This window comes from Thunnus albacares, chromosome 1 (genome assembly GCF_914725855.1).
Source record: "Thunnus albacares chromosome 1, fThuAlb1.1, whole genome shotgun sequence".
Taxonomy (NCBI): Eukaryota; Metazoa; Chordata; class Actinopteri; order Scombriformes; family Scombridae; genus Thunnus; species Thunnus albacares.
In genome coordinates this window covers 30,246,884-31,355,551 of record NC_058106.1, presented here as the reverse complement: position 1 = coordinate 31,355,551, position 1,108,668 = coordinate 30,246,884, and the positions used below count along the sequence as shown (strand labels likewise).

At 39.1% G+C, this 1,108,668-nt stretch overlaps 20 protein-coding genes and 1 long non-coding RNA gene across 53 annotated transcripts in view; 9 read left to right on the top strand and 12 right to left on the bottom strand.

Annotated features, from left to right (window-relative positions):
* Positions 1-128,174, bottom strand: part of neo1a (neogenin 1a) — a 159,794-nt gene extending 31,620 nt beyond the window's left edge. For all 6 annotated transcript variants that reach the window (XM_044354890.1, XM_044354904.1, XM_044354898.1 and 3 more), the window contains exons 1-7: positions 127,180-128,174; positions 70,719-71,036; positions 40,783-41,058; positions 39,354-39,504; positions 27,374-27,510; positions 15,748-15,902; positions 15,488-15,608 (exon numbers count right to left, since the gene is read on the bottom strand). In XM_044354890.1, the coding sequence (XP_044210825.1) occupies positions 15,488-15,608; positions 15,748-15,902; positions 27,374-27,510; positions 39,354-39,504; positions 40,783-41,058; positions 70,719-71,036; positions 127,180-127,270 (1,249 nt within the window). In that variant the 5' untranslated portion in view covers positions 127,271-128,174. The remainder of the gene's footprint in view (positions 1-15,487; positions 15,609-15,747; positions 15,903-27,373; positions 27,511-39,353; positions 39,505-40,782; positions 41,059-70,718; positions 71,037-127,179) is intronic.
* A 59,454-nt stretch (positions 128,175-187,628) lies between these two features.
* On the bottom strand, positions 187,629-215,069 carry bbs4 (Bardet-Biedl syndrome 4). Of its 2 annotated transcripts, XM_044354872.1 has the most exons (17): positions 214,782-215,069; positions 200,681-200,788; positions 198,441-198,483; positions 195,614-195,693; positions 195,177-195,240; positions 194,809-194,920; positions 194,475-194,547; positions 193,991-194,044; positions 193,773-193,900; positions 192,802-192,856; positions 192,549-192,617; positions 192,195-192,347; positions 191,307-191,478; positions 190,769-190,838; positions 190,532-190,676; positions 190,243-190,447; positions 187,629-188,504 (listed from the first exon to the last, which is right to left on the bottom strand). In XM_044354872.1, exons 2-17 carry the CDS (start codon positions 200,738-200,740, stop codon positions 188,350-188,352), a joined length of 1,638 nt encoding a protein of 545 aa, XP_044210807.1. In that variant the 5' UTR covers positions 200,741-200,788; positions 214,782-215,069; the 3' UTR covers positions 187,629-188,349. The 2 variants fall into 2 exon arrangements, with proteins under 2 accessions (XP_044210807.1, XP_044210812.1); XM_044354877.1 differs by lacking the exons at positions 194,475-194,547; positions 194,809-194,920; positions 195,177-195,240; ... (2 more) ...; positions 200,681-200,788; positions 214,782-215,069 and adding an exon at positions 194,194-194,449.
* A 3,635-nt stretch (positions 215,070-218,704) lies between these two features.
* scamp2l (secretory carrier membrane protein 2, like) lies at positions 218,705-227,416 on the bottom strand. Its single transcript, XM_044354862.1, has 9 exons — positions 227,216-227,416; positions 226,393-226,470; positions 226,185-226,271; positions 225,082-225,199; positions 224,835-224,963; positions 223,331-223,490; positions 222,779-222,880; positions 222,086-222,203; positions 218,705-220,752 (listed from the first exon to the last, which is right to left on the bottom strand). The coding sequence occupies exons 1-9, from the start codon at positions 227,270-227,272 to the stop codon at positions 220,597-220,599; spliced, it is 1,005 nt and encodes a 334-aa protein (XP_044210797.1). The 5' UTR covers positions 227,273-227,416; the 3' UTR covers positions 218,705-220,596.
* A 3,538-nt stretch (positions 227,417-230,954) lies between these two features.
* On the bottom strand, positions 230,955-341,618 carry myo9aa (myosin IXAa). 7 transcript variants are annotated; one of them, XM_044354782.1, is made up of 44 exons: positions 341,251-341,618; positions 316,213-317,184; positions 280,812-280,906; positions 280,664-280,726; positions 278,654-278,753; positions 276,446-276,499; positions 272,335-272,432; positions 271,954-272,080; positions 270,576-270,665; positions 267,391-267,507; positions 266,978-267,112; positions 260,717-260,838; positions 259,057-259,198; positions 258,119-258,314; positions 256,417-256,536; positions 255,559-255,606; positions 254,826-254,901; positions 251,668-251,811; positions 251,026-251,065; positions 250,800-250,922; positions 249,433-249,513; positions 249,106-249,216; positions 246,340-246,462; positions 245,046-245,195; positions 243,967-244,280; positions 241,684-243,474; positions 240,929-241,028; positions 240,474-240,689; positions 239,355-239,452; positions 239,082-239,212; positions 238,699-238,919; positions 238,285-238,401; positions 237,903-238,091; positions 237,542-237,592; positions 237,211-237,322; positions 235,942-236,003; positions 235,460-235,652; positions 235,185-235,313; positions 234,955-235,060; positions 234,733-234,864; positions 234,441-234,564; positions 232,953-233,161; positions 232,703-232,845; positions 230,955-232,574 (listed from the first exon to the last, which is right to left on the bottom strand). In XM_044354782.1, exons 2-44 carry the CDS (start codon positions 317,095-317,097, stop codon positions 232,081-232,083), a joined length of 8,172 nt encoding a protein of 2,723 aa, XP_044210717.1. In that variant the 5' UTR covers positions 317,098-317,184; positions 341,251-341,618; the 3' UTR covers positions 230,955-232,080. The 7 variants fall into 7 exon arrangements, with proteins under 7 accessions (XP_044210717.1, XP_044210770.1, XP_044210734.1 ...); XM_044354835.1 differs by lacking the exon at positions 240,474-240,689; XM_044354799.1 differs by lacking the exon at positions 276,446-276,499.
* A 328-nt stretch (positions 341,619-341,946) lies between these two features.
* Positions 341,947-344,805, top strand: senp8 (SUMO peptidase family member, NEDD8 specific). The gene is made up of 2 exons (XM_044354848.1): positions 341,947-342,066; positions 343,384-344,805. The coding sequence occupies exon 2, from the start codon at positions 343,411-343,413 to the stop codon at positions 344,074-344,076; it is 666 nt and encodes a 221-aa protein (XP_044210783.1). The 5' UTR covers positions 341,947-342,066; positions 343,384-343,410; the 3' UTR covers positions 344,077-344,805.
* A 9,274-nt stretch (positions 344,806-354,079) lies between these two features.
* gramd2aa (GRAM domain containing 2Aa) lies at positions 354,080-383,505 on the bottom strand. 3 transcript variants are annotated; one of them, XM_044354750.1, is made up of 12 exons: positions 383,161-383,505; positions 375,095-375,199; positions 366,656-366,713; positions 364,487-364,814; positions 363,307-363,410; positions 362,519-362,617; positions 360,749-360,820; positions 360,595-360,651; positions 358,512-358,689; positions 356,669-356,762; positions 355,530-355,634; positions 354,080-355,178 (listed from the first exon to the last, which is right to left on the bottom strand). In XM_044354750.1, the coding sequence occupies exons 1-12, from the start codon at positions 383,298-383,300 to the stop codon at positions 355,175-355,177; spliced, it is 1,344 nt and encodes a 447-aa protein (XP_044210685.1). In that variant the 5' UTR covers positions 383,301-383,505; the 3' UTR covers positions 354,080-355,174. The 3 variants fall into 3 exon arrangements, with proteins under 3 accessions (XP_044210685.1, XP_044210705.1, XP_044210695.1); XM_044354770.1 differs by having other exon boundaries at positions 364,487-364,559; positions 383,161-383,470; XM_044354760.1 differs by lacking the exon at positions 383,161-383,505 and adding an exon at positions 380,484-381,025.
* Positions 383,506-384,538: 1,033 nt separating this feature from the next.
* Positions 384,539-464,261, bottom strand: LOC122984350 (zinc finger protein 609-like). Of its 2 annotated transcripts, XM_044354732.1 has the most exons (9): positions 463,578-464,261; positions 435,943-436,829; positions 408,699-408,924; positions 394,982-395,069; positions 390,482-392,780; positions 389,993-390,362; positions 388,826-389,206; positions 388,471-388,549; positions 384,539-387,791 (listed from the first exon to the last, which is right to left on the bottom strand). In XM_044354732.1, the coding sequence occupies exons 2-8, from the start codon at positions 436,699-436,701 to the stop codon at positions 388,476-388,478; spliced, it is 4,197 nt and encodes a 1,398-aa protein (XP_044210667.1). In that variant the 5' UTR covers positions 436,702-436,829; positions 463,578-464,261; the 3' UTR covers positions 384,539-387,791; positions 388,471-388,475. The 2 variants fall into 2 exon arrangements, with proteins under 2 accessions (XP_044210667.1, XP_044210675.1); XM_044354740.1 differs by lacking the exon at positions 388,471-388,549.
* A 9,563-nt stretch (positions 464,262-473,824) lies between these two features.
* Positions 473,825-551,853, bottom strand: trip4 (thyroid hormone receptor interactor 4). Its single transcript, XM_044354724.1, has 13 exons — positions 551,426-551,853; positions 547,343-547,524; positions 547,049-547,179; positions 544,105-544,323; positions 543,923-544,001; positions 543,721-543,826; positions 543,340-543,555; positions 543,112-543,241; positions 542,601-542,794; positions 542,320-542,444; positions 541,901-541,992; positions 519,163-519,265; positions 473,825-474,799 (listed from the first exon to the last, which is right to left on the bottom strand). Exons 1-13 carry the CDS (start codon positions 551,503-551,505, stop codon positions 474,735-474,737), a joined length of 1,722 nt encoding a protein of 573 aa, XP_044210659.1. The 5' UTR covers positions 551,506-551,853; the 3' UTR covers positions 473,825-474,734.
* An 859-nt stretch (positions 551,854-552,712) lies between these two features.
* Positions 552,713-585,360, bottom strand: LOC122984330 (neuronal acetylcholine receptor subunit alpha-7-like). Its single transcript, XM_044354716.1, has 10 exons — positions 585,235-585,360; positions 578,116-578,255; positions 577,233-577,277; positions 573,426-573,535; positions 569,962-570,041; positions 565,358-565,525; positions 564,139-564,333; positions 558,573-558,659; positions 558,216-558,325; positions 552,713-555,231 (listed from the first exon to the last, which is right to left on the bottom strand). Exons 1-10 carry the CDS (start codon positions 585,287-585,289, stop codon positions 554,689-554,691), a joined length of 1,533 nt encoding a protein of 510 aa, XP_044210651.1. The 5' UTR covers positions 585,290-585,360; the 3' UTR covers positions 552,713-554,688.
* Positions 585,361-589,640: 4,280 nt separating this feature from the next.
* On the top strand, positions 589,641-605,813 carry LOC122984318 (ceroid-lipofuscinosis neuronal protein 6-like). 2 transcript variants are annotated; one of them, XM_044354695.1, is made up of 8 exons: positions 589,641-589,868; positions 594,164-594,281; positions 594,421-594,519; positions 597,080-597,268; positions 600,733-600,788; positions 602,375-602,497; positions 604,074-604,359; positions 604,468-605,813. In XM_044354695.1, the coding sequence occupies exons 1-7, from the start codon at positions 589,807-589,809 to the stop codon at positions 604,342-604,344; spliced, it is 918 nt and encodes a 305-aa protein (XP_044210630.1). In that variant the 5' UTR covers positions 589,641-589,806; the 3' UTR covers positions 604,345-604,359; positions 604,468-605,813. The 2 variants fall into 2 exon arrangements, with proteins under 2 accessions (XP_044210630.1, XP_044210638.1); XM_044354703.1 differs by having other exon boundaries at positions 604,465-605,813.
* A 252-nt stretch (positions 605,814-606,065) lies between these two features.
* Positions 606,066-614,037, top strand: LOC122984313 (calmodulin-like protein 4). Its single transcript, XM_044354680.1, has 5 exons — positions 606,066-606,155; positions 606,267-606,297; positions 606,644-606,784; positions 607,703-607,891; positions 610,471-614,037. The coding sequence occupies exons 1-5, from the start codon at positions 606,153-606,155 to the stop codon at positions 610,566-610,568; spliced, it is 462 nt and encodes a 153-aa protein (XP_044210615.1). The 5' UTR covers positions 606,066-606,152; the 3' UTR covers positions 610,569-614,037.
* A 674-nt stretch (positions 614,038-614,711) lies between these two features.
* Positions 614,712-705,835, bottom strand: LOC122984305 (A disintegrin and metalloproteinase with thrombospondin motifs 7). The gene is made up of 24 exons (XM_044354670.1): positions 705,040-705,835; positions 701,747-702,114; positions 690,884-691,067; positions 688,957-689,153; positions 682,593-682,676; positions 678,984-679,108; positions 676,086-676,235; positions 675,031-675,174; positions 666,341-666,485; positions 657,125-657,217; positions 654,573-654,718; positions 650,322-650,491; positions 650,072-650,205; positions 648,979-649,099; positions 648,003-648,247; positions 647,284-647,425; positions 642,903-643,029; positions 639,884-640,097; positions 636,750-638,528; positions 636,177-636,329; positions 634,805-634,978; positions 633,126-633,272; positions 631,037-631,199; positions 614,712-615,689 (listed from the first exon to the last, which is right to left on the bottom strand). Exons 1-24 carry the CDS (start codon positions 705,146-705,148, stop codon positions 615,544-615,546), a joined length of 5,460 nt encoding a protein of 1,819 aa, XP_044210605.1. The 5' UTR covers positions 705,149-705,835; the 3' UTR covers positions 614,712-615,543.
* Positions 705,836-706,715: 880 nt separating this feature from the next.
* On the top strand, positions 706,716-708,655 carry LOC122988660 (relaxin-3 receptor 1-like). The gene is made up of 2 exons (XM_044361144.1): positions 706,716-708,130; positions 708,437-708,655. The coding sequence occupies exon 1, from the start codon at positions 706,950-706,952 to the stop codon at positions 708,090-708,092; it is 1,143 nt and encodes a 380-aa protein (XP_044217079.1). The 5' UTR covers positions 706,716-706,949; the 3' UTR covers positions 708,093-708,130; positions 708,437-708,655.
* Positions 708,656-711,234: 2,579 nt separating this feature from the next.
* On the bottom strand, positions 711,235-783,679 carry itga11a (integrin, alpha 11a). 2 transcript variants are annotated; one of them, XM_044354561.1, is made up of 31 exons: positions 783,592-783,679; positions 781,237-781,299; positions 758,756-758,870; positions 746,428-746,540; positions 745,831-745,922; positions 745,432-745,546; positions 745,161-745,288; positions 744,786-744,934; positions 744,539-744,683; positions 743,799-743,964; positions 743,000-743,070; positions 740,748-740,892; positions 739,670-739,818; positions 733,801-733,944; positions 729,386-729,589; positions 728,365-728,495; positions 727,395-727,561; positions 725,326-725,465; positions 724,713-724,823; positions 724,490-724,575; positions 724,167-724,377; positions 723,909-724,007; positions 719,320-719,396; positions 718,943-719,026; positions 718,556-718,646; positions 718,340-718,453; positions 717,704-717,787; positions 717,504-717,614; positions 717,229-717,324; positions 715,653-715,766; positions 711,235-714,106 (listed from the first exon to the last, which is right to left on the bottom strand). In XM_044354561.1, the coding sequence occupies exons 2-31, from the start codon at positions 781,253-781,255 to the stop codon at positions 714,029-714,031; spliced, it is 3,549 nt and encodes a 1,182-aa protein (XP_044210496.1). In that variant the 5' UTR covers positions 781,256-781,299; positions 783,592-783,679; the 3' UTR covers positions 711,235-714,028. The 2 variants fall into 2 exon arrangements, with proteins under 2 accessions (XP_044210496.1, XP_044210490.1); XM_044354555.1 differs by lacking the exons at positions 781,237-781,299; positions 783,592-783,679 and adding an exon at positions 766,620-766,778 and having other exon boundaries at positions 711,236-714,106.
* On the top strand, positions 783,672-834,287 carry coro2ba (coronin, actin binding protein, 2Ba). Of its 4 annotated transcripts, none has more exons than XM_044354579.1 (14): positions 783,672-783,833; positions 784,829-785,020; positions 789,024-789,134; positions 817,772-817,972; positions 824,268-824,384; positions 825,218-825,367; positions 826,123-826,287; positions 827,665-827,781; positions 827,874-827,978; positions 829,326-829,422; positions 829,796-829,908; positions 830,335-830,425; positions 831,174-831,313; positions 832,057-834,287. In XM_044354579.1, exons 3-14 carry the CDS (start codon positions 789,120-789,122, stop codon positions 832,189-832,191), a joined length of 1,446 nt encoding a protein of 481 aa, XP_044210514.1. In that variant the 5' UTR covers positions 783,672-783,833; positions 784,829-785,020; positions 789,024-789,119; the 3' UTR covers positions 832,192-834,287. The 4 variants fall into 4 exon arrangements, with proteins under 4 accessions (XP_044210514.1, XP_044210508.1, XP_044210522.1 ...); XM_044354573.1 differs by having other exon boundaries at positions 789,021-789,134; XM_044354587.1 differs by lacking the exons at positions 783,672-783,833; positions 784,829-785,020; positions 789,024-789,134 and adding an exon at positions 814,279-814,435.
* Positions 834,288-834,436: 149 nt separating this feature from the next.
* LOC122984264 (acidic leucine-rich nuclear phosphoprotein 32 family member A) lies at positions 834,437-840,659 on the bottom strand. 4 transcript variants are annotated; one of them, XM_044354613.1, is made up of 7 exons: positions 840,099-840,659; positions 837,077-837,226; positions 836,876-836,998; positions 836,576-836,774; positions 836,347-836,462; positions 835,909-835,963; positions 834,437-835,699 (listed from the first exon to the last, which is right to left on the bottom strand). In XM_044354613.1, the coding sequence occupies exons 1-7, from the start codon at positions 840,150-840,152 to the stop codon at positions 835,635-835,637; spliced, it is 762 nt and encodes a 253-aa protein (XP_044210548.1). In that variant the 5' UTR covers positions 840,153-840,659; the 3' UTR covers positions 834,437-835,634. The 4 variants fall into 4 exon arrangements, with proteins under 4 accessions (XP_044210548.1, XP_044210540.1, XP_044210565.1 ...); XM_044354605.1 differs by having other exon boundaries at positions 834,437-835,702; positions 840,099-840,499; XM_044354630.1 differs by having other exon boundaries at positions 836,347-836,456; positions 840,099-840,494.
* Positions 840,660-845,791: 5,132 nt separating this feature from the next.
* LOC122984288 (acidic leucine-rich nuclear phosphoprotein 32 family member A-like) lies at positions 845,792-856,948 on the bottom strand. 3 transcript variants are annotated; one of them, XM_044354641.1, is made up of 6 exons: positions 856,800-856,948; positions 848,101-848,250; positions 847,899-848,021; positions 847,636-847,798; positions 847,474-847,517; positions 845,792-846,652 (listed from the first exon to the last, which is right to left on the bottom strand). In XM_044354641.1, exons 1-6 carry the CDS (start codon positions 856,851-856,853, stop codon positions 846,635-846,637), a joined length of 552 nt encoding a protein of 183 aa, XP_044210576.1. In that variant the 5' UTR covers positions 856,854-856,948; the 3' UTR covers positions 845,792-846,634. The 3 variants fall into 3 exon arrangements, with proteins under 3 accessions (XP_044210576.1, XP_044210587.1, XP_044210593.1); XM_044354652.1 differs by lacking the exon at positions 856,800-856,948 and adding an exon at positions 851,473-851,654; XM_044354658.1 differs by lacking the exon at positions 856,800-856,948 and adding an exon at positions 851,315-851,407.
* A 20,981-nt stretch (positions 856,949-877,929) lies between these two features.
* On the top strand, positions 877,930-935,906 carry glceb (glucuronic acid epimerase b). Of its 2 annotated transcripts, none has more exons than XM_044354537.1 (6): positions 877,930-878,159; positions 903,534-903,648; positions 915,444-915,973; positions 923,487-923,732; positions 930,177-930,469; positions 930,810-935,906. In XM_044354537.1, exons 3-6 carry the CDS (start codon positions 915,457-915,459, stop codon positions 931,539-931,541), a joined length of 1,788 nt encoding a protein of 595 aa, XP_044210472.1. In that variant the 5' UTR covers positions 877,930-878,159; positions 903,534-903,648; positions 915,444-915,456; the 3' UTR covers positions 931,542-935,906. The 2 variants fall into 2 exon arrangements, with proteins under 2 accessions (XP_044210472.1, XP_044210479.1); XM_044354544.1 differs by lacking the exon at positions 877,930-878,159 and adding an exon at positions 898,287-898,412.
* A 9,856-nt stretch (positions 935,907-945,762) lies between these two features.
* paqr5b (progestin and adipoQ receptor family member Vb) lies at positions 945,763-959,710 on the top strand. 2 transcript variants are annotated; one of them, XM_044354521.1, is made up of 8 exons: positions 945,763-946,923; positions 947,861-947,988; positions 952,662-952,867; positions 953,387-953,513; positions 955,134-955,178; positions 955,766-955,862; positions 957,273-957,417; positions 958,627-959,710. In XM_044354521.1, the coding sequence occupies exons 1-8, from the start codon at positions 946,870-946,872 to the stop codon at positions 958,905-958,907; spliced, it is 1,083 nt and encodes a 360-aa protein (XP_044210456.1). In that variant the 5' UTR covers positions 945,763-946,869; the 3' UTR covers positions 958,908-959,710. The 2 variants fall into 2 exon arrangements, with proteins under 2 accessions (XP_044210456.1, XP_044210463.1); XM_044354528.1 differs by lacking the exon at positions 955,134-955,178.
* Positions 959,711-960,919: 1,209 nt separating this feature from the next.
* Positions 960,920-975,442, top strand: LOC122984153 (kinesin-like protein KIF23). 5 transcript variants are annotated; one of them, XM_044354483.1, is made up of 24 exons: positions 960,920-961,024; positions 962,717-962,783; positions 963,097-963,225; positions 963,507-963,612; positions 963,834-963,970; positions 964,068-964,180; positions 964,296-964,466; positions 964,816-964,857; positions 965,308-965,420; positions 965,788-965,909; positions 966,068-966,170; positions 966,323-966,402; positions 966,573-966,692; positions 966,950-967,109; positions 967,267-967,428; positions 968,124-968,290; positions 968,391-968,564; positions 969,727-969,930; positions 970,161-970,511; positions 973,165-973,398; positions 973,611-973,699; positions 974,422-974,482; positions 974,637-974,677; positions 974,783-975,442. In XM_044354483.1, exons 1-24 carry the CDS (start codon positions 961,011-961,013, stop codon positions 974,796-974,798), a joined length of 2,976 nt encoding a protein of 991 aa, XP_044210418.1. In that variant the 5' UTR covers positions 960,920-961,010; the 3' UTR covers positions 974,799-975,442. The 5 variants fall into 5 exon arrangements, with proteins under 5 accessions (XP_044210418.1, XP_044210425.1, XP_044210431.1 ...); XM_044354490.1 differs by lacking the exon at positions 964,816-964,857 and having other exon boundaries at positions 960,921-961,024; XM_044354496.1 differs by lacking the exon at positions 973,165-973,398 and having other exon boundaries at positions 960,921-961,024.
* Positions 975,443-979,645: 4,203 nt separating this feature from the next.
* LOC122984143 lies at positions 979,646-995,351 on the top strand. 2 transcript variants are annotated; one of them, XR_006403840.1, is made up of 3 exons: positions 979,646-979,803; positions 980,138-980,237; positions 994,275-995,351. It is a non-coding gene; the product is annotated as an uncharacterized LOC122984143 (long non-coding RNA). The 2 variants fall into 2 exon arrangements; XR_006403841.1 differs by having other exon boundaries at positions 979,646-979,807.
* The last annotated feature ends 113,317 nt before the right edge of the window (positions 995,352-1,108,668 follow it).

The following is a 1,108,668-nucleotide window of genomic DNA, read 5'->3' as shown; positions in this document are numbered from 1 at the left end:
TTGACTTTTGTGCTTGGAGTTATATGAAGGGTTTTTGCACACTCTTTCATTCGCCCACGCAGTGAATAACCCTCATTTATAAAAGAACTGACCTTGTGCATCTGCAACAAACCTCTTGAAATAGATTTAGCTTCTGCTGCACATTATCGCAACAATGTTTGTATATATATGTTACGCTTGTACACAGAGTACACTCAGCACAGTTTGGACAGTGACACATTTTTGTTGTGATGGTTCTGCACCTTGCGTTTGAAATCAAACAATGGTCTGAAGTGAATATGCTGACTGTCAGCTTTAATTTAAAGTCTTTACATGCACACTGGGTAATGCAGGTACACACTTCTGACACAAAACTGAAACCAAAACCAAATCGAGTCAACATTTATATATATACTGTATATATACTCCTATGCTGTTCATGCAGCATGGATGTCAACAACATCAAATACCCTTAAAGCTCATATTCGTTGTTTGTTTCAAATTTAATATGCTGGAGTAGAGCCAAAAAACAATGAAAACATGTAATTGTCCTAATAATGTCCCTAATTACCAGATGCTGAACCATTACTCTCATTTATAAAACCACCCAGAAACACACACGCACACACCAAACACACAAGAGAACATAATGCAAGAGATATAATGGACTATATGAAGCAATGTAAGAAGATGCAGCAGATACTGTCATTAATCAGTGTTTACATCTACATTAGACTACAACAGTGACATAATTAGTGCAGCAATAAGAGAGAAATCTGTTTATAACTGTTTGCACTTTACAGACAGGAGAAACAAGGCAGACATGAAAAGAAGGAATAGAGATATTTGTAATATTCAGAGTAATTTAGCTTCTTTAGCTCGGACTAGTAGAGCCAAACCCCAAACACGGCTCCAACTGTTGCATCTATAACCAAAAGCATTCGACTGGTAGAGTTTGTGGTGGCGGCGGCACACAGCCTGGGATGAAGCGCTGCCTGGGAAGGCTGCGTTCAGAAACCCAAAATATTTCTAAACCAGCGAGGCTCGCATGGAGGCTCATACGCAGAAACACGGAGGGAGCCTGAAACAATTAGCTGCTTCGAGAAAAAAAAAAGAAAGAAAGAAAGAAAGAAAAAAAGAAAGCAGTGATGGAAAAAGACTAGAGGACAGTGGAAAATAAAAACGAGCGCTGGTGTAGCTCTGAAACAGACGACAGACTTCTGCTTGTTTACTTTTGGACGGCTACTGTAACAGTTTTAATACATTTAAATGAACTGTTTCGTTATTTATTAGGAGGATAGGTATCACTACAACCAAAGAACAGTGCGCTCATCAGCTGTTACAGACGGCAAAGAAGATAAAATGTACAGGAAATCAGTTATTGTCCTTTATTTACTTATTTAAATGAAGATAATGACTTTAGCACTTTAAAGGTGCATACTGGATGTGTCATATCTTCAGTTAGGATGCATTAAAAGTCTTGAATTCTTGAAATTTGCAGCAGCCAGAAAAGAAACTACTCGCACTCCGGCTCACTATGAGTCTAACATCAAGAACGCTTGAAAGTAAATCAGCAAATGCTCAAATTTCCCTTTAAAGTCAGTTCCCTTCCCTTTAAACCAGTGTAGATATAGTAAGACGTTAAAGTAGGACAAAATGCTTTATGTTTTGTGTTAAGTGTTGCTTTGTTGAGTCACCGCTTGTTGATTGAGACAGAAGAATAAGACATGACGGGGGTTAAACCAAGCTTTCAGACATGTACAAGCATATTTAAAAGGAGCGCCCGACCGTATCTTTGACTTAGTCGGTACAGACGACGTTTACTGTCGTACAAGAAGCGTTTTAGTGCACCGTTTAGCCAGGAAAAGAAAACAGATAAAGCTCGAGCGCTGCTATACGGGGAAAAGCGTTCCACATGAGTCGGCGGAGGTCAGCGAAAATGGCAGTGGATGCAGGTCAGGCTGCACCTTGCAAACATTTGGCAGCTGCCTTTGTTCTCTGTGTAAATTTATCCATCGGCACCTGTGCCCAGTGTTGATCTCAGAACAAAGGAAAAGAGATAAGTGCTCGGATGTCTCGCCTTTTTTTGAAGCAAATACACTTTCTAATCCCCGCTCTCCAGTAAAAAAAAAAAAAAAAAAAAAATCACTGAACTGACGAAGAAACAGAGAAAAGCATTGTGGGATTGGCCGAGACATCGTTTGATGTAGTTTCCATCTTAATACACCTTGTCATCTGCAGGTAATTGACATGCTGGGCAGTTGTCAGTGTCCTTCTGACAATCTGTCTTGTACATGGGGGCCTGGGATTGTTACAGCAAGGAGGTGTCAGCCTCCCACTGCCACTGCCAAGCTCTATTCATAGCTGATTAATAGTGTCATTAGTCTCTGTGCCAGAGGTAATGAATGGCTGGCATTAAGGCTTAACGAGGAAGGTTACTCTAGATCTGCATAATAAACCTGGGTAACCAATACGCAAAAACAGTCAAGACAAAGACATACATAGCAAAACATTCATCTTAATATTCAATGGAAGTAACTGGAATTAAAATAAGTAGAGTGGCGTTAAAGTTCTGATTAAAGCCTCATAACTTGAACTTTAATCTTGTGTTGCTAACTCCATAATCCTCTGCTGCGTCCCCCCAGTGAGCGTAGCTGTAAAGTTACGCCAAATAGTTTTTTCATCATCTGGTCTGAGTACACTGATAAGAGAGCCTACACTACCTCACCGGCTCTACACACCTCCACCAAGAGAGAATAAATCTACTGAATGCTGATATCTGCCAGAAGCACACACACACACACACACACACACACACACACATAGCACTGTAACTACAGAAAGCCTTTTCAGAGGGAATTCAGCAGGCCATGCCACGATCTCGCAAAATGGATTTCCTCAGGACAAGTTTCCATGTCTAATGTGGTTCTGTAATGACGGCTGCATAAGAGACAGATCCAGCACAATGCTAATGGTCCATTACTGAGTCACTACTGTAATCTGCCATAGAAAAGAAGAATGAACACAGCCAGAATGAACAATGTACTCAAAAAGGCACCGTCCACACCCTTCAGAAAACCCGACACAAAGCGGGCTGTCAATTAAGAATGTCTTTTTCATGTTTCATACAATGTTCACGTGTATGACTCTAAACTGAACAGCACGTCTGTGTGCTTGTGCTTGAAGTGCACGACGGTGATCACATAGATTCTCTCTGTAAAAAGACAAAAAAAATGCAAAGATACCGTGCATCCTTTCATTAAAATGATAGGTAATGTAAGAACAGAACACTTAAGTTGCTCTTAAGGCTTCTCTAATAAATGTGCAGGAAAATTATTGGTTGCCGAGAGCAACTGCTGACAGCCATGGCTGGGGTTTTTTTTTTGTTTTTTTTTCTTTTCCCGCTACCATCTTGTTCCCCTCGCTCTCTTTCAAGATAAGATTGGAAAGATGAGCAAGCCTGACAGCTCATGACATTTGAGCAGCTCCTTAATGCGCCGACAAAGGAAACCAGAGTCAGAAAGACAAGACAAATGTTTCAAGTGAAGACAAAGTGAGAGGTGAAGAAAGAAATGGGGGAGTGCAAGAATCAAAAAAAAAAAAAAAAGGCTGACCAAGCATGTTTTTTTGTTCTCTTCAGTTCCTCTCTGCTACCTTGTCAACAGCAATAATAAAATACATTTTTAACACATTTTACAAAGTGCTTAACAAGCAACATAACAGTAAATAAATCAACAAATCATTAATCAACAAAGAACAGGAAACGCTTTGTGCACAAGAGAAAATCCTTAAAACCCTCCTCGTTTCACCACGGGGTCACCCCCTCGTTAGGAACGTAAGCTTTGTCTTGGGACCTTTCTTGCGCCGTCTCCAGGCATCTTATCGTTGGCTGAGGGGGGAAACTGACAGTGATACAGTATCAGATTGCTAAAGGGTGGAGCGTATCAGTAAGTGCACACATTCCCTCTCACTGTGATAATCAGACATTCAAGATTAAAGTACGGCTCCAACCTCAGAAAGGCTTAAACTGACGAGGTGTTCCAACTCACTGACATAATCCAAAAAGAAAAAAAAAAGCCTTTGTGTCTCACACTGACTTTCCAAAAAATGTCAAACAGCGCCGACTGTTTCCTCCCCTATCACTTTCTGGGGCATGCTGACTACGATCAAGAGACGTTTGAAACCTGGCACATTCCCCAGGAGAGAAATAAGCTTTTATTAATTAAGAGCTGTAAAAAAGAAATACATAGCGATTTCAAAAAATTCATGACTTTTTCCTTCTTATTAACCCTTGAGTGGTTGAAATCTTTTCCGGGAAACAATCGTTTGGGGGGGGGGCGATGATGGCGATGATGCTGTTTCCTGAGGGGACGCATCAAAGTCTGGCAGATTAAGGGGAAAGATCTGAGAGGTCAACACTCGTATGGGGTCATGTACGGAATACTGAAAACTTAGACTTCAAGCTTTTGATGTGAAAACTACCTCTGCTGCATGCTTCAATAACACATAATATGTATAGGTCAACATTCTTCAGCTTCCCTGACTCATTAAGCACAAAATCAAAATGTTGTCATAGTGTTTGGAGTCTCCACAATCCCTAAACGCTCCTGTAGCTGTGGAGACAAAGTGGGAGGTGAGAGGATCCCATCTGATGGATTCACATGACTCCTGGACGCCATGCGGTGATGCTGTAAACGCTAGTAGGAAGGGGGTGCTTGTACCTCCGAGGACGGTCTCTTTATCAAGCGGCTAAAACCTCCCGTAGCCCGTGCATATTCTTGTTTAGCAATTAGAAATCTGTCCCTCTTAGAAAGCGGCCCCCCTGCAGCCATCACATTTGTTCAATTTAACGTTTATCTTGTTTTTTTTATATCCAAAAATCAACATACTCTAATTCCCTGTAGGCTTACATAAACAAATAAAAGGAATTCATATGAAATGATGTGTTTTGGGTAGGATGATGGTACGTCTGTGTTGCCCTCCAGCAATTTACTTTCTGGTAATTTGGTTTCCATAAAAAAAAAAAAAAAAGTGACAATCCCTGCTCTGGGTTCTCAAAATAAACACTGAGTGTCAGGGAGGGGGGGGGTGGCGGGGGAGGGAGGGAGGGAGGGGGGGGTTTTACTGTGTGGGAATGTGCAAAATGCCATATACATTCTACTGAGACAGAAAAAAATCCAGAGGATCCTCAGATCCCCCGATACATAGGGGAAAACAAACGCCCCGCATTTGGAAATGACGACTGTAATTGAATGGGGTCGGGTACATCAATAATTAATCACCCACTGTGTGTACATACAGCGTTCCTTCGCCATCAAACACATGTACCCCCTTGATCCGTCAGCCACTGGTGAGTTAATTTGGGTGTGATTGCTTTGTTCCCCTGAATGCTTTGCTTCGACACGCACGCCGTCGCGCACAAGCTTGCGGGAAATATGCACGATCATGATGCCAACAGCTGCTGGCCCAGACTCTGTATGCAAATGAAGATGTGCGGCTATGGTATACAATGTAAACTCCTCTCTCCCCCGCCGCCGCCACCACCACCTCTCTTCCCACTTTGACAAATCTGCATCATATGCATCACGCGGCTGGCTATGAGAGGGAAAGCCTGGGCCTCTTGGGCTCGCCTTTCAAGCAGATCAAAAACAGCCACTGATGCTGCACATCTCCAGAGCATTTCGCCACCAATGCCCAGGACTGGAAACATGCTTGCTTTCTTTCTGCTTTCTGTGACTCTTTCTGCCTGCTTTTGTATCTTATTACCTCGGAGGTATACGAATACAATTCAACCTTTCCAGGGGAGCAGAGCAAGCCTGGAATGAGGCAATTGATTTCAGAGAGAGAGTTCTGTGTAACAGTGTGTATACATGCACTTGCAACATTCATCATGTATAAAGTGAGTGGAGCTGAACAACTAGGAAAGGGCTGAAAAGGTCAAATAGGATGTTTGCAGAAGTGGGAGCAGCTGCATCCCCCCTGGGAGACTCGCTAACAGTCCAGCTAATCAGACTTCCACCAATAAAGCAGCCTCCCTGGGTTAGACCCACCGGGAAGCGGCTATCGCACTACGCTAGCGAGCAGCGGGGTGTCTACAAACCACTGTGATGTTACTCCCTATTCTACTTTTAGCTTATGGAAACTGGGAGGGGGGTGGGCGCTAACAGGAAAAATAAAAGCTCCAGCTTTGGTGGCGCCGCTCACAGGGGTCAGCTGCCTGCAGCTAAAGGAAGGGTGTGAAGGGAAAGTGGTGTTTTTGTGCCAGTAGTACTTCCAATTACTGCACCCAGAGGGCTGACCACATCCAAAATCATCAGATTGGCATCCTGGATGAGTGTGCGTTGGGAGGTGGACAGTGTTATATCGTAAATTAGGACACGTGCTAGTGAGGTGTGTAAAACAGACAAAGCGTTTGACGTATGCGGTCAGGCCTAAACCTGTTGTTGATAACAAGACTGACCTTCAAAAAAAAAAAAAAAAAAACAGCACTGACGCAGGTACCGACGGCTATTTTAATCCTTTTTTTTTTTCTCTTTCCTGCGCGAACCGAGAGCGAAATAGGCACCCATAACATTTTGCAGTTAGCACTTCGGCGACAGACCGTTTATAAAAGAAGCAAAGCTTTTTCACCACGGTTGAGTAAATACAACCCATAGAAAAGTTCAGCCCATGCTGAGAGAGAGCCTCAGCTTGTAAACACACACACACACACACACACACACATATACACACACACACACACACACACACACACATATATACACACACTCAGCGCCGTCCCTGAGAGACAGAGCCACAACACAAACACTTACTTAGCCATCAGCGCCTGTACAAACAGCAATTTGGTAGGGGCTGATTTCAGCTCTTCACAATCAATTTATGGCACAATCCCTCTGATCAGCTTCCTACAGCCCCCCAGTGGGGGGAACACATTCACTATTCACTATCACTAACATAGCTGTGTATGCATACCAAAGAGATTTTTTGTGTGTGTGTGTGTGTATTTCAGTTAAGACACTATGTGCACATTATAGGGTTTTATCCCCAAATTTGAATTTTAATATATTTTGCTATGAGGCAGAATTTAATGTAATATCTTCACATTTACATATTATTAATATTCACCATCACATACCCCTGACTTTTTTTTTTCCATGTTGCCTTTTCATGATCACAAGCATTTATAAATATAACTAAAATGCTCCAAATAAAACAACAATATTATCATGTTTGTTTAATCGACCATAATCCACAAACAGCAAATAAGACTTAAAAGTAAGTTAAGATAAGGTGCCTATTATAACGGGGCCTGCGGTGAAAGGCTACATGTGGTGAATATAAGATTTAGCTGTTGGGGGACAGGTAAATTTGTGTTTACTGGCGTTTTAGTGATTATTTTTTAGTGAGAGGGATTCAGGGAAAGTTTTTTAGAGGCAATTTAATTCCCCAGTTGCAGCTTATTAGCTTGTCCACAGTGCCAACAACAGGCTCCCGTTTCCCTTTTGGCCTTCTTATCTCTGTTTCTAGCTTTGTCACTCTAATGGGAATATTGATTATACCATAAAACTGACTTTTGGAAATTGCAATTTTAAAAAAATTAACAACAACTCTGGCCTGAAGAATTACCAAAGAGGTGGATCAACAACCTCTCTGACAGAGATTAAACATGAGAGAGTTGAAAAAAGTTGTAACTGTTGCAGGATGACTGCATTATAATGTCATGTGCTGTACTGCACAGCCTAGACATGTATGTGACAGAGCCGCGGTAGAGTCGAGGAAAACATGAGCCGCCGCCTTGACATGGCTATTGCATGCTTGAGAGATTCAAGGGAAACGCTTCAGTTAGACCAATTAGAGTGTGTATCCTTGTGACCTCACGGAGGCAATCACCATAGAGTAAAAAAAAAACAAAAAACAAAAAAAAAAAACTGTGACCATATGTGTGCATACATGCGTATCCTAGAAGTACACGGCGTGTTTTTTAACTGTCACATATTCACACTGGTGCCTGCTGCTGTTGAAGTTTTTGATGTAGTCTGTGCCAACAGAAAACATGGTGTGCAGCCCTGCACTGTGCTGACACATTCACATGCTCACAACGTTACACGTTCACTCCTGTTGGCCCGGCCGTGACCCTGCTAGCAGATGATGGAGCACACCGTATTCCCTGAAGTGGGCCCTGTGCTTTTATTCAGTACTAGAAGAGAGGAGTGAGTCTAGCTGGAGGGAAGTGTCTTTTAGCAGCCTATTCTCAATTCTTGATTTGAACAGGGAATAAGGGTGGTGCTCCGAGGTGCTGGAAGGATCCCCCGTCTGTGGTTTGTCTACTACAAATGTGTTAGGGACATTTTTTTTTTTACTGCTCTGTCTACTCAAACACAGTTCTTTGTTATTTAACCGTGATCTAGTTACATTTTATATTACACGGATTCACAATGAAGTCTTTCCTCAACACCAGCTAGAGCCTCTACTGCACTATAACACTCTCTCTTTACTTTACAATTCAAGTCTTTCTTGATTTGTATTAGAAGAGGACGACAATAAAGCTTCGACATCAAGATATATTTGTACATAAAACCTTTTCCTGGTTGCATGCCTGCACGTTGCCACAACAATGGATCTAGGCTGCTGTGTTCCCATCTCTCGCGTGTATCAGGAGTCCATGTGGAAACAATAACTGCGTGCGTTCAAACGATACCGTTTCAATATTTGAGTGTCTGTTTGGGTTACAAATCTGCTGCAGATATCAGTTTTGTTTGGGAAAAAATAATCTCTCTTAAGGCTTGGAACAACGTTTTAAACATAGGGTGAAGGAGTTTGGAATTTTCTCTGTTTTTTTTTTTTTTTTGTTGTTCTCAGTGAGAAGAGGATTGCTTCAAGCTACCAGGTCTCTCCAAAACAGCTTGCTTTGGACAGTCTGTGTTCAGTTTAAACTGAACAGGCTGTCATGGTTTTGGTCAACAAATCTGTATTTTTTTTTTAAAAGAGTTGGTTGTTTCTTGACAACAGGGAATTGCCAAAAAAATGTTCATGGGTTGATATTTTGTCTGATTTGTGTCTCTAGTCTTTCATCCTTAATGGAGGAAGTCGGTGGCCGTTTGCTCCACATGTTTAGTGTCTTTTTGACCAAGCTTTTACAAAAATATGTAAATAGATTAATTTGATCTCACTTAAAAATCATTGTTAAACATTTTATAACACTACGGTAGAGTCCCCGTTGCCTCTTACTGGTGTGTATCCACTTCGTTCGGTTTCACATGTTGTAAATTAATGACATCTAAATAAAACTTGGGTGGGTTTTTCGTGACTTCTGGATCGCTTCCGAAACAAAATTATTAGGTGTTAACTGCCTTGGCCCAAAAAACGAGGGGGGAAGGAGATTTAGTGGTTGTGTTTACTTTAGGTTGTTAACAGCAGTGCCAAGTCATCTGCAAAAAGGAGACTCTGGCTTTCTGTCATTTCACACGGAGGTCTGGTGCTCGAGACGGCCGTGATGAATCCATTTACTAATGAAGTTACGGCATGCGCGACCCTCAAAAAATATCCCTTTCCAGTATCTCTCTGTGCCTGTCACTGTGTCAAGCTTCAGCTTTTGGGGCCAGCACACATGTCACTTTATCATGCCAGCAGTCCTGATGCCTTGCGCTCATAAATACACAGAGTGATGGAGGGAGAGAGAGAGAGAGAGAGAGAGAGACACAGAGAGAGCACTCAGGCAGTGATGAGGCATCTCCATCTCTCGGTGGGGGTCTGGTACCTCTGATGGAAGGGGAGGACAGGACTCTCCTGTTTGCTGCCACAGGTCTAAGAGGGGGGGAAGGGGGAAAACTAATGGCGGTGTGGATGGATGAAGGGGAAAGACGAAAGGGAGCGGAGGCAGGGTTAGGAGGAGAAAGATAGAAGCGGAGGGTGAAGGAAGGAGAGAGAGAGATGAAAGAGAGGGAGGGATCGAGGAGGACTGCTTTTCCTGTTTAAGCTTAGGATTTAACAAAACCTTGAAAAAAAAAAAAACACATTTGCATCAGGACTAGTGTGTCATCTTCGTTTCATCATAAAAACGACCTGAATCATAGCTAGGAATACTAGCCTACAGGATGAAGACGCTACAATCCATGCTGCTGTGTTGCACAGAAACAACTTTAAATGTTTTGTGTCATCCCTCACCTCAAGCCGGCTACATATTTAGTGAAAGCTCTTCCTTTCATTCATCTCGGTTGTAATTCACTTGCAACATTTGTGGCTAAAACAGCATGAGCGCTCAGAGCTTGTACATCCAAACAAGCTTTCAGGTTCTCTAGTGAAGTACTTGGCTCGGGCACTAGGAGGCAAAAATGTCAAAACATTTATTCATGTGAGCTGGAGGAACAGAGAGAGAGAGGAGACGAGAAGTGAGATGCAGGGGACGGACGAACTCAGAGAGGAATATTTCCATATTGAAGCCTGAGAAGCATATGGAAGGAGCGAAAAATAAGTATTCACATGCAAATGGAAGAGCATCTCTCAAATTTATGCAAACATAAAAGCAAATAACACACACACACTTAAAGGCAAACAGCTAACTGAGTGCTTCCACTTCTCTTTTGTTTGCTAATGTCAAATGCAGATCTGCATTTTTCATATTAGGCTTTTTAGGGCACTTCAATCTAAAACTTGCCATGTTTTGACAAGTGGGCATCTAATAAGAGTGCCCGGGCTGATTTGTGACCTTGGGTCTGTGATTATTACAGTAAAAAAAAAAAACATGCTGTGGCTTTTCTTCTCCTCTTTTTTCTCTTATAAATGTCAGTTATTTAAATGTAAAACAGGATATTCAGCTCTCCACTCAATAAAGCAATAACACGAGCCATCCTAAAAACTAAAACATTTGTTTAAACTCTGCTTTGAATCCTAAAAAGAACTAAGAAAAAAAAAAAAGCAACCATACTGCCCAACTTCGGTATACATTGTAGTGAGCCACCTTATCAAACTTCAAACACAGTCTCAGTCTTTGTACTGTATATGGAAAGATGACAATCATATAAACGAGCGCTTTGTCTAGGCGTGCACGGCTTCAAAGTTGAAAAACGTGACCCATTTCCTCTCCAAGCTGTAATTGCTGCCTACTAGAGTATCATGCATAAACGCTTCACATAATCATGTGCCTGGAAAAGGCCTCAAATTGTTGCTGCACACTGTCTATAGATGACATGTGATGATAATCCCTTAAATAGCATATCCTCTGCAGCTGATTAACCTCCCTTACTGTCATTTTGACAATAACAACCAAGGTCTGCATTGTGGACAGCGAATATCAAAAGTGCCAGCAGGGAATCACCGTGACGACTATTAGTGGTTGTATTTATAGTTTATTGAGGAAAGGATGGGCCGGTCTGCAGGGAATTTGATTAAACCAAATAAACTATAATTAGCACAACAACTGTCCATGTAGGCTGTTTGTAATGCAATGAATTTAAGAAATCTAACAATGTATCATTTCGGAAAAAAAAAAAATCAAAGTATCACACAGAGTAGTTAATTACTTGTAAGAAATTATTTAGCATTTGTCATTGGGAAGAGTTTGCTTGTTATTCTCCCTCCCTCTGACAAACACTAATGATCTACAACGGGGTCTCTAACTAACACATCCAAACACAGTCTCAGCTCTTCCAGAAGACGACGAGTCTGCAAGTGGCAGCTTTACAGGGGGACATTAAGAGGCACTTTACTTGGCCTGCATTACACTACATAATTAGGTCTCCTTGAGGTCCACTTTTGGCATTTGTGCTCGTATTTACCCACATCTGTTTGCAACTAGATGACCCATATAGCACATGGCTGTGGAATGTCCAGGAAAAGTGATCGAGACTGCAATCTGAAGTCCTATTTTTGACCTCCACCCCCCCCCCCCCCCCCCCAAAAAAAAATCAGAGTCTTTCAAGGTTTTAAGATTGCTGTAGCGAGATAAAATGAGATGAACTTTGCAGGAAAAGCTTTTGTTTGTGTACTAACCCACTATCATCTACTGGAGTTCAAAGCCAAGAGTATTGATACACATATCACTATAAATAACTGCTGTACATATGCTAACAGTTGACAGCTGACCTTTTTCCATTCCCGAACAGCCACAAATGGGAATCATCATCGGAGCTACATTTAACTGCAGCTGGCAGTGTCAAGATGCAAAGATTATGACCGCTAATGAATATTAGCCAACTCGCAGCCGTTGGGTGTTTAGATGCAATTCACCCCCGTTGATTTCCCTGTAGGGTGAAGACAACTTCATCCCTGTGGCAAGTCCCTGGCTTATCCCCCCCCCCCCCTCCTCCGACTGTGAGGCAGCAGACTGACAGACGGGGTGTTTTGCTGGATGATTCAAGTCTGGCAGGTGTGTGTGTAGGATACCTGACTGACAGGAAACACACAGGGGCAGCAAAGAGCAGGCGCATATGTTTGTAAAGAGCATGTGGGGAAGTGGACAAAGATGCCCAGCTGTGAAGAAAGGGGAGGGGGGGGGGGGGGGGGGGGGGTGGCCGTAAAGAGGGAATATTTGTGGCAGCACAATTAACACAAACCCAGTGTGTTAGATTATCACAGAGAGCAGGTGGCTGTGAAAGACAAGGAGAGAGAAAGTGAGAGGAAGTGTCGAGAAAGGTGGCAGATGGCTGTAGAATTGAATGTGTCTATACTCAGCCGCACAGGAGGGAAGAGAGGAATACAACAGAGCCAGGGACTCCGAGGGGAGAGAGATACGACTCAACTAAAACTTAAAGAGATTTATTCCTACCTCGAATCACCGAGCCACAAAGCACTAATAGGTGTGGAAAATGAGCTGATTTCAAACATTTTCCTCATTGATTCACCATTCGGAGTCACAAATTGCACCTCTGAGAGAGGAAATTACACAATTGACACAGTGAAGCAAGTATTTGTAGAGAGTGCTGATGCGGATGTGTCTATACAAGCACAAAACGTCAACAATTTACAGGAGGAATGAACAGTACAACCGCGACTACGGTTATTTCCTCGATCCATCATCTGAGTCTCAGATGACGACTAGATAATAAACAGATTCATAAACAGGAAACTAGGGAACTTTCTAGTGCTAAGTATGTTTGGATTTGTATCACTGTGTCCAAAACAGATGTACACACTCAGAAAAGTACATGAAAAAAAAAAAAAAAAAGATTCTCTGTGATATTTATGGATTAAACAGAGATTAATTTCTTCAAAGCCCTGCTTAGGGCAGCCCTGTGTACAAGGCCAGCTGCCTCAGTAATTCATCCCATTTATCTTCAACTCAAAGGGAAAAAAAAAAAGAAAAGACTTGGGGCAATGTAAAGTGGCAAAACCCTTATCAATGGTGTCAAACACAAATACACAATGAGCTGCAGGTCGTCATTATTTCTGACTTAATGTCCTCCAATCAGAGGGGATGACACAGCTGGGGGGGCCACCGTTTGGACACCGCTATGCTAATCCATTAGCCACCTGCCTCTAGTGAGGGGGAGTTCACGTTTTGATTAAATTTTGTCATCTTCCTCAACAAAAAATTGAAGGGTCTGAGTGGACAGTAATGGTTTAAATGTAAACAATAGACACACAAAAAAACTTGATTCCTGCTGTGTTTTTACTTTCATTCCCCCGGTCATTATATTATTCCTTTATTTTCCACTGTGTTGTTTTATTTAGCTGCAGACTTAGAGACTCAGATTTGTTTTTCAATGAAATGATGTCTTACTCATCATCTTGTTTTCTTGTTTTTGTGGAGAGGTTTTTACCAGCCCCGTGGGTGTAACTATGATTATAATGACTCTGCAAATGATCTTAAATTTAAGTTGTATAACATTTTCTCCAATGATCAGAGGTAATGAAACAAAAACCGCCTCGAGAGCTAGCGTGTTAGAAACATTTTCCACACTGGCTTCTATTTTCAGGCACTTCGTTTTGGTGCTCCTAGCCACTGTCCTTGGTGTCTGCTTTTGTTGTACTTTGTACTTAGAAGCTCCAATCTGGGGATTAGCATTCAAGCCTCTCCTTTGGCTTTTAAGGAAAAATTATGCTGAAAAGTGAGACTGTGCCGCAGCAATCCAGGCGTTCTCACTTTAGCGGCATACGAGTTCATGTTTAGGTAAAGCTCCCTGCTAAAAGACGGACTTTACACGTCTAAGGATGCGGCATGGAAAGCACGAGCTTTGTGTAAAGCAGCTTTTCTTAGTCCTCACGACATTTCTGTAAAACTAGATGTGGAATGGACTGTGTGCAAAACCAGCGAGCATCAGTTTGCCCCAGATATACTTCTGTTCCCTTTGAGTCACCTATGGTTTAACAAGATCCCAGTGGTTTCATTTCACTGTTCACTACACATCCTCACTCGCTCCTCTCGCCTCCACAGATGTGCACATCCTCCAGCAACCGTCTAGGTGTTTACAAATGAGGCAAACTGTATAGAGAACCGGATACCCGCCACACTAACAGGGTAGCTCATGTTGAATAGCCTTTGTTGAAAAAGTGGTTTTCATCAGTGTTCTGTCCATATTCTAAGCTCCAGGTGTTTATGGATGCACTTAATAGTAACATTTGAGCATCTTAAAGGTAGAGTCAGTGATTCTAGAGAAAGATTGTCATACACAACACTGGCTAAGCAAATGGGAAACAGAAAGAAAGTGGCTTGGACTGAGCCACACAACACTATTCAGGCCAATCAGCGAGGGGAGTTTGTGCTCATGCACAGGACAAGAAGGGGGAAGTCATCAGCTGTCTGTGTGAGGACGTGACAGTCTACCGTCTCCAGCGCCTGTTGAATGGTGGGAGCAGGACCGCTGAACTGGAAATAGAGCAGCCGGAAAACAGATACACTCCGAGATGTGTTCTAAACTTTTTAACCACATCGATGAATCAATAAATCCAAACACTGTCAGTTTCTTCCTGTGGAGCTGACATGCAATCTATTTTGGTTCAGTAAATCTCTGCTGTCAGTCAGTCTTACTTGTGTTTTGTTGAGTGAAAAAGTGGGGGAAGCCACAGAGAGGTGGAGATTTGTGCTCACATGAAACTATTTTTTTTTTTTTTTCCCTGCTCCTGATAAAGTGTGAGAGGAACAGAAGTGACTCTACACAGCTGACGCCATCGCTCTGATTTCTGCAATATTTTTCTTTTGGTCGTCAAAGGGAGGGGTTGTATTTGTTTGGGTGTTTAGTTAAAATATCAATAGTTTTTCTCCAGAATGACTGACTCTGCCTTTAATAATTTAAAAAAATAAGGAGGTGTGAGGCTGTTAAAAGCTAAAAAAAAATAATCACAAGCATTTGTTAATGTTCAAACGGCTCCTTTCCAAATATGCAGCTCAGTTGTCTGAGCAAAAATGATTAGACGTGGTTAATTTCTGAGTCGTATCTGACATTGATCATTCTGACAGTGATGCATTTGATCAATTTGTGTGTTTGTCGACTTCTCAAGTGGCAATTGATTTTGTCTAGTGAATTGACATCTGCTTTTGCACACTAGTGGGTGGTCGTGTTGAGTGGCGTACCGTGATCCAAGATGATGAGCTGTGCGCTGGACTGGATGTTGCCCGCGTCGTTCTCCGCAAGGCACTGGTAGAAACCCTCGTCTGACTTGACCAGACCCAGAACCTGCAGGTTGTGTTCCTTCTACGAAGATGAGGAAACGGTCACGAGGAGGAAGGAAACAGAAAAAGTACAAAAAGAAAGAGAAAATATAGATATAATCTTAATAATATTGCATTCACAAGAGCAGAAAAGGAAGAAAGTTAGTGCCAAATGAGCTTACGATGATTTTGAAGTAGTCGCTGGGGATGACGGCGTCTCCGTTCTTCACCCATTTGACGGTGGGAGCCGGTGAGCCGGTGACGTCACACTCGAAGACGATGTCCAGGGACTCGTGGGCGTAAATGTTGGCCGGCCGCTTGACGAATTGGGGAGGAACTGTGGAATCAAAATGATACAGAGGAGTCAGAGAAGTACAAAAAAAAAAAAAAACAACCCAATATATAAAACATTATTACATGTCAAATTGAAGTTTGGGGGAAATGTGTGAACGGTTAAATCAAAGAAGGGAATAAGAGATGAGGGATGACAAATGAATGTTCTTCTTCTTGATGAAATTCAATAACCAATTTGTCAAAACTAACCAGGCACATCAAACTCCAGTGCTATGGTGTCTGGCAGGAAATGAACAAGACTCAATGATGCCATGCCTCCCCTTCAATTGCCAAATTGCCAGTCAAGGGAGAATGGAAGAAAACAACAAACAATATCATCTAATAACAACTTATCCAATTATTTTCTGCAACCTTCACACAACTGTGACCTTTCCGGCAGATGGCAACACTTGAAATATTTGATAAAAACATTCAATAACATCTGTTATTTCCTATTTAAGAATAGATGAAAAATAACCGTTACTTTGCTACCACTACATTGTGTTAGCATGCTACACTAGCTGAGTCGAGCACTTGCAGATCTCCCCTAGTCCTGGTAATGAGGGCCAGAGAGGAGTTATTTGATCTGCTGGGGCAATACAACGCCTCATCAATCTGTCCTGGAACAAGGTCACTGGGAGCGCAGGGCCCAGGCCTCGTCCTCTCTCTATAATTGGACTGTACGTTTATGTGAGGAGAGACAGTGTAAGACAGACCGTGCATGTGTGTGTGTGTGTGTGTTTTCCGTGCACAAGTGCTTCTGCTGCCTCTGTGCTTTCCCCTGATAAGCTGCGACCTCGCTGACCACAGTTTAAATGACTGTTATTGTTAGTGTGTCGCAGTGTGTCAAGCTTTGCCATCAGCCTCCTGGGCTCTGTGATAGCTAGTTATTAGCATCTGTTTTGCAGCTATTCACATGGGCTGATTGGATATAGTAGCAGTGGGTGCATAAGGTCCTTTTCTGGCTTTATTTGCAAGAGTAGCGGGATGTGAGGTCAAGTTCCCCTCATCCGCTTGATGTAGCTGTGGCTAATTTACTCTAACACAATATTTCTAGTTAACAGATCAGCCCTCATCTTGTCGGGACACGCTGTTAACAACAGCAAGTGAATTAAGACTCGCAAATTATAGTTCTTAGTAATTAAACTGCTAAAGAACAATCCCCAGTACACACATTTCTCCACCAATAGCAGCCTCAATACACCAAGAAGCAGTGCTGCTACATGACACATCGGGCACTATAACATCTTCATATTTTTCCTGACCTTAAAATGCACTTTACCCATCTGTTTGATATTTTCATGCCCTGCATATGGTGCAAGGCCGGGAGGAGAGGTGCAACTCGACAGAAGTTGCACACAAATGAGGTACCACAATACCACAAAATGCTCTCTTTCTCTCTATATCTAAAAACCCCCTGATTCATCAGGCGCTACACGTGCGCATCTTCACGTTTACTCCAACCTGTCCGTCAAAGGCAGTGTTTTTAATTATCAACATGCAGTTCGATAGCAAAAATAGCAGGATTATGATTGTCGTGTGTTATGTTAAATTTAATGAAAGACATTTGCACATCTCCCTCTGGGTAGTCATGTTAAGGGGATAATTGTGGGGAATTATCAGTGTGTGCAAACAACTTCAACAGACTCTTGCTACACACCTGGCATCAATAGAAAATGAATTCTACTCCCTAAATGACTGACTGTTCACTGACTCGGGCTCACGTTTTTAGTGAAAGCTACAAATTCTTGCACGGCACTTGAATGGTCAAAAGGTTTCCACCCTCTGAGTATCCCAGAGTGGATCTTCCCTTCAGGTTTGATGCTACAAGATTTAAAAAAAAAATGAGTTGCTGTATTTCAAACAAAAGCCAACTGTAACTTGTTGTTTTGACTTTCAAATTTAAATTTTTTAAAAACCACAAAATGCGGTAAGACAGGCCAAACACGAAACAACCGGACAGCGCCGCAGAATACTGAAACGCTCCTTCGCCTTACCTCCTAACGAGTGTCTAGACCTTTCTGTGAGCTACAGTGGAGAATATTGACGACTGAGACAAGGATGGAAATGAGGATGGTGATACTTGTAGACTGGATCACCGTATAGTTGTCAAGACAGCCATTGCCCTGATCTGTGTACATGTGTGTATGTCTTTGTGTGTGTGTGTGTATGTGTGTGTGTGTGTGTGCCAGTGTTCCCTGAAGGGGGGATGTGTGAGTTGTGAATAATGTATTTCACAGTGTGGTGTCCCCTGGATATTTGCCTCTAGTAGCTGTGCAGCAAAAGCAGGTGGAATCCTTGGTTTACTTTGGTGTGTCAGGGACACGGTGTTAAAACACCAGTGAGTCAGTGTCTGTATGTGAATATATAGGTGGTTGAGCCATGTGTGAATAGGAATAATTTTAAAAAATGTGTCTGGATGTTTGTTTCTTCCTATTATTACTGTTTATATATGCTGTACATAATACTGTTTTGCTTCTTTCACTGTCTGCAATATGTGCACGAGTGTATGTAAGTGACTGTTTATGTGTGAGCGCATGTTTCTTTACGTCGATGCCGTCTCAACCTTGGTACGTCGCATTGTGTTCGTATGTGTTTTGGTGTCACTTTGTGTCACTCGGAGACAAAGAGTCAGTTTTTATGTGTATGTGTCTGAGTGTGTGTGTGTGTGTGTGTGTGCCTGTGTGTGTGTAAAACCAGAGTGAGGTTTGCTGGTGGTATCCTGTGGCTTTCTTTATCTCGCTTTCTCTCTGTTTCACCACTCTGTCTCCTATTTTTCCCCCCCGATTCTTAATCTTCCTATAACTCCCCGTCTATCTCTCCATCTTCAGCCTCCCCTCCATCTCTCCATCTGAGCAGACATGCACCATTTTCTCTAAATGGAGTTCAGACATTTGGAACCTATTGCACTAAGCAATGAGTAGAAACGCCTAAATATACCAATAAAGCTCTGGGGATTGGAGGGAGATTTCAGGACTCAAACACAGGGTTTGTTGATGAGAAACTCTCATCTCGACAACATGCTTGATGACCTTCTTTAATTGGCTTTTTGGAGCTCAAAACATACACACTTTATGCAAAGGTGAACTTTGTCACATTTGTGAAAGGATGCAGAAAAGGTTTTTTTTGGCGACAGCCGTGGAAACTGAATTCAAAGTGGGACTTGATGAAAAGGTTGATCGGTACAAACATGACCCTGCTTTAAAACGCTCACAAAACAGCAAAGTTTAAATTAACTTGGTTTATTAAATGCTACGCTGGCTTCTTGCCTCGCACAACAGCGTTAAAGGCATGTACATTGACAGACAGCTGAGCCATGAAGCCAATGCATGTTGGCAGCGAGATGTTAAAGCCAGAGCCAAAGTGCCTTAAGATGCTTTTCCCTCAAATGGATACTAGATACAAGCAGCAAGAGAACTAAAAGCTACACCACCTGACTGGCTGAAAACACTCAACCTCCTTCTAAAGAAAAAGGATTTCCTTACTTAGTCTTTAGAGGTATCCACTAGCGGTGCCATGTTGTGCAAGTGTGGAGCCATGTTTTGATTAGCAGGCTCCAGTATTCTTTGAATGGTACGACATAAAAGCATGCACACTGGGCTGAACATGCATGCCATGAACACGGGGGTCGACATATTAAACATTTCTGCCGACTGCAGAGGGCAGTAACAATGGCAGTGACGCTTTGTAAAGGGTTGCAATATGACAGTAAAAACAAATTAAAGCTTCAACTCATTACATAAACTCATTACATAAAATATACCAAATGCTTTTTGTGTATTAATGTAAACTTTACGCAGTACCTTTAAGGGTAAGAGGGGGGTATATGTGGGGCATCGTTACTAGAATGACAGATGTCTCAGCCTATCAGACTCCAGATTTTTCCATAAATTGTATTTTAAGGTTCCAGTAGGTGACAAAGATGATGCTGAGCCAAATTCAGGACTCAAAATGTATTTTCATAAACATATCGGTCACATCATAAATGCTACGTCCATGCTTTTCTTCTACAGTCTTTTCTACAGGTTTGCAGAGATGAAGATGTTCGACTCTACCGGCTGGAATATCTCCAAACAGGCTGACTTGTTGTGGTACATAAATACGACTCTCTAATGGAAGAGAAATCCAACAGAGACAGAAAAACAACAAAGGAAATGCTGATAAGCAAAAGAGGGAGAAGAAGAAAAAAAATTCATGGCAAATATAAAGGAGAAAAAATAGAATAAAGGACCCCTATGCCAATTCTTCTTTGGGGCTGGTGTTATCTCTCTAGCCTGTAGCTTAGTAAAAGAAGCTTTAATGCAGACTTACACTGACTCCAGTGAACTACTAAAAGAGGGCCACAAAAAGGTCATGTGAGTGTCTTACTGTGAGCTTGTTAAAACAAAAATCCTTTGGGTTCCTAAAGGGATTCTCAGCAGCGTACCTCACTTAAAGATTCACTAGTAGCCAGGAATATATTGAATAGAGATATACTGAGGGGGGGGGGGGGGGGGGGGGGGGAAAGTCAAGGCTTCATCTTTTGATACTGATAAAAAATGGTGAAACATCAAAGTCAAAGAGCTGAAGAAAACAGTTATTTCAATTGGCGTATTTTTGGCTTGCTGGGATGAAACAGAACTTAATGACTTTTGGAAATACAATCCCCAACAATTAAGCAGCAGCAGCAGCAGCAATCTATTAAAGCCTATTCTAAGACTGTAGAAGCAAAAGGGTCTAAATATGAAAGACATTTCACAACTCTGTTAGACTGGATGGAGTCTAGCTAGCTTCATAAAATTAAGCAATCGCTGTTGGACAGTCATGGTTTACTCTGAGGGCAAGTGGAGCTTGGACTGCGCTAATTACCCATCCTGCTCTTCCAAAGATAACAGCTTTACTCTTAATCCTGGCCAAGACAAACAGCTTCAGCAGGGAAGATGCTTGGTGCTTTCTTTCCTAGTCATTGAGCAGAAAATAATGTCCCGTTAGTGGCAGAGTCTTAGAGAGGGTGTTCAATCTTTGGATGTTTTTGTGCTCTAAAATTACAACACTTGAGTCAAAGCAAAGATCTTAGATTATCCATGAAATGCTGGGAAAAAAAAGCTTGCCTGATGGTTTAGTAACGGCTTTTAGAGGAGTTCAAGGAGCTTCCTCTACTCCAGTACTGTCTTTACAGAGCATGAAAAATTGCCAATAAAAGATCTAAAGCGGTATTACTACTCAACATCCAATTGGAAGTGAAGTGTAAACAAAACTGTAAAACTGTGCTGTAAAATGTTACTTTAAAATGTGCCATCAATGTCAGTTACTATATAAGAATACCTGGCTATTTGGTGCATTATCTTGAGCAACCATTGGATGCCATGATTCATGTAAGCTTAATTATTAGCAATATTATTGTTAAAAGAAAGCTACTTTATTCCTAGAACTGTTTACTTTATGCTCATGCTGTAATAAAGCCGGTTTATAGTGGGCTCATTTCAGTAATGCTTGGGTAGACAAAGGTTCATCAATTGTTTTTAGTACTGATCCAGCAGCAGTTTAGGATGTATATCCCTGTGTTATGTAAAGGAAATGGGGGGAAACAGATTTGTACTTTGCAGTTTTTCATATGGATGTAACATTTCCCTGGAGGTTTTAATCTTTTTGGCTATGAGGATGTTTCAACCTAATAAGAAACAACAGAAATCATGTCCAGAATCTAAATGGAGAGAGAATTGACACCAAACAATGTGGTGATGACACTGTTGTTCGCTTTTTTTGATTGTTTTTTGCCTTTTTTTCAAAGATGAGCAGCAGAAAGGTGACAGGAAATGAGGGAGAGAGAGGAGGGGAGGGGAGGGGATGGGGGGGGGAGTGACATGCAACAATGGTCCCCACCAGAATTGAAAGGAGGATGTTGCAATCACAGCGTATAGTGGTTCAACACTACGCTACCACAACATTGTGTGCGCTTATTGTGTTGGTGCCTGTCTTGGAGTCCTGCAGATATAGCTTTATCTGAAATAAATAGCAGACCTGATTCCAAAAACACATGAATGCAGACAGAAAAGAAAGGCCTGGATGAGAATCAGACAGACCTCCACACACCTCTCACCCCACCGGCAGAGATAACAACCCCCATGAATAAGGGAAAATGTGTGTGCCTGTGGGTGTAACTCCTTATCAGATTAGTGTGCTTTTAATAGTTAAATGGAAAGTTTCTTTTTTATTTCTATCAGAATATAACCTCTGAATATAACACCGGAGGGAGGGAGGGCAGGAAGACAGCGTGCCAAAGTAAAAACAGTTTAAAATATCCACCAGATTTGATCACATCCGTAATTCTTCCACGCATCATTTGCAGCAAACTATTCCTGTCACTAGCTGGAAAAATACTTTGAACACAGTTCAAAAACAAATTCCCACTACAGTATTTTCATCTGATATGCTAGTAGACACAACATACTTTGACTTTTATTAAGTTACAGTCACCTGTTTCTTTTTTTGCCTGTTGGAACAATGTGAACTGCCCAAAGTACGTAGACGTGATATACGATAAATGACTCTCTTTTTTTCAAACCACTTTTCTTGTAGCAAAAGAGTAAAGGAGAAAAGTGGAACTGTGAGCTGAAATTGAGCATATCTAGGTTTTTTATGTTTCTGTCTATTTTTTTCTCCATTTCTGTAACAAGGCTATAACAATCCCGCTGTCCCCGGTTATAAATCTAGTGCCCTCAGCCTATAGGAAAGACATGAAACTTTTACAGGGTGCAGCGATTTCCTGCACGTGAGCGCAGCGCATGGAAAGAACAATTACGCTGATGACATGATAGCACGAGTCCATGATAGATGAGGGCCACTGACTCTGAGCCCCATAAAAGTGAAAACATACATGTTTGCGGAGAAACTATTTCTGTCCTGCATACAGACATGCCACACAGTCCAGGTCTGGGTGGTGCCCCCCAGTCACGCAAGACCATAATCAAAAGCCGCTGCCTCCTCTGGCCTCATTTATCCTCTTGCCAGCTCTAATAGAGGGTGAGATGTCACAGAGGAGAACACAAACTCACACATGAAAGTGTGTGCCTGTTGGGGCCTATAGATGTGATGCGAGTGGAAGGGTGATCCAAACGTTACCGATTATATTTTGTGGTTCTTCAAAACTACCTACCTTGAGTTTTTGCCATTGGCTTCGCTATAACGCAAGTATTGTGGTTGTATCTTCACAAATAAAAGCTCTAATCCTCTTTATCTCATTGGCATAGGAAAATATGGCACACACCACTCTTGGATACCTACTGTCAATTCTGACAGATGCTGACATGGTCTGTAAATATGCATCATTTCACTCTGCAAAGAGCTATCCTTATTTGTTCAGTTGTTTGGTCTGTAGATATAAGCTTCACTGTGAACATAGGAACAAACTACACTGTTTTGATATCATGGAGTTTGGGCAGTTAAGCTATACATGTGCTATTGTTTGCTAGAAAGCTCTGCCAGGGTGAATTTTTGAGAGAGACTCATAGCGTCACTTTTCTATCCAGACCTTTATCGGAGCTCTGCTTTAATGTGAAACAGGAACATGCTGAGTGTAAATTCTCAAAGCTTGTAAAAAAAAAAAAAATCTGACATACTCAGTGTAGTTTGTATCAGCAGGGGTCACTGCAAGGGTACTTAGAAACTGGGTTTTCCTGAAGTGTAAATGCAGTAGTATTTCTGGAGAACTGTTTTCCCCCTCTGCATTATCGCTGCAGGCTATTAGAGCTGATAGTTATCAGATTCTTCCAGAGATTTTACTGGATTGAACTTTTCTTCTTTTCTTGATTCTTAATAGAATTAAATACAATACCACGGCATGTATCAGAAATACTAATTAAATAAAGTAAGACTAAAGAGTGTATTCGGTGGGGACTATTTTCAGCCGTAGATTTGGTGAGCTTGTGAGTATTAAATGCCACACAGGATGGTTGAACTGTATGTTGAGCTGAGCAAATAAAGAATAAAGAAAGATATCACCCAGTTCAACAGTTTTGCTCATATATGTGTTTTTGGATGGAGGTCTATGGCACAGAGTAAGCTGTATAAACACTTGTTAGAAAGATCAATTCATTGTTTGTTTTGGTCTTTCTGCAGAATTTCTTGCAAATAGGAAAAATGATCACCAGTCTCATCCTCTAAGAACATATGTACCATAAGGTATTTGATTGAAAATAAATGTCTAATTACCAAAAATACCCTTTGAATGTGCAGTAACAACCATGATAAATTAACTGAAGAGCCACTATAGACAGGTACAATGTTTGAATAACGGTTGAAAATTAAAACGTACACACATTCGCTGCATATGTGGGACTCAGTCATTTCAAACTCATGTGCTGGACAGTATGGACGATATAGAACAACACCCACCCACCCTCTGTGTTTTTTGTATATAGATTTTAAAAATTGATACTGAATTTTGAAAGGTTGTATTTCATTTGTTATACCGTTTTTGCTTTTTGAAAGGAACTCAGGCAGGAAACCTATGCTGCATTGTTACGCCTTTGTGCTTTACAGAGCTCTGTGAATATAAAACAGAGTTTATGCACTCTAAAGGCCTGCTTTATCCATCACAGTGTGCAACAAATACAGGTGTATAGAATAAGTGCATAATTGACCCTCTGTGGCATCATTATGAATATGTGGTTGTGTGTGTGTGTGTGTGTGTGTGTGTGTGTGTGTGTGTGTGTGTGTGTGTGTGTGTGTGTGTGTGTGTGCATACACCTGCTGCAGCCCCTATGCATCTCCTCTTTCCGCAGATGAGCACCAGCTGCATCACAAACCCTCAAGCTATCTCCGGGCAAAACCTAACGGTGTTTTACCGTATCAAATCCCCGGCTTCTTTTAAGCACAAACTGTCCAGTGTTTATGAAAAGCCACTAGCCATACACACACAGTTCCTTGTTACTGCAGTAAAAGAGGCCCTAAGGTGTTTTAGAGGAAGTCAGTCATAGGAAAAATTGTTTTTTTGTAAGTATAGATTCATACCGCATTGATTCGTATGAGTTTCTTTTTACAAGCGTAACCACTTCTTTAGGGAATCAATTGACCTTTCAAGTGTCACTTCTGTTGTCAAGGGAGCAAATCAATGTCGCAATCTGGTTACTTCATGAATCTGTATAAAGCAAATGCAATTAGGCCCATGTGTCTACAGCATGGGAACTAATCAAACAGTTTTATCGTATTACAATGACTGATGTCTTTCAACAATATTCCGGCGGCGCTGATCAATCCTCTACAGTCCTGTCACGTTGGGGGTGGAGGCCAGCAGGGGTCGGGTCGGAAGACATGAAGGATTTCAGAGAGAATATAGCGGACAGAGTTGAAAACCGAAAAAAGGGTGAACTCAGATGTCCTCCTGCGACCTGATCCGATTTTCCATTACTGTCTACTTTAATCACAGTGAACGGCGGGAAATGATGAAAGGTGGTGGTGGAGGGGTGATGAGGAGATGAAGGGATTTGGGAAGAAAGGGATGGAGTCATAGCATGATGTGGCTGTGTGTGAAATGCAATGAAGTCGGGAATGAGCCTCAGGGTGTTTCTCCCTTTCTAAAAGTTATTTCACAACCAATCTTGTTGACTGGCTTCACCTGGGAGAGCGCACAAGCACATATGACCCATGTGTGTACATGTGTACTTGTCTAAACAACACAAGTCTAACAACACGGTAATTACAAGACAATTACAGTGGTTGTATCTGATCTGTGGAATATCAATGCAGTGATTTTACTTACTACATACAGTATCTGTTTATTAAATATCTAGCGAATATGTGAAACTGCTTCTAAGAAGGATCACCCGTTGATGATTGCTGGAAGATGTGAGTTCCATTAACTACTTCTTTGGAAGTACGTCTTTGGATTCTTCATGTTTCTTGTATTTTAAAGAGCGACACAAGCTTTTTATTATAAAACCATTTTTGCATTTGTGAATGAGGCGCTCACAAAGTGAGATGTTTGACAGTCAAGGTAGTAGCTTTTCATTTGGAAAGTGGTGAGAACATAAATTCATTGTATTTCCTGCAATTCTACACAATATACTATGACTATATAGTGCTTTCTTGAACACAATGAAAGGTGAGCGCAGCATTTTAAATTTGAAACAGTTAAATTAAACAGTGTTGATACAAACATACACATCACTTAGCTTTGATAAATATTGCGTCATGATCATTTTATTATTTTTTTCTACCAGATGGAAAAGCGACAGCACAACGAATGAAGTTTAACTCTGTACGGCAGCTTTAAATCAACACATATGTCTTCGTCTACCTCAACATGGCCCCGTCTCTCTGTCCTGTTTCCCCTCCCATAATGCTTACATGGTCACCTCTTTCTCCTCTCTCTGCCTGGCCTCACTCTCTCTCTCTCTCTCTCTCTCTCTCCCCGACTGCCTCTATCTCTCTGATGTCTGTATGGACGGCCACTATGTAACACACTATCACTGACAACCATATTGCGGCTCTATAAGATAACATTACAGCTCACATTTGAAATGCTTACCTGGTCACCTCTTTCTCTGCCTGGCCTGGGCTCTGTCACTCTCTCTCTCTCTCTCTCTATGTCTGCCTCTATCTATCTCTCCCTGATGCCTGTACAGACTATGTAATATACTGTCACTGACAACTATATTTGTGTCTTGTACATGAGATAAATTGGGTTTTTTTTTAAACAATTACATCAGAAGGATGTGCTCTTTGAGATAACATTACAGCTCATAGTGCAAATTCTTACCTGTTCAGCTGTGAAATAATGATGTTTTTACTTTCATGACTAAAAACATTGCTATTGTTCAGTCTCTATATCTTTCTCCTGCCGGCAAAATGTGCAGTTTGATTTTTTCCTGTTATTCCTGTGTGGGGTGGAGTTATGTAAAATACCAGACATAAAAAGATAAAAACACTCCATAAGCTGCCTACTTAGCGCTGAGTGTGTTGTTCACTTTAAACGCTCCCTATATGTCTCCTTTTTGATAGTGTTCATCAAATCTGAACAGGTCTGGGTATCATAGTTGCATGCTTGTGCAGCTCTACATAGTTTGCATGCAAGAAAATACTCCTTGTTTATTTCATTTCATACTAAATTGTCAGATGCTTTGTTTCAGGTCTGGGATATGAGCCCTTCAGCAATTTAATAAGCTCATTTCCAAACATAATCAGATGAAATGAGACTTTGAGAGTTCAATCAGACCTGAGTGACTCAGCTTTCCTCCAAGCACAAGTTTAGCCTGTAGAGTCATTTTGTACATAATTAACTACACAAAATAAAGACACTGATACATTCTTAGATTGGCTGAAGATGATAGAATGGCTTCAATTATGTGGTAAGATTCATTGTTTAAATGTAGTGTTTGATTTGTGCTTCTGGTAGCGTTATGATTTTGCACCCTCATGAATTGTTTATGCTGTGTATCCTAGTTTGTGCATCCGGCTTGACAAAAGAAAGAAGACAGTGTGGCCGGTTAGGGGTACCTTGTATTGTGAGTTGGGCCTGGGCTTCGATGGTGGCGTTGGGATTGTCTGCCATGCAGGTGTAGACGCCGGCATCCCCTTCTGTGAGATTGAAAATCTGGAGACTGCCCCCTCCCAGCACCTCCACACGACCCTCACTGGAAGACAAAAGGAGAGAGAGAGAAATGTGGGAAAAAGAACAAAGAAAAATAGTTAGATCTGATCTGAAAACTGGTCTTGCCCCTTGAATCTTTTATTAAACAATATTAAAGGAGATCTCAGGCTATTGACCCCTTCACAACATTCAGGATAGAGTTGAGCTTAAACCTCTTCTTTTCATCAAACTTGTAAAATATGTAAAAACTCATTTCAGCCCTATTTCAATGAAGCATATTCTTCTCCCACCCATACAGATCAATGAGTGGTTGCAGCCTCTGGAGCTATTCTCCCACTGTCTAAAAGGTTGACTCCCTTCCTCGGTCTCTTCTTACCAACTTTCTGAAAAAATATGTTAAATCCTGAGTCAACTGCCCTGAAACTAACACAGCACGCTGCAAATCTTCTCAACGATCACGATTTAGAACCCGTCTGGATTTTGGAGATTTGGTAATATAACTTTCACAGAGAAATAAAATATTACATTATGTGATCCTCCTTGTAGTGGAATCCGATGTAACATATTTTGTGTTATATCAAGTTGTACTGTATAGAGACAGATGTCATAATGTTTTATTTTGTGGGTATCAGTTTACATTACACATCAGAGCGCGAGTCTTACTGAGGCTACAGCTGGGGCTCGTAGTTTGTATGATGTCGACTGCTGAAGTTACGTTGCCTTAACAAATGTTTTCATTTTCTTTCATCAGCTGCTGATTAACCGGGGTGACAGGCATCAACAGAAAAACAAATCTAACAACGAGGAAAAGTGATGGTACTATGCATTCTAGTGCTCATACTTCCAATAAATATTTACCCCCCCTCCCAGTTAAATCATTATAAACATTTCATGTAAAGATTAATGTGCATCCTGAAACATACAGGAGCAGGAGATATAAGTAGCTCATTGAAAACAGAGTAACATGAGTTTAGAGTGTAACACAGCATCAGAGTCATCAGGCGTTTCAGACTGAGCAATGTTAAATATTTATTATTCTAAACTATTTACGCCTAATCCAAAAATACAACTTTGCATCTGTTTGTATAGCCTCTCTTTGAAGCTGTGACCCTCCTCCATTTTAAACAGTCCCGACTCTGATTTTCCCAATAGGCCCGGAGGGAAGCAGTCTGTGGCAAAGCTCTGTCTTGATTCAACAACCACTGGAGCATGAGAGTAGGAGGAGGCTGAGAGGAAAGAAAACAGAAATCAATAGCTTACAGAGAGAACTCTGCATTCGAAAAGAGAGACACAGAGCGAAAGAGAGAGAGAGAGACGGAGAAAAGAAGGAGCAGCGGGTCAGCTGCAGAAGATAAAAATCCAAAGAGGGCCACAGCGAGAAAGATGCAACTGAGGGGAGTAAGATCAGTACATAATGGCTTTTGCACAGAGGAGTGGGGGATACATGCAGAGGTAAAGAGTACATGGAGGAAAACAACCCTATGCTGCAGGTTGATTTAGTTTTAAACTGCTGACTAGCTAAGGCTTCCACTCAAGCTTCTCCTTCTTCTCTCTCCCTGACTGGTCCTGGGTTTTGGCAGTGTTGGCCTTTGAGACCATCTGCTTGTCTGTCTGTGCTGGAGTGGAGCATTCGAGTGGCACTCGACCTGCTGTCACCAAAATGACATCAATGCTTTGCTTGTGCTGTTGGAATAAAATAGACTATTAACTCCTGCACTAGCCACAATCATACAAAATTATTATAGGCAGCTAAGACTGCAGTTTAAGGGTAGCAAGGCTCGCTCTCTTTTAACAATGACACTTTAGTGCCTGACAAATATGCAAAATGACTTTCGGTTCTCTTTCTGCGATAATAGTAGTGGTCAGGCTACGTTCAGACTGACATTAGCCTAAAGCGAACATGACCTCATCCAGCCAATCACATAGATGCACACGCACATTCCTGGTGGAGTACTTTAACATGAACGCCGCCTCATTTCTACTGTTCACCTCGCGATTGTTGTGACAAGAGATAAATAAGTTGCCACCATGATAACTTGAGTATTACTTTAAATGCATAATCCGTTACTGGACCTCTTGGATTGTATTTGATTGTGTCACCGGTACCTGGCGAACGCACCCCCACCTGCACTGTTTTCATTCTGAATACCCACGAACATCACTCTCACACACAAAGCCTCTGTTTGAAGCTGGATGATTAACATGATGTTTCAACCTGTATTTGACCTATCTAAGCAAAGCTGCATGCAAATTTTAGCCAAATATAACAAAATTATAAGTCATTGCTCAACCACAATGGAAACAAAGTGGAAATGTGTTGCTGCTGAAAGTGGAATTAGTAAGAATAGTAAAATTTGCATGTTATTCCTAGTAGTTGCTGTTCACATAAGACCAAGATTGCAACTGTACTTCTAAATGTATAATTTCTGTACTTTATTTGCTTACTACTCACATTCTACAATAAGATTTTAATACCTCTTAGACTAAGAATATCAGACATTTTGGTTAAAATTGTTACCAAAGTCTACTGCAGTAAAAATATTTAAATTCATAAATAATCATATGCTACTTCCATAGTTATCTTTTATAGTCTTTTGTATCAAAGCTGTATGAGGCCAAAAGAGCGACGTTGACCCACTTAGACTGACGGGAAACACAAGTTAATCCCCGGTCACTACATCAATCTAAAAAGCATATTAAATAGCACCCTGGGCCCATTTTGACAGCTGTAAATTGTTTAAAGGGGACTCATTTCTATCACTATATTTTTACTCTGGGACTCCACCAGACTAGCTTTGCATAATTCACAATTAAAAAAAAACCTCCTTATTTATCTTATACTGGCCCCTTATGCAGCCGCTCAGTTCTGCCTCTGTCTCTTAACAGGCAGTCTTAGCCGAGGGGCAGCCGTATCAGAGTCATGTTAAGTTACCGCTGATGCGAACCCAACATTTACTGATTTCATATTAAACGCTTTTAAATGACTAAATAAACGGAGACTTTTATGGTGAAGAATTTAGAGGAAATGAATTCCTCACCGAATTAACAGAGCTTCGTTAGCGGTGCCAAAAAAATGGTCGACGCGACAAGATATGGAGACATTTGAAGTTCTTTGTTCAGCAGATCAGTCAGAAATAATGCAGGGAGGAATAGTAGAAGCAGAAACAGCCACAGTGATGATGATGTTTGATGAAAAGCTGCAGACAACCAGCACACCTCCAACAGGTAAACTACTCATTTTAGTTTGTTGGGCTGTGTAATGAAGTTGCTGCTTTTTGCTCACAGGGATAACTTCTACATACGTTTATGTCATTATTTGACACTTTGGCAATGTCGTTACATTATATATATATGACTGAAAATAAGGAAAAGCATAATAGGTCCCCTGTAATAAAGAAAACACACAGTAAACTATGGCACTCAGCAGAAAGCCTGACAGAGAACGCCTGGGTCTTCACAGTGGGAGGTTGGCATAACAAAGGGTGACGCCTTCTCTTTTAGTCCTACGACTGCAGAACATAACACAGAACCAAAATGCCAAATGTCTTGCTGTACATTGATTACTTCCCTGTGCATGTGAGACAGTATGGCTGACTCTGCTGGGAGGCCCTGCATGTTCTGAAAGCGCTGAAAAATGTCCCTGAGTTCGCTGTGCCCAGCATTCCTGCAGATAGTCTCACCAGGACAACTATTCAGACTCTTTGCCTTTAGTGCTGCAAGCACCATAAAGGGCATTGACAGCTTCCTCTTATATTTGTAAGGAAACATACTGTACAGTACATATCAAACCACCAGGCAATTTCTCATTCTGTTTAGAGCAGGTCAATCTTTAGTACCAACTGCGACAGCTAAAGTGAGCTGTAGACCGAGGAATGTGTTACTCTTTATAGACCATGAGGGAGGGAGACAAAATGAATTGGCTTGAGTGGAATGGGTTGAAGACACCTTGTGCTACTGTGAGCGAGGTCTTTACTTGTGGCTATTAAAAATAAGACAAGGTGCCTGTTGCAAGTCTCTGACATCTCGCGCATTAGCTGCAAGTCCTTGGTGGGAGATGATGGTAAGTGAGGCTCTAATTAAAACTGCATTATACATATTCACCTTCAAAGAGCTGTAAATTAGCTCGCTATTTGCACTGTCATTTTTTATCTTGTTACAAAACAGCAGACACACGTGCATACACACACACACACACACACACACACACACACACAAGAAGTGTGAAGACCATGGTGTAAATACGTCAGGAAGACTAGGTGCAATGATGTTAATTGGCCTCACTCGCTCTACCAGCTTTTGTGTCAGTGTTTTTACTAATTCCACTTTTAGCTGCAATAAATTTCCACTTTGTTTCCATTGTGGTAAGTAATGACTTAGCATCTTGTTATATTAAGCTAAAATTTGAGAAACACTCAGATATAAATCCGTCAAATATAGTTTACTGATCAAAAAATTGTATCAACTTTCCCCCAACATAACACTTAAAAACAACATCAATTCAGTTAAGAATGTTAGAAACAACAACAACAACATCCTCCTCCTTGCTCCTCTCTCATGTGTAACTGGTCCAGAAAAGGTGTTAAGAATTTCCTGTCAACATGTAGACGTCTCTAACACAATCTTGTCTCCTGTTCTGCCATTCAGCTTTGAAGGCAACGGCAGGCACAGAGACTTCAGAGAAGGGCTTGGGGGGGGGGGTGAGGAAGGGTGGGGGGGGGGGGGACGCATTTGGTATGTGTGAGTGGTGACTCAGCCTTCCGTAACATCGACTGGTGGCAAGGTCAGTACACCTGGGCAAGGGGAAGCTGCAGATAGCTGAGGAACTGTGAGTATGTGTGTATGTTGATGGAGGGAGTGCAATGTGCTGTCACAGAGCAATCAATGGTGCTGTGACAGTGGTTGGGCATGGCTCATGCAATCTGCAGCACAAGGGGGAGCCAGGTGGAATCATAACTGTCACAACAACAAAAAAAAAGGGGGAATTCATTATTAATGGATAGAGTGGCAATCTCTAAACTTTCTTTGTTTGGCCTCTCTTTCCTCTCATTTTCCTCTGTTCAGACTTCATTTCTGTTTTCACTTCTCATTTTTCGTGCTCTCTCTCCTTCTTCCTCCTTATCCCCCCCTCCATGGTTTCAAACCATCTCTCTCTCTCTCTCTCTCTCCGCCACCATGAATGCCAACTATTGTGCTGTCGGAGGTGTTGTTGGCTCAAAGTGAACGCGTATTGAACTTCCCCCTTTTGACCAGAACATAATCATAACAGTTCCATGAATTTCAATCATGTTCAAGGTGTGAAGACAGCAGTGGGTTTTCATTTTACAGCCATGGAAGGCAGAGAGCATGATTAGAATGATTTGTCCTGCTTCCAACACAAAGCATTTTGTTCTTCGTTTCTGTTGAGATAGGAGCTATGGAGTACAGAGAAACAAATGAATAAAAAATAAAAAAAGGAAGAGAGAAGTCAAACTAAGGAAATGAATGAATGAATAAACAAATACAGATTAATGTGAGAAACTACCTGGAGCCAGCAGCACAGGCTGGGGCCTCTCAAGTGACTCAGCCATGAAAATGTTTTTGTTTTCCTCTGGCTCATAATGGAAAGCCGCAGGGCCCTCGAGACAAAAACAACTCTTGCATACCTGACTTTATTTGCTTTTTTTCTCCCCCCCCCCAACCAGGGTCCCCAAGAATAAACTGATCTTTTGATTAGTGCATATTACAATGAAGCCTGCAGCCTATAACTCACATTATACACTTTTAGATAGCTCTGGTGGGCACTCCGGGGAGCTGGAAGCCCCATGAAACCTGCGTGCCCCACGGTGTGTCTCGTCTACAAAACTCCAGGGCTCCACCAGATCATAAAGCCCTTAAACGTGACAAAAACCCACATAACATCTGTTGAAAAGCCACAGCGAAGCAGTGAATGAGAGTCGTATTATGCTGTGTGAAACAATCTGCGGGCCCCGGCCATCAGTGAATAAAGCCCCATATCAACTAATGATGTGCAACTGTGCACAGTTTTAGCTTGTAGAAGTAAATTACAGCATGTGCATAAGTAGATGACAGATGCAGATATACAAGACTTTTTTTTGGGGGGGACCTATTTTTGGTGTTCAAAAACAGACAAAAAACAACTGAGCGTAGATCCCGCTGACGACGACTAGTAACTGACGTATTCCTCTTATCCACAAATCCTACTTGATAGTAAACATAACGTTTTGAACCGACTACAAAGCAAGAATAACAGATGATAAGACAATAAAACACACTTTGAAGAGATTCATTTTGATTGTGTGTATGTATTTGTGATGAGATCCTAAAAGGAGATTTCCCATGCTCCACTAGCAGACAACCGTGTTGCTTGTCTTGTTTTCTCAGTCCCACATGCCAGCGAATACCACTCCATTACCTTATCCTACTCTGCTGCTGCCAACTATCATTTCTGAAGAAATTTGACTTCTTAAGCAGAACTCTAACCATATGGGTCTCCTGAGTATCTGAAAGAATGTAGTATACTGGCTACTTTCAATAAAAAAAAGTAGAGCAGAAGAGTTGTGTTTTCTTTTCTCATAGATCAGGAGTTTTTACTTGATTTGGTTTGATTTCTGTCTGTTAAATAATAAAGAACCTTGAGTGCTCATTTTTTTTTTTTTTTACATAAATGCCACGCTAACTTTTAGATGACTAGAAAATACATGTTTCTTCATTACATCTCATTAACAATAAGCTAAGCAGAAGACGTTGTGTTCTGTGGTCTGGGAAGAATCGATGCTTTCCAATGACTGATGAATCTAAAACACCTCCAAGAACTCTCTCGTTTACTGTTGTTGGACGAGCAAGAGTTCAGCATGAGGCGGACGTTTGCCATTAACCTCACTAATAGTTACTCTGAAGCGAGGCGAGGGAAAATCATAGGCCATTAACACTGATAGGTTGTATCTCCGACAGGCTTCTTTTGAGAGGCTGAAAGTTCCAGTTGCAAAACCAGTGTTTTTTATTGTAGCGGCGGGCAATTCTCTGGGCTGTTTTATAACAACATGTAAAGAGCAGAATGGTGCCGAATGTCTGAATATTAGCTTGAGAACAGACACTAAGAATTAAAAAAAAAACAAAAAAAAAAAACACATGGTGTGGGTGTTAACGATGTAACCGCACTTAAATGGATGTGGAGAACAAAGCGGGTCAAAGTTCTGACTGTCACTTTTCAACTTCACTCAAAATGCAGACAATTACAGATGATTGCATCTGAAGGATTGTTAGCTTAGATGAAAATGGCAGCTGCACTTGCACAGCTATTTTTACAGAAGAAAGAGACAATTCTACTGTGAATACAGTCTGCAGAATTGCCAGAACTATTATAAAAGCGCTTTTAGTTAACATGCCACATTGTAATTGTTCATCTAGAATTCCTACTGTAAAATTTCCATCGTGAATTAGCAAATTAACAGCAATATGACATTTAAATTACAATCCATTTTTGATATACAGTATTCTGTATGTCCAGCATAAAGCAATAGCCATTCAATGTATTTGCATGTATAATATGTAAAAGCCAGTGCATGAGTTCATTTTAAAGTAATGTAGAAGACAACAACAGGTGGTGGACGTCATCAACTGGGACTAAAATCTTCACATTTACTTTAAATTAGCAGAAAACAGCATTTCAAGACCATCTTGCTTCTTTAATAATGTTTTTTTTCTTCTTCTGAAATAGGACATTAGGACATGCTGCCGAGAGGGACCGTTCAAGAGTATAATCTAAAGGAATCTCACACAGGTTCACATCCTATCATATATGGATCTATAAGAGATCAAACTAGCAGGTTTCTGATTTAAAAAAACACTTAACATTCCTGGACTCTTACATCATATACTGTATACGCCATATCCTGTACATAACTGTGAAGTTCTTTGGATGAAAATGCTACATAAATGCAGTCCATTTACCATACACTAATGTATGGTGAACAAGGTAAAAAGCCATTTTTCATGTCCTTGATGTGCTTCCTGCTCCCCTGCCAGCCCACTAAAATAAAGACTTCCCATGTACGCAAGTGTATCTATACATCTGTGTGTGTGTGTGTGTTTCTATTCATTTTCCCTCTCCCACTCAGAATACAGCCGAGCGAATAAGCTGATGTGTGCGCGTTTGCGTGCGAGACATAAGAGTGAGAGGGTTATACTGCAGTCCGGTAATAGTCCAATTTCAAACAAATTTCCCCACACCATGCTTCTCTCTTCATACACAAGTAAATGCCATATACACAATCATATTTAAATGAAGGCGAGGAGACAAAGAGGAGAGGAGACGGATGGCTCGGAGGCTTTGGAAGGAGGTTGATTTACATGCTCTGTCAATCCCCTGTTGCTGGCCGACATGCATAATTCATCCATTTCATTGACTGCTGGGGAATTCTATTAGGTGATAGAGTGATACTCCCAAGAACAAAAGATGACTGTCCTTTTCATGAGTGTCATCAGGACCAGTATGCATGAGAAATCTAAAGGCCTATTCTATCTGGGCTTGCTGGCACCTGGGGGATGCTATCGATGTCACACAGGGCATTTGTTAAGGAATCTGTTCTCAACATGTTGATCGAACAGCTTCAAGTGTAACATATTCTGTCGTGGTGTTTGCTGGGCTTAATCAGAATAAATGGTGAGCTTGGTGTCCTTGGCAATAGACTCGCCCTGAGCCTGAATGAATTTGGCGCTAGGATCAAGACACTGGTGAATACATTGACAGCATGTTAGAATAAGCCATAGTCTAGCAGGTATCACAATATCAATCTTTCATTCGAGACACAGTGTGCAGATACCTCAGTTAAATAATATCGACAGTCTCACAACAGAGTATGATAAGATATTCTCATTCGGTACAAACCCCTACTATGAAAATCTGTATATACTTATCGAAAAAGGCATCTGCTTTGTAACATTTGTCAATTTAAAAAAAAAACCGATACACTTCTATCGTAATTGGTTTGAGGGTTGGGGGTTATATTCATGTACAGATTTAATATCGGGATCATACGACACAATATCAGCCCGAACCGACAGATGCGGGGCGCCGGGAATGAAAATGAGCGTCATAGTGGATGGCAACTGACTCAGGAGGAGCACAATGGATGTTAGTTTTTAGCTTTATTGTGTTTTTATCCTCAACAATTTAATTGTATTTCACATCTGGGTTATTGCAGTCTTGTATTTACCTTTATTGTTGTGAAATCTATCTATCTAGCATCTGGAACGCCTCACAAATCCCAACAAACATATGTTATTTTGCCTTTTTTTTTTTTTGCCTAGTATGCCATTTTCTACAACATGTCATCTGATGTTGACCCATGAGTGTTCCTCCGCACCTGAACGTAAACACAGAGAAATTATGTTTTATTTCATGCAAGTGAAGCTGTAACCACCTGACAACCAACCTCAGGTCAGGAGTATTATACCAAATTAATCAGACCTATATACTGTTTATACATGCTGCCCACGCACACTCTCACCCTCTTTCTAACCATTGAGAAAGAAAAGGAGAGAGACCTCTTTCCCCTCAAGTGACGATGTTTTGCGTATATAAATATTCATTTTTTGTGCTGTCAGGTTGAACAGTGAAGTTGGTCCCTGGAACCTTCTTCCTGCAAATAAAGCAAGTTGTGAAAGTCGGCGTGGTAGGATTGGTCATCCAACAAAAAGACTGCTATTCAATTCAATTCAATTCAATTTTATTTATATAGCACCAAATCATAAAAAGAAGTTATCTCAAGGCACTTTTCACGTAAAGCAGTCTCTCAGCCAAGTCACGGAAAGAATTCATAACTATGATTAAAAAAAAGTGTGATAATCTGACACGGTGACCATCTCGATCCAGGCATTATGGGCTCTTAAGAGACAGATACAGTAACTCAACAAAGAAAGAAATCCACTGAGTGTTAGACAACCACCTGTTATAAATTTCCATTTCAGGACTTTTCTTCTGTCACCATCTGTCATCACAGACATCAAAGAGTTATAACTGCAGCACGTGAAGTTCACGTGCTCTACGTGGCAATATGGACAGGTGATATAAAAACAGCGGCGATGCCTGTCTTCTGAAACGTTATGAATAACATACTAATGACACTCTTCAAAGACTCTTCAAAAACCTTTATATGACACATTTTGAAGGATTCTACTGTGTCTTTAAAGGTATCCTAAAGTACCTCTAAAGAAAATGTCAGCTAGTGGAGCAAATAATAAATAATTACTGGAGAGAATCAGACCAAGAATCAGTATTGTCTAAAAAACTACTGCACATGCTGCACTCGTTTTGAATTACCAACATTATCTGAGTGGCTCTGGGTAAAACTTCACTCTCCTCTATTGTGAACACAGACTGGAAGAGAGACAAAAAGAAAACAAGATATATGACGAAGTTGAAGCATCGGAGGCAGAAGCTCGATGTGATAATCCCCGCTGTCAGTGAGTCACCCCGCTTTCAAATTGGTAGCGTTGACACATCTTCATAAACTTTCATCTCGTATCTGCGGCTTCGGCGTCACCACTTTCAAGGCCTTATTTGTGCTGTGCTCCAAAGACCAATTAGAAACCCCCTTTGCAGATTCCACTTTCTCTCTCTCTCTCTCTCCCTTATACTGCACACCACGTCGATTTTTTAACTGACACATCTATCTTCTATCTCTCATGTAATGCCTGAGAGGGACAGGAGACTCTCAAGGAGAAAAAAAAAAAGAAAGTTCCACTACTATTCTTCTTAATTGGTAATGTCGTACTGAAATCAAAAGAACAGTCTGGGTATTTGCCGCGCGATCCGTTTCTGCTCTGAAGGCGGGAGCGTGGGGGTCCACTTCAGTATCGAAAAGACTTCCCCTGGTTGTTCAGATTTAAGCTTGCTAATTACCAGTGGAGACACCCTAGGGGGGCCCGGGTATGCACGCTGGATGGTGTTTTGTAATTAATACAAGCTAGATTAATAATTACCTTTTTAGCCAGCTCCCACCGGAGGTCAGGGGTGCTCACGGACAATTCCATAGGTGTTAAAGACATTTAACTTGAGATATGGCGCTGTGTGCGTGGAACTACAGATTGGACAGTTTAATGATATTCTATCTCACACCACGCTGGAGCTTTGTGGTTACCAACGTGATGACCTTACATTTAATTTCACTGAAAGTGGAAATCCCATTCTGGGCTGGATTAAGATGAATGAGCCCTTTTTTTCCAGCAACTTTGTGTTGACCTCACAAGTTGCAAAGTTATTATTCTACAGGACTGGTACACAGGGGTTAGGTAAACAAAGTGCTTTCTTAATTGGTGGGAATCAAACTTCCCACGTCTAGTGCTATTCTCTCTAAGGGATTTGGGCAGCTTTGCCTTAGCTAATGAGCGCCAGAGGAGTGAGAGCACAGGCGCTGTGACACTCTCTCTTGGCTCTTAATTTGTGAACTTCCCCTCAGCTGGCAACCCCGAAGCCTCGTCTCCCGGCTGAAGCGGCTCCGTTGGCACGTCCAGGTCCCCCCCCCCCCCCCGCCCACCCCCGGGGCTCTTGGGGTAGCGGTGGCAGAATAGCATTAACATCTTAGGGAGCAGGCGCCAAAACTAACCTGCTTGCTCCTGGAGACCAGAGCCACCGGGTACAAAGGAGCAGTACGTTACGGTCTCTGTTGATTTTCAAAAGCTAGGAAGGTGTGAGACCCAGGGGACACTGAACACAGCTTCAGAATAACTACTGGCAACATTGATGGGCAAAGATGATTTTTGAAAGGTGGGTTTGAATAAGGTAAAGCTCACCTGTTTCTATCAAAAAGAGCAGAAACATGCCCCAGTAAAGGTGTATTTAGCAGCATAGAAAATCCAACCTACAGCCAGAGTTTATGTTCATACCTTTCTTCTAGCAGCTTGTCTTCAAACATCCAACGGACATGCGGCGCAGGGTAACCGGTGGCCACGCAGGGTAGCAGCACGCTGGCGCCCACCGCCTTAGTCACAGACACAGGCTGCACCAGGAACTCCAGTTTCCTCTCTTCTCCGGTTTCTTGAACGGGAAAAAAAAAAAAAAAAGGGGTCAGGGTTAAGGCCGAGGTTAAGGTTGGGGGGTGAGTAAGTGAGGCAGAGCAGCAACCTTCTACTTAACGGGTGTCATCTGTCTTAAACACTTCAAAAGAACTCATGTCTGAAGGAACGTTCTTCACACCCAAACCAAGAACGGTGTCCGTGTCCATGTTGATCACTGAGACAGCTGAAGTTTCAAGCTCTTTAGGAGTTCAAAGTGATCCCCCATAATTCCAGCTGCGGCTAACTGCATCAGCAGCATCCTGCAAATAACCAGAAGGTCATATTTGACCTCCAGAACATACATAAGACTTTTTATCATTCTGTGAGTTTAGTTTAGATCACATCAGAGCAGGAGTTCAATTAACAAAACAGAGACGTATCAAATCATCTTCATTCCTTTTTCGACTCTCCAGAAACACCAAAGTTACTTTATTCTCAAAGTAACTTTGGTTAATGATTCATGGTTACTTCAAAGAAACCAAATAAAAATAAAATGTATTTTTGTTGCTTCAACATCTGCTAGCATCCAAACAAAAATTCCTTTCAATTTTCTCACACAGCTTTATGGGTTTTTTTTTTTTTCTGTTGTGTGCACGCAGGCTTTTGCCACTCCACCACACATCCTTGGAGAAGACATAGAGAGATAAAGGCTCCCATCGGGGTCTTGTTGAAGCCTGATTTACGACCGCTAATATCTTTCTCTGTGCTGGCAGGAGCCTGGTGCTTAACAACTCAGTAAATAAAACTTCTACAGGGATGAGGCAAGACTCTACTGCTACAATGGAATTCAGCCCCCCCCCCCCCTCCCCTTTTGAGCTGATAACCCCACTGGGAGTCTCACCGCTCCTTCATCTGTCTCTACAGCTGGGAAGATTTCTTAATTTCTTAAAAGGTAATAAGCAACCCAGAGAGGACACCGTGTGCCTCTTTAATCAAAGGATCCCCTGAACTATATATTAATTTCAATTTACTGCACAAGAGGTTCTACAATAGCCTAGAAGCTCTAACATAATTGCACTGTAATCAAGGATGTGAAAATGTTTGATTAACTGGTTACAAGTGGAGACAAGCAGGAAAAAGCGCTCTCCCTATTGGACAACAATGGAAGTATAGTCTCCAGTAAATCTAAATCATTAAGCTTCTTCTTGCCATGTCACTAAAATTATGATTATGAAATCTAACATCTTGTAACAGCAATAAAAACCTACTTGTGTGCAGACTTACTGGACAATATTTAGCTTTTTTTTTTTCAGATTACCTGGCACTATCTGGAGCTGCGCCTCGTCGCTGAATTTCGACGACCCCACGTTCTCCACCAGGCAGCGGTAAAGGCCGGCGTCCTCCTCCGTGGCGTTGCTGACCACCAGGGCGCCGCCGGGAAGTAGGATCAGCCTGGCGCTCAGCTCCAGGGGCTGACGGTCTTTCTCCCACCGGGTAAAGGGCACCAGGTCCGAGTTGACCTCGCACGCCATCACCTGGCTGTCCCCTAGACGCACGGAGGACGGCGTCGGCTGGCTGACGAACCTCGGTATGCCTGAGAAAGAACAAGACAAGGATGTTGAACAAACGCTTGATGTTTCAACATCAACAGAATGACAAATATTTCTGTAACATTTCAGAGGTAGGAGGAAATAAATGTCACAAACAATGGGAATTCAAATATTCATCTATACACATAAATTATTAAAGGTTTTAAAAAATCAGTCTCTTAGTGATGGAGCCAGCATACCACGCTCTTTTTTTTTTTGTCAGAGAGTTAGAAGAGTTTTGTTTATGTCATATAAGAGTTTTCTGTTTATTTTTCCTGACTGGTTTGAAGCGGACAGAGCTCAGTCGCTGACATGAACCAATCAGGGTTTAGCAACATTTAAATCAGATTCTGATTAACAGTTAATGGTTTGCTTGGTCTCTCTTAATCAAATCTGATCAAACCAAACCCACACAGACCTGACGAGGAAGAAGAGCTTTTGAGCATAAACTCTTAATATATTGTACTTTGATTGGTGTTTGTTTAGTCATGAATATTTAATATTATAGAGAAACACTAAAGGGGCTGCAATGAAGGCTTCTTGGACACATTTGACTTCCAGTTATTACATTCACATCTGTGAGACATTCAAAAGGAGAAATCATACTTTTTAAAGAGCCCGATTGGAAAATAAACAGACATCCTGGACTTTTTAACCACAGCAGCGGGAGGAAGTTATAAAGAACTTGGAATATCTGTTATAAACCATGACGAGATGTATGTTTGGCCTTATCTTAAGAGCTGGGAAATACAACAGCGTATTGGAAGTGACATCTTGCGATCCATATTCAGGATAGGTTCTCAGGAGCTTAAAACGGCCAAATATGCAACCACCCCACCCCTCCACCCCCCCTCCCCCTCCACTCCCTTACCCCCCGACCTCTTTGCCACGCGGAGCAGGAGACACACAGCGCTAATTAAAAAAGGCTGGATCCACAGGCTGTTTGTGCTGCTGTACCCCGACTTTCATCTCTACGCAAAATAATTATTTCCTGCGTTTGAAGCCATTGATCTGAAACCAACACTCGCGGGGCGTGCGCGCCTCGAAACAATCGCGCACAATGGCTTCAATTAAAAAGAACTTACAATATGTAAACTGCAAATGGTATTCTTGGGTTTATTAGTGGGGAAGAGGGAAGAGTTGTTTTTTTTTTTAAAAAAAAAAAGTGAGAAGGCCACTGCATCAACAATAAAAAAGAATATCATGCTGTGTTATTACCATGGAGGGCCTCTTGAATTTTTGGGCTGACTGTGGTCGTGTCCTTGGTAACGTGTGTGTGTGTGTGTGTGTGTGTGAAAGAGAGATGAATGGATGATGCTGGTTTTTTTTTTTTTTTTTAGTGTGTGTTTATTTCTGAATGCAAGTTCTCTAACAGGAAGTGATGTTGAAGTCTTGCTGAGTGATGATTTGTCATCTTCGCCCCCTTCTCACCTACAGACAGCTCTTCAAATCCCCTACCAAGAGCGGCTCCGGGGTAAATCACACTTTAAGATAAGGCCCCAACAGCTACAGACTCCCCCCCCCCTCCTGGGTCGGACCGACGTGCGCGGCTTCTATGAGTGTATCTCACCACAATAGTTGGACTAATATGGGCTTAGCAGATGCCAGTACTGATATTTTTGTATCAAGGCTGCCAATCACCTACTGTATAATCACAACAGAGTAGGAAAAGCCTCAGCTGTATCATTTAGATTAAAGTCACGCTCTCCAATGAATCAAATACTCCTTTTTTTTTTTTAAATAGTAAGCAGCTGTAAAGCAGGGTGAGTGAACATTGGTATATACATCACTTTTGATGAAAATCTTAAATGTGAAAACCTAATTTTGTTTCCAGGGTTACGTAGCAGTGGTGACGAGGCCATGACGGCAGGTATATGATGATATTTATGGAATTAATCAATCCACTGAATCTGAATATCATGTTATTTTATTCTATAAATCATATATATCATGGTCTTTACAGTTATGCTGATCATTTGAATTATCTTGATGATTATTAACAAACTGTACATTATTTTATCTGGTAAATCTTATATTATCTAATGCCCCAAAGCCTGCCGTCTGATTCTAAAGGAAAGGCAATAACGTCTTATGAATGTGCTGCTGTTAATTTCTAATCTATTTCGTTTGAGTGTGTCTCAGCCTCCCTAGAGTGCTCCCTCAGCATCCTATTGTCTTTGGTATTATATGGTTTTGTGTGCTGAGGAGTGACATATTAATATGTTTTATTAAATTTTCCAACACGGAGTGGCTGCTGCTGATATTTCATCAAAAGGCCGACGTCTGCTCAACATACAGACGATATATGCAATACAGCAAATATCTCTTGACAAACATGGCTGCACACAAAACGACTTACACTTACACTGCCCTCATGATACTAAGTACAACTCAGCTCTCATATCTACAGTAGTTTATGTGCCCACAAAGCACAACAAACACTTCAAGTTAGCCGTCTTGGATCTTTGCCCAAAAACTGATAAAGACGAGACTAGAGACGTTAAACTTAAGACAGAGCTCTCTACACAAGGAATGGAAATCTCTCAGCCCATAGAGCAATGACATTTCAAAAGAAAAGGTTAAAAAAAACTATGTCCCCGATTTAATGCGCCCCAGGTTTAATAGCTGGATATATACCCACGACTTTGTGCACCGATGTGAGAGTTGACATTTGGCCTAAAAAGAGAGCCCTGAACGTCATCGGAAGACATGACAAGAAAAAAAAAGGACTGTATGTTTATGGAGAGAGGAGAGAACCTGACCCCCCTTCAAAACTTAAGCTCAGCTCGTTGTGAGCACTTTCTCACTTAGTCTGCAGTGACTCTGCTGTTCTTCCAGCCCTCAAATCGACTAATCCTTTGTTCCTCCGAACTCATCACATCTCTCCAGGCTGAGTTCATCAGTTTGCAGTGTCTTGAGGGTGTTTGTGTGTATGTGTGTGTGTATGTGGGGGGGATCCTAACTCACAGCCAGCGTTAATGAAGTGTTTGTGTCTATTACGTATGGGTGTGTTCACGGATGTGTGTTTATGTGCACATTAGGTGCGGGTCAGGGCAGGGCATTGTAGACGGGGAAGCGGGGAGCGTCGATGCTAAGGCTATCGATTCCAATTAATCACAATTCTTCCGTTTAAATCGACTGGGTGGGGGAGATTCATTTTCCACACCCTTGGGTCAGCAGCTTCTATTGAGCAGAAGAAGAATAAATGAGAGAAAAATGTGATTATCTTATTATATGATTATCCGATTGTGCCTTTGGAAAAAAAAACAAAAAAAACCCTCATTTTCTTCGCAAATAAACGGTTAACCCAGCGGTGTCACCAAATGCTTCCTTTGTGAGGAGAGTTTAGTCAGATTCACCAAACCTTACATCATCTGCTTGGCTTTGCCAGCAGAGCTTATAATCATATGAATGCTAATGAATGAATGTGTCCATCATTCAATGGAGATTAGCAACAAAAAAAAAAAAAACAGAACTGTGCCGCGGAGAGAGCTACGAACAGGCGTAACGACCGTCTGCCCCGCCTCAGAGCGAAAGCGAGTGTATCCACGCACGCACATACACAGACATACACTTAAATCACACAGTTGGGTTCCTACTATTCTTAATTAAAATCTGGTATAGAATAACAATGAGCAGCTTAATGGAATATGCAGAAGGCTTTAAGGATCTCCCTCTAGATTCAACTGAATTAGTAACTGACTGCAGAATCGCTGCCTTTCACCTTGGATCAAAAAAAAAAAATACAACTGTGCTCTATGTTATATTTTCATGCCATGTCTGTTAAGGTAATTAAGAAAAAAACTAAGAAAATAAATGGCTCATTTTCTGGAGCTGCTCAGAGAGCTTTACCTCCATATATGGCTGTATGGCTTGACAAAATGCTGTGTTTGGACTGGAAACATGAAATAACTCTCCTTTGTGAAAAAAAAAAGAAAAAAAAATGGAATTTGGGGATGGGAGGGTGGGGGGAGGGTGGGGGGGGTTAAAAAGCGGCCACATTTAATGCTGCTGAGAGACTGTAAGTGTTTATACTGAAGGACAGCGTCTAACTAGAGTAGATCATCTGAGCAGGAAACTTTATTACTGTTGTTTGGGTTTAATTCTTTACCTCAAATGACTATAGAGATGACGCTATCTGACTGATTAAGGCCAAATAAACATGTTTTCCAGTATAATGTAATTTATTAATGCGATGTATGTATATATTTGATGCCACATATGCTGTCAACTCTGACTAGATTATATTTCAAAAGGCATTATAATCAAATCTGTGCATAACATAACAATCCAAATCCAATTTAACTCCTTTCAAGCAGCTATATTAACGACAGAGGAAGGACAGACATGAGACGGAGGAGCCCTGCCTGGTGCTCTGCCTTTAATTATCATAAAAAAAAGAAATCCTTACAAATCTAGCAAACGTATGACAACATTTGATAAAATAGCTCAATTTCAACGAATCCTGACTTAAACATAAGTACTTAAACATTTACTACGTCGCACGACAACAGTCTTATCTTAACCTTCAACCTGGCAGTCAAAACATGTAAAAACTGTAACAACACTAAACTTCATGCTAGGCAAATGCTGTCAAAAGACTCAATTTCAGTCAAAAAAGCCAGAAACAAAGAAACACTTTGTGCCTCGGCTGGATGAGTCATGCCTACGAGCATTATGGGATACTGGCTAAACCTTCCCCCAAGTCTGAGTTTATTCATTTCCTAGACTGGACTGATCAGCCTGTTGGGCTGATGTCCAGCTGCGGCCCTCTGCTGGGGACAAATATAGGGGATAAATGTTAAGTTATTGCAGATTTATGGTAAATGTTAAATGGACTGCATTTATATAGCACCTTTCTAGTCTTCCAACCACTCAAAGTGCTTCACACTACATGCCAACATTCACCTTATTCACACACATTCTCATACACTGATGGCAGAGGCTGCCATGCAAGGTGCCAACCTGCTAATGCTAATACCTGCTAACACTCATTCACACACTGACACACACACACACTCACACACCAATGACACAGCCTTCAGGAGCAATCTGGGGCTCAGTATCTTGCCCGAGAACACTTCAACATACTGAACGGAGGATCAAACCGCCGATCTTCAGATTAGCCGGACGACCTCGCTCTACCTCCTGAGCCGCAGCCGCCTGACGATTTATCTTACATCGCTTGGTCAGTTTTGTTGCTTAGTGATGTACTTACAGGTAATAAGACGGCCGATGAGACATCATGCAAAGATAATTCCTGCACAACTGCAATTGTGTCTCGGAGCGAGAGAAGAATGATGGCTAGATTTGCCGTTTTGCAATCATGAACAATCAGAAGGGAGAAATACATCACAAAAGGAGGCAGAGATGCCAATTTCTTCACTGATAGCAGAAATCAGTAGACCAGAACGTAACACAGTCGCAACTGGGACTTTCATTCTTATCAAGCTATTATTTCCACTACTTCTCTACTTCCACTACTCGTGCAGAGGTGTGTGTGCGCACGCGGGTGTTTATTTGTACTTTAAAAAGTTTAAAACGCCGTGAAACAATCAGAAAATAATGTTTTTATTTATCTGATTCACTGCTTTGTTCTTGCTGACGTCGCTCCCTCTCTTCATTCACTCTCTAGCTCGCTTGACCACGGCTGCTCTCTCTCTCTCTGGATTCAACAAGTCCACGCCTATTCTCTGGGGGCTGGTGAAAGTAATTCTGGGAAATGTGGGAAATCAATACCTGAAATTGAAGTACACAAGTCAGGTTGAAGAAAAATGGGAAAACTACGAAAGTAAATTAAAGACCTTCATGTCAGAGAAATCTCTGAAATGAATCGACTGTCACAAACTGATATTTACCAGAGGATGACCGTCCGTCCCACCCCCCCCTGCTCTTTAGACACTGTCGTCCCTTATCTATTAGAGTTTTGCAACTCATGTACACAAAGACGCAGCAATCACAGTCCTATTGTCGAATTATGAATTTCACAATACCAGAATGAGCTAATTCAAGTTTGCTAAGCCAAAAAAAAAAAAAGACCAATTTCAGTCAGTGAGGTGATGGATCCAACACTGGATGAAGAGTCAATTAGACAGTGTGTAAAGACATCCAATCAATGGTAGGGGAAAATCTGAGACTCAGAGAGAATGGGAGAGTGGCAGGGTAATCAAGCAGTCCAAAAAGAAGACAATAACGTCTATTAGATGTATTGGCTTTGAGAAAAGCGTGCGCTTTAGGCGAGGTCTAAATGTATTTCCACACTGTAAAAAACCCCCCTCGTACAATATGTGCTTTGCTTTATTCTGCTCACAGCCTCTATCTGTTCATGCTCCCTTTAAGACCAGCTGCGGCGTACGTGATCATTAATTCCCTAATTGAAGGTTTCAGAGCTTCAGGGCAGAAAATTTCTAAGGGCTTCCTTCATTACAGCAAATCATACTATTCAGGCTAGACACATAAGGTTACTTTTCTTACAGTAAAACAGTAAAAAAAAAGTATCCACGCCTTATTGATATTTTGTTCTTTGAGGGGATTTCAAATGTATAATTTAAAGAGCGCTCCGTTCAGTCAGTCGAACACAAAGAGGAACTCTTCAAAGTGATACGGATACACAGGTAGGTAGTTACTGGTTTATTAGGCACACCTGTACAGTTTGATGCAATCCAATACAATCATGACAGCAACACGTCCTGACTTTGTATGATGTTTTATGATTTTTTAAACATGAACTTGGTGGTGATGTTGTTTTGGACTTATTTCTACACCCTTGTGTGTGTGTACAGAAGGGTCAGTTCAAAAAACTACTAAACTACTGTAGGATTCATTATACAGGGATATTTTATTGGGTAATATAGTTTTACAGGTGTTAGAGCACTCACACCTTCTGTAGAGGTTTAGACTTTCTGTGTACAAGTCGTAAGGACAGTGTGATATATTTTCCTGTGTGATTAAAACTTTTAAAAAGTAAACATTGCACTTATTTGAGTGTTATGCATCAAATTTCACTTTTTACTTTTAAGAGTGGATTTAAAAGTCAGTAGGCTGATTCCTTCTGGGTTTATGAGAGAGCGCTGTTGGGCCTAAATGTTCAGAGCACATGAAAATAAACATCCCATTAGTGAAGCATCGGTTATATGTGATAACTAATACATTAATGAACAAGCTAATGAGCATTCGATCGGCAAAAACTTTATCAGCAACTAGTTTGATAATCGTTTCATTGAGATTTTTCATGCAAACATGCCGAAATTCAATTCAATTCATATTCAAATGTGCATATTTGCAGTCTTAAATAAAACATCTCTTGGTTAAACATCCTCTTGGGTTTTGGGAAACTGGATAACCGTTGGATAATTTTAACCGTTTTCTGATGTTTTACAGACCAAATGACGGGAAAATAAACGGCATATTATTCGGCAATGAAAGTTGCAGCTGTAATCAGATGCATATAAAACTGATTTCTGCTCTGAAAGACATGCATATATTCCTACTTTGCTCTGTCTGTTATCAAACATTCATTGCATTATATTGCATGACCCACTCAAATGCATTCACTTCAAACTACAAAAAAAAAAGAAAAGATTGTCTCCCCTCCGGCTCCTTTATCACTCTTAATAAAAGGCAATTCAGGGTTTATGGTGCACAGAAAAAAAAAGAGATTCTTCTATCTCTCTGATGCAGTAAAGATCATTGTGAAATGTAACTTTGAGGGGCAGTGCTTTGGTAATGTTCTTAAGTGGCTGTGCATGTTACATGAAAGCCGCAGCATGAATTCTTTATATCCTACGCCAAGAGGGAGTTTGCTTTTTGGGTTTCATACAAATATGGGATGTGGTCAAAAATGGGGCTGATTTGAGTATTTTACAAAGAACAAAAAAATGTTTAATTACAAAGTTGGTATGGCTTGATAGGGGAAACGATGATGGACACACTGCCACCAATTTATGTGGAAGCCTGTGGGTGTTCACCCCAAAAATACAGACATGTGAACTTGTTCAAATCTGTAAAGTCGACTGCGTTTTTACACTGAACAATATCAACAGAAGTGCAGGAAACATAAACTTTGAAGGTCCTGTCAGTGTTGTGTTTGGCTGATTTTCACTTCCTACACTGCAAAAGGTGACAACAACCTTTATCCTGTCGGTGGGTGACAGGTGGGAGATTGACAAGAATGAAGACAGGATTAATTATAGCTGTGTGTTAGAACCTAATAAAGTTGTCACTGAGGCACTTTATCATGTATGAAGACTGACAAGACTGACATACTGTCAAAATTAGGAAATTCACAGTCTGGCTGTGTCATCACAACATATTTGTCTTCATCAGCGACGGGGAGGGACGACTGGAAGTCACTAGCAGAGATGATGTTTTACCACAAAAGAAATCGTCTAAATCTTCGTTCAATTAAAGGCGTAGTGTGCAGGATTTGTTGGTAGCTGTTTGTAAACACACAATTCAAAGTGGGCCCCTCCTCCCTGGCTGAATGACACCAGAGCAATTTGAGAGTAGGGCAGAAGAAAGAGAGTGAGAGAGAGAGAGAGAGAGAGAGAGAGAGAGAGAGAGAGAGAGAGACAGATCAAGAAAGAGAGCAGCAGTGGTCGAGCGAGCTAGAGAGTGAATGAAGAGAGGGAGCAGCGTTAGCAAGAACAAAGCAGTGGATCAGATAAATAAAACGTTATTTTCTGATTGTTTCACAGCAGTTACTTTCTAAAGCACAAATAAACACGCCCACACCTCCGCACAACCCTGCTGGAAGGTGCTGCATTGCTGGATTTTGTGTAAATGCAGCCGAAGCGCTCGCTTCATCCTGTACGCTGTGGCCTCTCTGCTCTGTGTGTGTGTGTGTGTGTGTGTAGCTCAGCCCCGCCCTCGGTCAAACAGACACAGACCTGTCCTCTTTATACATCCACGACACAGACAGAGAGCAGAACGGAGAGGAGAGGAGAGGAGAGGAGAGAGACGGAGACAGCGAAGTAACCTGGTCGCTACGTTACGAGTCCCTACCTCACACCCTGCGCGCTGTTATTGGCTGGGGGGCTACACACCCACTGCCCAAAGGCCGACGCCCACAAATGTCCCCAAACACAGCAAAATAATAAGAAAATAAGGAAATACTAAAATACTAATACCAGATAATACACCACCACACACTTCTAGTAGGTCATAAGTGACGATTGAGAGGGATTATTTTTGTATGAGTCTATATATTGCTTTTTAGCAAAATCCTGCATAGTGCGCCTTTAATGTATTCTGTTTTCATCTGATCCAAACAGCTGTTTGTTACAATAAATGGACGACAAGGACACAAGTTTACAACCAAGTTATAAATAGAACCAATAAGCCTTTGGCAGACTGAAACATTTAATGTTAAGTCAATCTGCGGAAAACAGTGGAAAAACTGTGGCTTGATGTTGAATCGGTACTTTTGCACCCAATGATGTGTGCGCAAAACAATGGCAACCACAAAAAGCATACACACTCCCCAAACACAATAATATTTCTGTTGTGTACACACATCAGAGGGACAGACAGAAGATGGATGGGTGGCGTTCCGCAGGAGTCAGCCTCAGACAGGGTTTCTTATTTTATCTACTGGGCTGTAAAAATGGCTCCTGGGTGTAGGAAATGACAGAAAGAGCATATCCTGACCTTGTAACCAGTCAAAGCCTGAAGAGAGTACAGTAAAAACCTTTAGGAGACAGCTGGTGTCCCAATTCCTGATATGACAACCTAAAGACTATGATGGCAGAAGGAGAAAAAGAAAAAAAACACAAAAAAACCCACTTCATTTTTAAAAACAAAGATGCAAACAGAAGCCTGCTGGAGTGTAGCGCACTTAAGGCATTGATCCTCAGCCAACAGACACCTTTAAGTATGTTGAGCCAACTCTGCAGGGCTTAACATCTCTGATAGCTCTTAGCCAGGGGAGGGATATTTTTAACTGCTAAACCACTCTGGGTGCAGAGCAGATGTTGTGCAAAGAACGCCCTTCTAAACATTTATGACTATCAGCGGATGGGCCCTAGGGCGCAGCTGCTCTTTAGAGTACAACTGAGGCGAGGAGTCACCTCAGTCTGTGAACATTTCTCACTCTGTTTTGTTTTTAACAACTACGCCCAGGAAGATAGAATATATAACACGCGCTTTTAGAGGACGATCACTGCCAGCAAACGCCAGTAACCTGCCTGTCCATCCTGCGTGTTACTATGTGACAAATCGCTTGTCTGACTGCTGATTTTTTATTTTTTTTTTCTGTTTGCATTTGTTAGTAGAAAGAAAAGAACAGATCAGCCTACAATGAAATCACACACAATCAATTGTGTCTGGATGGGAAATGACACATCAGGATGAGGCTGCTGGCACGGTTGGCACTGTGACAGCTCCTGATTGCCTGTTGTGGGAAGAGACGGAGGAGAGGCTACGAGGACGCTCGCGGATGGTGATGGATGGAGACGGACACATGACAGGGCCGGGTCAGTTGCCATGGGAACATCAAGGGGAAGGGAATGAATATTTTCCTTTTGTATGTTTGTTTTGATTCCATAACTGCGCTTTCATCGGACAGTTTAATACATTTTTTAAAAAACATGTCAACCATCTAAATCATGTGTAAAATGTATTAAAGCTTTTTCAGTGTAATTAATTCAAACTCAAAACAGCCTGTTTATCTTTGAGAGGAATGATTATTATAAGGAGTAAAATCCTTTATAATATGACCAGTGCTTAACAAATCAAGGTCATTTCATTCATGTAAAAACGATACCATCAAGTCTCCAGTAGAAACAGTAGAAAAATATTACTCACAGTTGACATCATATCACCCAACACGAGTATTTACATACTTGTTTACAACAATCACATACGTAAGTGCCGCATAAGTACCTGCTATAACAAGCAAAACCATAAAACCTGGCTTGCAAAAATGGACGCGTTTCTGTACAGCTCTCTCTCTCTCTCTCTCTGTCTCTCCACACAGACAAAAACTGTCAATACTCGTTACGAGCCATCCAGCCAGAAACCGCACCCACACAGCGGGGGTCATTTGTCAACTTTTGAAGTGTCACTGTGAAACTGTGGCCTCGCAAAGGAAAAAAAATGTTTTTTTTTCCTTTATAATTAATAAGTAACTGAAACGTAGGGCTGCAAATAATCGTTTTCATTATCGACTAATCTGCCAAATATTTTCCTCAAATCAACGTTAATCATTTGATCTGTGAAATGTTCAAAAAAAATTGAGAATCACAGTTTCCCAGAGCGCAAAATGACTTCTTCAAGTATCTAGTTTTATCTGACCAACATGCAAATCCCAAAGATACTCAGTTTACTATCACATGAGACAAAGAAAAGCAGTAAATCCACGTCTGAGAGGCTGTAGTCAGGTGATTCTTCTTTATTTGAAAAGTTACTAACTCAATTTTTTGCCTTTTGTATCAACATTTTCTTAACACTTGTGCTCGAGAGGAAGCTGAGGGATGTGACTGTGTTTCAACGTTGGATTCTAAAGTTTAATACGATAATATTTTAATAATATCCTCAGTTTGAGAGTCAGCATGTATCATTTAATCTCTCGTTCCGGGGTCTTCCCATGCGCGTTCACCTGTTCGCATTTAGACCTCCGAGCTAACGCCCCCAGAGTATCTTGGGAAAAATAGCCCTTTTTCATTACAGGTAATTTGAGTTGTAGCTGAAACAATACTGATTGCATTAGGGCCCCTAATCATGTTAAGGTGTCTTATTTTATCACTAGGAATTTAGCTCATTCTTGGCCCATTTTGAGGCTAACCTTCCGCAGAAGTCGTTGCCATGGGAGACCGTGGCAGCGGCTGTTCCCATTACGCGAGCACAGATAAATGTGTTGGAGGCTACGACCGTACATCCCTTCGCTCTTTCTGTCTCACCTCCCCCCCGTTTTCCCTCGCTCCCTTATCAAAGAAAGGATGGGAGGGGGAGGAGGAGGATGAGGAGGAGGAGGTGAGAGGTAAGAGAGGATGCAGAGAGAAGCTCAACAGAGCGGCTTCCAATGTCAGAGGAGTCACCCGTGGGATTATAAAAGAGTTGTCAATCAAATCCAACACAGGTGCCTCTAAGAGCAGCTATCGCTGGCCCGTCCTCACGTCTTTCGTCAAGTGCTTGTTTCCTCGAGGCCCCTGAGCAACGCCCCCCCCCCCCCCCCCTTCCCTCCGCTGGAATGAAGGGCCCCTCCACCCTCCACCCTCCACCCTCCACCCGCTCAACAGGCCATCCAGATAAAGGAGCCAAACACACTCCTGTCCTGCTGTTGATGGACACAAAGATACCAGCCGAGGGGATAACCTCCCCCAGATTCACCTCTCTCTTCCTTCATTCCGCCTCCCTCCATCCACCTCTCCTCCTTCCAGTTTCACTGCCTCTTCCCCGCCACCGTGCTGTAGTCCCTGCATTACTCTTCCGAGTCGCATTCATTCAGTCTCCACCCATTCCTATCACCCCTCCCTTTTCCTCTTCATCTTCCCACCACACATTTCAGTGGGAGCTCTATTGTTTGCTCGAGAGGGGCATGCTGCTGCTGGTTCTTATCTGGGGATGTTGGCGGCACATCTGTAGATGCTATCGGCAGCCTTGTTGCTCTGCTTATGCTCCAGCCCGGCAAGAGCAGCTCCCGGGGAAAAAAAAAGAGACGGATGGAGACTGGGGCCAGAACAAAATGGAGCATCTCTCTCAGCCGAAGTGATGGAGTTAGGGGCAGAGAGGGGAGAACAGAGACTCTGGAAAGCGTTGAAGACAAATAAAATCAAGATTTGTCCGAGTCCAGTCTGGCTGAAAATAATCTTCAAAAAGAAAAACCAGGGCCTCAGCAGGATAGCATTCAGTTTGAAAACTACACACAATATTCAAAAACAAGACTACAACACACCACCACAGTCTTACTTTATTTTTTTTAACTGCCTGACTAGTAGTTTATCAACAGAATAGAGAATTCATTGTGGAGATAGCACAATGATGAAAGAGCAGAACTGTCGTCTTCTCAGTTGATTTATGAGAGCTAAATGCTAAAATGCGTCAAAGACTATATACAAAACCATCCAGCAGGCTGATTCTTCAGCATAATTTAGTACTTATCTCTAAAACTGTGTGTGGGTGTGCGCTTTAAATTATACCCCAATGAGGCCAAGGTAGAGCAAAAAAAACATTTCCTGCAACAGAGACTACTAGTGAGCTACATTTAAAGAGAATTGTTATAGACATTTTCCATCACATATTACAGTTAAAAGGTGCAATATACGACATTCAGCCCCACTAGATGTCGCACTAGAGCACCAGCATCTCAGACCAAAACAAATGTGCGTGTCGTTTACTCAATTAAGTTGGAAAAAAAAAAAAAAGAAAGCGGCATCTGAACACACTCACAAAACTTAGATCAAACATATTTTAGTGTTCTGTTTAGCTGTGATGTGAGAAAGTTTGTGACCTGGCCACCATGTTGAAACGGACGCTGGGAGCCCAGGAAGGAACTCACCTGCACTAACACGCACGCTCACATGCACTAACACGCACACACGGCCAGATAGGCTATCAAAACAAAGAACAGAGAGGTTTGGATTACAACACACACACAGAGGGAGCGTGACTTCATTCTCTGCTCAGGACGCCATTATTCCACTATGTCTTGACACAGCAAATAGTTGTTTGCTGAGACCTAGCGGGGCTGAATGTTGTATATTGCTCCTTTAAGTATCCGCAGCTGCTATCTGGAGAATATCAGCATGTGTTTTGTGTATTGTTGATTATGATTTGTGCTACAGAAACAATGTTGAAGCACTGGCAGTCAACCGTGTAAACAAAAGCACCGGCTTGACTCCGGCATTTAAAGTGAATTGTCTTTCAAAGTGTAAGCTGCACTCTTGCAGATACAAAAGCGGGCAGAACGGCTGCTGGCAGTCTATCCCGAGACGGATGAGATTCTCCACTGTTCTTAACAGAAGACCAAATATGAACTATTCCTCTATTTGTACGAATGTATTTGTTGAGTATGTGTACATGTGTATGGGACCGGCAGCTCGGGAGTAGCAGATGTTTCTGAATGCACAGCTGTAGGGTGGTGATGTCATTCAGCATGACCAGGGGCATTCATCATCATTTATCTCGTCGAAGGGTGTGATGGTGTGGCAAATTAACGTCAGTTAGCAGTCCTCCGTACCCCCTTCCCACTATACAAGTACGACATCTCTAGCACTCCTTTGGATTACCAGATAAAAATATTCTGCATGCAAATAATACAAGTTTTTGGGATGCAAAGAAAATCAACAAATCTGTGTCTGAAATTGAGTTTTTTTAATCCAGCAGCTGTGCGGAAATGTGCACGGTCTACACTCGAAATAACGGTGACAGATTCAAGTTTAATGAAGTGAATGGGAAATATACTCGGACAGATGAGTGACAGATTGTTGGCGTTTGATCAAGTCTGTGGAGCTGAAAGACAATTTAAGAAAAAAAACATTACAGAAAAGAGATGAAAAAAGATATATTATGATGTATTATGTAAAATTCATTTATGTGTCTGGAAAGCCAGTATTCATGTATTTATTTGGATAAATATACGCCCAAGCACCAAGAAAAATTTATGCTATCAATAAAAAAGAGCTGATTGTTTGTTGCCTCTTAAAAAGATCAGAGCTAAAAGATCAGAAATCCAGTTTGAATTTGTTTTTTTTCATTTCTGCGCTGATGTAAACATCCTTCTGAGTTGCCCGAGCGAGCCTCGATAACAGGCCGAGCACAGCCCCCTCGTATTTCAGCTGGGGGATCTGACATGATGAGAGGACCCATCTCTCCATGTAGATATAAAAACATAACATATTTTCAAAGTTCATTAGCCGTGTCTGGTAAGATGCGGATGCCTTGTATAATACGGAATAAACAAATGGCAGCGAACACAGACATCAAGTGCTGTGAAAACATACTGTACATACTGAACAGGCTGCAGGAGAGCAACGTTTGTATTTGATCATCCGGTGTGCAGCATTTATCCCTCTGAGGGCCGACTCTTACGCACCGCTAATAGGTAGACTGTTTATTCATTGTGGTTAATTAAAAATTTTAAAAATATGAAACGGGTATATTCACCGAGGGCGACTGTGCATTAGTGGCTCTTCTTCAAATAACAACAAAACAGTGGAAAAACAAAGCAACTTACTGGAATGATCATATCAGGAATAGCGAGGAAGACAATGAAGGCGATCCAATCAATCACTCAACTCTAATGGAAAAGAATGCAACATATCTCCGTAACACCTGGACGGTCTTACGTCGCGGCGCTGGCAATTAGTCCGATCCATCTGCGGTGCATCGCCTTCAAACGGAGCAGATGCTATGCTGAATGCCTGAACAGAGCTAAATCAACCTCCGTGATGAGTCTTAATTGTATGTGAGCGTTTGTGCGCGTTGAGTTGACCAGCGTTTAAAATCATACGTCTAAAAAAAAGGACAGCGCACGTTCGTCTGAAGTGGTGTAATCCATGTTTAACTAGTGATATGACTACGAGGGAGACACCTCGGTAAGCAGTATTTCTGTCCTTTAAGCACGAGGTTGCACAATCCAAAACAAAATCCCCCTTTGCCAGAAGAAAGATTTAATACACCTCACATCAAAGACGAATGTCTTGATGCAACAGCGGTATATAAGCTTGCTTTATGTTCCCTGGCTGCAAACGTAACAGGAATAGAGACCTGAGTGTTAAAAAGCAGCACTGAGGGTGCAAGAAAGCTGAAAGGTGAGGTACAGGAGGGGGGGGGGGTAAAAGCAAAACTGTTGGCAGTGTGTAGGATAGAAGACATGCTGTTGTAGTGCCTCATCTTCTTGTGTGAGAGTGAGTGTGTGTGTGTGTGAATAAACAATAGGGGAGATACTTATCACTGACCTTGATGCACATGTTATTCTACAGCCTGGAAGAATGCACACACACACACACACACACACACGCAGCATCACACTCAGAGGCATGATGCAGTCAGACTCGCTTGTACAAAAGGCAATTCCATAATACCACACATCAACACTAACAGCAGGGAGCCTCTACTCCAACACCGCAAGCCTTTATTTTTTTCTAATCATCAATCAAGCCTCATCAGACTCAACCCAGTGACTCGAACGCCTCCACGCCGCTCGGAGAATCGCGTGTGTGTGTGTGTGCGTGCGTGTGTGCACTCATATGCACACGCTTCCCCCGAATTTGACACCTCCACAGCTTGCCTCCACCAATCAAAAAGCCGTGAAGGCGCTGCACGGCGGGGGGAAGAGGAGAAGTCTGAACACCCTCCCCAGGGCCATTACACACAGAGTTCAGGGCAGCTCAGTCAAAAGGAGGATCCACAATACGCATACGTAAACCGCTTACGACCACTTTCACAGCGTCCTCCTTACGTTCCGCTCGCAGTTGGATTGCTCATTGAGACGACGTATCGCTTTCTAGCTTTCCATCTTCCTTGTTTATCACACCTCTCTTTTTCACACTTCGCTCTTGCTCACACAAGTCTTGCCTGCATCACACATGTCATGCCCCTGCACAATAACACAGAGTCTGTGTTCAAGCAGGCCTGAACAGGCTCCAACAGCTCCCCGAACAGTCTTTATTCCAGATGAAGAACACGTACGGTGGCCCATTCATACCCCAAGCTTTTATTTTCATCCCCGTCGCTCTGCAGAACGCGCAGGAATACTTGGCAAGCACCGAGCATCCATCCTGCACTCTCAAAAACCTCTTTTTTTTCTACCCTTCAAGTTAGTTTTTGATTGACACTGAGTGAGGAATGCCTACTGTCTGTCTTTGGTTAAAAGACACAAAATAAATGCAAATGCGCTTTTCATTAAGGAATGTCGAGCAAAGTGCGGACGTTTCCTGGGATAGAACTGCTTTTACTTGTCACTACAGAAAAAAAAATATCAATGGGTCCACCGTAATTAAGGGAAATGGAAAACAAGGAAGAGCTATCGTTATTCACCAGCACAAAAAAAAGCATGTTTGAGAATGTGAATTTCCAGTCAGCTGGAAGAGAGAGCATGGGATATGAATTGAGTGGAAGAGCAAGGAAATGCTTTTCGAGGTGTCACCTCTCACACTTTGAGCGAGTCCCTTTCGGCACGAGCCCCACCTCTCCGCTGCCATCATAATACCATTAAAGCTTATGGAAACCTGCTCGGATGGTGCCAAAAAAAAAAAAAAAGGCAGTCCATAAATAATGTTGGTCTCTGAAGCATAAGAAACCAAGATGCTCACCAACTGAGCACTTCGCACTTTGGTTTCTTCAGTACACTCCATCTGTGCCCAAGGCGAGACGTTCTTTGCAGTGTAGAATATGCAACAGAACACTAACGGTTGCACCATATTTCTGCATCCTCAGCACAAGCCGAGCAGAGTAAAATATGCATTTCAAACATATTTTATTTACATCTAAAGTAACAAAAAAATCAAATCCCTTTTCTGTCACCCTGGAATCACACGTTTTACTCACGAAACAGACCGTCGTTCAAAAGGATAATGCATTAAAAAAAAAAAAATCTGACATCCTTATCATTGTCTAGCAACAATGCTCCAGAAAGCAGCCAATAACAGAAGGACTTAAGGGCAAAGCCTCATGAGATATCTGAATGATTTTTTTGCTGGAGCTATTCCCTGTAAAATTCTTTCAGAGAACAGGTGTCAAGACAAGTGGCCTTGAAAAATCAAACCACAAGGCTAGCTGGACCGTATCAATCTAGAATAAAAACTTTCCCCCCCCCCCACTCAGTCTCTCTTTCTCTGCCCGCCCCGTGTGTCTGATGAATACAGAGGTGCATTTGAAAAGATTTCCCCACGGCATAGGGAGCCATCAAAAAAAAAAAAAAAAAAAAACTGGGAGAGTCAACTCTCTTTCAGGGTTCAAAAGCCCTATGAAGCCCAATTTAGCTTTGAAACATGGGGACGTTTTAATATGAAAACCCAAAACTGCCTCATGCGTGCTCACTCGGACAGGCGTCGGGAGATGAAAGGGCGGATGCAGATGAGCTCGCTGGTCCGTAACGGCGTAGGTATCTCTATCTGTACAACCGCAAGGAAGGAGACATGGACGGTGAATGTCAATGAGGGAGGGGAAGGATAAACAAAATACTCTCAAGTGCGGTCTGGCCTCTTTTTTTATGCAGATTTATAGAAGTGATGGATAGTCCGCTGCAAAAAAAACTTTTCAGAGCCTTGAATGAGGATCTCCCCAGGTAGTAAAACTCTCTGCACAAAAGAAGCTATTTTTTGACTTAACTGTGAACTTTGCCGCGCATATCCATCCTGAGAGGTCTACATAAGGAGAACATACTCTTCCTATCCGCGGGGTAAGACAGTAATAAACCCTGGCTTGTGGAGATGAAAAGGGGTCTTTTTTTGTAATTTCACATGTGCTAAGGTCGAACATTTTCCTGGAGAATACTTTCCAGGAATACTTTATGCTTCCGAGGAACCCTGTGATTTCTCATCATATGTACTGTAGACTGACAGTAACACAGAACTGCAGCTAATTAAGTAAAAATATTGTTTATACTCTATAAATTGTATTTATTATTTTTATTATATGTCCTTAAGGTACAGTATGGGGTACTAACCCTTCTTTATTATATCTTTAAGATGAAAAAACACAATGCCAACTACACAGAATATGTATCTTGTGTTATTTGGCATTTCCTCATCTGTCTGAGTGGATCTAGCGAACGTATAGCTACTGCACCTGACCTGAGGCGGTTACTGCTTGTTGTGGAACGGAATGAGAATCCGCCGAACGCAGACTTTTTAGTAGTATTTTGTCCATTTATTTCCTGTAACTACAGTATGTGTCCCTCTCGCTTCTTTAAATGTCACTTCATGCTGCTCTGATTTAGGGATGGAGGCTTGCACGGATGATAACACGGTATGAACCGCATGTGGTTTAATAAGACTCAGCTTCTACAAGACGACGTTATAAGTGACGAAACTAACGCGCTACAGTAAAAATGTCACCTCTTTTCTTTTCACAGCAATTATTGGTATTCCAGAGCTGGCATACACACACCACCATCCCACCAACCCAAAATTAAATAATTAAAAAGTTTAAAGAGTTAAGTGAAAATGGTAGAAGTAATTTGTTTGGAAAGAACTGAACTGAAGTGGAAACTATTCACTCTGGTAACGGGTCATCTGTTGTAGCCTTATGTTGTAACCTAATGCAGAGCTACAGTACCCTGCCAAAAAGCACAAGAACACAAGCGTCATTACCGTGCCATTGTGATAAGGACTGTGAATAAGAAAACCCTGTAAATACACAGTTGAAGAATTCAAGTTTGGCTGATTAATGGCTTTTCAAGTAAATGTAAGTTGCAGATGAAACATGTGTTTGTTGGTTCTAATTTGAAGTTGTAGCTAAAAATCTGTTCAATATCATGCATGCTTAATCTTAATATATGAAGTCCTGCTTGTTTATTCCACTTGACTGGTGTAAAGGATATCTTGTGATGTGCTATTTAACAAGATTACACCACATATGAAAAAATTTCTTAATTTACAGCGTCACTTTTTAGTAAAATCTGGGGAATGTGTCAAGTTCAGTTTCAGGAAGCTTTGACATATATTTGAAGTATATCCCCCATACAACTGTAGCGGTTGAGGAGCGATTCAAAAATGTATGAGACCTCATGATTATGCTACTCGCGTACGAGTAGATATTTTAGAGTAAGATGGTAGCGAGGCATCTATAAAAGACAAAACACTCAAGCTAATTAACATGTCATGCTAGCAGCCAAAATTCTCCCAGACGCCGTGATTCTATCCTTTGGGTCCAAAGAGAAAATGAGGGCATTTAAGGGGAAATCTCTGAGGTTGGTGTGGAAAGCCTTGAGCGGCGAAGAATCATCACTGATGTGCAGATGCCTCACACGTACCGGGGGTATATGCACCACGTACGGTTGTGCAGCGAAAGTTCAGGTAGCGGGGGGTGTTGAGGTACAGGATGGCTAGCAGGGCGCTTAAAAACACAGAGGAGTAACATGAGTTGGAGGAATCATTATGCACAAAGAGTTTATCTTCATCTGCTGACTGCAGCAGTCAATTATCACTCTCATTAGAACACAGTAATTGCAGCAGCCAAAGCATAGTGCAGACACAGGCTGAAAACGGTCTGAGTTCAATTGGACGGTACACTTTAATTTGAAATTCTAAATGCAGCTTCATTGTATTGAAGAAAATGTCCCCTGGTACTTGAGGTTTTTTTTTTTTTTTTTTTCATACTCTCTGTGAGCAGCACATAATCTGGCACTGGCACAATAACAAAGTGAAGATGTCTGCACCACAGGCAACAGTGTTAAAGAAGCCATTCAAGAGGGGGAATCATTATATTTCCTGTCCGACAGGTAAACTAATGTAACGCTGTAGGTAAACCTGTAATGTTGTCCTGCCACATACATAACTCTGCTACCCTCTAATATCCTTTTACACACCGAGATACAACCTGGATAAAAGTGTGAATGGGTCAACGCCTGAAATCCTATAAAGTTACAAAACACCACCCTCGCTGTCACCACCGTCTAGAGTTTCTGGTGTAAAAACAACGTTGCACAGCCCCGTTTTCAAGGATGCTGAAACACAACAACCCAATTTCATATCCAATGTCAAACACTGGGTTTCTGGGTAAAAGGAAGCAATATTAGACTGCAATAAAAGGTAGAAATCTCAAAGCTAACAGCTGGTGTTGAAGTAGTTTACCAGCGTACGAACAACTGTGTATCGGTTCTCAACTTTTAATACACAAATCAGAATAAAGCTCATGTTGGAAGATGACATGTCACATATAGCAGAAGAATCCCAGAAACATACAAAGACAATTAAACGCCTGGGCGTACATTCCCACGCACACACACACACACACAAACCCTCACATGCACCACGCACTGAGGTGTCTGGAGAGTAGAGATAGGGCCGTCTCCATCAGCCTCTCCACCAACCCAGAGGACTTAATCAGTCGGTGAATACACGTAAAATGGAGGCTGTCATCTCCACCTCCAGCCTCCAACAGACTTCCTGCCGACACTGTTCTCCCGCCGCCGTCCTCCAGAGAGAGAGGGAGAGAGAAAAAAAAAAAAGATGGATCTTTCCCTGCAGCTCCATCCTCAACCGCAAGATTTCCCCACATCATATTTTCTCAGCCGCTGTGAGCGAATCCTGATCCTCCGTCTCCTCTGCAGCTCGCTATAACAGCTCAAATACACTGTTTTTCTTTTCATTAACCGCATCTTAACATTTGTCTTTTTTCATTATTTGTGCTCTAAGGGTAGCTGGATATTTAATTTTTTCAGCTCAACATACGATTAATGCACATTAGTAGTGGAGGCTTGCAACAACAGTCTCTCTCTCTCTCTCTCCTCTACTTTATACCTACAGCCTTTCCGTCCCTCCTCATGTGAGACAGATGGGAATCAAGGTAATGGAACACCGCTGCGACCCTGACCCTGTTTCCGGGTCAGAGTGATTCGTCATGGCAACGACTCCGACGCTCAGCAGCAAGGCAGCACGTAATTGGTCATAATGGGGAAGGCACCTGCACCTGGACATGTGCAGATTGATATGGACTTGGCTATCTATACACCGAGGTGCATATATCTAAAAGTGCTGTTTACGCTCCATCCATACTGAGACGCCGACACTATAAAAGGAACAGTTCATTCAATTTCCTTTTTCCTATTTCGATTGGAAAGCACCAAAATGTGTATTACAGCCGTGTTTGTTTGGTAAAAGCAGGAAACTAAACCTCAGATCCGTTGCCTCTCGCTCTTTATCATCACTTATATCGCAAATCTATATCAAAACTTCTTCTTGGCCGTTTCCGTCGTCAGACGACTGAAGCACAATGTAGTGATTTGTTTCCCTTTCATGAATGGGACTTGTTATCAAGCCCAGCAATTATTCCTGCGATGCTGCACTGAGATAGTTGATAAAATCATTATTTCATGCTTATGAGCATGTCTGACAACATAAACATAAATACAGACGTGTCTTGTGTCTGCGGCTATAAAGGCATTCAAAATTAGGTGACAGAAAATTTGCTTCTGAACATTATTCAAACACACAGCACCGCACCGTGTCAGAGCGGACGTATGTCAACAGCTTTATTCTCGTCCGCGCTACGACATATGACCGGTGTTTTTTCAGATTCAGATTTCTTAAAGCACAGGTTTTTGGACGCCGACCTGCGATAGATGACAAGCGAAAGTGATTTCCTTTTCAAACGGCTCGGTGTGGACGTAGTCGAGACTCACACCCACGTGCGAGAGAATAAATTTTAAAGAGGAAAACAATGACATGGTTGATGCATTTCTTTCTGGGGGTTCCTGTGAGAATGAGGGGAGATGTTTTTTTTTTTTTTGTTGTTTTTGAGATTTATTACTGTTTGTTTGCCATTTTGGCGCTTTATGACTTGGGTGCAGCCACTGTGGAAGTGCAAAATGGGTGAGTGCAAGAGTGTGTGTGTGTGTGCCAGTGGGTGTGTTGGAGCAGTAGAGAAGTGGAGGGCTGAAAGGATAATAAAGAGAAAATGGAGGGCTGAGAGAGCTAGTAAAGAAGGTAAGAAGAATGGACAGGAGGTTGATTCAATGAATGTGAGGATAAAGTGAGAAAGGAAGGAGGAGGAGGAGTGAAAAATGAAAGAATGTGTAGCACCAGTACTGTTTAGGTCGTGTGAAAAGAAAACAGAGTAGGATGAATGCATGCGGCTCAAAGAGAAGTTCAGTCTCTTCCAGCTCACCAGAACAAGTGTACGAGTGGTTGAATATCTGGGCTGTATCTCTGTGTTGGTAGAAACAGATCAGCCTTTGCGATAACAGTTTTTTTTTTGTTTGCCCTTGGTTTTGTGTGTGTGTGTGTGTGTGTATATATAAGTGTGTGTACATGTGTTTGTATTGTAAAGTGGACACAAAAAAAGAAACAGGCTATTGAGAGATGTGAGAAAAAAAAGGCAGAAAATGTGAAAAATCACATCTTGCCTACTCTCCTCTACCACTTTTACCGACCAAGAACGGCTGATTGGATGTTTAATAAAAGTTAATGTCGCATACTGTTAAGATATCATTGCAGTGAAAATGAGGCTGAAACCAAAAAGAGATTTACAGCCTATTTTGTTTTTTTAGTCGGAGAACAGCACAATTACACTAAAGTCTCTGTTGTGAAGGATTGCACATTTTACATTCTGCTGTTCAGCTGTGTAAAGACACTTTATTTAATTTTTCAGTCCAGTTTGTGTTGGACTTCCGATCGAATTATCGAGGATGCAAAGACACCACTGCAAGTAATGATCTTTTTTTTCATCGCTTCATTCGCTGCACTGCTGCCACGACAATACTTTTCCCCCCCGTGATTAAATGTCATGTGTCTTTGTTATGGTACCGTGCACATGTGAAAACCCTGTTAGAAAATATATATATACCATACAAGCCCAAGAAATCAGCTTTCTACAGCTGTCGTCGCCCGCATCTGCCCTTAATTCTGTAACCTGATAAGGATAAGCAGGTTTCTTGTTTACGTGGCGTTTCAGACGTCGGGTATTTGCAGAAAGCTGGTAATAACACGGTTGCTTAAGTGTATGTAAACCAATTGATTATGAATACTCATCTCTAATTGACTAATGAAGGAATGCTGAGACGGCGGGACACTTTTTTTTTTTTACAACTACGTCTAACCTGAGACACCAGGAGACCAGCTGGTTGAGTGAATATGACTATGAAAATATGGTGAATGAGTGGGAAGTTAGCAGAGAATGTGAGACGTGACATAACACGACACCCTGATGACACGGGGCAGACAAAACATTACAAACACCTTTTAATATAATGCAAAAGCACCACAAGCTTCCATAACCCCCAAAAATATACTCGAATCAACGTCTCACTTACACATTTCCAACAAAAACTAAATATTTTAAAAGACCATGAAGGTGGAATTTCTTGCACTTAGTACCCTGGCGACTCGGCGTATGTGTGTGTTTGTCATTGACCGCGTTGTGGTCATGTGAGTCACTAAATTAAGTGTTCGACTCCGACAGCCGTTAGATGCTGGCTCCAACTGACTCCCATCCAGAAAGTGTCAACTTCTCTCTAGTCAATAATATTTTTTTAATGATTCATTATGGTCTCAATTGCTAAAATTAGGGCACTTTAATAAGTGTGTTGGTGGTCATTTTTGGAAATTATTGCTCCGTTAATAAGATTCAACATCCCCGCGCTCTTTATTTGGAAGGTCCTGGCTCTGAATGGAAAAGATGGCGCCGAACGTAAGCAGCAACTTTCAAACTGGTTCCAATGGGTGGCTACATCCATCTTTATATACAGTCTATGTTTAGTCATACTGACACAGCCACATATACAAAAGGATTTACAGAAAATGTGTTAACTACAGCAACCCTTTGCGCATTTGGATCATTATGACATTTCATCCCACGTGAATGTCTTCATCCATGTTCGGTTGACGTCTATTTTATGTCACTAAAACACAGCTGACGTTTAAATATTCACAATATGTAAAGATGCCAACTTAAACAATCGAGTGTATGTCCTACAGAGTATCTTCAACAATAACACAAAGGCCTATCTGTGCAATAGTGACGCAATCATCCCCCGTTTGCACATTTTGAAGCTGTCATGTCCTCAGGGTTGTGACGCCCCCCCCCCCCAAAAAAACAGATTAAAATACATCAAAAAAGGGATTAAAGAATCTGCCGACACCCCTAAATCCTTCAAAGGGTGTCCGACTCTATCAAAGCATGAGCATGCTTAAATATGAGACGACACACATGACACATGAAGAGTGTTGGTGTTCTTATAATTTCTACTTCTGTGGGGAGGCAGAAATTAGATTTCAGTGAAACATGATATCAAAGCAAAGTAAAAAAAAAAAAAAAAAAAAAGTGGCTTTGCTTATCTTTATACGCACACAGTAGCCTATAGGTGAGAGCGGAAGAGAAAGAATAACAGAGAGGACCGAAAAGGACGAGACACAAAGAAACATTAAAACAAAAAAAGCTGATATATATTTGAGCAGAGGACTGTCGTATGTGTGTGTGTGTGTGTATAGGAGGGTCAGGAATGAAACAAAACAAAGACGGCGAGACGGTGAAAGAGAGGGGACAAAATTAATTCACTGTTTTCTCATTTGGGGGGGGTTTCCCTTTTAAGCAGCGATGAGGTGGGGCTCACTTCAAGCAATTCTGAGTTCAAAGCGTGCCGGTGGGAGGGAGAGAGAGAGAGAGAGAGACGGCTGTGTGGGAGAACAGCAGACAGTTAAGATGGGATTTCTCATTACTCGCGTCTCGCTCTGTGTCCTGGCTATCACCGCTGTATACCGCTCGCTCTCTGCCCTATAATTTTTCTCCCCCCCTCCCTCCACCCCCCCCTTCTTTGCTCTCGCAAAGACTCAAACTGAATACATAAAGATTCTGCCCCACTAGGCCATACTCTCCCTCCTCCCTCAAGTCTACATGTGTTTCCACAGTATCTGACTGTGCACACACACACACACACACACACAGGCTAAAACACACAGAGGCAGACTGGATGACAAAGCAGAGGCAGAGGCTAGTTACCATGCACACGATGCAGCTTCAAGGCTGGCTGCATCAAGGCTGCATAGTAATGGGAATGCAAATATTTCAGAAATCATTCCTTACTGGGAAATCTGACGTTTGATTGTGCTAATGATTTTTTGCTTTCATGATTGATTGTTCTATAATTAATTAATTTATCTGTTATTTTTTTCAAATAATTGATTAAAAAGTGAGTTCACTGTGGTGTCATTATAAATATTTAGATTTTCAGTGATAGTAAGTTGACAAAAGACACCAAATCTTCACATGTGAGAAGTTTTCATAATTAAAATTTCTGTTATGAACTCATCATTATAGCACTATTCCTAAAATGTTAATTAAATTATGTCACAATTCAAAACCTGATATCATGATTATAGTGACTGACAGAGAATAATCAAACTATCACTTAGCAACAAGCACTGCAACGTGTAAGCAATTAGCTTAGACTGTTTACAGCTACAGCGTTAATCCATCCAGTGAATAGTCTGTGATGATCCATCTGTAAAAAATATACATGAACATGATCTCATTAAGAAACATTTTGTAAAATGATTTCTTTTAACAAAGCAGATTACATGTGATGTGGTTATATGGGTTATTTTTTGGGTCCGTCTATTATCTGGTCCACTTCAACACATCTTACTGTGATTACACCAACGATACTAGAGGTAATACATACAGTAATCATATCGAACATACAAGCGGGCGGCTGTGGTTCAGCAGGTGGAGCAGGTCGTCCACTAATCGGGTCAGTGGTTCGATACCCGGCTCCTCCAGTCCGCACGTCAGAGTGTCCTTGGACAAGATACTGAACCCCAGATTGCTCTGTGTGTGTGTGTGTGTGTGTGTGTGTGTGTGTGTGTGTGTGTGTGTGTGTGTGTGTGTGTGTGAATGGGTGAGCATGGAAACATTGTGTCGGGTGGTTTGGACTCCTGATGAGCAGGGTGCCATCAGTGTATGAATGTGTGTGTGTGTGTGAATGGTGGAATGTTTTGTATTGTAGAGCGCTTTGAGTGGTTGATAAGACTAGAAAGGCGCCATATAAACGCAGTCCATTCACCATGCAAGTAGGTGTTTACATCAATCCTGTCACTGACTTTTTACGCTCATGTGGACATCTTCATAAACAAACGACCCTAACCCTAACCCTGAGGAGAGCAGGAGCTTTTGGCAGCAGGAGAGGTGAAGCTAAAGAGCAGCGCGGCGTGGCGATGGTGATGATGGCGGTGATGTGTAGGAGTGGGGGAGGGGGGGTGGGGGGGTGTTTCCTAGAGAAGAATGAGCGGCACGTCTCCTGGTAATCAATCCCAGATATTACCCGGGTATTTGTCAGATATGCTCCCTGCCATTGCTAGCCATCCGTGACTCATTCTGTCATTACATCTGAGAGGTCACGCCCACTACGCCCCCACCTGCACTATCGTTCTTGGGTCTGATGGCGGCCTAATGGCCTGCTCTCTCTACACTGCAATTAACCTTTTTATTGGCCACCTGCCAGCCAGCTGGAGATACATCAGCGGTTGTGCATGTGTGTGTGTGTGTGTGTGTGTGTGTGTGCGAGTAAAACCATAAATGCAATAGCTTCATGCGTTCTGCACTTGTGCGTGTATGCACAATGGCTGAAGCTTCTATAAATTTCCATGTGAAAAGTGCGTCCGCGCCTGTAATAGCTGACAGATTTCACCTGCTCCCCCCTCTTCAAGTAGAAACTGATTGTATCTAACATCCCATCACGGTTGACCCAGGTAGATCCCGCTCCGGCTGTGAGGCTGTCTGATAGCAGAACTCATCTCTGGACAGGAAGTAAACAAGTCCCCTCTGCGTTATACGTCAATGCAGCTGTAGTGGAAAAAAATTGATGAAGCGCGGAGATGGATTGCCTACAGTACTGTCAGGCTACGGTCGAAAAAGACCTGCAAGATGCATGTTCGTATGCACGCACAGTAGCATTAACTCATTTCACACATACGCTAACACAGACACAGAAACTCCTGTTCTGGGTTTCTGTTTTCTTCCCGAGAAGCACACTAACAGCGAATCTGGTTTTGATTAAGGTCAGAAGCACTGCCACAGTTAGGAAGTGTGTGTTTGTGTGTTTGTGTGTGTGTGTGTGTCGGCCACAAACTAATTATCTACTATCACATCGACATTAGGATAATTTGTGGAAAGGCTGAAAACGGCTAAAACATGTGTTAATACACATTGGAGTATATCATTTGTTTGTTAGATTAAGCACATGCTTCCCTTGTTGCTGCTGGATCAGCAGTAAGTAAGGCAGATTCTTCAAAATGCATCTCCAGGGTCTTACAAATGTTTCGCTTTAAATTCTAGCCTTACATTAGATTAAATGTTTATGTTTATTAAAGGCGAGGCTGCGGTCCTCAACTGAAATTCAAATCTGGACCACTGGTGTCTAAGAGATCAGTTAGGAACCCATTACTCGTCCAATCACCATGTTGTTTTAAACACAACAGATATCACGTCCAACACGCCGTCAGACGATTGAATCCTTTGAGTGAAGAAGGAGGAATCTTCTCAATCTCTCCATTAGTAATACACCAGCTCATTAACTTTTATTTCAAAAGCTTTTGACAAGAAACAGAAGCGCAGTCAAGACAGCAACTTCACACTGGCACTCAGTATAAGAAAGGCTTACACTGTACTATCCTATTGTCAACAAGAGGCCTCTCTCTCGAGTGTCTTTAAATCTGCCGGAGCAGTGCCGAGGAGCGAGCAAACAGTAAATGCATTCTGCGGCTCCTACGACTGCAAATTCAATTTCGGGGCACGACTTCACTCAAAACACCTAATAATCCCACATCACTTGCTGTTCCCAAACTGAACAAGGTCACATTGTAGGGCTAGAAATGAAAAAAAAAAAACAACAGACCCTTTTTTTCAAGCATTTATCCAGTAGGGCAAAAGCATTCAGGCTTCAGCAAGGTGAATGAATTTATTGTAGAGAAAGTACAAATGGCAGAGAAATTCAAGGACAAAAAAAAAAAAAAAACAATCAACAAAAGAAAGCAACAAAAGAACCGTTTCACACCGACAGATGTTACGTGGGTGTGCATTTGCAGTGCAGTCGAGGTGCGGAGCAGCCCGAATGTTTTGGTTGGTTTCGAGCAAGAAATCACAATCATTTTTTTTAAATAATAATGTAACTTTGCTGTTTTGGTTCACTGTTGTTTTCGAGGCCGCAACAGGCTGCTGTTTTCAGAGGGAGAAAAAGATCTAAAAAGCCACAGACAGTACGCTATCTGCTCGGCGACAAACACAGACACAGTTAGCCACTAGCTGGTGAAAATGGTGGGAGCGTTTCACAGCTACCGAGCCAGATATTTCCCTCAGGAGTTGGTGGAACTCACAAACAGAGCTGAATAGAGAGTGAATAGTGGCCAGAAACACAACTCCAAAAGAATGATAATGTTGCTCCATATAAGCAACTATTAATAAGCAACTATTTGCCACCAAATTCACCTTATCTACTTAACAGGTGATGATTTATCAGTGTTGTCTTTAATGAACAAATAAATGATAAGAGTTCCAACTGGATATGTAACAAAGCTTGGCAGAGAAATGCTGAGTTGCTCATTAAATGTCATTTGTCTAATCTATTTCATATATTCATATATCTTATTTCATATTATAAACTTCTTTCACAGGTGTTCAATTATTATAGCAGATTGTTTTCAGGGTAACGTTGAGAGGAGTATATATACTGGGAGTTTAGTGAGGTCACATTCACTCACACACAGGTGTTATCAGCTGTCAATCAAAGTGTGTACTTTGCACACACATACAGTCCTTGGAAGAGGTCCAATCAGCCAGAACAATTGAAAACACCTGTGTAGGTGTGCCAAGGGTGTGAAAATCCTTTGCTGGTGCAACATGCAACACTTTCAAAGTCACTCATCTCAACTCCTCCCACAGCCTGAGGAGTATTTAACACATTAATGATGCATTTCAACCAGATTAAGAGCACCAATTAACCAAGAGCTGCACATTATTTTAACCATGATGACATAGAGGTCACTAGGTTGATAAGCCTCGAAGCCCTTACCTGCTACAGAGAGGCGTGCCGTGCGACTAGAAATGGACCCCAGGTTGTCGATGGTGGCGACGCACTGGTAGGTGCCCTCGTCAGGCTTGTTGTGCTTGGAGTGGACCACGTGGGTGAAGAACAGCGAGCCATCGGGGAGTATGCGTCGTCTCTCGTCCGAAACCAGGCTCATGAAGGTGCCGTCTTTCTTCCACTCTACGCGCGTGGCTGCATCGCTGTGGGCCGAGCAGTTGAGCAGTGCCGAGTTTCCCCGGATGGCCAGCGTGTCCTGGGGCTCCACCGTGAACCAGAAGGGGCTGAAGGGCTGCGCTGCGGACGCTGGAGGGGCAAAAAAAAAAAAGGGGAGAATGGAGGAATCTTAGCTAGATTTTCTACACAGATGATATTTAATGCTTTAGAGCAGCGTGTGTATACTTCACACCAGTGGAATATATCTGTATGAGTAAATCTGATGAGCTCTATTATTACCTGCTGTGATGTATTACTAAACATATCACTGAGCCCAAGTGTCAAACAGATGAGTGCTAATGACTTTAAAACACTTTTTGCATTTACTTCTGCAGCAGAGGATTCAAGAAAGCTCTTTGGAGTACACAGGGATTAATAACCGCTTTCTAAGTTCAACCACATGACAAGTGACTGCAAAATCAAATCTTCTAAGACGTCATCGACTTCAACGGCAAATTTTATAAAAGTCACACAAAATGTGCTGACGGCTGAAATGAAAAAAAAAAAAGGACACTACAGGACTCTGAGTGCCCGAAACACTGAAAGAAATGTTCCCGAAGCAAAACATCTTTTTGTTCATTCTGTCTTTTCAGCCACTGCGCCTCAGTCTATCCCGGAGACTCCAAGAGGCTTTTCATTATGAAACCACAAGCCCCACTGGAATTGGACGAGAGGAACTGACAAATTTAACCCAGTCTAGCCTCCCTGGCAAGTTAATATCACGTCTTGCTTTATTATAAGTAGAGAGTGCAGCAAAGGAGTAAACACTTTGGAACGCAGTTGCCATTTCCTATCCTCGAGCTTGAACGGTAACATCGCGCTGACATGGATAGTGCCAAAGTCAGAGTAAGTGCAATTGCTTTGCATTTGTCCTCATCCATTATTCAAGCACTCCCACCCTAAGAGTCACACGGTGGTATTGTTTAGATAAATAACACCAATTATCAGTTCTGCGGGGATGGAGGAGAGCTAGAAAAATAATTAAGGGGGTATGAAGGTATTTTAATAATGCAGCGAATGGAGTGAAATAAGTGGCTGAATGTTAAATGCAGTTTAAAATATGCCTGCTCTCTTCCAAGGAAATGGCACGTCTCCAGGGGAGAGCGAGAGCAGAAAGAGACAAAAAAAAAAAGAGAGAGAGGAAGATAGAAAAGGAGAGAGAGAGAGAGAGAGAGAAAGAGAGAGATTCTATGTCAGTGGTTCAGCTATTTAACTACCAGGAGATAATTTCTCTACCTTGCGGCACCAAGTCCCTTGTGTGAGATCCAAAGAGGGAAGCAATGTAATGTGTGGTCCATTACGGTGGCAATATGGCTGCTTGTCCTCAGTGCACTTAGTTCTCTTGAAAGCACAAACAATTACAGCAAAAATGCTCGAGAAAAATGACTGAGTTGGATAGATGTTTTCCAATTTCACATTAGGGAATAAAATGTAAGAATACACAGCGTTCACTCTAAGACGTGCGATTGTTTCAACGCTAATACACTGGTGGAGAAGACTAGAATAGATGTGCCCTCATTCTGTTTCAATAGCCAGAGTTAGACCTCAGCCAACCTGACTATAACGTCTAGAAACATATCTCATTGGCTGATTGGATATTATTTACGTCTTCTTATGACTGCTACAGCAGCATTTTTACGGAACAGTAAAACTGGCAACTTTCACATTTAATTTATGTGCAGCTGTAGACTGGACACAATAAAAAAAGCTAAATGATGGGTTTGCTGACGAACAGACGGCGGAATTGCTCAAACATACGATGTTTTATATTCAAAAATCCGTTCAGGCAGAGCTGGATGCATGATTAAAGTAAATAAAAAGCAGTAAGGAATAAAAAATATATATACCGTTCTATGCCAGCACATACACATTTACAACTGTAACTCTTAGCAGTAAGAGCGAGAGGTTTTAAATTATACTAAAGTAAGCAGCTGATTTCAGGAAATTGCAAATTCACAGCAGCCTAGTGTACATATTGGGTAGAATGTGACAACACCAGCGAATGTATTTTTACTGATGGTGTACATGACAGATGGACGGAGACCAGAGTGGAGTAGCAGTGGGGGGAATTCGTCACTCCTGCAGACCAGAGGCACCATGGCATGCTTAATCATCTCTGCTTTAAGCTGCTGGAACAGTGTGTGTGGGTTGGGCAGAGCTTTCAGACCCAATCCTGGCTATTTTCCAGACGCTCTCTATCTGAGGAGGAAAACTGAATGGGCTTGAAGGTCCTGCGGCATCCTATCAGAGGCAAAACAGCCGCCTTTAGCAGCTTTTTATCCCCATCGTAGGAGCCGGTAGGGGAGGGCTTAGCTTCGGCTTCTACTGTTGGACAAAATGGCGAACCATCTGCTTTCAGTTGCAGACACAACATCTACAGTTAGTAGAACTGGGCAGGGGGAAAGAAAAGGAGGAGGGAGGGAGGAGGAGGGGGTGATGGCAGGCTGAGGAGCTACTGAACTACACTCACCTTCTTTCCCCACAACATCCACACTTATCTCTACCTGGAATCATTTCCCTCAAAACTCTATTAAGGCTACCAGTCAAACTGCAGACAGATAGAGGCAGAAACCAACAAGAAGCACAACAATAATGACAGTGGTAGCGGTTAAAGTCCAAGGTCCAATAACACAGGAAGGTGGGACAGTTAAATCAATGCTGGACACACTACATGCAGACTAAATAAATGTTTTTATATGCCAACAAAAACCTCAATTCTATTCCAATTTGCTAACCAAACGTTTGTATTTCCATGTTTTTGTAACATTTACAGACACTAGAAATTATAAAGAAAAGCTTCACAGAATAGATTCAGTCATGAACCCAGTCTGGGTTTCAAAGTCTAGACAGTGTGCAAGAATCTCTCCGTATACAAGAAAAAGTTGATTTCATTTCTTTTGAATGTCCCTCAAGTTATTTTGAGAAAATGAGGCGTAATACATGAGAGCAAACACTGTAATTTCAATTTTACTTCTGTGTTTACACATTTAGTGAGTCTCATAGGGGAAAAACTACAAAGCCCGAATATCAATACGGCCGTCTTAACTTCAATCAGAGGCAATTTATATGAGCTAAGCCGAAGCTGGAAAACCTTGTGTGTAATTTTAGTCATAAATCCAGCGACTGTGGTTAATATTAAAAAAGGTTAACTAACCCAAACTGTCTTTCCTGTAATGGAGTGAGGAAGATAAGCAGACTAAATGAGCAGGATAAGGCTAATATATCTCAACACAGAGCAAGGATCACTATCTGCAGCATCTGATTGAAAACAAATTTACTATAAAAAAGGCAAAAATATCACTGTAACCAACAACTGAAAAGCTTCAACTTTTAGGTCAAAGCCAAAGAAAAGTTTTACTTTTGGCAACTAACAATACTCTGAGCTACAGGCCTGATAAGAAAAAAAAAAAAAAAAAGTCCTAATGAAGACCTACAGATGGAGCTGCTTTCTCTTGATGTATTCTCAAGTGTTCATTGACAGAAGATTCAACAGAGCGTATGTTCACATCATCAAAGTGCAGGGAAGTATCAACCCAAACCTTTCTGAAATAGAACATAATGAAAAGAAGATGAAGTGAATTTTACAATAGGATATTCTGTCTCATGTGTATAAGTTTTTCTTTTTTATAGTGTAATGTATTCATCGATAACATGCCTGGGTCCAGATGACTGTTGTATTCTTTATTAAGCGACACAAGAGAATAAAATGAACTTTTTCCTTAAATGTTTCTTACAGTAGATTTGGTTTGGTGCTGAAACACTGCAGGCTTTTAACAACACAGCAGCGGAGTTAAAGAAGGAAAGGTGGTGTCAGAAACCGCATTACACTGACGAGAAGTGTAATCTATTCAGGCCCAGCGGTGTGGGAGCCCCCCCCCCCCCCCCCCACCCCCACCCCGCCCCCCCCCCCCCCCGTTTTGTCTTTGAAAAATAGGAACCACCGCAACGGGCAACCGGTGAGAACGAAGGAGCGGAGAGCAAGAAGCTAGAAAATGAGGTTGTCTGCTTGATAAGTATGGGCTGTTACCTCTGTCCCAAATCCACTTTGCTCAGCAGTCATAAAAGGTTTGGGAGCCCGGCTTAAGGTGGTGCCCTGATATGCTGCCTTTCTCTCTCTCTCTCACTCCCCTCTGCCTCTCAGATGAGAGAGACAGAATGGAGACATGGAGCTAGACGCTGTATTTCCCAACTTGAGCCTGTGTTGAAAGCATGTTTTCAGACGTTAACAGAGCTTACTGTCAAAGTGAGGTGTGTGTGTGTGTGTGTTTGCACTTTGGTTATGTGTTCGCACGATACAGACCGCACAGTCCTGAGTAACCCATAAAAAAAAAAAAAAAAAAAAAGAAACTGTTGATAACTCACTTGTGTGACCTGTATTCTATGGCGAGAGTCAATTTCTGTTTGAGTAACAACATGTCTACAGTTTACAATTCCTGCAGGAGATTACACAGTCGACGTTAGGTGTAATATCCCAGGAAAAGGCAGTAAAGAGAGAGCGGGGTGAGGGTCCGCTCTCCATACAAAGACCCCTGTTCTCTTCCATTCTACCCCTCGGCTCAGCAGGAAGCCTCCTCCCTTATTGACCCGCCGCCTGAGAGCAGCCATATTGACTACCCTCCTTATTGAGCCGCTCTTGAGACAGAGCAGACCACTCTCAACAACAGAGACCCTTCTGTGGCTCGGACTTGGGGACAAGGAAATCCTGGACATGGTTAAAAGTCAACACGCTTGATAGGCATTTACAACCACTGCGAACTGGGAATTATGATTTAAAAGGCTCGAGAGCAATATGTGTGGGAATGTATATGTACGTGGGAATAGTGTTTTCACTCTCTCTGCTCTTATAATGTGTCACTGAATCTCTGAGTTTTAAGACCTTTGTAAGGAAACAACAAACCAAGATTATAAAATCATTAACGATGAATGCAAACCTTCCATTCTGATAAAGACCCTTCACTGTTTGTCCTTCCACCCTCAGCATCATGATCGCTTTAATGACACTAATAAAAATGGTTGTCTCTGTATCCCTCCCACGCTTTTCCCCTACATCTTCTCTTTCATCTTTCCATTCTTTGTCTTTCTTTCTCTGCAGAATCCTTCCATCCCTCCAAACACCTTGGGGGGGAAATAACATGGATCTAGAGACCAAATGGTAGAAGGACAAGGTGTCTTTAACAGAACAGGAGAAGAGCTGCAGCTTACTTACTTTTTTTGAGGTATATATCTATTTGGTAAAAAAAAAAAAAAAAAGTAAAAGGGTGTCCTTTCCTTTTCTAATCAAAGGACAAGCACAGAGTCCCTTTCAAGGATTCTATTATAGGGTGGTTGCAAGTTAAGGCTGCTAGCTTACTTCCTCTCATTTTGTTAAAACTGACATTGGCACACTTGAATCGAATCAAAGAAATAAAGATTTGAGCGGATAGCCTCATTTCACCAGCAGGTATTAGGAAAAGAAAGGAGAGAGGGTCAGATTCATTAGGACAGATGAGTGTTTTCAATTCTATAAAAGACATTTATCCCTTAAAATAAGTCTCGAGAACAGCCGATGTTCACGCTCAACCGAAGTGAAGGCAAAGGAGAAAAAAAAAAAAAAACACTTTGTCACAGTTACAGTGTGGTTGCTCAAGTGTTCTTCAGAGTCGATGCTAGGAACAATACCTGACATACCTGAGGGAGGTAGCGATGATCAGGGACGCCACAACTCACTGATTCCGGTATTCTCAGCGTTCCCCACAGTAGTTGATGAAATGAGGGGTAGAGGCCAAGTCATAAAGGGATGGACAAAATGATTGGGCCGCCTAAGCGCACACTGGCTGTCCTGCTCTGGCACCCGCTCAACTGGCAGATTAAAAAGGAGGAAAGGATCCAATTTTTTTTCAGCTCACAGTTCTCTGTCATCCTGTCTGCTCGCTGCCATTGTAAAACTCTGGAGCCTCAGTGAAAACATGACAGGGTCACAGGCGGGGCTGGGTCACTGCAATGACATCAGCTTTTGGCTGCGCTGAATACTGCCAGAAAATGTCGTTCTAATACAAACGTCAGTCTCTTTTTAATCAGATGAAGAAAGAGATCCTACTCAAATGATTTGCTGGTTAATAGGATTAGCAAAATGCTTTTGAGTGCAGGAGTCCGGCAAAATATCACATTTAAATGACCGTGACCGATGTGCAAACTCTGACTGAGGGGTTTTATTCTACGTTACGTCTCCGCGCTCCGCGTTTAGTAACGGTGACGTGCAATGGTTCAACAGTATTTAATGAGTAGCTAATCTTACTTTCTCCAAAAAAAAAAAAAACACACATAGTGACCCTCATTTCCTGTTTTGCTGTGAAGGGTTCAAGCTCACTCCAAGACCACCTTGGAGACTCTTGCTGCACTAAAGGGAAACCCTAACAGGATCCACTTAAAACAAGCTTTCACAATGAACCCTATCAATATGTGAAAATACTCAACATTTCCTTTTTTGACTGTTGAACAGATAAAAACAGATTGATTTCGCTGTTTTATACATTTTTTGGACTAAACAATTAATCAAACAAAAGATTGCTGAAAGGATTGTAAAAATAAGTGTTAATTGAGGCAAATATCCTGCAACCATCACCGGGCTTTTAACTTTTAAAGACACCACATTGCCCTTTAAAATAAGGCCAAAACAAATGTATCTTTAAAAAGGTCAAAGGTCATGCCTGCAGGGTTGCAATTAGAGGCATTGTTTGGCTTTTCTTACTTAAGTTGAGTTCAGTCAAACCCTTTTTTTTTTTACATCTCTGCATGCACTCAACAAACAGCTCCTCTGAAAAGTAGGTAAATAGCCTTCCCAGTGATTCATGCCTTGCACTCATTAGCGTAGCATTAATTTTTCATCAGTTTACAACAATTACATTTTGGAACCCATGTTTCTGAAATATGCATATCTGTATCCCTCTGTCATGTCTGTGCACATACACATGACGTAATCAAAACTCCTAAATGTTCTTAAATCATCAGTATAACAACTTTACAGATGCATTTATCTTAATTCCTTTAGTTTCTACTGAAGCTGCCAATTGATCCCACAGACATTCTGTAACCGAGCTAAACTTGGCTACTGTCATTTTTCCAACAATTTTTTTACTATCAAACTGCAAACAGCAACATAAGGAGACCATCAATGAGTTTTTCACACTCTGAGTAAGCAGAAAAAATGGCAATATTTCCCTTAAAGCAAGCTATATTGTGACATTTTTAATTAACATAACAATGGATTCTGTAAATGCTGTCAATCTTAAAACAAATATACCACTGTAGAGAAGTCCTCTTGTTACGTTTGACCCTACAAACCAGCTATGTAATGAGTAGTTGGGTAGTAGTAAAGTAAAATGAGCAAAATCCACATTACAAAAGCTGCCTATTGGTTACAGGAAGGATCCATCAAGCGAACAAACAAATTAGGGACAAATACACTTAAATCAAATTGAGGACCATAGAAATGTGTGACTGTGGGAGGTAAGATGACACAGACTAGTATATTTCAGTATTTTGAGCAGAATATAACATAAAAGTAGATACCAAAGCAGGAAAAAAAATAACTGTGCAAGAATGTGCAATGCAAGCTTCCAACAGATGGGTGTGTGTTTGAGAGGGGAGACAAGAGATCCGGGAGGGATTGGGTAGACGGGGGAAACCTCTCTCACCTCCCCTGGTTGTGATAATTAACCAGCACTGATTGAGGCTTGAATTCCCCCCTCTTATCAGCCTCCCCACGGGCCCACGATGAGGGATTGGCCCACTGAGACGACAGCAACACAGACGGGCACACTGTGAGAGAGCTGGTTTAGAGATGTGGCGAGGGTACAGTGTAATAGAACATCAAAAGTACCGCCTCATGGTGAATAATTGGAAAGCAAAATAGCAAGAGACAGCATGTTACTTGCGCTAAATGGGTATCTACAGAGCAGTCAGACTAAAGGTTAAAACCATCACTTAATGTCACAATTTGAGAATCGGGCTAACCTTTTCTGGTTGTTGGAGAAAACCTACTAAAAATCTTACTGTGGCAGCAGATGTCTCGGAGTAAAACGCTCTTTAAACTGAGATTTGCAAACTATAAAAAGGTGTCGTGACAAACTTAAAAAGCTGCCCGGAAAACAACCATAACATTACTGAGTTTGAATCTTTTGTGCTGAAGAAGAGCGGAAATAAATATCTCCCTTTTGACCCACAAGACATTACAGCATCAGTCAAATAAACCACAACGTGTGTGAGCAGAATAGATTTCTAAATAAAGCTCAGAGAGAACTACATCATGTGTTCAACTTACAAAATTCACTCTCAGACCTTGTGATATTACAAATTTTTAGTTTGTTCAGCCATGTAGGGATGAGATATCCCCTACGGTCGTTAAAATTAGCGAGCGTTTGGGCAAACATGTCCAGGAAGTAGTCGGCGTACTGGGCAGATTGAGCCAAAAGTTCCTCCTTTCTCCATGAATAATAACCATTGAGATAGTCCTCTGAGACAGGAAAGCACATTCATCTTCAAGCCACCCACCAACTCCAACCCCGTCCCCACTAACCCCGATACTGAAGAAAAATCATGCGGCTGTAATGAGATATCCTATAGATTTTTTAATGAAACACAATATTGCATTTTCTTGCCCCTTGTTTTTTTTTTTTTTTGCTATCACTTTCAACTCACACAAACACACACACACACACACACACACACACAGAGAGAGAATAGAAAATCAATATAATCCAGTATGCCTTGCAAAGTCAAACACCCAGCAATTTATCAGCATTGGATTTCAAAGTCTGGGTCTTTGCCTATTTTGTCCTTGGCTGCTGTCATTTTGTCATTTTTTTTGTACTTTTTTTTTTTTTTTTTTTTTTTTTTTAAATCACAACAGAAAGGAACAGGAAGTGTGCTGTGTTCACTTCAATACCCCCACACAGAGCGTTGACAGTAAAGTGCAGCATTTTTGATATGAAGAGCCGGAGATGAAAGCTCAGCGTACGTCGGACAAAGTCTGCTAGAGGTCACATCCAGCCATTGGGTTGATCACAGTCTCTGGCTCCTTTGAGCGGTCAAGTGTAGCCAATCTGCCTCTGATAAGCTTGATGCCAATTACCAGCCCCAGACACAAAAACATTTCAAACTATCTCAATTTCTCCCCTTGTTAAGATAAGCATCTGCATGCAAATTCTGCTAATTACAAGAAGAAAGCTGACTCACAATCCCCCCCCCCCCCTCCTCTTGTTCAATTTCCCAATGAACATTTACAGACTATTACACTGGCCAAATACAGTCATACAAAAAGTAAATAGAATTATTTACCTGTAGAAATAAAAACAAAAAAATCCCTCAGCTACGTCTTATCATATCCTCCAGTTTGTTTGCTGACAAATGACTCACAACAGCGTTTCCTTCTCTACAGTAATCCCAATCTGCCTTTAACTTAGAAAGCAACACGCCTTCTCTTTCTTGAAAACACACACACATATATAAGCCGCATATATATATATATATATATATATATATATATATATATATATATATTCAGAACTTCTCATCCTTTGCTCTTTTTTGTTCTTTTTCAGAGTGAGTTGTTTGGGGCTTCAAAGTGGTTTGGCGAGGAGGTGCTATTAGCGGGTTGCTGATAAAAGAGCAGCCAGTCACTGCGTGTTCACAGCAATTTGAAGGAAACCATTTAACACTGGAGCACAGGAGAGATCAAAGCCTTCAAGCCAACACTGGGAGGGAGACTCAATTACTATTTTACTTGAAACCGGATGCTACTAAAAAAAACTTAAAATAACTGGACAAAATATCCAGGGCAAAGAAGCATGGGCTCAGCAGGGAAATCTATCTGAAGACAGTACAGTAATAATGGTGGAGTTAAGTGTGGTTACAGGGGTTAAGTGTTTGCACCGGGGGCATAGTTAGATTACAAAATGAAGAGGCTGTGTGAGGCATAAAGGGAGGTCTCTTATATATTATTACTGTAGTGTACAAGACTGTCAAAATCCCTTTAAATCATCAAAGTATCTTTTTTTTTTTCTAGAGAGAACCGTTTTATTTGTAACAAGAGTGCACTTTCATCACCCCTCCTCTCTCCAGTCAGCAGACCAATTCCATCATCGGTCGGCAGATATTTCGTCTGCCAACTCTAGATACCTTTAATCCGCCGTGACCAACATTTGGATTGACGAGGTAGCAAAGTGGGCTAAAAGTTATAACATGTATTTAACTTCAAATCAATTTAAATAAAAAGGATTAATAGTACTTCCTCTCTGTATCAAGCGACCTAGCTGGCCTTCGTCCAACTACACAAAACTGACCATATGTACAATATGTTTGCAACCAAAAGGGGCTGGATGCTGCAGACCTGCAGCGCTGAAGAAGACTGGTGTTCAAGTGAAAGTGTAAAAAGTCAGGTTACGCCTCAGAGCTGAGTTTGCCTAAATCTTGAGTTGGCAGCGGAATGATTTACAGAGAGTCATTTGTGCTGATGCTATCTGCTCATCCTGTCTTTTCTATCTTTCTCTCTCTCATTCCTACGGGACCGCCCGCCGTCTCATTCAGCTGGTTTGGCTTTTTTTTTTTGTGCGTTCCGTTTTTCATACAGCTCGCCCACTTCTGTTCAACCATTACACTTCTTTGTTCGCACCTTTGGTTCCACTGCGGTCAGGCTTTTCTCTTCGTCGCGCTCCGCCGGTGAGTGCGAGGCCCGGTGCCGGTCTCTCTGACTGGTGTAACTACAACAAAAGCAGCCCCGAGGATGTTTATGGCGCCGGTGGCATGAATGGGAGGTAAAGTACGGCATCACCTATAAACGTGGAGCCTAATCAACACACATGCTCACAAAAAAAAACCTGCATTCTTGGTTACAGAGACTGCGTTTGACACAAACACATGCATGTGACCAGTTCTGTACTGCTAACATGAAACAGCCTCTTTCTTTCTTTCTGTTTTCCTGCCCGACAGAGGCTGAACACTCATTACGGCTGTGAGCTTATCTCTGCTCTCAGTCATGACGGATCGGACAGCCGGAGCTGCCCAGGCTGTTGTGGATGATAATGTGGATCATATTGCAGGTGAGGAAGAGGCGCAGTGATGTGGCAACAAGACAGAGTAATGGCTTTTCTGTTGTGCAGTCAAGACATCAGGGAGGGGGGGGAAAAAAAAAAAAAAAAAAAAAATCCAGCAGGACACAGCAAGGTGAATGTCACTCACGGTGTGTTTGTGTGTGCATCCTCTGTGGTTAAAAAAAAAAAAAAAAAAAAAAATCCTCTCATTTGTTTACAAAGAGAATTATGGCTATGTGGCCTCAATCAGTCTGGCTTAGATAAGAGCAAAAAAAAAAAAAAAAAGAGCCTTGTGTCCCAGTAAACCACAAAAGAACCAAGTGACTCAGTCACAACTGCTATCATTTCCTCAATGTCCAATCTTTTTAGCAACAATATCACAGTATTCAATATCTGGTGTTTATTCTTAAGCCTGCACTATCTATATTTACATACAAAATGTTTTTGATGATACGATATGAAAAAAGGTAAATCCAGTAATTCAATTCAGCTGAAAATGTCACCTTGTCTCTCTAGCAAACAGACAGCGTGTGTACGTCTTAATGGAGTTCTTGAGGTCAAAATCAAAAGACAGTAGTAGTAATTTGTGTAAATATTCATGAGTCTGTTTATTCAGGATTCATTTGAGAAGTAAACACCGGGGTTTTGTCACCGTTATGCTAAAGAAACTAGTTTCGCTAACCAGCTGTGACAGCTTTAGTTGTATTTATAGCTTTTAAAAGATACTGCTTGCAGCTTGTGTTTGAAGACTCCTGAATGAAAAACAACAGAAAGACATGACTTCTTTTTCTGAGCGGTGCCTCATTTGTCTGCGGCAATTATACCATATTATCAGAATCAATTTAGCGGAGCTCGACTGACAAAACATTGCTATGTATGTAATTGCTGGTGTGTCTCAGAGTCATCGAGTTAGATAGATAAATCCTATTTCCTGTACACTGATGGATTGTATCTTAGCTCAATTATGTGACGTGATCACGTGCATGCGTGTTTGTGTGCATGTGTGTGTGTGTATAACCAACCACAAAGCAAGAGATTTAGCCCATCAAAAGGGAGCCCCCCCCCCCCTTTCACCATTCCAGCTTTCTGTCTGCATCTATCTGTCCCTCTCACAATAAAAACACAGGAAGCAGGGATCATGAGCACTTGACACAAACATGTCCCGTGGCAGATTTGATCAGAGCGCAGCCGAAACTCCCTCTTATGTCAGCCAAGGTGTGTAAACAGTCAACCACTGAGAATAACCGGCTTGTGAGCGAGTGTTTACAGTATATCATAAGCAGACGTAATCTCTTCCAGAGCGATCTGGTCCCCCGTTGCCCCAGCCCCCACCACCACCACCACCACCACCACACCACCGCCACGAGTCCTCACTTCTCAAGCAAAACAGCATTACAGATAAAGCTTGGGTGAAGTTTCATCATTATTGGCTCAAATGTGGCAGTCAAATCTGCTTTACTGGCCTTCGTATTAAGCTCTCTTATCAATCGTATTAGTGAGGCTTGTATCAAAAGGAGCATCAATAAAAGATGAGAGGATTAGGTATTTAATATGCTACATACAGCTTACGTGGTATAGCGGTCATAAATAATTCACTGGAGAGGTATTAGATAGGGGGGGGGGGGCCTGTGTATCGCTGAAGCAACACTTTTCTGTCATGTCGAGGCTCGCTTGACAGTCTTCTCCCAACTGCACGCTGATATTAGTTGTCGAATACTTTCATGGAGAATAGACTTTGAAGTTATGGCGAATCGCGTATATTCAGCTGGAGGTATCGACCCGCTCGCCTCACCGACTACAACTCATCCCTCCCCGAAAACAACAGCGTCTGTCAATGATTCCTCCCCTACAATCCTCATGTATAATGAGGTATGTTTCTGTAAACGCGTGTCTGTCTGTGTCTCCGTGTGTCTGAGCCGAGCCAAGCTGCTGAGTAAATAAGTGGCTGAGTGGCAGCAACTGATGAGCAGTAATGATTTGTGTGCAGTGCAGTCTTTCCCCCCCCTGAGGGTTTCATGCACACCCCCACACCCACCCACCCCCCCCCCCCCCCCCCCCCCCCCCCCCCCCCGAACAGCAGCAGCAGCACCCCATGAATGTATAAATATACAAGTAGCTGCTGCTGCTGCTGCTGTCCCCGGTCTACTGTGCTGCTGTGTGTGTGTGTTTGTGAGAGAGTATTTGCTAGGCTGACAGAGGTTAAACAGCGAACACATCTACTGGAAAATATTTTTCAGTCATGCAGATTATCAACAACCGCCAGCGCCAAATAAACTTTGGAGGAAATTAAAAAGATGCTAATTGGAATTATGATGCTGTTAAATTTAGGGTAAAGTTCACCTGCAGCCGGTGTCCGAAATTAACTTTTTGACTCACCTGCCAAGAGGACTGGTGGATGAGAAAATCCACCGGCCGAGCTTTTTTTTTTTTTAATAAATTGCCTTTTGTGTCACATATACTGCAGCGAGTCACAGTTTAACAGAGAGCTGCGATGTCAAGCAGCTGATTACCTGCACCGTAAACAGCACCGTGAAACTCGGAGCAACTCTGCGGCTGGCTGGCTCCTTCGCCTCAAGCCAGACGCTCCTACATTTTCACGGGACTGTTTAGACATAGATATGGCGCGTGTGTCCACACTGTATAGGGACAAACATGAGTAATCTCCTATGAGCAATCATGCCAGATATTTTATTACATGTCTATTTTGGTACAAACATTCACCTGCCAGTGTGTGGCGGATAGCCTTCCCGGATTCACTCGCCAAACTGAAAATCTACCCGCGTTTGGCGCTCGGCGGGTGTTAATTTCGGACCGTGCCCACAGCTGATGGAACCATGTAGGCTACACAGCAACAGCAAACAGAGAGAGTCAATTTACATCCACGCTGCAGTCGCTTCCAGCTTAATCTTTCCTGATCAAACAATTTACCTTCTTCGCTCGCCGGGAGAAGCGATACTACTGGAAAAGTGAGACTTTAAGCTCTAGGAAAACAAAAAAAATACTATTAGTCACCACAAATAGTTTCCATATTTAATAGCCTCTCTCAACTAGAGTGCCTCTCGCTGGGTTCCCTTGTCCGCTCCATCACGTCTGAGTGTTTGGTTAAATTATTAATGTTGCCCTTGCAGTCTGCAGGTTAGCCAAAAGGCAGGGTGGTAGAGTATGTAGTGCACAGAGGCCACTTCAGACCTTGTTTACATGCTTGTGGGGACTGTGATTGAGTGCTCACCTGCTAATCGCCCATAGTGATGTCAGTTTCGCTGACACGGTTGCTATGGATTTACTTGTATACCCAAAGCATTTAATATACATACGTGTCCTGTATATAAACACAATACACCAGACAATCCACATGTGGCGTGCACCCGAGTGGATTGGAAATTCATGGCTGTGGCTTGCAAAAGGGTTCTGTGATTAAACCGAGCGCTGCAGGAAAGCTGGAAGTGCACATGCTGGGACCAGCTGTGGTGCAGCGATACGAGGAGCAGTCTGCCCATTGGAATTAGCTCAGAACATAGAGCATAATTATCTTCACAGGCAGGTTACAGCTCCACTCTGCGCTCCTAGTTTGGGCTACTCAGACAAAATTAAGCACAAAGAGGAAAAAAAAAAGGCAAATGTACAAAGCTGTGGTTCAGGAGGAAATTAAGCGACAATAAAGGAGCTGTCCACCGACGCATCCCGGTACGTCTCATCGAAGGATTGGTCGGCTCCACTTGGTTGAAGCGGGTCAAACCTTTACAGTCAGGGCAAAACGGAATATAGATCATCTTTAGCTTCTGTTTTGTGACGTGTTTCCCGGTGAGAAGGAATATTTGAGCGGTGTACGGTTACAAGAGGGATTTAAATCAAGTTCAGTGTGATGCAGAGCTGCAGACGACTCCACACACACACACTTCCCTCACCTGTTGTTAGATCAGGAAGACGACGACGGAGAGATGAATGAATCAGACCTCAGCCACTAATATCCAAACACACATCCCTCCCTAACTCTCTCTCTCTCTCTCTGTCTCCATATTGCTCTGCTAGCTACTACAACCCACAAATGATGAAGTGCAGTTTTATATGATGGGTGTGGCCAGCGAGTCGCCCCAAAGTCCAATTTGATTGGATGAAGTTTTGTCAACGCCCCTTGAGTTCAAGATGAGTCATCAAACATTTTAAACTGTTTTACAGGAAAAAGAAAAGACGGGGATAATTTGATGTAAAAATACTCAAAAATGATTTTTTTTTTGGACATATATTTGGCATATAACAAAATAAAAAACACAGGATTAGAACTGGGAGAATGTATTTTTCATGTCAGTGTGTTTTAAACGCACCTAAATTCATGTAAGTGTTATTCATCTCTCTCTCCTCTCTCACACAGGCTTGACAACTCAGCTCCTCTTAGCTCAAACTCAGGGTTTCACTGGCAAGAAACTGACAAATTCGGGAGATGGTTTTGTTATGCTATGGCTATGAGACAGGCTACATAATAATTACAAAGAAAAACAGAGAAAACTGATACTTGGAAACAGTTCACTGAGTTGCGACAAGAGCTATGCTTTCGCCTTCTCCGTGCAGGGAAAAAAAAAAACTCCATGCAGCACACAAAAGAAAGAAGCAAATGTCAGGGCAGTGGAAAAGGGGATTTTAATGGCTTCATTTGACTCCTGACAGGACTCTGGGTTGACTCCAACTCTGCCTTTGATGGGTGGTAGAGATCCAGGGAGCACCTTTGTTCAAGCGCTCGGGCTTTGGCACTTTAGAGAAAAGTGAAACTATGAGAGTAATTTGGGAAAGCAGTGTGTGTGTTGTGTGTAAGTGTTGCAAGATAGGGAGGGTGGGGGGGGGGGGGGGGGGGGCACGGGGTCTACTTTTATCCACATCCATTTGGTTTCCTGTCATGAGCACAGACAGGCACAAAGGGGTAATGGAAGACCCGCTCTGACTTCGGGGGGGGGGATTATGGTAATGGGGACCTAAGCAAAACGGAGCAAAGCTAACCACCATCGCTGTTACCCTGCACACAAACTCACATAATCACAACAACACGTACAAGAATTGAAAACCTGCAAAAAAAAAATTAAAAGATAAATATTCACAAACATCACCTGGAGGCATGGAATGCTTGTTTTCAGTCTCCTACTCTTTTCCACTGCCTTAGAGCACGCCGCATTTTCTGTCATATGAACCTGTTTGTACATGCCTCTGGGACTGAGATAATTAGCTCTGACGTTCAATCTATTTTAGGGACTAGCCAAAGCGCTGGCAACTGTGCACCATCACTGCTTAATACTGTACATGAAAGGCCTGAATGAATGATGAATCCATCCATTAGCGCAGGGGCTTCTGGAGTGTTACAAGACGCCTGGGTTCTGTTTTCTCCTTTTCTTTCTACGTTTGCAGGGAGGGAGGAGGAGCGGCTGTCATGTTGAAAGGCAGGGGTGATAATTGGTCTTGGCTCTTTTGATGTGCAGACAACGCCATAATCCGTCCTAATCATATTAAGGGGACCCTGCTTGGCTAGCAAGGGCCATCCAGCTATAGCCAAGATATAGGTAATACTCCTCGGCTTCAATCTGAACCTATAGTAAGAAGCAACAAGCTGTCCCGCTAATTTGGATGTAATCACCAAAAAATTTCCCTCCATTCTGGTTCTTGGTTAGTTAAACGTCAACATTAGCCGCCACAGGTGTATTATGTACGTGTATGACATCATCCGGGGTTAACCTTCCAGCGTTTGTCTTTGAATTCAGGCAAAGAAAAGGATCAATCAAAAAGGAAGGACATCCATCCTAAAAGGTGAAAGGCTTGATGAAAGGTTCAAAAGACTTCTTAGAAGTCTACAGCTTGTCATGTCAGTGGGAAGACAAAAGACTGAGACAGGCGAATGAGGCAGTCTGGGACCATGTGTCCACACCCTGGGGGCCCAGCCAATGATATCACTGTCCTGGGAGGCCAATATGGCATTTCCTGCATGCGCCCTGCCGCTAGGCACTGGGCACGCTGTAGGATGTGTTATGGGCATATGGCTGTAGTGTTTTTTTTGTTTAGCATGCTCGGGATTTTCCTTTTGATTCTCACAGCAGCGAACCTTTTCAAATGAGTTGTTCCTTCCATTTTCGGAGAGCACAATTAGCACTTGCAATTATGTTACATCAGCTCACAAGGGGGATGAAAGTCTAACTGGCTCGATACAAGTAGTTAGTAGACATGTCATGTAAATGAATTTGGACACCTGGTAGGGATTTAGACATCCCAAACACTGCTTTATCAGCTGTTTAAAAAAGTACAATTTATCAACTATGCAGTAATTTATGTCAAGTATCGGGTACCGAAGTTGTGTCTAAGAGAACTACCCCAGCAGCCCTAGCATGTCCCCTTACACTAAAGCATGCACACAGACAAACACACACACACACAGGCACTAGTAAACAATACATCCTTATGGTGAGAAATGATTGCTCTCGACCACATACAGTACATATGCTGTCTCAGACAATCAGGCGGCAAAAACTGCTTTTTCCTCTGTGTTCTTTCTTCTGAGATGGGCACACACTTTGTAAAATACAGACTTCTTGTCTTGACATCTTTTCCTTTCTAGCAGTACTATCCACCACCAATAAACATTTACACTGCCGGTGGAATGACTATGTCTGTTAAAGTGTGCTGTAACAGTCGCAAAGATGTGTTCTCTCACTCTCTCTGATCCCATGAAGGCTAACATGTTACTCCCAGTGTGTTATTACTGTTCAAGCGCTTGATGTGTGATTGAACACCTGGCGTCAGACTCCAATCAGCATCACAACAGAGCTTCTAAAAATACCCCTTTATCGCTTTATTCGAGGGGATGAAACAGCAAAGTGTAACCGTGTTACTGAGAGACTACCGGTGTAGATTTTTCTGGAGTAATTCTCTGCGACAATTTAACAGCAAATCTGATTATTAATTATGTTAAAAGAGTCGGATGCCCATGAATGCGCTGCGTTGTTCACCGCATGGCTCGACTGTAATTCATCCGGAGTGCCTTAGTAACAGCTACACTGCTGTACAATAAATCTTCCTCCTCAAGTTGTTGATCTGACAAGTACAAGAGGTTGTAATGTGTCAGACCGAGTCAACTTATGTCTGATGATTATTTATAATAAATGCTGTAAAAAAAAAAAAAAAAATAGGCTTGCTGTCCAATCACAGCCTTCCCCTTTCGGCTGAGGTGAGACATGACATCCATGCATGGTCTCTGTTATTCTAGCTCCTGCAGTATCTTTAGGTATTTCATTCAATAATGGAAAAACATGTTGTGGCCACCAAATTTGTAGCTGGAGCAAACCATTTTTGACCAAACAAGCTAAGAGCTTATTTTCTGTTGACAAGTTTATTAGATTAAATGTATTATGATAATTAGGATTTATATTCTAATGGTATTAATTATGAGATTTAAATTAATTTGCAGGCAGCATTTTAATTACACATAAATTAGCTTTGAATTCACACAGGCGTAGTCGCTCTCTTTTTAAATCAACTAAAGGCGACCACTTTGTCGCGATTCCCAATGTAATCGTCCAATCACACAGGCCTCGTTTGTAAATGTGTGTGTGTGTGTAGAGCTCAGAAGAGGAGGAGGAGGAGGAGGAGGAGGACGATGGGGGAGTGGTGCTCTGGCATTGTTGTAGGAATCAAATAGCGTTGCCATGGCGACCCTCTGGCAGTGGCAGCCTCTTTGCAGTAACCAGAGAGTAATGACCCCTAGGGACCCCCTTCACCTCCCTCCCTTCACCCCTCTAGCCTCCGGCACGTTTGCGGAGGGGTCGGAGGGGATCTAACCGGGGGTGCCCGGCGTCGGTGAAGGGGGTGTTCTTTTTGAACAGACATACACAAGCAACCAATACGCCCCTCCGTCCATTTGTAAGGCCTTGTCATCTCAGAAAAAACGAGTTTCAATTTTCATCTCCCGAGTTTTGCTTTCAAACATCAGCGTCCAACACAATGAGCCAAAACAAGAGCTGGAGCCTGTTGATAGACATTTGGCGAGCTAGAGGACGGGGGGGGGGGGGGGGGGGGGGGGGGGGAGAAGGGAGGAGGAGCCACGCTCTGCCTGTTTGAGCGCAAAATAACTAGCTACGTGTGTGTGTGTATGTGTGCACGCTCACTGACACACACACACATACACACACACCAACCCCCCTCCTCTGCCTAACACAGGTGGGTATTGTCTGCAGCGTGGGGCGCTCCTGGCAGCCCGCCAGCTCGGCTCAGTCACTGGGCTAGTCCTGCTTCAGTCGACTGGCTACGAAGGTCCACCATGGCAGAGTAAACGCTCGCTCCATAAGCAGCTCTTTAACCGTTTCCTATCCGTCGGCGGCTGGATCGCGACGACTGTCTGAATCGGCAGAGGAATCCCGTGTTGGTTTATGCAAAGAAAAGTGTCAACATGTGTAAGATGTAGAAGTGCTAACACAGCGAATAGCAAGCTTCTGAAAATAATCACACATCACCATGCAGAGTTATATTTTCATGATGGCCCCATGGTGGAACTGTAGATTTATAAGCCTATTCCCTAAGAGACTCCCGCTCAGACTGGTTACCTGGGCAGACCTTTGAGCTCCCCCAAAAGGAGTCCCACTGGATCCTTTGATTCCATAGACTGCTAAAAGAACTCTATATCTGTGAAAAGCATCTTCAACGGCCTTTTGTTCCTTTATGATGATGTCAGGTCAGTTAAAAAAAAAAAGAAGTAGTTATGGTAAGACAGAAAAACAGGCTAGACGAAACAGGATACCGAGGATCCTGGCTTTTCTTCTTAGTGAAAACTGCAAAGATGATATTAGAAAGCGAGTGTTAACGCTACAAATCACTGTATGAATCAGCTAATTATTTGGATAAATCATTTTCTCTTGAAATGTATTTTTAAACCATTATAACATACGCAGACAAGTAAAGCTGCACATGTGGGAGGATTGTTTATGTTAAAAAAAAAAAATCCACAAGTGTTTATACAAGCTAATGAAAATAACATGCCAGAGGTGCAGCGTACAATGATGGAGAGCTTCAAGAGTGTCAGTGAGGAAACACAGATACACGTGGGACTCTGTTGTTATGCTGTTATGCTAACTAGCACATGAAAGCTTCTGTCTGCCACTGCACAAATACTGTATATTCACGTCAGTCCGTAATTGATACAAATCTATTGATTATGAAATCATTTCTGCTAGATAAATGATTGGTTTTATACTTTTAAGTGCAATATAATGGTTACAAAGGCAAAAAAAATTCTCAAATACATGGGGCAAAATAAACAAATAAATTCAGTGAAATACAAATGGGTGTCAAAGGACCTTACCATTGATTTATTACTGAACCCAGAGACCTGCAAACTGTAGCTCAGGAGCCGCAGGGTATTTGTACAGAGGTTATTGATGGAGGCATTGATTAGCTGTCAAATTTAAACGTAAAAGGCAGTCAGGCCATAATTTCAGATCAATCAACAGGGCTCAATGTCAGTCTATAACACGTAGCGGCATGTGGCCAGCATGATGATAATGATGATAATGATACAAACTGCTACATGAGTGTTCAAGACAATACAAATAGTGACAGAAAAAGAAAAAAAATATATATATATCAGTCTTTTCTTTGTAGAAACAACATAAAAAGCAAATAGAGCATTATATTCATTATGTAGTGACAACCGTCCCTGGAGGTAAAGTTTGAAGTTGTAAGAGTTATAGCGGTGACGTTCGATGGGGGAGGAATGCAACGAGAAGATGGAAAAGCTTTTTCTTCCCTCAGCTCTTCCAAAAAAAGAGGAAAGGCATTTAGAGAGGTTTTTTTCTCAACTTTAATTACAGGCCTGTTGTCAGACAGATCTTTCTCCAAGAGCTATAAACTGGAGGTAGGTGGTTGGAATAGCGACTGAGCAACTCTTTCCCAGTCTCCAAGTCTTTTTTTTTTTTTTTTTTTTTTTTCACTTTTCACCTCGCAAACACGCGACGAGCTAAAGCACCGAGAAAGCCACGCATATGCCGGAGCCCTCTCACGCGCACAGAAGTAACATAACAGATGTGACATAAACACAGGAGGGAGGAACCGGCTACTACGACTACTACAGTCTATAAAGGCTTAGCTAGCTCACTTAACAAAAAGCAACCATTAGCAACAAAACACAGATCTTGGCCAATTGAAATCCACACACAAACATATACCCAACTACAGATAAATAACAAATAGGCCTGATAGTAAATAAGCATAAAACAGCAATATAGATCTCATTTAGATTTCCCAGTGGATCCAAACAAACACACTTGACATCCACTCTGACATGGTTCAGATCAAGACAAATGACCAGGCACCGGTACAACATTTGGCCCATGGGACCTTCTGTGATCTTCTCTCCCCTCTAAATAAAGCTACAAAATTAATAACACATAGCCGTGCGTTGTGATTTTATGTTTCCAGGATTTATAGCTGCACAATAGCGTGACATTGAGTGTGTTGAATTTTCAATTACTCTTGACATCCCGGTGTGGGTTAACAATTTATTTCATTACATGTGTCCAGTGACATCTTTTGTGCATAAATGTGACTGATTTTAAGGTCAATACGGAGCGGCAGCTTCATAAATAAATCTCATATAAGCCATTTTTTTTAGACAAGTAACAAGTGAAAAAGTGATTCTGTGTTATCTGGTGCAATGTTTTTCTTGGGTGGAGCTGTAGCTCAAACTAGGGGCAATAAATAAAAATTAACACAGTGAGAAACATTGGAATTAACCAATTGAAATATATATTAAAAGATGGACAATTTTGATAAAAACCTGACATAAATGATAAAAAAAAATGATGTTAACAATAGTAAAAATCTGCAGGCGCAACAGTAAACTGTTGGTGAACAGACAACAAAATCAGCAGCTCTCTAAATGAGATCTTTTGATACGGCTGTCGAGATGTAAATGCGAAATTAAGGCACATAGCTGCTGGGCTGGTAGGGGGCATTTTGAAGTCAATGACAAGATTGTGGTTGAAACAACGTGCCACAGTCCATCCTCTGAATGCACCGTCTGCCACTGCAGTAGGTCCCAAAGCACCAAGCTGCCAGCCTGTTTCTACGCTTGCATGATGATGGGTGACACTGAAAGCCAAAGGCCCTGTCGCACCATTACAGCCATTGTCTGGGAGATTAGACGAAGTTAACTTGTGAGCCCACACAACCGACACTTGAATGTCAGTGTGTGTATATACCCTGGCATACAAAGAGGGTTTTCAACATGTCAACGGACAGGCCGGCTTCAGTGTAGATGCTGAAATGTCAATGCATGCAATTTTTTTTGTTTCATAAGTCGCTATAAAATAAAAAGTATAATTTAATGTGGTTTTCTCAGTTTCAAAGTCTTCCAGTGTGATACTACACAAACCAATCAAGTCTTCTAAACTTAAAAAAAAAAAAAAAATGCATGGACATGGTTGGATTTCACTCATTCAAATCAGGCCTGGGCTCGGCCGTTACATGGTTTTGCATGTTCATGCCAACTGTGCAGATGCAAGGTGCCTATATGCAAACTTGAAACTGAAAATCTGTACTTAGACAACTTTTTACATTCACACTTGATATGTTGTGATTCTATGGTGTCTTGCTATGCTTTTGGCCCCACTTCTTCATATGGGGAAACCAGCACAGAGCCAATATTCTACTTAAAACAACCTGTTAGACTGCAGCGACTGTGTTAGAAGTAAAGAAGCTCAAAAGGCTTCTCCTTGCCCAATCCATTGACTGCCAAGGCTTTCAGAGCTTTTACTGGTTCTTTGTACCCTCAGCTACATCCCTCAATCCCACCAGGGGAAGCGGGGGCCCATCTATCCCAGTCTAATGTTATAAGGTGTGGAAAGCACCCAGTGCCACGATGCCTCCCCCCATTGTTCCACCAATAGACTGGTGTGATATCCCATTTTGGCATGACACCTTTGACACGCCGTGTTGCTCCCTGCCGTGAAATCTGTTTGTCTGCCGCGTTTACTGGCCAAGAATGTCCCACCGTGCAAACACATGTGTCACTTCCCTTCCCCCTACATCTTCTCCTGTGGCTTCAGGTCCCCAATTCCCCATGCATGATCATTTGCATCTCATTATCCAGTGAAAAACAAACAGTGTGTATGGTGTACAGGCCTAACGTCTGTGTCCAAAAGCATAAAGTCTGAGAGCAAATTGCATATAGCGGTTTGTGCAGGTGTCTCTACCTGTGTCAATGAGGGTAAAGGCACCTGCTGCGCCATTGATTACAATGTCTAACTGCAGCTCAGCGGGGTGTAATCAAGACAGTGGAGGATGGGTGCACTGGTGGTCTATCCTCACTTCAGCGAAGACCGCATCTACATTTCAAAATCTGTCTTTTACCGGGGTGTGTTCTTTGTCTTTCCTCAGCTTGAATGCTCTCTTTGAAAACTGTCTGTCCGACTGAGAGAGGCAGCATTACGCATGCAAACACAGCCACGCAGGCATTCAGACATAAAAACTACGCGTGCTGAATTCAGAATACAGCCAGACACAGACGCAGCCGTGTACCGACCATGCAATCATAAAAGCAAAAAGAGACGTGGGCTCTGAAACTCAGGAACATATGTTGAATGGCTTTACATCCTTGAACGTACTCTCCCCAACAAGGTCACCTTTTGAGACATTCGCAACGACCCCCACCCCCCCCTCTCTTGCTTTCCACCCTCCTCACCCGATGTTGAATCTAGAAAATGGTGTTGGATATCGTACAGATGGTCAGTGCGACAGATTAACCGGGGGGAAGCATCGTTGTCTGTAGAAGAATGCCATGTGTGTAATATCCAGTTTTACCAAAGTAAGTGGGGTAAAGCATGGCAGGCATTGTGCCTTATGGGTGCCACTAGGGAGTCATCCTGGCATCGGCATACTGCATGCCAGTTACACGCCAGACAATGAGAAGAGGCAGAATGGCGTGTGGGGGAGATAATCCGCCCTACGCACAAATAACGCCGCCCCTCTGGCTTCCGGGGCCTTCCTTTTGTTGACAGGGGCCACAATGTCGCTCAATATTCGACCTGACAAGCACAGCAAATCACCGCGACGGAGCTGAGTGTCAAGAGGAAGTGGGTTTGTTTGCTTATTGAGCTGGAGCAAGCAAGGTGGGAGGGAGAAAAGGAACTGATGGGGGGGGGGGGGGGAGTACGGTGATATAGAACGGGGTGGTAACTGGGAGTAACATATACAAACAGAATAAATCTAGTAGCTGACAAACAAACAAACAAACAAAAGAACAAAGAGGATTAGGACAAGTGTGGGGAGGGGTTTTCTGTAACTCAGAGGGTAGTTTGAGATCCGGAGTATCGAGGGGGTAATAAAATCTCTACAGTGAGGTGGTGATGATCTGAAGAGGAGCTGTGAAGAGGTGGCAGCTCCTGGAGGGCCCTGCCAATATCCAGGGAGATGCCTCAGACACTGTTTGTACAAGCTGTCTGCGCACAAGTGGGCGTAGATGTGCTTAAGAACAGGGACCGTGGATTTCTTTTGTCACTGTGCAGTCAGGAGCTCAACGTTTTATTTCCTGTAAACCGCAATCTCTTCAAATATTCTTTTCCACCCTCACCTGAAAAGGAAGGGAACAAAGGAGGAAGTGCAGAACGAACGGAGGAGTTTCCTCGGCAGATCAGTCCGCGCTACCTTTTAGTGAAGTTTCTTTGTCTCCATCCGTCATACAATCAGCATAGTTGTCAGTGCAAATCCCTCGAGATTGGGGGGGGGGGGGGGGGGGGGGGGGGGGGGGAAGGGGAGTGCAAACCCCAATGGGACCTTTCTACACCCTCGGTGAAGAGGCTAATCACTTTACACAAGTTTCAAGACATCCAAATGCCCCCTGATAGTGCAGTAATGACCGCCATGATCATAGTCATAATCCTTTTCCGCTTACAATAATTTTCGATGGTGTCATGGCATCAAGAGAGGAGCGAAATCAATAAGAGCAGAGTGACGTAATCACAGATGAGCTGGCTGGATTCTGCAGGCTGCTGCTGCTGCTGCTGCTGCTGCTGCTGCTGCTGCTGCTGCTGCTCTTAACTGTCTGACTGTTATGGCAGCCCCTTACACAGTCAATTAACCAGATTCATTAACCAGCCGATATGTCTCGTTCAGAATCAATTTGGCCCTCATCTCTCTCTGTGCCCGTTTCAAGCAAATAAAACCAGCACGTAAAAAAAAAAAAAAAAAAAAAAAAAAACCCTGACACTAATCACACATAAATAAATGGCATGCATTAGGTGGACATTTCATGGTCTATGTCAAACCATTCATTTTCTCATTTCCTCAGCAGTTATCAGTTGTTTTTTTGTTTTTTTTCAGTCCGCTCTGCTCGCCAACATAAATGGAAGAAGCCGCAGTTGCCAGCGGTTGGCAAAAAGTGCATTTTTCTTTCAAAAGAAGCGTTGAATGAACGCTTTAAAAAGGAGGGAGAGGAGGGATTAACAAAAGAGGGGACAATTAAGCCTACAAAACATACAAATCACACCTAAAGAGAGCCCACATAAAGCGTCAGTGTTGCACTGGTTTACTGACACATTTTTGCATTTGGCACTATTATATTTCAGATTCACATATTCACCGTGTATAATATAATATTAACAAGAAACTGAAAGGTAACATCGGGTGACTACGACATCGTTCACAATGACTGAAGGTGCGAGGATCAAACCTCAGTGTTTTTTCTGATATTGATAAAAATCACGTTAAAGCCACAGAGCGCCAAAATATTCAGACACCTTTCATTTCTAATGGATAAGAGGGTGAACTTATCTCTGTGCAAGGCCATGTTTTTACTCTTTCCCAAGCAGACTGCTAATAATATTACCTTCAACGTGAATAGTGAGTGAAAAAGCAACGGTGGATGTATTTTTTATTTTTTTTTTTTACATTCTATGTCTTTTAAATGTGATCTTTTTTTTTTAAACGTGGTTAAGGGCACTCCATCTCTCTTACTTCCATCCTTCAGCCTTCACTCCTTCCTCTGTAAGCATTTTTAACTTGGCAGCTCTGACTGTGATGACAGAGCCTCTCCAGGCAGTAATGCGATGGTAGGAGACACTTCCAATTTGATAAGCATTTATCACCGCCGGTATCCTCGGCTCCTTTGCGGCGCATTCGCTGGATTTCGATGAATGGGAAAGTTTTGCATGGTTAAAATTATCTTAAAAAAATATATTAGAAGTATTTTTTATAATAGGAGGGATAGAAATAAATCAAACTAGCAGCACAATCAAAAGTAAACCTGTGAGGGTTACAGGATAATGTGCTAATGCAGTAACACCCAGATTTGTGGCGTCACATTACACTAACTCTGATTGTGCACCAGTGCAATCTGTTTAGGCCATATTACCTTGTCATGGCTTAGAACAATCCTTTTTGAGGATTAAGTCGAGGCCTGTGGAATAGCATTAATCTGGCCTACAGGAGCTGAGCGCCACGCTGCAGATGGATAGAGTGGGGGTCAGAGAGAAACCAGCAGCAGATGATAATGAGAATGGGACAAACCGCTGCCATTTCTTTGAACTCCATTCCACGTTGGCCTGCAGGCTGAGGCAGGCTGCTTAGGTTATGCTGCCATCATGGATGAGAAAAAGCCGCCCTGCCAGCCAAACCTGTGTCACTACATGCGGTCTCGGGTCTTTGTGCACAACAGGACACACGACTGGCCTACTTGCGAGCCAGTTCTGAGCGAGTCAACTGAGCCGTCGTGCTTGGGTTCTTGTTTCCCTTTGAATAGTAACAGGGTCACCTAAATAGACCCACACCACCAGCATCCTATATTTAACCTGCTGCTAGCCAGTGGCCAATAACATATTAATATAACTCTGTTGAAAGCCGATTTGCTTAGGTGTTAAACTGATCCTCTGTGAGCTCTTCGGTTTTCCTGTGACATCAAGGTGACTTCCCGGGCGTCCGAGGGGTTTAAGACAAAGACTGGAAGAAAGAGAGAGAGAGAGTGGAAATACAAGCGTCGCTCTACAAGAAACTAAGGGCCCAGCCAGCTACACCTTCCCGCTGCCGACCACTTCTAACCCGTAATCAACATCTTCCGAGTGTTCATGCTTAAATATCAAAAGCTGAGCTGAAAGGCTTCTTTAAAGGGCATATTTAACTACGTAAGAGGCTCTTCTGCTCGGGATTGACAGCGATTACGGCCCCGCTCGTGTGGAAATGTGTTCTTGGATAAGGGATAAGAGCAGACTGATGCGGAGAAGCCGAGAACTAAGAGATTAAAAGTTTCCAGAACATTTTCAGACAAAAGCCTTTAACAAACTTGCTTAGCTTAGAGATCAAAAAGGGGGGGGTTTGGCTCAAGTAGTCTACTAAAGCTGAAGATATATGGCATCTGTGTGTAAATTGCCTTTTAAATCAACCCTTGAGGGCTGGCACGGACAAGCGCCTTTCCCCCCCCGTACACATTTAATATGGAGAACACACACACACACACACACACACTCTCATAATAGTTGTTCATGAAGTAATCAGGTGTGAAACAGTATGTCTAATATGGTCTGAGGTCGTTCGCAGTCGCTGCGGATGCAACAAAAGCACAGAGCAGACGCAGCGGTAGCACAAAAGGGCAGTAGCCTTCCCTCTTACACACGCTGAATGCACTGATTACATACACTTATAGCTGTAAACATCAACCTACATCCTGCTAGCAATGGAAACATCACGCCCATTATCCTCTCCTATGACAGAGACAATAGTGCACAGGAGGGGAGCAAGGATCGAGCATCCTATTTTCTGGCAGCCTATTACAAGGGACTGTTTGGAGCTCGATGATGAATAAATCATTTCAATATGGCTTTGGTGGAAGGGGCAATTAGACGCTGCAGCTTGAGGCTAATCAAATCCAAGATTCTCTCTTCTTCCTTGGCATCCTTTCGAACGGGGCGGAGGGCGGAGGGTGAAGCTGACACACTAAACATTAGTGGCCTCTGCCTTTCCTGCAGCCACAACGCTAGTCAGTTCCTCCTATTGCCACATTTGATTACAGCGGATCTATGGTGTGAGTGGGCCTGCAGTGTGCGTGTGTGTGTGTGTGTGTTATTGGAGTAGCACTCATTTAAAGCTTCAGAGCAACAAGAAAACAGTGTTGTTAGCAGGAAGAGCTGCACCGAATAGAAGTGAGCAAATAAAGGTCGGCTGTATCAAAAAAAATCAACATGTGAGATTGCGGACTTGTGTACGGAAATCACAAATAAATCATCCTTATAAGTGGGAACACTGGTAACCAGGCTTTGCTATGGCTCAGATGATGAAGTTGCGCAGCTTTGAAGATGTTTTCATCAGAAGAGACACGTGTCAAGTCTTACCAGAACTGCACTCTAAACAATTCTAGTCTTATGGTTCTTGAGCTTCACATACTGGGAAAGGAAGGTATTTTGAATGGTATTTGAGATTCACCAATATGGTATTTCAGGGTTTTTTTGGTTTGTTGTGATACAAAATGTGAAGAGGGCGATAAAGGCTGTCATTCTTAGATTGACTGGTTTATTTTTCCCAACACCAGAGTTTAGAGACGCTTCACCATCCCTAGAATCAAAAATGCATTTTATTATCGTTTGTGGTAACTTGAAAGTCATAGTTTATTTCCATAATATGTAGACTAATTTAAACCAGACCTCATCTCCGTCTTGAAGCATTTATAAGCTACAAGAAACACTGGAATAACTTAACATATTCTTGGACTGATTCTGTTGAACTCTATTGTTGATAAAAAGGGTGCGAGTCTTTTACGGTAAACTGTATAACAATCACTGCGGCGTCATTCCCGCTTTACTCTGTCATCCTCCCTCCGCCGCTGATGTGAAGAACCTCGCAGATGCTGCTGCCGGCGGAGAGAAGCGACTGGTTGGTCTCAGCCTCGAACAATTCATCTAATTTCAAGATACAGTACTAATTAGGTTCAGACGTTACAGACGATTAGCGTTCGTTACGAGCTCGTTCATAACAATTTACTTTTAGTGTAACAGGTGCCGTATGGTGAGACGTCACACGTCTGCGAGTTTATGTTCTGCTTGTTCAACAGGTAACACTGTCTCCCTCACCGGTGCGTTTTGTCACATTTTACGGCAACAAGGAAGTAAAATGTGACCTCAAGTCAGTTACATCTCTTCGCTACGACCTCCGCTCTGAAGCTACGCTGCTGTCCGCTCTGTGTGTGTGTGTGTGTGTGTGCAAACAGGCACCGAGAGCAGAAGAGAGGAGCGAAAAGTAGAAAGACAAACGTCAATTAATCAATTAATCATTTTGTCTATATAATGTCTGAAAGTAGTTAAAAAATGCCCAGAGATCAAAGTGATGTTTTCAAATGACTTGTTTTATCCAACCAACAGTCTAAAACTCACATATATGACATAGAAAAGCATCAAATATTCACATTTAAGAAGCTGAAAGCAGCAAATGTTTGCCATTTTTGCTTGAAAAATGACAAACAATTAATTGATGAACAAAATAGTTCCTTATACATTCTCTGTCCACTGACTGATCTTTTTTCAGCTTTCAACCCTCCTCCATCTGCCACTCATCTCCCCTTACATTGCCTCACGTCCCCCTTGAGAAACACAAAATCTCTCTACAAAAATGAAGAGTGTCTGTCAGGGTTAGCCGACTCACACCAGAATTTGTCTGACGCCGACCCGGTGTTGATTTCCCCACTCTTGAGTCAAAGCTTCCACAAAAGCCCACTTACTGTCTCCTTCACTGTCTGCCTCTTTCTGTCTCTCAGCCCTCAGTTAGCTGGAAGGCTGGGCTCTCAAGTCGGCTCAGTAAACCGAGGGGGAGGCGATTGGCATTAATAATCCTGAGCGTCATCAATAAATCAGAGAGCCAGTGCTTTAAGAGGGCAGGTGATGGTCCATGTACAATCCCCCAGATCAGCCTAATTCAGCATGATCTGAACGATGGAGGAGGATGAGGAGGAAAGACAAAAGAGCGAGTCTTTGGGTTGGACATGTAGGGATGTAGGGATGTCACCTGTCAAGACTGAGGTACTGTATGTACAGGAGGACCAGACATAAGATCCACCGGTGAGTGAGAAAAAAGCCATTTTGGTTTGCTTGACCACTGGCCAGTGAAGGGAGATCAATGTTAAGGACTGATGGAGTCTACACCCGCTGCTGCACAATTCGTTATATAAAATGAATTATCCCTGTGCTAGCGTGCAGTATCCGTGTTGACTCTATATGTATTACCACCAACAAGCAAACCCCCCCCACCACCACCACCACCACCACCACCAACACCCAGACCACCACCATAAGCCCCTCCACCCTAACATACACACACTCATGCTGAATTCCTAAGCAGGGGGAGTCTGCCTGCCCCTGCACCGAGGGAGTGAATTATTTATCGTAGGCCCTTTGCAGCGTGTCAGCGGCTCCGTGGGATGAAATGATATTTATGGAGCCCCCTGGGCAAGGGTGGGGAGGACAGAGGGAGAGACAGAATTAGGGGGGGTGGGGATGTAGAAAGGAGAGGGGAGGGAGGGTGAAGGCACCAAAACACACATGTATATATATATATATATGTAGCACATGAAAAGGTGACTGGTGGCTGATTGTGAAAGTGAACGGTCGAGACGGAGGGATGAGAGAGAAAAGGAAGAAGCAGTAAAGATAACAGTGAAGCACAAAAGGCAAATGCCTGCTAGGAAATGTCACTGATCAGGGCACAAAGGATGCGGATGTACCAACAGGCGGTAAAAGATTGGCACGCTGGGATACAATACATGTTAGACCCTGAGTGAGTCAGCATGGGTTAGGGGATGCTGTATAGTGCTCGTTACGTCAGTAGTGTGCATTTGCCTACAACGTTTCTTTTAAAGTGCTGATTTTTATCTTGCAAACATTTATCTTATCTATTAGTTCCACAGTCTTTCTTTTGCAGGCAGTTTTGCTTTCATGTTAATATTGTGATACTAATTTCACCACATGACTAAATTGGAGCATTTAATATAACACGTAGACGAGTGGGTGAGTTGGAAGACATGCGACAGACGTCCTGAGTCTGATTCGAACACCGGGGGGTCTGTGGGAATATGTGCAATCTCCAGCCAAACGCACCAGCAGGACACCCCACTATTGTACTGTTTCCAGTATGATTCGGGGATAATCTAAACAGCATTGTAAGCCGTGAACCAGACTTGAACCCATAAGCCATGAGCATACAGCACCCAACCCACACAGCTCACTCAAAACCACAGAATGCACCGCAAGCAAATTTTATTTGCAAGAGGACAGAGAGGAGGAAAGAGAGAAAAAAAAAAAAAAATCTTATGCAAGACGGAGAGAGAACCGACTCACTGAGGCTCCTGGAAAAAAGATTAGCAGGAATGGTAGTGCAGCATCAATTAGTTACTGCAAAACAATAACAATCAGGACTATTTTCAATCCAGACTCTGGACGCTTTAATCCCCCCTAAGAGGGCCAGTTTGTCCCTTTCTGCCCCTGAGCCAAGATCACTTTCTCTATGAGTCAGAAAGTCATAACATGACCACTTGGGTTTCAAAATGGAGTCGGGTTTCACTGCGCCGCAGCCTGCTGTGGCAGAGATCATTGTGGCGAGAGGGGGAGAGAGCTACAGCGACAGACAAGGGTGAGCAGCAGGAGGGAAATCGGTATCAGACAGGAGAGGGGCTGGGCCAGAAGCTGGTTCCTCAAAAAGGAAATGAGCTGGTGAGTCTAGTAAACAGCTTCACCACTGGTCCCTGTGTAGCCCGGGGGCCACGGCAACACATCAGGTGGTGAGGAGGTCAAAAAAATAAATATAAAAAAAAAACAGAGAAATGGAGACGTGTGAGCTCCATTTCTTTCACCCCGTCTCTCTGTGGCATGCGCTTTCTTATCACTTAATAACCCCGCTGCCTCTCTTTTCTTATTCCTCCCCTGTACTTCCTCATCATGCCTGTCTGCATCCCTATCCATCACCTCCTCCCCTGCTCATCCCTCCTTTCTGGTGGCAGATAGGCTGCACGGACCTGAACGCACTCGCGGTGACTCCCGAAGAGGGGTGAAAGGTCGCATGATCGCGCAGGGGATTTGCCTCCATTAGGATGTAAATGGATGTCAGCGAGAAAAGGACAAAATTGGCATCTGTGTGTGTTACGCTGCATGTACGTGTGTGTGTGTGTGTGTGTATGGGAGAGAGAGAGAGCATAATACATGTGTGTGTTGGCGGTGTTTCCCCATCCACGAGGGTGAGACGTCACGGCACTGAGACGGCAGTGGAAGTAATGAGATTCAGTTAATGACAAAATTAATTGAGGGTCTGACGCCAGCGAGCGCTGATAAGGCTGCTCTGTGTGTGTGTGTGTGTGTGTATATATACTGTATATGCCTTTTTAATGCGTTTACGTGTGTGTGTGTGTGTGTATGTGTGTGTGTGTGTGGTTGGGCTGCATTAGCCTAGCCAAGAAGAGGATGGTTCCTAGGTGATAATACTCTCCATTGCCTTTGATAGCATGGAAGGCAGAGAAGAGAGAGAGAGAGGAGGGAGGGCAGGAAAGGAAAGAGCAAGAGAGATAAATAAGAGGTGCAGCCGAGAGAGAGAGAGAGAGAGAGGGAGAGAGAGAGAGAGAGAGAGAGAGAGTGTGTACATGCATGCCTGTGAGAGGCTGAGCACTGATAGCGCCTGTGGGATGAGTCGGTGGGTGACAGACATGCTAGAATTCGCCGCCATGCCACAGAGGATAATGCATCCCTCAGCAGTAATGTCTAGAATAACAACAACCACCGCCTGTATCACTAACCGGACCTACTGTATGTAGGCAATGAACTGACAGAGTCTTATAAAAAAAAAGGTAACAATGGCGGAGGAGTGAGGGCCTAAATCCCATTTAGTTTGGTTAATGTAGCGAATGTCTTGAATATTATAAGACCGGTCAAAAAAAAAAGTCTGGTGTGTTTTTGTGTTAGCTCTGCTGCAGCTTTAAAGCAGCTTGTTAGTTTAACAGAAACATCTAATGAATGCTTGACAGGGTGACTCAACATCACAACGTATTGAGCATATATTATCAGTTTACACATACTGTAATAGATTAAAAACAAACATTTGTGTGTTTCCTGAATGATTCCAATAGATAATACAGGGCTGTTTTACCCCAATAACATATCAGATGTCAATTCAGTTCAGTGGTATAATTGGAATGCATCTTTAGCTACAAGGGATGTCAAGAAATTAATTCCCTATTGCAATATTTCAACCTTTTTATGATAATTAATATGCAGAAAATACTGTAGAAAGCTTAAGTCAAGCATGTGCAGTAATTTTATGTATATTTCTGTACAAATATCAGAGGCTCACAGCTGCAACAACCAACACATCTGTCAACATCCTGTCAAGCCAAGTCAAGAGGAACTGCAATGTGCTCAAAATGAAAGCATAAAATAGCTAAAATATCTAAAAAAAAAAACCAAACAAATGAAATGCAGCTTTTGGGGATAAAAGTCCCTTAATGATGCACTTTGTTTATCAGGTGAGAATTAGTCGTTTAATACCGAGTGTCATAAAATCAGTGTACTTCATAAAACACCGGGCGATTATACACTGTCGCAGTCAAATCCCCACCTTCATCCGCTTGTCAAACTGGCAAACTTCCTGTTAATCTGTCCAGCGTGTTGGTGTGATAAAGTTGCGGTGGTGTCGGTGATGTGTACGCGGGTTGTTGTGAGTCCACATTTAACGAGCACACATAGCATGCTTGTCAGGAGAAAAAAAAAAAGCGGCTCTGGCCCTCACTGAATGGTGTGGCGACAATCTTGTTCGAGTGCCACCGATTGTTCTGTGTCTGTGTTGTGTGTACGTGCCATGTCATTGTCTACGCCCGTCAGCGAGCTCAAATACGGGCATCTGTGTGGCATTTGTTTGCATTTTTATTTCGCCTGCGAAATTGCTTTTTTTGTGTCTAGAGTGTATGTGCACATTTTGGGTGTGCGGGATGGGGAGAGAGAGGAGCGATCTGCTTGAGAAAAGAAGGGGAAGATGGGTAGTTTGGTCTGCCGGCATTTCAAAGCCGCTGCGGCTGGCTGATTGGCTGGCTGGCTGGCTGGTTGGCTGGTTGGCTGGCTCGCCGGGCCGACTGAAAATCCCCTAAGGGCAAACAGACCTCAGATTTGATTACAAACCCAATAATGTGAGCTCCATATTTGCAATGTGAACAGCGCTCATAACTCGATTAGACAAGTGATTATCTTAGTGAAGCCAGATAGACACCAGTCAAAAGGTGTTGAATGAGTGAAAGGGTGAAAGTGGCCAGCTGTATGTTTAGACTCATGTATAGACTTATGTGTGGAGGGATGCTCATATGCAAATACAAAACTATTATTTCTTTGTGCACAATCCTTCCCATCACTCCTGACCATAAATCACTTTCACATCCATCACTTTTCCCCCCCTTGTGCAACATTATAGCCTTTCAAAGCTTCCTGTCACCAATTTACAACCATAACAAAAAAAAAAAAAAACATCTCAGTTCCCCTCTCCAGTCCTCAGATGTATTTCTTGCCACTGTGACATTTGCTCTCAGAGAGCAAGCTCTGCGTCTGTTTTTCTCTGGGTCCTGATTTCCAGCCAATGGGATGATCATTAATTACAATGGAATGGGCTGCTAATGGTTGCCTGCACCGCTCTCCAACCCCCCCCCCCCCCGACCCCCACCCCATACTCGCTGTCCTGGGTCTCCATGGCGACCTGTAGCAGAGTGGCTAGGGGCCTTTTACTAGGATGAGGATGAGGTATAATGATTGGAAGGCGGGCCTGACCCCTGCGCTTCCTGCGCCACTTGACTAGGCATAGTGCTTATTAATGGACAATTTCTGTGGCACCTCACAATGGCCTTGATTTACTAACAAGTTCAGAAGGGGGCTGAATGGAGAGATCTTGCCAGACCATCCCTGGTTAGAGAAAAAGCTGAGTGTGTTTTGGGGCGTGTCGGGTAAACTTAAAATTACTGCGCAGCAATCCCCTTGATTGTGCCAGTACTGCATGGCAAGAATCTAGAAGCGACTCTCCAAGGACATTTCATTGTCCATCGAAACTAGTCATTTTCGCTTCTCATTTACAGCGGATACATGCAGAGAGCTTTACAGACCGAGATCGGATCTCGCCAAACAGACCCTGCGGTTGCCTCAGTTGCTCATTTTGCGTGGGATTTGTACAAGCTGTCTGCATCTCCTGAAAGACCGCAATCCACGCTGTGAATAAACATCACATGTACTGACGCAACATGACATCGAAGGAGAACCTGTTGGTTGTTGGCATATGTCAGAATGAGACGGAACAGTGGACACAATGTTGACGTCTTGGGTTTATCTAACATTTACCCTGAGGAGGGACTTCTCCTCTCCTTATCTCATCACTTAAAACAAATACAAATGAATGTGCTCAGCTGCCTCCCGAAAAGGAAATGATGAGTCTGGCCGGTATCCCATGACAACATCGGGGAGCATATGGCACACAACAAATTCAATATGAATGTAAATGAAGCTCAAATTAAAATACATCGGATGGGGGAAAAAAAAACTAAAGAAAAGAAAGAGAAATCACGTGCGGTTTCCTGAGCGGATTTGAGATATGTTTCATTTTCAGCCGACTCAACAAATCAAAATGCATCTGAAGCCGCCTCCCCCCCCCCCCCCCCCCCCCCCTTCCCCTCCCGTTCTGTAAGCAAACTGCAGAGGGAGAGTGTCTGTGGCTAGATAGCAAGCTGACATTCACTACAGTGATTCTAAGCTGTCTTCAGCTCAGCAAGCCTACTTGATGCTAGGAAGATTAAAACCCCTTGTTTCTATGTACTCTCCCCCCTTGAAAGGGTTTTGTCATCCATGTGCACAAGGTCAAACATCTCCAACACACCTCGGCGGCTGGCTGCGCACAGATGATATTGCAGTTTTATTTACACTCTCGTATCGCAATGGTTGCCTGGAGTGTAGGGCTTTCATAAAAGCCTGCTCTTCCCCCCCTCAGAGCCAGACATTTTCTAAGTGGAGATGGACAGTATCCCAGCACACTGAGAATATAATTCTGAGCCAGATGAATCATTCCCCCTTTATTCCCATTTACACACCTTCTCAATGTCAAACAGCAGCCACTAGCCTCCCATCTCGGGCTGAATGGCCTTTTCCCCATATTAATGAGCGTTGGAGAGGATCAATAGGATGACAGGAAGATAGATAGCCTCGGGTGGGGAGGAGAGGATGCTCCCGTGAGGAAAAAGGAAAACAAATTCCGATGGGCAACGCTCCCAACTTCTAAAGCCCGAAACCCCCCCCCCCCCCCCCCCTCCCCCGACTGCCGTGTCTTTTCCTCGCAGCATCCTCGGTGTGGTGTTAACTCACTTAGACGTTTTTTCACAGGCACACACACACACGTCTGTTAATCTAATAGATACACAAAGGTTTGGTCTCCACTGCATTACCGTGCACCTCAGTTAAGAAAAGGTCAACAATTATTCAATAGCCATTATTGAGGAGTTGTTTGTTCATAGCGTGCTTGCCTAACAGACACAGTGAGGTTTGATCATAAGGCTTAGCTGAGTGTAAAGATCTCTGACTCAAACTAAAACCATTAAGGCCACAATTATATTCTTCTCTCCATGCAAAGTCAGTGAAAATAGCAGTGTCCTACTACTCAGCGGCATTAACGCATGTAGCGCTTTAAACTGCATTAACGATCTCACAAATACAGTGGGGGGACATATACAGTTGGAGTAGATAAGGATAATCCTACAGAAGTGGACAGGAAATATGATTTCTCCTCTATGAGTGTTGTAAACCTGTCCTTAATCTGTCAACTGGGAGTCATAGCACCCTCCAACACACCCTCCTTTTTCATTGATTTTTTTTTTTTTTTTTTGTGCACTCTGGTTTGACTGTGACAATCCCTGACACGGGGATCCAACCAGGCCCCTGTTTCTGATGTTATGAGTCTGATGGTGTCTTTGAAAGGAAATATAACCTGCCAGAGACACACTCCACGCACGACGTGAATGACATGAAACACAGTTTGCTTTATAAAAAAAAAAAAAAAAAAAAAAAAATCTTCTCAGAGAGCCGTGACTGCAACAACCATCAAATATCAGAATCCTCCTGTCAGAGCAACAACTACCCCACTGACTTCAGTAAGTCTCCCAACAGGCACAGGGTCCTATTTTTCTTACATATACGTTTCCTCTTTCATGGTGAGAGGATTAGTACGGCATTAGTGTCTTTCACATGTCAAATGTACTGTGTTTATGTTGATATTATCCGTGATCAGCGCATACACGTGATTAGCGGTGTCACATGTGCAGTGTGTGCGCTTTAGAAAACGACTGTACAACATGGCAACTATTGTGCTACGTAATGCATTAATCCAATGACGAGTCTTGTTCCCCCCCGTCGTACTAAAAATGGAAACATAGACCGGATTACTTTTTTATGTTTGGTTTCTCCTCTTTATTTCTTTATGACTCTCCTTTCCTTTCTAATCCTTCCTTTGTTTTCCTGGCTTTTGTTTAAAATGTCCCTCTGGTTCTATAGTCTATGTAAAACTCGACTGATAGACATTTTTACATAAACCTCTACATTCAAAAGGTTTACTTGAAATTAAAGTGACATTGCAAAAGTAGTAAAAATGCAGAGGACAAATAATTCAGCTAACTGAGACATCCTCGCAATTTTTAATGGACTGACTATGCGGCAGATGTCGATACAGAGCAGGATGGAGGCCGCTATAAAACTGTGTGTCTACAATATTTTGTGTAGATTCTTAGGCTTATAGATGACAGACTATAGATATTGGGTATCGCATATTTACAACGTAGCAGAAGCCCAAAACATTAAAAGGGTTAAGACTTGAGAAGCTTCTGTTTAGGGACTGTTATCTCAGATCAAATGAGAGATGCGATGCCGAAGTGACAATCAAACAAGAAATAACATTAATAAAACAAAGCTTTTCCCCCCCACTCTGCATGCAGAAGCCTGTCAACAATAGCTTGTACGCGTGCCATTTTATCCTCGATATCTCTGCAGAATGTATTTGTCATTCATTAGTCATCGTCTGTAGGTTTCTGTCAGGAGACGCAAAACGAGCCGACGTCCTCGTCTGCACACAGATAACCAACTGCTATGAAAAATAAAAAAAAAAAAAAACAACAAAAGAAAAACAGGAAACCAAACTCACTCAACTATTCAACAATGTTCTGTCTGGGGGCAGGTGGATGTGTCTGTCTGATGATGACTGTTTGGGTGCTGCAGGCTGTGTGGCCAGCGCCACCATGATGATGTATGCACACCTGCCATGGCTCCTGGGCTAGCAGTCTCACAGCTGAAGGAGTGAGGGGGTGGGGTGGGAGGGGGTGGGGGGGCGCGACAGGATGGAGGTAGGCAAGAAGGGGGACACGGGGAGAGAGGGGTAGACGCCTTGAGGGGCGATGCTAGAGGGGGGGGAGGGGAAGCAAAAAGAGCTAGAGAGCTGTATCTATTATTAATGATAGTTTGGTGTATGGAGAAAGAGATCTAATGTGGCCGTCAAGGTTGTAGTGCGTGTGTAATCGACAAGGAAGGATTCTCTCACTGTGCCTCTTAAGTCTCTCCCGTTTTTCCCCCCCGTACTCCTCTGTGCACCATCTCTCGCACTACTTCCTACTACTGTTTCTCAATAGCGAGAAATGTATCGGCTGGAGATTATCCTCACACAACAGGTTGCACAAAAAAAAAAAAAAAAGCCTCATAAAAAAGGAAATTAACGCTCATTAGTTGATGAAGGGATTAGAAGAAACAAAAGGTGAATACAATTAAATGGAATCGGAGCTTTATTGGTGATGTTTCTACACGGATTCCTGTGTGTGTAGATGTATCTACACATATATTATCTTGATCTTTAATTTCAACAGCAAAGTGAGACACAACAAACACGCCTTGGTCTTAAATCAAACATCTCAACTCGTACAGATTCACACACACCCACTTAAAAAAAAAACGGATATTCTGTCATTGATGCCAGTTTTCCTTGTGGGGGCAATAAAAACTGTTATTGTCAAATATTTTCTCACTGAGCACATTCTTAGAAATAAAGCTGCTAATGAGCACAAGTGGCAAAAATGTGTGTTATAAATGTTTCAAGGAATATCTCACGGTGTGACTGTGATGCAGACATCTTCGGTGTCCAAGTGCATGTGTTTATGTGTGAGGCTGGTTTTTCCGTTATCCCCGTTTCCACTCTACCTGCTGTGGGATCTGATTTTTTTTTTTTATTTTATTTTTTTTTTTTTTTTTTTTATAATGGAAGCTCAACACTTCTGCCTCACTGCCTGGTAAGAAGAGGAGGATGCTGCTAACAAAGGGAATCAGCTAAAACGGTGTTTAATAAAGAACGTAATGTACCCTAGGGTGCTGGGGGGCGAAACCCGTTGAACCCCGACTGCTCAACGTCGTATGGAAATAAATTAAAACACTAAAAGATACTTAAAACTAATATCTGGTGTTGCAGGTAGATGGAGAGAAGCCCTTTGGCCCAATACCAGCTGGGGCGGGCCAAATAACCGCGCCACCGTGACGAATCTAATACAATTACACACATCGAGGTGTTGGGGGGGGGTTGACAGAGAATGATGAAGCCAACATCAAACGCGGTGTTGATAAATGGAAAGCAGGGAGCGGCTGACCAGAGGAGGAGATGGAAGGGGGGGAGGGGGAGTGGGGGGGGGGGGAGGGCGGCAGGAGGGAGAAGGAGGGTGAGGCTGTTATTGATTGTACTGTCTGTGTTCTGGTTGTGAGGAGGGGAGGGGGGCGGGCGGTGCGTGAGGAACGGAGGGCAGGGTTTTGCCCCACAGGCAGCGGTTAAAAGTCTCGTGCCCCCTGAGAACACACCAACTAGCCTCCGATGAGCTGCCCGTTGGTCACACTGAAAATTTGATTGACACACACAAGCAGCCACTACTACTACTACTACTAACACCCTCTTCATCCCATCCCCCTCAAATAAACACAACAATGCATCCAGGGCTGATTGAAATTCAAAAGCGAGCTTTGACGCCACAGGCAAAGACAGCGATGGGCAGAAGGGGGGGGGCTGTTGTGACTCACTAGGGCCCTATAAAAAACAGATGCTAAATCACTTAACAACTACTAAATTAGTTGCCTGCAAATCTGCTGGGACACGAGGGGGAACCTAACAGTCTGTGGACACAGCGTGAATCTGTAGCGTTAGTGCAAAGACTCTCGGTATGAAGTATAACATCACTACAGGCTAAACGGATTGCGAGAAAGAAAAACGGCCTCGCTGGAGAAAATGTTCCTCGTATGCCACAATGCAAACAAGTCACTGCAAGGCTTCAATCAAATATCATTAGAGACAAGAGAGTCGACATGGGAAATGCATGACCGAACTGACAGTGGCGTTATTTGACAAAGCTCAGTTCTGAAGGACTACTCCACCTCTCCGCCAACCGGAGCACCAAAAAAAAAAAAAAAAAAAAAAAAATCAATTTATCGGAAACGAGGACATGAGCAGCTAGTGACTGACGACGCCATGTGTGCATCTAATTTTCTCTGAGGGAGGATTTGCTGGAGGATTTATCACCACCTCTGATCTCATTTCCTTTTCATATGCTAGTAAATCCCAGGTAAGGCAGACGTTTGGGATGGTACAGGGAGAGTAGCCAGCCCACTCAGATTGGACTCCTGGAATTAATCTGGGGAAAATCCTCAATGCTATCCTGCTTAGTTGTTGCTTAATCTAGGGGGGTAAACCAAATATCAATTACACTGAGCACAAGATGTGGGCCAGAAAAACCACTGATCCCTTATCCAACAATGAAACAATAATGGTAATTTGGAAACTGGTTCATTTGATTCTTGGGTGTTTAACTGATATACATTACTTTAAAGAACAGCTGATGCTTATGGAAGAAAATGCTAATGGCTCTTGGGAGAAAGTGGACCTCACTACAACACACAAACAAACAAACAAACATATTGAATTTTGTCTAATGAGTAGTAGGATTGGTAGTAGACATAATCTCAATCCCCAACTACATCTACCAATCTTCTCTGAATGCAGGGCAGCTCAAATACACATATGGTGTGAACTCAAGGACAAAACAACTTTCCCCTGGAGGGCTTTTCAGGTGACAACTTAAGTAACACTGTCTGGCTGAGAGACCCGCCTGCATTCCACACAGAAAAATGAGGATGTTGCCACCGGTTGAGGTTACCAAATAGTAAACAGACCAGGGTTCACGTGCAGGTATCACATGTAGTTTGTCCTGGCGGGTGAAAATGTCAACAGTGGGAAATATCCCAGTTGCCAAATAAACACATATATGAATTCATTAATAGCATATTAAATAGCCTAATATGGTGTGACCTATAGTATGTCGCCAAGATAACTTTATATTATGCAAAAGTATGGTTTCGCCTCCACTGTTAAGACATTAAACCATTCACTGAGTGTTTGGTCATGTGACCGAGCGTGGCACGAGATTCAAAAGCCAGCAACAACCCTGCGCTTTGGCTCAACGGCAGTTAACACCACTCCCAAAAGTCTTAGCGTTTTCTCTCAGGTAACGTTACATCTAGCAGCGGCACAGTGAAACAAACTAATCAGCCCGGAGCTCCACGGTTAAATAACATGTAATTGTTCAGTAGGAGGTTTAAATTTTCCCCGGGCCTCGGTGAGAGATGAGCTCAGTGAGACGGCGGCAGGCTGACTACATGGCTGCATTAAAGTAACAACAACAAGACTAATAGTTTTATTTCATTGTTGTAGCTTATATGCTCAGTTTGCAAAGTTTGTGAAGAGTTCATTCTGCTGACTACTTTTAATAAAATACATTTGTTGGATCGTAGTGTTTGATTGTTGTTTAAATGTAAGCTATCATGCGCTACTCACTTCTTCCATCACACACTTGCAAACGTATCCTATATGAACCTGCATGTCAGCAATGCAAGCCTGCATTAAGCAGTCATGGATTCAAACTGTGAGCTCCAATTTCACAACAAACTGGGTCAGTTGGGACATGACCAAAACAGCCTAAAAACCTAAAATTATGCAATCCTGCCTCATTAGCTGCTTTTTTTGACCACACCTACTACAAGCTACCTTTGAGCTATTTTCGACTGAACCCAGAGAAAAGTTTGCTTTTATCACCCAACCTAGTTTGGTCAATTAGGAACACAATGAGCATCCTGCATGCTCCTGTGTGAGTACAGTTCATTTCCTGCCTTTATTGTTACAAGTGCTGGGCTCATTCAGAAGTGGATGAAATGAGGAGAGGCCCAGACACTATTTACTCAGCAGGGAGAGACATGAGTCCCTGGCTTCCTAATGGCTTCCTGCATTTCACACAATTGTTTCCCCTCAGGAAATCTTATCGATACAGACTGCCGCCGTGTTGACCGAAAAAACCACAACACACAGATACTGTGCTTTAATTAAGTATGTTTGAACGGGAAGAGGTCTTCTTTTGTTCCTTTTTTCTGAAATATTTTTAAAAATAGGCGTACTACAACATTATGGAAGACTCACTTATTAGTTGTCTTACAAAGGGTTAGATGATTGATCAGTTTTCCACTAACTTCAGGCCTCTGTGCTAAGCTAAGGTAAATGCATCAAGTGGTATCTCAGCATTTAATGCTTGGAAATCCAAGTGATATTGATCTTCACATTAAACTCTTGATAGCACATTATTATCAATATACAAGCCATTTTCCCAATATGTTAAGTTATTCCTTTAAGATGATTTGAATGGATCAGTAATTTAGATGACAGCTGTAAACATATAACAAAACAAAACCCAACTGCTTCGTAGCAAAGGGTGATACAGTATCTTTAGCAAGTCCACATCTTCATAAACAGCACTTGTATTTCTGCATATGAGAAGGGGTTAACACAGCTAAGCTTCTACAGCATATACATGAACCACAGGTATGTGTGAGACTAGCAGAAACACAGCCCATAAAATCCACACTCAACCTCCGTCTAGCACGCAAGGAATGTTCTCTGCGCACTTCACTATCAGCGTTTGAGCCAGGAGGGGCTATCTTCGCCTCTCCTTTGAAGTCTGTGTGGGAGAAAGGCAAAATAGGAAAGGAGCAGTGATAACTACAGCCGAGAGGCTAGCTATCGCAAGGTCAGCCAATTTCTTTCTCATTAGAAATTAATTACAGACGTAGCCGGTACGGGTGTCGAGCCACGGCGTCGCTAGGCATCCCATGCATCGCCCTACGGGGAGCACTTGAACCCCTGACCCCCCCACCACGGTCGTTTGGGGCCAATAGGGGTGCGTGACATGGCCCTGGCCCAGAGACACTGCCCCGCCAGGCTGGGAATGCAGTGGCACTGTGGGGGGATTGGGAGAGGGACAAAGAAGAGGAAGAGGGGCTCCACTGATTCAGGGCTCATTGGGTTAGAGAGCTTCATTATTAAGTCCCCTGTCAGTCTGCAACAAAAAGCACCCCACCGGCTAACTGTGGCTAATAAAACCACTACCCTTTATAACTCAAGACCACTTCTGACATCTTCTTTTGAGGAGGAATGAAAGTGTGCATCTAGTGTCCCGGGCTTAATGAAAGTATTCACGTCTTTGAGCTGAATGAACTGTTGCTTCACGCTGAACGTGGACGGGAGAGAAGAGCCAAAAACCGACTTGAATTAAGCCGCTTTCACACCTGCTTAATTAGATAATGTTGGTTGAATTTTCATTTAGACTTGCTACACTTCACTACAATATTATACGACATATGGCACAAACAGACTGCGGGACATATTTTAGGATCTTGCTCCGAGTGTGTGTGTGTGTGTGTGTGTTTGTGTGTGTTTGTGTATGTGTGCTCTTTGAGTGAATTTGTTCAGCAGGTGTCCTGAAAGCTTGAATGACATGCTTATGCACTCAGGACTAATTTAGACCACTCCAGGTAAATGAAGTATGAAGGGAGAAAAAAGCATTTTGCTTTTCCCCTCCAACCAAAAGATTCAAAAGCACACGTGGATTGTGGGGTTTTTTTAAGAGAAAAGGTATTACAAGAACTCACTGCCCTTCGCTACAGAAACACACATGTTAACAATCTGAATAATGGTTGTAGCTAATGATTATAGCTCCTGCTCTTATTCCTGAAAAAAAAGGTAATTTAGGGAAAGAATAATTTTGCCAAAATCTAAACATGGTCATTGCACTGGTTGCTCCATTCTCATCAAGCCGATGTATTTATTTGGCTGGTTGCTTACTGACACTTAGTCGATTAAACAATTAGTCAACAACATTTTTGATAAGCAATTAATCATCAATTAATCATGAGTGTCTTGTCAAGCAAAAAAAAAAAAAAAAAAAAAAAAGCACTTTACTGGTTCCAGCTTCTCAGATGTGAGTGCTGCTTTAAATCTTAGTACATTCACTATCTTTGACATTTTGGACTGTTGTTCAGACAAAAAAAGGTAAATTAAAGATGTCACCTGTGGCTCTATACAATCAACCTATCAAAAAAAATAATAGACAGATAAATTAAATATGAAAAATAGTCGTAATAGCTGCAACCCCATTACAGATAAGACAGGCTTAACTATTTTCAAGTCTGGCGTGGCAGAAAGATCCAATTACTGTGTGCCCAAACATGTCAAGCACCTCATCCTGGCAAGACTGAAAAACGGAGGAATAAATGAACAGACAATTTTAACTGTAGTCATTAATGTTCATCTCCCTGTGTTCTTGATGGGACACCTCATTAAGAATCGGTTGGTAGCAGCTGGCTCTCTATCCCACCCCATTACTGCCCCACCATGCCAAAACCTCTGCTACTATTGGCCCTCCCAGCCCAGCCCAGCCCAGCCCAGCCCATCCCCCCCCCCCCCCCCCCTCCCACTCCAAACACGTCCCTCGTGTCTCATATGACATCTGTGTCTCGGGGTCCTGTGATGGAATGCTGCTCGCCTGCTATTCCTCCGCAGGTGCTCCCTGCTGGCCGCCATCCATTTTGCAGCCATGCTGGTGCTGTGGCTGAGTGACCTGTCACAGGCTTAAGTGTAGTTTGGGGGGGGGAAGGGGGGGTGGGGGAGGGGGGAGTAGAGTCAAGGTTCAAGGGACAATGGTTAAGGAATCAGAAGGAATTGATGCAGCTGCTTTCCATCGCTGCCCGTTGCGTACACTTCCAGGCTAGACAAAAACCCTCACCTCTAGAAGCTCTGCCTCCACCTGCGTATCCTCCTCTTCCTCCTCTATATCAGACGGAGGAAGGTCTGTATTTAGACACAGCTCAAGAGGCTGTGTCATCCCAGATGCTGCTCTCTCAGCTTTTGTATGGCTTCATCTAGACAGATTGAACCCCAGCTGTACTGTATGTGGGGTTGGACTAATATTGGCACTGGGCCAAAAAAAAAAAAAAAAAAAAGTGAACAAAATTATTTTCAACCCTGTTGTCATCCCGAGAACGTCGTCGACGACTGCACATAGAAGTAAATGCTCTGAGTCATGTGAGAATTGTGCAATCTTCCTCTGTACTGTGCGAGCCCATCAGCCATCTACCTCGCTTCTCGCAATCTCCAATTTCATGTCAGTGCCAGGAACTGTCTTTTATCAGACCATAAAAACACACAAATGGAGGTTATCATCTTTCCCAAAAGGTCAAGGACTAGAATCTGTGCAGGAAAAAGGACACTCCTAAGTGAGGAAAGGGAGTGGGGTCTCATTATATTACTATTATCACCATTTCCCTGATGCAAGTCCACCAACTTGACTTAAGAAAACTTTAAGAGCTTGAATGCAGGTCATGGTGTCTATAAATCACAAGCAATGACAACCCATCCAGAAGCTCCTGTTTTCTAACACTCAAATACAAAAATAAGCCCCAATACTTCAACTTGAGGTTTTACATTTTCACCAAAAGTAACATTTATTTCCAACGGCTGTACTGTAAATCAAATTTCAGGGCACAATTAACATTTTCTATGGCTAAGCTGAAGCCTTTTTGTGTTAAAGCTGAGTAACATTTCTATAAAGGAGAAAAAAAACCATCTTTCAAGTAAGTGCTGCTGAGGGATGCATTTATTCAACTGTGACGGGCCAAGAAAGCAGAATCAAAAGAGACGGCCAATTCCATTACATCATGGCAGTGTATTAAAAAGGCTTACAGCGGTAATTTCACCGTTTCAGCTGCCTTTCCTGACCTCCGTTAGTTTTCAGATGAGCTCAGAGTTGAGGAGGAACTGGCTCCAATAACATGGTGAGAAGTCAGTGCAGTCAGTGGAGCCCCATGCCAAGGGGGGAGCTCCCAAAGGCACAAAGAAGCCTCTATCTAATGCTGCACTTTTCAAAGAATCGCTTCAGCTTGGATTCAGCAGCAGAAACATTGGTTAATACCAGAAGAATTTTTTTTTTTTTTTTTTTCCAAAGGGGGTCACCATAGCAGCAGGTGAAATCAAAATAAAACCTTGGAGGTTGACTGAAGGGGCACCAGGGGAAGAACTGGGATGCAAGTTGATATATACATGGACTAGTACAGAGAGCCTCCGCTGGTCTTAACTCTAAACCCTAAATTGTTTAAACTTAATGTCTGAGACTCAACAATCCAGAACGCTGCTGTGCTTTACATGCTGAGACACTGCCATGGAAAAGTACTGTGTCTAGGACAAAAAAAAAAAAAAAAAAAAAAAAAGACACTTCTATTCTTGCTGAAGCCTAAACGCACTAAGCCTACAATGCTTAAAAGTGTTGTTTAAAAGTGGTTTCTATGGATTTCCACTACAGAAACCAGACAAACCAGTTCTTAACTTGTAAAACAGACCAATAAAATCATGGAGAAAATACAGCAACTTCAAACAGATTTGTTCTGGCGCTACTCACCAAATCTGCAGCAGCTCATTAACTATTGAACAGACACCATTATTAGAAATCTTGGTTGCAGTTGCGCTGGTATTGAATCGGGGTCTGTGAGCCTTTCTAAGAAAGTCAAGGGTTTAACCCTTAAATTAACAATGTGGAGAAAAAGCATGTCTTGCCAGAGCACATGTCAATATTTTCCAATGGGGGAAACACCAGGTTTTAATTTATGTGAATCTTATAAAAAAAAAATCTTTTTTATGCACATTTTTAGAATCAAAGTTCTTTCACAACCCCAAAAACCACACATCTAACAACCTCTTTGCAATTCACAGCTGTGTGTAAATCTGTAATTTTGTTATACTAAATAAAGCCTTTACAATAAAAAATGTAATAATAATGTCAGCGATGTGGCATTTAACGCATGATTCCCGCTTTTTTTGTTTCTTAAAATATGTGCTCAGCAGATAATACAGAAATCAATGACACCGGGGTTGCTACATGCTGCACAGAACATTCTCAAGGCTAAATCAAAATGGTCTAATTCCTCCAAATCCTCTTAGCAAAACTAGGTAAACACTTTTTTTTTTTTTTTTTTTTTTGCTGGAAAGTGAGTTCAAGTCGGGAAACTCTCTGAACCTTGTTGATAAAACGGCTGTTCAACCCCAGATGGGTGGCATACGCCTATACAAATACCCACACAAACATACACACACCCCACCATGTCTAAAAGCTGCCAAGAGCCACAGGCCAGGCACAAGATGATGGCAGCCGGCTCGATTGAGCGGTGCTCACAATCCTCTCTCTGTGACTGACTGCCCCCACACCCTTTGAGCATATGAAAAGTTCCTTTGAGTGAATGAAAGCTGAGAGGCTCAATGTGTACTTGGGCGATTGATACGTTATAAGTGTGTACGCGAGATCTCTCTCTCCCCGCGTGCGCGTACATTGTTAAACATAGCACCAGTAATGTGCTGATAGCGAAAGATGAGGATGTTTGAGGTCAGAAACAATAACAAAAAGTTAATTCGGTGAATGAAATAGGTCAACCTCAGCCTGTATTCATATTGGCAGAGCGCAGAAGGCCACAGGATCTATAAAAACAATCCTGAGGTTGAGGAATAACAAGATTCGAATTGCACTATCCAAACTGGACAATTATGAAGGACAAAAATCATTATATTGGAGAAGCTCCATTGATTCTTGTTTGCCTGCATTATCTTTGAAGCACGAGCTACTTAACAACTGCACTACACTGTGAACTACACCGCTGAGAAGACTTTCAGGTTAATTCATCACAGCCTGGACGTCCTCCAAAAAGACAGCAGAGAATAAATTCATGTCTGAGAGCTGCAGGATGTTGGAACTCCAGCAGGTACAGTGCAATCAAATGAAGGTTATTAATCAGTCTTTCCAGAAGAATATTAGTCTCCCTTAATTTATGACAAGGAATGAAACCCGCCACCTCACAATTACTTTAAATATAAATCACCTTAATTATATTTAAGACTCTTAATAGTAAGAACTGATTAGGGGAGGAATAGCCAAAATATAAAGGAAATGCAATATTCATTGTCAACAAACATTTTCGTCTCGTCATTGTATAGTTTACTCTCATAGAATGAAGTCTGGCGCATCTGCTTCTCATTCAAGTTATTATAGTTAGATTATCTGATGATTTTCATCTCTTATTTCGCTTCAAAAGCCAAGATTAACAAAACGCCTTGTGTTTATCATCCTCAGGTTAATGTAACTGAGATGAGATGCCGTTGTAAGACGACGCCTCAGTACAAAATCCTCTTTGTCAATACTGAAACATTCCACAAGAGATCCCACATCGTTTTTCACACCGTCCGCAAAAAAAAAAAAGCCGCATATCTGATTTCAACTATTTCAACCAAGAATTCGACAAATCCAACATTTCATTGTTGGTTTTGGACTTTTCATTAGATTTGTCAATAATAACGGAAAAACAAGAATAAAGCCAGCCAACTATGTCCTTATAATAAAGAAAGTTTTTAAAATTCAGGAGGATTTAGAAAACAGGAGTTCACTGCACATTTAAAAAGGGCTTATGAGATCTTATTTTAATAGGAAATGTCTGTAATATACCCCCAGGGGTATAAAAAGTGTTCAGTGTATAACAGAGCCTTGCACTCATTAGTCCAGGCTCATCTGACAAGCACAGCTTGCATGTGTCATAATCCTATGCAGCTGCCACTACCGACAGGACGCAACACGGCAAGAGTTCGGCAGAACCAAAACAGCAAAGGTTTGAGGAAAATTTTCAGGGAAAAAAGTCCTCACTGTCCTACTAAGCTTCTGTAAAGACTCAAGGTTCTGCTTGAATGCCAGGCCAGGGAAAGATACTTGTTTGTAGTACACTTAGATCTAACATTTTGCTACCGTCATGCTGCAGCTATAAAAGACATGCAGCGAGACATAGAAGCTTGATTCCTGTCGTTTTTCTGTTGTAAATCAATGAAAGACTGGACAATACCTGCCTGTAAAGAATGTGAGTGCAGTAGCAGCAACATAAATATCATAGGATGTGTCAGGCTGCAAAGACGACTAGTTACTATACACACACAACCTTGACTTGCCAAGTCTTCTTGGCCATTTTCTGAGCTCTCATCAAAGCTTTAGTCAACAACAGAGAGTGACAGTATTTGAATGTCAGAAAATTAAACACTCTTTTTGGTTTGACGTGCGTAACAACGAGCCCGCTGCAATCGTCTGCATATCTGCAGTCAAACGACCGTATAAAGATTGATGATCACAAGTTTTAAGAAACGTGCGCAGCGACGTTTGATCAAAAGGTAACAAGATCAGGAACTGAAAAGATTTTATCAGTGCAACTTCTCACCTTATCAGATACCTCGAAGGTTTTTCTGTTGGTGCTTTTTGTAGTTATTGTATTAGACCGTTTAAAAAGACATTCTGTAACCACACTTGAATTCTGCTAAATCCAAAATAAGGATGAACAAACATGTACCTATAGGTGCTCAAAACCAATTAATTAATGTTTATTGTTGAGCTGACAACGAACCATACACCAACACACCACACACACACACACTGCAGTGAGGCTTGAGGAGCAGAGCGTGACCGGTTCAGTTCTTCAGACGCCCTATAGCTGAAGAACATAGCAGCATAATGACCGAGATAACAAAGTAGACTCTTATTGACATGTAGCCGTAATTTCAGTCCCTTCTTTGTATGCTTTGCTCGCTCTGCTGCTGTGTGCGTCAGCTCCAAGGAAACTGAAAAGACTCTGCTCTCCCAGAGGTCATTAAGCCTGAGCATCATTCAATCACAGCAGAACAGGGAAGCCTGGAGAGCACAACAGCACCACAGTGAATTAAGAATTTTGCATTTTGTTCTATTTTTAAAAACGGAAGATGGAAAAGTTGGGCAAACATGCTCCAGCTATATATCCAGTAAAAGATAAAACTATTGTTGTTGTAACGTCCTTCAGGTTACAATAAAGTCTCAAAGAAGTCATCACATGGGGTAGCGCTGACAGCTTTGTGGCCTCTTTGACAGTATCCAACTTTTTTTTTTTCTTTCCAAAGTGCCAGCAAGTTTTTTTCATCTTTTTTTTTTTTTTTGTTTGGACATGAAAGAGCCAGCAGACACAAAGAAGATAGACAGCAGCTGGACTGGAAAGGTGCTGCGTCTGACATCTTTTAAAGCACAGCAGGAACACCTCTGAAGCTGAGAGAAGTTCAGCTTTTTAAAAAAAGGAGCGCACATAAGGTGAGACGCTTTTTTTTTGTTGTGCGCGCCAACCTATCATAACACAGAATAGGTTGGCTATCATAGGACGTAGAAAATTGATGGTTCAGGACAACACCTATACCTATTTTGCACCACACTAAATGAAAGGGTTTTCTCATGTCCAGAGACCAGGGTTTTCCCCCCAGGAAATTGATTAAAGGAAGTGGTGAGCGATAAAAGAAGCCTTTATTCTCAAATGTCCCCATGGTACTATGATCAAATTGATGGATTTTGTGGACCAGGAACTGCTACTATTAATATGGAGCATTTTATCATTAAACATTTCTACAGCTAGTTAGATTTATGGTATATTATGGTTGTCATGGTATATTTTTATAACAGCATTGTTATTGATGATGGGATTGGAATATTGAAAGGATAATAAGGATACATAATAAATATATTTTGTGGTCTTCCTGGATATATTATTATTATAATATATTGTAATGGATATGTATATTGAGATGGTTTGGACATGTGTGGAGGAGAGATACTGGTCATATTGGGAGAAGGATGCTGAAGATGGAGCTGCCAGGCAAGAGGAAAAGAGAAAGGCCAAAGAGGAAGTTTATGGATACAGTGAGGGAAGATATGCAGGTAGTTGGCATGACAGAAGAAGATACAGAGGACAGGAAGAGATAGTAACGGATGATCCTAACCTAATGGTTACCACCAGAAGGAGAAGAAGAAGAAGAAGTAGAAGAATTTCCTGGATATAACTGAATGTGGGGGATATTTCATACAGCCTAAAGTACATTTTTCAAGGCTAATGAATGAGTACTAGAATCAGAAGAACAGCAGTGGCTGGTATACAAGCTGCAGTGGAGAGACGGGGAAAAGCAGACTTCAGTCAGTGTTGCTCTGCACCACACCACTAGAAGCAGCTCTGATAGAGGCAATTTCATCTTAGCAGGGGGGCAGCAGAAGCCACAGACTTGTCCATGATCCGCTCTGGGTTTTAGACCACTGACGTAAGCTTGGCTCCTCTCCACTCAGAACAGCCCCCCCCCCCCCCCCCACTTCTACCACCAAGAGCAACCAGCAAACCAGCCCAGTCTACGCCTCTAATACACCAGAGGCTAAAAATGCCAGTTAGGGAAACCGTTTTAAAAAGCATGCTGAATAGCAATCAATAAACATAAGGCAAAATACTGGATTAAAATTCATAGAGTGTGGAGAGATAATTCATGTAGCTTCAATCTGGGGTACAAGCATTAAACCTCCAGAATAACAGCTGATGCGTGAAAGTTTGATATGGTGAGAAATGGGATCAAACCATGTGTGTTCAAGGCATGCATTATTTCCATTGTGCAAATGATGGAGGCCTTGCTACCATTCCTGTAAATTCCTGTAGAATTAGCCTAAAACGCCTATCCCAGGCATACCCAAAGTAAATTGAAAGCTGTTCTTGAATCATGTGCACGGCTGAAACACTCTGAAGTTTTTCCTCCCCCAACAGTAACAGAATCATTGCTACTGGCATTGAGTTTGTATTTCCGTATCAATTTTTTTTTTGCAAACAGATGCCTGCAGATGACATATAGCTGGGACTTATTAGCTGGAAAACACAACATTTAGCCTAGACCTAGTCCAAGTTCAAACTTAATAACAATACCACTGAAAATGAATATATTACACATGTTTTTCTAAGGGTATGTCTTGGTGTTTTCCAAAAAAGAGGCAATTTGGCGACTCCAAAGGACCCCTGCTTCAGAATAACTGAAGCATAAACACATTATGATGCTTTTTTCCCTTCTTGGGACTAAACATTGTGCATATAAAAGAGTCAAAACAAATGCTACGGTGGAAAAGCAGTTTATATAAAAAGTAACATACAGAGAACTATTTAAATTTACATAATTTCCTTGTTGTGGCTTTATAGAACCCATTAAAACTGTATATTGTCATATTTGGAATTTCATTGGCTATACAAAAGCTCCAGTCATCTGTTCCAACTGGCTCGGTCTTTACACGAAAGAAGAGGGTCAGGCACTTCCTTTCAACGTGGACTCTCGTTGAGAATTGTAGGCTGTGGGCAGGACGTGGAAGCTCCTATTGGGTCAAGCGAGGTGTCAGTCGAAGCGTCAGAGTGCAGCTGCCATTTTCAGACCATGATATTGCTAATGTTTACCTGCTAACTCGAGTTATGACAATATTAGAAAAGAAAATTAGGAAAATTGGGCACGTCTCCCGGGCCATTTATTGATGTAATAATGTGTTTTGGACTAGATATTTTACTGGACTGGATCGACTGGACGTTTGCCAATGTAACAAGAGTTTTATCAATCGGTGGAGCAAAATGAGGCTTCATAGGTGAGTTGCCCCAATTTTGAAATTGTTTGTTTGTTGGTCAGTTGTCTGACAGAGGTGTTGATTGTACCTGCTGTTGTGATTGTACCTTGAACTGGTTTGCATCAATCGCATTACAAGAATCTTTCCAAAGATATGTCACATAAGTACCCACTTAAACATAGCGTTGTGTACATAGCATAGTTTGTATTTAACAGTCGCACTGTTAAGAGGTTCACTGAACATCTACATAAACCCTGCGGTGCAACGTGAACTATACACAATATTTTAACAACAGCAATATATGAGCAAATTAACCAACTGGAGAACCTTTTAAAATGAAACAAAGTCCTTCTGGTTTGCCAAAACAGACAGCTTAAAGCCAAAAGCGGGTGATTACACTGTACAGACCCCCAACCTTCAAAAAAGATGCAACAGCAGATGTGATGCCATCTATTCAGGGGATATTGATCCATCTTTCCTCCTGCCAATTACATGTGATAAACTGCTATGACAGTTAGTGCTAATTATCTCAATAATTGCTGTCATTTAACCCCCCAAAAACCCTGCACAAGCAGATTTACCAGCTGGAATAGCATAGAGGAACAAAGCACAAACACGCTGATATTCTTGAGTATGATCTCAAACTGCTGACCTCACCGAGAACACCGAGAGCAGCAACAAACTGAGCCTCCACATCACTGGCCGTAGCAGATCAGTAGCATTTCTTAATGGGGGTGGTTTCATTAGTGAAGCAGATGAATCAAACACTTGGCAAAGTGTGCAATTATCCTTCTCTCGTGGATGGAGGTCATTAGGACTTTATGAACGACTGGAGCCCATAAATAAATGATCAGTAAACAGCATACTCTGTGTGGCAGACACAGCAGGTGACACTGTATGATGCCCCTTCTCAACTGGTCACATGATGATGTGGACATGTGGAAAATGTTCAGCTATTTTAAGCTCAAGATTAAGTAGTAATTTGTAGAAATAGGTAGCAAAGAAAACCTTTTGCTACTCTTTGCATAGTGATAGACACTGAAATGACGGTGATGGATTCATTCTAATTCTTGGAATTCAGGTAGAATAAAATCCAACTTTAAGCCTTCCTAGTACTCTTCCCCAAAAACCTGGCTGTAGGACCACCAGGGTTTTGTAAACACAACAACACAAGGTGGTAAATTATGTTCTTAGCAGCAGAGTCCACAGAGAAGACCTTAAATGCGCCAAAGAAAACGACAGTTGTTTATGAAGTCTGGGCAATGTAGCATCTGAGGTGGTCTGTGAGGATAAAACCCTGGAGAGTGGTCCGTAAGAGCAGAGAGGGTTGCCAAATGTTTACACATTTCAGTGAGTTATTTGCATTGTCCGCTGGGAGACAATCAGCACACAATTCCCTCCCAGCAGGATTACAGAGATAAGATAGGGCCTAAATGGATTTTACACTCCTCTAACAACGACCTGTTTACAAAAGCCAAATTTTTTAGAGGGGTTTTTTTTTTTAATTATAACAACTTGAAGGGAGCTGCAGAGGAGGAAGCTCTAAGGATACAGCTTCTAATTTGGCTGAACTTTTACAGGTTATTCAAAGTACAACAACAAAGTAAGACTATCTATTGCATCTGTCCCCAAACCAAACAAGACAGACTGAAACTCGAAGTTAGGGCTACAACTCTGCCAACTTTGAGAAAGATAAAGTTCTGGCCGCAGCAAGGACCTCAAGCAAATGTGTTTTGAATAAACACATATTTTCAGAAAGGGGGGACCCCACAATTAGTAATTTGAGACTCTCTCTGCGTGTGGGTCCCAGTCCAATTCTCTGGAATCAATCAAAGCTCCCAAAGGAACTCCCTGGTCCCCTTAATCTCCTGGTTTTATTACTTTCCAGACAGTCGGCCTGTTTCACCCTACCCCCATCTCCTTCTTTTGTACTGATCTCCAGCAAAGCCAAGGAGGGGCTTTTTTTCTCTCTCTCTCTCTCTCTCTCTCTCCCTCTCTATCTCCCCTTCCACCACTGCAGAGCGCTTTTCATGCAGGAGAGGGTCTTTCATCAAGGCTCCACACGCAAGAGAGCCCAACAGCTAGCAGAGGCCCGTCACTCCAAGGCCTGTCTTCTTTGCACATTCATTCTTTCTTTTTTTAACCGGCATAATAAACAACAAGTTTTCAAAGGCACATGGACTGCCTTTTTTTTTTTTTTTTTTTTTTTTTTGAAACACACACACACACAACTATTTTGTGCATATCATGGGAATAACGGAAAAAACTGGCCCATGTTGCCCATGTTCAGTTATATTCACTATTTTCCAGGCCACATGCTGGTGTGTTTGATAGCTTATGATAAAGATATGACTCTGTCACGATGAGGTGTGTGATAAGGGCTGGAGCTCTGCGCTCCAATGACTGCCAGAAATACATTTTTTTCTCATGGCTCTCCAATTTATCTCAGACACTCCTGTCTAAGAGTGCTTACAGTAGATTGTGGTGGGCTATGCTAGAACACAAGAGACTCAAATCACAGTGAAATGTTTCACTACAGAACCCACCACCAGTTGAAAAAAAAAATAAAATACTGAACTGCACACTGCAGTGCAGTGCCCTCACTTCCAAACAATTAACAGAAGCAAATGAATTGGGTTCTGTTTATCCATCAGCTAAACATGTATTGACGCCCAGGTAATGAGATGTCTGCTGGACTGATGATGCCAGCTTATTACCTGACAGTAAGCGCTAATGACTCTTTGCATAGTGTATTTTCTCTAGATTCAAGTTCCTGCCATCCTTTGCATTTCCACGGCCACAGAGCTGGTCAAACATGGTCGATTTCAAATTCAACAAACACCTGTGCTTGTTGAAAAGCTTTTTATTTTTTCAAAATCCAAATATCCACACAAGCCGACGAGACAACTAGATCCTACCGCATGTCTATGAATCCTTTGAAAGACAAACAGAGAAACCTATCAGCAGTAAAAGGACACCGTGGAGGAGCGTGTTGCTTTACTGCCCTGAAATAGGGTTGGTCTGGGAGTAAATTTAGTGTGCCTTGTTATGAAAAAGTAGCCTGCTTTTTAAACTTGTCAAAATGGTGAAAGAGTGGCTGACCTGAACTCTGGCTCCATGTCTGATTTTCAGAGCCAACAGCTTGCATTCCGTGTTTCATTTTTTTTTTTCAAACTCGTGATACAATGTAGGTAAGTTCCTTCAATCGAGGCGAAAGGAAGCAAAACACACACACACACACACACACAGCAGAAGAGCAGAGTGTGTTTCAGGCATTTACCTTTGTCGACATGCTTTGCCGCGGTGGTCTCCGTGTAGAGAAAGGTGAGACAGAGGAGAGAGAGGAGCGACAGAGCTCCCCGCTCGGCCATCACTTTTCACAAATAAATCTTTGCAGGCTTCGGGAACCCAGGAGAAGCTTTTTATTTTAAAAAAGAAATCCTTAAAATCCCCGGCCACCTCCTGCAAATGCACAAGGAAAAAAAAAAAGTTCAAAGTCCCAAAATGTGCAGAAACATCCGGAACCAGGTACTTTTAAAACTGGCCGGATGAAACATGTAGCTGGAAAGAGAGAGCCGCAGGTTAGACAGACTGTTTTCTCAACTTGGTCGAGGCAGAGGTCGGAGAAAAAACACTGAAATCAATCCATTGCCACGGAGGCGCAGCGCAAGGACAAAAAGATTTGCGGGCGACTGAGCACCGACGCGCCGACTTTTCTACTCCGATATCTGACAAGCGCGTAAAAAAGACTAGAAAAGAGCTCAGTTGGGAGAAAAGATACGATCCGACCAGAAGGAGAAATCTCCGCCGCGGCCAGCTCACTGCTCACGGACGGGACGTAAGAGAGAGCAGCGTGTTGAAGGGCTGGATCTCCACCGGCTCCCCGGAAAACAGGGTGTGGAGTCACACGGAAGTTTGGATCCTGGCTGTCTGTCTGTGTGCTCAGGCAAACACTAAAATATGGTGTGGGACTGTACCTCAGGTCTACTCATGGATGTATGGGTTTACCGGTGTGCTAAAATGTATGTGCAAATGTGACACTTTATATTGCGTTAATAACAAGTTAATAAGTCGGAAACTCACATATTCTATTTCTATAAGATGAATTGCAACTTACAAGTTCAATTAATCTATACATTTCATATTAACCAAAGTTATATTGAATTAAACGACTCTGTAATGTGATAGGGTTGGGAGTAATCATTGGAAAGCATTTTCTCAGCTTTTGACACAAGTTAAAGGTGCAGTAGGTAGAATTTAGTAGCATCTATCGGAACGGACTTGGCAGAAATGGAATATAATATTCATAGGTATGTTTAAATTAGTATATAATCACCTGAAAATAATAATCACTGTGTGTTCGTTACCTTAGAATGAGCCCTTTATATCTACGTAGGGAACGGTCCGCTTCCATGGAGCCCGCCATCTTGCATCGGCATGTTTCTACAGTAGCTCAGAACGGACAAATCAAATACTTGCTCTAGAGAAGGCCTTTCGCGATTTTCGCGAGTTTCGTGACCACCGTAGGTTAATTTAAACGCTTGGAAGGGGAGGAGGAGGGGAGGGGAGGTGTATTCATTTGCTTGCAATATGCAACTTCACCGCTAGATGCCACTAAATCTTACACAGTGGTCCATTAAGTTGGCTCATTTCTGTTTTGCATTTAAACCATGAAGTCTTATGGCTCACACCATACATAAAGATATTAATATGTAACACTAGTCTTTGGCTATTAGCAGTTTTTCTGAAGTACAAATAAAAGCAAAACTTTGAAAAACCTTCCACTGAGTTTGTAGAAACTCACTGCTGTTTTGAAAACATTTTTAGATTCGTCAAAGAACAATTCGGGCCTGAAATGACAAATATTCAGCCTGATGTAACAATAAAGGTGAATGACGAGACTTTATTTCTTGCAAAAACCAAACAAAGATGGCAGCCAGAAGTGGAATTTCCTTGCATGTGTGATGCAACAAAATATTAGCATGTTATTATAATAATATTAATAATAAAAATGTACCTAATGATCTGACCTTAAAGGATGGGTTCACAGTTTTTCAAGTCTTTCTTAAAACAAGTGCCAAAGTCCCTCTTTTTGTTACTATACTTCCACCACAGCTCAACAGGGAAACACAAAGAGGGAATTTGATGCTAAAAAGACTGTAAATGTGGCAGATATCCACTTAATATGACTAACTCAAACTGCTGAAGCCTCATATAAGCTTCAGATCAACTTTTAAATGCATTTTTGCACAAAATGACTGTGTGGACATACTGTGGATTTTGACCCCCATCACTTACATCGAAAGCACGTTTGAATGGGGTCTTTTGATAGTCAGTATGGACAAGAGGAATGATCACAGCAAGGAAAACCTCTTTCAATGTTCATATGGGCACCTGACTGTTGATGTACAGCAGGCCTGAAAAATTGTGAACCTATCCTTTAAATTGTTATGTTGCATAGTGTCAGACTAGCAAAGAGATATTTACACATTACTACCTTTTAAGAGTCCTAAACTCTTATTGAGAAAACCATTAGTTAGTTACAAACCGAAGAGTTAGGCCTACATCTAGTTTTCATTAAGGAAAGATCAATTCTTAGTTTTGTGACTCAAATATTGTTCATCTTCAACACAAACTGCTCAAAACCTCTCAAATTAAAAAATCATGAGCGTTGGTATTTATTTTATTTATCTTATAATCCTGTGATTAAACAGCTTTCATACAGTAAACCTAAAGCGAGCTGCAGTGCCACATCCACGCCACATTCAGCTGTCCTCATAACTAGTTTATACATAGCCCAAAATAGTGGGGGGAAAAAAACTTTTCCTGTTTAAAATAATGTCCACAGAAACCCAAACAGACACAAAGGCCAACATCTGTAACTTGATTCCACCAGATGATGTCACATGGTGGCTGGAAATAAGAAGATAGGATTAAGTCCCTTAAGTTTCAGATCAAGTTGCCTAAAATAATCCCGGGGGTGGTGTGTATTGTTATGAGGCAGGAGATGAAGTAAGAGATTAAAAAAAAAATCCTTGTTTTTGTGGATGAAGGGGAATTGAGAGGCTGTTAATCCAAGGTGAGAAATCTAACATTTGCATCAATTTCCTTTTGAAAAAAAAAGCTTTTTATTTGCTGGTATAACAAGTGACTGCAGCTGCTTGTTTGTAGTTAAATAAAACAGAAGTATGAAAGCAAAGAAAACAAGTTCTGTATTCTCCTTCAGCTTGTGACTAGGCTTTAGGGAGAAAGGAAAGGAGAAGGGTGGCCTGTTTGCAAACAAGTGATATCCCAGCACTGCTGTATCACTCAATAAAACAAAGCCATTCACTCAGAAACATGGAACAGCTCCCTCCACTGGTTTGAGCACCCCATGACATATTAATCATGACCAGCTCCCCTGTGGGCATGACAGAGCCTCTTTCTGTTTTGATATCCCTAGGGCTGCCCTGTATCTACTCTCATTTTACCTGTCAAACATAACATTTTCACTTTCAATTAATTATACTTTCTTTCTGCTTCACTGATTGCACGGTGTGCCTCAAGGCTCACCTTTTGGTCCAACAATGTTTTCTTTAAGCATTCGTCAAAGTCTTTGTCAGGTCTTTTCATTCCATTACGGTTTGTAATACAAATATAACCAGTCATATCCCAGGAGTAAACGAAATTATCCCAGTAAATTGTGAGTATTATAACTCAAGGACTAGGTTTCTCAGAAATTCCAACCCAGTTCATGCAACCGTGCTTGTCATTGGCCCTGAACACATCTGAAGAAATCAAGGACATAAAGCACCACATGCTTTAGTAGCTCTGCAGAAGAAAAGGCATGAATGATTCAGTGTGTCATCTGATGACTGTACTGCCATGTTTCTTGGCGGGCAGTAGGGGTCAGGCAAGTAAATTATGAGTGAGTGAATGAATAAATATACCAAGGAATGAAAGTACAACAAATTATTTAGAATTATTTAGAATGTGGATCCATCGGATGCTCTACAAATTACATACATTTACTGATTGCATGTCTTCAGAGAGGCTGATTATCTGTGATTTCAACATAAGATTTATGTAATTTACCAATATTAATATAATAATACACTAATGTACATTTAAATCATCCTACTTTAACCACAGACATGATAAAGTGAACGTTGTGTACATGCTCCAGATTGTGCCAAATTCTTGATTATTGACCATCAAAACAGAGTCAATAATCTATAAGTCTTAATACTGTATATCATATCATATGAACTGCTTGAAGATGCCTATGTCTGGTGTTGTGGTTTTGCCTATAATTTAATTCATACCTCGGCAATGCACCAAGATACATCTCACACCAACACTTGTGAGTAGGAGTGGAGATTGTTAAGCAGGGTTAGGTGCACGTAACAGGAGGCTAAGATAACAAGACATGTTTTACATATGAATGCTCAGATTTACATATTAAGGGTTTCATTCCAAAATCAATTAGGCCCTTCTTGGAAAAGTCTTGCCTCCTGAAATTAATTTTGCAAAAACAAATCTGAACCACAGCCGATTTTTGTCTTAAAAATATTGGTAATTTGTAGCAAATTCTTGGTTGACACGAACCAATAACATGTTGTACTTTTCAGCAAACCATTTTTAAAAATAGAGTATGCAAATGGTGGCTTTATCGTCATCTTGAGACATAACCACACATTCAAAATGCAAAGCCAGTCATGTATTATTGAAAGACAACTGCAATAATTTTTTTTTTCAGCAAATCTTGACAATTTTGTGTTCTCACAGAGCAAAAATGCACCAAAGAAGACACTAGATTCCCTCTAGTGTGTCATATACATGTAAGATATTCAGGTAATGGCACCTTTAAAACACACAGTAAAGACAACGTACAGTACAGTCAGACAGATAATCATGGTTTGCTTTGTAGCTGGGTTTACATGACTGGCCATTATAATATAATAGCCAACATTTGTTCCTCTACAAGACATATCCCTACTCCGCTGATAAGAAACCAAAACATTCATTCCACACACTACATGAAACCACACCACGGCTTTTTGCAGTATGTTCTGCTCTTTATAATGAAGCAATATATTACACAGCAGACCTGCCTGTTAAAGTCGGTTCACATCCACAGGCCAATTATATTATGTACATGCACACAGCTGGGCTCATACTCGCCTCTAATTCTTTAACAGTGTTTTTTTTTTTTTTTTTCTTCCACAGCCTGTTGCTCTGCGTTCTGGGAACATATTTCTTCCAGATTAAAGAACAAGGTCATACCAAATCTCAAATCTCCAACATTAAAGAGATATTCACATCATGAATCAAGTAATGGCAACCATGCAGTTGAGGAAATGCCCATTAGATTACTGCACAGAAAGGACGGTGGATTATCTCACACTTGAAGCAGCTGTTAAGCATAATGTTTCAAACCTTTCTAAATATTCTGAAGCCCCTGTAAAAGCAGCCTCCATATGTACACTAAAACATATCCAGGTATCATTTAAGTTTACATGGATGTGTGTGCATTTTCAGAAGACTATGAGGATGCACAAGGCTGGTTTTGCCATTAGTTTGCATGTGGAGAAAAAAAAACTGAAGCCAATCTAATCTATTCTATTTCCTTTCTACTTAATAATGAATTACCATCATTTTAAACATCTTGCTCCTTGATATTAACCCTCTTCTAATAATATCACTAAATCAGCTATTCTGTTCAAATGATTGGTTTGGATTACCAATACTGGTATTGAGTTGAATGTGATCCCAGCATGATCCTGATCTTATTTAGGATCAGATTAAGAGGCCCGAGGCTCAGCTCATAGAAGAGCCGGATGAACGCAGTCTTTGGCGTGGCACTTTGGCGCTTCCTGAGGATTATTTGCACTCTGAATGAAATATCACCTCATCCACTGACCACTGAACACAAAAGAGCAGTTTGAATGGTAAAATACAATGCGAGTTCAATTAACTGACCATTAATTGAATAGATAGGACAGTTATGGTCAACACAGTGATGGTGGCTGTGGTGACTTAATGTGCATTTGTGTGTGTGTGTGTGTGTGGTTCATTTTCTGTGTCTCAGCCTGTCTACTGCGGTTATGTGTGTGTGTGTGTAGATATTTGTTTAAGTCATATTAGCCCCAAGAAAAAGGCTGACATTTAAATCCTGAACCAGCTTTGATTTTTTGCTTTAATCTGACACATTTGAGCGACATACACGGGTGCTTATTTGTGTGTCTGTCTGTTATTTACCCACAGAGACAGCTGCTGTGTACCTGGCCCAAACCCCAGGCTAAAGATGGCAGCAGCACATGTCCTCATGGAGCATTCTCACCTGCCGCACAGCACATAACTTGCTTCAGCAGGAAGCAGGCGGTGTGCACTCAGATACCCCCATCATACATGTGCTTGCCTGGGCACATTTTCAGAGCCTGGCACAGTTCTCCTCACACATGTCAGCACTTTCTCTCCCTGTCTTCACCCTTTTCCTGGATGCTGGTAATCATTATTCTAATTACCTTTCAGTGCGCAGCTGAAATATCGCAGTGTACAGCCAGTGGCTTGATTGACGTCAGAAGTCATGGAGAGGACGAGAATGGATGGAGAGGGGGTAGAGGAGCAGATTTGCACTCACAGTGACCAGATAAACCGGGATCTATGACAGTCTGAGTTCTTATTACTTCAGTTTATGGTGTGAATTTTGTCAGATTAGCTAAGAATCCATGTTATTGACCATTGTCTGGAGGTTTGTTCTGAGAGGAGTCTAATAAGTATTGGACTCAATGACACCCTCCCTATGAATTGATTGAGAAAAGAGACCCATATTTTTCAAGATTCGAAGATATATTCATGCGGTGTGCAGTGCTTAGCTGTCGTTTCCACAGACTGTAAAAAAAACAAACACACAAACATCCTAAAAAATAGGAAAATTATAAAAGATAAAATAAGATAAAGAAAAAAAAGACCAAAAAGCAAAGGTATGCACAATGCAGTAAGTAAGAGAATGTAAGTGAGTAACTAAAAAGTGAATATGGAACATGGGGATATGAAATATTTATAAATGAGAGATGATAATGTGGGCCAGTATGTGAATATGGACTTAGTGAAAGATAAAATATGAGAAGTAGACTTGTCCACATTGTCCACATTCACCCTTACAAATATTTTGCAGCTGCTTGGCCGCAATACAGGAAAATGTAATTCATAGTCAAGACAATGTCAGTCCTCATAACATAAAATAATTAATAATAATTAACAATAAGGCAGTTTTCCTTTCCCTCTTCTTAATCCTAATGATTACTGATAGATGATGCAGTTGGACATGTATGAATCAAGGGAACATAACTTTTTTATCAGATACCATATAAGTACATGTTAAAAAAGTACTGTTTGAAATGTGTTAACCATACAGGAGTTAGAAAAATAAGAGAAAACTACATAAACCAATGACACAAGTAACTTAATCACAAGTAAAAACATTGCAACTGTATAGGAGGTCTTGTAATCATCACTTTGAAGTGTCAGTTTTTTTAAGCAACATGAATTTCAAAGAGACAGAGTCATCTGTGCAATTGCATCTGTCAAAAAAATGAAAATGATTTCATATGTCAAGGGGAACAGTCAGCAGCTCTGACAAGTGTCTATTTTACCACAAACTTAGACCGTCAATTCCAAGTATGTGGAGATAAGTGTGTGGATGCTTTGATTTCTTTTCAAGAAGGGATAATATGGGAAAATCCTGACAACATATGCGGGAAAAGAGACAAACCGCATCAACAAAGAGGAGCAGAATCACAAGCTGAAAAATATGTAAGAGATATACAGTACATCGGTTGCAGATGAACTCATGTAACCCATGTTGATTTAGTTACATCAAAGTCATTTCTCATGGTAAGCTTCTGTTTTTATCTACCCTCTGTAGGTCTTTTGGGACCATAAGAGCTACATTTATTATTCAGTATGCAGTATAAAACTCTCATACTGTACACTGTAGGTACAGTTGATGGAATGATGCAGCTTTGAAACAACCAACCTTTCAGCAACAGAATCCAAGAACGTATGGCTGTCAAACAGGCACATCAAACACTAATTTCAGCTGAGGCATCAAACTTTTTTGATTTGTGCTTCAAGCATGCTATCTGATTCTTTCTGCTTTCTTTTCTGATCTTTTTTTTCCTCATCAGTCGGTTTAGTCCGTTTTAAAACTGAGAATTGTAAAGCAGACCTGATAGAGAGAGAGAGAGAGAGAGTATGCCATTGTGACAATATTTTTTATGGTCTTTTGTCTCTTCGGGAAAGACACATCACTCTTCTTTTTAAAGGTTAATCAGCGACAATAGCATACAGGTGTGCTTGAAATGTCAATGGTTTCTAATGAAAGGAATAGAAATTCAAATGAAAGCCATTAAGCCCAACAGCTCTTGGTTGGCTAAATCTGTTCACCCTGAAACAGTTCACTGGCACTATTCTTCGTGATTGTACGTATTTCACAGGCAGGCGTGAGTGATTCTATCTCCAGTTCATTTGCTGGATATGAACAGTCTCTGCACTCCAAAGCTATACATGTACATCCAAGTGCAATACTGGGAAGAGAAAAGACATTTACAGGGAGATATTAGGTTGACGGAAGGTGTAATTTGTCAAAACTGGCTTTTCGAACAAATTTGACAGTAGAAGATAATGCAATCTCAAGAGTCCTCTGCCAATTTTCTCCTTCTCTCTGTTAGACTCCATCTTGTGAAGGCAGAGGCCTCACATCAACATCCCAGCAGGAGCCTGCTGCTTGGAGACGCTGGCCTAACAAACCGAGCGGCATAAACACGGGCTTCAAAACGAATACTCGATGCTGTGTGGATTTTGCCATGGTGCCCCGCTTTGAGCTATAGCCATTGAAATATATTTAAAGAGGCCAACTGTGGAGACCCTTGAATTTTTCTTTATGTTTTATGAGTAAATATTTAGAGATTTTTTGGGGGGAACCCTGCTGATACATTAAAATTCATAATATAATGCTGTCATTGTGACAGCGAGGAGTGAAGTGCATTAGAATTAGAGGCCATAAAAAATGACGAGTTGTACAACCTTCTGCCATTCACAGTATTGTACGGAACCCAATCAATTTCGCAAACACATGTTGACACCCTCTTGTCCTTTCTCCAGATGGAGTTGGTTTGTTTTATACTGCTGCCTTGAATGGATGGCTTTCTATCGCTCGTAATGAGCACCATTGAGATGAGGTGAAGTCACTTAAGGGGCTGTCTGGGCAACACATGCAGCCTTCCCAAGATGTACGACCGCAAGCTGCCTTCCCCCTGGCTCACCTCCCATCTCCCCCCTCCAGCCCCAGCTCTTGTGGTTAAGGGCCTTCTTCCTGCCAGAGGAGGTTGACTGTTGTTGTTGGAATTGCCATGGCCACTTAAAGGGGCTCTTTCAATCAACAGGGACTGCAACTCCTTAAATGGGGCTTGGGGATCACCGGAAAATACAAAACAAGAAGCAGCACCTAATCTTGCATGCTCCATTTTCACTCAGGCCAGAAAAATGCGATCAATTTGACCTGACAAATAAGGTAGAGTGTTTCATTTTGATAGTAGGTGGCCAATTTTACTAGCATATTTTCTGTGCTTATCCACTCATTTCCAGCTTAAGCAGGAACTTGTGGCCACATGGGTGCGGAGTAATGTTTTATCCATGATGGATGATCATATGCCTTCACCAGGGAGGTGGCCAGTGGGCTAGGCACAATGTAACGAGTCTAAGCTACAGCAGCGCTGCCCAGACTGACAATGAAATGGAGAGTGCCATATTGCAATAATGGGAGAGGGGGGAGAGAAGGAGCAAAAATACGAGAGGGAGGGAGGAGAAATACAGAGCACTCCAACGGGGAAGCAAAATACTGCAATCTGTTCTGGCAGAACAGATTGAAACAATTACAGTGAGGGGAATATTCAGTTTTGGGTTGTTTTTTTTTTTCCACTCCACCTCAGCTGTCATGAAGTGTATGAATGCTCTGACCAGAGTGAGAAAGAGAGGGCACGCAATAGTCACTGCCAAATCCTGCCTTGCTGTTGTAGCATCTTGCATCGTTCACGGGTTTTATGAATCACAGTACATGTGTGAAGAGAGCAATGACTGATGAAAAGATTAGTACTGAGAAAAATTAATCTCAAAACAGATCGTAATAGAAAACAGCCATTAGAGATTAGTCATGTATTATTCTTCTCATATTGTTGAGTTTTTCTTATGTCACCAGAAAACTGATTAAACAAAGATCAAGAACCTTCAAGTTCAAGATGTAATGACACTTCAATATATTTCCAATGCAATAAAACCACAACGGAATTTCCTTTTTCTAATGCAGCCGTACTGGATGTCAGATGTTTTTGTTAGAGTCTAAGAATTAAAGAGCAAACAGACTTTAGAGCTGCTTTTTAAAGCAAATAAAGTTTTGATGGATACCTCCAAACTTACAAATATCACCATTAATATAAAACCTTTTCTAATAATAGTGATAACGGCATCCAATATGCGCATTGTACTTTGTTGAAAAGACATTAAACCAGCCTATCTATATCTATAATGAGCTATCCTGAAAAAAATGTTTTTCAAAGTATGTTTACAGTTGTTGTTGTATATTCTATGTTTTTTTGTGTTTGCTTATTATTGTGACTTAGATACCCTATGAAACTTCCTTATTATGAGTTATTGTAAAAGGCAGGGGTGTTAAAAAGTAGTGAAAATGTGGAGAAAAAAAACATATAGCAGAAACACTGATATGAAACCATAATGTAACTGTGTTCCTACCTTCAGTCTGCTCTCCCCCAATATTTCCCACCTGTGACTGACATAAAAGGCAGGAAATGTCAAAGAAAATAATTATTACATGACATGTTGTGTTTTGAGTGACGGACTGCTATCATATATGTACACATCTTGATGTTTGAGTGAAGGTAACATGTGTTTGCCCCCCCCCCCCCCCCCCCCCGCCCGCTTTTGGTGGTTGAAAGGCTTTCGGAGGAATCAAAAGCAGAAGTAGAAGAAGTGGTTTGAGGTTAGGTGGTTATACTAAAAAAAAAAATAACTCCTGAAATACACTGAACCTGAAAAAACGATGATGATACAATGTGCCTCCGATGCACCCATCCCTTATGACATGCTTTCTCGGCTTTTTCCAGCACTGATACATTTTGCTGTCATGGTATTTTTAACGCAGATGAATCTCTGGGTGAACCCCACCTAAGGGTGTCCAAGGGCACATTTTCCTTAAAATACCGATTATCCCTCCCATCATTCAGTCATATACTGTACACCGAGACTGCACTGGGACTTCTCTCTACGCTCTTACAGATGGAGCCTAAGTACATATGTGAATTCACTAAGAGGTAGTAAATGGCCTAAATGACCCCTGCAGTAAATCTTTGGCACATACAGGATATACAGCGTGTTCTGTCAAAACGTAACTAAATTATTGAGGCTGCAACACGAGCTGCCCATGCCACAGCAGCTAAACATCTGTGTGATCAGAAAACCTCACTGTGAACTGAACATGCCACAGCAACATGTCAGGCAGAAAAATGACGCATTAACTCCCCATGGCCCATTACAATGCATTACACTAGCGTGCCTGTCTCCTCTCCAATAGTTATTTATTCCTGCCCTGTAATTAGGCCTGCCTGCAAAAAAAAGTCGATTTGTTTACCCCAATGTTTCTTTCTCATTATGTCTGGAATACATCCCCCAGAGAATTACTCTGCATGTAGCCTATGGAGCACAGGGGTAGTCAGGGTTGTTTTCAGCAATGATGAATAGTTCTTCCTTTGTTCTCAGAAGCAAAAAAAAAAAAAATGTTTTCATTTGAGCATCAGTCATACAATAAAGTCATGAACATTTGCATGTACTGTAAGTTGTATTACCTTTATCAGACCTATACACCATGGTTAGGGTTTATACATGTCATTTACTTTTGGACTTTGCAAATCATAGTCAAATTTCTCATGAAATGTTACACTGGTGCCTTCATATTGTCATTGTATTGTTGTGTAGTCAAACTTTCTTTCTAGGCTGTTGTTGAGATCTACGTGACAGACAGCATGTCATGTCTGTCATATAAAAAGTGATCACACGTTTCAGCTTTGTACTCCATATTAGCATGTGGTGGAATGGATATTAGATACATACTTACTAAAACCAGTAGCTTAATAGAAATGAAAATTATAGCATAGTATGTGCTCTTTTTTTAAAGAGTGCAACTATACAAAGGTAATGATTTATAGTCATGTTTAATCATTATTTCATTTTAAGTTAAGAAGTCTACAGCTACTCTAGCTCGCATAAGTGCTAAATACTAACGCCAGCATGCTAACATCCTCACAATGAAAATACTGACATGCTGATGTTTAGCAGGTATAATTTTTACTATTTTCAACATCTTAGTTTAGCATGTTAAAGGATATGGATGGTGATTGTCTATATTTTTCACACTCTGCACTGAAGTTCTTTGAGAAATTTACAATGTAGTACAAAGTCAAGAGGTTGTGATATGTAGCACAGTAAGCTAGTGAAGCTCTGTAAACTCTGTGAATTGCATTTCTGCCATGGATGTAGGGCAGTAAGGTTCCTGTGTATGCTCAGTCATGTCTGCCTTACACAGAACTGCTCTCCAGAGACTGAAAACTGATGAATGATCACTGTTATTAGTCTTTGGAGCCGTTTCTAAACAAACTAATGTGACTAAACTTTTCATAATGAAGGAACATGTCACCCAGTGCAACGACACTGACATGTTTTCAGTAGTTTTGGAGGTTTATGGCACAAAGGAATAAGATAGATGAGGATTTGGATACACAAATAATACTTGTAAGTAGGATCAGTTCATTGTTGGTTTGACTCTGCGCATGATATTTGTTGACAATAAGAGAAAAATAGAAAATCGCCAGCCTGTCATTTAAAGTCAAGATGAAATGAAAAATGCCTTTTTAACCCTTTAAGATCACATCCCTAGTCGTATTGTGCACCTATTTAACAATGTATGCCAAAAAATACAAAGATATTTATATTCTTATATCAAAATCCAATCATGTTTTCTAACCCTAACCCTGTAAAACAAAATATGATGTGTGCTTATGTGGGCTTGAACCAACCCATTTCAACCAATAATAGGACATCCACCCATCAATCAAACTGCAAATGTGAAGCTGATGGGGCGCTAGAGGAAAAGTCAGGGGATCAGATCACAAAAGTCTGTAGGATTCATCCTCTGTGGACCTTGACTGTTTTTACAAAATGTCACACAGTTGTTATGACATTTCAGTCTGGACTAAAGTCAATTCACACTGAATTGCTCTCCTGAACAGCTTCTGACACAGCTTCTGGAATAGTGTAGAAATGGAGGAATTGGTGTTGTTAGCTAATCGTGGTCCAGTATTACTGAGGATTTCATCTTCAAATTCATTCAATAAAGAGCATTATTGTTACTGTATCTTGGGGTGATGGTATGTCTGTAAATAAAACCATGGGGCCTTTAAATTAGGGTTAAATGGGGCTAAATAACAGAACAGCTATTGCAACTGTGCTTTGTGCTTTGATATGTAGACATCAGATATCAATGAGGGTAATATATGAGCCAATTTGTGTTAAGCTATCTCCTGCCATGGCAAAAGTGATAGAAAATAGTACATAAGTCTAAGTACATGTTGTCTTAAAAGCTAGAAGTTCACCTGTATTTTCACAGTTTTAACTAATGTGTGACATTCGAAAGAAAAATATCTCTAAAAAAGACCCAAATCTATTTACAGTCAACCCACTGAGTTAAAAAAAAAAAAAAAAAGTGAACATCCACTTTTCGTTTTTTTCTTGTTTTTTCTCAGCTAAAGTACTCTTTCCTTCACTGTCATCTTCAATAACAATAAAAAAAACAAAAGCGATACGGAGATCACTAACTGTCTGCCGTGGGCAGGCTCTCCTTGAAGTCACACATCTGCGAGCGGTGCTGCTCACAGCTTGTCTCAGCAGGCTCCTTGTTAACAGGATAGCACCTCCAAATCTGCTCCTGTAACACCTCCCAGCATGGGTCATTACTACAGAGATCACCGTCGATGCCCAGTCAGATCATAACACAAAAGCGTTTCCTCCAATCAACCAGCATTGCACCGAGGGACATATACTTACATACAGGCAGCGAACACGAGTGATAACAATACCCTTAAATAACATTCAGAAGAGGTTAGAGGGAAATAAGAGGTGGTGGCATGGCACTAAAGCAAGCATCATTATCACATGGACTGCAGATGAATAGATTTAGTGTGATACTATGAGCACACCCGAATCCATGTGTGACTATGCAATTACAGCACATTTACTGCACCAGCTGCTGTATAAATCGAGGCGTTTGTGCAGTGTGGTGTGACAAACACTCCCAGGAGATTGAGCGGTTGCTAGCTTTGAAGGTGAAATATAGCAGAAATATATTCACACTTGAAGTTGTGTTAAGAGAATATCAAGTCACTGGTACAATTGGACGCTACAGGAATACTATATGAAATTGCATCAGCTTTGTAAATTCAATAGAATAACATGAATCCTCAAAACATGCTGTGTTCAAGGCCAAGGTGTGTGCACGTATGCAATATTAAAATAGAATTCAGTCAATTCAGGCAGAAAGTTTTTCCTACTTTTTTAAACAATTACTGCTGAGGTGCTTTGGGAAAACACAGTGAGGTGGATTAGTGGACAACACCAAACAAAGTAGTGGGTAGACTGGGCAGCTCCTGGGTATGAATGAGCGGAGGAGAGCAAATGCAAATTATAGCTTATGGTCAGACAAGAACAAAAGGTCTTTACATGGATGAATGTAGATCAAACAATGTCTTAATTGCTTGGTTGTCTGTGATGTTGCAAATAACAGAACCAGGTGGGGAGAGTTCACCAGAGAGGAACAGTACAGTTGCAGTCATTAATGACACCTGTGTGGTTGTGGTTACTTGACTGGCGGCCCTGCTTTGTGAATAGGTTGATGCATGAATTCATGTTTTTATATCTGCTGGGTGTAAGCCTGGAGGGGGTATGTGGTGTTTAGTCATGTGTGTGTGCATGTTTGTATCTGTCTGCAGCTAATCTTGCATTCTACTGGACCCATCAGCCTCATATTTTGTGTGCACATTTATGATTGTATGCTCAAGGATGTCTTGTTTTTGCATTGATTCACAATTTTTTGAAAAACCTATTGTATAACAGGCTTGACTGCTCTGTTTTATACTGCTGACTCCTCACTCCTCCTCACTTAACTGGCCAGTAGGGGCCTCAAGTGATCAACAACTGCTTCAATTTGGATCTTGTTTCCACTAGGGACAACCAGTCACGCCTCGTTGCCACGTTAGATCAATCGGTGCCAAATTTCAGTACCTTGAGAGCAGGTTGTGTTGTGAATTCAAATAAATATTGATAAGATTCTTTATGAACCTATCGTAAAGCTTAGACTTTTGTCTGTTCAGCAGTCCCTGCCATTTTACAATATGTGTTATGACATTGCAAAAGGCGTTTCCAGCAATCGGCTAGGCTAAAATCAAGGCTTACCTAGTCTGTTGCAAGCCACATTTTGGCCTTTTATAGTGGTTTGAAAACTGACATCCATGGAAAAGTTTTGTCTCATCTTGAACTGGAGCATCTGCAGATTAATTCCATACCCGGTATGTTATGATCCACTAAAGTCAGGCACGATACGAGATGATTAAATCCCTCTTTTTGTTATCTTTGCTGCCATCTTTACTGGACACACCTGGTAGAGATCTGCACTCTACTGAGTGCACTCTTCTAGTTATATGATTGTGTTTAATCCACTGCAAAAACAAGGCAAGGATACGCTTCAACTAAACTAGTTCATAAGACATGTTGTCTGACCATGTCGCAGGCAAAAGTATTTATAGCAACTACACTTGAAAGAAATGGGGATAACAGCGCACACTTACAGACAGTCTCTCCTCAAAGGGATTCATGGTAGTTGTGTAAAGAATGAAAAAAAGAGATCTTGAGAGAAAACTTCAAAACCTGCATAGTTTCTCCCTGTCACTGTGTTACATGGCTGTGATCGTTGGATTGTCAGTTTTGGAAAGTTATAAAAAGGCGTAGGGAAAGGGGGTTTCAGATGCTGTCAGTCCAACAAGCACTTTGTTTGAAGCATGCTGATGCCTTTAATTTGACAAATAGCCAAATCTCCAAATTATGGAGATTTTGTGAGCCCCTCTATTTACTCTTGTGCTATACTTAAAGTGGCTATAATCAATATTTTTCATAGTAACGATGTATCAAATGACATCGTGTAATGTCGGAGGTGTCGGTTGTACCGATGAGAGAATTATCACCCGACTCTGCAGCTCCCTTCAGCTTTACAGAGCTTTACAGTGAGTTTCAGCTCATTGTTTAGCTGTCTGGCTGCAACTTTACTATTTTGGTTCACTCTCACTACTCTCATAGCATTGTTTTCAGCCACAGGCAGCTGTTTTCAGAGAGAAAGCTCTAAAAACCCACTGTACACTACCTGCTCAGCACCAAACACCAAACAGACACAGAGACTAGCTGGTGAACATTGTGAAACATTTGGAAACTAAAGAGACAAATATTTCCCTCAGGAGTTGGTAGAGACCAAAAACAGAGCTAAAAGAGAGCGGATATCGGACTTACATTCAACAGGAGGGCAGACACATGACTTCAAATGAATTATGATGTTGCTCCGTAACTGCTGGATGTGGAAATAAGCAACTGTTTGCTAACAAGTTCAACACATTGTTGTGTTTCTGCTGCCTGGCCAAAAAAATCAATTAATGCAGGTTTATGTAAAGTTTTTAGGTGTTTGTACTTTGAGTACTTCCATCTGATGCAAAATTATACCTCTACAACACTTGTTTGTATTTATCATTTAAAGTGCAATCATTACTTTGCGGATTCAGATTTTACATGCCGAACATATGACCAGCTTAATAAACTTGATATATTTTTATAGACTAAACCACCCAGCAAATTACAACATTAAATGTTGATTAAACATCCTTCTGTCTGCATGGGTTGCCTCCAGGCATTCAGTTTTTCTCCCAAAATCCAAAGACACGTAGGTTAGGTTGACTGGAGACTTTAAAATATTTTGTAGGTTTAAATTTTAAATCTCCCCTTGGGGATAATAAAGTATATTTTATCTTATTCCATCATAAACATTAGTGTGAATGCCTGCTGTTGTTATGTGTCAATCCTGTGAAAGACAGGCAACCTCTCCACGGTGTACTGCACTGAATAAAGGAGGATAGATTATGGTACATTAATGCATTAGAAATAATAATCCAGTAATTCTATAATGATCTCATTTTTCTATCAACAACATTTTTCTGATTATACTTATTGTGCTTTTCAATGAAACTTGATTGCAAGCCTTTTACTACTAGTGGAGTATTTTTCCATCGCTGCCTTTATTTAAGTTAAAGATCTGAATTCTTCTTCTACTATTGAGCTACTTTTTGTTCTTTTTCCACAACGACAGGAGTTGGAAGTGATTATGTGTCTGTGATGACAGGAAATCAACCCGGACTGAACTCACAGAGCCTTAAAGAAACGCTCTCTTGACACTTTCTCTACAATAGGGAGTTTGTTCCAGTAGCATCTGTTTCACTGCTGACATTTTGTGTGACACTTGCGGCACTACTGCCAATTAAGCCATTTATAACCCAAAGATAGTGTACTTGTAAAAGCTGGATGCTACTGTCACTTGTTGGAAAATGCATTTCTCTTATGTATTGGGGTTTCTCAGGAACATTACTTTCCCCTTGGTTCCATATTTGTGATCAGAACAAAAGATCCTTCTTTTGACTGCCAAAAAAAAAAGAAGCACTGCAGCAGCTTAAGGAGCACAGCTATCAGAAGCGTATGTATTTTTAAGATCAGTTTTGTTAATTCATGACCTGGAAAGTTCAATTATTGAAGTGACTTCAGTGAGAGTCATAAACACAAGTCAACATGAGGGAGAGGATAGTTTTTCAGTTCAGACATTAATGTGAACCATAAAGAGAATATTTCAGCATGCCAGTCTGATCTTTTAAAGTGTCGGGGACCACTGTTCCAAAATGTGTGATGGTGTTGAATCTGTCAGTGTTGTAAAAGTACTGACAACCCCTGTCAAATGCTATCTTTAAAGCTGAGATTGATGGAGGTAAAGTGATAACTTATAGTATATAAGTTCTATAAGATTATAAGATTATAGTATATAAGATTATATGACTGTATAACAGTCTGAAGCCAAATGAAGACTTCACATATTCATAGAAGAACCTCATTTAATTTATGTCAGTAATATTCAGAATCACCTACAGTAATTAGGTTTAGATTTAGTTTAAATTTATATTTTAAAACACAACATATCAGCCTTCATCAGGGATAGAACGATAAAATCCTACACATATTTCGTTGTCACTGGTATTTTCACAGACCATCAACCAACAAATTCAGCAAGATGGGGACGGGAGTTCATTGTCTGACATGATGAAATATCCAAATCAATAAAATGTTTGTTGGATGTACTCAAGACAAAAGGCAACATAGACTCACATAAATTGTTGTTGTAATTTTAACTTTTTTTAATAATAATATTTCTTAAACTTAATTTTGCAGTCAAAATGGGGGGCAACCAAAAAAAAATTGATGAAATGAAAGGCACGTCATTCTGATGTTAATAGCATGATTCTGTTTTTCACTAAAGAGCAAATGTATTGAAAGCATGTAGTAAATTACTCCATATTACTCCATACATCCTTTACTTACTATACTACACATATGATATAATATCATTTGTTATATATCATACCATCCTATATTTATTACTATATTTTCTATTATACCTATTATTATATTATACCAACCCACTTTGTATCCTTGCTAAGCAATAAGAGGAACTGCAGTATGCTGGGAATCTTGCACACTTATGTACTATTCTTCATATTCATATGTAAGGTGTGAGGTCAGGACTCGTAACGTAGCAACCAGGTTATATAGCTGCCTCCGTCTCTCTCCTCTGCTCCGCTCTGCTCTCTGTCTTTGTGTAATGGATGTATAAAGAGCTGCAGGTCTGTGTGTCTGTTTGACCGAGGGTGGGGCTGAGTTACACACACGCAGAGCAGAGAGGCCACAGTGGACAGGATGAAGCTCTGCATTCACACAAAATCTGGCAATGCTGCACCTTGTGCAGAGATGTGGGTGTGTGTGTGTATTTGTGCTTTAGAACAGAACAGAATCAGAAAATAACGATTCACGGCTTTGTTCTCACCGGCGCTGCTCGCTCTCTTCATTCAGATACACTCTCTAGCTTGCCTGACCACCACAAGCAAGCTAGAGACCTCTCTCTCTCTCTCTTTCTCTCTGCACTCTGCTTGCTCTGGTCAAGTCAGGGAGGAGGGGCCAACACCAACTGACAAATCCTGCATATTATACTTTTAATATATCAAGGGGAAACTGGAAAGTCATTACCACATATGCCAAAAACAGAAGGAGGAAGTGATGTTGCAAGATTCAGCTAACAGTGGTCAATAAGTCACTTCAAAGTTACACTCCCTTTTCTGTGAAGTATTCATGTTTTTGTATATTTAATGTTGTATTATTTTGTCATTAACTTGTTCATTAATGACAGATGTTGTTTGTGGAGGTAAGGGCAGAAAAGCTATCATGCCATTACTACAGTACAATAAACACTAGAATAAATATCCATTTAATCATGTTTCAAATTCAATGGATTCTTTGGAGCCAATTCAAAAAAGCAAAGCAACATCACCATCAAATTTCATGTAAACAGGATGTCATTAGAATAGCTTAAAGGCTGAAATCTTCCATTTTCTTTGGAAACTAACATATTATGATATCCATCTGTGTCGCAATTGTGGTGAAATAAAAATTGTTTATTATGGCAGAGAGCTCCCTCTTTACTGCCATGGAAATAAATAAAATAATGAACAGGATATAAACAGGATTGTCAAATTGAAACTGACCCACTGATAATGCCAATGCTGACGAACTTCATCCTTTTAGTATATGGATCTATGTTACCATTAACCTGCCAGTTAATGGCATTTAAGGTTAAACAACCTCACAAATGCAGATCTGGATGCATCATAAAGTTTGCTGTGGGGGCTGCAAACCTAAAGATATTCAGTTTTCTATGATGCAAGACAAGGAAAAGCTGCAAATCATTATATTGGAGAAGCTGGAACCATTAATGAATTTTTGCTTGATAAATCACTTAAACCATAAATTGATTATCAAAACTGTCAACCAATAATTTTCTGTCAGTAAACTAATAGATAAATCTAGTTTGAATGTATGAAAAGAACAAGATTGCAGCTTTAAACTGCTTAATCACACTATAAGGACATTACTGTGTACATTTACGAAAATACAGTTAACTTATTTGGTGTGCAAATTAGCTTAATATTAAGATATTCTATACACTTTTTTTTTGTACGACCTTGTCTAAGATGCTGGTAATAAAGACTCACCTGTCACAGCACAGTGAGTGGATGGTGTGAATCTGGGTGACATATGGGGTCCGCCGGAGGTGCACTTCAGGTTCCCATTGAACAGGTGGGAAAGCCCCCCTCCAGGCATCCATAGAGTGGACAACCACGATGATCGGAGGAGCCCCAGTTGGCACGGTCCCATCCCTCAGTCCCACAAGCGGAGGATGTGCCAGAGAGATGGCATGTTGCATGCCAAGGCACAGAGCCATGCCTCTGACAGCTATGCCAGGTGGGATGAGGGGGGAGGGAGAGGGAGAGGGAGAAGGAAAAGGGCCCTCGGAGACGCAGCGGTGTGTGTCTGTCCTATTACAGGACACAATTGTCTAAGAAACAATCACACAACAGACGCACAGGCGGCCCGAACACACAACCCAGCAGTGATCACTGGAACGAAGCCCTCTATGAAAATGGTGCTCATAGTATAGACAGCTGGTTCCCATGAAAGACACACACACACAGGTCTATGTGAAAAAAGTCATTTAGAGATCTATTTAAAGGAACAGTGACTATAGCAACATAATCCCATTGTGTATACAATCATTCCCTCTGGTCAATTTTGTGTTAAATAAGTGCTCAGTCATCATAATTAATGACCTCCTAACTTAAAGATGCAGCATCAAGAAACACTTTGCAGCTCAAAATATTATATGACACAGACAAGCATCCTGCCATGATTCTTATTCATCAATCAGTTATCGTTACTGTGGGCTCAGCACTCATCAGCAGGCTTCCAGACGATGATTCATTATGAGTATTGAGAGGAAAAATGAAAGGTCAAGCTGAGAGCAGAATGAAGTTGCAGAAGCCTCGCCCTGTTCTGACACCTCAGCGGCAATCAATCAAGAGCCCGAGCCATTTAGTGATCACAAATCTGTCGCCTGTGTCGACCTCAATCATTTTTCTAAATGTGACCGCAAATTGGTTTATTTAAGAGGGATTCATACCCACTGATACAATCATATGCTAATTAAGGGTGCTGTCAAAAGTCCAGTGCAAGGTAGTGGTATGGTGCCCCCTGTTGACACATTATCACACCAATGGTTTTGTTGCCATAGTGATGTATTTCATTGAAAATGATTTTACCCTCCCCTACTTCATTCAGAAGTGACACAATGACAAATGTCATACTAGATTACACTGATACTATATGTTTTTTATATAACATGTACAATATGAGAACATAAATGTATAAAGTCTGAATGGAAGATACACATATACACAAATTAACAGCCATAGCATGTTCATATATAAAATATATAGTAGGCTACACTTTAAAACACACATGCTTCAAATTGATTTTCTTTTATAAACAGGATACAATTCAACCTTGAAGTTCAAGGTTGAACTGTATCATCCTGTTTCTGCCACAGCAATAGAAGCAATTTTCTGTCAAACAGGACAACAATATATTATCAGCATTTACAAACAACAGCTTACAACAAACTGTTTTCTACCACTGTGGACAGATTATATTGTGGAGAAGCAATTAACATATGGATTACTACAAAAGCTTTCAAGATGCATGTTCTTTGGGGGGGAAAAAAAGAGCTTTTTGGACGTCTGCAGGCTGTCTTCATTAGCATGAAATATGTGGTGTGATGATGATATGGCTGCAGGGAAGTTGACATGATTTACATGCACGTATTTCAAAGAATGATGTTCACTTTAGTGGATTAAAAGGGTTACTTTTAAAAATAGAAGCGTGGCAATGCTTCTTTAATCTGTGTATCAACAATGTACTGGCCATCAGCATTAATCCCACTGCAACAATACACGTGCTTCAAGCTAAAACCCAACAGCTTGAAGTTGTACAGCCATCCGTGGCGTCTTCCAACAGCACAGAGATGCTGAGAGTACAGAGAGATAAAACATGAGAGCTGGAGCTGAGCCAGTGGAGCTCTTCATCTTACAGACAGAAGTGGAAGGGGAAATGTGCTCCTCTTCTCCAAAGACAGCCACAATGATGAATGGGTCTCTGTGAAACCAGTTAAATATCTTGTCATTGTGCGTGAATGGAGGGTGTGCACGCTGTACAGCCAGTGTGCTATTTTCATATGATAGTAGTCTTCAGATGAGTTAATGATTATGGGTCAGGGTTTATGAATGATATGGTGTTACGATATTACAGCTTCATTTGTGATGATGTACCATGAGTATCTGAACCAGTTCTTGGTCTCAGCTGTTCAAAAGTGTGTTTTAGCAACAGGATAAAAAAAAAACCTAATACTAAGTGTTACTCTATGTCCTTTTATTCAGTCATCGTTTTTAGGTACTTAGATCCATGCTGTTTCCTCATCCATGCAATATGTACTATATGCTACTTGTCATAACATACTGTTTTTGTAGTTATTATACAAGGAAATATATATACAATACTTTAATGTGTTGTACCAACAGGCAATCACGCCATATGTGCACCAATGGACATTAATCAAAAAGCAACGCAGGAATGCCACTCTCAATTTAATTTAATAAGGAGAATGCAAAATGTTTTACAAAAATGTTTTGCAAGATCCTCTTAGGGCTGTCTTATCACCATCCACAATTTGTTAGAAACACAGTTTGTCAGCTATGAGGAGTGTCCATCAGGGCTGCAACTAACAGTTATATTCGTTATCGATTAATCTGATGATTATTTCCTTGATTCATCTATTAATCATTATATCTATGAAATGACATTTGTGAAAAATGACTGGTTGAAATAATAATAATGATAATAATAATAATAATAATAATAATAATAATAATAATAATAATAATAATAATAATAATAATAATAATAATAATAATAATAATAATCATTGTTGGCGACTTCTTCAAATGAAGTCTACAGTCTACAGTCTACAACCCAAAGATATTCATATTCAGTTTACTATCAAAAAAGTATAAAATCATCACATTTCAGAAGCTGAAACCAGCTTTTCAAGCTGTTCCAGCTATTGAATTATCAAAATAGTAGCTGATCAATTTTCTGTTGGTCAACTAATCAATTAATCAACGAATCACTGCAGCCCTTGTGTCTTTTAACGGCGCACAAGTGTTTTTTTTTTAGCATTTATACAAACTTTTAGTTAGCATTCTTAATTTTGTATATTTAAGCAATCAAACTTTATTCCTATAGCACCTATAGCATACAGGTCAAAGTGCTTCACAGATGACCGAGAAGCAAATAATAAGATAATAAGAAAATATGCTTTTTGTATCACACACTTTTCAACTGTGAACACACTTAACACACACATACTTAAAACCTGCTTAGGACTACTATGTACTCTGGTATGAGCACACAGCCTCAGTACTTCACTATACAGTATATTAGTTGGGGGGCTAGAAGACTGCTCCCTGTACAGGCCACGAGTCCATCTTAGGCCAAACCCAGAGTGACACATCACTAAACTTTCTAAAATGTTTGGTTTCCTTTAAACCGCATGTATGTCACAAGGGATGGGAGGTGGTGATGGCAAAGATTCCCATGTTTACAACTTGCATTCTCATCATGTGACGACTCAAGGCGGTTGATGCAGAGCAGAGTTGCAGAGTGCAGAGTTGGTTATGTTAACATTACACAAATACTGTGCACGGTCAATATAGCAGTACATTCAATAAATTAGCATTTATTAACTTTGAAATCTGGCTGATGTGAAGGATCCATGTTTGTTTGCTTGTTAAGGAACTTACATCATTTAGAGCCAAGTCATATATATGTTGGAGCTTTCCTAGTTGGAATTATGAATCATTTGATGTTGCGATGTTGCCGTGAATATGACCTCCCTCAGACACAAACACAACGTTACTTATCTAGTATCACAACTGATCTCAGTACAGCCATCCTAGGCTCTGTCCTCAAGCTGCTCTCCTTGGCTAGCTCCATTTCTCCTCATCCATCAGCTCTGTGTCATTCTGTCTCACTTGTCTTTCTAGTGTGACCCTGTGTTTCCTCTTTCCCTGTCATCTTGCTTTTCTTGTTTCCTCGACTAACCTTCTCTTGTGGCTTTCTTCTGTGGTCTGCTGTCCCCGGTTGTTTGACTAAAGTTGGGCTACATTTTTGATTTCTTCTCTCTGCCGGTCTGTCTCCTTATTCTGTCTCTCCACTCTATTTATTAGAGGACTCTCATGCCTCCTCCTCCTCCTACAGGTCACACTCGTGCCCCATCATCATCTGCACCGTAATCATCATTAATTTTATCATCATCATCATCATCATCGTCGTCTGGCTTCGCAGACTCACTTCACACCTGCTGCATCCTGGAGGCATCTTGTGACCTCTTATCTCTTTCCACAGCTTTCTGCTGTCTCATGGACCCACAGGTCACTCTGCAGCACACACACTCCCCCCCCCTCCACTATATGCAGCTCACTGTCTACCTTCCTCTGCAGTTACAGTAGGTACTGACCAATTACTGCCAGGGGAGAGTGGATAGAAAGAAAATTTGAAACTTGAAGACAGAAAAACAGCAGAAGAATGAAAAGACAATACACACAAAAAAGAAAATAACTACAGTATGTATGTGTACAGTATGTATGCAAATCGTAACAAAGACAAACTAAAAATACACACAACACAAATGTTAATTCCCTGGATCATCTAAACACAGCACAGTTTTTATGGAAAACCCGTCAGCAAACAATTGCATGTTTACACACTCAGCAGGCGTGACGGAGTGATATTAGCATTCATGTGGAGTCATGTTTCTGTCCAGCCTATAAATACATTGCAAGTCTAATATTCATTCCTCTTGTAGCTTTTTTTGGTTCCCAACTCCTGGGAAAAGTATCTGGGTCCTTATCTGCTGTCTTTTGAGTTTCTTCACTAGCTAGTAGCTAATTTTATCTGTCTGCTGTTCGGTGCTGTGAAGGTTGCATTTGGAGTTTGCGTATAAACCAAAGTTCCACAATTAGGAGAGTTTCAATACCTTAAAACTAATGTAGCTGTGACTTTTTCAAAATTACTTACTGTAGGTTTTACTTTTATATCTTTCTCTCGTACCTCAAAGTGATGATAAAACACTTTTTTATGACTGTTACTTTGTCAAAGCCAGAGATTCTCTGTCAGGACTGTGCCCTCTGCCTCTTATGGCATAATCAGTTGCCACACATGCACCCTAAACTAAAAAGGTCTTATACATTTGACTGGGATTAATTTAACTCAAGATGCTTTAAAATCTGATAGTGACAGAGAATGAAAATCACATAATTCTATTTCTCTGAATGAAAACAGCATGTTTAGTCAAACTCAACAAATGAGCATATCGTTTGTGATCATCAAATAGAAAAAAACAGTGGAACTCCAAACGAAACGCATATGGAAACATTTAGTGAATGCTCAGTGATATAACACATGACCAACAACATGTCAGCTTGTTTTCAGTGACTACGGGTCTGACGTCTGATTGCCTTGCAGGTGAAACCACTTTGCATGTGGGCTGGAAGGCCATCTGGAGCGAGATACAATATAGTTCTGATGAAATAAGCCAGAGCACATTTCTGTGACCTTGTGCACTGAACTCAAACAATACAGTGAATTTAGGACTATTTTTCTTTTACTTGTTCTAAAGGGGAAGCTTATAGGATGTCATGTGAAATGACTGAGCTTTTCAAAATTGAGGCCGCAACTGGCCAAATGCTTGACCAAGCAAGAACCCGTCTCTCAACTTCTCATCGACCATCTGGATGTAACTCAAGATGAGGAACAGAGCCAAATTTAAACAATCCCTCCTCTGGGCTGTTGGACTGACTGATGAGGTGCTACGCAGCAGCCCTGACCCCGCTCAGCTCTCTGCTTTTTCCAATAACAACATACACTCATAGTGTCATGTCCATGCTGCCAAAGAACATTGCCCTTGATATAACTGTCTCCATTACACAACGTGTCACTGCGGCTGTATGTGAGTGCGCACATACATGGAGCAAGGAGGGTGTTGTGGCGCATTCCACAGTGAGGCCCACTGTATAGAAGCCACAGGGCCCATAATAAAACCCAACGGTTGTAAAACATGACATTTGACAGTAGCAGAGTAACCTGATAGATTTGACTCCGGATCTCATGAATGACATAGCTGGAAGTAATGGTTGTGCACTAATGAACGCTGGTATTTATTTTAGCTGTTTAAAATGTTAAAACAAACACTTAACCATTGTCCCTCATGGTTACTTTATATCTTGCACAACTCAATTCTCATTTGTGGCTCAAAATGGTAAAAGCATCGCACTGAAGGCTGGGAGAGCTGTTATATTTCAAGAGTCACTGCAGCGTCTACGGTGAATTTGTCACAATGACTTCCTCTCCCAGGTCCACTCTGCTGACCTATACTTCTTCCTGAACCTCTATTTGCCATGACCTTGAAGAGAGCTCACCTAAATGTGGCTTAAATTACCACACGACCCCCTTCATCCTTGGCTTCCAAACCCCATTTCCTCAAAAAACACCAATATTAGTGAAGACAGGGAAGCAGAAGGGGAACAGCTCCAGCTCAGGCAGCCTCTCAATATCTCATGCTTTCAAACAGCGCCAGGCAGCCTTTCTCCTGGCTGTAGCGCTCCCTGTCCTTGCTTCAGCCTGAAGGACTGCCTCCTATACGGATTAACACATCCGTTTTATTCATGGGAATCAGCCTGGAGCAGGTGCTGCAGTGATCCAATAATCTCCACGTCAGATGGATTACCTGGCTTTTAATCAATGATACGATTGACACATCCATATCAGAAATACGGTTCCAATAAGCGGTGGCGGCGTCTGCTTTAAACTGATAAAAGAGTTTCACAGTCAAGCACGTTTTAAGAGTGGCTCTCTTTTTGCTTTCTCACATGAAAGTGTCATGGATGAAATAAGGATTCGCTCTGTTCTGAATGGCACTTTTACTGATTTTGTTCATTCAATTCAAGCTATATGAATTCGAGAGCGCAAAACTTTACCTGGCTCATAAAAGCTGGTCATTAGGAGCACAATACTGTATAGCACCATCCATCATTCATGTGAACAGCTTCATATCCTCTAATTCCAGGCAGGTTCTTTTTTTGGCTCGTCTTCCCTCTATCTCCTCTTTTTCTGCCCTTACGCCTCCCTGCTGCCGTAATGACAGCAACCTGTGGAGCCATGCAAGCTGCTGATATGTTTCCAGCGACTCCCTTGCTGGCATTGGCAGAGCATTCTCTGTGATAGACAGAAAATGATTAATGAGCAGTCTAAATGCAGCACATAAAAGTCTCCAAAAATGTGCACTTTTTCCGCTTGCAGCATTTCAGGAAAGAGATAGATAAGAAGAGGTCCAAGAACAGAGCCCTGAGGGACTCCTCAAGTACTCATATCAGTTACTTATAAGTAAAAGTACCAACACTACATGTAAAAATACTCCATTACAGGTAAAAGTTGTACATTTCAAATCCTACTTAAGTTAAAGTAGAGAAGTATCTAAAGAAAGTTTGCCTCTGTGACCAATATATTATTATATATTACATTATTAGAGTGTATATACTGAAGCATCAGTGTGTATGTATTATTTTACATTTTACTGTTATAGGTGGTTTTACTACTTAACATACTGTTAGGTAGTTTTCCAAAGTGGGTTTATTTCTCAAAATAAATCTAAAGGGTTGTGAGATAATATTGGAGGGTTTTATTTCCTTGAGCAATTGTTCAAATGAAACCATCTGAGAATCTTAGAGAATTAATGTCTTTTTGGTGGAATTGCTAACAACTCATAGACGTCTGAAATGTGACAAGGAGCACCAAGTAGACGCTGCTTTCTTGTAAAGGGTCATAAGCCTTAAAGCTTGGGAACCATCTTTAACAATGCATTGTATTTTAAAAGGTTCTCGTACATGTTGTATGTAATATGCAAAGTAACTAGTAGCTATATCTGTCAAATAAATGTTTTCTTCTGTTCTGATCGTTATTGTCTCACAAGACGAAATTCCTTTTGCAGCATAAAAACAGAACAAGACAATAAAAAGACATTGTAGATGCCAGTGTTATACACACAATTCAGACAACGGTCTATGTTAAAAGCAAGGAAAACAGCAACAAGAAGAATAAAGTTAAATAAAATAATGTGCTAAACTGTGTGAGGAAATAATTAAGAGCATTTATTGCACATTTCATAAATGAAAGCTTAGACTAGTACCTGAAATGAGTAAATGCAACGGAAACACACAATTACAAATACCTCCAATTTGTACCTAAGCACAGGACTTAAGTAAATGTACTTCCTTACTTTCCACCACTGCCCACTGCTTGGTTGTAACAGCACACTCTCTCTCTTTGAGCTTGACAGTAAACAGGTGGCTGGTTCCATTTGATGGATGTCTCACTAAACACTAATGTAAGATATCAGACATTTGGGTCTCTCGTGTTAACAGCAGTGAGCTCTACGCTGTATCAACTCCCCTCTGTGACTCCACTACTTCTGTCATCGCTCATCGGGTAATTACCTCAGCTATACATGCACACTGTTTTTTAGTGATACTGCTATCTCTGGCGTTTGTTCTGTAGAAGATCGCCTGCTGATGATGGTGTCAGTGCTTCAGAGTCTGGATAAGAAATTCATTAATATCTGTGGGAATCTTTATGTCTTTATGACCAAATATACTGCATCTTCACTTTATTAGACAAAATTGAAATGGAAACCGCACTATTGGATTATACAGATATATTCATTTCATAGGGTAATGTACTGTATATAGTAATTATGTTTGTACTGTATATAGCAATATATATATATTTGTTACCTGCATATATTTATTCTATTTAGCATTTTTTTAAGGCACAATTGTTTGTAACACACTATATCACACTATCAGCTAGTTGTAAACAGATGAAAGGTAATTTTTAAATGTTTTTGTCCTGTGATGCACAGGACATTTACAATATAATGTAACACAGTTGCTTTAATATAATATAAACCTATGTATTTTATAGGCATATGGAATACGAAGTATTCATTTCATCTATCAATACGTCCTCTTTCTCTATGACAACTGAGGAGTCCATCCACTGATGAAGGCCATTAGATGTGGCTGAGAGTGATCTTTGAGTTCAAACGTTTCTGTCAAACAACCATTCCCAAGATCAAGAACAAACCCTCAAGCTCTTTAGGTTTTGAGCTCATCTACAAACAGGTTTAAGGCCACCTGTGACGCATCTGTACATGTGTATAAAAAGTGAATAAATGTTTCATAACAGATTGTTCTTCTGTTTTGTGTGCAATCATATATATCGATGGCCAAAGCGCAAAACCTCCTATATGCGGAATTTTCTGATTGGCAGATTTCACTTTGGATGATGAGAACAAGGAAGGCTGCTCATATTCAGTCTGTCTGCAAGTTAATCCCACCCTTCGTTGTGATGGAAAAGTCACGCAACAAAACAAAAACACAACACAGAGTCCCTGGGTGTGTAGAGAGGCTACAGCATGAGTGAGTTACACAATCACTGAACATTCATTTCCAGTGGACAAGGAAGCAAATACACTGAATTTAAGGAATTCTGACCCTCGTATACTACAATGTAGTAACTATTACATTTACGGCATCTTTTTACCTGAAAACAAACTTAATTTTATTTCTGATTTAATTTTAATTATTAACTTAATTTAGAGCATCTTCCAACTTGCACCAAGTGCAAAAGCTCCTATCTGCACTTTGCAAGGCATTAATATCTAGTTGGTATTGTTAACACATAATATAATAATATAGTCCAAAAACAGTGTATTATGTATTGGGTATCCTTAACAAACAGCATTCTGCAAGAAAACAAGTTTTTTTTAGTTTTCTCAAAAAAAGTGCATTTTTCAGATAGGAGGTTTTGCTCTTCAATTAAAGCTATGTGATATTGGTCAGCATACAGCTACAAGTGTGTCAAAACCAATCAATTAAGCATTTATGTACTCAGTACAAATGCTAAATACTGGGATTAAAATAAAGTCTTTTATCTCATTTTATCTTCTTATCTTTAGTCTCCAAGGTGAGAATTGTTTTGTGTTTTGAGATATTACTGTGTGTGAGAATATTTGCAGCAGCTCAACATGTCAAGGGCATGAAAATCTTAAACTGACTACTTGCATGAATTCATACAGTATGCTCTAGCATTTGTAAAATCCACAATGCTACCTCCAGGGTTGTCCTCCCTCTTTCTCTGTTTTGACCTCCATTCCTTTTACCAGTGTTGCTATGCAGCACACACACACACACACACACACACACACACACACACACACGTTTACTTAGGTCACTTTTTGGGACATTACATTGAGTTACATTCATTTCCTTGAGACTTACCTTAACCCTAACCATAACCACTACTTGCCTAACCCTAAGCCTTACCTTAACCTTAACACTGACCGAATTGGGGACACGGCTTTTGTCCCAAATGGGACAAGCCGTCCCCACTTAACTGGTCTTTACTCTGAAATGTGTCCCCGAAGGTAGGATAAGTCAGATACACACACATACACAACACGCACATGCACACACTACATGTCAGCTCCATCAGCGTACCTGCTGGGCTCAGATTACAAAGCCTTTGCAATGGTAAGGGTAATGCCCCTCAGGGAAGCTGTATTGGAGGTAGTGAGGTAGTGTTGGCTGCCTCTCCAAACCTTTTCACTCCACAATATGGGCTGTAATGAGCTGCAGTGAGGGCAGCGATAGTTAATAAAAATGTGAAGCACATGGGAATGGGCATTTTGCTCTTTTCCCATTTCATCTTTGTGTGGTTTTGTGTGTTCAAACACATGGGAAAAGATATGTTTGTAGAGATTTCTGGACTTTTAAATAAAACAAAGCTGGCTTCTAGCTTGTATGACTTTCTGCGGCAGTGCTGAGCACAATGTATGTTTTCAAGTGAGGTTTTATATTTTCCTTTTTTGTTTGGTCTTTCCTTTTTCTTTTAGGAAAATCCCCAACCAATACATCAACAAATGTCCCTTTCTAGTCTTTAATCAGGGAAATGTCTCTATATCATTTGAAAATTATTTTGGGTACTACTGTCCACAGACTATATTTACTGTCAATATACGAGTTCATTAAAACAGACACTACTCCTGTTTTTTGTTTTGTGAGGATTGAATGATTGAAAGACCATAGGAATAACAAGTGTATTAACATACAGATGAATGTGTGTGTGTGTGTGGGGAGGGAAAGGTGATTAGAGATAAAGAGCCACAGACAGAAGGAGAAGAATGTGACCCTTGTGGCTTTGACCTGCTTTCATCATGACCACCACATACCATCAATCACTATCTACTAACCTGCATCCTGATGGATCAACAGTGTTTCTCAACTGATGAAAGGTGAGCAGCAAAGAGAAAGAAGGGAGAGGAGCTATGACTCAAAGAACAGAGAGAAGAAACATGTGTTATTACACTGACTTTTATACTGAATGTTTTCTGTCTTTTTTTCATCAGGGAACAAGCTTTTGCTAAGACATTGGTGTACTTAAACTTACAGGCTGGTGATTTTCTATTTTTCTCATTTTCAACAAATCTCATGTGCAGAGCCAAACAAACAATGAACTGATCCTGCTTACAAGTATTGTGTGTGTATCCACAGGCTGATATATTGTATTCCTCTGTGCTGTAGACCTCTACTGTTGTCCAAAAACTATTAAAAACATGTCATGGAGCCACACTGCTGCACTGGTTGACATATTCCTCCACCCCAAAGACTACGTTTATTGTAATTTGTTTAGATACGGCTCCAAAGTCTAATAACAGCTAAAGTCCCTTGTATAGCAGACATCACTGTGCATGCACGGGAACGCGGTTCCACTCACAGAGCTGCACTAGCTTGTTGTTCTACATCTCACAACATCTTGAATTTTGTGCTAATTTTGTATACTTCTCAAAGAAGTTCAGTACAAACTCATGATGTTGTGATAAGTAGCACAATAAGCTACATATGCACTGTGGTGTCTGCCGTACAATGAACTACTCTCCAGAGACTGAAAATGTTTTCGTTGTTTTTACTCCTTGGAGCCGCTTCTAAACAATCCACCGTACCCATAATCTTCAGGGCGAAGGAACATGTCACCCGGTGCAGCGGTATGACTCACTGATGTGTTTATAATTGTTTTTGGACAATGATGCAGGTCTACGGCGCAGAAGAAAACAATATATAAGGCTTTGGATACACACACAATACTTCAAAGTTCATTGTTAGTTTGGCTGTGTACATGATATTTGTTGACAGTAAGAATAATATAGAAAATCGCAAGCCATATCCTTTAAACGTCTCAGAATACAGACATACTGTAAGATAAATGCCTTTCATTGTGCCGCAGAACAACATTGCCATACTCCTAAACTGCCTCAGGGATAAGAAAGCTTAACAAAATAATCAATCTCAGATTGTGGATATAAACACATGTGCCTATAATTTAGCCACCAGAGTAAATCAGAGATGCATTTCCAGATAAACAGGATGAAAGGGTGATTTGGACATCTGTGACTGGCCAAGCAGATTCTGAAGGTTGTTTGATATATGGCAGGATGTTTGCAGGGTTTTGACATGAACCGTGCAATGTGAGTAACAGATTGTTTCATAATCAAAACCATTCAGGGTGCAGGGGTATACATTATTCTCTGAGGGATGGATTTAGTAAGGTCACTCACAATCACGCCATGCCTGGTTCACCTAAATACGCTGCCCAGTTCACACAAACAAAGAAATGTTTTCGAGTAAGGAGGAAGGAGAATTTAAAAACATGTTCCGCTTATGTATGCTGAAGAAATGTTGAGAGACAAGCAGTGTTGACAACCCGCTCCCTTGACACCCAATGCCCTTGCAATAATTTGCAGGCTGACTAACTGCCGCCAGTTTTTTTTTTTTTGCATGACTACTGACAACACTGCCAGGCAAGACAGGGAAGCAAAGGCTCATCAGCAGGGAAGAGGAGATATGTGTAGCCCCCTGTGTGGCGCTTCACTGCTTGGGGTTTAATACCTGTTGAGTGGACAGAGATTTAGTGAGCCTGAGCGCCACAATCCCCGCTTAATGTTGTACAGGTGCATCTCTCCTCTCAGGTTAAACTCGCCTCAGGGCAGCTGGCAACGTTAACTGGAGGAGCTTCAGCCTGCTGGAGTCTGCTGGGGAATCAGTTTGACACTGTAGCAAAGGAACGGTATAAAGAAAAACAGTGGCAGAAATATATTTATTTTATTATTATAGTATTATTATTATATAAAAATACATTTAGAACAATTATCTATCATTTTTGAGTCTATAATGTGTCACTGGGCCAATATCTTTCTCATTCCTGAAGTAAAGTACAGGTTCATGATATTGTTGTTCACATTCCCAGAGAGGACACGGCTGTAGGAGCCATGGGTGTACTTATTTTCATGTTTTATCTTCTCATACATAATAATTATTTAATATTTTTTCTTTTTAATGATCGCCAAATGTTTCATGATCTCTACATAATCCAACATGTATGAAAAGTCCTTGTAATACTCCTATAATATTGTGCAACTAATCTTGTTTCTGTTGTAATCAGCAGCTAGTTTACAATAAAGCGACATTAACATTAGATAAAAAAAAGATTAAATGTTGTGTTTATGTTGTTTTCGCTCTTGATTCCACATAATGAACATCTCTTAAAGGGCAAGAAACATGTAAAAATGTGCATCATCAAAGTAGACTTTCCTCTCTTGTGGTATAAAGTAGCCTAAGGATGGATAGCGCTCAAAAGTTGCCACAACACAGAAAAATGGGAGATATTATGATGTTTTCCCACATTAAGCTCCATTCATTTCATCAGACTGAGTCATGGATGCAGCCTTGAAAACACAACGAAATACTACACACAACAAAACAATTATCTTCTAGTGCAGGAGCTCATGGCAGTTGCTTAGTTTGTATATGTCCTAGACCATCCCTTTTACTGATTACAGACATCATTATGACTGAGATACTAGAATCTGTTTGGATGATGTTGGCTAAATAAGTCGCGCTAAACATATTATTTCAAGGGTATTGGCACTGGTGATCACAACATAATTATTGCCTGATAATGAAATAATTATTCTATGATTTCGAGAGCAAAAAAAGGTACAAAATGCACCCATTGAGGCTCTAGTGTCACTATTTGAAGGATAAGGCTAGCAATGTTTTCTACTTCTGTTATTCAATAAATCCCATAAAAAGACCAAGGCTGTATCTAAAATCACTTCCCTGTTTACTCACTCACTACTCCCTCTATAATAGTCACTAAGTAGTTCACTACTAACTTACTGTAGTTTACAGTGAGCAGTAAGGTGAGATGTCAGACAACTATGAATCATAAGTAGGGTTGCATGGCTGAAATCTTTACCATGATCACCGTGAGCATCTGGGCATGCTAACAAGTGCTATATTAGCTATTAACCAAACAAGAAATACAGCAGAGGATGATATGAATGTCTTTAGTTTGGCAAGTATTTCATCATAAACCAAAGCACTGGATGATTAGAAATGATAGGTGCAACTAGGTATCACAAAAGTTACTATAATTCATCCTGAGGGAGACATGAAAGTGTGTGCTAAGTTTCATGGTAATCCATATGATCGTTGTTGAGACATTACATTTAAAACCAGAAATGTGAACTTCACGGTCGCGCAAAAGGAAAAGTCGGGGGGATAACCAAAACCATAAGGATTCATCATCTAAGCATGATGTGTATTTGTGCTGAATTTCATGCCAATCCATCCAATAGTTGTCAAGATATTACTCTAAAAGCTAAAAATGTCAATCTGCTGGTAGTGCCAGAGGAAAAGTGAGGCGAGGACCAAAGTCAGCAGCATTCATCCTCTGAAAACACTGAAAAGCTGTACAATACACTGCTGTCTGTACCTCTCTTTCCTAATATCTAGTTACAAAAAACTTAAACATCCTTTTCCAGCTCTTGTCTTCATGTATATCTCTTTGTGACTGATACAGATTTAAAAGGAGATCAATGAGAAATCATTACAGTTACTTGTAGCGATTCATTGTGTGCTCCTACATTTTTAATTCAGAATTATTATTTTATGTATACATAGGGACACTGTCTTTCCCGTAGTTAAAAAACAGATCTACCTCTGTTCACAAAGGCTGTAAATATTTCAAGGGCTCAGGACCAAATTCCAAATTAGTTGCCATCGGCCTTATGTTTTATGAAAAGAACTGTTTCTTTCTTTCTGTATTGGGATCTCCATTAGCACCAGCATAAGCATTGGCTATTCTTCCTGGGGTCCACAACTGTGTGAACCTCTTCATAATTTACAACTCTCCATAGACTCCTTTGGACTTACCCATGCTCCGGCTTTGCCCTGGACAGCTGTAGAAAAATATATCTTCCTCTGCAGTGCTATGTAAGTTCATGGAAATATTGTCATAACTACGGACATCAGTACATCAAACCAGCCCATGTCACATGTGACTGTGGATGAGACTACACCTGTTAAAGTGATAACAGAAGCAAAGAGATGTGAGCGTACAAAGTGAGTCAGATTATTGATTTTGTTCTTTGTATCAATTTTATGGCTGGTTTTTTTTTCTCTGATAGATGTATACTGTTTCTTTAATCTTTCCATGCTCTCTACCTCAGGAAATGCTTTAATGGCGTGCACTATATCTAAGACTCTTTCGTGACTCTTTCTCTCACTCGACCTCTCTCTTCTCTCTGACCTGACCTCTCGTTGCCCTCTCCCTTTTAGTTTAGCTTCCCAACTAATGTTTACACCAGTATTCCAGACCCTAATGAAAGGCAGCTTTTAAGGGCGAACTGCTTTTCCTCCATCAATACAGAGCAAACTGATATTCTCAAAGTGAACTTTTGAGACCTGGAAACGCGGTAAAGGGTCAAGTCAAATGTCAAGTTTACAAATGTCTTTAACAGGCTAATGGGATTTGTTGCCTTGAGTAACTGCATGAATTAAAAAATAAATGATAATATTGCTCCGTAACTGCTGGATAAGCAGTTGTTTGCCAACAAGTTCACCACATCGACTTAAAAGATGATGATATATCAGTGTTAGTTCACAACTTGTTTTTTTAGGGAACACAATCATACACTTTCTTTCCAAGCATTAGATGCCGGTTAACGTTAGCTTAGTTTATAGCATTTCGTAGCCAATAAATAGTCAGGGACATAACCCCTGTAAAACTGCATCTTGTCGTTTTTACACTTTGACTTTTGTACAGATTAAACTACATATTAGCATATAAAAGGACAGAACTCCCCATGCACAGCCAGTATTTTCAGACAGGTGCTGGTCGGTCACAGGAACATATAAGGTGAAAATCAGAATATACCACCGTACACTGTAATGACTTTATTGTGACTTTATTGAGAGCAAACAACGCGTTTCGCCTGTAGCTTCTTCAGGTTCGCTCAATACGGCTGCTGAGTACTCACAGGTGTGATAAATACATTTGAGTCACATGACTAATTATCACAGTCTTCATTTTCTCAAAGTGAACGTTCTACAAAGGGCACGAAAAATGAGAACATACACATTACAAAAAACATGACATGATATATATTAGCATATTAGGTTGTTTCTTAAAACACTTTATAATGAGCACATCTCCCATATAATACTAAATTACAATGTTGTCAGAATTAACAGTTGCACACAAAACTACTCTACAGTTAAAGAATTGTCTACTTTAAAAAGAAAAAGAAGATTTTTTTTCTTCTTTCTACCAAATTTCCTGTCAAATGTCCTAAGATTAACCATTAGGTACCTGCAAATTACTCAGAAAATTTCCAGGAAATTAGTATTAAGTTATGGCACCTATAAAATAAGTTGTTACCTTTGGACAGAACCTAGAATAGCTGTTTCTAGTCTTTACTGTATACTAAGATAATCAGCTGCTGGCTGTAGCTTCATATTTAACGTACAGACATGAGAGTGGCATCAATTTTCTCATCTAATTCTTAGCAAGAAATCAAAAAAGTATATTTCCCAAAATTATGAAATATTATAATATCACTATATCGCTAATATCACTAATACACGTCTGATTTGTCTTTTATTCATCATCCACTGAGACTTCTTAATACTAATACAAATGCAAATGTGGTGGATCTATAACCAAGACCAATATCAGATCCTTTTCTCCTTCATGAATTAATTTTACTTTCTATCACAGGGAGATATGGAATATTGGACATAGTTGTTAATGCTGCTAAAAGTGAAATAGTAGGACATAAAAACTTGAATAATTCAATGGTGAATTCACACAGAGATGAAGGCTTTCTGGATGAGAAGCATGGTCAATGAACTGAATTACTCATTTCAGGGGATTCATAGTCATTCTCGTAATTAATTTCATGATAATGTTCCGGTGATCATTCACACTCAGTGCCAATAAAATGACACACACAAGAAATGTAGTTAGAGCTACAACAATGCACTTTTACTTTTACTGACCCATTTCAGAATATTGTTTGTTTTTTTTCTGTGCATATGTGTGTGTGTGTGTGTGTCAGGTTGTGTTTGTTAATTCCCGGAACGTGCGGCAGCATGCTGGGGTTTACCCAAGATGCTGTGTGTGCTGTAGCGGACATGATGTGTAACAGGTGTGAGGCGGTGAGGAGGGGAGATGTCCGCAGCTGTCCCTGTAGACACCGGCCATGTCCTCACCCATCTGCCCCCCCCCACACCCCACCCCACCACACCATCCCCTCATGTCCCACCAAGCCCCTAAAAGCCTGGCGCAATAGTGTGTGTGTACGTATATTTATGTATGCGTGTGTGCAGCAGCCGTTGAATCCCTGCTTACTGCAGCCAAGTGTCAGCACCTCTCTATCCAGCATCCCACAGCCCCCTCCACTCTGTTCAGCACTAATACCCTGCAGGTACCCGAGGATCCTGGACACATGTGGTTTTGACCATGTGTCCATTTGACAAAGAATTATCACGCTTCATAGCCTCGCTTTGGCCAGCAGCAGTTCAGCCCTCATATGGTCATTATGTCCGGGCGGCATTTAAATTATATTTCTTCAAATCGAACGCCGGTTTCAGACTGTGAATTAAAATCACTCGGAGGAAGAAATGATGAAATTAAAGGACTGCTGTTACATTTGACTCCTCTTTATATGTTTGATGCGCTTGACTTTCATCATGGCTTATTAATTTTCTTTGCCTATCACAGAAATGTAGGATTAAGTTTATTATCTAAATTCCTGTCAGACTCTCGTGTAATAGGAACATTATTCGACTGACGTTAGGTTTTTCCAGTAAATGGAGGTTTTTCTTTTCCTTCTGGGTCAGCGCACAGGCCACATCTCCATGATTAATTCTTGTTTCATGCATACATATCCTCAAACATATGGCAGTGCTGTAAACAGAGAAACTCTTTGTAATAAGCTGCAAACAAGGGGATTCTCTTTGCTGTGGGCGCCTGCAAAAAAGCACTAACACCTTCACTAGAATCAAACAGAAGAAAATTGAAAAACTATATGCTAACATGGAAAATATGCATGTATTTTGTGCACTTACCTAACCTCTGTCAGTATGTACCCAGAAGATGCCAATTAGGCCAGTCTGTGACATAAGGAGGAGAGCACAGCAAAGGTAAATCTTTGATGGGTGATGAGCTTTGTTATTCAATCCATTACAGCTGCTTCATTCCTGCTTGAAACGGGTGCGTGATCAACCATATTAGATGAAAAATAAGACCTGCATCATCATGACATTCCAAATAAAAGAAACTATATCAAACAACAGAGAAACTGAACATGCAAAACAGACATACAATGATTTTTTAAAAATCCTGGATGACTAAAAAAGAAGCATTTTTAAGCAACACATAAGGAAACACGCAGTGAAAGTAGTGTGAATATAGAGGCTTAGTAATGTATTAATGTCTTCAGTCTTACCTTTCTGTGTTTATGCATAATCCTCTGACATTATTATCATACACTTATATTTTCTTATCAGACTTTTTAAGATTTCCAATACCTTGAATCTGTTTGAAGGCAAACACCTCGTGACAGGCGTTCTTCCCCCTCTTAATTCCACATTTTTTTGCATTTAAAGCTTATTTTTGCATACTGTCACAACATCTGGCACCAATTATATGAAAACTCTCCTTGATTTTAATTTTTGAAAACAAGCTTTTTCCTTTTAACAGTGTCTGAAATATCACGTCAATGAGCTTCATTTCATTTGGGATTCTTCTACTCTTTCGCCAAGAGAATATTGGTTTTTCTTACCTTAAGGGCATTGTGATGTCTGGCAAGATCTTGACTGACAGCTTAACCAGATAATTTTATCCCAAATAGAAATCCATTAAAGTCTGGTGACAGATTAGTAAAGGTGGTTACTTGTCCGTGGCAACACAATACCCCCCTAGGTAATCCGAAAATGGGATGTCATGAAGAGAAAATGAATCCACAAAACTTCCTGCTGAACCAATAATGACTGTCACAAGGATGACTGTAATTTAGAGGTGACCTGCAACATAATGCACAATACTAACATGTGAATAAACATTAAGATTCACTTTTAGCTTGAGCTCAATTAAAAAAAAAAGGTTTTTAAAGAAAGTTCCTCATCAGTTTCTTTTCTTTTTAGTTTAATCCGCCGTAAGCAGTCAAATAAAGGAGATACTATCTGCTGATTGAGTCCTCCCAAATAGAAAACTCAAATTAAATAAAGTATAATCATAAACATCAGGCAGACAAAAACAAAAACAAACCTTTATAGTGGCCTGAGGATCTTAGATGTGCATTATGTGATCTCATTATTCATGGCTTGAATCCGCAGGGGGGGGGGGCTATGTCACATGTCATCCTCTCTCTTTCTACCCACATTTACATTTTCCTGATAAACAACATTTTGTGGTTGTATGCATAAGTGGTGGGATGTTGTTAAATAATGACCACAGCCTTTTCCTAACTTAATGGACTGGTTTTGGTTGCCTACACTTCACCCGCCCTCAACAATACAGGTCATGTGGTTCATATGAAAGGCACTAACAACTTAGCAATCCGTTTGTTCTTAAAGGAAAATTCCAGTTTATTTGAACCTGATGCATTTCCCAAAAATTTTATGTGGCCATTGTGGCTCTGTGTGGCATGCTAATTTTGCTCTCTCCAGCTCTATTATAAAGATTCGGGGGATTCACAGAAAGACATTTATCATATTCCTACATCTTTCCAAAGACTATGGATAGCTCAGCGTCAGTTCAAGCTAGAGAAGTAGTAACTTAGCAGATAAATGAAATGGTTCATGCCTGAAAGTTTCTAAATTATAAGGATAATATGAAATGATACACAGTGTGCAATTTTTATAGACTACCGCTGGATGATAGATGGATACAAAGGTTTTTGCAAAGACAAGACACTACAAGTTTATTGATAAATAACTGTGCTGCATCTTTAAGTTATTTCTATTCTTTATTGTAAAAAAATATAAGTTGTTTAATTGAAACTATTAAAAAACACTTATTCTGTATTAAGATTTTGTATTTTGGACAAATGGACAATGTTTTAGATTCGATGAACCAAATAAATCCTCAAAGTGAAGCTTTAAGATTATTGTCAGTAGCAAACAACAGTGGAAAGAGATTCTTACAATCTATAGGCAGGTCGTTACCAGACATTTAAATTTTAAAAGTGCCAGACCAAGAGTAAACTTAATGCAAGAAGAGAAACCATTACCAGATGTAAATTGACTTTTTGCACAAGCTATTCTTGAATGTAGACACAAGCCTAGTTTAGACCTTCATTGGCCATGACTAATGCATGGTTCCAGACACTGATGTGATGTGCAGTACAGGAGCTGGGAAAGCACCAGTTCATTACAAGCCCACCGGGTGTACTGCATTTTGATGGATTTCCCCAGGACTCTCCACATGGTCTATACAGCACATCAGGTAATTGCTGTAGTCTAAGTGCACTACCACCAGTCCCCAGACTAAAACCCTTATGGCACATTGTCCCTCCTCCTTTCTATGTGTGTGTGTGTGTGTGAGAGAGAGACGTGGAAAAAGAGAAATGAAGATGGAGATAAAGTGTGTTTGTGTGGGTCTGCTTGCACACCCATGCATTTAAAAGGCAGAGCGAGATTGGCTTCATGATAATGATGTATGAAACATAAACCCGAGGTCATCTGTTCCAATAAAGCCTCCAGTCTCTCAGCCTCCCTCTTGCATGCAGATGAACCAATATAAAGAGCACGCTTGGTTTCACAGGTTACGCTCTCATTTCTCTGCTACACAGACAACTGAGGGGTTAGTTTACTGTCTGTTTCTCATATCAAGATGATAGAGGAATAAGGAGACAGCCACTGAGAGGAGAGGAAGAACAAAGGAAATGTAAGAAAAAAAAAATGACAGAAAGAAACACAGAGAGACTCCAGGTTTCCAATTAGTCTGAGCCGAAATGGGATGTGGAATATATTGGGAAGACTGTCCAGTGCTAAGTGTTGCTGAGCGGGGTGGAGTGGGGTGGTGGTGGTGGTGGTGATGGCGGCGGTTGGTGGGGGGGCTGCCGGATTAGGAGGAGATGAGACGAGAGCCGCTGCATTGGCCTCTCTTCTCAGACAGCTCATCTCTGCTAGCTGCTGGAGGCTGGCAGAGAGAAAATACGCACCGGGGGGTCTGGCTTTAGAAAGTTGCTGCAGCACTTCCACTGAAATATCTGACCTCAGCTCTGAGTTCACTCTAGGCTGCTCGCACTCGCTTGTTCTCCGCTGGAACACCAGTAATGAAAATGTTTGCAATTAATTTCTAAATGCTGATGGTGTTAAATATAATTTAGATTCTCACTAAGAAGTACTGTGATGAAAACTAAAATTTTGGCTACTCGGAGGCAGCGTCAAATGAAGAAGCACCTCAAACCTGCTGGTGCTGGTAGCCTTGAAGCTCTTAACTGCTTGAAGGTGGAGGACCGCACACAGACTTGTTGTTTCATCCACCTCTTCATTATTCAAACATCATTGTGCTGAATCAAACACCCAACATTTCAGTTTGCGCCATCATCAGGGGCCAAACAGGAATAATGGGTTGAAAACCTCAAACATCACACAAGGCATCGTATTGGATAACTACATCATTCAGTAATCAAACCATCATCTGTGTCATCACCTTTTTCAGTTGATATGGCAGATAGCTGCTTATTTACACATGCAGCTGATACAGGGCAACATTATCATTCATTTAGAGTCATGTTTGTGTCCATCTGACAAAGGTAAGTGCAATGGGAGAGACTAAATGCCCTTGTTGGGCATGCATACCTCCATGAAGACCTGACCCTACTCTGCCTGGTGACAAGGGCATTTAGACTGTGTTCAAAATCACATACTAATTTCTAAAACCACTTCTTCACTGTCTCAAACTGTCATCCATCCCAACCTCCATTAGACTTTTAAATAGCACCAAGACATAGACATGAATGTACTATACAGATTTTTAAATCTTGTGTTTTGTGTTTTTATTGCATTTCTTACTAATTTTTTTTATTCATCAACACCCTGATGTGAGCACTTTTTACCAGGCACATGTGCAGTATCTCTCTGCTGTTAGTCTTTGTGTATGTCTACATATTTTATTTATTTATTTAGTATATCTTTTACCTTGTTATCTTTGTAGGATCTGTTCTTTTGCACTAGATGTGTGTCTGATGGCTTTTGTGTAGATGTTGTGTGTTTTTTGTTGTGACTGACAAAAGCATCTCTGAATGCTCTCATGGTCCGAAGGCAAACTTCCCTTCATGGACAATAAAGGTTATCTTATCTTATTTTATCTTACTAGACACACTAACCTCACCCTCCGTGTTCTTTTTCATAATTAATTCAATCATCATAATTTTGTTTATTTTTTTGTCTTTATTATCTGTTTCACTCAATTTAATTGGTCTCTTCAGTTTATTATGTATTCACAATTGAAGTTATAATTCATATAAAGGGAGCTGGAGACTGTAAAAGGAAAAATAGACATGGCAAAAAAAAATCTGAGATGGGGTATTGAGCTACATAAGATGCTGGGATTGAAGTAAGTAATAAAAAAACATTTTATCCTGCAGGTCCAGTTTAATTTTGGATATGCATGTTTAGAAAGCAGACCGCGGATTCCTGAGCCAATATTTACTGAGGTCAAATAAGAAGTAAATGAGGTGTGGGGATGAAATAATAGTTTAAAGGATTTTTTGATTAATTTGAATTTGCTTGACTAGATAAGCAAATTAAGAAAATTAAGAGTATTCTTTCAAATGGATCCATCCTCTTTCATCCATTGATTCCTATCCCCCAGATAAACAGCCTAGGCCAATGAATAAACATTGGACCATTTTAGAGTTTAGAAAGTGTCTCTGAGCAAGAGACCTAATTCAAGTAACATCCTTTCCAAGGGATCGATTCCGTGAAGACGCATAATGCTATGCTTGGTTGTTCAGCTTGTCTCCAGAAAGCAATTCCAGCACCACTGGCGGCATTTGTTACTGGGTTGTCTTAAAAACCTCACTGCAAGAAGTTATTGTGCTGCCATGCCATGGTGGAGAGGCATTTAAAACAATGAAACGGCTGCTCAGGGGGCAATTAAACCCAGGTCAGGGCTGATTTATGACCCATTTGAATGACATGATAAACTCAGTTGTTTGTGTACATTTGTATGTCTGCATGCACATTCACACACCAATACAAAGATTACTATTGACATTTTTACTTATATTGTGTTTACAAAGGCCGTTTAATCTTTTAAGAAAGCTGCACATGAACATTGGCTGCTGGAGGCATTTTCCCAACTGCTGATAATGCACTCCAACACTTTATTACATACAATACGTATATATATTACATCAGTAATACAAAATCTTCAATTCTCCATACTACATTGTGTCAATGTTGCAATAACAAGTACCTCATTCATTGTGCAAATCCCTGTTATACTGCACTGTTTACTATTCATAAGTGCCTTTTATGTATTATATACAGGTCGAGGACACTACTTCTATGCTCACATGTCTCTGTATTGTTTTTAACTTTTATATAATTTGTTGTGCAATACCTATTTATTATCTTGTTTTTATCCTGTTTTCTGTTGCTTCTGGTCTCAGTGTTATCAAACATAATTTCACTGTTTGCCTACAATGACAAAAAAAAAAAGTCTTACTGTTAACCTCCATGCAAAAAGTTAACACCTGTCTCCCTCTGCATCCCAACAGAGGGGCATCCCCCCCCTGTGTCACATCATCTAAACATGACGTCAGCCAGTGACTGATCCCAGTGGAGGAAACAGTCTGACCCAGCTTTGCAGGACCAGGATTTTATAATTATTCACTGACCCTCATACTTGGCCCAAGGCTGTTCTACTCTTTTACTCTTTATACTGCATCACTTGCTGTATTCATGAATAAAAAACATGGAGGAAGGCTACATGTAATCCACCTGTAGTTATCAGAATTCTGTACACGAACTGTAAAACGTCCCCGGTGCTTAGGTACCCTGGTCCCGAGCAACAGGGGTCAGCAGCCTCTCGCTCTGAGTCCTGATCAGGTGGAGGGGTTCAGATTATGCAGCGATTCTGGTCTCACCTTACAAAAACATATTTCATATCATATTTTACTGATTCCCTTTGCCTTCCCTTGTTTTATCCTGAGATAAAATGTGGAATATTAAATCATCTGATCGATTGTTTTGAGTCAGTTTGTTTGGTTTAAAGTTACTTTATGTAGAATTTGAAAATTTCTAACTTTAGCACCCCCCAGTGGTAATATCAAGACACTGTGGCAGACAACAATTCACACTGCTGATGGACTGAAAGTAGCACATTCAAAAGTGTATGCAGAATATTTTCAAAGTCGTTACAGTTTAATCACACAAAAACTCTACACATAGCAACTTTAAATCCTGTAAAGCTCTCGACATCCAAATTAGTTGCGATGACAGTTTCTAGGAAACGAGTTACCTTCATTAGTCCCAAATATCTGCTTTGCTTTGTTAAAGCTGCTTTAATCGGTATTTTCATATTAACAATGGATTAAATGACAAAATGGAAGAGAATTATCACTCAACTCTGCAGTTTCCTGATATTGGACTCCTAATCAGGTGGACAGAAACACAACTCCAAATTAATGCTAATGTTGCTTCATGTCTGCTAGATGTGTAACTAGGCAACTGTTTGCTAATACTTTTTCCATAACAACATTAGGGGTTGATAATATGTCGGTGTTGTGTTTACAGTTGGTTGAGCTGCCACCAAAAGGCAAAAAACAAGTAATGCAGCTTTAATTGGGTCAGATTTCTTACTTCTCAGATGCAAACTCACCAACAATTTTAAAAACTGTTAAATGTCCCAACAGTGAATCAGACATTATCTCACTTCTTTTGACACTTTCTCTCATACTGACATTTCCTTCATTACTCTCAAATAGCTGCTGCACTTTGGTAAAGCTGCTTTAATCAGTATTTTCATATTAAATGACAAAATCTGTATATATACATATATACAGTTTACTGTTTTTAATGGTCTGGGCCCCTCAGTTCCAAATAAGGGAAATCTTAATGCTGCAGCACACAATAGTGATGGATGGATGGATGGATGGATGGATAGATGGATAGATGGATAGATGGATAGATGGATAGATGGATAGATGGATAGATAGATAGATAGATAGATAGATAGATAGATAGATATGTATATGTGCAATACATACTGCCACAACAATACTAAAACTAACAGATGAACTAACACATATCCCAAGAGCATATTGGTGTCAGAGCCTGCCTATCCACAGAATTAATAAACAATATATTAATACAATCAATCTATAATCAATAAAAGCCGACCATATGTGGTGCACTTACAAACAGGACGAGTAATACAGGCAACATATATGAAATAAAACCGACCGTAAGTCCAACATCAGTGGCCACCATCATTAATGTCATAGCAGTAGATTAACGCCAATGTCACATATGGGTGTAATGTTTGTCCACATACTTTTGACCATGTAGTGTATTCAGAGTAGGTGCTGATGTCAAATGCATTTTGCTATAAGCATGTTTGACTGTTAAAATAAAGAGTCATGTTATTGCTGCAACCCAACAACTGTAGCAGTCTGTTACTCATCATGATTCAGTTGTTTAATTACTTTTCATACTGTAATATAATCATTTGACTGGGCAGGCATCGCTCTGCTGCATGCATGATATCACCAGGGAGAACATGTTTTCCCCTGATGCTCCATATCTTCTGTCTATATAACTTGACGATCTCTTCTTTCATGGAGTTTCCCCTCATGACTGATATGAGGCTGTGGAGCGGTGAACACATCCAACCGAGTCTCCTGATTACAAGCTCTATTTATCAGCTTTCCCCAAGTCTTGTGGCCACATAGGAGGCCTTGCTTTTGTGTTCAAAAAACATTTTAAATGTAGTGCTGCCGCTAGCAGTGAATTTTCTAACTTTGATGTGCTCAGGTCTAAAATTATCTATGCAATCTATAAGTTACAGGAATGCTATCTGCCTTTCCCCATACCAAGTGCTGGTTCGCTCTTTGAAATGTTATCTCATGTTGTATTAAGCTGCAACAAAGCTGTAATCACAGGTCATTTTAACATTCATAAACATAACACATGAGTTTTTGAAAATGAATAATAGTCTAAAATTGCAACTCCAGCCTTTGATTTAATTTTAACATTCAAGTCTCACTGCTCTTGCTGTTGAGGACATTTTGTCTCTGATCACCGATTCTCATTTCTGACTTTTTCAAGATAACAATTGGTCGGCCTTTGAACAGCTGCTACTTTAATCTATCATTCCAACTTCAGTCAACTAACTTCATGTATATAACTTCACAGAGAATATGCCTACTGTATATTTGCAGCATTCCAGCAATCTGCTCTCCATTTACAATGAAATATAACTGAAATTATTATATGGGATATGGCTATTAAAAAAAAAAATCTATTCTGTTTTTCAAATACAAAGTCAATTGTTTCAAACAATTCTTGACTTTGGGCAACAAGTATCCTTGTATCCTTTTATTCAGACATTCATAGCCTCAGGAACTGTGTTACTGGAGTCCATCTTTGTAGAAAAGACTCCACTGTTTTTTGTTAGTTCTGCTGTTCCATTGTGTAGATGTTTATGGTTTATTGAGAGCACTTTCATCCAATTTATAGTCATTATTTTCCTGGCAACTGATAAAAGTATATGTAAGATAGAGCATATCTTCGGTCTCTGTCATTTACATCCTTGGGTATTCCCCTGAGGATATAATACACTGGATCATGTGGGATATCAATAGTCATTATCTTTTTTTTTTTTTTAACCTTTTCTTTTATGCACTGCCAAACTCCTTGTAGTACTGGGCAATCCTAGTAAAAATGTGAGTGATCCTCTGTCATTCTCAGCCCTTATCAAATGTTGACACTTTCAGTGGGGTCCTAAAACCTCTCATTTTCAACTTCCAATCATATTCTTCCTCTGAATACTCCTGATACCTTTGTGGCAACCTGCACACATATCTTCCCACATCTTGTCCTCAGTAATTATATTCAGCTCTAACTCCCACTCGTCTTTCAAATGGAGAGAATCTCCTGCCAAATCAGCTAATTACATTTTATAAATATGGGAGATGATTTTAGGCAATGGAAACGTCAATCTGTCGGGTCCACCACTTCAGTCCAAACTGACACATCTCAATGACTATTGGATGGATTGCCATGAAATTTACTACAGATGTCCATGTTGGCCAGAGGATGAATCCTAATGACTTTGGCTATCCCCTGATTTTTTCTCTAGTGCCACCATGAGGTTGACATTTGTGTTTTTAAGTGAAATGTCTCAACAACTATTACATGGATTGCCATTAAATTGTATACATTCATGACCCCCTCAGAATTAATTTTAATCTCTTTAATGATGCCTTCACTTTCTATCTTTTTATCTAGTGCCATCATCTGGATTTGAGAAGTTGCTCTAAAGTCAATGATAACCTGAATTCTCCTTGTTATTCATGTGCTCATTGCAATAACACAACCCGTGCTAAAAAGTTTAGGCATCCTCATTCAGGACAGACCTTTGATGTAAAGGGATGTATTACTTGTCACCAGTGGGGTTGTTTACATGCTGAAATGCCCATGTGGCTTCACAGATATGGGGAAAGCGACAACTGAAAACTTGAATTTCAGAACACAAAAGCACAATTAGGAGACAGGATCTAATCTCTCTATCTCTTACGGGAGAACATTTTTTGGAACACAGCCATACAATTTCTAGTCTACGCCTCCAAAGCATTGAGAAAGTGCATTGCAAAAAGCGAGGTGGCAATCTGTATCTATTTCTTTGAAGCGTGAAGCATTTTGGCAACATAAACAAACTATTGCCACATGGACTGAATGAAGAGCTATAGTAGACTTGAGGTGTTTTCTTACAAGCTAAATTTAATTGTTAATTTATTAGCTTTGATACAATTATATTTATAGAAATGATACTAGAATATGATTTTTTTGTTTGTTCTTTTGGCTGATTTCATTTGTTTTGATTCAACCACAAGGTGGTGCTACAATGTGTAAAGACAAGTAACAATACAGGTGAAACAGATGATGGCTTGATTACTGAATGATGTTATTATCCTATAGGATGCCTTGAGTGATGTTTGAAAATGTATATAGTGTTTTTCAACCCATTATTCCTGTTTGGCCCCTGATGAAGGCGTAAGCTTTGATTCAGCATTATGCTAGATGAATAAAGGAGTTTATGAAACTAGCAGGTCTGTGTGCGGTCCCCTTTCCTTCAAGTACTTTGGTTTGTGACCAAAAACACAAATGACATTTACATCAGTCTCAGATATTTGTGTTTAATACTAATTAGCAAATGCTAGCTAACCTATTAAGCCAAGATAGTGAACATGGTAAACATTATACCTGTTTAACATCATAATCTTAGCATTATTAATGCGAGAGTGTTAGCATGATCTTATTATTTAGCTTGAAGTGCTGCTATGCCTGAGTTCAGCCTCACAAAGCGGCTAGCATGGCTGTAGATGCTTGTCAGTTGGTACATGTTGTTCCAATATCAATGAAATACTGTTCAAAGTTTGTCACTCTGGGCGTATGACTGTTTGATTAAATCAATAAACAGTCTCTGTGTAGTCTTTTTGAATGCACTGCATTCAGCCAGCACTTTAATGTAATTTCAGGAAACAGGAGTTCAGCTTTTTTTTTTTTTTTTTAATCTTTAACCCAGTCATCAAAAAAACAGCAGTAAAACATTCATGACAGGAGGAATTGTATTTAAATCTATTTTAAATGTGCTCACAGAGGAGGAGTGGGGTTTATTGGATGACAGGATAGCTGACATGCTGGTTTACACTGCAGCAGTCCTGCCTACCTGCCTGCATGGACTCTGCGTGGAATACAATCTCACCACAGGGCTCAGATAGCTCCACAGATCAATACAGCCAGAGAGGAATGAAATAAATAGTCTTTCTTACCAGATTACTGCAGTGACAGTATTTTGCTTACATGAGTAACATTAATTCACCGGGCTGCCAGGGACAGAGATGTGAAAACAACAAAGTGGGAGAGTGTGAGTGGATTCCTGTAGGGTGATACCACATCTCATAAAATCGGGGAAAAAAAACATGGACAGAAATGGGATGGACGGTTAAGGGAGGGCTGGTGATACATGTTCAGCTTCTTTTATATGACTCAGCAAACCAGCTTCATTCAGTAGAGAGACAGTATTTTATCCTGTTACTAGCTTAGAGAAAAAAGTGTTTCTTTTTTTAGGCAGTAAACATAATTCACAGGGTTGAGTTTTGAGTGGAGCTTGTTCAAGTGGAAAATCATATTAGAGTCTATTATAATTTGGAAAAAACTGACCAGGGACTGTACTCACATTTCACATAATTATTAAGGCACACAGCATAAAAAATGACTTCTCAGTAAATAAATAACTGAAATATGATAATTGTCCCCAGTGACTCTTTTCCCAATTTAAAAGAAAAATGCTTCCCCTCTCTTTCTTTTTCGTATTGGTTTGTTTTGGCTCAGTACTCCAGTAAAAAGGAAATCTACTGTGGAAACAAAACTTGCTGCCTCTGAAAGTATCAGAAATACTTTGATATCCCACTTTGAGTCAATGCAGTGTCAGTTTATTTTAAGACAGGTAATTATTTGGATCTTGAGATGTAGAGATGTGCAACAAAAGTTTCCTCCAAGTAACACAAGATAAGTTTTTAATTGTAGTTTTTGGTTGCTAGTTGGAAAGGAAGCCCACCATTTCAATTTTGCACCAAATGTAAAACAAAGTAAGCTGCATGCATGCATTAGTAATTACTGAATAAAACCTTTGAAGAAGTTCTTGTTGTGGGTTTTTTCAGTGGGATCATAGAATAGTTGGTGCAAACACCTTTTGTCTTTATGACCTTTGTCACGACTTATCACAACACAAAATATTCTCTTGATAACCAGGGTTGACATCAGCAAAGTCATGCCTAAAGCCTAATTAATAGCTAATGAAGGTTCAAATAAAGTCTACTTTTCATTTTGCTTCAAAACGACACCCAACTGTGAACTGTGCCTGTGATCAAAATTCCCTGGACTCTGCAGCCTTTGTTACGGCATTGTAGTCTTAGTTATGCCTAAACTCATCAAAGACATACTATCATGCACCCTCATCAAAGACATACTATCATACACCCTCTGAAAATAACCAAACGGGGACAAACTTCCCATCAGACTAGCTGGATCTTGTATTCATGATGGAAACAAAGATCTAAACAGGCATTAATCTGGTAATTTAAGGCTGAGGTGACATTGAAAACTTAAGTCGATGTGATTCACTGGCATAAGCTTCACTGTAAATATTGTACATATTTCATACAGCTATGGGGGATATGCATGCTACTCCTTGTGACAAAACATTTTTCAAAGTATCCCTTTGAAGAGATAACTTTGAAAATTATCTCTGTTGCACTGCACACAAATTTCCTCTAACTGTTGTCAACAGAACATCCACTTCCCTGCCTCTTTATTCCTATTAATTTACATGCATATGGAGTGATGGGAAATGAAACAGTGAACCTTTGTTGTTAGAACTGGTGGTGATGCTCTAATGAATGGCTCTCTCATCCCTGAGATGCAGTTTGTGACTGTGACTTGCAGCTTGTGGCTGACACATTGGGGTGACACAATGAGACGAGGCTTGTGGAAAGACGGGAGAGCGGAGAACCCAGATAAAGCTGCTCTGCTGAGCTGCCAGCAGGGGGTCTTTGAGTTGTCTCCAGGAGAGGGGCGGAGGGGAGAATTTTGGGAGGCAGAGCTCAGAGTAAACAGTATCTGCTGAAAAACAACAACAGCAACAACCATACTCCCTAATCAAGTGGCTCTATTGAAATGCAAAGCCTCGCTCCTTCAGTTCCTCACGAAAAACCCAGAGTGATTAAAAGTAAAATGCATTATATGCACCATTACACTGTCTAAATTACATGTTTAAACACCAACTAAGATTTTACAACATCATATAATTAGGCATTATTAGTGTCATTGTGAAATATGGCATGAGTGTAGTGAAGCTAGGCAGATTAATTACGCGAAACAGCACCTCAAAGACACACTGCATATGAGGCTCGTCTCTCTCTGGTTGTATTCTAGTCTGTATGTTCTAATCCATCTATTGCTGCCCTAAATCCCAAACACTGGTTTGTGTTAAGCCTAGTGGAATTATAAAAGGGCAACCATTCGAGGAGAAGTGGCAAGACAATGTCAAGTCGAATGATTCTGAGATTCATTTTGAATTCTCAAAGATTTCAGTATGTACACTGTATCCCCTAATTAATGATTTCAGTGATACAATTAGACTTTAACATTGCATTTACTGTATATTTCTTTTTAAATTAATTTGTTAAAGAAATAGTTCGACATTTTGGGAAATATGCATTCTATCTTGACGAGGTTGATACCACTCAGTCGATGTGAAGCTACAGTTAGCAGCCGGCTAGCTTATAGCATAGCATCGATGACAAGACACCAGAAAGTCACAAAATAGTCATAACACCCCAAAAAACCACAACATATCATTTTCACACTCTAATTTTTGTACAGCTGAAACAAACGAGATATAATGTGTTATTGAACTGCTGGTCAGATTTTGTTAGCTTTGAGTCAGCTAGGCTAGCTGTTTCCTGCTAAACTATGCTACTGTAACTGGCTGCTGGCTGTAGCTTCACATTTAAGGTACTTTTTTTGTGGAAAAACCATGTTAGACATAAATTATTATTCAAAGTAGAGTATATTATATATATCTTAAAACAAGTCTGGAGGGGATCTCCATGTAGATTCATTACAATACAGTGCTACAATAGGATTCCTTATATAGTACTTCCCAAAAAACTGCAATACCAAAATCCCACATACAGTTAACTTGACATACAGTTAAACACTGTTTTTAATTGCGTGGCGATATATACAGTATTAGACTTATTTACTGTTTGGGCTGCTCTTTTCCTTTGAAGCTGCTAAAACAGTAAAATCAGGTCAGATCTCCAGGCTCCGCTCACACAAGTTAAAGTACAACACCAACACAGTATTTCACTGAGATAGAAATATGCTGCCACATCTGTTGTACAGCATGACTGTAAACAATATATTGTTTCTAAAGTCTCAACACTAAGGTCTTATTTCACTTGCTGGCTCAGAATATTTGCTGTGCTTTACAGCCTGCCAGATAGCCACTAGCACCACTGAGGGAAGAAGAAGCACTCCACTGGGATTTTTTTCTTCTTACAGCGTCTGTTGTCCCTGATCACAGACATGATGCATACATCCAGAGGAGGCAAAGCAATTCAGCCCACGCCATAAACATGTCTTATTGGAAGGAATAACAACCACCTAAATTTGGACGTCAATGAGGAAGTGCTTTTCATGAATTGAGAAGAAAATTGAGTCTTAAACCGGAACATGCTTGATTCAGTGACTTTCATCATCTATTGATCACAAATTTTTGGAGCTGAACTGGGGTGTAACGAATAAGATCTTGATTTGCTGTGCCATGCTAATAGCTTTTGATTACAAGTCTTTATATATCTGTTTTCCTGACCATCTGCTTGATAAAACAGATTTATGTCCCCTGCTGCTTTGAAGTCTCCACCCTAGCACAGACCCGAGTTACTGTGAAACATGGCTGAAGGTTACATCCAGCAGTCATGAATTAATAAAACAGCCTCAGAGATGCCGAAAAGCTTAGTTTCTGGACCTTGACATGGCCAGCAGGCTGGAAAGAAGAAAGTTGGTATACAGACGTTCATTTTTCTAAGTCGAGAAATATGCTGCCACATGAAATGTTGTTATTGTTACCTCAAGAAATTTAAAGCTGTATTAATCTTTTACCTTTTGGCAACTTAGGAGCAGAACTCCAACTTCAACAACAAACTACCTGCATAGACTGAAAATATAAAATAATGGATGTAGCCACGATGACATCACTCACTGGTTTGTGGACTTCCATTTTCAAGCCTTGAGTTTGCATTTTGCATGGATGTATTATAAGAGCTGGATACCGGACTAAAAATGGCGCCCATTCAGTCCTATAAGAATTGCTCGCCTGGTGCATACACCAAAAAAAGACCAGTAGGAAAAATTGGCTGCAGGCTGAGCAGTGGTGCCCTATCCAGCTCTTATTATACATCCATGGCATTTTAACTGTCGCCATCTTGGATTTTTGGAGCCAGAAGTGACCATATTTGGACTAGAGGGTGGAGCTGACCCTAACAGTAGCTGCTAGCTGCTAGCTTGGTCAGGATGGTGCATTTACAGTCTATGGTTAACTGTGATAATGTTAATGCTAATTTTCACTAACAAACACAACAAACCCTTAAAATAAAATGTACTTAATGCAAAAAACTTAACAACCAACTCTTTAGAGGGTCTTTTAGAACAATCAAACACTGAACAAGACTTTTTAAGGCGACCAAAATGTTACAATTAACTTTCATGGACTGAAAACACATTGAAGTAGCAATGGCTGTGGCTACGTATACTCTGTGAATCTGGGGTTATGCCATGGTTATGTTACCTAATCAATGTTGTCGCCCTGGTAACGACTTGCCTGTGACGACACCCACTTGTCACCCAAAGCGGCCAAGCCCCTAATTATGCACAATTATAAGCCTTAATAAAATTTAAATAGTGAGTTATATTAAAATGAACCCCTCGTATACTTGTCATGAACGGGGAAATTAGCTATAGAGATCAAAAAATAGGCTGTAAACATGTTTATTTCTGCTGTAAAGTTGGGCATTTTTACATGGGGGTCTATGGGGATTGACTCGCTTTTGGAGCCAGCCTCAAGTGGCCATTCGAGGAACTGCAGTTATTGGCACTTCAGCATTGGCTTCATTTTTCAGCCCTGGAGGTTGCCGCTTGGATAACGCACATTTGACATATTTTAGTTTTGTAAAGTTGATATGGCTACTCATTTACTCATCCAGTAAACATGGCAGCAACGTGGGGGATGTGCTCTTTAAGGATTTTACCCATTTCTAGAGTGTGTTTCCATTACTGTTGCACTTCGAGAAGGCAGATAGGTAATAGTCAGGTTTTGCTTTTCTTATAGAGGTGATGACACGGTTCCTCTGCTCTAAGTTCTGCCAGTCAGTGTTTGTGCCAGATGCTTTAGCAATGGACCAAAGTTTATTTCTATTACCTATAGCTAGAGCAAGTTCAGGAGAAAACCAAGGGTTTAATCATTTTTTTATTCTAAACATTTTGTTAGGAGCATGGCTCTCAGTAGTATGGACAAATATGAAAAATAATGTAGCACTGAGTCTGGGTCTTGAAAAGAGGATGTTTTTCCAATGTCAGAGTGATATAAATCATTGAGGAAATTATGTGTCTTGAAGTGTTTGAAATGTAACAAATTTAATAGCGTTTGAAAACAGGCTGATGAGAGTGAAATAAACCAGAACAGTTAAATTGCTGCTGTAAAACTGAAACAATGAATTTTAAAGATGCTCAAATACTCCATAGAGCCCACAGGAGCTGCAGACTCAGGTGATAATTCTCTGTGGGTTCATCACTACAAGTGACTCCTTTCAAATCACATGTAGTCGTCTGATCCTTTATTAATACAAATACAGTGATTAGTGCAGCTTTAATTAAACAAAACGAATCCTTCAGTATCAAGATAAGACATGAACAGCCACAGTCTTGGGTTGTCTTCAGGTTGGATTGACGAGGCTTATGAATGCTTGCCATACCGAAAATATAACATATTTCTTCATAAACAAGTACAAAGATGACGCATTCCTTCATCCTTTCGTGCAATCTGATCCAACATGAGTAATAACATCTGGGATGTCACATGTTTAAATTTCCATGCCTTATTAATCTCTGAAAAATGTCCTTTTCACATTTGGTCAAAGCACTATGTCGATTAGAGGTTAAATGTCTGCTCAAGGATGCCTCAGCAAGTGGGATAGAGAATATACTGAGGACAGGAAAAGGAAGGGAGAATAGTAGTATGCTAAAATTACAATATAGAGCAACATAATGACAATATTGTACTTGCTAGTGTAACATGGTCATGCCTGACAAAACATACAAATAACACCAAGATCTCTTTCTATCCTTATTTGTCTTTATAAGCTGTAAAGTAAAATAAAAAAAAGCAGAGAGAAAAGCGGCCATCAAACAGTTCAGGGAGCACAGAGACAAAGTCCAAACTAAATGCTGATGAAACCAACAACACAAAACAAGCAAACAAGATTAGCTGTGGACTAAATTTCCCCCTTTCAGTCTGTGACCATAATATTGATAATAATCATTTTATGATAATAATCACCTTCCCAGGTGACAGTGCTCATACTTAAGAGATAGGTTCACAATTTTTAGTGAGGTGCCTGTATGAACACTGAAACAGGTTTTGCTCTCTGTAATCATTCCCTCTGTCCATACTGACTATTAGTCCTCCTTTTGAGCAAAAATGTATTTAAAAGTTTTTATGAAGAAAAAATGAGGCTTCAGCAGTCTGACTTAGTCAAATAAAGAGGATATCTTCCTCAGTTACAGTCTTTTTAGCATAAAACTCACTCTTTGTGTCATAACAAAAAGAGAGAATTTGGCACTAAAAAGACTGTAACTTTGAAAGATATTGACTTGATTTGTCTAATTTTTATGGCTCAAGCCTCATATTAGCTTCAAATGAACTTTTAAATACATTTTTACACAGAAGGAGTGCTGTGAATTTTGTCCCCCATCACTTGCATCATAAGTGTATTATAAAGGGATCTGTTAATGGCTAATAGGAAAAGGAGGATTTATTACAGCAAGAAAAACATTGTCAAGGTTCATTTGGGCTCCTGAATATTGTTTTAGGACAGACTTGAAAAATTGTGAACCTATCCTTTAATGTAAAAGACAGCAGTGTGTTTGTCCATCTCTTATTACTTTCCAACTTTCCTGCCTTATAGTCTTTGGCACTCAACCCCAAACCCATTCATTCCTACTGGAAGACATAAATCTTTAAATATAGGTCAACAATATATACCTTAATGTTTTTTAAAAGGGCTCAGTAGTATCCTAAAGCAACTGGGTACTGCAGTTATAAGCAAACGTCACTCAAAGGAGGAGGAAATAGTGTATATTTGTTGGGGACTATTTTCAGGTGTGGGTTGATACAAATCTGGTGCACTGGCAGTGGTTTACAACACAGGATGGTGTTTGTGGGACTGGCTCAAAATAAATTACATTGTGTGTGTCCATGGGAATGAAATAACATGTCACCTAGTGCAGCAGTGTGTTTCAGTGATGTGTTTTTAACAGTTTTTATTCAACAATGGAGCTCTATGGCACAGAGGAGTATATCAGGCTTCGGCTACTCAGACAATACTTGTTAGTAGGATCAATTTATTGTTAATTTTGGTCTTTTCATAGGAATTGTTGACAATAACAAGAGAAGGGGTATCATCAGTGTTATCCTTTAATAATTAATTTGAATAAATAACTTTCAGTTTGTAGCTGATTTTTAATTTAAGGATATAACAACAGCTTGACATGTATCAGTTTTAAACAAAGTTTATATCTGACACAATTCATTACGTACCTGCTGTGGTGAGGTTTCTCCAGGCATGAGAACAGCATGTGAACCCCCCTGGTGAGCTGTGTGCACGCCGCATGAATATTTTGGTAACAAAAGTGGCCTAAAATTTTAATGGTTCTGGTAATACTCTTCAAAACAAATTTAATCTTTAAAGCATATTGAAGGGCACGATAATTGAATTCCAAGTTTCCATAACTTTACATTAAGATGCCAATGATGGAGAGTGGAAATCTGATCTGTATGGGGTGCAAGATTTATTACAAACCCCAAGGTACTTTAAATTAGACAGGTGCAAAACATATTTTCTATATGGGCAGACTCAGCTTCATTCAGACAATGTCATAAATCAAGTATAAACTGAAAAATTATGTTAAGATCCCATTAAAGCCTCATTTAAGCATCCAACTTTTATAAATGAGGGCCCGGATAATTTATGCACCAGAACATGAAATCAGTGAATACAGTTACTTGATAAACTCATCTTATGTCTAGATAACAAGTGGATAAACACTTAAATTATGATTATAAGATGAATTAAAGATGCTTACTTTGTTGAAGCACGAGTAATCATGTCACCTTAACGAAAGCATCTTCACTTTCTCTTTCACAGGGCGTGTCTAGTCGTTCACCTTGGACTGTGATCTCTTATTCTTCTTAGCATCCTCTAGATCTCTACAACCAACCTCTTTGTTTTAGTGCACAGGCCCTTGTGTTCGATCATCGTGCACCAGTATGCATTCTAGGAGCCGACTTCCACTCTCCAGGATTTGCACACGTCCGTGTTTGTGGCAGTGAAGACTGAGCTGAGTACAGGAGAAACTGGACATAAATTATGTGTATCTGAGGTAACTGAAGAGAAAAAGAGAAGGAAAGAGGATGAGAAGTGTGTGGACGACTACTTTCAACCTCACCAAGTGGCCAGTACTGATCTTGATACTTGAGACCTTATGATTATCTGGGGAACTATTTAAAAGAACCAGACAAGGGGCAGAGAATGCATAAAAAGCTGCTACAGACAGGATTACAATAGCTTTATGTACAGTTCAAGTTAAAAGCTACAACTGTAGAACTGAACTGAAAAGTAAGAACAAGGGGTGAAGGTTAACAGCTTATCAGAGATCAGAGAGAATCTTCAAATATGAAACCACCACACGTCACGGTATTTCAAATAAGAAAGATGGACGGACAAAGGAAATAAAACGTTTCTTCTTCTTTGTCTGAGACAGGCCTCTGTCAGCTGTGTGCTGCAATGAAACAAACACAAACACAATGAGCCAGCGGTGAACATCTTGAAAAATAAGCCAGTCAGCAATTGAGACTGACAACTGAAGGCAACAGCACTTGAACGTATAAAACAACCACATTGCAAAACATTATAAAAGGAAACTTTAGAGGGAAATATAATAAAAGAAAATAAAGTAAAATCAACACCCTTCTTTCAAAACTACAACTTACCAGTTCTATAAAAAAGCTGTATTTATTTAGTGCTATTATTAAATCTTTACATCCTCAACAGTCTGTAAAATCCATATAAAGCAAATACAATAATGAAAAAACAGCACAACTTACCATTTCCTGGAGCCAGAGAATTTTAAATGAAATTTGTACGGTGTACAGAGACGCTTCTACGGGCGATTTGAATTGTAGAGAAGATGAAAAATGGAAAACCAATCTTCCACAGCTGCACTGAAAAATAACTGCAGCAGGAGCAGTAAACTTACAGGCCATCAGCTGGATTGTAAAAGTTATGACCACAGGCAATTCAGGCATGCACAGTTTAACAAGGGCCCATTGAAAAAACTACAGTCTCTCGGCGATAATATCAGCATGTAGAAGTTGCTCTCCACCATTAAAGCAAAAAAAAAAAAAAAGAAGAAAAAAATGACCTAAGATAGAGAAGGTAACACAGATTGATTGATGATGTCTGGCTGTGTGCACCTTCAGGATTTAAATAATGTTCTGGTTGGATTCAGTGTTTCATCTGGATGAAAACATCTAGCAGTGAGCAGAGCCGCCTGTTCTCATGAAAGGAAAACCAGATATTCAAATTTCTCAGACATCATCATCTCTGAGCAAATTTGTTTTGAAACTCTTGAAATGACTTTGTTGCCTTTGTTTTTTTTAATGATGATATCATTAGTCATATAACAACATTAATTGTTTTTAAATCCACTAATCTTGTTGTTCCTCAGTCAGTTTATATTTGGTACACTGATACTGGCTCATGTTTGTGAACCTTTTTTTTTGGTTGTAAATACCGTACCAGTTAACTAAATTCTGTGGAAACCAATCATTGTTAAACGCATATTCAAGAATAGTGGTTGTTGCGATTAATGATCTGAACACAGTTCATAGTAGAGTTTTAAGACACCGACAGTAAGCAGGGAGGTGATTTGGGGTTTCTACTGGGTGCTCTAACAAATGCAGGGAGGGTATTTTCAAGTAATTACTGACAATGTTCAAGTGTTGATCTGTGCTTTCTAAAATGCAGATAAAAGTTAGGTCTGAGGGCAGTCTTCTTTGTCTTTATTGTTTTTTAGTAGTTCAGCACTCCCTGAACTACTAAACTGAACAATTTAATATTTGAACGCCCCAAATGTTAAAACACAACATGAACATATTCCTGTGTACATAGCCTTTGTTGGGGGGCACATTTCTTTAATATTTTTAGTTAATATCTACAAACGGCCCCATCCACATCGTAATTCATACACATAAATAATTTAAGTTTCAATGTGATCCTCGGTAGAGATAATTTATGAGGACCTATCTTGATCCAAAGTTTATTCCTTATTCATTTATTCCTTATTTGAAGTTTTTTTTCCTCCCACACCATTGGTGGACTTTCACCGTGTCTGTTCAGCTTGACGAGTGAATCTGTTCTATCACACAGTAAGTCGATATACATGAGAATCCACTCGCAAACACTGTCAATGAGTTGACTGAATATTAGATACAGATACTCAATTATCAGCCTGCAATTAAGGTTAACTAGTTTCAACATCGGAATGAGAGGATGGAAAATGTATCGAACATAAGATTGTGTGTTAGATAATAGATTGACTTGGAAAGCTCTTAACCAATACTGTCCCCTGTTGGTGGTATCTGCTGAGTTCAAGGACCTTAATATAATAGAACACAGTACAAAACACATGAATTGCACTTATAATAAAAGCAGCACAACAGCTGTTTTCTTGTAAGACTCTGATTTATTATTAAATACATTACTCTATATAAACATAACATTTATCCACATATAAAAGCATGTATCACTATTTACACTCATTCCTCAAAAAAGGAGCCCTATCATACAAACAGCTATTCAAAAACATCCATCTCTGTATTCGGATTTTTAGCAGTGATTGTCGCAGCAGTGCCTTTACATTTATTTAGCTGAAGGAACGCCCAACAGCTGAAGGACTGACACCCTCCCTAGAAATGTCAACACAAGGAAAAATCATCATTTAACCTTATTGCTGAGCTAATCCACTATCCACCCGTATTACTGTTTTGTTTTTTTTTTGTTAAATAAGAGCCGCTCTTAAACTGCAACATCTTTTAGAATTGAATTTGACATGTGCACCAAACCTCTCACATCCACATTAATTTACAAGAAGTAGTGATAAGTGTTGTGATGACTTTCCATTTTCCTGAAATATATGGTACGACAAAAATGAACAAGTAGGCAGAAACTTGACCCTTGCCCTTTTCTGTGTAGAAGTAAATTATTGTGTAGAACATGTCTGTGCACCGTGTACCTAAACCATAAAACGATAGCTCAAGCTTCATATCTAACTACAATGAGCTAGAAAACCACATAAGCTTGTTTTGTGTTCAAGAGTCTTAATTTGCCTCCATAAACATGGGAGAGATCTATACTGTCAAATGAGAGTGTAGCCTCCAAGCTAATTCATTCTTCCACCTTTGACTTTTTCTTAGAAGTTTTGGGTTTGGGGTTCTCTGGCTCTGCGGGTTCTGGGGAGCCTGGAGGATCGGAGGGCGGGCTGGGGGCTTTCTCCACATCAGGTTCTGACTCAAGGGGCATGGGAGGGCCTTTAGAAACTCCTGAAAATAAGAAAAGTATTAATTATTTGCGTGTATTCATTAACATTAAGAATTGTAGCATTATTGAGGAACCTTTACTGTGATTGGCTTGTACTGTCCCCTCGCTCTTAACATGTCTATGTCATATCCAGATGTGTATAACCAGATTCTAACTGAATTACGGTACAGACACATTACACCTCTGTCCTGAAAATATTCACTCTGGCTTACGTTCAGCTCATACAACTGACAAATTCAAGCCTGCATTTCCTGTTTAGGTCTGATCTCCAGCCCATTGTTCAACACTGACGGTGCCAATGTGCGTAGTCTGCCAATAGAAACACTGATGTCATTATTCTAGCAATGTGCCATCACCCTGTTTGGTACGATATTACATTACCAAACTGCAACATTATTTTCACCATTTTTGATTGATCAATTTATGTTTCTTTATATATTTATACCATATTATATCTTAAATATTCCTCTATTAGCCACATCACAACTGCGACATCACATCCTTTTTCAAGTGCGGGTAAATTTTGTTGAACAGAAGCTAAAGTAACTATACCTTTAGAAAAGTTAGGATACTGCATATACTTTATTTTTCCAATTGTGACATCACACCGAAGGGCAATTTAGATTGTCTCATTTATATAGTGCCATTTCATCATAAGAAACAGCTGTTGAAGTATTAAAGAGAACCAGCTTCACACTTTACCAGCACAAAAACAAGTTCTCTAACAATAAATTAACCCCACAACTAAACTGGTCTTCTTTCCATAACATCCTACTTTGTAACACAGATTGGATGCTAAGGGCTTCTCAATGCCTGTAAAATAAACATGCCAGTACAGACAGAGCATTTTCAAAGACTGACATTTATTTTTAATAGCAATTAGCTTTGATCAAGAGGTTTAAACCCACCTTGAACTCTATGACAGTTTATGAGATTATATATGCGATGGTACGTAGTATGTTAATACTGAATGTCTGTATAGTATATTTACAGACTATATGTGTATATTCACAACCAGATCTGTGATGTGGAGGAATATTTAAGATATAATATGGTATAAATATATAAACCAGATCTGCATCCTTAATGCAACTGTGGAGTGTTAAAAACAGATCGGCACAGCTGTTTCAGTGAACATGGATGCATTGTTCTGAAGTCCTGGTGTTATTTGTTAACAGTTAGACAAAAGTGGTAGAAAACACTGCCCGAGCCGCTGCAATCATTTCAAAGTAGCCTTGAATTTATTCGCTTATCTGTGTCATTTTTCCACACAACTGATTTTCTTTGTTACCAAGAATATTCTGTATACTGGCTAGAGGTTAGCTTCTTTTTTCCACAGATTCCATTTTGCTTTAGTCCACATATTCAATCTGCTATCCTAGCGCAGGCAAGAGGCTGTGAATACACAGGGAAAAGATATTTTTACGTTCCCATTTCAAATGAAAAATTGGGCTTTAGTTTAATGGAGGGAGGTGGAGGCTGTGGAATTTGTCATCACCTGCACTGCTAGTGTAAAACTGGCCTGTTCTGATGAAAAATTGTTTTTATGTGCTCACCTCATTTTGAGTTTGTGCTCAGAAATATTCAGCCATCAGAACCTGACTCAGCTGGACCTTATGTTAAAATTGTGGCTCGGCACAAAAGAGGCTCAGTCATATATTCAAACAATAAACCAGAAGCTACACCAAGGTGACAGATTATTGATGGATATTTTCTACAAACTATATTAGTAGTATGTACCTGTTGGTAGCTGGATGTTTCTGTTGTAGCTGGCAGCAGAAGACATGGCCTGACCCAGGGCTTGGTTAGTACCGAGGGGAGCACCAGGGGTTTTGGTTGCTGCTGCTGAGTTTGGTTTTGATTTGGAGTCTTTGGATGGTTTAGTCCACACCAGACTCTCCGTCACCTGAAGGGCAGCTCCCATCTTCTGAGCCATGTCCATTAGCTGTGACAGAAAGACAAATACTTGAAAATAAGTCAAATTCAACAACCGGTTTTGAGACATCAACAACAGGAAGATTTACGTTACCTCAGGATCAAACTCAAAGTTGCTACTGCCGTCTCTTAGCACATTTACTTTCCTCTCCATCTCCTGATATTGATCTAGAGCTCCCTTCTTATCACCATGGTTGTAGAGGAAAATTGCAAAGTTCAGGTTGACCAGAGGGTTAGATCTGTAAAAAAAAAGAAAATATTCAGTTCTTAAAGACAGATTCAAACACAGTTTTTTTAGTATAATAAAAGGTAGAATGTAAAACAGTCTCACTCGTCCAGAGTCACAGCTTGTTCATATGCTCTGGTGGCATTCTCTACATCCTCCAAGTTGGTCAGAGCCACTGTTTAAAAGGGGACAGAGACAGATGTAAACTGAAATAATATCAAATACAAATGCTGGTGACTGTTCAGCATGGTATTTTGAATGTGAATGCAAAAAAAACCCAAAACAAACAATTGCCATCACCAGCAAACATTTTCAACGGCATGCTCAGAAAATGTTTTAAGGGACTTGCGTACAATGGGTGTTTACAATTAAAAAACACAAATGACTTTTTCCATAAGTTAAAAGGCCATAAAGCAGCAATGTTTTTAATTTATATGTTACAGTAAATATGCTGAAATGTATGAGATGCAGCCCATCTGTCAGCTACATTTTGTGCCTTTTATTAAGTCTAAATCGAATGTAAAACAACACACTAATACAAAAACAATGAACAGTGACCACTGTTTTTGCCACAAACCTTACAGACATCTTTAAAAAACAGGATTCAACCCTGAGTTGTTTTTCTGTCTCTCTGACTCAGTACCTGCGAGCAACATGTAGAGATCCCCCATCCGTGGGTTCAGGTTGATGGCTGCGCTGAGGAAGTGGAAGGCAGAAGCGTACTGCTGCATGGTCAGGTGCACCAGACCCAGGTTGTACAACACTTTCCAGTCAAAAGGAGACAAGTAGTGAGCTCGCTTCAGGCAGCTGATAGCCTGTGGGGGATATGAAGTTAGGAGAGAGGAGTTAACACCTGACAGGACTGTTAGGCAAGTATCTTAATAATATATGAACTCTTGAGGAACAATGTAAAAAAAACAACAGATCCTGTACAATAGTGGATTTGTAGCACTTCAGGGATATATGGATCAAATAAAGTAGCAATACATTCATTAAAATATCATCTAATCTGTCTGGATCTCAAATAAACCTGTTAATTTATTCTAATCCATGGTGAATACACTAACTTTAGGGGAAAGGGCTTGCTAGTTGATATGAGCAATTGAATTGAAAGATAGTTTCTAGCAAATCAGACATACAGTGGCTTCAAGCATATTAAATACTGTATACTACACATAGAAAGCCAGTTTATATATCATTACAGTGTAAAAATAATAAAAATAGTGTACAATAAAATCTTGTTGAAAGATGTCTCGTCCACGTTGGTGCACAGATTACACTGAGCCTTGGTGTTTCATTTAAGCAGTTTGAAGTTGGTTTTCCTTCTGGTTGTCTTAGTGGAAGTCTGATATTTACTTTACAAATAGGAAACTATTGCAATGACTGATGTACTATTTTAAGTATCATAAAAGGATCATAAAGCACTATTTGTAATATTTCAAATATTTAGCATACTACTTTGCTTGGAGCTCTACTTTTGTTGAGTCCTAAATTGACAAAGACAAGCGAAACCATAAACATCATTACTCACGGCTACGTATTTCTTTTTGCCAAAGAAGCACATGCCGATATTATTCCAGAGAGGGGGGCTCTCGGGCACAGCACATGCTGCCACTCGGTACTTGTTCATGGCCACATCAAAGTCACCATGGGTCTGCATCATGCTGCCAGCAGCCAGGATGGCCTGGGAATAAAAACAATGATTAGAGAGATATCAGAGGAAGATGTACCCTTTGAAACTCCACTTGATGAAAGACTGTGCTACCTGACAGTGAATGACCTTATATTTTGACTGAAATGCTTTTAAAAAAGTGTTTCCTTCAGTTAGTTTTATAGACAACTAAGATTATACCACAGTGCAATTTTTGCTCAAATACCCACATACCTTATAATTGTTGGGGTCAAACGTGAGGGCATTTCCAAGGTGCTCAAAAGCTTTTTGGTATTTCCCAAGCTGGCAAAAAAAAAAAAGAACACAGAAAATTATACATCTACTCCTTTTTACAGTAGATGTTTCTGACACTTAAATGTCATTCTTCCGTTTAAGAACTCTCATGACAAATGTTAACATCTTGTACGTCCCATTGCTAGAGCACACATTATTTCACTGCGAAGGTTATAGAAAATATTCTTCCTACCTGTAGAAACAGCAGGCCAAGAGTAGTCAGGAGTTCAGTGTTCTCTGGAGAGAATCTGAATTGAGAATGAGACAACTCGACTGAAAAATGTCACTTTATCTATGCCTGTAATTACATTTAATTCCTGCACTTATTCTTGAGCAAACACAATTTATATTCAGGGAATCTGCTGATTATTCAATCAGGGTTTGATTCAGCATAATTGTGGAGTATTAATTATGACCTGTGGGGGGACGATGTGGCTCAAAGTAAAAAAAAACGGTAGAGAAGAGGCAGATAGGCATTAAAATAAGACTCACAGCGGTACGTCTCATTAAAAGCAGCACCAGTATTGGAGCACTTGATTAATTCATTTCCCCCCCCAACAGGAGGTAGCCATAATGAGCTCTATTATAGACACTGATGTCATTTCCTTATTTACACCATTGCCTTATGTTTAAATATTCAACATGTGAATAGAAGTGGAAATGAACAGAATTTATACTGAACTGGAAAAAGGACCCTGGGGTTAAAAGTGGCCACTCTGGAACCTTGTGTGAGATTGAAATGAGCTCCACAGACTGAAAAATCATCAGATAAATCAAAGGGGGAACCCTTGGAAGTAGCCAACCTCCTCTGAAACAGCATGTTTAATGGCAATCTGTTTTATTCCCTTGAATGAATGCCACCATGAAGAAAACTGTCATGCTGAGGCTGTGAAATTATTAACAGTTATTAATAAAATTATATGTTGTGGTGGACAATTCCTGAACTTGGAATATCATTATTATTATGGATTGCTAATAATATGTACAGTATGTCTAGAATATTTAATAATATATACACTACCATAGTGAAGTCCATAATACCATATACCTACAATGATTAGTTCTTTTAAATTTTAATGTGTGTGTCCTGTATAATTCCCCGCCTCCTCTTTAAATGTCTTCACTGTGCTTTTTGAACGTTCTCCACATTTTAGCTTTACTTACTCCACTGCCCTCTTGTACACCTCGATGGCCTTGTCAACTTCTCCTGCCAGCAAATGAACCTTCCCGAGCATCATGAAAGTCTTGTCGTGTTTGTTTAACTGGAGAGCTACATTTAGATGCTCTTCAGCCTGACGGAGACAGAAGTTCAAAATGATCATATCAGTGGGGGATGAGTATAATTTGTGCTGCATATCGTTGATAAAAATCAGCATACTCACATTTTTGAAGTCTTTGATGAAGAAATAGCACAGCCCCAGATTATGACTGATCTCCTGAGGTGAGGAAAAGTCCCAATTATACACGGGGTGATGGTACATGCTAGATTGCATAGAGCTGGATAAATGCTGAGTTACATTTGATTTCCACAAATACTAGTTATTTTATACCTCTTTGGAATAAAACAAATTTACAACTGACTTACAGTAATATTAATAAGGTCCATTTCTAATGGTCCTTTCCGGACAGTTCAAAACAATCTGCAAAGGCCTCATAGTGAAACAGCCCTGAATCTTTTAGGAAGTGTAACCATGAAGTTGTTCTTTGATAAATTGTCAATCTGGTCATCTTCAATTCTAAATGTAGAGACAAATGTTGAGAGAAATGTACTTCATGTTGTATATATACACTGATGCCATTAAACATTTCCTTACTAACTTTTAGACAAATCAGCATCTCAGTATTTCAGAGGTTCTTTTCTTTTACCCAGTCTTTCTCGTTGAGCCTTGCAGCTTCATGATAGAATTCAATAGCTGCTTTGTGCTTTCCCAGGAGAAATCTATGGAAAGAATAAACAACAATAATCCTTATGAGAAATTAACTCATCTTAATCAGTGCATGCTGAATAGATATTCTTACAATCCTGCAGCAGCAAAATAAGTCACTGGGGGTGGCTTAATCTGTCCCTTAAGTATCAAAAAAGTTAAGGCCATCATTGGCCCGCAGTTTGGCTGATATCACTGCACATTTCCTTCCATGCCTGTCTGGTTAGTGAATGGAAAAGGGTTGATGCACCGCAGGCTTCAAACAGTGGACTCACAGTGATCTGGCCACTTGCTTCACATTGTCAGTGCTGTTGGGATTAAGGATGGCACAGCTCTGAAACAGCTCCAGGGACTGTTGGATCTTGCCCTCAAGACGCAAGATTAGTGCTGTGGCAAGAAGAAGAAAAAAAAGAACAGGGTCATCAAAAAGAAAGGATCATCTGCATGAGGAAGTACAAAAAAGCACATTAAAAATCTAAGGCACAGCAAGGGGTCCAAAGAGCAGATTTTGGGCAAACTAAATGATGTATTGAGGAGCCGAGGCGTCGGGTTCAACAGAGCTTTCATTTGAAGTAGCTGTTAATTAAAATCATACATGTTAAATGTGTAAGAGGGGAGGGTGACTTTAAAAACTTCGGCTCACCTTGAACATATATGGCATATTCACACATTCCATTAGTCTCCTGCAGCTGTTCTTTGATGATCGCCTACATCGACACAGAACGGGAAAACTATTTTCAACGTGTGAATAGAAAAAACAAAACAAAAATTAAAGGCTACTATACTTGAAAATACAAAAATTTCATGCCCTGAGAAGACTCCATTTGCATCATAACAGACTGAAAATGAGGATCAATGTCATCGTCTTACATAAATTAGATCACATTTTCATATCAGAGTACACAGGTCAATAAAGTGGATTAGGCCATAATAAAGCATAGTATTAAAAGGAAGCCTGTACATGCCAAGCATTCAGTACCTTCATTATGTTTAAAACGTCAATCAGACCAATACTGAACGCAGACAGAGGTATGTGACAGACTAAACCATAGGAAGGAAGTAAGGATGAGTGTTCTTTACCTTACAGGTATCATAATCTTTGCGGATATAGTGCTGGTGGATTAACCAGTTTCTCCTTTCCACAATAGGAAGCTCTGGAGCTGGGAGGAAGAATATAATAAAATTAGATGACTATAATTTCAAAATCTGTGCAACTTTTAAGCTCATTACCCTTTACTGTTCAGATGATGTCTTATTTAGTAGATAGCTGAATGATTAATCATGAAAGTGCCCTCCTTTTGCAGTCATTACTAAGTCTCTGATCTGATGGTTAAACAGATGTAACACTTCAACCTAAATCTACAAGCTACATTTAAATCAATTCACGAGGCACACTGTAAAATTCAGCTTATTATAAACTTTTTACTTACAAACAGAAAGCTAAGACTATTAAGAGTTATGTCTGTTTAAACTATTTCTAATTTATACAGTGTTAACATAGATGTTAACACTTAAACCAAAAACCCCGGGCTAAGCTATAATCAATTCACCAGCCTCAATGTAAATGTCACCTTGTAAGCAAGTTTTTCATTGCAAACCAAGCGCCCCCCCTCTCCCGCCCCGTCTTTTTTAATGTCTCGGCAGGTTGAGACATCCTTTTCGTTGCCAGGTCAACAATGTCTCAAGCCAGGTGCAGAACAGAGAGGGCATAGAGACAGACTGAAAGAGGGAGGCTTGAGGAATGAGCAGTACAATAATACAAAGCCAGCTTTAGAGAGGGTAAGGTAACCTCAACAACCAAACCACAATGCTCCAAGTCTCCTTCCCAGTGGAGTACATTTCATTTTACAAGGAAGCAAACGTAATTCCAATTTGACTGAGTATGATTCTGGTAATCCTGTTATCTTGCACCTACTACCTTCCTCCGAGGCTAAAAGGAGGATTCGAGGCAATGTGAAATGAAGTGCTAGGCTTTGAGTCTGCCACTGACATTGGGGAATATCATTAATGAACTGCCTATGTAAAAATACACTGTGTATTACACTCAAGCTCCCTTCTGTTTTTATCTGTCGGTGCTTCAAGCGGGGCTGTGTTGACTTGCAGCGAGAACTGCAGCCTCTTCCAACTACATCACAGAAATCCTCTCCATCGCTGAGTGCGAAACTGCATGGGCTTCACACGTTTTTCTCGTCAAGATTCGGAATGGCCCTATTTGTAGCGACCTAATCCGCTTTCTTCCTGCTGAGACAGCAATAATATTCTTGTCTCTGGGTTTCAGCTGTGGCCCTGCGGTGCTCCAGTGGCCACATACACAAAGCTGGGAAGATTTGGAGAGCAGAGATGGGACACATGTGTGACATGCATTCCTGAAACTACTGTATGAAAGAAGGGTAGAAAGGAGCGAGGAAAAAGAGCACAGCATGAGGTCTCCTAAATATAGCCCTGTGAAAAACTTCATCCTAAACATGGTGGAATTCTCTCATTGTTATATTTGATCTGGCTAATGCTAAGACAGATTTGCCCTCCATGTGCTTCAACCATCTGTTAAAAGGGGATAAGAGCAGAGGAGCAGCATGCTGAGATCAAAAGACACATGCGGAGAATGTAATGGAAAATATGATGAAAATTATTTTAGAAGTTTTACCACAAAAAAACTTCAAAAACCCTTCATCTTAACAAGTCATTTAGTCTCACATTCAACCGTCTTATGCATACTCATATTTATGTGATTTTGGGGTCAAAATTCATCATCCAACCATAGTTTGAGTTTGAGTTCTGAACTTTGTACAACTATAAAACTGTTTAAACCCATTGCAGGAGCTGATCTTATTTTATACAGTAATTCACAGCTTACTCTATACTTGGAGTACTTGCTGTAGCACTATTTTTAACATATACTTTAGATGTAAAGCGTGATGAAGCCACAATTTCCTGCAAGAGTTATGAATCCAATGCACCACTGCAATTCTATTATTAACTCCTGCTTTAAAACACTGTTTTAGTACATTTCATATTTTTTTTACCTTATATTCCAGTCTTTTTTACTCTGAAGTCTACCCACATGTATGCGTGTGGCATGTCTCTACAGTTTTACATTCAGATTTGATACTTATTTACTTACTTTTTATACTCCATTCTATTCTTATACCAAATATTTTATCCCTTGTGATTGTTTTTTTCTGACAAAGTCATATTAGTCTTGAGCAGAATTTAAAAAAAAATAATAATAATAATAATTTGATGTAGTTTGATTAGTTATGGAGCTTTTTGTACTTCACTTATACTGTCCACTACCTTTACATTAACCAATTAAAATCTAATCTTTACTTTCTGTTTACTCAGTCATCTTACTGTATGTTAATGCCCTTATAGTTTTGATTTGATTTCTCTCCTCAAATTACTCTAAACAAATCACAGTACAGTAAGGGCTTGTATGTCATAGGAAAAATCATTGCATGGAAATATAATATCATACCATACGATATCATGACTTTATTGCCCCCATAGGACATAGGACTGATACTTACAAAACATCATAAAACAAACACAAAAAAGAAGCTAAATCCATCCAGGCAATGGGGTTAACTGGTAAATGGTACATTAAGCTATAACGGTTAATACACAGAAATATCTGGAACACGGCTAAGCAGCATATACACAGCTTCTTCCTATCAAGCAGACTTAAGAGAAGGATGAGGGTGACCTCTGCAGGACAATTAGCTCCGAACTCATTCTTTCAGTACCCTCCACCAGTTACAGACAAATGTGGGATTTATATTATTGTCCCTGGTGTTCAATGCTTGATAAGGTTAGAAATGTATTGACAAAATAACAGGTGCAGTAAAAATGTATTTATTTGAAAATCATTTTGTAAGAAGACATAATGTTACTAACTGTCTTACTGTACCTTTAGGTGCCCGACGTTTCTTGGCTTCGGAAGCAAGTGGGAGCTGAAATACATAAAATACAACATAAATAAATTGTATTTGGGGGGCATAGCCTAAACAGATTTCCCCCCACCTAAAACAGTTTTTTGTGTCGTTTCCTCCTGTTAAAAGATTGTGTCTAAAAACAGATCAAAGTTCAGATTGACTGATATGGCTGCTGGAATGGTGCATTCATGTAAAAATGTACAAAAAATTATCCTAAATTAGCTAGACGATATGAGCCTGTGAATGCACTGCTATTGTATGTTATGTACAGTATGTCCTGCTCAGGGAAAACGGATACAACGGATGCAAATAAATTTTAACCTTTTTTATATTTGGCCTTTTTGTTGTCATCGTGAAGATAAACTGTCACTAAAGCAATCTTTGTGACAATAAAAGCAAGGTCCAAGATGACCTTTTATGAAAACACAAACAACCAAAAAACAGAGAAAAAATACAACGTAATTTACAATAATAATAATCCTAAATATAATATACAAATAACATAATGACAAAAAACATTTTATGATGCCATACGTATGATACACATTAATCTGTGATGTAATAAATAATATTATTATCATTGTCATTGTTTTGTATCAGTTTCATTCAGTTGGTATTCTACCAAATAATACAAATTCTACATAAAAAATGAAAGGCTTTACAACAAGTTTTGGAGAGAATATGTATTTTCCACGCATATTCTCTCCAGAAACTGAAGAGCCCCAGCAAAATCACACTTTCCACTGTCTACAGGTGTATCAAAATATTTTTTTTCAAAGCTAATTTAGTTCAATATAATGATCACTCCTCACCAAAGAAAATTGTTGGAGCTGAGACTTAACTTATAATTATAGGAAAAACATCCGCACATGATCTGAGCAATAAATATATAATTATTAAGTTATGCTTTGGGTCAAGGACCAAGCATCTCTGGCCTCGATTTCATTTAAAAATAATCCCAGGTATGCAGAGGAGTATGAGCAAGTTTAAGTGTACACACATGTACGAGTATAAATTGGAATATACCACTTTTGTTTGTTTGTTTGTTGTTGTTGCTTTGTGTTGTTGTTGTTTTTTTAATCACTATTATTATTATTACTCATTTTTTTCTTTTATTATTATTTTCCATTCCCTTGGCTCTTGTTAATGTTAAAAACAGGGACATGATGGAAAGCCAGTCATGCTGTATCACATGTACAACTATACAAAAGCCTTGTTCCAAAAATAAATCATAATCCCTGGTGAAATACCTGGGATTTACATTATAAGCCATTTACTGGTATTTTGCTGTAAATTGTGAGCAGACAGGTATACACTGGGTTACCAGTCTATTTTCATCTTTACAATCTAATGTAGTCAGTAATAAAATGCAACAGCTCTCAAAAACTCCTGCAGCTTTAGGTTTACAATATAATCAAGAGATGTTGTCAACTTTATGCTCATTTGACTGATTTCATAATTAAATGAATAAAAGCAAGGAAATTAGTTTTAGAAGCTCTGACCAGAAAATATATTGTATTTTTAGTGGCTTATCAAAGGTTACTTCAGGTTACTTCCACAGGTATAGTACAGTATTTGATGCTCTATCAAGTACACAAACAAACTGAATGGTCACTGGAGTCACAGTTAAGTGAGATAGCTACCTTGTATGCAGGTACAGCACGGACACGCATGCGCAATACCAGTGTTTTGCTCCACATTTTTCCATATTTGACTCATCTGTGGGCTGCTTTCGAGTGCAGTCACTGACGCTGTATTTAACGGTGCATATTACGGGCAACATGCAACAGGGATTTGCGGCGAGCCAACCGCAGAGCTGGCATTACAAGCGTGGGCTAACTGGAGTCAACAATATATATTTTCACTGCAACCAAAATATGACTGTCAGCGTCAGCTACGTATTTCGCTACGTATTTCTGTTGCAGCCTTACTCCAGCTATAGCTGTTAGCTCTGAAGGTTTTAAATCTATCCTTGGACGAGTGAGATTAGAGACACAGAGAGACGAGGCAAGTTACTGTTAGCTGCAGGTTAATCAACTTAGCTGCGACTTAGGCTCGTTTAGACAGGCGGGTAACGTTAAAATAAGGAAAGTTACGACGGATATACGCACACCTGACGTTACGTGTACTCAAGGAGCGCCAAACTATCACTTCATATTGCTACACGTTAATGTTTACTCAAGGAAATGATAACGAGGTTTGGCTTTGCACTCACCGCTGTGGCTTTCTCCTCGTCCGCCATCTTGGGATGATCAACACTAGAAGCTGTTGCCATGGATACATCTGTGGAATGCGGTTCTTTTTCTTTTTTTTTTTCTTCCTTCTTTATTGAACATTTTCAAATAACAAATAGGCAAATAGTTGTTTAACACACATTAAAACAATAATTCCAAGCAGAATATAATAATAACAACAAAACAACAAATAATAAACACCTAAATATAAATTAAATGAACTTTGTTGGGGGGGGGGGGTAATCAATATATAACGTAAGTAGTTTAGAGAGTCTTATTTTCTTCTATTTCACTTCTACTTCACTTCTATTTTCCAGTTTTCTTAAGGATTGAAAGAAAAGTTGTAAATGTTGTAAATGAGACAAAACTTGGAGCAATTTTTTAAAAAAAAATCTATATTGTGTATGTAAAATTTTACCCATAATCAATATATTATTGCACATAAATTCTATATCTTTGTTTTGCATAAAAACACCAAACTTAACGATATGATATTCAAAAACAGGTATTACATTCTTTGTAAGTAACCATTCATGCATTCTGGTGTAGAAAAAATGTTCCTGAGATTTAATATCTTCTTGACAAAATGTACATGTGTTATTATCCAAATTAAAAATTAAGAATTCTCTGCATGGATAAATATCATTAGCCTAATTGTTTTGAAATGAACTTCCTTCATTTTAGGTAACAAAAGAAATGACAAATAACTAGTTCTAACTTTGATAATGTCTGTCCTTGAAAATCTTTGAGATAGCAGTTTAGTCTAGTTTAGTCTAAGAATTGTAATTATCAATAAACAGAGTAGCAGGTGCAGGTATTACCGATGAATATTGTAATATTCCTTTAATCAGATTTGTCAAAGCCATAGGAATAGCTTTGACTACTGAAGAATATTGTTTATACAAGCAATCCAAATTGATTTTTATTTTAAAATCAGTATGATTCAAAATATTACCATCTTCATCTGTTAAATGTACTATAGCCCAAACTCTTTTCTCTATCCAGTCTTCATAAAATAAAGATTTCCTCATGTAAAATACACCTGTTATTCCAAATTGTAGCATTATGTGAAGTTATGCTTATAAACCATTTCCCAATATAGTAATACCTGCCTGTGATAATCTGATCATTTAAAAGGCAATTTTAAGGGATGAAAATCACATCTTAGAGGAAAATTCATTCCTCCTACCATTTGAAAAAGATATGACAGTAAATTAAACCATAGACAATGTTCATCCTTTTTTATTAAAGTCTGCAACCATCTTAATTTAATGGCATCATTCATCACCTCAAAATCAATTACATTCATACCCCCTTCTTCTGCTGATTCCACCTTTTGGAATCAAGTGTTGCTTATTATTCCAAATAAAATTATAATGAATTTGGTTTATTTTCTTAATACACCTGTCTGGTACAGCTAAAGAATATGCTGGCTAAATTAATCTTGAAATCCGTTCTATTTTTGTTTAAGATTCTACCAAAAATTGAAATATTCCTTCTTAGCCAGCTATTCAAAATGGAAAACAGCTTGGATATCAGAGCTTTCCCTGTCAATAAGATTTTTACTGATAGCTATTCCCAAATATAACCTCATATTTGACTGAAATATTATGAATTTAAGTTTGAGTGTTATTGTGAATGGCCAAGATCTCACACTTTTTTTCTACTGAAACATTATAGTATTATATTTTTCATACATCGTTGAGCTTCGTGAACAAAATTCTGAATTCAGTTGCTAAATAATTGATTCATTGAATAAACTGAGAGTTAATTTGGTGAAATAATTGGGAGTTTACGTGTGTTGACTCCAAATACACTAGTTGTGGTATCACATCCATTACAGTTTTGAACCAAACCAAACCATTTCAGATTTGAAATCTTGGCCAACCAGTGTCAGGTGGACTTTTTTTTCTTTCAGGGATGTAAAAAATGTTTTGGATTGAATCTCTTCTGATTGTGTAGTTTTGATCAACGTTGTCTTTACGAGGCTCGATGTAAAACCCTGCTGCTTTTTATTGTATGTTTATAAGTTGGAAATCCTGACGAACTGCAGTAAAAAATAAACTGCAGTGAAGCATGCCTCATTTATTTGTTTTACTTTGACCGCAAAAAGTATTTATTATGACTCTAAAACGCCAAAACATTTAACCAAGTGTTGTGTTTAGTGACAAAATGCTTCCTACTAAACCTGACAGTTGCTGTTGCTAATTAACTCATTTTGTCCTGAAAAAACTCCTGTTGAGTCCTCAAACTGCACACAAGCTCCCTGTCAGACTTGTTTCTGCTTTATATACTGAATGCCTGAAAATGTTGTATTTTGTGTAATTATTATTATTATTTGGAGCGATTACGAGTTTTTTAAATGACTCTTTGTGTTCGGTGACAGATTATAAGATAAAGGGTGATGTTTTCTGTTTTACTTGAAAAGTGAAGTTATTCCTTGAGGTTTTTGCTGGTGTTATAAAAAAAAGTATGTATACATGACTTCACCTCTTGGTACTACATTATATATGTGTTGCTTTTTTACCAAAAACATCATCTCAAAATGACAGATGATTACCTGGAATAGAAAGAAACTTTGAAGTACAAAGGTTGTTTTATTTTTTGGCTTTTCTTTAAGGTAATTTGCAAAACTGTAATGAGGAGAAACAGATATGTGTACGGTTTTCAGTATTAAATCAGATCTATTCATTATTCTGGAGTAAAGGGGATATTAAGGGACATTTTATCAGCTAATCATTTACCAACTTCTGTGTTAGCTCAATGATCAAACATCATTTATTTAACCACAAACACACACAGAGAGTTAACAGCTGCATTTCAAAGTCTGTTTTCCATTAAATTAAATTAACAAATGAGTGGAGTTTAATTGTTTGGGTGTTTAGATTCAGCTGGAGTGAACTGTTCCTGCTCCAGTGTGAAGGAGAGTTTTTAATTATTGTATCTTTAATTCTGGCTCTTTGAACGCACATCCACAATGTCAAAAATGAATCATTTTAAATTTAAAAATTCCAATTTCTGTCCAATCGCAACCCATGAGACAAACCAAAGCTTCTCTAGCAGCTACAGTCTGAAAACTGAACCAGAAATTAAACCCACATTTGACAGTTAAAATTTACTGCTTTTTGTCTTTAATGAAAAAAACTTGTATTTAGACAGTTTTTGCATGACAAATGAAAAATGGAAAACCATCTGCAGCAGATGTTCTTATGATTAACAAGAGTGGATTTATTCATTCTGAATGGTCTCTAAACTTTTTCATTGTGAAATACTGGACAGTTTTATCTCTTCAGGCCTCTAGAAACTGTTCAAATGAAACAATGCGAGAAAGAAGAGAACATAACTGTAACCCGTGACGAGGGGTCTCAAGCAGACACTGAATGTATGAGTTTTGAATTGTTGGTCAGATAAAAAAAAAAGACATTTAAAGACAACTTGATGGGCTGTGGGAAATTATTTTCTGACATTTTCCGACATTTTCCAGGCAAAGTGAATAATGGATAAATGACAAGTCGATAATGAAAATCTTTAGCAGAACCTCAGCAGTTTTGTGCACTTAAGTTTGCAAATTACAGTTTATAGCAGCTTAAATGTGCAGAAAATAAAGGTTTAAACGTTGAAACTTTTGCTTTCAACATATTTTTTTCCAATTAAAATGACAAGAATTGAACCAAGAACCAGAATCAGAGCAGAAAACCATAAACAACACATTAACATTGTCTTTTTTGTTTCACTTTCAGAGCAATAATAACAAGTGTGTTTGCCAATATCATAATCTCCTCATCCTTCACCATTTTCACACCAGAATCTGATTATAAAACCTTTTGGAGCGACTCATATAATCGTTGGACGTCTCCAACACTACAAACACAGTAACACTAGTCTGCACTGATGGAGGCAGCTGAACTGTGTCAGACAGAAACATTTCTCTAAATCATATTTTGCTGTCTTCAGTGGCCAAAAAACAGAACTGAAACCTGAAAACTGTTGTCAGGTTCAGTTTGCCTGTAAATGAATATTATTGCCCCTTAATGTGTAAAGTGAAACTATTAAAGAGAGATTGTAGACACTCATCTGGCTGTACTTTTATTATTTTTGAGTTTGAAAATGGCAGATTTATTGGTAACAGCATGATGGTAATGTGTTTTATTAACTCAGCATGATGCTTTTTTTTACAGCTTCACAGATTGAATATATGAAGCTGCACACTGCAACAATTTAGTCTTTATTTCCACAAGGAAAACAATAAAACATGATGTATTCATATGAATGAGAATTTTTAAAAATGATATGAGTTTCTGAAGGCATCTCACTACAAAAAGATAAATAGGATTTGGTCAAAGAAGAAGGAAAAAAATAACTATTACTAAAGAACTTAGCATAACAAGACAAATTACACAAAACAAAAACTAAGAAATTAAATATATTGACAATAAAATAAACCTGAGATTTACACTACAGGTTGCAGCTTTTGTGGACTTTGAAGGTAATGTTCGAACGGAGAGGAAAGATGGACTTTAGCACACAAAAGGACTGCATCTTTGTTGGCTGGATTTAAGGTGGGCTGGGATGTTGAAAGCCAACATTATGGAGGCTGGTACCGTTTGGGCACCAAACCAAGAAATTCCTGGTGGACAGGAGTATTACAGGGAGATTCCTGATTTAACAGGAAAGTATTTCAGGACTTTTTAGCCCAAGGAACATGGCAACTAAAAAAAACATAGAAAAGTTTACAGACTGCAGCATCTATAGCGGGAGGTCAATAAAGCTCCCAGGAGGATTTGAGAAATGGCCGGCGGCCTTACACCTGGGAGGCATTGCTTTGCACTGGCTGCCCTCAGCAAGGGAGGACTACTGACAGATGACTTTCAGCTGACAAGGGCGGTTGCAGCTTTCGCATTTTTTTATGGTGATGTTCAAGTTGAGAGGACGTGTTAAAGAGGTTGTGGAATAATTCTTCTGATTTAATAGGAAAATATTACAGGAAAGCAGAAGTCTTCACAAACTGCAGCGTAGGTGGTGGTAGGTCAATAAGGCTAAAATGAGCATCTGAGAAGTTGCCAGACGACTGACTAAGGAGAAGCAGGGCTTTGCACTGGCTTTTTTCAACAGTGGAGAACTACTGTCAGTTGAGTTTCGACAGACAAGGAAGCTTGCATTATTTGCAATTTTTTAAAGTAAGTCATGAGATGAGAGGACAGAGGAGGGATGAGTGTGGTTCAGCAGAACCAGGCACATGGTGAGTATTGAAAGACCTCACAGGAGGATCTTAGAAGTTGCAAAACAACTGACTAAGGAGAGGCAGGACTTTACACTGGTTGTTATCAGTAGGAGAGAACTGCTTTCAGATGAGATTCATCTTGACAGGGAGGCTTAAAATGTACTTAATTTTTTAAAGTAAGTCAGAAGATGAGAGTAGAGGGGACACTTCGGTGTGGTTCAGGAGAACCAGGCACATGTTGAGTATCGAAAGACCTCACAGGAGGATCTCAGAAGTTACAAAACGACTGACTAAGGAGAGGCAGGGCTTTGCACTGGTTGTTATCAGTAGCAAAGAGCTACTATCAAATTAGTTTCAGCTGACAGTGAGGCTTACATTGAACTTAATTTTTTAAAGTAAGTCACGGGATGAGAGGAGAGAGGAGGACTGAGTTTGGTTCAGCAGAACCAGGCACATGTTGAGGATCAAAAGACCTCACAGGAGGATGTCAGAAGTTGCCAGAAGACTAACTAAGGAGAGGCAGGGCTTTGCACTAGCTGTTTTGAGCAGCAGACAACTACTGTCAGTTGAGATTCATCTTGACCGGGAGGCTTACAATGCATTTCATTTTTTAAAGTAAGTCAGAAGATGAGAGGAGAGAGGAGGACTGAGTGTGGTTCAGGAGAACCAGGCAAATGTTAAGGATCGAAAGAGCTCACAGGAGGATCTAAGAGGTTGGCAGACGACTGACTAAGGAGAGGCAGGGCTTTACACTGGCTGTTATCAGTAGGAGAGAACTGCTGTCAGATGAGATTCATCTTGACAGGGAGACTTAAAATGTACTTAATTTTTTAAAGTAAGTCAGAAGATGAGAGTAGAGAGGACACTTTGGTGTGGTTCAGGAGAACCAGGCACATGTTGAGGATCAAAAAAGCTCACAGGAGGATCTCAAAAGTTGCAAGACGACTGACTAAGGAGAGGCAGGACTTTGACTTTGCACTTTGCACCATTAGACCTGGAAATGCTTTATGATCCTCCAGGTAGAGCTGGAGGATGCGACTAGGAAGAGAACGTGTAGGCTACCTTTCTTAGCCTGCTGTGACCACAACAAAAACCCAGATAAGTTGTGTGAAACCAATGGATAATATCAGAAAGAAGTTCAGTGCTTATCAACTGTACATCTGCTTTTACGGTGTCACACACATTTGGTTAACTTAGATAGTTTCAGGCTCTAACAGAACAACATCACACCAGGCCCGTGTGAATGGCTTTTCATACAACAGACCACCAGCACTTTCCTCAGTATAGCCTTACTAGGACTAACAAGAAAAAAGGCAAAACTGCAATTACACAAAAATGACCAACGATGAAGAAAAAGGCTGTGGACACTGCAGCCACTGCAACATAAATACATTAATCAAATAACCCGTAAAGCAGAGGCATCGCATAAAAGGATGAGCGATATTAACTGCAGCTGCAGCTCAAAAACATATTAAGTAACTGTGTAGTGCACACACACATATAATGCTACTGATTGGTTGCTCTTTATAGGGCTCTGTCCCCATACATCCATCTAATCAACAGGGTCAACGCCAAAGTGTATCAAATAAAGCTTCTGCATAATGTTTATCTTTAATCTTTATCTGACTTAACAGGGTTAATAGTAATAAGTCACTCTTCTAACTAATCTAGGTCACTTTACATGGACAGCAACTAACAACTACCTAATACCATTTTACAAATTACATGTGAGCAAAACATTGATATATGAATTAATAAAAAGTTTTGGTAACTTTATAATACAGCCCGCGTTTTACTGTGTAACTTCCCATGACTTACCATGTAATCCCGGAACTTACGGTGTAACTTCCTTGTATGAATCCGTACAAATAAAATACTTTCCGGTTCTTACCGGTACTTAAATGTAGGTAAAGTGGAAGAAAACAAAACGAGAAACAAGGGAGTAACAATTGGGGTTTTAAAGTGTAACTTCTTGACAATTAGCATGTAACTTCCTGGAACTTATGGTGTAACTTCCTTGTATGAATCAGTATGTTACATGTCTATATGTGTACTAAAATCAAATGTTTTTGCTCATGCCAGTTATGACAATCATTTTTTTATGTATGTGTGTTTGACAGGCAAGCTTCACCCACACTGCAGAGATTTATTATGCTTATGTCTTCTACTTCATTGTATGAATTTGAATAGAACAAGTCGAGAAATGGGTCTATACTTTTGAAAATTAGCTCCTAGCAGCCATGTTGGTCTGCAGCACTGCAGCAGCTCATAACAGACAAACCTACACATATATATAGTATAGTATAGTATATATATAGTATATCTTTAATTACACAATAATAAGGTACGCAGGAAGTTATGAAAAATGATTATATTCTTAAATTACACAGAAACCACAACGTATGTGCTGTTCTCTGTCTTACTCTGTAAATATAGACTAATAAGTACATGGTAACAACAGGGAGCAGGCTGGATTATTAAGTTCACACTGTTCCCCAGTCCTTACTCTGTAGGTACAGACTACTTACCCTATAAATACATGGTAACAACAGGTAGCGGGCTGGATTATTAAATTCACACTGTTCCCCAGTCCTTACTCTGTAGGTACAGACTACTTACCCTATAAGTACATGGTAACAATAGGGAGCAGGCTGGATTATTAAATTCACACTGTTCCCCAGTCCTTACTCTGTAGGTACAGACTACTTACCCTATAAGTACATGGTAACAACAGGGAGCAGGCTGGATTATTAAATTCACACTGTTCCCCAGTCCTTACTCTGTAGGTACAGACTACTTACCCTATAAGTACATGGTAACAACAGGTAGCGGGCTGGATTATTAAATTCACACTGTTCCCCAGTCCTTACTCTGTAGGTACAGACTACTTACTCTATAAGTACATGGTAACAACAGGGAGCAGGCTGGATTATTAAATTCACACTGTTCCCCAGTCCTTACTCTGTAGGTACAGACTACTTACTCTATAAATACATGGTAACAACAGGGAGCGGGCTGGATTATTGAATTCACACTGTTCCCCAGTCCTTACTCTGTAGGTACAGACTACTTACCTTATAAGTACATGGTAACAACAGGGAGCAGGCTGGATCATTAAATTCACACTGTTCCCCAGTCCTTACTCTGTAGGTAGAGACTACTTACTCTATAAGTACATGGTAACAACAGGGAGCAGGCTGGATTATTAAATTCACACTGTTCCCCAGTCCTTACTCTGTAGGTAGAGACTACTTACTCTATAAGTACATGGTAACAACAGGGAGCAGGCTGGATTATTAAATTCACACTGTTCCCCAGTCCTTAGTCTGTAGGTACAGACTACTTACCCTATAAGTAAATGGTAACAACAGGGAGCGGACTGTATTATGTTCTCCCGTCCTTACTGAGCTGTTTGGTTCCGTTACCTTTCATGTCACAATCTAAGAACATGCAACATGTCATTAGCAACACACCGGACCAACATTTTGAACAGACGATGAGAAAATATTATTGAACATGATTTAATAGAATATGTTTCATTTATAACTTCTTAACTATATAAACTACTATTATACAATATAAATATTCTATATAAATTATACTACATAAAACTTAACAAAAACTATATATAAAACTTAAACAACAAAATAACTTATCTATCTTAACTAATCTGTCAAAATGTAGTTATAAAATGATTAATTTTTAGTAAAAAACAAAACACCAAGAACAAAACAGGAAACTATGTTTAAATTGTAAATGTAACAGACCAACAACAACAAAAAACAATTCTCAGGTACTTTGTTCTTATGTTCTACATCGCCAATTTAGTGGGAGGAGTTCATAATTTCTTTGCAGTCTTTTTTATTTTGTTCTTTAGCTCAGGGCAGGAATCCACAAATCCTTTAAACTGCAATGCGAAAACTTTTAGGGTTGTCCCTTCAGTGTAGGTGGAGACACCAAAGTTTTCCCCTTCTGAAGATATATCCACCTGTAATCACAATTATTGAAGTGTATTACAGTATAGTGAAGTCTAAAACACACATGCACACAATTGTTACATAACAGCACTCATTACATTACCCCCATCCACACACCCACAATTAAAAATGATAGTTACAAGTTATTCTGATATTATGTAATTTGTAGTAGTGAATAATTTAAAAAAACAAGCATGATGGCACCACAAATACAGCTATAACATTTTCACATGCAGTGCACATACTGTAACGTTACCTCAGCAATGCTTGTCAGAGCCATTGTTGTTCTGTCCACATGATCCATAGTTTGAAGGTCTGGGACACACAGAGATTGATTTCGTTTTTAGGTTTGATTCTGTATGTTTTTCAGGACATATCCATACCTGTGTATGACCCGCTCAGGTGTAGTCAAGTGTTATATTTCTTTCCCGTACTTGTAAGGTGTTGGGTAATAAACAGTACTGTCCTCTAGGTTTAATACAGTACAAACTATTACTCACTATATATTAAATAAAAAACAGACATTACTCCCTAAAGTAGAGTAAACAATGCCATCTAAGGTAACATATTCCTTCAGCATTTAATTTAAAACAGCATGAACCATGTGAGTTTACATTCTGGACACAGAAGTAACTTGTACATTCTTCTTGCCAAAGTCCGCCTAGCATGGTGGCTAATTAGCGATTAGCATGACTCGCGATTAGCATGCTAATACACAACTGGCGCAACTGGTTCTCGCATGCTAACTGCCACAGGTACAGCCATCTGAGCCCGCCCATCCTCTTCCGCTAATTTTTTTTCCCAGGATGGCGAAGTCATGACCCGCCCTACTCTGCCTCTGATTGGTTGGTACTCGTTGCCTTCGTTGGTTGGGTTGGTTAGGTTTAGGCATGAGAAGTGAGATTGGTTAGGATTAGGGTAAGAATATCACAGTAAGCCAATCAGAGGCAGAGTAGGGTGGGTCATGACTTTGCAAAATATCGCTTCCGCTTATACACTTGCCTACCAGCATGTTCATGGTCCGTATACATACCATGGATGTATAAAGAAAACTGGATACAGCGTTGGAGGCTGGGCCCCGTTAATTCTTATGAAAGTTGCTCAGTGGCGCATGAAGCCAAAAAAAATCGACTTCCCAGTATGAAAGTACTCAGGTCTTCCACATTGTGCGGCCCATAGACCATGCGCACTAGTGACTTTCGCTGGCCGAGTCGGCTACTTCCGGTTTAGCCCTCCAGCTAACTTGAATGGGGATAAAACAATTCAATCATGTGGCTCTTCTAGGCTTTTGAAATGTGATCGGACCAAACGGATTTAATTCTGATAATGAGACAAGTCATTTCGCGGGGGTTGTGACGCTCAGAAAAATTTATCTGCTGATTTACAGACGTCTCTTTCACAATGTAAGTCTATGGGAAAAAGTCTTTTTGTGCCAGTGTGCATCACGTGACGTTGTAATTACACAGTTTGGCCGCTATGTCAAATTGGCTTCAAAGCCTGGCACTCTTCCTGTATCCAGTTCTCTTTATACATCCATGATACGATTTGACGGTCGTATAGCAGTCGTAACATAGTAGTGGGCTGTAGCATGGAAGTGGCAGTTAGCCTGCGAGAACCAGTTGCTCACTCTCTGCATTCACTAGCCTCAAATCACCTGCTTCTGTCATATTTATGATGTGCACCATTGTTTGTCTTATCGTAATGTGTTGCCTGCCTTATGGGAAAGTCTTAACAACCGAATTCATGTGTATTAGCATGTTAATCGCGAGTCATGCTAATCGATAAGTAGCCACCATCCTAGGCAGACTTCGGCAAGATGGTTGAACAAGTTACCTCTGTGTCCAGAATGTAAACTCACATGGTTCATGCTGTTTTAAATTAAATGCTGAAGGAATATGTTACCTTTGAGGGCATACTTTACCCTACTGTAGGGAGTAATATCTGTTTTGTATTTAATATATAGTGAGTTATAGTTTGAACTGTATATTAAACCTAGAGCACAGTAAGTTACTGTTTATTACCTAACACCTTACAAGTACGGGAAAGAAATATAACACTTGACTACACCTGAGCGGGTCGTACACAGGTATGGGTATGTCCTGAAAAACATGGGTATGTCCCAGGCCTTGAAACCATGGATCATGTGGACAGAACAATGATGGCTCTGACAAGCATCATTGCCGAGGTACAGTATGTGCACTGCATGTGAAAATGTTATAGCTGTATTTGTGGTGCCATCGTGTTTGTTTTTTAAACTGTTATTCACTACTACAAATTACATAATATCAGAATAACTTGTAACTATCATTTTTAATTGTGGGTGTGTGGATGGGGTAATGTAATGAATGCTGTTATGTAACAATTGTGTGCATGTGAGTTTTAGACTTCACTGTATTGTAATACACTTCAATAATTGTGATTACAGGTGGATATATCTTCAGAAGGGGAAAACTTTGGTGTCTCCACCTACACTGAAGGGACAACCCTAAAAGACTGCAAAGAAATGATGAACTCCTCCCACTAAAGTGGCAATGTAGAACATAAGAGCAAAGTACCTGAAAATTGTTTTTTTTGTTGTTGTTGGTCTGTTACATTTACAATTTAAACATAGTTTTCTGTTTTGTTCTTGTTGTTTTGTTTTTTTTACTAAAAATTAATCATTTCATTTTATAACCACATTTTGATAGATTAGTTAAGATAGATAGATTAGTTAAGTTATTTTGTTGTTTAAGTTTTATATTTAGTTTTATATATAGTTTTTGTTAAGTTTTATATAGTACAATTTATATAGAATATTTATATTGTATAATAGTAGTTTATATAGTTAAGAAGTTATAATTAATAATTCCATTTAATCATGTTCAATAATGTTTTCTCATAGTCTGTTCAAAATGTTGGTGCGGTGTGTTGTTAATGACATGATGCATGTTGTTAGATTGTGACATGAAACAGAACCAAACAGCTAAGTAAGGACGGGAGAACATAATCCAGCCCACTCCCTGTTGTTACCATGTACTTATAGGGTAAGTAGTCTGTATTTACAGAGTAAGACTGGGAGAACAGCACATACGTTGTGGTTTATGTGTAATTAAAGAATAAAATCATTTTTCATAACTTCCTGCGTACCTTATTATTGTGCAATTAAAGATATACAATGTATATTATTACATTACTGTATTGTTATTTTTTCATCCTTGGATGACAATACAAGCCTTTCATAGCTGTGCACTGGAGAGAGGTAAGTTTGCCTGCAGGTAAGTGCTGCAGACCAACATGGCTGCTAGGAGCTAATTTTCAAAAGTACAGACCCATTTCTCGACTTGTTCTATTCAAATTCATACAATGAAGTAGAAGACATAAGCATAATAAATCTCTGGAGTGTGGGTGAAGCTTGCCTGTCAAACACACATGCATAAAAAATGATTGTCATAACTGGCATGAGCAAAAACATTTGATTTTAGTACACATATACACATGTAATGTACTGATTCATACGAGGAAGTTACACCATAAATTCTGGGAAGTTACACTTTAAAACTGCAATTGCTACTCCCTTATTTCTCGTTGTTTGGTTTTCCTCCACTGTATCTACATTTAAGTACCAGTAAGAACCAGAAAGTATTTTATATGTACGGATTCATACAAGGAAGTTACACCGTAAGTTCCGGGAAATTACATGGTTAAGTGATGGGAAGTTACACTGTAAAACGCAGGCTGTATTATAAAGTGTTACCAAAGTTTCTTGCCATCAACCAAACATTTACTTTCATCCGACATGTTTCTGCATATATGACATCAAAGTCGCCAAGTAGTGTACCACAATTTGCTGACTTTCCATGTTGTTGTTCCAACTTGAGAGGGCTAGGAAACTAATTTTTCCAATTACTCCGACACCACATGAATGCAGAGTTAGTTTACATTATACAGTAATCCACCAGGAGAGTGTACTTGCATGTATGTGACTGGCCAGTGCAGCTTCTGGCCAGATGACGTCACATGAGGCCTGATAAAAAAATTTTTGCTGGAGCTTTCTGCATCAAGGCCCCACTACACTGTTAATCCACTGTTTTCTATTCCCGCTGTGCTCCACAAATAGTTTTTTTTAATAATTCTGAACTGAGGATGACTGAAGATGAGTGCTCTATAGTCACAGGAATTTGTCAAAAACAGCAAAAAGGCCATGCATACTGAAGGTAGATGTTTCCTAAGTAGTCACATGCACCTTCTTACTTCCAATATGTTCAGTCTTGTGGTTACAATCAGTTCTTTGCTTTACAGTCATGCTGTCATAGTTAGTTTACATCTATTCTCATATTTCTAATGTAAGATGTTACGTAACATATTACACCCTGTTTATACTTCATGAGCTTTAGGTGAATCAGATCTTTACAGCATTAGAAAGATGGATTGTAGTTGACTGTTATCTTTATCTCTTGTTTCTCTTGTAGATGTCAGTTTTTGTTTAGTTACAACAATTGTTAAGTGTCGTATTTATGCTAAAGGTGTATTTCTTCTGTTTTGTATTAGACTGAATTGTATTACACTTGTTCTGGACACACTATTATTATCTTTCACATATCTGCTCTTCTAAAAAGTCCTCACTCAGTTATTTAAACTGAAACTGTTAAAAGTCAACAGCACTCAGGATGTTATCAAGTGGTTGCTTGGGTATGTTGAGGTGTTTGATTAATGATAATAATAATGAAATCTAACATAATTATAATAGATTTGAACATGTGTCACATCTGATCTAATCCAGAGTATGTCAGATTAGATTGCATCAGGTTAAATGTAATTAGATTAGATTAGTTTAGATTATTTTAGGTTGCAGTAGGTGGTGTTATCAGGTGGCTGACTGGTGTTTCTAGATGATTCTTTACTCACGACCCTCTTTGATGTAGCTCTTCCCTCAGAAATATCACAGGGTGAAAAAAACAGGACTCCAGCAGGATCACATTCAGGTAGATCTCGTCCCCTGATGTTGTCCTTCCTCTGTTCAGGGTTTCAGGTACTCAGATATAAAACTTGCTCCCTAACTTTGTCTCTGCTTCTCGCTCCTGTGTTTCTTGTCTGTCCCTCAGAAATATGCGAGTAAATGAGTGAACAGGTTCGAAGCAACTATCAAACCTTCTGTTGCATTTGTTATGTCACAAAACAGCTGTGAATATTCTAATGAGCTGCTGATTCTGTTCTGAACGTAGGCGACGTCACGGTGCGTCGCGTCAACTGACGCGTTGAAGTAGAAGTTTTCTTCTGCGTACCAACAGGCTGTTGTCTGAGTACTCAGGATTAATATCTGCAATCAAAAAATACTGCAAGTTTGACAACAACCTGAGCAAACACGCAACAGACAACCCGAAGACATGTTTAAAGATCAGAGATGAAGATCGACTCAAAGCAGCTCGCTCTCAATTCAATTCAGTAAACTTTATCGGCATGAATGTCAGATGAACAATATTAGTCCGTAGACAACTCTCTCTCTCTCTCTCTCTCTCTCTCTCTCTCTCTCTCTCTCTCTCTCTCTCTCTCTCTCTCTCTCTCTCTGTGTGTGTGTGTGTGTGTTCCTTATTTCTTTGAATGTTTCTCTCAGTTGTTCGACAATCAGTATAGAGCTTCAATTAACGATTATTGTCATTATCGATTAACCTGTCAATTATTTTGTCGATTAATCAATTAGTTGTTTTGGTCTATAAAATGCCAGAAAATGGTAAAATAAATAAATAAATAAATAAAAATGTCTGTTTCACTGTTTCCCAAAGCCCAAGATGACGTCCTCAAATGTCCTGCTTTGTCCACAACCCAAAGATGTTCAGTTTACTGTCAGAGAAACCAAAAACGAAACCAAAGAACATTCACATTTTTTGGACATTTTCTCCTTAAAAAAAAGACTCAAAATGAACAATTTCATCAAAATAGTTGGTGATTAATTTAATAGTTGGTAACTAGTTGATTAATTGACTAATCATTGCGGCTCTAAATCAGTGCATTCACAACAAATATCAGATTGTACAAATGCTGATCCATCAGGACGTGTGTTGATCCATGCATTGTAGCTCACAGCATCACACAAGACACCATTTTTAAACTCATGCCCTCTGATAAAACGCACATAACCACCATCACAAAAACAACAACTATGAAAAAACTACAAAATCGCAACTTGTTCCTGCTTTATTTTACTGTAAAAATAGCAATATGAAAACACTGCAGACCAACAGTCTCTTTAAACCTCTCCCCTCTGAGAAGCCTATCATATTCAGGAAAATATGAGATAAAAAACAAACAATCAGCCACTTAATAAATTAAAACAGACTCACTGGTTTGTCTTGATGTGAGAGGAGACTCAATGTTACTGTGGATCCATCAATACTGTAACAACATCTCCGAAACTTCACAGAACGGCCCACAAGATGACTGAAAATTCAGCGCCTATTTTTCTATAGAAATATCATTAAAAACACTGTGGCAACCTGCAGGCAGGGGGGCTCATAACTGTTGTTCCCCACTGTGCCCTCCACCTGAAAATAATCTGGATCCGCCCCTGGCTGGAAAGTGAATGAAAACACATTTTGTGATGAATGAAACTTCTTTGCTATACTGTATCACTGCAGTTAAATCCTGTGCAGAAGAAGAAACTGTTTGTGGCAGTGCTTTATTTTGCTATCAGAGTCTTCCTCTCAAAATCACTGAGGTTTGCACAAGTTGTATGTGTTTCTCCCCTGTGTTCAGCGGACGTCAGCATAACATATCACAGGCTTTCTCAACATCAAAAAACACTTACTTGAGCTTTCCTCATTTCGTCCTCTAGACACAACACTGGATCCATAGTTGTCCCTCCTTTCCTTAATCTGCTTTGATATGTAGCCACCATACTTAATTCCGAGAAGAACATTAACCTCTCATTTATCTCTCATTTATTTTTTGGTCTTTAGTTTCCAGGCCTGCTGGCATCTTTTCCAGGTTTCCTTATTGGAATAATTATCGCCTCATTCCAGCTGCCTGGCATTCTTCCCTTTTCCCACACTTTGTTATACAGCAGCAATAATTTCTCCAGACTTCCCACACTTAGATGTTTTAACATGCCATAATTTATTTCATCTTTACCAGATGCAGCCTTTCTTGTTTTATCGAGAGGCCTTTCTTAATTTTCCCATGCTGAAAGGAGCATTTTGCTCACCATCAATACTATCTTTTCTACATAAAGCCTCCATGTTTTCAGATATTGTTTTCTCTCTGCCTCCTCTTCCTTCTTCAGACAAATTATTGGAGATATGTACCATAACAGAAGTGTTTGCCATTAACTATGCCTTTTCCTTATTTGTTACTGCAGTCTCATTTCCATCAGTCAGAACTGGGTAACTCCACTCCCTCCTCTCCCCTCCCACCTTTTTTATCATCCGCCATACCTCTCCTAAATGAGATGTGTTTCCAGTTGTATCACTTTCTCCAGTGTGTCCTTTTTGTCTGTCTTATTATCCTCCTTACTACTGCCTGGGCTTGCTTGTACTGAATCATATGTTGAAAATTATGAGTTCTTTTGACTAATGTAAACACCTAATTATTATCTATTTCTCACTGCTTCCTTACACTTATCATCCCTCCATGTTACTACTTTCTTCTTTGTACTGCCTTTACTTTTAGGAATGGGTTCTGATGCAGTCGATATTATGGCCCTCCTTTATTTTACACACAAATGGAATTTTGCACTGAAGGCACTAATACAACAGTGTGTGTCCAGCACCATCACATGGATTATTTTAGCACTGCAGATTCAACAAGACATAATTTTGATGTGTGTGTGTTTGTGTGTAGACAAGAACTAGGTAACATTAATCTGAGCTCTTCTCCCTTGTCCACAATCTCCTCCTCATTCTTCTTGAGCTCAACTAACCTTTCCTTGTAGCCCCTCCTCAGAGCATTTGACTGTGTTATGAGCTATTTCATCTGACTGCCAGCCTTGCCCTTAGCCTCTTCTGCATACCTGTCTGCATCTCTGGCCAGACTTTTAGAAAACTCTTGGATGGTTTTCCTTTTCTCCCTTAGTTCCTCTAGGTAATCCTCTGTAGCCTTTCTCCTCTGGCCATATGCATCAGACTCCTGCTTCCCGTTCCCTTGATCAAGGTGGATACATTACCCGGACCTGGCAGATGCCACAGAAGTCGGGATCTCATTTGTGAGAAGTATTATATGAATTTAAAACTGCTCCATGTCTGAAATACGGCACGGTGCCTGAGAACTTCAAACCCTGAATTCTTATTTTCAGGTGATTATACACTAATTAAAACATACTTATGAATATTATATTCCATTTCTCCAGCGTTTCCAGAGGGCAAAAGGCTTGAGTTTATCATGAGAATCAATATGCCAGATCAATATGCCATATGAGACATCCTCTTTTCTTACTCGTAGGCCATACTCTCTCCATTTAGAATACATCCGTCTGTATCCGTGCAGTCGTCCTGAGTACAGTAACTGGTCAGGAATGAAACCGACAGCATTCTGCAGATTACTGTACTGCTTTCTTCTGGAGAGACCTCTTGATCTAAGAATGCATTTTACAAGTTTACTGATTATATGACCATGCCTATTGAGCAGTAGTGCTATATCAGCATACTTAATGCCTAGTTCAAAGTAAAATTCAATGAGCTGATCCAGACTGGGAATAGACTGGGAATAGACATATGTTCAGAAGGAATGGAAGAAGAAAAGTATTGTGAGAGAATTTATTGCGAGGTAATGCGAAAAAAAATTTGTACCTTATGGATCTTATCTTAATGTGTTTTTACATGTAGCCAAAACACTTAGGATAAATGAAAAATCTTTAATGAGCCAACAGTATTAAACACAGTCCAAATCTTTAAAATAGAACAAACAATTTATTGACTGTTAAGACTGAAAACCGATTTCCAACAATACCCCTCCTGTAAATATATTTTAAATAGATTCCCAGTATATACAACAAACCCTAATACACATTCTGATCAAGGAGAAACTTCATAAAACAAATCCTTATGTAAAGACAAACAAAAATAAGACAAAACACTAATAACTAACAGCCTTGTGCAAAAAAAATCCCCACACAAACATTGGTAGGATCTGCTGAAGGCACCGAGGTTATAATTAAACAGTGATTCAGTGTTATAGCAACAAAAGATTTTAGAATTTTACAGTGTAATCTATTCACAAGTAAAAATATGAAAAAGCTAATACCTAGCAATAAGTAGGTGCTGCTAAAAAATACAAACTATCTGCGACTATTCAGTAACACGTGACTTTGGTTTGCAATACAATTCCTACTGTTGCAAAGTCAAACAAATGTATAATCAACAGATAAACAGTGTGTTCTTTCTGCTCATTAATGCACTCTTCCTTGGTAAATACACCTGAATTCAGTTAATGTCAGTAACATCACATAAATAAACCTGCACCCTGTCTTTCATTTTCACCATGGTAAAGCTCCATATTATGTCAGAAAACAGTATGGTAATCTTTACAACTCAACATGAATTAAAATGCAACGCCCCAGTTACACCATGTCTTCAATTGACCATCTGAAGAGCTTTTTGTCTCACTTCATCTAAACCAGAAAGCTGATTAAAACAGTAATAAGAAAATCCTTCATCCCTTCACCCTTCACTAATCATCAGCTTATCCTATACAGTATTATACATATGGGAAAACATAAAATTCAGTGAGCAACAATCAAACAGCAACTCCGTTCATCAGTAGTGCAACATGTTGTGTTACAGTACAACCTTCATTTCTCACTTCCGTACAATCGTCAGGCTGCATCTCATTTTACAGGGCAACTAGTCTGATTGCCTGAGAAGACAGGAACTATGAAACAATCAGAATTTAGCGCCATAAAGAGTACTCCATGTATTAACATTTGTTAGAGTTAAAGACTGGTTACCCTGTAAAGCTTTATGTGCTGCTGTAATGACAAAAATATGTAGACATATATTATAGGGATCCATCATTCATTGACAGAAAAACATTCTCAGGTCAAATATGCTTTTTTTATATATTCCAAACTCTACACACAGTGTTTATCTTTGAGGCCCCAGAGTGTTATCTCTACACTAACAGTGAGATGGATAGTAAAAGTCCCAATACTTTAACAGTGACAGGATTTAAATAAATGTACCTTTACTAGGTCACAGCTCTTTGTAGCAGTGCACCTCGGACACTTTCATATTTATACCCTTAATCTGTCTAATTTTAAATGCATTTCAGTTATTTTGTGATGAGGTGTTGCACATTTCTTTCTTTTGTCATACCCACTTTGCCTCCTGCCTCCTAATTCAGCTTCAGTTAGTAATTTCCTACAATAACTTTTGATAGCCTGATATTTGAACATGCTGTATATTATATTATTAGTAGTGGGGAGTGCAAATAGACATTACATGCTTGTATAAGACTTTGAGCTTGTCTTCTGTGCCACAATCTCCTTAAAAGTGTATATGTGGAATATGTGGAGAGAATTGGGTTCACCTCACTAGGCTGATCTGTTGACCATAAGCCACAAATATGCAGCAACAAGATTGTTCCTGGTTATAAGATATTTGTTTTTTTAGGTGCTTTTCAATAAATAATCACATCCCCATCCCCCCCCAAAACAATGACGAGAGCTCAGACTAATCTGGTACATTGATCAGAGAAAAGACTAGTCTGAGTCACCAAGGATGTAGGGGAGGGCCTAGTTTCCTTGGGGCCTGCCAAAGGCTCCCTGAGCAGCGGAGGTGGCAGCGCTGGCTGCAGCAGTCTGGAAGTTTCGGTTGGTCAGGACTCCCTGGGAGAACTCCTGCTGGGCTTTAGTGAAGCTGGCACCTGTCCTTCTGTACTTTGAGTGAACCTTGGTGAATAGGGAAGAGGGACACAGGTTAGGTCAGTCACAGGTTTATAAATCAGAAGAAGTCACACCTGTTAGTGAAAAATCTGTCGACTCTCACTTGGAACCTGCACCTTAGAGGGATTTTCAAAGTGAGGAAAAGCAGAGCAAATTGTGAAAATTGTGTTTAATGGCTTTTGAACAGGCAAGACATGGCTGCTGCATTTTTGGTCACATCTTTGTTAATGCCACAGCTTTCAATCCAATTGTGTGGAAAGTTATGCCATGGGCAAAGAAACAAGTAATGACCTTTCAGGCTGAACTAGATGAAGGTGCGGATGCAGGATTTTCTTTTTAAGATTTGCTACTATTGCAAGACAGTTATTTTTTTGGGCATTTTTTTAATGCTTCTGCTGTTTTCTCTGGCACGCATGTATTTTGTTGCGAATCTAGATCCACATGCAGTTCAGAATCAAAAGAATTTAACATTTTTCTGTTATTTAAAGAAACTGATTTGTTCAACCTTGGTGGAAGCATATGCTTTCTGTAGTTTTAGAAATGATATTTGGCAGGTGTGGACAGGCATAAAAACAAATTTTTGGAAGAGAATGAAAGGCCACATGGTCTTCAGATTCCACATAGAGCACAGACTTGCTGGTTGAATGAAATAAAGGCTTCATACACTGACCATAGTGTACTTGAGTCTGCCTAAAAATCACAGAAAAACATATACTGTAATTGTTCATTTTGTGTCTCTGTTTCCTTTTCTCATTCACTACCCTTGTGGTGTGCTATGTTGAGGTCAAGTCTTTCAAATAAATTGTCTGGAGGCCCAGCTTGCTGACCTTTTTTTGGGAGTTTCTACACCTTTATAAACTATCAACAGCTTCCTAATTCACATATTCCCTGTGCTGTCTAAGATGCCCTTTCATTGCAGCTGATGTTGGAAGTTTTTGTCACCACTATTTTTAGTTTCTCTGGTTATGTTTCTCTCTGATCTGCACGCACCCTCACTGAGTTGGAGTCAAAATAAGCAACATGAAGCCACAGCAAAAATACCCATGTTTATATACAGTATGTATGTCATGCCATGTTTGACTTTCTATTTTAGGCAAGTGCAATTAATTACAAGGCACTGTCTATCTATCACTATCTTTAATTTTCACTGCAACCTTCCAGCATGTGTAGACTGCATATTCACAAATGGGGGTAATGTTACCTACCCAGAGACACATGACATATTAAACTCTACTGGTTAATATTTAAATGGTAACCAGGTTATCTGCAAAATACACATCTCAGTAGCTCAGTATTCTCTTTTGTGAAGAGAAACTGTAAAACTGTTATATTAGCATACCATTTTCAGTAAGATGACGCCCAGGACGGCGTTCACGGTGAAAAAACCGGCCACCACCATCATAACCACGGCCACAGCCAAGTTTTTGCCGATCATGCTGATGGACACAATCCATCCACTGTCGACAACAGAGTCATACAAACACAACCATGTGTCATTTCACATTTCCTCTACAGTAAGTGAGTACTGTACAGTATACAAACAGTCATTAAAGAAAAGTACTGTAAATTAATGAATGAAAAAGAAATGAGCCAACATCATATCCTCCACCAGTGACTAATGGAAAAGCATGAAGCTTGAAAAACCGAATGATGGAAAACTGAAATATTATTATATTATATGAAATAGAAAAGAAACCCAAAGAGAAAAGTTCCACACACTTACAAAGCAGCACCCCTGACAAGTTAGGGCAGCAGGAATCTGTCAAAGAGACGCAAGAGAGGAGATACAGGCCAGAATACACACACACAAACACACACAGGTTTGAATGAAGAAACACAAGGACCAGTGCATACCCACATTTACTATGAAGCTACCCAAAGCTGAATGCATATGGTTCATTCTTACTAATGACAACAGATAACCCATGAAACCCATGAAAAACTGTCTCATGCATTTATCCCACACATTCAGGCTTTCACACTCAACATGCAGATGATGATGATGATTCAGTTAAGAAAGGTTCCCACTGACCTGTTTCCCCAACTGGGGATCCCCACAGTCTGGATGACGTACACTGCCACTTGGAAGAAAAAGACGAAGAAGAAGAAAAAGAAGCTGAAGGAGCTGTCGGACCTAGGGAGGAAAACAGACACACAAAAAGGCATGTTATTAATCTTACATAGTGTTTAAGAGGTTTGTAATAGATATTAGACTTAATAGAAAAGATACTCTATTAATTATTTAAGTCACAAACATTTGTCAACAGTGTATCTGCACTTTGAAACCCTCAAATGAAAGGCTTGTGTTTCAGTGCATTACTAAATAATGTGGTGAAAGTTCCTCCCAGACCAAAGAAACAAAATAGTCTGTAAAATCTAAACATTATTTTTCTCATGTTACTCCAACTGTGAAGGTGTAAATACAATTTCTGCTGCTTCTCCTCTCTGACCAGGATAAAAGGCTAGAGAAAACACTCATTAAAAATGTTGAATCAAAAATGCTGAACTATTTAAAAAGCAATGAAATGCAAATCATAGAATATTTCACAAACTGGGACAAGGCCAGTTAAGCAGTGTAGTGTACCTGAAGGCCTTGTAAACAGGCCTGTACCAGCAGATAAAAGACACAGGGGTGAAGAGGATGAACCAGAGGATGGAAAGACCAAAGTCTACACCGTGCGAAGAGTCTGCAGTGAAGTAAGCCAGGCAGGCCAACACGTTGAGGAACAGAGTGGCACTGTGGACTGAAGACACAGAGAGAGAACCCATGAGCGGGACTAACAATGGTGGAATGGGAGGTGCGGTCAAAGAAATTGTCCTCTGGAAAAAATACAACGCTCTTTGTTTTTGAAAAGAAACAGAATTGTGTATATTTTTCTAATAAATCTTTGGTGCCGTTTTAGAGGCGTTACTGGATCTGAATGACATCTTGATCAAATAATTAATTAATAAGAGAGACAGTATTGATGTGTAGGATGTGTGATTCGTGAAAGGGTTTGCCGGTAGCGGTGGAGTGGACTGACCTCTGCTGGATTTTAAAAAGAGTGGAGCTGGGTTGTAACAATGTTACTGAACTGATTTTAAAATACTTCTTTTTGTTTTTTAAAGCCATGGACGGCCTAGCTCCCTCCTACGTTGTTGACATGCTCTCTGAATACACACCAGATAGACCCTTGAGATCATCAAATAAAAAAGGTGCCTTCAACCATTATGGTCCTACCACATGAACTCAGGTCTGTTACAACAGTGTCTTCCTTTAAAAGCCGACTAGCTTTTAGTCAGGTTAATGGGTAAAACCTTCTTTTTAGAAATAGTATTATTATTTTTATTTCTTTTAACAATGATAATAATACCTTCTTACCCTACTCTCTTATTGTAATACCTTCTCACCCTCTCATTTTTTATGCTGTCTTATATGTTTTTATATATATTTTTTTATATATGTAACATCTTTTTATTTTATGTTTTATCTTATTTGTTTTACATATGTAATGTTAATGTGATATATTCGTTATGTATGATCTTTACTTGTTTTTAAGCACATTGAGTTTACGCCTGCCATATGAAATGTGCTATATAAATAAATTTGACTTGACTTGACTTATAAAGTGGCATCCTATCCTCACATGTTAAAAATGTTCAACATCCTCTAATGAAAAAAAGCAAAATTCAACAACAGTGTGTTTTTCTATCTGTAATATTAAATGTGTAAAGTTATTGTCAAATCTGTCAGGAGTTTTTCAGATGGCCTATTAATGAATTAATATATTTTAGCCAATTAGAGATAGAAGTATATTGTGCGTCATGATTATTTTGTTAACTTAAAGTCATGATGTGGAAACGCAGATGTAATAATGCACTCTGCAGTAAAACTGGTCCATCTCCAGCTCAAAGGCAATAACACAGAAGAAAATGTTAATACATGCATCTGAAATTATCACTGATTCAGCGTTTTAAAAGGAGATGTGTTCATTTACATACAAAACCATCAGATGTCAACTACACTATCCTAAAGATGTCCACAAACAACCCAATTTGTTGTGTGAGGAGGCCAGTATTGAGGAACTACTGCCTGCAGGGGTACTTACACATCCAGAGGTAGTACATTCTCTTGCAGATCCTGCGGTAGTCGTCTGGGATCTCCTGCTCAAAGTCCTGATAGAAGCACGGCTTCACAGGGAAGAACTTGGGAAGAGGTGGCCAGTTGTTCTCTTTGGCTGACAGACAAAGATTTTCCACACTCAATAAGCTTTTTGAATTGTATATCAATTCTTTTTGTTGAGATGAACAACATGAATCTACGTGCAGTCACTTATAACAACTGCAGCTACTTACCGCCTGTGGTTGATGCCTGGTTCCGCAGCTCCTGCTCCTTCCTCTCCAGCTCAGCTGCTTTCCTCTCCAGCTCCTCCTGCTGTTTGATCAGGTTAGCCTGGCCAGCATTTACAGTTGCCTGGTGGGTGATAGAGGAGCTGCACTTAAAACACTGTTAAATATTGTCAATGCATCATATTTAACTCCCTGCAGGGTTCTTCCTCCCTGTAGATGGGAAATTCATGAACTACACAAAAGGTTGCATCAAGCTGACACGTCATTCAGCCATGTAAGACTTCACCCCCTCCTTCAATTTTGATCTACTAACTACCCACAGTTCCCACTTGATTAGAATGATATAAATATTAGCTGAAGTAGAGCTGCGGCTAACGGTTATTTTAATTGTCAGTTTATCTTTTTTCAAATAATAGATTAATTGTTTAGCCTATATAATGCCAGAAAGTGGTGTAAATTGAAGAATTTTTTTTAACAATTTATCAATTATGAAAACTGTTGACAATTTTCTGTCTATTGACTTATCAATTAATCAACAAATTGTGTCAGTTCTAACCTGAAGCTAACTGTAAGTCAAAACACTATTGTCCTCATCTATTGTTTTCATCATTCCTCCTGTTAATACTGACTATTAGAAGATCCCTTCATAATGCACTGTATAATGTAAATGATGGGGGACAAAATCCACAGTCCTCCTTCTGTGCAAAGATGTATTTAAGGGTTTATCTGAAGCTAATATGAAGCTTCAGCCATCCAAATGACTCAAATCAAGTAGATATCTTTCAACATTACAGTCTTTTTAGTGCCAAAGTCCCTCTTTTTGTTACTATACTTCCAACGCAGCTCAACAGGGAAACACAAAGAGGGAATTTGATGCTAAAAAGACTGTAAATGTAGCAGATATCCACTTGACACATTTGAAGGGGATCTTTTAACAGCCAGTATGAACAGGAGGAATGATTACAGCGAGGACAACCTGTTTCACTGTTCATATGGACACCTGACTGTTGTTTTAAGACAGCCTTGAAAAATTGTGAACCTATCCTTTAAATGTAATTTCACATCTGCTTATTTAATGTCCTTCATTTGTGTGTGTTTGTCTAACTCACTTGTGCACTCTGCTCCACAGAGGTCTGTAGTATGGCGGGTTGAGATGAGGCAGCAGAGATGGGGATGGTCGTGTCAGAGTTTTTTCCCTGTGAAACAGATTGAAAGTGCTTTTTAATAATCACTAAATGTCCCCTCAATGATAGAACAACTACAAATTACATTAATATACATGTAAAAATGTGACAAAACCAAAGAAGCGTACTGTACCATTTCAGTTGCAGAGAACGGGTTGAACTCCCCGATGCTTTCAGTGGCTCTGCTGGTGGCTTGTGTGACTGAGGCATCCTGAAAAGGAGATCAAACATAACTTGATGTTACCATTGTATTGTTGAGAGGCCCTTGGAAGTCTTTATTTAGAGTTAGGTGTGGAGTAAGCAGTGGCTGAGAGAGTCCCAACCAGTCCAGGAAGAAAACTTGACTGCTGGATTGTCTCACACCTCATTAACTATTCATAGACTCTTGGCCCCGGAGCACTTTCGTCTCAGTTAAACCACAATTTCTTGGGTTTGAACAAACAAAAGTTGATCTGCCTTTAAGGAAATATGTCGAAAAGACATACATGCATGTCATCAAAAACTATTAGATCTGAAAACACTGGGATGGGATCACCAAAACAAAAAACAAGAACAAGCCCTTGTAGAGATGAAAGCTACAAAGGATATTTCTTGCGCCAATAACCACCATTTCCCCTCGGGGATTACAAAATCAATCTTCTGGTTTCTTTCAATGGCGTGTTGAGGAGGAGTCACAGTTGGTGGTTGAATATCAGCAGGCACCTGTTCGCTGCTCTGCTTACCTGCGCAGGTGAGTCAACAGCTCCTGCACACCTTCAACGCCTTTCTTTTCAAGATTATCCTCATAAAATAGCCAATAATTAGACTATAATGAGTCAGACTTTATGCTAGTTTCAATTCTTAGGCAGGAAATGCTGAGGCCAAACCCAGCAACCAACCAAACAGGTTTTGGTTGCAGCATATCTTTTACAGCCTTAAACTAGGTTCACACACAGAAAACAATACGACAGTCACACCTGAAAGGGATTTACGTCCACTGGATCGACGAAGGGGTTGCTGTCAAATCCCGACATCGTAGAGAAAATGTTATTTTGTTTGAAATAAACAAAACGACAGCTCCTGTCTAAACGACGGCGGCGGCTGTTGCTGCTGCTCCTGTTGATCCTGATGGTGCTCTGAGCCTCTGCGCATGCGTCACTCGATAGGTGGACAGCGTCACCGGAGGTTGACGCGAGTCATTTCTAATGAGTCCGTCTTTATTTCTAAAAAAATAATGTCACTTGGTTTCATATGTGCGGTTCTCGTGACTGTTTGAAGTCAGTCCACTCGCGTCTGTCTTAAAATACGATCCAATCTATTGTGGTAAACGTAGAAAGTGCTTTTTAAAAAACTTTATTTAATGTCTTAAAACGCACTTATGATGCCTTCAGGTGCTGTTGGACGTTTGGTACACATAGGTAAATTACATGTTTGCAAACGTTTAGTCAGCAAACATAAAATTGAAAACATGGTAACTAAGGTTCATAACAATACATATAGTTCCATTATATTTGGAGCTAATAACTTATCTTGTAGACCTTGAAATCTGATTTATGCACATCCTCCCTTCATCCCATAGACTGTATATAATATATCTTTATATACAGTCTATGCTTCACCCTAACACAACGGGACGGAAGAATTCTAAAAATTCCCGATAAACAAAGACACCTGAATGTAGGCCGGACCTGAGGTATGTACTACGAAGAATGGCTTTAAATACATGTAGGTATTATTATATATGACCATAGAAGGAGTATTTTTGCTATTCAGTTGGATGATGAATATGTCATGCACATAATATACTTAAAAGTAATGTCAGACTGTTTCTGCTACCAAAGCAAAGAGTGGAAAAATAGTTAAGGACTGATGGTCTATCTGACCCAAATGTTGCATTTATAATCATGGGAACCAATTAACAGTGTGTGAATTATTTGTGTCTAATAAAAGACAATGTTTCGTTTTTATTTCCAGTTATAATCACTCTGTTGTCTCATGTTATTCTGAGTTGCAGAGATGGAATCAGAGTGTAAAATCATCCACTGTCAGATATCACTCCTGGGATAAAATTAAGTTTGCATGATTAAAATGTAAAATCTTCATTATGTGTTTAGTGTCGTAAACGAGCTATCCGTTTATTAGAAGCTCTGTTTTTTTAAAGTGGAAAAAGAAAGTCTGGAACAGTAAAATGTTTCTATTGACACATAAAAATATAAATTGCTCTTTTTTTACTTGTCACTTTATTGTAAACTCAGGACTTTTGTCCATGTCGGGATTCTGTAGGAATGATGACTCTTTTTTTCCAGTGATCTGATTGGTCAGTGGTTGGGGTGTTGACAGGTTGAGATCCGATCCTCTGAAATTAACCTGCTTCGGAGCGCAACTTTTTTTTTTTACTAGGACGGCGAAGTCATGACCCGCCCTACTCTGCCTCTGATTGGCTTACCATGATATTCTTACCCTAAATCCCAACCAGTCTCATCCCTCATGCCTAAACCTAACCAACCAAACCAACGATAGCAACGACTACTAGCCAATCAGAGGTAGAGTAGGGTGGGTCATGACTTCGCCACCCTAGGAAAAAAGAAATCGCTACTAAGCAGGTTACCTGTTCAGTTTAATGTACCATGATGATGTTCTCCGGTGAAAAGTGAACCACCGTCGCAACCCTGAAAACCAGAGTTAAACCCGAAATTACCTAAACCCCAAATTCTGCTTCGTAGTACAGGCTTCAGAGTACATAACTGAGCTCTAGTTGTATTTTTTGTTTCAGTTATAGGTGAGGGATTTAATCACACACTCTTCTGATCCCCTCTAAGGCTGGAAAAGATGTTATTACTCCTACTGACATTATATTTCGTAGTTATAATTTTAACCCTTTATGCTTGAACTTTGAGATGCTTCCCAACTGCTCTTACTGTTAGAGCAGTAGACATTTTGTTTGTCTCATCACCTATATAATAATATAAATATTTGGGAAGACGTGATTAGTGGCAAAGTTAAGAATTGTCTGCTTTCTTTAAGCGACATAATAGACGGGCTGAGTTTCAGTGGCTGTTAAGAAGCTGCTAAATGGACTGTAATTGCAAAGCCAGTTTCTGTTTTTACCCGTTACCAAACGGGCCCCCACTCATAGACCTTCATTTTTGTAATAATTAAGTAATGTGCAGGATATGATGGGCTCTTACTCATCAATTAAAATACTTTTCAGGACAGAGGTAACACCTGAAGGATGGACAAATGTAAAATTGGACTTGAGCTTGGGTCATATTTCACCTCCTTGAATCCTTAAAGCAATGCTCAGGCGCTAACACTGTAACATGAATCCCACAGTTATCAAAGATTGTGAAATAGAGTGAGACACTACAACACAGGGCTACTGACTGAGAAGGTATTTGCAACAAATATACACAAAATGTAAGTTGGGAAAGAAGACTTTTTCATTTTAAGATAGGTTGGTTGTACTTGTGACCACAGTGGATTTCAAAATGTCTCCTGAGAACTCAACTATGCTGCTAAAAGTGCAAATGAGTGTAAAATACAGTGTATTATATGCATTAGAGTCAGAAAAGATTCAGAGGACAATTTATTCTCTTCCTTAACATTATAGCAGGGAACGTTTCTCTCTGGTTTTGCAATGATGCATCATTAATTATTGGCCGTAGATCATTATAACTGGCCTCTAATTAATGTCAAATTCTTGCCTTAGATCAGGTAATACTTTTGTGTCCGTGCTTAATTTTCAAATACTTCATCTACTTTGCAATTGCAAAATTCACAAAACTAGTAAAAACTAGAAATACTGCCTTGTGGTTGTATGCCTCCGCAATCAGTAAAGTTGGAGTTTACATCCATGTCTGTCCAGACTCATAATATATCCGTAGTGAAGACTTTGAAGGAATTTAATAAAAGGCATTAAGTGTATTTTCTGGGGAAATGGAAGTTATCACTATAATGACATGTATGATTCAAGTGAATAATTTCCTGTGAGAAACATGCTGTCTTCACTTAGAGACTGTTTAGATATAAAATGTCATCACTTCATCATTTTATTCTATTAGACATTTGTAAGAAACTTTGTCATAGCTAGCGTATGAATTCTTGAGTTATGGCCAAAAATGTGTTTTGTGAGGTTACAGTGACCTTTGACCACCAAATACTAATCAGTTCATCCTTGAGGCTAAGTGGACATTTGTACCAGATATAATGAAATTCCCTCCAAGCGTTCCTGAGATATCGTGTTCACGAGAATGGGATGAACGTAAGGTCACGGTGACCCTTGACCGCCAAAATCTAATCAGTTCATTCTTGAGTTCAAGTGGACGTTTGTGCCAAATTTGAAGAAATTCCTTGATAAATAAATACCCCGTTCCCTCGTGAATGCGATATTTGAAGATATTGCATTCATGAGAATGGGATGGACGGAGGGACAGTCTGAAAACATAATACCTCCGGCCACGGCTGTCACCGACATGGAGGCATAAAATCTCTGCACAACTGAATATGCGAGAGGTGTGTTGGAGGAAAGCACAACTCCCGCACACTGCTGGAATAGTGAACTAATAAATATTCCAGAAGTGTACGGGAGTTTTTCTCATTGTTTCAAAATTCACAAACTACTACTTTGACATAACCCTAAATAACTGATAACATGGAAGAACACACCCAAAATGACAAAAACATAAACATTATCAATAATAAAGACAGAAGACATGATGGTTTTATGTTCTTGCTTGGTTGCTATTGAGCAAACACTTCAGAGACAGGAGGTGGAGAAGGATTTGGGAGTGGGGGGGCAACAATAGATTTTAAGAATAGAATGGCATTTTTGTTCACTATACTGTACATATGAACTGTACTGTACATTACAACTGTTGTATGGCTGTTAAGCAGTGAATGCAGGGATTTTATACACATCCGACATTCTTTACAGAGCTGGGATCCCCTTGGCTGGAATACACACCAGCTGACTTGGTCCCTTTGATGGCGGTATTTCCCTTGTAGAGGGAAAAAGCAGCACAAACTTTAAAAACACATGAAGTGGTTTTTTTTTCTCGTTCTCACACATACGTACTGTACAGTCACTCATGAGTGCTTGGCACATGCACACACACATAAATCATCCACTGCCCAAATCCGTACATCTCTGTCCAAGATACTCAAAAAAAAAAAAAAAAAAAAGATAAATATTTGACTTCAACTACCCAGCAGAGGCTGGTGTTCCGGCTTTGTACAGTATTTATACCTGTATATTATATGCTATAAAGAATTTCTGTGACATTAAAATTTATTAAATAAATGTAAGGGAAAAATACATTTGTAATAACAGAGCAACCACTGTTTACACTGATTGTTATGAACTGTAAACTCATTAAGCAGCTAATAATTGTGAGCTATAAGTTCACTACAACATCAGCGACTCCTGATGTTGCCTGGTTTCTTCTTATTTACTGTGGTACACTGCTTCAGCTTTCCAGCTCCGTAACATTCCCTGATGCTGAGTGGTCATTCGCTTATTCCAACATTCCCTTTACTCTGTCCTCCTGCTCACTGTGTCTCCTCTTGGCGCTGAGTAAAGAGCTGCCAAGGCACTGTGAGAGCTTGGGTGACAGTTTAGTCCACAGAAGAGGAGCCCTTCCACTCATTCCTGTCCCTCTGCCAAACATCTTCCCCCCTCTGGAGGTGGAAACACTGTACACGGCACTTGGGGACAATTCTCTGCAGATTTCAACAAAGAAAGGCTAAGCAAGAGTGCTTTGAGGAGTGACCATCGTGTTACCTCCCATGGAGAACATGCCTGCCAGGGAGTTGAATAGGGAGTGCTTTGGTGTCCCAGTGTCCTTCATACCATGAATTCATTACTGCCATACAATACCAGCTGCTGCGGTAGGTCTGGTGGGTCCCTGCTGTGTCCACCGCCTTCTCTGGTGTGCCTCAGGGTTGAATGCTTGGCCCCTTTAAGTTTCTGTTTGCCTTTCTCTGGATTGAAGGTGCCTCGGCTGGTAAACTGGGGCCTTTCGTCATAAGCGCCTTCCGGCTCTACTGTAGGGCTACTGTCTATGCAGTCTGAGCGAGAGGCTTGTGAGGCGTTCGCGGCCTGAGCCTGGGCCGGTCCTGAGCCTAAGGAGGGAGATTTGGAGTGGAATCGAAAGCGCCGGGTGGTGGCGGAGGAAGAGGACGACGATGCGTTAAAGTGTGATGAGGAGGAGTAGGATGAAACGGTGGAGCAAGAGTCCACAGAGTCCAGGGAGTCAGGCTGCCGTCTGAGAGCGCGGTGTCGGGGGCTCTTCCCGTCAGATCTCCGAGGCCACGGGGAAGTCAATACTGGACCTCTTTCTGCATGGGTATGCAAAGACATAAGTTGAAGTTTAATGCATTTTTTCCTCTCTTTTTTGTTGTTTTTTTGTTTATTATACATAGGATCTACATGGATGAGCGAGTTATGTTTATTTATTGTGACATACCACAGAAGTCAGATATGGTTCCCTCAGAGTCCACATTGAGGTTTTCAGAGCTATCAGCTGTACCGATAGAGGCCTCTGACTCCAGAGTCTCATCATCTGATGCTCGTGGCTCCAGAGTCAGCATCTCGAAAGTCAACTCCTCTCTGCAGAGCAAGCAAAACATTATCCAGATCAGTGAGAATACACACAACTCTGTAAAGGCATTTTTTGTAAATTCAGTGCACTTTTTAAGCGTAGCGAATGTGTTTACTTCTCTTTCTGCAGGCTTTCAATTTGCTCTGTCAACACTCTCTCTTCCTGCTGCATGGCTGCTTGCTGATGCTCTGAGATTTCGGAAAACGAGTCCGCTCCCTCTTCACCCCCACTCTCTTCTATCACAGCGTCTGTCACAGGGGGTAGCCGTGGACTGACTGGAGGCGAGGGTGTGTGGTAGCTTAGTCGCTGTACATGGCCCTTTCCCTGTGAAACATATCAAGGGCAGACGTCTTCTCACTAATGTGAATAACATATTCGTGGTCTATAAAAAGTAGCACTGAATGAGAACAGTGATGTCACCATATACATTTTACCACTTTTACCAAACAGCTACCCACTCAGACATGCGGTGTCTGAACCACATAAAATGACCAGCCAAGCTTAAAAACAGTACACTAAAAGACTCAAAGCCACAAACAAATACAGCACAACTTTACACAAGCTTTACCTTTTTAGCTGCATTTGGCTGCATAGCGCAAAAAGTGAGAAGCAAAAAGAATAGGATTCAGTAATGCCGTGTTCCCGAAGGTCATATGAGGAGTTTTAACAGTGCAGCACTGTATCAAGGTCTGTCAATTCTAGCAACTGGTTTGCTGCATCAATATAGTTTCTTCTAGCTGAGTGGCAAATGATGCACATGTTTAAGTAGGAATCTTTCGTCCTAAAAGTGATGCTAATAGTGATGAAATTATCACCAATAGATATTTACAATGAGATTCCCACAAGAGTTATTGAGAAAACAAGTTATTTATGATCTCTGTCCACAATTTACCAAGAAGAAGATATGACAAAAGTAAATTACATAATTCAATTTCCTATTTTATAATTCAAATTAGTTTAAGATGTAAGCATTCCAGGCAGCATTTTTTAAAAAGCTGAACATTTTTAAAGCTTTTAAAGACTTTAAGTTATGTATTTATGGTCCATACTCTACACAGCATAATGTAACAGACTAGAAGCAATTGCATGATTGCATAATATCAATAACTTTCATCCACAAGACACAGCTACAGGATACAGCCTGACAGAGTAGAGACATGGATGGAGAGAAAACAAAAAAACAGAAGCAAAGACTAATGACTCATGCTTTTGGGGATGAGAGAAGACAGACATTAATATTTGAAGAGACGAGACTGTGCAGTGATCGGTACCACAACAACATCACCACTGGATGATGGTTTATGTAATCCATGGTGTGTGTGTATACATACCATAGTGCGCGCTATGCTCATAAATCTAACAGCTATTAGTACGGGTTTCTGGGTAAAGGAAAGGACAGGTTAGGGAGGAGTATCTGGAGAGGAGAACAACAGCTTACAGAGGAGGAAATCAGGGGTGGCACAGTACTGAAGGAGCTTTATAGGATAGCCAAGTCAGTTAGTTTTAGCAGTGAGTCACTGTAAATAAATAATTCATAACAAATGCTTAGGTGTGAATAATCTGGTTTGATAACAGTGGGGTTAGTCATGTTATTTGATTTTACCATCGACCGTCGGATGAGGGTCAGTCTGCACTTGGCCTTATTCTCGGCAAACTCCAGGGTATTGATGTCCTTTAGTCGTACTTTGTACTTATTCATCTGTTCACAAATGATAAGTTCTACACACCTATGGAGAAGCAGCGAGAGACAAAAACACTTCAGAAGGACTGGAAATATTTTGTGATAACACACCGAAAAAAAAAAAGTGAGTTCATAATAAGTATGTGCCTTTTATTTTCTCTAAGGCAAAATGACAGAATTTCTTTGATTGAGATTCCAGTGAGTGTATTCTTACGCTGTCGTTTTGCTAATGTCCTGGACGCTCTGCAGTGGATCGATACTGTCAGGACAGCGCAGGATGCAGGGAGCAAACACTATAGCCAAGGCGTTAGCTGACATACGGTTTGTGTCCTCTTGCAAGGCAATCCTGAAAGCATGATTTCAGTATTAATATAGTTTACCGTACCGGAAATGATTTAAAGTTCATATGTTTCATAAGAGCACATTTTTTTATTACCTGACAAGATGAAATATGAGTCGTTCCAAGGTGTTCAGGTGAGTTCTGCTTAGCTGGTCAATAACTGAATATACCCCTCTGATCATTTCCTTTTTATCCTGCAAACCTGGAAAAGCATTTCCACAAGATAAATCACCATTCATCTTCTGCTATTCACAATTTGTTATTGTGGACAGAATCTCCAGTGTGAAGCAGCTTAAATTTAACACTTTGACATGTTGGGCTCTTACCCATGGCACGTATAAACTCCTCATACAGCTCAAATGTCATCAGAGGATTAGGCAGGTCTCTCAGCCACTGCTTGAAAACACTGGCGATGACATGGATGTTGTAGTCATCCAGATTCATGCTGTCCACATCTGTATGGCCACCAGGAGAATGAAGAAAACCGATACTTAGTATTCACTTTTAAATCTTTCCCACAGCTGTTTCTCAGCTGTAATACCCAGCTGACATTGCTCATCTATTAACAATGTTTTTTTTAGCAACTCTTTCACAAAATTACCTGTGTCGAGTCCCTGCTTGAGTTCTTTGATTTTATTGGTGGAGCCAGATTTCCGGTAGATCCCCTCAGTGTAGAGGCCATGCATCTCAATGTAGTTGATAAGTTTCTCCACAAACAGGGGCACCGTCCTCTCGTCATTTGTCAGACGAGAAACTTCCACTCCAAATTGTCTGGAGGAAAGCTCCGGGTCAAACTGTTCACAGACACAAACGTAATAAACTCTCATAAACTTTTGGACATGTTGAGCATTTACATATAGATGCATGCACACAGTAATAAACACCAGTGTTTTAAAATGCATTCAAAAGTTGCTAATGTTCCAAACAAAAATATTCTCAGCTCTCTAAGTTTTGTCTTTTAGGGAATGTTACAGCCAGCGTATTAGGTGGCAGGAATAACACTAGCTACTGTATACAAACCCACAGTAACACAATTAATGTCATGGGACTTTATTGTGCGTGTGCACAATATGGCCGACTCACCTTCTTACTGCATTTAGTGGTCATCTTCTGGCAGCACTTTCTGTGGCAGGCGTACCGGCACACTGGATAAACACAGCCAGAGAAATCAAACAGGTCATTCCCAGTATCCACAGAAAGGCAATGCCTCCTCATTATTCAGCAAAAGATCAGACAAAGAAAAAATGTTATCGCTTGAGAGACCAAAGCAGCATTGGCTGGCAAGAAGAAAACATCCTGTGCGAAGAAAGGACAAACTGTGTGGAGAAATCTCTGGAGAGACGGAGCCGCAGACCCCATGAGTCCAGTTGAAAACAATCTGATTAGGGCTGAGGAGGGAGAGAGGGCGGGGCGCGCTCTCAGAGGCCAGACTGAACACAGCTCAGCCATAGACATGGAGTGTGTGTGAGTGTGTGTGTGTGTGTGTTACTTGAGTGTGTACTAGTTCATGAGAATGGCTTTGTGAAGAAGAGTGTTTGTCTGCGCCATCACAAAGATATGGCCTGAAAAGCAATTTACTATACAACACACTGTCTGTAAATTAATATAATCATACAACTAATATTCTGGTGTTTGTTACATCCCAACACTGCTGGTGGTTTGTGTGTGTTTGTCTTATTTGGTGAAATTATACAACTAAAAAAAGACTAAAATGATTTGTATGTACTGTTTAATGAGTGAATTGGAGCTTTCTTTTAATTTGTTCTTGTTAAGTCAAGGTAAGTCAAACTAATACTGTGACAATCAAACTATCCATCACAAGATTTTCCTCTAAATGTCAGATGACACATATTTCCATTTCAATGTTACATACATTTTATGGTGTAATTGACCAATATTTTCATTAGTTTTCCCAGTTAATTTATTAATTGTCTAAAAACCGTTGAAAAATACTGAACAAGGTTTCTGGCTCCTAAGGTAACATTGTCAAATTACTTGTTTTGTCTGACCAACAGTCCAAAACCCAAAGATATTTAATTTAAAATGATATAAAACACATAAAAGCAGCAAATCCCAACATTTTAGAAACTGGAACTAGCAAATATTGAGATTTTGTTCTTGATAAATGAGTAAAACAATTACTCGATAAATAAAATTGATGTCTATTCCTGTCCATCTGTTTCAACACTAATATATTTTAATAACAGAAAATAGCACTTCCAAGGCCTCCATGGTCTTCGAAACAGTAGTTAAAAAGGCTTGTAATGTATTCAGTTTTTCTTCTATCTATGAATTTCAGGGATGTTCAAGGTCTGCTTCAATTCTGCTATGTTATTTTGCATGTACACTCACATTTGCACACACAGGCACGGTCCATCATCCAGATGAGCGATGAGCAGTATTCACAGTACGTGGGGATGCTGTACTGGGTGGACTTGAAGATGTGGCCATTATGCTCCTCCACCTGCAGAGAGCAGTAGAGCTCAGGTTCATTTAAAGTTCATTTACATTTTTTCCCATTCACATTTTATGAGTATATTTTATTGCCTATTCTAGTAAAGTCACTGGTGTATTTATATTTTATGATTCTAAAGACTAAATTGAGGTGGAGAGGACTGGTTGTCTTTCTTCTGTCATGAGCATGTAGACTACTTAGTAAGGATGGGAATAAAGAGAGACTCACAATGTCTGTGTCTTTTTTCCTTCGTTTTTTGCGTTCAGGTTTAGGTACTTGCTGTAGTAAAAAAAGACAAAACAGAACACATATACCATTAAAACTGTTAAAATCAACTAGCAACCCAGAAGGCAGATGTAAATCAAAGTACATGACACTTAAAAGTTTGCAAAACAGAACTTTCCTTTCACATGAAAAAAAGTCTTACACATGTGATCCACAAAAAGTGATGTTCATGTATCCCTTAATGCAAGTTACCCAAAAACTGTTAATTAAAAAGGAGAATAAAAAAAAGCTTTCAACAGTTTCATCCAAAATCCCATCACCGTGTGTGTCTTCCTGAGCAGTCAGGAGGCAGTTGTGGCGTTACCTTGGTGAGTGTGCCATCCATAGGTTTGTACTCAGTCATGAACTCATCCAGGAAGACCTTAAAGGTGTTGACCCAAACTTTGACAGGAGACTCGCTCCAGTCCCTCTGCTCCTGGCGCATGGTTTTCTCCAGGATGTGCTCAAACAGAGCATAGAGGTCTTTGTAGCGGATGCTCTTACCGTCGTCCATCTGGGGGGGGGAGGAGACATCGAATCACAGAGAGAGAAAAGGATTTATTTGACCTATTTTGGAAATAATGATCAAGTAGAGAAGAAATATTTACACTGCTACTTTGGCTGTGATGTAAAAAGTACTTTAAATTGATTTTTGTGCTTATTACTTTGTTTGAGGAACACATTTTAAAAAGATCATGTAAACATACCGCCAGCGCTGTGGAGTAGGAGTTGAAAATGTTTAGACGGAATTCCTTCAGAGCCTTTTTAAATACGACGTCCACCATGGTGTCCTTCTTACTGTCCTCTGTGTCCAAGTCATTGATCTAAATAATGAGACCACAATCAACTTAGCAAGAATATGTTCTGTCTGTAGCTCTAAAAAAGCTTAGAAAAAGCATTAAGACATAATCCTGGCAATAAAATAATAAAAGCTCAACGGTCATGTTGAAATCTGCACTGAATCCTTTAAGTCAACGTAAATCCCCTTGTGCTTCATGTGTGGAAACTTTAATCTTTTAGTGAAACTATGAGTGAAACTTCAAGCCTGTAACTTAACTGTGAGCTATATATATTAACATCTTTACCCCCAAGAGAATTAGAGCAAGCATGTGAGACTGTACCTTCTTCATAAGGAAGTCGTTCATGCTCCTGTAGTCGTTGGTGCAGGTGAGGATCTGCAGCGCGTCGTTCTGCCACTGAGCCGGTTCTAGAGCCACGCTGCTGATCTTAACACTGCGCCTTCGCTTCACCTTGGGAGAGGGCTCCTTGTTCTCTTTCAAGTCTCTGAACCCTCGATCCAACGTCAGATCGGGACTGCAGGGAGGCGACATGTTTTCCTGACCTGCGGTGTGGAAAGAAGGATGTGTGCAAGTGAGTCAAATGAACTTCAGGTGCATTCAAATATTTAAAAGTGACAGTATTTTAACACCAATGTCTTCCATTGTGTAAACTTGAATTATATAGAAGCCCTTGAAATGGATGTGTTTGCTTTTGGATAACGCACCCTCTCCCAGCAATGGCCCAGTGTCTCCATAGTCTCCATCTAAGGAATCAGCACCACAAATCAGCTTTTCTCTGGATGTCTTCTTATCACCATACTTGGTCTTGCCCCAGAAGCGCATCTTACCACGAACCCTGTTCAGAATTAAAACAAAATTGATAAGGATTGTATGGATGTATAGATTGTATGGATTTATAAAGGGAATTGTGATCAAAATGTACTAAGTATACAATAAGATAAATGTAGATCCTTGCAAAGCTGAGGAGAAGAACAAACCTTCCATCCTGTGAGCTCTTACGCAGCGTGTCCACTTTTCCTAAATCTCCTGACGACATAGCTTTGTGTATCTTCTTCTCCTCTTGAGAGCTTGTAGGCTGAAACAACATCAGGCCGGAGAATATATTAAAGATATGTCAAAATTGAAGACAAGCCTATCTATTGAGCTTTTCCATGTGTGCGTCTATATTATGACCAGCCAGTAGATGGCAGCATCACATCACTGTAGCAATACAGTATTTTGCAACACATACTGTTGCATTATACATTTACCAAAGCTCTAACTTCCTCTGAGTATCATTAAAAGCATAAATTCTGATAGTAATCATGATATAACAAAGCAATTGCACAACAAATAATACTTTAACACATTAATAAGGCTAAATTGTTCATAACTTAGAGAGTTGACAACATATGTCACATGTTTTATTCTCAGGAAAACAGTAACTGCTGAGGGGCAGAAAGAGTTTGTTAAGTGATAAAAAAGGTGAAGAGAGACAAGAATCTCCAAGGTTTGACTCATGACTACAGCGAAGGTTAAAAGAGGAAAGATAACCAAGTGAACATGCAAATATTGTTAGTTAACCAGACAGAAAAACATCAAGGTGAAAACTGAAGAAAAATCACTATTACATCTGTGAGAGACAGAGAAGAAATCATGTTAGAAAAGCAACTAAATTAAAGGCTTAACGTTTTAATGGAAAACACATTTCAGAAAGTGCTCTGCATCCGTCATAATGAGTAAAATCAAGTTAACATTCACTGTTGATCATGATTTCTGGAGGGGGTTGTCACACCAGTAAAGTTTAAGGATTCAGGTCTTTTAAAATTTAAATGAATATTTGCATCATACCTAAAACTGCAATATTTTAATCCTCTATTGGACGGACAGTGTTACATTAACCAACACCATTTTAGCAAGCATTTCAAAAATGTGTCTTCCACTAAAAATGACTCTTCATCATTTTCGGAAAACAGAAGTGCGTTGAAGCTCAGTTTGAGTCAGAGGTATAATGCAGATCTACGCTCTCTCTCTGCTGAGGAAGTTAGAACAAGAGAAGCCACACTTTAAGAGAGGGCATAGAGAGGGCAAGTGTTGGCTGGGATGGCGCCTGTTACCATGTCTGAGTCACTGAAACAGGACTGTCCTAAGCCTGCCTCCGTGGAGCTCTGTTTGGAGAGGGGTAGAGTGTAATGTCGGGGGCTGACGGGACTGTCACCCTCATAGTCATCCTCATCTGAATCGCCCCCAACTGAAAGGCTGGGGGCGCGGGTGAGGAAGTCGGAGCGGGTCCGTGCCATTCTGGCTTTCTTTTTTTGGCCCGCTCTGCCAACCTGGAGTTTACCAGAAGTGATAACAGCATGTTTAAATGTAAAGACACACAGTTACCTTCAAAGACCCTTCAGTGCATTTTCGTTCTTCTTATAGGTCAGCAAATTTTAGTGTTAAGATTCAAACATATCCTGCCAGGATTCAATAATTAATTCACAACACAAAAAGGCACTCCTGCAAACTTGCAAACACATGCTATATCTATATGTTTATGTTTTAAAAAAAAGGAAAGATTACTTACATCCCGTGCTTTTGTTCCTTTAGAAGGCTTGGAAACCGGTGTGGGTCCCTCTCTGGGAATGGCTACAGGCGTCTCTTTAGCAACAGCATCACTGTCAAACCTTAAGTGCAAATAATGAAGCAGAAAAGACGACAAAAAAAGGCAAATCTATTTAATGAAAGGGAACTGCACTGATTTTATACATTAAGGTCAGTTTACTTGTCATGGGGAGGGCTGTGAAAACTGTTGCTTTTTTGTCTGCTTTTGCTCTTGAGGGAGCTTTCTGAGGTCTGAGACCCTGAACAACCCTGATTGTTGTTGGATCAAATGTTTTTGGAGTTCTTCCCATACTAGGGATATTTAATCCTCCGTTGCATCGATCATGACCATTCTGTCTTTATTCTGTCTTTTGTATGTCCCCCAGCTTTATGGAAGTGCAATGCTAAAATCACTGGAGTACCAATTTAATTGTGATAATTCTGAACAAAGAATTCATAATGTGGCCACCAAGTACAGTTATTTTAGTAAAACTTTCATGAAATACACTTTTTTGTATGTGATAATTATAGTATCTTTGAAATTATATATATATATCAATAGGTTTTACTTTGGTTTGCAGAAAAATGAAACAATCCTGGTGGCAGCCTTGATTTCAACACCAATCCGTGCCACTCAGTGCACCGGGATGTACTCCTGTCTGCCAAAGTATTTTTGTGATACAACCTCATATAAATGAATAAAGGGAATTAAAAGCAACATGTTCAATCCATACTCACTTTGTAAATGTCACTTTGTCCTTTGGAGAGTAGAAGATGTTGCCTGGCTTGTCCGTCATGCTAACTGTGGTGCCCTGATTACTTTGAGCCTTCTTGGTGGCTGCTCTCACTCTCGTCCCTCCTCCATCTTTGGACTCCAGGGTGAGTTTGGGTGCCCAGCCCTCAGCAACAGGCCTGCTCTCCTTGCGTCTTTCTCTGGGAACAGAAGCAGGTGGAGGAGGCAGCTGGGGATGAGGGGCGCTGCCCTGGATGTCCGCCCCTGCAGGAGAATGCACTGATGGGGCATCGGAGTCTGACCGGGTTCTGCCGTAAGGAGCTAGCCCTGCTGTCCTCTCAATCAGCAGAGAGCTGGGTCTGAGCGGCTTGCCGGATGTGGCGGTTCCACCAACATCTTGTCCCCCCTGTCGGCTCTGTTGTATCCTCTGCAGAGCTTCTCCCCTTTGCTTCTCAAACATGTCTCTCTCGTACTGAGCGAAGAAAAGGCGCTGGCGCTCCAGCACCTCTTTCTGTTGTCTTATCTGCTCCATCATCTCCTTCTCATTCTGCTGTTGTTGATTACGCTGCCTCTCCTCCTTCTCCTCATTCAGTCGTACCAGCTTCTCTATGACAGCCTGGTCAGCCTGAGCGACAGCAGTGGAAACAGGGACAGGACCTTGAGGCGCAGGAGCTGGGCCTGGTTTCAGTGGTGATGGTGTCAACTCCCCTGTCTGGGCTGCCGAATCTCGAACCTCTACAGGGGGACGGACCATACCGCTCAGCTCTTCACTTAGCGGGGTTTCTTTCTGCATGCTTATAACCACCACCACCGGTCGACGTGTTGACTCTCGCCTTTCTTTGAGAGGTTGGATAACAGTGGTGGTGGATGTGGTGGTTGTAGAGACGGCTGCCTCCGCGTTTTGTTGAGGCTCTTCAGCAGGACGACGTGAGATGACCGTGGTGGTCTCACTAGTAGGGACGTAAAAGGTAGGGAGGTAGTTCTCGATTTTGGGCGGATGTGTAGTAGAGGGGGCTGCCAGATCAATTTTTGGCTGGTCCTGGTCACCAGGGTGGGCAACAGCGTCAAAAACCTCTGTCCTGTTCAGTTCATCTGGCTTCGGGCTTGTTGAGATGATCTCCTCACTCAGCTCTGGTGCTGGAGATACTGAGACAACAGGGGAGCAGAGATCCTCACTGTCTGTCACTTCTTCTATAGCCTTGGGAGGCTCGTCATCTATACTGAGAAGCTCAAAGCTGCCTTTGGAGCTCTGGCTGTCAGGCGTGCCCTGGGGTGAACGCAGAGGTGGAGTGGTGGGGGGCACCAGCTCAACAGACCAGCGTCTTTCCTCTGAGGGGGACGAGGCTCCGCCGCTGGTTGCCCGGACCTTGAGGAGCTCCAGGCTGAACTTGGCCTGCTCCAGCTCTCTCATCCGTCGGCTCTCTCTCTTGGCTCGAGTGGTTTTCTGGCCGGGCTCGTCTACAGTTCTGATCTTCTCTCGCACCACCACTGTGGATGTCGGGAATGAGGCAGGTGTTTCAGAGTATTCTTTAGGTGAGCTCTCGTTCGCCCTGGTATGTTCTCTTCCTTCGCCTTCCTCCTTAACTGCTCCATCAAGGCTGCTGAGGATTTGGAGAGTCCTTTCCCGTTCCTCATAGGAACGGTCCTCCCACGTGCTGAGGTCCAATCCCATGATCCTCTCAGGTGGCTCCTCTTCGTCTTCTGGCGAGAGGCTCACCTGGCCATTCTGTAGCTGAAGCAGCTGCTCCTGTTGTTCCTTCTTCTCCCTCAGCCTCTGTTCTCTCAGTTTTCTGAAGCTGTCAATCAGAAAGACACGGTAACAACTTTAGCTGATGTCAAACTACTTCCTAGGGTATCAATTTATATTGACGCGATAAAATTTTAACAGCTTTGAGTTTTGTTTTTCATAAAAACTAACTACCGCAAGTGTTTTCACTTACGTTAGAGTCTGATATAAAAATTCTTGCTCTCAGCAGCTCAGCTGTTAGTAGAGCTGCTTTGTGTTGGATTGCTTGCGTAATGGCATGCTCTTACCAAGACTGGTCTGTCAGCACACTGAACAATGACCAAATAGCAGGAGCAGTGTGCAAAGATTAATCTGGGTTTTCAGCAGCTTGAAAAATCATGCAGTCATTTACCTCCAGAAGCCATTTTGAGATGATTGAGCTTTTATAGAAATGCTAAAATGTTTGCTTTTGTTAAACTGACCATATCTGTATCTTAACTTTTTAGTAATAGAAAAAACAGAACTGGTACTACTGCTGTGGATACTGCAATAGGTGTTTTACCTCTGCCTGGCGAGGTAGCCTCTGCTTAACGCCTGTAGTTGTACCACAGCGGCATACAGACGTAAGTAGGCTTCTCGGGCTCGATGACAGCGCCAGGCTGCCTGAATAACCAAAGCTGCCGCACAGCGCCGATAGAGCCACGACCTCCATGCCCTCTGTAGCACCAGGGCAGCCTCCCTCCACATCTTCAACCTCTGACGTTCCCTGTAACCCCGCCAGTGTGTCTGCAGACACACAGCTGCCACCTCCTGGACATTAGGGTCATAGTCGTCCTCCTCCTCCTCTTCTGTGGGCCGGTACAAACGCCAAAATTTCTGTGGGGAGAAAATTATGATGATGAATGATATATTTATGATGTGATGTATCATGATAGTGATGGTGGCAGCCTATATCAAAGTTCACTGACTAAAAGCAATTCCATTAGAATAAGTACAATTTCCTTCGATGGGAGCTAAAAATAAAATCATATCCACACTAGATCGGGTTTGTCTGTGGGTGACAAGTTTATTTAAACTTTATTTTAGTTAAACTTCAATTTTTAAATCAAATTTAAACTTCAGTTCATTTCCAATTCAGGAACTATAAAGCTAAAATAAAATACCTGAAACTGAAACTTCTTTCATTTCAAATTTGGTGTTGAATTGTAAACACATGACTCTGCTGCAGTCATGACTGATTTTAAAGGGTTGAAAAGGCACTTTAAAAGATGATCACCAGTTACTCAATTTAGTCTGTTTAATAAGAACAACTAGATCTGGGTAATATGCATGCGTGAGAATATTTTATATATTTTTAGATTTTTTTTGAGATACCAGTAAATATGACAATATTTTAAATGTAAGCAAAATCAAATAAATATAGGTTTATAAGTAATAAGTTTTATTTTTTAATTATAATTTCACATTTATTTTACATTTAATTATAATATGATGATCTGAAAAACAGAATTATGTAATATAATATAATATGATCATAGTATCACAGTGCAATTCCTCTGCATGCCAATAAATAGTAACATTGAATTACTGCCAACAAAAACAACAACACACAGTGATCAGTGATGAGGAAAAACACCGTACCTGGATGCAGATCGCTGCCTCTCTCATCCTGACAAACTGCTTCCTCTCCAGCCGGGCTCTGAATCTCCGCTGCAGCATGACGATGAGCCTGAGAACTTCACTGTGGAGTAAGGCCTGCAGCTGCTGACGCTCACCCTCCCGCAAAAACACCTGAGGGGAGGGACCACAATGGAGTCAGCACAGGGTAAAACACACACACACACACACACACACATACACACTTAATGAAGACCGGGGTAGTCTGGTGGCGCACAAAAGAGATATACACACACACATTCCTTTAAAAAGCCCTGCACACATTCCCTCACAAAGCGTACACACAAATATTAGAAATCCGTGACACATGGCCGCAAGAATGTCAGGTATGATCTTCTAATTATATAGACAGCATCCCGAAGGCATGGACCCCTCCATCATGCCGCGTTCATACAGTGGACATACACACTCCGAATATGGGGCACCATCTACATTACATCCTTTTGTTCGGAGAGAGGATGCTTTCAGGTAATATGAGGTTATCCCCAACACTATCTTTTCCCCTATATATCCACAACTCTATTTATAGTCTATGTAATCTAACAGGTTAATAAAGTAAAGTTGAGTAATTTTAAAACCGCATATTATTTTGAGTAAATCAATTTTGGGTTCTGTAATGGTAAGTATAATATGTATGTATGTCAGTATAACATGAAAGAGATAATAGTATATAAAAAAGCCTCGACATCTTCTTTTTGGCCTGTTAAATAAATGTTATAATGCTGATTATGATGCTGGTTACCAAACAATAGAACAACAGAAGAAAATCACTAACCCTTTATCATACATCTGGATTATGTATTTTGACTTTATTTAACTTAATGAGTCCTGACATTCTGCTAAATTAGCTATAAAAACATTAATTTCCCTTACAATACATCATATTCTCACCAAGCTTCTTCTAAAACTTACTGTACACTGTGTGAAATATTCCAAATCAGACAATTTTTATGGCTCACATGAAAATTCGACATATCACATGAATCAGTTTATACACACTTCGATGTGATTCTGCATGCAATTATTGATACTGAACTGAAACTTTGGGCTCTTTAATAAAATTTAAAATAACTTCTGACAGCCAAACATAGCTAAACTGCTCACAATTCATTTGTAATGATGAAAAAAGGATTTACATTTGTTTGTGTGTAGAGGAGGTTAATTCAGACTTCCTAATAAAACAAAAGTCCCACAATATTTTATCTGTTTATCTTTTAAGATCTAAGAGGGACAGGAGACGAGGAGGCAGAGTAAATACCATTGTCTTGCCAACTTGGTAACCATCTGGTGCCAGGTCCAGCTGGTCCAGACACTGCTGGATGCCTTCTCTGGTAGCACTGGTGCTCTCTGGGAGCAGCACGCAGAAGTGATGGACGAAATCCTATCAAGAAAAACAAGACAAGGTGTTAATGAGAAGTCTATTTATTACCCTTTAGTATCTGTTCTGGACTGTATGTTTGTGTCTCTTGTGACCGAGAGTTTACTGAATGAATTTCCTAAAGCCGTCTTTTTCTAAGACAGATTACAGAAAATAATCGATAGGTCGGGACTGTACTGTGCACACTGTGGCCCTGAATTTTAAATATATCTCTTGACCAGAAGCAGACACTGAATCATTCGTCTGAAGCATCTCTTGAACAGAAACCAAGCTTGAAAAAAAAGCTGTCAAGGCACATGTGGTTTCAGGTAAAAGTCCATGCTGTCCATATTTGCAGGGGTTCAAACATCATGGCATAAATATGCTGAACTCCAACTCTTCAAACTGAGGCCCATTGTCTGAATTCAATACACTCTGCACCCTGGGCTGTAGGGGGTGGATAGGGAAACAGATGCTGTGTTTATACAATTACAAGCATGGGGAGTGTTTCAGAGACCTCAGGACAATGGAGAGGCTCTGTTCTGAGTAGTCGGGACACAGCAGAGTCCTCGGAAGTGATACCATGCCCGAGATATTTCTCATTAGTGCTGACCGCAGCACTAAATATGTTTGGAGGAATTTCTGGTAAATGAGGAATATTCTGTTGCTAAAATTATCTGAGTGAGCTCATCAAAAAAGGTAAAGTTTTATGAGTTTTGCACGCATTTATGTACTCAGGTCAGCTCACCCAAATGACAGAATATGAAGTATTTTATTCTGTAGTAAATTTCAGTTGTTATGGAAACAATTTCCCTCTCAAGACCACGGTCTTTGGATTATCCTGAGTGACTGAGAGTTGTTTTTGGTGAAATGACTACTCTGACACTGAAGTGTTTTGGGAAACACAAATTAAACTCCATTACACTTCATTGTATTCGGGTAGCGCCAAGAACACCAGCTGAGATCTCAAAACCTCAGCAAATAAAACAAAAAATGATCTGATTGGCTAGATATCACAGTAGTTTTGTGATTTGGTGAACAGATCTTGTAATAAACTAACACAGTGACTTAATGTTTGTCTAAAACCTTGGCACCACATGACAAGTCTGGCACAATTAAACATTCAAGACCACAAAATGGAAATAAATGTAAGAGAAAGTGGTCCGGGAAGGAGTCACTCCCAAATCGACTCACTTCCAATCATCATTAAACATGATCTCCCTTATTAGTCATGCAGCTTTTCTTGCAGTATTGACATCATTCTTCTGAGAGCCAGTGCGGTTAAGTGCTGCCACCTCACGTCCCTCGTAATTCCCTCTTCACACAACATACAATGAACCCTGGCTCAAGTAACATCAGCAAAATGTTTCTTGGAGAAGAATTAATCGCCGGCACCTAGACTCATGGAAACCTGAGTGTCATTCAGGCTTTGGGACGTGAAAAGCGAGATTGATAGTGCATCAGTGTTCTGGCCTGCGTAAGCCTGCACAGAGGGAAGATGTTAATATGATCTGCTGTTGCGCTCCTTTTTACCATTTGGCTTATCAAGTGTTGCTTCCTGGATGACTGAAAAATCATACTTGGCAATTCTAGACTAAGAAAAATAGTAGATGGAGTGGGATTGTTATAACTTCTTTACTCTGGGGGAGCTTTTACAAATTTGAAAAAAATAACCCTCTTGATGTCATCAAGGCCATTTTGGCTTGGGGACAACAAGATTTATCAGAGCCTGTGTTAAAAACTGCGGACTAATGAAAACGTGCTATTAGTTGAATTGTGAAAGCAGTTTTGGCCCTTACTTGAGAATAGAAGTCAGGATATCTACTGCAGTGACTTTGCAGCTTTGTTTTGTTAATATTTCTCCCCCTACCTTTATAGAAGTTGTCATACAAAATTGCTAGAGTGCCCTTTACTATTAATCCCCTGCTCCTCCTGTCCACATGTTGAAATGTCCTTGGAAAGATACTGAATCCCAAATTGCTCCTGATGGTCAGGCCAGCACCTTGCAAGGTGTAAAGTGCTTTGGATGAAATGCTGCCCATTTACGGACTGTACGGACTACCACTAGTGGTGCAAAAAGCATTAAATGATTTAAAGGCATTGTAAAAGTAGAAATATCACAATTAAAAAGTATATTCCATTTCAAGTCAAAGTTCTGCATTAAAACTTACATAAGTAAAAGTATGTAAGTGTACTGTACAAGAATCAAAAGTACTCACAATACATGAAAACAAACCAGTATTTGAATGTTGTAATTGGTCAAGATGGAGCTCATTTTAAGTATTTTAGATACTGTTTGTTGGTTCATATTTTAAAATTCCTCATAATTTGTATATGGACCATAATCTGTATGTAAAATCTTCTTAAATCTGCAAAAACAACTAGTAACTATAGTTTTCAAATAAATTAAGTGGAGTAAAAAGTACAATATTTCCCTCTGAAATGTAACGTACTGTGGTGGAGCAGCATAAAATGGAAGTACTCAAGTAAAGCACAAATATCTAGGTGCAGTACTTGTGTAAATGTACCTATACTGCATGTATTTAGTGTATTTCTTTATCTCCGATTGCTTGTTTGTTTCTTCTTTTCAGTTTGCTAAATATAAAACGGGACAGTTGGGACTAGACTAAGATGTTTAAAGGATGATCTACAGTGTGGAAATGTTACCTCGAAGCTGTACTTGATGTTGTAGCCTGATTGCCGGATGCGCACAGTCTCCAGCATACCAGTGTAACGCAGCTGCCTCAGCACCAGGTTATCGTTAAACCGTAAGGGCAGCTGAGAAAGAGAAAGTCGTAGATAAACAGAGAAGCGAGGAGAGGAGAAAATAACAATAAAAGGGGAAGAGCAACAGGCGGCAGAGGTCGAAGAGAGAGGAGAGGGAAATGATAAACAGATTTAGAAAAGTTCAAACTTCAAGGGAAATGAAAAATGCTTTGAAAAACTAAACCAAAACAGTCGATGTGGCTGCAGTCTGAAGTGAGCACACTGTACCTTCTCTGCATTGGAACGGATGCACTTGACAAAATAAGGCTCAGACTGACCCAGGGTCTCCATTAGCTTATTGAGAGAGGCCTGCAGAATGAGACACGAAAAACAAGACACAATAAAGTAGATTGGTTTTTGTTGCTTCACTCTTGTTTAACAGGCAGCAGTTGAAGAAGTCAAGTGGCTTTCTTAACAGTGAATAACTGTTCGACCCATCTGCAAGTAAAGGATGAAAGATGCTGTCTGCAATCATAAATACTAACAATATGTCCGCGTATAAGCATGTGGTTCTCTAGGGGAGAAAAAAGAAACCATGTCTGTAGTATTTCCATGTGCAGTTACTATATATGTGTGTGTGTGTGTGTGTGTGTGTGTCTGTGTGTGTAAACACATGCACATGTGTGTCAGCATGTGTGTGTGATAATTCAGTGGCAGGAGGAATTCAGTCTCCTCCCCCTCCATGGGAGATTAAAGCAATCAGCGCAGCACAGGATGTGGGAAGTGAAGTCATCCACACACTGGGGCCAGGGCTGCCTGCCAGAGGGGCCTCAGCACTCTCACCACCAACAGCCAGAACACAGAGTTCACTCTCAAAGAAATTGGTAAGAAAATAACAGTTTTTGGGTTGTTGTTGAAAGTTTTCCTGAGCTAAAGTGTGCTAACTGGCTGCTAATGAGAGCTTTTATCAGACTTTTTTTTTTTTTTTTTTTTAAATCTAAACGACTAAATTATTCTGAATCTTAATACTTAATCTTAGTATGTAGTTATTGGTCACTTTTATCTCCTGTGCAGGACGGGAAAATACTCTGCTAACAAATGATGCTGAAAATAGAGCACAGCACCTACATTTGGCAGCTTTCCCTCTTTGCTTTCAGTGGTTTAAATGGGCATGAATGAGTTCATTTTTGGGACTGGGCCACTTTCATTTTCTAAAAGAATCACTACAGTTACCCATTTTCTTGGTCTCATCTTCCATGAAGAAAATACAATTTAAAAAAAGGGTGTCTTACTGAGAAAAGGCTAACTTTCTCACCAAATCAGAAGTATTTTTTATGAAATTCCCAGACAAGATGTCATACATTTAAGACTTATGGGTGGGTGTGTGAACTATGTAATGGACTTCACACACATGATGAGCAAATACAGGCATTAGTCAGTGGACAGTAAAGGTCGTGGGCAGGCAGGGAAATGGAGGGATGTTTCCACCCACAGCTGGGTTTAAGGGACACACCTTGTTTTCATCATATTCACAGCTGGAGGGAGATTCCTCTGTCCAGCTCAGGCTAATCGTGTTATTTTTACGGTGAGAGCGCTGAATGGCAAACTACAGTGCTGCAGTTCACTACTGGCTCTGGTGTGTTTGTGTTTCTGACCTGGAACTGTGCGCTGATACTGGGTGGTTTCTTCTTCTTGTGGAGGTGAAGCAGTGACTTGGTGATGCGGTCGTGAAGCGTCAGGTTGCTGAGGTACTTCAGTGACTTGACATTAAGTAAGTGCTGCGGTTGGGAATGATGACAGAACATTAAAACATTCAAATACACTGCTTCTATTCATATAAAATAATGTAAGATGATAACATAGAAATATCTTGCACTGTACCTTCGGAAGAATGGGCTTAGATTTGTAGTTTTTGTTCCTCCTGTTTATAAAAAAACAACACAAAATAGGTTATAAATTGAGCATTAAAATCCTTCTTTTTGTTCTTTAAATGAACAGGTGAGAAGTTCAACTTTTTACTGTTAAGTAAAAGTTGAACAACATATTTCATTAATCCCTGAAAGTCTTCCCAAGTGGGTCATATCCCTGTCAATAAGTTGCTACTTTATTCATCCCCGCGGGGAAATTTTCTTTTCACTTGCTCCCCTCCGTAGGGAGGTCAGAGGTCAGGGTCAACTAAAGAACAGCACCCTTGGAGCTGGTAGGAATGTAGTGATCGCTGAAGGACAGCTGAGCAGGGCAGATGTTCACTGAAAAAGGGTTTGAACCTGAGTCTTTTCGGTTTTTAAGAGGTCTGTTGGCTACTAGGCCGCACAGCTGGCCACAACAACAAATAGCAGTAGAATAAAGTTACACTAAAAAGATTTTTGCACACACATATACAACAAACCCAACAAATAACAGTGACATAGTTTCTAAATTAGAAAAAAAACCCCACTAAAATAAGGAGAGCGTAATCTATACACCAGTGTTTAAGGGCAGTTTAAAGTATTATGGCGACTGAGGATACTTCTTGTAACTCACATAAGGATGTCGTGGGCTCTCTCCAGAAGCTTGCTGCTGGCAGAGTTGACAAAGATGCCGTCTTCTTCTGTGGTAGTGGAGCTGCTGGAAGATAAGCGGCTCTGTCGACCAACGCGCCCATTCCAGCCGAGGCCCGGAGAACCCCTTTGGACAAAACATACACACGGACTAATTTCTGAAAATCCACTTATTGCAACTGATACTTAAAGTAGAGACTGGTACAGAATTAGTAATTAATAATAACAGTGTTTATTTTGTAAATTCAACATAGATTTCATTCATATACAGCAATGAGCTTCTTAACTTAAATAATCATTATAGGTATTGGAAAATGGGAAATTGTCTATGGCTATTCTTTCCCAAAAAGGTATATCACCAGCAGGGGCACTATTCTATATTTTATGTTTTTTTTTTCATTGGCAGGGAGTGGAGTTCATCTCACACAGTATTTGACACAGTTTACTGAAGTCTCACAGGGTTAAAACCTCAGGCCTCAAGGTGAAACCTAACCACCTGCCCAGAACACAAACATAAACACGGGCGGTCAGGTCATGGTTAAAAACTATTAACCAATGTGAACTATTTTAGCCCAGAGGAGACAAGAGAAGATGTGAGGAGTAAGAGGAGAGGAGAAGAAAGACAGAAGAGGGGAAAAAATGAACGCCTGAGGTATCAAATAAAAAGCAAAAAAAATAAAGAACATCACTTATTTCAGGAGCAAAGTATACTGTAGGTGCAGCAGTAGCAACATATCTCTTCATCTATTGATTCAGCTCTTCAGAGATTTTCTCCTGCAGACACACAGGCTGATCTCATAATGTGTGTTACTAACAAAGGGGTCGAATCACTAGAAACAAAATAAAGTGGGACACCAACTTGTGATGAGGTTTTTAATATGTAATAAAAGTGTCATAAAAGTGTAATAAAGGGAAAGTCTACACAGAGAAGGTGAAAAGATTGAGCTTCTTGGTACTGTATCTCTTTGGTGGAGGGCTGGCTGTTTGGGTTGAAAGTGATTTTCCACTGTAGTAGTATCAGAAAGTGTAAAGAAAAACTTGTTTGAATAAATAAATAGAGTTTAGGCCTATTCTATGTCAGTGCTGGCATTAAAAGGAGAGCCTTCTCTCTGTTGTTTTTGGCTTCTGAGGCACCAAATTATTTCTTTCCAGATATTTTTTTTTTGAATCACTTGTCTAAGATTGGACGTAGTATATTTATTACGACTCGGGTTTAAATTTACCATGTTTTCTTTTGCAGTCAAATCTCAAAATACTGCGTGTTAACTTTGAAATGCATAGCAGATGCAGGCTGAAGGGATAAAAAACGACATAGGTATGACTGGTCTTCTCATTACTTTTTTTTTTCTCTATGGAAGACATGGAGGAGACCCAGAGGATGCTTCTCTAAGACAGCTCGACTATCCTTATCCACAATCCCAGAGGGTCAGTACGTATGATTTGAACTACCAGCAGCGAGTATTACATTACATTATTATAAATTACGTCAGAGGATCCACAAAGCCCCGGTAAGTAATTGTAAATCAAAGCCTTCGACAAAGCTTATACATACAAAAGGCTTCCTTTGAGATTCTTCATATAATCTTAAGACCTATGTTTAAGGGTTTATTGTGTATGACCAAATCAGAAAATAATTAATAATAAAGATCTGGCCTACCATGTAAAGGAAAATTTGTCCCCATTTGATCATCAATTTCAGTAAATGGTGATGGTACAATATGGCTTTTGTAGTGACTGTTAATCTCCATAGTCTCCCTGAGAGTCCCATAAAGCACTGCACTGTCCGCTGCTCTGTCCAGCCAACAAGCACCCTGCAGGGACTGAATATTTATCACTCCCCGGGCACTTCTCTGCGATGCATAGCTCCGACTTTACATCACGGAGGAAGCAGCTGGGCAGGGTTTAGTGCTGTCTTAGTATGTAGAGGATGACTGTGTGTGCGAGTGAGAGAAAAAAAAAAGACAGAGAGGGAGGGCAGAGGTTGCAAATCACATTAAGGGGGGGACTTTAACAACCCCAGACTGAGCTCCTGTGTAACAAAAGCTGTCTTGTACGAGCCGCTCTGTGCTACCAGTCGTGGTCGTGGGCTGCTAATCTCACGATCCACAGCTAATTAGAGGAGGTGGTGGACCAAGGTCTCAGTGGGATGCTATGAGAGCAATGCTAGGGGTCACAGCACAGTCATCACTCTTTTTTTTCTCTCTCCCTCAAAGGCTTACCACTTTTGTCTCAAAGCTCAGATCTGTATATCATTGTATGAAGATTAAAAATATGACAGCATCTAAAACGCTCATATAATCTGTTGACACTGACTTGCTTTAGAGCTCTTTTTTTACATGTGTGTAAGAAGTATGTGATCAAATACTAAGTTCACAGTTAGCTCAACCATGAAAGTGAAACTTGGGGCCTTTGTTCCCCCGTCTGTCTCTCTCTCTCATTGCCTCTCATTTTTCTACTGTTGTCTCACTAAATAAGGCATAAAATGCCTGGAAAATGCAAACGTTTACAAGAAGTTTAGTTCCCAGTACTGCTCAACTGAAACTGAGTGAATAGACTGTATAAATATAAAGAAATATCCTTCAAAAACAGACACACTGTACTTTCATTTTATATTAATTTGTCTTTTTTGTTTGATAAAAGCAATATGAGGGATAAAAAAAAATCTGAAAAATCAAAGACAATATATACAAATACTATGGAAGCAAACACATAAATAACCAATAAGCACCAACTGCATGAGTAAAAGTGGTGGGAAAAGCTAATTTTGCTAAACCATGCCACTAAATAAATACATTATATGTCCTCCATCAAGCTTATCGTAGTGATGATTTAATCGTACGGTAATTTCTTAGTTTTGTAGTGTCGTGTTAGATTGTATTACATTATCAGGTGTGCGTCACAATATTTCGTCCTACGCATGTGAAACTGCGTAGGTGTTCGTGTCAGTGTGCCAATCCCACGCATATCTGAGATATATCTGTGAACGCTCTCATTAGGAAAGTCCGCTTGTGCATTTATAATTATAAGTAATGATTAATTATCTCCTGACCGAACCTGTAATTCTAGATCAGAAGCTTCGTAAAGATCTTGAAACTTCCTGCTACAAACAAACCACAAAACACCTCCACCGCAGACTCTTACCGTGGTGATTTCTCATTGATGGTGTTGCTCCCCTGAAGGTCTGACAGCGGTGTACGTGGACTCTTTCTGGTCACACCTGATCACGAACAGACAGGATTTGCATCATGTGAGGAACACACACACACACACACACACACACACACACACACACACACACACACACACACACACACACACACACACATTCAGACAGACACACAGACAATCCAACCCTTCAAAATCATCCCAAGCAAAGACAAAACACACTTCTGACACCATGTGACACTCCAGTGTTATTGCAGTGAGTGTTATGTGCCTTTTTTTTTATTGATAATTGAATTGACTGCTGATGATTTAATAGTGAAACAAAGATCTGCAAGGTTAATAGTGAGTTGCTCTTGTTAGTGTCAAATTACGGAAGATGATACTGAATAGCTATTAGTTAAGTCTGGACTGTAGGGTTGCTTGAAACTTTAAATCTGCTATTTTAAATGCCGGTATTCCCAATAATCAATTATTTAATAAAACAATATCCAGAGCAGAATGGACTACAGTGTGTACTACAGTGTGATGGCTGGGTTTTGGCAGTGACAAAGTGATATTAACTCATACACCAGCAGCCCTTGTGAACCTACAGCCAATTAATCACAGTGATGTGAAATCAAAAAGGGATCTAGAGTGTGTTAGCCTACTTTTTAAAAAAAAAAGTGATTTGGGAGAGAGCGTTTTAAATCAGCGGACTTGAACAGTATACCGTTTTCACTTTCATCACTTTGTACAACATTTTCACTCTCATCTGGAGCTGCAGGGTGGCACAAAACAAAAAAAGACACAAACACATTTGAGTGTAATGAAAGGTCTGCAGAAAAGAATAGTGACCTTTGAAAGAAGTGTGTGTGAGAAACCTACACATACATACAGGTTTGGCTGTATGCCCTGCACCACATGTGAAGCTAAAACAGCTGCCTGTGAGGAAGTTAGTGACAATAATATACACATCTGTGTCCCAACTATGTCCCATCAGTCTTCTATCACCATCACCAGCCTATGTGATATTAGTGACAAGGGAAGTTGGTTGATTTTTCTTTTAGACGTGTGCTGTGGTGGACAAGCAACTACACCCGCTGCCCAACAAACAATACTGGACGTAAAAGCGTAGCTGTGTGCCAATGTGGATAAAAAGTGATGGACACCTGGAAGTGTTACCAGATAAAAGTTTGTAGACAGAGCGCTACGACCATGCGTTTCTTTTGCTAGCGTCTTTACTAACACAGAGTTAGTGACATGATGGCTGAAGCCTGCTAGTGAAAAACATGCAAGACAAGACTAAAAACAAATGCATGCAGGTGCAAAATGCAAGGAGGGGGAAGAGGGAGACAGAGGGAGGGGAGACCAACAAGCATCTAGTCTAATAATAGAAAATAAGAGACACAAAGCAGAAAAAAAAACTTTGTGAAAGTATGTCTCTTTATATTTGAATATTCTTTTGATCTCTCTTGGCTTGCTGCAAAACAGTTACGTTGATGATGTTGGTTGGCCTCGCCCCTACAGTTTCCCAGGTCGTGGTCTGACATGAAAGTAGGAGGAGTTATTGTTGTATTGGCAGCCTTACTGTACTTCTCCTCTTTGCATCTCTGCAGGATCTCTAAGCTTCTCTGATGCACAGGGTGCTGCAGAAAGCTAAAACTATCCACACTTTTCAAAACTGCACAGGGAGCAGCGTCATCATGCCCTTGGAGAAGCAAAACAAAAGAAAAACAGAGAAGAGAGAAGAAGAAGAAGAAAAAAAAAAACACACAAGGAAATACAAGGGGGGAAGAGAAAGAGAGAGAGAGAGAGAGAGAGAGAGAAATGACAGATTAGATAGCGAAGAAGAAGAGATCAAGAGATGCAGTCGTCTACTGGAGAGATACCTGTGCAAGACTTTTGGAGAGAAGATGATTGACATTCAAAACTGCAGTTGGTGGCGGCAGTGGGATGTTTTGTCATTGTAGTTCTGTGTGTAGGTGTTTGCCCCCCAAGGTAAATCCATACAATGTCTTCACAATGCAAGACAACAATAATACATTCGTCAAGGTGTATATGCTTTATAACTCCACGCCCTCTTTGACAAGATGAGGTTTTATTTTGCAGTAGCTAATTAGAAACTGCGCCTATATTAATTTACTTGGGACATGAAGTCTGTGCCAAGTAAGTCAAATAATATTGTCATTTTGCAGGAATGCTTTGGAAGACATGTACTTGGATTCCCTTGGGTGACACTTGATATCTTCAGTTTGGTTGGAAGAATTTCTAAAAGATATCTAAGGATTAGCAAAGCATACAGGACTTCTAAAAAAAAAAAAAAAAAAATCTATTTTAACACAAACACATCTACATTTAATACTGTAAGTATAAGAAGGATCGAGAGGGTGCAGAGCGAAGTCTGATTCATACAACAGCAGTGCTGAGAGAACATCTGATGACAGGTTCTACTGCATAACAAAGTACAGCTAGAGTCAATTTTAAAAAAGGGAAAGAAGACATTCATGTAGAGCCAAAGCTGAGAGAGAGAGAGAGAAAGAGCAACAGCTACTGTAAATACATGGCAGCTCTACAACTACAGAACAGTGCACACATACTACAGAACAGCAGCTAATGAAGCACAAAATATGTTGAATGTAAAAGCGACCTACGATGAACGAAGAGGACAAAAGTTGTAACTGTATGGCATGTGAGCATAAACTGTAGGGAAAATCTAAACAACTATGCATATACTGGATGAACACTGCTCTTTTTTTTTTTTCTTTACCACTTGTGAGCTGTCACAATCCAAACTCTTTCAGACACTTCTTGTTTGCTGACAGCAAATAAACCACAAGCTTTAAAAAAAACACAGCAAAAATAAGCACATAATTATTATTCCCTCCTTTAGTTGTCTACTAGTTTACCACTACTCTCCCTGTCCAAAAAGACTTTTTGAATTTGGTTCCAGTAATGCTCACATGCCATTCAGGAAACTCAATATCCCTTCCTTCTTTAGGGATTCTTTGGCGTTGTTTTGAAACATCCTGAGCTTCACACAGAACGCTGATTATTTTTTTTTCTGTCTGCTTTTGACAAATGTGCTACTGGTAAAATAGTACAAGATACAGACACAAATGAATCATAAGTGGTTGCCTTGAAAACAGGAAAGGACCATGGACATTTGTTGATAAATGTATTTTCTAAGTTGTTTTTTTTTTCTTCTATCCTCTTCTATATATCTTTCTACAGGATATACACTACCTAACAACTATAGTGAGCCTCTTTATAGAGCTGATATGTGATCTCACCAGTCTTCTTCTGCGTGTGTCTCTTCCCAGCCTCTCTGAAAGCCACCAGGGCCCTGAAGTAGGCTCGGAGTACCGCCCAGCGGAAGGTGGCTGATGGGTCGATGCCGATCAGCCCGCAGATGAAGGCGTTCTTACTGCTCTTCAACAGAGCCACAATGTCCGGGCGCATGTGGTCTGTATTCTTCTCCCTGAAGTCCTGTTTGTGTGTGTGTGTGTGTGTGTATGACAGAGAGAGAGAGAAAGACAATAGCATGCAAAAGTATTATGATGATCAAGTTTGCTTTTTGAGTTTTGCCACCATTTCTTCAAATCTAAAGATTGTAAAAGCATTTCCTGGTTGACGGGCCGTGACGGGGCTGTAGTTCATGACAGATGCTAGATCTCGATTTGATTGTGTAATATAGAAAAAGAGACTAAAAATGCCTTTTTATTGTTATTAAATCAGAAGCAGTGCAATTGTAGTTTGTGTGTGTAGTTTGGTGTGTGATCCTGGTGTTAAAATTTAAAAGGTTGTCTTAGTCATGTCATAATATTAACTGCAACTACATTTGTTATGCCTGTATTATTATACTAAATATATTAAATAGTACATTATATTACATCATATTTCTTCTTATTTTCATTACATTACATGATTTCAATTGCGTTATTTATTTATTTATTATGTAATATAATCACCACTTACTGTGACAATATAATTTCCCACAAAATCTAGCAGATTATTTATTTTATACAGGTGTTTTAACTGTTTGAAGACATATAGAGAGATACAATACAGAACTTATTACACTTAATCAGTTGTGTGTGAACGTGTGAGAAAAACACCACAACAAAAGCTCAAAAGAGCAACAAAGTGGAGATTGGCTGCTGTTTCTCTTCTCTTTCTGTCTAATCGATTATTATGAGGGAGGAGAAGTAAAGTTAAAGATAACACTGACCTTGACACCGTACTTGACCTTGCCAGCATAGTGTCGGATAATGAAGGCGGGCTCCATGACAGCGGGGAACTCGATGTAGCTGTTTCCCTCATGTTGCCGCTTGAACTTATCCAACAGAGTCTGGTTGGTGGCTTGAGGGAAACTGAAATGAAGGACAAAAGAGTTAAGTTTGTATCGTTTTCAAGGCGAGCTAAAGAACAATGCGTTTTTTTACATCTGTCTTCTAAATGAAAACACATTACAAGAGAAGCTCTGTAAAGGAATAACACTGTGTAAAGCTGTCAGCTATATTATGAAGATTAAAAGATTCTATAGATTCCTGATCTGTTCATCTAACACAGCACATAAGGACTTAAAGAAATGACTTTTTTCCCATCTTGACCATACAGTCAACAACCTCCCCCATTACTTATAGTGGGCCAGTGGAAACCTGGCGAGTTAACATGATCTGATTTGTAAACAGTTTTGACATTTTATCCTCCGATGCCACTGGATGAGGATTATCATTTTAAACCGATCCTGGCTCACATGTCCCTCCTTTTTCCTTTAACATCTAGAGCCAGAAATTCTGCAGAAAATCAACAGTTTACAGGAAGAGAAGAGGGGAAGAATGAGACACCAGGGCTTTTGGAACGGGGTGAAACCTGAGCTATGAAAACATCACAGCCAAAGTCTCAGCGCTATTCCCAGCTATTCCTAGTGGGAGGAATTTGATTCGGTGTCCAAATGGAGAACAAGGGGAAATTTAAACTGGAAATATTGTTAGTAAAAATAGTCATAGTACAGCTGTGAATCTGTAAGAATTAAAAAAAGGTAATCTGATTTCATTTCAAAGACTATATCAGTTAAAATACACATACATTTAACACATTTGCATTTATTTATTGTTTAAAATGAGCAAATAAAAGGCAAAAATGGCAACAAAAAAAAAACCTTTAATATGTGACAATAAACCCGTCACATGCAGGGACAAACAGCCAGAATCTTTTCCCCATAAAGCTGTGAAGGTCTTAATATATTTTAGGTGAGATGTGACAACCCTGCACCTCCTCCAAGACACGTAGAGTTTGTTTTTTACTCCCTGACATTAAGTAGTTTCATTAGGATTGCTTTTCCTTTCCCTGTAAGAGTGTTGAGACCTGCTGTCATCCCTACAGTGTGAGTTTTTAAAAAATCTGCATGTCAGCAAAACTTTTCAACTTATGGAGCTTAATGTTCTCTCTGCTCTGAAGGGTTTGACAGACCCCTTAGCTGCAGTCCTGTGTGTTTCTAACCCCATCGGTTATCACACATGCTTGACATTTTCTTTGGCAGACTTTTTGAGTGGTTAAATGAGCTAATAAAAACTACATTTGATTTGCACCTAATGGCCTAAAGCATGCAAGAAGTTCATAGAGTTTTCTTTAAAGCATTGAACTGACAAGCCGAGAGGGACGCAGCCTCACATACTATCATCCTATAAAATTAATAAGACTGACAAGTTAGCAAAAAAAAAAAAAATGCACAAAGCCAGCAGATGGAGAGCGATGATAGCATGGACACCTGCCAATTTTGTTTCAACATGCCTGAAGCGCTTGATAGTGGGAGTTTCCAACACAAAAAAACATTTGAAATGAAATGAACAGGTAAAACAGGTAGCCAGACAGGCTGAAAGACCCACTTGCACTCTTCATCCAGGAGGTGGAACAACGCTGTGGGCTTCTTGCTGATCAGGTTGATGCAGCCTGTGTTGTCGATGTAGTCGATGTTTCGCCAGCTGATGCCCTCTGCCCTATATTCCTCCTACAGGAACGCAAAATACAAACAGAAAGCTCAGCGTTATACTATTGTTCTGAGAGTTTGAATGTAGGCAGACTGCAATCCTAAAGCTCAAGGACATTCAGATAAATCAGTCTCATATAGATTTCTGAGTAGCTGCAGATCAGTGATAAAAAAAGGTTTATTTCTCATGTGGCAACAAAGCAACTTTTGCAGAAGCTGCCTTGTTTCAACACACATATAAACATAAAATACATTTTTTGTATTTGTATGTACTATTGTATATTTATGTTTTAAACAATTGGAAATATTCAGTGTAAGTCCAAAGTGCATGTGGCATCAAAGACATCTCTCACCCATAAAAATATTAATAATCAATGCTTCATCAAAAACAGACAACAGTCCTACGTAGGTCGGGCTGTTTTAAATTCTATTATCAAAGCAACAATGTTGTTTGCATGCATGCTTTCATGTTGTCTCGCCGTGCTATAAAACACTCTTCAGATCTTGCTTGGCCTCTCTGTGGTTTAATAATGAGAGAAGCATTCAGAGCATTTAGCAATGTTCTTCCCCATACATGTTTTTTTCCCCCTGTGATCCTGGGAAAGAGATTTAGCCAATAAAGACCTTAATCTAGGGGAGGTTTAATAAAAAATCACTAGTCCTCCTTTTCTCTAGTCTCTTCTCTTGTTAGCCTAAAGTCAGGAGGCTGAAAAAAATTCAAGTTAATTATTGTTGTTTGAGCCACTTTCAGTGCTGAAGACAATAAAGTTCATAGGGAGGAATACTCTAAAAGGGAAGATGATCCCTTTCTGTTGTCACTTTTTCAGTATTCGGTCAAATAAAATGATATTGTTTCGCTTTAAAGCTTTGCAATCCGCAAATCAAACAGAGGAGCTTTCTAGTTTAATTCTGCTGCTAGTCATTCTTGTAGAAAAATTACATTTCATTAACATTACAATAATTTGAAAGCATTATTTTGTGACACATCCTGTCTCTGCTCAGTGATTTGTTGTTTGTGCTGGACTTTCTCCACGCAAACAACCCAACAGATTCCATTTGATTTCTATCAACAAGAGATTTTTTAACCATTTTTTTAACAAAATACATTCATCAACACCGGCTGTTGCTCTCCTATTGAAAACCGCAGCTGGTCCATCCACTTGGAAATATTACAAAATCAGATGGAAGAGCTGTTTTTTTGAGACTGTATTCCTGAGTCTGGAAAAACAACTATTTCCTTAACATCCATAGAGCCATTTAAAGGTCAGCGTTTCCCTGGAAAATTAAAGTTTCAAGAAGTTCAGTGCAACAGCTGGAAGATGGATTTCTATTCTTAACTATTTTTTGTGAGAGCATATTGCAACCGAGACCATTAACCCCCCCAGAAATCATCAAAGATATCTTCTAGACAGTTTTATACATTATATTGCTTTATATTATGTAAGTATGTTAATTTTCATCAGTGTACGTCTGTGACCTATGTCTTTAATTTCCTCTTGGATAATAATAATAATAAGGCTGAATCTGTACTTTTCATCCTTTCACAACATCAAGTCTGAATTTCCGAAGATGACAGTAAGTTACTAAACACAGTATCTCACTCCTGTGGTTTAATGACACACACTGGGTGGAGACTATAAAAACAAACACCTGTGTAATATAATCTGATACAACAGATTGTGAAGCTTTACAATATTCAAACTGTGTGTCAGATGGGTGCTGACTCAGCTCTTCTCATCACTGAGCTGTGGTTTGTGGGGGTGTTGTATTGGATTCCCTCATGCTACACAGGATGCCGTATCCACCCCCTCTACATGTTTTTAAAGCGTCTTCCTAAAACCAGTTTGATTCACTCTTGTTTTGACTCAACCGACGAGAAAAACAAAGCATAACATGTCTCGGTCTCAAGTGTTTTCATATTATTTTACAGTTTCTGTTACAAATAGTGTTACATTACTTCATCCCAATAAGTATATTGTAAGTAAGAGTCCATTTCCTGTGATTAATGTTTTACATACATCTCGGCCTGTCATCACAAGCTCCATCTGATGGTTTTATTTATCTGTCGAAACTTTGTAGCAACAAAACATGAAACACATTTACAAGATCTCCATAAAATATTGAGTGAAATGGAAAATTGCACTTCTATTACCACTCTAATGAGTGTGTGTATCTGTGTTCATGTGATTTTTGACTATTCGAGGAGTTACTATGGTACAGAGGGATTTATGGTCTGTGTAGTAAGTATACAGTACATGATCAAGGAAAGGCTGAGAAACTAATTTTACTACTGACATCCTCTTCCTTCCGCCTTTTCATCACACACACAAATCTTCATTCTCAACATCCTGAAAGCAGATTTAAAAGTTGGACAATATCTGCTGATTATGTTACCAGCTTAGATCTCTCCAGTGTAGATCAGCAAAGTTTTATAAAAATGTCATATACTGTAGTAACATTTTCCCATCTTGTCTTTTTGTGGAGTTCCTCAAGGGTAAGTCCTAGGACCTGTCTTATTCTCACTTTACATACTTCCATTCAGGCAAAATCTCTTATTATTGCTGGGCTGATAATGTCCAACTGGCCATTTTATATAACTGTCTTAAGGATATTAATGCCAGGATATCTCAACAGTCTCAACAAAACTAGAAGTTCTGGTCTTTACACAAAACCAGATCTTTGACATTTTTTCAACAGCACTCAGGTTCCCTGGTTTCTAACTCAAAGGTGGCCTCCAGAAACCTAGGGGTTAACTTAGGTCAGTTATACAGTCTATTTATTTTCAATGAATAATCATTGCTAATCCTTCCAACAGCTTGAACAAAACATCCATTGGGCATGTCTCCAATTAGTTCAAATTTCTGCTGCTTTATTACTAATCAAGACTCCATATTTAGATATTTGTCTATATATTTTTAAGGCACTACATAGTTTGACTCCACCGTATATCAGTGAGTTGCCAATTTTGTAAAGCTCCTGGTTCTGCCTCGCTCAAGACCCGTGGTGACCAAACTTTTCTTCTTCTTTTCTTTCTTCTCAAAGACATTTTAAAGGATTTTTTACTTGTTTTTGTCATAAATATTTGTTCAAAGGCCCTTAATGTCTTTTTTGAAATTGTGAATTACTTTGTAACTCTGGTTTTGAAAAGTGCCACATGGATAAAGTTTTATGGACTTCTCAACAATGTGATTGTTGGCAGAGAGGTTGTTTGAAAAGGTTGAAAAAATAAGATAATGAGTACTGTTACCCCTTAAAATGACCATCAATGTGCCCTTAAGCAAACCGTTTAGCCCCAAAACTGCTCCAACACAGTGACTCATTGGCAAACAGATGAATGGAAATATACTGTATGTAACTGTATACCAGGGTGTGAAGCTGGCTTCAGCGGAAATATGAAACACGCCAGCTCTCAGTAAATCCTGGTTCAATCATTTTCAGAGGCTTTCAGGCTGCCTTAGTAGTGTACATTGATTTTTCCACATATAACTAATGCTATACTCTACTTACAGTAAGCCATTATGAATACCCACTGTAAATTCATCTGTTTCCTTTGGGTACAGTTTTAACCCAATGTTATAAGATTAGTACTCCAAAACTATGTTAATTTTCTCAAGCTCATATTTTTAATAAAATGTGGATTAGAACTGATTATTGGCCACATAAAATCCAGGATGTGTGGTGGTTAAAACATGCCATAAAAACTGCAGTGGCAGCATGATTCATGGAAAACATCAGAAATCAATAGGAGTACACATTTACAGATAATTTCACAGCCCTGTTCACACGCCGTGTCGCTGGGTGTCACGGAGGTCAATATATTGTAAACTGTGTGTCAGGTCTGGCTGAGTATGAGTGGCTACATCTCTGCAAGAGCAATAATGACCAAAAATACTGCAAAAGCCAAATGCAAAAGTTAAAAAGCAATTAAATTATAGACTTGTACAACGTATTGTGTGTAACTTTTGCCTTTGGCAGTCTACAGCGGCTCAAAAACAAGCCTAATCTCCGTACTAAACTATAGTTTGACTGCTCAACTGAATGTTTGCTTCATGCAAATGTTTGCTTCACATTAACTCATCAGAAAGTGGAGGGACATGAGGTCTGTCGTTATCTGATTGGATGGTTGTTTTCGGCAAGGTTTCAACCTTCTGACAAAGCGGCTGATTGAAATAGATTTGCATAAAGTGCACTTTGTTGGACACACAAAGCCCAGGATATGTAGTATGCACATGCAGACAGTGTACAGTAGGGTTAGACTGATCCAAAAAATATGTATTGCATGCCAGAAAATGAATAGTTCTGGGCAGACTATATGTTTTGTTGATTGACTAGATGAAAAAAAAAAAAAAATCCACATTTTCAGAATGCACCACAAACACAAATAAGAAGATGGATCACATAAAAAAATAAGATGCATTTGAAGAAAAGAGTACTTTGCCAAACTGTTTCACTTGGGGTTGGATTTTTGCGGACTGGGTTTGTGCTGCAAACAGTAGCACAGGAAGCACTGTGGGATCCTAATAAGTATCAACAAATACTGGAAGCTGAAGTCCCAGTCAGTGAAAAAACTGAAAAGAGGTCTAAGAGGACTATTACAAGACTTTGATCCTAAACATTCCTTAAAAATCAACCATGAACTACTTAAAGATACAGAAGATTCAGGTTTTTTTTTTAATGGCCTTTACAGTCCTTATGGAAATTTTCAGTTGGATCTAAAACATGCTTTTCCAAGCAAAACAACTGTTTCTAAGTAAGAAGTATTCTGCAAAGGAGTGGAGGAAATATTTTAGCAAGACTGGGAAGACTGTTTGCTGGTTAAAGAAACATTTGGAGGCAACATACTGACTTATAGGGTGCCTCAACTATTGCACATGCTACGTGTTTATATTTCTTTTTACTATAAAAAATGTCTTATATGTTCTTGTTTGTTCCCTGCAGAGATTCTTTTAAGTGTTGCAGCTAACAGTTATTTTCATTATTTTTCATTATCGGCCGATTCTTTTCTCGATTTATCATTTTGTTTATCAAATGTCAGAACATTAGAGGAAAACACTTGTTATAATTACCAACAGCTCAAGATGATTAATCGTAAGTACTTAGACAGTGTTTTCTTTTCGATTAACACTCAGAAACCCAAATAGTATTCAGTTTACTCTTATACATGACAGAGACAAACATCAAATCCTCACATCTTAGAATCTGCAACCAGCCAACGTTTATCATTTTTGCTTAAAAGATGATTAAAACTATCAGTTATCAAAATAGTTGCTGTCGATCCACTAATCAACCAATCACTGCAGCTCTACTTCATTTCCACATTGAAAACAGAGAAAACATACACGCTCCACAACCTGTTTACATCATGCGAGCTTGAAGTCTTGTGCCATCGCTTGCATAAGTCATCGGATCATATGTATGAAGAAATCATCTTAACATGACAAATCTGACATGTACATAATTTACATTTTCGCAATAAGCCTGCATTTATTTCCCCTGACCTCACAAGAACAAAGACGTCTTTGCAGTCTTGTCTCATGACATACACATATAGTATAAGCCTTGACATATTTATGGAGGTAAGTCGGGGTTTGTGAACAACTGCCTTTGTACAAAACAGGAGTGACTGAGGACACACGCCTCCGTGTCTTGGTGCAATTCCTAAACTGAATAGAAGCTTTCAAACATCTCATGCCTCTCAAACTTGTCAAGACAGGCTGCTGATTTAGTCACTTTCAAAGGTAAACACGATGTTTAACTAACAGGCAAAACTTAGAGATCATGACATAAAGAAGCTCTTTGAAGTTAATAAGCTCACTTAACAGAATATACATCCACCGTCGGGGCGGCCGCAGGGAGGGGTGATTTGAGTCATACGGCTGTCAGGTTCTCAACTAACCGTGTTATGTAATGTGATTAAGAATTCCTCCATTGTTTCAATGTCATTGTAACGTATGTACACTGTGTGCTGTGATAAGGATGAGGGATTTCCTTGGAAAGAACTTAAGCGGGTAGATCTACAAGAAGTTAAAATAATAGTTGCAGTTCTACAGTAGCTCAGAAGTTCACATCCTGGTCAAAGAGTTAAATAGGAAGTCGGGTCCTCAGAATCGTCAACCTTCGTGTTTTTACGCTGACAAAAAGCATCCTATAGACGTCTTACTTGTTCAAGCTTGAAGATGTGCTGGTTGAAGTAATGCTGGAGACGTTCGTTGGCGAAGTTGATGCAGAACTGTTCGAAGCTGTTGTTCTCATAGTCCTCGAAACCAAAAATGTCCAGCACTCCAATGGACAAGATCTGAGGAAAAAAACATGAACGCAAACAAAAAATGTAAAAATATAACCGACTTACTCATGTTGGAAAAGTTTGTTCACTGAAATACTGAAAACATTAAAACATGGCAACAACTGTGTGTGTGAAATGGTTTTTATTTTAACATTTTAAATGTTTGAGAATCTCTTAGATCAAATCCAGACGGACATGATGACAAGATTCATGTCTATTCTGTCTATGATTTAGACTGTTCATCTGTGTAACATATTACTGTAAAAGCTGATACGTCTGTGTCGTCCTACCTTGGTTGTCTCCTCAAGGTCCTTGATGTTGAGCAGAGCATGGTTGATCCTGAAGACGATCCAGTCAAACAGAGCGCTGTATAGCGACTTCGCCATGGAGTCTCGCACCGTACCAGCCTGGAATGACACATATATAGTATAGTATATAGTAAGGTGGAGCTATGAGGGATACAACTGTTACTTACAAGGTTACTACCAGGCCTTCGCTGGAGAGTGCAGCCTGATCAGGATCCTCTTTTAAAGCAAACTTGAACTGCAATGTGTTGTTATATAAAGCCTTTTTACTATGCTGTTTTTATTTATAACCTCGCCTGTCTCATTTCCATTTAATTTAGTTTCGCCATCTATGTTAACTGTATTCATCGTAGTGCGTTTTGATGTTTGATACACCTGCAGACGTTCCTGTGTGAGTGCAATGTCTCATCTGTATAAGGTCAAGGTAGAATTGATCAAGTCATTCCCTCCGGATACAACACTCAGCATACAGGGGAATGAAATTGTGTTCCTTCAGTGCTGCGGCGTACACGCAATATGAACAGATATAATAAAAACAGAAAATAAGTGAAAAAAACATAAAATGCAAGTAGTCATTTCCCCCATTACAGAAATTGCCACATACAATATTGTCATCATTTTGGGAGCCTGACGTGGCTGCAGCATCTGTGTGCACCGCCATTACAGCTTGGCCTTGTACTGTATGTCTAGCCTTAGTTTTAAAAAATGTATGAAAAAGATGTCTAAATGTGCAGACAGTCGTATTTCACTTTCACAATCAGACATTAACATTCTGAACTACGTATAATTCATGACATTATTGTACTGTCAGTAGCCATTATATTTAGTACTCTTGATGGAATTTATTTAATGGGATACCCTAGAAACTAAAAAGCAGATGGCGTGAGCAACCTCTCTAGCCTTGATATTCCCTACAGAGACTTTGGCACAGACAGCAACATGACAGACATGCTGGCAGCCTGCACTGTGTCACAGCAGGACGGCTCAGGGCCATTATTAATGTCATTAGCCAGCCTAACATTCATCAGGTTGACTCATAATATTTGCCAATCCGATCTAGTGTGACACAGAAAGTTTGATCTGCCAAGTTCTGATGGATGAGGCTGTAGAAGGTTAGCATTTTAAGCTAGGCCTAATGGAAAGAATAGCTTTAATAGGCTAAACAAAGATTGTGTGTGTGTGTATATATATATATATATAGTATCTGTGTTTGATTGACAATGGCTGGCAGGTTGATCTCGGGCAGGGCATGAGAAAGAAAACGCTGTAGCTTACAAACACTGGCCAGAAAATGTGTTGTTAGCAGTGGTATTGAAGAGTAAAGACCACAACAACATGTTTTTATGCTGTTTAATGTGCTGCAGCTGAGCAGCTTATTAGCTATCTAGTCTGCAAATTGACATTAGTGGTTAGCAGACAAATGTTTGTTTGGTGGCTTGTTCAACAAGCTGAGGTGCAGGAAAAGAGTGTTTTCATGTTTGTAAGTTAGATAAGAAAGAGACTTCAGCGGGAAAACTCTGGGGTTGTTGTTCAAAATCTGTTAAAAGAGTAATGCAAAAATTGGGGACGCCATCATGAAGGAAAAAAAAAGTAAAATATAAATCCTTTTGTTTTCAAAAGAACATGGGGTTTACAGAGAATATAAGCATGCTGTAGCAGAAAAAACATGCAATTTAGTATCAGTTAGACTTGAAATGTTTGGAAGATACAGAACATTACGTTTTATGTGCCCAGTATTGAAACCTTGGGGTAGACTGAGAAAGAACCAGTGTCCTGAATCATTTTTTTTAAAAACTCCTAATTGAGAGAAAACGTTCAAATTCGCATATCCGCTGGAAAGATTTGACCTTGGAGAAGCAAAGGTGAGTCTGTGACCTTCAAAAAACAAAACAAACCATGAAGTGGCTACTCAAAGTAACAATTCTTTTGTTTCTAAATAATCAACCAGGATATTTTTAGCAACCTCAAATATTCCTTTCATGAGTCAGGACAGATATTATTCTGAACTCCATACATACTGTGGTCTAATTACCCATAAGCTTTTCATTATTTAGAGGAAATTCAACTCAAAACATTCGAAGGGAAATAGCTTCATAACTCTGAACAAATGGTGAAAAACTCATTACAGAAACGTTCAGATTTCTTTGAAGTTTTCGAGTGTATGATTTCAGTTAACAGGCAATGAGATTGTTGTGGCTGTTAGAGCAATATTTACACTAAGACCACCCAGTGTGCTACCAAAACAATCATTGTTTGTTCATATGAAATGGCTCCTAAACATCTAACGGCCATTATGAAGTTGTTGCCGTTTTGATGGGAATGTGTAACACATCGCCGTCGTCTGGGATAGTTTGTGGTAAAATACTGCTGTGGCTGTTTTGGGGGGGGGGGGGTGATTATTAAAAGACATTTGTACTGGAAAATAAGCAAAAACATTTAACCCAAATCACAGTTATGTGTGCAAGAGAAGATTCGACATTTGACATCACTGGAATGAGATGATGAGGCGCGATGAGGACTTTCCAAATGAACTAAATCTGTGTGAAACCATCTGCAGACAGGCATGTTACACTGTATATCCGTGTTGTCCCCTCTTCTCTCTCTCAGATGGCTCTCATCTGCAGACCATGACGTGTGTTTGTTTTCAGAGCGGGGGTCCCAATGAAAACTGTAGAGGGGCTTGAAATGCCTTCCCTTCTCTCTAAACAGACTGAATGACTTTGTGCATGTGTGTGTGTGTGTGTGTCAGAGTGACTATGTGTACATGTGTGTTCATGTGTGGCCACAGGCTGCTGGAAGAGCTGGAGAGAGAGTGGGGGGGGGGGGGGGGGGGGGGGGGGGAGGGGGCAGGAGGAGATCCGGTACTGGTGCACGCTGTCCTGTAAACATGGCCGGGTCAGACTGGAGAGCCGAGGCTACAGAGCAGTTATTGAGTTGGCAGCGTGCCTCCTGTCACATTACTGAGGATGTTACTTAGCTTGAGCATAAGAAAACGTTCAAACATACAATAACTGACCCTGTGTGTTAAGATGATGCACACTGAGCGATGCAAGCAGAGATACACCAGGTGTTTCCATCTATACGTATTATGTAGCTTTTCTGTATTTATAACTGTATTTTGCTGCTAGTCCGACGATAGTTATCTGGGATTAGTACTGCTGCGGTCTCACCTCTGCAAGCTTGTAAGGAACGATCAGCTTCTCTCCCACAGTAACTGTCTTCCGTGTTGTCAGAGCTTCAAACAGCATCTCTTCTTTGACCTGGTCATGACAGCGAGAGAGAAAGTGAAAGTTACGTCTCAACTGAACAGTTGATCATTCACTGTAATGTCTTTTTGTGTACCAAAATGACACAGTGTGCACCGTGACCACAGAACCCTTGATCATCATCGTATGTATATTTTGTTTCATTTTGACTTGCTGAGAGGAAATTTAACACTTTCTATTCAAGCTGCTTTTCATCTTCGTCAGTTTAGTTTTAGTCTGTTTAGACACTTTTATCCAAAGCAACATGCAAACAAGGCAAAACATTCAGGCATCAGAGGACAGTGACTCAAAAGTATCTGACCAGGTACAAGTGCAAGGAGAAAATATCATCATTATTATTATTATTATTATTATTAAAGTAAGAAACAACTAGAAACGATTGGAAGTAGACCAGTGCATAAGAAATACCATAAAGAACGATGACAAGTATGCATAAAAAAACAATAGCAATGTTCTCTGTATTGAAAACCCATCTTCTTATCAGTCTGCATGTCCCACAAACATCCTGCTGTCAGCACAGACATCTAGTCAGAAGGGAGACCTGAGAATTCTATACAAACACATATCTATTAACTTATAATAAAGACAGTGAATACATTGAGAATTCAATTTTTAACCTGTCTAGTCAGTCAATTAGCTAATGATCCACAAACAATAACACTTAAATCACGTCACTAGGATATTGCTCTACTGTCACTGAACCATAATCTCTACAGTAGGTAATGTAAACGTTAGGGCCCCGTGTGTATTTATTAACTACTACAGGCTCCGAGGAAATTCGAGCAAACCGAACTTTGAATGGAGAGAAACGCACGTCCCCGACGTCACTCGACAGAGTTAACAGGAAAAGACTGACTTAATGGATGTTGAGGACTAGTTCCTGTTGAATAACAACATTAAGATAAAGTGATAAAGATAAGATAACGCTCAGTGAAAAGGAAGTACTGTAGGATGTCTGATCAATACACTAGTAGTGTAGCTGGAGAAGACATGAAAATGAATGAATGACTAAGGGACAGACAGACCTGTAAGTTACCCAATGAACAGATAAGAGCTTTCAGGAAATTGTTGCGTCATTGGGGACCTAACAATCTTTGTGTGCATGATATAATTTTGAGTGGATAATTAAATTCTAAATTATGCAAAAGCATCTCACCCCATATTTAAACTCTGGTGACTGTTTTAATTTTGTACCTGCAAAATAGTTTTTTTTAGTAGACTATGTGTGTATAAATTATCGTTCCGGTCTTCCCAGTTAACAAAACACATTATCTTGCAGTACCTCCAGCAGTTCTGAGACGACAGGCAGCACCTCTGGGTTACAGATGTCGATGGAGTCGTCCCTGTACGTTTTCCTCTTGTAGCGGATGTTGCCCAGGTGGAGGATGGCTGACAGCAGGGAGAAGATCCTAAACAACAGTCAAGAATAATGTTGACAATGAAAATCACATTTTTCAAATTGTGCAGCGTAAAAAATGTGGATTTGGGGATCAAATGAATGAAAGCTCCTAATATGTCTATATGGTATTTATGGGCATTTATGTGACTGCTGTTTGTATTGTGAGTTACAAGACTTTCTTCCTTCTTTGCACAACAAATTTGTCACTGGGCGACTATTTAACTTATTCTTATCACACGCTTATTGCGGTCGTGTGTTACTCACTGTTTGCGCGTGGCAGGAAGAAAGCCCACCATCTCCATCCCTAGCTGAAGCCTCTCAAAGTCATGCTTCAGGTCCTCTCCTTCAACCGTGAAGCAGTCCTGCAAAATGTGAAAAGCGGGAGACATCAGGCTTACAGCAGTCGTTATGAAACGGCGGTCTGGAAGCCAAGTGACAAGTTGCTATGAAGTTCAGAAGGACTTGCTAAATACTGTTGACATACACAGTGCACAAATGTTTTTTTGTGTTTACACAGTGTCTTGCTAAGACGCTTAAAATAGTTTTTTAGTTTACATTGCAGCTAAAACAAAAAACAGCAGATTACCCTGAAGCAGGCGAAATGAGTAACTCGTGCTAAAAATAAGCTATCATTAAGAAGCTTGGGAACAAACAAAACAACAACTCTCTGGACTGATGTGCAGAGTGTCTTGTCAACAGTAACATGTGCAGATTCTGCTCCTGTAGTGGAAAATCTGGCCCGAGTTTCCCTTTAAACCTATCCGCAGAAATCTGGCAAGCTGGCATAAGAGCTGAGAAGAGCAGCAATTTATGGGTTCCTGTTTATGAATGACGGAGGATGATCTAAACTAAGCAAAGAGGAAACAGAGGAGGACAAGTTTGTATTGATACAATGAGGATGATTACTCATTCACACTGCTGTTTGGAGTCAGGCACTTACTGTATGTCCAACTGCGCACAGGCAGGCGCAAATTCTCCACACTGCATGCAATACACGAGGTGCAGACATGCAGGCTCACAGACGCACGCGCTTTACATACTGGAGCATGTAAATCTTGCATTTTTCACAAATTTAATTTTAACATAGATCTAGTTGTGACAAAAAAAAACAAACAACATATTTATTGTGTCACCAGCAGAAGCACTTGTTGTAGTAAAAGTAGAAATGCCGTAATATAAAAATACTACATCGCAAATAAAAATTTCACTTAAATATGAATGTATTAGCAGCAAAATGAACCTCAGTATCATATCAATGTCTCCATTCTGAATAGTTTTTATGAAACATATTCTAATGATGGATACAAAAGGTGTACTGATGTATAAGCAACATTTTAATGTTATATCTGATTGAGGAGCTAAATTTACTGAGTTTATATACCGTTGAATAGTTTAATCTATTAGCCGTGCATAATATTTTATAAACTAATCACGTTTTGTAATCTGCAAAGAAACTAGTAACTATAGGTGTCAAATAAAAGTACTGTAGTGAAGCAAAAGGTACAATATTACTAGTAGAAGTATAAAGCAGCTTAAAATGAAAATTCTCAAGAAAAATACAATTCAAAATTGTACATAAGTATAGTATTTGAGTAAATGCACTTCAAAGTAAACAGAGTATTTAAGTACCGTGTATTAACAGTTATATTATTTAACACACAAGTGCAAATGAGAAGCAGTAAACGTATTTAGCTGTTTATGATAAGAGCTTTTCCCAGATGAGAATACGAACGCTTTGATGTAACGATATAACTACGCAGTCTTTCACTACATACACCCACCGTAATGTGAGCTCTGCTCTTTGCTTTATGGGCCCGTTCCATGATGGCTGCCATAATTATCACATACCGAGGCCTCAGAAAGACAAACACTCTAAACATGAGACTCACACTTACGCCAACGTGTCTCCTTCCTGCCTCACTCTCTCTGCTTTCATGGCAGAAACTTCACCCTGACCTATTGGTGACATTTCCAGAGGAGGGAAATCTACGTCTATAAAAAAAAGGTCAATTTTGCTTGTTCTGACATCCTTCCAGTGAAAATAATCTGTCAATGTTCTGAGAAGGTGTTTAAGGAGTCCAGATGTTATAAATGACTTCAAAATGAAACAAAACAACATTTAAAATGTCATAATAATCATTAAAAAAAATCATGTTTCCTTTGCTGACATGTGATAATATAGCTGTTTACTTGGCCATGTTAAAAAAATTATGAAATATCTGATTCAGAAAGTTGACTGCAATATGTATAATTTCCTTTTTAAACTTTTTCATAATAAAGAGCTTCACTGCAGGGTTGATCACATGGAAATCACTGCATATTTACAATATTTTCTATTCACTCATTTCACTCTGTGTTTACATAAACTACATTTTGCATCTTGCAATATTGTAAGTATTTAAAAAAATACTTACTGATATAGAATTAGTTGAAATTAATGAATTAATCAAATGTAACTGAAGAATTTAAGTGCACAGGTACATACATGTGTTAATAAAACAAACAGAAACCTTCATTCCCACCACTTAATCCAACACAAATCCCCAAAAGACATTTTTGATCATTGACATCATACAGTCACTGCATTTCCACCGTGGCAGCTGTGATTTCAATCAGATCCAGCGACTGATAATCGAGGGTGTGTCTTTGAGCATAAAAAAATGTTGCCTTGAGGTATGTGCCCAAAGGTATGAGTGTGTAAACATGCTGTAACTCTGTCACTAACTAGTGAGTGAACACTCCTTACTCAAACACTAACACATGTCTTCTGGCTGCAATGCATTCTGGTCTATCCGGGCAGCTGTTTGTGGAGTATTAGTGCTGAACACCTGTGCAGAATGATGAATCTAAAAAGAAAACCTTCTCTGATTTTGTGTTGCTAAGCTTGATATTGTGGTAACCAGCTCATTGTTTTACCTACAGTTATAAGAAGTCATTTTTGCATGTTGTGTCTCTTATCTACAGTAACTAGCACTAATCACTATGTCCTGCTTTTTCTACACAAAAGTATTCTACTGTACAATGAAGTAACGACGCCTAGTTTCGACGTATCATCTAAATGGAAATCTGTGCTGGAGAATTAAGTAACATCTTGTTAGTTCAACAAACATGTTTACACTTTGTTGAACCTTTTGGACTTATCAACTAGGATGATCTGATGATATGAAGTGTCTATCTTAAGTTCTTAGTCATGAACTCTGAGCAGGATTGTCAGTCCCAACAGTTAAGAGACTTCGCTTAATGTCGTACAGAAACTGTGATGTGAATGATACTGAAGGGGCTGGAAACAGAATCCCATATTTACTGTTGAAGTTTAAAGTTGAGAAATGTGATGCTATTGTAATTGTTTTTGCAGGAGGTGATAAAAAACATCTCAAAATAGAGTAATTTCATATATTGTGGATGGAAAGCACCTCACTAGTAGCTGTTGTCTCATAGTTGAGTTGCACTTGCACCAGTGAAATGCTGGAATGAGACGTCAAGGTCGAGTGAAGGCAGAGGGGTCAAAGGTTCAGGGGTCACCAGCTATGGTTGCCTCAGATCATGTTGGTTCACACTAGTCCGACGGTCAACTCAGAATCTACTATTTTGATAACTGATTAATCGTTTCAGGTTTTTCGTTTTATTTTTCCAAGTAAAAATGCCAAACATTTACTGGTTTCAGATTCTCAAACGTGAAGATTTGCTGCTTTTCTTTGTCGTATTTGACAGTCAATAATATATCTTTTGGAAGTGGACTGATGGTGGGACAAAACAAGCAATTTGAAGACATCACTAAGGGCTCTGGGAAATTGTGATGGTCATTTTTCACTATTTTTTGACATTTTAAAAACTAAATCATAGATTAGCCACAGATTGGATGATTAGTACAACGACAAAGATTTCACAACAATTTTGTTTTTTGCCAGATAGATTGTTATATTAATTTTCATATTCTAGCATAATTTATTTGTAATTATCGTAATTCAAAATCAGCAACATTTTTTTCCTGTAATTAAGTGAGGACCTTTTTTTCAGCATGGAGTATTTCACTATCAGTACTAGAAAACACTGGACTGTCAATGATCAAAAAAAAAAGTCATACAGGTTACAGCAAAAACAGGCAGCTACAGTGGCCAGGATATGACTAGACATACCAACATAACTCAGAGAAGCAGCACAACAGGGAAAGACAAACAAAGCTAAAATAAACAGTACCCAAACCAAAACCAGGAAATATCCAAAAAGCAACAAAATGAGTGAAGGGGAAGGAGTGTGCAGGGAAAAAGTGTGGCTTGAGTTGCAAAGTGCTCAGGTGACTGAACTACTTGTTGAGGTTTCTCCTCCAGCAACCAACAGACACATGTACACACACAGCTGAAGCACAGATACTGACCGGTTCACTCTCACAGTAACTGTCCCAGTGCAGTCGGTGGGTTCTCTTTGTCATCTGGAAATGTTAAGGCAGAGTTTACAGGGGGGCGAGGTTAGGGTTAGACAGCAGCATTCCAATGACAACACATACTGTACACTTAAACATGTACTACGCACACACAGATTTATGTGCTACTAACAGTAATGGAAGGCCATGCTGTTACTGAAAGGCCTCACAGCTGCATTCGTTACATACAGACACACACACACACACACACACACACACACAAATACCACGTACATACAATCAGATATGAGTCAAATATTCAGAAGCATGTAGACGCTGATGAGAGAGATGGAGGCACACACAAAAAAGCATTCACAAACACGAAACAATAAGCACATGTTGCGATTGAACGTATTGAGTCGTTAAAGCGGGGTCAAAGGGTGGAATGAAAGTTATAGATTTGCAACACACATGCGCATTCAGAATTTAAAAACGAATGATTGGCTTTATTTTAGATTACAGCGGAACGTTTTCTAAAGCACGCTATGAGTTTTCATGATTCATTTGCTATCTTTCAGGAAGCCAATGATTTCTGATCTGATGCAGATAACGTGTGAAAATGAACTTGCAGACACTTCAAACTTGCCTGAGATATAGAATACACTACTGTTTTACATTAAACTCATTATTTTGCATTATGTTTTCAAAGACTCTTTTTGTCAGTGTCCCTGTCTGCTAGTTTGCCTCCTGGATTTTACTCAGCATCTTGTGAGTGCACAACAGTAAGGACGTTTAAAAACGCCAACTTAATAATTTTACTTCTAACTTCCAACTATTCTAGTACCTGAACTTTGGAGAAATGAAAAATAAAGGACACAAATTCCTTCATACTCAAGCAATATAAAGTTTCTGCAAACTGATTTTCATTTTGTAGTTAAAAAAACTGGAGCAGAAGCAGAAAATCAACCGAAAAACTCATAGTTTGCTTTGTGCAGTGACCAGTTACATGTACAGCATACTTGTAGTTAATGGACTGATGCATGAGATGCAAGATGCAAAATCATAAGTGTGGTTTCTCAAAGCAAAATGCAGAGTGAGTTATGAAAGAGGACCTTGGTGTGAAAAATAAACGACGAAATTGGCACATCTGCAACAATGTTTACGTAGCTTGTAAACAAGTTGTCTTGATTGTGTGGACTGGAGGAGGGGTTGTGAAATCCATGCAAGAGCTCTGGCCGGTGCAAGAGTGTGAATGTTTATGTAAACTCCACAGAAAAGACAAAAAAGGGAATGTGGAAGAGAGAGATACAAGAGAAGGGGAGACTATGAACAGAGGGCAAGAATAATAAGAATGTGTATATATATATGTTTGTGTATGCATGTGTGTTTGTGTGTTTGCACGTCAGGAATGGAAGGAATTCCCTGCTCTTTTCAGTGTAGGCGTAAGGATTTCGGAGGAGGGGAGCGGGTCGCCGGTTGTCATGGCGTGACTGTCAGAGCTCGGCAGCAGAGACGCAACAAGTTTTACTCAACATCCACATTCCATACGTGTAATGTGTGTGAGTCTTTATTGTGGCTTTGTTTCGTGGTTATGTGAAACCGGCATCCGTTTGAGAGCACCACGAGCAAGAGAGACAACAGACAAATACCATTTCTGTCTTTCGGTCTTTGTGAGTGTGCGTGAGTGAGTGAGTGCATGTGTCAAAGGTTAATGTGGACCAAAATGTATCTTCCAAACCCACACACACACGAAACACAAATGAATACACTGTCAAATGAACACAAACACACACACTCCTTCCGGTCTCTCTGAAACAAGTGAAGACATTAGGACTGTGACAGGTCTTGGTGTGTGTGTGTGTGTGTGTGTGTGAGACTGAGAGAGAGGGACTATGTAAGAGGTGTTGAAAGCCACCAACAGTGGAATGTGTTTCCTTTGTGTCCTGATTTCTCTCGCTTTCCTGTTTGCAGAGACTGAGGCAGAAGTAACTGTCTGTAGTTTCATGAGATGACACCAATACAGACACGTATACATACACAACTCTACAAATAAGTGGAAACTACGGCAAAAACCCCTCAACACAAAACTCCAAAAGACAAAAGATTAGAAAGATAAACACAGCAACAACCACCATACAGGAAAACCAGGCAAGATTACTTGAGCTCCCTTTTTTTTTTTTTTAATGTAAAAAACTTTATTGAGCCTGATGGTGAAAGTCCCACCTGACTGAGGTAATGGTATTCTTCAGGCTTCAAGAGGTGAAAGGCCGTCCTCTCTTCTTCACTCGCTCCTGCCAGCAGGTAGTAAAAGACATGGTAGTTTCTAGAAAACAGGTAAAAATAAAAAAAGAACATTTCCACTTATTGTTAGTTCAACTGAAACTCATAAGAAATGCAAGCTTTATGTTGGCAAATTAAAATTTGTCTTCTGTGCATTTTTAGATGAGAATGCCATGTAAATATGGGACAGAAATATTTTTATTATTATATTATTTACTGGTTAGCAAAAGTAGGGAAGACATTAGCACTATAAGCTAAAAAAAAGAGCACAAGCTAATGTTTTCAGCTCAGCTTTCAGTCTAAGTTGTACTTTAATAGGCTCATGTTAACATTACCATGTTAACACAGATGTGGCAGCATGTTAACAATCAACATTTAGTATTTATCAGCTCACAATGAGCCTGCTACAACAATAGTTACATTGATTAGGTCAAACTGTTTAGGTTGGCTTGTTAGCCATCATGGTAGATATTAAAATGTTAGTGAGCAACAGCTGGAAGTTCATACAGTATGTGTATGTTTAGCTTGGCAGTCTGCTAACATTTAGCATTTTATGTGTCAACATGCCAACGTGAAAACAGGAAGTTTAGTTACATACATAGAGCATGTTAGTGTAACAAGTAAATCTTAAGCATGTTAGCATGTCAGCATGTTGATAATATTCATTTATACTAGAAAGGGAAAGCTGACGCTGATAGCTATTTGGTAATTGATTTTAGAGGCATCCTGTCATCAAATGATGTGTTGGACAGACAGAAACTTTGGCCTGTTGGTGTAAAAAAAAGCATCAGGTGATCACCAAAGTTATGATCTAGACTGGAGACCATGAATGTTGAATGTCTCTACCTCATTGTGTGGAGGGCCATATACTTGCTGGACAAGTACGTTGAACTAATGGACCAACATCAATTCCCTACAGCCACAATGCTAACATAACTAAAACAAAAGCAGAAACTAGAAAAAAAAAAAATCATGACAGGCCATTTATCTCATTTTGTTTGTGTGTACATGTGTGTAAGCATGCAGCATAAAGGTTAGAGGTCAAACATGTGCAGCAGCTGCATGACCAAGGTCCTCTCGGAAATAAACACACACACACACACACACACACACATACGAGCTTTTATGGGTATGGAGTCAGCAATCCATCTCAATAAGAGGTGGCTAACGCAGGGGGCCCACTGTGAGCCCCCCATGGTGAGGTTAACCCTCGCCACACCGTCCAGCCAGAAGAGCACATTAGTGTCAGCCCCTCTTAGAGCTCAATTTGCTCTATGACTCACATGTTGGCTAGCTCACACTACAGGCTTTCTGAGTCAAATTTACTCAGATTTTACACACATTTTTTCAACTCCATTTATTTTATTCTTGGCTGCTGGAAAAAAAAAATCCTCTCAAGATACAGGATAAGGTTTTATGGATGGTGCAGTTCAAATGTCATATAACATTTGCATAACACATAAGAATGTGCTGGAATTGACACAACTGGATTTGTTGGAAAAGGAGAAGTTGTCCACGCACACTGAATATTGCAAGCTCCCAAAAATTTGCAATGTTTCCACATTTTAAGTTTTAGCCTCATAAGGAAGAAAACAGTTGTATTTTTTTTTACATTTTGGCCATATTTGGGTCCTTTAACTTTACCTTTTGAACTTTATTGAAATAAGCACCCTGAAAATTACACTCACACAAGATTCTGCTTGATGAATGTGGTCACAAGATCAGAAGTGTGAATGTTGATAATATGACGGAAAGTTTTTAAAGCTGTACGTCAGAAACATTTTGTTTAGTATTTCTTTACCTCCACATGTCTGTAGTTAACCACACTTAACAGAACCATTAAATCTATTTCTCAGAAGTGAAGTTATCTCAGTGCCACTTCCTGTTTATCGAACAGTAACCATATAGTTTTGTTTTTAAAGATCATGATCTGTTTTTCTAAGAAGTACTCACCGCTCATTGTGCTCCTGATAGACCAGCCTCGACTTCTCCAGGAGGTACTTCTCCACATATGCTCTGAAAATGAATCATGATGGTTTTAACTATAAAATGTATGATTAAATTAATAAAATGATAAACATTTGTCTCTCTGGTTTCTTACCCTCTCACAGTGCCGCTCTCCTGGTAGTTCACCTGAATGAACTTGCCAAAGCGACTTGAGTTGTTATTGTGGGCTGTCTTTGCGTTCCCAAATGCCTGAAGGGGAAAGAGAGGAAGACATTGTAAGAAAAAAAAAAACAAATACATACTGGAGAAAATAAATGAGAAGAGGCCTCATATTACATATCATACACACATGTTAGTGCCAGAGGTTTGAGGACAAGTTCTGAACAGACTTTAGGTGTGGATAATTTGTTTGTGGGTCAAGCGCACAGAAACTTTGGCCTCACGCCAAACATTGTCTTGAAACACTGTCAGTCTGGATGGCGCGGAGCGAGCTTTTCCTCTTGCATAGTTTCAAACAGCGTCAGCCCGAGACAGATTAATAACATGGTTTTAGGATCTATTTAAGTCAGAGTAAGACAAATTGCCAGAGTGAGGATGAAGGAGCTGGGGCCAGCAGTCCTGATGGAAAAAAGCTCCTCAGTGAGTAATGGGATCCATGTGGCCGTGTGGAACATGTGTAGTGGTTGTGCTTTAATAAGACGCTCCAGTATTTCCCCTCGCGGCTCTGTTTATGTTGTATGGCTGCCTGGAGGGGAAGTAGTTTTTCGTCCCATATAAACCCTGCAGTTATTTGTAGCTTCGCCACAAGTAAACAAATTCCTCAGTGAATCACTTAGAGCTACCCCGAGCCCTGTGTCTGTGGAATGGGAAAACACCCCTCCATGACCCCACCCTTCACCAGCGCCGATGCTTTGCAGGCTTACTAACATGCAAGCATGCTAGGAGGAAGCTAAATGCATCAGTATGCTTCAACCGAAATGCTTGTTAGATCGATGAGCAGCACCTCAAACTCCCTCCCCCCAACCAGGAAGTGACTATTTTAGTAGCTTTTCGAAACCAACAATCCAACAAGCACGTCGACTTCATGTACCGATTGGCAAGTGTTCGGAGGATCTGAACTTCAAGCTCTTTCTTATTCTTCACACAACTGATCCCATCACTTTTGTGTGCAACAGAATGCAACACCATGAATGCATTTGAGGAGAGCAATTGTGCACCATTACGCCCATTTGCACAAGTCATCACATCTCATCCCTTCCTTGGCGGCGGTGTTAGAGTGTGGCTACTTGGAGCAGCTACGCTTTTGCCTTCAGACGTGTTTGTACAACATAGTTTGTTTGAAGCATACTGAATCCTTAATGCCTATATGCAACAAGCCTGTATAGATAACATCAAAGCGCTGTCGACTGATCCTGAGCGTGGACATTTGCAGCTGAAACGCACTGCAAACTGCAAATCATCTGTCAATGAATTTCACTTGAATTAAAACAAACAAAAAAAACATGGTGTTTTGTTTCAGGGTGGGATATGATTGCTTGTCACTTTGCTGCTACACAACACAGGCACTGGACACAGTTCTACTTTCCAGGTGCAAGCTGCAACACAAGTCGATCCAACTCTGCTTTTTGTTTTTCCAAATGAGAGTCAATGACAGTTGACACTTTGACTCACAGTTTGTGGTGAGCTGCAGCAGAAATGTCTGCAGGTAAAGTAATTCTTTGCAAAAGATGGCGGAGCCAGGAGTTTATAATGCAGTCCTAGTCCTAGTATCTGGATACTTGCTGAGTAGAAATCAAGAGCACGCCATTGTGTTGTAACTTAAACTTTGTTCTGACTCCAGAGAGCAGGGCAGGACTCTTACGCATTTTAAGGTTAAGATGATATTTTCTCCCACTGTAAGTCTATGAGCAAAGATTATCATTCCATTAAGATGCCTTTGGGACTCTGGGCCCAAAAGAACCCAAGACAATTTGGCCTCTCTGCTACTGGTAGGGCCTGGCTCAAAGAAACTGGATCACTGCAATGAACTCGCTCTTCATTTATGACTCACCATGCTGAAAAAAAAAAAAAAAAAAAAATCACTAAAATGGGCAGACAGAGTGGAAAAACATATTCAGCTCTGCTGTCTGGACAAAGAAAGAGCACACAAGGTCAAACTGAGGAACAGTGACGATATCCTTTCACATCCAGACATGTGGGTTTTAAAATGTGACACCTGATGCATTCAATATTGCCAGATGAGCTCCCCACTACTCTCTCTATAAACTGGCTAACCTGCCTGGTTCAGGAACTACAGGTCAGATGAGGGCAGACTACCATCAGTCACCATCCTTATGTAGTAAGAACTTCCTGAATGGACAGCCAATAAAAATCAAGCACTAACATTTGCGGACAAAACAACCTGCTCGCAGACAGGGTGAGGAACTCGGGTCAGACTAGGCAGATATTGGAACTTGCTGTGTTTTTTGCTAAATGGCTTGACATTCAACATTTTGTGTTGGGCCAGCAGGAAGCAGGATGTGGAACAACTAAAATACTGAAAGTTGATTTATATTCAAGCACTGTGTATTCATCCACCTGGTCTTTGTAAAAAAGATGCATAGTTAAGGAAGACAGCTTTACAGCCGACAGTTTGTATTCTTTCTAAACTTGGCAAGCTCCATATAATAAAACACAAATCTCACAACCGAAAGGGAAGATATGTCAAAACTGACCTCTTGAGGGAATGGTGCTGCAAGAAAACTATAATCAACATTAAATTACATCATGTAAATTGATGCAAAATAAATTGAAAAGAGCCACCAGAGAGAGCAGCTGTCATTAGGTCGCTGAGCTAGTAGAAAATTCCACCATTTAGATTTCCAAGAATACAAAAGATAACATCAGTCACACTGGCCTTATAACATCAGAGACTCCCTTGCTGAAATACAACAGAGCAATCTATATTAACATGACAACAGAAAAAAAAAGCTGAATCCGTAAAAATGCATTACAGAAGAGCCAGATATATATCTGTTTTTCCACCAAAAGTAAACCCAACAGAACAGAATGCAAAGCAGCAACAAGGCATGTTGTGATTTGAGTAACTTTCTCTCAACTTTGTCTCACTGCAAGAGTTATTTGACTGCACTATTGCTCTCTCCACCTACAGCATGCATTCAACCCACAACTATTCAAATTTGTTCTTGCCCTCTCTCCTGTGGGAGTTGTCAAGTTATTCTGGGAAATCTAAGAAGTCACTAACCTAAGCTTAAATAGACAAAGCAGTTTCAGAGAGACTAAAACACCAAATGACAACACTTCATGATAAAATAACTTCTTGGCTTCATTAAGCATCAAAGATTTATAATGTATAACAGTGGAGGAGTACTCTGAGTATCTTTTTTTTAAACTTTCGAATGGTCACAAAGACTTAAAGGGACACCAGAGCTGAAACTGTTTGTACAGACACGATTTGCACCACTTCGGTCCCTCCAATAGGTCAACAACATTATTCTTGGCTTCAGACCACAGAGTGAGCCTTAGGCAGACCAATGACAGACTTGAGATGGTGCCAGTGCGTTCTGGTTGTAATGTGTCTGTCTACAGGCTCGGTCAAAGCCATTTAGAGCAGCACGGACAGAGAGGATGCCACAAGACTGATGTGATGTTTTTATAAATAAAATACTGAGGGGTGAATTCACAAAGAATGGATTGTGGCCACTGATAGCACCGTGAAATGTGCATCACTTGCAACCACTATCTGCATCGTCTCAAGGTCCGATTCACAATAGACATTGCACTGTAATGATATTACAGCACAAACATGCCCATAAAGTTTTGCAGCTGAATGCAATTTGCCCTTGGTTTGTGTCTGATTGCAATTACCCATGTGGCAAAGTATAAATGTTGCCTTTGCACCAAGAACACAGTAGGCAGGATAACGGCAAAGAAAAAGAGAAAAAACAAGTTTTCAGACCGCGAGCTACAAGTCCTGATCGACGAGGTGCAGAAGCATTCCTCAAAACTTCAGGCAAGGAATTTCAATGTGACAGAGAAAAAACACATTTGGGATTTAATTTGTTTATTCATTTATATAATAACCTATTTTTCATCCATTTTTTTTCTTCGTATTTTCAAAAATGACGATGTAGGGGAGCTTTATTTATTTGTTTTTCATGACACAACTGTCATTGCATCCTCTAACAAAATAAGTAAGTTTGAGCAGAGCCGTCAATAGTTCTGACACTTCAGTTCAGTTGACCCTTCATGCAGCCCCCTCAGTTCAGCCTCTGTCTGAAACAGGCCGTTTTAGCTCCTGTCTCTTTAAGGCCCCCCCTCCCAGTGAACCCACTCTGTTCTGATTGGTCAGCTCCCAGAAGCTGCCCCTTGGCAGACTTCCAATGGCTCTTGAGGCAACGTAAACAAACTACAGTAGTAGAATTTCACTTTTTTTTCTCGTTCTTTATTCAAAATGGAAACTTCTCAAATACATGCATACATTTCTGAACCCAAATCTGATCTGAAATATGCAAGCGGACAACGGTAACAAACAACTCAGCGACAAAGGAAACCAATGGACGGCCGTTTGTGGGCATGCGTGAATAATCTGACATTATTACTTATGTTCACCTCAAGTTTTGGAACTTTGACCAAGTTTAACATAAACATCCAACATCTTAACAGTATAAAAATAAGAGAAATCACAAAAACCATGATATGATCCCTTTAAGAAAAGTCAATAAGACACTGTAGTTAAATCATGTAACGTCTGGCCGACTGATCTGCACAACTTTAGCTTTGCCAAAAAGAAATAAATAAACAATTGTGTCAGGAGTTACATTAGGTCACAGATCTGTAACAGGAAAATCACAATATAAAAAAGGAAGCTAGCAGTTCCTTCTAGGAAATAAATTAGACTTCCAGCCCTGCCTTACACAAAGGCATCCAATTGAGATCCTATTAATGCTCCTGTCGGTAGTGAGGTAATTGGGTCTTTGTCTGCCTTTGTACGCTCTGATTCATGCACTGTAGAGAAGAGACACATGGCCGTTAATCATAGGAGAATGACTTCATTAGTGACTTCTTCAAGAGGAGAGGAGAGGAGAGGAGAGGAGAAGAGAGGAGAGCAGAGGAGAGAAGAGAGAGGGAAAACAGGAAGACAGGCTGTTGTCCTGGGTCGAGTCTCCGGGGAGTTGGGAGTGTTTCAAACAGATGGAATGGTCACGCTCAGCACTCGGATAGAAAGTGGAGACAAAAGAGTGCTTGATTTAACTCACAAAGGGATTATATTTTAGAAAGTCATCAATTGCTTAAGGTTACAAATGAATTTCCATGCTGAGTTGTGTTTGGAGGTCATGTGACAGGGCAGCCTAAAATTGCACAGAGAAATGCTTTGTCCAGATTTCAAACTGCCTTAAGTCAGATGGGCCATGAGATAAAAACAGCATTCTTCTGAGTGACTGACTGACTGCTAATTGGTTTAGGAAAGTGTCACCAAATTTTCAGCATTCTTTCACTGACAGTAGCTACGGAGCAAATTACTCTTGTGTGAATCATTGGCCACTCTAAGAAGCATTACTAATTTAACTCCTGTAGATTCACATCCTCTTCCGAGCCAGTTACCAGGCAGACTCATCCACCACAGTATGAGGACAGGATGTCAACAATAGAGTGAAAGAGCGGGTGACTAAGCCCGACATGTATCATGCTTATGTCACGGCATGTGTGGGCAGACAGTTTTCTCCTGAGGCTAATTTATAACCATGCGCCTTGTAATCTCACACCTCAGGTCATACTGGCCAGAGTGGACTGTGGTCACTGCGGTTGTTTAATCACAGGGGGATCCGCAGTCATGGTTCCCGACTAAGCGAGAGCACGGTGGGATGTGGGTCCTGGCACTAGCTGGTTCTCTCCAAACAGTGCTGTGAAATGTGTTTGAGGCAGGATATATACACAGGTTTAACGGTCAGTGTAAAACATTTAAGAGGGAGGTTTTCCTCCCTGCAATAGAAGCAGTGAATATACACTAGTTCTTCTTTTAAATCTCACCATAAAGTACAAAAAAAACTCTGTGGTTGGACAATAAGTCCTAAAACTACATTTGATGAATTTACTTTGATAATGTTAAATGTAATGACAACTATTGTTTTACTTATTCAGTGCAGGATAAGTTATGTTTGTCCTGACTACTAACAATCTAAATAGTTAAGGAGTAAACTGTGGGCTGATGGGTTAAACTTCTATTGATTGCGACAGATTGTTATTGCTATTCTCAGTTGATTTATGTGGGATTCACACAATTTATTTATAGGTATCTGCAATCAGGACTTCAACTAACAATTGTCATTATCAATTAATCTGTAAATTGTATTTTCAATTAATTGATTTAAGGTTCTATATGTAAGAATTATGACGCAATTTACATTTATTAATAGTTTGAATGGATTGTAACAGAACCTAAAAAAATGAGACCCTGACTTTCTGACTTTCTCGGTTGTCTGTGTTGCCTGTGGACTGATTTCTATGTGAAGGACATGGGCTGAATTTTCGGCGAAAATCTAATGGATATGATATTTTTGCGCACTCTCGTGTGCCTTGCCTCTCTCCCGCTAACATTAACATACAACCCGCATCGACCACAACAAAAACAGCGCTATCCAAGTAGAAATACCCTGCAGATATTAGCTCTCTAGCTAATGGGATAGCTAGCTGCCTCCATCAACCACAACACATTTCACAACAAACACCGCCGCAATGACAAGTCACCCACTCCTGACCACCACAGCTAAAATGTTATTTACTCAACAAAGGAGGAGTTCCTGAGCGATCGCAGAACATAGCTTACCCCTTTTGTTTTTTCTATTGGTAGTCCAAAAGCGGTAATAAACACACATTTCACAACAAAACCACAGGGCGTTGCTCCCTGGCCACGGCTCATTTTTGTAAACATGATTGGTAAAAAAAACAAAAAAACAATTGGTGGTTTGCGGGTCAGGTCAGGTCATGGTGCAAAACACAACACTAGAGATCTTTAATGTTCATTTGAAAAGTGTAAGTGAGGCAAAAGACATCACCTGGCGTCTCGTGCTGTTGCTCGCTCAGTAAGTGAGCACATGCGCCAGCAACAGGATGCTGACTGCAGTTCACTTAATGGCCACCGGTGTCACTAATGAGAGGGAGTTTCTGATTCCTACATATAGAGCCTTTAAATGTTGTTCAATGTCTGTAAAACTTCAAAAAAATTGTAGATAATGCCCATAACTTCTTCAAGTTTGTTTGTTCTGTCCGACCAGCCATCTAAAAACCCAAAAATATACCATTTACGATGATACAAAAACAGATTAAAGCAGAAGTGATGACCCCTGTTGTGTCATCTTTGGTTTGCTATGTGTTCACGTGTCTGTCTGCTTTGCTCTGCTGGTGTCTCGTTGGCTCGAATGGGAACACCTGGCGTCCGTGTTCCCAAGTGATAAAGCCTGGCCGCAGCTAGCAGCTGCTCTCTGGCTGACATTTTGTGCACTCGGCTGCTGTTCCAGCTCCCCCGTCTACCCCGTGGATGACTTTTTAATTTGGTAATGTTGCTTTAGTTCTTTGTTTTTGCTTCTTTTATGCACCATACAACATGCCATATCGTAAATATTTAGTTAATTTGTTTAATATGATTCAATAAATTATCTTTTGTTACTCCTGTAACATGGTGTGTCTCCTGTTTTTTTGTGGCCAAAGAGCATAACAGCAGAAAATCCCCATATTTGTGTAGCTAAGACCAATAAATATTTGACATTTTGCTTAATAAATGACTTTAACAATCAATCTGTTATTAAAAATGTTGGCAATTAATTTTCTGTTGATCAACTAATCATTTTGCTGATGTGACTATGAGTAAATGTAGCTTGGCAAGAGATTCATTATGTTGATAATTTGATCAATTTGGTTAAGTGTTCAGTCCTAAAACAAACTGTCAAAACATTAGTATACTGTCATTTTGCATACTTTAATAACTATTGAATAATAATGAGTGAAATACCACAATGGATGGCAACACAAACACTTCACCTCTGTTTACAGTTAAGAGATACAGATCATGTCCCTACATTTTTTCTTTTTTGCGAAGAGTATCCATGCAAAACACATCCAACCACTAAATGACGCAGGAAAATGTGATTCAGCCAATTAAAACTGTGCCAATGTTTGGTAAGGTCCCTTGCTTAGCTTGAAGAATCAAACTTTTTCTGCAACAACGCACTAGATCCTGCTGTCTTACATAATTTCACATAAAGCTCAACATTATTCGGCCTCAAACACCCCCTGGGAGCAGATCTGATGGTCCACTGAAATTAGTACTATAGACGCCAAGCTTGACAGGCTGTGCAACACTGGCAAGAGGCATCAGGCTTGAATGAACTGCCAGAAACCTCAGAATTAGTTTGTTTGGGGTTTTTGTCAGCTGCTGTGTCCAAGAGAATTTCAGGTTCAGATTTTCATAAAAAGGAACCCCTGACTATAAAGACTTGTAGGCCTTATTGGATTAACCGGCAAACTGTGGGGATACATTGCTTTTTCACTGCGGTAAGAAAACATCCATATCGTCACAGCATTACTAGCACTATCTAATAAAAGGCATAAAGTGCACCTCGGACTAAAAGAAATAAAATGAGAGTTGTTCTTTTAATGATGTCAATACAAGAAATGTTTCTTGTTTAATGAGACAGGTCAGTTTTGTATAATAAAGGGAAGGTTTTGTGAAGCAACAACATAAAGTGATGTACTGTTATAACAAGAAACCTTTCTTGTAAAACAGAATTAGTTTTTTATGTAGTAATAATGAGAAGATCATAATACCATGAGAAATATCTTGCGAAAATACCTTGTTAAAATGAGAAATTTTTAACACAACAAAGACAAACAGCATTTGTTTTGGCACTGTGGCACTAATACACTTCTGTAAGAGCCTAAATGTAAAATCTTATATTTTCATATTCAGATATTTAGCTAATTGCCTTCAAAATTCTGTTTTGTTTAACATTACAAGGCAAAAAAATACTATTCAGAATATTTAAAAGGAAACATCTCTCCAACTCTAAAACACAGATCTAAGACATTAGATTTTAGATTAAAGAATGATGCTCTGCCTGTGTCTGGAATATTTCAAAGCAAACATGCCATTTGTGCTTAAAATATAATTAGCTTGCTAGCTTGTTCATTCAACAAGCAAATTACGCGTGTTTACTTTCGCTTGTGGCCAAATTCTTTTATTTAATTAACTGTGACGTAACGTCTATAAAACCGTATCTTGTGACATGAACAACAGTGACAGTTGGTGGACAGAATCTCATGTTATGAGACAAAAAAATATACAGAACAAGATGGTAGAGATTTGTGTGTGTGAGAGAGAAACAAAGAGAGAGAACAATGATGAAGCAGAAGACTAATTTGAAAAAGCAGTGGCCTTTTGATCAATGCAATGGTTGACTGAAGTATTTGGCTCAATTAGAAAGTCCTCCTGAGTTTGTAAGAAGGAAGTGAACATTAGTCACAGGGATGAAGATGAAAGACCAGCCTAATAGAAAAATAATCATGGAGCTGCAGGACTCCTCAGCTATCAGAGACATCTCTCATATAACATAAACCTCTCTGAATTAGAGAAGATGAGTCAGAAAAAAAAAAAAAAAAAAAATCACATTCCTGAGTTACAAAAGGCTCCTCAGTCAGAACCAAATTTGCTGCATTTCACACACTTTCAAAAAACCTGGAATTTATCAGATTTGCCTAAATAAAGGCAGTAAAGAGTCTTCTGTCATTGTACTGTGTTTGAACAGTGAGACTATATTAGCCAGGAAATTGTGGGGATCTAGCAATACTGGTGAACCATAGAGTTGCTGCAGTTACCGCGGTAACGCAATCAACATCACGCCCACCCACCACAGAGTCAAGCTGATCACGTGCCTGCCGAATGCTGACCAATATTCCTGCTGCACAGTCAGACTCTTAAAGACAAACACTAGAATAAAGAGACATTTAGACTATAGAGGCTACGAAGAATAGACTACTACAAGAATAGATGCATTTGAAAAGTTTACAGCATTGATCCGAGTATAAGACAGGAAATGGGTCATCTTATATTCAGGGTCTAGACAATTACGTGTTCAAAACATCAGATAAAGTACCGATGTAAAACCAACCTACACGGGGTGTTGCATTATGAGTTGTCTGTAGCCTTAATGTTGCTAAGCTTGTCTTATAGTCTGTTTATAGTGAGTGTGTTAGAGTCAGTCAGTGTTTGAGTTAGTCCACTTTAACCTGTAGGAGTTTTCTGAGGGCTCATGTAACATGTTTTTCTGCTACGGAGGAATTAAATTCATGACGAGTGAAAATGAGTCCAAAGCATCTTCAGACATCTCTACTGCAGAAACGGAATATGTCAAGCTGCCAAATACCACTGTCACAGACGATAAGGAGCTCAAAAAGACAAACAGGCAGTCTTACAAATGCTAACTGCCGGAGAAAATCATTTTTGACCGCTTCCAAAAACAGCTGTTGGAAAAGGGTGGTTGTCTTATGATCAGGGTCGTCTTATATTTGGGCCAGTACGGTATTTAGGAACCAAATATTTCATAACATCTGTGGTTTCAATTTTTTTTTTTTTTTTTTTTTTTTTTTTTTAAAATGGCGGTTACCACAACACATTGAATGGCTTCATTAATTTGTGTTCACTGATAATGATCTAAGAGGTATAGAGAGAGACTTTAGTCATCATAATCTGATCCTACTGTAAGTTAGCATGTTTCCATTTGCTGTAATCAACATTAATTACAAGAGAAAACTCTGTATAAACAAATAGTCGGGAGCACAGATACAACTTATTTGTTGTTTGTGTCAAGTGATGGATTTTACAAAGGCCAGGAGTAGGAAATTGTTCTCAATCCACAGTGAACAGTATATACCCTTAACCTTGATGAAAACATAAAATAATACTGATAAGAGCAATGATAAAAGACTTTGATTGACCCTAAAACAATAAAATACATGAAACTGAAAAGGACTGAAGCATCATCACAGTGTGTTCATCATTTACACTAATTGGTATAAAAGTGACACTAAGATCAAAACTGAAGGACTGAGCTCAACATTTCTATCAATGACAGACCTCATTGATCTCCTTTTTGGTTTTCCATCTGATGCTGATTGGTCAGAAGACTGCCTGCACCATTATTGGATGGAAGCATGCTTTCTGAGGTTTCCTTGTTTTCCTTCTGTAGTGAGTCAGCACAGTTAGCTTCCCAGTTATTATTCCTTATCTGCAATAAAGATATGTGTGTGTGTTTGTGTGTGTGTGAGAGAGTGTGTGTGGGGTCAGCTTCCTCTGGCATCTGATCCCAGCTCTGTTGTGTTTCTGATTTCCCTCACTTTCTCTGATTCATCACTGATACCGGTGCACAAGCATATATATACAAAAGAAAGTGGTAACACTTAAAAGGCCCCCCGTTTAGCATTTCCGAGCGGACATAAGTCCATTTGTAAGTGTAAGTCTGTACTTACAGAGGAAGTTATAGGTGTTAAATACATTAATAAACACTTCTGCCTGCTAATAACTATACTATAGTGTTATAAATCATTTATTATATAATACAAATTGAAGGTTAGTCCTCTTTGTTTTTAAGTTCCCACCAGAAATCCCCCCCTGCCAGCAGACACATACACACACACACACACACACACACACATCTACTCATACTGAGAGAGAAGCGAGAGTCACATGTGTGGATCGCTATGTGTACAGTATGTTTACACACACAGAGCTCTCCAATACGCAGCTAAAATTGGAGATGTTGATGACCGGGCTCAGCTGTATGTATGGCCACAAGCAAGGAGGTGACATTTCAACACGACTAGAAACTGAAACGGGAAATTAAGACTCACACTGGGACTTTTTCCGAGCCCGCCGCTTTGTGAATATTGGCTTAAAAAAACAACAACACAGTTATCTTGTTCTTATCATTTGCAGCATGATTAAATGGATATTGGACAGATGCAGAAGTACGAAGTTAACGTGACCCCGAGCAGATCACATCGAAAGGGGAACTCCGCTGAGTTTACACATCAAAGTTTTGGGGATTACCACTGAAAAAAAGTTAAGATAGTGTTGTAGGAGTGCAATGCTGAATTAATGGAATGTTCTTTTAAAAAGGTTACACCTCTTAAAAATGTGTTCAGACAGAACGTGAGGTCAATTTACGCAAATATAAAGATGTTAATCGAGGCAAAGATGTGAAGAAGAACTGAACATGTTTCAACTCGGAGCAAAAAAAACAATCTGTGCTTATCTTTTTTTTTGATCCCTCACAGCACAAATCAGGCTCGCTGTAAGGTTACTGTTCACATATTTCACCATGATTCATAGATTTTCATCCATACTGTCACATTTCTTTCTCCCATTCCTGTTGATGTTATAACAACTTATGTGTGTAGAAAAAAAAAGGTTGCGTTATAATCATTGCTTGAAAGAAACCAAAAAAAACACAAATTTAAAAAAAATAAATTGACAAATTTGAGCAGCATTACTTTTTGAGCCTGGAACATTTGAATTTTGACAGTGATGAATGTCCATTGAATGAACAGGAGAGAGACAGAAGATACTGCACCTGGAGCTTGTCTGGGAGAATATCTTCCAGCGAGTGCAGACCGAAAGGGGTGAAGTATTTTTGGGCTATTACATCGGAAAAAAAAACAAAAAAAAAAAAAACACGAAATTAGGAAGGCAAGCCAGCCGTCTTGCATTCTTCCAAAAAAGAAGTTAAACCACATTCTTCTGCAGTGTAACTAGATGACTGAACCTGCAGTCCTGACTGTAGGGTGACTATTTGTAGCGGAGGCCCCCTTCTTTTTCTGTGAAGCACAGCTGTCTTACTGGATTTATTTCAAACATTGTCAAGATGCCTTTGACGCAATGTCATTTCTCACACTGGCAAACAGTGTCTGCTCTGTTCTTCGGTCACTCACCTCATTATTCCTGCTCCTTCTGCCATGGGACAATTTCAAAGAAAAAAAAAAAAATTTCCTCAACTGAACTTTTGACCCAGTGTTACATAAGAGTGCTTGGTTTCTTAAGTGTGAGAAAAGGGTTAATGTGAATAAAGCCAGATCCATTGAAAGTTAATTTCCTTACAACTTTAAGAGAGCACAAAGCGTGGCGGGACAAACAGGAACGGGGATCAGACAAGTGCAGCGGCTTCTTGTTTCAGCACCGACTTTACCGGGACATTCTGGGGTAAAACAATAGAGCAGTGTTTCATCGTGGTAATGAGATGAGGTAAATGAGAGGCACGGAGAGGGATGAAAGCATGAGGAGATACAGATGAGTGAGACTGAAAGGAAGAGGGAGCGATAGAGAGAAATGTAAAGAAAATTTAGAGATCTACACAGACTTTGTGCCAGTATTTCAGGAGCATTTCCACCTTTATTTTATTCTCAAAGCTAAACAAATATGTGTGAATCTATACTCATGATGATTGGGAAAGCAAAAGTAGCTCTCTGAATGATGTTGTTAAGCTGATACGGAAACAAGGAAGTTGGATATGATTCAGATCAGATCATTTCGAAGAAAAAGAAAAAAACAGACGTTTGTTTTAAAAGCAGAATAAAGAGGAAGTACACTGAGAAATTCCTAGTAATACAAAGACACTTTAAATATTTAAATAACAGTAGGGACACATCTTTAATATCTTTAGATATTAATTTCATCAGAATCAGTGTCTGGAGCCTGGATGGTATTTTTGTCTTTTGACTCCACACATGGTTTGTACTGTAATCACACAAATAGACACAAAATTTTAACCACAGCTTAGTGTGACTGTGGTTTGCAACATGACAGCTCACTTGACAGTTTGATTTTTACACTTGTATTGAATTCCTGAAAAGAATAAGACGCACTGAAACTGATGCAACAACATTATTTCAGGTACTTTTTTGTTACAGTGGGGTTTTTTTGTTTTGGTTTTTTTAAACACATATAAAGAACATAAACCTATTTTAACTAAACATTAACACTAATGAGGCAGAAAAGGAAACTACAGTGTTAATCATTGTCTGTGTTCAGGTGGTGAATGATGCTGTTAGACTGAGAGGCAGCGCGGAGTCAGATAAAAACCTAAATTGAGTCTTTCGTTTTCCCTTACACTGAAAAAGAAAAAGTTTGTCTGTTAAGGCGGCAGAAAGACAGAATTACAGATAATCTCCTATTTTAAACATATAATTCTCCTTTATCTGCACTACTTGTGGAAGGTTTGCCATATTTCTTTATTTTAAGATAAGTTTTTGGGGTATATTTGCCTTTAATGGACAGCTGATAGTGGAGAAGCAGACAGGAAACAAGGGTGAGAGAGAGAGGCATGACACGCAACAAACGTCCCCAACCGGAGTCAAACCAGGGATGTTGCAGTTATTTATGTACTGTGACCATTTGGCTACCAGGGCGCTCCAGTTTGCTTTATTTCATGTAGTTGTTACTGATTTAAGTAAACCAAAACAAGAAATTCCTCACATAATGATACATCCACAGCTTTTTTACTCAAACCAACAAACTATATTATATATAAACAAACAACACTACTAACTGATGCCCAAAATTACAAAAAACCATAAACCTAATCTCCACAATTTCTTTATATATCAACGTATTCATATCTGAATGAAGACAAATTCCTTTGGGGTTGGTAGATCAAACCAGTTGGGAGGAAGCTTCATCCTCATGTCATATTCAGAGATAACTGCAGTATGTCCGCCCCTATAACAGTATACTACCTGTCCAGTTAGCCCATATAACAGAAAACTACATGTCCAGCTAACAACATGCAGACTGGTGGTTCAGTTTCCCACACAAGTGACTAACTACATACAAAATGCTTTCACTGTTCATCTCTATTAATCCGCCTTTCTGCAATTTGGGTTTTTTTTTACCAAAACAGAGGAAAGCTGATGTTTGATAGTCATGAATGCTGTCATTCCTTCCACTCAGCCCACAGGCTCAGCTCAGTGCTGTGAGTCACTCCACCGACATATAGAGGAACAAGACCTGATTGTTGAGTCAAATATCAGACTGACCACTGCACCCACCACAACCAGCCACATAACCAGTCTCCAGGGAGATGAGATACAGATTGGGCAATGAAAGTGCACTTGCAAAATTGGCTCTTTTTATATGAACAATGTTGTTCCAAAAAAAAATGAAATATTCATCATTACGAATAAAGTGACAGAAACTCCTAAGAATTTACTAGCAGCACGAAATATTTAGAGCGGCGACAACTCGGCGAAGAATCTATTAGTTGACAGAAAATAAATCAGCAACACTATCTTAACAACTTTTGCGGGTTGCAGCTTCTCAAATGTGAGGATTTGAAACTTTTATGTGTCATACATGACAGTAAACTGAATATCTTTGAGTTTTTGGACAAGACATTTGAAGACGTCACCTTGCGCTCTGAGGTATTATAACAGACATTTTTCACTGTTCTGAAGTTTTTTAGACAAAGATTGATCAATAATGAAAATAATCATTAGTTGCAGCACTAATAATAATATAATTAGGGTACATTTTAGTAGCCTAAGTCTTTGCTAGACAAAAAGATAACACATGAATCACAACACACCCACCACTGAACTTGATCCAAACATATAAAAACAAAAACATTCACTGACAAACGTGTTTCACCATCTTCACCGGTCAGCTGTCACTAGTTAAATACAGTTTGCTCTGCAGAGACTTTCTCAACCTTTCAAGCTGACATGAATGCAACACAGTACAGACAATAAACCAGAGAGGCTAACCTAGCTGGCAAACCACCAGGCAAGCAACACTCGTATTGATCCGCATGCACACGCTTCACAGCATACAAACCAATACACACACACACACTCAGTGTCTCTCTCTCTCTCTCTCTCTCTCTCTGTCACACACACACACACACACACACACACACACAGAGTCCGAGCTCTCAGCTTGAATCTCTGCCAGCATAATGCAGCACTGCAGACAAGGGTGTGGCCTCACCAAAAGGCCTTTTCATCAATACTTCTAAATGTAGGCCTAATGCTGATGTGAAGACTGAACAATCTGTTCACTTTAACTGGCGACCAGAATGTTTAATTGCTAATATCAGTAAGACAAAAATGGGTGTTTTATTCGTACTATCTGCTGCATCATGAATAAAGTTCACCTAATACTATCAGCCAAATGGTCATGAAGGCAGCTGAACAAACATCTGAGGGGAAACATCTGTCTTTCATTCATAACACACACAGCTCTTTTGAAGACGATGCAAAATAGTGAATGTGAGTAGTAATGAGTTTGGTTTTGTCCTGAAACTGACCTTCAGCTTCACCAGATCAAATCTGTGGAAAAATACTTCAACAGTCTGTAAAGTGACAGGAGGACAGGACACCCTAACCCTCATTATCGATTAATCAGACAATTATTTTTGCAATTAATCAATTTATGATTTGGTCTTAAATAGTAAAAAAAAATTCCATCACAGTTTACCAGGGGGCAAGTTAACATATGCACAGTTTACTATCATAGAAAACCACCGGATATTCACATTTGGGAAGCTGGCACCAGTCCGCTAATCAATTCATCGATAAATCATCTCAGCTCTGCAGCAAACAGTTTCAGCTCTACAGGACACAACAATAAAAACGGATAAGGGCGTGTTTTCACATAAAATATAATAGTAGTGATGATTATTCCACACAGCTGAGAGTATAAAAGAAGAGAGGGGAGGAGGAAGAGAGAATTTCATTGTCAGTTTTGAATAACACTGACTGTCTGGTATTAAAGAGGTTTTACCGGCTAGCGATAAAAATTTACAAGCGACCACACTGATGATGTAATCGCTTCCACAGCAAAAATCCCTTTACATGCCCGCATTGTGCCCTCTTCACTCAAAATGTTTATTTTAATGGCTGGGTGGGGATAATGTCAGGTTAAAGTACGGCTATGGTCTTCAGGGGATGAATTACATCAGAGTGAGTCAGTCACACGCCGGCACTTTTTATCGTGTTTGATTTCTAGATGAAATGCAAACTTAGGAGATAGGATTTATATCTTAATGTACAGTGTGGTGTAGTAAGAGGTGGGTGTGGGATCCGCCTTCAGAAAACACTGAGTATACCACGCTGTTTCAGGCATTTCATCTCCTGTCCAAAACCATTGAGGTTGTGGCTGCTCTTTCTCACCGCCACATAAACCCAGCGTACACCAAGAATAAAGTTTATACACCTAGCAGTTCAACACCAGCCTCCAAAATGACCAGACCTGAATCAACACCTCCCTAACAGCAACAACCACAACTGAATATAAGATTTAATTACATTGCATTTATATGCATGCACACATGTGCACAGATAAAGACATGTGTGGTGTAAAAACTGTTCAAGTCTTCACTCTAACGGGTAAAATAATATAATAAAAGCTAAATAAAGGTAAAACTCCTGCACTTTAAACTCTATTTAAGAAAAACTACACAAGTATTGCAAGTAAAATGTACTTAGTTATTGATATCATGTATTAGTAATCCATTACTGCAAAGTATTTCCGTGTAGTAACTGTTTCACCAGTCTATACACACCAACTAAGGCTCAAACTGGCGCCTCAACAAACAAAACAACTGAGGCGGTATCTGGAAAGATGAGATCTGGAGCACGAGATAATAATATCTTTTATCAAAGTGCAGCAACTGATGTTTTGGCATAAGGCGCTTTTAGACTGTGCGACAATGACAATCGTATAAGTTTATTGCGAGATGCCTGCAATAAAATCTTTATCGTAATCTGTGTCAGACTGCACTGAATGTAGGGTGAATTGTAGTGCTACGATGTAAATAGAAAAAGTATATCAAAGCGGAGACATGTCATCCATCTGCGCTACTCATTTGTTTTGAAAATGCAGCAAAGTCACACAAACTTCTTTTTTGTTTCACTTCCGTCGTTCCGACTCTCAGAATCTCAAATATTAGTTGCTGCACCTTATTAAAAGTTCTTATTATTACCTCGTGCTCCAGAGTTTTGTATGTAAAACCTGCAGCAATCAAATAAATGTGGTGGGATAAAAAAATGAAATATTTCCCCCTGAAATGTGGTTGAATTAACAGAGTTTCACAGAAGTGCTGTCGCTTTTAAGTAGCACTGAATTACAGTAGTCTATTTTGTTTAAACAAGAAAAAAAGAATATTGTCAGTGCTGCAGCAGATTTGGTGGCATTCCTGTCAGCTCTGTGCTTTGATGATGACGGAGGGTTGAGTGACCTGAGTCAGTTTGCCTCCCTGTATAGGATGTGTTTGACAAGCGCTAAGTAAATGTGCTCAGCTATTAGGAAAACAGGCCTATCTTTTAGAGCAAACACTAATCCCACTCACTCTAGGAGCTTGTGTCAATATGCAATTTCTCAGTGCCAGGAAGTAGCCTGGATAACCTGCTGCAGTTTCGGATATATTCGCTCCCTCCTCTTACTGTCAAGTTTTTTACTGCATGTAAAAAAAGAGGATGATCGTATGCTAATGTTAGCGCATGTTAATTTCGATGGCAACCAATTCTGTGACAGGAAAACACATGATCCAGTTCTTTAAACTAATCATCTTTTCTAAGCTTTATTATCTCTGCACGGAGACAGTTATGCACAGCTTTGTTCCACATGTCAACCAATTATGTGTGTGACCAAACAAAGGAAGTTAAATGCACAACTGATCTGATATACAATCTAGCGTCAACACTTGACTGCAGCGGAGGATGGGCTGAACGAGATAAATCGCGACGATTGTGGGTTACAAAGCGGAGGCATCTCCATATAAAAACTCCTACGCTTTGTGCTGTACGCGCATAGTTCTCTGTTCTGTGTGTGGCGTTGTCTCTTGGCGAGTGTGGAGGTGTGCCTTGAGGGATCATAGGGTGGATTTATGAAGTAGTGACAGATTTCTAGGCTAGTAGAGAAAGCTTAATCCAACTCTTTGCATTCTGACTGTGTGCATGTGAGTGTCGTTATAGCAGCTCAGTACGGTGCAAAAAGAGGATTGTCTATGTGGAAATTTAGAAATAGAAGATATATTTAATAATTTCTTATGTGCAAGATTGCTGCTTTAGCTGTACCAACTCCATGCAAACAGAAAAAAAATGAGTAAAGCTTCTCTCAACACAGAAAAAAACTAAAAAAAAAAAGGTGCTCACTGTAAAGCAGGAGAAGTAAAAACAGTCCAGACATCAGCAGAAAGAGAGGAAATGCGGGAGGCGCAGAAAGAAGCTTCCCAAATCTGGCCGCCATACAGTGAAATGGAATGTAATAGTGAGGGGGAGTGAGGGGTGGGGGCGCAATGTCCTGGAAAACATGGAGTCACGTCCCAGTTTACTGTGGGAGACACAGGAAAAGTCAGAAAGGAACTAGAGATGTACTGTGAGCAGCTATAACTGATATACAGCATCTGTAAAATAGTTATAAATTTGCACGTTCGAGTTAGGAAATTATAGTTTAAAAGACATTCCTGAAACGAGTGAATGATCCTAATGTAGAGCTGAAACAATAAGTCTGTTAAGACAGAGATAGATATTCAAAATTCAAAGCTCTTCACATGAGCTTCGTCAGAAAATTGGTTACAGGCATCACGCTACAGGACAGAGAGGATTACTCATCCGCAGAAATAAACTCTTCAAGTATTTATAAGCTCAACAGGCTCCTTACACTAACAGTGCAAAGCTATTGCTAATTGTTATTACAGATCAGTCACTGCCCGTCTGGGCCTCAGCTTTCCCAGTTTCTCAAATTAACACAGCGAGCCAACTGCACACAAGATGAGTGGATGATTACAGCGCAAAGTGAAAAATGAGCAGGATCGGTTGCATGTTGGGATAGTAGAACGGGTTCAGCTGAGGTTTTAAGTGGAATTAGAAACAAAAGTGATACTTAAAAACAGGTTTGTGATATTTAAAAGCAATATATCAGAAATATATGATCATGCTGTTCGTGTAAAAAAGGGATCTGGAGTGTATTTTTCACAGCTGGAAGGTAACAACAAAGATAAAAAACTTATGAGCAGACTTGAACAATGAAAGAATCAGGTCTTATAGCATACCTTCTTATCTTCTATGTTATCTTATTACATATAAACAATATATCTACTGGCTTTAAAAATGGTTTCTTAGAGGTTGACAGCTACCATCTGACTTGTCTCAATAAGTTTCTAAATATCAGCCTTAACTCTGAGAGCCTGACTTGAGACCGAACATCTATATCAGCCTGGCGTGATGTCGAGTATCACCACGACTAGAAACTTTCTATTAATAAATCCCAGCTGTGTACCCGACACTGTCAGCACTGTTTGAGTTTAAGCTGCTCATGTACTTGGTAACAGAGATCATTAATTCATTTATCTGTTCATTTAGGAACACCAGAGGAGAAAAAAAAAACAACCCGTGAGGCTCAAGAAGGCATTTGCCTCACCAGGAATGTTTTGTCATATCTCCAAAATGAAAGTTCTTCATATAAAACAGCTTTGTTTTAAGCTTTGTGATGACACATTGTTGAGGTAATCCAATTAGTTTATAATGGGTTTTATTAGCTTGAGAATGGACTTATTTTTAACCCATGAAGGGAGCTTCCTAATCTTTCAATTTATTTGAAAAAATATAAGAGAATGACCAAATTTAGAGATACAGTACATGGCTATGATTGGATGGCAATGGTTTGTAATTTGTCTCTGGGACATTTGTATTGGTCCAAATATAAGACGATATAGTATTCTGGAAATTACATTTTTAAAAATGGGAGACATATTATATTTGAGGTCAGTCACCCTTATAATAATAATAGCTCAGGTTAACTTGCAAAAGTTTCAGAAGGCAGGTGAAATCCATGATGAGTGAAAATAAGTCGAAAGAGTCTTCCGACATCTCTACTGAAGAAACGAGGGTTTGAATCGTCTATCAAGCAGTTAAGAATTACTGCTGTCACAGATGATGAGGAGCTCAAAAAGACCAAACAGCCTGAAAAATGCTAACTGCTGGAGAAAATAATTTGAATTGCTTCCAAGAGCCTGACAGGAGCGGTGTGAATACGTGAGTGACAAATATAGCTGCTGGAAAAGGTTGGGGTTGTCTTATAATGAGGGTTGTGTTATGTTCAGGCCAATACAGTACTTTTTTTTCTATTGCTTCACTCCTGTTTAGAGCTGCACTCTTTAGTCAATTAATCTGCAACATTTTTTCATAATCGAATAATCGTATTAGTCAATTTGCTCGTTGCAAATTTGAGTATTTGAAGCTTTTCTGTTTCATACATAATAGTAAACTGAATACCTTTAGATTTTGCATTATAAGTTGTACAAAAAAAGCATTAACACATTTCATTATTACCGTTCCCCTACAGTAGTATCGCCAATCATTTACCCAATTAACACCTTTAAAGAAGTAGATCCACATTGCCATTAATCATACTGACTGTTATGTCTGTAATAGCAAATCATGTTGGCAATAAACAGCATACAAACGTCTCTCTTGTTATGACATATACTGCTCATTCAGTGAGATATATAAGCTTCTAACTTCAGCTGACAGATAAATCTCCAGTACGCTCCAGCATGTGTTCTGTGACCTCCCTGTCATTAGCCAACACCCAGGTCATATTAGTAAAGCTCTGTCCACACAGCTAGCCATGTCGAAGCAAAGTCGGAACAGGTGGTCTTATCACCAACACACCCATATGTAGGCCACATGTCAAGCATTAGCTGGCGAGACGAGGTAACAGTGAGTTTGAGCTGAGCTACGTTAGCCGAGGAGAGACAATGCAGCCAGGTGAGGGGAGTGACTTAGCACAATCACTACGCTAAAGCTATGCCACATGGTCGAGGCAGAAAGGAGGTCAATCCAATTAGTTAGATCTGAGACACATAAACACTGGGACTCTGTCCAATCCCGTGCCAATCCAAGAATATCCGTCCCCTTCAGGTAGTCTGTCTTACATTACACACACAGAGATATGTTAAACTGGAAAAGTCAAACACGTAACTTTCAACCGGTCTTCCAACCACACAAATAAGACGGATATGGAGATGCTATGTTAAAGATTGGCTGGAATTAAGTGGTTTATTACCTAATCCAAAAAGCTGGGCTGCCCCGTGGTTTGACCTCAGCACACTTCAATGTAGTGCTAAACAAGCTAATGCCCTCATCAGAGTTGTATTCTTAAAAAGGAACTCTGTGGAGTCTTCTTGTAAACAAACATAATTATGTTTAGACAGTGTGTGATCTTGAGATATAATGTGTTCAATGCATTTCCAACTTTAAATATTTTGAAACATGCATGCTTTAGTTGGCTACACACTTTATTCTTCCCTATTTATTGCTGGTGCACTGCTACATTTCTTAGTGCATTACCACCACTTTCTATCAGTGTAATGAGGCATTGAGGGATGTTATACAGCTTGCAAGCCCTACACATTTGCATTATCACTTTCTGCGGTCAGGATCTTTGTCACATCACACATGTGCTTGTGCATGTATGCGTGCATCCTTGTGTGTTTACTAGTAGAGCACAAGATAAAAACAAAACAAGGGTCTGCTCATCTGAACATTACTCCATAGCTTCAACATTTTTAAAGAGAACATAACATCTGTATTTATATTCTGGGGCTCTACTCATTGCTTTTTTAAAAACTCCTTATTTAACTTACACTGACCCTTTCTGCAGCCCCTTTTAGTTTAGAAACAGGCTGTTTTAGCTGCTGTCTCTTTAAGGACCCCCTCTCAATGAACCTACTCTGGCCAGCTTCTGGAGGCTACGTAAACAAACAGTAGTAGTCAGATTTCACTTCTTTTTCCTGTTCTTTACTTGAAATATAAACTTCTCAGACATATACTGTACATCCGTACATGTTCGGGGACTAAAATCCGATCCAAAATATGCCAGTGGACAATACAAACAACCCGTGGAACAACCTTAGCAACAAAAGCTGAGGAACGGACGGCCGTTTGTGGGCATATGTGCGAACAATCTGACATCAGTTCAATGGGGAGTACATGTGACACTGCAAACAAAGTGTTCAGAGCAGGTTGAAGGCCTTTTGACTTTCAGGGAGCATTTTTACACACCTCAAGTTTTGGAACTTCAACCATGTTTAACAAAGACATCCTACATCATAACAGTGTATACAGTACCAGTCAGTACCAGTACCAGTTGATGAGATAACAAGAACATAGTAACCAGGGTAGTTCTGGTGGTTGAAGAGATTATCGCCAGGTTAAAGCCTTGTATCAGCCAGGTGATATTATGTTGACCTTCGTCCTATCTCTGTGTCCTGTGCTATTGATTTTAACAGTCAATTGTCCAATAAATGCAAAACCAACAAGGAAATAACCTTGAAAAACAGAAGCCTGATGAAGTGTTGTTGTGTATTAGAGGCATCACACAAAGAGAATTTTCCCAAAAAGTGTTGTGAAAAATAAATGAATGTAAACTGAGTGTACAATATGCTGATGTATATAGAGCATAATCAGTTATGGTCCTTTAATGATTTAAGTTCAATGTTTACTGAGCAGAAGCAGTGATGTCTGGAAGTCGGCGGCTGTTAAAAGCTTTATGATGGAAGGGAACCATATCGCCACACTTACTAAACACACCGCAACGCTTCTACAAAACCATTGTTCTGCATTGTAAATGAGTCATCCACATTACCGCAGGCAACTTTCACAGAGCACAACCATTTATTTATGGCAGTGACACTTATCTTCTCGCTGAGATGGGCCAGTGAAGACTAACCGCGACTGTAGTTATCGGCCAACAGAGGAAGAGAGGAATAGAGAGAGACAGAGAATAAGGAAGATGATAACGGCACTTGATGATTGCTTTTCATTTCCTACTGTGATAATGTATCAGGACCGCATCTTATCTACGTTAAAATGCTCAAGTACATTTCTGGAGGTGGTCACCTGCCATCCAGAGACAAGTTAAAAACTAACCGTCTTCAACTTCGACACCGACAAATCCGAGACAAATGTACCAGAAAATGTGCAGTGCAGCACGTGGCCTGATGGGATGATCTTTCCATGAGCGACTTGCTCCAGGGGTGACATCCCTCATGTTTTCTACTCCTCTCTTCCAGATGTGCAAGCGTTTCACACTAGGTTTATTACACCACATCTGGACGTATGGGAAGTATAGGATGACCGCAAACCACACACACACACACACACACACACACACCACATGAGACCCTCACAGCAGACAGGTCACCTGCAAGGATTTATGTAACTGGAGTGGAGGAGTGGAGGGGTGGAGGAGTGGAGGGGTGGAGGGGTGGAGGGGTAGAGGGGTGGAGGGGGTGCTTTCTGCGTTTATGTAACAGACTTAATTGATACTCGAAATCATGAGGATGGAAAATCTGCAGGGGGAACAAAAAGGAGGGAAGGAGGTGGTTTCAGATGTTAACTGTTGGTGTCTCAGAGTCTGTTTTATTAATTACATTTCGGGTTTTAGGAGAAATAGATTTAAAATAGTGTAAAAAGGCATCAAAAGAAGTCTTTTTGGACTTTTCTGAGCTCTCTCTCTCTCTCCCTCTCTCTGTGTTGTTGTCATTCCCACAGGAGAACAGCGAAAGGGAGGAAGGGGACATAACTGAGCATCCACATTGGTGCTTTTAAAACAATTCCTGAACATCCGCTACTTAACAAAATCAGAGGAGAGTTTCTAAGGAGGGATGATGTGGGGGAAAGCAACATCTAGCCAGCTGCAGATGGACAAAGTCAAAACAACCGAAGGGAGGACAGAGAGCGCGTGTGTATATCAGCATGTGTGTGTTTGTCATCTCAAAGAAACGAGAGACAGAAAACAGAGATTTGAATTTAACTTTTGTGTTTGTTCTTTCCAGGAATTTCTGTCCTGCAGCATAAAACATGACCAAAAATTACACCAGTGAGGCATTCGAGTACAAAGCATAAGCCGTAATTGCCGACAAAGACGTGCTCAAGAAGTAATTTACTTAAAAAGAGCGAGTATGCTGCGGATGGATTTGGCAGCAGTGACTTTAACATCACAAAGAATGAAGCCTTCTATGTCCAGCTCCTTTCTGTTTGACCCACTGCTGCAGGTGTAGTCAGGGCAGTAGGGCAGCTGGTCGAGTCTGACAGCAAGTGCTGACTGGTGTGTGTGTGTGTGTGTCTGTGTGTGTGTGTGTGTGTGTTGCTGACAGGGCACCTGCAAACTCTGGCATGCCCCAGCATAAATAAAGAGCCTGTGAGGGGACACAAACAGGCACATTGTCGGGCTGTTGCTGACTAGTTGACTGAAAAAGTGTAACGAGACACACAAGACACGGCAGCGGAGCGGAGGCAGCTACAGATGTTGTGTAAAGCTTCATTTCAGCTGTCATTAAAAATCTGCTGATAAAATCTATCTGCGCAGATGTGCTGGGGTTGTCGAGACTTGGACATGTTTAGTTAGCCTCTCTTTAACCTCAACAAAATTTTGGAAAAGTCAGAAAATGTTGTGCGCGAGTGAATATGACTTCTATCACTGTTTTACCTGCAGAGTGAAATACACAGAAATTCACGACATGAGGAAAGTTTAATTGAATTCCTGATTATCCTGACTTTTGCTTCATTTGACTTGCTACACAACAAACTACACTAAACCCTTTCAGGCTGATGTGGTTCCAACAAATCTCTCTGTGACCTTCGACCCTCAAGCTGTTACAGCCTGAGTGAGAAGCTGTATCAACACTACCCTCTGCTTGGTAGGGTTTTTTTTTTTTTTTTTTTTTGTACAGATGGGTTGACAAAGCCGGAACAGTATGTACTCCCCTTTCCCAGCCAGTGGTACCAGTCTTCATGTATACGGTTTCAGAGAAAAATAAGAGCTTGGCACCGGGGCAGCAAGATAAACAAATAGTGAAAAGTAGCAGCTGGAACTGTTGGCATTCTTTATCTCATGGCTGAGCAAAATGCCATCAGTTGTAACAATCATGTCAGAGAGTCTGCAGCTGTTGATTGTGGGTTATCTGTGCTAAATAGGACTGATTGAAAGAAGCTGAACTGTGATTTTTCAGTCAACATTTCACTAATGCTCAAAACATTCAAATCTCATTTGTCTCTGCAATGCCCTTCCACTGATTCTTTTATTGAAGATACATACACCCATCAGCCATAACATTAAAACCACCTGCCTAATATTGTGTAAGTCCCCTCGTGCCACCAAAACAGCTCTGACCCATTGATGCATGGACTCCGAAAGACCTCTGATGATGTCTTCTAGTATCTGGCACCGAGACGTTAGCAGTAGATCCTTTAAGTCCTGTAAGTTGCGAGGTGGGGCATCCATGGATCGGACTTGTTTTTCCAGCACATCCCACAGATGCTTGATCAGATTGAGATCTGGGGAATTTGGAAGGCCGAGGCAACACCTTGGCCTCCGACATGTGGTGTACTTGGTCTGCAGCAATGTTTAGGTAGGTGGTACATGTCAAAGTAACAGCTACATGAATGTCAGGACCCAAGTAACCAAATCTTTTGGAACCAACATACTGAATGTTTCACAGTTGCCATCATCTGTTTGATAGCAAAAATTGATTTTGTGGCTATCGGTGGTGCTAGATTATGAAGATGATATGCAATTATATGAAATCAATTTCAAAAACAAAAAAAACCCATGTATTTATTTTGATTGTGTAATGTCTCTTCTGTGACAAAATAACCACAGTGCTGACAACGGTTACTATGGCTCTCACAACAATGATGACACTATAAAACCCTTCAACTTACAAAAGCCAATGTCCAGTAATGTTTGTTCCACTGGCTACTTCCACAATGGAAGGTGAATAAAGGGCTGCATGATTCAATCATTTCCTGAGGAACTTTTTTTTTTTTGAGTGTGACTACTGACAATTATGAGAGAGCACAGGAAAAATATGATCATCTGGGTGAGGAGAGGAGCATAGAACATCAAGCGGTGCAGGTAATCTATCAATCTGTTGTTTTATCATCAAATATAATCAAATATATATCAAATATATCATAAAGCACGGGCAAAGCGTGATCTCAGCAGAACAAAAGATTTGTCTTGAAGGATGTTTTGGATATTTCAAGGTGTTGGAAAAACTTTCCACTATCAAATTTCAGTGTAGTTGTGCTGAAAATATTTATATGATGTGATATAAACAGGCCCTCCGGCGTGGCTGAGGAGAGTAAAACTCTCAAGCAACAAACAGATTTATCTATATGCCGGCAAGATGTAAGTACAGATAGATCTAGATACTGCAAGCTTTGTGTGTGTGTGTTAAGTGTTTCTTATATTAAAGGCACGGACCAGCCTCGTGACAGTAACTTTTTAACTTTTAACCAGCACTGAGATGAGAAGCCGCTGATAACAGGAATACACGCACTCAAAAGCCGCCTTACATAACTGAACGCCTGCCTCTGACGGTAACCGCGTTGCGTGCATGTTTACAGGCAGGTGATATGCAGATTCTGCATCCACAGCGATCAGTTCACTATGTGCTCTGGTGAAAGGGTGCACTTAATCAGTTTATCAAACAACCAAAACAGACAGCGCTCATTTTCAGGTTGTGGTAGACAACTAGTGGGGTCTGCTTTGGTTGTTTAATGAAGTGATGAAGTGCACCCCTTCACCAGAGCACATTGGGAACTGATCAAACTCTGTGTATCAAAGAACCTTTAAATCAGACTAAAACATGTAATGTCAGCTGACTTTTCTTGTAGATTAGTCATGGAAAATGAGAACCTTGCGATTTTCCTTTTGTATCAAGCAATGAAAAAAGTTGTAGCATGACGTGTTTGAGTTAATTTGCCTTACTTGACATTGTGCATCCTGCAATGTGACCATTGCACACACACACACACACACACACACACACACACACACACACACACATCACAATGTCAATGCTGAAACGATATATCGTGCAGAATCGTGTGATTATGTAATCATCATACCACAGTGAGGGGCGTAGCTGCTCAAAAACTACTGAAACTCTGTTCTTCAACAATGCTGCTGATCTCAAGTTGCTACACAAACAATTATGAATAAAATGCTTGTTTAATTTGGTGTTTTTACTCCAAAACATTCATGTCCTTACTTCAGCTGCTCTTGCACAGTACAGTGAACCCACTAAGGTATTTGAGACCTCCACCCTGCCTGTTACGTAGCTGGAGAATGCAGCCTATATGCAGAGTCCAGTGTGTAAGCATCAGCCAGTGCTGCAGCTTTTACTCTAGTTTCACCTCCATAAAAACACACAGCAGTGTAATTTTACACTCAGCTAAGGGACACTGCACATGAACGGTGCTCAATCATTCCCCTGGCTCTCTCATCTCTTCTTTTTTTCTGTACCCCGGCCTGATGAAAACAACACTTTCAGGGCACAGTAAATCTCACTTGACCCCGCCCAGTTGGGGGAGATCCTGTAATACACATTAATCCCACTCAGTATCCAAGGAGGGTTGAATCAAGGGCAACTGGACGTGGTTGTAGATACTTGAATAGAATACTATTGAAATGAATACTACTGAAGTATCTACGACTAAATCCAGTTGCCCTCGATTCAACCCTCTTTGGATAACCATGACCTGGATTACTGAGAATCTTCACAGACATCTTACTAAGCATTTTGAGATGAACAACCTCAGAATGGTGTGGGAGTATGAAAAGACAGCCAGGAAAATTGCAGTCTACAGAAACCACCTACGGTTTAACCTGAGATGCCGACAACAGACTCATATTCGAGTATCTACGACCAAATCCAGTTGCCCTTGATTCAACTCTCCTTGGATAACCATGACCCGGATGACTGAGAATCTTTACGGAAATCCTACTCAGTGCGTGTGTTTCTCTGTGTGCGCATGTGTACTGAGGTGGCAGTGAAGGAGATGCTGAGAGGTGAAACTGCTGACCTGGTTTGACTCCTACTGGGAGTGTTTCTGTTGGCCTGGAACACACAGGAGCACAACAGGAGCTCCGGCGCTCACTAGCTCATCGAGGTCTGCAGGTCTCTCACATGCACAAATTATGAATACTTGTAGGGGGAAAAAAATCTAACTCAACAACTAAGTTACCTTGAATGTTTCTTCAGATAAGTTGCACATAAAGAAAGAAGTTCACAGCATAATCGCAACTGTTCAATCTTTTTCCCAAATTGTATTACTGATTGTTTTCAACTGAGTTGCTTTACAAGAGCCCTGTGATGTCTGACCTGTATTCTCATGGTCTAACTCTGTTGTTGCTGATTCTGATGTCGTATTCACAAGGAGACGACTCTCGCTTTAAAGCCGCATGACCACCACAGGGCATAAAAAGGATCAAAACAAACAGCCACAACATATCACTGGCTTCATTTATTCATCTCACTTTGCAGTTTAAATGTATTAATAGTTTTGTTTTATTAGCGTGAAGAAAAAAAAAGGTCTTTGGGGAAATAGCAGAAATGCTCCTTTTTGTCTCAGCAGGCTGCAGGGGTGTGTCAAAGGCTTGTTTGATTGACATTAGCTGCCAGGCTACCGGTGTTACACTGCACAGAACGGAGACAAAGTAGACACGCTGCTGTAGCTGCAAGTCATGAACAGACAGTGTGTCCTTAACGGGGATTTTGAAGAGCAACAACCGAACCAGCATCTAGATAATCATCTTTCTGCACCAGGTAGTCACCAACTTTGTCTGTTTGCCATTTAGCGCCGGGCAGGTAGCATAAAGCAGGTTTATCAGAGCATTCTAGCTAGAAACAGCTGCCTGTGGGGCTTTCCGAGAACTGCTGAGATTACTCAACCATACAGCTGCGGAGTTCGGTATCAATTCCCTGTGATATCAGCACTATGAGTTACTTGTTTTACATTACACGATCCTCATCCAATCGGTAATCCTAAATACTGATTAGCGCATGTGTCAGGAGGGCTTAACATTCCTAAAAGCAAATGTACAGCACATCTGTATGAACCTCACGATGAAAAAATGGCAGATGTGTGCGAGTACGCATGTCTGAGTGTGTGTATGTCTTTGTCCTTGTACATTCATATTTGTGTTCACATGAAGGTGGGTGTCAGTGTGTCCTTTGATGACATGACAGCCGTGTCTTGCAGCAAATTTCCTCTGCCAACACACACACACACACACACACACCATTAGCTTTGCTCCTGATCTAATGCCCTATGACATCTCCCTGGTCTTGGAAAGCTGATTCTGATGATGCACTGTCAGAGCGAGCAGCATGAAGTAACCCCATACTCTCCCTCTTGACCCGCGGGGGAGAACTGAAGACAGCTAAGCTCATATTAAGCTGTCACTTCACTCACAAGTAAAAACAAATGACAGAGCTTCCTCTGAGCGATCATTGTTTTCATTAGTGTTAACAATAATGTCGAACCAGAACCGATTCCCTCCTTAAAATAGCATCATATCCCATTATTGGTATCATAAAATAACCAGAATTCAAAAATTCTCATTTATTTTATTCCATAAACACCTTCATATTAAATAAAGTTGCTCCTCACAATGTATCTTTCAGTATTTTCTGTACACCTTGCACTTTCATACCTACTTGCATGCCTTCAAGTGAGCTTTTAATCATTTTTAAATGTCATGTTGCCACCTGAAAGCCGAAAGACTCAACAGGCTGACATCTGGATTCAAAGCCTGAGCCCTCGTTAAACCCTGGATGATGACTAGCTACATAAAGAATCCATCTGAAAACACTGCAGAGACCGAAAGAGTACTAAACAGTATTGAGTAAGGGTATTGATAGATTTTAAATCTATTGATATTTAATCTGAAGGGTTCTTTTTGGTCACAAAGAGCTAAAAAGAAAGGAAAGGTAACTATTATATAGTGCTGGGCGAACTCAGTAGTCATCTCACAAAGACAAGATACACAGTTTTCTGCACTAACCTGTCATTACTGATAAACACTGTTAGATAAATGGAGATCAAGCAAAGAAGAAAACAGCAAATGGGCTTTAATAGTAAGGTTGCACAAACAGCTTTCCTTTATAGCTGTCTGTCATCTATTGCTATAAAGTGAAAAGTGCAAAAGATTAAAAACAAGAGCAGCATAATGTTCCGCCAGTCTTCTGCATCAGTATGCATCCTTTAATAGCAAGTTGTTTTAAAACATAGTCACGTAACCGTCAGTATCAGGGGAAAGCAGAGATCTAAAGTGTAAAAGGAGGAAAGTTCTTGAGTAAAAGCATTCGTGAGAATAAGTCAAAACTTCCTACATATCATGTAACAGTGGCATGGAACAAGAGAAGATAAAGACCACACAAACAATTTCAGAAGGTAAATTCCAGTGGATACGTATGTAGTCACAGGAATTTAAGGCTTAATGTCAATTTCAGTCATATCTGGCACAAGCAGGTAAACAACGTCAGGAATGAAAGACAAGCAGATAAGCACTAAACCAACATCTGGGGAAGTATTTGTTGTATTTCACGTATGCTTGCAGTCATCTTCATCCTGCAGGGGTCAACTGAAGTCCAAAAGTGTTGAAGGTCAGGCTGATTACAATCAGTCTATTTATAGAAGATCAATTCTGTGGAAAAAGAATCCCCATGAAACCCTCGACCAAAAGGGAAGTCTGTAGTCAAAATGCAGATCTAAGTGTGTTTTGCTAACCCCACATAACAGGCTCTTACGGTCTATGTTTTCATCTCCTTCAAGCTGAGTTTTATTAATTGAAGCACTTGAGCGACAGGGCTTGTCAGGATCTTAACACGTACATGCAGCTGTTGGCTGGTTTCCAAAAAGACCAAAACCTCTTGTAAGTGATATCCTCTATCAAGAGGTTAAAAAAAAACAACTGTCTCTCCTCATGCTTTAGGCCTCGGGGGCAAGTTTTCCCTGCGCACGACAGTCAGTAGAAAACCTCAGGCTAGTTTGCTATAGTATTTTTCACTTGAGGGGAACGGCTCAACACTTTCTTAGTGTTTGATATCAGATGATTCTGGATGATGAACTGGCCTAGACATCCACCTGGAAGTGGGAGGAAAATCTTAGTCACAATCTTAGTGTCAGACTGCAAAATATCAATTTGAGGCTGTCAGACTGTGTGGTTGGATGTGTGGTGAATTGTAGTGCGATGATGCAAATAGAAAAAAAAAGTATATTACTGGAGTTAATCTTCTCTCACATTAAGTTGAGAGAAGATTAACTCCAGTAGAGGTCAATACTCCTTCCTGTCACTGAGGTTCTGAACGTCAAGTCAATGACAAAATGTTGGGATGAAATACTCCTTAAAGACAATGCTGGCAGGACATGAATAGAGACACTTCATTAGTTTGCGTCATCCATCTGTGCTGCTCATATGTTTTTAAAATGCAACAAAGTCACACGAACTTCTTTTTCGTTTCATCTGTCTCCATGGACATATTAAGGAGAACAAGTGTGTTTTACCCCTAAACTCTATTGAAAAACTGTACGTCATTTCATGTCATATTCTGATTGGTGTAATTGTAGAAATGGGTCGTAGCAGCAGTCACATTGTGTGAATTTGGGCTTGAATTTCTGAAACTGTCAGAATTTTGTTCCAGGCTGACTTTGGTCGCCAAAGTTAATTGTCAACTTTCGTCTCAGACAGCCCAAAAATCGCACATTTAAAGGGGTCTTTAACCACTGAGATGCCACTGAGCGAGGCGCTAAACCCTGAATGTTAAAGCAGAAAGGCTCAGGGACCAACAGTGAAATACAGCATTTGTGCTGGATAGTATCCAGGCGTAAACACTGGTGGAAAGTGAGTCACATATTATTCAAGTTTCATACGCCTACTGAAGAAGGGCGAAAGCTTTGGGAAAAGCTGAATAAATAAACCTTGAGTTTAGAGTTTTTAAACATTGTACAAGTTTCACATATTATTCATACAATTTTATTTTTTTCCTCATCATGTCATATCCTAAATGCAATTTCACAAACTGACCTATCTGTGTGATATATTAGCTAATCTGGAAGTTTTCTCCAGAAATTTATTAGAATAAGCCTTTATTTGGCTTTTCACACTTTACTTTCTATGGTTATTTTATAATACTCAAAACTCATTAGAATCCCTAAATTCTCTTTAGGCCAATTAGTTATGGGGCCCACTCACATGATGCCATACTGTATCTCCCATCTTGATGATTTTAATGTCCTAAACCAGCTTCCTAGACCTTTAAAATACGATCTAATAGAAATACCTGATACATGAAATAAGACACCACCCAATGCAATCAAATGAGATTCGGCAAAGAAGCCTGTCAAGCTTCAACCCAAGCAACATCCACATAAGTATTCAACGATGCACATCGCACTGAAGGAAAAAGTTATTAACGTTGTAGCATCCCGTCAGATGATCTTTTGCTGGTAGCTTCTGTCATTTCATTAAGCCAGCTAAGGCTTAACTCTTGAAACCAATGGCTCATGTCAGGGGTCAAGTTTAAATTCAATACTCTTTACATTAAAGGTGACAGAACATTAACTCTAGTAAAGGTCAATACTCCTTCCTGAGTCACTGAGGCACTGAATGTCAAGTCAATGACGAAATGTTGGGATGAAATATTCCTAAAAGTACAATGCTGGCAGGACATGAATAACCATTAGCATATTCTACATATAAAAAAAACTTCTACAGCAAATATCTTTCCTCCTGTTCTGCTTGTCTACTTTAATAAATGAAGAGCTACAGGGAAATGAAGATGAAGTATTGCTGTGAGTTAATGTTGGCTGCCGTTCCTCCCTTCCTCTTGTCTCTGCAGTAGCACCAACGTTCCAGTCTTGGCATCAATCACCAATGGGCAGATACGCAATCTTACTGTGCAAACAATTAAAGGCTGCTCCTCTGCACTCAAAACTACTCCGTCGTGTTGCTGTGTCGAGGATTAACCCAATATGCTTACACATTAACCCCGGAGACACACCGATGAATGGCATTCCTGAGAACTGTTTGCTAAACCGAAGGCAATAAAACACAAGAGTGGAACTACTTGTTGCTAAGATTGTTGTCTTGCTAGTTACCTTTGAACTTGGCTTGCAAAACTGCTATTTTAAACTTGACGCCGATACTAAAAACACTGGCAGCAATTCGATTTCATTGCTTAGAGAGGAAATGAAATAAATGAGTCAGTGTTTAGATTTCAATAATCTAAAATCAGCTCCGGTAGAGTGGCCGTAAACTCAAAGACTTTTCAGACTTTTTTTGCTGGTAAATAATGAAAATGTATCTGGTTATGTGGTTTTTATCCCTAACTGTCAGAGGAATGCCCCTCTGACTTCACCTAGATGAAGAAATACCTGAGAATATGTATGCATATCTCTGAGCGTTGCCAGGTTCTTTGTAACTGAGGCAAGTGTAAACAGCTGGTGGTTAGGTGACGTGACAGCAAGTGATACAACCCCTTATAAAATACAACAACTCTCTTGCCAATATGCAGCCAGTATTTGCCTTCCTGACTGGCAGTATTGTCCGTACAGTTGAAGGGTGTTACACAACCTTCAAGAATCCTGTTGATGTGGAAGACAAATGAGAAAACAATGTGCGGTTGTGAACTTGTCAAAGACTCTGACTGGTGTTCATTAAGTGACAAGTCCCTGAAGAAGAAAAAGAATATGAGTGGAATGTCTTGAGAGATATGAAAACAACCCCGTTTCCTTCGCAACCTGTGGCTGGGCCTCTACAACGTCTACCTTGAAAGAGTCTTTCCACTGTGCAGAAAAAAAAAAATGGTTGTAATCACAAAAACAAGAATCTACAACTGTAACCGCTGACAGGCCACTGGTTGCCTGCAGAGAGAGAGAGAGAGAGAGAGAGAGAGAGAGAGAGAGAGAGAGAGAGAGAGAGAGAGAGCTCCTCTGTGCACTACATAATCCCCACGCAGCTGTACCCAAACTGCAATAAACCTCTGTATGGGGCAGACACAACTCAGGGCCAACCATAGAGACGGTTGTGGATAAGCAGTGTTGTGTAACTAATTTTACAAGCCACACAGAACCTCACATTCACAGCAAGTCTAGTTGAATATGGTAGCTGGAATCCATTTAAACAGAGCAAAGTGTTGAAACTATGAAAAAAATCCACTTTGAACACACCAGCCTAAACTGAATATATACAGATGTTATAGATCCCTTCTCATATCGCCAAATTAACTAAAAAAACAATGTGAATCAGGCAGCATTATTAGCAAGGAGGTAAATCCAAGTAATTTGAGACAAGTCTCATGTCAAGACTGGGGGAATCTTTCCATGTCAGCCAACTCGGAGCTAAAACTGATGCCTCAACAGACAGGATCTGGACTGATGAGGTCTGGGGCACAAGGTTATTATTAGAGGTGCAGCAACTAATGTTTCAACTGATTTAAAGCATGTTTTCTGGTGAAATCCAAGTCAAACCTCTTCATAAGCGAAGTGCAAATGTTTCAAGTCAAGTCTCAAGTCAAGTCAGGTGTCACACCAGTTAAATCTAAGTCAAGTCTCCGGTGTACAGCTCTATTATCAGCAGAGCTCATTCATTAAAGCTCTGAAATTCAGTGTGTGTAGTTTACCTGAAACCTACAACGTTAGCATTTTTTGCTTACCTCTAGTACAGGCCCTGCCCCCAAGATTATCTGCTCCACTCCACTGGCGAAACCTTTCTGGCTGAGAGCGGTCAGATGATGAATGAGAAAGTTTGTGCTTTGCGTTTTCCCAGAGCCACTCTCCCCGGATATAACAATGCATTGATTACTTTGTCTCTGCAGCATGGCGTGGTAAGCAACATCCGCCACTGCGTAAATATGTGGCTCCAAGTCTCCCAGTGTATGATTATCATACATCTTCACATACTTGGGATTGTATATGGGCAGGAACTTGAAGGGGTTAATGACGATGAGGATGCTTCCGACATAGGTGTAGATCTTTTCGTGGCGGAAGCGTGAGCGCAGGTTGTCCAGCAGCGAGCGCTCATTGAGCTCTGGTAGGTGGCACAGATCTGCGTGGTCGCCCTGAGATTCAGGCTGCGGAAGCAGTCCGCGCTCCACCATGCGCCTGCGCTCCTCTGTGACCTGTAGCCACATCTGGAGGCTGCCGCCATAGTGAATGGAACCATCCAGGTTCTTCAGTCGCAGGAGGAAGCGGTAATCCTCGCCGCCGGACAGGGGGCGGTGCTCCAGTGCCACACGGGGCCAGAGCATCATCCTCTGCACGGGGCAGTCGCTGGGGTTCAGGATCCATTCTTCTCCGCCGAACTCCTTCACCTCAGCCAGAACGTAACACTTGGTGCGGTCCAGCTGCAGGCGGTCGATGACGCGTTCGATGGCCTCAGCGGCTGTGGTGGTCTTGCGAGCGCTGATCGGGCAGTAGATGGTGCCCTCAGCCAGGGCGCCTGGGTAGATGCGGACAGTGAACTCTGAGTTCTCAAAGCGCTGCCGCCGACCGAGGGTGCCCATGCCACCGACGCCACCAACGCCATCACGAGCACTCATGGCGGAGCAGGAGTTCCCATTAGCAGCGGCCCGGCACTGGCACGTCCTTCACTGGGCTGGTGGGGCGACCGATTCAAGACATTACAACTGTAAAAGAAGAGGACAAAAAGAAGGATCAATACCCTGCAGACTGTTCACCTGTATAATATTAAAAATAACACTTTCTTTAAGCTGCACAATAAACCAAAAATCAAAGCAGGATTTACGCTGCATATCTATGAACTGAAACAGGAAAGAAACCAAACGTCTGCCCACCATTCAATTAATCTAAGACTAGAGATTTCAACACAGCTCTCCGCAATCTGCCAGATTACGAAATTTGTCAGATTATGACACAAAGATCTCATGGGCTATTATGTAATCTACTAAAGGACCAAATTATTTTGCTGGAGCTCAACATGCATACTCATAAAGGATAAAGGATAAGTCATCAGGATCTACAGGATTACCATTAACACACATACACACTCTAGAGCACACACATAAGCTCCCCCAAACGCCAAGACCAGCAGCTGCCATCCTCTTTACTGAATACACAATCACGCCATTCACAAGTTCCCTCTTTAATACACAGTGGAGAGACATCATGGGGTGAGTGCAGGACACAGAGACAAGAAAGAGACAGAGAGAAGAGTTTAATGACTGAGCTTGTGTCCAAAACTCTGCTGCTGCTGCTCTGTGATTTATTCGCTACACCGAACACACACTGGTGAAACTACAATTAATTTGACATGCGGGTGAATAAATGAAGTGATTATTTGTGTCACGTTTGACATCTTGAATGCTGCTGATGATGCATAAAATATAAAAAGGTTTATTTTGGTGATTTTAATTCATAGATTAAGATTCAATAGATCATCAACAGCTGACCTCAGAGAGAATTAAAGTCAGTAGTTTTTACAAAGGTTATATCTTAAAAGCAAAACTCATTATTCAATCCATTTCATACTTTCTCCCTTTCTTCCCTCTCTCTCTCTGAGACTTCCTTTGATTTGTTTTGGGGGTTTTTTTTGGAATACATATAGATTTTCAATTAACTTAAAACCAGACACATGGCAAGATTATTTATAAGGAAAACAAAAACTGTAAATGTGAAACTGCATCAAAAGTGTACTACATTTTATGGAATGTTGAAGTCTCGGATAGCGTTACACTCTTATGCATTACATCATTCCAGGAGTCATTTCGTGACGTGCTGTAATTTCTCTTTATGTTGTTTATGTTGTACCCGCTTTCCCTCAACCGGTCTCGTTGACTTCTACTTCAGATCCCTCCTGTTCTCTAACTTTTTAAAGAATGACTTCCCACAAGACCAGAGAACGGGCTACAACTTGTTGCTATCAGCTGTGGCATCTTCAAGCAGGTAGAGAGAGAGGAATAGACTGTTTAAGTTGCAACTATTAATCAAATGTGTTGTGTTGCATTTCATTCTGGGGCCCGTTTCACCGAATCGGCAACATGCAAGCTGCGATTTGCAACACGAGATAATATCTTAAACCGTTTATTCTGACATATGTAACGAATCCAAAGGAACGCCATACTTGAGGAGTGACAATCATTTGTCAAAGGGGATGCTGGCACTCTTTGAAATCTACATGTCAGCAAATCACTTCTGTGAAATGGGCCCCTGGTCTATTAAGGGCTACTATTAGTGCAGAAATTTGTATCTTAGTCTATTCTATGATGGATGATTTCCCCCATGTGAATGCTGAGCATCTGTACCAAACAGTGAGTATCAATGATGCAATTAATATGCCGAATTAATTGTTCTGCCTGAAAAATATCAGAAAATGTTCCCAAAGTCCAAAGTGACTTCAGTCTTCAGTCCACAACCCAACGATATTCAGTTTACTATCATAGAAGATTAAATAAACCATAAAATATTCACATCCGAGAAGCTTTTGGAAACAATCCATTGTTTTTTTCACAGACATCTACATAATTTAAACTTCTCTTATTATCAGAATACATAAAGTAGAAAATGGATCATACTCTACATCCACTTTAAAACTGCATGACCACAGCAGAAACAGAATGAAAACAGGAAATGGAACAGGGACACATATAGCTGGTGCGCAGCGTAGAGAGAACACAGGACTCCAGCTGGGGACTGATAAAATGCTGCACCCCTGTCTGGTCATTTCCTGTCACCCCATAACCAACCCTTTCATGCCATGTGTCACCTCAGCAACTTTGATATGTGCCATACAAACACACGCACCCGGGACCTTCCCCCCCCCCCCCCCTTTTCCAAATACAGACACACACACACACACACACACACACACACACACACACACACACACACACACACACACCCATACAAAAGACAGCCAAACACACACACATCACCTGCTCTGACCTCGCGCACATATAGCAGTCAATCTATCTACATATGGCTGAATCCATACAAACACGGCCTGTGGCAGGTATTAACTGACTGTGATGTATGCATTTCCCTGCCTGTGTGTGTGTGTGTGTGTTGTGGTGTGAGCGCTCATCGAGGGCCCGGCGCCTGGAACAGATGGTCAGCTCACTGCTTAAAGGATGGGGGGGGGTGGAGGGGGGGGATTTAGGGTTGTGGCAGTGCCGGACAGCACATGGCCATGCTGGCTGCCTCTCTGTTTACCATCACATGAGGACAATCAACTAATGGACATCTCTATGAAATCACCCAGTGCTCTTACTAATCACATCTCCCAATAACAACTATCTCCGCTGACATCTTTCTGAGAGATTTACAAACTAACCACAGCCAAGAATGGATCGAGGTGACATAAAGGGAGATCCTGGTTCAGACTGGGGGGATAGGGTGATGAAATAGAAAGGTAGATTGGTTGGGACAAGGGAGTGAATTTTAAGCTATTACCTTAATCGATCATCAGCCACAATAATGATCATAAATCTATTTTCACAAATCATTTATCACAATTAAAGCGTTTAACGGTTATCATGTATTTGAATCGAGAATAAACACAAGTAATTTATTTGAGCAACAAATCACAAAGTACAAAATAACACAGAGCTATTATTCAACAAATTGCCACAAAGAATTTAAAAGATTTTAAAAGATTGCAGATTATGCGAGAATTACAGTCGTTTCTGGAGGACTGAACTCTGATGAGACTAAACATGCAGGGAACTTAAAGTCTATGTATCCTTGTATCAACAAGTGCTGTAGCCTACAAACACAGATCATCAGGTATAAAGATAAAATGTGCTGCTCTCGATGGACATCACTCATGCAGAGGATATTGTTACAAGGAAGAAATGGTAAAAGAAAGAGTTGTTGACATTCACTTAATTTTAATCAGGAAAAAAATACCACAAATGCAAATGCTTTTTATTTTTATTTTATTCTAATGAGACTTGGGTTACTTTTGGAGATACCCTCGTAGGGAGCCACAGCTGCCTGCTGCAGCCGAAAGCGACACTATGAGTGTGAACCAAAAGAGTAAAGTTGCAGTCAAACGCATTTTTAACGGTGATGAATTACTGATCAACAATCAGTCATTAACATCCGTACTCTTAGAGCCTGCTACTACTGTGTGCAAGAATAAACATTATTTTAGATAACATACTGTATATGCTATTAATTATTTAGGCCTATATGTTCTGTAACAGCACAACACTGAGCACTGGAATAGAAATAATAAAGACTGCCTGACTGTGAAAGGTCAAAAATGATACAAAAAACGTTTAAAAAGAGAGAAAAATCACAATTCTTGCACTTTTTTTTAGATAAATAAAATGTTCTGTCACATTGTGTATACAGCCACTCTGCTGCTGAAAGTATCCTTAGAGTGAGAAGCAACAGAGTGAGCAAAGAAGAAGAAAGCATGTTTGAAGCATGATGTCATACCACCTAAAGTGTGTGCGCGTGTGTCTGTGTGTGTGTGCACATTTTATAAAAAAAAAAAAAAAAAGGTTTGATGGAGATGAGCCTGAGGTTCGTGCCTTGGAGGGAGTAACGAGGCAGACGGGGCTCAGCTGGAGGAAACCTGCGGTGGCCTCTTCTCGTTTCTGTTCTCCCCAAAAACGACTGAACCAGAAGCGGATCTGGTTACATCACCTGAATGGTCAGAGATTACAGTAGGAATCGCAGTCAAGTAATCTGACCTGAAATCTGTTTGAGGCGACTTTTCACAAGACATAACACATCCCCCCTCTACCGCATCACCAACCTCCGCTAAGATACCAGCGACCAGTAAAGCCAAAATTCATACAAACCAAATTGTGGATGTGGAAAACACACAAGATGTGTGTTCTTGCTTTGAGCTTTTCTAAAAGGTAAACTCAGGTCAGATGCTATCAGAGTTCACCAAAGTGAAGAGTAATGTTGGAATGTATCTGTACTTTGATCTGTGGCTTTACACGACCTGTGATGAAAATGCATTTAACAGGATATCAGATTTTCAGACTGTAGCAAATCTCTTTTAACATCTCGGTGACCATCTGTTTTTTTTAACAAACAACTTGTTTTTTGTTTTGTTTTTGTACATCTCAAGATGTAGATGGAATTTATGAACTTAAGATGCTCACGAGTTTACATATTTTACTTTAACAGATATCGAATCATTCGAAGAAACATCCGCACTATTTGCATTCTTTCTGTAACCAGTTTTGGAGGTTCCCCCTCTGACAGGACTCACAACCATGTGAGCCAGATGCTTCAATGGCTGCCATTGTTGGGAGAGGAGTGAAGGATCAAGTTTGGTCAGCTTTCTGCAATGTGGAGTAATCTTTCTGAAAGGCTGTGTGTGTGTGTGTGTGTGTGTGCGTGTGCATGTGTGTCACTGTCATCAAGGCTAAGCTTGTGTATTCAGAGCTCATAATGTTGTGGTGGCTCTTTATTATACCTTCAGCCACTGGGAATTTGTATGCATAACACTAAGGTGTGTGAGTTGGCACTGGACTGTGAACTCTCACATCTAGTCTACACGTTTTTCAGGATTCATTTGTGGATGTGACAGCTCTTTAGTGCCAAATTCAGCTGCTGTGTTCACACTGTTACTTTATCGCTGTTGTACATTCGGTTCCTCCTCGATTTAGAAGCGATTTTGCAGTCAGGTGTTGCTAAAAAACTTTAGCTCGGATCTATGAACGCGCTGGAGGCACTGGAGTAAAGGCTGAACAGTCACTCCTTAAACACCACTGGCATGACCCACTGACAACCACGCCACCCTTTTCAGTTAAGAGTTTAAGTCAAAGTCCGAGATGTTTTATGACGTTTTTTTATTGTCGGAAAACAAAAACATTCAACCAACAGAGCAGAGATACTGACAATGTTTTTAAGTTACCACATAAACCTTTAATTAGGAAGCTTAGGGCCAACATAGCTGTGTCATCTTGTATTTACCCATTTTATTACCATTTTAAGGCATATTTGGCCATATTGATTGTAATAGCTTATAATGATTATGATCTTTACACCCCTTGGTTTATTTGTCAACAGAACAGCTCAGAAAGTAGAAAAGATTTTTAGCTAATTTAAGAGACAGTTTGTGTTTTGGTCAAAGATGAATTGATATGATGTTTTTGGTGATTTGTTTTAATTTACACCATTAGATGATAGAGCAATGAAAATAATGTATTATGACCATGATCATGAAATTAATTGTATTTTTATTTTATATGGTGTTTTTTGATGTAGTTGTAGTTTTTAATCGCTGAAGCTTGTCGTTCCCCGAATTCTTTTTTTAATACCCGGTAACGAGATGGTGTGCTTATAAGAGAATGTGCATGCTTTGTTTACTGGTGTCAACTTCTATCGCATGTGTGAAAGAAAGTGCTAATTATGGTAGTGCATTACTGTTCAGATAAAACACAGATAAGGTAAAGATAACCAGACTGTTATGTAGCACACATACCACACAGAAACTAATTTCCCCTGCTTTTAATAGGGCTACACTGCCTTCAAAAAAACACGCCCAACCCCCTCACTGTCACAGGCACAGGAAATTGCACTTCAGACATAAAACACAAACAGTACAACCAGTCATAAAACCAACTGTAAACTGTGAGCTGTGAATTTTCTGAAGAATGCACTTTGATTTGTCATATGGTACATATACTGTGAGTGCTACAAATAAAATATAACGCCTGCAGCATTTCCAGTAAAGGACTTCCTCAAGTGTTATGTGTGGAGCGTGTGATGATTGGTTCCTATGTTTAAACTTGTAGTCTCTATTGGGTCTGGTGAAAATGTATCCTCAAGTGTCATAACTGGGTAAAGTAGGAACTAAGAAGCCTGCAGGCATTCAATAGGAACCTGTTCTCTAGTAAACATAGCTAACAAGATAATATTTGAAGAACTAAATGTCCCCCAAATCACTGTGTTTCACTAATAAATGTGTGAACTTGTTCTTCTACCATACACCATGCACACACTTAAATAAATCTGTTTACTCCATTTTTACCACATTTACAGTACATGCCATCTTCAGAAGAATAAATGTACGTCTACCTGGATGAAAGCTGAAAGTCTGTGTGAAGGAAAATCTGAGACGTCTTTTCAAACACATTATATATACATATATGTTAGAAAATAATTGATGAAAACATGTGAAAAGACTGAACTATGTAGTACTGATGTGTGGACTTAGACCGTTTGTCTGTTTTTCACCATTTTCGTGTGGGCCTGAAATCACGGCTCGATGACACAGTGGAGCCATATTTAGCATGACCCCTCCCGCGCATTAGCATGGTTCTCCCACTTCTATAGTGAATCCTGTTAGAGGGCTACACATGTACAAACAGAACCAGAGTAGTACTTCTACAAACTTTCATCGAAGATAACTGGGATTCACGGATAATCCGGTGTTACTGGTGAACGGGGCCGTTTTCCGTCAACAGAAGCGCTCGAGGAGTTATTTCAAACCTAGCTTAAGCATCTCTAGATGGGTAGAGTCGGTGTTAAAGCCTCCGGCTTCCAGCTCCAGCACCGGCTGTTCAGATGGGAGGTCCCTGGCCAGAGGGAGAGTGTTTGCTGGGCGGCACTTCACCAAAAAGCACAGCGTGAGAGGCTTTTGCTCCAAGGGTGACGGCCACAATGAAGCAGAGAAGTGAGTAACGTCAACACCAAACTTTTAAAATATCATCCATGTGGCTTGTCTTACACCTACAAACAAGGCCTATTTTAAATTGTGTATTTTTGTATAATTGTTGTCAAATCACTCTCGACTGAGGCCTGACCACTGAGTCAGAATCATCAAACACAATCAAAACAGTGTTTCAAAAATGGATGAAAGGCTGAGGGAGAAAAATGTTGTTCAACAACAACAACAACAACAACAACAACAACAACAACATAAGCCCTCACAGACACTCAAGAGCTGTGAAGTAGTAATAAGAAGCCAAATTTCTGTCGCCTTTAACTTTCTCTTCTAACATTTGCTGGATGCAGCATCTCAGTTTAATACCAATTGCAGATGTTTGGGTTTTCGACTGTTGGGTGGACAGGACGAGCAATTTGAAGACGTCATTTTGAATTAGATTTCTCTACTTCATCACTCAACTTATGGTTGCATCTCTACACTACACTTCTCCTCTTGTCAGTGAAGTCATAACCTCAGACTGCAGAAGAAGTAGCCCAGCTGTAGTACCGAAGGATCGGAGGGTCAGCTGATTGATGCAGCAGTGGACGTGCCATACGAGCACCGACGTGTTCGGCAAACACAAACACACACACACACATATGCACATGTATATAATTACAGGTCACCATTCCCTGCACCCAAATGTATCAATGTGTAACACAACTCTGCCTCTGCACTGTCCTACAGAAATAGTTCACCTTCAGCCTGGAGGCAACACTGTAGCTCACAGAGAGAGAGGCCTTGACCTTGTCAGCCGCAGAGCTACAATTCTCCGGCTTGTTTGGCCCCTGGAGAAACTACTGGAATAGCATTATAGCAGAGGAAACAGAGAGCTGCAGAGTCGACGTGCTGATGATTGGTCGATTAATCGATTTATCAATTGTCATTTATCAAGGAAAAATGCCAAACGTTTGCTGGTTGCAGTGTCTTCTTTTAGGATTTACTACTTGTCTCTGTTTTTATATCATTGTAAACTATAAATATTCAGGTTTTAAACTGCTGGGTGGACAAAACAAGTAATTTGAAGATGTCATCTTGGACTCTTGGAAATTGTAACGGGCATTTTTCACTATTTTCTGACGTTTTGCAAACTAGAGCAGTGGTTTCCAACCTTTTTGGCTTGTTAACCCTTAAAATGAAACAATGTCAAAAGGTTATAGCTTCACTGTGCGCAGTTGAACCATATTTCCTTCGCAGACTGTTTAACTGAAGGACTTTTTAGAGGCCTTAAATGTATCTAGTATTTCACAAGAAAATGGAAACAACTGTAGTAAAGTAAGAGTCATTATAACCTGTGCAAGCAACAATGAAATAAAGCTACTGGGGTTATCGTGGAGCCTTATTCCACAGTAACTAACTTACAATATATCTAATGTGATTTTTTATCTTATTATACACAGATAACCATTTCCTTTGAAGATGAGAACATGACATGGGACTATTCCAATAAGTCTGCCCAAAAGTGAACGGTTGACAGAGGTTAATTCTTTTCTAGACTGTGTGGTAAATTGACTGTAACATGAGGATATGGCACAGCAGCCTACTGTAACCTCTCCCTGTATTTAACTCCAGGGTGAATGACCATGTTTGGCACTAATTTAGGCAAATGGAAAACGAGGAGTGCAGAGATGCCAATGTTGTAGTCAGCGTCTTTAACGTTTTTTCGGTTTTGGAGGTTTTGTCAAAATTGCACTTATGCAAATGCTTCTTCCAAGCTCAGATGTGTAGACTGAGCTCATTGCTCCAGAACATGGACTTTTTTTTTTTTTTTTTTTTTTTAGGAATGACAGCACCAGCACATTTCGCTAACACAGGAAATATTTTCTCAGAGCAGCTTATTGAGTGCTCGCAGTGTCTGAAAGCAGCTCCACATTTTCAGATGGGTTTTTAAATTCACTGCCTTTATTTTGAATTCTAGTTTCTAGTAGATTAAGAAAGTTTTTCCTGATATTCAAGAACAACAGTGGAATCTAGTGCAGATGTTCCCATCTGGAGGTAGGAGAGATAAATAGGAGAAGTCAGAAGATAATTAAAAGGGAAAAGAAAGAAAAGTATCATGTTTATTTTTTACTAACTTTTCTCCTGTTTGAGCTTTTTCCTCGTACACTACTGGATACTTTCACCTCTTCTGACCTCTAAAATTCCTTCAAATTAAACAATCTGAGGAGAAGAAATCCCTCTTTGGTTGAACCGCACACAACTCGTGTCCACGCTACGGCCAGAACCTGTGATGAGAGGTCACCAGTACGCATTACTTAATTTTAAGGGCTCGCATGCTCAAAAATAATTAGGAACCTGTGATCATGTCTGATCAATTTGAAAGTAGATCAACAGGAAATTAATCGCAAACTATTTTGATAATCAATCCCAAATTCTCTGATTCCGGCTTCCCAAATGAGAATATTTTCTGTTTTATTTAGTCTTTTATGATAGTAAACTGAATATCTTTGGGGGTTTTTGAGAGTGGTTGACATTTTTCACCATGTTCAGATGTTCTATAGATCAAACAACTGATCGATTAATGGAGAAAATGGTCAACAGATTGATCGATAATGAAAATAATCTCTAGTTGCTGCCCTATTTCACAGCCGTGGATGTTTCTTACATGTAAACAAGACAAGTCTAAAACAATTAGAGCAGTATTATCTGATAATAAATGCACCAATAAAGCTCTCATATCTAGTTGACCTACATCTACCACTCTGATGAACCATTACAGAGGACTGGGTCAAGGTGAATTTCAGGGAGTGGAGGTGAATTAATGAAAGCCCAGAAGGGAAACTTGCTTTTTCTCTGCTGACAGTAATACAGTTTGAGGGCCTGCAGTGAAACACCACCTTTACTACCACTAAAGCATATTCTGCACTCACTCACACAGCTCTCAAGTCTTATCTGTCTGTTTCTCTGTGTGTCTCCGTCTGACAGAAATATTCAGAGAGCCAGGAAGAGTGAGAAAAGAGAATGAACCCAGAGGGAAAAGTGAGTCTGAAACTCACAGAAAGAGACTGAATTTAGAGAATGAAGGGAATATAGAGAGACAGAGGCAGACAGAGAGAGAGAGAGACACACACTCATAGACAAGAGGATGTCAAGTTTCCTGAAATCTAAGCTGCGGGAAAGTGAGTCAAAGCAGAAGAAGGGAAGTAGAGAGAGAGAGAGAAATGAAAGAGAGGAAGACTGACGACCTTGTCCGGCTTCAGAATGATGAAACATCACTACGTCTCCTGTCTTTTCACTCTTCTGGCTCCTCCATCCTCAGATCAGTTCAATATTATGCCAAATAACCAGCTTATTCCACCATTTCAGCTATAAATAGCGCCCTCTGATCTGAGAGTTTACTGACAGTTATGTCCATGAATCACACAACAGATGCTTCTTGACCTTTCCTTCCATTTCATCACAACGTTGATTCACCTTAAAGTAGAAGAATTAGATGATTTGTAATCTCATATCAGACTAAATTTCATTGACCAGCAATTTACCTTTTTAAACAGTACACGTACCACTGTTCATTAAGTTAAATGTCAAAACACATGATAGAGAATGTGATTATTACTGGATTTGGGTTTCAGCACGTTAAAAAGGGACATTACCAGTGGTTTCTACTGGATTTTGTTGTGTGCATTTCTCCCACAATTCCAGAAAGCCACTGGTTTCCAATTCATCATTCAGGTCAGTTTGCAAGAAAAATGTTTGAGGCTCCCGGCTTCTATAACATGAGGATTTGCTGCTTTAGAATATAGTAAACTGAATACCTTTGTGTTGTGGACTGTTAGACAAAAAAAGCAATTTGAAGACGTCTCACACTACATGAAATTCAGATGTGAATTTTATGAGGATTTATAGATCAAATGATCAATCGACTGAACAAGAAAAAAATCATCACTTGCAGCCCTACTATTAGCACAATCTTGAAACTGGCTTGAGTGGTATAATCCGTCACAGTGAGCATCAAATTTGCATAATCTTTTCTCAGTTTTACATTACTGTTGCATGGTAAAGTAGTTCAAGTGCAGACTGATCTGAAAAATCTGCATAGCATTATCTCATAATGTTAAAATAACTGACAAAAATGGGTGCAGACTCGATGTTCATTGACGGATTATGAAGTTTCAACAGTCTGCTGATAGATTTTAAAACTGAATACTGTAGAAATGAATGGATGGCTGCCTCTAAAAGGTGGGACTAATTCTGATTTCTAAAACTGTATCGCATGTAGGGCTTCAACTAACGATGTTTTTTGTTATCAATTAATCTGATGATTACTTTCTCTCTTAAGCGTTTTGTCAATAAAATGTCAGAAAACTGTCAAAATGGCGATTATAACTTTTCAGAGTCAAAGGTTAAACCCTCAGACGTCTTGTTTCATCCGACCAACAGCCTAAACCACCAAAATATTCAGTTGACTACCATGTATGACAAAGAAAAGCATGAAATCATCACATTTGAGAAGTTGAAACCAGCTAAGTAAAAAAAAAAGAATGATTTAATCACTTATCAACTGACTAATCGATTCATAGACTACTCGTTGTACTTATAATAGCGTGCATTTGGAAATGGTCAATAAAAATGTAAAGCATGCATGTAGTTAACGACCTGCAAACTGTAAAAACATTGGCATGATCCTTTAAATCTTTTATTATTTATCTTATCTTATCTTATCTTTAAATTCATTTATTTATTCATTAATTTATTTACTGAGGGAACAGATGTTTTATCAGCTTGAGTCACCAAAATCAATCGATCAATAAAAAAACTACAACTTCTATATAAGTGTGTAATCAAGACACTTGAGTCAATGTGGCCGGGGGCCGGGCTGGAACCAGTCCATGCTGGAATCACTGTCCACACCATAATTAAAAATGACTGAAGGCCTCTTAGGCTCGTCTGTGCACACAGCGGAGGATAACTGTGGCCGGTCAGTCTGAATGAAGCACTATGTCTACACCGACTCCCTCCGCATTCCACCGGCCGAACACCAACAGGTGACACGACTGACGCGAAAAATATGACACCGCCTCCCCGAGAACGTGAGGACCTGTTTTTGGAGGAAGTGCCATGTGTGTTTGCTAAATTAAGAGCCTAACTTTGCCATGGGGGGACTATTATTGTTATTGCCTGGAGTAGGCTGGAGAGAGTGAAGGGAGAAGGCAGAGGAAGGAAATTAACATTGAGTACTGCAGGAGTCCCAAGGACAACATTATTAAAAAAACATCAACTGCATGCTACTGTGTGCTCTCATATCTACAACCTCTGCAACTTCTGTACCTATAATGTGTATCTTTTTTCTGCTTTTTGCACTGACTCAGTATTTTAAGACATTTTTCGGACATTCAAAGAAAAGAACATAGTAGCTAAATGTTCTTTATTCAAACAGTTTCAGTCAAAGTTTTAATGTATCTTCAGGTTCAGACGAAAACCAACAAATGCAAAGTGCAAGGTTAAGTCGAAATCTCGTAAAGACTGCTAGATTTATTTTAATGGATTCTCATAAAAGGCAAAAAGGCTGAAAGAAATGGGAACAAGGTCTTTTCCACGTACACACACACACACACAAGTTGCAATGTACTTTCACATTTCTAGTAAACCTCTGATGTTTGTTGTGACAAGCGGATGCCATGTCGAGTTTTAGATTTACTTTGCCGGTAGTAGCTGGTAATGATGACTCCATACGACCGGACGCTGGACTATTGTGGGCTGCTGTGAAGAATGACAAATAACAAAATATGCGACTGGGGGGTTTCTATGAAAAGAGCGCTAGAAAGAGTGGCTGTAAACAGCACCACTCCTCTGTTGTCGCCATGGAGAATTCCACTTCCTGTGTCCACTCCCAGGACAATGACAGCGGCGTTGGGTGAGACAGGAAGTATAGCTCATAGGGCTTCAACATAACAACACCATCAGAGCATTGTTAATACATTTATAGACAGTATTTGACCTTCTAGAAAACAGGACAATGTAGAGCCTCGAACGCTTGTTCATCTTTAAACATTCGAGTTAGTTTTTAAATGCGGGTAGAAAAAGCAGCATTCAAGACTTCACATCCAGCCAACTTGAAGGAAAACAATAAATTTACGGCACCACATACAAACAACAACAACAACAACAACAACAACGGGTGCAAGTGAGGAGTAACAAAGCCAGTTTTGTGCAGAAAACCAGTGTTTAAGAAGAAGGTTTTCCCGCAATGCAACACAACCAGTCATGTGACATTTTAGGCACTCACAGACGGTCACACAGTGGGGACTGGTGTGACTCCACAGTGTTTACCACTAATGTCTTTTCTTAGAAACATGCAAAACTAATTCCTGCAATTAGTATTTGGCTGCGCTGAGAAAATACATAAAACACCCCATGAAAACAGTCTGGTTATCTGGCCGCCAGAGATTTCATGAGAGGTGCAATCTGAGCCTTAACGCCGGACGACATTTTTTTGTCCTGTTTCTAGAGTCCAGACGAAGCGGATGAGACGGCCGTGTCGGCTGATCCTGAAACACCTGCTTCCAAAACCTGTTGCCTCTCCAGCAGTTACGTCTCCGGTAACTCAGCTCTCTGCTGTCTTCAACCAGCCTTTACTCTAAACTATGCACATGTAATGTAACTCTGTCTGCCTTCTGCTCATTCTGGTACAAATATCTTGGAGATCAGGCCTTTTTTTTTTTTATCCCCCCAACCTGTGTATTCATGTATCTTATCCAAGGAAAGCACGTAGACACAGATCTGTGCTGCCGGTGATGTCAGAGTGAAACAAAAGAGCGGTTCAGCATTAGTCAAAAGCCATGAAACTAAATAGCTGTGAGCTAATGCTTAATGTCCCAATGTTATCAGCAGCCAGTTTAGCATAGGTTTATACAAAGGAACAGTTAGTCATTGTAATGAATGGCGTCGGTGCATAATAAAACAACTACACAATTACTGTGAAAATAATGACAAAGATCAAATCTAAGATGTCACTACTTGCTCCGTGCATCAATGTTATTTTAAATGTAATCAGTGAGATATTTTGTTTTTCTGTAACATCCTGTGTTCTTCATATTGGAAGAGGCTGGTTTGCCTTGTCGTGTATGACTATGAGTCTAAAACAAGACTCTTGCTTTTGGATCAACCTCACATTTACATTTTATTGTTTTAGAGAGTGGAAAATGTTTTCCATTCAGACTCCATTCTAGCTCTGGAAATATCAATATGAGGCTGCTACAGTCTACATTTGGCTGGTGGAGTAGGAAAAGTACACCATCCCACAATAAAATGGGCCAGGCGCATCATCAACAGCTGCTTTAAAAGCATAAAGTGTTTAAGTTTAATGTTGCTCTGGGAAAATTATGTCCGGTGATTTATATTTTGACTTTTATATTCTAAAACACAGCAGAAAGGCTTTTAAATCTCAGCGTATTTGGACTGTGGTACAAATTTGCCAACTTTATTAACACCCATAAACTGCTGCTAAAAAAAGGATCACACATAAATGCCAACTGAAACAACTGCATGACACATGCATGTGAGAAGCAACGCTGACATATGCTGCTTGGCATGAATATGAAAGCAAAGAAAGACCCATAACTGGCGTCTTAAAAAGTTAAATATTCCCAGCAAGGTGCTAAAAACTGTATAATTGACCAGACTGATCCAAATCTACTGTAGGAAGAGGAGGGAGGAGAAGAGGAAGACTAGGAGGTATCATTGACCTGGATTATGCACACTCCATTTCCCCCTCAGAATAGGAGTCTGTTGGGCCAAACGGACCCATTCAGCTGCCCCTTGCCTGGGGGAAAGACAGTACTGAGGAGCAGCCAGGGCATCGGCACGTTTCCTCCGGACACATTCAACATTTCTAACAAAAACAAGACCGGCTGGGAGGCTGTGTGTGCAAAAAATCTAACATCGAAACACAAACGGGCACAGCGCATGCACAGGACTGCGAGTCGGTCTGCATACACGAATACACGCTTACGATAAGAGAGGCTGCAAATGCCAAAAGGACTCATCTCGTCTTTCATAGCTGAGTGGAGATGAGCAGTAATGACTGTAGCTGCTCACACAGCACAGTGCCAAGATGCCTTCAACCTCACAGTGATGAACACAGACGTCTACTAATGTGAAGCCACAGATCAACACTTTTTTTTGCACCTGCGACCAGGTCAGATATAGACACAAAACATAACTAAAATTAAATTTAAAAAAATAAAAGAGTTCCTTTTCAACCTTAGGGTAAATACATGGAGTTGCCATCTTCATGGCCAATTAATTAGAATTAATTTGATCAAATTAGCTGTCAAAGGATTCTTTTGTGAAGTGTTGCATAATGACACAGAGGGAAGATTTTCTTCCTTCGGGGCATTCAACACCTACGCTGAGCTATTCCAAAGATATCACTATGAATCATGTCACACATAAGTGATCAAAGGAAAATGTTATAATATAGTATAGCAGTGCAAAACTACACTCAAGGGCATGTTTGTATATTGTCATACTTAACTTAAAGCAACTACAAACCGACCGCACATAATTAGACTATCTGACGTCTTTGTATGATGCAACACAGTAGATACTAGCGGCTGCAACTAACCATTGTTTGAATTATTGATTAACCTGTCAATTGTTTTCTCGGTTAATCGAATATTTGTTTGGTTTGTCCGAAAATGGTGAAAAATGTCGCTCACTGTTTCCCAAATCCCAAGATGCAACCTTGTTTTGTCCCAACAGTCCACAACCCCAAGATATTCAGCAATAAACCAGAAAATATTCATATTTAAGAAGCTAAATATTTCAAACACACTGAAAGAAAAAGTTAATAAAAACAAAGACAGATTATTTTTTTTTACAAATTCACTGTCTACAATTTTGTTTCTAAGTTTCCTTGATATGTTACTTTAATATATGTTAATATATTCAGTTTTCTGATGGTTTCAAGCAGACAACTTTTATGTAATTGTACATGTTATTTATTTTTAGATTTATTCATTATAACTGAAATTTGTCTTAATAAACTGTACCTTTCTTGTCAATCAAAAGCTTTGCCAGTAATGTGTCGATTCCTTTGAGGTTCGTAAAAGTAACACTGACAAATCAAACTTAAGAGAAACTTGAATCCGGATCATTTAAGCGACAGAAACAGTCACTTCACCAGCTGATAGTAATGACAGGTCATCACGTCTGAATGTTAAGCATAATTTTAAGCACATCTGTTTAACGTATTAGGAAAAAACATGACCTGTAATTACAGGGCAGTGTTACAGAGGCTCTCGCTGTCTCTTCTAAGGATAGGGGCTGATGGCTGTCTCTGTGCCTTCAGCAGACCGCAGGCTTTGAAATCTGAGCCCGGTGCTGCAGTCTGAGCCGCAGTCGACTGAGAGACAGCAAGAGCTGCAGTGTGATGATAATGCAGGTTTGGTTGCAGGCTTCAATGAGATGACAGAAGATGTTGGCGAGAATCTCTGGAGAGAGGCTATGTATAAAAAGTTATGCCGTCATGCTTTATTGCACACCCAAAGCTTGTAGTGAGATGATGTGGAGCGACGTTTGCTGAACTGTGGTCGAACAAGAAATAAACATGATTTTCTGGGTTAAAGGAAAATTCTGGCCTCAAATAGTCTAAACTTTCACTGTTATGTATCATTACACTGTGACCTTCATGTGTTGTAGGAGATATTCTGCAAGGAAACATGGGACCTTTATTGTATCCACTTTGCTTCATCTACTTCTCCTTCAGTTTTGTGACTTCCTTCATTTCCCAGAATGCCTCTGACAACCTCAGACAACATGCATGGTCTTGTTTTATTCAGCCGGGTTTCATGTGTGCGTGCAGATAGTGATAACAGTAGAAAACCAGGACCAAGAGAGACAAGAATTTGTAGACAAAAGCTCTACCGCTGAGTCCCGTAGTCAAAACTAGAGCTGCAACAATTAGTTGATTAATCAATGGACAGATAATGAATAGGCAACTATTTTGATAATTGAATAATCGTTTTGAAGAAATACAAAGATTCTCTGGTTCTTGCTTCTTCAATGTCTTCTAGATGATTTAGTCTTCTATGATAGTAAACTGATGTGAGCTGTCAACATACACATCTATGTTTAGAAGATTTACACATAAGGAAGGGAAATTATAATATTTTATTTCTACCAATCAATGCCATTCTGCTTATCGGTCCAATTCTTTATCGATTCCCTTACTGATTCCTGATCAATTTTCTGGGTGGAAAAAAGTAGGCCTATACAGGTTTTCTGCTTCAATGCAACTGTTTATTATCCAAGTCTGAACACTGTAGAAACAGAGTAGAAAAAGGCCGCAGCAGGCTGAAGCAAGTGATTTTACTCAGAGAAGGGATTGTTTGGAGATCATCTCCAAGTTCCTTCAGTATTACTGTACTGCACTGCAGTGTGGTGAGCCAGCGTCCTGTCAGCGAGCCCGTTAGGCCCGGTTGGTAACAGCCAACGGTCCTCGGTCCATTAGTTAGCTCTGTTAGCTCCAGCAGTGGACCAACAGAACAGCACAGCTCTCCCTGCAGCCTGGCCCGGTCACAGTACCGGGTTAACACCGGGTCACCTCTGTTATTCTGGGTGTGTTTTATTTGCTGTTTCAGTTCAACCACCATGACTCCTTGTTGCAAGTTTCCAGCAGCATAGACACGAGTTTGACATTGTGTTGCAACATTCAACTGTCAGAAAAACATGCCTGCATCGATAAAAGGAATTGATAAGCTCATAGACATGATGGATAGGAAAATTTCAAACCAGTTCTCAACTGGAACCAGTTCTCAATTCCCACCTATCTCACCCAAAGTGACCACGTCTCCACAGAGTCTTAGCATCAAGAACAAAACTACTTAGTCCACTTTCTCAGAACAATACTGCATTCTCTCAGCTGAGAAGGTCAGTACAGTCCGACCCTCCTTCTGAGCCCTTATTAAACGCATACTGGTTTCAATTCTCCATCCTCCAAAACTAGGACTCGGGAAAATCTCATTACAGTTGGCATTTGAGTCTACTTTCATAGCTCACCTGCTCTGTGGTGCAACTCAGCCAGCATGACATGAAGAGCAAAAATATTTGCCAAGCTGAGACAGCTTCACTGTGAAGTGGGCTCTTCTGAGCTGAGTGGAGGACTCTGACTTTGTGCAGACAATAAAGACCCTCTAATCGTCTCCAATGTGTCTGACTGTAATCGTTCAACCAGACTACTAAGTTACTGCAGTTCATGCCTGCTCTGAAATGCATCAATGGCTAATCAGAATTAATGCAGGTGAGTGCCAAAGTGTACGCACAGATACATTAAACTGGACATTGTGGCACATTGAGCCTCAAGAGAGTTCAGTGGAGGGTGCACACATCCTTTCAGGACAAATCTTAGGACTGGATGTTTGATGATCTCAAGGTTATGCAAGGCTTTATTTGTGTTGTCAGAGACTTGTGTGACTCAGGCTCATTGAACAGCCTGGCAGCAGTGCAGATATTCCCTTCTCAAGTTTTTAAGCGAGCCTCACCCTTCTAACCAATCAATGGAGGCCAAAGTCAGGGGTGGGAGCTCACAGCTGTCAATTAATACGTGAACATATTCTGGCCTACTACTCCTTTTGTACTGAAGTTCCAAGCATTAGCTGGTGGAAGACGTCACTACAGCTTAATCACGGGCTAGCAAGCTCCTGACACCTGCAATCAAAGAACTCCCAGTGCTTCCAGTCGCCAGAGAGAAGTCAATACATGGATGCAGGAACAGAGTAGTTTGCGTGCGAGTCTCATGCTAGCGCTAGCTTGAGTTCAAGAACTGGCATTTTGTTGTTTTAACTATCATCATTTGATACAAGAAAACAAAGAGATATCATACCTCTGTCGCACCTGTACAATCCTCTTTATTTCTTATCTTAATAACAGAAATGTTAAGAAAAGTTTAATCCGTATCTGAAAGTAGATCTGCGTCAGAATACAAGTCACATGTTAAAAAGCATGGAAAGTTCATTCCAAGATTTTTTTCAGCAGCAGTTTGATGGCGAGAATGATGAAAATGGCCCTGTCTTACAATGTTAAAAAATTCTTTACCAAATACAAGGATCTACACCTGTTTCTTGGCCCCAGTCTTAATCTTCCACCAAATTTCATTGAAATCTATTTACAAGTTTTTAAGCTATTCTGCTAAATAAGAGACAAATGGGACTGAAACAAAACCTCCTTGGAAAAGGCCACAAGTGCATGAACCTCATTAGCAAATTCAGATTAGATATAGCCTACCATAAAAGCCATTTCCCAACATTAGTTCACAACAGTTGCACTGTCCAGTAAATACTGTAAATGTTTGACAGATTTTGCGGTACTACACAAAGTTACAGTGGCAGTTTTCCTGCTGAATATATTTACTCCATCATACTTCCTTCTATCATCATTTCAGAGTTAATGGTTAGACTTAGGAGTAATCTTTAAGTAGCCTATATCATCTGGTCATTTACTACACTGATAACTAAAGAGTAGATTAGACAGGAGTAGCATTCCAACTATTAGTGAGTAGCCTATGTCTCAGGCTGCGTTTCAAAATCAACCTTATCATTGCCTGTTTGCTGTCAGTTACCCACAACTATCTCCGCTTTTCCTCCCCTCTTGTCTCATTCTGACAGAGCACAGACTACTGTAAACTGACAGAATTCCTCACACAGATAAGCGTGAGCGGTACTCTGCTGCTGAGAACAAACTAAACTTTCTCTTTTCCTGTCTTACTGACTATCTTTAATCCCAAACAAAGGCAAAGCATCACATCCATTCAGTAAGGTTTTAGTGATTGTTAATTTGGCACTGAGTGGGAGTTAAAAACACAAAACACATCACCAGCTGGTTGACTATCCAAATTAACATTTTACTTTTCCTGATGTTATGGAATATATGAAGGCCATTACTGCCATATGGAGGATTGATTAAAAAAAAAAAAACATAGTTTTGACTCAGAGTAAAGTACTTTCATAGCTGCATGGCAGCATTGCTCTGCAGATGGACCGTATTGTGTACCATTACACAAGAGCACATGCCTGGGGATTAACCATGGGCCCTGTCCTGTCTGTACCATAAGGCTGCAGGGGACCAGTAGCTATTGTCACAGCTGTGTCACAACACACACAAAAATTCACCAAATCACAATTTCAGTTTCCAGTGCTCATCTGCAGTAACGTGGCCACTGGTAGTTAGCAGCACCTGTTCAGTGCACCCGTTGGTGTCATCATGCATGCTCTTTACTGATAATAACACTGTACCGCGACTTAAGTCTCATTTTACTACTTTTAAAAATCTGAGTCATTCCTCTGATTACTGGTTTGCACGTCTATCCGCTAACCATCAACTTCCTTATACCAAAAAATGTATTATGAAGTAAGCTTCCATATCCACATCGAACGTCATCATTTATGTAACACAGTCATCTTTGACTCATGCAATTATTCAGAGCATATTAGTAAAAACTATACAGTAGATAAAGGAAACTGAAGGTTTTCAATACTAAGCAAACTACCTTCTTTGCAAGATATTCAACTTTCTGTGATTACTCAAACTTGGACTAAATTGTCACGTGGGTTTCTCAACACAAACACGAAATATTAAACATTCACTTCCCCTGTCCAAAACAAATCCTTGGAGGACAGAATTTAATATAAGTGGATATAAACTGAGCTTCCAACCAGATAAGTATTGTTTGTTGACTCCATTTTCCATTTTAGGGATTAATTAAAAAGAACAAGTTAAGCTCATTTCACATAAACAAAATTGCAAAGGGCAACACAATGCACTTTCTTCTCTCCGTCTCACTCCAGCTACTGTTAGCACCAGTGAGTTAATGAGGGGAAATGCAAAACGCGGGGAAGCTGAGCCTTTGAGGCCAAAGCCTCCCTCATATAATGGCCTACTAAAGAAAGGGGAGCTTTGTTCAGTGCAACACAAGCAGGTTCCTCTTTAATGACTTCATGTGCATGCCAATCACTTACGCCATACAATCCCATCATGCGGCCACAACACTTTTTCAGGACATCGCCATCATGTGAGCGTGCGGCACGTGACTTGTGATTCTGCGATTCGGTTCAGCAGGTAACACCTTAGGGGCTGCTGACGGGGTCGTTCCCATTTTGAGATTACGTTAGAGACTGTGGTCGCAATGCTCATAGGAGATTTGTGGATGTGCAGAGCAGCGGTCACAGCACAGAGGGTTGTTATCCTGATTATTAAGAGAAAAAAACATGCACGTTGGAGGAGCCGCTGCGCTTTTATGAATTTGTGTTTTAACTAACAGTTAAAGCTGCAGTTCTACAGAAGCTGTAGCTATGAAATACCAGTGAAATACAGTATGTGGGCCGATTTAATCATCACAATCATCAGTGTTGACATTAGAGTCAGCGTGATGAGAGAATGATGCATAAATGTAAAACAGCTTTTTATATGCATGGTAAAATAAATAATTCCCTCTATTTCCCCCTATTCTGTTATTAAGTCATGTGTTTAATATCATATGTTTTGTAAATAAAACTGTAGAAATGGCACCTGATATCGATATTATGCTATGAAAATCACACCACAATGAAAAATCAAAATGTAAGTTAAAGTTGATATGATATTCGGGTATTATGATCATATACAAAGCAGATATACTGCTGTAGACAAACCAGTAGCAATAACTCTCTTATTTCCCTCATTCAAATTTTGAGACCTGTAAAATTCACCAACTACAAACATGTTTCAAAGCTAGGCTATAAATAAAGCAGACTGAATTCTTGCTGATATATATTTGATGACAGGAGATTTTAGAGCTGCAGAGTGACGCTGCTCTTTCTGCAGTCATGATGCCTCAGTTGGTCTGCATTTAAAATAGGCTGCAGCATGTATATATGACCCACTCAGACTGGGAGCACGTGTCTTCAGAGGTCCAGGACTGTGTGAAGTAAACTAAAGTATCGCCATCTAATAAAATAATTCAGGGGGTCACATACTCGAGAAACATAATAAAGTAGCTCCCATTTTCTTTTATGTACAGTTTTCCTTGATATAAGGAGAGATATCACTAAAATGACTTGAAAGCTTGAAGCTGAGAGGTCGACATTGATTTTTAAACACAGAAATGTTATTTTTTCCAAATCATATTTATCGGTGCAGCTCTGAGTGATTGAGAGTTTCAATGTGAATTTGTATGAACTGGAATAGGAAATGAGAAACAAGACCGGCCAAAAGTAAGGCCACACCCCGGGTTGAACCAGGGTGACAGGACACAATGAACAAGGTGACATAACCTGAAGTCGCTAATTGTTCCCTGTCACAACCTGACTCAAGGCTGGACGAAGGAGAGGCAGGTAGAGGACAAGGAGTCTGTCCATTGAGGGTCGTCACATCCCCCAATAGGAGCGCTGACTGAACCCCAGATTATGTGGATGTGAAACTGATTAAACTTTACATTTTTGTGATTGAGCAATATGTTTGCCTTCAAATTGCGACAAGTCTTAGAGAGGTTTTGAAAAGTTCTCTCGGGTATTCAAAGTACACTTAAAAAAAGGAAGTTTGTTATTCTAATCCTGCAAAATCCATATAAGCACAAAGAACCTCCAACAGCCACACAAACGCGCTCTTCCAAAGACTCGAAACTGAGCTTTAAGCCCTTCAAAGCACAGCTTCGATCTTTCAGGTGGTGTCAGTGATAACACTCAATAAAGACGCTGCCTGATGTGATAGAAACTGAGGCCAGTCTTTTAGAAATAGCAGACAGAGGGCCTGTGGGGTGTCAGATGTCGACAGGGGCCAGTTGCTGGAGTCTCAGCCTGGGCCGCCTCTCATGCTACAGCAGCTGTGTCTTCTCAGACCTCACATTCCTACGGGACAGGCCCACTTTACTCTCATCACCTGTGCAGATCTGAGGGTGGGACAAGCTCTCGGGGAACCTCACAGCTACTCGCAGAAATCCACTTGTTAATCTAATAGGGGTATTATATAATTGTCACACAAATGAAATGTTAAATGGGAGATTAAAAATGATAATCAGGAGTGCCCTGGTGGCCCGAGCATTAGAGCAGTGACCATGACGTCCTTTGTTTGAGTCAAACTGGGGATCTTTGTTGCAAGTGGTTCCCCCATCTCCTTCTCTGTTCATTTTCTTGCCATTTATCTACTGTCAACTCTGCATTAAAAGGCATAAAACCAGTGGGGAAAGATAATCAGCAAGTACAACAAGGTACTGTAACTATAAAATCACCATAAACACAATGTGGACCAAATACAAAATATCTTAAAAGGTACATAAGGGAGCCATTTAACAGAATAATCTCTGGTGTTGTAAGTTTGCAGTGGGGAAGTGTCGACTCTGTCCAGTGACACCCATGATTCAGCAGCTTCTTCACTCCATTAGGTCTCCCTGTACAATTACAGCTGCTTTGCAGTCTGTATTGCCTCCACTGCATTATAAGCTGTACTGTCTGACCTCCACTAAATAATACATGGAAACATTTTACCCCACCCCACTGCAGCCACACACTCAAACCAGCACACCCCTTCTTCCTATTCCCTAATGGACACGAGCACAACATTGCCAGATTTGTGTGCGTACCTGGGGACAAATCCAACAGGGATTTATTTTCATTTTGACTTAAAAAAAAAAAAAAGCGCAGCACACATTCTTCAGTATCACATTTCATAAGGATGATTTGAGTGGCTTTGAATGTAAAAGCAGGCACTTTGAAGTAGCAATGTGAAATGACATGTCACTGAGCAGCAGCCTGAACTTTTACAAGCTTTCACACCACACACACACACACACACACACACACACTCACTCTCTCTCTCTCTCTCTCTCTCTCTCACACACACACACACACACACACACACACTTTAGTCATTCAACAAAAGCACTGAGCACATACACACCTTAAAGGCATGGCAACTGCAAACCATCTCTCAAATGTGTGGAGATTAAAAGGTTTTTCTTCCAAAGTCTAGAAGTGATTTGGAGACTCATTGGCTGCTGCTTTGAGCCCCAAACCTCTGTTCCCACTGTGAGGAGCAGCCCACCACACTGGAGTGTATATAACTACTAAACAGCACACACTCTTACCTCCAGACGTGAAGGCTGAAGTAAATAATAAGTGGAGCTCAAGTTATAGCCGGAGCTTTCTCTTCTTCTCAGGATGTGCTGCAGCACTTGTAGCCACACAAAATGCTTAAGTCTCTATTTAATTCCCTGCATTCCCACTGAATAAATGTTTTCTTCTTCTTCTTCTCTCTCTCTCTCTCCCGCCGCTCACCTCCGAACAACTCCTCGAAATTCAAGTCCGTGCTGAAGAGTTGCGCATTTTTTTTTATCCGAGCGTGTTAGCTGTTCAGATGTAATTAAAAACGCAGTCCTTCGCAGCTCGGTGACGGTCGCTGTAAACTCCTCTCTGGCTTGCTAATCAGTGCGGCCACTCACACAGGCGCGTTCACGCTCCTCCTGGGGCGGGGAGACAAAATACTCAGCGACACAACAGGAAGTGAGCACGAAATAGCACGACAGCCGTGTACACACAGTACACCGCACGCTTTCAGGTGATATGTAAACCAAGCCTGGGCGTTTATTTTATTATTTTTAAGAGCTTATTCTCATGGGAGCAATGTTGTTTTCTACATATGTAATTGTTGTTTCTCTTTCTACACCATAAACGTATACTGGTGATCGTTCAGTGCTTGTACGTAATGAAACAAACTGCCAAGCTTTCAGTTAATGTTCTTAGAAGTCACCCGGATGCAAGCAGCCAATCACAGAAGGGCTCGGCTCCTCCCAACTGTCGCACAATGTGTACGGTGTTCTTGAAGCGGTTTACGTTAGCCACTGCAATGAGGGACAAGACTGCAGTTTTCGTGATTCTTTCTATTTGAATGTGTCGTTTTTCAGGTATGGACGTTGAATTAACGGCATGTGTTTCCACTTGGCGGAGCACGGTTAATGCTCTGCAGGATGAAACGGCTGTCCGGTTGAGTTGTTCAGCTTCGTGTGATGATGAGAGTGGCGGTTAGGCTAACTCTTGCTAACGCTTAAAAAACGGTGAAGTAAACGCAATGCAGTAATGTGATACTCCGCAGCGGCGTTACCGGACACCGGGTCCCCGCAGTTTGTCCGTTAAGACCGACAAAACGTCATTGTGATGATTTGAAAAATAACTGGCTGTTAACACGAAAAAATTAGCACATAGCAACATAACTTACAAGAGCCAGACACAAAGTCAGATCGAACTAAAGTTGTGTAAATTTAACAGTTGGTGGAAAAAGTATTCAGATCCTTTACTCCTTTAAGTTAGAAGTACCACTACAGCAATGTAAAAATACTCCATTACCAGAAAAGGTCATGCATGAACAGCCCTACTTAAGTAAAAGCACCTAAGTATTAGCAGCAAAATCTACTTAAAGTATTAAAGTAAAAGTGCTCATTTCGTCCCTCTGACTGATATATTATTAGTATGTAAGCAGCATTTAGCTGCTGGTGGTGGAGCTAGTTTGAACTACTTTACCTACTGAATAATTCAACTCATAATGTGAACACTCTCTTTGTCCTACACTGTGTAGATGTATATAGATTTTATTTTTTTAATCGTTAACTGTACATATATATATATCCAGTTGACACACATAGGCCTACATAATTTATTTAAACTCAAATTTATATTTATATCTATATTGGTATTCATACTTGTGTTCATATTCGCTTTTTTGCACACATAGTTTTGATCATGTCAATATGCATGCACATAGCCTTTATACTTCTATTCATATTCAGCTTTTTTGCAAGCACATAGTTTTTGTCATGTCCATATGCAAGCACATAGTACACCCCCACTACACAGACATGCATATTACTGTCCCTTTCTTACACTGTTCTGTTTATTGTTCAGTGTTGATGTTTATTTCTTTTTCTGTTGACATATGCATCACATTGAATTCTTTGTACATAAAGTCATCACATCTGAGTAGTTAAACGCATCACATTTATGGCATATTTGCTTAGAAAAATGACAAAAACAATTATTCGACAATCAAAATAGTCTGTCGATCGATGAATCAACTACTCATTGCAGCTCCACAGGAGAATAAAGATCACAATACAGTTCAAGAAAGACATGAATAGTCCCAAATCATAGTTGTTGATTATTTCTGTCAATCGATTGTCTATTGATGGACTAACTGTCTCAGCGCTAAAATCTTCTGTATTTTTCAGACTGACATTTTGTGACCGTGCTGGAGGATGGACCCTGTAGTGCTGAGCTACCAGGACAGCCTGTTGCGGCGCTCTGATGTGTCCTTACTGGAAGGGCCTTACTGGCTCAATGACCAAGTCATTGGTTTTGCCTTTGAGTACTTTGTCAATGAGCGCTTCCGAATCCTTGGGGAGACCATCATCTTCATCAGCCCGGAGGTCACCCAGTTCATCAAGTGTGCTTCTTGCCAAGACGAATTAGCCCTATTTCTAGAGCCGCTGGACCTGGCCTCCCGTCGCTGGGTCTTCCTGGCCGTCAACGACAACTCCAACCAGACCGCCGGGGGATCCCACTGGAGCCTTTTGATCTACCATCACAACTCCAACCACTTTGCTCACTATGACTCTCAGAACGGCAGCAACTCACTGCACGCACGGCGCATCGCTAGCAAGCTAGAGCCCTTCTTGGGCGCGGGGAGAAAAGCGCTGTTTGTGGAGGAGCCCTGCCCGTCGCAACAGAACAGCTATGACTGTGGCATGTATGTTATCTGTATCGCAGAGGCCTTGTGTGAGAAGGCCAGGGTGGAGGGTTCACCGCGCCTCCCTGTGCAAATCATCACCCCAGCCTACATCACCCAGAAGAGGGCTGAATGGTGCAGACTGATCCAGAGTCTAGCTCAGAATGATCTCTGCTGCGCTCTGTCTTTTCCTTAGCACGTTCCTCACTATATGCAGAGCTGTCAGCCCCCCCCCCCACATATCTACTGCTGGAGCCTATGAATGCACTCCTTAAATACAGTATATAAATATTTATGAAATATATTTCTATTACAGTCTCTATCATACTCCATAATAGCTTAAAAAGTAAAGTAATGTAATGAATCTTTTACGATTCATTGAACAACTGCCGTCATGTTTATCCCTTGTATATGCACAGCAACATACAACATGTAAACAAGAACACCAGCATGCCTATAAAAGGAATTTACTCCATTGTACATATTTAGTGAGGGTGGAGAATATGTAATCTGGAAGAGGTGACGCAGGTTTTTCTTTACTTCATTTTTTTTTTCCGTTTGGAGCGAATGTAGAAATGTTTACACAGATTATTGCTCAGGGTCATTTTAAATGAACTAGTATTGACAATAAGAATGTGCATCTTAAATTCAGCTCCTGCTTTCCGTCATTGGTTCCGATCACACATTGATTCTCAGTTTGAACGAGCTTACTGCCTGCAACAAGCAAACTCATATTTTTTGAAACTGACACAAATTGCTGTATGAGGGTGGGACGTGCTCTGTGTGCCGTGAGTGTTTGTGGGACAAAAGGCGATGTTGAGCGGTGGAATGTACGTTATGTTCTCTCACAAAAAGCAAATATCAAACTTGTTCATTGATCTAATAAATTTTACTGTTGTCACATTTTTGGTGACAAAATGGTCAATTTGATTTGTCATTTCTTTAAAGTCTAAACTGCTTTTTTAAAATCAAGTTCAAGTCTTTTCATGTAATAAATATGTCGACACTTTTACAATAATTTTTTCTATTTTGAATACAAAGAGTTGACAGCACCAGTAAAATTTTGGACATACTTTCCCATTCCCTTGAATGAGAAAGTGTCTCCAAACGTCATGTATATGTACATTTACTATTGCATGAATGAATATAATTATTTCTCACTGTGTTATTTTTAGCACATGCAAAGATAACCTCCAGCTTTAGGTACAGTTATGAGCCAATATGCAACAGACGAAGGCAATTATGCTGATAAAATTATGACATATCAGGCAAAATACATAAAAGAATAAGCAAAAAAGATTAAGAATATGACAAAACATTCAAGAAAACTTTTAAATTCTCAGTGCCATGAACAATTCTGTCAGCACCCAACATGCCAGGCCTACTTTACAGTAGCTCATCTATGCAAAGAATTACATCTTATTTTTGTAGTATAAAAAAGTAACATTATATAAAGTAGAGACATTGATGAGAAGGAAGTGTAAACCTCATTTGTATTTTAATCTTAATAAATCTGTAGCATTTAAGATATTTAAATCACAGAAACAAAGATTCTCACTTAACGAGCATTTTTAGTGCTTCTATTAAAAGTACGATTGTCCCTTTATTGTATTTATAAACTAAGAAAAGCCCACAGGAAGGCCAAACTATTCTTTATTTATAACTTAACTATTCAGAGTCAGACTGAGGCCCTTGACATATTTATGGACGAGCTTAGCTGTATCAGTTGGAACAGGATTTAAGGTTTCAACAGGGATAGACATGCATCAAAGTAATGCTTACCACATGCAGACCAGGGGTGGGATGAATGAATATGTTTCACAGAAACCTCAGATACCTTCAGGAAGAGGGAGTGTGAATGAATAAGCGAGCATTTTCCCCGTCTTGTATTATGTAACTGCCTACCTGGAAAGCAGTTTTCCTTACTATAGTGGTTTAATAGTTTACCGTTAATGGCTCTCTGGAAGCAACCTGTTGTTGAAAAGTTAGATATAATTGAGGGGGATTTAAAATCTGAAAAGGTAGTTTTAAAAAAGGGGCGTTTAAAAACCTGACTACACAAGTTTAGTTGTGTAAGTTAATTGACCATATGCGGTGTAATTAAGAGTTCTCATTAATGGTTCCAGCAACAGAAAAAGGGCACAACCTCCTGATCTGGCTGACTGCCCTGAACTGGTCTTAAATTTACACCGCTTGGACTATTTCCACCCTGTGCTCTCCTTCCTCTGGCATCCTGTGCTCATTTACATCCCACAGGTATATTTCACCCAGAGTAACCAGTCAGACCAGCCTTCAGGGTTTACTATTATCCTCACAAAATGCCACAAAACTGGGGCATTCACCACCCTGGCGGCACACTGCATTAGTGAGACAAAGCACCCGTGGAAAGGCACATTAATTTAGACAGATTTGCTTCTTAATGGCCTATTCACCGAGTTCACTCCATGAGTGCTTACAAGGAAGCTGAACTTGACTTTCTCTCTGTTGTCTTCTCAAGTCTTGGTACTCTAACCTAGCGTACCAAACTTTTTGTTTCATAATTTGAAGGAATATTTACACAGGGGGACTTTGTTATGCACTGGATAACCTTAAATGAGATGGATAAACCTAAATCCTACAAAATCCTGTTTCCTGGTCTTTGCTCTTTTGGCAACTGACACACAGTTTTCTGTGGCATGAAAACAGAGCTTCTTAGTAGAGGTGGTTTTGTTCTGCTGTAAACCAACAGAAGGCTTATTGATAATCTCAGTCCTAATTAGAAAGGAGGTCATTATTCACCAGCAGGACGCCGGTTTGAGTTACTGTGTCATTAAGTATCTGACCTGCTGAAGTGTACAGGAGTCTCTAGCAAACGGAGACACAAGTATCGCTACAGGTAGAAAACACAGTGATGAACAATTAATTGTACTGTGCATGTTGTAGCTTTGATATATCAGACATTTAAATTATTTTGTATAGATGGTTTAGATCTCCTCGTTCAGCAGGTTCTCACTGAACCGGTCAGAAAGTGCGTGTCCAGCTGGGTTACATATATGCAGAGATAAACACTTGGAGTTGAGTCAGACTTAAATTACAGGAATGAAGAGTTAAGACTTGACTTACTTCAGATTTAAAAGCACAAACATTAAAGTTTAACAAACATCAAGTTTGGTCAAATATAGCAACCATTTGCATTGAAAGAACTTTGTAAAAAAAAAACAATTTTAACACAGCGTTGAAAGGAAAATGTTCAAAAGCCTTGTCATTTTAAAGGTCAACATTCACTGACCTGAAAAACTTACATCTTGACCTACAGTTTGCCCCAGAAGACGTGTAACTTGACCAACTAAAAGACTTAAAAACAGCTCTGCATGTATCTTACCACAGGTTTGTGTTGTGCCTGCATTAAAATACATAAAACTGAAACTATCTAAGTATGTATTTGGTTGTAATTCGTGACCAGATGTGAAGACATATACCCGAACACAGACAAACACAGAGCTCCATTACCTTCACCACTGGTCTTCATCAGATGTGTGTAATTGATTTCAGAAGTAGCAGCCAAGGTATCGCCTGAAGCATCTCCAGGTGGTTCATATTTACTCGTCACAAGTAGATCCCCTATGGCCTGGAGTAGATACACATATACACTGATGCACACATACACTTACACATAAACCATATAGTTCCATAATGTAAGCCCAGAACTGTCTCTGACCCGTTAATGTAACGTCTGTTTGGTAGTGTTGGTTTTTGTACATTACATCATGTCCTGTCACAACACATCTGCAACCAACTACAACAACTTGGAACCATTTTAGCTACATTTACGACAGTGTGCGTGCAAATCAGTTTGATTAAAACAAGCAACTTCCCATTGAGAGGCCCAAACTGACACAGTTACATCCTGGACGGCACTGTTTCCAGGTGTGCGCTGCACGGGAACATGTCCTTGTTGTTCAAGAGGTGTAAGTAGGTCACGTCTATATCATGACTTCACATCAGAAATGAGAAGAGATGGCTAGGATGAGATGCTCCATTGCATGTGCGGCATGATCCCCCCCCGAGATAAGACTCATTTTTGTGCTCCATGTTCACAAACTGTGCCATTGAAATGCAGAAGTGCTTGCCAGGCTTGTCCACCTCACTTTGTTTGGATCAGGTGGTAAACTGGAGTTGTTTGTAGGTCAGTCATTGTATGAAAACTCCCATTAATGTCTTGTTCCTGCAGAAAACAAGTGGTAAAACACAAATATTAAATCTGACTAGGACTAAAACACAGTGAGGTTAAAAAAAAACTGGAGGCAGCAGCTTCAGTATGTTGTACAAATCATAAATTCTGTGCACAATGAATTGGGTATCAATTTATATTTGACTTTTATCAACCGCTGTGGGACGATTAGGGAATTGTAGCAAAATCTATTTGAATTTTAACTGATATAAATAATCCCATGAGTTTCATTTTGACATCTTAACATCAACAAAGGAAATAGTTGAGTCAACAATGAAAAGCAATAAACCTATTATACCCTCACAGATATTTCAAAGCACTATTTCAACATTTTGGGAAACACGTTTATTCGCTTGCCAAGAGTTAGTTGAGATGATCAATATGACTCTCATATTTGTCTCTTAAATGTGAGGCTATTGCCAACAGCTGGTTAGCTTAGCTTAGCACAAAAGAAACTGCTAGTCTGCCTCTGTCAGGAAGATAAAAAAAAAACATGTTAACTTGTGAGCTTTAGAGGTGCTGGTAGGCGGATTTTAGGGAAACAGTAGGCTAGCTGTTTCCCCCCTTTTTCCACTCTTTATGCTAAGATAAGCTAACCAGCTGCTAACTGCAGCTTCATATTTACAGTAGGCCTACACACATTACAGTGAAGATTTATTTTAAAGATGAATAATTTATCTTTCTTTTACCACACGTGTATCTTCTATAAACATACTGTAACCTCTGTCATTTGGTGAACACTTGTAACCAAAAACCGTTGATTCAGTGGAAAGTGTATACACTGAGTTATGACTGGGACCGCAGACCTTTCAGCAATGGACGCACTGGGTTGAATTAGTTATTGCTGGAAGGAGAAAGGAAAGAATCCCAAGAGCTGATGAAGTGCAGATGCTAACACAAAGAGAAAGAGGCAGACTGAGAAAGAAAGATGGACAGAGGAAAAGATGAGAGTGAAGAGGAAAATGAAAAGTTAATTTAATTCTATGGTAATGTTCATAGACAGGAGTTTATCCAACCATGAAGTTTCAGACCTCCGCAGTAGCTTTTTCCTCCACAACAGGGGCTGCAGTTCGACTTAAGAAACAGTTAACAGTATATAAAACTTGCACTAAAGTTTAACCCGAGTTATTCCGTTGATGCGAAATAAATATCCTTATAGTGTTACATAACACACGTTCGTGATGTTCCCCACATTTAAGGAGTTATGTTGTGTTGAAATGCTGTAATTTATTATCGTGGCTTACAGTGCTCTGATTTCCCACACTTCCAGGAATGATTTTCAACAGCTCTCCAGAGAATGGGTGTGAACGTGTTCTTTTCAGTCAATGGTGGGCATATGGATGTATAAATATAGTGCGCTATCCAACTTGTTTGTGAACACCGGGGTGTGTCTGTGGTCATGGCCAACCTCCGTTAATCAAAACACACTTTAACATGTGGTTGCATTGCATTCTGGTCCTTTGAGGTCTACTGGCAGGGGATGAATTATATGTTGAACAAGAGTTATACCACTCAACTTTAACATAGCTAACTGTTTTTGTATCCTAGAATGATGTCATGCCTTCTTGTTGGCCACGTTTCTGTGAGAACAAATAAATATATAAACTGCTTTTTCACAGTTATTATGTTTGAGCATTTTGATTTTGAACAGATATGTAAATACACCTGGAATAGGTAATAGAGATCTGTAATATGAAACACCTGCTCATCTTACACATTTTTACATAATGCTCAGTTCTAGTCATTAAATATGACAGAAGATTGGAATAGAAATAATGTTCTGTTAATAACTTGTCAGGTCTTGGCAGGTAAAGCTACAGTTTAATGTGCTTACATCTGTCTTACTCTTTAAATGTGTCTTTTGTCAATTAGTCTTTTTTATGTGGTGTCATAATTCCACACCTAAACGGTGTGAAAGCAAATGTAGTGTAGAATATTTCTCTAAGATGTATGGCAGTGGTGTGCAAATAGCGGCCCACGGGTCATGTCTGGCTCTCCAGCAAAAATATTTTACTGTGAAGAAAGCTGAACTTTTCAATTTTATTGTTCACATCAAAACTTTTTTATTCAGTTGATGCTATCAGTAGATAGCAAATCTACTATCAATTAAATCTCTAGTCTAGTTAGTGCAACACAGAGCAAACATTTTCATATATGAATCCTTTTTTTTTTTGCCAAATAAGTATTAATATAAGTTGCTCTAATTTATAGTCTGTTAGATGCAGCCCTGAACAGCCCCGAAACAAACTCTTAAATGTTGATAAATCAACTTTATTCTTACATGAATTCAAAGACACATATAGGCCTGTGTTTCCACTGTGCCTCTAAGATGTTGAACAATGATGAAAGAACTGGAACATAGTTGAACCTAATTGCTGACCCCCGATGTATGGCTTTTGTTATAATATTCTCTCAGGATATTTGTTTCTAAACCCCCTCTGGATTGGAGGAAATATTTGCACAGTGTACTGCAGTGAACTAAGGCACCTCTCACTTCATAAATGGATTAAGTATAATGCACTTGGATTGTTGCTCTTAGCAGTCGTAGACACATTTAATGCACCACTGAGGTAATGTGTTCTTGGAAAACATCCAGTAATGCGGCCTGTGTGATGATTTTACTGTGTATAATACACACCATTAATGTCAACGTTACAGTCAGCATTCTCCTTCACATCAGAGAGGTCAAAGGTCATCAGGAGAGCATTCCAGGACAGACAATATGGCTCCCTGGAGGTATGGACAAGGCTGCAGCTTGCCTGGCCATCTGCTTTGACCTGCCCCCATTTCTCTAAAGCTAAAAGTGACTGCCCTGCTAACACACACACACACACACACACACACACACACACACACACACACACACACACACACAGAATTACAGTAGTTGGCCCCTGCTCTTGGTGCTTCTTAAGGTCCCAAAGTGCCACATGAGCTAATAATTATAATAAAGTTGTTTCTATAGCACTTTTATTACATACTAAGTGACACACTGCTTCATAGACATCCAAAAAAAAAAAATGGCATCCAAATGTTATGACGTTACCCAAGTTATAAGCTGTAGCTAAATCAAATTTGAACAAGGAAAAATGACCTAAATTAGACTAGAAAAAGAAAAACACAGAAACAGTATAACACACATAAATCATGATGTTAAATGAGCTTTCAGTGGACTTTTAAAAGAAAAAAAACAGTCACATACTGTAACATGTATGATAAATTGTTCCAGAGTTTTGGCATTTGACCACATGGTATGAAGAGTTTTGTTTGCCGATGTAAGATTAAACAAACATGCACAAGATAACAACTCTAACGTATCAACACTAGCATCACAAGTGCAGATTCCAACAATCGTTTCTTTTCTAAATAGTTTTAAAAATTAGTTTCTCATAAACAAACTTGAAATCATCATAACAGACTTTAGATCAGGGGCATGTTGCACTTTTGTGCAGCACTTTTAAATGTAGTTTTCTAGGTTTTAAAGTGAACAAATAATCACTATCTTTCACTGTCTTCAGCCGCTAATGGAGGTTTTGGATGATTGTTAAAAAACAAAACTTTGAGTTCTTCATTTACAGCTTTTCAAGTAGCATCCTCTATCTGTTTGGACGCATTAAACTGAAGTGTACGTACTGTATCTTTTGTCGAAACAAGGCTACAGCTGCAGCCTCACAGTCACATACGCCTCCTTCAACACCTGTCTTGGATTTTCTTGGATTGCATAAAAAACGAACAGTACCAGTCAAAAGTTTGGACACACTTTCTCATTCAAGGGAATGACTGGTACTGTATATACACACAGTCTCACAGTAAGGCTCTTTTTTTTTAGTTCACTTATAAATTTCAAGCTTTTAAATTTAATTAAACTTATGTTGTGTACTGGAAAAAATGCAAATGAAAAATTTTACAATTTGTCTTCAAATAAAACATTCAAGAATCATTCAAATGTCAGTTATGTGACATTTTCCAAATGTTTCAGATACATTTCATGCTTGGTTTAGACATAATATACTTCCAGCGCGTGTACTCAATCTCTTGTTCCATAAATATGCTGACTGAAGAATACTATTTCCAATATCACTAATACGTCTTCACAGTAGGTGTCTTTGTCTTTGGAGAAGAGTCAGACAGAGAAAGAGAGACTTGTCATCAGTGCAGGTGTAATTTCAGGTCAAATATTAGGTTTAAATATTTTGAAACACATTAAAATTCAAATCCTTCTCTTCAGTTCAGATTCGACTGGCAGCAGAGCTTTTTTTCGGGATCAGTATCTGAGTAAGTTCAGGGAATTCCTGGCATATTCTTTGGACAGTGTTGGGGCACGATCGCTTGACCCTCTGAACCAGATGTCTTCCTCTCTGCCCCCACCCCCTTTTACACCGCGGGAACTAGCGTGCCACCTGTCAGTCATTGGAGGTTGTCATAGCATCCAGGTGGTCGGGCCTTTGAAGTGGCAAACAGGTTTTTTTTCTGGCATTAGAGTGAAATATGGTGCAAGTGATGTAATGGATATTAATTGTACAATGGAGTATACAAGAATATGGCTTATTTTCATTTTTATTACTATATATTAACTGGTGACTTTTAGTTTCCAATCATCTACATTTAATTCTGGGTCAGATTTAGAGTTATTTTTAAAATGGTGCAAAATATGAACAGCTTTTGCCAAACAAACTTACCTGAATAATCCATGTTGTTTGTATTTTGATGGATGTAGGTGATTTCAGGTATTGTTATGAAATGTGGAGGCAGTGTGTGAGTGTATTTGAGATTCTGCTGCTCTGTGCTGTACGCTCACTAGATGTCACTGTAGTTGCTAGTCTTGTAATCTGGTTCAGTGTCACATAGTCAATGTAACACACTAAGAAAAGGTTTGTGTATCTCTGCCTGAAATTTGACAGTAATAACAAAATATTTATATATATAATTTAGTACTATCTGCAGTTTTATGTGTGACACATCAGAAAATTAATTTAAGTTGTTTTTAAATTCAAATTGGTAAAACATGTTAGTTTTCTTGAGTAGTTTTGTTGTATAAATGAATAATGACCTTTTTGTGACACAATTATTGTCACATTTTTAATTGGCTCTTGATTTATTGAAAGAATTTATTTTATTTTACAGTTGTCTTGTATTACACACACACCCACATGCATGCTACACAGGACTGTGAACAAAAACATCCTTTTCTGCATGCTTGTGTGTGTTTGTGTGTGTTTGGAAATAATGGATCTGTCTACCATCATTTAGCCAATCTGGACATCAGATGTCCTTTTAAATCAGATTGCATTTGTCAGGCAAAGGGATTGATCCTGAAAATTAGATCCTTAAACTTTGTTTCATACACAAAATGTCTGTGTATAAATATATTTTCTTTTAATACTGACACAGCAGCAAACCTCACAGGGTGATTTATCATCATCTTACTCAGATGAACTACTGACCTGGTTTATTAGAGAGCATATAGCGGACTACCGTTGTTGTCACAGGAACATCTCTTAGCTATAAGGGTCACGCGGTTCCTCTCCAGCCTCTTGTGTTTATGGAGCCTTTTCAAACTCCATCAGATAATATAAAATGTGTAATTGTATTCATGTATTCCTTGAGTGAAGTCATGGCTGTTTTTTGTATCCTCTGAGCAGTTGACATTTTAAAAAATACAAATGTTTTACCCATGAAAACAGTGACATGTTATTAAATTTAAACTGAGACATCTGGATAAAAACCAACCACTGGGACACAGCCAAAGCTCCATGTGTACTTCATGAAGCACTGTGTACTTCTGCCAGTACTGGGTTCCAATTTTATAATTTATCTACAGTTTTATTTTCATAATTTCCACAGAGGCTGAGTTGTAGAGGTCACAAAAATTTCAGTCAAGCCTTTTCATGGTGGTCTTATTTGGAGGTCCAATAAAGCAAAATGGATCTTGTTATAGTGGTTTTGGCATCCAAATAACCAAAAAAAAAACAGATTAAAAGACACAAACCTTTGTTGTCAATTTAATTATTAGGGATTTCACAAACTAGTCTAGGACTACATTTCATTCATGTCTGCAAAATCAGTGTAACGTCCTCAGACAAAGATATGATAACATGTACACTCAGAAACCTCAGTGAGTCATTTTTAAGTCCTTCATTTGAAATGTATAAAAGAAAAAAACACCCTGGACACTCCTTTGACACAGCAGATTAGTGCATCTAAAAATAAAAATTATATATATCATCTAACCATCCTGTTCACATTATAGTTAACACATACAAGTGGTGTTATCACTCTAGTATCTCATAGTTAGGTAATCTTATTCAGTCAAGCGTCTGTGGTCGAAACATTGCTTCCTTCCATAAATACCTTCAGAAATGACAACTGAGTACCTATCATCAAGCAAAAATAGATCTAAAAATTGTTACATACATGGACATATTTTAAAAAGTGCAATGTCGCAGCTAGTTTTAGCCTTACTACTGAGGGCTGTGGCAAGAGCTCACCAGAAAAAAAAAACAAAAAAACATCCATTTGGTTGAGTTCATTTGTAGTCATTCAGGATATCTGGGGGAGTTTATGGATGAGTCATGGCTGATAACTCCACAACTGAAATGAAATATGTTTACTTTTAGTTTCAAGTCTTCAAGTAATAATTTATCTGTTGAATTATCTCTCACTTTTCCACCTTCCAACACCCACCTCACCTCTAGTCTCCATCAACAGTACAAAAGCTTCATGTTCGACTACAATCTGCTCACTATTTTAGGATCTCTCTCTCTCTCCACTGCAGTGTCATGTAGTTTAAGATGAAATGGTAGACAATCATAATCTACAGTAAAACCTACTGTGTATTAAGGAATAAATAGACAGTCTGTTTGCATAGTCTGGAAGTGATCACTAAATCCCACGTTGGGAAGGTCTGTTAAGAAGCCTAGAGTCGGGTTGATGTTGCTCCTTCGTGTGATGCGGCTGGTGCGGGGTTGTTCTGTTCTGGGCTCTACGCTGGTCCCAGATCTGTGCAGGAGAGCGTCGTCAACAACTCCCAGTGTAAGAAGAGTAAACAGCAGCCAAACCAACGGGTCATCACGAGGAGCAGTGGTTACCTGGATGAGAAGAAAGCAGCCAGGTTAAGTGGAGTCTGTGGATTAAATCTGCAGGTTTTTTTTCCTTCATCTTTATATAAATCCACAGAGACTGGTGGACTGAAACATCCCCACAAACACACTCACTCATACACCAATAACAACATATCCAAATCTAACATAACCCTCCTTTTTACTGCATTCGGCTTCAACTTCTGTAATTCTCTTGTAATTCTGTTTTGTTAACTTTGTCTCCTATTTCTAAATCTCAGCTTTCATAGACACTGAGCGTACTTTATAACTGGTATATATAGTTTGTTATTAAATCAAAAACATAAAAAGAATATGTGGTTTCATAAAAAATTAAGTTACCTCTCTCTCAAGGGCAGATTTGGGTTACTGAGGAATGAGAGCTGCTGCTCCAGACTGCAGACACGGAAGGCCAGGTAGCACGATGACAGGATGAGGAGAATAATACTGATGAGAGAGAATGAGACACGTAAATTTATTAGACAGAAATTACAAATCACTTCAGTTCTGGAGATACCAACATACTAGACACTACAGAGCTGCAATAACTCTTGGTGAACACTGGGAGGCGACAGTCGACTTTCTGTTAAGATTCACAACATTACTCTGTTGAACAACACAGTTTAAATCTGTCTTAAAGAACCATACCAGTGTTTTTGCAGGTTTTAATTCCATATGTACAAATCATTAGGGGTGCAACTAATGATTATTTTCATTATAGAGATTTTTCAGTTGATTAATCAATTAATAAATTAGTCTTTTGGTTTATAAAATGTCTGAAAATGGTGAACAATGGACAAGCTGCAACCTAAAATGTCTTATTTTGTCCCTACCAACAGTCGACAACCCGAAGATATTCAGTTTACTGTCATAGAGGACTAAAGACACCAGAAAATATTCGATTTCTGGTTTCAAATTCTACTTTTCAAAAACAGTAATACAGTTTAAGTGCTGATTAACTTAAAAATCATGTAATATAAAATTTCATTTTATTTTATAATTTAAATGATATGTATTAATGGATGCAAGATGGATTTTATTACACATTATGTATATACAGCATTTACAGTAAATACTCTTTTCCTCCACACAGAGGTCAGAGGTCAGGGCCCGCATTACACCCGTTAGGAACAGATACGGAGTCATTGCTTGCTCAAGGACACTTTAGCAGAGCACCTGCCCTCTGGGTGAACAACAGTCCTCCTGATCACTGTGTCACCCTGCTGTGCTGGGGGGGGCAGGTGGAGTCAGGAATGTGTGACCCTCACTAGACCAAATGATTTGATATATAGTGTGGACGAATACAAACTAAAAAGTGTTTTAGCTACACTGATCCCCCTGTGTTCTCACTATCTGATTGAAGTGCCCGCTATTTATAAACCTCCCTGTTAATATTAACAGCGTGTGTGTAGCTGTGAGTCAGCTGTTCGAGGGGGTGAAGGTGGTGTTGTTGATGTCTGCGTGTCCCTCTGTATACTCACAGCAGGGTGAAGAACTTGAGCAGCTGGTACTCCATCTGTCCAAGCTCTGCCACTGGCTCTGATAGAAGGCCTCTGTCTGTCTGCAGAGCTCGCTCTGTAACACACACACACACACACACACACACACACACAAACACATTAACATAAAACCATTACCAGCATTTGGATTGCCCGTACTACATGTTTCACTTTTAATAGCGCTGGCCCACCTGCTTGTGTAAATCTGAATGCATCTGGACTCAAACGTGCATACAGCACTCTTACACAGTTAAAATTGTGACAGTATTCAGCGTGGGGCTAAAAATGAATCAAATTATCAACTAAATCTGATCAATTACGCATTCCAAAATGTACTTGTTGTTTACATTTACACTTATGAAATGCCAGAGGGTGTAATTACATTATATAAACCACCACTGTAAACTGTCAGAGGTGGCAGCTGCTTCCTGAAATGCTGTCCTTGTCCTTGTAATAGAAAAGATTATTTACATTTCTCACCAAAAATCTATAGAAAAAACTATTCCAAGACAGTAAGAATGAGTAAAAAAACATTTTTTGCACATTTATGTTAAATTGAGGAATAAATAAACTTTTTTCAATCAATTATTCGATTAAAATATTGCAAAAAAATGAACACTGAATTGTCTGAACTGCACAGAACTAATCCTTATATCCTTACATTGCTTTGTTGCTTTTTACATGTCCTGTGTGTGCGTTTGTGTGCATGTGTGACATACTGTAAATACAGGTATTTACTCACGTCGGCTTACATCTTTTTTATTATATTACTTCCCATCTTTCCACCCCACAGGTGAGCTGTGATGCTAATGTACACGAGAGCTGATCAAATGTTCAGCATGTATATGGGTTGATATTTTAAATGATCTAAAAACCTTTCAGCATATATCCGACAGGTTAAACTGTCCTAAGACAACTTTGACAGCAGACATTGTTTGTGATAATCTCTATTTAATCTGCATCCACCCAAATCTTTTTAATACGAGCCCCTGCATGATTTAATCTCCATTTGGAGTTTAATGTGTTGTTGCATAAGAGAGACGTCGCCATCCAAGAGCAATTACTCTCTGTCGCTCGCTCTCTTTCACACACAGGCACATAAAATTAAAAAAACAACAAAACCCCATATGCACATATGCATCTAGACAAATTGTATCTCCATCCATGTCTCACAGTATAAACATGACTGAATGTCGACAACACATATATGGTGACAGGGACTTTCTGATCAGATCAGAGGAGCGCAGATTTCTCTTTCAAATTGGCAATTCTATAAAATCCTGCTGGATGCTGGTGTCTATGGAATTGAAAACTGACTTCATCAACCGATTTACCTCTAAAATGTTTCACAGTGATGTTTTCTTTTGACTGAATGAAGAATTTTGGTTAATAGCTGTAGTTTTATTATGATGAAATCAGTGAAAAAAGAGAAAAGAATGACGATTTTGTGACATAAATGTACTGTACATATTTGTATATACTGTATATTCATCATATGTATATACTATACATTAAATATACATACTATGTATATATAATGTACATATTAAATGATTTAATAGCTTGATTCCCACTAATATCACCCTTTTTCTTATTAAATGTTAAAGGCTGTAAAGGTGCAGAATTATTGACCTACCTTTAGACAGTAGTAACCTGTGATGTGGATAAATCTAATGACAGACGCTCATAAGCCATGCGAACACCTTTCAGCAAATTATACATCCAGCTAATCACTTCCAATCAGAAACTGAAAACGCGTGGCCTTGGATAAGCCTTGGACTTTGTATCTATACAGTGACACAGCATCCTTGAAGAGTTTTATCACCTTCCAGCGGTTGCTCTGATTTGAAGGGTGTGTCTGCGGCACTCAGGCTGCTGGTGGAGTTCCCCAGGAGGTCAGGAAGGGAGGAGGACACAGACACCACTGAGGGTTTCCTTCTCCACTTTAACACTGATGGGAATTCGTCGACCACTGGGAACTCGTCTGGAGCCGGGAACTCGTCCTGCAGTGCAGAGGAAAGAGAAGAATCTACTGAAAAAGGGATGACTGCAACAGATAGAGAATAAGTTTGAACATCTCAGCTGATCAGCACACTAGTGGTTCATTAATGTAAACCCAACATGTGAAAAATTCACTGAGACATATAAGTCAATGATCTTTTACATGGATTTCAAGGTCTTGCTTGGTAAAATTTGAAAAAAATCATTGAGCCAGCATAGTTTGGGTTAAAATATGAGGAGAGGATGTTTTTTACTCATGCCCTTTTTAAGTCGCAAAACCCTGAAATACCCCCCAATAAAGTGGTGTCTGTAAGCACAGGCCTTAGTGTGGACATGTAAGCATTGTAAGCAGCTCAACCAAATAGTAATTTTCCGTTTTTTAGATTGTTTCATTTGGATGAATTAGAGGCCTGAAGAGGTGAAAGTATCTTGTATTTAACAAATGTTTTTTATCTTATCTTGTGAGTCCTCCAAGAGGTTTGGACCCACTAAACTACATCAACAACACATTTCATATATCTGTGAGATTTCCTTGGTGGTCCACAGAGATGCGGCACACTGATTATCTGGGTGATAAATTACTACATTCAAAGCCATTTATTGGTACCACTTTCCTAAAAGTCACCCTTTATAAATGAGTTGGAACTAATGGCTTTATTAATGGTTACTAAATATTTTATTAATGCTTTATAGATAGTGTTTATCATTTCTATTTGGTAATAATGCAGTCATAAATGTTGGTAATCCATTAGTTCATGGGTTTCTCACTTTCTAATAAGCCATCAAGTCTGTAGTAAATAAGTTGTTAATAAATGGATTTTGGTACAGGCAAGTGGTCAAACAGTGAAGGGGATTTTTCACAACCTGGCATTCAAAGGTTGTTCTTTTTAATGTCTTTAAAGTATTAGTAAACACCATCATTTTCAAGCTTTGAAGGCCTTTCTATTAAGCCCTACGAAAGTTGCATTGTAAAGCAAGCCAAAAAATATTCTGGATAGCTGGAAAATTTCTGCGTTTATGTGTTAATTATGTTTACAAACTGTAAATATAAAGAAGCCATTTTAACACTTCCTAGGTTTGGGAATAACAAACCATAAAATCTTCCTCAGAATATGCTATCAACATGAACAAACACCCTTTTTTTTCTCTGAATACTTGAGTATGATCAAGGGCAAGAACATGTTCACAGAGCTTAATTATTTCTTAATACAAAAGCTGTTCTATCTCAGAGCGGCCTATAGTGCACACACACAAGGTGACTTCACTTTGATTGCTCTTTGATAGCATCTTGCAGACTGAGGAGAATTCACTGCGGCATCAACGGAATGATATATTGATCCTGCCTGTGAAAAAAGGTAAATCAGCCTCCAGGTCAGGAGTAATTGTAAGTGAGAGTTGTTGGAGGCCTTTAAGGCCAACATGAAACACAAATAGGAAGCGTTAAAGTTGTTTTAAAGGGCCAGTGTGTAAGATTTAGTGGCATCTAGCAGTGACGTTGCAGATTGCAACCAACTGAATACCCCTCACCCTCCCACTCGCCTTCCAAGCGTGTAGGAGAAGCTACAGAAGCTGCAAAAATCACGAAAAACGTGAAAGACCCTCTCTAGAAGCAGTTTGTCCATTCTGGGCTACTGTAGAAACATGGCAGCCTCCGTGGAAGAGGACCTGCTCCCTCTGTAGATATAAAGGGCTCATTCTAAGGTAACAAAAACACAACAATTCTTATTTTCAGGTGATTACACACTAATTAAAACATACTTATGAATATTATATTCTATTTCTGCCAAGTCTGTTCTACTAGATGCCACTAAATTCTACACACTGCACCTTTAATGGCTGCTGATTTTCAGATGAAAGAATTTTCTCCTGCTTTACTCTCTATGAACATGTGACATGTTATCACTGACCAGCAGTAAGGTCGGCTCCTCCATGAACTGCTTCAAACTCAGACTCTTCCCATTGACCTACAGAGGGAAATAAAATTATCTTTATAACTGACAAGTACACAAACAGTACAGATTATAGACTGAATAACTAGTATGTATGTGTGTGTCCTCTGACCTGTAGGTGTGTGCAGATCCTGCGGAGGACGTCATATACACTGTCTCTTGATAGCAGAGACACGAATACATACTGAGGAAATAAAAAAGAAAAACAGTGATGTAAAAATCCAATGGATAGGTTGGATGCAGTAGTAGTAAAAAACAATGAAGGCTCCTTAAAACTATACTGAATTTACCTGTTAAACAAAATGACTGTCTCAAAGTTTTATTTATACAGTAGTTAGAGAAGCTTTTACTGAAGAATATGGACAAGATATGTATCTGAATCTTGGTCACTTAATCTGAAATAGTGGTATATGAGTGGTATATGAATATTTATATGCAGTGTACATGAACATTGTTGGGAGAGAGTTACAAATTCGCTAGAAATAATCTGGCCAAATAACACTTGAGGGATTCAAAAGCTCTAATCTGGGGCACAAAGAGGATATTTCTAATCACATTTTTTGTTCCAGTTTGTTCTTTCAGGAAAAATGAGGAACGACAGGTCAGTGACAGATTATACAAATATCCCTCTGACCTGGATAAATATCACTGTTATCTAAAAGTACTTTATTTATTTATATATGAGCATTTGAAACATCATGATATTGTGTGTGTACTTTGGGTTTTTTTTTTTTTGTCCATTTCAATTCATAAACAGACTTGTTCTGTCTCACCTGACTGAGTCATGATGGTGAATGAGATGAAAAATAACAAATGAGCCTCAACTTCATTGTTACAAACACGAGCTATGAACGTTTTACCTCATAAACAAAAGAACCAACCTCATTTCATTTTTTAAAGACACTGCAGCATAGGTGTAGTCTACATGGGCATGTATGTGCACATGGTTATGTAATGCCTGTTATGTAATCATGCCAGGGACGGACTGGGACTAAAAAATGGCCCTGGACTTTTTTACCCAGACCAGCCCACCATAATCACCCTGTAGATACTCCACCATGGGGAGGGTGGATTTAATCCAGTGGTTCCCAACCTAGGGGTCTGGCCCCTCCTAACGGTCACCAGATAAATCTGAGGGGTCGTGAGACAATTTATGGGAAATTTTAGAGGGAAAAATCACTATTTAGTGCAGCTGTTAACAACTCATAGACATCTGAAATGTGACCCGGACTACACACTGCTTTTTGTAAGATGTCAAAAGCCAAAAAGGTTGGAAACCACTGATTTCATCTTTAATAAATGCTTATTATATTTTCCATTGTGTCAAATCTTCACCTGAAAAGTAATTAAAGCTGTGAAGCAAATGTAGTGGAGTAGAAAGTACAAATTTCCCTCTGAAATGTAGTGGAGTGGAAGTATAAAGTAATGTAAAATGGAAACACTCAAGTATAAGTACCTTAAAATTGTACTTAAGTAATGTACTTGAGTAAATTAATCACTGTTATTTTTTACAACACTGACTGGTACTCGCAGGTACAAAAAACCTATGATGTAAACAAGTGCTAATGTTAGCTTGCTGGCTATTAGTATTCATGGGTTGTTGGGGTCAGAGCAGAAGCTGAAAGGTACATTATGTCTTTGAAAACACCACTTGATGACAGGCTGAGTCTGTCAGAAAGTTAAGAAGACCTTCTAAACATTGCTGTAATGGCGGAAAAACCTTTCACTTGGCTGCGCTGCACCACCGGGCTGGTGCTCCACTCTGCTTCTATCTATAGCACAGTGTTGTTCTTTCCATCACACCTCTCCTTGGAAATACAGCCATGCTGTGCTAATCAGCATAAGTATTTTAATTCACAACGACTGTGATGGAAGTGTTTACCTTCTGGCCAGTGTCTGTGGTGATAGCCAAGCCATTAGGCACAAGGCCCGCTGTTTTGTGCTTCTTCACCAGTCTCACGGAAACAACAGGGATAGCCACCTACAGAGGACAGAAAAAGGCATAAAAATAGCATCATGAGAAGACACTCAGTTTTGAGGAAGCAAACTTAAAAGCCAGATAATGATTTATAGGCAGGGTAAAAATACTGATGTGATATACATTTTATATATAACATACAAATGTATACAATATATGTTTTTTTGACTTTTCAAATGATATACATGAAGTCAAATGCTGTTAAGAATAAAAAAAGACTAAGGCATTCTCTGGAGCAAGGTGGCAGGGAAGACAGGCACTGGAATATAATCAGGAAAACCCTCTGGAGAAAATCACTAGTGGGCAAGAAACGTTTCTTATTTCAGTCAGTATGTGAGGAATGCAGTCTGAATAAGTAGCTTATTGTCACTCAGATGTCAGGAGAGGTTAGGTTTCAAGGAAATGAAGGAAAGGAACCATGTACAACATCAAAGAGAAAATCACATAACTGGTGAAGGTTAAAGGTTCAGTAAGTCTACCTGTTCTTGGTACGTGATTCCACAGTGCATGCATAGAGAGGGTAATTTCTCATAAGAGTATTAAGATTGTGAGACTGAAAGTCAACCCATTAACAATGACAGACTGTCAGGTTCATGGTTCCAATCAGCTTGAGAACCTGGAAGCTAGGAGTCAGTCAATTCAAGTTTGTCAGTCAGTTTGAGTTTATTAAGTTGTCTGTCAGTCAGTACTACCTTGATGTCCTTGCCGAAGAGGTTGGCATAGAAACACAGCCAGTTTCTGGAAATGTAGAGCCGGCCTTGTAGAAGGATGTCTCTTAGAAGAGCACAGGAGTACACTGAGAACAGAAGAGACAAGAACACTCTTTTTTTACTCTTCCAACAACTATGAACTGAATACAGAAAGAGAGTTATTACAACATTATTGCCAAACCCTTCCACTTCCTCACCAGTATAAGTAAAAATTTAAAATAAAGTTCACATCATAGGTTTTATTTTAATAGGTTGCACATAGCAACAAAGTCGTGCAAACGGATGAGTTGATGCTCTCCAGGGTTAGTCGGTCATCCTGAAATCTGACAGTTTAAATGTTTCTGGGCTTAAACCAGATGGCTGAACTGAAGCACAGAGACACAAAGCTGAGCACAGTGCAAAGACAGTCATTTCAAATGAATGAAAAGCAGAATAGAAATAAAAACTATACTGTACAATTTTTACGAGGGTTTGTTATACTGTTTATGGCTTTTAATAAGCAAATACACATATGATGCTTGCTGAAGATACCAACGTATTGAAGATGCTGATAACTAGTAATATCTCATGCAGACATTAAAGACTATTTTAAAAAATAATGCAAAATCACACATGTTTTCTGTGCGTCCACCACAAATTTATGCTAGACTGGGTGGAAAAGCCCCTCAAACAGAGTTAACACCATCGTAGGACACTTTGACTCAGCAGGTTTGTAAGATAATGTGACACTTCATTCAACTGCTTTAATGTCAGGACAAATCTCTGGCATACCAAAAACCTTCACTAAAAATATTACTGAACAATTATATAATTCAATAAAAAGTGCAACTAAAATAAATTTCAGTGCAAATTTAATAGACTGTCTTTTATGTAGCTTCCATTATATCAGCATCGGATCACATGAACAGCCAATACCTGATATTTAATAAAAGACCAATATCATCCTCATATGACTGTTAAATTTAGCAGCTGGCAGGAAAAGCTAAACATATTACAATTATACAAGGCTGAGAGGCTTATAAAAATACTAATAATGACTAACACATTACAGACAAATAAAAGTGAGGCATAAAATGTCAAAGGAATCTTAACAAGTTGATTAAAAGACGCAGAACTTCAACACACAGTCTTAAAGTTTTCCTCGTAGTAACAAGGACAGTACCTTTCATGAGGATCTCATCCTTGGGCACGCACTGGAAGAGTTTGTGGTACTGCGAGTTGTACTTGCTGACAGTCTGTGCAGAAGGACAGGGCAGAGTCATGAGCATCTCCTTGGCGGACCGGCCTGCCTGCACAGTACCAGCCCCGCCGGCACCACCGGCCACTCCACCACCACCGGCCACTCCGGCCACTCCGGCTCCGCTCGCCGCAGACACCACCCTCTCCCTCAAAGGACGCGAGCTCTGCACCAGGCTCAGCACGTTGGCACCGTACACACATACACACTCGCGCACATCCAAGGCCTGGAGCAAGCTGCTGCAAGACACACACTGTTCCCCTGTCGCCGGTCAGTACGGAAGACTGCGTCTGTGCAACTACCTCTAGTCTACACGCACACACAAACACACACCAGGCTAATGTGCACACCTACACCTACAAACACACACTACTACAGAATTACAGCAGCAACGCCTCAGTTTACAGCCACTGAGCTCTTTCTCAGAAACTCAAAGGTTCTCTTTCTCTGTCTCAAATACACTTGCAGTGACTCTACACTTTGCAGCACCCAGCTGACACCCTCCCTCTCCTTCTCACTCCTCTACACACATACACGCACCCTGCCCCTCATCACTCTGAGCTGAAAAGACACACACTCTCGCACACACGGATACTCTTCACTACTCTCACTTAAAGTCCTTCCTTTCTTCCTCCGCTGTTGCCTTTTCCTCACTTTATCTGTCACTTTCTCCTCCTGTCTGTGGCAGTCTGTGGCACCTTAAAGCCCTCACTTTTCAGAGAAAATCACACATTTTCCTCCCTAAACACACAAGAGGTCCCATTCATTCCCCTGCTCTCCTCCCTCACAGCTCAAACTCACTTCCAGCTGCGGATATCTCTGTGCTACCCGACTGTCTTTTCCTTTTTTTCTTTCCTGTACTGTATCTCATCTATCTTTCCTTTGACTCGTATCTGCTCAGTTTGCTGTTGTCTGCCGCTCCTGTTTTTGTCTTTCTATTAATAGCCCATGCTAGAGCAGCTCCTGTCCTCAGGAATACGGCGCTTACAGTAGGTTACAGTAATACAGAGGGCTTGATATGCTCTGGGGGGACAGCGGGTTCATAAATGTTTATGTATAATCATTTGCTGACTGACTTCATAGGTGAAATAGTTTGACATTGATCACTGGTTTATGGTGTAGTTGTAACATTTCTAATGGGGTGAATAATAATGTATATGGCTCATATAAAGGCTGAATTTTTAAAAAGTCTGGAGGACACCGGGCAAGATGGCAGCAGGTGCATTGTTGCGATCCGGGCAACAACGTCAAAGGCAAAAACGATCCGTCAAAGGCCCTGAAAACGTATTTTCTTGTTTGGTCTCATCAAACCACATCCACATAGTCCTGGTGATGCCAGTTAGCTGTGTTTTGACTGTTACTCGTAGTTAAACTCTTAATATAAAATATCTGAAGTTGGTTTTTTTTAAATTTGCATGATGCTCTTCAATTCAGGAATTTTAAATGTTATAAAGAAATACTGCAAAATTTAACATTTCCAGGGGCTTTACGTTTTTTTAATGGTGGGACAATATTGGAGTTTAACCACATTACTTAACTACTCATGATATGTTATTCTCTTTTCTGCTCCAATCTAAAGTGAGAAGTTATGATAAATAAGAAAATGATCAGTCAAAAAGGAGGGAAACCCATAGAAACAAAGGTAGATCATGCAAGAGTTCCATTTATATCATAATAAAATGACATGTGATATTAATGAATGTTTATAAAGACTTGCTTTTGTTCATAAACATATCATTATTTGTTCTAAATTCTGCTTTACAAGTTGAGACTCTGACATTACAGCAAATGAAAAACTACAGACAGACAGAACATTTGATGTTAAAAAAATCTCTGTCTGTCTATTTGTGGAAGCATTTTGTTCACTTTTCTGACCAGCCATTATGACACAGATTTGTTAAAAATACCTGTGAGTACTGGATTATACTTCAGTTCTTATGTCAAATATGCAGTCTGTTGTTCAGTCAAAGAATCACAAAATAAACAATCTCCTTACAGGTAAAGTGGTGTTTTAACAGGAAGCGCCACAGTTATTATGGATTAAACAGTTTGGTAATAACTTGTTCATATAACAAACACAGAAAGCAGACTCACCGAGCCCCGGTAACATTTTTTCACATCTTCATAGGACAGGTCTTCAATCAGCTGAAACCTGGAATTAAAGGAAAAGCACACTTGTAATCGAAATTACAGTTTTATATGTTGCATTTTTACTGCTCAATAAAGATAACTCTACTTTATGTAAACTATATCATGAATCTCCTGTATATCAAACATTTCCAGAGGTGGGAAGAAGTCCACTTAATGAGTATAATCATAGTCAAAAAACAAAATAGACTTCAATATACTCATCCAGGTGTATTTAACAGCCTTCATCTGGCCCGAAAAATGGCAACAAATTGCTTGGTAGCATGACAAATGGTGGTTAGCGTGTGTGTATGTTTATATCTGTAATATGTGTACATTGCATGAAAATCCCAGCTGGATCAAAGCTTCCACATGACAGATTTAATCATCAGCGTGTGCATAACTGCAGGGAGATGTATGCCGTCAGAAAAAAACATAATCAAAGATAAATATTGAGTTGTTTAAACACAAATAGTGGCTTTGCCAAGATATTATCCATGGTGTTCTTTTTATAGTCAGAAATCATGAACACACACACACACACACACACACACATCATAGCATCAAGCTTGCCTCAGGAGGAATACTGAGCAGTGCAGCAGATGTCACAGCATGATACTCATATCTACTGCTCATGCAGACAGAACCACCCAGCAGATAAAATATAGTATAATCAGCCCTTTAAGCAAAGTGTCATTAAAATGAACTGCTGTCCAAGTTAAGATGCTTCAAAGAAGAAGGCCTGGATGTGACAATAAAGTCTGAACAGCGAGATATTTTTGAGGGATTATTTTCTAACCGAGACTTCCCCTTTCTTCCTGTGTCTCTCTGTGAGTGCCAGGTGATTGACAGTGAGCAGAGCACAATGTAACTGTGATATGAAAACACTCCTGCTCAAGGAGATACTGATAAAACAGAAGCTCTGGCAATGCCAAACCGCAGCTTCATGTGTAACATGATTGATTATCTCACTCGGTGGAAGCCATTTTTCCATACAGTTCAAGAGAGAAAGCCATCAATTGAAGGGAGGGAAGTAAGCCTTGATGTCTTTAACCATGTGAAGGAGACAGGAAGATTGCTGCCAAACACATCGGTTTGTCCTCATCCTGATTTTCTCTTGTAATGTTAAAAGTGACAACACACTGTCTGTAAATATAAAGAGTAGTATGTAGGCTAAGCAGCCAAACAGGGTTATGTTAGAAATAAATAGCTGACTGATGCCTTCTTCCTTATCATAATAATAGGCAGTAGTGGAAGACGTATTCAGATCCTTAAGTAAAAGTAGCAATTCATATCCTGCACTGAAAATATAATTTAAGTAAAACTATGCAAGTATTATTAGCAAAATGTACATATTACTGGGGGTATAATACGTAAGCAGCATTTTACTGTTGTAGTTGGTCAAGGTGGAGCTAATATTAACTATTTATTTTTTTTATTTCATCCTTTGTTTTGTATATAACGTCTGAATTTGTAAAGTAACTAGTAACTAGCTGTCAAATAGATGTAGTGAAGTGAAAAGCACAATATTTTCCTTTCAGTTATGGAGTAGAAGTTTAAAGTGGCATGAAATGGAAATACTCAATTATTATTACATACATGTACCTCAAAATTGTTCTCAAGTACAGTGCTTGAGTTAGTTAGCTTTACACTACATAATTTACTTCCATGTCTACGTGGATCAACAGGTGGAAGATTCTGACTTTTTATCTGGGTCGTGTAGCTTGAGCCTCAGTTTGATAGCATGATGCATATGTAGCCAACATGGGTAAGCTGGAAACATATTAACACTAGGCTAATAAAGATAATGTTAGCTTAATTAGCTAAGCTAGCTACCAAAAACTGATCAACAATTGTCATTTCTGGCAGCAAACTTGACAGTTGATTGAAATGAGAAGTTGCTGTTTGTCTACTTCTGTCGGAAATCATGGATTAATTGTTTCAAAAATTATTAAAGGATAGGTTCACAATTTTTTCTTCAAACAACAGTCAGGTGTTGCTGTAATCATTCCTCCTGTTCATACTTGATGTTAAAAGAGCTGCTTCAAATGTGCTTTCAATGTAAGTGATGGAGGCCAAAATCCACAGTGTGTCCACACAGTTGTTTTGTGCAAAAATGCATTTAAAAGTGTATCTGAAGCTTATATGAGGCTTCAGCAGTCTGAGTTAGTCATATCAAGTGGATATCTGACATATTTACATTGTATGGGAAGAAAAAACCTATTTTAATGTTCATTTGAGCACCTGACTATTGTTTTAAAGGTGCGGTGTGTAAGATTTAGTGGCATTCAGTGGTGAGGTTGCTGATGGCAACCAAATGAAAAACCCTCCCCTTCTGAGCAGGTGGGAGAACTTACGGTGGCCGCGAAACTCATGAAAAATGTGAAAGGCCCTCTCTAGAGCTGGTGTTCGGTTTGTCCATTCTGAGCTACCATAGAAATATGGCGGCTTCCATGAAAGAGGACCCACTCCCTATGTAGATATAAAGGGCTCATTCTTAGATAACAAAAACACAACAATTCTTATTTTCAGGTGATTACACACTAATTAAACATATTTATGAATATTATATTCCATTTCTGCCAAGTCCTTTCCGCTAGATGCCACTAAATTTTACACACTGCACCTTTAAGACAGACTTGAAAAATTGCTGCCGCTTATCATTGTAAACTGCATATGTGTCGTTGGAGAACAGAAACTTCGAAACTTAGCAATAAATAAAGGGGGTGGGGCTCAGCAAAAGGTCAGCATAAACTTTAAAAAAAAAAAGTAGCATACAGGCCTTTTAACTGTTGACTCAGTTATGTTAAAACTTGCAGTGTAAATTACAGGGGAAAATACTGGACCAAAAACTCTGCTATGATTCAGCAGGAGACTCTACAACATCATAATGAATGCAACAGCAACACATTTGTATTCTCCTTGAGCAGTGTCCTTTACTGTATAGCTACAGCCAGGTGATATTATGTTAAAATACTGTTTCACTGTTTCCTTTATAACAACAGGCCTGTCAGTGTCCCTGCTCTGATGACAGACTCTCCTCTGGGTAAGAGGATAGCGTGACCTCTGTCCCCGAACAACACTCCCTGACTCTGCTGCTTCTTTCCGTGCGGCTCCTCTTCTAGTGGAGGAACACAGTGGAGAAGAGAGCGGTAAACCCTGACCGCTGGGATGTCTGTCATGGTGACACCAAGATTAGGATGTCAGGGGAAATGCTGTATCTCAGTGCGCAGAAAAAGGGTCAATGTTCATTTAAATCTGACAGAGTAAAAACGAGCACAATGAGTAGTCTAATTAGTATTATAAGTTATAACAAATTCATCAAATAATGCTTGTTATACTATACAGCAGGGAGGCTCCAGCTCATTAGAGTGCTAACTGGGATACAACACATGTATAGAATTGATTTCAAAGTATTACTGCTTGTTTACAAGGCCCCTTAATATATTTCCTTCCTGCTCACTGGCTATAGACCAATCAGATCCCTCTGATCATCAAGTACGTGTCTCTTGAATGTACCTAGAATTAAATGTAAATCAGGTGAAGGTGCATTTATGGATTATGCATTCATGGTGCTGTTCTGTATTTTATGTATGTGTGTGTGTGTGTGTTGTATGGGTGGCTGAATGGTTATTTTATTTATATGGAGTATTTTATATACCTATGTGTTTTCTACCTCATTTGTTTAATGTGTTTAATGTTTTACTGTGTAGCACATTGAGCTTATCCGTGTATGAAATGTGCTATACAAATAAAATCGACTTACTATACAAGCCTGGATATTACTCTTATGATAGGATACTCATAAAATTGAGGCCGCTGTGGTCGCGTCCTTGTTATTTTTTAGTAAATTTGAAGGTTTTCAGCAACCCAAGGCAGTTAACATTACATAAAATTAAAAGTGCACACATGGTCTGTATTTTATCAGCATATTCCAGTATTTTTTTGACTCAACATGTTTACAATCAACTGCTTTAAGGTCAGCAAAATGATAAATAATTAAGCTTTTAGCATTTTTTTCTCCTGCATATTATTCCTGTCGGTGTAGAGAAGGCCTTGAAACAGGAGGAAATAAAATATACAGAAAGTAAAATGTCTCTGGTCAAAGTTATCTGATGGGGGAGTGTGTGTTGAGGGAAATCATGACCTCAGTATAATACAGGCCTGTGCACATAATAATAAATTATGGCCCGGCCTCGCATCCACGTGTCTAGTTTTACAGCTGAGGAGGAAACTAATTAACAAACTACAAGTTAAAAGAGGCAGAGAACAAGACTTAAAACATGGAAAGACAAGGGTGAGAGCAGCAGTTGTTAGAAAGAGTGAGAGACGTGGAGAGGAAATCTCACCAAAAAAGGACAGAAAGATGCTAATAAAAGAATGATTAAAAAAAGACCAACGTAATGAGCACTATGAGGAGTGGAGAGAGAGGATTTTTAGATGTCTTCAGCTATTTTGCAAAGCAGGACAATAAATAGAAACATGTTTTTAACCTCCCTATGTGGATGTTAACACAAACTACACTACTAATACAACCATCTATCTATCTATCTATCTATCTATCTATCTATCTGTCATCGAGATGGATCTGTTGTCATGCAAGCTTATGATAGTTGTTATGATTTCATCGATAGTGGTTTTAGGACTTCTCATCCAATGTTGGCTAAAGGTTTTAGGGGGAGAGGTCCTGAAAGTGCTACAGATTAAATCATGACAACTACTTAGCTTGCATTTCAACAGAACCATCTCCATGACAACTGAGCAAACTCCAACCTCTGATTAAAACTGTGAGATATGGTCTGAAAAGACACTGTGTTAAGATTTTGTCGAACTACAAGGTCAAGAATGAACTTTGATACTTTCCACATTAGCAGAAAACTATAATCTTCACATGGTTGTTGTAGTGGACTGTAATATATTGTACAGGTGTTGATGTTGTTGTGTTCTGTACTATAGTACATACAGTACTGGAGGCCTCATTTGGTCTAGATGTAATCAAGCAGCAAATACCACAGTTTTAGGCTGAAGCCAATAGAGAAGTACCTTAAACTGCAATGACATCGACGGCCTCTAGATGCTGGCTCTTCCATGACTTGACTCCCATTCAAAAAGTTTGTCACAATATTTTGTAAGTTTAATGTTACTTGATTACGATATACCTCGCACTCCTCATTTGGAAGGTCCCGGCTCCAAACGGAAAAGATGGTGCTGACCATAAGCAGCAAGTCTGGACCATGAAAGAGAGCTAAGGAGCTCTGGACTTCAAAGTGGCTCCAATGCAAACCAACGGGTGATGTCACACCTCGCTACGTCCATCTTTATATAAAGTCTACGGTTGTCGTCTAACTGTACTGTACATGTTTTCAATCATTAGATCATTCATTTTTATATCTTTGTGCTAACTCTTCTATCGTTTTTCCTTTAGAGAAACAGAAAGTGAGTGAGACAACTCAGATGGGAAAAAGACCCAAAAGGGGTTAAAGTGTCAGAGAGCAGAGGGGGTGGACAGATGCTCTGGCTGCCTGCTGTGTGTGTGTGTTTGTGTGTGTGTGTGTGTGTGTGGGGGTGTGCAGAGCAGGATGAGGCTGTTGTTTACAGCAGAGCAGTACAGCTGTGACAGCGCTGCCGGCTTGCCTGAATCTGCTGGACGCCTACAGACACTTAAAGTGATACATCACTCCCTTTATATTACATATAATCTTTAAAACAATGAAGACAAAATCCACTCTTCACTTCTTGGAAAATATGTTTCGGCAAAACAGTCTCTTCTACGCTGTAACATTTAAACAGGACAATTATATTACTTTAAAAGCCATTCCAGAAAATATATTTTGTTTCTCCACTAGCAACATCATACAACATATTCTGCTCTTTCTGTGGGGAATATTTACTTACTAAATTAATTATTTTTTTGCAGCTTGTCCTAGATGTGCAAATTCACTGTTTTCTCATTAAAGCCACCCTCCTATAAAAGGCGTGCTATTACCTTGTGACCATGTTATGAACAATAGTGCATGTGTTCTGCTCTTCCTGCCTGCTGGTTGCTGCCTATAAATAGGCCCCACAGTGGCTCTGCACTACCAGGTGGAGAGAAGAGAGTGATTATTAAAAACACAGGTGGCTCTGTGGGGACTAACCGGCTCTGTAGACCTGGCTCCAGCTCTCCATCTGTCTCTCTACTATACAAGATCCAGCTCTTAATCAATACTGCCAGTACATCTAGGTGAGGAGAAAATTGCCACAGGCAATTCCCCATCACGTTGTTGTGATGAGAGCTGTGAATGTAAAGGTAAAGCATTTTTTATACAGAGAGTATAACAAGGTCATAGAGGGATGGGCGGTTGTCAATGATACAACAGTGAAATCCAGTTTCACCGCAGTAATCCTTAAGGGTTTTTCTTTGGACACATGAATTAATTCACAAGGCCACAAGAATGCATTGAATTTTCCAGTTGAAGTGAAAACATAAAAATCACCAAAGCAGCTCTTGTAAGGTTTTGCACACAGCAACAGTAGCGAAATATGTTGCTTTTCCTCAGCGGTCTGTGGAGCACATCATGTGAATAGTGAAAAAGCAATTGTCTCTGACTTCAACCATCGTTTTTAGAAGCCGTGACTTGAAAATGAAACGAAACCAATCATCTGACACCCCTGTGAGCAAAGCAAAATGTTACTGCGTCTGCTCTGTGTGTGTGTGTGTGTGTGTGTGTGTGTGTGTGTGTGTGTGTGTGTGTGTGTGTGTGTGTGTACGCATGCGCCTTTGTGCATGTATCTCAGTGCCCTTGGCTGTGAGGCTGAACAGTGAAACTAATTACAAGCTCAAAGAATCCTAAATTGAATCCTAAATTAGAAAGCGAACACCTCCCATCGGTGGCTGGCATGGCAGTGGACTCCCAGTCAATAATTTAGCTGGAGGAGAAGAAATTGGGACTTAGAGCACTGAGGGAAGTGGAAAAACTACACGAGGCTTCAAAGTAGCAATGCAGACAGAGAGGAATGATGAAGGAAATGGAGGGAATTTTAAAATTGTCTCCTGAGTCTCAGGTCAAAGTTGGAGATTAGAATTTAAAATGAGACTTTTTAAAGGAATAGTTCCTCCAAGCGTGAAAATTAAGTCATTCTTTTATAACCCTGATGTCAGTTGATATTGATATTTTTTATCCACACTGAGTGAGCGCCTGTATTTTAATCTCAGACTTGTTTTAAAGTATTAAAGTTAACATAAAATGTATCTTTTGCAGCACAGTCCAAGTCTTCTGTAGTCAACTATTGGGAAATTGTGTACGCAGACATTCAGTAGTCACTTCCTTATGTTTGGTTCCTTATCAGCAATACTTGAGCAGTAAGTAGTAACCTCGGTACTTCCAGTGGGGAAATTATGACTAGCTATTGTTGGGAATTTTGTAGTATAAATTGTTTGGAGGAATTTACAAATTATTTTAAACATTTTTTTTTGCAAATTAAAAAAAAACTGAAGTATAATGTTTGTTTTAGCTTCTTTTAGCTCATAGGCTTGGTTTTACAGCACATTCAATTTACGCTTGAGTCTCAGCTTCTCTCATAAACATCTATTGGCAGACGTTTCTTGTTAAATAACTCTGATAAACCAACTGTATGCTAACTGCCTAGCACCAAACTGCAGACAGACAAAGTTAGCGACTAGCTGGTGAACATAATGGAGAATCTAGTTGCTTAAGAGCCAGATGATGCATTATGTGTCGTGAAGATTTAAACAAATATCTACAGCCTGAAATATCGCGTGCGGCAACAGTGAAATGTTGAGGTAAGTGAGGCGGAGGAGGAGGAGGAGATAAAACACACATACACACACACAGCAGGTTCAAGACTGACATGTGCATAAAGCGTTCAGGTCCATCCTATTCACTGAGTCTACTAACACACACCATGCTTCAGTGCTAAATCCTATCCCAGAACAGATTCCCCAGGATTACAGCGCTCCTGTCTCGAATCCTTCTTATATAATGCACACAGACACACACACACTCATCCTGTCTGCAAACACACACAGACATCACGCATATAAACACTTATTGAAATTTAGTATACATTATTACTGGTGTAACCACAGAAATGTACATTTTCCCATCGCATGTATCATCTCCTCACGGCTTTAAAGAAAAGAAAAACATCTCTGCATTCTCTTTATATGTGCACGTGTGTGTGTGTGTGTGTGCATGTGTGTGTGTGTGCATTTGACCATTGTTTGACATCAAATACAGCTGAAAGAAAAGCACAAAATAAGTGCTGTGAAAATAAATCTCCTAGGGCTGTAACCCATGACTATGCACAGGATACAGATGGCGTGTGAAGGAAAAAAAGATCATGGACAGACAGCAAGTGTTGCAGAGAAGTGCTTGTATGTATGTGTGTGTGTGTGAGATTTGCCTGAAGTGGCCGTGTGTGTCGTCGTCCTTGGAGGGTTCCAGGTCCTGTGTTGTGAGCAGGCCTGTTTCTTCACTCTGCTCCTGCTGCTCAGTCATGCTCCTGGCCCTGAATACACAAACACACAGCGCTGAGTTAACAGCAGGCACCTTTCGGCCGGACCGTCATGTACACTTGTAAAAAAAAAAATATGTTTGTTTTCGTCTCCAGGTTTGACTTCAAATAGAGCTCTACCTCCAAAAAATTTATGGGGCAAACAAGTGGACTCTGTCTTCAAAATCAACACAGTGGTGATGCAACTTCCACTGAAAGTCTGATTCTACCTGTTTACATTACATTAGAAATCTCCACTCAGCGAAATAAAGCCGTGTTCTTGTGCTTGTGTAAATGGGGTCAGTGTCTGCTCTCACCCAGATGTCTAGAAAGAAATGGAGCACCTCAGAGGTTATGCAGATGGCTGATCTGATGTGCTGCTGTGAGCTGTGACTCAATCACTCTGTAAAATACAAACTTTTCAGCACCGAAAGATATTTGGAATGAACTGTTGTGGATAACAAAAAAAAAAAAAAAAAAAAAAGCAGAAGAAACCGATGATTTGATCATAAATTCTGTAAAGTGAGATGATTTCTTCCTGTGGGTTTTAGGTGACTGACAATGAAACAAACACACACTGAAGGAAAAATAGAACTGAAACTCAGACAGAAGGAAATAACACCTTCGTGTTTACTGTGATGAATTGTCTAGCTCAGGTTATTTTCAGGCCACTGGAAGCTGTTTTGCATACAATTTGAAATGGATAGCAGCGTGTGGCTTGTTGTGGTGAAGCAGTTGAATAGAATGGATGATAGCTAAAAAGAAAAAAAACTACTATTATCCTTAAAACATGCTGGAAAACTTATTAGTTTAGTATTATGTCTCTACTCTTACCTGCACATCAAATCTCTCCCTTTCTTTCTCGTATACACACAAACACACACCTGCCCTGTGCCACGTTTTCCTCTGGGAGAGGGGAAGTCGTTACCACCTGCCTCAGTATAATTACAGGTGCTGATGGAAATAAGGCTGCTGCATGCAGTTTCCAGTGTATTATCTCTAATTGGCCAGAAGCTTCTCGTCAGCCACTGACATGTTCAAACAACAGAGGCTTCCTGGACCTAAAGGTTACATCTGACTGGTTATCTGTGATCACACAGGGGTGAATGGCGGGTGAAGGGCCTGCTGTAGAGATAAGGAAAGGGTTTGTGGGGTCTTTCAGTCTGTGGTTAAGGGTTCAGGAGGGGTATCTGATCCCAGATGTGGGCCTAATGGCCAAACAGAGCCTTGTGGTGATTTTACTGTTCATTGAAAACAATGTTCAAAGGGTTGCTTTCAGTTGTGCTCTGCTATTCTTTGAGAGGAAGTGGCTGGGTTGGAGTATTGTAATAAGATTCAACAAATCAGCAGCTGGTGACACTGAGAATATTAAGATATTCTTAAAACTGCACTTATTGCAAAATACCCTAAGAAGAAACTAATTTGCACTAAATTATTAAGATATAGCTCATCTTTTTTTTACTCAGGTGTTGTGGGAAGTAAAGATTTTCAAGAACTATACCAGTAGCTTTGCATGTTTCAGACAATGCAAATCACGTACATCTCACATTACTGCTTCCCATTTTCAAAAGCGTACAATACTGCAGGTTTTTGTGTCTGACGTACCCGGTTCCCTTTTATTTACTCAAGTATGAAGACCATAGACGTAAAACTTGCATGAGATAATGGACTTTATTTTTAGTTTACTTAAGAGGAAAAAGAAAAAAAAGAAAAAAGTTCTTTATGACCCTTCCCCTGACAGCTGGGAATCTTTTTGACATCACACTGTGTTCTTGTTTAAGGGCACAGGGAACAGACTTTGCTTTTTGGTTAACTAGTCCACAAAATGTTTGTTTGCGGTCTAAAAAACCTTGTGAAACACACACATGGACAAAAGACACATACGACAAAACACTCATTTTGTAACTGTGAGAGGAAAAACTTTTTTTTTTTTAGCCATGAGAATATTTCAGACATCTAAACTGGGCCTTATTTAGTCTGTGTGGGTTTCCTGGGACTGGAATTAAACAAATAAATGATGACAAACATTGACAGTCACCTTGGCTCGGGGATTTTCTGTCATCTCACTTTATTTACATGCCTGCTAGTAAATTGTCTGCACCTTAAACTGTCATTTAAATTTGAAACATTTGCATTAACCAGAGGAGAGCAGAAAGCACCAGACTGACACATTTCTAAAAGGTAAATAAGCAGATAGAGAGCAAACTGACTGACCTACAGAGTCAACATACAAATTGTGTATATAAATGGTTGGACAGATTGTGTTGTTACAATAGAGAAGTTAGCATCTGAGGCTACATAAACAAATGGTAGCAGTCAGATTTTGCTTCTTTTTCACGTTCTTTACTCGAAATATAAACATCCGTACATGTTTGAACCTGAATCAGATCTGAAATATGCGACGCAACTCAACAACCTTCCTTTAATACGCACACTGTACAAAAGATATCACCTGAACTAAAGTAGAGCTTCAGATTTTTGACACAGCGCTCCGATTAAAGACAGGGTCTTTAATAGAGATTAAGATTAGCCTAATTAAGCAGGATCCACCTTAAGAACATTATAATGTCAGATGATATTATGCTTTCGTGTTGCATATTCTCATACAAACCTTCAATTAAAATAATTACCACAACGTTTTTGAAGGCCACTGGAAGTCTAGATAAAAAATAACTAGTTTGTATTTTGCCTGCAGGATTTATTTATTTGCTTTTTGCAACACTGCAGTTTTTCAAGGCAATACATACATAAATGTATGAGCCGGTGTGACACTACATGATGGCTCTGGTATTGCTTCTCAAAACAAACAAGTAAACTTGACGTCTTTACATCAGAACAGAAAGGTTCTGTTATACACTGTGGTATATACTGAACTACAACTGAACTGCATTCATGGCTCGTTAAACCTCCTTCCTGCCTTTCTGCTGAATCTCCTAAACTGAACTAATTTTCTTTTTTTTTTTTTTTCGCATTCTTGTTAATTGAAAGGCCTCCACCCCTCCGACTCTCGGTTTCTCCCCCTCCATGTCCTTCTTTGTCTGAGGAGACAAACATTTTGTGCTGTCACAAGACATCCTCCAATCCAATAAACGGTAATCTTGTTAAGATCGCTAGTCACTGGGATTGCTGTTGGGAGAATCACTCCACTCTTTCTGCCTCCGGTCTGTCATTTCCCTGCAGCTTTGTGTCACTAAGTTGTTGTCTGACACATGTTTTCAAATTTCTCTTTCACAGTTTAACGCCACGTCCCAACTTTATATATATACTATATACATCTTCATATATGTGTTATAATTCTGATGCATCCACCTCTCATCCCTTTGGAGAAATCAAAAGCATAATCTGTACACAGGTAAATGAAAACTGTCACTTCATCGACACGTTTTCCCTCGTCAGCTCTCTCACTCTCTCAGCTATTTACAGAAAGTGTTTGAGGTGCAGCTCCTTATCACAAGTAATCGCTTCACACTCGGCACTGAGACAAAAAGACTAAACCAAAGATGAGTCAATGTTAACTCGGGCAGGGACAGCAGCAGGCTAATTGCCTTCCCAAGAAAATACTGTAGCAAAATAAATAAAACCACAGCAAATAAATAGATTCATTAATGAAGAATTTAAGATTTCTGTGGGTGGGATTGTGAAATCTGAGGACTTCAAAGATAGTCCCCAGGCACACAGCTTTGTCAGTGAAAGCAATGAAGTCTGGCTTGTTTACACTGGGTGTTGTAGAAGAAAAGGTTGAATTTGTCGGAAAAACTGAGGATGGGTTTGTCTCGTTATTAGAGAAAATTCCAGGAGGAGCTTGTGTGTGGGTTAAAATTTTAACCGATAAAAAGTTTCAGACCTTACGTGAATCATTTTCAAAGCCGTGTTGCATCACCTGGCTGCATGTTATGATTCATCCTTTTCCCCCAGAGTGTCTGTTGCTCCTGGATTCTTTCTCTTTGTTGTTTTACATTAACTTTATTTGGTCTACTGGCATTTCACAGATGAGAGCCTATGAAACTATAACAGGAGCTCAGCCTTTGGACTCTTAGATACTCTATCTGCACTGCTTGAGACCTCCTGAAATAACCTCCCCATTGTGCAAGCACCTCAAAACAGCCTTTGATGACACAAGTGTTTTTTTTCCAGCCGACCGAGACTCCAAACGTTCTTACTGAAGGGTATATGTGAGCACAATAATCACTTTTTGTGTGAATGTAATCCAGTTCAGAGGAAAAGGAAATTAATGCCTGTGTGAAAATCCAATTTCTTGTTAAGTGTGCCACAAAAGTCTTTTATTCTAGTCTAGTATTTTATTTTCTTAAATATGTAGTCAAGTAAAGTCAATTTTATTTATATAGCACAAAATCCCAACAGAAGTAATCTCAGGGCACTTTTCACATAGAGCAGGTTTAGACTGTACTCTTTAATCTACATCCCCCCATGAGCAAGAACTTGGCGACAGCAGCAAGAAAAAACTCCCATTTAATGGGAAGAAACCTCAAGCAGAACCAGGCTCTAGGTGGGTGGCCATCAAACGTGGGTTGAGAGACAAAGAGGAAGACACAGAGATGCACAGCAACAATAATAATAATAGAAATATGACAAATAATAATAGTGGTAGCAGTGGATGTCAATCTGGATATAGGCTATGAGAGACAGTATAGACCTTTAAAGTTTAAGTTAAGTAACTTACACCATTGTCTTGTGTCTTATAACTGTCAAAAAGCAATACTGATCAGAAGTGGGTCAGTCACATTTCCTAGTTTAAATATCTGTTTTAAACAAGTCTGCACATACATTTTATTCCTCAAATGTTAATGCATTTAGAATTTGCCTTCTTCAATAACTGGTGCTTTTTACCATTTAAAAAGTACAAAAGGCGTCAAGTCAGCCAGATTAAGAGCGACACAAAGGCGCTTAGTATTCAAAATAAAAGTTGAAACCCATTAACTTTAAATATATGAACAAAGTGCTTCATGCAGGACAATTCAAAAACTATTCAAGATGATTAATACCTGATCATATGTTACGTGTCGTCAGCAAATTTAGTTTACAAGAGACTCAGCCATGCACAGGTTAGTTATTGATTAACTCTTATAAGGCAAAAATGTACATTTTCAACATCATGTCCATTACTGTCACCGTTAACACCAATAACAATAACATACAGATGTGCATCACTACCCACTGGTAACTAAACATCTGGCCTCATTTTGTGCCTGTGAAAACTAGACGTCGCCCTTATGTTGAAGTCGTCACCGGAAGTGTGCGTCTTTCTGTCGCGTGCTTGACACCTGCCGTCGTCTCCTACCTGTAGCTCACAGCCGGCCACGACTTTCCCCGCCGTGTCGTGGCTTCGTAGCTCCGTAAAAGTCTTCAGACGTGCGCCGCATTTGTCCCGCAACACATTTTATCTTCTTTATCGGCCAAAAACTGACAAAAAACCCCTCCTCCAGATCGGTGCTAATCCATGAAGCTAAAGCTAGCAGGGAGTGTGTTGTGTTGACGCTTCAGCCTCCTCTGCAGTGTGTCGGACTGTGCAGAGGTGGGGTGAGTTTACCTATAGCCCAGTGTGGCCTGTTTACACTCTGCAGGGGATTAAACGTCGGCTACTTTCCTCCCACAGACGCCCAGAATAACGCAACGACCGCTGACTCATTAACGGTACATCTTCAGGACAAACAGATAAATGACTACAGAGCCCTCTGGAGTTTTAACAGAGTTCATGGAGACTTTTATAGTCGTCTTCCAATCATGATTTAATTATTTTTTGCAGAAATATTTACTCGTATCAGATTGATTTCTTCAACAGCAGCTCAACATTTCAAGTCAGGGACTCAGTAAATTATTTTAAATCTCTATAATGTGTGGAAAAAAATGTCTAAAGACTGTCAGGAAATGTCTTTAATATTTTTTAAAGTCTTAATGTTTATTTATTATTATTTTGGATGAGAGCAGATGGCATTATGATGGTGTTCATGACTGGTCATTTTATCCATCTATCCATCTATCTAGCTAGCTATATATATAATTGTGATTGTTTTGACTGATATTGCAATTGTGATATGATTCGTGATGTTTGAGGGAATGATTACTTTTACATCATTATTCTCATTTTCATTGAAAAACATTAAAATGATCATAGTGTGATTTTTGCAGGGATCTGTACCAAGAAACAAACAGATATTGCACCTCCTGTGATTTGAAAATTGCAGTAGGCCATATTGCAATTTCAATAAGAATAATTGTTCAGCCCTTATCCTTATATATATATATATATATATATATATATATATATGTGTGTATATATATATATATGTGTGTATATATATATATATATATATATATATATATATATATATATATATATATATATATATGTGTGTGTATATATATATATATGTGTATATATATATATATATATATATATACACACACACACAGTGAGGTCCAAAAGTCTGAGACCACTGTCCCACAGCCTCTGATTATTGACAGTCATTTTAGGAAAGTTGTAAAGACTTCTGTATGATTATTGACATGACGTTGATTCGAAGTCGATTTAGAGCTACAACGATTAGTCGACTAATTGATTAGTCGAATGACATCACAGGGAGAAGAAAGAAATTGAACAAATTAATCTGCAATTATTTTTAATAATTGATCAATCATTTTTCAAGCAAAATGCCAAATATTTTCTGGTTTCAGCTTCTTAAATGTGAGGATGTGCTGCTTTTCTTTATCATATGTGACAGTAACTTGAATATCTTCAGGTTTTGGACTGTTGGTCAAAAATAACAAGCATATTGAATACATCACTTTGGGCTTAGAGAAATTGTAAATGGCTTTTCTTCCACTATTTTTTAATAGAATTGAGAAAATAATCTGCAGATTAATCGATAAATAAAATCATTGTTAATTGCTGCTAAATCAATCAATTATTACATTGATCGAAAATTAATTCACAACGCAAAATTAACATTATAGAAGGATGTGTTTGTATCAGTGTACCAGGAGAAGATAGACTTTATATTCATAGATCAGGTTGGAGCTACATTTCTATATTTTTTTTTCATCATTAATGTTTTAGCCTATAACATATCAAAAACAATGATATACATGTTACCAGAGCCCGATTTCATGTCTTCCTGAGAGTTCATGTATTGAGTTTTTAGGACAGAGAAACTGTTAAAGAAGCCTTTTACTCTCAGGGACAGTCTCAGTATGTATGTGGTTCAGGAAAATCAATGTAATCCTTGTGAACCTCAAACTCAATTGTAAACACTGCGACAATCGTGGGTCATATAAGGTTCAATGCCAATCAGCAGCATTTGTCAGCCATGAATCACTGAGCTTTGTGTTTGTTAAAACAACATGATGCATCTAACAGACTTCCAAATAAGGCTGAATCATCCGAGGCCGATGCAAGTTCAAGGAACTGCAAAATTATTTAAGATGTAAAAATAAATTTAAAAAAAACAAACAACGTCAAACAGAACACCAAAGAAGAGGAGTGATGTCACAAATTGAAATATTCAGCATGAAAATGAGGCATATAAATGATGCTAAAGGCTGTATGACCCACCTTTGAAACAGTAATTTAATCATTTCATCTGTCAGTTTTCATGATGAGTCATATAGACCAGAAACAAAAACACACATAAACTCACAAAAAAAAAAAAGTAAAAACAAAACAACATACAGCAGATTTCACTTCAAATTAAATAACCATCCAGATCTCAACATTGTCCTACTTTCTGACATTAAAGTTTTCCATTTGTACACTCCACATTCGGCCCAGTTTAAACATCCTTTGCTGACACATCTACCTCTTATTCTCTCCTCTGCTGTGATTGGTTCATGTGGAACAAGAGCCCTCAATTAAGGGTAAGTGACTTTTACCTCGAGTCACCTTGTCACCAGTATGACACATGACAAACGGACCAAACACTGTGCGCCTCCAGTGTATTTCCTGTGTGGTGTTGACTGACCTGGCTCTGCTGGCTGCTATCCTCTGACTGCAGTTACCATGAGGGTGGCGATAGTGTGGGAGCTGGCAGTATCTGTCCTGGCCTGGGGCCTCGTCGGCGGGCAGGGCCTTAGGGCTGGCTGCGTAGATAGTGCATCCCATGAACACCTCCTGGAAGTCACCCCTCAGTGTCCTACAGCGAGCGGAGAAGAGCTGTCCTCAAGGTATCCTTCCTGTGCGCGGCCTGTCCTGTCCTGATGCCAGCCAGCTGCTCTCTGGAAAAGCCATTGGATCAGCACATTGCTATCTTAACCCCTCCTTCCCCCTGAATCTCTCCTCCAGCCAACCTCATTCTCTCTCTCTCCCTCTCTCTCTCTCTCTCCGCGGCCCTCCTCCCTCCCCCCTGAGCTGAGACCGGAGAGGATAATCAGATTTCACATTTACACTCAACAAAATCATCCCCAGTGTAATCACTCCCTGTCACTGATGTTGCATTATGCTAATGCACACAGCGTACTCTCAGTTCAGGAGCATTAGGGGCAGTTAAAAATAACCTAACGGCCGGATAGAAGTGAGTGCCTCTGCAGAAGCAGATAAAATTTTAACAAAGTGTCTGTTTAGTGATGTGCTGAAGGGTGAGCGGTTGACAGCCGGTCAAACATACAGCTGGGGCTGCAACTGAGGATTATTTTCACTATGGATTAATGTGTAAGTTATTGTTCAGTCTAAAAAAAATGTCAGAAAAAACTGATAAATATGCCACAAATATCCAAGTTGGCATCCTGAAATTGCTCATTTTGTCTGATCAACATTGGGGAAAAACACCAGCAAATCCTCACATGTGAGAAGCTCTTAAAAGTCAATAGTTACCATTTTTGCTTGATAAAACTACTTATTCAGCCCTTCATGCTGCTTTACGCTGAAACCTGAACATATCGTACATTGTCTCAGGTATGTAAGTCTTTCCTTGACAGTAAATATATTGTATTAAATGGCATTTATGTTAGTAGGTAAATCAGCTTTTAAACTCCCTAAAACAGGCAAAAACTTGACATTTCATACAGTTATGATTGATTCTGGCCTCTTTAGAGACACTGCTCTCCTGTGGCCGAATGCTACAGTGCAGTTTACATATTAGAAGATTAATTTCTAACATTATCTGTTGAACTTAGATACTACCTGCACACAAACAATAAAATACTTAACAATTGTGGAATACAATTAGATGCACAGTATCCATCTTTTAACTAGATATACAGTAGGTTTCCCGACATTTTCTGCAACTAATTTCATTTGCATGGTCGGGTTTTAAAAACATTAGGATCATTTAAACAGAAGGCGACCGGTTTTCGGTCTTAAATCATCAACAAAGCAGAAGCCAGTGAGCAGTTCCCAGGACAGATTGTCTCATAAAAAGATTTATTTTTTTCCAGCCCAAATTTACAAAGGCAAGTTACAGAGTATTGTATAAAAAAGAACCATGGTAATGTACACTTTACACAAACTCCTGAAGGGAGGGAGAAAGGTGGAGCAGGGGGGGAAGAGTTCTGAATTTCTCACACAGAAAGAAAATGAAGACTTTGTAAACATCCTTGCAAGCACCAGTAGCGGCGCTTTAGGGGGGGGTCTTTGTGTGACAGTAGGTGGGTCAGGAAAGGACAAACGAGCAAGTGTCTCTGTGTTTTCACAGAAGAATGTTCAAATAGGCACCAATTGAGACAACTGCTGGCCAATAAATATACTCTTCACCATGAAACAAATACAGTCCTGCAAAATACAAGAGCCAAGCACTTTCCAATATGTTGATAGCAAACATTACTTTTCTGGCTTTTCATACACTTTAGTATATATGATTTTCACTGGGCTTTGCTTACTACTGAGATAACATTACTACTCTCGGAGAGAACAAATGCACTTGTCACAACCATTGTCTGATAAAACTATATGTATGCAGTCTGCTGGTACTAAAACCCACTGACTTTAATGACAACATCACAGCTGCCTAGATTACCCTTACAGATTAAGTACAAGTCAAACACCACCACATTCAGCTTATTCATGTCAGTCATTCTTCTTTAAAATGCGCAACAGTCAAAGATATACCATCTTGCAAAATTCGTGGGACGAGAAACTGGCAACTTTTTTACTTGGAATGTCCAAGAACCCCGAAATCAAGAGCTGCAGTTTTGTATTCATGAGTAGTGTCTCATCAAACTGGTGTAACATCCAACTTCAGAGGGTATTAGACATGGGATTAACTGGTGGTTTACTGACTTGATCACAAACAGTATTAAATGAGAAAAAAAAACAACAACAATGGGAACATTAAAAGTGATTGTAAAACCAAAAAATTAATAAAATTTAATTTAATGACAACACGGTCAATATCCCACTCTCATTACAATGCTTTAGAGGAACGTAAGACCCACATGGCATAAAAACTTTAACAATTCCCTATCCTGAGCCAATTAATCATTTCATAATCAACAACAGCACATCCAGCTCAGAGCAAAAAATGTGCCTTTTTGTCACACCCATAAACAGAAGCTCTCTCAAATCAATGCAAATAGCATATGGATAAAATTTCACTTACAACCCCTGAGGTATAAGAGAACTGAAAAATAATTTAAAGCCAAGAGGGACCTCTGTTGGAAACGGCCATTTACTGCGTGACCATGTTGACAGTTTTTGGGCCGATTTGAAAAGTTAACCATACTTGTTTGAGTTTACAGAGTGGCACCATCAATGTGAGGCCCGAATGAAAGCTGAGAGAAATGTGCTTCTTTTCAGCTGATTGGGCAACTTTGAGCCTTCCTTACTTCAGTCATGTGTGCGTGATGAAGGTCCCATTTCCCCCAGTTTACCATTTTAGCTTTCGCTTCAGGCTTTTTCACTTAGCTCACCCTTCTTTCTTGCTGAGTTCATTCCCTGCATCTGAGTGGTTCGTGTTTGTTCTGTAACAACAACAGCTGAAAGGATTTTTGGGCCATTTCTTGCACTTACAGTATGTTTAATGTGCCAAGAGTTGATTTTACAGCACAGGCAGCGACTGAAAAAGAGAAAGACGTCCAAGGTATGAGACTCATTGGCTCAGTTTTGGACTGATCCAAACCTAGCCGCTTGTAAGAAAACCACAACCATCTGAGGTGAATGTGTGTTATGGTGAAGCCACATGAGCAAGCCACAATTTTGCAATCAGAATGAAGTTCCTCTAAATCACTGGGGGGGAAAAAAAAAATCTGATGTAGGCAGCGATCCAGAGGTCTGCAACCAGAGTAATTGCTCACTGCATGTTGGGATGAATGGAGATGTGAGCCAACATTGTGATGTGTTGAAAAAACTTGAGGTCAAGTGAATTAAATAAAAATTTGCTGCAAGTCCATCAAAGCTGGGGTGAAGATGAAGTACTGCAGCCATGATCTGAGCACAAAATGTTAAAAGTTGTTATGGCCGGATGCTATTTTACAGTGACATTTTCTTAAACAGTTGCGTGCTGGGATAAATATAAACATTTATGCACATAAACTTAGGCTAAAAGTCTATATTACAGCAGAAAAATACACGAGTGAACTTTTACATTACAGAAAACAATCAAACTTGATGAATTGAAGCACAATCTTATAGTAAAACACCGAACCCCCATCCCTCCCCCCACATGTGGCCCAGAGCACAGTGGTAACAACGCCCTGTGAATTCATTGCTTGCTAATGTGGCTTCACCGTTTTGTGTGAGTGTAAAGACAGAATTTCAGTGTGAGGTGAGACAGCACTAACACCAGCATTAGACATTCAAAGATGAACACAATGATATGGAGTAGAGTACTGAACTAAAGTAATATTGAAAAAAAAAAAAAAGAAAACATGAATAGTGTTTATTCTCCATTGAGGTGTATGCGGTCCCTTCGCAAAACATGGCGACATCATCCCTGAAACAAGAACTGAGGGTTCAAAGAGGATGGGGAATTAACAATGATGATGGAAAATGAAAACTTCAGTCTCAGGCTTTCAAGTCTCTGAAGAAAGCAGCTGTTGCCATATTCCCTCTCCCCATGAAATATAGCCAAACATTTGTCAAGTTAAGGATATACTGTTGCTTCACGGCATACAATAAGCCAAAGACATAGAGTTGAAATCATTTCAGTATGATTCACTTTTTTTCATCAGTCTTTAATTCAGTTTAACTCCCCTTTCCCATCAGCCACCCAACTTCCCAAAATCCCCAGCCAATTTCTTTCTGCGTGTGACAAAAAACAATGCAGTCAAAGAAAAAAGAAAAAAAAAAAGAACAACAACAAAAAAAGCTGTTCTGGCAGTCCAATAGTCTCTTTTTGCATTGTATTTGTTGACAGTGCAAAGACTAGATAATCAGCGGGTTGGTGTTTCCTCTGCATGATGGGGCAGAGTGATGGCTTTGAACCTGGTATATCAGTCCTGTTATAGTCCAAGGTTTGAGAATTTAGGGTCATTTACGAGGGGAGGGGAAAAAAAAAAAAAAAAAGACGACAATCTGCCTAGCCTCGGGGCAGAAGAACTAAAAATAAAGATAGAAACACCATTCAACTGATGTCTAAAAGGTAACACCCGGGAGATCCTTTTCTCATGTGAGCCAGTCACATGAATCTTTGCAGGGTTGAGGTGTGACGGTCAGGTTTCCCTGTGAAAGACAGAAACAAAACTTATTTATTACATGTTCATGTATTTATCTACATAAAATAAATAAATAAATAAAAGGGTAATGCCTTTCACACTTTTATAACTTTGGCAATTTGCATGACCTGTGAGTAACATTTAGTTATAACATCATTCAGTTGTAATTTCCAAACATTGCCACTAGATGTCAGTGCAGGCTGCACTGGTTTTGTGTCTTGGCGGGCTCATTCCACGTCTCTATTATCAACACTGTGATCCACTTGTCCTCAGAGGACCTACTTAGGATGGATGAGCTGAGGGGCTAAATGCTGCACTGCATATTGTGCTAGATTGCAGCAGAGTAATAAGAGATTTGTTTGGCCAGGAATTTTTTCACAGGTCGCTGCCTCTGAGTCTGCAACATAAATGGAAGGAGAGAGTGGAGCAGTGTGTTCTTTTCACTTCAAATCAAATAAACCCAGGACAAAGAAACACAATGTTATATTTTTACAGAACATTGTACATCTGTGTCAGTACTCATAACTATTTGCTTTGATATTTCTGTTTATGTACAGCACTGTGCCTACCACCTGCATTTGTCTGATTTGCAAACACTGCTGTCACTTTACCAATGTGTCCCTGTAGGCTTGTGTTTTGTTTTACTGTCAGTCTTTTTCCCGTCTCTCCAGCTAAGGGGGTCTTACCGTTCTCACCTCCGTGCTGGCGGGTAGAGGGAGGGGGTTGCTGCTTGTTGACTGGCAACAATAGCTGATGAGGAGAGACCTATGGCGAGTTGGAAAATGTATGGCTATCAGTTAAATTTCCTGTTTAGATTCTGAATTTAGATTAACTGATTGGTCGTCAGCGATAATTTAACAGTCTGCATCTAATTACAGCAAGTTGAGCACTCTAGAATGTGGGCCTTTTTATATTTAAGTAACCAGCATTTATCTACTCTGCATGAATAGTACTTCATTAACTATGCAACAACAGTATCACATTTAGCGTAGTCAATCTACTGTCAAACAGCAGAGATGGGACGATTGAGGACGGACTGACCTGTGGCATAGGAAAGGTCATATTGCCCTGAGAGCAGGGGGTATCCCAGGTGGTGGTGAGAGGGCATGATGCGCTGGGAGGGCGAGGAGCGCGGCCGGTCCACGTCTCTTTCTCTTTCCCTCTCACGCTCCCTTTCCCGATCTCTGTCTCCACCAGCTCCTCTGTCCTGCTCCCTCTCCCTATCATGGGGCGGCTTGTCACCTACTGTGGGAGATTTGCTTTTGTATTGGCTGGCGTGCTGATGCAGGATATCCAGGGCTTTGGAGTCCGTTGCCGTTTTGGTGACAGTGGGGCTAGCGCGAGATTTGTCACCGCCTTCCTCACCTCCGGCTATTTTACTGCCGTATGGAGAAAACGGGTAGCCTGCAGGTAGGTAAGAACCTATGAGTGATGAAGAGAAGTGGTGGTTCAAATTCAGGTTTATATGTGATAGAAGTATGACGACTAATTATTCATTCATGCTCACATTAGTTGAATGTGTTGCCAATAAGTCCATTTTGATTCCTGTACAAAATTTCCTATTGCCCACCCATTGTGGCTTTTTCTAGGTACCAACAGTTACAAAGTCCACTACAAGCATATTTTTTTCCACATCGAATAATTTTGATGTTGAAAATGAAAACACGGACTGTAAATATTAAAATGTGGTTGGCAACACTGCAGGCCAAAAATCAAGGTTTTCCTTGCATAGAGGACATTTTGGCGCCCTGTCTTGTCCCCAACAAGATCTGGCAAATGATAATAATTTCCTGCAGCTTTATAATTTTTTAACATTACTGCCATTTCTTGCACAACACAAAAATTGCTTCAAATTGCATTGTTCCTGCTGGGGTTGACATACAGTTTTGCTTTAAGGCCGCACTAAGAAATCTTTGGAGTCACTGCCTGTTTGTCAATTTTATATATTATATTATATTATATTATAACACCTCAAAACATAGTTCTGGTCAACAGTAAAATCTCTATTCAAAATCAGTGGTCATGGTAGCCTAGCCAGTATTAAATTGGAAGAAACCAGAGAAGCAATACTGATGACTTACACCAGGTTTAGTTTGAAGAATCTTGGAAGAATGGTGGACAACAAACAAATGATTTTTCATATTTTGTTTTTCATTAGGAGTGTACTGAAAACATTTACATAAATTCCAAGTTAATGAAATGTCATACCTGGGTAGTTCTGCATCATGACTGAAGGCATGCCCCTGTATCCAGGGTGGTTGGGGTCATAGCCTTGTCCATAGGGGTAACCATGCATGTAGGGCATGTAGCCTTGGTGCTGTGCTAGTGGTGATGAGAACTGCATGTGGGGATTAGAACGAGAGTCTTTGCTCATGGCCCGGTGGTCCTCAGCAGTGATTCTGGGATCAGTACTTTCTTTGCAGTCCTCCTTGGGCCCACTTTGACTGTCCTTGGGTCTGGGCCTATCATCCTTTAATTTCCGATCACGTTCCCGTTCTCTGTCCCTTTCGTCTTTCCATCGAGGTTGTTGTTGCTGGTGTTCGTCCTCCACTTGGGGCTTCTGGCTCTCTGGGTACTGCTATTGGTTGGGAAAGAAGTTCCAAGTCAGCACATAATTTGAATCTACATATTGAAATAACCTAAAACAATCTCATAACAGTGACACAAGCAGCACTGGTATTGTAAAATTGTGTTTACCTGTCTGTACCACATGGCCTGCTCCATTCCAGCCTGACCTCTGGACTCCAGTGCTTGCTTTGAGTCTTCCTTTCCATGGTGGCCCCCTTCTGTCAGCTTCATCTTTAGCCCCTCAGCTTGCTGGGACTTTGGGTCCTCCCCCTTAATCATGGATTTGGAGGAGGGCTCAGAGGGCGAGTCCCTGGATTTGCTTGGGGGCTGCGGTGTCTTACCAAGATCAGACTGACTTGGGGCTTTGGAGAGGCTGGGTGGCATTGGGCTCTTTTGTTTCCAATCCTCTTTCATGGAAGCTTCACGTTCCTTTATGGCTACGTCAGACTTTTTCTCAGCAGCACGATGCTGTTCCGCCATCTGTCGCTGTCGCTCCTCGTACTGTTGTCGATAGGCAGGGTTGGTATTCATCAAGTGGTTATGGTAGGCCTGATCAGGATGGTATGCGTATGGGGGGACATAGGCATACTGGTTGTAGTAAAGAGGTTGCATGTACATGTTGGATCGCTGTTGGATGACTGAGGGTTGCTGTTGCGGCTGCTGCTGGCCAGGAGCACTGCTGTCAGGTTTGCGGTCTTCATGCACCTCAACCTTGACTTTTTCCTCACCTTGGTCCTGGTCATCATCCCTTTTGATCTTAACCTGACTTTCAGCCACAGGCGTACCTGGATTAGGCCCACCGGGGCTGGGGTTGACGTAATTGGGGGAGTAATACGAGTCATAGCTGGGATAGTATGGGGATTCTTTGTTGGGTGCCTGGTTTGGAAAGAGTGCTTTTTTGACACTTTCCCTGATGGCTTGGTCCTCTGTCCTGGCTTTGACACCTTCTTGTTTCCCTTCACCATCCTCACCAGCATCTGAGATGTCTGAATATGCTGGGCTGTTGGTTTTGACTGAGGAGTTGTCAGCACCATTCTGGTTCACCATGTGAAGTGGTGTGAGAGGTTGTGGCATCCCACTGCCATCTATCCGACTGGCTACACCAATGGATGGGCTAGGGGCATTGTCAGAAAAGCTGTAAATCTTGTCAGCCTCAGCCTTGATGCTAGCCAAGCGACTTTGATGAGGGTCTGAGGAACCATTAAGGAGTCCTTCCCCCTTATTCACTTGATCACAAGGTTCAGGATATGGTAGCTTTCCTTCCTCCAGTTTTCCTCCCTTTCCCGGAGGCTTAGGGCTGTCAGCCTCCTTCCCACCATCTTTTTTCTTCTTGTCTTTCTTCTTTTTGTCTTTGGAGCTACTTGAGGCAGGATCTCCAATGGCAGGGGGTTTAGGCTGTGTACCTTTCATTTGGGGACTTTTAGGGATTCCTTGTATCATTGGGGTAAGCCCTGGGGAAGAATTTGGGTTTCCAGGAGGAAAAGAGTACATCTGCTGGGATGCTGCAGAGCCAGGGCCAATGGGTCGTGGTGATTTCATATTTTTCTGAGCCATTTTATCAGCCTTTGTGCCCTTTTTGGACTTGTCTGATCCCCTCTTATCATCTATACCATCGTTACTGGCCTCATCAGTGAGGCATGGTCCATCTTCACATCCATCCATTGGTGTACCTCCTGTTTCTGGATCTGTCTCTGCAATTTTCTTTTTACTCTGCTTTGAACCAAACTTGCCAGGAGATGGGGAAGGACTTTGAGCATCAAAGTTCCTGCCTTTTGGAGTAACTGAACGTGCTGGAGACAAGCATCCTTTCTGAGAGATTGATGCCCCATTACAGTTCCCTGGTTCAGGGTGAAGAGTCGAGTCCTCCCCATATTCACTGTCTCCATCTAATTCCAACTTTATGTCATCATCATTGTGGGCACGGGCTTGGTGGTACTTGAGACCATTGATGTGCTTGTACTTCTTGTTGCAGTTGGGGTGTGGGCAGTCAATAAGAACAGGTGAGGGGCAGGTGCGATCAAGAGGAGGTGGAAGTGGCTCAGTCTTAATAGAAGGAATGGGAAGACCTGTTGGCCCCACCCCTCCACTGTTGGAGTTTGTCCGCATGCGTTTGTTGCCTTTGGTGTCCTCTGAGCTGGAATTGGGCTCCATATCTGAGGCTGGTTTGGTCTTGCGTTTTCCAGCTGATGAGGGACTGGCTTTGATGTCCTCTGTGTTGCTGTTGGGTGGGGTGCGGCGTTCTGATGGCGTCTGGCTGCCCCTTCGGCCCTTGCTGTTAGAGGCAGCACGCGTCTTGTTGTTGGTGGTGCCCTTGTTGTCAGATGAGTTGCTGTTCTCATTGATAGGGGTGTTGCTATTCGGTCTCATTCGCTTACCTCGACCACGACCATTCCTCATCTCCAGATCACTTGTAGGGGATTCACAAAACCTGCAGTAGTGGCGAAAATTATGTAAAAGACTTAGTGATGTCACAGTACCAATGGCTGATTTCAAAACAAATAAGTGCTTTAGTTTAGATTCTGAAATGATACAATGGAAATTCAATTACCCATTCATTTTTAAATTCTTTAGATTATAAATCTGTCTTTTTCATTTTTCTTATTCTACAACATTAAATCACTGTTACTATAATTGACAAACAAATTGATCTTAACAAGTACAAAGATAAAACAACAATAAGTATTAAACTCCCTTACTATCACACACCTAAATCACCACTGTGCAATTAATAGTTTTTAGAAGTTGCATAATAACTGTACTGGATGTGTGTAATCAAAATGACAAGTAATCTTATGTTAAATACGCTTGTACCTTGACGGTTCAGATGAGATTCACTCCTACTGTGCAAACTAAATTTACCCTCATTATCTGCTAGGTGAAAAACAAACTGAAACCAATGATCTAGCAGCCTACATACCTATGCTTTTGAAGACATTTTTTTAAACCTCTACTTATGGCATATGTACAAGACTTTATGATTACTGCACAAATAGCAGTGGTTACTTCTGTGCTAGACCATATCCTTTCTAAAGTTAGTTTTTTACAAGGTTTTTTGTATATTTTCACTGGGAGTCACACATACACTGTTATTAACTGCATTGGTGTGCCAAATAACATGCCATAATTACTCGTCTCACAATTTCAGAAAACATAAAATGAGTCATAACAGTAATGCCAATGATGACAGTACTAGGGGGTTTAAATCCCTTTGAGTCTCACATCCATAATTAACAAAGGCAATGATATGAAAATATAGACATCATTGTTCTGTTCCTGTACTCTCATAACATACTGATCAGATATTTTGTGCACTGTTAAGTAAGTAAGCACTCTAAACAAAGCAACATGACTTTCAAAATGAATGACATGTAAACATCTGAAAAGACATCAGTGAACATTCCAGCTGCTTTGTAATCAAAACATGTAGTCATTCAAATACTTAAAATTGCTGTTTGGCCTTATCTCTCCATAACAGTAATGTTATTATCTTTCTGCACGGCAGTGAAGGTTAGCAATCTGTGACAAAGAGAGACACCGGGCTGGTATGACTCACAGCTTCCTCTACAAGTCTCTCCAAACAATTTCAGCCACAGCAGGGGATGTGAATACATCCGTAGTCTGACAGTGGTAGAGGAATTTAGACTCATTACAAGCCCAAGTTTATATTCAGTCCTTTGAAAGCTTTCTGAATTATTCATGGCATGTCCCTAATGTAGTTGTGCTGCAAACTGTAAGACTATGTCGGTGCAAATACAGCCCAACGAACCTCACTTACTGTGCAAACCTCACTAACTGAGCATTATTGTGATATACTGTGATACATTAGTGTGATACAGTCTGTCCTTGTTTTCCATTAGCACTGCTTTAATCTTGATTTTTTTTTTCCCCCACTGCGCTTAACAGTGCATTCCAAACATAGATTTATATTTACTTTTAAAAACGGTGCAGGTGTTCTAAATCAAAGCAAGTGCTGGGAAATGTATTTTACACAACCTGTGTATTTTGCATAACAAAGGCAAATACCCAGAAATTACAAACACCTTAAGCTACCGCCCACATACCACTGATCTAAGAAATTGCAGCCTTTGTGATAGAGAATGTTATACAGTGTTGAGGAAAGCTATTAGTCCAATAATTGGATTCTGCAATCTAGCTTGTTAGAGCAGCTTTCCATTTCCACTACTGCCTCCTGGGACATCAGCCATTTGCCAATGAATCCTGCTTCCTCAGGCTTGAGATAAAGACTAACATGGACTTGGAAGGTCCAGCTGTACACAGGCACGTTGGTGTATAAGGCTATATATCCTTGAACGGGTGCTACTACAGCAGATTCATATCACACAGAAAATGGAAAGGTTAGAGACCAAGTGCAGCTTGTATAGAGTGAACGCATCAGTGATTCAAGGCAATCATGAACCGATATTCTTTTCTACCTTGACATGTGTGACAATAAATTCTCTGTAGAGTGCAGTAAGCAAAATCTTTGCGAGCAGGCTTAGTTTTGATGACACCAGACAAATGATGTACCATCAGATTAAAATATACATTAGATAATACATATTTAAATCGCACTACGTCCCCTTGCTTTCTGTGGGAGGAATAAAAACTGAACAGGCTAATGTTGCTTACCGAGGTGGAGCCCAGTCATGCCGTGTACAGTCCAACAGGGTGCCCACATATGTCTTGTTTCTCCAAGTAACATTGACCACCAGCATGCCTGTCAGAAAAGCAAGAAAAGAAGCCATTCACACTTCTGGAAAAAACTACTACAGTAATATAAGTAAGACAGAAAACACAGTTCATTCCCCAACCACAACATTCCCCAGTGTTTTACAGTGAGATTCATATTCAGCTGTCTGCACTATGTGAGCAAGAAGAGCTTTTTCCAAATGGCTGTTGCATCAATGCGTTGATCTTTGCTAAAGGGTGTCATATGCAAAACAGTCATACAAGTCAAATATTCTTTTTAATCTTCTTCACAAAGTAAAGCCGTAGGGGCAAACTGACTGATATCTTTTTAATGGACTTGGAACTCACTCAGCTGCAGTCAGTATTGTTCAACCTGTATGGAAGAAGGTCCCATTAAGAGGGATCACACTGAGGTTACCAGAGAATACTCACTAAACACTTTCCATTTAAATAAGCCATCTCACAGTACAGGACATTTCCCTGAAGGATAATCATTTGGAGGCAAATATTTTTTTGCAGTCCTCTATCTTGCTTTGCAGCCTCGAAATTTACCACCTTGGGGAAAATGTGGATCTACTACTACGGTTTCTTAAAAACAAGCAACAAGCTCCTGAGTTCAACTGATTCAGTGTGAACAGTTCAGTTTGACAGACTGTAACTGAGTGTGCAAGAAAAGCTCCTTGACTTCACTGGTATTGCTGCAATCTGTCACACTTAGACGCTTCTGTGTTGCCATTTGGCTGGTGTGAATTTGGTAGCACTCGGCGTGAGCTGCACAATCCAACCTATGCAGAGTGTGATACCTGATCTTGCATTTAAAATCTAAACTTAGTTCTGTGAGATCACACAGCTCTCTATGTAGTATGTTTCCTCTTAAGACGCCAAATACTGTTCTTCTGGCAACAGCTCGCAAGTCATTGAAATGTCACAATCATGTGTAGAGATGTGTACTAAACTACTAAACCAACACCCTGCTCTTTAGACATTTAACTGCCATACATAAAATTCATGTTAATGCAAAAACAAAAACACAGAATGGCTGCTCTTGAAGGCCATTTTAAAATGATAGCATGGTAGGGGCAGAAGACTGATAATTTGCACATTCTGCACATAAATTCAAAAGTAAATCATTGAACAAACAGCTTCAGAGGATTAGGAGCAACCACCGTGCACAAAAACATTCTGAATTTATTGCCCCTACCATCCCCCCCCTCACTCTGCGATGGTGACCTCAGCTTGCCACTTCAGCACTGCAGAGAAACTGGAGGCTGCAGTGAGCTAACTTATCTAATGGCACAGGAATGCTGGCTGGCAGCTTCCATTCCTCCGAGCATTTTATTAGCTTAGGAAACCTCTCTCGCTCACCCCATTTTCCCTCTCTCCTTCACCCTCACCCTCATTTCCTCTTTTCAATGGTATAACCATCCCCGGCTTACAATCTTTTTCCCTCCCACACACAAGTCACAGTTCAGACCTCATTTTTCTCTTGCTGCCTCTGGCATAAAGCAGCAAGTGTATAAGGCATTTATATATGTTTACAGGAACCTGCTGACACTTGGCCACAAGTCTCTTCCTTCACTCTATGGCCTGAAAACATGAGTGCTTGGTCAAGGCTAGATCCAACTGCAAATGTCGTTTGTGTGTGTGTGTGTGTGTGTGTGTGCAGGCTAGTGGAGAGGTCCTCGAGTTCAGATTTCTGTCACATTAAAAGAACCCAGACCTTTTCTAAAACGCCTTCAACAGCCCGCCCCCTAGGCTCTCCAAACACTCCAACACAAAATGGCTCTGGCAGCTGGTCGTGGCAGGATGTAAATCAAGGGAGGGCAACTGAATGACTAGCCTTTCATGATGTGCAGGATATAGTCTTCCCTGCTTTCTCTAGCAAGGGGGGGGGGGGGGGGGGGGGGGGTTTAGAAATGATAGAATTAGAATTAGCGTTCGGTTTGTATGTCAGCTGTGAAAATGGGTGTGCATGAATGGGATTTTAGGGTTACACATACCAGCACTAATCAAAAAGGTCTTCAAGGAATAATTTGACATTTTGGGAAAAAACGCTTTTTTTGCTTCCTTGCTGGGAGCTTGATGAGAAGATTGATACCATCTAATTCATGCTAAGAAAGTGTATTTCCCAAAATGTTAGACTATTTATTTAAGGATTCCAATTTTCATACTTATGAGTTCAAGCAAGCTAATCTATTTTATTAAGTAAGTATAGATTATTTTAAGTGTAGATTTATTGTAATCAATTGTAATGGATGTTGCATCTTATGGCAAGTTTTTGTAACATTATAAAAACTCATAATGGCAAAGCATAACAAGCTTTTTTTTTAGGAAATATACTGGAAATAAAAGACATCCAACTTGTTATTTAAACCACCACAAAGAGCTTTTGAGTTTTCTTGTATACATAGCTGTTGGGGCACATCTAGATTTTCCGATTTGCTCTAATTCTTCCCACAGATTCACTCAAGCCCAGTCAAGCTGAATGAGGAGTATCTCACAAAACACCTTCAACCCACTGCAAAGATTTTCCAACATGACTCAGGTCTGAGCGTTGACTCAGCTATCAAGGACTTCTACAATCTTGTTCTGAAAAAATTCCATGACGTATTTATCTTGTCTGATAAGGATCACTCTCCTGTTGGAACATAAATCTTTGCCCCAATCTGACATCATGGGCGCTTTGTACTGGGTTCTCCTTAGAAACAGTCCTGTACTTCCCACAACTATAACTCTCTGGTGTCTGCCAGTGAAAAGCAGCCCGTAGCACAGGCTTGGAAACACTTTGCTTCATAAATATGATGGTGAGAGCAGAGTTGCTGTAATCAATTGAGCATCGATTCATAAACATCATTTCCACTCTTCATAGGTCATAGTTGATTGGCCATAAATACTTTTTGTGCCATCAGTGGCAAAAGGTAAGTAAACACCCCAGTCATCCAGCATCCTATAAAATGTAATTACTATATTATACCGTAAAACATGGATATGCTACAGAAAACCCTGTAATAGTCAAGATTATAAGGCTCAGTTTACACTTCATCATAGTATATTTGTTGCTTCATGCTCAGAATCTTTGACATGCCTTTTTGTAGACTCTATACTTGCTGTCATGTTATTTTTTGGCTGGACCACAACAGTGGAACCAGCGCCATAACCGCAACTGACTGTCTGACTGAGTAGCTGAGTGATGAATTTACACCATTGGTCGGCTGAATGCCGCCACTTCCCGTATCAGTTTCAAATGAAAAGCCTTCCAGTGTTTCATATTAGGGGTTTAACGGTACGTGTATTAGTCTCGAACCGCCACAGTACGGAGGCTGCAGTCCGGTGCCTTCAGTCGTATGAAGAATACGCTCCGTGACCCAGACAATTATTGTCAAAATAGTTTAATAATCCACTTCAAACATGCGGAACAATAATTCTAGAGTGCGAGTTCCACCCAGAATGTTTTGGCAGCGCACCACTAGCATGCTCATGGATGTATGCTAGCCGAGGTAGCCTGATTACCTTGGTTAACCTGTAGTGTCGCTGCCGTCAGAATGATAGACGACAGACCCATAACGCTGACCGAGTGCAACACTATTATTAAAATATGCTCTGTTATCTCTGAAGTGAAACAATACCGTTTGTCCCCGTCTCCCTCCCCTCTCTGTGACGGTCAGCTTTTCACTCCACCTTTTAGTGAAGCTGTTCAGAATAACACATTTAATTCTGATGTAGTCAGACTGCACATCGTAAGAACCAATTCTGAGAGAGAGGAATGTAGTTAAAAAGCATTAAAGTTAAAGTAGTGGTTTGGTCCCTCTGACTGATATATTATTATATATGACATCATTAGATTATTAATACTGAAGCATCACTGTGTGTGAACAGCATGTTACTGTTGTAGCTGCTGGAGGTAGAGATAGTTTCAACTACTTTATATACAGGTGGACCATAAATTAGCATGAAACAGCAGTCAGCAGGTGTCCTGACTCCCTGCAGGAAACAGAAAGGTTGTTTTCCTTTTTCCACTGCAGCACAACTAAACTGTTTCAGCACTAGTTACAGCCAATGAGCCATTGTTGGATATTTGTATTTTTTAAAATAAAAAGACCAAAATGTCTTTTTTTTTGCTGTACTGCTGAACCATGAATTTTGTATACTGTTACACCCCTATTTCATACACGGTCCATATATACTAGATATACATACTAGGTTTTGACCTAGTCTTGTTTCCCTAGGAGTGGTTTCCTTCTCACCACCCACCAATGTTGTAACCAAGGAACTCCGTAATGCTGTCAGAGTGGTCCTTGGCTTCTGGTCATCCCAGATCTCTGCAATACTTTCTCTGAATGCTAATAACATCCTTCCCTTGGACCTTATGTGGGACATCACAAGGACATTCAAGAAAATCGTTCTGCATCTTAACTAAAAAGGAAATGCTGCTAAAAAAAACCCCCAACAACAACAAGAAATGGTTACTGACTCAAAATATTGTAATATAGTAATTAATTTGCTTTAAAAAGAAAGAATAATCTATCCTGTTTAAGGCTTAACAGTGTGCAGATGCTGCATATCTTACAGAAACTGAGTTGACAGGCCCACTTATCATAAAATAGTGCTCATCTCTGGCTGGGTTACAATATCAGGTCTATTAAAATTCTCTTTTTTACAAGTGAAAAGGGTTTTCATTGCTGACTCTTAGGAACTTGAATCAGAGCTTGGATATTCAATTTCCAGGCCACATAGTTTTACTCCACAAAGTCTTATTTGATTATCTTCTGGAGATAATAATTCTTTCGAAGCACAGCCGAGAACAACAATCATTTCTGCCCTACTGCATACACAAGTAGACATATTTTTTTAATCAAAAACGTACCTTGTGTAGATGACATTTTCTCTTCATTAAACAATGATTGTGTTGATAGTGAGTTATTAAACATTGATTTGATATGTTGATTGCACACCAACGAGTCTACTTGGGGAAAAAAATGATAGGATGCTTTGACTAAGAGAGGCCAGGAAACCTTTTTACAGTTCTACTTTACTCAAGTTCTACTTTGCTGAAGTTGATGTAGAGTATGTTTGTTGTAGTTTATTCTTTGTTCTATGCACAATCTACTTTTGACATGTGTGGCATTTGACAAAATGTACAACACATTGTTTTGATTGGACTAAATAATGTCTTGACAGTAGGGGAATCTACAGGATTTCTTGGCAATATCTGCAAAAATATGCTCAAGGGTACAAAAAGAAAAGATTAAGTTTCAATGGTGAAATCCATTTGAATTAATCCGCACACTTTCATCCAAGGAGTAATTTTCAAGCTTTCAGGACAAAGATGTCAATGTCAGGTCTGTCTAGACACGAAAAGCCCTTGACAAAACAACCCAAACAAATTTCCCCGTGGCAGGAAGCAAATAACACGAGAAACTGAGATGACTTTCGATGCCTGAGCATTTGTTTGCACACAGGGAGTTACATGTAAGTGTTTGTGTGAGCCATGATCTCTCTTTACTCACTGGATTTGTTTCTTCACAAGAAACACATTGGAGTTCAAAGATCAAAAAATAAAACTTGATCTTTGAAACTGCAGTTCATTTGGGATTTGTTTTCTAGAGGAGGGCTGCTGCGGGGTGAAGGAAAGGGTCGGAGTGATTTGGAGCAAAACCCACTTTCCTGCACCCCCCCCGCCCCCCCCCCTTTTTGACAGCCTTATTAGGGTCACTCAGGACAGCTGAGTGAAGCCCACATTAATGAGAGGAATTGGCCTGTAATTTTACCACTCATTTCCTTTCAATGCTGTCGAACAACAAATGGCACCCCTCCTTAGGCACCAAACTCCACCACGTACTTGTATAGGATTACTCAAACAATGGGTGACTGCCTCCCCCTCCAGCCCTAACCTCCCCCTCCTCCCTCTTTAACACATTTCATTAGGTTTGCAGTAGGGCCAAAATATCGGGTCCTCTGCTGCTGGTGAAGTCTGCGAGGGCCTCGGGTTCACTGGCTGACCTCTGCTCTGCTCCGACTCAACAGGAATTCAGTGGGGTTAATGGCATTTTCACTGACTGACCTTGTCAAAACAGCTTTGATATCTTTGAAAATGGGAGCTCGCTTCTGCGTAATGATTGGGTGTGACATTATACGACTATTCTCGCAGATGCCACATTAAAAGGCTCCTACACGCCCCTAAATGTGCAGCAGACATTTCTGATTTAAACAAGGCGAAATTACTCGTGTGAACCATTACAAACACTTGCAATTATCCCCTTTTTCTACACAGTCACATACTAATGTAATTATTGACAAAGTTTGTAATCCTGCTCTTTTCTTATTCACATTTTTCCTGCAATAAAAGAGCTGCTCATCAATGTTGCATGTAGACAAAGTGAGAACAATGAGAAAAATAGTGTCAGTATTCATTACGGAGAGAAGATAAAAGATAGCCGGGTGCTGCCATGAGCAATAACTGTAACATTGATAAATGAAGCGTTTGAGCATTCAAGTGTCTGAGCATGTTTCCAACAGTCCATTTTAAGAGTGTTTCTGCACTCATGGTGCATAAAATGAAGCCGAGCTTGTCCGGTTACGTCAGTGTCAGAGTACAAAGTCCTAAAGAGACCCTATCTTAAAACCTGAGCAGACAGGAATTTAGGACAAATTTCATGAGTCACGTATGGCACTGGAGATGGTGGTTATGCAGTGGAATTTGGCTTTTTTTTATTTAACTATTATGTTAATTTGTGAGTAATAGTGAAAGCTACATTGCAGAGCTGAAATGATTAGTTCATTTATTGGTTTGTTGACTGACATAAAATTACACAGCAACCTTTTTGATAATCTATTAACTGTTTGAGTCATTTTTTCAAGCAGAAAAGCCAAATATATGCCGATTCAAGCTCAAGATTTGTTGCTTTTCTTTGTCTTATCTGACTGACTATCTTTCAGACTTGTTAGTTGGACAAAATAAGTGAAGACGCTTTGGATTAAGGGAAATTGTAATGGGTGTTTTTAACTATTTTCTGACATTTTATAGATCAAACAATCGAATAATCTAGAAAATGCAGCCATGCTTCCAGAGCAAAGGAAATTGAAGTACAAAGAAAAAGAAAAACGGTATAACCTGCCATAAAAATTCCAGACCTAAGTCATACAGGAAAGGGTTTTAAATGACTAACAAAGGTACGGATGATGATTTTATAGCATTCGAGTGAGCCCTATCTGAAAATTTCAGGGTGCATTCCGGTTCATAAGAGGTAAAAGTGCGAAGTCACTCTCACTGGCAAGAATAACAGCCTGTGAGAAGGTCAATTCTCTCATACCACTGAGAGGCAAAGGAGGAGAGCATTAGTATGCTTTCCACATCGTCGCAGCATTATCAGCCGCATGCAGCAGTTTCTCCCTCCACAAAAAAACATCAGTACATGTTTACTCTTACAGTGGGAGTAGATCACCAAACAGCCGGCATGCATGTATCAGCCTAAAGACATCTCTATCAAACATATACATGCATTTCGTACAGTAAATAATTTGTAGTGAGTCTAGGAGCAGTTTCCTTAAATGCCATCTGGGTAAATCTACAATCTCTGTTAAAACAAACCCTCTGGTGTTTTTCCTTAAAGGAGATGGTGCTGAGATTAAGAGACAGGTCTGCCAAAGGCACATTACTCAAGCTCTCGTTGACGTGTATATAGCAAACATGATATCTTATGACAACCACTGGCAAAGCCTACAATTCCTCCAGGCATATGATTTACGTTTCAGGACCATTTAAGTGCTTGAAAAAATGCAGTTGTCGGCCAATAAGAATAGGAACCAAGTCTCTCTTAAGGGATTTGGGTTCACTAAGGCGCCATCTTGTAACACCAACCGAGGACTATATTTGTGACTAACAAGACAAGCCTCCTCCCTCAAAGAATGGCGAGTCATCTTTATCTAAACTTTTTTTTACAGTGTCATTTCCAAAACAGTGGTGAATTCTTTACATGTTGTGTTCATTCTCTCCCTGGAAATTGGTCACTTCCACTCTTGCGTAGTGCACACTGATGAGGGTAAAGACTGGCTTGGTAAGGTGGAAAAATACAATTTTGCAAATGTAAAATCTACAAAAGCGCAGGCTAGAAAAAGAAAAAAGGCGAATCACTTTGGTTCTTTTCTTTTCAGTATGTCCTCTACTGTTAACAGAAGTCGGTCCTTTGTGATTGATTTTTCACTCCATCTTCTTGCTCATTGGCCTGGCAGAGAGCTACAGGCCTCCTGACAATGCTCACTCTTATTTCAAGGACAGTTTCTATAGCGGAGTTCACAGAGAGCAGCCACCGCTCGCCTTTGTAAAAACATTTCAATGAGGCCACTGACAGGTGGTCTTCAAAAGAGCAAGGAAGCATAGCTGGCAAGTGAGCTACAGAGCCAAGTGCTCCTTTCATACAATATTCCCCTTCTCAACTCCCTGACAGGGTTGGAGAAATACAGCAAAAAAAAAAAAAAAAAAAAAAAAAAGAGACATCTCTCAAATGTTTATACAGGAATATCCGTTTCACACTGACCTCTCTTCTATTCAGATGCCAAACAGCTTTTAACTCCTGTGCTAAAGCCAATGCTCGCCATGCTACAATGATGTAATGTGTGTTTCATAAATAATCCATGAGACAAATATTTATCACAAACAGCCTGTATTATTTATCTATTAGGGAGCTTAAGAAGCTGTGGGACCTGCTTGGGGAATAGCCTGCTGTGTACTGCAGGGTCGGAGTGCTGCTCTGTGTGTGTGTGTGTGTGTGAGAGGCTTGGGGGTGGAGGGGAGGGTGGGTTGGGAGGGGGGGGGGGGGGGGGGGGCACTGGCATGGAGCTGCAGTGTTTGGCCAAAGGGGCCCCCTCTGTGGTCCCTCTACCCCGGAGCAGGAGCCAAGGCTTTCTGGGCTGCGTTTCAAGAGCAATAAACTTCTCCAGCATTTTAGAGATGACATTTGGAGGTATCAGCATGCTAAGCCTGGGAGGGGTTGGCCCATCGCTATGCCGACACGACCCTGGGAGCTGCCACTGCCTCGTCTGCGCTGAGGGGATTTGTGTCAGTGCCGGGCCTTAAAATACCATGGCTGTGCCCCCCCCCCCCCCCCCCCCCCCCCCTCCTTCCCTCTTCCTCCTGTCTACGCTTCACTCGCCCCCAGACTGACTGAATGACACAGACTCACTTTCCCCTCACCTCACATTATCCATTTCTTCTCCTACAACAGGCCTAGATACGTTAAAATGTCTGATTTTGTTTTTTTTATGGGTTTTTTTTTTTTTTGGTTCATTCAGAACTCACACACACACATCTAGACTGCAATTTAAATCTTGTTATTATCCAGTTTCAGCTGAAAGGGCTGCTACATCTGTGCTCAAATTACACATGATGAAAAATTTATTTGGCCTCATCAGCCAAGATTCATGTCTGCTATGACCAAAGGTCCAGCTTCTGTGATCGCATGTTGTTAAGTGTCGCTTGCTTCCTCCTCATCTGTTTCTTTCTCTGGCACTCTGGTGAGGCGGGTGAGGCACAGACAATTACTGGGAGCCTGTTGTTCATTTACTCCCACATGGCTGAAAGGCCGAGGTGATGAAGCAGCTGTTGGTTGGCATGCTAAATGAAACGCACACACACACACACACACAGAGTGCATGCCTAAACAGCTCTGTATGAGACTTGTCATGCAGAGAAGTGGGGGACTGCTCAACTTCACTGCTAATCAGGATTCCTCTGCTATGTCTTTGGGGCCTCTGTTTGTTGCTCTTCCCTGGTACTCTGTCTGGATTTGCTTGATTTCCTCATTTGGTTCTCATTTGTTCAGTTGCCCCACAATGAGAGAAGTCTGCTTTCATAGGTCTCTTAGGGGAAAAGCAGCAGAATGGCAGTGTAGTTTGGTATAAGCAGCATCTGGGTCTCTTTCATTTTAAAACTAGCCAGTGGGTTGTTAAGGGGCTAGTACCATTAAAATGATAGAAGGAATACATGTCTTTGTGTTGTTAAACCCTCTGGGGTCTTATCAGTCGTCTACGATTGCAAAAGCACTTGTTGCTTTTAATAATATCTCTGTAACGGATGTATGTAGCGACTTACTTTAAAAACTGTCCTGCAGTGCACCACTCAGCGGTTACAACGAGCTGTCACTTTTTCTTATAATCCATCCAGGGGCTTGATAATCCATCAAGGAACCAATGTGTTATTTTTGGACACTTCAGAGAAGCGATAATTCTATGTTTTATGTACTTATTTATCTATTATCGACTGTACAAACAACTCTTTACTGTTTTGGTGGATGAGATTGCTGGCAGCCATTATTGGGTGCTGAACTGTGCAAAGAGCTGAACCAATGACAGTTGCAAAATGGCATATTGGAAATTTACAAACATGATTGGAGACATCTATGCTGAGAATTTAGAAATCTACTGAAACATGGAAGCGACCTACAGAGAGTAAATAATGTGTCATGATAGTTATCTTAAGTTTATTGAGCAATGTAAAGATGTTTCTACCTCCGTGTGACCACTGGAGCATGAGCACATTACGCATATAGTGAAATGTGTGTTTTTATTCCGTTTGGTATTTTATTCTGTTTGAAAACATTTTATTACTGAGCAGAAATTGAGAAACAGCAAGATCAGCTTGGTGGAAGTGATGTGAGTGGCAAAAATGTTGTTTTCTATTTAAAAAAAAACAAAAAAAAAACATAAAAACACACCATGAAATGAATATGGACAGCTTTGATTAAAATGTAAATAGTTTTGTTTTTCTGTGTAATAGAGACTTTATGAATAGAAATTTTATTTATTTATTGTTTCTTTTCCCATCTGAGGTCTTGGTCTATAAATATGAAGACAGTAAATATTTGCACATAGTTGTTTGTTGTAAAAAATTACCAAGAAACGAATATGGACAGTTGTGATAAAAATGTAAATAGTTTTGTTTTTCTGTGCAATTGAGACTTTTTTTGTTTGTTTGTTTTTTTACCCAAGACACCGGACTACAAATGCAAAGATAGTTATCATTTGCACATAGTTGATTTTTATGGTAAATTGATAAAATGTTGAGAAATTTTTTCTTTTGACTTCTTGGACATTTTATCATGTCATGTGATATCACTGCAGAATACATATACAAATAGCCCATGTTGTGTTGAAAAAATGGCATCAATTACTTGCTTGTAACTTACAGTACTGATTTTTTACTAATGTTTATATATTAAGAGAGTCGAGACACCAGTAATAAAAAGAAAAAGGCTCAGACCCCAGAGGGTTAATGTGCAAAATGTAACACAATGGAGGCTACTGAGAAATGCCCTCTTAGACAGTCGAGGTTCAATTGTACATCTCAGAAGCACGGATACACTGATGGCTGTTTATGACGCCTAAAACTGGTAATTACACATCCAGGAAGGTTTCAGCAGCTGCATGTAATTCAGCTACAGCAATCTTTCTCTTAACACACTAAACTGTAACTGATTGTGTCAGCAGTGAACAAGCTGCCTTTTCTTCAAACAGCATTCATAAAAGGCAGAAAGCCATACTGGACTACACTGTGCATCACAACAGGGAAAAACATATAACAGACAACTAAGGGCCACTTCATAGTTGCTGTTATCAAATACATCTTTTCATTCTGTAGCACGTTTCGACCCCGGCGGTGTCTACCTGATACAGGTTTTTGTCGGAGATAAAAAAAAAACAGGCTTCAAAGAGAGCGAAGGTGGGTTGGATTTTGGAAACCCTACTGGTCTGAACAGTTCTGATGGCCATAACAACCTGTGGGCTACACCTGCAGAGTGCCTACCCCCCCACCCCCCTCTCAACACACACCCAACACACATTACCTTCCATCTCTACCATACCACTTTTAAAACCACTCAAAAGCTCCCACCAGCCTCCTCCCCACTGAGCCAGAGAGAGTAGAATCAGGCGAAAACACAGTTCCATCAGGCCAAACCACTACCTCTTTCAGCCAAAATAGCAGCGTCGAGAGAGTGAGTGCAGGCAAAGGACAGACTTGGACGGGAAAGGGAAGGGGGCAGGGCGAGGGGGAGGGTCAATCACTCTGTGGGAGGCAGAGAATGAGGGAGCACAAACATAGTACTGCTGTTGGCTCTGAGCCATGTTTGTGTCACTAACAGAAGTAGCCTTGTCTATCTTCCCTCCTGCCCCAACCCCCTGCCTTGCACTCCCTCTCTCCCAGTTTGCTTGGAAACAGAGTCAAGGGGTGACTGGCTGGATGCTTGGTAACAGAAAAGAGCTGCAATAGAGAGAAGAATCAGACACAGCCCAAGGCTGGAGCAAAAATCAAAAAGAGGGAGAGAGGGGTGGAGAAAAAGCCACTCAATAGAAGGGACTGTGCTTTGGGAATGTTGATTAGGCAGGGACCTATTCTGTTTGGTGCCTCCAAGTGAACCAACAAGCAGCACTGTGGATGTGTGGGCGATTTGTACTCAGCATGTCCACAGAGCAACTGAGTGCGAACTGCTTTGAAGATTAGGTGTTTGCATTATTCTACATGTACGACAGAAAAAGAGGGCAGTTATTCAGACCCAGCAGAACCTGATAGTGCTAGTGATACATCTTAAAATTAAATAAGCTGAATGTGGTTTCCATCAAAGGGAGGAAAACTGAAAGCGTCTAAGATTTCAGTCAGACTGCACTGCAGGAGAGGAGCCAACTCTATTCCCAACTGGCAGGCTTGCAAAAAAAAAAAAAAAAAAGTGCTTTGTGTTATGAGGCATGTTGTTGTTGAGAGCAGATATCTCTGTGCAACAAACTCCCGTCTGCGTACTCCCGAGCAAAAAAACAATTCAAGGCCACCTAAGAACTGCCTGCCAACTACTATGCTTGTTGGCAATATTATGCAGCATGTGTGGTGTTAAAGCACGCATTAGTAGCACCACCAGTTGAGGCAGTCAGGGCATATCCAATTACATTTTAACTAGGGGTGGAACGGTACGCGAGATTCACGGTTCGGTACGTTTTCGGTACAGCAGAAAAAAAGAAAGGTAGAAAATAACATCTTGGTCTTTTTATTTTAAGAAATACAAACATCCAACAATGGTTCATTGGCTGTAACTATTACTGAAACAGTTTAGTTGTGCTGCAGTGGAAAAAGGAAAACAACCTTTCTGTTTCTTGCGAGGACCTGCTGACAGCTGTTTTAGGCTGATTTATGGTCTAACTGTATATAAAGTAGTTGAAACTATCTCTACCTCCAGCAGCTACAACAGTAATATGCTGCTGACACACTGATGTTTCAGTATTAATAGTCTATATATAATAATATATCAGTCAGAGAGACCAAACCACTAACAACACTACAGGGTAACCGGGGTAACCAGGCTACCTTGGCTAATCCGGCTAGCATACATCCATGAGCATGTTACAGCTAAGTGGTGCGCTGCCATACACGTACCATTACACCCCTAATTATAACAGGCAGAATATGTATGGTAATGACAGCAAGATTACATTTTTTTTAAGTGACAGAGGCCTCACTGAAGCCTTAAAAAACAAAACTTCTTTGCAACCACACTTCCTGTATAAATCAATTTCATATCTTTGTAACTTATACTTGTAACATATACGCCCAAAATTCAGGATTCATTTGTTTCACAGGGAGGAGATTAACTTAAGTCTGTTAAACCTCTTCACTTACCGTCTTCAGTTTCCTGCCAAACAATGCCTTCGAGATTGACACTGGTACCGGGCTCGCAGGGCCCCAAGCACTCAGGTTCGGTAGCCAGGGCCACATCGGATGTGTTCACCGCCACCGAGCGCGTACGCACCATTATCTGCTCACACGGCGAGGCAATCTCACTGTTGCCTACTGTGGCCAGGAGATGGAGGGGGGGAGGGGCTGGCGTGGAGACAGGAGATTCCATCTGAAAGAAAGAAGTGGGGGTTGAGAGAGAGAGAGAGAGAGAGAGAGAGAGAGAAACACATGAGACACTTCAGAACCACTGTGTAAACACATACAGAGCAGATGTTAAGATAAGCCACTCAGAGCGGAAGTGAACAAAAGTGCTGAGCGCATGGAAGACATTGTGGTATGTCCGCGGCCCTTAAGGGCAATCTTCATCAGTGAAAAGGGTGATGCCGATGTTGTAACATACTATTGTGTCTTTCCTCAACCTTAGAGGTGACTGGAACGAAGGGAATGCAGGGAGGGACGTGTGAACTGCTTTGACTGCCTGTGTGGAAGGACAGAATTAGTTATGCGGGGCAGGTCAAACAATCCCTCCCCCGGCTATCCTCCCTCGCACACACACACACAGTGAGATCCGTGACACCAAATCATCTCACGGACTGATCACTCATTAATTCCCTCAATTAAAGAGCTAGTTGTGGTAAGGGAGCGAGCTGTTGAGGGTCAGTAATTGATTCCACCTGTTCTGACACACTGTGACAGCGATGAAGAGGCAGTGGGCCTACGTGGAAAAACGAAAATGAAAAGGACAGGAAGGCAGGGAGACGATGAGAACAACTGACGGGAGGCTCGCGCGAGAGAGAGAGAACTGGAGGTAGAAAAGTGTGTAGGCGGAAAAAAAAAAAAAAAAAGAGAGAGAGACAGAGGAAGACTGATGGTGATTTAAGGGCCACAGTGACACCAGGCTTAGTGCTCTTTATTCAAGGCAGTCAACATTAAAGCGCTCCAAATCATTAGTACTGAACTGCAGGAGGAATGCCACGCTGCAGCCAACACCACACATTTATTAATTGGGCATAAACCACTCAGTGCTTGGGAATATGCTGCCAATGCTGGATCCAATTAGACTTAGAAGAAACTCAGATGAAATAACAATTGACACATTGGATTATAAGGCTGTACACCCTGTAAATAATTGCTCTAATCTACTTACTGTTCCAAACTGAGAGTGATGTGTAGAACTAAAACTATTTATCACTGCAGATGTCCAAGTTACTGCTCAATTTTTAGCCATGTTAGCAGCATAGCTCTACTGCCATGAAATTTGGTACCTCCGTTTGTACCTCCATAGTGCCAAAAGGATGAATCCTAATCACTTTGGTGCTCCCCTGACATTTCCTCTAGCATCTATTTGATGTACTGGCACAAAGTGTAGTACAGACATTCATGGTTCCCTGATGAAATCCTAATTTCAATGTGGCCAATGCTTTGTTTTTGACCAAATATCTGCAAAACTAATGACATTCCCATCAGAATCTGCTGTACACATTGTTTGGTGCTAATTAGCTATTGTTAGCATGCTAACACGCTAAACTAAGACTGTGAACATGGTAAACATTATACTTACTAAACATCAGCATGTTAGCAGTGAGCACGTTGACATGCTAGTGTTAGTATTTAGCTAAGCTGTAAGCTTTACAGAGCCGCTGGCATGGCTGTAGGCTCTTCAATAATTATTTTTTAATAGGTATGAGACAGTTGAGCTGACATGAATTAAGAGGAGATGGGGGGGTTAGCTTGCAAAAGACCACCAGATGCTCTGTTACTGTTAAATTTAGATAGTATATATTATTTCTTTTTTGCGTCAACCAATTGTGTTTATTTTCTCACCCTTCTAGGCATCCATCCAGTCTTTTTGGGGGTTCATGATGGAAATCTTGCAAGACTAAGTCATACTTTACTAGTCTTCCATATGCTGCGCATAGAAAGTGTTGCAAAGGATTGCTAAACTCACCTACCAACTATAAACACAAATATTGGCAGGGAGATGGGTAAGTAAGATTAGAATTTAAAATACTACTTTTTTGTTCTGCTGTCTCTCCGTTTAGGATGCATTTTATAATATTTGATTCCATACTCTGAATATAATTTTCTCAAGATAAACAGTATGTTTTCAATGGGATTTTAAGTAATCCCATTATTTGACATTAATCAAAAATGTCATGATTGATTATGATTTATAAACCTAATCATTGGAAAAGCAATGCCGCCATGAATTATGCTATATGAGCCATTTCAGATAAATCACTGAATGAGAAATCTGAATCTGCGAAGGACTGAACGCTTAGAAAACCAAACATTAGTCCCTGATGAAATTTAATATTAGCTCAAGACTTGTCATCACAGAGGCTTCATATTTCATGGTTTACTGAAATGAGCGTGTACAGCCAATTTCTCCTGGTGCTCAGAGGAATGGTAAATTAATGTGTGCAAAGAGCGACAGAGAGTCAGGCCTAATGACATCCTAATCACTGTGTGTCAGTTTCTGATGCATGATGTGGCCAAGCTGCAGGCCGGCTGAGTGAATGAGACAGGACAGGTAATCACCCGAGCTGTCACCACACACTGTTCCTGGGCAACGAAGCCTCCTTCAGAGTGACAGCACATGGTGAAAGGTGCAAATAGGGTCATGGAGAGCCCCCTCTAAATTGACTCAACTCCTCAAACTGTTTGTGTGGACATTTTGGGAATTGACATTTTGGGTATATTAGTCACCAAGGTTAGGCAACATAACAGTGGCCTGAATAGAGCCTCCTGTCCTTAATTAAATTGCTTAGTTGACTAGTGGGTTCATATTAGATTCATATTATCCTTTTTTTTTTTGGCTAGCTGGTAGTGGCTGGCATTTATCAATTAAGTAGTGGTGCTGACAGTCGACTCTGTTGAGAACATTTTAGCCAACTACCTTCAGGTTTGTTTTTCAGGCCAACCACAAAACACCAAATTTGAACAAGAATATCATTGACGAACACTGTTTGGGCTGGCACTCATGGGGCGTGTGCTTGAGGTAAGCCCCGAACAAACCGCTGCCCAGCCAGCCTTCAATTTCTTTCCTTTAGTCATTTTCTTTCTCACACACACACACACACACACAAGTTAGAGAGTGACTGTAGCCTAAACACATTTCAAGAGCCGATTTATAGTTGTTCTCATGAGAAAGTGCGTTTGTAACAATCAGATGATGAGTTATAAGCCCCGATTTAAAAACAACACGAGGCCAATAACATTTGGATGAATTCAGGAAAAGAACAGGTCAAGTGTCAAGGTAGAATTAAGTTCAAGGAATCCCTTTTCATCCTAATTTGTCAGTGATTCTTCTTTTAAAAACACTAAATAAAGGTGATTCTCAGCAAAGCTTTTTCACAGATCCTTAGGTTAATAATTTCCTTGCCTTGGGTGAACTTTTGACTTTATGTTTTCCCACTTAAATCCTGTATCCGAGCAAGCTAAAAAGACAGCTGAATTATTTAGTCTTGATTGTCACAAATAAAAGTGACGAGCCAGCTGAGTGTCTCTGCACGACGAAAGAACCGCTCACTGTAATGGTACAAAATAATTAGAACAGAATCACAACAGAAACGGGACCAGTTTACAATGTTCATGAACAATGGCGCTCTATTTCCAATTTCTGTCAATGATGAGTGAACAAAAGGACTTTCACTCCGAGGCTGCAGAATGTAAACCCACACAGTAAAATGCCTGACGTCTTGTCCGAGGTTTTTCGAAAAAACCACAACTACACAACTTGTCAGATTACACAAGGCTCTACCCGATGCTCAGCCGCTGCCAAATTCCATGATTTCTTCCCTCCTTGCAAGACTTTACAGACGGATTTTTAAATCTCTCCCTCTTCAAACCACAATGCTCGAGTGTCACGCAAACCTTTTCTTAACTGAAACCCCATGGCAGCTCCTTGAGAAACCCACACTGACGAGAATATTGTTTAACTCGCTCACAAAAATCCTATGAATCTTGGACTGGTGTTGAGCATACCTCATAGTGCTGACAGAGGGGGAACTCTTCCTGGATTTCTAGTGATCACACAATAACTTGCCTGTGGCAGACGGATGCACTTTTTACTGGACATATTAACTTCAGCTTTAACTTGTTTATTAGTGTTGGGATTAAGAAACTGAGCGCTGAGCTTGGGCGAGGATTACGAAAGGATTAGATTGCAGTGTCATAGTGAGACACCTGTTTTGGCTGTACTGGTGTGGGCAGCGTGGGGCCGTAATACCGTTGACCAAATTATGTTTAGAATCTTTCATTGTACACCAGACTTATTTTAATGTGCAATAGACTCATTAAAATGTTTGAACAGACATCTGTCAAACGTTCTAAAACATAGAAATGTGTAAAAATAAAGAAATCACCATTAATGTCACAAACAATAACCTCAATTATACGTTTTGCTATTTAATTTGGTCCGGTTTGGGAGTTCATTTGCTCTATTGCCTTTGACATCTGAAGACAAGCTTGCAAATCATGCTTCACAAATACAGAGCAGTAAAAAAAAATAATGAACAAAAGAAAATCTCAGAGGGCCATGAGACTAAACCAGTGAGAGTAAACCATTAGAGTGCCCAAACAAGTTAAAATATATTATACACTTGATTTAAAAAAAAAAAATCACCTTTTTCAACTTTTAAAAACTGTAATTTCTTGACAATACAAGGCTACATGTAACAGATATAATGTCCTAAAATCCTTATGGGTCTTTATGTTGACCTGCTAGAATCTACGATCCCTTTAGTACAAAAACCTTATGTCTGACGTTGAGTAACGAATGCTCTTGTTATGATTTGTCCACTCATACAAGACGGCTGTCACAGGTCACAGAGATTCATGTCTGCAACAGTAGTTTCATACACATCACTGCTAAACCATAGCGTTTTACCCCACCAGTGCTTTTTCTGCTTTTGTTGGTATCAGCAATAAAATAAGCATCATAAGCAGTTTCTCTTTCTCACATATTTACTCAATAGTTTGTGTGCTCACTAGGGCTGCCGCGGTTACCGCATTAGCACGCTAACGCAATCACATCACGCCCACCGCAGAGTGAAGCTGATCACCCGCTTCGCCGCTGAGTGAGCGGCTCATATGATGGGACATGAGTTATTTGCTCAGGCTTGACAGAAAGAATGACCTGCCTCTCCGAATGCCGACCGAGGCACAGTCGGCCTCTTAATGACAACACTGGAATAAAGAGACATTTAGACTATACAAGCTATGAAGAACAGACTACTACGAGAATAGATGCATTTGAAAATAATAGACAGGTTTTTTTTTCCTGGAAATACATCTGAAAAAGTGGGGTTGTCTAGACAATTACGTGGTCACAACATCAGATATTCTTTTTGAATGGATAAAATACTGGGTGCAGAACAGACTCCTACACGGAGTGTTGCATTATGGTTTGTATGGTTTGTAGTCTTAATGTTGCTAGGCTAGCAAGTGTCTTAAAGTCTTTAAGTCAAGTCAGATAGCACACACTGGGTCATTCAAACTGACCGCAAATGTAGGTTTATCTTGTGTTTTTGTTCTGAAACAGTGGCAGGAAAACTAAACATTACAATAAATCTTTTTACTCTGAAACTTAAAACAGGACTTAATGAATAAAGTCTCTTTTTACTGAAGAGCATGCATGATACAAAAGAGTAACTAGTATTAAATGTGAAATATTTAGTATAAAATGTAGAGTACTGAATGTCAAGAGAAAAATTATGTTAGGTAATTAACTATGTGGGAGGCTGATAAATATTAAACGAACAGGACTGTAAAATGTAAATAATGCACATCAATAACAAGCACGCCATATGTAGCATTAAGCTAACACAAGTCAGCTACCTTGAGGGCACTGGAGCATGTTGTTAACTCAACCTGCTTGTTAGCACTTCTCTCTTGTGCTAATAAGTGATAATGAAAGTGAATCATTTTCCATGACACTTTTTGTTGCGCACTGAAACAAATTACAATGTTATTGTGAATCCTGACAAACAGAAAGGAAAAAAAAATCTAAATAAAAAAATTGTGCAGTAATTGAATCATGAATGAAAATCTAATCAAATGGCGACTCTAGAGGTTCCCCGCCCTTGTCTGAAAGGGCTATAATTGATCTAAATTGGCCCTAGTTTATTGTTTGACCATTGAACAGTATAGGCTTTCCAGCTCAATAAAGCACGGGAAATCCAACACCGTTTTTAACATCAAAGAAAGAAAAACATCTGTCTTGAAAAGAGAAAATGTCATTCTTCCTGACAGAAAGGGGCCATTATTAAGTAAAAAAAAGGAGTCCATGCTAAAGTGCTATTAGTTGAGTTCAGTGTTCCTGCTCCAATTATGTAATTCTTTTTGGCTCCAGGGGCGAGCCCTGTGAACATCTTTGGTGAGTTACTGAGGTCGAAGGCCACAGGAGATTACACTTCTTGCTGGCTCTGCTTGGTGCCTCTTTCAGCACCACTGACACCCAGTTAAGAAAAAGTGATCCAAGCCCCTTTTAGATTTGACTGTCATAACTAACGACGACTTGTAATCTGTGCTGCGTTGTTGAATTCACATAATGAATTTAAGAACAGCAGCCTTTTAAATTCTAACTTGTCCAGACAATTGCGACGCAGAGTCTGATTATCAGCATACCATCACATCATCGGAAAGCTTCTTAAAAAACGAGCTCTATTATCGAAGGCATTAAAGTAACATGGTTATTAGAATTAAGCCACAATTGAAAACAAATGCATGAGCCTCGTCTAATTTCATTACTAAAATGTGTATGGATTCCCTTTCAAGTTGTGAAAACCTACCCCCGTTGTTTTCAAACACGGCACAATAGCCTAATTCCTTTACTAAAACCACACTGTCGTTCTCTTTGAAGCACGGCGTAATCACAGAAACTCAATGAGAAAATGCAAACAGGAACACCTGACATCTATTGTAGACCACCAGCTGGCAAAAGGTACTCGGTTTCTAGGCAACTCTTCTCAGTTTTAGCTGCTAATTGTGTTTTCAGGAAAGCATAACCACACATCAATAATACAGAAAGGAAACTAAGCTGTGATGAAGGCGGTCACCCATGACCCACAATCTCTTTGGAGCCATAATGAGTAAGCCAGGATCTCACTCTAAAAAGCTATTGTCTGACAAAAGAAGCCGTTTGCCATATGACTCCTTCACATCATAGGCCTTTTTCCATGCATATAAATAGCACCTTTTTTATATAACAGACTCTGGGAGCTTGAATAAAGTTAGAACTGATGTAAAACTTTTTTTTTTTTTTTAAACATAAAAGCCTATAAAACTCAACTTTTTACCTAAAATGTAATTTCTAAATGCCTCCAGAACATACAGCTTTGAGTCATCCCGGCACTGAGGCCCTCATTTTGACACTTCACATTACAGCTGATGCAACACACACGAGAAGTTCAGAAATAGAGCAGTGAAAGATGTGACATAAACATGAAAAATGTCTGTAAATGTAACAGCGATGAGTAAACTTTCATCTCACAGCCCTCAGCAGCAGGTGTGAATTACAGCTCAACTGTTACAAAGCCGAGTAATGCTTTCACAATTGCTATAAATTCCAGTAGTAGTCAAATTTAATACATTTTTAGTATGACACACTGTATCTGTATACTGCAATGCAAATCAGAGCTACTGCTTCGCCGAGGCCTTTGATTATACTGAAGCAAAAAAAAAAAAAGGTACACAAAGTTTTGTCAAAGAGAAATCTCTTCAGAGAGCATGAGAGGCTTTACCTGTGGAGACATCTGCACTCGCTGATGAAAGAACAACATACATTAGTCAAGAGACGGCTCCTACAGCTACCAGCATCATGATGGGAAGTAAAAGTGATATAAAAAGACAGAAGGCACAAGGGACCGCAGGGTAGAGGACTGAGCCAAGATAAGTGGAGCTTACCAATTTGCTCACTTGTGAAGCAGTGGCCTAATTTGCCCAGTAAAACAAAGCCACACAGAGGAGGAAAAAAAAAAAAAAAAAACCCTTCTCCTTTTTTAATACTACTACTGTCAAACTGCAGAAGAAAACTGGATCAATACAAGAAATGTGGGATTTGTTTGCAACCTCTCTGAATGCTTGCCAGGATCACAGCAATTAACTTTAAGTAAAATGTAAAACGCTAAGTTGTAAACAAAAACTGAATTTGCTTTTACTGCTTTTTGTGTGTATTATACAACATATTGAGTATGAATGAGCAACTTGACACCTATTTTAGATTAAACATGCTCCATTCACACATTTATAAAATGCATTCAAAGCCAAAAAAGCAAATAACTGCAATTGCAACAAACACTATAGACTGTAAGAGAATAAACGGATAGTGTAATATTGACTGTACATGCAATTTACTAACTCAAAGAGGTGTATTTTAGTTACTATACTAAATATTACACTCTTAGATCACCTATTGGTCATGAGACGACCAACTTAAATAATTCAAATGTCTAATAAGCAGATGTAAAGCTAAATATAAGTTAAGTCCTCCTCTGTATATTGCGTAAACTTACCTTATCTTTTCTGCTCATTATTATAATATCTAGTAAAGCTCTAAACCCAAGATGGAATAACAGGCAGATGGGAGGAGGGAATGAGTCTCTAGGGCTGCAACTAACAATAATTTTCATTGTCAATTAATCTGTTGATTATTTTCTCAATTAGTTGAAATGGAGAAAAATGGAGAAAAATGTTGGTCACCGTTTCCCTAAACACAAGATGACGTCCTCGAATGTCTTCTTTTGTCCCGACAAACAGTCCACAACCCCGAGATATTCAGTTTACTATCATAGATGTCTACGTAAACAGAAAATATTCAAATTTGAGAAGTTTGAATCCGAGAATTTAGATATTTTTTTTCTTGAAACGATTAATCTATTATCAAAACGGTTGGTGATTAATATTCTGTCAGTTGACTAATCGTCGCAGCTCTAATTATCTCTACACTAGATGGCTTTCGTCAAAACAAATGAGAACGGGAAAGATAACCTACATTTCTGACATAATTTTTTTTTTTACCGCATCATAGATCTGGCTGGCGAGCTGGCTGCCCGGCTGCTTGACTGGCTTACACTAAGCAGGTGGTTTGATACACTTTTCTCTTGTCTTGGTTCAAGCTTGACCTTGTCAACCTAATTCCTTCCTTTCCTCTCCCTGCATCAGCCGGCTGTGCTTTGAGCCTACGCCTGGTATTGTTTGTTAAATGACAGGGTGGGGGGTTGGGTTAGAAGTGCATTGGGTTGGGCTGTTTGGGTATCATGTAGACTAAAAAGCTCTCCACCATAGAAGCAGACAACCTGAACATCCATTTATATTTAACTGCAGATAAAACACGTTGAAACTGCCTGCTCGTTCTGTATCTGTACTCCATTAACAGGAACAAAACTATTTTCTTTGCATGGTTGGTTCATAAGATCGTCTGTGGTTTCGCTGTTTGTGGTTAGCGGCTGGATGTTCTTAATAACATACGATAATACGACTAAAGTAGTATTGTAGAGCAACGCTGAATAACAGCAAGATTTTTCCTATTATAACTGTAAATGTAATGTAATGTGTCAGCTGTAGCAGATTTGAACTTAATCCTATCTAGATGCTGATTCTACTGGAGTTCTCTTGGCGATTCTCTCCCCCTTTTCCCTTTCTCCCATTCCTCATCCTCCCACTCTGACCATAGGTCAGTCGACAACAACAGTATCTATTACAACAATAAGCCACATTCTTGTCAAGGTCACCCACTTGCGTCCGACAGGGAGAGAGGCTGTGCTGGGAGCAGAAATCCAGATAAGCTAAGCTGAGCCTACCAGGATTTCTCTCTCTCGCCAGCCCTCTCCATAGTCATAAATCTTATCTCACAGCAAAGGGAAACTTGACAACAAACTGAGAGGCTGTCATCAACATCCCAGCCACCTAGATTCCCACCCAAATACCAATGATTCCCTCTTTGACTCCTTACAAGTGTGAGGCTTCAAACCAAATATGTGCTTGTGAGATGAGGCTGAAAAGAAATTCGAGCAAACTAGAGTAGTGTACTGAATGTGTATAACCCACCATCATGTTGACAGCCATGACCAAAACTCCAGTTGCAGGTACCTACCTTCCTGAATTCAAAAGCCCAAAGCAGCTTGTACTGAGCAAAAAAATACAAGATCCTACTACACTATCCAGAAACCTTATCAGCTAAGTAACAAAAGACATCTTACTGGTCCCACATATTATACAAGGATACAAGTTGTTATTCAGGCTGTGAGATTTCCCTAGAGCCCCTAACCTCAAACTATTTATAGATGTTCTCTGTTAGTCTGTTTCCCTCGTGTTGACGCTCTTCTATGGGTGGTGCCTTCTCCAAACATTAGACAGACAGTCCTAAGATCCTAAATCCTAAAATAAAAAAAAACGATACCAAATTACTTTCTATTGTTTTGTGTTACTTGAACTGACACGGCACGCAATAACACAGGAAACATAGATGATCATTCTTAGTGCAACATACCAGTAGCATTGTTATTTCCAATGTGGATGCCACATTGTGGGAACTTGTGTGACATCGAAATTACAGCATCGGATGATATATTAACTTGAAGTTGACAACATGGTGGACCGTAAATGTTTTGATGGACACTAATATTTACTTTCAGAAACCCTTGTTTTTCCTCTCAAAATCCATTCTAGGGTTGCCAACTGAGAAAAAAAAAAAAAGGAATAGAGATTTCAAGTGTTCGGATAGAAAAGCAAACGATAAAGGTTTAGTCGGTAAGGCTGTAGCTGTAGGAGTAGAAATATGTGTAGGAGTGCGCTGTGCTCTGTTCTGCAGATAGTATAGTGCTTGAACTGCACTCACCATGCTGTCCCTCATGCTGCTACTTTAACTAGGACTTGCTACTCTGATTGACCTCTACTGCTGGCTGTCTCACAGAGCTCCTATTGAACCATGTCTATCTTAATGGACGGTGATGTGCGCTATTACTGAGTGCCAGTAGTTCCTGGACTACAGCCTCAAAGCCCTGTAGACTTTTACACCTTAATACACCTTGGGGCAATGAACGCTGTTGCTAGCGTCATATGACATTTCAACACCCTTACTGGTGAAGGGGAAAAAATAGTTGAAATGGCAGGTCACAGGAAGAGCGCAGCACGGTAAGTTACACCACTGTTTATTTTCTGATCCACGCAGCGATTCTATGACTTGTTTTGATAATTATAGTCTTGAAGTGACTTGAGTATAATCCAGGGAGTTATGTGAGAAGGAGTGAAAAGCATGCCACAACAGGCTGACCTGGGAATAGATCTACTTTAGCAAGTATCAAATCAATCTAAGAGCTGTTGGAAACGGTTTCAAACTACTCAGTGGATGCACTTTGGCATAACAACAAAGGCAGATTGAACCCTCAAATGTCCCTAAGACACTTGCTTAATCAAAAGGACATGTGGCGACGTGTCAGCACAATACAGTGAGCCATCCGCACGGCTGCTGCAGCCGCTGGTGGTGAATCTCTAAACAAATTATATCTCTGTGCCCTTCACATCATTAAAAGCACTAATAAGTCAGACTGCGGTGATGTCGAGGGAGCGGGAGTAAAGTGAAACCCACTATAACGCACCAAATCTCCCCTCTCTCTGCCAGCCGCTTAGCAGAGGTCTGCTGCTCTCAGCCATCAGAGTTTGATGACCTTGTTAGTTTGAGTGCCTAATCTGCTAATGCCCTGATAAAAATAAACAGTCAGTGCAGTCATTGTAGTCCCCCCCCCCCCTTCCTCCCTCCTCCCCGTCAGCAGCTGCTATCCATAAACACAGATGATACCTCCATGTTTATTTATCCTGGGGACTTACTGTCAAACTGACAGTCTTAAGAGGGAGGGGGGTCAGCATCCTGTACTGTTAGTTAAAGATAAATTCCTTGCCTTAATGATGTGACTGATCACTTTTCAAATATCTACATATTTAATTATTATTTCTGATGATGTAATTAAGTAACAAAATAAGGAAATGTAATTAAGAAATAACATTTTAGACTGTCTTGAATAGAAGGCAAAGAGGTATTTTTAATGCTACATTTTATTACCTTTTCTCTATTTTAAGGTTTTTTTTTTTATTCCCAACACTTCTCCTCTTTGGAGCTTAATAATTCATACCAAATACTAGAGTTGGGATGAGATTGGAATAAATAAACTTACAGTATACGTTAGAAATTCTTCAAAAAACCTCAGCTGACACATCACTTATGGTTGTTGCTACTCTTGATCTCCGCGGGGAACAGTCGAGCCCTGAAGCTAACAACAGCACATCTAACAGAATGTATATATATGAATATGGTCGAGTAAAATCCAATAAAATACAGTGAGATAACACGTTTGACATTCACCTTGACTACATCTCCATAAATATCCAAATCAAGATGAAAGGGAGCTGTGGTTTGACTGAAGGTCATGTAGCCTGTGGATTCTTGCACCATATTTTTTAAGGTATATTAAATGTCCCATTTTCAAGCAATAACCAAATTGCCTGGACCTCTAGAGTAATATAATAGTGATATATTCGGCTATAATATCAACAATAAGAAAATACTGTAATAATTGTGACATATGACTTGAGTGAATGCATTTAACAGCAAAATGTCTCCCTTCAAGGGATACATAAACCTAATGGATATGATTAAATATAATTTAGTTTTCCAGATGGACAGAGAGGCCCGCACTTACGAAACATAATTTAATGTGCGAGCTCAGCTCATCGCCAAGGACTAAACAACTCCCCAGCCTCCACTACAAAGAGGAGCTCATTTCCATATTAACTTCACCTTTATTGATCCGCTCACACATCCTCTCCCCCCTTTGCTACAACACAAACACCCTACAATCCTTGTGGGATATTTGGAAATAGTTTGGTGCAGGGGAGGAACTGCGCTCAGGACTGTTTAACTATCAGAGAAAACAACAGTGCATACTCGGGTAATTGTTCATTCTTCGGGTGGAGGGTGGAAAGTCAACTCAGCACAACAACAACTACATGCACCACTAATTCAGGAAGCTTGCCCTGCATATCAAGTTAGAGGGAAATAATATCCATTCTTAACATGCCAGACCATCCACCCTTCAGCCCATCTGTGCACCAGCGAAGTACTTGGAGACAAAAACAGTATCCCGGCAGAATGCAAGCCTGTCTAGTTGATTTATTTACATTCCACAATGATTTCACTGTTACAACAAGATCTAAAGGTGCAGATATAATCCAAAAATGGTCCGCGTCCACGCATGCAGTTTTCCTACAGACTATATCTAGCTAATGAGAAGAAGAAAAAGAAGAAGAATTATGTATCTAGCTAATCATCTAATCATGTTATCTGCCAAAATACAACCAGTAGCCATTTAAAAGCAGGTATAATCAGTACTTTTTATAATAATGTATGAAATAACAACGTGTAATATGAGAGGCTTTGCTCGTGGTGATGAACCCACAGAGAATTATCAGCGACTCTGCAGCTTCCCTCAGCTTTACAGAGCTTCTCAGCGCTCTCATAGTAACATTTTCGGACGCAGCAGGCAGTTGTTTTCAGAGAAAAAGCTCTTAAAACCCACTATACACTACCTGCTCAGCACCAACCAGCAAACAGACACAGTTAGTAGACTAGCCGGTGAACATAAAGGAGCATTTAGTAGCTAAAGAGCCAGCTATTTCCCTCAAGGAGTTGATAGAGGTCAAAACCAGCTAAAGAGGGTGAATATTGGACTCACATTCACCAGGTGGACAGAAACACGACTCCAAATGATGATAATGTTGCTCTGCAACTGCTGGATGTTTTTGTGTTTGCTAATAAATTCGCTATATCAACTTCAGTGATTATACGACAGTGTTGTGTTCCCAACTTGTTTCCGCTGCATCCAAGTGGCCAAAAAAAAAATCAGTTAATGCAGGTTTTAGAGAAATGACTCTTGTCAGGTTTGTATTGAACACTGTAAAAACATTGTAGATGCAGACTGATCACTTTGGTAATAGCAACATGGTGTTGCAGTAGCTCATTGGTTAAGTGGGTGCAACACCATCTGGAAGGCCAGTTTGATTGATACATCCACATATTTTGAAGGTTGAAACAATCATTTTACTTTATCCTCCATCTCAATGATTGTGAGGTAAACGGTAGAATTATGCTGTTCACGTTCCAAAGTAGGAATGTGCACGTGTACATATTTAACGGGTCAAAACGAGCACGTTGACGAATGACGTTGCATTGTGTTGGGGCAAAAGCTGAGCTAGGTTCAACTCTGAGCCCTCTACATTGGCACCCGCACTGCAATGACACACTGGTCCCATTGAAATGAACGAGGGGGCTGTGGTTTCGGTCTTCACGTGGACAAACACTCATAGCTAAAAGCACCACCGTTTTCAGTGTGGAGCTTGCATGTTTCCTCTGTCTTTGCATGTGTTTCTTGCAGGTGGTTCTGGTTTCCTCTTAGTCCAAAGACATTAATTTTGGGTGGATTGGGGAAAATAAAATGCCTTTCGGTATGAATGTGAGCGTTAAACAGGGAATAATAATAGTTGCTAAAGTGTTGGCCAATGGGGATTCTGACAAATAATATCCACCTGGGTTCTTAAATGTTTTTCTTTGCGAGATTATGTTATCTTAATTATTTCCAGCAGCACTATGCACTTTTACCCACATCATAGGAACTGAAATAAATAACAACCAACTGACAGGAGTGCTGACCAAATGGGTCTGGAACAGGGATGAGAGAAAAACACAGCGAGATAGGATGAACACTGTTTTGACAGGTGACTCTTTCTCAGCTTACAATAGATAATGCAATGCTTCTGTATTCAAGGACACTGATGCAGTCTCCATTGAGCATCAGCATTCATAAGAGGACGGCTGCTGTGGCAGAGGTGACTTTGATGCATGTGGTACTCTTGTTTAAGGAAAGGAAACAGCATGAGAAAATCAAACCTTCATACACTGGAGACTATAAAAACCATTGGCACACAACCAATTTTTGAGGAGAGGTGTAAGCGGAGAACAACCTACATTTATCACTTATGGCATTTAAGGCTTTTAATGCAGTAAATCATGCAAATGTAAGCAATTTATGGGACAAAAAGATCAAACGTCTGGATTGAGAGTCTGCAATATTAGCGAGACTTGATTTGTGGCACAAAGAGGAGGAATAAAAGGGTAAAGCTGCAGAAAATGTATCAGGTACAATGTGTCAATTCTGATATTTTTTAACATTTAGTCCATTAATAGCTTAGAAAACTTCAAACAGACTGCACTTAGCTAAGCCGTGTCTATTATGATTCTTATTCTGCGTTAAATATTTCCCCAAGTTAATGTTAATGTTTGGCTGACTCATCTGCAGTCTAGCGCTGCTTTATATGGTCGTTCTGCTGACAATAACTTAATCATAACTCTATATTGTTATTTTAATACTTTCGGCCCATCATGGGCCAAGTCTGGCCTTGGTCAAAGAGCCTCTGCCAGCAGCATAAATTTAAAATGTTATGTAAACAGTGACAGACTCCTTGATGCCAAAGTCAAACAGTTCCATGTCATCGAGTTTGAAAGGATTTGGCAGTATAGCAAAACTTCAGTTATGGGAGGGGGAAATCGTACAATCCGACAGTGTTTGTGCACTTAATGCATATATGGTTTATTTATCTATTTATTTCTCTTAAAAAAAAAAAAAAACATTAGATCGGGTTGAGGATTTCAGGGATTCAGTGGTGATGGGGCATTAAGTTATTGGACTGAGGCCGAGGTCAGTGAGCCACAAGATGTTTCACCTCATTCTTAAAACACTCGCCTCCCCACCCCCCACCCCAACATGTTCAACATGAGGACCTTCAGTGTAATACTCTCATGAGACTCATGCTTTGCTGAATAAGTAAATCTAAGGCAAATATGGCTGAACAAAAGGAATAAGCCTTGAATAAAGCACTCTGCCTACATTTTTTTCCCCTCACTTTAATGAAATACTGGTAATGTCTGGCTTTTATACCCTAATGACATCCTAATTTATGGTAATTTAAAATTATTTTCAAATTGACTGGAATGTAGTTTCTCTTCATAATTGTCAACTTTAATGATACTCTTAGAGCAAGTCAATTAAAAGTCACTTTCTGGATTATAACAATGATGAAGTATCTTTGTTTGAAAAAAATACAATTTGTTTAATTTGAATAACAGAACATCTAGTATTTAGTATAGTCTTGTAGATCTATAAAATTAAATATAGTCGTGTGCTCTGGTGCTGCTGTCTGGATGTCATGGATCAACAAATTTACAAATAACTTAACCATTATATCAGTGGTTTTTACATTGTGGTTTTTACAGCACACCAGCACCGCTATATGCAAAACCGGTTACGACTGCTCTAAATACAAGCCCATATATTGTGCAAATATCCATCGTCTCATGAATGTTTGACATTGGTCCCAAAGGACGGACGTGTTCTCCCTTTAATTTCTATCAGTGGTATAATCCCCTTTTGAAACCCCTTTTAGGGTGAATTAGAAAGGCCCTGCATTCAAAGAGATGAGTGGAGAGAAGGGGGCGGGAATAATCACAAGGGCCTAGCTGTCTGTGTGGATTAGAATGGGAAAGAAAATCCTTTCATCTCAGATCTGTACTTCCATGCTTGGAAGCATGCATGCACACTTGCATGCACAGACATAACGCAGCAAACCTCAAATGCATACTTCTCACAAAAGACAGCTAAAGACCTCTATGTTGTTAAATTCTTTTTTAATATACAAAAAGGCAGTTATTTGTGCTTAAACTGATATTCAATTACGTTTTCGAATGGGCACGATAGTCACTGGATTAAAGAAAAGCTCGTATAAAAGCTTTGCTCTCGAGGTTGACCTCAAATTTGGCTCTTGGGCAAGACGGAGCGCAGTGCAGGGCACGCACATGATCTAACTTGCTTCTCCAATTTCTCATGCTGAAATGTGGACTGATGCTCTATTTTTGGCAGACAGTCTTTTTGACATCCAGCAAAATGTAACAAGCGGGATAAGCCCTGAAAACCTCCTCAACCAGAAAACAGCAGAACTAACACTGCCCCCCCAAACAACACCATCTGACAGATAAGAAAATGGATTAGCCATTATGTCTGTTTGTTCAGTTGTCTACCTCTGTGAGGGTTTAACTGAGTGTGAAATGACAAGAAGCCTAGTTGTGTGCTACAGGAGGTGCCACTAAAACTGACTGCAATGACACGAATATCTTACATACACAAGAGGATAGCATATGTTTTATTTTTCATTAAAGCATTTTTTTAACGAAGTTGACACCTAAAAAACATAAAGATAGTAAAACTCTTGTGTCACCAGTGCATTATTGTGTCTGTGATAAAATATTGTTTTTTGTTTTTTTTTTAGCAACAAAAAGATGATAAATCATCTCAAAGAAATCTCAATGGATTTCAAGCTGTAGGATCGATTCAAAGTGAGGAAACACGATCATAGCGTGGGATGTCACGTTCATTAATGAATGGCTATCCAGTCAAGATCCTCCAGGTTTCACAGAGAAAAATAAATCATCATCCTCTCCTTTATTCAGAATACACTGGGGGGCACTTTCACTTCAGTCTGTCCTGTCCAGTATCTAATAAGAGACACTCCAGTGAAATTGCATCACAAGTACCTAAAACTGAAACAGTTGAACACACCACACACACAGATGTGTATGCTTGTTTTCCCTAAAGGCTACACAACCAGTCAAGTGGTATTTTTAGGCCAATTACAGATAATCACACGGTGGGAGCTGGTTCGCAGCATCATGTCAAGAATCTGACTAGTTTGTTATGTGCAGCATGTCTTTTGGTCAGCAAAAAAACAAAAATTACTTTGTGGACCAAGTATAATGACCCATGTAGGCTATGGCAGCAGCAGACTTTTACATTAAACCAGTGACCTAGCATAGGTTCTGACAGAAAAAACTACATTTCCCAGTCAAACTGTTTCTGTACATCTGTGCGCACGGAGAGAACATTTCATAAGGTATCGTTTTACAAGATGTCCTCTCATTCTTTATTTCTCAACCAAGACAAAAGGATTTGTCCATTTGTTACCTAGTTCACGTTATTGCACAGATGGTTATTTTATTTAAAGCTATGCCCCTAAAACAACGTAAGAGTGTGGGCAAATAAGTAAGCAAAACTATCCGAAACATATCTTTATTTTTGCCATTATTTCATTGTTCTTACTGAATTTTAGTAAGCAAATAACTTGATAGTGGGGATGTACTGGTGACAGTACATTTTTTGAAATTTCATTGACCAGAAAAACTGTGAGTGACAAGATGCCGTGACAAAAATATCAAGTTCAAAAGCTCAAAGTGGCAGCTTCTCACGGCAGGGTGGCAATAAGTCTCTGCAAACATGTATTCAGAAAATTCTTCGGGAACCTTAATTTTCCATCAAGTCCCATATGAAAAACAACATATAGCTGTAAACTGAAAACAAGCGATGGTGCAATAAGGTGAAATTTCTCAACAGAAACATTAGTGATTTACCAAACCTGTTCTATTTAACATCTCACTGGCTGCAAACAATCCCCTCAGAAACGTATTAGGGGGGGAGGGCAAGAAACGTAATCCTCTCTATAATCACGCTTGCTCAAACACTGCCTTGCTGTTAACTTCCTCTTTGTTAAGACTAAAAAACCTTTCACAAGCTGTTAAGCTGTTGGACAACAGTTTTTTTTTTTTTAGTGTGAAGTGTTTAATGGTTAAAGCTATTTTGATATTATTTTAAACATGTGCACCAAAAATTTAAAGGACTGACCTACCATGAGCACAGAATTAAGGGAGGAAAATCTTTTCACATGGCCAAAACAATAGAGACAGTTCAGCGACAAAGCCTTGAGAAACAAGAGAGAAATCCCCAAACATAGCCTGCAAACTCTTTTATAACCGTAGCAAGTCAGTACAAACTTCGAGCCACCTCTTCCCTGACTGGTAGAAAAATTCCAGTTGAGGGGGGGCGGGGGGGGGGAAGCCACGTCTGCTCCTCCCCACTGTGTGGGTTTTGTTCTGCTAATCAGACCACATGCCTCAAGGATTCAGGAATCCAAGAGCTCTCAGCCAGCTCCTCTCATTCCACATACAGCCGCAGCAGCCTGTGACAAACTATTCAGTGTGTTGGGGGGTTAAAGACTCTATCCATTCATAACACTGTTCAACCCTCCCTCCCTCCCTCTTCTCCTAATCTCAGGCAGTTCTTTACCCTCCCCACCACCCCCCCCAACCCCCACCCACTCCCCCTCTTACCCCTCATATGCCCTCTCTCTCCCCTCTCACCACAGCAGAGCCCTTTTTATCTGTCTGCATACTGCACACTGGGTCTGAATAGACTCATGGTTTATTATTAGACCATGGTCCGACCGTACACCCACCACGGTTTTAAATAGCAGAAGTAGGCCTACACAGCGTTAGAGCAATGAAAGTCTTGATATTTGCTCTCTCTGCCTCTTTTCCCACTTTTATTCTTTTCATCTTACTTTGGTTTGTTTCCTCTCTGTTCTCCCCTCCCCGGCTCTCTTGCTACTCACGCATTGAGAGGCGAAATGAGGCACGCTGGAAATCTGCAGGCTGACAATGGAAGACAGCTGCTCTTGCTGCATAAGTCTTTCATGAGCTGAATTAGTTGTACAAGCCTTTTGCTCCCTTCCCCCCACATAGCAAGCTGATCCAGACACAGCAACACACCTCGTGGAAAGCTTAGGAGAGAGAGAGAGAGAGAAAGACAGGGAGGCAAAGACAAAGCATGACAGGGGCTTTGTTTGACAGATCTGTGATTGCTTTTTTGCAAAAGTGGCCCAACATGTTTTGTGTCCCTGAAGAAAACCTTCACATCAATTCTTAATGAAGTTTTAAAGGTTGTGTTTCACCGACAGTGTTGCGTTACGTCGGTTTTGTTTAAAACCGAAGGTAAAATTGAAGTTTATGAAATGATCCTGATCTTAAAATAAACGCTTTCCGAGAGCGTCGAGGGGGCTGAAAACCATATGTTTTCACAGACTGCAGATGTGATCTCTTATGATATTCCAAAGCTCTCGTATTTTTTTATTAACTGGAAAGAAACTTGTTTAAAAAAGGAGATCTTGAATCTCTAATTTGTGTAACAAATAACTACAGTATATAACAAAACAAAGGCCTCCGATCTCTGTTACACTTCTCAAGCTAAACTGCAAACAGAAGCATCAGAAAATGACTTTTAAGAGATCAGAATCTATAAGAAAACAACACACACTGATACAATGGCGCTGATAAAAAAAAAAAAACTGATCCGACGTCTTCTGTTGAAAAACACAAAGCGGTTTAGTTTTCACATTATTATTATTATGAAAACCTAATGAAAGCAAAACACTTGAAAGCTGGAGTCACAGTCTGCCATTACTCTTTGAATAATGAAACTATTGTGATAAACGAGCAACAATATGGTATTCACACTCCCAGCATGGAGTCCCGAGGTTTATAGGCACCTTTTTAGATTAGCTTTGGGAAAACTGTGAGGTGTGGAAAAAAAAAAAACAGCATCCTGTTGTGGAGATATTTGTTTTAAGATTGACATTAGCAAAGATGATCTGACAGGGAGCTACGACATGCTGAAAAAGTCAACATGACAATACGACATCAGTTTTGGAAAGTAAAAAGGAAACTGCCCGTTAATGAGCCTTTGGGGGAGGGAAACTGAAACACATCAAAAGATTTGATGAAAAATTGCCAATAAAGCTCTCAATGGGGAATTTGATCCTTTCACTACATCAACCACAACTCTTAAGTTTTCATTATTAAAGATTGCACTTGTGGTAAAAGCAAGCTTATACTCAATATCAAAAGTGATAATAAATCCCAAAAGCCTCCAGGAAGCGAAGAGAGGACACAAATCAAGCTAAACATTTACTAAGGTCAAGGTGACTACAGGCAGTGTGTTTATGGCTGGAAAGACCTGCTTCCACTATTAAATAATTCCACACAAAAGCCTGTGGTGCCTCTCGACAAGGATTTCCTGTGCAACAAGACCATAAACTTTGTGGAGTGTAACATTTTCCTTTTTAATTTGATATCTGAATCCCTGGTCTGCTTTGAGGGGCTGATGAATCTGGTACAATGGCTGCCTATGCTATAAGGATGCTTGAATATGAGTTTTGTGCATTTTTGTTTGATTTTGACTTCAACTTTTTGAAATTTTGGTGCACAAATGGTGGACTATATGCAATGCAGTCATGATTATAAACTACTAAAATCACTACAAGGACGTTTGCAAAATATAAAACTTCTAATACTTTGTTTTGACTCATATATTGTGGTTTGATCTCGCAAGATCCTATACTGTAGAAAAATACTGCAGGTAATCTGTAAACCAGGTGTAAAAAAGGATATTTGGCAATAACAACTGTGGCATTTTCTTCTCTGTCACTAAACGTGCCTCGGATTAAAAGTTGGACACTAAAAACATTGAAACTCTTTAAATCTGCCAACATTTTGGGTTTGTACCGAGAGATAGCCCACAAATCTTTGAAGCTGTGTGTAAGTAAAGATGGGAATATTTAAAAATATCCTCCTGCAAGGTTGTGTTCATCTGATCACATCTACATATTTACCAATTAGTATATTTAGGAAAACTCTAACATATAAAAGTGCTAGTTATGAATGTGATAGGTCTGGAGGTTAAAATATTGCATAACAAACAACCTCAGAGAAAATGTTTTCCCCTCTGCTGTATGCAATCACTTGATCGTTGTATAATTGCGGGTAAATGTGACATTTGAAAATCTGCATTTGCTGTAGTTTATTTTTTGCCCATCATGTGATTACACTGATTCTACAAGCTGTTTTGATTTGCACTGGCATGTCAGTGAGGGATAGGACACTGTAAACCTTGAAAATGTGTGGCATGCTTGGTATGCATCTGAAAAAGCCCCGGGACATGGATGTTAACATGTTAACATGTAATATAAATATATGTGGCCCAACCAATGTTAATATTAGGGTGTTTTCACACCTTTAGTTTGTTTGCTCTGGTCTGAATCAGTTACGAGTTGGTGAACCGGGTGCGTTTTCCTCTTGGATCAGTTTCTTTTCACACGGAGAAGAATCCAAGCGAGCCGAAATGCAGCACTAGCATGTGAGAACGTTCACTTCACCCATTGGTCAGATGTGTCTGGGGCAGGAGCAAGAACATTAACACAGGAAGAAGGTCCTGAAGGAGGTCCACTGGTCAAATACAATGTACCATGTTGCACTAGTCCAGGTTTGACTTTGATTGCTAGTTGCTAGCAACTGTTAAATTCACTAATCCGCATCCCAGTATGCAAAGCTCACCTGGCTACGGAAGCTCATAGAGTATGACTAGTAGTCGGATCGGATCGAGGTCGGATCATGTTCCCACCACAAATGAACTGCTCCAGTGTTCATGACCGAGACCACCTCCTCTAAAGGGTCTCGGTGCGGTTGTTTTAGTCCGCACCCGAGTTCGATTACTGTGTTCACACCTGCCAAAACGAATCACGACGAAGGAAAAAAAAAACAACCAGAGTTCCATTTAACCAGATTAAAAAGCGCAGGTGTGAAAACACCCTTACTATAATCACATTTTTATATCCACTCTAACAGCTGCTCACTCATTAAAAAGCAATAAATAGTCAACATTTTCTTTTTTTTTTTAAAAAAACTTTTTGTAGTCGGATGTTTTTGTTTTGCCTACAAGCTCAAAGCATTTCACATTATTGTGAAGACAGAGGCTAATGGCAGATGTGGAAAACAATTAGTGTCAAATGTTTTCTTCCTGTAGTAGTGAGGGACTCCCTGAGGGTGAACGCTTCAAACAGGCGAAGGCAACAACACACTGGAATCACAAAAGCTATGAATAAGAGAGATAAGTCAATATCATAATTTACCAACTTTCTGCAAAATCGCACATAGATGATAAGATTATGTCGAGTTATTGTTTGATAAAATTCTGTTACTCAAATCAATTATTCCAAGCAGGCTGTAATAATAAACTATCAAACTGAGTTCATTCAAGTGAATTTGATTCTTTTATGTGTTATTTTGAATACACTTGCAATATTGTGACATACAGTATGTTGATAAACTGCAGGAATAAAATCCTTAGATTTAGGTTGTGCATATTTGGAACAAGCATACAAGCAGTTCAGCACATGTTTAATAAGTGGAAGGGTTTTAGAGAAATGAGATGTTTTAGTCCTGCTGTGTTTAATCGTTTTGTTAATACAACAACTCTGTCTATTACTACTAAATTAGCTTTACTAGAAGATGGACAGGTAAGCTAACAGCCTCACTTAGCAGTGAGCTTCTTGATGTAATTTGCTCTCCTTCTTAAAATTAAGTCAGTCCTCTTTTCTATTCCCGAGCCTCTAAAAGCCCTGGCACTACTTAAAAGGAACTCGCTGTAACACAATAACAGTCAGTCGGTTCGCAGGCAAAAGAGAAAGAACTCAAGCTAGAGATCCCTCCACTCCCCGAGCTGGACATCAGCAGCAATGCAGAGCGGCGGCTGTGCTCTTTCATTAAAGTGCAGCCTTTCCTTTCTCTCTCCTCCTTTTTTCAAAGTAACATTGCCAATGTAATTTTCCATGAGAGCCGCTCCATTTATCAAGGCCAGTGCCACATCGAGGCAGCTGATGAATGCCTTGCTCCTCTAGATTTGTATAATGAGAGGTGGGAGAGTGAGACACACTCAGAGGTGGTTAGCACTTGTACGAAGGAAGTAGAGATGATTTATTCAGCATCCGAGAGCCAATTCTTTGGGGAGCTTTAACTTAGGACACAGACAATGTAGCCACGCTATTACACCTCGACCATGGAGAACAAGATTGCAAGTGAGACACATACTGATTAATGTCAGGATTACGCTGGACTCAGGACAGCTAAGTATTTTAAATTAACGGTCATGTTGTAATGAGTCTGACAGATTTCCAAATGTAGTTCCCAGCAGGAACTGTTTTCTTAAATTATGTGTTTTTATGATATCATTTAAGTATTCACAACATGAAAACAATCTATAGCAATAAAAAAAATAAGAACCGGTATAGATAGTTGTAAAAAAAGATCTATACTACCTGATGTGATGTGGTTATCATTTCTGGCTCATCCTTGGCCAAAAAAATTACTTACTGAATTTACACTTTTGGGTTTGGGGTTTACTAGATTTTAAAAGAAAGTAAGTATATATTTTACGACGCACAAGGTCTAAATATACAGAGAATTTTTACAGGGCTTACAGAGAACCACACGCCCCAAAAAGATGTTTTTCTCCCATCATCGCCAGTGACATCACATACGGGGCTGAGACTCCTTCATCCTGCCACAGCGCATTGTACAGTGAAAAGGAGGAGTGAGTTCGGACAGTAGTCATTTTTCACAAGTCTTTTCTCATTCAATTCAGTATCAATGTCACAGTTTGTCCAGTTTACTGCTAAATCTGTGACAGGAAACATTATCGTGCACATTCCAGGCAGGGAGGGGATCATGTTTTTTTTTTTTTTTTGAGTGGTGTGATGTTAGGAGCTCAGGATGAGATGTTGCAGACATGACTGTAGAAAACTGATGCGGTGCAATCCACAAGGCTTAAAAACCTTAGTTCACGGTACCAGTGGGAATATCTGTTACAGAGCGAGCGGTTGCAGCACCGAGGGCATGTGAAAAACAGTATGTATGTACATTTAAAAAAAAAAAAAAAAAAAAAAGTAGGTAGTGTTAGCCAATGCTTGTTACTCATACCAAGCAAGTGGGGTCTCCCATGCCCCCCAGGAACAAAACTTCAGCTTTTGTGTAGTGGCCACAGTTGGAATTGCATGTCATGTGACTTGTAATTCCATATGCTGTAATACAGCTGTAAATTAATGAATACATTCAACATAATATATAAAATTACTCTTTGTTTAATCACAATAGCCCTATCAGCAAATTATTTTGGTTTCATTCTCTTGTGTGCAGGGGGAGTCAGACGGTTCAGCCGGAGAAGGACTCTACTGCACATGCTCCATGGGCCCAAACATGAAGAAAGCCTGAGGAGCATTTTTTGGTGAGTGATTTTCATTGGAATTAATGGGCTTCATCTTTGAACATATCCAGTTCTCTTAATACATCCTTAAGGTTCTTCTAATATCTCAACTCAGTTTCTTGCCTCTCTCATTTTTACTCAACCTTGCCCTTTTTACCAGTTTTTTTTTTTTTTGACAATTATTAGTCTCGAAATTATGAGGCTGTGGTCTTTCAAACGTGTACAAGTATGTATTATTAACCTCACACTGGGTTGGATCCATCTTTAGCATTGGTGTACTTGACCTTGCTCAGCCCTTCTTCATTATGTGTTGGCAAATTGATGTACAAAAATAAGTCTAAAAGACTGTGTAACTGTATATATTTAGCTTTTTTTGTTTGTTGTTTTGATAAAATGCACTCATTTTTAAAACCCATTCATTCACTGGAGTTACCAATCTAAAATAGGTAAAATTGATGTGTGCAGTATTGTAATCGCATCCCTTTTTTCATAATGTCTTCAAGGCTACATTTCACCAGCGAGCTGTTTGAAAGCTGTGACCCTTCTCCTTTATTCAGTGTTGTCAACGGATTCATGCGCTTCTCCCTCGGAAGCCTTTTCAGTCTAAATACATTATGATTACAAAGACTTTCCTGAAATTTCCTTTTGTAGCAGTTCAGTCCAAGGAGACTCTACCGTTTGTGTTCATGACTGGGTGTCCTGGATTTAAGGAATCAAACAGGCTTCTTCCTCGCAGCCCATCCCCCATGCCACTTTCAGAGCAGCAGGAAAAACGACGAAGGCGTGCTTTGCACCAGCTCCCTCCCCCACACACACTGCTCCACCAGGCATTGCTGGGGCTTGTGGGATTAAGAATGGAACACGATGACAGACAAAAACAGTCCTCAGCACCTCCCTGCACTGCTGTCTTTTATACTGCGAGAGCATGAAAAGGCTGCTATGAGGCATACAATAGACACAGTGATAGATCAACTCCATGAGTGAACAAGATAAGTGGGGGTGAAAAGCTACACGGATCTTTATATTGTTCTTGTACGACAATGTCAGCGTTGAAATTATGTGAAGAAAAAAAAAAAAAAAAAAGTGGAACATGATGTGACATTTATTTATCTTTTGCAGGCGTGATGAGATGCATATGGCTGACATTATCTATTAGACTCTTGTTTGACATTAGTACTTAATTTTTCCTGGCTCAGTACATGAAGCTTCCTTGGTTAACTGAATTTTTTATGTTGGCGAGTATACATTCCTAACGTGGCATAAGATATTTTTAAAACACAAAAAGACACATATGGATTCTCTGAGTATGAATCGAGCCTCTACAGTCATGAAGAGGAAAAAAAAAAAAAACAGCACCACTGTGTGGGCCATTTCCTGTAGCTGGTCTCAGCATCATATTCGTCAAGGGTACCCTTATTCACCATGTGGTAATAAAAGAGAAAACAGCAGTAGGTCTTTTTATGCATCACATGTCAGACAGTGTCAGACAGCCTCAGAAAATGGAGTGCATCTCACAGCCTGCTGTAAGCTACAGGCCGTCACAAAGTACAATTTCAAGTACCCTACAGGGCTGCGTCCTATTGTGTCCTATTGTATTCATTCATACCGTGATAATTAATTTGATGAAAGCCAGTATTGTTTCAAAAGATACTTGTCACAGACAAATGCAACTCCACAGTCGCTAACTGTTGCTGGCTTCCAGAAATGGATGTAAGTATTACTATTGCATTTCAACAACTGGGCTCGTTCAAAACAATCATTTAAATTAGAGATGTCATATTCAAGTTTGTTTTTCCCCCCAGACTAGGCAAGCTAGCATAACAGAGTACAACTTTAGAAACAGAAAATTGTGAGTACATTTGTTATTAGAGACCACTAATTTACTTTTTTGATATATGTGTATAATGTGTATTTAAAGCTGAAAATTACTTTAGAAAACATTTTAAGTATCGATTGTCAAGAGTAACCTTACAAAAGTAAACTGTAATGTTTTTTGGGTTTTTTTAGCACAAAAGAATAAAAATATGTTGCTACATAAACCTGCCAATTATCAGTTGCACATATCCCTACAAAACCTGGAATCAATAAGACTAATCACTGAAATAATAACATGTGACAACACCAAACAGATCCATGCAGCATCAAAAGAAAGAAGAACTTACCTTTTCGTTTTTCACCTTCTTTAACGTCTTGCATTCATTATTACTATTTTCTACCTCCTCTGGTTCAGTTTTTGTGGTCAATGCTGGTACTATCCCAACAGGTTCAAGTGCAATATTCCCCATTTGATTGGCTTCTGCCAAGTCTGTTGATTGTGTGTTCTCAAAGGACGTATTACGACTATTCCCCAAAGCAACTTGGGCTTGAGACACAACATCCTTCTCCACAGCAGCTATTGCCACGGCTGGGGCTCCATCTGTTTTGTCCTTCTTATTTTTCCCACTAGCCCCTTCTTTATCTTTTTTACCACTCAGAACACCTCTGGAGGCTTTGCCTCCTTTTTCCATGTTCTTCCCAGAAGTGGAATTGTTGCCAGCAGCTCCTGCACTCACTGCTGTGCCTGTTGGCTCCCCTTGAGTCCGTCCTGCAGTTTCTTTTTTGCCCCCATCTCCAGTTGAAGCTTTGCTACTATTGTCTTTAGAGTTCTTACTGCGCTTGTATTTGGATTTGCTTTCCTTGCCTTGAGAGCCAGACACTGGACTAACAAACCTGATGTTGTCAGGCAATGCTGCCACTGCACTGGGTGGTGCCGCCATGCCGTCCTTGGTGCCAGACATCTCAAGTTTGTCCTTCTCTAAGTCAGCGTCAAGGTCAATAATCAGATTTCCAACACCGATATCCCATTCATCCCCGCTATCATAAGTGTCCACCGCATTAGAGTCCACACCTTTCCCGCCTGCAGTGCCACCACTTAGGGACATTTTAGTGCCAACGGCCCAGGATTGCCTCAGTGAGGTCCGACACCCTCTCAGACGGTTGGGACTCAGGGGCAAGGGTTAGAGAATCCTCACGGTCTACACGTTCCTGTCCCATTTAACCACATTTTGCCCTAGAAAGAGAGGAGACAAGAGTTATAATAATCCGATAATTCAGACATAAAAATAATAGTACTAAGGCTCTGCCATCACAGAACAGAACATTTCATTGGGTACAAAACAAAACCAAAAAAAAAAAAAAAAAAAAAAAAAAAAACACACAAAAAAACATTTGATCATGAGCCAGTAATTCTCTGATGATCACTGCGCAAACCACTATGGTAATACCCACTGGTGTGACAGCACTGCTCTGAAACCCTCTCTTCATAATCACTTCCCACAGTCGTCATGGCAACCATGGGAAATGTAGCCTAAATCCTGCTTTGACAGCCAAGGTGGCCCCACTGTTCTGAATGACTGGCTCTCTTTTCACAAGGCACTGCTGATAGTGTCACTGCTGATAAATAAGGAGTAGCTGGCCTCACACACCCCCACATGGTTTATGGAGCCGTGCCTTTTCAACTCAAGAGCACAATGGTAATCTAGCATTAACAGAGGAGCTTAAAACATGAATGAAGCAGTGTATGTGTCAGGAGAACACCGGTTCGTTGTATTTGCTTTCACAATGTAGCCTAAAGGTCACCGTGTTTCATATCTTTCGGAAAATAAATACAACATTCCAGTGCAGATCCCAATTACGGCTAATTTTTGACATACTGCAGATCAACATGGATACAGAAAAATATTGTGCTAGTCAGCTGGTCCCTTGAAGAAAAAAAAAAAAAAAAAAAAATCAATTTTCTCAATTGAGATCAAACATGTTTTCAGGATAGCAAGGGTTTAGAAGACTTGCTTATGTTTTATCTAAATATTTGCAAATCTTTCAAGTGTAAACAAAAATGTTTTGACTGAGTGATTGCGGAGAGGAAAAGGAAAAATGTGACAGCATCAACTTGTGTGTCGTTTGTGTGTTAAGTGTGAGTGAGCGGCTGCCAAAAAAATGTCTTTACACCTTTAAAATGATTTTCAGCTCCACTCTATATCGAAACTATGCAGAGATTTTTTTTTTAAATGTAAAGTACACTGGGTTTTCCTGTGAATGAAAATGTGGTTTGCATTGTCAGATGTATTACTATCACCACTGCTTTTAAATAATTGCCTTCAGCAACCCACCAATTAGCTTTTTTTTTTTTTTTTCAATCAATAACAAGCCTTTGGAATGGTAAACATCTCCTGCGAGGAAAAATGTTGGTTAAAATTTGTTGATGAATGACAGAGAAGAAGAAAACAACTGTTCCAGCCATAGTTTATTGTGCACCGTAGGCTACGAATGACACAATCCGAATGACTCCCATATTTCTGCAACTGTTTCATTTCATAGTATTCTACATGAAATACTTGAATTACTAGATTAAGTTCTTAGTAGTCCTATCTGTTCATTACACTTTCTGGATGTTTTAATTCAAAACTGGTGGCCCTTTTAGACCAGTGGCTCAATTTAAGTGTAAATAAACTGGTGTTGATGGTGTTAAACATAGCGCTAAAATGAACATATACCGAAAGAGTGAATTTTCTGATTATCCTGTTGTTTGCGGTCCCCCCCCCCCCCCCACCCGTGAGCTCACTGCATGTAAATAAATAATTAACACTCTCATCTGTAGTTCTCCTCTCCCTTTGTGATAAAGATTTTTGAAAGGGTAAAGAAGCCTGAGCACAGAAGACTCTGGAGTAGCTGCAAAGGTAAAATGAGATCAATATTGCCTCAAACAGGCATGAATTCTGATGATTCTCTTTGTGCTGCAGACACCCGACCGACATAATATAGCCAAACAGTCCCCAGCGGAGCCCTGGAAAGATCTATGAATGTATGGTCTTACTACAGATTAGAAGGCATGGTGTGTTTGTTTTATTTTGCAGCACAAGCAATAAATACATTTTCTGGTGGATATCTGAAATATTTTTCTTGCTAGAATTTCAGATTTTTGCTGATAAATCGATATTCAGGCTGTGGTTAGTTGACCTCATAGATTGCTCTTTCAACAATGCATTATCTTTAAAAGACCTCTAGATAATAAATTGTCCTATTGAAAATGCATCCACAAGCTACTGAACAAATTATTTCAACAAAAAAAATATATTTCTACTACTATCTTGTGCCACTTATTTCTTACAGTAAAGATAATTAATTGGAAATTTGCAAAATACACGAGCAGCATGAAAACATTTCATAATCGTTATGATATCGAGCTCCTCTAAATAGCATTTAAAACAACAAATTCCAAAATTATTACACTCTAATTCACTCCATATCCTTAGACTATTAGCCTGTGTAACTATGGCTCATCCTATCACGTCAAACCCTGAAGCTTCTCCAATAACTATGACAGCATCCGAAGAGATTGTATGAGGATATGAGCACATTTTCTGCTTCATTACTGTTGACATTACAATTGAATCTTAGTGGAAAGGAAAAAGCTCAGAGAAATATTCTACATATTCTCCATTTGTCAAGTTATGACAGTGCACACCAGAGGTTTGCATTAACAAGTGCGGTTTTATTTTCCTTAAAAAAAAAAAAAAGTAAAATAAGACATCTTCAACTGTTCCAGAAGAGACACTGATCTTCTAGTTTTTTTTTAGGCTGGATTGTTCCTACACTGACTGACTGACAGAAAAGCAGTCATTTTGCACTTCATCTACCATTACTCTCATTAGAACAACAGCACAAAATGGCAGCTGAGTCACATAATGAAGAGCTCATGTAGATACAGTTAAGGGGACGGTTCATATCAACCCCAGCAGTGACAGAGGTGATACTGTTGAACAATCGTTTCATCGCCGAGCTTTCTTATTCCTCACAGATGGCTCCCGAAAAAAGGAACAACAGTCAGTGGCAGGTTTTTTGGAGGGTGGAGAGAGATACAGCTGTCCCTGTTTGACTGGGTAAACAGTTGTGAGGTCTAATTTGTCCAACACCTCCACAAAAGAGAGGTTGTAACTCTATCGGCAGTTGACCTACTGTACTGCCCTTAGCTGGAACTGCAGCGCAAGCCCTTTTGAAAAAGCCCCACTGAGGAAATGTCCCAGTGAGTGCCCCGTTGAGCGAAAGGCATGCAGGCTGTGCAACTCCCAAAGTGCCTGTCCTTTTTTCACAGATCCAGTTTCATTCAGCTATCTATCACAGAGGCCACATAAGGGTGAGTCTGCCTTGAGAGTGCAGAAGACGACGACGGAAAGAAAATTCTGGTCCATTAGCTGTGGGACACAACTCAATCAGACATGGCTTTATGTAGTTTTCAGCACTGTGAGGAACACCATCTGTGCATAAAACAATTAAGAGTATGGGATCTGTCTATAAACAAGGTTCTGACTAGGCTTGCTGAGGTAGTCAATGTTACCGGTGAAACACGCCCATACCGTTGTTTTGCTTTTTTTAAAAATAGAAATAAAACTCATTTAGTTCATTTTCGTGTATCAGCGCCCACGTTCATTAAATCAAAAAACTCTAATTTGTAAAGTATTATGCGTGTTATCAATACTTAAACTACAGACGCAACAATTATAAACTGAAAGTGTCTGCTCCGTGACCGCCTGCAGCAGCAGCAGCAGAGTCGTAGCAAAAAGTAGCGGAGTGAGACGTCTGTCCTCCCTCCTGCTCTCTGCTGTAAACAAACGCAACGCTAGCTGTTAGCGAGCAGCTGCTGTCATGTCTACCCGAGTCTCTGTGCTCGTTTTCGGCAGAAACTCTCCCGCTCTCAGCCTGCTCCCGGTGCGTCTCTCTCCGGATGGAGGGTTACTCCGGTTCTGGTTCTAAGCGGCAGTCGTCCTCTGGCTCGTCCCTGCGTCTGTGTGCGCCGCATACCGGCTGTACACGGAGGATGACCCGCCGCCAGTAGCCTGAAGCCTGCTGTCACTAACTCTAAACTCTTAAGTAAGGGGAAGATCTAAAAATCTAACGTTAAAGATCAAAGGTAGCACTCTACGGATGAGCGTCATCGACGGTCGTCTCATCTTGTAAAATGTCCGATGTAACTAGTAACACGGTTGTTGTCACTAGTTTATTAACCAGAAAATTTGCTCACAGTGGCGTCCCTAGTTCTGACACTGATTCTGTTCAAGCAGAAACCAGAACGCAGGACTTATCTAGCCATTTTTGCTTCCTGTGTATATGTGAGAGACATAATCAGAGGTGTTGATCCAGAGGGGGTGCAAAGGAAAGGTAGAAAAAAAAAAAAAAAAGGCACAAGAGGAAATACTTCAAGTGACTCCTACTGTGAGTTCCTTTTACCTTTTAAAAATGCCAAAATACCACTGTGCACTGTCTAGCACCAGAAATGCAGGAACATACTTTTTTTTTTTTTTTCTACAGCAAAAATAACAGCATGGGATGAATAACGTGTTTCAAGTCCTGTATGTCACAGAATGCAGAAACAGGTAATTATAGTTTGAATTACAGCGATTAAAAATGATTTCTCAGCTCAAGCATGAATGACATATGTCCCCAAATTACAGCAGCCATGTGTCGACAAACACTAACATTTCACAGTATGATTATCTTGGCCAGAATTATCTCGGTGTGAGATATTATCTCAATTATTACTGAAGTAAGATGAAAATATTCAAAAAGCATTAAAAACGTTGCTACTTCAGTGACTGATAAATCACTTTTTTTTTTATCCCATTTTAAAACACATATTAGGAAATGGCACTGACTTTTCCACATTCCACCATGATAAATTTGTATTTGTTGTGCTTGCTATTGCTGTAATAATAAAAAAGTCCACTATAATAAATTTACAATTGATTTTTAATTGAGTATGCAGTTACAATAATAAATATCCCACTATCATTGTAAAACATGCTATTACAATACATTAAATTGTTCTGCAAAAATGCATTAATGATCTGGTTTACTCACAGGGGAGATTTTAACACATCTATAATCCTAACTATGAACATCTCCTGCATAGTTCTGGCCCTGTGTATCAAAACACACGCTGAGTGTTCGAACAGTCAGGAGTATCGAGGAGCGGCGGGGTTGGGCCAACACCCAACACAAAAAACAAAACAATACACCAGATAGGAAGTGTAAAAAGGTGGTTTTGTTTATTTTCTATCTATTGAATTTTTTTGTGTATAAAACGTATGTGTGAGAATGTTTGTGTTGTCCAGGATTTTATTTATTTATTTATTTTACACGCTAAAGGACTGATTTTTATTACAATTAAATTGAAGTTGTTAGTTACCGTCCTACTCAAAACAGAATGAACCAATACTCAACATTTCCAAATCAAGCTGGACCTTTTTAAATGATACTTTATTTTGTTTTAATCTGTACAAAGTATCCCATCAGACTCCATCTTCACTTCTTATTAAAGCTAAAGTACTCCCTGGTAGTAAAATATGAGAATATGAAAACACATGCATAGTAATATATTTTTAATTACCTGTTTAGCCCCATGATCAGTTGGTTGACAGTATGTGTATTATTAAGATCAGAACAGTAGATCAGTAGTAAAACAGTAAAAGGCTAGTGGTTACAAAGTCCATCTGTATTCTGTATCCCTCGGACACAATGCTGCCTTTGAGTTTTAGGTGTTGGCAGATTAAACAGCAACTGTGGCACAAACACAGGCTGGATAAAAAAAAACTAACTTGTATTAAATGTGCACAAGTCTGGCAAAGAGCATCCTTTTCTCTGCAGGTCATTTAAAGGCAAGTCCCCATCTAGAGAACCCCACAGTGACCTCCATGTAATTGGATTGTAAGCTTGAGCTGATTACCAAAATAGAAATGCACCCAGCCAATCCAGGTGATGGGAATCAGGAGTCTGGGTCGGCCAGTATCCTTATCAGTAAATATGTCAATGACAGGAACTCAAGATTCCCAGCAAAGTGTGACCTCAATGGAGCTCAAGTCAATGCCGTACCTACCCGTGCATTACAAAAGATGATGTCGGTGATCCCCCAGGTTTTATGAAAACATATATATTTTCATCTTCAGATAAAAAAATAACGGATTATATTCAACCTAAATTAGAAACTAAAACGAGGTCACATTTGGTTGATATGATCTGAACATACACCGTAGGTTTAATTCATAATATAGCCATCATTGCCAAAAGGTCTTTTATCCCAGATTGCAGCAGCTTTGTGCATCTTTGGAGTGGCAGCTGTATGACTCAAACTGACAGTAACCAAAGAAGTGTGAAATATGCAGATTGCTCTCTGGCTGATTAGGCGCCAATGTCCGGGCTCTGGTGTGATGCAGCAAAAAAACAAAGCGCTTGCACACCACACTGGTCTCAAACTGTATCATTCACAGAAAGGCGGATAGAGCAGAAAGCACGTTATGTGTTAAAGTAAGTTGTATCTGCACTGGCATTTTTTTTTTTTTAGGTCATCAGATTTGATCACAGTCCATAAATTTTACCTGTTAAGCAGGCAAACAATAATTTGTGCACTGCTGCGCAATTTTAATCAGATCACTATTTTATGCCTGATAACACCTGCATTATGTGATCATCTATACTATATTTAAAATGAGTGATCATAGAAAACTGAATTACTGACATTTCTGCCTCAGGGCTCCTGACCAGACATATTATATTATTTACAAAAACTTTGTTTAAAACCCCATTTTCAGATTTGTGCACACTAGGGAGCGTGTTTGAAAAGTCTAATTTTTGGTGTGAAAAGAACCAGCTCATTGTGGACTAAAGAGCAAAACAGAGAGAAAGTGATGCATTTTCAAAATTTAACTAGCTTAGTGTGGATATGGTCCAAATCCCTGCTGACGATAAGTCCTACCCCGTCATCCTGTTTTGTTCTTTTAACACGTCAAGCGACAGAACAAAACTGCAATCTCGAAGCAATTACGTGGCACGTTCTCCAGGCACCACTATTAAAGTGCCTAATAACTCATAAAACGATCTTCACTGTAGGTATATTCTCCACTCATTAATGGTGCAGTTATGTAAAACATTTACAACAACACCGACGTGTTTTCATATAACCAGCTCATCTACTGCTTTGGAGTGTGCATGCACTGGGAGTCCATAAAGTTCCAGCAATGTTTTACTAAGTGCATTCAGGGTGACTAACATTGGGTTTGTGTAAAAATTACTTTATAATGACCAAAGACCTTTGCTGCTAGGTGTCTGAGTGCTTAATGTAAAGTGAATTATTGGAAATTAACAAACAATTTCCTAACATGAATTTAAGCTACATGAAGTGCATTTAGCTTCATGTGATAGTGAAAGTGCTTGACACAGTAAATGACCTTATTCTCATTCATGTAAACTATACAGTACAGACACACAAGAGCCTTTGACAAAGTACTGTTTCTCTGTGAATACTGTCAGAAATAACTTCATTTTCAGCACAGTCTCAACATAATACCTAAACATTTCTCGGAAAAACAATTGAGACAAAAGGCCAAAAACATCATAATCTTGTCAATGTCTTTCCTAAATAGCAGTGACCAGTCTAAACTAGAAATTCAACCCACCAGTGAATACAAGTAATCAAATTGTGGCTTGTCTGTGGACAAAAAGCTGATGCAGAGGATGAAAAGAACACTCACACACTGGCCAGAGTGTAAGGAATCTTAAAACCCTTACAAGGTGCCAGATTGATTTTTCCTGTGCTCAGAGAGGACCATGTAGAAACAGAGTGGGGGGTTTCTGGCACAACTTTACCTACTTCCAAGGTGCATAAAGAAGGGAAAAGAAGTCTTAAGAGGTCAAAATTCCAACACTTGTAGTTTACAGAACAACTTATTTGTTAGACCAACACATAACAGCTAGTGGCCTTCATCGGGGTCATCATGAAACACATTACAAACCGCATTTAAATAAGGAAGGAAACAGAAAAAATTCAAAAAAGGAAAAATAATATAAAAAAAGACAACCAATCATATACATCCACACACATATCAGCCAATGGGGCACCAACAAATATGGGTTGGGTATATGGTCATGTGGCTTCGGGCCAGTCGTTGACCCAGACTGGCAAGGAAACAAGGGTGGTTTCCAATGAGGGACAAGGGTGACACCATATTTGGTCCATAAACTGAAGAAGTGCAACTAAGGCGTGGTACTTGAGTTTGTACAGAAAGAGGCCTTAACCCAAAATGTGCCTATTTGATGTGGCATACTTTTAAAATACTTAAGTTAAAAAAAAAACTTGTTATAAAGTGCTATAGATAGAAAGAGTGGGAAGAACAACCAGATACATCATAAAAACCCACTTACAAACCACATAAATGAGAGATATTTAAGAACCACCGTAAAAACTCATTAATAGAAGTCTTAATTCATGTCTCCTGGAAATAAACTTTTAAATAGAAAATAAAAAAAAAATGCTTTTCTCTTTTTCCTGAGAAAATCGACATTACCATCTCTTTGGCTGGACTTCTACGTGTATGCATATAAACTTCTTCTATGCGTATAATAATAGAGATGAAATGTGATGTTGCTTTTTATTGAAATGTCTTGCAACAGGACTGGTTACATCATTCCTCTTAATGGAGCTCCTGGAGGCCTGTGATTCACACTTAACTATAGCCTTGAAGAAATGAATTTTCTCTATATAAATGTAACAAAAAAAAAAAAAAAGATGTCTTCTCTTCCTTTCTTTACACCAAAGCTACAAATCGGAGGACGCTTCCTTCATGCTGAAAGCTTTCATCCCATCCTTCTTAAGAAAAGTCGACGTGTAGGTCAACTCACTAGACTGCAAAGAATAGCCTATGTGATGTGCCAGAACAATATGTTAACAGTAAAGAAGATTTGTTAACTAAATTTATGTTCATCTACAAGCTAAAAAATTCTGCAAATCTACGCATGACAACGATTGGCCTGAAGCCACATGACCATATACCCAACCCATATTTGTAGGTGTCCCATTGGCTAATATGTGTGTGGATGTATATGATTGGTTGTCTTTTATATTTTTTTTTACCTTCTTTTTTTCTGCTTCACGTCTACCCCATTTAAACGTTGTTTGTAATGTGTTTCATGATGACCCTGTTGAAGGCCATAAGCCAAAACACGTTCTAACAATAAAGTTGTTCTATATGCTACTGGTGTTGCTGGAATTTTGACCTCAAAGAGGACCCTGGCAGAGACATGAGCAACTCCATTAACATGCTCAGACATCCCACGCTGCCATGATTTCTGAATTACAAAAGCCAGTCACTAAAATTCTCAACACACTTCTCATTACGTCCGCTCTTTTCATTCTATAATTGAGACACTCTGTCTCAAAGCAAGTCGATATAGTAACACCAGCAGCAGCGTCTACTGTGGCACACTTGTTTGTATTGTATCTGGTCAATTGCAAAGTAGGCTCACTGAGCACATACTTAATCTCTTGGTACAGAGACTTTAGGCGGAAGCCTATTATGACTTTTAATTAATATATCATTATAATATCCATCTATATGGCAGAGTGTGTTTAACACTCTTAAGGCAAATTTACCACGCTTGGAGACGCTTTCCATACACTGCTACAGAGAAATGTTCATCTAGTTTGTCGTCTGTCAATGCCATCTAACCTCATAAATTCAGTGAATAATATTTTCATCTGGTTTTTTCACTGAATACCACCATCTAGGTGAAACATCTTCACAAACACAACACTATATAGTTTGAACGCTCAGAAAGGAATTAATTTCAGTTTCAAGGTACTTAAAGTCTGGTACCATTTACACAGTCACAGTGTTGAGAATTGCAGCAAATGTGTTGTTAAAAGGTATTAAACAGTAGTTATGCACCAACCCATCTTTTTCTTTTTAAATAAAGATTCAGATACCTAAACTCTGGGTATCTGTTGATACAGAGTATAAATCAGATACTCTCTTTTTCCCAAATTTTTCCACAACCTCACCATGTGGAATTATTTTTGTCAGAGGTAACATGAGGATTGCTATGGCGTAAAAAAAAAAGTCTAAAATTAGACCTACACAAGGAAATCTAGTATTATAGTATCTTTCTACAACTAAAATCTATATAACATAGATATTTAAGTTTTTGCTACAGGTTATGAGGGGGGGACCCAAAAATTATGGGAATTGTAAAAAACAAAAAACTGACATTATAAATCTTTCAGAAGTACCTTTCCTATCCCCTTCAAAGTACTCTCCTTGAAATGCGATACACTTGTCCCAGTGCTTCTCCCATTCCTGGAAACATTTCCTGTAGTAATCTTTTAACACCATGTCCAGGGCTTCCTGGATTTCATCCAAAGTAGTGAATCTTGTCCCTTTCAGTCCCAATGTTAGCGTCACAAAGCTAAAGACATATGTTACCTAGCGGCAGATCTAATAACTACACCCTACTGCCGTGCAATCGATGACTTCCTGGAATTTTTGGGTCCGCCTTCGTCTCTTTAATTGACCAACATGAAATTTAAGATGTACAAGTAGTTAGCTGTAGCAAATAACACCCAGAACACCCCTTAATGCTATGTTGTGGTTTCTGTGATGTGAGCATTGTTTGCAATGTTCAGGATGGCGTTATTATTCCTAGATGCATTAACACTGATTAATAAATGCAGCTGTAAAGGCCCTGAAACTTGCCAGTGGAAAACATTAGCCTAAACTGTGAATAAAAAAATGAAAATATAGCACCAGGACTTGTTTATCAGCTATAAGAGACAAGCACAAGGGGGTGACATGCTGATCTTAATATAATTTGACAGATTTCCTTGTTTCAGACTAAGATTCCTTGAGTTGTCATGGTCGAATAAGGGAATCTGAGATTTATAATCAGCAGTCAGCTGCTGCTAGGGACATTAAACTGTTAATGAAGCTCCTAAGGTATAAGATGATGTCATCTGCATAACAATGCAAAGACAGATTTGTATAGACAATGAGAACAGGAGGGCCCAAGTAATGACTTCTGCAGTAATATTCGATATCATGGTTGAAATCTCTATTGACAGAGAATGCTTTGCTCGATCTGAAGAGTTTAAGATGATCCAGCACCGAGCATGAAATTCTTGTACACAGCTCAAGTCTGGTTATCAAGATGAAACTAATTCGGTTACAGGCAGTGAATCAAGCCAAATAACCAATTTATAGGAGACAGAGAGACCTATTGTTCCATTAAACAGAGCTGCTTAATGATCTGAAACAAAAAACTCTTTAACAAGAAAAGACCAGAAGAAAATACAAAATCACAAGACGAGCAAGACAAAGAGACAAGTCAAATTAATAGAACAGGCTGCAGATATTAACGCTAAAATTATTATCAATTTGGACAATTTTAGGTTTTCAGGATTTCAAAGTCAACAGTAGTGCTAAAACATAAAGAAAGGGAACCTCACTATTAACCATGAAATTGAATTATTCAAGGTGGGAAAAGTACCAGTGGAGATAGGGGAGTAATGAAGTGCTTTGTGATTAAAACTTTCCACAGCTAGATATTCAGCGTTAACCTTAGATAACCTCTGCTGTCATAAAATCATGTTTTTTTTCACATTAGGTATTGTCATGAAGGTGTCTCAAAACGACTGGTCTTGACAATCAGTGTTCCTTTCCTATCATAATAGACTCCATACTCCAAGACCAGAGGTTCACACATTAAAACCAACAACAAGCAAGGCCTGCACATCTGACACTTGTGACAAAGAAAAGACACTCCAAAGATCTGACAGCAACATGGCATGAAGGTTCAAAAGTCTAAGTAGATTCATCCGTAACAACAGCAGTAGTAAACAAACATGGAGTTGCAGTAAATTCCTGAGTGATTGCTGCTGTTTATAATCTGCTGTGATTGTAATGTAAATATTGTGAATAAAGGTTACTGTTACTGTGATCTGTTTCACTTATCATAAACTGCCCTTCAGACAAATTCTAGAGATTAGTGACTTCCAGATCCAAGTTTAAAGACCAGGGCCAATCCATTTTATTTATTTACTTTTTGGGATGGAGCGACTACCACTGTCAGCTAACTCTGGTCCATATGACTATAAATAATATTTCCTGTTAAGCACCCACACAAACATACACACACTCAGCCCTTTGAATGTAATTTCCACTTGTATCCTATCATCTTAAGAGGGTATGTTGATGTTTAATAGGGATGGGTACCAAAACCCAGTATTAAATGGGCCCTAATTCTTATTTTCAGGTGATTATACACTAATTAAAACATACTTATGTATATTATATTCCATTTCTGCCAAGTCCGTTCCACTAAATACCAATAAATTCCACACACTGCACCTTTAATGTTGCTTCTTTTATCTGTACTTTTTTACATTTTGGTGTAATTTCTGGTCTCATTTCTGTCCTCTCCTCTGCTCTCTACGTCGGTGTTTGAGAGCAGGAAGGTCGCAGCGGAGACAGTGAACCAGATGAAGTGAACGATAAAGTTTAACTCGAGTTGATGACATCTACGTTTATTACTGTAAGTGCAACAAAACCTTTCTGAGTAAAAAGCCAATAGTTTATAAAAACACCAGTTCAGCAAGCATTAACCTTTTAGAAATACGATATTTTCACTGCTTTGCCGTCTCCCATCCACCTCCGGTGTATTTTACACAACCACAGTGTGCTAGTTAAGCTAATAGCGAATTGTTATGAACAAACTAAAACGAATGCTGTCTAATACCTATCCCTAGTGTTTAAAGGGTATTTCCTCTTCAGTTTCAAACTTAGGTCACTGACCTGTTCAAAATAAACAACCCAGTCTTGAGTCAGCTTACAATGTTAAAGACCTTTGATTTGATCAGACTCAGGAATCAGTGGGGGATGGAAGGGGGTTGGGCTGGTTGGTAAACTCTGCAGGCTCAAGCTCTTCCTCATTAGCGGATAATCAGCGTGACCGTCACGCCTGGCTGCCTCCAGTTAGTCAGACTGAAGTCAGGCTTCAAAATCAAGATTATTAACTAATGTGAAGACACCACTAAGCTCAACTAATGATGCATATTTCCTCTTCTACTTTTCTGATTCAGCAAAAAGTCACTTAGAAATCACAGCTAACAATCTCTCAATCAAAGGCTTTTACAGAGTAATTTGTACTTATAGCTTCCAAACTCAAGAGGGAAGCTCATAAAGATGAAGGAAGTGTCAGGCACTGCTGCACAAGTAATAGGACACACAGCACATCTGAAAAATACAGTGAACGCTTTCTCTAAAACTAAACATGGCAAAGATTCTATATAAACAGAGATGGACCAATGTGGTTGAGCTTTACGATCGAATGTCAAACCACAATTTCTTCCCGAAACCCTAAAACCAGATTTACATAAACCAAGGAGAACAAACAACAGGGCAGCTTAAACATGTGAGACACATTGCCACAACATGCGAAAGGAGTAAAAACAATCGATGGTTGCAGCCTTAAGTCCATTTGAAAAATTTTCTTCATGATTCAATATTCTAGTGTTAACAGGAAAGGAGTTAAATAAACGTGTTGGATAAAGTAAGCTCTTCTACTTAAATACTGACTGACAAATGAGGGAGCACGGAAGAGTAGGGAAAGGACACAGCCTGAGGCTAAAGAACAGACAGTCCCTCGTCAGACTGCTGGATGTGTGTGTGTCTTTATGGGGCTGTGTGAGACAGAATAAGATAGAGAAACTATTTTTTATTGCAGTCTTTTGTCTATTATTTATTACATGCATTCCTGCACGGGCAGCCTGCCAAGAGGGATTCCAACAAATTCTTACTGAAAACTGAAATATCCATCTGCACACAGCGCATTCAATCAAGCTAATGGTATCTACAGTACACACAACTTCTTAATCTTCACTCTTCACCTTTCAAACAGTTCAACTAGCTTATCACATATTGCACCCACTACTGAGCTACTTCATTGCAGATGACTGACCTGCAGAAACCTGTAATACAGCAACAAAAGCGCTGCACACAGCACTCGTCTCACTGCTCCTGTGGAGAGTCTAACAACAAGAACACACCAGGTCGCTGCTGAGCGTCTAATATACTGCTCCACTGTTTGTGCCATAGACAGTTGATGTGTTGCCATGTGAATGTCTAACTAGAGAGAGGGCATGGACAACCATTAACCTCAAATAACTGCCTGCCTCTCGCACAGCAGCTGCTTAACAGAGGCAGAGTCAACAGGCGAGGCTTCAAATGGCATTGTCACTCTTGCATGGTAAGTTTCCAGAATCAATGCAGCAGTGATCTGTTCCTGAGAGAACAAAGTGTCACATTTAAAGATTGATGGGTCTCAGGACCGAGCAGCAATTTGGACCCAATTCTTGATTGATCAGCATACTGCAGGTTTTTGACAGTGCCTCTATCAGTTACTGACTAATTCATTCTACTTTAGATTATTTTTATGCTCATGTCAAATACATACTCCTCGTGCAACTGGAGGTCCTAAAAATGCAAAAGTAGGCAGTAACATCTGACAGTGAGTGCTGACACTCGCACACTCAATCACTGCCTGCAGTTCATATGCTGGAAAATGTGCATGTACCGTAAAGGGAGGGAAGGAGTAGCATGCTACATTTCACTAATGGTAAAATATCACCACTCAGTTACACCCACTATCACGACAGAACTACTTTCATATTTTTCCCCACTCCAATACTGCATAATTACTTGTTGGTACCGGGTATTTGCATAACCTTTTCACCAATGTTCACTCCTACTTTTCAACTCACGCTAAGCCTCATCCATAAATTTGACACAGCACAAACTGAGCTCAGTATTCTGTTTCACATGGTCTTTAACTCCTGGAGCTACGATCCGGTTGTAAACAACCATAGTTTCCATGTTGCAAAAAAGCAATACAGGGGTCTTGGGAGCGCAAGATGAGTTTTCCTTGCAGCGTTTCCCATGCATAGGCTCTACTTGGGCGGCCTGCGCAGGTAGATTAAGACCTTCCCAGGTAGATAAAATCTGTCTGAGTTGCGTGCAGCAGTAAGCTAGCATCTACCGATAGCCCGCATGTGAGGTGTTCAGGGGACATCTGTAAATAATAGCTAGAGAAAATAACCTGGGTCATCCCTTCTAAACTGCATGAGTCTCTGCATGCACATCCGTCACACACCGTGCCACCCACCACCACGAGCAAATTCTCAACCTGTGGGAAAACACTGCCTTATGTTCTATTTTGGAAAGCAATCATGCTGAAATGTAAAAGCACTTCTTAATTTTAGTTTGCCTCACTCGGATGTCTGACAACATTCCGATTTTCTGCCACCATAAGCACTGGGTCATCCGTTAAAGGAAAGGACAAGGTTACATGTGCATCCACCTCCAAAAATATGAGACAGCCAGGCCAGCATTACATAAAGAACATCTTAACATGTGCTCGAATGCTCTGTCACCCTGAAAACTGAAAGAAAAAAAAGGTTTGTTTTCCTTTTCCTTAGATTGTTTCTGAAGGCAAATCTTTTCCTTCAGATCTCCATGCTCGTCTAAATGTCTGCTTTTCTTTTCTCTAACATCAATCTGTCAATTTTCTTACATAGTGCCTGTCTCATTAAAAAGCAAGTCAAACAGGTAGACTGTCAGATATTATATTCTCTCCTTTAAGTATCTGGTATATTTTTTACAGATAACACAGTGAAAGTAAAGCCTCTAAAGCTATTTAATTTGAGACAACCATTATACCTGGACAATGCTCACATTGCTCTTTTTCTAGGAGTGTCACACTACATACAGGGGCGGACTTTACCATCTGGTAAGATAGGTGACTGCCTGGGGCCCCAAACAACTACAGACTTCTTATGATGTTTAGATATGAAACATATAAAATTATGTTTCTATTCTAACTCATTATATCATGATATTACGTACAAAAGGGCCTGTAGGCACTTCTTTTTATAGGGATGAACCGATTAAATTTTTCTTGGCTGATTCTGATTGCCAATTTTTTCTTTTTTAAAAGCCTGACCTGCCGATACCAGCTGATACTGATTTTCTTTAGTTTGATATAATTAACAGTCTACAAAATTACCTCTGCTTCAATGAGCAGGTCATGTCAGAGAGGCAGAGGAAAAACCTGGTAAATGACTGTAGTTATAGAAACCATCGACCTCCTTAATACCATATGTTATAGTAGTAGTACAGTAGTATAGAATAGTAGAATAGTAAGTACATTTACTCAAGTATTATGCTTGCAGTTAGGAGGTACATGTTCTTTCATTTTTCCATTTTATGAAACTGTATACTTCTACTGGGAGGGATTTGGTTCCTTCTTTTTCAGAGGGAAACACTTGACTTGTCATTACACATCTTGTTACTGACATCTTGTTACCGTTTATAAAATACGATGCGTTATTATAGATTTAACTATCCAGCAGTATATAAAGCAGCTACAATGTGTTCCACCTTGAACAGACGTTAAGTAAATAAAAGTCAAGTAAAATCTTGAATGCAGGACTTTGCAGGATTTTAACAGAGTATTCTTAGTGTGGTATTAATAGTTTAAAGTTTTGAGCACTTCGTCTACCACCACCAATACAAACATTCTCAATTAGAGAAAGGGTGAAAATAAGGTTTGCCTTGGGCCCCCAAATCACTAAATCTGCTCCTGGCTACATATTTGCATTTAATCCGATAAAATCAGTTTGGAGGATCCCAATATTTCACTTTACTACTAATAACACTAAAGCTGAATTTATGCTTCTCTGTCGAGTTGTTTCAGTGCTTCTGCTGTAGATGCCTTCAGCGTGGGAACTGATTTATAGTTATGGGATTTAACCCACTGATTGTCGTAGCACCACTACCTCACTAGATGGATGTGTTGTACATTATCAGGCTATGTTGTGCATTTATTATACACCCAAAGTAATTGGGTTTACTTTCATTTATTCCCTTTATTTCAGACAGTGCTGATTGTGGTGAGAAGGCGGCTTTCAGTGAAAGTGGCTTTGCAAGATCACAATATACACATTTGCTTGGCATTACTGAAAAGAAAGATTATCAAGATTTTTTTGCACCATATCCTCTTTCCTATCAATAGATACAACCAGCAATAGAAAAATGTAAACAATTTTTTCATTGAACATATTTCCAGTGCAACTCCTTACATGAAACTAGAAGTGCAGTCATTAGAGAGCCACGACAAAGGCCAAAATGTGGCCTGCAACAGACTAGACCTTGATTTTAGCCTAGCCAATTGCCGGAAATGCCTTTTGTTATGTCGTAACACATATCGTAAAATGGAAAGAACCACTCCAGAGACTTAAGGCTAAGCTTTACGATAGGCTCATAATGAATCGCGTTACAAAAAAGGTTTTTCCAAAATTGGGAATCACTGCAACCATGAGAGGTCTTTGAGGATACAGTCATAAATGTGCACAAAAAATATTAGGAGTAGTATGTGAGATTAACTGCGGATATAAACATACGCAACACACAATACACATGATCCCCAAATACATAATCCCCTCCAGGCTTACACCTGATGTAGATAATTAAGACCAGATATTGTTATTAACTTATTAAGGCAGCACAGCTAAAGAAATCATAACATTCAAATCAATAAAAAAGGTTATGTGCATTAAATTGAAAAAAGAAGTGAAAACACAGTAAGAAAAAGCACTGGCACTGAACCAGGTGACTCCACCAATTAGTCCTCCTACCTGTGCTGATAAAAATCAGCTGGGTTAGTGCACGTAGCTATTAGTACTTCCACTCTTTTAAAAGGGGTTATTCATCTGTGAATGCATCATTTGTTACCAAGCTGTCATGCAAGAACCATTTCATGATGGATAGAGGCAAAGAGTTCACCCAAGACCTTGACAACAAGATTGTTGAGCAACATGGGAATGGCACAGGTTACCGACTGATTTCTCAACTCCTAAATGTTCCCATAAGTGCCACCGGGGCCGTTATCCTCAAGTGGAAGAAGCCTCACTCCACCATCAACCGGGCACGCACATGAGCTCCTAGTAAGATTGCTGACCAGGCAGTAAGAAAATTAGTCAGAAGAGTAACCCAAGATCCAAGGACCACTCAAAAAGAGCTCCAGGAAGATGCAGGTACAATTGTCGCAAAGAAAATAGTCAATGCACTCTACCACCACGGTCTCCATGCACGATCACCCCGGAAGACTCAATTACTGAATAAAAGACATGTTGAAGCTTGTTAGAAGTTTGCTACACAACATTTGGAGAAGCCTGTAGATTACTGGAAGAATGTGGTGTGATCAAATGAAACAAAAATTGAACTCTTTGGCAATAACACTACGCGCCATGTTTGGAAGAGAAACTGCTCTGCATATGACCCTGAAATTCCCACAGTATGTACTGTACAGCTTGGAGATGGGGGCATTATGGTAAAGGGCTATTTCTCTTCTCATTGTACCGGCAGAATCCAAATTGTTAAAGGGAAGATGAATGGAGCTGTGTATCGGGATATTCTTGAGAATAATCTGTTGCCATTCACTAGGACAATGAGGTTGAGACGCTGGTTGACCTTCCAACAGGAAAACAATCCAAAACATACTGCAAAGGAGACTCTCAACCAGTTCCAGAGAAAGAAAATAAAGGTGTTAGAATGGCCCCGTCAATCACCCGACTTGAACCCAATAGGAACATTTGTGAAAGGAACTGAAGATAAAGATTCACCGGTGGGGCCCCCCCAAGAATCTTCAACATTTGAAGACTGTCTGCTTAGAAGAATGGGCCAAAATCCCCCCTGGACACAGTGAGAGACGAGTTTCTTTGTACAGGAAGCGTCTTGAATCTGTCATTGCAAACAAAGGCTTCTCCACCAAGTATTAAATACATTTCAGTTGGCATGTGCAACACTTTTTTTTCAGTTTCATTGCAATATAATACAAACAGCTTTTCTTATTGATTGGAATGTTATGATTTCTTTAGCTGTGCTGCCTTATTGAGTTAATACCAATGTCTGGTCTTAATTGCATGTGAATAGCTGCACTGGAAATATGTCTACTGAAAAAACAAATTGACCTGTTGAATACTTATTTCCCCCCACTGTATAGCCTCCGTTGCCCAGCACGCAGATGCCACAACATCTCAACACAGAGGCATAAATCTGCCTTAAGCTGTTGAGTGAAACGTTACTCACCCCATATTTTCCAAACCAGTCAGGACAGTCCAATCCACTTATGTTAAAGCCACAAGATTGCTTCTCTGACTGTTTAGACAAATGTCCGCAACGCAAATGTTTTATCATGTGCAGTAAGCATCATGGCAGTAGCAATGAAGCCAGAAGAAAACAATGTGTACTACCTGCAGCTGCTGTACAAAGCTGTCTGGTGTCATTACTGATTTTTTTCTGTACGGGTGAGAGGAAAGAGTATGATTATAGCAAATGTTGATTTATTTGCTTGTTTATGATAATTATCTTCTCAAACCATACTCTAGTTTTCTATCAGTTCTCTATTCTTTGGATTGGCCCACTTTGTTCTTTTATTGTGTGATTTTTATTGTCAAGGACAGCTGATTTTGATTAGTTATGAAAATTTCTGTTTATCAGGGTATGACATACTATTTCAGTCCAAATAAGGGAATCTGGCTCCCTCACCTTGTCAGACTAATGGGAAAATAAACAGGGGCAGATAATAATTAGTTCCTGCAGACTAGTCAGATCTGTGGTTTTTCACTCGCGTCTTATTTGATTTGGAGAACCAACAACTGAGCTGGAGTTACTTCAGAGAATGTATTTAACAGTTAAAAGTTAAAGTTTTCTCCAGATAAACCTGATTTGCTGCATAAATATTTCAAAATGGAAAGCCCATGCCGTGCCTTTTGTAGTGCTCTCTGCCCTTGTTTCTTTAGTTGCTACTTCCTCTTAATCAGCCCTAATACTGAAAGATTTTCTTGTTAGTGGGAGCGGGGTTTAAACTTCTCTTTTGTTTGGGTTTAACTGTCTTTGTGACAGTTCCAGTCACTGCCTTTTGGGTTTGTTGATGTGGTTCATTATTTGACTTTTTTTTTTATTTGACATGCAATTAACTTACTTTGCCATTTCCAACAAAACACAACAGCAACTCTCTAATTTGCCAAGGTGTAAGATTATATGCCAAGGGCAGGGAAATCAGCCTGTTTTTCTCTTAGACAGAAAAAATGGTTACCAACAATGGAAACCAGACTACACAAAATAGTTGACCGTGGTCCAAATGTGGTTGCTGGGGGCAACTGGTCAAGCATGACTGCCGAACCCTGAGGGCCCTAACACAACTGCCTGTAAACACATACCAATCCTGACTACTTTGCTCAAGATTGTCAGCTATTTTGATAATCAAATAGTCGTTTTAGTACTTTTTTGAGCAAAAATGCCATAAATTTGCAGCTTTTCAGCTTCTTTAATGTGAGGATTTTATCCTTTTCTTTGTAATACATGATATTAAACTGATTATCTTTGAGTTTGGACTCTTCGTCAGACAAAACAGACGGCTGTGGGCAATTATTACAGGATCGCCACATTTGAACATCACCATTGTAACCATTTTCTGACATTTTATTGACAAAACGATTAATCTGGTTAATTGGGGAACTAATTGGCAGATTAACTGATATTGAAAATAATTGTTAGTTGCAGCCCTTCTGACTAATTTTGAATTGGTTGTTTGGTTGAACAATTTTTTTCACACAATTAAATGCAAAGCAGAAGAAAAAAAAGGATAGAGATAGCACCCCAATATCTTGCCCTGGTATCTTGAACAATATATTCACCATTTGCCAGCTGAAAACACATATTGCCTAATAAACTAGCCCCATGATTTTTTTAATGTCCTGGAGAATCAAACGACTAAAGCCTGTAATCCCGCTTAATTCTTTATCCATGCACAGTAGAAACTGTTCATGATCACTGTGAGCTTGAAACGACAACACTTCAGCGGTCTATAAACTGACGCCGCTTTGATGTGAACATGTTTTAAACTAAAGAGGATGTGAAAATTCTATACATCTGCTTCTATGTGTGCTCAGGCAGTGAGATAAAACAGGATAGTAGAAACCAAACATTATCACAGTTTTGGATGGATAAAGAATTACCACCATTTCAAGAAGTGTTGGCATTTGTATTGAAGTTACACTTGATCATCTGTTCTCACTTTAGACCGCAACAATTTTGTCATTTGTGGATGTGCTTTCATTTACTCGTCAATACCACAAGTGAGGAATATGTCATCCCAGAGAGACAACGGTTTCTCTTTGATTCTACAGATGGCGGTGGATACTGCAGTATGATTAGGGCGATGGGGACAGCGCCTCAGAAACACCCACTCACTCACTGCCACCAAGCTCAAGTATTGATGCGCTCTGAGGAATCCCCACATATCACATCATGACAGACCTTTTTTTCCTCTGTATTCAGCTCGACTCAAAAACGTATCTTTAGAAAAGACCATGACATTCCTATGACTAAACTCTAGCTTACAGCAGCAGGGAGGACACTAGACTTGACTGTTATTGGTGGGCTATATCAACTGTAGAGCAGCTCAAAGAAAATCATATATGTATATTTTTTTACACTGGTATATTTATTGGTCATTTGTAGATGAAAAATTGTCGTGTGTAACTTGCAGTGAAAAGATCACCAGTGTCAGGAACGAGTGAAGCGAGAGTGATTAACGAGGTCATGTTGCTTATGAGTGGATGAGTGAAGACAGTACTGAAAGCAATAGTGTTAAACATACTGATGCAATTCGAAAATGCTTCTTTATTACAACCTATTAAAAATCAGGTAAAATTGATTCATAATTTCTATGGCTTTTCTTTCTAAGAACACACAGGAGGATATTTCAAAACCAAAGGCAAATGAGACAGCATTTCTGCAGCACCCAAGACTGTGCTGCGCCACAAAAGCTGACAATATCTTTATAGCTTGTGTGGGAGTTGACTGTAACCTGGGCTCACATCCCAGGAAAAGATGGATCACCAGTCTCTGGCAAAGCAGCAACTGTGCAACAAGCATTCAAACTGTGCTCCTTTCTGCTGTAATTGGCAATTCCCTAGTGAGAAATCCAATCAATGCGATAAAAACTACAGCAGAGTTGCATATTCTTCCACCCATGATGAGACTGTACAGTTCAAATGACACCAATAGTCTAGTCCACGGTCAAAAATATACTGGAGTCCAGGGAAGCTCATTTTTTTTAAAAAAAGGTTCACGTTTGGTTTTAGCAAAACAAATAACACAACAAATGACGGGAATACATGGATATGGTGCTATTACTTACTACTAATACCACTACCCTCATACAAGTAGTAATGTTCTCATATAATACATTTCATATATATATAAAATTTGTTTTGGTGACCAACTCAGAGAGATTTACCTCCATTAAGTTTGTCCCAAACACATTCATAGGATGGATGGATGGATGGATGGATGGGTGGATCAGTATCGACTACAGAAAGATGTCCTTTTTTGCCAGAAAAACACTTTACTGTGCTCTGACCTGCTTGAACAAGCAAATAAACAGCAACCGGCAGTTTCCTTTAATGATATTTACTGTGAGGGTGAATGTCTTTGAATGATTGCTGTTAGCTGCAAACCGCATTTGAACCTCTGTTTTTTGTTTTTTTTTTGTTCTTGCTGAGGATGCAGAGGCGATCCAAATCCTGTCCAAACCTTCCACCCACAACCGTTTCAAATGATACTTCTCTCTCCACAGATATTATACAAAACACTATAGGACACTATACAACACTTAACTCATTACAGGACAGCTTTGGTGCAGGCTTCTATATAAATTCTATAATATTCTTAGTCCACTATTATAATATGTATCTAAGCTACTTAACTAATTTCAGTGCGAGCTTACTCTAAGCCAAGTGTGCATGTTCAGCTGCAGGAAGCAGAAAAATAAAACCACTGCATCAGACTACACGTTGGCATATACCCGATGAAAGGGCTCATATTAGGAAGAGGCAAAACGACAGATCATATATGTAATGCTGTTTTTCAGCAGACTCAAGTGTTGGATGTCAGAGATTTCCACCAGCACATGAACAAGCCCAACCCCCACCACTTAGGTTGGACCACTTCAAATAAATCTCAACCTTGGGGAAACACCGTGTGATGTTTTAAACCGCAAAGACGCTCCCTTTCATCTCAACCTGCCAGATGATACTAACTACATTATGGGGGATTAATATGGACTATACACTTCTTATTTCAAATGTGTCCTTTTTATTTTCCAAAGTAAATAGTAATAAAGAATTACTTGCATATATTAATATACATTCACCTAAATTAAATTCTTTCATGTGATTGTAAGGCACCTGAGAGCCTTCAAATTACCAGCTACCTTTAAGGATATACGCTAAATCCTTACTTAGTTTGTCATCAGCTGGTGTGCGGCCATGAGATGACGGGAGCCTTACAAAGCCAACATAATCCCCTTGTCCTGGACTAATCTGATGCCCTGGACCTCTAAACAAACACTGTTGAATACTCTCCTTCCACACTGTTTCTTTAATATCCAGCTTGGTGTAAAACTGATTTTAAAAAAGGTGAATGGCTGGTCAAAATATAGTGTAACACACAATGAAATAGGGCTTTTTTTTCTTTTACAGGCCCCTGAGACTTCAAACTTATTAAATAATCTACCATGATTTACAGGAACATGCACGCAGATTTGTACAAAAGCCACAGTGTCATCACATAATTTGTCACTTTACCATCAGTCGTTTACATGCTCACCCAGTTGAAAAGGTCACGTCTCAGCAGCTCAGCTATCACACAAAATCAAAGTGGTGAATAAGCAAATGAGCATTTCCTCAAGTGGCAATGCTCTCATGTTCACCTTAGGCCTTCATCCACACGTTGGGCAAATTTACACATCTCTGACAACCATAAAGTGTCATTTTATTGTGTGACACTTACTGTCTTAAATTTCAGTTCCATTTTGCAATTGATGGCTCTGTCAGACTGTATAAAATGTGTCTGACATGCTACTACAAGGCTTCTAACACCCATATAATGATAAGAACAAATTACCACTAAAAAGGTAATCAGATGGAGAGGAACTCTTTGAAAAGGTAGTCAGCTGGAAAAGAAGCAGTACCTGCTCTCTGGCTCACAGTAGAAAAGCTGAATTTTCTTTGCTATAAAAGAACAAATACCATGTTTGCTCTGAAGAAGTATTACTATTATTAACAGGAACACCAGTGCTCCGACTTTTATGTTGCCAGCTACTGCTACATAATTTCAATTTTGTGACAAATCCTTGGCAACATCAAATCCTCTGGGTTTGACACTGTTATATTACAATCTTTTATACCGATTTCAGAATGACAAACATGTAAGGAATAAGTAATCCCTAAATAAAACACCCTTAAATCTCTCAAATCAACACAAAAAAAAGGGTTGCCAATTAATCAATACTGACCTGAAGTGAAAGGTGTGAATCATTTACAGGTACAGCTGACAAATTACAGTAGCGCTAGTAAAGTTAATCTTCTCTTGGCTCCCCGGACTACAACAGCTTTTGCTGGCTGGCTGAGTAAAATGCACTGGAGTTGATATGCACAACAGTTTATTGGTGAGAGACCCTGAATATCCCAACTAATAATTTTGTGTTCCTGTGGGCTGTGTGTAATCCTTTTGTCTACTGTGATGACATTACTTCCTATATGACATTTGAAAATCATGTCCAACTACCCAGTCTGGCTACAATGGCTGCTACAAGCATACCAAAACTACATGTCAAGCAAACCAAGTGCTCTTGCCTACTGACCTCTGGGAGTGTTAAGTACTACAAAACCACAGGTCTGCAGCTCGCTAACCGAACGGTCAAGAAGGCACGTTTCCAAATACCGGATAAGTGCTGTGTTTATTTCATGACGGTTAAAATGGATTAACAGCAGTGTGAGGTATCGTTACAATTGTGAGTTGGAGGATTTCACTGTATGTTTGAATGTAATATCTTGCAACTGCATTTATGTTAAGGTTTTTCTTTATCAGTGTCACCAGTTCAGAGTCATTGCCACACCCGCACAATGGAGCTGCCAAACTGCCAAGCGACCAAACTGACAATTAAAATTAACTGTGCCATTAGCCAGGAATGTTTAAGGCTTTTTAATGGAACAAGTAAAATGTTTCACTACCAAATACTCAAAGTTCCCTTTCTCACTTGGTGATCCTTGCATTTATCTGAACAAATGGCATTGGTAATAGATGATTGAGCATTAAAGCAAACAAACAAACCACCCATTCCAGCTGAATCGCTCTCACTGAGAACAAATCTAATGGTAACTCTCAACTTCATTTATAGGCAAACTGAACCAAGCCTCGGGTGGACAGTACACTCTAAAACACAATTGAATTTGGTGTGTTCACAGACACTGTTGTTGACCTGCCCTTAAATATGGCACTGTGAGATAATGCCAAACACTCACTGAGACTAGATGTCCGTTCATTTAGTCACGCCAGATGGAGGACCTTAGGACTTGCACTGTAAGCAATAAGCAGTTGTACTAGGAAAAAACAGAAATGCACTGCTTAAATGACATATGTGTATTTGATAAACTGTTGGCAGTGGTGCATTGGTGACGGTGGACGAGGCAAGTTAATCTTGCTAGAATGCATGCATAACAGCAATCACAGCCAAATCCGGTGCTTTTTTTGGTCACTTTTGCCTTTGCAAAATGCTAAATTCAACTTTGGATTACACTGCTGGGTTTATAGGCAACCTGTGGTGGCTGGATAGCTAGTAACAGTAATAATAAAATGTCTCCATCAGGTTTTGTAGTACAATAAAAAACAAAAATCATACCATTCTGCAGGTTGGACCTATTTTATCAAATGCAGAATTGCAATCTAAGATCTTGACTAATTTGATGTTAAACTGTAACCTGCTCTGTTGGACTAAAGACTACTTGACCAGTGTTTAATGTGGTACTGTAATACTCTATGGGGCATCAAAAAAAACACAGTGTGGAGCACAGGGTAGCCCATATAGCCCTTAGTGGTGTTGTAAAAATTTTTAATTGAATGACTCAATCCACTAAGATGGGACAGCCCCAACAACATAAGCCAAGAAAAAGAACCTGACTAATATGGAAAAGACTATCCCAAAATCTTTCAGAAACCCCCCAACAAGAAGATTTATTAGTCTCCAGTGCACCATTTCATAAGATATCCCAGGGAAGTTCATCCAAAAAAAAACAAAAAAAACAACTTTTTTTGTTGTTGACTTGTTACAGAACTGTAACACTGTGTGATGAAAGTGAAACAAGGGTTCAAACAGTCAGTATCACACTCTCTCATTTTTTGGTGAAACCTCAAGTGTGACACATTGATGGAAAACAATTCATTTTCTGTTTTCTTTGACATCCTTAAAAATACCCTCACGGGCCCCCTGGGGTCCCCGGTACCCAGTTTGGGAAACACTGTGGTCACTACACTGGTGGAATCTGCTACTTTAACTCTTTCCAACTAATTATCCCTTTTATCATTTAGCTGCCAAACATTTTACTTTCCAAAAAAAAAAAAAAAAAGTATAGGTGCAGAAAGACAAGTTGTTTTCTTTCATTAGCTTCAGTCTCCTCGAGGTGACTGTTAATACCAGTGTGCTCAAGTTAAATGGTATTAGTTAGCTATTGGGGCGCTTTAACGTTACTCAGGGTGAGAACATGGCAACAGTTTTACATGTTTACACGTTAGTTGAACTTCAAGAAGCTAAAACAGCTAACTTAGCTGAGTGTAATGAGCTAATCTGACTAGCACGCTAGCTGGCAGAGTGAAACAATGAGCTCAGAGTGCAGTCAGGCTTGGCTAGCTTGCTGCATGCTGTGTTGGCTATATGCTAGCCAGCTTGCCTTGCACGCAAGGCTAACGTTAAATGGCTAACGACTCGTAGCACTATCAACAATAAGGGGAAAAAGAAGAAAAAAATTATTCTAACTTACCGACTTAGCTAGCCACTCCTATTCCAAACCCTGGTCTGTCCATGGTGGCGAGCACTCCGTAAAAAGAACAAATCAGAGTGATGAATTACAATAAAACCTCTAAAATAAAAATGTGAAGCACCAGAAACCAGTGCACTCCCCAAGACATCCAACACAAGAGAGGAGGGGAGGCCAGCGATTCACTGGACTTCTGCCATCACACTTCGAGATACCGTCCACATCGAAAACAACCGGAGTCCGGAGGGCATTTTTTTTTTTTTATCGTTGCGGTCTCAAAGCCCTACACAAGTCCAGTCCTCTCCCGCGACCTTCGGACAATTAATCCCACCGCGAATGAGCTTCCCATCCAGGTTAATTCCTCCGTATTCACCGTTTCTCTGGATGAGCGCCGTGGTGGCTCTTCGTGTGGGAACTGATACAATGTAGCCGAGCAGCAGCAGCGGGAGCGGGCAGGAAATCCAGGACAAGCCGCTCCACTCGGATTGAACTGTCGCTCTCCACAGCGCCCGGGCTAAAGATGTGGAACTGGATCACCAACACTGAATGGACTGTGATTTAATTTATCTGATCTGAAAAGAGGAGTAGCCTATACATTTACCGGCCACTTTATTAGGAACACCTGTGCAATCTAATGCTGATATTTCTACTTTATTTCTACTTGATGCTAATGATATTTCTACTTTATGTTTATTATTGAGGTATTAGTGGGTGGTGGTGGCGTACAGGAGTGCATTATATTGAAAAGTGTTCCTTACTTGTTTTGCCCCCCTCATGTATGTTAATGGGGTGGACAAAATATTAGGAACACCATTCAATATAATACACCACTACGACCTCAATAACAGAGCCTGACCGAATTTTTGGGGCCGATGCCGATACCAATATTAGGGAGTAAAAAAATTCCCATATCGATATATCGACATATATAAATATATAAACACACATTTTGTGCAGTGATGTGGTTATCAAACACTTGTGACAAAGACATGTAATAGAGGCATGATATTTTATTTTTTTAAACTATTATTTTAATATTATTTTAATAAACTTTATTGTATAAAATGACATCAGTGCACTGAAACAGTAAACGTCACTAGGAATTTAATAATTATAAATAACTATACATAAAAAAACGACAAAAAACACATGTATATATTAAACTTTAATGAAGAAAAGAACCAATCTACATAAAATGCTGCCTATATAACTTTAAAAAATAAAAAATATATATATCAGCACATATCGGACAACGTATACGCCAATACCAATATACCTGTGATAGGTCAGTATCTGCCAATAATATCGGCTGACCAATATATCGGTCGGGCTTTATAAAATAATAATAAACACAAAGTAGAATTATCACCTTTCTGACAATGTCAACAAAAACTGAAAATGTATAAGTTTTGTAAATGTAGAATTTATGGCACAGCTGTTGTATTGGATTGCATTAGACTGCTTAATTACGTACATCTCCTCCTTCTCCCTCATTATAAATCCAGAATAACTAAATATGTAAATGTTGTTCATTCAAAAAGTTTTCCTGCTGGACACAAGATGTCTCCACCTATTTCATTGTAAAGTCCAATTCTCAGTGTATGAGCACTGGAGGCTTCAAGTTTCCACATCACACTTAAGTCAGTTGCATACTGGACCACGATTGGCTTCAAAAGTGCGTTGTGATGTCACAAATCATCCTTGTAAGTAAATGCCTTAAACTCAGATTTTAGGTGAGCTCACATAAACTTTCCTCCTTCAGCAGATGAAGTTAAAACAGCCTTCTAGTGTCGAACTCTGCACATACATCATTCTGCTCAATGAAGCTCAAACATCAAACTGAAGTAACAAGAAGAAAAATATATTTTTGACTGGAGGGGGACTTTAAGTCAGTAGAATATCAGGAAATACCCAGAACAATTGTATACATGAAAACAGAGAAAACTGTCTTGAACCAGTGAATGCTCCTAAATTACTAAAACGGTCAATCGATAATCAGATAATCTCTTGATTATTTTCTCGATTAATCAAGTAGTTGCTTGAACTATAAAATGTCAGAGAATGGTGAAAAGTTTACTTTCATAGAGGACATTTAAGAAGATAGAATGAAGGTTTTTTTTTTTTAATTCTTACAAAATGACTCAAAACAATTAATTGATCATCAAGATAGTTGGCGATTAATTTTCTGTCTGTTTTTTCTGTTTCATAAGGCACCATTTAGGGTTTATAAACTGTAACTAATGGCTTTGTTGATGTTAACAAATCATTACTAATACTTTTTATATAGTTATAATCCATTAATAAGGAAAACTTCTGGGTTACTGTGTGAAAAACATCTTTGGTTGGTGTTCATCCTTAAAATTTGGTAAAAATACAGCAATAAATGCTCATTGATTTCTGACTTTCTAATAATCCATCAAGTATGAAGTTGCACATTTCAAGAGGATGCTAACAAATGACTTGTGGTCCAGACTGTCTGCAGCCTTTTTCCAAAAGGAAAGTGGTTGAATGGTCCATTGGAGCTGTCTTCCTGATTAACTAAAGAGCTTATCTAAAAAGATAGTGTCATGCTGGAGGAGGATAAACACCAGCCAAAGGATAAAGATTTATTTTTTTACAACCTGACAACCCAAAATTGTTCAAATTAATGGATCATAACTGATCAATAAAGCTTCAGTAAACATTAATAAAGCCAAATTCTAAATCAGTTATAAAAAGGGACCTTCAAAAGACATAATCTGTAAGCATTTAGTTGAATTTCTGTATAGCGAATGGAGGAAATACTCTTTTCAAGGTAGTAATTGATATCATCTGTAAACAATTGTTGGACCACTTTCTTAAGACTGTATCAAGTACATTGTTGAATGTCAATACTTCCATCTGTTAATACTCCGATTACACAAAAGAAAACAATACAATGCTTTGGTCAAAACTTGATCTTCGTGCTTGCAACTACCTACGCCATGTTCTAATTCCAGTGAACTGAATCTATTAACAAGCAACCGAGGGGGAATTTCTCAGTGAGCTGGGAGAAAAAAAAGAAAAGAAAAAATGATTCAAACAATAAGACCCTTTCAGATATGTCAGGATTCAAATTCTCACAGCACCACGGATAACCTTTCATGTTTACCAGCTTCAAACACCATGAAGGCTTTAAGTCGTTGTCTCTCTCAGCGCTGGTTTCCCAGGCAACAAGAATATGATAATGTTGCCTTTGACATGACAGAAGGAATCATCTCGCTAACAAACAGAGACAACAGGCACAGGGAGGGCTGGGGGAGAGGCAGGGGAGGGGGCTGAATTAATGGACTCATTTTCACACAGAGGAAAAAGCAGCAGCAGCAGCTACTCACCATCCTCCATCTTCCTCTGTTGCCTCCAATGCATTCCTGCTGGCAGGCACACTCGTGCCTTCCCAAGGGAACAGCCAGCCTCCATTGGAGAGCTAAATAACAGTCAATGGCCAGTGGGGACCGGAGGGGACGGATTTCTGATGATGACTGCCCTTCAAGGCTGAGGCTCCGAACCACTCTTGCTGAGCGTCACACCAACTAAAAAACTGAAATGAACAAGCTGTGTGGACGGCATGTGTTTTCCATCAGTGAAAAAGGGCTAATCAGCCAGCCATGTGGAATCTCAGAGGGGCTGGCTTGATTCATGTGTGATCATCTTTCCATTACTCTGTGAAAGAAACTGTAAAGCCTTGAGACTGATCTAAAAGAGACTAGTTCTTTAGCACATATTTAAATAAAAGATCTGTATCAACTGACAACCTTGTAGCACATTAATTAATTGCATAGATGCAGTGGAACAATGTAATAGTTAACACAATTATTAATACAATACAACATAATGTTACACTATTGTAGCATAGTTTATACATTTCAATGATTCAACAATTTTTTTTTTTTTTTTTTACCATGACCTAATTCATCTTCCATTTTCCAGATTGATCTGGGTCATTTTTGGTTTTGAGTGACGTGTCTCAACAACTGTTTGATTGATCGGCATGAAATTTGGTACAGATGTTCATATGTGCCTCAGGATGTAATAACCTTGGTGATCCTCTGATTTTTCATCAAGCGCCACCATCATCATCTTTCAGTTTGTCCAGTACTTTGGTTTATGACCAAATATCTGCAAAACTGTAGTATTCAGATAGACAGTATGAGTTCTATATTTGGGGGGTTTTTTTGGGCTGTGGTTTGACTGCCCCGTAATAGAAGGTGCAAACACTAGCAAAGGTTGGAGTCATACATACAACAGCGTGCGTTAAATTTAGGAGAAATAATTATTGGTTCTGAGATCAGTTGCAAACCAATAATTAATCACCAATGAACAGTGACGCCAATAATATAACAATGGATACGTTTTGCTGATGGGATTATAGAGCAAAATCATAAAATTGAGCTGTACTCTCAGGCTAAATATGTGCCTTGAGTACCGCACGAAAAGGCAAAATCAAATGAAGCAGGCAAATTTGGGATTATTCACAGATTGTTAAATGTTAATGTGTCTATTCGCCATATAATCCACGCCACTCTTCCAACGTGAATGAGATCAACTGCTGAAGTAAAGACATTTCTTTGCTCCATGTTCTAAATTTGCTTGAAACGGCTTTTTTTGGGACAAGCTTACATTTTGACCCAATTAGTCAAACAGAAACCACAGTCATGAGGTCTTTGTATGAGATATCTTTGAATGTAATGGATCTAGAAAGAACGCTCCAGTGTCAGTATGGTAATTGTAAGGTATTTCTCCAGGCAATTTGCTTTGTTTCCTCACCGAACTGCAACAGTTTTGTAAATATCTATCTGTCATGTGATTACATTTTAACAGTTGAGAGAATAAGACCACATTTCTAAAGCCTGTGGCAAAAGTGTGTTTGCATTAATTGTCAATCATACTGCAATATGCTAATAGTTAATCCAGAGTAATCATGTTATGTATCTGTTACAGTGCCTGCTCCTCAGAAAACAGTAGCCTGCAAGGATATATTTTACATATTCAAGAGACTAAAGCTCGAAAAATCACTATGTTCAGAGATTTACCCCTCCTGACAGAAGAGACCTTGAAGACAAACTATCTTCTGAACTGTCTTTTGTGTGGTGTTATTTGTGTTAAAAAGCTCTAAGAAGCTGTGAAGACATCCTAGTGGGGGGGCTTTCTGTGGACAGACATTATACCCTGATGTGAGCATCTTTAGTTTAGAGTTTCTATTATGGTATCTATTAGGTTTCTATGGCATTCCTTTTTGCAAAATTGATGTGGCAATCATTTTAAACACCCCCGTCCACATCTGTGTTGTTACAGGTCCCATCTCATTCAGCAAGGTCAAAAAGGTCATGGACCAAATTGATCACTTATCAGTGGATCTTTAAAAATGCCTCAGAAAGAAAGCCATTTGTAATGGGAAATCCATTTTTAATTGAATTTATGCATCTGCTCTCCTTTTAAGAACTCAGGATCATTTTGGTGTACACAGTGCAGAGCAGATTTACTGATGTTTGCATGATACAGATTTCCTCTGATTGCAGTCCTTTGTGGAAAAGATCATTTATAGATCAGATATTACCATTTACTGTAGCCCAAGCAGCCCTCAGGGGAAAACAGGTCATGAAAAGAGAACACAAACAGACATCCATGTCTCAGATCTCCCTGTGTTTTACCCACTTGCCTTGAGGGACAAAAGCATTCAAAAGTTCATGTGTTTCCCCTCCTCAGATGGGGCCCACCTTGGACCTCGGGACTAACCAAAGCAACGAGCCATGACACACATTGGAGACGGTACAAAGGCAGGCGGGGGAGGAATTCTGCTCCACTTAGCAAGTCTATAAAGCCCAGTTCCTATTAGGCAATCATAGGTGTGATCAGGAAATGTGTCTTTGCCAATATCTCTACCAGGACTGTGAGTGGACTGAATGAGCTTTTAATTGATCTACAGTTCCACAAAGTGCTCAGATTACTTCCTGTTGGCTTGGTGAAAATGATGAAGTATTGTATGAGGAAGTCTTGGATGTTGAGGAAATATTTGGACCAATTTAATTCAGGGAATTATGCTGTGTTTGTCATCAATGAGCCAATAATGACAATCCTTTTCTAAATATTTCCTTTGTACATCCATCCTTGCTCGACAGGCAGCGTTCTGTGACATATTATGAGATGGATGAGCCACAAGCTGTTCCCAGGTTGTATTGTTCCCCAGCCTGCCGCCACCTCTTCTAAAGTGTTCCAAAGCCTAATTCCTCTTTCCCAGCCTGTGGGGATGGGGGGATGGGACCCTGCACCCTCAGTCCAATCAGTCTCTCAGCAAGCACACAAAGGTCCCGCTGCTTCTACAACTGGAAACTTGGCTTGATAGTGAGGAAGAGGACATACTGTTGGAATGGAGTCAACTGTATTTCATTTCAATAAGGAAATTCAGCTGGGCATCTTTTTTTTTCAGCCCAAATGATGAATAAATACATTACTTTTTAAGTGTCTTATCAAATTGAAAACTAGCTAATTGGATGAAAGTAGGACGGTGAGAGAAATTTTAGTAAAGAGTTTCTACTCCTGAAACAGGTGGTGCTCAAAATTGGATGATGCTCTGCTTGTTACATTGCTTCATCTACTCTGATATGTCCCTCTCCCCTATCTGCTGGCATCATTAGCAGCAAGGTGGTTGGTGTGTGATGTAGTATCTGAAGAAGCCTCAGGCACAGTGGTCAAGCACAAAACCCCCCCCCCACAGATGGTAAATTGGTTTGATTTAAAATCAGGATGATTTGCTGGTAAGAGGTTGCAATGTATTTATTTGCAGGGAACCATGTACAATATTAAAAATAAGTGTTGTCATTTGATGTATTACACCAGAGTAAGTGTAAAGCAAATTTTCATCTGCAATTTTGGGAAATTCTGTTTCTTGCCAAAGTTAGATAAGAGGATTAAAGCTAGAGTAGGTAATATATTTTAGAAGTATTTTTTGTTATATTTGTTGAAATTCTCTTTACATCTCAACAGAAATCAATAAATCAAATGCTCTGACAATAAAAAGAAAAAAAATCCAGTATCTGTGGGTGGTGCAGGCCTGTAATAAGTCTGTCCAATAATTTCATTCAGCCTGAATGAAATGATTGGATAGGCTACCTGCCTGTCAAACTGCCTATCTGTGCTCACTCTGCCTGTGTACTACTGGCTGTAATGCGGGAGAAACTGAACAACGCATAATCTTATCAACAACGCCGGTCCAAGAGACTTTCAATGGATGTAAACTCGGCTCCCAGAAGTAAAAAAAGCGGAACTCATTACTTTTGTGGCAGACATCAAACAGCTGAGGGGCGGTCCTGTTTACCGTTTACTGTTTACTAAAGGTTTTTGTTGTGCCTTGAGAGGAAGTTGTGTGCATGAGTGAGTGCAGTAGTAAACACAGCGAGTACAGTAAACAGTGGTAAACTGTTGTGTTGCGTGCACGTATGACGCGCATGCATATGACCCTGCTTGAATGGTGGGAGGAGCTTAGGACAGAGAGGAGAGGGGAGGATCTGCAGGAGCAGGGTTTTATTTTCAAATTCTGGTGGTTTTTTGGTCTTTAACAGAATACTACCTACCCCAGCTTTAATACCATTCTCATATCTGCCTGTTCAATGTGAGGCTACAGCCAGCAGCTAGTGGCCCAACTAAAAAAAAATCCACCTCCCAGCACCTCTAAAGCTCACTTTTATCATGTTGGTTTCATATGTACAAAAAATTAGGTGTAAAAACATCATTGTGTGGTTTTATGTGCCAAGCTGAATTGTTGTTTTTTCACTTCGGTTTTTGTACATATAAAACAAACGAGATATAACCTGTTAAATAATGAGTTTTAGGTTGTTGAAGGACAGAGCCAGACTAGCATTTTTCCCCCTGTTTAAGCCGAGCTAACAGCCAGCTGACTGTATGAAAGCAAATATTTCCTGAAATGTCGAACTATTCCTTCAATATTTAAATGGATCTCCTACAGCATTTTCTTTCCACATAAGCACATCACATTATCTTTTGTGCATGAAAAACCAACAGCACATGATCTCATGGTGTTTATCTAAAGAGGCTTAGTAAAAACTGCATGTGCTTAATTGTTCAGCGTAACAACACAGAGCTCTTGTTTATGTGAACTTGGATGTCTGTTCTCATCCGGAGAATTACCCCTGATCTGGGAGACAGAAGAAGAGGCCACCCACAGGGCAAGTAGCTGTCATCGTTGATTCACTGGGGGTTGAATTTAGTAAATTCTTAAGCAGCCTCTCTGAGAGAAAAAAACCCACCTTCTGTGGGGAAACTTTACAAAAGAGACCTCTTACATTCTCTGGGTGGGAGATTACTGGGAGGGCTGGTGCAATTATGCGTTCTCATGCTGAATGGAGTGGAGCAGAGAGTTGTAGCTAATCTGCAACTCAAACAAGAGTAAATCTGAGCTAATCAACAGCGAATTACAATGCTAGGCACAGGCAAAAACGTAACAACTCTGGATGGGTGTGTGTGTGTGTGTGTGTACTGGTGATTCATGCTATGCTTTTCAAACCGTGGTGAGATACGCCCTCAGGCAAGAAACAGCTTAAGCCAGGCTCAGACTGGAAGAGTTTTAAAATCCCAACCGATTTTGAAATCGAGTTGCATCACACACATAAGGAGAAACTTCACAGATGTTCTTCTCTCTAATCTCAAACATGCACACACTACAAGATTTGAAAATAATGGCGCATCACACACAACAGGATATTATTAAGATTATCGTACCAGAGGGAGCAATGCACCATCTCGCGTGATCTCATGGGGAGGCGTATGTAAATAAGATATGGCTGTAAGAGCTCTCATAATACATCCATAGTCTGTATGGTTATGTCATGGAAGACATGTTATATAGGCAGTCGTGTTTTTGCCACTTATCGACAAGCCTTTCCTCCATCTCAGCTGTCCAACGCACCAGTACAACAGCTTGTTGTTGTTTCTTTGCAGTCGCCATTTCAAAGTCCTCTCATTCACTTCAGTCTCCTTGTAGACTTGTCTCTCTCATTGGCTATTGTGGTTCCACTCAGAAAGTAGTGATGTAATTATCCAGGCGGCCCCAATGAGTCTGCAAGCAGTTCTGGAGGTTTAAGATTGGATCTGTTAACTCCTGACATTACCAGATAATCTAGACATTGGTGCCAACCAATGTCCCTGACCACATTTCTCCTCCGATTGTTGGGATCGCGGATAAATCAGCCCAAAACTCCTGTAGTCTGAGCCTGGCTTTAGTCAAAGAGCCACTCAACACATTGGGAAGGAAATAAGCACACAGCAATGCAAGAACAGGTAAAATGCTGAAACACAGAATTACATCGTACTGGCAGAATATCAATAAGAGCCTGTCACAACAGCCCTCAAACCAAAGGAAAGACTTAATAAATAAAGTCAGAAACCTTGCGTGTGCTTGAATGTAAGTCTAAATAAATGATTTCAGGGGTACTAGTTTGTGCATGTTAAGTTTCTAAAGAGATTGAAGTCCTACCTTTGATTTGGCACGCTTATTTTTAAAGGAGGTAAAGACGCTAGCGTGATAAGATATGAATCTTATGACCATTTTCAAAACGCAGGTTTAACCCATGTCTTATGATTCATACCAGGCTATTGTTTATGACTAAATACCTGGTCATAGCAATCCACCCAACAGCCCAGTGTGCGAGTGTAGTTTTCCAGATGGCATTGCTTAACACGATTGTTTAGTTATAGATTAAAAAGTGGTTGCTGCAATGCTTTTATGCTGGAGATTCAATACAAATCAATAGTGTGAAAATTCATAAGTAATCCTGCAGGATTTCTTATCTTTATACGCTAACTTAATACAACACAAATGTACAATCGTAATGAGGCATCCTTGTGATCAACAAGAGTGAAATTAATGGCTGAGCAGGCAAATGGTTGCAACCAGTAATGTTTATGGAGAAATGAAGACCACCACTATAGTGAGTCACAACAGATCATAACCCATTTAAAGAAAAAAAGTTTCCACCCTTTTAACATCAAAATTGTGCAGCGTTGGAGCTGTTTAAAACTCCTTGTGGTGATGAACAGGGAGCACAGACAGAGGTCAGATAACCCATGTCGCCTATGCTGTGTTTAGATTGAAAATATCCATGCTTCCAAAAATCCCCAAGGGGTTTTTTGTTAATGTGGGCTTGTTGCTTCAGGTACAGGAAAGTAGATAAAATACCATCTAAAAAGTATAAAGTATAATAGTAAGTCCATGAGTCTGAAGGCTTAAAAGGAGGTTTATTCCTCTTTGAGGGAAAGTTATCACGACAGCAGGAATTTTCTCCTCTCTCTCAATGTGTGTGAGTTGAACAACAGAATTATCACAGTTCTACATTTTACACAACACAAGCTATTGTACGTGGAATGTGCACTTGATTGTATTTGATTGGATGTTGGACTGCACTGTGGGAAAATTTGAGCCAGGTTCAACTTCTTTCGCTGGATGACCCTGCATTTATTTTTTTTGCCAAAGCCCTCTATGTCATCACTCCTGCTGCGGCAATGCAATTGTCTCATTGAATTTAATGAGAATGCTGTGTTTTTTTACCCCAGTACTATTGCTGGTTTAAATGTGACCTTAGCTGTAAGAAGGGTAATGATAGGCCTGCCTCTGTAGGGGAGGGGAGAGGGTCAGCAACTCTCTTGTGTTCAGTAGGTTTTTGATTAGAAACAAAGCTCAGATATTTGCTTCGTTTGCTGTTGCATAAAATGTTTCTAGTAATTTCAAGTTTATATTTTCTGCTTTGAGAAACCAGGAAATGAAAGATGGCATCCTGATTACAACATACATTTTTTATTTTCATTTTGACAAATCAAATTTTATTTGGAATTAGAGAAGCGCAAAAGCAAACGCAAACATGTTTTATTTCTGTCTAGATATTTGTCAAAATTACTTAATATTATGCAGATAAGGAATAGTTGAACAGTTTCAAGCAATATTCAGGTAAAATGCAAATACCATTGATTAAAAACACAGATAGAGCAGATACTGATAAAATGTCAGTATTGACTCTTGATAAAAGAGTAGTACAGCCCAGTAGAGAGGTCGGCCAATTTTTACAGAAAAAACATGATTTGCTATGTCCTCTTGAGCTTGTGGTCAATCAGACAGTTTTTCTTCCTCTGATGTCACTCTGCAGCTGATGGGACCAGCCCCTTCTTGGCACCCTGGTGGTAGTGACTCTCCAGCTTCCCTGTGAGAGAAAGGGGGTGAAAGGGAAGGGTGGGAGGGGAGAGAAGAGGAAGGGATGAATCAAAACACCATCAAAGGGACAGAGTGACCTTTCTGAGAGCTCAAGGCCTGCTGATTAGAGGCGGCCTCGAGTAGACAGGGGAGAGAAAGAGAGACGCACAGAGAGACAAGCCAAGAGAGAGAGAGAGACAGAAAGATGATGAGCTAAAAGGCCAATGAGAACCTTTATTCCATGGCTAAGAGAGATTAGACTACAGCCTTTGTTGCCAGAAAAATAAGGTGTCCTTTAATCTGGTTGTAAAGATGTATATTCAGTATGATCTAGCGGTAACAAAGACCATACATAGAGTACAAAGAATGAGTTCCTGTGATACACACCATATATCCTGTTAGTTAAAAATAAAGACCTATACTGAACCACTAGTGAATGCACCTTGTTATGTTTCAAGTCTTATATTACAGCCCTACATTGGAGGAAATATCACACACACTGAAACAGTCATAAACATTATTAAAAATATCCGTAAGTAGAACTTTAAAGTCTCTCAGAGGAAAGAGTGTCCCTAACTTGAGTTCATCTTGCTTTAATCCATAAGTGAGGTGGTATGTTACTGGAATCCAGTCTTCCCCAGTTCTGAGTTGAGGAATGTTTCACCTAACCTAATCTGTGATCTGGTGTCATAGTTGTTCACTTTGAATTCAACTGAGGATGCCACGTGACTCAGCAACTTAAGATAGCATGGCGCTCTAAACCAAAACACAGGTATGTTGATGTTGCTGCATGTCAGTGTTGACCATCAGAGTTTTCATATGACTCACGGCGGTAAGTGCGATAGCTGTCTTCAGTAACAAATAGAAAGGCATCCAGTGGTTTACGGGTAGTGGCAGCAGCACAAGCAAACAGGATATCTTTATAATCAAGTGTGGATAGTACAGTGGATTGTATACATGTTTTTTTTTCTGATTTGAAAGAAGAAACAAACTCTTCCACAAAACTCATGTGTTTTGTGGAACAATCAACACATTTCCCAAGTACTTACAATGCTGTATGTATCTATTAGATTTCCATTAATAGAACATATCAGAGTAGAGAGATTATAGCCCAGCACTCTTGTGAAATGGATATATCTTGTCTTTTTGGAGTTTAGAACAAGTTTTAAATTAATAAAAGAGGTCTGGAGGACATAAAAAGCAGACTCATCCAGAGAAGTCCTTGTTCGTGGTAGAGTCGATGGCATACAAAATGGTGTCATCAGCGTAAAAACAGACATAGCAATGTTCAGTTGGGAAATAAATATGATTTATGTATACAGTAAATAGTAGGGCGACAAATATTGTTCCTTGTGGGACACCATCTGGGGACTTCAACAACAATCTGATCTCTAGCAGAAATATATGATTTGTAACAGGAGGAAGCAAAATTATCAAAATTTGTGGAAAGCAGGAAATATTAAGGCGCTACTAGTAGTAACTAATACGTATAGACTATTAGGCATGGGATGATACGAAAATTTCATGTCCTGATTATTCTGGCCAAAATAATTGCGATTCACAATATTATCCTGATAATCATCAAAATTTGCTAAAAACTCTTAAACGGCACTAAAACATACTAGAATTACTTTCCCTTAGATATTTGTTTCTCAAGAAGAGAAAAAATATTTTTATTGCACCACAGATAAGACACACATCATTTTTGAGTGAACATCCTTTTTAGTGAAAAAACAAACAATCAAACAATGACTGGAAAGACGTGGGTTTTCCCTTAGGGCATTTAAATAAATCGGAATCAATATAGGACTGTACGTTCGCAAGTTAGAGAGCTTTTTCAAATCACTCATGTGAAGATATTCACGATTAACCCGTTTATGGGAATTCACCACAACTTCAGTGTTTTTTATACTAATGTGCGATAAAATCTTTTATCCTGCAATCCCTTTAGACTATACAGTCATTTGTTAGTGCAGTCTATTGATGTTTATGTGAGGTGTATCTAAGGAATGTTACTGCCTGTGCATGTTTTTATTTATCTGCCAAGAATGTATCAGTCTAGATTCTTTTGTTTATCTTTCTTGGATTTTGTAGCTGAGCAAGTTAACAGCACCTGCACAAACTTGCTGATAAGCAGACTGCCATTAACAAGCCATAAAACAGTAGCCTCCATTGTTGTCAGAATGAATTGCTGTGGTTATAATTTGTTGTTCAGTAATACACATGAACCTCAGATGAGAATCTTTGGAGAGATGAAAACAGCTGAGAATTACAAAGAGGGATTTTATCAAGTTGCTATTTATAGAAATTCTTGTGCAGTAGCTATGGTATGTAAATAAAACCCTTTTAGCCACTGACCAGAGCTGACCTCCTAATCTACTGCAACCACCTCTTTTCTCTCCCAATACAGCTTTCAATATCAATCACATTTCAAATTCCTCCATTAGATCTCATTTACACAAACTATGGTCTGTTGCTTTGTCCTTTTTTTGTGCAAAACAACCTCTGCTGGGTTTTGATAACCTGTGTTGACCCTATCCTTGACTGCAAGGCAAATAATAACCCAGTGTTTCTCTGCCTAACAGGCCTCCTGCTTGTCAAACCTTGACATTAGCTGGCTGTTTCCCCCATGGCTGAGGCAGGGGAAAAAATGATACAAGTGTGACAGGCAGGGGTGGTGGTTGTCACTTGTGCTTTCTTTTCATGTTGTCATGCTATGGCTGAACTCAGTGGGTAGTAGCAGCATAAACAAGGTGTTTAGGAGAAGTGCTGTTTGCTCACCATTTCCAAGCCTGTCTGAATGGCTGTCAGTGTCTGTCTGTTCTGCCAGGAGCAAGTGCTGCTTAGGTGTGGAAACACCTCTGGAATTTTTGGGTGAATGCTGCCAAAAGGTGATCCAAGATTACTTCAATGATAAATCTTCCATAACAGAAATGCATCATAGGTTAAAAAGGCTTTTTTTGAAAAATTCAGCAGACACAGGCTAAGAGTAGCTCCACTGTAGCGTGTATTTTAGGGGGGAAATAAATATTAGATGTTAAGAGCCCAATAACTATATCATAAAATACAGAGATGGCAGCTGAACTCTTGAGAGCCATAGTCAGAGTATGTTGTGCCAGCATAAGCAGACCATTTTTTCTGGGAAGCGTGCTAATGTTCTAACTCCCCTGAAGCCAGGCTCAGACTACAGGAGTTTTGGGCCGAATTATCCCCAATTCACCCCACCTGACTATCGGAGGAGAAATCCAGTTTGGGACCTTGGTCGGTAATGATGTACAGTCCACTTTATTTGGTGACGTGAGGGGTTTACAGATCCAATGTTTAACCCCCAGAACTTCTCACAGACTAATTGTGGCCACCCTGATAATTTCAAACATGTTTGATATTTAGGAGTTAAAATCTGGATGATTACATCACTACTTTCCAAGCAGGACCAATAGCCAATGAGAGAGATATGTCTACATGGAGACGGTGTTGCCAAGCAACGGTAAACATTCTAGCCCTTGAGGTGTTAGCTAGCATACTACTGTTGATAGATAATAAACCTGAACCTCCAGTTCTAGCTAAAGAACAGACAACCTATGCTGACTGCGTCTCCCCAACCATTTTTTCATCCAGACTCATTTAGCCTTCTGCTTTTGTTTTTTCTCACTGCAAAGCATTACTAAAGCAAGTTGTTGCACCATGTCAGTAATCTGTCATCTGTTTCCCCATGAGATCACGTGAGATCATGTGAGATCACGTGATGTGATGTATCGCTCCCTCTGGCACGATAATTTTAATAACATTCTGTATTGAGTGATGCGCAATTATTTTCAAATCTTGTAGTGTGTGCATGTTTGAGATTAGAGAAGAACATCTGTGAAGTTTCTCCTTATGTGCGTGATGCAACCTTATTTCAAAATTGGTTAGGATTTTAAAACTCCTGTAGTCTGAGCCTGGTTTAATTCATTCAACCCCTTCTTGCTTCATTTTGGGTGTTGTAAGAGTGAGAGCTGGAATCAATATTCTGGAAAATCTGTGTTGGCAATTTTCCTAGTCAAGACACAGTGACATTTCTGTGAAATGTTGTGAATAAGCATAAATGAAAAACTGATTACATAAGTCAAAACAAGCAGCCATCGAATGAGCATTTAGCTGTGTATTGGTGCTCATTTGGCCAATGGTCAAGGTCAGTAGAGGATGCTGATATAAAAATGCAAATTGAACAAGAGTATTTTCTAAAAATACATGTGGGTGGTTGGATGACACATAGTTAAGACATAGATCAGATTACTTCACATAATAGTGTGAATTTCTCACAGGTAGGGACATTGGTGCATGTTAATTAGTTGAAGCTATTAGATTGGTAGTAAGAGGATTTCCTAGTTAGCCGGTGTCTTGTGAGACAAAAAAGAACATGAGCACAGACATTTTAAGCCACAACACGACATAAAAAAGTTTTAATCACCCACAACAGAGGACAGCATCTTTTTTTGTGTATTTGCAATTCTTGATTTGCTTTACCACCTCATTAAAACCTGGAAAAGTCACAATTCATATGGTATTATTTGTCATATTGATATGATATTGAAATGCATTGATATCAGTACTGATGAGTATCTCATACCACTTCATGTTAAAAAATCTGCACTATCCCATAGGAAATTACCTCAAGTACCCTGAGGACCCATTGATTGATTTTTTGGCCATCTGGGTGCAGTGCTACAAGCTGTAAACACAACACATATTATCACTTTTCAAAGTGGCTATGTAGTGATATGGCTAACATGTTAGCAAGTAGTTGCCTATTTACACTTCCAGCAGACATGGAGACACATTAGCATTAACTAAAAGTCATCGGTGCCTGGTGTACAGTATGTAAAATATTCACCCTCCTTTTAGCTATGTTTTGGTCTCCACCAACTCCTGACTAACTAACTTTTTAGCTGCTAAATGCTCCACATTTTCCCCCAGCTAGTCGTTAACTGTCTGGTTTATTTTTGTTTGGTTCTGAGTAGGTAGTGCACAGTGGATTTATCAGTGCTTTTTGCTGAAAGCAGCTGCCTGCGGCAACTGAAAATGACTGTGATGAGAGGGGTGACATTGAACCAAAACAATAACGTTGTGGGCTGTAAAACCAACACAATGAGTTAAAAGACTCTTGAAAAGCTCTGTACGAAGAATCAAGGAAAGTGCACAGTTGGGTTATACTGTTGGTTTGTCACTACAAGCAACAGCTTTCACATCAGTTAGATTTCATCCATTGCAACTGTAAAAATATTGATTACAGCTGCTTTAAATACTCTTTTTCTTATCTTTGTTTATTTAATGAGAAATACCTTAAAATTAGTTAACAAACCATATTTATCAACATCATATTTAGGTTATGTAGAGGTCAAATGTACTTGTTTCCTTTTCCAAAAACAATTCAGTTTCTTCAGTCCAGTTCAGTCTTCTTTTTGTTGATTCTGAGTCATCATTTAATCACTATAATTAGTCTATTCCCTCTGTGCTGGTGTGTGAGTATAGCCGAAGTAGAGTTAACTTGAATAATTGACGGTCACATCAGTTCTGTCACCATAGCAACTTAAGAGTATTTACGCTGCATACAAGACTGTAGTTGGAAAGCGCTTAGTGTCTTTACTTATGGAGGGGAACTGTTTGAGATGTGTCCTTTAGGCAAACTTATTAAAATACATCCTTAATTGAATCATGGAGAAATAAGGAGGATTTGTGCAACTAGCCACTGACTATCAAGGACAAATGCAACAACAACATTCAGTACAGTAAGTGGGCCTTGTTGTCACAACTGTCAAAGTGAGTATTCTCCGGTTGTATGAACAAGTCAGAGTCATTATATTCTCCAGCAAAGTCATTCCAGCAATGTTACATATTACATGTGTGAAGGCGACTTTTGTTAATGGCTCTGGAGCTGCTGAGCTGTTGCATTTCAGAGTAGGTGCTGCGGAGCTGAGAGAGCTGGAGGGAACGCAAGTAAAAAGGGGGGGAGGGTGGGTGATTGAAGGAGTGGGTGGAAAAAACAGAGACAGCAAAAATGAGACAGAAGGGATGAGGAGAAGGAGAGGGGAAGGAGAGAGGGAGGGGTGCAGGGAGAAAGGGTTACAGATAGGAGGACAGCAGGAGAGGCAGAGAGAGGGAGAAATAGAAAGGCTGGCCCATCGGTTGGCTGAGATAATTTCCCATTGATTGCTGCACTGTTTGGAGATTGCTGGAGAAAGGTTTATTGCCCACACGCTACAGCTGGGGAGGAGGCCATAAAATAAGCACAGGTTGTCTGCAGAGGGCTAGCTCTCCATCATCAAGACCGTAAAACACAGTCCTGAACACACACTCAGCCACACATATGCACTCCACTTGAATACTCTCCTTACATATTCACAAAAAAAGACTGCATGCATATTATTCCCATTACACATAATGGGAGAATACAGCTCATCGCTGATGGAAAGTGCACTCATATAATCCCTTGAAAATCCAGGGGCAGTAGTGCTAAGAGTATTTATTAGACTGAAATACAGGTTCATTGACATCCTCCCTGACATCAATAACATGCAGGGCCATCAGCTTCCTTCCAATAATAATCACAAGAATAATTGACTGGTTGCTGTTTCTCTTTCTGTGAGAGTAACAGCCTACGCACCAAAGAATGAAAAGGCTGGATTTTGTATTCTATCCTGTTATTACACACCGGTCCCAATGCACCGGGATAATAAACCTAGAACAGCCATGCATATACACTTTAACCACATGTTGATACACCTTCTGATGACACACTTTGACATGAAGAAATTATTTCATGCCCACAAATGATGACACAGAAAGGAAAAGTTAAAAGTGGAGCAACACTCTCTCTCTGATTGAATAGAACACCTTCAACAGTATCTGTTACATTGATTCCCATTGGGCTCCCACAATAACTAATTCAGAGTCTATCACAAGTATACTGCCTGGAGAGTAAAAAGAAGTTCAGAGTGAAAAGGCTTTAACAGTCCAAACCAAAACTGCAGGATTTAATGGTTTGAATTCAAACTGTGTCCAAGAATAGACGGGAAGGAGAAGCAGAAGGCATGAAAATTAATTCCACAAGTGCATTTGACACATCTGCATTTCATAGGAAAGCTCAAATGAACTGATCAATCTTTTTTCGTTGTTTTTGGGTTCTGGTTGTTGAGGATGAGATGTGAATAACAGGATTATTCTATATTTGTGTTACTGTCAACAAGCCTCATGAAAAGACCAAAACTCATCTTTCTATACTTTCTGACTTCCCTAGCCTGTCTGTCAGCCCCAAGCCTATTTGTCCTGAAGAAATAAAAATCTTTAAAAACACTGGTCACAAATGTATAGTTGCATTTAAAACAACACTAAGAGTCTACAGCCATGCTAGCAGTACTGTAAAGGCTTTAGCACAGTGCAGTGGTGCTTTGAAAGCTAACATACTCACAATGACAATGTCTGATGTCTAGCAGGTATAATGTTTACCATGTTCACCACCTATATTTAGTGTGTTAGCATGCTAACACTTGCTAATTAGCTCCAAATACAGTGTACAACTGAGGCTTATGGCAATGTCATTAGTTTGGCAGGTATTTGGTCATAAAACAAAGTAGAAATGTTCAAAATATGATCTGATGATGGCACTACATGAAATGTCAGGGGATAACCAAAATTATTATAATTCATCCTGAGGTGGACATGAAGGTGTGTACCAAATTTCATGGCAATCCATACAATATTTGTTGCAATATTTCATTCAAAACAACACATATCAACCTCCTGGTGGCACTAGAGTAAAAGTCAGGGGATCATCAAATTCATTAGGATTTATCCTCTGGGGACCATGAATATTTGTGAAACGTTTCATGGCAAGTCCTCTAATAGTTGATATTTTAGTCTAGACCAAAGTGGTGGACCAGCTAGCGAGTATTTATAGCACTAAGATGGCACATGACAAAAGGAAACTGCATTGTCTAAGTTCATTGTAGTGAAGAAACATGTCACCCAACACAATGTGGCTCAATCATGTGTTTTTCATAGTTTTTGGACAACAATAGAGCTCTACGGCACAGAGAAATAATATGGATCAGGCTACACAGGCAGTACTTGTTAGTAAGATCAATTCATTGTTGGTTTTGGTCTACTCATGGGATTTGTTGACAGTAAGAAAAATATCAGCAACACATCAAAAGAATTTAGTGTACACATGTTCACAGAGCTTGCCCCAGTCGATACAGCTCAAATGTTTCTGAGAAATCACATGCAGAACTTGTATTTCCCATATTTCAGAAAGCACAACACTGCTCCAATGGTTTTATAAGATGAAGTGAAAGGGCTCCCAATTCATGATAAATCTAATAGGCTTTTAAAAAAAAGCTTCATTCTGACTTCAGCTCAGCACATTGCCCTTCTATATTCTTTTTCTTATCTGTACTCAGCTTAGTATACCTCCAGCTGAAGTCATTCTGCACGTGAAACCAAGCCGACAGCCTCGAGCACTGCAGGAAAGTGGATGTGTACAAAACCATCGGTAGCCAGGGGAGAGCAGCCAGAGAGGAGGGGAAAAACTGCCTGGATTCCCATCTTGCTGTTAGTCACACCTAATTTACATTCCCTTCCTGTGCTGCCGAGCTGGTGAATTTACAAGTGGATAGAGAAGGTGCTGTTTGAGACTTGTGTTGGCATGCTGTTTGCAAGGGGTTAGGGAGAAGCATCAACCATGCTTCCCACTGCAGAGAAAACAGTCTCTCTCCATCTCTTGGTCTGTCCAAACCTCCCTGCCTGAAGCTGTTTTCACAGACACTGAGGGGCTGTAATGGCTGAGTGATTTCTCCAACCAGCAGTGCACTGTTGAGACGGTTTAGTCACGCACATGACAGTTCGTCACAACTCGCTAGAGAACCAGTGTCTGACAAGTCGAGGACAGCAAAGGTGGTGCTGGTTGGTGGGCGGATGTTGAGCAGTAAGGACATGGTGATAGCTGGTTTATATTAGTGCCCAGAAAATCCCAAACTGGAGTACAGATTGTACCTGCTACTAGCTCATTATACGAGACCTTTTCTTATTTTTTGACAGCTTTTTTGGTTTATCTGGTTTTGTTTAATGTAATATATTTTAAGAATACGCCCACAGTTTGAATAAGTATGTGAGTACATGATATGGTTTTGCATTTATAAGATCTTCAATAATCACTAGCAATTTGATTTTTTCATCAGGAAAAACATGCTGGCTATAATTTGTGAAATGTATTTTACCCATGATATTCACTAAGTGCTGCATTATATGCTTTAAATCAACCCACATCTCCTCAAGAGAAGCAACTGGACAGATTTTGTTCCTCTCATACAAGTAACATTGACCATTAAGTTAATTTTATGACTTGCTAATGGCTTTATAGCAGTCTTGGTCATCTACAGTCAGTATCATTAGCATATCAAGGTTTTGCTATGGCAGACTAAATGGTCACCTCACTGTGGTGGCATCAACTTTAAACAGGATTAACCATCAATTAGAACAAGGTCAGTAGACAGTACAGCCTCAAAAAACAGAAGTTGAACATTCATTTTTATAGCTGCTAAATTCAAAGGTGGGGGGTGACATGCTGGTTGTCACAGTGTTGGTACAAGACCTTAATAACCACAATACAGAAACTGTATTCTGTACAATTCAAAAACACAATGGAGGTAAAGGGAGAGTGTGTGTACAGCTGCATGTGTGTCCTGGCTTTTGTTTGGAATTTGTTCACGATTTCAGTCTCACTCCTCCTGTATTTACTGTGAAAGTGCAATGACTGAATCGCTGCCAGCACAGAGGCAATTGGTGTGGCTCAGCAATGGTGGTTAAAGTAGAAATGGGAAGAATTTGGAGAAAACAAATTGGCAAAGTGTTGGGAGCTCAGACCATTTTCACTCAAACACGCACCTGGCTAGCTGCTGCAGAAAGCAAGTGTGACTGTCAGATTGTCAGTTTCAGAAAGTTACAAAATTGGGTGATTAAGAACTTTTCACTGCCTTCAGATTGTTGGACCAGTACTTTGAAGTATAGATTGGCCTTACAGGTTACAAAGTGAAGCTTATATTTGGAGGGTCAGGAGGTCAAACACCATGGAGAACAGGAAAAACTTGAGTGGGTGGATCCTCAACAACGTTCATGGGCGCTTGGGTGAGATAAAAACTTCACCTGCTCTGATGGCGTTGCTGATTGGCCAACAACACAAGACTTTACTTGTTTTGGTCCACTTCCAAATAAATGTATGACTGATAAGTAGGGTCTACACAAACTGCAACTGTATGCTCAGCAAATGTGAGCCATACCAAAATGCAAATTCAGACAGAAAGAAGTGGAGCCAAGGCAAAATGCCTGGTGTATGAAGCTGAGTGTACTGTATAATGAACACATCCAGCTTAGTAAACCACAGAGCAAAGCAATACACAGATAGTGATTATTTCAAGGGAAAAATGCCTTTGGGCAGTAATCAATCTAATTGTGTGAGCATGGACTGAGAGTTAGACAATGGTGTCACATACTATACATATTGATTACATGCCTGAAGGCTATTCTGTGTGTAAAAATAAATACATCACCCTACATTAAATGGGACTGTGCTTCAGTCTGCCGAAAATTGGCCATTGCTAAGGTTACTGCAGCCCTTATGACAGCTGCAATTAAAATTTAAACATTTTTTTACTGGTCATGTTATTTCTATAATCCACAACACAGTGTTGGATCTACTGGGATCCACAAGGGAGACATCATGTCATGGCTCCCATCCATAGCCACTTGGCTCTCACATGTCTTTCTCTCCCTCTTTACTCACATTTACACTGAATTTACATGATAAATAACTTCCCAAAAGTTGCTTAATTTCCTGTACAGCCGAACAACCAGGAAAGCTCAGTCGATGTGCGAACAGTTTCAAGTCTGTCAGCCAAAAAATGTTGGACATGAATGAACTTTTTGCAGTCATTGACTGTCAACAGCCGATCAAATATCCTGGCAAGTGTGAAATAAAACTTTATTGCATCTATTCAGTCCTCAGGATATACTGTCTTGGAATACTGAAGGAATATATGTTTCGAAATTTGCTGGGAGCTCAGTTGCGTCACTTTCAAAAGTAATATTCATTTTAGTTTTTTTTTTTTTTCCTATTCATGGGCTCTCCAACCTGCACAAAAGGCAATACGAAAGCAGTAAAAATATATTATCTAAATGTTTAAAAGTTTGTGGCTGCTTTAGACTACTACACATAGTCAAAATGAAGCTTCTTTCAGCCATAATAAACAAAGCTGCTCACAGTCTGGATGTGGAGTTAAAACTGAGCTAGTGAACACTTGCTGTAAACCATGTGGTGGCATGAATTGATTGCAAGGGAATCATTCAGAAAAAAACATTTTAACATTTGTGATTGTGATTATTTTATTCAAGTGATGAATTATATTTCCTCTGTTTTTCATTTCAGCAACTTCTGGAAGTAAGTAACGAAAACATCAAATGGTTATCAATAAATAATGAAATGTAAGCAGAAGAGCAGACTCTGAGATTCTCACAGATTTTACAACTTTGCTAGAATTTTGCTCACAAACCATTTCCTGTTGAATACAAATTAATGAGCAGATGGGTCTTCCTTCTGGATGCCATGTGTTACATGTCCTACTCTGTCATTACGCCATTGATGCCTGACCCTTTTTTTTTTGAAGAGTGCTGTTAGTTAAACATCACCGGTTTAAAAGAAACACTGGGCGAAGGCTTTTCAAGCAGAGTGAAATCTGCACTGACTGAGCAAAAAGGTCCATCAGTTACTGGGAGCTGCCTGTACTAATGTTCCCTAACAGAGAGAGGAGCTTCTCCATGCAGCCCTGGGCAATTCTTGAAAAGGAGGCTGGACCCTTAGCTTATCAATCACTCCTCTTCCAGGCTCTCACAATAAGCTGGTGGCTACTGCAGAACAGTGTGTTATTCAGAGGACTGGAGCTCAGCAGTGGTGATTACACATCACGGGAAAAACATCACATCTTGGGATACATTTCTTCTTCTTCTTCTTTGAGAGAAAGCTTCAGATTTGAGTCAGTTTTGGAAAATTACAGGCCAATTTAATTTAGATTTTTCATTGCTTCATGTTGCATTTTTGAGTGAATTATATTGAGGCTTTCTGTGGTGTGAAATAAAGCAGATGTCTCTATTGTTTGTTCTTTTCAAGTAGATTGTATTGTCAGGGCCACTGGGTTCTGAATTTAATTCACAACCTAAAGGGAAAACCTGGGAAGTCAGCTGGAGACAACATGAGTGCCTCAGATGAAAATGCTGAAATCTGTGAACTGTGTTGCTTCTCGTTTTATGTATAAATATATTGTGAGATCATGTGCAAGAAATCTCATTGGTTTATGTATCTATTTAGAAATTCCCCCACAGAATGCATTAATGTTTTCTTTTGTCTTGACTAACATCCCAGAGAATACAAAGATCAACTCTTCTCTATTTACATAAAACAAATTGAATTTCTAAATCACTTACTGGATCCAACTTCAAACTATTCTCACAATCCACTTTTCTGGGTGTTATGCTCCACTAGAAATAGACATGGGGAGGATTTTATCAGGACCAGTCCCGATTCTGATTTGCCTTAATGTTTCCACAACTCTGAGCTTTTCTGTTAGTGTAAAAAAGCAAAAGGCTTATGATACTTTAGATTTGAAAGCCTACTGATGCACAAAAAGTATTATAATAGCTGTATTTTTGTTTTATTTTTCCATAAGTATGTTGTAAATTAGCTTCTATTGTAAATATGGTTAAATCAAGAATACACCATTGGCTAAAACAAGTAATCTTTGTACGTGGCCATGCATAATAATGAACTCACTCAAGAAACTAGAACTAGAACAGCAGTAACAGCAGTTTTGCATTTTATATGACACCACATCATGTATTATCCATAGAGACTCATAGTTCATAAGACCACACAGACAAACTCAGAAGCCATATTGGATTCCCAAAAAGACAGTTTTAACTACCTTGAGCATGCACGTGTCGAATGCACGTGATTCTTTTCTTTAATTGAGACCTTATGACAGTCAAAACATTGCACCTCTTCACAAAGGAAGTTATACATTTTGCAATATAAGAAAGGCAAGTATTAGTTTAAAATAACATAAAATACAAGTCTTTCATACTTTCATATTTAACGTACATTTATTGATTTTTTTCTGGGCACTTGGGGGCAGTGTAAGAAGCTGTAAACACGACATTGATATATCGTCACCTTATAAAGTTTTCACAGTGGACGTATTAGCAAACAGTTGTCATTTGGAGTTGTGTTCCTGGCCACCTAATGACCTTAACTCTCCTTAGTTCATGCTCCTTTTAGCATTTTTTTGGTCTCCACCAACTCCTTAGGAAAATATCTCTCTTTAGCTGCTAAATGCTCCATTATATTTACTAGCTAGTTGCTAACATGGTGCTGGGCAGGTAGTATACAGTCAGAGTATTAATCAGAGTTTCTGATGAGAGCAGTGAAAGTGAAGCAAAGCAAAAGAGAAGAAAGACATTAAAACATTCAGTATAGCTGAAGGAAACTGCGGAGTTGGTGATAACTCTTTGTGGTTTTTTTCAACACCTAGTAGTACTGATGAACTGTTAATGTAAAAATATTGATTAGTGCAGCTTTAACGAAAAGGTTAAATAGCTTACTTCCATGCCAAACTCACTGCTCATAAGTATTCAAGTTCTTATGAACACTGAGCATCAAAAGATGATAATATGGTTGAATTCTGGCTACAATTTATTAGAGAATGAAGAATAAATAAATGTGTTTTGTGTACACCTGTTTGACAAAATCTAAAGCACAGCACAAACAAGTTAATTTTTTATTTATGATATGTGTTGATAGCATTTTGTGAAAAAAAAATCTCCCGCTCAGTTATCTCGTCTCAACTGGTACAATCAAGTATTGCCAGTCTGAAAAGAAAACGCTGGTGATAAGAAAATCTACGATCCCAATCAGACTTCTCACCACCCTTGAGGGAGCATTACAAGAGTGAAAATGAGGGCAGCCATCCATTAGATGTTTTATTCCTTTCAGATCACATCTTCTTACTAGAGCAATATGTTGTCACCAAACCCCCAATATAGGCAGCTACTCCGAACACCATAACTTAACGTTGTTTAAACACCAGTCAACTCACAGCAAATTAGAGAAAGAGAATCTTCATATAACAGAATTATAAAAGGAACATCAAGATAACATTGTTAATCCAACAGGCTGAAACCAGGTCTGTCTAACTGGAAATACTAGGTCAACACCAACTGGATTCACTGTTTAGGACTTGAAGATGTTTCAGAAATTGTCTTATAGATTTTTCTTTTCATAAGAAGTGCATTACAATTTGAAAATTGATCAGTTATTTAAGTCATTTTTTGAAGTAAAAATGCCCAAATACAATGGGAATGGGTCCAGCATCTCAAATGTGAATATTTGTTGGTTTTCTTACTTTTTTATGGTAATAAAATGAATATATTTGGGTTTTGGACTGTTTGCAAGACATCTTAACATATTAACTTGGGCTTTGAGTGTATTTCAGTGTATTTTTTAAATAATTTTCTGCATTTTATGGCTCAAACAATTCCTCAATTAATTGACAAAACAAACAGTGGATTAACCGAATAGTGAAAATAATTGTTAGATGCTGCTTAAAACAAAATTAAGTCAAGCAAATGTAAAAAACAATCCCACTAAGACTACAATTAAATGCCCTTTTTGTGTCTAATTGTGGACAAATTGGGTTTGATGTATATAGTGTTGCTGTCTTATTCCTGCTTTGACACCACATCTCCATTTCTTACCATTCCATTTATAATTCATCCTCTAGAGACAAGAACCTCTTGCCAGGCTACACACTCGGGTGCAGAGGGCTTTAAAAAGCTACTTAAATCCTCAGTAGCCACAATGTCAAAGGGACAAAATATAAAGTGTAGCCCACTTTTTTTTATAGCCGCGATGGGACTCTGAAAAGGTGAATACAGCCGCGTTATTAAAAAGGGTCCTTATAAAGCAGCCTTGGCCACATCTAATTAGAATGTAAATGTAGTGTGGGCTGGGGATGGATCACAGAGGATAGACATTGGCATTTAGATTATGCTGAGACTAGATTACTGATGACACTGTGTGTTGGTGAGATAGCCTTTTTGAGAGTGGCTTGGCAACTGACTAATTGTGTTTTACCACTAGCAATGTAGGCCGTTGCTGTACTATCACTGGTAATTAACAAGAGAGAAGTGCACACATTGTTGCGTGTGCACAATACAAACAACCCTCAAAAACATCAAGGGAAGAGTACACACAATACTAAAACACACACACGTTAAGAGTACATGTGCTCAAATGCACACACTCAGGCAATCTTGTACCTCTTGTACCTTATACTAGATTGAAAGAATGAACCGCTTCTTTGCACTAAGCCCTGACTTGAAGCTGCTCAGTAGAAATCCTCTCACCTCTCTACAATTCCTCATTGGGGGCATATGCCATGAACAGAGCAGCTAAGACCAAACAGAAAACCAAAACAGAAGGGAGACAGCGGAGAGAGAGGAGGAGGAGGGGGGGGGGGGGGGGGGGGAGAGAAACAGAGAGCAGAGAGAACAGAGAGGGAGGGCGAGCGCAGAGAGAGGGAGAGAGCAGAATGGAATAAATTGAAGCTGATCTGGTGCTCTGCATTCTGAGGAGGCTGGATTTGCATATCTGTGCAGCGGTGCAGAGGGAGAAATGTGTCGGTGCTGACAGCAAGCTGAATATCTTAAACCTTCGCTGACACCCCTGCAGGCACTCTCTCCTCACATACAATGATACACGGTAGAAGGAACACACTCACCGAATCGTGCGCACACAGGCACGCACGCACGCACGCACTACACGCACACACACACACGCACACTAGACATAAGGTCAGGATGGGGAGCTGTGTGCATTGCTTTGTTTCTGCACAGTGATGTACAGTAGTGCTTGTTGTTTAACAGTCATCTCAAGTACAAGACTCATCTCTGGGGAAAGGACCCAGTGAGGCAGGCCATTCTCTGCTGCCACTCAGAGACATACAGTAGCTATTCATATGTGCATATGTGCATACAGGGTGCGATTTGCCAGGGGGGGGTGTGATGGTGGGGATTCCCCCCCCCCCCGGTCTATATCTCTGCCTCTGCTGAGTTATTTTTATCCCCCTCATAGTGATTTATGCTGCTTCACCTATAGAACATATAAGATATCAAAAATAAAAAATCATCATTTTAAAAACGGACTGCATGGTGAGAACACTCTATCGTGTAAACAACAATAAAATTGGAAATGGACTCGAGAATGAGTGACAATAGAGGTGACATTGCCTCTAGGCTACGTGATGACGCATTAAATGGACCAGGGGTTGCCTCCTTCCCTCCTTGGAGATATGCAGAGATGTGGGTAAAAGAGGGGCGCCACACCACAGATGACCCCTCCACAGGAAAGCAGAAAAAGAAATCACGAGTCCATCAACAAAGCAGAACTGTTTTTATGATGACAGCATGCTGTGCTATTGCATGTTGTGATGATTCTCTATTCAATATGGAAGTTTGCTGCGTGCTGTGCATAGAGCTGAATTAAACAGTGACTTGCATGAATGACATTAAGTGTATTGGCACGTCTGTCAGAGTGGTGCTATCCACAGCACTGAAAGAAGGATTTAACTCTGGCATGTTAAATTAGCATTTGACGTTTTGTATATGATTACATCTCCTATGTGTCCACATGAGCTTGAACTTGGCATCACATCGCTGAGAGTGAAAATATCGCGCTACTTAATGATTTAAATTTTTTAAAAATGGATTAAAATATTCCTGCAAATTCCTGCAGAGGTCAACTTGTGATTTCATAACTGTTTTATTAAAGTTGATAATTATTTTATAAATGTTATTGTAACAGCTGAAAGAAATAAACTAATAGGCTTCATAATCTATGTAGGCCCACTGTGGATCTGATTTATTTTCATGAATAAAAATGCCCTCCCTCTGATTTTTTCACAAATCGCACCCTGTGTGCACATAGCAGCTTGGTTCATAAATACATGAACATTTGCACTTCAAATACTGGGCAATAAGCTGTTTGAAAATCAGACTCTGCTCTATTGCTGGGAGGTAAATCTACTAATACCATTTAGAAACTTTAGAGCCCATGTATTTGAAGAGTTCTTGTGTTAAGAGTGTACACTGATGGTGGACCACTGTGAATCCATTAAAGTATGGCTTCATTTACAGTATGGATCTCCAATTTCTGTTCTGACTGACTGTGATTCATCGGACCGGCTGCAGCATATGTAGAACAGAGAGGCAATCAAACAGAGAGAATAACACAATTAGATTCTCATTATTGATTCCGCAGGCTTCTCAGAGAAATAACAGATATGTTAATGCACCTTGCTAAATAATTTACCACATTTATACAAGACTAGATTTCTGGAACACGCACAAATGTACAGCACTTAGGCAGTATGGCTATTTCAGTCTACAAGGTCCTTTCATAGGATTATATGACAGCTACACAAAGCTAGCATAAGGTTCTTTGCAGTGTGCTTCACGTCTCTCTAATGTTTGATATCCTCAGTGGGTGAGGAGAACAAAACCTCTGCTTCACATTTCTTAGACAAGACATGTGATGGGGATGAATTCTTCTTTTTTGACAGTCAAATTTAAAGATGTCACACTTTGCCAGAATATCTTCATGCTGTTTATCACAAAAGCCTAGAGGGGGGATTAAATTTGGCAAGTTGTGTTCTCTCATTGCCATCAACAAGAATTGGTGGAACGCATTTTATTTGCCTGACATTGTCTAATAGCCACCATCATTTTTGATTAATCTTACACTGCTTGAGGATTTATCTATCTGTGTGCTCCATGTGGTGCTGTACGGCTCAATATGAGAGAAGAGCACAAACACTGCCAGGGTTAGTGCTTCCTCTCCCCACTGCACATAATTCTTACTACTTTGGATAAAAGCATCCGCCAAATGGTGTGTGGTGTGTGTGTGTGTGTGTGTGTGTGTGTGTGTGGGTGAGAGTAGCAGTTCTGACAAAAATAATAACAGCTGGGGTTTTAAAAGTGACCAACTGTGTTTGCCGTTGTTTTTCTTATAACTGCTTCAGTGCACAGTTTCTTCTCATTTTCAGGTTCTCGCTAAAGTGCATGAGCGCCCATGGCTAACATTATGACCAGCAAATATCAGAGGAATCCCTTGGGTCTGGTTAAGTAGCTCATTTAGCTCAAGGTTAAGTTGGCTCAAGGTTATGTTTGGGTCTCTGCAGACTGGCTGTCTGTAAAAGTGAGAAGAGGAAAAATGCTGATGGGCTTGTCAAATGTCAGAATGTATCCTGTCTACTGTTAGGTTGAGAAATAGTGAGGAAAGAAGGTGAATTGATGAGAAATTGTATATGTATGACAAAGTGTATGTACTTGTGCTTTTTTTCTGTGTGTGTGTGTTGGGGGAGAGGATGAGTGGAAGCACAGAGAAAGAAGTAACACAGTGGACAAGCTCTTTGGCATGCCAGAGGCATGATGACATTGATCCAGCAGACCTCTCTCCATCAGTCTCCCTGACAGAGGTAACTGGATTGTTCATAAAAATGGAAATTGAGCGGTGTTATTCTCATACGCACAGACAGACACTCGGCACAGAGATTAATTCATCCAAAAATAAATGTACCTGCAGATGGATGTGCACGCAAAGGTGTGCAGCTCGACAAATAAGCTCGCATATATATACGATTCATCAATATTATGGCCACAATGACTCCAAACAATTCAGGCAAACCTATAGTGTTATTTGAACATAAATGCACATACACAAACATTTCCTCCACCAGTGCAACCGTCTGTTATTCAACCAAAGAAACACTTCAAACAGATGCGGAGCAAATAAACAGAGGCAGCTGGGGGAAGGGGACGCAGGGTGAAGGAAGTAAAGCCCTTTCCTGATTAACAGTTTGCTGTCACATGTATTATGATAATACTTAAAGAGGCTAACATTTCAATAGAGCATGGGTGGCTGTGGAGGTGGGTGGGGTCGATAATTACGGCAAATATGCCACAACATGCAATTAGCTCTCTTATATGCATCGTTTGTTAGCTTAGCAGCGTTCTGTGTCACACGCTAATTACCCACAACCACTGTAGGCATGTGACAAATGGTTGCTGCGCAGACACCAAGTGTGCTGAAGCCCTTTCATCATTATTTCAAAAGCTGTGGCAGGCATGGCTTACACGATCATGGTTTGTTTTATCTAAAAGTTACAAGGAGATGGTGATAGAGTTTCTTTACAGAAATCATCAGAACATCCTGCTCGCATTTAACACACTGCTCCCATTTTACAGTTTCATCAATGTGGCCAAACTTAGAAATCATCATCTCTAAAAATAGCTTGATGCTTAATCAATTTAGCTCACCCACTGTTTGTCTCCTTCAGCAATGAAGCAGGCTTAGCTGTATGGCAGCAGATGCTATTGATTTTTTTTTTGAAGAGTGGGGGTGGGGAGACACAGAGGAGGTACGGCTAATGATGGAAATTTTCAGAATGGCTCTGTGCTTTTACAGGGAGCCCTGTTAATGGTGGCTTGAGTCTGATGAATTATATAGTTATGTTGGACATGGTGTAACCTTCAGAAAAGAGGAGGCATTGACAGGGCTTCAGGCGGCATCAGCAGTGATGACTTGGATATACAAGCAGCTTTATAATTGGTGCCAGTGCCAGATATTCCCGTCTCATCCAATCTAAGCTGAGCGTGACAGGAGCACATGTATTTACTTCACACTGCTAATAGGATGCACTGTTGTCTCTGCTTGTTTTAATGTGTAAATATTGATGTAGTTTGTGACAAGAAAAGGGAATACAAGAAACAAGAACATCAGGCCAAATTCAGTAGGGCTGCATGTGTTTTTTTGTTATATATTTCTTAATTTAATTCATACTAAGCTTGATACATGTGGAACAATAAGAATCAAAATTTTAAAAATCCACTCCAAAGACCTTTTAACAGCTACTGGTGATTATAAATTATTATAAAAACAAAGACATAAAGTGTAGCACAGCTAAAATAGTTTTCAGTAATCTGTGTCATTGATAGTAAATATACAAAGAACAAAAGATTATTTCTAGTCTTTCCATTTGGTCACAAAGCTCAACAAATAAATGGGAAGAAACAGTTTCCTAAAGAGATGTCAAGGCAGCACACTGCCACCGCAAATGTGTTTTGGGTGAAAGTGCAAAGTGTGACTGCAGTCATAAATTTATGATTTAGTTACTCTAATGACTATGTAAAACCAATTCAAGTTCATGTTTGACACAAAATAATTACTGATAGACTGCATTGAAAATCACATATTGATTTGATAATATCAAACAGTGAAGTGTGTCCAAAGGAAGATTTTTATCCACATTAGCGGTGAGGCTCTGATCCAATATTTTGAAAACTATTGGACAACCATGGGATGAATTGGCATGAAATTTGGTACAGACATTCATGCTCCTCAGAAGATTAATCATATTGACTTTGGTGATCCGCTGGCTTCATCTAGCTGGATCAAAAAATTCCAACACATCTGTTTGTCATAAGAATCCACAAAAACTAACATGCAAATATGCTAACTGTTCTCCATCAATTGATGTTAGTGCAATTGTTAACATTAAACTCAAATCACAGCAGAGCCCAGAAACAGCTTAAATCCCACTTTGCTATTATAAACCAGTTCCAGAGCATAGCTACCTCTAAGTACTGTAGTGTCTAATTAACGTTTACCCGCTGGAAATAAATCACATTTTAGAACATATTTACATTATCTCATGTGTCATGACTAACTCCAAACCATACCACAGGGATTGTATGAAATGGCATCAATGTTGTGTCTTTAGCAAAGTTAAATTAGGACCTTCCTTATGTCAATACCACCCCAGTCAAGCTAAAACGCAAACCATGGTAAGACCTCTTTGTTAAACTTAGACTGAATCAGTTTCCAAATATTAACTATGGAAAAAAAGTAAAAGATTATTAAGAAAATGCTAAATATTATGTTGTAATAGTTCTAAGCTTAAAATTTACAAAAATTTATAACATTTACATAAAACTACACCTTCCTATTGTTCCCTGGCATTTGGATTAGTTTAGTTTTTCACTATTCTCTAGCTTTTAATAGACCAAACAATTAACTGATTAGTTGAGAAAATAATTGTCAGAATAAGCTACCATGAAAATAATTGTTAGTTGCAGCCTCACATTAGGTGTTGTGTTGTAAACAATACAGCAGGATCACAGTGTCAAACATTTTTGAGGTACCAGTCACTGCAGTTTTTCTTAGTGACTGTATCCCTGATGTAGGTTTATGTCCCTAATATATAGTGATGGGGGCTCACTGAAAAGAGAAAGGAGCCATCAGCAGGGTTTAGCCCACAGATCTGCATGTAAAGTGGGTCAACTTGCTCCTGGAGAGCTTAACAAGCTGCTAGAGGAATAAGGCAGCACACTTGATAATTAGCAAGAGGAGGAAGGCATATATGAGGGAGAGGGGGTGCAGGAAGTGGAGGAGTGCAGATGAGAGAATGTGTGAACGTGAGGCTCGACTAAACTCACATTTTCAACATTTCTCTGTGGATTCGTGTAGTTGCATATGTGGTGATGTGGTATTGTTTCTCATTTGTTTTGAAATAATTAGGCCATAACATAAAGGGCAGAAGATGTTGCAGAGGTAAAGCGATGCAAAGTGTTTCTAGCTGATTCTGACCTTTTGAAGCAGCACTGCTGTTTGATCTGTGTGCAGTAGAGGGGGAAATGGTTTGAAAGGCAATCTTTTTTATGCTTGCTATGGTAATGCTTCTTTTATTCTCTAAACTGAGGTCTATTCCTTCATCTACATTGGCAGGATTTCCCTTCATTTCTGGCTTACTGTCAAAGAACGCCAACAGTAGAGGACATAATTTTGGTTTAAAAACAAGATCCAAGACCTTAATTAAGATAAATGATAATAATTAGAGTTTATTCCAGATTATTCAATGATGGCTCGATGCTTGGAGCAAAATTAAATCATGATTAAAAGAAAACACTAGAATTAAGACAGTTGTCATGGGAGTTTTACTGATAACCTGTCCAACCCTACAGCAACACATTTGTGCTTATACAATGCTTTCTCTTCCTCATTTATCACCATTGACAGAAAAGAGAAGAATAAATCAAGGTCTAGTGTACAAACAGCACATGAAATGTTTTTTTTTTCTTTGTTGAAAATCTCATGGTGTTGGGCTATATCTGTTCCCAGCCATCAGTAATCAGGCTATTTCCACAGCTGAGGGAGAAAGATGTAGTCCTAACACCACTGTAAGCATGGGGGCTCAGCTGGAGTTGATGCATGTGTGTGTGTCTTTTGTGTGTGTGTGTATATACAGTATGTGTCCTTTCCTGAAAGCTCAGGTGCTCTCAGGCAGTGTGAAGAGGGTTGTGTGAGGCAGAGAGAGAAAAAGAGTGAGATAAAGACTTAAGAGCTCAGACAGCGAATAGCTGCAGAGCGAGCTGAAGCGAGAGGAAGAAGTCACTTCCATCCTTACTCATATAAGCTTATGAGGGCACACTGTCTCTACTTCATCTGAGAGTCAATTCTAGAGTCACATAATCCATATTTCCTTTTCTGACAGCCATATATACAATAAATATACAGTTTACTGGCTCGCTACTGATACTACAGTGCAGATTACATCCATATATTAGATAGCAACTGTATGTCAGGTTAATTAGAGGCTAACAATTAAAGATCCTCTCCAGACAAGTATTAAGATATATAAAGATCCTCTGCTTGGAACAATAATGTGTGTATGATATGGCTTTTCCACAAAAAAGTATAATTACCATGTTAAAATTCTTAAAATGACATCTACTCCTTCTCCCTCATTAAAAATTCCAGAGTCTATGAATATGTAAATATATTCATGGCAGCGCAGCGGTGCAGCGGCTTCTCTGGCTCCTGGTTATAGTGTAAAGAGTGTTAGGGACTATTCTCTTCACGTGAGTAAGTATGTAGATAACACAACCAGTGCAACTAGGCCAAGAAGGTACAGCCCAACTGAACTTTTGAACATTATCATCAACAACTCGCCCGCCTCACTTCCACTGAAGCTTGGAGCGGCGCTCAGCAGACTGCAGCTCCTGAGGACACAATGCCCTGCAGCAGTGGACTGGCATAGCGGAGTACAATGCCTCACAGGCAAGAGGAAGTGGTGTGCATGGAAGCAGAAGAGGGGTTAGCAAACCAGCCTGTTAGCCAAGCTAAAAGCTAACGTGATCAGGCCAGCCATTCTAACGCTCTTTTTGGTCAACATTTGCTCCCTGGATCTGATCCGACTGGGACTGAGCGCTCATCGATGAGGAACTGTTATGTATTTCTCCTGATGCGAACTTGGCTTTTCAACTTTACGGGTTGCTACTCTTTACTGAGGAGGTAGCATCTTCATATAATTATCTTAAATCATAAATAATTGGTTCCTTAGATTTGTGACGTAGGAAATCCTGCCTGATTGAACTCGTGTTTTTGAGACTGTCCTTGGTACGCCATAGCTTCAAAGTGGAAATGCTCAGCCATAGTGTTGACTGCTTATTTCGCTCCTGATATGTGTTGTAGCATAGCAAGGTTAAAACCTTGATTTTCAGTGGAGGGGGTCTTTAACACATAAAGCTTGTAATACTACATTGTTATTCCACCTTCCTTTGTTTAATTTCCTCACACTGGATGTGTCTTTCCAAACATAAGAACTGATGGTGATCTATCTTTTCATTTCAGTTTGCTGAGGCTCCACAGTAACCCCATGGGGAGCAGGCAATCTCGTGTGAAAAGCCTTTTCAAGTGGCAAGCTACTTAAACACACTGATTTCACATTCAAATTTGTGCTGAAAAAAAGACGACTACTAAGTGGCCAGTGGCTTCTAGTAAGAGTGTGATGAATACAGTAATAAAAAAAACAGACTGTCATTATTATGCTTGAATTACTGCTTCTGTTTGTGTATTTTTCTCTCTTGTTGCAGGGTGCTACAAAAAACAGTTAAAAGAGGAGAATATGTTTGGAAATCTGTCTGACCCTAATGTCAGGTTCATTAAGCAGGCTTACAGAGTTAACCAGCTGTCAGAGTCTGATCAGCTTTTTAGGACTGGTTACGGTTTGAATCATACTGAGCCAAACTGCCTTTGACCTTTGCACCAATTGTCTAATGTGCTTTTTGTAGTGTTTGAAATATAACTTTGTTGCTATGCTATTGGCAAACAGAACAGACAGATCAAACACAGAATCTAACATGAAATGAATGCCATCTGTTTGAACATGCTTTAAATAAAATGCTGGACTAAATAAATCACTAGACTACATCGGTGCTTTATGTAAATGTTCTAAACCATTTTCTAAAAATTAAAGTTACATAGAAAGTAACTATTAAAAAACACATAATTGTGAACTGATGACAAATTTGACAAAAAAATACATGTACGACAGAGACAACAGCGTAACTTCCAACTGCTTTAAGGGTTTGCTGATAAGTACAGAGGACACTATACATATTGCAAGAAGAATACAGCATTCATTTTCATGTAACCCTATAAGATAAATACAAAAAAAGATCACTCAATAAAGGTTGTAATAAAAAGGAGGAACTAATACCAAAAACCACTACATGATATACACTTGTACCGCAGCCAACAGAATAAAGTACAATAATTTTCTCAGTAAATAAATTAATTCCCAGCATTGCCTTACATTCATAAGGCAGAAAGTCAAATCATTGGAGTGGTTTTCTTGTGAGGCTCCTCTAGCCTCTTTGTCTCGATTTGCTGCTTTCTACAATTTTCAGGGCCTTTTTTCATCCGTCATAATATGCTTGAGCACCAGCCAGGAAGAATTATGTCTTGGACTATGAAACAGAAATGTTCTCTGCACATATTGTTATGCATTCTTTGTAGTATATCTAGCAACCACACATAGTAAAGCGTACTCCCATAATCTATATTTCACATCTGACAGGTTTGTGTGTTGTTTACTTAGACAGTGCATATAACAAAACATAACCTCAGCACTTACAGCTTGCAGCATTCATGAACACACCATCGCTGGTGCACACTGATGACAGCTACAGCCACCATCTCTTCTTTAAGATTAACTAAACTCCATACCATATTTATCTTTTAGCTGTAAATTTATATGTATGTACACTTCCAAATCACTGAAACATATAATTTCTTACAATTATTCCAAAGTTTTGAAAAAATACTATATATGTATGTGTTTGTCAGTTAAAAACTCATTCTGTAAAAGAACAAGTAAGGCGACTCCATAGTGTTTTCCAAGGTGCACACGGAGCAAAATTGATGTAATTCAGTCTGAGCAAATTCTAGAGAGGCTTAAAGGCTTTCATCGACAGTAAGTATAATCATACGCCAGTTGAACCAATATGGTTATTTTTGTTGTTCTTTCAGAAAAGGGTAAGCTAAATCCCTCTCATACACATAGTGCATGTACACAGACAGAAAATCCACACATAACCTACTGACTACTGCTAAAACAAACACATGAACCCCCTCTTTCTGTTCCCCTCCCCTCCATAAATGTTCTAGTTCGTCCAACTCAAACAACCCATTCACTCCATCCACTTTATTCCATCTTTCCCTTTCACTCCGGGACAACAAACAAAGGAAAAAGAACTAAGTGGGATGAGACAAGCCGTTTGGTCAGATCAACAGAAAGAAGGAAACTTTGCCGTCTGCCAAGAGGGAGCCCCTACAGTGTGTAAGACTGGTTCTCCACTAATTTATGAACATCAATAGGCAGAAATCAAAACAGACATTAGAAATTACAAAAGAAAATCTAGACATTACTTTGAATAAATTAAAGAATAATAAAACACCAGGGGATGGTCTACCAGCTGGGTGCAATAAGGTCTTCAGAGATGATCTGATGCTGGTACACTTCTTTTAATTGGACACTTGAGAAAACATCTATCCCACTTTCATGGAGAGTGATAATTACTGCTTTTAATAAAAAGAGCAAAAATTACATGTTATGCAGCTCATAAAGATTGATTTTTGTTCAAAACCAGGACAAACGGTGTGTATCTAGAGTCATGCTAGATATTGTATGATTCATACTAATACAAAGGTACTGGAAGGGGATACCAAACATGATAGCACATATTCTCTTTATGTTTAGGAATAACAACATGAATGATCTTTTATCCTGTGTGAATATATTTTGGTATTAGAACAATATGGATTCACTGAAAACTCAACTGATGGCATCAATTATACTCAGCTCCTACTGCCAGAATGAATTAATGTCTCATAGACAATATAAATTTGGAACAATCCAAGGGTCAGGGATGTACTCTGTCACCAGAAGCTTTGGCAAAATAAGAGAAAATGCAAGAAATTACAGTCAATATCATGAGTCACAAGCTTGCATTATATGCTGATGATGAGATAGTATATGTTTGCAACCAAGTATCGGCAATATCTGAGAGGCAGCACTCAAGTCATGTAATATTTCTTACTTGAGGAAGTAAGTCTTCTATATTTGGGGGATGAGAGATGAAAACATGGATGGGATTGCAAAACAAATTGTGTGGATTACATATTCAAGACAAGTATGTGTAGAATTTTTACACAATTATAACATCTTTCAAATGATTCTGATGGCACAAGTTTCTGTATGCAAACAATCCCGGCAAAAATGGTCAACTTGTCAAAACATTTCAGCATCCCTGGGTCAAATGCATTAAACATTTAACACTATTTGATGGATTGTATATAAAGTAAGCAGAACCAACTTCATGTAGGCATCTGACGAGATCATAAGAGAGAAAATTCTACTGAGTTGGCAACATTTTTTTGGCAAACCATGATTTTAAGTGAGGCCAATGATTCAGAGAATATAGTTAAGCCAAATGAATACATGTATTTACCTTTTAAATAGATGTGGCTGGAATAAAACCAACTGTAAACAGGGTGTGAAATCCTTCCCACTAAAAAATACATTTGTAAAACGATAAAGGAAATACCCATTGTAGTCCGCTGAGAGCTGGAACAAGCAGTGTAGTGCTATTGTTAGATTTTTTTGTATCTGGCCAGAGAGCACACAGAGGCAGCTCTGTAGAGCGAGCCACTTACAGTTGCTCAATAATCCATTTACTTGCCTGTGCTATTGGCGTGACTGTAATTTCAATCACATGAACAGAAGGGAGATGCAGTAAGTGGGGAGCTGCCTACTGAAAACTGCCTGATGGTGACTAATAGTTCCTTGCATGTTGGCTTACTAAAGAATAATCAGGTCCCTACAGTGATGAGAGAAGGCAAGGTTAGGGCTTCTCACACTTTACATCTGTTCCTAGAGATGTCAGGATGAAAATGAAAGGCTCCTAAACTCAATTATGGAATGTGCAGTTATTATCTCCCCAAAAATTTAGACTAGAGACAAGGGGGCAGTGCAGGTTCCTTCACATTAGAAATAGACAATATACTTCTGTCTTCAGGAAAAAATGTGATTTTTCTATCAGTTATTGGTCTAAAGTAATTGTTGCTGCTTATAATTGTAATAATAATCTATTTTTGACTACTGGTGTGTTTGACAAATACATCATCTTCTTTTAAAAATTACATTTACGCATAGTTTTTGATGTTTTTGATCAGAAACCAGAGAGAGATTCTGTTGAAATACTGCTACTGACAATAAATTCAGATGTTGCAAAAGTAAAACATCTGTGTACTCTGTATACTACTTGATAAAATGTCAGGCTTTGTATAAAGACACAGCAATTTAAAAGCATAACTACACTAAACAGATTTTAAACCATTATTTCTCTCTTTTTTTGCTCATTTGACAGAGCTCATGAGATCTAGTAAAATTTAAACAATGACACTGCATGTGCAACGATGAAGCCACCCTCCAAGAGAATTGTCCATGTGCCACGGCAAGCCATATTACCATATCAGCATCTTTCCAGGCAGCTTATTTTCCCTACAAACCATTACTTGCTGCCTCGCCTCATTAGCATTGCAAATAACACCTAGAGCAAGAACAGTGATGGCAGCAGCAGAGGAAATAGGACAGAATTAACAAATTATGTGAGAAGCATGGAAAAAACAAGAAAGAGCAGAGTGTAGCAATAGGGAGGTGGGTGATGAAGAGGAGGTGGCAAGAGCATATTACCAATCTGATTATACCTTAAACCTGACATTCTTCGATGATATCCATTTCCAGTAGTGCCATACCTCACTCTTACAGAGATAACATACAATTTATGTACAATGCCCCCTTTCTGACATGCAAGCCTTCAATGTTTACAGTTAGATAATGTAGACCGCACAAAGGGGCTTGAGTTATCTATCCAACTGTGTAGATATATTATCAACTACCTCCTACACCTCTCAAACAATCATTATTGTTGGAGAATTTTATCTACCCTTAGACCCTTAGAATAACACAGAGTTTCGAAACATACAGTAACTTTTCAACCAAATATGACAGCTTTAACAGATTTTCACAGTCAATGTTTTGACCTAACAATTAAGAGAACCAGAATACTGCAATATGCTATAGTATAATGCTATAATATAATTTAAAGAAATGCCTCTCCTTGATGTCCAAACCATATGTTAGGAGCTCCTTGTACAGCACAATAAGTAATTGAACAACAGGTTCTCCTTGGTACTAAAACTGTACTGTAGATTGTGATTAAAAATCTTTGTGGCAGAGAAAACATGAGAGACCAATAAACTAAAGAAAAACTTAAATAATTTCCAAGAACCTGTGACAATTTGATTCTCTCAACCTTACTGAGCTACAATCACACCAATCCACATATTATTTGATTACCAGTACTCATATCCACCTACATTTAAGAGATGTTTAGTGAGTTTTAAAGGTTTTACATGAAAAACTGTCATTAAGATGTGCTATTGCTAATGCTTCTAATCTAAATCTGCCTGCGCAGTCATGTCATTCCTTTTCTGCTGCTGATCTTAAACCCTCCAAAATGTTCAGCTTCATATGCTCATGTTCATTACTTAAAGCAGAATTTTGTTGAATAGCTAAGAACATTTGAACTACTGTAAATGGCCCTCTTCAGACTAGCCTATTTCCATCTTCTCTTAAGACAGCTGTGGTTAAACTACATCCAAGTTTTGTCAACCACAAGGTTCTTTTGGGAAGGCTTCAGAAAGGGTTTGATATCAAAGACACAGCAGGAAGATAGTCTGAAATATATCTTACAAACAAGTACTCTTTAGTGTCACAACAAAGTGAATAGGAAAAACACATGCACAATCAGACAAGTTTTATTTGGGAATGGGGAACATTAAAAGTTTTCGCCAGGCTATCTGTTAGATCTTGCTATTTTGAAGCAACTTTGACCTACCATAGTACTGCAGTTGCATGCACACACAATGTCTGGGTGCAATCAAAGAGGATATTTAATTTATGTTTACTTTCAGTTTTACTTCATAATCTGCCTGCTATAAAGCTTTAGTGGACTCAATTTCATTACTTAGTAAAATGCTACCATAGCTTTTTTTTTTTTTTAACGTTATTCTATGTTTTACACTGTTTAATTGGGTATGGAATCAAAGCACTTCAGCTGCAATCTTGAACTATACAGCAGGAAAACCATGTTGGCAGTACTGAAATAAGTCCACATATCACCGGGTAATGGACTTTGAGAAATGCTGTAATGAAACGGTACAGAGAAAGAGGCCATAAGGAAGAAAAGGGCAGGCTGTGATGTAAGTGCCAGTACTCATCATCTGGTGAAGTCAAGGTCAGGACCTTGTGTGGCCCCATGGTATTTCTGTTTAGCTTTTAAAGAAATGGCTAGAGAATCAGACAGATGCACCAAATTGGCTGGGCAAGACTCAAACTGATTGTCATTCCACTGACTTTCTTTAGAAAGATTTGATTTAACACAGAGCTAAAACGTATTAAAATACAATTTACAACCACTGTGGCCACGCATGTTTGTATTGATGAAAACCATCACTGTCCTTTTTTTTCCTCAGTAACTGGAAACCATTTCATAACAAAGCTGGAAAGTCTTTGAAGGAATGCTTTTAACAGCTCCAGCAGAGCTCACAAGTCAAAAAGACAGTCACAATGGTTATAAATGGCAGTAAATATCGTTTAATTGTTTGTGGCTGTGCTAACTATATTTGCTGGAAACATGTAATGAAACAAGGGTCGTTTTTTTTTAGTCTGTCACTTATGTGGTGCTAAAACTGGTCTAGTTTGTATGGTGAGGACACCTCAATGTGGACTCCCCTCTCAGTGGGGGCAGGCTTGACTTGGAAACTCCTGCACTGTTGCTGCAGCTCTGCTCAACACTCAGTGGGGGTAACACAAGGAGCCCTATAGTGCGGTAATGCAATATTCATGGTAGGGTTTGAGCAGAGCAGTTAAACACAGCAGAGTTGTGGGAAGACCTTCCAGCCCACTATCAGGGAGCAGCTGCTGCTTGGTCTTGTTCCCCTCTCCAAAGCCTATCCTCTTGCTCAAGCATTGTCTGTTTCTTTCTCTGCCCTCCCCTGTTCCCTCTCTGCTGCCTCTCACTCAACCATTAATTTTTAATCACAACTTAAATGGCTGCCTTGGCTGCGGCTGTGGGGGCAGCAAGTCAAGGGCTCTTGCCTCTGGTTACAATGTAGGAAATAAATTTGAAGAGATCAAGCTAAACATACAGGGAGGGAGAGGGCTGACTAGGGAGAAATGTGCAGGGTGGAGGAAAAAAAAAAAACTTGCTGCTGCCATTACAACTTAATTAGAATTTCAACTCTTTCATCTTGGACTTTCCATTGCGACTGCTAGAGGAAATTGAGATCAAATTAAGATAAAGAATTGGATTTTTCAAGGGTTTTTGGGAGCCATGAGAAACTAAGAACGGAGGGAATATGTGGATTTGGATCATATGAGGTAGATACTTAGATCTGTCAAACGGCAGACAGATTGACACTAGCCCAAACAATTAATTGATTTTCTAACTATTTTGATAATTGATTAATTTATAAACTATTTTTTTGTTGCAAAAATGCAAAAACCCACTGGCTCTAGCTTCTAAATTGTGAGGGGTTGCTGTTTTCTAATAGTAAACTATATATTTTTGGATTTTATACTGTTAGTCAGACAAAACAAGCAATCTGAGGATAGGTCACCTTGGGCTTTAGGAAACTGTATTTTTCATTATTTTGTGATTCATTGAATAGAGAAAATAAAAACTGATTATTAAAATAATCCTTAGTTGCAGTCCTAACTGACAGTAGGGCTATAAAAAAAACAGCTTACAGTAGGAGTATATAAAAGGTTGAACCACTTACTCATGAAGGACAAGGTTGTGTGGATGTTGTCAGTGAGGTGGCAGCACTCAGGTTTTCCCCTGCATTATTTATTTTCCGTATTGGGGTGGTCTGACCTACTCTTGTAATGAGAACTAGAGTCACGGTCTGTTTGGAGTCCCGGGGCAACGCTGTGCGACCGTGTCGCTGGATCACTGCTCAACCACACAGGGCTCTACACAGCCACTGTTTGCTCAGACTTCACTTGGACTGTAAAAGTCAAGCCTTGTTGACACATCTGTGCTGTCTCTCCCTGAGGCTAATGGCTATTACATCTGTCTGCTTCTTTTCAGAGGGAGAGGAAAACTGCAAGAATCAAATGCTCTTTTGAAAACAGGCAAAGTGAAAACACTGACAGCTGATGGAAAGCTGACAACCTCCTCTAAGGGAAATCGCTACTGTTGATCTTTCTCACAAGTGCAGCAAGGTGATTATATTGGTTGAGATGTGTTTTGAAAGAATAGTTCATGGCCTTATGGCAGCAGTGTCAATGTTTATACTTAAACAACTGTGTTTTTCTCAGGTCCCTCTTTATACTATTAGGTAATGCCATATTTTTCCTAGTGTGCCCAACATAAACATAAATTTCAACAAAATTACTTTAGAAAGCTATGATGTGGTCAGTAAGTATTTGGATGATGGCACATTTTTTGTTGTATTGGCACGCTGTATGTTCTATGAAACAAATGGGGATTGTATGTGCAATCTTCAAACACATATACACTCAGTTGCCAGTACTAGAGTACTAGATACAATAAATAAATAAAACGGCTGGGTGTTCAAGTGTATGTATCTGTATTTTTTTTTTGTTTTGTTTTTAATTGCTGCATTTTGACTCAACAGGACAACAAAGGTTTAACTTACTACCATTTTACTTTACTTGAATAGTTCAATACATTTTGCATAACTGAAATAATCATAATAAAATAAGGATGCGATAATTATTGGATTTTTAATTTTTTGTCACTCACCACTTTCTATTTTGTGTATTTTGTGGTTTTCATGCCCAGCTGACACAAAACAATGATAACAAATTCCAATTAATTCTTGAACGACTTTTAGACATTGAAATAGCTAATCTAGTTGCTGTCATCTAACTAATCGAAACTAATAAGAGCCCTCAATAAATCATCCTATCAGCTTATCACAGATATATTATATCGGCGTATATGTCAGAAAATAAGTATCAAGAAATTGCAAAGATATAGTATGTTTGAGGTTATTTTAAAACACTGATGCCACTACGAAGTTTGTCTACAAGAGAGCACTGACGGGCTTATTTTAGAACTGTACAGTTTCTCGCTTGTGTGCTTGCATTTGAAATGGGTAGCTTGTACTGTGATTGGTGTTGTGACTGTCGGTCCCTCGCAGCTCTACAGAGCTTTATAGTGTCTTTCAGCTTATGGTTTTGGTTTTATGGCCTGCAATTTTACTGTTTTGATTCTCTCTTACCACTCTCATAGCTCCATCTCCTACATAATGTAGTGGAGCATTTAGCAGCTAAAGAGACAGACATTTCCCCCAAGAGCTGGTGGATAACAAAACTGAGTTAAAAGGAGAGTAAAAATTGGACTAACATTCATCGGGTGGCCAGAAACATGACTCCTAATTAATGCTCATGTGGCTCCATATCTGCTGAATGTGTAAATAGGCAACTGCTGTAGCAACTAATTCATCATATGAGCTTAAAGGACCAGTGTGTATGATTTAGTGGCATCTAGCAGTGAGGTTGCAGATTGCAACCAACTGAATATCCCTCCCCCTCTTCTTCCAAGCGTATAGGCGAGCCTACGGTGGCTGTGAAACTCATGAAAAACGCGAAAGGCCCTTTCTAGAGCCAGTGTTTGGTTTGTCTGTTCTAGGCTACTGTAGAAACATGGCGGTGCAACATGGTGGCCTCTGTTGAAGAGGACCCTCTTCCTATGTAGATATAAAGGGCTCATTCTAAGACAACGAAAATACAGCTATTCTTATTTTCAGGTGATTATACACAAATTAAAACATACTGATGAATATTATATTCCATTTCTGCCAAGTCCGTTCTGCTAAATGCCACTAAATTCTACACACTGCATCTTTAAAAGGTGATGATATGTCAGTGCAGCTTGTTTCCTCAAAAACCAGGTATAAAAAATGTTTAAAGGATTTATGTAGATTATTTTTGTTTATATTACATTATTTTTGTTTATGTTAATAAAAAAAAGGAAAATCGACTGTTATATCCTTATCAGATTCTAAATGTTTTACATCACATCAGTAAACACATAGTGTCAGTTGAGCTACAAAAATAACTCGCTTTTTGTGACATTTTTGATTTTGATATAAAAATGCCTTTACAGCTATGAGGAAACAGTTACTGATGCTTTTTTAACAACCTTAAGTGACCCATTGGCCACGACTGGTTCAGCTGAAAATGCCTAGTCTAACATCCCGACCTCTTTCAGCTACTTAAACTGTGCAAATAATCCACCTACTGTTCCTCAGTTCCTAACCTGACAAATTAACAAAATCAAGGCAGCAGGCCTCTCCCCATCAGTGGAACACACACACACACACACACACACACACACACACACACACACACACACACACACACACACACACACACACACACACACACACACACACACAGGAGTAATCTCTCACTAATCAAGGACATTGATCACGCTGCAAACCACATCTGTCTGCATCCCCCTTCTCAGTGCTGACCCAGATTGATCACTGGCTTAGAACAGAGACAAAGAGGTAGGGAGAGAGAAAAGATGGACAAAACAGAGATAATAAACACTGGAAAATATGGGGTATAATAAAAAAAAAGGTCAGGGACAGATGTGTTAAACTCAGTTTTGGTATCACAGTCATGAAATTCAATTTTCTAGAGAAACCTTAAAATAGAAATGTGTATCCTTTTGCTCATACTGTATGTATTACATGTTAGAGCACAGTAACTATGATGCAACAAAACAGAAAACAAAAACACATTTTAGCTTCACTAGCGTGAATGCTGTGTTGAATTGAAGCCAGTAAGTAGAGTGTGTCTCCATTCACCCATTCTGGTACATAAGAAAAAAAAATGTCTGACTATAGCAGAAACTGTACTGCATACACTGTGTGGTGGAGACATTAACATCTGAACGTCCGAACCCTGGATCATGTGACTGAGAATGAATGACTGGCTGTGTACTTTACAAGCCTCCGATAAGTATGAAAACAAGTAAAGAGCCCAAACCTGCATGTGCAGGCTTTTACTATGTTTCTCCCAGGAAAAGTATGGACGATCAATTGTAGCGTGGAAATAATTTGGTTACAAGGCAGACAAATCCACTGTGCTGAGTGCATGAAAACAGGCATCACTCTCCTTGCTACACTTTCATCCGTGTTTTATTCCTGAAGACTAAATTAATTTTAACCTCAGCAGTATTAGCCCTTGGGGCATTGCCAGGAAAACTAGTTTGTGCAACAATATAGTAACAGCAATAGCTCAGAAAAGGACAATGTAAGCATCTCTCAGGCCTGTATCACCAAATAATGTATGTTTAACCCAAGGGCCTGTTTAACCACATTTGCAACATGCAAGCTGCTATTTTCAACTTGGGATCATTTCCCCTTTTGCTTATTTTCACATGTTTATCTAATCAAAAACAAACAGCATTTTTGCAACTCACTTATCTGCAATTTAAATTTATCTGCCATTTGCAACCAACATCCATTTGTGAAATATGACGCTGCCACTGGTTGTGATCTGCGTGTAAGCACTGCTCGCAAATAGCCTCCGTGAAACGGGCCACAAATATAATAACATGTATGCATGAAGCACACAAATGTTTTAATAGACTGTAATAATAATTACATTAGCTCAAATTCAAATAATGACTAAATAAAATGGTTACTGCAAGAATCATGTTATTCATGCAGAAAACGTGACAAAAGAAAGCACTGACATGTCAAATGCTGATTGATATGGATTTTGTAATGGTGACTGATAAAGGCAACAATGCTTGGTTAAGATAAGAAAAGACAAATCTATTGCTACAACACAGAGCAATTTCCTTACACAGCCTTTTCACCCTTTACTGAGATGGAAAACCAAGAGGTTTCATTACCAAGGGCAGCTGATAAAATGTTTTAGCTCAAGTGCAATCAAATACTACAGAGCTCTTAGAATAGATCTCAAAGTCAAGGCTGCAGAATCCTTAAAAAAAATGTTATTTGATAATAGTAGAGTATAAATCTTCATTTGTGCCTGGCTCTTCAACAAAATACAAGGTGATAATCATGGAATAGAGAAGAACTCATGCCAGATTTTTCTTATTCCAGTAAGTGCAGTGAGAGAAAAATGTGGATATAGCAAAAGTTTTCAAACTGTATTTTGAAATTTTAAGAAATACTTGAAAAAAAAAAAAATCAATAGACACCTGGATCCTTATCTGCAGCAAAAATTGATCACTTCTTTCATATATAACCTTCATGGTAACCACCAATGGTAGCCAAAAATGTAAGTTATTTTCTCCCCAAGCTGCAGCTGAGATGAAGGTGAGGAGACCGTTCTCAACAGATAATGTCTTCTTTGTACAAGGCAGTATGTAAGCAACTGCAGTATGTTATATCTGTTAATGTTTGTTAATTGAAAAATACGGTTTTCATAAGAGCACAGCAAAATACTCTGTTGCCAGTGGAAGCAGTTCAGCATGCAGGAATGTTGTCACTGAATCTGTAAGGACAAGGAGGATCTAGTATGGCAGAGTTTATTGCTTGGGGCTCCCATGCCTGTGTGCTCTGGTCTCTGCTCAACAGCTCAGCTCTCTCCTCTCTTCTCCTCTCCTCTCCCCATTAACCGGCTGACAGATCAGTAATAAACACAGCCTGTCACCTTCAAGGCCTGCCTCTCATTTACTAGAGAACACATGAAACCCAGCTCTCTCGTTCCCTCTCTATCTATCTCTCTCTCTCTTCCCTTCATCCGCTGGGCTCATTGGAGCTGAAACCTGATTTTTGGCCCCGGCAGCCTCCTAGGCAGCAAATTCTCCTCTGCACCCAGATAGTCCTGAAAAAGGCATGAATATTAAATGGAAAATCCATGAATAAATAACCAAAAAAGGACTTCCGTCGCTCTAACCTCTTTCTGTCTCCTAGCAGTGGATGACAGAAGAAGAGCATAGGGGAGAAATAGAGGAGAAAAAAAAAAACACGACCACCTCAGGAGAGAAGGTGGACATTTGTTAGGTAATTGGCTTTCTCTATTTGCAATCCCATGGTGCTGCGATTTCACACATAAAACAAAGAGGTAATCACAAGGTAACAGTGCAGCTGATGGTTAGCAGAGCAACATTCAAATGCAATATTTTCACTGGGAATATACTGTGTTATTTCCATATGTGGTTCAATTGGAGGAGTAAAAGCCATACATATTGCAACAGCCAGATAATATATGCGTGGTAAAATGCAAATGACATTGAGAACAGAGCAGGAAGTGCAATGTGTACAAGGGATATGATGTTAACTGCATAAACAAACAAATAAAGAGAATACTTTATTTGTGATATATACCTACTAGTCCCTCGGTATGTGGCAGGAACAAGTGAATATAGATTACTTTGCTTCAAGCAATTCCCACAAGAGTGCTTCATATGTAGTGTACTGGATTTCAGTGGTCTGCATTTTTAACAGAGCAATGGAGACAAATCACAGGACAAGCGTTCACTGGTGAATAAGTTACTATTTGTGCTGTTGCTGTATTATACGTGCATGTGCGGGTTAGTTTTTCCGTATAAATAACACTCCCGGTGTCATCCAGCAGCCCTTGATGGCTGCTGGATGACACCGGGACACCGGGAGATTGAGTCAATTCAACAAACTGAATATGAGAAGTAAAACAGTAGTTAAAGTTTTAATATTTCATATTTTTCTGAAATCAAACCTTATTTTTGTTACTATTTATGGTATTGGTTTCTGCAGTAGCTATTCAATGTATTTACATTCAGTGATTATCACTCTATATTATTAATGGTGGAGTCTGCCATTCCTGCGTGAAATTCATTTTGCTTACCTACGCACAAGGGGATGCACATGAGACAATACATGCATGTAATCAGTGTCATTGTTCTCTACTCTACTATAATCAAGTCAGAGATGTATTGATAATGCATGCTGAACATTTGCTACAGCTGCCGTTTCACATTAAAAGCTTTAGTTGGGAAGCAGATTAGCAAAGTTTGTGCTGATGGCGATTGTTCGTCATGGTCATTTTTGGCGCTTTTTGACAGCGGATGAGTTTTAAATATTGCAGAGAGTAATGAAACACCTCCAATCCTTTCAGCAAGGTAAGCAACTCCTGTGCTCTGCTGTTTGTGTGGAAAACTACTCAAACCGTGCAAAGCATGAAATCAGATTACAGTTGCTCATGGCACGATGGATAAAGGCCAATTATTGACTGACTTCTTTATTTAAACAACATACGTTTGTTTGCTGCACTGTCTTGCACAGAGCAGCTGCTCAAAGAGTGTTTGCTGCCCCAGAAGTCTGAGCCTGAGGTATTAAACTGCACTTCCTGTTACCACCAGTAACCATGGGCAACCAGAAGATTACAACTATATGTTAACAAGACAATCATAGATAAAGGCTTCACAATTGGTTGATAATTACCCAGCACAGTTTTATCATATTCATAATGAAAATAAGAAAGTTTAAATACTCAATTACCACCCAACTGGTAAAAAATATATTCTCCTTTATTTGGAGATCAAGCAAAGCCTCTTTATTTTATTTCTTTTTTTCTTTACATCATTGGTGGATAATAGGAATCAAATATAACAGAGTTGGGTATTAAGGATAGATATTACTAATGAGTAAAATTACACTTTTCATGATATATATTAAATTATGTATTAGGGTGGATTTTCCTGCCCATTTTCATTAATCTATAACTTCACACAGTCTTAGAATATGATGCTGACAGAGCAAAATAGTTTGGATGATAGAACATTGTTACAGTATATATGCTGTCAAAAAACAAGTGTAGTGATATTTCAAAAAACTGTTTGAATGGCTATTGAAACATGGGTGTTCAGGTCCCTGAGAATCCTGTTGTACATCAAATAGATAATCTGAAGAGAATTATGTTGGCACCTCAAGCTTAAGGCACAACATCTACTTTGTCGACCTTGTGGTCCTTCGAAATGACTCCAGTCTCCAGTGATTTTGAGATTATACATGTCAATGACTTACATGACTAAAGATAAAAAGATCTAATCATGACCTGCTGCTGGAGCTGAATTTCTCATCTTACCAATTATATCCATGACTTCCTACCCTGTAGTTGGATCAAACCTCAGCAAAAGAGAGCTCTTTTGTATCTGCTGGAGAGCCATCAGTGTGACTAATCTTTATAGAAAAAGATAAGCCAATGTTCACAAAGCACTCACTGAATTCATACGTAGTATCACAAGGGTTATATGTTCAGAACCAAACTGAGTGAAGAGCTGGGAATGACCTTTTCTTCTTTAAAAGCCATTAGAGGACGCTCCCTTTTGTTTCTAAAATGGGTAACAATTACTTCTTTTCCCTTTACACTTTCTGTGAGCAGCACTGTATGTGATTACAGAGATTAATTTAAATGTTAAACTCATGTGTGAATGTACTTTTTTGACATTATAGCACACTAGATAAACCTCTGTGAATCTTTATAGAACAAATACGCCACCAATCTGATTTCTTAAATAAATCCAATATTGAACAAAAGGCTGTAGATGCCTTGAGCTTATCAAACACATTTTAATACTCACTGCTCCTGAACTGTTGCACTTCTTTGTCTAGTGCCATGGGCACACTACATGACTTTCAAAGTCATCAGATCGCTGTACTGTTCACACTACACAACTTTCTCTCTTGTAATCGGGAATCTTGAAGACTTTTTGGTTTGCAGACTACATGACTGATTGAAGACGGGGGGGTCACACGTTACAAGATCTTTCACCAGAAGGCATCCCTGACGAGGCTCTCAGCTCTCCTGACTACATTTTGTCACGAAAACACACACCAGATGTGACACGGGAAATGATGCGATGCGTGTAAATAAAGGTAAATAAGGTAAATAAATAATTTTGCAATGAAAACGTAGCTGCCTGCTCATATTGTGGTCCCCCCTCCCCATACAAATAGATGCATGACAAGAGGAGGTTCAGGGAGCAGCTGCTGATGACAGCAGATTAGTTTGCTCTGCTGTCATCGTCCTGTGTCTGCCTCATCCCGTGTCTTATTGGCTGTAACTCGTTGCCACCCTCATCGCCAGTCACAACACTTTTCACACTACAACATTTGGACTCCCTGACAGGTCCAGATATTTAGCCAGCTCAATATCTTTTGGGCATCTGTGAGGCATCAGCGAGCTCTCAGATTGCGTCTTTGAACAGTTCACACATAGCGATCGAGCACTGATGTGTGAGCACCAAGCAAACGCCGATTTGCCTCTGATCTGGAGCTTTTGTTGGCAATCTCCAAAAACGAGTGGAAAATCAGGGCTAAAATCGTGCAGTGTGAACTCGACATAATGCAGTGCTTTTGTCAGTTGAAGATAGGAGTGCTTGTACAAGAGATTTGTGCTTTTTTTTTTCTTGCTGGTCGAGCACTCTCTAAACAAGGCTTAAAGCCATTTGACTCACTCATGGAACATTACACTGGGTATGCACTCTTCATGCTTGGAAGCAACAGGATTTTAATTCTTTGGAGGCATCATAATAGGAAGGTCAAATATAATACTCAGGTTACCTAATGCTTCGTTTTGTATAACAGCAAGAAACAGCTTCTGGCTCATTCAGTAACAAAAGTCCCAGCATGGCGTTTTTCCAATTTAAGTTGAGTTGGAGGTACTTCAAAGTTCTGCCTGTGAACAAATACCTGGAAGTATCTAAAGATAAACCAAAATACTATGGGGGTGTGTTTAAAGTTTACAGAAATGTATAGTCTTTTGTCACGAGGAACAGACGTTATTCTAGCTTTGTGCAGTTTAAACAGATGAAGGAGGTGGAACAGGAATAGTTCGACCCAGAAACAAACTACCTACCTGACTGTGAAGAGTCAGAATAACACACTGAATTGATTACAGCAGTCTAAACTCAGTCAGACTACAGGATATTGTTCAGATTTGTTGAGATTCTAGTCATAAAATCAAACATGTTTGGTTGGTTATTGTGATGACCCCACTTGGTTTCAGGTTCAGTAGTGGGGCAAAAGATTCAAGTCAGTCATCTTGAGTGCTACATGATAATGACCTGTCCACTGTGATCTGCCCTATATTTCCAGAGACCAAGCAAGGCTCTCCATAATGTTGAAAATAAGTTGTTACGGTCAGATTAGGGCTGTAATTGGCTTTTAAATTATGTAGTGTGTCTACAGCTTTAGGATCAGCTGATGTACAAGCTCACAGGTCATGCAACACATTAAATCTGCGTTCATGGAAACCTCCAAGATGGACTGCTAGGTAACTAATGCAATCAGTTTGGCACTTTCACAAGAAATAGAGCTTAAAAGGTGAATTTGTTGATTAAAAAATGTTATTATAGGGTGAAGAGCAGGTTTGGGTTGGAATTTTGTATTAGAGCTAATATATATATGTAGGGGACCGACGTCAGGAGCACAGTGATATATGGTTTACTTTTATAGCAATGTGTACACATCCATACCATACAGAGGATGTCAGGCTAATTAAAAAAACCTGAAAAAAATCAGGGATGTGAAGGATAGCTAGAAGGAAGAGCTAAAGGAAATGTGGGTTCATGACAGAGAGCCAAATAGCTTTCAACACCCATACTGACCTTCAGCTTACACAGAGGCACACACACACAGATACAAATGTTCACAGGATGTGACCATAAACCATAATGCACCTCCCTTATTGCAGCGAGTGAGCCTTGGCTGTATGCCATTTTAAATGTCACACACTCCTCCCCAGGGTAATGACTGATCAACCTGAGTTTGCATCTAGTATAACCTAGCATATTATCTACAAAGCCAACTGTAAAACTGGCTGGGAGAGAGAGGCAGTAATACATTATTTGATAATTGCCAAATGCATCCAATAATGTTCATCCTTATGTGGATGTGCTGGCTTTACAGTCCCTTCAAGCCTCCAGCTGTAGTATACAATTTTATTATACTGACAGTAATTAAAAAGGTTTGCTAGTAATGACGATCCAACAAAAAAACAACCACCTTGTCTGCAACTTTGAGCTCATTTGGTTGGTTTGCTAGTCTCACAAATCAAAACAATTCTCATTCATATAAAAACTCAAGCAGCTGAAGGCCACATGCCGAGTAAAACTGAAGTAAAGAAGTGATGGTTATGATACCATATGTATAGTTTAAAGTAATTTTGTTGTGTTATATTGTCTAAGTGGGTAATGTCTAAGAAGAGTAGTTCCTACCAAGGTAACAGCAAATGGGGATAAACAATAAAACAAGACTAAAATGACAGTGAACATTTAAACGGGGGAGACAAAGAGGACATTAATGGGATGTGTTTCTGCTTGCATTATATTTTAGCAGCTAATACTTGATAACCTGATAGGCTGGTTGCTGTAAGTTAGTTACCAGCTAATATTCAACAGAACTTCCATTTCCTTTTTCTACAACATGACTGATTCTTTCCTTAAGCAATTCTGCAATCTAAGCAGCCACTAAAAGCAATTTTTACATATTACCAAAGACACTATCTACCACATTAATGTTTAATGCCTATATGAAAAAAAACATCAACTGTTAACATTATGTAATAAAGAGGATCTGCTGAAAGGAAAGGAAGATCAGAGAACTGTACATCCTGTTTTTTTACTCATTCTGATAAGACATGAGATGGTTGGCAATGCAAGTGAAAAGCGGATCTTGCTGGGGGAGCAAAAAAATACTTGTGCTAAGCCCCCATGAGTAAGACAAGCGGCAATGCCTTGACCCGTAAGATGCACTGGGAATTGAGGTGGAAAAGGGGGCAAGAGAGCAAGAGAGTGAGATAGTGAAAGCTAGCTGGCGACCTGGGAATAAGACTGTGTAGGTCCAGTGGGTCAGGATAACCAATCCATATAACCAGGTAGATTATACAACAGGAAGCATGTTGTGACCAATGCACATTACCATGACAAATGCATGCAATATATGCAAAACTGTAGAAATGCACAGAATTAAGTCATAACGATGAACATTTTCACATATCAATGCTCTTACATGTGAGTTAGTTAAAGTTATGTCCGGTATGTTATGTAGCAATGTTGTGTATCTTATCTCAGCAAACAAGAACAGCAGTTTGAAGACTAATTTACTTAATCCTTTGAATTAATACTTATCTTCAGAAAATACTAAAGTCAAAAGTTTGACTGGTACCTTCCCATTCACTTGAATGAGAAAGTGTGTCCAAACCTTTGACTGGTGGTGGTGATGATGATGATTGTGTGTGCATTTGGCTGAGAATAGGTATATCAAATTACGCATGTGAGAGCCAGAGACAGAACAAAGCTGTAAGGCAGTTGGATAAAAAAGAAAGACAGAGCATTGTACTTTACCACAGGATCTCAGCAGGTAATGACATGCAAAATGTCACTGGTTCAGAATAAAGAAAACCTACTTAAATTACTACTGATAAGAATTCTTTATGGATGATATAAATGTCATCAAAACAAAACAACAGTACAAAGGCCTTCTTTAAGCATCTCTGTTTTGTCTTAGGCAGGACTTAGCAGTCTGATCCTTTTTGAAGTGGAAAAAACTGCACAGTTAAGTGACATCCCTAATTTGTCTCCTTTGGAGAAAACTTGGAGTTATCACAAATGAAATGAAAAAATCTGGCTGTAGGTAGAAATGAATCATGAGGTATATTAGTGGTTAAGAGTTTACTATGGCCAAGTTCAACAAAGCCACATTTATTTATCTAGCAATACAAAGTAAGCTGCTGATTCATAAAACCACAAGCTACTGTCAGTTGAAATAATGTAGATACAGACTGCATGAAATCTAAAGAAAACCTGTAAGAATGTGTCTGTATGTTTCATTAAATCCAGCCTTTTATTTAAAAAAAACTGTTTTAATGAGAGTTAGAATGTATGTATAAACAATTTAAGACAACTAAAATGAAAATGCAAAAATATTACTTGAGGCCCATATGAGTAGGCCATATTTTTAGACCAAATGTAGTGTAACAGGAAAGTGCAAAATTCCGACAAAATCTAAATGTAGCCAAACGCTTTAAATGTATTCACAGAAGTCTTCTGTATCAGTGATCAAATTCAACACATTTTTAAAGACCTGCTGACATCCTGTTTAACACTTCATTTCATTTTGCACTGTCCAAGTCTGTGCTAAGCCTTTAAAACCTTCTGTTCCTCATTTTCACAAAAATGTAGACAAGGTCATCATATCCGTTTTAGTGAAAAAAGCTCACAACTCCTGCTACATTTTACCTTGAGCCTCTCAAAAAGCCTTCTCCATCGATCTGGAAAGATCTGAAAGAGGCACAGCTGCATAAACAATCCTCTCAAGTCTTTAGAGGGTTTTGAAATATTAACAAAAGAGCTTGCAGGTACATCATTTTGCAGCAGCAGCAATGGCAGCGGAGGGAAAATGTGTTTGAGCCCTATTATAAATCACACAATACAGCAACAACATTGCACATCCAGGCCTGGCTTGTCCCCCAGGCAACCTGACAGCAAAATCCCATCTTTACAGATGGCTCTTGGAGAGGATCTATACATGTGAATGTGGGAGAATGCTTTGTGTGTTTATATGTGTGTGCAATTTTGATGATTAATGAAAATATACTAATCAGGGACTCTGCCTTGCATTATCATTCTTTTACATGTCTATTTATGTATGCATGTGAGCATATAAACACAGAGGAGAAAATGATAAAAAATATTTTTTAAAAATCCTTAGTCTGCTCAGGCTAATTTCATCCACTCCACTTCCCTTGACATGAAAGAAGTAGGACTTACAGATCTTGTGCTTCCCTTTCATGGGGAATTTCACCAGCAGTTCCTGGGGGCTGGTGCAGATGAAGACGAATGGGGAAGCGGACTCCTCACAGGTATCAGGGAACTGCAGGGGTGAGGGGGAGGAATGAGGGAAAGAACAGTTAAAAAAAAAAAAGAACATCTCACGCAAAACTAACATGAACATATTGTTCACGGAATATGTTAAAGTCTCATGATGCCCAGTATCACTGTTATGAATCATTCAGTGAGTGTCTCTGTTTATACGCCTACATCATGTAAGATGTCTTCCATGCCTGATGTAATACTACATGCCTGACAGCAACTGATAGTTATGAGTCTCTCAGGGTCTTATGCACAATAATTGCACAACTAATGATGTAGCTGCTAATGAGAGCAGTTGCACTGCTTATGAGCAGTACAAAATTTATTATAACCATCACCAAAATCCAACACATACAAAGACATTTTCAGATACTATCTTGTGTGTGTACATACTGTCAAACATACAATCTTGACTGTGCACTAATAAGACTGTCAAGACCAAGTAAACTGTATTTATGTGTGCATCTATTAAATATAGAATCATAATTTTACTTCCAAAACATCCTAATGTATCAAAACCATGGTTCTATATCTACAGAAATACATCAGATTTAACCACATCCATGACATATTTATGTGTAACATATAACATGCCATACAACATTCCTATGAAGGAGAGGGTGTTTTACAGCATATAATTGACAGCATCCCACAGCACACAGAGGCCTAGAGACAAGAGAAAGCCACTCTTTCCCTGTGTTATTGATTGGTCTCTCAGGTGAGAGTATGGAATTGACTGACACAGTGACAAAGGAGTCATCTTTCCCATCACTGGCAGCCAACGGCTCTCAGCTCATCCAATTTCCTCCGGCGCTATCAGATAGTGCCCATGATTGCATCTAGCCAGCCAGGAAGCGGCTCTTTTCATGACAGCATGCTTTTTCCTCTCTCTCCCCCCACCCCCCTCTCTTATTCACAGCCTCTCTATCTCCCTCAAAGGAGCACTGAAGGTTGTGACAAATTTGGGGCTTTTAAGGGAAATCAACAGAGTCGGCAACCCATCTGTATGATCCTTGACAAATTGGGGAGAGATAATAGAGATGTTTATTTCAGATTACAGTACATGTCGACTTGAGTGTAATACACCGGTGAGAGATAAAATATGTAAACACTCAGAGTCATTAAAGATTGGTGGGGACTCTAAAAGATCCCATGATTCCCGCTTCCTATGTCAAATTCCCAAAAATTAGGTCTCTCAGTCAAGTAGGCTGTCTCCAAATTAAAAATTCCTCAGACAGTCCTTGAACAAAATTATCTGTGATTTAGAAGGGATTAAACATGATGAAGGTCATGAGTCCAAAATGTTGTGTTCGGGGATAAGAATAGAACTGGTCTACATTTTTTTTTTTTTATTGTCAACAAATCCTATGAAAAGATCAAAACCAACTATGAATTGATCCTTCTGACAAGTGCTAATATATATCTTATTTGTCTGTGCTATTGACCTCCATTGTTTCTAAAAATTATTAAAAATACACCAGTGAGCTACACCGTTAAACAAGGTGACACATTCTTTTACGATGAACACGTGTAGTTTATTTTGAGTCGTTCGTAGTTTATTCCATGACAGAAAATAGTCCCAAACAAACGCGCTAGTTACTCCAGTTTGAATAACATGATTAAAAACTACAGTGTTCAGCTGTTTCGGAGAAGAAGCTACATATGTATGAGCACTTTTTAAACATTTATGTCCTCAGTTGGATGGAAGGGTAGCGACTAACATTATTGGTTTTGGTCATTTCATGGAGATTTGTTGACAATAAGAAAAATATAGAACACCGCCATCATTATCGTTTAAGGACACTGCATAAAACAATCATAAAACTGTAACGTACCCGATATACAGCCCTATTCAGTTCATATTAACTGAGGAACTAGTGTCCCACTGTAGCAATTAACACCTCCTCAGATTAGGAAGAAGAATACCTCCTTTATCAACTAGCCAGAAGGGACACATTCATCTAACTTCAATGTAAACATCGATCCTGTTAACTGCTAAGACCATGCACTGCTTCTTAAATAGCCAACTAAGGTGAGCACCCTGAATCTTCTTTTAAACGCATATGTTAATGCACTTAGCAGGCGTTCAGACTACAAATAGCCCTGCTGTCTTTGGTTGTGGGGGAATGTTACTTCAGGTAGACATGTGAGACACGATATGGTGAATTTAAAGGCTTATTAGATGTCAAAACACTGCACAGCAACTTATAATAGTCTGACACAGGATTTTACAAAAGGAAAGTTATGGTGGCAATTATTTTATCTTTTTTGTCTTTTTCGTGCGTCAATAATGAAGTGAAAAGTAGAAAAATGGCATTCTCGTTGCAAAGTAATCAACTAGAAATTTGCATTTGTGCTAGGAGCCTTCTCTGTAAGCATCCTCGCTGTGGCACCGGATGAGTTTCATTTAAATGAATAAAAAGGGCAGCGTTTTTTCATGCAGGGCTAATGTCGGTCTGACAAGGCCATGTGATGACGCTTTAATTCAGAGTGATTACTTTTAAGGAACTATTAGTCAATGTATTTCATTACAAGATTTAGACAAATTCTGATATAATTATATGGTCTAGTGGGAATTTGATTGGAACTACAGAGAGACCAGAGTCTTGTGTAAATGGATTGTACATTAACCAGGGTTTGTATGCAAGTTTGACACTTACAGGCTGAGAAAAGGCACAAAAAAGCACATCAAAACAATATACAGAATTTTACATGCCATGAGAATATTTCTGTGATCTCAGAATTATCAAATAAGAAGCGCTTAAAAGAAGATGTATCATAGCTAAGAGGAGAGAAAGAAGTAGTGATAAAAAAAAGTGAAAATAAGAGAGGATTCAAAGGCAAGATAGTAACATGAGGCAAACCTTGAAAAGATGAGTTCATCCTCATTTGAGATCATTACCCAAAAAAAAAAAAAACTCACACTACACAAGATGGCTGTATTGTCTGAGGTACTCAAGGAAACAAAATGGTGGTGGTCTTGCTAAATTCAGATGAAACGACTGTAGCTGCAGCCAGAGCTCGAGTGTGCTCATGTGAAACCCCGCCAGTTGCCTGCTCTTTCATCCTCCATTAGCTAATTAGCATTTAAAGCTGTTGAATGTGCTGCTTTGCCTCACTACCTCCCCCACCTAATTGTTTCCATTCCATGTTAATCAAAAGGGCACGAAACATTGTGGTTGAGTGACAAGGAGGTTTGCTAAAGCCCTCCATATTCATCAGGAAGGATCTAATGTAGTCAGAGTGGACTTGCTTACAAATGCAATTAAAGTTGAGCTTGCTGGGAAACACAGGTATTGAATTAAGAAATTGTTAAGTGGATTTACATGAAAACACTCCGGGTGACAATGACAGTCACACTAAATTCAGTTAAGGGTGATACGAGTTATTAGTGCGCCAGCTTCTTAGTAACTGAGGTCAGGATTACAGCCTTAGGGCATTCTGGGTAGTGGGACTAAAGTGTTTGACAGGGGAGAGATCCGAGGGCGCACGTGTACTTCTTATGACAGGTGCATTAAAATGCCTCAGTGTGAATTGAGTATCACTAGTCGGTAGCTTCAGGCCAATTTACTTGGTGTTAGAAGTCAGACAACTGTGAGACAAGGACTCTGCATCTTCTGCTTGCTCATAAATATCACTGACAACTGGCTCACGTACAAAACAGGAGTGCATATCTACTGTGTGGCCGGCTTCCAGACAGTTTTCAGGAAATAGATGCACCTCAATCTTTCCAGCATGCCATCTCGGGATAAATGTAGTCAACAGTCATGTGTTGAAAAGTGCTTTTTCACGTTACAAAAGGTACCGCATGGAGTTTTTGACCATTAGTAGCTCTACTGAGCAATGTTTTTACAGATGGGTGACCATTTTATTTGTATCGTTCAGACACACATGGACACAAATTCATGCACGCATCCCGCTGATGGTTTCAAGCTATTTGGCTGATAGACAGTTGGTGGTGGTAACCCTCCAACAAATTTAGCAATGCACCAACAGAGAAAAAGAAGACTGTTAGTAAGCAAACATGAAAGTAAACAATACACACTTTCAAACATTTTAAAATTCGACTTTGCAAATGTTTTATGAGGAAGGACATGCAATCAACATGTGTATTAGACCTCAAGGATGTACAGTGTGCTTTTAACTAAATTTTGGTTTGTTTACAAGAAAACTCCACAAGGTACCTGTCAGTATCAGTTTGTGTTGCCATGATTCAGTCAGTTCAATTAAAATACAGCTACTGACCAGAGAATAGAAGATCAGCATGTGCATCAACATTTCAAATTTGAGCACTGCTAGTCTAGATATACTGCAATGCTTTCATGAGTGCTGATCCAGGATGAATGGGAGTCAGGCAGGCAACATGCTGTAAGCATTGGATTCTAAACATTTTTAATGAGAGCCCAGCTGAATGAAAACCTACACGTAAAATACAAAACAGCAAAAGGAAGAGGTGAAAAATTCATACAGCTCCACAGCTTCTTCAGAGACTGCCAATTCAATAAACTGCCCGCTATTTAATTTGCTGGGATCATGCCAGAGGGGATTCAACAATAACCAACTGTAATAATATGAAATTCACAAGTTCATTGGAAAAAGTGAAAAAAGGGACGGTGGGGCACAGGCTGCTGGAAGGAAGCCTTTGGCTATGAAGAATAACAGTGGCTTAAAGGGCAAGGAGAGGGCACAGTGGCCCTATTGCTCTTACAACACATCCTCATAATAAAGTAATGTGTGCTGAGGTTTATACATTGTGTAATGGGTCTTTCATCAGCTTTCCTTCCTTGACACTTCATATGCGTCTTATATACTGTACTATTCATCCTCAGTACAGTCCAAAATACCATGAGTTTCGACCGGCTTTTGATGAAAACAACATCCATCTTAATAAAACCAACTAATACAGAGCCAGGATTTGACAGCAGGAACACAAACCTTTGAGTCCAAGCTTGTCAAGTAACAGCTCAACAAGCCAACACTGTTCCCTCTCCTCTCTCTATAATGTCTCTCTCTCTGGCTCTTTTCAGCTGCTGTCGGCAATTAAGGGCAGCAGAGACAAGTAATCTCCTTCTGGGCAACAGGGCCAGACCAGAACAGGCATGTGGGAAGGGGAGGGGGGGGGTTAGGGGGGGGGGTGTTGGGTTGGGGGGACTGCGAGGTTGGCCCCATCCTCAGCCCTAGCCAGGCCCTGCTTGGCTGCACTCAATCTCAGCCCAATAAAAACCCCTTCATTGGCAGGGTGCAACTGAGCCAGACGGGCTGGGAGCATGTGGCTTTTAAAAATGAGGAGGGTGGAATAAGGGGGAGGGAGGCACAGAATGAAGAGAAAGAGAGAGGGGGGTAGAACAGGAGAGTAAAAATGAAGCATACGATTCAGTGAGAAAGAGGGATAACAAGAGTATAAGGTGAGGGTGAAACACAGGCAGAAGAAGAGGCAGAGATTTTGATAGATAGGGAACTAAGAAAAGCCAACTGTGTCTTCCTGGAAAGGACAATTCTGAAATACTGCTTAGCCAGTTCTGTCAAGGCTGGTTTCACCCTGGGAATGGAGAAACAGATGGGTTGTCTCTGAGCTATGGGCTACATGTGGGAGGTGAAAGGGTGTTGTTGGGAACTGTATGCAACAGCAATCGTTTGCCGGTCGTTCTTTAATCTATCGTGTTCACTAAACAACACATGCCTGTTTCTGGCATTCATTAACCCTCCGACAAATGCAGCTGCCCTCAGGAAACTTTACTGTAACTGCCTTTCAGCTTTTCTGCACGCACAAGTATATTATTTGTTTTTCCATCGCTGCACAACACAGGACAAGAGCACACACAGACATATAAAAAACACACATACTGTACATGCACAGTACCCGTCAAAAGTTTGGACACACCTTCCCGTTCCCTTGAATGAGAAAGCCTGTCCAAATTTTTGACTTGGTGTTGCATGTATCATATATCACAATATTTCCCAATGAAATCAATTTAAAACAATGTCTCCGAAATTAACTGCAGACCACCTCTTCAAAATAATTACAAATCCAGAAATGCTGTCACTGAAAGCTTGAGTGTAAACAGGATCTGGTATCAGACTTCTGTTGATGATGTACCAAAGGTTGGCACTGAATGGTCAGATCCCTCGTCTTGTTGACTTATTCTTTGAAAGGACATTTCCTGGTTTAAATTATAATTTTCAAAATTTTTACAGTGTTTCCGCACATTTCTTGTATGACGGTGTTAAGGCAAATGTGTTTAGGTTGCAGCTTATGGGACTGTTGTGACTCAAGGCAATTAATGTAATTAACTATCATCTATGTTACTTTTTGATTGTGAAGACCCCATTTGTGCGCATTGCAACTCAAAACAACACCATAAATTGTCAAATAGTGGACAATGCATTTATTCACTCCAACTGATGAGAGAACCAGCTCTTTATCTGAGACAGATTTTTATGACATACACCCTTTTATTTCTAATTTCCTTGTTTTATGAAAAGAATTGAATATATTTCTGTTAGAATTCTCCCTGTTTTGTGATTTACTTCCATCTGTCGTTTGCTGTTAATGCCAACTCATTCCTCCATCTGTTTCACATTAAAACCCTTCCAGCGGTTCAGAGAGAATAATCTTTTCACGTCACATTTACTGTGAAACATCTGCAGGAAGTGTTGAGTTTCATTAAGAGCAGCTTAACATCATGAAAGTGCAGCAAAGTACGGTTGATCAGAATGAATGAAACAGTGAGTGAGAACAGCATTTCTGCTTAAGAGGAAAAAAGCAACAACAGTGTAAGTAAATATAGATTGACTGTATTATTGTACTGATGACAGTAATGGTGTAAAAATGTAAACTGGGCTTAATTTACCATGCTAACCATTACAGAACACGTACCAGTAATTTCTTTTTGTTACCCCCTTTCTGCTGTTCTTTAGTTTTTTTATGTTTGGATACTAACTATTTACTAATAATATCATGTCCAACATAATTTTCCCTTGTAGTAAAAGTGATCTGCTTTTGCTGAGACCAATATGGAGAACATAACTGTAACTGGTGGCTTCATCGATTGATATTTGAATCAAGGTTGGCGGTTATATCTGTGGGCGGAACAGCTCAGGAGAATGGGAATATTTGCTGACTGGTTTATTCATGGTAACAAAGGGACTGAATTGCACGTACCAATGGTTCATGTAAACAACTCAACTCAAACAGGATCTCTACTGGAGTATGGCAAACAGCCAAATTACACCATTCATGTAAATGTAGCCAGTGGCCTCCTGAGTAGTATAATTGATCTGAGTCGTTTCTCACATACACACATACCCTTTCCTGGAAAACAATACAGAATTATTGCATGTTTACATTTTTTTCTACCGAGGCGCATCCTTTTGCATTTATAGTAATCTTGCAACCTTTGTATGATGCATCATAGAAATTCAAACGTCATTTTAAAATCCAAACAATGATTACTTTTTCATATAAATAATGATAATAACTATTCTACTACACTACTCTATAGTGTATTGAAGCAGAACCTGACTAACTGAACCTGGCAAGTCAATAATTCAATTAGGAATAAGCCGGAGTTATACACATCCCTTAATAATAAAAGTACCCTTTTATTCACTGCAACAACTTAATTCCAAATAAAACAACATACACCAAGTTTAACTACAGGGAACATCACATGCCCAATGAATTCGCAGACACATTTTACAACCGTTTTAAAATGGAAGCAAATAGTGCACACATATGTAAGCTCAGCTAGCATGGATACAGTCTTTGGATCATACTGGGCATACTGCTATGTGACTAAAGACTAACCTTTTCCATCTAAACAGGCAGCTATTTGCAACTCACTTTGTCCCTTTCATTGAGCTCAGGCACACCGAGTCGCATGGTGGTGATTAAAAATTTAACAGTCCTTCACCTACAGAATCAACTGGTGTCAAGTTGGAGAGTGAACATTAATTATCTAGGAGTGTCCAACACTGGCTCCTGAATTTTTACATTATTAATATCCTCAACACAACGAGAGACATGTCTCATTATTAGAAGCTCAGCACCAGGGCCACGATTTTCCAATTACTGCCATCGTGTCAGTCTGCTCAACTGGAGAAACACATTTCCTTTGCCTTAAAAATGCTCCCTGTCTCAGTATAACGATAAGGTCAACTGACACATTTTGCACAGATAAAAAGTTACTACATATCTAAGTTTGCACTTTGAAATAAGTGACAATAAAACCCTATGTATTTTTGAATTAAAATATTACTGCTATGCAAATTAAATTCAACTAGCAAGTGAGGAATCCAGGCAGGATTTACTGATATTAACAATGATGCCTGGGTGTATTTGTACTGTGGTGTTTAGTTGAAGAACCAACCGTGCGTGTCAGCAATTGAGGCTTTATTATTGTCTTGATGTAAATGACTTCAAGCTGTCAACAGCCCACCATCCCACTATTAAAATTCCCTGGAAGACTGAGGAGCAAGGAGGTATTAAAATTTATTCTCTACTCCCTTGTTTGCATAAAAATCCAGCTCTGCAAAAAAAAAAAAAAAAAAAAAAAAAGTCGGTTAAGAGCAAGCCACACATTAGCTTTTTTTAGCTAGAACTAGTGCTGACAGGTGTAGTGAAGTAATGTGTTTTTGCAGGGAGATTCACACAGACTTCCTCACTCAGCTAAGTTCCACTTTCCCAGCCATGTTTATGACTTCACCTCCTGCGGTGGCCCTCAGGCAAGAAGAAAACAAGACTGCCTCACAACAGTCAAAGCTCTTTAGACTCAACAAGCTAAGAAAGGGTTCTCTCTTGTACTCACAGTTAAGCTTCTGTTTGACAAGTGCAGGACTCTCACAAAATGAAAAAAAATGTATAGATTCCCAATGTGCACTGGAAAGTAGCATTTCAAAAACGGATCATTTCTATAACACTGAGATAGCTAGCTGCAATGAAATTAATAAAAAGAAGAGGTTCAGTAGTTACCATGTTGAAATAAGTAGATGTTATTATTATATCTGAGCTTAGGTATCAGACGACTGCACTGCATTTACAGAAAAATAATACAGGCAAACCCTTCTACTTAGTAGTTTCCTTTACAACACACACACACACACACACACACATACTCAAACACACAGCAAGAAACCCTGGAGACAATTACCATGTCTGCTTTCAAACCTTGACTTCAAAGAAAAATTCCAGGGAATCTAAGGCATTAAAACTTCTTATTTTCCACCACAATCTCCTTTTATCGGTGCCACAAATCCAGGTCCCCTCAACACAGGTGCTGTCAGCAAAAAGGCTTGTATTTTAAGTAAGGTAACAAACCATTTCACAGTGGGCATTTGATTTCATAATGTGGAAATTGAGAAGGACCGGGGAGTTTATGAACATGTCTGTCTCTTAAGGTGAATATTTGCTTTGATATTCTAACGCTGGGGTACAGCCCTCCCATCTGTGTTCACTCAGCCTCTGTAGGAAATAACTGTCTCTTTGCCTCTCTCTCTCTCTGAGGCTGGCAATGAGCATGGTTTGAGAACGGAGCGGAGAAGGAAGGCTGTCCCTCCATTCTTATCAAAGGGAAGTTTTAGGTTTCTCTAAGCCCATGGGTTAGTACTACAGCTTACAACAGATAAGGTGATCCTACTGATATGTTCCAAGGGAGAGCACAGTGAACTGTTAAATAGAAGGTGTTGAATAAGAGCTCTTTGAGAGTCCATTTCAATTTATACTTTCAGTTTCTGCAAATGGGCTAAAATATTTTTTGCATGAGACACAACTTAATGGGCGGGTTCACAATTTCCTGCAAAAATACAAAATTAAATTATCTTCAGCTTTTAACAACGGAGGCTTTTTAGGAAAGAATATGAGAATTTGCTCTATCATTTACATGTTAAATATCTATAAAGATCGGGTTTGAATACCAATAATTGACAAAAAAAAGCAAAAAACACCTTCATGCTTCAATGCAACTGTCATATATATTGTTTGACCTTAAACTGCTGTAATTACAACACATGCAGTGAATGAAATGCTGTGGATTTTCACTAAAAAGATAGTTATAGACGCTCCCTTATAAACACTGATGTAAAACTATAAAAAAGGAATATGTTGAAAAACAGACATTTTGGTTTTTCTACCTCAAATATTAAAAATGTTTGTTCTACCACAAATATTCAGAGTATTTGGCTACACTATATGTAATTTCATGATGAATTATTCGCAGTTTTAAAAAAATAAAACTTCTTTTATGGCGCTAAATCACAGGAATCCAGGGGAAAAAAGTAATACATTTCTGAGAGTTAATTATTTTAAAATCATGGGAAAACCTTAAACCCTAATCAATATTTTTTGTCTACACAGACCAGTAAAAAAGCCTTGTAGATACTTTCTGCACATGTTTGGATTGCGGTTGTGTGTATACCAACCTTTCATTATCTCCCTCCTATGTTACATTATACCCTTCTACAAAAAAAAACTGAGCAAAAACCTGCAAGGTGATAAACTGAGAATATATGCTTTAGTGCCAGTCGTGTTATCCAAATTTCTATTAAATGCTACATAGCTTCTTACAAGGCCTATTTGAACTTGAGGAGGTCAGAGGAGACGATGGCTCAGTTGCTTTTGGGCAATTCCAATATTATTACAGTGACATCTGGACTCAAAATGACTCACAGAAAAAGCTCTTAATTCAAATGGAAAAAAAAAAGTATATTCCCCTGACATGACCAAAGATACAGTTCATCCGCAATGAAATAATTTTAAACACCCGGCACTGGCAGCATGTAGTTTAAAGTGAAGTGCCGTCATTATTCAAGCACTTATGCTGAATTTTTGCTACACTGACCACCAGAAATTTGAGAGGAAAGAGAATGATGTTGCATGTAAATCAATACTCCACTTCACATACTGAGCCTGCAAAAGCATTTGATGGCTTTTCAGCCCAGTGGACCGTGGCAAAAAGAGCTTGTGCACTATATGCTTCATGAAATTTCACAAAATATGGCACAGGCACTTCAGGAAATAGTTGAAGCTGGCAGTGAAAGGAGTAACACTGCAAATTCCTTAGTGACTCTCAATAATACCCATTTTAATAACACTAATATCTATAATTATTCATTAGCATATTATGTTAGATTTACCTCATGCCTTTGCATTTATACAAGTTCATTATTTATATTGAAATCTATCTAAACACAAGTCTCATTCATGGATTTAGACCAAATTCACAAAAGCATGATTTATGTGTAAAATCTAGCTAGCCAGGAAAACAGCGCAATAAACCTCAAAGGGTGCATAAAGGTGAACTGTAACACTTATTGCTGCTCGGTTAGGAAAGTATTTGCTAATAAAATGTAATTCTAGCTCTTAAAATATCTGTAAACAACAGAAAAAGTGTTACTTATACCAAAAGAAACAAACAATTCTCTTGCAAGCTGAATCATTGTTAACTCCTTTACCAGCAATCATACATGAAAATATATCTATTTTTTCCCTCTATATCACCCATGATTTTTTTCTATCTATTAAATTGAGCCATGTGGAACAATGCTCCACCATGTTTACTTGAACTGTAATGTTACTGCCTGTATGATTAAAGTACAGCAAAACAATACTTTATAAGGCTTAAAAGTTTCATAGTGACATTTAAGAGTTGCATGTGATGCTTATTTGAGTTGTAGTTTTAGGTAAGAATAAGCTGATTTTTAAAATCTCTAGAGAGATTTTTAAATAAAGTGTCTCTGTGGACGTTTAGACCAAATACACTTTCTGTAGTTTCACCTTGCCACTCTTCAGTTTCACAGTTAAAAGCTGGCCCAAAAGAGTTGAGTATAAAGACAAAGATACTTCAGTGAGACATCACTACACCAAGGAAAAGCATATCGCTTTTGATGTGAAATTCTGCTTAATCACAAACAGGTACTTGGTGTATATGGGGCAGACTCCGAACTCCCTGCCTCCCTCAGCACACATCACTGGTGCCTTGTTGAAAGTAATGATCACACTCCTCCTGCCATTTAAACAGACAGCAGCTCATATCCAAGGCACAATTCCCTGTATTGTGGAATTAAGACATCTGCAGAGTGAGACTAATAGAGCCCATGCACTGAAGACAAACAGCAGCGTTTAACTCAACGTTGTATATGACACTGTCACTGTTTTAATGGTCAAAGATCCTGGACCTAACACACAATATAAAGACCTCTGATATGTCACAGACACTAAACATTTTTCACTTCTGCTTTTTCTAACCACTCAGATTACAAACTCCCTTAAATATACTCATGAGTACAGCAGGTGCTATAGTGGTGTATAATGAACACATTAACTGGTACTTTGAAATCTAAAAATTAAAAATTATTGGCAGAATTGTGAGACTCCTTTAGTTTAAGGAGGTGACTCAGTCTGGCTCTCTCTGCCAGTGTTTGCCATTGATTTCCTTGGCACTGACAATGATTGCAAAAACAAACTGTTGATGCCTGTGACAACAGCTGGCAGCACCTAACTGGTATATTACAGAAGCAGCTTGTGAACACAACCACTTAACTGATCCATTTAATGTATTAAAAAAAGACAGTAGGATGGAGAAACTTGTTGCCAGTGTCACTCAAGCTGTTCTGTGATCATTTAAAATTATTTAAAATTAATAGAATATTTTGGAGTAGTGAGTCCATAACATGAGTATCAGACATAAGAATACTATTTTACAGTATCTATCATATGCAAAGATGGTGTAAAATGTTTCAAATAAGGAACTTAATGGCGAATAATATTGGATCGGCCAATTTGCATAATATTACATGAGTTATCATCTTGGCCCCAAATAAGCCTGATTAGAGCTTGGCTATTAAAAGGGGCCCTGTGGAGTTTTCTTGTAAATAAATTAAAATTATGATTACATTCAGTATTGCTCACCAAAACTCATTGTGTGTATCCTTGAGGTCTAACAAACATCTAACAATGCTTCCTTTTTCATAAAACATTTGTAACGCTGATTTTACAATCCTGCATTGTTTACATCCATGTCTTATTCTTCCCTGCTTTTATTTGATGCATGGCTCTAGTAGTGGACAAAAACTCCACAGGGTACAATTAACTATAATAAATATCATGGAGGCCCAACTTGTACATTTTTTTTTTACCTGATTTGTTTAAACCAGCATTAACTGTTTTTTTTGGTCACTTGGGAGCAGCGGTAACAAGTTGTGAACACAACATGGCCTTTTATATTATAGATCATTTATTTGAAGTCATGTTTCTGTCCACCTAGTGAATGTAAGTATAGTATTCACTCTCTTTTAGCTCTGTTTGATCTCGATCAACTCCTGAGGGAAATTAACATTTAGCTACTAAATGTTCACCAGCTAGTCCCTAACTGTGTCTGTTTGCTGTTTGGTGCTGACATGTGGTGTACGGTGGAGTTTTAGAGCTTTTTCTCTGAACAGCTGCCTGCTGCAACAAAAACGACACTATGAGATGGTGAGAGTGAACCAAAACAGTAAAGTTGAGGGTCAGACAGCTGAACAATGAGCTTAAACTTGCTATAAAGCTCCGTAAAGCTGAGAGGAGCTGCAGACTGGGTGATAATTATCGGTAGGTTCATCACTATGAGCAACGCCTCTGACATTACACATTGTTATTTGATACACTGTTATTATGAAAAATATAGTTTATAGTCACTTTAAGTTATTTATTTCAAACCTTTCTAAGTGATTTGTTTTGTTATTTGGGTTTTAATTTTTTTAGTATTCAATAGATATCACAGTTGGGCCAGTGAATATATACTAGGGACAAATCCAACTCACTGGCCTGATGGCCGAGTGGAAGCTCAAGCGTTTTTGTAGTTTGCTGCAGAAAAAGAGAGGAAGATTAATGGCTCTGTAAGCATGGACAGCCTCCCTTGCCTCCCCCTCTTTCTCCATATTTTCCTCCCTCTGATGTCCCTAGCAGGAAGTTGCTGAGCAGACATGTCACCCAACAAAGTACAATTGAGTTTGTAATCTCTGACCCTGCAGTGGCAGAGAGTCTCTCACTTTCTGTCTCTCTGGCTCTCCCTTGTGCGAGATATTTGTGGTTGTGTTGCTGCTGGGTTAGGGCTTGGCTAGATTAAAATCTCTTCTCAAATGAGCACACACACAGGCATGTGTGACATAAAGAAATTGCATAGACATGCCTGGGGAATGTTGGCAAAAAGAGTCAAAATCAGTTCGATGTAATGACTCGGAGCTCGGAGTAATGCCTGCTCTCACATTTGGAAGGGAACAAGCATAAAAATAATGATTAAATCGAGATCTCTTCCAATTCCTGGAAACATCATAGCAAGGCAACATGGTCACCCACTGACTTTGTGCAAAGTACTTATTGACTACGCCACACAACCTTCATTCATTTCCTCATTCCAAAACGGAAAACTGGCACAGACTCTGGCCTCATGAGGAGCCATTTTGGGGCATCAACAACAAACACCAGATGTGGAGATGGGAGATAAATGTCAAACATATTGATTCTATGCTTCATTAAAGTTTATTGTGGGGGGTAAGAGTTTGCCTGTGGCAAGGCATTGAATAGATCATAACATTTAAATCTACAGAGGTCTTGTTTTACGCAAACATTGTTTATCACAGTCAGGGCTATTATTTCAAAGAGAACACAAACTGAGCACCAAAAGACTGTTCCATAAACTGAGTACAAACAGGCTGTCCCAGACTAGTTACATGTGCTGGGACCCAAAAGTTGTCTTCAAAACCATACTGACAGAGCTGCAAACATACCTATTCAAAAACAGCAACAGCTAAACATACTTTAACCACACAATTGCAGGCTTTTAAAGCTTGGGATATAAAGATCCCAGTCTATTTTCTTAATTTCATTTAATTTCTTTGATTCTTTTAACTACATAACCTCAGTTTGTGTATATTTAGTATTATTTAGAAGCTATCATTCTCCTCTTCCATATATCCTCTTCATCCAATACTCTATATTCACCATACAGACAACTATAATGGCTTGCTAGTTAGGAATGTATGAATGAGGTCTAGTGAAAAAGGTTTTTAAAAACATAATTCTATAATTAACAAAACCAATAGAGAACAAAATATGTCGATAACATGTAAAATGGCAGAGGAATAATCATGGTGGGACTCTTCTCTCTCAACCCAACAGGTCAAGGCAGATGGCCGCCCACCTAGAGCCTGGTTCTGCTCGAGGTTTCTTCCCGTTAAAGGGGAGTTTTTCCTTGCCGCTGCCGCCTAGTGCTTGCTCATGGGGGAAATGTTGGATCTCTGTAAATTATAGAGTGGTGTAGACCTGCTCTATGTGAAAAGTACCCTGAGACTTCTGTTTTGATTTGGTGCTATATGAATAGAAGTGACCTGACTTGACTACTTTCTTTCTCTTTTGAACTAGTTTAGTTCTGTGTATAAAAGATTCATATGTGGTATATATTATGGTAGAGTAAAGAAAGTCATTCATATTCTCAAAACACATTATTGCAAGTAACAATTTTACTGCAATTTTAGCCACATAACAGGTAGGATTTGGTGAGTGTTAATCCAATATAATCAAACCTGCTAAAATATAGAACATGAACTTGTCCCAATGACTGAAAGTCAGAGTTTACCTAACAAACAATGCCTTTCTTTTCTTTTGTTGTTGTTAATTTGATATTTTATGATCTTATTTTCAGTGCACCAATAGCAAAGGAAGAACTAGTAAAGTCAGAATTTAACTAAGGGTTTTATGTTCTCATCTCTATTCTGTTACAGTCAACACTGCAATATTATGAGTACCCTGCAGGCTTTCTTGTTCCTGTTCTAAGGGACTGTACTGGAGTAATGACTATATAATGACTGACTGACATCTTTTTCCCAGGTCTGAAAGGAGGCAAAAAACCTTACAGAGTTATAGCTTAGAAATAAATCATAAGCTGAAGAGGTCTGACTCAAAAGAGCAATAATGCATCACATCATTTTTATAGAGAAAACGACGATTTGAACCTGTTTAGCATTCAGTCTAACACATCACTCAGTTTGGTATTCAGTTACCTCTCTTTGATTCCAACGTATTTTCGTCAACACGGCTGTCTCTCACACCATCAAAGGAAGCTGCCTGAAATTACTCTCATATTGCCTTTATCATTGTTCCAGTGATCAGCACACAGAGAGAAGAAACAAGTCCTACTAAATAAGCAGAACAAAATGCAAGAGAAGTAGAGATAATAAAGGGGGCTTAGCTGTCAATTTCCCCAACAGCAGAAACTGTGCAACATTCAATGAAGTGGTTTGAGGACAGCAGAGAAATTCTAAACAGTGTAGCAGGCCATTTCTGTCTGGCAGATGGTTCTATGTATTTTTCATGCTGTTGAAAACCTGTGACTGAGGTTTGGTTGGTTGTCATCCAGTGCCTGGGGACCCTGGGCTTGAATGCATTCTACACACAACTGCAGAATCACATGATGTCTGACCTCTCTGCCATGGCAAACTGCCCAGCAAGGAAAAGGGAGGAATGTGAGTGAGAGAGTGCCTTAGTGTGTTACTGAGGTTGTGCAGCAGAAGAAGCACGAGAGAAAAAGATTCGCAATTGCATGTAAGTGCGCACGTCTGTTCACTGAGCATAAACTGAATTCTCCATGACCACATACAGCTTCATAGTCCTGACCTGTAAAACATACTGTTGGAGAGAAATTGGGAAAATATGACAATGGAATGATGGAGGGGGAGGGGAGCAGGAAGAGAAGGGAGCAGCCCCTGTTAAGGATTCACACAATGTTACACAGAAAGAGGGGGAAGAAAAAAAATAGCATTGCCTGACTTCCCTTCCTTTGGAATGCATCCAATATATCCTATGAGAGTCCGTGTGTGTATGTGTGTGTGTGTGGCATGCTGGCAGGAAGGCTTTCAGCATATAAATATCACATTACCACACAAGGAAACGCAGGCATCAGTCCGAGCTTCCAGCCAGCCTAACAAGCACGGGAGCTCCACTCTGGAGGTCAGAGGGAGAGCTTGCACAAATGGAATTCCACAGAAACCAGCACTTCTTTTAACAGATAAGTGGCCTGGCTTTCAGCTATGTGATGTGGTATGTAAGCCTATGGTTTCAGTTATCTGACATGTGCTGGTGTGCATACAAGCTCTACTTAACTGAAGTCTATATATGTTGTGCTAGAATGGGATTAAATGTACACTTATAAAGAGGCTTAAAGCTATAGTGAAGAACCAATTAATGGATTGTTTCATCAACTGAGTTTAAAAAGATTAAACTACAATATAGGGCGCTGATGCAATGCCACCAAGAGATAACAGAAAAAGCAGATACAAAGCAACACTGACTACTAATCTAAATGAAAACAACTCTCCAATCAGTGCAATGTGGATTGGGAAAGAAATATTTAACTGACTCAACAACTGGTTATTTTATTGGGAATATCAAATCCAGATAAAAATTCATAGCCCAGTGTTTTAGATCTATGTGATGCATCTGAGATTATTGTGCTATTCTAAAACAATCATCATACATCATACATGCCTTTTTGTCATTGTTGTAAAATACCACAATTAAACTAAAACACAAATTGTAGAATATATTTCTAGAGCTGCAACAATTACTCGCTAATACTTAACATGCAACTATTTCGATAATTGAATAATTTTTTAAGCAGATATGCCAAAACTTTGCTGGTTTCAGTTGCTAAAATGTGACGATCTGATGTTTTTTCTTTTTCATTCATTATATTCAAATGATTATCTATGGGTTATAGACATTTCAAAACTTCATCTTCAACTGTGGGAAATAATAACAGTAATTTTTCATTATTTTCATTTTATAGACAAAGCGATTAATCAAATAATTTTTTGCAGATTAATCGCAAATTCATATAATTGTTAGTTGCAGGCGTATATAGTATATATCCCTTCTGCAGGTCCTCAGTAGTCTATTCTGGGATCACTCCAAGAACAAACTTTTATATATTTTAATCTTCATTGCATGTTCGAACACAGGCACTAAAATGTATGCAGATGATACTGTTACATACTGTACATGTTTCCCATTCACTTGGATGAGAAAGTGTATCCAAACTTTTGACTGGTACTGTATATGCAGACGATACTCTTACATACATACTGCATACATAGATCAAGCTTTTATATATAGTAGGAATGCCAAAACAACACAGTAGATGACAATATATAGTATTTAGTTAAATATTTTGCCTTCACTGTAAAAAAGACAGCATGCAAGAATCTTTAGTTTTTCAAAAGGTGACATTAGCGGGACATCCCACATTAGAAATGTGGTCTTGCCTCATTTTATGTAGTTTAACTATTGTTTGTTCTCTTTACCAAAATAAATTGTCACGTTGCTCTGTTTTAGGCCTATCAATCTGTTAATAGCCTGATTAGTTCTAATTGCTGTTTCGGTGCTCTTGATGTCATTGGTTTTAAGCACCAACAGTCCTTTTTCACAGCAAGCATTTTGACTTGTCATAGTGGGAAAAACACAGGTGTGACTAATAACATTAATTGTTCTACTCAAATGACCCAGTAAGCCATGACAGTGAGCCAGCATTTACAATACCAGGACCCAGAAACTGAAGCAGCTAAATGGAATTCAGTAATCATTAATTTCATTACTTACATCTGTGATTTTCTTACTGTGACATGTAAAAATGCCCGCCATGAAAAAAGGCTATTGCTCATTTCTTATTTTTGTTTTCATATTGAGAAGTAAATTGAATGGGTGTTCAGTTAGGCTATGTGTGGACTGTAATCCTTGATGACTAAGGAGAAATATGAAACCTGAGTCCTGAGTCTTGACTATCTGATAGGAAAAAGTGCCAGGGAACCTGCTATACATCAGTCAGACCCAAGGTTAATAAAATATACTTATCTATAAAGCATGAGGTACTATAGACTGCATTATTTTTAAATCCTATGTGAATGTTGAAACTTCCAGATTCCATTACTGAGTCAACATTTCATCATCAGGGGATTCACAGGGCCCTTTGATAATGATATAATGCATGTACAGATCACACACAAAGCCTGCTTTGCTTTCTTGCCCCTTTAGACATTCAGAATAATCAATGCGGCACTGAATAGTCACTGGTTTTGCTCTGAGCATGCCTGTCCAAGAGATTAGACCTCTCTGACTTCTATTCACTAAGACATGTAGCTCTGCAGCTGGTGGTATGGTCTTAGGAACAGAGTTAGAAATCAGATCCTTATTAAGAGTGTGGATTGATCCAATCAATTTTTTCACCGCAGGAGTAAGTTGATGGTGCGATTCAATCTCTGTATGGGGTGTGATGTTCTTTTGCCTATGCTGTGAATCCGTCTGGCCTGTGCATGTTTAGATAAATGTTGTACTCAAAATACAGTAATGTTGTTTGACATCATTTTATGTGCAATTTTTAAATATTACACAGTTAAATGTCATTTGTATGTGTGAAACAAACCATCTGCAGCATATCCACTACCCATAAACCTGCTTAGTTTGGCTAGAGTTCCCCGCTCATCCTTTTTAATTATCTCACGCCACCTCTTCCAGCAAAAACATTTCAATTTTCAATCTGTAACCTATCTTTTTCCCCCAACCCCCCTGTCCTCTGCAGCAGGCAGGTCAGGCGTACATCTCCACTCATTGCTCAGTGAGCACTGGGGGGTAGGGGTGGAGAGATACAGCTCAGATGATAATGGCTGGCCAATTATCAGTAGTAAGGGGGGCTGGGGAGTTGGGAGGAGTGAGAGATTATGGGGAGAATGGATCAATACACCAGTCAGTTTCTAATGAAGGAAAGAATTGGTCCAAGTCAAGCAGATGGAAATCCCACTCTGCCTGGGGTGGTCTTTCTGTACTGTCTGTCAGCAGGGTATCATGTTTTTGGTGCTGCTTTGCACAACAGCGCCCCAACAGGGGAATGATTGCTGTCATACTGGATCTGCGACATGCAAGTATTTAAAATATTTAGTAACTGTATTTTCTGCGTTCGTATTGTTTCTCTCATGCTATCCTGATCTCCCCACATTCCACTTTCTCTAAATATTTTATACATCACTAGGGGCAGATTTAGAAGAGCCTGAAGAATAATGGTTGTCTGTCCTTCACCACCCCCCTTTTAACCACCCACAGCTGCCAGCACAGGACAGTAAATCCTACACCTCACCCACTCGCCCAGCCCAGCAGCTCAGCTATGCGCTACTATGCATTAGCACTACACGCACACTTCTACTTACATGAAAGGAAGCAAGGTTAAACTGCTACATGCTACCCAGCTAAAATTCTCTGCTTTTTCAAAATGGCAAATGGAATAAGTACTAGCCAACTGTTCAGCACCATCATTAACCCTTTGGTACTGTTGTTCTTCTCTGGTTGCTTCACTATTTTCTACATCTGCCTTCCTTTCTTTTTTCTGAGGGGCCTTGTGTGGGGTGGGGGTGTTATTTATGGCTGCTCTGTGCAAGTGGACACACACACACACACCCTTTCACAGGATGAAAGGGCAGTCACACTGCCTGCAAACATGATTTTACAGCCCTGGGTGGAATGAGTGGTGGAGGAGAGAATGAGGACAGAGTACAAAAGGGGAAAGCCCTTAGATTTACAGGTCCCAGCAGTCAGAATGCAAACCATGTAGCAGCACACATTTTTAAAGTTGATTTTTTAAAAATCTAAACACAGAGCTCTTCTGAAATAAGACAACTGTCCTTGTGCAGGAAGACACATATGTTAACATATGTGCGCACAGATGCACGGAAACACAAGCACAACATACTAAAACGAGATCACTGCTTTTCCTGTTGCTTGGCTTTTTAACACAGACTCATGGAAAACAACGCAATTCCCAAATGTGATCCATTTCAGTATCTCATTAAAGATTGCTTACAAGTGTGTACATGTGTTTGAGGGCTTTTCATGGCTAGGGCATGTTTGTGCAATGTGTTGCATTTCCCCGCTTACGCAGTTTCACTGCACACTATCCCATATTTATGTAATGTGCAACACAAATAAATTAGATAAATGATAAATGAAATGGAGATTAAACATTATTAATAATCACTAAGCCTAAACTTGTAAATCAAGTCAGTCTTATCGTATTAAAATTTCAATGCCTACAAAAAAACTTACATGTTCAGTTGACAGAATGTACTAGCTTTTTGTTTTATTCTTTCAGCTTGACGTCACTTATATAATAATAATAATAATAATAATAATAATGATAATGACAATAATAATAAACATATAGATGTGGACCTCAGAAGGAGCAGTCTCTTCTAAAGCAAGAGGCAAAACAGCCACGACAAAGATGGCAATGTAATTATGTTTAAGGGTGTTCCTTTGGCAACAAACCAGAGACTGACCTTGTATTCACATGATGACTTAATGGGGAGCGGGCTGTATTTTCCAGTTTATACATGGTAACACAGCAATTCATTAAACTAATTTGGGTGTAAAAGCTCAAGTAAACAGTTTATGAGTCCAAAAAGGCAGCAGTGACCATACTGCCAATGGAGGAGCTCCATGCTTTCCCACATCATATATTCAGAGTCTTAACCAGAGTCCTTGTAACACTCTGTTTAAGAGTGGATTTCAATTCAAGTGTTCATGAAAGAAATGAACTGAAAAGCACCAGTACACTCCATTGTTTTATTACTAACCAGAGGGTGCTCTTTGCTATTGATATCATCTGTAGGTCTGAGACAAAACCAGCAATTTTCTCTATTAATATATTCTGCACACAATAGGCTGGTACCAATGTAATGTGCACATAGCACCATTTTGGTTGGAGGCAACTAGTATGATGAGGGCTTGGATTTTGTTCAGTGGCTGATGGTGCATACTGCCTCTAGTGGGAAATAATGTAAGCTGGCAGGGAGTTGCAGGTGAAAAGGTGCAGGCTGACCTCTGCTGGTGAAAGATGACATTGCCTCAATCTTATAAATGTTCACACAGAACACAGCATGGAAGGACAACTCAGTCAAACACAGAAAAACCATAATCCTTATACTGTACCACAAAAAATGCAATCATCCACTGAAGATTTTAACCTTCTCTAAGCAACCATAAAACAACACAGCGATTTATACTCACAGGAGTTTTTCTGTCTGGAGAACAATTAAGTTGCTCAAATAACTGTTTAATTGTATATTCTTTGACCTTCACTGTGTGGTGTTGGATGAAATAAGCCTTTGGGTGCCTATAAATGCCAAAGGTCTGCTTGTTAAAATTTCCATGATGAGGTTTTATTACCCCTGGTGTTGTAACAATAACTGAAACTGAACTGCAGTTCCAACACATGACACAAATGGACCAAATTTGTTTTTTAATGGGAGTAAAGTGCTCTTGTGTTGTGCAAACTGAAATTTCACTTCAGCATTGCCTCAGAGGGCACATGAAGAGGAAAAGTGAAGAGCAAGATGGGAAAGGCTTTTGTAAGGCTTCATTGCACACTTTAATTCAAGTCTGTCCTCCCATCACTCCCCCTTAAGAGCACTAAAATAGAACACTGTAGTTGGTGTCTTTGCTTGAACAGTTTTGTCATTTGCTGTGGTGCTTTAGTGGCATGTTTTGTTTTTTTTTAGGTGAAAATCAGTGTTGGTATTAAACACATACTTCTGGTATTGTGACAACTGTTCATATTTCACTAACCTGTTGTCTGAACTGCTCCTGGGAGAGGCAGTCAGTCACGTTGACGCAGCCCAGCAGACAGCCAGTGGGGTAGTCTTTAGGAAACCTGGGCTCTACAGATAAAACAAAAGCAATCAATGATTCACCGACATGTAAAAACTACAAACATCATACCAGACTTTGTGACAGTGGTTTCCAAGATGCTTGCACCCCAAAGTGCTGTATGCAGGGAGTAAAGCCAGAAAAGATTTGTGAGCCTGAAAAGTTTTCCAGGGGGAAATGTGTACAATGTATTGAATTAAGTATTATATAAATTTAAAACTGCTCTATGCCTGAAATCAGGCATGGTGCCTGAGAACTTAACCCCTGTGTATATGCTGTAAAACTGCTTCCTGAACACAGAGACTGATTTCCTCATATGCTGTGTGAAGTATGTGTACCTTTCCTGTAGATGTGGCGGTACATGGTCTCCACTTCAGCAATCTCCTGAGGGGTGGGCTTCTTGGCTGCAGCAGCAATCCAAAGACGACCTCTGTGGGATGTGTACCAGGTCCGCCCCTCTACTCTACACCCAAAAACACACAAACAACAATATTACATCTGCCTTCATTGCCCTGACAGAAATCAAGAATCTGTAAGAGCTTTAATATGTGTATTTTTACATTCCCACTGCAGTTAAGTCTACCTTGAAAACTCATTACTGATATTGTATACTCCTTACCTCTTGATGCCTTTGACCAGTAGTGAGGCCCATGGCTGGTGCATGCTGAGGCACCAACCCCCATCAGACATCTCCTGCAGCTCTTTGTCTTGGAGACGCAACCTTGAACGCTCTTCTGTTCCTTTGTCCTTCGCCAAACTCTGTCCCTTCTCCATGTTTCTCTTGTGGTTTTCACTGCCTCCCACGTTCACCCACTAGGAATATGTGGAGTAATTAGCACTCTTACTTAAATTGCACAGTGCATTCATTGTCATCATTATCGTTAGCACAGTCTGTATGAATACCAGTGCAAACTCAGTTTACATGTTGGAGAAACAGCTGTAATTTCAACTTATTTTACTGATGTTTTCTAATGGTACAAATTACTAGTGTAAAGACAAAATAAACATAAATATTTTATGTAGTGTTAAAAATATACCAAAAGGTGACACCATTGTTATGCATAGAATCTAAAAGTAAAATTAAGTAAATCTTTGCACTGCTAGATGTTACTGTGAAAAAGGTGACCTACTTCTGGTGCACTCTGCATGATGTTGGGGTTGACTAGCTCTCCAAGGGTCTGCCTTCCACCTTGTCTTTCAGAATACATCGGTGATTTTGACGTAGTGTCAGTGTTCATAGCCTTGAGGGTCTCATCCAACCTGTATATTTTATATAAAGGAAAAGGTCTTAAGTATGTCTGTACAGCATAAATAACCTTGCAGGCTTGATTCAAATGGTGACAGACCATCTTACTCACTTGTTGTAGTACTCGTTGAGGTTGTTTCCCTCATCAATCACTTGTCTACCAGCAAAGTCTAATGTGATCTTCCTGTCTTTGCGAGATGCATGGCGAAGTTCTCTTAGCTCCTCTTCCTTTTTCCTTAGCTTATCTCGCTCAGCGGGTGACAGCCACTGATTGGATTCAGTGGCAAAGTAGTCTGACTCATCATCCAGAACCTGTGTTCTCCTGACACTGGAGATGTAATGAAAGTAAACAGCTAAGTTATGACCAGGTTTCATAATTACTTTCTAATCACATTTTTCAGTAAAAGTGTTGATGTTGCACATTCTCTGCTGTTCTTGTGAAGCTCTTTATTCCTTCAAACATTTCAATATTGAACTGTGTGATTGATGGTACCTATTTCTGTCATATTCCAACAGTTTTTCTTTGTGTTGGACAGCCTTGTCCAAACCAGCCTTCATCCTGGCCTCTTGATGAGGCAGATAATCCCTTTCTCCACAGTCTGTCACAAAAATAAAAGGAAAGATTTATACAGCTATCACACTTAAATTTTTAATTAATTCCATTTTTTATAATTCTGACTAGTTTAGACTCTCACCTCCCATAAGCTTCTTTCTTAGTTTCTGGCTTTTGTTGGAGTCTCGTTGCAGGATCTCCTGCTCCTCTCTGGTGCAGACCTGATTCAGAAAAAAACTGTGATTAAAGAATACTAAACATAAAAGATGGTGTGGTTTGCAGTACATTGAAATGTTAAAAAAAGGACTCAAAACACTCCCATACCAGGTTTCCACAGAAGAGGCATGGTCCGGAGCCCTCTTGCTCGCACACAATGCGACCACAGCTGATGCAGTTGTTGATAAGTTTGTGCTTTTGGGCAAGGCAGTCACAGCCATGTCGACCAGGGAGTACGATAGCCAGCCTGTCCTGTCCCTCTTTTGCATAGAGATTGACAAACTTACTTTTCTTCTTTGTTGAAGAAGTACTACTGCTTTCTTGAGCCTGTGAAAGTAGGAAATGAAGAGAGAAGACAAGATGAATGGATAGAAATAGATGAGCTTAGCAAATTAGCACATAATATACAGTGGGGTCCAAAAGTCCAGAGTGAGACCAGAATATCTTAGCATTCAGTATGCCCCCCTTTTGCTTTAATGACAGCATGCACTCGAGCTGGCATGGACTCCACAAGTTTGTGCAAAACCTGATGACCCATGTTATCCCAGCATGACTTGACAATGTTCCAAAGAGCTTCTGGTGATGTCAGAAAGCTTGGCTTTCTTTGTCTTCAAGTGCCCTCATAAATGTTCAATGGGGTTGGGGTCAGTGGAAGAAAGTACTCCTTGGTCTTCTTTGATCTTCAAGTAGTTCTTGCAAAGCTGTGAGGAGTATTTGGGGTCATTTTGCTACTGCAGTATGAATCCTTCTCCACAAAAATGCAAACCGGAGGGTATAGCTTGTCTCTGAAGAATAGAGTGGTACTTGTCCTTTGTCAGGGTGGAGTCAATTTGTTGCAGATGTCCAACTCCAGAGTAGGCAAAACAGCCCCAGACTTGAATATTCCCACCACCCTGTTTCACTGTCAGTTTGATACACTGCTGTATCATTCTCTCTCCTCTTCGTGTCCTTACACACACACCCTTCTGTTACTGCCATAAATCTCAAACTTGGATTCATCAGTAAATTGGACTTTTTTCCAGTCATCCACTGTGAAATGCTAGTATTTCTTAGCCCATCCAAGCGTTTGGCCTTGTTTGCCCTCTAGAGAAATGATTTAGAAACTGCTAGTCATCCTCTGAGACCACTACAAGGCAACCTTCTTTTGCTGATTGGAGTCTTGCGTTCTTCATTTAACAAATTCTGTATCTGTGATGAAGTTGCTTTTCTATCTCTTAGGGAACTAAGCTTGATGTATTGATCTTCTGATGGTGTGGTCACTTTTGGACTGCCTGATCGTGCTTTGGATACAACTGATCCAGTTTCTGCAAAGCTTTTTAGAGTTCCATGCACTGCCCCCTTAGAAACCTTTAGTCTAGTCATGATTTGATGCTGAGAAAGCCCCTCTTTGCTTAGAATAATAATTTGATTTCTGACTCTTTCACTTAGTTCTGATGCCATGTTTCCCACTATCACAATGCTACTTAGTAAGCATCGGTCTGCTGAAAATTTGAGGCACAGCCATATTTATAATAGGTTGCAAGTTGAGTTGCTTGAACGAACCTCTGATGAATAGATCAAATCCACCTAAGTGTCATCTGAACGCATGCTTCAGTTGAAGGGATACAACTCGAGATGATTAGAGATATTCAATGTGGTGTCAGACTTTTGGACCCAGACAGGTGACAAATTAAAGAAAAAACCTGAATAAAAGAGTGGAGAAACATAACGAATGCCGATGTTTCCACACAGGTGCACTGCATGGTACAATTAAGCAATTAACATTCAATCATGCTCTGTGGCATGTATAAAAATGCCGAGCAGGCCCAATTGATTCTGATTTTGTATCAAGATGGCAAGAGGAATAGATATAAGTGACAAGAAAGAGGGTTCATTGTTGGGGCACAGATGGCAGGAGCTTCAGTCACAAAGAGTGATCAACTGGCTAGTGTTTCAATAGGAACAGGGACTAAAGTGACATCTGCATTTAGATCTATGGGAAAGAAATCAGTAAATAAGGTTGGAAATTGTGGTCGACAGCGCACATTTGATGACCATGATCCTCGTGCATTAGTGCGATATGTAAGGAAAAACAGCAGAGCAAATCTTCCTCAGGTGACAGAATGTCAATGCAGGACGTGATCAGACTGTGTCAGCAAGAACAGTCTGTCGACAATTACATAGAGAGAGATATTATAGTAGGGTGGCAGTGCATAAACCCCTCATTAAAAAGATGAATGCACATTTAAGAGTTCAGTGGTGCAAAAACCATAGGCAGAGGCAGTGGTCAGAGCAGTGGAAAAAAGTGATATGGTCAGATGAGTCATCCTTCGCTATATTCTAGACAAGTGGGCGAGTGCATGTGTGGCGTACACTAAGAGAACAGTACAGGTCTGAATGCTTGACCCCTAGAGTTAGGGGATCCGGTGGTTCTGCTATGCTGTGGGAGGCATTTTGCCAGCTTGGTTTTGGTCCACTTGTCCCCTTAGAGGGAAGGGTCACTGTAAATCAATACAAAGTTGTTCTGAGTCATCACCTCTACCCTATGATGAAGCATTTCTATCCTGATGGGAGTAGTCACTTCCAGGATGACAAGGCACATTGAAGCTGTTCTGGCAGCACATGGTGGCTAGAGTGTGGCTTGGGTTGCATATTTCTGATGCAGTTAATGTAAGCTGAGGCAGCACTGAGTTTGTGTTACCCTGTCACGCAATTGTTGTTACCATGGTTACAGCTTTGCCTGTTTACCCTAATTACACGTGTGGGCACCTTGTAAATGACCGTCAAAAGGCATGGTTTTATATGGGCTATAGGTAGGTTGTTTTAACATACACACACATACATTACACAATGTCATCAGCAGATATAAATACAATAAAAGGTGGCCAAGCACCTTACTAAGACACTTTATGTTGGTTTTTCCTTTAATTTGTCATCCGTCTGAATATATTATATAATCAAATTGTGAAATGAGTCATCTACAAATCATCATCATATATTGTGTCATTGTTGCACCCAAACCATGAGAATTAGCTTCATAAAGTAGGTGATAAGAGAGCCTGTGTGTACTCACCCTCATGAGATCAATGGGCGTTTTGACTGTCTCTGGCTCTGGTTCTGCTTGGCTTACAGTAATCACCTCCTGCTTATTCCGGCCTTTGCGTTTAGACTTCTTCTGGGAATCTTTGGTCATATCTTGTGAATCTAGGAAATGAGAGCAAATTAGCTCCAACAAATATTGTGAATGGCACATATGGGAGAAGTTTTTGACATCTCAGTAAGAAGAAAGACATTTCATAATTGGTTGTGAATGGTTGGCATTTAATGTGCAAACTAAATAAAAATACAGTCAATGGCAGACACCTACCTATTGGTGACACTGATTCTTTGAGAAGAAAAAGACCAGCGTTATCTGTGGCCTGTCGTTGAGTCTTCTTCCACCTGGTGAGGAGCTCATCTATAAAGTGCCTTTTTCTCCCATCTGTGCCCTGAAGGAGGTCTCCCACGTACTCCTCGATCTCTTCAGCTTTTTCGATGGATAGAATGTATCTAGACAGCAACATGACACAATTACCATTTAATTTATCTTAGCAAAGTGGATTAGGACTACAACTAACCATTATTTTCATTATTGATTAATTTGTCTATTATTTTCTCAAATAATTGATTAGTCATTTGGTCTATAAAATAAAATAAAATAGATTTTTACAATAAAATGGTAAAAATGTTAATCATTGTTTCTCAAAGTGCAACCTAAAATGTCCCGACCAAAAGTCCACAACCCAAAGCTATTCAGTTTACTGTCATAGAGGACTAAAAGACAATAAAATATTCTCATTTAAGAAGCTGGAACAAGAGAATTCTTTTCTTAAAAATGACTGAAAATTATTTATCGATTATCAAAACAGTTGCCGATTCATTTTCTGTCGATCAACTAATCGATTAATCTAATCTATCATTTGCAAATAATCGTTGCATCTCTTAATTGGATGTTGAAAAAAAGAAAACACGTGCATACTGATTGTTGGTTCCCCCTTTTTTTTGGCATGTTTGCATGTGTAAAAATCTATATTTCTTTAAAATCAATTTAATGTATGTGTATGCATTTACTGTTGTATTCCTGTAGGAATTGTGTGATCTAATCCTGAGCAACAAAAACTGGACTGCCCTCAAAGTTTGTCCATCAGTTATCTAATTACAAGCAGGCTCTATCACTGGCTCACCTCCGGATTCCTTAGAGGTTCTTATAGACAACAGAACAAGAACAAAGTTGAGGACCATCCTAAAATATGAAGAACACCCCCTAGATAATCTCTTTAGTGGATTAAACAGCTGTTGTAGTGCACGGCTGCTCATGCCCCAAAGCTCAACAGGAAGACTGAGAAGGTCCTTTGGGCCTGCTGCGGTGAAGCTTTTCAATGACATTAAGTGGCCTTTATGATTATTTATTACTGTTGGCTGTTGGGTCTTTTTTGCTTTACTCTTTTTTGCTCTGTGGAGTTTTTATTGCCTTGTGTTTTGTCATACACATCACTTCTCTATGTGTCCAGTGCTGTCTGTAACGGTCTTGACTCTTTGTTTAACTGGCTTTGATTTTCTTTGTTTTATGAATGAATGAATCTATCTATCTATCTATCTATCTATCTATCTATCTATCTATCTGTCTGTCTGAAGATGACATTGTGACATCTCATCACAGAGTGTATATTTATACAGGTATGCTCAAACTTTCACCTTTACCTGAAGACTACCTGTGGTTGAAACTTTGTCAATGACTACATAGAATAACTATATTGTAAAAACTTGGAACGAGCAGTGTGTGTGCTTAATATTTTGTCCTTGTATTTTAAAGTTACCCTGCCTAATATGTCATAATTAGAAGTCAATTATCAACTGTAATCTGACATCACTGATTTAAAATAATTATGTCAGCTGAAAGGTTACATGACCCAGGATGTGTGATGTACTGGAATCACACAGTTGGGGAATAGGGAATGTAAAGGTATGTCACGCCACATTTCATGTTAGGACAGGGGCACCATCTTGTGAGGAACGTGCTCTTACCACATGCTGGTGCTAATGTGGTTACCTGCTTACCTTTTGTTTTGTTTGGCAAAACAGTTTGTTAAATCAGTCATAGCTGATGGAGAAGGGAAGAGATGGAGAAGAGAACAGAAGAAGAAAGGGGACCCTACCGAGAGACATTGAATCACAATGTGAAGCAACGGAATTTGGACAAACTAAGAACGATCAACGACATAGATCCATATGACTTGGCATCCCAAGACTGCATTACAGACCCCAATGCGCTACTTCCACTCACATACCTGGACATTGTACATTGTCTTGTTTTTGGACTAAGTGCATACACTTTGCATGAGTTTAAAAGTTATAAATCCCTAGAAACTAATGAACTCACAAGCCGGCAAACTGCGAGAGCACAGTCATACTTGCAAAGGTAAGGTGGCAACTCCTCTCTTTGGCCCAATTATTAAACCAAATAAAATACAAAACTTTCAAAAACATTCAGCTATGTGATTATAACACTTTATATGACACCGACACCCATGTCTATAATGCATTATAAACATAGGCCTACTTATAATGCATTATAATCTTCTTATAGCATTGTATAATTATGTTATAAGCTCTCATAAATATTCATAATGCTTTATAACAATCATAACACATTATAAAGCATTTTATAATGACTTATAAAGTCAAGTATCATAAATACTTCATAATTGCTGGTCACTCAGATGTTTTTTTTTTTGCAAGGATAATAGCGTATTATAATTCTCATAGTTGTAATACATTACAACTGTGACAACAACTATGCAGGGAAATGAGGACTGTCACAGACAAACCTGCATACTGGATCCTTCGAAGAAATGTGAACAAAGTGCATGTTGAGGTGGGCCATAAGATTGATTACACTTCTGCTGCTGCCGAATCCCTGAACTGTCTTCTGGATGGTGAGACTGACAACAGGACTGGCTTGAGGACTTGTGCCAGGAAGAAGATCACTGCACCATCACCGACACATCTGGATCTAACACGATTTTGCGCTGATCTGCATAAGCAGGTGGCAAATCTGTTATACTGAATGTGCTGCCACATTACTGTAAAGAGTTCAGAGATCCTGTGCAAGGTGTGACAAATCTGAAATCCCTTCTCTGCCTACGTGACACCAGGCTTGATGGATGTGATTTCTCACTTTTGGAATAGCATTACCAGGCGCTAAAAAAAAAAAACAAGTTGATGTTTTGGAGGATCAGGCTGAGCAGATTGAAAAGAGGACATGAGAACAGGAGAAATTGTCATTTTGGTTTGCCGCTAAAGTAGGCAGGATCACACTCACCAGCTCTGTCAACTGTCAAAAAGGTTTCCTATCCTAAGGATAGCAAATGTACCACAGCTGATGTCGCTTGGGTCATAACACATGAAGAAGAGGCAAGGAAGACCTACAGTATATCGAAAGGGGCAACACAACAGCCAAGAGGTTGCAACATGTGGGTTTTTCATACACCCAGCTTTCCCTCAAGTGGGAGCATTATGGCACAGTGAGGTGCACTTGCTGTGGAAAAGGTTGCATTGAATTTAAGTGTGCTTCCAAGTACAGAAATAACTCCATACAAGACGCATGTTTGGCCAAAGACAGCAACTTCTGCCATGAAACAAGGTCACTAATATCAAACACAAGTCCAAACAAAAATATTTGTGACAGACAGTAATTACTGTGATTTTGTGGTTTGGACACTCAAAGATTGTGTTGTTCTGTGCATAAAACCAAACTCTGAGTTTTGGAGAGCACATCTAGAGAAGGAACAACAATTTTTCATGGGGGTGTCCATCCCAGAGCATCAGTAAGCAACAAAACTTTGCCTCTAGAGAAATACAATAAAACAATGTAAGGAAGGCTTGTAACAGAGGTAAAAGGCAGTGTGCAAAGAAACAGAAAACACTATGGTGTCTGTGTCATGGACCTGAAGAGAAAGGTGACATGGCGGCATGTGAAAAAGAAAACAGCAGGGTCCAGTGGTTTCCTCTCTGATGCCCCTGCAGGAGACCATGTCTGGTTTCGTCCTTCTTGTTTAAAGTAAATGTGCTATTAGAGTGACATTACATGGGCTGCTATTTAAGTTATTTGACATGTTATTGCATAACAATGTTATTAACATAAGTAGTTTGCAAATAAATAGCTACACCCATCAAACTGTCTACTTACTCCTATTACATTTTTTAGCTGTATCAAAGCGTAACACGTCCATAATGGATGACATTTTGATACACAGACAGAACACATTTTATTTAATCACTCTGAAACATTTAAACATGTTTTATTTCTACGTATTTTTCACAGTACTACCTGCTAGCTTTTTTATCTCGTGTTAACGCTAGCTTGTTGGCAGACCGTTCATATTTAACTAGCAGAGTTAATGTCACTTACTGGACGATGTCTTCACATGCCTCCAGTCCAAACTTGTGGTGTAACTGGTCCACACACCACTGCAATAAAGCGTCCGACATTTCAACAACTGTAAGACTTTAAACTCAAACCAAAGATGCCGGTGGCGTGTTAAATCCAAACTCATAGCATGAATGCGTTTCGAGTCGGCGACATAACAAGGGTGCACATAACAAGTAGACGTTACATGTAATTTGCGAAACTCTCGCGAGCCGCTTAAATATTCTTGTCTCACTGTTTTATGGTGTGTTAACTCGTGATTAAGGTCTCTTTAGGTCTAGGCACAGAAAACACTTGGTTAGGGTTAGGGAAATATCGTGGTTTTGGTTAAAATAATCACTTGAAACGTGGAAAAGTTAAGACTTCCTTACAAATCTCGCGAGAGCACACTTGAATGTCATCCTGACAAAACCAGTGGTGTTGGATTATGGTTCCACCCAATTTATACTCCTTCAAACCAGCGCCGAATTAAACTATAATCACACGGATGGTGCCGTTATTTTGTCACGGTGCATTGGAGAACTTTTTTAATCTTTGGATAGTCTCAGACTTTTCAAATCACTGCGACTAGATCCCTCTATTACTGGCTGTTTAGTTTGGTGCGATGAACTGAGCTTATTAAACTCAGTCACTAGGTGGCAGTTTAGTAACACAGTGAAAGCCTTGAGATATACTTGATGTTGAAACTTTACAGTGACTTTATTTTCCCTCCATTGTGAGGTTATATTTTTTGACTAAACTGTTGCTACGCGACAGACATCATGAACGGATTCCTTTTTGCACGTAAGTACTTAGGTACACTTATTTAAGTACTGAACTTAAGTACAAATTCGAGGTACTTGTACTTTACTTGAATATTTCCATTTGATGCTACTTTATACTTCCACTCCACTACATTTCAGAGGGAAATATTGTATTTTCTACCCCACTACATTTATTTGACAGCTTTAGTTGCTTTTCAGATGAAGATTTGACACAATATACACAATATAACAAGCTTTTAAAAGACAACAAATTGTTTAAGATGAAACCAGTGGTTTCCAACCTTTTTTGGCTTTTCATATCTTACAAAAAGCAGTGTAGTCGGGGTCACATTTCAGATGTCTATGAGTTGTTAACAGCTCCACCAAATAGTGATTTTTCCCTCTAAACTACTCACATGGTTTCATTTCAATAAATGTTCAAATGATCCAATATTTCACCAAAAATCAGAGATTAGAGAAAAAGTCCAAAAACTAAAAACAGATTTGTATATTAGAACTTTGTTTCTTCTTCTTTCCTCTCCCATTAATCATTTGACGACCGCTCAGATTTATCTGGTGTCCCTTTAGAGGGGCCTGACCCATATGTTGGGAACCACTGGCCTAAACTAGCTAACTGTATATAAAGTAGTTGAAACTAGCTCCACCTCCAGCAGCTACAACAGTAACATGCTGCTTACACACTGATGCTTTAGTATTAATAATCTAATGATGTCATATATAATAATATATCAATCAGGACCAAACCCCTACTTTTACTGCAACTACATTTTACGCTAATAATGTACTTTTACTTAAGAAGAATTTTTCATGTAATGGAGTATTTTTACATTGCTGTATTGGTACTTTTATTTAAGTAAAGGATCTGAATACTGCTACCACCCTAGATACCAGTGAAGTACATTTAATCAAGTAGCCATGTCTAGCTTCACTAGAGTACACTCATTTAACTTACTTGCACTTTACCTGAGTATTAGTTAAAGAATTGGTCTACAACACACAAACTATAAATTGCATTGAAGTTTGGGAAGGGTAAGGAATACTGCCAGCAAGCATTTTTCACAATATCTTGTGTATAACTATGACATTCATGACATTCACTCCAAAATTAACCACTGTAAATCACACATACATTCTTGACTCAACTGGAAAACATTTTATTTTCCTTTTTTTAATTGGTTGTTATTCACTGGCAGTGGAATTAAACCAGTCATCAGTGAACTAGTAATTAAGTCAAGTTTTGATTAAGACATTAAATCAAATGGTTCTGAATTTTCAGGAACTTGTTCTATGTAATTTTTTATTCTTGTCTTAAGGCACAATACTTTTGACAAGTTAGATGTCACTGATGACTCATTATTCTTCACACTATGCTGTATTATATCTGTCTATCTATATATTATATCTATGTTTTAGCTGCCCAGAAGAGCTTTGGGATTTTACTGGCTGGCTCTCAAAAGGCTTGCTGTGTCAGTCTGTTTTACTTCTGTTGTCTGTTTCAATTTGATAGCAAACTGAAATGCACTTAAGGGTCGAGGTTATCATTTGCCATCAAAATAGGAAAATGCGGAGGGAGCTGCAGTATGATTGTAAAAAACTAGCATAAAAACACAGTGCTCTATAAAAAGAAAACATTTTTCATATTCGGTCCCATTTCCAAATACAAAAAATACATTTATTTTTGAGACATTACAGTACAATTGTTGACTGGACAAGAGCAAAAACAAAATAAATAAAAATTAACTGACATGAAAAGATTTTGACCTTTAATTATTACCTTTAAGAAAAATGTTACAATAAAAATAAAAAAGAAACAATGAGTCAGAGCAAGTGAGAACATTGTCAAACTGAGGTATTTGTTTATGCTTATGACACTAATCAACAATAATTTGTATCAATAGAAATGCAATGAACAACATCACTTAATTGTTTTGAATATATGAGTAATAATGTGATACAACAAATACATTTCAATACAAGATACTATGGCTGCAATGTTTCATATATAGCATAGATTTTAGTGAGAATCTTTTCATAGATACACTGTAATAAACAATAATACACATGTAACATAAACAACAGTTACATTCTTTGTTAACAAATTACACCACTTAAAACAACACTTTGTAGTATAAGCATTTTACAGAATCATGTTAAAACAGTACATAGAGATCATATTTAGATGTTTTACAGTTTTAGTACATCAGTCTGTGTCATATAAAAAGGCAAAAGCTGGTCATTTTCACTATAAAATGTAAGGCATAGATTCAATTACAGTATTTATGCTTTACATACATTTTGCCTGAATTAATAGCCAATTAGACTTTAGTAAGGTTAAATATTTGGTGATGAATCTCATTCACATTAGCAGACTTAAGTGTGTCCAAATTGCTGCCTAATTAGTTTACAAATGGTTACTCTGTGATAAAAGTGATTGGTATAAGCTTTTTTTTTTCATTGAAGCATTTTTTTCTGATCAAGTCCTCAACCAAAAAAGTCCTTGGAAATGGCCTCAACAAAGTTTGGTGCTGACATAAGAATCCCGATGGTGCAGAGGATAGTGAAGAGTGAGAAAGCCATGAGACAGAGCCGGTCAATAACAGCTGCAGCAAATTTCCACTCATTGCGCACCGACTTGTACTCATCTTGGTTACGGAAGTGTTTGGCAATATAGCGCACTTCATCTAAGATCTTGGCCAGCTCTGGTTCCACGTTGCCCACTGAGGAGCTCTGACCTGTAGGGAGGAGAACCTCATCCTCACCTCCTCGTCCAATAAGCTGTCCACAGAGGATCCCAGAGTCAGGCGAGGGGGCAGCTGTGGTGTGGTGAATGCTCTCCAGGCCACGGCTGCCAACATAGAGCATGTTGCTGTTGGTGGATTGGGGGGCTGAGGCGTTAACATTGAGTTCCATGCTGGTCAGGCTGCTCCGTGGAACATTGTTGTGGCAGGCTGGACGCACCCGCTCTTCACCCGGGCGCTTCATGCGCAGGAACCAGGCACACCAGTTCAGGAGGAAGACATGGGTCTTTGGGATCAAACAACAATGAATAAGGATAATGCTCATATTCACTTTCAGAGACAACAGTAAAAACTGCTACATCCTGAAAAACAGTGCCTCATCTGAAGTGACCTAAAGTCAACACCTTTCTGGCCATCTTTTCAAATCATGCTCCATAACTCATAGCCCATTGGTTTATGCTTGAAGGATAGGTTCATACATTTTCAAGTCTATCTTAAAACAGGTGCACATATGAGCATTGTAATCACTCCTCCTGTTCATACTGACCATTAGGAAGTTCCCTCCAAATTTGCTAATTTGGGCACCAGACTATTATTTTAGGACAGACTTGAAAAATTCTGAACTTATCCTTTAAGACTCATCCCTCACTGTCTGATGTCCCCAATGTAATGATACAATGTCATGGGACTTTAAACTAACTGAACTTAGGTGAACTGTAGAATACCTGACCAATCACAATGGAAAGCTGATTATACCATGACTAATAGCAGTTTCTGATTAGTTGTCAAATGTACTTTGAATCACGTATCAGGACACCTAAAAGTCTTTGGTCAACAGTTCACAATAGCAAAAGCTATATTAAAGTGCAGGTAACCACTTTGCTTTGTGCTTTAACATTCTTTCGCTGTAACTTTCCATTATGTTCTTATATCAAGAGGCGTCCTTGTGCAAGACAGAAAGAAACATTTAAGGAAGCACACTGGTTAGACTCTGAAACCTTCAGGTTGTTTCCAGTCTATTTCTCTAATAGTAGTAGTCATTATTTCTCTCTGCTCTCCCTTCCAGACACCTGCTTGTAATTTGGTTTGTTATGCTATTTAGTTGATTATTTTGCTTTTCGCACCCATACACAAAGGTAAAGTGGCTAGAGCAGCTGTCTCAGGGGCACATCCGCAGCTGCAGGTGGGTCCCCATTTGATGGTTGCTCCACCGGGCTGTCAGGCTATAGTCATTGCCTGAATATAATTATTATTATTACAGTCAATGCTGTGCGGAAGTACCCACCACAAGTACCACACGAAAACTAGGGTTGAGTTTTAGCAAGTTTTGGCTAGGCAGTTATGAGGAAATTCTGTCAAGGGCCCTAGTGCCTGTATGGCAGTGAACACATTGTTTTCTGTATCCGTATTTGTAATTATGGCATCCTTGTCAGAGTTTTTTCAGTGGCATTTGTGAATGGCTGTAAAAAGGATCAGTTAGTGGAGACAGCTGACCATTGTGGCATTGTTGCAGAGAAAAGTCGTAAAGATGAGATTAGAAAAGTGGTTTTGTTGTAACTGTTTGAATGAGGTGTTACATAAAAGTGAGCGTTGTGTGGCCGCAGCGGAGCCATCGCCTGTGCTGGTGTCTGCCCCCAGCAGGTGTGCAGACAGCTGGTTTGACTTTTGAGCAGCACAAGGAACTGTTAGCCTGGAAGTTTGAGCAGGAGAAGTCACAGAGACACATGGATGGGGAGAAGCTTGAGTTAGAGAAACTTTGGCAGGCAGAGAAGCTTGAGTTGGAGAAAATGCAGCACAACACTGAGAAACTTAAATTGGAGTTAGAGCAGTCAAAGTTACAGTTAATCAGAGAGTGCAAGCTTTCTCCAGGGGTAGAGGGGTGGGTGTCTAGTAAGGAGGATTCTGTCTCCGTTGATGTTTTTGCTAATCTGCATTTGGTGCCGAAGTTTAATGAGCGTGACCCTAACACTCTTTTCACTCTTTCTGAGCGTGTTGCAGATGCAAAAAATTGGCCAGATTTAGACAGAGTGCTTATGCTTCAGTGCGTCCTCACTGAGAGAGCCTAGGAAGCATAGTCAGCTGTATGTGGAGAGGATGGCTTGGATTATAAGGCAGTGAAAGCAGCTGTGTTAAAGGCATATGAGTTGGTCCCTGAAGCGTATCGACAGAAATTGGGTAAAGGGTGATAAGCAAACAAACATGGAGTTTAACCGTGATTTGACATCCCATTTTCACCGCAGGTGTTCAGCTGCAAAAGTTGATACTTTTGACAGTCTTTGTGAGTTCATTGTGTTTAAAACGCTATTCCTCGATGCATTGCTACTTATGTAAATGAGCAGAAGCCATCCACCATGCTTCAAATGGCTGAATTGGCTGATTTTGTGTGGATGCATAAGGGCAGTTGAGGGGTTGGTTTAAGAAGTTTAACTCATAACAAACTCAACTACTCGACTAATGAGAAGGAGGTGTTGGCCCTGGTCTGGGCCCTCCAGCACTTTGAGATGTGTCAGTTCTGGAGGGTGGCCCAGTAGTGGTTTACACTGACCATAACCCTTTACTTTTCTTTGTTCATTGAATTATCCGAACCGGTGTTTCTATGTACCTACAGTCCCACGCTTTGGACATTAGGCATATTAAGGGCAGGGATAATGTTGTGGTGGATTCCCTTTCTCATGCCCTGGTGGGCTGGTATAGTCTGTGGCACCCTAGTGGGCTGCCTGAGTAACATCCTTGTTGTTCGGTGTTTTTTAATTTTGTTTCGTGTGCCTGTTAGTATTTATAATGAATACTGTTAGTATAGTTACTTTTCTTGTCGCACCCATATACACAACTATACATTTACAAGCACAACTCATCAAAACCTCACACATAGTACTGATTTCACTGACATCCACATGCCATACTTTAATTAGTTATCACCTCGATTTAATTGGCACCTCTAATCTGTTTTAATTTGGTCTAATTTGGTAATTTTGTGTAATAAAGTTTCTTTGTTTAAATGTTTGCTATGGTGTGGTTTCCCTTTTTGTTGTGACTTTTTGAGCCGGGTCAAGAAATTTTGTATTTTCATATTTCTCTACTGTAACATGGTGCTGTTTGCACAACCTGCTGGTTAACTTTAGCACATTTTAACAAGAACCTCTGAACACCAATTAATTTTCAGGTGCTGTTCAGAGGAGCTCTCAGCACATTTCTGCCTGTAACAATACCTGCTGGACACATAAACAAATGCATATTAATATTAATAGTCACAGATGAAAAGACACTCACCCACTTTGGCATTTTGCTTCCGTCAGGGTCATGATGGTGATATTGTAAGACCAAAACTGTAGCAATTACTGACAGACCAACAATGACCTTAGTGGTGGCAAAGTACTGAGCTGGCAGAGCACAGAGAAGATAGAACAGATACGAGAAAAATTCAAAGACAAGAGAGAAATGCATAAAGCTACTTAATTTTACTGTGTCTAGCATGGAGACACTGATCTCTACACAGAAAATCAAAATATTGGATGGCCGCTTAAACTTAATTACCCTGTGATAGAAGACAAGCCCTGATGAAAAATGACAACACATATGCAATAGTTGACACCAATAGTGACTGTTGTTAACTTTAGCATGGCTTACCTATTAAAGGCACAGAGTCTGATGTAGCAGGCATAATCTCTGCAACGAGCAGCATAAAGACCATCAGGGAGAGCATGACTGTAATTCCTGGGAAGGAGACCAAATCTCAGTTACCACAAACTGTAAAGCATTCAAATCGCACAGTTATAAAAGGACCCCATGATTAAAATATGAAGTCAAACACACTTTTCCATCAAATATTTTGTAATGATATGAAAACAATTAAGTAGGCTATTCCCTGATTCTTACTGTTATGAATACTTTTATGAAATTCAAGTGTTTCCAGTTGCATTGTTCTCAGTTGTTCATATTTGTTCGTATTTTGCATTTAGTCCTCCATTTTCTTCCATGCACTTGTAATGCATTGAATTGTTTCAATTTCATTTTATGCTGCTACTCTTATGGCACAATAGCCAAATGTGAGGTACAATCCTCAAAATCCTAAAATTCTGAGTTATGGAGTTGTTGAAGATAGTCATATGTCACAGTCACATCACATGAGAAGGTACAAGCAGAGAGAGACAAAGAGGTATCTCAATATACCTATGAGCAGACATTAAGGTTGGATCATCCAAGGAGTTTTCACTAATGATCTGACATTGCTAAGCCACTGGCTCTTGAAGTCTTACCAAGCTTTAAGAAGTACATCTTAATAAACTATGCTGCTGTTACACCATTGACATCTCTGCACTTAAATTCCATTCACTTCCATTATCCTGGGATGGGGGCAGATGTCTCAAAGGTGAACATCTCAAAAATTCACTAGATAAAAATTTCACTACCTGTATGGCAAGATACCACATGGAGATGGATTTTGCTTAGTGGTGTGGATGAACCAACCCCTTCATGAAAAATAAATGTAGTATTGCTGATCAATCTTCTTATATGAACAACCCTTAGAAACACTAACTTAAAAATAAAAATTAGATACGCAATAATGTTGATATGTCTGCATTTTTGTATTTATGTCATTCTCATTTCTTCATGGCTTTGAAATATATCTTAGTATATATGTCTTCTTTTTCAGAAACACTGCTTCACAGTCACATATGTGCATTTGTTCTGTTTTCAATATATGAAAGCAAAGTGCCGAGAATATGAGAGTGAAAATATTCCGTAAATATATTTCCATTTGCATATTATACAAATCACAATTCTTATGACAGCTCAGTTCTGTTGAAATTAAATCTGGGAATAAATGCTGCCATGAAAACACATTTCTCAATGTGTCTTCACGATTCCCAAAGGATAATGGCTGCGGGTGGGTAGGTTGATGTACTGATTTCATATAGTAGACAGTGGTGGAAAGTAACTTGGTACATTTACTCAAGTACTTAATCACAATATTGAAGTACTTGTACTTGAAGTACTTACTTGAGTATTTCCATTTATGCTACTTTATACTTCTTCTCCACTAATATTGTAAATTTCTACAACACTATATTTGTGAGATCAGTAAATGTTGCTGATAATACTTCTGAACTTTAGTAAAATATTAAATGCAGCACTTTTTTATATTTAGGTATTGGTACTTTTACTTCAGTAAAGGGTTTGAGTATTTAATCTACCACTGACAGTAAATCTGTGAACACATGTACACTCACACAGTCATATTTCCGCCACTTCAGATGGCATTACATTGACTTACATTCATTTCCTGGAGACTTATCCTAACCCTAACCCTTACCCTAACCTTAACTTAACTAATAACTTACCTTAACTTTAAACAAAGTCTTCACCCTAAAATTACAGTAACTAGTGCAGTGTCTGTTCAAAACGTGCCTGTTTGGAACAGGCTGATTGCTTGGTCTCCGGCCGCTACTTCAATGCATAGAAAAATTAATACAGTTGATATGAGGTGTGAATGAGTATATACACCAATAACATGAAATAAACTAACATCTATTACACACAGATGTTATAAATAATAAGTACTATGATAGTAAATAAATGTTCTTTTCTCATTTCAAGTAAAATAAGGGCTGCATTTAAAAATAAAATAAGGTGAATCTTAAAATAAAGTGGATCGATCATATTGGGCTCTTAGATCGTTCCTATTTTCTGTGCCTTCAGTTTGGATTTGAGTGGGTATGTTTGCTCCAAAGATTTGTACTTTATCTGTAGTGGCTCTTCATATTCACCATGGATGAGACAAACTGGTTTTGAACCGCCTGTGGGAATTATTTCCTTCGTTTTACAGACATAACTATAGTCATTGTGTTTTGGGTTTTGAGCGCTTCCAAAACGCGGATGACCTACACTCAACAATGTACCTGAACACCTCCTGTGTAGACACCTGCTGCTGATCTGCTAAACGTGCTGCTAATGCTATACTTTCTGTCTTGATACAGGGTAAGAGAGTCCATTCTTGATTAAAATCTCTGTTTTTGATATCTACTTTTTTCTCTTTAAAGCACTTTTCTTTGACTTGTGTCACACCTCGTCTCTGCTCTCTCTCTGACATGCTGGAGTCAGTCGGCAGAGCCCTGAAGCACCGCCCTGCCCCTGCACAGAGTGGAGTGGCTTGCTGATCGCTAGTTTATTCAAAGTTTATTAATATTAAACGTATCACGTGTCCAAATTGCACCAAATTCAACACTGCACTCCCTTTGTTCTCCAGCTACACACCCAACAAGTGTGATGTTGATCGGATGAACGGTTCGAGAGATACACAAAGGACAGACATACATACAAACACACAGAGATTCCTTGCTTTAGTAGATAGATGATTTATGTTAAGGGGACTTGCTTTTTGTCCCCATAAGGGAGTTGAGTCACCACAATGTGACTGTGTAAAAAGATTTATGTCCCAACAAGATGAGGAACACTTGCACACACTTTTAAAAGGAAATGTACTGTACAGTAACTCATGACATATACTTGATGTATGCAGTAAACTATAAAGCCCTTTCAAAACCACTGAGGAGCATTAACATCTACAACAGCATAGTATACATCACAAAAGCAATTCTCATTTCATATTCCATTTATCTGGCTATGAGCAATCAAAACATTAGAGGAAATGCAAACACATAAACACATAAATACAAAAGCCCACACATCTGGCTATAAAGTACAGTGTGATTAATGAAGGACTCCAATGATCAGGGGAAGGCACAAACTGCATGAATCAATGCCCCCACTCACAAATACAGTATACAAACACACACACAAACACACCACCACCACCACCATCACTCACAGATTCTGTCTTCTCCAAGCCTGTATAATTTATGCATGAAATAGGTTCAAACATTCAAGACAACTGTGACAACTGAGATAAGATAAAACAGTTTTCACAGTCCTCTGACAGTTAAGACAGTCACTCAGTGCTGATTATCGGCTGACTACACAAGACCACAAAGGAAGTGGATTAATGAAAACAATACCATTGTCTATCACAGAATGACTGATTACCTGGAACACAAACAAGCTCGGATATGAAGTTGTTGTAGATGGAAAATATATTGAAGAATAATAGAAAGGTTGGCTTATATGTGTTGAAACCACTTGGGCTCTAAAGGATTAGATTTGATGATCTCATTAGTTTTCAGCCATTTTATTTGAAGTATGTTAGATCTCAGTCAAGTCAACATGTTAACAATGCTCAATAAGCCTGTAAACATTTTGATATGAAAGTACTACGGCTGCAACTAACAATTACTTTAATTACTGACTAATCTGCCAATTATTTTCTCAATGAATTGTTTGATCAATAAAACATCAGGAAACAGTGAAAAATGCACACTGCAATTTTCTAAAGCCCAATGTGACGTCTCGAAATGTCTTGTTTTGTCTGACCAACAGTCCCAAACCCCCCAATATTCAATTAACTATAATGGAAGACCCAAAAATGCAGCAATTATCAAAATAGTTGATTCATTTTCAGGATTAATCGACTAATTGTTGCAGTTCTAGAAATTACAGTACAAGGGTTATGTCATTGTAATTAAGACATAAGAGAGAGGGTGGGGGTCAGAGTTGGGGTTGGGGGGGGGGTTACCTAGCAGATAACAGCTGTTTAGCATTCTGCTGAATTTCGCATGAACTTCAATACATTTTTGACGTAAACATTTCTGGGAATACCAGAGAAAGAAATGCATTTCAAGAATATTTGTCACCTCATTAAGGCACTCATCAAATCCAAAAATGATTTAAAGGGTCAGACATGTATAGAAATTGATTTGGCCTGAGTTCTTTGCAGTTGAACTGTGTATAGAAACAAGCTGGACAAATGAGTCACAGCTGAATACCTAAGCATTATATTACCTAAAGATGATGTTATCTGCCAATGCAATGATGCAATCACGGAGTCTGGTGAGGGTGTGTGTGTGAGTTGTACTGATGAAACTCTGAGTGAGGAGAGTACAGCAGGTCAGAGAGGCATTTAGAATTGAAATCGTCTTCTGGGGATAGTAAAAAATGTATAGAGGGATGTTTCTGATTCACATGGACTACAGATTTGAAACACTGCACTGCAGAATATACAACATCTTACATTAATATTTGTAATATTCTATTAATTAGATCAAAGTAGAATGGTCCTTAAAAAAGTACTCAGTCAGTACTCAGTATTTCAGTCTCTGCCGTACATACACATTATATAATTATACTTTTTATACATTAAAAAAGCATTTTAGTGTCTGCTCTGCAATCACTTGCCTGCCTTTTTTTCTGCTTACCACAGTTGTTGCTAGGTAACAGTTTGTGCCTGTATGTAATATTTACATTGAATGGCCAGTGTTTTGTTCCACTTATGTTTGAAGTCCAAGTACTGTAGCAATACAAACGCTACTCTTCCTTGAATGATTAATATTGGAAAAGTTATGAAAAGAAACAATATAATGCACTTCAAAAGCCTTGCAAGAAGTTACAGATCCAGATCTTTGGGCAGATCAAACAAAATTTAGAGGGGACTTGGCATATACATCGACCAAGGCTCCTCTCAGTTCTTTAGTGTCGGTGGAGCTCTGAGTCCGTTCTACTATTGAAAAGTATTTCAAGTGTATTTTTTTCTACCTTGTTTACATATATAAGGGAATAAAAATATTTTTAAAAATTACAATATCAACAAAATAGCACAAACTACAGTGCAGTCAAAAATTAACAACAAAATCAATCAACCCCTCTATGATAAAGTGTGAACAACAATTAAAAAAACTTAAGTGTCACAAAAGTAAAATTTATTGCAGTATTGGACATTTTCATTGGATTGCATTACTATGTAAAGGTATTACTCCTTTTCTGGTCACTCAGTGGTATATAAAATTAATAATAAATAAAAAGGCTGTTGAATTTCAGCTGAATTAAGGAACTATTTTCTTCTTCTTCAGTGGGTAATGATACTGTAAGGTCAGTATTTCAAAAATCTCACCAAAAATTAAAGTGCAAAGCAATGCACTACTGGAAACATAGTATGCCTACAGTATGTTACTTTGCATTATGTCACCTCCCGGAAATTGCGATTGCACACTTATTCTAACTTCTGCAATGAAGCAGAGCCCGACAGATGATCTACAATATGTTTGAGTGAGTGTGTGTGTATGTGTGTGTTTAGTTCCCTGACCCAGTGAAGTCTTCTCTCCAGAGTCAGCAGGAAGCAGGAAGACAAGCAGGGCCAGAGTGGAGATGAGGACACAGGGGATGAGCAGATTGAAGCAGTAGTAGAGGGTCCGTCTCCGCATCACCACAGTATAGGTGACGTCGGGGTATGGCTCTGGGCAACAGGCATATTTTTTCTCCTCCTTCCGCCCTGTAACCTCTGTGACACAAAGCAAAACACAGTCTAGTCTGGCAGAAAGTGTGAGAAAGAGTGAGAAGTTAAGTAGAAAATATCATTTCCTTCACGAAGGGAGCAATAATAACAGGAGCACCTTATATTGTAAAGCGTGTCTTCGATATAATGCCATCCAGTAAAAAAAATGGAATCTTCCATAGTGAACGATTTTACATCATAAGCTTCAGAAAGGTAGGATTTATTGCAGGTTTACTTTATTGGATTACATTATACTGTTACTGTTATACTCTGTTATTTTGTTCACCTAATGGATGTAAAAAGATACAACGATATAGGCATAGACACATAGCAGATACATACACAAACACAAACTTACTACTTAAAATGACAGCTAAAAACTAAAACTAACACTATAAAATATTATTTTTACCCTCAACTATCCATGTGTTTCTTTGAACATGTTATAAATTTGTGAACACTGGATGTACGTCTCTTTAGCATTCTCTGCTGCTCTAAGATCCCAGTTCTGAATACTGACGGCTGCCTCTCTTTTATCCTCTAACCAAGCCCATGGACAGACAAGAGTGGTATTGAACTCCTCATCTAACTCTTGACAAGAAAGTGAAAACATTAATATTCCTTTTAACAGTTGCTACCTCTCTTTAGACTCCAGCCTGATTGCATTTACCCCCCTTTATTACTGTTGCTTGTTTGATCTCCTGTGATCTCCTTTTACTGTCCATCACCTCCTCCGTGTCCACCTGTAGGTTCAAACTCTATGCTCAGTCATTTCACACAATAGATGCAGCTTCTTTTCCATTTATAGTTCATGCTTTCGGTCAACAGAATAAACTGATACAGGAGGTCAGCATCAAATCTAAAAGGACTAAACTTTGAGAAACGGTGATGTTTAAACAAAAAGGCTCCCAGTGCTTTACCCTCTGTCCTGTGCTGTGTTTTCGAGACTTTTTATGTATTATAATCTGCATTTGTAATGCACTTTTGAATATCAAACCCCTGCACTTCACAGGCCATTGGTTCCTCTTACCAACAAGATCCCATTCTCCTTTGGGGATGTTGTCAGAGATTTCCGCCTCCATCATCTTCAAGTCCAGAGACCACCCATTGTACGCCCAGGAGAAAAACTTCAATTCGCATTTCTGTATATCAAAGGGGAACCAGCGCACATCGATGTGGCACGTGCTCTTAAAGATCCCTGATGTGGTGAGAAACATGAAAAGACCAAGGATTATGGAAAGAGTTGCTTTTATACATACTATAATTCACCTGTAGGAAGCTACTGTAAAGACAGACAGAGAGAGATGGAAACTGATAGAGTGATATTTCGTGGCTCTATTAGAAAGCCTATTCAGCTACTCTGAAATAAAAGAAGCAGAGGGAGATTGAAAAATAAATGACAGTGCCGAAAAGCTAAAGAGGCCACAAGAGAGGTTTACTATATGGAGTCCAAGTGCCATCCATACTAACGAGAGTAAAAAAATCCATCATGAGAATGAGATGAAAGTGGCCAGTAATCCTTTGGGAGAGGCAGGCACCAAACTAATTTCCATCCATATTTAAGAAAAGTATGAGACATTGGCAGTAAACAAGGTCTCTCCTCTCTCTCAGAGCCATGAAGATGATAAACCTCAGCAGGGAATGAATAGAGATGGGGAGCAGACAAATACAGTGACTGCTATTTACTGCAATGAACCTCAATGACAAAGAGAAGTGTCTGGAAATTGAAATGATTTGGAACGCCCATCTAGGTCATATCTGCATACAGTTTTACTCATTTAATCCAGCTGTGTTGAGCTCAAGCTGCACATGACAATTCTGCTCCAATATGGCATTCAATAAAGGTTCATTTGGAACAAAGTTGAGAGGCAATTTGCTTGTGACAGAGGCAATAAATCCAGAAGAGATTCAGTGATGGAGCTATTGATAAAGATGCTGAGGCAAACCTGGCCAGCGCTTTTGGGTGGTAAGGGGGAAAAAGGGGGGAAGAAGAGCCTGCCAAGGAGAGCAGTAACCACCAGCTGTGACAGGAAGGCCGTCTGTTTCAATGGGCTCCCATTAATGTGTGTGTGTGTGTGTGCATGTCTATACAAATGGGTTGATAGTTTAACAGAAAGTATCATTGATCTTTTTACGACCGCTCAGTCTGGCAGTTGTAGGTCAGTAGGGGTTTGATCAGGAAAAGTGCCTCACTGCTCAAAGCATCTGGCACAAACAGAGTGTGATGGTGATGGATCCATGTGTTAGAAGCATCTGACGTTACATTACTGTTCTGGGATAAGACATTTTGAAACACAGAGAGATTAACTCATTAGTTAGACATTTTGGAAAATATGCTTAGCCTATTTCTTGCTGAGAGTTAGATGAGATGAGATCAACACCACTCTCATATCTGTCGATTAAATATGAAGATACAGCCAGCAGCCGAGTAGCTTAGCTTAGTATAAAGACTAGAAATGGAAAAAGCTAGCCTGGCTCTGTTCCCAACCAAAAAACACAACTTGATGCGTTTATTAGGATTTTATTTGTGATATGGATTAAATAAACTGGATATAATGTGTTATTCTATGAGTTAGAAGATGCTGGTAGGTGGGTTTTGTTACCTTTGGACAGAGCCAAGCTACACTAGTCTTTCCCCTATGTTTTCAGTCCTTATGCTAAGCTGAACTAAGCTAATTGGCTGCCAATTGTAGCTTCATATTTGGCATACAGAAATGAGATTGATTCTGATATTTTACAACCATGTATGTTCGAAATTTATATCTGTGCCTTTTAGATGCGGCACAAACAAGGTTTCTGAGTTTCTTAGAATAGAAAACAACACTTCTCAGGAATGTCAGTTTCTGTTGACAGGATGTCTGGAATTGTGTGGAGTCACGTGTAGAAACCAGATGTGTTTTGAATCTATGCCAGGTGATGGATGTAGTAAGAAACCTGAGAAGAAACAGATGTTGAGTGGAACCTATATAAACCGGACTCTCGCCACCTCTCTTTGTCATCCTTTTTGCAAGCCTTGTCTGTAAGTGATGATCTGAGTCTTTGTATTAAAGAAATGCCTGAAAAGTTAATTTGTGTCATCTCATCCATTCTTGGCCAAGCAGAATAACCATCGTTGGGAAACCGAATCAGATTTCATCTAACTCTCGACATGAGAACAAATATTTAGCATATTTCACAAAATTTTGAACTATTTTTCTCTAAAAGAGCAACTTTTTGCATTTTGGGTGGATTTCTGCCAAGACTTAAAATAAAAAAGAGAACCAAGAGAAAAAACAAACACAATATAAAACAGCTAGTGATGGTAAAAAACAAACAAAAAAACAAGCGTCTTAGGATTCTGCTAAATGCTTTAGTGAGCTAATTCAAAGCTCCCATTCATGAAAACTCAGCAGGAGCAGCTGTTGTCTTGCTAATTTAAACTCTAAATGGAAATCTCCAAACGAAATAATAAAATTACATAATAAAATAAATAAATTACAGAATAATTATTGTACAGTTTTTCATGTTTGTACAGCATAATGGTATGCTGTTACATAGAAGAAGAAGTAAAACCTTATTTAAATGAGGGAGGATTCTGTCAGTTTGATTAATCAGTTTAATAGATGTGCTTCTCACGGGAACTAAAACCTTTTTTTTAAAGCAAAATAATTATATTTATATTCTATATGAAGATGATTATGCATCAAAAGACTGTCAGCTATTGATTGTGGGCTGATGATATTTGCATATTATTAAGACATAATTTTAAAAAAAGTCAAGTCAAATCAATTTTTATTTATACACCCTAACATAACACACAGTATCCTCTATCCTTAGACCCTCAATTTGAATATGGAAAAACTTCCCAAAAAAAGCCCCTAAACCCCCGAAAACAAGATGGATTATTTTCTTCTTTTAATCCATATGGTTCAATCATATTCAATGTATAAATCCAGTAACTTTTGTTTCAAATTATTTTGTTCTGTCCTTGTGGGTGGGGACAAATCTTTTCAATACAGCGAAATTTCCGAGTGGATGCTGATCCATGTTACACATGAACATAATGACATTGCTTTGCCATCATCCTCTAGGTCATTGGTGTTGATCACTGTCTTATGTCTTGTTACAAGTGCTACTACAATTGATAAAAGACTTGATTTTGTATTTTGTACTTTTAAAAGCTCTGACTATAACCATGTTCTTCAGACCTCATTACTCAAAAACAGATATCCACTGTGACTTTATCCAAAGTGCTTTTGTTGATTAAACCTAACCTCGGTCTCTGGTGTCTCCTGAATCTACCTGTATCCAGTACCTTCTTCCTGACCACAGCAGGGAGAAAAGGCCGTTATGATCCTTAATGATTTTCCTACTCTTATTCTTGCAGAGCCTGGTATAAATATCCCTCAGGCAGTGTAGAGCACCACCTATTGTAGGACCTCTCCTGGACAAATAACACTCCATCACCGGCCAAGAAAACCTGGCACCGTCTTTACTTCCTCCAGAAACAAAAGAGAGTAAGAGCCCCAGCGCCCATTATGTGCTCCTTCTACCGAGGCATCATTGAGAGCATTTTGACCAGCTGCATCACTGTGTGGTTTGGGAGCTGCACTGCTTTCAACCGCAAGAGTTTGCAGCGCATAGTGAACGCGGCTGGGAAGATCATTGGTGCCTCACTACTCTTCCTCCTGGACATTTACAACTCCCACCTAGTGTGCTCCGTCAGACTGTGTAACGATTTTATCCATCAGGCTGTCAGGATGCTGAAATCTCTTCCCTCTGCCTCTAAAAAGACTGTAACTTCTCCATCCCACCTCTTACACATCCAACAGCATCAGCCAAAAGACTTTTTTCATACAAACATATACACACACACACACACACAAACTTTCACTCAGCACTAGCCACTTTGTACAGAACACTACAAACATGCTGCTAATTACTCATCCTTTGGATGGCATATTACTTGCACATCTTTCAGCTCTATATGCACTATATTTGTCATATTTGCACTATACTGTTTTTTTGGTCTTGATCTATGCCTTGTAATTGTCTCCCCCGACCACCAGCCTAGCTTAAATTGTAAATATTTTAATTCTTAGTTCATTTTTTAGTATTTTGTTTTATCCTAGTATTCTTAAAACCTTGTTGTGTTTATTACTTGCATCTACCAACACCTGGGTCTGGGAGAAACAGCATTTCGATCCTCTATATGTCCTGTACATATGACAGAATTGACAATAAAGTTGACTTTGACTTTTGACTTCAGCCGATTGAACCAGTCTTTGCAAGGCCTTGCGGTCCTGTTCGGTGCTGTTTCCGTACCAGGCAGTGATGTTCCCTGTCAGGACGCTCTCGATGGTGCAGGAGTAGAAATCACACAATATTAAGGAGGATAACTTTAATTTCCTCAAGTGTCTGAAGTAGTTTGATTAAAAATAGTATGTCATTCATTTTATTTTATTTAGAAGAAAGTCTGTGTAAGTTAAGCTGTGGTGATCAGGTGTTCCCCAAAACAAGTCATGTTTTTTTTACTATTTTGACATATTTTTATGTGTAAAAGTGCAGAGGAAGAGAGCAACATGCTGCAATGATCCAACATTTCCATCCACACACATTTGTCTGATACTTAAGACCTGAGATTATGGATCTTACCTAGAGATTGGTAGAAACAGGAGCCCGTGGACTTGACCAAAATGTTGGTGTGGTAGCTAGCATCAAATCTTTCATCTGCACTGTGGACAACATGGGACTATGTCAGAATTTATTGCTATGTTTTCTGCAACCAAAGTACAGCTTCAGTGGAAAACACCTGAATAAATTCATACACTGATACAACCTTTGTGAGAACCGTTATTAATTACAGGGATGCAACATAAATTTGGATGAGCCACAAACAACTAGGGAAGCAGACGTGGTGGAAAATACAAATATTTCTCCAACTCATTATTACAGCAGGTACACAGCACACGAAGTCGTAACTAATGCAATATTTCCCTGGAGACGGTTGCTCAGTGGTTACCCTCATTTTCCCTGCTACCCACAATTCACTCCGTCTAAATGAACTCCCAAGAGGTTGAGGCAGGGTTGATCTGAAGTTGAAAGAGTTGCTTTGAAAAGAAAAAGAAAAAAACATAACTTGCAGCCGTGTAAAGAGTCTCAAATCAAGGCTTTACTCAATGGGACAATGACAAATGAAGTACACTGCTTTTTCCCTCATTAGTCGATGGGAGAGTAGAGTGACTCTAATGTGAATTGTCCCAATCTTTCTTTTTAAAGACTGATTAAAAGTGATCTCTATAGCATTTCCCATCAGGGGCATATAATAAAATGCTCTTTCTCCCATCTTTTTTGTACAAGTTTATTCATTTGTCCAAATGATTTATTGCACCAAAGCACTCTTCTAGACTGTACTGCATATATTTAAACTGCAGAGCACAACTAACCTAGAAGTGTAATGTTCTTGTATGAAAACCAGCTTACCTCACGTGACAAGCCATATCAGTGCAATATTGTTTAACTCATAGCATTTCTGCAACTACTTGCATTTTATGCATATTGATCTCTCAAGCTTTTATCAGATGAAATATCTAAGTGTTGTTCCAACAGCAATGAGGTTTAAGTTTGTTTTTTGTAATAGCTCATGTTACCCATCGTTCATTTTCTACTTGTGTCTCTCTCTGCAGAACAACACCGGGTTTGATGCCTTAAGGACCCTATGAAACAGGAGTAGACGCCTGAATATTCCTGCATATTCTGACAGGCAGCCACCAAGATATATTTCAAAGGATTTATAAAAAGAGGTACTTGACAATCACAATAGTATGCTATCAGCTGTAGGCAGCAAAGAGGCAGGAGCACTTTAACATGCAGCGATGACTTCATTCTGTAAGCTGACATTTAGGCAATAAAATGCCGTCTTCAGTGTTTAAAAGACAAAACTAAATCACACACACACACACACACACACACACACACACACACACACACACACACACACACACACATATATATATACAGTCATGTGAAAAAGATAGGACACCCCATGAGAACCTTTGTCTTTTTCAGCATATTTAAACATATGGATATTTGATCTTCATTTTAACAATATTGAGAGATGGAGGTAATATAACTAAACAAATAAAACAGAAGAAGTCTTTCAAAAATTATTTGTTAAATGTAATTAATATAAATGCAATTTTCTTGTGAGGAAAAAGTTTGGACACCTCCTCATTTAAAATGCCCAAATTAGAATGAAGTGCACTACATCAAGTGCAAATGATTAAAACATTGTTAGAGAGGATTGTGGAGGAGCCTGTTTTATTTAAGTCTCAGACATTTAGTTTGGTTTGCTCTTGATTGTTGAAGTCAGTGGTATCACCATGGCGAGATCAAAAGAGCTCTCTGAGGCCTTCAGGAAGAAGGTTGTAGATATGTATGAGTCTGGGAAGGGTTTTAAAAAGATCTCCAAACAATTAAAAATCAGCCATTTCACTGTCTGGAAAATAATTTACAAGTGGAGAGCATTTAAAACAACTGCCAACATGTCCAGGTCAGGCCGTCCTAGCAAGTTCAGCCCAAGAGCAGACCGCAAGATGCTTAAAGAAGTCTCCTATAGGTAGCTCTTGCCACGTCATGCATGCAAATACATGCATCCACCATCAGAAAGAGACTGCACAAGTTTGATTTTCATGGGAAGTGTGCAAGAAGGAAACCCTTGCTGTCAAAAAATAATTAAAAAAAACATAAGGGCAAGACTAAAGTTTCCCAGAGAGCGCCTAGACAAAGACCAGGACTTCTGGAACAATGTGCCTTTGACAGATGAATCCAAAGTTGAGCAGGTGTGGACCATGCAACATGACCTTGGCCTAAAATATTCCAGTAAATCCACCAAGGAATGGCTCAAAAGAAAGAAATGGAGAGTTCAGGAATGGCCAAGACAAAGCCAAGATCTCAATCCTATTGAGATGCTGTGGGGTGAAAACAGGCAACGCATGCTTGTTTTCTGCATGGAGGAGTGGAAGAAACGTTCTCTCAGTTGATGTCAGAGACTGGTAACCAGTTATAGAAAATGTCTATTTGAGGTTATTTCAGCCAAAGGGGGCAATACCAGCTATTAGGGCATCAGGTGTCATCAGGTTTGTTCATTTTTTGTTAAATAAATGATAACAAAATTAAATTTTCATTGTTTTTGGTTCAATTACATCACCTTTATCTTGCACAAACAGTACAGGTGCCCTGGACGTTTTAGATGTATGATGTGGTATAGTTTTGTCTTTTAAGCTCTGAACAAGGTACATTGTAGTCAAAACGTCAGTTTAAGGAACAAAGTCAGCGCTGCATAACTGTCAAAGTGTTCTCGCCTCTTTGCAAGTTTGTGTGGTTGTTCTCTGCCTGCAGTTTGTCGGGTAGAGCACATCTCCCTGCAGGTTTGAGCACAGAAGCTACACAATGAACAGTGTAATATAGACATTCATATAAACTCACTCTTGGTTTGGCTGCATTAGAAACAATGTGCCAATAATTTATCATTATGTTACCATTGTGTTGCTTGTACTGTATGAAATAAAGCCTTCACTTTGTTTGTGGAATCACCTGTTAGCTGTCATATGTCCCATCTTCTTTCACACTAATACAGAATGCCTAAATAGCTTTTTGTCAAAACTGGTCCACTCATACATATGTGAAACATCAAATTTGAATTTTAAAAATTTGAATTTACAGTAAATGATGGCACTGTAATGAGGCTAATACCTATCATTTTAAAGGGTAGCTCAGTGTTTCTTGCATTTTGTGTTATTCAGACCGACACAATTTGACTTTGAATAGCACTACTGGACCATTTGATGCAATGGTTTACTCCATTTTTTTAACACAACATCACAAAATACATTATTCCTTTACATTATGGAAAAGGCAGCTCAGTGGTGTCTAATATATCATAGTCAGTGTCACTGTATCTTGTTTATAACTCTGGGACACAAAAATCCAGAAATATATCATCCTTCCAAGATCCCCCCGTAATATTGTGCAGGAGACAATGTGTGCATGCTGCATCTGACACCATGCATATCCAATTTCAGTTCAGCACCCGGCAGATCTGTCCTCACAATGCCTACCTGTTAGAGAGCACGATGTCTGGTTTCCAAATGAGATGGTCAGGAAAGCTCACATCAGACACACCCGGATAATCAGATGTATTCCACTGGAGGTGATAGTCATCCCAGAACTGCAGGATACATACAGAAACATAATGTACTCATATTTCACATACATGTCCACAACATCTATAAAACCTGTATGGGGCTCTGCGTCTCAAATTTGGCAAGCCTTGTTTGAAAAAGCTCAAGCTGGGATTTAACAACAGTGTGATTGTGCAGTTGCAGAAGAAATTTACTCTAATGTGCAAAATAAATGTATGTGATGGCAGCTGCAGGTAACATTATGCAATGACATGCTACAAGAACTGAGCACAATCTCTGTGCAGAAGGTATCTGGGGAGGACTAAGACTTTCAGATTTCCAAGGAACATTGTGCCCACAAACAGTGCATACACACAAATCTGTGCTTAAACCGTGCGTACAAACGTTTTAAGTATATTCTTACCTGAATTTGTTCTTACTCTATGAACAAATTTAGAAGTACCAAACGGTTGTGCCAACGACATGTTTACAGCCAAATTAGCCTTTTCTGGCTTCTACTTCTGACACTATTGTTTGCATTTCACTAGCAGTAAAGTTTGCAACATATTTACCATCACAGCCCTCTTTGACAGTGACAGCTCTCTCCACTGCTGCATCGCTCCAACAATGGGGGCGAGGTAGTATGCTAATGACCGATAATGGACACGCGCCTCGCGTCAATTTAGAATGATTCTGATTCACTAACATACGCACAGTGTTAAGAACAGAATTGGCCGGTGCACGTGTCATGAATCCAACGGTAATTTTGCATTGCTTGTGTGCAAAGTTAGAACATTTTAGTAAGAACATATTAGTGAATGAGGCCCATTGTTTTTTGCAAGTCAAACAGTGTGAAGAATAATTTTATTACACCAAATTTTGAACTGAATAATACTGTATTATATATTATTTAAGTGTTTTAGTGTGAAACGAAACATATAAATCAGCTACAGGTTGTAGATGAAGGGGCTACGAAGGCCAAATCAAAAATTAGCAGTCGATGGAAAGTCAGTGAGGTCACCAAAGTTATTAAAACTCATCCTGAGGCGGACATGAATGTCTGTATCAAATTTCATGGCAATCATTATGATACTGACCCATCAGAGTTATGAGCTGTGCTAATTTTTTAAACAAAATGTAAAGGGACAAAACACGACAAAAAATAACATAACAACGATGACACCAGTATCACAAAGAACAATGAATCATTTTGTCACTCTGTGACTGAAATGTTTTCCTTGTACACTGATTATAGTTATTTAAGTTACTCAAGACATGAGCAGAAAGCTGCATCTTACACTGTATCTGACCTCTTTGAAAAACAAACACAACACCCATCCAGGCCCCTAGCACATGTCTGCATATCATGTCCTTGGCTGATGTCCAGCTCAGTTTATCAAAATGGCACCACTGGGCAATCTGGCTGTGAATATCTTATTTATTATATATTTATTATGTTTTAAACCTTCATGACATGGCTTTATATGGGAATTTATGTTTAATTTATTCAGATAATCATGGTATTCAAATAATAGCTGTGGTCAGCATGAACAAATATAAAGGTCAGTCACTAATAAAGAGCAGAGGGAGGGTGTAATCATCTGTATAGCTTACACGGTAAATTCATAATTAAGTGCATTTCCACAGAGTCAAGTACATACTCCCCAGTTTGCTTTTCATTTAAATAAAAATAGTGATTTCATTTACAAATTAATTATAGCTGCTTCTACTTGCTGCACTTCTGTTACATCATTGAAACTCACTGGTGGACCCCAGAGAGGGCACCGTGGTAAAAAAAAAAAAATATATTGTAATGGCATTAACAAAACATGACTACGCCACAGTAGTTTGTCATTGCCACTCAACTGTACTTAACAAACCACTAAAATTATGTCTAAAACCTCAACTGAAGCCACGTTATTCTTATCACTATGCTCTAAATGCTACAATTGTCAGTGCTTTTACATTTTGTTCATTCCAACTCTATCCTTCAGCAGCCAATTAATTAGTATTCTCTAGCAAAAAGTGAAGTGTATAATCTAACAGAACCATCTATAATGTTTCTAAGTGACTTTGAGAAAATAAGTTTCCACCAGAAATGAACATATCTTTAGGACATTTAAACATTATTTCCTGGAGTCTACACAAGGACTCTGAGCAAAGAGAGTGTGGCGAGAGAGAAAACTGCTGCTGTGTTTCCAGAGGGGGATTTAATACAGACCAAACAGCCTTGATACAACATACTGATGGTGCAACAATGGTGCAGCAGCAGGGAACTAGTGTCACACAATGGACAGGCTGTGATAAAACGTCTGTGTTCATACACTTCATGTGACTACATGGAGGAGAAAGGGGCATTTTGCTTCAGCGGAAGATAAAAAGGAAAAGTTTGGGTACCAGCAGGTGTGATAAACAAGACATTTCAACACAGATGTACTGTAGTTAATGAGTTGCTGAAAACCAGATTTAAGGCAAGAGTTAAGTGTGCACACTTCACTTTAGTGTCCCTACAAGAGAAAGCCGCCTTTAAAATAACAACAGAAGAAATACAATACATATACAGGTTAAAGGAATAGTTAAACATTTTGGGAAATATACTAATTTGCTTTCTTGCTTGAGAGTTACATGAGAAGTTTGATACCACTTTCACATCTGTCAGCTCAATATGAAGCTGGAGCCAGCAGCTGGACTACACTGAAACAAAGGCAAACAAGTAGACTGTCCAAAGTTAAAAAAAAAAAAAAAAAAAAAAGCCTACCAGCACCTCTAAAGCTCACTGATTTTTATATCTTTATAGTTTAATCTGCAGAAAATCTGAAGTGTTCAAATGAAAATGCATTTTTTTTTTACAAGGGGCTATGTGCCTGCAGTCTTTCTTGGGTCACTGCTCCCAAGAAATAGACTTTAAGACTTTTGTATGAAACAAACTAGAGCTTTACAGGTGCTGCTAGGTGGATTTTTCGATTACCTTTGCTAACTGTTTTGCTGTTTCCGGTCTTTATGCATTTCCCAAAATGTGGAACTATTCCTTTAAAAATATACAAATAGACATAACCCATAAGTCTTAGTGGAGTTAGTTTTTGGTAGCTTACTGTAGGGTTAGAAGCAACATAATAGATGTGGTATTTGAGGCTGAAGCCACATGTATTGAAGCTTATGTGTGCAAAATGGCTGTCAGACTTTCTATATCACAAACACAAATTGAAGGTGTTCGCAATTTTAGCATAGCATTCAATTTCAATGTATACATATCTCATAATATTCACAGAACAAAAGGCAAATTCTGTATTGTATCTATATTGAATGAATGTGGTTGTCTCTATGTGTGTTAGTTCTATGACTGATGAGAAAGCCTGTCTAGTGGGTAAGAAAGTCCTGTTTAGGACTGTTTCATCCACTGTGCTTCCCATGGAAAAGCTATAGAAAAAATCATGAATCTCCCCTTTGCATGCCTCATTCAAGTTTGTTTTCGGGTGTAGAACGGGCTCATTGCTGCCTCTAATGATGGGGAAACAAATATCAACTGCAACTGCAAGTCTCACTGACCACTGTTGCAGTGGGTGTTTCCTGCTGTCTGGTCACAGGGGAGAATAATGAGCACATTGCAGCTTGGCACACTAGAATGAGGTGAAGAAGACACCACATTCAAAAACCAAAAAGTAAGATTTATCTGTGTAAGTGTTACAATGTTATCAGTTTTGTGCGGCTTAGCCTTTCTGTGACTTTACAGGGAAAAAGTCTTACCATTCGTAGCCAAAGTTTGGTCGTTAACACCTGATTCTTCTCATCCTGTTAGGGGAGAAACGTCATATTTATTAATATTATCATTCAGGTACTTTTGTTTATGTATTTCTTGTTTTCTGTTGGTGTAAAATTCATCAAGGAAGATTCTTGCTACTCAAAACTGCTTAAAATTTCAACATCCACAGTAGCTTCACCCCTCAGAGCTCTTTCAATGGGAAAAAAATTGACTGTTGAGCAGTGATGACTGTTTAGACAAGCAAGTGCAAAGACAGAACAAATAATTTAGACTTATGTTCAATATTTACTAGCCGCTACTTACTAATAATTACTGATTGATTTTGATATCTCAGTGAGCTTCTCATAATCGGTTTCCCGATGATGGTTATTCTGCTTGGCCGAGAATGGATCAGATGACACAAATTAACTTTTCAGGCATTTCTTTGATATGAACGCTCAGGTTATCACTTGTACAGACAAGGCTTGCAAAAGTATGACAAAGAGAGGTGGCGAGAGTCCAGTTTATATGGGATCCACATCTATCACGTGGCATAGATAAATGTTTCTCCACACAATTCCAGGTATCCTAGCTTTAAGTCAACATAAACTGACATTCCTGAGAAGTGTTGTTTTCTATTCTAAGGCACTCAGATAACTTATTTGTGCCACATCTAAGAAGAATGCAAATTTGAACATACATGCTTGTAAAATACACCCTATCAGCTTCCATAAACAGCATCTGGCTCTCTGTCCCTCACTTTGCTTTAAGTAATTTAAGACAATAAAACACAGATCCATAATAGTAATGTGCACCCAACCAAGAATGAGTTATAACCCGTGTGAAGTTCATATGCATGCTATGTGTGAAGAGTTACAATTTACGCACCAAATCCATGATCTGCATGAGGCTTAAGCCAAGCTCGACAGTGACAGTCTGAGACTCATCGGAGACTGGTCTCTCCAGTGGGTCGTAGTCAGACATCAGGTCCTTGTACAGTCTGCGCTTGTTTGGCCCTTGAAGAGAAACTACAAAAGACGTAAACACTTGGACAGTTAATAAACTTTCATAATCACTTAAGAAAAAATTAGCAAGACAGCTACTGTTAGTCATATCAATTGCCAATTAATTTTCAATGTGCTTGCCAAACTGCCCAGTCATCCTGCAGCACAAACAGTTTTGTTTTGATATAAACTGAACTTATTGACTGTCTGATTGCAAAAACTGAGTGATTTAAATGAGCGATGATGACGACAACTGAATAGACACAAATTATGCTCAAACTTCACCAACAGAAGATTAAAAGAATCAGATATTACAGTATCGAACAACTGGTGATCAAGTTTTTTATGGACCGATCAGTGTGCATCTCTATAGTATTCATACAGTAAAACGGTGCTTAACTTGTTTGATCAATTAAAGTGACCTCTGGAAAAGTGCAGTGTGGTGCAGAAACACCACAGTAAGGCACAAAGATACTGGGAAAATAAAAATTATTTTGCCAGTTATCACTTTAAAGGGGACATATCATGCTTTTAGTGATTTCCAATTATTTTTATACTGTGAGCTAGGGCTACAACTGCCCCATAACTCTAGTTCAGCCTCTCCTCCTTACTCCCACATTAACTCATCCATCAAATCACTGACTCACTGTCACACCTCTTCACATTCAGAATCTTGCTTTTTCCTCATTCTGTGCGTTGTTCATCTCACAGGCACTTACAACCACTTCAGCTCCACCTTACACCAGGTGACCCTTGCTGGGATTCTCTCTGCAGGGATCCACCCCAGCCTTAAAATCTGTGTCTGCACCAAAACCTTTAAAATAATTCTGCATTTCATTTCCTGTTCGGTGAAGTTGTTTCTGGTTAAATTATGCTTAGTCAATGACAGAGTGGAATATTCCTTGCAGAGTCTAGGGTGGTGAAACACATGCAGCTCAGACCAGGGAATCATTTAAATACACTACCTGGACTAGATTAATTTCACTGTGCAATCTAAAATCAGACTTGCTCCTCATTTTAACACACTCCTGTTTTGCCTCTTGAGTTATGGAGCGTTTTTGGCAGCGTCTATTCACTTTACTAATGGCCATAGCCCAATTATCCTAAACCACCTATGAGAAGCACATTATCCCAATGATTTGGCAGAGAGCTTGTTGACTGTAGGCATCTCCTCATTCCTCTGCTCTGTTGCAGCTGGTTTTTCTTTCATAAAAAGCTCTGTTAGAACAGAAGGATTAGCTGAAAGCTTGTCTTTGTTCATAGCTGAATCTCCCTGCAGACCTGTCTCCCTCCCAATCCCACCATAATCAAATTTTACTATGAGGATCAGCAAGAGGCCATCAAGATGTGTCGTTGTCCAAAAATGTACATGTCATACATCCAAGTGCATTACTGGCATTACATATCAGATCTCCACAAGGAACTTTTCTGATATATGTCCAACAGTGTCGAGGCTAACATGTAAGAGTATTCAGATTTTCTGTTGTAACAAGTAACATAAGACATTAGTTTTGCAATTCAAGTAATCAGTTACCTAGTTACTGTTTCAAATAAGCATCTGTACAGAAGTAGTAGTAGTAATGAGTGGAAACTAGCTAGTGAGGAAACAGCTCTCAGCAATGTCAAACCTTTTTACACATACATCACAAAGGACAAAGGACAGCCACCTTACTCATGGTTACAACTATAAACCAGCACAAAAATGACAATTACCATGATAAACCACCATGTTCTAAACAGACACATTACAAACACTAACAAAAAGTAGCATCTGCATTTTTGAACATAAGACATAAGTAAACTTAAATTTCTTAGTCCAGCACTAGGCATGATGGGCATGATGACACATTCGCACTGTTTCTTTTCTGTTTATGCACCTATTCGTAATGTAGCGACGGCCCTCATTTCCCATCATGCTTAGTGCTAGACTGGGTAGTTTGTTAAGTTTGCTGTTTCATGTTCCAAAATGCAAATGTTACTTTTTGTTAGTGTTTGTAATGTGTTCAGAACATGATGGTTTATGTTGGTAATGAGTGAGGTGGCTGTTACATTTCTTGACCACAGCTGTATTCTGCTACTGTGTTTTTGTGACTATTCTCTATGTTGTAAGTCAATAAAGTTTGACAATGCTGAGAACTGCTCCCTGTCTCTCATTCTGCACTACTTGTCACAATATACAGATGGATGAAAAATTAGGAAAAACCTGAATAAATGAGTGGAGAAACACACAGGTGCACTGGATGGTACAATTAAGCAATTAACATCCGGTCACGCTCTGTGGCATATATACAAATGCTGAGCAGGTCCAGTTAATTCTGATTTTGTATCAAGGTGGCTATGGGAAAGACATCAGTTGATGACCGTGATGCTCGTGCATTAGAGCGACATCTAAGGAAAAACAGAGGAGCAACTCTTCCTCAGGTGACTGAGAATGTCAACGCAGGACGTGAACAGACTGTGTCAGCAAGAACAGTCCGTCGGCAATTACATAGAGAGGGATATCATAGTAGGGTTGCAGTGCATAAACCCCTCATTACAAAGATGAATGCACATTTGAGAGTTCAGTGGTGCAAAAACCATAGGCACTGGGCAGAGATGTGGAAAAAAATGATATGGTCAGATGAGTCATCCTTCACCATATTGTCGACACACCATGAGAATGATACAGGTCTGAATGCTAGACCCCTACAGTGAGGGGAAACAATGGCTCCTATGATGAAACATTTCTATCCTGATGGGAGTGGTCTCTTCCAGGATGACAATGCTCCCATCCATATGGCACCAGGGGTCACTGAATGGTTTGATGAGTAGGAAAATGATGTGAATCATATGCTATCGCCTTCACAGTCACCAGCTCTCAACCCAATTGAACACCTATGGGACATTTTGGACCGACGTGTTAGACAGCGCTCTCTACCACCATCATCAAAACACCAAATGGGGGAATATCTTTAGGAAGAATGGTGTTCATCCCTCCAGTAGAGTTTCAGAGACTTGTAGAATCACTACCAAACACTAAAGCTGTTCTGTTGGCACCTGGTGGCTCAACACCTTACTAAGACACTTTATGTTGGTTTTTCCTTAAATCTGTCACTTGTCTTTATAGAACAAACATGAGCAAGGAATTGCAAAAGGGTTTTCATTTTTGGTAACGCAAAAGTACTCTGACGTGTTAATTTTCTCAGTAGGTAAGGTTGTTACATACAAGTTACTTTTTAACGACAGTAACGTTGTAACATAATGCACTAATTTTAAAAGTAAGGTTACCCAACACTGGTTAGCAATTTGGTGCTGAAAGCTCTAGCTTTCCAACTCTTAATCAAATTTAACAGCCTTAATAGTGTCAGAGAGATGGACAAGGACTTGAAGTACCCCAGAGATGGGCTCAGATATTGAAATGTGGATGCATGTGCACACATTAACACAACTTCTCTTCATTTGCCTCTCTACAGCTCACTCTCGGGGGAAGCCTCAATTAGTCTGAGTCTGAAGAGTCTGAGTCGGGGATTATTACCATTAAATTAATTTTCACAGTCAAAATATTCAGAAATCAGAACAGATCTGAATAAAATGATGAGACACAGCATGTCTTGAAGGTCTCATGAGCTAATTACCATTTAAAGGTCAGGGGTGCTTTAACAAACAAAGCAGGGTAAGAAGTTCATATATAACAGAAATATACTGCGACACAGTGTGAACATATTGTGTCACGCTTTACAATGAGGATCTTTGAATGAAGAACTTAGCATGACTGTTTTTAGACCATACACATGCAGCAGTGTAAGAAGTTCATATATAACAGAAACAGAGTGAACAGTGTTAATCTCTGTTCAGTCAGAACTTAGTGTGACACTTCCTGCTTTCAGCTGTCTCCCGGTCTGAATAGCCCTCCTGATGAAAGCTACCATGTCACTGTTTGTCCCCTCTTGTGTCATCCACAAGCTGTCTGCAAGTCTCCACTTTAAGCTAATCATGAGACACCTCACATAGCATCCATAAAAGCTGCAAGAAGCACACAAATCACACAATGTATAGTATGAATCTATGTGACAAAACATGCTACACATGTTTTATCACATTTTAATAATTGTTTTTTCAGTTATTACATGACTGCATTCACACAAAAGCATATTTCAGTTTCAATAGCTTTAAAGTTAAATGAAACATTTTCCCACTAATAATCACACACACAAAACCAAGATACTTAGTTATGGTTGCACCCTTCCATCAAATAGAAGAATTGTCACTTTTCATTATAAGCACATTTAGTCCAAGTCCAGTCTTTAATAAGTTTGTAAACGTTTGGTAGCTCACTAGATTTTAATATATATATTTTTATATATATTTAATGTGAATTTCACTTGGAAACTCAATATGTGTGAACAAGATGAACCATTAGGGTGGTAGCCCTCTGCCCCATGACTTTAATATTTTTTATTTTTTATTTAGTTTTTAATTTTAATGTTGCTTCAGCCTCTCAAAGTCTGAGCAGTCAGTGGTCCACACAAGGTCAGAGTTTGACACTGAAGATGAACATGCATCATTCTGCACAATGAAGCTCAAACATCCAACTGGAGGAACAGGAAGAAAAGCTTCTTTTTTTAGTGGAGGGCAGTGTTTCCACTAGGTTGAATGCATTGGGGTGGCGGTGGTGGCCTTGGTGGAGGAGGGGTTGAGCAAAACTCGGGAGAGACTCAGCAGCCACATAATTCTCTACAGATGCGTAATGCATTCACTTGAGGAAAAAAAAATTGCCCTGTTTTTCTGAATCAAATTAAAAGTAATTCTGATCTGTTTTTCTGAATTAAATTAAAAGTAATTCTGATCTGTTTTTCTGAATTGTCATTTTTTGTACATTGTAAAACATAAACATGAATAAAATCCCTAAATATGCCTCCTATATTGAAGTATACTCTATTAGTATTTTTGACTAAATAGTCCTGAAGGATCCGAGGTCCAGGAAGTCAGTAACTAAATCAGGACAAAATCCACCATGTCTGCTCCACCTCTGTATGATAATTTTCCTATTTTCCTTTCTTTTCATTTGAGTGTCAACTCGACTCTTTTTGTTTCAGGATTAATTTAAAGATTTTGAAAGGGGTGCACAGGGATGCTGAGAAAAGTTGTACAGCATCATTTTGAGTTACAATAAACTTTATCCATGCAGGATGACATCTGCTGGTCATCGAATGGGAATTACAACTGTATTTTTAAATTGTAGTTAATGCAGGGAGTCTATGTTCTGCTGTTTATCTTTCTCTTTTTTGAAAGTGCTACTTATATTTTTGATATGTGCTGACACTCTGGCTACACTCTGCACCATCATATGGACAGATTAGAGATAATCTAATCCAACAGAATAAATAACAGGATACAAAAACATTAATAAGTATGATAAAAATGGAGAGAAAAAACACATAATACAAATAATGTGTAGAAAACAGGCCTCAATTTGTCTTTGTTTGACTTTAAATGTGATGTAAACTTTTAGGTATTAGGGGTAGTTGTACTTGGCAGCTTTACTGTTAATGTAGTGAATCATCCATCTTTCTTATGCTAATGTAGATCCATGGTTATAACCATTTCCTATCAATGGCTTTCGATATTTTAACCTCCAGCATATGCAGAATGTTTTGTACATACACAACATGACTCATATTTTGATGTTTCCACTAGAGCTGCAACTAATAGTTATTTTCATTATCAGTTCATCTGCAGATCCAGAAAAACAGAGCAGAATTATTTTTTCATGAAAACTTTTCTCAGAATTTCCAATAATTATCTTGTTAATTCAGAAAAAGAGGACACTTTTTTGCGAGTGAATGCCTTCTGCTTCTATATTTCTCTGTTTCTCTGTTTAATGCAGTCAGGTTAGGCTAACCCATTGCTGCTAACTCTGGAGCTAACTCCCTTCACTTTTTCGTAAATTGGAAAAACAACAGACGTGACTTTTCTTGGTCTTGAGAAGCTGCAGTATTTAGTATCCGACACACTGTAGCCTGTACTGTACATTTACTGCCGTATTGACAATTTACTGCTAACCTTTTCCTCTGCTCCGCTCTCATTCACTGGCACTTTTCTGCCGCTCGCTCTCTCTCAGTCGCTACGCACAAACATTACGCACTGCCTTATTCCTTAAAAGGAGCTACTATCAAGAGTTTCCCAGGCAACAACACAAAGGTTCACTCACATTTTGTAACAGTGCTGCACAGAGGCCCCCAAACACTATTGATTTCCAAATGAATGGGTATTTGGTTGTTTTTGGTTTTCAAAAAAATATTTTTTTGGCATGGTGGGGTTCTCGTTGGCCTGGTGGCCCACCAGGCATGTATAGGGAAAACATTTGAGGGGGGACTTTAAGCCTTAATGAGAATCTGCAGTCAGTAAAAGCTGCAGAAAGCAGTCCTGACCAGACAAACCACACAATGCATACGATAAGTCTGTTTTTCAGTTTGTCCTATAACATTACTGCATACATGCCAAAGCATATTTCACTTTGAATAGCTTTACATGAAACATTTTTCCACTAATAATTACATACTTTTTATGGCTGCACCCTTAAATCACATGGAAATAATTTAAGTGTGTTTTTTTTATTTTTTCTTATTATATTTAGCCCAAATCCAGCTTTCATAACTTAGAAAACGTTGGGTAGTTTACTGGATTTTCATAGCCAATACCTTTTTGAAGACACTCAATATGTTAAAGAGATCTATGAAAACTCCCTCAAATATTACACTGTCTATTAGATGACATTTACAGATGATTGTGTAGTTACAGGTGGCTAACGTAGCATTCAAGAAAAATAATGTTGCCAAAAAAAAAAGTCAGTGTTTTGTAAAACAGTTATGCAGTTCAGAAGCTTGCAAAATCAATCCAGAGCGGAACAGATACATTATAAACATGAAACACCGCAAGAAAAAAGCGACCCCCTCCTGTAGTTAAAAATGTTAAGTTGTGCCAGTTAATCAGCAATTAAAGCGCATTTAAAAGCCTACTATACCTTTCACTGTGCAAGCGGCGACTGCAACGAAAAGCAGAAATTTCAGTGAGTCCATGTTGAACCGGAGCGACGAGTTGTAGCACAGATGTTTCTCAGTTCATAGCTGAACCTGGTATTGTGTGAGTGTGTGTGTTTGTATGTGTGTGGGGTGGCGGGGGTGTGTATTAAGTAACTCCTCCTCCTAATGAACAACTGCAGTTTGGCAGGACAGTGGTGAGATTTGCTGACCCATTGAGTGAAATAATAAAAACTCACAGTGCATATACAGTTCTTATAGTGAGTGAGAATGCCTAAAAATTGATGTCTTAATTCAACAGGAAACACACATAAAATCCAGTTTCTTTAACTTACTTTGAGCTTTTTTTTTTCCAAATGCCAGTTAACATAGGGAAGAAATTTTTTTAAAATGGTTTAAATGCACAAAAAAGTACACTCTATCTCCACATTGCTACAAATAATTTTCGTCTATTCTGTTTTGTCACTGTCTTGTATATTGAGAAACATAAACACGAATAAAATCCCTAAATATGCTTCCTATATTGTAGTATACTCTATTAATATTTTTGACGAAATAGTCCTGAATGATCCGAGCCCCAGGAAGTCAGTAACTAAATCTGGACAAAATCCTACATGTCTGCTCCACCTCTGTATGATAATTTTCGTTTCTTTTCATTTGAGTGTCGACTTGGCTCTTTTTGTGTCAGGATTAATTTTGAAAGTGGGTGCACAGGGATGCTGAACAAAGTTGTACAGCATCATTCTGAGCTACAGTAAACTTTATCCATGCAGGATGACATCTGCTGGTCACTGAATGGGAGCTACAACTGTATTTTGAAATTGCAGTTAATGCGGGGAGTCTTCATTTTCTACTTATTTTTTATCTGTTTTTCTCCTTTTTGAAAGTGCTACTGATATTTTTGATGTGTGCTGACTACTTCTGAACCTCAAAATGTTTCTGCACGGTCAAAGTCCGAGAGCCTCAGCAGTTTGTACTTAATTTTAACTCGGTTCTTTCTATACAAACAATACCCCATGGGTAATGCATGGGTGGTGTATCCATTCACATTCACTCCTCCAGCTGCACCACCATATGGACAGATTAGAGATAACGTAATCCAACAGAATACAAAAAACATTAATAAGTACGATAAAAATAGAGAGAAAAAACACATAAAAAACAAAAAGTAAATACAAATAATGTGTAGAAAACAGGCCTCAATTTGTCTTTGTTTGACTTTAAATGTTATGCAAACTTCTAGTTGTTGGGGGTAGTTGTATCTTAGGGTCATAGCGTGAAATGTTGTTGAGCTTATAACACTGTAAGAAAAAAACAGAAATAGATGGGTACATCATATTCACAGTGGAGTAATGTTTGCTCTGTTTGCAGCTTCTTTGATAGTGAATCCTCACAATTAAATTAATACTTCAACACCTTTCAAGGAGATATGTGTATAGGCAAATAAACATTTTTCCCACAAGGGCATTAATCCTGATCCATATATCCACATATCATAAATGATAGAGTATATTAGTTTGATGCATTTCATATAAACTGAACCGGTGGGTTGGCTGTGTTTAGGTAGCTTTAACCTCCCCTACACATGCATGAAATATTATGAAAACCCAAGAGTTCAGCTGATATCTCAAGAGGCACGTTGCACCTGCAAGTAAATACTGACAAGAACGCTGTTTGCTCTCTCTCTTTGCTTTGGGAAGAGGCTGCCATTAATGGTATAGAAACTTTAATTGAACCGTTATGTATTCTGCTCCACACACATTGAAAAGGGTTGATTAAAAGGTGTGTTGTAGAGTTGTATGAGCTCTGCATGTCAAATGATATGTTTCATCAAGATTTATTTTAGTCACAGGATGATTATACTGCCAATCACATTTTATCATGCTTTTCTTAGTCTGACAGAAAGCTTGGTCTAATTAAAGGTAAACACAAATCAATATGTTATTATACTTTGGGCAAACTTTGTTCATTATTCCATTGTAAGCTATCTACATGATAAGTATGAGCAGGAGGTAAGTATTTATGTACAGACTAGTCTTGTCAGTAATATGGTGCACAGACAGCTTTACTATTAATGTAGTGAATCATCCATCTCTCTTATGCTAATGCAGATCTATATAACCATTTCCTAACAATGGCGTTTTGATATTTTAACCTCCAGCATATGCAGAATGTTTTCTACATACACAACATGCCTCATATTTTGATATTTCCACTCAAGCTGCAACTAATAGTTATTTTCATTATCCATTCATCTGCAGATTATATTCTTGATTCATGTTTAGTCAATGAAACTGAAAATGTGTGAAAAAATGCCATTCACAATTTCTAAGAGCCCACAATGTCTTCAGTTTGCTTGTTTTGTCTGACGAATAGTCCCAAACCTTTAGATGCTCAACTTTCTGTCATATATATGAAAAAGAAAAACAGCAAATCATCACATCTGACATTTTTTGTCGGAAAAATGATTGAAACAATTACTTGATTATAAAAATAGTAGCAGATTAATATTGTTTCAATCGACTAATTGATTAATAGCCAATCATTGCAGCTCGAGTTTCCATGCCAGTATGCAGTGGACAGTAGGGGTGTTCCCGAATACAAAGTTATTCAGCAAAGCACAAATAGTGGGTTTTTTTTTACGAATATTTGTTTCATACAAATATTTTTTAAAATTATTTGTTTTGGGGAAGAAAAAAACAAAACATGTCAAATACCAGCGAGCAGGTCAGTTATAGTTGCTATCTCAGTCTCTCTTCTCTGCTCCCCTGTTACGTCTATTAGCAGGTCTCAATGAGGGGAGTCACATCCACTCGCTACATGACACATATTTCTTAATTTGGACATCACTTTAATTTTCATCTTTAATTTTCTAAAATTATAAGGGTAATACAAAACAAAAACAGGATTTTCAAGCCTCTTTCCACTTTTATTCGATACAAATACAAATAATTTTGCTGCCTCAACAAATACAGATACAAATACAAATACTGGGCCAACTGCACATCCCTAGTGGACAGTAAGGAAGAGATTGTCCAGTAATAACTCACAGGACTCTGAGCTTCAGTTGGACCTCCACCATATATGATCATGGCTTCAGTGTACAGTAAATAACAATACATAAGGTGATGCTGCTTGTGGCAAAAGGCTTGTAATAAATAAGTGAGGTTGTTTCTGTTTCAAAAGTGATACAGCTTTAACAGTAGCTGCTAAAAACACAAATTTGTGCCGACTTCTCAATGTACGGCTGCACTGATCATGTTTTACAGGATAAGTAAATGAGTCACTATATTTTCATTTGTTTCCTACACTGCCCCTCTTGCATTATCTTTATTTCCTGTGCATGTACAGTTTTTCCAAACAAAGATAAAGCGTAATCCTCACGGGCTAGAGAGGCAATTAAGAATGTGAAGTTATAAACTTGGGTAGAAATTTAGTGACCACTTTATGCTGATGTAGACTGCATATATGGTGTGATTAGTGTAAGATGTGTTTGCATATGTTTGCTGAGATTGGAAGGTCTCAAACAAAGAGCAGCTTGGTCTAAATAAAATGCATACAACAGATGATTGAACCATAATTGACAGCATTCCCCACAACAGGAGGCATATTCTTCTTGGACTAATTGCATCCTCTAATGGCAAAACCTTAAATCAAAAAGGCATTACTTCAATTATGTTCTATAATTACTTGTTTAAACAATGCATTTCCTAGTAAGCCTAACAACTATTCTACTGAATAAATGTTGGGGCTTAGGGTTAGCAGACAGATTGGAAAGGTAAAAATGTTTCATGGGGACTAAATCTTCGTGAGAAAGTAGTTATAGTGAAGTCTGTGGATTAGAGAGTGTAACAGTAAAACTTTTGCTCTGCCAAGAAAATCAATCAGAAATCTCAGAGACAGATATATCTGAAAACCTTAGCACATGAAACCAAAGAAAACAAAACTATTAGCATGGTAACATACTAATAAATGTGGCCTGAACTGATTTCACCTGAATAATTATATATTTTTCAGTGAGTGTGTGAGATTGTTTTTAATCAATTAATAAAGTGATACATATCAAAGCCAATTATAAATAAATCAATTTGGGAACTGTAAATTAATTGAGATGGAATATGATGGCAGACACTTAATAACATAAGTAAAACTTAAAAAGCCTTAAATGTTATTGTTAATTCATCATTTGAAGACAGAATAAGAAAACAGAATTATTAATTTGCAATCGTAATAATCGTTTTTTCACTTCAAGTTTTTTTTTTTTTTTTTTTAAAAAGGTTGTTTCCAAGTAGAAATAACGTGTTTTTGGTGAATTTGCCTAAAAAACAGAACTCAGGGTAAATTTTGCCCTTTGAGACTTCAAACTCCGCTGCTGCATTTTGATTGGTGGATTAAGCGGACAGGCGGCACCAAGGCAGTAACTAGGAAGTGAAACTGAGTATTGACAGAAAGATGTTTACTGTAGTTGAATTCCGTTAACTTTGGTCTGTGTGAACTAACGGGACAGTCAGTGAGTACTATTGGCTGGATCAACGGTAGCTAAAACGGAGCCGAAAATGCAGACAACACGAAAACGTCGAGGCAACAATGCAACGTTACATGCAGCATCACAGAATAGGTTTGTTCGCTTAACGTTAGGCTGACGTTTGCTAACTTTCTCCTGTGTTGTCCTTCCTTCGTTAGATGAGGGGAGAGGAGCTTGTTCAGAAACTACAAGGATTTTTAACTCATTGCCTTCCTAACCTCGTGTTACTAACTTACCAGTTCTTTATCCGCTCTGTTGCTGGTTCGCCTTCATGCGTTCAGAAGCGAATATTGGCGGCAGCGCGGATGGACGCGCGAACGGAAGCGAACAGCCGCGGAATCTTAAGCTTTTTGGCCGTTTGGCTTTTTTAAGAATCGAAGGAAAGTTAGTTTTGTAGGCTAACAATACTATCAAATCAAGTGGGTGCTTGTGGTTGGAAAACAGGGACTGTGAAAACACTCCAGCGGTAGTATATGTAGACTGATATAAATAGATGCTGACGTTGTGGATGATTCATGTTACCTTCCTCTTGACTTCAGGCTGCCTTCACTGCTGCCAAGTGACAGTCCAGTCTTCTTTTCACTGCATTACCTGACTGATCCTGCAGCGTAGTGCTAGATGACTGGGCCCTCAATTCTAATACATATGATGTCAAAAGATATTTCAATGTAAAACACTTTAAAATGCATAGTGATTAAGAAAAGATGAGACTTCATTGATTCCAGGAGGGGAAAATCCCCTTGTAACAACTGTGAAAGAAACAGAGAAAACAGATAAATTACTAGTAATAAATTCAATCTATGTACATTATGAATATTACAATACTTAGGCTATATACATGATCTAGCTTGTGGATTGTAAAAATAAAGAGGTGGTGCAAAATATGTGCAGAAGTAAAGGTTCTGATAGATGTAGCTATAGCTGTATATGTATATGTTACATTGGTGAAGTGATGAATACAAAATATGAATGAAATATGCAGTAGTGTTATCTACACAGGCCAGCTATATTTCTGTGTATTGTAGTCTGTGTGCAAAAGTCAGTTTGTGTCTCTGGAAAAAGCTACTGTGTGTAGGTGTCTATTAAGGAGTTAGATGTGTGTCCATGGAGGAAGCTGTAAATGGCTGCATGCATTCCTGGTCTGGAAATGATGGTTTTTTGGAAAGTTGCGCTAGATTTTCACAAAAACTCTGCCTGGCCTAATTAAGGTTAAGAATTTGACCCATTGTCCTTGAATGCTGTCTGGATATTTGAATGACAGGAGATGTTTCAGGTAGACATGGAGGTTGACAGCTCTAGCAGCAGTCCGTATCTATTTTGCTGGTGTTGACAAACATGCCAATGTTCCTTTTTACATGACCTGACAGGCAGGGCTGAAGGAATCAGCTGCATTTATCCCATTGTTGTTCTGGCACATATGGTGACAGTGAGCGACTGTGTTCATCATACATCAGGAAATGTATAAAGTGGACACAATGTACGATGAGTCGAGTAGGTCAGCAAATCTGCATCCACTGGTGCAAAAATTCTCTGAACGCGATTTCATAGAGTGCAGGAAAAATGTTATAGTGGCAAACATAATTTAATCATTAACCTAAATGTGACAATGTTATTTATAAGGGAGGCAAAACCATACTGTGAAAAAATGAACTGTTCACTACACAAATCACGGCCAGGTTTGCACATGTGAGCGACAGTTTTTCAGTTCCACAAGTAAACAAAAGTTGTTGTGTGCATGCAAGTGTGTGCACTCTCCAGGGAGAGTCCTTCCCTGGAGAGCAGTTGTCCAGTGAACTGTCAGTATACCAGTGACAAGTCATGTAAGTGGAACTGGGGAGAGGGAAACAGAACAGGAGCTAAGAGGCAAGAATACAATGTGGAGAAGAAAATGTAACGTTGAGGATGCACCATTATCTTTTAAGTCAGCTTTGTGGGAACATCACACACCGTCTGTAAGCGTTGCTTGACACATGCCAAGCCATCATTGTCAATAAGAAACTGTAAACTATACTCTTGCCTGGTAAAATAAAGGTTAAATAAAAAATAAAAATAAACATGTCAGGTATCCTAACGGTAAAACATCTAACATGATGGGGCATCTACTCTGGCGTCACCCAAACGTATCCATGGCTGGAATGAGGAAAGAGTCGGCCTCTATAGGGAAGAAACAACAAACTCTCCTTCCTGCTGCCTTTCAGAAGACCTTTCAGACAAATACAAAGATAAAACCAAAGCTATTGGAGTGTTCATAACTAAAGATTTACAGCCATTTTCGGTTGTTAGTGACGCAGGATTTCATCATTTGGTGAAAAAGCTTGAGCCGTGTTATACTGTGCCCTCCCACGCACAGTTTACTAACAAAGTAATTCGGAAGCTCTATGAAGAGACATGAGGGAATTGAGAACTTACTGGCCAAAACCACCTACACAGCTCTCACCAGTGATGGTTGGACCTCCACAGCGACTGAGAGTTATCTGACCGTGACTGCTCATTATATTTGGAACTGGGAGATGGAAAGTGCAGTGTTGCAAACACATCCCCTGTCTGAGAGCCATACAAGCACACACTTAGCTGACGGATTGATGAATGCAGTGAGTGAGTGGAAGCTGGCTAGGCCCAACATCAAAATCCCAGTCACCACAGACAACGCACAAAACATTGTGAATGCTATCAAAGAAGCTGATGGAGTTGGACCACAGATAGGATGTTTTGCCCATGTTCTAAAGCTTGCTGTAAGAGGGTAGTCTCAATCAATTCAGTGTCCCGCCTCCTAAGGAAGGTCAGAAAAGTGGTAACTTTTTTCCACAAAAGCACCACAGCTCACTGTGTTTTGTCATCCCAGCAGGATATGCAAGACATACCAAGATATAAGCTAATCCATGATGTCTCAACTCAATGGAATACCACACATGACATGCTTGAATGTTATGTGGAGCAGCAGCCTGCCATCTGCTCTGCCTTAATGCAAGAGGCTGTGAAGAGCTCTGTCAAGGACATTGCCATATTGACAGTGAAATGTAACTGGCAGAGGCACTCATTCAGCTACTCAAACCTCTGAAAACAATAACAGCCTTAATGAGCACTGAAATAACCCCCTATGTGTCAATAATCCTCCCACTGAAGAAAATGATGCTCAAATCCATGGCACCAAGACGTGAGGACAGTGCAACCATCAAAGAAGCAAAGACAGCCATCACTCAAGACCTGGAAAGAAGGTACACAGACCCTGATCTTCAGACAGCTACAGCCCTCAATCCAAGGTTTAAATCCCTGCCTTTCCTGGATGAAGCCTCTTGTTCAGATCATACAAGGCAGCAGACAGCATTCATGTGGATGCTGATCCATTGACATTGTGGCAGGCAAATGACAGCAGCTGTCCTCATGATGCAGAACTTGCACGACGACACCTCTGCGTCCCTGCAACATCTTTACCGAGCGAGAGAGTTGTCTCGACTGCAGGGGACATTGTTACTGCAAGCAGATCCCGCCGTTCTTCAGAAAATGTTGTCTAACTTATCTTTTTGTAGAAGAACCTGACGGGAGGAATAAACAGTAACTAAACACACAAGTGAAGCCACCACAGGCTGAATTGTTGTTGAATATGTTGCACTTCATGTTGTGAAAAATGTAGCTATGCTGGAAGTGTTTTATGTTTGCTTTAAATAGTAGGTAAAGTGGCACTTACTTTAGAAAAAGCATCTGTTTACTTGTATATTCTTATTTTATTATTAATGTTTGAATTGAAAATGCTATTTTGCAAATAAGGCAAAACACAAAGAACGCAGCTGTACTGAAAGTAGTTTTTATGTTTGTTTTAAATAACACTTGCTTTTGAAAGAATATTTGAGTTCATTTATTATCGAATCTCTGAATGGAAGAACAAGTTATTTTTGCAAATAAGACAAAATACAAAGAAAACATTGGAAATGGTAATGTTTTTTCTTCTCCCTAATGTGCAAAACAAACTGAACCAAAACTATGACCCAAAACATCACTGCAAACTGAACCGTGGGCTTGATGAACCGTTGCACCTCTAGTATTTATAAACTATATTGTGTAATTTAATTTCCTTCTTTTATGTATTTACCATAGTCTGCTAAAGTATGTGGATGCAGAAGTAAAAGTATTTCCAGAAATGTTTAAAATTTCCATTTAGACATTACAATTTTTAAACAAAGTGCTTGGTTACCTTTTTATATGAAGGTATTGAAGTAGATAAGTAAAGAGCAGCAAGGGCAACCATGTATTTCAATCTGACTTTACTGCAGTTGTAAACACCACAGTAAACCTCAAGTGTTCCCGACATGTCTATCAAAGGGTCACTGTCTGTGCTGTCCTTTGCTTTTTTATAACAATGACTTACAGTCAATGAAAATCTCTGTTTACAGCTCTCGTGGTGTGAAGGAAAACGCACAGCAGAAGAAAAGGCAGCGCTTCCACTTTGACCTGTGGTTCTGTCTGACTCTACAGAACTGGATACTGGACTTTGGAAGGCCTATTGTCATGGTAAGAAAGGCTCAATGCATGTTTAACTTAAGCCATACCTAATGAAGTTTAAATAAATAGTGCAAAAAATGATCAAAGGGATGGTCACACATCATTTCTTGCAGCAATGAACACAAACAGTTTCTGGTATTTTGTTTAGATCATCCTTCCTCTGGAATGGTTCCCCCTGAACAAGCCCAGTGCTGGAGACTATTTCCACATGGCCTACAATGTCATAACACCATTTCTTATGCTGAAGGTACGTCTGAACACAGCAAAGTGCTCTGGTATTACTGGAGGGGAGGGAGAAAAAAAGTATGCTTATCCAAAAAACGATTTAGCTGGAGTAAATAGGAGACATCATGATAAAAAGTAGAAGCCACACAGTGTCCTCCGCTCCCACAGTGTTTCTTCTACTTTCTTCTTTTATTTATTTACTTATTTATTTAGTTTATTTATGGATCGAAATGTTGCTGTACAATGTTTCAATCAATCAGATCTTCTTCACGCACAAACAAGCACCAACAAACATCACATATACAGATATACATGTCTCAAAATGACGGCACTCTGCAACAGGTGATCGAACTGGAAAGCAATTGGCTCTAACTACAGGCAACCACACAGTATATATGTGCGTGTCTTCAACATAGACTGTATATAAAGATGGATGTAGCAAGGTGTGACGTCACCCATTGGTTTGCATTGGAGCTAGTTTGAATCCCAGACTTGCTGCTTATGGGATGCTAGCTTACTGGGAACACTGAGCAGCAGTGTGCACTTGGGCTAACATTAGCTACTTTGGCTTAATTGTGCTAACGGGTCAGGTATTGTAATCAAGTAAGATTAAACTTACAGAAATATTGTGACAATAGTCCGATTGCAAGTCCCAGAGCCTGGGAGAACACCCAAACGACAGACATCAAAGCCTACTATGTATGTATATATACACAAATCTTATGAACAGAGCAATAATTTCCAAAATGACCACCAGCACACTTATTAGAGGGCCCGATTTTAGCGATTGGGACCATAATGACTCGTTGAAGAACTTAATATTTCTAGAGAGAAGTTGATGCATTTTGAATGGGTGTCAGTTGGAGCCAGCATCTAGTGGCTGTCGGTGGCATTGCGCTTTAAGTAATTCTCCATTGGCTTCAGCCTCAAGCTGTGGTAGCTGCTGATTGGTCTTCAGAGAAACAATGATGTGATCATCGATCACAAGTGTCAACAGTTGGAACACGAAACAATTTGATCCATATAGTAGTTAGAATAAAAGAAACACAGTGGGAAGAGAGAGCAGTGTGTGTATGCTACTTTTTGCCATTTCTTAAAGAGACTAATACAATATTCAGTGTGGGCCAAAAGAATGACTCTTGCTTTATTGTTGTATAATTGCAAGACATTTGTAAAGTAAATCCACGTAGTGGTGATAATGGACTTTCAAATTTTCATTTAATTTTTTCCCTGTTTTTTTTTTAATCATTTTTAACCAAGATCACCATGGTAGCCACCAGAACATATAAACAGCACACCTACTAACCAATCAAAAGACAGGTAAAATGTGCCCCATAACTTGGACAAAAACATGATCACATTAAAGTGAGTTAAAGAGTAAAACAAACAGAGATGTAAGAAATATTTGAATATTTGAGCACAATCAGTTGCTTTCAAGCAGGTTTCTAACAAACAGGAGGAGTCTAGTGGACCTCTTATCTATTATGACTGACATTTACTGCTGAATGCTTATTATGCTGAAAGTCTTAAATTCCTGACAGGATTCCTGACATTGATTGGTTCACTGAGGGTTGACATTGCACTCTTATTCCATCACTGCTGAGAAATTTGATGTAACCTTGTGAATAAGAAATATTTAATATAAACAAAGCCAATAGAAACTTACCTGCTTTTCGGAGGCTTTGAGGTGAAGGTCTCTGGGGTTCAGTTCAGTTGAGTGTCACTCTTGTAGCAGTGACAAGAGCTTATGTGAATTCTCTGAATTAGAGAAACAGGTTCAAATATCCAGAATACAAGCAAATTACTTACTTTTCTTAGAGGGGATGGCAAGTTTTTTTAGATTATACAAGCTACTTGTTATCTATTAAGCACATTTTTTCTTGGGGGCTACAAATTCTGAGAGCAGTATGAAGAAAAAGAAAAAGACACAAATGAAGTCAAAGATGGACTTCACATTTTTTAACGGTGCTTTGTTTGGAATAAAGAGAGAACAGGGTAGTCAACATAAACACACATCGACCACCATGGCCGAGCAGACAAAGGCAAGAATGCCACCTGCAAACACTAAAACTTTTACAGAAAATTCAAGGACAAGGACGACACCTTGTTATGTACGCAGTTGGAAGTGATTTCTGAGAAATGAACTACAGGGACACTGCAGCAGTTCACATGAAAAATGTAGACACATTATTCAAAAATATTAATGAAGTATGTCTTCTAAAATAGGTATCATTTACACAGATTATGTAAGTACAAAGGACGGAAAGGAATAAAAAGCATTTGAACAAATATTTATAATAAAAATAATGAATACATCTTTAAGAATAAGAACAAATCAGAGCAGGGAAGTATCAATAAAATGCCTTTGAGAATAAATAGGTTTAGAAATGAGATTTAAAACTGATCTGACCCTCTGAGGGAGACTGCTCTGTAATGTAGGAGCCAGGATGACAAAAGCTAGGTGGGGTGCAACCAGGAGTCCTTGTTCTGATGACCTGAGAGGACCAAATTGTGTGATACCTTAAAAATAATCAGAACAATATATATATATGTGTGTATATGTGTGTTGCTGCTCCGTTCAGTTGATTGAACGCAGTCCCAGGGCACTGCCTCGCTCAGCAGTCTACCTCTGCATCATCACTTTTGTCATGGGAGCCAGCATCCACCTGGTGGGAGACTCCATCAACCACCGGCTCATCCTGAGTGGCTACCAGCTGCACCTGTCAGTCAGAGAGAACCCGATCATCAAAGACCTCAAACCTGCCTCCCTGGTAAGGCTCCATTTTTGTTTGAGTGCATGAGTAGAGTATACTTTTATGCCATGATGAGGATACTGGGAATAATGGAATACACTGTGAAGATTTTTTATGTTAATATTTTTCCCCTTGCTATGTTGTTATGTGATAGAACTACTAGTCCTTATGAAAATTTTACAAAAAACTGTTTTTGTTTGTTGACTGTGACTCTCCAGAGACTGCTCAGTGATATCAGAATTGAGCTGTTCTTGTCTGCAAACAAAACAAGCAGGATCCAGCAGCAGCTTATTCGTCTCTTTGCTCTTTGCTATTGCATATTTTCTCTGTCAGATCTTGATTTACTGGCTTAAAGCGAAGCACCATTCTTGTGACAGTGATGTGGCTGTCAGCAAGATGTAATTGGTTGACATGATGCACAAGTAAAATAAAATAAAGTAGGACTGTTACAGCGTATAGATTAACTCCTGTATGTTTGTTTCATGTTAAGATTATCATCACTGGCCCAATTTGACCACAAAGTCTGACCTTCAGTGTCTCACAAAGGGAGAAATCAGGTTAAGGCCAGAAATTATAAAAATGTTTACATGTAATAACCTGATTACTCTGAAACTAACAGTTACATGCAGTTATGTAGGAATTATATTTCTCCCTTGCTCCCTAACTCATTTTTGGACTGAAGATTGTCATATTTTCAGTGTATTGAAAGTTAATGTTATATAAGGCACCTGTTTAGTGATGCCATGTGATGTTGAAGTTTTAAGAGATTTTTTTTTGTTTGGAGCATTTTGACTGACAGCACAGTGAGAGCACAGGCTCTGTAGTGAGAGAGTCCACTGTGTGCATGTGTCTGAATTTCATAAATATCCTGCTGTTGACCTTTGAGAACTTACTTATTTAGACGCAATTGTTAAAGTTTCAGGTTCAGTTTGAGTCAGACTTTGGAGTTAATTATTTTGGTTACAAGAATTCACAGCTAGGAGTCATAATCTTTTCATCCCAGTGCACTGCTGATGCTTTCCCTGTGTTGGGTATTTGTTATGCAGCTGCATACACATAAAACCCTTTTTAGAAAACCAGTTTTGTCTTTATGGTACCAGACCAAGAAATCAGGTTTGTCCAGCAGAAATCATGCTGTGTTATTCAGGTTTCTCTTAATCCCCTACCCTAAAAGAGGAAACCAGATTTCTCATTTCCATGGTGCTTCAGGGGGAAAAACATGCCAACGATATTCCTGGTTATTGATGTGCATGTAACCACTGACAGAACTCACTCTATTAGTAAGAAATTAATGGTACCTCTGAGTCAGAAGAGGATTAATCTTAGTTGAATCCTCTTTGCTATTAAGCAGTCTGGCTGAATTATGTTGAATGCAGATGTCTAAGAATCTAAAATAAGATATCTAATAAGAGAGCCCTAGCTGTAGTTTTAAGCCTAGATGTTTTAATATCAGGTGTATTAATGTTACAACTGCATCTTCTGTGCTATAATTTCACTTGTATGCGATCTGGTGCACTTATAGTCTTGGTGAGCTGCTGAAGCACAATTATTTCATAGGTTTTCCTCACAGTAGGGGTTAACGCTACTGGGCGATAACCACTGTGTTCCTTAAGAAATGCGTTCTTTGGAAGAGGCACAATATGTGAGGTCTTCTACATTTCAGGAATTATGTGAGTGTCTATAAGACAATGAGAAATAGGTTGTCACACAGGCGCAAGCTCAGTGAGGTTAATGAACCTGTAGCCTTCCTCTGACTTTAAAGTTATTCCTCACCTGCTCAGCAGAAACATCAGTTCTGTCTTACTGCAGAGGTGCATATGAGTTGAGAATAATAACAACATGATCTGAATTATTCCCTTCATCAAACCTTGTTAAAAAAAAATGTTCAGTTCATTTGCAAACTCATTGTCTGCCACTAATGCTTTCCTGAGTGGCTGACAGCTCAGTCGTCCCCTTCATAATGTCTCATAAGTGTTTGGTATTGTTGCTTTTAAAAGCCTTTTATAGTTGTAGCTTGTATAACCTCTTTGGCATTTGTAATTTTCCTCTTAAATCTTTTTCTACACGCTTCAATTCTCTTGTGTCCTTGTTCTTGAAGGCAATCTTTTTAATATTCTTAGCATGCTTAACATCCTTAGTCATGTGCATCTTGTGATTTGGATAGATTTCTGCTTGGATGGTATCACTGACTTCACATAAAACTCTATGAAGTTGGTTTTATAATGGTCATCCTTTGTGCCCCTTTGTTGTTTTAATACATTATTTTTTGTGAGCATTTTAGTGATACCTTAATCTCTCACATCTACACCAAACTCTGTTTTTGATATATCAAAACTGATATATATGAACATATATATGAAGATAAACACACTATAAAGCATGTTTTACTGTTCATTTGCCATCTGACAGAATTTGAGATTAGTCTGATCAAATTTTTACTTCAAAGAAGTATTATTTCTAGTAGATTATATAGTATTTTAGTGCAGATGTCTCTGTTTGATGCTGCTTAATTTAGGTTGTGTAAATTCACACCAGCTGTTCAGTTTGTTTGTTTTTAAGAGCAAGATTATGGACTCTTATCACATAGTTTATGAAGCTGTAGAGCCTGAAGAGGTATACAGTGTGTGAACCTCATAATACTTCCACTGTGCACTGATGGACATGGAGTAACAATAAGTATTTGCAATGCAGCTTTTTTTCTGTGCTATCCATCACTGATGGGAGTTCTTAACTGAAATTGAACACTACACTAAAAACCGCACAAAGAGGTTCTGAGGGGACTTTATATAAATATAAAATTACTGTATTAGCATATTACTCTTTCAATGAGGATTTACCCCAGAGGGGCCTATACGAGTGTGTAAGTCGTTTTAGTTTTATAAATTACATGCCAAGCTTTTCACTAAGAGGAGACTGTAAATGTAGAAGGATTTCAGACACATTTATTGGTGAATTAATCATTTAAAAAAATCAGTCAATCAAAGGAAAAACCTACATAAACTGTCTTGAAGCTCCTTGGCATATATTCTCCGATACTCTGAACTCTATGAACTGGAAGGCTGAATACCATTCTTCCTAAAAATGTTTCGTCATTTGATGTTTTGATGATGTTAGTTGACAGCACTGTCTAACAAGCTGCCATGTGTGTTCAACTGTTGAGATCTGGTGATTGTGAGTGCCATAGCATATGATTCACATCATTTTCACACTCATCAAAGTGTGAAAATGACCTCTCATGCCTTGTATCCAAGTGTCTGCGTTCGTTGTGTTTCTCTGCTTTTATATACAGGGTTTTTGCTTTTTTTGCCACCTGCCACTGTCAATGTCATTAAGCATAAATGGTACTAGAACAGTAGGTGGCACTGTTGTATAAGGCAGAAAGAACCACATTGCTTACCTACCAGTGCAGAACAATATATTGTATATTGTGCCTGATAATGAGTTTCTGATAATGATTCTGTCTTTCTGTTCTTCCTTCACAGATTGACTCCTTTGAGCTGCTGTATTACTATGATGAACAGCTGGGACATTTAATGTGGTACGTGTTTGTGATAATTATCTGGGTTGGGTATATACAGCACTGGGAAATGACTGGAACATAGCAGAATAAAGGGTGGAATGCTTTGCTGCGTCAGTATTGACCAAAGTTTGAATGATAAATCTGATTCTAATGGTTGTTGTGTCCTTTGAGAACATATGAAATGCGAGAAACTAATGACAAGACAAATGTGTGGATTCAGTAAATCACACACTGGGGACCATGAGAACTGCAGCCACTTATCAGTGTGCTGGAATCTGTGACTATTTCCATCTCTAAATACAGCACAGAAATCATTTAGAATGAGCAGACTTAAAGGTCTGTGATGATAGTTTACACCAGATAGCTGACTGGATAATGAGTTTTAAAGCATGCAGAAGAAGAAGGACTGAATCCTCTTTGTCTTTGTCTCTTAACAGGGTTTATTTTAGAAAAAAAAAAAGATTGGGGTTGGGTTTTATTATAAGCAATAAGTGTGTGTCTCTCCCTTCTTTTTTTCACATACTTGCACAGTTGCATGGCAGTTAAGTTGCTCACTTTGCTGATAACACCCTGGCGTAATGTTTTCAGTCTGACTGTAGCAGAATTTTGATACTGTTGCCTCGGGCGTAACGTTATGATCTGATGTGGGTGTGGTTTCAATATGCACCTCTGGACAGAACGGACTGAGTTGGCAAAACAAACAGCAATAAAATCCAGGAGGAAACATTACTACACAGTTAAAAGCAGTCCTATGATAGTATACATATAGTCTATCAAAAATACTACAGTGATAAGTGTTAAGCTACAGGAAATAACATGCTTTTATATGATTAAAACAAAAAAGATAACTCACAACTCACTCAACTATGAATACAAGATAGAGTGAGGCTGAAATTATTAAATAAAATAATGTTTAAAAAATCATTTAAGTCACTGAATCCTACCAAGTTCATGAGCTTTAGTGTTAATGTTGCAGAAGTGAGAAGCTGTAAAAAAAAAAAAAAATTTAAATAAAAGGCAGTAATATGCAACAAGCCTCTGCTCTGCAGGGACACATTTCAATGATTCACACAATTAATGGGCCAACGTTGCAGTGTTTACTTTCAGCACCACAGTGTGAGCAGAATAAGGAGTTATGTAAATGATAATACATGATGAGAAGTCGCAGAGCGTTGTTGAGTTCATGATTTGCTCTTTCAGGACACCTCAGAATTTACTGTTGCCCCTATAGTTGGATTTTTGTCAGTTTAATCCATGTTTAGGTAATGAAGCATGTGGCTTACAGAAAGTACTGTTCCTATGGTTACCTGCAGTTTGATAGTACCTTTAAGTACTTAGATACTTAGATCGGTAATCAAACTGTTGAGTGAAACTGTGTTGAGGTGTTCTGATAAGTGATATGTATAAATAAGTGTTTTCTATTTTAAAAAAGATTTTTCCTCTTTTAGGGTGATGCTTGTTGAATGAGTTTTAACTAAACTGTGGATAATTACATACTGTACCTCTTAGCTAAATTTTGCATCATCCCATTTACAAAGACATGCATGAATTTTTGATCAGTCCACACTACAGTTTATAAAAACCTGCCTCTCATTCTATTTTAGGTATATTCCTTTCTTTGTCATTCTGTTCATCTACTTCACTGGATGCTTTACCGAGGTTAAAGAACAGAAGAAGATTCCTGTCTCTGGTTGGCTGTTGCTGGGACCCAGCGCACTCTACTATTGGTCAGTCGCCTTCTCACGTCTTTGAAAAACTTTGTTCTACATTACAGCAGCAGTGCTTGGATGCACGACTTCAGGGTTTTGTTGCAGGGGAAAAAAACAGCTTTTTAGTCAATGCATCAGCCTTTGCAGTAGCCTGAGTGATACAACATGTGTAAAGAAATAGCAAAATCTGATGTTGGTCTTTAGTAAATCCACATTTTAGAGATGCCTTCCCTGTCCATTATATAAGTGCTTTTTACTCTCTGTGGCAATGTCTTTAGTTTGTTAATCCTGTTCTTCCTGCATTCTCTTGTCATCCTCCTCTGAATCACTCTGATATAAGAAAATACAGGATACATTAAAGAAATGAAGGATAAAGACAGAAAATATAAACATAGCAAATAGAGGTTGGTGTGCAAAGCAATCGTAGAAAAAGTCAACAAAGAAAAGAGTGAATTTAGGATATACATAAAACAGATCATGAAGAGGACTTGCAACAGTTTATCAAAATATACGTTAAATACATTAATAACATGTTACCTTTCCAAAATGATGGCAGTTATAGCACTGAGCTTTGAGCCATTAGGCCTTAAACGCCTTTTCATATGTTGTTATGAGTTTTTGTTGTGTTGACCTTTGCACCAATGTGCAGATGAAATGAATGGATGCATTCATAAAGAAATGCTTGAAGACTGAAGCATTTGTACATTATATAGTAGTTAATATGATTAGAAATTAATCCTTTGAAACTCCATAAATTTCCATAAATTTGTGGTTTGACTTTGGTTTAAGGGCTTAACAGCATTCACCATATATTCTAATGAATTTAGTAAATATTCAGTGAAGTTATTGCCCATTAAATTCAGTCTTCCTGATGAACATTTCCCCAAATCTTTCTCCATTACAAGCCACATGTTTTTGTTTTGCATGACCTACTATTGGGGATTTTTTCAAAAATGGTAACCAACTATATCGATTGTCCACCCTGTTTTAATATTAGCTTCTTTCTGGCTAACAGTCACAAAAATTACTTTTGAGACAGAGCTTTTCCTTTTGTTTGTCAGGTGATTGACAGTGAACATTGTACTGTAATGTGCGCACTGTTATTCAAAACAACTCGGGGTCACTTGCATAGTGTCAAAAATGAAAGTTTGACAGAACCAATTTAAGTCACCATGTTTACTAGCTGGGACAATTTTAATGTTTTCAAAAATTGTATTCCTTATTTGACAAAAAGAGAGAACCAGATGGCTTCTTTTTGTAGGGGCGTAAACAAACTCTGATGTTTTCTTCAACGCTTTGTGCAGAAGCCTAAAGAAATGTAGATTTAGGAGAGCAGCTATGAGGAATGGCACAAAACTAAAAAATATGCTATTACACAATTACTTTATTATTTCAAATGTAACTGCTAATATAGCAAATAAAAAAAAAAACAACATTTCCATCGTAAAACAGATGTCTAAAGTTTCCTATAATAATACACAGCAGTATAATATAGTTAATACAAAAGTTGCACTTGCAATGTGCTGCTAAATAAAATTTTTGTATTTCTCCATGAATTCCTGACATTGCTCGCTATTTCTCTCATTTGTTCCAGGTACTTGGTCACTGAAGGACAAATCACTGAACTTTTCCTTGTCACCTTCCTTGCCATGGTTGTCATGGTGATTCATCAACAACGTAAAGGCCTCAGCCCAGACAGCAATGGCCTGTTCTTGTTCTGTAGTTTCTCTGTTACTGTGCTTCTGGTGGCACTGTGGGTGGTCTATTTGTGGAACGACCCAGTGCTGCGCAACAAGTACCCCGGACTTATATATGTGCCAGAACCCTGGTCCTACTACACGTTACATATCAAGGAAAACCACTGAGTCACATCTGTCCAGGTTTGTGTCCCTCTGTGTTTGCAGAAAATGTGTTGTTTGTGAATGGCTTTACTTCAGAAAAAAAAAAAACCCACTTACATTTGCTTGTCCTTTCTTTTTTTTCAGCAGATATGCTGTGACGCAGATATCAGCTCCACTCAAACAAAGTCGATGAAGGTCATTGATGTGTACCAACCTCGCTGTGGATGCGTCTGCTCTGTTTCTTTCTGCATTGATTCACAAAGGCTTTGAACATGCAATCGAATTTGTTAAAACTGCTTGGATCTTGTGATGAGACCCGAGACTGAGATATCGTAAACTAGGTCAGCAATGTTCAGCACATGCACGTAACATACAGCAGGTTAGCAGAAAACTCATATCTCATACTTTAGTTTGAAAAAATCTATACATTTATTTTCATGATTAAAAAAAAAAAAATTGTATCCCCTTTTTACTTTTACAATCCCTCGGTTATGCCATGTTGCTGAGTTTTTGTTTTCATTACCCATGAACGAACTGACAGTAAACACAGTAGATCAACTGCCTCTTAACCAGCCAAGTGAACAAGAAAGTTGACCTTTTGCAAACAAACTCAAAAGGTAAATATCAATTATATTCACTTGAAAATTGAAAAAAATCTCATTCTCACCTCCCCTCAGCAAAGAATCCAATCAATTGACAAATCTGAATGCTGTGAGTATGGATAAATGACTAAAAAATATAGCCCTTTTCAAGTGAGAAGCACAAAATTAAATATCAAGTCCCACTTGAACAACAGCATGAAAGAACTATTATTTGAACAATAGCATACATCAGTCAGGCAGGCAACTTGTTAAAACATGTTTTGATGATTTTAGAACTGAATATTAAATGGAGGACTGTTTCAAAAGTTATATTTTTCTAAAAAAAAAAAGTATAAATTCTCAGGTATTTTAATGTCATGTTCTTTGACAGTTTTTGTTTTGTGAAATTTAGGTTGTCATTCATTTAGACATGAGAACTGTAAACTATGATATGCTATCTCCATATGGGAATATGGTTACAGTATTATTACTGTTTATGGGACACTGACATACTGTTGTCACTGAATTATCACCCCGCCTGTTGCAAACATACACTCACTGCCAACATACTGTTCTGTATTGCATGATTTTGACATGCTGTTTGTAAGTTACGTCCACTTTTACAGTCATTTTACATTGTTCAAAAGTCAAGGAAGCCAATGAAACTCTTTTTTTATTCACCAGAATTTAACTGATGACTTGTTATTTTCTTGATTTTCTTTGACATGTTGAGTGAAGATCTTTATTGTGTTTGTATTTAATGTTTAATTGTGTTAATGTTTTGTGCTGTTCCGATTTCTTAGATCAATTTGTTGCTTGGAAAATACTGTAGCATTGCTGTTTTAGTCACTGGTTCCTCACACGTTAAATTTTATATTTGTTCTCATATCTTAATTAAAATGATGAAATCGACCTTCTAGTCGGTGGCTATCACTGTTTGTTTTTTTCTTGCTCTTACCTTTTCTTATTTAACACAGAATGTGCTCAAAATCAACTGTTAGTAGAGAAAACTTATACATGTTATTGACTGGTAATAATCGGTCCCTTCCTTCTATTGGAAGAGTTACGGGTTAGGGGTAAAGGGAAAGGACAATGCAGTGCTGTGGATCTGGTATCTGCGTTTCCACAGCAACACATATTAAATTACGTCGAGGCTTACAGGTGGTGGACTTTAAACAGAGGTGGAGGGACAGGTGACGCAGCTTACAGACAACTCTCTGCTTCCTGGAAAGAAACAAAGGCGCTACAAAAATGGTAAGAGCAACATTTTTTTTTCCCCCATTAAGCCTTTTTGTAAAAATATATTTTCTTATGTATCAGCAATTTCTGTGAACTTGCCTACACCATACTATTGTCATCTTACAGGCTAAATTCTTCACACCAGTTCAAATCAACGGTAAGAGTACTCCACAACACTGCATGTTGTTTTCTGTCTATTACTATGATTTATTCATGTTTGAAAGGTACTGTTTGTTAATCCCTATTTTTAATATGCTCTTTATTATTTCACAACCATTAGATGGTGAAATAGAAACATACAGATCCTTATTTGCTCTATGAGAGTACATAAGGATCAAAGTCTGATCTTCAGTCTTATTACTTCCAGTGAAGTAATGCTAGTGTATTATAAGTTAACCTGCTATTGTTTGATGGATAAACTATATTGAAAATGTTCTCACTCAATAACACAACAAAATAAACTATAGTGATGCGATTCAGTGCTTTTCCAATTTCCCTTGCAGAATTCAAGGAGTGCTTCTCCTTGTATGACAAGAAACAAAAGGGAAAGATTGATGCTCAGGACCTGATCACAGTTATGCGCTGCCTGGGTACAAGCCCCACGTTTGGAGAAATCCAAAGACATCTCCAAGTTCACAAAATCGGTAAAGCACAACACAAAAACTAACTGTTAAGTTTGAATCAGAGTGTGTTTTTAACTATTCAGTACTGAGTATGGTTGATTTGGACGGTGGTTAAAGAGACTTTAACTAGGGCTGCAACAAACAATTATTTTTATTATCGATTAATCTGCAGTTTTCGATGAATACTTAAAAACATCAGGAAAAAATTTCCTCGGGCACAAAGTGTTGTCCGACCAACTGTCCAAAATCTAAAAATTTACTAAAATGTAAAATGAGTAAAAGCAGCAAGTTTTCACATTTGAGAAACTGGAACCACCAAATATTTGGCATTTCTGTTTGAAAAATGACCTGAACGATTAATTGATTATAAAAATAGTTGCTGATTAATTTTCTGTTTATCAATTAAACAGCTAATCGTTGCAGCTCTTTTTAAAACAGCTATTTCTGTTTTATTCACACTAAATTATATTAATAGGTTATTATAAAACCGTGAGTACAAAGTTTTATTATCATATTGAGTCAATTATAAAATAAAACAATTAGAAATTATAAAATGACTGTGGGGATAAACAGCAGAGAAATCTGTTGATTTACTTGTATAGAAAATGTGTGCTAGTTTTATTTATTTAGCTAAAAATCACAAATTTGTCTCAAGGATGGACTTTATAATCTGTACAACATACAATACCTTCTATCCTTATCCTTGATTCAGATAAGGAAAAACTACAAAAAAGTTTTTAAACAGGGAGTAAAAGGAGAAACCACACAAAGAGCGACAAGGAAGAGATCCTTTTCCAAAAGTCTCTAATGTGAATTTTAAGTATTTTTAATATTCCGTCCCCTCAAAATGAAACTAACTCAAACAAAACTCAGTCATCTTTGTTTCATGGTTATTTGACGAGATTCCTTTGACCTCACTTGTGCTGCATTCGTGTTTAGAAAAGAAAGGTGAGCTGGACTTCTCCATGTTCCTCACCATGATGCATAGACAGATGCAACAGGAAGACCCTAAGGCAGAAATCCTGGAGGCCTTGAGGATGACAGACAAGCAGAAGAAAGGATACATCCAGGCATCCGAGCTCCGAGCCAAGCTCACCATGTTAGGAGAGAAGCTTACTAACAAAGAAGGTAAAGTATTGTAAATGCTGATTCTAACAAAAGAGCAATCTCAAGAGGAAAATCTGCAGAATGTGCAAGCTGTTTTTCACATCTAGCTGCAAACAGGCTACAGAAAACAACCAAGTTGCTGTATAGATACTAAGCTAAGAGCAAAAACTTGTAAAGGCTACTTTTTATAATACACAGTATGCAGTATTATTACCCATTGTTATATAATTCAAAGTAGAACATGGATGTTTAGTTCAGAGTTACTGTACAGTTTTAGTTTGGCTTTGTAACACGCTGGATTTGAAATGAAACAATGACTATGAGGTTAAAGTTCTGACTCTCAGCTTTAATTTAAGTTAAATTGAATTAATTTAATTTAATTCAATACTAACAATCTCACTTTTTATACATCCCTCAAAGTAAAAAGTAACATGAATCCAACATGGATGTGAACACCCCCAAAGACTCTTAAACCTGAATATGTGCCGGACCAGAGCCAAAATAATGAAAAACCTCCGTCCTAATAGTTTCTGACTGCAGTGAATATCAAATGGTAAACTACCATGGGTGAAAAATGGAATTTGTAAAGATGGATTGGGGTTTTGGGGGTTTCTGTTTTTACTTGTTTACATTAGATAAGACAGGAACTGATGGCTGGAATCATGAAATGACTAAAAATCAATACATATTTCAGTCAAAAGAATGGCTTCTAGCTCAGCCTACCTCTGCTGCTGCTGATTTATACAGCACATTTGAGCTTTCTCCTTTCATGAGTACCATTTACCGCATCTTCCCATGGCACCGTGAGCCAAACAAAGAAAACAATCCACTGTGAATCTGACCACAGTGAGTCTGGCTTTAGAGCTGAGCTCAGTACTTCCCTGGGAATCACAAGCTGCTTCCCTAAATCCACTGCAGTTTGCCTTTTCTTAACCCATTCATAGCTACCTTGAAAATATGTTACTTGTGTGTTTGTTACACTACAACTAAAGTGAAGCATACACTAATTATTTGGAGAAAACGTTTGGTGATATGTTATCATTCGAGAACAGCAGCCAATTTTCATTTTCATTTCACGCTTGCAGAAATTTTGAGTTATTTTTGAGAGCTATATACTTAATTGTTTTCCTGCAGTGAGAATCAATATTTTGATAATTTAAAAGTTAAAACAGTGTTTGTCTTTAAGGACACAGTGGATTCTGTACTTCTGGTGTGTCAACACTGACTGTGATGAGAGAAAAGCCAAAGCATCAAAAATTGGTTGTCTAACATTTTTGAAGATGAGAGTTTGATGCAGAAGGACTCCTGCAGGGATGCAGATATTCAGTTAAATCTGTGGGATTGTTTTTTAAAGCGCAAGCACAGACACTCATAGTTACCAGACTAAACGCATCATAAAGATTTAATTCACAATAATGTCAGCGCACAATCGCTGCGTGGGCGCTGTGCACATAAAGCAGTTTAAATTCAATGAAGCTTAGCTGCTTCCCACTGGGTAGACTTTCATCAAGTTGTGGGATTTCCAAACTACTGAATCAGACAGTGATGCCACTATACTAAAAGACCAGACAATAGGTCTTTGAGGCTGTCCAGACCCTGACTGTAGCAATTCTAAGCAACCATAGTGGAGATGATCTCATTCAGTTGTTGCTTTAATACACCAGTTTGTTGAGGATTCAGAAGACTTTTGTTGGCTTGATTTTAAACTAAACGACTAAGTGAGATGCCAAAGCTACAGTAAAGAAGCATTCAAAATGAATTTGACCTTTTACTTAAGTAGCAATAGAACAGGTTAAAATATTACCTTACAAGACAAAAATCCTGTATTCAAAATTTTAAATCAAAAGTAAAAGTACAAAAGTATTAACAAAAAAGATCATGCAGAAAAACAGTCCCTGTGAGCGCTAGTACTGTTGTGTCTGACACAGTAATGTAAGTAACATTTTACTGTTGTAGTTGGTTGAGGTGGAGCTACTCTGTTGGGTAATTTAATCTATAACAAGGCTTTATACTTCATAAACTGCTCATATATTTTATTCACAAAAGCTCAACCTGTAAAGTAACCAGTGACTAAAACTGTAAATAAATAAATATAGTGGAGAAAAAAGTACAATATTTCTCTCTAAAATGTATTGAAGTAGAAGTATAAAACAGCATATGTAATGGAAGTACTCAAGGAAAATACAAGTATTTCAACATTGTACTTAGGTACAGCACTTGAGTAAAGGTACTTTACTTGAGTAAAGGTACTTTACTCAAGTAAAGTAAAGGTACTTTACTCAAGTACTTTGCACAACTGTGTAAAACATCTCTGTAAAACGGCAACAATTATTTCCACTAATAATAGTTTCAATGTAAAATTTACGTCTTTTGTTACCATTTTTGGAAAAGAGTTAAATTGCTGAATTAATCATATTCAAAACATTTATGAGCTTTTAAATTCAGTAGAAATCCCCAATAATAAGGCGCTTAGTCTATTTAGATTTTTACTGGTCATAGAGCATATTAGATTAAACCATAACTTCAAGAAAAAAAACACTTATAACACTTACAGTGATCTATCTTGTCAAGTTCATGTCTTCTCTGTCTTCTCTGTCTAGTGGATGAGCTGTTTAAAGAGGCACACGTCAAGTCAGACGGGATGGTCAACTATGAAGAGTTCACCCAGATGGTGACGCTGCCACCTGTCGATTACTGATTTTTCCAAGAAAAATACTTAAAACGATGGCCATTATGGGGAATTTACATACACCTAACCTGGTACTGACATGCTGCATTAATTCTACCCAATGCTGAGATTGGTGGTTCCCTGCAACAAATCTGCGCATCCAGAGTCAATTTAAAAACTGTTAGAATCTCAGGACACTTTTTTAAATCTTCTATTTTATCCCATTAAATGCAGTACAAGTGATTTAATTTCACATTTAACAAGTCAGTTTTCTCTCGGTACACCTTTTGACACGCCTGACTATTCACCGTAACAAATTATTCTGAAGTGAATGTAACATTTGATATTTTGTGTGTTCCTCTGCATGCTCGTGCGCAGTATTTCAATGCTGCAATGATGTAGTTTCTCTTCATGTGTCATTGTCAATTTTACTCACATCAGTGTTAAAATGCAATTGAAGTTTTGTTGACTTTTATTTTCATTTGGTTGTGTGACATGACCTGTGGATTTGAAATGAACATACTGACTTTCACTGTTGGAAATGTTATTTTTAAGCCCTCGGTGATCTGTTTTAGGTTGTCAGCTCTTCTGTCATTATGAGTCCCTCATGAATAATTCTCTGACATTTACATTTATTAACTTTGTAAGTGAGTTGTATTTTGCATTTTTTTTTCTTTTCTTACAAAGACCACTGCTATAAAATGTCTGTTTTCACACATTTTATTTAGTAGTATAAAGCACAGTAGATAAATATCCATATGTGATAACACATTACTGATTAATAAATGGATAACATTTCCCCTAAAACATGTAATTGTTGTATTAACAGTTCATTTAAATGGAGTTTACAATGGCATTTTGTTATGAGATGGAAGTCAGCCAACTGACTGCTCCGATAAATACTGCTATAGAGTCATTTCTATTGAAGGGCTACTGTACATACGGGCAGGTAAGCAACATATTAGCCACTTGGCTACAGTCTTCAGTTTGTGCTTGGAAACCAGTATAATAATCAAATGTACAAAAGTTTAAAAAACTAAATTGAGAAAAAAAAAAAAATACGGTCGGAAGTTTAAGGGTTGCATAACCATGAATTCCCACATCAGTCAATTACAAATATTCTTGACGCTTCACTAAACCTCTCCCTGATTGTCCAATTAGTTTAGCAACTGTGAGGCGGCATGGCAGGTGTGTCGTTCTTTGGAGTATTCTTATTGTGCTGAAGTGTTGTGCATGCAGCACCGGTTGGTCAATTTTTTGCCTTTTCAAAACCAAAAACATAAAAAGCACATGTAAAAGGGAAAAATATCTACATGGATCATCAATTGAGGAGGATGCTGACTTTTTGCATGGGACATGCAGCTTTAGCTTCGGGCCTTTCTTGCATTATCATTGCACTAAGTTGGCATGATAATGTATGTGGGGCCATTAGATGTGTCTTTTAGCGGGGCCAGCTGGAAACATTAAAAAGTAAGATGTAGGCAGAGTGTGACCGTTATCTTGACCGTTGTCATTTCAGCCAGCAAAATCAGTTGTCGATGACTGAAAACATGACTGCTTTTGTCTACTTCTACTGCATGAAATCATTTTTTGGCAATTTCGACCGACAACTCACTGTAAACATTTGCCATGTTACAGTTCAGAGCTTAACTGATGTAGCATCAGTAACAGAGAGCAGGGATTGGAAAATGATCAGTTGAATAATTTTAGGACAATTTTTAATGAATTTGAGATATCAAATTGAACAAGGCAGCGTATGAACATTACCTGAATTGTTTATTCCCAGCACCTGTAAAAGAAATCCACCTTAAAACTTATCCACTAAAAAAAACAACAACTTGTACTTCTAGGCACATTTTGTTTTGCTGCCACTGATAGCCCATTATGTATATACTGTACATTTTTAAAAAAGTAAATTATAACTGCACTGACTGACTGCGTGAGATGTAATTATACTCCAACTGTAATTGCTGCCTAAGGAAAACATGCACATCAACAAAAAGTTATGCAACATTTGAGATTTAGTTGAAATATCTTACATCTGCAAAACCACAACTCAAGAGTCATCTTAACACTCTGCTCCAGCAAAGAAATACTTGTTTTTAGCTGCAGTACTGCTTCAACAGCTCTGTTTATTAGATAATCTATAGGAAATTTATTTCAGTTTACAGTATTTTATTGTACAAAAGACACACTGTTGATTTTTTTCCTCTTCTGCTGAAAGAATTGGGTTTTTTTTATTTAATATAGCAAAAAACTTTTCCACAGAATTGTTTTCTCTACCTCAGACATTAAACAGCTTAAAGAAATAGAGGAGGCTATGATGGCATTGCAGCTGCCTGGGCTGCACTGACAAGCTTTTTAATCCCTGCTGAAATAAAAGACAGCCTACATGTGTCAGTGCTAACAACAGTTCTGTAAGCAGGAACGAGCAGAAAAGACAAAATGTGTCAGTAAATGTACATGTCCTCAAAAATAAGAAGTAAATAGCAATTACAACCCACAGTTGCAAAAATATAAAATACTGTATATACCTAATTCCTTAATACAACTCACTTAACTACTGTGATACAACACTGACGTTATTCTAATGATTCCATCTATTTTAACAACACAGAATAGCTCTTCAATGAATTTGACTGATATTTAAATCAAGTGGTTATTACAAATAATGACATCAAATTATCCAAATATTCAAGTAGATAAGGCACTGGGCCTGCCAATACCTGACCCGAAATGTCTGGAGCCTGTGTGGCCTCTAGCACCAAATATTTCCTGCGGCTCCACTTTTCACATTTACATTTTGCTCTGTGATTTTTAAAAATGTGTGTGGTGGAGCCAATGTGTGACACTGCACAAGTGTGACTGATGAAACTACTTCAAATGGCTTTTTAAAAGCTACTGTGGACATTAAACGTTCCAAATGATTGTTTGCTAAACCCCTCCCCTGGGCTGTGATTGTCCGATCACAGGTTACTGTAGCAAATGTATCTATGCATGCTTTTTGATGAGTTTTAAGGGTGGTGTCCTTTTTAAATCGTTCCAAAACCAAAGAAACAAGAACAAACGTGTTTTTCTGCTCTAATGTAAGTTGCAAAACATTGGCATATCCGGCTAATTATACTTATCTATGGTAGTAACCTAACCCAATGTTACTTCCAAGGCTAAGAGTTAGCATATCATTAGACAGCTACATAATTTTGTGAGGTTACAGGTTAAATTAAAACAAAAAAATCCCTCTCATAACTATCACATCCACAGTGTGGGAGCTGGTCTGGATGATGTTACAACATTAGCGTTTTGGTCGTGCTTTTTATCGGATTTGGGGGAACTCCGGCAAACCTAGCCGAACTTGTTACCTGAGATATTACATCCTCATCAGAATAGAATTTAAAGTCCTTCTCCTCACTTACAAAGCTCTTAATAGTCAGGCACCATCATATCTTAAAGAGCTCATAGTACCCTATTATCCCACTAGAACACTGCACTCCCAGAATAGAGTCTCCAAAAGTAGAATGGGAGTTAAAGCCTTCAGCTATCAGGCTCCTCTCCTGTGGAACCATCTTCCAGTTTGGGTCTGGGAGGCAGACACCCTCTCTATGTTAAAGAGTAGGCTTAAAACCTTCCTTTTTGATAAAGCTTATAGTTAGGCCTGGCCCAGGCTTGCCTTGGACCAGCCCTTAGTTATGTTGCTAAAGGCCTAGACTGCCAAGGGACTTCCCCCATCTCCTTTCTCCTCCTCTCCATCTGTACGCGATTATGCACCATTAATGTATGTTCCTTGGCATTTTCCCAGGAGGTTTGTGCTTTCTCATCTCGGAGGAGATAGTCTGCAGACCGACTGCTGTCCAACTTGACGCCCACCACTGCTACTATTATTAGTAGTATTTTTTTCCCACTGCTACCACAATTATTATTAGTCTTATTTCCATTATTATTATTGTTATTATTGTTGTTGCTGTGCTTCTCTGTGTCTCTCTCTCCCCTCTCTCCCTCCCTCTTTCTTTCTCAACCCAACCAGTCGACGCGGATGGCTGCCCACCTAGAGCCTGGTTCTGCTTGAGGTTTCTTCCCATTAATGGGGAGATTTTCCTTGCCGTTCTAGCCAAGTGCTTGCTCATGGGGGGAACGTTGGGTCTGTAAATTAAAGAGTATGGTTTAGAACTGCTCTATGTGAAAAGTGCCCTGAGGTAACTTCTGTTGTGATTATGTTTTTTTTTTTGTTTTTTTTTTGGCAAAACCAACAGTAACAGTCTTAAATCAGTGACCCATTGTTCAAAAATGTTTGAGTGGTAAATCTGCCATGTTACAATTGTGAACTGCATATTTGCCTTGCTAGAAGAGAAATCTTGACGGCCATAGCAACAGTAACTAATGGGGGTGGTGGTTAGCAAACAGTCAACTATATATATATAAATGTCACATGAAGCATTTATGCACCACTTATTTTTTGCCTCACAACAATTGTACCACATTATATCTAAAACCACATCATGAATTATATACCTGTCTATTTTAATCTGTACAGTTTATGCTGCTGTCAAATGAAATGAAAGCATTGTACCAACCATAAAGGTTAATGAGTGGTTTATCTACATGTGTAATAATGCCATAGTAAGCCAGCTACATTGATAGGATAGCACCGTATCTTTTACAATGAAACCTGGATTCGTAAAATGTCCAAAACTACAATATACAAAGTGCAAACAAATATTTACATTCTCACCATTTTGTAGAACAGAAGGGTTACGCTTTGTTATATTTCCAATGGATTTCAGCCCTTTATAATAATTTCACTGGCACAACCATGCAGCGATTTGGAGTAGGACTGATTCATAATAAATCTGTTGAGGTGAAGAAATCAGGAAAGGGTTCACATTGTTCACTTAAAATAATGATTTATATTTCATCGCTCTGCGGCAAAGTCAGTGGTGCCTGCTGTGTTGATGAGGCACACGTGGCAGTTCACCTGGGATCGACCCCGGAGTGGTTGCTTTGTTGTACCTCAGCGGCGAGATGTGCTGCTGGAGCGGGAACGCTGGCTGCAGGTTTTGCAGCACTGTGCTTGCACGTGGGGCAAGTGGCAACGACCCAACCAGCGAAGAGTCTGACAGAAACGAAACGTGAGTCGATCACGGACACAAGCGGCTCCTGTTTGGGTGACAGAGAAAGAGAGAGAGAGATTACATACAAACTGACTGATTTGCATTCATTTAGTTTGACGTGACTAGCTTATGCGCATACGACACCATGTTACATCATTTCAGTATGAGTCACAGGCACGATGTCTGGGCCATGAGCCTCTTAAAATCATCAGACATTAAGTTGAACAGTTGTTACAGATATAATTAATCCCACACATGCTGCTGATGCCTCTTTGTTCTCAGTTTGATACAAATAATGTTTAGAGATCTGCTGAGGATTTCTTTCTTTTTAGAGCTTGTAGATGATGATGAAATAACAAACGTAACTGGTGAAATGAGCCTTTATTCTGTGTTTTTTGGTGCATTCGTTTAAAATTACTGACAAAACAAGTGGATGAAAATAACTAATTAACAAAACTGTACACAGCTCATGGGGAGAAAACAAAAGATCCAATCAGCAGAAAGGCTAATTAGTAATTAGTTATTGGATAGGATTGGATTTTATTTAATTTTTGATTTGCTATTTACAGATTTGAGTGGCAAAATATACTTTGACCTTGATTAGAGTTAATGCAGAAAAACTCTTGTGATGATGAGCAGCATTGTCAAGAAATCCCCCCCATGTTTTAAAAACACAAACAAGAGCTTCCTGAGAGAAATATAGAGATCAAATCAGTATTAACAGTCACTACAAGCGCATGTGATCTTGCAAGCTACTGCAAATGCTTTTCCTTGAATTCAAATTGAAAAAGGGTTTTCTACAGCACTGTCAAATTAGTGTGGCGTGGGAGACAATATTGGCTCCTGAGAAAATGTGCACTCTGTTATTTGTAGTTAAAGCTGTGAAAATGTAAACAACGTATTATTATCTGTATACTTCCAAGAAGATTATGATGTAAATGAATGTAATGAATTACTGACACAAATCCTTTGAATGATGGAATGGTGGCATTACAGTATATTAAAGTCACCCAGCAGGACCAGAACAGGCTGTGTAAACGCAATTTTAACCATTACAATCCAAACCAATATCCATTATAGAAAATGTATGTCAGCAGTAGTTCTTTAAGCCTACAATACATGCTTTTTGGCCACTCATGGCACTGGAAACAAGTTGTAAACACAACATTGACACATTATTATCTTAAAAAGTTGATATGGTGGACGTGTCGGCAAGTAATTGCCTGTTTACATATCCAGCTGACATAGAGCAACATTAGGATTCATTTGGAGTTTTGTTTCTCCAATATTCTCTCTCCTTTTAGCTTTGTGTTATGTTTTGGTCTCTACCAGCACCTGAGCTAAATAAATGGCTCTTTAACAGCTAAATGTTCCAATATGTTCACCAGCTACTGCAGAGAGTTTCTTTGTCTGCCGTTCTGTGCAAGACAGGCAGTGCACATTTAATTTTTACTAGTTTTAGTTTTGTCATTGAAAACAGCTGCCTGGTGTAGCTGAAAATAATGATATGAGAGAGGTGAAAGTGAAAACAGGAAAGTTGTGAGCTGGAAAACCAGAACAAAAAGGGGCACTGCAGAGTCAGGTGAACTCTTTGAAATTGAAATTTTAACCTGATGGTGGCGCTGAATAAAAAGTCAGTGGACCACTATAGTCATTTAATTTTATCCTGAATGTGTGGACCAAATTTGAGGCAATCCATCCAACAGTGAGACATTTCATTCAAAACCACATGCCAGGCGCTAGAGGAAAAGTCAAGGAATCAACAAAGTCATTAGGATTGATCCTGTGGGGACCATTAATGTCTGTACAAACTTTCATGGCAATCCATCCAATACTTGTTGAGATATTTCAGTGTGGACAAAAGTGGAGGACCTATTGACCAGCTGACAGACAGTCTGACATTTCCAGCCTTAGAGCTATGCTGCTAACATGGGTAATTAAAATCAAACAGCATATATCAAACACAACCGTCAACACTAATGAGGTCATTCAAGTGCATGCATACTAATTGGGGAGTAAGGGGGCATACCTGTACCTGAATGGATAAAGGTTGGAATATGTCATACCCCTCTCCCCTTGTTTCTTGTCTTTCTCTATACTATTAACTGCCTGATGTAAACTAACCTTTTGCTTTAGATTTAATTGAAATAATTGTGTAGTTTTAGCCCATATATGCCAAGGCCTGTCAATCAATTATGGAGTGACAGCAGGTTTCAACCTCAATATTAGTTTTTTTTAATGAGCACATTTTTAGTGGTTCAAGCATATTTATACCCAAGGTGCACTAAAATCTAACGTGAAATAGGAGTTTCTGGGCTTTTTGTCACCTTAATCTGTGTATTCTGATAGAGGGCAACCCCTTATAACATAAAAAATAAAAAAATTAAAAATGGCATTTGTACTTTTGTGAACACAGACTTGTATCCATCAACCAAAGACTATGTGCTGCCTGGTCTTTTAGGTCAAAGCAGTTACATCAGAAGCATTAAATTGAAAAACCAGGCCAGACAGTGACTTTAAGAGTGGGCTGATATTGAAGCATTTCACTTTATCAGGCACTCAACGTTTCAGAGCCTGATTTTACTGTATTTAGCTTTTCTCATATAAGAACAGTTATGTGGTTAGAACTCAAAGGCCCTTCAGGAATAAAGTTAGTTTAACCACCTGCCGCTTAATTTCCCACAAGAGGCACTCCAGAGTGACTCTCAAGGTAAAAAAAAGGAAGAAAAACACAAGAAAAACCCACACTTTCCTGTTGGAACCTAGTTTCTGAGAGGCGGAGGCAATGGCTGATGGCTTTAAAAGACGACTTAAGTATTATAGGTCAGCTGGAAAGCTTCTGCAAATTGCAATGTTGTGTGCTTTTCAATGCCAGCGACAGCTATTCATTTTAGCAGAGAAACATTTTTTCCCAGAGTTCTCTGAGAGCTGCAACCCCCAACAGAAAGTACTTTAAATGAAGTTGAAACTTTCCTCATGTGTGTCTCCATCATCACCATAGTCTGCATATGAAGTGTGACATTATGAGTTTCAGATTAGATGAGTTAATAGATTAAAATGCTTTTGTATGTAAATCATAAGTCCCAAAGCTCGGAGTGACTGCAGACAGCAGATGGCTGATGTTGAGAGCAAACTGTCGACTGTTTCTAAGTAATATTAAAAATAATGGATTTGTACTGTGAAATGGTAATATTTATGAAACTTTTTAAAAGAAAAAAGTTTGTTAATACTCAGTCCCTTAGTAGTCCTGATTTTCTTTTAAAGGAACTCGAAAATAACTATCTTCAAAAAAGATAGAAAAGTTCAAGGCAATCTTCTGGCAAAAAGTTATAAAGACTTTATTCAGCTGGCTATTTCATGGTGAAATTCTTAAAAACAGAAAATACTTGTGCATGTTAAAATAGAGCTGGGTTACAACCCACACATAGCGGGACAAACAACCTTCTTCAGGGTGTTTGTATAACTGTATTTTGTTCAAACATTTGGCAAGAAATACATTTATACTTTAACATGGGAAGAAACTATGTAACTAAGCAACTAAGAGGTTCAGGCAGTTCCTGGCAGCTTAGAACATTTGTTACACCCTCCTCTTCTCTACTGTCAATGTCACAATATAGGAGATATACCACAAAACAATTTGGGAGAAAAATGCTTAACATGTCTAAAAAATCTTGTTGTTATAATATAGTTTGAAAGTACAGAAAGTACAGCAATGCTTCAGCTTTTGAGAGGCATGCTCTGCACACAAGCTGCAAAGGCTGCTTTTGCAAATGCATATGAACAAGTACAAATCTAACTTGGTTTCTACTTTAAGGCACAAACAATATGCCTGACTGTCTTTAAAAGATTACTCAACAGATTTAGCATTTTACTAAAAAACCAGAGAACACAACCTGAGATTCCCCATGCATTCAAAAACTGGCTCCTACATCGGCCACAAAGCAACTCAAATCGATTCACTCAACTGTACAGACTCAGTTGTGTTAATGCTTGTAGGGGCTAATGTAGCCTCGAACCACTAGCCTTAAGCAAAGATGAGGAGCGGTCTACAAAGGTCTGTTGACCTCACTTCTTTCTCAGTCCACACCACTAAAGCGACTATGCCTTGAGTGACATCACTTGAGAGAGTTTATCAGATTTCGCACAGCTCCCTCTAGGGCCAGAACAAGATTAACACTTTTTTTAACATTTGCAGTAGTACCAGAGACAGTTCAGAAAGGAGACAGTGCACTTTCCTGTATCTGTGTCACGTGGGTTTCTGAGACTAGTGGGGGTTCTGAGTCTATTTGCTCCAATGGGAGAATGTGAGCACAGATTTCATCCCATAGTCACCAAAGTAAATACTGGACACATTTTTCACATTTCTGGCACTAAAATGGCATTTTTCAGACGGGGGGGAGAGGTCACCGCGCCCACTTCGGAGACAGGAAGTGTATACCATTTCATACCATTGGCGCAGCTTGTAAAATGTCTTCTTCTGTTATAAAGCATCTTTGGTAGTAACCCCCAAGACCTGTACAAACTGTGATGTGTTCAAATCGGTGGAGTTCCCCCTTGAGAAGCATTTAAGTACTCAGCCAAATCAATTGCACTTCATGAATTTTTTTATATCCTAGCAAATGTCAGCGTATGGGTAGTACTACAAGAAAACACAAGTTGTCACCTAAATTGAAACCAGTCAAATACTTTTTGTGATATCTTGTGTACAAAGTTGGTAATGTGACCTGAGACTGGTGCTATAGGAAAGACTAGAAGTTCATCAAAATCAATAGTATTCATTATCTGAAGACCATGATTATTCACAGCAAATGTAATGGAAATACAGCAACATCTTTTACGATAGCTTTTCTAGAACCAAAGCTTTGGTGGGAAAAATCAAGTGTAATTGGTGGCATTATGGTGGCAATAATATTTTATTTTGAACAGAAGTGTTTGCTTGCTTCAGTCTGTGCTCCAACCAGGGCTGCACCATTCAACATGGCTTATACATCCTCTACAACTGAATCTACTTCTCTTGTATAAAGCAATTCTCAAGAAACAGTGGGCTGTATTTCCAATGTCACCCGAATCAGAGTCACTCCATGACATCAGTGGGGTTCGAAGGTCACAGCTGCAACTCAATACATAGCATTTCCTGTGTGCTACTCTTCTTCTATACTCCCCATTTGCTATCACTGACCCATTCACCCATCCTGCCTCAGCTCCACACTCCAGCATGCCCCATATAGAAACAGTAAACAACAAAAGGGGACAGTGGAACGTGGGACTTCCGCAGCATGTTTCTCTTTCACTATATGAGATTATAATACTTGGTTGATGTGAGAGAAGGGAGAACAGTTCATGGGCAGCCACTATTCATACCCTCATCCTATGCATCAGAGTCTTACGTGGATGTTGCTATGCATTTATTTTCTTATAATCAATGGGTCACAGAGGGTTAATTACAGCAAGTTAAATGAAGGAGCCAGACAATAAATGAACTGAATGAAGAACAGAGTGAAGAGCTGTTGAATGACTGACTGACTTAAAGATTTCCTCCAGTAAAAAAAAAAAAGTGTTTTTCTTCTTGTTCCTTCAGTTCGCTGTTTAAGTTTCACTGTGCAGAATGATGTATGTGCAGAGTTTGATGCTAGAAAGCTGATTTCACATGTATCTGCTGAAGGGGGAAAGTTTCTCTGAGATCACCTTAAATATGAGTTTAAAATGTGTAAGTACAAGTATGATTTTTGACATCACAACTAGTGGTCCAGTATGCAACTTACACAAGTGTGATGTGGAAACTTAGATCCTCCCATGCTAATACACTGAAAATGAACAGTAGGAGACATCTTGTGTCCAGCAGTTAAACTTTTGAGCTGAACAATATTTGTATATTCTGGGTTTTTCAATGAGCGAGAAGGAGTAAATGTAATTTTAAGAATTTTTGATAAGGTAATTGATCATGGAAGAAACATGTGAGAGATAATTATTATGGAAAGCAGAGCATTTTTATATGTACTTCTTGTCATGTATATCCTTATATGATATATACGGAGGTGGACATGTTGCTGCTCTTTCCATATCTATGAGGTGTAATATTTGGTCCAGTTCACTGGAATACTGCTGGATAAGAGCTTATGGATAAATGGTGTACCATTACAGTGAAATATGTGTCCCTTCAGAGCTGCATGTGGGCTGGCTTTACAGATGTTTTCAATGATAAGGTCTTCAGATGAAGTGGAAGGTGAACCCACATACTCACTTTCCTGATGTTTGAACCTGTCCTTAATCATTATTACACACAGTGATGGCAAGTTATAGTTAGATTCAGGATTTTTGAATGCTAAAACCACCAATCTAGACTCACTATCTTCAAATCTGATGATTCTTTAGACCAAATCTTTATATAGGGAAACTTTGGGATATATTACCGCCTTTAAATGAATAACATTTACAGAAAATTTTGCTTGCAGGATTAAATACCATCCAATAAAAATCTAACTAATAACACATTTTGGCATCTGTATTTTTCAACTGAGTTTTAAAGAAAATAGTTCCAGCTGAAGTTTTAAAGCTTTAACCAATTACACACACAAACAATTTATCAATTTTAATGAGATTCTTAGTAAATCTTTTATTTATATTATGAAACTGTGCCATTAGCACAATGGTGGCATCACTTCTTCTCATCAAAATGTTCCAGACATCTACAACCAAACAAAAACCACACAATGTAGCTCATTAGGTCCCAATGGTAACTGTGTGCTGTGGGAATCTGTGTATTCTGAGAGACCTTCAGACTCAATACAGGTCATTCCACTTGACCTTCTCTCATTCTCCCTTCTGCCTTTCCCAGACAACATGTACACTGAATGCAAACTTTTAATTTCCATGTAAGATTAGTCACTATAAATCATAGCTTACATATGTCACAGTGCTGTCATATATAACAAATGGTCTTTAAAATGTCTTTTTAAAACAGAAAGAAAAAAACAATGTGGGCCTGAAGATAACAGAAAGAGCCTCACACACCAGATCACATTTCCATTGGAGCTACAACACTTTAAATTCTACATTCCTTTAATGCAAGGACATTTTATGTAAGTAGCATATATGTATGCATAATTCAGGACACTAAGATCACACTAAGAAGACAACCCCAGTGAACCTCAGTGCATAAGGCAGAGCGGAGTCTAAAACAACCTTGAGATTAATATTGACAGAGACCTCTTCTAAACCCAGTCACATCATTATTTTACAGATGAAGATAAAATGTTTTGTATTCTATACAGAACTATTAACAATCCAAGTTGTCATTATTTCACCTCTTTAACGACTCCATTTTTTCCATGTTTAATTACTAATTGATTTGCTTTGTTCCAGGTGCCGGAGCACATCCGTGACTTGGAAGTTAAATGATGATGGCTACATTCATATAGCGCTTGGTGCTGGCCTGACCATCGGGAGCAATCTGGGGTTCAGTATCTTGTCCAAGGACACTGTGATATGCGGACAGGAGGAGCGGGGGATCGAACCACAATCCCTGTGATTAGTGGACAACATGATCTACCTCCAGAGCGACAACCAGTTTAAGACACCAATCATGAACTGCAACATGCCCGGTTTGAGTCCGAATAGGGACCTGTTTTACATCTCTCTGTACAGGTGCGATCTAATAAAGGTGTAAAATGCCCTCCCAAAAAACATTTCACACTTCACACTTACAAGCCATAGAGAGGAGTACTCTTGTGTGTGACACTTCCCAATGTTTATTTCATTTAGCAACTTAAAGGACTTATTGGAGGTTTTCTTTTCCCCATACAAGCAGGCGTTCATTGTTACTAAATCTTGATGTAACATTATGTGAAAAAAATTGTAAACTCTTTAAAAATATGTCATAAATATACATGTTATATTAGATTATCTTAATTACAAGTTTCATGCACTGTGATAATCACATTTTACCGAAATCAGGATTAAACCTGTAAGAAGAAAACAATCCAAACATAATGTTTTTGAAGGCAAGATATAAAGTGTGCACAACGTGACTAAATATTAAAAAAAATCAACTCTCTACATTTTGTGTGCACATCTCAGAGGCGGATGTTTTTCAGTATTTAAGATGTTCTTTGGGTAAGACAAACCACAGATAATGCTAGATACTTTGTCAAAATGAATACTGTACTCTTTGTTTGTTTCCTGGGGAACTGACTAGTCATTTTCTCCTGGTTTATTTAAGCTATTTCAGGTGGTGGACTCTGACAAACCGGCCAAAACCGCCAAAAAATGAAATGTGGTCACGGAAAAGAAAATCTTCTTCAGACGCTCTTCCAGGCAGAGCGAGGAGAGTCTATTAAAAGCCTTTATTTAGTCAGATGTATTGGTTAAAATGCTGACCAGTTTCAAAAAACGAAACCTAACTGCACCTTAGAGCTATGATGTATGGGCGAGATCAGTGACCAAGACTGACAGTCAAATCAAAGAAACACTGAGCCATGCTCACGTACTACAGTCAGAGGCACGCAGCGCACTGAAATTAATACATATACATTTCTTCAGGGGTCAGAGCTTAGGGTCAGGGGGTTCAGTGACTCTGCTGCAGTTGTGGTCCTAACTGGACCTGTAACAGAGTGAACACGTGAGAGAGCTTAATTGACAATAATTGAATGACTAAAGAAAATGTGACTAATGCATCATAAAATAAAATACGTCATTTTTTGCCTGAGAAATGTGTCCTTTGCTTCCAAAGCATGTGCACAGTCCATGTGAAGCATGAACTCGCATCAACTCCATCTTTGTCTGGTGCCAGTCTTATCCTCCTACTGCTACAAATACCAACCTTACTTTCCTAGTGGGATATTAATAACCTACAGCCCAGATATATTAGCAGGCATACAATATGGAAATCTCTTAAGAGTTCACACAGCTGCACACGTGGTCTTAAATGTCTCATGTCACAGCACTAGTTTCACACTCTGAATAAGTTAGTTTGCAGCTTCTGTGCGCAGCTTCATTCCATGTTTCATGGGAGGCTACATGGAGCAGCTTTTGCCTTCCAGGATCTGACAAAAGTATAAATATACAGCAAAGACCAGTATTATTCTTGGCCATCGATTCGTCTGGTGTATAGTGCTGGTTATTATATCACAGTTGGACATAGTATATTGGCACATGGCCAGACTTTTATTAAATGTCAGATATTGGCTAGTTGCCCAAGTCAGATCGGATAAACATTCCTCCCTGACCATTGTCCACAAAAAAATAGATGAGCTATTAAGAAAACTGCTTAGTAGAGAAAGTTTACAACTATATATATCTCATATGTGAAGGATAAAATGACCCTCTGCTCCATCACTTTACATTTCCGTCACACTTAGTCTCTAATCTGACAAGATGTTCCTGATCTGTGACTGATTAGTCTTGATTTCTCTCAATTCCAACGCAGCATCAGAATGGTTCTGAATTAATATCTGCCCACACACTGTGGTGTGGAGTGATATTTACATGGATCCAGCAGGAGTGCTGCTATATATCAAAAGAAACCAGCACTCATTAAAATGCATGCCAAACAGAATGCAAGGTCAGATATAAGTGGTATAATTCTTCACCGAAGGCTGTAATGTATCCTTGAGTTTCAGAATATGTATAGGTCACTCTGCAGCAAATTAAATGAAATTGATGTTTCAGTGGAGGGTTTTACATTTGTACAGATTCACTGTAGCTGAATGCAAGTTTGAAAATACATCTATTTGGCTAATATTTCACATTATATAAATACCATTGCCTGTTGCTTCAATGGTTTATTTCTGTATATCCTTCACTATAAACTTATACAATGTCTTAATGTCATGGGCAATATTTTAGTTAAATTAGTTACTGCAGGTGCAGACTGCCATCATCTAGAGACATGTGCTGTGCTAAAGTTTTAGGCACTTTAGATGTTTAGATTCTTATCCATAATGCAATACCATCAGGAAGGCATCTGATCAGTCCAAAATATATTCTGCAGCATGACAATGACTCCAAACATACAGCCAGGGTCATAAATAACTTTCTTCATCGGCAGGAAGAACAAGGCATCCTGCAGCAGATGATATGACCCCGACAAAGCCCCGACCTCAACATCATCGAGTCATCGAGTGTGTAGCTTCGACCGGTGGATTTTAGCTGTTGTGCTCTAACTGTTGGTGCATATGCAGACATGTAAAAACCTTACTTTATTTATCCATATTATATTTTACTGAACACAACCGTTTGCCTCAAGTGGAAACGAAATTTGAATATCAAATGAGGGAAATGCACAAAAATATATCCATCTAAAATTGGCCAGCAACTGCAACAACACATTTGAATATGATGGAACATTTGTAAATATCCCATAAAGTCTATTCATGAAAATGCATACTTATGGATACAATTTAATACAAATTAAGGTCTTAGCCTTAGTGTTCATAGAATTTTTATTTATTGTTAAAATTTAATTAATTCAAACCCAAAGCAAAAAGTTATTATTATCAAGATATACATATATTTATCCCTCTCAGATACCCAACATAATGTATAATGCATATGTTATATTGCTTAAATGTATATGTATAATCAGATCTTCACTTTTTTAAAAAATCAACCAGGCATCAAATGTCAGGCTGTGCACTGTGTAGCTGTTTGATGGGTTTGCTCTATTTTGACGATCCCTTGCAAAGATACCGTTTTATATATTTCTGCATTTACATATTTCCTGCAGATGTCCCTCATCTAGGGGTTGAATGCTCTCCTTTGAGGCAGCAGGCCATACCACAAGGAACGTCACACACTGATGATGACACTGATTAAACTTCTGCTTTTTATACTACTGCTCTGCATCAAGGTAGGTATTACTCAGACTTACTCGCCCTTAAATTCACTTTATTTTCAGTTTAATTTAATTAAATTTTTCACACCATCATAAAATCATGGTGATCATTTTATTCCCATATACACTATCTTCATTTAATTAAATTTACCCTTCTGGATTTAGTCTGCTTGTTTTTAATCTGTGGATTTGTGCCAGAAATTCACAAAAAAAAAAAAAAAAAGCACACATGAATTTATCACGTCCACACACGTGATTTCAGACATTTCACATGTGAAAACATGAATTTCACGTTTTGTAAGCAAAACCCAGAGACTGTGGGGGTGACAACACAAGTTACTATCTGTGGGTGTTATGCCTGAAAACTTCCCACGCTTTATTTGACATCAGGGGGGAACCAAAAAAAAAAAACATTTGCAACCATCTGATTTCCTTGTTGTTTCAATGGTATCAGCTGGGAAGCACAGACAACACATTAACTGAGATGGGGGGGTCACACACAGCACTAACGTGGCCAGCTGTTTGCGGCCGCCACGTTATCACACGCCTCAAATATTTTCGATAACACTTTTATCCCTCCATGCCTTCAAAATGTCACCAAAGCCGGCTTTCAGTTTCTGACAGGCTGCCCTCTGAGGAACACAGTGATTTCATATTCGATATAAAACATAAATGCCATTGAACTGTTGTGGCCTGTGGCCTGTTGTGTGCAAATTATGTTTGTTGTATTGCAAAAGGAACACATATAAAGCTGGAGAATATTATTTATCATGTATTATGATGTTGTTTATGTGGATTATGAATTAAAATAAGCTCCTCAATCCGCACAGAAAAACTTCTACCGTTGTACAGTAAACCTTTTATGTTGCAAAACTGAACAAAGATAAAAAAAGCAGCTGAAACCCACTCTTCTCTGCAGATGTCCTGTGCCCTGACATTACTAACATCAACTGGGACAAAAATACAGCTCCAGTACAAAAATGAACCTTTTCTAGTAATCATTTTCAAAGAGACATAGCCATCAAAGACAGATACAAGATTAGATCTCATGCAGGTGAAAAAGTTTGGGATACAGTGTGACAGAGTCCAACACAATTAAAAGCCAAAGATGAAAATGTTAAGCCATGAATGATGTGGTACAAGCAAAAGAAGACATGCAGCCTATAGTCTTCCTGCTGTGAATAGTTGCTTTGATTGCAAATGTCTTAATCTACTCCAAGTTCTTTTTTTCCTATAAGGTTCCAACTCTTCGGCATGCCTGGTTAACAAAGAAGACCTTTGAGGCTACTGTTGTCAGCCTTTCCACTGGTCTTGTGGTGCGGTATCATTAGTGGAAGAGCTGGTGGATTCCCAGTGATATCAATGCTGCTGTTGACAACCAAGTATGGCAAGGCACAGTGCTTCATAAAGCCAATAGAGCTGGTGCCATCAGGTGGTTTAATTTTAATTAGCCTTAAAATAAATGTACTGTATGCACATAATTATTATACAAAACAATGGAGGCGTCCTGCTGATAAAGAGCTGCAGCTTTTCTGCACAAGTCACTCCTATAATATCTGAAAAAAATCATAAATTCTTGAAGTCATTTTGTCTTTATCGCTTCTCTTTGTGATTGTACAGATGTAATCAAATCAGTCAGATACTGAGGCTGCTATGTGAACTTCCCTCATCTATGCACTTCTGTGTATTTTGTTCCTCATGTTGATTTTGAATATCTTTTATTGGAGTTCTCAAGAATCACAACTCCAATTCATGTTAAAGGTCTTGGTAATTGCTTCAGTTTGACATTTCCCCCTCAATATTCCCATTGATGTGCATGTTTACAGTCACTGTCCAATCAACTCCACTGTGAGCAGCCCTGACCACAGCCAGTATCAACGGAAATGGAAATTTTACCGTCAGCTGCTTTAAGGTCAAGCCTTTTTGTCTTGTGTCAATTGCACAGATGCCCTATAATGAAAGTCCTGCTGCAATCACTTGACATGAGGGTCCATCTTTTCCTTCATTGCAGTCAAACTCATAACAAGAAATCCAAACACTGATCTCAGACTTCAAACCATTTCCTGGGGTATGGTAATAATAAACAATGAGATAAATGATCGGCACACTTACTGCGTGTCAGACACAATAAAGACAAACCAATTAAAGCACGGGTGAAAACGCCAGTCTTCCTGTTCTTTTGAACGGGGTTAGTGCGTTTAGGCTGCGGGAGTGAGGGCCGCAGGGGTGCCAAAGTGGCCTGCGGCAAGAAAGTTGAACCAAAATCAACTATTGGAGAAACGCAACCTGACTCATTAGAGCTGTAAACCCTGCCATGAGGGAGGACAAATACTACTAGGAAGAGTAGAGGACGTTTCTCTACATTTGCAAGTCAAGTGAGGTTCATGCTACAGTTACTTGTAAGATCCGTCCACTGTTGCTCTTTGTGGGCTTTCTTCCATTTTTTCTCACCGATTAAGGTTTGAGGTTAAATAGTTGATGACAATATTGACTCTTAAAGATCCCCTCCAGACATGTATTAAAATATATATATGAATGCTCTGCTTGGGATAATAATGTGTGTCTAATATTGTTTTTCACAAAGAAAGTATAATTACCATTTTAAAATCCTTAAAATGGCATCTACTCCTCCTCCCTCATTAAAAATCCAGATTCTATGAATTAGCAAATATTTTTCATTTCAGAGGTTTAACTGCTGGACACAAGATGTCTCCTACTTCACTGTAATGTCTGTACTCAGTGTATGTGCATTGGAGGCTTCAAATTTCCACCAATCACACCTACAAGTAATTTTGAGTCTCCAGTTCATTTGATCTGCATTATTTGGGATTACTGTAGTATTGGGCTCATATTCCCATGCCCCAGATGTCCAACAAAATAAATCACAATACTGAGATTCTTTATGATCAGTAATAAACATTAAAATGTACAGTATTAATTCTGTATGTTAAGCTTTAGCTGCAGTGTGTACAGTTAATAGTTGCTGCATTGACAAGAGTCAACCACAATAGATTCACAGGCACTTACAGAATGTGTGCCTGCAAGGTGATTTTGGCATGTGGCTTAAATAAAGCTAAGTTGTTATTGTTCCTTCAGGCTGGACAGTGCATGTTGGGAAACAATTATTTGCAATTTTAAAGTTCAGTCAAAACAGCTGCTGATGCTGCCAGCAGCAAAATACAAATCTATCCAGCTTCACAACATGAGTTTGGAAAACAGTAACAGTCTTCTGAACGTATTCTTTCAAACTGAACCCCCAGCTAGATACACTGTCCTTAGCTGCCCTCTGCTAACATGATAATCACATTATAACAAAATGCTCAGTAACTGCTTGATTTTATTAGTTGAATACTTTATAGACAAATAGAGGAATAGCTGAGTAATCCTACTGTATACCCTTAAACCAAGTTATATTACTATTTAACCATATATCTAAAAACCATATTACATAAACTGAAAGCTGATTGAAATGCAAAATGAAACAAAATGTAAAAACATGTATTTTAACAGTAGTAATGCTGTGTTCACATCATGGGTTTTCAAAGTCTGACATTGTGAGCCTCCCCTCATCTGCCATCAACCATGGCGCAATTTCAAATTGTGATCATTTGTGAGTTTTTAGTCTGTTTGTCCACTGGTTTTCAACACAGAGGCAAATATTTATATATGAATAGATAGTGAAGAGTGTCACTGTTTCAGAAAACGATTTCGAGCATATGTAATGCTATAAAAATACTGATAGTGCAACACACCAAAAAAGCTAATATTAATGGATTTTGTCACTCCTATTATTATGCTCTCTTTGTTTACTTCAGATTGGAGAATAATCATGATCTCAGTTTTGGAAATTCAGTTCCCATAATTTGTTGGATGTAAACAGGAAGTATGACTGTGACATGGATTCAGTGAGTTAGCTGTGGATGACAACTTGAGCCCTGTTTCTTCCGCCTACATTTGTTTACATTTGGGCAAACTGTCAACATTCCATTTAGCTATTTTCAGCTCCTGTTTGCAGTGTACCCATTAATATACCAACGACTGTTAATTAAATACTTTGATACGAACAAAAACCTAAAACCTAATGATTCTCAGGCACATTCTGGAGTTAGGGGGATTGTCTTTTTTCTATGATTTCTAAGCAGATCTGTGGACATTCATTTTCAATACACATCAGAGATTATGATATGATATCATTGGGAAGTTTAAGTCACATTCAATCAAAAAAAATATGTGTATCATGTCTGTCTCATCAGATTTGACTGAGCTATGATTCAAAGAAGACGAACGAGTTTTAACACAAATCACTGCTCATGTCTCTCATGTCCTCCACACACCCCCTTCAACTCACTTGCACCTAGGGCTGTGTGATATGACGATATATATTATGTGATGAGAAAAAAAACATCTGTCGTTGTATATTATGCTCTCGTTTATGTCGTTTTGACCCTCTTATGGCAATAATTTTCATCATTTGGAGTCTGTCCATCTTTTGCGCTGATTACATTGATAAATTACTCTTCACAAAGCTTTTAATGCATTTACAGTACATCTAATTTACTCACCAGAGGGGGCGATCTCGCACTCTTGTAAATTACACTTCTGCGTGTTCTCCGGCTGCGGCTCATGGTCGCACTGAGCTTGATCCACTTCTTCTTCTGTCTCAGCCTTTGTGTTAACGCACTTGATGAGTCGACGCTGCACTCCGCCACCACAAGACGCTGAACACTGCAGGAAGAATTTTACCAAGTTTTTTTTAAAACGTTTGGCAAACAACATACTTTAATGAATGTTACCATGATGCTAAACATGCAATAATACTGGTGTGGTCTTTCATGTCATGAATTCCCATCCAGTCTTATCATTTGTAGATTGTAGAGTCAGATTTATTTCCTAACTCTATTGGTCTATTATGATATGATTGAATTTTTGTCCATCGTTGGCTATTATAAGCATTACATTGTGCTTGTGTTCACATGTCCTCAGTATATAAATAAATAATAATATAAAGGATGCTGCAGACACGTTTTTTCCTCGACTGTGTGCAGATTAAAGACTTTTAGACTCTGGGGGGTTGCTTTGCCACTGCTGATGTGGTTCATGGATTAAAATGACTCTGTATCAAAAGACCTGTCTGTGTGCCTGCGTATGGACAGGAGCCACGTGGAGGGATGATAAAAGGAATTGAAATTGGGGAAGCAGTCATAATGGAAAGTGTGTGAGTCGGGTTATTAAGAGACATGAATGAGGACCGCAGCTCTTTGACTGTGTATTAACCACACTCGTAAGCGATAATATGAATTTTATAAGTTAAAAATGCTACTCACAGTTGAGTAATATGTTATCATCTGTGCATTTTGACACACTGCCTCCACTAACTTGATGTGACGGAGGTAAAAATACTTTGGGATGCGTAGGATTTCTACTGTCAATCAATTAAGAGTCATCAATACTAAATTTAGACACAAAAGGTGAATAATGAGGTTGCAGGGGAAACAAATTGAAAGGGTATATTGCCTTTACACTCCTGACACACGTGTGTATTTCCCCAGAGTCTATCCATCCATTTTCTGCTGCTGATCCTGAACTAGGTCATTGATTTGTCCATAGTCTTTCACCCAATGTTCACCCAAAAGTTTATTCCACATTCTGCCATTATTCCAGGTCAAGTCAATATATTTCCCTCTCTTGCTTTGATTCCTCCCAATTCATTTGACCAGTCTGTTCGTCATCCCTCTTTTTCTGGAGTTAAACAAATCATCAGCTTCGGCTGGTGATTTTCTATATTTTTCTTATTGTCAACAATCTCACATGCAGAGCCAAACCAACAATGAATTCATCCTAATAAGAATTGTGTGTGTATCCAAAGCCTGATATATTGTATTGTTGTTGTCCAAAAAATATTAAAAACATGTCAATGAACCACACCGCTGCACTGGTTGACACGTTCTAAAAGACTAATAACAATTACCACATTTTCGGTCTCAGGAGAGAGGTTTCTTGTACGTCAGACACCACTGCGCATGTAAGGGAATGCAGTTCTATTTACAATGCTTCAATATCTTGTTGTGCTACTAATGTGAATGCTGTATTATTGAAGTAGTTTCTGAACAAACTACTGTAACAGTAGTCGTCAGGGTGAAGGAAAATGTCACCCAGTGCAGCAGTGTGACTCACTGATGTGTTTTTAATAGTTTTTGGGCAACAACAGAGGTCTGCGTCACAGAGGAATACAATATATGTAAGGCTCTGGATACACACCATACTTGTAAGCAGGATCAGTTCATTATTGGTTTGGCTCTACGCATGAGATTTGTTGACAATAAGAAAAATATAGAAAATGGCCTTGTCCTTTTACTTCAATCACAGAAGTTTTTAGAGCACTATATGAATTATCTTGTGACCCTGTAGAAGTTTGGAAAATGGATGGTTGGACAGACAGCATGACTTTTTTATAGATTAGTATTCAAGTTCCCTAAAATGTAATTTCGATCCTTTGTCAAACCTAATAAAACCACATCAATGAGCAGGAGATTATGTTCTCCATGAAATTGGTCTATGAATCAAATGTCAAGATAGATCATTCCCTCTTGTTTTTAGTTGTTTTGTGTTTGTGTGTGTGTGTGTGTGTGTTTGTGTGAGTGTGTACTGTACCTGTCCCCAAGATCCAGTAAGCCACTGAGCACAAGGCTGGTTGTTACACGTTTGAATGTTACTGGGCTGAAGCTCCCTGTCGCATAGATCCTCCTCTGGACAGGTGACTATACGCTGCTGCTCACCTCCTCCACACACCTCAGAGCACTGAACAACACACAGACATGTGCACACACACACACAATGACAGACATAAGCAATAATGTATTTAAGTTCATACAGTATAGAGCCTTGACTAGGTTGATTGCTAAGCTTGAATTCAGGAGGAAACTAACAAAGTTTCTGCAGCGTTCACCAAGTTAAATTTAAGACTTTTTAATACCACATAGAAAGCAATTTAATACTTGTTTCACCATCATACCATACAATATATGACAGTATGATGGAAAACTAGTAGGGACAGTATGGCCTAGTATTATTTATTGTATAACAATAATTCATAATAATATAATCAATTAATAAACACATCCTGGAAAAGCAGCAGAAAATGGATGGATTAACCAATGACAAAACTTTAATTCATTTAAGTTAATTTAAGTTTTTGACACTTCTACTGTCAGTACCAGTTTGACAGTGTTTGCAACTGGTCTGATAGTGTTGACTGAAACTCCACAAAAGAAGCATTTAAAAGCTTCCTGCAGCACAATCCACCGTAGCTACAATCTAGGCTTGCAACTAACAATTATTATTATTGATTAATCTGCCAATTTTTATTTTTCTTGATGCATCGTTTTGTCTATAAAATGTCAAAAAAAATATGATAAAATGTATAGAAAGTGTTCTGAAACTGTTTGAAGTTCAAGGAGTGTAACAGTATATTTTGCATGATTTAAAAATGGACGACAACAAATTGTGTGTGATTTATGTCACTGGCAACAACAGCATAACTTTGTTTGTTTTTTTTGAAAGCGTTTTCTGAACATTCCAGGCAGTCTCTGGCTTTTTTAAATCTCAGTTGCGACTTGCAGACTTGGCTCTTGTGTCAAATAGACACTGTGAATATTTAGTACTTTTCGTTACATAATTGCTGCACAGAAATTCAGTCGAAAGCACAGATTGTTCTGAAATGTCACACAATATCACACTCCTCAACAGCAACCTTTTCGATGCCTCAACCCGGGCAAAAATAACATAATTTCAAAAGTAGTGGAAGATGATTGAGAAGAAGATGTTCACAGTGACTAATTACCCATTTTAAAGTTCTGCACATTGATTTCAATCTCCACTGAAATGGATGGAAACAAAATAGACAAAGAAATCAATAAAAATGAATTAAAAACATATAGTGTGTTCTGAAAAATGTCTGCAGGAATATATAGTAAATGTATTTCAGCAGGAGGAATGTTCAGCAAGTAAGTAAATGCAGTGATGATTATAATCCTTTAACAGCCTGTTGTACTGTTTGCATTTTTGATGTGGTGCTGAAAGGTTCTGACTAATATCACTATTTTATTTGAAAATCCATGGGGCACGCATTGAGTAAAATTTCTCCAGTCCAACATCCTCATACAATATAGGCTTGCAAAGAATCGCACAAGGACAGACACACTTGAAACTGACCTTATGGTATACTGTCAGATACGCATTTCATAACCTTCCAGTGTATCCTATTCAGATTCAATAGGTGGTGAAACCAGAGTATACACACTGTCTGTCATTATTTGCTTTATGTTACTCACCTCACCCCAGGAGGAGGTGTACCAGTCGAGACATGGCTGAAGGTTACAGGGCAGTTGTGTTTGTGGCCTGGAGGACATTGCCCGGCAGTGGAAAGGTCGCAGGGCCCTATGATCCCGCATGTCAAAACACTGGACCTCTCGTGACTTAAGGCCGCTTTCACAATTCTTGGAGCACTGGGAAAAGACATATGATTGTTATTCAAACAGCAGGAGCTGGTGGATTTTGTGTGTATCCAGTAGTCTTGAGTCTAAGGCTACTGGATTTGCTATGTGGTTTTTACTTCCTCTTCCACGAGGCTTAAATAAGCTGAATTTAGCTGAATTAAGCTCATTGGATGAGTAGCAAAATACCCTCAATGCCAAACAGCAATTCCAGGACTTACTACATCTGGATATACTATGGCCTGAATGACTACTGGTTGTAAAAACAACTAGAAAAGCTTTTACACTCGAAGCATTTCATTGTTTCTTACCACTTCACTTTTCCAAGACAGTTTGTTTTCATTATATTTAGGGCACATAATTTTCAGTTTTATTTTTGAAAACCTGGGAACTTAACACAAAAAGTCTGAAGCTAGAAACAGCTGTGCTTTGAGTTAAAGCTAACGTCAGCATGCTAACATGCTCATTAAAACAATGTTAACATGTTGATATTAAGCATGTATAATGTTCACCATGCTCCCCATCTTAGTTTAGCGTGTTAGCATGCTAACATTTGCTAATTAGAACTAAACCTGAGGTACCATAGAGGCTGATGCGAGTTTTTCAAGTCTTTGGTCATCATAAACCAAAGTGTTAGACAAATTTAAATTATGACCTGCTGGTGGTGCTAGAGGAAAAGGAATCAACAGTGTCTTGACATGATTATCTTTATGGCAATCCATCCAATAGCTGTCAAGACATTTCACTCAAAACTATTAGAAGGAAAAGTCAGGGGATCACTAAAGGTATTAGGCTTCATCCTTGGGGGACAATCCTCTGTACCAAATTTCATCACAATCCATCCAATAGTTGTTAAGATATTTCAGTTTGGACCAAAGTGGTGGACCAACTGACATTACAATCCCCACAGCTGTGCCGCTAGCATGGTTACAATGTAGTGAAAACTCAATAAAAATGAAATAAATACATAAATCCAAGTCATAATAAGATTTTGAAAATATCTTTAGCAGTGCATATACAAAAAAATGTGGTTATATTCCAGGGTAAAGACAGTAAAAACCAAGCAAGTAAAACAATGACCACATCATATTTCAGCCCATTTTGGTATCATCATATACCAAGTACAGAACCAGTCCAAAGTTTTGACACACCTTCCAATTCACTTCAATGAGAAAGTGTGTCCAAACTTAATCTGGCATTGTAGTCTCACCTTGCTCCATTCCCCAACTTTCCACATGGAGCAGGGGCGCAGGTAACACCGTTGGGCAGGTGCAGGCCTCTTGGCTGGGTCACAGTCAGCATCTGAGCCAGTGCTGCAGGCCAAAGTCCTCCAGATGGCACCCAGACCACAGGTGGTGGAGCACTGCCAACAAAAATGTATTGTAGCAACACTACTTACATTTTGTTGGGTGCAAAAACTTCTCCAGCATTCACAAGAAACTTCAATCCGAAGGTATTTTGTGTGTGTTGTGATCAGCCTTGAAGCTTTTTCATGATATCTAAATAAATGCAAAATCTTTGAATATTATGTACAACACAGCATGAGTGCCAATACAAGCAAACATCTGTCAAATGCGCCATAAAAATTCATTACATAAACTGACATTATCGGCATTAGCTCTAGGTCAAATGCTCCCTCCAAAGAATTCAGTTAAAGATACTGTGTTGCATAATAAACAGATAAAAAACAGATAAAGACATTAATAGTTAGACAAAGCTCAGCTTTGTCCCTCTCCCACAGAATAAGCACAAAAACAGAACGTGTGGATTCATGCAGACTCACTGCGCTCCAGTTTCCGGTGACCCAGTAGGCTGCTGTAGTAACTTGTGTGGAGGCTGGAGATTGGATTGATGATGGTAGAGGAAGTGACCCCGGAGTAGGTGAATGGGTTGGCAAAATGGGCACAGCAGGTGTTGGTGATTCCATGTGCTGTGCTGGTGTAGTGCCAGGATCACTCTTATTGCTAATAGTACTCACCACTGGGGGAAGAACAATTTCATTGTAGTCAAAATCACTTAAAATAAGCGATGGGGAGTGGGATGTGGAATCTATTCCAGTTCTTGCATTGACAGCAGGTTTGGTCAGTGTCTGCTCGGTTGTAGCTGGCTGGAAACCAGCTGGAGAAGATTGAGTGACTTCCTCCAGGTTTGTAGGAGGTAAGAATTCTGTTCCAGTTAATGATGTGGTGTCATCTGAGGCCTCTTGGTTACCTGAGATTAGCAGATGGGGATTGGGAAGAGGAGTGGATTTCTCAGGGACGGGAAGTGAGGTCGCACTGAGGTCATGGTCAGACACCCATGAATTACCCTTGCTAGTGGTACTTAAATGAGTTTGATCCAAGTCAGTAGTTGGAAATATTATTGATTGATTGGTTGTTTGAGGTATTTCTGAAGTTCTTTCGTCCAGTTGGACTGAATGATAGGTCTTAACCTGAACTGTAGTTTCTGGCATGGGGGAGCCTAAGGGTTCTGGACTCTCTACATCTTCTTGGGATGCAGAGACTTTAGGTCCTTGTGTACTTTCTTCATCATAATTGTACACAAAATCATCCTCCGGCTCTTGAGCAATTGCTGTTGTAGCTATGATACTACTGCTAGTGGTTTGAAGTCCAGGAGTGGGAGCAGCATGTTTTGGAGTCACAGTGAGGTCCTCAGTATGATTTTCCTCCTCAGTGAAATCATCATAGTTATTTTCAGCCTCTTCCCCATCTTGCCCCCATTTCACATCCTGTGTAGGCTCCTTTGTTGTGAAAGCCAGACTGGGCATTGTGCTAATGTTTTCAGGCCACCACAGATCGCTATGTCTCTGTTTTTGTGAATGCTTAGTTGTGGACAATGGTGGTGAGCGAGTGGTAGAAACAGGCAGAAGATAATCCTCTGAAAGAAAGTCATCCAAATCATCTGAATTCATTTGCATGGATTCTTTCGTTGCTGGGTTTCCGTTGTCCTTCACATTGTCCAGATTTGTTTCCTGTGGCCCTGCAGTTGTTGAAGGGTGGGAAGTGGCCTCTGAAACTGTAGAAATGGCTGAACTCGCCGTTGGGGCTCTTGTAGTCTCCATGTATGCATTTTCTTTCACGCTGCGGGTCGGCTTGGCCTCCCGTGGAGTATCAAATTCCTGATTGTCCTCGGAATCTTTTCCCTCACTCTCATCTGACAAGTCTTCATGGAAATTGATAAAGTTATAGTCATAGTAAAAATCATCAACTTCAACACTATTTTCCTGAGAATTATCAATATTTTCTATGTTATTATGGTAGTGGAAATCTCCCTCAACAATGTTATTTAAGTCATTATGAGTTATTGGCTGGGCTTTGGTGGTGCTGTATTTTGGAGGTGGTTTGGCCACAGGTTTGGAGTTAATTTCATTGAGCACTTCTTTGCTCGACCAGCCGCTTCCAGACCAGTCGATGCCTCCAAAATTATCCACTACTTGTGGGCAGTCCTGGATGTAGCAGGTAGTGACAGCAAGCGGCTTCTTCTGTGGGTCACAGTCAACACCTGTGTTTCTAGAGCAGGTTACATTGCGGCGACGTACTCCACTTCCACAAGTCAGTGAACACTGCAGGAAAGAAAAGAGACAACTGTTATATATATATCAGATCAGTGTTTAGCCAAACTTATACTTTTGAAATGCTCTTTAAAACTGAGTATATAACTGAGTATATAATATAATATAATATAATCTAGTAAATGCAAGCTGAAAAACTGTTCACATTTAAACAAAAAATTATTGTGATTCTGCTCCTTGTGCATGTCAATCCAAATCCTAACAACTGTGATGGAAAAAGCTAGATCATCTTAAATCACCCTACGCTATGGAACTCCTACAGATCACAACCAAAGGCATAACTTAGACTGAAACATGACTAAGTGTCTAAAGCCATGCTAGCGGCTCTGGGAGGGTGTAGGCAGGTACAGCAGTGTTATGAGCTGAATGCTAACATCGGCATGCTAATTTGCTCACCATGACAATATTAACATACTGATGTCTAGCAGGTGATGTGATTCAGCAGGATAAGTAAGAATCTTAGCTTAGCATATTTGCGTGCTAATTAACACTAAATATAAAGAGCAGTTGAAGCTGATAAGAATGTCATTAGTTTTGCAGGTATTTGGTCACAAATCAAAGTATTTGACAAACTGATATTTTGACTGTGAACCATGATTGTTATTCATTTGAAAGTTATTTCAGTCTGGACCTAATTGGTGGACCAACCGCCACACCAACAATGCCATCCCTAGAGCTACACCGCTAGCATGGTAAAAAACATAATGAGGTACAAAGACACAGTGGGAGAAGGGTGAGGTGGGGTCAGGAAGTTCAGACAGGGTCAGCGTCTTTTCTTCTTTCCTCAGGTTGTAAATGCTAAATATGCCTGTTAATCTTGCTTCAATTTGAGGAACCATCTTAAAGGTAATTCATTTATTTCTAAATAAATTAATTAAAATGTATGTGTGAAATGCAGAAATGGACATGACACAAAATACAGAGAGTATGACCATTATGTAGTTATGGCCCTAGTCCCAAATGTATAGATCTGAGGCAATATCCAGCTATAACCAATCAGCAATATCATAAAACCATCTCTAAAATGTGTGTGTAACAGAAATGAAGGCTGTGGGTCTGTCTCTAGTGTATCTGTTGAATTTCTAGCTTTTGTATTTCGAAAAAGCTGGAGATGTGAAAATGTCTTATGACATGCTGCAAGAATGTAGAAATTTGCTGTATAAGAGCTAGAAGAAGATAAGAGCATGACTGACTTTTAAAAAAAGATCATCACAAGAAGAACATCTCTTTCACAGAAAGATCTTTTCACAAAATGTGAAAGTAGCTATAAGACATTCTGGAGATGTGCAGAACAATTTGCATTTTCATATCTTTTTGACAATGCTCATATTCCAAGCCAGACTCACCTTTGACCAGCTGCCAGTGGTCCAGTCGGCTGGGCAGGGGATGTGTGTGTTACAGGAGGATAGTGACTCAGGTTTGGGTATGTGTTCGCATTCACTGGGCTGCAGGGCTTTCTGCTCCTCCACACTTATTGCCTGTATGCAAAGCACTGTCCTTTTAGCCAGGCCTGAGCTCCCACAGCTCGATGAGCATTTCTGCCACTCCCCGACCCACCACCTATACACAGAGACACAAAAGACACGAAACATTTCCAATTTAATGGTATACTTGTTATGGAACATGACAATGTTTTACAGCGGTGCAAATGCTAATGACTCACACATACGGTTTTGGCTGATGGATGAAAGTTCAGTGAACTTCAATTGTCACTTAGCACACAATGTCCATATTATGTCTTCAGCATGTTAATTATTGCTGGTCATTAGCAATGTCTCAAGTTTTGCTTCACCAAAATGATGAAAAATTACATGTCAAAATCTTCAGCTCTCAACCTGACTCACATTTTCTGCTACTCAGTGAAGGACTAAATTGTAACAAGCAAAAGGCCAAAAAGTCATTTCTGTGTTACGTTGATGGTTGTCTCAGCATTACTCAAGCTTCTTGACTCGAACCACAAAATGGTGTTTTGAAGAGAAACACTGCTAGTTATTTTTTAGTTGTAGCTGAGGTGCTCATCTAATTAGCAGCCCCACAGTAAATGGTTAACTGCAAGATAAACTTTGACTATTCAAAAGCCACTATACAAAAACACATACTGTACATACAGTAAATAGTGGCCAAACAATTGCACAACAATAATTACCCATGAAATTTCTAATTTCAAACAGCAGGTACATACTGTGTGTACAGTACCAGTCAAAAGTTTGGACACACTTTCTCATTCAAGTGAATGTGAAGGTGTGTCCAAACTTTTGACTGGTGCTGTACATCGTGTTCCAATGAAAACCGGATAGTCTGAACAACCAAGCAGCTAGAAATAACCACCAGCTGCTCTCTTACCGCATGCACAGTGCCATGTGTGCATGAATCATTTCCTGTGAGTTCCTGTGAACTGTCTGTCTAGGTAAAAATTAAAAAATTAAATTTTGCATGGGAATTGTGGATCACCACCAACAATGGAAAACAGTATTAAGCATACAAACGTATGCTATACAAACAACAAACAATGTTAAAAAACATACACGTTTAACATTGATACCCTAAACAATGCAAAGAACTTTCAACAGCACACACTTCGTCCTTGTACCATTAATTGTTACATTCACAAACTGAGCAGACTAAGAACTCAAACTTGAATCTTGGTACACCTAAAGCATCTGTAGCAACAGAACTGGTAATGATCTCTATGCCAAATATTAAAACTCAAAGAGAAAAATTAGCTATTTCACAACTGATACTACAAGCTAATAATCTGCAGTTTGGTGCGATAAAACGTGTGGGCGTAAACAAGTCTGAGTATTGATTCTTTGATCTCAGTGCAGCAACCTGCCAGCTGTATCCAGGGAGACCTCTCCTGTTTCTCCTGTCCCTTCCTCCCTCACTAAATAGAACAAAGCAGAATTAGGAAACTGAAGAAGAAAATAAAATACACTATCAAAGAGTGGTGCTGTAAATATTTGGCTTCTTTTTTTTGGGGGGGGGGGGGTAATAACTTTATTCATTCACTGTCCTCTGTGGTCCTCTTGACCTCCTCTTTAAACAAAATGTTCCTATAATCAACAGTAGGTTAAAAAAAAGCACTTGTAGACACCAATACATGATTGAAAGACGCGAACAATAACAAAAGCGATTTAATGTTTTCTGGTGCACTTTGGTCCTATGTATAATCTATGAGCGAGGTGCACAAGATTACAATAATCTAATCTAATTTCATATTATTCTTCTAATTTTACCTCATCACTACATGTTTCTGTTGGATCTCTAGCAGTTTACTCAGTAATTTACATACTCATTTCACTAATGTAAGAAATTGACTATATTCATGCTATTTATAGACAGTTTTAAGATGTCAAAAATCTTTCAATACTGACATTTCTTTGGCTGACAGAAGCTGATGAACTCTATAGATTACTCAGTACCTCTTTATATGGTTCGATGTGCAGCTGAAGCGTGTTAAGACTGCTTGAATAATATTTTATGTCTGACATGTTTCCCCACACAAAAGTTCAATAAAACGATTTTAATTAAATCTACTTCTTCTCCCTTATTGAAATATTCAGAATCTATGAATATGCAATATTATTCATTTCCAAAGTTTAATTGCTGGACACAATTTTTCACTGAAAAGTCCATTCTCAGTGTGCACTGGAGGCTTCCAATTTCCACATAACACTTTTGTAAGTTTCATACTGGACAACGATTGGCTCCGAACTAGTTATGATGTCACAAATCATGCTCGTAAACCCACCGCTTAAACTCAGATTTTAGGTGAGCTCAGATAAACTTTCCTCCCTTCAGCAGATGAATGTGAAAACAGCCTTCTAGTGTCAAACTCTGCACATACATCATTCTGCACAGTGAAGCTCAAAGATCCAAGTGAAGTAACAAGAAGCAAAACGCATTTGAGTGGAGGGGCACTTTAATTGTTTGCTAAAACTGCAATTGTGAGCCACAGAAAGGCACCTGTCCTCACATGTACGGGTGCAATTCCATGTTACTATTGTTTGGAGTCATGATAGTTAAATTAGCAGACCGGTGAGTTGGGAGACGATAAGAGAAGACTCCCAGAACTAAATTCAACTTGAAATGGTTGTAACATGGACACTAATTATATTTTTAAGGATGCAAGGTTAAATGTGAATATTGCAATTATTATTATTATTATTATTATTATTATTATGTTACTTGTATCACTTTATAGTTTCAGCAACAGATTTTTGCATGGTTTTTGTGATGTCATTCATACTACAAAGTGTTTGCTCCTGCAGGGGCTGAAATACAAGCCTCTTTTACTGTGTGTGTGTGTATATGTGTGTATCTGCAGGTGTCATTTTGTAAATAATGTCCAGGAGGTAAACTCACATGACTGGACACGGATCTTTGTTGCAGCTGGTTTGGTTATCATCGGGTCGGGCTAAGGGGTCACAGAAGTGCTCCTCTACTATCCCAGTTGTCTTCTCCACACAGTGAACAATCTGCCTCTGAACACCTGGAATACCAGAGAGATGAGAAAAAAAACTTTTGTGAGCAAGCATGCACAAACACAAACAGCTCCCAGCAAGGAATAATAATAGCCTAGTACCTAGAAGACACCTAATCAAACATGAGTAGGTGATGGTGAATGTAAGAGCTATTTAAAAATATCATTAGTGAATACACAGCACAAATGTTACCTAAGCACACCAAACCAGGATAAACACTAACACAGTGTGGACATAACACATACATATAAAACCAGTTGCAAGTTTTCAATGTACAAAGTAATACGATATGTCACATGTGCCAAAGCTGTCACTATAATCCTTAAATACACATGCAACACATTGCGAATGGCTCTCTAATCACATAAACAGAAATCAGTTTCTTCCCCTCCATCTAAAATAAGACTAGCTGGACAGAAATACATTTCAGTATCTACCAGATTGACGAGTGTCACATCCAGGTTTCAGACAGCATTACACAAAGCATTAGATAAAAAGAACTTGTCTCCTAAGGCTGTGACAGATTTATCTCCTGTTGTGATATTGCTCTCCATCATTACTCTTGTCCTCCCAAGGGGGTTTCCACCTCATCAGAGCAGGAGAAACCTCTCACCTCTTTGTTGCCTCCTGCTCTGAGCCTGCTGAGCATTCACAATGCGCATCTGGTGACTAATTCACACCTTCAAAGGCAGCTTCTGAAGGACAACACAGCTACATTGATTGAAAATCAGATGGAGGCAGAAAGAAAAAAAAATAAATGAAGTAGAAAAAATGCAGGAGAAAAACACTCTCAGCCATGTTGATTAGATGACCTTTTGGCTAAATTGAACTGCCAATTGAATAAATACTTTTTTTGATGTCACACTAAGGTGGATATGTTGATCTAATACATTTTGAATGTGGATGAAAACCTGTTCCTGGCACGTGGACACAGGACAGGTATTGTGCCTTGATGCGCTGTAATTGAATTAACCTTAAAGAGCCTTTTCACATGTGAGGAAAAGTGGAGGAGAAGGTGGATTTTCTAAAGAAAACATCTATCTGGTGTGGTCACAGGTACATTTGGACTCATTTTTGTAAGACAGCTTTTTACAGAGCTGTAATAGTAAAGTTGGATACCAAAGCTAGTGCTCACACTGACAACGTTGTATATACTACTACTACTACTACTGTATATATATATAATTGCTATTCAATAATCCATACCAATGAAATCCATTCCACATAAGTTGGCTGACTGCAATTAAGCAAAGCCTGTAAGCCATTTAAATGGGAGTGCCAACTTTTTAAATAAGGATTAAAGGATAAGGCTGGAGATTTTCTATATGTTTCTTACTGTCAACAAATCTCATGTGCAGCACCAAACCAACAATGTGTTGTTCCTAATTACAAGTATTGTGTGTGTATCCATAGCCTGATATATCTTATTCCTCTGTGCTGTAGACCTCAAAAAGGGGGTTCTCAGGAGGTAGCGCAACAAGCTTGCAAAGCACTGTAAATGGAACTGCGTTCTCGTGCATGCTCTGTGGTGTTTGCCGTACAAGGAAATGCTCTCTGGAGAATGAAAACATGATTTTTTAAACAAACTAACGTGATCATAATCTTCGGGGTGAAGGAACATGTCATCTGGTGCAACGGAGTGGCTCACTGATGTGTTTTTAATAGTGTTTGGACAACAACAGAGGCGTACAGAGGAATAACGCATATAAGGCTTTGGATACTCACACAATACTTGTAAGTAGGATCAGCTCATTGTTGGCTCTGCACATGAGATTTGTTGGCAATAAGAAAAATATAGAAAATTGTGTACCTTATCCTTTAATAGAGAGTTGTAGAAAGTGCAAACAAAATATGTCTAGAGTTGACATGTGAAGCTACTTTAATACATACTGTAAACACAGAGGACTATGTACTGGATGACAGGTAAGCAATGATTAGAGTTGTATCTCTAGGTAACCCCCGAAATCCCATGAAAACAAGAATTCTTGAATGTACAAACACAGAACGGGATATCTATAAAAAACAGTTTCCCTTTTCAATTGACGTATGCTGCGTTCTGCACTGAAAAGCAAAGAAATAGACAGTTTACACAGCAGATATTGTGACTTGTCATAGAAGGAAAAGCATGATGATTAATGATGGCTCTGTTTTACTCAAGTGTCTCAGTAAGTCATGGTAGTGTGACAGTACACACAATACACGTACTTTTTAACAGTACTTAACCATTTAACAACATATTATATATCAAATACTAGTAGTTTATATTAACTGTAATATTTTGTATATTCAACATGTCATTTTAGAAGTGATTTAAAGCCTATTAGTCATGTTATCTTGAAGGTGCAAAGTGTGTTAATTCTGATTCTGTATTATCTGTATTATCTCAAAGGATCCAATCATTTGTTTCAGTGCAGTGTTTACTTGTGGTGATGTTTAATAGGGCTTTGATAGCAGCAGTATAAATAAAAGACTGGATGAGTACAGTTACATTGATGTCAGTGGCGAGCGAGGTGAATAGAGCAACCACACCAACATCAAAGACTCCAGTCTGGTGTGAGATATAAAATCCTTTTTATGAACTTTTAAATATCAGGTTTCACTATTCTTTCTGGAAAATCTTTGAAACCACAGACTTGAATGTGTTTTTATACTATGCTAGTTTCAGAAAAGGTTAACTGTTTAGCCACATGACTTTAAAATCCTATATTCATTCAGCAGGATAAGGCAACAGTTTCATTGTTTTCCTTTGATTTAAACTGTAAAGTCCCAAATTGATCTTCAAGCTCCGTCATGCAGCTCTTATGGTAGATTAGAGAGAACCAAACTCCACACTGAAAGAGTTTCAGCTTCATAAATAGCTTGATACGGATTTGTAGACAGTGCAAACTAAATGTGTTTAGAGTTGACTTGCTTAATTATTGAGACATCCTTCTGTTCAGCTTAGTAGTGTTTGTATTGTCCTTTCACCCGCTGCATTTGAAAATTTCCAGTTTTTTGATAAAAAGGTACAAGCTTGTGTACATAAAAAATTGGAGAGGTCAACTATGACTCCCATGAAGCACTGTGGAAAGAAACATCTCACCACCTTGTTTAAAATTCTGTTGAATGTGCCGCTGAAAGCCAAAGATTAAAGTTTGTAGAAAACTAATAATACATTCAGAACTTTAAATAAACTTTAAATATATTCACTTTCATATTCTGGGTTAAGGATCAGTAAATTCAAAAACTTTTCTCAGGAAGGAGCCATTTCCCTTTTCAACTTACTGGAAATAAGTCATTCAAGTCTCACTTGTACACTATAAAGAGTATTCAGTGTTAAGTCAAGAGGGGTCGATGAAAATATATAAAGGGATAAATGGATGTGGGAATATGTTTCTTTTTTCTTGCCTCTCTATTTTGAATATATGAATGAATTATGTATGGTATAGTGTAATTCTGTGGAATTAAATATACATTCATTAAACTGGATACATTCATCTAGTAGAACTTATAATTGTACTGGATGTGCTGGTATTTATATGTTGATGTGTGTTTTTAGATTTGTCTGTATAATTGTTGGTGTGATAGAGACTATGTAATGGTGTTGCATGAAAAAGAATGTTTTTAATATCTGGTAATTGTTCTGTGTGTACCTGTCCAGGGATTACAGATGGAAATTAGCTACTGGCTAAATATGGCATAAATGATCTCTTCTCATTTTGAGTTTTAATTTGTTTCTTCTTTTGTAACCTCCTGAATAATTTAACAAGGTTGTTTTTTTATATAATATACAAATGTGACTTTGAATAGTTGTGTGTGAACTGTAAACTTTCTGATTCAGAATTGTAATGGTCAAGGATTTGATATTTTTGTCGGAGGATGTATAATTGCTTTATTCAGCATTATTATCAAAGATGCTCTTCAGTCCAGTCGTTCTTCCCGACAGAATGACCACATTATCAAATGAGTGATGCTGTACTGACAGCATAACTTGTGCAACATCAAAGGCCCAAGAATGCCAAGCGCGCAAAATTAATTTCAAGGTCAGATAATCACAGAAATGATATGTCATAATACTGATTGTGTTTGTGCTGCCATAAAAATAGGCCCCAGTGTGATTCAATAAAGGTCATCGATCAAATGACGGATTCAAGATGCACTTGGAATACAGCTTGTCTGTTCCTGTCTGAGTCAGAGATACCAGTCTGATATGAACCTCTCTTTCTCTCCCTTTTATCTACCCACCTACCTATCTAAAGTATAATCTTAAATTGTTCTCTTACCTGTTCCACAGGTGACACTACATTCAGTCCAAGAACCGTATTTCCAGAAGAAAACTGAGGCGGAAATGTCGTCATCTTCTGACACATTTTGACTGATTGTGTACTCGTAGCGCACTCCTGGATTGGTCTCCTGAAAGAGAAGCTGTAACACACAAGAGACTATCTGACAAATCCTGAAAAAACATCAAAAAAGAGAGTCAACTAGAAATTAAGTAGCTCCAGGAACTAAATCAGGGATAAAAAAAGACATGCTTCCCATTTGTGTTTCCACTGCAGCTGAAAAATCTGTAAGGATTGAGCAAATTAGAACATTAAAGAATAAAGGACAGCTTCATTCAAGACACAATCTGCATATGTTTTAAGAAAACAACACAGAGTCATCGTGCTGCTGTCTGTAATTTACTGACTCAGTGGTGCTTGAAAGGTGTCAGAAGGGCTGGAGGCTCGTTGCTAAACTAGTGACAGTCTGCTGAGTGTTTTAACAGTGTACAGAGTAGGTCATGTTTCATTTCAGTTGCTTTCCCTCTCATCAGCCCACTCTCTCTCTCTCTCTCTTTGACTGTCTTAAATTTAAGTTGCTTTATCTGAATGCTTAATACCTGAAAATACCTGTTTGCTCTAATTTAACCACAAGCTTGCTGATAGGCATCATGAGAGGAACAAAATACTCTCAAAACTGTAATTTAAACTTACAAACTTTTTTCCCCTGTTAGTCCTACCTGAATCCACAGTGGTTCCATGGTAGGCCCAGGTGAAGTCAAGTTCTCTAGATGTCCTGTTCTTTCATAGGTGAACACTGTCCCAGCTGCCTTGTACTCTCCGTTCCACTGGATAGTCCAGCCACCATTCAGATAATACTTGTTGGGGTTGTCACTTCGTAAGGCCAAGAAATTCCCAGCTTCAGCCACCTCCTCGATCCGGATGTCCCACGCACCCTCTGGGATCAGTCCAATGTCTACATAGCCTTGAACAGAATACATTGTATGTGAGTGATAATGCACAACGTGGTCCTGATTACAGCATACACTCACTGAGCACTTTATTAGGAAAATCCTGTGGAATCCAATGCAATACAATACAACTCTCTCTCAGCTCTGCCATAAATTCTACTTTTACGAAGCTTCTACGTTTTCAGTTTTTGTTGACATTGTCAGCAAGGTGATAATTCTACTTGATGTTTATTATTGAGGTCGTAGTGGGTGGTGGTGGAATACTGGAGTGTAATAAATTGAAAAGGGTTCCTAATATGTTGTCCACCCCATTAACATACCTTTCTGACAACGTCAACAAGAACTGAAAATGTATAGGCTTCGTAAAAGTAGAATTTATGGAAGCGCTGTCGTATTGGATTGCATTAGGTTCCACAAGTGTTCGTAATAAAGTGCTTGGTGAGTGATGGACGAAGTGGAGGTGAGAAGCACCACCTCAGAGTTCACTGTTACTCTTATACCATGACTATAAACCAAAGGCTGTGTTTAAATCTTCATCCTCACACCTTGTTAGATCAGGGAAACAAGTATTTTCTGTGACCATAGTATCAGACAAAATATAATCAATACAGTATTTAGACCTGGAAAGCTCCTTTTTCAATCCTAACAGAGACTTGATCGAGACTTGATGTGATCTTAATCACCCTCTTATTGCAGCAAAGATGTTCTTGAACTAAAATTCCTAAAATATCAGTAAGAAACGTACCAAGTCCTTCAGTCTCCTCAAAGGTTCTCCTCACAGTCGTACAAGTGGAGCCATTACCAAGACACACCCCACAGCGATCCTCTACAGCAGTGGATTCAATCACATAGTCACAGCCTATATTCTGTAACACACATGCAATACATGATTTAAAATAAAATTTACAGTGATTACACAGCAAAGGCTAAATTAAATTAAAGACATAATGCTGCAATTTGAGGGTTGGACATCAGGGATTTAGATCAAAGCCAAATTTTTTAGTTTATCTTCCACATAAAGATTTGGTAAGCCTTTATGTGCTCACTACTTTATAAAAGCTACAACAACACAGAACACAACCTTGTCTCGCCTTGCCTCATATGCCTTTGACTTGTTCTGATATGGTATGGTGATACAAATGAAAATCCAAGTAATCCTCAATATCATACTGTGCCTCTGCTCCCACTGGGTGCACTTAAAGGTATGATCTATAATCCAAATAACAGGTCAGCTACACAACGCCGTAATACAAAATATAGGACTGGTACCTGCTATGATGTCAAATATGCTTTAGGGTCAAGACTAGCGAGGCAACTTAATCTATATATTTATTGTTTTCTGAAACATTTCTAAGGCCAACAGAAACAGAAAATGTTTTTTTTATTTTTTATTTAGGAGTCAAACTCTTTTATATATGTGTACTGTATATTTTGAATAGACAGAATAGCCTTTAAGTTCAATGGGAGTCTCCATAACACAAAATTTGGGGCAAGCAAGGAAGAAAACATGTGGGCGGCTGTCAAAAATGTCACAAAATGTCATGAAATCATAGCCCAAAGTCTGTAATTGCTGTCCACTCTGTATCCAAACAGTGTCTGTATCAGTAACTGGCATTTTAGCCCAGGGTGATAGGCAAAAGCTATCTTGAGAGATAACAGCCACCAACGTTTTTATATCAACAAGCTAATTTTCATGCAGAATGTCAAACGTTCGACACTAGCCAGAGAAAACAAGGCGAGGGTCAACTACATTTACTGCATCACTAACACAGCAGCAGTGTAATGTAACAGTTTCACAATGGTTTCATTATGTGGAACAGTAATTTCAATGTTGATACCTTACAGATGCCATTGATACACATATCTCGGCTTTTGTTGCCCTCTAAGCATGGTGTCCCATCAGTGACGGCATCACGCATCTTTTCAGAGAAATGTTCATTCAGCGGACGGCAGTGCAGTTCACAGGGGTTGACTGAACGTGTGTGGAGAGAGGTCCAACAGACAGAAGACACAAAGTTGTAAGTTATTTTAAACATGGTCACAAAACACCTAAAACCTGTCAACCTGAATCAAGTTAAATCTCCTCACCTCTGTTGATGACAGCGACCCACTTGTAGAACTTGCCCTTGTAGGGCATGGTGTTGAAGTGACTACACTGGGTGTCTCTGAAGGAGGACAGCTCGTGGGGACATGGCACTGTGTTACAGATCTTGTACCTCCGTCTCTCTCCCAGACAATACTTCCCTCTGTACTTAGGACTGTAGAACAGTCAAATATGTTATTTCAGTGCTGCTTATTGACTTTTCTTTACCAGTGAATAATATTTAGCTGTCCTCTAAATAATATTTAGAGGACAGCATCTAGATATCTATTTGAGCGAACTTTGTGCATAACAAGGATGAAAGGCTTTGGTTCATTTAGGTCACTAGCTGATGTTTTTTTTATAAAAAAAGAAAAAAGGACAGACATAAAGGACGACAAATAATAAAATATCATTCTTGCTCAGAGCAACTATTCACACTTTTCAGGGTAACAGTGAGGCTTATGAATAGTTGCATGATATAACTGACACAGTTAGGCTAAGGCTAAGCTAATTATCCCAAACACTACTTATTCCTTAAGGATAGGTTTGCAATTTTTCAAGTCTGTTTTAAAACAACTGTCAGATGCCCACTTGAGCACTGAAAGAGGTTTAGCTTGCCTGTTACTGACCATTAAAAAGTCCCCTTCTGATGAGATTCCAGTGTAAATGATGGGGGACAATATCAACTGTCTCTGTTTGGTGTAAAACTGCCTCATAAAAAGCCTCATATAATCTTCAGAAAAACATTTGAAGGCACGGAATGAGGACTACAGATTTTGTCCTGCATCACTTACATTGGAAACTTATTTGGAGCAGATCTTATAATGGCCAACAGAAGGAATGATCGCAGCAAGAAAAAACCTCGGTTTCTGTGTCCATATGGGCAACTAACACTGTTTTAAGACTTGTCCCTTAAAGCCTCTGTAAATTTGGCTTGAAACAGTAAAAAAGGATATATGATATCAAAGTTGAGTGTCTCAGTAAGCATCCACAAAAATCTCAGTGAAAATTAACGTCCATAACTATTAGAAAACCTAGTTAAAAAAACCCCTCATTTTGCCGTTTAGACCATTTCTCAAGACTGTGTAGGTTTGGCAGATCATGTTTTGATTGACACCTGCACCGGCCACTGGGGGCTAGCTAAATACAGTAGCTAACGACTGACTTTCCATGGCGTGGAGCCACACTTCTAACTCACTGTGCCTAGCCTCCAACACGGTAAATATATTACATTTATTACATGTATCACTAAAGGAGGCAGGGGAATAGCTAAACATAAGACACATTGAACAAAAGAGAGCAGGAGAGTGAGAGGGAGAGAGAGAAGCCATTGCTAACTGCTAAGCTAAAGTATTTAGCAGATCTGAAAAGCATGTAAACAACTGTGTGACTTGCAAGAAAGTCGCTAAAAGGAGAGAGCTAAGAGTGCTTGAGCAGAACTAGTGTATGTTTAAATGTACAGTGGCTAAATAGCTGCAGTAATGAAGAATATAGCAAAATTAACTGAGCTGAGATGCAGAAATGCTACCAATGACACAGAAACTCTGGCAACCACAAATGAGACAATGAACTTAGTGCAGCACGTCACGTCATTTATGATCGGTTTGTGGAATTTATTGCATGATTTTCGTATTAGGCTAAATGTCCGAGCATAACCACGCCCAATTCAAACCCAATATCAGGAAAGTTTACATAAACTTAATTGACAATATTTTGAATTTCTACTACTTTTTAGATGCTTACTATTATGTACATTATACCCTTTTCTTTCTTTCTTTCTTTCTTTCTTTCTTGTTTTATGTTTTTTTTGTATAGGGATGTATATAGCATGAATTAATGCCACATACTACAACATTTATATCCTAAGCTAATTTGCAATTGCCATCCCTACATGGACCTTTAAAATGCATAAAACTGAATAGTAAATGCATATGGAACTGCACAAGACTCAACAATACATATACATACATTAAAGCACAACAAAACCCTTCAACAATACATATGAATACATTAAAAACACGAAACTCAACGATAAAGTGCATACAAAGCAGCACTAAACACAAACAACTCACAAATACCATAAAAGTTTCATAAGACAACAAGCACCAGACACTCATAACTTCATGAATGATCCCCCTTTAAAAACTGTTTCAGTTTGAGTTACAATGTTCACAGTCATAATCCGTTTTAAGATCTGTGGATAAAGAGTTCCACATGTTGATCCCCTGAACAGAAAAAGCTGTCTGTCCAAGTGAGGATTTACAAAAGGGCTCCTTACAATTCCCAGTAGATGCATCTCATGTTACTGAGCCAGAAACCCTGAGAGGTCACTGGGCACCAAAGGAGCCCAGGTGTTTAGGCATTTATAAATGAGTTTAAGATTACTAAATTTAATAAAATGAACAAAACATATTTAATAATTGTCAGTTGTGCAATCATGTTGGCTTCCTGTCTAGATTTCTAATTGCTTGATTATAAATCATCATAAGAGGCTTGATTGTTGAAGATGCTGCTTGTGAACAAGAAGTAACACAATACGTTAATTATGAAAAGATCATGGAATGCATAAAGCTATTTGCAGCATAATATAGGTAAACAATCTCTGATAAGTCTAAATGTATACGTTTGCTTTTGCAACCTTGCTCACCATTTTAACATGGTTCTCAAATTTTAGGTGGGACTTTAACATTAGGTTGAGATATTTTACTTAAGAAACCTGTTGATTACATTGTCCATTTATCTTTAAATTTAACTCACAAACTTCTGACAAGGAGCAAGCCCTGGTGGACAAAACAAACTTTACTTTTGTTTTCAAGATTTACTGAGACCATATTTTAGTTAAGCCAACAAAGTCTAAACAAGAAAGGGACTTTTAAGCCAATACAGATATCAATATATGAGAACGATAAAAAAAATCCCTTGATGGCATAAAGACTGATATCCTTTTTTGTCTTTTTATGTAAATACACAGAATGAACATTTTTGGCAAAAGTAAGAAAAATGAAAGTCAAATATACAAAAAATGCAGCCTAGAGAACACAAATTACTGCACTGCATTTTTTAAATAATATATACACTGATACTGTGATACTTATCCAATATCTTTTACTGATATATTACTACTATGTAGATTACATAATAACCTCTTCTATCTCTTACTGGCAGGCCAGATGTGGATAAAAAGTGCGAATTACTCCCTGATACTCCTTTCATCACCCATATGTCAATCAAACTATCTGCCATGTATTTCACAAAATAGGTTATCTCTCCCTGTTCATACAAAAACACTTACTCACACATTACAGACTGAACATATCTTCTAAGCAAAGTTCAGCTGTTTTTTACCCTTAATGGCACAATTGATATCATGTTATGTTTATAGAATAAATATTAAAGGATACATTAGTATTGGTGCAATTTTAATCAATAACTGAGTGATGATAGTGATGTTTTTCTTCTTCTTGTCCAGAGAAAGTTAAATACAGATTTAGGTGTTTCTACACCAATGATTCCCACCCAGCAGTACTTTTGCTGTTGCAGGGGGCACATGGGAAGATTGTGGAGTAGCTCAGCTGCTTTGGAAAATTAGAAATTATGCTTTAATAAGAAAAATATCCATAATTAACACTAATAAGATAACAAGTTGGTATGACAATCATCTTTAGTACTATCCATCATCACCATATTCAATAAACTACCAGCTATGACTGAGGCTGTTTGCACAGGACACACCTCAGTCTGTCAATGACTTGAGTCAGTTGTAACACGGTAACACCATATGTTGTGATTGAGAGTATGTGAGAAGTTTGAAATAGCCTAGCTATGATAGATAAATGGTTGAGAAATGCAGCTTCAGGCTCTCTAAGTGGTAGTAAAAATACAAACTTCACTAAACTTACTGAAAACAGAAAATAAGAGAACAGGCCAGAACAGTAATAATTTCAGGATGACTGTGTCTTGTAGGAAACAATTATTGTAACAACATCCACTTGTATATAATTAATGTTGTTGCATAACATCCAGTTTAGAATTAATTCAAAATGACACACTTGGAACATGATGAGTGGTGTTGATGAAGGTGGACTTGAGCTCATCTGCCTGTGAGGGAACGTCATACTAAAAAGGTTGGGAACCACTTGTCTGTGTGCTTCACTCATGTTATTAGCATTATCACTGATTTTTATTCTCCATAAATAAAAACAAGAGTCAAAAACAAAAAAAACTTGAAGTATTTCTGGATAAAATGTAAAACTTACACTGGGTTATCACAGTCTCGTTGGGCACTCTGGACTCCAGCCCCACATGACCTGGAACAGGGTGACCAATCGCTCCATGACGCCCAGCCGCCATTTACACTCTCTGGGTGATATCCAACTGCTACACACTCCCCACTTATACACCACTGGTGAAAAAACAGCACAGTTTACATTATCAAATAACATAACATGTACCGTAAGCTTCATTTTCTTGTTCTTTGGGCAAAAGCAGCATTACCTTCTATAGCTGAAGCCCATCCACGTTGCTGTCTGAACATCCTGTCTGAGTGCACTGTTGTATTGTGAGTGAAGTTTTTTAATTTTCTGATTTTCTTGGACTTTCCATAAGAGTGAAACTGTACTGAGCAGATAATTTTAAGCCTTGCAAGGTTAATTTAATGTCTTACTTTCAGTTATTTCAAGTAGTGTTTTTTTTCTCTTCTGCACATTTACTCAATTAATTAAAAATAATACAATTTAAAAACACCTTTAAAGCAGTGTTACTTGCTAGTTTTGGTATTTTCCATATAAAATCATTATCTTTTGACCAATACAGGATATTTTAATGCCAATACCAATAATTGCGAGAGAGGTCTATGAGATATATTGCCTGATATTCACATAACGCACACAAACCTTTTTGATAGGGATCCCTTAAATTGTGACCGAGATATGTTCTATGCAGAACATTTTGCAGTTAAAAAATAAACTAGTCAAAGCTTTCTGGTGGACAACCTTTGTTGTGGTGACAATATTTCTAAATTACCTGAAACATATCTTTGGCACTTCTGCACTGTCAGTCGTTACTTATCAGCTGACATATACATCAATACAATATACAGTATCTGCAAAAAGCTAATATCTATTGGTTTAACTTATCTTTACTAAGGAACACTGTTCTGCAATAATTTAATCACTGGAAGTCCTCTCTTTACACAGGTTTGCAGGATCATATTCCACTGAGGTCCCTGAAGTCTTGCACCAGCCCTTCCACATGTTGACTTCTATGATCTTAGTCACATCAAACTTGTAAAAATAAATACTGCAGACAGGAATGACTCCCATTAACTAAAACACTATGGGCCCTATCTTACACCCGGCGTAAATTGGCGCCAAGCGCAACGCAAGTGTCTTTGTTAGTTTAAGACAGATGCAGTTGTCATTTTCCCGTCCAGCACCCACACTGTTTAAATAGCAAATGCACTTTTGCCCATCAGAGCGCCCATGGGCGTATTGGTCTTAAAATGAGGTGTGGTCAAGCGCATTGTTGGCGCATTGCTATCTTGAGGCAGCAGAGAGCGATTGCGCTATTGACCAACAAAAGCCTGGTCTGAAGTCAATGGCGCAATGGTTCATTGTTATTTTAAGGGCGCATTATCAAGAAAGTAATATGCGCCTACATAGATGAGTGCTTGTTACACACACAGGACACACAGCAGCGCACAGACATGCAAAAGATTACAAATAAAAGGCTTACAATGTTAAAGATTATTATTGTGTACATGAGCATAATTTAGAATACATGTCATAATACTTAGTCATAATATTTATCAGAATTAACTAATCGCAGTAATGACGGATAAAATTGTCTAATTATTTGACCAAATCGTGGCAATACACGTAGGTATTTAAACAGATGAACAACAGCGGCTCAGACACAGATCGACTTTCCTGCTGCATCAATACAAGAGGACATGAGGAAATAAATGAGATGACAACAATGATTAAACTAATGAAGAAAATAAATCTGGACTGTTTCTAGTTGCTGCCAACAGCAGGATCAGCACCTTGGAGAGCTGATCAAGTCCTGATAACTGTGTTGATGATTCTTTAAATGATTAAAATTAATGATTTAATTTTTGAACAATATTTAACAAATATTCTTTAAGATTTTTGAGAGTAAAGCAATCAGGTTCCAGGCAATTAAAATCCAGCTGATTTTATCTGTTACTCCATGACTGAACAAAACGATTTTAAAGAAACCAAAGCTGTAATAAAAAAAAAAGAACCTTTTCAAAAACCAAATGAAAATACATTCACAACAAATTAATGAACAGGATCTTAAATTAGTGGTCTGGGACTGGCCACTGGAGGCTCCAGGAGCAGCAGGAGCCAGTGTGCTCGTTATGGATTGTGTGCTTTCACTTTGTGCACAAGCAGATCCGTTTCCTCTGCAGTGAAGCTCTCTTTCTTACTACTTGGAAAATGCGCCATCATAATAGCAATCCGCCAAGGTGCAAGCACACCTAGCTTTTATAGAGGATGGGAGATGACACTCTGATTGGTTTATTGCATGTTACGCCGAAAACACACTTTAATTAAGAGACTAAGGACAACCCCTTTGAACCATGCACTTGGTGCATTGACAGTTTTTTCCACCGTTGAAATAGTAAAAGTGGATTTGGACACACCCTACATGCACTTGCGCCTTGTGCTTCAGACCGTGCGCTTTAGATCATTAAAATAGGGCCCTCAATGTCAAAGCACTTCCCTGAAGAAATCAAAACCTGCATCCTTATAACAATCCACGTCTCCTGAAATGGAAGATTCACCTTGTCCTCGCCACAACTGGTCCCATCCGCAGCCCCGTCTAGCTTTGAGTGGCAGGTTGTTCCCACAGTGCACCACAGAGTGCTGCATACATTCTAGGAAAGCAGAGAGAGAGAAATATCTTACTGCCACAACGTGCCTTTCATACATGCTGTTGTGTACTATTTGGTTATTATCACTAAATAGAGAATGGAAGTACAGAATGAAAATAATCAAGAGGAGAGAGATGCCGTAGAAGGCCAGAGGAGAGAAGGTCTAGCGAGCAATGAAGGCTATATGAACTTAAATGAAATGAAAACACGAGTATTGAATAATATACAGCATAAATGGTGATGAAATACCACCAAAAGCAGAGTTTTAACATTTTGCATTACAAATAAATAATGCATGGTATCCTCCAGTTCTTAACTGTTTCTGCTGGAGTTTTAAGTGATAAATATCATAAGTACTATGGATCTTTGTCTAATTTTCTCATCTGACAATACAGATTTGCTCCTGCATGTTTGCTCACAGTATTTGTCTGATTAAATCGCCTGAATTCAGCAGTACAAGTACAAAATGATGTCATTAATATTGATGGATGAAACATATCCCCACTCGCAAAGCCTACTGTTTGTTCTTGCTCTGTGTTCTTGCTCTGTGTGATAAGACGTGTCATCTCTTCAGACACAGCAGATCAGATACGCATTACAGGCAGCATCCCCCATCTCCTAGAAAACCATCACAGTAAGACGCTTTTACATGAAATGACAGCCTTTGGCAATATCTGCTGAATTCTAATCTAATTTCTTATCCTAGTGTTCAGTAGCCATAGTAAGTTGTTTTTTAGTTCAAAAATGCTGATTTTGAAGACATTTCAGAAAGCTGAAATTTAAATCTGCACTTTAAAGCAATAGTTTGACATTTTGGGAAATACACTTATTCGCTTGCTTGCCGAGTGAGATGAGAAAATTGATACCACTCTTCATATCTGTAGATTAAATGTGAAGCTATCACCAGAAGTATAGCTTAGCGTTAATACTGTAAACAGGGGAGACAGCTAGCCTAGTATTGACCAGCACCTCTAACACTCACAAATGAACACAATATATATTGCTTGTTTAATCTGACCAAGTTGGTGTTTTACGGAGCAAGCAGTGACTTCCTGGAGTCTCTGCTGGTTGCCTGGCAACCTCGTGGTAACAGCAAGACTCCACTTTGTTTTTTGTACAGTAAACATTAAACAAACAAGATATAATGTGTAAAAGGGGACATATAATGCACATTTCCAAATCTATATTTATATTCTGGGGCTCTACTGAAATATCTTTACATGATTTACAAACTCCTTATTTATCTTATACTGACCCTTTATGCAGCCCCTCAGTTCAGCCTCTGTCTGAAACTGGCTGCTTTAGCTGCTTTTAGATGTGTTCTGATTGGTTAGCTTCCAGAAGCTGTTCCTTCGAAGCTATGTAAACAAACAGTAGTAGTTGGATGTCATTTTTGCTTGTTCTTTACTCGAAATTGAACCCTCTCAAATACATCTGTACATGTTTGAGCCCAAACAATCCAAAATATTAGCAACAAAGGCTACGGGACAGCCATTTATGGGCATGCACGAACAATCTGGTGTCATCACGACAAGGAGGAAGGAGAGGAAACTTTGCAAAGGAAGCATTCAGAGCAGACTGAAGCCCTGGCTTTCAACTTACATGGAGCATTTTTTACATATGTTCACCTCAAGTTTTGGACCTTTGACCATGTTTAACAGACACCCAACATCATAACAATATTACAAATAACAGAAAATCACAAAATAGATGGTATTTCCCCTTTGAGTAGAGAGCTTTAGGGTGCTGGTAAGCTGATTTTTTTGAACCTTTGGACAGAGTCGGGCTACCTGTTACCCCACAATTCCAGTCTTTATGCCAAGCTAAGCTAACCGCTTGTGGCCTTTACCTCCATATTTAGCGTACAGACAGGTATTGATCTTCTCATCTCACTCATGGCAAGAAAGCTGAAATATGGAACTATTCCTTTTAAACATAAGGTCATTGTTTAATTTAAAATCAAATGTGCTGCAGTACAAGTCAACAAAGGTGCCACTTTCCTAATAATTTCTGCCTGAACTGTGTGCCTGATGTAATCACAGGTAACAGCTCATGCATTAAATATTTTTTTGAACAAATTTTTGAAACCTGTCTGTAGATTCAAAACGGCAAAGCAGATATGCACTGCCTTTTTTATCCCCTGTTCGACAGCAATACCAGATCTGTGAGGTGTTAAAAAGACAGAAAAAGGTCTGGCTTATATTTGTTGCAATAATGAATGAAGAGACAAATGAGAAAGTGTTTATTTCCCACACTGTTAAAATGTGTGTCTGGGAAAACTGATAACACCAAAAGGTCAAATGCACTGTTTATCAAGGAGTTCTCGGGCAGATTGGTACAATGGTCTAGGCCCATTCTTGTTGTTTTGTTTGACATTTCTGATGAATATACGGAGGACATTTTGCATTTTGGTCCAAATCTTCATCCTGTAGATTAGAATAATGTAAATGATTTGACCATTTGAACTTTCCGAATGCAATAATTAGCAGTGATTTGTGTACATTATTTAACTTCTTTTACAATTAATAATCTCCAGTGTTTGTTTCAGACAGCATAAAGATAAAGGCTGGGAAATCATACAATATCATACAAAATCATACAAAATTCTCAAAGCAGAGATTTACTTTCAAAAGAAATGGAAAGGTCACAGTGATGGAACAACACACTCCACAGGAATTTTGATGTAAAGATGGTTAACCTAGCCCATAACCTCTATCTGATTTTTCCTGGCCTTACAGATGGCTAGCTGAGCCACCTCTGCCAGGAGGTTTAACAGGGCTTGCCCTGACATCATCCTCTGGCTGCACTGCATGTAAAAACAAACCAATCAATAGACAAACCCTCCATAGTCCCCAAACCACCCAGGTTTCAAGCAACTTACGAAATTCCTTTAACCAAAGACACAAATGTGCCACTGATGCTGATGAAGTGTAGCCCTTGGAGTGTATGTAGATGTGGAAGGTTATACAGGTTAACAAAGCTAATGTCAATGTAACTTCATGTTTAAATCTCAATGTGAAACTTGGCATTAAGAGCAGCACCTGTTTAGATGGTCACAATTCACAACTGTATCCTTTTACACAAGACAGTTCACATGTGTGCTGCCTTGATCGAGAAAACATGTTTTGTTTTATTTTTTTAAGTTGTTTTTTTTGGGGGCATTTTGCCTGTATTCGAGTCAATGGAGAGAGACAGGAAACACAGGGGGAAAGAGAGGAGTATGACCTCCAACGAACCGTGGACGTATCAGTTATGTGGTATACAGCTTAACCATTGAGCCACCGGAGCGCCCTAAAACCTTTTTATTTTTATCAGTTCTGTTAATTATTGACGAATGCATTATAATCTTGGGTAGCACAACATTTTCATCCCAGTGTAATACCCAGCACACAGCAGATCAGAATGTGCATTTCTGAAGGGTCTTTAGTTAAAAGCAAAAACCTGCATTACATCTGTCTAATACAACACTGAGATCAATTCAAAGTAAATATTTTACTGTGAAAAAGTCATCACATAGAGCTTTAGTCTGGAGTTTTGGGTGATAGACAGGAGGTTCACACAACAAAGGGTAAAACAGTATTTGATTGAGACCATTGAGTGCACAGGTGTAATACATTAACCAATTAATAACTATTGACCAAACATGAAGGACCACAACAATTCTTCACATCTTTTTTCCAAAGGTTCTGAATGGATTTCCGCCCTTACAGACTACTTGAAAATGGAAAGAAATGATAAACTCTTGATGAAATGAATAAGGCAGAAAGTTTACTTTTGCGTTCAAATGGCTTCCCCCTTTTTCTTTGTTGACATACAGTATTTTTGGCATTTTCCTACACACCTTTGAGGTAGAACATTGATATCTGAAATGGTATCAAACCAGTGACTTAAATCCATTTCCTGAAGCTGCAGCAGGAACAGTTAAGGATTTGCAGCAATGGCTGAAGGGCAGAAGTGTGCAAGAAGGCTGCAAGCTATTGTTATGGACATAATCATCACCATGGCATGCATTTTAAATTTCTGGTTCCTGGTTTGTGCTTTGTGTGAATATGAGAATAGTAGTTTAGTTGTAGTTTCTGGAACAAACTCAAGTTTGGAGGTAAATTTAAAAACCAAAGCAAGCTTTAATTCAATAAGACTATAAAATATATGTAAAGCAATGGCATACTGTATGCACAATTAATAGGAAAAACTGATTGCACTCGATTTGCGGATGGTTGTTATCTAGAATATATTAATTAAGTAAGAAGTGAGATAAACAGTAAAATATTCTGCACTCTGCCAAGGTATTAAATGTAGTGACATTTGTTTCAAATGAAAAGCCTTTCAGTTGGAATTCTTCCTAAACATTTGTCATGCATTTCTTAGGTTTTTGTGTTGGGTTGTATTTACACTCTAGATCATTAGATCATAATGTCGGAATGACCTACTGTTCTTTTGCCCAAAGGTTAACGCCCAGAAATGTCTTGAAAACAGCAAAATGTTCCAAAAAAAAAAGAAAATACGTGGTCTCTATAGATACATACATGACCTCACACTTCAAGTTGGTCATAAGTGATGATTTCGGGGGATTATTTTTGTGTGAGTCTACACTTCCAAATCCTGCATAGTATGCCTTTAACAAAGTGATCATTTTAACCCAAATTATGATTTTTCCCTAAACCTAACCAAGTGTTTTTGTGCCTGAATCTACCCAGACCTTAACCTGGGCATTGCTGCATAAAGAAACACAATTATTTTTCAAAAGTGGTTTGTAACAAATGACTGCTGATAGGGGCACTAGATTAGAAAATGCTCCTATGTGTCGTTCTGGAGTGCACATAGTCAAACGATGTATTAGGTTGTTTAATTTGGAGGATTTGTTTTACAATATTACTGAAAACAGCAGACCTATCATCTGTCAGATGTTGTGATTACAAATATTCCATTTTAAAAAGGTATCCTTTGTAGATTGTGACCATTAACGGCACTCAGCAGCGGACAGGAGAGCCCTTCAGGGGGTCAACAATACCGCCCAGAAGATCATCAGCTGTTTATTCAGCTCTCGCTGCCTCCATAGAGCAGCCAACATACTAGAAAACCCATCTCACCCTGAACATCATCTGTTTGACCTGCTTCTCTCTGGTAGATGCTTCAGGTCCACCAAATCACAGACAAACAGACTTAAGAACAGTTTCTACCCCAGAGCCATGTGAGAACTGAACACTGCCAGATGCTGACAATGACTGTGTGGTTATCAGCACTACAATACTTAGAGTTACATTTATACAAAACTGTACAAATGTCTACATGCCAACAGCACCTTTGTATGTACATTTTCCTAACTGCACTACTTGTATAAAGGACTGCTGCAATTCAGCAAATGTGCAATATCTCAGCTGCTAATGATTTTCCTTTTTTTATCTCATTGTTTTATATCTTGCTGTTTTACAAGTTACAGCAAATATGTATATTTTATTTCTATATTTAGCTTGTTTCAACTCTTGTCTATTTTTAATTGCTGTTTGTTGTGTGTGAATGTCAGGATTGCTACTCAATTTCATTGTACTCTGTGCAATTACAATAAAAGAATTCTCTTCTATGGAGGAATACATTTATGAGTCATTTCCTGTTTTATTTGTATCTCATGTTCTACTTGTGCGCATGTGGCTGATGCTATAAATCCAGCCGACTGCTAATGTGGAGTGGAAGCTAGCCATGAAACATGAAGAAGTAGGTGGACGGAAGAAACTAGATGAAAGAGAAAGACCGTGTCAATTGGAGAATGGTTTACCTAAAAAACCGGTGTTTATCAAATGTTTATCAAGTGTTTATCATGTTTATCAAATGATGGGTGTGAAATGACAACTCAATAGCTGATGGTGGCAACATGCCACGAAATGTAGCAATGTGCTAGAAAATGACAAAGAAGACTGCCATATTATGTAAACATGGATGTAAAAAATACAGGATTAATGATGAAAAGTATAAATATTGGCTGTGGAAATGTATTATGAAGAAGGGAAAGTATTTAACACGTACGTTGGGCCTCAAAGATTCATGCAAAGCGTTTTGGTGAGAACCACCAAATGTGAATATAACTCTGTTTGTTTACAGGGAAAATGGACCCACCCCAAGACATACACAGCTCTTCTCATCAACATTTCTCACTCAACAAAATATGTGAGGGGGAAGCTGTGACTGGATTGAGTTTTCTTGAATTTGTGGATTTTAAAAGGAGCAGGCCGATGGTGCTGTATATCTGTACGCATCCCACGGTTGTTTTTCTATTGTGGGGGAGCTGCTTGTAAAAGCGGCACATGTGGTAACAAAGTGTATTATATGGCTGCTCTGAGTGAAATACATTGCTGCTGGAAAAATACGTGTGTGGTCTCCATCTATCTAATCTTCCGCTGCTCCTATTGCTCTCGCCCCATGAGCTGTGCAGTATATAAATTATTTATATCTGCTCCTAGCCATAACACACAGGGGTCTTACAAACATTTCAGCCACAAAGCTTTGGGTAAAGAGAGGATTTAATCACATACATAAAGCAGGAGAAACTCCCCATAAGGAGTCAATATATGAAAATCATGTGTTAAAGAATGTGTGTGCATCAATTCTATACCTCGTTCTTGAGCAGTGAGATCAAACAATGAGACTTGTTAATCATCTGCTTGTTAAACTCCCCTGAATCTCTGTAATTGCCTCATGCCATGTTGTGCACCACCGCCAGCTACACAGCAAGATGTCAGTTTTGCTTAAGCGGTGAGTTTAAATCTAGTTCATGTCATCTAGAATTAATGAATGAGGAGAGGGGGGTTTCCTGTGCTAAAAAGGGAAGGCAGTTTGTCTGGCCAAGCTGAGCTGCCTGTAGATATTTTAAGAGATTTGACACGTATAGAGTTGTAAAGTGGGGGGCCACTGGTTCCGCATACGTTTTTTCCCCCATTCTGTATTCCCATTCAAAAATGTTCTTTTATGATAACGAATCTCCTAGATAATGTAGCGATCCTATAGGTTTAAATTATGACCACCTGCTTCAATCATTTCAACTTTGTTTCTGAGAAAACATGTTTCATCTTAAATTTTTGGCAAGAAATGACACTTGAACTGATTCAGCTTTCTCAACACTGTCATCTTTGGCTTAGGCCCGCCATTAGAGGTGTACATGACTATTAAGCTTGATGATTTGCTGTTTCTTCCCGAAATGCACATTGGGAGCCATACTTAACTTCTGCCCCAAAATCTTTATGTACACAGTCTTGTACCTTTGACTTTTTAATCAAAGAAGCAGATATTTTCTAACATAGTTGTTCATCTTTTGTACTGATCCAGGAGAGTTTCATGCCGATCCAAGCTGTAGACATGCTCAAACTGTGAGTAACGTAACTCTATTAACGTGTTCGAAGAAACACACAAAAGTAGGGTTTTGCTTCAGAATGATTGCACTGTTCAGTGACATGCTAATTGTCTTTGTTAAACATTCAGTAATGGTAATGAAATCTTTGACTTGTGATCAAAAGGTGCTTCTTATAATCAAGGTGGAAAGAACATACTTTAGTCCTCAGACAACCGCTGAGAGGTACTTCAACATGAGGCAAAACAAAATCCTACTGGCTACAGATCAGAGGTTGTACTATTTACTTAGCAAAGCACTCACAGGAATGCAGTCTCTTACAGTCTGCTAATGCTGAGATACTGTCAGTCTGAATGCAGCCTTCAACACAGTCTTACAATTATCACAAAAGTCAGAGCTACTCTCCACCTCTGTTTCCATTCTGTTTAGGTTTATAAAAAATAGGATGTGTTAACTGTGGTGGCCTCAATGGTGAGATGTAAGATTGTGAGATGAGATCATTACAGTTAAAAGACTTGCTGCTCAAAGATTGAATATTTAAAAAGCCATATTCCACTGTTAAGGTGGTATCTGAATTAATATGGTTAAGAACTGCTAATGGTAAAATAGCACATATTAGCACGTTTTTGTTTTTATTTTTTGTCATTTTCTGTTATTGTTCCTTCATGCTGTTTGGAAATGTCTTTGACACTTGGCATTGTTTTCACAAATAAAATTATATAGTGATCATCCTTCTGTGTCAAGCCATAATTGCTTAAAATATTTAATCCAAGTACGGACCAATACATGTACTGTAATTCATATACTGCATATATAGTATGTGTTGGTACTAGTGCTGAAACCCACTTACCGTTGTGGCACTAGCATGAAGATATTTTTATACAAACCTAGCATGTGAACTATGACTGGTAAAAATATTGTAAATAGACATAATTTGTGCATTGGATCATTATTGAAGAGGCAGGAATCCTGGAGACATAATTCACTGTGGAGCCGGTCAGCAGGTGTGTTCAAGTGGTGATAAGGACCACATGAGTAATGACCACATATTAATGTGCAAACATGGTGGAAGCTGGACAACAGGTTTGCTGACAGTAATCCTGCACCTAATCTGCTCGCATGTTGTCCATCCATGATAAAAAAGATGTCATCAGTCCCAGGATATATTAAAATAATCCATGCAGTGCATTTTGTGGACAGAGCAGATTGCAGAAGTCATGTGTAAAGACTCGGTAAGAAAGGGCATTGACCTCTACTGTAATTAACATTGTGTTCTGGACTCCTGCAGGATATTGTTTGATTATAAGGTCGATGACTCAATAACTAATGAGTCACTCAATAATTTGAATTAAGATGCAGTTTTTTCAAACACTTGTTTGTCTTGTGGCTTTTCAAATGGTATGACTGTAATGGTTTAATTGCTACTTTTCCAAGTGGAATAAGACTAAACGGCAACCAGCACTTTGTTGTATAAATTGTATGACAACAAAAGCATAATCTTCAAGCTGTGTGGAATTGGTGTACTCCAGAGGATATGAGCAACATGGTACAACAGATGGTAAAGTAGCCAAACATACTGAAGACAGAATGGGATCAGGGAGGAATGGAAGATGTTGTGGGGATGGATAGAAAAAATGTTGTTATGACAGCTTAGGGTCAAACCAAGGATATGTGGGAGAAAAGGACAACAAAAGAAAGCAAGAGAAAAGAGCAAATGAGTACAAAAGAAGAAAAAAGTTCAGAGAATACAGGAGATTTGATGTATTTGTTGTTCTAGAGAGCCTTACGTCCATGTCATCGCAGAGCAGGGACCCAGATCCATACTGTAGCCGGCACTGATGGGCAGCGCTGTACAGAACTCCAGGAAGCACTGAGTTTAGAGACAGTTTATCCTTCACAGGGGCATCATCAAGGCACCAACCCCAACCGCGACTGTAATGGGAGGTTAAGGAAAGAGGTGGATAGTTAAAAAAAGAAATAGAGAAAAACAAACAGTCTTCTGAGCACACTTCATAAAGGCCTCTGTGGCATACACACAAAGAGTTTCTTTTAAAAGTAACAATCTGCAAAAATGATCTAACAATTTTCTACTTTATCTGCGGTTGACTGTTATTCTTTGTTATTCTTAACACCTAAATACAGGTAGGTCTTTTCCAGGAAATATTCTGTAGCAATCTTGTAATGTACTGACATTTCTGGCAGAAGCAATAGGGTTTGCTTGGAATAAATCGTAGAATAGTAATATTTGCAGACATGGTCAGTGACAGCTTTCATAGTGGAAAAGACAAAAAATTAAAATGCACCAAGAATCCAAATGACAGCTTCCCCACAATATGGAAAGAGTAATGGACCAACACTTCAGCAATGATCTTTTAGTGCTAAAATAAAACATTAACGAGTTGAATTACCACTTTTACGCCAAAGAAGAGCAGTAAATGCAAAACAAAACTGCTGAAATTACAGTCCAGTTGACAAGAAACTAAAGCTATTCACACCACTTACCACTGGAAGTTGCTTGACATCCTTCTAATTCATATATTATTTTGTCATCCTGTTTTTCCATACTGTATTTCTGAAATTTTGCTATCTGATCTCTTCTGTACTTGCAACATCCACTGGAGGGAGGAAGGATCCCTCCTCTGTTGCTCTTCCTATGGTTTTTTTCATTTTTTTTTCCCTGTTAAAGGTTTTTTTGAGGAGTTTTTCTTTATACGCACTGAGGGTCTAAGAAAAGAGGATGTTGTATTGCTGCACAGATTGCAAATTTTTGCCTCAGGTGGCAATACAAAATCCAAATACTAGCCTCCCCTCATCTCTTATTGTGAAGTAAAACATTATCAGGGTGAGTTAACACTTTAACAGTAATCCTTATGTAGTAAGAACTATTCCTAGGCTAGTATATTCAATAGCACACCATGACATTTGGAAACAAACATGTAAAAACACAAAAAAGTATAGAATCATCTAATCAAACGTTTTTATAACTTACCAATAAAATTACAGTTGACCAGAAGCTTTTACAGCTATTCATACCACTTCCACTGACTAGTTAATAGCAGGGCTGTAATTAGAGCTTGTGTATTTTGGCTCCATGTTCTGGCATAAATTAAACTGACTGGCTTGAAGGGAATGCTTTGATTGAAAGGTCACAATTTCAATCTTTGGGAGGCCATAATAGATAAAACAATTAAAAAATACTGGGGGCCAATATGTTCTGTTATAATGGACTCTTCCAGGAAAATGAATTCATGGTATCACGCTGTTATATTAATAGACTGGTTGGCTATGGGAAGGAATATAATGATGAGGATAAGTGGGTTTCATTTCCTTCAATGTAACAAGGCTGTGATCTGTACTGATGAAAGGAATAATATTCAGCTTCCTATTCACTATTTTATCTTGCATTTATCGTATATGGTAGATGCTCTAATCCAGCACGACATTGTTTCATTAGGTTAATATATATTAACATCACATTGTATTACCTCAAGGATACATGATAACACAGTAAAAAATAACTCAACAGCATTTTAATGATGTATAACTTGCTAAATGTACACGCACAAAGGAAACAATGTATTATTTCCTGTGATGCAGCTGTGTGGACAATCAGTTCATAAAGGTAAAGATGACAAAAATGCATAATATCAATAATACAACATACATAAAATCTACTGGAAAAAAGAAAAGGCATGCATTTACAGATTGTACAAACAAACAATTACACTTTAAAGGCCCTGTTGGTATCAGCTGGTATCAAATGCCTTCCAATGTGAACTTGTTTAATGTCATCTAGAACAAAGAACCAAGTTCTTTGATGTCCAGATGAATCATTTGATCCTTTGGAGCCGTCATTTAGAAAATGAGCCTACACTCAAATCTCCATAATGAGAGCTCGGATGGGATTGTGATGAGCGTGTGGTAATTAAATAAATGTGAGTTTCGTGATATGACTTTCATTAATATCCATGACCTTATTTAATGCTGCATTGTAAAGCTGAATGTAATTTACAATAACACCTGAAGATGTTCATATGTCATAGTTTATTTGTTTTAGTCAGTCCATTAAGGTTTGTTTCTCACATGCAGCAAAAAGAGAAAAAAAAAAGTTGTGTCCTGATCTGTAATGTTACTATGACAAGAGTGATGAAGTGAAAAAATGTTGGACATCAGTGTTAAAGTCCTCTGTGACTATGAAGTCAGATTCACAGACGGCGCTACCGTGTTAAAGAGCTCACTGGGATGTTCAAGTACAAATGATGGAAAGTTCAAGTGAGTTTGACTGTACGATAAACTCTTCTTAATCTGGGATAATGTTTCACAAAAAGAATTTTAAAAAAATGCTATTTGGGATCATGGATCATCCTGATGATAACAAATTGGAATATAATGTGAGAAAGTTTCATTGCATGGAAAAATGGAAAAAAAAAAGGTCTGAATAAAGCTGATATGTTGTGGAAGACCCATCATTGAGCTTTGGCTCTCAGCACTCCACAGCTGTGGGGAAAAAGTTCGGCTTACTGGTGACAGTGTTAAGTGTGCAGATGTTCTTAGTTCATATGTCTTTGTTGAAAATGAACATCAAGTCAGGCCTAGTGATGCTGTGAGTCTTAAATTCCCCTGATAATGCACAGTGTAAAGACTGAAAACGTACCGTGAGAAGCTAAAATCGAATAAGTGGGCTGTGTGTCTGCTAACGAGATACAAATAATGTACACGGTATGTTTCTGTTCATTGTGTGTGTACAGTGGCAATAAAAATATTATATTAAAAACTGTGTGCAAATTTATTTTGTGTTCTTTTATTCTCCTTTTTTTTTCTTTGACCCAAAAAAATTAAAAACAAACTGGAATCAAATATCTTCCACATGTGAAGCCATATTGTGATCACACTGTGGACTCTAAGGCAGTCATAAGAATGAGTCAGAGATAAACAACTACTTCACCCCAGGTTAGTCTTGCCAGAAAATTTGTCCAATTTAGTCCAACTCACTAAACAATGTGAATGTTTACATTTTTAAGTTTTACACTTCTACACTCTAATTTCCATCACATGTCTGTAGAAAAACCCTTTATCCCTGTTTGTTAACCAGGATATTAAGAAGATATACAGCACATCAGATTTAAATAATACAGAGGCTGACTGTTTAGCAGTTACCAAAAATCATTAATATGAGATGACCTCACACTGACTATTGAACAGCAGCAATTAAAATGTTCTCCATGAGTGCCTCTGGACTGCATGGGCTTTACTGAAAGGAAGCTCAGAGGGCAAATTCGGTTCTATTGCAGCCTTTGTCAAAGGCAGCTTTCCTGGAAATGTTTATGCTCGTTAATGAATTGTCTCCTGAATCCATCCATACACCTCAAAATTAATTCACAATCAATATATGAGTTGTGGTTAATTATGAAAATTGCATTTATTCTCCTGACTGGAACCGTTCAGCAGCTTCCACGGCTCTCCAAAGCAGCAATTAAATTCACATGAAATTAGGTTGTCGGGTTTTTTCTTTTTTTTTTTTTTTGCAACTTGGCCTCTATGGCCTTCTACTGTAGGAATTCTCCTCTGGATATTAAAGAGTGTTTATGTGTAGCCTGTCTGTGTGATAATATCTAAACCACTCAGCTCAGTGTGACCCTCTACATTCCACATAAAATAACACCTACGGACCAAAGCAGCACAAGCAGTAGAAGCCTGCAGGACAACTAAGGCCAACAACAATAGAAGCCTTGTCCTGCAGTCAGTGAAAGAGATAAAACAGAGAAAAAAAAAAGGGAGAAATGAGATAGGAAGACACATATCAGTAGTTTGTACAATAGATGTGTGTGGAGAAAATGATCAATGGTGATTTGGCGGTTTTGGAGTGCCTTGCTAGAGATCAAAAGACAAGAAAAAAAAGAGGATGAAAGAAGAAAGAAAACAAAAACAGGGACACGGCAAGCAAGGGGATGGGGATGGGTGGCTAGGAAATAAGGCATCATATTATCATGATCTCTTTTCTTGCCTCAGTCATTGAAAATGCTTCTCATAAATGCTTTTTGTTATAATGTAGGACAACTTATTCTGGATCACATACAAATTAAATGTGGCTGTTTTCTTTGACGTCTCATGTCTGTTGTGTTCCGTCAGCAGTAAACAGATTTTAATTAATTAAACATTTCCATTCAGTCTGTGGCACTGCTACACTTATTAGCAGTAATAAAACCCATACCTGTGCAAGGAAACAAGACTTAAAGTCAGCACTCTAACATGCTCACAATGACAATGCTAACATGGTGAGTTTAGCATATTGGCACGCTTATATCTGATAACTTGCTCTCAATACAAAGTACAGCTGAGGCTGATGGGAATGTCATTAGTTTTGTAGGAAATAAACCAAAGTATTGGACCTGATAATCGACGCTAGATGAAAGGTCAGAGGATCACAGAAGTTATTACAATTTATACCGTAGGAAACGTGGGTTATTGCACCAAAATTAAAGGAAATCCATCCAATAGTTGTCGCATATTTTACTTAAAACCACAGATGTTAACCTCAGTACTGGGACTAGTAAGTCCCCAGACATAAAGCTTTATTGTCTGGGAATCATGAATTTCTGCACAAAATGTTAAGCTAATACATCTAGTAGATGTTGAGATATTGTAATGGATAAGTAAAAACTTTGAGCTGCTGGTGGCGCTAGATGAAAATCAGGGAATCACTGAAGTCATCATCTTTGTTCATCTACTCGGCACCATGGATATCTGTACCAAGCACAGCTCTGGCTCCTGGCTGTGAAAACTAGTTCTTCATTATGTGATGGTACTCTTACAGGAGATGTCCATTAGAATAATTTAACTATCCCTAATTGTAAGCCATGGTAGCAACTTGGCTTTCAGCATGTGAATGTAGGCAGACAGTCTGTCTGATGCTTTGGTCCAACTGAAATATATAAACAACTTTTGAATGGACTGACAGTAACAATTTCAGTTTATGGCTAATTTAGCATGCCAGCATGCTAAAAGTTATAGTCCTATGTAACATAGTCAAGCCACACATTTTTTACACAAACTTCCATTTGAAACAGAGGAAAGTAGTGCTTTTCAGGACCGAGACAGCTCTCTGTCTGTCTTCATACTAATAACCATCACTCAGACATGCACATACAAACACACAAAACCACTGGCCTTTGTATTGCAAACTCCCACGGGTTGTAAATATTGCCGCTGGGCCCTGTTTTGTCCACAATGGAGTCAAGACGCTCCAATGCTGTCAAGTAGCTGAACACCCACTAAATGAATTCCAGATGCTTGGAGCTGAGAAACTGGGGCAACTCTGGTGAAATATTTCAGACATTTCAACACATGTCCTGTTGAGGCCAGACCCACTGTGCTAGTGACGGTAGCAGCTGGAGACTTGTATAGTGATCGTGTAGTTGATAGACAGGCACACACACACACACACACACACACACACAGTACTGTGATAGATATATAAAAGAATATACATAAGAATTAATCATAAGAAGTTTAGAGAAAAGGTGTTTTTTATTGCTCATTATACAACACTTTAAGGGCTACAATATTTAGTAAATTTTTCTTTATTTCTGATGAGTTTTCTTGGATGAATGATTATAAGAAACTTGAGCTGTGTTTCAGGAAGGGAACCTTTTGTGTGGTTGATGTTATTTGTAGAGCATGGTACAGAAAGTGCTTTGTTTGCAATGTGATGTAAGACTTTTGTTCTTGTCTGTGTTTGACAAATGTTTCACCACTGCAACTGCATTTTGGTGTATTGTAAGTCCATGTAAACTGGACACTTGTATGTGCATGACACAACGGATAAATAACCAACAAACTAACTATAGATAAAACTACATGCTTTTACAACCATACTGTCTGTAGGCTAAAAAATGGCATTTAAACTCCTAAACTCCTTGAAAATGAACAAACATTCAAATTACCAAATTTAAGGAATCAACAGTGACCTTAATCCTTTGCTCAGTAAAGTCATTCTGTTATTTTCATAGGTCTTTTTGAGGTCATGATGTTACTTTGGTACCAAAAACAAGAGTTAAAGATGTAACTACCGTTCTATGAATTCTGGGTGGTCACCAAAATGCGGTACTGTAACCAGTCCAGAAAAATTAATTACATGTTCAGTGTACATGCTCAAAAAATGAGATATGCTCAGAAAAAAAGATGAACTTATGCAACTGTAGTTGAAAAAACCCCAAAAAAACCCCCAAAAAAGTAGTTTAGCAGCTCACTTCTTATTTGTGAGAAAAAAGAAGAAAAAAGATGGAGTTATGTACAGGTAAAGTGGTGTAATGAAGAGCTGCAGAAACATGTACTTAAACTGAGAAAAGCCTTTCACATTTACATTTGCATTTATTAATTAGGCAGACGCTTTTGCCCAAAGCGACGTACAAACGATGTACAATACAAGCTAGACAGTAGATCAAGGAGAGGCCTTCAAGAAGAAGTGCCTCAGCACTTAGTTCAACCTGACACAAGTGCCACAAGGCTTGCAGGTGCATACAGTAACATATAAGTGCCTAGTACATTAAGGATTGAGAGATGGAGAAAGAGCATATAAGATGTAAGTTCTATCAGAAGAGGTACGTCTAAGTGATTTCTGAAGATGGAAAGGGATTCTGTTGACTGAGCCGAGTTCCACCACTAAAGAGAAGAGAGATTTCCTGCCCTTTCCCTTAAGGCCCCTTTATATTGTGCAAATTTGAGCTGCCTGGGATGAAAGTTGACAATAGTGAGAGAAATGTTGTAAAATCTTTGGTTGTCAATCCAAAATGGTGGGGCTTTGGCGACCAAAGACAGCCTGAGGCAAAATTCTGACAGTGTCAGAAATTTGTAGATAAATTCTCATAAACTGACCGGTGCTACAGCCCACATCTACAAACCAACCAATTAGAATACGATATGAAATGACACAGAATCTGCTGGCTGGATATTTTGTAAGTGCAGTTTTTTTTAAATAAAGTTTAGGGAGAAAACACGGTCATTCTCCTTAATACGTCCACGGCACACAAAAACCAAGATAATGAAGGTGAAACAAAGACAAAGTTTGTGTTTTTGCTGCAGTTTCATCATCAATTTTTTTTTGTATTTACATCATAGTGCTAAGATTCACCATAAAGTGAGTGCACTATCTGACATGCCTCATATTGATATCGTACAGTCTGACACAGATTGCAACCAAGATTTTATTATAGGTATCTTACAATGTGACATGCAATAAACCTACGATTGTTGTTGCACAGTCTAAAGGCGCCTTTAGCTGTGGTATGGACACGCAGAGGACAACAAGTGCAGCCATAGTGGCTCTGATCACTATTGCGCACAGCTCCTCACTGCAGAAGATTTCCCTGGAAACCAAGAAACTTTTGACGAACTCAGAGAGAGAGAGAGGGAGCAGCGGTAAAGAGAACAAAGTGAGTGAAAAGGACATATAAAACATTATGTTCTAAAGAAGTAAATAACCATCAAACACTCTTCAAATTGTTTTATGTGGAGACAGGCACTCTGGAGTCTTTTAATCATTCATTACATCTAACCATCAGAGTCACGCAACAGTAAATACAATGAAACAACAGGATGGCTGTATTGTTGTTTCCTCATGTGTGAACAGTGTGTTTCGAATGCCTAAGTTGTTCGAAATCCGCCATGGGTGTAATTTGCATAATCTAAACAGTTCTTCAGATGTGGTGGAAACGCAAATGGAAAGGCGTTAAATGTTTTCTAGTTTGATTCCAGAGATTAGTTCCTCTGATTGCAAAAATCCTGGAACTTTGTGGTTCAAAAGGGGCTTCTGTGTACAAAAGACCAGTAAAAGACCAGTTCTTAAGCAGGAACTGCTAACTGGTTTGTCCTCAGGTTAAGGTTAATGAAGCCTGAGAAGAATGGTGGTGTATTCAGGTCTCCACTTATAGTTAAGAAGTATTATGAAATTACAGCCTCATGATACCCTACATAAGACTGATTCTAATTAGTTCCATGTAGTAAAAGTTTTGGTATCTAGATTTTGAATTTGAGAAAAATAGAGCACATCAGATCAACAGTATCTGATCAGATCAATGCATGAGAGTTTAGGTATTGGAATGGGTGCAGCTGAATCCCTGCATCTCTTGAGTCACCAATTACAATTTGTGGGACGTGCACCTTGTCATGTATTATCCTTCAACTATCTCTATGCACATGTCATTACATGAGCAAAGTCACGAATGCCCCAGTATGACACCTACCATCCATCATGTTGTCTGCTGCAACAGCCTTTTCTCCCAGATCCCATGTGACACAGGACTTGCAACGTGATTTTGTTTTTCGTGTACATAAACTGCATATATTGGTTGAATTTAAAACCTTTACATGGCTGCATTCAGAACGTTGTGGGTGCACAAAACCTTGAACTTCAACAAACTCAGAGACATATTTTCAGAAAGCAGCGTGGTACAAAAGGTAATACATGTGTGACACTCACTCAAGGAAGCGGGTGATATACTGGCGGCTGCAGCGTGACCACCTGGGCAGCGAGGTGCCGTACAGGAGCTGTGGAGACATGACGAAAGGTCGTTTCCCAATGGGTTCACAGTCATTACCGTTGCCATCATGCTGAATCCCAAAGCTGTGACATAGAAGCAGATCCCACAGAGAGGGCAATTAAAGTGAGAGTGACTTCAAAAATCCTCAAGCACGCATTTCTGAAGTGATAATTATGAGGCTGAAATAATTATGATGAAACAGCACTAATGAGCAACAGACACGAAGTTCAGTTTAGATAAACTGGTTCAGCAGCGTGTGTGGCTGCACATTCAAACAGACAGAACCCTAATGTGAGAGACAAGCAGGAAATCAGTACCACATCATGATCAGCTAAACTGTGCTGGAGAGAAAGTTTTATCCAACTGATTCGTAATTTCAGGACTTTTATTACAGCATCTATTGTTCTGCTTTCACCACATTCCCTCTGTGACTGTGGTGCAATTTCACCCAGACAGACAGAAAAAGATGACCTCAGTTACTCAAAAGTAAGACTCACACTCTAAATGTAATAATATCCAACAAATGGAACAGAAAAGACTAGAATAGCTGTTCATTGTCCATGGCCATTCTCATCACCACCATGTGCAATGCTGCTGTATTTTAAAATTTTATTTCTATTTTTATTCATTTTCTTTTGATCCACATAATTTTGTCTGTGTTTTTATTTGATGGTAATTCTCATCTCTCTGTAAAGCACTTTTGTCAACATTTGTTATTTTTAATTGTGTTCTATAAGTAAATTGACTTGACTTTGACCATCCAATAGCTCAAGTCTGACTTAAAATGATATTGACGGTTAACTGAACTCATGAAGTTTGAAACACTTTTAGCTTATTAGCTTAACAGCATTACACTTATGTTATCTAATCAGTTAAATGGTGGCATTGGAAACATGACAAAATTCATCTTTCTGTTCTGTTGGTTATTTAAAAAATGAGAACATAAATTGAAATAATGTGATATAATGCGTGTGTGTGTGCACTGGACGCTTACTTGTGCCCCAGCTCGTGTGCTACAGTGAAGGCCAGTGGGAGGCCGGTGTCTTCACTGATGCTGCAGCTGCGATGTGGCTGACACATCCCTGCCACATGGGACAGACCCAGTGTCTCACAAGGCATGTTGATGGCTGCACAGATGTCCTTCCTGTGAAAAGAAAAAGAGGGATTGTCGGTGAACTATCGGTTGAGACAGAGAGCAAAATGAAAAGGCGACGCATTGAAAACCTGAATTGTGAGGTGATGGAGAGCAGATAATACGAAAAAACAGGGGAGAGAGTTGGTGAGAAACAAAAAAGGGATCATGCTGCTAACTTCAGATAATAATTCAGATAATAAATTATAATGATATGCCACCATTTATGTTACACAGTGTAACAAATTAATCAGCAGCCTGGATTAACAAGCGAAAAAAAGCATTGACAATAAGCGACTATAGCTCATATATACCTTCAGATTTCAGGATTACAAACTGTCACACGCTATTTGCAATGTCACTTTAAATTTCCCAATAATGTTATAGTTAAAGTTTGTTTTACATGAAAACATTCACAGAGAATAACAACTTTTTCCTGTAACTGCTGTAATTATTATAATGCTGGGTTTGTATAAATGCAGCCCTTCCTTCCCACCAGGATCTTAATTAAAAACTAAATATAACACAAAATATAAGGTCTAATTTTTTTCTACATTATTGAATCAGTTGTTAGATGCTGTTCAACTAAGCATTAGTGAAACTCACAGGCATTTATTTCAAATTACGGTTTGACTTTTGAAAGACACTAAATTTGACAGGCTTATTTGCATAGAAATGAGTGCAAAATAATTCACAAAACCTTTAGAATAATTCCATTTCATGTAATTGTGCAGCCATTAAATCATGAGATCTTGGGTATTAATAATTCACTCAGTTAAATTAAACATCTTTAAACAAGTAGATAAAGAATATATAATAAAGTCAAAGAGAAATTGAAGAAGAAAAGCTGACAGGGTGCAAAAAAAGCTCCTAAGTGTATATAAGTGGAAAATTAATTATCTTTACATGACCATTATGCCAACTACTATTACAGGTATTTTTTTATTATTTAATACAAAATCAGTCATTTTATTAATTCAACTCATCCTTGATTTTATTACTTTAAATCTAGAAAGTTACAGAAAAGGTCAGAAAAAGCCAAGATATTGATAGAGGATTAAACAGAAGGAGAAACACTACGAGATGTGCACTGCTGGAAATCAGAGCAGAGACATAGATTGACTGATTTATCAGCCAGGGAGGAAGAAGAGGACAGAGGGAGCATGAAGGCGATTTGGGGAGATGTGAACATCAAAAACATGAAAGGGGTAGGTGATAACAGAAATTCGAAGAAGGAAGCGAGTGAGTGAAATAAGATGGGAAAAAGGCAAGATATCACTTATTTGTACTGAACTTGTACCTTTTAACAAACTCCCTGAAGGTTCTAGGCTCTTTTATCCAGCCGCCAACAAGTCAGTATCAACCATTTCCACACCCTGAACCTCTTGTTTCTGTGTTGGTTTCCTCTCTTTCATCCAGCAACCCTGCTTTTAACCCAACTCCCTAATGCAATTGCTCTTCTCTTGATCTCCCATCCAACTCATTTCTACCTTCTCTTTTTCCAAAAATCTTATCTGATCCTTTTCTACTCTTTCTGCTTTGATATTTGTGTTTTATTCACTTTCTTGCTGAAATTTCCATGAGATGATCAATTACCAGTCTCATGTTAGGGAGCTAAATATGGAGCTGGAGCCAATTAGCTTGAGGCTTGAGGCTGAAGTACATGTCCCTTCAAGTGCAATGCCACCAACAGCTGCAAGATACTGGCTCCAATTGACTCCCATTCAAAGAGCATCCACTTTTCTCTAGAAATAATGAGTCAACCACTTTTTTCAACAAGTCATTATGGTCTTGACCGCTAAATTCTGGCCTCTAATAAGCATGCTGGTGGTCAATTTGGATATTGTTGCTCTGTTAATAAGATTTGAAGACTGATACCTGCCCTGTTAGCACAATTTAGCTAGAGTAGGTAATGTTAACCCAGGTGTGCACTGCTCAGTGTTCCCAGTAAGCTAACATTTCCTTCGCTCTGAGGTAGCCAGGTGTGTTTCCAGAGCATGAAAGGCAACACCCCGTACTCCTTACTTGGAAGGTCCTGGCTAACCATAAGCTGCAACTCTGGCTCCAATGCAAACCAGTAGTTGATGACAAACCTTGCCACGTCCATCTTTATATAACATCTACAGTTTGTACATTTTAGTTTTATATGGATTAAATAAAGATAATGTGTTACTTAGTGAGCTTTAGAGGTGCTGGAAGGCAGATTTTTTATTTTTAGACAGGCTTGCTTCCAGTCTTCAAACTAAGCTAAGTTAAGCTAATGGGCTGTTTCAGCCTCAACCTCAGGTAGACATTTATCCACTCTTGTCTTAACAATGTGAATAATGTGATATTTAGGGGGGATTAACCTTAATAAAAGATCAACAGAGAAATTAATAAAAATGAAACACATTGATTTGCAGCAACTGTTTATATACAGTTCAATATACATTGCAAATATTTGTTAAATTAGGTCATACTTGTACCTGCAGATATATCAATTGAGGCATCTGATTATTAATTGGTTAACTACAATGTTAAGTCAGTTCATTACAGTTGACAACTGTCAACTTGAAGCACAAAATAAGACAAAATGAGAAGTTTTGTGATAGAGATACATGCAGCTTTGATTCTTTTCTGTGCAACCATCTAAAACAGTATATCAGTAACTTCTCTGTAATGACACCACAAAAACAAATTAAGAATGGACACTCTCGGGAGATGTAATTATGTGCGGTTGAGAAAGAAATTGAAAGCTGTGTCAATTAGGTTTTTATTTACCTGGTGAGCAGAACTGCTACATCATGGTGCAGCGTGTGATCGTCTCCTTTCATGTTGAGTCGTTTCTGCCATTTACAGAAGCTGTTCAAGCTGTTGTCAGCATGGTGTGTAATCTTTAAGTCATCCTGTTCACCACAGTCATTGAGATGAAGGGAAGAGAACATACAGTAAACAAATCAAATCTTTGCAGCAATTGTACCACAAGTGAACAAAACATGCAATTTCTGATGTACAATACAGAAAAATACAGGTTCTATTTGATGGAAAATGCTACAAAATAATTGCTTTAGGTTCAGCTAAAGTGCACCATCACTGCTTTTATCATCCAATGCAGCCTTCTAGTGGGCCCTAATAACAGCCATTCAGACAAAAGTAAGGCAACAACATCATATGTCATTGTGTTTTATACTTCAACTTTTGGTACCACTGATTTGCCCCACTCTCCCATCAAAGAAAATTTCTGTGCATATGCTTTTCCATTCGTTCACCTGATGATCAGAATAAGTAGTGATGCACATAAGCGCATCTTCTTTTAGCCTTAACTGTTGTATTATTGTCAATTTATTCATTTGTTACACTCACATTTGCTCCATTCAAATCTACAATGTAATCCCTGCTGCTGCATGGGAAAATACAGACATTTAAACACTGTCTGATAAGTGTTGGTTGCTGTAAACACAGAAATGATCTTCAGTGTGACATTTATTTGACTTTTCGAAGTCATGTCACATAGACAGTTATTTTTATTTAGAAGAAAATTACTTTAATTTAATTGAATTAATTTAATTGGCACCATAAACCCTAAACAGGGGGCATATGCTTTAATCAACACATCTGAGCGAGATAATTAAACAGCTGATTTGGTTTAATTATCCAATTGTCCAAGTATCATGAAGTGACAAGAAAAAGACTTCATAATTCATGCTTTTAAACATAAAAACTCTGTCTGAGCTGTAATTCATTCATTTGCTTTGCATTGGGGCTTTCATATTTTAATTGAAGTTTCAACTACACTTGCTACATGTAAAATAAGTAAATATTTTGATATACAGTACCTGTCAAATGTTTGGATACACTTTGAATGGGAAGGTGTGTCCAAACTTTTGACTGGTACTGTATTTGAATTCAGAATTCAGTGTTTTATTATAAGTAAGTAATATGTATTTAATATAGCACCTTTCACAGAGCAAGGTCACTAAGTGCTTCACAAGAGTAAAACTGTTAAAGAAATAAGACCATAAAAATAGTACAATATAAAACACAATAAAAGAAACAAACATTAAAACATAAGCAACAACATATCTTAAAAACACACAATATACAAACACTATGAGGCAAGACAAAGGCCACTTTGAATAAATTAGTCTTCAGCTGTTTTTTTAAAGGTGTCAACAGAGACCACAGATCATATGTCTACAGGTACTGTGTTCCACATCGTCAGAGCCACCACTTCAAAGGCACGACCACCTTTCGTTTTCAGTTGAGCGTGAGGGACAACCAGTAAGCCCTGGTCAGAAGACCTGAGTGACCTACTGGTGATATAACGATGGAGCAGGTCAGAGATGTACACAGGTGCCTGACCATGCAGGGCTCTATATGTGAAAACAAGAACCTTAAAATCGATCCTAAACTTGATGGGAAGCCCATGTTAAGATGATAAGATGGGTGTGATGTGAGTCGTCCTGCCGGACCTGGTCAACAGCCTTGCAGCAGCATTCTGGACCATCTATAGATGGTCCGGAGATGATTTGCTGAGGCAGGTGAAAAGGGAATTGCAGTTGTCCAGCCGGAAAGAAATAAAAGCGTGAATAATCGTTTCTAGCTCAAGTTAAAACAAGAAACAGACCTGAGTTTGGCAAGGTTTCATAAATGGAAGAAACATGTAAGGTTAACAATTTGATAAGTTGATCGAACTGCATAGTCTCATCCTTGGACCTGACCCTTGGAAACTATGCTATCTGAAGCAAGTTGTAGTAGTAAAAAGTTGTTAGCTATCCAGTCCTTTATGGCAGTCAGACAATTATGCAAAAGGGATAGTTTATCAGTCTCATCAGGCAAAAGAGACATACAACTGAATATCATCAGTGTAACAGTGATAAGAGATACCTTTAAAATTTACTAATAATATGACTTAAGAAAAGCATATACAGAGCAAATAGTATAGGACCCAAGACAGAACCCTGGGGCACACCACAGGAAAGAGCAGCAAAAATGTTGGGACCAAGCGACGCAGAAAAACTCCTATCCAAGAGATAGGAGAGGAGAACCAGTCCAGGGTACTCCCAGAGATGCCCACCCCACTGCCTAATCCTTTCAATCGGGATGCTGTGATCTACTTTATCAAAAGCTGCACTAAGATCCAGCAGCACCAAAACAGAGCATTCACCCACATCAGAAGACTTCATTATGTCACTGGAACCTCTTAGAAGAGCTCTACAACAGGCCCTGCTTTGTACTCCAGAGGTGGGGGGTCTAAAATACACTGCCAGGCAGACCCATTGCATCCTCTGTTGACCTCCATAAACTAGGTTATTGTTGATCTTTGAACTCTGAACGCAAAATGGAGAAGTTAGCAATGCATGCTGAACAAACCCCAAACTGAGAAGTAAGAAAACTAATGTTTGGAATCATTTTGGATTCGACTCCACAGATGAAGAAATTGTGGACAAAAGTTAAAGCTGTTTGGTGACTGAGTAAAATCCAACTGAGTAGAATTCAACTGCCTTCAAGTAACATTAGCTTGTCAAGTTCGCTTTTCATGTTAGCTTTTCACTCAAGTGAAGCAGAGGAAGCAACTCAAATGAACAAAACAACTTAGGCTATGTGGGTTGCATTTGAATTAAAGGGGACATATCATCCTTTTTGTGATTTTCTGTTATTTTTATGCTGCTATGATGTTGGATGTCTATGTTAAACATGGTAAAGTTCCAAAACTTGAGGTGAACGTATGTAAAAATGCTCCCTGAAAGTCAAAAGCCAGGGCTTCAGCCTGCACTAAACACATAGTTTGTAAAGTTACCCCTACTTCCTCCTCGAACTGACGTCAGATTGTTCACATATGTCAACAAACGACTGTCAGTTCTGTAGCCTTTGTTGCTAAGGTTGTTCTATGGGTTGTTCATGTTGTCCACTCACATATTTTGGATCAGATTCAGACTTGAACATATATGGAAGTATTTGAGAGTTTCCATTTTGAGTAAAGGATGATAAGAAGAAGTGAAATACTTCTATAGTTTGTTGTATGGTTTGTTGACATAGCCTCTCGACCCGCCGGAAGTCTGCCAAGAGGCAGCTTGCGGGAGCTAACCAATAAGAACAGAGTGGGCTCATCAGGAGAGGGACCTTAAAGAGACAAGAATTAAAATAACCTGTTCCAGATAGAGGCTGAACTCAGCGGCTGCATAAAGAACCAATATAAGATAAACAAGGAGTTTTGTTAACTGTAAATTATGAAAAAATATTCCAATAGAGCCCCAGAATATAAATATAGACCTTGAAATGTGCATTAGACGTCCCCCTTAATTCAAACTACCTGTTGTTTTTTTGTTTTTTTTTAAGTATAAATATACTGCACATCACAATATCACTAAAATACAGACAATATTTTACCTCATCTTGCTCCAGTAGGATGAGTCGAACAACTACAATGTTGATTGCATTTCCAATACTTGCATCTCGGAAGAGACCCGCCACCTAAAACACACACACACACACACACACACACACACACACACACACACACACACACACACAAATCATTTAAACATTTGTATGTCACATGATATTTAAGACAGCTGATAGGTCAAAATGATCCTAATAATAAAATGTATACAATTTGTAGGCGGTTGATTTATAATTAGCTTTATTACAAGCATTTTTATATGGTGTGACCATGGCTAAGAGAAACCAGAGGCAGGTAAGTGGCTGCCATGAGTTATATGTGGTAGAAACTTCAGAACACTTCAGATAATCAATCCAATACAAAGACTAAAATAAATTTAAAAAATCACACTCATTTTAAAAGATTAGATCAAGAAATAAATAATAAACTCAACAGTCAGACCCTTAAAACAGGTTTTTATATTTGAATTGAAAGAATGCTGTATTTCTATTATGTCAGAGCTATTACTCTCCCATCTGATTCTATGAGTCATTTAACAACTGGATTTCCATTTTCAGGCCAATGCACATGCTTAAAGACATTTATAAATGTCCTCAAAAAGAAACAATGAATGAAATCATTTCCTTTTCAGAAACATCTTGTTCTCTATTTGGATATTCTTTATCTAAATAGAGAACATTCTTTCTTTTTATGCATCAAGAAATTCACAAGATGACTTGAGTCATTCAGAGGAATCTGTTTATTGGGGATGGAAACAGCGAACAACCTCAGACTACAGAGATTAGACACGGTTCATGTAGTGCAGCATTTTAATAACAACACAATTTCTCCAAATGTAAACTTTTAGAGCTGTTTATTCCACCAATTATTACTTAAAGGCATAAGAACCCAGACCTTAAAGGGCCAACACTCTCTAACAGTGGTCACCAACCCTGCTCCTGGAGATGTTTTAGGTATCTCCCCGCTCTACCACACATGATCCTAATTATCAATTTGTTATCAAAGCCTTGATAAGCTTCAGCTCCTTGATAACAAGTTAATAATCAGAACCAGGTGTGTTAGAGTGGGGAGATAACTAAAGCATGCAGGGTAGTAGCTCTCCAGGAGCAGGGTTGGTGACCACTGATCTATAATTAATGCTTGTAATTATGTCAATTTAATCCCTTTTATTTCTGTAATAGTATACTAGTGAAATGTCAACATTTGTTATGTAATAAACCTTTTGCTGAGTTTAGTTTGAGTCACTGCAGTTTAGAGACTTTGAGAGTTTTAGAATCAGCACAATGTACCCTATAATGAGGGTGACTCACACTTAAAGTAAAATGTCAGAACAAATCCCCTTTATCAAAATCACATGGTGTGCTAAGACCCTATTTTCAGTTGGTTATTTCACCAAAAACTTCAATGGTATCATTTAAATTCTGCATTTTTACTTTAGTTTTGTAAAGCCAAGGTGTCATGTGTGGTTATACCTGCAAGATCAAGGTCAACGTATTGAGAAATGAGAACTGAAAACCACGAAACAAAGTCTGAGGTGAAAGGCCTTGTTAAGTACCTTTCACACTGATGAGATGCAAGATGATGAGCATCACTAGCAATTAACTCAACAAAGACGTCTTCTCAAAGCAGCACCAAGCTCTATCTGTTGATCCTTTATTATAAAAGGTCTTATTACATGCTGTAGGAACTGCCCTCTGATTCTGTAGCATGCAAATCAGGGAATAAAACCAACACTTCTCTTACTCCAGAGCACACAGCTAGCAGATCGGATTATTTTCTATTCAACCTTATCAGCATTTTATCAGAAAATGTTCTTGAATTAAGACTGACAATGCCGATCTTTTGATGTGGTTAACAGACAAAGAAATACAGTGAAGAGCTTTCTAACATTTGCATTTCTAACCCAAAACAAAGTTGAAATGGGGAAGACATGGGTGGAGCTGGAGAAAAAAAACTTCAAATAAGTAACAGAGAAATGATTGAGTGCATTAACTACAAACTAGAGCTGCAAAGATTAGTCAATTAATCAATCAGTCAAAAGGAAATTAATCGGCAACTATTCTGATAATCAAATAATTGTTTTAGTAATTTCTTTAAGGAAAAATACCAAACATTTGCTGGTTGTGGTAATTAGGATGGGAGGATTTGAAACTTTTATATGTCATACATTACAGTTAACTGAATATCTCTGCATTTAGGAGTTTGATTCCTGGCTCCTCCAATCCGCATGTTGAAGTGTCCTTGGGCAAGATACTGAACCCCAAATTGTGAATAGTTAGTTCTCTCTGATGGACAGATTGGGACCTTGCATGGTAGCCCCTGTACCCATTCAGCATTTGAATGTGTGTGAATGGATTTATGTGACACGTAGTGTAAAAGCGCTTTGAGTGGTCGGAAGACTAGAAAGGCGCTATACAAGTACAGTCCATATACCATTGACCATTTTAGACAGCTCAGACAAAAGAAGACATCACTTGGTCTCTGGGAAATTATAATTTTTCACAATTTTCTGACATTTTATAGACAAAACGATTAAGCGAGAAAATAATCATCGGCGGATTAATCTATAATGAAAACAATCGTTAATTGCAGCCCTACTACAACCATAAGGATGCTAGAAAAGGGACGACTGTAAAAGTGTCAGTAGGTAAGAACTAGTTCATTTTATGGATACCCCCAGCCAACAAAAATGGCAATTTTGTGCTAAAAAGACTTTAACTTTGGAGGATATCCACTTGATTTGACTTGTTTAGATTTGTTGAAACCTCATATTAGCTTCAGATAAACTTTGGTATCCATTTTTACAAAAACACACTATGACCATGTAATCTTAACATCCTCAGTTTGAGTCACGCTAGGGACTTTTGTTGTGTACTATCCCCTAATCTCTTTTCCCCTGCATTTCCTGTCATCTGTCTACTGTCTACTATCAAATAAAGGCAAAAATACTTGAAAAAACACTGTCATTCATGCAGTTCATAAGTTTTCATTTTCAGTCATTCATTAATTTCCTCATTATGCATGAAGCTCCTGCTTTACAGCTACAGCACAACGCAACAAATATCTTCAGGACTTCACTGCTTGACTGAAGCCAACATGATCCTGCAATACTTTCTCAGTGAAATACAATACTATGTTTTGTTATGGTCATGCCAATAAAGCTATTTGAATTGAAATATGCTGTAAGTGGTAAATATACAGTACAGTTAAGGAACTGTACAGTTTGATGCCAAGGAGCACAAGAGAGCATCTAATAAAGCAATAAAAATGCTTGCATTTATAAAGAACCACTGGAGTCTGATGATAACTCACTCACGACACAGAGTCGTAGAAGAAACACATAGTTAATACGGGGCAGACTCCATTCATTCCTCTTAATGTCAGGCAAATCGTCAACACACTAAAGCCTCTGTACAAGTTGTGTAACTGAGGCACTTCAGACTGAACAGCTTTGAAACACATAAAAGACCTGATTCATAAAAACTCTTTTTATGGCCCTTGTTTCTCATAGTACAGTAGTGTTCATTCACAGATATTTGTGGTGCACATTTTGTAAATGAATCAACTTTGCAACAATTTTTAACGCTTCTCAGTGGCATTCATTTTGTTTTAAGTTTATTTTCTCTTTATTGTTTATCATGTGAGTAAAAATAGAGCAGCAGCTATTTTAAGCTCTTGGATTTTTTTCTCAACAATGTGCTGTAGATTGTACAAATTTCCTCTCAATCCACTTGCTGTACAGTTGCACCTAGTCCTTCAGATAAAATGTGCTTTTTAAATTCACATTGTATCTTTCTTTATGTCATTTTGGTCTGCTTGTTTAACATAAAGCTGTAATAAAAATTCCAGAGAGAATATAATAAATTATCATGAGATCAACATGTGAAAGTGAGTAGGGAGTTATTTTTGGGAAAGGGCTTCCATTTGTTTCTGCTGAGATTTACTGTCCAGGCTGTAACATGTGTGTGTAAATCATAACATACAGTAGAGCAGGACAAAAAAAACAAAAAACATGAACTCCTTCTGAAGTTGAAAACTTCAAGACAGCGTCTGCGATGAGACAATGGAGCAGCTGGTGGTTGAGGAAGATGATGCCCATACTTATTGTTTGGACACGGTTAAGAGGTTGTTTCCCTTCATGCTGAGCAAGATTGTTTTCACAAAAACCAAATCATTTGGGGTTTCAAAGTTCAAAGCCTGAGTGTTGAGGACTCAAAAAAAGAACCATAAGAGGAAGTGGGAAATAATGGCAGCTTCCTCCGTGTATTATTGTCTGTTAATCCGTGAGCTTCTCTGTCACTGAATTCCTTTTCCTGATGTTTTGTCCTCTGACAGCCCTTCCAGTGGCTGTGGTCAGAGCAGATGTGCTGTATTTTGGAATAATCTACTTATGTGCTAATCAATAACAGTCAAGGAGTCAGTTTACTTAACCCCCAAACTAGGAGGTAGTGATAACATTGTGATTGTGAAAAGGTGAGGGAGTTATGCTTGAAAAAAAGATGGACAAGAAGAGTTTAATCCATCCATTGTGTTACCTCACACAAGGATGGAAAAACTGAAACAGGATCTGGTCTCAAACATCGGTGTTACCGAAAACATCTGGTGGAAGTTTTTCACATATCCTGTAACTCAGTGTTAAAAACATTTAGGAGGATTTTTTTTTTTTTATTAAGTTACTCAACAAAATACTGTTAAATAAGTTTTTTAGCAACAGAGCTGTGGTTCACCTGCAAATATTTGTTTTTAAAACTCAAAGCAGCTCTATTCAAATTGCTCACTGATGCTTGCTGTCATATCATTAATTAAAAATGCTGCAGGGTATTTATTTTGTGGCTCTGTGATTCACTCCCTAACGAGTCTGTGTGTTCAGAGTTTTAACAGAGTGAACATATGGCTAAGCCATTACTTACCATATATCAATCAAAAATGACTGGACTGGATCTGCAGCCTTTAAATCAGCTCGCTCATTAGTTTCACTTTAGTTTTAGGGCGTAGATCATTAAAACTTTTAGCATTATGTCTTTTGTTTAGTTGATTAACTAACACACAACCCAAGTTGAGGGCACACACCCATGTGCAGTATCCCAGTTCTGATTATATGTGGGATATGATGTTGGCATGAAACATACTGAAAGTAGAATAAACTGGTTATTTCTGATTTGTAGCGGTGTGAGCAAATAAAGCATGGGTCACAAAAAAAGTGACAGCTGACAGTTTTAATGAATGATAGCTAATTAGTGAAAGCAGATGTCAGCCTGTCCTCACACAGCGTCAACCTGAAGACTCCTCTCAAACTCTGGTGTATATAAGTGCCACCATTGGGTTTATTTAACAATATAAAGTGCACATATTAGTGAGACAGATTTTTAACAGTATTGTCTGAAATTAATTAGAAAGGTTTTCTTCCTCCTCTTTGGCAACCCTTAAGCTGGTGTCACCCTAGCTCACCTATGTTTAAAAATGGTTACCTGGCAACCTCACAGTTATGACGGATTCCAGGAAGTCACTGCAGCTGGCCGAGAAATAGTTCCAGCACGTAACACTAAACTTTTGTTTTTTTGCACGAATTAAACAAATGTGATAGAGCATGTTGCTGTGGTGTGTTGCTGGGTGTATTTTTTTTTTAACTCTGCAGAGAGACAGACTAGCTGTTTCCTGCTGCCTCCAGTCTATATGCTAAGTGAAGATAATCGTTTCCTGGCTCGATCAAAGTGGTATTGATCTTCTTGTCTAATTCTTGGCAAGAAATCAAATAACGGTTTGTCTACACAAAGCGCTTCAGCCACGTTTGACATAACAGATTCACTCATATTGTAATCAATACAACTGTCTAAATGTGTGTAACCACAACTGAAACCATATTTTTGCACTTCAAGTCTTAACATCTTATAATCTTCTGTTTTATACACATAACTACAGTGTCACATAAATCTCAGCGCTGACAAAACACAGGAGATCTTAACTGTGCTAATGTCTAAACAGATTAAAGCATACTTTAAAAAAAAAGACTAATTGTACACTATTATCAAGTGTTTTGTCATGCACATAGGAAGAATGCAATAACATACACGTAAAGCTGTATTGTTTATGCGTATAACTCTTGCAAGAATACTGAAGTACTACTTAAAAAATGTACTGATTAATAGAGAACTTGAGCTGCTGCTGCTGCTAGTTTGCTGCTTACGCTAAACATCCTACGTGGACATTGTGGAAGTGTATTTTCCAAGATGTCGTGCGCTCTGTGTTATAGTGAATGCTTGGAGAGGATCCAATGTGTTGATAAAACTACACTTCAACCAACAGATTGTGATACACGAGACTGTCATGTTAATGTGAATGTGACACACTTACAATGTTCATGACAGCAAGGACGTAGCTTTCCACAGCTTTGCTCCCGTGGTACTCCACCATTTTTGGGTCGGCCACCACCAGCGTTTCCACCCACTTCTCTTTGCTGACTGAGCGAGGACGAATCCTCCTCCTTCTCTGCTGACGGTGCTCCCAGTGCTCCCGCTGTCTCTCAGTGTCTTCAAAACTTTGATGGGAATCTGGAGATAGGAGACAGAAATAAACATTTAGTACTTTCTTACTTGGGCACGCTGTGTGCCAACGTAGCACAGCAGGTTTGACTTTAAACTTGTCGCATACAATATACACTACTGTATATACCTGCTTTTCTCAGCAGACTAAAGCAACAGCTAAAAATCTTTATATAAAATATTAAAGCTGAGAAATGATACAGTGAGTGTTATTCATATTGCTTACAGATCCCCTCAGGACATGTACTGAGACATATAAAAATACTCTGCTTGGAACAATAATGTGTGTCTGACATGTTTTTTCCACAAAAAAAGTATAATTACCACGTTAAATTCCTTAAAATGGTATCAACTCCCTCTCCCTCATTGAAAATATCAGAATCTATGAATATGCAAGTGTATTCCAGTTAAAAAGTTAAAGCCCTGGACGCAAGATGTCTCCTATTTCAATGAAAAGTCCATTCTCAGTGTTTGTGCACTGGAGGCTTCAAGTTCCCACATCACACTTGTGTAAATTGCATACTGGACCAGGATTGGCTTCCAAACTAGTTGTGATGTCAGAAATCCTGCTTGTAAGCCCATCCCTTGAAATCAGATATAAGATGAATGTGAAAACAGTCTTCCAGCATTAAACTCTGCACGCACATTATTTTGCACAATGAAGTTCAAAAATCCAACTGAAGGAACAAGAAGAAAAACATGTTTTTCCAGTGGAGGGGGACTTAAAATAAGAAATGATTAATAAAAAATAATTTAAGAGGTTGATTAAATTTTTAAGAAATTTGTTGGAGAATGTTTGCACATTTTGAATAACGGCACATGGTTGTTTTGTCTGTTTTAGCCAGATAAACACATCCAAATGCAACATCCTACATAATTACAGCCCACGGGGGTCTCATGGAATAATCTGCACTGTCACCTAAAAACCAAAACACTGTGCCTTCAATACATTTCTTATTTATTGTTTGTTTTTCTGTTCCTGTTCTTTTGTTTCTCTTATTTTATTGTAATATTTAAAACGGCCTTTATGCTCTGATAACTTATGCTGTATAACTAATCTATACCTGCAGTATGACTCATGCTATGGTAATTATGCTGATACTTGAAACTTGCTCCATTTTTTTTCTGTGAACACTTTCCTTCACATCAGCTGGTTCTCATAAAAAATAAAAATAATCTAACATCTGAGCCTGATCAGTCCTTTGAAAGTTTTAAAACTGATACATAGTCAAACAAAACACCATTGCACTGATGCCAGAAAGAGACAGGAAAGATTTTTCAAAGTACATCTTGTTTATCTCTCTAGGATGCTCAGTTTTCTTTCAGGGTCAATTAAGCCCACTCAGAATTTAAAGTAGCTGATGTATGAGCTACTAAAACTTTAATGTTTTTCTTTTTCTGACCTCTGGAGATTATTAACCGGGAGCTCATGACAAAGACAAGAAAATTCGATCAGTCATCAGCTTCATTCTCATTATTCAGTGCTCAGTGTCTTATAAGCATAAGTAGCCCACATTATGCTAAGTCTTATAGTGGATAAGACTTGGCATAATGTGGGCTACTTATGCTGAGTGATTCTCTTATGTGCTATCTCATTCTACATTATTACAAGAGAAGAAAGAAACAGTCAAGAGGTTCAGTTTTGAGTATTGTCAAACTTTTAAGTGTCATTTTCTATATGGTGGTGTGACTGAGTATGTGTGTGTCTGTGTGTGTGTTTGAGGAAGGCGGGTATTTACTTTCAACTCCACAGGTACCGTTGGCAGCTTGTTTCCCTGAGATGGGCTGCACGACTGGACTCGAGGAGGTGGGGTACGTGTGGCGTCTGTAGATGGCGTGCGCCTGTGGTGCCGAGGTCTTATGGTTTGATTTCTCCAGAGGCTGAATAAAGAACTCTTGATCCGACAACTTGAACATTCCTGTCTGAGGAGAAGAAGGACTGCAAGTCAGTTTTCTCTTCATTTCTCTAAATATTTCATTAACTCTTATAATTAGGAGCAGTACAGGAAGAGTTGAAGTGTGAACTGTTTCACTGCTTTACCAAAGCTGGTCAATATTTCATAAGCACATGTTAGCAACAGTATTTTTCCATTAACTATTGACCTTTTGTCACCATAATGTAGAGATACATGTATGTACTGAATAGGAATCAAACACTCTGTTGTCAGAAATTTTATATTTATTATCTGAATTTAAGTCAAACCAACAGGGACTACAACTAACGATTATTTTCATTATCAATTAATTATTAATACTAATCTATTATTATCAATTAGTTCTTTGGTCTAAAAAATGTCCAGAAATTGTGAAAAATATCAATCACTGTTTCCTAAAGTCCAAGACGCGACCAAAAATATCTTGTTTTGTCCCGACCAACAGCCCACAACCCAAAGAAACTATCATAGAGGTCAAAAGAAACCAGAAAATATTCTGATGATAATATATAAAAAAGTTTTAACCTGAGGATTTTGGCATTCGTCCCTTAAAAATGACTCAAAGTTATTTGTCAATTATCCAAATAGTTGCCGACAAATCGTTGCAACTCTGAAACCAACGCAGTATCAATAGATAAAAAAATGTGTGAACCTGTTTTTGTTAAGTTCACCTTCTCTCTACTATTGTCATATGATGAAGTGAGAATGTTTATATGTTACTATGCTGTTAATGCAAACTCATCACATCCTGCAGGTACTTCACAGTAAAAGCCCTCCAGTGAAGAGAAGTGATGATAGCTGTCGCTGTAAAGAAGCTGTAGGTGGTGTCTTTGTCACAGCGTGTAGCTTGGATTTAGTTAGTAAGAAGGGTAAAAGCTATTTTCAGACATTTTTGTTAGTGGATTTACACAAGGAAACCTCTCAATTACAGCAACACAGGTCAATCTTAATTCCCCAACACGTTATCAGGGTAAGTAGTTCCTTTTCCAATTCTGCAGCTGCCTTAGCTTCATGCTGAACTTATCAATCACTCTGCTGTCCTAAGACAACCTGTTATCAATATAAAGTATACTAGTTCAATACTAAAAATAACACAAAACAGAGGAATCTTTCCTTCTTTGCATTTTTTGTTGAATTGCAAAGTTTTATACAATAGTTTGTCTCAGTTGTGTTACATATTTTGTATTCAAAAGTTGCTTGTAAATGATCAAAATATCTCTTGAAAACATAATGTGGAACCGTACGATACTGACTTATCCTGAGCACGCAAAAAACAAAATCAGCAAGTTACAGTGAAACAGTAAAAACAGCCTGGTTTCCTGAGAACATTTCTATTGATGACATCGAATGGCATTGGAGTAATTCAGTTTCAGTGGCTCAAGTGCCACCTCTCACTGATTATGGTCATGCAGCTACAGTAGCAGTAGTTCAGGGTGTAGCTGTGACAGGGGGCAAGATCACATATCACAAAATTTACTGTACCACATTGGCACAGTGCCAAAACCAAATTCCATTAGCTCCCTCCTTTTTCTGTTGTCCATCCTTGCCCTATATTCAATTCCCACCCACCTTAAGTCTCCTATTTCCTCTCCCTCAGCTGTCTCAGAGTCACAGGTGCCACCAGTGACCAGACAGCAGGGTTGGTGCAACTTGTGCACCACATGGGTAAAGTCAAGGGAAGCAAGAGTCTCACACATTTAGATTGCTGTGGAGCAGCCCCCATTCCTGCTTATCCCTAGAAATAAATCAAACTTCTCAGCTAAACCCTTACACTGCCTCTAATGGAGCAACTCATCCTCAATTATAAACAGTGGGATTAACATCTAAAAATGTAGGATCGACTAAAAGCAAAAAACTCCTGTTGAAACTGTGACATATTTGCCCTCATCTATGAAGTAATTTTACTTTGTTTCTGTCTGTCTGCATGCATATATCAACCAAAATGAACTGAAACCAACACCAGGCTGTGAACTGTCAGTTAAAGGTTGTTGCGGTTAAGAGGACACCAGGCCCAGATTTCACCACCCAGCTCAAGTGAAGTGACGCCGTGCAAGACACCAGAAATCAGGTGAAGCCCACATCCTGTCTTATGTTACTGTAGCTCATATCTCCTTTTCTGCCTCTGCCACGAGAACAAAAAAATCTCAGAACCTTCGGATGTAAAACTGTAAATGTACATGTAGGACTAGATGTGCTGACTGTCTATTTCTATTTGTCATGTTTTGAGTGTCTTATGTTGTTTTAGTAAATGTTCCTATGATGCTGTGAAAAGTCAGTAATCACTGAACTATCCTGATGATGTCTTACAGATTATCTGATTTTCTTTTCCTATGATTTGTACTTTGGTATTGTGGTATTTGGAAGTCTGCACAACTTGACACCGCAGCAATTTATGTTGGGTTTTTTTTTTCTCATTATTTATGTCATATGACTCATGCTTTCAGCATCAATACACAAGGAAAACACAAATAAGATATTTACTGTTGTTATTACCACATTGCACTAAGGAATATAAATTGATGTAACGTAATGTTGTAATGATCCCACACCTTCTTAAACATCAAATTCAAGGACTTTTCAAGGACTTTTCCAATTCCCCCAAATTCAAGGACCCAACATGGCATAGGTTCAAGGTTAATTACTGTTACAAAACAGAGCTTTTATAATGAGAACTATCAGGCTTTACAGAAGCTCACAGACTATGTGGTCTCTTGCCTTTACAGTACAGCAAAACAATATTCTATTCTTGCACAAAATATATGAATTCAAGCACTTTCAATTACCCATTTCTATTTATGTGTACTTTCAAAAACTTTCAAGGCCTTGATTATTTTTCAGGTTCACACATTCTTTCTCAAAAAGATGCAGAAAAAATAGTTGTCACTTCTAGGCTGGATTATTGTAATTCCTTGTTATCAGGCTGCCCTAACACGTCTCTAAAGTCTCTCCAGCTGGTCCCAAATGCAGCTGCACATGTACTGACAAAAACTTGAAAAAGAGATCATATTTCTCCCATTTTAGCTGTGCTGCATTGGCTTCCTGTAAAATCCTACAAAGCTCTTAATGGTCAGGTACCATCATATCTTAAAGAGCTCATTGTACCCTATTACTCCACTAGAACACTGGTCTCCCAGAGTGCAGGCTTACTGGTGGTTCCTACAGTCTCCAAAAGTAGAATGGGAGGCAGAGCCTTCAGCTCTCCTGTGGAGCCATCTTCCAGATTCGGTCCGGGGGGCAGACACCCGCTCTACCTTTAAGAATAGGCTTAAAACTTTCCTTTTTGATAAAGCTTATGGTTAGGGCCGGCCAGGCTTGCCTTGGACCAGCCCCTAGTTATGCTACTACGGGTCTAGACTGCCAGGGGACTTCCCATGATGCACTGAACTCCTCTCTCCTCCTCTCCATCTGCATGTATTCATGTACCATTACTGCATGTTACTAACTTGGCTTCTTCCTCGGAGTTCTTTGTGCTGTCTCATCCGCAGGAAACCCCAGGATCCGGGCTGTGAGCCTCTGCCGCGGGGATGTCCTTCTCAAGCAATTGCTGCTATTTGTTATTGCTAGTCATAGATCTATTAATTATTAATGTTGTTGCTACTATTATTGTTATTCTGCTTCTCTGTGTGTGTATACCGTCCCGTCCCCCCACCCACCCACCCACCCACCCCTCGTTAAAGAGGAGTTTTTCCTTACCACTGTTGCCAAATGCTTGGTCATGGGGGAATTGTTGGATCATTGTAAATTAAAGAGTACAGTCTAGACCCGCTCTATGTGAAAAATGTCCTGAGATGACTTTTGTAGTGATTTGGCACTCTATAAATGAAACTGAATTGAACTGAATTGAAAATTTAATTGAATTCACAAACTTTCAAGGATTTCAAGGACATGTTGAGTTATATACAGTTAATTAAATGACTTGTTAAGACTGTTTTCCATTATGTGCCTTGCACTGCCTCTGCTCTGTAAGTAACTGTCATACCCGCACCGTGTTTGTGTGTTCTGTGAATCTCTGTAAATGTCAAGTTGCATCCGCACCACTGTGACCAACAAAACCTCTGGAGCACTTATTTTGTTTTATTTCAGTGACTCTGCATTAAGTTCTCATGTTATTTATTTTTAGCCTGACACAAATGTTGCAGCAATGTGGCATCCCACCTCTTCAAGGAATAAATTCCAGATTGTTTTTTAAGCAAATGCTTCAGCAAAAAATATTGAGCTTCTGCACTTTTTTGTGGTTCAGAAAAGTAGCACCACACCAAAGCTTTAGTCTGACACTGATACTTTCATTGTATCACTTTGTTACTGTTGGACAACAACAACAACAACAACAACTATTCTGAGGAGAATCCTTTCCTTTTAAGCCAAAAGCATTTCATGTACACAATATTTCAGGTAAAAAAAAAAGGAGGAATATTGATGTGATATTTTGGGATAGACAACAGAGTGTTGTGCACATTTTGTAACTCAGATTGCATGATTGACATGTTTTGGTTGACTAATTGATCACTTTTGATGAATAAAATGAGAAACGCTTTGTCCGCACCATTAACCTGGTCCTCATCACCATCTGTGCATCCATGTATGAATCAAAAGTGCTGCTGTGCATCCCAACAGGATGTCTGATATTAGCTCTTTAGTGTACGACAACAGACTTGTTTACTGCTTTTCTTTCATGTTGAGGACACTTGAAATGTGATGACAATACTAACTGCAGATGCTTGAATACCTTGTAATTCGTGTTGATAAAAATCAAGCAGTTTTGATTTGTAAAGACAGAATGCAAATTGAAGGAAAGCACAATGCTTCAAATGTATCATCTAAAAATAAATGAACAGATTGGACAGTAATGGTTCTGAACATATTGTGTTTGTAAGTGGTTGATTATGAATAATCTTGATGCTCGCTAGGAAACTAGCAACAGGGTCTGTGTCTGTGTAGTACTAGTGCATTACATACTGTAGCAAGCTGCACACATGATAAACAATAAATGGGAGGCGTTTTGGTACATGTATGCTAATATGCTAAGAAGAGGAATATTAATTACTCTGACACAAAAAAACAAAACTTTTTAAAAGGCAAAGTGCAGTTCACTGTGTTCGTTTCCATTCATTTTAGCAATCTGATTAAATTAAGAAGAACTTGATGAGCACAGGTAGGAGTCTGCTGGATAAATGTGATTACTTGGCCACATACAATATAAACTTAACAGGGTTTATTTATGTGGTTGAGGAAAGACTACGAATTTGCATGACAAATCGCTGTGGGATTAATGGGCAGCTACATGTATACATTGCTGTTTCCAATATCATTCAGTCAAAGGTCTGACTTAAAGGTTCAATATGTAGGAATCAGAAATTCCTTCTCATTAGTGACACCTGTGGGCATTAAATAACCTGTAGTCAACATCCTGTGGCTTGCACGCATGCTCACTACTGGAGGTGATGTCTTTTTCCTCGCTTCTCATTATTACATAAAAGATCTCTAACATTGTATTAGAGATTGTTGTGTTGTTTTGCACCATCCTGACAGATATGTGTCCCTCCCATTTCTTTGGAAAACAGCATGGCTCTATGATCTGTGGATTCCCAATACCCTCAGTAATCAGTTGCAGAAGGCTGTGATGGGAGGATGCTGATTCACTAACATGAGTGTGTATTTACGCTGCCTCTTATTCTGTGCATGATTATGTCGATAATCACCCTCATTGTCATTTGAGAAAATATGTGTTTTTTCAGACTGTACATAAAAGTGAAGAAGAAAACCGGTTGATTACTCATTCTCTTGCTAGAAGTTTAACTAAAGGGAAAAATAACAGACATAAAGTGACTGATATGAAGGTTTTTACATCATAGAGTTTGAATACTTATTACTCTAATATTTAATTAGGTCTAAATCCCTATACACATATATACGTAAGTACTTATACAGTAAGTGTCCCTGTGATGGCCCCTGTGGTGTCGTATGAGAGTTTGTATCTGTTTCTAATCTGCGTCTCTCCCCTGCAGGTGACTGATTGCAGTAACTCTGCACCTGGGCTCTCCTTTTCAGACACCTGCTTGTAGTATTTTGCTCTTCGCATCCATACACACACTCGTACATTTACATGCACACATCATTAAAACCTCACACATAGCACTGATTTCACTGACATCCACACACCATACTTAAATTAGTTATCACCTCTTTAATTCCGTTTAATTGGCACCTAAAATCTGTTTTAATTTGGTGATTTTGTTGTGACTTCCTGAGCCGGGTCATGATAGTCCCCACTAAAGATTACTGATTACTGAATTACTGAAATTTGAATATGACATCTTTTAAACCTTATTATGACTTGAAAGATAAAGCAGATGGAGATTGGCTCTCATGCTTTAGAACATTTATGAGCACACACACATACTTCATCACACTTACTACTCATCATGTACACCTGCTCGTAAAACAGCCAGCTCCTCCAAGCTGCATTTCTTCAGCTTTGTATATAAAGGGTGCAGACAAATATGTCAAAAATAGCCAACAGTCAAAAAAAAATGTTTTCCAAAGGTATAAAATCTGGGACATGTCATCTCCTCCAAAATGCCTCCAACAGCAGGACAGAGAATCATCCACAGAGACACAAAGAATCCGCAAACGGTATAAAACTTATCAGCAGGCCTTTCTCTCCTCATATGTCAGTAGTATTTATTACTCCTACATCAAAAAAAAAAGTGTGAAATGTGATTAGTTACAGACTAGAAAAAACATAAATGCAAATCTTAAAAATTTGCCAAAAAGGCTCTGGATAATCTTCAAGAGTGTTCTGGCAAATGTTCTACCGTGCAGTATCTAAGTACTTTGACAGTGACATAGTTTTCATAGGTCTGTGTATTCCCTTTATGGGTGTTTGAGTAACATTTATAGGCTATTAAGTGAGCAGTGTAGGATGCGCAGCCTTTCTGATACAAAATCCCTTAATTTTAGGACAATAATCTGAAGCAGGCGAGGAGTTTTTAAAGGCCCAACAGTTAAATGGATATAACTGTCCACGTCAATCACCTGACTTCAATCCAACTGATCATGTGTTTCACTTGCTGAAGACCAGACTAAAGGGAAAAAAGTCAGCAAAACAAGCACGAAGTGAAGCAGGCTGCAGTACCGGTCTGGCAGGGCACCATCAATGTGGATACCATGTGTCTTTTGATGTCTTTGATTTGTAGGCTTCAGAATGTGAAACTCTGCAAAGGATTTTGAATCAAATATGAAACAAAATGACACTGATTGGGTTTATCTTTCTTGGTCAAACTACTGTTTAAACTGGGGAGGATTAAACTGTATGTTAATTTGCGCTTGTATTCTTGGGTTTGAACGCTAATTGACCTCCTTGTTAAATATACCTACTCAGTAAAACAGCCAGCTACTCCAGTGAATCATGCAGCTGCAGCTTAATATACAGTATTGAGACAGGGTCAAGATATTCAGTTTCTTTTCAATTATACATCAGACTTGGTAAGTCATCTATATGACTTTAATTGGGTATAAATTGGTGCAAGATGTGGTGGTTCCAGTCTCTCAGTAACACACTTTTTGTTTGAGAATTTTAGTGCACTATAGCTTACAGATTTCAAAAAGAAAGGTATGATGAACAAAAACATGCTGTTAGTGATGCTTCTCTTGGTGGAAATGCTTTGTTAGAAGTTCCCAAACCAAAGACAGACACATGTAAGCTAACAGTGGTGAGACTGTGTCTGGTTCCCCTTCTGTCAGCGGAGATGAAAAACATGGCAGTTAAGTGGGCAAAGAATCATGGAAAATGTGTGTAAAAACAACGACCAATCTCCAGAACGTGGGCCGACAAATTTCTTGTGACATGAGAAAAGTAGGACAAGCATAATGTTTTAACAACATGAATTCATGCATATATCCTATATTGTCTCAAGAGTGGGCTGTGTTTCCTTTGTACATATCATGTTGTACTGAAACTTTGCTGCTGAACAAGTGCTTTTTTCCGGCATCTCACTGAATCCATATCTCCCAGAACTCAGGTTGTTCGGGACATGACTGCACACTTTCCAGTGTCAAGGCCTGGTTTACTGGTGTAGAGAAAAGTGACAAATTGCAAAACAGACTTCGTCCTCAAGGAATTATAACAGACTCCTTATTGATCTCATCCCAAACGAACACCTCACATGATGCCTTTCCCTCTAAAGGGGAACTCCATTGATTTTACACAGGGGGAGTACTATTACATGAGGAAAAAGTTGTATAAAGCCTTTTGTGGCTCAAGAGGGAGTTGCGTGCAGTCTGATAAATTGCCTAAGTTGACGTCAGTTGGGGCTGGAGATTACAAGTTTAAAAATGAAAAGAATCTAGGGTGTGGAGTTAGAAAGAAGTGAGGTTACCAGACCTCTGAAACCCAGTCCTCATCTTTGCTTGAGGCTAGCAGCTCGAGGCTACATTTGCTGCTACATGCACCTGAATTTTTACAGTCACAAGTCACGTTGCATTATGATGTAGGCGCCAGGTTTCGACAAGGAAGAACAATGCATGGACAAAAAAGATGACATTTCTGGCTCTGCTGCATCGATTTTTTTTTTTTTTTTTTGAAAACAGTCCATAATGAGTCTGATAATTTACTAGAGTGCAATGCTAAATCAGTAAAGCAATGTTTATTTGCTTGAAGTGTAGTGGGCAAAACAACAACTAACTGCCACCAGGGTTCACTTTACAGATAAATATGGTAAAGCACAGTGAGTGTAAAAAGAAAGGCGAAATATTTCATCTGTAATGTTGCCTCATGGGAAGGTTTTACTTTCCAACATAAATTAGTATCATCAATATTAAATGCATTATTAAGAACACATTTTACCCATGTGGTGAACTGTGTTAATTCTGGGCGTGAGTTAAAAGGATAGGTTTGGGTTTATTCAAGTCTGTCTTAATTCAACACTGATGTGCACTTATGTACGTGGAAATGGATCTTGGTTGCTGTAGCAAATTCTTACTCTCCTTACTGACCCTGAAGCTATTCCCCCTTGAACGTAATACTACACTGTAAAAAATGGAGACCAATCCACAGCCCTCGTTCTGTGAGAAAATACATTCCAAAGTTCAGTTGATGCTTTTATGATGCTTCAGCAGTTTGAGTATGCTAACTCGAGCCGGTATCTTCCAAAGTTACAGTCTATTAAGAACTAAATGCCCTTTTTTTGTTTCAGCGGAATGAAACTCCTCAACGAGCTGAGGCCTCAGACTGGCCTCATTTTAGCTTCAACCAAATTCTCGAATACATCTTTGCACAGAACAAGATTAAACTGTAGATTTTGTCCCTAATCTCTTACGGTGTAGTCACATTCTGAAAAAATAGCTTCAGGGTCCGTCTGGTGAGTAGAAATGATTCCAACGACCAAGACCCATTTCCATTTTGCATGTCAGTATTGTATTAAGATAGAGTTTAAAAAAACCAAACCTATCCTTTAATCTCTGAAGTGAAGCCGGTGAAACTGGTTCACACAGAAACTGTATGTAATGCAGCTCTCTGGATATGTGTACTGTATGTGTTAAACTTGCACATTACCATGTCTGCTTAAAGCACTTTCGCATTCTCTACTGCTGCTCACACTGGGCCATAGCAACTTTTGATGGCTGCCTAACTTTAATAGTCAAAAGACATGCGAAGAAAGATCTCTGCATTCACACCCTTGTTAGAGGTTGCTTAACTTATTTTCCAAGCAGCACATTCAGATTCTTTTCATTAAAAGCATTCGGCCCACACCTCCGAGGTAGCCAAGATTCTGACGTATTGATTTATCTAAGAATGATGAAGTCCATGCATCAAGCCCATCTGTGTAATAAATTTGCTATTTTGTTATTTTGTAAAATCAATACACCAATGAGTTTGTAAAAAAATCAATGATGATCAAAATAAAATCGCATACTGTAATAATCTACCAATTCAGAGAAAAAATGAGAAATGGAGAGTGTGTGTGTTTATGCTACATGGAAAAAGTTTTGATGGTCCTGGACCATATATAATCTGGCACAATATTACTGTAACATTGTGATATCCATTAGCTGTCTAAAAACTCTTTTCTTCATGAACACACGTGGCAGAGCAGAGCAAAAATGGCCGACTGCATTTTGCACAAACAGTCTGTGAATACCGGTGAGCAGGTTTTGGACTATAGTTTGGATGCCTGCTATGCAGATTTACTGCAGCAAGTGTTATTTTGTTCTTCAGCCACAGATAGAGTTACATGGTGAGTTCGGAAGTGCAACAAACATCACTGCAAGGAGAAAACTGTTTTTGTATGTGTGTCTGTAAATGCTCCACCGCCTCAAGACACAAACTTCGAGGAGAAAATCTGTAGTTATAACAAATTGTCAGACATTTCTTGGCTGGAGTGGATCTTATGCAAGGCGAAGGGGAAGTCTGAATAGCAGACTCATATGCACCTGTTTTTGAAAAACACATCCAGGGCGTCTATATCTTGCAGCATGAACCTTGAGTTGTCAAAGAAGTCTGGGGTCTGAACATCGGTGTGCATAGTTTTGGTATTAACGCCTCATTATACACACTTAACTCAGCTGCCCTCTGTTGCACATTTCTAATCAACTTGAAATGCACTGAATTACAACTGCAAACAGAGATTAACAAAGTAATTTCAAATAGTTTGTATATAATCCACTCACCAGTCCATCACAGGTACTTATTGCTGCGTTCCCTTTAACAGTGTTCTCATCCCACACTTCCCCTAAGAAATGGCACTGGGAAGATCCAGGAGGTTGGATCTTGGCCCCATCCAGGCCACCGTACCTCCTTTCCGTCAGGAAGCCCGGAGCGAGCAGGTGTGGGTTGAGAGTGAGGTTAAAGTACAGACTGTGTCCGCCATGCCACAACTGGTAGAAGACACGATCTAAGTCTACTGGTTCCTCTGAGGCTTCCCGGCGCTGTACACGGCGAGCATGATGAGACAGGAAGTTGGACAGGAAGTGACCTCTGGCATCCACTCTACTGGGGTGAACCACTTCATACATAGGCAGATCCTGCAGAAATCTCTCTGTCAGAGCCATGGTGGGAAGAGAAGATGTAAAAGAAGATGGGTTATTAAATCATGGGACAGAGGAGGATAATTAAATAATGAATTGGCTGTTAAACTGTAAACAAAACTGGGGAAATTCTTAACAAACCCATCCGTCATTTTTATGTTTGAATACAGCTGCAGTGTATACGGTGTCTGTCAGAGTAACGGTAACACAGCTTCAAACTGGATTCTTGTCTACTTTCCTCTTTTTACTTTTTACTCTGTCTCATGTGCAGCAGGATTGATAACGTTGGTGGAAGTCATCCCTTTAATAAAAACAATACTACTTAATTTCCTGTGATTTGAAGTAGCTGAATCAGCAGCATGAAAGGCAGCGTGAGAAAGACACACTTTTGTGAGAAAGAGTGCAGAAAATATGTCTTAAGAGGAGGAATTATAGTCTATAATCCATACATACATCTCCACTGTTTTGTTCAGAGGAAATTAAGTCTTGTACAACATTACACATCTGTTCAATTTAGTTCAACACTCTGAAGAATCCACATTTTGGATCAGTATGAACATTCAGTACACCTACGCACAGAGGAAAAAATTTGATGTGTGTCTTGCACTTAAGTGCCATTTGTGAACCATGTGTGGTACCAAAATACACAGAAAGAACAAAGGATGGTGCTGCAGCAGCAGTTTCAGGATGTGACTCTCATGTAATCATGAAGACAGTTTTGCCTTTTATCCAACATCAAGATGTTTAATGCAATAACCAGAATATATTCTATTATATTGCAAAGTAAAATCATGTTTTAGGGCTCATTTTCTATGTGAATTTTTATATTAATATAATATTTGCACATAAAGAAAACACAGTATTAATGGCCAATGGCCAGTATTATGGCCAATGTGAGTCTGCCAAAAAAAAAAAAATCACAATAATATTAGATGTCCAAACAACAGCTGTTTCACGATAATGTCTCATTTACTCTACATGGCTCATAGTATAAATAAGCAATCCTTGTTGCATAATAATTTCCAGACATGCTGCCATTGTGTAATTTGTCAGGAAGCAAAGACCTGCTCCTTAATCCACACAAATGCCGTCATTAGCCTCACGTCAATCACGAACAATGAGCGGAATGCAAACAATGATTTAATGATTTTATGACAAGGTAAGATGAGGTCTCTCTGCATTCAGCATTGCACAGGACTATCTGCAGACATATTTTCAAGAATACATCAGTGCACAAAGATCAGAAAAACAAACTCTCATGTTTTCAAGTTTTTAGTTACACCCATTAGTCAGGGGTCATGAGTCTTAATTCAACCTTCAACAAAGGGTAGTATTCCTAAAAAGGATTTGATTTATTGCAAAAAAAATTGCTACCATCACTCAATCAGCACGACTGGCTTTCTCTGTGTGTATTTTACATGAAGATCCAGGTCCAGAGCATTTCAACATTTCTAAATATTTCCCAAGTAAAACCTAACCTTGTAGGGTTATGTGGCCTTGATGGAGCTGAGAGTTTTCTAGTTGCACATGTGAGGAGTCTTTTTCTGAAAGGATTTCATAACATGTAAATGATTTTCTCTCATCTACAATGATTCCAGTTAGTGTTTTAAAACAAAATACACATAATTATTTTTGAATTGATCAGTAGTGCTGCCACTAACACATATTTTCATTATCAACTAATCTGCTGATTAATTTGTCAATTAATTGATTAATCATCAATTAAAACTCACTAAAACATCATAAAACGGGGAACATGTCCAGCACAGCAAATTCTCACATTCGAGAACCCAGAGCTATCATGTTAGGTGTTTTTGCTTGAAAAAAATGACTTAAATGATTAACTGATGATCAAAATAGTTTCAGATTTATTTTCTTTCAATGAACTAATCAATTAACCAACTACTTGTTGCACCTCTAGTGATCAGGTTCCTATTAATGCACTTCAAATATAAGTTGTCAAATGAATATGGTATTAAGATAGCTGCTCCCCCTTTCCACATTTACTTCTGGAACTTAATTAATATGGTTATGCAAGTAAAAATTCAAACAAAAACCCTCACAGATCCTCCAAAGTTGTCATCATGAGGAAGCCTGTGTTGTAGTGTTTTTCTATTTTGGGTAGATAGCTTAAAAATAAAATTTGGGATTCCAGCACCAACATTTATCACCTGAAACTGATAGTATTTGGGGGAGTTGCCTCCCCTCAGTGACATATCCTTGCCTACACTGCCTGAAAGTGCTTAGTTTTTCCTCTCAAGTGCACACAGCTGATTTACACCGGATGAGACAGAGTGCATCCAGACTCCTTGTTCTGCTTGTTTCTCCAGTCTCAAGAGAGCCCTAACTTGTTACATCCAAGCAATGAACTAAAAGGAAAGACTGTGATGATGAAAGTGCAGAGTGTATTCTACAATACATGAGAAGATAAATCCACTTATATGATGATAACCATTGGGCCTGACAGCTGAAGAGCTGTTTTTCTTAGCAAACTAGAATAGAAACCTACTCCATTATGAGAATAATAAACACACCCTGCAGATTACCAAAGTGAAATTCTGTTTCCTGCCCTTCACTGGTGAGGTCAGGGGTCAGTGTCAGCAGCAGCACTATGCTGGGATTCTTCGCTTTGCTCAAGGGCACTTTAGAAGGGTGGATGGGATTTGAACCTCTGATGATTCAATGGAAAGAAGGTCTCTCCAGCTCCCAGACCAAGCTGCAAAACCTTGGACTTAATTGCTACAGTCAGCCCAGAACTCTGTAAACACAAGTCACAGCTGGCCTGCCCTCCACCGTGAGGACTGCTGGCTGAATTAGATGCGCTGTGGAGCAAATGTGCACAAGAAAAGCGGCCACAATACCAGAGAACGCGGCAAAATACGGATGGATCCTTGAATTCAAATGTGTTAAAGACTTTGTTTTCAAGCTCGACTAACCTGTTTCATGTGATAATCCAAACGTTTTGCAGCTTTCCAGGACCGTCAGAAGTGCGATGCAGAAGTGAATGAAAGAAGCTCCGTGAAGCCCGCAGTCAAAACGGGTCATTTTGTCAGGACGGTAGCCTATAGTTAATAAACATTTAATGCTTTTCTAACACCGAGTCGATTATAATTTCAAATTATTTCCATTTGGGCTGGATGCACTTTTCGCTTTGTTGCAGCCACTTAAACTGTGACAGTCCCAGTAAACTTCTTCAATTTAGGCCTGAACATCGTCTGCCTCCACGGGGCGGTTTTGTTGCATTCTCAGTCTTTTTGGCTTGTTTGTATTTCGGTGTTAACGTTTGCTTACGAGTAGCTGTCCCCTCTGTGCTCCATCAGTCTTCTCCCGACAGCCAGTGACAGCTTTAAAACTTTCCCCTGCAAACTTTCGCAGAGCCACCCCCACAGATGGGTGGACTTAAGACAATAGGCTATCTTTCAGTCGGACTAGGGGCTTAAAGGGGAATGCTACTCCAAGAAATCGGATATAGCGCTGCGATCCAATTGACAGTCGCATCCAAAACTGAGGTCTTTTGGGTTCTAGATGGGTCAGACGAGGACCAGTTTTGATATTGTTGCCTTCACTCGGAGGCAGAGAAATGATTACAGATCAGATGTTTTGTTTTGTGCAATACTACATCTCTGCTTACAGAATAAATAAACAAGTCCTCTCCAGGGGACACAGTGAGACAAAACCTTCACAAAGTCATGCACGAAACTGTGTTCGAGGGCATTAAGTTCAGTGAGGTTCGTGATGTGAGAAATCTTTGGAAATTGGAACTGCATGCAGTCATCTAAACACAATGTCTTAAACTTATGATGATTTAAACCGATCTCTCTCTCTCTCTCTTTTTAAAAGTTGTTCAATTAGCAGTTTGCATAATATGAATCACACTTCAAAAACTATAATCAAGTCTATTGAGAACATCCACATGGACGCTAAACGGAACATGACTGTTTTACCTTATCTATCCAAGCTTAGTGCCCCCTCTAGTGGGAGAATGGAGGCACTGTGGACCACTGATGTATGGGTGATGCATGAGGATCCAATATGAGTTTAGATGCACATCGATTCTGATATGTTACAATAGTCTTGATTTCTTATAAAGGTGCGAGTAGTTTTGTGGCACACACACTTAAACGCACACTGTTCTTGGTGATGATGCTTATAAACATGGGAGAGAATAACTATATTTTACTGCCAAACTGAAATAAGGTGCACATATAGCAGTGTAAAGGGGATGAAAATGTAGTTTAATGTAGTCTGCCTTGAGTTTGACCTTTATATGTCTGAAAAATTCAAAAACAGTCAGTATTTTCCACTTTTAATCGTTTTAATTCTGTCGCCTGGTCTTAGCGTTTCATTCTTTCTCTACCTTTTCCTTTTTTATTAGTAGTGCTCACATTTTTCTCATAATGTTTGATGCTTTGTCACATCTTAATTCCTATATTTTAATTGAATTATTATGATGAAAGGTCATAAATGACTCCAATGGATGCATTTTACGTACGCCTTACGCACGGTACATTATGTCGCAGGCTGAATGAGTTGTCTGGTTGGGAAAGATAAATATAAATTCATGTGAAGCCCCAACAATAAACCAGACTCCTGGGTTTGCTGCTCGATTCGGGATGCTTTAAGCGTATGTCTCATCCGACCAATAGTGGCTCAGCAGCGGAGCGACACACTTGTATAAAAGCACAACCTGGGCCAGCTGTCATTCTCAGAGGTGTGATGAAGACGACAATTCATGATTGTTCATTGAAAGGAGATAAATAGCTTCGACACTTTGGCATGGGGTGTCCGGGTTGTATTTTGGTCTAACCTGTGCGCGCAGTAGGAAGCCTAGTCTCCAACTTTAAAGATGGATGAAATATTTAACCACAGTGGAGCAGTGAACCGAAGTTCGCCCGGCGATGAGAAGTTCAGTTTCGAAGACATCGATGTCGGCGCAGACGGCACCCCCATCCTGAGGATACTCATCTCTGTGGTGTACTCTGTAGTTTGCGCAGTGGGTTTGGTGGGGAACTTGCTCGTCTTTTTCCTCATGAGGTTACGACAAGGTCGAAAGAGGTCCACCATCAATTTTTTCATCATCAACTTGGCAATAACAGACTTCCAGTTCGTGCTCACTTTGCCCTTCTGGGCTGTGGACACCGCGCTGGACTTCAGTTGGCCGTTTGGAGACGCCATGTGCAAAATCATCCTCTCAGTGACCGTGATGAACATGTATGCAAGTGTCTTTTTTCTCACTGCCATGAGTGTTACTCGTTACTTGTCTGTCGCCTCTGCTCTGAAGAAAAAATCTTACAGAAGGTCACGGTGTGTGAAGTGGGTTTGCGCGGTGCTGTGGGTGGCGGCAACCGTCGCCACAGCTCCAACAACTATCTTCTCCACTGTAACGGTGGTCGCTGGAGAAAAACTCTGTCTCCTCAAGTTCCCAGAGGGGCACGACTGGCTCGCCCTCTATCATATCCAGAAAATCTTGATAGCTTTTATCATCCCTATGCTCATAGTCTCTGTCAACTATCTGATGCTTCTGCGCTTCGTGAGACGTAGAAGTATGGACAGCAGCAACCCCAAACGGAGATCGAGAGTCACCAAATCTGTTGCTATAGTGGTTTTGTCTTTTTTCTGCTGCTGGATGCCAAACCATGCCATCACCTTTTGGGGCGTCTTGGTCAAATTTAACGCAGTCAACTGGGATAAGTCATATTACATGGTGCACACCTATGTGTTCCCTGTTACTGTGTGCTTGGCGCACGCAAACAGCTGCTTGAACCCGGTGCTTTACTGCCTGATGAGGCCAGAGATCAGGAAGATGCTCAGCGGTTTATTTTGGAGAGTTTCCACTCCATCCACCAACAAGGGCTGCGCGACGCGTTCTTTTACGCAGGGAGAAACTCAGGGAGTCGTGCCTCTCCAAATTATGGACAATGGAGAGTACACGCTGTCCATCATAGACCGTAAAGGCTTATCAAGCTCCAAAAAGATCATACACGCCTGATAACTTCAGCCTGGTGAAACATAGCTGCTGCTTTATAGGTCTGTTTTGTCCACCTGTAACCGTCATTACTCGTGCGTAATGCTTTCGCTAGCGTCCCAAATTTGAACATTTGAACACATTGTGTGGATACACATAGTGTGTTTGTCATCATGACATGGGATATATATGACAAATGTAATGTGGCTTTTATTGAATTCCTGCAAAGTTAGCCTACCTGTAGATTCCGTTGAGAGAATAAACCAACGTGTATTCAACTTCTTTCTTTTCTCTCCTTTGAAGTGCGGTTGCAAGCTATTGCCCCTTGTAATGTTAGTTTAATTGTATTGTTTGCCTTTATTTGATAGTGAGAAGCGACAGAAAAAAAGAGTGACTGCGACAAATGTGACACAAGGGAGAAAAACATCCCCGTCACACGGTGCATTTTAGAGCAGAGTCCTGCAGAAGACTCCCAGCAAATCGTGGTGGGATTATATGATGTAAAAGCGCCTACAATGGAGTTGGAAATTAAAATAGAATCACAAGGTTGATTACTATTCATGTACAGTCTGTAAAACCTGTCTGTAAATAAAGTCATTTTCTATCTGAGGTATTAAGTGGTTGTTGTTCTTTAACCCTTCTATTCCCTGCTTTTATACAAAAAACTAGGCTGTAGACGTCATGTGGGTGTAATTTGACAAAGCATCTTAATTTCTGAGGCATCAATAATGTGGTAAAATGATAGAAGATTCTCATCTGTAATTCATATTTTAGTATAAGCTTACATTATGTATATATTATACAGTATATTGTCACATACGCTTTTCTGTCTTCAATCATTGCTTTTATCTGTGAGTTAGTGTCATGCATTCACCATTGAGTTTGACACTTCAGCCCTGCACAACAAAAAACAAACTGAGAAATACTGCTCACCTAGATGGAGGCGAATAATGGATCAAATAAGTATATATTCATTTAGCTACAAATTCCTTTTCATCATGTGTTGCCTGCACTGCTATTAATGTAGAATTCATATTTAACATCAGCTCTATTCAAACACACAAGGTTTCTCAGGTAACTCAATAGAGAGGTTAACAAAGGTTGCAGAGATTCCAGTTGTCACTTGGCATTTAGGAGTGGTTCAGGTCCTCTTCAGATTGATTCTGCTAACAAAACACCGGGGAGCCCAAGGCTGAGTGAGTCTCCTGGCTGCAGGCGACTAGGACTGCTGCAAGGTTTGTGTGATAGTTAGTGTATGTCCCTTTCCCTTCTTCCTCTTTCTTGTGCCCTGAGGCACAAGAAATTATTTTTGTGTCCATGATGCTGCAGGGATAGTGTACAGTGGGTAATACAAAATGTCAGAAAGTCTTTTTCCTAAGCCACCATGGCCAGTACTCTCTTCAAAACACTTTCTTTTTGCACTAGATTTCAATAAAGCTACAGTCCCTAAAGTACAAATAATTCTCAGCACGGATCAATGGATGAAATTTGCTCAAACTCCAATAGCTGATTTATATGAAAGCTACAAGGGGAAAAAGACAGAAAGGGGACCTTGAGTTAAGATAAAAAATAATGAATATAAACCATTGTCTACAGTACAGTTCAACCGTCATTCACAATGAAATGTTCTGGTGGTTTAAAAATTCAATGACATTTTTTGGACCACATAAATATGAAAATATTCAGAAATACAACTTAAGTTGTAACTGATAGATGAAAAGGCCATTATTGTAAATATAGTCCTGTTTTATAAACATGGCAGAGTAAACAAAGCTTTACCTGAATCAGAGAACATTAATTTCATAGATTTAGTTGTTGTGTAGGGTTAGTCTCTACAATAGATGACAGGTTCACAATTTTTCAAGACTGTCTTAAAACAACACTCAGGTACCCAAATGGACATTGAACCAGGTTTTTCTTGCTGTAATCATTCTGTTCAGACTGATCATTAAAAGATCCTTCTTTGCACAAAACAAGGACTGTGGATTTTGTCCCCCATCACTTAGATTGTAAGTGCATTATGATTAGATCTTCTGATGGTCAGTATGAACAGGAGAAATGATTACAGTAAGCGAAACGTCTTTCAGGGCTCCTTTGGGCACCTGACTTTTGTTTTAAGACAGACTTGAAAAACTGAACCTATCCTTTAAAACATTGTGGTGGAGGGCCTACACTTTATTTTATTATTGGATCAAAGGTTGTGCCTTTGGATTGCTAGATATCTTATTTGGACATATATGATGCTCATCTGTATAACCTCAGTGTACTGTTTTACTGAAGTTTTAGGGAAATACATAACACCACTAAACCTTCTTCATGACATTCCTCCATGATCTCTCCCTGACATTTGTAACCCTGTTTACATCGCACTGCTACATCTTCAGCTGTGGCAGTTTCTTGTTCTTGGGCTTCGGACACAGATTTAAGGTTTGAGGTGTATATACTAATTGTCATGGTAGGAGAGTCTGATTGCTTTGGCAGCAGATTAATGTGATTTACAGTATGTACACTAGGAGGTGTACCTAACTTAGGATGTATCCTAACTTAGGATAGGATGTGACATTTTAATATTTATACAGTGGACAGACATATATAGTGTATGTCATACATGTACGCAATCTTCTACACAACTAAACTTAGAGAATGTACTCCAGTCTTTTCTCTCTGAAGTTTGCTGTCCCTGATATGAGAAGCATCTGCCTTTTTATTGAAACAGTCGGGTATTCTGAATTTTCATTACTGTACTTTTTTCAATGACACTTCAGGAAATTGTTCATGTTAATGTAACAAGCAATCATGCTGACAATCCTTACCAATCAGTGCACAACAATTGTATATCCTGAATCGCTCCTGTTTCCAAAGGTTTGGTCACCGAGCAGAAAAAATATGAGAAATCTTGGCTTGTATTTTGAGTTACTGCTCTTTTTTGATTTCAGTTTGATTAAACAATTTGTGTTGATCTTGATTTCTCATAACTAACACATTTGAATGACATTCAACACATATTCCATGTCTTTTAATCCACATTTGCTGCAGTTAGTAACCATGAAAATGTTATACATAATATCTTTGAACAAACAGAGCACAAAAATGAATCCATACTCTTTGATATACTGTATGTTTCATCTTTAGTCTATTTGTTCTGCCAGCATGTTTCCTAACATTTGTTGATATAAATTGCTGTGTTTTGTATATTTGAATATATTGCTTTTCTATAAGTCTTTGTGGCTCTGCTCTCTTTTCTCCCCTTGCTGAACCTTATTACATTTGGAGCTGCAACAATCTAATTTCCCCCTCAGGGATCAATATGTTTTCACCGTCCGTGGCAGATGGTTAGCATATGTCAGCTGGCTCAATCAAACCTCCACACAAATTACACTTTCACTAAAACACAAAACCCCATGGGAGCCTGTTTTTCATTGATTATAGTTATTTGTTTTATTTTTTGTTTACAGTAAGAGAACAACACTAACAACCACTTACGTCAATTCTCATTTGATGTTTAATTAGATTTTTTTAAAAGGTAATTAATGGCATTACACACCCGACAAAGCCTGTAGATGTTAAAGGACCAGTGTGTAGAATTTAGTGCCATCTAGTGGTGAGGTTGCAGATTGCAACTGACTGAATATTGCTAAAACTACTATCTTGCCCTCTCTCATACTCTTTAAGTCAGGAGTGGTAATTAGTGTCCACCTAATAAGAACCTGACTCCTCCTGTCTACATGTTGAAGTGTCCTTGGATTGGACAAGATACTGAAATCCAAATTGCTCCCAATGGTTCTGCCAGCACCTTGCACGGTACCTGTGTGTGAGTGTGTGCATGAATGTGAGTGTGAATGGGTGAATGAGCAGCAAAGACACTGTAAAGCACTCTGGATGAAAGCACTATATAAATGCAACCAATTACCATTTACTGTATATAAAGAAGTCTGAGAAAAGAACCCTTTTGAGGTCACTGTGATGTCACTAGTTACCTTAGCTTGGACTCAACTTTCTAACAGAAACTTGCCTTACAAACTGGAGGTATGGAGTTTAAAAGCCATAGCAGAGAGGGTCTACTAAAACACTCTAGGGACCTCCTGTCAGGTCCTCTACTTCTGCCTAGCTGGCAGCCCATCTCCCCTTCCCTTTCCCTTTGTGTGTGTGTGTGTGCTTGATTGCAGGAGTGGAGTCAGGTGTGCAGAGTCAGGCCACCAGCTGCCAGCCATTATCATCATCCTGCTCTGCTTCAAATACCTGGTTTCTACCTCAATACTCCGCCAGATTGTAAACTCAGTTATACTGTTAGTCATGTTTCAGCTCTTTAAAACTCATTACCTGTAAAAGCTTTTGCTGATTCTTATTTTCCTCTGCCTGCAGCATCCCCCGTCCTCCTGTTCTGCCTTGCCCTGCTCAGCTCACTGCTCCTCTCTCAGCCTCCGATTCTGGCTGCCAGCCTCAACTTCCCCCTCAGTTCCTCCTCACCCAGCCTCTGGTTCCCCCCCTGGCCACAAAGACTCTGCTGCTCCATTTTTCCGATACGACATCAGGTTGTTAATAAGTTCCAAAGTTCCCAGTTCCAAACCCTTGCCTTTGCCTCTGTGTTCTGTACTTGGGTTCTCTGTACTAGTCCCATAACACCTTCACAGGAATGCAGCTGCTCTTTTTCCTCTCCAGGCTTTCTTTCTGCAGGTGAAAGTCATCATACAGGTGTTCATTAAAAAGTTTTGCATTTGTCAACATATACAATGTTTTATTTGTAGGCGTATTACAGCTCTTCACACCTCATCAAACAGGACAAACTGACATTCATTGGTAACACCAAGAGGGTGTTGACACACTGTAAGCAATGTGCATTTACTGGACTCACTTTTATGGCATCTAAACATAATTTTGATACAGTTCTTTGTTAAAAATATCCAGGTTGGCTGCAGTATTTTATGCACACCTTTTGTTCTGATGCAATGCATGTTAAAAAGCATGCAACTGTCTCAAAACAAGTTCAGTAACCTTAAGCTGACTTGTTTTAATTTGCCTTGTTGCCTATGTTACAAAGTAATGCCATAAACCACGTGGAAATACTGAAAACCATTATAATATTTGAAAGGGTATAAAAAAGGTACTTGACTATTTACAAAATTCAAGTTAATTTGTACAAAGTAAAAGTGCATCAAATGTTGAAAGATCATCCTGCATGTTTTCCAGGATGAAAATATTAAAAGAAAAAGATTGAACTCCAAGGAGGAGGATGCATGTTTAGAAGATTCTTCTTTGTAGCAAAAGATCAAGAAAAGTCTTTGTAAGTTAAACATCATCAATCTTCTTTGTACTCTGGTGGCTTTAGTTAAGTTTTGTTTCGTCATAAATTATTATGCAAGTCAACTGAACGTGTTGCAGATAAAATCTTTTAAACATCGAATTCAATATACAGTAAAATATCTTTACATTTGCGGAAGCTTTTGGGTGGCGAGTCACCCTTGAGGTTTTTCATGTATTTCAAAATTTATCATAAGAGTTAAATAAATACACATCAGGAAGAGACAAAAGAGTGTTTGGCTACTGCATGCCTCAAGGGCAAATTGCAGCCTGAAATTCTTGGAACAGTTCGTTCAAAGCTCGCTCTATTCTTCTTTTTAAACGGCCAGAAAAAGCGCTAGAACTCCAGCCGGTAGCCAAGAAATGGAGAGCTCCAAGATCTGTAAAGGGACGGCATCAAGGGCAGTGGAATACATAAAAAAGAAAGCCCTTATGTCGTAACAGTGCAGAAATGCTAAGTGAGTGTGACAGTGCTGACTCTCGGGCGTCAGGGGGTCGTGGCGTGGGACAGATCCAGTGCACTGAACAAGCCTTGCCTCAGCGATCATGCGGGGCTGTCTACGCGGTGCCACTGTGGTGTTGGGGAACAGGGGGAGGTGGGTTGGTCCCTGAGTGTCGGGTCCCCTGTGGAAAAGGTGTCTGGTCGGGGCCCTTAGCCTGCGTTACCGTTCTTCAGCCACTTTCCCGTTTGCCTCCTGCTCGTCCTCGTCTCTCCGCTTCTGCCTCTGGAAGAAGCCGAGCTGAGAGGAAGAGAAATTAAATTAAAAAACAATACATTAAAATACATTTTAACAAAATATGAAATTTGTGTTTTCAGAGCATTTACAACTTCAGAACCAAACATGTTGGTACTGAATTTAGCAGGGAACAAACTTCCTGATAATATCAAATCCACCCCAACTTTAACCACTTTAAAATCTCAACTGTACTTTTATTAACTTGATTCGATTTGGACAAGTAATTACTGCACTGTAACGGCATAGAAACTATGTTCTTTCTCCACAATTTTTGTCCATTTTGACAGTGTTTGAAAGATGCAACAGGGAAGCTTAAGAGCGAAGCCGACATGATTTTAGAATTTACATATGTACATACACAGACTCTCTGTTGTGCGTGTGTACATTCATGCATACCCACAGAAAAAGGGTTACTTTTGGATTATTTTTTCTCTGCAGAGACTGTAAATCTATAAATAAACAGATTATGGGTGTATATGTCTGTATGCATATGTGTGTGTGGATAAATCTGTACCGTAGATATTTAGAAGATACACATGTCTGTATATTATATTTATTTTGATAATTCTTTTGCCCATCGGTGGTGGCAGTGAGGTTAGTGGGAAGGTTTTGGAGATTGGGGTTGTGCAAACAGGTTGGAGAAATGATTTGCATCTCTGTTTACATCATGATGTAATACAGTCCTTTAATATAATATGTTTATGCGGTATATTCAAGTTAACATCTACCAGTGAATATTCTTGTAATAACAACTGCAAAGAAAGTCATTTCCATGTATGTGACATGTGGTCAAAAGCTTCTTGTGAACATGTGCATATCTACGTCAAAGCTCAGCCCAGCGTAAAGCAAGACTATAAACTCTGATCGCCTGGAGTGAGATTGTGTTTTACTCAATGGCTCCTGTGTTGACCATAAATGTGAGGCTGCCTTTATTGCCTGTTTGACCTTTTACCTCAAAATGGGCTTCTACATACAGTAGAGTTGCACCATTAGTTCTCCAACTAGAAAATGTCCATGTACAGGAAAATCACATGGAGTAACTGTTTCATCTCGTCATTCTTTCTCTGTACAATTATTTAGCCAAACTTCCCTTTTCAAGGTATGTGGCGCAGTCATAAAATATAACTGTCTTTATCAATATGAACACAATTTTCAAGGCATTTGAGAAATGTTAGAAATATGTTTGACTAATGGTTATCAAGAACATTGTGAAAGTCAGATGTGGGTGTTTTAATCTTTGTCTACAAGCATTGTTTTATTCTCTACCAGAGGGTGGCAGTCTAACCCTATGCTGAAGTACTGCTGTAACTATAGTTCAGGTTTAAATGGGACAAATGAAGAAAATAACTTGAAATGTAGCAGAGAGACAGTTAGTGTGGTAAATGCTACTCCCTACTGTACTCTACCACTTAAAATCATCAGCACAGAGACACAGTTGATCAGCTACAGTTCAAGACGGACATAAAGTGGGTCTTCATGTAATTACCTATAATGATTCTGTTTTCTTTTTACCTAATGACTAGTAATTGTACATGACATAATGACTTACCTTCCATAGAGCAAGACTAAGCAGGGCTAACAATAAGAGTCCTCCCAGCGTGCTACCAACAATAATCCAGGTCGGGATTCTGTAATCTCCTTCCTTCCTGATCTCCAGTATTATCTGTCAGACAAGATAAGACAATATGCATTCATCGAACCTAATTTATTTTTGAAATACATACAGAATTCAGTCTGCTATCGTATTTGTTTTTTTGTACCTCTGACAGTGTAATGTGTATTAGACACTGAATATACTAAAGAGCCGCGACATTCACAGACAGTAATTATAATGATTTAATTATTTATACACAAAACTAGACATTTTGTACAGCAGTTATATTCTTGTTAACTTCCTTGTTAACTATGTCCCTTCAAGAACACTGCAATCATCTGCTGCTGGTTTATTGGAGATTCCCAGCAACAGACAAAAGAAAATCAGGGATGCAGCCTTTGTCAATTACGCCCCAAAACTATGGAACACATTACCAATAGATATCGGGGAAGCCAGCTTGCTAGATATTGTTAAAAGAAAACTAAAAAAACTTACTTCTTCATATTAGCCTTTAACTAACTTTTGTCTCTGTCTGCTGCATTTTATACATTCTATGTATTCTATGTTTTAACTTCATTTTTATTTTATTTTACTAATTTATTTTATTTTGTTATTTTATTTTGCTATGTGTTCCTTTTTCACTTTACTTTATCCTCTTATGTGCATTCACGTTTTTCTGTTCATTTTATGCCATTTATGTCTTTCTCGATGTGAAGCACTTGGTGCATGTAATTTCTTTTGCTGTAAAGCACTTTGAGCTTCATTTTTTTTGTATAAAAGTTGCCATACAAATAAAGTTATTATTATTATTATTATATTCAGGACATGGACACTCATAGGATTTTAATTTCTAATGAAAGAGATCTAAAACTGTCTAAAACAGAACTGAAAACTTTGAACATATACTGTACATTTAAAGGATGAATCGTTAATTGCAGGACTGCTGACATCAGAATTGCATTAAATCTAAATTCCAATCCACTTTTTCACAATCATAATATATTTAAATCTCTAAAAGTAATTGGTATGCACTCATTGACCAAAACACAAAAAAGGACACTGCATGACTGTCTGCACTGGCCAATAGATGGCAGCAAAGATTAGTATATTAGAGCAGTCCTCTACATGTTGTGCTGCTGGTCCTTTCGGTCCCTGAGCACCACACAGAACGTGTGCTCCAATGCCAACTTTTCCTGTGTGATTCTACAATGCTTCAGTTGTGCAGTGCTCTGCTAAACTGTATTAGAAACCACTGCTGCTTTATCACAAAGTTGGCACTGTAGCAAAACATATTATTGTTAAGTGCCTTACATTACATATATTTTACTATCTGAATACTTTAAACCCATTAAATTCAGTTCTAAAGACAGGGCTCCTGAAACATAAAACAGTGTATTCACACACGGATAAGATATAAAAGGATCAGACAGGGGTTAAATCTGATCAAATTATGATGCTTCCAGAACTCAGATTTGAGTCAGGTCAAACCCGGGACAGAGGCAGTTTATAGCATTAGTTGTTGTTGACTCACATGTCTGACAGGCCTCTCTTCATGTAGAAACATGCGGCTGGAGGAGGGGAGCTCCACTGATGCACTGATTACCAGTTCCAGGATTTTAAACTTCAGCTGAATAGGAAAATCAAAACAGGATGCCATTTTTTGCAAACACATCACACAGCTGAAAGACAACAAAGTTGTCATTGCTACGGAGTCAAAATAGAATAACAAAGAGATTGCATGCATGTATGTTGTTATTAAGTTGGGGAAATTTGCAACATCATGCATATTTTGGATTTAATACTCACTGCGTGTAAGGTATCTATTCGTAGAGCTCCTGTGATTCTAACTGCAATTTCTCTGTAGGAGGCTACATTGACTGTGCATTGGATTGGCAGAGTTAAGGTGTTGGATCGGTTCTGTGTGAAGACAGTCAGAGAAAAGTTACCTTAGAAGGTGTTTAAAAAAAATCTACTTTGGGAATGAGTTTGGTTGGTTTGTACTTTACCAAGCGGGAGAAACGTGAAAGGTCCTCAGGTGATGCTCTGCTCTGTGCCACATGCTGCGGTGGTAAACAGCGCGTACCGTCTTTCTGATGTGTGACATGAGAGTAAAAATATCCGTTAATATATCTACAGAGCAAGAGTGATAAGTTGGAGGTATGTTGGCATTAAATTAAAACCGAGCATTACAGTAATACTGCTCTGGAATTGAAGTTGAATGTTTTGAGAAATATAAGAAGATAAATATCAATCTTATGCCATTAAATAGCCGGGGTCAGGAGGTGGTTAGCTTAGCTTAGCATTAAGACTGGAAGCAGAGGGAAACAGCTAGCCTGGCTCTGTGCAAAGTTTAAAAATAGGCCTACCAACACCTCTACAGCTGTCTTATTTACAAGAGTTCAAACAATTTCTGTACTAGTTCTTTAACTAGCATTAACACTAGCTAACACTAGACTAACTAGCTCTTTAAAGCGAGCTTATGTGACTTCAGCTGAGCAACAACAACTGTGGTCTCATGTGTATTGAATTGAGCAGAGGTGTGTTTTATTGTTTAAGGAGTCAACTTTTCATTTGCAAGAAGAAAAATCTCCTATTTTTCTTTCATAAGTGACATATTGTCACTTTAAATCACCGACACTCACCTGGTCAATATGAAAGTCAGATATCTGCAGGAGTTGGTTCCCATTTTTTGTCATTTCTGGGACTTCAATGTTGAGCTGCAGATCCTTTACTGGAAAGTAGCCAAGGTTCTGGATCTGAGAGGCAAAAAGGAGTAACTTGTGTAGATTATCTTCCAGCTGTGTTTTCCTCTACAGTAAATGATGATACAAGTAAGTTCTGATAAATTTAGCCCTCACCTGAAAAGTGAAGTTGAAAGGAGGACCAATAACTCCGGGCTCTTCCAGTGACAACTCTGATTTGATCTCATACCGAGTCGGATTTGAATCCCTTTTGAAGGTAAAGAATAAACGTGAACATGTTATATGTGAGAGGCACTTATTTTCCACTTATCTTGGCTTTAAAGCATATGTTGTGCAATCAAGTACATGATAACAAAATCCCCATTTCAGTTACAGTCTCTGCAACTCATTTTCCCACACTGATATTTCTCAACATTTCCCAGATGCCATTAAATCACTTTGTTCCAGCTGCTTGCACTTCTAAGTTCACTGTTTCCAAAATCATCACAATTGATACAGCACAGCAACATGCATTGTTTGGTAAGTTATAACAAAATGACATACCTGGTGAAGAGAAGGTCCCCTTCATATTTCAGTGAGTAATAGATATCATTGAAATTATCAGCTGTGCTCGTTTCCTCGCCATCACTGTGAACAGAACGAGACAAAAATAGTCAAAGAACGAGAAAAAGTTGAAATAATAGGGACAAGCCAGTTAAAATATTTTTCTTTGACACTTCCTGTGTTTTTTCCTATTTTTTTTGAGGGGGCGAATTGGTGCTTGGTTGTTATTTGATGGATTTTTTTTGTTGCTCGTTAGCACCAGTAAGGAAAATAAAAACAGTTAAGGACAGACCTCTCTACATGCAGTGAGGAAACTTATTTCCATTAGATGTTCACACTTTTACAATACAGATAAGGGTTTAAACTTGTGTCCACACCTGCTGGCCTCCAGGATGACCCTGACGTGATCTAAGAAGATAGTACGGCTGAACTCAAACTCCAGACGAAAAGATACCTACACAAAAGAGAGAATAAAGTTTAGAAGAAAAAAATCACTCATTAATTGCATGGCTATAAAATAATCTTTTATACAGCAAATCTTTTCTATAGGAGCAAGATAAAATCATCGTGTCTTCAATGTTCACCTGTATATCACCATCACATCTTTATGACATGAACACTGAGACACGGGTCAGGAGCTTCTTTTGACCCCATATGCTACTGTATGTACGCTTTTCCAACACCAAAGGTCCTGCATTATGGATTAAGGAGTAAAGCCTGCAATAACCTGCCATAAGTCCCAGGCTTTGACCCAGAGGCAAACTGCGGCACAGTTGCTGCTGCTTAAAGAGAGCCAGGGAATTTCCCCTTAGTTTAGGACAATGCCCTAAATACAAATCAACATGACTACACGCACACACGCACACGCACACACGCACACGCACACACGCACACACACACACACACATAGAAGGAGAAGAAAAGAGACAGAGAGGAACAGAGGAGGCAACCACTTCTGTAAGAAAATGGAAAGCAATTGAGGAATCCTAAACAAAAACACTGAGAACCCAAGTCTACATGCAAAGGCAGGGGAGAGGAGAGGAGAGGAGAGGAGAGGAGTGAGGGGAGAAGAGGAAAGGAGAGGAGAGTAGAGGAGAGGAGTGAGGGGAAAGGAGAGGAGAAGAGAGGAGAGGAAAGGGGAGGAGAGGAGAGGAGAAGAGAGGAGAGGAGAGGAGAGGAGTGAGCGGAGAAGAGAGGAGAGGAGAGGTGAGGAGAGGAGAGGAGAGAAGAGGATAAGAGGAGAGGAGAGAAGAGAAGAGCAGAGAAGAGAAGAGAAGAGCAGAGAGGAGAAGAGAGGAGAAGAGAAGAGAAGAGAAGAGAAGAGAAGAGAAGAGAAGAGAAGAGAAGAGAAGAGAAGAGAAGAGCAGAGGAGGATTGATTGGCAGGAGAAAGCAAACCAAGCACAGCAGAGCGGAGCGTTGTTTACAGTCCTCCATGCCATAATGAAATCCTGACGGATTCCGTCTGGCCAAAGAGGAATGCATAACAAGGTCTACTGTAGCTCCCCTCCTCCATATAGACTGACTCATCCCTGATATTGCACATGCATAAATGATGACCTCCTCTCATATAATCATGTCCAGGCTGTGGAAAATGACCCTTGTCCGCTTTTGTTTTGTATGTCCTAGAAAAGGAGGTTGATGTTTTTTTTTTCCAGCCTGTTTTCAACAGAATTGGGTGAATCTAAATGACATTCATTAGGAAGAAAGTTAGATGAAAACACACAGAAAAATGCACAAACACACACACGCATGCAAGTGGTATGGGTTTGGAAGACACGATGGGTCCGTGGCTAGAGGAAATTTTGTGCCAGCATAGTTGAACATGGAAATTCAGACAGAGCATGAAGCTCTTCTTCCTCTTCTGGGTTGATGCCGTCTGCCCTTCTCCTTAAGCCACATTCACTGTCAATCCTCAAATAATTAATTGCAATAACTAGCCTTCATTATTTCTGCATACACCCACAAGAATCAACAATCAACTTGTACACAAATTATGTCAAGGTATGTTTTTTTTTTGTAGTAGTATTAAGTTTATACCGTAACACATGCTAGTTTTACACAGGTCAAGAGAAACTGTAAAAAGTAATAGCAAGAACGATAACTGGCTACTTTAAAAAGCTTGCCCTGAAGTCTCTACATCCCTTCAGCTAAACAGCGGTTTGCGCTGGTTTGGCAGCAGCACCGGTGTACAATCAGCCTTGTTTAACCCCGTGCCACATTTTTAAAAGGCTTTCGACCAGAGCAGATTAGCCTTGTGGCTCTGGATGCTATTCAGACTGAATGAGTGGGTATGAATCACTCAGTGAGTTTTACAGGGTGACCAGAGTCCTCTTGGTTCAGTTGTTGGGGAGCATTACAGAGAAATGTGGTGATGTTGTCGTTGCCCAGGAGATGACTGCTGTTTGCGATAATGACGTGGTCAGGACATTACATAGACTCTTTCAATCACCTTCAGTACTTCATTCCCACAGACTTTGTCAGCAGACTTTGTATGAGTACAGAAACCGTGAGAGACATTTGTTCAGGGGATAACTGGCTATTTTATAATCTGCTCTCTGTTTAATGGCTTTTAATTGAACAATGTGATGTACCATTGGTTTCATCCCTATCAAAGTTAATTCAAACATCACCCTCTTAAAAATAAAATTGATGCCTTGCTGTAAAATACACAGGAAAGCATGGGGTCTCATAAATATTGCTGACATTACAAGCCTGTGGAAAAGCTTGGGAACAGCAGAATTGAACGTGAGAATCAGTAACAGATGACAGAGAGAAACTTTCACTCAGCCTCACCTGGTGCAAAGGCTAAAGGGCTGAGAAAAAGTTTTTAATGGCCAAGGAAAAAGGCTCCTCTGGTCTATTTACCTTATTATTTAGATATATATCGATAATAATATGATAAAAATCAAATGGGATAGAGGAAAAAGGTATTACTTTACTGATTTTCATGTCTTAACAAGGGACAGTTAATAAAACTTATAGTTAACTTATAGTAAATGCTGTAAAAACACTTTAAAATCACTAACTTTTAAGTAGGTTTTAAATTACACCAATATGTTTTTGTGCCAGTGACAGCACAGCCTAGAATGTCAAACAGATGAAAAGTCTCCAGGTTCAATCTTGACCTCAGGAACACACATCTGTGATAACATATTCAAAGGTTCACTTACTGGCTTTTCCAGCAGCTTTTGACCATATTCTACAGCCTTCTACAATGAATGGAACTTGCTTGCGTGTCATCACGTCATAACAAGTGGTTGTACATGGTATATGGTCATATATCTGGTGACTTAAGTAAGGCTAGTTTTATCATGTCAAAAATCTACAGTTAAAAATTCCCAATTTAAAAGACTGATCATTCAGATTTAAAGGTGATCAGCTGGCGATAATTTTTCTTCTTGTTGCCAACAAATTCCGTGAAAACACCAACAGCGAATTAATCAGTCTCTCAGTACTTTCCCACCTCCTCAGTCTGTTTATGGCACTCAGCCACAAGCCAATTTGTTCCTACTGAAGACATAAATCTGTAAAAATGGGTCTCAAATATATACTTTCATTTAAAAAAGGCTACAAAAAGCTGGGGGTTGTAGTTTTTATTAATCATTACTGAAATAGGAGTAAATAGTGCATTTGTTAGGAACTATTTTAAGCTGCAGATTTATTGTTCTAGTTAGTATTTACAGCAGCAGGATGATATAATGAAGGTCTATGGCACAGAGGAATAAACTCTATCAGGATTTAGCAAAACAGGATAAATACATTGTTGATTTTGGTCTTTGTGTGGGATTTGTTGACAGTAAAAAAATTAAAATATCACCACTAAACCTTTAAATATCAGTACTACAGCAGTATATAAAATCTCTTGTATAAATAACAGGTGCATATAGAAGTCAGCATTGTGTTAATATACAGCCTTCGTTATTGCTGTGTCTAATGAAAACATATAATCTTTTTGATTCAAAATTCATTCATTTCACACTTCCTGCTCTGACTGTATAATGACTTTGAGTTAAACTTTGAGATCTACAAGTTTGAGAGCATTCAAGAAACACAATGTAACTGGTCTGGACATTTACAGCACATGACCCCATCACACTGTGCTCTGCGTGGGCCAAACGCCATGACTGTAAATAATGTTAATCTTAATCTCTTGTCATTAAACTCATGTCATAATAAGTTTATTAGATACCAAGTCATAAATGTATTAAAGTTGCTTCCTATAAGCAATGTTTATAGTTTGCAAGCTAAATACAGGAGAAGTTTTAGTGATGACACTGTGGATCTTTATGTCAGAAAACAGAATGAAGGGAACTCACAAACCAGAACTAAACTGAGCTCCTCTGGTTGGCTTGTGGTTCTTCCATTAACCAGTGTGGTCTGTCATGGTCATCTAAAGCCTGCAGCATGTGTTTTGGGCCCCTGTGGTCTAATATGGTCCACGTCAATGTTTTTTCAACCACTGAGTAGCAGCACAATGCAGGCTGTGAGACTGCATCCAGATTTTTACTTAAGTCAGAAGTGCAAACATCTTAACTAATCATCTTATTGGGGAATGAGGATGAATAATCTGATGAATGATTTTGTTATGGTCGGAAGGATAAACTTTTACATCTGCTTTCCATTCAGTCAGATAAATACAGAAAAGATTATTCTCACCCAAAACATATGGTCTTTTTGGACCTTAAACTGTTGTAAAATAAAATGCACACTTCCAGGAACAAAATGTCAGATGGACTAAAGAAAAATGCTTTGGAGTCAGTGCAAAACCTTCAAATCTGCCCATCCATCCATGAATGTTTGAACATACATACAAAAGCAAAACATATGTCTACTAAAGCTAGATGTTTTTCTTATTGGGTTATCTGGTGAACTCCACAATGAAAGTCAGATTTTAGGCATGATAACACATTTTCTCTTGTGAAATTTCTTATTTTCAGATTCAGATTTAGAGTGTGGTTTCTCACCTGAGTTTTGGCCCTCATAAACGGAGTACTGACATTGCAGATCTTCTCATTCCTCAGTTTGTCTTCAATGTAACACTCTATCTTGATGTCAGAGTTGTCCTGCATTGAGAAGAAGAACAGTTTAGCTTTTTATTACTGTAAATGCAGCTTTTAACTCAATCTGCCGATTCAGTCTAAGACTCCTTAGAATATTGGAGATAAAATGTTTTGAAATTTGAAGAAAAAACTGTTATCATGAACCTCACAATTATCTCATACCTTGACTATGAGGCTAGAGAAACGTAGATTGGGTGTGTATGTGATATTGAGGCGAGCGTTGTAGGCATTTTCTCCTTTGTTCTCCAGTCGGACATCCACCACCATCCTTCTTCTGTTTCCCTCTAAAACCCGCAGAGATTCCTCCGCCCCTCCTTCGCCTACATGGCGGCAGAAAGCACTTCGAGACTGTACAGGCTGCGCACAAAACTGACTAGGAGGCAGGGAGGGAGGAAGAGAAAACAATGGGAAAAATTTTATTGGGCGTGTAAATATGTCTGTGTATGCTCATGTGTGTGTGTTGAGATGAGTATGTGTGTACCTACTTTCGAGTCATCAGGTCGGTCATACTCTGCAGTGCTAGTTCAGGTATACAGCGGTCATCCTCATCACAGCCGTTCCAAAAGGGCAGCTAGAGCAAGAGACAAGCTTTTATAAGTGAAAGAAACTACTCAAACCTTCCTTTCCATACTGTAAGTATTGCATTTTAGGTGCATTTCAATAACTTGGGAGTAAGGATGACACAATAAGCCGTCAGTTGACTCTCACCTCGGTCCTTACAACAGTTGGCCAGCTTTCATCTAGAACTGGTCCCTGATCTGGATCCTGCAGCCCGACTTGTGCAGCAAACACTATGGGCCTCGCATAGTCTGTGGTCTCCTAATATAAAGCATTAAAAATAAGATCAGTCTGTAGATTTACTCTATCATGGCACTTTATCTATAACCCCCAAATTATGTTTCACTTTCAAAAAGTTTATATAAGAGTACATAAAACAGAAATGCTCTAAATATATGATTATAAGATTATAATCTCATTTTAAAATACAGTGTGTGTTCGTTTTGTAATGAGGTAGCTAATTGAAGTATTTTCTGCTGAAAAACATCTTAACATTGGACTCTTTTTGCTTCCCAAACAAAACATTATTCAGTGATTCTGCCAGAATAATATTCTTGTCAGATAAGAAAAGCATCTAAAACAGCATTTTAACCTTCACATGACACTAAAGGTTTCCACAGAAACTCAGCATAATGAAAACTCTTTCAGCCATTCTACCTATATCATATTAATGATATTCAAAACTCTGGGAAGCTGGAATGAAGAATACATTTACAAATAAACAATTAAATAAATTAATTAATTTAATTAATTGTTGCCTCACCATGACGTGGAAGTAGATGTGTTCGCAGGTTTCTTCTCCAGGAAGAACCGTCAGGTTTTGAGGCTGCAGCTTGTTGGGGTTGTCCAATATGGCCCGAGGATTGAAACGTCGCTCCGCAATGGAGACATTATATTTGATCCCTAATGGGTCATAAGAAGAGAGTTAAAAAATTACATTCCTATGTGAAACCATAAAAGATCCATAAAAAGATTGTGTTAAAATGTTCCTAAGATAGATGGGCTTGTATTCTTATACTTATGTTAGCGCAGACTAATTGACAAATGGCAGCGGCAGCCTACGGTAAATGACATCACTGTAGCGGTGCAATGCAATATTTGCTTGACTCTTAACATATGATGAATGTGTGACCAACATATACAAGAAGTCCAAACCCTCTGGCTTCACATCTGAGTCATTTCCAAGCCACATTGTTTTAGAGGCTTTCCATTTACTGCCTCGTGTTTTCATGGCATGAGGAAAAATCTACTGAGACTGAACATGTGCATACAGTTTTGGGGTCAGCTAGAGAATTTGAGAGCGACAGTAATCTTAATGCCGTATGCAAAAAGATCTGGGAAGATAATGGGTACCAAATAGGAAGCTGTTTTCCATTTCTCACCAATTACAGTTATCAATCACAAATGTTGCACAAACAGTTTTTTCCTTTTTTGGATAAAAGAAGCTGTTTATTTATAGTTACCAGGTGACTGTTCATTCAATGGAAGTTCCAACTTTTATAGTTTTACTGTTGGGCTCCACAGTAGCATTTGTCATCCTTTTTTTACACTTATATACCTGTGGGGGACATCTATTAGCAGTTGGTTGAATCTTTTTGTTTAAACACCATTCTCAAATAGTCTAAACAGACATTTGCATAAATAAGTATAACTTCACTGGAACAGAAAAAAAACAGTTCCCTTTTATGCAACAGACCACAGTGAACTCACAAACACCAGTACATCTGTCATGCATTACTAGCCAGACACGACAATAAGAGGAAAATGAAATAAACGTGTTCCACTCTATGCAACCATGGAAGACAAGATAACTCCCTCTGTTCTTCCTCTACTCTGTTTTGGCACATCTGATAGATTTGATAAAGATGTCAGAGGGTCAAGAGGTTAACTAAGAACATGCTCCCGTGCACCTCTGCTACCTCACCCCCTATTCACAGTGAAACTGGACCCTGCCATCATGTCTCTTAAAACAAATTATGAGTCGAAAAACCCTGTGCATGTGTGCAGGTGGGCTACTATCGGTGGCACAACACCCCTCTGCAGGATTGAGTCGTTTATAAGCTGTCACCACCATCAATTATTTAGAAACTATTATCTTTTGGAAACTGAACAAAACAGAGATAAACTTGTAGATACATTCCAACTAGCATTCACATAATAAAAGGAACATTTGATAGCACCAGAGTGGTTCAGATATACCAGTTTTGGAGGCAGCAACATTATCTTTGGCAGAGAAACTGCAGTGAGATCAGAATCTCTTATTGCTAGTAAAGAAACATTTTGCTTTGGCGCCACTCTGAATGGAGGGAGCCATCACAGCTTTTATGGGAAGCCGCATGCTGAAAAGTCAGTTTGAGCCAGGACATGAAGGATATACATTCAGACGGCCGAATGACTTTTCTCACTAAAAAAACAGCCATGTTTCTTCCCGTCATGTACCAAAGTTCAAACAACAGCTGAACTATATTGCAAGTACAGGTCCAAATTATAAATTTTTAAGCTATCAGTAAAAATGACCTGTTGAAGGTTTAACAACAGAACAGTTTTTGTTTCAGAAACTAAATGTGATTTTCAGCAAAAGTTGTTTTTTTGTTTATATCTTATTGGAAGCTTTTGTTCGATCCCAGATGAAAACACTGAATTATGTCACGACATCTTGTTCTATTTATAGATTATATAATTTGTGGAGTAAGTAAAAAGGTCCGCTTTACTAAAGATGAAATAGGGTTTTATTAATCTTGGAAAGATGCCAAACATCAGCCACAGACAAGGGGAGGAATCAGGAAACTTCTGGGATGCTTCCACAGCAGTGGATTATTTTTGCTGGCTTACCAATTTCCTGTGTGGGAGGAATGGCTGTCCTGGCAGTAATGTTGAAACATACGATGGCTGACATACAGGTCACGTCTTTGCCACCTCTCTGACAGTCCTTCACAAAGATGTTGATCTTACTGGGCTCAAATCTCACAGTGGTATATATCCGGACAACACTCTGTGACCTGTGAGGGCATAAAGATGTTAAAGATGAACCCAACTCGCAACCCTCAAAACTTAATATTTCTAAAAATGGTATCTTTCTCAGGTGATACATAAAAATTATTATTTTGTTTATATAACTTTCATTTGACACAAACTGTAATTTTACCACCTTAAAGTCAATCTAAACCTAACAATTGATTTATACTAAGATTTTCAAATAATAATCCGTGTCCACTGTAAAACATGCAAGACAAAGTTAAAAGAAAATCTATGTCTGAAGATTATCCATGATAGGAAATTAGATTAGACTAAACTTTATTGCCATTGCACACAATAAGTACAAGGAAATGCAATTTACCATCAGAGTGCAACAGTAGCAAGTGACTATAGATATAAGTAGATAAATAAGAATAGACTAAACAGCATATACAATAGAGTGAGTGAGATATATTATGTACAATATAAACCACAAGCAATTATGTGGTGTACAATGTAAAAAGAACATTTTACACAGTGTACAATTGAATATTGTCTGTGTTTGAGTTAAATATATACTTCAGTCGGTTACAATTTCTGTCTCCTCAAAACTGTATTGTGATTTGTGAATGGTTTTCAGTGCAGACTAAGAAGCAAAACCTTCATTTTGCTTTATAATATACCAGAGAACTAATCACCACAGGAATAAGAGGGATGTATTTATAGTAACCAATAAAACAAATGCACACAGCGGCCCAGAGCTGAACCTGTGTGGTTACAGAAATAACTGCAAAAACAGCCTTTTATACTTTTGACAACAGTATTATTTACTAAGTGAAATACTAACCAGAGGAGAACAGCAGCACCAAGAGAACCTACTGCCAGATCTACTAAGCCATCATCGTTCATGTCCATCACGCCATGGATACTTCGGCCAAAGTACTGCAGGCCAGGGGCCAAGTCTGCTGCTGCTATCCTCTGAAACACAGACAGAGGAGGAAATGTAAGTGCAGACTGAAGGTACATGCAGACTACAACAAATCTTACAATTTTACATTATTAGAGCTGTCGTCTATGCAATTAAAACGTACAGTTAAAGCAATCTTTGGAAATACAGTATGTGCATTTAGAACCATATTGGTAAATTTATAACCAAGATGTTTGCCAAGAAATTTCTCCAACACACAGCATTTACTAAAATATACGGGTGTTCTTTCAGTGATGAGCTCATCTCACTATTATTACCACTACACCATTACTATTTCTATAACTGGCGACTATTTTATAAAGTATACCATGGCTTATGGTTTAAGATTGATTAATGCAGCCTTTTCTCTCTGTTAATGGTGGAGTGAAACTTGAAACTTGCTCAGTAAAGGTATTTCAGCTCTAAGAAAATGCTGTCAGTGTTCTTGGTTGTTAAAGTCTTGTTTTGTCTACATGATAATGGTGTTAAAAATGCAGACTGTGCTCCGCGATGGTATGCTGAACTGTCTGTGGGAAATATCTAAGATTTGAGGTCAGAGAATGAAATTTCAAACTACTGCATGCTGTAGGAATATCAAACCCTGAAGACAAAATATGGCTGCATTAGCCTTTAACTATGAAGTAGAGATGCTTCACTGTGACAGAATGCCTATCTCAATCACTTTTCAAGCCTCTGTAAGTTGATTTTTTGTTTAAAATACTGAAATGAACTGAAACCAATGGCTACATGGATAGTGAAAATGATTATGAAAACATATGGAATGCTTTGGAAAATAGTTAGAATTAATGTTAATGTAAGTACACTTAAAAAAATTGCAGTCAGAAGACAAAAACATAACATCGGCATGGTCCTTTAACTTTACTTTTTGCATATAGCCTACCTGTTTGTATTTGCGCAGTATTCTATTGTGCTGACTGAAGAAAACATAAATGGCCCCTTTGTGGTCGTCTTCCAGTGGCGCTCCCACCACCAAGTCATTGAATCCATCTCCATTTAAATCAGGAACAGGAGCAAGGGATGAACCAAAGCGAGCGTTTTGGCCACCGTTATGGATCTCCAACGCGCCCTCAAGGATGAAACGATTCTGAAAGAAACAGGAAAACTTAATCATCATCTTATTCATGAATTTATCCTTTTGGACTTGACTTATTAATGCATGTTTATGAACAATTTTATACAAATATGATGGCGCACATGGCCTTTAAGCTTTGCTGCTATCAAAAAATATATATAGTGTTTGTTTTTCTCTTTGGTTCCTACTTCAATAAATATCTGAAGGAAATCCCTCCATAGGGGCTTGTCTAGATGTTCTGACACAAGAATTTGTTGGTAGTGATGTTGATGAATACATATTAGGTTGAGTAGGGAGTCCCAGCGCTGGAGATTTGGCTGCTCATCCCAAAAAACTGAGCAGCAACAAATAGTCAGTGAACAAAAACATTGTAAGTCCACAACACAAGATGGAAAAAAAACTTTAATGTATTTCAAAAACTAGATTCTCCTCCCAGACCTCCCTACTGTATGTGTATGTATGAGTGACATGAGGACTATAAGTTTAAAATTCTGGCATGTTACAACCTGGATCCTATTGTTTTGGCTTATATACAGTACCTATAGTTTAGCATGACATTGTACTCACACTACTCTGCTAGAAAAGCTTTTCAGTGGAGTTAAGGAAATATAGTAGGAGCCTTAAATCTGGTTTTTCAACAGATTTTCAGCAAAACTTTGACAACAACAACTGTCTTGTGATTCATTTGAACAATCTGATTAAGTTCTTTTTTTAACCTGTCACTTCAAAGCCTGGTCATTTCCCATATCCCATAGTAAAAAAACAACAACAACATAATAGTATGCATCTTGGGTAGAAACCTGTAAAGTTGTGTGTCAAGTTGAATGCTAAATTATATTGTTATTATATTGTTTTACCATCTTGCATCCATGTTGCAGTGCTTACATTTACCTCTGCCAGATTGGCCATCAGACTCTCCACCCGGGTTTGTGTTCATGCATCAATATTACTCATCGCAACTTTAAAGTATCCCTTTAAGAGTCAAAGATTAAAAATAACCATAATGCCTAGAAAATCACATGCAGCATGCAGACACCCTCATACTTCAAACAAAACATGACATGTATATGCATAGATAACATACAGAAAGCCTATACAGTATGTACATGTTGTTTGTATAATATGAATACAATCACAAACACAACACAAGCTGTGTAGGACAGAAGCTCTATTGGAAACAAGAATATGCCAAAAGCACATTTTTCAAAATAGCACATATCTGTTGGTCAAAGAAAGCCCTGTGTCCTATCTGCAGTAGTAAGCCAATACGTGCCCTCTGGCATGGCTCAGTTTTCCAGTCAAAGGGCTGATCTGTTCTTAAAATGATCTGCCATCTTAACGAGATCAAGGAAGAGATTGTTGTCTTATCTATAAGCCCTCCATCCAGGTCCATTTGTTGTTTCGATTATCTCAAAACCATCTTCAGTCAACTAATCATGCTGTGATTTATACAGGGGAAAAAGTAAAAAAGTAACAAATAAGTCTTTTTTTTTATCTTTCCTTTAATCAAACAAAAGATCAAATTTGGATCAGCCTTTGTGTTTTCCACATAAGCCTTTAATTCTGACCATTTGAACTCAAGTATCTTAAGCATCTGTCAACAAAAAAATGAGGAATTTTACCTCAGGATCATAAAAGAACTAAAGAATGCAGTATAGCTGTAGTATATTTATTTGAAGTTCTATTCTTAGCAAGTGTCAGATGGAAAATATCCATGTCTTTGAAAGCAACTAGCCGACTGGAAAAAATTTCAAAGAAAGCATTTGGACAAATTGGAGCCAAATACCTGAGTCGATCAGTGGTCATGCATATCATTGCTCCACTTGGCATTTCAGCTCATAATATAATTTAGAGTCAGCAGACGAAACATGAGATCACCTGTTTTTTCAGTTGAATAAATGGGAAGAGAGTTGATTTAGGAAGGTAGTTTTTACTTCTCAGCTACCTGATGTGTGTGTGTGTGACAAGGAGGGAGATTGATGGAGAAATGGGGAAAAATATATTCAGTGGTGTTTAAATTTGAAACATATGGTTTGTGCAGAGGCCATGAAGGGTCACAGCCAGCCTGTAGTCTCAGGAGAAAGCTTAAAGTGCAATTTCTATATGTGTTAGACACTGAATGGAATTTTATTTTTGACTAGCCACCAGATTTTAGCTAACTTTATTTAGATTTGGACTTGCAGCTTGTTACGTTTTAGTCAGAGGCCTCAGTGCAAAGGAAAAATAGTATCAGCTTATGATGATCCAGTCATTGATAATATTTACTTATATTATACTTACAATCATCTTCATCATTTATTCTGACAGCATATCAGCTATACCATTCATACATTCCTGATAAGGTAAAACATGTTTCTAATATAGTGATAAAAATAAATAAGAAACAGGAAAAATATCTATGGTAGATAATCAAGAGTCTATAGCTATGCTCTGTGAGTCTGTACTTAGGCACAGCGGTGCTCACATTAGCATACTAACAATGATAATGTTAGCATGCCAGTGTTTAGCAAGTCCATCATCTTAGTTTAGCGTGTTAGCAAACTAACATTTGCACAGAACATAAAGTATAGCTGAGGTTGACTGGAATGTCATTAGCTTTGCAGGTATTTGGTCATTAATCATAGCATTAAACAAAGAGAAAATTTGACTTAGTGATGGCGCTAGATGAAACATCAGGAGCTCACCAAGGTTTTTAAAATTCATCCTGTGGGTAGCATGAATGCCCGTACCAAATTTCATGGCGATCCATATGAAGCTTTGGCAAAAGTTCAAGAAAGAAGATGTCTTCCTCTATGCATGAATGTCTTTTTTTCCCTCCTGTTCACTTTATCTCTTTCACTTCTGCTTTCCCATGCTGTCAAAATTCCTTCATTCACAATTCCAACATCACCATACTTGACCAATGATCTCTCTTTCTGCATTCCTGAAACCAATTAGTCCCTAAATGCTGTACTTTAAATATCGCTGCAAGTCTGATTTCCATCAACCACCTGCTGGCTCCACTCCACCACCACCAGTGTCTAGACTCTATCCTGTCCTTTCTCCTACCTTCATTAGGGCCTATGATTTATGAAGATGCTTCACATCAATGGAGTCTAATTGCCAAAAATGATTCACTAACATCAGTAAATATTTTCCAGTTGATATTTCCTTATTGAACTGAGAGCTGTAGAGATAATTCACTCAAAAACAAAACTGTTAACTCATGGTGGCACTAGAGGAAAAGTCAGTGGATCTCCAAAGTCATTCTTATTCATTCTCTGGGAACCATGTATGTCTGTGCAAAATTTCATGGCAAACAATCCAGTAGTTGTTGAAAAATTTCAGTCTAGGGTGACCTTTGGACTGACCAACTGAATGACATTGCCATTCCTTGAGCCACTCCACTTGCATGGCTAAAAAATTCATAGTACCACATGTGAACAGTGCCAGTGGAAGTGCATTTGTGCAATTTTTTGGTGGTCAGCTTAGCAAAGTCACATTCTGGATTTATAATATTCACTGTAACCACAGAGACACATTTTTGAACCCGTTTTCCAGAACAGTATTACTGTGCAGCATTTACAGCAACCTGAATCAACCACATTATAAATATTAATAGCTCTGCACATTTGGCATTGTTGTCCTGATGATGACATTCACAGACTGAATTCTTTCTATTTGTTTTTGACTGGTAAGCTTGGCCTGCCACCTGCGATGTGGTTTGGGCCACACCAGATATTTAAATACCTTCTCCATTCCTGATCAATGGCTTTAAAACAGCTGAAGACATTTATTATTCCAATGAGCAAGACAGACCTGGAACAGTGGGAAATTTCCTTCTATTAAAGAAAGTTCTCGCCTCCAAATGACTTGCTGGAAAAGGGTTTAGAAGGGGCAGAATACTTTCCTGTTGAGTTCATGCTACACATCTTAAAGTCTGCACACTGGCATGGCAAAGTTTTGATCTCCACATTTGATCTGGACAAGGTCATGTGTCAAATGTCTGCCTGCAGCATGTCAGTGTGTTAACTGTGGAGCTGGAATGCGACAGAGTCTGGTTCTGTGTATGTTACCGGACACTTCTGCTGAGGTGTGTTAGAAATTACTGCGATTGTCTGGAGTTTGAACAGGTGTTGACCCAATTCACTAAAAAGACTTGCTTGGTCCAAAGCTGATTAATACCTGTACAGTATGTGGCCTGCCTTTGCATATTTGTTAAAGGCTATAGAATATATACCCACCAGCTCTGTCACTCTGTAGATGTAGACCTTTCCCTTCTCCAAGCCTCCATTGAAGAACATTGGCGCTGCCACCAAAAGGTTGTCAGTCACACCGTCTCCATCAATATCCAGAGGTGCAATCTCACTGCCGTAATAGGAGCCAATCTAAAAAAAGATGTATATGCATGTCATGCTCAAGATTTTTAACAATTATGTATTTTAATCCTCAACATTTAACATTGTTGAAAAAGTTACTTAGTGCATTTCATGACAAATGTCACCTATAAGTTTACTATATTCCCTGATATTCTTGATTTCTGCCCCACTGTTTGTTGAACCACATGTTGTTTGGGTTTGATGACTTACTGATGGTCTGGAGTGGCTTTTGAACTTTGAATATTGTAAACAAATGTGGGCCTGTGTCGTGTCAATGCAAGTGGTCAGAGTGCTGAAACGGTAGTAGATACTCAGACTGTGGGAGCTTTACGAAGTGAGGTTGTCACTGGATGGAACATCATCTATTGGTTTTCCGATTAGAAACATGTGCCCATAAAAAAGCTCTTTTCTTATAACTTGAGAGATCACGAAAGGTTTCTGCAAAAAAACATCTGCTTTTTTGGATGAGCTGTTGCTGACAAGGTACAATGTAAACTGCTGCAGGATCACTTCAGGCTCGCAGCCTGTGAAGAGTTGCCAGGTATGAATGTAGTGGTCATTAACACACAAGGCCACATGCCCTTGAAATGATGATCGCTTTTAAATTTAGAGTCATATTGTGAGATGAAATCCTTGCAGATGATGTAATGTATATTTACAGACCTACTGTTGGAGTTATATAACACCAACAATAATACTTATAAATTTATCACCAAATCAAACATTAACAGTAATAGTGATTACACACACGGAATCAGTCCTTTTGTCATTTCACGCTGTGTGTGCAGTGTGTTATGTTTATGTCATTTGGGCTATAGCAGTGGAACAGTCATTTTATTGAGCTTAAATTTCAAAATGAAAATCCTTTTGGCTATTGGTCTTTTCCACTGAAAAATACTTCATGTCATGATAATTTTTCCGACCATTTTGTCTTATTTTATATGTTCATGAATTGGAATAATTCTCAGACTTCTGGTGGAGAGACAAACGCATCAACAATCCCTCCCGGTCGGTTGGATTTTATTTCCCAATTTAAATAGAAGTAACCTTTAAACTTTACCTTAATTAATACTGAAAGGGGAAAAATACAAGAAGGGAAAGAGAAAGCAGTCCGGGAGAGCGGAGAAGAGTGATAAAATAGCGACTGAGGAGGCCATGACTTAGAAACATGGAGTGTGTAATTGGTATGGGCAGAATACAGGGCTAGCAGCAGTGGACATGGAAGGTAGCATCACCATCATCCACGCAGACACGAAGATGATGGCCATGGAGATGAAGTCTGAACTGGGCAATTTCCGAGACAGAATTAGAAATGATTTGAAAAAGGAGTTAGCTGACATGAGAGAGGAAATTCAACAGAAGCTAGACGAAGTGGTAACTGATCTTAAAACTACAACTGATAGAGTGGGTGAGGCTGAGGGGCGAATAGCCGACATTAAAGAGCGGACCGCGAACTTCAATGAAGCGATGAGTCAGTCACTACAAGCTTAGGAAAGTCTACAGATGAAGCTAACAGACCTGGAAGCATGCTTGAGGCGTAACCACATCTGCATTTATGACATCCCAGAGGGAACTGAGGAAAACAATGTGGAGGAAAAAAATGATATTAGAAGTGTACTGTTGGAGAAAATACTCTACAATAATAATATATTATTATATTAATATAATAATGATCATTAATCCAGTGTAGAAGTGTGCTCAACTGATCAGTTTTGTCTTTAAAGAACATGATGTTGTAATCACACTGTTCTGTTTTTATGTAAGATATCTCGCCAAGATGTCTCGCACATTGTTTGTGTAGGCAAATTAATGTCTAGTTTGTTAGGAAAGAAGATATAGAAAAGGTTATCTGAACTGCATGATACACGGTGACACCAACTCTAAGGAGTGATACTTGGAAAGCGGAACTAAATGCAAAAACTAGAAGTTGTATAAGACAGGCATGACACCGTATATGGAATTGTTATTGATTATTTTACAGGGAACAGGCGTCTGCAAACAGAGAGGTATGAATACACACATGGTGCTTGTGTTGATGGTTGTATCGGTTGGAGGCTGAAAGAATAAAGTGTTTGTGTGAGCTGTTCAAGGAGCTCCTCTTGCTACAGAGCTCGGGGAGCCCGTATGCATACGTTTTAGTGATTTATTAAATGCAGTTGGACTGCAGGAAAAATATTGTGTCTCTGGTATTTAATTGCCTTCTTCAATCATGACTACACTGCAGAAATGTTAGCAGAAAGGAAGGCATATGCACAGATTAGTGGAATTTTTTGGGAAAAAGGAATACATTTTATTTTTTTGACAGTGGGCCGATAACCCACAGGAATGCAGCAAAGGACTTGAAGAAGAGGGGTTTCTTGGTTGATTGGAAGAAGCCTGCTGAGGTTCGCCTGGCAGTAACCAGTGAATACAGCCAGCTGGAAATACCTGTAAAGGATCGCCCTTAGTCTATAGAGAGAATATAGTTGAAGTGGGGGTATTATAGGTTGCACTGAAGGGGGTCTCTGGTGGTTAACTAGACTACTCAGCCCACATAAGTGGTTTACTACTTCAAAATGGAGGTCTACCTGAGTTTTTTTTAACTTGCTGGTTTGGTTTATCTTGTAACGATCTGTGTTTGTCTTATAGCTCCAGAATAGTTTAAGTTTGGTCACCAATAACATGTAACTTACATACTCATGTTAACTGTGGGATCAAATCCAATGTCAGGAATATAGAGTGATTACCCTTAATGTAAATGGCTTACACAATCCATTTAAGAGAGGTAAGGTTATTGCAAAGATGAAAAGGGGGAAACTGCATGTAATGCTTTGTAAGAAGACCCATCTTAACTGCATAGAACATGAAAAGTTTAAAAAACTAGGGTTTAAAAAGGGTTAATTTTATTCATCATATAAGGGGAGGGGAAAGAGAGGGGTAGCAATACTAATCTAATAGAGAGGGTCATTATGTATTTGTTAAGGGATATCTTGATCAGAAAGAAGTCACACTAGTTAATGTGTATATACCACCAGGCTGGGACAATTCTTGTATTAGGGAAATTTTTGAATTGATTGCTTCTGAAGCCTCTGGAGTTTTAATATGTGGAGAAGAATGGAATATCCAGATACAACTCAAACTTGACTCCTCTAATACATTAAGGAGGATTGCTCCTTATGCCAGGATAACTAAAAAATTATGATGGAGTTGGAAATGATCGATGCATGGAGGGATTTCCACCCAACAGAAAAACAATTTACATTCTATTCACCAAGTCAAGATGTTAATTCAAGAATTGACTATTTAGACAGGCACAGACTCTAAGATTGCAGGATAAGGGCCAGAGATACCACTGAACAGTTTATGTAACTCTGCATCTAGACAGTAAAAAGAAAAGCACACTCTGGCAACTTAATACAGTATATTGAATGATAGTACCTGCAAGGAATATGTGCAGAAGGAATTCAAAGATTATATGGATAACAACAAGAATGGAGAAGTATCACCAAGTGTCTTATGGAAAACTGCAAAATCAGTGATCAGAGGAAAGTGCATAGTCCTCACACCACATAGAAAAAGGAAAGATATAAAAAGCTGTCTGATTTACAAGAAAATTTGAAAGTTTTAGAGAGGGAAGACATTGAAAGGAAGGAACCACATATATTAAATCAAATAAACCACATCAAAAAGGAAATAAATAAACTAATGGCTCAAGGGCCCTGAAGCTTCTGGCATGAAGTTTAAGGAAGCAACAGACAAAGAGTACCATATACAAAATTGGGACCCTAAAACTAAAAAAGTGTGTCATAAGCTAGAGGATATCCAACGCCAAGAATGGACGGCTTTCCATCCGAGTGGTATAAGGCCTTTAAGGATCAAATAGTGCCCATACTTTTTGATTGCTTTGATCATACACTTAAAGAAGGTGAATTATTTCGGTTATTCCTAAAGAGGGGACGGACAGAAAAGAGTGTAGTGCATTTAGACCAATTTCTGTACTGAACATAGACTGTGAGTTGTATGCATCAATATTATGCATACAACAATACAATACAATAGTATGCTAAGAAGATTTGCCTTTCAAAATGATTTTATTAGATGCATCAAAACTCTATACTGTCAGAATAAAGATCAACGGACACCTCTTTCAGCTTATTAACTTGGACAGAGACTGCCGCCAAGGATGCCCTCTCAGCCCCGCCCTTTTTGCTTTATTTATCGAACCATTAGCACAGTCATTTAGGGATGACAAGGTGATGAAAGAAATAATGGTTAGAGGTTTAGAGCACAAAATCTGTCTATATGCTGACGACATGTCGCTGTTTGTTACAGTACCTGAGGTTAGCATTCCCAGACTGATGTCCTCACTAAAAGATTTTGGAACTTATTCTGGATATAAATTAAATGTACAAAAATCACAAATTCTAAGTTATAACTATACTCCTCAGAAAAACATTCTAAATAGATTTGAACTCAAATAGAATCATCAGATATTAAGTACCTCGGGATTCAAATACCTAAAGTTAGGGAATACCTGATTTAGGGAATGTAAATCACCACTACTTGAAAGACGGTCTAGACTGATGAGGTGGGTCGCTTTTGACCTGGACTTCAAGCCAGCATTGACGGAAGCTTTAAGCATTGGAATAGAATTGGCATCACTTCTTACTCTTTCACCAAAGGGAGAATTGGATAGCTTTTCAGAAAATCTCGGATATATATAGTTTAGAAAAATTAGATTTTTTTAGGTATTTACAAACCAGGGCTTATTTTAATGATGAGATAAAACCTACAGAGAAATGTGATACCAACTTAATTGACATATTTATTGACATGTATAGAAATAAGGACAATAGGGAACTTGTTGCAACATAAACTCAAGTATTCAATCCACTAAGAAACACTCAACAAATAAGGTTTTAAAATGTGAGAAAAAATCTGGACTTGTGATTTTGGAGGAAGACTGGTTGAATATGTGCTCAGTACAGTCAACTTCCACCATTTTGGGTCTTTGGACAGAATTCTGTGACCAACCATTTGTTCCATTATGTTTTGTTGTATTTCTATGCTTCTTTATAAAAATAAAGTATAAAGAAAATAATTGGAATAATTCTCATACCCTCTAAAGTTAAATATACGGGAAATCCTGGGTAACAAAATGTGACAGACAGAGAGATAGATAGAGAGAGAAGAGATTTATCCCAAAATTTGCTGAAAGTGTACTGGCACAGTTGTAATAGCCTGGTTTTTTATGCACATTATATATGATGCCCCTTGATTGAAAAAGTAAGTGTTGAAGTGTTGAATTTCTATTTAGCTACTTACTGGAAGTTGATTTTACCATTCATTTTATAGGAATGGTAAATTTAAAGCAGCTATATGCAAATTTAGAAAGGTCTCATTTCAGCACCCCCTGCTGGTAGTATCAAAAAAGACACTGTGGTAGGCTACAATGCAAGGGACTAATGTGCTGAAAGCTACAGCTAGACAGCACAAGTTTTTAATGAGACCGTCCTGTTTTTTCCAAAAGCAAAAATCATCAGAAAAATCTGCAAGATGCAGCTAAATTTATAGCATAAATAATGAATGCTGTCAATTTATCTTTTTTTCATCGGTTATATAACAATGTTTTATGATATTCCTTGTTGTATTGCTGTATTATTTCAAAGCTAAGATGAGGACTGTATCAGTGTGTAATAACCCTTTACTGTAGCTGGTAAGCTTTTCCACAAGTAAGTAAACTGTTGGTTGTTACCTGCTGGCCTTTGAGGGAGTGCAGGATGGTGAGGTTGCCCGAATTCTTCAGAGTGAAGATGATGACTTTCCCAGTGTGGTTAAAGCGTGGAGCTCCTGCTACAAGTAGACGACCATTTCTGGCTGACACCACAGACGTCACAGTGTAACCTGGTCATAAAAAACACAGACATGAATTCTGCCTCTATTCACAGACAATAACCCTCTAAACTAGATTTAAAGAGCAACCCACATAGGATATTACTTGTGATGTTTGTAATCCTTTATTTTATGGGCTATTGGTCTGTAGATTAAGTGAATTGTTTGATTGGTAGTTAAATTGTAATAAAACCCCCTGGCAATACTCTTTGTTCCATTGTTGGTGTGTGTTTAGAGTGATGAGTTTGACCTTTAGTTTGAATTTCATAGTGGTGATCTGAATGACTAAAGGAAAAACTGTAAAACGTTGCAATTTGAGGAGTTAAAACTCAATGAGCTGCATTCAGTTACCCAGAGCAGGATGTTCTGGTTTCTCAGATTTCTCAGATTTCTTCTTCTATTTCTTCTATTTCGTCTTCCCACTAAAAGTTCCACTCACTCTCCATGTACTTTTCCACCTTCATCTCTCATCCTCATACCCCCTTTTTTCCCCCAGCTTTAACTTTCTCTCTGCGTGTCCAAAATTATGCTTCCACCTCATATTACTATTGAGTCTAGAACGTCATTGGCAGCCTGGTGGATAAGCTCAGAGACAAACCACTGATGGTAAAAGCAGAGGTCTGTGGTGGTGAAGTGAGATGGTGCTGGATATGATGGGAAGCACTGAAGCAGTGAAGCACTTTATAGAGATGGGCTCTAGCTAGGACAGTTGGTCCTAAACCACAGATCTTGTATCAGGACAGCCATACATGCCTCCATGAAAAAAGAGGATGTAGGTAGAAATTAAAGGCTGTTAACAGGAGAAAATCCTAAAAAGGTTTTCAGGCAAAACACTCAGCACTTTCAGTAAATTTCTTCTCTCTTTTAACCACATCAATCAAAATCTAGTCCTGATTTTTCCACTCCATCAAAAGAATTTCTCTATAACTCTCTATACTCACCCAAGTAGGCACCATGGTTTTTGAGCTCCTCAGGGAACTCCATTATGTAGGAAGACTTGGGAGGCACCACCTTCCCCTGGCGTGTTTCCTTCAGCACTGCCCCGTTCCAGTCGTAAGCCCCAACAGCACCCACCAGAATCCCATCCTGTAGGCGAAGTGCAGTAAAGTCAATTTTCATTCATGTACACAGCAGAGTAATAGAGAATGACCTGGTTGTACTGCATAATGATGACGATACAAACATGGAACGTATCATTTTGGAGAACAGTATGTGTGTGTTTGGCTCATTTTACTGTAGTTTCAGTCAGATTAATAATAGTGTTACTCAATTTGTGGTAAAACCTAATCCTGGTACCAGTGATAAACTACATTTTTGGATTGAATTAACCATATCCGATCACTTTCATGCAGATGTTGCTATGGTATGAACATGTTCAGGTATTTAGAAATTGATTGCCCTTGTTACGCTCTTACCACAAACCAATAAGTGAGTAGAAGTTTAAACCCATCCATCCATATTTAAGACTTTTTTTTTTTTAATAAAGTTAGGTTTTAAAAACCACTGGCTGGACTGTATTCATGATGAATTAGGCAGCTACTTCATCAACAGTCACAAAAGATACACCAGAACATTTTCACAATTCCAACACAAACCATAGTGTGCACTAAAATCTGCCTTGAAGTTCATTGTTAAATCACTGCTAAACCTTGATCACTGTGTATTTATGATTTGTCAGTCAACAAAGGAAACAAACCAGCAAGTGCGATTAGCTGCAGACACAAGGGGGGAGAGGGGAGGTATTTTCTGTCTTCCATGGTTCACCATACTTTGTATCTTTGACACTATAATTATAGGGTCCCTCTACTTAATGAGCTAAGTTTTTTCTTCTTTTGCCGTACACAATATGCCGACAACACATTTTCCACTGTTTGAGCATATGCTGGAAGGCTTGCGATTCCTTCCTCAAAGATGGAATTGTGTGCTCACCAAGCTTGCACTACGTCACTCTCTGACAGCAGCATTGTGCCTATGTGGTTATCTGTTTTGGTCAAAATGGTCTCCATAGCAAATGAATGAAACCCCAAAACAGCTCAACCAGTGACCTATTTCTACTGCAGAAGCACATACAGACATGCTATGCTACTATGTGCCTTGCTTTGGTTTGGAAGTAAACTCTATGTCGTACTGGAGGAGGCCAGGGTGGTTATTCTACATAAACATACTGTACACTTTATGTATACTAGGTCCACAAACAAGTATATTCTGCATTATGGTAAATAAAGGAATTGTTTTTGCAAATAGGCTATAAGCTGTACAATTTAACAAACACAAAGCTTTTTTTTAAGAGAAATACTTTTTCAGCATTGTTTTTCAGCCACAGTGAGCTAAACAAACAGACGGAGAAATTGTTATGTATGCCGATGCTTGAAACGTCTGGATAGTATATGACATAAGCACCCTTCAGAGTTGGCACATATCACATTCAGCAAAACCATCTGGGCCCTCAGGACTGTTTTTCTCCTTTAAAGGCTTGACATTCTTTCCAATAAGTTATCCTACTCTCAACACCCAGGTTGGTGTTGTTGAGCATCTCTGGAATCTTGCTTTGTGGACAGAATTTCCAGCCATTCCTGCCACCCAGCTGCAAATTCTGCTGCATATTTATTTTTCATCATAAATGGGATATATTTATTTCTCCCTTGACAAATCACACTGTGAAGGGGGGACTGGAAAATCAAAGCAGTTGCCTAAGCAAAATGTCTGGATGGAGCCAGAAAGAGAGGAATGAAAATCGATTAATTGTTATGAATAGCAGGTACAGTAGAGATGTGCCTTATCTCCCTCCTCCAGCTGTGTCACCCTCAAAGCCAACACACCTGCAACTATCCGCTCTCAGATACAATCATAAACCTCTTGGAAGTAAAAGGAAAAAACGCCCCATACTGCAACAGAACTGTCTCAATCTGTCTCGACTTCTCACTAATATGTTTCTCTGGGGAACAAGTGGTGTCCTATTTCCCATCACTGCATGGTTGAAGTGGAAAAAGGCCTGTCTCCTCTGTCAGGGGCTCCTAAATCAGGATGACCTAAACCTCTGGGGCCACACAGCAGGCACCTCAGGGGGGACTGGAAAGTGATAAATGGCAGGTTGTAGGGAGGAGTTATGATGAGCCAGAAATTGAGACAATGTGTGTTGTTCTACATGTTGACAGATGGTATGAGATAACGTGGTAACAAAAGTAAGGTTCACCTCGACGTTGTGTGCAGAAAATCCAGCCTGAGACATCTGGAGGCCAAACGCTGTCCCATTCTTACTGGTTCCTGTGTAAACAAGTCAGTCTATAAGAGTTTTGAACCACTGCGGCAGCAGAGAAACTTAATCTCCAAACCACAATTATAATTTAATGAGAGCCACGACACTGGAGTCACAATTTGGATGTTTCATATTTAAAAGATTTAAGACATATTTTAGGTACTACTTTTAATGCTTAGTTTTTTGGCCAGTTGCAGGGTGGCCACCAGGGCTGCAAGTAATGATCACTGTCATGATCTATTACTTGCTCAATTGGATTAACCGTTTCATGTGTAAAACATCAGAAAAGGGTTAGAAAAATGCCCAGTAGAATTTCCAAGAGCCCACGGTGACGTAAATATCTTATTTTATCAAACCAAAAGTCCCAAACCCAAATGTATTCAATTTAAAAGATATAGAACAGAGAAAAGCAGCAAATCCTCACATTTGAGACCAGCGGGGGCAGCTAACGTTTGACATTGTTGCTTTATAAATAACTTAACAGTGCATTAGATACAGTTTGTGTGTGATCGATTAATCAGCTAATTATTTCAGTACTAATGACCACCATGCATTTTTGAGATAATCAAAGCTTATCCAAGTTTGTTACATTCCATGGAAAGTCATTTGGTTAAAGTTAAAATATGAAAATGATCAAAAATAGAATAAGAAGATTTTCATGTAAATGTGCAGCAGCAGTAGTAGCAGTAGTGTAGCATTACTAAGTTGCTTCAGTAAAGTAAATTCCTTGCAAAACCTTCCAAACTGAAGATGCGTTCTCCAAGTGCATCCACGATATCCTTCAGCGCTGACTCATCTGTCACATTAAAGAAGTGTTTGTCATCCGGGTCGCTGGCAATGTACTTGATTTCATTGAGGAAGGCTTCAGGGTTGATTCCTCTACGGTTGTAGTAGCCAAGGACCTGTGAAGATAAGATTAAACAATCTGTCAGTACCTGTGTGAAGTGCATGAGGAAGGACCGATTTCATTGATCAACTCTGACATATTAATAGCCCTGTAGCAGGTAACACTAGCACTCTTTGACAACATTTCAGAGGTTTTCGGTTTTCTACACCAATGCCAGTGCTGTCACCAATTCCAGCTGGTTTGCAACCAAATGACCTCAGAGCTTTTGCTCAGATATAGCCATAGCCAGCCAAAGGCACTGGATAGATTCAAGTGTGCCATTAGCTAACACCAGCAGTGGCACAAACCAAAGAATCATGTAGTCTGGAGGAGACCATTTACACCTTTAACTGCACTTCCACTGAGCTTATGTTTGAGTTCTCAGAGGGCTCTGAGTATTTTTGGCTCCATTCTTAACTTAGCTGTTGAGAGACTTGCTTCATCTGAACTCCATGAGGTCACCTCATTAATGTTTATGGTGTTTTAATGTTGCACTGGAAATTTAGTAGCCATCTGCAAACTAAGTTAGAACGCATAAAAATATAAAGTGTTAGCCTAACCTAGGTGAATAATAGATCTAGCAGACTCACAGCAATGGCATAACGAGTGATGCCATCCTTCTCACTGTCCTCAATGGCTTGCTGGAGATCTGGACTGTCATGTGACTCTCCGTCAGTTATCACTATCATCACCTTCTTGGCGCCGCGCCGGCCTCCTTGTTTGAAAGCTTGTGAGCTGTGACAACATGTATCATATGTTCAGGAAAGTAAATTACAGAAAAGAGGAGCAGTGGAGTTGTGGTGCTCATGTGCAGATATTTGGCTGGAGATATCGTACCGTGCTGTGTTTATACCAAGAGCTGTGTTGGTCTCTTCCCCGCCACGTTGGTTGATACTGCGTGCTCTCTTCACCACTTCCTCAACTGACTTGTAGTCGCTGAGTTTGAACTCATGGACTACCTTCTCACCATACTGAACAACTCCAACCTGACAGAAGCACAGTGACAATGACCTGTCACAATTAATACAGCCACTTAAGTGATGATTATACATGAAAGAGTCAAAGCTCAGTAGACCACAAAAACAAACTTTCACAAGCACAGTGCATCAGAGGTATGATGGACCTGCAAAAGAATTTGCTGAGGTAAAAAAAACAGGAAGTTAACACTAGTATTCAGAAGGAACATTCCCAAATGTGACTTATTTTACACACCTGTATTTGACCTGGTCCAATGTAGAACTTCTGAAGAATGTTAATGAGAAAAGCCTGCACTTCATACCAAGGGTAAATGGAGTTTGAGCCATCCAGAACAATCACTATGTCCATGTAGGTCTCACATCCTGAAAAACATTCAGAGATGAGAAGTGATCATGACAGAAAATGGAGAAAACAGATGATTATAAATGAGCAAATAATCCCCTGTTGTGACTAAGAATGCTCCATGTTTTTTCTTTTCAAACAGGGAATACATATTTAAGCTTACTTTGAAACGCAGGCGCAATCGTTCTGGAGAACTTGAAGCTTGCATTCACCCTGGAGCATATGCCAGTGCTGTAGTAAGAGCTGCCACACTCATAGGACCATAGTGGCCCACAGGCCTAAAATATAAAAGAAAGCATTTATACAAGCAAGATTATCGACCTCAGTATGTTACTGTGAATTCAAAAAAGTTGGGTTCATGCTCTCAGAGACTTCCACAGGGAAAGCTGCATTATGACAACCGTGTAATCAAAAAACAATCTTGTGGGTTTGTCTTTTTTTCCGTTACGACCATTGCTATTTTATTGAATGTGTTCTTACTCAACAACTTCTGCAGGAACAGACTATTACCGTTTATTATATCTCAAGATGATAAATCCATTGAGTTTTAAACTGTTCTCACCACAAAGCTGTTGTCTTTAGGGTTAGATGTGAGCGTCATTCCCAGCCTCATCTTGTCCTTCCGCTCTGATACGTTGGTCAGGGATATCCTTCCTTGAGGGAAAATGAATATCACTGAGGTGATCTCGGATGTTGTTCATATATACTCATATATACATAAATACGTGTGCTCTATCCTTCGGAGACCAAACAGAACTTCCACCATCTGGGACTTGGTGGTTTATTATTGCTGTCTGGCCAGCCAAAGCAGCGTCTACATCCTCAGATCGAAACGTTTACTTGATAAAACGTCATGTGCCCAACTAACCAGCACAACACATGTGTGACCGGTATGAAGAAGCATGCGGTGAGGTGTGTGGTACAACACACATGTGGAAATGTATATCTACCATTAAGAAAAGTAGTAAAATTTGGAATGATTGGTATGGTACCCACTTCTGTCTCACACATGCCACCATGATGCTTACTGAGACACATGCAGAAAAGCATGCAGACATATAAACACCAACACATGCATACTCATTTTATCCAGATGCTGTTGTGTAGTCTATGTTGTGATTTTGCAGTAAATATTGAATGGTGTTGTGTGATACTATACCTAGGTTAAGCTTGGAGCAACCGTTTCCATTGGTTCGTTTGCTCAGTGAACATTTATATATATCCCCGGTCTGGTAAGGACCATTCATTTCATATGGGGCCCCCACTAATAACCTGTAAAAACACAATATCCAAAAGTCAGAATCAACAGAGCAATATAGCAAGATTGACAATAACTTTTGTTCCATTTAAGAATAAGTCTTTGTCTGGTGTCTAATTCTCTGAGGGAATATGACTGTGACTATTAACATCAGTGACCCTCATAAAACACATGCACTAGCTACACATTCACCTGGAAGATTTTTAACCATTTATTTATCCAGCGAAGTTAACTAAGCATGTTAAATCATGCCCAGCAGCCCTTGGCCTCACTTCCATAAACAGTTCCACTCATTCACACCCAGTATACCCAGAATAACCGGCAACCACCTGTGAGTCATCTCATTAAGACATGTTCAAATGTTAAAACTATTTTGTATTAAAGGTTAAAGTTCACAATATTTGAAGTCTGTTTTAAAACAATAGTCAGGGGCCCATATGAAACACGTTTTGCTTGCTATAATCGTTCCTCCTGTTCATACTGACTATTAGAGGATCCCCTCCAAATATGCTTTCCATCTAAGTAATGAGGGACAAAATCCACACTTCTTGTTTTGAGCAAAAATGTATTTAAAAGTTCATCTCACAATAATATGATGCTTCAGCCATCTGAGTAGGTCAAATAAACGGACAATGTTTAAAATAAATTGAGAGTGTTTCCCTGTTGAGCTGCAATGGAAGGATAGTAACTTAAAAGGCTGTAACTTTGAAAAATATTGACTTGATTTGACTAATTTGGATGCCCGAAGCTTCATATTAGCTTCAAATAAACCTTTGAATACATTTTTGCAAGCAAGAAAAGCTGTGAATTTTGTCCCCCATCACTTACATTGAAAGTGCATTATGAAGGGATCTTCTAATGGTCAGCATGAACAAGAGGAATGATTACAGCGAGCAGAACCTGCTTCAGTGTTCATTTGAGCACATGACAATTGTTTTAGGGCAGCCTTGAAAAATTGTGAATCTATAGTTTAACAAAATATCGGGGCACATATATCTAATAGAACATACTGTATAATACATATCTTAATAATTTTCACTACTAATGTGCCAACTTGTGCCAACTGCTTATTTCTATGATATTCCCACAGGTACTAATGTATTGTTATGGTATGATTAATGTTAGGCAATTAGAACCACTTAGTTAATGTGTAAATGCTTATTATACTATGATACTATGAACATAGGCCAGCACTGCTGAAAGCAAATGTTTATACGATCATCCCTGATCTAATATAAATGAATTTTATTCATTTGGCACAGCACCAACCATAGTCAATTAATGTAAATCATTAAAAACATAGAATAATTGTATATGATTGTTTACTGGGTTTAATGCCTTAAACGAAGGCACCTTCACTGTGATTGTTCAAGAGGGGGATGTGTTACTTAATCACTTTTACCATCAAGATTAAAACAGACTTGTGTTCATGCTCTAACCTCTGGTCCAAACTATCAGTGTTGCAATGCCCAGTGGGGTCTTTAGGGGTGATAACTAATATTATATAAGCTGTCAGATCCATAAAATTAAACAGAAGGAATCTTTTGGTCATAGACCCCCATAGGATTGTATTCAGATTTCCTCAAAGAGCCGCGATCAGTACTGGACATTCTTTTCACATGATGTAGTCTCTATGAGGAGTCGGTCCTGCACTTGGCTTCTCAGTGGGTTTCCTGTGTGGGGTCATTGTGGTCTTATAAATGTCACTAAAAGGTTTTAGACGACTTGATGTGAAATAGAATCTAAAAAAAGTCTGGAGTGTTTACTTCTGGAGTGATGGAGGGATAAAGGCCTTAAAGGGAGCTATAATTCAAATGTATTTCAGAGATAAGAGCTCTTTGTGTTCTCAAATGGGATTAAAGCTGTTTTATTTATCACTGACAATTTCCGTAGTTTCAGTCATAAAAGACCTTTAGGGTTTCATCCTATATCTTGTGATGTGTGTCTGTTTATCACGTGAAATCTTTACATGAAATGGTTCAGCATTTCTACATCTTGACACTGTACTGGAGTCACAAGGTTAAATGTCCAATCGCCTCAGGATTTCACATATCTCAACTGATAACTTGACACAGACAGATTGCCCTCAGCTCAATGGGGCACTTTCAAATGGAAGAAATACAATATAATCCACATGACTGTACTCATTAGAGTATGTTCAAATCAATTTAAAGTAAACGAGTTTAATTTAAATTACACAAATGAAGAGAAAAAGATAGATAGAAGATACTATCCGATGTTTTAAAAAGAACAAGTTGAAATCCTAAACCAGGGAAGAACGGTGATCCAATCATAATGGTTTGACACAGACATTGTTACTTACGTTTTTGTCTCTGACACATCAAGGTACTTATTACTGATGGTAGCAGTGAAATTAATGTTGAAAAAAGTCATGCCTGAACACTGATCCAAACCACAGTTTTATTTCGGATCAGGTCAACCGTTTCAATAGCTTTGCACCAATATGTGATGTGTGTATAATTATGCTGCTTCCTCAGAAGTTAAATTATTTCCATGATTGTTTCACAACATATTTGATTACTTTGTTATAGATATAGTAGTCATAGTAACATCCATAGTCAATAATGGACTATTATCGTGTTTTTGTGTGAATTGGTGGTTTAATTAATTTGAGTATTTATTTTACAAATTATTGAGTACTGTGCTATAGGAAGGCTGTATAGTTATTAATAGTAAGTTTACTGAAGCATCCCGATGTGAAACAGTCACCCCTGTATAGTCTTTTTATAGTCTTTCTTTTTTTAAGAGAATGTTAATGTAAGCTTTTAATCTGATGTACAGTAAAAAATTCACATTCAATGCCAAGTTGTACATTAAACAAATCACATTCCTGGAAAAGCTTCAATAAATACAGTACTGTAAGTCAACAAGGAATTCAAACAACTGAGCGGTCCAAGTGAAAATCACAGGGAAAGTAGTGGGCACAGGAGCAACTTGCAGTTCAGTGGTTCCCCAAAGCAAAGACACTTGACACTGCTTTATAGCAAAAGCAGACCACAACCAACCTCCTGTGTAGACTTCTAGGTGAAAGTCAAACAATCAAAGAAAGACAAATCTTCAGCTTTTGGATTTCTAGGTCAGGTTCAAGATCCCCTGAGATTTTAAACTGCTCCAAATTCCCAAGACAGCAGTTTGGTAACATTTAGTTGGAAAGGAGTGTACTCAGAGCCTCCCTTAAAGACATGTAAGATTAATATGACATAATATGATGAAATGATTTCAGTGGAAGTCAAAGGTGTCCTGAGGATATATTTTTTATGCTTCTAGCCTTTAATTATTTTTAATTTTGTCATTTTTAGTTCTCCTATCTATTGTGTTTGTAGTTGTTGACCTTGGAGACAAGCTGTTGCATACAATTGCAGGGATACAAAAGTTGTATTGATTAAAAATGTAATCTGGGCCAAGCTCCATCTGTTGAGGAAGACTGTGTGATACAACTGAAAGCTCCAAGACAGAAGTGGACTTTGTGGTGAGTTTGTTTTTTCAACTGCTGTTTCCAAGGTCAAAATTGAATTTTCATGTGGCCTGCCACCTTTATTTGGGAATTTCTTTTAGCACAGCTGTACATGTGATGTATGGTATATTCAGGGCACATACAAAGAAAATTTAGTACCAGTTATGATTTGACATTTCACAGCACCAACTGAGGACAAGGGGAAATGTTGTTCAAACAGTCCATCACTGTACATCAAAGAGTGACTCATATGGAAGTAAGCTTCAATGTTATTGCTCCTCAAGCCAACTTTAAAGTCTCACAGACTCTGGAAGTCATTTTCACCACAGTGGCTCCAACCATACTCATATTTTCATAGCTATTAATATCATGATTATTACTTTAGTTATTGCTGTGCTTTGGCAAAAGGAGACACTGCAGCATAAGTTCAGGTCAGGATACAGCTACCTTGATGAAAAGGGACCATTGTTGCCTTTGACTTGGACGCCTGCCTCGGGACCTCCTGAATTTCACCAGAAGCTGTTCAAACAATCATGTTCCAGAGCTCATTAGGGTCGAATGCTAGCCCTGGTGCATCCTCACTGCAAGAATGGTAATGACACTGAAAGAAATAACTTGACCCAAAATGAATTCGTGGACATTTTCCACCATGGCTACCAGGGAATACAGGATTTTGGGGTTTGAGGAAGAGCCATCTCCAAGCCCAGGCTGTCATTAATGTGATAATGTTTTTCATATTTGGAAGCAGGAGATGTATACCCTGTGAAACCACATCCCTCGTCCCAAACATGAGTGTGCTACTCCGATGTCACGCTTGCTCATCACATTCCATTTGTCTGCATTAGCTGGATATGTGTTCTTTTGTTAATGCTGCCTCATAAATCGAAGGAAGTGAAATGGTCACATAATCATTTTCTAAAGACATTCACTTAGCGTGTCTAATTCACTTGACTTATTGACCAGACAGTGACAGGGCAAATAGATGACTTATGAGAAATGTGCAAGTTTATGCGAGTTGCTTTAACTTACTTTCCCACAAAGCATGTTGGATTTTTTCAGCTTGTACATTGAGCTTTCTGTTTAAGATATATTTTAGCCACCCTGGCAGCATGGCTGTAAGAAAAGCAATGCTGGTCTGTCGGTTAGTCGGACAGTCCACCACTTTTGCCCAGACTGAAATATCTCAACAACTATTGGGTGGATTGCCATGAAATTTGGTACAGACATTCATGGTCCCCAAAGGATGAAACCTATTTCCTCTAGTATCAGTATGACGTTGACATTTTTGTTTTTTACTGAAATATCTCAATAATTAATGGATGGATTACCATGAAATTTGGTGCAGACCTTCATGTCCCCCTCAGAGTGAGTTGAATTAAATTTTGTTGATCCCTGAACCTTCCATCGAACGACATTATGAGGTAAAATTTCAACTTGTCCGATATTTTGGTTTTTGATAAATACGTATACCTTCAAAACTAATGACATTCTCAGCCTCAGCTGTACTGTTAGTATAACATCCATGCTTAGTCTCACAGAGCTACTAGCATCTTGTTTTTCTGTAATTCTTTTTTCATTGTTCTTCAGTCCTATAAGAGGCATCTCCTTTCACTTAGATGCTTGATTTAAAGCCAATAACATAGACATTACAATCATATGATTGTGAATGTTGTGTCTAAACTAAAATTCAATAGATCGAATTATGTTTTCCTACCTAGCTCAGGAAGTGTATAAACACTTCTCTTTGCAGCTTTGCAAATTAGCTAAATAAAGGGAACCCTATTTAAGGCCAGTGGTGAAAGACTTCACAGACTCCCTGCAGTTCTCGGTGGTGTGCAACTCGTAACTGAGCTGAGGAGTAAAGGTCAGGTCTCCACTGAGGAGACCTGGTGCAACTATAGAAAAATAAACAGTGGAAATAGAAAGAGGGAGGCTTCTGAGGTGCATGGCTAAAGTATGCTGGTCCTTGTATCCCGTCAGTTTTAAAGACCCAAGCTCTTTGCCAGTTGGCGGTGATGTGGCCTCTCCTCAACTCCCCATTGAGGGTCTACTCTGGCAGAGTGTTTAGAGCACCAGAATGCTGAGGAGACACGTGAGGAAATGACACATTCTTGACATGCTGACCTTTCCTCAACTTGGTAGCTCCATCAGCAGACAGAAAGTGTCAACCGATCAAGCAAAGATATCTCAATTTCTTGATGCCTCTGAAGTCAAGAATGATGATAGAATTTATTTACTGCTCACAAAATATGGTATTTTATATCACAGGCTTACTGGCTTTATATGATGTGAAAAAGTCAGATAAGTTTTCTTTTCCACATACCGTTTCAATATTTTGGATACATGAAAGCACCTGTAAATGACTAGAATCAATAAGCACTAGTTCCTTAACTTGGCCTTCAAAGCAAGCCTTTTGAATACAGCTGCATGCCTGTCTTATTTCAGGTTCAGGCCATAAAAAGCTTTTTTTACAGCGTCACTTTCCAGCTGTTATCCTGTTCCTATCCAAATACAGAGCTGAGGGTTTCGAGAAATCAGACAAGTCTGGAAAAGTTGACAGCGCTGTAGTTTGGCACAGATGCTCACGGGCCACGTCAGTAATTGTTACAATTTAAATTCTCTAGAAAGCTCAGTTGAGGTGAAACCACTTGAGGGGAAAGTGGAGGTTAGAAAGCTAAAAGGCATAAATGGCCAGGGACAACTTATAATGTCCATTGCAATTTATTGCACAAGTGTATCAATAAAAAACTGCTTAATTTATAAAATCTAAGTATAAAGTCACATTAAACAATTCTCTTCAGATAAACACAAACTTGCACAATCAGCAGAAATACACATGGTAAGCACATGTCCTGCTGTCCTGAGACACTTCAGAGATGTATTTCATGCTCTTGAAACAAAAAACTGCAGATTCTGTCCTAATCTGCAGAAATCACTGCCTCATCAGCACATTTATTTTGGGGGGAAAAAGTACAAGTCTCTCACAAACCTCTAACTCAACAAACATGAAAATCACAGATGTGCGGAACTGAAAAGATCTGGGGCCTCATTTATAAAACAGTGCGTAGGTTTCATGTGTATTGCACGTGCACACATAAGCTGAAAATGTTGTGTGCCAAAAAATAATCAGATTGATAAAACTGTGCGCACACATGAATGCATGCATTTTTCCTTTTATAAATCACAATCAACTTGAAAATGTATGCACATGGAGGAACCTCATATCCCACCCCTACATTCCTACAGTTAAACATAAATGGTCAATGCAAAAGCCCTCATGAATATTGATGTTGTGATTGAGTAACATGTACATTTTCCAATAATACCGCTAAGGTGTAGAGATATCACATTTTAGAGGCCCCTACTCACACTTCCTCACACGCTTTTCAGTCACTGGCTGGACTGGATGAAGGGGGTTGAGTTTGCGTGTGGCTGGGAGCATCAGGAGAACTGAAAACACCTATAGATCAGAGGACACCGAGAAAATGGCCTGAACATTGGTAGATGAACTGCCGTTGTGTCTGACTTCCCCATATTATCCGGTTTTTCGGTTTTCTTTTGGTTTTTACCTACTCTGAAGAAGAGATATTAATAAAACTTGAACTCTGAGCCAGATTGGCAAGACAAAGACTGGAGGACGCTGATTGATTAACAGCCTTTAATAGTGCAAACAGACCATGATGAAGACACAGTAGTGTTGAAATGTTGGCCTGTTTGAATTATTAATGACTGCAAATAAATCAGTGTGTTCCAGTCTTTTCTCATCTGAAATTTGCTGTCTCTGACCTGAGAAGCACTTGATTCAGCTGCATATTGCCTGAAGATGCGTGGACAACGCCTTTCTAAGCTTTCTGCACCAGTGCATTCTGCATAATGAATACTTTTAATTTTGATACTTACGTGTATTTTGCTGATAATACTTGCGTGTGTCTACTTTAATAAAACTATAAACTAAGTATTTTGACATTATCGTATTATTACTTTTACTTACACAAAAGATCTGAATACTTCTTCTACCACTGTCTGGTACAAAATGAATGCTCACAAACTTCAGCCAAACTACCCCTGACTGACTGTAATAAGAGATAGATAACTAGCTGTGATCTGTTTAGAGTCTCAGTATTGACAGTGGAGAAATTCAGATAAAGCCAAGATGAAACCAATTAAGACTCATTTGAAAATGACATTATTTTTAATTTTTTTTAAATGATTCTTTCACATTCAATAATAACGTGTCTTCACTTGTCCCTCAGATCCTGCAACATTCCTTACTCCAGCTGAGAACTGTCAGACTAATACACACGCTGTCACAGACGTACACACAAATATACAGACGGTCTTGCTTGACTATGTGCAAGCAGCTGTGTTCACAAACCCACACCTACGCACACTGTTGCACTAACTAAACAGTCACTTTTAGACTAAAATCCACAGGATGACTAAGTCGTCTGCAGAGCAGACAGACAAGTCATAACCAAAGTGTGAAATGTGTTGGAGACACAACACTGTGGGTCACAGTAACTATAATTAGCAAATATATATTGTAGTCACAATAATAAGATAATGTAATATTTTTATAATATATGTCAAGTATGGGAGACATTTGAAGAACTGTTTTCTTTTCCTATATCAATTACTGTAGAAGACTTTCTACCATATTAGTATGCTCTCACATTACAACTCATTTATTGCTTATGAATAAAGACTTTTATACAAGATGTAAGAACACGCAATAAATATGCCAAAATCCCAATCCCTACAGCTTCATTTGGCTCTATGCAGAGTGTGTGCTGCACTGTTCTTCCTCTGTAAATGTTTTCACCTCGTTCTCAGACATTTACCTCAGTCACGGCAGTGTCTCTGGTGGGCTTTATTCCACACATGTCAGCCTCATCAGACCTCTTCAGTTCTGGCAGACATGGAAGTTGGACTTTACATTGTAATCGACAGTGTCACTGACATGTGTGTCCTGTGACAAAGGAATTTTTGTGAGCTGGCAGCTCCTTCTAGTGTGTCACTTCACTTTCCAAGTGTGTCACTGTACCCTCCTGTACACCAAGAACTTAGTTCCTAATGTTAAAGAGAGTAAGCATATGGATGATTTTCAATTTTTTTCTTATTGTTACCAAATCCCATGAAAAGACCAAAAACCAACAATGTGTTAGTCTGTCTCTTAATACTTCCTGATTTCTCAACTCTATGTGTGGCTCCCAGCCCCAAGCCTAGTCAAGATCTTTAAAAATAGGCCACAAATATATATTTGATTGTTTTTAAATGGCCTAATTATTAACTAAAACTGCTGGGCATTGAAGTTTTTGCCAAATGCTACTCGATCACAGTAGATTGCACTTTTATTGGGGACTATTAGTGTTTATTTATGACAGCTGTTCAGTGTTTGTGGAATTGACTCAATACAAATTATGCTACCCATGTTCATTGTAATGAGGTCATCCAGTGCAACATGGTGGCTCATTGATGTGTTTTTAATAGTTTTTGAATGGAGGTCTAAAGCACAGAGGAATAAGCCATATCAGGCTTTGGATACACAGGCAAGACTTGTTAGTAGGATCAGTTCGCTGTTGGTTTTCATCTCTTCAGGGGATTTGGCGACAATGAAAAAGTAAAAAAAACACCAGACTTATCTTTTAACCATCATAAGCCTAACCCTTACTGCAAACTGAACTTATGCCTGATTCTAAAGTTAACCCTAAAATAGCCCTTTGAAGAGTAATGACTAGCTAAAATGTCCTGACAAAAATAAAAAAACAATATTCATTCACACATTTATACAAATAACTCTTAATGAGCTTCAAGCTTCTCTGACTTTGAGGTTACTAACAGACATTGTGATCTGAGAATTTATCATTCAGCAGAATAGAGTGATTTCATTGCAAACAAATATTCTAAAGCTCTTTTTGTATGAATACAATACTCCCTGTGTTTTCACACATATATATACAGCAGCATAGGCCTCATATCCCAAGGTGCCTGAGCTTGATGGAGGATGGATAACTTGCCAAGAGAGACAGTAAAAACAATCAGCATGGGACAGTAAACCCAGTATGGCATTTACTCCATAAACACTGCTGCCATTGTATTACCAGCGCAGCACTGAGTGTAAGAATTAGTATTATACCAGTGGATGGTTATTTGAAAGCTGGAGTGCAGGACTTTTGTCTCCCCCCTCCGGCAGTGAGAGTAATTACAAAAACACTGTCGACATGCTCCTCCGTAGCCTACTCCGTTGTGGCCGTAAAACAGTGGATAAATTGTTTTGAGCATGACATCCCCTGCAAACTGACTCGTTTTATTATCAGAATTTGATCCCTTCGGTCCGTTAACATTTGGACAGTCTAGAAGAGCTGCACGATTAAATTATCTTATCCCCAGGGCTAACTGGAGGTTAGCCGCTAGGCCAGCGGAAGTCTCTAGTGCGTGTGCTCTGCCCATAGAACATGTAAAAAAAGGCAAATTTAAAATAAGATGTTGCACATGATATATACAATAATTATGAAATGTCTGTCTCATTGGCTAAATAAACACACCATTTTCCCACCGTTTTTCTCTCAGTTCTTTTTGGAGCCTTATGGAGTAGGTCATCTGTTCTAAAAGATGTAGGTGTTTAACAATATTGACAAAGTTTTGAAGCCAGTATTTTGTAATGGCCTTTTTACTTGCTGCCAGCAAGACTTGAAGTCTTTCAGCTTGAAATGATGAGTTAAATTAATGTACTGCTGAGACTTCACTAAATTCCTTAAATTAAGTTATTAACACAACTGCAACACACAAACTGTGCAAATTACTTTGGTTTTTATCAAAGATCTGTCGGGCAACTTTATTAAAGTGAAACTTTCTGCCTAAAACTCTATCATTGTCCTTATTCATCTTGGCAGGTTCAGTGGCACCTGGCAGCACATGTCATATCATCAGCCGCCACAGGAAGTAAATAAAATGCAGCTGCATTAATTTTTTTTAACATATTAAATATTTCAGGGGGTTAATTTTGACAGCACTAGTTTCTAAGGAAACATGATCAGCATATTTGCAGACTTCCCAGCATGTATTGACTCTCCAGAGACCTTTCTTTTTTGTAGTTTGAAGAGAACATATATGATGGAAACTTACTTAAGATAAGTCATTGTTGTTTCTTTTGATAATAATGCAAAGAGTGAAAACCATAATGAACCAAATTCAGTCCCTACATCTGTACACTTATAACTCAAAAATGACTTTTAGAGCAGCCTCACATGCTGTCGATGCAGTGACTGTGGTACAAAGTGACAAATAAATAAATGACTCTTTAAACTCAGAAAATGAAAACGTGAGGCAAATCTTGCAGTGACATTTACCAGCGTGACTGACTGTTGCTGATTCAACTTAAGTTTTCCGAGTCCCTTAAGTTTATTGAACTTCTTATCTCTAGTTAAGTATTTAAACAAACAACCAATACTATCATTTCTCTGTTGAAGCCAGTTTGGAAGCCATTGGTGTCAGAAGTGAAAAATAGACATATAATAAATATACTGTGTATGACACACACACACACACACACACACACACACACACACACACACACACACATCGCACTATGGTCACTTTTGGGGACATTACATAGACTTACATTCATTTCCTGGAGACTTACCTTAATCTTAACCGTCACCACTACTTGCCTAACCCTAACTTTAACTACTGACCCAAAAATCAGCTTTTTCCCAATTGGGGACAGGGCTTTTGCAGGGCTTTTGTCCCCGATTGGACAAGCTGTCCTCAATTAACTGGTCCTAAATTTGAAATTTGTCACCAAAAGTAGCCTATGATAGGCCACATATATATATATATACATACACACACACACACCTACATTCACACAGGCCCAGCTGAACGTCGGCATTGTGCCAGCAAAGTGCTTGCCAACAGACATTTTAGGGATGCCAGAAACTAGTTTTGGCCACCACACGGTGCCAGTTGGCCTAATAATAATGTGCATCGGGAGTCAGTTTGTGCTATGAGGTAATATGATGAATGTGATATCCAGCTCAGGACTACAGTTTGTTTTGCAAGCACAAATTAATGGGAGGAAACTTTACACACCACAGGAGACGTACCGTAGATCACTATCTTTCTGGGGGAAAAAATGTAGACATCCCATAGTCTCATTGCCAAGTCAGACAGTCTGTCAGAACTGCAGCATGTCAGCACTGTGTTTTACAGTTGTAATGTACTTGACCTCTTAATCTCAGCCATAGATCACCTGGCTAAATCCTGGCTGTTTTACACAAACTAGAAGTGTACATTACAATATGACATACTGATATTTTATTTTATAAATACAGATGATAAAAGTGCAATAGAGCAATGCAACTGCAATAGAAGTTGTCACTGTGGTGTAAGAAACCATAATAATGTCAATACAAGAGTTTTTATTCCTGTTGCTGAAAAACTAAAACATACATTAGATCCAAATAAAACTTTGCTTCTGCATAATTTCACTGGAGCTCCTGCACAGAGAATTCAATTTGAGGTTGTGGTGATTGTTTGACAAGAAATAATAATAATTCACTTTTATGGCCTATTATGAAGTATTAGATTTATGACCGTAAGTGATCTTCAAAATGATTCATTTAGCATTATGTATGTAATTAATCAGAATTAGTTAAGCTGTTTTGACATAAGCGCGCTGTAAGCAGGTTCGAAACATCAAAGTCATGTAATATTTTGCATGGAAGCGATATATATTTCATATAAGCCCCTTACCATTTTTCTCCCCCAGCAGCCACATGTTGCTGAACAGTGTATCCAAACTGGGCTTGTTTCGGACCTTTGATGATCCTGTGTCTTTTTGTGTCAATATTGAAGCAGTCATGGAATCCTAGAAAAAGAAAAGACAATTCTCATCAGTGTTGGCTAAAGAAGATCTTCATATTTCTACCATCATTTTGACCAAGTTCAGAAAAACATACATAGTTCTACAATATTAGCCAAATAGATATGAAAATTCTGGCTTTTAGTAACTCATTTTGGCATCTGAAAGGAACATCTTTATTGATTTTCATTGTTTGACTAGACAGTAACATCTGGCTTTAAGTGCAACAAACAGCAGCAAAGTCATCCTTACTCATCCTTAAAAATAATCTCTTGTCTGTCTCGTGTCTGTTTGACTCTCCGCTCCACTCTAAACACAGATGGGATAGATTTATAAATTGTATATGCACAGCAGCTGAGCTGTCTGTCACATTTGACTGGCATCGGTCCTGCAAACATTTCTTACAGATCCAAAGCTGGGAACTGGTTAAACAGCATAGTATAAACATGACCACACATTTAGCCAATGCTTCATTCCAATAAGAACACAGTGGCGACAAAAAACTGCATCTAATATTTTACAATTGCAATTATAAGAATGGTAAACGGACTCATCAAGGAGTTCTGTTTTGTTGTTGCAGTAATGTGAAGTCTAACCTGACATAATGTCAGATGAGAAGAAACAAAAGCTGCTGTGTGACCTGTGATCAAAGCAAATGTGTTTTCCTGATTGTGTGCTTAACTCTCTCTCCTATCCTTTGACAGCTTACCAGGTGGTAGCAATAGCAGGGAATGACTGTTTTTAATTAACATACCAATCAGAGGAGGTATTTTTCAGATTTTAAATTGTCACCAGGGTACCCATCGCAGCTTATTAATGCTGACAGCATCATTTGGCTTTTAAATTTCCATCAGAAGAGGAGTACACTGTGTGAGGACATGGAGGTGTTGAGATTTTCCCTTTGGCAGAGGAGAAGGGGAAAAAACGTAATCGTCTACCACTCAGACTTCCTCTCGATCCATCTCTCTCCACTCATCTGTCTTCTACTTAATCTGCTGCTGATCTTTGTTTCACCAGTTGCCAGACCTTTCATAAGTGTTTCTGTTCATCTATGCTGCTACTGTAAGGACAAAGATCATATCGACCTTTACACTAGAACTCTGACTGGGGACTAAAAATACATGAAGAAAAGATAGTATAAAAGATAGACACAGTGTTTAGTTTTAAAGGAGTTTTGAAGCAGATTGTTCCTTAAAAACTGTGTTTTCTCACAGTTTCTGTCACACAGCTGAGCTGAGAGCACAAAGACTTCTGGTTTTAACCACCACAAACTCCCCCCTCTTACATCTCTGCGGCTCTTGTCCACACACTGTGAGGCTTATTCAATCCCTCGCCCTCACGCTAAACATCCCCTCTCACAGCTCTCTCCCCATCTGTGAGGCTCTAGGGTCACGTCAAGTCAAGTGAGCCTTTTTTCCCTGCTAGGGGAAATTCAGTTGAATGTAAACAACAAGGTGAAGGTATGGACAACATGTAAAATTCAAATTAAGCCATAACAGATGACAGCTGAGGTCAAAGCCATAAGAACTTAGTTCTACAGAAGTGAATCATATGATATTTCATTGGTTTAGTTATGGTTCTGTAACTGACTGTATGTACACAATCAAGAAAATGATGTGATCGTGCTGGTCAGAATTAAAATATAAAATCTATAAAATACAAAATAGTCAGAGTCTTGTCATATACAGTATACCTTCAGTATTATTAACTGTTGTGCACAGAAAACATTTCAAGTAACTTGCTGCTTTGTTACAGTAATGTATTTAATTGTGAGTATAGTATCTCTTTTCACTTTTATCCCAATAATACTCAACTGCATTGCCAAGATAAATGAAAAAGCCACAGTTGCCCACATTACATAACTGTCTGGTAATATCAAGGACTGTATGTCCCGAAATCTCCCAGACGTCACAGCACCATTCCTTCATTATGAATTGAGTCTTTTAAACACACCTCACAGAAATTGCTTACTTACTGTTCTTGGCTTTCCACAAAAAACAATAACTATCAAGGTTTGCCACTGAAAGCCAGATGGAGACAGCTGTCAGCTGATTGAATAAAAACAACTCCAAAATCAACATGATGGCACAGGAACAGTGTTCACTGACTGGGGAGTTTGTATAAACATTAAATCTGAGTTTTGTTAGATGAAGTTTTGCAACATCTTACTAACTTTTTGGCTGGACCGCAGTGACCAGCCACATAAGTGAGATTGTCCTTGACTGACTGAGTGATGAAGTTACACCATTAGTCAGATGGCTGAGTGTTGGCGTTTCCCCATTGATTGTTGCTCTTTCAAAATTATTTATCGCAAACAGTTTATATTACATCATCAAGGAGCGTTAACAGTCATGTCCACAGGCACTCAGCCTCTCAGCAGGACTGCGTGCATCCCCGAATGCAGATCTCTCTCTGCAAGACTGAGAATGAGTGCAGCCCCGAAATGTTTAAAAACACACATCTACCGACTGAAACATCTCACGCACCGACACTGGGCACCAACCTGTGGAAGGTCCGCGGACACAGTTGCGTTTCACATGTGCACACTAGTAAATAGGGTGCTGTAGGACTGTTAAAATGTCACTTTATAATGTTTTAATATTTTTTTCAGGTGAAAAAGTAACCATTTAGATTCCAATATGTGGTCAGTTTATCCAAATAATGCCTGTATATGTTTTGTGACATTTACGATAAGGGAGGATCTGTGCGCCATCCTACTGTTAAGCACTTCCGTGTTCTTGTAATTAAAATTAAAGCAATATAACAACACACTGTATTGGGGATATTTACTCTCAGCATTAATGGTTAACTTAATAGTTACTGCATTAAAACTATCTTTCTTAAAAATGCTGCGATTTCCATTTCTGATGGTAACCAGGTGATGTACAGATTAAAAGACCTCTAGCGTTTCATATACGGTCCAGCCATATTCTAGGTTTTGACCTAGTCTTGTTAAATTACTTCATTTCTTTTTATCAATATTTTCTTGAGATGATAGACTGTGTGACGTCAGGGTCCATGCTATTATTTTCAGAAATTATGTATGTTTTTTAGTTGATCTTCAACTTTGTGTCAATGCTTTGGTTCAGAAATGTGTCAAATACAAGGGTTTGTTGTCTAGTGGTTTGTGGTTTGATTTCATAGCCAGGACCAGTCTGAGTCTTTTGGCGATCTTGGGTGAGATTTTGCCTTGGAGACCCCCAATCATTTCTCAACCTTTACAAAATTGTTTACCATGAATATGATATTTGCATATGGGAGCAAATAGCATTTCCCTCTATTTTCTATTTCTACGTCATTTAACTCCTGAGCTGAAAGTGAGCCACATACCACTAAAATATCACTTAAAATATCACTTCAGTGCAGTGGTGGTAAAAGTATAATTGTGTCTTTTAGTTGTTGGTAGCTGACTGATGAGGGTGTGCATGGATCACATAATTTGAACAAAGAGCAGACAAAAGACCATTTTTAAGGAGTTGATAATTGAACTCAAATAACTAATGGTTGAACTCTTTTGGTATAAAACTGATTTGTACAATTTTGTGAGTGAACTGTGGGCTCATTGCTACTGTAAAAGCATTTAATTTGTGTTAAGATTAACTGCAGAACAATTCAACACAATAGGTGAAAGGTCTCTTTGTAGAAGCAGTAAATACATTTTACTACATCTGTGGGTCTAATGAAATGAAAATAGCTCACATCAGTAGCTCTATGTAATAAAAATGTGACGTTACTTTTCAGTTATGGTTAAGTGTCCAAGGTCTAAATACTGTAGAAATACAGTTTGCAGCTGCAACTCAGATTCAGTTTGTCACACAGCAGACAAGATTTACTTGTTTGGGTGTGCAGTTGTTTGTGATTTGAGCTGCAGAGGAGAGGGTATATTCTGAGCAGCTGTATTCCTTAATGAAAAACGGATCCTGACAGAAATTTGAGGTTATCTGCATTCCTTAGATAGTGAAGTTGAGAGTTTTGGGACTACAGGCAGTGTGAAAACCATCAAGCCCACAATTTTACCACAGAACATTATCTAAGTGGCAGCCACAGAGTGAATAAGTCTTTCATGAATCAAGTCTGTCAAGTGACCAGGAGTATATCACACTTTCATTGGCACAACCATAGACCATTTGTTCTGTTCCATGAAAACCTCCATTAAACTAAATGGTCATCTCTGCCATACAGACTCTTCATGTAAATACTCACACATTCTCCACATTGCTCATTTCCTGTTGTATGAATGGTTCACATGTTCAACTGGTGTTTGATCCTACCCCCAAACATCCTCCTAAAGTTTCTGTTTATCTAGAATCATAAAAGGAGTGACTGAAAATAGATTGTTGGGAACAGATAGGTGTAAGAAAGATAAACAAAAATCAGGATGTAACTCTTGGCAGTATGTTGCAGCATAAATCATTTTACAGATGGAGGGCAGTGGGCCTAAAGGTTTTTCTCATTGTTCAACTGGAGCATTAATACTTCTGGTAGCTGATTTAATGACGTGATGACTTGAACTGAAAATGAATTTCCTGTGATATAATCACAGAAGGGCTGAAGTCTGATCAAGAAATGAATGAAACTTAAGATACAGACAGGGAAAAGTGTCAGGGTGAAAGCATGAGAATGGAGATGATCCAGTTTCCATTTCAAGTTACTAATGTGGCAGAGCAATTTAATATTCCCAGTAATATCAGCAGCTTCTAACGCAAGGTCGGAGTCTTGCTGGGTTTCCTGTGTACCGGCTTCCGTGCCCAGATAAATAAACCTCAGGCCGGTGGCTGCCGGTGCGACCCACATTAGTCCGCTGCTGCCTTTGGCCCAACACCAAGCTGCAGGAGCTTCACCACAGACCCACTGACATAGAGCAGCTGTAGGGGTGCACTGTGCAAACCGCTGACTTACAGGCATCTTCATATATGCATGATGCAGTTCTTTTACAGTGTAATATGGTTTAGGATTTATGAAAACATATCCCTTTGTTTGCTGGTTTTTAGTGTATGTTTACTGTCAGTTCTGGCATCATGTCTATCCAAGTGTGTAGACATGTCATCATGACAATATCTGATTGGTGTTACGGATCCAGTAGCATGAGTTTTAACAAATATAAGAACAGACTAGAGTCCCCACATAAAATAGATCTCAAAATCAACAGAGTGTACTGTTTTTTCCATTGATCCACTGTGGGTTTCCATTACAATGGTTTTCTCTGAAAAGATACTTAACAGTGGACAATATACTTTCAAACATTTTGGCACTTTATATCACTATTATCCCACGCCAATGTAAATACTCTGGGAGGCACGGGGTATCTAAATCCAGATGTTCCCCATACACGACAGCCAACTGGGCACTACTTAACAAGCTGTTAACCCTCTAAGCTAACAAAAGGCTCTCCAGGCATTCAAACCAAGTCTCAATGGCAGTGCAATACAGGATTACTTGCAACCAGCTATCACATACAATTACATGCCAAAGTCAAGATATTTGCATAGTATTAGTAACGATAAATTTGGTGTTACAGAAAAAACATGATGAGGACCAATTCAGAGGTAGAGCATTAGTTGCTTTTGGCTTGTGTATTATTCACTAACTCTAACACTACAACAGCCTACAAATATAATAAATGTTGTGAAACAAAACTGGTCTTGATTAATGAAAAAAAGTATTTTCAAAATAACTTGACAGTAATTCAAACAATAAATCACTTATATAAACCATTTCATGGAGACATAACTACCCCCAGGACATCTGTTACTACCAACATATTTGGTCTCACGAAATGCCAACAAGCAGGACTGAAAGATCTGGACAAAATCAGTAGGCTGTCATCACAGTAAAAATACCCGTCAACATGAAGGAATCCCACATTATGATCATTACCATTGGGCCAACTTTTATCAATCAAGAGAAGTTACAAAGATAAAAAACACAGAGGTATGAAACATCACCTCCTCCAAAATTTGTTGGCAAGGACTCCTTGCAATACCTGGGATTACGTAAGGTCCCAGGAGGGAGGTTCAAACCTCTAAAAATTGGTTCTTATTATTGGAGTAATTGCCGTACAAATAAATGCTTTCATATAATGGCCATGGGATTTCTTTATTTTTATTTTGATAGCTGTCAATTCAAGGAATAGTTCAACATTTTGGGAAATATGCCTAGTTGCTTTCTGGCTGAGAGTTAGATGAGAAGATAAACCACTCATACCTGTCTGTTAAATATAAGGCTACAGCCAACAACTGTTTTCTTTCTAAATCAGCATAGAGGCTGTTGTGGCAATTCTTTTGGGCAACTTGACCATCCTAGCACAGAACGGTCATGATGAACATCTATTGAAAGGAGAAAATTCAAAAGATACCACGAAGCAATTGCTGAGAGCTGACCGTTCTGTTTCCTCTTACTTGCTATCTATTTCTAGATAAGATGGCCTTACTCAAAGTTATCTTATGGTATCATAATTCCCAGGAATCTACAAACAGTAGACTAAAAAGCAGCCTCCCTCTCATGTGCCTGCCAAAACATCTCCCACCACAGCCAGCTTCATGTCTTTCTCAGACTCCAGCTACAAGGTCAGTGTCTCCCTCACTGTGGCATGGTTCCAATTCTTGGTTTCAACTAATTCCTAGATCAAGCCAAATATTTACAAAGGAGACTTCCTCCTCTCAACTCTTTTGTTTAGCATCATTTACTAAATGTTGAAATTTAAGATCTGTTAACTTCTTCAGTCTTGTAGACCTCAAGGGTCCGACTTCAGTATTGACCTTGGAGAGAGGCAGCTTAACACGAAATGAGTGAATAATGCTTCATTGTTGAAAAAACTGGCAAAACATAATGTTCATGCACAGCTATAGTGACAACATACACAGTATTGTATAGAAATGTAGGCCAACACATAGTGTGTTTAAACAATGTGGTTACAGTTCACAGTATACTGGGCTCAAAGCTGAACCATTTAGATAACTCAGCTGCACCAAGCGCTTAAGTTTCTACAGTAGTTTGACTTGTACTGGCAGCAATTGTAAATTAATTCATGTGACCCATATTGAAAAAATACACATATATGCTTTTGGTGCCTTTTATTTCCCTTCTGTCTCTCTCTCTTGCCCTGTCTCTATGTGGTACTGCTACAGTGATTTCATTGGTAATTGACCACAGCTCTGGCTGAGCCCCAACATCTCTACAGTCACTGGAAACTTGACTCTGAGAAGATAGCATCAACTTTCACTTCAGAGGACATGCCTTCTTCCAATGAGACACAGAGCACCTCTGTAGACCTAAGGCAGACAACATATCCTTCAATAAAGCCACCAAGCTCTGCTTTCCTGTCTCTTTCCATGATACTGGGTCAAGGTTCCAGGCTATGATGTCATTCACACAGGCAGCCATTCATTCATTTAAGATATTATTGTTCCCGCAAGTACTGAAGATGTGTGCAAAATTAGATTACCAATTCTTCAAATATTAACAAAAAAAAGTTGGGGAAATTCTATCAGGTTATCAAATGTAGCTTTTTAAAAGTGCTTCCGTCTAGCTATTTACGTCGACCCTTTAAAAGCACCAGTCTCAAAGTTTCCAGTTGTTGGAATCGGTCAAAATTAGGGTTAGAAACTAACAATTAGAGTGCCATTATTATACTGCAAAGCTTCAAGGAGAAAGACAGATGGTCAGATTCAAACGTCAGCAACACCAACATGTGAAGATGCACACACACACAAACACATCCTCAAAAACAGGCACACATGAACACCTTTCACTTACCTAACTGCTGGCTGCAGATCCAGAACAGAAGGAAGCAGTAGTACTCCATATGTTTGCCGGTGCAAGCGTGCATGTGTTTGAGTGTGTGTGATGACTGCTGTGAGTGTGTATGTATGTGGTGGGCTGAGGCTAAGAGACCCAGTGGCAGGCACAGTTAAAGATCCCACTCTGATTGACTCAAACTCTTAGTTAAAGCGCTGCCTATATCTTGGGGAAGTAGGAGGGGACTGTGGCTGAAGAAGAAGGAGGTCCACTCTGACACAGCAGGCAGGAATACTCTGTCTCTGGCACACTTATTTAACTCTGTTTGACTGGGTTAATACTTTAAAGTTGCTTATCTTAGTCAAAGTTTTTTGTAGTGTACAGTTCTATAGTGGATATTCCTGATCAGCCATTCAAAGGAGATGAGATGTTGAGCTGTTAAGATGGGAGTGAATCATCAGTCTTTTCATTAGAATATTATAAAAACATGTTAATGTGGAACAAATTAAATAGAAATTGATCAAATTAAGCCACATTGTTAACACATTAACAACACATTGTTGTTGGACACGAAGACATATTCTCTGAAATATGTGATGTCACTGAACAGAAAATCCTGAAGTTCACTTAAATAAAACCTTAAAGACAGGATTAGTTTTCTGACAGAGATTGGACATAAATACTGAACCAACTACTGACAGACATGACAGGGCTCATGAATAGATAGGGCAGATGCTAAACATTTGTAAAACTTACACAATCACCTAAATTTCTTTCCTAAAGATACAAATGAATCTAAAGAAATATACAGTAGATCAGTAACGCCGCCAAACCTTTTCTCATTACAAATCTAAAACGTCTTCTGTCAGACTCGAGCTATGCACCACAAATGCTATCATCATGGCACAACCACAAACTAACCAGTGTATTAACAGTGGAACGCAAATTTGGGGTTTGTATGTTACTTCATACCCTTGCAGTTGAACCATCCAGTCTTAACTACAGAATGTATAATGATCCCACTTACGTAATAAGACATCGTTTGTGTACATTAGCTTTCCTGAAATCCATTTGTGGTCACCTGGTAGATCTCCCAATTCACTACTTAACCACTGTATGTCACCCTAATGCTGGTTTGGAAAATGAATTTTACTTTGCTACTACAGTGTGTTTGAATGAAATGCATCAACACCTGTGTTTGCATAATAAACTCATACAGTTGCACAGTAATGTTTGAATGATACTCCAATATATGAGACAGTTTTGTAATCTAATAAAATCAGTTTCAGATCTGTGGTAAATGTGTCAGTGATACAGGCACAAATCTATGTTTTTTTAATATTCACTTAATTATGAATGAAATCATTTTGTGTGTATTACATCAATATTAATACTATAACAACAGGGCTAATAGTACCAGTAGTGGTATTACTGCTTATATTGCCAATATTGGTGTGCTTTATTTTTGAACATTTATTCATCTTCAGTTATGTAAGGTATGTTGTATGAAAAATAAACCCCCTCCAAAGAAAACAACAAAAACTCAATAAAAAATATATTTAAAATAACAAAAACAATAAAAATATTGCTCCCAATTACAGTTGGAGTTGGGATGTTTTCCAATAACAGCTAAATATCATATCAAATATCAAATATCATATCACATCAGCTCCCCTCTCATTATCTTTAACTAAAAGCAACAGACAAGTTCAACTTGGATTTCTGGAAAAAACTGTATATCTTCATATCATATACTACTGATATATACTGTATATTGTCAGTATATCAATATCTGGAATTTGAATCTAATTTAAATATTAACATACAGCATCCTAAATTTATTTCAAGGGAAGATGATGCTGAATATATATTTCAGGAGAGATTGACTATATATTCATTTAACATAAACTGAGAGTTCCCTGTAATAATCCTACTGACATAACAGATTTTATTCCGATTATCCAGAGGAAATTTATTAGTGATTGGCTGCTGTGTGGTTCTATGGGACGAGTGGCTTAGTTGATTGGATGTAGTGGACCAGGAATGTGTCACTTCTTACATTTTAAAATGACAGGACACAGGAAAAATAATGTATGAGCCAAGAGGTGAAGTGATGAATGAAGATGGAGAGAAGTAGCCTTCAGAAATAGGTGTCTTGCACATCTTTCCACAAGTACGACACATATCCTGAGCAGACAGACAGCCTGTGAAACTCATCACAGAGGTAATCCACAATGAATTTGTCAAAAATCCAGATCTGATATCCAGCCTGTGAGCAGCTGTCTGTCTGAAAATCTGTCAAACTGAGGAATACACATCCATGGCTATAACAGGCCCTTCCTCTTGGTTTGCAATCACAGGCGCTTTTTTCTTTTCAACAGTGTAACCACAGCTCGCACAAATCAAGCCAGTGTTTGTGCTTAAATGGCTTAGGATAACTGAGCCTTCAAAAAAATAAAAATAATCAAGACTGGCTTTCATTAAGGGTGCTTAAAAACTCATTGGGTGTTTTCCTTCGTCACTTGTCCGCTTTAGACTGCTAGCCCCCTTGTTTCTTCTCTCTAGTCAGGAAATTAAGTTCTGTACCTACTGCTGGTGCCTGCCTATATCCACATAGCAGTGCTGATGTAAATATCACTGGTCAGAGTTCTTGAAATGAGTTATTGAATAAGGTGGATGAAAGTACACTATGTGATATTCCACGGCCAGATACAAAAGTCTGCATTTGATGTTAGGAATTTTCCTCTGTCGAAACCCATAAAAACATCAGTCAGCATGACATTGACATTAAGTTGTTCCTCCTGCTGACATATTTCCCTGAAGAAAAAGCAAGACTAAGGTTACATCATGAGCATGGTTTCCTCAAGCAGACTAACAAGACAATAGACATTTTAAAAGACAGCATTCATTGCCCATCAAACTCCAGCAGGATAAAACATTCCCAAATTGGATGGGAAATCAAGAAGTTATAGGGGTTTGGCAATCATTAGAACATAAAAAGGTCTCCATAAACACGAAAAGTTTCATAACAAGAATTTTTTCAACCAGTATTGTGGGTACAAACTCATAGCTCAAGAGTCTCCCACTGTCAGCTTGCAAGACAAATGACAGATTGGAGAGGAACCTACAATTAAGATTAAGGTCTGGTGCTCTGAATGAAGGCAGTGTGCCAGTGCAGTTTAAGGAATGGGGCTCTATCTGTCAGTGTTTCAAGACCAGAGGGTGGTGGTGAGCAATTCTCCCCAATGCTTTGCTGCTGACCGAAATTGCCGTGTAGATATTTAGCTCACTGAGAGGAATAGGCAGCTGGGGGAAGGGGGACCAAAGGGGAACTTAACAGAGTGTGAAAAATTAGGTTGTGAAATCCTAGTCTTTTTCCCTCCTCCAGACCATATAAGCCATACAGAGTCCCTCTGTGAAGTGCAGCCTGAAATCAATACTGAACAGTAGTTGCACTTTGCTCACCTATTCAGGGACCTCTTCAACACCATACCACAACTGCAAGCAATTACCTCAATCACCCCTGGATTATCTGTTTGTGTGCGATATATTCCTGTCTCCTCGGGCTAGAATGGGAGCTTTACCCAGACACAGGACAAGTCCTCCGGGATCAGACGTAAAGAAGCAAATAGCTAACCCCCATCTGAGTTCAGGCTGGGTGCGTGCCTCATGTTGAGACTCAGCATCCATCACCTATCATAATGTTGTCAAGTTTGAGACCTCCAAGCCTGGTCTTTGGGGATTTTGCTCAATTGCTTCTGAACTGCTTCTTTCTGAGGTATCATCTCTTGAGCATTAGTTCAACAACCAAGATAGGAGTTGACAGATACAGGTTTTTGAAGGCCCATGCCAGTTCTGCACGCTATATTTACTGTGAATCTTACTGTAGTTTCTTAAAAAATGTATTTAAAGTAATTCCATGTGTCTGGAATTTTATTCATCCCTGAGTAGAAAAGCCTTTTGAAGTTGTATTTTGACAATTGGAGGACACAAAATTTTTCATGGCTGATAAAAGTTTTCAAGACAGATTAGTGGCTCTTTAAGGTGATTTTCAAACATATAGTTTGCTTGCTCTGGTTGCAATCGGTGGATGAGTTGGTAAATCTATTGCATTTTCCACTTGGTTCGGTTTCTTTTCACACAGAAAAAAATTAAAACAAACCAAAGTGTATCATGTGAGAATGTTCACTCTGTTCATTGATTAGATGTGGCTGGGGAGGGAGCAATAATGTAAACACAGGAAGAAGGTCTTGAAGGAGGTCCTATCTGTCTAAATATCAAGAAGCCAACAGTTGGACCAGGTTGGACCTTGATTCATTCTCCACCTATCTGCTAGCAACTGGCAACCAATATGCCACACGCACCTGGCTACAAGAGCTTTTTAGCTCAGACCTGCAGAGTAAGCCTTATTGGGTCAGATCAAGGTCGGATCATGTATCCACCACAAACACACTGCTGCTGAATTAGTTTGAGACCGGACCAAGACCGCTTCCTCTAAAGGGTCTTGGTGTAGTTTTTTTCATCTACATCCCAGACCGATTGCTGAATTCAGATCTGCCCAAACAAACTGTACCACGGGGTCCAATTCAACCAGACTAAACAACACTGGTTTGGAAATGCCTAAAGCTGTCTACTGGGGGTAGAAAAAACACATCAAACCAGGCTGACAGATACATGGCCACTGTCACTTTTCCAGTTTATAAATTTGTTATGGCTAGTCTGCTCGCAAATAACTGCCGACTGTAAAATCCAGAAAAGGTGGATGGAGTGAAACACATCATGTAAATTTCATGGCTCATTGGTGTGGTGCGACCATGCAATTGGTCTGATGGCCCATTATTCTGAAAACAAATCAAAGGCCCATTGCTCTGAAGGCCTGTTGCTCCAAAAATACATACTAACCCTAACCCTAATCCATGTCAAAATTCACTAAGATATTAAGGGCAAAATATGACAGAGGTAGCCTGATAATGACAGTGTATCCCTGCACCGTGGACAGCAAGCAGCACCATGGACAGGGCCGGTAGTCTCTGAACTCCAACAACTACAGAGTGTGTATTTTCGGAGCAATGGGCATTTGTGTTTGGGAAAACGGACCGTTGGTCTAATGGGTGTGTCAATCATGTGCATCAATCACAACAATTCAAAGAACACAAATGTAATTACGTTGCAAAACAAAGAAAAAAGCCACCTCCAGTTTTAGATGTGGGGCCAAACCAGCTAGTTAATTAATGCTATGCAGTAGACCTTTGATTTCAAAGCCAAGTCTGCACAAAGGCTTTTGTTGTGAACAGAGAAAATCATATCCGTCTCTGTCTCAGAGGACTGACTTCCTCAAAAATGCATGAGATCTGAAGCAACAATAATGTAAGGAAGGGTGTTCACTCTTTCAAGCAAAAAAGATGATCCAATTGGGAGGGCAGATGCAGAATCTCAGATCTGGGTGCGAAGACTGCCATCTACTGATACCAGATGTTCTATATGCAGTCTTTATGTCCAAAATCCGGTTGTCTGAAGTCATCTCCAGTTCTCTTCTTACTGCCTACAATATTTCTTGGAAATCCTTCTTCAAACATTCAACTGTACGTGCTGAAGCTTATTGCCCATGGAGATGTTACTTTCCACAAATCACAGCCAAGTAAGGCAGGGGTAGGATGAAACAATGGTTTTATAGCAATAAAGCACACACTCAAAGTCCTCCAAGGAGCTTTTTGAAACAAGCTGCTGTTCCAGCAGCTTGTTTTTGGACCAGTATCATCTGCTGTGATTTCCAGTAACCCTGCATAAAGCATTAACCTGGGGAAAGTGTTGGGAGGTCATCTGCAGGAAGCTCTCACAGAGCTCTCTGTCAAGCATTATGTGCTGTAAAATACATGAACCAAACAAGACCTTCTATTATCTACATAGAAAAAGTGAATGATTTGTCAGTTAAATATCACATGTTAACATTTTTATATTCTGATGTGGCTGAATATGAACTTAATGTGAACTTAAGCTAACTGGACAAATGTTCAGTGATAGTATATCAGATCTGTTACCCGAGTACAAATCTGACATTCAAATCTTAAAATAAAGGTAAATGATTATTAGTACTAAAATATAATTTTAGTGTCAAAACTAAAACTACTCAATATGCACAATGAGATCTAAATTATGAATCCATTAACAGTTAAACAGGATTTTAATGTAGTAGTCAGTAGAGCTAATTTTAACAACTATATACACAGCAGAGTACTACTGGAAATCTGTCACAATACAATATGTGTGATATTTGTTGGATATTTTTTGTATACTTGCAAGTGACTAGTTTTTTTTAGATAACTGTGGTGAAGTACAGAGAATGATGTTCCCTTTTGAAATCTCGTGAAGTAACAACATAAAGTTGGACAAAATGTAAATATCCAAGTAAGTGTACTTAAATTAAGCACTTGATTAAATGTACCTTTTTATTTTCCACTACTGCAAATGTTACTGGTATTACAATTAAAAAATACTGTGTCAAATTATATCCTTAATTCTATTAATTATAGTTTAAGATTTATAACCAAGACTTTTGTTTCACCAAATGTATGAAATCATCTTTCAGGAATGAGAGGAGATGGTCAACCAATGTTGAAGCAATACAAATCAAAGCAATGCGCGTGGATTTGGATGAGGGGAACTTGAGTGACAGAATGCAGGCTGGGTGGAATTCAGTGGTTTTTAGGCCACCATGCAGAAATCCTGCTACTCTACAGAATGCAGACTGTGTTTTTTAAATTATTTCTTGGGGTTACAGTGTATCTAGCAGTCTTTTTTGCTGTTCCTCTATGTTATGAGTATGCATGTAGATTGAGAAAATTCCTCTGTTGTATGAAAATGATATGTATACTCCACCTATAAGCAAGATTATACTGTTATGAGTAAATAAACATAAGAAGGTTCTGTGTGCATGTTTGTGTGTGTGCGCGGATGGAACCAAAAGTCTTTCTCTGCTCTTCATTTGTTCTGTAGATGTTTTCTGGAGATGGTATTTAGAGCAGTCTATCATAGATGTAAACTCAACCTCAGATCTATGACTTTGAGTTTCAAAGACTGTCTACCCACAGCTAAGTTGCAGTGGAAATGTGTAATACATCCCACATATCATTATGTGCATGACACTGTGGTATCTTTGGGAACTGCAAATTGGAAATGGAGTTATATGCTGAGCTTCTGTAAATTGTGTGATAAATAAGCAGACCTGGCTGAAAAATAGGCACTTGACCAATAGTTCCACACACCCATCATTCATTTTCTTTAACTAATTATTCCTTTATGTAAGGCAGGAAGTTACCATAAACAAGTCCACAAAGCCTGGTGCAGACAGGCAGACATGATTCAGAACTTCTACAGAGAATTTGAGGCTTTTCCTAGTGCTGGCATCTCAAGGCTCTTTTGAAGGCAATGTTATTCCTGACAGCTACCACTGACACAAATCTTCTCACAGAACCTGCTGTAAAACCTTCAACCTAAATTACTGTTATTCATATGTGTTTGTAATGTGAAATAGTTACTGATACAGTAGCACTGAAATCATGAAGCGTAAACCCCCAACTCTGTAGCTCTCCTGAGCTTTTTTTTATATGGCCGATTAATGTATAGTATAAATCTAAATTGCTAATCTCAATCCCAGTAGGCAGCCATTTCAAAACAATTGTCTGATGAACCTACTGTACACACTTGAGCAGCACCAAAAGGCAGATAAAGTTACTGAATGGATGGGGAACATTTTGGAGCATTTGAAGAGTTGGTCGAGACCAAACCAGTGCTAAAAGGCAAGTGATTATTGGACAGAAAAAAATCCAAATGGATGTAAATAACTTTAAAGGACAGAACTCCCTGTAATTTCCCTGTTTGTTTGATGTATAAGTAGCTAATTGTTTGCAAACCCTTTGGACACTATGACTTTGTAAGACGGCAATAATGCCAAAAACCATTCAGAGCAGCTTTAAGCTAATCAATATTTTGTCAGTTTATTGCAAAGTTGTTCTGCCACCTAGTGGTAAGAAAAAATCACCTTTACAGGCACCTTTAACTTTTCTGCAATTAATATTCACCCAACTCACACAACCTTGCTAAATGTGTCTATAATGAATCTGTATTTGTTGGAAAGAACTAAAATTTTCTCCATTTGTGTCCAAAACCCAAAAGGCACCACAGTACTTATCCTGCTGACACTAAAACTGAAGAACAAAAACTTTGGTTGAAGTATTTACAGTTCTGTGCTATTAGCCACTTAGTAGTTTCTTTGGTGATGTAAAGCTTTTAGTCTAAGAGGATTTTCCTCAGCATTTAAGAGATTTGGCATGTTACTTCATCCATCAATATTTGCTAATGGACCTACCATGGAGGTCCAGATCAATTTAGGGATTTTGAGAGGGAAACTATCATCACAGGAAGCATGAATCTACCAGTTGTTCAAAGTAATGTTTTTTCGCCAATATCCAACTTCACTTGGCTTACTAGCACATTGTTGAGCTCTGTTTGAGTGAATTTCCCAAAGATAAAAGCTTACTTGGTAACTGATACAATCTCATTAGTAGTTGAATGCCTATGGAAAATCTCAGTATACAGTAAAAATGAACATATTAAAGAGCCACATACAGAGAATGAGAGAAGTAAATGTTTCTGTCTGAGCTTGAGTGAGTCATTCTAACTTTTCCAGATCTCTGGCAGAGCATTGTGCAGGTTGAGTTGTGCCAGTAGCAATAGTGGGAAATAGACTAATGTGGAAACTAAAGCCGCACGCAACAAGATGGACGACAATGGAGCGCCGCAAAGCTCACACATCCAGATTCAGGGCAAAGCCATGTCTCTCGACACCCAGCTTAAACACAAAGCCTTGCTGCCCATATGAAATTACTTCCATGGACATAGTAATGTGCTATATGTCAGTAAGGATTTTTCCCTGGGCTGCTTCCTAATAATGGATACAGTATAGTGATGAGTGTGAGATAGATATTAAAACAGTTCATATATAAGCCACATTCTTGTAGTTATGTTACTTTCCAGGGTCTACATACAGAAAAAATATCAAAAATGAATTACAGTCACTCACCACATTCCTATATCCAATCAGGCAGCTCACAACTCATAAGTTCTCTTACAGAGACTTAGGTCATACCGTCCTGTGGTCTAACATAAACTTCTGCCTCCGTCATGTCTTCATCATGGGAGAACACACACTCCTGTTTCATTGCGTTTGCATTTACATTCATTATGAGACAGATGGAAAAATTGTACTAGTGTCCTTTTGGATCTCAGTGGAAAACCAAACTGTCTACAATTTTCTGCTTGTAATTATTAGGTTTCATGAAGCTTATATGCAATTATCTGTTGCAGGTTGACCACTCAAACACCAAGTTAAGTCCCTCTCACAGACTATTTAAATGCAATCCTTATGACAACACATCAATGGTTAATGCAACACATCTTGTGGTGTGGTATTTCCAAAGGGAAAGGCTTTGTGTGATGGTATTTTCTGTTGTTTTACACCCAGGCTGCTACTGTTCCTACTAGAGATTTAGCTTTCTGTTTGTTTTTATACCAAAGTTGGCAGTTCATTTGCTCAGGAGAAGACAGATTCAGTTTCGCTAACTATGTTTGTATTTTCAGAGAGATATTTAATTTGGCAAGCAGAAGGTGTCTACTCTAAATGGGTTCTAATCCAGTTATAGTTTGTTCTGTACATTGTGTTTAAAAGCATCTGCCAGGATTAGAGTGGGGGCCTTGATGAAAACTCAAGGGGGACACTACCTCAGCACAAGTTAAACTGTTCTCTATACATAGATTGAAATAAAACTAAAAGATATTTGTGATAATATAAATGGGACAATGATCATATTAATTTATTGCAGTATATCTTCTGGACAGACATGTTTTTCCATGATAGCAGTTAATAGTTAATGGTTTGTTCAATTATGATTCTACAACATTTTTAAAAGGACATGAATGAATAACATCTTGGACATGAAACATAGGAATGTTGAATTTTTTCATATATAATATGAGATGCGTTTTTGTGGCATGTACCATGGGGGATGGATAACTCACAAAGCCTATTGGTCTGGTGCCAGGGGCCTCTTAACACCAAGGGCCTTGCCCTTAGGTCAGCCAAGGCCCCCATTGTCAAAGGCCCCTGGACACAGGGGAGAATTTCAAATAAAAATGTAAATGTTACCAAAACACTGAGTGCAGCTGCTCAGGGGCCAACAGACCAGACTGTGGTTGTACTTAACATCTTGTTTGAGTGTGAACAGGGCATTCCTGAAAAGAAGATTGTTGCTCTCAGTGACACTATACCCTGGATAAATTAAGTTTTAATTTGAATAAATGATAGCACATTGTGAAATAAATCAGGAATGTTATTGGTTTCTTTAGAGAACAAAGGCATTTTACAAAGTTTCAACTATTAAGATTTACATGGCTCAAAGCCCTGGTTGTCTCAAGTGCAAACTAATGAGTTTTATATATGAATAAAGACAGAAAGAAACTATTCTGCAATGTTTTTGAATGATTTTAGTTTCTCAGTTGAATGTGGATTATGTGTTACTTCATCTAAATGACTCATATAGGACTGTAGACCACATGTAAACAAAAACAATGGGGTGACTGTACACTGGTTATACTTTATTGTGCCAATGAAAATTAACAATTATGTGCGCTGTTCCAAAGAAGACACGTACATGTGTTAGAAATTACACATCCTTAGCTGTATTTAATAATGGTCAATGGATTACGTGTGCAGTGAAAACTGAATCAGATTTAGCTCTGAAATGGTACAAACAAAGCTCTGTGAAGCTTTGAATTCAAGCTTTGGAGGAGATTTGCTGATGCTCACAAATTCTGTTGCATGTGTCCTAGATCATAAAAATAAAACATTTCTGAAACTCTGAAACCACTTTTAGCAATATTTGAACAGTCTTAGATGCACCACAGTTTTGCCAGTTATGCAGGACACACTGCAAACTTAACACAGCTACCTTTACCAAAAAACACTGAGATATATAGCTGGCTGGTGCCCCATTTTTCCTCTGCCAAACAGCTGGTGTCCAGGAATGAGATGTTTAGCTGGAAATACCAACTCAGACTTTTAAACTTTTTCGACGACCCCTACTGCTCTGTGATTTACTGTAAGACTGTGGCATGATTCCAGGAGCAATGTCCAGAGCTGTACAGAGTCCCTGCATGCTGGGCGTCTTTCCTCTACTAGGCACAGGTAAATATGGCCCCTGTGGATGTTGACAGCTGGAGCCCCTGTTCAGTTACACAGTTTATGAGCACCAAGTCCATTCTATACCTGATGACTTTGGGTAGACTTCAGTTCTGCTTTCATATCACTAGTCATTTGCTTTAGACAACTTAAAAATATCAGTTCTTTCATTTTTACAGTTTATCAGGTTGTATGCCTCTACGACAGCATCGTCCAACAAATAGATCATAAATGCAAAATGAGTCTGCATTCTGCAAGCCCTTCACACACTGGAAACACAGATTTAGACAATTAAATTATTGTTTTTGGTATTCAAGCAAGAAAGAAATGCAGGCCTTTCACCTAATTAGTGCGGTTGTATTCTTTCTCACAGCTTCAAATACTTGTTCCTAACGCCAGCTGTTACCACACAGCTGTGTATGTGCATATAAACTATTAGCTGCTACATGATGAAGCATTAGAGAGGGACATCTACACCCTCGTAAGGTAAAGCAAATTGCAGATGGACTGTATTAGTCACAATGACAATAAACACTTTTAACTTTTTGAAATGTTTGTTTTATCCATCAATTCACAGAACCCTAAAGTCTGAAAAAGTACACCTGTATGCCTCCCAAGAGTTTTTAGTATGATCCAATACCTCGGTGCATCATTGCATCTTAACAAATTCATGTCACGATCAATAAAGGAAAATGTCTGGACTGTCTGGACACTATGTCACTTGTTCCATGTGGTAGAAATATGCCACTGTTTTCAGGCGGCTGGCACTAATCAGCCTTTGCATGCATTCCAAGTTTGATTACCAGACACAATCAAGACGGAAGTTGGAATGCAATCAATCCCAAACAGTTAGGATTCAAGCCATTTGTCTGATATAAACAATGCAACAACAGAGCAGTAAACAGAAGGAGTCAAAGACCATACACAAATCTAATAAATTTTAACAAATCCTTCAGTTCTTGAGGATCACAGAGATTTTTGATATGAACCACCCAGAAATAATTCTTATACTGGCAGACATTTGGACATTCTTGAGTTTTCAAGTAAATGACCTGACTTTTTGACCCTGAAGAATAGGCAAACATGATTCAAGCGTCTTTGCTTTCAGTTTTGGCAGCACACAGGAAGGGATGCAGAATTCTGGTTCTGAAGGTTCAATAGCATTCCATTGCTTATATGATAAGCCGTGGCCTGTTAGTGCTAAGCCTGGGAGTGAAAACTTCAGGCTTGCCAACAAGCTGTGTAAGCAATGAAGGGAGCTGCACTAATTGAAGAAAGAGCATTGGACTTAACACTGGACTAGGAGCTAGCCTGTCTGTTTTGAGATAGGAAGACCACACAACCACATCCACACCACGTCTGTTTTTGTTATACTATCATCTCAATGGGGAATCAAAGCAACCTGCTCAGGTGACCATAATTAGAAAAAAGAAGGAAAAGGACAAAAACTGCTCCATAATTTGTGTGTGTTTTAACTAATGGATGACAGAAAGGGTGAATTTAAATGGGACTGTGAAGGTTTTTCATTGAAAAGAATTATTTACATGGTCACTAAATCAGTAATCAAGGGTGATTATTTAAAAAAATACATATTTTTATAATCTTTTATGTCTTTACATTGGGATAAGTTTAATATCTGAATTATCTGTGGACTAAATATCCAAGCCTCACCACCTTTATGGCACAGCAAAGCCATAAAATATAAATAAACAAGTCGGATATTTGTCAAGTGCCAGTGTGGCACCCTTCAACTTGGCCCCAAATGAAAACCAAATGAGCATAAAAGGCACTTTATACTCATTGGTGGGGACAGAGCTGACCAAAGGAATATTTAAATGTACAGTGTCAGCCAAACTGACTCACTCAATCAGTTCAGTGAAGGATCCTCAGGGCATTATAAGTTTAGAATGTGATTTCCCTTGCTTACTGACTTTTATGAGAGCCAAATATATAGTCCCTGGCTGTAAAGAGAAAATGAGTGAAATGGAGAAGGGTAGCAGTGTTTTTTTTTAAACTTTTGAGTCTCCTCTAATGTCATACAATGGGGGAACACTTGTGAGAGACCTTGATGAGGCATACGGGGCAAAAGTTATCTTTCTCCTGTCGTATCTATACTTGATGAGAAGTCGTGTGCTATGCTTCCTGCAATTTTTTCTTCATTTAAGGTCTGTTGGATTGCAAAGGTCTGCTTAACTGCTACCACATGTTAAGCCTTTGTACTGCTGTCACTGACTTAATGTGAGTGTGTTGTTTTCCAGACTCTGTGTGTGGTGAATGTGTATAGAAGAGAGGGAGAGAAACAGATATACAGTGAAAAAAAGAGAAATAAAGAAAGAATGTATACTGTATGTGCCTGGTTACCCAGTTGGGTTCCTTTCCAAATGAGAGCAACACTGAACCCCAAATCACTGGTATATCTCCCTTCTTATAACATCTAAATTGCATTATCTATTACCTTTATAAACCTAACTATCTGAAACTCAACAATAGGGTTACCAAGGCCATTACAACAGCAAGGAATGAGGTTATGCAATGTTTTAAAAAATAAAACAACAGTATAAAAGCATTAAATTCAGAAGCATCTCTCCTTGACACCAGCATGAATCAGGTCCAGTGAGGGCTGAGAGGGATGGAGGCTTTTTTTCCAATAGAGGACTCCATAAATCTGTCCCAATGACCAGCAGGTGAAAAAATAGAGCAAATGAGAGGCTTTGGGAAAGGAAACGTAGCTGGAGAGGAGACTTGGATGAATTAAAAAACATTGGAAAATGGCTTAAAGAGAAAGCAAGACTGGAGTGATACGTGTGTTGTGTGAATAAACTGTGGAATTGTCTACTCATGGTTGAGCTATGCGTTCCCTACACAAAGAGCCACACTCAGAAGGGTTCTGGAGTCTCTTCTCCCACAAAATACACAAGACCGATTGACCTGAACCTTATTCACTCCCACTTGCTCTCTTACATCCTATTTCTGTCAACCTCTTTTCAGCTGCTTTGCTTGCTTTTATCCATTTCTTCATGGTTTTACTTGTCCCCCTCCTCTCTTCTTCTTCTTCTTCTTCTTCACTTTGCTTCAGATAGAGGAAGTGGTTTGTGTGCAGACTGTGGCTGGCTGGAACACTGTGCTGTGCACTGGGGAAGCCGAAATTTGAGCCCCTGTACATTAAATGTTCCACTAGAGCAACAATTTCTGTGAGGGGAAATCATGCGGTGGTGGGCCAGTGTTAAAGGATCCAAAGGGGAGGGGGGGCTCAGTCAGGGTAGGAAGGAGGGGAGAGAGGAGGGGGGTAGTAATAGGGGGAACTGCTCATTACTATAAATAAGAACTTGGCTATTCTGGTGGTTGAGTTGGTTGTGGTGTATGCCATATACTGTAGATCTGGATTAAAATCTAACCACATACCTTTGTTGTATATCATCATCTTCTTTCTCCTCCATCATTTTTCACCATCATTTATTTCTCCCTCTATGGGAGAAAAATGAAAAAGAAATACTGAAATTTGTGACAGAGCACAAAAAGTAATGTATGTGCAAGTATGCCAGTGTGTTCCAGGACATGGAGACACAGCGCCACCTGTGGATAGGCTTCAGTCCAGGACATATTTTGTTATGTTTAATTTAAACTTGGGGCAGAGCTCAGTATTTTTGAGCCGCAGTTAAGGGCTTGTTGTGGAAGTTGTGTGTTGTGGATTTGTAGTGATTTCTGCTACCAGTTCACCAGCAGACTTGCAGTTTGGGCTTACTTCAGCCCATAAAGGCAATTTCAAGAACAGCTGAGGAGAGTATTTCTGACTTTGGATGTGAAGATAGTACAGCAAACCAAAACATACAAATCTCCAGATTCATTCATTTTCCAAATTATGACAAATTAGGATACTAAGATAGTAATAATTAAGTTTAATGAAGTTACCGCTATTGTTTTCTGGTATTTTAGGTGGGACATTTAAGCTCAACCGATTACCCACTGAATGATGGTACAGTTACATGGTTCAGTTTCTGTGATGCTGGATGGGATGGTACAAGCCTGTGTCTCAGCTTCATCTAAAGCATAAAATTGTTTTTACTTTGCGGTTTTTAAATTGCACATGCAAGCAGCCTTTAGTCTGCAAGATAAGTCATTCCATTGACTGTTATTATAATGTGGTTTCTGAATGTGAGTCGGCTGAGGCGCCAAAGCACAGGGGTCCCTAGGTAAGCTTCTTGATTTTTCTGGCGGTTTGCACATCCTTGCCAATTTTCTATGAAAGGTAGTCAGCTTGAGTCATGGTGGAGTGAGTGGTTACATCAGCTTCATCATGTTTTGTCTTTTGTAACAGTATTCTGCTGAGTATAGATTCATTAAGCAATGCCTCACAACATATTGCTGGCTCACATGTTAGTCATTGTGAAAATGAATCAATAGGGATTCCCCTGAAGCACTGATGTGCATCATCAGGATTAATAAAACAATGAAGGGAATCCGTGTATAAATATAGGCTATTAGAAAAGATGAGGTCAACTGGTAGATGTAAAAACTTCCAGAAATCTAACTGCACATCTTATTGCTACCAATAATTATCTAAGTGCTGCAGTTATAGGGTTTATCAGCTGTGGAGAACTCTATTACAAGTGTAGGTGAAGATTTAGAGGAACAGTTTTTCTCAGCTTTTAAAAGAGAACAATCAATCAGTTTTACAAGTTGTAGCAGAACTGTGCAAAGAGGCATGAACAGTACAGCCTATTGTTTAGAACTGTTTTTCTCTACGCATTTTCTTGTGTACCTGTGTACAAGCTACACATGGGGAAAGGGGGTGATGGGTGTGTAAATATGAAGTAGCTTGCCTATGCTGGAAGAAACAAAAAAATAAAAATGCTGTAGTTTTACACATAAATGATATTTAAATTGGAATTGTTAAAAAGTTCAGTGTTTGTAGTAAATGTAGAGAAGCTTCATTTTACATAAAATTCATGTTTTTCACTCGATACAGTCGTTGTTGATTATTTCTTAAATTCAATAAACCCCCATGTAAACAAAGTCAGTAATGTTTTGACAGCCATCATACACAGATAATTACAGGCTTTCAGTTGTAGCCTTGTTTGTTTGGGAAGGAGTGTTAAGCCAGCCTGAGTGTAGGGTGATAACAGGAAATAATCTTCATAAATTTGTAAATATGGATAGTTCAATTTAAGGCTAAACCTGAACTGAGCTTAATTGCCTGATTTCTCAGAAATCGGAATTTCACTATTTGGATAAGATAATGGTTTGAGTGAGTTTATGTAGCCCAGTTTTTGGACATTTAATTTCAAGTAAAGATACGTACTGCGCACAAAGACGATTAAATACTTTCAGCTTGTACAGGGGAGTCACACGTGAAATCAATTTGTTTGAACAAAATAATTGTGTTTTTCCTGTCACCTCATTTATGAAAATGTCGGATCCTCTAAATCCTGTATGATTATAAACAGCTCATGTTTTGCTGAAATAAACCATGGATGTATTATGGTAGGCTATGTACAGGTCATCACAGTTTACTAGCAAGGTTGATACCTCGGCTAACATTAACTTAGAATCTTAGCTAGCATCATGGCTTAATTTGTTATCTTGCAAGCTTAATAAGTTACAAGCCAATTAAATGTGTTCCTTATGTTCATGTTAGCCCTAGTTTGTGCTTCTTCTGTAACTATATCTGATTATAGTATATTTGATAGCTAATGTTTAACCAACCCTAAAAATAAAAGAGTAAGAAAAACATACTGCAGGTTGTTTGACGACACTTACCTCTACTTTGAAGATATCGCCAGGTGTACACTTTTATCATCATAAAGTCACTTCCGGTCGCCATCTTAGTTTAAAGACGAGCACTGGCTTGTCCGCATCCATAAAAACCTGTTAAAAATCGTTGTTATTGTGCATTACACTGACTTTTTTGCTTCAACTGTATAGAAGACTTTTTAAGGAATCTATAAATGTCTTCAAGACAGCAGTATCACTGTCAAACGACCTACAGGCACTTTTTAAAGGTAAACTCTGTTTGTAACGTCAAGGCTAATTTATGGTAGGTCCTCGACACTTTTGATAAGTATGGCTCGACAGAAATGAAAGTGTCGCTCGACACTTTTTTCTTGTCGCGCACCTGGAGAATTTTCTTATGTCGCGGACAGAGTCATATTTTGTCGCTTAATGTGATTGGGTAGTGTTACCACGTTGCCATGGAGATTGTAGTTTTCACTGAACTCCCTTATTGATATTTTTCTTTTAACTGATCTTGTAAACTTTAAGTTGTCATTGTCCAAATGGGTAGAAACTCTCTTGAGCCATTAAATTATCTCGGAAAACTGCAAAGATTGTGTTTTCTTGAGACTGCTTCACGCACATCATTCACTAACTTATTGTTTTCATGAAATGTGTCTGTGCTAAATCATTTCCTCTGTTTGACTTGACAAAATTTATAAATAATATAATGTTGAAAAAGTATTGTTTTTTGTTTAATAGACTCCCCATTACACTCTAGCTGGGTTTCATAGAGGGGTCATTTTGTTTTACCTCTTTATTATGTAGAATTGAAACTTACAGCTCATGAATAAGTAATTAATTTGAAAATCCACAATTAGAGATCATGTATGTACCCTTTAATTTACAAGTCTTATCAAATAAGTTATAAGTCTTCTAAAGTTAGATACATTAATAGTATTTGAGCCAAACAATTTGGAGGTAATAATATGATCTCAACACTAGAGGGCGGCAAACTGTTAATTATGGTGGATTTCCTCAGGTTACAAAGCTGTCAGAGGGTCTGAATAGTAAACAACAAGGAAATGAAATTCATAATGCAAAACAGACTTTCCATCATTTACTGGAACAGCAAGGAACTGTGGATGTTATTCATACAGCAAAGCCAGACAGTGAACACATTTGTCTACATTATTCCATCTATCAAAATGAATGGTGTTGACATCCATGCATATTGACTTTTACTACAAATACAAATAAAAAGTGTTCTCTCCTCCCACCACAGGAGCACACAGTCGTCTGGTGGAACATATGAGACATGATGGCTCCTCCATGTCTGCAGGTCCCTGTATTTGCCACCTCCACCCAATAGATGATGTTGGTTACTCCCACATCTCTTTAATGGTGTAAATTGGAAAGATGACGTACTTCCATGACCCTGAAGAGTTGAACTTCAATGAGTGCCATGGCATGACATGTAAGTTTCACACAAGATCATATTCAAACAGGTTGTAGAAATGACTAATTTCTTCTAACTTCTTTGTTTAAATGGGCTGAAATGTGGTTTGAAGTTTTAAGGAAAAGGCTTGAGAGGAAAAAAGTGCTTCTGAGTTCATCAGTTCATTTATTGTAGGACACAAAGACACAAATCTCTTATGATGTGTATTTCTTACAATGATGTATGGCCTATGAGAATAGCATTTCAGATTTTGTAAGCAATAAGACATACTGAATATGCGCAACTGAGTTCTACAATAGCCCAACTTTAGTGAGAGTATTGTCATGTGCACACAGACACAGGAAATACTATTGTTCCAGAAAGGAAATGCTGAGAGTGGGGCCTCAGATGATACTCCTAAAGACTGAGACTGAGGAGCTTAGTGACCACTGAATGACAATATGGGTGACTGTGAATAAAGACAGAAAATAGTAATGTTCAAGTATGATCATTTCTGCCTTGTCATTCAGTATGGTTTCCTTTCTGTCGTTGTCTTAGTGACTGTTTCTGTACAGACACTTACAGTTCACATCCGCACGCACACTCAAGCATGTACATGGAGATGCACAAAACAAAGCCGGTATTGTGGGTTGTAGCCACTAGAGAAGAGTCTCACACAGTAACGGGAAGTTAAACCATGGTAACTGAATTGGAATCTTGGCCTGTCTCTAGCATCCCTCTATTTAGACAATTAGTATGACTAAGATGTGTTACTCTGTTAGGGTGGGCGGGTGCTTCTGTGCTACTATGGTCGTGTCCTTATAAGAAAAAAAAAGTGAGAAAAGTCCTTAAAAATGAGGATATCATGCCAATTGTTTTCTTTAAAACTTAAAACTGCATTTAAATTTAAGATTAGAAGGTATAGCGTGAAGGACACAAGTGCACAATTACAGTTTGCATTAGCAGTAAGTTTATGGTATACTGTACCTAGGGCTGATATTAGTATTCTGACATTAATCAGAATATTTTGTGATAGTGATATACATCACAACACTGTCGGACAGGGGAGGGGCAGGGGACAACCGACCCCCCCGGTGCCCCTGAGGATATAAAAATTACTGGAAAGTGCCCTCTAAGGTGGCAGCACAAAGAAGAAAACATAACGAAGTTCTATAATCACTGTCTTAGTTATGGGTAAATCAAGATGAAGTGCCCTTATAGAGGGCCTCCATATGTGACAATCTGGAATGAAGTGCCTTCATGGATGCTCTGTCGGTGGAAGAAAATGTGATAGTACCCTGTATAGTACCCACACAATATGTAATACAGTGCCCTATGAGTTGCTATTGTAATGGTGTGAGCTGGAGGTTCTGTATGAGTGCCCTTCTAGTGAAAAAAAGCGGAAAATGTGCCATTTAGGGTTTCCCAAGGGTTCCCCTATATGATACAAAATACTTTATTCCAACATACAGAAGTGCAGAATTGGGTGCTCTTTCAATGAAAGAAAAAACATTATTAGGTGGCCTATAGGGTGCATTGTATGGGAGAAACCATGTGAAGTGCCCTTCCTTTGATGAAAATGAGATACTGTGCCCTATAAGATGCCCTTACAAAAGAGTAAACTGGCTATTTTGGTATGAATTAATGTATCCTTTATGTAGGCTGACCATGAGGAAAATAAAGCACCCTTAAAAATGTTGTAGTTGTTGTAGCTGATAATTTTCCATTCAACTGATTTTGGTACTGAACTACTCACTAGTTTGCTCAGTCACACCCCCTTTAGATTGTTTGGGTCAGTGCAATCTAAGATGTAACCTTGATTCTACAACATTTTGTGAGCTAGATCACATAGCAAGGCTTTTTTGCAATTAAAACAAGTGTATGGATTACATTTTATTTATTTAGTTTCTAAACTGGTTTTATATGTCGGCCTGTCCAACATGCTAACATGCTAAACAATATGCTAGATTGATCATAGCAGCTAGCTAACTAGATATGTAGCCTACTTAGTCAGCTCTATACTAAAGAATTGGTGCAAACTGGAAATTAACCTTGTGGTGTTGTAAAACCTTAAAAGGAAATCATTAGAGTATTCTTTACTCAAAATGCATTTATAACCCTTTAGCTTGGATTAACTTACATTTATAGAGCGGGAGAATAGCATTGAGTTACCCTACGATGACAGAAGAAGAGACAGAAAGTTGAAGACAATACAAAGGGATCTGCAAAATACAGCTAGAGGCAGCAATGTAGGAGATGAGAGAGATAAAGGTACGTTTGCGTTAGCAATTAGAGGGATGTCCAGTACAACTCAAACCTCTGCCTAGGAATGTTAAAAAGTTTTAAAAATGTATCATATCATGAAACTATTACGGAATCTGGAAGAGAACAGTTTGAGTAACCCTGCTAACAGAATAAACTCCTCAAAATAAATTGTCAGTGACAACTGCAACAGTCAAGTGCTCATTCTCCAAACTGAAACTGATCAAGACCCAGCTTAGAAACAGAGACTCTCAGATCTTCTGCTGTTGTCCATTGAGAGGGACGTCCCAGTTGACCATAATGAGGTCATTAACATTTACAAATTCATGGCCAAAAGAATTCTCCTTTGATTTCACCAATCTTGCTTCTCGCTTCCCTGACAAGACTGCTCAAAAAAGTTAATTCTCAAAATGTGAATAGTTCCATGTTTTTATTACAGATGTGTCTGAGAAATAAACAAAATGTTACATATTCCCTGTATTTTATTACAGAGATGTTTACAAAAATGTTTAAAAAGTAAATCCTTTTTAATACAGAGGTGTTGTTTTCCTTATATTCCGAATCACCCTATAAAATAATAATCTTAGTTCGGGATGTAGCCTTTTTACCAAACATGCGTCACTGTTCTCTGCTGATGGGGCCCATTGAATGTATCAGGCGCCATTTATATTTTTCGCCCCAGCCCCTCAGACAGCCTGAGTTCACGACTGCATCACAGTTTGGCAAATGTATTAAAAATCAAATCAAACTGATGTTTATTGCAATGAACTGTTTTCCACTCAGACCTTAATAACTAAATGTTTTACTTTTTGATTGTATTTTCACTGAAATCATTGATTTAAACAACAGAATCTGAATAACACAATATGATCATATCATAAATTAATTATACTGACAGTCCATGAACAATAATATTGAATTTTTGCCTTGCTCTAGTTCTGGGTTAGATTAAAGCATACATGTAGGGATTTGGTGAAGGCTAAGAAGATAAACACAGTCAAAGAGCGTCTTCAAGTACAGATTTATAACTTTTACGTTGTGTATTTGTAGTCTCTGTGTTTCCACATGCTGGATTAACTAGACTCATTATAATTTGAACTTAATTTGGTGCAAAAATCAAATATGTTCATGTCACCTCCCATCAATGCCTGTGTCACACACACACACACACACACACACACACACACACACACACAGTCATACACACCGGATGACGTGCAGCTAGCTCCATGCCTGAGTAGCAGACTGCGACACAACATCCAACTCCCTCCCTCCCTCCCTCCCTCCTTCCTTCTCTCGGTTTCTGCAGTCCTCTCTTCTCCTGTCCCGGGCAGCACTGCTCCCCGCCTCCTCCTGCAGCCCTGCCTGCCTGCTCATCAATAAGCTGTATTAGCCCATCACTAATCATATTGAGAGAGAGAGAGAGAGAGAGAGAGAGAGAGAGAGAGAGAGAGAGAGAGAGAGAGAGAGAGAGAGAGAGAGAGAGAGAGAGAGAGAGAGAGAGAGAGAGAGAGAGAGAGAGAGAGAGAGAGAGAGAAGGGCAGCCAGACTTTTGTGTGCATCATCGGTGTGTGTGTCCGTGTGTGTGCGCGCGTGGTGAGGGAGGAGGGAGGGGTGTATCCTAGCGGGGAGCTTTTCCCTGTTGTAGTAACCAACCGCACGCCGACTGCCAGCCATTACTTCACTGCAGCAGCAATCAGCCCTTTCTGTACTTACTGAGCCAGACACACTAACCTGTCTGTCCCCTCCTCTTTTCTCTCTCTCTCTGCATATTCAGCAGAGCTGCCCTCCTCTCCTCCTCATCACTCTGCCACTCCTGCGGCGTTGCTTTATGCTTCAAGGGGACACTGGCCTGCTCCTCAACCACTGATTCTGCATGACTGTCACAAAGGTAAGACCGCTTTGGATGGGTAACAACTTTTAGGCTCGGAGGTTGGAGGGGTCTGTGAAGGTTATTCAAAGCATTATTCTAATGTGTGTGTGTGTGTGTTTTCGTCAGTGTAGGAGTGAAGATGAGTTTTTGGAGTAGTGTTAGAGTTACCGGGGAGAGCAAGGTTATCAGGATGCTGCTGCCTGATGATGCGTGTTCATGTGTCTTCGTATGAATGTCTTCCCGTTAGAAATGCAGTGTTATGATGAGATCAAAATTTAATTCTGTGATTACAGTATCTAATCTGCGCTGTACTACAGGATGGCAACAATTCATTCTGGACATGAGGAAGTTGCTCTTTTTATCTGTCCATCTGTACAAACTTCATTATAATGAGACTTGGTATTAGGGCTGGGCAATATATCAATATTATGAGATTACGTATCTTAATATGGTGATAAGGCAAAAGTGTTATATTTGGCTGGTTTTAAAGGCTGCATTTCAGTAAAGTGATGTAATTTTCTGAACTTACCAGACTGTTCCAGCTGTTCTATTATTTGCCTTTACCCGCTTAGTCATTATATTACATTACTAATGATTATTTATCAAAAATATCATTGTGTAAATATTTTGTTAAAGCACCAATAGTCATCCCTACAATATTGTCGCAATATCGGCATGAAAGTATTTAGCCAAAAATATTGATTGTCCATAACTGATTTTGTTCATATTGCCCAGCCCTACTTGTTATGCATAGAAATAATTAAACATCAGGCTTGGCATCTGGACAGTTTTTTTCTAGGTGCCATAATCTCATAAAAGTCTTCCTTTAAAACTCAGTTATCATGAAATACATGTACACATTTTGAGAAACATTGTTTTTATGTGATATTTTGCATGTTTGGTTTATTAAAAGGTTTTGTCCACTTGTATCACAAAGAATATGAAGCTGATGAGCAGGTCCACACTGTCTTTGTGTTTTGCATGCTAGCAACTGCAGCAAGAAATCATCTGTCATTTATAATACCAATCAACAGAAAGAATATGCAAATTCTGGCTTACAGTGGATTTTCAAATACTTGAATACATGAAAACACAATTTGAGTATTTCAGATTTTGCAATGTCAGTATCTACTCTGTGATTCAAATTTTAGGCACAAAAGTCTGTTAAAAGTGTTGCATTATGGGGACTCACCCCCTAATTGATGATGAAAAGCTGGTCAACATAAGGCAAACCACTAAATTGTAGGGTTAAGATTTAGTGTTTGGTTAAAGTTTAGGGTTAGGATTGGGGTTAGTCATGTACTGATATGGTTATGGTTTTGTTAAGTCTCCAGGGAGTGAATGTAAGTCAGTGACAACAACAAATGTGTTTGCATGTGTGTCTGTGTATGTGTGTGTGTATTAGCAGTCACAAGCTGATCTTAAAGTAGGTGTGTCAGCCCGCTTGGGTGGGTGTTTGTGTGCAGCCAAGTGTGTATTGGTGGTTGCAGTCTGTGCTTGAGGCTGCAGCAGCCGGTTGAATCCTCTTAATCAATTAACAAAGAAAGAGGAGAGAGAGAAAGACAGAGAATGAGAGAGAGAGAGGAAGCGAAACAGGAAGAGACACAGAGGAAATTAGCACACCTACTCCCATGAAGAGAATTAACTTGGACCAAAATAGATGGCCTACTGTAGACACAGGACAATGTCCTATTTGCTCACACTGATGATGACACCTGTAAGTTCCACACAATAGTTCTTGTAATACAGAAAAGGGTCTTTTTTTTATTTCCAGGCTGCAATCTCTAACACAGAACCAAATAAATTCACAGACGATTGCTCTCAAACTACAATTTTCCTGCCTGTGTGTGAAAGAGATTGTGTGGGAGGTGTGTGTGTGTTTGTGCTGCTGCGTAGGTAGGCATTCTCCACTATGAGAACTGAAAGAGGAAAAGGTCAGGTGCTCATGCATTGGCATTAAGCCAAAGCCTAAATCTGACAGTAGACAAGGCCAAAAGCAGTGCAGAAAATGTTAATGAATACACCAAACACCAAAGTGTTTTTTTTTCTTTAATTTTGATTGCATTTTGATTCTTACTTGCAATTTTGGAAATGAAGATAGGAGGAGGGAGTGAAGGAAAAAAAAGGAAGATAAAAATGTGCTTTGACATCTGTAAAAAAAGGTATGAGAACACATTACCCAGTGGTATCTACAAGATGATGGGTGTGTGGGAGTAGCAGCGAGAGAGAGAGAGTCTAGGGAGCTGTTTTCATGGCTCTGCCTGCCAACAGCAGAGAATTCACCTTGGGAGGGATACAGGACAAGAGCCTCAATGCTGACGGGGCTAAACAGCCTTCAACCCCTCAGCACACGCATACAAACTGACAATATTCTGGAAAGACAGTCTCTGCAATGCCTACTTAGTATTAGACCGTGATCTGTAATATCTTAGCTAACCTCAAAACATTGCAGCATAAATTTAAAAAGATTTTCAATGTGGACAAAGGCATTTACACAAGTTTGACTTTGATGTATTGTCTTTTAATGAAGAATAATGTTCATGTAATGTTTATGTTGGCTTAAAAACACCAGCACTTCAACTAAACTAAACTAAACACTATAGTATTGCACACTTTAGTGCATTTATAAGAGGAGTATTGCCACTTTGATGATAGACTCCTAGTATATCTGCATACATGTTTATGCAAAAACTCAATTAAAAGTTCAATAGTTTAAGTTTTTCACAGCAGACATTTTTGACAAGAACAAGTGTTACTAATAACATGAGTGATGAGTCCCTTCTATTCAAGTATCCCATGTAAGTCATGACGTACTGTGCGTCCTGCATACTGTGACATGTCAAAATGTCTTATGTGAAAAAAGTCTATAAAAGAGTTGTCAAATAAAGTTTTTTTGCTGTTAAAAGCAAATGTGCACACATTACTAGTTAGAATGATTGTCAGCAGTAATGAATGTAAACCTACCAACATATGCAGATAGTAGGACTTACTAGTACTTGTCTAAGTCTGCCCATCTTGGAATGTCATTGAAACATATCTAATATTCTACGGGGCATAAGGGGCCAACCACCAACCACCAATACATACAAATGAGAAATGCGCAGGAGTAGAATAGAAATTTGCTTCTCACTGTCATAGACAGATCCACAGACAGAAAGAGAGAAACATTCATTCTGTGACAAACTGCTGACAGTGAAAATAGGTCATGGCATGTTTAAATCCATGGCCTTTGCTTTCAAACACAGCCTTACTGAGTTGAGTCGTCTGTGAGACAGGACCATAAGCTCTTTAGCTTTTTAAGACAGACACTTTGGTCTACTGGCAATAATTTCTTTGGGCCTGGAGGTTTATCCAGTACAATATACCGCTACCAAATATCATAATACCTCAAATTGAATATAATGTGATTTGTTAAAACCTGAGGGGACTACATCACTAAATTGCTCGATTATGTTATTATACTGTAGGTTTATGAGCATAGAGGATGTTCTGTTTGTAGCTATGCCAAATGAAACAGGATATGCTGCCACAGTGCTGGGACAAAGACTCGCTGCTGAGGGGCTGCTATGGAGATGGAGGAAGAGGATGAATATTTATTTCTTCTATACTTGTTTCCTGAAACCCACATAGAAAACATAGGCACAGTAAACCAAAAATCAGTTTCGTCCTTCTTTTCTTAAAAGGCTAAACTGGTGGTGCATGCTTAACCCCAACAAATCACATTATTTTTACATACTGATGAACAATATTGAAAGTATAATATAGTGGTAACATCCTCTCCTCATAACTTGCAGCACTTGACTTACTTACTAGCTACAGTAGTTAGTCCATTACAGTAAATTTGTCTTGCTTTATCTTATCAAAGCTACCTTATCATTGTACGGTAAAACTATTGATAGTAATGAGCTTTACCATTGCTTATCTGCAGAATATTGATATTACGAATGAATTTGGCTGTAACATGAAATGAATAGAAATCAAAATAAGAAAATATGTTTTTTGAGTGAGATGCTTAGTGCTGCATACAGCATGCTGCTCTCAGTGGTGTAGCAGAAAACTGCCAACACAGCTAGCACATCAGGGCACAGCATGGGATTATTATTACTATATCTGGACACACTGTTCTTATCTGCTTTGTGATTGCGTGTTTGTCTGTATGTGCATGAGTGTGTGGACATGGGTGGGAGGGCACAAATGTGAGCTGGCAGACACATTATGTGTAGGTGGGTGGAAAACTTCCATTACTACTAAATCGGTGCAGTGTATTAGAGATCTTGTGATACCAGCAAAAGAACTATGCATTTATCTACCATCTTTTGACCTAAAACTCAAGGCTATTCGACTTCATCTCAGAGTAGCTGAATGAGACCCTGCAGTTCACAGCTGCTCCCTTACATGAAAGTAGGAAGAAGAAACCCATACAGTCAGCCTCAGCCTTCAGTTTGTTCAATAAAAGCCCACTCCAGTGTCCTCCAACAACGCAGGGGGCAACAGAGGCTAGCTCTAGCATTGATCGTTGCCCTGAGTTACCTTCCTGTCAGTTTTAGTCTTGCTCTCAGTCCATAGGACTCAAGGGAGAGGCATAATGACCGCAGCGGGACTTCTCAGTAGAAAAAACTGACCTCTCCAGAAGGCTGAGGTCACAGAGCCCTCTGTGTGCCAAACAACCTCCAGTCAGAGACTTTGGATAATAAAGGCACAGAGGGACCGAATTCTGCTTCATATTCAAACCAATTTCTGAGCATGTATCAAACTATTCAGATGTGCCATAAAGCAAAATAGCAAGCTGCTGGCTTTAAAAAAAGTTGCCCAAACCATTTCTTTTGAATACCCTCTTGATTAGAAAGCTGCGATCTGCACAGCAACCCCTAAAATGGTCCAGTTGTTTTTGGTTGGATACCACAGAAAGAGCAGTGTGCCAGGACTGGGGAGGGGGGTGGGGAGAAGGACAGAGGGACGCTGAAGGAGGAGAGAAGTGACCAAGATGGGAGGGGGGGGGGGATTGGCCTTTGGACTACCCTTTTTTGTTTCTTTAGACACCAGCAAAAATGCTCCCCAGCTAACACTGAAGGGAGTCCATGTGGTGATAAATGATTGTCTGTTCCCTGAGGACACACACACAAGCACAGACTTACATATGTGTGTTACTTGTGAGGACCCCTTATAACCGCATTCATTCTCTGGCTCATAATTTTAACCTTAACCATCTGCCCTGCATCCCTAACCTCACCCTAATCCTATTTTAACTTTAAACCCCCAAATGAAAAGCCTAGCCCTTAAATAAGCTCTCGTAGATGTGAGTTGGACCCCAAAATGTGCTTACTTTGAAAAAAAATCCTGTTTCTGTAGGTTAAATCTCAGTCTTCGTAAAGATAAAAGTACAAGAACACTCACACATGCACATGCTTGTCTCACTTCAGCCAAACCTTTATATTTAACCTACTGACGTGAATTCTATATAATTCAAAGTAGCACTCCAGCTGTGTTAAGTGTGTTTGCAATTACATATCTGCAAACACCCCAATTATGAAGGAGGCCCACGCTGCTCTGATGTCAGGCACACATATGTGGTTGGAAAGACGTCTGAAAGCCATTTCCAGAGTGTTTATGGTACAGCTTCTGCTTTTAACTGTAAGGCTGTTAAGACTCCCATAACATAAAACCATTCAAGATACGTTTTAAGAATAAATTTACTTTCTGCTTCTATTTTTATACGTTATTATTGTGATTTATATTGTCATATCAAAATAGTAAATAAACATTTGTCGTAGAAAGGTTGCGGACATCTGCACAAACAAATCCAGGAGCATCTGTACTCAAACTGTCTCAATTCTTTACTCGGGGCATCTCACCCACCATAAATCTTAATTGAGTCTGATTTAGATCAGTGGCCGTTTGTCAAGCTTAATGTTTACCAGCACGCTCTCTCACACACAGCGACACACAGACAGACACATTAAACTGAGAGCTAAATCGCTAACCTAGCAACCCAAAAGTGCTATTCCTGGAGAAAGAAGAATACACAACAGCGTAGCAGATTAACAATACTAAACCCAGAATTAAGCTTTTTTTTGTTTCTAAATAGAGCAGATAAAAGAATTAACACAGGAAGAGTGAGTTGTGTGTTTTTGGGGTGGTGGGGGGGCAGACAAAAAGTGTGAGAAAAAAAGAGGATAAGAGGGAATAGTTGTGAGAAAACCACAAAAAAGCATTCACCACAGGAAGACATTCAGATCTCATGAGCTCATTGCCTGTCAGAAAGCTTCCTTACCCTGCTCAATGTGTGTGTCTGTGTGTGTGTCTGTAAATCTGTACTTTTCAAATCTGTGTGAAAAGGCTGAAGTATATTTCCAAAAGAGTTGGGAAACTCTACATTCCTTGTGTCGCTGCATAAATCACTCCACTGCAAATGCATTCACACAATCCAGATTGACCTTCTCATCTAGGTAACTTTCTTTCCAAAGTATGACTTGAATTCATTGTGAAGAGCGCACAGCGGAAAGCTCTGCTGTGGCTTTTGTTGGATGAAAGTGTTCATTTTTTGGGGTTCCCTTTGGGAGGTTGCTGATACAAAAGAGGATGGAATCATGTGAAATTATTTGTGAACATCCTCTAGAGGAAATAGAGACACAGGGGAGAGTGACCATTACCATCAGCCCCTTTACCCCTCCAGCTGAGATTAGGTGCATCCCATGAATTTTTTTTTGGTGTGTGTGTGTGTGTGTGTGTGTGTATGCAGTCTGTGCAATCAAGGCATAGGATGTGCTTCCTGTTTGTTGGCCTGGGGACAAGGCAATAAGTGCATTGAGACAGATGGATGGTTGACTTTGTGTGCGTGAGTGTGTATTTGTGTGTAAGGAGTGGATGGGTGTGTTTTGCACGCTGTAAAATGCCCATAGTCTGGTGTTCAAGACTTCCAGTAAGTTCCAATATTTTACTCAAGTTTTAAATAGTACTGCCAATTTTTAAATCACTTATTTCCAAGAAATCTAGTCTCCTCAAGGAGTTTGTCGAAAACTTCACAATGTTTGAGCCATGCAGACATAATTGACATTCAAGAAAGTTTTTTTTTTTGTAAAACTCCTAAGACTCATTACCAGTTGAAATGATTTACTGAGATTTATTTGCTGAGTCAATCACTCCTCGCTGCTTTCTCCTACCCATATTCTTCACAAATGACATCATGTATTTCAGTATGAAATCTCCTCTTTGTTCCCGTCTCTGGTCTCCTCTGGCAGATGTCCTTTTTGCCCTCATTTGTATCACAACTTAAAGTTGCTGCTATCTGTCTTTCTTTGTATTTATACTGTTTGTATCTTTCTTTTTTCCCCCTCCCAAGTCATTTTCTTCTTTAGAGGCTCCTAAAGTGCCTGTGGCCATTACAACAGAGTTAAAGTGACTCATGAGACTCTCTTGTTAGATAATATCTGGTGTTGGCACATTGAAACTGACTGAATGGTAAAGAAATAAGTAATAGACATATAGTACAAGGTTTTAGTCCCACAGGTGAGGATCACAATTTTAGGGGTCTGAAAGTAGTTAGCTCTTCTTGCAAAAACACCAGCCAGCATAATTATGATAACTCAACAAAATTTTGTCATGCTAATATACAATATGCTATAGGTTGTTATAAAACTAACTGGGCTGTTAAACATTGATTGCTGGTCTCAATACAATCAATACAGGCTTGGGTTGGATTAAATAATGATGTATATACTATAAGATGATAGAGATTTGTAGAGATGTGTGATGATAGATATTTCAATTTACCGTCTCTAACAAAGTAATTATCCCTTCATTATACTTTGTTGTACTCACAGGGGACTCCAGTACCCTTAAACTGGCTTCTTGCTCAGTGCGTTCTCCCAAGCTGCATACAAATAACCCCTAACCACGGCCCTAACCGTAACCATTTCAAACCTAACACTAAACATAGCCTTTTGATTGATTGATGGAGGTTGTGGGATTGACTTGGAATAATGAAGCTATTTCAAACAAACCCTCAGGTTAGCCAAACCCATTTGAGAGAGAAAAGAAAGGCAATTCTCCAAACAGTTTGCCGTAAAAAATTCATCATAGTTTACAGAATCTTTCTGTGCAGTGAGAGGTAATTACAGACGTTGCACTCGTTTTCAGTTTTACAAATAAAGTGGTTCTGATAGTTTAACTGTCAGCTTGTTTATAACCTGTCTGATTGTCTGACTGATTGTGTTTCTTGCCACATCAAATTTTCTTCAAATTTCAACAAAATGTTGCCGTGTTCCCAGATCTCAGCATTTATTTTGGTGAATACAGTGTTATCACAATAGATAGGAATGATGGCCAGAACTATTAAAGTAAGATCCAAGTTGGAATGAACCAAAACGATCCTTTCCTAGAAAAATATGTTCTTTTAATAGTCACAAAGGAATTGAAATTGACTTAGTACTTGACATAACAGTCCAGAGTGTTTCTTTTAAAGGGGACATATGCTTTTTATGATTTTGTGTTATTTTTATATGGTGATATCTATGTTATGATCTTAATGTTAAACATGGTCAAAGTTCTAAAACTTGAGGTAAATGTAAATGTAAAACGCTCCCTGCGAATGAAAAGCCAGGGCTTCAGTCTGCTCTGAATGCTCTGTTTGCAATATTGTCTCTACTTCCTCCTCATAATGATATCAGATTGTTTGTGCATGCCCACAAAATGCCGTTCTTTCCATAGTGTTTGTAGCGAAGGTTGTTCCATGGGCTGTTCGTGTTGTTCAAATTCATATTTCAGAATGGATTTCAGCTCGTGTACAGATGTATTTTGAGTAAAGAACAAGAAAAAGAAGTGAAATCCCGACTACTATTGTTTATTTACGTAGCCTCTGCACCTGGCCAATCAGAGCAGAGTGGGCTCATCAGGAAGGGGGGCCTTAAAGAGACAATAGCTAAAACAGCCTGCTTCAGACAGAGGCTGAGCTGAGGGGCTGTGTAAAGGGCCAGTATGAGATAAATGAGGAGTTTTTTTTATTGTAAATCATGCAAAGATATCCCTGTAGAGCCCCAGAATATAAATCTAGACCTGGAAATGTGCAGAATACATCCCCTTTTAGCTTGTAGTTAAAATTGGACTTAAAATGAACTGTTACTTTTGGCTGGACCAGCATGGGACCAGCCCTATAACCCCAAATGTCTGTCCTTCACTGACTGACTGACTGACTCACAGACTGCAAGACTGTGAGTGAGTGCAGCCCTGAAATAAGTTGTTAAGACACATTTACAGACCGAAGTGTCTTACACAGAGGCTCCGACACTGAGAACACCAACCCGCGGAAGGTCCGTGGACACAGTCACGTTCCACATGTGCACAAAACAAGGTGCTGTAGGACTATTAATATGTCACTTTATCAAGTTTTAATATTTTTTCGGGCGAGATAGTAACCATTTAGATTCACAATATGTGGTCAGTTTATCCAAATAACGCCTGTTTGTGTCATGCAACATTTACGATAAGAGAAGATCTATGTACCGTCTTACTGTCAAGCACTTCTGTGTTCATAGTAAATAAAATTAAAGATATAGATATAACAACACACTGTATTCGGGTCATTTACACTCAGTATTAATGCTTAACTTGATAGTAACTGCATTAAAACTATTTTTGTGGGTTACAACAGCACCATAGAGTCTACACCCAAAATCTGGTGAAATGAATTTTAAGTATTTTTAAAGTTTTTCTTATTTGTACAGCACCTTGAGTTACAACTACTGTATAAAAATGCTTTACAAATAAATAAACTTAAACTTATATAAAAACAAAAATCCTAAAAATGCTGGCGATGTCCATGTCTGATGGTAACCGGGCGACATACAAATTAAAAGCCCTCTAGCTTTTCATACATGGTCCAGCCATATTCTAGTCGTTGACCTCGTTGGCTTGTTTTTGAAAGTATTACTATGGTAGCACGGGTGAAGCTGCAGTGGTCAGTACGTGTCAACTATGTAGGCCGTTGCACTGCCACTGCTGTGCAAATCAGGGTGGTCCTTTCTCTCACTGAAACAGCAGCTGCCTGGTTGGGAGGCTTCATAAGTGTCATGGAATCTACTTACGTAATTTTATCCCACATCACATTCCCAGGCATGAGGCTGACAATAGCAGTGCTGTATACTGTGCTGTGTGTTCATTTGTTGAATGTCAACTCGCATTTGCTGTACGTCCTATCATCAGTGTAATTGCCTAATGTTTTGTGATATGTTTATTTTTCCCATGCGGGAGGGTGATCACGTATGATGTACTGTGATGTCTTATTCCACTGAAGGGCTGTTTCAAACATGATGCATGACACATTTTAATATACAGATGATGGGTTTATCTTTGTGTGCATTATAGGCTGAGCTACATACACCAGCACCAGAGAGTTGAGTGGAGATAAGAGAGCAATGAGTGGGGAGTGGGGCAATGAGTGAGAACATATCCACGGTGGATGATACTACCACCCACACTCTCTCTCTCTCTCATACACACGCACACACACACACACAGACATCCGCATTGGAGTTCAACAGGGTCAAATTCAGCTCTGTATTTCGCCTATGGGCACTGATAGCAGTGTAAATATAGATATTAGTCTCTCTGCAGCACAAAATACTTGAATTCTTCTCCGTTTCATTCTCCATTTCTTTGTCATTTCCTTTTCTCATGTGCCTTCTGTTTTACCTCATGTCTTGGTCTATTCCCTCTTCTACTTTATATTCAACATATGTTACTATCCATGCTACAGTCTGTTCAACATTGCTAAAATGAGATACACAAAAAGTAAGAGATTTGATTTACAGATTGTTAGTCATGGTGGTGCATAGTTGTGGACAAACTGACAGCTCATGAGAAGATCACATGAACCACAAATACATAAGCCTCTTATGTAGAAAATCTACAGTATATGGTGAAAGTGTCGGCTTCAAACCACAGATGTAGCCTGGTGTGTCAGCAGTTTGTTAAATGAGTTTGGTCAAAGCAAAGCCTCTTATAAATGAGGTTAATTGACGACTGACGAGATCAGGCACCAGGTGGCACGGGGGAAAGCATCTGCCGCTGCAGAGACCCGGTTCAATTCAGCAACGCTTCAGACTTGAGTCTTGAACAAACACAGTTATCAGTGTTCATGAAGAAGCCGCTAAAAGAGCTTCTCGCTGCACTAGTGACTCCTAGCGGTTAGTCAGGGCGCTTGTGTGAACGTGGGTGGGATCTAGGGGGGATAGCATTAGCACATTACGCTTCTTCTGGTAAAGATCCTAGCCGGCAGGTGAAAAGAGGCTCCATGCTCATCAAAAGAAGAATATGGATATCTACACCTTCCTCGGGCCAACAGAAGTGGTTAGTACCAACAACAACAGGGCATTGGGAAATGGCTGCTCAGAATTGGGGAAAAAATGAAAAAACAAAAAGACGGGATCAGAAAATGATATGTGTTAGTAAACTCAAAGCAAAATTCTACATGCTGGCATATTACTTAAACTATAAAATTCAAAAATTGCTCAATATTTGTCTTAAAAATCTTAATTTCCTCCTTTAGACAGCAACAGGACACTACATCAGTGGGTTTGATTTACACTGGAATTAATTTCACGAAACTGTAGCTTTTGCCAGATTTTTTTTAATCATGACTGAGGAAAAGTCAATATAAATATTAGTTGGTCCTTGTTTTCGAGGATTTTAACATTAATTTCAGCTGTCTGGATTTCCTTTGCTGTCACTATGGTAACAAAGTGGGTATCTATCTGTCTAAAAAGGAACAGTACAACAAAAGAGCTAATAGAAATGATTGAATATTAGAATACATACTACTACAGTCTGGTCAAACAGGAGTATATATGATTATGGTTTAACATTACATTTTTTGTACATTTTGTTTCGCAATATCATTAAAAATGGTTGATAAAGTTAGTCAACATAGAAAAAATGCAACATGCAAAGACCTGATGAAGCTTTAGCTCAGATGTAAACAAAGCTAATAAAATTGTATAATTTTAAGTGTGGAGTGTCTTCTACGGTCTGTCTCATTGCTTTCCCCTTTATTGTTTATTGGGTTAAGGATTAAATAAAAGTCTGGAAAAGGCTGTAATCATGGTTAAATAAGAAAAATGTGATAAATTTAAAAAGCACCATTAAACATTAGTTTTATTGATGTTAAAGAAAATGAGTCTCTTTTATGTAAAAGAGTTGTTAGTGCTGCCAATCCCACTGAGAATGGACACTCTGTCCTGAGTTATTTTCAGCTTTCTGGTCATAGTTTTGGCTTGATTGGTATATTGGTAGATATTATTGTCTTAGGAGTTGTCTCACATCAGTGATTAAATATTGGACAGGTGATGTAAAAGTGAACACTTCAACTTTGAACATCTTACACTTAACACTCCACTTAATTTTCATTTGAATAAACTATGTAGCTCAGGTCTTAAATAAATTGCTAGCCAGGTGTTTTAGTGTCGACTACAATTTCCTTTAAGTCCCTGTATTTTTCCTGTCTGTCACACAAGGTGAAGACCATGTTGAAGGTGAAGCCTGGAAATGACAATGAAGAATGGGAACTCCTGAGCTTAGGGTAATGAAGGCTAAATGACATCATTCCACAACATAGTCAGGAGGAAAAAAGCTTGGAGGGGAAACGTGCTGAGGGTAGCAGCAAAGGAAGGCATGCTGCAGGTCCTTTTTTCATGGAAAGATAGGATGAGAAGCTTTAACATTTATCTTTTTAAGCCAGCAAATGTTTCTGAACTGCCACCCCCACTGCCCCCAGCCACAATTCTCTGCTACTCCAGAGGAAAACAATAAGTTTGCTGAGTGAAGTTGGCATCCCTTGATTAGTAACTTCATGCCTTCTGAAAGCCACTGTGTCTTTAATCAAGTGAAACCATAGAGACATAGCAACATCGTTGAAACAAAACAACCAACAGACATAGCAAGTTTTCCAGCTACCATGCTTTTGTAAGACTAATTAACTACAGTAGCTTAATTTTTGTCATTTTGATTAGGTGAAAATACATACTGGTAGGTGAGGAAAACACAACCCCTCCTCTCCACTCGCTCTTTGGCAAATGTTCAGTTGTTAATGTGGTTATTTTTCATGTAATGCAGCCCTTCCTCACAATAAAAAGGACAGTATAGGTCTAAAATTCAGCTGGAAAAATGAGCAGCTGTAGTAATTATGACCCGGGGGAGTGATGCAGTTCAGATGACGTCAATATAAGGTGACTTGATAAGATGATTTTGCCTTGCTAGGAGGAGGCAGGTTGGGTTGATGGCTAGATAGATAGTGGACTTTGCCGCAGGAGAATTAAAAAAAAAAAAACTGTGACTGTGTTTACTGTTGCTGACGGAGGTTATGTGACTAACGCGCTAACCCTAACCAAGTGTTTTTTTTGCCTAAACCTAAGCAGAGCTTAACCACAGTGTTGTCACACCCTAAGACATAATAATTTTTCAACAGTGATTTGTAACGGTTTTGGAAAGCCGGAGTGCATTACTATGGCTGCTAGATGGTGTAAATGTTTTTGTTGTTAGACTTATACTGTTTTTTCATGAGGATGTGTTTTCTAATGTGTAAAACGTAACTTACCTTGTTTGCCTGAATAATGCTGTGAGTTATACTGTAATCCTGGCAACTGAAGTTTGTCATTGCAGGATGTCCACACACAGATACTCAGCACCAGTGACAGGGCCACCAGATTGCTGAACAAATTTGGAATTTCCCAGAAGGCTGGCCATGTGTAATCTGTGATTGATTGTAGTCTGTGCTGTATAATGAGCAATTAACCTCACTAAGTAACTTGAATCTTCCATGTTTGCTTTTTATCCCATAGATAGGAGTGATGTGTCAGTCATGTATTTGATCCCTGCATTGATTGACTGATATGAACATTACCTTCCTCAATGTAAATTTAACCTTTCAGTGGTTTGGTGTCCCTACCAATCGTGTCCAAGTTAAAAAGAAGCTTAGCAATTGAATTCATCCCATGATTTTTTATGGTGAGAAGATAGAAAAGAGTGGTCTTGATAATTAAAAGCTATTCTATTAAAATTAACTTTGTATCTTTACATTCAAACTCCAGGGCTGATGTATGCCCAAGTTCGTACTTGTGTCAAAGGCTCTCTAGAAGGCTCGCTGGGAGGAAGTTAGTGATTGAAAATGTAGTTTTGAACATTTTGAACACGACTGGGAAATATTCTTAATTTAAAGGAAGATTTGACAAGTTGAGGGGACAATAGAAAGCCTGACTGGAAACATCACAAATTGGCATGTTATGTGCACGGTCCAAGACAGGAAGGCTCTGCAGCAGGTGATCAAAACCACCCAGAAGATCATTGGTACCCATCTACCAAATATCAGTGATATCGGTGAGGTGAGGTGCCTGCACAGAGCCCAAAGGATACTAAAAGACAATACCCACCCCAGCTACAGCCTGTTCATCCTGCTGCCGTCTGGCAAGAGATACAGAAGTATCCACTGTTGTACCACCAGACTACAGAGCAGCTTCTTTCCTCAGGCTGTGAGACTCCTCAATTCATCCTCCGCACTCCAATGTAAAAAAGTTTTATTTTTATGACTTATTATTTATTAATCCATTTAAATAATTTCTGTTTTTGTGAGTAGCATAAAGGGACTACAAGCTACACTTTGTTATACAACCTTGTGTTGTAAAATGATAATAATAAATGAATCTTGAATCTTGAATCAACAAGGCAGCATACAGATCAGCATTGACTATATCATTACTGATAACCTCATAACTTCAGTGTTAGAAACAAAGACAGTGCAGATAATAGTAAGCTTGAGTATGACTCGCAAAGTTAGCAGATCCAGCTGGGAGCGGATAGTGCCAATAAAGAATCCCTTATGGAATAACAGCCAAAATTAAATATTTGTCTCCACAGAGGATAGTGAAATGAGGTCTGTGTTTTACCACTGGCTTTTAACTGGGACACATAGTCCTACTGTAATATGGAAGTCCAATTGACAGGCTGGAAATAAACAGATCAATGCAACAGACAGGAAATATGTGCATGAGTGCCCATATAATAGATATCTAACATATTACCAGCTGGCCAAGCACTTTCCTACAGTGTGAGCTGTATGCACTGTCGACTTTCCAATCAGCCTTTTCAACAATGGAAAAAGTATAATAAACATATGGAGACACACTGATGTTGAATGAATGAAGGCAGCATTAGAATTATAGCTGTGTGGTTAGTTTTCTCTGTGTGATCTCATCAACAGAGGGGCTCCATTTGAAATAGGTCAAATTCACAACACATTAACCTTCAGCCACATATGGGAATACCGTCATTTCAAATATGGTTTAACAAGCTCACACATGGATGCAAAGGCAATTACTACCTCCTGCTTCTGCATTTTTTAAAGAAAGTGCACAGTTGGCATGTCTTTTTTTTTTCTTTATTGAAACAGAAAGCTGAGGAAGACAATATAGTGGAGAAATGCTCCCAGATGTGCAAAGGCTGATAAGGTAGTTTTAACCAGTGTGCATGCCCAGGAGTATGTGTGTGAGAAACAGTTAGAAAGTCTCGGACAGAGAGATGAAGAGCACTATCTCATCTTCATTTCACCTGTCACATGTTTAACAACACACAATCTTATTCTTCACTAGCTTTATTTCTGACCATGTCTTTCTTGAAGAAGCAACCATACTGTAGGGCTTCACTGCTGTTGTGGTTCAACCTGCTTACCTCAGTAGAAAAACCCATTAGGAGTCTTCCCTCACGGCCCCTGCTCCGAATAAACAGGAACATCTGGAGTTTCCCTGCCCCCACTTTAAAGCTGGCAAAGGTGCCAGAATCGCTACAATCCGTCTGTCTCTCTCACAGATTGGACTATTTTGTGTATCTAGCCTATGATAATAGACTGTGACATGTATATTTTTCAGTTGTGTTCAAGATCCACCTCAAAGAGATTTTTTTTTAGCCTATTTGCCCCTCATAATAGTATCATGCAGAAGCTGTATTTATGGTCTTCTCTCTTTAATTGTACAACTTGTACTTACTCTGTGATCCCACCTTCAATGTGACCATAAACATTGTGAGTAACCATAAAGAGATTACACATAACTGACCCGGTGCTCTAATATGACAGTCATGTGTATGAGGTTTCCTTTACAACAGCGTTAGTTATCTCATTGCCCTGGGTAACTGTATCAGACAAATAGCTCTATAATAGCAGTTGAACACTCATATCCGGCGTCTGCACATGCTGTCGTAAGCTGTTGGTCTGTCCAACACTTTGGTCCAGAGTAAGATATCTCAACAAGTACTTGACCATTTGGCAAGAAATTTGCAATGAAAATTCAAGGTTTCCCAACAATAATTCCTTTAGTTCTTGGTCACTACCTGACTTTTTGTGTAGTTGTGTAGTTATTAGACGTAAAAAATATAAAGACGTATTAAGCATGTTGGCCACAAACGTTTGCAAAGCATATTGATGATCCCCAGAGGATGAATCTTTTCCATTTCGGACACTAACTTCATTTTCTAATTTAACAGGTGATTACCATGTTGATCACATTTATGGTCCCATAGAGATAAACCCATTTGTGGCCTTTCCTGTGGTGTAATTCTCAAGACAAAGGCTCTAACAATAGAAATGTGTCAGTTTATTGTTTGGTTCTCCAACGCTTTCTTATTGTGTGCTGTAAAAAAACACTCGTGGGACCACGAGCAAGGCTTTAGACTCTTATTCTTACAAATGCTCCTTTATTTTGTGTTATTCCTAAAGTTGCATTCATATTTAATGCAACCTGAGGCGGCAAGTAACTGTTTCTCTCTGTATATATTCAATGTATGTGCAAAGTTGCCCTATATTGTATACAGTATTGGTATCTGCACTCATTTATTATTAATCAAATGACTACATCATAGATCTTAAAATCTGTTCTATTCTTTTGGGGGTTAATTATCTTATTCTAACATGTCTTTCTCTGAAGTAGTATCAGATGAATGATAGGGAGATCAGTATTTTAGCAGCACAAGTCGTTCTTGCCAAGGTTCAGACGGTCACAGTATGGAACGGAGAAGTCCTTGGCCAGGCAGATGGTCTGACACTTGGCTTGGCTACGTTCTCTGTCTAGCTTTGCTTTTTCACGCTCTCCGTCTCTCTAATCTTGCAAAGAGGGACAGAGTGAGAGAACAAGATAGTGAGAGGACAAGAAAAGGAGAGAAAAGAGAGAGCAAGACAGACAATGGTAGATTGATGAGGCAGAGATACCAAAAGGTTGTTGAGTGCGTCTGGTCGATGACACAGTCAAGCAGGATTGCCTGGCATGCTGAGTCTCTGTGGTTCTTAACTTCAAAGCTTTGTGTCTCATCCAATTTGGATGGACAAGTAGCTTTTTCCAGACTTGTGAAAAACTGCAATAAATATGCACTATGTATGAGAAAAGATTAGAGGATTTTAAAATATTTTGAACCAGTAAATGACTTATGGCTTTAATGGAGAAGAAAAAACTGGTGGCTGGCCAGCCTTTCCGATCATACCATGTTGTAGCCCTTTGTTAGGTTTTCTTTTTAAAATGTGTTTATATATTTATCAGTCAACTTGACACTGACAATGATGCAACTCTTTACCACAGAGTATTTAGCATTAATTAACTCGAGATACTTAATGCTCTATGGCTTAAATTTTGAAACTACTGTATCTTACCTAATAACTGATAAAGAAAACAGGTGCCAAAAGCATCTGTCATCAAAAGATGATGTATCTTTATGTGCAATGGAAAAACTATTCGTTTTTATCCCGCACTGTAAAAATGCTTCATTGGTACTTATAGTTCTTCCACAAGCAGCGCAAAGACACTGGCAACACCCCAACACACTTGAAATATCCTCTAGGAAAAACTAGGGACATGCCCTTCCAACTTTTTCTCTACTAATACTGACTCTGATACCTTAGGGCATCGATCCAATACGTTCCTAAAGTTGAGATCTGCATACCTCAATCATTTTTATGTAAAGTAACATGAGGCCAGATATTGTTGTGGCACTAACAGCTGAGTTGCTGCCCCACCTGTAAGTGATAAACTGAATTTTGTAATGACATAGACAAAGACACTGTAATTAGCATGGATTGGTCATGTCATGGCCAATTCCCAACCCCCCTGAAAAGATGAGTATTGGGGTCAGTACCGATTTGTCATATCAGATGAGTGGGAAAAATATCTCAGCCGCCTATAGTTTCTTAACATATTGTTATCTAAAGCATTAACATGATTTCAGACAGAGCTGCTATTTGTACTTGACTCACAAGAGATGATTTTAATGCCAGTCTCGTTGTCAGATATGGCTGCCGATTTTTTTTATCATGTGCAGAGCTAAACCAGCAATGAATTATTGATCCTTCTTACAAGTATTGTGTGTATATCCAAAGCCTGATGTATCAGGTTTATATAAAGACTAATAATAGTAGTCACTTTTTCAGTCTCTGGTGAGGAGTGCCGTGTTACATTCCTTTTACTGTGCTTTGCTAGCTTGTTGTGCTACAACTGTAAATGGAACTGCAGTCCTGCACATGTGCAATGGCCTCTGCCTTACACAGATCAACTCTGCAGAGACTGAAAGCATGATCATTGTTATTAGGCTTTGGAGCCGTTTCCAAGCAAACTGTGTGACCATAATTGTTGTGGTAAAGGAGCATGCCACTCAGTACAACTTTGTGGCTCATTGATGTGCTTTTAATGGTGTTTGGACAACAAGTCTACGGCACAGAGGAATAAGATATATCAGACTTTGGATATGGACACAATACTTGTAAGTAGGATCAATTCATTGTTGGTTCGGCTCTGCATGTTCTATTTGTTGACAGTAAGACAATAGGAATAACATAGGAAAAAAAGCCAATGAGCTGAGATCCAGCAAGTCAACTTCTCATCAGCAAATGATTATTTTTTTCTTCACAGAGCTGTTTCTCTGGTCTTATTTCAGTGATGAATTTCAATAATCTGATGAAAGTGCTCCTTCATCTCCTGCTCCTTATTCTTGGGCTCCGTGCCATTTGGCTTTCTCAATTTGAATCACCGCCAGAGGGATTTCATTTCAGAGCAGATGAGATTTGTGTACCATGATATAAATCAACTTTTTGAGTTGTCGCCTCTGTAAATGTTTAGCAGCTTTTCTCCTAAAATACAGTTTCAATTAACTTTATTCATTCGTTTTGCTCAAACAGATGCCCTATAACTGTCCACTACAGTATTCAAACTGTGTATTAGAGGTGTCTCTATACAAATTGCAGCATCAAATTATTACAGCAGCTTTTGTCATGTAATAAAGCCAAATTCTCATGATAAAATATAATAACGTTTTTACCTTTTTCCCCTTTAACTTTGTATTTACTTATCTGCAGGTATGAGGATGCAGTAAATGACCTTGACAGTCAATTGTCATCTAATATCACCACTGTCAGGATATTGTCAATAAAAAGATAACACTTAAAGGCTTTGTCGATTCTGTTATGTTAATCACTTTGATCAGAGGGAATAATACACTCACTGTCAATATTCATCTCCAGACAGCTTTAGATGGCTCAGTATGAGTGTCCCACTGAACAGGCAGGTGGTCTGACAGAGGGGAGTCAATCTCCGTCTGGGAAGAGAGTCCGCCGCTCCTCCTCTCTGTCTTCTTTTTTTGTTGATCTCTTAAATATTTCATCATTCTTTGTCGGCCTGCCACTGCCCTTTCTTCTTCTATTTTCTCTTCTTATCTTGTCTCCTCTTTCACCTTCAGTCCTTTATTCTCTCTTTTAGCCAGTTTCCGCCGCCCTTTATCTCTATTTTCCTTTTGTCACAGCCTCTCTTGTTTCTTCGTCTCTCCTCGGGATATTTCCTTCACCTTGTCGGCAACCCCCCTCTTTCATTTGGGGTGTGAGCCTGAGCTCGCATCATTATGCTCCAAAAAGCATGTGGCAGAAACTCCTTGGGGAAAAGGAGAAGCAAGCACAGGGTAGATTATTAATTTAGATGTTTCTTATTGTTTTTGAATAACTGACCTTACACGTAGAACAGGAAAAATGTGTCTCTGATTTGTGTTTGAATGTAAAATATTTTATTTGTTAGAGGGATGGATGAAGAAAAAGACATTGTGAATGTATATATATATATTTATATATATATAATGTAATTATATCACCCGGATGATAACACTCCTGTCATCAAACTCCTTTTACCCTCGGAGGCAATGGATGGATTCCGGGACACCCACTCCTTCATGTACTGCTTCGCTGATAAGTGCCCTTCAGCTTGGTTTCTGTGTTTCCTGTCCTTGGGTAGTGTGCTCTTTGCACCATTACCACTACTTAATGGGGCTGGTTTAAGGCCTAAGAGCTGCCATTAGCTGAGCTTCTGCATCTGCTGTCATTATCACCAAATAAAACTCTGTCATGATGTGAGTACACACTCCAAAACTCAGACATCACTGGCTACTTTTTCACATGGCTTCTATGTGTCCCACAAAGACTGTCATATTTAATATACTTTTATCCACTTAAAATATAGTTTTAGCATGGTATAAACAAAGTTTGATTCAATGAGTTTCAAGGTCTTGTCACTGCATACTAGGGTTAAACATTGCCTATTGAATCTATAGCTTTTTTCAGATGGTTCACCACCAAATTAAGTCCCTTTATATTCTCATCAACACTCACACTTTCAAATAATTAACCTCTAAAAGCACGATTTATGCACTGTCAGCAATATTGAGGTTTAATTCACTGACAGTCTGCATAAAACAGCTCTACCTGCAGTGTTCCACTATGGCTTTTTAAGAGAAATCATGTGCATATATGTCCAGTTTAAAGGTTTTGTAATCTGGGATATACTGTATTTTTGCAGATGTGACATGTGTTCATGTAGCACCACCCCCACCCTCCACCTGCCGGTTAAATATTTCAGTTATTGCTGGTTGAAGCAGTGACGTTACCAATAGGAAAATTTTATCCTTTTGTCCAAATCTCCTGTTTGCTAAAATGTGGTTTATTACAGTTGATCCTTCTTAAAGTGTTTGTGTTTATTCTTAATTATTTGAAATATCCCAGAGATAATATTATAGACACCAATGGGCCAGATGATTGGTACTCAATGAGTCCCAAGAGCTCCTGTGACCTCGCTTTTCAACTGATAGAAATTAATGCAGGCTCAAATAAAAGATTACCTTTCCAACATTCCTGAACTGGCCATCTGGAAAATTCGACAAGAATCCAGATGGACTGATTCACTTTTGGCTGCAGGAGCAGGTGTGCTAAAAATCTATTCCATTCTGTTATTTTTTTATTCTATTTGCCACTTGTTAGAGGCTGCCATAACCTGCAGTGCTGGCTGTGCCTCTCATTTGATTTTCTGTGTATGTACTGCTTTAAGCAAACATTGCATGCATGGCTGTTGTTTCACCTGACTGAGCGTTAAGCATTATGCATCAGTTTAAGCTGATTATTTTAAGTAGGACTTGGTTTGCAAGTGTGCCTATTGTTTGGGTGCTGATGTTGCCCTTTTATGTGTTGATCTGTCTACTGTCCAATGTAAGTGCACTTTCTAATGAGGTGCCAATTAATTTCATTTGCAGGTTTTCATGCAGTTATATCTTATAGTCCAGCCTTGCAAACTGTTGGATGGTTTGTTTGTTTACAACGCACAGAGCTGACCATAAACAGGCAGTGTGTCGAAAACTGCGGTAAAAACCCTAATTGAGACGCATATTCCGAATACACTGTATACATGTCCAAAGACTGCTCCTAAAACCTGAATAATAACAGCACGTCCCACATCTTAATCAGAAAATGCTACATTTGGAATAAGACCTAATTTGGAATATCCAAATGGAAAGTGCTGGGGGGGGGGGGGGGGGGGGGGGGGGGGTAGGGCTAAGAGACTCAGCAGCCAGGCATTTCTCTGTTCCTTGTCAGTCCACCATAATTAAGCCTGGTCAGGTTAGGCTAACGCATTGTCGGTAACTTCGGGGCTAACCCTCTTCACTTTTCCAGTTGTTGGGGAAACGACAGACGAAACTTTTCTTGGTCTTTAGAAGCTGCAGCATTTATTAACTGTCACTCTGTAGCCTGTACTGTACATTTACTGCCATATCGACAACTTACCGCTAACCTTTTCCTCTGCTCTGCTTGCATTCAACGTCACTTTTCTGCCACTCACTCAACCACACACACGCGACGTACACACATCATGCACTGCCCTATTACTTAGTGGAGCTATGCTACTCTTATAACAGTACCTTTAATGTAGATGTCCTTTGAAGAATGAGGAGAGGGAGGATGATTCAAAACAATTCCATGGTAACGGGTAGGGTGTTATCATGCTCGCACACAGTGTACGAGTGAAAATCTTTAGTAGCCCATTGATATTAATGATTGTGTGAAATTTTAGCAGTGGCGCTCATAATTTTGCAGCAACACTGCCCCACTGCAGAATGAATATGGGGGAAACACTGTAGCTCTCAGCTGATAACTAGTAAAACACAAATACTTTGCTCTTATAGTCACAACTTCAGAGTGCACAAAGGCTTTTTGTACAGTTCTGACACAGTTGTCCCATCAGGCAATTGCCATAGCATAATAGAAAATATTCCAGCATTTTAAGCCAAGCTGTGACACTTCCTGTGTGAGTTAGAAATAGAGAACTCACTTCATGCTGAGGGAAAATTTGGTCAAAAAGAGCCAACAGGATATCTCCGTTTTGTGATATTTACTCCTCGCCGAGATGGGAAGTCATCATAAATGACTATACAGTGTCACTGCCAAGGGAGAAGAGGAAAAGGCAGAATGTGACATGGTAGCGTGTCTATGTCTGAGTGACAAGACATGCACTCATCCTGTGGATTCCTTTGTGTACCAACTGAATGTTAGCTCAGATGGTCCAGCTTCCTCGGTTGGCTCCAACATTGAGAAAATCTTGACTGGAATGATTTAACCCATTGATTTGATTTGATGGTGTTTGAATGGCTCTGAATGAGTCTGTATGCTACCATTCACTGTGAATAGTTTGAGGAGAGAGTGGAATTTTGACTGCAGCTGAGGCAATGGAAGAATATAGAGCCAAATGTTGTTTCTGTTCTGTGGTTTGTTGCAGTTTGACAGCTAGTTTTATATTTTGGTGATTGTCTTTTAATTGAGAAAGAGGGTTAAAACTCAGAGAGGGAGCAGGAAAGAGAAAGATTGAGTGTGCACAGAGCAGCAGTGTCTTGAGGCAAGATTTAAAAAACTCAATAAACACGCTCTGCTCTCTGGAGTGGTCTGCCTTACAGCCATGAACACTACAGTAAATGTATACTAGTGCAAACAGACAACACATGGTCAGACATTGATGCAGGCATGGAAACAGACACACATGTACAACTCATAGTGAAGACAAAAGACAAACACACTGTACACATACATACCAAGCCAAGAGGCTAAGAGTGAACCTGCAGGGGCCCAAACACATTTCAAACACACAGTAGACAATCATCAGGGGATGCAGTTTTTACTAGCACCTGCCTTACTATATCGACCTGACCAGGGGCCGTTGCAGCAGCTCTTTGTAGTGAACAAACACCTCAGGATCAATGGGGAGGGGGAAGAAGAGGCAGTGATTTAGGAGCTGAAATCATTCACATAATTATTTTTAACTCCATAATATCTTTAAACATGCATTTGAATGCAAGAGACATATTTAGGATTTACTGGATCTCTGATACTATTTTGTCAGTGGAAGGAAATTCACATATTCCTGACAAGTGTTTGTTTATAAAATGTAATAGTTGTTTTTATGGAGTCATTTAATTAAGTAGGAACAGACACTCATGCTCGAATTGATTTTAAGCTATTTCAAGGGTTACTTGCACCTTGTTGACACATTTCAGACCATGATAACATAATGAGTGTAATATGTTTGCCAAAGATCTCAGTGAGCATAAATCCAACTTAAGTCATGCATCATTCTAAACTATAAAACACCATTGTGCATAGCTCTTGTTTGTCATGGCAATCCATCCAATAGTTGTTCAGACCAGAGAAGTCTCCAAAGTCATTAGGATACATGAATGTCTGTGCAAAATCTTGTACTAATCTATCTAGATATTTAGAGGTTTAGTGAAAATCTTTACCTGCTGGTGATGCTAGACGAAAGGTCAGTAGGATTCATCCTCTGGGCGCCATGAATGTCTGTACCAAAATGAAAACCAAATGCAAAATTTTAAATTCAATTTTATTTATATAGTGCCAAATCATAACAAAAGTTATCTCAGGACACTTGAAAATGTAAAACCTTTACCTACCTCCCCTATACATACAATGCTTTTAATTAAGGACTGGATTATAAGAAATTAGTGGAATGGGATAATTCAGTTTTTGTCAACATTGCTCACTTTTTTGGGGTTCTCATAATGCAACAAAAAAAAAAAGAAGAAAAAACTGACATGCAGACAAGGCAGTGAATTTCTGAATAACATGCAGTGAATGTATAAAATCATACAGATGAAGAGAAGTGCACATACTGTGGATTGTACAACTCTTTACTGGGAAGGTGGCTATTTTGTATGTTCCCTGTTTATACATGTTTTATGTTTTCAAAAAGCAACATCCTGACAGTCTGTATGGCATTTTACTATTCTTAAATGCTATCATTTTGCTTTCGGCACTACTGCAGTTCCCAACAAGGTTGATAGTTTGAGACGTTCCTTCTGGGGTACACATGCCTTTACAGTAATTGGGTAGGTTTCATAGCAGTGGAATGAAGGATTAGACTAAGGAGGGGAGAGATAAAAGATTAAAAAAGAGGAGGATGGAGGGACTGAAAACTGCTGGTGGTGCTGGGAGCCACAAAGCCCTTGTAATTCCAAACAAGCAGTAGGTGGGAGAGGGAGGATGGTGAATGGCTACTACTCGAAGGCTGTGATGTCTGCTCTGCCCTGGCTGGAGCGTGAACTGTGGTAGAGACAAACAAGGACAAGGAGACAGAGAGAGAGAGAGAGAGAGAGAAAGAGAGAGAGAGAGAGAGAGAGGGAGAGTGAGGGTTGACTGAGTGGCAGGATGGGAGAGCAGGGTAGTGGAGGAAGGGGGGGGAGTGCTGTCCCTCCAGCTATCAGTACCAGTAGGAGGAGAAGAGGGTGGGAAGAGCGAGTTTAAAGGGGAGGGGGGAGAAAAACATGAGAGAGAAGGAGGTAGAGCAGACACAGGCCGCCTGCTTAGATTTGAAAGGAAGGGAAGGAATAGAGGAGATCCTGGCGGCTCGTGTAGAAAGGAGGGTGGATGTTTGCAATCTGAGAAGGCCACAGCAACGCTGTAGTGTCACTGTAAGGACACCGGTAAGGTAAGGTGACCTTTTCAATTAGGTGATTATAAGAACATTGGTGTGCTGTTCAGATGTGTTCAGTTATGTGTATTTATATGAATTCAACATTGCATAAAACATTTGTATGAAAAATTGTTAAGAAGTTAGGAAGGCCTGATATTGTGTAATCCTGCAGGGACTCACACTCATAATTCATCAGTCTTGTGATCTGCGTTGATGGATTCATAGTAATTTCTTCTCTGAGTTGCTATTTTTTTGTGTGTGTCTGCGACCACGCATGCGTTCTTTCTGGTGCAAACCCTCGTGAGATAAGAAAGACACAAACACACACAGACAGACATCCTCTCTGTGCCATACGCCAGTGACCAATGAATGAGCATCCTTGTAAAGAGAGCTCAAAGCAGTCGAGTCTCCTCTCTCCCTCTCCTCTAACCGTCCCTCAGGCCACTCTCTGCTGCTCTTCTGTTCTACATTAATTCTTTAACAAGCTGCCATTATGCTGCTCATACAGACATAGCTTCAGACCAGTCGATCTGGGTTTGAATGAGATGAGGGTGAGACATGTTTATGGCTGCATATGACCAGCTTACAGTAAAATCATTTAAGTAGAGCTTCAAGTAACAATCATTTTCATTATTTCGGTGATTGTTTTTTCTTTAGTAATTGCCAGGAAATAGTGCTAAATGCCCATCAGAATTTTCCAGAGCCCAAAGTGGCATTTTCATATTGCTTGTTTTGTCTGATCAGCTGCCCATAACCCAAAGAAATGTATTTTACAACGATACAGGCGACAAATCCTCACATTCACACTTGAGAAGCTGACACTAGCAAATGTTTTGCATTTAGTTAATTAATTTTCTGTCAATCAAGTAATCACCCAATCAACCAATTGTTTCACCACTACATTTAAGATTCACACAAAAAAAAAACCTTTGTTCAGACACTATGCTTATTATAATAGCAGTAGGCATATAATACTGCGGAAGGGTCGCTACAGCTGCCGTATTTGAGTGCTGAAGTTAGTGCAAAGTGACCACCCGTAATTGAATAGCCCACTGGATGCCATTTCTTCTGTCTGGTTCGAGACGGAAAGGGAACAACAATAGCAGCGGCGTGGTCTGAGGATGTTTCTATTTGCATGTGTACACCACTCCTACCAGTTCCCCTCCACATCCGAAGAACAATGCTGAATAGAGGATTGCCTGATGTTATCCGTTATTGCTGCCACTGATCTGACAAGAGTCATAAATCCTCTCCCTCCAGTTCCTGTCGTGACTTGGTAGAGTCCATCGGTAGAGTCACTAGTGTCATGCTTAAAAACAGATCCGGATTCAGACAATGTCTCAAATGTATTATGTTAATTTGTTCCAACAACTTGCTTTTGGGTTAAAGGGCATTTGACATCCACTTCCTGTGGCTGAGGCAACTTTTGAGTCCTTAAGCAGAACTAGCTCATGGCCAAAAAAATCAAGAGCTCAATCAATGCTTTCTTGTGGTGAAGTGACAAACAAAAGAAGCATCTTGAGTTAAACATAACCACTTCTCTTTTGTTCCGTGTAGTGGTTGCAAACAATGGCTGCTTTTCTGTTGTACAATATCCATGTGAGCCAAAATAGAGTGACAAACAACAGGACAGAGTGGAATCTGTGGTGTTTGTTGGAGTTTAATCATATTGGTTCAGAAAATGACCTTGTCTGTTGTTGTTAAGTAATCTGGATGAAATGTCTTTATTATTGCTTTTTTTTTTCTTGACTTGAAATGGTGTCAAAACAGTTTTCACCCCTCAAGAGTCTCACACCCATGACCAGTTTGGAAGATTTCCCACAACTACATGTGTGACTGTTATCATGGCTGCACAGATGGGACAGCCCACCCTGCAACTGTGGGTTTGGTAGATGGGAATGTGACAGTAGACTTCGCTGATTATTTCTGTATAATCATCATCATTACCAGTTCCAAACAATACATTGAGGAGGAAGATAACTTTCCCTTACAGTGTTATTATAGTGTTTTGGAATGAGAACCAACTTGGCAATTTCATCATCCTTAAATATTCCTCGATTTGCTGCTAGACACATTAACCAGATAGTACAAAAGCAGGAGTTTCATCTGAAGTACGCCTTTAGCTCAACCAAAAAACACTGAAAGTGCAAAATATTTTCTTAGGATGCTGAATCCAGGTTAAAGTCATAGTCCTTTATTGATTTTGCGTAGTATAAATAAACACTACACACATTTTAAAAAGAAATAAAATGCCAAAAACCTGCTGCTTCTAGCTTCCCAAATGTGCAAATTTGCAGCTTTTCTGTTTTACAACTGTAAATTGAATATCTTTGTGTTTTGTTTGTGTGATGATGCTTGACCAGAGTGGCCTTGAAGGTGGTAGGAGGCAGACTCAGACTTGCTGAATGAGTAAAACATGATTTATTCTGTCCAGTGTAACAAAAAAACAAGTGTCTCAAAAAAAGAAATGAATACAAGCAAATAATTTAACTGGCTTAACTCAGGATAACTCAGACTTCATGATCATGTTCACACAACTACACTGTTATCCTCTCATTTCTGCTCACCTGAACTTACATCTCTCCCCTTAAATAGGCCCTTCAATCTACAAGGCAGAACCACATTTCTTACAGAGGTGTCCTTTCCCTTATACCAACTGGCATATAACAATGGTACTTGTATCAGTCAACATTGTTTACAACAAAACACATCATCCACAACATAATCCTCATTATAAGCCAAAATAATTACAAATCATATAGATACTAAACCAAACATTTAACTTAGTAAAATAAATCCCCCCCATACTTGGTCTAACCCAAGATATCACTGGTGATGTCAGTGAGAGTTTAAAAGCAGGTAGTCATTGGGTGACTCCCACTCTGTCTCCTGGAAAGTATGGTGAGTCAGAAAAACAAGCTAATCTATGACTCAAGAAACTCAGGACTTAGATTAATAAACAGTAAGTGAATTTAAATACTTGTCTGTCTTGATTAAACCATTAATGCAGGTGTAAATGTAAATGTAACACAGAGCTAAACACAAACAAAACCTGTGATAAGATGTGACGGCAATGCTACATATATTGGCTAAACAAACAATTGACAGTATGGAAAGAAACACCAACTGGAATGGGGACAAATAGTGTGGTCTCACCCACTTTGTCATCGTTTGGTTGGACAAAATAAGTAATTCAAAGATGGCATCTTGGGCTCTGGGATATTGTGATGTAAATTTACTAACTAAATGATTAATTCACGTCTAATTTGGATTCTAAAAATGATATCAGCACTTTAGCATACAGTTACACAGATGTACAAATATGCCTTGTTTTTTTTTTGTATTCCTCAGATGTCATGGCGTCCGACTTACCGAAGCTCCAAGTTTCGAAATGTCTACGGAAAAGTAGCCAACCGGGAGCACTGCTTCGACGGTATCCCCATCACCAAGAACGTCCATGACAACCACTTCTGTGCCGTCAACTCCAAGTTCGTGGCAGTCGTCACCGAGAGCGCCGGTGGGGGTTCTTTCATCGTTATACCTGTATCCCAGGTAACTCACACTGTTATTAGTACACTCTTGGTTTGCTGTTTTGTTGCTGTGCTGAACAGGGTCAGAACTTAATGGTGACTTCAGGAAAAAAAAAAATCCCCAAATCTAAGTTGTTATTTCTTCCTCTCCAAGTTGACCTCTGCAGTTATATACCTACATGACTATATATTTCAGTGGAGGGGGAGATATGTGATGTTTTCCTATTGTGTGTCAAAATGCTCAGTTATTGTTGGTTCTGAAAAAAGGCAGTTTGTCAAATAGTGTTTGGACATGGCATATTTGTCAAAATGTACATTATGTTTAGTTAACAATCATAGCTTGAGTAACTTGCAGTCACAGTATTATGCTATATATTCATTTAGGGTTTAGATCTTTCATTTTTCCTGTAGAATTATCATTTGTTTATTATTCTGGTTCCAGCTACTTCACAGCACAGTAAGCAACAGAAACAAAGGCTGGAAAGCTGTTTTTTACACAAATACAACACTAACCCTCCCTGCTATTGCAAAACATGCCAGTGTTAAATCCTGAAGCCAGAATCTAAAGCCAAAGTTGTAACAGGGTTACACTGATAGGAGCAAATAAACGCTTTGTGGTAATGCCCATAAACAAGAAAAAAGGGCACTTTTGTAATGGAAAGTGTGGAATTATTTTTCTTATTACATGAGAAGGGAATGTGTTTCTCTTTATGGAGAACTCTTTGAAATTTATTTTGTACTGCTTTTGCAGCATGATTCATTTTATAACCATGTTGTAGATTTTAATATGGAATATAAGCCTTTAAATTGCATATTTCAGAGGTATTGTGCAGGCAGTAAAGTGAGAAATTCTCTATGATTTCAGTGGAAAGTAATTTTCCAAATATTGAATTGAACTGAAAACTTGTTTGCTCCAATTTTGTGTGTGGTGGTGGTAATGGGTTTGTTCTGGAGAGCACAGGATAGCTTCTACAGGACAAGACGTGTTTGCCAATCCTGATATTTGGTGTGTTTTTTTATGTATCATTCTTTAGTGGCACTTAGACACAAGGCACTGCGTTTCACTCCACTTTCCAGGTAACATTGTTGGTCCAAGTGCCTTGTCTCTTTAAGAGAGAGACTGCCAAGGTACTTGAGAAGCTCTTGGTTGCCAAGCAGGGTCAAGTCAAGCTGTTATCAGGCAGAAGTATTCAGTAAGCTGAGGCAGGGAGACTTCAGCTACATTTTGCTTTATATCATCATGAGCTATTATGTTCAGCCATGGAAAAAGACAAGCTATTGGCTGTGTGAAGCTCTGCAATCATGTATTTTATGTAATAATGCTCCTCAGATTTTAATTCACAAACTTAATAGTGATGCTCACTGCCAGATCAGCAAACGGTGTTTTCTTTTATCATGCTGTATCTTTTTATATACAGAACAACTGATCACTTAGTATAATTGAAAAAGAAGGTATTTTTCATTTCTTGCAGACATGTTTTTGCCTACCTACACTACTAGATTTGCCTCAAAAAATGTGTGAGGCTGTTGGTAATATTCAAAGGTCTCTAGGTAATTAAGATGCATTATTCTTTGTTCATGAAACTCGCTTTGTTTTGAGCTTTTTAATTTGAAGGAGAGTGTTGCAGTCTCAGATAATAAAAGTTAAACTCACTGGCACAGTGCTCATTAACAAAAGGCTGCTTGCATAGACAGAACAATATGATTTTATTGGCTGGTTCAGGATATGATGACTCACTAACAACTCCAATAATAACTTTATTTATGCACTATTGTGAACTTACATTGGCCTCACTGTGGAAGGAATGGCGTGGCATGTTGAGGAAACCACTTGTTTTTTTGTAGTTTTTGCAGTAAGTCAAGTTAATAAGAGCAGAGTTTTGTAAATCAGAAATCCCAAATACATTCAGGAAAATAGTTCACTGTCAGTTTGTGTTTGATTCCTCACTGGCCTTCTTAATATTCAGATCTTCTCTCCAAATATTTCTGACTTGTGTTTAATATATATTCTGCTTATAGGGTAAAAAAAATACCCATAAACATCAACAGTAACAAATCTTCTGGAACTGATTGTATTTCAGTATGTTTTTTTCCCTGCTGTATAATGACTCTATCCATAACCTGTCCAAAGACCATGACTGGATCAATTTCCTCATCGTCAAAGTAGCACTTAAGCTTTTTCTCGGGTTCTGCTGAGTTGACGAGTTCAGAGTTGGCATATATCATATGACATAGCAGTACAGATGACAGGCTCTGTGGGATGATGGCGGCTGTTTAATGCAGTATCTGTGGTCCCAACAACAAATCAGTAGACTTAACTATTGTATAAGATTCATAACATGAGAATGAAGCGTAAAAACCTTACTTCTATATGACTTGACCTTAAAGCTCCAAATGCATACAAAAGACACACTGTGATGTGAAAGGCTGGTGTTTAACGGTGACATGCATTTACAGTCTATTTGTTAATGTATACACGCATGTTCTGCCAAATGTAATAGAGTGTGAAGTTGAAGCTACAGTTGAGGAATGGAAATGAAGTTAATGAAAAGTAGACCACACTTCTCAATCAATGAAGGGGCTTAAATCTTACATGGAGAATGATGTCACCAGTCACACTTTAACCTAATTCAATAGCTGCCTGAGCTGTTTGGGAGATACCTTCATCAAAAGCAATCTCTGGGATGCCTTGTGTATGAAATCACTCAGAATAGGCAGAAAAAATGACAATTTGGAAGTAAAGTTGAGGCTTTTTGAACAAGGTTGAATGAGATGAGTAAATAAAATAAAAAATATCCTTTCCAGTCTTTATAGAGTGCATCCTTCCACTTGACAGCTTTCAAAATGAGCTCAACCTGCTCCATTAGATAAACAAAATAATATGTAATGGGTTTGCCTAATGGCGAGGTAGGAGCGTGGCAGACATATTACAATGACAGCCGGCGAGACAGCCATATGGTTGCCCCCAGACAATGCTGTTAGCGAGTGGAAGGACTACCGCTGGCACCACCTGGCACACAGACCAGCCCCAGAAATTGACACACAAGGTCACAAACACCTCTTCATCACCTCACAGAAAGGGAGTGCAGTGGGTGTGGTGCTTTTTGAATCACTGTTACTATGACTACTATTAGCAGGGTGCAAAATTAACTTTTTTGTGAATGTTCAAATTTTACCAGCCACTTAATAGATTACCATTGTTTTTTGGCTGGTAAGTGAAGCAAATCTACCAGGTGCTTGCATATTTTACCACCATTTTGCTGGTGGATGGTGCTAATTTTGTGCCCTGTATCACAACTGCTACTGTGCGTGATGCAATGTGCAACTGTGTGTGCAGCATATTGATTGAACAAATCTTCTAGATCATTGTGCAGCAAGCTAATATCTCTGACCTCGAATAAATCTATTGCAGTTTATTTTAACTCCTTTGATTTTATCAGCTGGACTTGATATAATATGTAATATAATAATGTATAGATGCCTATTATAAAGTCGTCTACATGGACTCATGTACAGTTTATATGCTTTAATGGTATATATAGAAAGGGAATTTCCAACCCATTGTAGACAATGCTTGTATTCATGAATACAGATGCTATTTTGTTACAGTATTTTATGCTCATTCATTTAAGCTATTGCTATGAGTTCACTAGTAACAGAGTGCTACTGTAGCATCACATGTCAACAGAGATCTAGTGCCACAGACCAGATCACTTGACTGTCTAAACAAGACTGCTGGCAGAGCACTGACAGCAGGCATTAGACTGTTAACATGTGATAAACCACAGGAGCAGAATATGATTTCAACTTAAACATGACTCAGCATGTTCTTTTTAGTTTAATGAGGAGTGGCCGGCCATATGGGAGAGTATGCTACAGAATATTTATAACCTGCTCTGATAAGATTTATAGTCTTTTGAATCAACATGCAGCAACACTGATGTGTAACTGCAGCACGAGTGAGGACTTTAGAGAAGAAACCGGTAACTACAGCAAGAAAGAAAAGACAAATTACAGAGTTTAAACTTGACCTATTATTGAATCCAGTTGTATAATTCAAATATTATTGCACATTTTCGCCAGAGGAGTCATATTATATTTTGAAACATTCATCTACTGAAAGGCTGCTGTTAGAAAAGGATGAAGTAATACTGTAACCACAGAGCAGCAGTGATGAGCCTCATTAATAAAAGATTTATCAGGAATTACAGATCAATAAAATTTGGTAACAATCACAGTGTGGAGCCTCTGGCGAGCCGTTGGTACCTGGCCAACACATCTGTGCGTCACCGGGAGAGCTCATCTGTGCCCCAGCTTCAGGAAATGAGCTGCAGAAAGACAATGAGGCTCTTGGATCTTGTCTTTTTCATGCTAGTCATGCAGATAAACATTACGGGGACTATATTTATTTAAAATGTTCTTTTTGTTTTTATGCTGAAGAGATATCAACAAAAATATATGTGAAATCCAAATATACAGAATATATGAAATCTAAACTGTCTTGTTCTTTCCAGCCATTTCACATGTCATTATAATTTCTGATGTCCTCGTAATACCTCATAGACTTTCTAATCCCTGTGGTTCCCAAATGACTTTATGTCTTTGCAGATAATTAGCGCCAACTAAATGAGGAGTCCCTTAGATCCTATATTATTAATATTTTGAGGCCATGTTAAAATCTTCCAGTCACTGTGACATTGATAGAAAAAGCTAATGTGTCATCAAAGTTTCAACTCATATTAGCCTGTCTTGTTTTTATATTTTCTCCTTGAAGAGGGTTTTTTTTCCCCATACTTTATTTAAATTTACATACATGTGCATGCATGAGGGAAATTACCACCTTCAAGAAATTCCATTATATCACATATTGTTACCTACCGGTCAGCATTAATCATTAAATGTGTCTGTTATGTTTATAGAGTTATTGCTTCTTGCTGGCTCTTTTCCTTTCCTCTTATATTGACGGACATGATGTCCCCACCTCACTGTTGTCAGGTTTTAGCAGACATTGATTTCTATTGGTTTTGGCATGTGTCCCTTATCTTGTTAGTGAAGCCATCAGTATCTTTGGCAACATGTTAACTTGAAAATGCTTCCTTTTTTTTATGGCCAGACTTCTTGTTTGCTGCAATCAACATATATTCATTAATCTGTTGTCTTTGTTGTCTTTTTGTGTAAATATTTATCTGTTGTGTATGTTGCTGAGTTTATATTGAATAATATATTAATAATAAGGAATTGTGGCTCAGATATTGAGACCCACTTCCTAGTCCTAGCTATCTCTCAGGCCAGCAGGTCATTTGAAAGCTGATGTTGACCAACATTGGTAGTAAATTAACCATAAATTTGAATTCAGATACATTTTCAGATACATCAAACATGTAGTAGAATATCTGACCCAAGTTTCACTGAGGCTGCACAGTTTTTTCACAATTGTTCTTGCTGTTATAAAATAAAAATGTTTTCATTGGTTTGGAGGAGATGCTGCTAATCCATTTTCAGGACATTATTGAACATAGTAAATAGATTTTTATTAAGTGTAGAGTTTGTTAGTCTTCAGGGTTCACCGAGGACAATGCATTTAAACACACACGCAAGCATGCACTCAGGGTTTTACTGAGGCATGACCTGACGCTCATCGACAAATCTCTGAGGAAATAAAAAAGAGGTCAGTGGATTGAAGTGACATCAAACATTCATGACATCATGACCAACATTAAGAGGTTTCGGTCTGTCTGTTGTTATGAGCCAGTGCCCCACAGTGGACTCTGTGGGTTATTGCAATAACAATCCTTTGCCTCAGACATCAATGTACAATAACCAGGTCTGTTTTGTTTTGCTCTGGATTTATCAAGTCATTGCACTGATGTGATTTAAGTTTTATATTATATTAGCCTTTACTGTTCACATCAATAAAGCTATGGATTGTTTTGTTCCATCATCAGTAATGCTCTTAGTAGATGAATGAAGATAATTACTTATAGCCATTAGCCATATAGCCTCCTTGTGATCTATTCTGCTCTATTCTTGTTTTGTGTAATAATTTCTCTCTGTTGTGGCAGGTGCTGTTTTACCACTGCAGCAGTATATAGACTAGTCTTTTTAAATGCATGAGGCAAAATAACCACACTACATGCATAAATCTGATCTAGTGTACTCTATTTTCTTTCTTTATCATTCTATAATCTCTCATGTTATGACACACTGCAGTAGAACTTAATATATATTGTTATTCTGATTTATTTTACTGTGCATGCCAGATAGCCTGAAACAGAAACATCAAATGTAAACTATGTCTTTCTGTCACTCTGTTTCAGTCGGGCCGTCTGGATTCTCACCAGCCAAAAGTATGTGGCCACCAAGGCAATGTGCTGGACATCAAGTGGAATCCCTTCTTTGAAAACATCATAGCATCCTGCTCTGAGGACACCTCGGCAAGTGACCCACGTCTGTTTTTAATGTCTGTTTTATACCAAGAGGTCAATGACATGATTTGTTGACTGTGAGGATGTGAAAAATATACTGTATCTGTGAAATTTGTTCGATGCTGAGGTTAACAACCACTGACCCAGAAGCAAAGAGGTCACCAATTTATTGTGGCCACAGGGTAACTAATTTTACTTGACACAAGCGTATGATTGGAGTTTGGCTTCCAGCTACTCTGGTCATTGAAAATGACAGATGTGAAATGCCTTTGAGCAAGGCTCAAAATCCACTAGCTGCTCAGTAACTGACTACATAAATGACATTGGACACCATGTCAAACCTCAATCACTATTACTATTAATCTCACATGTTACATGACATATATTAAGACCCCCGTAGGCCTTTTTTTCCCAGTACATACACCTGTTACATTACTCTACAGAGCATAGTAAAGCCATGCCAGTACTTTGTCCTTTATAGTACTTTCACTTGTTGAAGGATAATCTCCTCTGGTCCAACACAGAGCTTCAAGCCATAGCTGTAATCCAGTCTAATCCTAATGCAGTGGGCTACATTGATAGCATGTGCTATTTTTGATCAGCAGGATCTCTAGCTACACTATGTCATACGGATTGTGGTTTAGAGGTCATAATAATGATTTATGAAAAACACATTGCGATCCCACACAAAAACATGGGTCACCTATTAACCTGTTCTGTAAAATACCTGTAGATATGGTTGTGTTTATGTGTGCATGCTTTATGATGATGCACAGTGTATTTATATTTATATTTATATTTATATTTATATTTATATTTATATTGTCTGTATCTATGTGAAGGTGCGAGTATGGGAGATCCCAGAGGGCGGTCTGAGGCGCAACATGACAGAAGCAGTGCTGGAGCTGTATGGCCACAGCAGACGGGTGGGTCTGATAGAGTGGCACCCCACCAGCAGCGGCATCCTCTTCAGCGCTGGCTACGACTACAAGGTACCACGACAGCAACTCTTCACTCAACAAGTTCAAATCAACATGTAATACATGCTGTCACCAATAACTTTCTTGGCCTTGCAGTAAATGCAGATTAAAGGAAATATTCCCTCTTAGATATGCCATCATGAAACCAAAATATATAAAATATACGTTTTTCACATTCAGTTTCTGATTTTTCTTCAAAGATGAACACACAACATGTGATTTATAGAACAGATATGTATGCTGTAGTGGAAAGAAAACATCATGTTTTAGATATTATCGCACTGCAGGACTTATTTCATTTGTCATTGTGTGACATGGTGCTGAAACAATTAGTTGATTAATTGATTTGTTGATCAACAGAAAATTATTTGACAACCATTTTTAAAATTAAGAATCTGCTTAAGTCATTTATCAATTAAAAACACCAAACATTTTCTCTGTTTTATATCATTGTAAACCGAATACTGTTGGATTTTGATCTATTTTGGTCTAATAGACTTAACAATGAATAGATTAATTAATAAAGTAATTGCCAGATTAATCAATAATGAAAAATGTTTCAGCCCTAGTGAACTGACTTTCCCTCAACACACCTAAATTAATTATTTCCAAAGGACAGAGTCATTTAGTACTTAGTTCTGCTGCTCTTTTGTCTCCAGTCGACACACCAAGTCAACTTCAACATAATGCAACATAATTATGCCGTTGATTCAAGCTCTGCAGCCATCTAACAGCTCCACCCAAACAATCCTTCCTGACTGTGTCAGATCCTGATCTGGAACCTGGAGATCGGAGAGCCAGTAAAAATGATCGACTGCCACACTGACGTCATCCTCAGTATGTCCTTCAACACAGACGGCAGCTTGCTGGCCACCAGCTGTAAAGACAAGAAGCTGCGTGTCATTGAGCCGCGCTCTGGGAGAGTCCTTCAGGTTAGAGGAAGGGAGGGGCTGGTATTTTTATGAGAGCATGCATGCACATTGGAAAAACAATTGTGAGAGCTCTATGTTTAAAATATCCTTTAGTGTGTGTCATGATAACTTATGAGGATATCATGATTCTTTGGTCATTTATACAGTAAATCAGATTTTAAGAATAATAAATGTATTTCACCTCTACTTAACCTCTTGTTTACCACAAGAATTTAAAATGAGATGAAATACTGGCAGCAAGCACACTATATGGTCAAAATTTCCAGATCCAGTTAAGGAAAATCTAATTACGACACCGTACAATATTTTTTTAGACAACAGAGTCCTTCCAGCTCGCAGCAGTGTAGGTTCATAAAGAAATTATTTTCTGAGTTTGGTCAGTTTGGCACAGAGCCCTGACCTCAACCCCATCCAACACCATGGGGATGAACTGGAATGTCAACTGTGAGCCAGGTCATATCACCCAACATCAGTGGCCAACCTCATTATCGCCCTTGTGGCTGGATGGGAGTAAATCCCTGCAGACTGGTTCCAAAATCTTATGGAGAGCCTTTCCAAAAGAGTGGAGGCTGTTATAGCAGGATGCGAGTGCCCATGGTTTCAGAATAAGATTCTCAACAATCACATATGGGTATAATGCTTGGGTGCCCACATACTCTCCAGCAGTCCCTGACCTCCTAGACTCCAGTGAGGAAATTCCAGCTCCATTAAACGAATTCCACTTAGAAGTCAATATTTTGAGTAAATGAATTATTTACACACTGCTGTTTACTCGGTAACATTAAAAATATTTACTACTATTATAAACATGACTGCAGCTGGTGCACACCACCTTTCTAAATATTTGACCTTGGTGATCTTGCTGCCTGATCACCATAAAATGGCTTCTGATTTGACCTGTGTGCAGGAAGAGGAAAAAAGGATGAATCATTTACATGTTTATTACCTGAAATATAGATTTACTTTTCATTCCAACAAAGGACAACAGAGGTGTATTGTTTTTAGTGCTATTATTACAAGTAAATGAGATATAATTACATTTATCTTGGTATAAAAACCTCTTAGAGTGTATCATAACTTTATAGGAGGGTTAAAACCTAGCATTAAAATATCGAGGAGCTCCTTCATATCAATCCTATGTCACCTTGGTGACCCACAATGTAAAAAAGCCTGAAGACTCGTGCTCTGAATAATCACAAAAGTGTTTTTGATGTGTCTCTAAGTCATTTCTGTTTGTTGTCATGTATAATCTCTGTAGTATCACAAGAATATGATGAGTAATATATCTCATCCGGTAATATATCAAATAATGAATTTTTCTTAGCAGGAGCATGTATCATTAAAGCCTCACTCTATCTTTATGTGCTGCTCCATCAGCAAGCCAGTTGTAAGAACCACCGTGTAAACAGAGTGGTTTTCCTGGGCAACTTAAAGCGGCTGCTCACCACAGGGGTTTCACGCTGGAACACAAGGCAGATCGCTCTCTGGGATCAGGTCAGACACCTCCATATGGCTCATGCCTATAATGCCAGAGTGGGTGGAGCAAGTATGTGTGTTTAATTCCATGTCTGTGTTGCTCCTCCCAGGAGGATTTGTCCATGCCAATTGTGGAGGAGGATATAGACGGCCTCTCAGGACTGCTGTTTCCCTTCTATGATGCTGACACACACATGTTGTACCTGGCAGGCAAGGTCAGCACTGCCCCTTACTGTGTCACTGCAATCTTTCTCATATTTACTGTTGAGTGTTACGTGTAAAAATTAAGATTTTTACTGCGACAGTCTTTTACTATTAAGATAAGCTGACATTGAAACAATAAGAAATTCAATGACAACAATGAACAGTACATAGATATATGATGTATAGAGATAAATTATATCGTTTACCTTATATCTGACACCCAGCCATAGTTCATTAGCCATAGCTAGTTGTGTGGACAGGTGCTTTTGAGTTATGTTAGCAGTCATCATATCAAGTTTGCGTGTCTAAAATGTTGTATCAGTTTGCAGGATGTCAGTAACACTATTAAAATACTCAAAATTTTACACTTAGAAATGTTAAAATATTTGCAGTCATCGGTTTTAAGATGCAAAGTCACAAATTTCCCTCATGTGCACTGGCGTGTTTGAATAGCAAATTACTGTGAGAAGTGTTGTATGAAGTGTTGTACGTGGAATAGTGTAAAAACATTGGCAGGACTATGTATTGCCTGCACGAGCACACATGCACAATACAAACAAAATGGAGTGCCACTCATAATAACATTGCTCTATAGTGCCACTAATGGTCAAAAACAGGGTACCTTTAACATGACTTTATATTGTGTGTGAAACATTAACGGTGTAATATGTAAGAATCAGAAATTCCTTCTCATTAATGACACTGGTGGCCATTAAATGAGCTGCAGTCAGCATCCTGTTGCTCGAGTGTGTGCTCGCACTCCGTCAGCACGAATGAGCAGCAATGCTAACGTTACCCAGCTAAAACCACAATATCACAATATATTTCACAGGCTTTGCAGAAGTGTTAACTTCTCTGAATCTGTTTTGTGGTGGGTGCCAGTCATTTGTTTACATTAGCGGACTCCATTTCACAAGCTAACGTTAGCTAGTGTTGCACCCTGTTAGTGCCAGAGAGAGGCAAGCCACTCAGAAGTGTGCATAAACATTACATCCTTTTGATTTTCACGGAAAAAATGTCCCAAGTCGTTCACATAAAAATCAGTCCACAGTCTGTTAAAGGCACCTGAGAAAGTTGGGGAAAGTTTCATTTAAGTTACATTACAACCCGTTCACTCATTGGCAATAGAAAGCGATTAATACATGTAAATTGCTTCACATTTCTGACATATAGCTCCTTTAAATAGAGCAAATTCTAAGACAGCATAGTTTTGTTCTTACAGTCAGAGTGTAGCAGTGCCACATAAAATGACACTGTGCTTCAAGCATTAAGAGCCCTATGATTAAAAAAAAAAACTGGTTGACTTGTAAGAGCTAACACTTTGACTATAATATAATCACATTCTGGTGTCTTGGCAGGGGGACGGCAACATCCGTTACTTTGAGATTACCACAGAGAAGCCGTACATCCAGTACCTAATGGAGTTCCGGTCCCCGGCTCCACAGAAAGGACTCGGTAAGTCATTAAAGATCAACAATATATGATCTCTCCTGTTGAGAGCTAAAATAAAGGTCCTAACCACTTCATTAGCAGTCTTTAGAGATGGGAGGGAGAAATGAATCACAGTGGGAATGGGTTCTGCCTACAGTAGATACTGCTGTAATTGTGGCCTTGCATGACTGAAAGGATAAAATTGATTAAAGAAAAAAAAAGGCAGATAAATTGAAATGTAGTTTAATGGGCTCCACTTGTCCAGCTGTCATTGTCCGCTGTCATATTGCAGCGAGTTGATATTTTTCTTTTGTTTATGTGACTCCAGTTAGCCATGAATTCTGGGTATTGGTGAGTTGATGGTTGTGTCATCACACCCCTCTGTTCCTGTCTGCAGGTGTGATGCCAAAGCACGGGCTGGACGTGGCAGCCTGCGAGGTGTACCGCTTCTACAAGCTCGTCACCCTGAAGGGCTTGATTGAGCCTGTTTCAATGATTGTGCCAAGGAGGGTCAGTGAGAACGAAATACCGGATTTAACTGGTTCTACTCCTTTCTTCAGTATATTATTACATACAAGAGCAATTAAGTTTTTCCTGACATTAATCAGAATCTCTTAGCGGCACTTTAATGTACAATATTCTGGCTTGTAATGAACAGAAATTGTCAAATTTTTCAACAAAAAACTGAGTAGCTAATCAGAGCTCAGAGCAAACGAAGACAGCGGTAATTAATCACCATGAAAAAGGATGGTTTGTCATTTATTGGTTTGACTTGAGAGCAACTTCATTGGTGGGGGCTCAAGACACCTTAATATGACCTTTTCTCCGTACTTTCTATAATAAACCATACTCTGTTACCTTTATCAAATCAAATCAGTATAATAAGAATATATATCGATTCCATCTGAAAGTGTGTGGTGTTTCGTTGTTTTACAGTCAGACACATACCAGGAGGACATCTACCCAATGACAGCAGGAACAGAACCTGCGCTGTCCGCCAGCGAATGGCTGAGTGGCATTGATCGAGGTAAACAACACTTCAGACGCACAGTGGATTAGTTTGTGAGGCAACATTTTAACAGCAGCCACTTCTTGCCAAATATAAACCAGTGTTAGGGAAATTACTAATCATCCCACATTTGTCAATATGAAGAACATTTGTCAGCAAGCTCGGTGCTGGAACTCATTACCCACATACCTCATACACAAAGCTGAGCTCTGACAAACAGAACAAAGTAATGCATGGTCTTTGTTTTGTTTAGTCTTTCATTGCCAGTTCTTCACACACATATGGCTTGTATTGTCACCAACATGGTGCAAACTCCCATAGATATATCCTTTCCATCATTAAAGAGTGTCACAGGAATAGTGTCGGACACCTCTTGGAAACTGAATCCAAGAGGTGACAGTGTGATTTCTTTTTCCATCACCTCTATTCTTCATTGTACTCTATTTCTGCTCTCAGTATCAGTGTATCACATAACAAAGACCAGCAAATTGCCTTCTAAAATGAGCATCACTTTCTCCAATGTGAAATGTGCAATAGAAACCCACAAAAAGATTTAAAACTACCAACGCTAGTATGCAAACCAGTGTGTCATTGACCAAAAGACTTAGGAATGTTCCTGTTACAGTTATAGGAGTTAAATGTACCAAGTTGAACTGGTCCTGAGCAATAATAGATTCTCCCCATCTGTGGAGAACATAAGCCTCTTTGTGCTTTGTGTTGGTTTTCACATGCTTAAGAGTATTTTTGCTCCTTTTGTGCAAAACAGACCCAGTCTTGATGTCTCTGAAGGACGGTTACCACCGGCCAAACCAGTTAGTGTTCAAGGCCCCAGTGAAGGAAAAGAAGAGTGTGGTAGTGAATGGGATCGACCTGCTGGAGAACGTACCGCCAAGGACGGAGAACGAGGTATCTGATTATAGCAATTCCATGAAGTAACACATTGAATCAAACTGTTATACTCTACTCTGCTGTTTCTCTACTATAAAAGTACCCAATAAAGATAGTTTTAGAAAATAGTTGCAAAGGCTTTTAGAGAATATTACAACTAATTATGCAGTAAATAATGGCCAGGAGCAAATTGAATGACAAAGTACTGACATATTATTGGGAGTTGGCGATTATACTACATCGGATTGATGTAGTCAACTGATTGGGTGAAGAATTAGGAAAATTAACTGACTAATTGGTTATTCGCTTGAAAGAAAAAAGTTGCTCAAGGGCAAGCTAGTGAGGGCCCTTTGAATCAACATTATTTTGTTGAACTAACTTTCTTCTTGACCTTGGAATCAGCAGTTGACAAAATCACCCTCAAGGTCCATTTAATAGCTGTTCTGGAGCTCTCAATCATATATTTATATATTTATATTGATGTGATCCAGAACAGTTACTAAATGGACCTTGAAGTGAGATTTTTTTGTCAACTGACAGACTATTGTTTTGAAAAATACTGATCTAATCTACTACTACTACTAATCTTGTTGCAAGGTGTGCACAGTGCAAACCTCCCACAGCTTCCTGTAGTGACTACAAAATGTTTTCCCTCCTTGCAGTTAATTCTGCAAATTTCCTCTGTTATCATTATTTTTGTGTGTCAAAGTATATTTGTTACATGCATGTTTTTGCATGTTCTTTCACTTTTCTTTATGCAGCTCTTGCGGATGTTCTTCCGGCAGCAGGATGAGCTGCGGCGGCTGAAAGAGGAGTTGACGACTAAGGACGTGCGAATACGCCAGTTGGAGCTGGAGCTCAACAACCTGAAGAACGTTAGCCCCAACAACGTCTGACCTCTAAGCCTTCTCAATTGGCAAAGCTGCCTGCTTTGCCTCCAATTCTGACCTCCAACGAGCTTCTGAGCCCTTCCCCATTTTTTGATATATCACACTTCAGTATATCATAACTTCATTCCTGCTGCCCCGCATAGTGCACACAATAATATGATAACTGTTGGATAGTGTCTTAATTACTGGAATATTGTAATAATGACAAATATGTTACAAATGGAGACACAGCAGTGTTCATGGATTGCCACCTTAACATTAAATCGATGATCATGATTGATGATCAGTTATTGCATGTTCTCAGTCAGACCTCCTAGGTTTTGGTCTTAATCTCAGCCACCATGCAAAAACACCCCCGCACTCATCCTCCTATACTGACCAAACCACCATGACTTCTTTTTTTTTCTGAGGCAAAATCGGAGGATAAAAAGACTTTCACTGGCTCTTAGTTTTCTTCCCCAAGGCCTTATACGCTGCTGCAGACTCCGTTTGCAGCGAGATGCAGCATCATCTCAAAATGGCTGACGTGAAGTAGTTTGCACCTGACAGACAAGAAGAGCTCTTGCAGACATGGATCATATGTTTCACTGAGCTGCTTATCCTGTACCAACTTTTCTCCTCTACAAATGTTGACTATAAATTTACTTCACAACACTCACACATAGCTACGCAAATGCAGTCTTTATTCCCAAGGAGAGTGAACAGTTCACTCACGTTAAGTGTTTTTATTCCTTCTTTAAACAGTGAGAAAGCAGCAGGGGAGATATGGATCCAGATGTAGTGGACTTCTGTAACCATTCGACTGTCTCTGCAATTAAGAGTCTTAAGGGAAATTTTTCTGTCTGTTTGGTTTCAGGGCTAATTTTGAGGATGGGTGTTATGTATATTTGCTTCTATTTATTTGTCACATTCTACCTTTTTAGCTAATAACATGTTTATTTGTTAATCCAGTTGTTTCTGGCGATGTGGCTGCGCAAGTAATGATTGTGATGCTTGATAGATTTTGCTGAATGTTTCCGGTTGAAATGGTGCAAGATTTTTGTGAAACTGGACCTTAAATTGTATAAGTTCTTTGACTCCAACGACATAACTTCAGACAAGGTATGATAATATATTCTTGGCTATTCCTAGCAGTAAAAAAAATTGTAATAATAACCACTCTTTCACATTTAAACTAAGTATATCACTATTACTAAGTCATGTTTACTTGTAGATGTGTAACTTTGTTCTAGAGACTACCAGGTCATCTGCCTCTCCTTTTCCACTGATACCATCAACAGACTTGTGCTGAATTGCCATTCAAATGCCTCTGTTTTGCCATCAAACCTTCTTTTTTCCTTCAGTCTCAATTGTTAAGAGAAGTGGTGACTGGATTAACGTTGTATTGGCTCTGTTATGCCAGCCAGGTTCAAGCAGTTAACAAAAATAATACTGCTAATATGCCATTTGTCTTTAAATCCAGGCCCCAGCACTATTTAGGCTTGTCTTATTACTGATCCTGCTCTTTGTGGATTAAGAAAAGGAAAAAGATAGGTCAGATGTATGCATAGCGAGAATGAATTTGTACCTCCAGTAAGTTAAAAGCAAGTGAGAGACAGAAGGTCACAAGTCATCCCTGATCACATCATACTGGGAACAGAAAGGGTCCAAAGCTTTATAGCATCACCATCAAGCTAACCTGAAAAAAAAAGATACAAACCCTTTCAATATAGACTTGATCCACTGTCACATTAATGGTAAATATGTATTTTCTTTGCAGGAAAAATAAAAGGCTACAGTGAAAGTATTAACGGGCAAATAAGCTACCAGAGACTGATCAACCACAGTGGAAAGACAGGTGAAGTTGCAGCTGGAGCTGTGCTATGTCAAGGCCTCTCATGTGGGTGTACTGAAGGCTATAATCAACTACTTAACTGTTCACTTTTTGGAAGGTAGGATAACGGGGCAGAAATGCTTTTATGCTGTTATAATGACTGAAACTCTGTTGAATGGCATTTTGGTTTGGACAGACGAGTGTTACCCTGGCAATTGCTCCAAATTTGTTTGGCACTGAAGCTGTGATTTAACGTTTTGAAGAACAAGTAAACCCCAGTTTAAATTTGTCTGGTATACTTGTCTTATACTTGTCTTTGGTAGTACTATAGGTCTTTTCCAAAACAGAGTGTACAATATGACCTCAAACTGGAATTCTGTATACACTTAAACCATTTCACTCGACCATGTTGTTGTACAAGGACCACAGACCTCAAAACATATATAAAAGGGATTTATTGAAGTGAATGGGGGGGAAAAAGAAACATAATTTGGCTGATGACAGTGGATTTAACAAAGAGTGAATAATCACTGAGGTAGGCCAATTTGACCATTACATATAATAGTGAAAACAAAGTCCAAATAACTGACCGTTTTCCAGAGTTTACACTTTGAAACAATACATTTTCAATGCACATAGTTGCGGTTGTAACCTCCATTTATAATCAAGAACTTCTCTACACTACCACCACAAATTCAAACATTGCCACCTGTGTGTCACAGAAAAGAACATGGAAAAAGCGATAATGAATTCTGATGTTGAACATTTCTCTTTATGGAAAGATTATGCATACAAAGTTATGTTCAGATTCAAGAAATTTCACACTGCGTGTTTTTTTTTTTTTAGATAAAGCAGCATACATATTTAATATCTTATTACAATTCATAGTTTCACCTCCGTTGTCTGTTCAATGTCTGCCGTCATCAAAGAGAATACAAAAAAATAGATTTGGTCATTATTTACAAGAACACGTAATTTCCGAACTATCAAAGCTGAGGGTTTAAGGAGGAGGAGCAGCTTTGACAAGGGCAGACATTTTTTTGCTATGATTTAAAAATATGCCCTGTGAGGGTCACACTGTGCATGTTCAGACAGAAGTTTCACACCAGGACAGCAGAGAGCATACTGGTGACACTACAAACACATAACTTACATTAAAAAATAAAGAGAAGTACAATGCAAAAATAAGTTTAAGACAAGGAGAGGACAGCCATACATGAAATCCAGTAGTTGACTTTAAAATGTATTAGACATGCACTCTTTTTTTTGTTTCATTTTGTATTTTTCTTTTGAAGGGGGGATCTTAAAATACAGAAGTCATCAGAAACTGGTCTTACACAAACGGTGAGAAAACAAACATTTCTTAAAAAGGTTTATCTTTGCCATTATTTGATATTACAAAATTCGTGTCCACAAAGCAGTTAAAAGTGGACTGTAAAGACTGGAACACGGGAGCATCAAAGGTACATAAATGTATAACTTATTTCTCCAGACAACCCCCCCTCTACCTGACTGGCCAATAACAAAAACCACTCCTACTGCAATATGAAACAGGGGGAAAAATACATGGGGTTATTGGGAAGTGACTGGGAGATACAAGTTTAAAACAGTTCACAACTTAGCTTCAAAAGGACTCTCAATCGTCGTCGTCCTCCTCCCCTTCTTCATCCAGTTCCCTTTTTCTCTTCTGACCTCGCTCTTCTTCTAGAAGATAAGAGTCACATTTAAGACACAAACACCAGATTCAAGCAGAAAAACGTTTCTTGTCGAGCTTCTATTTCAGGTTTTTGCCTCATGACAACAACGTTTTGCACAAACTGTACAGTTTTCCCTTACATCACTTTGTGGCGGGCTAAATAAATAAAGTTTTTTTGTGAGTCTTTGAGGTAATGTCGGCCAGTTTTACTCACCCTCGTCATCCTCATCGTCAACCTCTCTGTCATTCAGATCTTCCTCCTCTTCCTCCTTCGTAAAAAGACGAAGAAAAGTTAGTATGGTTATACCGGACTGAACATTTTTAGAGCTGAAACAATCAGTCGTTAATTGATTAAGTTGGACAGAAAATGTATCAGCAATAATTATGATGACTGATAAACTTTAAGGAAAAAGGGCAGCATTTGGTCGTTTCCTGCTTCTCAAATATGAAGTTTAGCTGCTCTTCATGGTCTTATATGATAGTAAACTAAATATTTTGGGTTTGTAGTACACAAGGCGCCACATTGGGAACTCGTGACATGTTTCACTGCTGACATTTTACAGACAAAAATCGACAGAATATTTTGCAAATGAATCAGTAATGAAACATTTTAAAACAATTACAGAAGGCAAGTCTCTTATTTTGATCCTACCTCTCCGCTGAGGTCGTCATCTTCCTCTTCTTCGTTCTCCTCTTCATCTTCCTCTCCCTCTTCCTCCTCTTCATCTCCTGGTGCTGCATCTTCATCGTACTCCTCCTCATCTATATCTGGGTGAAACCAGTTGTAATTAGCCAAATGTGCAAAACACAAACATGCGTCAAACAACACGTTTATCCACACAAAAGTATATGAAGCACTTTGGCTATCGCCTCTGACTGACCGTCTTCATCGTCCTCGTCATCATCTAAACCCTCTGCGTAAACCTCAGTGTCAGAATCTGGTGCCTCTTTGTCGTCTTTGTCATACCCGTCCAGGTACGTGAGCTGGGGTAGTAGTTTGAATACGTTGTCTCTGTATTCATTCAGGTTTGTCACTTCACAGTTAAACAGATCTAGGCTTTTCAGGGTCCCCAATTCTTTCTGTCAAAAGGAATAGCACATTTCATAAATAATACAGCTTAATATAGCTCGACTGCTCTGTATTGTGTATTTTTTCCAAGTATTTTAGAGTCTCTGCTTACCAATGGTTCTATTGTGCTGAGGTCTTTAATCTTGTTGCCACTGAGGTTGAGATGTGTGAGGTTGGGGCATTTCTCTGCCAGCACTTCCAACCCTCCTGAGATCCTGTTATCGCTGAGTTCAAGCTGTTGATCAATCAAACAATTAAAATATGCAAAAAAAAGCTTAAATCACAGACATGTTTCATGTAGATAAGCACCAACCTTTTTGAGTTTATTTAGCTTCGGCAAGTGGGCAACTGTCGTCAGTCCAACGTTGATTGTGCTTAGAAATTCCAGCTCCTCAAATTCGTCCGTTAGACCCTCGATCTTGCCTTCATTCGAGCGACAGTTGTCTAGCACGAGTTCTTTGACCTGGAGAAAAAACATACATCTGGTCAGCATTTTTCAAACTTGAAGAAAACAGTTAAAAAAAACCTTAAAAGAGCAAATAGAGTACACAAAATATAAACTAGAGGCAGTATATGTTTAGTCTCTCTCTTCATGAGCAGAGTGGCAGAAATTGAATTTAAATAAAGTTATTTCAAGATTAAAATCCTTTGATAAAAATAATTTATATGTTTTGTTTTGCACTTAGAGTTTTTGATGACATATACCTCTTATTCCTACTGAGGTTGTACTTGTAAGTTGCTTTGGACAAAAGCTAAGAGTTAAAGTGTTTATTTAAGAAGCAAGCTAAAATAGGATGATTTACCCGATTAGTTTATTTCAAAACCGTATCTGCTGTGACAGTGACTTAATGTTGGTGGTGGAAAATAACTTACATACATACACAATATGTCTATTCAAGTACTTGTACTTAACTTGAGTATTACCATTTTATGCCACTTTATACTTCTACTCCTCTCATAGGGAAATATTATGCGTTTTATTCCACTACATTCATTTGACTAACTATAATTACTTTTTACTTTGCAGATAAACTGATCGCATTTTTCATTCAGGGCATATTGTCAGCTTGTAAAATATTTGATTACAATAGATTTGACCATCTAGCAGTATTTAAAGTGGTTAAAATTGACTCCACATTGACCTAAATCACAATTAAAGTGCTTCTTACACATTATTACATAAGTAATATAATCCAACTAGAGCTGCATCGATTAGTCAATTAATCAATTAGTTGTCAACTATTAAATTAATCACAAAATATTTTGATAACTGATTAATCATTTTGAGTAATTTTCTAAGAAAAAATTGTCCAAATTCTATGATTTCAGCTTCTTAACTTTGGATATTTTCTGGTTTCTTTAGTCCTCTACGACAGTAAACTGAATATCTTCAGGTTGTAGACTGTTGGTCGAGACATTTGAGGATGGAAAACAGTGATAAACATTTTCCCCCCATTTTCTGAGATTTTATAGACCAAACAACTAATCGAGAAAATAATTGACATATTAATCAATAATGAAAATAATCATTAGTTGCAGCCCTATTTATTACATTACCAGATTATTATTACATTACATAACATCCTGTTAAGTAGCTATTGAGTATTTTTATAGCGTATTATTTCAATCTTTACTTAAAGGATATGAAAATTGTTTCTAACACTACACTAACACTGGTTTCATAAAACTGTGATAGCACACCACTTTAAATAATAATAAAAAAAAAACATAAAACAAGTGTTTGACGAACATATAATAAAAAATTATTCTTCCATCAACATAATCATTGAAATACAGCCTAACAAACACATTATATCCTTTATGACCGTTGATTTTGGCTTGGCGCATTGATATTTAAATAGTCTGATATTCGGTCACAGGTGTGCAGTTATCGGATATTTTACCGCGGCCTTGAACGTGACTCAGCCAATCAGCACTGAGGACCGGAACTATAAAAAAAGAGAAACTGTACATCAATGTTCCGTTAACACTTCTCATTTCTACGCTGTAGGTGTCGCGATGCATTTGGCTCTCCTTCCGTTACGTAAATATCACGTTTAGCTACTTTTTACAGTAGAAACAGACGTATTACGGCGGTTTGTGTGAGTTTATTTGTACTAGTTACCGAGCTAAAGTGTAATAAGAGACGTGTTTGGACGGTTGTGAGCGGCGCAGAGGCACATTAGTGAAAACAAGTCGGAGGCAAACAGACCTACGAGTCGTGCACAGGGTCATTTGTGAGTAGGAGGGGCAGCTAAAGCCGATTAGATAGCTGCCAGGCAAACGTTTTCATTGTTGCTCGGGCTAAACAGTTGCCGATTGGATTGATGGCGTGTATAGACTCCTATGTATAATAAGGTATGATGAACCGTTCGTCGTTTGTGTCGAATAAAACGTGATATTCGGTGTATTTCGAATTGCCTTTGTTTCTCAGTAAAATGGCGGCTTGTCCTAGTTCTGGGGAAAACTAGAGCAACAACGCGGCGCGACCATTTGTTTTCATCGTTGCAAGCCCGAAAAAACAACAGGCAGCCCCGGGGAAACAACTGAACAAACGCCCAAGCGGTTAACGACGACGCCGGCGTGTTTGTGTTTCATGTCTGCGTGTTTTTGCCCAGGCTGGCTGGCTTGGTAACGGTCCGCGCTATAACGCCGCTTTCTTTCGGCCGTCTGTGCGCACTGTGGCTCCGGCTGTGGGGGGCTGCTGCACGGGCTGCAGGCTCCCCACCGGTGTAAAGCTGTGTTTAGATGTTTGAATGCACTTCCTGCAGAAATAGACGAGTTCAGCCGGATAGTGTGAGCAACTGGAGGTCTAGGATGCAGCTGTAAGGCGATAGTTGGAGGCTATGCTCTTTATGCATCATTGATAATTTCATGACTTTGAGTATCCGCATCCTTAACGCGCCAAGTGCACGGCTTAAAATCACCAGGTGAAGGCAATTTTACAGTCAAAGCATGCAGATAGCACATCAAACAACGAGTAAATAACAATAATAGGGGGTTTTAAACGAAAAGGGGCGCGTTCGTAGATCAAAAGTTACAAATATGGCTTCTCATACTGCTTGCCTTGTTTATACCGCTGGCTTAAAAAAAAAGCTGTGCTGCATCCTCAAAAACTGCACATGAAAAGCTTTTAGAGCCGCACAAAAGTTGAACCGACATACCTGCAGCACCTGTCTACTGTAAACATGCTCCCAAAGCAACAATGTGACCCGACGTCTGCATCATCTTTTAACTTGCAAGAAACTTTGTATCCCCACGCCAAGACATCACACGAAAGATTCTCCATTAGCTGAAGAGTGAAACATGACCAGAGAGATGTGAGCCCGACTTACATCTGACGGAGTGCGGTTCCGCAACTCTAGGTGAATTCTTTTCTTCATGTCCATCCTGGATCAGCGCAACCCGTGAGATGATACACACTGTTAATAATTACTGCAAATGCAACTACCACCTCCAGAACAGGCTGCTGTTGTTCATTCAAACTTGATCCGCTCGGTGGGCGGGAGCACGTCTCGGGATTGTCGTCACCGCCGACCAATGGCGGCGGGCGAATAAAGAGGGAAGGGATTTACAGACACACAGGCCAATGGAGCCACCCTTATAAAACTGGGTGGGGTTTTGTTGTGTGAAGTTTGGTTGTTTTAAGTTTACATGGATAAATGTTAATACTTAAATGGTTTGTACACTGACTACATGCCACGGGGAGATGAGGACTATATCAGTGTCTCTATTAAACCTCCATCATACTTGAATCCCTGTTTAAAGCTGGTGATAATGGGGCTTTTTATAGTGGTTGATTTGACTTGGTTATTATAAAACAACATACAGGGAACATATGTATCTAAATATTTACAAAACAAGAAAGATAACCATTAACCTGGGACATGGACATGACACATGAGACATGAAATAAAATGCACAAACAAATCATCATCCATAAAATATAAGCATGACACAATTAAAACAAAACTTGTTTCCACAGACTTGATCCAAAATCATGATAACAACAAAAGCTGATGTGCCTCAACTTCCTCACGGACTTTGTTTATTTTCACATTATCAAAATAGATAAAAATATAAAATGTCAGATGTCAGAAAAAATATAACAGTTTAAAACACAAAGAAATATTCATACAATCACAAGAGATGTGCAAGCAGAGCCAAAAATCCAAAAGTCTCATCAAATTACTTAAATGAAAGTTAAAACATACACATGTAATAATTGTCTGTGGGGTTTTACATAAATATTTGTTTATACAATAGCAGAAAACAATACAACTTTTATTTTCCACCACAGTGACATTTGTTTGACCTCACCTTAGCAGAACAATAAAGACAAACTAGAACATAAACAACATACGAGTGGTTTGAGTAGGGGAAAATATGAAATTAACTTAAAAAACTAACTAAAAAAAACAATAAAATTACAATTTTATGTTTACAACTCCATAATTATTCTATAACATATATAATAAACTGCTCTTTGATTTATTTGAATAATATACACATAGCTACTCAACCTGTCACATACAGTATTGCCGTCCAAAAATGCAGTGAAACCACTTTTTTGTCACGACTCATGAGATTTACACAAATGAGAAACTAATGAAGGGATTATGAGTTTGGGCCGTCAGAGCTACACTGACTGGCTTCTTCTCAATGAATAATCTCTGGTGTTGGCGGGTAGCAGAGCTCAGTCTGAGGTTGTAGACAGCTCATCCACAAGGGGGAAGCAAAGCCGCTAATGTGGAGCAAGTTTTTCATTTTTTCTGTTGATATAAGTTTTAAAGAAATACATAAATAAAGTTAATGGGATTTAATCAAAGTCCTAACAAATACCACATGTCAAATGAAGTCACAAGTATTGTCTTAAGTAAATGAAAGCCTAATGTAGAGAGAGAATTATTACATAAATTAACCTAAGTGGAGTATTTCTCCACCAAATAGAAATACATGTCAACAGTTATCAACAGGGAGGACTGTCTCTCTCTCACTCCTTGATCATTGTCATTAATAATGTGCATGTCTATGATAAGACATGAAGAAATGCCAATAACAGCCTTTTGGCCATTTTGCACCTCCACCAATCTGCCAGTCGCCTTTCTCCTCACTGTTTCATACAATTGTCAACATTATGTATTAACTCTCAGCTTTACTCCATTATTGTCAAACAAGCTGCTTTAAAAAGCAGCACAAATATATCATGGTTCATGAGGTTAATCTTTACTAACCAGTCCTTTAATTTATAAATGTGTTATTAAATTGGTATTTACAGTTGATAGATAATGAATGTAATGCAGAATAGATAATAAGTATCTTCTATCTTGTCTGCTTCACCAATTATGTAGAGAATTCAAGCTAATTCTGTGTAACTCATTATTTCCCCTTAAGTAGATTTAAGGCTGGAAAGATATTCTGTCTGTCTGACAGTATCACATATAAATTGTGTATCAGTTTTTTTTTCAGCTCTTCATTGAAGCAATATGATGTTTGCACTGAGTAAAGTATTCAAACCCAACACTCAAGTTTTATGGCAGCACCATTACATCGAATTGAAATATTCTACATGTTTTGTTCATAATTTTGCATTTTCACATAATTTAACCTCACATATTTGGTATTATAGGAAATGTTGGGATGTTTACTGGAATTTAAAATGAAGCTCTGTTGGTTTGAACAAACACAGGCTGCACAGCAGGAGTTTGTACTGACCAAAACCCATTGCTGGTTTTAAAAGGTGAAGTATGAACACGACCACCAGGGGGCGACTGTGTTGTTTTTCATCATCAAATTTTACCCACTGAGAATCCAGCAGGACCAAATCCTGGACCTGGTCAACAACTGATAGATGTGTTATCTATATTTAATGAGCTATACAATGGATGTACTTTAAGCCTCAAGTGTTTTTCGGAATATTTTCAGAACAACCACCATATTTTTTTTAAGTTTGGACATCAAACCAGTGACAGCTCAAAGACTTTATGTTGCTTAATGAGTGAAGCATTTACATCTAAAATGATGCACCCACAGAACAGCTACCAGAAGTCTTGTTGTCTCAGATTTCCAGACACATTGCCATTGCACAGACACTTGAATGTCATGTAAAATGTAGTGCTTTTTTTTGTAGGTCAGGTGAAGCTTTTACCTCAGGCTGTCCTCTTTGATAGTGCCAATATTTTGGGGACTGTGGGGGTAAATATGCAGTGCATGAACTTCAGCAGCACTTAATGATCCTAAATAAAAGTGGGAAGCTTTTGGGTCGTCCAGTAAGCTTTTAACAGACAGCTGCAGATATGAAGCACCTCATTATGCATGATGATGACCATCTAATAAATTATGTATACCATTGGATTAGAGCATTTGTTCAAATTTGGAAATAACTTGTATGCAATTAAATATTTTTTTAAAATTTCAAAAGAATTATGATTGACATTATACATATTGTGAATGCAAATTGTTCACTGCTTGCAAAATTGAATTTGCTGTGTGCATAACCTTCCAACAGTTGAAGGTTGAAGCTCTGCCCTCTGCCTTTTCCAAAGACTGAGTGGTTTAGAGTTTGTATTGTGGTTCCATAACAACAGATGGTAGCATTAAAATGGTGTATCAAGACTGATTACATCATAAAGGTACAACAAGCCTGTCCCATCCAAAAGATTCCTCTAAATATGGCCAATAATACAACCATCTTTGGTGTGAATTTGAAGAAAATGGCTATGTGTACATCAATCACTTGTTAATGATGCATCAGGGCAGTCTCCTAAGTCATACATTCATACGGTCATTGGCAAATAGTGAACTGAAGTAATAAAACTGACTGCATGATGTAAATAATTAAAGCAAAAATAAACAGTTTATTCTTGTTGGCAGCTGTTGTCGACAATATGAGCTGTTAGTCACTCAAACACATTAAGAAATGGTAGCAATGCAGATATATTTACTGCAGCTGCTGTTTCAGTGTTTACCAGTTATTGTCCATCATGGGCTGAAATGAAACATCTCATTTATTTTCCAGAGTGATTTTCCATTTTGTCTGCCATTCAAAGTAATACTTCCTGAAGGTTAAATTTGAAAATTAACTGTTTACGAGCTGAAAAGCCCGCATTAAATCGTTTCACTTCTTTGTGAGGTTTCGGGTGGGAAGTGTTTGCGATTGGTCAGGAGGTACAGCCTCAGCCCCCGAGCTTCCACTGAAAGAGAAGGTCTCGCAATTGAGATTAAGACCCCAAAATGTTGCCTTCAAGGGTAAATCTTAAAACCTCTTGTTGGCTCTGTACTCCAGAATACTGGATTTAAAATGATAACAATGACCATTAGGTTTAAGCTTTAACTTTCAGCTTAAATTTGACAGTGTTAACATGTATATATTGGATAAACAGTGTAGTTATATTGCTCTTTTAAAACACAGTCTCTGATTTTTATATAATGATAACGTGTCATTAAATAATGATCCTTTACTAACACAGTTCAACAGTACATTAATTATTCTTTATGATCCAGTAAGCTTCAAATCAAAAGTTTGCCTGAGCAGTGCAGCCGATGAGTCAGCAGCAGTCTGTGAAGTTGATGAGGTGTTTGTGTAGCCTTCACCACACTGACAGATCCACAGCTGACTGTAATGGCTGCAGACAGCATGGCTCATACAGCAAGCTGAGTGATGGGTGTCGACATCTGTCTAAAACAAAAACTCACCCGGTTTGTGTTTAAAGAGAGTAATCAGGTACTGTGGTTATTATGAATTTGACAGGTTCATATCCTGCTGTTGAGCAGTCACACGCACATTTCCTCTTTTTAATGTTCCTGTTTAAGTGTCCTTGTGCCGATTATAGAGCTGTTTCCAAAACAGATGTGTTAGTTTGCACGTTAAATGTCTTGACATAAAGACAGAACTATGTTGTGAGTTATAATGACTGTGTTTTCTTGGCTTGGAGTTTATGAAGAAATGATTTGAATAACTTGTCAGACGGACAACATTTGAGATAAATTGCCTGTTTTCTTTTGGCAGCCAGTTTTCTGGCTTGAGTTTGTACGCTGGAGGACAAAGATGGGTTTGTTTTCACAAATCTTGGTTAACTTGTCAGAAAGACAAACGTTAGGAGGTATGTTTTATGTGTATTTGCCAGTCTGCTAGCCTCATCATACCTCCTGGACTACAAGGTTAGTTTTTTAGGACACATATTAGAGGGATTTGGCTTAAACTAAGTAATTTATCTGGAATACTGGAACTCTAGAAATGCTTCTTTAACCTTATTACTCCTGGACAACATAACAGAAATCCCCTGTTTGTAATATAAGCTGCACCACTACACTGGTGCCTTATCATGTCAGGAATTGCATCTGTAAAATCAGTTTTAAATGGTCTAATGTGCCTTCTAAATCCAAGTCAATAAGTGATGTTGCAGACGTCTTAAACCCACAAGTTGTTGCTGCTGGAGAACCACAGACACAAACACCAATTAAAGTGCCTGCATGTATCGTCTATAATTCTGTTTGAAAAAGAAATCCTCAGATTTTCTATGCAGGCGTTCTCTGTTGAAGATTCTTGGTTGTTTTTTCTTTGAAATTAGCTCTTCGTCTATCAAAACAACTAGTTTAAGACAGAATCTAGAGACTTCTGTCCCAGTAAATGCAGGAAAGGCAGAATTTTTTGTGTAAAATCTTGGATGCTGCAAGAAATTTCTGGCGAGACATCAGTCACTGGTAAGTCAAATCATGAGAGTGTGGACTAAAAAAAATGTATTATCTGGAAATAATCAGTCATTAAGATGAAAAATGTATATTTTTATTTTGCTGCTACTTTTACCTTTTCACAGAACTTTCTTATTTTCATACTTTGACAAATCAAAATATCTTCCATGAAAAAGGCATATTAAAAATTTATCATTTCTTTGACCTGTAAAGCCTCAAACTTTGTATAGTTTACATAATTCATGAGTAGAAAATCCTTTTAAGTCAATCCTGTTTTTCAGACCTTGTGAAGCAAACAAGGTTCTTTCACCTCAATGACAAAACAAAAAATGTGAACTATTATTAAAATATAGATTTATTTAGACACAACGTGTAGACAGGTGTGAATATAATTCAGGCCAAGACATTTTGACATGTCATAGCAGGAAAACCACAGGTATACTTAATAATGTTAATAACACTGTGCTCACTGATGTTTATTATTGATACAGTCAAATGGATCTGAGGCATCATTAATGGTATCAATCACACTTGTGGTTTTCCTGCTATGACAAGTCAAAATGTCTTTTTTGGAAAAGGCCCATTGTACATATTTCAAAAGATATGACAGAAATAGCATTCCTTCAATAAAGATGTTCCCCCCATAAAAACATTACTGCAGGCTTGTTGAAATATTTACATGTAAAAGTGTTAATGTACCACAAGAGGGTGATATTTGTCCAGAAGAGACAGGATCATATAATGTTGGGCAGGTTCAGGAAATAATGGAGGTATAATTTCTTGTATTGGAGGATTTGAGAGCAAATATGTGGATTGTAAAATGGAAAAAAAACTAAATAAAATCTGATGACAAAATCCTCATTAGATCAACTAAATCACATGTAAAGATGAGTAATGTATTAAAATCATCAGTCTGCAGTTCTATTTTTATTCCAGGGTTTAAGAGCAATGCAACACCTTGAGTCGTCTTTTGATGATCTCAAAAAAAAAATTCTAAATAACATTTTTAACCAGAATTCAACAAGGCACTTGAACTTTAACATATTATTGTCTTCATGGTACAGTGATGGCAGGGAGGAGCAGTTGCTGCTGGATAATGATGCTCTTCCACTTTTCTCCACATGGCAGCACTTCTGCTGTGGTGTCTCGTCATTAGACTTCCAGTGATATTCAGAGACCATCAGGCTCCGTCAGTTTTCTATAACAGATCGAAAAGAACATTTGAGTGTGGACACACACTTGAACACACACACACACCTCTAGCTTAAGTCCAAATCCCACGATCAATGTTTGCTTTCTGGAATTAAAACTTAACTACTATTTTATATGACACTAAAATGATTAATCAATTAATTAGTCAGTTCTTAGAAAAGTAATCGCCAACTATTTTGAGAATTTATCAAGCAAAAAAAGGCCAAAACAAGTTCTGGATCCAGCAGCTCAAAAGGGAGAATTTGCCATTTTCCTGTTTTATATCATTATAAATAATTTATCTTTGAGTATCAGACTGTTGGTTGAACAAAGCAAGCACTGTAAAGATGTCAACATTTTTCAGTATTGTGTGATACATTATAAAATGAATGTAATATGTAATAATTTCTTAACACCAGACAATGTTAGAGGTCTCTGATTGCTGGCATCAAGACCTATGAAAACCTGTAAATGGGGTCAGGTGTGAGAAAATGTTGAGAAACTCTTCTAAGCAAGTAGTTATGATGATGCTCTTTGTGCACGTTTATGCATAGTTTTCATTAGAACTGAAACAATTAGTTGATTAAATCATCAGTTAATAAATTAAAAAATTAATCTGCAGCATCTTTTATAATTGATTAATCATTACAAATGGCAAATATTCTCTCGTTCCAGCTTCTCAAATTTGAATTTGTTGCTTTTCTATGTGTTTTAAAATTATGAACTGTTGGTTGGACAAAGCATTTGAAGATTTATAGATGGCAATTGACAAAATACTCTGCACATGAATCAATAATGAAAATAATTAAACATTTATTTTCATCCCACCTCTTCAGAGAAGCCATCCTCTTCCTCTTCATAAGAGTCCTCATCTACATGTGGGTTAAACCAGTTGTTATTAGCCAAATGTGCAAAACACAAACATGCTATAAGAACACGTCTATCCACACAAAGGTATATGAAGGACTTTGGCTGTAGCCTCAGACTGACCGTCGGAAAACTCAGCGTCGGAATCCGGTTCTCTGTCGTCTTTGTCATACCCGTCCAGGTACGTGAGCTGGGGTAGTAGTTTGAATACGTTGTCTCTGTATTCATTCAGGTTTGTCACTTCACAGTCAAACAGATCTAGGCTTTTCAGGGTCCCCAATTCTTTCTGTCAAAAGGAATAGCACATTTAATAAATAATACAGCTTAATATAGCTCGACTGCTCTGTATTGTGTATTTTTTCCAAGTATTTTAGAGTCTCTGTTACCAATGGTTCTATTGCGCTGAGGACTTTAATCGCGTTGCCACTGAGGTTGAGATCTGTGAGGTTGGGGCATTTCTCTGCCAGCACTTCCAACCCTCCTGAGATCCTGTTATCGCTGAGTTCAAGCTGAGTTCAAGAGTTCAGATTGTTTTAATTAAACAATCAAAATATGCAAAAAACTTGTTTTGTGTAGATAAAGACCAACCTTTGTGAGTTTATTTAGCTTCGGGAAGTTGGCAACTGTCCTCAGTTGAACGTTGATTGCGCTTAGAAACTCCAGCTCCTCAAATTCGTCCGTTAGACCCTCGATCTTGCCTTCATTCGAGCGACAGTTGTCTAGCACAAGATGTCTGACCTGGAGAACAAACAAATACATCTGGTCCTTAACCTTAAAAGATCAAATGCAGTCAGTTTCACACTAGAGGAAAGTAAATGGCCGGGCATCTGGTTTCTATGGGCATTTGGTTTCTATTTTTTTTTAATTTTATGACTGTTGTGGCACCAACTAAAAGTATAAGCCAATAGTGAAGTATACTTATATCACGGTCTGCATGGAGACTCTTTTCTGATTGGCCGGAAGGTGTGCGTTAAAACCATGTATTGCACACGTAGTTCAGTTAAAGTTTAATCACCGTTCTAAATTCATCCGCTATCCAACCTGTAACCATAGCATTACGAAAGAGCACAGCTGTCAAAACTTAATTGTTATGAATTTTTAAAGAATGGCATGCAGCAGAGGAAAAAGAGATAGAGAAGAAAAGAAAGAAACCATGCGAAAAATGGTACAAGAAATTGACAACTGAAGAGCTTAAAATGATAGAGAGAGGGTGTTCTCGCCAGTTCAGTGGTCTGTCCACTGACCGTGGTCGCTATCACAGATCACTGGTCACTACCACTAGGGGGCACTGAAGCTAGAGGTCTGGACCAGTTAATGAGTGGTCTGTGGAGTGGTCTTTGTAGCCTTCACCTTCTCCCTTCTCTAGCCGTGTTGGCAACGCTGTTAGCTGAATAAATGTCAGAGCTCATAATCCTTTGTCTATATTCTATATTTTCTATATTCTTATTGTTGCACTGTACACTGTATTTTGCGTGGTTATACCTAGATAGAAATATATCTATCTACCTATGCATAGCATGTGAGTAGCTATTTCATTTAACTGTTTATGAATATGAACCAGTGGTCCATATGGTCCTTGCAGTGTTTCCTCTACAATAGTACAGGCCTGGTGAGAACCCCCACCAGGCCAAAAAATATTTTATTTATGCCAAAAATAATGCCAAATATCCATTCATTCAGAAATCAATAGTGTTTGGGAGCCTCTGAGCAGCGCTGTTTCGAAATGCGAGTCAACGTCTGTGTTGTTGCCTGGGAAACTGCAGGTGGCGTAACTCCTTTTAAGCGAGTGAGTGTTTAAGCGAGAGAGCTAGCGTCAGAAAAGTGATCGTGAATGTGAGCAGAGCAGAGACCAAATCAGGCGGTGCGGTGTTCAGCTGTGGGGTCGAGCAGAGGTGTGTGGGGGTGTGGGCGTGTTCATTTGTCCTCTGAAACGTAACCGCTGTGAAACAATCAAAAAATAACATTTTATTGATCTGATTCACCGGCATTCTCACTACCAGTGCTCTCTCTCTTCATTCACTCTCTAGCTCGCTCGACCACTGCTGCTCTCTCTCTCTCTTGTCTTTTTTAAAATGAGCCGGGAAGCAGACAGCAAAGCCTAACTTTACTTTTAACGTTAGTTGTCATTAGGTAGTAAGTTGTCAATCTGGCAGTAAATGTACAGTGATGTGTTTCAGTTTAACCAGTGACCGTGTTTCAGCTGTGCAAGTTTCAGCTGAATGCGTGATGGTTGCTCATACTGAGGGCAACTGGCTCCTAAAAGCTTTATCGATTTTACTTTAATCAATCAATGTGTTTATCTACGCCAGTCATTTACGTAAGTTAAACTGTACTCAGCAAGAAGCATTCACCTCGTAATGTTTCTTATAATGTGGGAAACAAACATAGCCTATGAGTTGGCAGTGCAGCTGTAGTTTATCTTGTGATTTCATAGTGTTATCTTCAATCGCAAAGTGGTCCATATTCAACCAATTAACCTGCTTTGTCATTGTGCGCACATTAAAAGTAGCGTTTGTGGCTAAATATTGTGTTAACTTTGCGGTCACACAGCCAATAATCACTAGGTTTGACCAGCCTTGTGACCATCAGTGTGGATACTGAAACGAGATTCAGCGTTTCATCTCGAGCAAGACATTTAAAAAGACTAATTTCAGAAAAAATAAGTGAGTTAATGTGAATGCTTCTTGTTGGAGACACCATTTAATTTACATAATGTAATACAAAAAGGACCAGATGAATATATACTGTGTTGAACATACAATAATGTAAGACTTTAGGAGACATCTACATGTTCTGTTTTCACCAGCTGCTGTCACCATGACAACCACAACACACTCACCTGAATGTCACCAGTTAACACGGTCACTGGTTAAACCGAAACACCGGTACTCACTGAACAAGACCAAATGAACTGTTCTCTCAAACTATAGGAAAACATCTGCAACATCGTATTGACCTTGGGCTGCCAACTCTGTGATACTCACGCAATTAACACATCTCACACAACCTCACTACACATGCATTTTCTCACGCTAACTTTTCTTCTTACTTCTGTGTGATTTTTAAACGAAGGGACGGCAGTTTATTTTCCAAGTTCAGACCTGCTGAGGCGCAGAGTGTAACAACAAGGAAGACAGCCATTTCCCCCTGTAAAACTCTCATATATCAGATTTTCACATGTGAGCATGTGCACGATAAAAGATCGCAGAAAGACGGCGATGCAGCCTGGTTTTTAATATAATAAATCCATCTAAAGCCTGATGAACACTGAAGCCAACACAAAGCAGCCTGTAGAAGTCTAAATAAGTTGGTTTTCAGCGCTGAACATTTCTTTATTTGTTAAGTTTAGACACTTTCACTTTGTGGGGAAAAGCTCTGCTCTGCCTCGCCTCCTCTCTCTGTGCTCACACAAACACTCACACAAAAAAACCACAAAACAAAAAGTCAGGAGGCAGCTTCTTCTCTCACTAATACAGTTCAAATTATTGAGCCACGCTTACAGAATAAGGTCGGGTTTAGTGGAGAAACACACTGATCGATTAGGACATAGTAGGCTTATGTTAAAACCTGACATCTGGTTGGATTATAAATGGATTTTTATGTACATCATTTATTCTTTATCTATATCGAGTGGCTGCAGTTTGTCAGAGATCAGCTAAACTGGTATTAAGATGATAATTTATTCAGCTATTTCTATTTGGAGAATAGAAATACCACTTCAGTCTCTAGGTCGACCTAGAGACATAAACATAAATGAGCAAAATGCCTTATGAAAAGCCGCTCAAAAGTTGAACCGAAATACCTGCAGCACCTGCCTGCTGTAAACATGCTCCCAAAGCAACGTCAGCATCATCTTTCAACTTGCAAGAAACTTTGCATCCCCACGTCAAGACATCACACGAAATATTCTCCATTAGCTGAAGAGTGAAACATGACCTGAGAGATGTGAGCCCGATTTACATTTGACGGAGTGCAGTCCCTCAACTCCAGCTGAATTCTGTTCCTTATGTTCATCCTGGATCAGCGAATCCGGGAGATGATGGGGATGATTCACACTATTATTAACTACTGGAAACGCAACTACCTGCTTCTAAAACTGGCTGCTTCTTTTTTCCTTCTTCTTCTTTGCGTTTTTTGGCGGATACCAACTCATAGGTGCAAACCGCCACCTACCGTATCGGAGTATGTAGAACGGGATCCAGTTTACAATACAGATTCAGATTCAGATCAACTTTATTATCCCACACAGGGGGAATTCGTTTGGTCCAATGCTGCAGACATAAAAGCACCATAGAAACCAGAGTAAAAACAATAGAATAACCAGTAAAACCACAGCATAATCATGATAAAAAAAAAACAACAACAAATTTGATCACGTTGAGACAAAATAAAAACAATCAATCCAAAAATAGTAATTTGGTATAAAAGTGTAAAAGTGCAAGTGACCAGCTAAGAGACCTGTTAATTAAACTTGCATGTTATACACACTGATGGCTTGAAGAATTAAAGAGTTCTTGTATCTATTTGTTTTTTTTTAATAGAAGTCTCTTTCCCCAATAGCCCACTCAAACAAAGAAAAAAAAAAAAGAAAGAACACCTATAATATATTCTGTTAAACAATATGGTGTTTACTAAGAATTCTACTACCCCTTTCTGAATTTCCCTCACTATCACCACTAGTTCCTAGTATCCCTTCCAAATCCCATCCCTGTTTGTCCTCTCTCACCCTTTGATGTAACCTAACGCTTTCTTCATTACATTTGACACAGTGCATTAATACGTGTTCAGCATTTTCAGTTATATTACAATGTGCACATGCTTGTAAATTTACTTTTCCCAATAGAAATAGTGTTTTATTTAAACCAGTCTGGATAGCCCCACCGCCTCACTTCTTCTTCCTTTAACACTCTGTGCTCCAATTGTTGTTTATATTTTAGGCTTAGCAGTATGATAAAGACATACTAGAACATAACAAACAACAACATGTTAAACAATATACAAGTGTTATGAGTAGGAGTATGAAATTAACTTGATTGACTACTCAACCTTTCATGTACAGTATTAACCTCCAAAAATGCAGTGAAACCACTTTTTTGTCACGACTCATGAGATTTACACAAATGAGAAACTAATGAAGGGATTATGAGTTTGGGCCGTCAGAGCTACACTGACTGGCTTCTTCTCAATGAATAATCTCTGGTGTTGGCGGGTAGCAGAGCTCAGTCTGAGGTTGTAGACAGCTCATCCACAAGAGGGAAGCAAAGCCACTAATGTGGAGCAAGTTTTTCATTTTTTCTGTTGACATAAGTTTTGAAGAAATACATAAATAAAGTTGATGGGATTTAATCAAAGTCCTAACACAAACCACATGTCTAATGAAGTCACAAGTATTGTCTTAAGTAAATTAAAGCCTAATATAGAGAGAGAATTATTACATAAATAAACCAAATAGAAATACATGTCAACAGTTATCAACAGGGAGGACTGTCTCTCTCTCACTCCTTGATCATCGTCATTAATAATGTGCATGTCCATGATAAGACATGAGGAAATGCCAATAACAGCATTTTGGCCATTTTGCACCTCTGAGGCAATCTGCCAGTCGCCTTTCTCCTCACTGTTTCATACAATAGTCAACATTATATATTAACTCTCAGCTTTACTCCATTATTGTCAAACAAGCTGCTTTAAAAAGCAGCATAAATACATCATGGTTCATGAGGTTAATCTTTACTAACCAGTCGTTTAACTTATAAATGTGTTATTAAATTGGTATTTACGGTTGATAGTTAATGAATGTAATGCAGAATAGATAATAAGTATCTTTGTCTGCTTCACCACAATTAACAGCTAATATAAGTTTTAGACTCTGAATACAGACTGATGTAGAGAATTCAAGCTAATTCTGTGTAACTCATTATTTCCCCTTAAGTAGATTTAAGGCTGGAAAAATATTATTCTGTCTGTCTGACAGTATCACATATAAATTGTGTATCAGCTTGTTCCAGCTCCTCATTGAGGCAATATGATGTTTGAACTGAGTAAAGTATTCAAACCCAACACTCAAAGTTTTTATGGCAGCACCATTACATAAAATTGAAATATTCTACATGTTTTGTTCATAATTTTGCATTCATTTTCACACAATTTAGCCTCACATATTTGGTATTGTAGGAAATGTTTGGATGTTTGCTGGAATTTAAAATGAAGCTCTGTGGATTTGAACAAACACAGGCTGCACAGCAGGAGTTTGTACTGACCAAAACCCACTGCTGGTTTTAAAAGGTTAAGTATGAATACGACCACCAGAGGGCGACTGTGTTGTTTTTCATCATCAGATTTTACCCACTGAGAATCCAGCAGGACCAAATCCTGGACCTGGTCAACAACTAATAGATGTTTATGTAGTCTTCATCACACTGACAGATCCAAAAAAAGTGTGCTGATTATAGAGCTGTTTGCAAAACAAATGTGTTGGTTTGCATGTTAACAGAAAGACAGAAATATGTTTTGAGTTATAATGACTATATTTTCTTGGTTTGCAGTTTATGAGGAAATGGTTTGAGTAACCTTCAGATAGACAACATTTGAGATAAATTTCTTTTTTTCTCTTGGCAGCCAGTTTTCTGGCTTGAGTTTGTGCGCTGGAAGACAAAGACAGGTTTGTTTTCACAAATCTTGGTTAATTTGCTAGAAAGACAAACATGTTATGAGATATCTTTTATGTGTATTTGCCAGACTGCTAGCCTCATCATACCTCTTGGACTACAAGGTTAGTTTTTTGGGACATATATTGAAGGAGTTTGGCTTAAACTAAGTAATTTATCTGGAATACTGGAACTCTAGAAATGCTTCTTTAACCTTATTACTCCTGGACAACATAACAGAAATCCCCTGTTTGTAATATAAGCTGCACCACTACACTGGTGCCTTATCATGTCAGGAATTGCATCTGTAAAATCAGTTTTAAATGGTCTAATGTGCCTTCTAAATCCAAGTCAATAAGTGATGTTGCAGACATCTTAAAACCACAAGTTGTTGCTGCTGGAGAACCACAGACACAAACATCAATAAAGTGCCTGCATGTGTCGTCTATAATTCTGTTTGAAAAAAAAATCCTCAGATTTTCTATGCAGGCGTTCTCTGTTGAAGATTCGGCTGTTGGTCTTTGAAATTAGCTCTTCGTCTATCAAAACAACTTGTTTAAGACAGAGTCTAGAGACTTCTATCCCAAATGCGGGAAAGGCAGAATTTTTTTTGTACAATCTTGGATGCTGCAAGAAATTTCTGGCGAGACATCAGTCACTGGTAAGTCAAATCATGTGAGTGTGGACTAAATAAAAATGTATTATCTGGAAATAATCAGTCATTAAGATGAAAAATATATTTTTTTATTTTGCTGCTACTTTTACCTTTTCACAGAGCTTTCTTATTTTCATACTTTGACAAATCAAAATATCTTCCATGAAAAAGGCGTATTAAAAATGTATATTTTCTTTGACCTGTAAAGTTTCAAACTGTGTATAGTTTACATAATTCATGAGTAGAAAATCCTTTTAAGTCAGTCGTGTTTTTCAGTCCTTGTGAAGCAAACAAGGTTCTTTCACCTCAATGACAAAACAAAAAATGTGAACTATTATGAAAATATAGATTTATTTAGACACGTGTAGACAGGTGTGAATATAATTCAGGCCAAGACATTTTGACATGTCATAGCAGGAAAACCACAGGTACAAATTATATAGAACATTAGCATTATGTAATTTATAGACAAAAAATAGGAAGTTAAGCGAGGTTGTGTAGCTGCTGGTGCTCTGATTCTTAAGCCTCACTTGGGTGAGAAGCTAACAGGTGACTCCATTTGTTGTTGTGGTTACGTTACTGTAAAGTAGTTGCTTCATACAAAGTCGGCAAACAGCCTTATCTTTATTGATAATTTTGCCATTGATAGAGTAAAATCCAAAATGCTTACACACAGCGCCTCTGAAGTGCGTTAGTGTTGACATACTCCGAGTTTCCTCCAGTTTTCATTGCGCTCTCTCTACCTAGCCTTATGTCATGCAATAGTTCCAGTGTGACAGCGTGTAAATCTTACTGCATTGTGTTTCTTTTTTAAATGCTATATTGCTGTGACTGTGCTGCTGTATTGCTATTTTACTGTTATTATTGCTAGTTGTTGCTGCCGCAAAGTCAAGGAACAAACACACCAACACTAACTTAGTTAGTAGGCAGCAGGTCACTGGTAACATATTTACTTCTAGCAGTAAACAGGAGCAGCTGGGCAGTCTAATGTTTCTTTAATTGATAATATTAGTAACTTATCAAGCTAACTGGCTAAACCTATTAACACTTGCATACTAACTTGCCACAGCCTTTTATTTAATGTTTGCAGGACAGAATAGGAGCTTAAACATATAACTGGTCAACTGACAAATGTAACTTATTTAACGTTACTATGACTGATGTGAGATTCTGATTCAAGGCTAACCTTGATAGCTTCATCAGGACTGGCATAACGTTATGTCATCTGAGGCCACACAGACTTACTTAATGCATACAAAAAGCAAATGCTAACGTTAGCACTGCTGACTCCACATACATTTTAAAATTCTGACACTTATGCAACGTCAACGCTTTAGTGAAAACTGAATATGAATCATCATTCTCAAATCAACAGGCTTGGGAAATGACTTGTGTTACTTTATTCAGAGAAATTTTCTCTCTGTAGTCTGCACTTCAGACAGAGATCAACAAAGCGCGCGTATATTCAAACAATTGAATGCTGTGCAGTCATTGGATGAATCACGCCGGGCGGAACCGCCCCCAGAACTCAAACAATATCATTGGTCGAGATCATCTCCCCACAGCATGATTCATCCAATGATTGTACAGCATTCATTGAATCTGCACGCACTTTCTTGATCATTTATTCTTTATCTATATCGAGTGGCTGCAGTTTGTCAGAGATCAGCTAAACTGGTTATGAGTCTGTATTAAGATGATAATTTATTCAGCTATTTCTATTTGGAGAATAGAAATACCACTTCAGTCTCTAGGTCGACCTAGAGACATAAACATAAATGAGCAAAATGCCTTATGAAAAGCCGCTCAAAAGTTGAACCGACATACCTGCAGCACCTGCCTGCTGTAAACATGCTCCCAAAGCAACGTCAGCATCATCTTTCAACTTGCAAGAAACTTTGCATCCCCACGTCAAGACATCACACGAAATATTCTCCATTAGCTGAAGAGTGAAACATGACCTGAGAGATGTGAGCCCGACTTACATTTGACGGAGTGCAGTTCCTCAACTCCAGCTGAATTCTGTTCCTTATGTTCATCCTGGATCAGCGAATCCGGGAGATGATGGGGATGATTCACACTATTATTAACTACTGGAAACGCAACTACCTGCTTCTAAAACTGGCTGCTTCTTTTTTTCCTTCTTCTTCTTTGCGTTTTTTGGCGGATACCAACTTATAGGTGCAAACCGCCACCTACCGTATCGGAGTATGTAGAACGGGATCCAGTTTACAATACAGATTCAGATTCAGATCAACTTTATTATCCCACACAGGGGGAATTCGTTTGGTCCAATGCTGCAGACATAAAAGCACCATAGAAACCAGAGTAAAAACAATAGAATAACCAGTAAAACCAGAGCATAATCATGATAAAAAAAAACAACAACAAATTTGATCACGTTGAGACAAAATAAAAACAATCAATCCAAAAATAGTAATTTGGTATAAAAGTGTAAAAGTGCAAGTGACCAGCTAAGAGACCTGTTAATTAAACTTGCATGTTATACACACTGATGGCTTGAAGAATTAAAGAGTTCTTGTATCTATTTGTTTTTTTTTAATAGAAGTCTCTTTCCCCAATAGCCCACTCAAACAAAGAAAAAAAAAAAAAGAAAGAACACCTATAATATATTCTGTTAAACAATATGGTGTTTACTAAGAATTCTACTACCCCTTTCTGAATTTCCCTCACTATCACCACTAGTTCCTAGTATCCCTTCCAAATCCCATCCCTGTTTGTCCTCTCTCACCCTTTGATGTAACCTAACGCTTTCTTCATTACATTTGACACAGTGCATTAATACGTGTTCAGCATTTTCAGTTATATTACAATGTGCACATGCTTGTAAATTTACTTTTCCCAATAGAAATAGTGTTTTATTTAAACCAGTCTGGATAGCCCCACCGCCTCACTTCTTCTTCCTTTAACACTCTGTGCTCCAATTGTTGTTTATATTTTAGGCTTAGCAGTATGATAAAGACATACTAGAACATAACAAACAACAACATGTTAAACAATATACAAGTGTTATGAGTAGGAGTATGAAATTAACTTGATTGACTACTCAACCTTTCATGTACAGTATTAACCTCCAAAAATGCAGTGAAACCACTTTTTTGTCACGACTCATGAGATTTACACAAATGAGAAACTAATGAAGGGATTATGAGTTTGGGCCGTCAGAGCTACACTGACTGGCTTCTTCTCAATGAATAATCTCTGGTGTTGGCGGGTAGCAGAGCTCAGTCTGAGGTTGTAGACAGCTCATCCACAAGAGGGAAGCAAAGCCACTAATGTGGAGCAAGTTTTTCATTTTTTCTGTTGACATAAGTTTTGAAGAAATACATAAATAAAGTTGATGGGATTTAATCAAAGTCCTAACACAAACCACATGTCTAATGAAGTCACAAGTATTGTCTTAAGTAAATTAAAGCCTAATATAGAGAGAGAATTATTACATAAATAAACCAAATAGAAATACATGTCAACAGTTATCAACAGGGAGGACTGTCTCTCTCTCACTCCTTGATCATCGTCATTAATAATGTGCATGTCCATGATAAGACATGAGGAAATGCCAATAACAGCATTTTGGCCATTTTGCACCTCTGAGGCAATCTGCCAGTCGCCTTTCTCCTCACTGTTTCATACAATAGTCAACATTATATATTAACTCTCAGCTTTACTCCATTATTGTCAAACAAGCTGCTTTAAAAAGCAGCATAAATACATCATGGTTCATGAGGTTAATCTTTACTAACCAGTCGTTTAACTTATAAATGTGTTATTAAATTGGTATTTACGGTTGATAGTTAATGAATGTAATGCAGAATAGATAATAAGTATCTTTGTCTGCTTCACCACAATTAACAGCTAATATAAGTTTTAGACTCTGAATACAGACTGATGTAGAGAATTCAAGCTAATTCTGTGTAACTCATTATTTCCCCTTAAGTAGATTTAAGGCTGGAAAAATATTATTCTGTCTGTCTGACAGTATCACATATAAATTGTGTATCAGCTTGTTCCAGCTCCTCATTGAGGCAATATGATGTTTGAACTGAGTAAAGTATTCAAACCCAACACTCAAAGTTTTTATGGCAGCACCATTACATAAAATTGAAATATTCTACATGTTTTGTTCATAATTTTGCATTCATTTTCACACAATTTAGCCTCACATATTTGGTATTGTAGGAAATGTTTGGATGTTTGCTGGAATTTAAAATGAAGCTCTGTGGATTTGAACAAACACAGGCTGCACAGCAGGAGTTTGTACTGACCAAAACCCACTGCTGGTTTTAAAAGGTTAAGTATGAATACGACCACCAGAGGGCGACTGTGTTGTTTTTCATCATCAGATTTTACCCACTGAGAATCCAGCAGGACCAAATCCTGGACCTGGTCAACAACTAATAGATGTTTATGTAGTCTTCATCACACTGACAGATCCAAAAAAAGTGTGCTGATTATAGAGCTGTTTGCAAAACAAATGTGTTGGTTTGCACGTTAACAGAAAGACAGAAATATGTTTTGAGTTATAATGACTATATTTTCTTGGTTTGCAGTTTATGAGGTAATGGTTTGAGTAACCTTCAGATAGACAACATTTGAGATAAATTTCCTTTTTTCTCTTGGCAGCCAGTTTTCTGGCTTGAGTTTGTGCGCTGGAAGACAAAGACAGGTTTGTTTTCACAAATCTTGGTTAATTTGCTAGAAAGACAAATATGTTATGAGATATCTTTGAGATATCTTGCCAGACTGCTAGCCTCATCATACCTCTTGGACTACAAGGTTAGTTTTTTGGGATATATATTGGAGGTAATTTATCTGGAATACTGGAACTCTAGAAATGCTTCTTTAACCTTATTACTCTTGGACAACATAACAGAAATCCCCTGTTTGTAATATAAGCTGCACCACTACACTGGTGCCTTATCATGTCAGGAATTGCATCTGTAAAATCAGTTTTAAATGGTCTAATGTGCCTTCTAAATCCAAGTCAATAAGTGATGTTGCAGACGTCTTAAAACCACAAGTTGTTGCTGCTGGAGAACCACAGACACAAACATCAATAAAGTGCCTGCATGTGTCGTCTATAATTCTGTTTGAAAAAAAAATCCTCAGATTTTCTATGCAGGCGTTCTCTGTTGAAGATTCGGCTGTTGGTCTTTGAAATTAGCTCTTTGTCTATCAAAACAACTTGTTTAAGACAGAGTCTAGAGACTTCTATCCCAAATGCGGGAAAGGCAGAATTTTTTTTGTACAATCTTGGATGCTGCAAGAAATTTCTGGCGAGACATCAGTCACTGGTAAGTCAAATCATGTGAGTGTGGACTAAATAAAAATGTATTATCTGGAAATAATCAGTCATTAAGATGAAAAATATATTTTTTTATTTTGCTGCTACTTTTACCTTTTCACAGAGCTTTCTTATTTTCATACTTTGACAAATCAAAATATCTTCCATGAAAAAGGCGTATTAAAAATGTATATTTTCTTTGACCTGTAAAGTTTCAAACTGTGTATAGTTTACATAATTCATGAGTAGAAAATCCTTTTAAGTCAGTCCTGTTTTTCAGTCCTTGTGAAGCAAACAAGGTTCTTTCACCTCAATGACAAAACAAAAAATGTGAACTATTATGAAAATATAGATTTATTTAGACACGTGTAGACAGGTGTGAATATAATTCAGGCCAAGACATTTTGACATGTCATAGCAGGAAAACCACAGGTACAAATTATATAGAACATTAGCATTATGTAATTTATAGACAAAAAATAGGAAGTTAAGCGAGGTTGTGTAGCTGCTGGTGCTCTGATTCTTAAGCCTCACTTGGGTGAGAAGCTAACAGGTGACTCCATTTGTTGTTGTGGTTACGTTACTGTAAAGTAGTTGCTTCATACAAAGTCGGCAAACAGCCTTATCTTTATTGATAATTTTGCCATTGATAGAGTAAAATCCAAAATGCTTACACACAGCGCCTCTGAAGTGCGTTAGTGTTGACATACTCCGAGTTTCCTCCAGTTTTCATTGCGCTCTCTCTACCTAGCCTTATGTCATGCAATAGTTCCAGTGTGACAGCGTGTAAATCTTACTGCATTGTGTTTCTTTTTTAAATGCTATATTGCTGTGACTGTGCTGCTGTATTGCTATTTTACTGTTATTATTGCTAGTTGTTGCTGCCGCAAAGTCAAGGAACAAACACACCAACACTAACTTAGTTAGTAGGCAGCAGGTCACTGGTAACATATTTACTTCTAGCAGTAAACAGGAGCAGCTGGGCAGTCTAATGTTTCTTTAATTGATAATATTAGTAACTTATCAAGCTAACTGGCTAAACCTATTAACACTTGCATACTAACTTGCCACAGCCTTTTATTTAATGTTTGCAGGACAGAATAGGAGCTTAAACACATAACTGGTCAACTGACAAATATAACTTATTTAACGTTACTATGACTGATGTGAGATTCTGATTCAAGGCTAACCTTGATAGCTTCATCAGGACTGGCATAACGTTATGTCATCTGAGGCCACACAGACTTACTTAATGCATACAAAAAGCAAATGCTAACGTTAGCACTGCTGACTCCACATACATTTTAAAATTCTGACACTTATGCAACGTCAACGCTTTAGTGAAAACTGAATATGAATCATCATTCTCAAATCAACAGGCTTGGGAAATGACTTGTGTTACTTTATTCAGAGAAATTTTCTCTCTGTAGTCTGCACTTCAGACAGAGATCAACAAAGTGCGCGTATATTCAAACAATTGAATGCTGTGCAGTCATTGGATGAATCACGCCGGGCGGAACCGCCCCCAGAACTCAAACAATATCATTGGTCGAGATCATCTCCCCACAGCATGATTCATCCAATGATTGTACAGCATTCATTGAATCTGCACGCACTTTCTTGATCTGTCTGAAGCACAGTGACTATAGAGACATTTTCTATGTTTACATTTATATCTTTTTTCAACTATTTTACTACTTTTTATCACTTTTTTACACCCATAAATCCGTGCTTTGATGGGGCAGTCTTAAGGATAAATTGGATAATTCTATGAATTCAATTCAATTCAATTCAATTTTATTTATATAGCGCCAAATCATAACAAAAGTCATCTCAGGGCACTTTTCACATGGAGCAGGTCTAGACTATACTCTTTAATTTACAGAGAGAGAGACCCAACAATTCCCCCATGAGCAAGCACTTGGCGACCGCGGTAAGGAAAAACCTTTAACACGAAGAAACCTCAAGCAGAACCCAGCTCTGGGTAGGCAGCCATCTGCCCCGACTGGTTGGGTTGAGAGAGAAGAGAGAGAAGAGGTGAATGAATTTACAAAAGAGTACTGTATAAAACAAGCCTTTTTTTTTTTTTTTTTTACATGGTATTACACAGTATTTCTTCAATGTGTTTTTTATTTGTTTAACATTCAAGCAATTTCACAACAGTTGGACTGTAAAAATGCAGATAATGTCTACAGTAAATATCTGTTTTTTTTTTTTTTTTTTAAATTCTCTGTAGAATAACTAAAGGTTTTTATTACCGTTATTTGACAGTAAGTGTTTTGCAACTTTTGCTGCCAGACTTTTTACCATTTTTTTTTTACTATTTATACATTTATTTATTTATTTTTACATGTTTTTACATTAACTTTAAAGTTTTGCTGTAAAAAAACGTTGCCTTAATTTTAAATTCAGTAATAGGATGTGTATTTTTTGTAATTTTACATAGAATTCAATGTAATTTAACATTCAAGACCATTAAGTAATTGAATAATCCTGTTTAAAAAAAACTTTAATATTAATTTACAGATTACAGCCTTTATTTTATGGTGAATATTTTTAATAAATATAATTTTTCTGTGTTTTTATGGCATTTACACTTCATGTAGAAAAAACAAAAAAAAAACAAAAGTAAAATAATACAGTAAATTTCTGTGAAATAACTTTGTTTTAACAGTGTATAATCGATAATGTTAATAACACTGTGCTCACTGATGTTTACTATTGATACAGTCAAATGGATCTGAGGCATCATTAATGGTATCAATCACACCTGTGGTTTTCCTGCTATGACAAGTCAAAATGTCTTTTTTGGAAAAGGCCCATTGTACATATTTCAAAAGATATGACAGAAATAGCATTCCTTCAGTAGAGATGTTTCCCCCATTAAAACATTACTGCAGGGTTGTTGAAACATTTACATGTAAAAGAGTTAATGTACCACAAGAGGGTGATATTTGTTAAGAAGAGACAGAATCAATGCTGATGTAATGTTGCACAGGTTCTGGAAATAATGGAGGTATAATGTCTTATATCACACAGGATTTGAGAGCAAATATGTGGATTTAAGGGGGAAAAACTGATTAAAATGACAAAATCTTCAATAGGTCAACTAAATCACACATATAAAGATGAATAATGTATCAAAATTACCAGTCTGCAGTTCTATTTTTATTCCAGGGTTTAAGAGCAATGCAACACCTTCAGTTGTCTTTTGATGATAAAAATCTTATTCTAAATACATTTTTTTCCATGATTCAACAAGGCACGTTGAACTTGAACACATTATTGTATTCATGGTACAGTGATGGCAGGAAGGAGCAGTTGCTGCAGAATAATGAAGCGCTTCCACTTTTCTCCACATTGCAGCACTTAAGTGCTCACACACACATTAGATTCTGCATTAAATCTTTCCCATAATGTTACTTAGTAGTTGGGTCTAATTAAGTCCTCTCCCACAAGCAGCTGCCTGCACATTTGAAAACCTGAGCAGACTTGATTAGAGAAATGATTTTCCTCTGTAGGAGTTTGGATCACTCTAGATATTATTTTACAGACTTTTTTACATTATGGGAAGCATAAAAAATCTTTCTAGTGTCAAACCATCACAACATATAAACTAGAAAATAATTAATTTATGTGTAAGTTAATCAATAGCTGAAAAAAATATTGTCTATACTGGTGTATAAGATATATATTCTAATAAATACATATATGGAATCTTGTAGGTTTTTAAATACAGTCTAATACATGTTATATTTTAAGAGCTCTTGGTTTAGCCTGGTGTTGCGTACAATTAATCGCCAACTCAGCAATTGCTCATTGACATAAAAGTCAATAATGGAAATGCTGATAGATCAATCTAACTTAACCTACAAAGCTGCAAAAACAAAGCACCATATTAACCCAACCAATCCATAAATGTAAAGTGCAGTTCACATGTTAAAACATATACAGTATTAAATGTGCAGCACAATTAAGTATCAACCCTTTCAGTCAAAGGCCAAATCATGTGTTTTTGTCTCTACTTCAATTTATATGAGCCTGAAAGTGTCTTATTAGCATCAAATATAGATGTGTTGCGCCTTTTCTTTCTCAGGGACACTCAAGAGTGTTTTGGTAAAGGAGGAAACATTTGGTCTTAGTAGTTTTCAAGAATTGAATGCTTTACATTATTGAATTAAGGTTTACCTAAAAAAAAAATCTGCCACAAAATGCATTTATCAGAATACTGAAGGTGTCAAATATGATCATTACAAAACCTAAATAATCAGTTAAACCTTTGCTCTAAATAACAGCAACTATGGACATCATAAGCAATAACGAACACGGGCAAAAACTGATAAAGTGCAACAACAAACCTTAACTGGATGTAAATTTTTAAAAACAAATTACAAGAGCATCAGTTCCCCCTGGATTCTTTGCTGTTTGCCTGGCAAATAAAGTTCGGCACATAACACCATGTAAAACTGCAATTTGTCACTTTTACAATTTGGTTTTTGTTGGGTATTAAAAGAAATAAGATATAATGTGCTAATCAGTGAGCTTTAGAGGTGCTGATAGGACTTGTTGATGCCTGCAAAGTGAGCAGGTAATCAGATTTTCGAAGCAGCCTGGTTAGTGGCCTTGATCTGGCTAATATGTAGGAGCCTTCCAACTGTAGTTGCTTAAGTGTGTCTCATGATCTTAGCAGGGTTAGTAATGCCATTCATGTCTCTTGATGTAACTCAATGGTGTCAGTCCAGATATGAGTTGAAATCACCCAGCTTCTCCATGTGAAACAAGATAGATCATGTTCAGCTAACATGCTGCTGAGTGCAGAGTTTAGTGTTAGTCTGTTTTAGGACATATTGTGTCTTTTACAAACACCTGATGAAAGATATTTTAAGACCCTCCTCTCAGAAGAATACACTTCTCACACCTCCTGCAAAATTAAACCGATCTGCATGTGCGAAGAACACTGGGAGCTGCGACAAAATAAGCACTCACGACCATCGGCTTTAGTAGGCATTCATTATTCATATTAATTGATTCTGGCAGTTTGGAGACAGTACCTTGTAATACAACACCCATGCAGGACAGGAAGACGATAAACACACACCAATCTCCTCCAGAGTGCATAACTGAACAAGCTGCTTCCTGCTTACGTGACTTCTTCTCACGTCAACCTGAAACTGTGAGGAACCTGAGGAACTGTGACTCAGGTTTTATTCTTGATGCTGGAGTGTGATTCGTGTGGTTAGAGCATCACAGTGTTTAAGGTGTATACACTACTGTTTATACTAAAACAATGGTTAGACAGTTAAAAAAGAATTGGGCCCCCTTGTGAAGATTGTGGGTGCAGTTTCTTACAAATTACAAATCTTACATTTTGTTGCTCATGACGTAGAGAAAGATGTTTTTTGTCTCATATCTCAAGATAACTGGTCCCATATCTCTATATGTTGTTGGTAACTTACTGCAAATTATATGTGCAGCATTTGTTTATGTTTACCAAATGTGCAACAGTTTCCCCAATAATGCACATATCCACAAACACTGAAGAAAATTAAATGCAGATTGTACTCATGAGATACTTAATAGCTTTTAGTGTTTTTCTGTTCTTGTGGAAATTAACTGAGCCCATGTTTTCTCCACAACCCTTTTATTTAATCGCACGGCTGCTAAGCTGACAAGAGGACAGATGAGATGCGCACACACTCGTTTGGTAGAAGCGAAACGAGAAAAAAGAAGGTCACATGCATCTTGATGTAGATGGCAATGCACTCAGCATCGTGCTGCAATTAAAATTTAATGAGGTCTCTCCATTCTGCTCAACTAGAGCAGTCAGATGTTACTGTGCAGACTCTCTGCCCCTCTCATGCTCGGCTTCCCGTCACCTACTGGCTTTTTCGCTGGCATGCACTTTCAAAATACGCCGCATGAAAAATAATATTCAGGCTTCTTCAAAAGGAATTCCTGCTCAGATTGATCTCAAGCTCTGGAGGACGGTGCTTGTGTTTCAACTTGCCGTAGCATGAGATTTCTTTAAATTATCAATGTGAGATGGAGTTCACATTAACGGGGAAAGAATTCTTGACCTGCTTCTCTTTGGTTTATTAAGACATTTGAGAAAGTTAAGAGTATTAATTAGGGAAAGAGCATCCTTTTTGGTATTGAAACAGCACCAGATACTGTGCTTCTTCAGCCCTGAATACACAACTGCTCTTTTCTTCCAGTCTATAGTGTTGTGCGTAAAACATGTAAAATGCCCACATTTACACTCTGTCACTATATCCATCTCTCACTTTCTGTCTCGCTCTAACACACACACACACACACACACACACACACAACATCCCTGCCAGTGCCTAATCATATTTCAACACGGCGGATGATGCATAATTACATATTTGCCATGTGCTAATCTGCAACAGTGTCCTTGTGTTAATTATGAGATGAGAAGAGCATTTGACACTGATCTGATAATCTGTACAGTACACTGGAATGAGACACAATTGCATTAGATGAGACATATTTTCAAGTGGAGTTTGCAGAACATCTAGTTAATGCTCCTCTTCATCTGGTCTCCAAATAATTCAGAATGCTGTAGCAAGAGTCTTAAGAAGGTCAAAAAAGAGGGACCACATTACTCCCTTCCTCGCCTCCCTACTGGCTTGCTGCTAGTTTTAGGAATGAATTCAAAATCGTGCTGTTTTTTTTTACAAAGTGTTACAAAGTCTCCAGTATCACACCGTCAAACACCCCTTTCTTCTAGAAATATGATTCTCTTGTTCTATTGAGGTGTTCAAGAGTGAACTTAAAATGTGCATTTACTCGTTGGCCTTTAAACCTAACCAGCTCAGGCATTTCTTTTGAAGCCTCTGTAGGTGTGTGTTTCAGGTCATGATTATTGTCTTCACTCTACAGTACATTACATTTTGTCATTTGGCTGATACTTTTATCCAAAGCCACTTGCAAGCAAGGCAAGACAATCAAGCGTTAGAAGACAGTGACTCCAAAAGAGCCGTGGTACAAATTCTCCAGTAGCTGACCAGGTACAAGTACAATGAGAAAGAGAACTATACAGAGGTTTCTTTATATATGTATATTGAGTAAGAAACATCTGGAAGTGCATAAGAAATACTATAAGTGACAAGAAAGAAGTGTAGCAATTAACAAAGTGCCATAAAGGTTATGGGGCTCAAGTGTTGCTCAAGAGTTTTCAGGCGTTTCTTGAATGCACCAAGGGAGTCAAATAGAGTCACTCTATTTTTTCTTTACTTCTCTTGAATATGTCTACTTTCTTTTCTCTGTTTTTTTTCTCTCCTGGTGTGCTGTCAACACAGTTGGATCAACTGTGTTGTGTGATAAGGGCTATATAATTAAAGCTGAGTTGAGTTGAGTTGAGTTACACTAGCGGTGAGGCTATATGAATGACGATGTCGGTTGATCAGTCGGTTTGCCAGTTTGCCGCATCAACATGAGGTTCACATTTGTGAAACGTCTCAACAAATATTCAATGGATTGCTATAAAATTTGGTAACACACATTCATGTCCCCTCAGGATGAATTATAATAACTTCTGTCATTCTCTAACTTTTCATGTAGAGCCATCATCAGGTCAAAATTAGTCCAACACTGCATTTCTAATGACATTCCCATCAGCCTCAGCTATACTTTGTGTTTAGTGCTTAACAAATGTTAGCATGCCAACACGCTAAACTAAGATGGTGAACATGGTAAACAACAGCTTAAAAGAGCTATAACAATGTATAATGTCAGAGGCATCGCTTGTAATGATGAGCCGACAGAGATATCAATGACTCTGCAGCTCCCCTCGGCTTTATGGAGCTTTATAGTGAGTTTCAGCTCATCATTTAGCTGTCCAGCTGCAACTTTACTGTTTTGGTTCATTCTCAGCGCTCTCTTAGTCTTTTTCAGCCGCAGCAGGCAGCTGTTCTCAGAAAAAAACTTTTGTAATTTGCATGACTTCTCCCAGTGTTAATGTTTTTAAAGTCTGGCCCTAATTTACATATTTTCCATTATCCCATAAAAGTGGTGGCAGCTTCATAAAGCTGCACTGCTTTTTCTCTTGTGCTCATTAGTAACTCTCCTCTTCTCTTCTAGAAAAATGATCCGCTCAACACGTACTGTCATGAGTAAAATCCATATCAATCACAATTTATCAGATCAGGGTTTACTCAGCAAATTTGTTGTTTGCACCTTATTGCTTTGTAATTTCATACCCCTCTTAAACCTTCTCGTGGGGAGATACCACAGTGAATGTGATGTGTTGCTGTTAGTAGACAGTGATTCGTTATCCACAAACTTATTCATGGTCATTCAAGGTAATTCTCTGTAACATTTGCAATCTAATTAAGAAAACTCCATTTTTCCAGAATTTAACAGAAAGAGGGTGTAATGGATTTTATTTGAGTCATGAGAAAGTTACAGCATACTGCCAATAGACCCCCTATAGAAACAGCAGATTTCATTGTTACCTGTATGAAAAGCTTATTCTGTCCTGAAACCATTTCCATTTCAATTCTTTAATATTTCCTCCTCTGTGTCTGTATGGCTGTAATAAAGGCAGTGCTGATTTGCTGACACGGTACAGCTGTCCTCATCTATTCTCTCATTCATGGTGTATTTTGACTCCTTCTTACCTCTTGCTGTCTTTTGACTTCTCTTTTTTTTTTTTTTTTACCATAGGAGGTAAAGAAACAGGCAGCCGTTGGTAGAGATATGTGTGAGCATTGACAGTTTCCTCACTGCTGGGAAATTCTTTCCACTGCCATAAAAAAAAAAGAAACAATAAATTCATCAACTGTCTTCATTGTTTCTCACAAAAAGTGAGAAACTCTCGGTTTGATAACTCCTTTCCCTTTCTCTATAACATTGTCCAGTCATAGATTAGCTGCTGTAACGAATCACAGCAGGCCTGTCAAGCTTTTTATTTCTTAACATGAAGTGGTGCTCTGCATGTAAAGAATTTAGAGGCTATTCATCATTTTTATTGACTTTCCAAAACCAAAAACAAAGAGCAAAAGCATTTAACAGTGTGTTTATCTGCTCTAACGTTAGCTGCAATCATTAGCATGTTGGACTATCTAATTAACCCACAGTAAGTGTCACTTCCAACTCCAACAAGTGCATTATTAACTCACTACGTTAGTTTATGGTATTACAGATTATGTTTAAAAAAGCCGCATTTCACGACTAGCACATCCACTGTGTAGTATTTACCCTCAAAGTTTAGCTTTGTCTTGCTGTTGTTTGGATTTTGGCAACCCCAAAACACAGTGTTACTCAAGATCGTGTTATTGCCAGACACATGTTAGTCCTTACCGTGAAAGCTTTTTCTTTTGTAAAGTTAAAAGTGGAAACATACTGTTTGAAAATACATATGAGAGCAACAATTAGTCCATTGAACAATTGGTTGCCAACCAAATTAATCGCCAACTATTTTGATAATCTATTAATCGTTTTTAGCCATTTAAAAAAAAAAATCCAAATTCTCTTGTTCCAGTTTTTCAAATGTGAATATTTCTTGGTTTCTTTAGTCCTCTATGATAAATAGTAAACTGAAGCCTGGGCTTTGGGAAACAGTGATCAAAATGTCAAAAATCAAAGAATCTAAAATGTTTATTAGAATGAAACAACAGTCTAATCTTGTCTGCATGATACTTATAATACCAGGACTGACTAGAACAATAAAGCTTCTTTATTTCCATGTCTTCCAGACAGGTTATTAATATTTAATACAGTATATGTAGCCATCAAGTGCATATTTAAGACCGTCTTTACAGGGTTCTTGTTTTAAAATGCATCAGTCAGACAAAAACAGTGTTTTCATCCACCTCATGGAGCTAACGTTAGCTTAATAACTAGCTAGCTACTGCTGATCAAAAAAGTCGTCATTTCAGGCGACAAAATTGAAGGTTGAGGGCTAGGAATGCTGCTTTTGTCTGCCATGTCTGAAACGAAGGATCCATTGTTTCAAAAGATGTTTTGGGTTATAAATTTGCCACCGTTATGATTGTAAACTGAATGTGGTGTGAAAATGGAAAGCTTGACAACAGTAACTAAGAGGGGAGAGACTTTGTGAATGGACAATTAAAGTGAGTCAATCATAGCATAAAATGTGAGTTAAACAAAAGCTCATCCATGGCAAACTAACCTTTCCCCCACTGAGAGGAAAGTTATACAAGCATGGCTGATTCAAGTAGCAGTGTGTGTCTCTAGCTCTGCAGGCCACAGAAATGAAAAAGCAAATGACAGTTCTGTCATTTTTATGGAAGTTCAGAGGCCTGTCAAGGTCATGGTTCGACCGGTCTGTGAGGGAAGGTGGGGCCTGGTGATAATGAGCCATGGGCTGAAGTTATGATCCCATCCAGACCACCGACAACTGCACCAACTACCTCAATTACCAAACTATAATTGCTGGTGGCAGTGCAGCTGTTTTAATGTGCAGAACCCTCACTTGAATGCCTGTTTCTCAGAGTATAATGTTTTTTAACTTAGTGTTGATGTAAGATGACATCCAGCGAGCAGTGTGGTGGTCGGCCTCTGCACATAATAGGTAGTTTGAAAGCAAGTAGTCGTCAGTGAGTCTCGATAAGCTCCTGAAATAGACACACAAACAAGTTTCCTTTTGGTGAAACTGTGGACGATACAATATATGCATCCGCTGAAAAGTGCACAGACTCAAATTTGTCAAAGCTGGCTTTAGCCCGGTGATGGATTGCAACTGAAAAAGCTGAGTTTTCATTCGGCTGTCAGGAGGAGCTGCCAACTTCAGCAGTTCTATAACCTATTAAAAAGTGAGCAAATTTATGGTAATTGCTATGGAAGTATTCAAGTAATACATAACAAGTAATTAGTGAACTGTTCCAATAGGTTTTAACAAATGCACAAGATTATATACATTATGACAGCTCAAATTAGTGTTGTTAAACTTTGCCTTAATATAAATTATTGTCATATGATTGTGAATATATTTAGACACATGCTTTCTATTGACATTTTCTCAAATATACCAGTCTACTAAAGGGTATTTGCTATTGAATATATTATCAACATCACATCTAGTAAGTTTGTTTGCATTAATTCAAAGTGAGAGCAGAAGTTGTGGGAGTTGATTTGCATCTAAGGATAAATTCTTTGGATACTTTGGTTTAAAAACTGTTTCTTTACTCATTCTCCTCTATTTCACTTTGTTCACTGGTGAACAGAGCTTTCTTAGGGGGAGAAAGAGAGCTTAGAAAATATTTATAAGATAAACACACCCCTGTACTTTCTCAGTGTCTCTCTGCAACGCTCTACTTAAAGTAAATTAAAAGACACTGGAAGCCATAGCACATGAATCTTTTATAACCTTGAGAAGGCAGACAAAGTGAAAGACAAAAGAAGCTCTGCTCTTGGTGCACACTGGCATTCAGATCAATCAAATGTCGGGAAGACAGACTCATCTCTGTGTGGAATCTGAGCTTCTGTGACTCAGTGCTTTTGAGAAGAGCATTGAGTGCTAAAATGCTGTTGCTAAATACAAACGGAGTGCCGGTAATGACATAATAATACCATAGGTTGCTTTGCTGACCTGCAGAAATGGAGATATGAGGCTTTGTCAAACAGTCTCTATATAAATGTTTCCACAGTTTTGTGTTAATTAAGTGGTGATTCACATGTCAATTGAGAACTGTACTTCATAATGTGAACACAAATAACATTTAAGCACAAAATACAGATGTACAGTCAGACATAAATATGCGATTATTTGACCTAGGAACAGACTTGTGAATATGTTTGAGGAGAAGCTCACTAGAAACCTCTTTAACTGGGACATTTTGCATGGACATCTCTGGATTAGTGAAGTGAAATATTTATTTTGTGACATTGTTTTATTTATTGATGCATTCATTTTTCATAACAAGTTACAGTGTAATGTGATGCTCAGCACAAATACTTTCTGATGTATAAGTAAAGATGGTCTGTTGATGTTTGGTACAAACCTAAATTATGAACATATTATTATCTCATAAAAACAAGCAGTGTAGAGCCTTATGTGAGGCCAAATTTCAGTAAACTTCTCTATAAAGATATGTGCACAGCTACAATATGTTCAGCTATATCACCTCTAGCTGTAAGAACAGGGAGGTTTAGTAATGTCTCTGAAGACTCTGTTTGTCATGTGATTGAGGTAAGATTGAACGAGATGTTATATTTAATTGCTATGAATAACTTCTTCTGGTTGGATGATTATTAAAAACTTGAGCTTTTTTGTGGCAGGTTTTATTTTGCGAGCTTTGGACAAAAGTTCTTGTTATGTTTGTCTGGCAAATGTTTCATCACTGCAACAGTATTTTTGGTGTCTTATCAGCCCACGTGAGCTGGGCATTTGTATGTAAATAACATAACTAATCAACCAACCACAGTCACATAGATGCTGTAGCTCATCCTGCTCGGTCTCAGTTTAAATATTGGACATCTGTAACCTGTCTCATGCTTGTCAAACAGTAACTTAATCCCTCAGTCACACTTTTTGGTTCCTGTTGATAAATCAGTTTCAGTGCATCACTTAGAAATAAGAAACAGGACAGCTTGCAGGAAATTAATTTCCAAAGCCAACTGCATCCAGGCCTGTATCAGTTATATCCCAGGGTACCTTGTGTGAAAATTAGCATTTGATTATTTCCCTTTGCTCTCCTTCTTTCATTAACAACATATCTTTATCGTTTTCAAGGACCAAGAATGTAAATTAGCATTCTAACTAACAAACTATTATCAATCCAAATGGTCTCTGTGGGTTTTTGTGTGTATATTATGAGACAGTGAAACCACTCTTCATTAGTGCAAATTACATGCCACTCAGCAAGGCTTAGTCTGGTGAAAAACCGAGACAAGAGGAGAGATGCGCAAACCGTGAATACATCCTAAGTAAGCACACAAATCACTGAGTGACATTCCAGAGCTTGGAAAAGAAATGGTTGGAAGTTGTCACATTGATATAGCTGTGACAGAGAAGTCTCCATCCACAGTGAGACCTCCTCCTCTCTCCCCTTATCTCTGTCCACACAGCGCTGTCAGTCAGTTCATTTCTCTTTCTTGTGCCTGAGGTTGATATCAGATACGGAGAGCACCACATTAAAGTGGCGCGCCAGCTCTCCTTTTCCAAAAGTCAAAATGAGAAATGGACTGAGAATACAAATAGCCATAGATCAAATGAATGTTAGGGATTTCGAACGCCTTATCTCAGTCAGTCAGTCAGTTTGGAGTTGGCGCATGCTACAAAGACCCAGAGAGAGGAATATAGCCTCAGAGATCCTCCCAGCTATCCCCCCTGGCTGTAGTAGAAACAGGTGCATCTGTTCATACATAGTACATTCAGTTTTGCCTCCAATATTTTATTAAATTTTGACAGCTCGTTTAAAACATGTTTCTGTTTTCTATTGCTTTCTGCTTTATTTTTCCCATCCTCTGCTGCTAGTAATTTAAGAGTAAAGTTCATCCAAGCTTGTGACTCCAGTTTGTGCAGCATTTTTAAGGAGGGAATGTGATTTATAAGACAGAGCATTAAGCCCACTAATCCTTATTTTCTGCTGCTGTCGTTCTGGAATGATTTCTGACAAGTATTAAAAGTAAGACTGGTGTTTGAAGTTCTTTTTAAACAGCTTCAGGGAGTCCATATTTTCAACTTGGAGGTAAGTAGACTTTGAGAGTTTGAGCCACAGAAAACAGGCAGAAATCTCCTCAGCTGTGCTGTGTTTAATCAGCCTTTGAATGGAACTTTTTTATAAAAAAAAAAGGAGCCTGTTAATTTCCATAAAATTTCAGTTCTTCCACTGTGAGGGGAGTATGATGGAGATGGCTGCCTCTGCTTGTCAACAAGAAATGTGATTAAGTTCTCAAATATTCTCTGTACTGTAGTCTGAAGAACCCTTGCTGAGTCTTCACCAAAAGCAACTCACAAATTCCCTTTCTGCATTCTGCACTGTGGGAGAAATGAAAAAGGGAAATTATCTGCTTTGAAATGCCTCTATTTAATCCCCAATTCAAATTCTTGGGTCTTTACTTTTGGTAGCAATACATCTTCCTTTAAACAGTGATAGTGCAGAATGTTTCTCTGCACAAAAGGGAATGACTGGATTTGCATGCTGTATGCATGTTGAGTGGAGAAATGAGCTGTGAAGTTACATTTTCTTAATATTTCAATCTGTTTTCAGTCTCATTAACCTCCCACCTGTCATTATTGTTAATGATCTTATGCAGTACAGCAGTTAGTGTGTTTCTCTGTATTCTAATACAGAGAAATATTTGTATTAGATTTTCAGTTCTCCTAAATCACAGTATAACGTTTGAAATACATCATGTAAAAGGAGACTACTTACTGCAGGTCTTTAAATTTATTGTGTCACAATGAAATGTCCCGTTGAACTTTTTCTACATTGATTTAGAAACTAAAACCTCTCATTACAAAACAGTCCATTTGCTTTTGTTCATTGTCCCTGTCAGGTAGCTATTTATATAGCTGTAAAAAAAGAAGTTCTAATAACTATATATACAGTTTCTTGGCAGCCTGTATATGATTAGCGCACAATACTTCACTGAAAATAAAGCTCCACATAAGACTGTCCTCCCACAGTTAGTTTCATACAATGCTTTAGGGAAAACAAATATCACTAGAAGTTTCTTTGTTTTATAATATACAGTATGAATCTTAGAGGACTACAGAGGAACAATATCACAAAAAGAATGGGAGAAAAATGGAAATGCATATTTTTGAGTTCATATCTGACTTCAAAGAACACGTCATCGACGTACTGTGGCTTAACAATATACCTTGAAAAGAGCCTCAATAAGACATTACAATATGACAGTTCCTCGTAGCTTTATGGCTTTATTTATTGAGAACATATGGAATAATATTGCTTTCTACTGCAGAAGCCCACAACATGTAGAGCACAAACAGAAATGAGGCTTGAATTCTTTAAAAGCCCGAAGTCATGCAGCATTAACCTTAAAGGACAGATTCACACTTTTTTCAAGTCTGTCTTAAAACAGTCAAGTGCTCAAATGAATACTGAAAGAGGTTTTCTTCGCTGTAATCATTCTTCTTGTTCATACATCCCCCTTCAAAAGCGCTTTCAATGTAAGTGATGGAGGCCAAAATCCACAGTGTGTCCACACTGTCATTTTGTGCAAAAAGTAGTCACATCAAGTGGATATCTGCCACATTTACAGTCTTTTTAGCATCAAATTCCCTCTTTGTGCTTCCCTGTTGAGCTGCGGTGGAAGTACAGTGACAAAAAGAGGGACTTTGGCACTAAAAAGACTGTAACTCTGAAAGGTATCTACTTGATTTGACTCATTTGGATGGCTAAGGCTTCATATTAGCTTCAGATAAAGTTTCAGATAAAGTTTTAAATACAGAAGGAGGACTGTGGATTTTGTTCCTCATCACGTACATTGTAAGTGCATCATGAAGGGATCGTCTAATGGTCAGTATGAACAGGAGGGACGATTATGGCAAGAAAAACCTATTTCAATGCTCATTTGGGCACCTGATTGTTGTTTTAAGACAGACTAGAAAAATTGTGAACCCGTCCTTTAAACTGTGCCAAAAAGAACACCAATAGACTAACATGAATCTATATGTATTGGTTTTAATAAGCATGCTGGACTGTAAGATCTTATAGCTTCTGTTACAGCATCACTGCCAGTCAGCCATGGGCATGTGAGACACTTACAGTGAAAGTGTGAGAGCACTTGCACAGTGTTTTCAAAGGCCAGATTTTGCAACCTTGCATCATGCACGTGTTGAGATCTCTATGATGATGATGATATCATCTTCTTTTAATCTTTCTCACAGAGTATTTCATAAGATTTGGTATCAGCACGCCAAAGAGAGGGGAATGTCTCACTTATTTAAGCCTTGCTGAAATACTCTCTTGCACCCTTATGCAAGACATTAGAATTTTAAAAAGAACTTGAAATTGCACTTCATGTGATGCATTTGAGGATTTCAACAGTGTTTCCTCATTCCAGTCACAATACTGCACTACACTCTGCCTGGTGAGGAAACCCACTCAAACATGTGTACAAAGACGAAAACTCAGCAGGGACACTCATCCAATTAAGGATGATGAATTAAGGGACTGTACAGGACAGGATACCAGGAAATACATTGAAAGACTAAAACCATACATCATTCAGGTGGCTGTAAAATGGTGGAATTAGCCAGGCTCAATCTAAACTGCCATTACCTTTTCCAACAACAGTCATTTTGAAGAGGAAGAGTCACTGTGATGATTGTTGAATTGATCAGACAATTGTTCCCCACTGAAACAAAATAATAATAATAGTACTTGAATTTGACAGAATATTTTTTGTGAGGACCCAAAGAGCTGAAAAGGATAGGTTGACAATTTTTCAAGTGTGTCTTAAAACAATAGTCAGGTGCCCAGATGAACACTGAAAGAGGTTTTCCTCACTGTAATCGTTCCTCCTGTTCGTACTGGCTATTAAAAGATCCCCTTCAAATGCACTTTCAATGTAAGTGATGGGGGACAAAATCCACAGTGTGTCCACATATGCAAAAATGCATTTAAAGGTTTATTTGAAGCTTACATGAGGCTTCAGCAGTCTGAGTTAGTCATATCAAGTGGATATCTGCCACATTTACAGACTTTTTAGCATCAATCTGCCTCTTTGTGTTTCCTCTTTGTGTTTCCCTGTTGAGCTGCGGTGGAAGTATAGTAACAAAAAGAGAGACTTTGGCACTAAAAAGACTGTAACATCGAAAGATATCTACTTGATTTGACTCATTTGGACGGCTGAAGCTTCATATTAGCTCCAGATAAACTTTGAAATACATTTTTGCACAGAAAGACCATGGATTTTGTCCCTCCTCACTTACATTGCAAGTGCATCCAATGAGAAGAAGTTATCATGAGGGACATTTTTACTAATGAGCAAAAAATTAAAATGGACTTCATCTTCAATCTTACCTAAATCACATAACATACAAACACATACCCACACCGGCAGAGTATTGGTGTGTTTTGTTTTGTTGTTTGCATTTGCTATAGCAATACATTTTGAAATCATAAATTGTGAGTGTACTTTTGACATGAGATTAATAAAATGTAAGAACATGAAAATACAACTTTGTAAAAACTGATATAATTAGGCCATGACTATCTGTATTTGTACAATTGTACAACAAAGACTGTATTTGCAGTGTTGTAGTCAATACAGATTAGATTAGATTAATGTTTATTGTCATTGAACAAGTACTTAACAACGAGATGCAGTTGGCATTTAAACTGTTAACAGGCACCCAATTTTTGTGCACAAGCCTGAAAATAATGTACACAAAATAAGAAGGTTACTGTTCCTCAACCCTTCTGATTACAGTCATAACCCTGGTCTCATTTAAAAGATAAATCTTTAAATTTTACAACCAAAACAATGACAACAACAACAACAAGAAAAACAAACAAAAAAAAAACCAAAAAAACAAAAAGTGCCCTAAGGGTGGGGCAGTGTCGCTTAACAGGCTAACCAGAGCGCAATTTAGGCATAAATTGCTGATGTGCATGATAGAAATTACTATGAGCAGCTTACAAGATACAGGTTTATCTATATATCACTTATATTTCTATATAAGTGACTGATTTCACACAAAAGCACTATAATTTTATATTTATTTTATTTTATATATCACATTTGCCTCTTCAGTCTTTTCCACAATGCACTTACTGCACAATTGCTCAGCTCCAGTGGTCTATTTTGATTGGCTCGCGGATATGCCCGGGATTTTGCCCGATCTCGCGATACCGAAGATCCTTCCCAGTGAGAAGCAGATCCTGAGCTCAAGTCAGTCGCTGTTGTGGCTGCGAGGCAGCCCAGTCGGTTAGTCAGTCAGTCCTCTCCGGTTGAACGGCGATTCAGCCTGAGGTTAACCACAAGTATTTTAAACTAACCGACCAACCGATAAAACAACTACTGCCGGCGTCCCGTGAACAAACTCCGGTGCTGTACCACACCTTTACTCCTGCAGGTAAGGCTGCTAACGTTACGTCTTGTTGGCTTCCTCTGTCCAGACTCTCATATGCAGAGCTAGCTCATATCTTCACAGTTCTGTTTCCAGCAAAGCGGCATTTAAACCCCACCTGTCTCCGTTTCTTCCCCTGAAACATGTTACTCTGGTGAAACACTTTCCCGTCAGGTCTTTATGAAAACCTCCAAGCTGGTCGGCTTGTGTTAACGGAGCCAGAGGAGGAGGATGCAGGAACTTCAAAGCTCACTGTTGACTCTGTCTTAGCTTGTATGCTAACGACACATCTGCTTATTATAAACTAGCTGTTTGTGGGCTCACTTGCTAGCTGGTTAACAGTAATCACAGCTTTTGATATTGTTGTCCTGTTAGAAAGGTTATGATATGAGGTTAGCCATGACAGGTTTGTGTGTGTGTGTGTGTGTGTGTGTGTGTGTGTGTGTGTGTGTGTGTGTGTGTGTGCGCGTGCGTGCGTGCGTGTATGTGTGTGTGTGTGATTGGACCTGGTCAGAAACTGGACAAACTTAACTTGGGTGGCTAGCCTCCAGTTGGTCTCCAGTAAATAAATGTTTTCACCACAGCGCTGAGGTTAACAGCCGATTCGGGGTTAAAGGAAAAAATTAAAACGCCACTCCAGACTTTTAAATACTCTGCTTTGAACAATAAAAAAAAGTATAATTAAATGCCTTAAAATGGCATTTACTCCATCTCCCTCATAAAAAGTGTCAGAATGAATGAATATGTAAATATATTGAATTTCAGAAGTGTAACTGCTGGACATTCGATGTCTCTTACTTCACTGAAAAGTCCATTTTCAGTGTATGTGAGCTGCAGACTTCAAGTTTCCACATCACACATGTGCAAGTTGCATACTGGACCAGGATTGCTTCAAACTATTTTTGATGTAACAAATCCTGCTCGTAGGCCCACCCCTTTAAAATCAGATTTTCACCGAGCACAGAGAAACTTAAGTTAAAGTCCTCCTCCACTCAAAAATGTTTTTCTTCTTGTTCCTTCAGTTGGATGTATGTACAGAGTTTGACACTAGAAGGCTGTTTTCACATTCATATGTTGAAAGTGGGTTTAAACAGTGTTAAGGCTTTTGCTACACTCTTTTGTAAGTGTAAGTGGTGCAAAAACGAAGAATCAGTCACTAAATATCATTATATATGTTTCCTTTAATTTTCCCCGTAACCCCCAAATCGGAAGCTAACTTCAGCATCGTGTTTTCACCCACAAGCCGTAGCCACTGAATAGTTGCTTTGAGATAATGTCTCTTTGCAATGTGCGGAAACTTCCCCATCTTCAAAGATTTTTTCTCTCTCCCACAACATTTCCTCCCACAAGTGCCACACATTTCCACCACTGTCCTGTTATTATAAACTGAAGGTAAACGACCACTTATGTGCCGTTGTGCTTCTGGGGATACAACAATAACAGTTTACTTCTTAGTGGATGATACTGACCTTGACCACACATGTTACTGTCTATCCATACCACTCATTTACAATCTAATCCTGTTCTGTTTTAGTAGCTACACAGCTGTTAACAGTGTGCATTGTTAAGGATCTGCTGTAGTTGACGTTAAGCTATTTTCAGGGTGCTGACTGGAGTTATGTGGCCATACCCTACTAAGTGTCCAATAGACAAGATAAGATATATCATTATTCATCCCAAGGGAATTTGTTTGTGCTGAAGATGCTTGATATACATTGTGAAATGATATATACATCATAGAAATATACTATATGTACTTACAAGTAATGTGTAAACTGCACAGAAAGGTGTATCTGTCTTGCAATATTACTATCTAAAAATATTATAGAAAGGTGCATCTGTATTACTATGCTAGAATTTACTGTGTATATAACTTGCTGTATGTTCTACAAGCATAGAAATATATACAGTATGAATGGAAAATGAAAAAGAAAACACTCATAGAACTAGAGCTGCAATGATTAGTTGATTAACTGATTATTTGCCATCTATTGAATTCATTGGCAACTATTTTGATAATTGATTTTGATTCATTTAAAAACAAAAGTCCAAATTCTCTCTTTTCTTTAGTCTTCTATGACAGTAAACTGAATATTTTTGTGTTGTGGACTGTTGCTCGGAACAATAGAAGAAATTTTAGGTTGAATCTGGGCTTTGTGAAACGTTTTTTCACCATTTTCGGACATGTTATAAACCAAACAACTAATTGATTCATTGAGAAAATAACCGACAGATTCATAATCGTTAGTTGCAGCCCTACATTGAACTGCATGAAGGAGTGATCACACTGCAAGTAGAGAACAAAATGAAAATGGCCACAGGGAGGAAGGATGTCATAGTGTTCATTGGTGCATCTTTGTTGTATCAGTCTGTTTCAGTGTTCACCCAGAAAGGCATCATAACAGGTAAATAGCGGGAGATTTTTGTTCTTCTTACAAAAATTCTTTAGAAAATATACATTATCTTATTAATTGCTTGACATCTCGTCTAGTAAAAACCGCTCTGAGTAATCTAATTGATGTAACAAGCATCTGTACTCCGCTCATCGATGTGAAATAAGGCAACACAGCACTGTTAATTCCCATAAACAATTTATTTTTTTATTTCACCTTAATTAACAATTTTGAGATACATAATCTCTTTTTACAAGAGTGACCTGGTAAATGATGAAGGATTTAATGATGAAGTTAGATGAAGGGGAATAAACATAGTGTTTAGGAGAACAATTATATGCTGATTTTCATTTATTCAAATGCTTGCAATGCTTCCATCTCTGCTATTCTGCACCCTGCAGATCTCTGAATTAAGAGTATTCCTCATAGGCAGCAGTGTTACAGTGTGTCCTAGGCCTTCTCATCTGTCCTCAACACAACAAATAACCTTATGTCTATGGTGACAAATAGCCAGTTGAATGAAAGGAGTGGGTTGAACAGCTTCTCTTTTATGCCCAGTTTAGGGAGGTCAAGTTTCAAATGGTTTTGATGAATGTTGTACACTAGGTTTACCCTGCAAGCTGCAATAATTTGAGTTTCATATTTCAAACTACACCACAGTCTTTACCAAGTAGCGGCAGACTACCAAATACCTTAAATATTTAACATTTTGCTTAAGAGCCAGCTGATACATGTTTAAATTTCCCCTAAATTCCATCGTACTAATCACATGCCTACGTCTATGTATGGCCATGCATGTATACACGTGTTCAGTAATAATTTGGTTATAATCAGTTATGGTAAATGCTTAATATCTCACATATACACCACAGTAAAAATCAGTGAGTGCGTGACCTGATTTACCCACCTGAATATTTGCTTAGTCACTATGTTTATTTTAGCATGTACATGCATGTCTGGCAGAGTTCAAGAGTAACTGTTTTCAGTTTTGGACCAACCACATCAACCATTTTGTTTTTAGTTGCTCCTGCTGGCAACCATTTTTTGCATCTGTCGCCCGGATACACTGGATCTCAAAGCAGGTGTGGAGTATAACCACCACCAGTAATCAGAGTTGTATGAACGTTGAAGCAACTCAACACAAAATGAAAGAGAATCAAAAACTTCAGATTCAAAGCAGAGCTAATAAAGAGCAGAGAGCAAACGACAAGATCAAAGGCAGATATATCCACTAGACTGAACAGCGGACACCCCCACACACACTTATTATTCCACCTGCTGTAATTTACCTTTAAGTTCAGTCTACTAATTTTAGTGCAATGGGGTCAAAACTCTGGAAAAAGCAAGTCAGTGGAGCCTTAGTTAAGATAATTTAGTTAAACTTAGTAATCTAATGTTTATGTAACTGAATCATTTATCCATTTCTGAAATATGGGGTGTAATTAAAGAGAAACTGTCAATTGTGAATTATGAAGTTATTGAAACCATCCTGTTGTTTCCCGGCTGCCAGCCTGGCAACCATCTCTCAAACTCGCTGTCCGGTGCTGTCTGGTCTCATTTGGTGCTCTGAATGTACGCATGAACCAGAAAGGCATCGAAGTGAAGCGGATGCAAAGCAGAGCTTCCTCTAGTGGGAAGTGAGGTGGAAGATGGAAGTGAGGATCGGTAGTTTCTCTTGGTATGACTAAGACATTAATTTTCACGTATTTATGTTGTCTGCTGGCTTCCACACATCCATCGAAACATAAACATAATGATCAAATAAATTCAGATCTTTGCTGAATCGGGTTACTGTCAACCATGTAAACTCTCTGAATGAGCAGTTTTTTTTTAAGTTGTTAAATTTTCTAATTCAGATTTTTCATGGTAGTTAGGTTACTGTGTGTGTAATCACTTTTTTCATGTATGCCTTTACCTAGAAAGGTATCTCCCTCTCTCCTCTTTTTCTCCTCCCACTCTGAATCTTCACTCATTTAACGTATAGAACTTACACCCATACACACATTCTGCATATATTCACACTCTTAAATGAAACACCTGCATGAATATGACTTTGTGTTTTCATATGAATAAATATATGATATAGAAGCAGTTAATGCAACATTTCCAGTGTGACTGGTGATCGTAACATACCTTCTCTTACTGTCCAGATCATTTTCCACTGTTATGTTGTACTGTAGAAGGTGTTTTTTTTACCATTAATATTTCAAAATCAGTGCTATCTTAATATTATGAGACATCTGATAAGAACATGTTGGAGTGGGTTAAGTTGTTTAAGCAGTAAATCTGTAAAACCTACACATTTTTTATTTTTATTTCAACTTTTATTTTAATTTAACATTTTACTGCTAGTGTGAGTGTCTCGGTTTGCATGTTGCAACCTTTTAAACTAATAAGAAATGCAAGCTCGGTTTTGCAGAATTACTACTTAAAACCACATACTGACTAAAGCAGCTTAAAAAGTGCACAGGTTTGTACCAGATGGCTGTTGGGAAGTTAAAAATATCTCCATATAATACAGAATTGGAGTAAATCTTATTTCTAATTAATAGGATAAGAATAAGAAGTTTTTATGTGGTTTGGAGTTTGGTTTCGTAGCAAGGAGAGGCATTCATAAATGCATTAACAATGATGTAGAAACAAAACCTTGTTCCATAGAGTGTGACTCTGTGCTATTTTTGAGTGGTGGCAGATTGCAGTAACACTGATAGAAGTTGGCAGCTTGCTAACCAGAACACAGAGCAGATAGAAATGTCTAGTAAACAGAATATGGTATATCACGCTGCAAAATATTGTGTCTATACTGTGTGTGTGTATATATATATACAGTGCCAGTCTAAAGTTTGGAACAGACACATTTTCTCATTCCCTCGAACAAGAAAATGTGTTTTGACTGGTACTGTATATGAACACAATGAAATGTAGAACACATAATAACACTTCATTAGGAAGGAAGGAGATTCTGAGTGAAACATGAAATGCCAGCAACCAGTTCAGACCCAAACAAAGAGCTTTGAAATCCATAAATCTCAGCACCTGGCAAAGTAATCCTTTAGTCACTGGTATTGATCAACAGCTCTATTCACCCCTCTTAGATGCATTAAGGCAATTTCCTGCTGAGGTGCAAAATGTACCTTTTCAAAAGTTGCTCCACCAACAGAAAACATCATACAGCGTGATGTTTTTATCCACTTTCATCACCACAATTTCACTCCTTTTATAGTGTGTAATCTTAGAATTTCACATCTTATTTTGAGTTGTTTTTTTAGGCTTGTGTATGTAAGACACACACCATACTTGAACTTACACACTTTCCTTTATAAAGAGTTGATGACTGTACCTCTAAATGTTAAGTTACATCATCCAATAACACTGTTTTATGTGTTATCTTTCACGTACAAAGGCATTAGTCACAGAGACTCATAGATGCGGTATGTTGCTGTTTCGTTCACATGGTTTCTGATGTCTTTCAATGGGAGAGGCTACTTGCACAGTATCCTCACAAGTCCTCACGATTCTGTGATATTAAACATGTCATAGTGGTGATATTAAACCCATATTCCCTCCATTCTGTTTGTCATCCCCAGTAAATATTGAACGTAGTGTCCTATCTGGTTCTATCTGCTGAATTTGGCGGAGTGCAGTTTTCTCTCTTTCTGCTTTGATTTATCGTTGATGTATGTCCTTCCAAAGCCATTTCAGTCTCTTCTCTGATGAGTGTCCTTAATCAGCACATTTTTCCACTCTGTGTCCTTGTGGCTGAACTTCTCTCTTTTAGTTTCAAATATTTAGTCCATTTGAAACACTGATGTGCACAGGACAGGAAGCTGTCAAACGCTAATAGTGTTTTTATTTTGAACTCTTAAGTTTTAACAGGCACTCGAACTGCAGAGTGGTAGCAAAGTAGAAACCAAATTCCACTCCGTCCACTTCTGTGCCGTGTATATTTAGTAATTGCTAAGTTGCTATCCTTAAACCAGATACCGTTGCTGGCTGTCTTTGATCCACCGGCAGGATATGAATTATGCAGCTGCTTATAAAGGATATCGTTCCTTATTATTATGCTGTTAAGTATAAGGTTTTTCCGAGTCTGGACATGCCTTTTCAACAAGGATCAATAGCAGCAAGGTCTAAGGCTGCAGTCAGACTGACTTTTAGCTCTACGTGGAAAAAATGCAGTCATGTCATTCATTTGAATGGCTGCTCCTGTGCACATTCCTTGAAGAGGGATGATCCCTCCTCTTCCTGAGCGTTCCTCCGTTTTTTTTTTCCCCCCATTAAAGGTTTTCTGGGGAGATTTTCCTTATCTTAATCAAGGGTCTGAGGATAGAGGATGTTGTATGCCAGTACAGATTGTAAAGCCCCCTGAGGCAAATTTGTGATTCGTGATATTGGGCTATACAAATAAAAATTGACTTGACTCGACAGTCCGGTGATACAGCGGGGGCACCGACACATAGAGCTCCAAGAGAAAAAAAATCTGGGCTCCACTGGCTCCACTTTAGCTGCAACGCAATGTCATCCATGAAATAATTATGGTGATAACTTCCAAGCATTGTAAAATCTTGTCTAGACAACTGTGCTGTGTTTTGGCATCTGATTAACCTTCAAACTCACAGACTTATTCATCAAACTGGACTTCATGGATAGTATTTCACTTCTCACCAGGACCTGAAGCAACATAACCCCTGCAAACGCAGCCCATCTGCGTCGTTGTAACGCAAAGCTGTTTGTGATCTCACCCGCTCAGTCTAGGCCTGTTTATATTATTATTTATATAGAGAGATTATTTTGATGTCTGCATGACAACTGTCTGTCTTCAGCTTGAACCTCTAAAGCATATATCACTGCGTAGCTCGTCAGTTAAAGTGTGTCTTTTGAGCAGCAAACTGTTTTCAGCTTCAGTATAAATCCTCCCCTTCTTCGGCCAGCTGATGGTACTGATCTAACAATGCTTATCATATTTCATGCTTGGCTCTAGTAGAAACTGCCATAGTGATAAGATGCCTGCTAATGTAAGTACTTTGTCTCTCCTTATTGTGTTGGTTTCTGTAAATTGTAAACTGTAAAAAGGGTCATTTTCTGTCTATTGTCATCAACTAATTAATACATTTTTAGATGATGAAACACGTTTTTTTTTTTTTTTTTGTTCTTGTTTGAAAGCTAGAAAGCAAATGTAACATTTATTTTCATCTGTGTTTACAAGACCTCTTTTTGGAGTGTGTTTATCATCTTAATTAAGCTTTAAAGGAGAGGTCTGCGTGGCGATGCTTTTCTCGCACTCTCGAGGCTTTCCCATCTGTTTTCCACCAGCAGCCAAAAAAAGATAACGCTGCCAAATCATTCAAACATTATTCTTCGTTTTATTGTTCTTTGGTGTCCTCCGCATTCAGTATGAACTTTACAGTGGTAAAATATATGGCTGCAACTAACGATTATTTTAACTATTGATTAATGAGCAGAGTTTTTCAACCGTGTCGTCTATTAAATGTCAGAAAGTCCAAGGTGATGTTATCAAATGTCCAACCAACAGTCCGAAACTTGAAGATATTCAGTTTATTATTATATAAAACAGAGAAAAGCAACAAATATTCTTGAGAAGCTGCAACCAGAGAAAGTTTGACCTTTATTTTAACGTTATATTACCAAAAATACTGCAGATTAATTTTCTGTCGAGCTGAAAATGTTCTATCGAGCCTTGTTAGTGTGCCATAATTACAAACTTATGAGATATGTATGCTTATATCTATATTCAGACTATTGATTTTTAAATAAATTTAAAAAGCTTAGCAAGTTGTTTAACAGTTTTTTTAATGAATTATTGGAGTTGAGAAGTTTACTAGAAAATTGTTTTTCAAGGTTTTTTTCTTACTCTTCAAATCCCACCATCAACAGGAAAGCTGTCAAAACTGTTGTGAATGTTTGCATGATTAACTTGTGCTGAATAGCCTACTGATTGGATGTTGGATATCGACAAAACAGGACAGTTTAACATCCATTTTACACCAAGAACAGCCTCTTCTGTTAAGCTCTTTTTCTTTGTCTGATGACCTGTGCAGGCAGTTCCCCGCATTTTTTGAATAGCCAGCCAGATGGGACAATCGTCCCATTCTTCCAGTGATGTCATTTTTTTAAACAACAACAACATTTTTGAATTAACAAAGGTCTAAAGTTTGTGGGAACATGGTAATGCCCACAGGTTGATGCCCAGAAGCGTCCCAAACACAGAAAAATAATAAGAAGATACAGGCAGAGGGCAGGATCTCTGCAGATACAAACACACTTCTAGTGGGTCATAAGGGATGATTGAGAGGGATCATTTTTAATGAGTACATTGTTTTATAGGGAAAAAAACAACATATAGACAGTGTATACCTTTTTAAATGTGAATCAGCGCATAAAGCCTCACCAATCCTACAAAGCAAACCTTTAGTAATCAGGGCTCAGAGCACAAAGACAACTTGAATGAAAGAAGAATAAAAAGAACGTGGCCTTGTATTTGTTGGTGGAGAAGCTTCCCTCACAATAGCACCTGTTCCAAGTAATGAATGAGAGCTATAGTTACCTGTAAGTGACGGATTCCAAGCTGTTATTCTATTTTTCTTCAAGTTGCCTAAATGACGTAGATGTCTTTCCTACAGGATGGTGGTAGTCAGTTTGTGTCAGCTCCATAGCTGCAGCTCCTTGAACTTGCTCATGCTGAGACTTTTGTCTCTAATGCAGGCAAGGCCAGGTTGTCCTATGGTGCTGAATAATAGGCAAATGGACAAAGGGCTGCTCTGTTTTGGCTGCATGCGTGACACTTCCTAGAGCCTGAACCCCTGAAGCGCAAAATCCCTGGTCACTGGAATTGTTGCAGTGCCTCTGATGGTTATCTAACACTGGTGTTAATGATCATTTGGCTTCTCTATGCAGTTCATGTTTGGTCTCACAAGCGTTCAACATTTGGACATTTTGACTGTATTATGCTGAGCTCAGACTTCACAACATTTTTGTCTTTTGAAATTTATCAGATGAGGAAATCATGGAGTCATACATTCTTGACCAAGAGGCATGGCCACCCTGACCATTAACCATTAGCTTGCCTCTTACATGACTCGCATGACGATAGATGAGGTGGAGGAGGTGCCAGGGATCGACTTCACTGTACATCACCATCATCCTTCTTTCAATTTGCCATGTTTAGAGTAGAAGAGCATTTATCTCCTTCATTCAGCATCACATAAAACATTGTAAAAGTTGTCAAATACGGTGAGAGACGTCATAAAAATGTTGATACCCCAGTCTTATGTCTCATCAGCTGTGTAGATTGTCCTCCAGTAAGACACACTACATGAGATAAAACAAGAAATTGTTGAGCCCAATGCTCATTTGTGTTCCAGATGCCCCATGTGTGTTGGGTCAGGCCATTATCAGGTTGATAGACTGAAGCCTGATCCTGGCATTAGATGGCAGGTATCCATGATATAGTCTCCACCCCTGTATAAGAGTGTTGCAGGGTTTCAGTATAGATTTCTTTTTTTTCCCTAGCAAGTAGCAGCTCTTTGGTGGTTTAGGGATTTTCTCAGAAAAGAATGCTCATCATTTTAGGTCAAGTTTGCTCCTCCATTACAAACAATAGTTTCAGCACATTGATTAGAGCAGACATATGCAGTTATTTTTGTACTGTTATCATGTCAGATATTTATGTTAGACAGAGTCAAAGTTCCACAACTTGAGGTGAACATATGTAAAAAATACTCCCTGAAATTCAAAAACCAGGGCTTCAGCCTGCTCTGAACGCTCCATTTGTACGGATGTATTTGAGAAGTTTCCATTTTGAGTAAAGAACAAGAAAAAAAAAAGTGAAATCCCACAACTACTGTTCATTTACGTTGCCTCCGGAGCCACCGGAAGTCTGCTGAGATGCCGCTTCCAGAAGCCGGCCAATCAGAACAGAGTGGGCTCATCAGAGGCTGACCTGAGGGGCTGCATAAAAGGCCAGTCTAAGATAAATTAGGAGTTTGTGAACTGTAAATCATGCAAAGATATTCCAGTAAAGCCCCAGTAGATAAATATAGACCTGGAAGTGTGCAGGATACGTCCCTTTTAAATTTAGGCCTGTCTTGTGTTGTTGATATGAACTATAATTATATTATAATCAAACTAATCAACTGCTTGGTAATCAGTAAACCTTTGCTGTTTGAAAGTTAGTTGTACTTTAATATTCAGCACTCTGTGCACTCTTCTCTGCACTATTTGTATCCTGTTTACAGTTCACAGAAGCGGTTTCACCTGTAGATAGTCATTCCTTGTGAATATTTCCAAAAATTATGTTATTTTTTGTAAGAACGTTAAGAGCCACTAACCCAGAGTCAAATTCCTTGGATGTAAACATACTTGGCCAATAAAGATTTTGATTCTGATTCTGAAATGGAGAAGACTCAAAAGTTCACAGCCCAACAAGCACTGTATAATGGCTGCTTCTCTCAGCATTTGAGCTACATGTTTCTTGTCCCGATATCCTCCCTTCTGTGTAAATTCTTGGCAGTGGGTTGAGGGGGTTGGATGAGTCCAGCCTCTCTGTGGGATGTTGTAAACCCTTGCCCTGTGACCCTTAAAGCACAGCCAACCATGGCCTGCTTCAAAGGCAACACAGACAGCTTATGTCTGCATACTTTGGAGGCCTAGCCCTCCCCCAGGCACCGCCAGCCTCCCCTTACAACAAAAGAAAGTAGCCCCAGTTGCCCCCAAGCACGCAGACATCAGATATGGACCTATGCCCCCCGTCTCATTATGCACCATACTTTGTTATAATGAACAAGACATTCAGAAAAATGTGGCTGTAACACTGACTTTGTATCGTAGATGTAGGCAGGATTAAGAGCTGGTGGGTCCAAACAGGCTTTCCAAGGAATTGTAACACTCTGCAGGGAGCAAAATACTCTGGTTGGCTGGCTCATGATCATGTGTGGAGGGCTTGTGCCTTTGTCTCTTGTCCTATCTGTCACAGCGTCAGTACCCAAACCCAAGAAGCCCACTGCCCTGCCCCTTCATACACCAGAAATTTGGCAATAATGCAACTCCTCTCAGCCAGAATCGTCTCTTGCGTTCAATATCAGTGAATAGAGATGCCACCATGTTGTTTCTGATCTTGTGCTCTCTGCAACCAAAGTTAATAACACTCCTTGTGTTATACTAACAAACTGAATGCTTCTCACTTCAGTTTTTTTTACTCACTGCAGAGTTCCTGTGTTATTCTCTTGTTCAAACAGTTTCAGTCCATAATGGAATTGAGGCACAAAAACTTATCTTGGCACCGGCTAGACAAACATGCTATTTGTCTTTCCTGTCCTTGGTTGTTGGTATTTGAGCCAATAGAGTGTGTGTCTGCCATTGACTTTTTTTATCCTGCTTTGTGTTTATTAGAGATTTAAAGGAAAATTCAAGTATTTTCACATAATTGTTGCCATTGTGACTATAAGTAACTTTGTACTTGCCACACTCATCTACAGTAGAAATTTAGTAAACATGGACTCCACAAAACAACGAATATCTGGACAGGCAGCACGATCCACCTAACACTTTCTAAATAAACTTTAATTTCACATAATTGTGAGGTTGCAGCCACTGATTATTTTCATTATGGGTAAGGGTTGTAGCTAAACCCATAGGGATCTACTTTATGGGCAACATTAACATGCCACAGTCAAAATGAACACAATTATGAGAATAAACCCAGGTTGAAAAATAAAACTGGAATTACCCCTTAATTATAAAATAGAAGAAAAGAAAATGAAACTTTCTGAAGGAAATATGGTGAGGTCTACACATAGAGCGTATTTGCACTGAAATATCCTACTTGACTAAATATTAATCCAAGTGGTCTATGATGGTGTTTGCCCATTCAGAGCCTGGTCAGAGTTGACCCATGTCACCATCAGGCTGAATTGTGTGTTACTTACTCAAAACATCTGTTCCATTACTTAATTCATGCATAATATCCACAAGCCAGAGTCAAACTGAACCGACATATCACTAGGAACAAAAATCAACAAAAAAACATAAAGCAAGTCGTCATACATAAAAGGCTTTTTATAGAGAAGTACCAGCACAAAGTGTTGAGTTTGTGTCAATATTTGATTAATATTGCAAGGGAAGATTGAACTACATTACAGCCCAAACAGTAACCCTTATTTGTTACATCCATGTTAGAAATGGGAGCAGAGGAGTAAAAACCTCCCAACAACAATGACTCCTGCATTTTTCTAGGCGCTAAGACGCTGATGTCCAGCTCAGTTGAGAACAGTCACGTTTTGGCCCTGTGCCCAAACAGGGCCTAGAAAGTGTGTTTTAATGTTGCCTTAGTAATTGCCCAGAATAACAATTTATGCTTACAAATGATTATCGTATTTATGAAGGAGTTCTTTTCCATCCAGTTTTATAATTGAAGGACTTGGTGCTGCTTGTGTAGTGAAATGTCCCTTGGCTGCCATTTTACATTCACTCTCATAAGAGCCATCCACTCTTACTACCGAGTGTGGATAAAGGATGTCTTAGTTAATTGTTTTAATAGCCATCTTTACAACTCGACACCTTCCAATATTGCAAAACTGGGAGGCTCTGAAGCTCTCATTTTCCCTGAGCAAAATTAGCCTTCCACGACCCTCCTCTGCTATGCCTCTGTGACATTCACACTTGATTAGGCTTGCAAATGAAGTTTTCCTTCTTTTGAGGTAGGAGGCGCGACCTTGGCCCCAGAGACCTGTTAAGTCTTTATTGGATTGGCTCGACATACTAAGCTAGTGGATGTCCCAGCAGTGTTTTGCTGCAGCCAATGCAACTGCTTCCTCAGCACTTGTTTTCTACTTTTTTTTTTTCAATTGTAGCCTCTCTCGTGGATGTTTGGTAACATCCCAGTGCTTGAGATAAAGATAAACTACTTGCGGTCGAAAGAGCCCTCATTTGTCAGTTGATTTACAGTAAAGCTAGCCAAGCTGTTTGCCACTCCAGTTCCTATAGCTTTCTGGCACAACTAAATGTAACACAGCTGTTAATAATTAGACATATACCATTATAAATGCCCCATGGCGCTGAAAGTGTACATTTATAATCATGGGCTGCGTACTCTGTTCTTTAATGTTTTATGAAGTGAGAGTCCCAAGATGTCATGTGATTAAAATAATTCAAATGGAAAAGAGGAGATAGTTCTAATATTTTTCACAGTATTTTGACTCGTCATAGTAGGAAAAGCACAGGAGTTACTAATAACATATACGATGGCTCTGTCCATCTGTCCCAGTAAGTCATGACAGTGTTTGACAGTGAGCCAGCATCCACAATACCAGGACACAGAAACCGGCACGGCTACATGGAATTCAGCCATAGTTAATGTTATTAGTATTTACACCTGTGCTCTTCCTATTGCCAGTTAATGTCAGAATATCTTCTATTTGCAAATATTAGTGCCATAGGCTTTTGATATTAACATTGTGATTAGTTTCATATTTAACTATCGCTGTGTTTGACAGATTCTTTGCATATTCATATAATTCACTTCCATTTGCCCAGAAACATACTACACAATCTGCATTTAATTTACATTTGACTTTTGTATCCCTATTCTGTATTGTATATTATTAACAGACTTATGCTGCAGTGCTGGTTAAATATGATAAATTATTTCCCTCACTATTTTAGGTCTTTTATTGATTTGAATAAGTGTAATCTGTTAGAATTGTTTTAATCAGCTAATGAGAGTTAACATTGTCAAAAAAACCTCCCAACTTAAATCACTAAACAGGCAGGGGATATTTTATCTGATTTCATCTAATTATCTGATGTCTGTAAAATGAGTTGATTTATTTACCGTTTTGTAATAACACATTAGCTGTAGTCTTGCTAATTTACTTTCAATTGCTCTCTTCCCTCTGACAAATGAACAGGATATTTTTTTTGTATAATTTCAGCAGCATCTCTGCCAATGAGCTTCTGCTCAAAATGGCAAACCAAAGCATATTTAAGTTTGGAACTAACCGGTCGATTTCAGACAACTTTTCTCAAATACCGCCACAAAATTAGTTTTGCTACAGTCTACAAAGATGAGCAGGTTAGATGACCCGGATACACGGGTGTAGACAGATGGATTGATGATCTGAATCATTTTTAGGAGCACAAATAATATTAAACATTTAGTGAGTGAGTAAAGTCCTATTCCCATTTTAAGTCTCAGATGAATGGTGTAAATCAGTGCTGCCTGGTGCCTGATAGAAGAGATTAGGTCTGAGCGGGAGTTCAGATGTAAAATTGACTTTCTTCTTGAAGTTATGAGCAGATAGTTAGTTTATCAGGCCCACAGAACGATATTGGCTTCAAAAGAGATGAAAAATCCTTTTCAAGACTCCATATCTGTTAAGTCAATTGCAGGTAATTCTCTAATGTTAAATTTAGTGGCCTTCAGTTTGTTCCTTGTTAAAAAAAATATAGAGTGGAAGTTCAGTTACTTGTAATGTTTGAGCCAGTTCTCCAGTAGAGGTCTTTCAAAGTATTTCCTTTACTTACACAGTTTCTGTCAAACGGCATGTAACTGCTATATTTGCTTTCATATACCAGTGAGCAACCTGTATTAGTTAATTTGAGCTTGGATCTAGGGGACTATATGAGCTATCATGATCGTTTTTTGCATGAGACTCAAGTTACGCCTTCTCATTATGAATGCTGCAGAAGTCTAGAAGCTCTGGGAATGCTGACGACAGAAAAGGGAGTGAATTTGCTGTCTCTGTAGAGCTCCACATATATGAGGAAGTGCAGATGAATAAATAGGCCTTGCTATACCATCAAAGTATAGACATGTCTCCCCTCCTCTGTCCCTCCAAAGCTCATACCTACTGCATACCCATTCCTGAGTAGCACATTCCTCATTCAGCTCAGCTCTGACAGCCCTGTTAGCAATGATGAATTTGATGGGCCATGCCTATCTCAATGTCATATCTTCAACCCACTTTATCCATCTAATGTGCAAGGGACTCAGTGATTGTACAAGCAGCAGGAGTGCCTTGTTTGTGTGCGGTGATATGATGAAAAAGTACTGTACATATAAATGTGTTGTCATAGATATGGCTAGCTATTGATAAGAAAAAAAAGGAATCAATCACAGGTGTCACTTAGTAAAACTCAAGGTGTGTTTTCTTTGTTGTTAAATGTTTTGTTCAGTGGACCTTTTTGGAATAATTTTGTGCTTTTGCATCATTACCTACAATAGAAGGTTTCAGCTAGCAGTAATTAATGTTCCCACCTGCAGTAATAATAGACATGCAGCACAACTCTGTGATGTTATCATCTTTTTTTTTTTTTACTTTAGAATAAAACAACACAATGTAGATCTCTTATTTTTTCTTCAGCTAGCAGGAAAGGGTCAAACCTTGAGTGAAGTTTCAAACAATTATATTGAATGTGCATGAACAATGCGTACGCACAAAGCCATGCACACACTGTTTCCCCACACATAAAACTGTATTATAAATGCAGGGAGAATACGTGCGTCTCACTCATTACTTCAGACCAGGTGTACACACCGTTTTCAAGAGTGAGCTGGAGGCGATACGATAGATGGAAATGATTTTCCCTTAAATATGAACGACTTTGAAAAGTCTGTTTCAATATGAGCTCTGTAAAATAAATCATTCATTACCTCACTGATAATTGATTATGATGACTGAAATATGACTGCTATAATGATTTTAAGGGTACATGTGATGAAGTAATGATGTGCGATAGTACGAGCACTATGAATAGGCGTAGCCGTGTGTAATGGTTGTACTAACAGCTGCTCTGGAACTGTTCACCAATTCGACACTACTGGTGAAATTGTTACGTATTTTGTTGTTCTTTTCATTCATTAAAACTGCTGCAGCAGACAGAAGTATTGATATGCAAATGTGATAAAAGGGCGTGTCTACTGCCATTTATGGCAAACTCTGGGAGTTTAAATCGGGCTCGTACACATGCAATTTCACAATGATTAGAGATTTACAAAAGGAATACAAATAGAAATGCATATGTTTATTTTCTGTATTTGTGCATGCAGAGAGTTTTATGCGGTTGGCCCTGGTCTATTTTTGTCTGTTCAGCTCTCCTCTCACAATTATTCACTAATCATGGTTTTAACATACAAAGAAGGAGACTGATTGAAACAGGACTGCAACTAATGATTATTTTCATTATCGACTGATCCGCTGATTACCTTCTCAATTAATTGTTTAGTTAGTTAAGCATCAAAACAGTAAAAAAAATGTCCATCCCAGTATCTTACAGCAAAATATGACGTCATAAAATTTCTTGTTCTGTCTGACAGTCACAAACTCAATTCACTATAACATAAGGCAAAAAAAAGCAGTGAATTCTCACATTTGCAGATTAATTTCCTTTTGATTGACTAATCGTTGCAGCTCTAGATTGAACTGTACCACCTCTGAAACACATTTGGACCACGGCAAGGTCCGAACGTTGCAGCCGAGCCACATACACATTCTAGGTTAGAAGCTGCATTACAAGCTGATAGATGCTTATGGAGAGATGACATTCCCGGATTACCTAAATTACAAGCAAACACTAGTTTAATAGCCTTAATGCACTTAAGATATTCCCATGTGACCATAGAAATACGTATCGTGTAAGGGTGAACTGGAAGAGAAGAAACTGGCCTAAGAGCTAAGGAGAGAGGTTGAAGGATTTATCCGAGAGCAATTACAGGGAAGAAAGAAAACAGAAGATTGGCAGCACACTGCTGCCCTGACTGGAGTATTAATTTGTGTGGAAGGGCCACTTATAGGTAACCTTGCAGAATATAGAAAAGACTACGTACAAGGTCAACTAGAAAGAGCCATTTTTTCTGCATGGCCTCAAGGTTTTTACTTTTCCCTCTGGACAGCTCCTCTCTCCGTTGCCACACATGTTCTAGGATTTTGCTGGATAGCCTAAAGACTTCTGACATTTCTGGATAATTCTGTAGTTTGATGCTTTACATATTGAATTTCACAACAGATTCTGCTGTGTGCTGTATTATTTCTAGCATGATTAACTGCCTTTAGGTCTTGACCTTTCTTCCTCAAGTTGAATATGGAAGTCTGAGGTGTTTCATCTGGATTAAAGCGTTCCTCAAGGGCACCAACTTATTTTCCTGTGAGTGAAAGGAAGGACACATCAAGCTAAATCTACTCTCTTTACAAAGTGATGGCTCATTTTCTCACTGCAAGTTATTAAAGCAACGTGTTTGGCTAAGCGTCACGCCAATAAAACAAAAAACAAAGTATGCATTCATGCCTTTAAGTCTTTTGAATGGGACCTGTCTGTTTCTGTAAGGATTCTTGCAAAGACCACTGGTGATCTCATCATATTCATCGGGAATCTGACCGTAGATTTGTCTAGAGGGCATTGAGTGAAACACACAGAAATCATAGCAAGGGTTTCTACTCTGCTCCTATCATAGCTCCCCTCTTTTCTTCATACTGACACAATATCTCTCCAACTAAAACTCTCATTAGTGTTCCCCTACCAGCCGTGGACAGACCGTAAACCAAAAGAGAGTTTTGAATCCTCCAAAATTTCATTACATTTGGTTTTCCTTATCTTGAAGTTGCATTCTTTTCCATACAGAGTATAAAAAAAGCAATGGTGCCGTGCTTTATAGCAAAGAACAGTGCTGACATGTAACTTACTTATTAATGCTGTAAATGTGGTCAGAATTTGGACATTACTGAAAGTGCATTTATCTTACTTGAGTGTGGCTGTTATGACAAATGACCTGAAACATTTTGGTGTCCCACTTTCCTCTTTATTTTCTATTTCTGTATTGCCCGTTCTCTCTTACCTTTTTCAGTGGAAAAAGTCCTGACATTTTAAGAGCAAGACACTCTGATTGAGGAATAATGATATATGCATATGCAGAATTCAGAGAGAATAACCTCTACCACCCTCCTCTCTCAGACGCCCTTTGTTCCCGTCTTTATTTTTTCATCCCGTCATATCTGCTGGAGATTGAGCGATATATACCATCAAAGCCTTTTTGAAGCTTCCCACTCTCTTCCAAAATCCTTTTGATTTCCGACAGCACGAGCTGCTTAATATTCCAAACTAGTCGGTGGCCTTTTCAGAGAACTAACAAGGTTCTGAAGATGCAAGTCTTGTCTTCATGTGAAAGGCAGCTGGGGCACAGCCCTCTCCTTTTTCACATCGAGGTGTCTGTGCTACTAACAAGTTCAGAGCTGTTCGTCAGATACACAGAAGCTGGTAGGACGTGTTCTCGTGTCATTTGACTTTCTGTATTCAGTCTGCAAGAGTGTCCGTCCTCTGTTCAAAGACACAATACGCTATATGTTTGCTTGCACAATAGGTACGGCTCTTTATTTTTGACTCTGAGGTAAAAAAATAGGGGATATTGATTTGTGTTTATTTTATATTTGGTTTAAACTGATCTGCTCCAATCTAGAGCTGACAGTTAGTCGATTAATCAGTTAGCTGATTGACAGAAAATAATTGGCAACTCTTATGATAATTGATTAATCGTTTGTCATTTTTAAAACAGGTTCCAGTTTCTCATATGTGAAGATTTGCTGCTTTTCTATGTTTTATATCTAAAGCTGCAACAGTTAGTCGATTAGTTGCCAACTATTAAATCGATCACTGTTTTGATAATCAATTAATTGTTTGGATACATTTTTTAAGAAGAAAAAGTCCAAATTCTCTGATTTCAGCTTCTCAAATGTAAATAGTTTGTTTTCTTTAGTCCTTTATAATAGTAAAGAGAATATCTCAGGGTTATAGACTGTTGGTCGGGACAAAACAAGACATTTGAGGAGATCTTGGGATTTGGGAAACAGTGATCGACATTTTTCAAAACTTTCTGACGTATAGACTAAACAACTAATTGATTCATCGAAAAAATAAAGAATAATGAAAATAATTGTTAATTGCAGCCCTATTTATGTCATTGTAAACTAAATGTCTTAGGTTTTTGGACTGTTGGTTGAACTTGTAATGGCCATTTTTTTTCACAGTTTTTTGACTTTTTGTCAATCAAATGATGAAATCGATTGTGCAAGAAAATAACCTGCAGATGATTCGATAATGAAAATATTAGTGATCATTAGTTGTAGCCTCCTTTTTAGGCTACTCCTTTTAAAAAATCAAGGTTAACACAGTATGATAATCCTTAACTCTAAGCTAGCAGCAAAATGAATTATCAGCGGTTAATGAAGTCTCATGTGGTCTCCACTTTGGTGGCTGTAAGTTTACAGTTTCAGCTTCCGCATACTAAATGAGATAATGAATAATTCTTGTGCCTTAACTGGTTTATTGCTGTTGCTGAAGGTTGTGTTTGTGTGTGTGTGTGTGTGTGTGTGTGTGTAAATATATATATATTTATTTTCTGCTTCTGTGACTTATTGCTGGAATCTGATGCTATAGCTTTTTCATCGCCTACAAGCATGAAAGCAGAGTTCACTACAGAGAGAGCACCACAGAGTCTTGACAGGCACCAAGGGTATTTACTCAGCTTCCAAAAACTTCCAAACTCGTATTTACTTTCATCTCGGCTTCCTTTCGCCTTTGCTGCCTCCCACTCCCAAGCCTTATCCTCTCATCCTATTTCTCCAGTTCAGAGTTGGAGTGCAAAACAGGAGTGGCTCTCAGAGAAGCGTCAGGCTTCAAGTTCCTGTGTTTTATGTTGCATCTGCGCACTGACTCCACCTGCCCCTGCCTCCCCAGAGCCTGCTAGCTTTTGTTGCCTCAGCTTTCAACTGTGTCGCTCATACCGTGATTTTTTTTTTCTTTACCATGATTAAATACCCAAATGCAAGAGGTGGCTCAGAAAAATGTGTCTATCTGGAGGGTGAGTATCTTGTGATGCCAGAGGTAAAGTATGTTTGTTGAGGAATTCACAAATGAAAAATAGTTCCTGTATGGGAGGAAACAGCTGCACCCAATCTCGGTGTAAGTCGCCGCTTCAGACCAGCGTTTTTTTTTTTTTCACATGCACAAAAAGGGAGAGACAGAGCCCCTAAAATGTATGCAAAGCGCCTATTTAAAAAACAGCTGAATTTACTGTCTATATTCCTGAACACTTGTGACAGCCACAACACATCTCTCAGCATGTGATGCAGGCCCACTGAAGCCCTCTTTGTTCACAAATCCAGTGTGAAAATTACCCTAATGTTTTGAGAGTTGGGAGACGTTGGCATGGGGCCGGTGCTTAGGGAGAATATGCCCTAGCATGGGTGACTAGTTTAGGGCCTCCAGGTTTGTGTCTTTTTAAAATGTAGCTCAGTGATTTAACTCTGGTAACAGAATCCCTTTTTGCTGTGATAAGAGGTTCATAAAGTAATGCATGAGTCATTTTCAGAGGTGAAGAAAAGGTCTTTGTTTTGGCAGTGTCCTGATTTTTAGTGTGCACATTTCTTTTATATTATTAGACCGGTATGAAAGTAGAAGTATTGTATTCTTTCAGCGCAGAACACATTAAGGATGACTCCAGATCTTTTCATTTTTATCAGTTTTGACAGGTCATTATGAATCAGTAATAAGCAGGAGCTTCAATTACCTTTTTAGAGTGCATATATTATTTAACCTTTTGTAAATTAGCATGAAAAGAGGCTGTTTCTGCTTTGTCTCTTATCCAATGACAAATTGAATACTCTTCTATATTTGAGAATTTTTTATTGTATTGTATTTATTGGGACAATGTACAGTTTTAAACATAAATGTTAACATTTGATGAACTGCACCAGAGTTAGCTTTAAAGCTAGTTTTCATCTGCAGTCCCTTTTTACAAATAAAACATATAACAGCACAATAACGAACAGTACAAAGCAAAAAAACACACAGGACACATTATACAAAATACAAAGCTACACACAATAACACATCACATACACTCACAATGTCAACTAGAAATTAATTATGTAAGCTTGTCAAATTAAAAGCAAGATTATTAGAGATTATATGAGAAGACCATCAAATGAAATTTAGATTCAGTGGTCACAGAGCTGAGTAGTTTTTAGCAACTAACTAGCTAACTATCTATAGTTTGATGTTCCTGTTTGTCAATTCTCTAGTTGTTTCTGATAATACTCTGTGTAGGCAGCCAGTACCTGGAAGAAGAGCGGTCTGTTTTATCCATGCAACAGTTCTGGTATTGAACTCTAATTGAATTGTGACCCCAAAATTGAGAGATGTATCAAATGTGAAAATGTGTGTTTGTCATGAAGCCTCCGGTTTGTTTGTGTGTGTGTGTGTGAGTGTGCGTGTGTGTGTGTGTACACAGGCAGAGGCAGAGTTGATGAAATGTGTGATAAGAAGTGATCACATTTAATCAGTTCGCTCCAGCTCTGCAAGCAGAAATCTCAATTAGTTGAGCTCTTCACTTTGCAGACTCTGAATTCTTGGATATTGCTCTGGGCATCAGATGGTCAATGATAACTGGCACCATGGTGGCATCAGTGGTGTGATCCTTCAATGTTTGGCCAGCCATTGACTCCCCAGAGAAAATGGATGTATTATGGATGTCCAACAGATGGGTCTCCATCTCTCTTTTTACCCTGACTACTAAGTCCTGATAAATGGCTGCTTGTGTCAGGGTGGCAGCAAACGAGGAGCGACTAGAATAATTAATGACCTAATATCATTCTCAGTCAAGCCGCCGTAAAAAGAAATATCCTCAGCCTAATGTTCAAAATGTATTCACAAGAGTGAGCCATAAAGTTGATGTTCATGATTCATATGCAAGGTGTCAACTGCTTTCTTAAGAAAGGTCAATTGAATGGGACAAAATGTAAAGGCTATGAAAACGGTGTCAGCACAGTGCTAAGCCCAGAGAGCCACATGCTAAGCCACCTAAAAGAGGAGCTGGAGTGCTGCTTGTACTTCCACTGCCCTTTATTACACATCCGTAAGAGATTATTTCTAGAATTCACACTATGACCTGGTTCAACTGCGGTATGCTTAAAATTCAAACAATTTTAGAAATTAAACTGATTAGAAATGTAAATGACAACCTTTTTTTTTTTAAAAAAAAAAAGAAGCCCCTCATCATCCAGTCTGCTGTAATTGCAGGTGATTTCAGTATATTAGCAAATACATAGTTGGGTTTTCTGCAACAATGATTGTTAGCAATATTGCTGCCACAGAAGGTGCTCACTTCTGATAAAACATATAAGTACAATTCTTTAAATTATTATTAAAGACTTTTTGAAGAAAAGGAATGATTTGAATAAAACAAGACTGACCAAAACACTACAGAAAAGTGACAAAAATAATCATATCTTTTAAAACAAAGTTTAAATGACTTTGAGTTTAAAGATCTATGTGTATACAGGGTTGCCTCCAGGAAATCCGTTAGCGGAGTGGGTAATCAATCACCTGCTGAGCTAAATCAGACAGATCCTGACACGTCTCGTCTCATCAATGTAGTTACCGGATGATGATGTAAATAATCACCTCGCTCATCAAACATTTGTCCTTTTCTGTGTGATGAGGCACCACCGTTGATTTTCCCTGAAGCATAATAAGCCAAATATTTTGTAAAAATGTAATAATTTCTTCAGATGTTAGCGCTCTTTGTTTCAGGTGAGGTGAGGGACCTCCACTATAAAACACTGTGGGGAAACTGTAATGTTTTATTGACACTTGTTTGTGTTTTCTGGGATGTTTGTACTGAAAACCACCAATAGTCACCACATCAATAGACACCAGTGTACCATCATGTTTTTTTTTTTCTTTTCATTTTGAGAGATTATCTTAAAAAATTGATTTTCTTTGTGTGCAGGCATTAGTGAAGAGAGATTCCTAATTGAGAAACCTAATGGTGCATCCACACTCGCACGCTCGGCTCTGTACTGTTTCAAAGTGCATAATGAAAAGCAGATAGTATTGCTTGTTTGATCCTTCGGTTTAACACGCAGTCATCTGTTTTTTCTGGATGTTTTTTAATGTTTTGAATCAATCACGTTACACCTAGCTCTTTCACGTGGATGTTCGTGCAGCGGCATGCGACTCAAACAAGACGATAGGCGATATCCAGATGTTCAGCGAGAGGAGATATCCAGAATGAAATGTTACTTGGGAAAAGGCTAGATGGTAATAGTGGTTGCAGGATAAGCTATAGGAAGAATGAGCAGCTCTAGGCTGAAGTTTACTCTCATTTTCTACTTCTCACCATCTGCCTGCAGCACACCTGCCTCAAAAAAAAAAAAAGTGTCAGTATGCTCATACTGTAGCCAGGGAATATTGATTAAGACTGCTGACATTTCTTCTTCCTTCATATGCCCTCTTTCAATTGAAGGCAGGTTAAACACACACACACACACACACATCCATCCTTTGTGGCATCAGAGCTTAATTATATCAGAAATATTTGGTCAAAATGTTCTTATATAGATCAGGTTGTAATTACTGGTTTTGAATATAAACTTGATTTCGGCATGAGTGAATCAAAAGCCCCTTTTTATACAGACTGTTCAAGGCGGGAATGTTGCGCCGTTATTCCGCCTCACCGTTCTGTATAAAACGTACAAACACAGAATGTTGTTCCGCCATTAAGCCGGCAGCGGAGGTAGTCGCATCGCTGAATCGGCCGATGCTGTTGAGTTACATAATGAGGCGATATTGTGGGATCTCTGTTCAAAACAGGCAAAAGCTTCATTCAGATGATCCCTAACTAGACTGCATTATATCGTAATATGTTCATTTTGTTTTGTCCATTTCACCTTGACTTACTCTCGGTCTTCTAGTTTCTCTTTGAGCACTGTGAAACTGCAGCGGTCCATGCCATTACTGAAGGGAGACTAGCTGGTTTAATTTCTACAACATCTAATTTAAGTGCTTTTTCAATAAGCACATTTCATAAAAAGATCAATATGCTCTCTCTGATGTGTCGGTTTAGCACCTTCTTTAGTTTAACAGCCTGTTTCAACAGGAGCTAGAAATATATTGGTGAAATTAATTGCAGAGTAAAGTATCCATGTCACTCTCTGCATTTGCACTGATAGATTGGTTGTACATTAATGACCCTGCTGTTGGAAAGCCCAATAAATTCATCATGGCTGCAATTACAAATATGTGTTTGTTTCCTTGTCTTAATTTATAGCGCATCAGTGTCAAAGTCTATGGAGTATTGATTTAAGGTTATAATTAGCCACGGTGAAAAAGAATTACAACATTTCATTTTGTTTTTCCTCTGAAAAGTTTGTGTTGAAAAGCTGGTTTGCATTCAGGAGGAATCAATCATAATTTACCTCTGGAAACATTTAGCCCGTTAAAAGGATTTCATGTGAAGAACGTAGAGCCTGTTTAGTCTAAGATGCTCTGAAGAATTCATTCTTCTTCATGTTGATCATATCTGTGACTATGGCTTTAAAACCTTTCCAGCCGTGTGAATACTTTCCATCACTGAGCTGAGCCTGTGATGGACCACCAGTCCAATGTGTCCAACTTTCAATGAATGTTTGATGAGATAGACCAAACCTGCTCTTTTTCACCCTCATTTGACCCTGAATAGCAATAAGCAGCTACTGGAGGTTGATGGATGGATAGTGAAAAAGTGGTTGAGTGACAAATGTATGTTGGTCGGAGGAGGCCACTGTAGTTGAGTTAGGTATAAAGAGTGACACGGTCCTTTAAGGGAGGTTTGAAACTTTTAATCTTCTTTATTTACAAATGATGAGACCGAAGTGAAGAAGTCAAGTTAAATGAAAGTTAAACGGACCGTATATATCACAGATTCATACCTTTCACAAAAGGAAAAGACGCTTACAAAGACTGTAACAGCATGAAAGAAAATGGGAAAACTGCAGTATCTATGAGTAAAATCTGTGTATGCTCATACTAAAACATGCAGTACCACTGTATATACTGTATCACATACCTATGAATACATGCTTCCACGCATCATATGTTTATGTACTTTCAACTGTGAGTCACTATAACGGACCTCCTCTTTCTCGTCTCCCGTGTATAGGTGCCGAAGAAGCAGCGAGTAGAAAGTACCAGAAGAACCACTAGTGGAAAGAGTTGGTGGTGAATGTCGGCAGGATGTCCAGCCAGTTGACCGTTTCTTTGTGAATGGATTAGAGGTCAGTATCAATATTAACAGCCCTCACTGTCATGATTCAGGGTAAGATACAGTGCCAGTAAGTGCACACAGATAAGCAGTTAGACTACAGATGTTAATATAATTATACATTTTATTTATACAGAGCTTTTAAAAGGCACTGAAAGATGCTTTACATAGTTAAATGAAATGGCAAAAAGAAGTTACACACAACAACAACAACAACAAAGCAGGAACAATTGTTAAAAGTAGAAAACAAATGCATTAAAAGACAAAAAAGTCTAATTTTCAAAGTAAAGGCTGAACATTAGTTGAAAGCAGCTTTAAAAAGGTGTAACATTGGCTGGTTTTCCTTAATGAAATGAAATAACATGCTATATGTGAAATTAAATGACATACTGCATGTAAGGTACAACCTCCTCTGCATGCTGATGTGTGCTCAGTTTCAGTACATGCATAAATGAAATCTTAAAATCTTCATGCTTCTATATCTACTGTGAATTGCTCAGTCTTGCTTGCATGATGAAACGATTAAGCATAGATAACACAAGCCTCTGTATGCTCTGCATTTCTCCTCTTGACATCACTGAATCATCTTTGATAGCATAAGGAAAGACGGAGCTCTTTGAACTAACTCTGGGTTCATTAGCTTGTGTAACACGGCTAATTGTGTGTCTACATAAAGAGAAAGTGCCGGACTTGTGACCCTGATACACACACACAACCGTACAGCACTATCATAATCTCTGGATAATGGCAAACTGTTCCATACTACGGCTGATATTTGGTCAGTCTGTTGTAAATATTTGTGTATTGTATTGAACTGGTCATTTACTTCATAGCAATATGAGATGCATAAGCCTCTATTTTGCAGAGCTGTATAATTTGGTTGACTATCATGATATAAAAACAATATAAAAATGGTGTTTAATTCAAAATTTAGTCATGTTTCATATGTACTTTAGCAGATCCCATGTGGACATTTGGCTATTCATGTAACTTGACTGATTGACAGTTGCTCAAATTTCTCTATTGGACTAATTGTACTTACCTGGAATAAGAGCTGCAACAATTAATTGATTAGTTGATCAAAAGTAAATGAATAAGTAACTAGTTTGATAATCAAATAATCATTTTCAAGTAAAAAAAAGCCAAATATTTGATGGTTCCAGGTTCCTAAATATAATAATTTGTTGCTTTTCTTGGTCTTACATTATAGTTAATTGAATATTCTTGAATTTCAGACTGTATGTGGGACAAAATAAAACATTTGAAGATGTCAGCTTGTGCTCTAGTGTATTGCAATTGGCATTTTTCAGTTTTCTTATGTTTTATAGACAAAACAAGATTAAACTATTATGAAAATAATCATTGGTTGCAGCCCTACCTGGAATTTTTTGGATGCTTAACACAATACACTGTTGTTTGGTTAATATTGATCTTACCCATACCCTACATGTAATCAAACAAGACTAAGAGTCTACAGACATGTTAGCAGCTCTGAGAGGCTGTACTTGAGTGAGCTAAATGCTCACATCAGCATTCTTACAGTCTCACAGTGATAATGCTAAGATGTTGACGCTTGGCAGGTATAATTTGTATCATCTTGGGCTGACGGGAATGTGATTAGTTTTGCACGTATTTGGTCATAAACCAAAGTATTGCGTAAACTGAAATGTAGTCATGATGATGTCGCCAAATTAATGTGTGTACTAAATTTCACTGCCGTCCATCCGATAGTGAGCGAATAGTCAGTGGACCACCAAAATTATTAGGATTCATCCTTTTGGCTGACATGAATGTCTGTGCCGAATGTCATGGCAATCCATCCCATAGTTGTCCAGACATTTCACTCTGAACCAGAAATGTCAACCTGCTTGTCCGGTGGGGCTTCGGGGAAATTCAGGGGATCGTCAAAGTCAGTAGGATTCATCGTCTATGCACCGTGGATATCTATACATAATTGCATTGCATTCGATCCAGTACTGTTGGAGATATTTTAGTCTGGACCGAAGCGGTGGACCAACTGACAGACCGTCACTGCCATCTATAGAGCCGTGGCTAAAATAATGATAAAATATTATTGTGTACATTTAAAGTAATGAGAAGATATTGGAGTCATTTTGTGGCTACTTCATTAAATACAAAGTATCTGTATTTAACAATTTTTCCAAAAATTTGCCAGTATGATTCTTTAATATTCATCTCATTCACATAACTGTTAGGATCCAAGTTCTATTAAAAACCTGCTATTGGTATTTGTTGCCATTTCCATTTCAACCTAACTGACAAGAGCTTTTACAACAAGAATATGGCCCCTGTGTTCTTGTTGCAATAATTGTTGCACCATTTGCACTTTAATCTCACCATTGCATGATTTGTTTCTTATCTCTTTGTGCATCTTTTGCCACACCTTATTTCTTATAACCACACTTGTTTTTATGTTGATGTAGCACAAGCAACAGATGCATCCTGCCTCTAAGAAGATAGTTAAGGGTCTTTTGCACTATAAAATGTGTTTGTATATTTTTCTCTTGTCTTCCCCCCTGTTTGATTAGGAGTTTGCTTAATCCCTCAGTAGGCCTCAGTTATAAGCTTTTTGGTAATGACCTGCTTAATCCTTCAACTAGAGATAAAATACACAGGCACATTAACTTCACAGCAGTTTACTCACTCCTCAGCCACCCCTAACAATATTTTATTATTGAGCTATGACTCTAGTTTACATGTTGGTCTGTTTTGTCGGTGTGGGTTTGTTAGCTGAGCATCTGTCTTTCTTTTAAGCAATGAAAGAAGAAAGATTGTCACATCTCTTATTTACAGGCCAGGTTTAACATTCAACATTCATATCTATTATGACTAGTTTTGTAACACAGGATTTGGTGACTGTTAAGACCCTGTTAGCAGCTTTATTTAAAAAAAAATAACGTAATGACTGTTTGAAAAGACATCAGTAACAGTGCTTTGTCTTGAAGAGTCCTCAGTACTGTCCCATGAATATGCAGACCTCCGTGCTCGCTGTGACTGCGGCTCTGCGGTGTCAGCTGCAGTCAATCAGTGAGAGAGAGCCGGCATGTTCAGTTGACCACACAACAGCCAGGCTGAAACTGGTCACTAATTACAGACTCCTCAGTGCATATGTGAAATTACCATAGTTAACTGGTTCTTGACACTAACTGTATCTTACCAACAAACTGGTCCAGCAAACCAGCTTATTTCTTTTACTTACAGCGTTGATTTATTGCCATATTATACAATCTCAGCTGATTAAATGTTTGTGCTGCTTTAAAAGTTCGGTTGTGTCTTGAAGGTGAAAGTAAAGGACTCACTGACTGATCTCGGATCACTTTGATGTTTGTGACAGAGACACGCACACACACACACCCACACACACACACCATCTCATCTCCACAGGAGCTAACATGCCTCACAGCTTCAGTATAAGCTGATAATTTACAGGCAATCTCAAACCCACAGACTGTAAAAAAAAAAAAAAAAAAAAAAAAAAAAAAAGAATAATCGTTGTAGCCACCGTGATGTCACCCATTGGTTTGTGGACTTCCACTTTGAAGCTTGAGTTTGGGATTTTGACCATCGCTATCTTGGATTTTGAGTGAAAAAAATGACCATATGTGGATGAGAGGTTGGAGCTAACCCTAAAACTAGCTACTAGCTTGGTTAGCATGGTGCATTTACAGTCTATGGTTAATGCTTATGCTAATGCTAAATTTTGGGTTTAAATCATTAAAACAAAATGTACTTACAGGAAAAACTGAACATCTGACTCCTTAGAGGGTCTTTTAGTACAACCAAACGCTGAAAAAGACTTTTTTTAAGCAACCACAATGTTACAATTAACTTTCATGAACTGAAAACACACTGAAATAGTGACGGCTACACCTATACTTTGTTGTCGTTGTAGTAGCGACTTGTCAATCACAACATAGCCACACCCTAAAGCATACCCTGCTTTATCACCAAATTTAAATTAAATGGTACCATAATTTACAAAATGAACACCATGCTGTATTGAAGAAGACTTGAAACTAGCGATTGAGACCATAAACACATTAGGAAAGTGTTTACTGAGGTAATAAATCATGTGAGAAGTGGAGTCATTTTCTCAATCCATACAATTGGAGCCAGTGGAGTTGCCCCCTGCTGGCCATTAGAGAAAATGCAGGTTTAAGGCACTCCTGCATTGGCTTCAGTTTTCAGACCAGGATCTAGCCGCTTGCTCAAACCCCTACCTTATTTCACCCATGGAGGAGAGCAGTGAAAATGTCAGGAGTTTAGTTAGGGCTATAACACCTGCACCTCATGCATACACAGGCTTCTGCTCCAATAGCTCCCCAAGGGTGGCTCAATAGCACTCAGCTTTTATTGCTGTGATGACTGCTTGTGATTTTTACGCCAGAGGACAGCAAGAGAAGAAAAACAACTCCATTGACCTATCCCTATGCTCAGCGCTGCACCCACTTTGACACGTTGTAAATGGTGTACAATACATTCTGCAATGGGGACGAGGACTAGAGGGAAGATAGTTTTAATTTAACAAGTTCACAGTGTTATTTTGCTGTTGGAGAAATTTGATTTCATGCACCTCTCAATCTGAGACTCCTCCAAAAAAACACCCAACACTCTCTCATCATTAACAAACTGATGTAGTTTTAGGCTCCTGCTACAATTTTCACAGCCTTGTTTCCGGGGATTTAGGGGATAAAGACGTCCAAATATTTGTTGTTATCTAGTTGTAATATCTAGTTGTTCTCTGTGTCAGGTGGAATTAATTCTAGTAGCCAGGGGATCACTTGCTGCATTTGATGAAGCAACTGCCAATGCATCCAGAGATCCCTCATATGTTACACTTCATCACAGCTTACAGGCAAATGTTGGCAATCAAAGTGTAAAGCCTTTGATGATCTGCAGAAGCAGCAAAAAAAAACCCTGTGTATTATTGAACGTGTGAGCACCCCGGGACCTCAGGGATTTGGGGCTGTGAAGTTGCTTGGCCTGTCAGTCTGCGGAGAAAGTGTTCACTCAAGCAGCTACAATGTTGAGCTGTCAGCAATATCATATAGGAGTTGTCAACCAGTTGTCATTAAGCTTTTACAGTGTCAGATTTAACTTAGCAGTCATATTTGGAATAATATAAGTGGACCATTGTATGGTTATCAGTGAATATAATGCTCATTTTCAACGCCCTTAAGAGTTTTTTTTTAATTTTTGTATAATGTTAAGTATACGTTTGTGTAATATTTTTCCAAATAGATGGATTAGTAAATCTTCTACATTACTTTGAAGTAAGCTTAAATTTACTTTTCCCCTTGCTTACAGTCTTTGTACTAAGCTATAACTATACACATCACTTATAAATGTGTGACAGGCTTGTAAATTAGTGATGGGAGGCAATATCTCAAACACTATAAAGTCATCTTAGCTGATTTAATGAGTTGTTGTGTTTTACAACATGTTATGCCTTGAATACAAGTCTGTGAGGCATTTGTTAATCATTGAGGTAAATTATGTGCTTATTGGGAAAAATAGTTCAATTTTATATACAGTAAGGTCCAAAAGCCTGAGACCACTTTCCCATTATGAGATATAGAGATCAAATAATCATATGGATCAAACTTTCTACTTGTTTTCTTGCTCATCTCAAGTGAGGAGAAAATTACTTTAATTACTTTAATTAAATGTGGAGGTGTGTTTCTCTGAAACAGTAAAACGCCTCCACATTTTATTTCAAGAGTGTCACAGAATAGTGACAAGCTGAAAAGTATAATAATTATCATCATCACCGCTATTTTCTTCAAAAAAAAAAAAGAAGTATTGGGCAGAGCACAGATGCTAGAGCTACAGTATAATAATCTTTATCATCAGGTGATGTGTTTCCCTACAAAAACTACTTTTGGTTGCAAAAACACAAAAAATTAAGAATAAAAAAAGACCAATCCTTCGTTAAATTCTCGCTCTGTCCTGCTTAGAGTCTATACTGCACAACCAGATTAGATCATTTGCTGTAGGTATTCACAAAGACTGATGCTATCATGTAAAAATCCTCAGTCTCAACAAGTCACTACCTGCTATTTCAGGCATTTTTCAATTTCCTGACATGGGACAGTGGGAGCATGTAAGCTGAAAAGCTGCTTTTGTTTTGCAGTATCCTTTTCCTTAATCTGTCAAGCATGGAAGACTTTTATCCTCCAACACGATTGTCTTTCACCTCCTGTCCAGTTGCATCTGTTTTTTTTTTTTTTTTTTGTTTTTTTTGTTTTTTTAAATATTTTATGGCTGTGTAGTTTTCCTTCCAGATCATAACAGTGTTATTACCAAAGGGACACTTCTGAGCTGATAACCAGCGGATTACATGAAAGTGCATTAATTTCTAATAAATAAATAAATCACTCATACGAACATTTTCTGATCTTCCACCTCTAAACTTAACGGTTAAAGATTAGCCAAAGATTGTGGTCGTTGGGAAGTTAACAAGAATAATGTCTTTATGGTAAAAAAAAAAAAGAATAAAGCTTACAGTTGAAGATGGGATGCAAACTGCAGTCTCTAGTGTTTAATTCATACATGTTGTACACCAAACTATCCACTGCGACCTACTTCTCTAACAGGTTTTATGGTGATACAACTCCACACTACTTCTGTATTTGCTACAGAGCGAGGACAGTCATTATTCACACAACTAAAGAGGTTCCTTATCAGGAAAATGTAAACATAGGTCATTAAAAGCTTTTGATTAAACAACCAGTGCTGTTGTTTTTCTGGTGAGAACAGACTCCTAATAGATGTAAGTGAATTTGGGTCAAACTACACCAAAGACAATGCAGCTACTGTCTGTGTAACCAGCTAAATGTGGTTTGTTTGCCTTGTAATTAAGTCATGCACAGCAGCAGATATGATTTACAAACATCTTAATTTGTGCAAACTCAAGCAGGAGAACACTGAAAGCAGTGTTGCACTGAATTCTTCAGTGACAACTTAGTTTACAGGACATAATGTAGAAACAAAATGTAAGTACTGCATATGAATGTGTAAAAGAAAGCAAAAAATAAATGAATTAGAAAGCTAGGGGAAGCATATTGGCTGAGCTACCTAAGGCTCATACAGCCTGCCTTTAGTGCTGCCCTTGAATCCTAATTACACATTTTCCCCCATAATTAGTCCTATTATTATGTGGAATATGAATTAAAGCCTCTGGAAATTTGGCTTGAAATAGTAAAAACGCAAGTATGATATCAAAGTTGAGTGTCTCATTAAGCAGCCACAATACATTGAGTGAAAATAAATGTTCATTCCTATTAGAAAACCTAGTTCAAAAAACATTTTGCTGTTTAGACCGTTTTTCAAGACTGTGCAGGCGTGGCGTTTCAATCCCTGTAGATACTTTCAAGTTGGTTTCAACCTCCTAGAGCTAATTTCAACCACGTAGTAAATGGGTAAAAGCTTATATGAGTGTCAGGGGTAGTTTAGAAATAGACAGTGTGTGATATCACCTGAATAATAACATTCATGATTTTTGATCCATAATCAAACCGCATCTTATAATTTGCTAGCCCGTGACATAAACTCCTCTTCCAGCATCGGGGTATAAAATTACGTCCAGGAAATGGGACATGACACAAGACGAATGGTCTCCTAGTCAGTGCTTGGCATTAGGATACTATCCATGCTGCAGTGCTTAAGCCCGTGTCTATCCACCTTGAGCCTGAGCTCAACACCGGCAACGAATCACTATAAAAAGAGCCAATTATTTATTGTCACTTCCCTGACAGGATCGGTCCTACTTATCTTTCTGGGTGCAGTCCTCAGGCCTTCCACCTCACATTTTCAGCATTGTCAGAGCTCCTGTAGGCCAAATCTTCCATCGCTTCACCAGACTGACATTTCTCTAAATATCCATGATAGTTTTTATGTGCGGCAATAATTTATCAGGCGGGTAGATACGCTAAGTTTTTTTTCCACCTCTGACTGGAAGACAAATGCAGAAAGTTTTTAACTGCAGCTTTTAAGAAAGAAAATACTCAAAATGTTCTTTCTCTCTTTTTTTGGGGCATGAAAATGAATTGTTGTGTTGTGGGGGAGAGGATGTTCTGTGCTTATTTGAGTGGACATTTCACATCTCAACCACTTTATTACATAAGCAGAACCTAAATTCAGGGTTGTGCTCCCAAGCCTTAATTTAGAGGGAGTCTATTTTTTATCTTCTTTTGCTTGAACTACCTCAACACTTGCTTGTTATAGCGCTCTGGAAGTCCACTTTCCTATTTATAAGAGTGTAACTTTGTTCAAGAGGCTGCTAGCACTATAATTTGACTCTGCGGAGATTACTATTGTCCAATTAATGCACATTAATTGCATTGACCTTTTAGTTGTGGCTAGTTTAAGCTGAGATATTGAAATGAACTTGGGGAGTAATGATTTTCCTCCGCTCCTTCCTCTGTCATCAGGCGACCTGGCTCTCTTTGCTGTAATAGTAAATTCTATGAGCAGTAAGCTGTAATTAGTGTGGAGGAGGCGACCTCAGAATGTGCATTGATTTCTTACTGGCTTGGTGAAAATGCCAGAGAAACACAGAGGACATGAAAATGCGGATCCCGATGGGTTGGTCCGGTAACAAGTCAGATTTGACATCTCCTTGCTTACTGCAAACAAGTCAAGTCACTTTAATAACAAATGTCATGCAAAAGTGCTGCGAAGTTTAGAATACGTTCCAATAAGTACAATGAGAATAGCAGAATTTATAAATTGCACAATGCAGAGAACACAGAGCACATAATATGATATAGACAGAAAATAAATGATCATACTGTCACAGTAACCTTTATGTAGACTCAAGAGCTAAAGTAAAAAAAAAAAAAGGGGTCTTAAGGACTGGATTTAAAATGTCAATATAAGACTTAATGGTGCGTGATCATGTAAACCAACTGAACTGGTTATTGGGCAGAGGATCTAAGGTCCCTGAAGCTGGAATAGACACGGAGCAGATCAGAGATGATGCAGATTCCTTATCTGAATTCTAGATTATAGATGTTTCAGACAGAGGATTTGCAATGGACTCGCAGGCTACCCCCAAACAAGTAGTAAACATAAAAGAAGTGAACCAAAGGGCAGATGAGGGTTGTTTGTTGACTAAGAATCAGATTTACTGCCAAGTAGGTTTGCACATACAAGGAATTTGCCTTAATGTTGTTGTGGTGCATAATAGTCAAAAACATATACAAAAATAAGTAATCCTAAATAATATAAAAGAGAGAAGATATAAAATATATTCTAAGTGAGAAGAGCTGCTATGAGTTTACATTTTAAATAATAAATAGAAGAGAATGAGATGAAATGTACAGAATATTGACCAGGAGTAAACAGTATATGCAGTGTGCAATTAATAATATCATAAGAGGCCGACTGCAGATTGGACGAAACCATTCTTGTAGCGTGAGGTTTTGGTCTTGACAGGCCTCAGCCTCTTGCCGGAGGGGAGTGTTTCAAAAAGTTTATGTCCATGGTGGGAGGGGTCGGCCAGTATCTTTCCTGCTTGCCTCAGTGTCCTGGAGGCATGCAGGTCCTTGAGGCACAGCAGATTGCAGCCGATCACCTTTTCAGCACAATGGATGATACCGACAGGAAGTCGCTGATCCATCTGCAGGTGGAGCTTGTCCTGCAGCAGAGCCAAAACTATGGTGTTAAAGGCGGAGCTGAAATCCACAGACAGGATCCTAGCGTAGGTTCCTGCAGAGTCCAGGTGGTGGAGGATGAAGTGGAGGGCCATGTTTACTGCATCGTCCACAGACCTGTTGGCTCTGTATGTGAACTTCAGGGGGTCCAGCAGTGGCATGTCTCCAGTAAGGTGTTAAAAATGTCTGTGAACATCGGAGACAGCTGATCAGCACAGTGCTTCAGGGTGGAGGGACAGTCTGGTCCAGCTGCACGGGTTCTGTCTCTTGAACGGCCTGTTAAGGTCCCTCTCCAGGATGGACAAAGTCGTCATTGTGGAAGGGGAGGAGGAGGAGGAGGAGGTGGTGTCCTCAGAAGTGGGCAGTTGTGGATGGCGTCATGGGGAGATGGCATCAGGACCGTCCCATTGTCTTTCACGTCGACAGTAGAACTCATTCAGGTTGTTGACCAGCCACAAGTCATCAGGGGAGTCGGGAGGCTTTCAGTTTGTAGTTGGTGATCTGTCTGAGGCCCTTCCAGACACAGCCTGAGTTGTTTTCTGAGTACAGACGTTTAGCATCTCTCACCGCCTTGCTAAACCTGTATTTAGACTCTTTAAACCGGTCTTTGTCCCCTCTAAAGACGACACACATTCACATGTATGGTGATCAAAGCACAATCCAGAGTTTCTTAATAGTCACAAACCTGCTATTTTGCATAGTTTGAATTATCCACTCCGCATGTACCACCTCTGTCATCAGGTGCGTCTGACTCATCCACAAAACAAAAAAAGAGGAGACCGAGCAAAAACGCGTGTTTGACACAAATTACAACTTGTCATCTATTTAGGGAAAGTTGTTCCAAGCAGCATTCTTTCGAGTTTATGTCGTGTTTTGATGAAAGAATGAGAAAATCACTGGATAACAGTTATACCCTACACTCCACTGTCTGTTATCATGCAGTTCATTTGCATTAAATAGTTTTTTCCCTAACGACCTCACTTTATTTAACATTAATATATATTCAATAGAAATTAACACATTTGTGAACTAGAACATTAAACGGTTATGACTATCAGTATGTTTAGATGCACTTAAGTAATCAGGTTACAGTCAGCGTTCTGTAGTAAACTGATTTCCTAAACGCCATGTAAATGAGAGACCAGAATCAGTATTTGGGGTATGTGATCTTCCCCAGGCTGATATCTCATGGAGAAAGCTGATTTCTTGATCGGCTTTCTAATCAGCTTTTTACATGTGATCATGTGAATGAAAGACACAGCAGCATTGTTCTTGTTTTCAAAATGATTAAATTGAAAGTCTGACTAAAACTTGTTGCCTGTAGTCATCTCAGTAAGTCAGTGTCCAGAACTGAACTTTTGACTATTTTTCCTTACTGCATGAATATGTTGAATTTTACAAACTGTGCACTCTCAGAACTAGAGCTGCAACAATTTGTTGTATAATTGTTAAAGCAAAAATGGCAAAAAATTCACTGGTCCCAGCTTCCCAAATGTGAATGTTTTCCAGTTTTCATACTCATCTATGATAATAAACAGATTGTCTTTGGGTTGTGGACTGTGGTCGGACAAAACTAGTCATTTTGAAGAGAAACCATGGGCTCTGGGAACTCGGGATGGACATTTTTCGCAATTTTCTGGCACCACACGAATAATCGTTAGTTGCAGCTCTACTCAATACAGCTACACAGTCGATCCACAAGAAACTGTCTTGTAAGCCATGGTTCCAGGAGCATTCAGCAAGTCTGATCACTGACTTGCTGAATTGTTTTGACAAATTTCACAATAACGAGGTTGCTTCAGTGCTTGTTAACGTGTTGTCTGATTTCCTTTGTAACCTGATTCCTGAGGGGTAACATGGTCTTGTGTATTCATGCAAATATATTCACTTATATATTTTTTTTTGCCATTAAAAAGTTGCAATAGATGTTACCCACTGTGTTTAGCTCAGTGTGTTCATATATGCTCCTTTTTTCACTTTTTTCTTTGCTCTCTAATAATAGTGACTCGAATATAATGAGTCAGTACTGTTTGGAGCCAATACCAGATGACTTTTTTTAATTGGCCTCAACAAAATATCAATCATAGATGCTTCTAACGTCATCTCGTGTGTATGTGTTTGTGTCCTGCAGGTGAGTTGTGACCATGCGCTGCCTGGCTGCTCGGGTGAACTACAAGACCCTCATCGTAATCTGCGCCCTCTTCACACTCATCACCGTGTTGCTATGGAACCGCTGCTCCAGCGACACCTCCCTTCACTTCCTGCCCCGTGCTGCCTTTGTGGCTCCGAGTCCCAAGGTGGGGGATGCTAGCATCAGCAGCCAACAACACCCTCCGCAACCTCCAGAACCCCCACCTGTCGTCGGTGTCGTCAACGGGCTCAAGTATGAAGAAATCGACTGCTTGATCAATGATGAATCTACAGTCAAAGGCCGGCGGGAGGGTGGAGAGATCTATCTGCCCTTCAGTTGGATGGAAAAATACTTTGAGGTGTATGGCAAAGTAGTGCAGTACGATGGCTACGATCGTTTCGAGTTCCAGCACAGCTACTCGAAGGTTTACGCACAGCGTGAGCCCTATCACCCAGACGGGGTCTTCATGTCATTTGAGGGATACAACGTGGAGGTCCGCGACCGTGTCAAGTGTATAAGTGGAGTAGAAGGTAAGACTTGTTTATTTACAGTCATCACAGAGACATGTTAGAATACAGGCATATGTAAGATCAGAATCAGGTTTATTGCCAAGTAGGTTTGCACATACAAGGAAAATATATTCGATGTGAGAAGAGCTGCTACAGGTTTAAATTTTAAATCTTAAATAGAAGAGAATGAGATGAAAGGTAATATTGACCAGGAGTAAACAGTATGTGCAGTGTGCAATTAATAATATAATAAGAGGTTGGCAGCAGACAGGAAGAAACTGTTCTTGTGGTGTGAGGGTTTTGGTCTTAACAGACCTCAGCCTCTTGCCTGAGGGGAGCATTTCAAAAAGTTTATGTCCGTGGTGGGAGGCGTCGGCCATGATCTTTCCTGCTCGCCTTGGTGTCCTGGAGGGATGGCAGATTGCAGCTGATTAATTAATAATAAGAACAATGATAAAATCAAATGAACAACTTAACTAAAAAAGGATATTGACAGGACCAGAATAAAATAGGTAAAATTAATTCCACTAATTTAAGATTTTTAAAAAACTCCAAGTAAAACCAGGATAAGCTCTAAGATAAAAGCGTGATTTTTAGAAGAGATTTAAAAGCCAGCCTTATTTTCTCAGACAGATCATTCTTGCCTGAGGAGCCGTAGTGGTGCTTACATAAAAGTAATCATTATGCATATGAACATCAGTATTTTTAAACCTCCCGAACTTCTACTGTTGAGATACAATATCTATTCTACAAGAAAAGACCTGGCAGAATAACAAATACAACATGTAAACACACATTTTCATTTCACTACTACGTTTAACACATTAAAATACTGTAAGACCTGTATTAGGGACCGAACAGGAAGGCACAGGGGGTTTTTTGTTTTTAAAAAGTGAGTTTTATCAACTCAAAAAATACCACATTCCTCATGAAGGTAAGATTCAGCATTCAGTGGTATTTTTTCTTCTATGCTGTCAAAAGTAAACCACCACATACCCCCGTCCACACAGTACAGATTCAGTGTATTTAGACCAAAAATATGTAGAATTTACTACTAGAGATGTGTGATTTACAGAATGAGGTCTTTCTCAAACAAATGGTGCATCTTAAATACTCCATTTGATGTGTGTGAAAGTGAATTAAGACTTGATTAAGAAGATAGTTCAGCAGCCACTCAATCTCTGCCACCCATTCCCAAACGCTATTAGCCTTTCTTTATCTCTACCGCTACCAAATGTGATTAATGTCAAGTCAATTAAAAATGTTTCTTTTCTTCACTCAGACATTGTCAGCATTTCTTTTTTTTTTTTTTGGAGATCTTGCCGGATGTCTGTGAAGTGAGTCTTCCTTCCCTTCTCAGTGTTGTTTTCTTTTCAAGGTTCCCTTTAAAATAATTGCCAGGAACGATCAATAGCTCATTTTAAAAGCCTATTAGTCCAAACCACATTGTCATTAATATAGTTCAGTGCTCCACTCGCTTGAAGAAGTGGCACCATATACTCGCCTGAAATTACAAAATAGATATTCATTATCATTCTTTTATCATCATACTTGAGCCACCAGTAAAAGAAAAGAAAAAATTTACCAAATCATGAACTCAAAATATAGCATTTGTTTGATTTTTTTTCCCCAAAAGTTCCTTTTAAAATTTCAAACATAGCAGTGTTTCCAGTGAAGATAACTGGAGTAGACGTGCTGTTAGTTATTCAGTCACAGTCCTGAGCAAGCTTTTGTTTTTGTGTTGAGATGTAATGATGATATATTCATTGGCAAAGTGTCAGGTGTAGAGGTTACCTTGATGAGTGATGATAGCCACTGTCTGTAAAAGGTAATTCGCCAGCGTTAAATAGGTATTTTTGCTGAGATGGATCGTGTGATTTCCTACTTTTGGCATTTTTTTAACGTGGTGATACAAAACTGCTTTTTTGTCACATCACACAAACATTACCACAAGCAGGGGTCTTCTTAATATTAAAAGCTAGAAAAAAGGTTTTGTGTTATTCTGTCACACACTTTTTATGAGATTGTGATACCCTCAGTCAAGTGGAGAAAACCGAATTATGAGGTTTGAATTATTTTCACATTTTTGCAGTACTCATTGTATCAGTTTTATCTAAACCACGATCTGCATAAAGACTTTGTAGATGACAAATTATGCTCCTTTTACCTTAAAGGACGGTTTCACAATTTTTCATTTGTCTTAAAACAACAGTCAGGAGCCCTAATGAACATTGAAACATGTTTTTCTTGCTGTAATCATTCCTCCTGCTCATACCAACAATTCGAAGATCCCTTCATAATACACTTACAAGGTAAGTGATGGGGGCCAAAATCCACAAGCCTCCTCCTGTACAAAAACATTTATCTGAAGCTGATGAGGCTTTATTCGTCCAAATTAGTCAAATCAAGAAGATATCTTTCAACGTTAGTCTTTTTAGTGCCAAAGTCCCTCTTTTTGTTACTATACTAACACCGCAGCTCCACAGGGAAACATAAAGAGGGAATTAAATGCTAAAAAGACTGTAAATGTTGCAGATATACACTTGTTATGACTAACTGAAGCCTCATATAAGCTTCACATAAACCTTTAAATGCATTTTTGCACAAGATGACTGTGTGTGTGTGTGGACACACTGTGGATTTTGGCCCCCCATCACACTGAAAGCACATTTGAAGGGGATCTTTTAAATAGCTAGTATGAACAGGAGGAATGATTACAGTGAAGAAAACCTCTTTCACTGTTTATATGGACACCTGACTGTTGTTTTGAGACAGACTTGAAAAATTGTGAAGCTATCCATTCAGTATAGTACTTTGTTAAATTCAGCCTCTGCATACAGTATATAGTGATCATGAATAAGAAAAAAACAGTAAATGTAGACAGTTAATTTTCAAATGAAAGCATAATAAAGCCCAATCGTCTTATCCTTTACTTATTGTCTTTCTCTTACATCATTTCATTAAATAACAACGTGTACATTTACCAGTTTTCATCATAATAATGATATGAACAGTCATATGAACAGGAGAAAGGATTACAGCGAGGAAAACCTCATACAGTGTTCAGTTGGGCACCTGACTGTTGTTTTGAGACAGACTTGAAAAATTGTGAACCTATCCTTTCATTGTTTTGTTGCGTCACAGGTATGAGAGGGAACATACAGTACCAGTCAAAAATTTGGACACTCTTTTTCTGGAAAGGTACGGAAAATGGGTCAGCGAGGCCAAATCCGTTGGTACCTCTGGGCGTAGCAGCGGGCAGGTTATTCTCACCCTCCCATTTCCTGCCGACCATTTCTTTTAGTACAAAATAGAGGAAACACATCTATACTCATACTTGCACACACACACACAATTTACCAAGGGCCATTAATTAAGCTCAAGGCTTCTTGCTATTTAGCACTCTACATGCACAAGCATACTCACTTCTCTTTAACTTACCACATTTTTATAAGTGAAAATAGCAGTACATTAATTAGCCTGTCAGTCAGAGGCCGCAGGGCTTAAACAAGGTCATGGGAGCATTTCTATCGCAACGCACCCTGCTGTCCATGGACAAGTTATTTAACAGTACTCTCTGCAATGTGTATGAAATATTGTGCACCTACTATATTCTATTGGGATGTAATTTCATACAGGAGTCAAAATCGTTGACCCAGAACATTGAACTGATATCTTCAGCTCAAGCAGCTGCTGGTTTCTTTAAATCGTGACGCAGTTGGGCTGAAAAAAAAAAAAAAAGCTAAACATCACGGGTGTTTCAAACAAATTAGTCTGAAATTTACAGTTAGTCATTTGAATGCAAATTTCCTCTCTCAAGGTTCATCTTATTACACAGACTCTTAAAAAAAAACCCATCACAAACAGCGCTTTAATGTGCCTTTACTTGTCACATCCCCTGTAGGGCTTATGGTTTTATATTAGAGGGTTAGAAACTGAGGTCTTACTCTTCCTCATTGCACCACAAGACTCCATGAGACAAAGAACAAAAGTGGAGAATAATGATGCTCTTGCAGCCACGGCGCTATCATTAGTGGAAGTAGTTAATCCTGTCTAACAACACTCTCTTAAATCACGATCTGTCTCGTTTTTTTTTTTTTGTGTGTCTCTCCCTTTTTCTCAGACTATCTCCATCTTCAGTCCCCTTTCTACTGCAAACATCACTTTCACACACTCCTTAAACACATCCTATGACCTTTTTAAGTGCATGATAAAATGCACACACTCACACTGTCAGTGCAAACATTTACATGACACATTATCTGTCCTGTTGTAACACCTGTACACACTCAACCTGCTGACCTAAGATCAGTATGATGCTTTCTTATGAAGGCAGAGGTGAACTGGGATGAATGGTCTTGGAACAGAATCTAGACCAGACACTAATGCAAACCATTTAGGCTACACCCTGGTTACAGTGAGTCCAAACCACAAATTAATTTAAGCAGACAATGTTTCAATCCCAGCTGGATCTTTGCCAGGTCAAAATTGAATAAAGTTGTGGTTTTAGTCAAGTGTGCAGGCGTTACTCTTTTCATCTGTGCTGCTTTCCAACAGCCTTGTGATGTTAGCAGCCAGGTTACAACCAGCCCCTGCAGTATGTTGAGTGTTAAATACAAATGTTAAACCTGTATGAAGCTATTAGGCCACTAGAAGGAAACCACAAAAAAAAAAAAAATCACATAAATGAATCACTAATACACCATTGGCTTCTCAAACTGGTGTGGCTAATGTTTTCTTGCATCACACCTTCTGATCTGATGAGCATCCCACTGGAGTCGTGTTGAAAGCCAATTATTCACTTGCCTTTTAGCCTCTTCTTTGTTCTCCACCAAGTGCTAAAAAAAATCTTTGGCCCTTGAGCAAAACACTTGTTTTTCTTCACAAATTTATTTCTACACTCCAGCTGTTTGAGCTTGTTTGCTTTAAACCAAAATGGTTTGGCCAAAGGAGGCTGAAAGCTACTAAGAACCACAAAATTGTCATAAATCTCAGTGGGTTTGGGACAACAATCAAGCCTTGCCTTCACATTACACATTACAGTAATATGGTTCAATGTTAATATTAAAAATATACTGTATCTTAATGAAGCATAAAAGATGCCAAAGGTTTGTTGACCTGTAAGAGATAGAGAAAAAAAGGCCAGTGTTTAAAAGAGAGGAGGAAAACAAGTTGCAGCACTACAAGTAATAAATAGTGTACCACATTTGCTGCTACATCAACTGCAGTAGGCTAAGAGCCTGCTTTGATTGGCCTAGTTTCTCAGATTTCTAGAAAAGTCATCTCTGGAGTCATGAAAATATGTGGAGGCTTAACAGTCAATTCCACATGGATTACTTGGTGTTACTTGGTGAGAAGCACAGTGTTAGGATTTTGACAGTCATTTGACTTAAGTTGTCAAGGGAGATGCCAGTAACAAGATGGGCATGGAGAAAAGTCTGGCATGTGTATGTGTGTGTGTGTGTGTATGTGTGTGTGTGTGTGTGTGTGTGTGTGTGTGTGTGTGTGTGTGGAGGGAGGGAGGGAGGGAGGGAGGGAGGGGGTGGGATTTGGATTGTTATCTACACATACCTCAAATCAGTTCTCAATCATGAGTTGTTTGTGACAACTTTGCAGCCATCATGTGGTTTATAGCATTGACCCATGCTATGTACATGTCCCTAAAAAAATAAACAATAAATAAATAGATACATTCACGCCTCCAATACAAATGATGATCAAACTGAAGGAAATACGAATATCCGATTCATTCTTTGGGAATGTTTGCCATTTAGCAGGCTGCGTTGTGACTGTTGATAACCATTAACAGGATATCAGTGATGCATATTGTGCACCAGTAACACTCAGGCTCCTAAGAGACACTGTCTCTGTCTGGGAAAAGAATTTTAATTAAGTACATTATGACAAATTACTACAAAACAATAGCTAGTAGTAACACATTCATTTCAGCACACAGTTGAGCCCTTAATGGTTTTTTTTCTAAAAACAGCAGCACAGGCAGTGGCTAAGCATGAACAGATAGCATAATTCAATTGCCTGGTACAAATAGGAAACGCATAACTTTAGCTCCTCCGTGTCTGATACAATATGGCAGGAAGGAAGGGTTGCTCACATGACTTTATTGACCACCATCTGCATGTGACTTTGACTTTTGAGAGTAAAAAAAAAAAAAAAAATCAATACAAAGACATGAAAAATCTTCGTGGCTTGCTGCAAATCCATATGGATGGGACATCCATATAGATTATTTACACTGGAAACACGGCAGGGAGCAGTGTGTAGTCTCGTGCTTATCAGTATGATTGACACTCTACAGCTGAGAATGCATGATGTTTTTATGCAGTGACTTTGATCTGCCTAAATTATCTATTAATCTGTCAGTTTTTTTCTGGATTAATCGATTAGTTGTTTGGTCTGTAAAATGTCCGAAGGTCGTGACGTCTTTAGCTGTCTTCTTTTGTGCGGACCAACATTTCACAACCCAAGATATTCAGTTTACTGTCATAAAGCAAAAAAAAAAAAAATCTACCCATTTGAGAAGCTGGATACAGAGAATTTTGATATATTTTTCTTAAAAAACAGCTCAAAATGCTTAATCATCATCAAAATGTTCTGTCAACAGGCTAGTTGATTGATCATTGCAGCTTTAGATCAGGAGTTGAAGGACGGTTTAGTTGAATGTTCTCACTGACAAGTGAAAATTAAGTCAATGTTTTGACGATGAAGAAGACGAAGATAAATGTGTGCGTACACTTAGGTTTATTTTGTTTTGCAGTCCAAAATTTAGTAAATGTTTGTTGTGATTAGGGCCAACAACAGAATCTCTATGTCGGAGAACAACTAAAAGAACATAAGGAGTCAGTTATGTGTGCAGTGCAGATAATCACCCAACCCTAATCTGAATATATTATGGTCTTCCTCTCAGAACGATGGGGTTTGGGTCTTTAAGTGAACTATCAGTTAATCAGAGTGATTCTTCTGCCTGAGCTATTTCTGGCCGTGTGAGCAGGGAAGCTTGCCTCTGGTGAAACACAGTAGATTAACTTGAATTTCACCACATTATCCTATCATTTACACGAGCAGGTGGGTTTTTTTTTTCCTCCTTTTCTTTCGCAGTGATCATTTTCTGTTGTCTTCTGCGTCTGTGAACCCATCAGATTACTAGAAAGTTTTGTCATTTGTATTTTTAGTTTCACTAATTAATTTCGGGACAGTTTTATTGATATGACAGTGTGACACTGCACATAACAGATGTCAGTTTTTCCTCAAGCCAAGAAAAGGCGTTATGACAACTGCCATCTAAAAATGAACTTTTGGTTGAAATAGACTGCAAAGAGCTTAAAAGAAAAACATTTCCATGAACAAGATGCCAATGTAAGCACAAGATTTAGAAGCATTTAATACACTTTAGAAGTAATAACCAGAAAAATACAACCAACCACAGACTCGTCTTTTGTCTTGTACATATAAGGAGGTCATTTTCTATATTTATTTCACAAAATTTTCCTCATTTTCTTCCCTCTCTTCCACCCAGGTGTTCCACTGTCCACTCAGTGGGGTCCTCAGGGCTACTTCTACGCCATCCAGATTGCCCAGTACGGCTTAAGCCACTACAGCAAAAACCTGACTGAGCGCCCACCCCACGTGGAGGTCTACGATACAGCCGAAGAGAGAGATAGCCGGGCCAGCACAGCGCCCTGGAGTGTGCCGAAAGGTTGCGGTCTCAGCCGTGTCCACGACAAGACCCGTGCTACCTCCGTGCGTCAGTTCAGTGCTTCAGGTACGCATGAGCCATCCGTGAGCCCAGATGGCCTCAGGGCAAGGAGCTTATCTCCTGTTAACTGTGGCTGTAGGAGGCTCGATATGTAACTACACCCTCAGGACAGGATAATAGTCTGCGGTGAGTCACTGCCACAGTGTTAGAATACCGGCACTCTGTGTTGGTTGACAGCGGACTCAACACGTTATGACAGATTCCGAAAAAATGATGATGAAAGAACCAGCAGACATTGCACATTTCTTCCTATTTTATTCACTTAGTCAGACATTGTCACAGTCATGCCATGTTAATGTATTGTGTAGATTCCCACGTGATGCTAAAGACAGAAACACATGCAGTCGGCATTGATTTGACTGCAGACTTCTCCTCTTTAGCCAGAGAGCATGAATATCACTGTTTGGAATGACTGTTGTCTGCAAACGTTATCAGCAGTAGCCAATTAACCTTAATCCTGTTTGTTGGTCAAAGGACAAAATAAAGCCCCAGAGGCTGTTGTCTGTCTGTTCTAATGAAAGCTAGATGACTGTTGTTTGTTTGTTGGATCAGAGAGACCGACAGAATGGCGGCTCTCCTCAGCGAAACAATGTGCGTGATCATGTCAGATAAGTAGTCAAGATAAATTACCAACAGCTGATGGATAGAGATCAGTCATCAGAATCTAACGGTCAAACTTTAAAGGATACGGCTGATTGTCAATCCCATGAAAATATCAAAACCAACAATGTGTTAGTCCATCTCTCAATACTTTCTTTCTTCCCTACCCCGACTGTGTCAATCTGCCCCAAGTCCGTTTGTCTCTACTGAAGACATAATTATAAAAAAAATGGACTCAAAGCTTGAAGAATGTGCTTTCACATTTAAAATAAGCTAAATAATTAGCAAATGTTACTCAAACAGGAGTAAATGGTTTTGGTGCTAGCTATTTATGACAGCAGGATCCACTCAGATTAAACTACGTTACTACAGTTCATTGTAATGAATGAACATGTCAGCGTGTGCTCTACGACATAAAGGAATAAGCTACTGTATATCAGCTTTGGCTACACTTGCCAATGCTTATTAGTAGGATCAATTAATTGTCAATTCTAGTCTTAAAATAGTATTCATTAGCAGTAAGAAAAACACAGACTATCACCAAGTTAATCTTTTAAGCATATCATGTTAATCGTATTTATATTTTAAGCTTATCAGTTTAGTAGCTCTCCAGGATTCGAGGCTTTGAAGCGACTCGTCCTGTCAGTCTGTAAAGCTAATGTTAGCTCTGAATGCTACAGTGGAGAGCACTTGGTCGTGTCATTTAGTGGTCGTCAGTCAGATATTATTAGCTTTAACATTGTCAGAAGTGATTTAGAAGAAGTGAAAGGTTAGACAAACCGTGTACTGTCATTTTAATCACCCTTTCTACAGTTAAGAATTCAATCCGATAACATGATAGAATAATTTAAGATGTGAAGGTCTCTGATGAGACAATGACCTGTAAACTTTTTATTTTTAATTTTTAGAGGTATTTAGTGAGATGTGAGCATTGAAAATCTTTGCTAGTTGATGAATTGTCCCCATATTATAAATCATATATCATAAGTGCATAATTAATATGCTTTCAGAAAAAAAGAGAGTTTCACCACTTATAATAACACTGACTGAAGGATGTCACTGTCCTTGGTGTGATTTTGCTTTGCTTCAACTCCAAGGACTCTTAATTTAATTTACCTCAGTCACATTGCATCAAGGACTTATATGAGGACAGTCTGCTCCAACCTCCCTCAGACACTACAGTCCATTATTATGTGCAGCCTTCTCCCTTATGCATCTGAAAATGGATCTATAAGCAGAGAAAATATCTCTCGTCTCCCTCTTCGGTTCTGTTGTCCTTTTTCGTTGTGTCCCAAATAGAATTTTATCCAGAGCTACAAAATGCTGCTTTTCTTTTTCTCATGTGATAGCAATTTAGATATTTTTTAAAAGACGCAGTTTTAAGACGTGACCTATAAACAATGAATCAATTCATCAAGATAATAAGCAGCAGATTAACCGATGATGAAAAAAATCCTTATAGAAGAGGATCAGCGTAAAGTTTTGGCAGCAGGTTATGTTGCATACAAATTATATTACTTACATATTTGCATTAAATTCAGTTTTGGGTAATGTACAGATCGTGCGCTGTAGTGCTTTTTTGTTGTGAAATGTAGGAGTGTCAGTACACACCTCTGTGTGGTTTGAATATCTAAACTATAAATAAAATCTGACTATTATAACAAAGATTGGAGATCTGGCCTAGTTTCAGAGCTGTAAAATGACCACGGCCATAAGATATTTTCAGAGTTATTTTTGGAATTGGGAGAAATCAAAATCTTTCACCCAGTGCTGACAGTGAGCTGTCTTTATTCTCCTCTGATCTCCTGCTGATATTTCCAGGGCGCCCTCTCTCTCTGTCCTCTGTTGAGCTGCTCTCTCTACTGTAATTTTCTTCTCCTCCTCCTAATTCTTCCACTTTCAACTTTTCATCATCAACAATTTCTTTTCATTTCATCTCTCTACGCTTTTTTTTTTTTTTTTTTTGTCTCCCTCTCGACTCCTCGCTCACCTCGCCCTACAGCTCAACTCCCCATCATAGCTCTCTCCTTCCTTGACATCATCATGTTTTCATCATCACTCCTCTCATCACCGACCCATCATCACCCACTCGGCCCTCCCTCGGCAGTCTTCATTCTCCATTAATCTTCTTCTTCTACCCCCGGATTTCAGTCCGTCTTCCACCTCTAGGTACCCATTTCCACCCACTTGTCACCCCTCAGCCCTCTCGTACTAACTAAACATCGAGATTGTATTTGCTCTATCCGTTTATTCTGCTCTCTCATCAGAAAACTCATCTAAACTTTCCTTGTTTTCTTTTCCCGCTGTCAGTTTCTCTTTCTGTCCTCGCCTCCTTCCACTTCTTTCTGTTTGGGTCTTTCATTTTTCCTCCTTACTGTATCTAGGGCGCCGGTGTTGAGCAGCCTCTCAAATCCTCTGACAAGTGGATCAATCGTCTGTCCCCTGATAATAACCCTCCATCTACCATCTGCACATTCCTGCACGAACGCTGTCCACTACAGAGAACCTTTATTTTCTGAATCCCCTTATGGTTGGTTGAAAGTGGAGAAATGTAGTTTGCATAAACTGATCCCTGTCAGAATTAGCAGAGTTTTCAGTGTATGTAGATGCAGTGGAGTAACAGCTGTCTAACCCTGTCTATAAAAAGTTTTTAGTAATAAAATAATAACTATATTGTAAGCTATTATTTTACTACTATAGCTGCAACTATTAGCTGATTTATCTATTAAAGGACTGGTTCACAATTTCTCAAGTCTGTTGTAAAACAACAGTCAGGAGGCCATATGAACACTGAAACAGGTTTTGCTTGCTGTAAGCATTCCCCCTGTTCATACTGACTGTTCGAAGATGCCCTCCAAAAACTTACAATGTGCACAGAAGATGATTAAATGAATCACACAAGATGAGCAGGAGACACACAGACCACTACTCAACAAGGCACTTTTCAGCTTTTCGCCGAGGGAGAAGACCACTGCTAATATAAAACATGGGGAAAAGTGTAAAAAGAGAACATAAAAGATTATTCTTGTACCTGTGTGGAAGTTTTGTCAAAAGAAATCTGCAACTATTATAATAATTCATTTAATGATTTAATGTTTTTTTAAGCAAAAAAGTAATCTGGAGATGTCACTTTAGGCTTTGAAAAACTGTGATTGGTGTTTTTCACTATTTTTTTTTTGACATTTTATAGACAAAAAGATGAATTGAGAAAGTAATCAGTAGATTAGTCTGTAATCTATTGGGCAGCTGAGACTCACTAATCACTGGGTTGGCAGTTCAATCTCCTGTTCCTCTTGTCTACATGTCAAAGTGTCCTTGAGCAAGATACTGAACCTCAAATTGCTCCCAATGGTCAGGTTGGCACCTTGCATGGTATTTTCTCTGCCACTAGTGTGTGATTGAACGGGTAAATGAGCGGCAAATTGTAAAGAGCTGTGGATAAAAGCGCCATATAAATGCAGCCATTTACCATTTAATCAATTATGGAAATAATCATTAGTGTCAGCCCTGTTTACAACATTGAATCAAAGCAGATTTAATGCAGCTTTTTTTGGCACCGATCAAAAGAAAAAGTCCCGTTAACATCAAAGTGAAAACAGATCTCCGGTGGCTGAGCCAGGGTCCAGATTTTAATCTGAATTTGTGGCTGGACTTGAAAAAGCCTGTTGACTCTCAATCCCCATACAACCTGTCAGAGATTGAGCAGTTTTGCAGAGAAGAACAGAAGGAAAATAGCAGTCTCCATATGTACAAAGCTGATAAGAGACAGACTCAAGGCTGCAAATCCTGCCAAAGGTACATTTACTAAATACTGACTGAGAGGGGGTGAATACTTATACAAAAATGTAGATTGCATTCTGTATTTGGAATTAATTTAGGTTGGGCTCCAACTAGTGATTATTTTCTTGATTAATCAGTTAATCCTTTTGTCTATAAAATGTCAGAAAATAGCAAAAAATGGATGTTATACTTTACCTGAGATGTTAGATATCTTTTTTTGTCTGACCAACAGTCCAAAACCCAAAGATAATCAGTGTAAAGACAAAAAATAGCATTTCAGAAGCTGAAACCAGTAAAAAAAAAAAGACAAACTATTAATTAATGATCATAATAGTTGCTGATTGACATTCTATCATTCGACTAATCTTTGCAGCTTTAAATTTAGATCACTTTGTAGAGATCTATTTTCACTTTGACATTAAAGGATCTTTTTCCATTGATCAGTATTTAAAAAAAAAACCACATTAAATCTACTTTGATTCGATGCTGTCAGACAATAAAACATGAAAAGTTCCAAGGGGATGAATATTTTTTTATAGGCTCTATATGTCCTTTGTCTCCAGTCAGCGGAGAACGTGGATGAATAACCACATGTGCGTTGACTGATGTCGCTTAGATCTTCGTATCTGCACATCTGCGCAACACATACATGTGTTTACAAGTGTTGCTCTCACACTCTCACTCATGTATACAAGTGTGGATTTACGCTGACATATTTCTAGCCGCGTGTCATCCATGTCTCATGCCTCATTGCTAAACAGCCAGAGAGCAGAGCAGAGCAGAGCTGAAGAGGTGGAATCTCGTCTATATTCCCTGCCCATCCTTTATTGATGGCAGAGTAATCACGGGGCCAGAGTACAAATCCACTTACTCTCTGCATTGCCTTAAGTAATGGATTTATGAGTGCATTAAAGAGCCGTAGTCATCCAGAGGCCCCTGCCAGACTGGCTCTCTCCTTCATTCTCCTCCTGATCGACTGTCTTTGTGTCTCCGTCGGCTTCGTCTACTTTTGCTTTCCCGGCTCATGTCATGTGAGATCTCTGTGTCTCTGATTCTTAATTGTCTTCTCACCATTGGCTCATTTTCACTCTCTTCCCTCTCAGACTGGCTTTAAGGGCTCTTGTGCGACCCATCATTCCATTACCCTCCTACACTCTTTCCTCTCTTCATCCTTTGGGGAGCCGTGATTAGGAAAGGTTTATTGGGGAGTTTTTTTTTCACTGTGCAGACCAAGTAACAAGGCCAAAGGAGAGATTATTCCAGAAGCTGTTGGCGCTTTAGGGAGTTGAAATGAATTCAGAACAGAAGTGCCTGAACTGAGCTGGCACTGAGTTGATGCAGTGCAGGAGGAGTGGTGGCAGTGTGGAAACTGAATATCATCTCAGCTGGTGTCTTTGAGATTTGCCGGGAAGAAAATGCGGAGATGCAAATAGAAAAGTTTCTGCAGTGCATCAGCTTCTTATTTCACTCTCTTCCATCTTGCTGCTGTTCTTCTCCCCCGATCTCTCCTTCTCTATTCCCTCGCTTCTGTCCTCCTCCTAATTAAGCTCAGTGTGCAGTGACACATCTGTACTGTACATCTCATGAGAGGCTTGTCTGTGTGTGTGTGTGTCTCTCATATACACACACACACACACACACACAGAGCGAGGCGCTTCACACATGTAATAAAAATACAAGACCCCTGGTAATAAAAGATATGGCTTTGACCGTAGAATTTTTTTAAAGTCGTCTGACTGTTCTTGATCATTTAAGAATGTGACTACAGAGTGAATCTTGGGAACATGAGTAAAAAGTTGAGCTATCATAGAAACACACATCAAAGCATACTGTCTTAAGGGAGACAGACGCACTTTAAAAAGGCTTCCAGTCAATGTGCTAAAAATAATCCAATGTCGTCCAATATTCATCAGAAGTTTTTGGAATCAGTCAAATGAGGTTTTCTTCTGACCTTGTGCACCTGAAGAAACGCTACAAACTTTCTTTTTTCTTCTGCAGTCCAGGTTTTTTATATGTATTTTTAACATCTTCCCCATTCATCTGCGCCCACCCCCCCAATCACCTCCACAGAGTCCTCAGAAGGCGTGTCCCTGCAGCTGGGTAACTCCAAAGACTTCATCCTCAGCTTGGACATCAAGTTCATCGCCAACGGCAGTGTGTCTGTGGTCCTCGAGACCACGGAGAAAGGGCCGCCCTTCACCATCCACTACGTGACCAGCACGCAGCTCATCGCCTTCAAAGATCGTGAAATCACCTACGGCATCGGGCAGCGAACCGCTTGGAGCACTCTGACCCGCGACCTGCTCACCGACCTCAGGAAGGGCGTCGGACTGTCCAACACCAAGGCCGTGAAGGCCACAAAGGTTGATTAATTGGTTGATTTGAATATGCTATGATCTGTACTAAAATATTCAAAACCACATGTAGGTAAAATGTTAAACTTCTGCTTGTTTGTCCGATTGAGGCAAATCTTTTTTTTTAGGTTTTACTAAAAAAAAAATTAAATGCTCTATGTATATCTCAATTCTCAGGAGTTTTATAAAAATGTAACTTATGATCTATTAAGACATTAGAGTTTAAAAGCAGATTATCAAATTATGAGAACTTGGACACTAAATACTTGGGGAGATTATTAACAACATCACAGCCCTGATTTCAGTTTTTAATTGTCTTGTCTGCATTCACGTTTGATTTCTCTCTCAGATCATGCCCAGACGGGTGGTGCGATTAGTCCTACACGGACGTGGCTTTGTTGACAACGTCACCATCTCCACCACTGCCCACATGGCCGCCTTCTTCGCCGCCAGCGACTGGCTGCTGCGCAACCAGGATGAGCGTGGCGGCTGGCCCATCATGGTTACACGTAAACTGGGTGAAGGCTTCCGGCCTTTGGAGCCCGGCTGGTACTCGGCCATGGCCCAGGGCCAGGCCATGTCCACCCTGGTGAGAGCCTACCTCCTCACTAAGGACCAGGCTTACCTCAACGCTGCCCTCAAGGCAGTTGGACCCTACAAGGTGCCTTCAGCGCAGCACGGGGTCAAAGCTGTGTTCATGAACAAATACGACTGGTATGAAGAATACCCCACCACGCCCAGCTCCTTTGTCCTCAACGGCTTCATCTACTCCCTGCTGGGACTCTACGATTTGACTGAGACAGCTGGCGAGAAGCTTGGCAGGGAGGCCGGGCAGCTGTTCAGCCATGGCATGGAGTCACTGAAGGCTATGCTGCCGCTCTTTGACACTGGGTCTGGGAGCATCTATGACCTACGCCACTTCATGCTGGGCACTGCGCCCAACCTGGCACGCTGGGACTATCACACCACACATATTAACCAGCTACAGCTGCTGGCATCCATAGACAACGCCCCCATCTTCAAGGATGTGGTGAAGCGCTGGAAAAATTACTTAAAAGGGATTCGTGCCAAGCACAACTAGACAAACTGTAACCCAGATATAGTATAGAGCTGAGATGATGACTGAAAAGAGGTTGAGTATAGTGTATGTGTGAGAATTGAATGAATGATTTGAATGTGAGAAGGAGGCTCATATCGTGCGTCCCAGTTTTGGTCGAGGTTCATAATCTAAAGGATGAGTTCAGTCAGCTGCAGCTCTCAAAGTTTCTCGTGTGCTCTGTTGCAGGTTTTATATTTTCTGCAACATCGATTGTAGCTCTCCTCTCTTCTTTTTTTTCCTTGAGCTAGTGTTTGTAATTATGCACAGACCTAGTTTCAGAGTGTGTTTTTTTTTTTGTGTTCAGGAAGAACGTGTGCGGATGTGTTGTTTAAAATAACAATATATGATGTTAGAGAAAGATGAAACTGCTTGAATAGTTTAAACAGAATCACATGTTTCCGACATTCTTTGATGCATCCACCACAAGTCTCTTCTGCAGTCATATTTTTTTACCATTTCATCCCAGATTTACAAAGTTTATTGAAGCAAATAAACTGTAAATAACAGAATATATTATAAATTATTTGGAGGAGGGTGTCGGCAAAAAAACCCAATAATCTTATCAATATAAAATACTTCAACATTTTGGATTTTATAACAGTTTTTTTTCAAATGTCATAGCCTTAAAAACTCTAAGAAGTTTTATATCAGTATGTTATGTTTTTTTAGTAGATCATGTTTAAGCTGTTAGATGAGAGAAAATCATTTGGTCGTCTTTACAGAAAGGCCGAGGAGCCGAATGCTCTACGCTTCTAAACTGGTGGATTTCATTTCTTTTCTGTTGTCCGTTCTCATGAAATACAGATATATAATAACAAATAATTTTAATCAGTTGAGATATGTTGACACTTCAGGTAGCTTAACTCATTTTAAATCATTTTTCCATTGACATAAATATAAGAAGTATTATACTTTACCTGTCAGGCTGCTTGAAATCAGCTCAGAGGAACCAAACCACTATGTTTGATTTAATGGTTAAACCAGTTCCACTACCAGCTAGACTACCTGGGTCCTTCCCATAATTCTACTGTGCTTAGCTTACACTAACTGGCCAAGGGTGCTGGCCAAGAGTGCATTGTCATGTGACTTGCACTGGGACCAGGTTGTGCTTCAGCTGAAGTGTTGCAGACTGCAGGTAGCATGCTGCCACAACATTAGTGGTCCTCATCAGTCCTAAAACAATCCTAATTAATAATTTAGCCTGATTAGCTGCCAGTGCTGAGGTGCTGTTATAAAATACTTTAAGATGAGATGCTTTTTGTGCATATGCCATCGCAGAAGGAATACTTAGTTCTGCATCACTTTGAGTTCAGCTCAGTTAGTGAAACATGTGTCTGCCACTCCGGAGATCCTGGGTTGTGATCTCAGCTGAGCCAATTAGGCACCAAGCTGATGACAAATTAATGTTTGCTGGAGAACAGCAGCTGAGAAATGAGCCACTAGATTCATTGATCAGGAAACACTGCCCCTCTGTTAGAGAGCAGTTGTGATCTAGATTGAGTCACATATGTTTATCTTTTTCATCGGTCTTGAAATGAATCCCCAGTGTGCGGACTTTAAATATGTACACACATGTACAGTAAGCTGTCTGATCATATAATCAATCATTTTCATCTGTTCAGACAAGCGACTGCACATGTAAAAGAGTCAATCCTGGCTGACTCACGTTTACAATTGAATTAATGTCAATTAATATGCACTGTACCTGATGGATAAGATGAATACAGTAGAAAAATCCACAAGTGTCACACAGATCAGCGTAGAGCCTCTGGTGTAATTTTATAAAGATTTCTTCATCCCATTCATCCCATAGTGATAATAAGAGATACACACAGGGCATAACTTTGAACTGAAACTTCCTTTAAAGCCAAACATTAGCTTTTGGTAAATCCTCTGACCCGTCATCACTTAAACATTAAAATCTTAATTTCTCTGGGTTTGAACACTATTAGTTGTAGCTACATTTTCACTCATTTTCACGCTCCCATCTTGACCGTTTGAGGTTGTTGTTTACTTGGAAGCTCATCTGAAAAGGTCTTTTTCTATAACTCATGTTTCCAGATGATTATTGCAGGATACAAGTGTAGGTGGTGGCAGATGCCTGTGTTGTGTATTCGGGTAGAAATGCATGTGGGCAGCAGCTGCATCTCACTAGCATGTCAGTTTATAACATTTAAATAGACAATGCCAAGAGTACTGAAGCCCGAGGTAAATTCTTGACAAACATAAAGAGCCTGCCAGTCCCAGTGGGCTCTCGTTTCTCCTCTCAGCTGCCGTGGGTGCATGAACTCGCTGTTTTTAATCCAAGCGCTGCCCTGTTGACCGCTGTACGAGGAGAAACAGGCTCGCCAAGACACCAACAATTCACCCGGCTAATAGGCTGGAGAGCCTGCACGCAGTAGCTAGACGGGGATGAGTCAGCGCTTACCGGCATCAACACGCACACAAACAAAACAAAGTGGAGCCCTCAGCATCAATGAGGCTTTCATCGATCTACCTTAAAGATTATCAATGGGAGGCAGGAGAATCACAGGAATCAGGCTCCTCTGAAGTGTGGAGGGCGGATTCTCTGAGGTCATTTTCATAAACACTGGTGTAATCTTTGAGGTGTAAACATTTTCCCAGACAGTCTGCTCGCAGCTTGTCATTGTGTGATCTGCCAAGAATGAATCAAAGAAACGCCAGGATGTAACATCAGCTAGAAAAAAAAAAGAGAGACGGCTGAGTCGCTTTAGGTCAAAGTCCTTCAGGTACCTCTATCTAACCTCACAGCTTCATCTGCGACTTCTTGCATTCAGAACTAAGTGAGATTTCACAGCAGAGTATGAGGGCCACTGTAAAGAAAAAATGTATAATAAAGTTACGAAAAATAATGATATATTTCTAGAATAAAGTCTGAACATTTCATGAAATAAGTCCTAATATTATGAGTAATATTATAAGATTTATGACTCTCTGGACATGAGTCTGGACAAAAAGTCTTTTGCAAGATAAACTGTAACTGTACGGTAAATAAGTCAGGAAAATGTAATCCAGTGTACCCAGTTTAATCATAACATACAGAAATTTGTTCTCAAAGCAACCTTTTCTCGTAATACTCTGACTTTAAATTGATAAATATAACCCTTTTTTTGAGATATGACTTTTTAAAAAAATAAAGTCATGACTTTTTCTTGAATTCACAACATTTTTCTCAGAATATTTTGACTTTATTCTCAATTTTCTTTTCTGAAAAGTGGCCCTAATCCTCCATCATAAAGGTTTATACTGTGGATGTTCTCTTTTAAAGGCAGAGAAGAGGTATGAGTGGAGGTTTTGTTAATCTCAGTTGATCTACACTTGATGAACCTTGATTTCTTCATTTCACGGTGGCATTTTTATTCCCATGAACACTTGCATAGTTCATACTTAACAATTTTGACAGGACAAGTAGAAATATGTCGTTTAAATGGAAACTGAGCATTCAGGAAAGGAAGTTGTGTATGTATGTATGTGTGTGTGTGTGTGTGTGTGTGTGTGTGTGTGTAACTATCTCCATTTTGTTTATACCAAAGTCATTGATTTGAATTTGTATATTTTTGTGTGAACCAATTTCCATTCAGCATTTAATGATTTTAAGTCTCCTTGGAGATGTCACGAAGAGACACTGCCTTTTGAGAAATGCTAGTTTTTCAAACGTAGGTTGAATAGATAATTGCAAAAACAAGATATGTAAAACTTGCTTATCGTAAAAGGGGACGTGTGCAACTAGAGATTAGCATTTAGTCAGCTACTGTTTTAAAGGGAAATGAGCCAATAGCTGCAAATTCTCCTACAAAGTTTTTCTTTTTTTTTTTTTTTAATTTCTTTTTGAAGTGTGTGTGTTTGCATCATTCATCATTTGTTGGAATCATTTGCAAATGTGTCGGATGTTTTGCTAGATAGACGAAAGCACAACTGCCGTTTCTGTTACATGATTTTGGTTTTTATTTCTTTTGGATGACTTTGTTTTTGTTTCAGGACAATGTGCAACGCCTTCATTAAGAAAGCTGCTATTATTGTTCACTGTGTAATAGGTATAAGAGTTTCTTTCTCCTCATTTTCTCTGTCTTTCCACTATTTGTTTTAAAGACTTCAACATATGACCACTGAGGTCAAATGTGATTTATGCAATAAAATGTTTACTGGGGTTGTGTCACCACAGGAGACCCAGAGTGGTTGTACAGACTTTGCAATCCAAGCACAATGTGCAAACGCTACCATTTTTTAGTCTAAGGAAGAGAGGTGTTTATATACAGAGTAAATCTTTGTGCTTTAAAACTTGCTTTTTAAAGGTGTAAAAAAAAATTAAAAATCATTTTTCTTAAACTCCTTGTTTGATCTCTTCTTCTCCCACGTTTAACTCTGCAGTTTCACATCACGGCAGCAGTTTAATGACGATGTCCGTACAGATGTTTGACTGGTTTATCGTCTTTCATGTACATTGTAGAGCAGTAACAGTAACTTGATTAGGAAATTGACGGAAAATTGCAACTGTTCTGATTCTTTGGTTTCAGCTTTTCAGTTGTGAAGATTTCCTACTTTTCTTTGTCTTCTGTTCTTGTAAAATATCTTTGTTTTCTTTTTAGATTGTTGGGCAGAAAAAACAGGTAGTTTGAAGACATCAGCTCAGGCTTCTAGATTTTGTGTTTGACTATTTTCTGATATTTTATAGACAAAATAATCCAAATAATTAGTTTAGGAAATAATCAATAAATGTTTGGGGTGTGTGGGGTCATATTTTATTGTACGAGACAAAAGAATTACTTTTTTTTATTTTACATTGCATTATTTCTGCAATTAGCCATTAGATATTTATATAAATATTTGCTTTAACAAAAGAAAAAAACAACTTAAACATAAAATGCAAAGGTATTAGCTTAAAGTAAAGTAAATAAAATCAATGGAATAACCAACTTCTACTGTATACCATTATATCTAGTACTTCTCCAGGCTGTACAACTTTATTGTCTGCAAAGATAGAAAGCTATCTTCAGTCCGTCTGACCGTTCAAAAAACACCTTTAAAAATTGAAATTAAGTCTCTATGAAGTGATCGAGGTCATTTGCCTGAAGGATAAAATACTTCTTATGTGTGTTCTTTGTAGCCAGAGATCAAACCTGGAGATGAAGAGTGAGGATGTGAAGGTTCCTCTGTGATACATCTTCCTCTTTCCTCCTCACCTTCTGTTCCCAAAGAGCCCTCCACTGGCTTTGTGGCCTTCAGACAAGTTTACTGGCCACGTTATGACCCTCACCAGCTTGATGTTGATTTTTTTGTTTGTTTATTTTTGGTGACTAACTATTTTTGTCGCTTTTTCCCATGTAGATTGGTAAGGATGCAGGGTACATAACACAAAAAGGAATTGAATGCACTCATACAAAGAACATAAACTCCATTGGTAAAAACTCCACGTGCATCAATAACTCAAACTGTGTCAACATCTTGTCTGAGCTTTTACATTTCCAAAATAACACAACAAACTAAAGCAGCTCATACCGACCTCATACCCTCTACGCCTTGGCTGCAGAGAGAGGAAGAGAAAAAAACAAACAAAAACAAAGCTAAAAACAGAAACCATAAAATATAGCTGCCAAATTTACAGTATCATGTATTTGTACACTCATATTTAGATATACAGTACACAACATTACATACATTGATATTGTACAACAGAAAACATTCAATAAGATTTGTAGAATACAAATCTGTAAAATTTGCTCACGCTGAAGCTATTAAGTCAGCTGGGCAGATAAATAGATGGCATACATTTCTTGAAAACATCATCCACACTAACAAAGAAATAAAGTTTACAATCTAAGAACATTCCTCGTCTGCAGTTTCCACTTTGATTATGACGGGCTTAGAGCCAAAGTGCTATTTAGAGCAAATAATCAGCTCTTTTGTTTTATTGGAATTAAGTTCCAGTGCACTCTGCTGACACCAAGCGTGGAGAGCAGTCACATGGTTGCCAACTGTATAAAACATAGTTTAATTACTTATTATTTAGTCATTTAGTCCGATGTCTTTGATATTGGATTCTTGATTTGTATTTCAAGAAGTTGGCTCCATCTCCAGAGTTTCATTTTTTATTTAATTTGTCCTGTTGGGCTGAGTGTATTTTAACTATTTCTTAGCTCCAATTTTGATGACTCAATATAGATATTTGTCTGTTTCTAGTTAATTCAGGTGGTACACCTAAAATAATAGACTTTGGTCCTGCACAGTTCTGTAGCATTTTGTTCATATTGAATGCTCTTTCGGTGAAACTACTTAGAGGAAAAACAATCCTGATTAATAATTTATCCTAATTAGGCTATTCTGATCCAGAGAGAAGTGCAGACACCTGAGAAGGACTGTCTCTCCTGCCACCCGCTTGCATTTTTCATTAACTTCTGGCATTTACAGTATACAATCCAGCCATAATTTCTGCCTCAGAGCCACAGACTTCGTCCCACGCATCCCATTCCTCCTCTTTCCTCAACACTAACGATATTACCGTCTCTCCTGACAGTAGAGACTGTCTCCCAGTCCTGTAATTAGCCCAACATAAACCCGATAAGCTCAGTCTCTTCATGGCCCCTGTGCCGGCGTTCCTGCCTCCTCTGCTGTCATTCAGATGCCTTTGAGATGGTCGTGATAACATTACAGTGAATCCTTGGTTCTGCGGCGTCCGGAGGCCAGAGGCTTTATGGTGTCCATAAATTTACCCACTAGATGAAATTAACACACCGTTGAACCCTGCGTTATTGAATTTGTGTGTGTGTTGTTTGGGGGTCTCAAAGGAGGTGGGAGAATGTGGAAGCAACAGAGAAAAGAAAACAGAAACAGTACACCTGCCACATCTTTATGAGTGCAATTTGACAACCGAAGTCCCAGATGTTTTTCTTGATCTTTTCACCTTGCTGAGTGACTTTCTTCTAAAGTTTTAATCTTAAAGCAGAAGTGCAACACTTTGTAAAATGTTATGTTATTTGCTCTCTAGTGGAGAGTTACAAGAGAAGATCGATACCACTTTCATACGTTAAGTGGACTGCATTTATATGGCGCCTTTCTAGTTTTATCAACCACTCAAAGCACTCTGTAATACATGCCAGTTTGGAGCCAGCGCATGCCAACATTCACCCATTCACACACGTTCATACACTGATGTGCAGAGGCTGCCGTCCAAGGTGCCAACCTGCTCATCAGGAGCGATACAGCACTTCCTAAACAAAGCGCTTTACAATGTTTCACACACACACACACACACACTCACACAAACAATTTGCAGTTGCAATCAGGGGTTCAGTATCCTGCCCAAGTATCCTGCTTCAACATGTGGCCAACCCTCTGATTAGTGGACCACCTCCTGAGCCACATTCGCCCATTTGTCCGTTAATGTTCCTCCACTCAAAAATGTGTTTTGCTTATTGTTACTACTACATTTACGTGTGAAGGCTGTGTTCATATTCATCTGCTGAAAGTGGGAAGTTTCTCTGTGTTCACCTTAAACTCTGAGATCAAGGCGTGTAACTTCGAGCATGATGTGTGACATCACAACTAGTTTGGAGCATATCGTGGTCCAGTATACAATTTACACAAGTGTGATGTGGAAACTTGAAGCGTCCAGTGAACAAACACTGAGAATGGACCTTACAAGTACTGTGGGAAACATCTTGTGTCCAGCAATTAAATTTTTGAAATGAACAATGTTTGTATTTTCATAGATTCTGGATTTTTTTAATAAGGGAGAGAGAGTAATTTGTAATAATGTAAGTTTTTAACAAGTTTTTTGACCATTTTTGTGGAAAAACAATATCAGACAAATTATTAGTCAAAGCAGAGTATTTTTAAATGTCTTATAACAGGGGAGGAATCTTTAAATATACTGCCATGGTCAGGAGACAGATTGCTTAGCTTAGCATAAAGACTGGAAACGGTGTTTTAACAAACAAAATATGAGTGTTAATTGGTGATATATTTCATGGAGAAATCTAAAAGCAACCCTGTCTCAAATTATTTATATACTACTTAATTGTTTTCCCAATTAAGCTTCAATGGCAAATGTAATTGCTGCCCGGATTATGTTCAAAGGCAACGTTTTTTTCAAATAGCACTACACACTGCTAGTTACTGCCAGCAGATATTGTACTGCAAGATCTTCTCATCTAACCCTCCACCAGAATGAATAAATATATCTTCCAAAATATCTATTCCTTTAAAACTTTCCCTCTCATTAGCTACTCTAGCAGTCTGCTTTAAAGCCTTCCTAAATCACCAGAGTCCCTCCTCTCTGTGATCTTCCAAATCAACATCAAACTCCACTTCTCAGGCTATTTTGTTTCATGTTTGCTACTGCTGTCAAACTCATCAGCCTCATCCTCTCTTTTAAATGAACACCAAAGACAGAGAAATGATCTTTACACTACAAAACACTAAAATAAAATAGAATCTCCCGCCTCGGTTTCCAAACCAGGTAACTGCTGTGTTTTGGCACACTTTGGCTTGTGTGGTGGCGAGAATCAGTCTTCTGCAGTGCAATCATCAGCTTAGTCAGAGAGGATAATGGTGCTGGAGGAACAATGAAGAGACAGAGCAGCAGTAGGAGGGAGAGTAAATAGAAGAATGATATGAAGATGTACAAGAGACAAAGCAAGTCTGTGGTGGGGAAATGTCTATGAGCGCAGGAGGAGTAGATGTGAAAGTCTGAAATTCAACAGAGAAAAAGAACGCCTGGAGTCGACAACTATTAATAATATATGAGGGGGCGTCTGCCACACACGCTCCTCATTTGGAGGCACAAACTGCACCTCATCAACCGAAACACCAGGGAGGCACCAACACTTTGAGCAGCTGCAGCAGTCTGGTTGAGTGCAGTCTGACGCCCATCTGTCCCTCTGTAACCTCACGCAGCCACAACAGAGAACAACACATAAACACGACACATCTTATCGTTATTATGATGAAAACTGGTAAATGTACAAATTATTATTTAATGAAAGGATGTAAGAGAAAGACTAGCTATAGTTGCTTCCTTAAAAAATAAGATTTACATACAAAACATGTGATCAGCTTATCACATGTTGTTATAGACTAAACTATAGTAGTTAAATGTGTTCTGCCTCCAGCAACTGCAGCATCAAAATGCTACATACACATGACTGCATCAGTAATAATAAAATAATAATCCAGGGGGGATTTTTCTGCACTATTTTAAGTGCATTTTGCTAATAACACTTTTACACCTTAGTAACATTTTCAGTGCAGAACTTTAACTTGTAACAGAGTATTTTTACAGTGTGGTTTTGTTAATTTTGTTTAATTAAAAGCATTCAGAAGCATTTAGATTCTTCAGTAAAGTAAAAGTAACAGTTTGCTGAAGGAACTGCAGATAATAATTAGCTATGAGCTAATCCTGCTACAGTACATCAAATAGTAACATTTATGTTTAACACTGTACATGGCCCCTTACAAATAAAATAAATAAATAAACAATAGCACACTGTAAAAAATATTCCTTTTTTAAGTAAGAATTCAGCATTTAGAATTTTACTTGAGTAAAATAATGGAAGTATCATCCACAAAATGTATTTACAGTATCAAAAGTAAACATAACATCAAGCAGAATGTCTTTTATTGGATTATTATTGATGCATTAACATGCAAGCAACATTTTAATGTCAAAGCTGATGTTTACTTTATATCTTTATTGTGTATCTTATTGTTATTGTGTATAAATACTTTTGTACTGCTGTACTGTCTTAAGCCTCAGCATTTTGTACAGGTTACATGACTTAATCTGCACAAATTAAATGTGCAGTTGAACTTGACTTGAACTTGGTGGAGGTGGAGCAAATTTTAACTACTTTATATGCTGTTGAGTAGTTTAGTCTATAAAAGTGCATGATGTTTTGTAAACTCATCACATGTTTTGTATGTAAAATATTTATCTGTCAAGAAACTAAAGCTGTCAAATAAATATTTTGAAGCTCATACTCCCCCCTGAAATATGGAGAAGAAGTATAAATCTCAAAATTGTGCTTAAGTAGAGCTATATGTGAATTAAATCTATATATTCGTTGTGTTTTTTAATGAAAGTAAGATATGAAATTTTAATATTTGTGCTGTGAGCCTTTGGACTACTTACAGTGAAGCTACATTTGAAGTAAACAAAAGCATATTAAAGAAAGCAGCGTTTGCATCAGCATCTACGTCTCAGTGAATGCTTAATGTGAGAAGCTACTTAGTAGTTGTGCTGATGTTACACAAACATTCAGAGTTTGCCACAGGAGGCTCTTTGGCTTGCAGTAAAGGGATGGGAGTAGGGGGGAGGGGGCGAGGGGGGGTATGGGAGGAATGCTTTGGCCTGAAGCGAATTTGTTTCTTTTTCTCATTAACAGTCAATAAAAAGAAACAAGCAGCTCTCCGAGACCTTTCTGCTTCTGCAGTGATGCAGTTTAATTCTTTGTGATGCTTCCAAAAGACGTAGCTTTGTAAAGTCACTGAGTAATGATTGAATTAATAAATAAAATAGAAAACAAAGACAAATCTGGGGACAAAATCTGAGGACGCTGTGTTCCCTTATTAAACAAAACCTTTAAAAAAAGCTTTTGTTCAGGCTTCACCGTATTAAAATAAAGTCCATGAACACTTTAATGTCTTTGTTTTGTCTTTATTATCAACAGCAGATGTACCTGTTCAAGCCCAAACCTGTGGAGCTTCTGTTTGAAAGCACTGACACCTGGTGGAGATATGAGATAGTTCAAGAGTGAGCACAAATATCAGCAGGAATCAGAAACACTAACAGACGCACAATATGTCTTCATGGAAGAAGTTATCATTGTTGACAAATACTGTATATGAATAAACAGTTTAAAATGTCCTGATGTTTGCTTATAAGTATATTATAGTGTTTTATAGAGCATTTATTTAATGTTTATAAACCGCCTATAGGCAAGATTAAAGGGTTAAATATATTTTCCTCACTTACCTGTAGTGGTAAGCAGCCATGTAGGTTGTTTTAGTTTAATTTGCTGAGTATCTGAGATACTTTTTATTCGCCACTGACACTTAAGCTTTCTCTCCAATAAAGTAGAGTTCAGCTAAATTACATTTGTAGCGTTCACAGCACTGAAAAATGAAAAAAAGTCTTGGTCACTTTGGAAAATGAGCTGACTTCACTGTGAACAGATTTCACTGGGGACCAGTAACAGATAACTACAACCAGTGGAGTAAAAAGTACAATATGTCCCTCTGAAATGTAGCCGAGGATATGAAAAGGAGGAGCCGCTGCTTCTAAATTGTAATTACATAAAGTATTTTTTAGTGTAAGACAGAAAATGGGTTGCTGTTGGTGAGGAATTGAAGAAAAAGTAAAAAAGTGTAGAAGTAGAAGAAGAGTCCGGACATAAAAAGTGTTGTAAAAAGTACATAAAGTTAATAAAAGCTTATCTACAACTCCTTTGGTGTTCTGAATAGAAGGGCAGTGAGCTAAAGAAAAAAGAATATTATCATTACCCACAAATAATATACTGTGGAGTAGTTTGGTGTTACAATAGTTCATGTACTACTCTCACTTCTATAATGTCAGTCTTAGTTTTAAGCTGTTAGATGTTAAACTTGTAAGTATTTAAAAGGAAAAACAACTAGATAACACAGGTACAACAAAGCTTGCTGACTACAACCAGTATTGATGTCATGCTGGGAGAGGTCAGAGGTGAAACAGACTTAAAACTTTCAACCAGAGAGGGCAGTGAAACTCTGCTTTTCAGCCTGATTAAGGATCGCTTCCATTGTAAGCGCAATATGAAGGGATCTTCTAATGGCCAGTATGAACAGGAGGAATGATTATGGTGAGAAAAACCTGTTTCAATGTCCATTGGGGCATATGACTGTTGTTTTAGGACCGACTTGTGAAATCATGAACCTTCCCCTTTAACTGCTGGATTCAAGATGTTGTCCTAATTGGCTCCAAAATGTTTGTTGTGTCATAAATCATGATCATAGGTACACGTTAACACATGCCACTTAATCACAACGTTTGCAGTTTGATTTTGGCAGCAGATCTTTGTTGACGCTCTTTCTCCTAGTTTCCTGTCATATCTCAACTGTCTCCAATAAAGGCATGTAATGCCCCCAAAAAATATATATATATATTTTTGTTAAAAAAACCTAAAACATTCAATGTGAACACAGAGACTTTCCAGCTTCAGCAGATGAATGTGAAAACAAACTTACATCATTCTGTACAGTGAAGCTCAAACATCCAACTGAAGGAACAAGAAGAAAAACACATTTAATTCATAACAGGACTTGAAGTTTTTCTTTAAAGGAAGTGTGATAAGTATAAATGAAAACTGAAAACATGTACCGACTCATTCTCACTCAGCTGATAACTAAGTGTGATTTCCCTCTAATTGTGGTACTAGTGTTGTTTTCTTTTTCACCATATTCCTACAAACAGCGGAAGTGGCACACCCAGGCAAGTTTGATCAAAACACATTTTGTAAGAATAAATATATATATATATATATATATATATATATATATATATATATATATATATATATATATATATATATAAGTAAATAAATAAATATAGCTAAACTTGATTTATTGCTGACTTGCCGTGTGTGTTGAATTTGTAGTTTGATTAAAACAGCAGCCTCCTGGTGGCTGCCAACCTGTAGGCCCCTTTGTGTTGCAATAAGTATTTTGTTCTGTCGTCTGCGAGCCGGTCCTGCAAAAATAGGCGTGAGACGCGCGTCTCCTGGACCCGGTCAACACATTAGAAACGTCTCCAACAGCCTGACTACTAAAAACTGTTATCAGTTTGACAGGATAGAGGAAACTCTTCAGGGGGGACATAATAAAACTTTTAGCTTCTGAAATATTATTCGACAGCTCTGATGGAGTTCAGGATTTATCAGGTCGGCTGCTTTACTCCAAACAATTTCACTGTATGATTCTGGACTGTGTGTGTGCCATTTTGGATGTGTAGAAGAATACAGAACATTAATTAACATTAGATCCTGACCGATCCTGTCGAGATTTAAATAATCAATGAAGTTACGCTGCTGTGCTTCGTGCGTAAATGCGCACAGCGTCTCTCTCAATGGGAAGACACACTCATCGTTTCTGCTGCGATGGGATCGATGCAATGATTTAATAATCTCAAACATTTTTCTGGAGGGGTGTTTTAATAGTCAGCACCCCCGCACCTCCAGATGAAATCATGTTCTCGCGGCTCTGGGTTCAACCAAAATCAAGGTTGTTGTCATGACAGTGGTATGGACAGTTTTCTTGATTAGAGAACAGAGTGTAAGGACGCAGTTTTCTGTAAAATGTAGTGATTTGTGTTATCGTGAGCTGCCCGATACTGAAGCAACAATGGGTGTAGGCTATAATGAATGCTAGAGGCATGTGTTAGATTTCTGTCTACGGTAACACCCCTGCTGTCTGGGTTTATGTTTAGTTTGTGCAATGAAATAGTTATTTAACAATGTCGCGTGCTGTAGAGCCGATGCGTACTACTACTGGTGTGTTGCCTTTATAGTCTGATGCTCTGTTGCTTGAGCATGTTGGATGGGCAATGTTTTGCTGTTATTGCCTTTGTGATGCAGAACATTGCGAAGGTTTACAGTTTGTCTATTTTTCTTCTTCTAACTTTTCATAAGTCAGTTTTTCTTGGAAAAGATGGCCCTCCCACTTTTATACTGTTCCACCCAAAATATAATTTCTGCCTACGCCACTGCCTACAAATAACTTTGTTGTTGTCATTTGACCTTGTTTTCTTTATCCTCTCACTCTCTTGGAGCTTAACCCTGGGCTTTGTGTACTCTTTTTCCACAAGTGTTGATGACTAACATATTAACTCATATTAACAGTTCTGACTTGCAGCCAAATCAAACTGCCTTCCACTCAGAAATGCAAATCCTGTTGTTCCTTTTGTTTTCTCCCCTTAAACCTGCTGTGTTGCTCTGGCTATGACTGCAGCTCTGCCCCTCTGAGAGAAAGTAGAATTAGATCCCAAGGTGTTTCACTGTGGTATGTCCATTAGTTCATCGCACTGAGCTGTTGTGATTGCAGCTTACAACAGTTTAAAGGAACACAGTGATAGTCATATGTGCGCACTTGGTGCTTGGTATTGAATAATTCAGAAGGACCTGGAAACGGATCTAAATATACTGGATTAGGCATTAAAACCTGAAAGATTTGGGTTTGCCATCAAGCTTTTGAGATAAAGCATTAACTCAGTTTTCTTGTTTAAACCTAAGTAAACATGACATTTTGTTACAGATTATTGATTACCATAAAGCAAAAGAGCCCTTATATCCTCCAAAGTGAAAATATATCACACCAACAAAATGTAATTCTTGTTTTCTTTATTAACGCGAGCAAACTGTCAAACAAACCACAAATAAAATCTCCTACTTTCCACTTCTTAATTCTGCGGTGGCAGTGAGACGTGTTTGCTTTCATTGCTTCACAGTTTGAACAAGATAACAGGCCCGGGGAGCTCTGGCTGGGCTGGGCTGGGCTTGGCCGCCTTTGCTGGGTGTGACGGCTGCTGTCGGTCTGAGGGCAGATGGTGACATGTCAGTTCACCAGGAGACGAGCAAGAAAGTGGCATGAAAGGAACTCTGTTGACTTTCCTGTCGGTGCGACTCACACCCTTCATTCATGATATCGACCTTATCTAGACTATCTGAAACTTAGATTGCACTTGTATGTTCAGTGCTGGGCTGAGCTGAACTACTGAACTCACTCTCAGTTTCTTGCAGGAAAATGGCAAAAAAATATATCAGTTAAAGTTGCAGACCATTGATGTCAATCACAACTGTTCTTTTGTGTTTTAAGGCAGATTTTTTTCACTGAAACCTGCCTTACTGGCTTGATTGTCATCTGTTTGTGACAGTGTGATGCAATTACAAAAAGGAGAGCAGTGTTTTGTGAACAGTAATATCAAGATGTCTTGATTGAGGAGCCATGATTTTGGTCTAATCTGGCAAAACTTGTCTTCCATTACAGCGCAGTATTTAACTGATTTCTTGTGGTGAAGCAGCAGTTGTGTGTTTGTGTGTGTGTGTACCTTTGAGTATACACCTGTGAATGGAAGGAGGAGGAGGAGGAGGAGTGGCACAGGTATACTGGATATTCTCGCTGGGTTTGAAGAGGGAGGGAATGAAGGGGAGGAACTTTCGAGACGGCATGGCAACACAAACCTTAAAAGGCAGAGGCACACCCAGCCGGCGGCCTCAGTTCAGCTCACTGAAGACCGCAGCAGCAGCAGCAGCACCTTGCAGTAGTCATGCTCAGCCTCATCAAATTACCACGAGTCTTCACCATCAATCAAGTGCCCAAAGTAAGTTCAGCTTCACTGTATCTTTAATGGACTTTTAGGACATTTCAGTTTCACACAGTCAGACTGAACTGGAGTCAATTTAGAGGGTGAAGTTTGGTAGGAAATTCGAAGTGTCCCTGATTATTTGGAAGAAAGCCAAAAGTCATACCTCCAGAGTCACACCCATCCTTATTTACACCTTTCTTATCTCACTATATAACATTAAACATGATTGATTTCTAAGTTATACTTCTGAGTGCATTGCTCAGACTGAAAAACCCTGAATTAAACTTGTTTGTTTGCACATGATGCAAATGTTTGGACATCTAGCCTTTGCTTCAGTTGAGTTTGAATGTGTTTATTTAAAGTCACTTTGGTTGAAGAAGGATTTATTAATGTAATGTAATGACACATTCAGAAATAGTGGTCCACAAATCACAAGTAGGCTTGTTATTGTCTCAGTGTAGCTTATTGTATAAGTAGTTTGACCAGTGAGTGACTTTCTATCTCAGATTGTTTCATTTTAAGGTGTTTTAGAGGCCTGCATAGTTGAAAGTATCAACTATTTCATAAAAAAAAGTTGAACTGAAATATCTGTTCTTCTTTCTGATACCTGTAATTATCTTGTGACCCTGTCAGATATTTCCTGTGATGACTCAGGGTGTCCCAACCTTCCAGCTTGGGAATCCCTGTCTTAAATGAACACTTTAATAATAATACATTTTATTTACAGACACTTATTTAAAGACACTTTACACAACAAGTTAAAAGGATCCTAAACAACAATGTACCTGCTAGATGACATTTTATACAGAGATATTAAGTCTTTTTTTTACTTGTTACACATTGTTCAAAACACTTTTGAGACACTCCTTCTGCCTCTAGTGTAGGAGAAATAATGGATTTCACTGAGTATTCAACCTGACAACTGGACTAACCAGAAGTTTTCTCCCTCAAGGTTTTTCATGAGGATAGCATCATCTCGGGCTACCGCCACCCCCGCAGCTCAGCCACTGACTGCATCCTGAGCCTCTTCCAGCTGACCAATGAGACGCTAAATATCTGGACTCACTTTCTACCGACCTGGTACAGCTGACAAACAAACATGTTTTTTACAGCACACCTGCAATGCATCACAATTTTAAGATTCCTAAATGTGTGTCTGCTGGTAGATTGTTTTCTAGATTGAAAAAATGTAAGGAATCACAACCGAGGGCATCTGAGCACAGTTTTGACAGGAACGATGATTTATGTTAGCGTGGTTTGGTAAACACTGCTGATCATGAGCTCATGAGTTTATTTCCTCTTATGAGGGAAACAGTTCTAATCTTACCCACCATAATTCACTCCCTACAGTTTGAAACTTGCAAAATCTCTCGTTATTTTTGAATTCTGCATCCCAAATGAAGAATTTTCTGAATTGTAACAGAGGTGCTGTGTTCAAGATAACCAGGAAGCATTCCTTGTCCATGTTAAAAGGAATATTGTACAGCTTGTAAAGCTTGCAGCTTAGAGAGTAATCCAGAATTTTCTTATATAATTTCATTGTGTGGTTTTGGAAACTGATTTTCTGAAGTCTTTCTCTAGTATCACATTAAGAGAGATGATTTATAATATCAGTTATGGCACATTATTGACTAATTGACTAAACTCTGTCTATATTTATTACCATGGATGCACTTTCCAATTACTAAATAAATATCAGCAGAGCAGTGGCTTTTACATTATAATATAGCCGTTGTGGATACTGTGATTTATCAGTATCAGCTCGGATTGACTTGAGTAACATGAGAAGGATTGCACATACAGTACAGACAGGTTTGTTTGGAAGTCGTACATCCCAGCAACCATGCGGGTCAACTAGACCTCCTGCAGTCTCACAATGCTGCTCTGTCAGTGGCCTTTCATGTTTGACAAGCCTGAAGCTTAACAGGACCCCTGTGGTTCAGTCGCATTTGTACAGTTTATTTATGCTTCATGCAGTTTTTTAATACATTTACTTAACTTTGTTGCACACATTGTAAAAAAAAAAGAAGTAAATTTATATTCTTTGGTGTTACGAGGATGTTCAGAATTAGAAAAGCGATCAGCAAAGTAAAAATTTCAGGTGACAAACCAACCTAGTCTCCTACTTTAACAAAAGCTTAATTTATAATCTATAGCTGTGATTCATTACAAAGTCAGAAAGTTCTGTTGATCATTTCAGACTTTAACAATATAGACCTTTATAATGTTGTGTTATTAAGGTGAGTTCAAGTGATGGACGGTTTGCGGGATTGTTTGGTTTTCTCTTCACGTCAAGAGTTTTTAATCCTACATACCTGTAAGACCTTATGGCAGGAATCAGGTTTAACTATGGAACAGTTTTTGTAGAACTTTTATTTGGGGGCCATTAACCAGTTCAGTGTAAACTCAGGTCTGTATGTTTTGTTTATTTCTTTTAATTCATTTAAGAACAGAGTTGATTTATAACACTGTTAAGGACTGTATCCGAGGAGGCAAAAATGGCGTTGACATACCATTTCTGTTCGACTACCAACCTTTTGTGTTTGTGAAGAACAAATCTGTGATGGTTGCTAAAGTTGTGGAATTAAAACAGTGTTGGAATTAAAACATTTAACTTTAATTTCTGGTAGGTTTATTAGACTTCATTTCAGCCACATGCACAGTTCAAATAATATAGCACAACCATGGTTTTAATGCCTCGCCTTGTGTTGGGGCAGTATTACATGTAGCAAGGTTATATACAGTTATTGTAATTCATAGGAGCGTTGTATTCATTTTGTTATCTACAGTAGATTTTAAAAATGTAAAAGTTTTGATATAAACTATGAAAGTCAAAATCTTCAGCTTTCATCAGGGGGCCAAATACTTTTGCTGGAGGGCCCGATTTGGACCACGGGCCGCTATTTGCCTACCACAGTCTCATGATATGCAGGAACCTTTCTGAATTTAGAGCTTATTCTGTAGAATACAATGGATGTGGCTGCTTAAAATTCAGCGTAGTGATTAGGCAGTGTCGTGCATGGGGGGGATCAAATATGAAAATGTTTTGCAAACTGGAAATCATTACATAACACTTTGTCTACTGTAAAACTTTGAATTCATCTAAACAAAATAATTCATGTAAATAGTAACTTTTAGTCTGATAAACCTAACAAATTCAATTCAATTCAGTAATTCAGTTCAATTAAACAGTATGACTCCTTTAAATGAGTTGACACAACTAGACGGCCCTGAAACTGAATAAACTCAAAAAGACTTTTCACCTTGTTGCTTTTATTTATTTTTTACACATTTTTACAGTGTATAAAGGGACTCAAGCAACACCTCTAGATGCATACAGAGAGACTGAGAAGCTGAAAGAGAGGAAACGAGAGGCAAAGACAGATAAGAAGTGAGAGACAGAAAGATAGAATAAGGATGATTTGCATATCTGTCGACCGCACATTTTAACACAGTATGTTCATTCTAACTATAGACTTTATACAAAGATATCTTTATGTTATATTTAGATCTTCATATACAGTCTATGATTCTAACTGAAGCAGCATAGCAGCAACATTTCGACTCCTCAGCAGCGTAGCGTCTTTTCTCTGTTTGTTTGAAATCACCTCATTACAGCATATAAAGATTAAATCTATCCGAGACTTGTGGCGGCTCTGTAACTGACTCCTGATGCAATTATATTGTCAGTGGGCATGATGAGTGTGTTCATGTGAGCATATTTTGGATTTCAGAGTTACTACGGCGGTTACTGCTCCCACTAGTCATGTTGCACTTCCTCCCTGCTGAGATGGCAGTTGCTTTGACTGCAGGGTCCAGGGAGAAAGACAGTGTGTGTTTGTATGTATGTGTGGGAGGGGAGAATATACTAAGGTCACATGGGTGTTAGGTGTCATGGGGCTCGGCATACAGCTACAGGCCAGTCACTAATGAGCAGATCTGTGCTTAAGGCTTTGATATGAGTTGCCACAATTAGTTAACTGCTCAGTGACGGGGAAAAGCACAAATAATGTTGATTTGTTAATGAGGTGCACCGAGACGTGGCCACGATACACAAGGCGAACCTCCTGATAAGATAAAGCTTTTTGAAAAGAACTGTTAGCTATTACGCAACAGACAGTTGCTGACAAATGCTTGATTCAATAATGTACATGTTACTTTATCATGAACATCTCAGCCTGCTCTGGATTCTGACAGGAAAAGCAAGCCCTGTTTGTGCCCTTTAAATACCATGATCTTAAACATCCAAAGTAAGGCAAAAAGTTCTCTATGATACCTTTTTAAATAGCTCATTCGATGTCTTTGTGTCAGTTATCATAAAGTGGGAAAAAAGATATAAAATATCTATCACAGTGTTGCTATTCTGTTGAGGTCTGCCAGAGACATTAGAAAGGAGGTTTATGCAATTTTGTAGTGTTGCTCATCAAGTAATAGTCTCATATTTTGGGGAATATGCTTTCTTGCTTTTTATTATATTGATACCACTGTCATATCTTTATGTCAAGTATGGAGTTGGAGTTGGGAGATGATTAGCTTAGCTTAACGTAAAGACTGGAAACAAGGCAAAACAGCTCACCCGGCTTCTTTAATCTGTAAACAAATAGAAATGCAAAAATGGCAAAAAAAAGTTGTGGTTTTACATGCTGTAAGTATTTCTGTAGGAAAAGTTTGTTTACACTGTACTTGCGCCCACATTTATGATGTACAAATGTAAAGTTAATGTTCAGATTATCCTTAATTATTTCACATGTAAATATCCCAGAATACTGCTACAGTGTGCGACGGACAGTACTGAGTACTGATGAGCATTGTAGAGAGAGAAACTGGTTGGTTGAGACTCTACAGCTATGTGCTTGTTTTTTAACGTCATGCCAGAAATGACTCAGTACTGAGGTGTTTTCAGTTATTGCATACCTTTAACCTTGTGTTATTTTTGACTACTTTTACTGCCCAATAAGAACTTGTTTCTTGCTTATAAAGTAACAACAGGTCTACTGTACAGTGTCTGGCTTCTCTATCCACCTCAGGTATGGATGATAACATTTTGTTAAAAGAAATACCTGCTTTGTTTTGGTTATGTTGCTGTGTGTTCACTACTGTCACTATCAGAGAGGATGGAGTGGTTTCGTGTGTGAGTATTTGGGATGCTGCTGAGGTTGTGTGGTTGTGGTTACATTAACTTTTTAAATAGATAAATAAGTTACACGCACAGTTACTTTCGCTCCAACACACGATGAGATAAACCCACTCTAAACTTCACATTAGCTAGGTTGAGCGCTGCAGAGAGAAAAATCTCTGCTCAGGGCCCCCAGAAGGTTAGAAGCGACCCTGGTTTACATGCAAATGACCTGAACTGGAATGAGGCAAGTTTTATACTCACAAAATCATTCAGTGACCCCTCGAGCCCTGTATGGAAGCATCTGCATTTACTTTGTTTACTCATTTATTCAAGTTTTTCCTAATATTTCATTTCTCTGTATATGTAGATACTCATTTACAGCCTCTTCTTTGTATTATTTTTGGTGTTGGTAGCTTGACTGTTGATATGATGGTCAGGCTTCAAAACTTAGTGACAGAAGTGTGACTAAAGACGCTCCTTATAACTGAATCCACTTGTGTTAGCCTTTTTATTTGTTGACTCAACTTCACTCTGTTCTTGTTACAAGGCTGAAAACATTACTGTGAAAAAAAGGTCGGTACTGCTGCATCCACTCTGATCTAATCAACGTAATGTAACCCGTTTCTCCTGTCAGGTACTTCCTATGGAAACTAGTGACGGTGGTGCTGATGCAGACAGCATGGCAGGACTCCTTCACCTGGCCTCTAGTGATTTTCCTTCTCTCCTGCTGCATTTATCCGCTGGCGTCCAGCTGTGCTCACACCTTTAGCACCATGTCAGCGAGGGCACGCCACATCTGCTTCTTTTTTGACTACGCCGCACTCAGTTTCTACAGCCTAGGTAGGTCTGTGTGGTTTACTGGTTGTTTTATGTTTTGTGCACTGAGCCCTCCTTGTGCACAATGTTGTTACAGAATTTTCTGTAACTTAACAACTGTTTAAGTAACTCAACCAGATATGGTTTGAAAGGGATGTATGAGAAAGACTTACACGATGTATGAAATTCCCTTCACATTAAAAGAGTCAGAATGTCTTCAAATATGCTGGGTCTGTACGTAAACATTTTAGAGATAACAGTTCAGCATGTCATGGTTATAATTAGATAATAACATGACACAGCGACTGAGATACTCCAGCATACTGCATGAATGAGTCATACATCTCAAACATGTGCACAATGTAATTCTATCCAATAAGACAGCCCTGATTGATCTCTGTTGTCTGTGTTATATATTCTGACTTCTTGATGTATGTAAATAGTGGTGGATAAAATATCATATCTCTCAGACTTGAGTGCACAGATACTTGTGTATATATATACAGTATATACATAACACACTGTTGATGTGTCCTCCTTCAGGGTCAGCAATCACCTATTCAGCTTATGTTTTCCCGGACAAGTGGGGGAACAGCCTCTTCCACCAGTTCTACGTCCCCATCGCTGTGTTCAACACGGTCATCTGCACCGCCCTGGCCTGCTACTCCAGGTATTGTCAGAGAGTTTACTTTTAGACAACTCCCACTAAGTCTTAATGTTGTCTTTTTGAAAGAGAAGAGCAACATATTTAGCATGACAACATGCTGCCATGCTAAATATTATGTGCTATGCTACTGCATGCATGATAACATGATAGCATTAGCTAGCTCCAGTTTGGAGACACAGAGCCAGGTATTCTTTCTTTTCAGGGATAAATCCCTGGAGATCTTTAAAAAACCCAGAAAGTTGTTTTACTTACCACAGTACCACACAATCCTCAAAAAACATCTGGATGGAAAATGCATTCAATGCCTGTTAACAAGGATTTTAACATGAAATGACATATCTCCATACTCATTTTTTCCAACACAAGAAAAACATACATACATACAACATATCACTGTACACAGTGTATGTAAAACATACATGCAACATATCACTGTGTAAAAAGTAGACTGTAAAATAATTTAAAGTAACATCAAATGCAACTGATAATAAAGTTTTTAAATTTTGAATTGTGTTGCACAAATTGAAAGGACATATGTCATTTCTTACTTCCATCTTAGTGTAAAATAGGAAATACTGTTGCAACTTGGGAAACAAGTTAAAAATCTTTTTACTGTACTAAGCAGACAGAATATTTTTTCATCCAGATGGTTAGAAAACGTCTTTGAGGATTCTGGGAATAGTTTTCTAAAACGTCTGAGGGTTTTTTTTAAAGAATGCTGGGAATTTATCTTTCAGAAAAACAAATGTTTAAATGTTTATCTTTGTCACCTGACTGAAATGATAAGGTACAAACAGAGGCTTAATGTTAGCATGTTAGCATAATAAGCTAATATGCTAAATGCTTTATCCTAAATGTTGGCATGTGCATATTCTACATGTTACCTGATAAACTTTAGCAGATTAAAGATCAAAGAATAAACCCTTTTTAGAGTAAGCTTTCCTCAAATTCTTTTCTTTACTTTAATCTCCAGTTTTGGTTTTATCCACAACTTTCCCCAATTGCCAGTGTCATTCACATGACAGTTTAACTTGTGAATAAGGAAAATGTGTTACGCATTTAAAAGTGGTCAGTCATAATGTGATAAATTTGGGATGGTCACTTCTTTATTGCATTGTAATATGTTACATAAATCCTGCCAAACAGCCTTATCACAGTGGTTAGCAAACAAAGCACAATCAAAGGACTGGTTTTCTAAGTAGGAAGGTTTTGTTTGTTTATCTTCCAACAATATGCAGCTGAATCAGGTGCTTCTCAGGTCAAAGACAGCAAACTTCAGACAGAAAAGACTGGAGCACAGTGATTAATATGCAAACACTGTGATGAAGACATAGTATTGTGGAAACATTTGTCTGTTTGCACTGTTAAAGACTTCAAATCAATCACTGTGCTCCAGACGTTTCTCTTGGAATAAAACTAGAAATCTCAGAAGGTGTAACGTTTGGAGCACCTTTGTCATGTGATATGAAAAAAACAACACATCAATAAAACACTGATCCACCTACTGTATTTACAACATTAAATACATTGTTAGTGCTGTTATCTCTTCATGTACTGATATAATGTTGGCTTGATATAGCAATCTAATTATTGTTCTTTAACTCATCTCTCTCCATTGCTAAGGCTTGGCTTACCATTTCTGCAATATAATCATGACATCGTAAAGAGGTAAAGACAATGCTTTGCTAAAATATGCTCTTTCCTTTTGTCTAAAGTTGTTCATTGTTCAGTAACATTTCAACATAGAGCAAATGCTCAATAAAATTGGGTGTTACCTGACTGTGACTACAGATACCAACCCTAAACAGCGATTAACTCTAACCATAGTTTCAGCAGGGCGGGTTAAAGGGGCTGACAAAAACAGTGGCAAAACGTGTTTCACAGCATCCTGACAAGTTGACTTTAGTCTGTGAAAATCAAATATGGTTAATTGTTCTGTATGTAATGTTGCTTCTGTGAAGGAAACCATTTATGTGATACTCAAAACAGATGCCAGGTTACATAAGATCATAAAATTGATCTGGAAAATGTCACAATATGTCACAAATTTAATCAATCAATCAAATTAATTAATCGATTTAATCAATTTAATCAAATTACAGTAACACATTCCTATATTCTTATGACATTACAAGGGGTGCAAGAAGTGTACACATACAATATGTAGCTTCCTCCACAGGTGTAACCATGAGAAAGATTCAATTAATATAATTATTTTTTGCCATTTCTTAAAATATCTTCCTCTTTTATTTCAGATTCCCTGAGTGCCAGAGTCCAAAGTTCAGCAAAGTTCTCCGTGTCGTTGCATTTGCCTACCCCTACCTGTTCGACAACATTCCTTTGTTCTACAGGGTAGGGCCACACATCTGTGTTTTCACGCAAGACACATCTAAAAGGACATAGAAGTGTGTGTGTGTGTGTTTGTGTGTGTGTGTTTGTGTGTGTGTGTGTGATAGCAACTAGTAAAGGATTGTTTTATTAAGTGCTGGGTTTGGAGCATAGAGTATATAGTTTAAGATGACCTTAGTAGTGATAAAAAAAAATAATGTTTTCCTGACATTTGTTGTATCATCAACATGATTTTGAAACACAAATCTAGCTGTAACTCCTTTTGCTAAACAGAAGACATGAAAATCGGGTCGATCATTGGCTCTGGTGCTCAGTTTGTCAAATGCACTTTGTAAATGTTATACAAGTTATGGTATGATATGTGATATGAATCTGGCCCTGTTAAAGTGACAATTTTTACTTTTCTGTCAGTAGGAGATGGATGCGGTGGGCAATTAGACAAAAAGTTAAAAAAAAAAAAACTAAACAGTTGATGTATAAAGGACTCTTTATCCTGAAATAGTTGTAAAATGGTAGCTACATGATAATTAAATTTCTGAATATAAATACTAGATTTAAAACACTAACAGTTTATTGCTAAGAAGTCAGTCCAAAACAATAGGAAATATTGTTTTGGATGCAGAACTGTTAAGCTCATTAGCAAAACATCTGCTGGGGGAACAGCTTGTGCTTTTGAGTTTGACGCACTTGACACATTAAGGTGACAACAAGCTAAAAACTGAGTGTTTCTTCTTGTCATGCAAAAAGTCTTTTTAACTGGAGAGAAGAATATCAAACATTAAACATGAATAAGATCACAAGTGCCTGAAAGTCAAGAACTGCAGATGAAAGCTACCTTCAAAACATTTTATTATACCATAAAAAAATAAATAATTTTATCCAAGATGGTGATCTGACTCACATAAGTTGGATGAATGAAAATTTTTTCTTTTAAAAGGTTTACAAAAACAATAGCCAATTGCTATGTGAATAACTGATACCTATATGTTTGGACTTCTCTTTTGGATGTATTTGGTGATGATTTGGGCCTTTTCAAAAGTCTCAACATACTCAGTTGCTCATGGGTTAAGGCACCAACCATAAACCACAACTTCCTTGGATCAAATCTGGCCACTTATCTTTGATGCATCTCTCTAATTTAAACATTTCTCTTGAGAAATGTGTTTTTTTTTCACCTTAATTTATGCAGAGAAGCTTTGCCAAGCAATGGATGTTGTGCTTTTGGTAAATTTTATACATTCATCTTTGGGACTACAGACACAGTCTTATGTGGCAAACCACCCAGCAGCCTCACTGACAGATGCTTATTAAAAGCCTCATTAATAAATTTGATAAAAGTGGTTTCCTGTTTTGTGAGTAATTGTGACAGTGCTGTAACATGATAAATCTGCTCTGTGTGTGATGTTTCTCCAGGTGTTCCTATGTGTAGGGGAGGGCTGTACAGACAATGATACCAACATCCTCCACTACTACCACATCGCATTGGCTTTCCTCACAGGCTTTCTGTTTGCCACACATTTACCTGAGCGACTGGCACCTGGCAGCTTTGACTACATAGGTAAGACTGATCTGAGAAGTACTTTTGTTGACTGTTGTCATTAGCTTGTAAAGCATTGCTTGGTCTGCTGAACCAGACACTGACTGTCCCACACTTTAGACTCTGGACTACAGGTGAGTAGTGCTTCGACTGTGAAAGATATTTCAGTTTTAATTTGGCACATTTCACCATGTTCACTGATACGTATCTATTTCTGTATTATGCTTTTGTTTTTGATCCAATTTTAAACTTGTGTTATTTCCAGTGTTTTTAATTACTATTCATTGGACCATTTTCTCAACGTTTGCATTTTTAAGTAATTGTTTTCTTTTCTAATTGTGTAAAGCACTTAATCTCTTTAAATGGGTTCTAGCCTGTACATTAAGTAAATTATTATGTGATAATGATTTCAAATTCACATTAGTCAGTTAATCAACTGAAAGAAAATTAATTGTCAACAATTTTGATAGTCAATTTATCATTTTAAGTTATTTATCAAGTAAAAATTCCAAAGATTTGTAGATTTCAGTTTTTCAAATGAGATAAGTTCCTGTTTTTTTCTCTTTTATATTATTGTAAAGTGATCACCTTTGAGTTTTGGACTGTTGGCTGGAGTAAAAAAAAACAATTTAACAACATCAACTGGGGTCTGGAATTTGTTATGGACTTTTTCTCTTTCTTTCTTTTTCATTTTATAGACTAAATGATTTAGCCGAAAAATAATCAACAGACTAATTGAGTGTGAAAATAAGAACAGAATGAAGAGCAAAGAAAAGCATCGGACAGAGAATAGTATGTTAGAGAGAGACTAAGCTATTATAGAGCAGCACTAATCTTATGACATGCAAGGAATGAAAACCTTTTAGGTTTTGAACAGAACAAGTCAAACAGCTGAAAGATACTCACATAAAAATGTGTGACTACATTTTTTAACAATTGAAAGGAACTGTTTTTGTTTAGATCTTAGTCTGCCACAAATAAATTTCATTCTCAACCAGCAGGAAACACTGAGTTCAGATTAACACATAAAAAACAAATCTATTCTCATTTGCGTTAAACATTGTGAAATGATGCTAAAGCTTAACCACCAAGAGTTTTGCATTTTGTTAAAAACAGTTGGCGATGTGAATCATTTCCTCAGCAGTGAAGATTTGAATTTACTATTCTCTCTACTGTGACATATCACTGTGCTGCCTGAGCTCAGACACGACTCGACTGCTCCCTCTGCAGGTCACAGTCATCAACTCTTCCATGTGTGCGGCGTCCTCGGCACCCACTTCCAGATGAAGGCCATTGAGCAGGACATGGTGACACGACGCCCCTGGCTCCTCAAACACTCCATACCCGTCACCTTCGCCAATTCAGTGGGTGCAGCGCTGCTTTGCGTGGTGCTGAATTTGATTATCATCATCGTCTTCAGTCTACCTCTCCTCTCTGCTCCAGTCTGCCAAGAGAAGAAACATTGTAAACATCCAAAGACAGCATCATCCAAGGCCTGCGCCCGCTGCTAAAATCACAGCTTAGGGATCCAAGCTGGTCAAAAGGAGCACAGACGAGTGTAAAAAATGCATTATGGGTGATATAAATTATTTTGTGAGCTAAGAAGAGCTGATAAAATGTTTAAGTGGATCATAACTTGCAGTCTGCACTAAACTCATAGTGATATTTGGCCTTCAGACATCACTGTGATGACTACTGTTAGATGTGACGGTAAACTGATAATCAGGGCATAGGTTGTACAAACATACAATGGAAATTTAACAAAATATTTATTACCATAATATGTAATGAATCTAAATGTTTCTTAGGAAACTTGTTCCTACAAAAGCTACAAATGTAGCAGGTTAGCTACATTGCAAAAATATTTATAGAGAGATTTTTTTTTTTTTGTGCTAATTTCTCTGATTTCCACACATGTGGGGTATGAAGAGTTTGTAGAGCTGCGGGGAAGTAAAACAATGTATTTATATTTATAGTGCGAGTTCTTGTGAACAGCCTGTTGGATTGTACTGTCAAGTTGATGAAGAATTAAAACCAGCGTGATTATACGCACGTATAACATGTCAAAACACAAGAGACAGTTATGATAAGGGAGGAAAAATGTTTTGCTCTTGAGTTTGAGTAGCAGCTTAATAAAAATGTTATTTTGATAATGTAATATATTATAAGAGTAAACATTTTCTGAGTAATTTATTTCCCTCAGATGATCACTGTTTTTGTCCCAGTCGGCCTGTATGACACTGTCACATGTGTCTTTGATATTTATGCACAATTTTTATTTATTATGAATTTTTCAAATAAACTATTAACCAAACCTGCCTGTGTATAATTTTGATTCTAAAGAGGAGTGATGTAGGTAAATTATCCAGTAAAATGACCCAGTTTGGGTCAATAGTGCCATCTTACATTTGTGCCAGTTTTTAGCTCAAGCTTGTTGTGTGTAACACTGGATCAAAATAATAGATTGCTACTGGTAACATTAACCCAGTACTGTGTTGGTGCTATATTGACCCAAACTGGGTAAAATTGTAGCTCACTGTGTGTAGATTGAAACAGTCAAGCAAAGTTATTTCAGTTTCGTCTTGTCAAAGATACTATCAATTCTTTTTTTTCTTCTATTGAATACAATAGAAGAGCACACATATGCATTGTAGGGAATTATTTACATTCAGAGGAAATAAATCAATATGTGGGAGAAAAGAAAGAGGAGGTAAAAATCAAGTGAGTCAAGTAATTTCAGTCATTAATTTCATATTTTTAAAAAAAGATAATTAGACTCTTCACCTAATTTGACAATTAAATCAGCTGAAATATCACTAAGAAAATTAATTTACAGTTAGATGCAGTCCTCACCAGTGTTACAAATACAACATACAAACATATAGGCCTGAGTTCACACTGCATTGGTTAACGGCCTCCCTGTAAAAAAACAAAACAAAGAAAAAAAAAACCTTTAAAAACTCGCTCTTTTTTTCTTTTTCTTCACTGACATAAAAAACAGTTACAATTTTGTCTTCCACAAAATGATCTTACAGAATATCAAAATATTCATCCTAGGGTTTGCAGAAGAAAAGTAAAAAATAGACAAAAACAAACAAACTCTGAGCTACAGGGAGTTACAGTTCATATAAAGAGTTTAAACTAAAAACAGACATTTATAGTTTTTACAGCCTTTGGATTAGAGGAAAATCGAATTGAGTCAATGTACTGTTTGACTGTTGATCTCCTTTGTGAACACCAAGAAGTTAGGCTTTTTACCTGTAAATTTGCTTTTAAGAATATTAAATTTAGCCAATAAAATTAAAAGATTTTAAATATATAGCTGTTAATTCAATTTATAGTTATCTTCTTGTATTTCTAACGAAATTAAAAAAGAAATGGCTCATGATTGAAATGAATTGCTGACCTCTGCTGTTCAGTATTTGATCTGACCCGGAACCAACACACAAAGGGTTAAAAGCGGTGGAGGCGGGACTTCCGCTACTGCAGGCTGTGTCTGGACTGTGATTGGTCGAAATATCAGACCGTCGAAACAACGTTTCACAAGAGGGAATTTTTCAAATCGAGAAGAGGCGCTCTTGTGTGAAGGGGAGAGGAGTCTAACAACACAAACAATGTACAGACCAGGGTATGTATTTCCGTATTTACATTAAACTCGATAATCGGCTAACAATTTGCGACTAGGCAATGTGTTAAAATGTTTCATTTTAAGTATCTTTCCACCGGCGTTTGTTCTTTAGATAAAGATAACTTAAATAGTCGAGATAACCAGGAGGCTACACAGCTTAGCTAAGGCTAATTGAGTTGTCTGGATGCCAAGTGGGCAACACCGGTGTCTGCGGGTATCATTGGCTTTTATAGTAACGTTACAGCTACGCTAACACTGATTCTCTGTTAAAACATAATGTAATTTAGGTTATCTTAACGCGTATTTAACGTCAATCGCAGCTTTCTGTTGACAGTCACCTGTGAATAGGCTAACAGTTACCTGCTTACGTTAGAAAGTAATTAGAGTGGTAGCTAACGTTAAGCGACGGGGACGAGTGGGCATATATTGGTCTAAACTCACAAAATGTTACACCAAACGTACAAAAGTATGTGGTCAACCCCGTCTACATACTTTTCTATACTTTTGTGAATTGGCTGTTTATCATTGTTATTTAAGAAAAAAGCTTAATACCAACTTAAAGCATACAATGATGTGTAAAGGACGGGTTCACAATTTTTCATGTCTGTCTTGTCTCTGACAATAGTCAGGTGCCCAAATGAACATTGAAACGTTATTCCTGATATAATCATTCCTTCTGTTCATACTGGCCATTAGAAGATCCCTTCATAATACACTTACAGTGTAGGGGTAAGTGATGGGGGCCAAAATCCACAGTCCTCCTTCTGGGCAGAAATGTTTATCTGAAGCTAATATAAAGCTTCATTTGTCCAAATTAGTCAAATCGAGAAGATATCTTTCAATGTTACAGTCTTTTTAGTGCCAAAGTCCCTCTTTTTGTTACTATACTTCCACCACAGCTCAACAGGGAAACATAAAGAGGGAATATGATGCTAAAAAGACTGTAAATGTGGCAGATATTCACTTGATATGATTAACTCAGACTGCTGAAGCCTCATATAAGCTTCAGATAAACTTTTAAATGTATTTTTACATAGACTGTGTGGACACACTGTGGATTTTTGGCCTCCATCACTTACATTGAAAGCACATTTGAAGGGGATCTTTTAATGTATGAACAGGATGAATGACTACAGCGAGGAAAACCTCTGTTCATATGACTGTTATTTTAAGACAGACTTGAAAAATTGTGAACCTATGCACTTTTGTGACAATGCTTTATCATAATTTGGGCTTGGCCCCTTAGTTATTTAAGCATTCAATTATATTTAAGACAATAGTGTGCTTCCAAGAGTTTGAGGAAGACCTTTCCCTGTTTCAGCATGACAATGCCTTAGTGCACAAAGCCTGATCCATAAAGAAACATTTCTCTAAATTTACTGTGGGAGAAGTTGACCAGCCTGCACAGAGCCCTGACCCCCTAAACAAATGTGTGGTGGCTCAATTTTTGGCATGTTATAAAATCTTGTGCAAAGCGCTCCCAGAAGAGTGGTGTTGTAACAGCATGTTGTTGTCTATGGTTTTGGAATGAAATGGTCAGCAGTCACACAAATGTAATGTGTGGGTGTCAACATACTTTTGGCCCCATAGTGTAAGTCACAGTAACCTAGGTGACTTATTGGAAGGATTTACAAGTGACATGTCTAACAATAACATGTACAATATGTTTTTGTATTTCCTTGTCACTCTCAGGAAAGGCAAGACTCCTCGGAAGCCTGGCCCAAAGAAGGCATCCAACATAGAGAAAGATCCAGTTGGAGTAAGTGAACACTTCAACACTCTTCACTAAGTAAATCATCACGCTGAAATAATAAGACATCACAGCACAAGTGCAGCTTGTTCTCCTGACTGAGCCATTCAAGGGAAAATTTACCCTAAAACAAAATTTACATTATACTAAGCTGCTAATTAGTTCAAACACACAATATGGATAAGAAGATTTTGAATGCTTATAGAGTCTTTAAGATATGAAATTCAAGTAGATGTTATTGAATGTAGAAATCAACAAGAAATCCCTCTCAAGAAATCAGAAGTGGCCTGCGTTCAAAATGTGTTTAATTCTCTTCATGCAGGTATACTGCCGTATACGTCCACTTGGCACAGAAGATGAGGAATGTTGTATTGAGATGATCAGCAGCTCGACTATTCAGCTGCATGCTCCTGATGGCCTTAAAGCCAACCGCAATGGAGAATACAAAGAGGTAAGTGTGTGCAGGTTATCTGAGCATGAAAGGCAAGCTTGACCATCTGTGATGTAGTTCAGTTCAACAAACATCTGCTCTGTACTTAGTTTATCTAGTTAAATGACTGTAAATCACACAGAAATTCAGTGGTCAGGTTATAGTTTTATACAGGAGAGACCTGAGTATCTTTGTGACACTAAGAGGTTTGGAAATGAAACATGACAATGGATATATCAATTTTAATAGAAACACATGTTTATTCATTTTTTTGTATAATCTTTTTTTCTTTATCCCATTAGATGCAATACTCATTTAAAAAAGTATTTGGTATTAATACCACTCAAATGGAGCTGTTTGAGGATGTTGCCAAGCCTCTAGTAGAGGATCTCATTCATTGTAAAAATGGTAAGTGAGCTAAAGATTTTTATCCTCTTTATCCTCTAGTGCTGAAATGACTACACATTTGAATAGTTTGGATTGTCGGTTAGACAAAACAGCAATATGGTGGGATCTGGTTTCTCTATTATCGGAAATTTAATAAACTTGACAAATTAAATGGAAACATAATCATCAGATTAATCTTTCATCCTTTGTGTTAATGTAAATGTAATATTCTGTGCTCATAGGTCTGCTGTTTACATATGGCGTTACTGGAAGTGGAAAGACTTACACCATGACCGGCTCGCCTGGAGATGGAGGACTCCTCCCTCGTTCCCTAGACATGCTCTTCAACAGTGTCGGCCCTTTCCAGGCCAAGAGATTTGTAAGACTTTTATTTATTAATGTTAGATCCTAGTAAAAGGGTTGAGTGTTTGGGGAGGGGTGTGACTCTGACTTTAAATGTTTTAAATCTCCCTCAGGTGTTTAAACCAGATGACAAAAATGGGATGGAGATCCAGAGTCAGGTTGATGCTCTCCTGGAGAGACAGAAGCGAGACAGTCAACCGTTAGTGCCCAAAACACCCTCCTCCAGGTAGTTATTTATTTCCCATATTACTTTCTGCACTGCTTTTGTTGTTAACACATATTGTTAAAATTTGAAGGAGCTGAATCTGAAGTTGTTGCTTTTCTTTGATTTTGTTTTTTAGGCAGAAGGCCGACCCTGAGTTTGTGGACATGATCAGCCCAGAAGAGGCATGCAAATCTGAGAATGTGGATGATGACTGTTGTTACAGCGTTTTTGTGTCCTACATCGAGGTCTATAACAACTACATCTACGATCTCCTCGAAGATGCTCCGTTTGACCCCATCAGACCAAAGTAAGAGACAAGATTTCACATGAGTGTTTTGAGCACAATGTCATATTGAAGGATTGGCTGTACAAAGCCTAATTGTATCCATATTTTTGGTTTTGCTTCTTGTATGACACAGAGACTCTACACAAATTGAGCTGGATCTGTACTCAACTGCACCCACAAAGTTACACCCTACTAATGTTCACTACAGATCATTATCTTGTGGTTGTGCAACCACTCAGTTCTGTTGTTTTCACATAGTCTGCAACCACAGTAGTGACAGTGTTCTATGTATGAATAAGTACTTTCAGACAGATTTTTTTTGTAGTTTTGTGTTGACAAGATGCACTTTTAAAAATCCTGTCTTTGCTAGGTGGCTTGGTGGAGGCACGCCTGTACGGAACACTGAGTTCACGTATGTGGCCCATAAACATACATACAGTACTGTTTATTTATAGTTGTAACTTGGCTGTAGCTGAAATGTCGCATACGTCATCAGTCGACTTCCATCCCATTAATCCAAAGCCCCGTGAATAGAATCTGTGACATACTGTAGCTTACTAGCTTTGTGTTATTCTGGTGGCTGCTGTCTTTTAGGATTTGCTCCCTGCTTTTACTGTAAGCGTTGAGATGTGCAATATGTCCCTGAATGGCTCGAGCTTGTGTGTAAATCCAGTGTGCATGTGTCTGTAACCTGAATGAAGTGTTCATATGTCTCCCTACATTGTGTATGATTGTAATGTTGATTCTAACTAACATTAAGTAGTTATAAGTTTAGCTTTTCTGCTTGTTTCACTAAAGAGACGCATAATTATGTAAGATTGTTTGAATATGTTGATTTATTAATTACACAAACATCTTTCAGACCACCTCAGTCCAAGATTCTGCGTGAAGATCAGAATCATAACATGTATGTGGCTGGCTGCACAGAAGTTGAGGTAAAATCTACAGAGGAGGCTTTTGAAGTCTTTTGGAAGGGTGAGTGGTAATAATAACTTTCTGTCTTATAGTTACATTTTGTTATATTTTTATTTTATCATATTTTATGTTATTGCGTGTGTTCCTCTAACATGCAGAACCATGTGAGTTTTACTAAACTTATGTATTAGGAGGCAGCCATGACTTTTCTTAGTTAAGAGTGGACACTGCTAATATGCAGTAGGGCACTTTTGAGATATAGCTTCCGGTTTTGGCCTTTATCAGCTTTTATCTTCATGGTTTATCAGACAAATCACCAGAGATAACTGGGCAAAGCAATACATCTTTTGACTTAATAAAGAAATTATTTGACCCATATTCTTACTGCTGTTATTATTGTCACACATTGTATTAATGCTGTTTCCAGGACAAAAGAAAAGAAGGATCGCCAACACTCAACTCAACCGTGAATCCAGTCGCTCACACAGTGTGTTCACTGTGAAGCTGGTCCAGGCACCTCTTGATGCTGATGGGGACCACATTCTACAGGTGACATGCAGCTCCAAAGTTACATATTGCATATATTACATTTTTCTAATTTATATACGTAAATACTTGTAATCGGTTTGCTTTCAAAGAGACAAGTCAGTCAACTTAATTGTCCAGCCAGTGCTTGGTGATGCTAACAGTCTGTTATTGTCCTTAAGGACAAAAACCAGGTGAATGTGAGCCAGCTGTGTTTGGTTGACCTGGCAGGCAGTGAGCGCACCAGCAGAACCAGAGCAGAAGGCAGCCGTCTCCGTGAAGCGGGTCAGTTTTTTTCTTACTGTTGATCTCTTTCTATAGTCAACCAGAGGTCTTTTCTGTGTCTATAGATTATTTCAGTTCATTCATTGTACTATATAATGTTTGTTCAGACACCAAATGTGTCTAGTAATGTCTCATTTGCATCTTCTTGACAGGTAACATAAATCAGTCCTTGATGACACTGCGAACATGTATGGAAGTCCTGCGTGAGAACCAGATGTGTGGAACCAATAAGGTTGGTATTTTGTTGTCTGTACGTCACTGTATCATCAGTCTTTTTTTTTTTTAACTGTTTATCTGTTTTATGTCTATGCAGAGTAATATTATTACTCTTCGAGTCCATAGTATTTATCAGTGGTTATTTTCCAGTATGTGCAGTTTCACTGAGCCTTTGTCCTCTTCCAGATGGTGCCATATAGGGACTCTAAAGTGACACATCTGTTTAAAAACTACTTTGATGGAGAAGGAAAAGTCAGGATGATTGTGTGTGTCAACCCAAAGGCTGATGATTATGAAGAAACGATGGTAAGACATTGAATTTTATTATCTTGTGTCTTTAATCTCATTTGCTTTCCCAGAAGAAAATGAACCAGCCATGCAACTGCCAACATTAAACCACAATAAATATTTGATAAGATATCACAGTATTTGTCATTATTTATTGAAGAAACCCTCAATGATTGTGTTGCAGTGCCCAATAAGTTTCAAGGCTGTCGGGTGCTATGAAAAATTACAGAATGTAACTTTAAGTATTAAATAGTGTTTTGTTATTTGTGTTGCAGCTGGTGATGCGGTTCGCAGAGATGACACAGGAGGTGGAGGTGGCGCGGCCAGTTGACCGGCCAATCTGTGGCCTTGCTCCAGGACGCAGACACAGAAACCAGGCTTTCAGAGATGAGTTATCACGTCGCCTGGAGGAGCGAGGAGGCCCCAGCAATGCTGGTAAGTCACCTTCAAATCTGTACTACTAGCTAATTGTGCTCCTGTCATCCTGTATTTTTACATGTCAGATAAGCATTTTGTAAGTGCAACTGTTTTATTTACTTTGTTTTTGATTTTACACAAACTGTTCCACGACTTACTCTGATTCCTACAATAGATGATCCAATTCTGCTGGATCCGCTCATTGAAAGCCTTCCAGCTCTGCCTCCATGTGAGTTGATGGATCCAGCTGATGATCAGACGCTGCCCCGCCTGATTGAGGTTCTGGAAAGGAGGCATCGTATCCGTCAGATGATGTCTGAGCAGTTCAACAAATCTGGTACAGACCCATTTTCTATGCAACAAATGATGGTCTTGTATATAGAGAGCCTACTTCATTGCTGATTTTATACAGTTTTCAGTGCAGCAGTGATGCATGAGTAAGTTTTCTAGAAGGCTACATATTTATTAACCTCTAGTTTGTCGTGGTTGTGACTGCTGCAGTCATTCAAAGTGGTCGATGACTTCCTAGAGAATCTAAAGTAGGTTTGGATATTCAGTCTTTATCTGAAATTAAATGATGTAATTATTACATCGATTTACAGAATTTCTCTGGACAGGTGCATGCTTGGTTATCAAAGAGATGTTAATAATACTTTAATTGTTTTAAAAGATTGTAGGTCCAATTTTTAAAAGTTCATGATTCAGGGAGGAATATAAGATGATTTAAGTGTTCATGGTAACACAATTTAATGCCAAAAATTAGGGGCATGGCATATTTATTTGTATAGTACATTTCATACTAAAGGGCAATTCATGGTGCTTTATATAGTACATTAAACATTAAAAAAGAAAAACGACATGAAGCATCCAAATGCAAATGTTTAAGAGTAGAAACCTTAAAAGGTAAAGAGGTAAAAGCAGTTAGGTGAGTACTTAAGGTTCAGTCAAACATCGTAACTTTGAACTTGCATTTGAGAAACGTTTTCAAGCCAAATGGTTAATCGCTGTGCATATATGTATACTCTTCTGCAGCCAGTACAATGAAGTCCATGCTCCAGCAGTTTGACGGTCAGCTCGGTGCAAAGGAGACTTTCATCCATGATCAGCAAAGCAAACTGAGCGAGAAGGACAAAGTTATCATCAGCCAGCGGGCGGAGATCGATCGATTAGAGAAAAAACACAAAACGCTGGAATACAAGGTATGTAGAGAAGCTTGTATATAAGCCATTTTCAACTAATGATCTCATCATGTTATATCAGTTTACATGGAAACTTTACAAAATTCTTCCACCTCTTCAGGTTGATATCCTGCAAAAAACAACTGACATGTATGAGCAGGACAAACGCTCACTTCAGCAGGAGCTGGACACCCGGGCGCAAAGGCTACAAATGGAGCTGACAGAGAGGAGGCGAATGGAGCAGCGAATGCAGGGCATGGTCACGGACACCAAGCTCAAGTGGGAGAAGGAGTGTGTAAGTGGAATTATTAATAATAGCCGTGCTGTTTGGGAATGTGTAGTCTGTATATGTCAATAGTTTTTTTATCTTTGGAGGTGTGTATGAATGTTCGTGCTAGGGTTGGGCAATATATCGATATTATATCTACTGTGATATGAGACTAGATTTGTCTTGGATATCGTTATATCGTGATATGGCATAAGTGTCTTTTCCTGGTTTTAAAGGCTGCATTACAGTAAAATGATGTAATTTTCTGAACTTACCAGACTGTTCTAGCTGTTCTATTTTTTTTGCCTTTACCCACTTAGTCATCACATCAACATTACTGATGATTATTTATCAAAAATCTCATTGTGTAAATATTTTATGAAAGCAACCATAGTCATCCTTACCACATTGCTGCGATATCGATATTGAGGTATTTGGTCAAAAATATCGTGATACTTGATTTTGTCCATAGCGCCCGATCCTAGTTTGTGTCATGCCATCCACTTCATATTCTAATACACAAGTGTCGTCACCGAACCTCTTGCTTTTCATTTATGCCCATTTTAACAGGATAGAGCAGCCACACAGCCCGTGTGGCTTGTAAAAAGTAGCTAATGGTCTGTGTGTGTGTTTGTTTTTTTTTTGTTTGTTTGTTTTCTTCCAAAAGTTATATTTACAGTAAGTGTTACTCATCAAAACTTACAGAGGTGTTTTACTTGGAGACTGATCTTTTTTTATTTTTATTTTTTTTTATTAGAAATTTGAATTCTTCATTCTTTACATCCATGTTGCTTGCAGTTGTCTTCTTCTTCCCTGCCTTTAGTGGTGCATTGCTGCATTTTTTGATACATTATAGCCACCTGAAGATTGTTTGAAAATTTTTAAAATGTAAAAACCAGTGGCAGGACTGTATAGACAAACAAAACAGGGACCCACTCTAAAAAAAACACTAAAAAAAAAACCCTGCTCCGTAGCGCTACTAAAGTTAAGAAAAACATCAGGGTACTTTCAATGGATGGTGTTGTTGTATTATGAAGCACAGGGTACTCCTCAAAACAACAGGTGGTAATTTAGTATTCTTCACTGTATTACAGAACAAAATGTGTTTTTGTGTTAATAAAACATAGATCAAAATTTAAAGCTGCCATGATGTCACAAAGTTTTTATCTCACTGGTGTTTTCTAATTAGGAGAGGCGAGTTAATGCCAAGCAGCTCGAGATGCAGAACAAGTTGTGGGTGAAGGATGAAAAGTTGAAGCAGCTCAAAGCCATAGTGACAGAGAGCAGCAGCGGCAGCCGTCCCGCTGAGCGTCCAGAGAAGCCTGAGAGACCCTCAAGGGAGAGAGACCACAACATTGGCAAGAAGAGGTCTGCCTCACCATCGCCACTTCCTGTGAGTCATTCACTTGGTTTACTACCTTTTCCATCAGTTATCACTCTCTTTTGACTCTGAATTTACCTTGAAAACTTTGCATGCTACTAATTTTGTGATAATCTTCAACAGAAATTCGAAGATTACTGTGCTTACTGTGTACACCAGCTTCTTTTTTGTGTATTTGTGTCAATCTGGAGACTCCCTTAACATCCACAATGCTTTGGCCTCATCCCCTCATCACTTTTCAGGACTTCAGCCAAACTCCTTCCAGCCATAATCGAGCCAATGTTAGGGCAGTTCAGGACCCATACCCCACCTCCTCCTCCCCCTCCTCTTCGTCCTCCTCCTTTTCCACCACCACCTCCTCTTCAGCTTATCCTTCGGTAGCTTCCTGCATCTCAGACTGGGAACAAAGGTTCCCCGTAGACTCCAGCAGCCAGGGTAGGCAGTTTGGGACCCCTCAGTACAGGAGCCGGACTCCCGCCCCATGCCACAGCACCAGCAGCGTGGGTCGTAGGAGAGGCCAGCGCTGGGCCCCAGACACTGAGGCCCCTGCTACAACTCTTGTCTATGGGCTAGACCTAGAGGCAGGCACAAGGGTTAGTGTGTGTGTGTGTGTTAGAACCTAGATGTCCTTAAGAGTCTGTCTAGTTTTGTTCTGACCTCCTGTAGTTTAAGCTTTGCCTTGGTAGAACTGCACCCATAATGTTCTGAGTAAGTATCTGCTTGAGTAGAAATGCATTAAGAAGAGGCCCAGCATTAGTGTAAACTGCTGTTTTCTCTTATCCAGACTTTAAGGCAGACTGATCTGTTGTGCTTAAATCTTCTGGACTTGCATTGTGAGCCTTTCAAGTAGTGTCGTTAGAAGAAGTTGTATCATGCTTGTAGTCCTTTCTGTTGCCTGCTTTCTGAACCTTTAGAATAGATTTTTTTCCTCTGCACAGTAGCATTACAGGTTCTACAGACTTAAAGCTGCACCACTTAAAAAATGCAAAAACTGACCTAGGTTTTTTCATTTAGGTTCCTTCATTGGAAATCAAAATGCACTTAAATATCTGTTTTTGTTTTGCTACAGTGTTGACTGATGTAGACTAAATCTGAGTGACCATAGAAATTGGGCAAAAAAATGGATGGAAATGGATGAGCAAAAACCACAAATGTACTTGTACTGTAACATATTAGTCGAAGTGAAAGGCTTGGTTACTCTGTGTAAAGTTTCCCAGACATTACATAGATTGATTTGGTACTTGTGAACACAGATGATTTTGTTATGTCTAACACTTCACTGTTGTCGTTTTAAAACCAATGTTAAACCCAGTATCAGTCACCTTGTGCTTTAGAAAACATCTTTCATCTAATCTAAACTAGGGATGCAACAATTATCGACTTTGATGGTACGATTATAGTCTGAGGAAAAATCACACTTTTACAATTATTATGTATTAGTTTATTTCACAACACTACAAATGGATGAAATCACATGAACATTTTTAATTAGAGGTTTTATTGTATATTTTCCCCACAACATTTCTTTGTTGGCATTTATTTTTAGTAGTTGCTTATTATTAATATAAGATTAAGATTAAATTTATTGATCCTTAAGGGAAAATATTACTAATGTAGGTAATAAACTGAATCGTTATTATCATCAGTTGTGATCCATGCTGAGTTTTTAGTTCATTTTTAATAATCTTAATATAATTTAATCTAATTTAATAAGTAATCTAATTTTACATGTGGCCTGAGAAAATCCTGTCTATTGTCTTTGTTGTTGTTTTTTGGTGTTTTTTTTAGTTAAAATGGGGAAAAAAAGAAATTGAGAACATCTCTTATGCAGGTGTTATTAATCACTGGAATTAAATGAATTAGATCCCCTATAGTGATAAAAGTCTTCAGGTTCCTAATGTTAAGTTATTCTTATCCACCTACCATACCTAGCATTTACTCAACACAGATGGGAGGAAACAACAGGATGTAAATGGTCGCACTGAAGCCCTCAAGGGCATTACATGCCGTTTTGTTTAGCGTTAATTTATAAATGGTGTAATGCTCCTTTTCCTGCTTTATTTAAATCGTACTGAAAGCCCAACTCATGGCTACTTTGTTGATTGTAAGTGACACTTTTATATTTAATTCCTTACCAAATCAACGTTTCATTAAGTAACTTGCCACTAAAGTCATGATTTTTTAGCTTAGTTATTACTTGGTGTATTACCTTCACTGGAGCATGTACAGCTGGGTGGTGATCTTGAAGATGTTTCATTAAGTTCAACGTGCCGGATCCTTTAGCAGCAACTTTTCTTTGGCAAGTTTACAAACTGGAGATCTGTCTTGAATAACCCCCTGGCCATTCCTTATTTATCCAAGATACTCTCACAGATGATTTAAGGCATTTTTTTGGTGGATACGTTTCAATGTTGAGTCCCTCGGCCATTGTCGACATGTGTTACCTCCTTCAGCTAATTTAGCCCCTCACAAGCATAAATAAGGGGAGTCGCTCTTGTGACGTCGTGTAACTTGAGTACCTGAACTTGTTGCATTTTAAGCTGGTAAACCAGGTTCCACCTGCAGTCTGCTGCTTACACCTATGGATGTTTTTTTAACACAGTTGTCTAGTTTTGTTTAATTTTCCTCACAGCACAACTTTTGTTCATCATAAATAATTAACCATAATGTCCCTGTTTAGAGAGAAACACTTGCTGTAGCCTTTATAGTTACAAAACCAAGATGTTTTAAAGTGCGGTCAATCGTGAAATCGGTTAATCGCTGCATCACTAAACACCTGTGCTTTCTTTTTGCATGTAGTCTCATATTCCTAGACCCATTTCCACATTTCTGCTGCTTTGCATGTTAATTTTCATCAATTCTGCTGGGCCGCTTTCCTTGCCGTGGGTGTTTTTATAGGCACTGTTTTGAAAAAAAAATGTATGACTGGAAGTAGAGTTGCAACGATTAGTTGACTAATTGGTTAGACAATCGTCCGAAATATAATTGTCACCAGTTCTGATAATCTTTAAATGTGGAGGTGCCACAATACCTTGAAGTAGTTCTCTCCCTGAAATGGAAAAATTAATGTGTTAAAAATTTCTCTCCAGTGGACATGCCCCTGCCCCTCTATGACTTCCAGTTGTACATTAATTTTCAATGCAAGCGAAAACCTTCACTACAAACCGCGACAATCTTTAAATGGTCTCTGTTGGTGTCACTTGTAATTAACTTCCTGGTTTGTCTTTCTCGCACTGGGATCATCAGACGGCTCCGCCAGTTCGTCCAACGCACAGGCGCTCACAATCTGCGGGTGGGGAGAAATGGGTAGACCACAAACCATCTTCTAATTTGGACCTAGACACTGTCATGCAGCCAATCATACCCAATGCAATCAAGGTGTCGACCCCGAACGAGAAAGCTCTGTCTAAATGCCACAAGTATGTGCTTAGACATCAAGAGCTTGCCTCCGACGGGGAGATCGAGACCAAGTTGATCAAGGTAAAATGACTCAAGTACTTAATTTGACACCTCTTGATTGTTTTATTTGTTGCATGAATTTGACTAGGACTTAATCACATTTTATTTGATTTCACATTGGGATCGTGTTTCAGACAATCAATGGGACACTCCTACTTGTTTTTGCTACATGTTTCTTTGTGGATTCTCCTTTGAATCCATGTGAGTTTGTTGTTTTTGTTTTACTTCCTCAGGGCAATGTCTTTAAAACCAGAGGTGGAGGACAAGCTGTGCAGTTTACAGACATTGAGACACTAAAACAAGAGTGCCCAACTGCACCAAGGTACTGTATGTATGTTTACTATAATACATACCCGCAGGAATATATTGCTAGTACTGCTGTGAGTGTGTGTTTATATGCAAACTTCTTACAGAATAATAAGTTTATTACTGTTACTTAAATGTTTCATTTAATGTACACAATGTTCAGTTGACTTTTAAAAAAATTGACAGCATCATGATTGATATGTGTATTCTGGCTGAAACAATTCAATTACTTCAGGTCCAAACATGTAAAGAAAAATGTAAAATTCATTTAAGGGCCACATATGTTTTGCTCTTGCAGCAAGAACAATTTGCAGGTTAAAGCCATTAACAACCCACAGAATATCTCCTCACTGAAATATACTGACTGAAAGAGAATGGAAAGAGTGTCTGTCTCTCTCCTCAAAAACGGGTGGATTTACAACAAACTTGTAATAGAATTAATTGTAGCTGGTTATTTTGTTGATTAAATCAACCTAGTTAACAACTTGGTCATATGCTTTTAACTTTAAGTTAAAAGTTTGTGATATTGAATAGGTTAAAAGTACATGTTAATGCACAGAGATTCATGTAATTCATCTGGCCATTATTTTTTTATATAATCAATACTAACAAATCCTAATTATATCTATTGTGAGTCAAATTTGTGAAATAAAATTCAACATCAAGTGGTGGCGATTACTTTTTGTAGGCGTTTTGTTACTTTTCGTCCACAGAACTGACAGACTCTTTTTGTTTCAGTCGCAAGAGGAGATCAGGATCCTCAGAGGGACCCGCTCAAATGGACGACACAGAAAACAGGGTGAGCTCTCAATTGCTTAACTGAAAAAAAAAAAAATCAAATTACTGTTAAATTATGCCTGTGCTTACATGTCTAGGCATTGCTAATTATTGCCTTTAGCCACTGATTTTATTTTATTTTTTAAGAAAACTGATAACACTTTTCCTCCCAATAGGCTCCGATGGCAAGCACAAGTTTGGCTGTTGGGTATCAGAAGTAAGTAAATAAAAACATGAGTGTGCACTGTTGCCATGTTATATGCTGTTAACTTGGATTTAAAATTAGGCCTTTTAATGTTTTGTACTTTTTTCTTTCTTCCAGACGCAGAAAGCCTTGAGTCGCTGTACATATGAAGGAACTTTTTTTCCTGATTGAAAACATGCAGGATTTTGTCTGCTGTCTATCGGAGCAGTGAAGGGAACACCAAGTACACTATGCATCTTTTTGAGAAACAAAGCTTTTTTTTTGTATTATGTTTGATCTTATTACAAATTTTTAGAGTGCTTTAATAATTTAATCATCGCCAGAATTACATCGATTTAAGAAATGTAGAATATTTCACTTACAATGTGCTGAATTAGTCTGCTTTATTCCTTTTTTTGAATACAATGATAACCTCTTAAAGGCATGGACATAATAAATACCCAAATGTAAAAATGTCATGATAAAAGACAATGTTTTATTACTTAAACTTTTTACCACCACCCAAAGATTAGAATATTAGAGCTTTAGAAAATGTTATATTTTTTTAAATGAATAGTGCTATTTCCTGCCTTTTCTTTTGTTTTTTTTTAGAAATACAATGTGTCAAGAATCGACTGTAAATATAGAGGTGCTAAGTAGGTTTTGCTTAAATCACTTTTCTGACTAACTGCAAATAAGTATTATGAAGCTCAGATGAACAACTCAGATGTGTAACACACTACTCCTGGTACTCTTGGTACCACACTCGATGGCATTAAATTTATTTGAACACAAAAACTTGTCATGATGATTTCTTAATCCACAAATCAAGACAGAAGGGCTGACATGATGAAACTTTGGGAACTTTAAAAAATATTAAAATATGCAAAAACAAGCTTTTTACCAAGTAATGATTGTTGATTTTTACCTGAAAAGCTGTAAATTCAGTATTTGCATAAGAATGTTTTTCACACGACAGGCTAAATAAACAAATGTCTTAATTTTTAATTTTGTTTTGATATTATGAGTTTTACTTTGACTAAATGAAAAACAAGTGGACAGTAAAATGGCTGGCATTATTGAATCCCAATTCTAAAAATACTGGATAGATTTTAAAAAATTGCAGTCATAGTACATTAATGCCTTTAATTGACTTTGATGACCCACTGTTAAGCTGTACAAAGACCATTCAATAACATGTAATTCATACTTTGTTCATGCTTTAGTTTGAAAACTAAATTTATGCCTGTTAATCCTGATTACACATGAGAGCAATACATGTTTTACAAACTTCTATCTGACCTTTTCTGTTAGACATGACAGATAAATTAAATACTTCTTGCCACTGACTGGTTGCTAAGCAGAAGCCTCGCTTTATGTAGCCAATATGTCAAGCTTTCTGAAGCTTTTATGTATGTTATTGTGCTACAGGAAGGATAAGTGTATTAACAGGAATATTATTTGAAATCCACTCTGCTGAAACAGTCTGATCAAACAACAGCGATTGCCATGCACACATTCAGCAGATGGGAGAGAAAACCTGTAGTTTGCAATGTGAACAGCAGGTGGAACTAAATGCCTTCAGAAAGCACATATTTCTGGCCGTTCATCATTGAAGTGCCTCTGATCTGCTTGAAATATCTAAGACTTGGGTTTACAACTTCCTGAAGCTCAATCTGCTTTGATATTTATTATTATTATTATTATTTAAAAAAAACACTGCTAACCCTATAACTCACTTTACTCTCTACAAGTTACTTTCCATACCTGAAATGACCTAATATTGCAACCAATTACAAGGAAAGTGACTCGTTCAAGAAAGTGAATTGCACTCTATTTAGTCACTGCCACGGACTGTAGACAGCTTGTACTTCCCAGAATATCCTGCTGCATCATTGGTATCATTTCACAGTGAATACCTGACAGCCAAGATGTTGAGGTCACTGATTTACTGAACTACTTCTCTGCCTGGATGATGAGCTGTCATTAATGTCTCTTTAAGACGGAAATTGCAGCATTTTCACTTCACAGCAAATGAAGCTGAATATTATCCGTGGTAATGGGCAATGTGCACTTGACAAACTTTCTATGGAAGGCAATTTGGTTACTGGAACTGATTGATCAAATATGAGTTGTTAATTTTTCTCTATTTAGAGACTTCCGAACATGAAGTCATACATGCTGCCCGCTCACTTGGACAACTTTTTTGTTTCGAGGGTTATGGCCTAAAATCTCAGATTTCACATTATTAACACCTGGTGTTTTCTTGTTGAATAAGTTTTAGTTGATTTTTTGCCTATACACACCTGTCATAAGACTTTGATAGGTCTTCAGGCTAACCAAGGGCCACTTTCTATATGAGGAAAATTTCGCAAGGTGTTGTAACAAGACTATGATTTTCTGTTTGGTGACAGATTATTGATGTTGTATATTTTCATCTAGGTTAAGTAACCAAATGTGTTCAAAACAAACATATAATCAAATAAGACAAAGATTCTACAGCCATGCTAGTGGGTCTGTAAAGCTGTACAGTGGTGCTTATATCTGCATGCAAACATGTTCACAATGACTATGCTAACTTGGTGATGTTTAGCAAACATGTTTAGCGTTGCCATGCTAACATTTGCTAATAAGCACTAAACAAAAGGCTGATGGGAATGCGATTAGCTTAGGAGGTATTAAGTCACAAATCAAACAACTGGACAAATTTAAATGACCTATGATAACGTTGGATGAAAAGGATAATCAAAGTTGTGGGAAACATGAACACGATGGGAATCCATCCAATAGTTGTCAAGACATTCACTAATTCACTAAAAGCCCCAAATGTCAATCTGCTGGTTGTGCTAAAGGAAAAATCAGGGGATCTCCAAAGTCATTGGAATTCATCCTCTGGGAACCAAGAGTGTCTGTACCAAATTTTACAGCAATCCATCAAATAGTTGTTGAGCTGTTTCCATCTGGACTAAAGTGGTGGACTGACAAACTGACAGTGCCCTCTGTGTCGCCTTGCTGCCAACATGGCTAAAAATAAATGCATCTATTCTTTGTATTTTACTTTATATCATGATATTGAAGTGCCTTCAATATGACCCACTTTTTAATCAAAAATAAGTTTACGTAACTAAGTAAAACTAAATGATACAAATTATTATTAAATAATAAAATTAAATGCTATATACTAATATCTTCAATCGATGGTTGACAATATGTTAAATTTAGACAAATAAAGCTATAGACAAGTGTTTAATAAATTGCTCTGTTAGTTCTTGGCTCACAATATGTTAATGTGCTGCAATTTATAAAAAATAAAAAAAAAATGGTGACGAGGCTAATGCACTGCCTTTCCTGTGCTAATTTGTGGTGTCCACAGGATATCCATCCTGTGATTTGGCCCTACCAGTTTGAGCACCAGCTAAAAGTGGTAAGAATGTGGGAAATGGCTATCAGCGGATCTTAACCCTTGTCTCCAACCCTGTCTGTGAAAATATTGACCCTTCCTTTCTTGCCTGTTTAACTAGCCAGCCTTTAGGCAGTGTAGGGGCAAATACCACATGACAGCACTGCTTTACTAAATGGCTTCTTTAACTCAAACACTCACTAATGGCTGCTTAAACATGGTTCCTTTTATCTGTTGTGGGCCTTGTGTTTGCTTTGGAACATTATATTAGATCGGTCACCTTTTTGTGTACCGCTGAGTGTGAAAGTGAGAGATTGCAAAACACTGTATTTGAGGTTTGAGGCTTTTACTCACACAGAGATATGGATGGTTGATGTACAAGTAAAGAAAACGGGGAAAAGCAAACATACTGTTCAGTAATGGTTATGGTATGGGAGGCTTAATTCAACTAGACTTTCTGTCACACCAGTGGACATAACTGCAATTTTTCCCCACTGTAAATTCCAGTTTCAAAGTTTTATTTTTATATCCTCAATGTTTCTCCACACAGAAACGCTGACGTCTCATGGATGGTCATCATCAGTTTATATATATATAATATTTTAACTTTGACAAATAAAACAGCTCTTTTTGCAGTCTTCTTCACCAGGTCTAGTTGTCTAGAAAGCTCTGGTATAATTTAGTAAGTGGACTTTTTTAAAGAGCCCCCCCAGACATGTTTTAAGATGCATATAAAATGCTCTACTTTGAATAATAATTTGTGTGTGATATGGCTTTTCTCCACAAACAAAGTTCAATTATCTTGTTAAAATCCTTAAAATTACATCAACTCCTCATTAAAAATTTAAAAATCTATAAATATGTAAATATATTTCATTTCAGAAGTTTAACTGCTGGATGCAAGATGTCTCCTACTTCACTGAAAAGTCCATTTTCAGTGTATGTGCACTGAGGCTTCAAGTTTCCAAAATTACACTTATGTAAGTTGAATATTGGACCAGAATTGGCTTCCAAACTATTTGTGAAGTCACAAATCATGCTTGTAGGCACATGCTTAAAATTAGATTTTCAGTGATCACAGAGAAACTTTCCACTTTCAGGAGATGAATGTGAAAACAGCTTCTAGTGTCAAACACGTACATCATTCTGCACAGTGAAGCTCAAACACTCAACTGTAGGAACAAGAAGAAAAACATATTTTTGAGTGGAGGGGGACTTTAAGTTTTGTTTTGTTTTTTGTTACTTTCCAAAGTCAAGAATAAACTTGCACATTTCAACTTTGGTCGGTATTAATCTTTTGTCCATGCCATCGGTTTGGCAGGGTGTATGGCGGATGGCCACGGGCCTTGGCCACTATGGCTGTGGAGAAGCCAGTCAGAAGCATAACTGACTTTGCACCTATAATTTTTCCTTGACAAAGCCCTAAAAAGGGAGAAAAATCACTTTGTATAATATGTAAACGTTTCTTTAATTTACAAATTATACGTTTACTGAGGAGGTTCTGTAACTATGGTAACCAGGGTTCCCGCTCCCCCACTGTTATGACGCAAATGGTTTAGTCCACACGGTCCGCACCTGCACTACTTTGATTACAGATAAGATAACGGCTAATTTCTGTTAACTGCTGGATATTGGATGTATTTTCGACTGATCAAAACTATGTCATGTTAGGTAACTAAAAGGGAAAACAAGTTGGGAATAGAGAAAGAAAAGTAAAAAGTGCGGGACAAAAACGAAAAAGTGATCTGTCAGAGAAAAAGTGAGTTTGCTAAAGTAACGGTTGGCTACTTCAATGTAACGTTAGCTAAGCATTAAAGTTAAAACTGGTGTACTTTGGTAGGTTTTTGGTTAACGTCAGCTCATTCATGTGCTGTCTGACTAGTTGCTTGCTGTGTCTTACATAGCCTATATTGGGTCATAACAGGCTAGTTAGTAGGACCTGAACTCTGCAGGCTGAGGTTATTTAGACCTCAGCAGTTTGTACATGAATCACTTTGTGAATCACAGACTGCTGAGGTCACACAGCTATGCAGCTATGGCAGGGGGAATATAATATTTCATAAATTCATAAGCGATAATCTTGTCATTTTCAGACCGAGTATGTTTTGAAACCAGTGGCCCTTAGAAACGACCTGAAGCTGCTGCCCCCACTCGCTATCTGAAGATGTTAGCCTACTGAAGTCAGCAGTCAAGGTGAGAACAAAATGCTATTCTGGAAAACTGGGCTATTTGTAACATAGATTTTATTTTCTGAATAAGAAACAGTAGTTTACTTTTGTTACACCGGTTTAATGGGACACAGCTAATCGGAAACACCAATTTTACGTTTCCATGGTATAATGTAAAGCCTAGTTATGACTTGTTCAACTAGTTGTTTTTAGTTGTAGGAATGTAGTAAGTCTAAATCCTACTCATGTTAAAAAAAACAACAACAGATTTTTAAGTGATGGGTGGAGGCCTTCCAAGACTGCATTTGAAAAGAGAAATTAGCTCTCCACCTCAAAAAAGTATCATGGGACTCAAAAATATTTATCGCTCTATCATCAGGAAACTCACCACAGTTATGACATACTTTGAAGATAAAAGAAACCAAAGCCATAAACCAAAAAGATGGGAAAAATGTAGAAAAAAAAATACAAAAATGAATCAGTCAACAGTGGTCAACAAAATATCTGTTCATATTGTAATTTATTTACAAAATGTGTAAAGAATATGTACTTTTTTTTTAAGACTCAACAATAGTGGCATATTATTGCTTAGACATTTTTACTACATTTTTAGGGACTGTCCTTGAACCAGGTGGCTAAACGTTCATGTACATTAAACTGCTGGCCCTGTTCAGTGGCAGATCATTGTTTGGGTTTGGGTTATGAATCAGGAAACTCTTGACTACTGTGGGATCTCTCTAAACAACTTAATTTTCCTGTAATATGTGACTTTTCTTTATATGTTAGAGCTATGAATGTATTTTCTGTCAATAGTTTATACACTGAATATTAAGCAGCTCCCAGACAAGGAACATACATTCTTTGTTTTCCTGATGGAGCTGCGGGTTTGAATTGACATGCTTTGGTAGTCATGCTTGGTAAGCTCGTTGGAAGTATGATTCAAAAGTTCAAACTTGAACCTGGCTCACCTTCTGCTGCAACACAGTGTTACTGCAATGGCCAATCAAAATTCATACAAAAGCACATTCCTGGGAGATTATCGTTTTTGGCTGTTTACCTTGCAATCATTGCAACAGAGATGATTGCAAAATGATTGTCAATGTGATCAGTTTTCCGTGGTAAAATTCTTCCTCATAATATTACAAACCATTGTTGAGTATTTTTGTTTCCAGGAAAACTGCAAACTCACAGATGTCATAGTAGAACTGAACTTTCTGGATCCACTAGTACCTGTAGCTATGTGCCAACACGACAATGGAGCCTGTTGTGTCGTCTAATGCAGAGTTTTTGATCTGAATGCTCACTTAGGGAGTGAAAATTTTTTTCCTTTGAAACCTGACTTGTCAATCATTCTGTATTGTGCTTTAGCTTCATCTCACATGAACGTGAAGGTGAGGTTCAAGTAGGTAGCTGTGGCTGATAGGTACTCTATTGTTTTGTACTGATAAGGGTTATTCAGACCAGGACATTTTTCTTTTATCTTTGGCTTTATACAGTGGCCACTGTATTTAGACAATGGTATCAGTTGCTGTTATGTGTGTGTGTGTATGTATTATTAACAAAGACCATTTTTGAACCAGAGTTATAATTTGGTTTGCAGCTAAATGTATTGATTTAACCCCCCTAGTTTTTCTAAATTACACTCTGTGCTACCATTGTCTTAGAGAATATATGACAGCCCTCTTCCACATCAGGCCCCCTTCTTTCCACCTACCTCTTGTTTCTCCTCCCGAGTCAACAAACAGTGTTTATTCAGCCGTTTGTGTGTGTGAGTGTATGTGGGTTTAGAGTAAACAATGGTGGTTTGACGTTGTACAGGGCTCCCTTGTTTCCTATTTAATTTTCAGGTTGCACCTCAGTGTCCATACCTATATTGCCTTAGACTTTATCGCACTGAGTGAACGTCAACGCAGTTTTATCGCATTTGTGATTGTAACACAAATGTGAAGCAAATGCAAATACTGTTGCACTCAGCAGAGATGGGGTTAAACATAATTGCTGCCTGGATTTTTGTTTACTAGCAAGAAATGCTACAGTGTTGTACTGCACAGAAGTAGTAGTCAGTGGGAAGGGTGGACATACAAGGCGCATGACAAAAACTTAAATCATGCTTTAGTTGCCATAAGTAAATATTGTAGGAAAAGAAAATGAATGTTGTCTGTTGATAAAAAATGTAATCTGGGCTTTTCTTTCAAAATGTATTTGCTTTTGCAAATTGGTAGAATAATGTAAATGTATTTGTTAGGTGACGGGGTTGCAAAATGACAAGTAACAATCAGTAATAGATATTAAGTAGGTGTTTCTACGGTGTTTTGTTGAAAAAAAACAACAACATGGGGTTCAGGGGAGATCTAGTTGATTTTATTTTATTTTGTTTTGTCAAGTATTTACTGACGTAGGTTACAGGAGCATCAAATCCAGCTTAGTGTCCAGTAGGCTTGAGACGGGATCTGTTGTAAAACTGTTAAATTGGAAGCATCAGTACACAAGAATATATGTCTACAAATGTGTATACTGTTTCTACATTTGTCACTGTTGCACACAAAAACTGAGTGCAGCCGGTTTCCATTGGGACATTAAAAAATGCCTTTATTTTTCTACGTAGGCAGAGGTTTTTTAGTGTTATACCTGACCAACATACAGGTTTTATAGCAGATTCAATTTGTACGTAAAAATGTGTACACTCCAGCTTGTGGCCGAGAATATCTGTGTGTGTGTGTGTGGTTGTGACTGAGATAAGGCTTTATGTGGCCTGTGAAAATCCCCTAATATCTTGCTTTCACAGTTTGAAAGTTAAAGGCAGAGCTTGTGTGCTAGGTAAAGCTATAACATCCTCCACAGGTGATAGCCACTGTTGAGCTTGTTTACCCGCTTTGCCTGTTGATCTTGCTAAAAGCCTCTCACACCCCCTTAATACACACACTCTCACATACACACACACACACACACACACAACATGAGTGTGTATGTACCTAGTTTAAACACACACATTAATAACAACTGTAACGCCATTCTTTGTCGAGTGCTTTTACAGGTTCAACATTGACCTTAGTGTTTAATCTTCCTGCACAAACGACCGTCACTTGATACGCAAACAAATCTTTTGTCACTGTCAGCCAACTCCCATGTTCTTTTGAGAAGGCGAACACAAGGGCAAAGCTGAGACTATTCTTTGTCATAAAATGGAGGACTCATTGAAATATTACAAACTAAAGCCAAAATAAGATATCGTCAAGTACTCCAATGGAGTTGTGTGTCAACTAGAACCAGGCGGAATTTTAATTTTCTCATTTTAATGAGACCTGTGTTTTTTTTTTTTCAAATTAATTTACATCCAAGTTTTTCATCCAAGTATGGATCTTTCAAAATTATAAACATTTCACAATGTTTTACCTTTGTCATTCAGAATTGTTTGTCTTTGTTTTTTGTTTGTTTTTGTGTTCCCTTTTTAATTTTAAATGAGTTTTTAGGTTGAGGTCAGCCTGAAGGTTGTGTCGGGAGATGTTAAAGACAGCTGAGGCAGCTTTTCTATGTGAGCGCTGTCTCTCACATTCTGCCTGAAGACAAGGAGTGACCATGAGAGATATGAGTAAATAAGATAGAGCAGGAAGAGGTTGTGAGAAGGGCAAAGTTCCCCTGTTGAAATATGTTGTCAGCACCTTTAATCTCATGCTGGTATGTTTTCCAGAGAAACAAGGACGGTTGGATATCTCATTCTCAAACAGATTGTACTTCAGTGCCAAGATCTCTGTTACCATACACTTGTTTTCTTTTCTTTTATCAACTTTAAGTAAAGTGAGGGAGAGAATCCTTAAATTGAACTGCAGGATATTTTAATTGGCATTTCAAATTAACACCAAAAAACAAACAAACAAACAATAATGCAAATTAGTTGGATTCATGATTTAATGTTTTCCTCTATCACCAATTGGTTGATTCTTTTAAACATGCGTTAAAATCTCTACATCCATCCATCCATCCACACTCTCCCCTGTGATATCACCTGCTGCCATAAGATGTCACTGTGATCCATTGATTCTTTCATTTCTCTTTTCATCCTTACCCCACCAAACTGATGACTCCCTTTCCAATAGGAAACAGATGGGAGACCTTTGCTGCAGGCTACTGCCAAATGGAGCAAATTCTCATTACAACGTCTGCAAGCTCTGTTTATTCTCTCCAAGCTTCTCCTCCACCCCTTGCACCACTTTGCCATCTGATTTGTTCAACACTTGTTTCCAATGCAGATGTGTCATTTTGATATGCCTTGTTTTCCTGATTACAAGATATTTGTCATCCTTAGCACAAAATAGGAAACAGACATAATTTTTCTCTCGGGCTGGCTACAGTGGTCTATTATCTTTCCCTGGAAACGTATTAGTGTAATTGTTGCTTTACTGTAAAAAAATGATGTATTAAGACCAGCTTGTCATGAGCAGAGAAAACAGCCATATTTTCAGCTTTGTGATGATGCATTTTGCCCTTTTAGACCCATAAAACATAATTAAAATGAAACAATTTGAGAGGGGAAATCTCTCTCTGCTTTAACTGCTCACAGCTTATAGACATCCTATAACAAGGGGTTGCAAGCAGATGTTGCTTCATATAAAGGGGTCACAAGCAAAAAATGTGGGGAACCACTACTGTATAGGAACACTTAGTTGTTTAGTTGATGTGACATTTTTTTAAATCACCGAATTTGGAGATTCATGGGAGCCAATAAGGATAACCTCTAGAGATAACTAAAATGATGTTTTCCAGAAAGGATTACCAGAAATTCAGTATGTAAAGTAGTGAACCATTTGCACAACTAGTGAAATTTGTATGTGTGTCTTTTTATATTGAGGTGTAATTTTATAAAGGTATGTTGCTGGTCATACAACGTGTGTATGCCCAAGACACATCTCAAGTCAGACACGTTCAGATCTAGTGAGACAGACAATCTTTGCCCAGTAACTCTTCACTCACCTTTGTCCTTATTCATTCTGTCTGTACCCTCAACTTTTTCTCTCCCCATTACTCTCTATCACAGACAAATCCCCAGCTCTGTTTGAGTCCCCAGTCTGGGAAGCTAGCACTTCGAATGGAATATAAATTACATCATTACGTAATATTCAATCTGTTGCTGCAGCAATATCCTATTCCACAGATAGCCCCCTTCACCACCCACCCCATATGCTCTGGACTCGCTGGTCTCCTGTTCTTTTTCATGGAGAATATTAAAGAGTTATTAAATTAATCTGTGCTCGCTGGCGCATGTTATTGCAGTGCAGAGATTTGTGGGGCGAATGAAGCCATTAGGCCGCACCCTAAGCTGATTTATTAAGGGTGCCAGGGAATCACCAAATAGACCTGATAACCTGTTTTATTTTGCATAAGTGAACACTTTCCCTCAAATCCGCTTATGTTGCCCCCCCTCCCCCTTCTTTTTTTTTTTTTTTATACAAGTTTAGCTATTTCTTGTATTTTTCTGTGACCTGAGGCCGTGCAGCGTTATCGTCACAGTCTCTTTGGTAATGCTATTATGAGAGCTAATAATTTACAAAGTAGTGAATAGCTCAAGTCAGGCTTGTGGAAAGTATTTCATATGATGTAGTATTGCTCATATAATTTATCTTGTGTGCATCTGTACTTTGGCTCTGCTCCTTCCCACAGAAAATTGTTAATTTCTCTTGTTTGGTGGACCAAGGGTTGAGCGGCAGGCTACGACTGATTGTGTACTGTATTGAAATAAGGCCATAAAGGCAGTGTTGGAAAAAAAAGTAGTACATCATCTGAAGCTCTTTTTCTTTGGTCACAGTAAATTCTCTTGTCAACATCTTGTTGCTCACATCAGAAGTATCAGCTAGATGTTTTCAATAGCTGGATAGAAAGTAAAAACTAGTTGTAGCAATATATATAAAAAGCACAAAAATCAGAATGTGTTCCGTCATGTTTAATGAACCTTACATAAATCAGTTCATTTGAATTTCATGCAGGTGGTTTTGCATTCACAGTCTTTTCCCCCATTCTAAACCGTGGTGCACTGAATGAGTGGATATGCAAACCGTTCCAGTGTAAAATAGTCAAAGTGTTAAAAATACAGCCGAGGATGTGGGATGAAGCTGCCCAACAAGGTGCAGGTGTTATGTGTACAGCTAGGCATCTGTGTGTTCTCTCACCCTGACAGAATCAGCAGATTTAACACCCGTTGATTCCACCCTAGATTCCTAACCTCATTTATCAGAGTGTATGCCAGCAGTGTAAACATTTAATCCAGCGTGAGATTTTTGGGCTCCTTTGGGTCAACAGTTTAGCTGTTGCTTTTTTTTTTTTTTTTTTCAAGCCTCGAGACAAAGTCTGCTTTCAATTATTTCTGCAAAATTGCTTTACAGGGTCCATGCATGATTAAATATTCATTATGTTAAACTAAGCACTTTCTTTGTATATAAATCCATATTAGATTTGGCTGGCAGGCTGCCTGAAGCCACATGAGAAGGATTTCTGGTGCAAAAAAAAGCCTTGGACCTCCTTAGCAGCTCCTTTCTCCTGTGCTTGTTTGTTTTTGTTCTGATGTAAATGGCGACTTATTGATATTTTCCTACCTTTTTTGTCCTGCTGGCCAAGCACACACAGGGCTTTTCAGCAAGGGTGAAATGTTGGAATTTAAAGTGGGCATGGGAAAAATAAACAAGCATGTTAGTCGGTCTGGCGGCAGGGGAGCAGCACTGATCAGTTAAAAAAAAAAAAAACAGACTGAAGAAAAGACATTTGTGTATCTATGTCTCCAGCACAACTTTGTGTGTGTTTTTGTGTGTGTGTGTTCAGAATGGAGGTGTGCATGTGTATACCGCATGTGTTTGGAAAACGGAGGGCAGGGGGTGAAGAGGAAAGCCATCCCATTTCAAATATGACCAGCTTCCCTGAAAATATTTACCTAATATTTTTCTCTTTCCAAGCAAAATTGACCTCTTTGATTGCAAAGATTGCTCCAAAGACCTCATGGAAAATAAATTCAGGAGTATTTGAAATTCCTGAGTGGATTCGCCAGGGCTGCCTAGCGTGAGCCCATGTTTATTTGTTTTCCAACTGCAGGAGGGATCAGGGTTGTGTTGACTCAGAAGGTATTTGGTTTGTCTTCTGTTACAGACATCATGAAGGGGCTCTTACTGCAGATGGGCAGAAATAGGACAAACCTGAAGCAGCTGTGTACTCTTGTTTCCTTAGAAAGAAAAAAAAAAATCTGTACTTGTCTCTCTGCCAAGTAATATGTTTTATAATTTGCTACTGTGGTATTGTGTCTTATATGGCTTTTTTATCATTATTTTCACTGAACCGGTGTCCAATAAGTGCAGCCACTTTGCTAGCATTCTTGCCTTTGGCAGTGCAACCTGTTCAGCTTGGCCCTGAGCTGTTGGAGTGCGGCTAGGAGTAAGCAGCTGAGGGCTGCATATCATTCTTGAATGAATTGGACAGGCACTGACCACAGAAAAGAGAGCCTGGTGTTCTGTAGAATAACATCTGAAGAAAAGGAAAATTTAATAGCAGAAACTTTGGTCCTAACCTCCATGCTCCATCCACATAAGAGGGACTCATGCCAGACCCTGAGAAGCAGGGGTATAGAGAGGTGTAGGACTGAACTGACTGACTACCATGCAGATATTCTGGGTGGCCTAACACACATAGACCCATAGAGAGAGAGTGTGTGTAGTGTTTGTAACTTAACACTTTCCCTCGGTCTCACTCTGAACAAAAAGAAAGATCTTGGAACTAGCATGATAGAATTAGTTCCCCTCCCAGTGAAACACACACATACAGTTCATATTACTTAGTTAATAATAATAGGATGGACATAAAAGACATGAAATGAGTCAGACTTACCACATTCACCACATCGGTTCATTGATACATTATTTATCTTATGCTTGTGAAGGACAGCGCTTTAAATGTTTTGGACCTTATCAATACAGTCTTGCCATTTTATATTATTACATTACTGTTGATTCACTCTTTTAACTGATACTGAATCCTTTTATGAATTTGTATGAATTAGTTCAGCTAAAAAACAGTCACCAGTCATAAAATCTGCCTAGACACAGCATTAGTTTTAATTTTAATGTAAGGTTAGGAGAATTGGTGTTGTTTGAGTCAACAGAAGTGTAGCAAATAGTTAAGTGACACCTTGGAAATATTTTTTTTCCATAGCTGGTAAACCAACCTCATAGGTAGTTAATTATCTTATTATAATCATTATTATATCATAGGGCTCTTATTACATCAGGTCATTGAACTACTGAAGCCTTGAAGTCAGCAGCTAATGCAGAAATGCACATAAATATTTTTATTCTTTTTAGGCAGGATAACTGCATTAAACTTAATAGAACTTCAGATAATGGATGTATGTGCCCAACCCAACTAAAATGCATTTCTCAATATGGCAACAGGAGGAACAGAAACTTATTTACGAATGTCTGTGTCCTTGCCAAACAGGAACTTGACATTCCCGCCACCTCCATGTCAGCAGGGTGTGTGAAAAGTGCTTGTTTCCCTTCTCAGAAGTGAGAAGAAGTGAGTAAACAGGCATTTGTCGGAAGAGATTTTTTTGTGTCCAGTAAGTCTTATTATGCCTGTTTGGCATGGTTGCTGACCTTGGAACATGTGATTACATGTAGAAATACTTATTTTGATAACTTGTTTGGACTTTAAAATCTTCGCCAAATCTTTAATGGTACTATTTAAACTGTGGGGGTAAAAAAGCCAACCCAGAATCATGCAGTTGCTTGTCTAGTAATGAAAAAATTCATTTGTTTAGTCAAGACTCTCAAATGTGACAATAAGTATCTTCTGTGTGTCTCTCCCGGTCACCTTTGCATTGACTCTACTGTCCTTCGCTTTCAATGTCTAATAAATCATTGTGATCCTAGTCCAACATGGAACCCTACTCACAGGACATGACTGGCACCTGGAATGAGGAGGCAATGAAAATGGCAAATGGAGAACAATGGAGGAACAAGGGCTTCTCCATTATGAGAATTAATCTAATCGCTGCTCCGAGCTGCAAGCAGGCTTTGTTAATGGGGCTTGTACAGTCAATTATCTTAATTGTTCCATTTACAGAACCTGCTGCATGTTTCAGGAGCAGGCGCTGGAACTTCAGGGATGAGCTCAATCACTCTCCATAATTGTAATTGTCAATAGATTCACTTATGAACGTCAGGGTGGCCATAAGGAGGATGAGGGTAATCGTAGGTCGTTCAGGGTGGGGGGACTACTGTGATGATGACAAGGGAATGGTAGTTCAGTTTTAATGGATCTGAACCTATGATGAGATGACTTGATTGATAATCTGTACAGTTAAACAGCATTTGGTTTAGATTTTTTCCAATCTCATTAGGGCTCAAACATTATGGATCATTTGCTTTGCAATGCTGTGCTAAAGGTTCATGCTTAACTGTAAAAAAAAAAAAAAAAAAAAAAAGCCCATGACGTGCACACTTGAACATTTTCATTTGTCTGGTCCTCCTCTAAAGTCTATTATCCTTCACAGATTGCTTCAAGGATGCTACTGTAACTGGTGTCGAATCAGAGGAATTACATCCATAAATCACATAGTGGAAGATAGATTATTTTCACCTGCTGCTTTGCTCTGATGCGCTGTCACTGTGAACATCAAAGCCCAATTTCTAGCAACACCCATTCTCCTGATAGTGAAAAGCCTCAGTGCAGGGGCTCGCTACGGTTGATGGAGCCCTCAGACAATCCCTGAGTGGGGTGGTCTGCAGTTGCTCCTTGTACCTAAAAACACACTGCACTGTGAAATGCTCAGAGACACTGTCACACCATCACCCTGTTGGGACTCCCAGATCCGAGTCAGTCAACTATACTAGCGATAGACTAAAGAAATGGACCCTAAGGGAGAGGATGATATCTCATGCCACGTTGTTTCCTTTCTATTACTTGCTTTCTCCCCTCTTGCCTCCGTTGCTCTGCACATATTTGGTAGGTGCTGTGGCTCTGTTTCAATTTGAAATTGCTGGAGAGTGACTAACATGGAGGCCCTGTGGAGAAGGTCAAGCACTGGCAGCCATTAAACTCACTTGTCTGAGATATCAAGTGCTCTGCTTTTTGACCATGTAGTGTTTGATGAGCTACGCCGTAATATAATCACTTGTTCTCTGCACCATGGTGGCCTTTCTGAGCAGTGCTTAACAATGTTAGAAGTGTTATAAAACTCCAAGATTTAAAAAAGGCTGTCACAGAGCAATAGATGGAGCTCTTTGAAAGAGAAGGTCTCGCTTGGTAAAAAGGGATAGAGAGGATGAGTGGGAAGATCAAATCTAATTTATACAATCTGTCACACAAATGTGAAATCATTGGCACTTTTGCATCATAGGTCTTGTTGGTTCATATTTGGCTAATTTGGCTTGTTTCTTTTTTTAAATTTTGGTTTATTCTTTAAAATCATCTAATTTACAGTTCACTAAGCCCTGCCCCCTTATTTACTGTTTCTACATCTGTCAAGCTTTCTGTTCTCGCTCGGCACAAATGCAGTTACTTTAAAATGACAACAGCGGCAGATTTAATACTCAGAATTCTCAGTGATTTTTGAAACAATGGGTCTGATGATTTCAGCCAGAGATAGACAGTCAGATTTCTCATTTCTAGCCAGCGACTGTTGATGTTGTCAGCTGAAATGACAACTGTCTAGCAGTTTTTAACAGCTTTAGCAAACCAGCTCATTAAACTAAAGTGAGCTGCATGAACGAATAGAATGAATAGTTTTATTTATCCCTCATGGAATTATTAAGACACATTAACTAACAACAAACCAAACATTCCAGCATGTTAACCCATAATCATCTAACAGCACAATGCATAAGTATAATCCAAACATAAACATAAATGTCCCACAAATAACACTCCAGGAGATATCCCACAATGGAAAAACAACAAATACACAAACTTAGCCCCCTAAGCACAAGACACACTACACAAATCCAAACAAGATAAAATCCACATCTACATCCATTAGTGCCAAACACTGTATGTTCTATCCAATTCATAAATCAATAGTCTGAAATCCATATAGAATAGTGAGGAATTTGTCATATGTTACTTTCGTACTCCTATCCCATATTTTAGAAAGGTATTCAGAAAATGCAAAAATATTATCCATTCTCAAACCTATCAAATCTAAATCAGGGACATGAACCTTTTTAAGCAATATTTGTCGTAAATCATGATATAAAGGACAGTATAGAATGACAAGAATCTCGTTCTCCACCTCATTCAGCTCACAATATTCACAAATTCTTTCATCTTCCATCACACCTCCTAGCTTCCAGTTTCAATATGTAGTGTTAAAATACTGCTTTTAAGGCCTTTACACACAGGGGGCATTTTTTCATGGAATTAATTGGCACATAAATATATTTTTCAAACGGCTGCTTTTGTCATGAGTACTTTCACAAGGAATGTGAATATTATACAGCAAAAACGCGACTTTCACACAGCGAATAAAGGCATGAACCAATCACATTATGCGGAAGGACATCATGTCACAACTCCTAATGACAATGGTGGACCTATTGATTGTTTGTGTTTCTCATCACCCTGTATTGTATGACAAAGAACATGGAGACCCCCTGCGTTTTTTAATGCTCCAAGTCTATTTCTGTCGCATTGAATGAATGAAGCATAATCTGCATAGACAGCTGTTTAAATTGCAAAATTATCCCACTGTGTAACATTATGTGTTTTGAACTTATTAACAGTATCTACATTGATTGATCAAGGCTCCCAGTCTGTCTGTGAGCTTGCCTGTTTCACTACAGGCAGATTCCCCTCACTTGCTACGTTGGGTTGGGAAATAAAATCAATGAATCAATAAATACAAACACTGTCGATTTCTTCCCGTGGAGCCGACATGAAAACTATTTTGGTTCAGTAAAGTTTCTATTGTCAGTCAGGTTGGTGAAGGCAGTTTGGCCACTGTCCTCTCTGCTCCACAGGAGATGCTGCTGACAAACGGGTAGTTCTGTGGACGGAGACGCTGAATGCAAGTCGGAGATCATCATCACAGGATGATGTTGAATCCATCATTTTTTCTGAAGGAGGAGCTGTTCCAAATTCTTTTGCAAATTTGTGTTTCTGTCAGAAATTTGTATCGCTGCCTAGATGAGTAGTTTTGATGCGAAATATTTGCAGGCGAGTATTTCACATTTTTGTGTCTTTATTCGTCACGTTCCCGGTGTGTAAATGCCTTTTAGACAAATTATACTTAACATATTTTTTACATTTGTAATCTTTCTTAAATAAACAATAAGTTCTCAATTTTGGCTTTTGTCAGATCTCTTCTGCTCATGATTGTGTGCATTTAGTCCAGACTTGGTATTTAAACTCCTCCACCTCCACATTTACTTTTTGGAAATAATTTTCTTCAAGTCCACACTCTTCTAGTAAATCAAATATTTCAGATGCCCATTCACCTCACACAGACAAATCCCAATAAAATATTTCACTAGCAACCCTGTTGGGTGGTAAACCCAGCAGCCCAGACACAGGCTCACCATGCTGGCCTTTCATCTTACGTCACAGGAGTCCCACACTATTTCTCCATTAACTGCCAAAACAGACGCGTATTTATGTGCCTTAAGTCCCAAAAAGAATCGATTGGATTATGGACATGTACTTTTTTCTGAAACCTTTTATAACCCCATATTCCCGACACATAATCTAAAGCAGGACATACACACATTACACAAATGTTGCTGATAGAACATCACCTTATTTAACACCAGATGGCAAGATGGCAAGTAAATTCTTTATGATATTCATTCACTTTTAGACTGGTTCCTACGTGAATGTGTGGTTAAAAAGCAGGTATATCTCCAGCCTTACACAGGCAACGGGTGCCCTATATAAAGAGTTAACAGCTTGATAGAATTTTACCTGAACCCCTATTTGGTATTTTTTATATTTCAGGAGATCATGATTGACAAAACCAAACACCTTTTGAAAATCAATGAAACAAGTAAATGTGGGCTTATTGTATTTTAATCTGTTTCTAACCACTGTAGATGTATATCTATACAGGCTCTTCCCTTTCGAAAACCACTCTAGTCTATCCTCTAGTAGACTGTTTTGCTCTAAAAACTGTACTAATCTATTATTTAATATGGAAGAGTACAATTTGTATACAGTGCTCACTAGAATAATGCCCTGATAATTTAATGGCACCTCCGGGTCATTGTTTGGGGATTTTGGAATAGTAGTTATAATTGATCTAAACCAAATAGAGGGCACAATACTGTTTTCAGCAAACAATAGAATGAATCAAGCATTTTGGGAGATTTCAACTCTTCATTAGGCAACTCATCTATACCAAGAGCTTTTTTAACCTTAGTGGTCTCAATTGCTTTTTGGACTTCTTCTCTACCTAGGTCTCTATTTAAAAATTCATCACTATGAGGGTAGTGCTTTACATGTTCTCTCTTCAAACGACATATATGTTCATAAAATTCATCGTCAAAGTTTTCATAATGTCTTGAGAAGAGACCAGAAAAAGTTCCTTCCCATTCAGTTTTTTTTAGTATTTTGGTAATGCTTGTAAATGATCTCCGATCAACTTTTATAAAGCTTTATCCTCTACCACCTGCGAAACAAGCAATACCTTCAATTCTAAGCAATTTTGTAGACATTCAAATGGGGCTACAATGTAATCAACCACAGCTTTACCCTTTGGTGACACTGACATAAAATTATCACAGAGGATTGATCCTACCATTAAATCCCCCCTCCAGTGTATTTTGCCATTGTTAAGATATTTCATATTTTCAGTCATTTCCTGACAATGTTGACTAACCACACTGTTCACCAAATATTTTTTGACAAACAACTTAATTTTAAGCTCAAAGTTCAAAAATTTAATCTGTTGTTAAAATGGAACGATTATGTATGACTATAGTAGAACGTTGCAATTAGGCTCTGTGTGAAATGACGATATATATCATGTGCCTTGTCTGGGGAGCAGTACACAAGTGTTTCCTGCTTGAAACCGGTCCTCCGTCTTTTTAATAACCAGGTACTCAAGCTTCAGCATGACGACACTCACCTCACCACGACTATCAAAGAGGGCATTCTGAACTACTTAAATGACCAGACCACCGAGGAGGTGCTTGACATGGCTGCTCTTGTTGACCCTAGGTATATTAAAGATTAGAGGGTGGACTACATGAAGGCAAGAGCTACTGCAGAACTGAAGAGCCTGGTGTCTGAGCAGGCAGTGGCAGCAGAGGCAGCCCCCCTTCCATTAGCTTCAGCCACTACAGATGAGTCAGAGGTTCCTGCTAAGAGGCAAAAGAAGAGTTTGAGCAGCTACTTTAAAAAAGCAGCAAAGCAAGGCCAAATGGCCCCTCAGTCAAGCAGAGAGTCCAATGAAAAGGAGCTCAACCTCTGTCTCCAAACCATGGAGGCTGCTCCAGAGACAAACCCACCGGAATGGTGGGGGCAGCATGAGGCACATTTCCCACTAGTGGCCAAGCTAGCAAAGCAATACTTGTGCATCCCTGCCACAAGCGCACCATCAGAGCGGGTGTTCAGTACAAGTGGGAACACTGTAATATTTAAGAGGTTATTACTTAAACCAGAAGGAGTTGACCAGCTTGTATTCCTGGCTCTCAACCTGTAGAACTAACCCCCTGAGATTGAGCAACACAAGGCAAACATTTTGAAGCACTGCTGCCAAATATCTGTTCTTCTGCCACTTTGGTTGTTTTCATATAATGCTATAATTCAAACTTGAGGGAACGTTTTGTTCACTTGTTGTATTTTACATCTTGTGAGCCTTATTTTGCTGCTATAGTTTAAACTTGAAATGTTTATATTTGGTATTTTATATACCAATATTAGGCCTGTATTTATTTTTGTTTGCTTCTGCAATTCAAACAGTTCTATTTGTATAGAATATTATGTTTGGTTTTGATATTTTTGACCATGTTCACATTTTAGGCCTATATTTATTTTGTATGCAACTACAGTTGAAAAGTGTTTCCCATTTACCTTTTTTTATTTTATACATTAACATTTTGTATTTTGTTACTTGCTTAATTGAAAGTTTGCAGAAAGTTTGCAAAATTTGCAGAAAGGTTTTAAATAAAAGGAGAAAGTAATCAAATATGAGTGAGTACCTTTTATTTGTCGAGTATATAATAACAATAATAATGATAATAAAATAATGTAATATAATGTAATAGGAAATAGACCTTTCCATGTGGTCATTTTATATAAAATATGTATTCATTGAATTTACAGAAAATGTGCTATATCATGGTATTTATCGGGATATTAAATGTCCCATATCAGGATATGAGATATTTGTCATATTGCCCAGCCCTAGCTGCAGTCATACATCATCCTCATAAAATCTCTTTGTTTTTGTGTGCATCAACATAGGCTCCAGTATAAGGCGCCTGTGTTTCAAACTTCATACTTGCTGCAGGTGTGCTGCAACAACGGATTAATGTTTAAAATATAAATAATTTATTTAAACACTCTCCAACCAAAATTGGCACAGAAAATATCATTTAATGTGGTTAAAGCAGGAAAGTCAGTAAATCAGTCTTCACTGATCTATAAATGAATGTGGGTGACTCTTACAGTATCTGCTGTACACAGCTGCTTTATACTGTATGAAAAGCTTCTCCTTCAGTTCATTAAATCTGTGCAGTATCTAAAGGCAGCAGGACTGAAATGTTGATAAATCCACAGCCTCTGAGAAGTGCCACGCCAGAGTGCAGTGCCGTTTACGCATGGATGTTCACTGTGTTTGCCTTCATTAAATCACCTGATGCCACTAGGCTGCTAAAGTATAACCACACACACTTCTACACACATCAGACTGGTCGATTGTAAATATTCTGCTTTTTTATGAAGGAGGCGTTGGGTTAACAGGGCTCATCATAGCTTCTTTTCTAACTTTCTTTCTTAGCAAAAGTAGCGTCTCATGTTTTATTCTTGAAACACCTTTTTTGAAAATGAGAACCACCCCCCCAGTCTGCCAGTCCACAGGCACCATCCCCGATCTCCATGCAACACTGAAGAGGCATGACAGCCCAACAATATCCAGAGCCATCAGCATCTCAGGGTGAATCTTGTCCACACAGCCTGAAGAAATAACATGGAGTCGCCACCCTGTGGGCCCACCACTTGCAGGAATAAAGACTGGGATCGTGTGCATTGCCAAATGGGCAGCAGGAAGGGGCGGGGACCTGGAAGTTGAACATCACCTACCTGGTGGGGAAGGAGCCAGAGCTAGTGCGAAAGGTGGAGTGGTACCCACTAGATATAGTTGGGCTCGCCTCTACATATAGCACCGGCTCTTGAACCAAACTCCTGGAGAGGGGCTGGACTCTCCTCATTTATGAAGTTGCCCAGGGGGATAGGTGCCGGGCAGGTGTGGGGATACTCATGAGTCCCCAGCTGAGTGTAGCAGTGTTGCAGTTCTCCCTGTGAAACGAGAGGGTCACCTCCTTGCGACTATCTGTTGCTGGGAGGAAGACACGTGGGCAATGACAGAGAAACCGGGGGGGGGGGGGGGGGTGATTGGGAGGAACGGCCTGCCTGATCTGAACCCGAGTGGTATATTGTTACTGGACTTCTATGCTAGCCATGGATCGGCCATAACAAACACCATGTTCAAGCATAAAGTTATTCATAAGTGTGCCTGTTACCAGAACACCTTAGGCCAAAGGTTGATGGTCGACTTTGTAGTTGGCTGCGTCCCAGGGGGAAGCAGGGGACATGGAATCCGAGAGGGCTATGTTCAAGACCTCAGTTGCGGAGGTGGTTGCTTAGAGTTGTGGCTGGAAGGTTATTGGTGCCTTTCAGGGCAGCAACCCGAGAACCCGCTGGTGGACACCAGTAGAGAATGAGGCCATCAAGCTAGAAGGAGGCCTTTTAGGGTCTGGCTGGCCCAGGGGTCTCCTGAAGCAACAGATGGGTACCGAAGGGCCAAAAGGGCAGCAGCTCAGGTAGTTGCTGAAGCAAATACCTGGGTGTGGTAGGAGTTCTGGGAGGCCATGGAGAAGATTGACTTTCGGTTGGCCTCAAAGAAGTTCTCGCAAACCGTCAGGCAACTCAGGAAGGGGAAGCAGGGCTAAGCCCAGGCTGTTTTCAGCAGGGGTGGAGAATTGCTGACCTTGACTGTGGACATTGTCAGGAGGTGGAAGGAACACCTTGAGGATCAACTAAACTCGACAGACATGCCCTCTATTCAGGAGGCAGATTCTTGTAAAAGTGGTCTTAAATATGCACTTGATGGCTATATACATAGTAAACCAAAAGAAGATGAAGATGCGTGGAGAAGCACCAGGCAAAAATTCTGGAGATACAGAAACGGCATTGTTGCAGTGCAGAGCTAGTTAGCCCTAGTATGAATATGATAAAGAAAAATATATGAGCAGACTTATTTTCCCTCTAACATAACCCCGTTTGGCTGCTTAGCTTACATACTTGATTTTTTTATACAGGGTTTTCACATATAAAGTTAGAAGAGAAAAGGCTGTTGGGATGAGGACAAAATAATGCGTGTGGCAAATGTGCTATCTTGCATAACATTGGCTAAGGTTTCTGGAATGTAAACTTAGATCCAATAAAGACCAGGATAGAACTTCTAACAGCAACTCTGGTAGCATCCAGGACAACACAGTAGGTAAACACTACACAGTGGATGTGCTGCTCATGCTAATAACTGCGGCTTATATTAGAGCAGCCAAACTCACTGGGTAATCTTTTCTTCACAATTTTGCTCTTGTGTTTTCGGTTTTCGAAAGACCCCTCTTATTAGAGCCCTGTGCTACTACTTCTGCATATGAAGAAATCCAAATTCATACGTATATATACACAATTTAAACAGTGACATTACAACTCGTTATGTTGTAGAGGTTGGGCCAGAAGTTCTGTGTTCTGCATGCATCGGTTGTTACAGCCTAGGAGGATCTTCATTTTCAGTGACCCTTGGAACTCATCAGCGAGCTTAAGCACACAACATGATTTGGCTGGTATTCAGTCCAATCCAATAATCACTTTATCTCCAAGCAGAACTGAAGACATTTTATAAATAAGCAATCAGCACAGTAGCAAATTTAATTGTGTGCTTCATAATTAACCTTGGGAGGAAAACTCATTTAAGTCTATTAAATCATCAAATGAGCTCAGGTAAAGCTAAACTTGATTATGGTACAAAAAAAAAATCCTGTTACAGTGAGGAAATACTGTCATTTATGGGAGCCAAAGCAGCTCTCTATTTGAGCCATTAAATTGTGGCTCACACATCAATGCAATTAAACTCGTCAGAGGAATACTGACTTTCTGGTTGAATTCACAATGTTAATTAGCCGGTTGGGATTTTTTGAAATAAGTTATTGCTCTGCTTTATCTTGTGCTCTGGGTGAGTGATTCTCATAAAGACTAGAGCCTTTCTCTGTGCCTTCCTATCATAGACAACGTGTGGGGTGAACTAGCAAAATAATTGCAAGGAAGTGTGTAACTAATGATTTCCACAAAGCTGCAGCACATAATGTGTTGCTGTTTAAAATGCAAATTTATCCTTGTTTATTCAGGGAGCATATTCCAACTTGCAAACCTTGTACTATTTCTCAACTTAGATTCAGTTCAGTTTCCTTTTACCCCTACAGAGAAGTCATGAATATTTTTGTCATTTTCATTAGTATTTGTTGAACATTACATCAGAAATGCTCTTAATGATTTCCTCATATATGCCTTGAATGGTTGCAGTAGCACTTAAATATTTTTGTCTGGTTTGTATGTATGTGGATTATCTTATTTGAAGTCTTTTCATATACTTGATGCCTTCATTATCTCTAAAGCAACCTAGTGTTTAATAAGTTAAACATACATAGGGTAAGGCTCTTTTCATATACCACATGTTTTATCAAATAGAGAGCTTGTTTGATCATGTCTGCAGTCTAAAACGTGAGTAAAATATTCATATGTGTGAAGAAGGCAGGCAGATTTCCTTTAAAACAGCTGAGGTTGTGGTGGTTGCCCCAACATTGCCCATGACCTTTGGAGCTGCCACCAGTGGCCAACTGTAATCTATCAACATCTAAACTTTCCTCTGTGCGCGGTCAAACACATGTGGGAGAGTGGCCACTGACATTAAAACTCAATTAGCGGGGCCACTTTCTAAATAATACATTAGCAAAGTGCATTAGCTGCACATCGCCTGGTGCCGAGAGTACAGTTCTTGCACTACATCTCAATATGTCAGGGATACATTGGAGCTAATGTGTTGGAATGGTGAGACACTGAGATGCAGATGAGCTCCAGCAACTACAACATTGTCCTTTAGCATAGAGAGAAAGATTCTTGTTGGCCTGGATACGGTATAAGATGCTTGTCTATTAGTCTTGACTTAAAGGTGTTTAAATGCCAATAAATGTTTTTCAAAATCTTAAGTATTTCCTCCTTCACCTTTTTCGACTTGCAGCTGAAGCTGAGAGCTGAGACTATTTTCCTTCATCAGATTTATGTATAACCTTGCTGTAGCCATAATCCCCAAATTACTGAATGTGCCTTGGTTTATACACAACCATATTGGTAATATGAAATAGAGGCTGTTCTAAAAGGCAGCTGCTTGTGGCACAGTCACATCCATAACTTTGAATTTGATTACACAAAATCCCATTCAAGAATGCTACCGCCAAGCAGGGTTACACTATCTGGCACAGCGCAAATATAATACAAACAAATACTATAAATAGATTACAGGATGCCTTATCCTTTATCCTCACAAAAAGATGCTTTCTGTATTTACATTCAGAGAAAAGAAATGTGCTAATCTGGCTTTGTTTCACTTGGAGGCCTCATTTGTTATCCTATTGCTATGTCTTTGGGTAATGACTCCCTGGCTCAAACTTACACCAACTGTTAAAATAGCTAGTTAAAATAGTAAGGCACTGGGTTACTTGGCTTGTTGCCCTTTTCCAGCCATATTAAAACATAAAAAGATAAGAGATTGGAGTAAAATTAATTGTCTTACAGGAATTTCAAGTAAAGGCTTTAACTCACACTCTGGCTTCAGCCTTGGCAGAAAACAGTTGCAATCATGAGCTATAAAAGATAAATACATTTGCAAGTGATTGCCGTTAAGCCGGTTCCTCGTCAACACCAACCAGGACATGAAGGTCCCTGCCAAGAACAATGAAAGCTCTGGGTTTTTGCATCCACAGAAAATATTGGAAGGCATTGTTGAGGGATAAACACTCACAGCCAAAGTGGGTTGGATATTTTCCTTGTGTTCCTGGCACAGCCTTCAGTTTCTGCAGCTGTCAGTGGTGTGGTTTTGCTAAGGTGCTGTGAATCCCAGGCTGACTTTTTACAGGCTGTGGTTGTCTTTGTGATGACAGTGTTGAGACTGATCTCTGTCCACCTACACTGATTAAGGTCTAGTATGAATGGTTCTCTATCACTTTCTCATTTCATTTGTGTTTTAAACTCCCAGCGTCCTTTTACTTTTAGGTTGTAAGGTCTTAACTACACTGCTGTGGAGTCCATTCACCCCCTGAAAATTATTTATAATTGCTATCCTTATTTTTACACCTACTGACATTATTAATGCAAATTAGTCACCTGCATCACTGCTTTCACAGTGCCTGATTGTAACATTTCTACTATTGTATTACCCAACACTCTCAACCATGGTTCAACTTATGACCAAGACTTATCATGAATTCTGCCACTCTTATGCAGTCTTCTTATATTAGAAAAGGACTGAGACACAAATCCAGGCAAAAGGTGTCCAGTGGAAGGAAGCAATGCAGTGAGATTACTTAATGTGTTTCGGTTTTTTCTTGAAATTGAGAAAAAGACTTTGTGCTAAATGTTCCAGGGCCCAAAAGTAGCCTGTAGAAATGGATGCCAGGCTGGCAGCCAGCCACTAGTTTTTGTTTGCCAAAGTTGACAGAATGGCTGTTGTATTTTAATCATTTTTAATAGCAGTGATAATTCCGTGGTGTAATTATACCACATATTTGATCTAATAAATTATAGTAAGAATGTTTAAACATACGAGACACATGCAGACACACTCACAAAGGTCCACAAACAATGTACTTGCAAAAACGCTGGATAATGACACTTGTATTGGCTATATGGACATTAAAAAGTTAGAGGTGACATAATGTTGTCATGTGGAATGTGAAAAACCTTTGGTTTAGTGTAGATGGAAGGTTGTTTACAAATTAATCTGTCTTTTTGTGGACTATGAAATTCAACCCATCGCCAAAATTTGGATTTAATCTGGCTAAGTCCTGCTCAAAGTTAAATCTTTTCTGGGTTATTTTACTTTGAAAAGTTCAATGAAATTGTAAATGAAAATTTTAGCCGTATTGTCATACTCATACAAATTACTTTTACTGGAGTGATGTAATGAATTTTGACACCACTTCAACACACTGAATTAGATTACCTTCATTAGACCATACTGATATTTCAACCATTTTCTTATCTGCAATAAGCATAGCTGTAGCCGCTAAAAATAACTTAGCCTAATGTACTCTGTGTTTGCATTTCAGAGCCCTTGATATGGCTCATGTTTGTGAAAAGGCTTATAAATGTGCCAGCATCTGTGTAATCACAGAATAAGTCACTTATTTATCATTTTACTAAGGAAAATCATGATCCTTGGTTTTATATACCTAATAAAAGCAAAGCTGATGTGTACAAGGTCAGAATACTCAGAGGGCTTTGACTATCTAACATTCAGAAGAAATTAGTCAAGTACTGGTGACAAACTGGTGATAGTGTCAAGTTTTTGTTTGCTTTTGCTGTTGCTTGAACTTTGGTAGGATTTATTACCAAATTGGTTTTGAAAATAGATAATTACCCCTATTACATTACAAACCTTTTTTGCTGAAAAAAGCTACCATTATAATTCATTTGTTTATTAACACATAGCTACAAGCTTATAAAGACACTATCAAAAGGCATGGCAAGGTCTAAAATAGCCATTTAGCTATGGTGGTGGAACCCAAATATAGCTGTAGATATTTTTATAGCTATATTTATAGCTGTATATCTTATAGCTATATAGTCCTATTGTTGTTGCATAAACCTAGCAGTTTCTAAGATAAACTGAAGCCAGCTAGCTAGTTAACTGGATGATGTCATGATGACACAACCTCTTATGTGGTCAGGAGTTCTCAGAGATTAGAAATGTATGGTGGGTTTTCACAGAAACGTCTAATTTAGTTTATCATCTCATAGTTTCTTTGTATTTAATGACAGAAATCTTCAGAGATTAGACTCCAGTAGTTTGCTTTCCTCTCCAGTATATTCTTTTGGATACCTTTGTGTTGCTTAAACCCCACTACCTGTCTTTGAGGCAGCGATGTCTCACAACAGGAAAGTTATTTAGCCAAGGTAACACTGCCAGAACATATCCAGAACAAATAAATGGCATATAGGTGTATATGGCTGACATATTAAAGTGTAACTGCACCCCTAGTTCTGAGCCTAATTCTACTCACTGCATAATTTTGAAAAATGCCAAAATGTGGGCAAGGGGCTGAGAGGGGGGTAGGAGGGGCTGTGGAGAGGAGAGGGGAGGGGTTGCTTAGTGATATATAATCTCTCTATATAAAGCACGGAATCTCTGTCTGTCTGTATGTATGTATGTATGTATGTATGCAATTTTGTTCCTCGCATATCTTGAGAACCATTCATCTGATCTACTTCATACCTGGCAGGTGGATTGCTGGGGAAATGAGGAAGTGCAATGTCGATGTGTGAAGTTGTTGGGATGAGCGGTTCTCGAGAAATAGATAAAAAATACCTCATAAATAACTTTGAGTTGCTTCTTCTTCTTCTGCCTATGGAGTCAATGAATGGAAATACAGACACCGCCACTCTGCCACTGCAACCCACACTGTGGTCAGAGATGGGATTACACCCGTAGTGATGAGAACTACCATAGAGAATGAATTGAAAAAGTCTGTCTGTATGTATATTTGTCCTTTGCGTAACTGGAGAACCATTCATCCGATCTATTTCACACTCGGTGGGTTCATTGCGGGGGACCCAAGGAAGTGCAGTGTTGAATTTGATGCAATTTGGACATGTTCAATATTAATAAACTTTGAATAAACAAGCGAGCTGCTCCGCTCTGTAGCAGCGGGGAGTGGCTTCTGGGCTCTGCGAGTGCATGTCATGAGCACAGGCGGAGCTGTACAACCCTCCCATGAGAGAGACAGGGGAGGACACTTCTCTTTGTTTGATACTTAAAAGTTAAAAGTTAGGCTTTGTTGTTGGCTTCCCGACTCATTTTAAAAAAAGACGAGAAAAAGAGAGAGAGGGGGCGAGTGAACCGAGAACACGAGCGAGCAACAGAGAGACAGTGGTGGAAAGCTTTCTCTGAGAGAGAGAGAAAGCCAGTGAATGACAGGAATACATTATATTCTGATTGTTTCACGGTGGTTATGTTCTAAAGCACAAATAAACAATCATCAAACACTCAACAGGTGATCTACTGTGGAGACAGATGCTTAGCTTCTGTTTCATTTTCCTCCTCTGCATTTCTCCTTTTCATTCATTTATTGCATCCAACAAATGTAGCAGTAAATACAAAGAACAACAGGACAAATCTGTCATTTTTTCCTCATGTGTGAATGCTGTGTTTCAAGCGTGGCAGTTAAGGAAAGAGCGAGAGAGAGACTACTAGACTACTGCTTCCTCCTACAATGTAAAACATTCAATGAATTAAGGAACATTTACTTTAACAATTTGAACACTGTTATTTCAGATTTCAAAGAGCTTAATGACCCCTCAAAATTAAAAATACTCCTAGGAGAAGGAGACAGGGCATATCTTGCTGCCCAATATGTATCAACATGCTACAACTTGAGGGAAAATGAATGACCTACAAACACACACACACACATACATGCATAGGATATACTGTATATATATGATTAATATAAATATTAACATAGTTCTTGAAACTTTCATGCCAATAAAAGCCCATTGAATTGAAAAGATATAAAGAGAGAGAGAGCGATGGTGGAGAAGTGGAAACCTTTCTCTGAAACAGAAGCCCGTGAATAAGATAATTGACTGACCAATCAGCGGCCTTCAGTGTTTTCACGTCACCTTTTAGTATCAGCTCAGCTTGAGAAAAGTTGTTTCACATGTGCTCTAAAGAAGCAAAAGTAGACAGCAAAAACACTGCTCTTAATCAAGAATGGATAGACTCTTAGGCTACATCCCACAGGCAGCTCAAAACCAATATGTCTGATATAAGCACAAATCTTTTGAGCAAGTATACCCACACAAATGATCTGCACTGAAGCCACAGAAAATAAACAATCGAAGAGCTCAATACGATACTTGAAATGGGAAAAGATTCACTATTACAGTACTGAAAGTCTGTGTATAATAGAATGTTAATTTCTTTCCTGTTGTTGGTGTATATACTCATTCACCTCACATCAACAGTATTAATATTTCTACGTGTTGAAGCAGCAACACTGGAGGCCTAGCAATTGGCCCGTTCCGAACAGACACGTCTTGAACAGGCACTGCACTAGTAATAATAATGAGAAGACAAACAGTGCAACGACATTTAAACGAGCCAGAAGTCAGAGCTGGCAGCCACAAAAACAACAGAAATCTTCCTCACATCTCGCCCTGCTGCTCTTTAACTCTCCAGCTGTCTGTTCCTGCAGTTATCAGCTGGTAAAATGTTGTTTTAAAATGTTAAATTGCGGTGTAACCGGAGCTTACTGAATCTGTCCGACCGCAGCTCTGCTCTGCAGAGGACAGGTTCAGTTTCGGCGGAGCTGCTCCACAGCAGACAGGTTCAGCTGACAGACAGGACAGACAGTTTCGGCATAGATCCAGTTACACCATGATTTAACGTTTTAAAACAAGATTTTACCAGCTGATAACCACAGGAACAGACAGCTGGACAGTTAAAGAGTTGCAGGGTGAGATGGGAGGAGGATTTCTGTTGTTTTTGTGGCTGCCAGCAGCTCTTCCTCCCGTGGACAGTCGCAGACAGAGAGACCCCCTCCAACAGGCCAGCACCGCTGTAGCTGCCATTAGCTCCTGAAGTTAAAACTGTCTCTCTTGATCAGCGTATATTTGAAAATGAGCATGGTGTTCAGGGAGGTGGGCGTTATCATTCTACCATTTATATAAATTTCATGACATAGAGAATTCCCAAACGGTCAACTCTACGTCAGCATTGGCCTTGCTTTTTCAGGGCTGATTTTTAACAGCAGGTGACAAGTTGAGCCATTTTCAAACAGTGAAATGCCAATTTTTAAAAAAAAAAATTGGTTCCAATGTCAATATTAACACCTGCATTGATGTGTTTCATTACACTACAGTCATACAATTTAGTTTACAGTTCAAACATTTTTTTGTGTGCAGTACATCTTTAATGTTTAACTCACCTCTTGGAAGCAGCTGCAAATAAAGGCCCTCTGCACCTTTGCCCTTATTAACTGTCAGTGTCACTTACTGTAGTATGAGGAGAAAGAAACACAGTATGTGTCTGCATGCGTACATTGCATTTCCTTGGCAATTATGTCAGTGATTGATCACCCAACCAAACTGCAGCTGTGCAAATACTTCTATTGATAAATCTATATAATCTGCTGTCTTCAACTTCACCGACCTGAGTAAGATTCCAGTGCTTATTTACCTTGTGTAACTTTACAGTATCAGAGTGGCAATGGACAAAAGACACAAAAACACCTGTGGCCTTACTTAATGTCACTACCCACAGTGTAAAACATCCAAAAGATGAATTATTGTAGCCAGCTCACAAATGTTGGCGGACATGACTACATGGAAAATGGGATGGACTGCCAATTTAACAGCATAGCTAGTCCAAGTAAAGTTCACTATATACAGTATGTAAACTTGACTTGGCATCAATTAAAAGTTTTAAATGATAGGTTCAGTATCTTCCTGTCTTAAAACTAATGTCAAGTTTCCCATATGCTTGATGTGATCATACTGGCCATTGAGAGATTCCCACCTATTGCGCTTTCAATGTAAGTAATTGGGTACGAAACCCACAGTCCTCATTCTGAGCAAAAATCCATTCCAAAGTTTATCTGAAGCAAATCTGAGACTTCAGTAGCATTGACAAATCAAGTGGGTATCTTCCAAAGTTACAATCTTTGTAGTGTTTGAATAAAAGTGAGAAAAACTCCTGCACAATGTTTTGCTAACTGCTGGAATATTTATTAGTTTACAATGTTTCAGTCTGTCCAACCTTCATCAGGTATTTCAGTCTTTGTAGAATGAAATTCCCTCTTTGTGTTACTCTCCCTGCACTGCAGCTCAACAAGTAAACACTGGCAAGCACAAAAAGGCAACTGTGCTGATTGGGTTTGTGGGGCTTCCAAATACTTGCTTTCAAATCATCCCTCTGTACCTTGCTTCTTGGTACATCATTTTGTCAGATGTGTGGCTCTCCATTGGGACCTTGTTGATGAGCTCAAGATCAAATGAATTTAATCTTTAATTATTAAGGGTATTTATGTTGCTTCTTTGGATAGGTTTGAGACAGTAACACATAACTATCCAGCTTTTGTTGCACCCTAATTCATTTTAGTAAAAGATTAGATTTGATTATTTTTGCTTTACATGATGCAAAAATGCAATTATGACTTGCATCTATAAGGTTCAGATATCCTTTGTGATATGAGTTTTACATGCTGCAATTCTGATCTGAGTAATAGCACCGTTAGCTTTTTTTATTGAAATGCACTAGACTATTTCAAGATGCTGGATTCTGAAACATGTGGTTATTAGGGCCTGAGTTGACCTCAGATGGAGAAGATAAGTGTGTGAAAGAGCCCGGGTATAATTGCACCAAAAGCTGGCAGGAGCAGTGGAGTGTGGTGCATTTTCAGTTGCTGGATGAAAATTAGTAGAAATGAGTCATGTATGAGTGGGGCTACTCACAGGCTACCACAAGAGCTGTCCAAATGGCTTTTCAAAAGAGACATAATTGCTTTCCTTTTCAACTGAGCTCACACTGGTTACAAGAAAATAGCATACTGAGGTTTTTTCTTTAAATATTTTGTTGTTGAACATGTTTTAGAGAAGCTTTTTTAACAAAGCCGACATTGTCTGGGGATGTGATTAGTAGAGATCACACAATAATACTATAACTAATGTAACATTTACTATTGAATTTTAAAAAAAAATCAAGAAATGATGATGGTGTTTAGCCCAGTGAAAGCTACAGAAATAACTTCCCTTTTATTTTAGATGCTAAAAATTCTTACAAATAACTTCAGAGCACAAACACAGTAGCTCTTAAGACAAACACGAGATCTCTTTGAATAGGAACCATTTTGTTCCTTTAATAGAGTAATGTTAGGTGCTATGTTTCAAAGCTCTTATTGTACTTCTGTTAGTTCCAAAAATGAAAGGAGCCATTTTCACCTTTGCTACATTAGGTTGGGAGCTACATTAGTCAGACTTTGACATCAGAGGATTTATGTGACTGAACATGTGTATGTGTTTTCTCACTTGTAGAAGTTCACATCCACAGCATTCATATTTTCAGATGGGAATGGAAGAGAGGGCTGCTGCTCTGAGCACAAGCCATCTGCTATCATGATATGGAATAGTGGTTCTCTCCCTAATGCCACCTTTAAAGAAAACTGGTTTATAACAGCCTGGGTTTGTCCACATGGGGTTGTCTACTGGTCATGTTAATAGTGTACTTACCAAAGTAATTACTCTTGGAATGCTGCGACATAGCTAAACATAGATCCAGCAGAGCAAGAAACCCAAGCAGTCAGATGATCTGACAGGTTGTAAACAAGCTGACAGTTTAGCCAGATGACCTATGACTTTATTTGGTGGAAAAATCAAATTTGAGCCCCACTGCAATGTTGCTAATAATCCCTCATTGCACAGGAAAACTGAGTGCACACAGCTTTGGCAAGTACGGTTGCTTTTGTTTTCTTTTCCATGTAAGTTTGGCTAAAGTGGATGTTTGTTTAAAACCTGTCTGATCGTCTGACTGCTCATGTTTTGTAACTCTGACTGACTTATTTTTAATGACATTGCCCTGTATGGAGAATGAACTTGGACGAGTGCAATGTTATCATGACCGACAAATCTGATGTCATGAGTTATAACAATTGACCCAAGTTGTAATATATCTTAGTTTTCCTTCTATAATATTTACTAGGTCTCTGTACTGTTGCTAATTGATACTTTGATATGTTTTTAAATAAACCTACTATGCTGACACAAAGGTTTTACAGAAGCAACATTTGCTAAGGTAACTTTTCCAGTTTCCCTGTTTACCTTGCATTACCTTTATTTGCTGAAACACTTAACAGAATCCAACAATGGACAGTGTACACCACCTTCCCTAAAACCTCCCCTTCCCTTCTGTGCCCTTTGCCTTTCCCCATTTTTTTCTATTCAGTAGTTGAATCCATAAACCATTTAATATGGCCAGTGACTTTCACTGATCTGAAAGGCTGTCAGGTCCTGCCAAAGCTAATATTTGTCTAACATTTTATTGGCAGTGGCGGGTTGAAAACAGTAAGGTGGTGCGATGGCATTGTCTTTAAAAAAAAAAAAAGGACTCCGCCAACAATAAAATGTTAACTGTCATGCTGTGTGCCAAACTGGAGGGATAATTACCTCGGCTAATATGAGGGTGTGATATTGAACAGCGACCTTGTTGTTGCTGACTAGGTTTTATTTGGCAGACCTTTCACAAACACCTTGAAGTTGATGCAGAGGATGTTAATAGATAGAGCAAGTACATATTTGATGACAGCTCCCCAAATAGGCCTCCTGTTCAACAGAAATCTTGCATGTCTCTGCACTTCTCTGCACTATGCACAACAGTGGGAAAAACATTTTCAATAATGCCCCATTTCACCTAGAAAGTTTTCTTGGTGAAAATGACCTCATCAATATTAGTATTCTTAGCAGATGTCAGAAATATTTTGACCATAAACAAATAGTTCTCATTATCAGAATACTAATCTTTTGATGATTTGCAGACGCCCAAAATATAAATAACTTTTGAATATAGAAAATAGCTCATTCTATCACCACTGTGTAAGAATATAGTCAAAAAGGGGCATATCTCAAGGCTACATGTCTGCATACAGAGAACTGTGTGTTCACTTTTATACAAAACCAAATGCTATTGTGATGTTTATGGCCCATGGCACTGTAACTTAGTTCTCAGAATGTGGCTGCAAGATAAAAATTGGTCAGGGATCAAATGCTGCTCAAATACCAGAGATAGAGCCTCAGTCACCTGCCAAGCAGATTCAAGCTGACCTTCAGGCACAATGTAAATCTGTTTCAAACCAGACCATCTGCTGCCAACTCAGTGAAAGAGGGCTACATAATAAAAGGTCTCAGAGAATCTAACTGCTGAAAAGAGTCAGAAAAAAGTTAGACTGAACTTTGCAAAAACACACCTGAACAAGTCAAAACCCCTCAAGGATAAGAGGATGCCTTGTGGATAGAAATGTCTTGCGGAGGTTTTTTTTTTTAAAGCATTTTGACACTTAAAAACTGTAGCTTTCAAAGATCAAGACCCCCACTAACACAGACAAGTTCTGCGTTGTTTTTGATTGTTTTGAGAAAACTTATAGTATAGAGGTCTAAAGGTAACGCTATGGAGAAGGAATCATCAAAACTTAGAGTTAGAGCAGTTTGCATGAGGCAAAACTGCCAGGGGAGAAGTCAAGGTTGCTTATTTTTAGGAGCAAGAGAGGCTGTATTACCAAATATTAACTTAAAGGTTGTCAGTTGATTGTTTTCATTTTGATGTACTGTATTATAACTGTTCTGATTCACAAAAATGGTAAAATAAGTAATTGTGGTAATCAATTATAGTGGTCAGTTTCAGCATTTCTTTCTCAAGTAATGAAGGAAAGGTAGAGAACATTGGAGTTGATAGTGGCAGATGATATCTTCACACAAGTGACATCTAAGCTGAAGTCCTCTAATCAGTTGAGAACATTAATTTGCTGTGGTTTTAAACTGAAACTGTCACTTAATGTAAAAGACATCAGTGTCTGTTAATCAAGCATGTATCTTGTTGGAATTAAATAATATGCTATGGTGTATTATGAAGTCAAATCCTACAGTTTAACCACCCTAAATTTCTGTTTTATTATTATATTTCAGCAGTTCTGGCAAAAAAAAAACATCATTATTGACAAACTATGCTCAACACTTAGGAGTATAGAATATTTATCACCAGGAGATGGCAGTACTAACCATGAAAGATGCTCACTTAGGTAACTGATGTTGTCCACCTGTCCTACCCCACCCCACCTCTGTTGTTCTCACATCTAGTACCGTATTCCTTTGATCTGTCTCTATATCGGCTATAATTTTCAGTCAGTCTTTTTTTTTTTTTTTTTTTCTCCATCTCATGCCCCAGCTACAGCTTTCATTGTAAATTATGTGGAGGATATTGAATGTGAATGAAATGAGCAGGTTGCTTTGCTTTAGAGCAAGGAAGCTGTAGGGGCACGCTGTGTTGGCTTTACACTTAAGCACTAGACACTGATTAACCTGTTTGTAAGCTTTTATGACCTGCTTTAGTGATGATGATGACAGACCTATGGACAGTGAACTCCGCCTGCTGGCTATCAAAGACTGTAAACACTTAACCTGAACTAACACAAACTCAGGCTAATGTTTCACAAAATCAAAGCAATTCCTCTTAGATCAGGTTGTTGCACAAAACCTCACAGTTCCAGTCAGATGGCGTTTCAGCTAGATGATTGATGAGACGTGATTTTCTTTATAATTTATCATCACAAACAATGGAGTTTGAAGGAGTCTTAACATTTGTTGACCAGCTCTGTGAATAACACCGGAAATAACCTATAAATCCGATAGTTACTAATATTTTTCCTATTATCTTTCAGCCGTCATACTTTTTTTTTTTTGTTCTTGACAAACACCAAACAAAGCAAATGTCAGATACTACATCCGCACATAACACTAGCAGGTCCCCACACCTCCTCATGCACAAAAGGCCAGAACAAAGAAAAACCAACAACACAAAAAACAGTGACTCACTAAATGTTTAACTAGTGTGAAAAGATGCCATCAGCCAACACCGTCAGTCTCCCCCTTTCAATCTGGGACACAACCTGAGGGGTACTGGCCTTATTGCCCAGACAGTTTTCCCTCACTGTTGTTCTAATACTAGTCAAACATTATTTTGAATGGCCAAACTCAATAGTGGCAGTGTTCAGCCTGGCAGTGTAAATATTAGCAGAGCACACAGAGAAGCAGGAGTTGCTATGTGTGTATCTGTGTGCTAAGTGTCGTTTCTCTGTCAGCTCCGTCTACACAGCACACAGCAGCAACAATAAAGTTGGTGGTGACAAAAAAGAAAGGAGAGGAAAAAACAAAAAAGAAAGGAATTCAGGCTTATTCTGCCCATAGGCGCTTCCTTGTTTGACAAAGAAAGACATATCATTTTTCTATTATTAGCTGTTTTTTCTGCTGCAGTCAGTTTTTAGCCACACATTCCTGCCGTTATCTCTGTTATGTCTATTTGGCGTACTCTTATTGTGACAAATCAACCCAGCTGCTGAGTATTTTAATCTTCTCAGCGCAACCCTATGCTAATAAGCTTAACACAAAAAAAGCAAATGTCTCCGCTTTGTTGAGAAAAGTCAATTTATTCTGCCAACAGTCTGTTCCTAGAAGTCACCTGGTAGCCTACATAAACACCACCAGGGTTGCCGCTTTGTAAACAAGATCTCTCATTTCAGCTTCCGCACATGTTGAAGATTTTGTGTAACAAGTTCACTGACCATCGGTTCATCACAAAGTCCAGGACTCTCTGATCACTGATTCTACATGCGTGCGGTATGTCCTTTGGTAATTGGCTATGACAAACGTTAGAAATAGCTTTGTTTACTCATCTCTAAAGAGATGTTTGTTTAGTGACACAGTCAAACGTCAGGTGTTAAAGGAAATGGTCTACCTTGAATCATTGATCCGCTGTCAGTGCCTGTTCATTAAGATGTCGCTGTGGAAATCAGTGAATGCAAGTTTGGTGATAGAGTTAATTTATACGTGAACTATTTGGTGTAATGTAATTGTTACTTAGCTTATATTTGAGACTGCTAAAAATAAATACTTATCACTTTATTCAGTTACGATGTTTTGGTCACACCCTGGACATAACCTGCTCCAACTTCTCCCCTCTGGTAGGCGCTACTGTACGCCAAAACTACCAGACACAGGAACAGCTTCTTTCCTCTCGCCATCACCCTGATGAACAGTTAACTCACTGTCGCTGTGCAATAACCCTGTAATACTAAAACATCCACTCTACCTCCAAATTATATATATTTATTTTTAGTTAAAATACAAAATGTGCAGTAACATGTCTACATATCATTCATTACTGTATATTAAAGTAGGCTGTATATACTGTGCACCTACTGTATGTACAGTATATAAAGTAACATCACTTTTTTACACATTCAGTATTTATTTCAGCACTGTTTGCACTCTTACACACATTGTATGATGTTGTCCACTTGTTTCTATATTTATGTATCTATTTTTTCACCCATTTAATAGTGATATGTTTATGTTTAATTATCTTTGTTTGGCTTGTTGTCCTTGTATATCTTTCTGAAGATTGTTGTGTGTAGGCACATTGGACCTCATTCACTATGTGCGTAGAAATGTTCTTACTTTGCGCACAAAATAAGTGTGCACGCAAAATTACTGTCGGTTTCATGACGTGTGCGCAACGGCCAATTTTGTTGGTATGGTGTTTGTATTGTGCGTATGTTGGTGAATCCGAATCACTCTATAATCGACAGGTGTGTCAATTAAAAACTAAACACTTAAGAATTTGCAAATATCTTTATCAGCCTCACAAATCCAGCATTTGTTAGGCTATAATTAAGACTTGTTTGCAAGCACTGTGGAATTATTAAAAGAGTAAAATGTATCATGGGTATGATTGTTGGCATAACTTCAATTTTTACTGACTTATTTTGTATTTGCCAGTGTTTACTCTTACTGAATAAATGGATTATTCAAGATGGATGAGTATAAACAGTAATAGTTATTTTTCTCTCCCCGCTCTCTGTGGGGAAATGTATATGGAATATGTTTCATGAACTGATACGGGCACATGCATTTATGTTTCTTTCATCAGTCACATTGCCATGGTAATCCACACCTCTTGCACACCTGCTTTCATTCATGTTACAGGGAGCATCACAGCGCCTGAGAACTTTGCTGTTCACCATCATTTGGAAGAAATAGAAAGAGCAGCTGTGAAAATGTTTGCAGTTTTGGGAAGTACAAGCGTCTTCAGCTGGTTGAGAAGCATTCTCTTGAAATACTGTTTGTTCTGGGCACAGACATAAAACACCAATGTAAGTGATGGGCTAGGCAAGCAAATAATCAAACAGGCTAATATTGACAGTAGATTTATGTTTGTTTATATGTGCCATATGTGCCTGCTGTTCATGCCAAACAAGGCAAACAAGATTTATCTCACTCTTTGTGTACATATTTTTTCAGTCACAAAAGTTATTTATTTTTTTTTTTTTACCAAAGCCCAAATTGTGCCATAAGTTAATGTTATCATTTTTTAAATTTTAATAAACTGATAAAAAATTTCCCCCTCAAGAATTTGGTTTACTGAAGTGATGCTATGCAGTACTAAGTAGAAGTTGATACAGCTTTTCATATTCATATCCTAGCATCCATCAGTCTACTTGTTGAACTCCAACCACAGGTTTATGAGTTCAACAAGCAGACAATGCTTATTATGCCATTCTAAGTCTGTATGTTGAAACTAACCTCATACAGCTTTTTTTTTTTTGCATTTGTTCTACCCTCAGGCTTCTGCAGAAACACCTACCTGCTCTTGCTCATGGCCATGGGGCCTCACCTGTCAGTTTCTGTAACTTAAACTCTAGCCCCAGGCTTCCCGCTTTCAACCTGTGCTGACACGCTGCCTTTCTCATACATTCAGCTAATCCAGCAGGTCATTTTCAAGATACTATAACATTGGCGGACAATACCAGTAAGCTATAGTCTGTCTGCCTTCCTCCTTTTGTATGTATGAGCTAGGGTGTACATCCATCACTCTGTGTATTGTATGTACATGTGTATGTGGTCTGCATTTCCAAAGAGAGTATGCCAGACGTTGAAGCATGGCCCTGGGCTCATTCTCATGCAGGCCCATGGTGTGGAGCTGAGGCTAGGAGATAATTGCTGCTCTGAGGAGTGGATGGCTTGGGAGCTTTCTTCATCTACCAGTGCCAGCCACCAAGCTGTCCATCATATGGGCCCAACGACTGACACTCTCCGAGGAGAAACAAAGGCTATTAGCAGTATATGTGCACAGCTGATGCACAAGCATACAGAATTAACTTAAACATAACTTGCTTGCATACAAAGTGAGATACAGACACATACACACACACTCCGTCAACACTATCCTCATGTTTTTCCTCACTTCTCTACCCATTATCATCTTTTCTCCCCTCCTCCTCTTCCTGTGCTTTCTAATCTCACTTCACACCTGCTGTCTCTGACATACATGTTTCCCCTGAGAGAAGAGAGTGAAGCTTGAGTGAAGGGCTAAGGCTTAGTGTAGGAGGTGGAAAGGGGGAGACAGATTGAGCCTATTTTATACCAGACCTCCCTGTGGCTCTAGTTGAGGCTTCAAAGATGGGATGTATCCACCCACAGGGCAACATTGGTGAAGGATAAAACCGAAAGGGGGTGAGATAATCAAAGTGGACATCACAGTGCTGTGAATGTGTCACAATCCCCAAATATGTTTAAATACATATAGACAAACTGTAGAAGAAAAACCTAAGGATACACTTGGATGAACAATTGGTTGCTCATTGTGAAATGATGTATAATATGCTAAGATCTCCAATTTTAAGACTGTTGTGTATTCAAATGACATTTCAACAAGAATATGTGTACACCAGCAGAGTCCTCCTACTCCTGGCTGATTGGCATGACTTTGACACTGGTGTGTATTTCAGGTCCCTCCACAGGGTGTGGAGCTCTAATGAGGGATAAATTTGTGCTTGCTAAGCATGGCCAGATTTATGAGCCAGCAAGTCTCTCCAGCTCTGCACTGACAACGGATATAAATATAAGGACTCTTCAGGGGGACTGTATCACATGGGGATTTAGGACCCACCCAACACGGTTGTGTGTGGGGAGTGTTACAGGGACTGAGCACAAATGATCATGATTGGTCCACTTGGTATCATTTTATTATTTATTTTCATGGACTACATTTTCACATGACAACTGTTACTGTCAGGTGTCAGCTTGCTCCGGCTCCTTATTACGGTTTATTACTTCTTGGGTTTTATTTTTGTTACTCTGGACATACCATTTTACTCAAAAAAGTATTTGTTGAGATCTTGGATTGTTTTAATCTCAGTGTGGCCCTTTCTTGGTTAAAATAAAGTTACATAAAATTTTGACATAATGTTTGTGTTGTATTTACTTGCAATGAGGGATGATAAGCAAGATTACGAACACTCTCACTTTTGGTGGTGCTGAGGACTGCTCATGATTTCTTCCTTGTTGGACCTATATCTGGTGCTATTGCTGCACTCTGAGATCTTCAACAACTACAAATATATATAATCAAAGTTGTACTAAGGAGTAAGGACATATGTAAAGTAGTTGTGTCAACACGTCCGTCTTCTTGTGTGGTGACTCTTTCCTCACAAACTCTCCTCTTACTGTGACTGACTGCATTGTTAATCTCGACTCTTCTCAACTTTTAAAAACTCAAAATGTTTGCAATGCAAACATACAATGTCATGATCGATCGATCGTTGCAGCCTGAGCTTAGATTTTGATATGACTTGTCTTGCGGTCAGTGAATGGACTGGGAAGTTTATTTAGAGACTTCATGATAATGGTCTGCGTCCGACATGACTTCCATTAAATCACTAAGTATTAACATTCTCTTGAGAGTATGCAATATGTGTGCTCATGGAAATTGAATCACTGTATTTCTGCTTGAACTACATTCATAAATGGCTATGTAATCACAATTTGAGAGTCATATGTCCTTTTTTTTGTGTAGAGTCAGGTGGGTTTATTACAGGGCCAGTGTCTTAGATCTTATTAGTGGCTTCAACGGGAAGAGGGTGATTAAGCGTGCCTATATTTTTTCACGTTTCCACTGTTATCGTGTGCTGGCTTTCAATGAACCTATTCTTTCCTGGAAAGGCATTTTTCATACATGGTGTTACTCTCCCTGGGACTCCACTCTTATCCTTCTGTTTTCTTTGGATGGTTAGCCTGAAATTTAAGGTGAAACGGCATAGGACCATATTTCCTTTGCAAATTAGGGTACGTCATGAAAATGTCAGTGGTTTCACTTGATTAAGTGTATGGCTTTCCTTTTCAGCTGTTTTGACTTACTCTGACACTGTCCTCATGTTTTGATATACTTAACCCAGCCGTTTAAAAACCATTTTGTTTTCCACTCGCTATGAATTTGCAATTTATTTTGCCTGGATTTGACCCAATCCTAAACTTTTCCCAACCTCTTACCTCAGTATTCTTCACATGAGAATGAAAACAAGGTGTCATGGAAAGTCATTTTGGGTATTTGAAACACTGTCAAAATTTGACATTTTCACTGCTCTTGCAGCTGTATGAGGTAATAAGAGCGTTTTTGGTAGAGAGCGGGTTGAAGCTCTGACCATTTAAATAGCATGATCATCAATCTTGCACTCATCATTAGCGAAATAGTTTCTAATAATTTTTGGTCCTTAGGTGCACTCAGCCAAAACCTAAATCTCTCTAAACGTTTACATGTTCTTTTAATTCCATTTGGCTTTTGGTATTGCTTTGGCGTAACCATTAACGTTGACTGTAGTGTAATTGTTTTTCCACAAGTTTTATTTGTAGGGATGTATGTCTTACCCACAGAGACAGATTTGATTCATTTTGAATACAGGATCAACAATGCAATGCATCCATATATTTTAATGCTTTCGGACATGATGTTTAATGATGAGATGTAATTTATTGTGATCCAACCTTTCCATTGCAGTTCCACTAATATCATAGTTTTGTGTCTGCTTGCATGAAGGAATCCTAAGAAGCGCATCAAATGGACCATCCTTTGTAGAATCTAATTTGTTGGTATTACAATATTATAATAAGTGGTCTCTAAAAAAAAAACAAACAAACAAAAAAAACATTGTGTTTATCTAAAAATGTATTTAATTTATTTAGTAATAATCACTTTCATGCATACACACTCACCGGCCACTTCATTAGGTACACCTGTGCAATCTAATGCAATCCAATACAACATCTCTGCCATAAATTCTACATTTATGAAGCTTATACATTTTAAGTTTTTGTTGACATTGTCAGAAAGTTGATAATTCTACTTCATGATGATTATTGAGGTCGTAGTGTGTGGTGGTGTACTGGAGTGCATTATATTGAATGGGGTTCCTAATATTTTGTCCGCTCCATTAACATACAAGAGGGGGGAAAAATATTAGGAACACTTTTCAATATAAAGCACTCCAGTACACCACCACCACCCACTACGACCTCAATAAAAAATGTGAAGTAGAACTACTATCACCTTTCTGGCAATGTCAACAAAAACTGAAAATGTACAAGCTTTGTAAATGTAGAATTTATGACAGAGCTCTGTTGTAGGCTATTGGATTACATTAGATTGCACAGGTGTAACTAATGAAGTGGCCAGTGAGTGCATGTTTTGGTGATGCAACAAAATGTCATTAGATCTGTTTGTCATAAGATCCTAATTAGGAGCTGCCTTTCACTCACCCATGCCCAAGTAGTTAGTAAAATTGATACACTGTCAAAGATCATTTATATTTCACAATAAACACGATGTGACAGTCCCAGATCCAACAGTTTCTCAGGTCATTGAGACCAAATACCCTGGAGGGCTTTGTTATTTAGGTCTGTGGGCGCAGGTGCACATTCGAGGCTCAGTGTCTTAAAAGCAGACACTCACGTCAATCTGAGCAGGAAGCTTGAACAATAGAACAGCCCTTGTATTTTTATTCTGCCCTCTTCAGCCAGGACAGAACCATTAAAGAGCACTCTGGCTGTCAGCTGGATGAAGTTTTCTTCCCTGCATCTCTCTGACAGGCGAAGATTTGTTCTCTTGCTGAGAGAATGATTTGGGTCTTATAGTTCTATTGTCCCCGAGATGACAGTTCTCCTAACAGCTCTGCTTTAGCCCATACCTTGAACACCCACTGTCATCAAAACCACAACACTGGGGGCAAAGAGCAGCTTGACGTGAGCTGTACAGTATCATCTTTCCTAAATCGACCTTATACTCGTACACTGTTAGCCACAGAGTGTAGGTGTATTGCAACAGAGAAACTATATTACATGATTACATGCCTGTATATTTCCTTGACTAACAATCGCCTGATATTTAGTGTAGGAGTGAGCATTATGGATAAAATCCCATCACGATATTTGGAATTTTAAATTTCAATGTTGATGTACAAGATAGGAATGTCTGTTTTGGCTAATCCGGTGGATTTAAATACTTGATAAATAAAGATACATGATCATAGTGATGCAAAAATCACAAAATCAAATGTTACCACAAAGCAGCGCTGCTCATTGATTTGCTACGGCCTCATACACCCAGAGATTTTAAAGGGATTCTAGTTTATTATTATGGAATAGACTGCTGGATTGTGTACCAAACTGCTATATTAAAAGAAATTATATCATTCAGCATTCAGATGTGGTCTGTTTTGTTTATAAATGATTTTATTTGTTTCTGATCAGTCTGGTGACACTTTGTGCCTTGTATCTTGTTAAAAGACCAATAATATTAATAATAATATTAATTTCAATTTACTTTTAGTCTCCTGTTTTTATTGCTATGGTTACAGTCCTATCACGTTGCCATGGATCCTAATGACACTTACAGAATTAATTTTAATGAAAATTATGTATGAGAAATATTGTACCTTGTAACATACCCATGGGATAAATGTATCTGCTGCAGTGACTCAAAACTGAACTAAAGTATCATACTTGAGTAAATCAAATTTCCATTTCCCATCTTTATATTACTACTTGTTAGTGTAGCTCATCATTATTAGGTGTGTAGCAGAGAGTGGAAGTTTCTTCTGGTCGCCTTTCAGCGCCATGGGAGCTTGAAGGACTGAGTGAAATATGGGAAGATAGCAGGCTCCCAGATCTCTGTGAATTATAGGTAATCCCTCTCAGAAAACCAATGCCTGTTTGGAGGAGAGAGCTGACAGGGAGCGGAAGAAATTGATTTGTCACTGTAAAATTATCCTTTCCCTGGGTGAAGCAGTGCATATTGCTGTTAGTAGGGGGCATGCCAGGTTAATATGGGGACCAAAGTGCATTTAAGCATTAATTTTAGCGTGTGAAAACATCAGTGGAGGAATACTGAAAGGAGAATGAGAGAGAATATATTTGCATGGATGAGGATGAGCAAGTGTGTACTGTGTGTGTGTGTGTGTGTGTGTGTGTGTGTCTTGTGAATTGTTTAGTTGTGCACATACACAGTATGTGTTAATTTTGATACTACATGGAACTCAGATTTGCCTCCAGTCGCCTTCATTAGATCTCCCAGATTGTATTTGATTCATTTTGTCCCAACCATTCAGGAGCACCACTACTTTTTTCTTTTCCTGGTCGAAGAAATATACTAAGATCAAGATTTTCACATCAATCTATAAAAGTAAGAGGCCACAAACTGGTGCCTATAAGAAAATGGGGGCCTATATGTTGGTCTGCATGTTTATGTTAACAAAGAAACAAAGAATGACTGACATAATTTTTAATAATTAAACACACAAAAACAGCCACTCCAACCACAGACACTTTGAAAAAGTGAAAGCTTAAAAACTAGGCCTCTTTTTGTAGACATTTGAAGAACTGGTGGTTTGACAAGTCATGGTAGCAGTGCTTGTTACTCGGAGATAACATTTTCCTGAAGTTGTAAGAGAAAGAGAGCCAAAGATAGAAGCATAAAGCCAGGTACAGTTAGTCTGTTGAAACAGGAGGGTTCATGCCCAGCTAATTATGTAGTTTGCTCCAGCTCTATGTTCAGTCCTTTCATGTCAGTACTACCGTAACCACAGGTTACACAACCCCGGAAAGGCCCCACACTCATTGCTGTCACATCCCACCTCTTCATGCCCTCTTGATCCTCCCTCTTTCCGCCCAGGAGGAATGAACTACAAGGGCTTTCTCATTCTTTGGCACTTGCCACAACAACCCACTTCAATATTTACAGTACATATAGTGGAGATTTTGCAGCGTTGTGAATATAACATACTGTATTACATGCAGAGCATAAAGAGAAAAGTAAATGAACATCACATTTTTAAAGTGCTAGTCCTTTTTAGCCCTGACCCCCTTCCCTCAAGAGGCTTTGCCTTTTGCCAGGCCACCATTATCAATAAGAAATTTGTTCTTAATGACTTGCCTGGTTAAATAAAGGTTAAATAAATGAAAAAGTAAATTCAGAAAACTCATGAAATGCAGTTTGAACTGGCCTCATTTAAATTAGTTCAAACTTAAGCTTGTGTTTGAAGCGATGCATGCAAAAAACAGAGTTACTTTGATCGAATAGATACTGTAAATATGCACTTTACTAGTAGAACTTTGGATTGCCAGATGCAATAGCAGGACAAAAAAGTAGTGTAACATACACACTGTAAAGGTACATGTTTTCCAAGGCTTTTCAAAACAGACTTAAGTTGCCTTTGAATTCTGAGAAAACCTGAACTCAAGTTATGAAATGCTTCTCAATGTGGTAAATGTTCAGTTGATGTGATTGCATAACATTGGTTGCTTCTGTTTTTAAAGTAGTCATGGTGATATTGTTATGAAATACATAGTTTACTGTCCTTAAATAAACTGGTCTCCTCCCATTTTGGTCTATAAACTTTTCTCACCTGTCCTGCCAGCACCACCCACATAAGATTATCTTCTGGAACTCAAGTCTAGACTTGTCACCAGAGTTGGGTATCTAGACCAGTTCCAGGTTGGAATGGTTCTAAATTTATGAGTTCAAAATTGGACTTTTGTGTTGATATCTCTGCTAGTCAAGTGCAGACACAATTGTAGATTGTGTCTGCACTTGATTATGGTGATATTGCATATATCCGTGCCTCTCCCTCCACCTTAAAGCAATAAACATTTAACTGCTCACATGAGTCAACATGATATTTTCATGTTCCAATCTGGTTTTTGAGCAAAGCACAGCACTGAGACTGCTTTACTTAGGGTGACCAATGATCTCCTCCTTGCTGCTGATGCTGGTGAAGGGTCTGCCCTGATTTTACTTGACTTAAGTTCTGCATTTGATACAGTAGATCATAGTATCTTAATTTGCTGTCTAAGAGACATTGTGGGAGTTGCAGACATTGCTCTCAAGGGGTTCATCTCAGACAGACAGTAACTTCACATCATCTTCTGCCTCTATGAACTGTGGAGTACCTCAAGGCTCTTTCCTTGGTCCCCTTCTATTCTGTATCTACATGCTTCCACTTGGCCAAATAATACACGATCATAAGATTTCTTTTCACTCCTATGCCAATGACACAACTTTATGTGTCTGTAAAACCAAAAGCCAGCAGCAGTCTGACTTCCATAAAGAACTGTCTAACGGATATCAAATGTTAAATGTCCAATAACTTGCTCAAACTCAATAAAGGAAAATACGAAGTACTCTTATTTGGGTCATTAAACACATGAGATTTTAATGATACATTTGTTAACCTGCCCCCCTCTGTTAAGCCTAGTGCCAGAAATTTTAGGAATTATCTTTGTTTACAAATTAAATTTTGATTATCATGTCAATAAGGTAGTTCAGTCCTGTTTTTATCATCTTTGAATTTCATCATTTCTATCACTCTCTGATTGGAGAGAGTTATTCATGCTTTCATTTTCTCAAGACTTGATTATTGTAATTCACTCCTGCATGAGCCATAAAGCATGCTCAGGCTGTTAACTGGATCAAACAAAAGAGATCACATAACCCCCATGTTAACATCTTTGCACTGGCTTCCTGTCAATTTCAGAGTATATTTTAAGGTATTACTCATTACTTTTAGTGCACGGCATGGTCTAGGTCTAGGAGACGTTTGTGAACTTTTGTGCCCCTATTTACCTGCACACAACTCTAACAGTTCCTCAATCTCGACTTAAAACTAAAGGAGACTGCTTTTGCTGTCAGTGCCCAAAAACTCTTGAACAGTCTTGAAAGTTGCTTTTCTGCATCACTTTTTCTTGTTATTATTCATTATTGTTATTGTTTTTTGTTGTTTGATTGTTAACTTTTTTTTTGTTGTTCTTTTGTGAAGCACTTTGTAACTTTGTTTTGAAAGTGCATACAAATAAAGGTTATTATAAAGCCTCTTGTTTCTGTGTATCACTGTGCACTGAGCTTCATCACAGATGATACATTTCCCACTCATCATTGCATCCTAAATGAAAAGGTGGGATGATCCTCCACCAACAGAAGAGACCTGCATTATATGTTATTTATCTCTAAGGCTCTACTGCAATAATTGCATCATTACCTCTGCTCTCTGCTCACATATAAATACAGTACTTACATTGTGAGGTCGCAGGACATTTTAACATTAGCTGTATCACATGTTCAAATTGAACTTGGAAGAAATGGTTTAAAATAATATGTTCCCTACAAATGGAATGAGCGGCAAGAATTACTGAGATATTTGCAAATTCACCTGTAATTGCTTCTCTTAATGTAAATCTAATGTGTGTGGCGTTTCTGTGTTTGTCCATGCTTAAACTGCGTATGTTTATTATTGTACAGGTCTTTTAATGTTTTCAACAGAGGTGTTAAATGATAGCTAAAAGTGAAACATTATTCTCACACATAATACCCCTGTATAGACACACCTGTATTTTTTTATGTATGTATTTGTGTATGTATTCTTGTTTTTACTGTCATCTTTCTTTTTTTTCTTCTTTACATTTTAACTTTTATATTCTAACTTTTTTAAAAAAAAGCCTCATGTGGACAGGTGTTTTACTTTAGCGTTTCGCTACAAACACTTAACACAGTGCATCTGGTGCCTGTGCATAATTGTATGTTGCAGTTCCAATGCTATTGTGGTGTCCATGTCAAATAAATAAACTTAACCAACTCTGAAAAAGAGATCATGATCTCAATCAGACTAACTGTTCAAATAAAGGATTCAATAAAATAATAAATAAAGTCATAATGCATTTAACTACTTTGAAACTGCAGCACAGCCTCACCAAAGATAATGTGCGAAGATAACATCATGCAAGAGAGGAAGTCAAACATGACAAAGCATTTACTATAGCGTGGTATGAAAATGCAGTTTTTCATCTTAGTCATTTCCATGATAAATATAGTAGTGTAGTGTAAACATCCATTTGAAAATATGATCTGTTTTATTTAGTCATGTCTGTCATTAACAGAACAAGTAAAACAAAAAATCCTATTTTTAAAGAATGAATAAAGATTTTTCTCTGAGAATCGCAAAATCATGACCCCAGTCTTACTGGAAATAGTTGCAAAACACCTTCAGTAAAGCCTCTAAGAATATAAGAACAGAAAAAAAGTGTAACTTTATTAGTCTGTATTTGTACAATTATAACAAGTCATGTACCGATGTAACTGTCAAAGCGAGAATTTCATTCAATTCGTAAATCTCTGCTTTATAAGATGCTTTTGGTTCTTCCTATATCTTCCTATATTACTAGAAGCTAAATTAATCTGAGAGGACTTCAAAGTTCCAAACAAATATTGCTTTGCTGCATGAAACTCTAAAAACATTCTCTTTGAAAAAGTATTTATTCAAGTGATTCACCAGCCTGATTCCTTGGAGAAATGACTAATTAGATCTTTTTGTGTTTCTGAGACTCCAGTACACCTGGGAATAACATGTATCCTTGATGATCATCTTGTGTTTAAGTAGAGCATAAATGCATAGAAACTGGACGCAAATACTCCCATGATACATATACAAATACTCTGACATTTTGTTATGAACTATAGTATTTTCTAAGCTTTACTTGTGGGGATGTATTTAATATGTTTAAAGTTGTGTTTTTCACAAACTGTCAGCTGCTCTTTTGTCTTTGTTAACTTTTTATTGGTAAATCAACTTTAGTTCTTTTTAACCGTTTTTAATCGTTTTATTATGTTTTGTTATTATGTTTTTATCTAAGGTTGTATTCTGTGGGTATTTATTTCAAATAAACAAATAACATTTACCTGAGCATACAACCTCTGGACAGGGGAAAATACTCAGTGTTACTTATTACAGATGCCATCAATGATTAATGACAATTGTGAGTTAGATATCAATAAAAGGCTGTTTTGCTTCTCTACTTTTTTTTCTTTTGATTGATGTTGTGTAGACTAGAATGCACTCCAATAAAAGAATTCATAGCGATATGCATGGCTGGAATCATTTTGTGGATGAACTTGTTTTTTTACTAACTTAATTATTACATAATTTTCTGCTATGGCCAATTGATGATTTACAGTTAACCAGTGTAAGGCAGAAATGTTTGTGTCTGTCCCTACAATGTTCAATGAAATCTGTAAAAAAAAAAAAAAAGAAAAAAAAAAAAAAAGCCCTAAAACTAGTAGTAAATAAAAGTGTTGCAGTGTAGAAAATACCAAATTTAATATCAATTTCATAAGTCAAACCCCCAGACTCCCGTCCACATTTTTTCAATTAGCAGGCTTTTCCAGAGGATCAGACACCACTTCACACTTCAGTCAGATGAGGCCGCCACCCTCCATGAACATCACTCACTCACCTTTGACAGACACACTGGTGCAGAATCATTCCATTGCTGCCCACACACAAAAACAGAGCTATACTAAAATGGTACAAGGACGACTGGAATGGGTGTTTACTGTTGTCAAATTCCAGACTTAGGTGGAAATAAACTGTTGCCCTTGGGTTTGTGCCTCACACATAGAGATAATCATCAGTAGTCACTCCCTTCCTCTCATGTTTTGTTTTCAATGATTAAACAAAGGTTGTTTTGCCACTTGTGGGCGGATGACACCAAAATAGTGGCTGCCTTCATCTAATGGCTGATTACTTGACCCTGAAAGAAGCAGACACACTTTCCCTCATGATTGCCAACACAGGTAGAAACATACATATGATTATGTTGTACTGATGACATAAACATGTATGATGGATAACTTTGTCCTTCCATTTGAGTGGCTATATCGTCAAGAGGCATGGTATGCAGCAAAAAAATGTCTTAACAGGCTATTAATGTTATAGGCGTTTAGCAGATGCTCTTTTCCAAAGTGGCTCACAGCTGAGTGAACCTGTTCAGTGTTCTGTTCAAGGACACTGACGGTACATGTGGCTGCCGCAGGACTCACATAGTTTTATTATTTGTCTCGAAGTCCGTGATACCGCAGTATTGTTATATATGTGTTGTGTTTGCTAATTCCACCGGTTTCCTAAAAAGCAAAAATGCATTTTTTTTGCATTTATTGGATATTTCTGTTTCTTGTTGCAAGTTTCTGTGGTGTCGCTGGTGGCATGTCTTCAGAGATGTTGGTCAGTCTACCACTTTGGTTTACACTGAAATATATAATATATATATATCACTATTGGATGGATTAAGATCAAATTTTGTATGGATATTCATGGTCCCTGGGGGATGAATCTTACTTTGATGATTCTCCGTCTTTTCGTCTAGCACCACTGTGAGGTTGACATCGGTGGGTTTTTTTTTAAGTGAAATGTCTCGACAGCTATTTGTCCTTTCTCCACATGCATAAACTTATGCATAAACGTACCTGTATGTTTTTACATTTACCTGACAAGGACCTCTCGTAGACATGCAAAGTATGTCTCTTATATGTCTGAAGTGAAGGCGGACATAGTATATTGTTGTTATTGGTGCTAGTCTGAGATGGTTAGATCAACAAATTGTGTGTCTGCTGTTTGTTTCTCACTTTCTGTGTGTGTTTTCTTTCAACCATGTCCACAAACAATTGTTTTTTGTGTCTAAACGTCACCAAATCTTAACTACAACAGCAGCAGATCTGTAGTCATATTATTCATTTTTGTAGCAGTCATATGTAATGGGTTTGGAATGCACTGACAGAAGAAAGTGCTCATGTCATTTTAGAAGTCAGTAATAAAAAATGACATTTTGTCATTTAGTTGGAGGGCTTATTGGTGCACAGTACACAGTGAAGCTGTGTTTATAGCTGTTTGACAAGGTTTTATATATACTATTATACTGTAACACTCATATGGGCATCAATATACTTTAGACAGCAAAAAGCTGTCACTATTAAATAAAGCAGGTTGTTGTAAGGAACAAAGATGCAGTGTAGCATTTATAATGCTGGCAAGATCCTTAAATCTGATCTGAATCAGTTTCACTCATCCCCTGGGTTGTTCATATTGTCTATTCATCGCATCACATCCTGACTGCATTTGTGTGTGCCTGAGACTCAGCCAGTCATTGTGCTCTGCTTTGTGCATGTTTGAGAGCACACTACCCGTACAGACATGTTTGTGTGCACTTTCCCTAACCCCTCATAGATAAGAGCACCCTTATTGATGTTTTGAGGGCATGTACTAATGTGGGTGCACTCAGACAACAACCTGAAAATCTTTAGAAAACACGAGGTCAGGGAAACAAAGAACAAAGACGCTAGAATGGAATTTAGTAACAAGATGATATTGTGAAAAAGTGGTCCTTCCATGATGAAATGCTTAAAGAAGGGGCAATGATCCTTTTCTACAATATGCTTCTCTGAAAAAAAGTAAAAAATCCTACATATGGCACCGATAACATGATGTATGCATGTTTTTCTTTTGAACAGTTTAACCCAGTTTCTGCATCAAGACACCATGAAAATGAGAAAAAAAAATCCCTGGGAGTCTCATCAGGGGTAATTAGAAACAAAAATAAACAATTGAAGCTAAATCTGGCTGTTTGTCCGGAGTACATCAGTGCTGAAGATGACCGATAGCTTGCTGGACAAATGTCACAGAGGTTAAGTTCAAAGGTATCGCACCTCTACTACCCTCAAAACAATCAGTCAAAATAACACTGACAGGGATAATGATTATCTGCTACAGATGTGGAAGGAAGTGCATGCTACCACCTCTATCATAATGTTACATCACCACTTGAGGCATGTTACATACCGTATGTACAGTTTACACACTGTCATGAGCTGTTGTTGTTGACTGCGTCTTGTCTAGTCAGTCTTCTGACAACTGTGTTAAAATAATTCTGGCTAGTTTTATTAAATTGTTTGACCCTTTATGCTGTATGTTCCAGATTTAGGTTAGTTATAATGATTATCTTTCAGTAAAATTCTTTTGACAATAACCTTACTGACCGATCTGTTGTTCTGAAATTAAAATTTCCACTCACGAGAATTAAAGTGAGCGGTCAAAACTGAAAAACAAGTTGTTAGTTATGAGGTGGCCGCGTCCATGATATTTGTTTTCAACATACGGTATTGCGGCAGCCATTTTAACACGCTCTCTCCCCTTTTCTCTCTCTCTCTTCTATCTTCTAATAAAAAAAAACTAAATACACGCAGAAATTAACGTTGGCAGTTAGTCGTTCGCCTTAGCAACATTCCAATCCTCCCCTTTTTCTGCTGGCTTTAGCTGCTTAGACCCACAGGGCAGACTTATTGGACCATTAGTGGCCAGTCAGTAGTCATTAATTACAAGGCAAACTGAGCTGACACTTGCTGATTGGAATGAGAAGCCCTTGTAGAGGAGACGGCTACAAATTTCCCTGATAGCTCAGGCATCCATTACTTAGCTGAATATACTGCGAAAAATGCAGTAATCAGAACAGGGATTGCGAAAGGGTGCGGTAAAGAGGTATTCTCTTTCACCAGGACAGTAACACACACATACGTACTTTCTCTATTTCTCTCTGTCTCGTTAACATACATGAATATAAACAGACAAATTAAGTGCACAGTAATGCAAAAACAATAATTCAGTATTATCATCTAATGTCTCTGAAAAAGGATCATATTGTGATGTTGTGGTTTCCATTTTCAAATTTTGTTCTTAAACATTAAAACATGAATAAATCAGCTCAATGAGATAGAGACGTGATCATGCTCATGCCATCACTACTGGCTGCAGTAGCTCCCTCACCGCCACATCCTCCTTCTTATGTGATATCTCCTATTGTGGATTTAGCTGAGGTTTATGTTCATGTATGTTTGTTAAGGGGGATTAGCTCTCTCAGGTGAATCCCCTCTTAAAGAAAGGTCTTTCCTGCCAAATATAACTACATAACCGTTTGCTTTTAATCGTCAGTTTCTTGACATAAGTGTCTCTGACTGAAAGCCACATGCGGCTAAATTCTGTGTGAGTCAACATTATATCATTGGTCAGTGACATGGGGGTCAGCGATGAGGGTGAAGTTACATAATAACTATAAACCTACAATGTCTTATTCCTTAACAAAAGAAAATTAAGTTCATGGAAATAAAGTGAAAAAAAAATGTATTCATGATAATCTACTTAATAATTAAAGTCATAGTGCATGCTGTACTCTAGATTTTATGATTGCAATGTAATCCCTTCACTCTTTCAGCCTGTATCTAATCCCTTCTTCTATTCCACTGCCCTAAAGCTCCCCTCCCCAAGCTCATCACAGCTTGTCACATCATTTTGGGGTCACTTCATTCAGAGGCCTGCAGCAGGAGACCTCCGCAGGTTTTAAAAACAGATGTGACAGGCCTATTAAAATGAGTGATCTCTACTGCCCTGCTCTCCTCCGCCGCTGTAGCCAGAATGGGTACTAAGCTGTCTTCCCCAGGGCAGGGACAGGAGCACTAGGGCGCAAAAGGCCTGGAAGATAAGGTGACAGTGGCACATAGCTGGCATTGTGGCAGCTCCCAGAATTATCTCCTGATGAGCTTTTCAATTTTGGGGAGGGCAGTGGAACCTGAGCTCTTACGCCCGTGGGGTGTGAGGCACACAGCGAGAGATAAACATAGTCTGGAAAGAGTATGTACACACAAACTAGGTACAAGCGCACTGGATGATTGAACTGGCTGATGTGCACAGCAACATCTAAACAACCTTTTTTTTTTCCAAGCAAACTATGACCTTAAACAAATTCTTACAAAGAAACACTGTAATGTATCCCTAAATAGTCAGAGGAAACACACAGCCTAATGCAAACACACCACCAATAAATAATAGCACAAAAACATTTATTTTGCAGTGGATATCTGCTTGTCCCTTTTCTCGCTACAGCAGCTTATATGGTATAATTCTTTTTTTCTGCCAGTCTCCCTGGGACAGTAATAAAACACTGCAAGTTGAAGTGCCAGCTCTAACTCAGCCCCAGCCTTTGGAACAAAGATAATCCCATATGAAAACACTATAGACAGAGGACATCAGATAAGAGAATGTAATAGTTCTTATAAAGCTTCAGTATGTTGGTTTAATTAGGCTTCAAATAACCTATTATTGGGTTAACTAACTTTTTATTATCATTATTTTAAAAGCGCTAATATTGTGGGAAAACAAGAAAAATTAGCTTTGGGATGGATTGGAGTGATGATGGGGCTCCCCTGTGCTGTAAAATCACCAAGTTCTATCTACCTGGTCTTTTGCAGTTATTTGAAATTTTGAAATTCGTGGCTCAAGAGCAAGTGGCGTTGAGGCGGTACCTGTTATTACATCACACCAGCCAGACAAATCGAATATGATAGGAAGCTTTAGCATGAGCCCAGCCCTGTAGTTCAAGTTTGTGTTTGTGAAGCTGGTTGTTCAGCAGCTAAAAATGTATTTACATAGCCGTCCAGAGGATGGAAATTTACATCAGGAATGGCTGAAATTCATTTTTGGAGACAGTGATTGTGTGTTTACAGCCGACTGTCTGCTTAGTGAAACACAACACGCCGCAGGATTTTCAGCTTTTTGATCTTCAATCTTTGAATGAAGTTTTAAAACAAGGGCACTCGAAGACATTGTTTCTTTCTGTTACTCAGCTAAAGGAATATAATATATCTGCGATAATGCTAAGCAAGTGACCACCAGCTATGTGTACTATTTACAGACAAGTTAAAAAAGTTTACACGCACAATTAAAGGGGCTCTCCAGCAATGTAGCATTGCACCTCCATAATGTTGGGGTACTCTCAAGAGAAAAAAAGAAATCTAAATTGAAGTAGTACAGGCTGACATATAGCCAATTGCATAATGTAACTCAATAATGTCTTTCATTACACATAAGTAAGCTCCCTCAAGAGCCACAGAACACAAAATACACCTGTTTTAACTAGCTCTGTAGTACTCCTCATTAAGAGTTAACTGAATTTCAAGTGTAAAATCAGCGATTTTCTCACTTCACAATAACTATATAAAAAAGAATACAAATCAGGGAAGAAAGTAAAACCTAAACAAAAAACATTTTAATTTCATGTGTGTTCGACGATTGTCAAGTCTCTCTCAAAAACAAATCAGAGTGTTTCTAGCATGCATCTTCAACACCTTGGTCCATGTTTGAATTGTAAATTTGTTGGCACAAGGTGAAGAAAGAGCTGCTGCTCCAGAATTATCTATTCCGTTGGAAGGGCTGCCAGGATGTGTGAGAGGGTCTTCCTCTGAGGGGCACAGCACTGCATTGCTGTCTACTGCAATCCACCCTGATCAATGGCTCGATCTGTGATGAACTAACTCCCCTAACTGGCTGAGGGGCAAAGGAAATAAGGGGAAAAGAGAAGCATTTTCTCTCACCAACATTAATATGAGATCAAAGGAAATTGGGTTTACATGTCACAAATTCTCATTTGTCAGCTTTGTGGAGCCCTTGTGCATGTAACCAACTGTAAGTTTATGCTCAGGCATTAAACATCAGCACCTGCTTCAGACTGTATCTTTAATAGTATGTGTGCATGAGCAACCAAACCATACATTTCTTATATAACTTTACAAACCATGTATCATTTATAATACGCTGTCAACAAAGTATACATGATTGAATCATAATTCAGCCAAACTAATTAAATTTCTCTCAATATTTAATATCGTATATCATTTCAAACCTCTGAAAGATCACTAGAATCATTTGGAATCATCATATGGAGACCATAAATATTCATTCTCCATTTCATGGCATTGGACCAAAGTGTTGGACAGATGGATCCTAGGCTCCACCACTGGCAAAGAAAACAAAATAAAGCAAACAGAGAACATGCAATGTAATATGCATAGATGGTCCTGCAGATAGATGACCTGTGTAGTTTCTTGGGGAAGGGACAAAGAGGAGGAGATGAGGGCGGATAAGAGACAAGGCCTTTGTGTCAGTAGGGTGGTAGAGGGAGCAAGGGAGGTGATGGAAGGTAAACTAGCATGAAACTGCCTTCCGTCACGGATTACCAAGGCAGCGCTTTTCATTACCTGCCTTTCATAACAAGATATTTATGGCAACAGGAGGTGTCGGAGAGGAATTAGACACATGCAACCCATTTGCCTCAGAGACCCAATGTCTGTGTTTGTGTGTGTGCGTGTGTCTGTGTGTGTGTATGTGTGTGTGTGTGAGAAAGAGAGAATAAATGGTGCAGAAAGAAAGTGAATTGTGTAGGGAAATGGCTGCTGCGATATGCTATATTATTGTCTATTTCACAGCTGTATGAGTTTGCTGACTGGATTGTTCGAGGGTGTTTTTAAAAGAGGGCATGTCTGTGTTGAAGAATGCAGGTTAGGTAGTTTTGTAATGTGGCTTGTGACTGGTTTTAAAACTTGTGACCTGCAGTACATAGTAATCTTGATAATCTACACCTACGTGCATGTAGTCATGCATCCTGCGCCTGATGTCTTACCTGTGATGATTCTCAGCCATCCAAATCATACTTTGAGCCATCTATGTAAGCCTACCAGAAAGGCTGTCTGATCTTGCAGATATTTCGTCACTCATCCATTAGTCTTCCTCAGTTTTGATGACATCAGGGTCAAACTAGTGGTCCAATCATAAAACAACTATACATCACTATTTTAATCCCTGACATAGTAAATAATAGCACACATATTTATAGTGGTTGTGCATAGTATGGTCAACATGCAATTGACACAATACTGTTATTAATACATTTGTAGCGATGTTATACACTGTGTTCACTACACTTTGATTCAACTGCAATTAGATTTTGATCATTTAACTTTATTAATAATGAAAGTGTGACAAAAAATAAATCAGTAATTTCAGAAAGTACTGAAACACAACAGACCCAGAAAAGTATGTCATTTGCAACAACAGCAGCAGAAAACAATACTGTAAGGTAAAACACCTGATAACTTTTTGGCTAATCCCAAAGGGGGATTAATTTTTCACTAAAAAGCTGTGTATTATTTACCTCAGCTCTGGGGTCAGTGTCATCCTTCTGAATTTGATATTTGGACACAGGTCTCTGTCAGTAAAACAGCACATGACTTCAGTAACTGGGAGGGGTTATTTAAGGGCAAGTTAGGAATAGCATTATTCGCTAATACTAGTCTTATGTGCCTTGTGTTGACTGCTCCTCTCTAACTTGTGCCACCAAAAAATGATCCATTATATTAGTAGTGATCCAAATGCACATATTAAGAAATGCTAATGAAATATAAAGATTTCCAGCTGAATTGTTTCTGGTTGTCTGGCATTTATTTCAGTGGGAAAATGTTGTGGATGGCTTGAAGTAGGTATGTGACAGAGCGGGGGGGATTTACATGATGACACATCAGTTACTTAGAAAGATTGTTTTTTTGATAGCCGATTTTTATCCCCTCTGAATTTCTTGCAAAATTCGGGTCACATCTGTTGCTGTGTATCAATATAGCCAAATCAGTGTTTTTCCAATATATCTCAGTCATCTTTACACCCCTAACAGACACTTATTCATCAAAGGTCCACACTCATACCCTGTGCCCCTCCATATATCCAGCCTGATTGTATGATTTTGAGCAATGGATGTGACCCAGATTGGATATGTTTATTTTGGAGCTGACCAGTCATATAGTCTACGGGAACAGCAACAGTCAAAATGCCCGACACCTCCCAGATCAAAACAACCATGTATGTCCTCCATTCTCCCTCTCCCTTTTCATAGGCCACCAGCCTGTGCATGTGGGCGTGAGGAGTGTTGTGTGTGCACGGACTTCCAATCAGTGGAAGCTGCGGACGGCCCAGTGCCCTACGCTTGGAGGCAGCCATCTGTCAGCTGACGCTTGGTCGCCACGGCAATCAGAACGCTCTGCGGCAGGTCCAATCTGTTCCACCACAGGTAGAGCTGTGGGAGGGCTGCCATCACTCTACACATGCTATCTTTTTATTTCTTCTCTCCAACACATCCTCCCGTAACATCATCGCTCACTCCTCGACATCTTCTTTTCAACCGCTTTATCATTATACCGTTATTGCCTCTAGTCATATCCCTCCTCTGTTCCTTTTAAAACATGTTTTGTACTGATGGATTGTCTGTTGTGTGTCTGTAATTGCATTTTGTACCCATAAACAGTTGAGTGAGGCTTTCATGACAGTCTCCTACCAACATCATTGGGGTTTTAACAAAACAAACTTGTATATTATGACATCAGAGCTGAAACAAGACATTTTATCAGCTATTCCATAGTCTTCAGAATATAGACATTCTACAAAATACCTTCATTCAAATTGTGTATCATGTTGCAGGATTAGAAAAAGTCAGACCATGATCCATGAAGATCCATGAAAATCCAAATAACGTCACAGTGATTTGTGACTTAAAATGTTGTTGTAAAACAAAATCTGCAGCACTGATGAGCCACCTGCACCGCTTTCCCTTCCTGGCAGGGGCAACACACCACTTGTGTCATAATGATGGCAGTGTGCTAAATGTGGTGCATCAGTGGTCACTTCAGCCTGCTAAATGTGCCATGCTGTACCCAAGCCATGCCAGGCAGGACTCTCCCTCTTCATGCCTCTCTCTTGGCTAAGGGCCCAACCGTTAATCTGATCAGAGCCATGCTAATGGCAGAAGGCAGCCCTCCTAACCAGACAGCTAGCCAGGCCAAGAAGCCTGTAGTAGTGGAGGTGACATCCTGAGCTCTACACCCCAAATGAATTACTGAACAGGACCCAGAACAGAGCTTTAGGAAACTGATTTGGCTTGGTCTTTTCATTAAACCAGTGAAACAGGTGTGGGAATCTGTTGTCTGACACAGTTAGATTATTGTTGAGAATTAAGAATACATATATTGATATGAAACTATTATGTGACATTTTGGAAGAACAGGATAATTCAAGGTGCTTATGTAAGATTCTCACTTTAATAGCCTCCAATCTGATTAGTAGACCCTACAGTATAGTTGAAGGAAATGATTCTAATGTTTTCTGCACACACTTAAGTCAGTGAATGTAGTTAATATTTGCTATTTTGCTTATTTAAGCTTCTGTTTTCTATGCTATTGTGGTGTAACTACAAAACATACTGGTGTAGTTATCTTAGGAGTCCCTGACCTGTTCAACTTGTGCATGCTGTTTTGTTCTTGGGTCAGTGGATCAAACAGTGCATCCAGTGTAGTACCTAATTTTAATACCAAGTGCTGATTCCTCCAACTTGTGGGAGGAACTTGTCTATTTTATTGTAGCAGTTTAAATTAAATCTTAGTTAAGCTCAGCAAAGGAGAATAAACTGTAATTTGTTTTGTCACAAAGGAGCAATCTGCTTTTACATTCTTTGAAAAGGAATTAGTGAAGCTTTTGTGTAGTTATCATCAAAATAGTGCTTGTTTAACAGCACTGATGATAACACAGGCTTTTTAATCTCTTGAGATTTCTTACTGTCTCTTGTCGTCTTGCTCTTTGCAGTTTGATTTGCACAAATAGATCATAGATCAGCTGGCATAAAGACATTAGAGAGATTTATTCCATTTTTGCAGGTGTGCCAGTATCTCAAGTTGAAAATCACTTGGGGTTGTATCTTTTATCAAAGTTGAGCAGGCGTGATGGTTGACAGTGGGCATGGAGGATGTAGATGTGTGTTACAGTCTGTCCCAAAGAGTGTAATTCTTATATAGATTTTCTGGCACTTTTTTCACTAATGAACTGATACAATATTTTTTTAGTAGTTTTACTTTTGAAAACAACCTAATTTTGCCCTCTATCACCATTAATGACATCAAAATCAGACCTCTTCAAGGCAGGCCACACTAAGCCTTGGCAGTTACCTGAACCCAACCCCCCCCTGGAACCACAGGATGCTAATGCAGCTATGCTGCGTAGCATTGAGCAGATGATGGACAACCTGCGGGCAGAAATAGCCAATGATTTCAACTTTGTAATGTCAGAGACGTCAGAAGAGAGATAACAACTGCTCTGGAGCCACTTGAACATAAGCTTTCTTCACATTGGGAGACTATTAAAGAGCTGGAACAGTCAGCTACCAACCACGACAACCAGCCAGCCAGTGTCCGAGCTACAATTAGCACACTTAATCCTGTGGTCGATTCTCTATCCAAGAAGTGTGAGGACTAGGAGGGGCACGCAAGATGGAGCAACATTAACTTGGTGGGTTGGCCCGAGGGATCGAAGGGTCCTTGTCCCACGGATTTTACAGCCCAGCTACTGCAAGACCTACTCGGACTTGAAGAGAGGCCTATCTTGGACCGAGCTCACTGCACTTTGTGCACCAAGCCAAGAGATCTAGAACCACCTTAACCAATGGTCATCAAAGTAAACCTATTTCAGGTCAGAAACCATATCTTACATTGGGCCGGAGAGCATTCCCATCTGTCATACAAGGACAGAATGATCTCCATTTTTCTAGATTTTATCACGGTGGTGGCCAAGAGGCACACTGCATTCACTGAGGTGAAGAGGGAGCTGCATTCATCAAGCAACATCAAGTTTGGGCTTCATCACCCTGCAGTGCTTAACATCCCTCTGCCTGGTGGACAAACTCACAAATTGAACGAGCCAGAGTTTGTGATGGATTTTGTGGAGAAAAACTTGAGGGAGGTGCTTCCAGTGTTGTGTCCTATGGGTGTTGTGTGTTTTGGGCTTTGTTTGCTTGTTTTTGTTGTTTGTTTGTTGCTTTTTGTATGGCCACAACTTGTCATATATCACCCATAACTGACCCTTATGACTCTAATATAGCTCCAGTATCTAAAGGGGGAGATATTACATTTTCTCATCTTAACTGTAAAAGTTTGAACAACCCTATTAAACATAGTAAGTTCCTGCATTTTTTTATGTCACCCCCAAATTATTTATGTCCAAGAAACTCATCTTAAATCTCTAGAACAAATCAAATTGAAGAGAAGTTGGATAGGTCAGATCCTCTCCTCTCCTTTTTCTACTAAATCAAGGGGAGTAGGTATTCTGTTGCAAAGATCAGTTCCTTTTCTTCATAGCAAAACTATTTCAGATTCCTCATAGTAGATTTGTTATTGTTGTAAGTCAAATTCACAACAATTCTTCTTCTTCTTCAATTGTTGTCTGGATACTGGACTAGACCGCTCCTCCACTGTCCCCTGTGTACCATCTAAATGTGCAGAAATTATTCAGTCCTTTACGGAGGAATTTTTAAACCCTTCTAAGAGAGAATATCTTTTTTTTTCCATACCATACCACACTTTTACACAAATTGATTTCTTTTTGGTTGACAACAGGTTACTTAATTTGGTGTCAGCGTGCAACTATGACCCTATTCTTCTTTCTGACCATGCATCCGTCTTCATGAATGTTCTTCCCACGCTTGGACAGATAGCTGGATAGCTGGGGAATTAGAAAAAACAATTTCAGCTAAAGAGCCCGAAATGGCTGCGTCTTGATTACAAAGTGGGAAATGTCCTGGGCCTGATGGCTATCCCTCAGAGATTTACAGAATTGGCACAGGTTGGCTTAACTCAGGCTGCCTTCCAGAAACACTAACCCAAGCCTCAATTTCTTTAATTCTTAAGAAAGGCAAAGACCCCTTGTCTTGTGCCTCATACGGCCCAATTAGTCTTTTAAATGTTGACTTAAAATTATTGTCTAAATAATTGGCACAGCGGTTGGAATCTGTCCTCCCCTCTATCATTTCCCCAGACCAGACTGGGTTCATTCAAAATAGGCACTCTTTAACCTTAGGCACGTGTTTAATGTGATTTATAATCCCTCTCCCTATGCCCTTCCTGTTATCGTTAGACGCCGAGAAGGCATTTGACAGAGTGAAGTGGGATTACCTTCTTTTTGCTCTTAAAAAATTTGGTTTTGGGTGGGGGGGGGATTTATTTCATGGATTAAATTGCTTTATTCTTCTCCTCAGGCCTCAGTCAGAACAAATAATATAAATTCAGAATATTTTAACTTGTATTGATCCACTCAGCAGGACTGCCTCCTGAGTCCCTTATTATTTGCTATTACCATCGAGCCCCTATCAGTTACACTCAAGAACAACCCCAACATTGCTGGTATACACAGGAATGGAGTAGAAATAAAGGCCTCCTTATACGCAGATGGTTTACTCTTATTTATTTATAACCTTTCTCTGTCTATCCCCACCACTTTAGAGAGACTTCAATCCCTTGGTGAAATTTCTGGGTACAAACTGAACCTTAGTAAGAGTGAACTATTTGTTGTTAATAAGGCAGCCTAAGATTATCCACTGTTTGATTTACCATTCACAATTGCTTGACATGTGTTTGTGTATCTGGGAGTTAGTATTCCCCACAAGATGAGGAAAGTTTCATACCTCTCCTGTCACAAACTTGTTATGATTTTGCTTGTTGGTCTTTGCTTAAGCTATCGGTAGCTGCAAGGATTAACTTTATCTGGAACCAGCAAACTCTATGGCTGTGCAAGCAATACTTACAGAGACCTAAATCACTAGGGGGACTGTCTCTACCAAACTTTCCATTTTACCATTGGGCTGCTAATATTAGATCCTTGAATTCCTGGCTACAATATAAGAGCTTTGATATTCCTCCTACCTGGCTAACCATCGAGGCAAACTCTGCCAGCCCGGTTTCACTGAAAGCCCTTTTATCTGCTCTGATTACTTCTTCTGTATCTCTTTACACAAAAAATGCAATTGTGAAGTCATCCCTTAAGATCTGGTTTCAGTTAAGATATTACTTTGGTTTAAATTTATTCTCTATTACTGCCCCCTTAGTTTCTAATCATGTATTTTCCTCTTTCCTAGTAGATGGTGCATTTTTTGTGTGGTCGAATGCAGGTGTTAAATCCTTCAAAGATTTATACATTGACAATGATTTTGCATTCTTTCAGCAGTTGTCAGAAAATACAGCTGTCAGATACTTACAGGCCTGTGGTTTTGTATGCAATACCTTCCCTAGTTGTCCCAATCTGCCGAACGATTCACCTCCGTGTCCATCTCTGAAAGGGGCTATCTCTAGTATCTACACTCAGATTCATAACTTAAGTATAGACTCACTTGATTCGATTAAGTTATTATGGGAGACAGATTTGGAGGAGGATCATGTGAGGTTTAGGGAGAGATTCTGGGAAGAGTACACAGCTCCTCTATTTGTGCGAAGCATGGTTTGATACAATGTAAAGTGGTGCACCGCACTTACTTTACCAAGGCTCGCCTATCTAAGACTTACAAGTATGTCTCCCTGAACTGTGACAGATGTCATCAGCCAACCTTATACATTTGCTCTGGCTCTGTCCATCCTTATTTAACTTCTCAACAATGATTTTTAATACTTTGTCTGAAATACTGGGCTGAAAGCTTAACCCTAACCCTGCCCTCTTTGGAGTGTCAGCCACTTTACCCTTTTTGTCTTTATCCCAAAAGAATGTAATCGCCTTAACCACTTTACTGGCTAGGAGACTGATCCTGATGAAGTGGAAATCTCCTGCACCCCGGTCTCATACACACTGGATTCGGGACGTGCTTTACTTTCTTAAGTTACAGAAAATAAGACTGTCTCTCCAAGGAAGGTCCAATGCATTTGTCAAGGTCTGGGGCCCCTTTCACAAGTACATCAAGAATACCAAGTTTTCAGATATTCCAACCTAATAAATTACTTGTGGAGGGATAAGGTTTTCTCTTTTTTCTTGTTTGCTTTGTTTTGTTTTGTTTTAATGAGTAAAGGTACAATATTAATGTGCCATTGAATAGCCTCATTATTATGTGTTTTTTTGTTTTCCAGTTTGGTTGTTTCCTCGCTGGTATGTGCGTGTGTGTTACTGTTCCGGATCTAGCGGGTTTGGTGCCCACTTCTTTATGAAAATACATGTCTTTGTTCCTGGATGGAACATTATAAAAAGAAATGGTATTTGTTTGTTTGTTATACAAATGTTGTTTAATCCTGCAAAACCCAATAAAAAAGGTTTGAAAAACAAAAAGAAAATCACTTGCACAGCTTTTGTGTTGACTGAAAAGGAAATTTGGCGAGACTCACTGCTGATTATTATGGGTAAAACAAAAAACTGTTGATAAATTTTATTTTTGTATTTTTCTTTTTTCATCCAGCTCGGTCATATCAATTAATTCAAATCATCAAAGTTTGAGCTTTTTGCCAATTTTAACAGTTGAACCACTCATTATTATTATTATTATATGGTGCACCACAGTAGCAGGAACTAAGGGCTTTTTAAGCCCTACCATTGAATGTTTGTATAGTTTGGCCACCTCTGAGAATAGACACATATGCACAGCCACCCTTGCAGTTAAGAATGCATTGGTTTATTTGTCTTTGGTGCACATTCTGACACACATAGTGACACATAAGCAGACACACTGTGTGCCACACACATGGCTGAGCAAAACACACATTTTTTGTGCATGAATCATACAATTCATGTTGGCACACCCATAATCACTGCATCTACTCCTCTACCAGACAGACTTTTATAGTAACATCTCAAGCAAGGCTGTGTGACCAAGCATGTAAATAAATAACATATTGGCAGCAGCTGCCCAAACAAAGTAAAACATGCAAAAAGAGCTTTGAAGGAGGACTTTATCTTTTATTCTTTTTACCATCAGCAAATAAGATTTTTACTTTAAACCTTGGTGATATAACATTCGTGATAGTTCCAGCAAAATGATAACTTGAGGCCTAGTCCACACACACACACATATTTTTGAAAACAGTTTTTTTTCCTCCTTCGAAATCCCGTCCACACAAGCACTCTTTAAAAAAAAAAAAACTGTGTCCAAATGGAAACACAAAAAACACAATCGAGGCGCTGTCAAGAGCATGCCAAACCAACAAGTGGTAATATAACCTTATTCCTAAAGCAATGTTGGCCAATCAGAAGCCTGAAAAAAAGCTATTTCCAGAAGGCTACCTGCAATGGTGCAAGCCAAAAATTCAGTTTTCCCTGTCGACATGTTTTTGAGTTTCTGAACATCTTCACCCTGAAGGAGTTTCCAAGAGGTCCGCTTTCAGTGACCTAAATCGCAGTTTGAGTGCGGACGAAGGGCCAAAATGCATAGAAAAAGCTACTTTTTAAAAAAAAATACCCGTGTACGTGTGGACTAGTCCTGAGTCAACATACAGTATATGTAAATGAAAAATTCTCATTGCTACTTTTATATCTGTGGATTTGTACTTCTAAGGTCTGGAAAATGCTGGGCTGCCCACATCCTTTTACCACACCCACAGCTTGGTTCTTGCATCTCAACCAATCTGTACACCATCTCTGCCAAAAACACCCACTTCCAATTAAAAGATAAAGATCATCCACATTAAGTTATATCTATCAAACCCTTGATTTTGGACTTTGTTTTTTTTTCTGCCAATTCTCTTCCCCTCTGCTGGCACGGTGCTAAAACAAAGTGAGCGGAAAGAACTGGCAGAGTAAGTAACTAAATTCAATAAAGTGCACTGTTATTCGTTGACTGTAGGTTGATAAATTCATAACTGGGTAATATGTTGATTTTATTAATTTAGAGAATACTTTTACAATAATGTAACATATTTGTTGCTTGTGTATAATGTTTAAAACACATCTGCCTTTAATTTTCTGAATGATTGTGGGAATGATGTAATGAAGAACTTTTCTGTAATAGTATTTATTATATTAGTGGTGACTGAAAACACACCATGCGTACATGTGCTATGTGACTGTAGCTTTCAGCAGTGTCCCACGGCTTTATCTAGCATTTACATGACAATACCATAAACAAGTTTGGTAACCACAGTTTGACCTAGCCTCTCACTGAAGTGAATTTCATAGCATCTGTTCAAGTTAAGTTCAGCCAAAACGGTGGAGGCATGGAGTTTATATGGCCCACATTGTGAGCCAAACCACTCTTATTCAAAACCCAACCACAGTGCACAGTTGGGTTACGGACACTGGAACATAAACATGGTGTTTTTCTCTGAAAGCTTGTTAGAGGTTGGCATTTCCTCTTTTTCTTTTCTTTGAGCTAGTGGTTGGCAGGTATTCCCAATCTCAACATTCATGCCTATTGTGGCAACATATATTATAAGGAGAAAACATTTTTTTACACAAGGCAAGTTTAGCAAAACACCTTGAGATGAGCAATTTAGAGGATATGTAAAGGGAAGGATATTCTGGAAGACACTGAAATACACTGTGAATATAAATAGACAATAGTTCTGATACTTGGCTATTGCAACCACAATCTCTGCGACCTTAATTCAAGATTTTAATTAGACATGCAACATCAGAGAGCAAACTACAAGAATCGGATGTACTAATCGGTGCATGAAGTGCTTCTCAGACTCAAACACTGTACTGTTCTTGTATGTTGATTGAGGTCAAGTTCACCACACGTAATAATGATTAACGCATGCACAATTAACACCTGGAGAAGGCCTGAATATAGGGACTGATGTAATTAACTCCCATTGCAAGCGATGAACATTTTACTTGGTTAACAGGGATAACATTGTTGAGCAGGCATGTTTAGAGTCTGAGCCAGCTTTGGTTCGTGGACTTTCAAGCATGTCATTTTGTAAATTGTTACCACAATGACTCCTTATCCTTATGCTGTCATATGGTTTTATAAGCCTCTATGCATAGGTCAAAAAGAGTTCCAGAGTTAACTAAATGTCATGTAGACTCCAGTGAAAAGTAATAATTAAAATCTTTATTTTACATTAAAGTCCGTTTGCTTTGATATGGAGCATATTGAAAGGAAATACCATTTGATTTTAACCATTTACACTTCAATTAGCCTCCTGACTTCAATTAGTAAATTACACTTAAACACTTCAATTAGAATCTAAATTGTTTTCAGTTCGCTTTGGAGTCATTTCAGGCACAACTGACAGCCAGAAGACAACCGGGTGGACCTATGATAAGCTGCAGGCATTACATCTCCCAGCTGGCCTCAGAGGTGCTTGGCAGTCCCTCAAGGAATCAAGGAAACAAAATATTTTTCTCTTGTTTAGTTTGATTGCATATTCTCTGTTGCTAGTATTTTAGAAACTTGTTGTGACAAGCCTTTTTTTATTGAAACAAGTAAATACATTTGACCCAGTTTTGCTTTCGAAATTGCACAAATATCTTGCTCACTAATTAAAACCACATTAAAGTAATTGTACATAGGAGAGCACTGTTATCAAATAAGCGACATTCCTTTTGCCACGTGACACTGCCTTTCAAGGGAATGCCCATGCTGACACATTCCAGGATTAATTATTAATAACTATTATACTACATGCTCTCAAAAACATTGTTTTAGGAGACCCAGTAACACTAGATATTTATTATAGATGCAAATGGCCCTCTCTTGTGTCATATCTCTCTTTCCTGAGAATGTAGAGAAACCTACCAAACAGGAAGTTGAGATTATTTTTTCTTAATTCTTTTGACATGTTGTTGTGTGTTGTCACAGCTCTGAACCGGTGTGTTTCCAAACAACTCAAGCATGACAGAAACAAGCCACGTCTTTCAAGGAATGATCATTAAAGAATCTGATACATCATACATAAATACACGCTTCACACCTTGTTCCGACATTGTGGAAAATGCCTGTGGCTGATTTCCAGCTGTTGTAGTTGAAGACTTTACATCTGATGACAGACGAATATTGTGCTCACAGGAGGTGGAAGAAGGAAAATGTGCAAAGACAGTGGAAAAGATGGGTGGTTGGTTATTCATGACCATGACACACTGTTGGGTGCACGTTGTTAAAGGCAGGTTTCTGCATATACCTCTTTTGGTTTGTTGTTTTAGGGAATGTCTGTCTGTTTATTACAGGCTCACCTGTTGAAAAGATGACAAAGATCTTTTGTTAAGCCGGCCAAGCCCTTGAAATAAAGATGAACTACAATCACAGCTGGTGAGACAGAAGGTGGCACAGAGCACCACATTTCTCAGTCATAGTTTAAAAGTCTCTTTTGTTTAGCGTCTGTCAGATTTTCTCATAAAGCAAATGTATTGTCACAAATGGATTATAAAAAGCAAACAGAAATAATCTACTGAATTCACACTGTTTAAACCACCATAACCCAATATTTAGACAGATTAAGGGGATTCCAGGTAGTTCATGGGTCTTGGGCGTGTGTAATGCGTTTATTATAACAAAAAATTTGGTCTCACCTTCAGTCAGCGAGGACACAATCAGGCTGACAGACTAAGTAAAGCAAGAGTAAACTGAGTAGCTGTAATCTAGAAAATCAAAAGGAAATGAAAGTTATTCCACAATTTTTCCACAATTACAGTTTAAATTTAGTCAGTTACTAGTTCCGTAAATGTTCCTTTAAGCCTGCTGTTTACCTTTTTTATTGCGTTATCCTTCAGTCAGGCCACATTTACTGTATCAGTGCCACTGACATCCTTCACTCAATAGCAAAAGGTCCCGATAATTTGCCTGTATAGTCGAGACTTTCCAAGCTGTCCACATCCTAACACTGGTGGGACTTCCTGGTGTCTACTGACATGTGTTGTAGTCTATGAGGGATCCGTCCTTGATCATTTCACTTTATAATGTAAAAAATTATTATTTTTGATAAATTAGTCACTTAACTGGTGTCAGTTAGACTCTTTAAATGTTAGATACTGTGAATGGTTTACGCATCTCTCTTATGTAAACAAACATACATGTAAACACAAATGGCTATATCAACGTCAGCAAAAATGATCAAGCTCATGTCCATATATTGTACGATAAGTCAATAACGTGATTATCATGACAGGCCTTTTCAAGACTGTGGGTGTTTGTGTATGGGATTTCTTATTGTGAACAAACTGTTAGCTTTGAGTCTGAACAGTATGATTAAGATACCACTGGAAGTGACAGCGTACATAGGAGGCATGAGACGCCCCCCCCCCCCCCACCCCCCACCCCCCTTCAGCGTTAAATCCTCCCTCCCACCCCTCCCCTCCAGCCCCCACGTCACCTGCTTCCCTCCCACTCCAAGCTATAGCTGTCATAAGGCGGGACCACAGGGAGCCTGCTGATGGTATTTATAGCACGCAAGTGCTCTAAGTGATAGATGTCACCTTCACGCCACCGCCTCTGGGGCACTGCACCAACCATGCTGCCCCACTAACAAGCTGCAAAGTGCTGTGGATGCTTGGGGAAGGGACGAGAGGAAGTGTGGGGAGGTGGAGCGTTTGTGTTTCTGGCTTGTGAATAGAGGAAGGAAGGTAGCTGATAGAACGACCTAAACAACAAACTTTTTTCTCACCTAGCTGGTTTGCTTCTTGGTTTCTCACCTCTTAATTAAAAGAACCCATTTCACTGCCTCCTGGTGTGAAGTTTGTCTTAAGATGAAGCAGTTAGTGGCAGTTTTGGATGCTATCTTCCTTCATTTAAGCACCAGTTGGATGATGGATGAGAGGGAGGGTGATAATGACAAGTTTGACAGCAGGGTGCGACTTAACACCTGAATCTCTTGGCTAGGCTCCTGTAGGTGCAACTTTATGAGTCTCATGCACAGTTTGAACATGAACAATTCACTTGAACCACCCACTGTATGTGCAACACAGCAGCAGATACAAACATAAGCATGACTAAAACAAAGGACTACGAAATATGAACAGTGATCAAAACATAAGACAAACACGCACATGCTGATACCACCGATAGACAAAAATACAAACATATACTTTGTTCCACTAATGCAAAATAAAAACCCCATAGCTACTGTCACTGTCACAAGGCGTCATCTTCTGACATTTTCAATCATCTTCTTTGACAGAGATATTTTTGGCCCAAATGGTAGAGTTGTCCTTTGAAGGCGTCTGTAATACAAAATATAATTCAGGTCTGTCTGACAAGTGGAATAAGCTTGTCAGGAGGCTGAGGCTTGAGGAAAGAAGCTTTTGGCTCAGGACTCAACTTGGCATTGTTCAGATATCCAAACTTCTTCTCCAAACCCAGTTAAAGTTGTTCACATGTCAAACTTCATACCATCACTGACCTCACAAGTTCTGTTCAAGAGTGGGACGAAAAAACTACGATTCTTCATAAGTGTCCTTTTTAAACCTGGACTGGATGTTTTAACGGTGTATTTAATGCCTCAAGCATCACATAAAATTGCTGTTGATTCCTTATTGTGGCACAGCAATTTGCTAGCTGTGAATATGGCAACAGCTTAAAGTCTATTTCCAACTTTAAAGTCTCTCTGCTGTCTTCATAATTTAGATTTACAAGGCATCGAGAAGCCAGTATGAGACATTTTCCCAAACAGAAAATAAACAATTTAGATTTTTTTTCATCTTGTCTCTTCTCCGGATTGTAATCTTCACCCTGTGCAAGTAGATCTGTGCTTGACAAACCATAACAAACATTTTGTCAGAGATAGAGATAGAGTGCACAGCATGCCACCAACCCATCGAATTTGGTTTGTCTTCTCCTTGCAAATCATGTGCCCCCATTTTGTAAACAGATTGATTTTTGATAAATACTTTTTGATATTTTTGATAATTAATCTTCAATGTAACAAAGAATTTTTACTTGATGGCACCTTTAGACTCCAGGAAAGCAGAGAAAAAAAATATTGGAGTACAAACTCAAACCATTTGCATTCATTTGCACTGTTTTACCACACATGTAGACTAATGTTATGGTTTTCACATGAGGGAGCTCAGTGTGTGTCTGTGTCAGTATTTTCGAGGGGTTAGGGGCACAGGATGCGTGCATGCCCTTCCATGACAGTGACAAAATGGTCAGTGAGTTGCTGAAATTCATCCCTGCCAGGGTGAATGTGTTGACATCGCTTTAATTCAGCTTGCCATATGACACTGTGCCTGTTTCTCCTCTCTGAGAGAGCAGGGTAGGACAGGGATATATGCTGTCAAGCTCACATAGCCTGTTGAAATACTGTGTACATGCCAAGTGAAAGGGTGGGGGATAGAGCTGAGGAGGTGTGATACTCCACCAAAAATATATCTTTTGAGTAGACTTTAGAAGATGGCCCTAAAGTTTTCTCCTTCATGGAGCACGGCAGCTGAAATTTGCTTGGATTGATTTCTTTTAAAATGGATTCAAACAGTGACCAATTTACACAGCGGAAAAATATATGAAATTGTACACTTAAAACTCTCAGTACACTCCTGCGCCATAATCCACTGCATCACTCTTGTTCCAAACTATTCTCGCCAAAATATTCCTTAATACATTGCTTTCCTCTTAGGCTCCTATTTGAAAGGTACAAGTGCAAAGTGGTAGATCTTGGATGAATGGACTATAAGGGCGTCTCCAACTTCTATTTCTGTTCATGTATGTGCAGCAGTTCAGCAGAGTTTCATAGCTTTGAACTGTGCCAACCACAGTGAAGCATAACAACAGTAGATCATCAAATGAAAACATGGATATCTTATTATTGTCCCATACAGAGTGGCACAATATGAACATACAGCACCACAAAGCTGCAGCCTAAAGCGGATGTTGTGTTGTTTTTTTTTAACCACTGATAAGTACTATGACAATAGAGAGAAATTATTTTTAAAAAAGTTTTATCAATCAATACAATGCTATTCCAGTCAAAAGTCTACTGTATCTCATACTATTATACATCATCTGTTGTGTCTATTGGAACCACGCAGTATAATAGAACTTAGTTAAGGTTAGGCCTGTATAACAAGAAAAAAAACAACATAAACATGAATTCATTACATCCTTTCAGAGGCACGCATCTCCTTTAATCTAGAATTTGAGTCTGAGTCATTTTAGGAAGAATTCCAAGTTTGTACCTAATGCTGTGTTGTTTTGACTGCAAATCCAAGCCCCTGCTGTGAGATATATTGGGTTATGGTACAGCTAATGTTTTGAAATATGTGACAAAAAGCATTCCTGGCAGACTAGGCCTCATGGTGGTTTATTCATTTTTTCATTTTTTATAAATGAAGTGCCTTCTAGTATACAGTATTATTATTTATGTGAAGCACCATGTCAGCACAGTGAAATTTGCATACATTGCCTTACTGTTATCAGTTGCTCGTTTAAAAGGAAAAGCGTATTTTAATGACATTTGTACTCTATTTGTACAGCATTTGTACTGTTCCATATATGATGTCTATATGACAATTCAATAAGGTTGTGTGTGCTTATTTGTCTTTGTGCATCAACTCAGTGGCAGTTTCCTCTTCCCAGTGAGGCCTACCAAGAATGATCAGTTGACATCCGGTATACTGTCAAGAAGTGTCAGGAAACGTGTGTGTGTGTGTGTTAGCGAGCGTGTCAGTGTGAACACGGCTGTGCACATGTATGAAGCTTGCAAATGTGCGTGTGTGTGAGAGAGAGAGAGAGGCTGGTCTGGAGTCAGACATAGTGGACACACTATCTCTCTGCTGACAAGTGTCATCAACTCCAGCTGCTTGGGGGTCTTTGCTGTCGTATGGGTGAGAAGGGGCAGACAGGAGTACTAGTGCTGCTGGAGGGAGGGTGAAGCAGGGAATGGGGGGGTCGGGATGTTGGCAGTCAAACGGTTGGGGGAGGTGACAACATGGCCATGCTGAAAGCAACCAGCAGGACCCCATCGGCAATCCAAGTTTCAGCACCCAAGCCTCCACCTGTCGTTTCCTCTTAAACCCCCCTCAGCCCTTCAGACAACAGCAGAGGGAGGGTGGAGGGGCGAGGAGTACAGCCGCCCCAGTTAAAGGCCACTGGTACAAACCTAAAATGAGGCGCGACATAACTGTGGCGTGTTTGCTTAGATTAGATTTGCATTGTCAGATGTTTTGAGGTGGACCAATGCAAGACATTTACACTTCTATATTTAGGCAGGAGGTTCCACCGCAAGTCAAAGACAGATGCAATTGGTTTCATCCATAGCTATCATGCACACCTATAAAAGTGCCACTCTGTGTACCTAGTGCATTGCAGCCTAACCCTGTTTAACAGTGCTGACAAAGCAGGATGCAGTGAGCTCAGTGTAGGGATGCAGTCATGTGAGGCCTCCTCGGGTGGTGTTTGGGTTATTAATAATCTCATTTTCCCTACTCTGATTAAATCAGCAGTCAGGGTAATACATGTTCTGGACAGCTGCCATGCTTTCTCCCATTAATTGATGGATGTTTTAGTTGTGGTCTCCCTCTATAAATAATTCTGATGTCGCCTTTAACAAATCACCGTTCACAATAAACAGGAGGACAACAAAGCTTATCTGAGCACATAATCTATATTTTCAAAAAAAGTGGGGGCGATGGAGCACCAGTTAAACCTAGCGTCAGTCCACACACCCAAAAATCCACCTGGCCTCCCATAAATCTGCTTCTGTCCATCAAGGGTGAAATGCAGCTGGTGCAAACATGTCAGACCCCCTGTACACTCACACCAGGGGTCAGGTTTGCTCAGAGTGTGAAAATAAGATCCACCAGCTTCAATAAATGCCTCTTAGCAGTGCAATCAGTCAGAGGCTTTCCAGCAATGTGTGGCCTCCTCTGGCTAAACCGTCTCATTAGCAACAGGGGACCTCATATTTGCAGCACAGTTTAACACTGTTTAGATTTACACTTAGTAGACTGCCTGCCCGGCCAGATCATGGCCCCCGGTCATTTGTCACTGTTTTTCTATTTATTGTGTCATTCATGGGGTATTAAACAAGTTATAACTTGTCCGTGAGACCCCGCTATTTGGGGTAGTCCAGGGCCAATATGCATTGACGTTAAATAAAGATGTGTGTGTGCCTATGTGTGTGTGTGTGTGTGTGGCACTGAGTGGAAGCTGAGCTTCCACACTGATGACATGTTGGAAGCATAATGCGTAATCAGCTCAGACACATGATCTCAGGCCACTCTGGTGTTACTCCAGATGTCCATTCAGGAGTGTTGAGGCATTCCGGGAAAACCTCCAGGATTAGAGGACCTTGTGTTGGCTCTGTCAGACATTTTCAAGAGGTCCATCATGAGTCCATCTCTCCTGCCTCTTGGATTGGATTGGATCTGTACTATAGAAAGAATTGAAGTTCTCCCTAGAGGCTAGACTAGTGGTAGTATCAAATAATAGTACGATCAAATAGTTCTTTCTTGTGAGTGAGAAGAATATTACTGTGCTAAATTACATTATTTTTTACATTATTTTGTATGAGTCAGTCACTTTGGCTTAAAACATACAGCATACTATTTTGTAAGTTATAAAAAAAAGATTGTCGGTCATAAAGTCATTATGTGCTTTTACAAAGATGAGACTGAAAATGTTCTCACCTTTTCCATGGCTCTTTAGTATGGCAGTGGATTTTATCAGGACCAGAGGTGGTTGGAAATGATTAAATGGACACTGTGTCCCTTTCATTCAGTCAGTTCTGTCTTCTCTCTTTAGGCACTTTCAGTTCCATGGCAGCTTCCATTTAACTGCATGATTTGAAAGCTTTTAGAAATTTGGTTTCATGTTGTTAGTGGTAGTACTAGTAGTCTAATTTGTTGCTTCACATGACTGATCTGTGCATTTGGTCTTTGGTAATTGCTAATGCATATTGTTTGGGTGATTGCTGTTCTTTTTATGTTTTACTTCACTTGATGTCCTACAAATTGCTTTCAGTCTTGTTTTTAAGGCCAAACATTGTTGAATCCTGAGGCATTTTAAAAATAGAGGCACAGCATAATATATACAATATTATGCACAGGCTAACAGAGACATACGACTGTGGATTCAAGAGCTAGACATTCTCAGGCTAACACCAGCAGTTATCTCCAATGAGGACTTTGTGATGAGCATAGGCACTGGCCAGGTGGCTCTTTGGAAGATAGTGCCAAAAGATGAAACCACCTCAGTGTCAGCATTTTAATTTGATCTGCCATGTGCACATATGTCTTTAAAGTCTGCGGGGAGTCTCTTAGCCATTGATGTGCTTCGCCAACGGTCTGCAGTCATACAGGTTAGCACTGCAGGCTAATCTGTAGTGAGTCGGTCCCAAAAGCCTGCGCCAAGTTGATGGCAGGATGAGTGATCTCCACTCCTCTGATCCCCGGCCCTCAGATGCCCACTGTGTGCCAACTATTCATCCCCTTTGTAGTAGGTGCCAACATGCCCAGACGGGTAGAGGAGGAGCAAAGAGACCCAAACAGGATTTGAAAAGCAGAAGTCCTCCACTGCTAGATATTAGGAAGCGGGCACAGCCATCCTCAGACTGGCAAAATGATATTGGGGCAGCAGCCATTCTGCCTCTTGATTCAAAACAGGGGGATTTAACACACACTGGTAGATCTTATGAGCCATCACCACTTGTATAAATCAGTGTGATGTGTCATTATCTTATTGATTGAGATAAATTGAGTGCTGCGTGAGGATGGCGATGATGATAAAATGCTGTAATTGATAGATGCAATTTTAAAAATGAATGCACACCAAAATCCCTAAATATCTACATGTAGTATGTCTTCCTATAGCAACAAATCCAGTATGAATTTTGAATACTGGGTGTCCTTTGGCGTCTCTTAAAAGATGAACTACTGCATGATTTCTTTGTAGTTATAACAACCTCATTTGAGGGTCTGATCACACAACCGCATTTATGGGAGCTGGAATTGTTGAATTTTAATAATATTCAGAGTTGAAGATCAGGTTGGTTTCTCATGTCTCACGATTTCTGGCATTTCTGCAAACTTGTCTCTCTTGGTAAGGACAGGGTGATCAGCACTGGCTATTTTATTAACATACTAACTTGCTCTAGAAGGTGTGCATTTCTCAAATTTGACATATGATTAGGTGCTATAAGGCCTTTACACCTGTGCTTTTCCTACTGAGGCCAGTCAAAATTGTCTTCTGTCAGTGATGAATGGACGTTAATTGAAGCAACACATCTAGTGTTGTTTGCTGCTGTTCAGCTTTATGTGACAAGCTGCCAGCTGGCCAAGAGATCTGTGGTTGAAGGAACTGTAATCTTATGTCCATGCATTTGACAATTTATGTCATAAAAACAAAATAATCCTCTTATATTCTGAATACATGGATCAGAGTATCAATATGTGTCAGTACTCCCTAAGCACATGTATAATTAAACACAGCAAATAAAACATAAAGAACATTTCATTTTTTTTCCTCTAAAAACAGTTCAATAAAAAAAAATATTCCTGCACAGAAATGAACCTAACTGCATTTCTAGAGTGAGTCACGCCAGTGAAACTCACCATCTCATGTATCCATTCAGTGTCAGAACAATTCCACCATTAGAGCCGTTTGAAGAGCCCTTGAGAGCGCTACATTGACGATGGAGTTCTTGCTCCTCCTTTCTCCTCCACTCCACAGCCTGCCCACATTAACTCTCCAGCCCATTCAGCTGTGATTAGAAAAGCCTCTCAGCTTCCAGAGTTTGCAATCATTTGACCATAATGAATTCCAATCACTCCCTCCTCCTACCCTCTGCTCCCACTTGTACTCAAGAAGTTATAAGGAGGAGAGTACAGAATGGAGAGACAAAGAGCCCAAAGCAGTCATAGAGAGAGAAGTGTTCAGCGAGAGAATCATACACACAGAATTAAGACTGAAAAAAATCTAGCTCTGAAAGAAACAATGTAGAGAAATAGTAACAGATAATCTATACCAGAGGATAGTGATGTGTTCATATCAAAACTCTGTTTGAAAATACGATATTTTAAAGATGAATCTACTGTGTTTGAAAAAACTGTTGGCTGAATGAAGCTAGAATAAGGTTGCAGCAAAACAAGAAAATAATCAGTGTACTTTGAAGGATAGAAAAAGAATGAGAATTTTTTGTATATGGAAAAATCCATAGTAACTTAAGGACACTTGAAGCCCACAAACATCTACCAATGCTCAACAGTTCACCAGCTGACAGTATCACCCAATAACATTATTCCTATCACTTAAATGCCAAGTTAAATTAATTGATCGAAACAAACGCAAACAAATTTATCAAGGCCTCAACAGATACTGAATGCCTCTGGTTGCCAACATCAAGAAAGGATGCAGCCCTTCCTGAACCACTGTGAGCTGACAACTGTCGCCCTCAGTGTAGCTGCATAGTTGGGCCCGCCGCTCTTGTGTCGGCAACTGTCCACTGAGCTTTCAGTTCATTTGGGTTAACAAATAGATCCAGAGAATACTGGAGGGTTTAAGTTTATTTTTCATTGTCCATCACAGTCTCAACAAAAAGATTAACTCGGTATCAGCAGCACGCCAACTTTCATTCATTTGCATCTCCTTCCTCCTCCTCTCACTCTCGTTTCTCTCACCTCCTCCTGGCGTCTGCCCACTGACCAGCTCATACAGTATTAGATCAGTCCCACCTTGGGGACATGTGGCAACCAATCAAAAATGACAAATGACAAACTGTGACCGTGACAATAAACTATCTTCCAGTTATTTTATTTTTTAACTCTTCTGTAGATCAGTAGATGCTGTTGGCTCTAACTACGTACATTCTAAACAAAAGGAAAACATGTTTTATTTCTATTTAGTGCAAAATATTTAAAAAATGTTAATATCCCCTTTTGTTTGGCCAAAGCAATCTTCAAAAAACAAGATGTGTGAATGTGTTCTGGTCTCCTTGTTGTTCTCTACGGCTCTTTCATCACTGTGTCACAGTGATGATGCTGACAGTGCTGTGGTGATGACCTTTCCCTATTGCCATGCCAACATTCGCATGTCCCTCTGGCCAGCAGTGTCCCTGTCACCTATAATCAGCACCACAGTCTGGCCACCAAGCTGCCTTCTGAGTATGACCAGTCGAGACACAAAGACAAGTCCAGAGAGTCATAGAGTTTGTCCATGAATATGAGCGGGCAGGCTGTGAATACCCCTGCATTCATTGGCTTAATATTTTAGCTAATGGAGATCAGGCGTTTAATGAAATTCACACTATTATATGATTACAATGGTGCATGGTATTGGCTCCCGTTTTTCATTTAAGCAGTGAACATCATAAGCTCCTCAGTTGACCCTGGACCAAAAATAAAATACATCATTTCTGTTCTCATAGACATACAAAGAACAGGAACAAATGATCCCACTATATGGGTTATGTGAAGAATAAATGTTACAGTGACTGTGTTTCAATAATAACCTTTCTATTTGCCATGCCCTGGTCGAGGCCGTATTAAAATATTTACCTGAAACTGTGATACAATTCAGTACATCCTGCCATGAAGAAAACCAATCAACAGAGTTTTTTTTTCTGCAGTTCACCAGCAAGAACGTAGGTAACCTCTGATACAGGTGAAAGAAATGGCAAAACAAATAGTCGTAGCAGTAAGCATCTCTTGCTGTTGCTGACATCACAATCTACCCATAACACTCTGAGTAAGTTTCAGTTTTTGCAGACAGCATAAACCAAAAGTGAAAGCGATATGACAGTTGAGTTTGGCTTTATTGAAGTGTGAAGCTACGCAAGTAGTTCTAAGATTTTATTTTTTATTTTGTATCCAGCCAGACTAGGACACTTAAGCAGAATTATGAACACCTAAACTCTCTTCCTAGAATCATCTGGGATAATGGAACTAGCTTCATATATTTATTGTCTAGTAGACATTTCTCTCACCAGACTTTATAACTCGTCAAACACATCTAACTTATAAAAACATTAGTAATAGTAATAGTGTCCTGGTATTGTGCACAGTTGCTCTCTTGTATAACTTATTGGCTCACCTCAATGATACTGAGCTATTGTTAATGTTATTAGGTACACCTGTGTTTTTCCTGCTAGTAAATGTCAAAATACCCACAAGAAAGGTCTGTTTTTTGTTTTGCCAATAATGATTTGGCATAATTGAAAGAGTAGAAGCACATAGTGTGAGCGTCTGTGTGTGTGTGTGTGTGTGTGTGTGTGTGTGTGTGTGTGTGTGTGTGAGAGAGAGAGAGAGCAAAAGCCAGGGAGAGTAAGAGGAGACGAGTGCACTATGTCACACTCAGTATATTCCATGCAGTGAGAAAATGGGATTAATTCTATAGAGAGCTTTGTGTCTCAGCCGTAACTGACAAGGGTCTGAGCTGCTTTTGACCTCAGAGAGGGCAAGCTTTGAGGACTAATGGCTGCTAACACACACTCACACTCTCACACACTCACTCTCTTACTGTACGTAAAAATACCAGACAAGGTTCTCTCTGGCGGAAGATTATGAAGGTATTGAGCCATGTATATGGCTGCTTGATCTCTCCAGAGAAGAGGACAGATGTCAAACTGTTTGTGTGCATTGGGTGTGCGTTTGCGTGTGTGAGATGTCTGACTGAGGCTGACAGTCCAGCCCACATCCTCAGGGGGTGGTTTGTTGCTGACAACTGCTGACACACAAATATACAGCCCACACAAACAAACATGTTGATTTGCTCACGCAGAAACAAGGTACATACATCTGCACCAAGTGGCAACTATCACGATTTGAGGCTGACGCCGATGTGGAAGTCCCTTAAAATGCAATACCACCGAAGGCCGTTAGATACTGGCTCTAATAGACTCCCACTCAAAAAGCGTCAACTTCTCCGTAGAAATACTCAGTTAGTCATTTTTTTTCAGTGAGTCATTATGGTCTCAATCACTAAATTTTGGCCCTCTAACAACTGTGTTAGTGATCATTTTGGAGATTATTGCTCCATTAATAAAATTTGAGGATGTATAGTAGGCTCTGACGTCTGCTGTCGTTGATTGACAGCTGTGATTGACAGTTTGCTGTATCAAGTTCAAGTGGAAATAGAATCACTTGTGTTTACATGATTAATGTTATGTATGAAATGAATTGCAAACTTTAAAATGAGCATTTATGTATCGCTGCTTCAGGTGGTTATAGTTGGGCTGTGTTGAGTATACTGTGTCTCTTATGTTAACAGGAGCACCACTTACTGTTACTGTTATACAACAAGGTAGAGCTTCACACTCAGCTGGGTTTAAGGTCTTTTCTATGAGCTTTAGTGCAGCTGAAAAAGTTTGGTTTCAGTTGATAAGATCTCATTACTTTCAAAGCTCATAGTTGCAAGATAAATGTTGGTATTGTATACCACAGTAAGATTTTTGTTCAGTTTTGTGAAAATAGAGTCCTCTATGTTCCTGACACTGGATGTAATCATAAGCACAAACTGTGGTTTCAAGTGGATGTGGGTGTGATTGACTAATTTTTGCAATTTTTGTGACCAGAGGCATAAGCGCATTCTTGGCTCACAAACTGAAAAGGAGGCTGGAGCAGGATGAATACACTGCATTCATCAGAAGGGACAGAGTATCAGCTCGGGGAGTTTTGGTAAAGGCCAGTCACATCAATACTAACTTTCTGCTAAGAAAGCCCTTCCTTCTGTTGTGTAAACACATCAGGAAACTGGCAAAACAGTGATAAAAATTTTTGAAACTGTTTGTTGGTTTCATAGTTTAACAGTAGAGTTGGTGTTGTGTTGGAAGGGTGTGATTTAATTGCTTCTTGGGTTTGACTTCTTGCATTTCTCCTTGTGCCTTTTGCATTACAGACTAAGTGTTTCCTGCAAACAGAAAGGTGATAGCTTTATACCAGGAGTTAAGTGATAAAATTGATAGATGGTAATAATCAAGGTAAACAGGGCCCAGGGTGAAAATCACTGTAATTGTCCTTTAAGGCATGTTTCCTTTAGTGATGAATGTCTACTGAATGTGCAAACTAAGCAATACACATGGAGCGTACTAACACATATAACATATAGCAAAGCCAAGCAGCCCGGGGAAAATACAAGAGAGAGATGGATCTAAGTAAATGTGCACACAAATGATCTATTACTTATGCTCATATGATGTATGCACATCATATCTTTGGTGTATAAACAGCTTGTAATTGGAAAGATTGTGTGATAATGGATGAGTAGCAGAGACAGAGCTTGTACTTGTGAGATTTCTATTTTGTGAGTGTATTTATCTTGTATGGTGTGTGTGTCTGTGTGTGTTCGTGTGTGTGTGTCTGAGTGAGTCATTGGTTGCTTGGCAGCAGTGGTGCTAGGTTCATTACCCTCCTAACGACAGGCTGATGGAGGTGCCTTAAGAGGCTCTCCTTTCTCTCGCTCTCCTTCTGTTTCTCTTTCCCCACTTTCATCTTCAAGACACATCTCCTGCTGATTGCCATCTCTCAGTGACTCCGCAATACCAATATTGAGAGAGAAAGAGGAGCAAGACACTGCTGGCTATCTATTCTTCATTCAGTCTCACCGTATTTTTTTTTTTTATTCCTGTTCTGCCTGCCTAATCCCCCGACTGTTTATGATTGGAAGATCCCGTTTCCACTGTGAAGCCACATGTTGTGTATCAAACCTGAAATTAGTCTACTCTTAAATACTGTGTACAAACACATTTAAAAACCAACCAGTGCAAACAAAGCCATGCACACACACATTCACATCCCGTGTATGCACTTTAATACACACGGTCTATAATACATGCATGAACACACACACAAAGTGCGCCAATATCCATGTCAAAATCCAATTCAAACCAAGAGCTCTGCCTGTTTTTGTGTCTTCTGTCATTTACATGAAAAGAAGTGGTGTAGGAACAAAAAGGCCTGGCAAGACACCCTGCTCTGCTACCCACAGATAACATTCACTTATTAATTTGTTCTCGTCATAAGACAGCCAGATTGTACATTTAAAGCCCATGTCAGCCCATGTCAGATGCTTCTATTCACTCAGGGAGATGAGGGGGCTGAAATGCCCACCGCTTGGAGAATTCACCAGAGAATTTAACCGGGATGGTCGCAGAGAACAGCAAAATGAGGAGAAACACACATTTTCCTAAGTATGCACTCAGAGCTTTTTATTTCTAATTAACCATCTGGTCTGTGTTCCTCAGACTGCAGTCCAGAATGGTTTATAATAGGGATAAAGACGGTGATTAGGAGAAGACATTCAAACAGGCAAACATTATGTTAAGTATGTTGATGTGCCTAATTCTTGTGTTTTGTATCTCTTTTTGCCTCTTGTGTGTGACACTTGGCAATCACTTCAACCAGAGTTCAACATGTAGTCACAATGTTTGTGTGTGAGAAAATGGACAGAACAGAACCAGATCCGGCTGGCTAAGTCCCCCCCCTGTTCAACTTTTCAAGTAGGACACTGAATAAAAAGTGGGCGCAGTTAGCACAGCTTCAAAGTTAAATATATCGTGCCAGCTACGTCATCTGACTGTAAATGCCAGGACTCACCTTGGCACAGTTGTCATGGCACCCGTCACTGCCATGCTTGGATGCGTTGATCAACAAAAACTGTTCAGAAATCATACGAGCTGTAGTGTGGTGGACAACTAGGAAGGAAAACATAGTGCACGGGCACAATAAACAAATCTTTTGAACATGTTGTCATAATAAAAGCCATGATAAACTGAAGTGAGTTGGATAGGTTTACGTCCAAAGTAGAAACTACTGAACCAGATCAAACTTGTGTCCAAGTGTAAGCGGCTGTATGTGTGTGTGTGTGTGAAATAATCTGCTCCCCCCCCCCCCCACACCCCCTCCTTCCCCTCCTCCCCCCTCTGTATTACTAGTTATGCCAAAGGCAAAATATTTCTGGAGCCGCTTGTAATGATGTTTTGTTGGAGGCCTTCTGGCTCTGCTCCATTTGTTTCAGCCCATTTTGTTCTCACATGAACACACACAAACACAATGCTTTGTCTTTGTAACCATTCACCCACACTCATCTGTGCGATATCCCTTCCTCCCCTCCCCTCCCTTGCTCTTGCTATCTTTCTCTGCCTTCTCTCATTCCATTAGTAAGGGATTTTCAAGGCCCTGGCAGCAAAAGCCCATTTTCTCCATTTTCCCCCGGTGGCCTCATCATCAGGATTCAGCCGTACGGCCTCAAGCTAATGTTTTTAATTCAATCCCAGCAATCCATATCTAAGTGCTCATTCCTTTCCCTTCCTACTCTTTCAGTCGGGGAGGGGTGCTCGAGAAAGATGTATGTTTTTATGTATGTGCTTATGTATGTGTGTGTGTTCACGCATGTGGGACCCCCGTTAACCTCGGGGCTCACATCTGGCAACCCTCGATAAGAGCAGTCAAGTGTCACGCCAGTGCCCTCCTGAAACAGACCAATCACACTCGCACCTACACAGATACACTTCCAGCGACATTAGTAAGATGTTGTACGAAAACTGATTGAAAGAAAGACGAAACAACATGAAAACGGAGGGATTTTTGACTAGTGGTGAGAAAACTTGGGTAAAGGGGGCAAAACACCGTTTTTATGTTAGCCTGCCTTATGTCCTCTTGTGCCTGAAGCGAGCTGTGGCGCAGACTATTCATACATAACAAAACACAAATGGGTCTGGCCTTCGCGTTATGCCTGCTGAAGTTGAGAGCTGTCTGGAGGAGGTAGACGGTGAGAAGAGGAGGTGTGAGAAAAGCAACAGGCAGCAGTGTGTATAAACATGGGGAAAGTGTGTGTGTGTGCAGCAGGATTGAATCATGCTCCACTGCCTATGGAACTCAATCATGTGTGCAATGTGTTTTTATGAATTAATAATGGCGACTTTTGAAGCAAAGCAGGGACAGGGAGGGAAAGAGGCTGCTGGAAAGGTAGGAGGGGACAGGAGGAATGAAAAAAAGAAGAATAACAGAAAAAAGATGAGTAGAGAACAAACAGAGAAAAGGAGAACAAGAGAGACTGTTGTTTTTTTTTTTTTTGCCAGCAGATAAATCGGCAAGCTAGCCCCTCAGCCAGGCAGTCAGTCAGCCAAACAGAAATCTAGCCTTCACTACATCCTGAGCTACACACACACACACACACACACACACACAGATATACAGTACATACACACGCCCTGCCGGTCCAGATGACTATCATTACCCAGGTAAATACATCTGGCCTTGGGAGCCGGGCACACTCTCATTGCTTCTCTCTCTGGTGATGTGATTTTTCTCCCTAACCTTTTTCACGCTCCACCTCCTACCCATTACTTTGCGCCCCCACCCTGTATGCAGACACACACTTTGCACAGAGACATGGCTGAGAGAGAGAGAGAGAGAGAGAGAGAGAGAGAAAAGTAAAGGTTGGCCATGCTGCAGAGTTCCACCTGCCTCATCAAATGGGCAATTATTTCAACAGAATCATATTTGAATTGTGCTGTAGGAAAAGGCACTTAGAGAGGTCAATGCTTTTGGATGAGTCTGTGTCGCTCTCTGGTACACACACACACACACACACACACACGCATGTATAAACACGGTCATCACCTTCAATTTCCCTCTCTCTCTCTTTCCTATTCAGCCCTCTATTTTCTTTTTTTCTATTCAAACACGTTTAGCTCTATACACTTTTTTTTTTATCTGTCTCTCCCTTTCCCTCTATTTAACACTCTCTCACTCTCTGGCTCTCCGTCTCCCAGGGGTCTGCTTCACAGATGAGTCCCCTAGTTACAACATCACTCATTGATTTAAGAACTGCCACAGGCATTGATCTGAAACAGCCGTGCTCCTAGGTGCAGAAAAAGTAATTTCTGCTTGCTAGACTGCTAATGACGTGATGAAATGCACCCTACTATTCAGGCACATACACAGATACACGCGATGTGTTGTCACACACACAGACACTTGTCAACCTCTTCAGTGTTTACAGACCAAATAGTTGTATTAAGCACCAGCAGTGTGATTTGTCTCATTCTGTTGTGACTGAAACTACAGCTCTGCATCAGCGTGACTCATATATTAATACTTTAAATAAGAAGGGGCAATTAACTTAACCTGACGCGCCAGATGGTTTGTTAACACAGAACCATCTGAGAAGTCGTCCTTGGCAATTGTTTGGAAAATAGAAGGCAAAAAATACTTGGCGAGTGATTGGATGAACCATGTATCACCATCTTTCTGATTTATGGTAGGTCGCTCAAGAGAAATGGTGTTTTTTTTGACAGAAAAAAGTGTAGTTTGACACTTTCATGTTATGCACATGGAGAATTTTGTTAGGTTGCGGAGGCTGTCATTTTTTGTCACGCAATGTGATTGGATAGTGTTACTAACATCGCCATGGAGATCATAGTTTTCACTGAACCTCCTTATTGATATTTTGGTCTGTAACTTTAGATAACTTGTTATGTCCATGTTTAATTAGTTTGATTATTTTAGCTATCTCACCGAAGCGTAAATTGAAAACGCCGCACAGCTCTTTCATTTCTGTCAAGCAACACCTTAAATCAGCCTTTACCTTGGGAGGCGGCTGGATTCACGAGATCACGAGACCACACGAGAATCCTAACAGGACGCTGATTGGTCTGAACCACCGGTGGTTTGGACACAAGCGCGTAACTTGAAGCCTGACAAGATGGATTCTCGCGTGATCTCGTGATGTTGTGATCTCACGGATCCAGCTGCCTCGCAAGGTAACAATTAATTAATCAAGGACTGCATATCAGCACTCAACAGAAGATTCCATCGACATGAGCAGGACTCTGGCAGAATATGTTGTACGTGACCCATAATCGACAAACACAATACGAGTTTATTACCGCACTTAATACCATAGTCAAAAATACTGCTCTGTTGTTGTTTTGGCTTAAGAGCAAGTATTTAGTTACGATGTTGAGCAGTTAAAATTGTGAGTAGGTGGTGTTTGCATGTGTGTTGGGGGAGATTTAGAAGATCAGAAATCAAGTGTGAAGTAATCTGTGGCTAATTAGGGCTGATAAACCACAGTTTCAACCCCTTAGTGAACTAAGACATGTATTAGTACTGCAGTTTCCTGGTTTCAAACTCATCCTGTAACCTTTGTCGCTAATAATTAGCAAAACACAGTATTTTCTGTCTCTTTCCTTGTAAACTATTAGTAAAGCCACACTGCCATGGAAATGATCTTTTAAAAGGCATACTTCTCCATTTAGATGTTTCAGGAAATCAGCTTTTAAAAACACATTTTGGTTGTGTTTTTGACAGTGAAAATAAAAAAAGACAATATACTGTACTTGCATTCTGATCTCTCACTGATTTACATCAGTTTAACATGTTTTGAACCAAAGAGGCCATCTATCATAATTTTTTTGGCCTGTTTGTTTCATGAGAAATACCTGCAGGCGTTTATTTTCCTGCACAGATTAGATTGCAGGAGATACAATTTACGATGTTAAAGAAAGGATGGAAACATTCACGTGGCCCTAAAACCTTACTGCTGAACAGTGTAAATTATTGAAGAGAGTGAAGGCATGCGTGGCAGGTTTCAATAGCCTAAATATAATGGAAATACTGCCCTTCAGACTGGTTATCTGCTCCATTTAGCCTACAGCTCCTCCGGGGATCATTGCAATTAATGCCCATTTACCTCCTCACCACCTCAGTGCTTAAACTAAGAAAGGTATTAGGAGAGAAAAGCAGGTACATTTGCACACTCCCACTCCCTGCACCCTCCAATGTATAACTGCTGTATATACTGCCGCATTAATTGTAGGGAAACTTTTTTGGTTTATCTCAATTACACATTTTTTTTTGGACTTGAGTAAAAAAAACAACCCTGCTGTAACCACAAGCTGTGAGTATTATCTAAATACATGCATTTAATAGATAGCCTCTAGTTCAGGGGGTACAGGAGCGTATTTGTCTGCCAAAAATATCGACGAATATCTGAGAGAAAAAGGTCAAAGGGCACAGATCTTCTATTGACTGAGATGCAAATACTCTGTCTCTTGGACTTTCTCTCCAAATCGTTTAGATTTGGATTTAGATTTTAGCCACTTGTTGTCTTGAGCTAGCACAGTGCAGGTAGCCTCAAGCTAATCTAAACAGCGGTTGACATTCATGACATTCTTCTTTGGCTTGCCTCCCCACTTCAGGCATCTTTTTACAGTTTGTTGGACTTGTACACTAACAGGCAAACGCTTCTCTTTGCTGACAGAGAAAAAAAACAGGTTGAAGTTAAAAATAGATGTTATGTCAGAAGGAGCAAGTGGAAAGTGTAACTACTACATTCTCTCCAAACTGGAAACAACTGTACCACCTTATGTGAATACAGTATGTAAAGAGGTACATTTTTGGCTTTGGGAGTGTCAATCACTGTTGTCACCTCTCATAAGCCATAAAAGCTTGTGTGATATACAAGTTTAATATGTAAACATGCAGTATAGTATAGTAATACACATATCCTCTTACAAACAGAATAATTAGGAGACAGAGAACTATTGCTCTGGTCCTAATTATTCTGTACCACTTAAAGATGTAGTCGGTCATGGAAGGTTAAACCCACTTGTTTGCATTGTGGATTCAATGTTTTATTAGCTGACCACTTATGCTAGTGCTTATTTTTGTCTGACAAGCTACTGGCTTGCCGGGACATCTCTGACTGCAGAACTCCCTGTTAGAGCTAATGTTCCCTGTATTGATGCAACTGCAAGTCCATAAACCATACCATCTTTTGTCAATAAATGATCCATTTAACTAAAATACGTAGCACGTAGCAGCTTGTAACCTGTCTAACCTTCATGAATGTGTCACTAATGAAAGTATTTGTCTGGTTTGTGGCTTTAAGATGAGGTAAAAGTGTTGAAGTAACACCGGAGGGGAGTGTTGTAGTATTGATGGCGACATTGGAGGGGATGTCCATTAGTGGGGTGAATAAGTCTCTCTCTGCCCACACACAGACTAACCAATACCCTAATGGCGGTTTCCCTAGAAACCACAGAGGAGAGAAGCATGTGACGCACAAGGGTGCACACACAAATATAAAGACACACTCACAGTCTTCCACAAGATTGTAATCTTCAGGGTTGCATAATAGAGTCAGTCAGGTTGGGCAATACAGAAGCCCCACTAGAGGCAGTGGGGATGACAGGAATGAGGGATGTGGAGAAGAAGAGTCAGGAGTGTGGAGGAGGTGGGGGGGGGGGGGGGGGGTGGGGGTTAGATATTGAATTATGCATGACAGCAGCCTCGTCTGGCCTTCTCAGATGGATTCATTATGGGGGCTCGCCAGGTAATATAAGGACTGTCAAGGAAAACACTAGCAAAACATCGGAAATGGTAGCAAATGAAAGGTGTGTGTGTGTGTGCGTGTGCGTTTATGTATGTGTGTGTTTGTGTGTGAGTGTGTGTGTGTGTGTGTGTTCCACCTGCTCCTGCCCTAGAGCAGTAGTGGAGAGGTGACCCTGCCATGGTAATAATGTGCTGGGGATTACAATTTGATGGAACCAAGCCACAAGGGTTCTTTCCTGCCCACTCTAATGACAGCTTGTTGCTGCTGGGACTGCTATACAAGGCCCACTTGACACACACACACACACACACACGCACACACACGCACGCACACACACTTCTCTCTCCTACTCTTTTGCTCTCTGTCTCTCTCTCTCTCTCTCTCTCTCCCTGTGTTACTGCAGCCGCTGCTGGCTGAAGAGATACTAAGCAGTGTGAGAGAAGAGATGGTTATGAGAGATTAGAGAGAAGATGAGACAGATGAAGAGCTTGAAGACACATTTAAAGAAAAAAAAGGGGATGTAGGAGGGTATCTGAGAAACTGATCATGGAGACTGAGAGAGTGGGAAAGAGAGAGCATTCGAGAGAGAAGTTTGAAAGTGGTTGTCCGGGCAGATAAGTGTCAGGAGAGCGCCGTTGACATCAGAGGTACCTGCTGCCTGCCTTGTCTGCTTGTCTGACTGCATTGATTCACTGCTTCACTGAGCCAACAACAGCTGACTGACTGAGTTCCTCTGTCTTGCTGAAGAGAAAAAAATTTCCCCTGACACTAAGGATGAAACTGTTCAGATTCTTGAAGCAGTTGTTGCATTTCCTTGATGTCTGTCTTCAAAAGAGCTGCTAAAAAACTGAAAAACAATCACTTTGCTTGTGAGAATCCTGCAAATTTCACCTTGTCTTTTTTTTCTACAAAGAGCAATTAGGTAAAAAGGTATTTATCTCACTGGCGCGCACACAGCCCTGAACTCCCTGTCTTGTCACTGCTAACAAACTGCTGTTGTAGCAAACACATCGAATTAATTAGACAAATGTGATACTGTCATCAAGGATAATTGTTTGTCAACGCATCAGGAAGCTGAGCATAAGCCAGCCAGCCAATTAGACAGCCAATCAGACAGACGGTCTGTCAATCAACCAATCAGTCAGTCAGTGAACAGAGATACGCGTAGGTATTTCACTGCCATTTACAGAGATGTCTTCTCTCATTACTGTGCATCGCATTTCACATTATCACATTTTCAGCCCTTCACATGCACAAATATACCTTTATATATACCTTGATATATACATTTACATTCCCAGCAAAAGAAGATCAAGCTTTGACTCATATTATTATTCTTAGAGTCACCTAAATTCCCTGAATTGAATAAGCCACAAAGTATCATGCACAAGGGCAGAGAGTGAGTTAGATTTACCCTCCAAAGAAAAGGGTGGATTTAAGACAGAAAGCAGGAGTGACATGGAGATGGCTGATTGAGTTTAGCCAGTTCACTAAAGCTGTGAGCGCTGTTTCTCAAACCCAAGCTGTTGCTTGAAATTCACTGGCTTGTCGTTACACTTGAGGATTAGACACTTGACAGAGTGCCTATTGATTTGCCTGCCTGCTCTTTGTGTTTTGAGCCAGGCCCCTTACCCCCTAGAGATTTGGAAGGCTGGAGAAACCATGTTTGTACCACTAATTATTTTTCGGGTCTCGTAATCTTAAAATAATTCATTGTTTCTAATTGTTTCTAATCATATTGTCGTTACACAATACTGCATAACAGTTTTCTTGTGGTCGTGATTTACTTGTTTTGTAATGTCAAAACAAAGCTTGTTATGTCAAGATTACTAAATGGTTCTCTAGTGATTTTTTTTTTTTTTTAGCTTATTTTTTTCATGATCTCATGAAAGTGAAATAAAACATCTTGACTATTTTCACTCTAGTCTGCAGCAGGAACAATGGAGAATCTTTCTGATTCTGCTGCAGGAAAGGTGAATAGTTAGTGTGTAATGTGTAGGTATGTGTGTTTGGTACAAGATTCTATTATATTATAAGAGAGTACATTCATTTGCCACTAATTTAAAGTAAAGATGCCTGGCCCGATGGTGTTTAGATGTACAGTATGAGTAAGCAGTTTGTATGACATCCTCATGGTGAACTCTTTAGACTCATCCAGCTTGTCATATTAGTGTGTCTACAGAGCTGTTAACGCTCATGTTCTTAAAGGAATAGTTTTTTTTTTTTAACATTTTTGGGAAATAAGACTTATTTGCCAGAACTGCAGCAGCATCGTGACTCAGTTTTGAATTGTGCTGATGGGCAACTGCAGCACAAGTCTTAGCAGTAGGCTCGACTACAACTTAGCATTTGAGGGGACTGAAAAGAAAGGTCTGCTGGCCTTTAAGGTTTTATTTCTCTATTGATTCAAACCAGAAAGGTTATGCCACTATTTCACAGTCCTCACCCCTAAAATTAGAACAAGCCCCAATTATTTTCTCAAATCCCTCTTAAATGTTCATAATCTCTTTTGTTACACAAACTGTCTGCAGTGTTTTTTCCTTTTTCATGTGTTGACTCATTCACTGAAAATAAGCTTTAATCCTTCTCTTGTGGCAGGGTTTTTCCTGAAAGCTCAGGGAAATTAGAACATAAGAGTAAGAAAGGGGGCAAAGTACTTAAAAAACACTTGTCATTAATGGAACTAAATCACTGCTAACAATGTTTTTGTTTTCTGATCTCCCCCTTTTTTTTTTATTAAGAGCAGAGATTAGAGCTACGTACTCAATTTCCAAAAAAGCAACTTGTAATCACACAATTCCCATTATGCGAACAAGCAACGAGTATACAGTGCCAAGGTTTTTTGGGAAATGGGTCCCTGTTTTCTGTGGACCACTTGGTCCCCAAAGAGTCTGTCTCTCTCCTCAATTAAAGCTCAAGAAATGTAAGAGGTCGATTTGACTTCTGCTATTGCAGACCTGAGTAATAAGAACAGGACCGAATAGTGATTAATACCATCATAGCTGATGGCATATTCTGGCAAATTACTAATCCCTAGCAACAAAGGCCTACAATAGTATGTGGTTCTGTGCTTTTTGTCAGTTACCAAAATGGGAATACGCACAGAACATGTCAGATGTAAATGTATACATGGAAGGCAAGCATGATATGAAAATGAAAAATAAAACAAAAGAAAGCATAAGTCTGGCACAGAGGAGGGGTGAGTAAAACAAAGATTAAATGCAGAAGGACTGCCAAGCTGCAGTGGAGAGAACTGACACCCATGATTGGGTCCATACCAAAGAGGCAAATAAAAGAAGCCCCCTAAGCCCTTGTAATCAGTAGAGGAACAGACAAGGCCGGGCTGGTTTTTCCTCCTTAAGCCCTGGTGGAGTTTGGGGTCCAATGCTAGTCTTTCAGTAGGCCTTGCCAAATGGCAGCACACATCAAAGTCTTTAGCTGTTAGCCTCCTTGCCTACTCACGTCAATGTCCCAGGGATTAGCATTAGCATAATTGAGGTTTATGTACAGATGCTTAGTGCAAGGGCTTGATGGATCACTATTCTGGAATGGGAATGTGTTGTGTAATGTGGATTTTGCATCCATTCTGCTTAAGACTATGAACACCACCCCCGTAGCCTATTACACCGTGTAGAGTGTGTATGTATACAAACTCATATACGCGCATGAACAACCGCACTCACAAGGTAACACTGATCTCGCGCACACACACACATACACACACACACTTTCTGTCTGTAGTTAGATTTAGAGAAAATGAAAGAAAACAGGGATGTAATAAGCAGGCAGCGGGTAGCAAAAATAACTGAAAAAACGCAGGGATACATTATAGTCGATACACCTTAACTTTTCATATCTTCATGTAGCACATTTCCAACTTACTCCACATTTGTACCAAAGAAAAAAATGCTTTAAACAATAGGACATCAAACCCTGTTTTTCATTGGGGTTTTACACATGTAATTTGGTTTCTTTGGTCTGGACCGAAGTAAAATAATACACTGTTGTCTTTTAGTTTGAGCTTGTTCATGTTTGTGCTGGCTTATTACAAATAAATATAGGGTTGTACACATGAAATCACATGCACTGACAGGTAACTCATTCACTGAAGAATTTTGGTAATTTTCTCCTCTCTTTCTAATTCCTAGAAAGAGAGGCCATCTTGTACAGCAGTATGAGGAGGAGAAAAGTTTGCTATCGAGATTGTATTTGCTACTAAAGGCAAAAATTCCCACAGTCACATATTGGCACATTTATGTCATGTGGTTACATGCTTATGTGTCACCACGGTTACTGGGTCCATCTTTTCAGGTGATCTCAGTGTGGTTGTCTGGCACACAGTCAAGATCAAATGACAGTGTCCACACCAGCCTAACCAACACACCATTGTTCATTTGAACTGCACCAAATGGGTTAGGTGTTTTTAAACACAATACATCTGATTCCTATCTTCAGAGGCAGCATTTTACCATAAAACAGTCTGTTAACAGAATGATGTACATGACACACTGACAAATCTGTAACAATTTCCTTAAAAAGTCTGTAACATCTGTCCTGTCAGGTACATGACAGTGATGCATCAGCAGCGCAAGTGACATTCTTCAACAAATCCCTCAGCAGTGAGTCACTGTATGTTTTTACCTTGTCAGCCGTGTTGGATTCAATACCTGCTCATCTTTGCTTCTGGATGCTTTCACCCAGGGCTGCAAACAAGGATTATTTTCATTATTGATGATTCCTTCTGGCTGTTTTTTCGGGTAAGTCTATAGAATATCTGAAAATAGTGAAAAATCACAATTTTCCAAAGGTGACCTCTTCAAATGTCTTGTTTTGTCCAATCAAAAATCCAAACCCCACATCTTCATATTTGAGAGGCTGGAAACAGCAAATATTTGGTGCTGTTGCTTTTATAATTACTTGAACAATTATTTGATTTGTCGATTAATCAATTAATTGTGTCAGCACTTCTTTCACCTTTGGAAGCAACATCACTTTCTTGTGAGATACACCTCTATGCAATATGTAGGTCCATAAAGCCCAGTTCAGACCAAAGATTCACAACGAGAGGAGTTGAAACTTGCAGCTACTTGTGATGCGCCGGTCTGCAAAACCTACCAGTTTACACCAATGCGACTAGACAAGACGGTGTATCATCTCCATAGCAACGACTCTTTGTACTTGCGTTATTTGATGGCTTTTCAGGCTTTTTTTGTAGCTGGATATCATATGTAGCATCTTAAAATATGAATGAGGATAGTGATAGTGAGTTATTTACTATAGTTGCTTTTCTACTATCGATGAAATGGCAAAAACATGACAAAAAAAACAAGAGGCTCTCTTTTCGTCCGTCCAAAAGCCATTTTGATCAGGTGACAGTTTGCTGACTACGCTATGAGCTGATTGGCTGCTGAAACAGATGACATGCCTTACGTTCTAAAACCAGCCACTGGCAACTTGACAAGCCGAGTCGCAGGTGACGCCATCAGTTGACTTCAGTCGGGCTGAGATGGGCCAATTCACACCACTGCAACTTTTCCCTGCAACTTTCTAAAACGGTTCCGTCTCGTCATGAATATTTGGTCCGAACTGGGCCTAAGGCTTCAGACAGCCTACTACTCTACCCTTCCACCTATCTTTAAAATGCTGCACTGCTTATATTCTTTAGTTTTTTTCCTCCAATTAAAGGCCCCTACAGCCATAAGAATCTATACCACTTTATATCTGTATCCATTAAAAGACAAGTTATTGACTCCTTAACCAACCGACCACAACAGTGACCCTGCTGAGTCTTTGTTTCTGGCCCATGAGATGTGGGGTAATGGAGCTGCACCCTCCTTTATGGAAGCACTGCAGAGCTCCCAGCTGATCTCTTTATTTAGCTTCTGCTTGTTGGGGTTGAAGCAGAGGACAGAGAGAGTGAATGTGAGTGTTCTTTCAGGAGCGTATGAACTGATGGTGTGAGATACATACTGTATGTGTCTGGATGTTTGCATTTGTTTGTATGCGAGCATCCATATTCCCATTTGAATGTGGTTGTTGTCATATTTCCTCCACACACCCCGATTAATCTTTTACAACATGGTATCATATACTGTATACACCTTTTGTAGAGCAGATGGTGGTACGATTAGGGAACTTCCTCTTCTCCTGTTGAAACAATGAAGTTTTGTTTGTCATTTTTGTGTAGTCATATTTATTCATATTTGAATACAGTGGAAAGTTATCAAATTTAGTTAGTAAATAACTTTACAGAGTGTTGACTCAGTCTTGGATTTGCATGTCAGTACACATTCATGATGTGTGTGTGTGTGTGTGCGTGTGTTTGTGTGTGTGTGTGGGTCATAGGCTACTTTTGGGGACAAATTTCAGACTAAAGACCAGTTGAGTGGTGACTGCTTGTCCAATTCGGGACAAAAGCTGTGTCCCCAATTGGTAAAACACTGATTTTTGGGTCAGAGGTTAAGGTTGGGGTTAAGATAAGTCTCCAGGAAATGAATGTAAGTCTATGTAATGTCCCCAAAGGTGACCTGGGTCAACCTTATATTTTAACCTTTATATATATACAATATATATGTTTTAATATATTTGCATGGATAAGGTAGTGTGTGTGTGTGTGTGGTCTTTCTACCTGTTATTTATTTGCATAAGTTTAGGGAAGTTTCCATAAAAGTGCCCATTGAACTATATAGTCATCGACTTTAAGTTAAACAACATAAGAGTGTAATTTAATAATAAGTTGAATCAACTGCTTTTTCACCCTTTCTTAAGGAACCACATAAATAATACATTTCTGACAATTTTGTACTGTAATACATCCCATTATCTCCCTAGAAGGCTGAAAGAGTTAAGAGAAAACAGCCAGTAACTTGTTATCGTTGACTTGTTTGCTATGACTACATAACTCTGTTTGACCAAAACATGATAGCAACTAAACAAACAACAATAATACTCTTCATGGACACAGTGTCACTGCTGAAAAAGAGCTGCTGTTGGATAGAAAATGAAAATTGGCAATTAAAATGGTCTCATAAATAGTGGCTTGTTATAGCTGAACCTTGATAGCATGTGTTTGCACTAAGGACAAAATGGAAGTTTGTTTTTAGAATAAATAGAATAGAATAAATATACTCACCAACTAAAAAAAAAAAAAAAAAGTTAGTGGGTAAATGTGGCTGTTTTTTAGGCTTTAAAACAAAGAGTGTTTTTATCATTCTGTATTTAGACAGGAAAAGTACTTTTAATACTATATTAAGATCTCTGAATGAAATGAAATTAATTTTTAAAGCATCTTTTACCGCAGTTCAATTTCACGCAATCATGCACTTGCTCGTGGACATCTGCTAGTGTGCACATCTGTCAATACATAAATCATGCATTCAGAGTGGGAGAGTGAAAGAGAGACAGAAAAAAAACACCAAATAAAAAGGGTGAAACTGAAGATCAATGTGCTTTGCCTGAGCAGCATGTTTGAGCGTGGGAAGTTAGAAAAACTTCTCCTGGGCCTCACAGCTCAAAGCCATTTTGTGTGTGAGTGAGAGAGTTCTTGAACATACTGCCAAGGCATTTGTCAGTCTTATCGCCTCTCTCGGCTCTCTGTGGTGGTGCTGGTGGAGTAATTGAGTGCTTAGAGTTATAGATGAACTAATTAGTGGGCGCATTGAAAGCTCAGCTCATTAGTGGGAGGGAGAGAGCCCTGTGCCGCCATGGCTCTGAGGGCTCTCTCACATCCAGTCTCAGCATGGGGAGAAAACTGCTTCATACAACTTCATTAAAGCAGCTGCAGGGAGGACAGGACAAGGAAGAAGGATTTGTGTTGAAAGTAGTGAGAAATGTTATATTATAAAGCGAACGAACAGACGTGTAATGCATACTGAGAAATAAGTATATTTATCGATGCAGTATAGCAACTATATGTGAATATAAGCCTTGCTCTAAGTCATGCACAAAACATGTAGATGCATCTTTTAAGAATGCCAATTTGAGTTAATATAGTGGTTCTTTCTTTTGTTGAACTACTATTACATGACTCAGAACGCCAAGAGGTTTGTTTTATGCAAATTATGTCACTTACTATGTTGCTGACAGTCTATAGAACCAGATGTGCACGATGCAAACATATGCATGTCAAACAGTAAAGTTATAACCCTTAAGATTTGAAATCAATCCTTGTTTTTGATACTATTTATGTTTAACATTTTTCAACAATAGCCATTCAATATATTCATATTCAGCAATTAGCTCTCCATATAGTGGGTGTCATTGTTAGTGGCAGAGTCGGCATTCTTGTGCAAGATTCATGTTACTTTCACACACATGAGGGGTTCACAGGAACCAGAGCATACATGTAATCCAGGGTTACTGTTTGTGGTTTTTATCTCATTGATGTCTGCCTCACTGTTCACCATATCAGAGCTCAATAAATGCAGTGTATTTGTCATTGAGGTAAGCGCTGACCGCAATCATTTGCCAAAAAAATGTCAATAAAACAAGACATGGTCATTTTCAGTGTTTGTTTGACACCTGTAACATATTGACAAGGTAACAAACTTTATTGTGCCCTGCTGTTGTGTAGAAAACTACTCGCTCCATGTGCAGCATGGAATCAGATCATGATTGCAGTTATTATTGACTTCTTTAAAGCAATGTGAGTTTGTTTGGCTGCACTATAATCAGAATTACCAGCTGCTATTCTGTTGTACTTCTAACAAAGCAGCTGCTCAATGTGTATTTGCTGCCCCCAGAATTCTGGGAGCTGTAGTATCAGGTGTGTGCGTCCATATAGCATTTTTCTCCAGCAGAAAAAAATGCTATATGGACACAAGCCCTTAAACCCCACTTGCTCTTACCATCAATAACCACCGGCATTGCTAAGTCAACCAGGACTGAAATCTTAAGTCCTATATCTTCAATGCATGCTGACAATTGCCAGGCATAACTCAATATATAGTAACCTACAAAAAAAACCCAATTCATTTCTATTGTGGAAGTGTAATTGTTGGCCCCTGACTTGCATACATGCACAGACATTGTTCATACAATACTGTAAATTTAATTCTGATTTACTCTCAACAGGAAATTCACATCTAAGGAGGCATGCTCACTAACAGTATAAAGTATATGCTGCGTTTTTGTTTTTTTCATAAACAGTAGAACAACACCAACACGTTGGGAAGCCTTACTGAGCTTCACAGGCCTGTTTTTCCCACAGCATCCCTTCGAAGCATGAGTTATTTCTGGTTTTCTCATCGATTGAGGAGAGTGGCTTTTTATCATGTCCATCAGAAAACGGACCGGCTACTTCTTTTTAGACAAGCTAAAGATTTATCGACTGTCTCTGTATTGGCAGAATATGTGGTACAGAGCTCAGTGATGGCAATTGCATGAATTGATTAAGACCATTATTTTCTTTGTTAATTACCACAAATGCAAACTGGAGTAATGTTATCTGTATCTTGAATTTTGTGATATTTTTCATTCAATTTTTCATACTTTTGTTGTGAGTTCTTGACAAACTTCCATGATGAGGCAAATCGCATCGATCTTTACTTTTACGCTTTCTCTCTTGTTTTCTCTCTTTTGCTCTCCCACTCTCTGAGACCCTTTTCATTATGTTTTTGGGTTGTCCATCCGTCCATTCTATTCTCATGAACGCGATATCTCAGGAACGCTTGTAGGGAATTTCATTACACCTGGCACAAACATCCAGTTGGACTCAAGGATGAACTGATTAGAATTTGGTGGTCAAAGGTCAAGGTCACTGTGACCTTACAAAACACATTTTTGGAATTATAACACAAATTATAACAATTTCACAGTCTCTAATAGAAGACAGCATGTTTCTCACTGGAATCATACATGTCAATATAGTGATAACTTCCATTTTGCCAAAAAATACCCTTAATATCTTTTATTATATTCCCTCAATGTCTTCACTACAAATATTATGAGTCTGGACAGATATGGATGTAAACTGCAATTTGACTGGTCAACTGCAAGGCGGTATTTCTAGATGTTTCCAGATCTTCTAAATGTAATATATTTGGGGGGCATTTAATGTTTAATTAGAAAGTGACAATAGAGAGATGACAGGAAATGACAGAAGGTATGCTGCTGGAATTGAACCACAAATGTTATGATTAGGTGGCATGCATCTTAATCAGAAGGCTACAACATCAAAGTGTTAGGGTGGATAAAGATGAACTCTAATGTGATGAGTTAATCACTCATGAAACTTGGGCTGGGTGATATGACCAAAATCTTATATCCCGATAATGATACCTATCCCGATATAACACATTTTAATTCAATGAATAAGTAGTTGGTCAGTGCTCCCCCCATCCCCCACGGTGTCTGTCCATCCTTTTCATGGGTTAAATGAAATTACTCTTCTCAGCTTTTTATTCACAACGCTTTTACTGCACTTACAGTAATGTAATGAGTGTAGTAATCGTCAACTGGAGTACTTCACCTGGTTCACTGTCTCTCCTCTGCTCCGCTGTGTGCAGCACACACATGAAACACTCAGCCCCGCCTGTGGTTAATCACAGAGAGCAGAGGAGAGTATTGCGACCATAAATGACAGCAAATCTCAGTAGAGACTCTCACACTGAGTTGAAATGAAACAAGTACACATATATTAGATAAATAACATAAATAAGGACAGTCTCTATTGCGTTCTGCTGTCATTTATGGTCACCGTCTCGCTGATGGACAAAGATGGACAGATTCCTCCGTGTGCAGGTGGTCTGCGGCGCAGACAGACACAGGGACAAGCCAGAGGCAACTGCCGCTTAGAACCAGAACCAGAGAAACCCGAGAGAGCAGGAGAGTTTCTGCTGGGAGCCGGGGAAACATGATGAGAGCAGCTGCTTGCTAACAGCTACATGTGTTTACGGCAGAAAGCGGGAGAGAGGACAGACGTCTCTCTCTGCTACTCTGTGCTGTGGCTATGCTGCTGCTGCAGACAATCACAGAGCAGACACTTTCAGTTTATAGTTGTAGCATCCATTATCGACTAAATATTGATAACATGCTTAGTACAAATTAGAGTTTTTTTATTTGATGAACGTGGGCACTGATATGCGAAAATGAACTAAATGGGTTTTATTGCTATAAAAAAAAAGCAAAACGATGGTGGGGGCAGTGGACAAGTAATGTAATCGGTGTATGCCCAAACACCGTGTATCACTAGTAACAGCTTTACACACGGTAACACGTTTTTGCTCACCAATTCCCCCCAATGCCAGGCCTAACGACTCTTCTGGTGGAAACCCTGTTCAACCCCTGCTGGTTTGCAGGATTCAGGCTCAAAGTGTCTTTTACTTTTTTTCATTGAAATGACCAGCAATTTGATTTTTCCCAGACAGTTCAAACTGTAAGTGTACTTCAAACAGTATGTGCAGTCAAAATCTCCACTGATAACCCAGTAAACCTCCTGGGAGAGAGCCGTAGATCACCGTGCCAGGGCATTATGACAGCTGCCAAGCAGCCAGTCCAAGCGAGGTTACCTCAAAACATTCTGGCCTACAGTAGCTAATCTGCCTCTTCCAGCTTGTGTCCATCCGTGCCACAATACATCACAGCTATGACTCCCCAGTGCCACTGTGGGCGGGCACCATTAAGCTGGATAGATGTGGGAGCAATGCCAGTCAGGGACTGCCATATGAGCCTCTCTTTTCTGCTCCCTCCTCCAGCTTGGTGCCCTTTAATGGGCACTTAATATGGCTGACAAATTTACAAGGCATTTAAAAATGACCCAGTCAGCCAGTCAGCAGAGGGGAGAAGAGAGGGAGGAAAGAACGAGAAGGAAGAAAGAGTGTCCAATCTCATTTTCTCCTGCCGACCAGGGCAATAAACATGCTGGATTTATATCAGAGCTGGGTTATGGGATGAGCAGGCTTTGTTGTGTGTGTGTGTGTGTGTGTGTGTGTGTGTGTGTGTGTTTAGTGTGCACACTCTGTCTCCCCAGTACAAATAATTCACGCTGAACACCTGTCAACATGAGTCACGACACCAGAGAATTCCTGCAATTGAGCACATCCAAATAATTGGTGGCAGTCTGCCAGCCACCCCCCTCCTCTCTCTCTCTCTCTCTCTATCTCTCGCTCTCTCTCTCTCTCTCTCTCTCACTCATTCTCTTCCTATCTCTATCTTTCTCTCTCACTCTCTCTTCTCTCACACATATTTATTTTCTACATCTTACTCACAATCCACCTCCACTCCTCCCATCCTCTCTCTCTCTCTCTCTCTATCTCTCATTTTTTCCTCTCATCCATTTTAACATAACATTTATGGATGAATGATTTAATACTGGTTATCAAACCCATCATTGTAATCGTATCTCTAATTACGCTTAATTAAAACAGTCTAATGGCTGCTGCTGAGTTGGTTTTTGAAAGCAAATCAGCCGCTCTTCTCCCTCACTAGAATTCCTCCCCTGACTTAGCATTCGGAATACTCACTCAACACCTCCGACAACCAATCAACTCCAAATTTTCTACCCAGCTCTTGTCAGGTCGTTAATTAAGCTCCCGAAGTGCCTAATGATTAAGATAACGCAGCAATCTAATGGTGACTCTTTCCTCCCTCTTCTTTTTACAGCTTTCGATTATAGCACCCTTGAGGTGTTACTCAATCTTGATGAAATGCAGACAATTGACAAATCAGTTGCTTTGAGCAGGGGCTTATTACCCTGCTGCATATTCATGAGTTGTTTGGGGAAGGGTGGGATGATTTTTAATCAAAGTCACAGAAAGGGATGAGGGAAAAGTGGGGGCTCTGTTGAGGGTTGGTGGGCTTACCACATCTACCCCCCACCCTCATCTCATCCAGCCTCTCGCCACCCCACTGTGAATAACATGCATCATTCATTGGATTTAGCTCACATTTGCGTGGATGCAGCTGGCAGAGGAAGATGTGTGTTTGCATGTGTGTGCGTGTGTGTGTGCGTGTGTATGTGTATGTATGTGTGTCGATGTGAGGGCTGCTTCAAGGGGCTTTGGACAAATGGAGGTGCCACATGGTCAGACCAGATGTTCTGGTTTCTTATGTGCATAGCTCATCAAAAACAACAACCGGTGCCACTATTGGGCCTCTGCTATCCGGTAAGGCCAGCCAACCCATCTGCTTCCTGCCTGCCAGGCCCGGTGCATTGTGGGTCCTGGCTATTTCTCTGGTGCGTACACAGTTTCCAACCCAGCCTCATTCTGACATGAGGGGAGTGTTTGGTTAGTGCATCAACATCGGAATGGAAGGAAGTGTCACCTATTAAATAATTTGTACCTTGTACTATAATAAGTGGTACACCGAGTTACAGCTGTAAAGCATTGAAGCATCTTTTCGAGTGTCCAGGAGGATTGTTCACAGATCCCTGAAGGTGTTTTTGCCTCAAGCCTACATATTTTTTGATAGTGTTTAAAAACAATAAACCAAAAATGACAGTGGTTAACTAATATTAAATAGAGAAATTTGGAATGAATATTATCCAGTGCACTATCCTTTGAAATTATGTCCATATTGGATGATTCTGCACCTCACAATTTACATGTAGCCACGATCTTTCCCCTACCTTAACTATACCGCAGGTGCCATGTGTACATATTGTAGAAAGTGAGAATTTCAAAAACATTGGCGTTGGATGTAAAATGAAAACATTGTCATCAAACATTATTCAGTGTTTGTATGATGGGGTTGGTTTATCTGCTCTTTGCAATAAATATTTTAACCACATAATCCATTGTTCACATCAAACTAGACCATTTTTTTTTTTATATTAAAGCACCAGCAAATGTTTTGAAACTAGATCAAGAAAAATGTAATGTTTTGTAATTGCACAAAAAGTGATGCTACCTCAGACAAAAAACAAACAGGTAAAACTCGCTCAGTGGCACTTTGCACAATCTGTTTACAGTAGTGATTTAGACCTTAATTACATTGTTCAACTCTGTGATTATACCCTCAGTGTCTGTATAGACTTGTATGCATATTTATCTCATTGTTGCTCGGATAATAAGCCAGTGTAGGTGAAATTATGTTGTGTTGTATAATTTGTGTCTTGTCCTTTCTAACTTGGCATGATGGTCTTTTACTTCACACTGGCTTGTCATTAGTCCTTTGTGCTATTTGCCATTCATTGCTGCGTTCTCTGTATTGTGTGCCTTGTAACTTTTGTGGCTTTTGTTTTGTCGTGCTAAATCTTTTCATTGTCGAGCCTTGTATAGTCAAATTGATAACCACAGTGACATCTATGCATTCAGACACCCTGTGACATTTACGTTGTCATTGATAAGCTATCAATGAACTCTGGAAGAGGACAAGTCATTTTATATTCTGTGAAATTACAGGACACAAAATCACAGCACAGGGCAGGTGGCAACATAGAGCACCAGCAGAACAGGACAGAAGATAAAGTGATTTTCAATACACTGGTAAAAAAAAAAAAAAGCAAGAAGAGCATCCATGCGTGGGTGAGAGGTAGTTTGACCTTCACACATCTCTGAAAGTATGAAACACAGCAGAATGACTTTTCACTTCCTTGGGCTATTAAAGTCCTTAACATTCTGTCCAACTCTCCAACCCTTCACCTACAGCAAAAAAAGCATGTTGCACAGACAAGTGCATAAATCATACTAATATCTTCCCATAAATGTTTCACTCCTGCCTAGTTTGAGCAAATTACAGATGGCGATCCTGCCAATGCTTGCAATTGTGTTACTCTGTTAGCCCTCGGTAAACCGAAGCTCCTCCTCTCTCCTTGTTTCATTCAACTTGTCTCTCATTATGAAGGCAGAGCACAATTTGTTATTATGTGCACTGTCTTGCTATCATTAGCACTTGGTGGATGTTAGCTTCACTTGGGTAAGCCCATCTATAACCACATTTATTATTGTTGCCCAGTGAGCTGCAGTATTATGATGACTAATTGCAGGGGACCTAATTGTTGTTAGCCTGAGCAACTTGGGTTGCTTGTGTTAGCTGGAAAGGATGTTTCAATATTGTGGAGGTGGAGTATGTGTCTGTGTGTATTTGTCACAGTGTCTTAATACTCTCACTAATAATTTTAGGGTTTAAATATGGATTTTTTAATAAAGTCTATGATTAGTATGCAAGTAAAGTTTAAAAGCTTATATATATTTGTTTATATAGCACACAAATCAAAAGTTACCTAGTGGTTCACAATAAAATAACTCAGCTTAAAATATCAAAAGTGGCAGGATAGCAACAAAGAGCGAATGAACAATGTAATAGAATTAACAAAATGAAATAAAACAATATTAAGTTAAGGAAATCCCTTAGCCTGGGAACCAGACAAATATGGAGAGCTTATGTTTTATTCGCTCTGGCAGATGCGTCTGGCCCCCCGCCCATTCAGACAGATTTCTTCTTGGCCTGGGACTGGACGAGCCAATCACAACCATTACTCTACATCACACGTTTCATTGCTCTGATTGGTTGTAAGTCTATCCAATTTCATCCAGAGGCATTTTGATCTGCCCGTTGTTAATACCACTTGGAAATCGAAAATGAAGTGAGAGGTTCCAGACCAATACACATTTGTGAATTAGTCTGGCGATGCCAGTCTAGGTGTCCTTGGTTGCAACTTCTCAATTGTGAGATTTTCTGCTTTTCTATGTCTGATGTGATCATAAATTTGGGTTTGGGACTATTGGTCAAACAATAGTCTTTATGAAATTGTGGTATCTTCCCTATTTTCTGACATTTCATATACCAAACAATTAATTGAGAAAATCATTGTTTTTATGGATAATGAAAATAATTATTTGTAGCTAGCTAGCTAGCTATCTGAGATATTGTCATTTTTGGGTACAAAATGCACTGATGCCCCAATCTAAGATTATATTAAGTTTAAGACAGAAATGATTTGGCCTGCAGCCCCAGATTAGGATTGAGGACTGATTAGAAAAGTATTTTGATGGTGTTCATCTTTATTCTTGTGAATACAGGGAACAAATGACATCTTTTAAGTGGCAGAGACTGGATGAAATTAAAAAAAAGCATTTCATCTGTGAGGTATTTTAATCAGCCACTCAAGACCAGCTGTTTCTCATCAACCTGATAATTAACAGTAACCTAGCCAGACAATTGGAGCACAATATTCTGCTCCATGATGTGTCTTCCCCAAGGACTTCTCCACTGAACCGTAGATGACCAAGCCGCACCTGTTTGAAATGCTCCACTGGTGTCAGCAGGACAACAGTACAATGTGTGTGTGTGTGTGTTTGAGAGATCCTTTAATGTCTTTCTTTCTTGCTCGCTTCTTTCCTTCCCTCCTTCCTAGACTTGTTTGAGCAAATTCACATCATAGTTAGGCTTCTTTACCTCTGAACTGACATTTTGCCAAGCTCAGCTCCCCTCATTTACTTTCGTTACACCTGTCAACTTTCCATGCTAGGGCTTTCATTTCGACTGTCAATTTTGTCAGCTGAATTGACAGCTGTCATTAACCGATTTTATAATCTGTAGCTATCGAGCTAATTAACATTAACTGTGCGTTGGATAAAGAAAATCCGTCTCCAGTTGACTTGTTTAAAAGAGAACCCTCTAATAGGTCTTAAATATGCTCATCAGATCCTCACCAGTTGATGAACCATATAGAAGATATGTACATAAGTAGCAGCATTGTAGCTAATATTGCAGGTTAGTGCTACTTATCCCTAATGTTGTAGTAAAGTGTTACAAGTTGGAGTTGCTGGAGTATAAACCTATCAAAATCAACTCTAAACTTTTTTAGAAAGCATTATAGACATTTGTTGAAGTTAAAATCACATATATACATACAGGATATAGTATATTTTCATTTTAACTTGTAGCTCTAAAATGTGGTGAAACAATTCAGCTGATTTCTGTTTTCTGTTCTGATTTGGTATCTTCTCACAGTCTTGATGGGTTGCCTAAGTGTTTGTTCAAGTGTTTGTGTCTCTTTGATCTTGATTTTGATTGTGTCTACATCTCACCTGTGGTCTTCTTAACTTGCTTAACACTTCGATGGATGTTTTGAGTGTGACAACAAACTATCTTTCCTCTGCGATCATTTTCCTCTCAGTTATAATCAGCCGGCAGAACTTGTAGAGTAGGTGCTACTAACATCAAGCAGATTATTTACTCTTTTTTTTGTCAGCAAGCAGCTCTCGAGCTCACATATAAATGATTAATATATTTCTAAACCCCTTGTAAACCCATCTGATGCAAGCACGAAAAAATCTAAATCACTGTGAAAAAGAGACGAAGGCATCAATTATTCACTTTTCTAATAGGATTTCAATATGTCGGCTGTTTGCTGTTTTTTGCATGAAGAGAATTCATTGATCCATTTTTCCTTGATAACTCATTCTCTTTATGCTTTTGATGTGGCTCTGCTGTCACTCCCTTCACCCTCTCTCTCTCTCTCTCTCTCTGTCTTTTCTCCATCCGCTGGCAGTCTTCTCTCTTCTCTCTGTTTGTCTGTCTCTTTCTCCCTCTCTCTTTCTCCAAAGATCAGAGGAAAAAGATAAAACAGGCATCCCCAACACAGCATCCTGTCATGCTTTCCCATCCAGTTTACATCAAAAGCACAAATGTGCTACATTATATTACAGATGATCTCCTACAGATTTAGGATATGCTTTTTGAATGATAAAAGCTTTCCAGCCGGGCAAACATTACATCACTGCATATATTGAAATATTGAACGCGAACTCACCTTTTTATCATTTTAACATTTTTTTTTAAAACTGTTTTACGCTTTATGTTGATACACAAGGGTAAGCACAGGTCTGATAAAATGTATTTAAATATTGATGAGGGAAGTGTGTTTGTGTACACAGAGCCAAGACGGTGTTTAGTGCCAGGGCTTTGTCTTCACCCTCTGCTCCCAGAGGCCAAACGATAGCATTTCGCACCGAGGGAGGAAACACTAGCCTAGGGATGAAGTTAAAGAAAGAGAGAGATAAAGGGAGCTTTTTGTGTGTCTGTGTGTGTACAGATGTAAGCATAAACTTTGAGAGATTCTTTTACTCTTAAGTCTATTGCCATACCTTGGGCTTGTATGTGTTAACACCCATGATAATTCTTTACACAGCAGACACCAACCCATCAATCCTAGCCAAGCAGGATGTGGTCTGGGTTGCCTCAGCTGGCATCTGGCTGCAGCGGTTGGCAGACTTTTTTCACCTTGCTGTGTGTGTTTGCCCTGTTGATACAGCTTGAGCTTGTGCTCAGCCTGCAGCACAAGCTGTCAGTCTTCGAGAAAGATGAGGGAGTGTCTGACATGCTGTTTTAAAATCCTATAGAGCTGCATGCCCAGGCTAAGACCTTGTCTCTTATTATAATGATAAAGAAGCCAGTGAGGAAGGACTGATTGTATTTATGGTATTTATTTAGTTAACTATTATTCAGCAATGTGAATCTAAAGTGGGGAATACAGAACAGGAGAGAAGTGCCACCAAGACGAGGCCAAATGATTTGTCATTGAGATCTTCCAAAAGGAATTGTTTCTTATGTTGGAAATGCTGCGGTTACATGATTGCACAGTTAGGGACTTGCCAAGATAAGACTGTTCTCTCTGGGATGATCATAGATGCTGACTGGCTGCTCATTTCGGGATAGCTGGCAAGTCTCACCCTGCTGGGAGGTATCCAAGTATTTATAAACTGACCTCATATCTTAAATCTAATGTAATGTGTCAACACAATACCATTTATTGGACAAAAATTACAAATTATAACATAACACATCCTGCACCATTGTCGCTGGATGAGAGATGAAAGAACACGTATTGATAAAGGCCTGATATAATGGTTTTCTACGGAGTCACATAAATCACTAGTGCAAGTATACACTGTGAGTAAATGAATTACCAAAGGAAAAAACAAAAAAAAGACATGGTTTCCCATAAATATTACAGACTTCACAAATCAAACTGTGGGCTGAAATGGAGCAAGGTTTAAATTTAGGAACGTAGCCGAGTGTAGAAAGAGAGCAAACCCAGCATAATGCCATTTTAATGATATCATTATACTTCTTATTTGCTCTCACAAGCATTTGTTTATCTGAGCTGAAAAGAAACAATTGGAAAAAAGCCATTAACCCATTCCAGCTGAAAAAACTAACCGCATGAGTTATGCCTCAGTGCCTCAGAGAAAACATGATGTCAGTGACCTGAAATTACTCTGCCTCACACTGTCTGAAACTCTCCTCCACGCAGTTTTCATTATGAGATTAAAAGAGGCTCTTCATACAAAGAGAGCATTATTATTGGTTCAGTAACACTAAATAGGAAATTGTATACAGTTTGTATACAGTTTCTTATTGTATACAAACTGTATAGGGAAACCGGTATTAGCTGCTATGAAAATAAACAATTTGCATCATTTCTTTTAAACTTTCATATATTCTGAATTTAGTTAAAAAGTGCTGCCCAGTGCTGTTTCTACTTCAATTTAGGTTAGTTATACCAGAATCACTATGCAAACATATGCATGTTATTCCATATGGACAAACACCGAGACTCACCTGTTACCTGCACCGCAAAGCCCTTGTGGTGAAGCAAGGCCTCAGAGGGAAGATAAGCCTTGTGCTATGCTATTAATCCTAGCCCTGTTTTTGCCTATTGTCAAAGCTCCCATGTTTGAACAATGCTGTTGTCTTCTCTGTGTTTGCTCATTTAGGAACAAACATTTGCCCGAGCGCACTGCTGCTGCCACAAACAAGCTCTCCTAGGAAGTGTTATTAATAGGATAATTAAGCAGACGGTAATGAGCTGGATTATGCCTAATTATGACAAGATTTGTTTTGGCATTTTGTCTTGTGAGGAGCCAGTGAAGTGGTAAAGTCTACCTTGGAGTTCATTATGCTGATGTGCGTGCACCTGAGTGCACAGGACAGGCATCAGGGACGAAGGTAGGGGGGGGTGGAGGGGGTGGGGGGGGCGCGCGGGAAGTCGGTGTATGTGCCAGCACAGATACAGTAGCAGGGCAGCGGACATCGGAGCTGTCTGGCTGCCTCCCTAACTGGCTGGTTGGCAGTGCAACAAGGTGCAACAACCCCTGAGATGCTGCCAGGCCAAGAGACTAACCTGAGCCAAGCACTAACCTGGAGCTGTCAGCCAGTCTTTTAAATCCTGTTCATTGTTGGTCATGTGCAGTTTGACCTATTGGAAAGCTTTCCCAATATACAGAGGCTCAATTCATCGCATCTAATGAGGAAAGATGAGTGTTCTGTGAAAAATTTAATGTCAAAGCAATTCTGAATTACTGCCTTAATGAAAAAACTTGACACATAACATTAAGTGGCAATTATTATTAAAAAAAACACTTTTTTTTCTATACTGATGACAGTAATTCTGGTGTGATATTGACTAAAAATGTTAACACTTGAATTGTTATATTATAATCCTTAAAGTTATCACATTTGTCAACATTATCACAGCAGTTAGAGAAGCTATGCTCCCTTACAAAGTAATTTTATGAATAATAATTCATGAATTTATAACATATTTTATTACATTTATAGCATTTTGAAAAGCTGTTACATTTTCTTAATATCACATACAGTACTAAACTTACTAAATCCCTATTTTGCTGCACACCTAGCCGTGATGTCAGATGATAGTGAGCACATTACACTGTATCTTTTAAAAGATACGTTGATGTACACAACCGCGCTGGAGAAACAGCTGTTGAGTAACCGCATACTTTCTCCGACACACCTAAATGCCTGGAGCTTAATGTAAATCTGTATAAGCAGTTCATTCGCAGAGATTAAACTGACAATCTTTTTAATGCACCAGATGTGTTAAATACAGTCTGATGTTACCAGAAAACAAGTAATGGAATTATGGGACCTGGAGCTACCTGAGCTCCCTGCCAGGCTTGAAAATTGATTTTCCTGTTTACTCTCCAGTGTACAACCACATTCTGAATTTTGTTTGAACAGACCCTCTACAGTGGTGGTGGTGGTGGTGGTGGTGGTTGTTTTTCAAATTCTGCAAAAATTGCAGAAAATCTATCATGTGGAAAAAAGTAAACATGTCGTTTCGAGCATTTGAACAAACATTCGATGCTCTTTCTAGTGAGGACACAAAGGTAGACTGTTAACTGTGACTAAGCTGAATCACCTTCATACCGTTTTCATTTAATACCTAGCTAAAATGCTAGCATGACGTTTTGGTTAAAGGACAACAGATATTACACTGCTTAGTTTAAAATCATATGTGATAAACAACTCAAATTTAAATCTGTGTGTGATGGATTTACTTCTTCTGAAATACCCCCACTGACAGCGTGGTGACAGTGCATCGTCAATCAAATTTATTAGAGCTGAGTGTCTTAATTCTTTTTAAAACGGTTTAAGCTTAGCAGGGCCTATGTGGCGCTTATGAAATTGTGCCGGTGTGAAGGAAAAAGGAGTCTTAATGCATTTGCATTTACAACCCAGACAACACTCTCTCTCTCTCCCTCACACACACACACACACACACACACACAGACACACACACACACACAAACACACATACACTGCAGTGCACACATCTTCTATTAAAGCGCTCCATTCGCTCCTGCAGCTCTCGATAAGAAAGCTAAGTCTGGGATTTAGAGCTTTAGCTTATCGTCATCTTTACGACGCTTTCTCTGCAAAGTGCAGTAAGCATGGGCCAGCAATCTGCATAGAATTTACAGGGGGAGGGAGGGGAGTGAGGTGATTGGGAGAGGGGGGGAGGTGGGGAGGTGGGGGTGGTGTTGGGGGAGAATGGTGACAATAAATACATTTGCCTGTTCAGAAACAGGTGGATTTACATTCCTCAGAAATCAAAGCCGGCTCGGTTGGTAAAACCTGGTCTACTGCTGTGGTATTTATGAACTAGTGAGCACATTGTGTGTAAGTGTGTGTGTGTGTGTGTGTGTGTGTGTGTGTGTGTGTGTGTGTGTGTGTGTGTGTGTGTGTGTTACAGAGAGTCAGAGAGAGGGAATACACATTCATATTGCACACAATACACAGTTAATTCCTCAACACACTCAGAGAGAGAGAGAGAGAGAGAGCTCAGTTCTGTAACAGGGGACTTTTCATTTACTCAGGGAAAAAAAAAGCAAAAAGATGAGATTATGGAGAAAGCTCATTTCCTGCTAAACTTGGACTCTGGTTTCCCAAATAAAATTGCTTTTATTCTTCACAACATGTGTTCCCGGAGATTAAGGCCCTGTAATCTTGCAAGGGCTTAATAAGACTCAGTATGCGGAGTGCAGGCTAAAACAGAAAATGTGGAACGAGCCTCGCTTAGCTCTGTTCTACCCAATGACTTTAATCCTGTTTATTAAATTATAAAGAACCTTAAAGGATAAAGATAAAGAATATTGAGTCGAGGATTTAAATGATTCAGGGTTATTTTTTTTCCTCCTGTCTTAGTGCGAGTTATTTGATAGCACTGGATCATGTTTAAAGATGGCAGCAGGCAAGAGCTGTGACAGACTGTTTTTACAAATGGAGCTCTCTCCCCTCTAAGTACAAACCTGCATTAAGTACGGACTCTGATTCTTGGGTATTAAAGTGTAAAGTGTTTCCCACGTGCTAGTAATCCCAAGTGTCACTGATCCCTGTGACAACTGCAAAAGGGTGACATAAGAAAAAAAAATGTGTGTTGAGAGGTTTTTTGCTCTCATCTATGCATTAATGTAGATTCTTCAACTGATAGACGAATACAAGGCAACACTGGCAATTTATGCCAATGATAGGTCACAACCCTTCATATATAGAGAGATCATCATGTGCTTGTTTACAATATCACTCCAAAGATGTATGTAAAAACTGTCAGAGACAGATATAAGTAGATTACCTATAAACTGTGAGAGTTAATGGCCGAGAGAGGGAGTCTGTGCGAGCTGTGTGGACTTGTGAACTTGTCACTGAGAAGTTCTACTGAGCTATTGGGCTAAGAGGATTGCAGGCCACTAATCCAAATCAAAAGACATACCATGTGAATTATTACATTCTGAGACAGATTATTTTACTCCCAGATTAAGGATTCATGCCAGACAAATCTTCTCATGTCTTGCCTGATGAGGAATGGAATATGCACATTTGGAAAATCGGCCAGCCTTTCTAAATGTTGTTGTCACTGTATCTGAGGTCATTGCATTTAGAGGGATCACTGTGATCCCTATAATATCTCCATGATACAGCTCTTCTACATTTTAGAAGAAATGTCACACACACACACACACACACACATAGACTCAGACTAGTCAAATTTTCACACAAACACAAGTGCCTTACCTGCAGTTTAACCACCTTTTCATGGCCTTCACACTTGTGTATTACATTTTTTTTCTTATTTACAAGTCAGTAGTCTTAGCAGGGTAAAGGCATGAACTTGCATTTGCAAATTTCCACCCTCTATTAAGAAATAAGAGAGCAGTTTTACACAAGAATGTAGTGAGACAACTTAAATCTGAGACTAGTTCAAGCAGTTTTGAGATCAAGTCAAGACCAAGTCCAAATCGGGGTCTGAGTTAGTCTGAGTTAAGATTGAGTTAAACTAAACAGTGCCCGTTCAATATTCACAATACTGTTATCTTATTTTTGTTCACTGTGAGAGTCAAATATGATATAACTTCAGTTAATCAGAACAATCCATTAGAAAAGGTTGAAATGTGATAAGAACCAAAAATATCTAGAGTCGTAGCCTAATCAAATAATGTGTAATCAGGGCAGAATTTAAATAGGAAGTGTAAAAGTTAATGTTACTTTTGAGATCAAAGAATATGAGGATGCTAAGTTGTTACACGACAAGACTCACTGCACTTGTAAATAACACAGATAGTATTTCTACATCTCTGTGGGGATTTGACAGCAACTGACTGGCAGCAGAGCTCCAGTCTACTACGAGTGTAGCCAGTGATGCAGGACAGGAAAGACAAAAATAAAAAGTCAACGGGACTCTGTTGAGATCAAAGACTGTAATAGGCGGAACCCGTGGCAGAGAACATGGGAGTTTAAACACCCACAAGTCCAAGACCATGGGAAAATGTCCTGAGACCAGACACAAGTACTATAGTCCAGGTCCGACGAAGACTTCTGAGAGCTAACTAGTATCTTTAGACATTTTTAGCAAGATTTAGCATTTCCTGAAGTTAGATATACAGCCCAGATGTACATCACATAAAACCCTCTTAAAATGGAATTATGGTTCCGCTCAGAGATGTTCATGTGGTCATTTCTTTTATACTTTTATGTAACACGTTTTAGACTTGCCTCCCAACAGCAACTGAATCCAGCAACCAATTTGCTTGATGCAGGTCCACACTGCTATTTTTGAGATTTGGAAGGTGTGTACATTAGCACACCCTTGTTTGTGTAGATTTACAGAGACATTTACGTGTATCTTCGAAGAACCAGAAATCCAGCTTTAGACACTACCTTCTTAGATGGTGTTCATTTAAAATGAACTCCAGGAGTCTTTCTGTATTTAGTGACCTCTGTGAGTTGATTGAAGCCACCCATGGTCATCCATTGGTTGGGAGAATTCTCCTAATTTAAGCCTCACGATCATTTAAACCCCTCTGGATGAACTGAACGACGCATTGTGTGAAGCTAAAAATGAGGCTGCTTTTTTCCTGCTTCTGAAAAGTTAACACTTTGGAGATACAAGATTTTCACCCGACAATGACAGCATCATAGATATATGAATGATGCAGAATACAAAAGAGTGAAAGAGAGTGACTGCAAGCCAAAGAAGGTATTTTTGGCACTCCGTAGAGAGGGAAGTAATCCCCCTGGATGATTCATTCTGTCTCTCACATTGTAGACAAGAAGAGTCGGCAGGAGACTGAAAAAACTATTTTTCTCTCAGAGTAAAAAAACAGATGCAGACAGACCGAGTGTTCTTGCCAAAATGTTGGATTTCTCTGTCCAGTGTCTGGACTGAGAATATGCTGTATAGAGCTCGCTAACTAGATCCTATCCTCTTTGTTCCCAAGAGCTCCTTGTCAGTAGCATCCTACAGTGTGGATGAAGCGCCTACAGACATGCAGCCTGTCTGTGAGCGATTAGCTGGTGAGAGGATTTACTTCAGCTGCAGAAGCACAATGTAAGTCTTCTTTGTGTGTACAGAAATCTAGTCTTTGTTTACAGGATGTCAGGTCAGCTGGTCATTATTCAATGTGTTCTGCTCATTTACTGTTGATCAGTGACTGCTGCAGAAGCGCATGCAAACATTTCTATGCACTTACAGACTCACACAGATTTATCTGCATGCAGATACACACACACACACACACACACACAAACACGCACACAAAAGCACTCTACTGCAAAGAGGTGGAAGTTGAGTGACAGTTCAATTCTTTTCCTTTTTGCAGAAAGCTCTGCACTCACACTGAGCCATCATACTTAATTTAACAAGATCAGTGAGGAAAAAAAAGTAGAGGGGATTTTTGAAGATGCCAAAAGGGAATTAGAGGAAAAGTGTGATTTCTGACCCAAGACTGGGGTAATACAGCTTGATAAATGAAAGTCAAATTGAACGTGATCTTTTTGTATATCTAAACTGGGAGATGTGAAGAGAGGGTGTGTTATTATGGCTTTAAAGTAAGTGGTTTTGGGATGTCATTGTCACCTTGAGAACGAAGTCATGCACACGGCAGAATAACCTCAGTCAAACCCCAGAGAAATACAAAAATAACCCAGCAGGCAAAAGACTTCCTCTTCTTTGTCAGTTTAAGTGCCCGGTTTCATTTACCATACATCTAACTATTACTGTCTGTAAGGGTGCTTTCACATTTGGTTAGATTTGTTTAGGCCGGTGTGAAAGCTGTTAATTGAACTCTGGTGCAGACTAAGGGTGTTTTCAAATCTGTGTTGTTAAATCCGGTTGAATCTGCGTTTCGTATATGATGGGCATGTGATCAGACCTTGATCTGAACTGATTACAAGGCGTACTCTGCTAGTTTCAGTGAAACGGCTCTCGTAGCAGGATGTGGTTTGCATACCAGATGTTGAACAGTTGCTAGCAGCTAGCTGGAGAATGAATCAAGGTATATCCTAGTGCACTGAAGGAACACAGGAACTTCTTTCTTGTGCACACTTTCTTGCTCTTGCCCCAGATGCATCGGACCGATGAGTGGAGAGGACGTTCTCAAATGATGCATTTTGATACCCTTGAAATTTACCAACTCATCCTCTTATTTGGACCAGAGCAAACAAACTATAGGTTTGAAAACACCCTGAAAAATACCCGAGAAGGAGGATCTCGGTCTGACCCTGCAGTTCATTTGGGGTGTGAAACCAAAACAACCACAGGATTTTGTGATAGTGTATATATTCATCAGCATGAATTCAATAACTAAACTAGTATTAAAACAATCTGCTGGAGAAAAGAAAGTGATCTGTACTGTATGTATTGATGCAAGCTTGTCTGGTAACCTCGGTAACGCATATGCAGATCAACATGTGATTGCTGGGATTTACCTCAGGAAGTGAAAAGGAGTTAAAACAACAGTGTGTTGTGCTCGTGTCCTTCTTTGTATATATTAGCAATTCCTCATTGTGTAAAAAAATCCACCTATGACATATGAAGCCCAGTTGAAGTCTCAACTAATAATGTTCATGACCAGTTATTTCTCTATGAGTTCTTTGTGACATCAGAGAAGATAAATTAACACATAAGGTATAATAAAATGCTGTATGACCTGCGTTGACTCATGTAGCAAACCTTGTATTACCTGTCATTCCATGAGTTTGCAGCTCTTGGTTTATTTGTAAAAGGTCTGTTAACACAACACTAACATAACAACTTAATGTATTTTTTTTTTCTTTGGTTCAGACAAAATGAACTTGACAGATGAAGAATGAAAGTGAGCTTAGTGATAAGTATCAATCCATACCAGCTTTGTTTGCAATCAAGTCAACTAAACAGGCAAATGATTGGTAGTCTTTTGTGTCTAATCACCAGGAGAAAATAAATGGTTATTTGATAACAGGTGCAGCTGCAGATTACAAATGACAACAGATGGTGAATCTCACTAACTGACAGTTTTACCAAAGAAGAGTGATGACAAACACGTGAAGCAGAGGAAAGACAATCCAGTAATATTAAAGAGAGAAAAGTAGATTAGTAATAAACTGATAGATGTCCACCTGTTGAATATCACCAAATAAATATTCTATTCAAATCTCATCTAACTTCCTTATTTCAACTATTCTGACACCTGCTGTTAGGAAAATAAATGTGGGTTATAAAGATACTGTGACTGTGATAAGACCCTGAACAGAGATGTTGATACATCTTATCGAGTTTTTGACTCACATGGAGTTTATATTCTTTGCATGACAATTCCTTTTCTGTTGTGTGCTTTGTACCCTTATTAAACTACATGAGGGGGGAAAAGCAATGAAAAAAACAACAAAAAACAAACTTTATAAGCTCCACAAAGAGGGTCGCTTTATTGGAATTCACTACATTGTACATTTGTACCTAATGAACCCAGTTCAGTCTTTAATGTACATAAACAATAACCAATGCAAATTTCTACAGGACACCAGCTATCTGAGTTTTCCAAACATCATTTGCATCCTCTACTTGAGCAGTGGCAGTTACAACGGGTACAACAGTCACTCTCATGTACACACACTGGCCCCCAGAGTGTCTACATATCGGGGGGTGGGGGGAGTTTTTTAGAAGAGGAAGTCAAACATTCTTATCCTAATCCCTAAGCAGTATGTGTGTTTGTGAATACAGTGTAATTCAACCTCATTGTTGTTTTTCAAACCCTGTGACAAGGGGGTGTTCAGTTATGACGTCATGCTTGTTTGATCACTGACAGGCCAAATGCAAACAAAGTGCTTTGAATGCAAAATGAAAAAGGTGCTGCTGGCTGTCTATTTGCATAGATAGCAGATGACAGATGGCTGCTAGTAGATTTTCACATAAACGGCCACTAAATACAGCGGGATATAGCTGACACTGTTACAAGAACAGACGGGAAGTATTGCAAATAAACATTTCACAACTACATGCTCACACACACACACACACACACACACACACACACACATGTCAGCCATTTCTGTTATTGGTTCTTTTTTTTTCTTCTCCTTGGTTGCCACGGCTTCCACAAAAGCCTGTCAATCACACACAATTTTCCTCTGTGGGAGCTAGCTGGCACAACTACTTGCTAGCAGACAGATCCTGTGTGTGTGTGTGGGTGGGTGATTGAGTGGTGGTAATGGGAGTCATATTAAAAAGCTTACAGAGGCAATGGACATGGAGTCAGTTGTTCCTATAGTTACTGTTACTACAGTAGTTGTCTAAATGTTAGAGAAGCAGGCTTATGACTGGAGGGTTGCTGGCTCGATCCCCGGACCGGCAGGCTGAATATGGGTGGGGAAAGTGAAAAAGCAGCACATTACCACCACTGAGGTGCCCTCGGGCAAGTGCTTAGCGGCCAGCAGGCCAGACTTTGGTTGTACTGGGCAGCTTCCAGGTGTGAATGTGGTCTGGATGTTCCTGCAGAAGTGACCTGGGCTCTCAGTTAAACTTCCCTGAATAAATAAAGGTTAAAAAAAAAAACACTGCATATATGCATGATGTTGGTATTTTTTAATTGGTGTGTAAATTAATTTGTGCATGTTGTGGTTTTATTTCAGAAGTCAATATTTGGCCTTCAAGCCACACAAGAATATTTCCCTCCAAAGTCTGTTTCATGAAATACTCATTTCATATTAACTTAAAAATTGAAAGAATATATATGTATAGCAATTTAGTTATTTGTTAATAGATCTTTGTACTAGATAACCAGAGTCACATTTTTGATTCAAGACAAATCAAGTAGGAAAAAAGAAAAGACATCAACCTTACCTTTAATCTGAGCAAGTTTTGCATTTCAGTAACATATTCTCAGATATCATATCACTGGTCTCTGGTGTCACTTAGTTTAATCATGGTGCCTGCTTAATTTCCAGGACCAGCATGGTGTCCACAAGGTGCCTGAGGTGACATCGGCATGGAGCAGTGGCCGACAGCCAGGCACAGGGATTTGGCCATGACGCTCTCTCTGTTTCATCCCAAAGTCTTTGTTTATGTAAAAACAGTAGTGAGCCCTTTACCCCCAGATTACTCCCTGCTGGGAGGATAAAGATACACACACACAGCCTGGGAACGGGCTCTGGGCCAGGGCCAGCTCAGTCCAGGGATAAAGAGATTTAGGCATAGAGACAAGAGGCTTGACTACAAACCATATACCCTTTGTGACAAGGCTTGCACTTGTTTACTCTCAGTTTGAATACTGTGGAATGAAAGTGTGTTTCCTATGAAGCGCCTAATATTCACAACCACAGAAATATGACTGTTCTTAACAAATTCTGTAGCCCTAAAGAATAATTTGTAAAAGATTTTAATGAGCAGGTTGTGAGTTGGTGTTGAACATTTAATTGGAGAGGTGGTGGGAGCTGACAGTACTCCCGGTTTTGATGAAAAAAGTTAAATTGTCATTCCTTGTGTGCATTCTCATCCAGCTATAACTCCCATTTTTACTCTACCCTTCTTTCCTATTAGTGTTTTCTCCAGAATTGTTTTTTCTTTAGATAGTACACATGAGCAGCAGATATATTAAAATATATTCAAAGCGCAGACAATGACAAAAAGTACAGTGATGACTAAGGTAATATCAAAACTCGGACAGAAATGAGACAGTTAGACAGTTTTCATTCATATACTTTTACTTACATTTCTTAGTCAGTGGGAAATCTGTGTTTTAAAGAAGATATTGTGGTGGTTTTTGGGATTAATTAGATCATGTTTGAATTAACGCTTTAATTTAAGTCCCTCTATAAGGCATTTATAATCAGTATATAAGTTGACAAATAGTTCATAGTTATTAGCAGTTATAAGTGTTTATTAGTATATTTGTCAACAATTATAACTCCTCCTGTGGGCACCCTTAAGTGGAGTGCAGTGTATAAACATCATGAATTTGCAATATAGTAAAATAAAGTTGTAATAATGTTAAATATGTCCTCAATGAACACTTAAAATGTCCTTATATCTGCTTATATCTACATTGTATCGTCTTATAAACCATTCATTAAATGTTTATATTCTGCTTATAAATTCTAAATAGGGGGAGTAAAATGATATGTTTTGCTCCTGAAAAGCGTGATAAATATATAACTGTACCGTGAAGCACTTGTTAAGAATTTGGACAGAATTATGATGGAAGAAAATGGTCCAGAATGAAAATGGCCTCTGTTATGCTTTTATATCAGTGTGTATTCTGTTCATCCCCTCAGTAGAATGTTGCACTATTGGGTTAAAGGGAACACATTCAGCACCTTGGAGAGTGCCCATTCTCCCCGTGTAGAGAGGGAGCCTCAGTTTTCCTTGGTTTAGTTCCTCTTTTCTTCTAAAAAAAAAAACAAACACATGGAACAGGAAATCACTTTTACACTGCTGTGTATAGTTTTAAACTTTTGTGCATGATGCATGTCTGACTAAACTCGAATCACTCATATCGAAGCAGATGTTACCGTTGACAACAGATGCAAAACACATGCTACAGCAGGACGGACTGGGGTGTGGTCAGAGGTGGTCCAAACTACCGACATCTAGGGAAAGGGGCAATGATTTTCTGTTCTGTGAGATTTATTAAGAGTCTTTTGAAGCAGGAAAGAACAAGATCATTGTCAGCTAGTCAGAGATAACTTCAGCCCTCTGGTGATGTACCGTGTCAATACCAGACAGTATTATGGACTGGCTGGTTCCAAGACGTTTGCCTTTTTATTGCTTTTTGTTTGTAGATATCTGTGTTTTTAACAGGTGTCTTTTTTCACTCTCCAACAAAAACTAGATGTTTTAGATGTTATATTATTATATTATATCATATTGTCAAGTGTTGGATCACAGATTGTGACATAAATTTGTTTCAATAGTTCAAGAGGATTTGTTTTTTCTTCTTTGTAGAAGCAAGCATCTTCCTGAATACTTTCATTCCTCACCCAAAATATTTTGACTAGGAAGGGGCTTCCTGCCTATATATTAAAACTGGCTTTTTGTAAGCAATGAACTCTGCTTTCTTTCTTATTTCATTTGATGTGCTACTGTTATCTCTGGAATTTCAGAGCACGCACTCATTTAGTGAATTTGATTGAACTTATATCGAACCTTATTGAAGTGTTGGAGCTATTTTAGCCAGTTGTGAGAACCACTAAATCAATCTTAAATTCCTGTGCACACAGTTAATAGGTTTTTTAAATCAATATTTGTAAAAACATCCCTGTTGTCAGAGACAAAAAGTGTCTGATCACCAACATCACGGTTTGAATAATGAATAATATGTGACTGTAATGAATTGCAGAAATATTGATTGGGGGAGAAAATATGTTTAAAGAGTAATGAATCATTTTCAGAAAGTTGCCCCATGGATCACTTAGTTCTGTCAGTTTGACAGCTTTTAAAATTGTGATTTCTGAGTAATCAATACATAAGCACAGGCCTCCATTTTGCTCCTATTATGTACTTATAAAGCCTTTAGTGAGAGATGAATCTCTGTTCACCTCTTCAACATTCATTCAGGCATGAAAATGATTTCAGCAGGTCTGGTAGATTTTAATTCACCATTTCCACGAGCAGTAAAATTACCATTTCTCTTTCTGCAGTGATGTGTAGGTGAATGATGATGAGAAAAATGATGAGTTCTGAATCAAAATTAAAACCAGGAGACTTTATTTTGTTTTGTGTTAATTGACATTTTTGTGACAGTTAAGAAGAGAAATAAATGATCCATCTTGGCAGTTTTAAATGACTAGTCTAAATAACGTAGATACACTGTAGAGAAGTCTCTGCCTTCAATGTCTAATAATGAACAACATGCTCCATCTCAATGGAGCCAAGCATTTCCATCAATACATATATGTATCATAAAAAGAGTAAGTCAGCTAGGAATATAATTTAAGCCGTAACCGTAAGACTGCTGCTGTCAACACAAATAATATCATTTTTCAAGCAGAGGTCCTATTAGTGCTTAACTGACACTAAAACCTGACATTTTAGTGCAGATTCTGTAGGGAAAAAAGTCAAATTCTGTTGTCATTAAAATATCACATTACAGTGCAGTTAGTCAACTCACGTGGATGGATTATTATGTGAATGTAGAATATGTAGAGCATTGATGTTTGGCGTCTAGACTCTGACCTCGTCACTCCCCACAAGGAAATATTAAGCTCAGCACAGCAGGGAGTTATGATAATCATTTCTCTCCTCAGTGGAAGGTAGACTCTTTTAACTCTTATGGCTTATAACATGCTAAATGAAAAGCGGTGTGGCAGCAGGTGTGTTTAGCAGAACACTGAAGCCTTAAATAAGCTGCCATGATTAAAAGGGTGCGTTAGATATACAGTACTGTGCAAAGATTTTAGGCACGTTTAGATTCTTATCCATAATGCAATACCATCAGTAAGGAGTTTGATCGGTCCCTAATTTATTCTGCAGCGTGACAATGAAAAAACTATCTTCACCCACGAGAAGAACAAGAAGTCCTGCAACAGATGGTATGACTGATCTCAACATCATGGAGTCAGTCTGGGATTACATGAAGAGACAGAAGAACTGAGACAGCCTCAATCCACAGAAGAACAGTGGCACGTTCTCCAAGATGCTTTGAACAACCTTCCTGCCAAGTACTTTGAAAAACTATGTGCAGGTGTACCGAGGATAATTGTTGCTGTTTTAAAGGCATGGTCACACCAAAAATGTATGAGGTGTTTTTCCGGTTGAAAAACACTTAATACTGTAGAAAATGTTAAAAAACAACAACTATTTATAGCATTATTTTTTAAAGCATCATCACTTTACTTTTGCAAAGTACCATATGTTGAAGTGAGAAGACTTTGCCATGTGTAGCAGCAGACTAGGTTCAGCAGGCTGTGGTTCACTTATGTCTGGTAATAATAATAATGATGATATTATCGGGGGATATTTGATATTAGAAGTGGAATATGTTGTCAAATTTGTTCTTAATGTACAGTAACTAGGAATAGAAATATTTGCAATGAAACAGACTAAACTATCCAAATAAATTAAGTACAGGTTGTGAAGAATGAACGTTTCATAGTGTTACATAATTATAATATTAAGATTAATTTTACCCTTGCAGGTGGTGCTTCATATTTTATGAGCTCATCATAGCTTCACATACAAAACCTTAAACTGGATTAATTTGCCCCAAACAGCCGATGAACCAACACATTACGTATAGTACATGTACACATGTACATACATTAGCTGTGAGCTAGCTAGCAACAGACTGTGTCTGTGGGAGTGGCTCTTTGTGTTCAGTTCAGCCTCTGACTGAACTCTTTCTGTTATTTCCCTCCTGTATCTAATTTTTCCTCCTCTCATCTCTGTATGTTAATGAAGCAGATTCATAAAGCTCTGGGATACACATCAATTTTTTGCTGAAGTTGAAACATTCTCAACTGGTGCAGATGCATCTTTGCATCAGTTTGTAGCGCCCTGGGCATTGAGGCCATTGACCTCAATGGCAATCGTGCCACTTCTTAAATTCACTTTGCGTTCTGTCTGAACAAACAGTAGTAGTGGTGTCACTGTTTCTCACAAAATAACAATACACACAAGTTCACATTTCTTCAGTAAATGTGCTTTACACCATCCCTTTGTGGCCCCCGTATATCTGGATTTACTTTCACAACAATCCCCTGTACAATCTAGAGAATGGGACCCTTGTGTTGGCAGTGTTAAATACCTGCCACCCTCTCTTCACTTCTTCATCTCCCACTGTACTACTCTACACCAACTAATCTGGAGCTGATGCTTTATACACTCCAGTCCTCTATCTAACAGCACCTTGTTTAATACCTGGGGGACGTGCAGTACGACTCGACCTCACCTACTTCTCAGATACAACAAAGCTGGTCCATGTGGCCTCAAGTCTACCCCCTAATCCACCTATATAATTACAAATACCTCTCCCCTCAGACGCCTAAGCAATCTTCCAGCAAATACACAGGAGGCTGGAGGTGGGTGGTAGCAGAAATCAGATTAGGAGGCCTCTCAGCTTCATCAAGTGTTTCCTATCAAGGACTAAAGACACTTAAAGAGTGCCTGGACACACACATATACTCCTAGACATTCACACACATACATCAAAGTACATTTTTTTCTGCCAGATAGACACACAAAGAATACCAACAACTGAACAAAAGATGAGGAGGAAGGAGTTAAAATAAATGAAGAAATAACTCTGTTCAAGGACGCACCGACAGTTTGTTGATGATTGTCGGCAGTGCTGATTGACCGATAAATGCATGCAAATCAAAACCTTTCTCTGACTACCATTTAAATTGCTGTTTATCTCTCCCACTGGGATGGAGCGATGGAAGGAGGGCTCCCAATCACCCACCCATCCATGCTTGAAGCCTCTGGAGGGAAGAGAAAAAAAGAGGGGGAGGCTTAAGTAAACAGAAGAGAACAAATGAGCTCTGTGACGGCTCAGCAAGCACTGCCTCCCTCCTTGCCTGTCTGAATGCCCGTCCTTTGTTGATGGCTGAATAGGGGGCTAAATATCCCTTGAAATCAGAGCCAGGGCCACCTCTCTGGATGCTATATTCTGAGGCTAAAACCTTTCATATGCAAATAGTAACTGGGTTAGGATTGGTTCTACCCCAATGGTTGGTGTGCTATAATGGACATCGCATTTGGGGTCAGAGGATGAGTAATGGGGCAATATTTGGGCTTCTCATCTTCAGTTAGCTTTTGGAGTCTTTGATTGTCCTCTGGGTTTTTAGCATTGTGAGCTTATTCACGCTGGTTTGACAAGATCTCCTTTTTTTTTTTGAAGGAGGGAGACCAGATGGTGTCCCATGAACTGGTGTTTAGCATGGCAGGAAGAGGGGTTTGGGGTGAGAGTAATGCTTAGTTACAATTCACTGAAGGATTAGTGTGTGTGTGTGTGTGTGTATGTGTGTGTGTGTGTTTGATGAGGACACATCTATCTGTGTGTGTGTGGCTTGGCAACCCATTCATTAGGACCTAAGTCACAGACTAATACCCTCTGTATTCCCTAAATGGGTTGGCTCCTCAAAGCACAAGCAAACAATCTGTGGTGACTTTGGTCTGATGTTGACAAAAGCCTGCGGACATTTCAACTAAACACACACACACAAACTAAAACACACCTGCTAAAAAAGTACAGTAACAAAGAGCTTAGATTAAACCTCTCCTGTACTACCTTCTTTTAGGGCCATGTCCACACTAAGGTGGGTCAATCTGAAAACACTGTTTACATGTGAAAATGGCCACAACATTATTTTTGGGCTGTTTTCATATTTCGGCCAAAATAAGAAGAATAGAAAAGTCTCCTCTTCACCACATGAACATGAATTTCTTCAGTTTCAGAAAGGTCTATTTTCTTATCCACATTACAATGCAACATCGGCAAGTTCAGCTTTTGTCCACTCTGGGGAACATTTAGAAAAAGCAGCATTTTTGGGTGTTAGAAACTCAGTCATAATATAAACAGAAGGCTCAAATAGAGAAGAAAACCGCTGGCGTGAGGCCACGTTATGCTGGAAATAAACTAATTTGCACAACATGTCTTCAAACCAATTCTGATGGCATAAGGGTGATAAAGGAACACACTATCAGACAATCTTTTCTCAAAACCATTCACGGTGATGCCTTCATTTGTACACACAAAAAGTCAAAAAATGATTTGTGTAAAGAATAAAAAAAAAAAAAAAGTGCTTGAGAGACCGAAGTTCAAAGCCGGCTTACTTTCTTACCTCCACACACCTGGCCAGTTGCTGTATGACGTGGGCATCATGTCGGATTGTCATTTTCAGAGAACAGTGTTGAATGCAGCTCACCCATTTCTGATGCTGGAAATGTTTTGGGAGGTTTGAGACACTGCTCAACCATTTGACAAGCACCATTTGAGAAGTAACAACCATGTACAGGACCAGAGAATTAAAACAATATATGAAGTCAATTTTATGTTTTTTTTGCTCATTATATGATGATTTAAGGGCTCCACTATTTAGTGAAATAACCTCAATTTCTGATGGTTTGTTTGGATGAATGGTTATAAAAAAAACTGAGCTGTGATTCAGGAAGGAAACCTTTTGTGTGACTGATTTTATTTGTAGAGCATGGTACAGAAAACAATGCAATGTAAGACATTTTGTTCCTGTCTATGTTTGACAGATGTTTCACCACTGTATTTTGGTGTTTTGTAAGTCCATGTGGGTTGGACACTTGTATGTGCATGACACAATGAATAGCAGACTAACTAACTATATAAACAATGGTTATTCTGAGAACAATACATTACTCCACACCATAATGTACGTTACCACACTTAAAATAATAACGTGACATATAAAATCATCAATATATTGTCTATATCTTTTCTAACCGCAATTGTAACAAAACATTATATATAGCAATAACTTTTGAGATCTGCCATGAAACCAACAAATAGTGCAATTTAAATAGCCTTCAATAACTGACTTTACCTTTTACAAAAACTTCAAATTATTGAGTCATTTTTTTACATCAGTTTTTGTGGAGCAGACACTGACAAAAGAATTCTTCCAAAGCCAGAGTTATCATGCTGTGCTACAGAGACAGACAGACGTCTTAACACACACCCACCTAAAAAATGTTAGAAAACCAGCTTATCTGTCACATATTCAAGTAAGGAATAATGATTTTTTTTTTAAAAAAGAAAGAAAATTGTGTCCAAAATTAAGCCAAAAATGACCACTTAAGTTGTCTTAGAAAGAAGATAAGACACAAAAAAAATACAATTTCTTTCATATTCTCTAGTACCGTATTTAAAAAGCAGCAATCTGTCAATACAAGGTTTTTTCAATGGGTGAACTCATAATATCCTCAGATTGGTAGCTGTCACGGAAAAAAAGAGAGCCATACAATTTTCTGCAGCCTTGAAGAATCCTTAACTGACACTCAACAGTTTGCTTAAGAGCAGCCAGAACATTGGCTTTTGTCTGTGGCAGAAATGAGGGCAATTACCTGTGCCTCTTACAATGATCGCTGCCTTCTGTAATCGTGCTGTGGAGAGGCTGAAAGCAAAATATCAAGAATTACTTAAGTACATCTACACTTCATCAAAGTAAGAAGCACAGTTTTTTTTTTGTTTGGTCTGGATAGAATAATTGAGGTCAGGTGAAGGTGATCCTCAATTTAGGATTTAAACATCATGTCTCTCTAATGTACTTTATAAGGCTTTTTATGAAAGCTTTTCCAAAATGTTGAGCTGTGCCAACCTTTGCTATAGAAATTTCAAGAGGACAAGGGTGCATCTGTTGAAACTGCAGCTGTGATATTGAAAAAGTGTCTCTCAATTTTGACACTACTGTATGTATGTAGTGCGTCTGTAGCAAAATCACAGTGTTGACCACAGTGATTTGGAAAGTGTTACTGGTTTTCTAAAGAATTCACACCTGAAATGAAACAGTATAAACCTAATGGGATAAAAACTTATTTACTTATTTATATTCTGGGCCTCTACTGGAATATCTTTAATGATTTACAGTTAAAAAAACCGAAAACAGAACTGCTTATTTCTCTTATACTGGTCCCTCAGTTCAGCTTCTGTCTTAAACAGGCTGTTTCTAATGGCTCATCTGTCTGGATCTGATTCAGCTCAGGTGACAATGATCGGTCGATTGTCATATTTTACAACTTGTTAAAAGGTTTTCTTTGTCCCAGATAAAGTTGGACAGGGAAGTCAGTAACAGTCGGATGGGGATATGTGAGGAAAAAGTCACCATACATACAGAGAGCAGACATCATCAGTCCCAAATGATAATCGATAATCATCAGCGGGACATGTTTTAACAGATTTAATCAGCATTGAGGTGAAATCTATCGTCTATCATCATAAATATTGTTATTGCAAAAATACCTTGCAGTATTGTGATATTATTTTAAGGCCATATTGTGCAGCACAACAACCAAAACCCAGAAAGGAGAAATTACAAACAGATTCCAGCAGAATAATTATTCTTAATAATGAAGAATAATTTTTCATTGCATTGAAAGTCTGAACTGATCTCACTCTTTTAATCGCTATTAGTGTGTCAGTTACTGTGTGTGTGTGTGTGTGTGAATGTGTGCATATTCAGATTGAGAACCATTGTTGTAAAACCAGAAGCACAAAACCATTCAAACATCTCAGTTTGATGCTATTTCTGGTCCTGCCACTTAATTAGAGCTGAGTGGCAGATATGAATTAATTTACATTTTGAGTGAAGGAGGCTTGGAGATAAATACACGTTGACATGAGATGACATTCAGCAGACTCTCTTCTAAACGCCACACACGATTCACTGTCAAATGTAATTCGAGTCATATTGCGAATTTTGCTCTAAACACGCATACATTACATGCACATGTGGACACACGCATACACACTTAGACACACCTAAACACATCAGTCTCTTGCATCAAATTTAATCGAAATATCAGTGTGCTATTAGTACTTCATGCTATTTATCTCTCTGGAAGGACCGTTATATTAACTGACTGATAAATGATTATTCAGTAATGCCCCATTTAAGCCAAATACATTATTAATTGAATGTAAAAAATACCTCATAAATCTTGGATTTACAGTGAATGTTTTATTGGATTGATGTATGATGCAAATTGTGATCCACGACAACAGGAAGTCTAAAGCTCAAATTATACTTTCTGCTTCTGCTTCTGCATCGCCAACTGCATAGCACATGAGGGATGTACATTTTCCATCTGCCCACACGTGTGAAGGTCAACACTTATGTACTGAACATGTGTAAACATGTCTACCTATGCAAAAACCCATTTTAGTATAAACAGAACAACACGCGGTCCACTGTCCACCCTGCTGTCTGTGTCCACTTTGGAGCATATCAGGGCCTTAAGTTTATGCCACCTACTCTACATGTCCAACAGTTTTATCAAAATCACATGTATCTAAGTTTGTTTTCAATTGATAGAAACCATAGTTAAGTAATTAAAGGGGACGTATTATGCTTTTCCTTATTTTCAGACACATATATAATGTCACAATGTTGGATGTTCGTGTTAAAAGTGGCGGATTTGTCAAATGACGAGGTAAAAGAATGTAGCAGTAATCCCTGTGAGCAGAAAGCCCTGGCTTCAGACTGCTCTGAATGCTAAGTTTCCAATGGTTTTTTCTACTTTCAGCCCGAGCTGACATCAGTTCGTGACGGATTTCTTTATATGGACATCTGCTACGTGCACAGTGTGCGAGTTTGCTGCTCCGCTGCAGGAGTAGTTACGCCAAGCCATGACGCCATTATACAGCAAAGTAAAATAAGTAGTTTACCTTTTGGAGGTGTGCTGGTTGTCTGAAGCTCTTCATAAAACATCATCATCACTGTGGCTGTTTCTGCTTGTACTCTTCCTCCCTGCGTTATTTCTAACTTATCCCCTGAACAAATAGCTCCATGATTGGTTTTTAGCGCCACTAACGAAACTCTGCTAATTCAGTGAGGAACACGTTTTTACTTCCTGTAAATTCTTCACAATAAAAGTCTCCCTTTAGTTAGTCATTTAAAAGCTTTTAATTTGAAGCAATAAAGCAGGAAATGTTTGGTTTGCATTGACGGTAAAGTTACACAACTCTGAAACGTAAAGTTGGCCAATCAGAACAGAGTGGGCTTATCGGGAGGAGGGCCTTAAAGAGACAGGAGCTAAAGCGGAGCGTAAGAGAAACTGTGTACATTGAGGGGCTGCATAAAGGGCCAGTATAAGATAAATAAGGAGTTTTTTGAACTGTGAATCATGCAGAGCTACTCTAGTGGAGTCCAAAGATAAAAATTTAGAGCTGAAATGAGCATAATAGGTCCTCTTTAACTATTATTAAACTAACTGAATGTCATTGTACATCAGTCAGTAGAGACTAGTTTGTGAATGTGGAAGATTGTTAATAGCAGATTGTAATTTAAAATATTTTCCATCATGCGTTTATGCCGTGTTACAGGGAGGATCCCATTCAGATTATAATGCAGCTACAAGAGAGTGGATTTTGCAAGTGAAATGTTAAAATCATTTAACCTAAACCTTAACGACCCTGTAAATAGATTACCCATAACCATATCCTGTAGGTTGTGTAGGTCACATATAAACTATAATATAACCATTGCTCCAAAAGCTTTTCAGTGACAATATTTCAACATGTAGTGACGACCTGCTGCACAAAGAGCTCAAACAAACCACGTTATGGAAATTCAGTTAAAATGGGAGAGAACAGAAGGAAGATAAAACATTGTTTGTTTACTGCAACATCCTGTAAATGCATAAAATGCAAAAATCAACAGTGACTCAGCAGTCTTTCTTTATAGTTACTTTTGTCAAGAATGTCATATTAAACCATACATTCACAAATTAAACTCTTAAAAACTGTAGTGTCCTATAAGCAGATTAAATTTCTCTTCAGCACTTCACTGAAATCCAAGAACACTCTAAAATAATTTTGCTGCTCTCATCTTACATCAGCCTTCAGCAGCACAGCAATCATCACTATTTGTCCTCGCTCCGTTCGTCATGTGAAGAGTCTACTGTATGTATACGCATAGAGAGCAGCTTGGATTTGTGTGCTCTCCAAACACGTGCCCATGCTCTTGCCCCGTCTACAATACACACATTGAAGCATGTTATTTCTTTTCAGCTATAATGAATTTGTCTCTATGGGGTGGAATTTTCTTTTTGAATGAGTAATTTCTCCGAGGTCATTCATCTGGTACATTATATCATCTAAAGTATGTGGACAAGTGTATGCACATAATACTTTGGTTTATTTTTTTTTCATGGTTTATGTAAGGACCTTCCTGTACAAAAGGGAATTCTTAATGTTACAGTATTGACTGATATTTTAGACAATAGCGTTCTTTCCAACAGTTTAGGGAAGTGATGTTCCTGTTTCAACATAACAGTGCTGCCCTGCATTAAGCAAGGTCCATAAAAAATGTGTGTGGTAAATATTCTACACACAAAGTTCACTTACTTATTACCCATTTCAGACACACATATGACGCAGGTCTACTTAACATGCATTCAACCTGCATTGGACCTATTCATATGAGACAGCTGTTGCCCTGCTTCTCAATATTAGCAGAGACTCCAGTCAGCAGTTTAGTTCCATACAATTAACTGGTAAACCTGAGAATTACACAGAAAAGTTAAGTTTTAGTTTTTTACCTCTCACAACAGTGAGACATCAGTCACCATAACCCATCCCATCTCTGTTTAAGGATGGTTTCTGTCGGATGTGATTGGTGTCTTTGATCTTTCTCCAGGTGTCCACTGACTCCTGGCTTTGACCCTTCCTATGATCATTTTTTACCATGTGACCAGTCTTGTACTTATAACCCCATCTCCTAGTAATTACATTTATATACAAACAAGTTGGTTTCCCAATTGTGTTGCGTAACTTTGCACCAGAGACTGAGGTTCGCATGCTGAGTCCGGCATGTGGTTAGGTTTAGGTAATAACACTGCTTAATCATAACCAGAAACTTTAAAACTTTGAAATTGCTGAAAAAATCGCTCACTGCAAGCGGATATTTTACTGCAAGATCAGATATTTTAGTGAAAGAAAACAACTATGTTGTCACTGAACATTTACTCATATGTTACACATTTTTGCATTTTGCCGAATACATTCATTAAAGGATAAGACTAACAATTTTCTATATTTTTCTTATTGTCAACATGTGCAGAGCCAAACCAACAATGAATTGACCTACTTACAAGTATTGTGTGTATCCAAAGCCTGATATATCTTATTCCTCTGTGCCGTAGGCCTCCATTGTTGTCCAAAAACTATTACAACTCGTCAGTGAGACACACCATTGCACTGGGTGACATGCTCTTTCACCCTGAAGAGTTTGGGTGTGTTAGTTTGTTTAGAAACAGCTCCAAAGACTAATAACAGCTATAACATTTCCAGTCTCAGAGGAGTAGTTCTGTATAAGGCTTCACAAGCTTGTTGTGCTACATATCACAACCTCTTGACTTTGTACTTCATTGTACATTGTAAATAACTTTAGTATAAAGTCAAGTAGTTGTGATAAGTACCACAATAAGCTAGTGAAGCACTGTAATCAAAATATAATATAATGTAGAAAATCGCCAGCCATATCCTTTAACAACATTATCTCATTATGAAAAGAGAAGACATAATTTAGCCAGCATTACATTTCTAGCAAAACATATCTGCTGTTGCAGTTTAGTAGTATATGAATGTAATTTCTTGGAGACCTGAGCAAGTTTCATTCACTGAAGAAGATCAAGGGATACCGTCAAAAGCAGTAGGACTAGCTTCATAAGCAAACCTTGTGTTTACCACAGATAAGTGTCCCCACAGTCACGAATGAATCTCTGTGCTCAAACATGGAAAAAATGGTTTTCCCAGTTTGCTGTGGGCATAAAGCCCTGACCTCCACTCCATCCAACAACTTTGGGATGAACTGGAAGGCAGACAGCGAGGCCAAGCCTTATCACCAAACATCACTGCTCATTAATCCTCATTAATGCTTTTGCGGCTAAATGCGAGACAATTCCTGCCTTCAGGTTCCAAACTCTTGTGGAAAGACTTCCCAGAAGAGTGATCCTCTTCCCGGGCTGCTTTTGTTGCCATTAATCTTGGTAACAAAAAGCAGCCCGGGAATTTTCTGTCAAGTGGCTCCAGTTTGATACACCAAATTTGAACTGACACAACATGTTTGTATCAAACCTCTCCCCTTTCTGACTCTGCAACTGAATTTCCCAGATGACCAGTAATAAATTGTATTCAATCAGAAAGACCTCATCACAGCATGAAACATATCCATGCTTCACCTACTTTTAAACTCTATTGTTGAATGCTGCTGGCTGGTCATCACACATACCTGTCTCCATAGAGATCACTGCAAAAACCCCCTCAAAATTTTCCCAGTCTGACTCAGGTTCATCTGTTTGTTGAAAATGCATAAAACAGACATCATTTGACTATCTGACATGAGCATCAAATATTGTCGTATTCATTAAATTCATGATGAATAGTCCGACCTCGACATAGGCAAATACGTATGTGGTGTATTATGCAACATACTTGTCATTAATCTTGTTATGCAACAATAAATAATTTGAATAAAGCAGTCCAACCTGATCATATGAATGATGTATTGTTCTCTAACTTACTGCACAGTCACACAATAATATTCAACAGTGCGCACACTTCTAATTGGATCCGTGCTGGTTCCTCCTCCATCCTTTCCCTTTCTTGTTCAGAGCCATGTTCACCTGTTTGTTTAGATTGTAGAGTAAGTATTTAACAAATCATTTTTATTGATGGGCTGGCTATTAAATATTATATGCCTTATATAATGCGAAAAAGAATTGATGAGTATTCTAAAAAGAAAACGATCAAATTTACATGTTTATTTTACTCATTTACAGTCGAGGTTGATGACCATTTTTTAAACACTTTAGAGAAATTTAGCGTAAACTTCTCTGAACGTTTGTGCGCTGAGTCTGACAAGAAACAGTCAAACCTGCAGCAGGACTCTAGTGCTGAAACTCCAAGGTAAACAAAAGCATTTTGTTCATTTAGTTAGTTCATTTAGCTCGTTCACAGCACACAGCATGTCAGCATGACAAAGCACCTGCTGCCTGCTCACTCTTTCGTGTTTCTAGCCTCTTCGCCACTGTTTTCATCATCACCTGCAGACTGCTTAAATAAATCCGTTAGCACACTTTGTGGTGTCAACCAGCAAAGCCTTTTTCTTTTTTCAGCACACCTTCTCTGCACCGCCTGCTGCAGGTTTTCCCTTTTCTATCCATGTTTCGGCAACCAGTGCTAGATACTTTTAACGAGTGCTAGGCGCTAACTGCCTGAGTGCTAGATACTTTCAGTCTCAGCTGTGATGGCAACTGCTACCTGCTGTTATGGATTGCACCAGCCGTGTCGCTGCAGCTAAGATGACCTATTGAATATCTATATATAGGCTATATAACGCTAGGGTTGGGGGAAAAAAAAGAAAAAAATTCCCAAACTTCCCACTAGCCTGTCCGTGCCTGCTGTTATAGCAGCATATTAATAATACCCATGGTTTTGGAATGTGGGTGTAATGTCTGGGTGTCCACATACTTTTGGCTAGGTTGTCTCATTAATAAGCCAGTTATTTTATTCATAGTAGTGGAGTTCATGAGGAGGGGTTGGGAGGGTTTAGAGGCTTGTCAAGTGATTTGTGTGTTGAGTATTTGAGTAGTAAACTACCCCATCCCCCAAACCCTACACACATTCATGATTGCTGTCAGAGGACACACACACACACACACACACACAGCTGCTCTCTCACACTTTGCTTTTCTCTGACATACACAGACACACAAACCCCTTTTGCACTCTTCCTGAGGACAATAGCTGTGCAGTGAGGTGAGACTGCAAGAGGAAAAGCATTTATCCTAGCGGAGTAGTGCTGATGACCCTCCCTGCTGGCTCTCTCTTCCTCTCTCTTGCTCTCTTTCTCCCTCGGGGCTAACACAGGAAGCTTTTGTGTCGGCTGGACGGAGTCGGAGTGGGGGGATGCAGGGTTAGCGGCAGGCGGACCGCTGTCACACCACACACAGCTTTTTCAGGACACAGGCTGTACTTTTGACATGTGTCTACTGACATTACCCATGATGCCGCCCTCCTCCCCCCTCTCCCCTGGCTAGGGTTGTCTCCTCGCCTCACAGGGCTAATGGTGTGTGAGACAGGCCGAGAGAGGGAGAGGGAATATGCTGTGTCTGTGTGTGTGCAATAGAGAGAAAGAGAAACTCAGAGCGAGAAACAAGGTAGACAGAGAGAGAGGAGAAGAGCTTCTAGATATTACCAGTAATGGGTATGTTTGTAAGACAACCTGCTGTGGCAATTTTTCTCACAAACTGAGCTAATGATAGTGTATTTTAGCATTTACATTTGAGTTTATGTTGATGAGGAGATTTTTCATCATAATATCTCTCTGTGCATACTATAAGCAGTTTTTTTTTTTTCAGCCTCTACAATAGCGCTTTAATATCGCTAGGCATGGCAATATCAGTCAGTCGGTCTTGAAATATCTCAACAACTATTTGATGGATTGCCATGAAATCTTAT

What these genes read in the sequence shown, in the direction of transcription:
- bbs4 (XM_044354872.1), bottom strand. Translation starts at nt 200,740, where the DNA reads ATGGCAACAGCTTCTAGTGTTGATCATCCCAAGATGGCGGACGAGGAG. An exon ending in GAAACGTCGGGCACCTAAAG is followed by an intron (nt 195,694 to 198,440) that starts GTACAGTAAGAC and finishes TCTTCCTCCCAG; the next exon opens with CTCCAGAGCTTCCTATTGTG. An exon ending in CAAGCTGTGACTCTGGACGA is followed by an intron (nt 190,677 to 190,768) that starts GTGAGACTGTTT and finishes TTTTTTTTACAG; the next exon opens with ATCTAACCCTCTGGTCAACC.
- scamp2l (XM_044354862.1), bottom strand. Translation starts at nt 227,272, where the DNA reads ATGTCGGGATTTGACAGCAACCCCTTCGTCGATCCAGTGGACGTAAAT. An exon ending in CCAGGCATCAACCACAGGCG is followed by an intron (nt 224,964 to 225,081) that starts GTAAGTAGCTGC and finishes TTTGTCTGTCAG; the next exon opens with CCAAAGAGAACAACTGGCCA. An exon ending in GCGTCATCTTACTGAAAATG is followed by an intron (nt 220,753 to 222,085) that starts GTATGCTAATAT and finishes CTATTCACCAAG; the next exon opens with GTTCACTCAAAGTACAGAAG.
- myo9aa (XM_044354782.1), bottom strand. Translation starts at nt 317,097, where the DNA reads ATGAGTGCTCGTGATGGCGTTGGTGGCGTCGGTGGCATGGGCACCCTC. An exon ending in ACCTTGAGGAGACAACCAAG is followed by an intron (nt 267,113 to 267,390) that starts GTAGGACGACAC and finishes TTTTTTCCTCAG; the next exon opens with ATCTTGTCCATTGGAGTGCT. An exon ending in CCTACTCCACAGCGCTGGCG is followed by an intron (nt 238,092 to 238,284) that starts GTATGTTTACAT and finishes TCCCCCCCCCAG; the next exon opens with ATGGACGACGGTAAGAGCAT.
- senp8 (XM_044354848.1), top strand. Translation starts at nt 343,411, where the DNA reads ATGGACCCTGTAGTGCTGAGCTACCAGGACAGCCTGTTGCGGCGCTCT.
- gramd2aa (XM_044354750.1), bottom strand. Translation starts at nt 383,300, where the DNA reads ATGGGATGCACTATCTACGCAGCCAGCCCTAAGGCCCTGCCCGCCGAC. An exon ending in TCTTCGGCAAGGACATCAAG is followed by an intron (nt 362,618 to 363,306) that starts GTAGTACTGACT and finishes TGTCCTCTGTAG; the next exon opens with GTGGCTATCCCTGTTGTTTC. An exon ending in AGGAGCCGACCTTACTGCTG is followed by an intron (nt 358,690 to 360,594) that starts GTCAGTGATAAC and finishes TCTGCACTGCAG; the next exon opens with GACGAGTTCCCGGCTCCAGA.
- LOC122984350 (XM_044354732.1), bottom strand. Translation starts at nt 436,701, where the DNA reads ATGTCCCTAAGTGGTGGCACTGCAGGCGGGAAAGGTGTGGACTCTAAT. An exon ending in CATGACTGGGCTCCACCTCG is followed by an intron (nt 392,781 to 394,981) that starts GTAAGCAACATT and finishes CCACTACTGCAG; the next exon opens with GTTTTGTGAATCCCCTACAA. An exon ending in CATGATGCAGAACTACCCAG is followed by an intron (nt 389,207 to 389,992) that starts GTATGACATTTC and finishes CATCACTCATAG; the next exon opens with GTTCTTACCTACCTGCAGGC.
- trip4 (XM_044354724.1), bottom strand. Translation starts at nt 551,505, where the DNA reads ATGTCGGACGCTTTATTGCAGTGGTGTGTGGACCAGTTACACCACAAG. An exon ending in AGAATCAGTGTCACCAATAG is followed by an intron (nt 547,180 to 547,342) that starts GTAGGTGTCTGC and finishes CTCATTTCCTAG; the next exon opens with ATTCACAAGATATGACCAAA. An exon ending in AAGAAAGAAGCTTATGGGAG is followed by an intron (nt 543,827 to 543,922) that starts GTGAGAGTCTAA and finishes TTTTTGTGACAG; the next exon opens with ACTGTGGAGAAAGGGATTAT.
- LOC122984330 (XM_044354716.1), bottom strand. Translation starts at nt 585,289, where the DNA reads ATGGACTCACTGAAATTTCTGCTTTTCGTTGCAGTCGCCGCTTGCACA. An exon ending in TCATGCAGATCATGGATTTG is followed by an intron (nt 577,278 to 578,115) that starts GTGCGTAAATTG and finishes CTCCCCTAACAG; the next exon opens with GATGAGAAGAATCAGGTGTT. An exon ending in AGGAGAATGGGATCTTGTTG is followed by an intron (nt 564,334 to 565,357) that starts GTAAGAGGAACC and finishes TTTGTGTCACAG; the next exon opens with AGGTTACAGGGCGGAAGGAG.
- LOC122984318 (XM_044354695.1), top strand. Translation starts at nt 589,807, where the DNA reads ATGCAGACAACACGAAAACGTCGAGGCAACAATGCAACGTTACATGCA. An exon ending in CAGCTGGGACATTTAATGTG is followed by an intron (nt 600,789 to 602,374) that starts GTACGTGTTTGT and finishes ATTCTATTTTAG; the next exon opens with GTATATTCCTTTCTTTGTCA. An exon ending in CCCAGCGCACTCTACTATTG is followed by an intron (nt 602,498 to 604,073) that starts GTCAGTCGCCTT and finishes CATTTGTTCCAG; the next exon opens with GTACTTGGTCACTGAAGGAC.
- LOC122984313 (XM_044354680.1), top strand. An exon ending in CACACCAGTTCAAATCAACG is followed by an intron (nt 606,298 to 606,643) that starts GTAAGAGTACTC and finishes TTTCCCTTGCAG; the next exon opens with AATTCAAGGAGTGCTTCTCC. An exon ending in GAAGCTTACTAACAAAGAAG is followed by an intron (nt 607,892 to 610,470) that starts GTAAAGTATTGT and finishes TTCTCTGTCTAG; the next exon opens with TGGATGAGCTGTTTAAAGAG.
- LOC122984305 (XM_044354670.1), bottom strand. Translation starts at nt 705,148, where the DNA reads ATGACCCGTTTTGACTGCGGGCTTCACGGAGCTTCTTTCATTCACTTC. An exon ending in GTATCAATGGCATCTGTAAG is followed by an intron (nt 649,100 to 650,071) that starts GTATCAACATTG and finishes TGTGTGTTACAG; the next exon opens with AATATAGGCTGTGACTATGT. An exon ending in TGGAACCACTGTGGATTCAG is followed by an intron (nt 647,426 to 648,002) that starts GTAGGACTAACA and finishes TGTGTGTTACAG; the next exon opens with CTTCTCTTTCAGGAGACCAA.
- LOC122988660 (XM_044361144.1), top strand. Translation starts at nt 706,950, where the DNA reads ATGGATGAAATATTTAACCACAGTGGAGCAGTGAACCGAAGTTCGCCC.
- itga11a (XM_044354555.1), bottom strand. Translation starts at nt 766,692, where the DNA reads ATGCACGCTTGCACCGGCAAACATATGGAGTACTACTGCTTCCTTCTG. An exon ending in GATCTGCAGCCAGCAGTTAG is followed by an intron (nt 758,871 to 766,619) that starts GTAAGTGAAAGG and finishes TTCTTTTTCTAG; the next exon opens with GATTCCATGACTGCTTCAAT. An exon ending in TCACTCGTTATGCCATTGCT is followed by an intron (nt 743,965 to 744,538) that starts GTGAGTCTGCTA and finishes TTATCTTCACAG; the next exon opens with GTCCTTGGCTACTACAACCG.
- coro2ba (XM_044354579.1), top strand. An exon ending in GCGCTGGCTACGACTACAAG is followed by an intron (nt 825,368 to 826,122) that starts GTACCACGACAG and finishes TGACTGTGTCAG; the next exon opens with ATCCTGATCTGGAACCTGGA. An exon ending in TGTTGTACCTGGCAGGCAAG is followed by an intron (nt 827,979 to 829,325) that starts GTCAGCACTGCC and finishes GTGTCTTGGCAG; the next exon opens with GGGGACGGCAACATCCGTTA.
- LOC122984264 (XM_044354605.1), bottom strand. Translation starts at nt 840,152, where the DNA reads ATGGACATGAAGAAAAGAATTCACCTAGAGTTGCGGAACCGCACTCCG. An exon ending in GGAACCGCACTCCGTCAGAT is followed by an intron (nt 837,227 to 840,098) that starts GTAAGTCGGGCT and finishes TTTTTTCTCCAG; the next exon opens with GTCAAAGAACTCGTGCTAGA. An exon ending in AGCTAAATAAACTCAAAAAG is followed by an intron (nt 836,999 to 837,076) that starts GTTGGTGCTTAT and finishes ATTGATCAACAG; the next exon opens with CTTGAACTCAGCGATAACAG.
- LOC122984288 (XM_044354641.1), bottom strand. Translation starts at nt 856,853, where the DNA reads ATGAACATAAGGAACAGAATTCAGCTGGAGTTGAGGAACTGCACTCCG. An exon ending in GGAACTGCACTCCGTCAAAT is followed by an intron (nt 848,251 to 856,799) that starts GTAAGTCGGGCT and finishes TTTGTTCTCCAG; the next exon opens with GTCAGACATCTTGTGCTAGA. An exon ending in CGACGCTGAGTTTTCCGACG is followed by an intron (nt 847,518 to 847,635) that starts GTCAGTCTGAGG and finishes ACCCACATGTAG; the next exon opens with ATGAGGACTCTTATGAAGAG.
- glceb (XM_044354537.1), top strand. Translation starts at nt 915,457, where the DNA reads ATGCGCTGCCTGGCTGCTCGGGTGAACTACAAGACCCTCATCGTAATC. An exon ending in GTGTATAAGTGGAGTAGAAG is followed by an intron (nt 915,974 to 923,486) that starts GTAAGACTTGTT and finishes TCTTCCACCCAG; the next exon opens with GTGTTCCACTGTCCACTCAG. An exon ending in GCGTCAGTTCAGTGCTTCAG is followed by an intron (nt 923,733 to 930,176) that starts GTACGCATGAGC and finishes TCACCTCCACAG; the next exon opens with AGTCCTCAGAAGGCGTGTCC.
- paqr5b (XM_044354521.1), top strand. Translation starts at nt 946,870, where the DNA reads ATGCTCAGCCTCATCAAATTACCACGAGTCTTCACCATCAATCAAGTG. An exon ending in AATCATGACATCGTAAAGAG is followed by an intron (nt 955,179 to 955,765) that starts GTAAAGACAATG and finishes CTTTTATTTCAG; the next exon opens with ATTCCCTGAGTGCCAGAGTC. An exon ending in ACATTCCTTTGTTCTACAGG is followed by an intron (nt 955,863 to 957,272) that starts GTAGGGCCACAC and finishes ATGTTTCTCCAG; the next exon opens with GTGTTCCTATGTGTAGGGGA.
- LOC122984153 (XM_044354483.1), top strand. An exon ending in CTTTCCAGGCCAAGAGATTT is followed by an intron (nt 963,971 to 964,067) that starts GTAAGACTTTTA and finishes AATCTCCCTCAG; the next exon opens with GTGTTTAAACCAGATGACAA. An exon ending in ACCTAGAGGCAGGCACAAGG is followed by an intron (nt 970,512 to 973,164) that starts GTTAGTGTGTGT and finishes TGGGATCATCAG; the next exon opens with ACGGCTCCGCCAGTTCGTCC.